The sequence below is a fragment of the Lagenorhynchus albirostris genome, chromosome 8 (assembly GCF_949774975.1).
Source record: "Lagenorhynchus albirostris chromosome 8, mLagAlb1.1, whole genome shotgun sequence".
NCBI lineage: Eukaryota > Metazoa > Chordata > Mammalia > Artiodactyla > Delphinidae > Lagenorhynchus > Lagenorhynchus albirostris.
In genome coordinates this window covers 92,789,715-93,943,147 of record NC_083102.1, presented here as the reverse complement: position 1 = coordinate 93,943,147, position 1,153,433 = coordinate 92,789,715, and the positions used below count along the sequence as shown (strand labels likewise).

At 39.1% G+C, this 1,153,433-nt stretch overlaps 3 protein-coding genes, 4 long non-coding RNA genes, 1 other non-coding gene and 1 pseudogene across 12 annotated transcripts; 4 read left to right on the top strand and 5 right to left on the bottom strand.

Moving 5' to 3' along the window:
- Positions 1–211,024: 211,024 nt before the first annotated feature.
- On the bottom strand, positions 211,025–234,774 carry LOC132524851 (uncharacterized). The gene is made up of 4 exons (XR_009542064.1): positions 234,677–234,774; positions 220,305–220,444; positions 218,893–218,958; positions 211,025–212,292 (listed from the first exon to the last, which is right to left on the bottom strand). It is a non-coding gene; the product is annotated as an uncharacterized LOC132524851 (long non-coding RNA).
- Positions 234,775–234,863: 89 nt separating this feature from the next.
- LOC132524852 (uncharacterized) lies at positions 234,864–238,277 on the bottom strand. Its single transcript, XR_009542065.1, has 4 exons — positions 238,176–238,277; positions 236,123–236,295; positions 235,162–235,454; positions 234,864–234,977 (listed from the first exon to the last, which is right to left on the bottom strand). It is a non-coding gene; the product is annotated as an uncharacterized LOC132524852 (long non-coding RNA).
- Positions 238,278–248,055: 9,778 nt separating this feature from the next.
- TRNAE-UUC (transfer RNA glutamic acid (anticodon UUC)) lies at positions 248,056–248,128 on the bottom strand. The gene has a single exon. It is a non-coding gene; the product is annotated as a tRNA-Glu (tRNA).
- A 67,478-nt stretch (positions 248,129–315,606) lies between these two features.
- On the bottom strand, positions 315,607–1,000,380 carry SUGCT (succinyl-CoA:glutarate-CoA transferase). Of its 2 annotated transcripts, XM_060156214.1 has the most exons (14): positions 1,000,125–1,000,380; positions 988,786–988,837; positions 988,019–988,092; positions 984,144–984,229; positions 983,012–983,062; positions 975,360–975,480; positions 932,551–932,642; positions 908,619–908,762; positions 865,777–865,872; positions 769,060–769,131; positions 757,472–757,569; positions 704,665–704,767; positions 418,280–418,343; positions 315,607–316,561 (listed from the first exon to the last, which is right to left on the bottom strand). In XM_060156214.1, exons 1-14 carry the CDS (start codon positions 1,000,378–1,000,380, stop codon positions 316,398–316,400), a joined length of 1,473 nt encoding a protein of 490 aa, XP_060012197.1. In that variant the 3' UTR covers positions 315,607–316,397. The 2 variants fall into 2 exon arrangements, with proteins under 2 accessions (XP_060012197.1, XP_060012198.1); XM_060156215.1 differs by lacking the exon at positions 983,012–983,062 and having other exon boundaries at positions 1,000,125–1,000,256.
- On the top strand, positions 835,613–835,851 carry LOC132524389 (transmembrane protein 258-like; annotated as a pseudogene).
- A 229-nt stretch (positions 1,000,381–1,000,609) lies between the features above and the next one.
- MPLKIP (M-phase specific PLK1 interacting protein) lies at positions 1,000,610–1,004,129 on the top strand. The gene is made up of 2 exons (XM_060156213.1): positions 1,000,610–1,001,047; positions 1,002,041–1,004,129. Exons 1-2 carry the CDS (start codon positions 1,000,709–1,000,711, stop codon positions 1,002,239–1,002,241), a joined length of 540 nt encoding a protein of 179 aa, XP_060012196.1. The 5' UTR covers positions 1,000,610–1,000,708; the 3' UTR covers positions 1,002,242–1,004,129.
- A 20,907-nt stretch (positions 1,004,130–1,025,036) lies between these two features.
- CDK13 (cyclin dependent kinase 13) lies at positions 1,025,037–1,136,120 on the bottom strand. 2 transcript variants are annotated; one of them, XM_060157352.1, is made up of 14 exons: positions 1,134,233–1,136,120; positions 1,105,724–1,106,383; positions 1,099,923–1,100,093; positions 1,098,394–1,098,533; positions 1,095,885–1,096,055; positions 1,065,909–1,066,098; positions 1,064,492–1,064,548; positions 1,053,597–1,053,698; positions 1,053,426–1,053,503; positions 1,037,818–1,037,934; positions 1,037,108–1,037,239; positions 1,030,796–1,031,001; positions 1,027,100–1,027,552; positions 1,025,037–1,026,460 (listed from the first exon to the last, which is right to left on the bottom strand). In XM_060157352.1, exons 1-14 carry the CDS (start codon positions 1,135,453–1,135,455, stop codon positions 1,025,610–1,025,612), a joined length of 4,551 nt encoding a protein of 1,516 aa, XP_060013335.1. In that variant the 5' UTR covers positions 1,135,456–1,136,120; the 3' UTR covers positions 1,025,037–1,025,609. The 2 variants fall into 2 exon arrangements, with proteins under 2 accessions (XP_060013335.1, XP_060013336.1); XM_060157353.1 differs by having other exon boundaries at positions 1,027,100–1,027,372.
- On the top strand, positions 1,038,331–1,057,869 carry LOC132524850 (uncharacterized). The gene is made up of 3 exons (XR_009542063.1): positions 1,038,331–1,038,499; positions 1,057,004–1,057,101; positions 1,057,669–1,057,869. It is a non-coding gene; the product is annotated as an uncharacterized LOC132524850 (long non-coding RNA).
- Positions 1,136,121–1,136,221: 101 nt separating the features above from the next.
- On the top strand, positions 1,136,222–1,140,993 carry LOC132524387 (uncharacterized). 3 transcript variants are annotated; one of them, XR_009541847.1, is made up of 3 exons: positions 1,136,222–1,137,255; positions 1,137,347–1,138,059; positions 1,140,943–1,140,993. It is a non-coding gene; the product is annotated as an uncharacterized LOC132524387 (long non-coding RNA). The 3 variants fall into 3 exon arrangements; XR_009541848.1 differs by having other exon boundaries at positions 1,140,940–1,140,993; XR_009541849.1 differs by having other exon boundaries at positions 1,140,920–1,140,993.
- The last annotated feature ends 12,440 nt before the right edge of the window (positions 1,140,994–1,153,433 follow it).

Genomic DNA, 1,153,433 nt, shown 5'->3' with positions numbered 1-1,153,433 from the left:
AATTGGTGTGTGGTATACGCTTCCATGGAAATTATGTCATTTTCCAGTGCACAAAATACAGTCTTTTCTTAGGGTCCTCTATGTGAAAAAAGAAAATGATGTTAGAATGCAGAAACAACAAGCTTGCATGCTTATTTTTATATCCAGAATCATGGTTTACATGCAAAAGGAAAAGAAGACCGTGAACCCTGGGCATCAGCACAGATTCCCAAAGCACACCTTGGTAATTCTGAGACCCCTCCCCTAAAAATATTCTGCATTAATTACTGCACACAGAATTTTGAATGTATTTCTGTGTTCCCTGGAAAATAAAGTAAATCTCCTATAGCCAAAACCACAAATGGAATGGCCGGTAATATGCAAACAAGGAAGGGGAAGATTGTTCTGAAGGCACATTCCTTTATCAGAGCTGTGATTCCAAGACTAAACCTTCTGTTGGCCTCAAGATGGAAGAGCTACCTTTGAACATTTCCTATTAGGCAGAGACCTTTTAGAAGGTCCAGGATTAGGATTTAGATTGTTCCAGGATGATAGCATTGTCTGCTTTCTGGCAGAAGCAAATACAAATCGTATCTGTAATTAGGCCTCAAGAGTCCCAGAGATTAAATTATATTCAGTGCACACAATGAAAAAGACACTGTGACTGGGGTCAGGAGAAATCACAATGGATTTAAATCTCCAAAAATTTTCTAAAGCAAAATATGAGATTATGATAATTGCTAAAATTATAAAATAAAATTTTACAAAATTATTCTGAAGAAATGATTAATGATGATTTGAATTTAATGAATGAACAAAGAGCAAGTAACTATTTAAAAAAAAAAGTCCAAATAGGTTTGGAAAAAGAACCATAAAGAAGTGTTATATCTGAAACAAACTGAATTAAAAAGTCAACTGGTGAATTATACAGCAAATTAGACATAGCTGAAAAGAGAATTAGAGAACTGTAAGATCAGTTTTAATAGATTATCCAGAATGCAGCAAAAACAGGTAAGGAGATGAATTACATGAAGGATATTAACAGGCATTAGAGAGAGAATGATAAAGTCTAAGCAAAGTATTGAAATAGTGGCCTGGTTCCTCCTGATGCTTATAATAAAATGAGAGAAGGGAGAAATGATTTACAGATGAAATTGTTCAGAATAAAAAGCAGCAAAGCTTAAAGGTTTGAAAAATTATCAGCCTAACCATACTGTAAAAAATGCAAAACTGGAGCTGAACGAGAACCCTAAAGGTGTGGCCAATGACTATTTCATAAGGTGATTAGTACGGATCAGCCATGTCCACAGACGCCAGGAGTTATTCTCCAAGATGACAGAAGAATGACCTGGGAAGGCAGTTCAGCGATCTGAGGTACTGCCATTTCCATCACTGGCTCAGAGTGTATGAGCCCAGGGAGCAGAATGGCTTCAAAAAGGGGGCCCATGCTCTCTCTTTCAACACGCCAGAAGTCCTCCACCCGAAGTTGGTGGGGCAGGGCTGCCCAGAGCCATGAGGTCCCACCCAGAAGAGGAAGGTGGCTGTAAGAAGCTTCAGTGACTTGAGGAGAAACAGGAGAGGAGAAGAGGAGTTGATGATTTATATAGGAAGGGATGAGCATAGGGATATTATTAAACTTAGAAATTAGGTTTGGGGTTGACACAGAAGATGGTTGGAAGATTTTAATGAAAGAATTATCATAAAACAGCTGGATAAAAATGGTTCACAACCGGTATTTTCAAATGACTAAAAAGAGGCACAGATAACTGAGCTACAGTGAAAGACAGGAATACAGAATGGAAATAAAAGTTCTGCAGTTAGATATTCCACATTATGAGGGACAGTAACTCAAAGTACTGTGGAACCCCTAGGTGGCGGAGATTGGTGTCATGCCAAGGAAAGGGGCCACCGGTCTGTCTGTTACCAAATCTATCTGTAGTTCTAACATTTCCATCCACTCCTCCAAAACCGTGCCTTGGGACTCAGGCCCCTTCTCAGGAACCAAAGTTAGAATCAAACTCTTTTTCGATCCACTCCCAACTCTTTGACCAAAATAATTTTCATGTAGTCTGGAGTAGGAAAAAGTAGGTCTTGGTTGATTTTTGTGTTCCTTCAAATTTACTGATCAGTGCCTGAATCTCAGATTCAAGACTGAATTCCACACAATTGAATACTTACAGCAATGAGAATTAACTATCTACAATTACACAGAGCAAGGTAGATAAATCTCCCAAACAATGTTGAGTAAAATAAACTACTACTATATGCAGTAATTTATGCAGAATATTTTGAGGGGAGGGGGTCTCAGAATTACCAAGGTGTGCTCTGGGAATCTGTGCTGGTTCCCAGTGTTCACTGTCTTCTTTTCCTTTTGCCTGTAAACCATGATTCTGGATATAAAAATAAGCATGCAAGCTTGTTGTTTCTGCATTCTAACATACATGCACATACATGTATGATTTCATTTATATGAAGTACAAAAACAGGCAAAATTAGTCTTGGCTATTTGAAGTAATTTAGCCTCGGGAGAGTATAAGAACTTCTGGCATAGTGGTATGTTTTCTAAGGCTTAGCCAGTGTTAACTGAATTCCTGAATGCAGCCATTCAGCACGCTCCATCTGTAAGGAGTGGGTGGATAGGTGAGCTAAGGCAGTTCTCTAGGCTTTCAAGGCGTGGAAAGGTTGCAAAGAATCCAGCGGTTTTGTGTGTTTGGTTGAGAGGACATTTCTGTTGCTGGAAGTGCCAGTGGGTATACAGAGACTGGAATCTGGGTGAAGATGAAGCCATGGGTATGGTCCTCCACAGTAGAGGCAAATGGCCAGGACCAGGGCCCTAACAGTGCATGCCAGGATATTTTTGCTCAAAGTCAGGGGCCATCAGTTCTTCCTAAGAGGTCACTAACCTAATTATTAATCAAACAATTCCCTCTGACAGCAGGAATGTGCAAATACCCAGAGGACCCCATGGGCATCCAATGTAGATCCGGAGATTATTTGATTCCTATCATTATGGGTCACTGAAAGCCACACTGTGAGCCCAGATGCTAGATACAAGCCCAGGTGTAAGGAGAGGAAATCTGAAAGACTGTGCATTTTACCTAAAGAGCTGTGCATTTATCTATGTTTAAGGGATTGCAATGGATTAATTTTATTGCTTTGGATAGCTTTGGGCTGAAATCTAGATGTTTTTTGCTTTTTTTTTTCTTAACTGATGACTGGGGCAGGGGAGGGGAAGGCACCTAAGAGAGATCACAAGAGTTAAAGGCTGAAAAAAAAGACCCATTTTCTTTGCATATCGGAGTAAAGTGAGAGAAAATGTGTCTTCATTTCACCCGAAAAGTCCTTTCCTAAAGGCTCGGCCAGCTCAGCAAGACAGTCAACATGAGAGGAGCAGAGATTAGCATTCTAACTAACTTAGATGTGACCCAGGGAAAGCAGGTCCCTCTCTGTGGGTCACAGTCCTGAGAGCCTTCTGTCACATGGCTGTTGACTACTGTCTCCCTGTCTCGGGAGGGGAGGGGGTCTAATCGCCAAAGTACAGGGAAGTGCTGATTCTCTAGTCCTACCTAGTTCAGCCTCCATTCAGTGAGATCCGTGGGTTCTAGATTCTTGACTAGGTAACCAATGAAGCTGGTATTTTTTCAAACAAGTGTGAAATTTTCTTCAAGATAGGACATCCTAAATAGATATAGTGTCTCCTACTAGCATGGCCCTTGTTTGAGCATTTTGAAGCAATTACTCTGCCTCTTCTGGCTTCATCTGAACCTTGGAAAAACAAATGCACACACCACTGTAGCATATATTTCCACCTTGAATTATCCACTTGTTAACTTTAGTCACTAAAAGATTATGGGTTTGGTCATGAATCCTCTTCTATAATCTCACCCTCACCACTTTGCCCTGTATCTTCCCTAATCCATCTTCTTATTGCTCTCTATCCCTTCCCACTGTTTTCAAAACCACAGTTTCCTTGTAGAGGGTTCTCTTTAACCTTTACTAACCTCTGTTCCATCTACTTCCCTGATTTAAATGAGTTGACTCTCCCTTGGTGACACCATGTCCCTCAAAGCAGCTTAATCTCCCACAACCACATATCTCCCAATTAAGGGATGAGATTGACCAGCTCCATCTTCCTCTTTGATGCTGTACCCCATCACCCTGCATCGTGCTCAGTCCCTGTTCTCTTGGGATCCTGTTTTCCAGGAGAAGCCTCTCTCACCCTTCCATGGACACACTTCCTAGAGCTTGCCCTCATCTACTGCAGACTTGGAGGTTCACAGCCTCCCTCTTCCTCATTCCCACCATCACTCAGGTAAGGTCTACAAGACCAACACACTCAGTTCCTTCATATCCTTAACTTCAAACATTTTCTCCTTTCATTTTTGGCAGGACTAGAGCTCCCGTCCTCACACAAAACCCCTTTCTCTGACTATAATCATCCGTTTTTACAGTTATCTTCCTCCTTTATTTTCACTACATCTAACCAAGTCACTCGGGTGACCCCAAGAGTGAGCACTACCTCACGTTTTGTGCCATAGGCACCTCACTTACCTCACCCTAGTCCCAGCTACGATCCTATTTCATCCGGATTGTCAGGGTACTATCCTTCCGTTTCACTTCTAGGCAAAACTCTCACTCAAAATCAACCCAGATGCCTGCCTTCTCTGCTTCTTTATCTCCTGCTGGAGATAGGCTACTCAACTGCACATATTGAGTTCACTAAAAATTCAAGATTTCCAACCTGAACTGAGTACTCAGTGTTGTCACACTTCTGAGGATGGGTGTGAGTTCACACGGCCATTCCCCACAGTGGCTATCCCGCCGTTTAGCTGTCCTTTCCCAGCAACTCCAGTGGCAGTGCTTTCCTGGGTTCCACGACTGAACAGGGTCTTTTCCCACTCAACACACTTTGGCAAGGTAATTTAACTCCCTATAATTCCAAACACCATTTTCATGCCGATGGTTTCCAAATGTACATTGCTGTCCTGAACCTCTCGATTTCACGTTCCTGTGCCGCAATGTGCTCCATCAGTACTAACTTACTGTAACAGGCCGCCTAAGGTCTGCACATGCTGCTTCCTCCCCCTAAAATCTCCTCTTCCTACTACACTCCCTTTATCTACATAACTCCTGTTTCTAAGACACTTTATTCAACTGCACACCTCTGGATCACCTGCCTCTTCTAGTGCTGTTCTTGGAAACTGTGCATCGCCCTGTGAGAGCACCCATCACTGTGTGTTCATGACCTGATCCCTCACCAGGAGTTAAGCTTGTTGAGGACAGGCATATGTTCAGTACCTAGAATAAGGTCTCATTCATACTAGAAATCCCATATACATTTTGAAGTGAATTAATAAATTAATGAACAAGGGAACTTACTAACCATGAGCCTTTCACCCAGGCCTTTGAACTCAGACCAGTGTTCACTTAAGTGTAAAACAGAAAAAATAGTACTTTCTGATACTTAGTAAAAAGATTATTGTGTCGGGCTTCCCTGGTGGTGCAGTGGTTGACAGTCCGCCGGCCGATGCAGGGGACACGGGTTCGTGCTCCGGTCCGGGAAGATCCCACATGCTGCGGAGCGGCTGGGCCCACGAGCCATGGCCGCTGAGCCTGTGCGTCCGGAGCCTGTGCTCCGCAACGGGAAAGGCCACAACAGTGAGAGGCCCGCGTACCACATAAAAAAAAAAAAGAAAAAAAAAAAAAGAAAAAAAAAGATTATTGTGTCATTAAATGGGGTAAACCACGTGAAAGTACTTTGTGAGTAGCACAATTGCTTCACAGATGTGGAGCAAAATATGGCACTGCTATGTTTACCTTCATAGGCGATTTTTTTTTCACATCATCATGGTTTGTAATGATGACATCATTTTCAAGTGTCTCAATTTTGAGGCCATGTAGCCAAGGAGTTGCAAAATTAGATCACAGAATTATTCAATAATGAACTTGCCAACTTATGTTTTCGTAGGATATTAATTGAGCATTAACCTGGAAAGCTGAGCCCTACAAGTCATAGTAGAAATAACCCCACATGTGAATCATTAATGTTTACTGTTTTTAATAAAGGATTATAAAAGAGATTTTAGGTTTTGTTAGGAAAAGATCAATTTTCTTCAGGTTTAACAAAATCTAAATCTATTAGAATTAAAACTCTGGAAAGAAAACATTTTATGTTTAGCAAATCATAACTATTTTATGACATGATTATCTGGAGAGTCACTGAGATACTTTTATAATTCTTTGCAGTTTAAATTTAATGGGCCGTGGATCTTACTTCAGAAATTTTACAGCTTATTCTTTTGACCTTTCTATGAATCAGTTGCTTATATATATTGTTACAATCTTTGCTTGTGATGCTTTCAATTTTTTCACTAAAATAACCTAAGAAAAGGAGAATTTTTAAAACTAAAATTATGTATAAAAGAAATTGATTAAGTGCCTTATTCCTTATTTTAAGAATAATAAAATGTAAATGTATCAGTAATCCTTTTCAGTTTGATTCTTTTTATTGAGCACTTATAATTATTGAGTAAGATATAGCTCCTTCCCTGCTAGCATTTACTAAGGAAAATTAACTTTGGCGCTTTCATGGAGTTCGTAATATATCAAGAGAAACAAATCTATTTTTAACTAACTATAAGTCAAATGTACTATAGAAAAGGTATAACAAATAAAGTTCTTTGGAAGGAAGAAAAAGTAATAGTTCTGCCTAGAGAAACTGAAAAGTCTCAGGAAGTGATTACTTTTAAAATGATTTCTGAAGGAAGAATAGGCATTTTGGAACCAGAAGAAGAGCTTTCAAGATATAAGAAATTTCTAGAGCTAAAGTATGAGGGTATAAAAGGATGTGGTATGTTTGTAAAAATGACAAACTGCTATGCTTAGAGCAGTAGTTTTCAAACTTCAGCACACAGGCTTGTTGAACCCCACACAGCTGATTCAGTAGCTGTGGGGTAGGGCTTGAGAATCTGCATTTCTAACAAGTTCCCAGGTGATGCAGATGTGGCTGTTTTGGTAGGACAGTGACTATACTTGATAAAAGTTGATACTGTCCAAGAATTTTAGAAGACCAGGTTTAAAAAAAAAAAACGGTTGTAGCCAAATTATAAAGATACTCGATATACGAGCTCAGGCATTTTTAGTTTGTTTTAGCTAATTGGAAACGCAGGATTGAAACTGTATTTTACAATAGATTGGAGTTGGAAAAGCCCGTAGGCCATTGAAATAAATGGCCTAGTTGTTAATAGGGGATTAGATGGGAAAGCCATCAAGGATACATGGCTGACAGGGCCTTGCAATTTCTTGACTTTGGAAAAATGGGAGGAAGAGTCTTAGCGTTTTTGTGAGTCTTGGCATTGGTTACCTGGGGATTTGGCCATTCACCAGGTTAGGACCCCAGGAGCAGGCACACCTCCGGACTAGGGGTGGGTGCAAGGCAAGGGGAGGGGACTGAGAATGTGATAGGACTGATTTTAAGGTGCTAAAGCACACCCAAGGGCAGGGGCCAAAGAATTACTTGGAAATTTGTGTCTCGAATTCAGAAGAGTTGGAAGGAGGTTTGATGGATATGCACGTCAGAAATAAGGAAAGTCAGGAGAGTGGGTGAGATTTCCCAGGGAAATATTGTGATCAGTAAGAGGGGAGGATTAAAAAAATAAATCCAAGGACTACCCAAAAAGCACAGGGAAGAAGCCAATGTGGGTTGCAGAGCCTGGAACTTTCCAAATGTTGATAAAATATGAACTTAATATTTTGAAACAAAAGAAATTTTTTTTTGTGCTTGCTATCCATAAAATTTGGGGAATTTTCCTGAAATCTGGCATCAGTATACTTACTGCCCATTACCCTGTTGAATGTAAGCATGCTTTTCTGAGTGTTTGTGGACTTGCTATAATGAATTCTGTTCAAAAACACAGAAGAATTTTTAATTGAGGTTAGAGGGATTAGGAGGCTTGTTAAGCTATGCCAAGATATAAAGCCCTAAAAGTTTTTAAGCGGAGGATGACATCTTGAAACATTTGTTTAACAAGATCTTTTTGGCCCTTGGAGAGGAGAATGGATCTTGGAATGTGGACTGGATACAGGGAGACATCTGGTTTAGAATATGCTGGTGGAAGTAGAGAAGTGGTGAATGAAATGAAGGGGTACTAGAGATGTATAATTGACCACCTCGCATTTGGATGCACTTGAGGTGTGGAGAAAGTGAGACGTTAAGAATAGCTTCTTAGTTTCACCAAATGTAAAACAGATAGCTAGTGGGAAGCAGCCGCATGGCACAGGGAGATCAGCTCTGTGCTTTGTGACCACCTAGAGGGGTGCGATAGGGAGGGTGGGAGGGAGATGCAAGAGGGAGGAGATATGGGAACATATGTATATGTATAGCTGATTCACTTTGTTATAAAGCAGAAACTAACACACCATTGTAAAGCAATTATACTCCAATAAAGATGTTTAAAAAAAAAAGATTGTTAAAAAAAGAATAGCTTCTTAGTTTCTTATTTGAGGACTCAGATGGAGAGTACCACCACTGGGTGAAATGTAGGGAAGAAAAAGGTCTAGTTCATTGAGGTGAGTATAGAGACAGAACTGAGGATTAATGTAAAATGTTCAATCTGTTTTCTGAATCTCAATTGAAAGAACTATTCCAACACTACAAGGTTATCCATGAACTCACTGTTATAAAATAACATGGAAAAAAAAAAAACCAGGCAAATTCAGGTATGAACTTAAGTATATATTTTGACTTTAAATATTTCAATGGAAAATAAAACTTTAAAAAATTACTTGACCTCTTTTAACTATTTCACTTTTCAAGAATTGTGGGGAGCATGGGAATTTTGATTAATTTGAGAACTTTTAGGCCTAGTCTACATATGTACAGTATAAGAAACTTTTAAAAATATAAGACTAAAGCTAAAATCAAACTCCGGGATTTGTTAAGTTTTTCTTGATGATTTGAAAATGTCTAAATGAATGAGCATCTGATCCCTTCAGGAAGCCTGATGATAACACAGGAGAATTATTCACTCAGAACGAAAGCTCCAGAATGCGTTAGGAGCAGTTGGAAGCAGATACAATTACATCAGGTGAAGTTCTTTCATGACTGCTGGAGTTGCTCCGAGGTGAAAGAGAAATGCAGAAACTTGGGACTCCAGATGGCAGGAGATCTATTTTTAGGCCAACAGAAACTTATATTTGGTTGGGGCACTTAATAGAATGAGTAGCAGAAATGTGTTGAAAACGTAATTTATACCTGCATTTGAGAGTTCAGCATGGAGCAGATGGGAGCAGGTGCCATGGAAACAGTGTAGGTCAGCCAGCAAGTAGAAAAAAAAGGGAAAAGAGCAAATATTTTAGTGACAAGTTACTCTGAAATTTTGGTTTTTCCTAATCCTTGCTGAGATATTTACAAGTAAAAAAAAGTGGAAGTAACCAGTATATAGGAAATTTCATTCTATGCTGGAAAAAAAAATTCGAAGGTAAGCCAATTATTTAGAACTTAAGACTCACCTTCCCAAGGGAAAAAAATTATTTTAAGTTATAATGGTGGTTAGATTTTCAGGCTAGTCAACAAAAAGCTCCTTTAATAACTGCTGATCTATTTTACTGTGAGTCTGAAGTTAGGTTCCTGGAAGCAAGAGATCCTGGGGAAGATGAGGAAGAGGAAGAAAAAGAGAAAAAAGGGAAGTCCTTTTGCTTTTCCAAGTGCATTTTTTTTAATGGAAAAACTGAGAAACATCTTTCTCCAGGGCCACTCTCTATAGCCCATAGTAATAGCTCAAACATCCGCAAGACTGTGTGGCTCCCACTCAAGTCTGCTTTTCTCACCTGCTCCACCGGGTTTAGGCATCTCCTCTCTCTGTGCCTGTCAAGTCCCTTTCTCCCCAACAAGAGACAGAGCTGAGGCCCATCCAGGCATCATGACAGCTGAGAGCACATGGGATGTGAAATGAGAAGATCTGGGTTTAGCTATTGGCTATAAGTCATATGAAATTTAGAACTGGGGTGCCATCTCAAACTCTCTGCTTCTGCTTACACATTAAAAACAAAGCTGTGACTAATCTAACATCACAGATTAGGGTGAGAACTTACTGGAAAAAAAAAACAATGTAAAAGTGAATTGCAAGGTGGAAACTGTAGGGCGCAAAAATTGTTAGTGTTGTTATCAAATTTTATATTAAGAAAAACAGTTGATTGAACTAAATTATCTAAATGTGTGAATTTCTAAAGAGCCGACTCTAAAGGCTACAAGGTATGGATTCGTTTGATTTGTTAAAAAAATTTTAACCAGAATAAATATCTAGTTAATGAAATTTTAGGAAAAAAATTAACTGAAGTGAAAAAAGAAGTTAGAGGAGAAGGTATTTTTAGCTACCGAGATCCTGCCAGGAAGTATACCACTGTGGTTACTAAATTTCCCTCTGCATAAAATTGGACTGATTGTACCTGCTTCTTGCCTACCTGCCAACATTTTGAGGCAAAGTTTGTACGTGTGTGTGAAAATACTTGGCACCCTTAATAGTAACTGTGCTGTGTATGTTATTGTTACTATTCAAGTTCATTTACCATCAAAGTTAAAATCAGATGTCCGAAAAAATCAGATTAGATACAATATATTTTACTACTCTGTAATATTAAAATTTACATTTTCAAGGTGCATCATCATTGCAAAGTGTTTCTGATGGTTTACCGCTTACTTGTATGACTTAGCACTTTAACCAGGGGATAGGGTTGTCATCAAGCTGGGTAAGTAAGAGTTATGCTTCTGCTAAGTAGGGCACTTCAATTCCTGTCCCACAGAACCATGGGCACTTTATTTCCATTCTTCCTGTACGCCTTTCCTCATCTTAAGAAAGAAAGAGATAGAAAAATGATGCTATACTTAGGAAAACCTGGTCTCTTGTAGGAAAACAGAAAATCCAAACTAGCTTGCAAGGTAACAGAACCAAAAACTGAAGGGAAAAGAGAGAGTGATTTTCCAAGATCACTAGAAGTCTGTTTTAAAGCTAAGTTGCAACAGGAAGGAAGCTGCGATTTCAAATAGGGCTTTAAAGTTAAGGATCCAATCCAAACTGTATTACTGCGAAGATCCTATTGTGATGGTAATGACATGGTACGTGGGAAGTGGTGGTTTTACTTGGAATGGAGAGAGAAAGAAACTTGCCATGATTGATGTAACATATGAGGGTCAAACCACAAAATCACTAACTTGCTGACTGTCCAACTAAGTGAAATTGGGTTGCTTATTTTCCTAAGAATTCCAAGTTTTGTACATATGTCTGTGCTTGTGGGACTACTTCATAAATTGAATGCAGTTTCTTTGCAGGGGAGGGGTGTTATAATTAACATTAGAGTCACTTTCTATGGGTTTATGAGGGGTCCCTAATCCAAATCAGAATTGTCCACTCACCAGTGCAACGGAAGACCACCCAAGTGGTCTTCCGTGGTCTGTGCTAAGTTTCCTACGTTTTATAGCAACAGGCTATTGAAGGTAGCTAATGGGAGATTATGTGTCACCAATCCAAGTGTTTCACAATTTGGCTTGGGATCCAAAAGAAATAAATTCGAGGTTCCATTATTTTCAGAGCATTTATAAGACATTACTAGAACCATTAAGGGGATTAAGTATCTTTTTGATATTCCATATTCATTTTAACCTTTCCAAGCAGATTAAAGTGTATGGACACATTTGAAGGTGAGCCATAGCAGTAGCAAGTGCTTCTGAAGGATGCTCCTGGACATCCTTTCTGAGTGAAACAGGGGAGACTGGTGGCTGAATAAAGAAGGGGTCAGCATTTTTCTAAAGAACCATCACCACCAGGCTTGTAGCGCTCACTAAAGAGAGAAATGTAAACTCGGGCTTCTCAATCCAAGATGACTGAATTTTACCAGATAGGTTAACGTTCTGGTAAAATGAAAGAGCCTTCAAAGAAAAAAATAAATAAATGAAGATTGCATTTTACTTTCTGGGGAAAACGGCTAGGCTTCGACTGAAAAAAAAATTACTAAATATAAAATAACTCATCTTTCCAAAAGAGGGACTTAAAATCAGATCTGAGACTCTTTTAACTTTTTCCAGAATTCTTAGGAATCCACTTTTCATCAGCTCCAAAAGAACAGTTCTTTGAGAATACACTGCTGTAGACTTTTCTGAAACACAATAACCATTTCTTTCAAAATAATTTAAAACAGTTAGGCACCAATATAATGAATTATAATGGAATAAAAAGTAAGAAGTCTTTGAAAATCTAATATGTCTTTAATTGATTTTAATTTCTTTAGAGGCATGAAATAACAGTTAATAGAGAACTTGCTATTTAGTATTTAATGAAACAAAGCGATCATCTTGAACTTTTCAATTTCCTGTTAATACGTTTTGAATTTTGAAAAGCTTGAAAAATGCTTAATAGCTTAGATCATCTTTTCTCTACGAGGGTTCCTCTTCTGAATCACAGAATACAGACACTGAATGTAGTGACAATTTCCTCGATTCTGTCAAGGATGGTACATACTAATATTGTTTTTCATCTTCGGAGAAAAGTTAATTCATTACATACAATGCATAATTTATAGTTCTTAATGCTTAATCTTCTCCTGGGGTTATATTTTAACTGGCTTCTTATTGGGGTCTTCCGTGGCACTATTTCATTTTTTAAATTAATGAATTAATTTATTATTTTTTTATTGAGGCATAAGTCACATACAACATTAGGTTAGTTTCAGGTGTACACCATAATAATTCAATATTTGTATATATTGTGAAAAGATCACCACAATAAATCTAGCTAACGTCCATCACCATACATAGTTAAAGAATTTTTTTTTTCTTGTGATGAGAATTTTTAAGCTCTACTCTCTTGGCAACTTTCAAATATACAGTACAGTACTATTAACTCTAGTTGCCAAGCTGTACACCCATGGCACTATTTTAAGTGCAACATGCCATCATGATACATTGAGGGTCCATTTTTATTTAATATGTTCTTCTCCTCTCTGCCTTTTTGTAGTAAAACACTTAAGGTCCACTTGTAAAACCCATGTCAGGGGAAAGAAGTAATGTGTTGGGAGAACTTTAGTCATTGTACCCTCCCACCTCTCCCACCTCCAGTGATCTCTTTAGCTCTCTTCCGCCTTCCTGAAAATTTTAAAAATATTAAAAGAGTCGTCATATGAACAATTTGGGGGGTCAACCTCATGTAAGGTTTCTGTGGTCCACAGGTCAACGCCATGATCAGATACTTTAAACCAAAGCAATGGGCTTTGCCAAGTTGCCAGAAACTTAGGTCCTGTCCTTCCTGTAATCGGTAAACTATAAGAACAAATGGCTCATTAGTCACTGGTTTCCTGACACTGTAGAACTGTCAGCTCGGTAACAAATACTTCATTGTTGTCTATAATTCTAAAATATTAATGGTCAGTTAATGACAAGAGAAAAATTCTATACTACTGACAGGTTACATTCCAATGAAACCTGGCTTGGCCCATGAATATTTGAGTGTTAGAGTTCTTTTTTTGAGAAGAAAGCTAAGGAGAATGTAACCTGCAATATGTATAACAAGAAGTCTATTGACACTTGAACCTGCGATTCGATAAAATATATTTGCTCAAGAACCAAACTGTGAAGAGGGAAAAACTGAAGAGGGATAAATGAAGGATAAAGGAGATAGTGTTTAAATTACGGGAATATTTTCAATTAAAATCCTATTATGAATAGGTTTGTCCACAGATGAACAAAACTGTTTTCTATATAGTTGGCTTGAGGGCTATACATTACAAAAGAAAGTATTTTAAAAAATTCTAACTTGGCATCAATTTCTTACAACCCTGGGCTGCAGCCAAGATGGAGCAAAGCTAGAGAGAGAGAAGACAGACAGAGAGACAGACAGAGGTAGAAAACAATTCCCTGTGTTAAATCTGAAATAAGAGAAAGGCTATGAATCACACTTTTAAAATATCTAAGGAAATTGTTTCGAGAAAGTGTGGGTCCTCCTTGGAAAATTAACCTCCAGGGTCAAGTTGAAAAGAATCAGCCAAGAAATCAACAGGTTAGAGCAAAATCCCATCCCCACTTCCATGCTGACTGTAATGGAATAGGCTTGTGGATTTTCCAATACAATGGATTTCATACCCTTTCTTGTAATCATTAAAGAAGAAATCTCAGAAGGCTTGGAGGGTTGGTTCACCTGAGTTTATTGAAAGATTGAGTCCTTCACAAAATTACAAAGCCTTCTCTTCCAGTCAGATTAAATAATAAGGAACCGAAAATACGCATTCTCGCAAGTAAAATTCTCTCTATCACAAACGCAGAAATGTTACACCACCATGAAAAGAGTTAAAGGAAAGACTCCCTAACTCCAGATGACCTATGAATATTTGTATACCAAGAGCTTCAGTTATGAAGATGTGGTACTGTCCTATGAATGTAGTTCTATATCTGTGAGGGAATAAGATACCTGCTAAGTTCCACTCAGGGATCCAAGAAATGTTTGTGTAATTGGACTTTCTACTCTGCCAAAATGATAGAAACATGAGGAGAAAAGTGTGGGGGTCTCTAGACAAACAACTTGACTTGCTATGACCCAATGTAAATAACTCACTCTTTCTGATGGAGAACCAGCCAGGCTCAGAAAAAGCTGTGAATGACTTCATGTCATCGGGAAGTCAAAAAAGAAAAGGTGTAAAGAGGCAGTGAAAGGAGAGAGATTTTTCAAGATGCAAGCAAATGATAGGATGATCATCATGTACACACTACTTCAAATGCACTCTCATTTTACACAGAAATATATAGTTGAAAACTTAAGTAGAGGTGAATTTAAAAATCAGCCCCATAAGCTTATTTTACATCTCATTTCATTTAAAAGAAAGGCAAAACCAAAACAAAGTAAAACGAACAAACAAAAACATCTAATTGGCTAAGACTCTACATCAGATGTTACCTCAAGGTCATTGTTATCTGCAATTCACAGGAATTTGGCAAATGCATTTATAACTTCAGAAAACATATAGAAATAATATTTTTAATTATGAATTGGTGCTATGAAAAACAGATGACTGACTCTACCTATGACTCTCAGACAAGACAAAACTAACAGAGTTTATCAATACTAAACTGACACTAAGTAAAATGTTAAAGGGTCTTCTCTAAGTGGAAAAGAAAAGGCTATAACAAGTAAGTATCTACAGGAAAGGAAAAATCCCACTAGTAAACGCAAATATATAATAAAGGCTGATGATCAACCACTTAAATAAGCTAGTATGAAGATTTAAAAACTTGTAACTCAAGTATAAATACAATAATCGGTAAAAGGATACAAATGAAGATGTAAAATATGACATCAAAAACACGAAGTGTGGGGTAAGGGAGTAAAAAATGTAGATCTTTTGGAATGTGTTTGAATTAAAGAACTACCTGTTTAAAACAAATAGATATGTTATAGGCCGACATATATGAACCCCATGGTAACCACAATCAGAAACCTGCAATAAATATACAAAAACAAGAAAGAAAGGAACACAGGCATACTACTAAAGAAAATCATCAAACTGCAAGGGAAGAAACTATAAGAAGAAGAAAGTAACATGGAAAACCTACAAAAACAACAGGAAAAGAAGTAATAAAATGGCAATAAGTACATACCTATCAATAATTACTTTAAATGCTCCAATCAAAAGAAATAAGGTGGCTGATTGAATATTAAAACAAGAACCATCTATATGCTGCCTACAAGAGAATCACTTCAGAACTAAAGACACACACAGATTGAAAGCGAGGGCATGGACAAAGATATTTCATGCAAATGGAAATGACAAGAAAGCTAGGGTAGCAATACTCGTATCAGACAAAATAGACTTTTAAAAAAGTCTATAACAAAAGACAAAGAAGATCATTATATAATGATAAAGGAATCAATATAAGAAGAGGATATTATACTCATTAACATGTATGCACCCAATACAGGAGCACCTAAATATATAAAGCAAATATTAACACACATAAAGGGAGAAATTGACAAAAATAGCATAATCGTAGGGGACTTTAACACCCCCCTTACATCAATGGACAGAAAATCCAGACAGAAAATCAATAAGGCAACAATGGTCTTAAAAAACACAATAGACCAGCTGGACTTAACAAATATCTATAGGACATTCCATCCAAAAATAGCAGAATACAAATTTTTTTCAAGTGAACTTGGAACAATCTCCAGGATAGATCACATGCTAGGCCATAAAACAAGTCTCAACAAATTTAAGAAGATAGAAATTATATCTAGAATTTTTTCTGACCACAGTGGTATGAAACTAGAAATCAATCATAGGAAGAAGAATGGGAAATGCATGAATACTTGGAGACTAAACAACATGCTATGAAAAAATAAGAAATCAAAGAGGAAATCAGAAAATACCTTCAGACAAATGAAAATGGAAACACAACCTTCCAAAATCTATGGGACATAGCAAATGCAGTTCTAAAATGGAAATTTATAGCAATACAGGACTACATCAAGAAACAAGAACAATCTCAAATAAACAACCTAACCTACCAACCAAAGGAATTAGAAAAAGAAGAATAAACAAAGCCTAAAGTCAGCAGAATTAAGGAAATAATAAAGACTGGCAAGGAAATAAATAAAATAGAAACAAAAAAATAGAAAAGATCAAGGAAACTAAGGGCTAGTTCTTTGAAAATATAAACAAAACTGATAAAACTTTAGCCAGGCTCATCAAGAAGAAAAGAGAGAGAACCCCAATAAACAAAATGAGAAATGAAAGAGGAGAAATAACAGCTGATACCACAGAGATACAAAAAAATCATGAAAGAATACACAAAAAGTTATATACCAACAAGTTGGACAATCTAGAAGATACGGATAAATTTCTGGAAACAACCTTTCAAGACTGATTCAGGAGGAAACAGATAATCTGAACAGACCTATCACTAGTAGTAACATTTAATTTGTAATTAAAAATAACTCCTAGCAAACAAAGTCCAGGACCAGACGGCTTAACAGGGAAATTCTACCAAACATATAAAGAAGAGCTAATACCTGTCCTTCTCAAACTATTCAAATAAACTGAAGAGGATGGAACACTCTCAAATTCATTCTATGAGTCTACCATTACCCTGATACCAAAACCAAAAACTCTACAAAAAAAGAAAATTACAGGTCAATATCTTTGATGAATATAGATGCAAAAGTCCTCAACAAAATATTAGCAAATCAAATTCAAGAATATATAAAAAGGATCATACACCATGATTAAGTGAGATTCATTTCAGAGATACAAGGATGGTTCAATACTCACAATCAATCAATGTGATACACCGCATTAATGAAAGGAAAGATAAAAATCACATGATCATCTCAAGAGACAAAGAAAAAGCATTTGACAAAATTCAACATCCATTGTAATAAAAACTCTCATCAAAGTTGGTATAGAGGGGACTTAACATAATAAAGGTCATTTATGACAAATCCACAGCTAACATCGTCAGTGGTGAAAAGCTGAAAGCTCTTCCTCTAAAATCAGAAACAAGAGGATTCCCACTATCTTTGACAACTTTAAATGGAGTATAAATAACCGATAAAAATATTGAATGTTATACACCTGAAACTAATATTGTAAATCAACTATACCTCATTTTAAAATAAATGAATAAATAAATAAGAAAATATTGCTTGAAAAAATAAAAATAAAGAGGATGACTAATTTCTACAGTTTATCATGTATATTCATACTCCAGCTTTAATTAAAGTGGATTTATATAAGAAACAGTTTTAGAATTAGAGGCACAGAACTGAAAGGGACTTTGAAGATTATGAAATAACTAAACTTATCTCTTATGATTTCTTTTCTCACAAAGGCCACTTTGAAGGGATTAATATTTTACGTAGCACATGTGCTCAATTTATGAAAATTATCTGTGCAAAGTGTTAATTTATACATTTCCTTATCCATCACTGCAAAAACCAAGTTATTCAAAAATAGGTTAACTGTGCCCAACAGAAGGCAGACATTTGTTCTTTAACCTTCAATTTACTGAGAATCTTGAGATTGATCAAATGGGTACAACCAAGAACTGATGATTTTTATTTCCTTTTCATTGGGAGAACCTAGAATAAGGCTGGAAGCCTGAAATTGTAACAGAAACAATGGGGAATGTTCAAAAAAAATATTCCTAAAAATTAGCAATTTTGATGATGGAGTCCAGATTGTGGGTATATTAATAGACAAAATGTACATATATAATAATAATGTAAACATTTTCTTTGCACATTCTTATAGTCATTCAAAGAATCCTTAATACTTCTGTTTTTTAAGGAAAAATTAAAATATAATTAGTTGTTATGTGGTGCAAGAGTCTAATACTTTATAACAATTTGTTTAAAATGATGAAATGTTTCACCGCAAATTATTAACAGTAACCCCCAAAATGTGAATGAATAAGCAAGATTTTTTCTTGCCTAACTTTATTCAAAAGCTTTACAACTTAAAGCTCAAGAATTAAACATCTGGAGTCTGATATATTTTTTAAATGAAGAGTTTAGTATTCCATTCCTGTCTATGGCAGAGTAGTTTGCATCAGACACCAGTCCTCCTGCTGAGGACAACTAGAATAACTGGATGAAATATTTAAAAATACATGAAGCATCACAGAGCTTTCAAGGCAAGACAACTTGAGGGAGCAAGGGACACATGGGGAAGTGAGCCCAATAGTCAAGTTTGCTTTCCCCTGGAGGCATTTGCTGATTCTCCAGTGACAGGCTAAGAGATAGAAAAGTACAGTGGGAGCATTCAGAGCCTCATTAGTATGGGAAGTCAGAATTGGAGTTCAGGGCCCAACAAAGAGTAGGCATTCTGGTGATTTTCCCAGGCCTTTTGTTTCAGACACAATAGTAGTAAGGAGTTACTTAAAGAAAAGGGCGCATGGTGAATTCACCAAAATAGACCACATGCCGGACCATAAAACAAGGCTCAATGAATTTCAAAGAATCAATATCACATGGAGTGTGTTCTCTGTCCACAATCAGAAATCAGTAACAATAAAATAACTAAAGAAAACTAAAATACTGGAAATTAAACAGTTCTAAATAATCCATGAGAAAAATAATATGATAAATTATAAAATATTTTGAACTGAAGGATAATGAAAATATAGCATATCAACATTTGCTTTTTTATTGCTTTACATGTTTATATTAGAAAAGAAGTCTAAAATCGATGACCTAAGGTTTCACTTTAAAAAACTAGAAAAGAAGATCAAAGGAAAGCCAAAAGAAACAGAAGGGGATAGCAATAAAGATAAGAAATAGAAAACAGAACTAGAATATCCAGAGCAATCTTAAAAAGAACAAAGTTGGAGGAATTTATACTATTTGGTTTCAAGATTTATTATAAAACTATATTAATCAAAATGCAGTCACACTGATATAATGGTTGACAAATTCAACAAGCAGCAGACTAGACAGCTGGGAAAAATAACCACTTAAATGGTCACTTGATTTTTGACAATGACAGCAAGGCAATTTGATGGGGGAAAGGAAAGTCTTCAACAAATGGTATGAGAATAAGTGGATATGCATTCCTATCTCATATCACACACATAAATAATTTAAGATGGATCACAGACCTAAACACAAAATCTAAAACCATATGCTTTTTAAGGGAAAATATAAGCAAATATTTGGTCACTTAGAGATAGGCAGATATTTCTTTTCTTTCTTTTTTATTGAAGTATAGTTGATTTACAATGTTGTGTTGGTTTCAGATGTACAGCACAGTGATTCAGTTATATATATATATACATATATATACATATATATGTGTATATATATATATATGTGCATATATATATACTTCAGATTCTATCCCTTATAGGTTATTACCAAATATTGAGTATAGTTCCCTGTGCTATACAGTAGGTCTTTGTCGGTTACCTATTTCACATATAGTAGTATGTATATGTTAATCCCAAACTCCTAATTTATCCCTCCCTCCCTTTCCCCTTTGGTAACCGTAAGTTTGTTTTCTATGTCTATAGGTCTATTTTTGTTTTGTAAGTAAATTCATTTGTATCTTTTTTTAGATTCCACATATAAGCAATGTCATATGATATTTGTGTTTCTCTTCTGGCTTACTTCACTTAGTATGATAATCTCTAGGTCCAACCATGTTGCTGCAAATGGCATTACTTCATACTTTTTTATGGCTGAGTAATAGTCCATTATGTATATAGATATATATACCACATCTTCTTTATCCATTCATCTGTCAGTGGAGATTTAGGTTGCTTCCATGTCTTGGCTTTTGTAAATAGAGCTGCAATGAACACTGGGGTGCCTGTATCTTTTCGAATTATACTTTTCTCTGGATTTAAGACAGACATTTCTTAGATGGGTCACAGAAAACAAAATCCACAAAAAAATATGATAAAATAGCTTTCATCAAAATTAAAATAGTCTGTTATCAAAAGATACCATAAAAAATGAATAAGCAAGCCATGGAGTGGAGAAAATACCTGCAGGTTATATACAAGACAATGGACTGGCATCCAGGATTATATAAAGAATTCTGATAGGGCTTCCCTGGTGGCGCAGTGGTTCAGAGTCCGCCTGCCGATGCAGGGGACACGGGGTTCATGCCCCGGTCCAGGAAGATCCCACATGCTGCGGAGCGGCTCGGCCCATGAGCCATGGCCACTGAGCCTGCGCATCTGGAGCCTGTGCTCTGCAACGGGAGAGGCCACAACAGTGACAGGCCCATGTACCACAAAAAAAAAAAAAAAAAAAAAAAAAAAAAAAAAAGAATTCTGATTACCCAATAATAAAAAGACAAATACCCCTATCAAAAATATGGGCAATGATTTAAACATACATTTAACAAAAGAACATAAATAGCCAATAAGCAAAAGTGTTCAACGATATTTGTTATCAAGGAAAAGCAAATTAAAACAATAAGATACTACAACATATCTACAAGAATGGCTAAAAAGAAGTAATAATAAAAAATGATGACAACACTAAACATTGGTGAGTCTGTAGAGTGGCTGGAACTCTCAAACATTGTTGGTGGGGATGTACAATGGTCAACAATTTTTGAAAAATAGTGACATATTTTTATTAAAGTAAACATACATAATTCCACTCCTAGGTATTTTGCTCAACAACAATGAAAATATATGTTTATAAAAAAGACTCGTATGAGAATTTTCACAGCAGCTATATTTATCATAACCAAAAACTAGAAACAACTCAGGTGTCCATCGATAGGAGAATGGATAAACAGACTGTGATACAGTCATACAATGAAATGTTACTGAGAAATAAAAAAGAAAGAAGTACACAAAAAACATGGATGAGTCTCAAAAACAGTATGCTGAGTGAAAGGAGCCTTAGACGAAAAGGTATAAAATACTAGAACAGACAAAACAAATCTATGGTGGAAAAATCAGAACAGTGGTTGACTCTGAGAGGGTAGGGATAGGGGTTGACTGAGAAGCATGAGGGAACATTCTTTGGAAAACACCGGTGTATGTATTTGTCAAAACTCAGTGAATTTACACTTAATATTTAGCATTTTATTGTATAAATATTATATCAAAAGAAAAAATAAATAAAAACCAAAGAACTTTATTTAATAAAAAAAATCTAAATATTTATTTATTTTTGTTTGTTTGTGGTACACGGGCCTCTCACCGCTGCGGCCCCTCCCACCGCGGAGCACAGGCTCCAGAGGCGCAGGCCCAGCGGCCACGGCCCACGGACCCAGCCGCTCCGCGGCATGTGGGATCTTCCCGGACTGGAGCACAAACCCGTGTCCCCTGCATCGGCAGGCGGACTCTCAACCACTGCGCCACCAGGGAAGCCCAAAAATCTAAATATTTAGAGAAAAGTATATTAATGTGTGTAATTTACTTTTAAACGCACCAAAGAAATCCCATGGATTAGTGAAATGATGAGGATGCAGATCGATGGATATGTGATATTAATAAAGCAAGTGTAGTAAAATACTCATATTAGAATCTACATGGTATGTATACAAGTTTGCACTACAAAATTCTTTCAGCTTTGCTGGATATGTGAAAAAATGTAACAAAACATTGGAAAAAATGAAGGCAAAATAAAGTCATTTTCACACACACACACACACACACACACACACACACACACACACACACACACACAAGACAATTTACCACCAATGGATTTCACTAAATAAATTAGTAGGGGAAATTCTGAGACAGAAAGAAAATGATCCAGGTTGGAAGCATGGAAATTTAGGAAGGAAAGAGTGTAACAGAACAGGTCAATATTTGGATAAACCTAGACTATCACTGACTGAGAAAACGATATACGTGAAATGAATACATGAAACAACAGTGTTCAAGGCAGAACTGGAGTGAGTGGATTTAAAATGTTCTAAGATTCTTTCATATATTTGGTAACAGCACCAATTTATATTGGACTAAGTCAAAGTTACATTTCATAACATCTAGGGTAAACACTGTATTAGTTTCCTAGGACTGCCATAACAAATTACCACAAACTGGGTGTCTTAAAGCAGCAGAAATTTATTCTCTCACGATTCTGGAAGTTAGGAGACCAAAATAAGGTAGTGGCTGAGCCATGGTCCCTTTGAAATCTCCAGGGAAGAATGCCTCCCCATCTCTTCCAGCTTCTGGTGGCTCCTGACAATCCTTGATGTCTCTCAGCTTGTGGCGGCACTACTCTAATCTCTGCCTGCATTGTCACATGGAGTTCTTCCCTTGTGTCTCTTTGTGTGTCTTCTCTTCTTATAAGGACAGCAACCACTGGATTTAGGGCCCACCATGATCCAGTATGACCTCATGTTAACTAATTACCTCTGCAAAGACACTATTTTCAAATAAGGCCAAATTCTGAGGTTCTGCATGGACATGAATTTTGGGGAAACAGTTACCAACCCACTTCAAGCACTAAACGAAAAGGAAAATATGTAACGAGCTAATAAAGAGGGAAATGTAAAATATAAAATACTTGTTAACCCAATAGAAGTAAAGAGAAGAGATTAAAAGAACTATCAGCAAATGGATAAATAGGAAATAGGAAGATAGGGGATTTAAATGTCAAATATCAGTAATTATAGCAAATGGAAATTGACTAAACATTCCCATTTGAAACAAAGATTTTCAGACTAGGGGAAAATCTCAATTACATGTAGAGTTAAATTATCTGAAACAACTGCATTAAGGGCAGAACTGTTGTCAGTGGAGTTACATAAAATATAAGAATACAGAATGTAAAATAAATAAATAAATAATAAAATTTTTAAAATTAAAAAAAAGAATACAGAATGTTTGAGAGTAAAAGGATAAACAAAATACTATGTAAACACTAATCAGAAGAAAGCTAATATTGCTACACTAATATCAGACAAAGTAGCCTTTAAGACAAGAAGCATTATTAGAGATAGAGATATATTTCATAATAATGAAAGGATCAAGTCACCAAGAGGATAAAAAACATTCTAAACGTACAGGCATATAATAACATAACCTCAAACATGTAAAGTAAAATTTAAAGGACTGATTTAGGACTGATACAGAAATTAACAATCTATACATCTCAGTAACTGATGAAAAAAAGACAAAAAAATCAGTAAAGATATAGAAGATTTGAAGAACACAATTAACTAACTTGAACAAATTGACACTTATAGAACAGTGCAACCAATGGTTGCAGTATACTTATTCTTTTCAGGACCACTTGGAACATTCACCAAAATTGCAGGGTCATAGCAGTGATCGAAAGATTTCAAAGTACTGAACTCATCTATGAAATGTACTCTGAATACAGTGAAATTAAATGAGAAGCCAATATAAAACGATAACTAGAAAATCTCTAATATTTAGAAATTGAACAACAGAGTTATAAATAATTTGTGACTCAAAAAGGCAGTCTAAGTAGAAGGTAAGTAATATTTCAAAATGAAGTGAATGATAATGCAGCCATGACATAAAATTTGTGGAATACAGGTAAAGTGTACTTAGAAGGAAATGTAAACTTTATTTATTGGCATGTATTAGTCATTTAGAAAAAGTGAAATCAATAAAGAAGTAAGAAGAAAGAGAGGAAGAAAGAACAGAAGAAAGAAGCAGAAAGTAATAAACTGGAAAACAAAACATTCAATAGAGAAGAGTACCAAAAGGCTAGTAAATTAGTAACATTTATAAAGCTTCGGCAAGATCGAGAATAAAAGAGAAAATACAAATTACCCATGTCAGAGATAATATAAAGAGAAACATTACTAGATCCTACTGACATTACAAAAATAAAAAGAGGATATTACTTTTTTGCCAATAAATTTGAAAAGTTAAAAAATGGACAAATTCCTAGAAAAACACAACTGTGAAATTGTCACAAAAAGAAATAGAAAATCTGTGTAATTCTATATCTATTAAAGAAATTGAATCTGTAATTTAAAACTTTCCTACAAAGAAACTGAAGGTCCAGATGGCATCACAAGTGAATTTATCCAAATTTTACAAAAACAGGAAATAGAAAAAGAGAGAACACTTCCAATTCATTTTATAAGGCCAGCATAACCTTGATACAAAAACCTGAAAGGATATTTATGAGAGAGGAAATTGCAGGCCAATGTCTATCAGGAATACAGTTGCAAAATCTCACTAAAAATATTAGTAAAGTGAAGCTTGCTGTACATAAAAAGGGAACTAGGTCATGACTCAGAAGTTTTATTCCAGCAATATGATGTTCATTGAACACATAGTCAATTGATGTACTTATCACATTCAGAATATAAAGAAAAAAAATCATATCATCTCAGTAAGTGGATCAGATTTAATAACGATTCATGATTTAGCTGAAAAAAATTTCTTAGCAAACTAGAAACAGAAGAGAACTACTGTAATTGATTTTTAAAAAATCTACAAAAGGGCTTCCCTGGTGGCACAGTGGTTGAGAGTACGCCTGCCAATACAGGGGACACGGGTTCGTGCCCCGGTCTGGGAAGATCCCACATGCCGCGGAGCAGCTAGGCCCATGAGCCATGGCCACTGAGCCTGCGCATCCGGAGCCTGTGCTCCGCAACAGGAGAGGCCACAACAGTGAGAAGCCCACGTACCGCAAAAAAAAAAAAACAAACAAAAAAAACTACAAAAACCCTACAGCAAATATTAAACTTAATGGTAAACTATTCAAATCCCCGCCCCTCACCATCCCAGAGATCAAGAGTGGAACAAGGATAGTCCCATCACTCCTGTTCAACATTTTTCTAAATATCCTAGTTAATGCAAGAAAGAAAGACAAAGAAATAAAAGGTATAAAAATTGGAAAGAAATAAAACTATTATTTGTAGACAACTTGAATATAGAAAATCTAGATAAACTATTTTATTTAGTAAGCAAATACTACAACCTTGCTGGACACAAGATTCAAAAATTAATAATATTTTAAAATAAACCGTTCCTAAATAAACAATTAGAAAATGCAATTTGAAGACAAAATTAACACTCACCTGGCATCTCTACACATCAAATATTAGGAATAAATTTAACAAAAGATATGAAGAACGTCCATATAGTAAAGTGTAAAACATTATTGAGAGATAGAAAAATAATACCTAAATATGTGGAATAAATGTACTCTGCATGAATCAGAAGAGCTATTATTTCACAGATGCAGACTGCTCCCAAATTAATCTATAGATTCAATGCAATCCTAATCAAAATCTCAGAAGACTTTTCTTTCAATGAAAATTGATAAATTAATTATAATATTTATGTGGAAATGTGGTAAAGTGGCAAATATTGGACCAAGATTAGACCAGATATTCTAGAAGAAGAATAAAGTCAAAGGATTTACACTAACACATATTCAAAATTAATATAAAGGAATAATAATTAAAAGTGTGGTACTGGTGCAAAATTAGACAAATAGACTGATGGAACAGAATAGAGAATCTAGGACCCCCACCCATATGTGGATACCTGATTTATGGTAAAGATGGCATTTCAGAGTGAAAGAACAGTCTTTTCAATAAATGATACTTGGTCAATTGGACTTCCAAATAGAAAAACAAATGATTCTTGATCAGTACCTCCTACCATAAACAAAGAAATCAATTACAATTAGAGTGCTCATTCAAATGTGAAAGGTGAAACAATGCAGCTTCTAGAAAATAACATAGATTATTTTATAATCTCAGGAAAGCAAAGATTTTAAAAATAGAACGTAAAAAGAAGTACATAAAAGATTAATAAGTTGGACTGTAAAAACTATTATTAATAAGAACTACTATTTATCAAAATACACTTAGAATGAAGAGGCAAATGGCTAGAGAATATCTGTAATGTGTATATAAAATAACAGACATATCTAGTATATACTGAAGAACTATAAATCAATAAGAATGTATGGATAACCCAATTTTACAACTGCATTGAGTAATGACCAACACTGATTTATTTTTTTTTAAAGCACTAAGGAGGAATAGGAATAGTCTCTTCACAGAAAAGGATATCTAGTTTGCCAATAAATATAGGAAAAAGTGTTCAACCTCAAACATAAGAGAAATGAAAACAAAACTATGATAAGATGCTAGTACGTCCCCAACAGAATGACTAAAATTTAAAAACTTAACAATCCAAAATGTTGAGGAGGATGAAGCAACTAGAATTCCCATAAACTGCTATGTGGAGTATAAACTGTTGCAACCACTTGGAAAATTGAAAGTACCTACTAATGTTAAATATGTACATAACCCAGCAATTCCATCTATAGATACGTACCCAACAGAAATGCCTTAAACATGCACCAAAAAATCATGCAGAAGAATGCTCTTGACAGAACTATTCATAACCGCTGAAAGCTAGAAAAAAAATGAACTGTCCATGAAAAAAATAGAATGGGTAAATAAACTGTGGGATTATATAATCAAATACTTGATGATAATGAAAACCAGTAACTTACCACTACACCTAACAACATGCATGAATTTCCCAAACATAATGTTGAATAGAAATGTCAGATACAAAAGGCTACATGATGAATGATTCCATTTATATAAATGTCTAAAAGAGGAAGCACTAATCTATGGTGTTAGAAGTAAAGATAATGGTTATTTGAGGGAGAAGAGGTTACAGTGACTGAAGGGGTTTTTAAGGATGATGATGTTCTAGTTTTTGCTCTGGGTGGTGCTTACTCAGCTATGATCACTGTGAAAATACACAAGCTGCACACAAATGAGTTGCACACGACTCAAGCTGCACACAGATGAATTGTATATATTTCTGAATCTATTTCGTACTGCAATAAGAAGTTTACTTAAAAAATAAAAATTAAATCCATAAATAATGCATTTTTGAAATACTTTTCTGTCACTTTCCCAAGTCATTAAACTGCTTGGATATAAGTAGACTTGTTTCTTTTTTTTTTTCTTTTATTTATTTTAAAATTACCTTCAGTCTTAAAGCAAATATATTCCTTGAAATTTGAAAATGAAAGTTCTAAATTGATACAGCCACTATGGAGAACAGTACAGAGGTTCCTTAAAAAACTAAAAATAGAATTACCATATGACCCAGCAATCCCACTCCTGGGCATAGTTCAAAAGGACACATGCACCCCAATGTTCATCGCAGCACTATTTACAATAGCCAGGACATGGAAGCAACCTAAACGCCCATCGACAGACGATTAGATAAAGAAGATGTGGTACATATATACAATGGAATATTACTCAGCCATAGAAAGGAATGAAGTTGGGTCATTTGTAGAGATGTAGATGGACCTAGAGACAGTCATAGAGTGAAGTAAGTCAGAAAGAGAAAAACAAATATCGTATATTAATGCATATATGTGGAATCTAGAAAAATGGTACAGACGAAGTGGTATGCAAGGCAGAAACAGAGACACAGATGTAGAGAACAAACGTATGGACACCAAGGGGGGAAAGCCGGGATGGTGGTGGTGGTGGGATGAATTGGGAGATTGGGATTGACATATATACACTAATATGTATAAAATAGATTAACTAATAAGAATGTGCTGTATAAAATAAAATAAAATTTTAAAAAAGAGTTAACTAAATTCTTAGTATAGAATGAATTCCACTACTAGTTGCTTATATATGGATCCCAAATATTCTAAGTAATATTTTATCATGGATTTTTTTCTCATTGATGTTGTTATTTTCTATGTTCTGTCACATTACAGAATAAAAGGTATTTAAAATGGAAAAAAAAAAGAAAGTTAACATCATCTGCACAGTTCTTGAGGAATCCAATTAATCCAATTAAAAATGAAATGAAAGCTTCTCATTTGGTTTCACTTTCCCATCTTGCATGAATACAACTGTCATGGTTTATTCCTTGTTAGCTATTCACTATTCTCCCTATTCTGTTTCTGCAGCCCAGTTAGACTTTTTTTTCTTCCTTCAGTTGAAGTTTAGACTTTGCCCCATCCAAACCCTATCGAATTTGCCTGAAATCCTTGAAAAAGGATGCTGGAAGGTGATGACTTTTGCTCTGGGTTTATCTGTATTTCTTTCTTAGGTGCATGGCAGACAGTCTGGTGGCGAGAAGGTTGGTTGATTTTTTAAGAAGTTTCAGATCTAGACTAGTCCACTACCAAAGACTAAATATTCCTAATTAATGTCTACAATGCATTGCATAGTAGTAAAAGAATATGTCCTGTACAATTATTCTCTAGAACTGAAATTCTCACACTTTTTGGTCTCAGAACCTCTTCACACTCTTAAAAATTATAAAGGACCCCTAGGAAGCTTTGGTTGATGTGGTTTATATCTATCAATATTTACCATGTTAGAAACTGAGAAATTTTAAATATATACACATAAATTATTTTAAAAATAGCAATACTATACTCATTATATCTCAACACATGCAACACATGTTGATGAAAAATGATTCTGTTTTTCAAAACAAAAGTGAAAAAAGTTAACATTGTTTTACATTTTCACAAATCTCTTTAATGTCTGGCTCAGTAGAAGACAGCTGGACTCTCATGTCTGCTTCTGCATTCAATCTGTTGAGATGTAATATATCATGAAGTTTTTAGAAAACTCCACTGTATCCACATGAGTGATTGAGAGTGAAAAAGGCAAATAACATCATATACTGTAATGAAAATAGGTTTGTCCTCGAGGATACCCTGAAAAGGTCTTCGGGACCCCCAGGGATCCTCAGACACTAGGACTTGATCTAGAAAATTTGTCATATTTCTTTTTTGACTACCGTATTTCGTCAATTTTTATAAATGTTCCATGTGGTGTTGAAAAAAAAAGGTATCGTAGGAAATTACACCTGTAATGTAATTAATATAAATGTAGTATCAATTATTTAAATATAATATGAAATAAGTTTGTTGACCTTTGATTTATAAATATTTATTTATATTTATATTTATTTATTTATAAATCAAAGGTCAGCAAACTATGACCTGCTTTTGTATGGCCTTTGAGTTGATCATGGCTTTACATTTTTTCAAGGATTGTTAACACACACACACACACACACACACACACACACACACACACAAACACAGATGCATATGTAGCAGAGACCATACATGGCCTGCAAAGCCTGAAATATTTGCTATCTGACTCTTTACAGAAAGTTTGCAGACCCCTAAATAAACTACCAATTGTATTACTCAGATCAGATATAAGCATATATATTTTTTCTTCTGCTTGGCAAAATTAAAAAAAAAATCAGTTTGTTAAAAGCCTCCCAGTATGAATATGAGTTTTATGGCATCTAAAAAGTTTTACGTTTCGTATGTTTTGACAAGCAGAGTTTTTTCCACTTCTATCCTTGAATTTTATTTGTTCCGATTTTAATATTGTCACTTAAGTTTTTAATATTCCTCATTTGAATGTGTCTCTTGTAAAATATGTTGTTGGATTGTATATTTTAATATAATCTGAGAGTGTCTGACTTTAAGTGCATTCATTTGGTTCATTCATATTTGCTGTACAAGTAATATTTGCTTTTTTCAGTCATCTCAGTATCTCACACTCTTGTTTTTAAATTTACTTTCTAACTTTAACCATCTGCAATGCATGTTCTTTGATTTTCTTAATTCTCTACTAATTTGTAAGGCATATGACCCATTGTAATACAATTAGTAGTTACTAATATCCATGCAAATACTTAAAGCACCAATGTGAAGAGTAAAACTATCTATTCAAGAAATCCAAGTAAATGAGAAATAAAAATTGCAATAGCTCCCATTAATTGTGTCAGGGTCTGTGCAAAGCATTTGCATAAATCAGCTCATTTAATCCTTAGAGAAGTCCTTTGAGTAGGTTCTCCTTACAGATGAGGGTTCATGGGGCTTAAGTAAACTGTCCCCAGTCACCCTTCCAGTAAGTGGCTGATGTGGAAGTCAAAGACTGTCTGGCTGCCTCTCTAGACCCCCATTAGCTATATACTTTGGGCTCTTGCCAAGCTGGCCAGTCTGTCCCAGAGAGCCCAACAGGCAGGCTCTTCCCTTGCTGCAATATTTTCTCCCATTCTACCTAGTCTAGAAGGAGTTATGGTGGATTGTGTCTGTGAGATCCACTGCTCCCACAGAAACACTTGTGGACTCCTTAGAAGTGTTGAACAGGTTCACAAAACACCCCAGAGAACTTGGGAGGGAGCTCTAGGGTTTTAGGTCTGATGTGGGCCAGAAAGGATGGTTATTCTCAGCTCTCAACACACCACTGTCCTTTAAACTCCAAATTCAAGCTACACATCCGTGTGGCCCCTGCCACCTTATTGGCCCATTTTAAGAGGCCTGATTGGCCCTCTTAGAACAAAGGTGCAGTATCTACCTAAGTCCAAGGTCTCTGTTTCTTAGTATTTTATTTTATAACGTGTGGTTTTCCCTTCTTTCTCTTTTAGACCATAACCTACTTAGCATTCAAACGTGCCTTAAAAAAAAAAATCCCACAGCATTCTAAATTCACATGGAGCCAAACAGTTTATAAATGTTCTTGTCTGACTACTCCTTATAATTTTTAAGATAATAAATAAATGATGTTAACATATAGTTTGAATTTTGTCATAAAGTCAACCCAAAGATCAAAGGACAGATTATGTCATTTACATTCTCTGTCATCCACTTGAATCATCCATAACTTTCTCAAACAGCCTACACTTGGCATTGATCCATGCAGATCCTTCAGTGGGATGGAGGAAAAGGCACCTGAGAGGTGCTGACTCACATGCTGCTCTGAGCAGCAGGCTGGCATAAGCCAGCAGGGTGGAAATGGAAGGCCTTGGCCACTCAGCAGGAGGAGCACCTAAGTGCCTGCTTAGTCTTCTGCATCCAGCCCGACGCCCAGGCAGCCTCACCTCTTGTGTAAACAGAGCAATGGAAGCCTACTGGCTAATCCTTCAAGGCTCTGGCTCTTTTCGCCCTGATCGATGAGAGTAAAATTCTGTACAACACAGTATGGAACTTTAGATAATGTATTATGGCTACAAATCACCCCTATTTTAAAAGAAACAGCAAAGGCTAGTAGGAAAGAGCTTCAGGGTTGTGGTTGGCTTGAATCTCGGTTGTGACATTTATTAACTATGAGATTCCCTTGTGCCTCGGTTTTTCCATCTCTAAACTGCGGTAATAATAGCACCTCCCTCACAGGGTGGTTGTGAGGATTGAATAAGTTGATATATGCAAATTACTTCATGTCAGCAACATGGTGAACATTTAGCAGAAGACACAGCCATATCATTATCTTCATTCCTATTACACTTTTATTGCTTCTTCACCTCTACCCTCTTCTCCTCCTCCTGCCTGTCCCTCTCACCTGATTTTCTCAGTGGCTTAATTTTTTATGTGATCTTTGTAAGCGGCCTCATACCCTCGAGAGCAAGATGGCTTTACAAATACATTCTTACAATAAAGAGAAGGAAAGAAGGGGAAGGAGAGAGAAGGGAAGAGAGGAAGAGACAGAGGGAAGAAGAAAAGGGGAGGATTGTATATGGAATTAGGGCAGAACTTTCACTTACCATTTATTTAAGGTCACCCACTCCCTAACTTTCTTATCTAAACCCTCTGGTCTCCTGGAAAGAAGGGAGTGTGATCCCTTTAAACATAGGACCCTGCCTCCTGGGACATCTCTTCTATCTCTGGCCACAGCGCCCTGTCTTTGCCTTTCCTCAGAGGCCACACTTGATGTGTATCTAGTCACTCCTCCCTCTCTAATTGACCAAGAATTATGTCCCACTCTCAGGATCATTCTCCAGCAAGCACTAGGCAGTCATCACCCATCAGAGCTGGCCTGTGACATAGAGCAAAGTCACCGACGCCACCTTTCCATCTTGGTCAAGGCATTGCCATCCCAGGAAGCCCACTGGCCTCCCTTACGGTTTTAACCTTATTAAACACTTTGGAGAGGGAGCTCGTGATTCCCTCTGCACATATGACTTAAAGCAGAGTGTGGCTGGAGTGGGGTCGAAGTGCAAAGCATCACTGGAAGGAGCTCCGCAGATACAATTAATATTTACACCCTGCTTCTTTCCATAAAGGATTTGTGGACTCTGATTAATTATTACTAATAAAGTTTTGGAAACTAGCACCACACTTCCGCAAAATGAGCGTACATATAATTATTTTGCCTTTGAAAAAGGGAGTCATGGAATAAAGAGATTGAAATTCACTAGTAAAGATAACATGATTGATGACCGTGACATATTTCATATTGAATACTCTGTGTAGTTTTGGGGCCACGAATCGCAAGAGCCTGGGAGTGACAGCTACTCAATTTTAGGAATCAGTCAGCAAGCATCATACTAGGCAGAATCTGATGTGGGTACCCGACATTTAATGCTATGTAAACGAGCCAGAGGGCTCACGGAATCGCTTCTGTAGCTGTGTGACTTTTAACGAGTCATTTGATCTTTCTACTTCAAAATTTTCTTTTCTGTAAAAGGAGGGAGATATTCGAAGAAATCACTAAGAAACCTTCTTTTCTGGGATTTGACCCTTATAAGTCCCACATTACAATTTAATCATATATCTGTTAAGTTGATTGACATTCTTTAAAGAGATACTTGAAACTTTTTCTGAGCACCTCTTCCCTCCTTCCCTTAATTTCCAACTCTGTAACAGCTTTAACTCTAAGAATAGAACACGGCATTGAAATGAGCTGTATACTTCTGCATTTACATGGAAAAATTCTTATAGTGGCTTTATTTGCCTTGTGTGGCTAGATATTTAGCCTCTTAATTTCAAGGCAATAATTCATCCATTTTATTCAACGATGAGACAAGTGTGTATCTGATTCTTTAATTACAGTCACAAGGGACACCATTCCAACTGAGCTCTGCTTCCTACTGAGAGGCCATGTTTTTTCCCTGCAAGATTATACGTGAACAATGGTTACTGAATTAAGTGAAATCACAGAGTCCCTAAAAATAGATACAGGTATATTTCTTTCTACTTGCACCTCATCTACATGGTAGCGGTTCTTCTTACAGGCATTAACTTGCTGTGGTTGATCCTTTAAAGAGGATCTTGATTTGGTTCTTCCTTAAAATTATCCTCAGGAGAAAAATACCAGAGAAACCTGAAGGTTGCGAATTAACTCAAGCATAGTAGCTTTCTCCTGCTGTAACTGCCACTTGCTAACTTCCCAATTAATTCTTCGCACCCGCCCTCCACCCACCTACACCCTTGCATATGATCTTAGTTATTTGACACAATCTACTAGAATCAGTATAGTAGCACCTTGATTAGTATTCACAGTAATTGCTATTCCACAGATCTTTAGTAGAATGTACTTATTTTCTTCCAGCAAATTTTCAGGTTGCTTAAGGTCAAGCCCATTTCAATGCAGGAGGAGGTATTTAACAAACACCTTATCCTTAGACACAAATAATTCTTTGCTTTGTCGAGGTTTAATTCCTCAAATTGCATCCTATGTGGAAGGACCACATAGAAGGGATCATTGTTTAAAGGGTACAAGGTGAGTTGGTGAAAAAAAAAAGAAAAAGACTGGGAGACTGGGATGATCTCTAACCCAGCAGCAAAGAAGTTCTGAACTGTGGAACTGCTTCTCCACTGGAAAAGCCTAATTCTCCATTAGTGGATGACAAAAGAGATTTGGAAGGAATTATTTTTTCTAGGGGGTGTCCAGTTCCTCTTCTTCAACATAATCACAAAAATGCCCAAATAAATGTGTGAATACATACACATGGGCACAGAGGGCAGTAACTCAGAACTCCAGCCAATATGTCCACAGAATAATTCTACTTTTGATGCATTAGGAAGCAAGCATTTTAAAGACTTTTGTCTTATTTGACTTTCTATCCCCATTCTCTATCATGGTTTCTGTAAATGGCGGTCAAAATACATGTCACTGACCAAGTAAAGATTAATAACAATAATAAGCATTTTAATCACTCGCCTTTATTTTATTTAATATAATACTAATAAAATGCTAAAAGGTATATTTTTTAGTATCCTTATTTTATAGAGAAGGAAACTGAGATTTAAAATAATAGTTTACTTGTCTGAGGTCTGTCCCCACCAGAGACCATGATCACTTAAATCACTAAGACTACCTTTTTTCAAGGTGCTTCCAGGAAAACTCTGAAAAACAAATTACTTACATTTTCCAAAAGATTTTCTTATAGTCATTGGAAATTGAAGGCTTCTGCTATTCTCATTTTAAAGGCTTGTAAAAGAGTAACTAAATAAATTCCATATACACCGAGCAAAAATTAGATGGAAAAGAACATCATTTTATGTTTTGTCTCAATGCTCATTCCACAGGATTTGAACTGAAACAGTCCTTCCCCCCATTGTACTGAATATTTTATTAATAACTGCTGTAGGCTCAGTTGAATCATTGGCCTTTGTCAGATTTTCCCGGATCTCATCTTGTCTTTGCTGGCTCTCATTTTGAGCCTGGATTTCTGCTTAATATGATTTCAATTGATTAGGCGGTACTGTGTTGTCTTTTAGGAAGATCATACGAAAGGCAATAACAAGTACAGTATTTCACAGAGTGGAGTCTACTGCTGCCTTCTCATCTGCTATATTAGCCATTTGTTGTATTTCCTGCGTTGACAGTTGAAACCCTAAAGGGTCAGCCTTTACAAACTTATATTTACTGTTCATTCATCTCAGCAGTTTATAAAAAGGGTTATTCCTGAATAATTCAATGTAAAAACCTGAGCTAAACTTGGGAGAAAAGACTACTACTGGGGTGGTAAGCTGCCCGATTTAGTTACACACAGCACAGGAAAAAATAAACCAAATATACTTTGTAATTTCACTCTAAAAGTCGTTTCTTTCCTTTACAGAAATAAAAATTTGCCTATAATATATTCCTGCTGGGCACTCTGTTGTCTTGTGTCATTCAAAAACAATACTCAGTTTATCTCACCTGCAGAGATTTATAGATTAATCTTTAAATCTCTGATTAGAAATTCATATATGTGAATGAAATGCATGTTGGTCTTTGGCTTTTCATTAAATATTTTTTCTGATTATAAACAATAATATTCTCATTCTGGAAAATATGGAAAGTGCCAAAAAGAATAAAGTAGGAAAAGAAACAAGTTACAATTCTTGCAATTTGTTGGACTATTTAGAATTAAATCTCAGATTGCTTCAGTGGGAAAAGAGGAATTCTAGAAGTAAAGACATAGATATTTTTTTGTCTGAGGTAGAGGAACCAAATTAGTAAGTGGAACTCAAAGAAGTATTTATTTCACATGGAATCAAGAGTCAGAAGGGTGAGCGGAATAAACGTCATTACATACAATAGAGTTATTTGGGGTTTTGCGGAATCCAGTCCCTGCTCTTGGCCACCAGCATCACCAGCAATGAGAGAGTTGGTCAAAACCAACAGTGGGTTGGAAATACCTATATCCTGGTATAGCACTTTGAAATCCACAAATCACAAATAACTGACATTATTTCATCCTCTAACAATGCCATGAAATAGAATTTATTATCCTTTTAGAGAAAAGAACACTGAGTCTCAGAGAGGTTAAATGGCTTTACCAAAGCCACAGACTGATAAATGATCAAATCAGGACTACAAACAAGGTCTTCTGACCCTTAGACTAGTGATTGTTCTGTTAGATTTGGCTGCGTCTATAGGATGATGATGATGATAATCACAGTTGTGATAAAGCCAACATTTCTTGAGCTCTTATTATGTGCTTGGCTCTGTTCTAAATGCTTTACGTGCACTAATTCATTCAATAACATGATGGAATAATCCCCCCCAAAGTTCACAGTACAAAATTCTTTCTGCGTTTACAAATATGTAATTCCCCTTGGCATTGTGCAAAGTTATCACCTTCACGGTTCTGGAATCCAGAGAATTTATGCTAGATTGTGTGAAATGCTAGACAGAAGCATGGAAGAAGCAGATGGCCACCCTCAGGCCTAGAAAGGAGAAAATGGACCCTGACTAGGGAGGGAAATCAGTATTATTTCATACAATAAAAAGGCTGACTCACATTCCAAACAAAGTAAACCTAGCATTTTTATCATCTTTCTCTGATTTGGAGCTATCGGAGAGTACAGTTGTCTTTAAATTTGATTATAGATAATGTCAGTTTGCAGAGGATTAGTGATATTTCATTACTTTGAAATTCTTGTTCAGTTGTTTCTATGCAAAGCATTTACTGAGGAATAATATGTGAGTTTTATTTTAGCAAAAACAGCAAAATTTAGTTTTAGTCATGGGTAATAGATATATATATATAAAACCAAAACTACTCTATAAAACATATGTTAAATTTTCTTCAATTCTTTTTCCTTCTTTTGTTCCCGGCCCAGAGAATTCTTACAGAGCTTTTAAAAGTGGGTTTACCCTGTATGAGACACCTGTTGTGTCCAGTTTCACATCCATTCAGCCCACCTTTTCTCCAAACCTTGCTATGGAAACCAGCTGCTAACAGGTGTACCTGGTCCGACAGCGCCACAAACCTCTCACTTTTTGATCACAGCACAGATGTTGTGGAAACCTGCCTGGCATCTGCCTCGCAGCAACCTGGTTATGCAAAGGAGTCAGCACTCTTGACCAATGGGGAGCAGGTGTGGGTAAATGCTGTCTTCTATTGTGCAGGTGGGCAATTCTGAAGCAAATTCTGCAAGGCTTCTCCGAGGGTCCTGATGGAAGGGAGTCCCAGTTGCCCTCAGGGTGACCGACAGGAGAAGCACTTATTTTTCTTTGCACTGGCCTGAACCCTTCCCATGGTTCACTCTCCCCGGCCTCCACTCTTGTTCCTTGGAATCACTTCCTAAAATAAACTACCTGTACACAATCCTTGGCTCCAGCTCTGCTTTCTGGGGGACCCCAGACTAAGACAGTCAGTTTTGCAAGTGGCCCTAGAAAACAGACCCTCAGGATGAGGTTTGGATTAGGATCTCTTCCTGGTCAGATGGTGGTGAGAGCTGCATTGCTGATACAGTCTCCTGGGAATACTCTGGGCCTGCAGTAGCCGCACAATTCCTAAGACTCTCAGGGTGGCCAAAGGGAAGAAGGTACAGTTAATGGTTGAAGCCATAGCCTATGGCGCTTGAATAGTACTGTAGCAGAGATCATCAAAGGACTGTGGAGTTGGCTGGCCTCCATCAGTTGCTTTTAAAACCTTAAACAATATAAATAAAATGACTCAAGATAGCCAACAATCAACTCTAAACATGCTGTCAAATCAGAAGGTCTCCATGGTAGCATTTTAAGAGATCTTCATTTTTGCAGCTACAAGGCAGACTCTGATGAAAATCAGACTGAGGATTTAATTATAATGGTAGTCAAACAATAAAGGAGATTGAATATACCTCCTCAATAGGCCACATAGGCAAAATCAGCCCGAGGAGGAAAAGAGTGGAATCCTAAGACCTAGGATGGGGAAAATTGGGTGGATGAGCCTGAACAAACTGAACTTCCAGATTCCCCTGTACCCTCTGGGAGCTCAAGGGCACAGGGCATATGTCATCCACTACAATTACAATGTATAATCTCCTGCCCAGTTTCCAGACCTAAGGCAGTTCACAGACACAAACCCCTTGGCTTAAGGGAGAGTTAGTCCCCTTGAGAAAGGACCTGCCATGACATCAAAAGTATGTACAATAAATATAGCCCCAATCCTTCCCAAAGGACATGTGTCCCTAGAATAAATAATTTGGGACTCAAGGGGTAGGAGTAGGATTGGTCCGTCTCACTATGACTCCTGTGACCTCTCTACCTGTGTCCCACCTGCGGAATGTACACTCCCATCTCCTACTTTAGGGTCTCTGGGGTCAGAGAGAAATACTTCCACCTGGGGACACTCACCTAAGGCTGTGACTGCTGCCTGGTCATTTGTGGCCCGACGTGCCAACAGAGCAGCAAACCAAGAAAGGAGTTGCCATACTGGAGCGGATAACTGATTCCTATTACCACGAAGAGCAAGAGCTGCTGTGACACAGTGAAGGCATGAAGCCTCTAGCTGCTTCCAGGCCTACCAACAACTGTAAACGGCCAACTGTAGCAACCTCGGTCAGACATGTGCCTGGCAAGAGATTCAACATATAGGGATGAAGGCCTATGTCTCTCTACCTGGGAAGCAGCAGAGATCAGCTAAACTGCTGGGCAAGAATGAAGGAAACCTAGAATAAGCAGTGCTGTCGGGAGAGAGAGAGCGATAAGCGCTTTCAGGGTTGGGGGGAGCGATTAGATGGAGCTTGCTGCATCAACCTCCCTGTGACAAGGCTTTTCATGCAAAGGCGCTGGCTGCCGTCTGTAAGACTTGATAATGGTTTGCACTTCATGGAGAGCACAGGTGGCTTTGGGCGGTGCAAAGTATGGCCAGTACTAGCCTCTCTTGTGTGCCAGGGCCTCCTGTCTTCAAGGCCCATCTCTCACCATCACCATCACAATGGCACTAAATTTGCACAGACACAACCTGACTTAGGCCCACCTCAGATGCACCTCTTAGCTCTAGTTTTCTGCCTGGAGCTACTCTGATGCTGTGAGATGGACTTCTTGGGGAGCTCTTTGGAATTCACCCACACGCAGCCCAGAATTGTGAGAGAGTTAATGTCATGCGGGGCAACCCTTAATAAGTGGGGAAGGGCAAGCTGTGGATAAATGCTCCACCTTCCCTCCCCTTGAACTATGGCTCAGGTCTGGGCCATAGTTCAGCAGTCACCTCAGAAAGTCCTGGCAGGGCCAGACCCTTGTTGACCTCAGTGGTAACCAAGCTAAGAACAGACCCTTGTTGGTTTTACTTTCTTCCTTATTTTACTCTTCCCTGTGCCTCACTCCTGATCTCTGGGATCACCTCCCCCAGAACCAACTACCTTCATGCAAACCTTTGTCTACTCTCAGCCAAGGGGGACCCAGGTTAAGACACCACTTAATTTACTGCTATGTCCTGTATTAAGTGATACCAACCCAGAAGTAATAGAAATACATTTATGCCAAATTCAATCTTCCTGATAGTGGGCACCCAACCACACACACTGCCCTTAAATCACACTCTTAAGGTATCTTTGCATCTTTTTCATTTTAAACTGTAAGTGGGAATTTTTTTAGATGGGTTTTTATGGGTGCAAGAACCAAAGGTTAAGGAAGTGCCGAGTGATCACAGGTGGAGCCTTATCCTTTGGATCACTGAATCATGGGTCTCAGATAATCAGGTGTCTGAGGCTGCCTTTCATCTGCTATAGACCGGCCCTAGTTCCCCTTTGTAAAATAGACAACTAGGGTTTGCTGACTCAAACTGACATGGCTTGGAATCTGCTGGGCAAGGATCACATAATTTCATAGTTGAGTTTGAAATCACTGTGCAAGACAATAACAGAGAAAGGAATAGCTTTTCTTAAATATTCTGCCCTGCACAAGATTATTTAAAATTTTTTCAATGCAACAAAATATGGTAGATAAGAACAGGTTTGCTGAGATGGGGAAGAAGCAAAAAATGCTGGAGCAAATTTTTTTTTCTTTTTATTATTATTATTATTATTATTTTTTTTTTGCCGTACGCAGGCCTCTCACCGTTGTGGCCTCTCCCGCCGCGGAGCACAGGCTCCAGACGCACAGGCCCAGTGGCCACGGCCCACGGGCCCAGCCGCTCCGCGGCACATGGGACCCTCCCGGACCGGGGCACGAACCCGCGTCCCCCGCATCAGCAGGCGGGCTCCCAACCACTGCGCCACCAGGGAAGCCCCGTTTTTCTTTTTATTATTATTGCATTCAGGGCTCAGAGTAAACTTGTGCTTTTAACAGCATAATGAGATAGCTCATGAAGGCCCACATTTTGTTTCTTGAAAATTTTCTCCTAAGTGTTGCTAAAAAATAGAAAAAAATATTTTCCTTCTCAGATTTTGCCTTCTTAGAACCCACTTTCTGCCATAACTTATCAGACAAGCAAAACAGATATTTTTCTTAAAAGCTTCCCTCCCCATCCAGAACTGTCATGCCGGTCACATTATGCCACCTCCTAGAATGTCTTGGAGGTGCTGATGTGGGTCACAGTGGTATCATATAATAGAATCAATGGGCAGTTATTTGTACCTAGGTTACTTGAGACAGGATGGTAACTAACGATTCAGTAGAGATCAGGTAAGAGAATTACCCATGAAATTGAACTTGTCCGCTATAAGAAAGCATATATTACAATCAAGATTTATGAACTGGAAAATTAGTCGGCTATTTTATTACTTTCCTAGGGCTACCGTACCAAACCGAGTGGCTTAAAACAACAGAAATTTGTTCTCTCACGGTTCTGGGGTCCAGAAGCCCAAAATCAAGGTGCCAGCAGGGCCAGGCTCGCTGATGCTTCTAGGGGAGGATGCCTCCTTGCCTCCTCCAGTTTCTGGTAGCCCCAGGCATTCCTCGGCTGTGATAGCATCACTCCAATCTCTGCCTCTGTCATCACTCAGCGGTCTTCTCTCTTCATGTCTCTGCATCACCTTCCCTCGGTGCATGTCTGTGTCCAAATTTCCCCTTCTTTTAAGAACACCAGTCATATTGGATGAGCACCCACCCTAATGACCTCATCTTAACTAATTACATCTGCAATGACCCTGTTTCTAAAAAAGGTCACATTTAGAGGTACTGAGGGTTAGGATTTCAGCATATCTTTTGGGGGGACACAGTTCAACCCATAACAGGTGTAATCTTTGCAAGCATCTTAGAAACAATCCTGCAGTTTCAAGTTCTCACAGTGAGCTGCTCTCAACTTGGGAGGACTCCATTGTTCACGTGAGAGGCTCTATGTGAGGACATAGTGAAGGGCCATGGGAACGCCAGGAATTAGGTACTAGGACTGCCCTTGCTCATGAGCTCATGTACTACCTGGCAGCTCTACCCAATGTAATAGAGACCATTCTATTGATACAATAACTTGTATTTTCTTACGAGAGAACAAATATTACTACAAGTTCACTTCTAATTCCTCATTTCTTGTCTTTTGTGTGGCTTTTGCATCAGCTACACTTTACTGCCTGTGGATCTAATGATAAACAGAAATCACGAATAATGTGATGGCATTCTGAAGAGAAAGAAAAATTTCAGTAAATTTGTTTTATGATTGAATAAATATATGTAAGTATTTACAAACATGTATTGAGTGCCCACTATATTCAGAGACTTACTGATCACTTTTCCAGATACTATGCTGGGGGCTGGGGATGCAATAGAGAACAAGATTTATGATTCTTATCCACATGGAGCTTTGTGCCTATTAATTATCTTGCTCCTTTTAACGCTGCATCAAGACAGCAGAGTTTCAAGGTGGACTGGCTAGACATTAGTACCCATGGACAAAGACAGTGTTACCAGAAGGTATGTGAACTCAGATTTTTAAAGATGAATTTCAGTGAAAAAGAAACTTAAAGCATCTTGTTGATACAAACTGTAATAATGTTTGTATTTATGATACTGTCACTTCAATTTCTTTTTTTCCACTGGATCTCATTCACAATGAGTTCCTTATGGCATAAATATTAGTGAATACTCACTTGGTGACAATGGGATTTCTGACAGAGATCATAGAGGTCTTTAGTAGAATGTATTAGGTACACAGTCATAACAGAGAGAAGGAAATATGCACTAAATCCAAACTCAACATTAACACTAAAGAAGTGACAGGAATCACCATTTGACAACTTGCTGAAAGATTTCTGAATGACCCAAACCAGTCTGAGATGCAGTGGAACTCAGAAATAACAACATGATAAACTGTAAAAAGGATACTTCAAAAATATGTATATGTATGAATTTATGTGTATATATTTATAAATAAATATATACACATATTATGTACATATGCACATTATACACACACACACACACACACACACACACACACACACATCTATGGGGTTGTAAGGGGCCAATTCTCAGAAAACATGCAAATAAGGTCATGGCCTATTCTTTTCTTTCCCAGTGTTGTCAAAAATTGTTTTCTTGCTCTAGAGTTGAATAGAGCTTGTTTTTTTTTTTCCCAGAAAATTCCTGGGCTCAGGCAAGCAGTGTTAGGTGTCCAGATCCCCTTTAGAAGAATTATTTACTAAAGAATAATTGAGATCACTGCAATGCACCCAGAAACAGTAAATATGAACTGTTCTGATATACTGTCATATACACACCCTTACCCTCTGACTCAGCTTACTGGGGAAGCAGTGTGAATAGGGTGACTAGGCTTTCCAGGGAACTTTGCTTGGGGCAGTCCTGGTTTATGCTTGTTGCCCTGGCATAATTGTCAGTAGCACCCTGTTTTACTTCTAAAACTGTCCTAGTCTGAACAATAAATTATTGGTTACCCAATAGACACAGAATCTGAAGACAAACTGTTAGATTTATCTAACAGATTTGTCTAAAATTTCACCTCATCCACACATCAAATAGGTCAATTAAACTCTAAACCTCAGTTTCCTCATTGGTAAACTATGAATACTCTTAATAACAATCTTTACATCCTAGTGTTGTTATAAGGATTACATACATTGATTAATAAATACCTGGCACTGTGCGTAGTTCACAGTTACTGCCCAATAAATACTAGCTGTTATTTTTATCATCACTGCATGATGCTGTCCTGATTTAAAACAGGGAGCACAGGAGCCCATCTCCCATTCCAAAGCCACGTCTTGGAGTTGTACGTCTACCCTCCAAGTGCAGCCACCATTCTGGGTCTCTCTTTTAGGGTGTCCCCAAAGGATTTACAACCTGGATCTCTTTCCTTTGTCAGAAGTGAAGCCACTTCGCTTCTCTTCCAGATCTAGTTCTAAGCATGTCACTTTCAAATTAAACCCCATCATTGCCCACTAGTTTTAAACTGAATTTTTGAAAATAGCTTATCGTTAGATTTCACAGGAAGTCGCATCCGTCACTCTGGGATTGCCAAGAAGGAGGGTGCTGGAACTATTCCTAATCTGTCTTCTGTTCTTTTCTGAGTGGGCATTCATGCTTGTACAGCCTGCGTCTTGGCCAGGAAGGCTTACCTCTGCTGGGAAGGTTAGGTGGGAAAGCAGTGAAATTGTAGCTGGGAGCGGATGCCAGTGCGGCAGTGGCACGACGATCCAGCAATATCAGAGTTCCCGCCGAGACAGAGATGGCGGTGGAAATGACGCTTTAATTGTCCTCGACACTGCAGCTCAGTTCATGGAGAACAGAAAACTGTTCTTTAAACAGATGGCAAACCTGTCCATCCATAACCAGGCATTTAATGAGATAAAACAGAGCAGCCAGGGCTGTAGGTGTGTGAGTCCAGACCATTTTGGAAGACATCAATTTAATTGCTCTTCTATTTTTGTGAAAGCTGTTCCCTTCCTTACCCTCTATTCTACCTTCCTTCTTTATTTTTATCTTTCCTGCCTTTCTGGTGTTTGGATCACAATCAGATGGACGGTTTCCTTTCCGGACTCCCAGTGCCATAGGTTTTAAATCACGAGCATAATTGGGGCAGCCTGGTGAAGCTGAAGCCATGTGGACTCTGATGCCAGAGAGACCTGGGTGTGAATCTCTGCTCATTTAGTGGAAGTTTCCTTTTCTATAACATAATGATAGCACTTTCGTGAAGTTTGAAAAATGCAACACATGAAAAAAATACCAAGTATAGTTCCTAACCCTTAGTGGGTGTTCCATAAAAAAAACAAAAACAAAACAAACAACAAACACAACAGTGGCTGCTATTATTACTATGCCCAACTTTTCTTACATGATGTTGAAGTTAGGCTCTCCTAAGCTGCTCTTCTCCATTTATTTTAGGCCTTCAGCATAATACCCAGGGTCATGCCCAAGGAAATACAATTATATGGTACCCACGACCATTTTATTATGTTTACTCACTGTCCCATCCAAATTTCTCCTGCCCCTGTGTAAAAGCATTGCCCTTTGTACTGCCTCATGGAATAGAAGACCAACTAGTTGATCCCAAGCAGTTATATAAGTCCTATATATTCAATTGAAAACAACTAGGTCCATTTCTATGAATGTCCACATGTGTAAAAACTGAATGCTACAGACGCAGGGAGCTGGGCATATGTCATGGCCCCTGCCTTTCAGGTGCTACCTGTGAAATAGTTACACCTGAATAAATGTATGAAATGATCCTCTCGAGAAAAAACCAAGATTCTCTCTTGGATAAATAGTTCTGTTTCTATTCTGTCCTTGGACGTTTTATAATCCCCGTGGTACCCTGTGATGTTTGTGAAGTACTAGCATCATTTCCGAAACAGTCTAGTATCAGTTTCTGGAGAAGAAGCTCTTCCATCGTGGAGCTTTAGTACAGCTAGGAACAGAATAACTTAGCTATACCCTATTTTCCAAAGCTTAAAAATGAATATAAAGTAAACCAGAAGTTGAAAAGGAAAGAAAAAGTGATAACATGTGACAGCTGGGTGCCCATCTGGGAAGAACTAGGCTGAAAATGGAGCACAGGTCAAGGTCGGGAGTCAGCTGGGTAAAAGCCTGAACCACAAGAGCAGAAGTGGGAGAGGGAGGGAACCTAGGGTTCAAGGATGTTTGACCATGAGTGGCTCAGTGCCTGCAGGTCCTGTAGTGTTGTTATCCCACAAGAAGGCCAACTGGCAGCAGGGATGCCCCCTGGGCAAGTGAGACAGCAAGGGGAGGGGAGCGTGCAACACAGGTGGCACGTCAGCTCTGCATGGTTTGGACAGTGGGCTGCTGCCAGACTCCTTTTTGAACATCTGCCCACTGACCTGGCAGATGTGCCACTGCTGGTCTTCATTAGGTGCTACGCACAGGCGGCGTCCAACCCAGAACAAGCCCCACCGTCCACTGCTGGTGAAGGTGGCCTCTCCCTCCCCCTGGTTTGCACCATCTCTTTAACTAGCAAAGCAGCACCCTATCATAAGGTTCTGATTTAAGAGATGACTTCATTTTAGCAATAGTGAGTGCTGTAGATAAAATATTTAAAAGCCTCATGGTTTTATTAACATTTTAAGAGTTCAAAGAATTATAGCTTTTAACATCCAGATTTTTCTTCTTTTTTATGTTTTAGTATAGGGAAGGGATTTGGGTATATGTCCTCTCTTTCAAATCCTGATCTAAACCAAACAAGAGAACCTTCCTCACGCTAATTAGCTATAGCTTTATCTTAAAAGTTTTAGGTTAATGATGAATTCTCTGTGAAATGGGATGGCTTTTTGCCCTAAGGCTAAGAGGAACCAGACCCAAACGCAAATGCTTTTAGGGACCAGACACCAATACAAACGGCAGAGTTTAAGGGCAATAGGCAATGGTAGAGGTGGTGGCGAAACAAAGGAATGCAGGCCCCACCTAAGGAGATTCAAATGCAACTTTTTTTTTTTATGTGAAAAATAAAACTCTTCTGCAGGCTACATTTGATCAAAGGCTTTCATTTGCAAACCTTGCTTAAATGATTCGATATATTGCTTACAATCTAAATGTTTATTGCTAGGCATTTTGAAGCTTTGTTTATAAAACACAACATGTTGGTTCCCTTTCAAAATTCCCTTATTTCAGTAGATCCAACTTAACTTTCATAAACTTAGAACTATTTTTGCAAATCTCTATATGACCTCCTTTGTTTCCACTGACTACTTTTTCAGACTGAAATGTGGGGTATGGCCGGTTGAGTAGAAGTGCAGTAGGCTTAGAGACATCTTGCTTGATTATATATATTCCAGTATTTGAAATTTACTTGAGAGCATAAGGTACACACATCTCAACACTGAGCAAATTCATTCATTAAACTGTTAGTTTTCTGTTAACTCTCAATTCACCAAACACTTAAAGAACACCTTCTATGTGAGGTACATAGTTTTCAGGTGACTTTTATTCTACAATGAATATACAATGTGGTAAGAAATACAATGTGGTAAGTTCTATAAAGGAGGACTGGATAATTTGATATGATTAAATAAGAGGTATTTTTTTTTGCCAGTTTGCCAGCCTGGCAAGTGGGAGACAAATCGCCCATTCTACAGAAAATTCTGTAAAGCAACATCTTAGCATAAAAAATTTGGTTCAACTCTTTGTCTTCATGCATAACCCTTGTTTGTAATGGAAATTGGTGCTGTGGTTTCCAAGACTGAGTGCATAGGATAGTTTCAGAGGTTAGGCACTGCTTTGGAAAGATCATGAGATATTCTACCCCAGTACCTAGAACAGTACCTAGCACACTGATTATAGATACTCAATCAGTATTTGTTGAATAACTAGGTGAACGGATCATTCAAGGTTCAGTTAAGAGGACTAGAGAGCTTTGTCTTGCTTTTGACACATGAAGCCCCTGAGGAATATGTGGGCAGTACTCACAGTGTCTGATATACATCACTGAGCTCACCAGGCTGTTTCCATGTGTGAAGAGAGATCTCTGCAATCACCTGACTCCAATTATAGGCAGATGGTCAGTGACAAACATGAGTTTACGGGGGAGTTCATTCTTCCCCTTTGGATAACTTAAGTGTTTCATCCTATGAAATAAAACTCACTGATTAGGCATTAGATTCTTCAGTGCCTCCCAGAATAGCCATTTTAAGCACCGTGTGCATCGGAGTTTTAGAGTGGCAGGGCTAATTCAGTTACTTTGTGTTTGAAATTGGATTGACAAGGTCTCTGCTTTCTGAATTTCCTTGTTTAAGAGAATATTTGGCTTATCACAATACTAACATGTAGTACCCCGTAGTCAGTAATATATGATATTGACCATGCTGTATGTTATAGCTACAAAGCACATAGCTATGGATCCCAGCCTGTCAGGAGAGAGTCTAGATCCCAAACATTCTGTCCTGGCCTCCTCATAATATTAACATTAACTGTCATTGGCTGAGCACTATTCTTTGTGAGGCCCGTGTCAGGGGCTTCATTTGCATTGTCTCTCATGTTAAAGGTGGCTCTTGCTATATACAGGTTAAGATGAAATAGCTGATGTACAAAGAGAAAAGTGCCTTGTCCCAAATCACGTACAAAGTGTCAAAGTCCTTGGGCACATTTGCATTTCATTGATTTTGTCTTTGGTTTCAAGTCCAGAAAGTATGGTTACTCTGTATTTCATTTACTAAGACTTACTTTATCACACATAGTTACAGCAATATGAAAGGTATAAAAGAAAACAGAACTTAAGGGAAAAAAAGCACAATAGGAGCCCACCACAGTCCTACCCTGGTGTTTACACTTACAGGCACAGAGACCTTCTGTCAGTTTCCTCCACACGAAACGCTTTTCACTTTCACACGTGTTGTTCCTTCTGTCTGGAGCGCTGTTCCCTAAATAATCACCATCTTCCTATGACACCCCTATCTAAATCAGGTCACCCATTCATTTTTCCTCGGTACCCTGTAATTTTTCTTTAGAGCACTTTCTACAGTTTTAGTTGGTGTTTAATTTTGTGTTTATTTCGTTAATGCTCATTTCTCCCACAAAGGTAGGAACCACATTTGTTCATGTCTTAGTCAGCTGTTATAACAAAGTATCATAGACGGGGTGGTTTAAACAAGAGACATTTACTTTTCACAGCTCTGGAGGCTGGAAAATCTGAGATCAGGGTATTAGCATGGTTGGGTTCTGGTGAGAGCCCTCTTGCTGCGTCCTCACATGACAAAGAGAGAGGGAGAGAGAGAAAGCTCTTTGATCTCTTCTTATAAGGGCACTAATCCTATCACAAGGATCCCACCCTCATGATCTCATCCAAACCTAATTACCTCCCAAAGGCCTCACCTCCAAATATCATTGGGTAGGGGATTAGGGTTTCAACATAGGAACCTGAGAGGGCATACTTCAGTCCATAGCAGTTCACATAGGACAGTGTTTACCATAACACAGGTTCTCAATATTTACTTAATGAATAAATGAATGAATTAATTAAAAATGTCCAGAGATCTCTATGTCCCTTTGAAAGTTGCTAAATTACAACTGGAATCCAGAACAGGGGGAGTGCTCCAGCAATAATGTAAGTAAGTAAGTCTTTAAGCCAAGAGGTAAGTTCAGGAGCTGCTGAGAAACCAAGGCTACAAGTGAAAGAGCTACGACAGCAATGCTTAGAGAACTCTGAAGTGAACACCAGTGTAACAGTGGGTTACAGCCCACCGCTGGGGCTACCACGGTGAAGATCTGACTTTTTCTTTGTCTTCTCTCTCAAGCAGGGCTAGCTACATGATTTGTGCAGCTCAGTGCAAAATAAGAATGCAGGACTCCTTGTTCAAAAAACAGGGGAAGGTGCCATTAAAAGTACTAAAATATAAAGCCCTTTCCTTTTGTCGATGGTCTCTCTCAACTTGTTTTATTTTCATTTGCTATTTAACGTTTTTTTGTTTGTTTGGGGTTTTTTTTTTTTTTTTTTTGGCTGCACTGTGAGGCATGTGGGATCCTAGTTCCCCAACCGGGGATCAAACCCATGTCTACTGCAGTGGAAGCGTGGATTCTTAACCACTGGACCACCAGGAAAGTCCCTTAATGTGGTTTTAAGGTAAAACAAAATTAAACATTTTAATTATTGGCATGAATTTTACCACTGTGCAGTCAAGAGTTTTAGATGTAAATATCAGAGCATTTAACTCCTACTTGAAATCACCAAAATTAGACAATTCATATTCTGCACCTTGTAGGTGCATATGTATTTCATTCTTACCAGCACTTCAGAAACACTGCACAAAACCAACTCAACTACTTTTATTTTATTTTGTGGTAAGTGCACACTTTACCAACACTCTCTACCTTTGGCTTATTGATGAGTAAGGAAGGACAGAAAGGAAAGAGATCAATAGGTTGCCCTATTTTTCCCTCTCCTTCAATGTCATCATTTTCAGTGTATGTGGTTGGCTACTACAGGGAAGTACCAGGGCTAAGAAAGGATACGCTAGGATTCCTTGGTTGGTTGTGCCTTAGAACGCAATTGCCTTCTTTCTGGTTTGAACAGAAAACATGGGCTCTCAGGGATGTCAGCATCTCCCCTTAGTTGTAAACATAACATACCTTGTCCATACAATGAGCCTCACCAAACTCCTACACATTGGGATTCTGTGCTCATGAATGAGCACAGAATGAATGAGGTGGTAAGGAACTCACCATCATGCTCCACTGTTCCCCTGGACTGACTTACAAAATAGAAGTTCACAGTCAACAGTGACAGGAAGGGAAGAGCATGAGAAGATGGTGGAGGGAGGTGGGTGGGGAAGGGAGGACCAAGACTTAGCCTGTTGTCTGAAATCCCACGTGTTCTTTCTTCTGTGTCTCCATTTTTTTCCCGATCATTTTTCATTTTTCAGTGGAGATAGCACTCTGTTTCTACTTCCTCCCTGAATCACACTGTTCAAAGGCAGCCTGCGATGGCCAGAAGAAGCCACTACCTTTGGCCCACTTTTCTAGCTAAGATCAATAAGGCAGTGGCGGTCACGGGGACAGGGCTCCCTGTGGTCTTATACACAAGACTTTTGCCCTTTGTGGAGCCACCCATCTTCACTCAATGGCTTAAACTGTTTCTTTTTTTTTAAAAGGTCACGTGAATTTAGGCATTAAACAAACTACCAGATTAGCCAACATCGAAACCTTTTTTTCCTAACAACAACAACAAAGGCTCTTGTAGCTAACACCCCTAAATAAAGAAGTACTTTAAATTAAACATATATGGTTTAAAAATTTTGCCTATAAATAATAATCATTGATAATTATCCCTCACCAGAAACTAAAGAATCGGTGTGTTTCCCATGTATAAACACTGACAACTACTCTATTTGCACAAAGAGCGTTACACAAGCAGAAATAGTTTCATTATTTAAATATTATCAAGAAAATCCTTTAAAAATAAAGGATTGTACTATACTTTATATCACATGAAAATGTAAGGTAGCATGTGCAAACTGTTTTAAAGTGCTTGTTAAAGATTCTTATAATAAGAAAGGCTGGGAAAAGTAGAGTCACATCTTATCAAAACAATCTAAGAAATCTTAAGAATGCTGCTTTTCTAGTAATACATAAATATACACGAACATGAGCAAGAATCCAAGTAAAGAAACAGTTCTTATTCATAGGATTGACAGTTTTATTATTACACCAGCCTGAAATAACATATAATGGTGTGTGAGTGTGCACTGGAGTTTCTAAAAGCAGCTTTTAAGATAGGCTTAATGTGAGAAGGGTTCAACTTTCTTCTTTAAATTCTGGAGGATGGGGTCTCCTGGGGATAAAGGGGAAAAGTGGAGATAAACTTTTAATGCAATCTCTATTCTTGCCACAATTTGTTGTATTTATTTGTTCAGCTCTATTTATTGTGTAGCCGCCATATGCCAGGTCCTGCGGATACAGTGAGGACCTTGACAAATACACACTCAGCCTTCAGGAAGCTCAGAGCACAGGCCAGAAATAGTCTAGCACAGAGAACGTCACAGGGAAGTAAAAGGTATTTAGGAACACTTGGTGGGGGAACCTAGCAAGACCAAGGGTGGGGGGTCAGAGAAATCTTCCAGGAGGAAGAAACATCAAAATTAAAGGCCCTGGGATAAGTGAGACGTGACCAAGTCTGCAATGGGGCAGTGGAGAATGCTGAATCAGCAGAAATCCTGAGAAATTCTTTTAGGACCTGGTTTCCCCAATTTTTATTAATCAGGAGCTGAGGCTCCTTTTAGATGATTTGAAGAAATTTCTAGGACTGAAAAAACTAAATGCCTGTTATGATTGGTCTTGTGTCAGTTTGAATTTTGAATGTGTGTAAATAATTGATGAGGTTGAATCAGAGAGGTAAACCAGCTGGGCACCTTTAGTGGGGGCCAGTAAGAACCACAGCCACACCCAAAGAGTTGCACAAAAAGGAAGTGTGGTGTCTCTTCTTTGGGCCATGCTTTTGGGCACTAGGGAATGCCATCCTTTCTGGGTGAGGGAGCTGGCAATAAAAGTAGGTTATGAGTTGGACCTGGATGTGCGTATGGGAGGGTTTTTTTTTTTTTGATGTTATATACATCTAAAGGAACCTAAGACACACCTGTATTGAGGTGTGTGGCTGTATTAGTCAGGGATCTCTGGAGAAATAGAACCAATAGGATGTACACGAGGAGATTCATTATAGGTAATGGCTCACACAATTATGGAGACTGAGAAGATCTGCAAGATGGAGAACCAGGAAAACTGGGGGTATAATTCAGCCTGAGACTGAAGGCCTGAGAAGCAGGAGTGCTTATGTCTGAAGGAAGGAGAAGATGGCTGAACAAGCACAAAGAGCAACTTCACCCTTCCTCAGGCTTTTGCTCTATTCAGGCCTTCAACTGACTGACTGATGCCCACCACACTGGGGAAGGTGGTTTTCTTTACTCAGTCTACCTATTTGACGCTAATCTCCTTCAGAAACATCCTCACAGATACATCCAGAAACGTTTTACCAGTTATTTGGGCATCCCTTAGTCCAATCAAGATGACATAAAATTAATCATCACAATGATCCAACTGCCAACCACCGGCCATCAGGTACTGTATTCCAGGCAGAGGGAATAACATATTAAAAGACCCAGAGACTAAGAGGCACCAACATCTCCAGGTGACAGGAAGTACTTAAATAAGGGTGGGCCAAGTATAAGGCAGCAAATGGTGAAGGGTGAGTCATAGAGTAACCAGTAAGATTTCAAGTGTGTTGAGATTTTAGAATGCTGGAAATGGAAAGCCATTTAATACTTTAAGTAATGAAATGATATCATCAGATTTGCCTTTTCAGAAGAATACTCTGGCTGCCAAGTGGAGGCTGGATGTAAGTGAAGGCAAGACTGGAAGGAAGAAAAGTAATTTATCAAGGAGATGTGAGTGGCCCAGAGTTGGGAGTGGCAGTGGGCATGGGGAGATCTCGGACTGATGCACCTTGGTGATTTACCAGATGTGTGTCTGTGTGTCTGTGTGTGTGTGTGTGTGTGTGTGTGTGTGTGTGTGTGTGTGTGTGTGTGTGTGTGTGTGTGTGTGTGTAGTGAAAAAAGAGAGAGGTAAGGTTGACTCCCATGTTTACTGTTATGAGAACTGGGTGAATGGCTGGTGCAATCACCAAAAAAAAAAAATGGAATATAGAAAGAGAAGTTAATGTGTATAGGGTTATTCCAGAGGTTATTACTACATCTTACATGTCTCCTTGTATGAGAAATGGAACTGAGTGTTGCCGGAATAATGACCATAGCCATTTGAGGGGAGTGTTTTGGAAAATAAAAACATTTGTAAGGGAGAATGCACTTAGATATTTGTTGCTGAAAGTAACTCTGACCTTGACTTCAACCCTTCCCACGTCAACATCCATTCCCAATCCCACCCACCTAAATCTTGTCCTTCCTTTTGGAGCTCTAGGTATGAATCTAACTACTATGAAACATGGCAGCGCTTTTGAAAGGAGCCAGCTGGCTACTTCTTTCTCCAATGTAAAGCATAATGGACCTCCAAGGACAACAAAGTTCAAACAGATCTAAGCGAAAGATTAAGACTCAACCAAAGCCTTTGTTACTCATTTTATTAATATTCCTTTTTTTTAATACCAAAACTTAGGCCTAATGTCCTGAGAAGGGAAGATTCATGCATATACCCTTAATATTAAAAAGCATTTTCTGGATCAACTGGCAAGAAAGTACTGTCATAACAACATCACTAATAATGATAATAATTTTATCTGCCTTTATTTATTGTCTACTATGTGCTAGCTGCTTCTTGAACATTATTTCTATACTCATATAAACCCTACATGTTTATTATCTCCATTTGCCAGATGAGCAATTGAGAGCAACGCTAAGTAGACCACAAAGGGAGTGCAGACCTTCAATGTGGTCTCCTTTCTATGGTCTAACCAATTACCTATACCTATAAGATAGTAAGAGCATATTCTGGAAATAAATCATTTGAAGTAAATAGATGTGGGCAGTGCTTTTGGCACTGTCTTAATCTTTCCCTCAAGCCTAGGAGTTTTGACATAAAAGGTTCATGATTGCTTAGCTATGAATAGACCACAATTTATTTTTTTTTCACCTGTTGATGGACATTTGGAATGATCTATTGATATTTAACATATTTTAACATGATATTGATTTTTATCATAATATTTACCAACATACTAAATATTCATATGTTGTTAAATATTCATTCCATTTTATTGCTGAATTGTATGCCACTGTATGAATATTCCACAATTTCCTGGTCAATGGGCAGCTTTCTTGCATGCAGGGATTTTAGGCCCAGGTCTTTTCATTCTGTGGTGTCACAAAATAAATAGGTTTGATGCCTATGCATTGAGTTGGCAAACAGATGTAGAGAATGTAGAGGTCTATAGGCACCTCGGCCCAGAAATAACCCCTTCTCACACACATACTCCACTGGTGAGAAACAGTCATGTGCCCTCTCCTCAATGCAGTGTGTTGGAAAATGTAGCTGACTGGACAGCTGCTTCCCACCATACTCTATACTATGTGAAGAGGAGGCTGAGATTGGTGGACAGTTTTATGTCACTGTCATGGATGTTTAACCCATCAATTTTTTTTTCCTTTAAAGTTTTTAACTTGGGAGTCATGTTTAAAAAAATAGTTCTTCACTCAGGAATTAGAGAAACATTTGCCAGTATTCTTCTAACAGTTACATCTTTTTAAACCAGGTAGCCTAACCTTAACACCATCCACTCTCCCCATTAATATGAAAGCACACTTTAATCAAATACTGAAAGAATTCTAGGGCTTCCCGGGTGGCCCAGTGGTTAAGAATCCACTTAACCCTGCCAACGCAGGGCACATGGGTTCGAGCCCTGGTCCGGGAAGATCACACATGCCACGCAGCAACTAAGCTCGTGGACCACAACTACTGAGCCTGAGCTCTAGAGCCCACGAGCCACAACTACTGAAGCCTGCATGCCTAGAGCCCGTGCTCCGCAACGAGAAGCCACCACAATGAGAAGCCCACGCACCGCAACGAAGAGTAGCCCCCGCTCGCCACAACTAGAGAAAGCCCGCCCGCAGCTACGAAGAGCCAACGCAGCCAAAAAAATATATATAAATGAATAAAATAAATAAATTATAAAAACTGAAAAATAAATAAAATAAAATAATTCTAACACACACACTTGGCACCCTTTATGAACTTGACTGTGTTCTATTTCACTTTTATCTTGGGCTCATACCAGCCCTTGAATATTTTAATTATAAAAGTTCTGTAATTAAAAAAAAATTCTCTGTGCCTCTCCCTCCAAAATTAGTCTTATTCTTTCAAAAAAAAACCTTTCCCATGATACGCTCATTTATACATCAACACAAGTATCTCTCCAAATCTCTCCCTCAATCCTAAAATAATCACAGAAGAGTTTAATTAGTAGATAGATACATACATACATACCAACATATATGACAGATAAACAGATCACAGACACATTTGGAGGATAACTGATATATTTTCAATGTTGACTTTTCTCATTTAGGAGCTTGGTATTCATATTCAAGTTTTCTTATGTGTCCCTCATTATGCTTTCAACATTACAAACCTGGTAAATATTAAATAAATACTTGCTGAATGGATCGTATTACCATACTGTGCACACCTCTCATTAGATTATTCCTAGGTATTTTATACTATACTTTTGTTGCTTAATAAAAAGATCTTTTTCTATTATAGATTTAAACTGGTTATTGCTAGTATATGAGAAAGCTAATCACCTAGAAGAAATATATTATGTTGTAAAACTTTCAGGACTGAGAACGTGTTTCTGTTCCTTTCATAAATGAATGATAGTTTCAATGGATATAGAATTCTAGGTCAAGAATATTTTCTTTTCACTGAAAACTACAGACATGACTCATACTATCTAATAATATTTGTTACTGAGATGTCTGAGGTCAACTGGATTTTTCTCTCCTTTTGTTTAGCAACTTATTTTTCTTTCCCTGTTGTATGCTTATAGAATTTTTACATTATCAGAGATTAAAATATGTTTATGTCCAATTCCTTCATTAATTTTTTTCCTCTGTCATAACCTAAAAATCAAATTTTTAACTCAGGGAATTTTTTTCAATGATTTAATAATTTTTGCTCCTTTTTCACATGCCTCGTGAATAATATGAATTTCTATTATAAATATATTGATCTCCTAGGCATTTGCTCCTTGTCTCTATCTTTTCTCCATCATAATTATCTCATACTTTTCCTCTAAGCTACAGAAAAATTTTCAGTATTTGACTTTTATTCCACTATTTTGTTGAAGTAGTGAATCTATGCTTCACTGCCTCTATTATATTTTAATTTGGGGAATTTAAAAAATCTGAAGTCAAGCTTTACTTTATGTAATTGATGTAGTTTAGCATCAGTTAAGAAAACAATTCAATATATTTTAAAAAACATTTTACTATTAATCTTCTAGTAAGTTTATTTCCTGGGGTGGGAGTGGTGATGGAATATTTCCTCTAAATTCCTTATACTAGTGCCTGTGTTTGGAACTAATAAATGTTTCCATAAATGTTATTTTTATAACTTAAAGTTTGTTCCCTTTTACCAACATCTCTCTATCTTCCCCACCCTCAGCCCCTGGCAAAGTTCAACTTTTTTTTTTTTTAGATTCTACATTTAAGCGGTACCATGAGGTATCTGTCTTCCTCTGAGGATCTAATATATAACACGGTAACTATAGTTGATAACACTGTATTGCATAATTAAAATGTGCTAAGATTAAAATTTAAATGTTCTCACCAAAAAAAAAAAATAGATCTGAGGTGATGGAGGCATTAACTCAGTGGGGGGAATCCTTTCACAATGAATAATGTATCAAATTGTTATGTTGTACACTTTAAATATCTTACAAACTTATTTGTCTATTATACCTCAAAAAAGCTGGGGAGGGGAGAGAATGATTTTTTTTCCTTGCAGTTTACTCATCCTTTAAATGGTAATCCCTGCTTGTTTAGTGCTGTTACTTAACACGAGTTGAACCAGAAATTGTCCCAGGACACAATTTACAGTTCCAAACAAAACCAGAGGGGCTTTACTTTTAACAGCTTAATTGTATTCAAAGTCCATTTTCTATCTGTGATCAGTAGAGACAGAACCATAACCAGAAGACCCACGCTGTGACTTATATATGGTGGGAACCCGGAGTTAGCTGGGTACCACCCACTTCTCTTACTGGTGTGACTGCCTTAGTGATGTGTACAAGCTCCCACTCCACTCAACAGGCCTTCCTCACCAAATTAAGTCAGAGCTGCCACTTCCTAAAGTTCTGGCTAAAGGAAGGTTACACTAATCTTGTGTTATAATCATATTTCTTTCAGTAGCCCAAAGATAGCTGGGACATTTCTCCCTTTCTCTAATTGTAGACAACTGCTCTTAAATGGAGCTCACTGTCTCAATGTTAAATTTTAGTTAGGGCACCATCCAGGCAAAGTGTAGGCAGGCTGAGGGCCAGGGCCTGCAGTTCTGAGGATGGTAACTGTAAAGCCTCAAGTTCCCTTCTGGCCTTCCCGGGCTTACTGTCATCTCCATCTCCCTTCTCTCTTAATCTTAAGGGTACCTGTGGATTTCTGTCCTTTTAAGTCCCACATAGGTTCTTCCTTTGCATGAGATAAAAGTCAAGCTGGTTAATTTTCACCTAGGTTAGGGCTCACCTGGATTCTATATTCCTGAATTCCCTCCAACTTTCTCTTTGGTGAATAGTGGGTATCCTTTCTTTTCTTCTTTTCTTTATTTTCTTTCTTTTCTCTTCTTCTTTTGAGTGCCCAATCTGACGTTTCTCTATTTTTTCTAATGGAGAGATCAGAAAAGAAGGTGCTAAATATGTGTCATCAAATTATTATGTTGAACCGAAAGTCTACATTTCTGTTTTAGTTTTCATATTCTAGTCCCATTAGCTTTAAATAGAAGAAGAATTTTATACCATGAATCTGAAGAAAAGAAGGAAAAAGAAAGAAGGGAGGGAGGGAGGGAGGAAGGGAGGAAGGAAAGAAGGAAGGAAAGGAAGGAAGGAAGGAAGGAAGGAAGGAAGGAAGGAAGGAAGGAAGGAAGGAAAGGAAGGAAGGATGGACCCAGACAGCAAAGCTATCGGAACACCACACTGACCGGTGAATCTACAAGGATTAACTTTTTCTAACTGACAATAGTTAGACAGCCAATTGAAGCAGTGGAGGACACCTGGTAATATTAAAACATTTTGAAGGAAAAGTAACAGTAAAAAGAAATGTACTAACGTATGTCTAATTTCATTATCCAAGATAAACCCTTCAATCCACCAGATTCATCCTCTGGGTTTACAGCAGACCAAAGTCAATGCTGACCTTTGAGAAACCTCATGTTGATGCCTTTGGTCTTTGTGGAAAACACTGGAGTAGCTTTAATTTAAAAGTTTCTCTGTCAAACAGCACAACAACTTGTTAAGGTGTTGCAGACCAAGTCAATCCCTCCAGCTTTACAATACCATCTTTTAGATTGTAAAACTGCCCTTGAAAATGGCTGGAGCAATTCTGGGCACTCTTATCAGCTCTCGTGGCCTGTTGGCATGAGAACTCTTGGAAGACAGATTGGTGTCCTGCAGCAGTTCACTGTGCTGGATGGACTCAATCCCTCCCCGGCACTCTCTCCAGCTGTCCTCCCTTCACACATGGCTACCTGGCCCTGCCCCCGGAGCTCTTCCTGCATTCCCAGTTACCTGGTATACCCTTCATTCGCTTGCCGTTTAAAGAATTCCCGTATTAAAGAGTCAAATGAAATAAATCCTCTCAAAGTTTACTTGCAAACAAACAACACTCCTAAAAAGTTAAGTTCCAAATAGTTTACTATAGTATACTATGATGCAGATAGCAAAAATGCTAATGAAGAGATTTTTAATGTAAAATTATAATGATATGGGGAAATTCTGCAGCATAAAGCAAAAATAAAAGGTTTACAGGGAAGTATATATCAACTGTGGAAAAGGAAAATGTATTCAAAAAAGAACGACAGAGAGTATACTAAAATGCTAATAGTTGTTGCCTCAGTATGGTAGCATTATGCATGATAGTTTTATTCCTTTATAAATAGCTCCATATTTCTATAAAATGCATCTTCTTGGACAATTTTTATTTTTTAATGATTTAATCACTTCAGTTTTTAATAACTTGGAATGTCAAGTAGATCACAGCACTTTATAAAATTGTCTACATAGTATGATTTCAACTAAAAATAACGTATAGATGACTTGATGAAAATATGGGAAAATGTTAATAGGCAATCTCTTCTCTAGGTGAGATAATGAGTGGTAGCTATTTCATTTCATTTCAAAGTTCACCTATATTTTCAGACTGGGCACACTGGTGCTGTATTAATTTTATATTAGAAAATAATGCCTAAGGCAAAGGAGAAACAAGAAAACTGCTATGCTCCTAATACTCCTAGTAAACCAGTGTGCTACAAATACTTTGGATAAAAGTTGTTTTCAGAAATTAAAGATATTAGCTTCACATATTTCAAGATAACATATTTCACATTCCCCAGTTCACAAGCAGCAAACAGTTTCTCAAAAATATTTTTACCTCAAAGTGAAGTCAACTGAAATGAGGGGAAATCCTGTGAGAAAATTAAAAACAAATAAAAATAGAAAAGGTCTAGCCAAGGGTTCATCATAAAACAAGGATTCTGGCAGGACTCTGAAATGGAATGAGAAGGTTCGCGAACATACACCTAAAGTCCAGGGCCCCCACTGCCGCCTTCTTCCACTGTTTTTTGTTTGTTTGTTTGTTTACAGCCTTTGGGAAGACATTTTGATCCACAGAGGCAAGTGAAGAATCAGATCTTCTAATTCTTTCTGCAGTGGAGATGGGTATGCTCGCTGCTTTCTCAGTCCAGGGAATTCATTGTTAAGGAACTGTGTATGTACATATCACCTGGAGAGGTATGGTGGTATGTTTCTTGGTGGGTGAATTAGGAAATTTTGTTGCTATTACGAAGAGAAGAAGTGTGAATATCGTCCAGTAGAGTCATCAAGCCATCCAAATTAGACTTTAATCCAGACATTTGCAAAAATCTGTGGTGACTTGATGGTTCGTGTGGAACTATACACAGCCTCTATCTAAAACAAAAGGAATAGCTGATTTATCCATTCAGGAAGAATAAGACATGATACTCAGAGGATGAAAATAAAATTCAAACAAATACCTATATTAGAGGACACCAGGCTTGGACCATAACTTCACTATGTCTATGCAAAGCAGGAAAGGAGAAAATAAATATTGAATCTACTTCTGTATTTTGTCATACCCTCAACCCTCCATGTAAAGAAATTAAAATCTTTATTCCACTCTCAGTGATTTCTTTTGGAAAAGAGATGCTTTAAGAAAATACTGGCAGTAAAGCTAAAACTTCTTTTTCATCTCCAATGAGAATTTGTTTCATGATTCATTTTGAACCATTGGACTCTAAATTGTTCTTTTATTTTTGTGTGTTCTTTTTAAAAAAGGAATTAATACATTTAGACATAGGAAAATACAACAAATCCCATTTTACTATTCTCTGCATTCATACACAGAACGCTAGTTTTTTCAATTTCAAGGACAATTCACCATCAAAACATATAAATATTTAAACACATATAGACCCAAATAATGAAACTAACAATGCAAACATCAATTAATGTGCATATCCTACACACTTAAGGTTCCACACCACTTGAAGTGTATTCTCATTTATCTTGTATATAATTATAAGTTAGAAAACTTAGTATGCCTTAATTTTTTTTCAAATTGGAGAAGTTTATGGAGGGAATATTATGAAACATTAAGTGTACAACAGAGTGTTTGATTTTTATTGCCAGAATAATCTGTTCACTTGCTTCAAAATTGCCAATTTTCAGCTAAAGATCTTAAGGGAGCTCAAGGTGGCTTTTTCTGTTATACTTTTAACGAACCTCAGAAAAAAAAAACCCGAAACAGAACCATGAAACCTTCAATACTTTCAAGCTCAAATTTCAGCCCACTGTTTATTTTTCTTTGTGCTCCCACTGCCGCTAATTAAACAAAGAGCTTGACATTCAAAGCTGGTTTGGGAAAAAAAAGAGGGGACACAGCCAGTTGGGATTTGGCCCAACTACCAATAAATATGGAAGATAACAGTCATCTTAAGGGCTTTCATTATGACTTTATATTCATTCACTAAACTTTTCAAGATAGTAAAATGAATTAATGGGGAAAGGGAAAAAAGAAAATCTCACAATTATCCTATTTAGTGTTTAGGTTAGAGAAATTATACCTATTTGAAAGCAAAAACTTTAAATTATTATATTTCAACATCCATTAGTTTCCGAAGAAGAATCTTCATTATACTATTTTCAAATTGAATCCAACTGCTCTACATTTTTCCTTAATACACTTTTCTATTTTATACCCCACCCCAAAAATGTCAGAAATATACTCAAATAAATAATTTAGGAAGCTTTTTAATCTCTCTTAAGAGTTTGCGTTAAATTTAGATAAACATGATAATATTTGTGACACATTTCATCTAGAGAAGCTACACATTTTTATGACTCCCTTTTAGTTCTATAATTTTTGTTTTAATATTTTAAAATAAAATACTGAATGTAAAATTAATATATTATTATTTAAACATTCAAATTATATAGATTTTTTTTTTTTTTTTTGCGGTACGCGGGCCACTCACTGTTATGGCCTCTCCTGTTGCGGAGTACAGGCTCCGGACGCGCAGGCTCAGCAGCCGTGGCTCACGGGCCCAGCCGCTCCGCGGCATGTGGGATCTTCCTGGACCGGGGCACGAACCCGTGTCCCCTGCATCGGCAGGCGGACTCTCAACCACTGCGCCACCAGGAAAGCCCTAGAAGTTTTTTTAAAAAGTTCCTATCCCTCATTTCTTCTCCCCTCAAATCTACGAGTTGGGTGTCTGTCTTGTCACATCTCCTTTTATAATACAGAAACATACAGAAGCGCACACACACACACACACACACACACACACACACACACACACAGATGGGGTATGGATCTCTATAGACAGTGCTTTACATATGATCTGTAATGTAATTTCTTCTTCTTTTATCCTTTCATCATGGACATTCTTCTGTAACAGAATAAATAGAGCAACCTTATTCTTCTCAATAGAGGTCATGTATTCCATTTTAGGACTGTACCAGGATTTATTTAACCAAACCCTTATTGATGAGTAAGTCAGTTTTACTCTTAAACAAGTACACATGCATATCTATAAGTCACACCACATGAAATAGTCTAAAAAAAAAAGTAAGCCCTCCTGCTTCTCCTCCAAAAGATCATCAATTTTAAAGTTTCTGGGGTTTTTTTTAGACTTTTGATGGTTAACATTATAACTTTTAAACAATAAATTTAAATGTGTTACTTTATGGTACTTGACACAGTGTTAATTTTCTTTAATTAAAATGAATAATTTAGCACACTTACAACTATCCCTTGCTTTGCTTCCCCTTCCCCTTTGTCTTCATTTTATTATTTTTATATTGTTAAACTTTGTAACTTTTATATTGTTTTGATAAACACAGTGAAGTCTTCCCTGCCAGTGTTTAAAGTGAGTCTAAGATCCAAAGGCAGTGAGACAGCATCTGTGGTACTTTGACCGAGTGTGGCTTATTTGCTGCAGAGCCATATGGTGTGATGTGCCCATGAGATGAGAACTTGGTCCTTGGTGCATACACACAATTTTTCCAAACGTTAAGGTCCAAACGGCTCTTCTCTAAGTTTGTTTTAGCTCTCTGGGCTGAATTCAGGTTTAATGGTAAGATGAAAAAGCTCAGAAGCTGTGTGACCCATAGGTAAGCCCTTCTGTTTTCTGGACCTTGTTCTAATTTATAGACTGAGAGGGAAACTAGTCTGCCTCTGCTGGCTTCAGCATTTTAATATTCTAAATTATTGAATATCACCTAGAAATGTGTTGCAGGTACAATGACACTGCAGCCCTAAAAGCAGAGTTCTAACAGCAGAATTTAATTCCACTTTTCTAAGTGACCCTAAGTGATTGCCAAAGACATGTTCTCCTTAATGCCTCCATCATTTTAGTCCTTGGAGATATTTTGAAAATATGAGGCCATCACCTTTAATGGCCTCATTGGGTGTTTTGGTCTGTTTGTCTGTTTTGCTGCAAAGAAGAACACTCCTATTAAATCCTAGTGTGTGCACTTTAAAATGTGAAATTATCGTTCACCCTTTCCACGATAATCAGAGCTAACAATATAGATAAAGCTGGGATAATAGTAATACATTGTACTAAACAGAGCAAACAATGTTTCTTCCACACTTTTACACCCACAGCCTAGAATCATTTTCATTTCTCTCTCTCTCTAATCGTTGTGGGATTAGCACTGGAGATGAAAGATGGTGATTCAAAAGTCTGGATTGGGGCATACCAAGCAGTTACACATGTAACCCAACCAGGGCCTGTATGCAGAGTCTTCCAGCCATTCTATCAGGTCAGGAATCTTTCCTGGTAGATCTATCACTGCTGGTGTGATTTTGACACTTCCCTCTCTCTTTCCTCACCGGAGGGGTGGGGGGTGGGGGGTGGTGGCGACCCAACACTTTGGCCTTATCAGCCCCCGCAAATGCTGCTCAGTGACTCTTCCGGCCAGTTCTGGCTCAGCGCGGTGTCTCCTGGACCCACTGACTGTTGGTTGCCATAACGATATTCAGCAGCCGAGGGAGGCCTGGCCGAGCAGCGACTGGGCCAGGTAGAGAGCGGGAGGTAGAACAGAGCTGAGCCACACCGGAGTCCCAGCAAGGATGATCAGGAGGCAGGTGGCCATAGGAAAGGAGGAAGCCTCTGCGGGGGCAGGGGTGGCGAGGAAGAGACTGAACCCATTATTGCAAATTAGCAGGGTCTGGCCTCAGATGCTGCTGAAGTTAGAGAGAGAGGAAGAAGCTGGTGGGGAAAAGCGGAAGGAGAAAATAAAAAGGCCAAAAAATATCACAGGGAAGCGTAAGAAAAATGGAAACCAGAAAAAGAGACATTGCTGCAACTGAAGAAATGTCAACCTCAGATATTGTGAATATAGTAAAAGCATGCTTCTCCGTGGCCCACTTATGCTTACACTAACATTGTTTTAACATGAAATTAGAGGTAAAGGGAGAGACCAGCTCCAGGAGGGAAATATGTACCAGTCTTGGTTATGACAGACTACTGGTTCAGGCCTTATTTAAATTTGTAAACTGTGGTTGAAAATACCTAATTTGCCTTCTTCCCTGAATTGTTAATGATTTCAATGAGTTGCTGAATATTCAGATACTTGGTAAACTCTAAAACATTCTACTGCTTGATGTAATGGCTCATCACCGCTTGATTTCATCATTATCAATATTTAATGGGCTTCTCTTTCACTCTTCCAATCTCATTTGAACCACTTCTGGAAGATTCTTTTCTTTCATTAATTATAGGATATTTGGACTCATATTTTTCTCACAGGAAGAACTGAGATTTATAATCCAATAAGGCCAGATAACTTTCATCTGCTCTAGTTACTATCAGTAGAAATGATATAAAGTTGTAACCTAATTCAATTCAAACATCCCTATCTATATTCAATCAAAATTTCTTGATGCTATGTATCTTTGATGGATTCCTTTTTCTCTGACCAAACTGCCCAGAACAAAGGAAAGCAAAATAAGATAAAATATATATTGTATAAATGTATATTAGAGCGCAGGGCCAGAGCTGAACGTGACTTTGGGGAACAACTAGTACAATGCTCCTTAAACTTTAATTTGAGATGGGTCATCTAATGATCTTGTTAAAATCAGATTCTGATTTGGAAAGCCCAGGGTGGGGCAAGACCGCAGTTTTAACAAATACCCAGGTGTGCTGATACTGTAGGTCTTTGAGAGGCAAGAATCTATTACAGTGGTAATCAAAGATTTTGAGTTGCAGAACACTTACTTTTAATAAAATCTGATAAAACAAATAAAATTACACCTGTGCACACTAAAGCAATGGTGGGAGGCCCAGAGACCTGGCTGTCCTCCCACAGTCCCCAGGGGCTTTTGAGTCATTTTCTAAGCACTTTCATGGAAGATCTTAAAATCTGTGGAACATAATATGAAATGCACAGGCTGATCTAAAAAATTCATCTAATCATAAGAAAACAGTGTCTCAGGAGAGTTTAAATATCAATAAATGAAATCATAAGATTCTCTACCCATACACATATATCCAATACACATACACAAAACAATCACATGAAGGCATGTGTACAGGCACTCCAGAGAACGGTTGCTGCTTTTCAGCATCCAAACTCTATTTGGAGGAAGCAAACCAGAAGATTAAAGCTGACAGTGTCTCTCTCTGTCCCTTGGCAGGTAAGCTGAGAGCAAGTGACCGAGATTCAGCCAATCACAAAAGCTCATTCCAGGGACTTCAGACCTAGATGGAATGAAGCTGAAATTCAGAAACAGCTATTTATCATTCATGGTGGTGACACTGGAAGCCAAAGTTCAAGAATGGTGGTTTGAGGAGTTACTATTCCAGGTTAATCATGGGAAATGATTGTAAGAAAAACAGAGTGACCAACATGATGAAAGTAAAGAAATGTAACAAGTGGAACAAATAGAATATAAAAAAGTGAGAAAGCAGAAGAGCTTAAGATGATTGGAAGAAGGGTTTCATATTGGTAAGTACACAGGAATGAGGCTCACATTTGGGTTGTACAGGCTAGCCCAGCTGCTACAGGGGCTTCAGTGGCACAACACTTTGGATAGTCTCTAAACTCCATGAGGGCTGGATTTTACCCACAAACCTTTGCAAAATGTAAGTCTTTAATATTTGCCAAATGAATGACTGATACACATCCAAACAAACATATATTCAGTATTTCTTATATGGTGCCATTTACAAACATGCAGGATAATAAGTAGAAGTTCACAAGGTGAGATTAGGACACTGACTACAATATCACCATGAACTTCAAAAGTAAAAAGAAATGAAGTCAGAAAAATCCTTCCTAAAATTTCTATGACTTTTTGACTACTGCTGGTAAAATGATGGAGAACTGTGGAACGGGATTGTATTTCTGCTTCCTTTAAGAAGCTTTCCAAATGAAAGGAAATAGAAAACTATCAAATTTGAAATAAAGAAAAATGGTTGCTAAGGAATTAAAGGGACAAGATCACTGGGTTTAGTTTTTGGAAAGGGGAGTGAGCTTGGGCCAGAAGTAAAAATTCATCAAACTTTAGTCATGTTTATTTACTTATGATTTTCATTTTTATTTTAATGATTTCATTAAAAATTTTTTGTTTCCTTGTTATTTTATTTGTATGTTTTCAGATTTGTTTCTTAGGTACCCAAGTTTTCTTTGTTTCTTTTACTGTTTATAATTTGGAAATCATTTTTCCCAACTAATGGTTAATTTACATGTAAAATACCTTTATAGGTATTTATTTAATTCTATATCTTTACCACTTCAAAAATAAAATACATGGATTTGAGAATTCCCCCACCCACACACATAAAATGAAACATTTTGCAAGCAATTATTCACACTCCTACTCTAAGATTTTGTTGGTGTTATTTGGAATTTCATACCCAGAATATTATCATTTTTTTAAACATTTTTAGTTTCTTTTGGAAGAATTACTTAAATGTTTTTCTATTGTTTTTAACTTCTCACCGTATTAACAACAGAGATTAAAATATTGATTCTTTGATTGGTTTCAATTACTCACTACCCTTCTTTTTACAACACAGTCTGATCTCCATTGGTTTTAATTATTCACCATATTTTCTTTTATAACACATAATCCTCATTATTTACTTTTTTAGTTTGATTCATTCCTCAGTCAGCTGGAACACTTTTTCAAGTTTTTTTTTTTTTTTTCAGAAAAGGAATGTGGATAAAAACATTTGGAGTCCTTTTATGTCTATTATTATGACTCTATTGCTTTCAAATATGAATGATAGCCTGTCTGGCTATAACATTCTTGGGTTTCAATATATTTCTCAAGAGTCTTGTGTTCGTTTCTCTTCCGTATTTTTCAAATTGTGGAGAGTCTGATGTCAACTTGAATTTTTTCCTTTTATAAACAAACTTCCTCCCCTGTCATCCTGATGCTTTAATTTTTCTTTAATTCAGGATTTTCTTCATCATAATTTTAGATAAATGGTTTTCCCTGAGTTTTAAGTCCCCACCACCAAGAAAACATTCTACCATTATTTCTTTGGGAATTGCTTTTCCCGTAACTGCTGTTTTCTCCTGTATGTATCTTTGACTTCTTAGGGATGCCCTTTATATTTCTGATTAGTACATTTATCTCCTTAATTCCTTTACTCTAAATTCTGGGACATTTTCTCAATCTGGCATAGTAATTCACTGATTCAGTTTCCTGGAATATTCAACATATATTTTTTGTTTTCATGCCATAACCAACCCTTGTTAATCATTCTTTTCATCTGAAAGCTATCTTTTCTGATAGGTGCCTTGTTTGGAGACATAATAGCTCCCTGAAACTACAAAAAAATTTTTTTTAATATTTTCACTCATTTCTTGCAGTTAATCTGTTCCATAGATTTGGAGAAGCACTTATTCTTCCACGGGTTTTCTGCTCTTGGATTACTGGCTATATATTAGATATCTGGTCACCTTTCTCTTTGTTCATCTTTACAGTTTGTTTATGTTTTTCTATTTTGTTTTATTTTTCAGTACTAAGAGAGTAAGGTGGTAACTAAAGTACACTGTGCTACTCTCATACACCAAATCAGTGGGAAAATAGAAGTATAGGTTTGCAGTAGATTTATTTTGTCACTTCAGACTTTCTCTTGACTGTGGGATAAAGGACAGTTCAAGGTCAACCATGCCAGTCATCACTATTTCAGAGGATGTATTCACTGTGACTCTTGCTGGAGACCCTTTCTCTAAGTTGCATGACTACGTCCATTAGGCACTGGATGAAGCAGCGCGTGTTACAAAGCATGATGTCAATGGCACACACTTCTGAGAGAACACTGCACGTGTGCGTCAGGGAGCTAGTATCACTGCACTTTCTCAGGGATGTCAGTACTGCCCACTCACTTCGCAGTGGCTCACCTTTGCTCAGGTACCTGTTGCAAACTTCCTGAAGCCTGTGGGGTTTTCCCATCATCTCAGATTCTTGTTCCTCAGGCAGAATTCTCTATTGCATCTGTTGATTCATAGATTGATCAGTCCTATCTCAATCCTGTCTCTCCTCACTGTGTTTTATGAAAACTCTCCCAAGCATCTGACGTGAAAATGTTATCTTCCCCTCACTTTTAGTACTTTATAGGTTTTATCCAATTTGTATATCTTTTTAGTCATCTTAATTCTAAGTGGATGAGTTAGACAGTAGATGAAGATTTCCATCTTTATCCTGAGTTTCTTGCTTCTCACTTTTTTTTTCACATTTCTGACAGTATGAAAACAAAATAATGTTATTTTTTTTTAAAAGCTGATCAGTGAACTTCTGAGATTAAACTGGGATCCTGAAATCAGCTCTGTCCAATAGAACTTTCTGCAATGAAGGCAATGTTCTTCTGATCTGTTCGATTCAGAAGCCACCACTAGGCTCATATAGTTATTGAGCACTTGCAATGTGGCTCATACAACTGAGAGACTGAATTTTAAATTTTATTTAATTTGAATTTAAATAGCCACATGCACCAAGCAGTTAGGGTATTAGATAGCTCAGTCCTAGGTAAACATCATTTAAGTTTCAACATCTGAAACTGGAAGTCCTAGGCCTCACACTAAACTTATAAAATCATAATCTTGGGTGTGTTGGCATGGGGGGGATACATTTTTTAAAAGTTCTCTCCATGATTCTTAATGTGCACTACGATAGTCTTAGATGGTAGGTTTGATACCAGGAATAATGGAAATGAGACTTGGAAGGGTAATGACCTTGTGTTCTACCGAGCTTTAATACAAACTAAGTAACAATGAGCTGTGCACATTAGAAGCTTGACTAGAAAATACTAAACCTTTACCACTGTCCCCCTACCTTATCTGAGACAGACGTTGCCTGTCAATCACTGTGGACTTTTCTATGCAACCCACAAACAGAATCCTTCTCAAACAGGATCCTGCAACCCATGAGGATCAGTCCCAGAGGAGAATCATGTTTGCTATCTAGATCAGTAAATCTTTTCTGTAAAAGGCCAGATAGTAAATGTTTTAGGTGTTGTGGTCCATATGCTCTTTGTCACAACTCATTTTGTCAATGGAGCATGAAAGCTGTCATAGACAATACATAAAAATGCGTGACTGTGTTCTAATAAAACTTTATGCATAGTGAAGTTCAAATTTTACATAATTTTCCCATATAATGAAGTATTCTTTTTTACTTTTTCAACCATTTAAAAATATAAAAACTATTCTTAGCTCTTAGGCATAAATAAACAAGCATTGGGCTGGATTTGGTCCCCAGTGGGAGTTTGCCAACTCTCGTCTAAATGACACCTAAGGTCTCTTCCATTTCTAATATTTTAGGGGTCAAAGCCTTTTTGCTAAATATTTCCTAGAGTAGGACATTAGTATAATACTTGGTGGCTCTTTACGTCTTCTTATAACATAATATCAGGATCTGCACAATTCAGTATACAAAACACAGACATAATAGTGATAAACCTCCTAAGGTAAAATCTCTACAACATGAGTGATTAATGTGAATATATGTATGAAGGCAAATATAGTGATGTCTTAGCTTTTTGCCCTTCAATTTGCTTAAAAAATCTAAACATTTTCAAGTAAATGTCTACTGAATTTTATTCCAACAAAACTTTTAATTGGAAAATACTCTGGTCATGCTATTTTTTTTTAAAGAACCAACATTCTACTTATATCTAAATTGCAGTTATGTTCTAAGTTAGAACAATATTTATTTCTACAAATCTACTACTAATTTTAGTTAACATTTAACTTCTTTCTATGCATTTAAAGTGGATGAATAAGTAACAAAAGCAAAAGCTTCTTAGGGACCTGCTAGGAGACCACTGTGAGGAGTGTTCCCCAAACATCAGCTGCTATCACCCAACGACCCCCATTCACCATCCTACCCCCCAACCTATGTGACTCATGTTTCTAGGTCAGAACGTGTTAGTGTGATTGAGCATCAATCTCAGCAGGGCTCTGAGTTCGGGAACAACATACACTTCACGGTTCCCAAACACCTACACGTTACGCTTTGGTTATTTGCTTACCATTACTATTATTGCTGCCCATATATTTTATACTTCTTTTCATATTTCATTTATTACACACTCAAGATAACAGAAGACAGTTAAACATCAATATAGGATTCTAAAGCATCCAAATTTTAAAAATAAGGACATTCTACTCTTTTTCAACTAGTATTGTGGATTTTTAAATTTTGATTGTTTTTCTAAAGACTTGAAACACATTCTCACACATATTGGGAGGTCAATAATAATTTTTTTATAAAGATTGCCTTCTTTTGAAAACTTCTATTTTCTTAACTTCTAGACTTGAATTTTAATTTTATTTTGCTTGTTTCTTTTTTATATATACTACTATGTTGAATGCAGTTTCAAAAGTCTTCTCTACCTAATACTCTTGATTCCAACTTATTTAATAAAATCTTCTTCCCAAATAAATGGGAAATTACTAGCAACCTCTGACTGGGTTGTTAATTACTATCCTGGGGCCAAGTTGATGTAGCATTGTCAACAATACTAAAATACAAAACCAAACACACACACACACACACACAAAAACTGACCTACAGATCTTAAAATAAATATACTGAAGTTAAATAAAGAAAACATTTCATTATACTTGTGAGTCAGCACTTTTCTTCAGTAAAATTTCCTAAAAGACTGAAAATGAAAAAAAAAACTTCATTAGAAGAAAAATACAGAAGCAACACTTCTGTACATGAATTTCAAACATAAAAAATAAGTAAGCATTATATAAAAATAAGAGGAAGAAATGGCAATATATTATAAATAAAATGCTTAATGTTTTGCCCTATCCTGTTTAATCTACAAGAGGATATTTAAAGGGGAAATATAAGAACTTTATAGCTAAAAGAGACTTTAAAAATCCCTTTATTTTATAGATAAGAAGCAAAGTCTGGAAAATGATGTGTTCATTAGCAGTAGAATCAGTACAGGAACACTTACAAGGTACTTTCTTAACCTGCCTGTGGTGGTGAGTTCCATTAAAATGATTTGATTTCAAGGGGCTTCTCTGGGGTCACTTATAAGTTTGATATAAAAAATAGCTCACATTTATAGTACATCTGCTGTATATATTACTTGTAGGCTGAGATCACCAGTATGTTAGTATTTCACCCTAAGGCCCACTATATAAGTAGCAACACTCATACAGAATTATTTCACTATTTTAGCCATCAGTGGGTAGAGAACTATGAACAAATGACAACCATTCATCATCATCCATTTCGATTTTGTTCTTACAACAGAAAATACACATTGCTACAAACCGGTGTGCCTGACACGAATGACAAAGACTACGAGAGTATTTTCACTTAGGTAACAGGTATGGTTAAGTCAACACTTATTAACTGGGGAAAAGGCACAGACTTCGGAGTCTGAAATATCCAGGTCCAAAGCAAATGGTTCCCAGTACAGCCTATGGGCTCATGAATCTCTTTTCCCACATGTCAAACAAATTTATAATAACAGATAATATAGTACTATTTGTGAAGATGAATGACATTGAAGATAAAATACCTGGTAGAGTACCTGAAGTACCAGTCACTTAACGACAGTATTCTTTCTCCCGTCTGTTACTCCCTGTAGGAGGTCCTGTAGTAATTTGCTAAATATTACCATTTTCGTCTGACAGAATTATTACAACTTTACATGCTTAACTGCTACAGTTACTGAAACAAGGATGATATATAATTGCTGAATTATAAAACCATTAGCCCAAGAGATTAAAAACCATCACAAGAAACTCAAACTTCTCATCTCTCAAGACCACAGAGCTGAAGTAGAGTGGGTGATTTCCCTTCTGCATCTTATGAGAAGCACAGAAATAGAAGTTTGGAAGAGTCAGACTTCAGACTTCTGGTGAAATGAAACTAGTAGGCTACTTTTCTTTTTTTGTCTTTGCAGAAAGAAGAGGTTGGGGATTTGTGCTCTAACAGCTCCTTCAGTGACTCTCTAGAAAGCGGTGGGTAAAGAATTTGAAAATCTAAACTTGAAAGGGAAATAATATGAACATACCTCCATGCAATAAATAAGCAGCCCTGACTTACACGCCAACCCTGACAGCTATTATTAGACCCCACTGGTTAATTAGACAAACATATTTGGCTAATTTCCCTTCAAATTTACCATCAGTGTCAACACATTTGGATAATCCTAAAAGGCTGGGAATTTACAAGTCATAAACATTTAACAAAATAGCTAAGCTTCTTAAAATACTTTTCCCATCTGTGTTAAACCACAGAAAATCTAACCGGAACAGCATTATAGCCCCCAGCCTACACAAGTTTTTATTAGAGATAGTAAGTCACTTAGAGCTCTATGCTTTAAAGTGTAGGGGAGCAACACAACACAATAAAAAAAAAAACAAAAAAAAAACAAAAAAAACAACTTTGACCCAACTTCTATTACTTTTTTTTTTAAGTTTCTTAGAAGTTTTATTCATTTAGGAGCGAGTTTATTTTTATCTGTAAATGTTTTTTCACTGTCTCCCTTTAAACCATCTTCTGCATTGTGAAGCCTGGCCTTTCCCCTATGACCTGGTCACCCCGTCAGTCCTCTTATGGATACTCTTATTCCCCTACTCTGCTTAATGCACTAGAAGTCTGGGCCTCACTCCCCAGTGCAGCTTTCTGATTACTGATCAGTTCTCATCGTTTCACTTTTCTACACTGGAAGTCCACAGGATTTATTTTTATCAGCCTCTTCACCATCGTTTATCATCCTTCCCCACTCACCATCTCTCTGCCTGATTCGTTACCTTCTGCCCCTTTCCTTTTGTCATCACTAGTGACTTAAACATTACAGTGGATATTCTGACTCACTGCTGTTTACCTTCCTCCACCTTTCTGACCTTCCATTCCAGCAACCTCGGCCTCTAGTGAGTCCAGTCATATCCTGTGGATCCTGACCCAATGCCTCCAAGATCCCAAACATTCTTATCTTCTCTGAGCGTGAGCTGATTATAGATCACACAACCCTTTATCTCCATTTCCTGAAACACTTTTGCTTTTGCTGAGCTCTCTAATTACTCATTTTCTAATGATCCCCACCAGTAATGCCTCTGGCCAGTTGGGGCTCTCTGGTTAGTCACTTCAATACTGCCCTCCCTGACAAATTAGGCACCAGATCTCTAGGCCTCCACTCACACACACATTGCTTTTCTCAACGTTTTATTGCTTATGTTCCCAAAGGATGAGTGTCTAGGGGGTTATGTCCTGGTCTTCCCAAAGTGCGCAATTCCCATGGAGCTCAGCTTGATGGCAGAGTGGGAAGGAAGATGCCCTTCTGCTCACTCTTCTGAATACCCCTTTTGTCCCTTAGTACTCAGAGTGACAGGATTTTAGGCTCAAAGTTCCACATTTTTCCCTCCCATGAACAAACTCATCTGCTAAGACACTTCTCCAGGAGACATCTCCCACCACATACACACAAACAACATATACTTATACAAACTAAGCTAACAATCCCATATTATCAACAACAACATAAGCAACAGTCTTCCATCCCATAAGCTCTCCTCAAAATAGCCTCCCTGCAGCAACTCCCCAAGAAGCTTTCGTTTGCTCCGTTCATACTGACATTGCATTTCTGTTTTTCTGGAGAACCACTGCCCCCTACACACACACACACACACACACACACACACACACACACACACACACACACACACACACACACACACACACACACACACACACACACACACACACACACACACACACGGAAAAAAATACTATGTCCCCAAATAGATTTTAAAATATCTATTTGGCCTTCCTATTATACTAAATGCCAGCCATTGAGTACAAACTAATTGCTTTCTCTAGCATTAGTTAATCCAGCATAAGGGTATAAGAATTCCATGAGTCAAACAGATTCATGGCTCCCAATCATAGCAATTCTGACTTAGTTGGTCTGGAGTGGGGACTTGACTGTGTGTTTTAATAAGCACCCTACCTGCCTCTGATTCATGCTTTTAGAATACTGCTTACCACACCCCAACTGTTGCTTGAGGACTAGCTTGAATGAGACATCAGTCAATAGGATCCATAATACTATGGGTCTGCTCTTTGGGACATTTGTGCCATATGCCAACCACCCACCAGATTTATGACAGGAAGGCCTTCTAGAAGACCAACTTCCTTACATTCCTTTGAATGTTGCAGCAGACTAAGCAACTCTACTAACATAAGACTAGCCAACTCTATAAACGCATTGCTGACCCCAACCATGTCCCTCCCAAGCTCCCCTTCCTCTGCTTTCTATGGCACAAAGAGCACGAATAGAGGTTGAGACTGAGCTCACTGTAAAATTTCCTCTGTATGTCACAGTGATATAGTGATACATTATGTGTTTCTCTCTGATGTTTATGATTCTATTCACAGTCCAAATATTATTGCATTTATTAGAACATTCAAAATAATATTAAAAATAATGGCAATGATGAGCTACCTCTTTTCTTACTGACATTATTCTTCCTTAAAAAGCTTACTTGTAGTGCACAAAGCACTATTTTGATAACACTTGTATCAAAACATCATGGGGTTCTTGTTAAATAATCAGAATCCTGGGTCCCATTAAATGGTATTAAACTACTCTCTGGAAATCTGGAAATCTGCACTTTAATACATACTCTCAGGTGGCTCCAATACCCACACAAAGCTCTGTGCTAGCACCAGCCTCTTGCTGCTAATCAGAATCACCTGCAGAACTTTTACAACCTATTCAAGCTCATCCCTGGACTTAAACATCAAAAACTGATGGGATGGAGAGAAAAAGAAGATGCTGTTGGAAGGAGCTCCTCAGATGACTTTTTTTCTTTTTAAGTATGAAATTCAGGCCGAAGATTGAGTTAGTAAAACTTTCAGTTTGTGGCACATTATCATTATTGACTTGTGCAAGGCCCCCTTTTGTTTGGTTTGATTTACTTTTTCCCCCTTCAAACCACTAGCCCTTCTCCCATTTCATGTCCTTTGATATGTATGGTTATTGTAAAATATATAGGGTTGTTTTGCGGCCTATGAACTCTTAATTTGCATAAATATAACACATGATAGGTTTTTTCCTACTGTTTTCATTCAATAATGTTTTTAACAGTTACACATGTTGTTGCATGTTCAGAGTAATTCATTTGCTAATCAGTTTCTCACTGTCGTGAAGGATTACACAGCATGCATTCGCATCAAAGACATTTCATTTATCCATTTATCCACGTCCCTGAGGAGCGACATCTAGGTCGCCTCCAGTGACCCACCACCATAAACAAAGAGAAATAAGCATTTCACTGGACAACATGCTGCGTTATGAAAATTTTTCATGCTTAGTTTAACCGAGAACTGCCGGATTGCCCCCCAGACTGGCTTCATGTGTTTACATACCTACTAGCAAGTAAGGCTGAGCACTTCATGTACCTGTTAGTTACTCAAGACTCCCTCTTAGGAATCACCTATCCATATATATGGATCACTATTCTATTTGATCATGTATTTTTCTCTTTTTCATTTTCTTTTTTTTTAAACCGTTTTATTGAGGCTATGACTGACATACAAAAAAGCTGTACATATTTAATGTGTAGATCTTAACATAAGATCTACCTTCTTGGCAAAAATTTAAGTGTACAATACAGTAGTATTATTAACTGTAGGCTCTACGCTGTACAGGAGATCTCTAGGACTTATTCATCTTGTGCAACTGAAACTATGTACCCTTTCATTAATACCTCCCTGTTTCCCCCTCCCCCAGCCCCTGGCAACCACCATTCTATTCTCTGCTTCTATGTGTTTGACTATTTTAGATGCCTTATGTAAGTGGTATAATGCAGTATTTTTCCTTCTGTATCTGGCTTATTTCATTTAGAGTACTGACTTCCAGGTTCATCCATGGGGTTGGAAATGGCAGGATTTCCTTTTTTAAGGCTGAATAATATTCTACTGTATGTATGCATTACATTTTAAAGAATAAATCTCTTTGAACGTGTGAACTTGTTAGTTTTGTATGTTGCAAATACCACTGCAATGTGTCATGTCTGTTTGCTTTGCCTATAATGACCTGATTAAACAGAAATTCTGAATATTATGACAAATACATCCTTTTCTCCCTTTAGTGTTTGTGCATTTGGGTTCACTGAGATGTTTAAAGAGTCCTTCTCCACACCAAGATACAAAACCATTAGCTTATAAATTTTTTAGACATATTTTTATCCATCATCTTTAAATATTTAATTCTCCTGTGCTTTTTCTCTCACTTAATGGAATAGTCTAAACTTATGTTTCTTTATAAAGTGAGGCAGTTTCAACACTCCTAAGTAAGCCACACTTTCTCTCGAGTTTTGTGCTATCTACTTTATACTAAGTTTCCACATTTACACAGATCTATTTCACCATGAGTTGTGTGTTCCTGTGCCAACATTTTATCAATAAGACTTTACAACTTGTCTTAAATCCTTGTGGTGCACGTCATCTCTCTGTCCTACCTTTTAAAAACGGATCTAGTTATTTGTGATTCTGTGTCAAGTATATGAATTTTACAGTGAGTATGTAGAGTTCTTAAAAACATCCTATCATAGTTTTTATTAGAACTGACATGAATTTACAGATGCATCAGTATTAATTCATTCCACACATGAACATGCTACTCCTTTCCATTTATTCATTCTTTTCTGTTGTTCAATGTACTTTTAAGTTTATTTCTTACTTGCTTTACACATGAGTTATGATATATTTTCTATTCTATTTATTATGATACTACTGCTGGAATAGCCGAACAGTTAATATTTCTGTTAATCTTGTGTATATGGTTATTTTGCTGACCTGTTATTTCTAAAGGTTGTCTGATGCTTTTGAGGGATTTTCTTTGGCAAATGATCATACAGTCTATTCATAAGTAGAGTTTGCATCATCCCTTCAGATATTTACCTCTTATTCCTTTTTCTCATCTTATTGTCTTGTCCAGGACTTTTGAAACCATCTTGAATGAAAGTGATCATAATGGGCATCTTCATCTGGTCTCACATTATAAAGTAAGTTCTTTCATACTTCCTTGAGTTAAATGTTTGAGCCAAGTTTTTGATAAAAGGCTTTATTAACATAAAGGATGATTTTCTTTTGTCTCTGATTTTTTATTATAAATATGTGTTATTTAATCAAATTTTATTAAATGTTTTTTTTCCTCAATTTTTAAGATAATCATGCATTCTTTCATGGACCATTAGTGTGGGAAATCATGTTGATTGCTTTTTGATGACCAAACCTACTTGTCTTCTTGGGATAAACCTGAAGGTGATATATTGCAATATTATATATAATCATAAATATATACACTTAGAATAATATATTATAAATGTATGTGTAAAACATATGTATTATACAGAAGATATAGACTACAATACAGATTAAATAAGCTAACATTTATGTAGCATTTTGCCTGTATTTTAATAAGTGAAATGGACTCTACATTTTGTTTCCCTATATTAACTTATCTTCTGTTGGTATCAAAGTAATACAAGTCACGTAAAATAAGTTGAGAAATTCTCCCTATGTATTTTTTTTAAACAACTTGTATAAAATAAACATTATCTGATCCTTGGAAATTTGAAAGAACACATATAAAGTAACACCTGAGCTTCTGCATTAGCAACAAAGGAGGCTGAATAGTATTTCCATTTATTTAATGGCTTTTCTCTTTTTTTCTTGTGCCACGTTGGCAATATTAGGATAAAGATATATATTTTAACAAGATTTAAAAATATATTTTCATATAATTGTTCATAGAATTTTTCCTTTAAAACTATTATAGTTATTTTCTTTTTAATTCTTGTTTTTATATTTTTACCTTTTACCTTTTTTCCTCAATGCCAGATTTGTCCATCTTATTTATCTTAAAAAACTCCAGATTTTTCTTTAGTTAATCTTCCCTATTGTTTTTATTCTCTATGTCATTAATTTCTGCTATTATATTTAATATTGTTTCTAATATCTTTGGGTTTATGGTGAAACACTTTCTCCCACTGAGTTGAAAGCTTTGCTCATTTACTTTCCATATTTCTTCCTTTTGGATAAGTCTATTTAATACTTTCAGTTTTTCCCTATGTGCTTCTTTAACTGTATCTAGGCAATTTTGATAGATTTTCATTCATAAAAATAATTTTGTCATTTTTAATGGTTTCTTTCACAAAAATGTTATTAAATAGTACAATTTTTAGTTTTTAAGCCATTATTTCATTATTGATATCTAATTTTATTGCCTTAAGTTTAGAAAATAGTCTGTATGATGTTGATATCACACAACACAGTTTATGTATGCAGGGGGAGGCATTACATGAGTGTTCAAAAATAATATGAAACCTCTGTTTGTTGAATATAAATTTCCCTATATATTTATCAGTTAAAAATCTATTACCTTGTTGTTCTATTCAATAACTTTGGGTACTTTTTGATCTTTGTTTTTGATGTTCCTAAATTTCATTTTAATAGATTTGAATACAGTTTCCCCCTGCCCCCTTTAGCAATACTCTTTCACTCTCTAAGTCATTTTGACCTGAGGGCATTTCATTTTTCCTAAATTACAGTAAAATCTCTATGATTAGTTTGACAATTAATTCCTTTCTTCTACTTATTTTAATCTCATTTTAAGAATTCTATTATATGAATGCTGACAACTCTGCCTTTATCCTTCCTACCTCTTAAATTTTATTTAAAAATTTCCATCTCTTTCTCCTTTCTTGTTGGCTCCTATAATAATTTATTCATCTGATTTTACAGAAACTTATCTGTTCGGTGGCTGTATCCATTCTACCATTCAATGACTTTTTATTGTTTCTAATCTACTATGCCATTTCATACTTAATTTTTCCAATTGGCTCTTGATAACTATTCACTTGTTTCTTTTTATCAATATCCTTTCTTACCTCTTTAAGAAACTTTCTGACTTTAAAAAGTTATTCTCTCTAGACGATTCTTCATGGGGATAGGTTATTTAGTTTTTTTGCCTCTCAAAGGAGTTGTATTACTCAGAGGTTTTGTTATTATTCCCTAGGATCTCATATTTCCTTACCTGGCAGTATACACCCGTAGGGAGGGACGGAAGTCCAGACCCTAACTTGTGCCCCTTCCGATAAGTTTAGGGGTGTGTGTATCAGGGCTCATTGAAAAAAGCCTCTGTGATGAAAGTCTGGGTTCATTGTTCTTTATCGAACAGACCCCCAGCTGATGGCCCTGCCGCACAGAAAATTCCTATATCCCCATCTGGAAACTTCTTCCTCCCCAAAGCTACACCCCTCGCTTCTAATCATTTAGACTTTGGGGTGGATGGGGAGGAATAAAGGAAGGAATACTCATGAGTTGACTGGGCTACTTGTAATCCACTAACAGTGTAGGGAACAATCCCTGGACCGCCCTTGGGAAGTGTGGCCTGTGTTCTATCTCACAGCAGCACAGGAAAGGACGTTTGCCTTGTGATGTGTGTGGAAAGGCGGTTTGTAAACAAACACACACACATAAATGCAATGAAAAGGTCTAACCCCTTGGGCTCCTAGACTTTCTTCCTCCTGGGCTGCTGCATCACCCATCACCCATCCCAAATCCATGGGATTTGCCCAATCCCATCTTCTCTTTCCTAGGGGTTTCTCAGGATGTAGCAATACAGCTCTTGGTTTTATGGCATCGATATTATTTGCAGCATCTACAAGAAGGGAATCAGAGGGCTATATTTGTTCACTATCTTGCCGGAGACTAACATCTATCCCCAGGTATTTCTGATAGGTGTATTTCCCTCCATGTTGAAAATCTTTAATCTAATCTTTGTCCACTACAAACGATTTTGGCTATTAGTTTATAATAGATGGTGTTTCTTTTATTAAAATATGTGTCAACGTGCTTTTGTAATTACCTGAAATCAATGTTTTTTTAGGAATGTATATGTATTTTTTCAAGACATCTATAGGAACTTTATGCAGACTGCATTATATTGACAGGGTCTCATATCTAAACATCAATATTACTGGATATATTTTATTTGATTATGGTGGATCATTCTTTTATTGTGTATTATTTACTTTTGCTTGTTTCATTTAAGGCTTTCTTATCTACTTTTATAAGTGAAATTTATCTCTATTGTCTCAAATTATTTTTATGGAATATTATTATTTAATAAATTGTCACATTTTCATCCAGGAATAAAAGAGATGACCACCTATAACTTTCCCTCGAATGCTGAAGGAATTAACCAATTAATCCATCTATGGATTGGACTACATGAGATTTCCAATATCCAACTAGTTTTGACCAGGAAAACAGACATTTCATATGTTTTTATCCACATGAATATTAGAGGGAACACTCCCTATAGTTCTCATCAAGTTTTTACTTCATTGGGAGTAAACACTGATATACCGGTATATCATTTTGATTAAATGGAAAAGCATTCTTAATTTCTTTCCCAAACCTACCACACGTATTTGGAATGATATACAGATGTACACTTTAAGAACAGTTCTAGAAAAATAAAAAAACCTATCCTTTTACTTACTAATCTTCTGGCCTATGATGTTCTAGACAAACAACACAGAAAAATTAAGTTTCATCTATCTATTGTCTTGTTTATTCTGGTCTTTCTTTCAAGGCAAAGTACATGGGAAAAACAAAATAAAACAGTGAACCAAGAATTCATGGGAGAGTCTTTTGAGTTCATTTTCTGGATGAGTGTTTCTCTACCTGAGCACCAGAACAGAGGAGCTTCCAGGAAGTTAGAGAATTGAAAAATAGGGTGAAAGAATGAGTCACAAGAGGGTCTTACCCTTTTACTAAGAGGGAGATTTGATAAAAGATTTGGAAAATCACTGCAACTTACATATACGTGTGCACTTATCATGGACTATTCTATTTCTCAAATGAAGCATCTACTATAATTATTTTGTGAAGCTATGAAATTCTAGAAATAAATAACATTAAAATGCCACAGGTTGTGTTAAAGTAAAATAATATATTATTTATCATAAATTAAGCTGCACGATAGAAATTTGGGGATTTTAATGATGAAGAGTCCAGAGTCTAGAGTCTATTCCCTTGGATAGAGTCCAGTATAGGCCTTCTACATAAAACATGTTTCAAAACTGAAAGATAGAACAGTTATGTTGCCAGGGCAAAGTATCGAAAAACTGTATGTGACTCCTGTGTTAACCTCAATTTGCTCTGTGTATAGAGGACAATTTTGAAAGGTAAGATAGTGGAGAGAACTAAGTATTCACCCACTGTACCTTCAGAAAATACACTTCAGAATGTACTCACTGATTCCAGGATGGTTCCGGCTCATTAGAGCTAAGTTTGTGTTTGAGAAACCTCCTCTCTGTGAACTTTGTTCTTGCTTTCCCTGTGGTTATGATGGCTCCCAGCCCTCCTGTGCTGAGAATCCACATCTATTGCTTCTTTCATGACCTGTTTCAAAGCTCATGTTTTAAAGAAGGATCTCCTAAATATCCCCCCCCACCAAAAGAAAAAAAATGTTTCCTACCCTGTTGACAACTCTCAGGTAAGAAAGTTGATTATAATTCCTAGGAGAGTGAGCCATGCCCTTTATACTCCACAAAATTCTCTCTCACTTCGTAACTTTTCATTACTAGACACCCTTTTGTGCATTAGACATTGCCCTCTCCTTGAAATCCTCTTTTGAAAATACAAGTATCTGGAGAAGGTCAAACACAAGACCCTTAATACTGGATTCAATCTGGCTGGATTGAAAATATATTATTGTGATAAGAACAGTAACACTTGGGGTTTACCTTGATAATACCATCTCTCTGATAAACGAAGCATTCTATAAACCTTGCCAACTACAGTATATAATACTTGTTTCACATGGTTTTGAAATGGGAAATTATTCCCATTTAGGACCAAAAAAAGACATTTATTAAATGACACTAGGTGATAGACAGTGTGCCCAGTGTTTGGGAATTATGAAAAAATGAAAGACACAGTTCCCCCCTCTCTTAAGTACAGCTGGAGCTCCAGTCCTTAAGTACAACACTTTTCCCTACCTGGTCTTAGGGCACCACTCTCCTTTCTCCATGTTATCTCATAGTGAGAATGATTTCATAATCACGTATACAAGTTTTGTTCACGCCTGATGGCAAAACTTATCAAGGCTTTTCTTAGTGCTGTTTGATCCTACTCTTTCCTACCATGAATAGCAATAGCCTCCTAATAACACTCGCTATATAAGTTGCAACAGTAACACTTGCTATGGAAAGGTCGTTAACCTCAATCAAAAAGATAAAAACAAGTAGGAGTTAAATCATTATCTTTTCTTTAAATTGTGTGGTGTTATGCAACTTCTGAACAACAGGGCTATCCATACTTTGCCCCCTTTCTTATACCAATCATATGTGTAAAAATCTTATTTATCTATTTATTTATTTGGTTGTGCTTAATTAACATTTGTATGAGTTTATTCTGAGCTTTTCTTGGTACCATCCTTAGAGCTACATAGCACTCTCTGGCCTTCTTTTGTGGTTAAATACACATTTTCTTTTTTTTTTTTTTTTTTTTGCGGTATGCGGGCCTCTCACTGCTGCGTCCTCTCCCGCCGCAGAGCACAGGCTCCGGACGCGCAGGCTCAGAAGCCATGGCTCAGGGGCCCAGCCGCTCCGCGGCATGTGGGATCTTCCCAAACTGGGGAACGAACCCGTGTCCCCTGCATCGGCAGGCGGACTCCCAACCACTGCGCCACCAGGGAAGCCCTATACTTCAATTAAAAAAAAATTTTTTTAAAAAAAGACAAGAGGAAACCGTGGGAGCAGGCCAAGCAAGCCAAGCAGGGCAGGTGGAGAGGCATAGACACCAACCTTTACCTTGCAGCTTCCAAGACGCCAGTGGGGTCCCCCGGACTTGGTTTGCAGGAGTTGAGGGCCCTGCCGCAACGCACCTGACAATGCTTCGTGAAGCCCCGAGGAAGCGCCAGGGTCAACGGGAAACAAAGGCCCTACCCAGCCGCCCCCGCGGGAGAGGCTGGGCGGAAGCGCAAGGCCTGCCGGGACGGAGGTGGGCGGGCGCCGGCTTGCCGCGAGGTGCTGCGCTTGCTCGGCGTTCTTTTTGACTTGGTGCTAGGGAGACTGTGGTTTGTTCCAGGTCGGCTGAAGCTGCCCGAGGAGCTGGACTGTGAGTGCAAGCCTGGCAACCAGACTGCAGCTCTGAGTTCGTTGGCCTTGCGAGCAGGCCTCCCCCGGGTGGGAACCGTGACGGCAGCGGCACCCGTGGTTGACCGCAGTAGATGAAGCCTCGAAGCACGGGGACTTGATGGCCTTAGTCTCCAGCGCTCATCCCCTACTGCGCGGGTCTCGAAGCTGTCATCAACCAGGCCGAAAGCAAACTGCTCGGAGCCCCGTAACAGGTGCTGCGCCACATCCTGCTCTGGTCCATGGGCCTGGGGAGGAAACATTTTCTGTGTTTACTGTCTCTTCTGGAAGCTCTTGCATGACTCCAGAATGACATATCTTGGGACAGAAATAATCATCAGTCGTAGGATATTGACAGCTGAGCAGCAGTGACAAAAGGACCATCCCGACTGTGGGGTTACCTAGGCCCTGGCTGCAACGCCTCTGTATTCAAAAGCCCTTTCAGAAAGGGCTTTTTCAGTGATGTATCTTGAAAAGCACTTGGTACTTCTCGGTCGTAACCCACCAATCTACGTAAGGAGATGTGGATATAAAAAGTTGGAGAAGAAATGAAAACGATTGGAAAGAAAAGAGTACACTTCAAGTTTAAGGAAGCAGATACGCAGAAGTAAGCAGTATGGTGAGTACAAGAAACAAACTGCACAAAGAAAAGTACCTCTCCCAGTCTCCTCCGCAACGCTTCACTTACACCCCAAAGGAAATACTAGGCTTTCTGCAGTATGCGCTCACCGGGGCATTTGCACAGCAATCTGTATGAATTTAGCCTATAGTATTTACAAAGGTTGAAGCGTTAGGGACCAATTATAGTGGGAATTTCCTGTCAGACTCATTCTGCTTTCTCTGTGTTTTGTTTAGCGTTTGTTTTGTTTGTTTGTTTTGCATATGGGTAGCCAGAAGGGGCACACATGTGTGTGCATATAGCTGAATGATTCATCTGCTGGAGCTGCTACAACTAATATTTTTAATGAAACAGTTATTTATTGTGGTTAGCATTTGGCTTTAGTCAGGTGATGAGAAATGAGATAAATCTTCCAGTAAAGCCTGTATTTTGAAATCCTGCCCCTGGGATTAGAGAGAGAGGATACAAACTTGCAAAATGCATAGAAGTTGGTAATGTACCTGCCTCCACCTTTTGATTCACTGTTCATGATTCTTTTCACATGGGCTCTAAATAAGTGTTTCCTCTTGCTGGCTGACTTAGCCTTGTTTGAACAACTTGTGAGCACAGAGGAAAACATTACAGTGAATTGAAAACGCATGAGCTGTTCAGTAATATTTAATACCATATGTGGTTCTGTTAAGACACATTTGGGACAAAATTTCTGGTTCTGTCCTGTTTCCATTGTTAAGTTTCCTTAACAATGTGTCATTATTTATGTCGTTTACACCCCTTATCCTAAAAGGTCTTAGCTGACTTAGAAAATGAGTAATAGGTAGGGCAAGTAGAACTTCTCAGAAAAAGTCCTCCATTTTTCATAGATTAAAAACACAACTATCTTTGGACATCTTCAGTAATTTAAAAAGTACACCCCACTGGTTGAGGAAAATAATTTAAATGATGGCCGCAAGCATGTTTAGACATTGGAGCATGAGGCAAGTTTAAAGGAATTGCAAAATAAGCTCTTAAGTTTTTATTTTTACAAAGTTGTTTTTTTTTTTTCAATTAAATACTCCCTGTCCTGCACCCCACTCCACCTCATTTTCAGAATGTTCTCTTGCAGTGACAGTTAGCAGTGCAGTTAGTTATGGCCAAGGGGCTAACAAAATATTCCACTGGGGTTTTAGGAGCTTAATTTGTGGCATAAATCTCTGTTCTCAGGCCTCTGGTCTCAGACCCCACAAGGCTGTCAAGTGGTGTCAGAGGGCAGTAGGACTTAGTTGTAAGTTTCAACTTTTATAGCATCTAACATGACTCTAAGACAATTGTTTTCCACTGGATTTCAGATGAAGCTGGTAGTTCCTCAGGAGTCCCCCATCTGGGTTTCCATTAATCTTAGTAACAGGCTCAAATCCTTTTACATTCATGCTTTGTCTGCATCTGCAGCAGGGTGACGGTGGATGGAATAAATTACTCTTATTGTTTCCTGATATCCTTGCTCATTACAAAATCTTCCATAAAAGATGGCATCTTGTGGGTGGGATTTGTAAAGAAGACAAAATAGGAATGGCTTAAAGAGATTTTGTATTAAAATACCTTTTTGTAGAAAGATCTTTGTGTGTGTGTCAGGGTAAGGTGTTAACATAAGGATTACTGAGGTTAACTTAGATATAGAGAACTTCACCCTTTATGGGTTTATAGTTCTATGCATTTTATAAGGCATATATTACATAAAGCAAAATCTGCCCTTTTTAGTGACTAGTTGCAAGCACAAGTTTTTACAAACGTGAACAGTCATGTAGCACTCCTGAAATCAAGCTATAGAATATTTCTATTGATCCAAAAAAGTTTTCTTGTTCCCTTCTGTAGTCAATTCCCTTCTCTTACCCTATGTGGTAACAACCACTGTTGTTACACCCACAACCACAAACACAACCACAACCACAAAACCCGATGGTTTTGCCTTTTCCAGAAAGTCCTATCAATGAATTAAACATGTATGTAGCCTTTTGTGTCTGGCTTCTTTCAGTAAGCATAAAGTTTTTGAGATTCCTCCATGTTTTTACATGTGTCACTAGTTCCTTATTTCTTTTGAGTATCATTCCATTTTATGGGTATATATTTACACACATACACTTTTGTGTAGATGTGCCACAATTTGTTTACTTACTAATAGATGGACTTTTGAGTTATTACTAGTTTTTGGTTATTACGAAGAAAAAGACTATAAACATTCACATACAGGTTTTTGTGTGGACAAATGTTTTCATTTACCTTATATCAAATACCTAGAAGTGGGATTGGTAGATTGTGTAATTGTATATTTAACATTATAATAGGCTGCCAGACTTTTCCACCATGGCTGAACCTTGCTGGTGATTGTATTCCACCCAGCAAGGTATGAGCATTCCAGTTGCTCCAGATCTTCACCAGGGCTCAATATTGTCATGTTTGGGAAGTGTGTGTGTGTGGGGGGGGTTTGTTTTTAATTTGCTGTTCGATGTGTGTAGTTATATTTCTTTGCGGTTTCAGTTAAATTCGCCTAATGACTAATAATGCTTTATATGTGTCTAAGTGTGTCTATGTATAATGATGATATATATGCATGCATATATTTATTTAGGGCAAGTGTTACAATGCACATACTGTTTTACACAATGAGGACATGTTTCATAATCCCACCTTGGGGGATTGAGTTTGACACAGTGGGAAAAGTGAGGACTTTGGAATTGGGCAGATAAGGGTTTGAAGTCTGAGCTGTGTCACAGGGACAGGGACCACATGTTATTCACCCCTATATCCCTCTTGTTGAACACCATCAGGCTTGAGGTCAGTACCACTGCCTGGTACCTTGGTAGTGTTGTACCTACAGCCTGAAGGTTGGTAGAAGGAAACCATGGTTTGTCACGGGACTGACAGCAGCCAGTGTTTGGACATTTAAACTTATGTTTTATCAGAGGATTAATGTTTCGTGTCAGGTTTACGTTCTCTCTAGCTGTTGTTTATGTACTCAGTTTGGCAAACTTAGGTGCAGAGCTCCACGAGGCTGTGGGAGAGTATATATTTGTCCTTGCTCAAGCCAAGAGCACATGTAGTTCTGCTGCCCCCAAACTCAAGTAGCCCAGGTATTCCAGGGAAACCTGCCCTTTGAGATAAAGGATGAAAGTGACTCAAATCCTAATCTATAAGCAGAGGGAGCTTGGATTTTGCTGATTCATTTTGATTTATGAATTATCATTGCTATACCATGTATGCTCTTCCTTTGTCAAACAACAAAACAAACCACATAAAAGCAGATATTAGACATCCCCATGCTCATAAAAATTCCTGTTTCTTCAAATTCAGTCCAGCAGCCTGGTTTTCTGCCCGGATTTCTTTCTTCTGCCTATCTATCTAAACTAAATAAAACAGCAAAACCTTCTCTTATGAAAACCAAAATGTTTCCATTTTCTTATAAAGATTATCTCTTCTCTTTGTTCTTACCTCTCTTGTACAGCAATTTCCATTTCCGTGATTCTGGTTCTAAACGTCATCATTTCTTTTAAGACTTTCCTATAGCCCCTTATTTACATCCTTTTAATATGACCAGGTGTCTTTCTAAAGTATAGTCACAGACTCCTTGGGGGGAGAGGGGATGCCTCATGTCCCTTGCTTATAAAATAATTACAAGTTTCTTGCTATTAATATCTAAAATCCTTCACAATCTGGCCACAAATTAACTTTTTCCAATGAACTTTTAACTTAAATATGTGAAAATAATTCAAAACTCTTAAAGTATGTCCCTAAGCTACTTCATTTTGTGAGTTCAAGACCAACATTTCCAAATGCCTTAGAGCTGTTCCTCATGAATGTCTCTTACAAACACTTCAAGATCAAAATGGCCCAAATCATATTAATAATTTTTGTTATTTTATCCTCCTAAAACAATCCTCTAAGGATTAGTAAATGATAGACACGTTATAAATAGAGATAAGTATAACTTGACGGTGAGCACATAAACAGAGTTTGCTTCTTAATGTCCCCGGAATGAACAGCTATGGGAATTGAAGGTATTCTGATATGATTAACTAGAATATTTCTTGTTGGATCTTGCATATTTTGGGGTGGGAAGAGTTATCTGGTTAAGCAGATTTAAAATTTTTATCATTGATTGATTGATTGAAACTGAACTTATGTAATTTGCCACTTAATGCTAGGTCTGGAAGCATCACTTGAGTGGCCTTTCTAAAGTAAGAGAGCGACAGGCAAGTTGTTTTGCATTGCTTTAATACACAGGTGTTATAGCTTGACAAATGGTATCCTTCTCAATACTCCTTTTATGCAGAGCTAGTTGCTGGGTGTGAATTTGCATAGGAACCAAGGAACCTCCCAGGAGCACATGGATAGAGACTGCAACTCCTTCAATTTTGAGTTTCTATATTATTAGATATTTTCTGAAGGATTTCAATACATGCAAATGAAATTCCTTGCCAGGAAATGAGTACTTTCCCATGTGCCTCACCCCTCCCCAACCTAAAAGGATGACAAAAGGAGATGGTGGGGTCTTATAATGGAAGGAAAGGAGTGTGGACTGAAGATGGGCCTCAAAGCCAGAGCCTACCTTGTCTGTTGAGTGAGGAGGTTGGTCTGCATGTGACATATGAGGAGGTTGGTGTGCATGTGACATATGACTGAGTCCTAACTCCTCTTGTGACCCAGCTATGCTGGCATAGTGGGTTTGTTTGGCAACAGTGGCAAAGCCCCAGGTACCGTGGAATGTAAATTAATGAGGTAACATACAGTAGTGATCAAGCACATGGAGTCTGCAGTCGATTGCTGACCTCAAAATCCATTTGGGGCAAGCTACTTGTCCATACCTCAGTTGACTCACCAGTAATATGAGAATATTAATATTACATATTTCCGAAGATTGTGAAGAGGATTAAGTGACTTACTACTTATAAAGTGCTTAGAATAATCTCTTGTTCATAGTAAGTGCCATATAGGTGCTTGTTAAATAAAATGAAGTCTCAGGAAGCCAGTGGCATATCAACCTTGACCAAGTATGTCAGCGGTCGAACTGTCCTCTCTCTAGAAACTAGATTTGTTTCATGGAGATTAAAATATCTAACGCTCCAGTTACCTAATATATAAGACATTGTTCTCCTAAAATACAGTTTCATTTTAATTTTGTTTCCTTGTATATACCTGTATATTTTTAAAATTAGAATACAAAATAGCTCTGTTGTTTTATTTAAAAATCCATAACTGAGTATCCTCTGACAATTCAAACAATTTTTCCCAGTAATGGTTTTTAAACCAATTGTACAGATGTAAATAAAATGCAAATGTTTTGATAGTGTTACATAAGGCTGTAGTCTTTGTGTGTACAAGTAGTCATATGTATGTAAGTCTGGCAAGTTGCAATCCCTGTTTATAATCAACACCAGAATAACACCAGAATAAAAAGGTAGACTGTTTCAGAGTCCAACCCTATTAGAAATGGCATATCACATTAATTCTTCTCTCGTTTTGTGGCCTGAAACTGGACATTGTCCCATTTCGTTAATCTCAATAGATTCTGTCAGACATTTGGTCATCTCCTTTCACTAAAACTAAAAACTACGTTTCATTTTTTAAAAATGCATTGTTGGCCTCTCCCAGTAACCATGATGAAATGGCAACACCAAGGAAATAAAGCAGCATTAGCAAATTCAAACACAGTGTTTCCTTTAATTGCTTCAGGGACCTGAAAGACTAAAAGAACTATTGTATCCCTAGACAAGGTTGGCCTCTTTAGGAAAAAGCCAGGGACTTAAATAATGAGATTTCTGCACCTGGTAATCCTTCTCAGCAGATCATTGTTATAAAATCAAGCAGAGTATCTTTTACACCTGAAACGTAAATGAAATGACATGTTTTTCTTGCAAAATATAAATGAAATGACATGTTATTTTTGCAAAATACAAGTGCTCTATCTAAATTATAGCTAGCACATCTTTTATTAACTCACTTATCCACGGGTCATTAAACAGTTTAGATCTTTGGAATATGACCACAGATATGAAATTAAACAAAAAGGTGGCCAATAATGACCACAAAGTTCATAATCTTTTTTTTTCAGGTTCCCATCTAGTCCTACTTTAAATCTAATTCCAACAAGTTTGAGAGACTGACTTCTCAACCCATGCAGATTAGAATTTGTGTGTTTTAGGAGGGTAAGGCCAGAAGACATAAGTGTAGTCAGGTCATCACCTACTTGGCTTTGACGATGCTGGAAAACCATAAAAAACATACAGCATCTCACAAAAAACATGAAGTCATTAAGTTTAAGGGTAAGTAGCTATTTATACTTCAGTAATACTAAAGAATATTCTACTGAACAGATATTTTTGAGTCATTAAAAATAGGTTATTTTAACACATTTTAGGAAGTTTCCATTTAAAAATATTTAATGGAATAAATTAAATATTTATGTGAGGGTGCTTACAGTGGCAAACTCATATAACTGAAAAATCCACTTATGTCCAGCAGCTCATTCTCTGTGGCTATTTCGTATCTGTAGTTCTAACCTAGAAACACCATAAAACATACTCATCTAATGTTTCCTAATATTTTATCCCCATTTTTAAGTCAGAAAATATAGGAAGAAGATCTATATCGTATAGAATAAGCTGAATTCAAGTCTAAGAGTTCATGAAATTATTTTAGAAAGACTCTGTTTATCTAGAGTTTCAGCTATTTTCAGTGTCACAAAAGAGAACAAGAAGATGGAAGGTGATTTTTCCTTCTTCTACCGCCTTATTCATTTTGCAACTAATTCATACAGTCATCACTCAGTATCTTGGGGAACTGGTTCCAGGACCTCTGCGGATACCAAAATCCGTGGATGCTCAAGTCCCTTATATAAAAATGGCATAGCATTTGCATATAACCTATGCATATTCTCCCATATACTTTAAATCATCTCTAGATCACTTATAATACCTAATACAATATAAATGCTATGTAAATAGTTGTAAATACAATGTAAATAATTGCTGGTGTGCAGCGAATTCAAGTTTCCTTTTTGGAACTTTCTGGAATTTTTTTTTTCTGAACCTTTTCTATCCTTGGTCAGTTGAATTTGAGGATGCAGAAGCTGCGCATACAGAGAGCCAGCTGTAATTGAGAGGTTCTGTGTAGTGCTTTATTCTTCCTCTAAATTTACCCTTGCTTGATAGAACAGAAAAACTTGTAAAGGTGCACCTTAAGTGCAGAGACGGCTAGAAGCATGGGAGCTGAAAAGGAAACCAATTCCTAGAAAATACCAGAAAGAATGATGTGAATGAAGTGATGACAATGGGGGACATTTATCAACTGAAACCATATTTCAAAGATTATGCCTCAATAATGTAAATTAGTACTGGCATGCCCAATTTTTGAATGGCTGAGGAAAACTTCACAAATTCAGTTGCCAACCTATCACAAACTAGTACAAGTAATATATATGTCCTCCACCAGTGTACATTTGCAAATAGCACTCCAAAAAGTTCAAGGGCAAGACAGTGCAAACTGGTGATGCATTCAGATATCCATTGGCCTTATCATTGCTCTAACGTCTCACAAGTATTCTTATTACATCTAGGTGGTATTTCTTTCCTAGAGTCAGTTATGGCCTTTAGAACACAAATGAACATCAGTAGACAGTAAACTCATTTTGTTTTGTAAAATTTAAAATTGTTCCTCCTTCAGCATATGAAAATATCCTATACAGAGTACTTGAGACTCATCAAATTAACCCTTGACACTCGTACAAGCGTGATAATCACACGTCCTTTCTCTGTTGACATTTTGAGTGTACTTGAAGAGAACACAAAAGGTGATTTGAACTGTGAGACCAGTGGTATATAGTCTCATCATACCACTTGCATTCTGAAAGATGATTTTGATTTGAGTTTTTATTACTTTGTTAATGTTTCCGTTTATGGGATTTTCACTGTTTGGGATTAAACTTAAGGATGTTTTTTAGGCATTTACAACTGATTTGTTGGAGATGGTTTAAATTTGACTGCAGGGAGTCGAAATGAAAATTTCTCCTTAGAATTTGTATGAAGTTTATATTTGATTATAATTTTAATGTCTTTAACCTTTAACAGCACAAGCTGCCAGCATAAGAAGAATGTTTTACATCATGGGGTCATTGAGTAGATTGTAGAGTTTCATTAGTACAAGCCTTGGGTAAAACTGGAATAGGTGACATTTGGCTTTGCTATTCATAATCTTATCTTTTTTTTTTTTGCTTTCTCTGAAACTTGGTACAGCTGGTATTCCTTCTGGCCTCGAGCACCCCTGTGTGATCTCCTTCTTTCTATCGACCCATACTTGTTGCCTTAGGAAACGTCTGATTTCAGTTTTCATCTCTTTGTATGAATTTAGGTCTAGGTGTTACTCACATTGTGGAGGCAAAATTGATTGATTGGTCTCCTACTTAAAGTATTTCAGGCATCACTGAAGGTGGGAGAGGGGGCAGAGGGCCTCCCCAGTGACCTAGGGGTAAGGTCAGCCTTGATGTCATGAGCTCAGGTAGTCCAAGGGGGGAAACATTAAAAAGAAAGAAATCTGAACCAAACTTATCAAATATTAATGAGTTGGGTAGAACTGAATTTTTTTCATAGAATTTATTGCGCTAACGTTGGCAGGCTGAAAGTCAGTTTCTGATTTCTTTCCTGTTACAGACCTTAATTTGATTCAGGCAAACTATTTTGCAAACCACCCAGCATTTCTATGTTTTCAAAGTGAAATTAATCATCCTTTCCACCTGCCCATCCTTAGGCTATCACTGTACTAAGGACACTGGTCAAGGAGTGCTTTTACAAATCCCCGAGTCAGGTGTGTCTACATGTGTGCAGTAGAGATCAGTGAGGAAAAAATTAATGGCCGGAGGAGAATATGACATCGTCATCATTAGGAAAATGTTGGTCAAATAACCTATTTTGTCTTTACATAACCAGCTGCTTTGCATAATTAGATAGCATCTTAAAATACATATTACATGAAAAGATTATTTTGATAAATTTATAAAAGTCTGGATCTGATCCTTTTACCTCACTGATCTGAATGCTTCGTAAACTAAGCCCAGCTTCCATTCTCAGCCTCACCTCTGGACACAATTTAGTCATACTTATTTATTTGAGTCCATGCTTCTCAAATGAGGTGCAATGGCATAAACTCTGAGGTAGTAGTTTATGAGGTAGCCAGGACAACACAAAATTTATGAAGTAACCAGGACACACACAAAACCCAAGGGACGCACTTGATACATCTTCCCAGAGCTTCAAATATTCCTCAAGAAAACATTGATTCACGTGGCAAGCAATTTTAAAACATTATTTATAAACAAATACAGGTGAAGTTTGGACTAGAATTCCAGATACTAATCTTTACTAATTTTTAAAATAAAGCAAAAAACGTCAAAGAAATTCTACTTTGGTAAGATTATTTCCATCCTGACCCTAATCTTGCATAAAAACTTTCACTCTATTCTTTAGGGGTATTTAGGAACAGATATCTGAGAAGTACTTCTTTAGCTCCACCAGATTATTCACAGGTTCCAGAGCATTCCAGACGCTTGCTTGCCTCTGTACCTTTGCTCTAAGTAAGTTCCTTATTCTAAATAAGTTCCTTCTATTTAGAAGGAACTTGCCTCTGTACCTTTGCTCTAAATAAGTTCCTTATTCTAAATAAGTTCCTTCTATTTAGAACCCTTGCCCCATCTCATTTCTCTTAAGAATCCTTACTAAAGCGTTAAGTCTGGATCAAAAAAGTTTTCTTTTTTTTTTTTTTAACGTTCCTTGAATACATCCCATCCTAATTTACAAAATAAACCTTTCTAACCCCTTAGCATTTTAATGGACAACTATTATTATATATATATATTATACTGTATTATAGTTACATATTTAACTTTCTTTCCTTAGACTTGAGAGAATTTTAAGAGAAAGGACCATGACTTTCTGGTTCCTTAGATCTTTTATAGTTATCTGTGTCAAGCATGTATCAGGTGTTTCTTTTTTTTTTTTTTTTTCCTTTGCGGCATGCGGGCCTCCCACCGCTGTGGCCTCTCCCGCTGTGGAGCACAGGCTCCGGACGCACAGGCTCAGCGGCCATGGCTCACGGGCCCAGCCGCTCCGCGGCATGTGGGATCCTCCCGGACCGGGGCACGAACCCGCGTCCCCTGAATCGGCAGGCGGGCCCTCAACCACTGTGCCACCAGGGAAGCCCTCAGGTGTTTCTTGAATGAATAATGAATTTTATTAATCTAATAACAGTGGCATATATATTGGTTCTCACACATGGTGGCTTCTGTGAGACTTCAGTTAATGTATTTAAAGATAGCAAATATTTTGAAATCAGGCCTGGGTTTGAATCTCAGCTCTGCTAGTTCTTATTTGTGTGAATTTGGGAAACCATTTAATTTATCTAAACCTCAGTTTCTTCATGTTCAAAATGGGGATAATAATAACTCCCTCAAGGTGTGGTTGTATGGATTCTGAAATGATCCATGCAAAATGTCTGGCACCTAGTAGGTGCTAAACATTGTTTCCTCCTCTAGACCTATCAATCCCTGCCTACGTGATATAATTTGAAGAGTGATGAATAAACTCCTAGCTCTATAATCACCCAATCCCATTGAGTCGGAGTCTCAGAAACCATGGTCAGGAGAGGGAGTGGGCTGGTTGAGTCAAAGACTGGGCAACTGGGACAAAGGGATGAAGTAAATGAAATATCGTGTCTACAGTGGAATGTAAAACGTAGGTACAGCTCCAAAGCTGAAGTCCTACGAGTGAGCATCCTGACTGACTATAGATCCTAAACAGGACGGAATGCGTTGAATGGAGGAGCAGGTCTGCAGGCGCCCTGTGAAGCATCAGTAGGGGTAGGGGGTCAACTTTGCTTGGAGCAGCTTTGACTGACCCCACAAGAAGAGAGAGGGTCTGTTAAAGCTTTTGAGATATTTAAAGACTTACCCAAAATACATCCCCAAAGCTTTGAATCTCCACCCATCGTATGTCCTCCTGGGGTGATTTGTGGAAATGGCCATTTTTTAGCCTGAATTAGTCAAATCTGGCGGAAGAGCAACTTGGCATTTGATCAGAGATTGTTGCATCAGATTTAAAGACATGACAACAATGCCTGCTGTCAGTCAAGCAGAAAGCAGAAGCTTGATGGGGTAAGAAAGAGAATGGGTAAATTTTGAGAGAAAAGGAAGTTGGGGAATAATTAAAAATGGGACATTGTCTGGATTCCGTTGGAATATTATCCAGCTATGAGATACACAGTGACTACCCTGAGGAGCTAAAAGGAGAGGGGTGTAGGATTGGGCAACTGCAGACAGGTGCTGGGAACATTGCGTCACGTCATATCACATCAGAGGGCCTCGTCAAGGCCCTCTCACTTCCTGCAAGCCCTTGTGAGGCTGGGAGCCTCTGCTTGGACCCCAGTCCACCATTCATCTGGTTGAAAATAAGAGGACTCGTTTATCCACTCAGTGGAAGTGGATTAAAAGAGTCCATAGTGGGTTTCTGAAGGATCATTCCCACATGTTATTGTCCTTTCTCTCTACTGTCCGTCAGATAAAGCCACGCTGTAGCCAGTTTGGTGTAATCCTGTGTCTGCCCTTCTCCTCTCTCTGCTCTTTCATTCACATCCTCTTTTCCCTCCATCTCCCTCCTGCCTCACAACAGTGCCACACAGACAGCACAGCAAGATGAACCTGTGTTTTCCAAATATCAGGGCCCGAAATGGTATGTAGAGCAGCAGTTCTCTTTTCAGACTTTCCCTTGCCCTAACTTCACACCCTGAGTTCCTCTTTATCCTCTACCCATTTACACTAATCCCATGGTTTTAATAGAAGGTTCACTGACATCTGATATTTAAATGTTCCTTCTTGAAAATATGTAAACTTCAACTGATTAATGTAATTAAAGTAAAGCTCATGGGCACCACTTTGGAACTGGATAAAAATATTATTATCCAACAGAATAAGGATAAACTTGCTTGTTAACCACCAGTTCTCTTAGGAACATGTTCCCGCATGGGATCTCTGTAACTGGTATGGTTCTTCTGGTTTGAGGCAGAGATGCTTTAAGGTATCATGTTGAGCCACGAAGGATCAGTTACCCAGAAGAACTAAGGGGAATATACGGTGTCTTTGTTATTGACACCCAGGCTAAAGTCAGGGAACAATTCAATAAAACTAATTAATGCTGATTTGATTCCACCTACAAATGTCACTGGCATAGCATTTGCGGTCATCTTAAGAAAATGTAGTCATTCCAAGCATGGAAAAGCAAAATAGAGTACTTGTGAATTAAATAGCAAAGTAATTTAATAAGATACGATTCTTGAAAACACATTTGCTGAAAAATTCCATAATGTTACATAGAATTTAGTCATAACTCGGCACAATTCTAAACAATCACTGACTTATTAGCTTCGAAAGACGTTTATGGGGTCATCTAATTGAACTTCTCTTCAGCCACAGACGTACCCAAGATAGCTCATTTTCTAGCATTCTGCTAAGCATATTTGAGACCAGAGATTTTGCAGTTTTCCTCCAGTAAAACAGTGTGAGGTGGCTGAGTCATCCCCTGACTTTACTGAATAGCAGTGGCTCTGCACCACAGAGGTTGGAAGTGATCTGCTCCCTCCCAGCCGCAGAAAATAGCAGGAAGGAGAATGAGCTGCAGAAAGGAGAAGGCCAGGTGGGGCCAGCCCTGTGGAAAAGGCTGAGTGTGACTTGAGTTGCTGAAGTTTATTACTTGGGAGAGTTAGGAACATGCTTGGCATTTATCAGGGATCGCTTGATCTGATTTAAATATATGAGCACTGCCACCCACTGTTACTACTACCCACTGTCATTGGGGGATGTGGTTCCACACCCCGGCAGCTCATGCCTGTTGTTTATAATTTCGTGAAATTACTGAAACTTGCGATTTGGATCACTGGGTCTTTACTGGTAGCTTGAAATTCTTCCTGCAAGGGGATCTTGGTTCAGTTTGTGTGACCGTGACCTCCAGGTGTCCCACGACAGCCTCAATACTGTACAACAAGGCTTCATAGTCCTTTTTTGGAGCAGAGCCTCCTCGTGAAGATGAGGAACACTGTATATATATATGTACAGGATACACGGAAAACTATGCAGACAGTTCCAGGAGGTTTGCAGACCCCTTGGTATCAGCCCGTTGGTCAATATCTGAGTCACCTGGGGCCACTGACATTACAGAAAGTAGCAAGTGCAACTGGCCAGACTGAAGACCTCACATTTTCTTTCTCTTTCTCTCTTTCTTTTTTTCTTTCTTTCTCTGATTTTAGAAACAGCACCACCAGGAGCAGGGACTTTCACATATACAGTAAAAATGTACAGTATCTTCAATGCAAAGTTGGACAGGTGCCAACCCCCTCCCCCTCCCCACCCAGAAGCATCTTCATTTGAATTTAAAGGGGTGGATGAGTGACAGCAAGACTCTGTTCTCCTTCTGACAGGGCTTTGGCAGATCATTGGTTGTCATCAAACCTATTCCATTTCTTGCTCCCTGCCAGGAATTCCACCTACATGCCTGATGGCAATTAGTCCCTCGTAGGTGCTAATGAATAAAACGCAGCACGTAGACTTCACGAGGATGAAAAAGCCTACGATCCAGATCCAGAGAGTCACTCCAAGTATCAGTCCCCCACGCTGGTCCCCCGTCAGCTGTCGCTCTCACCCTGTCCAGCACGTGCTGTGCCAGGGGCGGCAAGCCCGCCCCTCCTCTGCGCACTTGGGCACAGGGAGTAGAAGGGAGCTGTCCGATGAGGACACAACTCAGCAGAAAGCACGATTTTAGAACCTCAAGTGTTAACCTGTTTTTCTGTTGCTGTCACAGGCCATGATGCTACCAGTTTAGGACAGTCTGTGTTGGGGCATGCGAGCTGAATCTCCAAACCAAAAATGCTTTAGAAGAAACATTTAGAGACCTCGTCAGAGAGCATTCTGCACTGGGTGGGTTTCGGGGCTTGTATTATCAGTGGTTCCCAAGACTGGCTGATAATCAGACATCTCTAAGCAGCCTTTAAAAGTACAGATTCCTTGGTCCTGTCTCTGGAGAGTCTCTGCCGGGAGGTCTAGGATAGAGCCTGAGAATCTAACTTTTTAAAAAATCTTCCCAGGTGAATCTGATACTCATGCCGGGATCAATACTCTGGGATTAGTTGAGCTCCTGTATCCCGTCTAACTGGAAAACTCCAGGACTAGGTGTTGACTGAAAGATTCTCAAAGATTGTGCTCACTGTTCATCTTCACCTTTACTATGTTTTGGTGTTTAAAACGAGCAAAACAGTTCTCTTTTGTAATGTGACCACCTATCAGATATAAATCAATGTTCAAAAATTATTTTTAAATGAAGCTGTAGGTGATTTTTAATTTTTTAATACTTTTCTTATAATTTCTAAATTTTATAACTTTACTGAAAAATGAACATGTATTTTTTTAATAATAAAAGCTCAAAAAATGTTATTTTTAAAGAGCTTTCTGCATCCCAACAGAAGCTAATTTGTTCACAGAGAAAACTATATTTTAGTACTGTTGACGTCTTTTAAATCCTATGTGTTTTGACTTATGCATTTAAAAATATTGCTTAGAAAAGGGGATTATAGACCTCACCAGACTGTCACTTAGATAGTCCAACTTAAAAACAAATGTTAAGGACCCCGATACACCAAAGACCAGTTTGTTATTCATATTTCGCATGTACACAAACATTGTCTTTCTAGGATCTCAAAATATGTTATCAAACAATTGCAGCTAAAAAGCCTTGGAGTGACACACATGCTTGCAGTTTGGTCTCCTCTGATGGTAGCAAACCAAAGAAAGTGATGAGAAAGAAATTTTTCTTCTAGTTTTCATGGGCTCCAAAAGTTAAGATAGTTTGAATAGGATTCCCTGGAGCATTTAAACTCCATCATGTTTATCAGAAAGAGAACTTAATCCAAACCCTTTGAGGTTTGTTCTTCTCTAGTCAATATCTATTACAGCAAAACAATCATGGTTCTAAAGTATAACAGTGAAGCCAGGAAGAAAAGAGAGATTTTTCTTTCTGATAGTGAAATGGGCAGGTGCAGTTGAAACTGAAAGGCCATAATTAAAACATTGTTCAGCGGAGGCATGGTAGAGGTTCATGCAAGACTGCACAAATCCTCCCCTGTCCCACACGGACGAGTTCAAGGTTTTGGCAGGAAAGGAAGCTGAAGGTGCACTGCCATTCAAGAAACAGAGTCCTGGAGCCTGAACTTTAGTACCCTTGAGGGACACATGGAAGAAATTCTACACTGCTGGACCTACAAAATTGGCTTGTTTAAATCCATACATTTTGAACCACCTAAGAAAGGAAAGGAAAACAAACATTTTTAATTGAACATATAGTTATGTGGCAGGACTTATGCATATAGTAGGTTTTCAAAGCTCTAATGGAATAAGTATTATTATTTCTATCATATAGATGGGAAATTAAGCCTAGTTGTATAACTTGTCCAATGTCAGAATCAGATATATTTTATTTTTTACTGGCTGAATTATAGGATGGCCATTGACTACATCTGTATATGATCAGATTAGAACATGCAGACTGAGAAAAGTGATGAGAACAGCGTTGGAAAATTCCTGGCACATCCTCTCAACTCATACCTGAGGCAAATCTTGTAAATCGATCACTGCGTTTTTTTTCCTTTCTGGCCCAGAAACGTGCCCAATGAAACATTCAAGGAAATCACTACAGATCAACTAGAGTTAGCACATGGGTAACACCTAACACCAGGGCAGCCAGGAGCGGCAGGCAGGGTGAGACCCTAGAGAAGGTAGTCAGGGGCTGGTTGATGGAGCCCCGATTTCTAACCTTTTCCCCGGGCTCCATGGAGGGGCAATTCCATAGCAACTCTGTACACTCCTTAAAAGATCACCTAAGTAACTGAGAAGATATTATCCTCTGATAATAGTTTATTGTGTTAGCTGTTCCACTGAATCATTTACAGGCTCTACATTCAAAGGAAATAGATTGCTTTAACACAAAGGATTTAGTCTCTGTGGAAGAAGTGACTTACTCCTTGACTAGAGGTTAAGGCAGCTTTCTTTCTTTCCTTTTATTTTTTATTATTATTTTTTAAAATTTGGTGGAGCATTCCCACATCCCTCATGGGTAGCTGCCTCCTCTGCATATGGGTAAACCAGCTGTCCTTTGTTATGACACAGGCCCTCACAGTGTCATGGGTTAAGACTGGTGGGAGTTGACTGAGAACTTTGAACAGCGATGACGGGTGGAGGCTACTAGTAGTTCTGGGCCAGGTAATATTTTGCCAGGGTTCAAAGCCAGAAGGCCAAGACTTTTGACCTGGACCACCATCTTTCAGGCTGCAGGCCAAGGATTGCTGAGGCCTAATATAGGCAGGGAGTCAATCAGGAGAACTTAAGAGGGAAAAAAAAAAAAAAGATTCTGCCTTTGCTTAGTTCTCCAGATTGGCTCTCCAGATGGCCCTCTTTTCTCTGGTAAATTATGCAACAAGCTGCTTCAGCCGAGTTTTGCAGACCTGGATGATCTTGAACTGATTTCAACAAACGGGCGGACTTGTGGGGTTGCAGGGCTTTCTCCTAGTCCTTTCATCTGAGGAAGAACACTGGGGAAAGAAAGCCAGACAATTTCTGGCACCAGTCATAGAAATAGAGCAATAAACATACATAAGCACCATTGCTTTATGTCCGCCTTCATAAAAGAAATGATTTTGAAGAAGCTAAGAGGCTGTCTCATTAGGCAAGGTTAGAGTTCATCATGATTACTCCACAAAGAGGAATTTGGCCTTGCAAATTCTCACTAATTAAATGCCAGAATCGTTCTCCAGTAATATTGCTGGAATTGGAAATGAAGAAGGGTTGCTTTTCAACATAAAGAGGTATGAGGGTCTCACTCTCTGCTGTTATTAACATGTCCTGGAACCAAAATCAATAGTGCATGCAAATGAGCCTCTGATTATTTCTTTGATTCGGAGAATGTCTCCTCCCACCGAACCCTCCTGATTGAGGCAAAATGGATTAAGCTCCTCAAGCCCTGGGACTGCTCTGAGTGCTGAGGAAGACAAGGTGGGGAGAGGCCACTCTGTGCCTTCCTACCCCCAGAAGCAGAATCGCAGCCCTGACACAGCTTCTTCCGGTCCCTGCACTGGAAAGTAGAGGCACTGGGACCAGATTTGCCACTGAGCAGGGAGGAAGGCAGAGTGAGAACAGGAGGGAGAGTCAACAGACCAGGTGGCAGGGGGAGCAGATGGGTAGGTGGTGGCTGAGCTCAAACTACAAAGTGAAGAGTCTTAGGAAAGAGGAACAACCCACTAAGAGCAACTTGGGAACTAAAATGAAAGAGGAAACAAATAGAAGATTCCATGGCAAAATTTTGAGATGATGAAAGTGTATAAAAGCCAAATTACAATCCACCCAGTCATCATTCAAAGCTTGTTGGCAGCTTTCAGACCCTGCATTGTGTGTTGGAACACAAATAGGAACAAGATATGGCCCCTGCTCATAGTCTTGGTACATAGGTAAGACCTTTAAAGGAGAATTAAAATATGATGTGATAAACTGCCTAAAGAGAAGCATCAGGTGATAGAGGGACACAGAGGGAAGAGTGACTCAATGGGTGAAGGTTACAGGAAACGCGACAGAAGAGGAGTTGCTTGAGTTGGATCATGAAGTTGATCAGGGTTTCCCAGATGACAAGGGGGAGAGAGCATTCTCAGCAAAGGGAGCGGCAAGGCAACGGCATGGATGAAGGGGTGGAAGACCCCACTCGAGGGTGAGACAGTGGTACTTCTGAGACAGTGATACTGCCTGAGAACAGGCTGTGGAGACAGGAAGTGGTCATCCAAGAATATGGAAGCAGGCTAGTACCAGCCTTACATGTCATGCTAGGAACTTTGGATTTTTCTTTGATAGTACAGCACATTTGGAAGAGTTGGAAAGATAAAGTGATAAGTTTACTTAGTAGAGGGTAAGATAAGGTAGGAAGGGAAAGGATTAATGAGTGTTTAAATTCTGGTTCCCCAAACCAGAGCGTCCTTAGTTTCCCTTCAAGCTGAAAGCCAATAAATACCTAGTAGAGTGGGGCCTGATCAATTTACTGACTCCAAATATAACTCACAGCTGATTTCATTATTAGTTATGCTTTTGAGAAGGACCACTGTAACCAAAGGGTGAAGAGAATGCTAGTGTGAATAATTACTATTTATTTATTCAAACACTGTTCCTAGGAACACATTCTACAGGCCAAGCACTGTGCCTGGCACTGGTTAAATGATGAAGAACATTTTTACAATTGTGTTCTGTGACCTCTTGAAGCTTTTGTTGACAAGGGAAAAACAGTAAACATATAAGTAAATACATAATTATAAATCATGATACATCAAATGAAGGAAAAGACCAGAAAACCAAAAGAGAAAATAACAGGGTAGAGGGAGAGGACCAGTTTTACATGATATGTGAGTAGGAGTTTCATGAAAAGGGTAAGGTTGTAGGAGGTGGAAGGAGAAGGGTGTGTGATAGAATGAGTGAGATGACGTTGGAGAAATAGTGAGAACCAAAGTAGGCATGGACTTGTAGGCAGCTTAAGGGGATAGTCTATTATTCTCCATGGAATTGAAAACCATTAAATGGGATGCTTTAAGTTTTTTAAAGATCACTCTGGCAGTGGTGTAAATGGATCAGAGGAAGGAAAGATTAGAGGTGGACAACACCAGCTAGAGGGCAGTGGTCTAGGGAAGAGAAAACAATAGCTTAGAAAAGAGTTGCTCACGGAGATCAGAAAAGCAGATGAGTATGAGTGTTTCCAAGGATCCAGTTAGAAGAAGCAACTAGAAAGCACTCTAAAGTAGAGGAAATGTAATCTATGGAGTTGCTTGTCAGGCAATGGAAGATAGGAAGCCAACAGGGGAGAGTGAGACAACCTTGAGCTTAAACAAGACACTTTCATCCCTCTCAGCGAGAGGGACCAGGAGAGAAGGTGGCACCACTGGAGCTCCTGGGCTAGAATCACCTGCTTGAAAGTTGGAGCCATTGCAAAGATGCCACCTATCATGGGGTGGAGGAAGAAATACCCTTTTCTCTCCCTTCTTCCTGTTCTCCATTATCCTATCAATGCCCTCCATTTATGCAACACAGCCAGAAGCCATCTGGCATGGGAGCCTGGAAACATAATTTTCAGGGTTAAATCCCCTATAGTACAGAACAGAGAAGATAAAAGGTAAAGAGGGACTCTGAGTACAAATAGACCCAGGACTGGTATGATATGATACTTGTATTTTAAGGTAGAATTGACATGACTTGGTGATGAGTAAGGAGTAGGGAGATGAGCAGGGAAGAAATGTCAAGAATGGTCGCTAGGTTTTTGGCTTGAGCTGCTGGTACCATATGCAGAACGAGGAAGATGTGGGACAGAAGTAGATTTGGTGAGGAAGAGTATAAAAAAAAATTCAGGTTGGGAGGGGTCAAGTGTAAGATGCCCATTAGATGTATATTCAAGAAGCCATTTAAATCAGGAAGTTGAATTTATAGATCTTGAGCTCAAAAGAGAAGTCAGAAGTTTTGGTTTCAAAGTCGTCAACATTTAGGTTGTATTTACGGCCATGAAAATCAATGAGGTCACCAAGGAAGAGAATTTAAAGTAAAAAGATGGGGGCTTCCCTGGTGGCTCAGTGGTTGAGAGTCCTCCTGCCGATGCAGGGGACACGGGTTCGTGCCCCGGTCCGGGAGGATCCCACATGCCGCGGAGCAGCTGGGCCTGTGAGCCATGGCCGCTGAGCCTGCGTGTCCGGAGCCTGTGCTCCGCAACGGGAGAGGCCAAAACAGTGAGAGGCCCTCGTACCACAAAAAAATAATAATAATAAAATAAAATAAAAAGATGGCTAGGACTTACCTCCATGAAGCCCACCATTTAGAGGGCAGACAAAGGAGGAGGAATAGAAAAGGAGATGGGGAAGCCCATGTTACCAAAACAAACAAAAAAACCCTACCACTCTTTTTTTTTTTTCCCAAGAGCAAATATATTTATTTTATGATAACATAAGAATGTAAGACAGGTCACTTTACAGTTATATTTTATAATAAGAACAATAAACTAGAACTTAAGTTAAATGAAATTCTTAATATGAAATAATTCTGAGAATTACCATAAACCTTTCTTCATAAAGTCTTCTGTAAAGAGTATGATACTAAAATTTCATGTGTAGCTTCATCTTTCCAAGGAATAGTTTGTAGAAGGAAATACTGAGAATAGCATACATGTATTCAGTACATTACTATTTTCAAAGCACTTAAGATTTTTTTAATTGATGTAAACAATAGTCCAGTGAGATATTTTTACCTCTCATTTTATAGATGATAAAGTTCAAGAGTGATAATATGTGGAGAATCACCATAATTTACTACTCTTTTCCGTTTTAATTGATCCGAATATTTTATTTATTTGCATTTTAATATTATGCTGCAGTCTTATAAGCAGATAAATATCCGTTCACTCTGATAAACAATAAAGAATAAAGGTTGCATAGGTAGTATTCCTTGGGAGAATGACAGAATTATAAAGAACCTTAATGAGCTAATTCAGTTTTTGATCTCTGTTTATGGGACTGTTCTAAATAGCAGTTTTTCCATGTATGCAAGGTAATTTAGCTTATAATCAAAGATAAAAAAGTAAGCTGCATTTTTCCCTTATTTCAGATAGCAAATAATATTGAGAACATTCAGTGTAAGGTAAAATAGAGCTGAGGCACATTAAATGAGAAGGTAGGTATTTTCATTTAGTCAATCAACTGAATCAACCTTCAAAGCAGGTGAAATTGTACTATATGAAATCAACCCCTACCACCCTTGACAGCAAAATGCCTTCTGGCTACAAGCTACTTTTCTGCTCCCTTTTTAAGCAGAACTTCTGATTCAGTTGTCTTTACTCACTATCTCCAATCCTTCTACTCACGTTCTATCCTGAGCTCTCTCTGCCCAGGCTCTTACCCCCATGGCCTCCACCGCAACTGATTATGTCGAAGTCGTTAACAACTTGCACATTTCTAAGTATGAATCAATCCTCAGTTGATCTTACTTGACCTACCATTTGGCTGACCACTTCACTTATAAGAATGAAAGGTGGTACTATTAATAACTATGCGAAGACAACAGGCATGATAGAAGACTGTGCTGGGCAAATCACGACCTGTAGTCTTCCTGTCTATCAGCAGCAGTAAACACAGGTTTTCACTCCCTGCCTGATGCATGTGTCTTACTTGGCTTTCAGTGTGCCACATCTAGTTTTCTTCCTGCGCCACTGTCAGTTGTTCTCAGTCTCCTGTGATGTTTCTCTCGTCCACCAAACCACTTTGGAGGGCACTCCAAAGTGGCCCCAGACTTCTTTTCTTCTCTATCAAAGCCCATTTTCTTGGTGATCTCATCCAATAGCCTTGCTTTCAGATCTACCCGTGTACTAGTGTCTCTCGAATGTATGTCTCTAGTTTGAAAATCTCTCCAAACACAGATATTCAATTACACTGGTATCCCATCTCTACAACCAAAAACTCTGAACGTCCTCCCCAAACTTGTTTTGTGATCCTTCCCATTTCAGCTAATGCAACTCTGTGCTGTTTTTTGTACATGTCAAAAAGCTTGGAGTCATCCTTCTCTCTCTCTCTTGCTCACAGCCACATCTAACCCATCAAGAAATTCCAGCATCTGCACCTCCAGGTATTTTCAGAATCCAGATGCTTCTTACCACATCTACCATAACCACCCTGGTCCAATGACTGAACAATGGTATCCACCTCCTTGCTCCTGTCCCTGTCCCCAGGTACTCTTCTCAGCTGGCTTTTGCCAGAGTGATTCTGCAAAACAGGTTGAATCGTGTCACTTATATGCTCAAAATAACCCAGATTTCGATGTCACTTAGAATACAAAGCCAAAGTCCTAACAAAAAGCCTACCAAGCCCCCAAATAACGTTTCTTCTCACCACCTTGTCCTCATGCCTGCCATTGCCTTCTTCTCCTTGCTGGTCCTCGACAAGCCGGGAGTGCTTCTGACACTGGGCATCTGCTCTGGCTGTTCCCTCGGCCTGAACAGGTCTCCCACCATTTACTCACGTGGCCCCTCCTGCTACTTTTTTGCTCAAATATCACTTCAGTGAGGTCTTCCCTAATCTCCCTTCTCGAAATTGAACCCCTTCATACCTCTTCCTAGTTTTTTCTCTTTTACCCTTATCATTATCTAATATACTGTACATTTTTGTATCTATTTTATCGTTTGTCTCCCCACACTGGAATACAAGCTCTGTGAGGTTGGAGTTTTTATCAATGTTGTTTACTGCTATATCCTAGCTCTTGGAATATAATGTAGAGTATAAACTCGATAAATATTTGTTAAATAATGATGAATAAGAGGAGCGGGTCATAGAAAGAAAGAAAACCAGGAGGGGATTGTGTTACAAAAGCCAAGAGAAGGGAGTGTTTCACAAAGAATAGAGTGATCAATGGCATCTAGTGCTGTTGAGACATCTCCTGACATGAGATTTGACATCATGTAGGTCCCCAGTTGTCAGTGTATCGGAGAGAGAAGTTTCAGTGAAAAGGTGGAGGAAGAATACAGGCTGGAGGGAGATACAGACTGGAGGTCGTGCCGATTGAGTGGGAGATGATGAAGGGGATATACTTCAGTACACACAGCCAAGAAGCCTGGCAGTGACAGAGCAAGGGAGGGGGATGAAGATGAGGCAAATCAATGCCGTCACCAAAACCCAATTAGCCAAGTTCCAAAACAAAGAACCAATCATAAAGTCCTAACAACTGCATCTCAATTCAATTTAATTCCATTTCAGTTGTTAGAAAGACCTCTCAATCCTACTCTTTCTTTCTGTTGTCATAGTTCCAGCTCTTATTTTAACAGTATTTCAATGGACTCCTTACCATCAGTAAGTGAGCTAGCCTCAGGCTCATCACATTTTTGGAGTTCCCCTTAGGGGAATTAAATAGGCTATGATCACAAGATTAACAGAAGTAAGAACTGAAGATAATGGACCAGAATAGCAGGGCTAATCTTCGAGCTCTTACTCCATCAACCCAACAGTCCAAAACCATGTACAAAGAGGTGCATCAAATTTAGGCTCAACCCTTACCTAGATCAATAATCAGTGGGTAAGGAGCGTAGGGAAAATTGGGTGTGGTATCCAGAGCTCCAGGTGGCAGCTCTTCTCTGTATGTGGTGATTCTGCAAGCCACGGTAGGGCATTCACATAAAGAAGTGAGAATACTGGTTGCATGGTGTATCCCTAGATAAAAAGAAACTGACAGGAGTAAATGGAGAGCTGATGGCATGGAACGATGAAATGGGTACAGAGAATAGAAAGAAAAGAGTGAATGGACACCTAGAGCTTGAACAGAGATTTCAGGCACAGACGGGTCACGTGGGGTGAAGGTAGACGGGGAGACTGTAAATCCCGGCTCTCGCCGGCACAGGACTCCAGGAGCAGGGCAGCAGGATATTTTCAGACCCTATTTTCTGAGGCAAGGAGACTCTCAGTGTATCACCTGGTCTAGTTTTCATTGAACCAGGCTCTGACCTGGTGAAAAACTTAATCATGGATGCTGAGCTTGGGCTGCAGCAGGCTGGGGCTGACACATGTCTTCACACCCTTCATGCTCTCCTTTAGTTCCATTTCCCCCTCTTCGGGGATACCAGAGTTCTCTTCCTCAGGCACATTCTGATCACACCACTTTTGTGACATCAGTCACTTAATCATTTTCCATTTCACAGCCTGAGTCTAACTTAGCTTTCAAACCTTCATGCCCTTCCTGCTCTCATTTCCTAATCATGCAGAAAGGCCACTCTTTACCTCATTAAGCTCATCTAATGCCTTTGCTACTGCAGTTCCCACTGTTGCAAGACTTTTGCTTTTCCATTCTCTACCAGACAGACTCCTATTCATATGTCAAAGTCCATTTTACCATGTTTCTTCCCCAACCGTATATATTAATGTGTACTAATGAAGGACTACATCAAGTGCCATAAACTACAAGCAAGTGTCTTAACACTTGAAATAATTGCTCAGTGTTTTTTTATAGCATTTTAAAGCTTTGAAAATGAAATGACCCAGATAAAAGTTGCAGTAAAAACACTAGCGTTTAGCATCATCTTGTACTCAGGTGTTTATGCGACACAGCATGTTATGAGACCATGGTCCCATATCTTTAAACTCATTTTTTAAAAAGACATCTTTAGAACTCATTAACAGTATCCCTGGCCTTTGTATTAGGTGAGGGACGGGTATGTTTAAAACAATAGTTCTCAACTGGGGGTGATTTTTGTTATGCAGGGGACATTTGGCAACGTCTGGAGACATTTTTGATTGTTGCATCTGGGGAAGGGAATGCTACTGGCATCTCGTGAGTACAGTCTAAAGATGCTGCCAATATTAAGTTGTTATGGAGTAATTTATCTTAAAGAGAGCTTTGAGAAGCCTGGAATGAGCACAGTATAGAGACAGCTTCTGTCTGATGCAGAGGAGGGAGCAAGGTGGAGTCAGATGCATGAGAGCAGCTGACTGAGGCAGGAGGTGGCCCCAAGTGGACACTGCCAAACACAGCACTCCACAGAGCTCAGCTAGGAAACCACTAACGTAGTGAAAAGAAGATGGGGGTTTCATTCATTTAGATCTGCGTTATAATCCGGAATCCACCACTTAGTAATTTCATAAATTTGGCTAAGCTCTTTAATCTTACCAAGTCTTAGTTTTCTCCTCTGAAAAAGAAGAATGGCAGTGATCACTTCACGAGGTCATTGTGGAGGTTAAATAGAATGTTTGTAAAACTAAGCCATTGCCTAGGAAATGGTGCTTAATACTTTTAAATTTGTTTTAAAATAAATTCTTTCCATACTAAAGAATGCCACAGTTAGCCCCAGAAATACTGACTGAAAGCTCATTAAAGTTTGAAGTTTATGATTATAAATTTCACTTTTACCATTTAAACTATTAAGAAATACTTTATAACAATATTATTTTTAAAAGGAAGACATTTCAAAATCTACAATTTATAGGACTACCCATTTACCAAAACAATCGACAAATTTTATAAATAATGATTGATTGCATATTTCTACAAAGCAGAGGCACGTGAGCTATTATGTACTGTAGACACACAAAGTATGAATGTAGATGTTATTGTAAGAGTGGGGCAGTAGACATCTATTGTTTCGCTTTCCTAGACTAGCGTACACCTTTCTGCTGGGAAATCTTTCTTCCGCTTTAACTTTGGGGTGTAAACAGGAGCTTCTCTTGGTTTATAAATCCCTCCCCCTCACCCACTGTTTATTGTTCCAGGGGAACACATATAATCCAAGCTGGAATGATATTCTTGTCACCCTCCAGCTTTTCTGTACAGGTATGGACTCCAGATCCATATTATACCAATAAATCCCTTTCCTGGGATTTTTGAGCTTGAGATCAGAGGAGAAAAAGCAAGTCTTAACTCTCTCTGGTGGTGAAATTGGAACATATAAATCAGCAGGTGGATTTCCTTCAATCTGAGAAAATGAAATAGGAAGCAGAGTTGTGGGCATGTGTGTATACTGTGCCGGGTGGTAGGGACAGTGAAAGACTTCCTCATTCCAGGCGTACATCTGAGGCCTGGCTATGCACCCAGCGGAACGCCCTGCCTTTCCCCACGTGTGGGTGTGAGTCAAGGAGTTCTCCCTTTGGCCTAATCTCGTCCTATTTGGATTTCTGTCACCTAAAACCATAAAAGTCTTTACTAATTCAAGTGAGTTATGCTTAGTCAAAAAATAAAAAAACAGTCTCTCTCTGCAAGTATCTAACTGGAGGCTATTATGGTGAGGGCTGAAAGAGTAAGATTTCTTCAGATAAACTACAGTTTATAAGTTACAAGTTAGTTGTGGAAACTTTAAAAAGTTAAATAGATTAGTTAATCTATGTAAGTTTTAAGTTCAGTCGGGAGACAGAAACCACCCCAGTTATTTTAACAGAGAGAATCCAGTGTAAAGGGTTGTTAGTGAAAGGAGAATTCTAAGGTATCATGAGGTGGCAACTGCAGGAAAGAGCCACTGCCCACAGGCCCGGGGGAACCAAGGGAGGGTGGGAATTATTAACACTTCCAAGTGTAGAGGAGCAGCCTGCTGGGGCCAGAAGCCAGGCCTTTGAGAAGGTGTCCCTCAGCTAGTGCTGGTACCTCTGAGGGGGCTTCAGGAGACCCACTCTGCCAGTGTAGGAAACACTGCCAGGTAGATTCAGCTTCTGCTCCAGTGCACTGTCACTGCTGGGGTGAAGAAGCATTGCTCCGGTGACACTCACCGACAGGGAAAGCAAGCCCTGCAGCCTTGCAGTCCCCTTCTAGCTTTCTCTATCAGCAGAGCCTAATACGGAGCCCACTGACAGGCAGAAATGCACTTTCAGAGTCCCAGGCCCTGAACACAAAGCTGATCATAGAAGATGGATTTGAAGCTGAGGGACAACAGCTTAATAATTGGCAGTCTATGAGGATGATGAAATATACGTCAGCAGAATTGGGGGCATATTATTGACATTAGTCTAAGAAGAACATTCCCTGAAAAGGAGTAGTTGTTTCATAAAAATTGTGTCTCTTCTTCCAGTGAAAATTCAGTCTCATGAGGCCACTGTTAGAGGTGCCAAGGTCTTGCCCCTCCCCAGGGAGACACTAGTCATTTGTCTCTGTTAGGGTCCATGTGATGCCATCAGATCACCTTCCCAAGTTCTAGCTGTAATTATTCACTTCCAGTCTGTTTCCTGCAATTCAGATTCACCTTTCTCTTTCATCCTTTGCCTTCATAGAATGTCTTTTTCAGCTGCTGTCTACCTTTAAAACCCAACACATATTCTTTTCCCTTTGGGAGCATTTTCCAAACTAAAGTGATTTTTCTGCCTTCTTATTTCCTAGTACGTTTTCTATGTTTTTCCTTTTTTTTTTTTTTTTTTAACAAATAATGGTGATATGCTTTGTAATGTGGCTGGGGTCCATAGCCAGACTCAGATCTCTCTGAACGAGAGAAAAAATTGGAAGGAACTGGAAGGAAATGTGAAGGAATTGGTGGGGAAAACTTGTGGCCTGGGCAGAAAGGCTCACCAGGCAGTCTGCATCCCGTGGTGGGGCTAGGAAGTGAAGCTGAAGCAATCCGCTCTCACTGGTACCGAGTGCCCTGTTCACCTCCAAGCTCTTGCACCTTAGGCATGGGACACTAATAAACAATCTCCAGTTCCTAACTGTTCTTGAGGAAGAATGTAAGGCTAACCTGCTGATCCAAGTTTGCCTTAATTCCAGGACCGGGCATGTTTAAGGCTGTGCTTGAGTATCATTATGGGCTTCTGGAGTTTGGCTAAATTTGACATTGCTTAGATTAGACAATGCTTTGTATCCTCATAGGTCTTTACGTAGTTCTTTAATAAGCTACTATGTGTAAAGGAATTATATCCAATCTTTCCTGTGAAGATCTGCCTCCCCTATGGATTGAGAAGGAGACTTCTAATCTTTTACCAGTTCTGTTCCAGGACTGAAACTAAATTAGGTCTGGATAAAATCTGAGATATTATCTTACTTATATGGAATCCCCACAGTTGACTAGGGACCAGACCATAATTACCAAAGACATTCTACTCATGGTAGAATCTAGAAACTATATAGAGGGGCAAAAAGTTCTACACATAAACACTGCATTCTTCCTGGACTAAATCCTTCCCATGGAAAGATTTCTTGTGACAGGTGATAACAGTCTTCCCCAATTACTTGTAAAAGTAAGTTGACAGTACAAAATTTCTTTTGAAGATACTCTATTAAGTACATCTCAACCAATGTTTACTGTCAAGCCAGGAATTTATGCCAGACAGGTAGAATCATTTTCCTTTATAAACCTATTATTAGCATCAGATAGACAAGCAGGCTGCTAAAAGAGTTTTCATTAGCATTTGCACATTACCAAGAGACAAATATTTTATCTCCTAGTCCCTCCATATATAATCCCCAGTGAAAAATATAACTACTATTTATCATGCCATGTACCAAAGCCTGTGCTAAATGGTTTATGCTTGTATTTGACACTAAGATCAAATACTTAAGTGGGTTGAAATCCATGGCCTTTGATAATTTTCAGGCCATGTACTTTATGTCCTGTGTTCACAGTTCATTGGTTTTGCTAGAAATACTTACTGAATGCAGTGATTTCCTCTTATTTCCTTGGTTTCTCCTTTCTAGGCAAGCAGTGAGTAGTGAAATGAGGAAAGATGGTTTCAAAACATACAAAACCTGTTCCTTGTGTAGATACAGCTTAAAGAATATAAACAGATGGGTTTCTCCCACAAGGACAGGTCATCATACCATCAGGGGAAAATGAGTTGGCTGCTGCTGAGTTAAGAAGCAATGAAGTCATTGCTATGCACATAATTAAAATGTGATATTTCAAGAGGAGTGAATCCAAGGAGGAAAAAAAGAAAAATTGCAGATAATACATACTGTGGTTGTGACTTTGAATTAATATGTGCCTGGGTGCAGAAGAAGTAACGCAAACAAATGTCAGCCATTAAAAATAGGCAAAATAGGGCTTCCCTGGTGGCGCAGTGGTTGAGAGTCCGCCTGCCGATGCAGGGGACACGGGTTCGTGCCCCGGTCCGGGAAGATCCCACATGTCGCGGAGCGGCTGGGCCCGTGAGCCATGGCCGCTGAGCCTGTGCGTCCGGAGCCTGTGCTCCGCAACGGGAGAGGCCACAACAGTGAGAGGCCCGCGTACCGAAAAAAAAAAAAAAAAAAGGCAAAATAACAAGACATTTAACTTGTAACCTTTTCCACCGCACCTTCCTCAACATACACCCTTAAAGCTAGTATTATTTACTTTTGCTAAGCTCCTTTGAACTCTATAAGTGTTGTTAGCAGACTGGATTTAGGACAGGTAGAGTTGCTTGATACACACGATTCTGCTGTCTAATAGAAGCCCTAGTCAGGCTATAATAAGACAAACCAATCCAGAAAACACGCATCCAGTTCACGCCCCTCTTGATGTTGCAAGGACAGCTCTTGCGTCTATATCTGAATTACTAAATGGACCCATTTAGGAAAGAAGCTCTTCTTGTCATAGCCATTATCTGGCTTACACAGGTATTCACCTTTCTAAGCAGACTTAGGCCTAAATAAAGAAAAGAACACTATAGGATTTTGAACAATGGATCCTGTGCCCTTCCTGTCCAGGAAGCTGCCTAGTGAGGAGAAAACAGCAGATGCACAAGCAACTGTTATCTTGGGTAAAAGAGATGCTTTTCTTGGGACCATATCAGTTTCATGTTTATAGCTCCTTAGAAGGCTATATCTATATGATGACAGGCTTTCTGGTGAAAGCTGAGAAATTCAGTTGCAAATCTGAATGCTACAAAATGTGTGGCTATTTGGCAATGGGAGGATCAAACATCTGGATCTTTGACTCAGTTTTTCCATTTTCACCCAATATTTTCATATCGTGAAAAACACCAATTAAAAAAAGCAGCCTGTCTGGTGCTTTGGCTTTCTTAACAGCCAATTTGTATCTCAGAATGGTTGGACCAATTGATTGTTCTGCTCTACATGGCCAAAATGAACAGATCAAGATAAAAATAGTTGGTCAGGTAGCTGTTCCGATTTATTTCAATTGCTATACTGGTATTGTGAACTCTAGCTCAGTGCTTTACAAATGCAAATAATTTCTGCCATCTCAGAATTCAGTCATCTATCAGGAGGTAGATAATTGTCATTTCTCTCCAGTTCTCCAGATAAAGAAATGGCACCAGGAGTAACATGATTTTCTTTGGGAAAAACACAAGTCAGTGTGTTCATCCTCTGTTAGAACTTGTGGGTTCCTCTCTCAGTGGGGCCTCAAACTGTCCAAATGAGACCAAACTACACATGAGTGTTCACAGACAGCACACTACAGTTTACTTCTGAGGCTCTGAGGAATAGAATTACTGCAAGACCAAAAAAAGAAAAGACAGAAAAGTAAGAGAAATTGTATTGAAATTCTGTTTTACAGTGTACTATGTTGGAGTTTCCAAATATTCTAATTCTGGAGACTAGCCTACATTTTTTCAGGCTATCAAAGTTAATATACTAAATGCATTTCATTTAGGAAATTAAGGGGTATGTGGGTCAGGATAGAAATTATTGAGGTTATGATACAGTTTAGGTACAATTTCACTTGAGTAATACTAGGTCTAATATTAAAGTGGTAAGAGCCCTAGTCAGGGAATAGATTGTTTTTGGTAGCATTTACATAATCAGGAAATGTTCTAAAAAGAAATGTAATTTATATACCTAAGTAAATCACCTTTGCATTATATATGCCATTCTTTTCCAGTAAAGATCACCTAGATCTACAAATACGAGTATAACCATTTTTGTAGGCCGGCATCTAGGTTTCCATATGATGATGATTCTATAGCTGCCTTCAAGATGACATTTTTTTTCCTTCTGGCAAGGAATATGATGCTATGGAAAGATTAAAAAAGAAAAAAATACTAAGTCAAAGAATAAAATTGAAATAATATTTAAGGAAAATTATTTTCTTTCCATGTATTTTTAAATTTTACAGCTTTCAAAATAACCCAGCATACAGTACCCCTCAGATTGACTGACTCATCTCCATGTCCACACACTTTCTTTAAAAACAGAAAAATCATTTTTGAAAATGATCAAAACATAACATTTTGCTGGAACAGATGCCGTGCCTGTGCTCTGTGCCACATTTTTGTAGTATTTAAAATGAATGTTTCAGTTTTAAACACCACGACATGACTAATCGCCAGTGAGGAGGAAAGGAAGGTCCTAGAGGAGTCAAAGCTGGGGTCCTCCTGTACCCCACTTGTGAGAAACACTGTAGCTCTGGTCTGTGTGCACCTGGCACGTGTCCTAGGGCCGCCCCTCTCATGCTTTCTTCCCAGCAAGAAGTGTTCGTGAAAATTTAACTATCTTGAGATTCAAAGAAAAGGGGGCATTTTTTTAAATGTCTAAGACTGATAATGCACTTTGGGGGGGATCTGTTTGTAATTTAATTTTGCATCTCTTATTATAGTCCATGCATCCTTTTAAGTACCATCTGAATTTTAACTTTTCAGGGTATATGCTGAATCCCAATTTAGCATAATATCCCAATTTATATGTGCTTTGCCAGCAAAGTATTTACAATTGTCGTTTTCCCTTTTAAAATTGGCCTGATTTGGAAGATAAATTATGTTGTGACCCAAAGTACAAAGAGTCTCTGTCCAGGGGAAAAAAATACACGGTACATTATTTTTCTTGTTACATTTTTTATGTTAGTGGATTTAGTGATGGATGGATAAAAATAGATGACACTTTAAATCAGGCTTCTCCACATTTCTACAAGTTTGGAAGAACAGCTATGTGATCTTTCACTTTTCACCAGGGTAAGAGATCAATAGGGCTTTGCCCTCTAATATTCTGCTGATGGTCATATTACAGTTGACTCCTGTGACTAGCACAGTGGCTTTCCTCCTCTTCTTGCACTTCCAGCTCCACATGCGTGCCTCTGAAACCCAAGGAATCATTGAAGAAAACGTTTTCCAAGTAAAGGTTTTATAGGTCACTGTAGCATGTTAGGATCCTGTGGATATCCCAACCATGATGACAGTAATAATAAGTATTCTTCAGTATCAGTCTGTATGCAGTAGGACTGAAGACCTCCTTCTATTTATTAATAAATATTTTGCTCATTTCTAATCTTAACACGCATGTAGGTTTTGGCCTGCTATGAGCTCCAGAGTTTTTTGTTTGTTGGTTGGTTTTGTTTTTGTGGGATTTTTGTTTGTTTGTTTTGTCCTCATGGAGTTACTCAAATTCGGTATCTTCTGGTCTTTGATGGGAAATGTGGGATTCATGGAGAGACACAATCAGACAATTCTGTCCCAATTTTTATATGTTTCTAAATGTGTAAGGCAAAATCTAGGATCTACCGTTATGCTATGCCAGTCCACTGGAATCTTGTAATAATTATTAAGAGTTAATTTACTAACAAGGTTTCAATGGAAATATGGACAGAATGTGGGTGCATTTCATGATCCACAGTGTTGCAATTAGTGATAAACCACTGATACTTCATCTTCCTTACATAAAGTATTCGTCTAATCCTGTGTCTAGAGTATTTGTCAGGGACTCAATCACACATTACATAATACCGTATTTTCCAGAGAGGAGTCATGGCTCACACCCTCAGAGCAATATGGTGAATGTATAGAAGGGATATAGCCAGGTGTAGAGCCAGACAGGGATGGGGGCTATGCATTCATATTTCTTTACGTCATCCTGATTTATCATTTTGGGGAAAGTTCTATTTAAGTGGATTCTTGAATAGCACAAGAAACCCAATGTCTCTCCCTAATGGATGGTATTTATAAATGAGGAAAGGGTTGATCATAAGATAGAATATGGAAATGGAGAAATCGTCAAAACATTAACCTAAGTAGAAACTACCTAACTCTATTGTTCCCACTGAATCTCTGCAATGTAAAATGATCAATACATTTCTAGAAAGTATTTACATTTCATTTATTTTGTTTTGTTTTTTGTTTTTTGCGGTACACAGACCTCTCACTGATGTGGCCTCTCCCGTTGCAGAGCACAGGCTCCAGACGCGCAGGCTCAGTGGCCATGGCTCATGGGCCCAGCCGCTCCGCGGCATGTGGGATCTTCCCGGACTGGGGCTCGAACCCATGTCCCCTGCATTGGCAGGCGGACTCTCAACCACTGCGCCACCAGGGAAGCCCTGTTTTCTTTTTTATACTAGAAAAGCTTTGGGAAGCTTATACATGTACTATATGCAAGAGGAAGTCAGGAAGACTAAAAAATATGACTCTTGGGCATCTAATGACCTAAAATGCTGTTGAGAATCAGCAATTTGAACTTATTATGGGGGTAAATAATTATTTGATAAATAATGTCACATGAGAACATGTCACATATATTTGAGACTATCTCAGGTATTCCAGGATATCTCATATATTCCAGAATTATAATGATTTCTATTATTTTATTTCATTCTTTCATAGGTGCCTTTTCATCAGATGAACATTTTTTTTGGATTAGATAATATAATCACCGTTAATATAGCTTGGAAACCTTAAAGGCATCTAGAGAACAATTACATTAATGAATATGTGCATGTTTAGTAAACGCTTCAAGAAAGATAAAAAATAAGTTGGGACTTAAAGAATTACTGATTGGTTCAAGGGGAAAAGCTGAATATTTCTGGCAGTCAGAACAGAACAAGGAGGACCTAGGAAACTGGGAGATGGTAAGAACAGTAGTTAGCAAAGTCAGGGATTAGGGAGTGGAGGAAAATAAGGTTGGATGGACGGGAATTCTGGAAGATCTTTAAAATGAAGTAATGCAGGAAAGATTTGCCCTGGGGACCACCCCATGCTTTGATCAAGAAAAGTGACCACTTATTGTTGGACTTAGAAAGGTTGGTCTGATTGTGATGTGGAATAAAGCAGGGAAAGGGCAGAGTTGGGGCATCCAGGCCAGAAGTTAGTGTAATAATCTAGTTATGAAGTGACAAAGACCTCAATAGCTAATTTTTCTTTTCAGTCATACAAAGATACTTTGCTGTTGACTTATAACAGCCCAGCGTAATCAGTCACCTCGTTCAACAGACACAGGGTTGAGTGAAGGCAGTTTCTAAAAACCGAACCACCTCCTACCAGTGAGGGGGCTCTAGCCTGTAGCATTTCCAATCAGATTGGACCACAACACTTTTGTTCCATGTAGCATATCCTGGGACCAGGGGGCCACTGAACATAGTAAGAAAGGCTCGTATATGCAAATAAAAGAATGCAATATAGTCTCATGTGTGATATGGAATATAGATAAAATATAAAGATATATGGACATATAATTTCATTAGGATGGAATCATTTCATAACTGCAAGGAATTCAAGTAATTCAGCCTTTGCTAATTGCCTTTGGCTTTAAGGCTTGTCAGAATTCTTCTGCTCATTAAATTCATAATCTCTCCTTATGAGGGAGCATTGAGGACTCCAGTGAAGTGGTTCACCCACTCACAGCCCCCAAATCAGGCTGTTCATCATCTGAGTGTTTTTCTCCAAGCACACAAAGACACTATTTTCTTCTGGGTAGGGGCTTCCCCTGACCTCCCACCCACCCCTGTTAGGTAGGGAGTCATCCCCAGAGAGATGTGTCATTCTTGGAACGGAACATCCCTTGGCGAAGATTCACTGAGTAATCATTCAGCTAGAAGCATAAATCTACCCCGAGGGTCGGAAAAACCCATAGTGCATGAGAATAATGGGCAAAGGGAATTGCATTCCAGGCTATTAAAATAGACACAGACACTGAAGTGGATGTGCTGAGATGAAACAAAGGGAATTCTCCAAAATTCAGACATGGAACTCTGGGTGATAAACTCTTGCCTGGGTCGTGATTAACTCTTCAGTCACTCAGGAGGAGATCATTCTTGCCTTTTACTCAGGACAGTGAGGTGGTTGATCTACACTGAGCCATTTTCTGTTGACTTCATGGAGCCTATAGGGAACACAAGCTTTCTTCCTTTTCCTCTTTCCTTTCTTCCCTGCTCCCCTTCCATCTGTGGCTATCATGTTGACCCTGAAAAAGACATTAGACAAAGGATTAGTCAGACCTCAGGATTCTCTGGTGAGTCAGAGCAGCCTACCTGCAGCCAGACAGGCCTGGGGCAGGGAGCAGAGTTGGCACCAGCCCTGCTCTGTAGGTTGGAACAGGAGCTGAGAGAGCTGTCCTTGCTGCAGAGGCTGGCGGGGAAGTTACTGCTGGGTGGGCTAGGCACAGGCCCAACAGGGATCAACATGTTCCCGTCACGATTCAGACAGACGCCTGGCACCAGGGGGTTCCAATCTGGAGCCACCCAACAGGTGGGCAGAGCACTGCTCAGAACTTCAGACTGGCCAAGGGCTTGATTATTAAAAAGCCAGGATATGGAAGGAGTGGGAACATGGACCCCCGGTCTCATTTGCCTCCCTTCTAACTATGTGATTAGGCAAATTACTGAACCTTTCTGAACCTCAGTTTCAAATAATGTTACTAAGGCTTTTATTATTTAAGGGTGAAATGAAATAATAAAAATATCTAACATTTATTCAGCACTAACTGTATGTTAGGTACTATGCCAAGAGCCTGCTATGTATAATCATATTTAATCCCCATGGCAAACCTATGGGATAAATGTCACGATGATCTCCATTTCATATGTGAGGAAACTAATACTCAGGTCATCAGCCGATAAGGGATGAATCCAGATCTGGCTTCAAGGACCAAGAGTTTAGCCAAATGTATATCCCCTCTGAAAAATCTAACTCTCCTACCACTGCTGTAGGGGTTGGGGATGATGTTCCTGGCCCAAGTCCCTAGTGTACAACTCCAGTGCTTGGGGTGAGAGAGAGAGAGCAAAAGATCATAGCAAGGCTCTGGTCTTCTTCTTAGTCCAGAGAGAGAGCTAGAGTCCTGCTCAGTTTGTTGGAAAGGGCACCAAAAACAAAGTTCACCCTTATAAACTGTAGCACATCGAAGGGACTTGAGTACTAGGATCCATCAATAGAACTCAGTCTTCTAAATGGGGTGCCATGTGGGTGGGCAGGTAGCAAAGGAGGAGCTCAGGGATCAGCCCCAGGGGCAGTGGCCCTGGGTGATCATCCAACACAATCAAGGAAATTAGGAAAGAGTAGCATAGACTGCTACATGGAAGGTAGTTGAATCCTAACGCCCAGGTCAGGAGGCATGGGAAATGTGGGACAGGATAGGGTCAGTATCAGTTCAAGGGCTGGAGCTGGACTGAGCTTGCAGGTTTGGGATATCAGCGGACTCCTGTGGATTAAATCTAGAAGGTAGAACATTAAAATTTATTCAGGTTATTTCTTTAATATTATCATGTGTGATTTAGCATAGTGTACTGTAGTGTAGTATGTTATAGTGCAAAATAGTGATAACAGAGTAGGACAGTAGTGTGTGGTGTGATGTAGTGTTGTGCTGTGTGGTATAGTTTGTTGCAGGATAGTATAGTACAGCGTAATGAGGTGTAATATGGTAGTGTAGTGTATTGTAGAGAAGCGCAGTGTAGTACAGAGCAGCGTTGTGCTGTATCGTGTGCTGTAGCGTAGTTTGTTGTAGTAGACTGTAATGTAATATAGTGAAAGAACCATTGAGCTAGAAGTCAGGGAACTTGAGTTCTCATCTTGTCTGTGCCATTAGTAGCTCTATGGCCCTCGGATAAATCACTTAGCCCTTTTTGGCTGTAGTTTCTTGTAACATGTAAAATGGGGAGGTTGGAAAAGATGATCTTGAAGGTCAGTTCTGAAACATCCCACAGCTTGGTCTTACTCATGAGACCTCTAACAACTTTATTTTCTGCCAAGATTTAGAGGTTGCTTAAACAGACTTTCCCCAAGTTTAGAATGCCAGATAATGTTCCTGGAAGAAAGTAGAAAAGGAAAAAGCCCATAAATAGATTTTAGTACCAATCTAACATTAGGAACTAAATTAAATGAAAGGTTAACTTATTGCAATCCAATTCTGGTCATAATTCTTTGTGAAGTGAAAGGCATTCTTAGCCAAAATACTGGGAGGTCTGGGTAGCTGGAAACCAGCTCCAGAGAGTTTCCTTTGTTATACCCTTGGTACAAGCACAACTGCAGTACCTGGACATAAGCACTCAATTTGGTCAAAATTGCTGGACCAGATGATCCTACCAATCCAGATTACTGTTATCAGTAGTCAGTTTTGACTGATTTATCCGCCAGAAGAAGTATGAATTCTGTACAATATTTTCAACTGAATTATTAATTGATCTAAAAATAAATGTACAAGTTTTAAAGTTAAATCATATGAAGAGGCTTATTGAAAAGCATATAGGTTCTTTGCCTTACTCCTTTTCTCTTGCTCTAATCCTCCTGCCCCAAAGCAACCACTTTTGACTGTTTCACCTATTACTTCTGGTATTTACACATTTTCATATTTATTAAATAATGTTATAGTACTCTCTTTTGATTCATCAATTTTAGACATTATCTGTTGACTTCCTGTGTTGATAGATTAGGCTTTAACTCTCTAACACCAACATTCCTTCTGAGTCCACTCTCCCACACTCATAACTTAGTACCATATTTTGAGATTGAATCAATATTCAGTGTTAACATTATTATGCCCCAGAAAATAGGGTGTACTGTGATTCCATTTCCTTCCTTCCTTTTGCTTTCCTTAATACAGGCCTTATTTTTGTTAATTTTCTTTGTATGTATTGTTAATTGTTTAAACATCTTCCAAAAACTTGTCTGTGAAGACTAATTTTTCACAAGGTAGATCACATCAGTTATCTTTCAATGCCTTGTTCTGTTTCTTTTTGTTTTGAGACATCTCTAGGTCTGTTTCATAACTGTCACCCTGGGATATCCCTTTGCCCATCATCCTTAGAATTCCCTTTCTCCTTATTTGGGCTTCCTGTTCCCTGTGTCTCATGATGCCGTCTGTAATGATATGCTCCTTTGTTTTGAAGAAGCAGTTCCTTTAGCCATTCTGTCAGATTACAAATATAGTATTAGAGCAGGCATCATGATGATAACATGCCCTCGACACGCCTGTCTTTTGAGTCACAGCGTTCTAATTTAGACTGATTTCTTCAGTTCTGGGGACCGTTTTGTCATCCTGGAATTTCCCTTCTTCATCATTTTGAATATTTCCTTGCTTCTCTTCTGTGTTGACTTGTCTGTTGTCTGAATCCTTTTTCTACCTATTTCTAGGTTACTACCTCCTCTGGTGGAGAACTTCTTCCATTAGCTTCCTGAAAAAAGGTACAAGGGAGGCAAAATATTTGAGACCTTGAATGTTTGAAAATGACTTTATTTTTACCCATACAATTGATTGATAGTTTGGCTAGGTATAGAATCCTAACAGGGAATTTCTTTTCCTTCAAAAGTTTAAAGAAATTACTCTATCACTTTCTTGCTTTCAGTCTGATCTAGAAAAGTCAGATTCCATTTTGATTATTGATCCTTTATGTGTATTTGGTTTTTTCTCTCTGGAGGCTTCTAAAACTGCTGGTTTTGTTCTTTTTCCTGGAAGAGTTCCTTAACTTTATTTTCTAACCCACTATTGAGTTTTTCCATTTCTGCTATCTATAATGTTTTTAATTTCCAAGAGATTTTTTTTTCTATGAATACACACACACACACACACACACACACACACAGGGTTGATCCTCCTTATTCACAGAATTTGTAGTGGCACTTCTGTGATCATTCATAGATGTGTAGAACTTCAAGAAAATTTGAGTAAGTGATGCACACATTCCCAGATGAGGTCAAAAAAGGTGATACTTTGCCTTCTTTTTTCAGCTCTCATACCGTAAACAAGTGTGCTTTTCATGGTATAACTAGTGCCTCATATTCCACATTTTTGTGCTTTTTGTTGCTTATGTACTGATCAGTTGATGAAAATGTTGTCAGAGGCTCAAAGGAGTCTAAACCTGTATTTTCCTCTAGGGAACAATGATTCAGTATTCTCTACTTCAGAGTTGTAGTGACATTATAGAATATAACCACCACTAATAATGAGAATCAACTGTATATATAATATAATGTATGTCTGTGTGTGTATGTATATGTGTATTGATATAGTTTTCTTCTCCCTGCATAGTCTCTATTTCTTCCAAGTTGCTTTTCTTCTTCAATGTTAAGTGCCTCCTCGGTTATTTGATAGTATTTAGTTTCTTGATCATGATAAAAGTGAAAAACTAATAAGATGATTACATTCTCAGAGTGTGTGTGGAATCATGTTGACTTTGGGCTTCACTATTTTTGAAAAACCCAAGTATGTCAATATCCTTACAGTTATTTTTGGTTGGTCGGATTATCTAGAGATTACTTCTTTCAAAGAGTATACTCTTTTAGTTTTATGCATAATCGTAAAACTTTTCACCTCCATTTCCCTTTTCAAAATAAACCCTTAGAAAAAATAAAAAGGACAGATAAAAATTTAAACAATGGGTCTTCCCTGGTGGCGCAGTGGTTGAGAGTCCGCCTGCCGATGCAGGGGACATGGATTCGTGCCCCGGTCTGGGAAGATCCCACATGCCGCGAAGCGGCTGGGCCCGTGAGCCATGGCTGCTGAGCCTGCGCGTCCGGAGCCTGTGCTCTGCAACCGGAGAGGCCACAACAGTGAGAGGCCCGCGTACCGCCAAAAAAAAAAAAAAAATTTAAACAATGAATAGGTTCTTTGCAGTATAGTCATTTTGAGAAACTGTCAACAGCCTATATTCTCAATGATCAATTAAATAAGAAGAACATAAAAAAATTTCCAGTGGAATGTTACACAGTCATCAGCTATTATATTTACAAAGAAATGTTAACATCAAAACAAATGCTTATCTTATAATAAAAACAAAGAGAACAATGTAAAATATGGTGGGATCTAAACAATGCCAGAATACATGTATAGATGGAGTTATGTCTAAATAGTAGGATTATGAGTGACTTTTATGTTTTTCTGTGTGTTTCATCATTTATTTAGCAAGTTTCCTACCATAAGCATGCTTTAAAAAGAAGAAAAGTTTATATCTGAGAACTAAGTGCTAATAGTAGTCTGCTTTCCTTTACTCCCAGTTTTCTATAGGACATATTAGTAACCAGAACTAGGGTTAGCAACCATCTTGGTTTGCTTGGAACTAAGAGATTTCTAAGGATGTGGGTATTTCATTGCTAAAACTGGGACAGCTCTGGGCACACTGATTGCTGGTCACCTTATAACCAAAACCCTTAATGGCAGAAATATATGGCAACATGTAAAATTGTTTTGAAAACCGGATTATGTTCTTCTAAATATGCAAAAACCATAAAAATCTGTTAACTCTGCACAGAAAACAAGTTTCATTGAATTATACTTACAAACACATTCAAGATTGCCTAAAAATTATAGCATCAAATATTTGAATTTGTGAAAGTTTAATTGTATTTTATGTTTTACTTTCTTTTATATTTGGTTGTATTTTATAGTTAACATGACACAGAGGGACTATGTTGTATTGTGTAATGCTAGAAAATGTTGGGAGCTTGCCTCCCTCTTGACTTCTTCTCAATTTCCTTCTCCTTCTTTGCTCCATCCACCCAATTCCAAAGTCCGTTCCTGTGGTCTCTTCATCTATACTCTATCAGTGACCCAAAGCTATAGCTTCAGGTCTCACCTTTACACAGAGACTCTCAAATTTATCCTTTCTTCTGATTTCCAGTATTTAATTTTCATCTCTATATTTCCTGTCATTTATCATATCCCAAACTACTTTTCCCTCCCTAAGTCACCAAGACCCTGCAGTTCTCCATTCAAATTAATCACTCTACCAACATTCAGGTTACCATCCATTTTCATTCATTCTGTCCCCTCACCACTCCCAAAGCAATCTATTGCTAAGTCTTGCCGATTTTAACTTCATAATACCTCTCTTCTTTGTCTATTTTGATAATTCCAGACGTTTTTGGCCACTGAGTGGTACTTCTAATATAGCCTCTAGAACTACTAGGAAGGCAAGCGTTTTGTTCTTTTAAATAGTCAGATGCCCGTACATTACTGTCTCTCCAGGTTCAGCAAAGTCTTCCTGCGTCCCTGACCTCTTGCGTTTCTGAACTTGACTTCTCTACTCCATTCTAATTTTTATATCCACACCAGTCTGTGCTGGGCATATCTCTGACCTTTGCTTTGCCCTTCTATTTGCCAATGTTTCCTGTACTATACTTTAGACAAACAAAATGTAGTTCTGTGGACACAATCTATGCCTCTACTTGCCACCTGGATGCATGCCAGACCTTGCTTGCCTGAGTATATCAGAAACTTGCAAAGGATCAGGATTTCCCATGTACTTTACCCATATATGAAAGTCAGGAAGATACATTCTCATCTTCTTTCCGTTGGATCCTGGAGCAGGAGGAATATTAAGGGTACAAAGAAGCTCCTGACAGAGCAGTAGAGTCCCTTCTTGAAAGAGTTCCAGAGGTATTTGGAGATCCTTCTAAGTGGCAAATTTCCAACTAAGCTCCATCAAAGGTAAATCTCAAGCCAAAAGGATACTACTATTTTTTGCCTCTTTTTTTTTTTAACATCTTTATTGGAGTATAATTGTTTTACAGTGGTGTGTTAGTTTCTGCTTTATAACAAAGTGAATCAGCTATACATATACATATATCCCCATATCTCCTCCCTCTTGCATCTCCCACCCTCCCTATCCTACCCCTCTAGGTGGTCACAAGGCACCGGGCTGATCTCCCTGTGCTACGCAGCTGCTTCCCACTAGCTATCGATTTTACATTTGGTAGTGTATATATGTCCATGCCACTCTCTCATTTAGTCCCAGGTTACCCTTCCCCCTCCCCGTGTCCTCAAGTTCATTCTCTATGTCTCCGTCTTTATTCCTGTCCTGCCCCTAGGTTCTTCATGACCATTTTTTTTTTTTTAGATTTATAGCACCTAAAGCAGAAATCATACCAGCAGAGTTAGGTGGATCACTACCTCCAATGATATAACTTGGCCTATGAAACTCTGAAGCACATCAGGTTGGAAGGGAGTCACAGCACTTCATAAAGTCTCTTACCTGTGAACCTAGTACCCATTTAGCCCATTTGGTCGCCTCAGATAGAGAAAACATGTAACACTTGTATTGAGATGTCAGGATCAAGCTATGAGTTTGATTCCCAAGGGTACATACAGAAAAATCTTGCATGCATGGCAAATACAGAAGTGGTTTTCGACAGGACATTTTTTAAAAAGTAGTGGAACTCTTTCTTTAACAATTTTATTTGAAATCAAAATGTAAAGCAAAATTGGAATTATGTGCTTAATGCTGGTTAGGCATCTCTTGGTAGATTCCATTATAGCCTTTGGAGAACTCTAGTGTTCTAGGAAATTATAATTTGAAATAAATCATAATAAAGATAAACTTTGTCCACATTTCCATAAGGAAAAAATTACATATGCAACTGTCCCCAAAATTAACTCTGTCCCCTTTCTCCAAATATCTTAATGACGAGTTCATGATGACTTGGATTTAATGTGCTTAAGCTGATTGGGTTGGTGGCCTAAGGCACTATTCAAACCCCCAAAATCTAAGTTGATGGGTCTTCACTGACCTATACAATGGCATAGACATAGATGCACAACCTCAGGGTCTATGTGAGGAGTAAGAAAACCGGGTCCTAGTGCTTTCAGATCATCCCCATGTGCATACAACAATCAAACATTTTTTTCCATAACAATAGACAGGCTTATTATTTGCAGAAACTGAGGATTGCTTTATTCCACAACATTAAAAAAGAAAACACCTTGTTTTACCACAGAATACTTTTCACCAAAGAAATATTCAAACTTTCAATTTCTGTAGAATTGATGTCAGGTAACAGGAGTGGAGTGTACTTGTTGCCCAGTTTTAGACTCCTAGAAATGCCCTTGCACTTTGCTTTTTAAGTAAGGAAGAAAATTTTGTGCCTTGTTCTGGAAATTGAATTTCTTTCTTTCCTTCAGTTCTTCCTTGCCATACCAACAAATGGCATATCTTTAGAAAATAGGAAGACGTAGGAGTCTTCTCTTGAGAGATTGCCTACAACTTATAAAAGTCCAGTGATGCCTACAATTTATAAAAGTTCAGTGATATCATTTATCAAGTCAGCCAAATCACCCCTGTTTGTATCTATAAATTCTGGACATGAGTCAACAAGTTATTGTGTAGACTTGGATAACTGACCAAATAAAATGTGAATTCAAAGCCCCTTTTAATTCAGTTGCCCACTGATTTCTTCCTCAATTCTTAGAGCTGATGATCCCATAAACATAATTAGTAACTTCTTTTCATTTAAATTCTACTTTAATGTCAAAAGTCAGCAGCCCTTTCTTATTAATGTAGTTCATTCCAGAGTAAAATATAAATATGCTTTGCAGAACAGGATGTTAAAACTAAAATTTCTGCTGAAGTGACAAGATTCAGTCTTGAATCTCAAAATGAAGGGCCACACCAAAATGCAGAATTCATAAAGGAACTTATGGAGAACCAATCCCACAATACCTTCATCAAACTAAGGCCAGGAAGGGGGAATCAGAATAAGTAAAGGAGTTTTGAGGCATTGTCTTTCAAGAGAATTGTTATGTGAATGAGCCACTTCCAACCTTAAGGGGATTTGTTGGGGAGGTGGGGCTCTGGGAGTGGGATGTTACTGCGTACTCTGCCTCACTTATAGAGCCATATGCAGAGCTTGAAGCATGTTATTGGAATATGGGTTCCTCTTGGATTGCAGCCTTTATTCATGCCTGTGAAGGCTGTATGAAGGAAGTGGTTTAAAATGGTTTATGGCACAAAAGAGAGAATAGAAGATTGCATTTGGGAAGTACTCTCATTCATTCCAGGGCAAATGGTGTGAGAGTTTTTCTCAAGTACCACACAGAAAAGAGAAGGCCTAGAGCTATCTAAGTCCCACTTGAGAGGATGCTTGGAAGGAAGGAGATTCATCAGGAGAGAATGGGCATGGAAAGGACCACCTGAGAACCATCATCTGAGTGGGAAGGGGCCTGCTTACCAGTCACCGGCTGAATAAAATCTGGGGGGAAAGGAGAGAAAAGGCTAACCATCCCCCTTCCCAGATGGTAGGTGGTTGTCCAATATAGGCCTTAACAGGAGGACGGGATGGAGGCGTCTAATCTTAGAATGAAAACTGAAATTATAATTGTTATCTTAACCTGGACATTCTAATTTCTCAATTGACCAGTTTGCAATTTAAAGTGATTTTAGGTCTGCCTGTGACCCAGGATTGACTGGAAAAGTCTTAGTAGTAGAAGAAACAACCCCTTACCCCCAAATAAACTTTAAAAGAACAAAGGGAGACAAAGCAAAGTTACATTTGATTACATTTTGGGTGCATTTTGGTCATGACTTTTCACATATTGATTTATATTTGGATTGTTGAATTCAATTCAGTGAATATTTATTAGGTCCTTACTACAAGGAAAATTAATATTGTTTAGTTTAAAAAAAAAGTATGTTCTTTGGGGTCAGAAAACCTGCCTTTGAATGCCAGACTTTCACCTAACTCACAGTATTGTCTCAAGGAACTTGACTTCTCAGAGCCTCAGTTTCCTTGTCTGTTGACTGAGGAAAAGAAATTGAGATTGTTTTGAGGATTGAATGGGATAGTGGAAAGACCAACAACTTCTTGGCATTTTGGAAAGTGCATTAAAATGGTCACTCTATAACACATAGTCCTAGGTATGTACTCTTTAAGTGAGCTCAAAGAAAGAATACTGGTATTTGTATCAAGAGATCATTTCTTTGTAATTTTGAACAAGTTCTTTCTTGTCTTTGGAGGAATTACTTTTCAAATGCATTAATTAAGCAGTCTGCAGACTCCTCTCCACAGTCATATAAGGACAGATATACACAGAATAACAGTAATCGTCAGTCGTATTAATACTGGTTAGCCACAATGACACACACCTCTGAAATGGTTATTCAAAAAGAAATGTTAGAAAATATCTTTTTAAACACATGTCTCATAATAATGACTACATCTTGAGTAGTGCCTAAAATAGACTGACCGTGTACTTTTTTAGTGTCTAAAAAACGTAGATTCAGCACATCCAAAACCTCAAATGACTTATTCCAGGCTGTTGAAACCCCCGTCAGTGAAAAGCCACTCATATTTTGGTGAAGGATGAGCCTACAGATTCTGCTTATTTTCTTCTACATTTAAGATCCTGAGCTATAACTGTGTGGACATTAAGATGACTAATACAGACTCTCTGGTCCTCAAGGAACTTAACAACAGAGTTGGGTAAACACAGCCTGGATGAACACAGTTACAAAGAAAGACATTTTATGCCAAATTCCAGGGTGGGGTGAGGTGACAGGGAGGCAGGTAAGAAAGTACCACAAAAGTTCTAAAAGAGTCAGGCAATTATCATTCAAACTAACCGTCTCTGGTCTCCACCTCATGCTTTATAATTATATGGTCCTCTGACCCCTCCCCAGCTAGCAGTTTCCAAAAGACGGTAGAAATGCTCCACTGTGGATGACGTCATCCTTTGGCATTACTCACTACACTTGCAAGCTAGCCGGGACAAGGAATGTGATCTAGCCCTGTCAGGAGGATGCTGTACTTTCTCTGACCTGACTGAATACTTCACGGTCCTCAGACCCCTTTTTCATCCCTGGCCATCTCCACACACTTTTAATCATAGTATGACAAGACACACTAACCATAATTCATATGTAGCCTCATCAATCCCTTATAGGGGGCTGCAGTAATTTCCTTCCATTTACACTCGTTCAGACTCTCTCTTTCTGGTTCCCAGTCTTCTCTTTATACTGTTTATTCTCAATCTGTGCTGGAGACTTGGGAATTTATTTTTCCAGTGCCTCAGAACTCTTTCTGTCCTAATGCCGCTAAGCTTTATATAGTTCCTTTTTCTAGAACTTTGACCCTGTCTTCATTATTTGACATTTCTTCACATGGAATTTCATCAGTCAGTTATCAGAATATGTTTCCATTTGTCTTTTCACATCGTCCTGAATTTTACCACTGGTCTCCTCTGTAGGGATCTAATTCTTTACTTTCATCACCTTATTACAAATAACTTTCGTTGGGTAAAGTTACTCAGTAAGAACACATTTAAACATGCCCTTATTCCTCCTAGCAATCACTTTCCATCTTTCCTTCTATATTTAGAAAAGTCAACAAAAAATTAACCTCCTCCAAAGGCAATAGCATGTTCTATATATTTATGTGCAAATGCAAAGATTGCTGCTTAAATGTACCTGCTATCCTTAGGCATCATTCTCCCAGAGAACAAAATTCAAAGGAATGTCTTTGGGGATACCATTTTTAAAAGGGTCATCAAAAACTGTATGTCTCCTTCCGTTGAATATTTTATTATAACCACTTTGCAGTAATTTATTCATTCACGGGTGCCCCTAATTTGCATCAAAGTATTAACTCCTTTCTAGATTCATTAAAGCTCTGATACCATCTCTAAGCCCTTAGCAGCATTTGACACAGTTGAGCACTGGCCTTGGCTTCTTTAACACCACACACATCTATTAGTCCTCATACCTCCCAACCACTCTTTCTTAATCTCTTGCTGGTTCCTTCTTCCCTGTCTAACTTGAATGATGAAGTCCTTGGGGTTTAGGTCCGGACCCTATTTTCTATCCACATTTTCCCCCTCGATGTTTTCATCTTATCTCATAGCTTTAGATACCATCCATATGATGATATCTATCAAAGTAATGTCTGAATCTCTCCTCTGAGCTTTTTAAATTGAAGTATAGTTAATTTATAATTCTATATTAGTTTCAGTTGTACAACATAGTGATTCAATATTTTTACAGATTATAGTCCATTTAAAGTTAGTATAAAATATTGGCTCTATTCCCAGTTCTGTACATTACATACTTGTATCTTATTTATTTTATACCTAGTAGTTTGTACCTCTTAATCCCCTTCCCCTGTAATTCCCTCTTCCTAGAAAACTCTTCCCATAGTTCTTCTTATGAATGGGTTATTTTCGTATTTCAGGTCTTAACTCAGATATTACTTCCTCAGAGAATGTTCAGTGATTATCCTATTCTTCTTACTAGCACTTATCACTATCTTGTACAAGAAGAAAAACCACATGTTAATGTCAATAGATACAGAAATAGAATTTCGCAAAATCCAACATCCATTCTTAATAAAAACTTCAACAGACTAGGAATTGAAGGGAATTTCCTCAACTTGATAAAGAATATCTACAAAAAACTTACAGCTAACACCATATTAATGGTGAGAAACTAGAAACCTTCCCATTAAGGTCAGGAACTAAGCAAGGATTTCCCCTCTTTCTACTCTTTCAACATTGTAATTGAAGTCCTAGCTAATGTAACAAGACAAGAAAAGGAAATAAAAGTTATACAGATTGGGAGGGAAAAAATAAAACTTCCTTCACAGATGACATGATCATCTATGTAGAAAATCTGAAAGAATTTTTTAAAAAACCTCCTGAAATTAGTAAGACATTATAGTAAGGTTGTAGGATACAAGGTTAATATATAAAAGATAAAAGTCAGTTGCTTTCTAATATTTATATCACTAATGAAAAAGTGGAATTTGGAATTAAAACACAGTGTCATTTACATTAGCACCCACAAGGTGAAATACTTATGTATAAATCTAACAAAATATGTAAAAGATCTATATGAGGAAAACTACAAAACTCTGATGAAAGAAATTGAGAAAGAACTAAATAAATGGAGAGATATTCCATGTTCATGAGTAGGAATACTTAACATTTTCAAAATATCAGATCTTCCCAGCTTAATCTATAGATTCACTGCCATCCCCAAATCCCAGCAAGTTATTTTGTAGACATAGACAAACTGAGTTTAACATTTGTATGGAGAAGTAAAAGACCCAGAATAGCCAACATAATATAGAAGGAGAAGAACAAAATTGGAGAACTGGCAGTACCTGACTTTAAGACTTACTATGTAGTCAACTGAACTTTGACAAAGCAACAAAGGCAATACAGTTGAAAAAAAGTTAGTCTTTTCAGAAAACTGTGCTGAAATGACTGAACAACGGCAAGCAAAAAAAAAGAAAAAGTATCTAGACACAGACATTACAGCCCTCACAAAAATTTACTCAAAATGGATCATAGACCTAAATGTAAACTGCAAAAACTATAAAAATCCTAGAAGATAACATAGGAGAAAATCTAGATGACAATGAGTATGGTGATGACTTTTTAAATACAACACCCAAAGGCACAATCCATAAAAGAAATAATTGATAAGCTGGACTTTATTAAAATTAAAAATTTGCTCTGTGAAATACATAGTGAAGAGAATGTGAAGATAAGCCACAGACTCAGAGAAAATATTTGCAAGAGACACATTTTGCAAAGGACTTTATCCAAAATACACAAAAATACTCTTATAACTCAACAATAAGAATATGAACAACCCAATTAAAATGGGCAAAATATCTGAACAGACACCTCATCATAGAAGATATACAGATGGAAAATAAGCATATGGTAAGATCCTCAACATCATATCTCAGGGAACTTCAAAGTAAAATAAGATCTTGCTCTACACCTATTAGAATGGCCAAAATCCAAAACACTGAAAATGCCAAATGCTGTCAAGGATGTGGAGCAACAAGAACTCTCATTCATTGCTAGTGGGAATTCAAAATGCACTGCCAGGGCTTCCCTGGTAGCGCAGTGGTTGAGAGTCCACCTGCCAATGCAGGGGACACGGGTTCATGCCCCGGTCCGGGAAGATCCCACATGCCACAGGGCGGCTGGGCCTGTGAGCCATGGCCGCTGAGCCTGCGCGTCCGGAGCCTGTGCTCCGCAACGGGAGAGGCCACAACAGTGAGAGGCCCGTGTATCGCAAAAAAAAAAAAAAAAAAAATGCACCGCCACTTTTGAGGACATTTTGGCAGTTTATTACAAAACTAAACATACTCTTACCATATCATTTACCAGACATGTTCCTTGGTATTTATACAAATGATTTGAAACGTTATATCCACACAAAAGCCTGCACGTGAATATTTATAGCAGCTTTATTCTTAATTGCCAAAAACTTGGAAGCAACCAAGATGTCCGTCAGCAGGTGAATGGGTAAATAAAGTGTAGTACATCTAGACAATGGAATATTATTCAGCACTACAAGGAAATGAGCTATCAAGCCATGAGAAGACATGGAGGAACCTTAAATGTATATTGCTAAGTGAAAGAAGCCAGTCTGAAAAGTCTGCATATTGTACAATTCCAACTATATGATATTCTGTAAAAGGCAAAACTATACGGACAGTAAAAGAATCAGTGGTTTCCAGGAGTTAGGGAGGAGGAAGGAATGAACAGACATAGCATAGAGGACATTTAGTGCAGTGAAACTATTCTGTAGGACATTACATGGTGTGTACATGTCCTTATATATTTGTTGAAACCCATAGAATGTAGGCCACCAAGAGTGAATCCTAATGTGAACTATGTACTTTGGATGATGATGATGTAGCAATATTCATTGATCATACAAATGTACCATTCTGGTTTGGGATGTTGTTAGTGGGGAAAGCTGTGCAAATGTGGAAGTGGGAAGTATATGGGAAATTTGTATCTTATGTTCAATTTTGCCGTGAACCTAAAACTGCTCTAAAAAACAAAGTCTATTTAAGGAAAGTTATATGTGATTTACATTGTCAGGAGAAACAGGATCCATCCCCCCACCCCACCCCGCCCTGAAGTCTGGGAAGTGTCCACTTGGCCTACTGTCAAGTTTGGAATCCAGCTTATAGGAAAAAGATGCCATAGAGAAAACAATAATCAACAGCAGTTAACAAGCTGTGATTGAACCATGTACAATTTTAAATGACAATAGAAGTCAAGTTGTATGATTTATTGGATTCAATAATCTGACTCACAAACCCTTAAAAAATAAAAGTTATATTTGAACATGTTAGAATACAATTTAGAAATAGTGTTTTCCAGTTTGGAAGTAGTATGATCCAAACTGTAGTTGACAAAAGTAGTAATAATAACAGCCCTAACATGTCTGTAAGAAATGACTGTTTGAGTCTCGATAGCTTGGTCATTCATTTTTAAAATCCTTCTTATATGTTGCAACATTGTGTACTTTTAACGTACAGTTTACTTTGGGATTTTCAAAGTCTGTAAACCATTTAATGAAAAACATGAAACATAACAAATACAAAAGTCAAACAACATTTTTAAACAAACGTTCTTTGAGGGAAAAAAAAAAGTTGAATTAATTTATATAGCAATTTACTTTTAAAGCAACTCTGTAGTAACTAATACCAGTCATTTAACTGAAACTATTAATTGAATCAAAGAGAGGAAAAGGACCGTGAAGAGACATTTATGTCAGGTCAATTCTTCCAGATTGTAGGTTTAAAATATTAATTCACCAATCAATTTTTTTCACAAGGAAATTGAAATGCTTGACAATTCAGTTACTTTAGGCCCTGTTTGAAGTCTTGTGTGGTCTGAATTTGTGTGGCCATTCATCAATAAGATGATTCATCAGTGGTTTTAGCTTCCAACACACCAGAAGATTTTAACTTGGGCATTGCTAGGAGTTACTCATAAAGCTGGCTTCTCTACTCTGTAAAGAAAAGGAAACTGAGAATAGAACCTTTATTTTATTATGTAGCTATAATTTTTTACATCCTGGTGGCTTTAAAATTTTCATTTAGAAGAATAAGTTGTATCTAGTGGGTCTCAGTCAGGGTTCAGTTTATATAGGGAGTTAACAAAAGAAAGAGATGAATCTTTCAGAAATCCAGAAAGTAGGTTGAAGGTAGTAGTGAGGACCTTTGACAAGCACTGATGAAACGAACTTCTCATCCTGAACTTCCCTGATGCTGTTTCCCCCACGTACTTTAATAATGCAAATCCATCGAGGGCTAGCTCTTAAAATTTTTCTTCCTTCTGAGTAAGTTGTTGCATTACAAGTTTGATACCCGCTGGTCCAATTAATAGATCTGTAAATAATTGCTTTTATTTATTTTTGGTTATCTGTGCACTCAGGATGTATTTGTTTGATTTTTAATATAATTGAAGAAAATAATCCGCTCATAGGTAGCTTTAAATTTACAGGGCATGGACACAATATAGAAAATTTAAATCTTCTACTAGGGCTTCAAGTGTAATTACATAATTGAATGCCTTTGTTAAATGATCAATAAGTAATCCATTTACAGTTCACTCTAGTCTATTTGACAAAGGAAAATTACATAATAGAGTTCCTTCTGGCTTGTGAATCCTCCTCTTAAAACATAAGCAGCCTTACTGACAGACAGACAACATAGGAATGCACAAACCCTCTTTGTGGAAACTACCATGGCAATTTCTAGCAAACAGAGACATATTTGCTCTGTTGTATCTGGAAGGTACTAGCAATACATGTCAGTCTGACCTCTTTCTCTAGTCTCCTACATAGTTGGGCTTGGAACAAATCCCCATCTGTGTTATGGCTGTAGTACTTCTAATAGTTTGGCTTATGAGGTACATTTTTTTTTTTTTTTTTCGGTACGTGGGCCTCTCACTGTTGTGGCCTCTCCTGTTGCAGAGTAGAGGCTCTGGACGCGCAGGCTCAACGGCCATGGCTCACGGGCCCAGCCGCTCCGCAGCATGTGGGATCTTCCCGGACCGGGGCATGAACCCGTGTCCCCTGCATTGGCAGGTGGACTCTCAACCACTGCGCCACCAGGGAAGCCCTTATGAGGTACATTTTTAAAGTGGACTGCAGGCTTCCCTCCAGACAGACTTTTAGAGCATTAGAAGAATCCCAGAGCATCCCACACTTCTTCACAGTCCCTCACCAAGGGCCAGGTCCTTCAAAAGAGGTATGGCTCAGGGCTCTCGTGAATGTCCGACAGAGGTTCCTCAGAGCCTGAGAAGACAGGGGCCTCAGGGATTGGTCAGACAACGGCACCATGGATCAAGTGTGCCTTAGTCAGAGGGTAATTACATCACACAAAGCAGCGAATGAGGAAAAGCTCAGAAAACAGCAATTTGCACAAATAACATGGAGATTTTTAAAATAGATTACCCAATCTGCTTTTGAGGATTGAATGGGAAAATGTGTTCATTAACATCCTGCAGGGTGTGTGTGTGTGTGTGCGTGTGGGTGCATGCACATGCGTGGATGTATGAATTTAGGTGTTATTAATATAGTATTGGAAATTTATTGTCCTCCAGGATAAACTGGTCACTCATGAGGAGATATTCAATGAATAGTTGATAGACATATCAGAATCAAAGTTAGATCTAGTATTGTAGTAGATAAAGTTAGTAATAGTAGATAGTAAATAAAGTTATAGGATTGGATTAGATCACCAAATGAGAAAATATGGAGACCATCTAAAAAGAGTACCAAAAAAAATAAGGAAGAGTACCTATGAGGATTGCAAGAGGCTTCATGTAGGAAGTGACATCTGAATTTAGACGTGAAATACTGATAATATATCAGTAGGCAGAGAGGTCAGAAAGGAAATTTCTGGCAAAATATTCAAATGTAGGAATATGTACTCAGTGTTCAAGGAAGAGAAAACTGCAATTTGGAAAGTACACAGGTTGTACAGAGGCTGTATTCAAACATACTGGTGTAAAGTTAGGTTGAGGGAAAATGCCATACTTGTCCTATTAAGGTAGAGATACTTTAAAGATTTGTTCATGCTACGACCAGTTAATATAAAAAATAGAGATGATAAGGGGAAGAGAGGAGAACAGAGGAAATACAGAAAAAGATAATAATATGAAATAAAAACTGGATAGTAGTAGGGAGAGAAAGACTCTAGAGGAATAGAGAAAACTAAACAATGAGACAGACGAGGCTGAGATAAAGGAGAGCCTCTGGGAATTTAAGATTAGCATTCGAGGCCCTGCCCTGGTGCTGTGCTGGACGTGAGGTCCTTGGCCATGTAAAGCATCTATTAATGACTGGTTAGGCATGGCTGTCGGACGGCTCTCCTCCTCAACTCGAGTCTCTCCTCTGCCTGATATAACCATGTAAACACCACAGCCTCTAGGAGGGTCATTCTTGTCTGCACTGAAGCAGAGGTGACCATGGCAGAAAAAACAAGTCTGAAGGTCAAGTCTGGCTCCTCAATCACAGGTTCCTCATCAAATACTAAACAGACTCAAAAGTTAGCAGTTTTGGGGCTTCCCTGGTGGCGCAGTGGTTGAGAGTCCGCCTGCCGATGCAGGGGACACGGGTTTGTGCCCAGGTCTGGGAGGATCCCACATGCCGCGGGGCGGCTGGGCCCGTGAGCCATGGCCGCTGAGCCTGCGCGTCCGGAGCCTGTGCTCCTCAACGGGAGAGGCCACAACAGTGAGAGGCCCGCATACCCCAAAAAAAGTTAGCAGTTTTACCCAAATGACAGTCTGTCCTTCCTTGTAGGAAAGAAATCTCAGCCTCCAAAAGATGAAAAGAAAATTCCTTTTGCAGTATGTAGACCCTGGCTAGTCAAGGATAATAACTATTGCCTGTACTTTACTCTATGGCACACAAAGAGAAAATTTAGCAGATTACACATGGATATTTTTGTCTTGTCACCAGTAGAGTCTCCATTTCTGGACCTCAAGTTAAAGTGCTGCCACATCCCTTGTTGTTGTTGTTGTTATTCCCATACACTGTGCTGAACCATGGGAAGCAGTGTGTTCTGACCAACCCCAGACCGCGTGGTCTGCAGTCTGGGCAGTGTAGGGTCCGCTAGACCCAGTAATGTCATCCCCCTGTAGTTGGTGCAATGGGAGATGGGGCTGTTATCTGTGAACTTGTGTAATCCCAAGATTTAATTCACCTGATTCATTTCTGTGCTGTGTTTTCCAAACTTCTCTTTGCAGGTTATTGAGACTCAGAAAAGCAGACTTTTGCTTAACTGATTACGCTGAATAATAACTCTAGTCTAGTTTGCTTTCACATAGTTAACCTTATCACATTTCACACCAATTACAAATGGTTACTCACAGTTGCAGCATTCTGCCCATCCCTAAACTACAGGACAGTTTCACACTTCTCCTGATAAGTTATTTCTCTAGCAGGCCAAAATACAACGTTCCGAGGGCCTTGAGCCTGTGGATTGCCCTGTCTTTTTGAACTAGGAGGGAGTGGGTGGGGCTAGAGAGAATTTTCTGAGTGTTTTCTAAGTACCAGGCAATGAACTAGGCTCAGTACATATTTTATCTCATTAAATCCTCACAACTCTGCAAAAAACATATCATTATACTTATTTTATGATATAATGGATCCTTTATAGGTTGATTAACTTGCCAAAGATTTTACAGCTAGAAAGAATATGCTTATCAGTAAAGATCAGAAATCTTTATGATGTTATCTCAGGATTCTGAATCTAGAAGCAAGGCTAGAGTTGAACAACCCTGCAAAACAGGGACACCCAAACCCAGGATACCTTCTTGTGTGTGTGTGTGTGTGTGTGTGTGTGTGTGTGTGTGTGTGTGTGTGTGTGTGTGTTCGTGTGTGTTCTTATTCTTTGGGTGTGTTCTTATTCTTTGGGATTCTTGTGCTGCAAACCCACAAGTTTTCTTAATATATACAAGTCTCTTTAGTCATTTGGGGAAGAAATTTCTTTAGCAAGTAATCCAGTATTTCAGAAGGCTTATTTGGGTCTATTTGCCATAAGCCAATTTGTGTTTTTCAGGAGTCCTGACCTTTGTGAGTAATTATTATTGAATTTGAATGTGTTAAACTTCTTACTGTGTATTCCCATTTTTAACTATCTGTGTGGTGCATATATTCCGTGAAGGTCAGATTTCTGTGTGGTCCATATATTCCCTGATGGTCAGATTTTGGACTTTCATATGGCAGCTATCCCTCACAGACCCTTCCAAAAAACAAACATAGAAACAAACAAATAAATCTTACATTTTACTGCACTAACTTCTCAGCGGGCTTTCCCACCTATTTTCTCATCAGCTCCCCACAAATTCTTGAGAGATAAATATGAGCTTCCAACCAAAAGACAGACCTGCCCTGTCCATTTTAACCTGCGGTTGAAGTATAATTAGCGTGCCACTTATGCAAAATGAACTTGGCACAGAGTTCCAAATACAACACATTTTAAGGGGAAAAAAAGCCACTGATTTCTAGTTTCTGAACGTTCCCAAGCTCTCAATTACTGATTTCATCAGAAGCCCCAAACTGCCCAGCCCTGAAACCATGGCCTTGGGCGTGAGGGAAGCTGGGTTGTTGTTGATAACTGGACATGTGTTTTTTCCACATGCTTTTCTCAAATCACAGCCTGACATGGCTTGCTTTTCAAAATCATTATTGTCCTTCCTCAAACCCAGAGCACTCATCCTCCAGTGCGTAGCTTTTTAGCAGTGGAAATAATAGTGCTAGTAATACTTTATTCACTCCAATAATCCCAGTGATTTTTCCATACATCACCTCAATTACTCAATTGTCTGCTTGTTAATCAGACTAGCTTCTCTCCAAGTGTGGCCTGGGGGTAGCTGTGGGTCCCTGAAATTCTGTAGAAGATCCTTGCAGTCAAAACTATTTTCTTAATAATAATAAGGCATTATTTGTCTTTTTAAATTCTCGTTTTCTGAAGAGTGTACAGTGGAGTTTTCTAGAGGCTGCTATAACACCAATAGCAAAACAGATTGAATAAGGAAGCAGATATAAGAACCTAGTGGTCTTCTATTAAGGAAGACATTGAAGAGATTTTGAAAAATGTAAAATCTATTTTTGTTTTGGAACATATAGTTTCTTAAAAATATTTATGTTAACATGGAATAGGTTTATTATTGTTATTTTAATAAATTATTAAACATTTTAGAATTTCTTCAGCTTTAATTTCTAATATGGTAACTATATAATTCATATAAACAAAAGCTCTTTTTAAGAGTGCAAAGTGGTCCTGAGACCAGAGAGTTTGAGAACCACTGATCTTAGACCAAGGTAAATAATTTCTTGTCAAGGAAGAAGCCAAAAACCTGATATGAGTCTGATTAAGTTTTTTTAGAAATCTTACTGATGAAGCAGCCAGAACAATGATATCTGGAAAAACTACTCCTGTCTCCACTGCCACCTTCCAAATACTTCCTCCTGAGTGTAAGCAAACTGCTTTTGCACACTCTTTCCTAAACCCCATCCTTGTAAATATATACATTCGCTCTGATTCCTCACTGTTGGAAGAAAGTAATTTCTTTTTACACACACACACACACACACACACACACACACACACACACACACACACCCTTATAAACATAATTCTCTACTTTCCTCTTGTAACTTTTCTCACCACTCAGCTTTGTAGGTCAAGGGTTCACTGTTAGGACTTGATTTGCACCCATTCCTTATACCACTGGAGAAAATAAGGCAAGATTCAGGGGGAAAAAAAACCACTATTGAACAGTGCATAGAAGAAGGGATTTGGAACACCACAAAGTCCTTTTATTTTTGTCATTTGCACCAGACACTATGAGTTCACACCAACTGTGGACTTGCAGAAGGGCTGATTTTCTTTCTCTGTGACCCAGCAGTAATGGCCTGCTCGCCTCTCTTACCCTCTCTCTCAGAACCTGGGAGAGAACAATGCAGCATTCTGGAGGTGTCAGGTAGCAGCTAGAGCTTGCCAACATGCTTGACACCTGAGTCCTCTAGTGATGGATACAGTAACTCCTCCTTTGGAGGTGGCCAACTCACTGGTGCCTGGAGACATATGGTGACTTCTTCCCTGCCAAAGAAACCAAGCCCCTGTGCCAGGGACTTAGCCAACCTTCCCAGGGGACGATAAGTGAGCACCCCCCGGCATTGTTGTTTGTTCGGAGTCCAGCAGCCCTCTCTGGGCTCCCGGGTATCACCGTGTCAGGCACACAGAAAAGGAGAGAATTCGATCGATTGATAGGAGAGACATGATAGAGAGGGCAGCATCCTTCTCTGATCTCTCTGCCGATAGGAGAAGCAACACAGTGGCGCCCACGTTCTGCTCCAGCAAGTCAGTCCCGTAGGCCAGCTCAGGAAAGGGGGCGCAAAGCAAAGGGCCTGCTGCTCTCGGGGGTTAAGTGACTTCAAGTTTCATCACTCTGTGCCATAGCGAGAGATTTATGCCAGCCTGGGTCGTTTTTCCCTGGAGTTCCTGAGGACGCTTGGGATCCTTTCCTTTTTTTTTTCTTCTTTCGTTTAAATTTTCTTATTTGTTTCATCAAGAAAAATAAAAAATCTGCATATGGTTTTTAAAAAATCAAACAAGTACAGAAAGTTATAAAATGATTGTAAGTATCCCATATTCCAGTACCCAACTTTTTTTTTCTATCCCTGGTGGCTACAACTAATAATTTTTTATAGCTAGGAAATAACTGTCTGTGTGTGTGTGTGTGTGTGTGTGTGTGTGTGTGTGTGTGTGTGTGTGTGTGTCTCCCCACAGCACAGTGATTAACAGTCCACAGTGCAGGATTTAGACTTGCACTGCCTGGTTTTGAATACTGGCTCCATCATTTGCTAAGACCCTGGGTAATTTACCTTGGCATTCTGACTCACAGATGGCCTACCTTTTAGAGTTGTTTAAGCGTGTAAAGGGCTTAAAATAGTACCTGGCACACAGTCATAATTAAATAAGTGCTGGGCATTAATACTTTTTATTATTAATATAATTAATATAATTATGATTTACATATAACTCCTTTTAAAAACTTGACACATACTAAACATGATACTTTTAACTTTGCCTTATTTTTTCATCAAAATGAAATAGCTGAAGATATTTCCATGTCAGCACAGATCTGCTTTATTCTCTTGAAATAGCTACATGGCCTTTTATTGTATGCATATACACTTCAGAAACTTAATTAGACTTCTATTAACTGGCATTTGGGCGTTTCCAGTTTTTTTCTATTATAGACAATGTTTGGAAAATTATTAACATATCTCAGTGGTAAATTTCTAGCAGTGGAATGATATGGTCAAAGAATAAATGTATTTTTTAAATTACTTTTTCATTTTTAGCATTTGAAATTTTAATCTATTTGGAATTCACTTTTGGTAAGCTGTGAGGTAGGGATTCAGTCTTGTTTTCTTCCAGATTGATGACCAATCATGCAAATTTTATTAAATAAAACATCCTTTCCTCACTGAATTGAAAGCTTATTTGTTATATATTAAATGCTGGATCTTTTTTGAAAATTATATGTTTCAGATGTATAGCGTTATAATTTGACATCCGTATACACTACAAAGGATCATCGTCACAAACCTAGTTACCATCCGTCACCACACAGTTCACCTCCTTCACCCATTTCACCTACACCCCATCCCCTTCCCCTCACTAATATGATTTCTGTATCTATGAGTTTGTTTTGTTTGTTTGTTTTTTAGATTCCACATAAGAGTGAAATCATATAGTATTTGTCTTTTCCCTTCTGACTTACTTCACTTAACATGATACCTTCAAGGTCCATCCATGTTGTTGCAAAAGGCATGATTTCGTTCTTTTTTATGGCTGAGCTGTATTCCATTATTGTATACATACCACATCTCCTTTATCCATTCATCCGTCAGTGGACACTTAGGTTGTTTCCATATCTTAGCTATTGTAAGTAATGCTGCAGTGAACATGTGGGTGCACGTATCTTTTTGAATCAGTGTGTTGTGTTCTTCAGATAAATATGAAGAAGTGAAATAGCTGGGTCATATGGTAGTTTTATTCTTAATTTTTTGAGGACTCTCCATACTGTTTTCCATAGTGGCTTCACCAATTTACAATCCCACCAGCAGGGTATGAGTGTTCCCTTTTATCCACATGCTTTTCAACGTTTGTTATTTCTTGTCTTTTCAATAATAGCCATTCTAACAGGTGTGAGATGATATCGCACTGTGGTTCTGATTTGCATTTCCCTAATAATTAGTGATGTTGAATATCTGGGTCTGTTTTTAATCTTTATTCTATTTCAATGATCTATCTTGTTATTCTTATATACCATTTTCATTAGATGGTAAATACATTTAAAAAGGTTATAAGTTATGCCAATGTGGCTCATGGAAATGCTGAATCAATGCACAGCTCCCATTTTCCCACACATGCCCAACTCTGGATATCATCAATCAATTTTTAATTATTTTTGTGAATCTGCTAGTTGGAAAATAGTATTTTTTTATTTGAATAATTCAAAAGTAGCATGAACTACTTTTTTTTTTACAAATTTTTCTACACATTTTTACATTTTTATTTGTATCTTGGTTTCTATCAGGTTGTCAGTATTCTTCATATTTATTTTTAAATGTTCTTTCTATTTCAGTAAATTAGCCTTTAGTCAACAATGTGTTTTAGTATTGTTTTAAAAATTTATCTTTTAATTTCACTTTTTATATTTTTACTATACATTAGTATTTTATATAATGTTTAGTATTTTCTTTGATGGGGTCATGATAGGGATTTCTGCTTATAAAGATTGTTTGCACTCCTATACACACACACATTATAGATGTATATATCTCCCACAAATTGTCTTCTAGATCTTTTGAGATTTTATTTTTGTGTGTACCAGTTTTTAAGGAACTGAAATTTCTTTTGGTATAAGACCTCACAGGTCTTCTTCACAAGCATTTTGTTTGTGTTTGAAATGTCCGGCCTGTTCTTAACATTGTTTGTTGACTATTTTGTCTTTTTTATACTGATTTGGAATTCCAGAATTATCAAATACTGAAATCCACATGTTTACATGATCTCCAGTATCAAAATGAATTCATTATGAGAGCTTCACAATATGACTAATATCTGGTTTGATGGATTACCTTCTTTCTGTTTTTCTGCATAATTTTGGTAACTATTCTTGCACATTGGATTTTTCCAGATGCAGTTTAATATCATTTTCTTAATTTCCCTAGCAGGAAAAAAAAAAAATAAACAGGTATCAAATTGTCATTTAAACAAATCAAATTGTATAGGCTGGGTATTAAGATTATTAAAGTGTGTGATCCCTATAAAATATAGTCTGAGCATGTCTCTTCTCTGCTCACAGCCCTTCTAGGGCCCCCGTCTCACTCAGGCTGCAAGCCAGAGTTGTACTTGGCCAAGGGACCTGATGTGGTTCACTCCTGGCTGTCTCTCTCAACCCATCTCTGGTTACTTTCTTACTCCACACCAATCATTTGGGCCTGCTTGCTGTATTTAAACACCTGAATCCTCTCTCACTTCAAGGACTTTGCACATGACTTGCATCCTTGCTTCCTTTGGTCACAGCTTTAGATGCCACTGGTCAGTGAGGCCTTCCCTGACCATCCGGCCATGCTGTTTGAAAGAACACACTTTTAAGCAAATCTTCAGCACTCTATCTCCTTCCGCTGCTTTACATCTCTTCACAGCACTCATCCACATCACTTATGGTATACTGTCTGTCTCTGCTTGCTAGATCCCCCTCCATGAGGTCAGGGACTTTTGTCTATTTTGTTCACTGCTGTCTCTCCTAGGCCTAGAACAGTGCTCGATGTATACCAAATCCTCAATAAATACTTTTTGAGTGAGTGAATGAATAAATGAATGAATCTTTTCAAAATTCAGTGTCCCTATTCAAGACATGAGATGGTTGAACACTTGAGTTTTCTTTCAAGTCCTGTACTTACATAAAAATATATAATTCCTATTTTTCTATTGTATAGGAAACATTTTTTCCAATCTATTTTTAAGTGGGTATCATTTGCACCTAGAAAGGCTATTGATTTTTTTGAGTTTTAATTTTGTAAATAGCTTCTTATTAAATGATATCATTCTAATCATTTTTCAATTCATTCTCTTGAGTTTTCTAGGTATCAATAGTATATTACGCAAATAATGATAATTTTTGCATCTGCACTCCAATTATTATGCCTGATTTATATGTGTTCCTTAATTGCCTTAGCTACTATTTACAGAAAATGTTAAATATAGTAGTTACAGAGGGCATCCCTGTCTTGATTCTTAATAAGAATGCTTCTAGGTATTTCATCTTTAACGTGGTGGTGGCTTTTTGTTGCAGGTATTTATACATATACATATAAAATACCCACATACATGTACACACAGAGAATGTCACAGGAGTATCCATTGAGTTCTGTCAGTGCTCCTTTTTTTAATTAGCAATTAATGTTGAATTTTATTAAATTATATTTTGATATATTTGAAATAATTGTTTTTACCTTTTAATCTATTTATATGATGAATTATATGATTCATTCTTGAGGAAAAGCTATTCGATTATGCTGTATTTTTCTTTCAAGGTGGTGTTGAATTTTATTTGCTAATGTTTTAAGGTCCTTGAATTCATATTTATAAATGAAGTTGATCCCTAGAGTATATCTTCTGTACCATTTATTGGGTTTTCGATTTCAAATATATCACTTATCTTTATATTAGTTATTGCTTTCTAAAATTGTTTTAATCCCATTTTTTTCTGCATTCTTTCATTGATGTAAAGCCTTTTTCCTTGTTTACTAATTTTCGATGGCGTCCATTTGGTTCTTGATATTTCTGATTTATTTAGTGATTCTGTAATTGTTTTTTTTTTTTGATCCTGTATTTGCTTCCTTAGCTTTGAAATTGTATTCTGTTGTTTTAATGTTTTGTTCTTGATGTCTTTCTTTTTTAAAACCTTTTGCTCTGTTTAAGTTCCAAAAAGAAAAACACTCATTGCAGGGAATTTCCAGCCAGTTCCTGGCTGGTATCATCTTACAGAATGCAAGCATTACCTGTCTTAGGCCTACTTTTCCTTTCCTCCATACTTATCGCAGCAGAATTTTTGTGTAGTTACCATCAGTGGTGTGTGAAGCTGATTCACAAGTGTCAAATCTTCACATCTCTTCCCAACTTCACATTCAGTGATGTCACTTTGGCAGGTTGAATTGGCTCTGGTGGGAGTATTTACCCCATGGCAATTGGCAAATGTTACATATTGCTTTTTTTTTCCCCCCAGAAAGCCTATTGTTAAAACATTTACCAGCATGATCCTAGTTACCATAATATAGACATTAATACCATGTAACCAGTTACCATAATATTTCTTTTCACCTCATTTATTACGTACGAGCAAGGTCTAACATCTATTAGATCTTTGTTCTGATAACATGCAGATGAATTCTCCTGGACATTCTGTCACCTTTTCTTGACTTTGTCCTTAGAGCTTCAGTTTGGAGTCAGGATAGTGTGTGTTTTCTTGAACTTTACTTCTCTTCCCCAAGAGTTTGGAGGGAGTAAGAGAAGGCGGCGCTTTTCTCCCTCAATAAGCCACAGTGCCTGGAAGCCTGATCTTTGCTACGCCTCCACCAGCTTGGTTAAGGGGTGTGCGATAGGGTTCACTTCCCCTGGCCTGGGGCCTCTCCTCATCTCCCTACCAGTACAGAAATCCCTTCTTCCACACCCCTTCAAGGTGGCTCCTTAGAGAGGTATGTAATCTGCTCTCAATGTTCCCCTCCTCCGCTTTACCCACAGATCTCCAGCAGCTTTTCCCTCCCCCTCCCAGCAAACTGAAGGGTCTTGCCCAGCTTTTTGCTTTTTGACCTCAGGTGAGATTTTGGAGCGTTAAAGAGGGTCTTCTAATTTTTCAGAGCTTTCCTCTTTCTCCCCATCTCCTGCCTATATACCTACACAATCCCTCTTGTCTAAGTCTCTCTTGGTTGGGCGATATTCATAAAGTTTTATTCTGGGTTTTTTCAAATCTTTTCCCAAGACTAACTCTGAGGGTCATGACTAAGAAGCACATCAATTTCCAAAACTGCTTATCTGTTTTTCTCTTTCCTCATTCATAACTTTGCAAAGATTATGATCTAAAGTTGTGCCTTTTTTTTTTTCTGTAAGGTTTTGTGTATGTTTGATGCTGTATACTCATTTTGAGTTCATTTTGTTACATTTTAGTAAATAGATATTATATGATCTTTTTTCTCTTTACCATATTTCCTGCCTGAAATATCCTCCTTCTGGCCCCATCTTTTGATTATACTTGTCAAAGAAAAATAAGATATGATATTAATGATGTTATTGACTGTGTCATATAGAAATGGATGAGCATTTTTCTTACCATTCTCCATTTACTCAAATACGGCTGATTCAAGTTCAAGGAAAAATGTGGCTTCCGGTTAAATGCATACTGACTGGTTTTAATTCACAAAAGCCTTTCAAGTGACTATGAAATTCACATTGGATTGGAATTGTTCTGTGGGGAAAACAATAGTTCATTAACTGTGTATGATAAGATATTAGGAATTACATTTAGTTATTTTAGACAACACGAAAAGCTACCAATCTAGTATCTACTATCCTACCTTGAAATGCACATATTTAGATCAAGTGATTTTTATGTCAAAAGTACAATTATGTAATTACAAGATATAGGTAAACACTTGCGACAATTCTGCCCATTCTATTTCTCTTGACCAAGTTTGAAAGTTCTGTAAGGATCAGAAAACCTAAAGATGCTAGTTTCTATTGCTATCAAGGCAGGCAAGACCTGTAAGCCTTGCCCTAAATAATCTTTGGTACCTAGTGATATTGGGCAGTTCAAACAAATTCTGCAACAACAGAAATTTTGTACTGAACTCTCTGTCTTATACTGGAAGAGAATAAAATGATAAGCAGAGGGATTTGAAATTAGTCCGCCGACACTGAGAAGTTTGATCAACATGTGCTGGGACCTACTTTCGATCACACTCTACATATCTTGTATCATTTAATTATCATGACAACTCTGAGGTGCAGGTGTTAGGATCCCCATTTGACAAGTATGGAAATGGAGGCCCGGAGAAGTGGTGGAACTTACTGTAGATCCAGGGCTAATAAGGGGTGTTGGCAGACTTTTGGTGGAACTTACTGTAGATCACAGGGCTAATAAGGGGTGTTGGCAGACTTTTGGTTTAAGTCTGAACCCTTTTGGTTGTTCTATAATGCTTCCCCAAGCAGTCAAGAACATTCCATCCTTGGAAACTGCAATTACTCTCAGGAATGAATTACTGGGGCTTCCCTGGTGGTGCAGTGGTTGAGGGTCCGCCTGCCGATGCAGGGGACGCGGGTTCGTGCCCCGGTCCGGGAGGATCCCACATGCCGCGGAGCAGCTAGACCCGTGAGGCATGGCCGCTGAGCCCATGCGTCTGGAGCCTGTGCTCCGCAACGGGAGACGCCACAACAGTGAGAGGCCCGTGTACCGCAAAAAAAAAAAAAAAAAAAAAAAGAATTACTTAGTTCTTGTCTCTGTGCCCCCAGAGTCAGACGTACAGCCACTGTAGTTGGTAGGACTTGTTCCTTAGACGCTATCTGGAGGCTATGAGGGAGATGAAGAGTAGTCAGCAAGAGTTAATGTTAATGACAAGGGACAAGGACAATTGCCCTTATAACCTTGTTTTCATAGACTCACTGAATCTTTACAAAGGCAGCCAAACTAACGAAAACAGAAACTTTGTACATTTTGTCAATGTCTGAAGCATGCATACTTCTACGCCATGCAGGTAATGTCATGAAAGTTCACACAAGAATCATATATGACTATTTAGGTCAAGTGCCAGACTTAAGAAGTGGGTGTAAAAAGGAAAGAAACAAAATAAAACAAACCCTTCAGTGTATTATTTTACCTCTATACTACTCTCCATTCGATATAGCTGATTTTGTTCATAAAATTTACTGCTTTCAATAAATGAATTATTCGGATGTTAGTCAAATTAAGTTAATTTTGGTCTATTGGTGCAAAAAAGAAAGTTGTGTCCATAACAAACATGTGCACCTACCATGTACTTGGAACAAAGGACACGAGGTGAGAATGACATTTCACTGTTCTCCAGGATCACCTCTACATATAAAAATACAGGAAAATTGTCCTTCTGTTGTTTGAAGAGAATTGATTTTTATCTTGCCTCCACTCTCTAAAAGGATGATGCTCAGTGTGTGACAAGGAGAAACAGAAATATCAGTACTCTGAGAGTGGGTTGCCATGAAAATTTGGCTTCCAATAACTTGATTAGAGAAACATGGAGGAAAAGCCAGATGTGGAGTCTTGAATACTTAATGGAGAATCCCACTGCTCCCTCCAGTCAGAGAGCAAGACTGAGCCAGATTTCAAGCCTGAGGGAGAGAGCCAGGGGGTCAAGGCACAGGGAGGTCTGGCCCAGAGAGCCTGGAGGATGATGACAGGATGGAGGAAATATCTGCACAGAACAGATACACCCTAATACAGTCATCATACATTTAGCGTCTCTATTTAGGATGATCTCTTAAAACATTCAGGCTCTCCAGGGAAGCTCATAGACTCAGGAGAGCTATTGCTTTGTTCTAGACCGAAGTCTGAACTGTTACTTGAGGGTCATTGAGAATACATCACAAGGGTGTCATCTGTTCCAATGTTTTCATAATTTTCCCCCTATGTAAGGTTGACTGGGATAAAATCTAGACATAAAGGTAATGACCACATAGAGAAGGGAACAAGTTAGCTATTACCTTGCTCATTGGTTGGATATAAACAACAGTATCAGTGATTTCTGGCCACAAAACAGGCCTTCTGATCTAAATTTTCTAAATTTGTTTTCCCTAAAATGTCGGTTTATGAAAAATTCACCTCCAAGTTCGTCTATGTAGATTTACAAGGACTTTGAGTGTTAAGATTGATGTAAAATTTTGAAAACCATTAAAACGATGACAACTTTCTAGTTCCTGACAACTGGAACTTACTCAGCACAGGTGTATTTTGATGAGGATATTTACTTGTGACGAGTGCTAATTATAAAAGAATAAAATTCAATCTCATTTGTAATGGGTTTAAAAATGTCATTAAGTGCAGACATTTTCTCTCATTTCCTTCAGGTGAGAGGGAGAAAACTATTTTCCTTTAGGTATGTTAAAATGATGGCCACTTGCCTTGATCCAGTTGCAATCTCATGGACCAACTGCTGATCAGAAAGAGCATTTTTGGTGCCCCAAATGCCTGATTCTGATGGATTCCAAAGACACTATTACAACCTAAGATTCTGATAAAATGTGCACATGGTCAGGTTTTAAGAATATTGATTTCTGACAATCGACTAGCCTCAATGAAGTGGGCATTAGCCTGAGGAATATCAGACTCTTTCCAGTGAAAACATAATCAATCTCTTTGGTCACTGATAGAGCAAATAACCAGATGTTGATTTCCAAATTTCAACTTATTTGTAGACAGGCCTGAACTTCATTGGAATATTCTGTTGAGGCCAAAGACCAGGGGGAAATCTCCTGAAAACAAACAACAAACAAATACAGTCCTTGTAATGATAAGAAAATATACAAGAAGCATTTTTTTTTTCAAGCCTAGGCAAACAGATATATAGAAAAGGTATGGTGATTTTAGAAGTAACCTTATTCAGATTCATGATGGTTTGAGATCCTTGGGTGATCCTTAGTATGTACAAAAATAAATAAATAAACAGGGAGGAAATACAACTTCAGGAGCTATTTGAAGCACCTTTATTTGAAGTTATTGCTATTACAATTCAAGATGTCAAATGCCAAAAGACATAAATTCAACATAAAGTTCAGCTATCATGTGGTTGTCGCACATGTTAAGAGAGATTGGCTTATCTGTAAATGAAGAAACCGTGAGGACTGTATAGCTTTTCTTGTTTTGTTTTGTTTTGTTTTTCTTTTAAAACATTACTGAGCTACATGCAGTATAGCTTTGGCTTGTGGGAGGGAAAGCCGATGTGATCCTTGTTCTGCCTCAAAATGCCTTTTGGATGACTTCCTAACTCCTTCTTTACTCCTATACATTTGGCATTAATTGTGCTTAAGGTTTTGGATGAAGCAGGTACCCAGAAGGGACATTAAGTTGTATCACTCAATAAAGCATTCTCTGTTCAGCCTGATGCATGGCCTTCTGGATCTTGGTGGGGTCACTGTTGGAATATCAGGGTCTTTCTGTCCTGGGATAGCAGGAGCCATAGGAGAGCCAAGATGGAGACCTTCAAGTACTGGGCCACATGGGCAAACTTGCAACTCTCTTGATTGGGAAAAAATAGCTGAAACTTGGCTATTGGAACAGCAGATCCAATTGGCCTGAGGAACAGCAGATCCCTGGTGCCTTCTTCGAAGTGCTTTCCACCTTTAATTTAGATATTTCAAGGGAAATTTAATCCATATGTTTTGGATTCATTTGGACTTAACTCATAAATATGCTTCATCAAGTACTGCCAAGCTCTGTGTTCACCAGAATCAAGTAGTTTCATGGGACAATAGTGCAGAAGGAGGAAACTTGATATACAAGGGTCCATCACCCAAACAAGGAAAAGAAACCCTCTGGTTCAAACCACTATCTATAAATAATCTTAGAGCAGTAATTTACCCTCCAACACTGTCATGGTAAAATAAACCACTTATGACTGCATGGGGCACGTACATGTACACCTACAATAAATATATGCCCTTTCCCAGAGAAATATCACAACACGTGGTCTTTCTCATCATCAGTTCCAGAAAAGTTAACAACTCTAAGAAGGAAATAGAGGGATCTACCTATTTTAGCAGCTTTTAAAGTCCTCGCAGACTCTTTTCTCTGTGTATCTCACTTTATGTCTCTTGCTTTCTGTCTCTGTCTCTGTCATTACATAAGACTGGGGCTCTGCCAGGCCACAGGCTGAGAACCCTTTTACCTTCTGTGTATTTCTATTTGGTCAGATAATTTTGACCAACTTTACTTTCCCCAATATAAAATGATATTATATCATTGAATATGCTTTCTTCCAAACTAAATCTCCCTTGCTGCTTCCTAGGGGGCTGTGCCCTGCAGGCTAAGAATCCTTGTGTGGTCACTGCTCAGAGTAATGCAAAGGAGAGTGGCTCAGTGAGAATAGTATCACAGTCCCTCCCCATTCGTTTTTTTCCCTAAATATTAAAATGTGATAGAGTCAAGATGACCAGCTTCTATGTACTTTTAAACAAAAACTGTATTTCGGAGCAATATGTGATTTTAATATTGTCTATGCTATAACGTCTCTGTTCAGAGTTTTCAAAAATAAAGAAAGGGAATTTATGGCCCATTTCCAAATCAGTTCAAATTCCTTGTGCCAATGGCACCTAATACCTCAAAGGATCCGAGGGCATCTAATAACCAAATACACTTCAGGTAGTAGAGAAGCCTTTGGCAGGGTTGTTATCTTCACATTCTCATATTATAGAAAGTGAAAGGGGAGAGAATAGTGCAGGGTGATATGTCAGATGGGATTCCCAGATTCACGCACGCTGAATTCTCACTTTTCAGTGAGGATGGACAGTCGTGCCATGATGGACAAAGCCCCGCAGTGCAGTTAAGTTGGCCTGGGTTAATGTTCTCATAGGCCACATTCCCTGAGCATTTCTTACCTAAGACAGTGCAACAACAATTATGACGTCTGTTGGTTAGAAAGTCTGATGACATAGATGAATAATAATCAGATTGGGCAACTAGATATTAATGTAAAATATTATATAACTATCTTTTAAAATGCGTAGCATCTTAGGCCAAATGTCCAAAGATTTTTGCCTTGTACAGAAGAACAACACTGCACATTTCCCCTTTCACAAGAAAGGACTATACATCTTTTTATTTTTAAGATTTTTTTTTTATGTGAACCATTTTTTTTTTTTTTGTGGTACTTGGGCCTCTCACTGTTGTGGCCTCTCCCGTTGCGGAGCACAGGCTCCAGACGCGCAGGCCCAGTGGCCATGGCTCACGGGCGCAGCCACTCAGCGGCATGTGGGATCCTCCCGGACCTGGGCACAAACCCGTGTTCCCTGCATCGGCAGGTGGACTCTTAACCGCTGCGCCACCAGGGAGGCCTATGTGAACCGTTTTTAAAGTCTTTATTGAATTTGTGTTTTTTTGTTTGTTTTGAATTTTATTTTATTTGTTTTTTATACAGCACGTTCTTATTACTTATTCATTTTATACATATTAGTGTATATATGTCAATCCCAGTCTCCCAATTCATTACACCACCACCACTTCCCCCCCGCTTGGTGTCCATACGTTTGTTCTCTACATCTGTGTCCCTATTTCTGTCCTGCAGACCGGTTCATCTGTACCATTTTTCTAGGTTCCACATATATGTGTTAATATATGATACTTGTTTTTCTCTTTCTGACTTTCTTCACTCTGTATGACAGTCTCTAGGTCCATCCACGTCTCTACAAATGACCTAATTTCATTCCTTTTTATGGCTGAGTAATATTCCATTGTATATATGTACCACATATATTTGAATCTGTTACAATATTGCTTCTGTTTTATGTTTTGGTTTTTTATCTGTGAGGCATGTGGGACCTTAGCTCCCCGACCAGGGATCAAACCTGCACCCACTGCGTTGGAAGGCAAAGTATTTACCACTGGACCGCCAGGGAAGTCCCAGGACTATGCATCTTTTATTTTCAAGCTGGAGCAAGAAAACAGGTTCAAAACAACACAGAATTGGGCTTCCCTGGTGGCGCAGTGGTTGAGAGTCCGCCTGCCGATGCAGGGAACACGGGTTCGTGCCCCGGTTCGGGAAGATCCCTCATGCCGCGGAGCGGCTGGGCCCCTGAGCCATGGCCACTGGGCCTGCGCGTCCAGAGCCTGTGCTCCGCAACAGGAGAGGCCACAACAGTGAGAGGCCCCGCGTACCGCTAAAATCAAAAAACAAAAAACAAAAAAACCCCACAGAATCACATTGTTCTTGTCCTCAGGCAGAGCGTGTATCAGATGAGGCTCATTTTCCTCCCCTGTGCACTTTTACAGTCAGAAGCCCTGGTAGAGAATCTTCGAGGGGCCAACACGGAAATGGTGCTTTGCCTACAACCCTAAATCCTTCCTGGTGGGTGTGGTGATTTGCTGAGGTATAACAAGCTCTCAAGAAAAGGAAAGCAGAGACAAAAGATGAAAGGGAGAAGAGAAACCAAGTAAGTAAAGAATGTTGACTGGTTTCCTAGCTGGTGAGAGCCACCAAATCCCTTTCCTGGTTCCAATGCAAGACAAACAGATTCACAAGGAAGGAATTGTACTTAGCAGCGGACTGAGGCAGCCTTAGCCTGCACAGCCAAACCCCCGCTCAGAACCTTGGCCCACTTACCTGGGTTACTTCACCAGCCCTATCTACCTCCTTCTCCACCCACAGCCTCCAGGCATTAAACTGCTTCTGAGCAGCTGAGCTCAGCCCTACCCTGAGCCACACAAAGCAGCCATCTGCACATCGCCATGTCACCAGTAAACCCTTCACAGTGCGGCGGTGTCATCACGGTTGGCGGTCACACTCCTGTGTCTTTCAAAGGGCAGTTTCAGCTTCTAAAATTTAATTTTCTAATTTTTGCAACACATCTGTGAGGTAGGGAGGTCCAAGGTATTTCCCTCTAATTGAATTTTTCATGTGTTAAAGGTGATTAGAAGTGGTTTCCATTTAACCTTGTGTGGGTTTCCCTTTTTAATACTCAGAAATGCCCCAAATATATTATGATTGAATGAGGTGGGATGTCTCCCCTCAACTGAGGTGGATTTCCCTGGAGAGAGGCTCCTGTTAAGGCCAAGTGCCATTCTAAACTGTGAGGCACTACATTTAGTGTCGCCTCTGGTTCCTTTTCGAGGATTACCAGAGAAGAGGGGCCTTTGTGGAGAATGCTGGGGGTGGAGAAGTAGTGGCAGAAGGAATAAGGTCTGGGGAGCTCTTAGGAGAAAACGGGGGAGCTGCAACCTACTAGCTCAACAAGGAAATAGCGCCATCAATCAAGAACCACGATGGGAAAGGTTTTAGAAAACCTGGGAACCCGCGCAACTTTGGTTTTATGCCCCTTGTGCTTGTATTGGGATCAGCAATTGAATCCTTGTCCTGCAGGAGACCCAGCACCAAGTGGGGAAGCTGGGGATACCACGCCACAGCTCGCCGAGGTTCTCCTCAAAGCGGACAATATCCCAATTCATCACTGGGATTGACATATATACACTAATATGTATAAAATGGATAACTAATAAGAACCTGCTGTATAAAAAAAATTAAATTAAATTAAATTTTTTTTTTTAAAAAAGCGGACAATTTCTAAGAGGAATGCCAAGTGAGCCCTGAGCCAGAGAAGCAACTCAGGCTAAAAGCAGACTGAGCTGTGGGGTTCTAGGACCCTCAGTTTTACAGTGTGACTGGTGCAGAGTCGCCATCACACTGAAAGGAGGTAAAAGCCCAGTGGGTTGTGGAGCGTGGAGAAACAACACCCTTCTTGGTCAGAAGAAAATCAGTCATTTCAGCTCTTCGGTCCTGGGAGGTTTCAAGCTACTAAAGCAGACACTTGATGTGTATGTCCATCTGGACTCCATCCTTTCTCTTTTGGTAATAGCACTTTTATTTTCCCTGTGGAAACTCCCCCATTCTCAGCCCACCCCACTCTCCGTCTCGGTGTAGACAAGTACCCCAGCCTCAGTCAATTCATGCTGCTGGGCAACAGTGATTGGTAAAGGCTGGAGCACGTGAACGATTTGGGATCAAAGAGAGAATTGCTTAAGATTGTGTCAGCTGTTGGTAAAGAAAAGCTCTGTTCCCCTTGGACTTGTACTTGTGAGGCTGAAAGTCTGAAGTTTCAGGGACTAGGCAAGGTAAAACTGAATCCTCCTGACATCCTTTGGGTTCCTGAATCAACTCTGCTCCTGGACTTTCCAGTTAAGCAATCAGAAATAGTTCCTTTTCTGTTTCAGCTGGGTGCAGTCTGGTTTTCCATCACTTGCACCTAGAGATACTAATACAGAACAGCATCAAGTTAAAAAAAAAAAAAGAGCGGGGGGACTACTACAAAAGCATAAAATTAAAAAATGAGCAAGCAGATTAATTTAACTAGAGTGAAGGTCCATATAGGAGAGTAATGAGAAAACCATATGATCGTCTCAATAGATGCTGAAAATGCATTGGACAGGCTCCAACACCATATGTGATTTTTTTAAACAAAAGACTTAAGGAGAAATGGATGGCTACTTCCTTATCATAATCAGGAACATCTACTTTAAACATCATACTTAGTGATGAAACAGTAAAGGCATTCTAATTAAAATTAGCCACAAAACGAGGTAGATAGAACAACAATTTATAGATTTGATATTTGCACAAATTCCTGAAATGATTATTTTTCTTCTTTTGTTCTTGGAACTCTACCAAATGGTTTTAAAGTTCATGGGGAAATAAAGCAGATGAGAACTGCTAAGACTTACTCTAAAAGATATTAAAATATATTTTAGTACAACAACAATACAAATGGTATATTACGGTATAAAAATTGACTGTAAAATGAATCAATGGGATTGTTCAATAAATTTGATTTATGAAATTGGTGATTTGGCCGGAAATGAAGTTAACTTTTATTTATTAAATATTTAATATTTATCTGAACTTGCAATAAGTACAAACTTTCTAAAATTAAAAGATAGAAAAATAGGAAAGACAAGAATGTACAGGAAGATATTGCACAGGAAATGATTAGTAAGTTACCTGGGCTATATACAACACATCCTAGGAAAGCATAGATAAACATCAAACTGGAGAAAAGAATTACAACAAATATCTGAAGCTTAATATTCTTCATATATAAACTTTTTTTTTCCAATTCAATAAAGAAAATATGTATTTACTAACAGAATCCTAACTAAAGGAGATGAGATGATCATTCTCAGGGCAAGAGATAAATTGCAAATGATCAATACAGGAAACGGGAACTCCTGCAATCTGCTAAAGGGAAAGAAAACTGTTTCAACCTTCCTGGAAAGCAATTAGGTCATGAGTGTCAAGACGTTAAAGAGTTCAGACTTTCTGACCCAGTGACTCTGCTGTAGGATGCATCCTGAAGATACAATCAGAGGTCTAAACACACCAGTAAGAACAGGATAGTTCAGGGTGGCTTTACGTAGAACAACAAAAATGGACCCAACCAAATAAATACATTTTAATGCATCCATTTCAATTTTTTAAAAATCACAAAGATATTTTCTAACAATTTTTGAAAGTTATATAATTTGTAACATTATAAAGAATATTATTTATTAAATGTAGGTGATATAATTATAGGTTATTTTCATTACTATGAAAGTTTTTTTCAGATCCTACATATAAGTGAAATCATATGGTATTTGTTTTTCTCTGTCTTATTTACTTAGCATAATGCCCTTGAGGTCCATCCATGTTGCTGCAAATGGCATTATTTCATTCTTCTTTATGGCTGAGTAATATTCCATTGTATATATATACCACATCTTCTTTATCCATTCATCTGTTGATGGGCACTTGGTTTTTTCCATATCTTGGCTATTGAAAATAATGCTGCAGTGAACATAGGGGTGCATATTTCTTTTCTAATTAGTGTTTTTGTTTTCTTTGGATAAAAACCCAGGAGTGGAATTGCTATATCTTATGGTAGTTCTATTTTTAATTTTTTGAAGAATCTCCATACTGTTTTCCATAGTGGCTGCACCAATTTACATTCCTACCAGCAGTACACGAGGCTTTCCTTTTCTCTGTATCTTCACCAACACTTGATCCTCTGACTTCATTCATTTTATAGCTGAAAGTTTTTACCCTTTTACCAACCTCTCCTTATTTCCACCACCTCCCACCCCTAGCAACCACTTTTCTACTCTCTATTTCTATGTTTGACTTTTTTTTGTCTTTGTTTTTAGAATTCACATATAAGCGATAGTGCACAGCATTTGTCTTTCTCTGTCTGGCTTATTTCACTTAGCATAATGCCCTCAAGTTCTATCCTATTGCAAATGGCAGGATTTCCTTCTTTCTCATGGCTGAATAATATTCCATTTTATGTACACACACACACACGCTTCTTTATCCATTCACTAGGTTGTTTTCTATTGCAAATAATACCGCAATGAACATGGGGGTGCAGATATCTCTTCAGTATCCTGTTTTCACTTCCTTTGGGTATATACTCAGAAGTGAGATTGCTGGACCATATGATAGTTCTATTTTTAACTTTTTGGTAACCTCCCTACTGTTTTCCCTAGTGGCTGCACCAATTCACATTCCCACCAACAGAGCACAGGGATCTCTTTTCTCCATATCCTCACCCACGCTTGTTCTCTCCTGTCTTTTTGATGATATCCATCCAACAGGTGTGAGGGGATATCTCACTGTGGCTCTGATTTGCGTTTCCCTGATGACTGGTGATGCTGCACACCTTTTCACATACCTGTTGGCCATTTGTATGTCTTCTTTGAAAAAAAATGCTATTCATTTCCTCTGCCCAGTTTTTAATTGGGTTTTTAGGGTTTTTTTTTTTCTTTTTCTTTTTTTTTTTTTTTGTGGTACGCGGGCCTCTCACTGTTGTGGCCTCTGTTGCGGAGCACAGGCTCCGGACGCGCAGGCTCAGCGGCCATGGCTCACAGGCCCAGCCGCTCCGCGGCATGCGGGATCTTCCCGGACTGGGGCACGAACCCGTGTCCCCTGCATCGGCAGGCAGACTCTCAACTACTGCACCACCAGGGAAGCCCTTTAGGGGTTTTTATTTTCAATTGAGTTGTATGAATTCTTTATATATTTTGGATATCAACCACTTATCAGATATGTGATTTGCAGATACCTTCTATTCAGTAGGTTACCTCTTTATTTTGCTGCTGGTTTTCTTCACTGTGCAAACGAACAGACAAAACAAAAACAGACACCTAGATAGAGAACAAACTGGTGGTTGCCAGAGGGGAGGGGTGGTAGGGGGATGGCCAAAATAGGTGAAGAGGATTAAGAGTTTTGTACAAACTCCCGGCTACAAAAGAAATAAGTCACAGGGATGTACTGTACTCATAGGGAATATAGTTGATACAACTTTGTATGGTGGTAGATAGTAACTGTTTTTATTGCAGTGATCATTTCATAATGTACAAAAATATCGAATCCCTATTCTGTACACCTGAAATCAATGTAATATTGTACGTTAATTATAACAACTAAAAAATATTTTAGTTTTTTTTTTTATTAAAGGAAGATCAGGAAGGAAAATAAAAGGCAAAACTGTAGTTAGTCATTTTAGATTGTCTCCTATTAATATAACAACCTAAAAGTGTCAGGATTTTTTATTTCCTTAATCAAATTGTACATTGATTATACATAAATGTGTGGAATTTCTTATGGCATGCATTTTTACTTTTCATAAATTGGATTTATTAACATAGATAGTCGTACTTTTATATATTCTATTTAAAGTTAACCTCAAATTAAAAGTGTCTTTTTTAGAGACATAATTTGAGATAGGATCACCAAGGTCAGTTGTGCATGAATTGTTTATGTGGATTATTTCTGTCACTTTAACTATAAAGGAGAGAGGGAAGGAATCATTCTTCTTCCAGAGGTCTCCTGATACCTGTGCTTAGACAACATCTATGGGGTAAAAGATGAAAGGTTTAAACTTTGAAATTAAGTGTCTTTCTTAGGTGTTTAACTCTCTCATGATATGCGGTATCCTATTGGGTATTTATTCATTCAGTTAATCTGTAGGTGTATTAGCTAAGCAAATGCTTTAACCTTTCTAAGCCTCAGTTCCATCATCTGTAAAATGGGAATTATGTGACACTATCAATGTCTGAAAGAGTGCCTGGTCACAGCAAGCACTGTGGACTCCAGCTCTGCTGACTCTCGCTGGCATCCCTGGCCGATAGCAGTGCCACACGGCAGGTCACAGAAGTAGAGCAGCATGGTCCCAGCTCTGTGGCTGGGCCCATGTCCCAGATCTTCTTCTGCCCAGGCTGTGTTTCATTTCAGAAGAACATGACCTGGACACGCTCAGGGCAGAGGCATCTGTCCAAGTGGTTCTGATGGTTGGCCCCATGGTTAGAAATGCATTCTTTTGTAGGCCTTGTAAATCATTTACTGATAGCAGTAGTGGGTAAGGAGTTCCCACGCTTGTTGCGCAGGTATTGTCTGTCACTCAAACACAAGGCCAGTGTACGTGAAGACAATTCACACCCTGGTTGCCATTGTCGGTCTTGCTTCATAATGGCCTAAAGTTTAGAATAATCTGAAGTTGAGAATGTGCTGTATTAACTGCTAGCAAACTACCTACCCAAGCGTGCAGGCATACTGCCTTGGGCCCTTTCCTGCATGTGGCCTGGGGCTGGGCTTTGGACTGGGGGGTTCTGATGGACAGAAGGAAGGACTTTATTGTTTTCTAAGTGATTCAATTTTTAAAGAAAGTTTTTGCTAACAATGCTACCTTATATTCCAGGAACAAGTGCCAGTATTAAGGTAATCTTTAGGCAGGTGCCGTTGCCCATGGTGTGTTTACTTTCCTACAAGTCCCTTTTTTTTTTTTTTTTTTTTTGCGGTACGCGGGCCTCTCACTGTTGTGGCCTCTCACTGTTGTGGCCTCTCCGGTTGCAGAGCACAGGCTCCGGACGCGCAGGCTCAGCGGCCATGGCTCACGGGCCCAGCTGCTCCGCCCATGTGGGATCTTCCCGGACCGGGGCACGACCCCGCGTCCCCTGCATCGGCAGGCGGACTCTCAACCACTGCGCCACCAGGGAAGCCCCAAGTCCCTTTTTAAGACCTCCAACTGAAGCACTGTTTTCAATAAGTTAGAGACTAAAACCACTTCCTCTGTTAAAATGCAAATACACATGGGGTGGGCAAAAGACATAGTATACCCTGTCTATTGTTCCTACCTTCCTGAGGACAGTTTCTGAGAGCAGGCTTACTGGGGCAAGTGCTGCTAGTCTCCGGACAAGAGGAAATGGTGAGGATGTAGCCCACCACTGGGGAGGGACATTGGGAGGGGGCTGAAGACCTTGCCCTTTATCTTCCATGGCTGCTCCAGGCCACACCTTGCAGCACAGGGCACAGGGGTGTAGCCCCCTCTGCATGCACCCCCTCTCGGGGGCTCCACCCCTTTCATCCCTGTCCCTCTGTGACCCATGGCAAGCCCTAGGGATGTTTGTATGTTCTTCCTCATGGTTGAAGACATTTTCTTATTTCCTTCATAAAACCGGACGCTTGCACATCTTGGTCCCTGCCTAAGCTAGAGTTAAGGAAGCAAAATAAAAGGTCCTCTTACCCTTTCATCACATCTGGGTCAGAGACAAAGTGGGGAAGAGTGTTGAGAGTGCCCAACATCAGCAAGTCCCAGTATTATAGTAATCTCACTTTCTGTTTTCTCTAAAATTTGTTTAATCTTTTCCAGATTTACCGGCATAGACGATCACCTCATGGCCTGACCTTCTCCTGCCACACTGGAGGCTGGGCAAGGGGAGTGACTTCCCAGAGAAGAGGCTGCCCTTTAGCCAACGTCCATCGCTGCTAAGTTGTCCAGGAAATGGCCATTACAGTAGGTGCTTTTTTGAACTTTCTCATGTCCCATCAGCACCTTGATACCAGCACAGTTGGGGACTTTTAAATATACCCGGTGGATAGGTAACTTATTCCCTTTTTCACACTCAGATACTCTTGGCTACTCACTGTAAACTAAATACTTCTCTCCTTGGAAACCTCAGAATAGTTCTGTGTGATATCAAACACCTATGCTGGGAAGAACAGGAACAAACAAAGCCATAAGGGACTGCCTTTGAAATGGAGCCTGGGAACCCGTCAGCCACACTGAGTATTTGTTTGCTTCCCTTGTTTCCCCAGAACTGTGCTCACCTGGAGGCAACAGCCTGTACTTTGTCGTTTGTTGGGATGAGGCGGGGCAAGGGAAGGGAGGCACTTTGGCTGGCTTGTCAAAGCATCCCCAGCAGGAGACGGTTTAAAAAGTTCCTATCTTGAGTAACCCTCAACCTGCTGTTCCTTTCATTGGGGGACATGCCAAGGGCTGCGGCTGACTCAGCTTGGGCCCAATTCTGCTGTCATTACTTAAACCCAAAGCTCCTGGTTCCCTGGCTTTGGTGGGGAGTTTGCCCACACAGAGAGGGTAGGGACAGCACCCTGGCTAGGACTGGCTTTGCGTTAGGTGCGTCTGAGGCTCTCGTTTTCCTCTGTGAGCTCTAATTTCTGGCATCAAAGGAATGAAGGAAGCAAGGAGTTCTCTTTTCCAGAAGCAGCCCAGTTGAGGACACATAGGTTCCTATGTCACTCGAGCAGGAGGGTGGAGAAGGGGACATTGACTCTCCTCCCTTGATAATGGAACAAGAGGCAGAGTCTTTTGAACCTTTCAGGTGAGAACAGATGTAGTCCAGTCCCTTTAGTTGGGAGCTACTTCTTATAAGGATGAGAAAGGAAGGGACTGTTTGGGGTTTTTTTTAATTTAAAAAAAAATTTTTTTTTATACTGAAGTATAGTTGATTTACAGTGTTGTGTTAGTTTCAGGTGTACAGCAAAGTGAGTCAGTCATACATATACAGATACCTATTCTTTTTCAAATTCTTTTCCTGTATAGGTTTTTACAGCGTATTGAGTGGAGTTCCCTGGGCTATTACAGTAGGTCCTTGTTGGTTATCTATTATAAATATAGTAGTGTGTATCTGTTAATCCAAAACTCCTAATTTATCCCTTCCCCCCATCTTTCCCCTTTGGTAACTGTAAGCTTGTTTTAGAAGTCGGTGAGTCTGCTTCTGTTTCGTAAATAAGTTCATTTGTATCATCTTTTTAGATTCCACATATAAGTGATATCATATGATATTTGTCTTTCCCTTTCTGACTTACTTCACTTAGTATGGTAAGCTCTAGGTCCATCCATGTTGCTGCAAATGACATTTTCCCATTCTTTTGCATGGCTGAGTAATATTCCACTGTATATTTGCCTATCAACAGATGAATGGATAAAGAAGATGTGGGAAGGGACCATTCTTTACCAGGGTTTGAAATGCCATATAGGACAAAGCACAGACCTGGCTGCCTGTGATTTTCTCTACTCCAGGGCTCTGCCATCAGGGTGCTGTGTCATCTCCCTATCTCTGCAGTCAAGTCATCAAGTTACTATGTAGCTTGGGTTCTAACTCCCCAAGGAATGGTCTCGTTAGTCACCATCTAGTATAGAGTGTCCTGTTGACCAGAGCTTCTCCCTCGTCTGCCAGTTGGCTGACCTCTATCTAGATGGCTGCCTTTGGCCCCGATGCCCATCCCTGGCCCACAGGTGAGACCAGCTAGTGGGACCACATGGTATGCTTCATTTATGCATGAGGGATTGCCATGGCTCATGGCCTTGGATGGGGGCCATAAGTGTGGCAAACAGTCGGTATCATATTTTGCCCAGCTCTGCAGAGGCAGTGTTGAGGTGGTGGTGGTGTGGGAAAGGGTGGTTGTTTGCTAAATACTCTAAATAATTTGAGGCACCAAAAGTTTGGCTTTGGTTCTCCTCTCATGGTCATGCGAAAGTAAGGTGAGAAGCATTTTCCTAATTCCTGGGAGGGACCCTTAGCAGCTTTGGCATATGGGGAATTTACCACAGAGCTAAGCTTTAGCACCCCAAGGATGTCAGTGCGTCATAGTGAATGTGGCCCGTATGAGGGATCAGAGGGAGTGAAAGAGGTGACACTGGATGAGCCAAAGCAGGAGAGGGCTAGGATACTGGGTGGTTGAAGCCTGAAGAGAATGGACTGTGAGAACATATGGAAACCCTACAATGACTCTAAGACTTGATTGTGCGGCCTTTTGGGAAAGGCTGGGGCCCTAAGCCGGCAGGTATAAGAGGAGCCACTAAAACATGTGCTATGATAAGGAAAAGGACAAGAAACAGTCCAAAGAAAAGGAGTAGAGAAAGAAAGAAAAATGAACTAAGGGGTAAGAACTTCAGCTTTGTACTGTGTAGGAATCAGCAGGCATTCTGAGATTTCATTCACTCAGGAGTTTAGAAAGAGATCCAAAATAAAGCCCAACCCAAGAGCAATTACTGTCACTCTTAGAGCAGTGAAGAGACCCAAGAGGTCATGTTTACATCATGCCAGGTGGGGAGCAGCGTGAGTGAAGTTATAAGGAAAGTGCTGTAAAGTGAAGGCTTGGGGCTAAAAATGGTGAGAGCTTTAGAGCTGGAATTGGCAGAGAACTCGTGTTGTAATCCTGTGTCTTGTGGAGCACACCGACTTGCCAGCCCAGTTGAAATCATATTCCATTATATGAGCTGCTGGCCTGCACTTCTGCACTCTAGACATTGACGTCTTGACTATAATCGCCACGCCAACCCACCAGGCCATGTGTTTGCCTGTAAAAATACCTGCAAGTGTTCCTTAACTTGAGGTCTTATGACAATAAAAGAAGAGATTTGTTGAATTATATTTTAATATACTAGTCAATGCAATTAATATATACTATAAATCATTCAATGCTTTTTTAAAAGTGGCTCTAGGGCTTCCCTGGTGGCGCAGTGGTTGGGAGTCCGCCTGCCGATGCAGGGGACACGGGTTCGTGCCCCGGTCTGGGAAGATCCCACATGCCGCGGAGCGGCTCGGCCCGTGAGCCATGGCCACTGAGCCTGCGCGTCCGGAGCCTGTGCTCCGCAACGGGAGAGGTTACAACAGTGAGAGGCCCGCGTACCGCAAAAAAAAAAAAAAAAAAAAAAAAAAAAAAAAAAGTGGTAAAAGTGGCTCTATTATAAATTTGCAGTTTTTCTTCACTTAGGAGCTGTTGGGAACTCATACGCTGGGGATGGTCTGCTCTCAAGCTCTGCTGACTTTCCTCCACCTGTGCGGTGCTCTTCTTAACAAGTAGATCTTTAATCAAGACTCCGTTTTATTGTGTCAGGGCTTTTCCTCGTAATTCCTGCTGACGAAGTTGCTCCAAGTTAACTTTCAGGACAGTCTTCATCAGGAATGGCTAATACTTTTTCTTCCTGCCAATCCCATCTGGAAATATTGACAGTCTACTCTGCTTGGGACCCCAGGGATTGGCATTCTCTCCATTTCCCCTCCAGCTCTTCCTCTTTCTGTGTGGTTCCAAATTAGCCCTGAGTTTCCTGCTTTGTATTCTCTGCCGCTGGTGGCCAAGGAAGGAGTTAAATTCTGCCCCTTGGGTTAGGTCAGAGCATCCCTGATACTAAACAGAAATACGAACTTGATGCCCCTTTTTGTGTAATGCTGGCCGGAATCCCCTCAGTAACTGCAACTCGGGAATTGTTTCTGTTGAGCCACTTTATACCTCCTTTAGTGAAGGTGTTAGTTATTTGAGCTTTAAAGAGGTTCAAGCTCTTCTACCACCACCCCCCATCCCCCAATATTATACGTAGTTACTGAAATGTTCCATACATACCTCCCATTATAAGGACTACTGCTGCCTACGCCGCCACTCCAACCATCATCACCACAACTTTGCTAACTTATACTTGTATATTACTTCACAGTTTTCAAGGTACTTTCACAATCTCTACCCTATTCGATCTGCACAACCTCCTATGACCTATTCATAGTACCTGTTATTACTCTTTTTCCAAGTGACGATCCTGAAGGTTACATGTCCCAGGATCACGACTTGGCCCAAGAGCACATGGCTAGTAAGTGGCAGAGCTGCAAAAGAACAGATGCTCAAGGCATTCACGGTGCTCAAAATCCTTCCATAGTTTAATAACGTCTTCCCCATCATTTGCCCAGCTCCGGAGAGAGCTGCTCTCTGAGCGCTGGGAACGTGAAGTTTGAAAAGGATCTGACGAACTCATCTACATCTGCTAACATTCAGTGCTGATAAGTTTCAACATTGTCACCCCTCTCAAGGACATTGCATTTTAATGAGCTTCATTCGGTTATATAACGTGAAGGAATACTTTCCCAAATATAAAATTGCAGGCATAAGTGAGAAGTTAGCCGGGGACGTATTGGTGGAAAACGGGAACGTTCTGACGTCCCTCAAATCACATCGTGTCGAGGATCCCCATCTGACGAACTCCCTGTTCCTCACGAGGCTGCCCCACCCGGGAGGTGTGGATTTACGCGCCTGCCAGGAGCTTGAATACAGGCCTCTGGCTTCCTTTCCAGCCATGCCTGGTAGGGTCTGTGTTTGCCTTGAACTCACTCCTCAAGCACGCATTGGCTCTTCTCCTGCACTCTCCCCAGCGCAGTTTTGCTCCAGGGCTTGTCACACCCGGTGCTATCAGATCTCTGACCCTGAGAAGAAGCAGCCCGGTGACCCAAACCTTGGCGCAGTGGCAAGCAGCAAGGGTTAACCGGTTTTGCACGAAGCAAGCCTGGCTCAACCCTGTGAATCTCTTTTTCACATTTGCTGCTTATTCATAACCCAAGCCCATCTGCTGCGCAAATAACGACCAGCCGCTCCTGTTTCAGATGTCAACCGCCCCAGCTGTTTCTCTCTCTCTGTAAACATGAAGGGGGGGAAGCAATTACCACAATATTAATATTCTGGCTTGATTATCTCTATGCAATGAAATGAAGACTGATGAATTCCCCTTGGGGCCCACCGTCACTTCAGCCCCACACAGAGCACACCTACGCAGCGTCGCGCAGGCTATCACCTCCCGGGAAGGCCCAGGTGAACCTTGGAGTTTCTGCCGTGACCCTGGCCACCTGGAAATGCCAAGGTGAACGTGGTGCATGCAGGGAAAATTGATGAGTCGCTTGGATCGTGCAGGGCTTTGAGAGTGAAGTCTACGTTGAAGTTAAGGAATGAGGCTTAAAGATACCCCATGTAGCTCGGGATGACTCTTAGATCTGTTTTGATAGAGATTCCAAGAGTCGTAATTTCTTCCATCAGCATTCTTTGGTTTAAAGTCAATGTCAGACAAAAGCTATCATCAAGAACATGTTTCCCTCTCTGGTTTTTCACTGCCATCCCGAGGCAGCAGGAACTGGAATGATCTGACTCATCAAGAAAGCTTTCTTCATTATTTCCTAAATTTGTATTAAGCATCGGCACATCCTCCCTCGGTCATAAGCAGGCACCCAAGCACCTCGTATGAGGAGCTCCGAGATACAAAATTTAATGTGGACCGTTTCCTGCCCTCCTCAGACTTCATACTGCCTGATACTGGGGCAAGAACTTTATTTTATTATTTTTTTTAGGCCATACGGCATGTGGGATCTTATTTCCCTGACCGGGGATCAAACCCGTGCCCCCTGCAGGGGAAGTATGGAGTCTTAAACATTGGACCACCAGGGAAGTCCCAGGGGGTAAGCACTTTAAAAAGGAGATTGAATCAGAATCGGTCTGCCTGGCTCTGCCGCTTTCCACGTGTGACCTTGAGGTCCATGACCTGCCGGTGCCTCAGTTTCCTCATTTATAATATGAGGATAGCACTGTTGAGAGGATTAAAGGAGTTGATAGGCACACAGTGTTTAGAACAGGCCCTGGCCACACTCAGTGAAGTATACATGTTGCTATTGTGCTGCGTCTCATATCTGAAAGGGATTTCGTGTGATGGTGTCTGGGTGCAGGTACCGGGAAGGCCCCAGAGAAGAAGCATATGTAAGCCATGCCTCAGACAAATGAACTCAAGAGTAGAAGAGAAACTGGAGGCCGCGGAAAACACATGGACATAGTGATGAAGGAATAAGAGTTCTTAGTGTGTTCGAAGTTAATTGTCACCCAGGGGACAAGAGAGTTGGGTGCATGGAGGCAGGAAAGTGAGCTAGAGTGAGCAGGGGATTTAAGTTTGGAATAGATTAGAAAAGACCCCGAGTGATAAACCGAGGAATTGGGATGTGTTCTTATAAGGAACGGGAAGCCTTGGTAAGTTTCTAAGAAAATAACCTAAATAAATTCATATTTTGAAAAACTGTAGGAGCAGGCAGTTCGGAAGACTAAAATGGCAAAAGCACGGGGAGACTTCTGCCGGGTAAGTCGAGGCGGGGTCTGACCCAGGGCAGCAGAGTGCAGACAAGTGGACAGGGCAGTGACCAGAGGGCCGAGGGGGTGAGCAAGAAGTTCAAACGGAAGCAGACCGTGAGGCTCAGGGTCCTGGCACGTGGGAGGAGGGAGACCCCCCTACTGGCTTAGAGGACACAGGGGGACGACGTGAATAGCAGTGGGACTCCGCTGGGGGCTGACATGGTGTTCTTGGTCACTGCGGGGGATTCCTGAGGTGCTCAAAGGCAGAGAGCAGGGCCTTCCCTGCAGCTGTACTTGAACAAGCCGCTTCTCCCCCCAGCTCAGGTGTGAGGCCTGAGATTCCACCCACCTCCCAACGGAGCCAGCCAAGCACTGCCTCACGAAGGGAGGGAATCCTAACAGACTCTTCTTAGGCATGGAAGTTTGCTCAGCTTATTGTAGCTTGCTGTAAGAGTCCTGCATTTTATAATGGACGGTCTTATTTCACGAAGCAGCTTCTTCTGGTATATGTGCACGTGTGTGTGTGTGTGCGCCAGAACACAGGTGTGCATGGGTGCACATGCATGTGTCTGTGTGTGAGGGGAGGGGTGGGTCCAGTAAGAAGAGTCGAATTTGCCTGATAAAGTGTTGTGGGCTTCTAACCCCATCCTCTCACCCATCCCACTGCTCTGGAATCTCGTTAATGGCGACTCGATTCTTTCTTTCTGTTCAGCGTAGCCATACGCACCACAGTGGGGAACGTCTGTGGGTAGAACAGCCTCCCTCTCAACAAGACAGCTCTGTGACCTTGAGCGGGTTACGTACCGTACCTGGCTTCCTCACGTGCAAATGATGATAACTGCAAGGGTTGTAAGAAGTATTGTAAGGATTGAATAAAATAAGGCAGCAAAGCCTCACATCTGCTAAGTGCAAAGTAAACGTAAGCTGTTATCGTTGTGACAGGATGCTGACAAACTGACACGGCTCACGGTCAGGGGTGGGGTCGGACAGGGCGCCTTCTCACCCCAGGCCATGCTGTGTGCTGGAGAAGCCTGCAGTTCCAGCTCCGCCCCTGCGTGGCCTGTACCCCTCTGTGCCTGAGCTTCCCTTTGTGCAAAATGGATATGCTGACCATGCACCTTCTGCATCGACTTACTGTGCGCATGAAATTGGTGTAAGGTGGTGAGAATGGTGCCTGGCGTCTAATAGGTACTACTGATTTTTAAATTCAGCTGCTGATACTTCTAAAGTAGAGGAAAGGCAGAGACAAGGGGACTGGTGTGAGGGAAGGTGTCATTGGTCCTGTCATTGAAGATCAGCTTTTCTGATGACTAGGCCCGAGGACACAGCAGTACCGTAGCTGTCCCTGGAACTGGCGTGCTGTGACTATAGGCTTGGTAGGCTGTCCTTCTAGTGTCGTTTCCAAACTGGAACTAGAAACAACTCCCAAAGTACCCTGCCAGAACATTTTAGGTTGTCTCAGCATGATGACTTGGAGAGGTTGGCATTCCTTTGGATCTGTGAATTCAAATTTCTCCTTTTAATTGAAGTATAGTTGATCTACAATGTTGTGTTAATGTGATTAATGTTGTATAAAGACATTCAGACATTCTTTTCTCAAATATATTTGTTAAATATTACATTCCTACCCAGTCGCCACTTTTTAAAGAGTTAAGAACAAGATGGGAAGGAGAAGAGACACATGAAGCTAGCCCCAGGCCTGAGAGTTGCTGCTGGCCTGTGAACATGGGTGTCCCATTTTGAGAAATCCCAATACACATCAATCAAAAAGCTGCTAATCTTGTAAAAAAAAAAAAAAGGAGTGTAGTTTTCTGGAAAAAGAGTGAAGAGAATCAACATTTGCATTATCAAAGGATTCTTTGCTTCGGGGGAAAAGAAACCACAAAGAAAGAAAGAAAAAAAAAAAGTAAAAAAAAAAAATTGAAAAGGATTCCCCACATGGTCTGTTTAAATGGTATCCTTTCTTGGTGAATTTCAACCCTGATTCAATTTGCAAATATTGGATTTAGACTGCAGTGCGTAAACCATATGTTCCTGAGGAGGTTTAAAAACGTGTAAAGTGAGGTACCCCTGTAGGAACGATATTTAGGAGAAATTAAAGCAAACCAGAGAAAAGGAGCACGTTCCTTTGTAAAGAAATCGGGTAATTGAACTCAGAGTATGTGAGCTTAAACATCAGCTGAAAAACAGCTGCTCTTCAGAGGCGGATGAGCCAAAAGAGTGAGGTTGGGAGGAAGTTGAGATGAGAACTGTTTAGTTCTTTAATGCTCCTGTGTGTGGATAAAAGGGTGAGAAGGAGGGGATCTTCTTTGGCCCCAGCAGCGGTTCCAAGCAGTTCTAGAAGCTTCTGCCTCCCTGAATATGATCTTCCCGCATGGCGGCTGGAGTGGAGGACCAGGGTCACACACATGGAGCAGTGATGTAGCAGGGCCAGCGGGTCAGGCACCTGTGAAGCCGCAGCCATAATACATTCTTCAGAAGCTGCTTTTTGACTTAATCGAGCACAATTTTCCATCCCATATGTGCAAAGCATTTCATCCATTAGCGTCTTCTTGGCTCCTTTGGGCTTCTTTCTTTCCATTCAAAAAAAAAAAATCAAAAAAATCAAAACTCCCCGTACTTCAACTCATCACACACAAATATTTTGCTTCTGAAATCCACTCCATTTTCTCCTTGACGACTGGCATATTTTAACCTGTAGAGGTTCAACCGCCCTCATCTGCTTTTGATTAATGCAAGTTCCCTCTTTCCTGGGTCTGAACCCAATCACATTAAACAAGGTACTTTGCTAAGTGTTCTGAGGTGTAACAAGGGATCACGAACAGCTGTCTTAAAGGAGCTTACATTTTAATTTAATGTAATTTAACTTTAATTTAATTTCCATGTAACTGCCTGTCTGATTTTCTCAATTTCTACCGTAGAGTACCCCCTCCAAAAAAGAAAAAAAGAAAAAAAAACACCAAATGCTTCTAGAAATTTGCAAACTGACACTTTAACTCTTGTGTAGTTGGGGAAGGTGGGGAATACACGCATCTATGTGCATATGTGCGCACTCACACACACACAAAGATGCACAGATATCCAAAGTAACAACCTCAGATTCTATGTTGTAACCATGCTTTACTTAATTTTTAATTAAAAAAAAATAATTATTTTAGCTAGGAAATGCTAAGCATCACTTTCCTTGAAATGGTACTTTGCAGTTAACCAAATGAATGACATAGATTGTGTCTTTTTTTTTATACCCCCTTCACCTATTTCTCTGACCCTGCCCCCCACCCCTGGCAACCACCAATCTGTTCTCCATACCTGTGAGCTTGGCTTTTGTGTGTTTCTTTGTTTTTTAAGGTTTGTTCGTTTTTTTGTTTTTTTTTTTAAGATTCCAGACATAACAAAGAGCACACAGTATTTGTCTTTCTCTGTCTGACTTACTTCACTTAGCATAATGGGCTCAAGTTCCATCCACATTGTCACAAATGGCAAGATTTCACTCCTTTTTATGGCTGAATAATATTCTACTGTGTGTGTGTGTGTGTGTGTATATATATATATATATATATACACACACACAGACACACATTTTCTTTATCCATTCATTTGACAATGGATACTTAGGTTGTTTCTATATCTTGGCTATTGTAAATAATGCTGCAGTAAACACGGGGGTGATTTTATCTTTTCAAGTTAGTGTTTTCTTTTTTTTTCGGATAAATACCCAAAAGTGAAATTGCTAGGTCATATGGTAGATCTATTTTCAGTTTTTTGAGGAATCTCAATACTGTTTTTGACAGCAACTGTACTGTTTTACATTCCCACCAACAGTGTATAACGGCTTCCTTTTCTCCACATCCTAACCAACATTTGTTAATTCTTGTCTTTTTGATAATAGTCATTCTAACCAGTATAAGGTAATAGCACATTGTGGTTTTGATTTGCATTCCAGGTGACTGACGATGTTGAGCATATTTTCATGTACCTGTTGGCCATCTGTATGTCTTTTTCTGAAAAATGTCTATTCCAATCTTCTATTTTTTAATTGGATGTTTTTTCTTCTTTTTGCTACTGAGTTGTATGAGTTATTTATATATTTTGGATATTAGCCCCTTAAATGATTTGCAAAAATTTTCTCCCACTCAGTAAGTTGCATTTTCATTTTGTTGATGGGTTCCTTTGTTGTGCAGAAGCTTTTTAGTATGATGTAGTCCCACTCATTTATTTTTGCTTTTATTGCTTTCACTTTTGGTGTCACGTTAAAAAAAAAAAATCATTGCCAAGACCATACTGCCTATGTTTTCTTCTAGAAGTTCTGTGGTTTCAAATCTTACATTCAAGTCTTTCATACATTTTGAGTTAATTTTTGTATATGGTGTAAGATAGTGATCCAGTGTCAGTCTTTTGCATGTGACTGTCCAGTTTCCCTAACACTGTTTATTGAGAAGAACGTCTTTTCCCCATTATATACTTGGCTCCTTTGTTGTAAATTAATTAGCCAGATATTCATGGGTTTATTTCTGGGCTCTCTGTTCTGTTCCATTGATCTATGTGTCTGTTTTTTTTTGTTTTTTTTTTTTTTTGCAGTACGTGGGCCTCTCACTGCTGTAGCCTCTCCCGTTGCGGAGCACAGGCTCCGGATGCGCAGGCTCAGTGGCCATGGCTCACGGGCCGAGCCGCTCCGCGGCAGGTGGGATCCTCCCGGACCGGGGCACGAACCCGTGTCCCCTGCATCGGCAGGCAGACTCTCAACCACTGCGCCACCAGGGAAGCCCTATGTGTCTATTTTTTATGCCAATACCAGTCTATGCTGTGATCATGCTTTACTTTAAACAGTAACAACATTTTTTGGAATCTAGAATGAAAGGGCCTTTGACCTCAAGACCACATGTAGCCCAGATGTAACTGACCATGGTGAAGATGATTTCAAAGGGGTAAATGCTGGACGCAGGAAGAGTAGCAAAGGGCACTGTTGCAGTTGTGCAAGAGTGAAATGACAGTGACCTAAACAAGAAAATGATTGTGGGAAGGGAATGGAGTCAAGATATATTCAAAGATAAATTTGTAGGACTTGGTAGTTCCATGGATTGGGGGGATAAGCAAAGTTTTGAGTCTCCATTCACTCCCTTTTATCTGACCAGATTGTTAGGAAGTTGGCATTGATGTTCATGGAGATACAGAGCTCATGGACTGGAACAGGTATGGGGTGGAAACAGGACGAATTAAGTGTGGGACAAATTACATTTGAAATTACCACGGGAATTCCAAGTATATATATGCAGCCAGCCCTCATATATGTCGAGGAGTCTGAAGCTGAAAGGAGAAATCCCTGCTGGAAAGTAGAAGAATGACCCATCGGAGAGGGTCATGTAAGTCAACAACAGAGCAAGGATTAAGGAAGGGTGAGTGGACAACTATGTCGAGCAGCGTGGGTATCCTGTAGACAGGGATTGGGACACATCCACTAGATTTGGCAACATGGTGGTTCTCCCCAGGCAGCTGCTGTGACACGTTGAGAAAGTAGACAGCAGAGGAGAGTTTGGGAGTTGGTAGAAGGCTGTTAGGCAAATGGCCGTGACTGTGGCCACACAGATCATCACAGTAATCTTGGCATTTGCTCTGCAACTTCATGGCCTTTAGTTACAAAAGGGATTAGAAAAGCTTGGGACGCTCCCTGTGTAAAGGCAGATCCACGTGAATGCCCAGGAAACGCACTGAGTATAGAGCATCATTCTAGTCTCTGGTTTCATCCTAAACCTGTCTCTGTCAGAGACACACGTACATGGCCAGATATGTGTGCCCCAAGAACGTGAAAGGACTCAGATTCTTTTCAATGTAGAAAGGTAAGAATTTTAAAGGTCAGTACACATTGATGATCCTAGGAACATCAATGCATTTACAAAGCTCTCTCCCCCCCTTTCCTGGTGTCGGATAACAGGTTGGTAGATGACTAATACCAGCATTTTCAGGTGACAGATGATGTAATCGAATGGTCAGGAATCCTTTATCTACAGTTAAGAGGCGTGAGATGTGATATTCAGAGATGGCTAGAACTCCAGAGCCTCACTCGTGTGCAAGAGATTTTGCAGGGGTATCGATTCAACTCAGTTTCTCTACCAAACTCAGTCTCTACAAATCCTTGGATCCTTTAAAACGTAGATTAAGCAGTTCTAACATATGACAGAATTATAGAGCAACTCCGTATTTCAAAACATCTCTCTGAACAGGCTGGCCTTTATTTTCAGAGAGTATGTGGTCAGTGCTTCCTGTAGCAGTTGTGATGCCTGTGTGTTGATATACCCTTGTGGGCTGGCTGGTTCCCTGGGTACACAACAGGCACTTAGAGAATGTGTCGGGTGGCTCGTGGCAAGTGTGCATTTCTAAATACCTGGCTAGGGTGAGATGTAGTGCACAGCTATAGATCAACACCTCAGCTACAGATCAGACCTCTGTAACCCCAGATTCCCTCCCCATACCCCAGTCAAGATGACAGCTTCTGGTTGGTTCTCCTCCCATCTGAAACCACACTTGTGTAAGTCTCCTTCACCCATGGCTAGATGTACCCACTCACCAATTTCTGCCCCTCATAGGAAATATAAAAAAGCTCATAAAAATACAGGTGACTTAAGTGTGTGTTTCAGTTACTAGTTTTGTCTCTTGACCTCCTTGATCTGTTGAGCTTTGGGACCTTTGCCCACCTTTGCTAGATGACCTCTGACTCCTTCTAGGTAGAAGCAGCTCATCCCAGTGGTGGAGAATGTGGCCTCTGGCACTGCCTGGGCTGACTTCCTAGCTCTGCCATCTCCTATCTTTGTGCTGTGGGCAAATTGCCTAGCCTCTCTGTGCCCTGGTTTCCCCGGATCTAAAATGGGGCTAAAAATAGAACGTCTCATCTGGTTATTATGAAGGTTAAATTAGTTAATACATGTTATGCGGCTGGAAGAGTGCCAAGCACATGGCAGACAGTCAGTAGAGGCACTGTAGTTGCGGAGTTGTGGTTATTACCTAGTGCTCTAAGCTTCTCGGCCTATAGCTCCCCATTTCTGACCCCGTGGAGTGGCCGACGGAGGAGCCCTGTGGAGCCTGGGACTGGGTGTCAGCTGGCCTCGCTGCCGGCCGCCAACGGCACAATGCACACTTTAGCCACAGGTTCTCGGGCAGCTCTCAGTAAAGACAAATGTTCACTTGGGGCTCGGAATTGCTCTCCTGACTGAAAGGAGGTGCAAAGAAGAGGAAATTCAAATCATTGTTCCCCTCAAATTATCTTTTATTGTACAGTGTTTGCTGATCCTTCGAGTTTTTTATTTACTCGCTCCTGACCCACTCAACTTCCAGGGGAAAAGAGAATTTCAGAGATGTTGTAGGATTGAGCAGGGGCGAGACACATAACAGGAAGACATGTCCTTCGTTTACGAGTCTTAATTTGTGAAACTTTCTTCATTTACACCAGTTTCGTAACCCCTCAGACAACTGGCGTCACCCATTCTTGTATGAAACTGCTCTCTCTCCATCACTGGAGAGGACCGAATCCAACTGTCCCAGGTGATCTTCACAAGAAGCATAGGTGAGAGCCACCCTCCAACAGAGCTCCCAAGCTGCAGGTCCCCGGTGAACCCAGGCATATGATCCCCGTGGGGATCCTTCCCACATCAGCAAGCCCTAGGAAGGAAAAGGAAATCTGTCTTTTCTTACTATAACTCACAGGCCCTTCTGGGAAAGGGAAATGATGGTCCAGGTAGCCTTGGAGACATTGCTGATAACAGAGACAAGAGGCTGGGGATGCAAAACTTAGTAGTGGCTGCAGCAGCAACAATGGCAGCTTGATTTATTGAACACTTACTACGTGCCAGCCATTGTGTTTAGTGCTTTATATGCATCATCCCATTTTATCCTCCCAAACCCCTCCTATAGATGTTATCTAGTGAGAGACAACATCTAGTGTAGATGTCTCTTAGTGGTGGCTAAGAGGACAGGCTCTGGGGTGGGGTTTCTCAACCTCAGCACTGTTGACATTTGGAGCTGGGTAATTCCTGGTTGTGGGGACTGTCCTGTACATTGTAGGATGTTAAGCAATGTCCCTTACTCAACCCTGTAAATACCAGTAATATCCCTCCCCTGTCCCAGTCGTCACAGCGAGAAATGTCTCTAGACATTGTCAAATGTCCCCTGGGGAGCAAAGTTACCCCTGGTGAAGGATCACAGCTCTAGACTCTCAGAAAAAGCACAGAGAATCCTAGCTCCAACACTACTGGTATGGCTGTGGGTTAGTTTCCTCATTGGCAGATGTACACACCACATATTTTTAAAAAATTAACTGAAATAATTTCTGTATCATGCTTAGAACAGCACCTGGCCCAAAGGAAGTTTCAGTCGATGTTAGCTCCTTTAATTACTTGAAGTTTTACCTTTCGATATATTTTTGTAAACAGATGAAGAAACTGAGACTCAGAGAAGTTAAATAACTTATTACATTCTCAGCGGAGGTGCGGCTGAGCCAGGTTCAGATGCAGACCATCTGCCATCAGAGTCGCATGCCCTCAGCCTGGCTCTCCTGCGGGGTAAGCTTGGAGTCAGCCAGGCTGTACACTGTCCAGCCAATGGCTTGGGGCTGGCTTCCTGGGGTCCTAGTGGGACACAAGCCCTGGAGCCTGGTGACTCTCCCTGACAGCAGCAAGGGCCACAGTGACCCGAGCAGCTCAGCCAAGGCGGCCACTGCAGTTCCCTGGCCTTTGACATCGTTTGTCGGCATCACAAGTGGCCTCTATCAGGGATTACTATTTGCGTATCCGTGAATCACAGTATGCCAGATTCATAAGAGCCAGATGTCACAGCTGACCCAGACGAGGCCCTCAGACAGATCCCATGCGTTTCATGTGTCAGGCCTATATCCATTCATAAAACAGCTCCCTTCCAATCCCCAAATATAAGTCTTGAGAAAAAAAAATTCAAAGTTGGATGTGCAATTCTGAGACTAGCTGCAATTGATTTCCAGACCTCGCCCCCCTCCACCATCCCCAGCCCTGCAGTCATCTTATACTTTTAATTCTGGGTTAATTCTTCCATGGTTCAAAGCAGAAAGAGGGGCATGGTATCCATCATTCGACCCCAGAAAAGGAAAGAGGAATTCAAAGACATATGTAGGTGAGCATAGCATAATATTAGCTTTGCTGTTGTAAATGTTAAAGCTACAGAAATAATTTGTGGTTGGACTCAGGGGAGGTGTGTCACTAACACCCTCCCCTCTTTTTCTTTACTGTTTTTTTTTTTTTTAAACTGTTTTTGGAGCCACTTTCTCAGAAGCACAGCTGAAAACCCCTTAAAAACGCACACACGCATGCACACCAGAGGGGTCTGGAGTAAGGATCTGAGAGGTTCAAGTCGGCTCCCCCTGTTAAAAATTATAGCTGCACCAAAGATGGCACAGAATATCAACCCAGGGCGCAGGAAACTCGTCTGGTTCTCAGGAATGAGAAGATGTATCTGTGCTGGATCAGACAGAAGGTAGAGGGTCAGGCTTCCCTCTCCCGTCACCACTCTGTCCAGAAAGAAAGGTCAGGGAGATGCCCACCGTGTCTGGCAGCATCCTGGTGGCTGGGTGCGGTCAAAACACAATGTCTGTCATTCATGAGTGGTCAAAAGACAGGGACGCATTTAAAAAAACAAAATATGCGTGAAAAATCAACCTGGCGTTTAGTGTTACTCGGTTTTCGTTTCCACTTTTTGATTTCCTCCAGGGGCTGAAATTTAATCTCTCTTTTAGCAAACTGGAGCTGGCTCCTTCTCTCCCTCTGGCTTTTTCTCCCCAGTGGGCTCTCAGTGCCTACCCCACAGATACGCTCAGCCGATTAGGAAGCCTGTGCATTGTCACCAAGACCTGTTGTCACCAAGGAAATGTGTTGGGGCAGGTGCTTTCCATCCACCCCTCCGCACACCTTCAGCCCTGCTGACCCTGCTAATCTTCAGGTTCAGCACTTGTCAGGTGCTGACAGAGAAGGCATCCCTTTACAAAACACACCCACCCTGGGGTGTCCGTGCGTGCGAGCCTGTGTGCGTGCACCTGTGTGTCCCACTCTCCCACAAGGTTCCACATTTCCCATGGGTCCCACTAGTGCAGGAGTCGAAGTGACACGGCCTCAGTAGCTGTTCTAAGAAACTCTGGCCAAGGGCTAAGCTTGCCCCTCTTCCGAGGGTGTGCCCCCGGACATTCCTCCCCTCCCCAAGAGGCACTTTTGGTGAGACAACACAAACACCCTCACCCACTGTGCCCCCGCCCCTTGGCTTGATGACCTACATTACTGGCGAGCACAGAGTCATTTCTTAGTTTAGCTCACATCCGGTTAGACACAGAGATATTTGTTAAGGCTACTTTGTGGCGGGTAAGAATACATCAGGGGTCACTCCAAATCCATTCCAAATCAGTCTTGCAGGCCAACCCCGCAGAGAACAAGAAGGAGGAAATGACTCACTCTCCGAGCCCATTGCTCTCTGTAATTCCTGAGACTCTCTCCTGGCACAGAGAGCCAGGGGCCGTCGCCGAGGTTCAGCTGCTACTTGAGATCAAGTCCTGCCTCTAACAGCACCCGTGCTCCCCGCTTTGCAGAGGAAGGCCCTGCCCTAATGGCATGTGTCTACACCCTGCCATTCTTGGATTGTACGAAAAGTGGATAGAAACAGCTTTCCCACCCACTCACTTTCCTGATAACCCTTAGAATGTCCGTTGTTGAAATAAGGTAGATTTAGTACATCGATAGCAAATGAGAATCACACATTTTCCCCAACTCACAGTACTTCAGCTCTGTTGTTTTCAAGCAGACTGATAGATTAAGTTGGAATTGTATAATCATGATACACCATCCTTCACTGGCCAAAACTTAGATTTCTTTACTCACTTGTCTCTCCATCAATCTACCCATTCATTGGAAAACACGTTAAGTGCGGGATCTGCCGGAAACAGTGAGACCCAGGGCACGGACATGAAGACACAGTCCCCGTCGCTGATGGGTTGGCCGGGTGGTAGATAGAGATGGGCAAGCAAACATGCACAATTACATTGGCACCACGATCTGGATCTTCTGAAGCACAGGGCAGTGACATAGTGCAGGTGGTCAGTGCCACCTTCAGGCATCAGGAAGGCTCCCAAGACTGAACGAGCAGGGATTTCTGGGCATGAATGTGGGCAAAGGTTAAGCAGACAGTGGGAACCCTTGGAGCTGTTTTGTGCCTCTGCCCTTACTCCTGGGGCTTTTTCTGCCTAGAATCCCCTAACCCAGCATTAAGGAAACTGCCGGCACATAGTAGGCAGCTACTGTATGCCCACTGGGGAACTGATGAATAAATTCCTGACGATGAGCAGTTAAAGAAGCTGGTAAAGATGTAGTAAATCAAAGAAAGTGGAGGCAACTACAGACAAGGCCCAGCGAACACATGGCACGTGAATAGCTGCCCCTGGAGTCCTCGTCCACGGCGGATGTCATCCGTGCTCAGAGAGGTTTTCTGGTTGAGTTTAGATGGCGAAGGACTCAGCTCTGCACAGCAGAGCGCTTGACTGGTGCACAAAGTGGAACCTGTTTGCCGTTTGCCTTTGTAGACTATTCATAGGAGGCACTTGACAAGGAAGAGTAAAATACATACACACATAGCATTAGAGATGAGACTAATTTCTTCATAAAGAGCCTTTGAATATACCTGGAGAAAGAATATGAGCTAGAACGTCTGCATAGCGCTCGCATCTCGTGTATAGTGACAAGAATAAGAGAAACAGTTCTAGAATGTCTATACTTTTCTTCACTGTGATGTGTGTTTCTACACTGAACAAATGATTTGGATTGTCTGTGGGGTCCTGGGCTGTCCGAGGGTAAGATGAGGTTGGTGGAGTTGTAAGGATGAAGCGCTATGGAAGTGCAGAGGGAAGGATGTGAACCTTCCAGCATGAGCACTGAACACTGCTCCAGAGGACGTAAAATCGAGCTGCACTTGGAAACACGGGTCAGGTTTACACAGGAAGGAATTGTTAGAGAAATGACCTTTTAGGGAGGAAAAAGTAGCCTGAAAAAGAAGTCTAAGAATAAAAATTGGAGGCATGGGGGGATTACAGGGAAGAGGATAATGTGTCCAGAATATGCACTATGCTAAGTGCATCCTGGGCGTTAATTAACTAAATCATCTCTTAATCACATGTGGTGTCACTCAGTACAAGGGTCAGGCAGACAGTATGCTCATATATTCATACTTTAGGGCCTTAAAGAAAATAAGTGACATGTTTAGGAAACAGAGGTTATGACAGTCACGGCCGGTAAGAGATCCTTCATCACATCTATTGAGTCCTGGGAGAAAAGTCTGAACCACTGGCTCAGCACAGGGCTGTCCTTCCATCCCTGGACGGGACGGGTATACAACCAGATTTCCCAGCCTCAAAGGACTGCTGTAAATAGTAGATAAAATACATGAGTCTAGGACAAAGCCGGGAGCCCAGTCTGTACTTGGAGCACAGGAATTGTGGATTGTGGACAGTAAAGGAGTGTTTATAGCTTCACCGGTGCATCAGGACCACCTGGAGGCTTCTTGAAACAGATTGCTGCCCCCTCTGCCCCCCCGGGAGTTTCTGATTCTGTAGGTCTGGAGAAGGCCGGGACGTTAGCATCCTTGGGCGATGCTGCTGGCCCAAGGGTTGCTCCGCGGGGACACCCACACTGGGCCACACTGCCTTTCTGTGCTGTGTCACTTGACACACCCACTCTGAGCCTTTACTTCCTTCTGCAACTGTAGACTCAGAGAGAGGGAGTTCATAAACTCATCCAGGGAAGAGTTTCAGACAAGCCATTAATTTACTACCTATTACTTAATATAAATGAGGAAAATCCAATGGTAGAACTTATTTCAGGCACTTTCGGTCATGAAGTGGAAAAGGATTTGGAGGAAGGAAGGATTGATAATGCTTTTGAAATCATACCTCTCCTATAGGTGAGATGACTGGAGGTCTGAGAATTTCTTGGCTAATAAAATGTAGTCAATATTCCTACGTAGCAAAAAGATCACTGCCTTCACCTGGCCCATGAATACCGCAGAATTCAAGTCCCTTTTTCATCTGTTCTTCTTTCCCCCTCCCCCTCCCCTCCCCACCTAGGAGAGTACTGACCTGGGCACTCCAGAACGGCTTTGACTGACCCTTTTGCAATAGACAAAGCATCAGTTATCATGATATCCACCCCAGCATGGACAAGTTGGCACTGGTGATAGGTCAAATACATTCCTCAAAATTTGGTGCTTTGTCTAAATATTAAGGTTTAAGAACAGAAAACCCTAACCCCAGTCTGTCACTCAAGGATCCTGCGATTGCCGAGCGGAGGTTTAGAAAAGAAGCGGAGATTTTTTTTCTGGGAAACCACCAGTATTCCAGCAAAAGCCACAGCATAGTGAGAACTTCTGAGTAAAACTAGGAAATACCAGCTATGGAAAGAAATGGCAGTATGTTGACCATACATGTAAATAATTTCCTGCCCCCCCCTCCCCCGCCAGCCATCATCTCCAGGGGAAAATAAGCACATCTGTGTGGGAGAGTGTCTGCCTTCTTCTGAACACAGGTCAGGAGCCAAGTCAGTTAGGAGAGCCCCATGGAAGCACAAGATACACAGCTTCGAAACATCACTGGCCTCTCTCTCAAGTACAGTAATTGCCAGGGATGGTCCACAAGGTACACTCCTTCCTGACATGAGACCTTCCACATAGACCTCATTTCCAGTTGGCCCTCACTGGCGTGTGTTCATGAATATTAAGTAAAGGAACAAACATTTATGGAGCACCTTCGACGTACTAGACTTTGTGCTAAGTACCTTACACATAGTGATGTCTTATTTAATCCTCACTCCAACCCTGTAAGGAATGTCCTGCATTAACAGATGAAGCATAGGCTTAACCAAGGTTGAGCCACCTACTGAACATTAGTGATGTGATAAGATTCAATCCTGGACCTGCTTGAGGCAGAACAGCACCCAGCCATTACTTTCAACAAAAGACCTGTCTTTTCGGTTGTTTTCTAAAAAATTATGTTAAAATACACATAATATAAAATTTACCCTCTCTGCCGTGTTTAAGTGTTCAGTAGTGTTAAGTATATTCACATTGTTGGGCAGTCAATCTCCAGAACTTTTTAATCTTGCAAAACTGAAATGTTCTACCCACTAAACAACAAGTCCCCATTCTCCCTCCCCACATCCCCTGGCAACCACCATTCTACTCTTTGTCTCTAGGATTTTGACTACTCTAGGGACTTCATATAAGTGAAATCATACAATAATTATCTTTTTGTGATGGGCTTATTTCACTGCACGTAATGTCTGCAGATTTCATCCACGTTGTAGCATGTGTCAGGATTTCCTTCCTTCTTAAGGCTGAATAATATTCTATTATAGGTACATATCACATTTTGTTTATTCATCTATGAATGGACACTTGGATTGCTTCTTTCTTTTGGCTATCATGAATAATGCTTCTGTAAACATCTGTGTGAAAATAGCTTTTCCAGACCCTGCTCTAAATTTTTTCTGGATATATATCCAGAAGTGGAATTTCTGGATCATTTGATGATTCTATGTTTAATTTTTTGAGGAACTGCAGTACTGTTTTTCATAGAGGCTGCACCATTTCACATTCTCACCAATAGTGCACAAAGGTTCCAGTTTGTCCATGTCTTTGCCAATGCTTGTTATTTTCTAATGGATGTGAGGTGTTATCTTGTGGTTTTGATTTGCATTTCCTTAATAATTAGTGATGCTAAGCATCTTTTCATATGATTGTTGTATATCTTCTTTGGAGTAATGTCTATTAAAATTCGTTGCCTATTTTTATTTTATTTATTTATTTATTTATTTTGCGGTACGTGGGCCTCTCGCTGTTGTGGCCTCTCCCATTGCGGAGCACAGGCTCCGGACGCGCAGGCTCAGTGGCCATGGCTCACGGGCCCAGCCGCTCCGCGGCATGTGGGATCTTCCCGGACCGGGGCACGAACCCACGTTCCCTGCATCGGCAGGCGGACTCTCAACCACTGCGCCACCAGGGAAGCCCTTGTTGCCTATTTTTAAATCAGGTTATGTGTTTTATTTGTTGTTGTTTCATTTTAGAAGTTGTTTATATATTCTGGATATCAAACCCTTTTCAGATATATTATTTGCAAATATTTTCTCTCATTCCATAGGTTGTTTTTTACTCTGTTGGTTGTGTCCTTTGATACACCAAAGTTTTTAATTTGAATATAGTCCAGTTTATTTTTTCTTTTATTATTGTGCTTTTGATGTCGTATCCAAGAAATCATTGTCAAATCCAATGTCGTGAATCTTTTCCCCATGTTTCCTCTAAGAGTTTTATAGTTTTAGGTCTTATGTTTAGGTCTTTTATCCATTTTCAGTTACTTTTTGTATATGGTGTAAAGTAAGGGTCCAACTCCATTCTTTTTCATGTGCCTATCCAGTTTTCCCAGCATTGTCCTTTCCCTACTGGATGGTCTTGGCATCCTTATAGAAAATTATTTGACCATATATGCAGAGGTTTTTTTCTGAGGTCCCTCTTCTATTCCATTGGTCTATACGTCTGTCTTTATTCCAGTACCACACTATTTTGATCACTGTAACTTTGTAATGAGTTTTGAAAGTCAAGAAGTGTGAGAGCTCCAATTTTGTTCTTGGTGACGGTTGCTTTGTCTATCAAAAAACCTGTTTTGAAGAGATGATAATAATAATGACTGTTTATTATTAAAAATCCAGAAAGGGAATGGAGTTCTTAAACATACAAACTATTTCGCTTGCTTAGGATCAATGAGTATAGATGTCAGAACCATCTTTCAGTTTGAGAGGATCACGTTTCCTAAGAATTTGAAAATGTTGTCCCCTCCTTCATAAGTTAGGTCAGCTGACTTGAGAATTAGCCCTGCCTTGTTCCCCTGTCTTATCCCTACTCAGGGTCCTGGCTGAGTTTCTTGTTAGTTGAGCTGCTCTGGATGGAAGTTGTACTATATTCCCAGCCTCAAAACTGGGAGTCCAGGAGCAGCAGGGCAGAGGATATCAGTAGTAAACAGGAGATTTGTGGAACCTCCATAGAGGGTTGGGGCAGTTCAAAAAAAATGGAGTTCCCTCTCCAGTTTTCAGTTTAGAGGCAGAGGGTTAAAGCCTGGCAGAATAAAAACACCAAATTCCGTAGGAAATACCTGTTTCAGTCCAAGGCACTGTGGCTGGATATGTGGAGTGGAGATGGAAACCTTTTCTCCTTCCTTAAAAAAAATACAATCGAAATATGAGAAAAGACAATACTATGTTAGCGCATTGGAAGAGAGTGATGGAAGAGAGTCCATGGGAGCCTGGAGACCAGTTGTAATGCCAGAGCTGAGGAAACATGAGCAAAAAGACAGGAAGAGCAGTGATGGGAATAAAAGAAACCCAGGTGGTGGTTACAGAGATGTCTCAGGGTCCCAGCGCTAACCTTAAGTATTGTCCTAAGGCACCAGCAGGCTTCCTAAGGTAGTCCGAGGCAGACGGTGGAGCATTACTCTGCTCCGTAACTCTCCCAACCCCCGGAAGCTCTCTCCTTCCCAAGTATTCCCTGTTCATCACCACTGTGGTCTCTCCTTCCAAGATATCCTTGGCTTCTAAATAAACCCTCTCCTCCCCCCACCTCAACCCTTAACAAACCCTAGACACATGTGCACACACATACATACACACACACATACACACATGAGTCTCCCTTTTTCCTGTCTTGAGCCTGGTCTCACAAGCACCTGCTCCCCGGGTGTCGCTCACCCGGGAGATGCTGAAAAATTGGCTGTCAATGGCAAACACTTGATTGACAGGTGGCCTCAGGATACCTTCACTTGGATAAGCCAGAGAGGCATGGGGGACTTGGAATTAGAACAGGGATCTCTGACTCTGTGTATGTGGCAGCCTGGATGGGAGGGGAGTCCGGGGGAGAATGGATACATGCATATGTTTGGCTGAGGCGCTTTGCTGTGCACCTGAAACTATCACAACACTGTTAATCGGCTATACCCCAATATAAAATAAAAAGTGAAAAAGAAAAGAACAGGGGTCTCCCGTAGAGAAAGAGTTGCCAACAAAGAAGTGAGCAAAATGATAGAGGTAAAGTAAAACAATAAAACATATTTAAGAGGACTTAATGATTATGCTTTAAAGAGCAGTTTGTATTTCCCTGCTCTACCTCACACGGGTCCTGTGTCCTAGGTCGTTTAATTCTGATAACTGCACTGCACGATAAATGCTACCATCTTCAGTTTGCTGATGATGAAACTGAAGAGGAGAGAGAGGAGACCCATATGCTCTCTTTTATGGAAACTATGAGGTCGGGTCTGACTGGCAGAGATCTGGCCTCCTTTGATTAACCTGTTCTCCTTCTGTGGATAGACCCAGCTTTGGGGGAGTTCAGTCTGGGTTTATTAAAGCACAGTCACACTGCACAGGTCTGTTGAGAGACGCGACTCCTCTCCCTCTTCTTTCTGAAACCCTTATTGAGCACAGAAGGGGTGAGTCCACAACTACTGAGTAAAATATGCCTGCTTGGTCTATTCAGAGCAGTGTCATTCGTATCCCACGTATCCCACGTAAGCATAGGTGTGAGGGGCATACCCTGAGGGGTCAGAGACAAGAAGCCTCACCTGGGCTTTTGGCCAAGGTGCTATTTTTGAGGGTTAACTTCTCAGGGCCTCAGTTTACTGTCTGCAGCATGGTGGAGGAGAAGGCATCGGGGGAAGTCTCCAGGAGTCCCTCAACACCCCCAAACAGCCCTGCAGCAACCCTTTGCTCTCACCCAGGAACCACAGAAGGGGACGGAGGGAGGGAAGAGGGACTCCTGGGGACTTCCCCCCGATGCCTTCTGCGTGTTGCTTGTCCCTTATTCTTCCCTCACCTCCACCTCCCTTTCCTCCTGTCCTAGCAACGGGCTGGCATCCTGGTGACCTGGGCTGTATAATTCTCAAGGTCTTCTCCCAACCCTTCCCTCTCTCCCCCCAGTTCAGAATTTCTTGGGAAGAGAAATACAAGGATAAGAAGAACCGTTCGCCCCCCTTGCAGGGTGTGTATGGATTATAAGATAATTCTTTTCCTTTCCTGTGTTCTGAGTGACCCGACAACATTCCTTCATAGCAACTGCACTTTTATATGGATTAAGAACCAAATGTTGAAAACACAACAGAAAAAGGAATCTTATTGCAGTTTCCAATATCTGACCTGCCAAGAACCAGGAGCTTCAGGGAAGCTAAATCAATTACTTAAGAAGTTTCCATCTTTTCAGCTTTTCTCAAGAAAAGTTGGAGGGAGCCTCCAACCTATCTTTCCAAAAAAAAAAAAAGTGCACACACGGCAGTGAACGGATAACAAAGGCATTTCCACCAGTTCCGCATTGGATGGGAGGGCCTGCCTAGAGATTTGCCAAGAACACCGAAGCCAACTCCAGAAAGCTTCCTGGGATTGCAGTTGAAATAGCCCTCTTGATTAGTGAACTTTCCCAGGTTGATTAAGAAATTTGTACTGTTCCCCTGTCAGCAAACTCAATTTTTTGGAATTCAGCACTTTGAAGCAAAAAAAAAAAAAAAAAGATCTAAGAACATGGACTGTATTGTCTTCTTTCTAGAATCTTACTGAAAATGTGTATTTTGTCATTTTTTAATTTTTATTGGAGTCTAGTTGCTTTACAATGTTGTGTTAGTTTCTACTGTGCTGCAAAGGGAATCTGCTATATGTATACATATATCCCCTCACCTTTGGATTTCCTTCCCATTTAGGTCAGCACCGAGGATTACGTAGAGTCCCCTGTGCTATACAGTCTGTTCTCATTACTTATCTATTTTATACATAGTATCAATAGTGTATATATGTCAATCCCAATCTCTCAATTCATCTCACCACCTCCCTTTCCCCTATTTTGTCATTTTTAAAAAGCTGCATTCTACCCAATGCAATTCACCTAACGTTTGTCGAATGCCTAAGTGTGTCTGGTTTGTTGAACGCCTGATGTGAAAATTCAGAGATTCAGTGTGAATTCGGGAGCTCACGATGTAGAGGGGAAGGCAGCCTGCAAAGGGAGATCTGTGGAGGTACGGAATCCATGCTTCAAGGAAGGGAGTGTCTCTGTGGGGAAAAATGAGTCTGCTTCAGGGAGTCAGGACAGACTGGAGAAAAAGGATAAAGATGAATGCCCTTGGCTGGCAAGGGGAAGAAGTCATTCCCAAGTGAAGGGGCTTCCTTTGTGCCTCCAATTTTACATACTTTACCTCTGTTCATCCACACACAACAGGTGGGTTTCAGGTCTTACAGAATTAGTCTTTCCACGTTATGAGTGAGGAAACTGAGGCAACGAGAGACAGTTACGTGTCCAGGGTTACAAAACCGTAAAGCACGGTTTGCACAGGCATCTAAGTCACAGTCTGGGAGTTAGATCTAGATGGAGGCCAACAGGCTTTGGTCAGAGGTGAAAGGAATGAATTCTGCTCTGAATACGTCAAGCTCGAGGTACACGTGGGAATAGATTAGCTAGAAATAAGGACCTGGGATTGGAAGAGAGCTGGGGGCGAGATTTGGGAGCATGGGCAGGTTGGTGACAGCTGGGATATGTGTGAGAGTGAGTGAGATTGTCCTGGGCAGGCATGTGGTGAGAAAAGCAGCTGCAGATAGAACCCCAGGGCCACAGGAAGAGCCCGAAGACGGACAGAGAAAACGGGGGAGTGGCTGAAGCAGTAAAAAGAGAGGCAAAGCCATGGAAACCAAGACAGAGGAGAGTCTTCAGGAATGAACAGGGCCAGCCAGTGCCATCAATGCTGCCAAGAGCTTACACGGGATGACAGCAGCCATTCCGTGGATGAAGGCAGGAATGTGCATGCTAAGAAAAACAATTTAAGGAGATAATTTTTTCAAACACATTCTATGTGCCCAGTACTGTGTTAATAGCTTTATATATATGGGCTATTTAAATTTTCCCAGTATGAATTGTTGTGGATGTTACCTCCAGTTTACAAATAAGGAAACTGAGGGTTTGTTAAGAAACTTGCCTCATATCAGCAAACTGGTTTGTCAGAACCAGATTTAGAACCCAGGTCTGTCTGTCTCATAACAGCACGCTCTTAAATATTACTTTTTTCCTGATGTAGAGAGATCGCTAACATAAATTGTCACAAAAGGTTTGATTTTTACAAAAACTTTCTAGAAAGGGGCTTTAATGTGATTACCCTCCTGATGAGGTGGACATGAGCTGCTCATCACTTGTTCACCCACGCACTCATTCATTCATTCGTTCATTCATTCCACAGACATGTATTTCTTCGAGCCTCTATAATGAGCCTGACATCAGGCAAGTCAGCAAAGATCCCCATGTGAAGGGGACCTGATTCCTCCCTGGAGGAGCTTTCAGCCTCAGAGCAAAGATGTCCACTTCTCTGTGGTAGGCGGCGTGCGGGAAGACGACGTTTGCACCCAGGGGCACCGAGAGCAAAAGGTTGCCCTTCCTGAAGGTCAGAAACGATTCAGAGAGGAAGTGGCCGGATCTGAGTGTCAGTGGTGAGTCGGTGTTGTGTGGACCCCTTGGGGCTGGGACCGCAGGCAGGGCAGTCCTGTGAGGGGAGGCTTAGGGCCAGGAACAGGGTAGCATGTGGAGCCACAGAAAGCCCAAGTGGGCTAGAGTGAGTTCTCAGGCATCAAGAAGCTGCCCTCTTCCTGATTTTTTGATGTACCAGCAGGCACCTGCATAATTATCTGAGGGCTATATTTATTTATGCCAACTCTTTAAAAATAATCTAGCTTCAAATTTAAAAAATCCACAGAATTGCTGTTTTCATCAGTGGTTATTTATTCTTTTGTAAGATGTTAAAGTAAAAAAATATCCATTGGTATTTTACAAATCTTACAAATCACCTGTCGTGTGCATAATAAAGTATGAACCCCCTTTGAGAGCACAGAGATGAGAGTCCAGATTGGGGGGGGGGTCTTAAACTTTCGGGTCTCATACAGCACTTGGAGAGTATAATGAAAACGATGGAGCCTCTCTATGTCACCCTGTGGGTACTAGCACACACCCTCACGTGTGGTATTTTGCATGTTATTTAAGAAACTAGCGGAGGACTTCCCTGGAGGTCCAGTGGTTAAGACTTTGCCTTCCAATCAATGCAGGGGGTGCGAGTTCGATACCTGGTCAGGGAGCTAAGATCCCACATGACTTGCGGTCAAAAGACCAAAACATAAAACAAGCAATATTGCAAGAAATTCAATAAAGACTTTAAAAATGGTCCACACACACACACACAAAAATCTTAAAAAAAAAAAAAGAAGAAGGGAGGGGGGCAGTGGTTCCTGGATGAGAGGTCGGGGTACCCTGCTGTAGGAGTAGGCGGGATGCAATATGAATGGTCGTGTTAAAGCCTGAAAGAGCAAAGCTGAATCCACCTGCTCTTCCTCTTATTTGGATCCCAGGAGGCCACCTGGTTGCACTCAATAGCCAGAGGTATCATTTCAGAAACTTTGTCATCTCAGCAACAGGAAAACGGCAGCCTTAAGAGGTCCAGGCAAAACTGCTGTATCGTGCAGGGTTCCCAGCTCGGTGCTCTGTGGATGGGATGGGGGAGGAGGGAGGTGCAAGAGGGAGGGGAGATATGTATACGTGTAGCTGATTCACTTCGTTGTACAGCAGAAACTAACACAACATTGTAAAGCAACTATACCCCAATTAAAAAAAAAAAATGCAAAATCAGCCTCGGCCTGTGTAGGTGGGGACTTCAGCCCTCTGCTGGCTGAAGGGAAAGACTGAGTTAGCCCAGCAGGCAGCTCGTGGCAAAAAAGAAAAAAGCAAGCCACCGAGGTGCAGAAGCAGGGCCACTGCCCCCAGGCACGAGCAGGGAGGTAGGCGCTTGGCAAGCCGAGCTGAGAGCGGGGGAGAGGGGAACTGCAGCCACCAACCAGGGGCAGGGCCGCGCTATTCAGTCTCTTAGCTCCACTGCTGTGGCCGGGGCCCCATTAAGGGATGCCCCCCAGCACCCACAGAGAGGGCCAGACAACAAGTAACGCTTGTCTTCCGCTGGCAGAACAAGTCCACTGACCGGCCACCCTGCCTCCCCCAAAAAGGCCAGAAGAAGGGCAGACGGGAGGAAGAGGGAAGAAAAGCAGGGGAGAAGGATCGAGGGACACGCAGAAGAATGTGTCTGCTGCTCCAAATGTGGCACCGTTTAAGCTCCCGTTAAATGGCGAGTCAACAAAGAGGTCAGCTCGTCCAGGGACCCAATTACCCTCCGCTTGGTGCCCAGGAAGGCCCAATTAATTCTCATTAGCTCGGCTTTGGTGGGGCTCTGAGCTCTCTGGCCCCTCCAGCTCCAGCCCGGGTTGTGGTCCTGGGTCCAAGCACCCCGCTGTGAACCTTGTTTTCTCAAAGCTCACACTTGGCTTAAAACTCTTGCTGGTTTGACCCAAGAAAAAAGAGCCTGTGGCCCAGAGGTAATGAACTGTTCTAAGTCTGTCTCATCTTTCTCTAAAATAAGAATTCTGTCGACTGCACAAATACGACACGAATCAAGACACGCCACACCCCCTCTCCCTCGCATACACTTAACACTCAGTCTCCTGAATGCACATGATTTGATTCTGAGTGAGAAGCTGGACCCTGTCAATATAGCCTAATGTAAATGCTTTAAGCAAAATGAATAGTATCATTAAATTGCTTCTGTCTCTTGTGTTCTATTGGTTTAACACCTATGATGATAAGTCTGCAGCCCTTAAGCTAAGCAGACAATTTGGTACTAACATCCTGCCCCTGGAAGGTACAAGGACAGGAATGACAGGTCCAAACCTCTGCAGGGATGGACACTTGGTCTTCTGACAGTTTCATCCTTTCATTTTAGTATTCTCATTCCCCCTCCCTCCTGCCCATTTTTTTTTTCCCACATTCCTTATTCGCAACCCCCAGCCGTGCCCCCACCCTGGCTTGATTTCAGTTCCCTGTTCCTCAAACCTTGTTCTCAGGCGAGGACCAGCTTATTCACACAGAGCCATCACAGGCCCACCGTGGGTCAGAGTTCCCTAAAGTCTGATCCAGCGGCCGTAAGATACAGCATTTGGCCTCCCAGGGCTGTATGAGAAGTTTGTAAATCATACAGACTTGGCAATTCCAGGACAAGGAATGCTCTACGAGTTGGTCTCAACTGGGAGATGTACGCACATGTGTGGATGATAGAGTTCCTGCTGTGTATGTGAGCTTCTCACATCCAGTTCTCCACAAAAGGCCAACTGGAGAAGTTCAAGTGGCCATACCTCATGGCCCAAAGGCCAAAAGAGGGAGCTAGTCTGGTAAGAGTGAACGGGGGAAGGAATGCTGGCAAAGGGAGATGCGACAGGAAGGGTGAGGGGGGAAAGGTCTGTACTTGTTGGTCTGATTTCCTGCAACTTCCGAACATGTATTAGTAGGATGTCCCCACCGTGGTGGGATTAAGTGGGCCTGGAGTATTGAATGACTAGACGCTCCCCCATTCAAACGCACTCACTTCAGGAACCTGGAGATGAAGCCCTGGGTCATTTAGAAATTGAGCTCCTCATGGAACACAAATCAGTCTGCTGTGGCTTAACCAGTTTCTCTTCCTCATCCGATGATACAGCTGCAGGTAGGGGCTGCCACCTTTTTAAAATCCAAGGCTCCTTCCGTCTTTCTGACCTGCCCTCCTTAGAATGCAGCCTCGTCCTTACGGGGGTTGTATCCTCACCTTCCCTCTGTATTCCAGGCCAAAAGAGGAAAAGGGAAAGCACAAGGAGGAAAGGTGCCACTTCTGTCAGGAAAACGCAGCTTCCCCTGAATCCCCAGAAATCTTCTGCTTCTCACTGGTGAGAACTGCCTGTAATAGCCGCCTCGGTTGCAAGGGAATGTGATAAAGGTAGCTCTTATTTTAAAAATCTGGAACATTGTCTCCTTGAATAACATTGGGAAGCTTTAGTAAGGAAGAAAAGACACCTGGATACTGAGGAGGTAGGCAGCTTCAGATGCTCGTGGTGGACCTGGCAGAGGCAGGGGCTTCACAAGCTAAGGGACAGTTTCATGGACGTCCATTCACTCAGTCGCAGCCTAACACTGCTTACTCGATAAGGGTCGAGTAAGGGTCGATAAGTCCCCTGCAGAATCTGGAGGCAAGCTCTCCCCTCTGACTTGGGGGTGTTCTAACATGTGACTAGGAATTTTCAAGGAGACATGACCCCATTGTCTGTGCTAACAAATAGCACTGTCCTCATAAGTGTAACATTTTGAGAGAGGTGACTCATGCTCACGTCAGAGTCTTCAGATGACTGGGTTTTCAGGTCATCACACGGCATGGAGGCTGGCTGGCTGGCTGAGGAGTCTTCATGGGGGCTCCCACGTCTCTGGGGACCCCAGGGGAGGAAGGCAAGAGGAAAGGCTGACAGAAACGGGCTGCGAACAATCAGAAAAGCTAACCCTTTGATCCATCGTCTGAGAGACGTGCCAAAAGTGTGGCTGTGGTGCTGCTGTGTCCTCTGAGCATAGAGCTTCTCTGGGGACAAGCTAAGGGGAATACAGGCTACCACTACTGAGGACTGAACATTCAGCACTTCCGTAAGCCCACAAGTGACGCACGAGTGATAACACGATGTTCTACGTGAGGAGACCTGGGCTTACAGGAGGTGAAGGGACAGGCCTGAGGCACCCAGCCAGAGCACACTGTGGGTGCCTGTCTCCAGGGCTGGAGAGCTGAGTGGATTAGACATATTGATTTCCACATTAGTAACCCAGGATGGCCCGTGATGAGTTTAGTCCTCTCGGGGATTATTTAGTGTTCAACAGAAACAGGAAATGCTAATGCTTTTCTTTTCTTGAGGCCTTTCTCAGACCTCCCTTGCTTCCTTTGTTCCATGCTAGTTTTCCCCACATATCTAGGCTCTCAGCCTCAGAGGAACTAAAGCTTACCTCCTTTCTCTTGGCTTCTAGGTCTACTGCTGTAACATAGGTACCCTCCACACTGAATTTAGGGGCAGGAGAAAGGGTCCAGACCGGCGAGGCCCCTGCCTGACAGCCCGTGCCCGTATCATCCCCCAAAGGCTTCGCGAGTGCCAGATTCAGAGCGAATCGTGTTTCACGCAGGGTCTCATCTCATCCCCGAAACCTTACGATGAAGATCCCAATATCACCCCCGTTTCCACAGATGTGGAAAGTGAGACTTGGAGGGGTGAATTGCCTTGCCAAGGGGCAGAAGGCGTGGCAGCACTGAGATGACAACTGTGCTGTTCCAATCGGCCTTTTTTTAAACTTTTTATTTTCTATTGGAGTACCGTTGATTCACAGTGTCATGTTAGTTTCAGGTGTACAGCAACGTGATTCAGTGAAACATATACATGTTCCAGATGCTTGAGTGCCACATGTGATCATGTGTATCTACGCAGCGTAAGCAGACCAAGGAGGAATGTCAGTCTTTCATATCGCAGACTCTCTGTGGTCTTTAGATGACATTAAAAAAATCAAATATGTCCCTGTTATGTCTATTTTCTTCTAATGTTTTCCCAGTGGGAGTTCGAGACGTCTCCACGGGAGACAACCACGTTATATTCCCCAGGAGCCCTGCAGCATGTCAAGAGGGACGTTGCCATTGCCCTGAATGCCCCCGATTCCCTCATAACCACAGAGCACAGTGTGTGCAAAACGCACGGACAAACTTCCTGTATATTTGTCCCCTCCATTCCAGGCATGCTTCTTATACCACAGAATGTTATGTGTACCCAGGAATTAATGAGTCTGCAAAGGGGAACTCCCCCTCCCCCCAATATAATACAAGCTTCAAACCTAGGTAGCCACAAGGCAGGATAAGCATTTTTCTGCTCACGAGCACGACAGAGCCACCAAGACCGGGAGCACCAAAGCCCCGGGCCCATCCTCAGCCCGGCCCCAGGAGAGGTCTTCCTTCTAGAACTGGTTCCTCCACTCATGGCACCCAGAGCCATCCTTTCCTCCTTTCCCTGGGATTCTTGCCTTAAAATTCCCCGAGAAGTCTACGCAAGGCAGTGGCAAAGGATGAAGCCTGGAGATTTTTAGAGGACCAGCCCTTCAAGGCCCTAGGTGGAAGGCCTGAACTTCTTTTTCCAGAATTGCTTCAGCTTCCAAAAGTGAACCTCTGCTGGGTTCTGGAAATAATATTGATCTTTTAAAAAAAAAAACACTTTTCAAGTATAAAACCTAAGAATCAGATACTCAGTATCTATGAAAGCCAGCATTAGGAAGGTGCCTTTGATGTGGATACGGACTGTACAAGACTTTCCGCCTAGGTGCGTATGTTAATGCCGTGTAAATACAATCAGATCGTGTTTACCTAAATACACCCCAAATAATCACTTCTGAAATACCATAACTGTATCTCTTCTTCGGCTTTTACTTTAAGTTCTTGTCGTGAGTTTCACTGAAGGTAGACAGAATTAGCATGTCAGAATCAAACTGAATGCGGTCTTCTGCCCCAGACACCAAAGTTTCCCAGAGCTCCGTGGCTGAAGGGCAGCTTTTCTCCAAACCCTCTTTAGTGCTACAGAGATGGATCTGAAAGATCAAAGCTGTAACATAGAGGCAGCCAGTGCAGAGACCCGCAGAGACCTGGCAAGTAATGTAAACGGGAGATGCCATGTGAGTGTCAGTAGCCGTGGTGACCAGGAGAGGAACGAAGGCCTTTAAGACACAGGCCGTCACCACTCTGTTGGTGCCACGAGCAGCCTCGGCTACGTGATACGAAGGGCTCAGTGCAGAATGAAAATGCAGGGGCCTTTGTTGAGACGGCAACGGCAGAGCATGAAACCAAGCACGGGGCCCTTCTCAGTGCGGGACAGCGTGTGACCATGCAGGTCAGGGGGCCCAGGAAGCCAGCCCTGGCCACACGGGTATGTCAGGCCAAATTGACAAAAGCAGCGCACAGAGACTAGAGCTTGCTCGCTTCTTGAGACCTTTAAACCCAGATGAAGGCCCAGCCTGGATGTGGTAGGAGGTGGCCTGGCCTGCTGAGGGGTCAGCACTAAAGGGCCCCATCCTCTGCTGCCTTTCTTGGGGTCCACCCCTCCACCACTACCACCTGCTTGCAGACTTACAAATGCAAACCTGTTCAGAGAGCCTGAGCTCAGCTGCACCTGAGTCTTTGATAACCTGGCAAGGAACTTTTCTAAAAGTTGCGGGCACATAGGTAGACTCAGGGTAGAGACCTAATACATCTTCCTTTCTCGTCCTTCCATTCTAAAACAGAATGCATGTCTTTCTTACAACCATAGTATTAAATGTTTTCACCTTGTTTTATACCTCATTGTATATTTAACTTTTTGTTTATTTTATAATTTGTTATTAATGTTTCATTTTAAAATTTTTATGCGTTGATTCTCTTAAACATGCAAAAGAATTACATTTCAAATAGAATATACAGACCTCCAAGTATATTTAACCTTAGATTGAATAAATGATGGCATCTGACCTATTTCTTTCAGATCCATATCTTTGTTTTAAGAAGGAAATCTTGCAGATATATTTGAAATGTTCCATATACTCCTTTCTCTTTTACCCAGAATTAACCACAGTCTTGAAGTTTTTATAACTTTCCCATCAAAAGTTTTATGTTTTGGGCTTCCCTGGTGGCGCAGTTGTTGAGAGTCCGCCTGCCAATGCAGGGGACATGGGTTCGTGCCCCGGTACGGGAAGATCCCACATGCCGCGGAGCGGCTGGGCCCGTGAGCCATGGCCGCTGAGCCTGCGCGTCCGGAGCCTGTGCTCCTCAACGGGAGAGGCCACAACAGTGAGAGTCCCGCGTACCGCAAAAAAAAAAAAAAAAAAAAAAAAAAAAAAAAAAAAAGTTTTATGTTTGGACACTTAAGTAGATGTATAGTATTATTTTCTTTTTCTGTTTAATTTACCAAAATCATATATTTGCAAGTTGTTTCGTTATTCCCTCAACGTAGAATAGATCTATGTTGATACACTAGATCAAGGAGTATTCATTCTAACTGCTGTTTAGTAAGCCCCTGTACGTATGAAGGATAATTTATTGATGCCTCATGTATGAGTCTGTCTGTTTCCTTCCGATTTTTTGTTGTTGTGAACAATGTGCAGTGAGGGTCTTGCTCTTTGGGTCTTCGTGCGAGCAGGTACATTTCTCAAGGATCTGTATCTAGTGGTAGAGTCTGAACATCGCCAGGTTGGGAGCAGCTTGGTGATATCCGTCAGAGGCTGTTCCCATTTACTCCCCACATCAGATCTGAGAGTTCCCAAGCCTCACATCCTCGCCCACACTTGTTATGATGAGACATTATTCTTTGGTCTGGCCAGTGGGTGTGAAGAGACACTTCATTGCTGACTGAGTCTCCATTTCCCTGCCACTGATGGGATTGCTATGTATTTCCATATATTTATTGGTCACTAGGGTTTTCTCTTCTGCTAAACACTTATTTATATCCTTTGTCACTTTTTAAAGAAGTGGATTGTTTTCTCTCTTTTACTACTGTGAGGGAGTTCTTTATATTCTGAATATGGATTCTTTGTTGGTTGTAAGTGTAGCAAATATCTTTTCATGGTCTGTGGTTTGCTTTTTCACTTTGGATTGCCTTGTGTTATACAGAGGATTTTAATTTGAATGTCACTAAATGTATCATTCTTTGTTTTTACCATTTGTGGTTTATGTGTCTTGTTTTGGGAATTCTTCTCTAATTCATGTGTATAAAGATACTCTCCAACGTGTTCTTTTGTTTAAACTTAACTTCATAATTTTATATGGATTATTAAGTATTTGTCCATAAGCATGTATTTTTTTAAAAATTGTGGTAAAGTACACATAGAAAATTTAGCATCTCTCCAATATAGTCTTTGAAATATTTCAAAATTTACTCTCCATATTTATGTCTTTAATCCTCCTGGAGTGTAATTTTCTGTATTACAGAAATAGGTAATATTTCTATTAGGTAGGATGTAATATTCCTGAGTTAGTATTTCTAACTTTTTTTTTTTCCAAATGGAGTTTTCTCAGGATTATCTATTTAATCGCACATTCTGTCTCCACTTACTTGTAATGCCATTTCTGTCATATATCAATTTCGCATATGTGTATGTTGTCTTTCATTGGTCAACTCGTGTGTTTCTTCACTAATACGCTGCTGTTTTAATTGTCATAACTTGATCATGGTTACTGATACCAAATAAGGCAAGTTCATCTTTGTATTGTTAGGATGTTTTGGGCTGCACTAATACTGACATAAGAAATGGGGTTTTATAAAATGCCATATAATAATAAGTCTGAAGGAAAACATCTAGTTCTACTTCCAACCATCACTTTCTCATGAAGTCCCATTCAAAGACAGAATGAGGGGTGGAGACTTAAAAGGCATCCCTTGATTTTTATTAGGAAAAAACTATCCTTGCCCAGAAGCCCTGGTAGGGATTGCTCTTTACATGCCATTGCTCAGTTGCAGGTGAAATAGACAGCCATCCACCTGTGCCTGGCAAAGAGAAATAAGATTGCAATAATCAACATATTATTGTGGTTTTGTCCATCTCTCCTTGTAATTCTGTTGTCCATTTTGACTTCATATGTTTTGGGGCTGTGCTGTTAGAACTTTAAAGATTCAGGATGATTATCTTCCTGGCAGATTGTTCCTTTTATTCTGATATAAGAATTTATTTTCTATTTTTCTTCTTTCCCCTTAATAATTGTTTGTTGTCTTAAAGACTATTTTACCTAACATTAATATTAATATGCTGGTTTTCTTTTGATTAGTGCTTTCCTCTATCTCTTGTCTCATCTCTTTCCTTTCAAATTATATTTCTTTACCTTTTACATCTTTCTCTGACATATATCAGTGAGGATGGGTTATGTTATGCCATGGTAATAAACAGTTCTAACATTTCAACAGCTTAAAACAACAAAGATGCATCTCTCTCTTTCAAGCTGCAAGTCTCACAAGGCACCATGGGGAGCTCTGTTCCATTTCATCCTTCCCCTGGGGTTCAGAGCAGTCACTCTCCTAATCGATGCTAATGGTTGTAGCAAAAGGGGGGAAAGTGATAACATCACGCACTGGATGTGAAGGTTTCCACCCCAGTGTGGCACACATACCTCCAGCGTATGCTTTACAGGTCGTAACCAGCACCTTCCTCTCATTCCTAGGGAGCAGGCAAGTGAAATCCAAACCATGAGTTCAGAAGGAGAGTAAGAAATATTTAGTGAACAGCATTAATAACTATCATAAGTTATATTTGAATTGTTAAAATAAAATTCAGTTTGAGAGTCTGTATCAATTGGTAAGTTTATTTTATATTTACTATGAATGCTGATATATGGGATGATTTGTGTTTTCTATTTATTTCCCTTACCGTTACTTTTTTTTTTTTTTTTTTGCGGTACGTGGGCCTCTTACTGCCGCGGCCCCTCCCGTTGCGGAGCACAGGCTCCGGATGCGCAGGCTCAGCGGCCATGGCTCACGGGCCCAGCCGCTCCGCGGCATGTGGGATCTTCCCAGACCGGGGCACGAACCCGCGTCCCCTGCATCGGCAGGCGGACTCTCAACCACTGCGCCACCAGGGAAGCCCTCTTTTTTACTTTCTAGCTATTCTTCAGACCTTCTCCTTGTCTTTGCTGTTCCATAGCTCCACTACAATGTGTCTAAGGGAGGATTTTCTTTTAATCTATCCTGCTTAGGATTCACTGGGATTTCTACATCTGAGAATTGATGTGTTTCACAAATTCTGGGAACTCCTCCGCCATCCTTTTGAATGTTGCCTCTCTTCACTCTATTTTTTCTTTCTGAAATTTTATTTTTATTTTTTAAAACTTTTCCACATTCTAGTATTTTATTTTTATTTTTAATTTTTTGACCATGTCGCACGGCATATGGGACCTTAGTTCCCCAACCGTGGGATCAGACCCACAACCCCTGCACTAGAAGCACGGAGTCTTAACCACTGGACTGCCAGGGAAGTCCCCCATTCTGAAATTTTAATTTGACATATTTTAGACTGCCTACATCTATCCTGCTTATTGCTTAACTTCTCTTTTACCTTTCAGGTATTTCCAGATGCTGCATTACAAGTAATTGCCCAGATTTTATATTTTTGTTTGTTGATTCTCTTTTCTACTATATTTAATGTGGTCTTTAGTCTATCCTTCGAATTTTTTTATTGTATTTTTTTCTCTTTGTAGAAAGAAGCTCAGTTAGTTCTTTTGTTTAATTAGATTGTTCTTTTACACAGCGTCATGTCTTTCATCATGTTTTCTATTTCTTTTAAATAAAATATCTAATAATTTTAGATAATCTTGTTTTCTGGTTTCTTTCAGATTGTTCTGTTTCTTCTGGTTCTTGGAGGGACGGGAGACATTCATCCTCTTTTGACTGTCCCTGTTGACTTTCCTGTGGTGAGTAATTATTTGTATTATGTGCAGTGTTTTTCTTCCAAGTGCATCTTGACATTTTTCAGATTGGCATGTTTTCTCCTGAATGGTGATTTCTTACATAGAAAGTAACTCATTGTCTGATTCTAGCAACATGTAGACCCAACCTATTGCAGACTCACCTTCAACTACAAACATACAAAAATTTTGGATAAACTGTAACAACAGCACAGTTTTAAAAACCTATCTGAGGGGGAAGAATAGAGGGCATCTCTTTTTTTCTCTGTAAGTCCCTTTAGCCCTGAGTCCTTAATGGTTTTGTGTTTTTAAGATACCCAAGCACTTCACCTGGGCGAGAGAAGCTTTCACGTTAATTTCTGAGTTGAGATTCTGCACTAGCTACAAGTGTTCATTTGATTGTCACTGTGCATGTGGCAGGCTGGACACTTCTTTCTTTCTTTTTCTGTTCTTCCCTGAGCCCTGGGCAGAGCAAGCTAGGTGCAGCATGCCAGGTTGGTCCTGGTGGTTTTTCTGTGAAGGTCTTTCACAGAGTCAGTAACCTTCTAGGGTTCAATGCCAGTCTCAATTCAAGCACCATGCCTCATGGGGCCGAAGTCCACGTTTCCTGTCAAGGTGTGAGCACCAGTATTTCCGCCCATGAATGGTAGGACACCTTTCTAAATCTTATTACCCCACTACCACATCAGGCTGCCTCTACGTTAGGTCTGTGCTGGCTGGGAGTTCTCTTTTCATTTCTGGCAACTAGAGATTCATTTTAATATTTATTTGCTCCCCTTGATATGTTTTAGAAACTGCTGTGTTGTTATAACTTATCCAGAATTCTTATGTTGTGGCGAAAGGTGCAATAGCTCAGTGCCCCACGTTGCTAGAACCACTCGGTGCTCTATTTTCTGTGTGAGAAATCACTGCTCAGGGAAAAAAATCGCCAACCTATAATTACTTTTATAGGAGCTTATTAAAACATTGAATTTTCATAATGACGAAAACCTGGAAATACATATGTGAGTGTGTCAGAATGACATCTACACCTCCAGGTAAGAAAAGTGTTCTCCATTGCATCAGTCACTTTTACCTTTTGTGTGTTAGTCCAAGGCCACGTTGTTTTAAACCTGTGTTTCGATAACGAAACTTTTCAAAATTACCATATGGAACCACGCTTTTGCTAAACTATTTACTTCTCATTTCTTGTTTCCAGGTTTAGTTTAATATTATCCTTCACTTCAGCTACCATACTTTGTAGAAAATGCGTTCTCTTGCAGAGCCAAAGAAATGTAAAACAAAAATGACACACACACATGTCCCAAAAGTGTCCATCTGTTCATTCACCCTTCTGGAATTTAGGGATTTTTTCATATACTAGTATGGAGACTTTTCCCCTTTAAGACTCATGTATTTGATATTCTGTGGGACCCGGTAAATCCATAACATAACCTGAGATAAGTTCCAGGGAGCAAGATAACATTTGTTATTTACAATCCATTCAATCCCCTTGACAATTGAGTATTATTTTCTCTCTAAGAGAAATGGTAAAACGAATGAGAATGAAAATTAAGTGCTGGGAGTTGGCAAAATAGGGCTCTTATGTTGGTGAATATTGAACACAGGGAGAATGACAAGTGACAGCCAGCTCGGAATTACATTTCATGGGAAGGTACTTCATAGCCAAATATAGACAGAGGAGATTACTGCTCATTGAAATCCTGTTTTGAAATATTCCTTAAGATTGTTAAGAGATGTGTTTGTTTTCCTATAGCCAAAGCCCCCAGAAAACCCATAGCAGTTCTATTCCTTGCACCGTTCAAGACGAGAACCGTTACCAATAACACCCCCTCAGCCAGAAGCTATATTTACTGAATCAACCCTAATTACAGCTTTAGCTGAGGTTGTGAGGTCAAGAGAAGCAGTCACATCTTTCTCAGAAGGAAAACATGAGGTTGGAAAATTTGATCTGCAGAATTTGTTTTCCCACCCCAAGTATAGGGGATCTATCCAAGATATACAAATAATGGTGCGTTTTCAGTTCTCTCTTGTAATCCTGAAAACTACAAAAACAGCGTTAAGGCAGCTGCTAATACATGAACAGGTTGGGTCTCTGAAATGCATCCATAAGTATAGGAACAAGAATGAAGGGAAGACCAGCGCAAAAACTGGGTGACAGTTTAGTCCTTTGAGAGTCACATTGTAAATCAACCCACAAGGGATCAGGGTCAGGAGAGCAAAGTCACTTTAAGACGGCAGAACCTGAAGGTTCCAATGTATCTATGACAGGTGCACGCATGGATGACATGTAAATTGTTGTGATTCAGCAATTTATTGCTAAAGTTTTCATCGTGAATCTTAACCTCGATCCAGTAACCTGGCAAGTTGTGCTAAAGAGATCCTTAAAGATATACAAAGTAATCACATCAGTGTTGTTTATAGAGAAAAATAAAAAAATAACCAAAGGTCAATGATGTTGGTTAAAGAATTGTTAATACTTGTTCACAATTATTTGTAATTGTTAGTAATTTCAAAATCATGTTACAATATAGTGCACGAAACCCAGGGAAATTCTTCAGTTAGCATCTTTATTTTTGTCTTCCACAGCTTCTTCCGACTTTATTAGGTAGGGGGAATTCTCCAGATGGAAACTTAGGGAGCCCCATGTTTTTCTGTTTGTTTGTTTTGCGGTACGTGGGCCTCTCACTGTTGTGGCCTCTCCCGTTGCGGAGCACAGGCTCCGGACGCGCAGGCTCAGCGGCCATGGCTCACGGGCCCAGCCGCTCCGCGGCATGTGGGATCTTCCCGTACCGGGGCACGAACCCGTGTCCCCTGCATCGGCAGGCGGACTCTCAACCACTGCGCCACCAGAGAAGCCCGGAAGCCCCCATGTTTTGTTTTAACCATTCTTAGCACGTAATTCTCAAATCTTAACACCTGGTTTTTGTTTTTTTTTTAGCACCTGGTTTTAATATAAAACTTCTCTATCTAACTCGGACCCTCTGCAGGCAAAAAGTCTGGAAGGGCTGGTGGTTCTTACTCATTCTCCACTCTGTCTCCTCACTTTCCCCCCATTTTCCTGAACTGTTCAGGGTTTTGGTCAGGGAGGGCAGGAAGAGGGAACAGGAAAGCTTTTGACTGGTTCTGTAATGAGAGGAGCCCTTCTCCTGGAGCCTGTTTGGAGGTCGAAGCTCTCTTTCTCTGGTTGGCCCTTTGCTGGCCTTTCCTGAGACCCACCACTGGACTTGCTTAATTGCATTTCTCTTGATTCTGTCATGTGTTCCTACCACTTGGCCACTCTCTTCACAGCAGCCCACTAGACAGAGACTTTATCAAGTCCCAAGGCCCCCAGGAAGTCCTCTTGGGCTGCATTAAAGATGGTCTGACCAGCTTTCCCTGACTATGAGGCCGCATCTGGTCCATAAGAAACATGCACCTTCCTTTCCTCTGAGGGCGGGTAGGCTCAGCCAAGTGCCCAGCTCCGCTGTTCAGTTTTCCAAGCAAAAGCCAGACATCAGCCTAGTGTATCTCCCCCACAGAGGAGAACACATACCAGATCAATTCTGAGTGGTCCTTGAAGATTTTCTCTTTTTTTTAAATTTTTTTTCGGTACGCGGGCCTCTCACTGTTGTGGCCTCTCCCGTTGCGGAGCACAGCCTCCGGTCGCACAGGCTCAGCGGCCATGGCTCACGGGCCCAGCCGCTCCGCGGCATGTGGGATCTTCCCGGACCGGGGCACGAACCCGTGTCCCCTGCATCGGCAGGCAGACTCCCAACCACTGTGCCACCAGGGAAGCCCCAGAAGCTTTTCTCTTTTAATCAAGAACTTGACGTGGAATGGAAAGCATCCCAGGCCCCATATTGGGATGCAGATTCTTATAGCTCCCTAACTGCTCTATTCATTGAAGTCTTTCTAAAACCTTTCTCGATCTCCATGCTTGTCTCTTTATATACTTGATGTGAGGAAGGGGCCTAAGAACTATGAAACTCATTTTTTAACATCCCCTTTGAAATCCCCACCATGTGGAATGTCTTATTTTCACTCTCTTGTCTTTGCCATGCGTTGCATATCTGTATCTCAGTGGAAACTTCATGCCATATCTGGGGATGTGAACGGCCCTTATCCAATAACTCCAGCCCCTTTGATAATGTCAGTGTTGAAGTTTTGGGGGAGACGTTGTGTATAGAAAGGGAATTCCTGAAGTTAAGTTTGTGGGAAAGGTCTTTAGTCAACTGAACTGTTTTGTTAGAGGGAAAAAAAAAAAAGTGAAGAATATGATTTCTGTTTGTGAGAGGGAAAAAGCAAAAAGAGATTGGGAAGAGGGGAGAAAGTGCACGGCTGAGTAACATGGCTTAAAGACCGATGGTCCCTAAGGAAAAGGATGTCTAATATTCAAGTGTAATGGCCTTCACATCCTGAACTTGAAGTCAGCTACGCATCAAACAAATCCTTGTTGGGATAATTTGTTGTTACTCACCAGTCAAGGAAAGAGCCTTATTTCCACATTTGGGTCTATGGCCAAAGCAAAATAAAGGAAGAGCTGTAAGCTAAAGAGTGGAGAATGGAATTGAGAAGAAGCAGGAAGTTAGAGTCACAGGTGATCATTAGAATGTGAGACCCCGGGAAGTTGCCAAAATCCGGAGGAAAGCAATGAAATGAAGGACCAAGGCCTCTTATCTAGATCACAAGGAGCAGAGAGACCCTGCTGACACCTGGCTTACGCATACAAGTGTACATATTAAAATGTCTGGAAGATGTTAACTGCAGTTATTGCAGAATGGTGGGATTATAAAAGATCACTATTTTCTTCTTCATTTTTTCCCACTAATATATGTTTCTTAGATTCTTCTACCATATTTTTGTAATTAGAAAAAAAGCAAAGTTGAGTTTAAAGGAAAAATAAGAGAAAAAATATGAATCAGAACCAGGTGAGTCAGGGAGACACGAATCCATGGGCTCTACCTTGGCAAGTCCATTCTAGATGTAATGACCTGTTGGCCATGACACATTTAAATGTAAAACGGTATATTTCTGTTTTGTTTTATATATGCATCAGTCTCTGAGATTAGGTAACATGCATCCATCCTGAGGGTACTTACCAAACAATAAAAATAAAGACAAATAATAATTTTCAAAAATGTATTTCCCTGAAGAGCCAAGAAAGCTAAGGAACAAACATCAAACTGTAGTGACTTCAATAAGGAAAATGTTCTCTTACAGGGCCTTTGGATAGCCAACCACAAGCTTTGCCAAGATACATCTTGGTGGGTGTTGGGAAGGTGGGGACATTTTGTCCCCTAAGAAGAAAGCCAGGCATAGTGGTGGGGCTGGTCCTCGGGTTCCAGCCTGGCAATGGCTCTCTGATTTTCACAGAACCTCCCTCCATGTGTCTGCTGTTTCCTAAGGGGTATAGAGGGGGAGGGTGGCTTAGGGGGCAGGTCTTCCAGTGGTCATGGCAGCTGGTAGCCGAGGCTGTAGGTGCCAATGGGCAGAATTGTTTGCAAAGCTAGTGCTACTTGTAAACGAGAGTGGTCCCCAGGTAACCACACTTGGAGAGATTAGGTACATCTTGCCTTGTGTATGGAAAGGTCTTACTCTCCACCTCGATCAGAAATATAGGCTTAGCAGGGGACATGCCAGTGTCCTGGCTCCTCCTGGAAAAGGGCCTTGGGTTAGGTGAGTAGACTTTCCTTTACTAGGGCATCCTAACAGATGGAGAGAAAAGGAGGAGGGCGGGAGGAGAGCAGTAGAGAGCTGTCACTGGTTCAGTCTAATAAAAAAAAGTAGGTTGACAGAAGTGACACCCAGATAATACAGTGGTACAAGGTTGGGCTCCAGAGTTTGACTGCTTGAATCTGAATCGTGGCCTTGCCACTTAATGACCAAGAACACATTTCTTTCTTTTTTTTCTTTTTTCTTTTTTAAATTTTTATTAGAGTTAACTTACAATGTTGTGTTACTTTCTGCTGTACAGCAAAGTGAATCAGTTATACATATACATATATCCACTCTTTTTAGACTCTTTTCCCATACAAGTCATTACAGAGTATTGAGTAGAGTTCCCTGTGCTATATAGTAGGTCCTTGTTAGTTATCTATTTTATATATAGTAGGGTGTATATGTCAATCCCAATCTCCCAATTTATCCCTCCCCCCTTTCCCCCTGGATAACCATAGATTGTTTTCTATATCTGTGACTCTATTTCTGTTTTGTAAATAAGTTTATTTGAACCATTTTTTTAGATTCCACATATAAGCAATATCATATATTTGTCCTTCTCTGCCCGACTGACTTCACTCAGTATGACAATCTCCAGGTCCATCCATGTTGCTGCAAATGGCACTAAATCGTTGCCCTTTATGGCTGAGTAATATTCCACCACACATATGTACCACATCCTCTCGGTCCATTCCTCTGTCGAGGGACCCCTAAGTTGCCCATGACCTGGCCACTGTAAATAGTGCTGCAATGAACATTGGGGTGCATGCATCCCTTTGATTTATGGTTTTCTCTGGCTATGTGCCCAGGAGTGGGATTGCTGGATCGTATGGGAGCTCTATTTTCAGTTTTCTAAGGAAGCTCCACACTGTTCTGCCCAGTGGCTGCACCAGTTCACATTAAAGAACACATTTCTTAACCACTCTCATTTGTGAAATGGGGATCATCAGGGGGCCATCAGGGTTACTATGAACATTAGATAAGCTATTGCAGGAAAGCGCTTACCAGGGTGCTCAGCACAGAGTCCATGATCAATGAATGTCAGCTCTGAGGACAGGTGTAAAGGCCTGTGGGTGGGTGGTCATCAGTCTCTCTCTGCACCCACCCCTCTACCCCACTTCCTAACTTGCTTTCCCTCCTGGGTCCTCCCTTGTTGACCACCAGGCACCCATCTTCTTGCTTCTTATCTGAGATTGGCGTTCTTGATTTAATGAAAATCATCAGGGTTAGCCTGTTCAGTCAGTACTAAGCTGCCAGGTCACCCAGATGTTTTGCACTGGTCTCCACCAGCCAGGAAGAGGGATAATTATACAGGCTGTTTTTAATTGAATCCACTCAAGAAGCTCCTCAAATAAGTATTATTATTAGTCTATTTTTATAAAATGTGTAAACCAAGGCTCAGATAGGATAATTTACCCAAACACACATAGGAAAAATAACCCAAACTGGTTTTTTCTAATTTCAAGATGAGTGTCTAATTTTTGAAAATAAGACTGGAAAAAAGATAGGTTCTTTCTTCTTTTCTCTTCTCTATGAATGTGTGAAAAAAAACACCAAAATTATTTAACTTACCACTTTTTGAGTGTAACATTATCTAAATGCCGTTGAAGAATCACTAGTTCCACAAAAAGTTAACGCATAATAGACAAGAAAGGGAAAAAGAAAAATGAAAACAAAACAGATTTCCAGATCAAAGCAGTTTGGGTGACGTTGGATTAAACCAAATGAGAAAAATTGATTTACTGTGGGAGTTCTCAGACTCTTCCACATGTAGATCTCCAGAACTGTGGTATGAAATACTATATTACCCAAACTATTCTGGGGAGTTTTACATAGGAAATCTTTTTTGTTAATGGGAAATCTTTCTGGATTAATATTCCTTTGAAGTTCTAATCTATTACCATTTGGAGAAATTTTCAAATATATTTGACAGGTTCTGTACAGAACATTTTGAGATGACATGGAAAAGGGGCAAAATATGATGAAAATAAGTTTCTGTGTAAGTTACTGTTGTTAATAATAGAGTTTGTGATATGAAAATCTAAAAGTAGTGATCCCAGTGAAAACCAGGTGAAAGGTTTCCTGAATCCTGTGCGTGTGTATGCGTATGCATGTGTGTCTAAGGATATGTTTGTGTGTTTTAGCACAGAGATATAAGAGCTTTTAATTTTTGCATTATTTATTGTTTTGGTCCATGTTCCTAGAGGAGCATAAAGCATGGTAATACAAGAATTGTTCTTGAGACATGATCACTCTGAGATGAGGAAAGGTAGAGGGAACAGGTGTAAGTAAAATAAATGAGTGTAAGGGGAAGACCAGAGTAATAATTTCTCAGTAGACAAAGTGGTTTTTCATGGCTATGGCAGGAAAACAGCTGTAGTAGGGTTTCCTGGCACTCACTTTTTAAAAATTTTCAACAAACTTAAAAATTTTTTTTAAAGTTTTAGATTTATAGAAAAGTTACGAAGGTGGTACAGAGAATCCCCACGTGTCTCAGACCCAGATTCCACTATTATTAGCATCTTACACTCATATGATACACTTGTCACAATTAGTGAACAAATACTGATACCTTGTTATTAACTAGAGCCCACACTGTATTCAAATTCCCTTAGTTTCTATTTAAAGTCCTTTTCCAGGATCCCACCCAGGACACCACGTTACATTCACCTGTCATATCTCTTTGGGCTCTTCTTGGCTGTGACAGGTCCTCAGACTTTCCTTGTTTTCGATGACTTTGACAGCTTTGAGGAGTCCTAGTCAGGCATTCTGTAGACTATCCCTCAATTGGGATTTGTGTGATGTTTTTCTCATGATTAGTCGGGGGTTATGGGTTTGGGGGAGGAAAACCTCACAGATAAATTCATTCTCATCACATCATATTTTTAAAGAGATGGTGGCAAAGACTATGTGTTCACCAAAACCTGTTTCTATTTTTACCTAAGCACATAGCTAGCCTACATTTCTTAGCCTCCTTTGCTAAGCGAGGTCATGAACCTGGGCTCTAGCTAACAGAATCCCCAAGCTTTAACCACAAAAAGCGTCCCATGGATTTTCCATATTATTCCCTCATTCCTCACCTGCTGGTCTAATGCAAAGACTTCAGTGGAGGACTCTGAGACCCTGGGAAATGGCAGAACAGTGAGAATGAAGGATCCTGGGTCCCTGAATGACCCCGTGGAGCACAGCCCCAAGTGGCTTGCAGTACACTGGGATGGGAATAAGAAGTTAACCTTGGTTAAGCCACTGAGGTTTGGCGACTAAGAAACAGAAGTTAACCCTCCCTGAATCATATAGAGTTGATCAGGGTGATCAGCTCTATGCTGGTCACAAGGTTGAGAAGAATCCATTTTTGAGTAAAACCCCTTCCCCTTTGTCTATCTGGCCAGTCAGGGTGTTTTCATAAAGAACCAGTCTTATGAGTACCCATTCCCTTTAACAACAAGTCCTTCCAGTCTGGAGGACTCCCTGAAACACAAGATCTTGGAAACCGTTCTAACTGAATGCAGACACCGGGCTGAGAAGGGGTCTGCCCTGAGGGCCTGCCTCCTGGCAGACACACTCCTACCGCCACACACAGCCTGGGGACTTTTTGTGTGGTGAACTGTTAGCATTCAAGGGAGGAAGCAGGAAAGAGATTTGGGGGGATATGTGTAAATGGATTCCTGGGTTAAAATAGACAAATCTAGAAATAAAGTCACTCTGAATGTGTTTCCCACACAGCGGAGAGTTCACACTGGGTCTGCCATTGTCTCTGGGAGTTCATTGTCTGAAAGGCTCCACCAGGAATGGCCCATGGACAGTCTTGTTACCTCAGCGCAGTTGAATAGAAATGGCCTAATGCCAGTGTCACTTGAAGGATGGGAAACTGAAACATCCATTCATTCCTACCTAGTTCTCCAAACCTGAGTGATACTAAGAATCATCTGGGGAGCACTTAAAAATCTAGAATTTAGGGCTCTACTTTCAAAGATTCTGACTCACAAGGTCTGGAGTAGGGCCTGGGAATCTACGCTTTAAAAACACTACAGGAGGTCACGATCAGCCAAGTTTGAAAATCCCTGATCACAACCGTTTGCAGTAATCATCTACACTATTTTGCTGCATCAATCGCTTAAAATCAGCATGTGTACACACACACACACACATACACACACACAAAGCGTGCACACGCCATCAAACCATGCAAAGCAAAAAGCCTCCATTCACGCCACTATCAATTAATCAGTCTTCTTTCTGAGACAAGAGGCTCTTATTTGAGTTCCAGCTCTAATTCATTGTCCGTCTTTTCACTCCTGACTCCTTCAATGACCACCAGACTGCTGGGGAGAAAAAGTCTTCTCAGTGTCAAGCATCCACATCAATATCTCCTGCCTGTAACTGTATCTCTCCTTTAATTAAAAAGTTCTGCTTGCAGTAATACTTGTCCTTTTGTTTAAAAAGAAATTCACAATTCTGGGAATTCCCTGGCAGTCCAGTTGTTAGGACTCCGCGCTTCCACTGCTGGGGGCCCGGGTTCGATCCCTGGTTGGGGAACTAAGATCCTGCAAGCTGTGCGGCACGGCCAAAATTAAAAAAAAAAAATTTTTTTAATTAAAAAAACCCCACAGTTCTCAGGTATGTTATTGGGAAATGAATAGATTTCCAGTATATGCCATACGTGGGCTAATCTATGCTCTACGTTTTCATTTGGTCATTCCCAGTTTCTCCAACCTGCTTCTCTGGGTGCTGTGAGTGCTGTGTCAGATCCCTAAGGTATTATGTCTGCCATCTTCCTTCACCTACCAGTAAAAGAAATCTAATGATAAAAACAGAAAGGGAATTCAGAAGGCTGAGTAAAAGTTTTCTTAGGGATCCTGTGTGGCCGTGCAACTCCCCCTAGTTTCATTTTCCGTTGTTTAAAAAAACATCTTTAGTCATCAGTTCAAACTGATTCCTGGGATTAACGTCAAGTTTGGTAGCTTTTCCCTTCAGGGATTATCACCTCCAGCCTGGCAGTCACACCCCCAAGTCCTCTCAGTAGCCTGGAAGAAACTGGAACCCACCAGGAGAGGCTGCTATTCTTTTACAGTTTTCAGATCCCTTTTATCGATACTTATCATGGTTTTCCAGTATGAAAATGCTACACATTGAGGTGCAAGTAAAATGCCCCTTCTCACTTCTTAAATCTGATGTGAGACTGATGGGGTGGCCATCAGTGAATTAATTAATAAAAATATCTAAATTTGATGTTTCTTTTTTAAACAGTAGCTAATATATGTAATGATCAAACTTTTATTAGTCACCAGACGTTCCACCAGAATGTTGGCCATTGCAACTCAATCCATTCACCACATCATCCACCCCAACACACACACACACACACACACACACACACAGACACACGTTCTCATATACAGCCACTTATAACTTTTTTGGAAACAATTAGATTCACGTGCAGTTGCAAAACTTCACAGAGAGATCCATGTACCCTTCATCCAGTTTGCCCCAATGTTTTCGTTTTATGTAACCACAGTTCAGTATTAAAACCAGGAAACTGGCATGGGTACAATGTTGTCACACTTCAAAAAATATATATTATTATCTGCTTCTCCAGGCAAAGGCTCCTTCTCAGAAGCTGCTGACTTTCGCCAAATCAGCATCAAATCACAGCTGCCCTCCCGTGTGAACCCAGGTTGGTGGATTCAGTCACATGTTTTGGTTTGTCTTGGAATTAGATTACGGTTCCTCCAATTTAAAATAATTCCCCAAAGGGAAAAAAAAATCATCAAGCTAATTTCACATGGTGTGTACTCCAGTTATCCGTTGTTGTGTAAGAAACCACCCCCAAATGGAGTAACTTAACCACATTTATTTTGCTCATAAATCTGCGATTGGGACAGGATTTGGTGGGGACAGTTGATCTCCGCCCATCTGGATGAGTCTGTCTCGACTGGGAGGCTGGCTGCACCTGACATGGGCGAGGGCAGCGTGAGGGTAGGGCGCGGGGTCGTCTGAAAGCTCCCTCAGCCCCGTGCAAGTTTACTGCCTCAGCTGAGAAAAGTCAGAGAGCTGGGAGCTGGACCCCTGCGCTTCTCGGGCACGGCTCCCTCTGCAGTGTGGTCTCTCCTCAGGTTGCCTCCAGCACGGCAGCTTCAGGGAGAGTGTACTTCTTTTATTTTTTTTAATTTTTATTGGAGTACAGTTGTTTTACAATGTTGTGTTAGTTTCTGCTGTACAGCAAAGTGAATCAGCTATGCATATACATATATCCCCTCTTTTTTAGATCTACTTCCCATTTAGGTCACCACAGAGCATTGTGTAGAGTTCCCTGTGCTATACAGTAGGGTCTCATTAGTTATCTCTTTTATACATAGTAGTGTGTATAATATAGGTCAATCCCCATCTCCCAGTCCATCCCACCCCCCCATTGTCGCTTGGTATCCATAAGTTTGTTCTCTACATCTGTGTCTCTACCTCTGCTTTGCAAATAGGTTCATCTGTACCACTTTTCTAGATTCCACATATAAGTGGTATTATGCGATATTTGTTTTTCTCTGACTTACTTCACTCTGTATGACAGTCTGTAGGGCTGTCCACGTCTCTGCAAATGGCACTATTTCATTCCTTCCTATGGCTGAGTAATATTCCATTGTATGTATGTACCACATCTTCTTTACCCATTCCTCTGTTGATGGGCATTTAGGTTGCTTCCATGACCTGACTATTGTAAATAGTGCTGCAGTGAACATTGGGGTGCATGTCTCTTTTTGAATTATGGTTTTCTCTGGGTATATGCCCAGGAGTGGCATTTCTGAGTCATCTGGCAACTCTATTTTTAGTTTTTTGAGGAACCTCCATACTGTTCTCCATATCGGCTGTACCAATTTACATTCCCACTCACAGTGTAGGAGGGTTCCCTTTTTCAGGGAGGGTGTACTCCTTACATATCAGCTCAGGGTTCCCAAGACATGTGGGAGAGAGGCTGAAAGAGAGAGAGAGAGAGAGACAGAGCGAGCAGCTGTAAGCTCTTAATGGTGCAGCCTCAGAAGTCATGTAGCCTCACATCCATGATATTTTATTCATTGGGGTAGTCACAAAAAGGCACACTTTCAAAGACAGGGGATTTAGGCCTCACCTTTTGTTGAAGCGTTGCAAAGTTTTGGAAGAGCGTGTGAGACCAGAAATGTTGTTGTGAGAGATCAGGAGGATAAACAAACCAGTGGAAAAAAAATCTAAAGAGATGTTTCTCTTTTTTTTCAAAGCAAATAACCTATGTCGTGATCAAAATTTTATTAGGTAGCCCCTTGAAATTCTTTCAGAATATTTGCCTTCCTCCATTAGCCCATAACTACAGCCACAAACACGCACACATGTACAGACAGAGCTTGATGATTTCAGAGCAGACAGAGACCAAGAAACCATGGCATTGAGTGTGCTGAGTCCAGACAAATGATATTTACACACACATCCAAATTGGAAGAGAAAATGTATTTCTTTAGGTTTCAGACACTGTAATAGATATAAAGCAAAAATGAAAACCCATTGCAAAGTTCTAAAAAACAAAAATACATGCATATGTATACCTATGCACACATGCACACACAGACATCACTTTTTTTCTATTACTGTACTTTTAGCTCTGTCCTCAGCCAAAGCTTCCTTCTCAGAAGTCAGAACTGACTCACTGGCTGTCCATGAATCCAACATCAAGACACTACTGTCGGGACTTCCCTGCTGGTCCAGTGGTTAAGAATCCACCTTCCAATGCAGGGAACGCAGGTTGGATCCCTGGTCAGAGAGCTAAGATCCTACATGCCATGGGGCAACTAAGCCCATGCACTCTAAGGCCGGCGCGCCACAACTGGAGAGCCTGTGCTCTGCGACAGTGACCTGACGCAGCCAAACAAGTGAATAAATATTTTTTAATGTACACTTAAAAAATAAAAAGACACTCTTGTCCCCTGATGTGGGCTCAGGCTGGTGGGTTCAGCCAGATTGTTTTTGGTTTGTCTGTGAACTGGGCTGTGGCTCCCAGGAGAAGGAACTAAAATCATCCAACTAATTTCACGTGATGTACTAAGAACGCAGCACTACATGAAGGAGGTGAGTGATTAGTTTACCAAGCCATCCAGCCCTATGTAAATGACCTGTGATAAATGACTGGTCAGCCGAAAGAGCAGAAATCATGTCGTATTTCCAAGTTTGTAGTGAAGTGCCATGTGTGTTTATCATTGTTATGAAACAGCACAGTCGACTGCATGGGACAAAACTTTCTGCAATCACAGAAGTGACTTTTTAGTTAAAAAAACAAAATCACAGTGTAAGATTTTATCAGACATTCTTTACTTGGATTATCAATGGTGGCTTGCAGATGGCCTTAGTGTGCTGACAGCCGTGTAATCCGCTTATACAGATATTGACAAGAGTTCTGAATGTGGAAATACTTAAACAAGGTCGAGCTCTTTTGCCTTTTATTTAGGATTTTCATCGTAGATCCTAAGAGTCAGAAAGTACACCCACAGCTTCATCATGATACACTTCCTGACTCTGCATTCTTTTACTGGATTTTTCTTTCAGTTTCTCTGGATATAAGAGTAGTGTAGCTGAATAGACAATCTTCTCACCTAAAACCTACATGAATCTTAGGGTAGCCCTGTCCAGAGAGAAGTGAAGTAATCACAGTATAAATGAGGCATTTGGATAGACTAATGCTTCTTGTAAGTCAAGATTATCTAATTTACCATCAAAGGCCCCAGCTAGCTGTCACTTATCATTTTTTGAGCACTTGCCATGGGCAGGTGCCGTGCTGACAGCTTTAGGTAACATTGCCTCTTTGATAATGACGAATTTCTGTGCAGCTGGTATTATTATTACCATTCTACAGGTAAAGAATCTGCAGCTCCTAAAGACTGAGAACTTGACCAGGGCCACAGACACCTGGAGCCAGGAGGAACTCAGATTCGTCAGACGTGAACTGCTGCCCTAAGTCAGGTTAGTGCCCTGCCCTTGACAGAGACTTAAAAACTACACAGAAAGGCAATAAGGAGCTTTTGAGATGATGGGAAGAGGCACAGTGGAGTGTGAGCTAATCGAGTGTGGACCCTCCTGAGGAGTATAAGAAAATACTTACGAGTGATGGAAAGCTCACTGGAACTAATGTGGGAGGGTCCCTAGGCCCTGGAAAGAGGTTGGTTCTGAGAGATTTCCACACTTGAGAAGCTGGGGAATCATTATTTTTCCAGCTGAACGGCAAATAACTGTGGTTCTAACTGTCTTGATTTGGCTTTGCCAGTTATTGGTTGACCTGGGGCTGCACTCAAGAAAGATTCAAGAGTGGAGTAAGAAGTAAAACAGGGAAAGAACATAAAACATAATTGATGAAAGGAACTGGGTGTAATTCAGGGAAAAGACAGTAGCTCTGAAGTCATATTGTAAAGAAAACAAGCTGATCTGAGGTTGGACACAGCAGAAATTCTCCCACCGATGCATTCCCAGGGACTTCTATCTGTGTGCACAAGTGTACATCTGTGAGTCTGAGTCTCCATGGTTGGATAGAAGTGGGTGGGTCTGCAGTAATTCTTGTAAACTGTCCAAGTTCCATTGGCAGGGGGGTGGGACTACTTACGCTGCTTCCTGTCCCAGGGGATTACAGTCATTCTCTCACCTCTAATTTTCTCACCTCTAATTTTATCTTATCTACTTTGCTCCAAATCTTCTGACACAGCGCTTCTCAAACTTTAACATGCTTATGAATCATTAGGGAAAGATTGTGAAAGTGCAGCGTGTTCCTTATAAGTCTAGGGTGAGGTCAGAGTCGCTGTATTTCTCAGAAGCCCCTGGGGGTTATGGATGCCCCTGTTGGGGAACCACACTTTGAGTCATGGGGTTCTAAACAGTGAAATCGTCCTAGCACAGGAGGATGAGGACGGTGACTGTCTCAAGAAAACAGCATTTTTCTCTGTCTTCCCACTCTTGTTGGGCCACTACACACCATTTTATAGGTTCTAATTTGTGGCGAGGGCTGAGGAAAGGATGGGCAGTAGGTGCCACAGTCCTAGGCTTGCTCTCTTGCTTTCTCTCCCATCCTCTCTCTGTCTGATCCCATCTGGATGGCTGGCCTCCCTTCCCCTCCAGAGGGAATTCCACTCAAACAGCTGCTTCCTCCTGTGTCTCAAGCAGTGTTCTTACAGAAGAGTTAGCCTCTAGAGCTTGGACTCGAGCATGCAAAATCAGCTGGCCTAGCCTTCCACCCTCATTAGGGGGATGTCTAAACCATTCAAAGGGAGGGAGAGGCCTATTTTCCTCACCCAAACCACCATCTTCTTCTTCTTCTTAGCTGTTCATATTTTCAGACATTGGCGTGGGCCTTTGTTCAGCTGGAGACTCGGTCATCAAGACCACATTTGGATTAATTTGGTTCCAGGTCAAACAGTCCAACTTCACACATTTATCCCATGATTTCCTAATGCTATTGAATGACACATCGTTTTATTTTTCCCTTTGTTTTTCTCTTTCAACTAATTTATTTAATGGGTCCAAAATGGGGGACTGGACCATAAAAACATGTGGTATTCTAATTGGATTTTGAAAATGTGTAAACATGGCCCTTCAGTGGCTTCGTGTTACCATCTGGACCAAATAGAAACTTCTGACCCTTGATTCCAACTTGCCTCCACTTGCTCCACCTCGGTGTCCCATCTCATGTGTTCCTTCTCTCCAGGGTCTCTCTGCTCCAGCAAAGCTGGGCTTCTGATTTTTCAAAACCCATTTCTCAATTTCTGCCTCAAGGCCTCTGCCTGAATTAGTCTACAGAGGAGCAGCAAGTTTCTACTTTCCATTCTCTACACCTTTCAGAAAGGTTTTCAGATTTCAGCTCAAGATTGATGCCTCTAGGAATGTTTCCAAAATCCACCCCGACCACTCTTCAACCTTCTGTGATCCCTAGTCCATTTCAATGCCTTCTGATTATTTTGGCAAAATTTGTGTTCTACTCATATATGTTTATGTGTGGGCTTCCCTGGTGGCGCAGTGGTTGAGAGTCCGCCTGCCGATGCAGGGGACGCGGGTTCGTGCCCCGGTCTGGGAGGATCCCGCATGCCGCGGAGCGGCTGGGCTCGTGAGCCATGGCCGCTGAGCCTGCGCGTGCGGAGCCTGTGCTCCACAACGGGAGAGGCCACAACAGTGAGAGGCCCGCGTACCGCAAAACAAACAAACAAACAAAAACAAAAACACATATTTATGTGGCTCACTGAGTTTTTTTTTTTTTTTTTTGCGGCACGCGGGCCTCTCACTGTTGTGGCCTCTCCCGCTGCGGAGCACAGGCTCCGGACGCGCAGGCCCAGCGGCCATGGCTCACGGGCCCAGCCGCTCCGCGGCATGTGGGATCCCCCTGGACCGGGACACGAACCCGTGTCCCCTGCATCGGCAGGCGGACTCTCAACCACTGCGCCACCAGGTAAGCCCTCACTGAGTTCTTAACAGAAGCTAACTGCATGCTTCTTACGTGCTGGGTACTAATCCAGGTGCTGGGATCACAGTGAACAAGCAGGCAACGTTCTTAATATCGAAGAGTTTACATTCAGATTTGTAAAGGTGGAGAATGAGCCAAAAACAAATAAATAAACAATAATTTCAGATGGTGAAGAGTTCTTGCTATTGGGTGGTGTAAGTCTATCAGGCAGGGTTAGGGTAAGTCAGTTTACTTTTGATCTGAACTCTCTGAATGCACTTTACAGAAACCTTTCACATACCGAGCAAACACTTGTAGACTCACTTTATTCAGATGTGCACATTCCAGTTTGCATGTGAATAAAACGTTGGACCAGGTCTCAAGGGAAGGTTCTTCACGAGGCCATTCATTGCCTGGGAAAATGTCACGGATGAGACTGACCAGTGATTTCACTAGTGAGAAAGGGCCATACTGTAGTTTGCAGTGTAGCCCAGAATTTCACAAACTTTAATTTCTCACTAGTTTTCCAAACTTTAATCAGATTTATCTGGGGTACTTGTTAATACTCCAGATGATCCTAGTGCAGTTGACCTGTGGACCACATAATTAAACACTGTGTTATAACAATTTACTTGATAGCAATCAGGACTCGGAGATGGATGAACGGATGGTGTAAGGACGGAAGGAAAGATGGATGCGTGGGTGACCCAAAGATCTTTAAGCTGGAAGCTGGAAGCTGAATTCAGGGGGCATGTGATACAACATACGCTCATGACTCTACCTTTATCCGTCCTGTGGCTCTATGCCTGCGATTTGGGAAGGTGAGCTCAATTAAGCCTCTTTTCTCTAATTTTCGTGAAGAAAAAGCTTATTCTTCGAGCCCCAAATATAAAAAAAAAAAAAAAACTGGTTTAAACAGGGTATGTGAAATGTAATCTTTCATTCAATTGCCCATCACTTACCATAGAACTTGCATTTTTTGGAACCACATTTCCCCCCCCAAACAAGTCACTTTTAAGTCATGTCCAATTTTGCTAGTATAACAAGATATTTAATACCATTGGAATCAGAGGTACCTTCATATTCTAACAAGACCCGTAAAGAAACCATCGTGCATTAGGACCGGAAACTACACTTTAGGGTGTCTGAGAGGCAGTAGGATGGTCCCACTGCCACCAAGCACCATCCTGCCAGGCTCTCCCCAGTCTAGAGAAGATGGCTTAGTAAGGGCGATGTGGGAATTACAGCGCACTGGTACCAGTCTGTTCTCACCCTAAGCCAGGGGCTGGGAAGAGTATGTTTCCACTTCTGAAACAAAGTGAGGGGGAGCTCCAGAAGAGTCATTTATAACGACTGGGGTACTTGCAATAAAGGGGAATTGACATTTCATTCTTAATTGGAGGCCTTCCGAACCTCCAAAGGCGTCAGACCTTCCCTTAGGATGTTTCCATTGAAGAGTGGCCGCTAGAGCTCTTGGGGGAGCTTGGTGTGCAGCCCTGAGGGGCGGCAAAGCATGTAGGAATATGCAATCTGTGACCCTCTTCTTAAAATAGTTTTAAAGATTTTTTTGATGTGGACCATTTTTTTTTAAGTGTTTATTGAATTTGTTGTTACAATATTGTTTCTGCTTTATGTTCTGGCTTCTTGGCTGCCAGTCATGTGGGATCCCAGTTCCCTGACCAGGGGTTCAACCAGCAACGCCCCACAACATTGGAAGGTGAAGTCCTAACCACTGGACCGCCAGGCAAGTCCCTGACCTTCTTTCAGCCTAGAAATTTCTGAAGGCATGAGTATCAGAGCTTGGAGGAACTGTGGTGGAAATGCCTAGGAAGGGCAGGATGGTCCCCAGCCCACCTAGTTTCTTTCCATTCTTGGATGCTGTGAAAGAGGACCCCTGCCTTTCACTGGCTCCACCTGAGGGAGCCCAGATATTAGTGGAGGTGCTGGGTGCAGGAGCCATGGGATTCCTTCAATAGTCACCAAGTCAAGACCTGGGATGGAGAGCTAATGGCAGACATGGCTGAATTGGGGAGGGTGGGGGGAAGCTTAAAAACCCACATACTCCACCTGTGGTGAAACCACTAGTAGTAGATGGAACCAGGAAGAATCAGAACAATGTCCAGATGTACCTCTCTCCCAAGAGTGAGTGGACATTTAAGGAAGGATTCTTGAGTCCCCTAGCCCTGCTTCAGGCTCCCAAGTATCTAGGTCTAGAGGAAGAAGAGGACAGCATTGATCCAGAGCCAGATCTTGCCCCCATCCTCTTTCTAAACAGTCAGAGTCGCAGCTCTAGCTGTAAATTGGATATGCAATTAAGGGTTTAAATTAAGCCACACTAAGTTTTAATTACCAAATGTGACCAGGAAGTTATGGAATACACCCAAGATTTTGTTAAGGGAGGAGAAAATAGTGGCTTCTACATAGCACAATTGAACACAGAGATTTAAAAAAAAAATACATACGGCTATCTCATTTTTCTTTGGATCTCAGTTGCAATTCCTTCAAGACCCCATTGTCATAGAAGGCTTTTCTGAAAGCAATTTTCATGCTCTCATGGTCAAATAATCCAAGAATGTTTATTTCCCTTTTCTTTTCCTGACTTTTTGCACACTTCTGGGATTGCATAATGCACTTGCACTCATCGATCACCCCATATTAAATCTTTCCTTAAAAGTTCAAAGTCAAGGGCTTCCCTGGTGGCGCAGTGGTTGAGAGTCCGCCTGCCGATGCAGGGGACGCGGGTTCGTGCCCTGGTCCGGGAAGATCCCACATGCCGCGGAGCGGCTGGGCCCGTGAGCCATGGCCACTGAGCCTGCGCGTCCGGAGCCTGTGCTGCGCAACGGGAGAGGCCACAGCAGCGAGAGGCCCGCGTACCGCAAAAAAAAAAAAAAAAAAAAAGTTCAAAGTCAAGTATTTGGTCATTTGCAAGAGAACCTATCTATCTGGCATTGAAGGCTAGGGCTCCAGAGTGATGGGATTAGAAGACAAGCCACAGCACTGTATCCTAAGGCAGGCACACAGCAGAAATGATGCTCCAGCCAGACTCGGAGAGAAGCGTGTGAGCCCCCATTCTGAGCTCATGCTTGAGTTGACCTTTTGTTTACATTTAGTCACTCTTGTATATACTTAGCTTTATTCTGGATTAAGGAGGCCTTGACTTGATGTAAAATGCTTTTAGAAAAGTCTTTTCAATGAGGGCAATCTCCACTGATCAAACCAGACTGTGCAGACTGATCGGTAGGTTAACAGTAAGTCGCGTTAGTGGACAACTTGAGGCACGAGACCCACCCTTTATTTTTATCTGATGACTCTGCGAAAATCTTTGTTTTATTGTTACCAAGGTTAAAAACAAATACGTTTGAAAATGAAATCGTATTTGTGCTTCTATTCTTTAATTTTAAAAATAAATTGTGAATCTCTAATGCTAATATTTTTCCAGATCAATAAAATAATATTGTTTTTTTCCAGGAGCCTCCCCGAGGCCCCTCTTCTTTGAATTTATGTCATCTAACAGACTAATGAAGATGCATGTTATAATGGATCCCTTCACTTCAGGGGGTGATTATGTAACTTTCAGAAATCATTCCACAATCTTAGAATAGTCATTCTTCAATCAGCCAAGATATTCAGTCAATAAATGCCATTCCATGTGATCATTACTATGGCTGCCAAACTGTGCAATCTTAAAATGGGGGGGGGGGAGAAAAAAAGCAAGAAGGGTGAATATCCAGGATAAGACCAGGTATTTTGGGGCAGGAGGCTTTTCAGGTAGACTGGTCAGGGTCTACCTAAGTCCATTCCTACCTGGAAGTCTTCATCGTTGTCTTAAGCCTGCAGTCAACGACCATCATCCCCCTGAGAGTCTGAAACCTGAAACAAGCATATTTCTTTAAGCACCTTTGCAAAACTGCTTAATTTTCCATGAGAGCTCATTGCCTTGACCTGGCTCCTGGAATTCAAGAAAAGGGTGGAAAGTCGAGTCCAATAAATGACTAACTTTCAGGAACTTCAAACTTCATTATTTCTGATGGCAACCCAACGCGTTTTCCATTGTAAAAAAGGGGGGGGGGAAAGGCCAGGTATCTTGTGCTCAAGTAGCTCTTTCTGAGCGAATGAACGCACGCAGTCCTCTTTACCCTGGTTGAGAGCCTCACATTCTATATCTTGTTGGCTCAGACCGTCTTTGTTTCAAGTCCAGCCCCTGGTTGAGGGTCAGCTAACAAAAGACAGAATGAGGTTCAAATTCTTTAATTAGTTTTGTCAGTGATTCTCTGTGGTTGGCAAATAAAAGAAATACTTTCTGGGAGATCAGGTTCTCGCACTGGAACTTTGGACAGGATAAAGCACTTGAAAGGCCAAGATCATTTTCAGCCCATTGTCCTAGCCTGTCTCTGAACTGGGCTTTTGCTAAAGAGCTCTGGAGCCAAAATTTTTATGTCATCCCCAAAATCATGGCCCACAGGTACCAATAAGAATCTCTCTTTCAGATATTAAAGCACAGAGACCTGCCGTCTTAGAAGGGCTTCATGAAACAGTGAACTCCGTGAGCCAATTGGGAGAAAAACAGTTTTTGTTGGTGAAGGTTTGTGAATGAGCACCGTCTGGGATACAGATTTCCTGAAATGCTCAGAGGTTGAGTCCTCCAAAGTGAGAGTACTTACAGTAGGATGAGGGCAGCTCACCAAGAATGCTGAAACTCGCTTAGAGGTCAATGTTGAAGGTGGAGGGAAAAAAAAAAAAGGAAAGAAAAACTTTCAAAGAAGCATCTTTGGCATGACCATGCCCTTTCATACCAGAAAGTTCTATTCTTTAAACTCGATGTAGGTCCTTCTACGACTGACCACATACCCTGATACAAAGGCAATAACTAACCTTAAAACTATGCAACTTCGTTGATATGGCCATGTCCCGAGACAGAAATTCTTCGTATAGCACAGGATAAAAACAGGATTCCAGTTTTATCTCAAAAATGGGACACTGCAAATTCAGGCAAAACCCACAAAGGAGAAGTGACCATGTCTTTCCGGCTTATGCAGCAGCTGGAGCATGTCTGGAAGGAACCACACCCGCTGCCTCTTCTCTGACTCACCCCCTCCTCCCTCCTTAGGGAATACCCGCCTCACTTCCTGAGCAGGAATAGGTTTCATAGGGAGGCACCTATTCTCTGCCCTCTGCGTCGTCGGGGCACGGGGCAGGGAGAAGGTGTCCAATCTTACCCTTTCACAAATGTCTCTCTTGGGCAGTCTGACTTTCCTCTAAAGGCCTCTAACAAACCCAGATCATACATTCAGTTGAGGGGGAAGTACTTGATTTCAGTTGAGGGGGAAGCATTTGATTTTCCTTTGAACTTGACTGTCTAGGAAAAAAAAAAGTAATTCCTTGGCTAAAATAAGGGTACAAATGAACTTATCTACAATACAGAAATAGAGTCACAGATGTAGAAAACAAACATGGTTAGCAGGGGTAAGGAGGGGAGGGATAAATTGGGAGACTGGGATTGACATAAACACACTACTATATATAAACTAGATAACTAATAAGGATCTACTGTATAGCACAGGGAACTCTACTTAATACTCTTTACCAATATGGGGGAAGAATCTAAAAAAAAGAGTGGATATTGTAAGGCCAACTGGCCCGAGGCAGGGGGACACAATCAGATTCACAGGTTGCATCAGACCGAAATTCTCCAGACCACCCAGTTCCAGAAACTGCCCTGGAGACATTCCGGACCACCCAGTTCCAGGAACTGACCTGGAGACTTTGAACCCAGCCCAGCCTTCCCGCCTTTCGAGGGGCGGGACTAATGGTCCCCCAGGATACCCGAAAAGACCACCAAATAAGGAATACCCTGCGCCCTCCCAGATTCACCACACCCCTTTCCCTTCTTCCCCTATAAAATCTTGCCCAACCCTCGCCCAGGTGCGACTTCTCTGGCCCCTTTCTCTCGGACCAGTGAACCTCGCCCGGGAGCTCTCCCTAATAAAGCTCACTTGAAGCTTTCCTCTGTTTCACGGTGCCGTTTGTTAAGATCCGACCTTACAGATATATGTATAACTGATTGACTTTGCTGTACACCTGAAACTAATACAACATTATAAATGAACTATACTCCAATAAATTAAAAAAAAAAGTAATTCCTTGGGAGTATCACTTCAGACTTGAGGCACCAGATGACTCTCAAAACCATCTTGGGACCACATCGTGTTCACTGAATGAGAAATTCAAACATCAAGACAGAAAACAAGAGCAAAGAGAGAATAGAGAAAGTAGGCATTTGTTTACCACTTTTGGAGCAAAGGCTCATCAATACCTGTTTTTCCCACTTGAGATAACGTATTTGACGTGACCATCAAGGGCTGCATCCACCGAGGTCACCCACATCATGTCATCCGTAAGTTCCATTCCCAGCCTGCCGTATCTTGGGAGTTTTCTTCCCAGCGGAAGGGATCAGGCACTTGTTTTATATTCAGAGGAACACTGAGATTCAGGTGATTTCTTTTCACAAGGGCAAAGCACTACACACGGAACTTGTAGAATATTCAACTGCACGGTGACTTTTCTGTGTTATTATCTGCCTCTTAATCCAACACACTGGACAAATGTTCCCAGAGGGCAGAGAAGACAGAACTTGTAGCTCACTGATGGGCCCTGACAGCTCTCCTCTTTCGTACCCTGCCCACTGGGCCTCTGGTTATATCCGCAACGGTTACTTTCTGAACCCAGTGGTATTTGTGACTCTGCCCACGATGTCACCCGTTACTGATGTCTGCACATCAGGCTGGCCTCTTGGCTGCAACAATTACCTCCCCGTGCCCCAGTTCTGCAGCAGGGTTGGAAGTTTTCGTGCTGGGTCTTTTAAATTATTTCTTCTGCCTCCCCTGCTTTGGATTGCTCGAAAAAATAGCAACTAACAACAGTAAGGCTGTCTTAAATTTGCCCAAAAGAAATTGCCTGGGACTTTTCAGAGGCCACATTCAATTTATGAATAAATGAAATGGATCTTCTCGACCAGCCATGACAATAGGCACTGGCCTACATATTCAGGGCCTGAAAGAAGTTGAGGCAATGGGCCTAATGAGAAGCAGTCAGCGAATCTAATGAGAATCAGACAGAAGGCCTAATGAGACATTTAACATGCTCCCCCTCTCCCTCCTCTTCTGTTCGGTTTTCATGGGAATCTGTGTTTGGGGAGCTCAGTTGCACTGGCTACAACAGATACATATGGCCCTAGTGGGGTGATCCAGGAAACAGTAGAAAGGCATGGAGATGGCCAGGGATGGGGGGAGGGTGAACTTGGAAAATATACCCCCAGGCCATGATAATGTGGCAGGGCGGGGTGGGGTGGGTTAGCTGTTTCTTTTACTTATATTTTAGTTGTATCTATGCCTTTTCCAGAATACCATAGAGTCATTGAGCTATTGGTGATGATACAGTAAACAGGCAGAGATTTCAATCTCATTACATCACTGCTTAGAGAGAAATCAAGAGGAAAAGTATGCAGGGCTGTTTCTGCAGCTGACGGTGGCCATTCAGAGAACAACGACTGGAATGTAGGTGCTGCACAAAGGGGGATGCCCGGAATAGAGTCCTGATGAGGCAGCGTTCCTTGGAACACTAGGTATTTTCATTTGTTGACCTTGGATGGAGGTGGCAGCTAGAGAAATAGCAGGAGCACAGACTTTCCTGAGTTACAGCTCTGCGTGTCAGTTACCTGTGCTGGCGGTATGCAAAGGAAATACGTATGTGTCCGAGCCACGGTTTGAAATGTTGTCTGACCCATGGATCTATCGGTTTTGTAGTATAGCTTGGCTTTGACAGAGTAGGCAAGATTTCTGTCTCATTATTTAGCTTGCAAGCCCAAGAAATTTGCACTGGTCCTTGTTGCCTGCCTATTCCATAACGGTCTCTGTGGATACACATACTCTTTTGTTTAATTTGCTTGCCCCAGTACATGATTGAAATGCAACTCTATCCCTCTCTCTAGCCACCTATTTATTTATTTATGACAACTCTTCTTTTGGTTGTCAAGGTCTAACTTCCACTGGCCCACCTATATCTTGAGTTAAGGATCTGAAAGTAAATGAAAGTCTTGTTCTTTAGTGGCGCCACCTAGTGGCCTCACATGGCAACACAGTCTCAGCAGTTAAATGACTAAGGATTTAGAGATCAGATTATCACCTGGGTTAGTGGGGCGTGGACAGAGCAGATGTGCACCAGCATTAATATTTCCAGGTACCAGGCTCAGAATTCACATATTTCAGCTTTTTAAAACTTTACTCTTGAAATGCGGCTGTTCATATTACCTAAAATTTCCTGTGGGCAGAGGACTATGCTAGATGCTTTACATAACATTGCCTTGTTTTTCCTAATAGTGATATTATGAGGTGTGAATTATGTGGTCTTTTGAGTCTAATTGCTTGGATCTGTAATGGGCTCCAGCCCCTACTTGCTGTGTGACCTTGAACAGATTACTTAACTTCTCTGTACCTAGAGTAACAGCGATATAGTAATTGTACATATCTCATAAAGTAAGCACTTGTAAAGTGTTTTAAAAAGTGTCTGACACATAGTAAGCATTCAATATATACCAGCTAGTACTATTATTAATAATAGCAGCCACAGCTACTGCCTCAGTGCAACTAAACATTGCTGGACAAAAACCCCACTATAATGACTGGTCTCATACATTTCATGTCCATAAATCTCAAATGGACACTCAACAGTGCTAGACCATCCTACATGTATTTCCTTTCCATGTTCACTTTTAAATTCCCCCAAACAACTATTTCCCACTCCTCTATCCTCATATCATTTACATCATGACCACTTCCACACTCAGCTGATGAACTTGCCTCATTATTGAGAAAACGATTAGCTAGGAGCTTTTTCATTTTTCCCCAGCCATATCTGCTGACCTACCTGTTCTCCGCCCTCTGTCTTTCATAAGGGATGAAGTTCCCATTCCCATCAAATGGTAACGGCTCCAGTCACACACACACCTGGATCTCATGTCCTCTAGTCTTTTCAAAGACTTGGCTCCTGTATTTGCTAAATCATCACAATTTCCCTTTCTCCTGGATCACTGCCATCAGCATACAAACATGCATCCTTAAAATAATCCTGCCTCGAGGCTATAACCCCTCCAGTTAACTCCCATTTTCTGCTCCCCGTTGTTCTAGATACAATGAGGATAAAAAACAATTCATTCTAATAAGACCTCTATTTCCACCAAACCCATCAGTCTGCCTTGGTCAAGGTCACCCATGACCTCTATGCCACCAAATCCATTCGCGGCCTCTCTCTCCTGGCTTTACCTCTCAGCAGAATTTAATGCATCTTCCCTGAGTTGCTGGGACACCAAGCTCGCTCTCCTGCTTTCACTCCCCACTCACCCACCTTCTCAGAGGAACCTTCATGTGTGGATGGGCTCACCTGGGAGCTCCTCTCTATCTGTATCTTTAACTTAGGAAATTCACCCAGATCCATCACCTTAAATATCACTTTCATAAAAGTTGAAACAAGATCTCCCCAGTCCTGCCTTTCCTTGAAACTCCAGATGCAGATACCTCCTCCTGACTTGTCATTTCCATTGGAAACATACTGGTACCTCAAACTGCCACAACAATAATTTTGATACCATCTTCAAACATGGTCCTTGTCCAGTTGTTTTTTTTTAATCGTTTGATTTTTGGTCTTTTTTGTCAGTAAGCAGCATGACTGTTGACCAGTTCGTCATGTCAAAAGCCTGGGAACGTCTAGGAGGAGACTTCGATGCTGCTTTTCCTTTCTCGGCCTTAAAAACATGCTCTGCTTCTGTCCATGGCTCCCTACATGGACATTTCCCACTAGCAAAACCCAATCATTCCTTACATGGCGGCCAAAGTGTGTCTCCTAACTTACCCTGATCTCATCCCACACATTTACAATCTACTAGCCATGCAGCAGTTACAGACGTTATCTGAAAATATAGATCAGATCACTTCCATCACTTCTCTCCTTTAAATCTATCCGATGGCTTCCTGTCACATTGTAACTTAGCCCAAATTTCTCACTCTGGCTTTCAAAACACAATAGAGCAGAGTATCTTTAAGAAAAATGACATGAGGCTTTTTCTTAATTCTGAGAGTTCTCCAGTAACTTTCCAACAAATTCCTTTCTTAACCTAAGTTAGCCAGAGTCTTAGTTGCTTACAGTTGAAGAACTATAATTATATAGCCTGGGACTAGAATTCCATTGAATGTCTGGCTCTTCATAGGAAAACGTTTGGGACGTGGGTAAATTATGGACCTATCAAGCAGATTGTGTACGTGCGTGTGTGTGTGTGAATGTGATGAGAATGTACACAGGCACTCACAAACATAGTGATACTTAATAAGAACTTGTTGAATTGCTTTGAATTTGACTTATAATTTCTCTATGAAATCTGCCTTCTCCCAAACCTCAAAAACAAAACAAAACCCTCCCATCTTGTCCTGGAGAGGAAAAGAACTGGCAAATAAAGGCCTTTAGTATGAGACTAGGGGACAAGAGGCACATTGCCGAGGGCCCATGATACTTTTAGGAGCCCTCAAAAATGTTTTACGTTCTTTTTAATCAGAAGAAAAACATAATATAATAATAATGAATATATAATACTGAATACAACTTGTATTATGTTCATCTTTATACTAAAGCAGTCATAAAATGTAATTTTTAATATTTTTTGTGGAGGAAGGGGTCACTGAAGGCAAATATGCTGGAAAGGCCCCCATGAAGGTCGTACTATTGTCCTGTTCCTGGAAGCCTTGCTCTCTGCAGAAAAGACTGGGGAAGGGGCTTCGGGCTTTCTGGTCCCACTTGAATTTCACTGATTGGGGAAGGCCAAATGAAACCCAAATGGACACAGAGAAGCAAAAATAGAGGCTTTCCGCTACATTTATTTTTTTGTTTGTTTAACAGACACTTATCTAAACTCACTGGATGCAAGACACTATTCTAATTGCTTTGCAATCACTAAGTCATGTAATCTACTGTCTCCTAGGTGAATATGAAGTGAGTATCAAACACCTTCGCTTAAGCTCTGCTAGGCTACTTCCTTCTTAAGGTGGATGTTCTTCCAGGACCAAAAGGAATGTAAACACAGAATTTCTGAACTTGTAACTGCAATGTAGCAGGCATGAAATAGCTGAAAAACAACCACCAAAAAACTGTTTTTAAGCTTAAGCTATAGTGTCCAGTGTTGACATACTTATAATGTCCTTAGTGATATCCATCTTGTTTCAGGAAAACAGAACGAAAAGAAAGAAAGAAAGAGAGAAAGAAGAAAGGAAGAAAGAAAGAAGGGAAGGAAGGAAGGAAGGAAGGAAGGAAGGGTGAGCTGTGAGCAATCTGCGAGTGTCTTGTGTCTTTCAAGGAGCTCCCTCACCCTAGAAGATGTCCTCCAGCCTACCTTAATGAGGACCAGTCTCCAAGTTTTCCCCAAATATGAGATCAAGTTAAACATGTGTCACTTCAGCAGGTCACAGCACAGCAACGCCTGTCAGCCCGCATTCTCTGGAGGTGCGCACGTAACGTGTCCTACTCACGTTGGGTGTATATTTACGTGTGCCAGTGCCCATCAGTGATTAAATTAACTGTTAGAAAAACGTCAGTGTGATCCTTCTGTAGTCTTTTTCTTTTCTTTTCAATGAATTCCTCTCAGTGAAATTTCAAGCTGAAGCATCATTTGAAGCTGAGCTTCTGTGAAGCCCACAGTGAACCAGACTTGCTCTGGCTGGAGAATCAGATGGGAAGCAGCTCTGCAGACCACCCCATCTCAATCATGGATGCTCAACAAACCAGGCGGCTTTCTAGAAGATCCCAACACTTGGGCTCTACCCAGACTGATGAAATCAGAGTCTTCGGGATTGGACCTGGGCATCAACTTCTCTAAAACCTCCCTAGACTATGCTGGTATGCAGCCAGAATTCAGAAAAAACACTGATTGCTGTTTTGTAAATAAGTTCATTTGTACCATTTGTTTAGATTCCACACATAGGCGATATCACGATACCTGTCTTTCTCCATCTGACTTATTTCACTCAGTATGACAATCTCTAGGTCTGTCTGTGTTGCTGCAAATGGCACTATTTTTCTCTTTTTTATGGCTGAGTAATATTCCATGGTATATATGCACCACATCTTCTTTATCCATTCATCTGTCAATGGATGTTTAGGTTGCTTCCATGTTCTGTTTGCAGCATGTAAATAGTGCTGCAAAGAACATTTTTTAAATTATGGTTTTCTCCAGATAGATGCCCCCAAAGAGAAACAGAGTCACAGATGTGGAAAACAAACTTGTGGTTACCAAGAGGGAAACGGGGGGTCGGCAAATTGGGAGATTGGGATTGACACGTATACACTACTGTATGTAAAACAGATAACTAATAAGGACCTACTGTATGGCACAGGGGGAGAAAAAAAAAAAAAACAAAAAACACTGATTTCATACCAACTGAGTACTAGGACTGCTAACGTCCCAGCTCTTTGTATCAACGGGGTGCTCTACGGCTGTGGCCTCTTCCATGTAACCCTACGTTTCTCTGTCTTTATTCTGGGAGGACTTTTTAATTTAAAGTGATTATCTACTCAACTCACTAGTCCTAGTTTCAAAGTCATTTGGGAATTAGATCCTCATTGAAAAAGTGTCTTAGAACTGCAGAAAGGCTACTGAGAGCCCAGGGCTGGATCCCAGGACAACTGAGAGGTCCCCTAGGAGTCAGGATTGAAGTGCTCATTCACCAAGACACCAAGAGCAGCATCACCAAAGGGCAGTCTGCACCACTGTCAAGGCAGGGAATAAAGCAAGTCAAGAGATCAATGCAAAGAATACTGGTTTAGGGGGAAAGTGAAGATAATCATTTCTGTCCAACAAAGATTTCTTGAGGACCTACTGTGTTCCAGATATTGCACCAGGCACTGTAGGTACAATCCTACTGCCTAGGAGCTGAGAGTTTAAGGAGGAGATATCATCAAATAATTTCAAAATTACATGGGAAGCTATGAGCAGAGTGAGAAAGGATATTTGGTCCCAAGGGATGCATGTGAGTAGAACTTCTAGAACATACACCCTTACACAATCCTTGAGAAGCGAATGTCAGTGAAGCAAGTTACGGATGCCCAGGAAGTGGACAAAGCAAGGACCAGGTGAGAGGTGGTGGGACCAGGACAGGACCAGTGCCACGGTGGTAAAGGTTGGTGTGAATGAGCAGTCAAATCATCAGACCTGCAGGACTGATGGGATGTGTGGCTTGAGTGGGAGAGAGTAGACTCTAAATTAAAGAAGTCAGGCGCCGGGAGAATGCTGCTCTCGGGACATGGATTCTGAAATGGGTGGAGACGGGCAGTCTAAGAACCACATGAGGGTCAGGGTGGCCAGCTTTTCATGGGGTAGCAGCTGTGTGGCTCAGGTGGTGCAGCCTTGAGTGGTCAAGCTGGATGCGGCGTCTGCAGAGAGTGAGGTGGAAAGCTAGGTGCCTGCGTCCTTCCCTTTGATTCTGTACTTTACTCATCGCGTTGACAGTTGGGATTAGTATTTTCCTAATTCAATTGTTTTTGTAAATCCCCATTGGTCTGATGATTGATTACAGGTGGCTATAAACTAAGAAATGGTGGAGCGTGGCTTAGCCTCCCCTTTCTCCTTCCCTCGGCAAACCAGAGGCCTGGAAAATCTTGGGGTTGCCTTGGGAAACGAAATGCACTCTAAACGAGGAGCTCAAGGAAGGTGGAACCTTTAAATTAACCTCCAGTGGAAACCCCAGCCTACTTGTTATGGTCATTCTTGGCACCAAAGGCCTCCCATATTGGCTCAAATCCAGTAACACAAAAATGGTAAAGTTGCAGGACAGAAAGTTGGCGTGGACCCTGTGGTGATTTCCCTGTCCCACTGACTCCCCTGCCTTGGAATTCTGTCTAGACTTGGCTTCAAGGTACATTCCTTCAGCGTTCAGTAGGCAGGGGTGTCCGGCTCTTGCAATGTGTACATGATTTTAAAAGAACTTAAGAACAGGCTCTCAACCACTGCTTTCTTTCTTTTTTTTTTTTTCCAACCACTGCTTTCTAAAGGTCAAATCTCACTGCTCCAAGTGTGAGCGGGAAACACAAATATATTCCAGATCACACAGCCCACAGGTGCAGAAGGGGAGTTCTGCAAATTTCATGTGCAGACTGGCGGGGTCCTTTCTTTGAGTCTCCAGATGCACAGGGAATGTTTTATGTACAGGAAGACAGAGGCTACACAGGGACAGCTGGGCTTTGGAGAAAAAAAGTATGGACATGTAGTTAACTCTACCACAACTCCCCATATTCAAGCCACCAAGATAGGAGGGAGAAAGGAAGCACGCAGGGGGATTTCATCCACACGTTCATTCCAAAAATGTGGAGTGTTTACTACATGTCAGACGTTTTCCAAAGATATTTTCCTGCCTGTGACAAAGTTGCTCACACTAGAGAAATGTGTTTCTTGCCACTTAGAAATCACTATGCAATTCAGGGAGTTAGAAGATCGGCATACCGTTTGCCTTTGATTAATGACATCACCAGGAAAGTGATTTTATGACTTTCCTTTTATCTAACTAAGCTAGTCACTTTTCATAAATGCCCTGGAGAGAAACATACCCTGAGAAGTGGGTTTCACGAAGGAAGCAACCTGCCTGAAGGAGGTTGGGAAATGTCTAATTGAAGGGCAATTATTGGTCTCTCTTGTTCTCGATGAACAATTGCCAGGAGGCTCTTGCCATGGACAGCCATGGTCTTCAAATTCTCCACAAACAGAAATGCAAACCATTTTATGTGATGGTTACAGTAATGATGATGATAATGATGATGATATGATGATGATGGTAGAATAGGCTAAGGAAAATATTGAAGGAGGTAAGACGAGTGAGAAAAAAGCACAATAATCTAAAACAATAATAAGGTGAGGGCAATGTTCGTGGACATTGATACCAGGGTATCATTCATTCAGAGAGATTTATGGGGCACCTGTTATTTTCAGGTCATTCTAGGTGGTGGGGATATAATAATAAACAAAGAAATCAGACTTTCATGGAACTTGCATTATAGTGATGGAAGAGAGAAAACAGAAACAAAACAAAACATAGGATGCCAATTGCTGAGATAGAGGAAGAGGTACGGGGGAGGCCATGTGTGTACATGTCTAGGGGTGGGTGTTAATTTGTTTAATGGTGTTGGAGAAAGAGACTCCTAGAAGATAACATTTCAGCTGATTCCAGTGGCTAAAGGGAAGAGTCATTCTTTGGGCAAACAGAGCTGATTCTTTGACTTCCTCGGCATTTCTTTTCCTAGACTTGGAGCTGAGCTGGTGTACCCTTCATGTTCAGTATCATCAGTTTCATAGGGAACACCTTTTGATTGTGGTGGACTGAGACACGGAGAATTTACAACCAGTGCCTACCTTCTGTGCTCTCCTCCGGCCACGTCCCAGATCTCCTGCTCTGTATGCTACATAGTTTCTGAGCTATTCCCTGCTTCTTCCCAAAATGTCAAGAAACCTATCCAGAGCTTGTGCACCAATCTCTTCAAAATAAGGCCATGGGGTTTGTTAATTCAGGTCAAGGAGCTGGAAAAGAATAATGGTAGGAAGCTGGCAGGCTTCCAGAGTGGGTGTAACTCTTTGGGAGAAGTGGGCCGTGAATACTTTCTTTGTTCTTTTCCCTCCTTACATTGGATTGGGTGTGTGTGTGTGGGGGGGGTATTTTCATTTTTAGTATCAATGATACGGAAGAAACTGGACTCCATCCTCTTACTTGGATGTGCCTTGTTAAAGTGGGTAGATGTCTTTACCTTTAAGCTAAGTGCACCCTGCACACAATTTGCAGTCTGGCCTTGGCTGTTCCTGTCCTGATTAGCGTCCCAACCTTGGGGGCAGGAGTGACCACACCATGTGAAAAAGGAGGGTACATGACAGATTTCCTGAGCAGCTTACACACCTTTCTCTCTGCTTTGCCCCTTCCTCGGGTATATTTAGGTCCCACCTAATAAGATTTGACAGTCTAGGACATAATCCTATAGTCAGGCAATTGGGTAGCTAAGCTGCTTTAGAACCCTTGTCTCAATAATCCTTTATAATTGTATAATGTTTTATTTGTTTGTCAAAGTTCTCTATTTTCTCACCTGTTCTTCACAACAGTTGTTAGAAAGCTTGTACTATTTGAAAATCTCTGTTTTACAGATGAAAACTCTGGTCTCAGGGAAGCTGGGTTGCTAGTCCAAGGACATGAGAAGGTCATTTGGGAGCCCTGAGTGACATCTAGTTCTTCCGACTCTGAATCTGTTGCTCTTCAGCTGCATCTTAAATGTGCGGAACCCTGGGATTGGATCTCGGCCACAGGTGAAAAGTCTTGCCAGTGGGAAACAAGTCACCTTCTTTCCTACCTTCTACCCGGGGAGTGATTTGATCTCCCTGTACTCATGAAGGAAACTGCAGATGAAGCTGTTTCCTGTGCAGTGAGATGGGAACATCCAACAATGGTGAGAACTGGTGACACCGAGAGCCTCTCGTTTCCCACCTCTCCTTCCCAGAAACCCTCCACCCAGGGCTTGGCCACGATTCCACCAATGCTTTCTGACTCAGGAGCTCAGCTCCAGGCGAAGGAGTTTCCAGTTAAGCTACACAGGATAAGCAGAGGCGATGGGGCATCCCCTTCACCTGCCATGACTAAGCGTTGTCCTCTATGCAGTGAGCAAACATAGCACACAGAATACTGAACACATCCAGGAGTGCCATGTCATGGGTGGCAGGGAGGGCTTCTAGGGAGCGAAAATAAGGGTGATGAGGTCCAGCTTCATTCGTGACCTAGAACCTGACTACCCAAGTGCTCCACAAACCGGCAGGTCAGCATCACCAGGAGGTGGGGACTACAAATGCAGGAACTCAGGCTTCCTCTGCAGCCTCTGGAATTGGAACCTGCATTTTAACAAGATCCCCCAGCCCTGACTCCTCTGTTATCTTGGTGTCTGTCCGTCTAACTCACAACACTTTTGCTCTGGAATATACTTCTGGAATTCCTGCAACTTGCAGATGTTTTCTTTCCCCTCTTTATAGACAGAGAGCACTTCACTAGGGTTAAACTGCCAGTAAGCGTGACTGTGCCTTTGTCTGGTTCACTGCAGAGCCAAACCTCTCCCCTCAATGACCAGAACTCTTCCACACAAGGCCTCTCTGGCCCACTCTTTCCAGGGAAGCCTTTTCAGAACAAGGGAAAAGCAGTTTCTTCACCTGTAAATACCTACTTCACAGGGTTGTGGTAATGGCTAGAGATTCTACACATGGAGCATCTAGCCCAGTGCCTGAAAAAAACAGATGTCCTCAATAACTGACGGATTACTGCGGTGGGGATACGGGAATGTGTATCATACCTGGGGTGGACTTTTGCCATAAAGCTACGCAACATCCATATCTTCTTAGTATTTTGGAGGAACCATGGGGGAGAAGAGGAAGTCTCACCTTCCACTGTGGGGGTTCTACGGGAGGGTCCCTGTATGTGTGTGTGGGGAGGAGAGGGGGCAGGGGACACGTGGCAGAACTCAACCAATCAGAACCTCTGCCTGGGGCTCTGAATCTGGAAGTGACTGGCCGTAGGGGCACCGCCCAGCACCCATCCCATCGGCCCACAGGAGGAAGCCTTCCTCCATCAGGTCAGGGCTCCCCCTCCGTGATCAAAACATGGCTGAGGGGGGCTTCCCTGGTGGTGCAGTGGTTGAGAATCTGCCTGCTAATGCAGGGAACACGGGTTCGAGCCCTGGTCTGGGAAGATCCCACATGCCGCGGAGCAACTAAGCCCGTGAGCCATAGCTACTGAGCCTGCGCGTCTGGAGCCTGTGCTCTGCAACGGGAGAGGCCGCGACAGTGAGAGGCCCACATATTGCGATGAAGAGTGGCCCCCGCTCGTTGCAACTAGAGAAAGCCCTCGCACAGAAACGAAGACCCAACACAGCCATAAATAAATAAATTAATTAATTCAAAAACAAAAACAAAAACAAAAACATGGCTGAGGGAACTTCACAAACTTCACCACTTCAGACACCATCCAAAGAAAGAAAGGCCCTTCTGATATCCGCTTGTCCTGGGATCCGTTATCACTCATTGGCCCAGATTGTTTCGTTCCCATTAATATACTGATCACAGGGCTGAAGGTGGAAGCACTGACAGATATAAACCACTTAGGGCACACTCCTAGGACTGCAAGTGGCATCTTTCCACCCAATATCATGGCTCAACAAGAGGAAATAAGTCCCCCCTCACCCTCACCCCGACCCCAAATCAATAAGGATACAAAAGGTGAAATGAGGATATATGCTGAGGAGGAAACCAAAAAACCTCTACAAAAATTAAAACTGTGCTAAAAATATTTTTATGGACAAGGTCGTATATTAACTGGAAAAAAAAAATCAAGTCGTAAAAACAGGATTTTCAGCATTCTTCTGTTTCTTTAATTATCTATCTATAAAACAGGATATATAAAAGAATGCGAAGAATAATAGGCTTATGGGCGATTTTTATTTTATTCTTGATGCTTATCTCAATCTTTTACTTTTTTCTCTATAACAAACATATTTTTAAACACGTACTTTATTTCTTTAGCATCATTATTATCCTCAACACCAGTATCCACATTTTAGGACCCATCCAGTTCTACAGTATTGTATAAAATTAGTTTGGGGGTTTTTTTGGTATCATTTTACTTTTTTTTTTTGCCTTTTTAAAAAAAATTTATTGGAATGTAATTGATTTACAATGCTGTGCTAGTTTCTGCTGTACAGCAAAGTGAACCAGTTATACATATACCTGTACATATTTCCACTCTTTTAAAGATTTTTTTCCCAGGTAGGCCATTACAGAGCACTGAGTAGAGTTCCCTGTGCTATACACTAGGTTCTTATTAGTTATCCATTTTATGTATAGTAGTGTGTATATGTCAATCCCAATCTCCCAATTTATCCCTTTCCTGCTCTTACTCCCGGTAACCATAGTTTGTTTTCTATATCTGTAACTCTATTTCTGTTTTGGGGCATATACTGGGAGAAAACCATAATTCAAAAAGATACATGCACCCCAATATTCATTGAAGCATTATTTACAATAGCCAGGACATGGAAGCAACCTAAATGTCCATCGACAGATGAATGGATAAAGAAGATGTGGTATATATATGTACAATGCAATACTACTCAGCCATAAAAAAGAATGGAATAATGCCATTTGCAGCAACATGGATGGACCTAGAGATTATCATACTGACGGAAGTAAGTCAGACAGAGAAAGACAAATACCATATGATATCGCTTCTACATGGAATCTATAAAAAGGGTACAAATAAAATCAGTTTTGTTGAAACATCTCTTTGTGATGTTATTTTCTCAGTAGCTTAGTCCCTTCTACAAAAGATGCCTTCAAGGAAAGCACATCTTCTTTTAGAAAAACGAAGCCCAGAACCTGTTAGCCCTAGAAGGAGAATCTTCTACATGGCGGAGGGGTGATGAGGCAATTAAGTCTGCCTTCCTTTCCCTGGGATCTGCCCTTCCGTAAGGCCTCAGCCCCACCTACCACATCACATCCACGGCGCTCTTAGACTTTAACACTTGTGCTCACGTTCAAACCAAACAACTTCTCATAGTTGCATCTTTGCACAGCTGAAAACATGCTGGAAATTTTACAAAGAAAATAAAAGAATTTACCAATGAATGACAAAAAAATGAATAAACCCAAAACACCATGATTCTATTACACATACCCAGCTCTTTAGGGAGCAGAGACGGAGCTCACACAAGTTAAACCATCTAGAACAAGAGGGTGGCATCCTACTCCTTGGATCCACCCCAGCTTTCTCCAAGCTTCCTTTTCTGTTCTTGAGAGAGAGAGAGAGAGAGAGAGAGAGGTTTCAAAGTGTTTCAATTAACCTCTCAGTTATAAGAATGGCTTCCACATAGGCCTCAGAACATCAACAAAAGTACTTATTTTATTTCTATTGGCTCCTCTGAGGGGATAATATATAAAATGTAGAATTATGGTTCCTGCTCTAAGAAGCTTACCATTTCCAGTGGGACTATCCAGCAAATGCCTGTAATTCTCGTTGGAGCCCCAAGAAGGAAGTATGGAAATGTTCCCCATTTATCACTGGGCTCATGGTTGGACGGTCTGTCTCCTGATCACTGCTTCCTCGACTCATACCTGACCCTTACAAACCAGGTGTAGTGGCATCTCTTCCACGAAGCCTTCTCTGATCCCCTGCTCCAAAATCATAGGATTCCTTTTCTTCTGAACTCCCCACATATACTGTGCTTTTCTTGGGAGACATTTCACAGTTTAATGAAACGATTCCTCACTGGGGGAAAGAATGGGGGGGACACACTCTCTGAGAAGCATAAAATCATAGTGACAAGAACAATAAATGCCCTGTATTGAGAACTTATAACCTGGAATAATATAAGTCTTTTCACAGTATCTCACTTAGTGATAACATCATATATGCTTCAAAATGATTATGTAACTCATCAAAATCACACAGAGAGAAGGTCCCATGCTTTAACTCCTGTCTGCTTTATTTATTCCAAAGGCCCTGCTTTGAATCACCAATTCCTCCTGAGAGTTTTCAAACACCCCCCCAGACCTCCTCTCCTTCCACCCCTCCAGCCTAGGCTGTGGCCAGCACGTCAGGTCCATACACACTTTGTCAACCAGTGGGTCCCCGGGCTTGGTGGCAGGGGGCTGCCTTCTGCTCAGATGCTGAGCTGAAACAAGACTGAAGACCACGTTTAGATCCTACTCATCTGCCTTGTCCCCCCTGCTGGGTTTGTACCCCTGCAGGGAAGTACCTTTTTTCATCTATCCGCCACCTTCCACATACACCAGCCCTGTGAAGTCTAGAACAATGTCTCACTCCTATTATTTCTGTATGAGTTTTTTAACTAACATATTTGAGTATGGGAAAGAACACAGAATAAACAGATTATGGAAGTGAAAATAATGTCAAGTGCATGTGATAATGTTTACCAGGGAAAGAGAGGCTTCCTGGAGGAGGTGATATTTTTCATTTCTTTTGGCTGGGAGGATCCTGACTTAGGAGAGATGAAGATGAATGGCAGCCCAGTTGGGGAGGATTGCATAATGGTTTGATGTAAAACATTTCTCGATGTTGATGAGAAATGATGATGCTGATAGAATTCCTATGACCATAGAACAGATGAGCAAAAACATTTAATTCTGGGAATTTCTGTTTTCCATCCCAGGGATTATTCCTTGGGCCATTATCGCTTCAGTGGACGAAGGTACTGGTTAAAAATAGGCTACTAATGTTTTCCTTAGAATTACAGCACACGTCAGAAGAGACTAATGACCCAACGCTGCACTGTTTTCTTTTCATTTCAGTTGGCCTCAAACAAATAAACCCGATAAATATTATCAGAGTCACATATGCTCATTAAGGGTTATAGTCAGTGGCTGTGTTTGTTTTACTGTGTAATAGATGATGAAACCATGGTGATGAGTGGAGTAAGCTGGGATGGTTTTCATATTTTCCCATCTTAACACTGGAGACTGGCTCATTGTTTTTTTCGCTGGCTTGTATTAGAAATAGAACAGCTTACTAAAACACTTATTCATTTTGACATGTCTTAATGCAGTCCACACTCACATCCTCCAATCTACTTCAATGATACATGATAGATGTTTGAAAGTGGTCCTTAAATATAGCGTTGAATGGGAAATAAGTACTTCCAGGGCGTGGACAACCAGTGTAAAAGCTTTCTGTTAGGAATTAGTATTCTTTAATAACTTATTAATTATCCATAACCAAGGATTTTGTTGTTAATCATTTTATGGGTTAGAGAACAAAATCTGGCTCATGCTATATAAAATTTATGTTCTAAAAAGTCAAGATATACTGGACTGGCTTACTGTCCTTTTTCTTTTTTTTTAAGATTTCAGGCCAGTAAAAGAAAATAAGCACTGCAATTATTTCCTAATGAAAACACTACACATTTTCCTATCAGATCCTTACGGGCTTCATATTTTTAAGGAGACTGTGAAAAACGATGTCTTCTCATTCCTCCATAAATTCTTTCCAAAGTGGTAAAATTGTACCTGTAATCTGGCTATCTGTAAAGTCTCCTGTCCCCTTCTCACTCTAATTAATTATTCTGTCAACAGAGTGGTCTTTCTAAAATACAATCTGATCACGTCCCTCTCCAGGTGAAAACCTTCAGTGGTTCACTATTAACGTAATCCAAGCCCCTTGCAGGACATATATGACTATTCATATCATTGCCTCTTTTAGCTCCTTTTCAAATTCTCCTTTCACTCTGTTATTACTCCCTTCCTATGTAATTCACAGTCATCCTGAACTCTGTATGTCTTAAAAGTTGCAAACTTTTGCCCTTCAGCCTACAAATAAACTCCCACTTAATGTTCCAGTTAAATTGTTTCATTACAACTCCACTCAAATGCAACTTCTATGATTTTTTGTTCACCTTTACCCCCAAACATCTAGTCATTCCCTTCTCTGTGCTCCTCCAATACATTCTTCAGGCGTTCATAACATATTTCCATCACCCTGCATTTTCATTACGTTTTAATGTCTACTTTCCCCCAGCCACACCCCTACACCCCCTGCTGAGGATTTTGTCTTTTTTGTAAGTAAAAGCTCAACACTGATATACTTGCTGGCCCCAAGCAGGTCCTCCATAAATGTCCACTTACAGCACAATTAAATGAATCAATCACAAACCACCCCTCATGAGGAAGAAACACACCCAGAGCATATGCGTTTTAATGCCCTGATACTAGCTGCTGTTCCAGACAGGAGTTCCAGACCAAAGCCAGAGACATGGTTCTGAAAAGTGTCCAGGGAGCTTTAGTTTCTAGTTAAAACCACATGTGCCCGAGACAGCATCAGGGGTGATTACTTGAATGACGCCCACCTCCCAACTTTGTCCACATTAAAGTGGCGTGAACACGTACACTGTCGTCTTTGAAAAAGTTCCTTTGGGTCTCCGCTGAGAAGTATTCATTTAGAAAAAGAAAGGGTGATTATTAGCATGTCACCAACCAGACAGCAGGGACTGTATGCTCAGCAGCCACTTCCACGGGGATTCAGGCCTGTGGTTATTTTCCAAACAGATTTCAGGGACCTGATTTGGGAGGTGAGGTACGATCTTCTGGGGAAGGCCGCATAAGGCCAGAGAAAATGGTGTCACACTTGACACTGATAAGGGTTCCACCAGCATCATCCAAACCTTCTCTGCAGTTATGCACTCAATGCCATTTTAAAACGGTAACCAACAGAATATAGTTCTAGAAACACAGAATGACACAGATGAAAACCTTAGAGAGAAACCTGTCAATACCCTCTATTATTCAGATGCGGACATAATAGTTTAGAAACAAGTTCTATCTGCATAAACTACTTGGGATATGGAGAAAAGAATTTAGGTGAAAATAATACACAGAGGCGGCAATTTGATGGAGTGGACAGGCCACAAGTTCTGGGGTCAGATCATCCTGGGTTCATCTCTTACCACCTGTCTGGCCACAGGCAAGTTACTTAACCTCTTCAAGCCTCAGTGTCTTCAACTGTAAAAAAGTACTTCCTGCTATTTACTTCACAGGGTTGTGGTAACGACTAGAGATTCTGCACATGGAGCATCTAGCCCAGTGCCTGAAAAAAAGCAGATGTCCTCAATAACTGACGGATTATTGCAGTGGAGATAGGGGCATGTGAATGATACCTGGGGTGGGCTTTTGCCATAAAGCTACACAACATTCAAATCTTCTTAGTATTTTGGAGGAACCATGGGGGACAAGAGGAAGGCTCACCTTCCACTATGGGGGTTCTACGGGAGGGTCCCTGTGTGGCGGGGGGAGGAGAGGGGGCAGTGGACACGTGGTAGAACTCAACTGATCAGAACCTCTGCCTGGGGCTCTGAATCTGGAAGGGACCGGCCACAGGGGCACCGCCCAGCACCCTCACCAGTCTCCTGCCCTGACCGCATCCTGTATGAGGACCAGCTATCCGGACCCCTTTGGTTCCTACCTATGCTCTGAGTCTGAAAACCCGGGAGCTCTCTGATGTCCTCCAGCAAATTCCTCATTTGTTTAGGTTAAATCAACTTGATTTCTATTTCTGACTAGTAAGACTCTCACTATCGATACAATTCCGATAGGGGCAGACCGATTCTTACCAATCTATTTACCGCCTGCTGTTAACACACTTTGCACTATATCATTTCCTCAGTTATAACCACGGCTTAATTTTCTGTGTTCATGGAGGAAGAGTAGTCTACAAAAATGAGAAATTGGGAGATTAGGATTGACATATACACTCTACTATATAAAAAAATAGATAACTAATAAGGACCTACTGTATAGCACAGGGAACTCTGCTCAATATTCTGTAATGACCTATATGGGAAAATAATCTAAAAAAGAGTGGATATATGTACAGGTATATGTATAATTGGTTCACTTTGGTGTACAGCAGAAACTAACACAACATTGTAAATCACCTACACTCCAACAAAAATTAATTTAAAAAATGAGAAACTGTGAATGAACCACAAAGTTTACCTTGAGTCACAAAATGAAGTCATTATATATACAAACCTAGGCTGAGAGCATCTCTGTATACTCTGAGTTCAAGGGTCTGATTGAAATGGCAGTGGGAGTGGGAAAGGAGAAGCCCAAGATATCCAGTCTCACTGAGTGAGAGCCAGTTACAAAAGAAATGGTCATCTAGGGCAGACATCACTTTGCGCTAAGTAACCGGTGATTCTCCAATGGTTTTAAGTTGGAGGGAAATATATGACAGATGTGTTGGCGCTAGAAACAATAAAAACAGCTCCTTAAATCGCCAAGAAGTGGGGGGGGGTTGAGAAGGTAACACAATACAGGATAAATCAGGAGGGAGCGGGCAGGACTGTCTGTTATGGTTGAGGGTAGCAAGGGGATGATGTGGTCGGTAGCAGTAACCAAAGCAGAAAACTGCCCTGAACCCCACCCTGAAGGAAAAAGATATACAACTAGAGGAACACAAGAGGGATAAAACGCTAACAGAAACTCACATGGGGCAATAACATTAAAGCACATACAAATAAATTTAATAAAACATAGGGAGGGAAATAATGACTCAGTATCCTGTGCTGAGTTCCCTGGTGGCGGTGGTTCTCAGCATCTAGGGTACACCAGAATGAGCTGAGTTAAAAATGCAGATTCCCGGGTCTCTTGCCCAATAGGGGCCGCTATAGTGCTTTTTGTGGGGGGCCTCGGATGTGTATTTTTAACCGGTTCAGAAGTGCTTCTAGTGCAGGTAGCATTACTTGCTCCAATCACAGATAAGCCCAGAAAGTTTTCTTGGTTTCCATAGGTACAATGTCAGGTTCATACTGTCCTGGGGTCGGGGGGGGGGGGGGGCAAGGCTGCCTTTACGTCAGTTTCAAAGATCAGGATTGCCACCCAGCTGCACCCTCGCAGATTGCCACGTGTGTGGGCTTACTCCACTGATCCCTGGAGGCGACGCTGCCTCTCCCGTGGGCTGGAGTGAAGCATCAAACCAAAGAGGATTATGCTCGAGCTTTAAGAGCTAATGAATTTGCCTTGCTAGGTTCTGAACCTGTTGGGGACCTGTCAGCCACTTCTTCCTTCTAGTTTCTCCCTTTTGAAACGGGAATGTCTATCTTCTTCCTGTCCCACCAATGTATTGTGGATGCATGTAACTTGTCTGGTTTCACAGGTTCACGATGGAAAAGAATTTTTTCTTTTTTTTCTTTTTTTGGCCTCACCGCATGGCATGTGGGATCTCAGTTCGCTCCCTGACCAGGGATGGAACCTGCACCCCCTGCATTGGAAGTGCAGAGTCTTAACCACTGGACCGCCAGGGAAGTCCCTGGAGAAGAATTTCACCTCAAGATGAATTATGCCTGGGGTCTCACCCTTATCTGGTTTAGGTGACATTTAGGTGAGACTTTGGGCATTAGACTTTAGAGTGGATGCTGGAAGGACGTAAGACTTTGGGGGCTATTGGGGTGGAAGGAATGTATTTTGCATGTGAAAAGGTTGTGATTTTGAGGAGCTGGGGCAGAATATTACAGACAGAATGTTTATGTCCCCCTGAAATTCATGTGTTAAAGCCCTAACACCCAACGTGATGGTATGTGGTGATGGGGCCTTTGGGAGGTAGTTAGGGTTACGTGAGATCATGAGGATGAGGCCCTTATGGTGGGATTAGTGCCGTTGTAAGAAGAGACACCAGAGCACTAGTTCTCTCCCCCTCTCCCTCTCCCTCTCTGTCTCTCTCTCTCTCTTCCATGTGAGGACACAATGAGAAAACAACCATCTACAAGCCAGGAAGAAGAACTTCACCAGAACCTGTCCATCTTGATCTCAGAACTGTGAGAAATAAATTTGTTGTTTACCATAAGTTGCCATCCAGCCTATGGTATTTTCATATGGCAGCTCAAGCAGACTACGACACATACCTAGGAAATGGCTGAGTTGGGATTTGAACCCAGAAGTCTGATTTGAGGACTTTTCCCTCGACCAACGACACTAGACTTTCAATAACCCTTTTTGCCAAAAGATATCTAGGAAGCAAGCCTTATCTTTTCTTAGAGTATGTTTCAGTCTCCAACATTTCCTTTATACCAAGGGACAGAGAAAAGTGTGACTTGACTGAAGGTTCCAGGTGCTAGGATTTAGTCTTCCTTCTGTAGCTAAGTGGTGGGACAGAAACTCCCCCACCTTTCCCCTCATGAAGCTGTGTAGACAGGCCACCAAGGCAAGGAGCAACTGAATCTCTCACTACAGGACTCGACCATGTCACCAACACCTGTGCCGAAATGAAGTTTCACCAGAGGTAGCCTGGCCCCCAAGGGGACCGCATAGCTGCCGTGAATCCAGGAGGGCCCACGGATGACGCATACTCCAAGCAATGCATCAGACCACTGTGCACTGACCTTCTGTGGTCTGCTAAGTAGGGAGCACTTGGAGAAAACACAAATATACATTTAGGTATAAAGGTAAAGCATTTTGCAACAGCATTCCTGGTCTTTAGATTAACAAGTACAATATATCAGGTTCACAGGTATTTGGGGGCCAGATGTGCATCTTGGTAAAGAGTTGGTGCATGGTTATAGGGTGGTGTGATGAACATCTTGGAAGATGTTCACTGAGTATTTACTGAGTGAATGAATGAGATGAAAGCCTCTGTGACAAGAGCTGAGCTATCCCTGTGCGTGCCAGGATGTGGCAGTCCCCTGACAGGAGTCAAAGGAGCCTGGAGAGTAAGCACTGCCTGACTTGCCCCCTGGCCGACCTCTCGGTGACACTTGGGCTGGAGGGCAAAGAGAAAGGTGTTGCCGCCAATCAGGGCCACGGCGTGCATCCACGTGCAGTGCAGGGGTGCACCTGGGGGCTGAGGACCAGCCTGCGCGCCACGTGCTGGCCGTGTGCCCTGGCTCAGCTGCCTCAGTCCGAAGAGGGATGCTTTCTAGTCGGTCTGCCAAGAGCTGGGAGCCTTCGGTAATTCACACAGAGACACAGTAGGGCCATCCAGGACCCTGTCAATAACCCAGGGGAGTGCAGACCAGCAAGCCAGGTGGGAGCAGAAAGAACTTGAGTCTCAGGATGGCTGAGGTTTAAGCGTCAAGTGGCCGGCCCATCAGGCTCCAGAGTTAGCCTTTAGAGCACAGAAGGCCAGCAGCCGGATCCAACATGAAAACTTCCCACAGAGGCAAGAGCTGGTGGCACTGAGTAGGAGTTCACTGGTCACGTTAATGCACTCTGGCCCTACCTAATTTGGAGAGAAAAGCAAACACCAAGGGAACCAGAGAAACAAGACAAAGGAGAGTAACCTTGTCTTATTTCTTTATCAAAAACAACATGCTGATTGGAAGGGGTGGTTTCCATTTCTGGTCAGAGTAGCAGCTTCATAAGTTTGGGTCCTCCTCCCCCCTCCCCCATCAACCCTAAGCATCTTGTCACCAAAGCATCCCTCCTTCCTTTATATTCCTTTTCCCATGGGCACAGATGGACCCAGGGAAAATGAGCACATGCAAGTTATGAATTTGCAAAGACTCATGACAGACTTTAAATAATCTACCCCAAGGGAAAACTAAGGGGCTGGAAACATTTGCAAGGACGTTGCCATTCTTTCTAGTGGTGGTGCTGGGTCCGGCCCCTTCAACCCCAGAGCTTCGTTCTCTGGGACACAGATCAGCGGCTCCCTTCTGCAGACGGTCTATGGCGTTTGCTGTTATCTGCGACATTGCAACCTGTTCCCTTTCCCCTCCCTCCCAGCAGCAGCCGGAGTATCGACCAGTCAGCCCTTGAGAGAGGAAAGCTGTCCCAGGCATGAGTCTGCGGCGGGTTGTCTGTGCGTCCAGACCTCCGCCTCGTACTCACTCCATCCTGATGGGGGCAGGAGGTGGAAACATTGCTAGACAGTCTGTTTCTGAAAAGGATCAACCTGCTGCTGAAAGATTTATCGTCGGGGAACTGTGAGGCAGGAGAAGGCCTTTCCTTGAGCCAAAATTGGTCATTCAGAGTTCATTCTGTAACCTGATCATTTATTTATATTTTATGCACCTTCTCCCAAGGAGAAGAGGATGCATGTGGGACCATGACCTCATTGAACGTAGCGTGGTCAAGTGACTATCTCACCGGACAGCCTGTTAGATACTTTTGTGTGCAGCTCCTTGGAACGTTGCTTTAACCCTTTGGGTTCTGTGTGAGCTCCAATGAGCAGGGGAAGATCAGGTTTTGCCTCCTCTACTCACATACACTACAAATGATGACACACAGCTCTTGGTTCCAGCAGACGCACGCTCTAGACACAAATGTATCTCTCCCCATCCACTCCTGAAAGAGGACATGGCTGGTGAGAAGTGACAGAAGGCCTGGAAAAACTGAAGACGGGTTGTGGGAAGGAAGATTCCTTCTGTAAATATTAATGGCCTGTGTTCTCGTGAGATCACATTCAGTGACATGAAACATATCAATGGCTGGCAAAGGCAGTCACAACTTGGCACTGTTCTGGAAATCATAACAACACTTTCTCTGTCCACAAAGCTTTCGGCCTGTCAGAGGGTGCTTATTTCATTTCTATCCATGGGTATTTCTAGTCTTACTTCATGCAGGAGATAACGGAGGTCTAAGGAATAAGCTGCCCAAAGTCATTGGCCAGAGCTGGGATGTGAGCTTGTTTTTGGATGCTAAGACCAGAGCTCTGTTCTTCAAGGTCCCTAAAACCACCTCAGGAGGAAACTGGGGGCCATCGGTATCCTCAGGAAGCAATTTTGGAAGAAGCTGCTTGCCATTCCCATTCACCCCCTCAAGGTTAGGTGGGCCCCCTGGCTGGCTCCCTGACTCAAAATGAGCCTCCTTCTCTGAGAATAGCCATCAATTCATCGGGTGACCCCGTGCCCCCACGAATGAACCGTCCAACTCTGACCCTCAGCTAGCAGGCCCCCTAATCATGATTAGTTCACGTCGGGACAGACACCTCATCCTGGGTTGGCTGTTTAGGTTGGAACAAGGTGACACAGACTTGGGCTTCCATGGAACTTATTTAAAATGGCTGAGAAGGGAATGCCCATAATCTCTTGTTGCTGCATCTCAGAAGCCACTCTTATCTCCCTGTCTCCAAGTCTCGTTTGGGATTCTCCAAAAGCTTCCTCTTCTTCCTGGAGATTGTGCGGAAGACAGTGGAGGTTGGTTCAGTTAACACACATTCTCAACCAAGCCCTTCCTTGCATTCTTCTTGTTCTTGCATCTAAGGGGAGCTACACTGTGGAGTTCTTCTTGTTCTTGCATCTAAGGGGAGCTACACTGTGGAGTTCTTCTTGTTCTTGCCTCTAAGGGGAGCTACACTGTGGAGTTCTTCTTGTTCTTGCATCTAAGGGGAGCTACACTGTGGAGTTCTTCTTGTTCTTGCATCTAAGGGGAGCTACACTGTGGAGTTCTGGCCAAGGAGGTATAGGCACCACTCCCTCGGCTGCATTATGGGATCCAAAATAAAAAGGCAAAGATGTGCCCTTCCCATTTCTGGCTGACTGGGAAGCAGATGTTATGCCTAGAGGGGCAGAAACCATCTGGAAAACAGCTTTTTAAAAAAGCTGCACAGCTGAAAGATTATTGAATCAGGATATCAGCCCTGGAAAGCCTACCGTAGACTCATAACATATAGAGAAAGGAAAATACAACGATCAGTTTACTACCTTGTGAGTTGGGTATTCTGATATCTGCAAAAAGAAGAAGTAGCTTCTTGAGCTTAGAACAGAGCCTTGCAATACCTTTTAAACATAGCAAGCTGACTTAAATGATCTGAATATCTCAACTGTGACATGGGGACCAAGGAAGCCATCCATATGTAGAGATCCAGTGGAACACACTGTGTATTTAAGAAGGATAGCCCCTGAGATGCCTGCTTCTACATTTTCATTCCTTTACAGATTGGAACTTGATGAAGGTATCCTGGTCAGGCATCTTTAGGCTATTTGAAAAGAAATGTATAAAAAACCTTGGGTAAAAAAGGTTATTGTGAATATAGAAGAAATGTGGAATGATCTGGAAAACTGACCAGACACTATAGTCAGTTTACATTCCATTTACTGCCCATTCATTCATTCATTCATGGATTTATTCATCTTGCAACTAATGTTTATCGACCACAAATAGTAATGCCAGGTTCACGGCTTCAAGGTAAATATGATTTATCCCCTTTCAGAAACTTTAACGTCTAGATCTGAAGGCAGATGACCCAGCAGTTACTTCCTAAAGAGTCCGATGAGCATCTGGGTAGTTGGAGTCTGCATATGTTTCATAGAAAAATGGAAAAATAGCTCAGCACGGCTAAGAACAAAAACTTCGAGCCCGCATCATCACCTTTTTTTTGTTGTTTTTTTTGGCTCACCTAGCATTTGTGCTTTCCCAAGAAAAGATTCGAGAGGACTGGTTTGAGACCAGTCAGGGTGAAATGCCAGTCTTGGAAGGTGACTGGATTCCCTCCTGCCCAGTCATGGTGGCTGTTTCTGGAGTGTTTACATGACTTTGCCAGGGCTGCTCCGGCTGCCATGACAAAATACCACAACCTGTGTGGCTTCAACAACAGAAACGTCTTTTCTCACAGTTCTGAACATTAGAAGCCCCAGATCAAGGTCCGGCAGGTTAAAGTTCTGGTGAGAACTCTCTTTCTGATTTGCAGACAGATGCCTTTTTGCTGTGGTCTTACAAGGTGGAGAGAGAAAGCACTGCTCTCTCTCCTTCTTATAAAGGCACCAACCTTGTCAGATTAGGGCCCTACCCCGTGACCTCATTTAACCTTTTTCACTTCCTCTCAGGCTCTATCTCCAAATACAGTCACATGGGGAGTTAGGGCTCTAATGTATGAGTATTAGGGGCGGGGGGCGGGGGGGGGGGGACAGAAACATTCAGTCCATAACAATGACTGACTCTTCCTGCCTGGAGAACATTCTTTATGGACGTTACCGCAAGATCAGGAAGGAAGTTAGGGCCGATTTTCTTCAAACGTGGCTCTTTAGGTACTATGGACTTTTCCTTCAAACATTTCAATAGGAAAGGATGTGCTTCCCTGGTGGGCGGACACAAATAAACCACCTGGAGGGCACAGTCCTCAGGGTCTCTTCCCTGCCGAGCACCCAGCTTATCCACGTTAAGGAGATACCACACATGGCCAACAGGTATGTCAAATGATGTGTCCTGATGTGCCAGGACGCGCACGGCAAACCATGGAGAGTCACTGCTGGCGGGGGGCCTGGGTGCAGGGGGTGGGTGCAGGAGGGGGCAGCCCGTGGAATACACAATGTGCCTGAGATCGACACTTGAGTCTCACACACATCAATAAAAGCCAGGGCTTCTAAGGTGGTTCTCTAATTGAGGTCAGGGTCAGAGATTCCCATGCTCATTTGACAGAAGAGGAAACCAGAAAGAAGTGAATATACCAAAGTCATGGGAAGAGTCTGTGATAACAGCAGAATTTCCCATATGGCCCAGACCACTGCAGCCACTACCAGGACGCGTGTACCAGAGTCCTCGCCCAGGGGAGGCTTTGATCCAAGGACAAACCTTCCGTCCTGATGTAACTCTCTGATGGTTCAGTCTTGATTTTAGCAGTGTTAGCTACTGCTCCAGGGTCCTCGCCCGAAGTTTTCCTATGTATTAAAGACAACACACCCGGAAAAGAGCGAGCACTTTCAGCAATAAAATTCAGATTGGCATAGACCAAGAACCCCCAGGGAAGGATAGTAAAAAAGTAAGAATTGCGTATTTCCACATCTGTTCCCAATGAGATTTATGTCAAATATTTTTATTATTTGACAAAAGCAATCCAAAGAATTATTTTGTTTTTCAGGATGCCTTGAAATGTCATTAAAATTCACCTATAAGCGCACAGATACAACATACCACCTGTCTGCACTGTTAGATCAAATGAGAAAACAGAGCCCTGGGTCTCCTGAATAGGAAGAGACTTGACCTGCTACAGGCAGGGTAGGCTGTGGGGAGGAGACGCTGTTGCTTATCTTAGCATTTCTGTTCCCACCAACCTGGGGCAAGCAATCTATTTTCAGCTTGACACCAATCAGGAAATGGCTCTGCTAAAATATCCCCCCTGTTAATACAATGAGACACATCCCTGGAAAAGCGGAGAACACCAACATGGGCCTGAGCGCTCAGCTGAGAGGAAGTCATTCCTGGGCCAACATGGGAAACGCAACAGTCATTTTACAGAACACGACTGAGAAAGCAACCTGCAAGAGGAAGTTTCTAGAAGGTCATCTGGTAACAAGTACAGAATGTCTACAGCAGTGCAAACTCTTTGGTTGAGTGATTTCATTCCTCTGTATTTACCCTAAAGATATTTTTCCATCCTTTTTTTTGGGGGGGGGGGTCGTGCTGAGCAGCTTGCGGGATCTTAATTCCCTGACCAGGAATTGAACCCGGGCCCTCGGCAGTGAAAATGCCAAGTCCTAACCACTGGACTACCAGGGAATTCCCTCCTAAAGATATTTTTAAATGTATAGGAAAGGATGCTTATTGTTCAGAGACAGTCCTTCACCGTTCTCTCGTGCTCCTGCACACCTTGCTGGGTATGACAAGAATGCAAAATCCTTACCACTCTTTACCCAGGCCATTTCTCAGACTTGCGCTTAAAACAAGTGACCTTGAAGGATGAGGTAATGTCTCCTCCCGGCGCAAAGAGCGGACTTGCTTACTGCTTACCCAGCAGAAGTAGATTCCCTAAGCTCGATATTCCTCAGCTGTAATGCCAACCCACCGCAAGCACAGCATCCATCTGGGTCCATGAAATCACTGCTGTGGGGTTTGGGGGCCAATGGAACCAACGCCACGCTGATACTCCTGCTGTATGTTGTGCTGTAGGTAATAAAGTCCCTCGTCTCTGATCCAGGAGTCTTGTGTCATCTGCCAGCATCCACAAGACAGCAACAACTTACTTCTGAGCTGGTAAGTAGGGTAAAATCGAATTCCAAACTTGACACTTAAGACAGTATTGTTTAGTAAAAAACAATGAAACTAAATGGTTCCAAGGAAAAACTGATGAGGTTAATTACGGTACGTATGTACCCAAAGTAGGATGCAGGCATTTAAAATGACTTCAAGTTGCATACTGATTGACATGGAAATAATATAACTATTTCTGAGTGAAAAAAAAAACACTTGAGGCATCATGCTAAGTGAAATAATCCAGACAGAGAAAATCAAATTCTGCATTGTATCACCTATATGTGGATTCTTAAAAAAAAAACCAAAACTCACAGAAACAGAGAGTAGAAAAGTAGTTGCAGGAGCTGGGAGTTGGCAGGAAATAGGGAGAGGTTGGTACGAGTGCCCAAACTTTCGGCTACAAGATGAATAAGGTCTGAGGATCTAACATAAAACATGGTGACTATGGTTGACAGCACTGTATCATGTTCTCACACGCCAAAAAAGATAAATATGTGAGGTGATGGGTGTGTTCATTACCTAGATGGGGGGAGCGCTTGCCCAATGTATATGTGTACCAAATCTCCACAACGTACACTTTAAATATCTTATCATTTTATACGTCAATTATCCCTCAGTAAAGCTGAAATTAAAAAAGACGAGATCTGCCACCACTATGAATTATACCATAATTCATCCACAAAGTCTGAGAGTCGGCCCTCAGTCTTGCTGACTCATGGCTACGTGGATCCTTTAAAGTCTCTTCGGTGCCTCCCCTCCAGCCCTGGCCTGAGCGAGGTCCTCCCCAGCGTCTTCCTGGAGCCCGCAATCGCCTCCGAGCCGCGCTCTGTCTCCGTCCCCCCACTACAGCCCATCTATAACTCTGCTGCCACATTAATTTTTCTTAAAAAAAAAAAAAAAAGCCCAGAAATCAGAGCATGTCACTTAAAAACATTTTTTTTATTGTGGCAAAAGTCACATAATATAAAACATACTATTTTAACCATATGTAACTGTACAGTTCAGTGCATGTCCTTCTTTTGCTTCAAATACTTCAGGGCCTCCCAACTACTGACAAAAAGTCCCCCATCATCTGCTCCTGCTGGCCTCACCGAGTTTCTTTGATGTTGTCCCCCTCGCTCGGCGCCCCAGATTCATTCCTTTTGGTTCCTTGCCCCTTCTTTATGGAACGCCCCATCCCGACCCTGTTGGGCAAATGCTTATTTCAAGATTCAGCTCCCCTGGGGAAGTGTGTCAGAACTGCCTCCCCAAGTTGAAATCCCTCCTCCTTGGAGTCCCAACGAGATCATATGCAAATTCATCAAAACACTTACCAGGGGTTTCCCTGGTGGCGCAGTGGTTCAGAATCCACCTGCCAATGCAGGGGACACGGGTTCGAGCCCTGGTCCGGGAAGATCCCACGTGCTGCGGAGCAACGAAGCGCATGCGCCACAACTACTGAGCCTGCGCTCTAGAGCCCGTGCTCCGCAACAAGAGAAACCACCGCAATGAGAAGCCCGCACACTGCAACGAAGAGTAGCCCCTGCTTGCCGCAACTAGAGAAAGCCCACACGCAGCAACGAAGACCCAACGCAGTCAAAAAAAAAAAAAAAAAAAAAAAAAACAAAACTTACCATCCTGTGTCCTATCTTTCTCTCCTATTGGCTTGTGAGCTCTCTGAGGGCAGAGACCACATCTTATTTATATCATCCACATCTAGTCTACTCTGGGAACAAAAAGACTATTTATACATAAATGAAAAAAATACAGTGAAAACTTCAGAGCCCGAGTTCACTCATACTATCAAATCTTAATTCTGAAAAGTTCTAAGTTGAGGACCCCACCTGATGGACTCACTGTGCTGCCATCAATATTTTGCTGCCCGGAAAGGAATAAAGCAGGTGATTCCTACCTGCAAAGAATGTTGCTCTGGAAGTATTTGTTTCTGTCTGACACAGGGTGGCCCCCTCTGCTGCCATTAGAGGGGGAACGAACACCTTGGCAAAGTCCACAACCCTGGGACAAAAGCCATGGGGAGAAACTGACCCTGGAATGGCGTACTATGCATCATGAGATTATCTCAGGAACTGAGCATACTAAGATGCTTTAAGCCTTTTCACTAATTTATTACTAATGAAAACATTCAAAGACAGAAACAAATGGCAACCTGGGCAGATCAAAGCAGGTGTGGGAAATAAAACAAGCAAAAGCCTTCAGACAGAATGAGTGATCCAATAGGACGTGAGCCTGAAACTGGACAGAAGGTTTCCAGATTCCATTGAAAACGTATCATTTGGGACTGGACTCTAAAACACGGACCAAATGTAAGTTTGAACTATATTTCTTCAGGATGACCCCTTTATCTGAAGCAGAGCATCACGTACGTAACAGTGCTTCCCAAAAGGTTTTAAAACATCAAGACGGATCCTGTGATAGGCCTTGACAAGCCATTTCTAGCACGAGGATTTTTGCCAAGAAAGGCTCTCCAACAGCCAGTGGCGTTTACAGAGCTCTCTCTTAAGTTAGGAGCAGGACAAGCCATCCTGACACCCATGTTGACCTGAGCTGGCCTCTCAGCTGGTCAGAGCAGGAGCTGGAAGGAAGGCATAACAGAGGGGCTGCTGGAAGGGACTGGGTCTCTGGGGGTGGCCCAGGACCCACAGGGCTACAAGCAGGCCCCCAGAGAAGCTCACGAGGCGAGCTTTAAACTCCCTTAGGCCTCCATATTGGCAGCGCTTAAAGTAGGAGTCTTCCGACAACCTGCGGTGGGTCTGTGGCAACCAGCCCTTGAAGATGGGGCAGCAGCAGCCTTCTTGCTACTTGAGGTTTTGCTTCTGAAAACGCTTTTGCTCACCCCGCTTTGGATGCCTCCATCCTGGTTTACCGAACATTGAGTCCTGAATCCTCACTCTACCTTTAGCAAGCACAGCCTTTTGTCTTAGGATCAGCATGACTTCTTTTCCCACAAGCCCTGGAGGACTTCGGTTATCTGAAGTCTCTTTTGGCCTCAGGAGCTGCCCCTCACCTTTGAGGTGGTCTCATCAAGGTTGGAAACTAGTAAGTCTGGACTCCACACTGCATCAGTTCCTCAGCCACCCAGAGCTAGAAGCACCCTCCGAACCACATATACAGAAGTAGCATATTTCACTGATGGTGACTAACGACACTACCGCCGTCTGAGCTCAGCCATGACAACAGGGGGAGACTGACCTTGAAGCACTTGTCACAGCTGACAACGGCAAGCTCAGTGCCATTCTTTGATCCAGAGTTATGGGCACATGAAGAGGATGGTTCAGTTTGTGACCTAGTCTGTGAGTGTTGTAAATGAGTTGTTGTACACGGGTTTATTTCATAAACATGTCAGAGATAGTTAGATTATCTTACCCTATGTCGTTCATTCTAGTTTCACAAAAGTAGGTAAATAAGACTCAGAGATAGGGACAGAAAGAGGAATTTGTTCCAACCCTTATCAGGTCCATTGTTCATAGAATAGCGTGTGTTTCACTTGGAAATTTCCTTAGTTTAAGGAAAGAGGAAAAAAATGGGTGGGTTATAGAGAAATCTATTGAAATTATCAAAATCACGCTCCACAGATTAGAAATAAACATCATATCCATTTTTTCTTCATTTGATTTCAGTCGTAGGCTCTATACTAGGGAAGAAAACGTGGGGGAGTGTCTTTTTATGGTTATTTCATGTATTTCTAGATGAGAAATCACTGTATTTTATTTCCAGAAATTCCCATGATTTGGGAAAAGTTATTCAAAGCTGCATAGCCAGAATTTATACAAGTATATCGTCGACTTCATTTTGATTGAGGGTGGGGAGGTATGAGATCGGGAAATGGGGAGGAGGCTATTTTATTTTAATTGCCTGGGTGGGAGCGGATCTGGTTATCAGTTTCCTATGAGATGCGCTCCGTGCTGAGGGGTTCTTGCTTGTCGCGGTCATTCAATGGAGATTCTGCACTTCTCTCATGACTTACACATGAACTTGGTGACTTACAATAACACTTTGTGATCCAATCTCAACTTGCTCTTTTCCATCTGTGACAAGGATAACATCCCCGGCTCTGGGGGGGCCTGGCAGCACCTTTTCCCTGCCAGTGAGACTGAGCTCTGACCCGTGCAGAAGCAGCAGCTACAGGAGGGAGAGCACAGGACTCGACAGTAACAGGAGAGATGGCCCAGGGCATGTCCATTCTCACCCCATTTGGGCAACATGTAGCTTGTCTGAGTAACTCCTAAGTTGTGCTCCACGGACATTGAGCTTGGAGGAGGATATGCTCGGTCACGTCCAGGGTCATGGGATGGTAAGCACCAAACTTTCCAAAAGATGGCAGAAGGGAAGTACTACCAGATCTGATGCATCCACAAGTTCATTTTTCTAGATAACAGATAAGGAGCTTAGTTAAACACCTCTGGTCTGGTTGAAACAGCTTCTAGAACAGTTTCATATGTTTTCTCTCCATTTGTTCCTTCAGAAACTTTTTCAGCCAAACCACGAATCTCTTTCCAACACAGAGCAGTCCTATTGCTCTATGGTTAAGTTAAACTTCTGATCACTCCTTAATAAAGTCCTTAACTTCTGAAGGGGTGAAAGAGGACAATCCATTACCAGTAAGAAAATATTCCTATCATAGGATCACTAACGGATGCCCAGAGGATGATGCAAAACAGTGTCGCTTGTTTATTAGTTTGTTTTCCATTTTTCCATTAATGCAGAATCCTCCTTGTGAGTCCCTTCTCTCCTGTTCTCTCTTCGGAGCCTTTGTGCTCTGCTTCCTTCTTCCCAGAACCCTGCCTCCCAAGTAGTTGTCCAATTTACTTTTCCACCTGTAAAGTCTCCATCAAAAATTCAGGGTCCTATTCGTCTTTTAGGTTCTTCAAAATTAAAACGCATATGATAAACCTTTGTCTTGTTAATGCTACCCACTTCTCATTGCAGGACCCTGATGTTCTCTGCATCTCTATTCTCTGACTAAAAAGAAAGAAAAGTTTCTGAGTAAGAAAGTGGTGGAAAAGGAAAGGAAAAGCAAAGGGAAAGGAAAGAAAAAGAAAGGAAAGGAAAGGAAAGGAAAGGAAAGGAAAGAAGGAGCGAAGAGAAAAAAGGTAAGAAAAGAAAAAGGGGAGTGACAATAGGGGGAAAACTCTGTTCTGTGACATTTGAAACTAGGCCATTACCGTGACTAAATTCTTACAATTGTTTTGATTTTCAGCCACTGTTTTTTTTCAGTCATAGTATCTGCAAATTAGTGACGTTGAGCTAATATAAATAACTTTTCTTTTTCATTTTTTATTCTTTGTTTTAAAATGAAGGATTCAATCTCTGATAGTAGCTGCATAGATTATCTGATTCTATATCAGTTCTTTCAAAAGGGTGTAATATGTCTTTCAGAAGTAGAATTGACAAATTCCTGAAACTTAAATCTACCAAAACACAAAAGTGTTTTTTTTATTTTATCTACTATGTTTTAATGTAAATATATAATACTTTAAAAGAAACACCATATGCAGCTCAACTAATATGATTCATAGTGTTGTCATTAGAAATTGGCCAATAATCATCTTGAGGTGAAACAATCTTTACTTTGAAAATTACCAAACATTGTTCTACTTTTTAACAATAGTAATGTATAGGGCTTCCCTGGTGGCGCAGTGTTTGAGAGTCCGCCTGCCAATGCAGGGGACGCGGGTTCGTGTCCTGGTCCGGGAAGATCCCACATGCCGCGGAGCGGCTGGGCCCGTGAGCCATGGCCGCTGAGCCTGCGTGTCCAGAGCCTGTGCTCCGCAACGGGAGAGGCCACAACAGTGGGAGGCCCGCGTACCGCAAAAAAAAAAAAAAAAAAAAAAAAAAAAAAAAAAGTAATGTATCTCTGCCTCTTTTCTCACAGTAATTGATGACGGTAAGACTAAAATAAATAAATTCATGAAGAAAGGAAAAAGAGAAAGAAAAGAAGGAACAATGATAAAAGAATGAAAATACAATGGCCACATGGGCTCATATAGCCACAAAAAAATTTGGCTTGAAGTCCCCGGGCAGCCAAAGCAAAGAAAGGGAGATACGGTCTTATTATTAGGTAAGAAGAAATGTACTAGTTCCTCAGGGAAGCAAATGTATTTTTCTTGTATTAATTTCACAAGGAACTCATGCTGGTGGGGTCTCATCTGGGGAACACTGAGAGATGAGTTCTACAGGCGAGGATGCCACACAGAGTCCCCCCTTAAAAATCGAGAGTACAGCATTAAAACACAACCTAATTTAGGCAGTTTTTAAACCCAAGTGTGAAGCTTTCTGTCCGCCAGCTTGAGTGAAGGCACTAACGGAGTGCTTAACCTTTAGACACTCTTGTTGAGACTAGATCACAGGCGGTTTACTATTGCCTTTTCAGTGCGGGCGTGGAAGGCCAGCAATGTGATGAGATAGTTGAAAGCAGATCCGTGGTCTAGACCAGAGAAACTCAACCAACCACATTCGGGGCTCTTACCACCAGCCACATCCGGATCTCTGGCAGCTGTTCCACCCATCCATGGCTGCCCCACTCCCCCCGGAGTTAGGCCCTAGGGGTAAATACGGACACAACTTCTCACAGGGAGTTATTTCCAGCATATAAAGGATTGAGCATGCGCCTTCTGCACACAAGGAAGAGCATATTCTTGGGGCCTATGCAGTGGGATCATCCCTGTGGAGTTGCAGAGACTGAGACTGGAACAGCTCTAGGGGACGAAGCGTCCTCACCCACCCTGCACACCACTGATGACGCTTTACAAAGTGAGCTTTGTCATGCAGGGTGACTGGGTGCCAACCAGAGGGGGCCCAGTGCCTATGACATTTGAGGCACTTTTCCCTCCCCAGAATCTGGGTCTCAGAGCCTACCCTCTCACTGGTCAGCACAGCACTGGTCCCCACAAAGATCTGATTTACTTCTGATTTTAGGATGTAATACAGTGTTTAAAATCAAGTTTAAATTTTAGTAAGTTCCTATCTGTTTCCCTTCATATACTGTCCTTTTGACCTAAATGGGGAGTTTTGCACCCCAAAAGACCTTCCCAACCAAGAACTAGATAAGCAAAATCCACGTTTATTCAAACATAGTGAGACAAATCTTTTTCAATCTATGGATGGTTCACTGATAGGAAATGAATAGGGAAGTTAGTAAGACATTTCAATATCTTCACGACGACAAGAAATACTACATAGAATATGAAAACCTTCCTGAGAATTCCTAAAACCACTTGTTTGATTTGTCATTTAGTGGGCTGAGAGACACTGCTTCAAGGTGAAGGAAAAATAGTTGCTCTGGACAAGTCCAGGAAATCTCTCCTGGTCCTAAGGTCCTAATCAGGATAGATCAGCTTCACGTAAATGTGATCTAAACCTGCATTTGACATCTCTTCAAAGGATCAAAATACTGAACAGCATAAAACGTTGCTGGGTTTGGCTTCGCTCATTTTTAACTTCTATCCTGATGCTTTGGAATGGCTTCTAGATCATCTAGATGCACATGCCCTGCCAGAAAGAACGAAGAGAACGGACACACGCTAAGGATCGCATATAACCAGAATGAGCTGTACTAGACTATTGATATATGCAAGTAATATTTCCCCATATTTATCCCATAGAGTGCCATTTAACATTATTAAATTTTGTATGCAAATGCATTTGGAAAGGAGTGTTCCGTTTAATTTAACACAGCTCTCCTTAAGGAGAACAACACACGAACATTTTCCCCTACAAATTGGCTCCAGGTAAGGCATGAAAGCGTATCCTACTGTTCAGGCTTCCAGAGACAATTCCAGAGACACATTCTTAAAAGTGGAGGAGAAAAACTGATGTCAAAAAGCTATCTAATTGGAGCCTAATACTGAAGTAAACCATGCATTAGTTGCATTGGAAAAAGCAAAAATCAATGAAGAACATCTCCATCTCATTAGGAAGCTGATTTGGGAGGCGACACAGTCTTGCTCAGTGGGCAGAGGACCTTGGTGACAGCCTGCACTTGGCCAGCCAACACTATATTTATATCTGTTAAAAACATCTCTCACTTCTGGGTACACAAACCGAAATACTTGAAAATGAAACAAGTGTAATATGTACGTGCGGGAATAATTCAAATAATTAAGAACTGGGTACAATTTGAAATCGTATAACTTAGAATAAAGAACTTGTGGAAATTTCCAGCAAAGGTGCCACAGATGCTTAAAGTACAATCCCTTTGGTTTGGTCAGTTTCTTCTTGGCCATTATTAGAAGGGGAGGAAGCTGGAAGTACACTCATCTCCAGATGATCCTCCTGGAAACCTGCCTACAAGGGCGACATGTAGATTTGAAAATAAACAGGCTGAGGCCGATTAGGGTAGAAAAGTTTCCAGGAGCTGATCTGTGACATTTCTATCTAACAAGAACATTGAACTCTGCCATGTTCCTTATCGAAAGTCAACCTGGAGCTATTGTGTGATCTGCCCAGGAAGGGCCAAGTCACCCACCTATTTCCCATCGAAAAGCATGCTATTTTCATTACATTGATGGTGGACTTTTCAACTTAGAACTCCTCAAGCGGTCATGCAAGTGTGCTGCCACCCAAGCAAAACTCACTATTTTCTTGCGTGCTGCTGTTATTGTTGTTGTAGTTGTGTGTCTTCGTGGATCTGTGTGTGTGCGTGTGTGTGTGTGTCTTTGAAGGAATCCACATGGTAGGGGCCGCGAATTCTTGGGGAGGAGCCTATTGAACTGGGTGTCACTCAACCTGAAAGATCTGGAGACACCAACTGGCCACTTGAGGAAAGAGGACGGCAAGCACCCAGCTCGGTTCTATCTTAGGTTTGATTGTATTTGAAGCAAGTATAGAAGAGCTGGAGTCTTCTGGGTCTTCCCCTGACTCTTCATCAATGAAAGGTGGGAGGAGAAGGCCATCCTAGCAGAAGCCAAGGCCAGGGAGTGGAATGACTGACAACAAAGGAGAAAAGCAAGAGACAGACGACAGGGTCCTGGAGGCGCCATGGAGTCCTCAGTGAGGGACCTCTTGGTCACACTTCTTCATCTTCTTTGCAGGGCAGGGAGGGGTGTTGTGTATGAACCCAGCTGCCTTCAGAGCCTTCACGGAGAGAGCACCAGTAGGTAGACAAGAAGTTTAGCCTTTGAAAAAGAGTTAACTTGGACTTGGTAAACTATTTCAGTTTGAAGCCATTCAAGATTTTTTTTTTTTGGCCTCGCTTTGTGGCTTGCGGGATCTCAGTTCACCCCAGGGATTGAACACAGGTCACGGCAGTGAAAGCCTGGAATCCTAACCACTAGGCAACCAGGGAACTTCCGCCATTCAAGGTTTTTCAAGTATTTCTAAATACTTTTTCGCTATGTAATTGAAAGTGACCTGATATGGGGGACGTGGGGAGAACTCACATCCATTTACAGTAAACCCGGATAGCGGTATTTCCTAATATCATCTGTGTGTACACAGTATTTTTCCCTTCTAAGAGAGCATCCAAATCTTGCAAGAATAAACATTCACCTTCAAAAATCCTTAGGGTAAGTTAATACTTTTCAGATATGCCAGCTCAGATGTCATATCACCACTGAAGTGTGTATGACTGCTGCGGAACACTCACTGAAGCACATATATATGTGTGCGAACTGATGCGTTAAAGTTAGTATATACATGATGAAATATAATACTGGAAATTTCATTTAAAAAAAGAGAAAGGAATTCCCTGGTGGTCCAGTGGTTAGGACTCTGTGCTTCCACTGCAGGGGGCACGGGTTCCACCCCTGGTTGGGGAACAAAGATAGATCCTATATGCCACACGGCACGGCCCAAAAAAATTAAAATAAAATACAAAAAGAGAAAATACGTAGAGGCATTGGAAAGATTGGAAGAAGAACAAATGGAAAGAGACACTTCAAACTTCTCCAAGTTGATGTACCATACATTTGTAATGTTTCTCTTTAAAATAAGTATTTTTAGTGCCACTAAAGATCAGTCCTCTGAATTTCCAACATCTTTTAGATTCATGGGGCATTTGAAAGTATTTACAGTATCTGGAAAGCTTGTGTATTGTGCAAGACTTTCTCTGGTTTCAAACAGCATTGTCTGGGCCTGGAAGCAAAATAGAGTATCCTTCTGATGGCACTAATGGGACCCTCCTTGCAAATACTGATGTCATTATGTACAATGGCTGCAAGAATAAATTTATATGGGAACAAAAGACTGACATGAACACAAAATCTATATATCTCAAGTCTCAGCTCCCAAAGAAATAGCCAAGACCACTATGAGAAACAGCCTTTGAAGTGGGGAGTGCAGATGAGGTGCTACGCCCTTTTGTGGGTAGTTGTTTTTCCCCACCACACGAAGGGCTCATAACCTAATGGTTATCACTGGCCGTTGAGCAATGGAACATCAAAGGTTTCTGGGGGAGTAGAGTTACTGCCAGATTTGACACTAAATCTGTTTGTGGGTCATATTCCAGTGTGAGTGACATGAATAATAGAATGATGGAGAAAGTTATCCATTAAATGTTGCGTTAGTGATCTATCTTGCAACTACCTTGGAACACAATCACGGGTGGCAATTCTTTTAAAAATTATAGCCATGTTGGTAATTTCATGTGTAGAAGGAATGGCATGACTATAACAAATAGATAAACTATAAAAACTTTTCTGTTTCACATTCAGACTTGTGCAATGTCACAGTACATGAGGACCTCCAAGACATCCATGGGGTTGCTTTGTAGAAGCAAACTAGCCTAAGGGTATGTCTGTACTTTGCCAAACACAGAATGAGAAAGGATTAGCCATTTTTTTGCGGTCTTCAAAATGGCAATGGAGGCTTCACTGGCTAAAGGAGAAGAAGCTGTCTTGCTGCACACTGGATACGATAAAACTCAGACATTCCTGCTGTTATTCTTTATTCTACCAAGAAACTGCGAATGAACTTGATGCTCTACAGAAGCAAGAAGAGATATAACAATTATAAACACATGCACATACAATCAGAGCCCTAGAATACATAAAACAAAAACTGACATAGCTAAAGGGAAGAACATACAATTCATCAATAATGGTTGGAGACTTTGATACAACACTTTCAATAATGGTTACAGCAACTACAAAGAAGAATAACGAGAATATAGAAGATTTCAATAACACTGTAAACTGACTAGATCTAACAGACAACTATAGACGTCACCCAGCAACAGCAGGACACATATTATACTCAATAGCCAGACTTATCAAGAAAAAAAGACAGAAGACTCAAATCAATAGAATTAGAAATGAAAAAGGAGAAGTAACAACTGACACTGCAGAACTACGAAGGATCATGAGAGATTACTACAAGCAACTCTATGCCAATAAAATGGACAACCTGGAAGAAATGGACAAATTCTTAGAAATGCACAAAATTCCGAGACTGAACCAGGAAGAAATAGAAAATATGAACAGACCAATCACAAGCACTGAAATTGAAACTGTGATTAAAAATCTTCCAACAAACAAAAGCCCAGGACCAGATGGCTTCACAGGTGAGTTCTATCAAACATTTACAGAAGAGCTAACACCTATCCTTCTCAAACTCTTCCAAAACATAGCAGAGGGAGGACCACTCCCAAACTCATTCTATGAGGCCACCATCACTCTGATACCAAAACCAGACAAAGATGTCACAAAGAAAGAAAACTACAGGCCAATATCACGGATGAACATAGATGCAAAAATCCTCAACAAAATACTAGCAAACAGAATCCAACAACACATTCAAAGGATCATACACTATGATCAAGTGGTGTTTATCCCAGGAACGCAAGGATTCTTCAATATACACAAATCAATCAATGTGATACACCATATTAAGAAATTGAAGGAGAAAAACCATATGATCATCTCAATAGATGCAGAGAAAGCTTTCGACAAAATTCAACACCCATTTATGACAAAAACCCTCCAGAAAGTAGGCATAGAGGGAACTTTCCTCAAAATAATAAAGGCCATATATGACAAACTTAGAGCCAACATCGTCCTCAATGGTGAAAAACTGAAAGCATTTCCACTAAGATCAGGAATAAGACAAGGTTGCCCACTCTCACCACTATTATTCAACATAGTTTTGGAAGTTTTAGCCACAGCAATCAGAGAAGAAAAAGAAAAAAAAGGAATGCAAATCGGAAAAGAAGAAGTAAAGCTGTCACTGTTTGCAGATGACATGATACTATACATAGAGAATCCTAAAGATGCTACGAGAAAACTACTAGAGCTAATCAATGGATCTGGTAAAGTAGCAGGATACAAAATTAATGCACAGAAATCTCTTGCACTCCTATACACTAATGATGAAAAATCTGAAAGTGAAATTAAGAAAACACTCCCATTTACCATGGCAACAAAAAGAATAAAATATCTAGGAATAATCCTACCTAAGGAGACAAAAGACCTGTATGCAGAAAATTATATGACACTGATGAAAGAAATTAAAGATGATACAAATAGATGGAAGAGATATACCACATTCTTGGATTGGAAGAATCAACATTACGAAAATGACTCTACTACCCAAAGCAATCTACACATTCAATGCAATCCCTATCAAACTACCACTGGCATTTTTCACAGAACTAGAACAAAACATTTCACAATTTGTATGGAAACACAAAAGACCCCGAATAGCCAAAGCAATCTTGAGAAAGAAAAATGGAGCTGGGGGAATCAGGCTCCCTGACTTAAGACTATACTACAAAGCTACAGTAATCAAGACAGCATGGTACTGGCACAAAAACAGAAATACAGATCAATGGAACAGGATAGAAAGCCCAGAGATAAACCCACGCATATATGGTCACCTTATCTTGATAAAGGAGGCAGGAATGTACAGTGGAGAAAGGACAGCCTCTTCAATAAGTGGTGCTGGGAAAACTGGACAGGTACATGTAAAAGAATGTAATTAGAACACTCCCTAACACTACAGACAAAAATAAACTCGAAATGGATTTAAGACCTAAATGTAAGGCTAGACACCATCAAACTCTTAGAGGAAAACATAGGCAGAACACTCTATGACATAAAACACAGCAAGATCCTTTTTGACCCACCTCCTAGAGAAATGGAAATAAAAACAGAAATAAACAAATGGGACCTAATGAAACTTAAAACCTTTTGCACAGCAAAGGAAACCATAAACAAGTTGAAAAGACAACCCTCAGAATGGGAGAAAATATTTGCAAATGAAGCAACTGACAAAGGATTAATCTCCAAAATTTACAAGCAGCTCATGCAGCTCAATATAAAAAAAAAAAAAACCCAATCCAAAAATGGGCAGAAGACCTAAACAGACATTTCTCCAAAGAAGATATACAGATTGCCAACAAACACATGAAAGAATGCTCAACATCATTAATCGTTAGAGAAATGCACATCAAAACTACAATGGGATATCATCTCACACCAGTCAGAATGGCCGTCATCAAAAAATCTAGAAACCATAAATGCTGGAGAGGGTGTGGAGAAAAGGGAACCCTCTTGCAATCTTGGTGGGAATGTAAATTGGTAGAGCCACTATGGAGAACAGTATGGAGGTTCCTTAAAAAACTAAAAATAGAACTACCATACGACCCAGCAATCCCACTACTGGGCATATACCCTGAGAAAACCATAATTCAAAAAGAGTCATGTACCACAATGTTCATTGCAGCTCTATTTACAATAGCCAGGACATGGAAGCAACCTAAGTGTCCATCAAAAGATGAATGGATAAAGAAGATGTGGCACATATATACACTGGAATATTACTCAGCCATAAAAAGGAACGAAACTGAGTTATTTGTACTGAGGTGGATTGACCTAGAGACTGTCATACAGAGTGAAATAAGTCAGAAAGAGAAAAACAAATACCGTATGCAGACACGTATATATGGAATCTAAAAAAAAGAAAAAAAAAAGAAAATGGTCAGAAGAACCTAGGGGCAAGATGGGAATAAAGACGCAGACCTACTAGAGAATGGACTTGAGGATATGGAGATGGGGAAGGGTAAGCTGGGAGAAAGTGAGAGAGTGGCATGGACATATATACACTATCAAACATAAAATAGATAGCTAGTGGGAAGCAGCTGCATAGAACAGAGAGATCAGCTTGGTGCTTTGTGACCACCTAGAGGGGTGGGATAGGGAGGGTGGGAGGGAGGGAGATGCAAGAGGGAAGAGATATGGGGACATATGTATATGTATAACTGATTCACTTTGTTATAAAGCAGAAGCTGACACACCATTATAAAGCAATTACACTCTAATAAAGATGTTTAAAAAGAAAAAGAGAATACCAAAAAAAAAAAGAGTGCATAGAAAATTCTACAGGATACATCATGTTAGGCTATAAAAGGAGTCACAAAAAATTTAAAAGGATTGAAATCATATAAAATATAACATTCCATACAATGAAACAAAGAAGAAATCAGTAACAAAGAAATTTGAAAAATTAAAAAATATGTGAAAATAAAACAACACCCTCTTAAACAATCAATGGGGCAAAGAAGAAATCACAGGGGAAATTAGAAAATATTTTGAGATGAATGAAAACAAAAATACATTTCAAAATATATGAGATGCAGCTAAAACAGTATGTAGAAGAAAATGTATAGTTCTAAATACATATATTTAAAAAGGAGAAAATCTCAAATCAATAACCTAACTTTCTATCTTAAGAAAGTATCAATGAGACTTCCCTGGCGGTCCAGTGGTTAAGACTCTGCACTGCCACTGCAGGGGGCACGGGGGTTTGATTGCTGGTTGGGGAACTAAGATCCTGCATGCTACAGGGCGCGGCCAAAAAAAAAAAAAAAAAGGATTGAAAGGAGCAAACTAAATCAAAGCAAGAAGGAGGAGGAAAATATTAAATAATAGAACCTAAATAAATGAAATGGAAAACAGAAGAATAATAGAAAAAGCTAAAAGTTGGTTTTTTGAAAAGATCAACAAATATGATAAACTTTTAGCTAGACAGGCCAATAATAAAAGAGAAAACTCCAATTACTAAAATCAGGAGTGAGAGAGGGGGCGTTACTACTGATCTTAGAGAAAGAAAAAAGGATTTTAAGGGAGCACTATAAACGACTGTGTGACATTTTATATAACTTAGATGAAATAAGCAAATTCCTAGAAAGATACAAACTATCAAAACTGAATCAAGAAGAAATAGCCTAACAGTTCTAGAGGCTGGGAAGTGTAAGAGCAAGGTGCCAGTCAATTCAGCTCCTGGTGAGAGCTCTCTTCTTGACTTGTAAATGGTTGCCTTCTCACTGTGTCCTCACAGGGCAGAGAGGAAACCAGCAAGATCTCTCACGTCTCTTCTTATAAGGACATCAATCTCAACGTGAGGATCTCATCCTCATGAGATCTTATCACTTATCACCTCATCTAACTCTTATCACTTCTCAAAGGTCCCATCTCTAAATGTTATCACATTGGGGGCTAAGCCTACAACACACGGATTTTGGATGGACACAAACATTTAGGCCGTAATGCAAAACAAACTACTTGAACCTAGAAAATTTCTGATTGCCTTTATCCCCGCTTTTCATTGTTGCTCTTTCACATTCTTCTGGTTTCTATCAGCAATTTCAGGAAATCACCTGATCCACTATCTATAAAGAGCCCATAAAGAGGAATTCTGTGGATGTTTGGCTAACACCAAACAAAGAGTCTAAGAAAAAGACAATGTTACTCAATTCTCAAGAGCTCTTTTCTGTTTTCCATTATAAGCTAAGAAGTATAAGCCTCAAGATTCCCATTATTATTATTGAAATATTGAGTAACAGCATGGCCCTGTTTAGAAAGAGTCAAACTGTATTAGATAGTATTTACTCAGCGTTAACTAGCTACTCTTAGTACTTAATTAGAAGAATGAGCAATGGAGTGGAAATTTTTAAATGATAATTCATCCAATGTTCATTTTGTTAGGCTTGAGTATTAGGCTCCCTGGATTCTGTGCTTCAAGGAGAACACCAAAGGTGCACTGTGAAGAGGCCACTTCGGAGGCAATAAGAAGCCATCCGGTTTCATTCCATTTTGGAGGCAATAAGAAGCCATCCAGTTTCATTATCTTGGTCTCTGGTGCAGCTACTCTGTGCTCTCCACTCTGAACTGGAGGTCTGCCAGTCTCACGCAAAGCACAAACCCCAAAGAGCTATTTTTGCTCATGAGTGCGTTTGTTGAGCTCTATCTGAAGGGCTTTGCAGAACAGAGAATGGTTAACACTTGGAATAAATGGTGCTAATATCACAGGAAAGTTGAAAGCATGCCATGGTTTGTCACAATGGTTGTCTCTGGGAAGATAATATAGATGCGGATAACTGAGGGAGATGAATGCACTGTGATTGCATCTATTAAGTGTATTAAAGGGTAAGTCAAACAAGGCTTATTCCTTTCCCTGAAGCAATTCAAATTGCAGGAGTCATGCAGAAACCAGGCTTTACATGGGGGAATACCAGGTGGGCTCATCCCGTAAGATGAAAAACCATTCTCAGTGGGAAAGTTAAAAAAAAAAAAAAGGAAGAAAAAAAGCTTTAATAAAAGAGTCAGGATGCACTTAAGAAAAAAATAAAATGATTCCAAGGGAAAGTCTTGGAATCATAAGCTCACTCATAACCCAGAGACATCACCAATTAAGCTTGGCAAGCTGTGGTCTGCTACAGTTCTCTTCTTCCTTGAAACAGAGACCACAAAGAGCTCTGGGCATAAACACTAAACTCAGAGAAACTTACATGCGGCCCACAAGGACTATTCATAGCAGCATACTGTCCATGTGACTGGAGAATGGATAAATAAATTATGATGTTACGATAGAATATTATATAGCAGTAAAAATAAGTGTGCATGTAACACCATGATAGCGTCTTAGAAACTGTGAGTGCAGAAGGTTCACCTTGACTTCACCAAAGTATTGATGGCACAGAATTAATAAGCAACAGGCACTCTCCATGTTTCCTTCCTCTGTTCACATCACCTAGAGAGACTATGCATTTCTTGGGCACGTAGACTGAGTTTTACGCAAGGCTGTGTATTCGAGCCCCAGAGGTGGTCTTCCCTGCTAAATGTGCCCTGTAATGGGCACCGAGGTGAAACAGAGAGCTGAGGTCCTTGGACCTAGGCTGACGGCTGATGGGCTAATCCTCCCATCCAGTCCAGGGGGATTTTCCCGCAGGGTTTAAACTTGGCTGAAGGCCAAGTGAGGAAGTTTATCACCAACAGGGAAAAGCCTCCATTCACAGTTCAGGGAGATCAGGGTCCTCGGCCTCAAGAGTGACTTGACTGAGTGAAGATTAGAAGAGAGACCGGGATTCACTTAAGCAGAGAACGTAACTCAAAATGGGATATGCAATACCAAATGCCAGATTTTTGTTAAGGATGCAAGCGACAGTGCTGGACTGGAGAAAACTGCAGATTTACGGAAGAGATTTATGGTCTCAAAGAAGAACCTTGACCAGTCAATGCTCGTGTCTAGGAAAAGGGCAGATTGAAGAGCCTTTGGGTTCCTTCTGAAGCTAGAAATTATAACACGTATTTTCTTCCTCTTTGGATTAAAGTAAAAGCACATGCTTCTTTTCCATCATTTATTGATGGTAAGTCTCTGGCTAAGTTCTTTATATGTGTATGTGCTGTGGATGAATGAATGAGGCAAAAATGTGGTTCATTATCACCGATGAGCAAACTAAAGTCACTTTGACCTAGAATTTGAGTCAAAACTGCTTAATGACCTTGATTTTCTGATTCTTCAAGGGCATTTTCCAGACCAAATATCTCTTGCATGGAATATCTTCAACATACAAAGCATGCGATTCTCTGATGGCTTCTGGCAGTCACTTTTTGCTAAGCAACTCTCATGTTTTTAATAGATACATGTATAACTGAGTCCATTTGCCATACACCTGAAACTAATACAACATTGTTAACCAACTATACTCCAATATAAAATAAAAAGTTTAAAAAGAAAAAAATCCAGGCATGGGACCAGGGGTTCTGAGTTCCCAGATGGAGACCCCACAGGGTACACATCCCGAAGGAAACATTACTTATCTCTTTCTTTTCCTTCTACACACCCTCAGGCTAAGGAGTTTTCTTAAACTCCTTATATAGAGGCTCCAACTGAATCTCGAGTGCACCTGCCATGCCGTCCACCTCCCATCCTGGCTCACTTTCTGACCTTTCCGAGAACACGTATGAAATGACCTTGTACCAGAGTGCCTGCTCCGGGTCTATCAGTAGAGCCAAGGGCTGGGGCTTCCATGACAGCTCAGGAAGCAGATCTCCCACTGGTAATTATTTCATGTTGCCCATGCCTGTGTAGAGCAGGCAAAAAGCAGTAAATAGCAATGGGACACACAGGGGATGTAGAGGCCGATAAGGGCAGCTACATGTTCATTTTCCTGCAAGGTAAATGCTACTCGCTGTTATCAGCAAGTTGCTAACTTGAATCCCGCTCATTTGGGGATGAGATGAAACATACCGGCGGGCTCTTTCCAGGGAAGAGACAGTCATGGGGGACTTGGAGACAGTGAGGAAAGCCAGAGTGCTTTGCTTCTTTACAAGCAGGCGTGTGATTTCAGTTTTGCCTGAGGCTGTTGCCTCCGGCTCCTGAGTGAAAACCGAGAACTCGGCCCCAGGAGTCAGCACCGGACCACCAAGGTGTGAACTCGAAGGCAGGCTCCAAAAGCCACCTGACGGAGAAGGAGGGCGTTTCCTTCTGAAGCGCCAGGTCTGCAAAAAGGGCTGAAGGGCTTCCTGATATCTGGGCTGGGGTGCTGGTACTTCCTCCACCAGGGGAGCAGCTGGATGACATCTCTACCGCTGGTTAATTCTACAGAGACGCTGGGGTACGTGGCAATCATTTCACTAAGCCCCAAAGGGATCCCTGGGAGACATATAGTCCAATTCAGAGACAAGTTAACCTTATTCATTAAAGAGCCCTACACTCCTCTAAACCCGGCATAAAAATCAAGTGTCTCCCCTCACAGGTGTGGATAACCAAGAGGAAACAATTCAGGTGACAGCAAGATTTTTTTTCTTTTTATCGTATCTGAGCTAATACTGGAACACCTCGAGTCTCCTTTGAATTGGCAAATTAACTGACTCTAGTGGGGTTTATATTAATATTGTGGAAATAGACCACTTCTCCAGGTTGGAGTGGAAAAGACGGTAATATCAGATTTTAATAAATGTCTGGGGCCTATTGTGAAGTTGCTCTTTTCTCCAGTCTAAAATCTTCCTTCATTTGATAATCATAAACACACACACACACACACACACACACACACACACACGTCTCCCTTTCCAGCTGGGGCCCCTGTGAGTCAGGAGGGTACAACCACCACTACTCTTGGAAGCTTCTGGAAACAAAGGCCTCTGCAGCAGATGCTGGCTGGGGAAAGCGGAGGCATTTACTCCTGCTCTTGGGCCCTGACTGGGTCCTTCTTTGCCCCTGGAGAAAGTCTAGTCTCCTCACCTGGCTACAGAGGCAGTTCTTCGAGGTGAAAGCATTCCTGCCCACACTAAACCGGCCTCCAGATGCTGCCTCCTCTCCCCTAGGCCTGGAAACTTCCTTCCCCTAGAGGCTGGTCAGAGCCCCGTGACACCTCAGAACCACTATTCATGCAGACGTCGGCTCAGGAGAAGGGGCCCCGAGCCCAGCCTCTCTCTAGCGCCGTGGACATTCCATTCCAGAGGCCTTGTAATTCCTCTTCCCCAGGACCTTTTTAACTCAGACGGATGCCAACAACTTTGAACTTTAAAAACACAGGGTTCAGGGCTTCCCTGGTGGCGCAGTGGTTGAGAATCTGCCTGCCAATGCAGGGGATACGGGTTCGAGCCCTAGTCTGGGAAGATCCCATATGCCGCGGAGCAACTGGGCCCGTGAGCCACAACTACTGAGCCTGCGCATCTGGAGCCTGTGCTCCACAACAAGAGAGGCCGAGATAGTGAGAGGCCCACGCACCGCGATGAAGAGTGGTCCCCGCTCGCCGCAACTAGAGAAAGCCCTCGCACAGAAACGGAGACCCAACACAGCCAAAAAATAAATAAATAAATAAATAAATAAATAAATAAATAAAAAACACAGGGTTCAAGGACCCGTGCCTCCTGGCTCTTAGGAGGGATCTGCTTTCCATGTGCAAATTTACCCACCATTCTTTGTAACAACAACTCCTCTTGGGAGAAAATAAACAAAAGTAACAATTCCACCTTGCTAGCACCTACTAAAGCAAGTCTTGCAGGCATTAATGTTTTCGGTTTATGTTAGTGCATTTCCATCCATATCTCTAGAGAGCTGGCATTGGAAGTGCCAATACTGCCAGACCTATGGTGGGAGATGCATGCACAGAGGCTGCCCCTGAGGTCCCCAACCAGCAACAGTGACCCTGAGGTCCACACCAAGCTGTCCACTTCCGGCCTGGTTCCTTCTTCAGAGGGACTCAGAGCGGGAGTGCTCATCAGAGAAACAGGACTGCAATTCAGTTACCATCCAAATGAACATGTCTGACTTTTCTGTTCTAAATTTCTCTCCAAGACTTTCAGAAAACAAAGCTATTAAGTATTTCAATCTTAAAGCTGCTGATTTTTCATTTACCTCTTGGCCACATCGTCTCACACTCTTTCTCTTTCTCTCTCTAATAACATCTGAAAAGCTGCCATCCTTTCTCTTCCATCTGAGGATTCTGGGACACCCCTGAGATGAAACAGAAGATCTGCCAGTTCTGGGCCTGATGATTTTCTTGCAGAGACAGGGCAAGAATAGCAGAAGAAGGAGAAGAAACAAGAGTGACTAAGACATGGTTCCTTCCCCTAAAAAAAAAAACAACCATCTAGCAGGTGAGCTGGACCCATACATCATTTCAATGCCAGGTCGTAAGTGGCTGAATTCTAGAACGCCTAGGACACTGTGAGGTCCCATGGAAGGAACTTTAACCCAGAAGAGGAGGTGGGGGAAGGTAGTCAAGGACAAAAGTCAAGCACCAGAGAAGGTGCCCCTAGGCTGAGTTGCACAGGACAAGTAGGGGACACTGTAAGAAAAACCATGGCGGAAGAGAGGAGGAAGACCTGCAGAAGATGAATTCAGAGAATCAGGGGAGGCCAGACTGTGGAGAGCTGAATGCACTCTGGGGCGGGCAGGGCTTTGTGGGTGAGGTAATAGGGAGTCACTGAGAGGTTTTGCATGAGGAAGTGAGATGGTCAGATGGATCCTTCTGGCAGGAATCTGGAAAATGAATCTGGAGGAACGGCCGGTGGTTGAGAACGCTGGGATGAGACCTGTCAATCAGTTATTACAATATTTGTGGCTAAGAGGTAATAAAAAGTGACTTAAGAACCCCTAGGGATGGGGTTATTTATGAGGCAAAATTAATAGGACTTTTTGAGTGATTACGTGGAAAATGGGGGTGATGGAGGATGCAAAAGCAACTCCCGGGTGAGTGACTGGATGGATGAGGGCCCCCAGCAATAGCATAGAGAAGGGAGACGGAAGCTGATTGTGAAGGAAATAAGGACATCAGGCAGCTTGTGTTGGAAGTTCCCGGGGACTTCCTGGCGGATGGCTGGTAGGCACGGGGCATAGGAGTGTGGGGCTTGAAGAGAGGTCATAGTGACAGAAATAGATGTGTGAGTCATCTGCACCTAAGAGGGGGATGAGGGCATGCGATTCAATGACTCACTCAGGAATGAGGAGAGGGGAAAGGAAAAACTCTGGAAAACCTCAACAGTGAAGCCCAACGCTTTCCATTCCTCTGAATTACATCAGAGTGTTTAGGGTCACTTTTGTCCCATCGCCAATTTTGGGGGGACTTTTTCATCTATTCAGAACCCCGCCCCCAGGCACCTGATCTTTCTGACAATGCAAAGAAAAAAAAAAGATTTGCACCAAACAATAGTATAAGAGATTAAAAGCATTACCCCTCCTTGTGAAATTTAGACTCTAAGGGACTATGGCTGGTTGAGTATTTTAATGCCGAGGAATGAACCACTAAGAATGAAATTTCAGGGGCAAACAGTTTTGAAGGGGAGGTGGGCAGCAAGGCGTACATTCCCTCTCCTCTCCATTCTTGCCCCATCCTTTTATTCCAACCTTCTCCTTCCAGGATTCTGGTCTCATTCAGGGGATGCTGTGCATTTCACCCTGGAGAACAGCTACAAGGTCTGTCAGAGTGAAGTGTCTCTAATACAAGTAAATCATCCTCGTGCTAATTTGGGCCTCTTCTGGTAGGCATAGCCTTGATGCTAAAATAAACTAACAGAGTTTCTATATTATTTCCCTTCTTACTAAAGATTTCAGGAGGGTGGGGTTATGTGGTGGAGACTATTATTTTCCATCCAATTTCATTCTCTTCTCTCTAGGCTCATGGCTGGGCAACACTTCCCACTTCCCCTGGCAATGACCAACTGACTAGGTTCTCTCCCATGCAAAGAGCCTGACACTCCTGCACATAGACCTTCCAGGATGTGGACAGGCTTCTCCTGTCCCCACTGCAGGTAGAGCCTGGGCATGGCTGCGCCTCAGACTCTACCATGCAGACGATGACAAGACCCTAAGGAACAGTGTAGTCACAAGATGAAAGGAATCTGGGTGCCTGCTTGGATCCCACCAACCTTGAACTCTCACCTTGAACTTTAGAGAAAAACAAACTTTCTGTTCTTTGAGTCTCTAAATTTGGAATATCTTTGCCAAAGCAGCCTACCTCCCCTAACAATGGAAGATAGAAGTAGTGGGTACGATGGGTAATAAAGCCAAGATCTCCTCCTTCCTTTCAGGGGAGACCGACCATTAAAAGAAATTATAGAGAACACTGGAAGGCCGTTTAATAATGATCAGATGTCAGAGATATAAAGAAAGTTTACCAGATATTTGATAGCCATGCATTTTTGTCTGAAGCTGTCCCTATGTGGGGCTCATGCTTCTCAACTCAGAGGAAGAGAAACGGAAATTGTATGATGGAGAAGCTCTTGATGTTCCTAAATGAAGCCTTTGAATAACTGTTTGAGTAACTGCTTTGCTTATTGTTGTGTCGGGTATTTCCAGGCTATTCTCAGTACTTGACAAATTCAGTCTCTGAATTTCTCCTGTCTTTTCTGACTCCTTCTGTACTTGAACCGACAGCTTCTGCCTTTTTCATTCTTAGTGATGGTCAATCAAATATGTGTCTTACATCCTACAACTATTCCAGACTCCTTACGGTTTTGTCAAAGCTTCATATATGGATATTTAAAAAGTATATTATCTGTGTATACAACGAAACAAATGAATAATGTTAAAAACCTATACTGTATCACACTCAAAAAGTACCAGTAGCATGTCTCATCTTTGCTGACACATATATACAGACACCGAGTGGTGGCATGTAATAAAAATGACAGCCCACTGGTTCAGTAACAGAACCATTCCAGGGTGGACGTAGCTTTGGTTTTGAGAGCATGCCATGACTCACATGATGTTAGTAAGATTCAGTTTATTTCTCTTTATCTGCTTGGCTCTATTCTCAAAAGGACTCTTCTCTCATTGTCACAAGATGTCAGAAGCTCATGGGGCTGCATAATCTTAGGTTCGAATCCAGTGTGGTAACGCACAAGGGTCTTCCCTAGCCTTCTCAGAGTCCTGGGATTTACTTTAATTGGACTTGTTCTGGTCATATCCATCCCTCAATCAACCACTGTGAGCAGAATGCAACACAGTGATTGGATTAGGCCTCCATTCCTAGGCATGTAAATGGATCCATGCCCAGACTGTGTGGACTGAGAGAGAGGAAGGAGTGGGCCCCAAACAAAATATTAGGTCTGTTCCTGAAAAAAGCCGAAACAGGTAATAGACAAACAACAACCCTCTACTATGATACACTTCTTAGCTGTCCAACATTCATATACAATCTTAGTACTGCTATTTGTGTATATATATATATTTTTTTCCTTCTTTAATGTCTACATTAACATATTCAGTCCCCAGAAAAAGAAATTAAAGTCTCATTTGAAGGCCTGAACCCCACTTCAGGTTTGGGATTACTGGGTGATGTGCAGTCCTCACAGCCAGGCACCCAACACACGCAATACAATACTGGAGAAAGAACAGAAAATCAGAGTGGGTGGGAAACATGAGTAGTCACTGCTTCATTGCACATATAAACTTCTGTTTTATTTACTCATGTAATTCTATAACATTGGGACCTAGTAGGTAACTAGTGTTTGTTGAATGAATGAATGAATGAATACTCAGCTGGACAGGAAGAGAAAGGACTTCCTGTCCCAGCAGTGGGAATGAGTACTTGCTCAGCTGGTCTAGCCATCTCTGTTCTCCTTTCTGAGGGTGACTCCAGTCCTCTGCCTTAGTGGCCAACCTCTCTGCCCTTTGATAGAACCTTCCCGATCTACTGTCCTCTGGGGCCATATCTTGGAATGGCATTGATGAAAATGCCCCCATATAAGCCCACTTTTTTGTTGCCATTTCTCAGATCTGAGGGCTTTCTTAGAAACTAAACATTCATAAACAATGGTTCTGGTTCCTCCTTTAGAAATGTTTCAGGTTTTACCCAGTTCCAAATAGAACTGCCTAGGCTAGTATCCAAAGTCAGACATCTGGTTGGGTCATGGTCCTTTAAATTGGAACCCCACCGGAGAATTTCTGTTTCTCAGGAATAGGATAGGTGCTCTTTCCACCCCTGAAGTCCTTCCTTTAGTAACCTTCATCTTTGTGCTGCCCCAGAACAATCTGAAACAATTGTTGAGGTAAGAAGACTCCTCTGGCAGTCAGGCAGCAACCACACATGCCTTATCAGCGGGGATCATCCTCCTCTTTGTCATGTAGGAAACATACGACAGGAAGAGCTTGGCAGCGATATGAAAATAGGTTTGCCTCGTATTCTAATAATAACTTCTGATATGGTTCCTACCTTTCTGACTTGCTTTGCACTAACTTTTCGATCAGGGTAGAGAGTAAACTTTACTAACCCCCCCAGAGATCCCGGGTATCCAATTCTCAACTTTCTTTTTTTGTTTATTTTATATGGAGTATAGTTGATTAGTAATGTTGTTAGTTTCAGGTGTACGGCAAAGTGATTCAGTTATACATATACGTGTATCTATTCTTTTTTTAAATTATTATTATTTATTTATTTATTTTTGGCTGCGTTGGGTCTTCGTTGCTGTGCGTGGGCTTCTCATTGCGGTGGCTTCTCTTGTTGCAGAGCACGGGCTCTAGGTGCGTGGGCTTCAGTAGTTGTGGCACATGGGCTCAGTAGTCGTGGCTCACGGGCTCTAGAGCACAGGCTCAGTAGTTGTGGCGCACGGGCTTAGTTGGCTCTGTGGCATGTCGGATCTTCCCGGACCAGGGCTCGAACCCGTTTCCCCTGCATTGGTAAGCGGATTCCCAACCACTGCGCCACCAGGAAGTCCCTCTATTTTTTTTAAAGTTCTTTTCCCATTTAGGTTACTACAGAATATTGAGCAGAGTTCCCTGTGCTATACAGTCGTTCCTTGTTGGTTATCTACTTTAAATACAGCAGTGTGTGCATGTCAATCCCAACGTTCTTATTCTACAGCTTTCATGCAGAAGCTCATCTTTCAGCAAAATTGCACTTTCCTTCATTTTTGATTTCAGATGCGCCAGCTTCAACATATTTTTTTTAAAATTCTGGTGGGACCTTTATTTGTGTTTTTTAAAAGGCCACTAAAAGTGGTTCTCATATTCTAACATCCTGAATTTCTCCTACCAACTCCCCAGTGAAGCATCTGTAGGCATCTGGTCTAAGGTCCAAGATGCAGCAGTTTAAGAGACGGCTCCCCTACTGAATAACTTGGTTCGCCAGTTCCCTGCCGTGAATAAGTTCTCAGTGCTTTACACCGTTGACTCAGCTCAGCATTTTCATACTTTAGGTCTGTTACTTACTATGCCTCACTCCTGGTTTCTGTGTCAGTCAAGATAGTATCTGTGCTTAAGTTCCTAAATATAAAGTATAACAAGTAAACACGTTAATCGACTCACAAAACTTGGGAGTCCAGAAGAAGGTATGGCTTTGCATATGACTTAAAAAAAAGTGAGTCCTTGTCCCAGCTTTAGCAACCTGTCCTAAGACACACCAGTCACTGCGACAAAGGGAAAGCAATGTGCTCTCTGGGTCACGTGCTGGACTCCCACTCTTGGGATGAGGGTGGAACCCTCCCCAGACACTCAGGACTGAAAGGGCGGGAGGGGAGAATCCCTGGATGAAAACTGGATATGTGGAAATAGCAGTGTTGCCTGGGTTAACTCAAGAATGAGCTAAAAAATAATAACCAAAAAACCCCCCACAAAACTCTAACAGTTCTTTCAGTCTCTTTTTCAAACGACTTTCTGTGATAGTTTGAATTATTATTATTATTTAATTATTTTGTTCAGCAAGTATTTCTTTCTTTCCCTTTCCTGTGTGGGTGAAGTTTATTTTCCTGCCCCACTGGTGCTTAGCTTGGCCCTATGTTTTTCTGTAGCTAATGGAACGTCGGTGGACAGGTCTTCAATGAGTTTGTGCATTTTGGTTTGGCTCTTCTGCTTTGAGAATCTTCCATGAAAAAAGCCTGCTGCAGATAGAGAGGCCCTTGCAGCCTGGATTCCAGAATAAACACAGGTACAGAGGACCTGAAGCCAACTCACAGTGCCTAGAGGAGCCCATTTTAGATCAGCAGCCGTCAGCCTGCAGAACTGTGAGCAAAGAGGGCAAAGCCTGGTGTTATCAGCCGCAGAGCCTTGAGAGAATCACGCAGTATTATTTTGGCAACAGCTCATTCAGACATTCTCGTAGTAGATGGACCTGAATTTCTTTCTAAAAGCAGAAATCTGCTAGGAATATGGGACAAAGGAACTTACCTTGAAGTTGCCTTTACAGAGCAAGAACACTGTTCTTATTTAGACTGTATATTTACTTGGGGCAAGCTAGTTGAGATTCGGGGATGGTGTGATGGTCTTAGTTCTAAAGTGTACATTCTTTTCCACTCTAACACTGCTGGACCAGGATGTGTTATAAAATCAATGTGCATGTGGCCTTGTGGTCGATGAGAGAGTTTCTTCATTTCCTCAGCCCCACCCTCGGTGTTGCGTCCTTGAACGGTAGTATCTTGCAGCCCAGCAACTCAGAAGAACAGTAGGGCTGGCAGGGCTGGAGCAGATCAGGGGTGTGCTTCCAGACCAGGGCATCAAGCGTTGAAAAAGCATCATTAAATATTGACAGAGTACAAGTTAACTGAAAGCAATGGAGCATTCTGTTGTGAAAACGAAAGTCTGCATTGGAATATGGTGAAGTCACCTTTTTTGGAGAATACGCTTAATGGCCTGAATGTAGTCTTTCAGAATCCAGGTTACTGTATCATGTAGTAACAGAGCAATTATTTTCAATTTGGAAATGTTTCAGAACAATTCTTACCAATAGGCCATCTTGAGCATAAAAGCAAGCGTGGCCCCACCCAGCATGGGGAATTGCACCGCATCAATTCATGATAGATGGGGTCACGTAGTTCTTGCCTCATGAAAGTTGGAGATTGTCAACTGAAAATTTTCATTTTAGTTTATCTGATATTAAGCTGCTCTTTTTGATTCTAGCTAGTCAACAGTTTCAGCTGCTGAAGTTTTCCCACGGAACAATGTTATAATTAGTTGGATAATTCGAAGTTGTGCTCCTGACCAAGGACTCAGAAGCAAATAAATCATAGATATAACCAACAATATGTCATACGAGCAAGATACAGTTACCAGAAACCTCCAAAATCATTTGAATTAGTAAAATTATGATCCCAGGCCCATAAAATGGGCAGGAATTTACAAATAACATAAAATACAGGCCTAAAGTATCATAAATTTGGCCAATCTGAAACTAATAGAAAGAGAGCTATTGTAAACTTTGAATTAAGACTTTCGTAGGATAATGTGTATGGCCTGGGTCTTCAAGGAAAGAAAAGCAATTTCTCACAGTAAGTTTAACCGATGCATTCTTTATTCCTCAGTAAATTCTGCTGCTGTAAATATGTCAACTAAAAGCCAGTACTGTTTCTTGAAATGCAAGACCTTGGGGAAGACTGCTTAGGACAAAACACCAACAGATCTTAAATTTTAATTATTGATATGCCCATCTATCTCCGTATATAATTAGCTGGCTCGTGGGACATGTGTGAGCACGCGTGCGCACACACACACACACCCTCCCTCCTCCATAATTCCTTTAGTGTCCATCTCTAAACACTGGAATGTGAGAAACACCACCAAGAAAACTCCTTTTCATGGTTCCTTTACACCAGCGGTTCTTAATTAACATGAATTTTCTTGATATTGAGTATGTCTGGAGACATTTTTGGTTGTCAAAACTGGTTGGTTCTACTGGCATCTAGTTGGTAGAGGCCAGGGACGCTGACAAATAACCGACCACGCACAGGGCAGTCCCCTATAACAAGGACTTGTCTGGCTCTAAACGTCAGTGTTGCCAAAGTTGAAAGACCCTGCTTTACACAAAGGTTCGTATTGTAGAAGAAAGGCGGATTCAGCCAGTCAGCTTCCTCGGATAATTCTTGACCATCTATCTTATTGTTCAGCAGGAAGTGCCGCTCATCAGTAGCCCTACGACAGTTAACGTGCAAAGAGAGCAGGAAACTGGATTATTTTGTTCATCACAGTGATCTTAGCCCAGTGTCTGGCATGTTAAGGTGGTTTAATGATTATCTGTTAAGTAAAGGAAGAAAGAGGAAGAAGGAAAGGAAGAAGGGGGAAAAAAGGAAGTGGATGGTGTTAGGACCAAAGTTTGCTCGATTTTGGTGAACTTGCTTCCCTTTCCTTTACCATCTTCCAGAAAATCAGTAGGCACAGGTTCAGCTCACAATTATTGCTTACTAATTACTGCCATTAATGGCATATCATATTTAACTTACTGTGTTAGTAGTAATTAAAGGACTGTTACTGACGATCACTATACAAGGGTTCTTGTAGCAGCTCACAAATCGAAGATTTTTAAATAATGTCACTGACTTTCAATGGTACTCAAAATTTAGAAGATTATTTTCAAAAGAGCAATCACAGCATCTAAAGAACCTAGGACTTCAAGTTTTTGGCAGGTCGTTTGTTTGTTTGGCATTATTTTGCTTTGTTGTTTATCCTCTTTGGTCTTCTGGGTTTTCCCCAGCCATAAGCAATATCCTGGCAAAAGAGTCACCCTGGCTACTTTGAGGGAAGTGTACGGGAAAAACTGGAAAGTTATGCCTGCTGGTCATCTCACAGGGAAGGGGCTGGAAAGGGGAGGGGGACACGATGACATATATTAATAAAGTCCAGCCTTATTTTTAACTCCTATTATCAGAATGCCTTCCTTCTTTCCCTAAATCACAATCCAGTGTCAGCATGGTCTCTGTCACAAGAAAACAACCAAAAACTAATAAACAAAACCCCACAAGTTTCTCTGTAAAGGCATTTTGACTTTGTTCAGGGCCTACCATAGTTTCTATGTATAAAAGTCAATCATTAAATAAATGCTAAAATACTGAATGTATTTGGGCTCTACCATGTGCTATCGGCTATATTGGGTACTGGACACAGAGAGAGAAAGAATGCTTCTTGAGAAGGGAAACATGGATTACCATAAATAATGAAGCGCTGATCCACAGCTGGAAGAGCAGAGGAGCAAAACTGGAAGGCAATACAGCAAAGGCTGATTAGAACTGTCAATTTCACCAAAAGAACTGCATCCGTCAGCGCACTAAAATTCTTGGTCAACATTAGGCACACAGATAGTTATTCTTACTTCCTATCCCTTCTAAATGCCCTTATGTCGCCTCTCAGTTTGCATTCCAACCACACTTTAAAAACATGAATCAACTGTCAAGTTTATATCTCATTATAAAAATGGTCCATATTTTTATAGGCATCTATAGGCAGGCATCTCAATGTCTCTTAAACCCAACACGTGATAAATTAACTCTTTTCTGCAGATAGCAAATAGCAACCTAAGTTTATAATTCTTGCTACCCTCCATTAAAAGTTCATCTTCTCAGACTGGGCATTCTGCCATTCTTCTCATATTTTGACCTAACATCCATCATCCTTGGTCTTAATCTTCCGTCTACAGTTTAAGATATATTTCGGGTTAAGCCTATGATTGCTTCCTGTCTCAGAGGCTTCATCTATTCAATGGGCCCTTTCTAGGCCGTGCAAGAGCTCTTTCCATGTTGAACACACACACACAACCTCGACAACAACAACCAACAAAACCCAAAACACCAGGCATCCAGGTTAATACAAGAGCAGCTGGATTAGATCGGAATTTTCCAACTCTGGTTGCTTCTCTTCTTGTCACGAGCTTCCAACTAGGAAATTGAAAAGTAAGTTAGGCCGTTGAACCCCAAATTAGGGAGGCAGCTGGCAATGTGAGCGCGTCCCTGGAGTGGACTCCTGTCTAACCAGGTTGCTGTTTTTAGACTCAGACACATTGGCTCTAAAAGCCACCACCCTGTAGGAATTTCGTACCGATGAACTGCCTCTTCTGGAAACGTCCCTGACAAAGGCACTAGATGAGTCCAAACTACCTCATAACCTTGGAAGGTGCCAGAATAACCAGACAAGTGGCCTCGTCAAAACCTCTCATGAAATATCTGGAAGCAGGTAACAAGGAGAAAACGGAATTCCAGGTGAAGTTATACAGAAAGAAAAGCCAAGCAACGGCAACCACGAGTGCAGGAGACCGAGGATGCTTCAGCATAAATTTCCCTCCCTCCCTCTCCTTCCTGGGATGTTGCGGTGAGATCAGCAGCTCACACCTCTGCCGTCTTCATGTTTCATTGCATCTAGTGACCGGCTCTGACTGTCATAAAATAAAACAACACTCAGCAAGTGCGCACTGGCCCACGGCCCGAGACCAGGAGCTGAGTGAACCCAGGGTGAACCCAGTCAGAAGCAGGTTGGAGGGACCTCCCGTTTGTCCAAGTCACACTCGGAAAGCAAACCCAGTGTCCAGCAGCCTTGCTCCCAAGTGATCTATGGCTTTCCAGACCTCAGCCTGCCCTGGGCAGAGCCCTGCCCCAGGTGACCCGAGGAGGAACTGTTGATTTTGGAAAAGGCTGGGGCCGTATTTCTGCCACAACAAATGATCGGGTCTCCACTCCTTTTGACTTAATAAAAATGTTATTACTATGCTTGCAGTATATGTTCATTTTAGAAAAAACACATGAGAATAAAGAAAAAAGAATAAGTGACCACCCAGACATAGTTTTGTGGGATTTTAGGGTATTCCGTTCCAAAGATTTTTTTCTGCATAAGACAGACCGGTGTATATTCTTCAAAACTGGAACCCTACTATCCAGAGTACTTTTTTTAAATGTAAATAAAACATCTATACAGAAAAGTGCAGAGAAACGTGAACAGCTCAATACAATCCCTATTATGTTGTAAATCCTTCCTTCTTTAATAATTCATTGTGGTTTCTACAGCTACAAACAGTCCGCTGGGTTTTAACAGCCACTTGGTATTTAATTAGAGGGATCTTCCAACATTTGCTTAACCAATTTTTTGGTCCATATTTTTTAAGTGACTTTCCTGATGATGCCTTTCCCATTTTTCTCTTAGACTGAGGTTGAGTGTGAGTCTTTTTCTTACTGATTTATATACATATCTTACAAAAAAATAGTTACTTCTGAACATTTTGAAAATATAAAATAATGAAACTAGACTTCTATTTATTAAAGTTAAGAATTAAAAGTAAGAACTGACTCTCCCTCAAAAGATAAATTAATTAACAAAGTTTTCTTGCTTTACTCTTTCAGTTGTGGTGAGGATGCCAGACTTATCTCAGGTTATAGCTGTAAAATGCAGTGTGTCTCAAGCATCATCCACACACCCTTCTCATCTTTACACAATTCCGAGTCAAAGATCCCATCCAGAAATAACATCGTGGTTAACTGAATGGGCTGTGATGTTAAACAACTCTGGATTCGAGCTCTTACTGGGACCTACTAGCCGTGTGACATGGGCAATATAATGTACTTAATCTCAGTTTCAGTTTTTTCAGCTGTGAAATGGGAAGAGTAATAACGCCGATTTCATAGGGTTTTTGTGAGCATTAGATGAGGCAACTTGCATAAAAATAATAATAATAATAAACTACATTTAGGCGCAGCTTTACAGTCATAACGCCTGACACGGAATGATAACTTAATACGCAGTGGCTGTATTACACTCGTATTATTACACCTGTTCTTCACGGGCTCTAATGATTAGAATGAGAAATTCCAAGCCCAGGGAGGTAAAAGCTAGATTAAGCGCCACCTGATATAGAACTTTGTCTCAGTGACACTGATTTCTGTCTGGGAGTGCGACACAGAACATGTTAGTAGGTAGGCTAGGTCAGGGTGCAGAGATTGCATTTCTGAGCTGAGAAAGCATCTAATCTTCAGTGTGCTCAGGAAGGAGTGCAGAAGCCAGCAAAGCTCATGATCACACACCAGAAAGCCAAGTCCCCACTCTCACAAGTCTCTCTCTTTCTCCCTCTCTCTCTCTCTCTCTCTCTCTCTCACACACACACACACACACGCACACACTCATACTTAGGACAAATGTTTCTCCTGATGAATAGATCCTTACTTCCAACAAAGAAAATATTTAACAATTGTATTCCCATTAGAAGTTTCTTTACAACTGAACTTCTAACTCCACAAATTTACCATTTTACAGAGATTGAAGTTGAAAGTGATGATATTATTTATCCACAAAAAAATACTGTCATCTAGGACTTGGAGGGCATTATCCTCAGTGAAATAAGTCAGACAGAGAAAAACAAATACTGAACGGTCTCACTTCTATGTGGAATCTTTAAAAAAAAAAAACTCATAGAAAATGAGTAGAATGGTGATTGCCAGGGGCTGGGGCATGGGGGAGAGGGGGAGAGGTTGATCAAAGGATAAAAAGTTCTAGTTATAAGATGAGTAGATTCTGGGGATCTAATATTCAGCATGGTGACTAGAGCGAACAATATTGTATTATATACTTGGAAGTTGCTGAAAGAGTAGATCTTACATGTTCTCACCACACACAAAAAAGTGTAACTACATGGGCTTATGGATGTGTTAACTAAACTTAATGTGGTAACCATTTCATAATTTATATGTGCAGCAAATCAGCATGTTGTACACCTTAAACTTACAGAATGTTCTATGTCCATTATATTTTTTTAAATTGGAGTATAATTCCATTATATCTTAATAAAGCTGGAAAACACCAAAAAATAAATAAATAAAGCTAACTCACACAGATCTCAAACTTCTCTCTACCCTTTTTATTCCTTTCTGTTATTCTGAGCTTTATTTTCAGCACATGGTAGGAATTTTTATTATTTATTTTATTTTGAAATTTTATAGCTGTTCATCGATAGCAATTCATGGGCAGAAAGGACCCCTTTAAAAAATGTAAAGTCTCATTTTTGCTTTTAGGTGAGCAAACTTAGACTGAAACTTACTAAATATCTGGCCCAACTTCTAAGATGAAATACCTGAGCATTTATCTGATTCTGGAATACAGCATAGAAAATTGTTTATGTTCACAGTTAAAATGTTTAGTACTTCTAAATATGTATAATTTTGGTTTTGCCTTTGCTTTTTGGAATAGGCCCACTGAAAAAGATATATCTGTTACATAAAATCATAAATGTTTAAACTCAATAATTCTACTTTTATTCCATTTTATATTAAACAATTATCCCTATCTACAGATCATTTAACATTGCTTTATTCTACTTTAATTACATTTGTTTAATTATAAATTTTAAAACGAAGTTTAAGTTTAGTTACAGTTATTATTATTTATGTTTAATAATAAGCATTATTGAGGATTGAAAAATAAAATAAAAATAAATAAAAATGCCATCTTCCACTGTTACTCAGGCAAACCTGGCTGAAATGATAAACCTAAAATGTTTTAATTGTCTTATACTAACCCTGGATATCAGTGTTATCAAAGACTAGAACAGGAAGCTAAATATGTGTTTTAAGAAAGGGGTTACTATATATATTGTTTTTTCTCCAATCCAAAATCTCTATCCTGTACCTGAAGACAGTAGTATATGTCTTCATCTTCCAAATAAAAAAAATGTGTTGTGGTAATATACATTAACATGAAATTGCTCATTTTTAAGTTCAGTGGCATTCACACTGTCGGGCAGCCATCACCACCGTCCATCTCCAGAATTTATTTTATCTTTCCAGACGGAAATGCTATACCCCTTAAACAATACCTCCCCATTCCTCCCTCCCCCGCAGCCCCTGGCAACCACCATCCTACTTTCTGTCGTATATTATATACTCTATAGAAGTGGAATCGTACAATAGCAAAGAACTTCTTTAACTGCAGTGTAATTATCTTAATTTTAGTACAGTTAATCAAGCAAATTATGTCCTTTAAACTATAGGATCAACCCATCCTTGGTACATATACAAAGACCTCATGGTTTGGCAATGGAATCTAAGCCTCGGCCCGATGGGGACCTGCTTCCATCAGGCAAACACAAAGCCCCTTTCTTTACCCTATTTAGTTGAACCCTAAACAGTCTGACTGGCGTTCTGGGTTCTGCCTATATGCTTTGTGTTTCTGATGGTGCAAACTCAGTCATAAAAAAACATCTACAGTACTCGCTTTAAAAGTACTTGCTGCCACTTAACTGTAAACAGCCTTGTAATTTGGCTGTAAAAATTCACGACTTGCTGAAAGGAGCTAAAATAAAGTCATAATGATTGCTGGTGTGAGCACCGTCGGAGAGGCCGTGAATGGTTGGCTGGCCACGAAGCATGGTATGTCCGCTGGAAGCTGGGCGAAGAGTGGGTGACAGCCACACGGGACTGCCCTTAGAGAGGTTCACCTTTCCCATGATCTTCAACGCCCAACTATATCAAGGGCTAATGAGTTCACGGTCGTTGGCCAAATGGGTCGACATTATCAGCCTTACTGGGGGGACGGACAGAGGCTCCCTTCGAGACCCTCGAGTCCTTTGAACGCTGATCTTTCTTTTTGACAAAAGGATGTGGAGCAAAATTTGGAAATGAAGGCTAGAGACGGAGGCCATTTCATGCTAAAACCTGTTCTGATCGGGAGTCTAGATGCCATCCTTCACCTTTTGTGTGACGAAAGAAAGCTTCTCCTTTCTCCAGGGATGGCCAGAGGAAGGTTTAGCCAAGAAAGAAGGTTATTTCTATTTTTTCTGAGGTGGGGGGGATATAACCAAAATGCGAATTGTGTCAGAAGTGACTTCAGGACCGGAAGTGACCTGGTACCAGTGGGCCTCTGTCTGCTGTGCAGGCTCGGTGTCCAAGGAAGTTCTCAGAGTGAACCTCAGTCTCAACAGACCAGAGTCTGAACAGAGCTACAATCTCACCAAGACCACCCCTCTCTTCCTTCCCCGGAGCTCTTTTCTCCCCTTCTCAACTCTCTCTCCCTCACTTTCTGTGAGTCTCTACCCAGGGGACAGTGTGGATGTGGGGTCCCCTGCACTGGGAGCTGTCCCTCAGGTGACACTCGTTCTGGCTGAGGTCCATATAGATTTACTTCTCTCCCCAGAAACAGCTGCACAGCCCTTCAGAGGAGGAGAGTTTGACTAAAGAAAACGGCTGCCTTGGGACTTCCCTGGTGGCGCAGTGGTTAAGAATCTGCCTGCCAATGCAGGGGACACGGGTTCGAGCCCTAGTCCGGGAAGATCCCACATGCCATAGAGCAACTAAGCCCGTGCGCCACAGCTACTATCCGTTTCTCACTAGCGACCTCCCCAGCCATTGGTCACTGAAGTCTCTGGGTGACTATCCCAGTTCTTTGTAACCAAGCTCTGCTTACAATTCATGTCAGAGCTGGAAGTCATTTGGAATATCTACTCTGTAATGGACTTCAAGCTTCCCAAAGCCAAACGGAATATGAATCACAAGATCAAACACCTGAAACAGCAAGGTCAGAGTCGGGACACCCTCCCCCATCCCACCCCTGCAAAACACACACACACACACACACACACACACACACACACACACACACAATCCTTCCAAATGTATTCATTTCTTTATGCCCAATGGACCAAATATAATCTCCGGACTTATTATTATATGTATATTTGCCCTCGTTTATCATGTTGAATTACATGTGCTTTTGAAAACCACCTAAAATCCTTTGAGGAAAAATAATGTACAGACTGATCACCTCCTAAATGAAAAATCGACAAGGTACCATTTTTCTGGCGAAGGCCCCCTCGCCCCTGCCCTGCGGTTCTCACTCCGTCCTGAGTTCCTTCAGCTCTCTTGGAAGCAAGCTTCTCTGCTCCCCATGGTTTCACGCACACAGGTAGTTTCCTGAGAGGACCCCATGCTCTCCGTGGACGAGGCCCCTCGTATTTCTTCTGCATTTTTCTCAGGGTCCCTTGGCACCGACCCAGCCCAGGCCTGGGCCAGGAATATTCCTTTGATAACCAAACAAGCTCTATTGTTTTAGCCAGCCAGATCTGTAGAATGACCTCTGGAGATCAACAGCATCAAAAACTAGTTTTCTTTCACATCTACTAGGCCCACGGTCATGGTTTAAGTAATAGTTGTTGAGAACCAAGTGAGCATCTTTGAAGAAGGTGGTAGTGAGTGAGACAGCATGAGTCTGGGCAGCCTGCTTCACAAAGGCCACTTCCCCCCGGAGAAAGCACTGTTCTTTCCAGTGTCCTGGGCCACCAGGGGACTAGTTAAGTATGGGAATTCCCAGCTCCCCTCAGGGCCTGATGCAGAAGGCCCATGCTGGGTTCAGGAGTCTGCAGCGTTAAGAAGTCACCCGTCTGATTCTAAGCCGGGTTTTCCCAGCAAAACGGGTTAAGGATAAAGAGTAGCTTGGAAGGAAAGTCCTGTCCTCCTGGGAAGATGACACCTCCGCCCCCAAGCCTGATGCCCTCAGAGCTGGGCAGGAGGTGGGTGCTCTAACCAACTCCACTGCCATTGCCCGGTATGAGCTTGGACCCATCACTTCCGCTTCACGGTTGTAAGATGAACAAAACAACTGTCCACATTAACCTCCAGCAGGGCACACATAAGGCTGGACGTGGAGAAAAACTTAACAGTTTCTTCAGGAAAACCAAAATCTCTCCTTTACCGTGAAAACACACTACTGAAACGCAGGAAAGATGAAAACTCAAATGAGCATTATTCACTCTCATTTCAAGTAGGATGCTAACCAAACGCACACTCAATAGCCCTGCAACACCTGATGTCTGCAGGATCCAAACTTCTCTATCTGCAAATCGCTGAGAGGCGAGAGTGGGCAGTAGAGGCTGAGGCTTTGGAGACGGATGGACGTGGGGTGACCCCAGCCACAGCTTCTCCTCACTGCAGAGACCTTGACGAGCTACTTAACCTCTCAGGGGCCTTGGTTTTCTCACCTGCAAAACGGGAGCGATAAAGCCAACCCTCTTGGGAGGAGAGAGGAGATACGATCCCAGCATAAGAAACAGAGGTGACCATTGCCGAGAAAGAAGTGCAAATAAGCGATGAGCTTCCGCAAGAGGCTGTGAGCTCGTGAAGTCCAGAGCCCTGACGACTGTGTGCATTTTGGTCCTCCCAGTGGCTGACTGACAGGACGCCGGAGGTGAGGAAGCAACTCAGGCAGATTGCACTGGCTACGATCATAGGCAATGAGGATTGAAACTCACCGGGGGCCATGCCCCAGGCTAAGTGTTTCATGGGCACCATCTCACTTAATCCACCCAACTAGTTCACCTTACAGGCAAGGTTCAGTAATCTGTCCAACATGGTGGAACATGGCTGTGAACTCCGAATTCAAAATCTGAACTACAGGTTTGCACGGGGGCAGAGAGGGGCTGGAGGAAGAAAAAGCTGGGGGCTTGAAGATGGCTTCACGGACACCATGGTGCTTGCCCTGGACCTTGCAGGACAGCAAGATTTGAGACGAGCAGAGATGGGGAGAGGATTTAAGGAGAAGCACAAGCCAACTTGGCAGAGCTAGAAAGCACAGCCTGTCCCGTGAGGGCTCTCTCCTCCTGGTGCACGCGGGGCAGCAGCTCCACAGTGACAGAGGCTGTGGTCCCTGTGCTGCTGTGATCCCCGGCCCTGGTGCGCAGCTGATGTGGAAGCTCCTCCTTGACTAGGCTGCCCTTTGTCTTCTGAATCAAGCTTAGTCTCTGCTTTGGAGCACAGCGATATGTAACAGTGCGCACAGCCGGGCTCGGGGAGGGAGGTACCAGGTTAAAGACTCAATTTCCTGGCCTCGCCACTCTGCGTCACCCTTTTTAATGACATTTCAACAGGGAGAGGGCTTCTGGTTTGTTTTTTTCCCTCTTTAAATTAAACATACAGTAGGTGTTTTGTGTTTAATTTCCTTAAGAAAAAAGTGTATTGTGGGGGTGAAACGTTAAAAAAAAATGTAGCAGGGAGTCTTGGAAGTTTATAAAAACCGTATTGTGTGCTCGAAGGCCTGGGGTTACCTTTTGGGAGCCTTTTCGTTCTCTCGGGAACGCCCATAATGTAGTCTTGTGAGTTTTGTTTGTGGTTGTATTTTTGCCTTCATTCTTTCTCTCCTTTTCGGCCAGTGCGTTTGGTCACGCCCTGAGTCGCTGGTCTTTTTATGTATTTCTCAGAGAGGTGTGCTGCTGACACAAGAGCCCGGAGCCAGCAGGCTTTGAGCCACTTCTGTTCCATCACGTCATTACCTTCACACGGTGTATTTATAGCAGCCGGGGTGCCAAGGGGGGCTTGGAGGTGGATGGAGGGCCAGGATGGGTAGGGAGGGCCTCACAGGGCACTTCTGTCCTGCCCATCAGGCTGGGAGGGGGCCAGGGGTGCCAGTCTGTCTGCAGAGAGAAGGGCGGAGCTACACACTGTCAAGCTCTCCCGCCCTGCCCCTCAGAGCCCGGGGTGCTGTCAGAGTGGCTGGGAGGCCACAGCTGGGGAGAAGTACTGGGGGGACCTAGTGGAGGGGGCAGGCCTGGCTCTGGACCCCTTCCCCGGCCCCCAGTGAGAGCCACTCCACTTTGATCTGACCCGTCATGGAAGTTCTAATTTTGTTTGCAGAAAGTCTTCTTCAGTTACCTAAAAGATTTGTCCCTTATCTATGGGAACTCTCCTCTCCTAAGAAATGAACCATCTCAGGGCCCCTTGAGGCATCACCAAGTTTGCTCTCTGGCCCCCCTACTCCATCCCCTTCTCTGCTTCCCGCCCTTGAAATCCTCCAGGCCTTGTCCCTCACTGAAGGCTCTTGGTGACCTGCTGCAACGGTCCCCCACGGGCTCGCTGCTTCCAGGAGATACAATCCACTCTCCCCAGCCACTGGAGTGATCATTCTACAACACAACTTAGATCCTGTCCCCAAACCGGGTGAAGCTCCTCTGTGGCTCAGCCACCTCCTAGAAGGTCAAGACCAACCATATTCACACAGAACCAAGGGCCTGCACACTCTGAGCCTTACTCGCCTCTCCAGCTGCTCCCCTGCTTCCCCTTCATCCCCCAGTATAGCAACCTCACGGACCCTTTATTGACCCAGTGACTGATTCGTATTTCTTGAGCAACTATTATGTGCCTGGCATGCTGTCCATGCTGAATGAGAAATGGAAAGATGCCTGCCCACATGGAGCTTGCCTTCCACAGGAGAAAACGGACAGAAACACGACCACACAAATCATATGGCCGGCAGGTGTTTCACAGAAAGCAAGGTAGGGGAGAAGAGAGGGGCCATTTAGTATAGGGTGTGAGACTAGGACTCTTTGGGAAGGTAACCTGTGAGCAGAGACCTGACAGGTGAGCAGCTAGGACAGGATCTGAGGAGGCAGCATTCTGGGGGCCCAGAAACAGGAGAGGAAGCCAGGGAGGTGGGTGGGGTCAGAGCCAGGGCAGACGGTTAGGACTGGTCTGATTGTGAAAGGAAACTATGGGAGCATTGGAAGCAATTTCCATTTTTTAAAGACGGCCCCCCTCCAAGTTGCTGTGTGGACTAAAGTGATAGAGGGGGATGGGGGAGGGGTGGCCTATTCAGGACCCCAGGCCTGTGCACCAAGGGGAGGGAAGCATGGGGAAGATGCTTCACAGCCCCCCTTCCTTCCCACCCCTGCCCACTGGCAATTTCAGAAGAGAGGAGCTTGGGCCCAGGAACGAATGGGAAGTAAGAACGAGGGGACAGATCTTTCCTGAAGTTTTGCTGGGAAAAGGCCTCGTGAAATAGGACTGTATCCAGCAGGCAATAACAGAGTCAAAGGAGGTCCGTTCACTTATTTTTTGGTTGGAGGAGATGTTGGTGATGGTGGGCTGTACTATGTGTACACGCGGGATTCCACAGCAAGGGATCTGAGTCTGTGAGGGCAAGAGCCCCCTCCCAGGCCCCCAGGAAGTGTGAGGAGTGGGGTGTGAGGTCTGGCCATCGCTCTGTTTCAGCTTCTAAAGACAGCGAGGGCTCGTGTTCAGACAGCGCAAGGGTCCCCAGGAGCCCTTGTGTCAGGACTGTGGCGCTCAGAGACGAGGTATGAGCATCCCAGGGCCCTGTTTCCCAGCCCGCTCCTCTTGGGAAGGCCGGCCCCGCAGAGCACACAGCCCTCAAGTCTGAAACTAGCTGTGCTCCCAGGGAGCCCTGCAGGCCGTGTGCTTCCAGAGCACCTGGCCCAGCCAGAAGCCACAGATCGATGGCCCCTGCTTTCCAGATGTCCCCCTGGGGCCACGGTGGCCGGTCAACCCACCTATAGGTCAGGCAGGGCCCGCATCCCTGCCCACTGGGCTCCGCGCTGCCAGCGCGGCCTGCGGACCTGCCTCAGGTCGCGGCTTAACGCCGGGATCTCCCAGCTCCCTCCGTCACAGTGTCACAGTCAAGCTCTAGCGCGACTGCATTTCCTTCCCTGCATTTTCTTTGTGCCACAATAAAATCAGTCAAACGAAACAATCATGGGGCATCAGGCCACAGGCTGTTTGTCTCAGCCTAACTCACTCTGACAGCTTGGGGAGGAGGGCAGCAGCCAGGGCTCAGGGTCCGGGAGCAGAATGGCCGCCGCCCTGCCCCAGCTGGATGCGTTCAGTACATGCAGGCTGGGTCACAGGGCTCTGCTCAGGCTTCTGCCGGGCACCTCGCCCCTCCTGGGCCTCCCCAACTCCAGCAGAGGCAGTGAGCAGGCCCATCTGGGCTGTACCTTCTTCCCTCTGAGGTCCGGGAACGCACAGGTCACCCCATCCATCCATCCTTCCATCCATCCATCCATCCATCGGGTCCCCGCTGAGATATTCCCAGCCGCCATCCCCAAAGGGCATCTGGCCTTCAATATTCTGTGACAGGGTTTTCAAGAAACCTATGTCCCTGCTTTAAAGCACAAGGCTGAGAATGTCATTCATCGTTGCATCCTATGCAAATCAAGCTTATCTGGATGGTCCAAAACACTGCCGCCACCCTCACGCTGGGTGTCTCTCTACTCTGTGGTTCAAACTTCATGGAGAGCCATTTCTATATCTTCCCAGAGCCTCTCAATCCACACTGTGGGCAGAGGGGGAGAGAAGGGCTGCTGTGGGCCAAGAGACATGGATTTAAGAGCAAGGAAGCCCCCATTTCAACCCCAGCTCTGCCACTTCAGGGATCAAATAGGATGCTTAGTGCCAAACGCTTAGAGCCATGCCTTCCCGGTGAGCACTTAGGGCACCTGGTCCTGTGAGAGGCCGGCCACGTGGGAAGGCACTGGCCCCTCCCACTCCCAGACGCCACACCCCCTTGCTTTTCATCCAAACTCTCTGAACGCTTCTTTTCCGCGTCCCTTGCCTCCCCCTCCCAAACATGAAATTTCGGAGGTACTGGGAGTTAGTCCCAGAGCTCTGTCCCTTTCCTCTCCCCTGGGAAGCTCGGCCCTCCCACTTTTGTGTCTCCAGCCCACACCGCTCCTGAGACACCAGGAGGTCCCAGATAAACAAATGCCTCCTTGAGACACTATTGAAATGTCTCAAAAACAGAACTCTTTATTCTCCTGCCAAAGCAGATCCTCAAGCCATATATTCCATTTCAGTCAATAATACCACTCACGGCCTGATGGCTGCATCTAGAAACTTAACAGATTGCGTCGAATCCACCCTCTCTGTCTTCACTACTCTTCTAATCCATTATTGAACTCTGTGGGTCTCTACCTAAAATAAATCTGAATCTAGACTTGTCCACATGACCCCCGCCGCGACCCTCTCAGCAGTCTAGATGATCATCACCTCTTATTCCGACCACCGCAGTAGCTTCCCAGCTCATTTCCAGCTTCCGGTCCTGCTACCACTCAGCCCATCTTCCAAACAAGTGTGGTCTTTCTTTCTCAAAAGTCAGATCATGTCACTCAGCCACTTCAGTCCCCCCGATGACTTCCTCATTATACGCAGAATTCAGTTCACATTACTCTCCAGGACTTGGGATGCTCTATAGCATCCAGCCTTTGCTTTGCTCTTCAACTTCACCCCAAGCCACTCTCCCCACCACTAGCTATGCCCAGTCTCCCCTGGTCCTCTTTCCCACCTCGAGGTGACAATCCGAGCCCACCTCTGCATGACTCTGTCATGCACTGTCTTAGCTGTTGCATTATTTTGCCTCATTTACAAGCATGGCTTTCTCGCCCACATCCCTTGAGACTCATCTTCACATATCCTAGGCCTCCACGCCATATGATACACTGACACTTTTTGGACAGTGCACTGTTAATAGGCTGGTTTCTTATTGTGCTTCTGTAAAGTCTTTTAAAAGGGGAAAAAAAAAAGGTGAAGGTCCTTCCACAACAGCATTAACATTTTGTTGTAATGAGAAAAAGTCGGGAAATTGATATCTAAACGTTCCCAATGCCGACATTAGTTTAAATTCTCACCCACACCCTGGCTGAGGCAGGCCACACCAAGTCAAGTCATCCTGCCCTTTGGAGCCATTCATTAGAGAAGGGAAGTGTTTACATGGCCTTGGAATGATATAATGATTGCCTTCCCTCCCAGCAGGTCTCACCCTGTCTCAGGAAGCCATCAGGGGTCAGCATCAGGCCGGACTCCAGGCTGATGAGTCACACTGGGAGAAGGCCAATCATCACAGGAGGAAGGTTAGCTCCAGAGGACTGAAGAAAGGAAATGGTACCTTTCCCTTGGAGGACTGAAGTGGAGTCTGACCTCAGTCTGATGCCATGGAAAACCACCTGGTCTGTCTGGCTGGGGATCCAGGAAGGGGAACGGGGGTCCTCAGACAGGAAGACTCAAAGGCCAGGCTCTAGCCAGGGCTCTTAGGAAATCTTCACTGCCAAGTCTCTGAGGAGCTCAGGTGAGGCAAGTGTTGGGAATATTGACCCGTCTTACTTTTTTCCATTTGTAGGTCTGGTTGCATGAAAAGCAGGCAGAAGTGGCGGACAAGTGTACTTTGGAGAAGGCAGTAGAGGGGTGAAGCCAACAAGCTCTGGTTCTTCTCCAAGCCAGTACCTCTGCTACGGCACCCTTGAAGGACCATTGAATCAGGTGGTGAAAAATCTAGAGCTTACTTACATTATTGCCTCTTCTTCCTCTGACGCTATGACCATCACCACCACCTGAACACCGTCATCACTGCTCCACACCCCCTCCACTACCATCACTGCCACTGGCTACCCTTTAGTGCCACTGAATTATTTGGCAGGTACCATTCGAGGTGCTTCGTGTTTACTTTTCATTTAATGTATCTTTAATAATGAGGAAACCAAGGTCTAGAGAATTTAGGCAACCTGACCACGGTCTATATCATGCAAGTGCAGAGCTGGAATTCTCACCCAGGTGTGTCTAACACCAGGGCTGTGCTCTCAACAACTGTACCAGATGGAAGATTCCCTTCAGGGCAGAAAAGAAAGGTTCAGATGAACAAGCAAACAACCATAAAGCAAAGGCCAGTCCTACTGCATGCCTCTCCTTCTACTCACTCATATGTTCGGTGACTCCACCGCACTCTTTAGAATGACCAGTTGTCTTCCTGTCCCTTGGGGCCGTCTCTCCCTTGCCCATTTCTACCAAGCAAAAGGTGCTCACCACGTTTCTACTAGTCTAAATTGCCACGGCCGTTCTTGCATCCTCAGCAGGTCACTGTGACCTCTGTTTGAAAATTTCAGGAAAGAATAATTCCTTTCACAAAAGCTCCCCACCATCTAGCATAGCAGGAAACACGAGCTGAATCTTAAAAGTTGAGGAGTGAACCAAGCTGAAGGGCATCCACCAGCCTCAGCTGTCCACTGAGCTGGGACTGCACGGTCGGAGGGAAGGCCCATCTCTCCAGGAATCCCAAAGCATTGGTTCCCTCACTGGAAGGTTACAGGCGAGGGAAAAACAGACAAGTCAGGAAGCCCAGAGTTTTATTTTCAATCATGAACTGCAAAGAGTTAATGTTGACACAGACCCTTCCAGGGAGATAAACAGTCTGCGGAAGGTTCCTGAGTGTTTTCTCTGCCTATGCCGGCAATTAAAGAGAGGATCGGCCAGGTAGCAGCTCCTGTTGCTGCCTTGGAAAATTTTCCAGTGGGCTTATCAGGCGTAAACATCTTGCAATGAGTCTGATCCCAGTTAAAGAACCAAATGTCAGGAAAGACAAACATAAAACTTGCCTCGGGTAGGGATTCCTTGACAGTCAGATTTTTTTTTTTTCACCAGGTTTACAAGAGAGAGGATGTGAAAGGAAAGCCCAGTCTGATCTTATGAGCCATAATCATAGTATTCCTCTCTCTGGAACACAGAACTTTTCTGTTATTGAAGCTCCTGGAAACTGAACGAACTGGAGACCATGTCTGTGGTTGTGTGTCTTGCTTCCCCAGTCGGGTGCCAGGTCAGTGGGGCCCTCCCTGGGGTAAGCAGACAAGGTTTTTCTGTCCCTTCAGGGCTGAGGAAGAACTACATCAACTGCCTTAGTTATAGGTAAAACTGACACAGAGAGGTTCAGAAACGTTTCTAAGGTCACACAGAATATATGTCAGAACAAAGGTGTGATCTTAAGGCAGTTGGATTCCAGGGTCTACGCGATTAACTTCCATGTAATGTTGCCTCTGGATCAAAGCAACTGACTCTCAGTGGAACTGCTGATCCCACATCCTTAAGGTTCTCAAGTCACACATGGAGTTGAGGATTAATAGCAGCTGAGTGACTAGAGCCAAGGTCCCAAACCACCAGAGGCATGCTGCTTGGATTCCAAATACACATGGGAAAGGTCTTCTTCACCTCTTGCATCTCATGAGCTGGATGGACACCTAATTAACCAGCCTGTGTTGTTAACGAGCAAGCATGGCGAGGCCTAGTGAACTGACCACACAAACTCAAGTCGGGGACGTCAAGTTCTGATCGCCATGGTGTAAGCTCTTGCTTTCAGTGAGGCAAGACAGCTGAGCCACGAGGAGGAGACTCAGAGAGCCAGTTGTGAAGATAATTCTCACTGGGCACTCTGTTGTCTGAGCTAAGGACTAGGTAGTGAAAAAGCTCTGCTGAGAAGGAGCAAACCAAACGACCTACATAATCCAGGAGGGTGGAAAAGAGCCAGGGAGATACGGGTCCAATTTTTTGAGGCCCCAAACCATAGGGAATCTTTCTAAGAAATAGCCAAGGACAAATGAGTGGTTCTAGAATAAACGAAATAAGATGAAACTGGTTTTACCTGCTAAAACACCAATTCTGATCACTCCTTTTTCTCCCCTTTAAAATTAGACCAAGAAATCGGCGACTTTATTGTTCCGTTTATGCAACAAAATGGATACAACTTCAAAAAGGCCAATGTTCCCCTGTAGCATCTTTATTATTTTTAAGTCAACTTTAACCCGAATTCAATAGGAAGCAGATTTTACATGCCCTTGGTGTGACTGACCCTCTAAGAGCCTTATTGTTTGTTCTAATAGTGAGCACGTCTATGTTCGTCTTCTGTTTATGACACTGGGGATCTTGAGAGCTCACTCAGACACACACACACACGCACACACACACCCTTGACGTGTGCTACAAATAATATAAATTCTACAGTGATCATTGGGTATTGCCTTCCATAGGAGGAAAGAGGATCTGTTTTCACTGGAGGAAATGGCTAAGGCAGCTAAGATGGTCCATTTATAACCCGACCATAAAGAAATCCCATCAGTTGATTATGCCCCGCAGAACAACTGGGTCATTTTGACTGCTTTGGACTAGGAGTAAATAGAACTTTATGTAAAATTGTTTCTACTGGCCAGACTTCAAGAACTTAAAGTTTAGTGTTTGATATTTCATAATCTTCATAAATTAATGAATCCCGCCCCCCCCCCCCAGTTTCAGCCTGATGGATCATCCCCTGATGCCTGGAGGGTAACAGGAGAACTTCCTGTTGGTGGCAGGTCTAGCCAGTTGCTTTCGTCTCTACAAGGACATTTCATAGCTTCCAAGACTTTGTCTAAAAGGAAACTTGGAAGCAAGCAAAGGTGTGAGAAAAGGAACCTTTCTCAGGGATTGAGACAATAATTAGAACCAGTGTTGGTTTACTTAGCAAACCAAGTGACTCTCTTTCTCTGCTGGCTTTTGCATCTACCTTTTTACTACATTAGCCCTTAATGTTGCCTTAGATTATGCCACTTCCCAAGGCTTCCCAATTCAGTTTTTCCTGCTGCTCTTTCTGCAGTCGGCTTTCCCTAAAGTGGGAGCGAGGACCTCAGAATAAACACAATCCTTTTAACAACAAGGTTCCATCTTGACTCTCTCCAGGACCACCCTATTTGGGAGAAGCCAGTGTCAACTTCCACATGGAAAAGGATGTCTGGAAAAGACATCCGAGGTTATCTCCCAGCCCGCTGCTTTACTTGGCATGACTAGAGTCATGGCAACTCTCATGTTAAGAAAGGGCGTGACAATATCCTCTTTCATATCGGGACACGGGGCCACCAGCATGTCCAAGCTAAAGCAAGAGAAGGAGCATTTGATAGGCAATAAAGTCGACTGTCATTCAGATGATCCAGTCTCCTAAACCCCATAAACAGGTGCCTGAGTCACAAGAGAGGAAGCAGTGGGTGCAACTGGAGAGGGCTGTTTCACTCAAGTCCCTGTAAATCATTGAGTGCCCAACAGAATAGCTTTTCTATTTGTGTAATAAAATGGAACATAAGTATGGAGGAAAGGAATTCTTCCTACTTAGAAGGAGATCAGAGCAGCACACCAGGGAGTTCAGAGAATACAGCAGAGCTGTGTTCTTCAGGAGTGGCAGGTGATGGTTTCAAAGCAGCCAAGGCTTTGGGTGATGGGTCATGAGTGAATGACGGACACCTCCATGTTTCTGAGAACATGGGAGAGCACGTTATCCCATAAAACATGGGAATAGTTTCAGGGTACTTTAGAGGAAACTAAAGGTCCCACAGTAGACGATGGGAGGAAAAAAAGGGTAGAGGGTATGTTTGCTATGCTTTTTAATCCCAGTGTTATATCTTACATACTTGTACAACTTGGCATAAAAATCATTCTACATGGCTTCTAAGAACTGAAGACTTGAACGTCATTCTCCCTTAGGTCAACAAGAGGCTGATGGCCAGGGGGACCGTCCATGGCTTCATCATAATCCAGTCTCCTCCAGAACAGAGGGAGAATCTAACTGGCCACCTTTGTGCCATCACAACAGAACCTCTATCAGCTGGACTTCTTTGTCCTGTCATGAAACACTGGTTCAGCACAGGTCACAGAATCATAAACCGTTAGCGCTGGAAGGTACCCAAGAGATCCTCTGGCTCAATGATTTCTAAACTGATTTTGGTAAAATTTTTTCAAATGAAATTTTTCTTACACCTAAAAATATAAAATAAATACAGTAGCTATAATTCAATATGGCAGTTTGACCATAACTTTTTATTATTCTTATCTAATAAAGATAGATTTAATTAGGGAAAAAATCATCATTTTACAGTCACCAATGAAACAATGGATCTAGTCAATAATCATAAATAGACGCTGAAAACGTAAGATGGGAGGTTGATGGGGAACTTTTCAATGGAAGGATTAATTCAACTGAGCCCATGGGTCAAATTTAGCCTTAGTAAAAGTGGGTTAATCAACTATATTGTGACTTCAGAAGGTGGTGTGACAGGAAGTACGTATGAAAAGTATCTATGAAGTACTCTTGCCTAAAAAATATTGAACCCTAATCTAATTAATCCTAAATATCAGTTTCCAGGACATAAAAAATAAATCAAGCAATACCATGAGGAAGCAATCAGCTAAATTCAGACTGTAGGACAGTCTGGCTTCGTCTCTCTACTTGATCAAAGGCATGTGCAGTGGACTTTATTATTTCCCAAATATTCATTCCCCCTTCCTGTAAGAGGAAGGATTATACATTTGTAAGAGGATCATACATTCATGCCTACTGCCTTTTGGCTGGCCACTCTCCTGGTGGAACTGTATACCTTCCTGCCCCATCAATCTTGATGGGGCCTCATGACTCGCCTTGGCCAATGGCAAATAAGGAAAAGAGACTATGTCATGTCTAATCAAAGCTTTGTCCGTCACGGCATGATCAGCTATGTTGCCCTTTCACTTCTGCCACAAGAACATCCTTACACAAACAGCCTGGGTCCCAGAATAAGAAGACCCATGGAGAGGGGCTGAGTCACTGCCGACCTCTGAAGACAATGTACAGGGTGAGCCAGAAAGAAAAACCTGTCATCTTTTTTTGTTATAGACATTGAGGTTTGGGGGTCATTTGTAATCATGTGAAGCTGATAAATTTAATACCACACACACACACATACATACACACACACACACACTCACACACACAAAGAAGAACTGTTACAGAATAAAAGAAACTTAATAAATGCAGTCATTGAAGACATGTTGTGGACCATGATTGGACCTCAATTAAAACAACTCAATCTATAAAATTATTTGGGGATAACTGAAGCAATTTGGATAATGTTTGTGTACTATGTAGTGTTAAAGAGTTATTGTTAATTTTGTTAGGTGTGAGAATGCTCATATATGCATGTATTTCTCAGGTAGAGATGTATACTGGGGTATTTATGGGTCAAATGGTATGGTGTCTGGGTTTTCTTTTAAATATTCCAAGAAACAATAGTAAGGGAAGAGATAAAATGTTCACAAAATACTGATAATTGTTGAAGCTGGGTAATGAGCACATAGAGGTTAATTATACCATTATCTCTAATTTTATGTATATTTTAAAATATTCCTTACAAATAAGTTTTAGATCATATCAAATAAGTTAAAAGGCATTAACAAACAATGACAGACAAGACATGATGGGAGTCCCCTGTAGACAAAAAATTCCAAAATTTCTGGATGATGTAGTGTTTGGAAGAGTGGTTATTTAGAAAGTAAAGTTGAGAAAGTGTCATTCATGTGTGTGTGTGTGTGTGTGTGTGTGTGTGTGTGTGTGTGTGTGTGTGTGTGTGTGTGTGTGTGTGTTGGGGGTTGACAGGGAAGAGTATCCTTAAAATGAGTGTGACTTTAAAAAAGTGTGACAACAATGGGTGTGAGAGTCTACAAAAGCAACAGTTTATAATATCCACCCATCCACACACCTACAAACAGAATGAATAATGCCCAATAAAGTGTTTGTCTTCCAGGTGAAAAACAGGCTTCCAAACCAAAACAAAACCTGCTAATGTAGGCACTGATGCCCAAGAGCAAAGCACTCCAAAGTCTGGCATTTTCAGGTCATGGTCAGCTCGCCACATATTCACCCTAAAGTAGAGCCTAACAGTTAGACAGTCATCCCTGCCCAGAGGAGGACCAACCAGGTCACCATTGCTTCATTCATAAATGTGAGCAGACTACTAAGGATCTCACTGTCCAACTAGAGAAAACGTGCAGCGTGACAGAGATAAACACGGAGGAAAAATGACGCAAGAGAAAACAGAAATAATTAGGAAGCAGAGGACAATTTGTTTCTAAAAAAGGAAAAACTTCTGGTGAACAGTCTTCAGAGATTTGAAACAAGATGGCATCCAGAAAACAAGAATAGGTTTCAATGAAAAAGGAAAAGTCAGAGACAAAGAAAGTACTGTTAGAAATTAAAGTGCAACTTTAACCCTCACTCTGTCCCATCCAAACAAAGAAGAAAAGATAAAAGAACATAATGTAGGCCCTACCAGAAAAGAAAGAGAAATAGGATACTCTCCATCACTGGGAAGGTGAAGGAAGTATTGGGACACACAGAAGAGGGATAAAACTAAGTGAATAAGAGGAGGGTGGAATAGCCATTTATCTGTGAGAACAATGGACACCAGAGCTTTGTTTAGATATTTGGTGTTTTCACCATGTCTGGTTTGTCACCATGCATTCTCTGAATATATGGCGCACACATGTGCAGAAACAATTTAATGTGATGAGCATATTGCAGAAACGTTAAGCCAAACAAGAGTCAGTATCATTAGATGTAAATCCTCGAGTATCTAATAACTCAGCCAGGCTTTTATTTCTAGATCCGAAAATCTCAAAGTCTAGCCTCTATATTAATTGTGAGCACTTGGTATAGAAACGTTAAGATTCCAAAAAAAATCTAAAATTCTCTCACATTGAAGTCAATTCCCTAGAGAAATTTCTGTGATCTTAGTTTTGAAAGTTGGCCGTTTTTGGAGGAGAGTTATGTTTGAAATTTTTGTAAAACGAAAAAAGTTACATATTGAGAAAAACTCTACTCACACCCTCCGCCACCACCCCCCCGACTCACGGAGTACACATTCATGCCTGCCGTACATTACTGAAAGTTATGTTTGAAATTTTTGTAAAACGAAAGAGAGTTATGTTTGAAATTTTTGTAAAACGAAAAAAGTTACATATTGAGAAAAACTCTACTCACACCCTCCGCCACCACCCCCCCGACTCACGGAGTACACATTCATGCCTGCCGTACATTACTGAAAATCCACAAAACATGTCAAAATTACTTTCACACAGGCTTTGTCTAAAAATGCTTATCAAAGTGTTAGAACCCACTTGGTAATGTCTGGGGAGAAAACATCCAGTGATGAACCTTGAAATCGCATGTGATTTCCAGTCAACGCACACAGACCCAGACACACATGTGGATATGACATGGAAGATATGTTCTGGAAGCTCTCGCTAAATTGTTTATGACATTTTATCTGAAGATCATTTCAAGTTTTGATGACAAGCCGTAACTCAAGAGAAACTCTGTTCAACTGAGACCATCCTTTGGCCAAAGGAGGCTTCAAGCTGGTTAAAATGATCAATACACAAATGGAAGTTATTCCTTAAAAAAGAAATCACAAGTAGCCCTCAACTTTAAACGTTTTTGAACTTCATCCAGGCTCTAATTTAAAAAGGGGGTGGGAATCCCTGTATATGTTGAAGAAGAGAATGTTTTTTATGAATTCTGGGGGAGGGTACTGTCAAAAAAGGAATGGCTGACCCAGGGGAAGTTAGAAGGCTGACAACGTGGAATCCTGGAATGGCTCCCCCGCAATGGCTCCAGGAAACACAGGCCCCTCCAGAAGCAGCACAGACAGTGTCTGTTCACAGTGGGGACCCTGGTGCTGAGCAGCATTTGTCAAGAGTGGCAGCCCTGGGAGGGACACACGCTCACAAATTCATTCCACGCAATGATTCACTCACCCAACCGAAAGGGCTTTACTATCCCAGCAAACCAAGTCCACCTTCCACGGGCCTGAGAAAACCTATATGGAGTTTGCAGAGGAACGTCTGATTTACGGTGGTGAAGCTTTCTTTCCTTCTCAAATAGAGCTCCAGCCTGCTGGGAGGAAAGAAGCCAAATAAAACACTTTCTGTATGTAGACTTCTAAGTCACAGGTGGCATCGGACGCTTAGTTATGTCTTCAGCTTGGTACAGACACATAATCCCCTTCCCTTTAATGTGTTAAAAAAGACTTCCTAGAAATTCAAACATGCCCAGCCTGTACATTTTTCTTGTTTTTTTCCTGTGGAATAAATTGACAGACAGCTTGACTCTAGCATAATGTTTAAGAGAGTGGGGTTCCTGAGTACAAATGACAGCTCCAATGCATAAGTGCTCCATGACTTTTGGAAATTTGCTTCAGCAATCTAATTCTCAGTTTCCTCCCCTGAGAAATGTGGACGAAGGTCGTATCAACCTTGAACAGTTACTATGAAGATTAACTGAGATAATCTTCATAAAGTTAAAATATTCCCCTGCCCAGAGGTATTGTGGCTGCAAACAACGGAAATAGTAACTCAAACTGGCTAAAACAATAACTAAATGTGTGTTTCATACAGGCTGGAATCCAGAAGAGCAGGCTTCCAGCACAAAATGATTGACAACTTGATGGACTGTCAAAAACCTAGGTTCTTTCCCTCTGCCGTATGCTATTCTTGGCATGGGTTCATCCCAAAGCTGCTTCCTCTCCTGGTCACATTTTGGCTTCCTATGGCAACTAGGACTACATTATTTCTGATTCATATTCAATAAAAAAGGGCAAGGTAAACCTTGCAGAAGCTTCCAGTAGGATTCTCTCATCCCATTGGCTAGAACTGGATCACAAGCCCATCCTAAAATACTCAGTGCAAGTAGAACAGGATCACCATGACCAGAATAAAGTCATCTTTGGAGAAGAAAAGGATGTAGGGAAAGATCATTTAAATACCTGTAAAGATCATTAAATACCTGTAAAGATCATTTAAATACCTGTAAAGAAAAGGATGTAGGGAAAGATCATTTAAATACCTGTAAAGGATGTAGGGAAAGATCATTTGCCTCTTATTAGCATTATTGTCCATGTTATGTTGCCCCTACAGTTTTACAGACAGTTTTTCCAAAGATGCAACTGGCTATCGCTTCAAAGGTCTTGAAATAGAAAATGGATTTGTGTGTGTGTGTGTGACTTCAGTTTTATTTCTAGTAGTGGTCTAAAGTGATGCTTAAGAAAGATTCTGAGATGCCACCTATGCCAGGGAGGGGAAGGTAAAACAATCAGTTATAGGAATTGGCCAAGGGTGCAAGATATGGCTTCATCAATGCCAAGGGTAGAACTGAACAGCTGGGCATGCCCACTTGCATTCTTTCTCTGCCACTTTTTAACCTTTAGAACACACAGGACTACCTCTTCAAGACTTTCAGACTAAAACCAAGAGTGCATCTTCACCGCTGAAGAATGAGTTCGGCAGAATAGCTGGTCGCCCACATTTCTGAGAGTGTGAGCTTTCTCAGCAGACCAATTCAACAATATTCACTGAGCACGAACTCAGCTTCCTATTTTGTGCCAGGTGCTTAGCAGAACCCAAAAGAAGTGCAAGACACAAACTCCGTCCTTAAGAAATGTCCAGTCTATCTCGGAAAAGAAAGCATATGGACAGTCAAGTGTTAAATAGTAGAACAAGGCAACCTAGAATTCAGGGTCCAAGGAAATTGCTAGAGCCATTTTAACTGGCCATGACTAAACTAACCAGGGAGAATCCCATAATTAACTGCAGCGCTGTTGTGCAGATTGGCATATGGGCTCGGCCTCAATCTGTACGAGGGACTGGTACTTTCCACGGAGCAGGCAGACAGATGGCCTCAGAGTTTTTCAGACTTTGCGTCAATGTCTCCCATGCGCTAACTGTAATCACAACCTTGACTTTATATAAATACATTTTCTTCCAGAGAAGGATGAATCCTGAAGCCTGATGAGGTGGTAAGTTTCTAGAGCTCTGAAAGTGTGGCAGTGGTTTCTCAAGGCTCTATCTTCCAACAAACCCTCCGGATTCCCAGCTTGAATATGATTGATCTGATCTAAATGGCTCTGTACCCTTGGCCCTAGAGAATATATTACATAGAGAATATATTGGAAATCACAAACACTTACGTGATTGCCCACCCCGATGCTGTGTGTTTACAACCTATGCGGAGCAGCTAAGTCTGATAAAAATGTATCGAGTAATAATAACATTTACTCACCAACAGACAATTAATTCTGAGCACTGGATAGACAAGAAGGGACATGCTATAAAACTAGGGAAATGTATTTCTGGTTTACAAGGAATTCACAATCTGATTAAGCTGATAGACATAGATGTATGGAACACTATGTATAAAGCAACATATAAGACTGCCACCTCTGGTCCAGGCCCTTACTGACTCACAGTCAGATCATGGCAGTCAGTCGCTTTGAACCAGTCCTTTTATAATCCGTGTGCTCTATCACATCCACAGGGCCATCTTCCCAAAGTACAGCGGTGGGCAAGTCACTTCCTTGTTGGAACAACTACGTGGCATCCCAGTGCCCACCAAAAAATTACCCTCCTGGCTTTCCAGTCCTCCAGCTACCCTCTAATATCTGCTCCTCCCGGTCTTCCAGTCTATTGCCAATAGAGCAGCCCTCTTTCACTACATTCATTTACTCAAGGTCTCTATTTCCAAATATGTCATGGCTGCCCTGCCTCCAAAGCTTGCTCACCTGTGCATATAATACTGTTCCTGCCTTTACTTATTTAAGTCTCACTCTTCTTTGAAGAGGAAAATCTGTTTCCTACCTCGTGACTTTCCTAAACACACTGGATTACAGAGACCATTCCCTCCGCTGAACTCCAAGAGAACTGGCATTTCTTAGGTAGCACTGTGAGTCATTCTGCATCAATCTTATATAAGGGTCCTGCCTTCCCATCTAGGTTTCCAGTTCCTGGATGTTTAGGACCTTGTCCCAAACCTATTTGCCCAAAGCTTAACAAACACAAGATCTTCAACAATGCTGTTGACGGCGACATAGTCAGGCACTGACTATGGAGCAGAGTAATCAGTTACAATCAGAATGGACTAGAATGAATTTTAAAAAGCCTTACTAGGCAGGTGACTTTGCAAACTGCATTTGGAAGAAAGGACAGGAATGGCAGAAGGGCAAGCAAGAAGAGTGTGGGTTAAAATGGAGATGGTGGACATGGGAAGGAATGGGTGGATCTGAGAGCCTGACCATGTTCTGATAGTTGAGTAACATCAACAGATTGGTACGGAAGTCTGGTGGCCACATTGCCCTTCCCTTTGCATATCTTCTAGGTGTAACCTGCTTAGGGCCATAGAGTTGGCAATTAGGGCCAAGGAAAAGTCATCATCTAGGCTTAAATCCTATCTTATGACCTTTAAATGTGCTTCTTCTATTTAATTCTTTCAAATATTATTTCCTTGGGTGAGGTAACTTTTTCCAGTGGGAAACTGGTTCGCGAGTTGTTTGCTCCTCATTTTAACCTTGTCAGAACAATTGGGCAGAACCGCAAATGCTGATTACTGTTTTGCACACATACTTATCCTGCCTTTCATGTCCTTGGGTCCCCCTCGAAAACTCCACGTTGTAGCAAAGACCCCGTGACATTCGTATCTAGGTTTTCAGGGGTGTCAGGGGATATCACGGGGCATGTGCTGCTCAAGGGGTCAGCTGGGTTCCACTGAGGCTGAAACTGAGATCCAATCCACTAGGTCTGACCTGAGATCCTTCCCATGCAGAACACTTCAACCTCAATCTCATCTCAACTCTTCCTCGAGTAGCCATCTACCGGGTCCATACAGCAAAGAGAGGAAGATGTGCTGGGGAATGTGTGGATTATATCCTACTTATTTGTTAACTTTGCAAACTTTCTACTTCTCTACAGTTCTGGATCACCAGATACCCAAAAGGGGTCCTCTTAATTCCACATTTAAAGTGTCTTTCTTCTTTAAACAGTATTATTCAAACCTGTCCATCAGTTTTGTCTATATGTATGGCATTCTCCGTGCATCCACAGTACGACCCTAAATGAAAAAACCACGGAATGCAAGAACTTGCAATCTCAGAAGGATCTCAGAAATCATCTCATCAAAGCCCCTTCCTCTGTAGAGTCACCTACGGCGCCGGAGGGAAACACGGCCTGGCCACTCTCACCTGAGTATGTTACAGTTCTCCGATTCTATTAAGGACTAGTACTTTTTCCCTACAATTTGACCTGTGTCCTTAATGCAACTGCCCTTGTGAAGAACAACTGAGTTCCCTCCGTTAACGAGAATGTCTTGCTCCCTCCACTATAGAAGCACACTTACTGCAAGAAGTCAAAACAAGGATTTCACATTTCCATCAAAAAAAAAAAAAGAAAGAAAACACGTGTAGGCTTTATCTGGAGATCGTATTATAGCTCAGTGAGCCCAATTCCCTCTTCTCTTAAACTTACATAATGTAAAAGAAAAAAAAGGACATAGAGGTGATGAGTCAGACACCTGCTCTTCTCTCAAGTATCAGCTTCCTTCAGAACACTGTTTCGCAACAGCATTCCTATTAGTATTTCAGGTGAACAATTCTCTGTTGGGGGCTGTGCATTGCTTGTGTTTATCACCATCCCTACCCTCTGCTCACTCCCTCACCAGGAGCACACTATCCTTGTGCTGCCCCTGTTATGAGAACCAAAAATGTCTCCAGACATCACCAAATGTACCACGGCGGAAAAGCTGATCCCATCCTTCTTGAGAACCAGTGGGTCTAGAACACACCATGAATGCGGAGGTGACTCTGAGGGGTCCTTTCAGAAGTTTCTTGTCAGTATTTGTGTTCCACAGGCTCCCACCTGCCAACTCTGACATCACTGCTATCATTTCCACCCTGGACTCCCACAAAGAGGCCACCACACAGCAGGCAACTCAGTCCCTTTTTCTTCATAATGCCTCCTCACAGGGCTGTACAGGTGTATCACACTTAACAGTGGAGGTAACTGATGAAAATCATCACTTCAAAAGGTCAAAATTGAAAGTCACACATTAAAAAATGACTTTTTGCCATAATCTAATGGGGAACTGTATTTGTGATCTATCGCTGTGTCACAAGTTGCCCCAAACGAAAGCTAACCTAATCTATTAGAAATAAAGCTGAAACAACAAATATGTATTATTTCACACAGTTTCTGAGGGTTGGGAATCTGGGTTAGCTGCACGGTTCTGAGATGTCGGTACGCTGTTGGCTAGGGTTGCAGTCATTGTCAGGCTGTACTGAGGCTGAAGGATCTGCTTCCAAACTCACTCGTGTGGTTCTTGGATTCACTTCCTCATTGGTTGTTGGACAGAAGCTTTAGCTCTTTGTCATGTGGGACTCTACATAGGGATGCCTCACTCCATGGCAACTGGCTTTCCCCCAAAGTGAGCGACAGAGACAGGGACAGAGAGAGGCAGACCGAGAGAGACAGAAACAGAGAGAGGCAGAATAGATGCTTCAGTTTTTTATACCCTAATCTGGGAAGGGACGCACCATCCCCTCTGCTCTATGCTGTTGTGTCCACAGACCACCCTTGGTACAACATGGGAAAGCACAGCGCACGAGTGTGAAGCAGGGGTGAGGCTCACTGGGCTGCCAGCTTAGGGGCTGCCCACTGTGGAAACCCCTTAGTAACTTAAATCTTTCTGGAGTTTAAGCTCTTCCCAGATTGAGAACATGACAATCTCTGATCATAAGTGTCCTCAGTTTCACCTGAGGGTGGGAAGGAATTTGCATCTGGTCAGAACGATGACCTGGGGCACAACATCATCCAGAGAAACACATTCCGTTCCTTCCAGGACAATTAGTGGGTCAATTCATTTTAGAAGAATTTTCAACCAAAGCCATGTTTTTGGTTGCCCTCTTTCAATAGGAAAAAATAATTAAAAAACCATAGCCCATATTATTCGCTATTTCAATCAGTCACGGTGCTGTAAGAACATCAAGGTATAAGTAGCAAGGCCTTTCCAGATCCATGGTAAAATAAAGGGCATCAAGCTTAGCCTCCTAGAAGAGATGGTCTCTGATCTGTCTCCTGGCCAAACACAGGCTTGTGAGAAGGACTCTGAAAGCACTCAAGTAACAATGGAGGATCCAGTGGGCTCTGGTCCCTCATGCCCTTCCTGTGTGCTGCTCTGTGGATGGTAACTTGACAGTAAGCTAAGGGGAACATCCCCTAGCCCCGTCTTCCCATCACTATAGCTGCATGCCCCTCCCCATGGCTCAGCCTCCACTCCAGAAGGAGCTGATGTTCCCAGAGGCTGGGCACAGTGGAAATCATAATAAAAAGATTGTGATGCTAAAAAAAAAATCTCTTCATCAAACAACATTTAATATTGAGATCCTTCTCTGAGTTAGAACTTTGCTTATCACAAACCACATCACAACAGTGGAATAAAACCACCTTAGTTTATGTGGGTCAGAAATGTGGGTAAGGCTCAGCCGGGCCACTCTTCTGCTCCACGGGGTAGTGGCTGCTTTCGATTACTCAGTTGTATTCATGTGATTGCAGAGGCGGGCTGGAAGTCTGGGAAAGATTCACTCACGTATCGGGTGTCTTTGGGCTCCTCGAAGTGGCTCCTCTCTGAAGAGAGTGGCATGGGTATCACGGGATTCCTCAAAGGACAGTGGTCAGAGGCCTTTCATGGTGGTTGATTTCCAAGAGCAAAAGAGGATGACGCTAAGCCTCTTCAAGGCTCAGCCTACAACTGGCACTGTATCACGTCTACCCCATCCTGTGGGTCAAAATGAGTCACTTCTGAAAAGTTCTCTCATGTCAAACCCCCTTTGTGCTTAAAAATCCCTGGCCTAATGTCTTTGACTTCTAGACTCAGACTTAAAGGACTCATGTGATTAGGTCAGACCACCCCCAGACAATCTACCTATCTTATGGTCAACTGATTTTGGACCTTAATTATAGCTGCAAAATCCTTCCACAGCAGTACTTAGATTAGTGTTTGACTGAATAACTAGGAGAAAGTATGTGTACATCAGGGGCTGGGAATCTTGGGGACTATAGAATTCTGTCTACCAAAGTGAGACAACTGGTAAAATCTGAATAATGTTTGTACATTAATTAAGAGTATTGTATCAACAGCAATTTGCTGGCTTAGCTAATTTTGTACATTGGTTACATAAAATGTTAATATTAGTGGAAACTAGGTGAGCAGTATATGGGAATTCTAAGTATTATTTTAATAGTTTTTGTAAATATAAAATTATTTAAAATAAACAGTTCAAAAAAAAAAAAAAAGCAAATCACCAGACCAGCCCAGGTTCCAGGGGAAGGAAAATAAGGTGCATCTTTTGATGGGAAGAGAGGCATGTGCCTATTGGGAGGGAGGAACTGATGGTGACCATCTTTGAAAAGTGTTTATTACAGGCACTATGAGTTAAAAAAAGAATGAACATAACCAGTTCTTATCTCATAGAACATGTAATCTGGTGAGTGAGAGAATGTCTAGTGGACAGATATTTACTGTGTGTCTCCTGTATAGTAAGCATCATGGTAATCACTGGAGATGCAGTGGTGACTAAGATACCCACAATATTACAGTTAATAGGAAAGAGCAATTGGTGACTAGGAATTATAACTCAGTGTGTGATAACTGTTATGGTCAGATAAATACAGAGGCCTGAGATAGCAAACAAGATGCAGAAATCACTTCCAATTGTGGAGATCAGAAAACGCTTCGTTCGTGGGTTAGGACAAACACCAAGATGTACTCCCCTCTCCCCTCCACTCCAACCCTTTGAAATTGCTCCAAACGAATCGAGAGGAGTTATCTGTATGGTTCACTGCTGTATCTTTTATTTGGGGGGAATTACATTTTTCACTGAATTTGCTTATAGAGTAGATTTTTACACAAATGAGTATTTTCCTACTAATAAAAATTGTAGTTCAAGCTGGAGTCATATATATCATCCTAGATATCTGTCGTACTTCTTTCATCTGTCCAAGGAGAATCTGCAATTTCATTGGAAATGGGTGTCACTCATTTCCTGACGTTCAGTACCTCTAATAAGCTATCCTTTGTTTACACTGACGTCTCTCTCTCTCTCCAGGTCTAGATTTCAGCAGTGTGCTGGTTGTTCTCTAGGGCACTAAATGGTGCCCCCTACGTGGTTAAGTCCAAGTGTTCTAGGCTCTATCATTTTTCCCAGCAACGGCCTTTGGGAGAGCTGCTTTTGATCCTACTGCATCAGCAACCTTATGGCTCCACTGAACCTTTAAAAAGCTTCACAAATGGCAGGCTATCTCTGTAAATTCATACACAGAAAAATCTTCTGGAGTGGGGGGAACATTTTCAGGTCCTCTTTGGTAGACGTGTATGTTCTTAGGATGTTTGACAGTTGAAAAACTGTGATATCTCCCTGAGACGGCAGCCTGAGGAGACTTTCCTGAGGGTTTTGCTGACAGTGTTTCAGTTAAGCTGATCCTTTTGGAAACCCTGTTATTTCTAGAGCATTTGCAAAGGTTGAAATGAATGGATTAGGGTCTTTCTGCTCCTGATATGTCTTGCCCTTTACCCCTTTGAAGATCCCCAAGTCCTGGGGTGCAAGAGGTTTAGGGACACAATCTGAGGGTAGTGTCCGTGGTAATGACGGCAGGGTATCAATTAGTCACACTGAAGGTGATGGAGCAGAGGACCTGTGAGTGTGTCCACTTTAACATGATGACCTCCATCTTTTTCTTTTTTTTCATGGCTATGCCATGCAGTATGTGGGATCCTAGTTCCCCGACCAGGGATCGAACCCGTGCCCCCTGCACTGGAAGCATGGAGTCTTAACTGGACCACCAGGGAAGCCCCGACCTCCATCTCCAGGCAGTAGCCTTCAGGGCTTCCCAGGCACATTGAATAAGTGCATTAGTACATATAAATCTATTAGGACAGTGCTTTACATATAAGACCTTAACAGATATTGGTGGTGGTGTCATTATTATTATTATTAAGCATCAAATTTAACCCCAGTCACAGAACTCATAAGAAGATCTTCCAGTATTGCTGAACTATATCTATCATGTATCCTAAGAGAGAGAGAGAGAGAGGAAAAAAAAGAATATAATAAGAGCTCTTATTTCACGCGGATGCAGAGTAAGTCTACTTCAACTTTGCACAGGAAATGAAAGGTACTAACTCTACCAGCAGAATCCTCTTCCTCCCCCAGCTGGGCCTATTCTAGCTCTGACTGTTCATTCTCCCAAGTTAAAAAACCTTCCTCCAGAAATGTACCCACACAGAGGCCCACCAAGCTACTCATTTCACCACATGTCACCTGGGTCGTATGAGTGTAGCTGCACGAACTGATGAGTTTTGATCACTGTCATCTCTGCAGGGTTTTGTCGGTGACTTCAGCTAACTGAGTCACTTAGCGAGGCCTGAACACCACCTCTGCTCGCGTGCTGGGCCCGCAACCTTTCACTTAGGTTTTCCCAGAAAGTAAATTTGGAGAACCAGACAAATGTTTGGGATGCAGAAGATGGGAAACGGGCCCAGAGACGGAAACCCTAGTGACTGGATATTTCCAACTCTGTCATATTTTTTAAGAATGGAACACTCTCCCATTTGCACAGTTCAGCAAATCAAGCTGAGAAGATGCAGGGTCCTGGGTCACTGGGCACTGTTTCCAGAGGTGACCTGTGGGTCACTGCATTTCTGTTCTGCCCCCTCATCTGTGTCAATGCCATTGCAAGCATTTGGCTATCTATAATGACAATCCTGGAAATATAGTTCATTTTCTACCCCCCCTAAAGAGTGAATCTTTAGCAGTCCCCCCAAAATAGACGCTACAATTTTCTTGACCCTCTGAGAAGAAAGAACACAATAATGTCCATTAGTAGTATATTTCAAAGCTTTGATCAAGAACAGCCAGGAAGTCCTTTGTAAAACCTACAAACATAAATCCAAGTCTACTGGGGTGAATGTGTGTTACACATGTTGCCATGTCCCATACCAAGAGATGCTACAGCAATCTGAATTCTTCTCTAGGGTTCAGAAGGAGGTAAAGGGGAGGACAGAAAGATATTTTCCCGTGGCCGTTTTCCATTAATTTCTCTCCTCTCAGTTGTGTGTTCTGAAGCTATGTCTTGCTTCATGGGCAGCATTTGTGCACAAGTTCTGGGTGACAGCAAGTTGTGCTCATTCTGCAGATGAGCAGCAAGAAAGCTTTGCTCCTCCAATCTCTGTGGTCAGGAGCCAAAGAAACCAATATGAGTTGAACAGACTGTCATGTGGTTCATTTGCAAAGAAAAAGAAAGGGGTGGGGGGAGACAGGAGGGGTGCGTCTGAGTGTTTTTCATCCTGTTGAAAGAAGAAAGCAAAGGGAACTGTGAGGACCCAGGCTGCCTGTTTCACAGATGGCAAAACCAAGGTACTGCCTTTCTGGAGGCCATTTGACAGCAGTGATTAGGGGCAAACTACTAATCCCCCTTGAAGGCGGAGTAGCTGCCTTCTCCAAGAAAAAGCAAGAAACAAAGGGACTTCCCTGGTGGTCCAGTGCTTAAGACTCCACGCATTTCCACTGCAGGGGGCACAGGTTCAATCCCTGGTCGGGGAACATAGATCCCACTGTGTGGCAAGGCCAAAAAAACAAAAGAAAAGAAAAAAGCAAGAAACAAAGGCCAAGGCTGAGTGCTGGAGCAGAAACATCAAGCTTCATGTCCTCCTTCCCCCTTCTCTGATGAGAACTCAGTCACAACAGCAAGACCCCAGCTGTCACAGAGTCTAGTCTCTGCTCTGTATTACATTTTATTTATTTATGTTTTTCTTAGCACTGGGGGCATGTGACAGGTAGCAAGCCCGAGGGCTCTGCCCCAGACTGGGGTGACATCTGGAACACTCCTTCACTTCGTTCCCTGAGTTTTGAGGGAGAAGGAGAGGGAGCCCGTTATTCAGGGCTCACCCCGCCCATGGATTAAGCCAAAATCGCTTGTGGAGCTGAAGTCATGGCCAGAATTACCACTAGTTATCCTCCAGATCACTGAGCAAGTCCTATTTTTCTCGAGGTCAGTGGTGGCTTTTGGTGTCCATGCTTATGTAACATGGACAAAAAGAGAGAAAGAGAGAAAGAAGCGGAGGAGGAGGGAGAGGAAGATAAAGGAGAGGGAGAAAGAAAACATTATTGTAGAGAAAGGATGGGGAAAAAGTGAAAAGTCAAAAAGGAAGTGGAAATAAAAAACGAGAAAGTAGAAAAAAATGGACTTACAGGGAGGTGTCAATTAGTCACTTTGCATGGCAACGATTCTCCTGTCACTTTAGACTTTCAAACCAAGGAAGAGCAGCCTCCATATTAGTTTCCTATTGGTGCTGTGACAAAATATCACAAACGCCGTGGCTTAAAACAGCACAAATTTATTAGCTTACAGTTCTGGAGATCAGAAGTCCCAAATGAGTCCAAACTAGGTCCCACTGGGCTAAAATCAAGCAGGACTGCTTTCCTTCTAGAGGCTCTAAGGGAGAGTCCTTTTTTTTTTTTTTTTTTTTTTTTTGCATTTTTCATCTCCTAGAAGATGCCTATGTTCCTTCATTCGTTTCCATTTTCAAATCCCATAGCAATCGGAAAAGTCCTTCTCCCGTCATGTCACTCTGACACTGACTCTTCCACACTTAAAGGCCCCTGGGATTGTATCAGGCCCACCACAGGGCCCACAGGCCCCTGGGATTGTATCAGGCCCTCTTGCCATGGAAGGTGGCACTATCCACAGGTTCTGGGAATTAGGATGTGGGCCTCTTTGGTGCATCTATCACAGCCTCTTATTAAAAAAAAAAAGGATACAAATGACCTTATTTACAAAACAGAAACAGACTCACAGACTTAAAGAATGAACTTATGGTTACCAGGAGGCCAGGAGGGAAAGGTAGGCGGGGAGGGATAGATTGGGACTGACATGTACACACTGCTCTATATAAAACAGATAACCAACAAGGACCTACTGTGGAGCACAGGGAGCTATACTCAACATTCTGTGATAACCTATATGAGAAAAGAACCTGAAAAAGAATGGATACATGTGTAACTGAATCACTTGGCTGTACACCTGAAACTGACACGGTTAATCAGCTATGCTCCAATATAAAATAAAAATTAAAAAAAAAAAGTTGCAAAGGGTCAAGAGGCTGGGTAGTCCCTTTAATGTTAAGATCTTAAAGAATGGGAAAAAAGAACTATTTCTCCAGAAAAAAAATTTGAGGTGGGTGAGTTCCGTCTCCTGGGTAGCATTTGAGCTCCCCCCAGTGCCTGTCCTCCCTCCCGGCATTCACACGTCAGGTCAGGCTAGGCTCACGCTGCGATGGGCTCGCCAGGGTCCCCAGGGCCAACACACCCTTGGGTCACCCTGACCTGGGCGTGCTCTCTCTTCCCTTCCACCACATCAAATTCACTTATTCCAACTCTCCTCCCTTCAAAACTCACATTCCCTCCCCCTAGTGTGTAGAATAAATATACGGTTTCAAAGTATTTGCATTCATTTGTCAATAATACGTTAACTTCCTGGAGTGATACTAAAAGACACGGTTTTGAATCAGCTTTGGGGGAAATGTGTCTGTTGGAGGTGCTTATACTCCACGAATCCCACCACATAAACCTGTCCTGCATAGAGCCAGCTCAGGTCCATTTGTGCCCAGAAGATAGCCTGGTATGTCTACACAGAGAAACCATTTAAGCATCATATGAGAGTAGGAATTTATAAAACACTGAACCCTGGTATTTCTCTACTAAGACTGTAAGAAGTAACACAATTTTATCCTGATGTCTGAGAAAAGTTCTACATTTCCCCTGTGATGTGTTTTTTATTTTCCCAACAGCTGTTTGAAATGGAATTATGTACCTTTTTTTCCAGAACCTTTTCATCCTCCTTATCAAATAATGATTGTACCACAAAATAGAGAGGGAAAAGAAGTGAGCTTGACATTCTGGCCTCCTAAGTGTCATTGATACTACAATCAAGGTGAACCACCATTTTCTGCTGGCATCCCGTGTCTGAAGAATCTCACGAATTTAAGGACTCACTGTAGCGGATATTCTCCCATGAACAGAAGCAAATGCAAGAAAAATCTATTAATCTTTGGGGATGAGTTTGAAAATGAATAGCCCAGGGCCAGGGAATGGAGGGTGAGGACTGTGCCTTTCTTTCCCTCTCGTCTCCTTTGCCACATGAGCTGTCAGAGCAGAGGCAGACGATCTGGACCTAACGTTCTTTCTCAGCACCTGCTGGCCCAGGATCTGGAGAACGGGTCCTGTGGATAAAGGCAGCATTGAGCCACATGGGACAGTGACAAGCAAGACTCACATCCGTAAAAGCAGACCACATGCCGACGTCATGGGACCGAAGGGTCAGTGGTGAGCTACCAAATTCAGGTGAGATACAAGCGGGTGTGAATTTCCGTGCAAAAGGCTGAAAGCAGGGGTCTTGAAGTCTTATGCAAAAGCCCCCCACTGTGGGGTTATCTAAGAGGTTAACCCCACATAGTCTAATAGTCTAATGAGCTAGTATGAAATAACCTATGCGAGACCTCCCTTGTTTTTCTGTTTTTTTAAATCATGACTGGGCTTCTAACTCCTAGTAGATGGACTGAACACGAAAGAACACCAAGTAACCCGGGGGAGTCACACAAAACTGGTCAATGTTCATTTCTCTTCTTCTGGGGAAACATTCAGCATATCAGAATGCATGACGGAAAATATGCTTGATTAACCAGAAAATCATGGCAGCAGAAAGTTTAAGAAAAAAATCAAGGGAAGGAAACCAGTTGCTCGTGGACACACATAATAATTAACCCGCGAAGTTTCAAAGAACTTTCTAGGCCAACCTCAGACACAAATCTGCCAGAAGGTAGGCCTTGACACAAAGTGAACTGGAGCATATGGTATCTTAATAGTATGTTTGGCTTTGGAAATGCATAAGATAATAGGTCCTGATAATTAAAACAGCACATTGTTTATAGGTATAACTTGATCTGGGACATGTTGCTAGAAATTGTAGCAAGCACAGTGTTTCTTGCAGGACTAATTATCTATCTGAACTTGAAACATATTCTAAATTACTTCTCTCACCTAATCAGTTGGGTAAGTGCTATCTGTTGGGTAATGAACAGGTTCAAAGTTCTCCTGGATCGTTTTGAGGTGTGTAGGTGGAAATCTGGACAGCTACATACACGATTACACTGGAGACGGTCTCCAATGGCAACTCTGCTAGGGACCAAGACTGCGCAATCAACCAACCGTAATTGATTTCAAGGTTTTAGAGGCATTTTGTGACCCTGTGTAAATGATCAACATCCTGCTACATATGGAGACCCAGATATTTAAGGGTTATTGCTCAGTAACCAAGTAATTTGCATTTCAAGACATCTACTTGGCTCACTAGGAGAAATGGTGGAGAAACGTCTTTCAAGGTATGTGTTTTGCCAATTCTCTGTCATCCAGCCTTTTACCATTTTCATTACTAATTGTATATACATGGAAGAATTTCATTTAGATGTCTGGCCTGAAGTGAATGTCTCCAAATATATATCTACGAATTAGCCACTGGGGGAAAAGTACTGAAGAAGGTATCAAATTACCCTTGCATGATGAAATTCTAACTAGTGGGATAACAGCAGGAGTTCTTCAGAATAAGTTGTCCACAAAGAGGAAAGCAGAGAGGACAATAAGTGTTTCAAGAATTAGTAGGCATTCTTCTAGAAAGTCCCAGGAGGCCTCATGAGAAGACAAACTTCCTTTGGAGTCCTTGATTCTACAAACACATTGGGGCTTACAGCATGCATAAATGGCTTGAATCTTCCCAATAAAAAAGAACACCATATAAGAAAACTAGCTCTAGGGGCTTCCCTGGTGGAGCAATGGTTGAGAGTCTGCCTGCCGATGCAGGGGACACGGGTTCGTGCCCCGGTCTGGGAAGATCCCACATGCTGCGGAGCAGCTGGGCCTGTGAGCCACGGCCGCTGAGCCTGTGCTCCGCAACAGGAGAGGCCACAACAGTGAGAGGCCCGCATACCGCAAAAAAAAAAAAAAAAAGAAAACTAGCTCTAAATCACAGTTTGAAAAATGAACATCTGTAATTTAACTTTCAATGACCACTTGGCATGTAATGACATGGCTTTAAGATATATGTGCCTAACAGCGTGAATTGTGTTCATATGAGGATACTCATCATGGGGTCATCTGATTCCTTGGTCTGTACCTGGGCTTGGGTGATTGGCAGTCTGAGTGACAATTCATCCTGGAACATACAGGCAAATCAGCTACCACCTTCTGGACAGGAAGATGTTTCTATATTTCGAATTCACTGACAAATACTTAAATGCAAATACTTAATATTAAGGCATGATATATTCTTCTACAGTGGATACTCAGATCACAAAGAAATATTTTCCTTTCATTCTCCAATTTATCATTATTTAGACGTTATTTAATACCGAGATAGTCATCTGACATTCATTTAAAAACCTGTTGCATTTGTACTTGGCTCAAAATAAGGTACCAATTAAAGAACCACTCTTCACCCCCTACATCCCAAAATTCATTGGTGGAGACTGATTTTCTGCCGTGTCTCATGAAATAATCAAAGAAATACAACATAAAGCCATTATTTACCCCCATGGGGGAGAACGGAGCTCAGTTTTATAATGGACATTAACAAATTCCATGGTTTAAATTACAGATTAACAAAGGGTTCATGAGCTCAAAATTAAGTTATTCTGTTTAAAATCAATCACCGAGACTGTCATTCTGCTTATTGCTTTGACTTCCTAACAAAGGTTTAAATGAGGACTTTATGTGCAAGTAAAGAACGTCAAGAGATCTGCTCTTTTTCAGACCTGCGTGGGCTGGAGGGGCAAACGTTTAGGCTATTAACGTAATTAGAATGAGGAATGTATTTTTCCAGAAAAAAAAAAAACTTCACCCCCAAAAAAAAATCCCACAAATCCACAATTAATCTATTATCTGGGGGTAAATGGTAAGGAATCAAAGGTGGGGTGCGTTTAGAAAGCACTCGATTCACTGATACCAGCGCCATTCTGGAGAGGCCAGGCAGGAACTCTGGAATTCCTCTAACTCTTCAGTGGCAGGCACCAGAACTGGGGAGCAGGGTCCGGAAAGGCTACTTTACCTTTGCTAGCAAAACGCATTCCAACTGTGGTTTTGCAAAAAAGCGTATTTCCTTTGTCACTCAACCTCATGTTGGGTCACCACTCCAGCGCTGAGCAGCTCTGTGATGGCCCTGTCATCGTATCTGAGGACCTCCTTCAGGATATGCGTCGTGTGCTGCCCAAGCAGGGGGGGCGGGCTGGCCTCTGACATCTTTAACTCACTGTATCTCACAGCTGGGCCTGTCAAAGGGGGAGGAAGGCAGGAAACCTGTTAATGACTAACCCTCAGAAATTCATTACCCAAAAAAAAAAACAAATTCATTACCCAAGCAGCCTGGGGTGTTTGCGATGAATGCCAGGAACATCACTGCCGGTTACACCCTTGCAGACGGACCATCATTTTGGAAAGAACTGCATTTGCACACATGGCTTTTCTTGACTTAGCTTTATCCAACTGTGCAGTGGTCATCTGACCTGCCCACCACCATGCAGGGGGCCACATGAATATGCCTGGCCTGTCACAAAGACCCACAGGGGTAGGTCACTCAACTGAGTTGACTTTCTGGGTCTCAGAGAACAGTGGCCATGGGTACATAGTGTCTCTCTGAAGCTGGAACTCTGACCCCAGGTGAAGGTAACACAAAGGTTTACTACTCAGCATCTACTGTAGGGTTCCAAGATTCAGTTCAACAGACCACAGATCAACTACACCTCAGCCAGACCCGGGGTGAAGCCTTTAGGTGGTAGAAGAGGTTATGGGTGCAACCTTCATTGTCAGAGAGACTTCTGTTTGGATATCAGCTCTTCTACTTTCGAGCAGCGCCATCTCGGACTAATTACTTAACGTCTCTGAGCCTCGTGTTCTGCGACTAAACTGGGTATGATAAAGTTTACCACATAGACTTGATGTAAGGATTTAAATGAGATAATGGACAGAAAGCACGAAGTAAGCATCCCCTAACCCACAACAATGCACAAAACCTGCCGGCCACTATGATGACAAAAGCTGCCCCATCACCTCCCTTGATGCTTTGCAGTGCAAGGGGAAAAGGATGTTTACTGTCAGCTCTTTGCTGAGCACTGAGCCACTGCAAACAGGGTAACTCAAGAAATGCTTTCAACACCTGTTGGGAATGGATTTTATCCTCCCCAATCTTCACATAATGACACTAAAGTCCCCAAAGCTAATAAGGTTTTGCTCAAGGTCACATGGCTAATAATTAATAGCACCAGGAAGCAAATCCATGTCCACCTGAGCTGTCTCACATTGAAGACCATGTACTTTCCATAACCTTAGCAGCCTCGTCTTGCTTCTCACTCTTCCATGGACAAGCTGGGGAACATGCTGTTTCAACAGATTTTACTTTTGTTGCCTCATTCAATAAATGGTATTTATGTTGGCTGTCCTTTACGTCTCACTTGATTAGGCTTCGGGAAAACAAATTAGGGAGTCACAAGGAGACTACAAAACAGTACATTTCTATCTCATAAAAATTCTTCCAGCCTCCTCTCGATTTGGGGAGCTCATAGGAAGAACAAATAAAACCAAAGCACATGTGGGTAACAGAATGTCAGTCAGTAAAGCAGCAAATGTGCTCCCGGCTCTTCGGAGAATTCCATTCAGAAAAGGTCATGTTGAGGAAGCCATTGTTGATGGAGAGAGAGGACACAGACCTCCTAAAACCATCAAGCCGCCCCTGTCTGTCACCCATACCATGCACTCCAGATAAACGGCAACTTCCAACTGACTGCACAGTTTTCCTTCTCTGAAGCTCAGGGAAATTCCTTTTTTTTCCCCTTCTCACACTTCCCTTTAAATGCTCCAGTGTATGACTGTTTTTTCACGGGTTGGTCCCTTTTCAGGAAAGGAGCACACATTGGGAAGCAGTGCCCCCTACGCTCCCGGGAAAGCTGATAATTTGGTATTTTAGGGATGTGTTCCATTTTGACATTAACCATGGTTTTCATCTAAAACCTGTCTTTCAAAAGAAGGACTCTGCTGAGCGAATACAAGGCTGAAGTCGAAGTCAGGTATGTGTTCTTTTCCTACTGGAGGACCTGAAGCAAGACGATCAACTGGAAAACAGTCACTTGACTATTCAGGAATCTGGGTTGAAACACAGCTACCATTTACTGCTATTGCTGCTGCTGCCAGGAGTATTAGCAGTGGTAGCTACCGTTTCCTAAGAATCTAGGATGCGCCAGCCACTGCGCCAAAGGTTTTATGTACATGATCTCCTATAATCCTCACGGCAATCCTGTATGGATGTTGCCGGAGGTTTAAGGTAAAACGGTTAAAGTTAGGATCCAGGTTAGAAAATGAGAATAACTTGCCCAACATCATACAGCTAGGAAGTTGTCAGTTTCCAAGTCCAGGTCTGTTGGGTTTAGGAACTTGGAGTTTTGTTAAAAAAAGAATGGGTTGAGGTGAAATTCACATAACATAAAATTCACCATTTTCAAGTGAACTATTCAGTGGCATTTAATACATTTGCAGTGCTGTGTGACTACCACCTCTATCTCGTTCCAAAATATTTCCATCGCTCCTGAAACGGAGCAGGACCCCACCTGTGGTCCTTGGCCCCCATGTACTCCGCCTGCCTTTTGTCTGTGGAAAAACTTTAACCAAAGAATAAGTTTAATCAGAGAAATGAGAAAATGCAGAAACAAAGGAAAACCGTACAACAAGACTAAATAATAATAGTTTAGTCATTAAGCGCAGTTAAGGACCTTTAGTTCCTTCTCAAGGGCTATAGATAATATTCTGAGCCCTATCCTGTGAGCTGTCTTATAGACGCTGAAACCCCATCAGGTGGAAGAAGTTAACTACATGATGGCCAGACTGTAGCCGTGACATTAGCTGCCACAATTCCAAGAATTGGCCTCAAGGAAATGGGAACAAACCGACCCTGGAACTGAAGATTAACTGTACTTAAAACAATCAGAATGACGCTGGTCAGACCAGCGATGACCGATTTCAAGATGACTGTCAGAGCTGACTGTGCTGTTTCTGCATGTAGCCCCTTCCTTCAACCTATAAAAGCTCTTGCCCCCTGATTGTGAGGGGTGGAGTCGGCCTTTGGATAGGCATCCGCCCTCCCCCGCATGGTCCCCAGTCGCCGGCATCCAAAATCAGGCAGACTTTCCTTTCTGCCAACCTTGCCTCTTTACTGGCGAGCAGCCAGACCCCACCTTCAGTTACACTCTCAGCAAAACCCTCATCCCTTAAGCAGTTTCTCTCAATTCTCCCATCCCCTCACACCCCTGGCAACCACTAACCTTCCTTCTGTCTCTAGGGATTTCTCTATTCTGGATATTCCATATCAATGAGATCATACAGTATGTGACCTTTAAGTGTCTGGTGTCCTCCACTTAGCATAATGTTTTTGAGATTCATCCACACTGGAGTACTGTGGTATTGGTACTTAGAACTTGGACGTTTAACCTCCCTGCAGGGATGATGCATAAGGGAATTCTTCAGGTCCAGCCATAGGAAAGGGCAGTTCAACTTGTGTCACCCTCACTATGCACCATCCTTTCCTGGGAGCTTCCAGATCCACACCGAACACTATGCTACCAAGTCTGGGATGAAGGGCATTTAACACTTTGCACAAAAAAATCTTAGAGAATTTAGGTTGGTGGAATGGTATTACTTGGTAATTTTTAGACTTGCTAGGATAAAGACACCTGGAAGATACTATACATTTGGAAAGCTTAGGCTTCTTTAAATAAATATAAGTTACTAAGTAAGCCATATTGCAGTTTATGAAATTATATATACTTTTTCATATGCCCCTTCAGAAACCAGGTATTTTGCATATGATTGATTTTAGAAAGATTCTGAAGCTGGGGTTTGTCCATGTAATTTAATATCAGAGTATGGGATAGGTATCTGTACTGTACTGGCCGTTTTCACATTGTAATTTTCTATACGTTTCTTAAATACAGCAGTGCTCCCTTATCTGTAGGGGATAGTTTCCAAGACCCCATGCGGATGCCTAAAACCACAGATAATGTCAAACCCTATGTATACTCTTTTTCTTATCCACACATACTTATGATAAAGTTTAATTTATAAATGAGGCACAGTAAGTGATGAACTGTAACTACTGATAACATAGAGCAATGATAACAATATACTATAATAATAAGTTATGTAAAAGTGGTCTCTCAAAATATCTTACTGTACATATTTAATGCTTTTTCCATCTTAACTAAGCACCTATGACACACTGTGGACTTAACTTTTGCAGTTTGAGGTGTGACAGCAAAACTAGCACAAATTTCTTTTTCCTTCTTCACAATTTCACAGATAGAAGATGTGCTCTTACTGTAGATCTCAGCGACCTCAGCTTACAGTTTATTCTTCTTTCCTTATTAAGTTGAGAACTTTCACCTTTTCACTTAAAAGAAGCTCTTTACAGCTTCTCTTTGGCATATCCGAATTGCCAGCATCACTACTCTTGTGCTTTGGGAACATTATTCAGTAAAATAAGGGTCACTTGAACACATGTGCTGCCACCGACGGACAGTCAATCTGATAACCTAGAGGGCTACTAAGTGACTAACGGGTGGATACGCTGGACAAACGGATGATTCAAGGGACAGAGGGGGATGGCAGGAGAGTTCATCACTCTCCTCAGAATGGCACACAATTTAAAATTTATGAATTATTTTTTTCTAGAATTTTCTGTTTAATATTTTTAGACCACGGTTGATAACAGGTAACTGAAACTTTGGAAAGTGAACCTGGGGATGGGGCAGAGTGAGGAGCTACTGTGGAGGATCATTTTGCCACATGGTTCATAAAAACCAGAAATTTACAGTCCCTTAAAAATATACATAGACACGCACAGTGAGACAAGGAAGGCAATATCTAGATCCCAGAGAAAGCTAAGTTCTCATGGGTCCATTGAATCCTGTCCTTGTAACCCTGTGCAATAATCCTGGGACGTCCCTCCCAGTCTAGGCTTTGCATGAAGGGTTCTTCAACTATTTGTTTCAAGAAGTAGAAGATGTTTGACATAATTATTTACATCTAAGGTCCAGAAAGAATGATCTGATTTTCTGTTTAAAAAAAAAAAAGATGAGCAGATAAGTCACATGTTCTTAAATTACTTTTTGGCAAAGCAATATCTACACCCGCATATGCTTTCAAACACTTGAAAGCTGTGTGATCTTGAGAATTCTTAAAAGTCCCTGAGGGCTTCCCTGGTGGCGCAGTGATTGGGAGTCCGCCTGCCGATGCAGGGGACGCGGGTTCGTGCCCCGGTCCGGGAAGATCCCACGTGCCGTGGAGCGGCTGGGCCCGTGAGCCATGGCCACTGAGCCTGCGCATCCGGAGCCTGTGCTCCGCAATGGGAGAGGCCACAGCAGTGAGAGGCCCGCGTACCGCAAAAAAAAAAAAAAAAGTCCCCGAGTCTCAGTCTATAGATTTCTAAAGTGAGGCTGGCAATACCTACGGAGGATTGGTTTGAGCAGTTGGGTAATACAATATGGGTAATAACATCAGTAATAATCAAAGAAATGTGTATGAAGATAATGAGCCCCATTTTTGTTTATAAAACTAGCAAATCATCTTGTGGATGTCATCTTAGCGTGTGTTTAAGACGTCTGTGATTGGGACTTCCCCAGTGGTGCAGTAGTTGGGAGTCTGCCTGCCAATGCAGGGGACCTGGGTTCGAGCCCTGCTCTGGGAACGTCCCACATGCTGTGGACCAGCTAAGACTGTGCGCCACAACTACTGAAGCCTGTGTGCCTAGAGCCCACGCTCCGCAACGAGAAGCCACCGCAGTGAGAAGCCCCCACACCGCAACGAAGAGTAGCCCCCACTCGCTGCAACTAGAGAAAGCCCGGGAGCAGCAACGAAGACCCAACGCAGCCAAAAACAATAAATAAAAAAAAAAAGAGGTCTGTGATTGGTAGGAATGCAACTTGGTGCAATCCTTCTGGAGGGAAATTTGTCAACTCAACATCAAGAGTTTTAAAAGTGTTCACACACTTAGATGGAGAAATCCTATTTAAAAAATTTTTTTTTCTATGGATGTAATCAGGAATATCGACAAATTTTATTGGCAAGGATCTAAATAAACAACTTTCTAAATCTCCTTAATACTCTTAATACCTCTCTCCTTCCCACAAGGCTTTCTAACACACAGCCTGTGAGGGTTCTTTGTGGGGCATTCTGAACTTAAAAAAAAAAGAAAGAAAGAAAACTTTTCCATCTTTTCTTAGCTTCCAAAGGTTACCTTGTTAAGAGTAGGTGTTTAGCAATCATTCCCTCATGTACTGTCCTCAAAGGCCTATCTCTAACCGCTTCCTTCTAGATAAAGAGGTCAAATAGTTGTAATACTGAAAAAAAAATTAGGAAAGTATGTCCAAAACTTTGGCACTGGTTCAATAAATTACAGTAACTCTAAATGATGGCAAACTGTACTATAATTTCAAGTTGTGTATTTTGGGGCTTTGAACAGCTATAACTGCCTTCACTCTCTCCTGATAAGCCACTGAAATAAAAGTACATGAGTTAAGCAAACAAACATAAAACTTCATATGAGGAAAAAGGATGGGAGAGAGCATTACTAGTGAATGGGATATTCCAACAAATTTAAGAATGACATGGATGGGATCATGCTGATGGGGAAAAGAGGCAGAGAAAGCTGAAGCACAGAATATTCTACATGGACACTGAGAGGAAGTCGATGCCAGTTGGTCTATTTCACCTCCCCAAAAGCCTCTTTTTTTAAAAATTTAATATAATTATTTTTTTTTAATATTTTTGGCCACTCTGTGCATGGCTTGCGGAATCCTAGTTCCCCGACCAGGGATCGCACCCGCACCCTTGGCAGTGAAATCGCCCAGTCCTAACCCCTGGACCGCCAGGGAATTCCTGAGCCTCTTTTCTTAAAATCAATGGTTAAGAGAGAGACAGATCTTAGACTAGAAGTAGGGCTGAAAGCAGAAGGATTAAACGCCTCAATATAGACTAGTCTCACTGGTTTCTACTAGAAACTAGAAGAAAGTGAAGCTTGCTTTCAAATTTCTAAACGGAAATGACGTTAAACCTAGAATTGTGTATCCAGTCAAATGGTTAATCAAATATGAAGGTATTTTCGAACTTTCAAAGATTAAACTTACTAAGTATGTTTCTTGAAGTTGACTCCAGTAAAACACTGGAGTAAATGAAATAAGAGGAAAATGTTGGTACGCATTGAGGACCAGCCAGGAAGTGTAGGGAACGAAGGTCCCAGAACGACAGCTTGGACAAGGCAGAGATGGATAAGGACAGAGATCTTCAAAAGGGGGAGTCTAAGGAGGCAGAAGAGCCTTAACTGTAGAATCAGTATGATTGAGAGGTTGGAAAAAGTAAAATAACCAGATAAAGCTACATACGTAAGAGAAAAAGTAAGAACTAGGAACTCTGGAAAAACACAAAATTTGCCTAACAAAATCAAGATTCAAATATGAAGCAAATTACAATGTGGCAAGATTTTAAGTAACTGATGGAATATAAGTAAAGAAAATCCATTTGACTTTGATGCCAAGAACATTCAAGAAGCGCTTATTATCTGTGTATCCTCTATAATGGCACAAAGCATAGTGCATTAGGTTGTCTATTAGTTGCTGTTTGCCCTATGCCGGCAGGAAAATGCCAACTGTATTTGCTAATTGGCCCTCAATGCCTTTTGTGGTCCTTCTAATGAAGATAACAGCAAGCATCTTCTCTTGAACACTTGTGATGACTGTGGACTCTGCTTTTTATTTGCATTATCTCACTGGACTTTTCAACTTATAAAACAGAGAGCATTATAACTCGCATTTTACAGATCAAGAAATCGAGACCCTTTAAAGGGTTAGTTTGTCTAAGGTTACCCAGTTAAGTAAGAGATAGAACCAGGACAAAATGTCCTATACGTCAGACTCCACGGTCCATGCTCTGTCATTCAATACAAATGTGGTGAACTAATTATTCCTAACAATTAAAGATATTTGAATAAATACTATTTATATTATTTTATTAATTCATTTATCCACTAATTTATTCTACATATAATTTGTGAGTATCCCTGTGTCAAGATCTGAGCTATATAATCTAGATATATGTTAGCAAACAAAATGTATCTAGACACTCCTTTCATGGAATTTACATTCTGATTCGGAAGACAGACAAATAGGCAAACAAATAAATAGTTTTAATTTGATAGAAATTATTAAATGAGTAGAAACCTAGCTGAAAAGAGGAGAATATTGCAGGCACGGTGGAGAGGGGTCATGGGGTAGTAAAGTAAGTCCCCTACATCCGAACCTTCAATTTGTGAACTTTCAAAGATGTGAACGTGCCCCTGGATGCCAGCTGTTGTACTGGACCACTGTACTTTTCAAGGTACTGTACTGTTAGATTAAAAAGGTTTATTTTCGTGTTTGTTTTTTATGTGTTATTTGTGTGAAAAGTATTATAAACCTATTACAGTACTACAGAGCTGACTGTGTTAGTTGGGTACCTAGGCTAACTTGTGTGAACAGGCTTGATGTTCAAGGCACTGAAAAAAGTTCCAGGGTGGCTCAAACATCATTTGGTAGTTTCTAGATGAAGTCGGAGGGAGAGGCACAGGGATTTATAGGCTATGGTGGTAAACTTGGATCCTATTCTGAGTTCACTGGGAAGCAGCTGGGGCCTTAAGCAGAGCAGTGACAAGACTTAAATACTCCCATTGCTGGGCAGAGAATGCGATCAAATGAGCTTGGAGGCTGTTCTGGGGAGATCAGAGGAGACGATGGTGGCCTAGACTAGGATGGTGCCTACAGACTTTAAGAAAAGTGGATGTATTTGAGGGCTATTCGGTGATAGAATGAGAGGGCTTGCTGATGAAGTACAAGGCCCACCCAAGGCAGTTGAGGAGGGAGGGAGAAGGATCAAAGGAGAACTGCCCTTTCTGAGTTGAGTAACTGGTGAGGCCATTTACCAGATGCAGAAGGCTGAATGGATTCACAGACAAGCCTGGGTGGAAGCAGAAGTCAAATTCTTTTTTGAAGATGCTGTTTGACTTGCCAATGAGATATCTGAGGAGAGAAGCCTTTAGCTATGCAAGTCTGGAATTCAGGGAAGAGTTTGGGCCAGGATATGTAAATGTAGAGGTCATTTACCATCTAAATGTCTTCATTCCAAAGCAGTATATTTCCAAGGCAATTGTATTTATTCCAACATCTCTGATGCTGAGGTTTTAAATTCGTTATTCAGGCAGCCTTTCCTCTATTATCTAAGTTCTATATCAAAATCTATTGCATCAAAATGGTTTGTGTCCCCAGGAAGCAAATTAAATGAATGAAAAATTAATCTGTATAGCTCATAAATTCGGAGATAAATGCATTTCTTGCAAAGAGGAATTCTTGGCCTTGAACAGACACATCTCCACTGACTCGAGGGGTAGAAATTAGGGCAGTTTTACTTGTGAAAGAACTGTGGACGCTGTGCTCACAGAAAGAGGCAGAGAAAGACACGCAGGGTTCTGAGGCTGAGTCATAGACACTCAGGGATTCCCAAAGGTGTGGATGTTTTTGATCTGCATTAATAAAGGCAATCAAACCAAAAAAATGCTGAAAGAAATGCACACCACAGCAAGCTCCAGCACTTCAGCTGGTACCAAACCTGGAACCGCAAGTGCTGTCCTTGTGAGGAGTCTACCTAGTCTAAGGATTGGTGGGCAAAGCCCTCACCAGGAAGGGGGTTGAGTGGCACAGCTTGTGGGTTAGACCCACTTCTCCATGAGGACTGTGTGTGAACTGCCCTTGGTCCCTCAGGAACAGTGTGTAGGAGTCTAGGAAAGTGACAATGCCTTTGACCTCAACTTCTGCGGATGCCCATTCTTGGGAGGCGGAACTAAAAAACCTCCAGGAACCCATAGGTCAAGAGCTGGAGGCTGACAAAATGCAAAGGTAGATGAGGAGGAACCTGCCCCAGTCTCTAGTCATACATGATGACATTGGCAACTACTACTTAGTGAGCCCTTACTGTATACCAGGGCTGGGGCGAAGAGCTTTGTATTTGTTAATCTAATTTGATCCTCACAATAACCTTAGAGAGTTTTTGCATTTATCAGTGCCTTTTATTCCTATATCACAGAAGAAGAACATGCAGCTCAGAGAGGTTATGAAACGTGTACAAGGGCACACAGCACACAGCAGACGCACATATAGATCTGCTGACTTCATAGCCATTGTTTTCGAGAATCGACATGGCAAGGGGGTTAAGAGCATGGGTTTGGGGAGCCAGAGGGTCTGGATTCACATCCTGGCTCTGCCATGTACTGAGTGTATCTCCTTGGGTAATTCACTTAAGCACCTGTGCCTCAGCATCTTTCTCTGTACAATGGGGATGAAAATGGTCCCTTCCATATAAAGTTGTGAGGATTTTTAGAACTTCTTAGAACAGAACCGAGCACACAGCCAAGCACTCAATACATGCTGGCTGCTGTTGTTACCTTTCCTTCTTTGCTGCAGTGCTGACCTTAGCAACCTAGATTCCTTAAGTAGAGCCTTGGTCACCTGTTAATTTCAGACTTCTACTTCCCAGAACATGGACAAGTGAGCTGCATTTCAGATTCATGACAGCAAGTTGGGGATAAAAGCCTTAACTTTTAAAAATCTTTAACAGTCAAGGATAAGATTATTTAAAGGAAAAGGAAAAGGGAGGAAGGAACACTTTAAAAAAAAAATCAATTCTATTCATTCATTTTAGTTAAGGGCAGCTTTTTTTGTCTTCAAATACTAATTTTTAAAAAAGTTTTATTTTATATTGGAGTATAGTTGATTAACAATGTCATGTCAGTTTCAGGTATACAGCAAAGTGATTCAGTTATACATATACATGTATCTATTCTTTTTCAAATTCTTTTCCCATTTAGGTTATTACAGAGTATTGAGCAGAGTGCCCTGTGCTATAAGGAAGGAACCTTTTCTTAAGCAGCACTTTTCAAATGTTTATTTCATGTATTCCTCACTACAACCCCTTGAGATAGGTATGTTTTCCTCTTCCTACAGGTAACAAAAGGGAGGCTAAGGGAGGTTGAATGATTACCTGATCATCTGATAAGTACATACTTACTATCTCCAACGGCATCAGAACATACACCAGAAATTAATTTTATACTCTCTCGAATTTTAACTAGTTATGTTAAAAGGAACTTTGGAAACATGGGACTTACTTAACAAACGCTTACTCTGTGCCAAACACTATTATATGTGCTTTGCACATTTGATTCATTCAGCCCAGAAGGTACTACTATGATCCCCATTTGTAAAATCGGGAAAACTGAGCAACACAGCAGGGAAGTCACAGAGCTAAAAGGGTCGCAGAGCTAAAAGGAGCTGAGCCAGGATTCCAAGCCAGAGAGTCTTGCTCCAAATCCCGAATCTTTGCCAATGGGCCACGCTGCTTCCCAGTAAAGAGGAGAAAGCAAAAGAAGAGAGAATTATCTAAGCTGGAAAATAAACTCGGGGTCTTGGAGTAGAACATGCCAGCTTCAGATTCTGTCTTCTGACAGTCGATTCCCTCTGTGTTTCTAGATCACAGTTCTACCACATTTCTCAATACGCAATAGGTACTCATTACTACTTCATCTTTTCACATTAATTTGTCATACTCCGCCTATTGCGTTGTAGGAGGTCCTGGAAACACAGCAGCATCGATACGTTCTGATTGCTCATGTTTCTGAGTCAGGCAATGCTCTCCAAAGCTTTCCTCTCTACCCACCCCAAAAGGAATGAAGCCTTCACTGTGTTCTCTGTGGAAAGTTATCTGGTTCAAGACACAGGGAGGGCCCAGTTCCTGGTGCGCCAGAGAATTCCGCGGACTAGCCCTGTGTCGTGTTTTCCATCTGTGGGTTGAGGCCCTTTGGTAACAAGACCCTGACTATTCCGTCTCATCTCCTCTTAGAAACCTTCCACGATTCTCTTAGGCTGAAAAGGGAATCTACCCCATAGATGCAAACATCCCAAGCTACTCTAACTATACACAGAGTTTGAGCTACGTTTCTATAATCCAGACCAACTTAATAATGTAAACAGTTTCAGGAAACAGAGGTAGCCAAAAACATGTGGGAAACCATAATGAATATTCAAGTAACGGGAACATAATATCACATCATCACGAGGGAAGGGATCTCAACAGTCCTTTTTTCCAGAACTCCATGCACCTTCCGTCTTCATGATGCATTTCTAAAGCAATGAAACAACTTATTGCTCAACCTCACAGCAAACTGGCAAAGGATCAGTACTAAGGGTTAAATTAATTAACATAGCTGGCCGTCCAATCATAATGGAAGAGAGAATGAATACAATCAAGTGTGTGGGTCTCTTCATTTGTTGTTGTTTTTTTTTATGTCTGATATGGGTGTCAACTTTTTTTAAAAAATTAAGAATACTTAAAAGCAAACATCTGTTTCATAATATATGAAATGCTGTATCGAAAGTTTTTATTTTGACTTCTCTGGACTATTGCTAAAATACGTACTATAGATACCATTTAATCTTCAAGGCTTACTAGTGTAATAAGAAGCCAAACTTCATTTCACTGAAAATAATGATAGCTCCAGTACCAAGTTATTTCACAATTTCCCCTCCACTGCTTGAACTCATCATCATAACAATAATAATATTTTTTATATGGTGCCTCTCAGCCATGGCGTCCAGGGCGCCAAAGGGAGCCACACAGTTAGAACACATTAAGCCCAGTAGATGTGAGATAAAAACAGATAAAGCCATTTCAACTAGCATGGAAGAGTGAGAAAAGGCCATAGAGAATAAAAATGGCTTTGGACACCTTGAACAGAAGGACTCAACTGATGGCACTGCTCATATGGTCCGGCATCCCAGCAACTCGAGGCAACATGTGGTGTGTACCACCAACTTGGATGAGTCACCCACTCTTGCCCAGGGTTCAGAAGCACCATATATCACTACTGCTGTGACAGACTTTAATTCATTATTTTGGAGCTCAATAAAGACGCCTCAAGCCCCACTACCTACGAGGTAAGAGTATATTTTCAACTATGTCTATGGTCCTGTGGTAGGCATCAGTGTTCATCAGATGTCCAGTTTCCACCTTCCAGGGCCACGATAGTGTGACATGTCCTGACCCCTTTGTGTGAGGCCATGGGATTGGCCAACAAATTGTGAATGGGAGGGAAGTGTATGCCCCACCTCCAGGCCAGAACACTCAATGCCGAGGTAAGCCCCTCCAGGTCTCTCTGCTATAACAACTCCACCTTGCAAGCCATAATGAACATGGGATGTGAGCAAGGAATCTACTTGTGTTGTTTTAAGCCAATGTTATTCGGGAACTGTTACTACAGCATGATCTAGCTTATGGAGACTGATTCTATGCCTCAATTTTAAAACAGAGACCTATTTGCCAGAACCAGAGGAGGGACTCATTCATCTAGTCTCTCAGCACTCCTTTCAAAAGCATTCAGTTCAGATGTTCCAAATACTGTGAAACTCTCATTGTGTGTGGAGTCAAATTTGACCAGTGGAATGATGAGAACAGCTATTATTTATTGAGTACTTACATGTGTTAGGCGTTTGGTGGAATGCTTTTCACATATTATCTTGTTTGATAGACTAAATGACTTTTAAAAGTAGGACGATTATTATACCGTTTTATCAACAAAGGAAAGTGGGGTTAAGTAACGTTATCAAAACAACACAGTCAGTCAACTAAAGAATTCTGTTAGAATCGAGGCTGGCTAAATACAAAGTGCATGCTCGTTAACACTAGGATATATTTCCTCTCTGCATAATGTGGAAGAAAATCTGTTCGCATATCAGTGGCTGAATAAATACCATTCTTTGGCAGATGGTGTTATAAAGCAGTACTGTATTATAAATACTTATATATTTCATGATTGCTAATCCATTAAGGCCTTTATCTTTCATTTGATAAAGAAACAGGGTAACTTGCATTTGATTTATCTATCTTGTTCCAACCCACTGAAATGTCATAGTAGATTATCCACTTCCTGCTGGAAAAAATATACGGCCCATAAGGAAATGCTATCTATATTCATTAGCGAACACGCCATCTCCCCTCAAAGGGTGCTCCCCCAACTTTCAGCTGAGGTCTTTGAAAAACGTCGGGCTGGAAGAAACTACCCCCGGAGTGCTTCTTTCCAACATTTGTGTTTGCTTCTAATTATTTTCAAATTATTTTCAACACTTCTGAAAACGCTACGAAGGGTGAAGAAACACCTTGCTGACAACGTGCTCTTTGCCAAAATAATCAATCCTCCAGCTTCTTTTGCTTTCTAAAATTCTAATATTCAATACAAGCTCTTTGGGCACATTCCCAAGATTTTGTTTGGTTCGACTTCACCATGGAAAACAAAATTGGTTCAGCTGAAGTCTGTAGCCAGAACGTTTTAAGCTTCATAGACCTTCAAAGTAGTGACCTTCTCCTCACCCCCTCTGCCTCTGTGCTCCATTAAGGAAAATACCGGAAGAAGTTTCCAGGCAGAGAAGCCAGATTGCATTTCGGTTCAATTTTGAGAGGAGGAACTGAACAGAGCTGGAGCAGGTAGTTATTTGTGGCTCTTACCTCAAATGAGCTTTGAAAAGTTCTTCTGTAAACCTTGGAAGGTCTTTTTAAATTTAATAAAAATTGCCTGTGCTTCTTAGCCTTTTATCTTAAAGGAATAAGTCTTATATCTACCGTATTCTTTCCTTTTCCAGGACTTTCTTAGATCACACAAATCACAGTCACAGCCCAGGCAAATAGAGGATCAAGCAAATTAGGTCCTCAAACCTGCTGCTGGGAAAATGGGGGTGCTCATTATTTGTCACAAGAATTGATCTTAGTTTTTCTCTTTCACTTTGTCTCCGCAGTCCAGATGGAAAGACTATAGGAGAAGGTCCTTTCCCTCTATGCCCGTTTCCGTTTTGGCATCACCAGCCTCTCAGTAACAGCACCCTAACCCTCAGCCTTCCCTTTGAGACCTTGTTACGCCAGTGGTCCTGTCTCTGACACGTCTCTCACACCTCCCCACACTTCTGATCTTTTCTCCCACCTCCTTGGCCCAAAGCACTTTGAAATAGGAGGACCACTTGTCTAATCTTTTTGCCCAGCTGTTCCCTCCAGGCAACCTGTCCTCATTCCGCCTTGGACTGGATGCTGTGCGGGTCCCTGTGCCCACCTAGAAGGCGTCTCAGGTTGGCGATCCTCAAACCCAATTATTCTGAAAGTTCTGTTCAGGCTAACTTGATGCTGAGCCTTTCCTTTGCTTCACAGTGCAAAGGGACAGCTCTTTTCTCTGACTCTCTATAACATCTCATATGCTTCTCCTTTACGGTGTATCTCCACGTCTAACAGTATTGCCTCTTGTGATCTTTTTTGAGACCATAATCAATGTTTTGCTCATCTTCCATCCCCCACTGCACCTACCACACGGTGAGTGTTCAGTAAATAATTAGTGGAAGTATTAGACCAAAAAACCCTAACATATTCCTAGATTAGGAAATGAGACTACTAGAAATATGTGAAATACAGAAGGAAAGAGACATTAAGACTTGCAAATTAATATATTTTGCCCTAGGCGTCTAAATGGAGTCACCTTGACTCTTCTCTTCCTCTCACGTCCCATTACCAACCCATCGGCAAATCCTTCTGGTTCCACCTTCAAAATATATACAGAATCCAACCACTTTTTACAACCAGCCTATTCCTTGCCACCATCACATCTTGCCTGGATTTCTGTGAGAGCCTCCTACCAGGTCTCCCTGCCTGCATGCTTCCCTGCAGTGTATTCTCAACAGGGCAGCTGCAGTCACCCTTTAAAAACATAATTCAGATCAAGCCACTCCTCTGCTCAAAATTCTGCAAAGTTATACCTTTGTAATTTTTGATGGCTCAGAATTTTGTTGAAGGATAGCCATCTCTCCTCCATAACTGTAAAAAACATTTTCATATTTGGTTTATAAACCCCAAACAGAATGATGGATCCAATTAACTTTTTTCATTTCTGTATCATCTGTTTCCTTGTAAGCACTTTTATATACACACCAGACTTCAGGATTTGTCCACTTATGTACCATATCAAGTGAATTTTGGTGCACAAACATCAAAAAAAAAAAATCTGCAAAGCTTTCCCTGTTTGACTCTTGACAATGGGCTCTGAGATTCCAAATAAACTTCTAACCTTCCCACTAAGCAGGTACCCCTGTGACCTCCCCTCCTGCATTCCTGCCCTTACTTACTCTGCTCCACTGTGCTGGTTTTCTTAACCAGGCATGCCCATCCTTAAGGGACTTTGCTCCAGCTTTTCTTTCTGCTTGGAACATTCTTCTTTCTGATATCTACATAGATTGTTTCCTCAAATCCACCAAGCCTTCACTCAGTGAGGTCTACCCTAACTAACTACCACCTTTAACATTTCTACTTGCCATTCTGACCCTGTCACTTCCAATTATCCTCACTCTGCTCTACTCCCTCTTTCTTCCATAGTACTTTTCAAATATGTCTGCCATTCTTTGTCTCCCTCTGCTAGAATGTAAGCTTTACAATGTCAGGGAGCTATGCCTGTTTTCCTCAACAATATATTTGCTGAATACAAATGTATGAATGAATAAGTGAGTGCTTTACTCCTAAATTCAGCTCTCAGGTTTCTTAAACAATGGGGTCATACCCTCAGACCTCAAGATTCTAGAAAACGAAATCTTGTCAAATAGACCCAAAAATAAGGTGAAGCAGTGTTACTGACTATGAACCAAAATAGTCACATGTAAGCAGAAAAGTGTTCAATGCAATGTGTCTGTTCTCACTGAATCTGGTCTATGCAATTGTGCAACTTGCATGTATGCTACCCATGAGGACAGACACCTGTGACATTCTAAAGATGGAACATTTCAGCAGCTGTGCGGCATTTTTGAGTACAGAGATTCATACCACAGATTGGATGAAAACAGGTGTTCAGGAGAATTATCAAGCTCCATGAGGGCAGGAATCATATCTGTTCTATTTGCACTGTCTAGAAGCCAGTAAATTGGGATGCTCAATACATATTTGTTACGTGAGTGTAGGAATAAAGAGAAAGGATCCCTATTATTTTCAGAAATAAACAAGGCAGTGAAAAGTAATTTTGCTATTCACACAAAGGAAGGTTTTACTACCCGGACGCTGGTACAATGATACCAAATTTTACCTCAATTTAATTTGTTTAGAAGTTAATTTTTTATTATGACAATAGTATGGGGGACTCTATGAACAATGTAAAATAGCTCAGAAAACACTGACAGACTTAAAAAATTGTTTATTATTCCTTCTTGGAAAGACAGAAGTTCTTTTGGATTTTTAATGACTGCTTTTCTGTTTCAAAAACGTAAGTCTTGCTTTTATTTATATGAGACTATAATTTTTACAATTGCACGTTAATTTAATTTTGATTCCCATGTTCCTCTTTGTTAGTGGGTGTTGTGAATTTCACATAATAATAATAATACATGTCTGTTGTGGTGTACAAACACTTTCCTATTTATTGTTTCTTTCCTTTCCCACATGCTCCTCATTAGCTATTTAGAGTCTTACTTACAAAATGCCCTGCTGACTCTCTTGCACATGAATTCTGTGGCTATTCTTGCCTGGTATCTTTCGAATTACTTAAAAGCATTTAACAACAGTAAAAAGGGCTAATAACTACTGAATATCTGAAATGTTGTTTTCGTTTTTTACAGTTTCACTGTAAATTTGAAGATAGTCATTGACTTTTTATATATTAATTAAATGCACGAGTAATATTCTTTCCCCTCATGGAGCTCTTTGCACAGTTTCCAAGAACACAAACTTGGTTCTCTTCTTCCGCTAAGGGTAGGGCTGGCTATTGTCTATGAAATATGTTAGGATATCTTCAGTACATGCTGAGTGAGAAGACATTCTTACCACATTGGAACTTCATTAATTTTGCCTGAGTAACAATCCAGCTTAAGTAAATGAAAAATAGGAAACCTATCATTTCTTACAAATAAATGAAACTAGGCCAGAGATGTCTTGTAAATCCATAGTAAAACTTCCTTAATAATATACACAAGTGGATTGTAATTAATAAATCAATTATTTGCCCACAAAAGGTACTTCTTTGTTTCAGCATGCTTATTTTTAGGAGCAGTTGAAACATTTCCTGTGTAATCATAATTAAGCCAATAATTCGTTCAGGAACTTTTTTTAAAACAAGATAGCACAAAGATAAACCTCAAAATTATCATCTAAATATCTAAATGGTCATATATTCCAAATTAATGAGAACCAAATTTAAAATGTTACTCTTCTTAGGTCTCTAAGTTCACAAGGTCCATAAAACCAGACCTGGTCCCAGATAATAATTTGTAGATTATCATGAATAAGACGGTCCTTGATGAGCAGTGATATAGGAATAATTTATCATCTGTATCCTTAAAAAAATAAGAAATACTCCAGTGAAAAGGTTTCTACGTGACATTCTGAATCCCGGAGAAAAAGTCTAAACAATAATAAGTTTAAGAGTCCTCCCTGGATTAAACTTTCTCTGAAAGTTTTTGTACCTTAAAATTACATGAAGGGGGGTTTCCTGGTGGCACAGTGGTTGAGAGTCCGCCTGCCGATGCAGGGGACACGGGTTCGTGCCCCGGTCTGGGAAGATCCCACATGCCGCGGAGCGGCTGGGCCCGTGAGCCATGGCCGCTGAGCCTGCGCGTCCGGAGCCTGTGCTCCGCAACGGGAGAGGCCACGACAGTAAGAGGCCCGCGTACGGCAAAAAAAAAAAAAAAATTACATGAAGAGGTATAAAACAGTTTATGTGAGGAAAGAGACTATTTTTGTTCACTAGGAAAGGATTTGGAGGTGAAACTCTACATAAAGAATATTATGGACTTGAAAACATCCAAATACATGATATATATGTTAAGGAGAACCACAATTTTGTTTCCTATGAAACAGAACATTCAGAAAACCTTTAAGTGGCCACTCTAAAGTGAGTCCGATTGCCCAGCCCAGTGGTATGATGGCGAATGTGTAGTAAACTGCACAAAGCATGTCTGAGAACGTTCTGAGCATCTCCTTGGGGAAAATCCAGAAAAGGGGAGCATCTCCAAATTCCTGTTTTCTTTAGAAAGAAGAGGTGTGCTTGTTTACTTCACCCTTTGTTGGTCAAAGCCATCCTACCAGAGACAAGACAGATGCCTCAGTGCCTTGGGATTTGTCAAAGTGTGAGAAAAGGGCTTCCTCCCTCAATTTTCCAGCTTGACAAGTCAAAAATGCATATTGATGGGCCTGGCCTTATACCTAGTACATCAGAATCTTTGGGAGGAAGGCTTGTTATCTGAAATGGAATGAACATTAAACTTGAATCACTAAACTGGAAAAGCCTTGCTACTTCCTAGCTTTGTGGATTTGGGCAAATTACTCAACCTCTTTCAGCAACAGTGTCCTCATCTATAACATGAGGGTGATAACCGTATCTAGTTCATAGGCTAGTTTGGAGAATTAAATGAGAAAATGCCTGCCAAGCACTTAACCCAAGCACCTATTAAGCCCCTGCAAACTGTTAATTCTTCCAATTCGTCCTGTTGTAATTAACATCACAGGGTCTGAGGGGCAGGGGCAATGAGAATTGAGTTTCTGCTTCATGATGGCTACTAGCAGTGATTCAAACTCATGCTTAGGATCTAGTCTGAATTTTAGTACAAAGAGACTCTTTCTAAAGGGAGGCTGTTTATTTCACCATTAGGAAATGGACAGTGAAATCTTAAAAATGTATTACATAAAAGAAATACCTTAGATTTTCATTTCTGACCTCTTTCCTCCCAAGTCCTTCCTCTTGCAACTAAAAAACTCTGGACATAAGGCAACAAAAAGTATAGGAAACAAGAATATGACTGCCAAGAGATCTTGAGACTTGAGGAACAACACTGAGGAGATTTTTCTGGGTTTCTTTGTGGCCCCCCATACATCCTGGACGGGACACTACAAAATCCACCAGCCCCAAACCACCAACAGACATAGACTAAATAAACGCCAACAAAAGCCTATTCCTCCTAGCCAGGAGACTAGGAAAAGGGTGGCCTCATGAACCCTAAACATTTTTTGTCAATGTCTGCTGTACTCTGGCCAAACACCAATGAGGGAGACCCCTCTATCACCACTGCTTCATGGTTCCAGTGGAGCCAGGCTGAGAGCTGATCTTCTATCCTACCAGCCTCACCCTAATCCCACAGAAGCAGGCAGTGGCTCTCTGATTTCCCAGCTCTGTAATGTCACCAAGACCAAGGGTGAGCAAATCTCTTATCTCCCATCCAATAGGGCAGATGGTAATCTACTTACTCTGCCAGGATAATGTCATGGAAATCGGGAAGTGAGCTGAGTGGGGTTGAGAAACCCAGTGGGAAGCTGACCATACACACCAACTTGGCCTTCACGCTATACCTCAACAGGTGGATAGCCTGCTTAAAAAAGGGAAGGTTGAATAGGATACAAAATCTCAGAATACAATGTCCAAAATGCCCCAGATACAACTGAAAGTAACTCATTATAACCACAACCAGCAAAATCATAACTTGAATGAGAGAAGGCAATCACCAGGTGCCAATGCCAAGATAAACCAGATGTTGGAATTATCTGACAAGGATCATAAAGCAGACATCATAAAAATGCTTCATAATTTATCATGGGTTCTCTTGAAACAAATGAAAAAATATAAAACTCAGCAAAAATAGAAATCATGGAGAAGAACCAAAAGGAAATTGTAGAACTAAAAGACACAATAATCAAAATAAAAAAACTTACTGATGGGCTCAAGAGCAGAGCAGAGATGACAGAGGACAGAGTCAGTGAACTTGAAACCAAATCAATAGAATTTATCAATCTAACAACAGAGAGAAAATGTATTTGAAAAAAATGAAGAGAGAATCAGGACAATAACAAAAGAGTTAACATTTCTATCATTGGAGTCTCAGAAGAAGAGAGGGAAAGAGTGGGATGCTTTGAAAAAGTATTCAAACAAATAATGGACAAAACTTTCCAAATTTGGTGAAAAACACAAGTTTAGAGCGGTAAGAATTTGAACAAACTTCCAATAGAACAAACGCATAGAAACTCATGCCAAGACACATCATAATTAAACTTCTGAAAACAAAAGACAAAAAAAAAAAATCTTGAAAGCAATCAGAAAAAAAAAAAGCACATAACCTATAAGGAAAAAACAATTCAAATGATGGGATTTATCATCAGAAACCACAGAGGACAGGAGAAAGTGGCACTTTTAAAAATTACTGAAAGAAAAGAACTGTCTACTGTAAATTCTATATCTGGCAAAAAAATATCCTTAAGAAATGAAGAGGAAATCAAGACATTCTCAGATGAAGGAAAACTAAAAGAGTTTGTTAGTAACAAACCTACCCTTAAAAAATAGCTAAAGGAAATTCTTTTAACAGAAAGGAAATAATAACAAAAGGAGACGCTGAGCTTCAGAAAGGAAAGAAGAATATCCGAATGGGTAAAAATAGGGGTAAATATACAGATAGTCCCCAATTTACTGTGGTTTGACTTACTTACAATTTTTCAGCTTTACAATGGTGTGAAACTGATACATATTCAGTACAAACCACACTTTGAGTTTTGAATTTTGATCTTTTTCCTGGCTAGCAATACATGATACAATAGTCCTTTGTGATGCCGGGCAGTGGCAGCGAGTCACAGCCCCCAGTCAGCCACACAATCATGAGGGTGAACAATCAAGACATTAACAACCATTCTGTACCCATACAAAATTAAAGGACTTAAATGGAGTGAAGGTCTCTATACCGCACTTGAACTAGTAAAATGTCAACACCAGTAGACTGTGATAAGTTATGTATATATTACATAATACCTAAAGCAACCAGTTTAAAAATTCTATACAAAGATATACTCTAAGTAAATGAAAGTGGAATTCTGAAGATGTTCAAATAACTCACAGAAAGGCAAGAGAAGAGAAACAGCAAAAACAAACAGAGAAAAAAATTCTTAAGCTGTAACATACCCCTAATTACTTAAATGTAAATGGTCTCAACTCACCAATTAAAAGACAGAGATTGGAAGAAAGGATAAAAAAAATACTATTAGAAACTCATTTCAAATTTAATAACAGAGGTAAGTTGAAAGTAAAAGGTCAGATATATATCATGAAAATACTCCTTTAAACAAAAGCAGTTCACTATAGTAATATCAGACAAGGTAGACTTTAGAGCAGAGAAAATTACTAGATACAAAAAGGGAAATTACAGTAAAGATGAAAGAATCAATTCAACAGAAATACATAAGAATTCTAAATGTGTATACACCAAACAACAGAGCAGCAATTACACAAAGCAAAAACTGATGCTACTAAAAAGAGAAATGAACAAATACACAATTAGAGTTGAAGACTTCAACATCCCACTCTCATAAATTGATAGAACTAGACAGAAGATCAGCAAGGATACAGAACTGAAAAACTCCATCAACAAATGTACCTATATTAACATATATAGAACATGCCACCCAATAGGAGCAGAATATACATTTGAAAATTAGTAGGTTCAATCCACCATACCAACGGGTTAAAGAAGAAAAATGTTACAATAACATCAATTCACACAGAAAAAAGCATTAGACAAAATCCAACACCTATTTGTGAAAAAAATTCCTAGCAAAATAGGAATACAGTATACATCCTCAACCTGATAAACAGCATTTGCAAAACCCAACAGCTAACATCATATTTATGGTAAAAGACTGAATACTTTCTTCTAAGATTAGGGACAAGGAAAGATGTCTCATCTTACCACTCTTATTTGACAAAGTACTCTAAGTTCTAACCATCATAATAAGGCAAGAAAAAGAAGTAAAAAGCATGTGAGTCAGAAAGAAAGAAATAAAACTCTCCCTCTTTGCAGATGACATGGTTGCCTATGTAAAAAATCCCAAGTAATCTACAAACAAACCAAACAAAAACCTCTCAGAACTAATAAGTGAGTTCAGCAATGTTGCAGGATACAACATAAATACACAAAAAGTCATCACATTTCTATGTATTAACAAGGAAAATGAAACTAAAACACAATAATGTTTCCAATCACTCCAAAGAAAATAAACTTAACAAGTAAACTCAACTTGTACAGAATAAGTATGCTGAAAATTACAAAATGCTGATGAAGAAATCATAGAAGAACTAAGTAAAAGGAGAGATATACTGTGTTCGTGAATTGGAAGACTCAATACGGTAAAGATGTCAATTCTCCTTAAATTGACATATGTGTTCCATGCAATTCCTATCAAAATCCAAGAAAGTTTGTTTTTTTTGTTTTGTTTTGTAAACACAGGCAAGCATACTCTAAATTTTATGTGGAAAAGTAAAATATCTAGAATAGCTAAAACAATTTTGAAACAGTGAAGTGAAAGGAATCACTCTACCCACTCTTAAGTATTATATACAGCTATAATAAAGACAGTGTGGTATCAGTGGAGAGATAGAAACATAAGTCAATGGAAATAGAGAATCCAGAAAGAGACCCATACAAACATGACCAATTGATGTTTGAAAAAGCTGCAAAATGAATTAAATAGGAGAAAGATGGCCTTTTCAACAAATGGTGCTGGAGCAACTGGCTATTATAGGCAGCCTAACCTCAACCTCAACCTAACCTCAACACTCTATAAAAATTAACTTAATGTAAAAAAATAAATTAATTAATTAATTAACTTAAGTCACAGAAATAAATGTAAAATGTGAAACTATAAAACTCAGAATAAACACTTAAAAAAAGTCTTTGGGACCTAGAACTGGGTGAATAGGTCTTGACACCAAAAGTAAAATTCACAAAAGGAAAAACTGATAAATTGGACCTCATCAAAATTAATTTTTTTTTCCATGAAAGACCATGTTAAGAGGATGAAAAGACAAACTACAGACTTGGAAAAAATAGTTGCAAACCAAATATTGACAAACTGAAAAACAGGAAATATCAAACAATTCAATTAGAAAATGAGCAAAAGACATTTCACGGAAGAAAATATATAGGTGGCTAATAAGCACATGCAAAGATGTTCAATATAATCAGTTATCATGGAGATGTAAATTAAAACTGCATCAGAATGACCAAAATAAAGAATAGTGATAGCATCAAATCCTGGTGATGATGCAGAAAACTTGAATCGCTCATACACTGCTGGCCGAAATGTGAACTGTTAACACTCACTCTGGAAAAAAGTATGACAGGTTTCTTTCAAAAGTATACATACATTTACCATATGATCCAGCTACTATTGTACTCCTGGACATTTATTCCAGAAAAATTACAATTGGTGTTCATCCAGAAATCTGTTTGCAAATGTTCAAAACAGCTTTATTTGTAATAGCAAAAGCTGAAAATAACCCAAATGTCCTTCAACGGGTGAAGAGTTAAAACACTGTTAACATAAAATGAATGAAGTACTGATACAAGCAACAGCTTGGATGGATCTCAAGGAATTTATGCTGAGTAAAAAAAGCCAAAATCAAAAAGTTACATACTGTATGCCTCCATTTATAGAACATTCTTGAAATGACAAAACTATATAGATGGATGGAGCGGGACAAAATTCTTGAAATGACAAAATTATATAGAAGCGGAAGGATGGGAAATGGCAGTACCTATAAAGAGTAGCATGAGGGATCCTTGTGATAGAGCTGTTCTGTTTTGGCCACTGTGGTGGTCACATGAATCTACATGTGTGATAAAACTGCACAGAATTAAACACACACACATACTAACGAGTCATGTAAACTGGTGAAATCTGAATATGATCAGTGAATTTATTAGTGTTAGCTTCCAGTCTATAATTTTGCCTTATAGTTATGTTAGGTGTTATCATTGGGGGAAACTGGATGAAGGAATTATTTCTTACAATTTCATATAAATCTACAATTATCTTAAAAACATTTTTAAAAGCTGTAAAAAGACAATGAAAACAAACAAAAGCAATAACTTACATTTGATTAGTGATTTTCATTTTTTTTTTTTTACTACAAATTATTTCCTATATAACTCCACATCTCAAGAAAATGGAAGATACTAATGATTTCTTCCCAATAGAAGATACTGGATATTTCTCTAACCTAACTGGATGGATCCTGAAATTGGGGCATGGAGAAGTAATTGTTCTGGACCAGAGGGCTTAATAATAGGTCAATGAAGATGTACATCAAACCAAGAATAAACTTTGCTTTGAATCCAAAAAGATGTTTATCTTTTTTAAAAATTTGAAGCCAAATGAGAATATACAATACAACCATCAAATATGTTCTCCTGCTGAATTGCTGGGAAGCCTTGGGGGATGCCTATCATGTCATACAAATCTGTTCATACTGGGTTAGGGGCAGTTAACGCAGTCCTTTCTTGGAAACACTCTGAAGATCTGGCAGCAAAATGTGGGTGCAGTCAGAAGGAAGGTACTAACAGAACTTAACATTAAGTTAACTTAATATGATTGCAGAACTTCTGCAATCAATATTTCAACATGCAAGAAACGAGGGAAGGTGTTTTGAAGCAGATAAAAAAATTTGAAGAACTTAGGAAATATTCAGAAGCAATATAAAAAATAATAGTCCACATTTAGTAATCTGAAAATTAGACATTAATTCTGTTATACATTTGCTTTTAAATTTTTCAGTGAATCTGGATGAGACAAAGGACAAATTCCAAAGCTGTTAGCAAGGATACCACCAAAATAACAAAAACAACAACAACAACAACAACAATTAAATGCATGTTTCAGGTGCTCAGAATATGAAAGATTTGTCTTTTCCCTTATTCTAGATATTATACTTCTATTTTTACAGACTAAAATCATATGGTATCTTTTAGTAACCCCACCAATCAGTTTATCTGCACTGAGTTTTCAGTCAAATAAAACCCTGCAATAGGGTTAATGTGGACATTGCTCTAGCTAATTGAAATTTTTTTGTATCCTAATTCTAATAATGTCTCCATGAAGTGGACCACTTGCATACTTGTGAATACTTCAGGTGCCAAATTCAATTAATGTCATTGGTTTTGTAACAGATGCAAATTTATGGCCTCCTACATCTTTCCTGATGTAACTGATAAAAATGTTGACAACAGGAACGAGGATATATCCTTGGAAAACTCTCACCATCACCCACCCCTAGCCCCCAAATCATCACAGTTTGGATCCAACCATCCTCAACTCAGTTGGACTCTAATAGTATTCAATCCATTCTACTCTGTTTTATCCACAAAGACTTTCCTGGTAATCGAGATTTTTTAATTGAATTTCCTACAACGTATGTTACCTTTTCCAGAAATCTAAAAACAGATGCTGAAATTTTTTTTTTTTTTAGTTTAAGAAAAGTAAGAGGCTTTTACAGCCCAAAAGACAACTCATCAACCCCGGAGAACAGAGGATGCACTTAAGAGTCTTGGCACCCCAGAGCGGGCAACTGTCACATTTTATGTTAAAACAATTCTGAGAACGATGTCTAACGATCCTACTGATTTTCAAACATTAATAAAGGTGAGGTCCTGCTAACCCTCTTGTACAAAACTATCTGAACTGGCGGTAGGAGACTACGCACTGCCTTCACCACTGTCCAGCTGGGATGTTTTAGAACCAAATCCCTTATTGACACATTCAATCTAGAGACAAATAGAGCAGCCGATCTCAAAGCAGGCAGCTATACGGTAATGACGTAGCATGTGCCGCCATCCTGAAAGGCATGCTTGTAGAGAAACATTGCAGGACACCATTATTTTTAACATTTCTCCAGCTTGAAAATGGTTTGTGTCCATGACTTCAGTTTTCAAAAGACACAATGCAGTCTGAGACTTTAAGAGAATGTGGCTAATTAACCAATAAGTTTATGAACACATGTTGAAGTGGCCAAGCACTAACTAGGTTGCATTCTCCTACAGAAAACAGTCATTTAAAAGGAGTCGATCAGGTCGATGTTTACTTTCCACATAGAATTTTGCGTCACAAACTGGAGAGAAATAATTCTGCAGGTAGGAAAAAAAATGCTTTCCAAATAGGAAAGCTTCTTGAGTTCTTAATGTTTCTTGCTCTGTCCAGGGTCTTGGAATACAAACTATCTCAATTCAACATTCCTACATTTGGCATTTGGATAAAGATTTGTTTTTCCTCCAAGAATCTGCAACTAAAATGTGATCTGTTTGATTATTGTTTGGAGGATTAAAAACATAAAGGACTATGTATTAGATTCTCCTCTAGCAGGACAACAAAGAAAAAACAGGCTGTTGGAAAGGGAGATTCTGCTAAAGGAAGAACATGCGGCCAACAGAGCACAACGTTGTGTGTTCTGAGGCAACCGCGGCAAGTAGACGTGGAGGACCGGAGGTAGAGTGGCCAGAAATGGAGATGGTCTGGAACAAATGCGGTGTCTAGGCCGAAATCTTCCTCTTCAGATAATTCTCTGTTGCTAGGCGTGCTTGAAAAAAACCACCGTAGATGGATGGAGGTTTGTGCATGTCCCTCCCTTCTTTGTTTTGTGTCAGGACAAAGAATACTGGAGTTTTGGAGACCGTGTATTCTACTGTGTAATACTAGATATAATACTAATATAGCATTGAACGGGATAGGAAGTGTTTTCACACGCATATCACAACAACAGATGCTCACAATGACCCTGTGGAGTTAAGGGTGATTATTCTTCCCACTTAACGTTAAAGGAAAATAAGGCTCTGAGAGGCTATGTGTTGCCTAGAGTCCCCAGTTAAGGAAGCAGAGCAAGGACTAGGGCCTTAGGAGGGATACCTGTTCTGGGTACTCTTCGTGACTCTGCACTGCCACCCACATCACCAGAACTTTCCAGAGATGTCAGGACATACACATCGGCCATGCTCCCTACCTACTGTTCCCGTTCCGTCATGACTCAGCCTGCTCAGGTCACTGGACCACATTACAGAAGACCCTCCAACACACTCTGGGCCCTGAAACTGGAGCCACTACTACACATGGGCTCTAAGCACAGCCTGCTGCCCTGCCAGACGACCCTACTTTGGGAGCCCTCTTTTGCTCCTGGAGCCCTTTACTCCCCCCTCCTTCAAATGCCCAGTATCCTCTACCACCCGAGGCTGACGGACAAGCAGCCCTGTTGAATCCAGCTGGGCTGGGGGCAGTGGCAAGGAGCATCTTACCCAGAGACAGGAGCACGAGCTGAATCATGTGAAGAGAAGTGGCCCTGGTGTCCCCATTTGGAACTCAAAAGCCTATTTTCCCGCAGAATCGATGTGACGGCTAGTGAACTTCAATAATTCTGGAGGATCTAGTGGTATCTTGGTTGGACATTACACAGGGTTTCATGGATGACCCCAAGACCCCATCCATCATTGATAATATTGTTTCTAAGGGGAAATGTGTTTCGAGTTTCACATGACAACCCCTCCAAAGAAGTTCTAGCAAACAAACCCATTTGCAAGTCGGGCACCGTCTGTCTTCCAGTACTAGCTGTTCTCCCACTTGTTCCCCTTGACATAACCTGTGTTCTCACGTCCAACTTCTGGGTGGCCCACGAAAACTATTGCTCCTCTGAGACTACAGCAGGTGTAAGCAATGAGTAGAGGTGAAAGTTCTAGGGAAAGGTCTCGGCAGTAGAGGGAGGGAGTGAGGAGAGGGGAGAAGGCAGAGTTGGACTCATTCACGGGACAGCAACGATGGATCAGTAAGCCTGTGATGTTGACAGGCTACAGGGACGGCCTTTTACGGGAATTAAAATGGAACTTTTAGGCAAGCAGGATGCATGTCATTAAGAAAGCACAGGCTGTGGATGAGGCAGGCCCAGGGTACATCCTGTCACTGAGGAGAATGGTCATTTTAAGCTAAATATTTAACCTCTCAGAAGATTCAATTTTCTCATCTCTAAAATGGAGATAATGTTTGCTTCTCAGAGTGTTTGTGAAGATCATCATAATTGTGTAAATGTGACCAGCACAAGCCCTGGCAGCAGATAGCAGGGATGTTACTTTTTCTAGCTTTCCTTGAGAGATGCAGTGTGATGCAGGGGACGATTAGAGTAAAAAGGAGTGGGTCCGAATTCCACTCTGGAATGGGCACCAGTGAGAGCCTGTGGACATCCTCTGAGTGTCAGTCACCTGTGCTGTTCCAACAGGACTTCCTCAGAGGGCTTTGGTGGCTAGTAAATGAATTAATGTGTGTGTGAATGCCTGCCACCAGCTGGTGCTTGAGAAGGATTATGAGTTCAACATCTCAAGAACTGTGTGTTGACTGCCCAACTATGATCTAGAAAAATGATTCTGGAGTGTGGGGAAAGAAAGCCACAGCCTGTTATGTTAGATGGGTGGCAGGGAAGTCTCTCTGAATAGATGATATTTGAGCAGAGACCCAAATGGAGAGAAGGAGAAAGAGAGAGAGAGACAGAGGTAAAGAGAAAGAGAGCCGTAAAAATATCTAGGTAAAAGGATTTCCCCGGCCGTCCGGTAGTTAAGACTTCGTGCTTCCAATGCAGGGAGCGCAGGCTTGATCCCACAGTGCAGCGTGGCCAAGAAAGAAAAAACTAAATTAAAAATAAATAAAATTAAAAAAAATATCTAGGTAAAGAGGCATTCAGGCAGAAGGAAGACCAAGGCTACAGGCCAGGCCCCTGGGGCTTGTGTGGGCCTGATTGAGAATCAGCGAGAAGGTCTCAGAAGGTCATGGTGATGGGGAGCAGGGAGCAGGGAAATGATGGGCGTTGGAGGCCCCGGTGGCCCAGAGACCGTGCACTCTGCAGACACAGAAAGGACTCTCTACTCAGTTCTGAGCATAGGGAGGCCCTGGGAAGGTTTCGAAGAAGCCATCTAGAAAGGAGACGGAGTGGCCCAAGCACTGGGAGGTGACGGCCGTCAGTGGTGAAGGTCAGAGGTAGTGGTGCTGGACCAGGGGGGCAGCGGCAGGAGGCCCAGATGTGTTCTGGTCGAGTGTGGACTTTGAAATAGAGCCAGTAAGATTTGCCAGTGGGTTTGTTTGGGGAGGGACAGAAAGAAGGGTGCTAAAGACAGAATTGAACTGTTTTCACTCTAAAGGTGATGCTATTTACTGTGATGGGGAATAGCTTGCGGGGGATCCGTGTTCTATTTTGAGCAGGTTGCATTTGATGTACCCTTTGGCGGTCTGTGTAGAGAGGTAAGGCAGACCCTGGAGCGTGGGGAAGGGTGCAGGTCTGGAACAGACACTGTGGAAGCCTCAGCAGGGTAATGGTCTGAAAGGCAGGGACCAGACCCGGTTGTCTGAGAAGTGGAAATAGAGAAAAAGGAAGAGGACTGAGCCACCCCGGGGCAGCATTAAAGGTCTGCAGTTGGAGGGGACACACTCCATCAGTGGAAATTAGCAGAAGGGACCCTTTCTAACTAAAGGTCTGCATGTTTCTTTTGGTTATTGCTTTTGTTTTCTTTTAACTAAAAAACAAAAAAAAAAATGAAGCATTTCAAACATACTGAATACCAAAAATAAAATGACTGACACTCCACTCCAATTTGTAATTTGTGAACACTCTGCTATGTTCGTTTCAAATACAGCAGAAGTCACGCCCTTCCAGCCCCACCCCCTCCTTTCCTTTCCGGAGGCTTCAGTGAGCTGATGAGCCTGGCATGTGGAAAGTGCTCAGGAAAGGTCAGGCACGGTGATGCTGGTGAGGAGTGACATGGTTGTTACCGTTATGATGACACTGATGTGGATCCTCCTCATGCAATTTCTAGCTTTTATTACATAAATATATCTTCATGACAATGTAGAGTACAGTTCGGTGTGGTTTTTGAAATTAACATAAATGGCTGATTTTTGGACTATATTGTTTTGTAACTGGCTTTTTTAAACTCAATACTGTGTTCTTGAGATGTCATTTTTTTTTTTTTTTGGCCGTGCTGCGTAGCATGTAGGATCTTAGTTTCCCAACCAGGGATCGAACCCGCGTCCCCTGCAGTGGAAGTGTGGAGTCTTAACCACTGGACCGCCAGGGAACTCCCGAGATGTCATTTCTTAATCTATTAAGTCAGACACAGTTTAGGAAATAAGAGGAAGAGGAAGAAACAAACTCTGCAAAGAGAGTAATGTGAGGGAGCTTTGGAAATCCCAACAGACACACCAGCTCCCCAGCACCTTTGTCCATCCCTTCATTCTTTTCCTCCCTCCTTAATTGTGTAGCTATTTCAGGGGAAGGGGGTCTCACTCAATGTTGAAGCCATATTAAATGCTAGCTTCACAAGCACTCAAGCCAGGAAGGAACCCTAAAGACCACGCGGTCCCATAGCCCCCAACTCGCTCCACTGCCCAAGCCCCAACTGTTACCAACTAGAGTTCTTGGCCTTCCCCAATCAACAGAAATTGACTAGAGGCCAGACAAGAAATTCAGGCAAGGCTTTACTGGGGTCCCTGCTGCAGCAGGGGGGAGCGAGAACAAACCACAGCTTCGCCTGCTTGCTCGCTCCCTGAAGTGGGGGCACGCTTGTTTCTTATAGGGGGTGAGGGTAGGCTGTGTCCAGGGGCCGGGCCAGAGGGGTGGCTTGGGTGTTCTGCCCACCCCTTAGGTGGTGTTGCATGCAGGGGGCACGCGCGGTACCCTGCTTTTGCTCCTGACACCATTTTTTGCTCCATGTTCTTCAAAAGTGGCAGTTGGGTTTTTTGGTGTCTTTGTATCTTTTGGGTCCAGAATTTGCCCCAGCTGGGCATGCGCGCAGTTATTTTTAGTCCCATACAGTTTCTTTGTATTTTGTTCTCCGGGAGAGGTGTGTCCAGGTGCAAGCATTTGCAGCAAAGGGTCCCAGATCCCAGCCTGTCTCATGACAAAGAGCCATACAGCGGGTGACAGAGTCCTCACCCCAAGGAGTTTCTTGCGCTAGAGCAGCTTCATTTTACCCATGAATTGACGAGCACACTCACTTCTGCCAGCGAAGTAAAACTGAACATAGAAGCGATACTTGCTGGTTACTGTTATTCTTCTGCTCTCTCATATTCCAATTATGTTTTATTTTTATTTCAGAGTCTTCATAGAACAGGCAATGTTTGGATTTCAGCTCCAAAGAGACGTGGGGAGACAGAGGGCACATTCCACATAAGGATCCAGGCATGAACTTCCAAGTGGCAGTTTGACCCTCGTCGTCGTGGAGCTGAAGCTGGAGGACAGGACTAGTTTTCAAGCCCCTGCTGCCAACGTGCGTTGGAACGGCAACCTCTACGCTGGGGGTATCAAAGCAGCGCGAAGAGACAGGCGAGCCCCTCTGTGGCTGGAGGGTCTCCATGGCGTGGTGGAGTTTTGTTGCTGTTGCTCTTGTGAAGTTCAAGTTCCTGTGGCTTTTTCCCTTTTGCCAGCCTTGCTTGGGCCCCAAGGAGAGTTGGATGGTAAAGACTCCCTTGAGGACAGGCTGGGCATGAGAGCTTTTAACATGTTAATTGATTAGAGAAAAACCCGGGCACCCCAAATCAGAATCAGCTTGCAGCTGGTGAGCAGAGAATCAGCACTTTGGCCCCTAAATGGGAGCAGCTCCGTGGGCCCCTAGCCTGTGCCAGCCTGGACTGGACCTGCCTCTTTGCTCCCTCCCTCCTGCCAAGCCACTCAAGGCTTCTCGCCCTTTTCCTGAGGCTCCAATCTTAAAGCAGCAGGTGCCTGATTCCAGTGGGATCTTCCCACCATGGAATGTCTCAGAGCCAAGCAGCACCTGCCTCCCATCCACCCTATCACCTCTGGTCCTTTGCCACACGCCACTTGTGGGTTTCATCTGACCTTGCACCCTGACTTCGCTCCAGAATCTGTGTCTTTGTGTTTTTCTTTCCTATGCTTTTCCTTCTCTCCTGTTTACTGTGGCCCAAGCTCTGGAGCTTCTTTCTTTGTTTGTATGAAGGGGGAGTTCCTTTAAGTCCCCTGTTTCGTTTTTTAATTATGTATGACACAAAGATGCGTCCAAAAGGAAAATAAGACAGGAGAATCTAGTAGATTTGGCGGGGGGGAGGTGAAGAAAAGCAAACTTGCATCCCATTTTCCCAAACCTCGACCATATTTCTTTTCTTGGCCACATTCTCAGTTACTCACCAAAGTCCACTTATTTTGTGCCTTAAGGGATAGGCAAAGATGCCTTCCTGCTCAGCACGTACTTAATACTTAAATGAAATGCCCTTTCTTTGTCTGGTGAGGTACTTGTTGCCAGCAGTGGAAAGTCAGGGCACCCAAGAGGCAAACTCTCTGGAAACCCGGGGCCAATTCCTCTGAAGATGGACGCCTCATGGGTGATTCAAAAACAACCCGAGTCCGAATGAACTGCATTCCCCACATACTGTTCAAAGAATAATTCTTTCTCTTGAGCTGTGTACTTTCTGAAAACCATTTCTCTGGCCCGCAGCAGGCCCGGGCTTTGATTGTGAGGCCCAGAGGTCTAGCTTCTTCACCCAACGCTTGCAAAATATTTATAGCAAATTCAAATACCTTCCATAGATTACTCTGATTCTCCGACTGATTTCTCCGCCAGCTGTTCTCCGCCTGATTCATTGTGCAGATTTCTTCCTAGTGCAGTGGATATTCCCTAGTCACCTCCCATAATACTAGGTCTTACAGGTGTAGAGCATGTTTGTAATGCTTGTTCATACACTCTCAGGGAAAAAAAATCATAAAATACAATCTTATGTGTAATTTTCCTGAATACTAAGTGCTTTGCCCTAAACTTTAAGATAGTGTATCAGTTGAAGGATGCCAGGAATGACTTCACCTCGTGTACATGTACCTGTTATAAATTATATTCATTTTGAAATTAATTTCAAAGCCAGCTGTTATTGTTGCTAGAAGTAATCTCTGATGGTGTGCTTTAGCAACTACCATTTAAAACTTAGAGACAACTAGCTGAGCAAGCTGAGGATTTAAAAATACACAGCCTCTGCATTGCTTATTACGGTTTTACATTTTGAGTGTAAGTTTCCTTCTTAATTATGTTGTCTGCAGCACTTAATAAAATGAACTTTTATGGAAAAGAAGAAAATACATATACATAACGTTGGAACTTTTGAGTGATTTATTTTTCCTTATTTTTTCTACCACATTCAGTTAATTATCTCTACAGCAATGCTAAAATTGAAAGGCTGGTTCCTATTCCACGGGAGTTTGTTGGAAGTTCTAACTGGCAATGCAAGTACCTATGCAATCTTAATCCAAGGAGACAGCTCCTCTAACTGGAAGGTTGTCTGTTTTGACCATCAGATAGCTGGGCAGGATGGGGTACCTTCCCTAACTTACTCAATGAGCCGAGTCAACTCTGACAGTCAGAGCTGGGAGGAAGTATCTCCTTCAAAGTGAACACACATTGAATTCCACCCACCATTTTCCCTTATTCATGGGGAGTGGCAGTACTTTTGAAAAGTCAGGTTTTTCTTTTTTCCTTTTTGAATGTAATTGACACAATGAATATATGTAATATGAAAGATAAGAAAGAAAGGAAGGAAGAAAGGAAGGAAAGAAGGAAAGGAAGGAAGGAAGGAAGGAAGGAAGGAAGGAAGGAAGGAAGGAAGGAAGGAAGGAAGGAAAGGAAAGGAAGGAAGGAAGGAAAGGAAGGAAGGAAGGAAGGAAGGAAGGAAAGGAAAGGAAGGAAGGAAGGAAAGGAAGGAAGGAAGGAAGGAAGGAAGGAAGGAAGGAAGGAAGGAAGGAAGGAAGGAAGAAAGAAAGAGAAAGGTGCTTCCCTGGTGGCGCAGTGGTTAAGAATCTGCCTGCCAATGCAGGGGACACAGGTTCTATCCCTGGTCCAGGAGGATCCCACATGCCACGGAGCAACTGGGCCCATGCGCCACAACTACTGAGCCTGTGCTCTAGAGCCTGCGAGCCACAACTACTGAGCCTGCGTGCCACAACTATTGAAGCCCGCATGCCTAGAGCCCTGCTCCGCAACAAGAGAAGCCACCGCAGTGAGAAGTTCATGAACTACAACGGAGAGTAGCCCCCTCTCACCGCAACCAGAGGAAGCCTGCGTGCAGCAACGAAGACCCAATGCAGCCAAAAATAAAATAAAGTAAATAAATTTAAAAAAAAAGAAAGGGAAAGAGGGAGGGAGGGAAGAAAGAGGGAAAGAAGAAGGAATCTTCACCTTATGTTATTCATTTCAAATAAGGTTTCCTCAGAAAATCTGCAACTTTAAAAATGTTCTTCACTCAAGTCATAGAGAGATACAAATAATAAGTATATAGATTCAAACTCTTATAAGTAATGCTAAAAACAAGGCAGCCGATGCTCCAACAAGGGCAAGACCTCACCCGTCTCTTATCACTGTCCATTTCAGCTTGACAAAAGCATGACCACATGTCAAAGACAATGCCGTATGTTCACCAAAAACAATTTAGTTTCCTCCTGGGCGTACAGGAAGCTACATTTCCCAGTTTCTTTAGCATTTAGCTTTGGGCCATGAGTCTGAATTCTATCCAGTGGAACACAAGTGAGGGTTCTGTATGCCACTTCCAGAGCTGGCTACCAGCCTCTCTCCCCTCTGCCCCTTTAATAGTAACCAGGGGACCACATATTGAAGGTGGATAAGAAGAGCCTAGATTCCTGAAAGACTGCATGAGATGATGTCATTTTCCCCATCACCACATTGGACTATAACAGGGGCAAACAAGAAATAATTATTTGAGATCAGGGTTTGTTTATTATAGCAGCTAGCATTATTGCCCAAATAATGCACACCATATTCTACCACACATGTTCTCTGTGTTGTTTATTTCCTGCCTCACCATAGTCATCATTTTATGATAAAAAATATAGGAAAACTACTTCATCCACACAAGTGCTTCTCCCTACCTGATGTTTTTCCTCTTTTTCTTTCCTTCGTCCTTGGCTCCCCAACACACACACACATACACACACACACACACACACACACACACACACACACACACACACACCCCTTTACCTTTACACACCCCTTTTCAGCTTTGAATTGGTATGCAGGCTTGTCAGCACAGATTTCTTGGGCTTTCAGAACATCAATCAGCTTCATAGCTATAGGCAAAGTTCTTTCCTTAGGGAACACTTTTTATAAAGCAAGGGATATATTTTGCTTTCTCCAGTCAGAGTAAAGTTAAGGATGTAGCTAGCTCCTTGTCATAAGCCTGAATAAGAGGGAGAAATTTTCTGCTCACCGCTCACTGTCATTTTCTCTTTCTGACTTCTACTTCCCCTGAATTATTGATTAATCTAGCAATTACCCAGTGACCACTTTAACGTGAGTTCTTTGAGGAAAAGGACCAATGCTTACTGCCCGTTTATCCTCAGTATTTGGCACCTACTAGGTGCTCAATAAATGTTGGCTATTCTTTAATGATAACATTATAAATCAGGAAACAAATCAGCTTCAACTCTATCAAGAGGAATTAGGACAATTTCATGGGACTAGGACAGCTGTCTGGCCCTTCTCATGGTTATTTGAATCCCAGATCTGAAACTGAAAGGAAATGAAATTTTAAATATAAATACCACTTTTTAATTCATCTTCAAATAACTTCTCTTTCTTTTTCTCTCCTCTCAAAAGAAAAAGAAGGAAGAGGAAAAGAAAGCAAAGGAAAGGAAACTTCTAAGAGGCTCATTTTCTTCTCCAAGCAGAAAATGGAGGTCTCAAATGCTTACAAAATCTGCCACTTCCATCTCACATTTACAGTCAGCAGTGAGATACAGTAGAGATAGGTGGAGGAAATGAAAAACTACAGGAGTAGAAATTGCGTTTGCCGAGTACAAATGTAAAACTCCAGTTTCCACCCTTCATTCTCCGGTGTTAGTTTTTGAAATCCCCATAGTAGGAAATCCACTTGAAATACGTTTGCCTTTGGATCTATTTTTAAATGAAAAAATCTTAGTGCTTCTGGTATATGTATGTACTAGAGACAGTCTTAACCTAAGACATTAAGAGAGAAGCCTGGGGGCAATTTATCAATGACAGAGCCCAACACCAGAAGAGAAATTCTAATGGCTTTTTAACAAAGGTTCTATTTTTAAGACCTAATTGGCTTATCCACAGGGATTATTTCTGGTATTAAAGTTTTCAAAAAGAGATTGTTCCAAGAAATTCAGACAGGATGTATGGTAAAAATCATCACTAAGGTGATACAACAGCAGTAAATATTTATTGATGCAGAATAGGAAGCTCTGGAATATCTGGGGACTCGCCTGCTATTGTTGTGAGTTATGAGAGACATCACAACCAAGGCCTGCTTTTGTTTTTCTTCTTGCAGCCAGAGAAATAAACGCAACCCTGAGAGTCATCAGAACATCCAAGGGGACTCATGACCTGTCCCTTGGGACTATTTGGTCAAACTCCTGCCTACAGATTCTTCAGCTTCCCAGTCTTCCTCTTTTCCTATTCCCTTTACTCCTCCTAGCTGTCCACTGGCATGGTATTTCTCCATTTCTTTAACACACTCACTTTTACATTTTAGTCCTTCTTCATATTGCTCTCAGAATTTCTCCACACCCAGTAATATCTGGCTGCCTCAGATAGGTGAGTCCACTGGGGAGTGTAAATACGGATCAGGTGAACGATGGTGCTCTGCCAGGTTCCCTTCCAGCTCTTTAGGGACCCTGGACTATTAATCATCTTCTCCCCTGTATATGCACCCTTTGTTTCTCTCTACTCATTTCTTCCTATTACAAGTATCTTCTATCTTAAAAGACAATCTTGTCTTGGAAGCATATATTCTACTAGCTCTGGTACTGTATCTTCCTACCTTCTTTCCCACAAAGACTGGTCTATATTCCCTGTCCCTACTAGCTCACTTCCCATTAACTCCTCAACCTACTAAAATCCAAAACCCGGCTTCTGTCTCCACCATTCCACTGAAGCTATTCCCCTTGGTAGACCAATACTTCCACATTACCCATGTCCACGGTACTGAAGAAGAGGCTTTAAAACAGGTAGCATCTTCTGGATCCACTGACGCTTGCTGAAGAAAGCAGTTCTTGGTGGTTCATATTGTGGGTACCACATTACCTTGCCTCCTGGCTACAGCTGACCCCAGGGGGTGGGTGTACACCAGTGACCCAAAGACTACCAATCTATAGACTAAGAGGTCCCTGTCTAATTAGAAACATGGGGATGAATTAGCCCAACTGGAATCTGTCCTTGAAAGACTGGTCTAGAGATGGAATATGGCAGTGCAGCCAAAGCACGCAGACCTCCACAGACAGCCAAAGAGTGAGGTTGATGGTAGGCAGCCTAAAGAGAGATCACGAAGCATCTCCTACACAAAGGGATTGTGGAACCTCCTCTATGTTCCCATAGTTTTTTTCAGGAGGCAACAAGATATCCTGAGTGCAAGAGTTTATTTGTATCTTGAATGGACTTCTAGTTTCTGGACTGTCTTCCATACTCTACAAGGCCTGACTTTTCTGGAGTTCCTATTCTCCCTAAACCTGGTTGCGTAACTAGGGCTCCTGTCTACTTCATTTTCCAAGCCACTATTGCTGCATAAAACTTGAAGGAACATAGTCTTTGGTAGCAAAAAGCCCACATAAGTAATAGAGACACCCAGCAGACATTATCTTATGTCTGTGATATTTGACTCTGCTGATCACTACCTCCTTCTATAAGTTCTTTTTCCCTTGGCTTATGTACAAGTCTTCTTGGTATTCGAATTCTATGGCTCTATCTTTTCTGTCTTCACTATCTCTATTTCCTCATTTCAACCCTTAAAACTGGTGATTCCTCAGGCATACCATGATCCACTTTTCTTAAATCTATCAATATATACTATCTCTCTTAGTAAGTACATACATTATTCAGTCATAAAAAAAGAATGAAATAATGTCATTTTTAGCAACATGGATGGACCTAGAGATTATCATACTAAGTGAAGTAAATCACACAGAGAAAGACACATACCATATGATACCACTTATATGTGGAATCTAAAATATGACACAGGGACTTCCCTGGTGGGGCAGTGGTTGGGAGGCATGGGTTTGAGCCCTGGTCCAGGAGGATCACACATGCCACAAAGTTTTAAAAAAAAAGAGTACATACATACATAGTCATGGCTCCAACCTCCATTTAAATCCTAATGACAGCTGCTTGCTGGACAACTTATCTTCATGGCACGTCACACAAGATCCTCCAGTTCCACGTGGTGAGAACCAAAGTCACCACGATTTTGCACAAAATACCTCTTTGTCTTGAATTCCTTCCATTAACAGATGATACCCTTGTTATCCTAAGAGCCCCAGCCAGTAACACAATTCTAAATACAACACGGGCTCTTTATTTATTTATTTACTGGTTGGCCATGCCACGTGGCATGCGGGATCTTAGTTCCCCAACCGGGGATGGAACCCATGCCCCCTGCAGTAGAAGCGTGGAGTTTTAACCACTGGACCGCCAGGAAGTCCACTCCATGCTTTAATTACTTCCCAATAGATCTTTACCCTGGCCCTCCTCCACTGCTGCCTTGTTCTGGTTCTTCTCCCCTGAGCCCCCCTTGATCATTGCTCCTACTGGGTACTCCCACTGTGCCTTCTGTACACCTTCCACAGCATCAACCTGCTGTACTGACAGCTGCTGGCTTCCCCATCTGCCTCTGTTAAGACTGCAAGTTCCTCGTGGGTAAAGATCCAGGTTTAGTCTCATTTGTACTTCTACCACTGAGCACAATGCTGGCATACTACAGGTACACATTAATGTTGAGTCGATAATAAATAAATGACTAAACAAATAAAAAGTCAGACTTGCCTGCACTGTTCCAGCCTCCTAGCTGCATCAAAATCCATTCAACTAAAACTGGGAAATGTAATATTGAACAACAGAGAGGTTAGTTCTGTCGACTGAAAAAAAATGCATAACCTAAAAGCTGAGAATTAGGTTTTATTAGGTGGTCTTTCTGAGGACTTCAAGCCCGGGAAGCAGCCTCTCAGATAGCTCTGAGGGACTGCTCCAAAGGGGTAACGGAGGAGCCAGGATATACACGGGGTTCTGCAACAAAGACCAGGCAGTGGGAACATCAACAGATTACTGTTAATTAAAGAAAATCAGACATCTCAAGTTAAGGAATTTAGCGCTTTTCTATGTATGGAAAGATGCAAGAGTCTGGGTTCATTGAAATCATTCCTTCGGTGTACAGCTTAGGGATCTAGGGCTGGTATCATGTTCCTTCCCATCCTGAGTCCCCTCAGGGCCACTGCTGCAGGTGGCTGCAGTGGCTGAGGGCTTGTGCGGCAGACATATTTCCTCTGTAGTTCATAATCTCCAAAGGGCCTCTCTTCTCAAAAGGGCCTCTCTTCTCAAAAGACACTAGAAGACAAACACGTCCTCTTGACTCCCATCCCATCCCCTTCTCAGAGTCTCTCCATACAAGACCTTCACGCAGCTCTTATTTGACTTATTTGGGGACTCCTACCAAACAGGGCGTGGCTCTGAAGTTAATGGCCATAGCTAATACTGACCTCCCTCGTCAAGGCTCTGTTCATTCCTTATGTAGGGAGGACCTTTACTTTTGCACACAATGGGGTTGCTGAAGAATGGCCTTAACAACCTCCTTAGTCTGAAAACTTGAACAGTTGTCTTCATGGGCCATTGGTTCAAAAGGAAGGATTTGTGAAAGAGCTCGAGGAACGAAATACTAGTATGATGCCTCTTTACCTAAGTTAATCCTAGACTCTGTTGATGGTAGGAAATCCAGTTACCTTTTGCTGTGTGTGTGTGTGTTTGTGTGTGTGTGTGTGTGTGTGAGAGAGAGAGAGAGAGAGAGAGAGAGAGAGAGAGAGAGAAGGAAAGAAAGAGAAAAAGGAAGAAAGGAAGGAAGGAAGAAGGAAGGAAGGAAGGAAGGGGGGGGAGGGAGGGAGGGAGGGAGAGAGAATACATGTACGAACACAAATGTACTTGTATGCGTAGAATAAAATATAGAGTCACCATTGCCCATTTTGATTTGCCCCCACTAACGGAAAAAGGTATTAGCATATATGGTGGAGAAAAATAGATTTATATAAAATTTTACATGAAAAACTATAGATGGGAAAAATAATATGAGCTAAAATTTACTTAACTTATAATATTCAGATAATATTAAGAACTTTACAAGCATTATCTTTTAAAAATTCTTATAACAATCTTGTTTATAGGTAAGAAAACCGAGCCTCTGATGTAGCTGAGTCACTTGGCAAAGTAACAGAACCAGGATTTAAAAATCATGTTTCAACAGCTATAACACGCTGCTGATCAAATTTACCTTATCAAGTCCAACTTGCTAAGTTTCCAGATAACAAAACTGAGGCCCAAAGGTGTGAAGCAGCTTGTCCAAGGTCACACAGTTGGTTAGGGACAGAGTCAGGACCAGCCATGAACTACCCTACGGGTAGCTTGCCTTGCCATGGAAACACATGATTCCTGAAGACCGATAACAATGAATAAGAAAGAAAAGTCTGCAAAGTGAGCAAAATAAAGTCAGATGCTTTCCGCTTCTGCCTGACTTTGGGATGGCCTGCATTCTGTTTCCTATAAAATTGCCAAGAGACAACAAATACACTCATGGGAAGGAAAAACAGTCTGTTTGAATGACACATACAAGAGATATTTTTGCATAAAAGCAGGGAATTGGGCCACTTACAGCCTCTTAAAGATCAAAAGGCCCTTGGAAGAATGTTCTTCCTCACCACCAGCTCCTTATCCCAACCCACAGCTGACTGACTTCCTTATTAGGCTTGGACAATGGAAGGGCAAAAAATTTAAACCAACTAGGCCTTGTGAAGCTCAGAAGAGTAAGGCTTGGGGAATGGAGGCAATGTCCCCTGGGAGCATGGCTGGAAGTAGACCGTTTGGGCCATGAGGGTGGAGACAGTGCCCAAGCACATGGATGCCTCTGTATTCAGACCTGGCTGAACACAGCCCTCTCAAATCTAAGGCTTCCTAGTTTTCTAGATAGCTCTTCCCACTTGTCCGAGACCCCAGGCTTCTGCTGCAGGCTATCTGATATCCTCCACTTACAGGTGAGGCTGGGGGCCAGTCTTCAAGAAAGGAGTCCTTCCAATGCTCCCAGCAGCTCTCTGGGACTTGGAATCCACTGCTAAGCCCACTCCAGTGCTTTCCCTTGCTGGCAGACAGGGTAAGGACAGGGTGGCCTAGGGACATGTCCAGTAATAGCTATATGGCCCTTCCACCCTTTCATCAAAACTCAAACTGCCCCCAAGTTAGCCTCTTCATGGTACTGAGCTTCTGTCTGGCTGTCCAGCTCCCTCCCATAGACCCTTCCTCAAGAGCTATTATCCTTTCCTGAATCTCAGCTCATTGACTAAGTTTTAGTTATATGACCTGGTCCTTGGGCAGTCTGCTTACTTCTGCTGAGAAACTGAGTAATTTCCTACAGACCCAACCTGCCTTGGCATTGAGCTCTCCATGGATTCCTCCTCCTCAGTGGCCCTGGTTTACTGGAAATCTATCAGGTGAGGCCTCAAATGCTAATAAAACTGGCCTGTGGGTTGCCAATGATTCTCTCCAATTTGTGAGATTATAAAGAAACAGTTACTGCAACCGCTGCTAAGCTCCCATGACTTCTACTACTACCATTACTAATTACCATCCTTTGGGTGATGGGCATTGTGCTAAGTGCTTTGCATGCATGAACTCATTTAATCTTTACAACTTTAAGAGGTAGGTAGTGGACATCCATCTTATTTCCATTTGGTAGATCAGGAAACTGATATGTAAATGGTGAAGTGGTTCTACATGGAGAATAGCTTAGGAGTCTTCTGAGATATTCATCATCTCATCCCTTAAGGCAGCTGGGCCAGACTCTCTGGCCTCTGCCTCAAGCAGCCCCAATTGTTTACTCCAGGGTTCTTACCCCAGCATCTGTACAAATATTATCATGTTTAAACGTATTCCATGACATTAAAAATGTTGCGAAGCCCTAGCTTAAGCAACTTGGTTAAGTGGTAGAGCCACTCTGAATTCGAATCTGTGGAAATCAGAACCTGAGCTCAAGACAAACATTCATAATGATTTTTTTTCCTAGTGAGACAAATAAAAGGGGAGGGAGTAACAAAACCAAGATATAATTCTCCAAGGATGAGTATAAGAGAGCAAGATTAATCAGAATCACCATAGTTTCAGTAATTTTATAAAATTGAGAGAAAAGAGTGACAAAGTCCAGAAAAGAGAGGAAAATCAGGTTGAAGAGGGAGGTTACAATGATGATGGTTGAGAGGAGAAGGCTAAACCTGTCTTGAATAGAATCTCAGTACTCAAAGAGTTCCTCAGGAATAAATTACACTCAACGTTCATAGAAGCATGGACAGGATAAAACAGATTTAAAACAGGGTGGACTTTGGGGTGAACATCTGTTAAGTCTTGACCACGAGTCTCATGAAACCCTGAAACTGACTCTTCAGGACCACCTGGAATCCTTTGAGAACAAAACCCTGTCAATACTGCAGGGTTTAGACATCCTCCTTCTTAAAAGCTGGAATTTAGTCCAAAATCTCTAGCCCTAGGTACTTACAAACTTGAAATTTCTTTAAGCTTTTAGTTTTATTCTACAGACAAAAGATCTCATTAAACTTAGTGGTTTTCACTTGGATGTTTGATATTTTTGAGGGTTTGGAAGTGTATCTACTCATTGCTTCTCAGGAGGTTCCCCAAATGCTTTCCACGATGCATGCGCTGTCTCAAGGAGCCTTTTCTTCTCACTGCTCTACACTTCTGGTGTTTGTCTCTGAGGCTCCTTAGATAACATTACACACACACACACACACACTGATTTTAGACCAAGTCAGAGCAACACCCTCATTTTATGTCACTACAATAGCTTGATAATACACATGGAACCATTTACTATGTTCAAAAGCAAAGCACTAGCACTTTTATATTACAAGCAACCCCAAAGGAATATGTGCTCTTTTCACAAGGACATGAAACAAATGACAGCTGCCATTAAGTCAACTGCACAGAAGAACTATTGATTCCTGACAGTGGAGGCATTAACAGTTTCCTAGGTTGGATTCACGTTTGGATGATACCAAAGTGATTGCGCCCCAAATGGTTTCCAAGAACTTGAACTTTGTAAGAAAAGCTTCGAGAAGGGTCAAACCAGTCTCAGTGTCTTTGTCATACCCTCATGGCCACAAGAGCTTGCATATACCCCTCTCTGCATAAAAGCAAGTCTCGTTGCTTTTAAGGTGTGGTCAGGTTGGGGGTCAGCTTGAGGTGAAGTGGAGAACCCCAAACATATTTTGGCTTCCAGACAGGAAACCAGCAAATGGTTTTCTTTCTAACTAAACCCAAGTAAGAAAAATGTTCACGTCTGTTTTGATGAATGAGTTATTCAGAAGCAGTGAGTTCATCTGTTTTGGCGTCCAGAAATTGGTGAAGGCCCACAAAAATAGTAAACAATGCCTTTCTAGATGTGTGCCTCAACCCAAACAGTATGTTACATGCAGCCAGCCAGATTCTACCCGTGGACATACCAGGATGAGTCCCACTGTAGCCAATGAAAATTATGTGAGAATTTCTGGGGGGCAGAGTTCAGCTAGGGAGCTATGCACGAGGATCCAAGGACAGGGTTTGAGCCCAGAACTTAGCTCAATGGGTTGGATGCATGGGCCTTTCAAGACAATGCCTTTCTTCTTTGCAGTCTATTAACTAGCATGCTTCATGCAGGCATGGGAAAACTGATCCAGGAGCCAGTGAACCCTAAAACTGTCCAACTGTCTGAAGTCATACTATAACAAGACAGAGTCATTTTACTTCTGATCTATGCTTTCGTGTAGACATATCTAAGCTGACCACAAATAAAAGTGAAAACAGATCCAGAGTAAGTACAGCAAACAATGGAAAACAAATGGATTCTGGAGTTCAGATGACAAGACTGGTTTCGTATGCCCCCATATTTTGCCTTTTTTCCCCTAAAACTGTTTTCTTAGCATTTCTAGCATTATTAATGGAATTAAATTATTCCACACGGGTGCAGAATCAGTCCCACGCTGCCAACATTTGTTCTCTGCACTCCAGCTGGGAGAAACACGGCACTTCCACGACAGCGGCCCTGATCTTTTATTACGGCAATTTAGGACTCGCTGTTTACCCATGGGAAGGTGGGCATCATTCGGAACATATAAATGACAAGGACTTTGTTTGTGAATACCTTATCATGTTTTCTAACAGATGCTTTCACTTAAGATATTCAGTCCTTGAATCCCCACAATGTTGATTACACTGAAAGAATGTGTTTGTTTGTCTGAGAAGGGCAACTGCCTGGACAGTCATGTTCTTAAGAAGAAGAAGGAGGACAATCCCACTCTTGCCCCCCCTAAATATAGAAATAGATGCAGGGCGAGGTGCAGTATCCCCTAGATTCCTTCTCTTAAAGTTCACATTATCTAAGAAATACTTATTAAGCATCTTTTACGTGCCAGATACTTTTCTAGATGCTAGAGAGATAGCAATTAATTAAAAAATTACCAAGTGACCTCTCTCACGGAGCCTACATTCTATTTGGTGTGGAGAAGATAAACAAATCTATCAATACTTCATTGCTCAATTCAGCATGTGCTTACATTTTTGCTCAGCATCTCTTCTCCAGTTTTAAGTCCAATGCTAGATTTCTGCACTAGGTGTATAATGCTGCCAAAATGTGTAAGCTTTTGGAAGGCAGGATGAGGTCTAGGTGCCTTTCTTTTCCAGGCAATCATCAATTCCTAAATGATTATGATCAGCGTCTTTGAAACAATGAACAAAATACTATTGTCTCAAAATCTCATGTTCCATTTAGTCACTCTACTATATGGATTAAATTCTGTGCAGTGAAGTGGATCTTTTTAAATGACTAGATAGAAAAAGTCATAGAAATCACTCTTTTCTTCCTCTTCCAAAAGCAAATGTAATCAATGCACCACTCTGCCCACTATGGATTGTCATAATATGCTGTATACTCTCAAATAAAACGAGCATTTAAAAAATACCAAATGCGAGAGCATGAATGTGCCAAAAATGGTTTTCAATTTACTATATGATTTTCTTTAGAGCTACTGCTCGATTTCTTTCGGTTCACCTAAAACAAACCTCTCCCTAGGTGCGTGACTATATTGTGTATGTGACTATTTATATAGCTGGCAAAAAAATTAATGATAATAGTGTCTACTGTTTTTAATAGTTCAAAAATCTTATTTTGGAAGATACTCTTGTTTCCTTCTTGAGGATGGAATAAGAAGACACGACGTGAGGGAAGGAAGGACCACAGGAAATGTGATTTCATTAAGATTTAAATGAAAATGTGTCTTTCTGAGGCATATGGCAGGTAGTTAACGACACAGGCTTTGGAGTCAGAAAAAATTGGCTTGACTCCTGCTACACCAGTTGTATAATTTTAGGCATAGTTGAACCTCTCTAAGATCAATCTTCCCATCAGTAAAATGAGAACATTTTTCTTATAGAGATAGCAGTTGTGAGGGTAAAATGGAACAACATCAAATGGAGGACTTGGAGCAAGGTCTGGCATGTGTGTAAGTACTCTATACATGGTAGCTGCTTGTTATTATTACTATCATCAGAAATATTGTTATTTTATTTTACTATTACATGATAGAGAATCTTGCTTGATCTTGACCACGTGCAGCAAGGAGAAGAAAAAGTATAATAGAAAAGTTTTGTCTTCCAAAACAAAATTACAATTGAAAATAAAAATTGATATTTTTATTATATCTCGCTATGATCAACAACCCGGACTAAATATCTTTTTAAAAGAAACATGAACCAATTTCTAACTTCCCATAATCAGGGAGTGAAAGTTAACATGTTTAAATGGAAAACCATAAGTAATCTTTTAATTTCATTCGAATTTCTTATTGTAGCAAACACGAAATAGAACCAAAAAAAATAAATGAAATCCAGTCATTTATAGATCTTCTGGTGCAAAGTGGGCTGAACTCTGAATAGGAAGTAGGGCAAATGGTTACACTGAATGTCCCCACTTTGAGCTTCAAATTCACAAGAAGTTGGCTCTTCAATATTGTGCTTTCTACCAGCTAGCCGTGAAAGTATGTGCTGCCCAAGGGACGCAAAGGATGCCCAGTGGTTTTATGGTGGGTATTTTTAATGAGCCTGATGACATGTACAGCTTCTGTATATCCCCACTTGATGGGAGTTGGGTTATCCTCTTGGTTCCCCAGTGGGTCTCAGAGAGGAAGCTCTTCTGCTTACTGCTTGGAATCACTAGGACGCATTGGGGGAAGGTGTATACACGGCTTTAAAAATGACAAAGGGGAAGTCGGAAGGATTTTATAGCCTGAACAGAAAACCTAATCCATAATGACGGAAAAGGGGGATCAGAATAGACAGTAAATGTAGACCCATCAGTAGAAAGAGGCTTTTGAAGTTTTAAAATGCTATTTTGGTGATGATCAAATTGAGAAGTCAGAAAGGAGACAATCTGAAAGTGCGTGACTGTGTGTGTGTGTGTGTGTGTGTGTGTGTGTGTGTGTGTGTGTGTGTGTGTGTGTGTGTGTGTGTGTGTGTGTGTGTGTGTGTGTGTGTGTGTGTGTGTGTGTGTGTGTGTGTGTGTGTGTGTGAGTGCTGACACCACTGAGGAAATTTCCATAGGGGATAGAGAAAAAATTCATTCACCCATTCTCTACAACCCTGCCTCTCACAGCGTATCTTCAAGTCATTTGTCTGGTCTAGTTTGAAATGACTAAGTGATGGGGTTTCCAAAATGTTCCCAGAGAGACTATTCTACAGTCTACAAAATTTCACTGTTTCCTCTTATTTAGCTTAATTTTACTCCACTTCAATTCGCTGTTTCTATTCAAGGGGGAAAAAAAGGAAGCCTGTTCTTTAAATTCATGTCATAGGAAACAGTTTCTGTTTTCTTTTCATTTTAATGATTGGGTTTCTCTGAGGCTATGCCTAACGTTTGCTAGAAGGGATACAAGACTATAAGCCAGTTCTTTTCTGGTTCAAAAGAGCTGTACTGGCTCACGTGTGAGGTCAAATCCTCATCGAGCTCAACTGTGAGGGCATTTTTAGTTGCATCTACCCTGGCTCATAGGGGCCTGAAGAACATCTGATAAACCATACATTACATAACATCTTTAGGGTTGCTTTTTTCCCCATTCCTATGCCCAAGATACATAAATAAGAGTTTAAAGTTCAGCCCAATTTGAAATGTCCACAAGCTTTCATTTCTAAACTTACTTCCTCAGAGGAGCACACTGACATCTGCTGTGCCGCCCAGAAGAAGGGGCATCCTCTCTTGAAAAAAATCAAGTCTTCATTTTCCTGGTTAAGATCTTAGACTATTGCCAACTTCTTCAAACCCCTTCCCTCACTGCCCAAGTGAGACCTGCCCAGGAAGATGAACTTGAATTCTACAAAGTTTCTTACCTAGGACACCTCCAGAAGACAGGGGAGAGGTTTAGGATAAAATTTTAGTTTCTTTCCATCCTCTCTGAAATAAACCAAGCCTGTGAGTACAAGGCACAGGTCTCTAATGAAATATATCTCAGGCGCCCTCAAGATGCTCTGAATTGATGGGAGTGATTACATTAATGTAGACCCCAGGCTCCAAGACATGCTGGATCAGAAACTCCTGCAAATGGGGGCAAAGCTAATAAATGCCCTGGGGGATGTGTATGCACACCCAAGCACGAGGACCTTGATGGAATCAATCTTTTTGACTCCACCCAGGAGAGTGTTTAGAAACTTTTGATATTTATGCACTTCCTTACATGTGTTGTCTTTCCCTTTTCCCCTATGTATACTCACAATGGAACCATCCTCCATGCGGACAGCTGATCTGGTTCACATGAAATGCAGACAACCAGAACCGTGGGACTGCTCTAGGTCAGCATAGCAAGGGAGTTGGGAACATGAAGCCAGCTGCCACTTACCGGCTGTGTAACCTTAGCCATGCCGTCTAACTGCCCGTGTCTCGGTTTCCTCATCTCTCGAATGGTAGTAATAATAGCACCTACCTCATGGGCTAGTGTAAGGACTATATGATTCACTTAATTAATATTTGTAAAGGGCTTAAAATAAAGCCTGAGATACAGTAAACCACTCTCTATAATTGCAGACACGGTAAATTTAGGACTCTGTGGTTTCAACGTCTGTACACAGTATAGCACCGTCTGTAAACCCTGTACACCTTCTTGGGTAGAAAATAAAGAAATAGAGAAACTTGAACCTATGGTGAGCAGTGGCAGAAAAAAAAAAAAAGCAAGCTTGGTCTCTGTGGAATCTAGAAGGAACAGCAAAGACCTTACAAGAACATGAGTGCAACGCCCCAGACCATAGACACCCTCAGACAAGGCCACCCCTACCGTTCAGGGCAGAGAACATTAGCAAGAGGCTGCCAGACAGCTCAGACCCCACCATCATGTAAAGGAGAGGAGTACGTCCTGCTTTTTGGCTGGGTAGGCAAGAATGAATCTTCGGACACTCGTGACAAAGACTCTTGAATGTCAGAAATGAAAACCAATGTCTGCCTGGAGCACAGTGCCATTTTCGAGGCCCACGGTGACTAAAGCCACCCTCGCACTTGTGCTAACAAAGAATGCCCCTTTAGACAAAAAGATTCTGAAGGAAATCTTGCTGATTTTCCGGAAGAGAGTCCTTCCTAAATTTGTTACCTGGCTTTGTCTGTGACAGGTTCGCGATGGTAATGACTTTTTCGCGGCAGGTATTCAGTATTCTGCTTGTTTCACAAACTTCCATCACTGTGTTTCGCAAGCTACTGCCAAGGGTAAGGCTTCTCCATGCCAGGTTTTCTGAAAAATTAATAAATCTACTGCCATAATCCTTACTGCCTCAACTGACAAATGTAATAAACGACAGGATACAAAACCCAGGTTTCCTAATGGGATTGCTTCCCCCCCCCCTTTTTTTTTTTTTCTGTCTTTGACAAGTTTTACAGAGTAGCACTTCTGAGACGTGGTCAAGTGCTATAAACCTAATCCTTAGCAATTTCCTCCTTAGCTCAAATAATCTAAATATTTTATTAATGGTAAAGGGTTTCACATGTCAACTCTCAACCAACCCACCCTGGTCTATCCCTTGCCTCTGTCTCTTCTTCTGGTTGTTTGGATAATTTTCTTTAAAAAAACATACTTCTGTCAATATTTCAAACAAAACACACAGGGTATTTTTTCATACCCTTTCTTTAGAAGTTTTCAAAAGTAGCACGCTATTCCTAAGCACATCTATCAAAATGTTGCAATAACCTTGATGTCGGTTAAAATGAAAACGTGTTGGTTTAAGTGTGTGGATGTGTCAGAGGGCCAATTCCAGGAGATCCAAAGGGCTTTACGGTGCACAAAGGGAAGGGGGCGGGTGGCTCCAGACCCCCTGCGTGGGAGAAGCAGTTCTGGCAATCTTTCGGGACTCTGGAGATGTGACTGGAGGTGGGTTTGGGCCCAGGATCTACTCTGCCTTGTAGGAGTCGCTTTGTCCAAGATGGCTGTGGGCATCCTCTAGTACAGCAAAGCTATTCATCCACGTAGGCAACAGCCATCTTCCTATAGCAAAGATCTGCAGAGATTTACAATGGTGCCAGGGTAGTTTGTAATAAGGAATGACAAGTTATTACCTATTTGTGAACCTAACGTTTTGGGGGTAGAGTCCATTTAACAAAAATAACTTTTTAAACAGAAGAGAAAGCAACATTTATTACTAAGTGCTATGTCAGCCGTGTTTGAGGAACTTAGATACTTTAGCTCCTTGGATCCACATGAGAATTATGATAATTCTGTGAGATAAGTTTCATTTCCCTCACTTTAAGGTAAGGATTATGATGCTCAGAGAGATTAAGTAGCGTTCACAAGGCATGTACGATAAAGAGAAAATAAATGGTGGTATTTGAACCCTACAGCATTAGAGAAAACAATGTATGTTCATTTAAAATCCAAGATACCAAAACACTTTGAAATGCTACCCACTAGCACTAGGAGGTATTGTTTGCTAAAACGGATTAAAATTCACTTCTTATTTTGATTAAAGCTATGTTAGCAAGTGATGAATGCTGACTTTACCTTTTACTACAGTTAACTTTAAACTATTTTTCCTATATCTTCTCACTATATTAATGTTCTGCCTCAGCAATCCTAAACACATAGTTTTTTTATTTATGTTTATTCATTTGTACAGATCTCAAAGTAACTCACGAAAAGGAGTGCACCACATAAAACAACAGAATTTGTATCAAAGGTGCCAGTCATTCGTCATAATTAATTAATCTTAGCACACTCGTTCATTCGACATATGCATTAATTGATCCAAGCTTTATGCAAGGAGCTCAGGATAAAAGATAAATAGAATACGGGTTTACACTCAAGAAAGTCACTGGGTAGGGAGGAAGACATAATAGCAAGTTATTATTATAACACAGTTTGACAACTGCTAAGAAGTGTAAGGAGTGTAAGGCAGCCTGGCGAATCTGTGTGTGGCTGGGGATTCCGTCAAAGTTGCTGATGCTTGAATTTTGAAGGAGGGATTACAGCTTTCCTGATGTGCACTCCAAGCAGAGGAAATAACATGAAGCCATGCATCTGCACAAGGCTGCAAATATGTCTGAGTGGCTAATGCATGCAGCAAGACTTTGGGAGTGGGGCAAGACAGGCAAGGAAGGTGGACAGGGTCCTGCTTACGAAGTCTTTGTACTCTAGGCAATGGCATTTGAATTCTGACCTGTAGGTCAAGGGTATACAGGGGGGCAATCTAATATTGAGAGGCCCAGAATCTTACAAGTACCTACCACTTATTTGCATCACTTCTAAGCAAAGCAACCACTGGTCATTCCTTCCGGGATCCATGCTTTTTATCGTGTGATCCTGGAAGCTTGAAAACAATGAACTGGGTTGGGAATCAGTGCCTGACTCAAACCAGTGGACATGAGAAAGTCCATTCGCCTACCAGGTAGATAGGATGGGAAATTTAGGGATGGAGAGGAAGGGATCGATTTGAGAGGTGTATAGGACTTGGAACTGAGGATTCTGTTGACCGGATGGATGTGGGGATTGAGGGGAAAGAAGCAGCTTAGGGTGGCCGCAAAGTTTCTAGTGACAGTGACTGATGGGACCCATAATTCAGAGACTACGCACAGGAAGAGGAAGGGATTTCAGAGGATAGATGACCCGTGTAATCTGAGAAATCTTGAGTTAGGAAACCGAAATAACTGAGTTGTATATTATGAAGAGAGTGGTTATACTTTCCAAATAAAAAACTGGTTTATAAGGACCTGCCTAGGATGCAGGGGATTTTGTGAGAAAACAGGGAGGTACATATTCCAACTTGGGCTATTGCGAGAGCCCACTGCTGTGTACTTTAAATTAAATACTGATATCAAAGGTTAGTTTTATAGTTTAAAACATCAGTTCATGTTGTGCTATTTCATAAACACTAGCCTAAAATGCATAGAATTAAACTGTGCATCACCTACTCTGCTCTCTATCCTATCAGACATAGGAAAAGTTATCACAGGACTTAAATGAGACCCCTCAGTTTGCCCTGTTGGCTACAGATTGAGGAAACTTAGTCATGACCAGCAGAAAATGCTTTTGCAGAAATGTCCTGATCTGCTTACGACTTTGCTCACACCCCAGTCAGCCCTGGCTCTACCGTGCCTTTTGCTCTTCAGATGTTCAGTGTCCAGGCTGCCCCTGGCTCATCCCCAGGGACCAGCCAGGGGCTCAACCATTGCTGCTCTCCACTCACCACCATCCTCTCTTTTCAGCACCTGCCTCACGCCCAAACTGCTGGGGTTACCAGTTGGCGCCAGGCTTTCACTGGTTCACTGGTTTCGAGTCACTGAATAAAGTCAAACTCTTTCTCCAAAATGGCAAAGACATAAAAAAAGATATGAACTGTAGCCGCACCTGCTGTAGAAGGCAATACAGCTTTGTGATGAAGACCGGGGCCGTGGTGTCAGAAAAAAAAGTTGGGTTCAAATCCCTGATCTGCCATCTATGGTGTAAGATTCTGAACATGTTACTTTAGCTTGGTAGTTCTCTAAGCCTCATTTATAAAATAGGGATAATGATGATAGAAGCAGCCTCCTAGCTTTTGATGTACAAATACAATAATACGATGATATATGACCACTGCCTAACCTGGTACCTAACAGAGAGTAAAAGTTCAATATCTCTTCTTCTCTTCCTCTTCTGTTTTCTCATTATTATGAATTCTCCAGAATATGCTTCCTGTTAATGCAAAAATCTACCAAGTTGCCATCTTACAAAACACCTTCTCAGAAATGCTGAGGTCACTCCCTACCTTTCAATTAGAAGTTCTCTCCTTAAAACATCTGTAATGTTTTTAGCCCCCTGGAATCTCTTTGTGTATATCCACTTGTTTACATGGGTTTATGGCTAAGTGGGACACCAACCAATTGGATTCCAAACCCAATACTCACCCTCACCCTCATTGTCCTATTTCAATGCTATTAGACATCGTTTACTATTTAGGGGACTCAAGGCACCATCTTTTTTTTTTTCCCTGAAAAGTATTTTTGGTACACAGATAAACAGAGAAAGGGAAATTCTGAAAGGAAAGAATTCTGAGGTCTAGGATCCAAAGGGGTTATTATAAACAACTAAGAGTGTTTAAAAAAAAAAAAAAAAGAAACATTTAAAAGAAGTCGAAAAATTACCTCGACAGGACCCTTTTCATTTATATTGCTTCAAGTAAAAGATCACATATTCAAAATGTTCCTATTAATTTTCATACGCTGCACTCACTCAGAATGCTTGACTATTTCGCTTCATAATGTTTTGGCACAAAAATGTAAATAACGTTGCACTTCACCTTCCCAAGTTCCCACAGTCTATTTTCTGGGCAATAGAGGGAAGAATACACTAAGAGTCAGAAACTGTGCGCATTCTGCTGGTTGGAATCCAAAAGTAGTTTTAAAAAAAGTTTTCTGTCACAACTTGTTCTTGGGAGTTTGCTCCCTGCCAACGAAAAACTATGATTTTTCAGGAGAGCACAAACCCTCTTAAAAATCAAACAAGATGACAATATCTCTGCACTGATTTGAATGGGAACCCTATTAAAATATCAATTTTCTACTTCAGGTTTTGTTTTCCTTAAGAACTTCTGGAGCATTCCTATTTAGCTGTTTTCGGGAATGGTGCCAACGTTCCTGTCACTTAGCGAAAGACAGGCTCTAAAAGCATCTCAATTTGAGGATGGGGCACTACTGGAAATAGTAGCTACTTACAGAATGTTCCATTGTCATAATAAAGAGGAAGGGAAAGTTAGAAGAACTGGGTGGTCTTAGGGAGGTCACCTTTACGTCGCGCCAGCTTTCCTCAAGCGGCTCCGGAAGTACACCCATCCTACGAGTTACCCTACTCTCAAAGATGCACACGCGTATGACACACAATTTCTTCACTAAGGAAATCTGTAACTTTGTTTAACTCAGTGTTTCCCAAGCTTATCTGACCATGTAATTACAGATTAGTGTTCCATAGAACTCACTTTGGAAAGTATTATTTTAGGTATATATTTACTCGATAGAAAAAAAAAAATAAGGGTATTAGAAAAGATGTACAGGCATACCTTGTTTTATTGCTCTCTGCCTTATTGCACTTTGAAGATAATGTGTTTTTACAAATTGAAGTCTGTGGCATCCCTGCATTGTCAGATGATGGTTAGCAATTTTTAGTAATAACGTATGCTTTAATTAAGGTATTTTATTGTTTTTTTAGACATAATGCTATCGCATATTTAATAGACTACTGTATAGTGTAAACATAATTTTGACATGCACTGGGAAACCAAAAAAACCCCGTGTGCTTCACTTTATTGCGATATTTGCTTTACTGCAGTGGTCTGGAATTGAACCTCCAATGTATGTCCATATGTTAAGATTTCTATAAACTTTTGCATTGCCTGATTTCTCAAAATGTCTGTGGCATGAAATGAGAATTGGAGAATGAAAAAAAACTTTTAATTAAATTTTAAAAAGGACATGGAACTTCTGGTTATGGAAATAAGGTGGATTAACTATCATGAAAAAAACCTCTTGATAAAAGATATTTTTAAATGTTAGGATATATTTTTAAAATAGTTTACACGTATGGCTGAGTTAACAAGAAAGGACAAGAAATCCTTTGGTGGGGGGTAGGGAGGGCTTGGGGGAGGTAGGGAGGACCCAATAAACAGAGGGCATCATAAAAAGTTAATTCAGTGAATTCTGAAGCCAGCAGCTGCCCCAAGAACATTTACCATTGCTTACTGTCCTACAGTTGTGGTATAAATGGCCACTAAATAATAGAAAACATAGCCTAAGGGTTGTACAAGGTGAGAGGTCATATTTGGGCCCCATATTCCATAAAGCTGAGATCCACCCAAACTGTTATAAGCTCAATAAAATGGTAAATTAGCAATAAAACTCCACCTCACATGGCACAATGGCAAGCAAGATTCTAGGTCTTATTCTGATGAAGATTAATAAAATAATTTCCTTGAGAATGTACAACCACAAGTCAGTCCTCATACAGGTTTGAAGCTTGAATTCATACCATTTTCACAGTCACAAAAACTATAAGGTGAAATGTAGCTTAAAGAGTCATTAGGTTTGAAGTGCCGTATGTCTACCAGAATCCAATACAAAGGAAAGTGCTCTCAATCTAGGCCTTGGAGAATTCTGACAAAGTCCCTATGAACACAACACACACAACATACCTGAAGATAAGAGAGCAAAACAAGCAAACAAAGAGACATTCAGTTATTTCAGATATTAGATTATCAGGTGCAGTATATAAATACGTTTAAAGGAATAAAAGGAAGAATCGAAGTTATAAGAAAAAAGCAGAAGTCTATAAGAATGATCAGAAGTATTTGAAAACATACCTCCTAAAAGTATAAAATCATTAAATTAAAAACTCAGTGGAAAAATTAAACATCATTAGACACAGCTGAAGAGGCATTTAATCAACTGCAAAACAGAACTAAAGATACTACTCAGCATACAATGGAAGGAACAAAGAATTTAAAAATATGAAAGAGAAGTTAAAAGACATGAAAGATAAAGTGTTAAGGGTTAACACACATCTAATTGGAGCTCCAGAAGGAGAGAATATAGAGTCAACACTGGAAGAATTTTCCAGAATTGGTGAAAGACATGACTTCTCAGATTCAGGAAGCCTAACCAATTCCAAGACAATAATGAAAAAAAATCAATAAATCCATATTTAGACACAGCTCAGTAAAACTGAAAGAAAGAAAAAGGCCAAGAAAAAAGTTTAAATTGAGCAATAGAGAGAGAAAGAGAAAAAAATTCCTGCAAAGGAACACAGATAGCCGACTTTTCAAGAGCAAAAAATGAAGCCAATCTTTTCCCATGTAGGCCATTACAGAGTATTGAGCAGAGTTCCCTGTGCTATACAGTAGGTCCTTATTAGTTATCTATTTTATATATAGTAGTGTGTATATGTCAATCCCAATCTCCCAATTTATCGCTCCCCACCACTTATTCCCAGTAACCGTAAGTTTTCTACATCTATGACTCTACTTCTGTTTTGTAAATAAGTTCATTTATACCCTTTTTTAATATATATGTGTATAGCTGATTCACTTTGCTGTACACCTGAAACTAACACAACACTGTAAATCAATTCTACTCCAATAAAATTTTTTTTTAAAAGTGAAGCCAAGGTATGCTACTAGTCGGTGCAAATGACCACATAAAATATTCTGCAATCATGAAAACAAAGTAAAGCAAATGAGAAGCTGATCAGTTAAGTGACTAACTAGAGACAGGATATCATTAATGTTGCAACCATGGTCACACGGACCAGATAGCTACCTTAAGTCCAGTATATTCCATCAGCATATTTTCTTTTGGGGAATTGATAGGTTGCTCGTGAAGGCAGAATCTGGACAAGGGGAGTTAGGTCAATTGAAGAACCCTTGAAATATTTCTCTCACCAAAGGGATGGTTTTCAATACAAGCTCAGAATATTCAAGTCTGTTGACAGTGACCAGTGTTGTGGACAAGGTCAATGGCTTCAGGAGTCTCCTGACAATTGGGCTGACGGTACTTGGACGGGATTGTGATGGGCACAGGTGACACTGCCTCTGTAAAACTCCCTAGCTCTCCACCCTAGCCCTGTTTCAGATGAAAACGTTTTTAATATACATTGCTCTTTTCTATTCTAAGACAGGAGCACATGTTCATATTTCTAAAGTCATGATGTGTCTTAAGATAGATGTATAGATTTAATGTGACTTAAAAAAAATCACATCAATGCAGCTCTGGCCACCAGACAAGAACTCTCTCTTCCATTGTAATTGCAAAATTTTATGTAATGCCTTCTATTTACCCATCTCAGGTCAACCCTTAACCAGTCAAGTGTGGCCAGAGGGGCAGGATCAAACTCGTTGCTCACAATCTCCATGTGTGGGGGAGGAATTTCCCCAGAAAAATGAGAGACTAGACCAACAAGACAGAGAAGTAAGATAGAAGTGTGTAAGGCCAAATAGGTGCTGTGTTCATAGTATTCTTAATTCCAAAGGGAGCATCTGTCAGAAACAAACCAATTCATTAAAGTAACATGTTTATAAGAGCAGGGTGGCAGCCCAGGTGAGATCTTAAATATATTTTTAGATTGTTTTAACAGTAAGAATTTGAACTGAGGTAAGACAAAATGTAAATCCAGGAATAATATTTCCATTTTTTATTCCTTCCTGCCTTTATTAAACATTGGCCTTGGGGCTTCCCTGGTGGCGCAGTGGTTGAGAGTCTGCCTGCCGATGCAGGGGACACGGGTTCGTGCCCCGGTCCGGGAGGATCCCACATGTTGCGGAGCGGCTGGGCCCGTGAGCCATGGCCGCTGAGCCTGCGCGTCCAGAGTCTGTGCTCCACAACGGGAGAGGCCACAACGGTGAGAGGCCCACGTACCACAAAAAAACCAAAACAAAACATCGGCCTTGACTGCAAAAACTTGCCAACATTCTACTGTTTGTTTACATGGGACCTATGGAAACAGTATTAAGAAATTTATTCCTTCAAACTACCATCTTGCTCTCAAACAATTCTAATGTGCAACATTATGGTTACTCTTTCAAGCATACCAACTTGACCTAGTTAGCAAGCCTTACAGACCTCTGATCACTAAAGTAAATCCACAGTCCCTGCATTTATGGAATAAAATATCCAGCATGAAATAGTAGTTCCTGGAAACAGATCAGTTAGAACAATGGTTAAGCAAGCTAGCCAGTAAAAACATTCTTTAATTTTTAATAATTTTGTTTCCATCTTTAAGCAAAATTACTCCTCTATGTTGTATAGACAGTAAAGAGTTACACAAATAGTTTACAGTAACGGTTATTTGATGAAGACAAATTTATGTTACACTAATTTTAATCCAGTGGTCTTACCTTTATCATAACAACTTTTATTTTCTTAATTGAAAAGATACATTTTATGTAAACAGCAAATGCATTTTCTGTCAAATATAATTAATGTCTTATAAATAAAGTTTATGAATTTTGTAAGAGAAAAGATTTTTGTTTGGCTTTTGAACGATCTTTGCAAAATAGCTTTCTCTGCTCTTTTGACATCTGTTAGCATCTCCATATCCTGGAAGCATTAAGTGTATTATGCTTTCAGCTGGAAACAAATAAGAACAAATCTCAGGCACCTCATTTTATAAATCCTTTCAATCATTCGTAATATTCTTTGACTAGCATATAAAAGGACGGCATCAAAAAAGCAATTTAATTCATTGCTTATAGGTGGAAGTAATGACCATCAGTCATTGTCTGAGGACAGAATACAATGCCCTATCTAAAACAGATCACACTCACCAGTTTTTCATCACCCTATAAGTTGGAGTGCTCCTGAAAAAATCACCGATGATATCTCAAATTTATATTTTTCCAAGGTAAAGTGATCAGAGTTGTGCACATAAGATGTAGTGACATAATATTCTTGAATTATTTCACTATTTCAGTGAAATTAATTTTATTTGTCTGAAAATAATTTCTACTGCCCATCCTGTTATTCTATTATCCATTGGAATTGTTCTTTAAATCTGAATTAGAATTTCAGAGCAAAGATATTTTAATAAAATCCTTCTCTTTATATGTTGGCTTTTTACTAAGTATTTGGTTATTCATATTAGTATATATCTAAAAGTTGTGCAACAAGCAGTGCAAATTCAATGATGGAGAACTTACTTGCAGTACATTTTATCTTCCATATATATACACACACACACACACACACACACACACACACACACACACACACACACACACACACACACACACACACACACACACACACACACACACACACAGATAAATCTTGCTTTGAAGGCAGTCTTTGGGATCAGCCATTCTGACCTTGAATTTTACCTCCGGCATTTACTAATCAAGGGAACTTGAACACTTTCCTAACCTTTCTGAGCATTGTTCTTTACTCATTTGTTCAGTGTGGAAATCACACTCACCACACATTGAGTTTTATGGGGATTAGGTAAGTTGATCAGTATAATACCTAGTGCAGTGCTTTGAAACAAAGGGTACAGGATAAAAATCAGTTTCTTTCTGGGACTTCCCTGGAGGTCCAGTAGTTAAGACTTCGCCTTCCAATGCAGGGGGTGCAGGTTCAATCCCTGGTTGGGGAGCTAAGATCCCACATCCCTCATGGCCAGAAAACCAAAACATAAAATAGAAGCAATATTGTAACACATTCAATAAAGACTTTAAAAAATGGTCCACATCAAAAAAAAAAATCTTAAAAAAACATCCATTTCTTTCTATATTTTAATCAATAGAATTATAATATAAAATAGGTATTTTCTCTTTAGAATTCTCTATTTTGGGGGGGCTTTTTAAGAAGCAAGTGACCTAACTCAAAACGTAACTCAAGCCCCTCTCCTCTGGCAACCACCAGTTTGTTCTCTGTTTCTATGAGTCTGTTTCTGTTTTGTTTTGGGAGACAAGCAAAATAGGTGAAGAAGATTAGGAGGTACAAACTTCCAGATGAAAAAGAGGTATCTTTGCCAATAGTTCCAGCAAGAATTCCAGAATTTTCTCTGATTATCTTATCTGGTTATGTGTCTAACCCTGAACTAAATTCTTTGACCAGGAGACTTCAACAGACTCATGATTCCTCATTGACCAAGGGAGAAGGTAGCAGCCCTACCTGAACCATGATGAGAAGGAAGAAACATGAGAGGGACAACTGGGAAGTAAAAGCTGACACAAATGTGAGAAATGTCTGAATTTGAATATATACCCCATCCCACACAGAGATTCATCTGAAAAGAATGGAAACTTTATAGGCTCAATATGTTTTATCATTTCCCTTTGGTCCTTCCTTATATGTTCTGTTTCTTTGCATAGATGTCGATCTCATTGCTAAGATTTTCTACTTTTTCCTTGCTTTCAAGTGTGTTTGCAATTGCTTGTTGAAGCATTTTTACGATGGCTGCTTTAAAACCTCTGTTAGACAATTCCAACATCTGTGCCTCTTCAGTGCTGGCGTCTGTTGATTGTCTTATTCAAGTTGAGATTTTCCTCATTCTTGGGATGCAGAGTAATTTTTTATTGTATCCTAGACCTTCGTGGGTATTATAAGACTCTAGATGTTATTTAAATCTGTTATGGCAGGGGAAAGGAGGTACTGCCTCATTACTTCAAGGTGGTGGTGGAAGCCCATATTCCCCTCTTGGTCTCCATTGACACCTTGTGGTGATGGCGGCAAAAGAGATGGGAGAAATCTCCTCAATACTGCTAAGCAGGGGTGGAAGTTCAAGTTCCCACTAGGCCTCTGCAGATACCACTCTGGCCCATAGAAAAAAGAGTGCCTGGTTACTCCTATCCATGCAGCTTCCAGTGACATGGCAGGTGGAACGGGTGGCTTACCATTACTGGAAGATAATTAAAGTTCAGGCTTTCTACCTGGCCTCCTCTGACACCACTCCAGCATGGATGGGGAAGAATGTCTTGTGACCACTGGGTGGGAATGGAGGTCCATGTTCCTCATGGGTCTCCACTTTCACCATGGGGGCTGTCTTCATTACAGCCAGGCAGGAATGAAGGTCCAGGCACCCTTCCTGGCCTTCTCTGACATCAACCTATTATGGCTGTGTATTGTGGAAAGGCTCTCATTTCAGCTGGGTAAGGGTAGAACTCTAGGCCTCCTACTTTGTCTTTCCTGACAGAGGTGGGAGTGGGATTGTGTGTGTGTGTGTGTATGTGTGTATGTGTGTGTATTTGAGTGAAGTAGGGAGGTTATTGTCGAAAAGCCTGAAAAGCCTTCTGTCATTCTGGTCTGCACCTTTTCTAGTCCTTTGGCAAGAGAGAACAGGCATTTCTTGGGGCTTGTTTTTTTCGTTTTTTTGTGGGATTTTTTTGTCTTAGAATTATTTGGTTGCCAGCTTCTTCAACACCCCACTGGGGATACATGAGGCAAAAAGAAATCCCAGGGAACTCACTGCCATGTCGATCCCTGGGTCCCTAGATCCCTAGCTGGTTTGCCTTCTTTTGGCCACCTTTTAGTCTTCTTATGTTTATCTCTAATATTCACTTTTCTCTGAGATTTTGGCCCCTTAATGCAGACTGCCTTAAGAATCCCTAAACTCAAACCCAGTAAAACTGGTGAAAGCTCTAAGTAACCACTTTCTGGTGGGCTTCTATGCTGTGCATCAAAAATGGTACTTTCTTAGGTGGGCAAAATGAACCAGTGTATAGGTGTCACTTTAGTACATTTCCCTTCCCTTTGAGATGTTGACCCTTGAAGTCCTAGCTTTCTTGGTAGTTCCTCAGTGCTTTTCAAACAGATTCTTTAAATTTACCAAACTTTTTTATTATTTTTATTATTCAATTGAGGGTTGGTAAACTACAAGCTAATCTTCCCATTACCAGAAATGGAACTCTCAGATATGTCCAAAGGGTGTTTATATAGCATTGTACCTGGTATTTTCTTTCTTTGTACCTGCCCTGGGCTAATAAATTAATGCTGACGGTGAAGGCCACAGTTAGACAGATTCCATTTGTAAAGTTCACTGGGAAATGAATAAGACGTTTACTAATGGGTTAGTAGGTATTTCCTTACGGCTGATATTCAGCTCGTGTGCACTGGTACATCCATACTGGTTACTAAAATATCAATATATTCATTACTCAATAATTGCTGCCCTCTATACCTCCTTGGGATCCCACGGAACTTTCTAATGATCCAAAATATAAAGGTCTAACAGCTGATCAGGATGTACCTTCAACAGTACTGCTCTGATGTCAAGGCTAGCATCCTACCATTTTTGATGAGGGTCCAGGCTTAGCTGTTGTTAAGTATTTTGAATACCACTCCTGCGTACACAAGAGCCACGTTTGTTTTTTCTTTTGTTGTAGGGATTAATTCTATTTTCCTCTTGGTTATTTCCATAGAGAATTGTTTGGCATGGCTTTTTCATTTATTTGAATGATATGCAACAATATAATTAGCACAAATATTCAGAATTGTTTCTGCTAATGAACTCTATTTTAAGTTCTAGTCTATGAATATCTTTACCTTTCATTAACATAATTAAAATCAAACCTAAATGCCAGGTTAAGGCAAATAATTCCCGATAAGGCCAGCCTCAGAGCTGAGATAATTTTTTCTTGTTAATCAAAAATGCTATGCTGAACACATGAAAATAAGAACACTCTATAACACGTCTTACAGAAAATAATGGTTGCAAATTCATTAATAGTGGCCATCTTTATTTTTCTATTATTCACAGTAATTACTTCTCAAACTGTGGTCTCAGTGTATTATTGCCATTATGCGTCTGTGATAACATGCTCAAGTTTCACAAGAACATATGAGAATTTTGTGTTGTGTTTCCTACCAGCCTTAATCAATATTTCACTTATTAACTTTCTATAGGGAGATTCAAGGCATTCATTAAGCTAAATTATTTTGCTTTGAACTAAAATACAAGCAGAAGCCTAAGTAATGATTTTGCTAAATTGTAATGCAGTGGCAAAAACTCTGCTCCCTCATATTTTTTCACGCTGAAACTGACCCATTTAGAGGATATTGCATGCAATATTTTAATGCCTTAACTTTTTTTTTTTAATGCCTTAACTTTTTAAATTTTTTTCTTCATATGCAACTTTGGAAATGGTGCCGTGCACTGCAAGTAAAAGGGCAAAGTGCTTATATATGTATTACTAGTGTCCACTTTTTTCCACTATTGTGAAAAAAAAGGCTTGGAGGCTTTTCTTGGATCTACCTCAAGTTCCTGGTTACTAATTGGGTGCAAAGGAATCTCAATATCAAATTTATCCTGTCTAACTAGGACTAAACTTCTTTGTGACTGACATATCTGAAACTACTGTAATGACTGGGTTACTAGATACAGGAAGACTGCCAGCTGGTCGGAATTCATTTCATTGAGCTAATTTAGTCATGCTTCCTACCCCTAAAGAATTAGTGAAAAACAGGTAGTCAGACCAAGTGAACCTGAGAACAGCCCTCTTATCCGTGGACAGTGAAGCAGTTTATGCTTCCTTATAGACGAAACAGTTCATATCAATTTTGTACACATTCTGGTTCACTTTGAGAGGCAGTTTTCAGCTGATAAAATGTACACAGAAAATGCAAAATTTATCAGTATCAGGGGGACCTGGGGAGAATGGCAAGACAGGAATTGACAGACTAAAACCACCTAGCTGTTGGCCATGATTAGAAATGTGAATGTTCCCTTCTAATTGGTCTCTACAAAAATATTTTGCCATCAAGATGTAATATGCACTATTACCTTGTCTTTATGGGATCCTATAGATAGATGTATGTTAATATTATTGATTTCTGACAGCAAGTAAAGCTTTATTTATTTCAGAGCGAGGAAATGGAAGCTCAGCCTAATTGGTGACTTGTTCAAGGTAACAAAACACGTAAGCAGAAAAGCCAGATTCTAACTCTTACTTCAATGTCCTTTCCATTTGACCACAGTCTGAGTAATAATTGCACATACTCTAATCACGTCTAATAATGCTGTTCCAATAATTAACAAGGAATTTCTAAGTCATTTCAGTATTACATTCATAATTGTTTTAAACTTATTTTTTTCCCTCAGTCCTTTTTACAGAAAAGATGAACTAGACAGAGGTCAAAGAAGGGGCACCCTCTGGTCAAAGAGATCAGGAATTCCCAGGGTATTAATAAGGGATTAGTCTATGAGAATTCCTCCCCAAAGCAAGTGAATCTAGTCCTCCGAATTTAATCTTTAGTAATGTAGGATTTTAATGATATAAAAGTGTTAGAAATAGCTGTGAGAAGAGAATGACCTAAGCAGTGCTGAATGGTCCACTTGAAACACTGAAAATGAGAATGACAAGAATGCTGTTAGCCCTGTCCAAGGGAGACATCATCAGAGGAGCTTAAGTCTCAGATAACTACAAAGACACACCGATGAGTGGAGCAGAAATAATCTTTCACAAGGTTCTGAGATCACTCTCGCCCAACAACTGCTCTAAACTATCTGCTTCTATTTGCTCTGAAACCAGGCTCAAACCATTTTGCTAATACCAACTTGCCATACTAGGTTTTTAGACTAAGAAGAAGGTGCTAAAGGCATGGATAGAAATATCCAAGCATTGTAAAAGGCTTTTCCTGCTCAACAATTTAATACATATTCATTCAACAAGCACTGATTGAATCACACACCCATGCTCAACACTGAGGCATCAAAATAAAATAAAATAAAATAAAGATACCATTGCCCTTTACAAGCTTAGAATCTAACTGGCTTTTTGGTGCAAATTACTTTTATGTGATTTTAAAAGGCATGAATCAATTTTCTCAGGCCCTAAAACCTCCTGTGTGAGTAAATCATAGCGATCCAGGTCGAATAACTGAGGAAAACTCTGAGAAGCTCAGAGGCGAGAGCAAATCTAGCATCCCACCCTAAATATACTGACATTCAGTCATATCCACATCAACACTGGTATGTTTTCTCAATAATTCACCAAGGGCCATTTCCTTTAGTAGGACATAGTCGGGGGCCTTCAGAAGTTAGCACCGAACAGAGAGTCTACCACAAGGAAGGGGCATCTTACTACCCCTCCTGGGCACCGCTTACTGCCTCTCTCTTTAGTGCCCTAAAATAGACATGAAACAATTAGTTTTGTTCATTAGTTTCAGCTAACACTGGCTGAAAATGTCTGAAGTTTCCTTCCTCAATATTAAAGAAGAACAAAGGAGAAATAAGAATATTAAACATTCAAAGTTTTTTATTCTTACCATTTTCCTTGGAGAATATTTTATTTTTCATTTTTGTTGTCATTTTGTTATTTTCAGCTTTTTTTCTCTCTCTGTTTCTTTTTTTTATTGAATTATAGTTGATACACACAGACAAGCTGATTAGGAAAAGCTTTCTGACTGTGTCAGAGTCAGTTGGCCTGTGGGGTTTGAAAGTCCTATCCCCTTCTGTATGGGATTCCCTGAAAAGGGGGTGACTACTTAGACCCCAAGAACTAAAGCAACTCCACCAACAAGGAAGCCCAACGTCCCCTTCCTAACACCAGCTGGCCTCCACACGTAAGCTTCAGAATGTTGTCCCCATCCAGAGTTTTTAACAAAAGACACAATTTCCATTCCAGTTTCTGGCTGGAGGTCTGACTAATCATTGATACCAGGAAGAAACGCCTGATCAAGATGAACTTTCCTCAGGGCAGAAGCAACCAAAACCCGTATCTGACAACAGCATTGTAACCACACAGCCCTGGTGTGGGAAGAGCTACACATGGGAACTTATCCCTTCACTCATTCCTCTTGACTGTTGCCCTTTTCCACAAAGGCATGGTAGGGAAGGAAAAGGCAACTGGTTGTTAGAAAGACTAAATAAAGGAGGAGAATGAAAGTGCTTGAGTTTGCTGGACGTCCCAAGCTACTGGGGTAAAAAGAACCTTCATCGTGAAATAACTGTGTTCTTCCAGTCTCCTGTTGCTCTTGCTAAACAAGAATGTGGCAATGTCATGAGATGGATTTAGTCTGGAAAGGGGCAAAGAATGAGGCCCATGGCACTACTTTTAACCTTGACAACAATGAATTTTTTTCTGGATTCTCCTTATTATTTTCAGACCCAATGAACCTGTGTGCCAAACCAAATACATGCAGCCCTGAAATTTTTTTTTCTAGGCTTTTTCTAGTGCTTTAGTGTGAAATTAAAAGCAATGATCGAAGTTTGGTGGCCGCAGGAGCACTTCTGCTAAAGATTTTACTTGAATCCTTTGGTTAGGAAAGGAAGGAAACTTACAAATCTCATGTATTTACTGTTTAGCTTCTTTATGTCATACACCACAGACAATAACCAAAATAAACTGGTGATGATACCTGAAAATTTTTGCATAGGTTTACCTTACTAGACTGTCTGAAAGTGAAAAGAAAGGAAACAAAGCAAAAATATTTATACTGGCAATAAAAGTATGAGAAAACTTAAGAATTACAAGTTATTGATGAATTGGTAAAGCACACTTAAAAAGTATGGATATAAAAAAATAAATATAAGGATATAAAGGATACAGTAGCACTATGTAAAACCCTGATAAATGTGTATTGAGAAAAAATAATACTTTAAACTTTCTAGGAAAAACAATGTTCTATTTATTTATACTGTACTTCTAAAAAAGGTATATACCTTTTTCTCTTGTTTTTCTGGAAATATTTTTTTTCTAAATGTGAAAGTAATATTGTAAATATTTAGAAAAAAATACTGAGTAAACTAAAAAAGTTAAAAATTACCCATAATCTTGCCACCCAGAAAGAGTTGTTATCCTTAACATCATAACACTATTATTCATATTTTGATGTATTTCCTTCTTCTAGACGTTTTTTTGGGGAAGGCATAAACATTATATCAATTATACAAAAGCTTGAATATTACATAACAATCTAAAAATTGAGTTTTAGACAAATAACAAGCTCTAACACCTTGATACGAAAGAAGATTAAAATAAAAGAGAGATAACTACCATTTGATGTTAAAAAGTCAGCTAAGGAAGCTAAGGAAGTAGTCTTGCCTGCGAAGCTGGTAGACTTGCTAATTCAGTGGTAGGGAAACAATTGCTAACTCATTACTGTACGTTCCTCATTACTGTACGTTCCACTTGGGCCACGTTAGCCCTGATATTTTAAAGAATTCCATTCATTCTCAGAAAACATTTATTCTTTCTGTTTTGGTCTGAACTCATAGAACTACTGGTATGCCAAAGCCTCAACCCATGCTGTAACTCAACACTCCATTACAATACATATATGTGTATATATATATACACACAAATATATGTGTGTACCAATGTGTGTATAAGTATATATGCTATGTGTACATATATATGTGTATATATATATGTGTGTACATATACATATACATATATATATGTGTACATATACATATACATATATATATATATATATATATATATATATATATATATATACACACACACACCCTGTACCAGAAACCAGAACATTTTATTAGAATTTGTTTGTTAGTCCTGGCTCATCCCTAGTGCTGGTGGACAACTGAAGCATTTTTCCTGAGCCTGAAGATTCAATTGTTATGTAAGTGTTATTATGATAACATGGCTATCATTGTATTAAAGGAGGAAAGGTTATCAATTCTGATGATGTTCTTTTAATTCCAAGGGAGTGTAAGATGGAAATGTATTGTCAGAAGCCCAAGGCTAAAAATATGCAGTCAGAAAGCCTTGAGAATAACTATCTTGGGTATATATAAACAACACTGCTACATTATGTGCATAACTAAAGAGAAACAGCTAGCTGATACCACTTCAAGGAGAAGGAGACTATAACTGTAAATGGAGAAGAAAAACTGAGATGAGTTCTCTTCAAAAGCCCATGTGACACCAAAACTAAGTAACAAAGTCTTTAACATGAGGAACCCAATGCCCAAAGAATGCAGAAAGATAAAATCAGTGATGTTGTACTTTCTTTTTTCTTTTGGTGAACTTCATCCTTGGAAATATTTCCCTTCTTCCATTTCGAAGATTTATAATGTAATCCTTTATGCTTTAATGAACTTCAAACTGTTTCCCCAAAATGTTTAAAACTTTTCAACGTTGGTGTTTTTAAATTTTTTAAAGACAAGAAAATTTAAAAAAATAGAAAAGAAAAGAAAAAACCCACACTAGGAACTCCAAGTCCTGCCAATTTTTCCTTCCTGCCAAGTCCTATTAGTATAAATGAAGGGTTTATTTTAAGAAATGCCTGATAAATTACTCTACACAATCAGTAATGAGGGTACTGTCAGTAAAGGAGAATCATTTCCAAAATTTTCCTTGGCATTAAGGAGCTAGAGCCTTCTAAGCTCAAACTGGGTTATGTGGCCCCAGCCCCTGTGGACTCTATAAATCTCTCCCTTCTCCTCAGAGGACAGAGGAGTGGGCTGATATGTGTAACTACCGAGGTTTCTCTGTGTCAGCTTACGGTTTCTGAAAACTGCAACGAAACATGGTCATTTTCAAACTTTCCCCGTCAACAGTTTCTACCACTCTTCAGTGTTCCTTTTCTTCTTGGGCTTTGCCCCAGAGGAAAATATTAAAGACCTTAGGTTTTTATAGTAAAATGAAAAATACAGGCCAGGATGAAACAGAAAACCAGCATGATGTAAAAAGGAAAGGGGCAACGAGCTTCATATTTCTTTTAGGCCATAAACATTCACTCGGTGCACCCGACGTGACTTCGGAGAGATACAAAGGGTAGTGATGTAGAGACCACAAGTCACTACTCAAACGTAAGAGCAAAGGAGGGCAACAAAGGACCACTTCTTTTGGAAAAAGGAAGAAAGAAAAATGCATCAGTTAAACAATCTGTGGATAACGAAAACCACGATGGTTATCGTTCAACAATGGGAGTCGAGAATCATCTTCATGGCTTCTCCGCAGCCCCCCCATGGCTCTCTGTTCCTCTTTACTCAGCCAGCGTGTGAAACCCATTGCATTTTTATTAATGAAAACCCTGAACCGAGAGCTCAGAAACAAGAGACATGCAGTGGTATCCTCTATCCCTAAACACTAATGGAAAATTCCCTTGTCTTAAAGTTTTATTTTTCTAAAGGGAGAAATAGGTGGATGTTCTTTTTGATTAATTACGGCAGCAAACCCCTACAAAGCTGTTGGGGGATGAAGAGTTTAAAGTTTGGAGTCTGTTATCTGTAAAGCTTTTTTGTGCTCTTTAGAGGAATAGCATTATAAAAGTTAATGTGCAAATAAAATAAACAAATACCTCCAGGCCTTGCCCACCCATGAGCAGTGCAGACTGGTCCCCCTCAGTTTTGCTTGGCCCACTTATAAATCCCCCAGTGATGGGCTTCCAGTACTTCTGCTGTAAGACTATCTTCCAGCCACCGACTAAAAGACTTCCACTTACTCTTAGCAGCATCTGTATAATGTTTGTGGTGACCCTGCATCAGAATCTTGTTAGGCCTCCAAGTAGGAGACCAAAGTGTTTCACACAATTTATACTACTCATATTTTGTATTTAATATGTTTAAACACTAGGATCGGAGCTCAGCGTTTAATGCAGTGCAGTCTGTACACAAGCTGACTAAATTACAGATGAACAGAGGAGATGCTGCATACTTCCTCCAATCTTCTAGCAAGAGCAAAGATACCAGCTCTTCTTAGGAAATATTTATAAGTTCCAAGCATTCTTAGCATCATTAATAGTCCTTAGAGGTCATCGAGAGGAACTGATTCCCATTTTGCAGATGAGGAAACTGAGACCTGGAAAGAGGTTGGGTGACTTTTTCAAAGGTAAGGTCAGAAACAGAGACAGAACAAGCAGGACCCCGCAGGATCTCAGACCCCTGAGCCATCCTGCCTGATCTGTTTCTTCAAGGATGCTACTCACAGGCTCACTGTGCTACTTACGTCCTCTTCTCAAGGTAGGGGGTGAGAGTATTGGTCAATGTCCATGTTAGCATTTCTTAGGAGGCTGGAAGGAGGCCAGAGGGGCTGGATAAATGGCCTGTAATCACGGCTTGACTTGTACTTGGTAAAAGCCATCCAGAACATAACAGTGGAGTGGAAAATCTCCTCCGTAACCAAGACTCTCAGCCTCATCTTACCTACCACAGAAACATGTTCCTACAAAAAAAGAAAACTGACTTCTCAGGTCTGATCCCTAGTTGCTACTAACATCATGTATCATGAATTAGAAAGGTCAGGGTAAGAAAAGCATAAGCTTTTTACCAAGCAGGTCCACAATATTAATTAATACTCCTCAGCCTCCAAGCCTATGATCCACTGATTATTTTCTGATCTTTGACAGAGTGTACAGCAGAACGTAGAGTCCTTTCTTTGTAGTCTCCCCTTACCTTTGGGTGACAGAGAGCATTCCTAGATCATTAAATTATGAGATAAGCCAATGGCAATACTTACAGGAAAAATGAGTGCTTCTGAAAGGATTCTATCTCAGCCAGAGGAAAAACATAGTGAAGATGGATGTAAATTTCACATGGTCTAAATTTCTAAACATAACTTTAAACCTACTGTCAACCCTCTGGAGCCAGCTTTGGAAGCGGCTGGCTCCTGTACTGTTACACTCTTCCCCAGGCAAATACAATTTGTTCTTACGATTCTAATTCTGGCCTTGGTCATTCTATCCTCATACCTGTAAGGGCGCTGGGAGCACTGGTATCCTGAAGAGGCTGCAGAGGCAGCTATGATGTGTATGGTCTGATTCTGCAACCTCTGGCCATAGCTGATTAAACCAATAGAGCCCTGACTCAAGGGGAGCTAAGGGGTCTCCGTCTGTGTGATATTATGATCAGTGGGTCGGCTTGGAAAAGATAAGTGGTCTAAGTCCTCTCTGTGGAATCAGAGGTGGGAAGCTAAGCCTTGCAACTGACAGGTAGCGGTAGGCGGAGCTGGGGTGGCCATAGGGGTCAAGCATCTGCTGGATTTATGAGTGGAGAGTGACTACGGATGCACAGAGGAAGCCAGGTGGGAAAGGGAGAGGAGAGTAAGGGCATGATGATTCAGAGAGACAGAGATGCCAGGTTGGTGCAGCTCAGCTTCTGCCCTTGCTGAAGCTGGTCATTCAGCTTCTCCCACGCACAAACTTTCAATAAATCCTGCTTCTCGTGAGGCAACTTAAGTGCATGTCTGTTTCTTGTAACCAAAAGAGCCTTGGGAAGAACAAAGGCCCCCAAGGAAATGATTAAAGACCTTCTGGGATAGTCAAACCTTTGCATCCACCAACAGGCACACACAGCTCTCCCCAGGCCCAGGGCAACGTCAGGACTCCTGGAAGACGGCGCCCCCTAGTGCAGCTCCTGGTTGCTTAGACTACTTCAAGCCATTTGGTCATTCTTCCTCTCAAGTTAACAAGAAGTGTCACTGAAATGTAATACTACTCATACTCAGATTAAAAGATGACAAAAACAAAGCCAATGGATATGAAAAGAAATCCCACCAAGGAGACACAGATAGGGATATAGCTATTCGTTTTGGATCTGATGTCTTTTTACTCTAAGACTTAACAAGAACGTTAAGCGGTTCATTTTACCACTTCCTGAGGAGTACTCCTGATGCTCACGGAAAAGGTAACAGCGCCCCATCTGATGCATCCCTCCATATGTGCCTTTGTGTTCAAGCTCAGGAGAAAAAAAAAAAAAATAAGTAGGAACAATCCCTAGAGACTAATATCTGGGTCCAGGCACAAGGATATGAGATCTGTGAGTGTTTGGTGAGTGTGAATCCAAGCAACCTGTCCCGATGAAGTATAACGAAAAGCCATCTACAGTGGAAAAGCAAATACCTCCTCATCCTTGCCTCTGCTAGTGAGATTTTTAACTCAAAACTTCATTTCTTCACAAGGTATTTTTCATAGATGAGCTCCCCATGACACCCTTCTAGAACTTTTAAGAACTTTAGGGCCTTCTCAGTGGATTTCTACTCTACTACAAAGTATCTTTTCAGTAAGGTTTCAGCGTGCTCCCTGAGGAGAAAAATCTGTTTGTCTTGGTGTTTATTACACAGAGCATGGTTCCACGAATGGCAAATTGATTTTATCCTGCGTGCCAACTCCAAATGATTGTTTGAGCCCTGTGCAAAGAAGGGTTCTTTAAAGCCAAATGGTCTCTATGCTTGGTAAGAAAGAACCCAGGATCGATTAGCAATGTCCGGCACAGGCAGGGTATGGAAAAGAGCCAGCGTGCTAGAAACTGATCACCTTTAGTTTACACCTTAAATATATCGGCAAGTGTTTGATTTAGCACACTGCATTTTTAAGCTGAGCCCAAAACTTTTCTGCTTCAACTTTCTCTTCCAGATAGAGGTGCTGACATTCAAAACTAAAATAATATGCAGAAAATAACATTGATACGAAATGTTGCCTCTAAGTTCTGAAAAAGTAACAGTAACTAATTAATAACTGAAACTTCCAGAAGAATATGAAAACTCAAATCCAAGAAGTAAGGTTTTTCTCATGATTTGAAAGAATCATATGCCAGTTAAAGAGAAATAACCATAAAAATGAGAAAAATAAAAAGTAATGATATAATAAACTTGGGCTTAAGTCCTAAAACAACTCAAAAATTCTCTCACTCCAAGGCTAAGTTCTCCCTTCAGAACATATGTGTGTTTTTTTTTTCTTTTTTCCTTATTTTGATAATTGAGAAACTGAGGCATAGTGACAAGGAAAAACTGATTCAAAGGTCCCGATGTGAATCAGTAGCAGATTCTGGGCATAGAATATAAGACTTGATTTGGAGCTGACTTGTTTTAGCTCTCAGACACCTGGATTCCACAGCTGACTTTGACAGAACAGGATCAAGGCAACCGCTGGGCACCTCCTGGAAAACTGCAATATGGCCCGGCAGGAGACTGGCAAAGGCTCATGGTGGGCGGGGCTCAGGTGAGTGGTCAGGAAATTACTGGTCTGAAGGACAGTGTATCTCAACTGAATAGAGTCTTCAGAGCAGAAACTTTAGAAACAGGAAAAGAAGTGCAGTAACAATTCCAGAGGCTGAACCATTTCTGAAAGCCTCATCTGTGTTCAAAATATGTATCGAGCCCCTCCCTCTGACATTATATGATGACTTGATTCTATGTTGCTGCTTCTTCAAAGGAACTGGGAAGACTGCACCTATACTGGCTTATTTATACTTTCATGGGAGGGGATAAAGTACAGAAATAATCCACTTACTTTACACTTAAGCCGGAGACAGTTTAATATCTTCGGCTTGCCCTCTGAAAGGATAAAGTGCATCTGTCTAAAATCAGACCAGATTCTCCCCACTGGAAAAGGAAAGCAAAAGGTTGGTACAGTGCAGTGATTACAGAATCAGACTCACTTCAGCTGGAACACTGGTCCTGTAGCTCACCAGCTGTGTGACCTTAAACATATCCTTAATCTGAACCCTGGTTTCCGAATCCCTAAAGCAAAGAAAATAGTATCTACCTTGCAAGATGAAAGAATATTTTTTTAAATAGTGTATGTTAAGCATCTGATCCAATGTCTGACAGAGAGTACTCAATGCATAGTAACTATTAGCATATAGATATAACTCTTAGTATTGTCAACTGAGAATGCTTGTGGATGTTCGCTTTCCAGGAAGAAAAACTGGGACTCCATGTCCTGCCAAAGCCTTCAGGTATAAGTCAGTGGTTACACCTACTTGTAAGTCAGGTATGTAACTGGACCAAGGACACCCCACTCATTACGAGCACAGCTCATTAGAATGTGCTGGCCCTTAAGACCACCTCCTTTTAGTACAAGTTACATTAATGGCTATTAATGGTAAAGTACGTTATTTTCAAAACCTTCAGAGGTATTCGGGCAACTCTTATGGCTCTCAAATAAATGTTTTTGTTTTTTGATCTGTTTGTTTTTGCTATCTCTTCCTTGCAGAAACAAACCCCAGTAATACCACAGTTGAAATTGCATGGTATGGGACTTCCCTGGTGGCTCAGTGGTTAAGAATCCACACGCCAATGCAGGAGACACAGGTTCGAACCCTGGTCCAGAAAGATCCCAGATGCTGCAGAGCAACTAAGCCTGTGCGCCACAACTACAGAGCCTGCGCTCTAGAGCCCGCGAGCCACAACTACTGAGCCCAAGCGCCACAACTACTAAAGCCTGTGCGCCTAGAGCCCATGCTCCACAACGAGAGAAGCCACCACAATGAGAAGGCCACGCACCGCAACGAAGAGTAGCCCCTGCTCACCACAACTAGAGAAAGCCCGCGCGCAGCAGTGAAGACCCAACACAGCCAAAAATAAAATTAATTAATTAAAAAGAAAAGAAATTGCATGGTATGGCAAGCTGTTACCAAAAATAAATATCAAATTGTGAAATATGCATGTTCCCAAAACAAGCATTTGGTCCATTTGAAGCACCAAATTGTCTTGCAATTTAAAAGATGTGAACCATTTTATTTAACTTTTCCTCCCTTCTTTCCTGAATGCTACTAACAGGAGAACACTAATGACCATGAAAATTCAAGATACTTAACATCTTGAGGATCAGGACAAATTTGTGTTTTTTGCCAAAATGCCTTAGTTGTTATATTTCACAATTGCAGTATTTGGGGTAATTGAAAATATGAAATTTGTAGCAAAAAAACAACATAAAATCAAAACCCAGAAGTCTTTTCAAGGTTTTATAATCTGTATTCAAATACCATCAACACCAGAAATAACTGCTAGGAAATTTAATTGCATTTGGGCAAGACACAGTGTCTTTGACCTACAGGTTCTATGTGAGCATCTTCTAAAAACCAAAATGTAGCAAAAATCCACATGATCAGCTGTCTCCTCATCTCTATAATGAGATGAGAAAATGCCAAATTAATTTCCTGGAACAACTGACATCTGGGAAACTTTTAGGGTTAATGTTTAACATCTATTTCTAAAAGGCAACATATATAGATAGATAGATATAGATATATAGATATAGATATATACACAGATATATATTAAATAATCTATATAGTATTTGTGAATCATCTTAACTTCATATAATACTTATAATATATATAAATATGATATTTATAATATGTAATATATTGTACTTATTGAGTTCTCTTTTATATAAATTAGAGCAAATCTTTCAGTTTTTGTTTTGCCTGCTACTTTTGAAGGCATTCTTTTGGCAACAATAATGTTTGGGCACTCACTAGATAATTTAAATCTACTTTATAGAACTCCTTATCTCCCCTGTGACTTGTAGAAGGATTGTTTTGTGACCTTTGATAAAAGGGAAGCAAGACTGATTTCCAAAACTCTGAAATAATCACAAACTTTACACAATTTTGGTGAGTCTTAAATTAGGGAGAAAAAAAAAACCCAAGTGTAACAAAAGAAAGATTTTGTTTCCCAGATGAATTAGGCAGTACTGTGGAATCCTAAAATCTAGTGTAGTACATTTGCCCTCACTAAAAGTTGTTCAACACATTTCTGTACGAAACAGATTTATAGCATCCATTTTCACTCTGATTTCCTGTTTCTCTGTCCATCCACCAAGCAAGTATTTGGAAGACTACAATGGCTATGCGGGGTGCTTTAAGAGTTGACCTAGGAAGTGAGCACCCCTCTGGGAGCGATTTGATTGGTTAATAGTAGTTCTGAGCCCCATATGTGAATCTTTATGACCGCATAGCTTCAGGAATGAATTACTTGACCTCAACTTTCTCCATAGGGGTGCACACCTTAATTTTCCACACTAATTTTCAAATGGAATTACAAAAACACTTTACTTATCTAGAGGTCAACTATTCTACAAACTTAACTACCTGGAACACAGACAAAAAGCAAGCAAAAATGTCTCCGTGCAGCCAAAAGTGATGTCATAAAAACCCACAGATTTTCCCCATCATAGTTTCATTTACCTGGATTTTATTTACAGTTCTGATCACTATACTGAAGTTGTTTTTGAACCTGCAGCAGATAGGAAGAAACAACTCATAAGGGCAAAAGAGGGACTGTTTGAAGCATTTAAGTAAGAACAATATGCTAATTTTAAAAAGCACTAATTTAAGATTATAGCAAAAGGACAAACAACCGCATATGCCTCCTAAGTCTATGAAGACATCACTTATTTAAAACATAATAATTAGCATTCTTAATGATTATAAAAACAGAAAACTTTTCATTTTATTCAAACCACATTAATTAAGAAAGCCAACCAAGCATTTAAGTCATTTTATAAAATTTCATCGAATAAGAAAAACACTTCAAAGGATTATCAAAAAGGATAAGCTCTGGTGATTTATCTATCGTCCATCGATTGATAAATCAATACAGGATATTCACCTCTGTACAATAACTCATTCCCTCGGGGGGAAAAAAAAAGATTTTTGAAGGCCAAAAGCTAAATTAATTACAGTAGATCGAATTACTGAATTTGGAAAAAGCATATCTATCCAGTGCTGGATGATCTAATAGTAATTTAAAGAAATGTTTTTTTGTGAACTCAAACATGGAAATCTTTTTTTTAAACCAGAAGCACGTTTTCCTCCAAAGAATAAAGGCTTTTATCTACAAACCACAGGAACTTGAAACAATCTGCAAGGCTTGAGTATGGGCTAATACTCAGCAGGTGGCAACAGGAAAATCCGAACCACAGCCAGAAACTGAGCTTTCAGGAAGAGTAAGTTGCCCTCTTTCCTAGTCTTACATGCTTTTGGTGTGGAAAGGGAGGAAGAAGGGAGAAGTGAGGGATGTACATCCTGCTGAGGATGGAGAAGCAGGCTATGTACGGCCGACTCCAGGGAGGGAAAGGGGCACTACTAATGATCATGCTGAGACAACAGGCGTACATTGAGACAGTCCCAGGCAAACTAGAACATATGGTCACCCTAATTTTAAGGAGTAAGTTGAAAAATACTCTAATTAACTGTACTCTAACAATTCTTGAGGTAGAGGATCGTGGAAACATATGAACAGGTAATTCACAAAAGAATTCCATAGAATATCCTAAAATATGGTCTCCCAGATTCTTATGGTCATTCAGTCATTCCCTCAGTTAACCTCAGTTGATAGCTACTGTAACACATTACCATTTTAAATAAGATCTCTCTTCCCTACTAGATTACAGTTTTTTTTTTTAAGATGTTGGGGGTAGGAGTTTATTTATTTATTTTTGCTGTGTTGGGTCTTCATTTCTGTGCAAGGGCTTTCTCTAGTTGTGGCAAGTGGGGGCCACTCTTCATCGCGGTGCGCGGGCCTCTCACCATCGCGGCCTCTCTTGTTGCAGAGCACAGGCTCCAGACCCGCAGGCTCAGCAGTTGTGGCTCATGGGCCCAGTTGCTCCGCGGCATGTGGGATCCTCCCAGACCAGCGCTCGAACCCGTGTCCCCTGCATTGGCAGGCAGATTCTCAACCACTGTGCCACCAGGGAAGCCCAAGATTACAAGTTTTTAAGAGCAGGTATCATGTCTTTTTTTTTTTTTTATTACATTGACTTTCAAGTCTGGTGCATTTTATTTCTTCAGTAGATGATAAATATCTGTTAATGATCAAAAGAGTACCCTTAAGAAAAATGAAGACCTGTATACTGAGAACAATAATGACACTTCCACTGTCCCATCTAATCTTAATCTTACTAGGGTCAAACTAGTTGTTTGAACTGAAAGAGTGCTATAGGATTCTAGATTTCTCCAGACCATAGTACCTTTCTAGTATTTATGATCTCATGACACTGTTAAAGCACATTTCAGAAAAGAGGGATATCAGAAGAAAGATCGCTAGAAACAAAATTATGTATTTTTATCACTCAACAGATTTTTACTCAATAAATTTATTAGTCTACCTCTTAACTGGATAGTGTTACAGTTACCTACATAATTTGGTTACATTAATACAGATTAGGGTCCACATGCAATCTGCTGCATTTTAATGGATTAAACTGACATAAACTTCCCTTGATCACATTTTTTTCTAAACTATCTTTACAGGGAAAAGTGAGGTGGGAATGTAAAGGAAATCTAAGTACAGTATCACCACCCCCTTCTCCATGGGGGATAAGTTCCAAGACCCCCAATGGATGCCTCAAACCTCAGACAGTACCAAACCCTATGTATACTATGTTTTTTCCCTATACATACATACCTATGATAAAGTTTAATTTATAAATTGGGCACAATAAGAGATTAACAATAATAATAGGGCTTCCCTGGTGGCGCAGTGGTTGAGAATCCGCCTGCTAAGGCGGAGGACATGGGTTCGAGCCCTGGTCCGGGAGGATCCCACGTGCCGCAGAGCAACTGAGCTTGTGCGCTGCAACTGCTGAGCCTGTGCTCTGGAGCCCGTGAGCCACAACTGCTGAACCTGAGTGCCACGGCTGCCGAGGTCCGCACGTCTGGAGCCCGTGCTCCACAGCAGGAGAGGCCGCCGCAGTGAAAGATCCCCAGTTGCCGCAACTAGAGAAAGGCCCACGCGTGGCAATGAAGACCGAACGCAGCCAAAAATAAAATAGATAATAAATAAATTAAAAAAAAATTTACACTTAAAAAAAACAATAATGATAAAATAGAACGATTATAACAACATACTCTAATAAAAGTTATGCAACAGTAGTCTCTCTCAAAATATCTTATTGTACAAATTTAATCCCTTTTCTACCTTAATTGTGGCCATAACTTTTGCAGTTTGAGGTGAGACAGAAAAACTAGCAGGAATTTCTTTTTCCTGCACAATTTCATGAATAAAAGATTCGTTCTTACTGTAGATCTTAGCAACCTCAAAGAACCTTTTTTTTTCTTATTAATTCGAGAACTTTGAACTTTTCACTTAAAGGAAGCACTTTAGGCTTTCTCTTCGGCATATCCGAATTGCCACCATCACACGCTTGTGCTTTGGGGCCGTTATTAAGTAAACTAAGGGTCACTTGAACAAAAGCACTGCAATACGAGGACAGTGGATCTGATAACCAAGACGCTACCAAGTATGGAGCAGGATACGCTGACCAAAGGGGTGAGTCATGTCCCGGGCAGGATGAAGCAGGATGGCACGAGATTTCATCACTCTACCCATAGACTAGCACTCCATTTAAAACGTATCAATTGTGCAGGGAACTCCCTGGCAGTTCAGTGGTTAAGACTCCATGCTTCCACTGCAGGGGGCACGGGTTCGACCCCAGGTCAGGGAACTAAGATCCCACATGCTGCACGGTGCAGCCAAAAAACAAAAAACAACCAAAAAAAGTACGAATTGTTTATTTCTAGAATTTTTCATTTAATATTTATTGACTTCGGTTGACTGCGGGTAACTGAAACTGTGGAAAGTGAAACAGATAAGGGGGTACTACTGTATGTCTTGTCATATGCAGAATTCTAACTTTTAGAACCATAAAATACACACATACACACACACGGCTGCACTGGCTACATGTTTGGATGTACACTCTTAAATAATTTCCTAGGAATGGCTGCAAAACTATTTTAAGAGCATAAATTACAGTACAGCTTAAAGTATCTCCTCAAATCTCAAAATTTCTGGGATGCTGCCATCTGAAACTCTGGGGTTAATCTATTCATTCACTCAATATAAATAAATTTTTATAGCTACTTTGCTAGGTAATACAGTGACAAAAACCGAGTTCCTGCCTCAAATTGTTCACATTCCCATGTAACAGACAGCCAAGGTAATAAAGGCATTTGACACAGGTAAAGTATTCACAGGATGTATGGGAGCACAGAGCAGGGACAACTAACACAGTTGGGGTAAGGAACATCTTCTCAGAACAGGAACCACATAATCTGAGTTTTAAGTGATAGTGTGACAGATAATGGTTCGTTGTCAATTAATATCCCTTTCTTTCCTCCACAGAAATAGAGCATCTGGTTTTTAGTATGGTCAATGCCATCCCTCACCCCAAGATAAAAACTACATTACCCAGCCTCTTTCCAAGTGACTAAGTACTTGTTAATGTATGTGAGTAGAGGTATAATTTGATAGCTTTCAGGAACCTTCCCCCAGAAGACAGCTGGAATGTGCTCCTTTTCCTCTTTGTGCTTTCCTCCATCTTTCTGACTGGAATATAGATGTGACGGCTGGAGCTCTAAACACTATCTTGTACTATGAAGACTAAGACATACTCTAGGGGAGGCAGAGCAATGAGCTGGAAGAAGCCTGATTTCTTGTGGACATCCCAGAGCTGAGATGCCACACCAGTGCCAAACTGTCGTCTTCTGAATTGTCACAGGAGAGAATTAAATTTCTATTTAATAACGTTGTTATCTGGGGTCTCTGATATAGCTAAACATAATCCTGATGGAGACGAGTAGAAGTTATCTAGACAAAACAGAATATAAAAGCCATTCACTACAGAGGAAACAACACATGCAAAATAACAGAGGCAAAGTAGCATGGTGCTTTAAGGAAACTTGTGAAGTTCAGCATGACAGGGGTTCAGGAAGGAAATAGATGGGCAAGTAGCAGGCTTGATCGTCATGCTAAGACGTTTGGATTTAATTACACATGCATAGAAGTCATTCCAACACATATGTAAATTAAAAAGGAAAAAATCCATTATAAAGGAGCAACTTTACATAAGGCTCAATCTAAGAACCTATAACTGGTATTGGGGGAGGAGAGTGAGACGGCTATATTTCTTTCACTGATGTATGTATTTTGGCCTTGGCTAGCTTGCTTACGGCTCAAATAAAATTCCAAACACAGTCTAGAGAAAGGTAGGTATATTAGTTTCCTGTTGTCACTGTAACAAACGATCTCAAAATTAGTGGCTTAAAACAACCCAAATTTATTTTCTTACATTTCTGGAGGTCAGAAGTCTGAAATGAGCCTCACCAGGGTAAAGTCAAGGTGTGGGCAGAGCTACATTCTTTCTGGAGGCTCTAGCAGAGCCTTTTTCAGCTTCTAGTGGCTGCCTACATTCCTTGGCTTGTGGCCCATTCCTTCATCTTCAAAGCACATCACTCCCACCTCTGCTTCCACCATCACATCTTCTCCTCTGCCTCCAATCCCTCCTGACTCCCTCTTATAAAATTATCCTGAGGATATTCCAGGATAATCTCCCTAACTCAAGATCCTTAACTGAATCACATCTGCAAAGTCCTTTTTGCCATATAAAGTAACATTCACACGTTCCAGGAATTAGGACATGGGCATGTTTGGGGACAACTGTTCAGCCTACTACACAGCAGGGAATCAGGCAAAAAATTCAGATTACAAAATGGAAAATTCACTCACTTTAAAAGCCATTTAGGTCAATTCTCTACTCTATACTTAAATATAACATTCCCGCTAAGTCCCCACCCACTGTGTACTTTGATTGAACTCTACACTTACTGCCATGTTCACTATCTTTCCAGGAAATCTACACTCCCCTCTCCCCTTTTTCTTTACTGCTCCACAGGTAAAAAGTTTGTCCTTATTTTGAGCCCAATTCCCTATCCTATAACATCTCACAGTCTCAGCTCTGTCCTCCGAAGGCATATGCCTTGCTAAGTTAACCACTGTATCCGAGATGTCTAGTAAACTTGCCCAGGGCAGGACCTGAGTTCCAGGTCCTCACTCTGCTGCCTGCTCTCGCCTTACAGAACAATTTGTCACACATGCCTCCCCCGTCCGGGTACACTGTGCGGTAGTCCGACAGTGCAGGGTGCTGATGCTTGTTTGGATGCATGATCAGGCGTTTACATACAAAAGGAATGTCATAAACAGATTAGGGGTATTATGAATGTGTCGCCAGCAGCATAAACCATAATGAACGTGAAGGTGTTTGGATTGTAATATGGCAAACGCAACGTTATTTGAAAGTAAATAAACTGTAGGGCCCAGTTGTTAAGCATCCAGCATGGTCTTCATAGCAAATATTCTTTTAAAGAGCACCATTTGGTCTTGTCGAACACTTCCTAGAAATGACGACAGAAAGACAGGGTGGTGTATGGGTTCTTTAAGACATATTCGTTGTTGGCATCTAGCTATCCAAATAAACTGAACAGATTTCTGGGTGGCTTTGCCCTCTGGTCAAAAGATGACTCCCATAGAGTGGCCTAGGAAAGCTAAAACTTCACCTTGATATCCTGCAGAGAGATCAAGAGTCCAGGTGGCTATTAAGGACCCCAGGAAACTCCTGGGGACTGGTTCAGGGTGCAGGAAACAGCCCTGAACTCCTGCACACTGACTGCCAGGATCCCTCCAGGAGCAGTTACTGCTTCCACTGAAGCTGAGAAAGTTCTGAGAAATAGCTTGTTAAGCAGCTAGAGGCCAGCGCCTCTGAACTCTACTGAACAGAGAGGAAAACGCTCAACATGAGCTGGAAGCAGGTTCTGGGTGATGCTCTGCTTGGCTTTCTGTCCCTTGATCCTCTTCCCCCACTTCTGCAAACTCTGGGGACTGTGCTCAGAAGATGTGGAGCTGGTCCAGTCCTCACTGCGTGCTGCATCCATCACTTGCTCGACTTTGCCCTGAAGCCAAGTCTTGCCTTTTTTTTTTTTTTTTTTTTTTTTTGTGGTACGCAGGCCTCTCACTGCTGTGGCCTCTCCCGTTGCGGAGCACAGGCTCCGGACATGCAGGCTCAGCGGCCATGGCTCACGGGCCCAGCCGCTCCACGGCATGTGGGATCTTCCCGGACTGGGGCACAAACCCGTGTCCCCTGCATCGGCAGGCGGACTCCCAACCGCTGCGCCACCAGGGAAGCCCAAGTCTTGCCTTTTGCTCAAGTTTTGAAGAGTAGCTTCTGCCTTCTCCCCGGGAGCTTCGTTCTGTCCTTAAAACCATTCTGGCCACCTTGTCCTTCCAGAATCTGGGAAAATCGATGATTCCATCTTGCTCTTGCCTTCTTCCTTCTTACGCCAGGATTTGACTTCTGCTCCTGAGCTCCAGCCCTGTGGCTGAGGCCTTGCCAAGCAGAAGGATCTACCTGAGGTCCACTGCATACTGTTTGCTAGGGTTCTGTGATGTTCCTTGAACCTACAATCTCTGTTTGTGTGCTTTGTCAGGGCCCCTTGCCATCTCTTGGTAAATCGACACCGTATTTACCAGTTATCATGCCCCTTCTGATGGGCTGGCATTCTCTGCGTTGCCCATGGACAGGCTCCCCTGCCATTCTGCTGGCCCACCCCAATGAATGTGTCCAGGTCCAAGTTCTTACATCACGGGGCTGCTCCATCCTGCTAGGGTGACCAACCCTGCCACTCTGCTCTGTGGTTTGATATAAGACCCAGGGATCAATGAACGATCCTTCAGATTAATGGCATTTTTCAAAATGCACCATTAAGATAGTTTTTGGAGTGCTAAGGCTTCGGAATGCCACACAATTTTCTTTTATAACACATGATTATATAATTTTCTTTTATAACACATGTGGTGTGATGAACTGGGAGATTGGGATTGACATGTATACACTGATGTGTATAAAATGGATGACTAATAAGAAAAAATAAAAAATAAATAAACGTAGACAGGTTATTTGTGAGTTAAAAAAAAAACAAAACAAAACACATGATTTACATTCTAGATGCACATCTTGTGTGTATGGAAGTATATAAGGAGGGTTTTTTTTTCCAAGTAGAGGAATCAATATTATATTTTTTATTAGAAAATTCTAAGAGACCATCTATGTTATTAAAAAGAAAAAAGATAGGTTAATTTCTACTAATCTACTTGTTTTTAGCCTTATGGTTTAGGTGAACTTTTCTCTTTGCAAAATACAGACTTAAAGTCTTAACTCACTGAAACATTTTCAAAAGCACCTAATAAGTAAATAAGGCAGACAGTACATATTCAAACATTTCTTACTTTAGTGGTAGAGATGTTGTATTATACAATGATCATTATTAAAATAAGGTCTCCCTTAAGTACAGACTCCAGTTTTCATGCCCACACTACTATGCCCAGTCCGTTGTCTCCAGCTAACATCACTAAATTTTCCCCAGCACAAAGTAGACCTCGTATATATAATAACAACAATAACTGACATTTGTATAATACTTAAAATATTTAACACAACACTTTCAAATACGTCACATAAATACACATACACTTCAAATTGGGTATATTAGCCAGAAGTATAGGATTGGATTACTTCTATTAAAAAAATGTATATGTATATATGTATATCCGATAAAAATATGTATATCCACTAAAGTCTAAAACTGACAGATTTTCCAGACAAAGACAAATATCATAGGGTATCACTTATATGTGAAATCTAAGAAAATGATACAAATGAACTTATTTACAAAACAGAAACAGACTCACAGACATAGAAAACAAACTTATGGTTACCAAAGGGTTGGGGGGAGGGATAAATTAGGAAGTTGGGATTGACATACACACACTACTATATATAAAACAGATAATCAACAAGGAGGTACTGTATAGCACAGGAAACTCTACTTAATACTCTCTAATGACCTATATGGGAAAAGAATCTGAAAAAGAATAGATATATGTATATGTATGACTAAATCACTTTGCTGTACACCTGAAACTAACATAACATTGTAAATCAAACACACTCCAACATAAAATTTTAAAAAATTTTAAAAAGATATTTAAAAAACTGACAGATTTTCAAATAATCCAGTAGTCCTAATAGAGTGTTATAGGGGGAAAAATATGTTTCAAAGGCTTAATTCTCACTAACATATTGAGATTTACATTTTTATTAGAAAAACAAAAGTAAATTGACCTTAGGATTCACAGGAATGTAGATTTAGGGGGAGACAAAAACCCAACAGGCATTAATACCTGTAATATAAAAATATAAAACTGAATTTTGTTGTTAACACCAGGATCGGCACCAGAATTTGTCTGTGGATGGTATAGATTGCCTTTTCTACAGTTTTTGGGGTGTCATGGTTTCAACCGCCTTTTAGATTTCAACCATATATTACACTGCAAAGATACGAAGTTATAACAGGGTTCCATGTGTTTAAGTAGAAGAGTACTGAAATAAACTTCTCCCTTTTTCCCGCCTCACACGAAAGTTTAAATGCTGACCTTCCCATTCATATATGTGAAGTATTTAATAAGGGTAAAGAAGAGCGGTCCAAAGAAAATACATGGCTGAAAACTTAGAGGGTGATCCTTGATATTCAGGAAAAGCACTGGCTGGGTTGTCAGAGCATTTCCCTGCATATAAGAGAAGGTGCACTGCTTGACAGAAGTGAAAGATTTAGACCATTTCAGAAACTGTTCAAATATGTGTATCCACTCTATTTTTTCCCTCATGAATTCCAGTTTTTTTTCCCCTTTATTTGCCTTTCTTTAGTCTTCTTTGTTATGACCTCCTACGCTCCTTTAAATAAAGACAATGGAAACCAATGGTAAACAGGAGTCAAATGTGCTTTTTACATTGGTTTGGAAATCTCTGATTCTAAAGTTAATTTTTCTTTTGGCTCAAATACTCAAATAGATGATATGAAGGCCTAAAAGTAAGTTATTTTCTATTTCAGGGGAGACACACAGTTTTTGTTTTCTTTTTTAAAACATCCTGCCCCTGAAAGCATCTGTATCCAACTCTGGATCCCAGGCAGAGGGTTTGAGGGATGACTGAATGCAAAGAGCCCAAGAATCATCTTCAAGCAAAGTTTGGTTCGGTTTTGTTTTGTTTTTTTAATGAAAAGAATCTAGTGTCATGGAAAGTATCTTGGTATTTCAACTGGAATGGCTACCTTTGGTTTGGAGTTCCTATAGCTTTGGTTTAAGACCAATGTGTTTAAATGACACGTCTTTTGTTTTTTTGGACTTACTGGAAAATTTCACAATTCAAGATGTAGGAAAATAGAACAGAAAGAAAACTGTCTGTAATTCACTGCAAATGAAGGGACATTAACTAATTAAAACTCATGGATCTCAAATGTCAAATATGGAGTAAGCTGTCACTTACACTTTCTGAGGACTCAGGGACCCTACTGCTATACACAGGCAAAAGATACTGAGGAAAACCTTGGTACCATTCGGAGTATAACTTGAGCTACCATAAGCACAAAGAATAATATATCTACAAAACAGAAATAGAGCCATACATGTAGAAAACAAACTTACGGTTACCAGGGAGGAAAGGGGGGAGGGATAAATTGGGAGATTGGGACCGACATCTACACACTACTATATGTAAAATAGATAACTAATAAGGACCTACTGTGTAGCACAGGGAACTCTACTTAATACTCTGTAATGACCTATATGGGAAAAGAATCTAAAAAAGAGGGGATATATGTATATGTATAACTGATTCGCTTTGCTGTACAGCAGAAACTAACACAACATTGTAAATCAACTACACTCCAATAAAAGTTTTTAAAAATAAATAAAACTGGAATAATAAGTTCTCTCCTCCGAAAGAGCACGCTGCCACAACCCGTGGTCTGCTTTAAAGAGCTGGGTGAGAGTCCCAGCTGTAATCTTGCTCATGTCCAAGAAACTGACAGCTCACCTTAAACTCCAGGCCACAGAGGGAGGAAATCGGACTGGGGTTACTTCCACGGGAAGCGTTGACAGAGTAAAGGCCTTACCGGTTCAATTCAGTGAAACGGCTCCAATTAAATTTCATTTTAAAATATAATCTTCAGGATTATATTGTCTTGTTTTTAAAGTCTACTCCACCCTACTCTCTTGAATGATTCCAGAAGAATTGTTTAAGTAACTTATTTTTTTTTAACCTTCCTGTCAGATCTGGTTTTTCCATCAGTCTTAATATACCGTTTATATTTTTTTTTTTAAGAAAAGAAGAAAGCATTATAAAGATAGCCAAACAAGATGATATATATCATCTCTGCTAAGGTCCTGCTATGGAACTGAATTCCTTAAGTTTGAAATGCGTTCCATGAATGTAAAAGACATAAGCAGTCAGTCCTGATGGCTAAAAAAGGCGAATGAGGTAACAGCAACACGGATGGCTGTTTGTCTCAAATGTCCTATAAATAGGAATGTGAAATTAATTTTTTTTCAATCTACATTCTCTCTATTGAAGGAAAATGCTCTTCAGTGGTAAGCTGAGGTTAGGTGTTTAAATTAAAATTTGAGTTGTCATTTCCATGCTTGTCATTTGGGAACTTCTTACTGAAGTAAAAACGATACCAAGGTGCACATTTCCTAAATTTCCTGTAAAACTCTTGAATGCAGGATGCCACTTTGCATCTTCTAATCGGGTCTACGGGATTTATCTCCCCCTGCTGTATGTGCGCTGCAGGACAGTTGGAAAGAGGGCTTACCCGAGGCCTGCTATTGTGACAGCTGGTGGCTTTGGCATTTTCGTATAAACATGCAAGCCGAAGAGAAATTTCTCCTTTATAATTGGCCCCATTTCCCCCTTCCTGGGACATTCCACAATGCCACCAACAATGAAGTGCTCAGAAAGGAGGAATTGTTTTTGTTTATGTGAAAATCGATCTGAACTCCGCGAGGCAAGGGAAGGAATAACAAAAAGCTTCAAAGACCACAAAGAGAAGTTATAATCAAATCTGGATGCTGTTTCTGAGATCTGACAGAGCTGCTCCATACGCCCGCTCTGAATGCGCAGGGAGCTAGGACCAACTGCCTTTTCCTCTAGCCCTGCCTGCTTCGTTCCCTGCATTGCCCTGGCCAAGCTGCTTGGGGAAGCCGAGCCATGGCCCTGCCTGGGTTAAGCGCGGGTAATGCTCTTAGCGACCACCCAACTCTCAATCGCAAGCGAAGCGCCTCACACGCTAAGCCGCTGGTCGCCAGCTTATAAAAGCGATGACCAAAGAAGCCTTCAGATGGCAGCAAGAGGACATGGATGTTTGAGTCACTCGGAATTGAATGCAAACTCACCGCCACTTACTGGTCGTGTGACCTCGGTCAGGTTAGGTGATTTCTGCGAGGCTCAGTTTGCTCATCTGTAAAATGGGGATGCTAGCGTCTCTCTCAGAGTGTCCATAGGAAGATTAACATCTATATAGGTAAAGCACCTAATGCAGAGTCACAAAGAGTTCGCTAGTTTCATCAAGCGCTCTTGATGGTAACTATCCTTACTACGCTTTCCATCATAAGCTATATCTCCACACACAGTGTAACAGAATGCACAGATTTTCTATGATTCTTACCAGCCAGGATATTACTATAATTCAGCTTAAGGGAAAACACATGTAGAGGCTTGAAGCAATCCTAAGTGTTGTTACCATCTCACAACATCCTGGAGCAAATTAAATATTGTGCTCTATTCTTCAATGTCTGCCCCTAAGAAACATGAAATGTATGCATCCTTTTTAAAGGAAAAAAAAAAAGGTTGACACCAGGATATAAGAAAGAAAAGTTTCATCCTGAATCTTTATCCAAATGACTCCACTGACTTCCGCTGTGATGGCAGTCGAATCACCCTTACGGGTAAATACTGTTTCCCTGATAGGCTTCAATTCAAGCTTCCCTTTTGGTGCTTAAAGCCCATTTCTTCTCATCTGCCACATTAGGCAATTAATTGGGTCTTTATAGGCAGCTATCATACACCCCACTGTCATCGCTACTCAGTCATACATCTTAAATTCTCCACATCTTGCTACTTAAACCCTACCCCTTAATCACCTCATCATCTTTGTCACATTTAAAAAATTTCCTTCCACTTAATCAACTCCATTTTCTAAGCTAGAGTACGAACAATTGTGCAGGATTCTACTAAAGCAGCTTTCCTGAGGCTCAATGAAGAGGAAGCATTTTCTTCTTAAGTGATTTCTTTAGATCCCAGGATAGTTTTTGCTTCTAGTGCAAGAGCATCACCATGTGAGCTGTTCCTGATCTGCACTTCGGTGTTGCCCTCAATCCATTTCCATTTTTAATGCCTTTGAACAAGGCTCTCACGGGTGGAGTCTGCACCAGCTTGAAGTAAAGGTGCCCCACTCCCACTACAGCCACCCAGCCACCCAGACAACCCCGTGGCCGTGCTCCTGGCTGACCCTCTCCTGCCCGGTGTTCGTGGGTGTTCAGCCCTCACAGGAGAAAGAAACCTCTCCTGACATTCTTCAGGACCCTTGGTCCCTCGAGCTAAGAAACAAGAAAAACTTCTGATCCTCAGAAGATGGGCAGCTTTCTATTTTGACTTCCCTCCCCTTTTGTTAGTGTCAACTAGCCAATTTCTCCAGTGAATGACCATTAAACCTGTTCCGTGTGGCTCCAAGGGACACACGTGCTCAGTGGAGTGACCCACAAAATGCTTTTCCATGGGATCTGAGTAAAAGCTCTGGAAAGAAAAGGGCACCACTGTCAAATAACTTCAGGAAACATGACATCTCCCTCTTGGAGACTCAAAGCGGTCTTAGAACGTTCATGGATCTGAGAAATGCCAAGGTAGAGAAAATCCATGGACCTTTGTTTAAGGCAGTTTCCCAAAGGTGTTGGACAAGAGAGTCATTTCTTGGTGAGACAGCTATGAGGACGTCAAGAAGCTGTAGGGTGTGCAGAGTGTATTTTGGAAATGCTGCACCGTTCTGCAGTCTTGCTCTCATTCCCCCTAAACAAGCTGTTACATTCTCATCTGCAGTCTCTGAATCATTTTCACCTGCACGATCTGTCTAGCACAGTGCTGTTTCTGGAGGATGCTCTCACACTGCTGTGGTCTCCACTGACGCTGTGTACAACACATTTATCCAAGAGTTTCAAAGCTGGTTTGGCCCTACACACATATCTGGCAGCGACGGTTCAGGGTTCCCCGGTCCCCACTGCATTTCGTTTGATTGGTCACTGTCAAACGCCCCATTAGACGAGCTCCTTGTCAGTCAGCACTTGGCACAGAGTAGATAAATGTTCAATGAAAGAATGATTTGTTTTACTGTATTTCTTAGAGAAATATGCATGATTATTTCAATGTCCCATGTTTGAAAAATAACTAAAAATGTGGCTAGTTTTATTTTCCCCCAAGAGCTGTGGCTACTGTAGACACTGCTGAGAGTTTATTAATTATCTACAACGTGCTTCCACTTACTCCTACGTGCTGGGGCCTTGGCATGAATTGTTATTTAATTATCGTAATTATCTTAGGTGTCTGATCTTTATATTGCAGAGAAGACAGATGTCACTGAGACAGGTCAGGAAGGCTGATCAGGAAGGCCTAGTATCGCCAACCATTTCTGGCAGAGCTGAGTTTGTACTCAGGTCTCCCTGACGGAGCCTAAAGGCACTCCTCTCTACACCACACATATACGCCCCGTGCACATGGGAAAACAGCATAGAAGTGAGCTGATTTTTTCTAGTAATCATATATTTTATTGCGGTAATATATAGAACACAAAATTTATCATTTCAACCTTTTTTCAGGTGTGCAATTCAGTGGTATTAAGCACATTCACACTGTTGTGCGACCATCACCACCATCCATCTCCAGAACTTTTCCATCTTCCCCAACTGAGACTTCTCACCCATTAAACCCTAACTCTCCATTCATCCCCCACCCAGACCTGTGGAACCACCCTTCTACTTTCTGTCTCTATGAATTTAACTACTCTAGGTCCCTCATATAAGTGGAATCATACAGAATTTGTCACTAATATATATATATATATATATATATATATATATATATATATATATATATATATATATATCTTTTGGCAGCACCATGTGGCATGCAGGATCTTAGTTTCCCAGCCAGGGATCAAACCCGTGCCCACTGCAGTGGAAGCACTGAGTCTTATCTACTGGACCGCCAGGGAAGTCCCTAACTTTTAAATTCCTGCTCTGAGGGGTGGGATACGGAGGGTGGGAGGGAGGGAGACGCAAGAGGGAAGACATATGGGAACATATGTTTATGTATGACTGATTCACTTTGTTATAAAGCAGAAACTAACACACCATTGTAAAGCAATTATACCCCAATAACGATGTTAAAAAAATAAAAAAATAAATTCCTGCTCTGGCCATAGTATCAACCACTCACTTGGAAAAAATATCACTGTAACGTTCTTGTACCAGCACAACACTGTTTGCAGGTTAATTAAAGTTGCTTGAAGGGAACTGGCTTTAACTTGAAAATAAAACCAGCCCCCAGTGAGCAGGAAGAAATTTGCCCACATAGTACCAGTGCCACAGAAAGGTCACTGCAACGATGAGAAATCTGGGTAAGTCAGCGTGGCAGCTTAACATCACGGGTCTTTTGATGATTGAAACCTGCATATATGTCCCAAATATTTCCACCCCCCCCCCTTCAAACTGCTTTTCTGTTAATGTGTGAAAACAGCACAACTTGAGGGAAATGTAATCCACATGTTTTGGTGCATTTACACTTATATGCTTTTGAGAATATCGAAATGGCCTAACAATATATTTTCTGATGGCTTTTTTTTTTCATAAAAACACAATAATAGACTAAAAACCAAACTTAATCCCCAAAGGACGGAGGCTCAAAGTTTAAATTCCTGAATTTTAACATTCTTAAATAAATTTCCAAGCTCCTCTTTCAATGAAACATTTAAAATATGTTAATCAGCCTTTGGACTAGAGACTAAAGTTGTAAGATAAAAAACTCAATAACTAGCTCAACCTTCCTTTTGGGCTCAACTTTAGGAGACGGTAGGAAATAGGAAAAAGAGGACACATTTCAGAGATACTCAGATCTGGGTTCCCATTGGTGCTGCAACACTTAGCAAGTCTCAATTTTCTCAACTGTAAAATGGATGTAATAATGTATGGCTTACTGAATTTTCCTAGAGGTTAAACAAATCATATGCATAAAGGGCTCAGAGAGAGCGAGAGCGAGAGCGAGAGCGAGCGAGCGAGAGAGAGAGAGAGAGAGAGAGAGAGAGAGAGAGAGAGAGAACTACTCAACAGATGTTCACTTACATTCCCTTGTTTCAAATTTGAATGTTCCAAGGCAATGAAGCTATTAAAATCTATTCACGAAATACCTTATATGCAGTACTGTAAATTACATTTTTCCTTTAAACTGAAAGAATGCAAAAATCAATGTCATCAAAGCAAGACAAGGCACTAAAAGGTGAAATCAGTTACTTAAGTTCACGTATCAACTTGAAGGCCCAGCAACCAAGAGAATGCAGTTTATGAAGAGTTTATGGGAGGTAAACTGTTGAGGATATTCTGTACGTCTATGTGGGGTGGTAGTTCTCTAGCTTTTTGTGGCTGCAGCATCTTGTTGATGCTTTTATCTCACTATACTCTCTTCTGAAATCCCCCAAATGTCTTGTACTACCTTATTTTTCATTTTTAATCTAATTAAAATCAGGTTTTCTCTTAACTGCTTGAAAAGCATATGGCTTCTTGCAATAAGCTGGAGTATAGGGTTCATTGGGACACTTTCAACAGACACAGGGTTCTGAGTAGTTTTGACTAATGGGTCACCCACCCTGAGAGTCACATGGCCACCATGACTTACATGATGCTCTGATGAAGGACAAGTTGGGAAGCATTTCAAGGCCCCTCATCCCTCCCCCTCTAGGCAGTGTCCTAATCTTACGCAAAGGATGAGCCCAGGGACACGGTGACTGCTAATGCCATACCAGATAAAGATATGACTATAGGGGGATACGGTCCCAAAAAAGTCGGTACACAGCTAACACAGAGAAGACAGCATTCACTCCTGCTGAAAAGGAGGTAAGCAATGAATTTCAAGACCCAGCTCAATGCCAAATAAATCCTTAAGGTTTGGAGGTGATGGCATAAGTGGGATATTGCACATGACCCCTTGGTTAGGTTAAAATATCTGAAGGTTCTTATTTAACCCTTTTACTACCATTTCTTCACCTCCACCAACACTTATTAATATTTACAGTACAGTGTGTGCCTCATCAAAATTAAACTATAATCCTTTGATATAAGAAGATAGCTAACTCTACTGATATTTTCTCTGGCTAAGTCTTCTTAACAGGAGTAAATCTTGACATCTTACGGAACCATGCTTAAAGAAAACAATTTTCCCCTGGGATGCAGCCCACTTGTCATCTCTTCATGGACCACAGAGTCCCTACCTGGCAATGCTGGAGGACAGCAAAGCCATTCCTCTCTCAGAGAGGACTAAAATGACCCCTTCTCCAACCCTAAATAAACCCGGCAATGAGGTCAAGCAACTCCTCCCGGCTGAAGCCCGCTTGGAGGCAAAGTTAATGTCACTTCCTAATTATCCAAGTTAATTCCACAACACGGAAGTCCAAACTGGAAGATAATTTCAAGCCTTTTGTATTTAGCTATTACATAGTATCCGATTCTACTTCTCCAGCCAGTTCACGTGCCTAATTACATTTAATTAATTTATTCTTTAAAGATCTAGCATAAAGTCAGTATTTAAATTAGATCCAGAAAAAGACTTCTCTGGGTACCCAATGAAAGCTGGCAGCAGCGAATACAGCAAGGACTCAAGAATTGATCCCAGAAAATGTCTGATCCACCTTTTAAGACAAAAATGACAAGAAATGCTTTACCATCGTTGAGACTTCCACTCTTCCGGTGCTTCCTGTGGCTTTTTATTTTTGTTTTTATTTTGCTTTGATTTCTATGTTTGGGGTGGTCTACTCAGATGATGTCAAATACACCTCTAACCTCAGGGGTCATTCTGCATAGTGATACTTGAGAAAACACCCCAAACAATGTAGAAGTCCAATTAAGTATGCACCCCGGAAAATTCTTTAGCCATATTTAGAAATATGAATTTCTAATAGTGAAAACAACTCTGCACCCCAGAACTTCACTGATAACTCAGGACTGATTTGGAACATGAGTTTCTGGCCTTTTGGACAGATGCACTTATCTTAGCGCCTCGGTTGATGAAGATGGTTGAAGAGGAACAACTGAGATCTTGGCCACCTTCCCAGTCCCGAGTAACAGGAACGTGAATTCCCTGAGCGTGAAAGCCCAGCTCTCACGGAATATTTCTTCCTCATGGCACAGATAAGCATCGTTGATGGAGATCCCTAAGTCATATCAGCGATGGTAACTTGCCTCTTAGGGCTTCTCCAGTTCCTGATGGAAAGACATTCCTGGGGATGCTATTCCCTCCTCCTGTTTCCTCCCCGCTCTCCTAGGAAGGAAAGTCACTCTGGCTATTCATTTCTCACTGAACGGTAACAATGTCTACGACCCCGCCTCATGGGAACGGGATTTCCAAGGAAGGCTGCAGGCACTCTGTCAAATCACCTGAGAATATGCTGATTTATTTAACTCTCAGGGCATTGCCGTGGGTTAAGGGTTTAATCAAGTTAAAAATAATTGAGGACTTTGGGAAGTACCATGGCTAGTCTATTTGAAAATCCACTTCCCTGCCAGCTCTCTCTCATTCTGTTGACAGACTACAGACCCTTCTTTTCATCTCTTTCCTCTTTCTTACCGCTTAGCCTGGTCCCTGAAGGAGTATGCTCTTTCTAGAACATAGATTATGCACTATACACAATGTGAAAACTTTGCACACTCTTCCTGTTGTCATCTGAAAGATTTTTCTACCTGGAAGGACTAACTTATCTCACCTTTCGCTCTCAGATTGGTTTCACTTAGAATTCCTTATGAGAACCAACATATTTAAACTTTACGGAGGAAGACAAGCTGAAACTTTTGTGCCTCTTTAATTTGTCTTTTTCCCTAGTAAGATTTGTGACAGCTTTCCCCATTGCTGTTATCCATTACTGAAATTTAACTAAACTTTGAGGATTTGTGATTTCAGAAGCATCATCTAATTTTCTATGTAAAGGGGAAAAAAAGCTAAAAGTAACGGGGAAAGCTGAAGGCATGGATAGCACAGAGAGGAAGATCTGCAACCATGCCAGAGACTAGGTGGTGACTCCGTCTAGTATATGTACTTCAAACTGGAAACAAACTAAGAAGTAAAACAGATCTCTTTCAGATAGCTTCCACAGGTAGTCAATCTGTTCATAAAAAAATGCATACTGCTTTAAATTGTCACAAATCATCTTTTCAGTTATTTTTCATCTAGTAGCTTTTTTATCCTAATCATCATCCAGAAAACGTCTGTTAGGTACTTCCTTGGTACAGAGGGTGCTGGTTAGAGTTTAAATGACAGCATCTTTGCCCTTCAGGAGCTTTACAAAAGAAAGGTGTCTTAGATCATCACGTATAAAAAGTCTTGCAAAACATTTGGAAATACAGTATGTTAGATAATCAAATAAAGAAGTACATTCAGCTTCTTAGAAAGTCACTATAAAAATCCAAATGTCAATATTTGAATACTTTGGTTTGAGCTACATTAATTCATAGTGGTGACTGTTCTTCCTCTATCCAACGCTCACTAGCTAAAATTTGTTGCAGGTTCCAAACATTAAAATACTGTGGGGAAAAACTTAAGAAAAGTTTTATTTAAAAGAACTTAGAGCTGCTTTCTGAAAACACAGATCAAGGGACCAGCAGGCAAGGGTAATTCAATTTAAAATCATTTTGCATGATAGAAGACGGCTTCCCTCTCACAGCCCTGACACACTCACCACTCAAATACTTCCCAGAAGTGCTGCTGGAATCAAATGACCACCGTGCACATTTACGGGGAGGTATTGGTAAAAGGTTATGGTGAGAAACTAGAGGTATGCATCAAACTCTATTTCAGTGACATCCTTTGAAGTTTGGAACTCAGCACCAAGGCTGTTCTGGCATCTACACAGTACCCGGAAGGACAACGTGTTCCTTTCTGGCTAAAAGGCCAATAGCCAGCAGTATTATAAGAAGATGCAACTAGTGAATGGCTCAGTGGAAAGTGGCAGTCTTTGGAATGTGATAACTAGTGTAAGATCTTCCCACTAAAATCACAAATAACGTGATGTTTATATGATGGCCCATCTCTTACTGAGGAAATGTGGTACGACCTTTAATGTCCTTCTTCACCTCCGTAATTAACAAATGAGAATTTTATCAATTTCACAGTTTAAAATTCAGGACATTAGAAGTTTTATAAAAATTTTCAATGGAGTTAGAAGCATTTTAGAAATTACACCTAAAAGCAGTCAGTGAGAACACCTGCCAAACCACGTTTGAGATTCCTCCCAATTTCCTCCTCTGGGTCCCACTTCACCCCCAGAGAGTAGAGACCTGAGACCTCAGCATAGATCTCCTTTACATTTTGATCTGTTTGTAATGTGACCATTAGCTCTATCTGAGGTCTTATTCTCCTGGCCTCTGGCTACCTCTCCAGGATCATCTCCATTCCTGCCCTTTCTCAGCTCCTCCAGCGCCAGGCTCAGCACCTCCCCGTCCCTCCCTCAGCCCACACCAGTTTGACCCAGCTGACAACTGGTCGTAGGTCACGTGTCTGCTTACATTTCATTCTCAGGGACACCTTTGCTGATCCCACGCTCTAGGTGAGGCCTCCCTCATCTGCGCTTTCAGGCCATCCTGCTGTTGCCTCTGGTTCTCCACGGAAACGCCCATCTCACTTTTCTGAATTTATTATTCAGAATAACAAAAAAATTTCCTGGCAAACTGTAAGCTCCATGAGTGACTGGGCCCGGTCTGGGTACAGCCCTAACACCAGAGCTTCATATAACGTATGGGACACGGTAGGTTTAGTGAGTTAAGTTGTGTGTGTGAGTGTGGGTGTGTTTAAGGTTTTAGCACTCAACCAGGTTACCTTAGTTAATTATGAGCAAATTAGTAGACTGTGCCCACTGTGCTGACACTTCTGTCACTAAACGAATGGTAAGCTAAAACTACTGACTGACTACTCCACTCACCAGGGACTCACAGAACACCAGATTACTTAAGCTGGGCAAAGAGATACAATGCATCTTCTCATTTATACTCCAACTAATAACTAGTTTTCTTTGTATCTTTCTACCTTTAACTGTAAAATAGGATTTAAAGGTCGAATGAGAGAGTAGTTTAATAAACAAGAATGAAAGAATGATAGTATTAGCAGAACTACATTTCATATTTAGAGATAATTCATGACTATTAACTAGTTTGCATGTTTTAACTATGACACGTATATACACAAATGAAATTTCTGTCTTAACTGTTTACTAGAGATTGGAGGTGGTGGGAAACTATATGAAAAGGGAGCATGTTACAATAGATATAAATTAATAAAGGAGATCGTCTGGACTATACTACTTCATTTATTATTTTAATATTGGTAATGGTTACAAATATTGGAACAATGTATTAAGTGCTGACAATAATTATTTAAGTAGCAGAAAGAAATTCTGAAGAGGTAAATAATTTCCCGTTCCTGTTCAAAGTGTCTTCAACATTGGTGGACGAGCACCTTTAAGGTTTTAATCAATGAGCACTCGCCTATACAGGAATTCTAATGTGAGAATCTGAGGGACTGCTGTGGATTTACACATCTCTAAAAAAGGTGCCATAAACTCTGTTCTCCAAGAGACAAATTTCTCATAATGACTAAGATGGAAAATCCTTCAGGCAAATTAGTGCGACATGTAGAAAATTCAGTACTGTTCACAAGAGATTCATTAATAACAAAGGTAATATAAATAAGTAGTTTTAATTATGATTTTCACTGTAAATATAAAGATGCAGACATATATGTAAATCAGCAGAACTACATTTAATGAATCCCAAAATGTGTGTCCACTGGCTAACTAGAAAACAGTGCAGCATAAACACCACTTTTAACTACACCCACCTGTCCTGTTTTGGTAGATTCGCCTCACTGAGGCATTGTGGGAGAATCTGAGTTATTTCTACAGCATCCATGAGGTTCCCAATGAGGACATTCCTTACAAAAAAAGGCGGAACTATCATCCGTAAATAATATCAATGAAAAGGACAAACCACAGGAAAATTTTAAATTATTTACTGATAAATTCTCTTTGCATTTAATATCTCATCCTGTCTGAGTGGTCTCTTACTGGGATACACTGAATTAGGAGATACAATAGCAACTTCTTATCTTATGTCTATGAGCAGAATTGTCTCTCCCCTTCATGGGGAGTCCGGATGTGCTGCCCTCCACAGACACTCAGATACTAATTCCAAAAATAATCTAAACACATCCATTTCATCTCAAATCTGAGACTCCCTTTGTTGGTAATTCTATAGAGAGAATATAAGGTCAGTCAATAAGATAGATATACCAACAAGATGCCTAAGCCCTATAAAAATTAAAGAAACAAAAATAAAAATTTGCAAAAGGAGATTAAAAAGAGATTGCTGTAAACCTGAGAATTATATTGTAGTAAATTGAACTTTGGGCCCTAGTTATTTACCCCTCCCTCTGCCCATGCCTTCACCATGTAACTTTACAGTTTCTCTTAAAAAGAGAGATATATTTTCCCCAACCCCATATAGCCTAACACTTGCTTTGGCCAATGAGTTGTGGGCAGAAGGGTCTGTTAGTTCTGCAAAAGCTCTTAAGTGGCATTGGGGTTTCTGTTTGCCTTCTTGCTCTTCTGGCATTGCCATGAGAAGAAATGAGAGGCACATGGAGCAGAACTGGGTCTAACTCACACTGGAGCCAAGTCCAGCCAGACCTGCAATCCAGAAGCAAAGCCACCCAGGCAAGTCCAGCCTAGATCAGTCATCTACCATCCAATCCACATGCACGGAATAAATAATGCTTATGCTTGAATGTTACTGAGATTTTTGTGATTATTTGTTACACAGCATTATTGTGAGAATAGCTAACTGATACACATACATTAAAGTGAGCAAAAGAGGTATGCATTCTCCTTTAGGAGTCTGAAAAAATATTTCCTTCTTGATTGATTGTTTATTTATTTACCAAGGAAAGTCAGTAAATGCACATCTGACTGATAGAGAGTTACATCCAATGAGTTCATTCTAGGTTGGCCTCTGACTTACTTTTTTCCTTACTATCATGCTAATAACTGTTATTAACTTTCAAATGTTTATCTTATTCTCTCATGTGTTGGGGATATCAATGTGGTATGACCTCATCTGTAAACCTGTGGAATTAAATTAGATCGGTGTTTCTTGAATTATTCTTTAGGGACCCATGGTTCCAAAGAGGTGTTTGGAGGAGTATAGCATGATGAAAGCAGGGGAAAAAAGGTAAAGAGTTGGAGTGCTAACTTATCAATTGCAAAATTCGACTTTGATCTGTTTTAGATAGTTAGACTTCATTTGAGAAATCAGTTCCACTGTTTAAAAATTAAAGTCAAAAACTACTGGACAAAATGCTTTTTAAAGTCTTCTCATACTGAGAGCACTATGATCACATTTTTTTGCTTTGACTACCCCCTTCTCTTTCTCGCTATTACCACGTCCTTAATTTCAGATGCCGACTGTAACCTGAAGTCTTGTAATAACTTCCTAACTTGACTCCCTGCTTTAAGTTACAAGTTGTGTCATTTCACTCCTCTGCTTAAAACTAGAGTAAAACTAAACCTAGTGGGGCCTTGAGGCTCTGCTTCTCTCTTCAGTCTCCATTCCTGCCCCTCTTTCTTCACTACTTCTTTATTATTTAATTTTTAATTTTTTAATTTTTTTATCTTTATTGGAGTATAATTGCTTTATAATGTTGTGTTAGTTTCTGCTGTACAACAAACAAAGTGAATCAACTATGTGTATACATGTATCCCCATATTCCCTCCCTCCTGAGCCTCCCTCCCACCCTCCTTATCCCACCCCTCTAAGGTGGTCACAAAGCATCAAGCTGATCTCCCTGTGCGATGCAACAGCTTCCCACTGTTGCATTTTACATTTTACATTTGGTTGTGTATATATGTCAATGCTACTCTCTCACTTTGTCCCAGCTTCCCCTTCCCCTCCGTGTCCTCAAGCCCGTTCTCTACATCTGCATCTTTATTCCTGCCCTGCCACTAGGTTCATCAGTACCGTTTTTTTAGATTCCATATATGTGAGTTAGCATATGGTATTTGTTTTTCTCTTTCTGACGTACTTCACTCTGTATGACAGACTCTAGGCCCATCCACCTCATTACACATAATAACTCAATTTCGTTCATTTTTTATGGCTGAGTAATATTCCATTGTATATATGTGCCATGTCTTCTTTATCCATTCATCTGTCTATGGACACTTAGGTTGCTTCCATGTCCTGGCTCTTGTACATAGAGCAGCAATGAACATTGGGGTACATGACTCTTTTTGAATTTTGAGAAAATTTGAATTTTCTCAGGGTATATGCCCAGTAGTGGGATTGCTGGGTCATATGGTAGTTCTATTTTTATGTTTTTAAGGAACCTCCAAACTGTTCTCCACAGTGGCTGCACTAATTTACATTCCCACCAACAGTGTAGGAGGGTTCCCTTTTCTCCACACCCTCTCCAGCATTTATTGTTTGTAGATATTTTGATGATGGCCATTCTGACCAGTGAGAGATGATACCTCATTGTGGTTCTGCATGTCTCTGAGCGATGTTGCGCATCTTTTCATGTGTTTGTTGGCCATCTGTGTGTCTTCTTTGGAGAAATCTTTCCTCACTTTCCGTTCTCGTTTAAAGCATACCCAGCTCTTTCCCACTTCAGAGCCTTCTCATAAGCTGGTCCCTCTGCTCGAATGCTCTTCCCCTATTCTTCAATGTCAACTTCTAACTCTCCTTCAATTCTCAGTGTCCAAGTCATCCTCTCAGAGAGGCTTTTTCTGATCAATCTAAACTATCACAGGTCCCTCTGTCCCTGTTGCTCTCTACGAAGCACACTGTTCATACTCCTTCTTTGCACGTATCATGACTTACAGTTACAGAAACATTTGTTGGTTGCTTTTACTATATGACTTTCCATTGAGTATGAGCTTCATGTGGCCAAGGGCCAAGTTGCCTGGTTTACTTTTGCATTCCCAGGACCCAGAGCCTGGCACATAGTACATACTCAATAATATAAATGAATAAATGACTTTCTCAGCTTTTATCAACATGCTTTTTTTCCACTACTTTTCTATGCCATATAGCATTTCCCTGTTAACATGTGATCCCAGTTTCTGATATGCTTATACCTGCTCTCTCTCTTAGTTACCTCCCTTAATTCATGTATAACGTTCCTTATACTCCTGAATATCAGAACTTTCTCCTTCAATTTGCTTTATTCATCATACTTCCTTCCTCTCATTCTTTTTGTTGGCCAGTGGCCATGATCTGATCTGTTCTAGGACATTATTATCCAGCTGATCCCAAATCTTACAATTAGGTTATACCCACAACCAACTTAACAATAGCAGTTATTCAAGAAATGAGATCTGATACCTATAGAAGTAAATACTTATGTCATTTGACAGATGTGACTGAGGGATTTGGGAAATACCCAAATTTCAAGCAAGGCGACCAGGATATAGTTTCAGGAAAACAATGACCAAAGTTATATTCTAACTAATTTCCTTATTCTCTGTCAAAAGCAGAGAAAAAAAAAATGTGTATGATTTGTGTATAGCCTAGAAAATAGGGATGCGATGGACAAGTGTGGAGTGTCTTTCTAGCAATGACCAGAGTAGAGACAGCAGATCTGAGGAACGGTAATGTCACGATCACTAGAGAAGTGCAGTCTGTTGGGGCCAATAGGTCGATCATAAGCTTTCACTACAGTTTGGATGCTCTGAGAGTCAGGCCTGAGGTTTCTCCCTAGAAGTGAAAAACCTGGCACTTTGGCTTAAGGCCAAAATGTCTTCAGTGAGTTTGTTTGGCATGAGTCAAGTTACAAAAATTCAATATATTCTGAGTTTACTGAAAACATTTAGTTTCTTGATCGACAAAGCTAAGATCCATACCTTAAACCACAGTTCAGAAAAAAAAAAAAGAAAAAAAAAAATGCCCTGGCCTGAGCAGTCAGTAGCCTTGCTTGGACACCACCTCTATGGTGCCTGCCTTTCTTTCTCATTCTCATACAAACCAAGCGTAACTTCAGAACACTTTCCATATCTATCGCCATCTATCTGTTGGCCATAAAGCACTTGTGTGAGTACGTGATTCCACAGAATGGAGTTAGGTAATACAAGCATTTTTTTGTCACCCAGACAGAGTGAAGACACAAGTCCACAGGCTCAGCAAACACGCTTGTGGGTGTGATTCTAGGGTTCCCCTTTTACCCAAAATGAAAAGTTTAGATAATGTCTTGACAAGTTGTTTGGAGGGTCATCAACTACTTGCAGTGATCAGCACAAGGGACAAGTTCATGAAGGAAGGAGTTAAGAAAAATAAAAAATTTCAAACCTGGGACTGATATCTTCCCCACAGTCGGATGTTTCATCTCCATAACGAGGCCATTGTGCAACACCTTAAAATGTAAAAACAGAGAGAAAAATAACTTACAAAGTAAAATTATCTTCAATCTCAAGGAATATGCAAAGCCACCTGTTCAATCCATTGAAGAAAGATATTGCAAAACAGATTTGTTTTAACATCTTTATTGGAGTATAATTGCTTTACAATGTTGTGTTAGTTGCTGCTGTATAACAAAGTGAATCAGCTATATGTATACATATATCCCCATAACCCCTTCCTCTTGCGTCTCCCTCCCACCCTCCCTATCCCACCCCTCTAGGTGCTCACAAAGCACCGAGCTGATCTCCCCGTGCAATACAGCTGCTTCCCACTAGCTACCTATTTTTCATTTGGTAGATGTATGTCCATGCTACTCTCTCACTTGAAATGTTACTTTGAAAGTAAATATTTGAGGTTAAAATGTTTCCATCTTATATTAAACCCAGTGAAGCCAAAAAGAATTAGAAGACTCAAGGGCTAGCAAACTTGACTTTTATAAAGTCTTCCCACCCTTAAAAATGTTATTTGCTCCTAAATATAGGGTATGATTTTCCCCCTTTCATCTATGCTTGATCCTCTGAATATTAAAGCTCAGCCTTTGCCTGCAAGACCTCATAGCAGGATTGGGCCAAGGTCAACTGCAGAAGGACAGGATGGGAGGAACCAGGAACTGGAGCCCTGGAAGTTTATTCAGCGGAAGGGGTGGGGAGTCAGTCCAGTTTGAAAGGTGAATCAGAGTATCCAGAAGGCCCAGTGACTGTGGGAAGTAGACAGATCAGAGCTGCTGTGACAAGCAATGAGCAGAGACAGCTGACAGGGAATACAGCGTAGGACCAGGTCAGAGGCCTGAGCAGGAGACTGAAACCAGAGATGTTCTCAGTGGTAACAAGGTCTTACTCATAAGACTAGGTTTCATAACTAGGACTCCACTACCCTGGAGTCAGGGGGATGGAGACAACTGAGAAAACAAAAAGCCAGGAACCCCATCCTAGAGGGCTGACTCGATCTCATGCATTGGACCAAGATAGGTATTTGGTGTCCCATCAAGAACACAAGGTAGACTTGACCTCGGAGTTAAGACTCAAGGCAGTTACTAGGACAGGGACATTCTAGCAGAGCCCAACCAAGAGAAATGTGACTTGATGCTGAATTGCTCGGCTACGGAAACAGAGCTACTTAAATCCTTGGCACCGTAGTTTAAATCCTTTAAACTACATAAGTCCTTGGCTGTAGTTTTTCCCAGGGGGGTGGGCAGGAAAAGAAAATCTGCCAGAGATCAAGTGCCCTCCAGCTGTAGGTAAAGGATGAGATGAGGGTATGAAACTAGATTCTAGAACATAAAACATGAATTACTGGAGGCAAAGTGTTCTGTCATACGCAAAGGAAAATGCTACAAAGTTGTCTTCTTTTGTTAGTTTAGTTTTTAACAACTGGAGGCTACCTGAGTATACTGTTTCAAAGAACCCCCCAATTCAGTTTTTTATTACTATTACTGGATCTTCAGTGAGACACATATGGGTGACGTACATATGAATAGTGCTTCACCTGCACTATCTACCAAATGCAGAGCTTCTCTCTTCCTGTTCCATACAAAGAAGTATTTCAGTGGCCCTGTGAACTTGTGGACCACAATTTCATGCTAATATCCCAAAGAGTAGCAGTAGTAATGGTTCTCTAGCATTTTGAGCCTCAGGTAAAAGCAAGATCTACACATGCTTATGCTTATCATAATCTTTCCACAGAGCAAAAGAGCACGAAATAAATAAACCAATAAAAGTGTTTTCTCACTTGGAATACTCAGGGAGAGAGGACACATTTCTTGGCTTTCATCTATTTCCGGTGAGCTTATTGGTCACGTTACGGAATAAGCCATCCATACGACAACCTCCTGGATGACTTTTTAAGGTTAGAACTATAACTCTGCTATGGCTAAACATCCTGGCTTCCACTGTTTTCTTTGGGAATGGTCGCCACTTTGGGGGTGATGCTCTTGACACGACCATGTCAAACCTCCCCATTAAGGGTGATGCCACACCATAAGGAGATCTTTCCAGGGATGCCTTGCCTTTCTTTTGGAATTGCCAGTTTTGCACCCAAGAGCTGGCCAGAGAAAATTCTTGCCGGTGTTCGAGCTGTGCTATAATTTAATTCTGGTGTGCCTCATTCTCAGCACCCGCCCAGCACAGCCTCCTCCTTCGTGGGGGTGAGGGCTAAAAGCCAACGCGAGGTGCTAAATCTCAGTTCTACTGAGGACAGGAACAAAAATACCACGCTAAATTTCACTCGAAACAATTATCTGCACACTGAATCATTCTTCTCTTCTCGTATCTCTGTTGCCCTCCTGACTACCTCTTTGTAATAACGCTGCAGTGCTACTCACAAAAGACAAAAGTGAGTGTTCTCAGCTAAATATAACTTAACTGATAGTGTTAAAATTAATTAACGCTGAATTTTAATCATGTAGCAAGCGTTAAGTGTCAAACGTGAAGGGGTAGTTGTTAAAGGTCAAGGGACATACGTCAAAGTTTGTAAAGCAAAAGCTAGCAGTTGATTGAAGTTTTTCATGGAAGCAGCTTAAGGAGTGTAGTTCCTTCAGCTCTAACCCTCACTGCTGTCTATAGGTGATAATTCCAATATGAAACTTTCTTATCTAACTGGATCAATTCCTTTGCATTGACAATCGTTCAGTTTTAAGAAGAAATGCAAATTCTTCTTACGCTTGAAAGGAAGGTAACTGCAGCCTCTCATTTGCTGTAGTATTTTATACAATTACGAGGCAAATGGGCTAGTCTGAGCTCCCATCTTCAGAAAGAATTGACTTATCTCCCTGCTTGGTTGCCACCCACCTTTTTATGTGAAGTCTGAGGTCCACCAAATTCCATTGGCTTTCTTCATGAATCAGGTCAGATTATCTCAGAACAACTGAGGCTGTGGCACTGCTGTGATGACTGGAAACCTGCCTGATGACTCGGAACCTTGGAAAACTCTCCAGCCTTGTTTGTGGGGCAAGTCCTGCTCTGCTTCATAACATATTCAAGAATCTCAGAACCCAGGCAGTCTGTCTGGATTTTCACATAACTCTCTCCCGCTGCACTTCAGGCCTGTGTCGCATCCTAACTTCACCGGAAATGCAGGAACTGCCACTTGTCACCATTTGTATGACATTTCTTTGGGAATAGTTACTAAATGTTTCCTTTTCCTTTCCTCATCCAGGTGCAACGCCCCATTCTCTACTACCTTAACCAAGAAATTCAAGTGCAAAGTGCTTCTTTTTCTGACTACTAACAACGGAATGGGGACCCTCAGCCTTAGGGACCTCAAACTGCCATTTTCCTTGAAGGGAATTTCATGCCTGGATCCGCAGTTTGGCCATTCAGGGTATTCTTTGTTTCATAATTAGTTATTTTAAAATAAGGCAAGGGGCCTTCCCAAGAACTCTGATGTGGATTTTGTCCTTCTCTTACTTATTTTATCCTCCTTCGATCTTTCATGGATTGGTAGCTCTTCTAAATTTCATTTCTTCTTGAAATTTCAAAAGCCTATTCTTGACAAGAATAGAATTGTAGACACTGCACCCATCTCTCCAGCACAGTATCAGGCCTATTTAAAATAAGGTCTCTCTTCTTCAAGAGTTTAACAGATTGACAGCCTAATGACAGAGTCAAATGGTAATGTATTAATGATGGGGGGGAAGAGAAAAATGTATACCTTAAAGCAATGTGGGAAGTAAAATTTGAAGTGGAAGTGAGAAAGTCTTTTTATAAAGTCCTGTGGCAGGAATGGCAGCAAAAAGTCTGTAATACAGCAGTAGCAAGAAGAAAAACGTTGAAAAAACCAAAAATCAATACTCACTATATAAGCAGTGGAAATCTCTACGGAAAGCAAGAGATCTGAGTCCAGAGTAGAATTAGCAAGCCATATTCAAATAAAAAGAGTGCCGGCATTAAAAGATGGACACAAATGATATGGGTGAAGACCTTATCAAAAATCAATGGGGGCCTCCCTGGTGGCGCAATGGTTAGAAATCCGCCTGCCAGTGCAGGGGACACAGGTTCCACCCCTGGTCCGGGGAGATCCCACATGCCGCGGAGTAACTAAGCCCATGCGCCACAACTACTGAGCCTGTGCTCTAGAGCCCGCGCACCACAACTACTGAGCCCGTGCACCACAACAACTGAAGCCCGCGTGCTCTAGGGCCCGTGCTCTGCAACAAGAGAAGCCACCACAAGTGAGAAGCCCGCGCACCACAATGAAGAGTAACAACTAGAGAAAGCCCGTGCGCAGCAACAAAGACCCAACATGCCAAAAAAAAAATCAATGTAATACCCTCAATGACATTAACAATGATACACAAAAGATAATCGATCTATCCATTCACTATGAATAGAGACATGACCTATCCATTCAATTTGACAAACATCATAGAGCACCTACATACTAGACGATATAGAAGGGCTGAGACTAAAAAAGATGAATGAACTGGCATTCACAGTGCCTATAATTGGAAGGTAGGCAATGAGACTTGAGCCAATTTTTATAACAGTGTATGTTCCATAATGAAGGAGTAATATCCAATGAGCAAAAAGTAACTAACTCTGTCTACCTTAGAAGGAAGCTGAGGTTGTAGGTCAAGGAGGTCAGTAAAAGTCACAGAACAAAGAAGATATTGAAATAAAACATTAGGTTGACAATTACAATGATAAATATAATAATGGCGGCTATCGCTCAACAAAACTCCTTAAGGGTCAGGCACTGTGTTAGGAGCTAAAGAGTTACCTCTTAGTGAGACGATTAACTAGACTAGGTAGAATTACTATCACCTGCATTTCCACTGATAAAGTGATGGAAGCCTAAAGAGGTTAAATACTTGCCCAAGGTTTCATAATTAATAAGTGGCTGACCTTGGATTATAATTTAGGCGTATCTGATCCTAAACTCTTAGCCAGCTGGACACTTAGTAAAAGAAAAAAGTAGATAAGCGTAATTTGATTTACCATTAAAATAACTAGCTGATGTGGTCAATTCTGTAAAACAAATCAGTCAGTTCATTGGGGGGAGGGGACAGGTAATCCGCCAAATGGCTGGCTTTGCACCATGCAGCCCAATTAATTAATGAACTGAAGTGTTCCCTTCTAGGTAGCCAAGGATAGTCCGGCTCCCACAGAAATAAAGGCTGTGGAAAGAGGAAGGATTTTGGTCCCAGCCTAGCGCAGATATTGAAGGGGACAGACCTAGAGGGTGACCTTGGGCAAGACACAAGTTCTCTGAGGCTCAGAACCCTCCTCAGTCAAAAGGGGGCAATGATACCTGTATCTCAGGCATTTGTAAGGATTAAGTGAGATGAGGATTGTAGAGCGGTGAGCACGGTGCCTTGGACAGAGTAAGCTCAAAATTAATGGCAACTGTTTATCATTATTGAAAGACTAGGTTAAACTCTGGCTCCACCAAGGATGAGCTGTGTGGCTCTGGGACACATTCACTCATGCAACAAACAAACGTTAAATGTATTAACGGTCATGATTAATAATAAGTATTAAATGCATATGAATGTGCTGGACATTGTTAAGTGCTAAGGAAAAGAAAAACTGGGTCACAGAACAAGCAAGGTCCTTGCCCTCAAAAAGCTTATAGGCCTGTAAGGGAGACTTCTGAATTAAACGATACACACTGGTCTATTATTATTACATAATATCTGTTTAGTTCTCTGTTATATTTCCAGTGCCTTGAACATTATCTGGCACTATCTGGTAGATGCTCAATAGTATTTTGTAGGATCTATTGAATTAAATTTATTTATTTGTTTGTTTGTTTGTTTAATTAAGTAGCAAGTAGCTCCTCCTGGTTTCTTCATTATATGGGTGGGCGAGTTGTAGGGAGTTCTCTGTTTTAAGCTTTTAATAAATACCTAAAGTTCTCAAGACACAGAACTATTTTACTGGGCTTCCAAAATATATTCACTTTTAAGAACTTAGTTTTTAAGTCCCATTGTTGCCCTGCAATTCCCTCAGTTTCCTAAAGCTTTCCAGGTGATGTTGAATCTGTCCTAGATACTGCGCATTCCAGAGGCCACGCTGAAGAAGCTCTGCAAGGATCGTGGCCATTAACCATGAAGAAAACCCAAAAAGGGTGACCTATGAATTCAGCAGAAACAACGGGCACGCACATTACACATGTACAGTCCATCTGCCACACTTGAAGACAGTAATCATAGCATTCTTATTCGTTGGGAAAACTCAGACAACCATTTTCAAAATATGCAATAGCACCTTAGGAAGCAAAAGAAGCACTGGAGTAATCTCATTTATTGTATAGTATATTTTATCAGTGTAGTCATTCCTTTAGCTCAATAGAAAATAACCTTGGAATAATACTTGGAAAGTTACATAATCAAAGGCATAACTTACAATTAACAAATTCAAAGTTAATTCAACTGTCACTGAAAACTATGACTACAAAAAATGCAAAAATAACATATAAATTCATTAAAGAACTGACATGTAATCGCCTAACTTTACTTACATAATGGAAATCAGATTTAAATGCTGACATTTCGGTTTTCTTATTTCTTTTGAAACAACTACTGTAACCTTTTTTTCTGGTGCTAATGATGCACACGACTCAGACTTTTCCTTCTTTTCTCTAATTAAAAATATGAATACTAATCATCCAAAGAGGTATTATAATACATATTATTGTTTGAGCGCTAACAAAATGAACACCCATGCACCCAACACCCAGCTTAAGACACAGAACATCACCAAAATGTTTAAAGCCCCAAGTCTGTCCCAGTCCCTCCCTCCTCTATCCCCAAATAATCACTCTCCTAAATTTTTTATCATTTCCTTACTTTTAAAATATTTGCACTCCATATTCATTTTCTCTAACAATTTAGTGCTTGTTTCCACCTATTTATAACATGTATATCAGTGAAATCATAAGTATGTATTCTTCTCTGATTTGCTTTTTCTCTTAACATTGTTAGTGAGATTCATCTATTTTGAAGCTTGTGGCCACGGGCCACTTATGGCCATTAATGTATACTATTATACAAATGTATCGTAATGTATTAATTCATTCTGCTCTTACGCTGTTTCCAGTTATTTCACCATGACAAGCAATGCTGCTATTAACCCATCTCTTCATGCAACATACACCTAGAGCTAGAATGGCTAAGACTTAGAGCACATGCACCTCAACTTGTTAGGTAATTTCAACTTATTTTTCTAATTGGTTTACCAACCATTCCCACCAGCAATGAATATTATTTTCAGTTGCTTTACATCCTTAGCAAAACTTGATATCATCAGAGTTTTTAGATTTTGCCAGTCTAATCACTGTGAAATATTATCTTATTGAGGCTTTAGATTTTATTTTCTTGATTACCAATAAGGTTGAGTATATTTTCCCTGCTTAATAGCTATTTATATTTCTTCAGTGAATCGCTTGTTCAAGTCATTTGCATGTTTTTCTATTGGCTTAATTATTTTTTTCTCATTGATTCATAGAGTTCTCTACATATCCCAGTTATGAATCCCTCATTGGAACATAAATTGAAAATATTACGGCTTTATTTCTCACTCACGTGCTGATGAAAGAAATCAAAGGGGACTTAAATAAATGGAGAAGCACACCATGTTCTTGGACTGGAAGACTCAAGGCAGTAAAGATGTCAGTTCTCCTCAGATTTATCTATAGGTTTATGCAATTCTTACCAAAATCCCAGCAAAGTTTTCTGTGTATATAAAGAAGCTTATTCTAAAATTTATTTGGAAAGACACAGGACCCAGAATAGCTTAAATAAGAATAAAGTGAAAGGGAATCAGTCTACCTGATATTAAGGTATACTATATAGTTGCTATATACTTTAAGAGAGTATGGTATTGGCACAGGGATAAACACATAAATCGATGGAACAGAATAGATGTCAGACATATAACCACACAAATATGCCCAAATAATACCTGACAAAGGTGTAAAGGAAGAAGGATAGACTCCTCAACAAGTGGTATTGGAACAATTAGGAAGAAAAAAAAACAAAAAAACACCCCAACCTAAATCTCATCTCATAACTCATACAAAAGTTAACTCAAAGTGGATCATGGACTTCACTGAATAATTTAAAACTGTAAAATTTAGAAAAGAATCTTTGGTATTGCTCTACAAAAGATCATGTTAAGGGGATGAAAAAAGCTAAGACCAGGAGAAATATTTGCAAGCAATATATCTGATAAAGGACTAATATCTGGTATATATATAAAGAATTCTTACAACCTAAGAGTAAAAAGCACTCTAATTAGAAAACAGGCAAAAGACATAAACAGACATTTCACTAAAGAGGCTATACTGATGGTAAATAAGCACATGAAGAGATGTTCAATCTCATTAACCATTAGAGAGTTGCAAATTAAAAGCACAAGGAGATATTACTATACATCTATCAGAATGGCCACGATTTTTTAAAGTGACAGCAAATATTGGCAAAGAGAAACTGGATCACTCATACATTTCTGGTGAGAATGTAAAATGGGATAGCCATTGTGGAAAACAGCTTGGCAGTGTTTTAAAAAGTAAACGTGCAGCTGCATACGACCCAGCAGTTGCATTCCTGAGCATTTCTCCTTGATAAAGTCAAAGTTATGTTCATACAAAAAACTGCACTTCAATGTTCATAGAGCTTTATTTGTAATAGCCAAAAATTGGAAACAGCACAGATGTCCTTCAACCAGTGAATCATTAAGCCAACTGCAGTACATCCATAGTATGAAATACTCGCAGACGATGAAAAGGAACAGACTATTGACTCATACAGCAACCTGTATGAATCTTGAGGGAATTATGCTGAGTGAAAATGGCCAGCCCCCAAGGGTTACATAGTATATAATTCCATTTACATAGCATTCTTGAAATCATAAAATTCTAGAAATAGAGAATAGATTAGTGGTCAAGGTTAGAGAAGAGATGGGAGTGGAGGAGAGGAAGGTGGGTGTGGCTTTAAAAAGGCAACAAGAGGGATTCTTGTGATGGAACTGTTCTGTATCTTGACTGTATCAACGTCAATATCCTGGTTGGGATGTTGTAAGATAGTTTTGCAAGATGTTACCCTTCCCGGAACCAGGGTAAAAGGTGCATGAGATCTCTCTGTATTATTTCTTACAACTGCGTGAGAATCTACAATTTTCTCAAAAATAAAAAGTTTTATTTTCAGATGTTTTAAATTTGGATTTCCATAGTTTGTTTTTTGAAAAACTGAATTGAATTTTGTGTATAACATGAAAAGGAATTTGATTTCGTTTTTTCCCTTAGAACAATTTTGAGCAGTCCTTCTTTTCCTTCTGAATCTGCAATACTAGCTCTGCTGCAGATCATTTCTACACGTGTTGGGCTCTTTGTCCTGTCCTAAGGGTCTGTTTGTCTGCCGCACTGCCGACACCACACTGACTAAATCACTGTAGATTTATCATAAGTACCAGTGCTTCATTTGTCAAGGTCCTCACCCAACCCCTGCCTTATCCTTTGTCTTCAGGGGTTCCTGGCCCTTTACTCTTCTCTATAAATTTTAACGTCAACCTGTCAAATTCCAGGAAAACCCCATTGGGCAGAAATAGTAACCTTACAATGTTAATGTTACTGTACTCCCCATTAAACATTTACTTTAATAATTTCCATTTATTTAAGTCGTTTTTAATATTTGTATAAAGTATAAGCATTTTTCCATAAAGGATTTACACATTTTTCGTTAGCTTTATCCCTAACAAAAACAATCTATTTTAGCTGATACGGTAAAATGAATCATTTTTTAATAGAAAACTTCATTTATTGCTAGCATATAGAAATGAAATTAACTTTAAAATTTTTATTTTATATCTGGCAAACACTCTTTTCTCTTTTTTTTTGCCTGCTTTGGGTCTTCATTGCTACATGCAGGCTTTCTCTAGTTGCTGAGAGCCGGGGCTACTCTTCGTTGCAGTGTGCAGGCTTCTCATTGCGGTGGCTTCTCTTGTTGCGGAGCGCAGGCTCTAGGCATGCGGGCTTCAGTAGTTGCAGCACACGGGCTCAGTAGTTGCGGCACGTGGGCCCTAGAGTGCATGGGCTTCAGCAGTTGTGGCTCACGAGCTCTAGAGCACAGGCTCAGTAGTTGTGGCACACAGGCTTAGTTGCTCTGTGGCACGTGGGATCTTCCCAGACCAGGGATGGAACCCATGTCCCCTGCATTGGCGGGTGGATTCTTAACCACTGCACCACCAGGGAAGTCCTAAACACTCTTATTAATTTGTAGATTCTGTTAGGTTTTCTATAAAATTAATTATATTATCTCTGAATAATTATAGTTTTGGTTTTCCGTTCTAATTCTTATACCTTTTATTTGATTTTTTTATATTGCTGGCTAGGATTTCTAGTAAATTGGTGGAGTCTTAGTAGAAAGCATTTTTATCTTTTTCCCAGTTTTAAAGGAAATACACTTAATGTTTCATCACTATGTTTGCACCAAGGTATTGTAGGCACACTTTATTAGGTTAAGAAATCTATTCCTAGTTTGTTGAAAACTTGTATCATAGACGTTGACTTTTATAAAATTATCTTAATCGATTTATTAAGAGGATCATGTAATTTTTCTCCATTAATCTGTTAACATGAGGAATTAACTAATTTTCTAATATTGAACCAAACTTACATTTCAAGAACAAACTAATTTTTGAGTTCTGTTTGCTAAGGTTTTGTTTAAAATTTTCTTGTATCTATTGCCATGAGATTGGCCTGCAATTTTCCTTCCTTGTATTGACCTTGTTTAATTTTAGTATCAAGAGTAACTTTAATTCATAAAGGGAGCTACAGTAATCCTCCTTTTCCTATTTTCTGAAAGTGTTTATGTAAGATTGGAATTAACTGGTCCTTCCTTCAATACCTGGTGGAAACTTACCTACAAACCACCTGCAACTGGTGTTTTATTAGTGAGAATGTTTTTAATTATCAATGTCTTCTTTTAATCATACAGGGCAATTCAAATGTTCTATTTTTTCTCGAATAAGTTTCAATAATACATATTTTGCAAGCATTTTACCACTCCACTAACTTGTCAAATTTACTGTCTTAAAATTGTTTATTACTTGTCATATAATTTTAGAATTCTTATATCTTCCTGGTGAATTGAAATTTGTATTATTATGCAGTTACTTGTTGCAGAATAATGCATTTTTAATACATCTTTATTGGAGTATAACTGCTTCACAATGCTGTTAGTTTCTGTTGTACAAGGTTAATCAGCCATATGCATACAGATATCCCCATATCCCCTCCCTCTTGAGCCTCACTGCCACCCTCCCTATCCTGCCCCTCTAGGTCAACGCAGAGCACTGAGCTTATCTTCCTGTGCTATATGCTGCTTCCCACTAGCTATCTACTTTACATTGGGTAGTGCATATATGGCAATCCTACTCTCACTTTCCCCAGCTTCCCCCCTCACCCCCGCCACGTCCTCAAGTCCATTCTCTACATCTGCATCTTTATTCCTGCCCTGCCACTAGGTTCATCAGTACCATTTTTTTTTTAGATTCCATATAAGTAGTGTTTTAAAGTTAAAGTAGCTTAATTTTGGTTTCTATTTTCTTCATATATCATTTTATGCCTATACAGTCAACCTTTCTAAGTTTTAGGTGTGTCTCTTGAAAATAGAAAAATCACAGTCTTTATCTTATTTTTTCTTTGTCTTTTAACTGGAGGATTTCACACATTTACATGAATTGAGATTACTAAAATGTCTGAATTCATTTCTAGCATCTTAGTGCCTCCATCTGTCCCACCGTTAAAAGTAAAGTCCCATTTTGCCTTGTTTGAGATTGATTGAGATTTCCCACATTTCCTAGTTTGAAGATATATATCTATACTTTCACTATTCTTTTCCTCTAGAAATTTTAACATGCATATTTAACTGAACAAAACAGAAATCTGACCAACACCAATCCAGTTATCCTCATGCCAAATTACATGCCAGTTGTTCTCAGATTTTCGCAGTTCCTGGTATGTCTCAGTAATTTTTTCACAATGCTCCTAGGCAAAAAAGAAGAACCTTTTGTTTTGTTTATTAAGTGATTATGTCAAAACAACTTAACACATATTTGTGTCCTAATAACGTAGCAGCCATTTGAAAAAAGCAACAGACATAAACTGAAAGGAAAGGCATGGCACAACTTCTCAGATCTTGGAATAAAACTGAATACTTTCACTCTCATTTCTTGTTTCATATTGATTTTATCTTGGTACTTTTTTTTCACAGAAACATCCATCCAAAAACCCAGTTTCAAAAAGAAATAATGTAATCAAAAGGAACGTAGTACAATTCAACACTGAAACCATAAACTGCCTTGAGCTGGCATTCCATGCTGTACAATAGATATTGCTGTGTCCCTTAGAAAATGTTAACATCTTCTGGTACCCCTGTGCATTTATGGGGATGCCACAGGTGCCTCAGCATACAGATTGGGAACAACAAGTATATGCTATTGTTCAAAATTTTGGTTCTATCTCTTTTTTTAATTCAAAAATTAGACAGTATTAATATTGTTTTCAATGTTTTTTTTAACTAACATCATGTCTACCAGATTTTTTGCTCATTTTCTTTTTAAATCATAGGACTTCCTTCCATGGTTGCATTCCCTCTTCCTGTAGGATAGTCATCTGTTTAGAGTAAATTCCCTTGGTTTTTATCTTCTTAGAAGTTACATTATTTTGCTCTCATTCTGAAAGATAGCTCTACTGGTTACACATTTCTAAGCTGACAGTTTTTTTCTTTTGGCACCTTGATGATATTATTCCACAGTCATGTGGCTTTCATCATTGTTTCAAGAAGTAGGCTGTTGGTCTAATTGCCACTCCTTTGTACGTACAGATCTACCTCGACTTAACGAGGCAGTTATGTCCTGATAAAGTCACCATAAGTCACAAATGCATTTAATACACCTAACCTACCAAGCATCACAGCTGAGCCTCGCCTACCTTAAACATGCTCAGAACGCTTATGTTAGCCTACGGTTGGGCAAAATCTTCTAACATATTGCCAATTTTATAATATAGGGTTGAATGTTTCATGTAACTTATTGAATACTGAAAGTGAAATACAGAATGGTTGCCTGGGTACAGAATGGTTTTAAGCCTCTTGGTTGTTCACCCTCGAGATCTAGTGGCTGACTGGGAGCTGTTTGCTGCCGTGGCCCTGAATCACAAGAGAGTATCTACTGCACATCACTGGCCCAAGAAAAGTTCAAAAATGCAAAATTCAAAGTACATTTTCTATTGAATGCCTATCACTTTCATACCATCATAAACTGAAAAATCTTAAGTCTAACCCTAGTAAGTTGAAGACAAGTCTGTAATCTGGTTCCCCAGCCCCCGTTCCCCTCCCCCCATGGCTCTGGGTAATTGAAAAATCTTCTCTATGTTTTTGGTTTTCTACCATCTTTCTAGGCCTCAATTGCTTTCTCATTTAATCTAATTTTTATGTAATCAATTGTGCCTTCAATACTTCATGAATCTGAGGAATTAGGTCTTCAAAAGTCCTGGAACACGCACATATGGTCACCTTATCTTTGATAAAGGAGGCAGGAATGTACAGTGGAGAAAGGACAGCCTCTTCAATAAGTGGTGCTGGGAAAACTGGACAGGTACATATAAAAGTATGAGATTAGATCACTCCCTAACACCATACACAAAAATAAGCTCAAAATGGATTAAAGACCTAAATGTAAGGCCAGAAACTATCAAACTCTTAGAGGAAAACATAGGCAGAACACTCTAGGACATAAATCACAGCAAGATCCTTTTTGACCCACCTCCTAGAGAAATGGAAATAAAAACAAAAATAAACAAATGGGACCTAATGAAACTTAAAAGCTTCTGCACAGCAAAGGAAACCATAAACAAGACAAAAAGACAACCCTCAGAATGGGAGAAAATATTTGCAAATGAAGCAACTGACAAAGGATTAATTTCCAAAATTTACAAGCAGCTCATGCAGCTCAATAACAAAAAAACAAACAACCCAATCCAAAAATGGGCAGAAGACCTAAATAGACATTTCTCCAAAGAAGATATACAGACTGCCAACAAACACATGAAAGAATGCTCAACATCATTAATCATTAGAGAAATGCAAATCAAAACTACAATGAGATATCATCTCACACCAGTCAGAATGGCCATCATCAAAAAATCTAGAAACAATAAATGCTGGAGAGGGTGTGGAGAAAAGGGAACACTCTTGCACTGCTGGTGGGAATGTGAATTGGTTCAGCCACTATGGAGAACAGTATGGAGGTTCCTTAAAAAACTACAAATAGAACTACCATATGACCCAGCAATCCCACTACTGGGCATATACCCTGAGAAAACCAAAATTCAAAAAGAGTCACGTACCAAAATGTTCATTGCAGCTCTATTTACAATAGCCCGGAGATGGAAAGAACCTAAGTGCCCATCATCGGATGAATGGATAAAGAAGATGTGGCACATATATACACTGGAATATTACTCAGCCATAAAAAGAAACGAAATTGAGCTATTTGTAATGAGGTGGATAGACCTAGAGTCTGTCATACAGAGTGAAGTAAGTCAGAAAAAGAAAGACAAATACCGTAGGCTAACACATATATATATGGAATTTAAGAAAAAAATGTCATGAAGAACCTAGGGGTAAGACAGGAATAAAGACACAGACCTACTGGAGAATGGACTTGAGGATATGGGGAGGGGGAAGGGTGAGCTGTGACAGGGCGAGAGAGAGGCCTGGACATATATACACTACCAAACCTAAGGTAGAAGCTAGTGGGAAGCAGCGCATAGCACAGGGATATCGGCTCGGTGCTTTGTGACCGCCTGGAGGGGTGGGATAGGGAGGGTGGGAGGCAGGGAGACGCAAGAGGGAAGAGATATGGGAACATATGTATATGTATAACTGATTCACTTTGTTATAAAGCAGAAACTAACACACCATTGTAAAGCAATTATACCCCAATAAAGATGTTTAAAAAAAAATCTTTATCTTCAATAAATGATTAACTTCCCCCCCCCAAAAAAAAAAAGTTCTGGAAAAATCTCAACTATGATCAAATACTGCCTCTACCTATATACTCTCTATCTTCTCCTGGAACTCCAATCAGATATGTATTAGCTAGATATCAGACTTGATCACTCTTATACTTGCTCTCTCTTCTTTGTCTCTCTGGGCTGAGTTCTAATTAACCTATTCATATCTATGTACCAGATCACAAATTCTCTCTTATGCTGTGTCTAATCTACCATTTAATGTGTCTGCTGTTCAGCTATGCTTTATCCAGAGATGATTTGCATTTGTTTCATCCAAGTGAAGCACCAGCAAAATGGGACCGCATTAAATTAAACTTCATGCTTATAGATTTAGAGGTCCTGGATGGAATTAATTCCTGCCTTATATGCAGGATGCTACTAGGTATGTGGCTAAGACATCTCATGAGAGATTTTTTTCTCTCATCTCTCCTGCAGAAGCCAAAGTCAAACAGGCCAGAATCCCTACTGTTTCCCTCTTCAGTCTTCCACACAGGTTTTAAATTTATTTTGTTGTTGTTTTTTTTTCACCTAGTTCACCCACTGAGAATGCTGACTTTTGGATGTCCAAGTTTTATTCCGAAGTCCAACTCCCCACCTAGTGTGTGATTCAGTATTTCTGTCCTAGCCCCATTTCTTATGACCCAGGAATTTCAAGTTCTAAGCCCACAGGTATCAGTCAGTGTACACTTCCATACAAGTGTGTCTTCTAATGACTTCTGTACCAGCAGGTTTTCTCTGCTCACATACTCCTCCACTCTGACAGAAACAGAGTTTCTTATGATGTCATCATGTCTTCTCTAAGCTATACTTTTCAGGCTTAATTTGCTACTCCAAACTTTCCCAATATTAATTAGCCTGGGGAATAAGAAAAATAACTATTAAATGAAAGAGAATATAATAGAATCTAGTGAAATATAAAGGTGATTTATGAACTTTAAAGTCAGGATATTAGAAGTCCAGACTTACGTCATGTATTTTTTATTTTTTGGCTGCCCCTCGAGGCATGCAGGGATCTTAGTTCCCCGACCAGGGATCGAACTCGTGCCCCCTGCAATGGAAGCACGGAGTCTTAACCACTGGATCGCCAGGTAAGTCCCCAGACTTACATCCTCCTTGGCACTGGGATGTTTAACGAAATTATCCCAGAACCAGTTGCTATGAACTTTGGTGAAAGCTGAGAAAGTATTCTTTTCCCTCCAGCACAGGGGCCTGCAAAGCCCTATAAAAGGAACCATTCCAAGAGGTGATCAGCAGGGTGATTGTGTGTGCTGTCTTCACTTAGCATGAACCAAATAATTCCTTCTTTTTCAGGAATTATTCAACTGCCCCCTGGGAAAAGTGAGTTTTGATTAGTTCTAAGAACATGTCAGGAGGCTGTGAATGTATCATCTTTCTTGCTGGATTTAGTCCTCTGCTCCCAGGACACTCTAAAGATGCTAGGCAAAGTTCGGGTGTCCAGCCTAGGATGCATACATAACCTGATCTACTTTATTTAGTGAAACAGTTCTTGATCTTATTCAATATCGTGCAAGTAAACATTTTTCTTCTTAATATCCATTAGTTGATCAAGAAATCATCCCTTAAATGTGAATCACTGCCAACCACTCTCCTCTTTCAGAGAACAAAGTAACAAAAGAGTGTGAGAAGGGAAAAAGCCAGTTGGATGAAAATATAGCATGACCATAAAAAATTATGTGGACCCTCTGAGTGGGCAGAGTTTTCTAAGTGACATGTCAAGGTTAGACAGTGTAAGCAGCATGAATGTAAAGAAAGGACAGGGGTGAGTGTGAGGAAATAGCCCTGCCTACCTCATACGGGGCAATGTGCATGCCCTGTCTCATTTTATCCATACAGAAGCCGAGTGACATGGGTGTTATTATCTCCATTTCTTAGATGAAGAGACAGACTGGGGAAGGTAAAATGACTTGATTAAGATCATAAATAAAGCGAAAAAGTGGCACACCCATGTCTCTCTGACGGCAGAGCCTACACTCTTTCTATCACATTATGCTGTCTCTTAAATGTTCAACACCACTTCCCACTACAGTAAGATTCTAGTGTTCCTGATCTGGGTGCCACACAGATATAAGGGGAAGGAATCATTGGGGACACCAAATATTCCAGATGATTAAGCAATTTGTCATTTCTTCTGTTGGCTTGAGGGCCACCTAGAAGCTTGGATATAGTAAGATGCAAGTAATATTTTATTGGGGGGCTTCCTTTCTGCCTCCTTGATGGTAGTGTGTTGTAAACTCTACTTGGGATCTAGTGACAATAAGACATCTCCTTATTTGGAGTTGTAAAGTGTTCCCTTAGTAAGTCCCCAGGAATAGGAAGGACAGCAGGGTGTAACAAAGCATCGGCATCTGCTTCCTTAACGATCTCTTCTTTAATAAAGTCATGCGTGCCAAATGTGTTTAAGAGTCGTTATCACTCTTTACACAGTATGATATAAGTTTAACCAGGAAAGGTTTTCAGCATCAGGAAACCACAGAGGAAATGATGTGGCACACACGATATCTAAACAGCCACAGAGCAGAACACCAGTTGATAAATGTGATTATCCAGTCCTCTACCATGAGGAAGCAATATCATGTGTTTACTTTATGTCAGACGTTCCAGAGAACCACAGCCACCCAAGAGGCAATCAAGGGACAGTCCTATGGCTCCAGAAGGATCATGGGTGCTGCACACCACATCCTCCTTGTACCTGATCCATCAATCACGGAATCAGCTCAGGTTCAGAAAACAACAGAACTGTTACGATAATTAGCATGTCTCTAAGCACAGACCACTGAGGTGGTGGTTCTAAAATTCACTGAATTCTGTGTTTTCATTTTATATTTCGGTTTGGTTTTCGCAGGAACTTGTGTTGGTGGGGAAATATCTTGCTTGCTGCAGGCGGATGCGCGTTTGCTGTAGGGCAAGAGATGAGGAGAACTATTTCAGGAAGGAGCCTGGATGGCTATGGGTAGGGGAGCTGATACTGATCCCTGGAGAAGGGTCACTGATAACTTTGTGGGCAATTGACCCTTGGAATACACCAAGAGATTTTTATCATCCAGAAAGGGCTGAGTCATACACACACACACACACACGTATATATATATAATTTTGGCTTGAATTAGCTGGAGCGTAGGATGGAGGGCTAGGGATGGTCATACACAGAAACTAAAACAGAAGAGACATGAACCCATTTGAGAGTTAGGCCTGAGCCCCTTTCAGACACATTTGTTTTCCCAGCTGACTTTTTGCATCCAGTGGCTCCTAATTTCAATCACACATTATCAACCTGCCTCACAGGCACATTTTCCAGCCTGGATAGTCACAGCACTGTCACATCTCAATGGAGCAGCCAGAAAAGTGGTTCTTGCCTCTGCTTTGCTTAACTTGAGTATCATGGGAAACACTGTCTAATAATTCTAGCTGTGTGATCCATCTTCCTATTTATAACCTGGCTTTATCTTTTGGAATTGACACTTGACACTACTATCCCGATTTGGTCATTTTGCTTCTGCTCACAACGAAGACTTTCCTTCAAGCTGAGCCCTGTGGTCAAATACACATCTTGTTTTTAGCCCAGTCCTTGAAACAAACCTTACATTGCATGTAGTAGCCACTCAAAGATATCGAGTCCTAATGCCTGGAACTTGTAAATGTTACCTTATTTGGAAAAAAAGAGTCTTTGCAGATGTGATTAAATGAAGGATTTTAAAATGGCAAGATTACCCTGGATTATCCAGGAGGGCCCCAAATGCTATCACAAGTGTCCTTGTAAGAGAGAGGCAAGAGGAGACAACACCAACACACCTACGAGGAGGTGGCAATGGGACCAGAGAGGCTGAAAATGCAGTGAAGTGGCCACAAGCCAAAGAACACCTGGAGCCGCCAGAAGCTGGGAGAGGCAGGGGAAGATTCTCCCCTACAGCTGTCAGAGGGCCTGGGGTTTGTGCCAAACACCTTGGACCTAGAACTGTGAAAGAATAAATATCTTGCTTTAAGCCCCCCAGTTTGTGGTAATCTGATACAACAGCCCTAAAATACACAGTACCTATCTCTTGAGTTAATCCAGATACACCGTCAGGAGCTAGAATTCTCAGTTTCGTTCATGCACCCCAATCTAAACATCAAAATTCTGCCTGATCTTTATAAATCTCATTTATAAAGCCAAATGGGACTCAGAGTTTCTACAGAAAGGAGACGGGAATATTGTGAGCAGCATGCAGCCATGCTTCAATCAACTAGATGGTATTTGACCGAAATTATTTTCATGAAGGAGTATTTTTTAATCCTATGTTTGCACACTTTCGGTGCTAGCTTTGCCACTTTCAATAACCTGGGAGAAACTTAAACCTACACACTAGTTCCACATCAAATATTTCTTTCTTCCACTTCAGTGATTTGTTTATGCAAATTACCTGACCTCAGGTACAGGCTGGTGCTTCGTGGGGGCATGTGCACCGTATAAACGCAGATACTTACTATCCTCACTATTTTGGTTCATTTGTAGGACGCAGTTATTTTCTGATGACTCGCAAATATTGACTTCCTCAAGTTTTTCCTCAGTGTGTGAAGGCATGATGCGAGATGACTGCATAAGATATTCACAAAGTCTTGGGCAGCTTCTGGTACACAGTGAGCATTAAATACACTTAGCTGTAATTATTATTATTGTTGTTGCTAGTATTTTGTTATATAAAGCCTTCTAATGAAGCCGTCTCCCTTGGGTAACAAACCCACGAACTGGACGTACAGAACTGCACTCTAGTGAAACAGCTATATTCTGAGGTGTCCTATTTTACTTACATAAGGTAAAAAAATATATATATTCAAAGAAGTTGTAAAGCCCCCCTTTTTTCCCATAGGTGAGGCCTTCAGGAAACTCCTCTTTTCTTTAAGCTCCATTTAATCCTAAACAAATATACTTAATAGGAGAAAAGCCATGCTAGTTAAACATAAGCAATAAAATACTATATGCCTAAAGCAACAATGAAATACCATATTTTATTGGCAACCTTTGTAAATATGTATAGTCTTAAACAAGGAGGTACCTTTCAAGGGTGAAAGGAGACACATAATTTTTACCTTGAAGGTAAAGATCTAAATGTATGTATCTTTTTGAGAAGGTTTTAGTGTATATATATATATATATATATATATATATGAATAACTTAAAAAAAATACCATTTGACCAAGTAATCCTAAATTCTGTGCCTCTGTTCTAAAGAAACAGTTTTTTAAAAGGAAAAAAACCTTACACGTAAAAATGTTCACCTCAGCACATTGTAGCATTATCAAATTGGTAATAACCTAAATCTTCAAATACAGAATAATAAATAACAATACAAATATATAGGCAGCTATTAAAATTATGTTCACAAAATTGTTTAATGACACAGGAAAGTTAAAAATTCAGGATACAAATTTGTATGAAGAGAGTCCCAAATATTAAGGGAAAACAAAGAATGAAAGGAAATATACCTTACTTATTTTGTACACAAGTGTCTAGAACCTCAGCATTCCTAGGGTATGCAAAATTCTCTCTCTGCCTATTGTAATGAAATATTTCATCTTTATGACTCATGTAGAACTAGATAAAAAGGTTATACTAAATTTATAGTGACACTGTCAAGAATCAAAGTTTGAAAACCTCAGTTCTCATCTGAACAGACTAATTTGGAAGAAACCACACCTATGTGGAAGAATATGGTATTTCTTGCTGAGCCCCAGCACAGCTATCAGATATGAAAGGCATAACTGAATGTTTTCAATGGAATGGTCTACATTTGTCAAAGTACGAGTGTAGGATGAAAAAGAACTCTAAAGGCCCTTGGGACTCACCTAAATGAAAAGTGCTTACGAAAGAGGAGAGCAGTCCAGTGGGCCAGATTCTATTGCTGAAGATGAAGAAGGTTGCCTGGAAAATAGTTTCCAGAATGTTGCAGCTTTATATCCACTGAGACTTTGCATTCTGGGAACTAGATTTTGCATTCAAAAATGAATTCATATCTCTTGGATAAGCCAAAGAATAACTTCCAGGGGACAGCAATAATAAATTTCCTACTAAAGAAATCATGGCATGGAAAAGTATACTTGCGAAAAGCAAAAAGAATCTCAAAGGTCATGAAATCCTCGTATGGAAAGTTACTGCCTTAGCTAACAGTGAGCAAAGGAGTCACTAACAATAACATGATACCATCCTACTAATCTATTATTCAGTATTTGACAGCCCACGGGGGCCTCACCTGTTTCTCCAAACACAATATACACAGTCAGTGCAGCCCTTCAATCACACATACTGCTCTGTCTCAAGAGCTTTGCTTAAGCACCTCATCCATCTTTCACCTGCCATGCAAGTGTTGTGCCTTGTTTATATATCATTCTTTGTTTTCTTAGTGCACAGGCTTTTGGCTGTAAGCATTAAACCCTCCCCTGATGATCAAACTTGTTCCTCGCATGGAAATGCCTATTCCAAGCAGCACCTGTGGAGTCCATTATAGTGTGTACCACCATGGTGGTGGCGAGCCAACCCAACACCAAGGTCCTCCAGAAAAAGACCCTGGCAACTCAGCTGGTAGATTACTGCATGGTTGTGGAGCCTCAGCTTCTCTTTTACCCCGCTCTAAAGGTACTCTCACTCCATGAACTATTATGCTGGAATATAAGATGTTGACCTTTATAGACATCTAAAAAAGAGTTTAGTAACTGGGGCATGCAGATTAGTCTGTATTAGGTAACAACTGCCAGTATTTAATAAGTGCTTACTGTGTGCCATGCATTTTGCATGGATTGTTTCCTTTCACTGTCTGTTAGCCCCATTTTACAGACCAAGAAACTGAGGTACAGAGTCTATGTAATTTGTGAATGTCACCCAGCCAGTTTAAATGGCAGAGCTGGGATATGAATTGAGCGCGCCTGGTGCCAGAGCCAAAGCTGCCAACCCCTGTTCTATACTGTCTTCCACTTACTGCCTTCCTGACTATAAAGTTAGCTATTACTTTTCACCAGGAGTTGCTTGCTGCCCCTCTCTGTAAAGTTCTATACTCTCCTTGCTCCCTCTGGTGGGTTCCTTGCCTAAAAAATTTATTGTCACAAATCAGCACTGTCAAAGGGTTTGAGGTAGTAGAAAATGGAGGAAAATCCAATTTCTCCATGGAAAGAGTCTGGGACTTCCATCAAGAGCACAGCAATTCTGGGAACTAGAGACCTGGATTAAGTCTGCAGAGAAATAGGATTGTAAGGTAGGTATGAACGATTAATTATAGGATTCAAGCGATTATCTCTAGGAGAGAGCATATCAGCCAAGCGCTAGGACAGAAAGTTTGGGTAAATTCTAATAGTTAAAAGAGAGAGAAGAAACAAATGGAAAGGCTTGGAAAGGCTGTGGGAAAGGACACGTCTCTACCCCATCGTCTTCCATGACTCTTAGTGTGTCATACTGGTCACCTACTTAATAGTAGGATTTTAATCTAGAAGAAAATACTTTTACAAAGAAAAGTCTAAAGAGGCTAGATCTTAATTATTCTCACCACACACACAAAAAGAAATGATAATTATGTGACGTGTTAGAGGTGTTAGCTAACACTACAATGGCAATCATAGTGTCATATATAAATGCACTAAATCAACATGTAGTACATCTTAAATAAATGTTATATGTCAAATATATTTCAATTAAAAATGAAAACAAATAAAACAAGATCAGATTTTTCTAAAAAAGAAAAGAAAAAAGTGAGCAAGCAGGAACTCAAAAGATTAAAAGATTAAAATGGGTAAGACTTCTAAGCTGGTCCCGCTCTACCAGGACAGAAAATGAATTGCATCATTTAGATATCAGCATTCTAAGAAGAAAGTTTCAGATAATACATAGCTGTAACAGAATACTCTAAAGAAAGTCTCCCATTTTTCGATCATCCATTCATTCATTTACTCATTCACTCCTTCATCTACTTAGGCTGAAGTGTGCTCTCAATCAGTGCTTCAAACCCTAGCATGCGTAAGATCCCCTGGAGAGCTGGTTTAGAAGATTTACATTTCTGAGACTACCTTCCTAACATGCTCCCAGGTGATGCTGTTGTTGCCAGAACACACCTTGAGTAGTAAAACTCTATATAACTGCATGAGAAGACCACTGGATGTGCACATCCCTGGGGGTGGGAAACAAGGCCAGGCTGCAGTGATTGGGGGAAACCGGAGCTGGAAGGAGTCCACGACAGCTCCCATCCGAGAAGGCACTGCTCTAGTCAAGCACTTCTCTCAACCACTCTAAGTCCTTTTAGAGTTTTAACAGGGCTGTAAAAATGGGCTACTGGCAAATGCAGCGAAAGGCGTTTTTATCATGGCAGAATAGATGTTTAAAAGGATTTTCCTTTTGTTTTCTCAAACCTTAAATAAAATGAGTTTGTTAATGTTTTATCTGTTTCCAATTTGTGTTTTTTATAAATAAAGGATATCGAGTTGATTCCAATAGAAGTCTGGCTTTCATGCATATGAGAGAAACATACATATGTTTTGTATGTATAAATTTATATATATATATACATATACTCTGTATAACATGTCACATGCATAATAAACATATATATTACACATCCAATACATATTCAAACTGCATTGTACTGACTTCAGAGGAGAGATTAGTAAACTACTTGCTGTACTTGGATCTCAGATTCCAAGCCATTGCATTCAGCCAGCCCCAGATCTTCTTAATAGGAGAGAGGAAGGACCAAGTATGCCACATACACACAAATAGGCTCAGATGTGGCAAAAGCCATCTGTGTCATGTCCTCCCACTTGCTGGCGCTCCCATGTGAACAAATCCTCCTTGTATGTTTTGATTTCTCAGGTTAAGAGAACAACATAGTCAATCATGTGCTCATTTTTTTGCCTCAGTTGAGAGTTAAGTCTAGTAGTGCTCAAGTGATCTCATCCCAGGCCCTGGCCCTTGGAATAAATATCTTTTCGTTTTCTTTGCATGGTGTCTGGTCTTTTTCTTATTTTAATTTTGTTTTGTTGCCCATGTGTTTTGTTACCAACTGCCTTGAATCCTTTAAGGAAATAGAAAGGAAATACATAAATATTGATGCATTTATTCATTCACCAACAACTGCCAAGTGTCTATTAAGCAATAGGTACTGGGAATGAAGAGGGGGAAGATCTCCTATCATGAAAATGCAAAGAGAAAACAGATGATTGCAATGTGTAGTGGTTAAGGGATCAATATCCTCAATGTATGTCTCAAGTAATGGGATATAGTGTGTTATTCAATAAAAGGAAAATCAGTTATTACATTATTTGCCTGAAGGAACACGGTCAAATAAATGTAGACTTCCACATGTGAGATTTTTAGAACTAGAAGCCAAGCATCTTTTAGGAACACCTAGTTTTCTCTGTCTTCATTGGCATGATAGATCATTGAGCACCATTTTTATAAAGTGCACAAAACTATTAAAATGAATATGCGTATGATCTTTGTAGTTCCCTCTCTGAGCCAAGAAACTTCAAAATGTTGACCTTCTAGGAAAGAGGATTAAATTAGCCGTTTGGTCTGTTTGGACCAGTTTCCCAAGTGATAGATGTAAAGTAGTACCTTTCAGGGATTCGCGATTTGTTTTAGGTCAGCTTGAGGAGGCTTTAAAAATGCTAAGAGGATTTTTGACTGTTTTGTTTTGCTTTTTGTGTCGAGGGCCAACCTAATCACAGCTGGTTTAAGCATGGCCAACTTAATCATTGCTGGTTTAAGCAAGGCTAACCTAATCACCACTGGTTTAAGTAAGGCTAACACCAAAGCCCCTCAGGAACACACACTCTAGCTGTCTCTGTCTGCACTCAGCCGCCAGGAATCTTACACGTTTGATTCACACTTGTACTCTGCTGCATTGTTCTCATGCCCAAGCCTGTGCATTCTAGTATGCTGAAAACCGCATGAAGACTCGGATTCACTTTTTCCTTAACTTTCATTTGTCTCATTCATCAGGTGAAGGAATCAATAAATAAATCACTGAGTCTTGCCCATCATTCATTGGCTGTCAATCCAGGAAGAAGCAACTCTATGTGGTTGGTCACTAAGAGTGACATTGTGAGCCCAGGTGTCTCTCCTCTAATGCTACTGGCTGAAATGAAGCCATAAGTCAAGGTTTATATACAAAATAAAGGGTGAGCCCTCCCCAAATCTGACTTACTTTCCTCATGAAGTTAATTCCTTGTAAGGAGAAAAACTCTTGCCTTGGCAGGACAGTTGCACATAGCCTGCGTTCCAGACTCACCAGCTGTACAAGGGGTGAAACTTCTGTGCCCAGGGTTGTGGGGAACAGAACACTCTCTGGCCCTTTGCCACACCCTGGCCCAGGACCTTCACAGCACCCCTACTACAACTCATCAGATCCAAGAGAGACCTGCTCTGATCCTGCCTCCAGAAGGGGACTGTGAGCATCTTAAGAAAATGCAGATTCATCAGAGCTCTTTCAGGGCCACTATATCTGGAGTGGAGAAACACGTGGTGTTAGAATGGTCCTTCCATCTTCTGTCTCTGTGGATGCGACTCCAAAACAACCAGTGGAAAAGTGAAAATTTCATTTTCATGCAATTGGTTTGACTGCTTGGTTGGAATTGACTATATTTGGTCTAAAACTGACTGTTTTCTCATTGAATGAGCCAACATTCCCAAGGAGCATTTAAATGAGCTCTGTCGTCACAGCATGGGAATGGCTGAGCCCTGCACCAAGGTCTATTTTCACTTGATTATATGTGTACTTATTATACAAAAATAGAGCAAAAGTATGATTCTGCCAAGAGACTCTCCTACATTATAGTATAAGAGTGAGCTACGATTTCTTTAAATTGAAGAGCTGCATGCTTGTTTTCACAGCTGTCAGCCTTCTTTCTGCTTAATTTTTTTCCCAATTGGTGTTATTCATTATGGTTAATATTTAGGAGAATTTACTGGTAGCAAAATGTGCTTGTTGGCAACCCAAAAAGAGGAAGTCCTCTACTCTGTCAATTTGTGGTGGATGGAATTGTTCATATAAAATAAAAATTGACTGGGAAAATGACCCTAAACACAGGCCAGCTTTCTTTGTATTTAAGTGGATAGGTTTTCTTGGTCATAGGCTTCTACAAGGCCTGCTTTCATCCTGGAACAGAATTATATATGCAGTTCTAAAATCTCTCATGAAAGGGCAGTCTTGAAATGCTTCCAACTCTAGAAGTCTCATTGGGAATCGTATTTTCTACTTCAAGCTACGCAAAACAAAATTTCAAAAGCTTCCACCCCTTCACAGATTGTACACATATACCTAAACAGTGATAAGAAACTTGATCCCCACTGTAGCAACTGCAAACCAGAGGACACTCCTCTGAGGCAAAGAATGTCCAGGTTATAGGAACGGAATGAAGCCGTTGAAGAAAATGGTCAGTTATGGAATGTTCTGTGCATAAGTATGTCCATTAACTAAGAAATGAACTGAAATTACTAATGGATTTCATAATGGCCACCAAGCAGCTGCCAGTTGGCTGTAGCTTGGTGACAGATGGTAGTGACTGATCTGGACTAGATCTGACCTAGAGATAGTCCATCATTTATTAAATTGTAGTCCCAAATACATTCCCTGCATTGCAGCATTTCACCATTATGTCTCACAGTGAGATGCACTGATAGCATTCCTTATCTGCCACCGCTGTTGCAGACAGCAAACTATTCAAATGGCTTCCATGTAACACTCAGTAATGCAAGTCCATAATGCCTCTCAAGAGATGGAGAGAAAAATGCAGCTTGAATGAGTGCCACTTGAGCGAGGTACAGGATAAAATGAAAGCACCGTTTTGTGCTAATCTGGTTTGTTACCTCCCAGCACCAAGATTTACCCCTCAGCTTTTTTTTTCTTAATCAAAGCGTTCTCATTTACGGAGCAACTGACAGGTAGTGACTGTTTAGGTTCTGCTTTCACCCATCAACACATCCTCAGAGTGAAGAGAGCTGCTGCAGACCGGCTCCAGGACCTGCCTATTTAGGGCTCTTGCATAAACAGTCACTCAAGTGGGCACATCAAAAGCCCCAATTACTGTCACCAGACTCATTGTTGGAGTATTTGGGAAAATGAACCTTAGCTGTGCTTTTGGAAGCTCAAGTTCATAAAGACCAGGAGGGAAAAAATTTCTATTGCTATAAATCCAGGTAGAACCTAGAAAGACACAGAGAAAATACAGGTCTGTTTTAAAATCTTTTATGTAACATGTGATAGACCTTCCTTTGTGTTGTCAAAACACCATGTAGCTCCTTGTTCTATTTCAAAGATGACAGGTAAAAGAAGAGCTTTAATATAAGATATATGCATTCAAGAAGCAAAATGTAAAATAGATAAGTGGTATTTGGTCACAGTAAGGTTACGTTTTACTTGTTTCAAAGAAAGAGAATACTACTATTAACAAAGCTTATACTTAACATATTACCCTAATCCTTTTATTAAAAAAAAAAAAAACCTTGTTGTTTAGCTGGAAGAAGCCTGAGTAATAAATGCTATAGTCTCTGTTCTCACACGTGTCCACTGAAAGGCCCCAAATGGTAGAGAGGAATAAACAGGGATCCCTCAAAGATTTGGGGGAAAATCCTACAGCAGCTGACCATGGATAAAATTTCTTTGTAATCTCACACCTTACCCTACAACTGTATTCAAATTTTGCATTTGACTCTACTGCATATCCATTTTTCTATGGATTAAAAAAATACTATTTAACATTGCCTCACTACATAAAATTAATGCTCCAAGCAGCTGTGACATCTTTATCCTATAGCCTTGTGAACCCCTGCCACGTCCTCTTGCACCTCTGGATATTTCTGTGCCAAACTTTGACAAACAGAAATCTAACCCAAGTTGCTCAGTTGATAGATAATACTTGAGCCCCAAGAGTTTGTGACTTAACCAAGTCACATGACTCGAAAATCACATGAGATTAAGTGACTTGCCCAAGGTCACACATAGCAGTAGAGAGACTGGAATCTAGATTTACGACTGTCACACAAGCATTGCATGTGCCTTGTGTGGTAACCAAAGGTTGCCTCGGACATTTCATCTGAGCTTGCGTGTCCTTGCACTAGAAGTCCATGCCTTCCTATTTCAGAAGCTTGATTGCCTCTTGCCTCAACTTGCCCATCAGGTTTTCTTATTTATCCCAATTCTCCCTCTGTATTCACCCAATTCTCAATCTCATTCTGCTTTCAGGTTTTCTGTTGTGGTTTTGGTAACCCTTTGCCTGACCCAGTTTTCAGCTTTGCTGTTCTTGAATTGGTGGCTTGTAGAGGTCCCATACATCTCGAGGCCCCCTGACACATGGCTCTTCAGGGCTAGCTCCAGCTGGGTATGTTAACAAAGGGACCAAAGTGAGAAGAACAAGAGGAACCAAAAGCTCCCAAGGGAGATCAGAAATGGAGAAATCGCCTGGATGCAAACACCAGACAGCTAGAGCAGCAGAAGAGTTCATGATGATGATGATGATGATGATGATGATGATGATGATGATGATGATGACGGTGACAGATGAAGCAAAGAGCCTGGAACAGACTGGGGAACAGACTGGGATACAGAGGACTAGAGAAGAGGGAAGGGAAAGAATAGCCAGACAGTCTCAGAAAGAATAGCATGAGCAAACGCCCACATGCCAGAGAGCAGGGTACAGCCAATGCCCTAATGGAAGCCCTGCCTGGTAGAAGGCACAATGGGACGGAGTCAGTGGGGGAAGACGAGCTTAGGAGGCTGACAAATGCCAGATCATGTATGGCTTTGTAGGCTGTGTTAGGGAGCTTGGACATTATCCTAAGGACGATGAAGGGATATTAAAAAGTTTAAACATGCAGTAACTCAGTAAAATTTGCATTTTAGGAATGCTGCCTAGGAATTCTCAAGATCAACCTTAATTGCTGAAGGAACCATATTCAATCACCTTTTCAAAGTGGTCTCCTTTCATATCAATGGGTTGTTTTTTTCTTTAAAATTTTATATTACATAGTCTTTGAGAAGGAAGGAATATTTTTGTAGTCTCTAATATTATAAGAATTTGTTCCCAGAGTTTGTGGCAATAGTGTGCACAGTGGCTCAAACACAAGTATGTGGAATCCATTTCAGTAAGTATTACTTAAAATACTCAAAGTTCTTTCACCGAAAAAAAATGTCACTGCAGAATCACTTAAAAGTGTTTACGTAGGGCTTCCCTGGTGGCGCAGTGGTTGAGAGTCCGTCTGCCGATGCAGGGGACACGGGTCCGTGCCCGGGTCTGGGAGGATCCCACATGCCACGGAGCGGCTGGGCCCGTAAGCCATGGCCGCTGAGCCTGCGCGTCCGGAGCCTGTGCTCCGCAATGGGGGAGGCCACAGCAGTAAGAGGCCCCCGTACCGCAAAAAAAAAAAAAAAAAAAAAAAAGTTTACGTATATACCTAAATCTCCAAACTGCAGATAGCAATTTTAAATAGAAGACCAAAAGCTGTACTATTATTAACGAGCCAGAAAACCTAGCAGTTCATTTATCAGAGAAAAGAAGTGTATAAATGCTTGACAGATGCAGGCAATAGCCATAATGTTATGACTTTATTTGAATTACATTATATAGACAAAGCATGCTGACCCATCGGCCTCAAGTTACTACCCGGTTACCTATGGTAACAGATATTTTTCTCATTACTTAATAATACCAAATCTCAAATAAGTATCACAACATGAAAAACAGATGTTAAAATGTGACACTCAAAGTCAGGTTACATCAAATACTTGTTAATTTTTAAGTGCCTGGTTACTTCCCAAGAATTGTTTCTGAAAATTTTCACAAGAGTTTGTTGGATTTGGTTGCAGGGGTTAGAGTCTTAATAGGTACAAAAGACACAAATACGAACTTGACTTGTTATTAATTAAAGTAGCAATAAAACAGGGAGAAACTAGTTTTTATCCCAGAAGGCTCACTACTGTGCATGCAATATGATTTTAAACAAATGACTGAAATCAAGGGCATAGTTTATATTTTTAGTTCTATAACTTTCATTTGTATTCTCCCCTTAATATTTCAAATAATTTTAAATTATTAAAGGCATGACTCTCATTTTAAACAGAAAATAACTTTTCATTATTATATAGTTATAGATGAGTTTTCAAAATATATAAATAAAAAAGAGGATATAATCAAAATATATAAATAAAATCAAAATATATAAATAAAATCAAAATATATAAAAAAGAGGAAAATAGAATTCTCCTTATGGCTCCACCCTCAGTAACCACCTCAAATACAAAGTTAGTTTCAGAGTTTTTTTCTCTGTATTCACATATATATACTTTTTTCTTGGAGAAATGGAATCAAACCAGCAAAGATCTTTCCATGCCAATTAATCTTCATCAACAGCATCATTTTTAATGACTGAAACAGTGCCCTGATGTAGATAGGCTATAGTTTGTTTAACTAATCACTGATTCCTGAACACAAATCATTCCAGTGTTTTGGTTTTATAAACATTATGGCAATGAACAAATATGTAGCTTAATCTTTCTACACATTCTTGATTATTTCCTCAGCGTAAATTCCAAGAAGTAAAATCTGTAGGTCAAAAGGATGCATGTTTTAAAAACTTTGGTACATAACTGCTAAATTGCAGCCAGAAAGATTGTACTGTTACTTTCCCACTGGAGGTGAGTAAATGACATTTTTCTGTCATGTTGTTTTTTTTCTAGTTTGCTACCATACTTTCTTGATCCCAAGAGGCACATTTTCTCATCCTTAAAAACAAGTCACATTTTACAATTGATGGCATATCGTATTTGTTAATTCTGTTTTTTATTTTTTCCCTTTCTGGTGATACTTATAGTGTTGTATCATATTATCAATGTCTTAAGTGTCACAAAATTTAGTATTTGCCTTCATATGTGTGGCTAGGTTTAACAGATACACAGAAGATTTTAGTTTTTGTATAGTCCAATAGTGTCTTCATTAGCTGTCACGCTCATGATTTCTCTGATTTTGTGTAATAGTCACCTGTGTTTCCTCCTGTTATTATATTTTGCATTTAAATCTTTAATAAACTTGAAAATTACTTTTTCACAAATGAATTAGCCAATTACCCCAGTGTTTACTGAATAAATCATTTTTGCTCATATATCACCCTTTTTCTATTTGAATATTAATAATTCCTATTATTTCACTGTCTCAAACACAACCATTTAATAGATTTTCATTGGTTGATTAATTAAATTTGTAGAAGCAATTTGTAGAGGTTGCTCTAGGTTCAGGTTTTGAACTCACATTTTAGGGCTTCTGAAGGGACTCTGGTTTTAGGGGTCAAAAGCCAATCGGGGGCTGCCCTGGTGGCGCAGTGGTTGAGAGTCCGCCTGCCGATGCAGGGGACGCGGGTTCGTGCCCCGGTCCGGGAAGATCCCACATGGCGCAGAGCAGCTGGGCACGTGAGCCATGGCCACTGAGCCTGCGCGTCCAGAGCCTGTGCTCCGCAACGGGAGAGGCCACAGCGGTGAGAGGCCCACGTACCGCAAAAAAAAAAAAAAGCCAATCGGCCATTTTGACTCCCTGACCTATCACTGCTTCACTCACATAATATATAATAGGACCCAGCAAACTGAAAACTAGTGTTCCTCCTTGTTGGCATCCATTCTTCTGGCCAACCAGAGTCAGTCAGGAGGGCTTACTCTGCAGTGCTGTAAAGTCTCTGCTTTCAGTACTCAACAAAACTCCACAGGAATGGATCGAGAGCCCACCAGGGCACCACGCTAAAGTCGGAACACACCCCTCACCCTGATCAGCAGCTGCATTCGCAAGTTCATCTTTTACAATGCCTGCAATCAGGCAGTGCACTCAACTAACCTTTGATGAGCAGCTATTCTGTGCCTCGAATTAATGACAGGCAGATAGGTCTGAAAATGTTTCTCAGAGACCAGCCAGTAAAGTGCTATAAAATCCAGTCCTTAGTTTACTAATGTACAGTGGGAGAACAAAGGAGTAAACAATGGTCCAAGAGGAAGGGAGGAGAACAGAAAAACCACATGGAAGAGGAATCTGAAGAATCAGAGAAATCTGAAGATGTAGAGTGGGGATATGAGAGCTTGGAACACCTTAACATGTAGATATGGGGTCTGTATCAGCAGGCTGTTTGGTTGAGGAAACTGCAAGCAGACCTGTGGGCTTGGGCATTGAAATGACAGCGAGGGTTAGGGTTAAGTTGGGGGAAACTGAAAAAGAATCAGACAGAAGATACTGTGAAGAGGTGAAATTAGGACTTGACAACTGATTGAATATGGAAAGGAAGGGACAGAGAGAAGTCTGGGCAGATTATCCATTTAGTAGCTTGTATGCTTGAGAACATGCTTGTACCCATCCACTGAGACAGAAAACACAGGAGGAGGGGCAAAGGTACACTCAGTTTTAGACGTGTTGAGTTTGAGCCGCTGAGGCAGATATATCGTAGTAGCTATGCTCAGCTCACAGTTGGGTTATCTGGAGCTCAGGAGAGTCAATCACATCCAACTGTAAATTACTTTAGCTCATTTGCTTTCCTAGTGGGAGCACCCTTGAGAAATGAGAGTTGAGCTTTTTTGCTTGGTTGTTTGTTTTGTGGGAAGCAGAATCCATGGATGGAGTAGACATTGGGTTCCCAAAAGGCAGGAGAGGGGAGGTCAGAAAACAGGAGAAGGGGCTTTAGGAAGGCAACAAAAGCAAGCCAACTGTTCTTTGCAATTGTGCAAATTAGGCCACAGATGCAAAATTTCCCCATCTCATCCCCCGCAACCATTAACACCTCTGTTGTGTTTGCTGTGCTGTCCATAAACTACTCATTCTTCGCTGTACAAATGAAATGAATAAGTGCTCAAGAATGACCTGTTTGTACTAGGTTAGTCTGTTTTAAGAACAAGAGAGAGATTTTTAAAAAGATACTGTTTCAATAGTATTAAAAGTGTGATTTCCATAATCCAAGTCACACCCCTGTAATTCTTCTTTTTCAAGACAATCTTAGCTCCTGGCAGGTGGAAGGAGGAGGCATCTTCACAACTCAGTAGGTGTACAGACCTGTGATTTGCGACCCAATTTCTGGAATATGATATAACTCCTCTGTGAATTCGATTTTTCTCCCGTTAAAGTAAAGAGTCAGAAGTAACACTATCCAGGGTGGGAGTTTCAATTGATAAGTTGCCTTCACGAAAGGAGGAAAGGATGGATGGAAGCTGTGCAAGTATTAAGTATTTCACATACATATTACTTTTATATATTATCCTGTGCAGTTTGACTTGTAAAAATTCAAAGATTTTCTCGCTTCCTCCAGGGTGTTACAATCGGCTTTAAACAGGTCCAGAGTTAAATTTGCTTCTGAGAACAAGTGTTAATGTCACTTAATTGATAACAGCCAATGTGAACCTTATTATTTAAGACCTATGCATTACTAAATGGTTTCATTAAATAATGGAGAAGAACTTTAAAAAGAAAAACAAAGAAAACCCACACAAGCACATGGTTTTCATTTGGGGAGTTAGGGCTGGAGAAAGGCTCAGCTCTGAGGCTGACTTCATGGCTTCGGGCAAAACTGGGAGATTAAACAGAAACTACAGCAGAGCCATAGCTCTCGGTTTTCAGAGACACTGAGCACAGTATATGACAAATCTCAGGAAATCTTTTGTCTTTTTGGAGTGGGGGGAGAGTGAGTAGCTGTATTTCTTTTTTGTTTTGTTTTGTTTTCAATAATTAATGTTAGCTAAATAGTTTCACCACGGGAAGTGAAATAAAGTTTAAAATATTTCTTAGTTTAATAACTTTGGAGAGTCTTCTACTGGCAAAAGGGAGGTGGATGCCATATTACATCCCCTTATGTGGTCAAAATGCCCCCCTTCCGAAAGAGGAAAGAGAATATGAAGAAACACATAAAGCTTGAGGGTCGGGGGAGAGGTAGGGGTTTGAGAAGGTGTGGAGCTGGAGTTTCAAGGAATAAGTGTTTGAAAGAACGATTCAAACATTTCTATACACAACTGATACTTCCCAGAAAAATACTCAAACTGACCACTGCTAGATCCCTAAGTCCAGAGCAGGACCACATGTGCTACAGGATACTAAAGACCAAACAAAGGTGAACACAAAATAAGAGGTTGCTGTGGTTCTAGACCACCTCTGTAGGACCTGCAAGGAGGTAGCAAAAATTAGCTTTGTAACTCTTAACAGCCACCAATGAAATGTTGGCAAATGATGGCCTTTATTGTAACAATACCCTCTGGCCATGTAAAAGTCCTCTTTCCCTCAAGCTTAATAAGAGAAGTTTAAATAAGACAACTAAGAAAAGAGGAAAGGTTTATTATACCTGCTGGGTTCAGAGGCTGGGGCTGAGGAAGCGCTAACCGATCAGGTGCAGGGAAGGCACTGTCTGGGCTAAGGGACCCGTGGTCAGATTTTCTGGGTGGGAGACTCTGAGAGTAATTCATGTCAGCACATCATGAGAGGGTCAGCTGTGAGCTGTCTCCAGGCCCTGAGGGTCTACACGAGATCATCCAACACCAGTCAAGTGAGGCCTTTTCTGCCCTACTCTCTCCTTGGGTCCCTCTCCTGGCAAGAATGAGGGTCAGGGGATAAATGACAGGTGAGGAAAGGCAACCGAAGCCAGCCGTGCGTCCCTCTTCTGTCCCCCACCCCAGCGGACTTCTGAATCAAAATGGGCCAGGGCTAGGGGGGATATAAGAGTTATCGTTTTAAAATAAGTTCAGAGATATTATTATTCCACTGGAATTGACACAGGAATTACATTTTAGATGAATCTTGTGATTGCAAGCAATGTGGGAGACTTCTTACTAGCAGATCACTGAAAAAGTGATGGGATCTTCCCAAGATGCAATGGCAGGAAAACCCAAGGGTTTAAAAAGCACAGAGGTGTGACACCTGCTCCTAAGTTTAACTCTAGGGAGATGTGAGGCCTGCAAACGCCAAGGGCTCCACTGGGTCAGAACCTCCATCCTGCGAATGAGGCACATTCGGAGGCTCAGTGTTGAAACCGATTCAACATACTTTTTTGCAAGGATACCATATAACTAGAAGTTATAATAAACAGAAGAAAAACAAACATACTTACATTTTAGTATATGGCCAGAATTTCTCTACAAGTAAGAGTTGCATACTCAAACCAAGTTTTATATGATCCTAAATTCTCTATTTTTCTCTGCATAGGCAATTGGTAGTTTTCCTTCCACACTGCTTTATGCTATGGAGGCTTTCACATAACATCCTACCACAAATTAGGAGGAGAAATCAACTGACTTAGGCTACATAATGTCAGATACACACTGCTTTCCAGTTTTGGCTGAGGAAAAGCAATATGCTTTATTTGACTAGAAAATAGAGCTGATCTGTTCTTATAAAATTACTTGTGGCTAAAAGGAAGTAGGTTATATTTTTCACCAGACCTCACTAACCTCCTTCTCTCTTAGTATCCCCCCTTTATCAAAGAGCATATCCTAAAAGTTACAAGATGATTGTCTAGCAATCAGTATAAAATAATTTGAATACTCAATCATTGATTCATCATGTCAAATCCCTATTTACCAGGCAAAGCAGCTATAGTCTATAAAATTGGCGTGGACTTGAATGTTTGTCCCCCCACCCCACCCCCAAGATTCCCATGTTGAAATCCTAACCTCCGATGTGGTGGTATTAGGAGGTGGGGCCTTTGGGAGATGACTGTGTCATGAGAGTGGAGCCCGCGCGAGGGAGATTAGTGCCCTTATAAGAAGAGATACGGGAGAGCGGCTTCCTTACTCTGCTCTCTCTGCCATGTGAGGATACAAAGAGATGACCCTCTGCAAACCAGGCAGTGAGTCCGACCAGACACAGGATCTGCCAGTACCCTGATCTTGGACTTCCAGCCTCCAGAACTGTGAGAAATAAATGCCCGTTGTTTAAGCCACCTAGTCTGTAGCGTTTTCGTTACAGAAGCCTGAGCTAAGACGTTCACATTGAGGGCAACAAAGTCTAAGTCAATTTCAAGTGCCAGTTCCTCCCCGTAAGACTGGGCCACCTTGGAGGTCAGGCAGGCTTGCTGAGGCTGTGTCCTCCCTTCCATGTGGGCCTCTCTTACTGTAGGGCCACGGTAAGGACCCCTGCCATATGGTGAGGACTACCTATATGTAAACCAGGAACCTCCCCTGCACACGTCAAGGTCTGAGTCCCTTCAGGGTAAGTGAGAAAGACAAGATTGGATATTGTGCCCAAAGGGTTCACAAGCTTCCCATCTCGTTGGGGATACAAAGAGACATTTAAACAACATCCAGATAAAAACTGAATTCACAAAACAGTGTCAATTCCAATGGGTGGCTCAAAGAGCTAGTGCCAGGATTCCACAGGAGGAAGTGAAGGATGTGAGCAGAAGTGTTCGGGTTTCAAACGATGCGGGTGCAGAGCTTGGGGAGGGGCTTGAACTGGCAAAGAGGAACAGGCATGGGAAGGTTTAATATGGACGTTGCAAACTGGTGGCTCAGTTGTAAGATTTCACAACAAAATCTGATTTCGAGCTTCTCTTCTAAACACAGAGGCTGAGTCTGAGTTGCCCCCAGGAGAGGAGGTGTGCCACCCTCTAGCTCCCCACAGCAGTCTCCGGCTGAGCCTCTCCCCCCCTTCTGCCTGCCCTTACCAGTGGTCCCTGACTGGCCCTTGTAGGTACCTGCGATTGCTATTCTCTGAGTTAGCAATGTCACTGACCCTGTTAAACAGTGATCCTAACCTGACTGAACATCAACCTACCCAGGCAACCACCAGTTACTTCCTCTTCCTTTCTGGACCCCATTCCACTGGCAGGAACCCATATTCTAACACCTCAAGGGGTGCGTTCCGCACTCTGAACATAGAGAAACTATAGGCAAAGCCTGAATTTATTTTAGATGGCATCTTTGCAAACAAAAATTCTTAAAGGAAATTTTCTTAAATTAAGATCCCACCGAAAAAGAGAACCAAACGATAATAAAACCTCTGAGGAGGAGTAGGGCTGAATTTTCAATAAATTGATGATTATTAGCTAGGCTTCCCCACTCCAGTAAGAGTATCTAGTTTCAGAATCTTTTTTTTTTTTCCTGGACTAGAAAGTTTTTATCCTTTTTTCTTCAAGCATGATCTTAGAAATCTCTCTTAATCTCTCTCTCTCTCTCTCTCTCTCTCTCTCTCTCACACACACACACACACACACACACACACACACAAATCCCTAAAATCATTCCTTTTATCAAGATCTAGAGGAATGTAGCATAAAACATTAAGCCTCACCCCCTTCGGTGCCCCTTACTCATCAGCTATAAAATAGAGGCTGGCACTGTATCTTATTCTTCCCATAAACTGTGAGATGGATCACAAGTAATTTGTTCCTAAGCCCTGCAGAATAAAAATGTACTAATAACTTGTTTCTATATAAATAAACAAAAGCAAATTTAAGATTATGTGTGTAGTAATGTGTTTCTGTCTTGCATTCGACAACACTTTCTGGAATGGGAAAGAGGTGTCCCTCCTTACAGCTAACACTCAGAGAGTGTTTTATAACTCACGGAGAGATGGCAGTTAACAGTGAGAAGTAAAACTTTGAAGAGAGGAACAATACCTACAAATTATTTCGTAGGAAGTTTGCTGAATGTGATGTAGTGGACATACATCCCTACCCCTTCTTCAAGAAAATTTCAGTAAAGATTTATATGACTTCCAATGCCTTTTGGAGTTAAGATTTGGGTTTCTTTGTCTCAGGATGACTTCAAGGAAATCTTCAATGTGATACATTCTCAAAGTTGTTCTCCCATCCCTGACTAGCATCAGCAAAACCTGGGAACTTGGCCCCACCCCAGATACGTATCAGAAATTCTTGGATGGGGCCCAGCAATATGTATGTTAAGTAGCCCTCCAAACGATTTAGATGCATGCTGAAGTCTGAGAACTACTGCTACAACCTAGGGCGAGTAGCCATTATGGAGGATCCGTGTGTAGTGGAGACGTTGGTGTACACCCATACAGACCCCCTTGACCAGCCAGCGCACCCATCCTCTGGCTGCTTTGAGGAGTAAAGCTGAGCACTTACTCCTGTGACTTTTTCCAGGGATTTACCCGTGGCTGACAGAATGAGGAGAGATGGCTGGGAAGCCACCTACCCACCACCCTCACCCCTGGGGCAGCCAGTGACCAACTGACATAAGAAACTGAAGCTGGACCCTTTGAAGGGCAGGACAGCTCATGCCTGTGAGTCCTGTGCTTCAGGCCAAAGCTAGACTTTACCTAAGACCACATCCTTCTCCTCCCCTATCTTGACCTCTTCACTCTCTCACAGGGTTTTCCTAAAGACTACTCCCTCATTAAATCAGTGCACCCAAATCCCTTTCTCACATTCCGCTTCTAGGGAACCAGACTAAGACATTATTAATAGTTTTAATGATTAGAAGTGATTGCAAAGCTTTTCTTAGGGCCATGACAGGTGGGAGTAGTTACCGTTTGGTGAGGAGAGGAATGCCTAAATAGGAGATACCCATAGGAGTCTAAGTATAGTGTTGACTAGACAAGACTGAGATGAAGACTTAACATCTTCCAGGCAAGTTTACTTACCTAATTAATCATTTACTTACTTTTCTAAAAGATTTATTTATTATTTATTTGTTTATTTATTTTTGGCTGCATCGGGTCTTAGTTGCGGCACATGACTTTGTTGTAGCGCACAGGCTTCTCTCTAGTTGTAGCGCACAAGCTTAGTAGTTGTGGCTCGCGGGCTCTAGAGCGCAGGCTCAGTAGTTGTGGCACATGGGCTTAGTTGCCCCGCGGCATGTGGGGTCTTAGTTCCCTGACCAGGGATCGAACCCGTGTCCCCTGCACTGGAAGGCGGATTCTTTACCACTGGACCACTGGATCACTAGAGAAGATCCTAATCATTTACCTCTTTAATTCAGTGAGAGCTCTGAATGGCCCTCCAACATGTGCACACTCTAGGCAAATCTCCTTCCTTCTTTACCACAAGCTGGAATGGAAAGGAAGGATTTACGAAGGCATTGAGTCTCAGCCATCCAGACTGAGTTAGGAACAGGACATCATTAAAGTACTTTCTGTGCTTTAATGACCCAGGAAGCGTTTCAGTCCTGGTCCCCCATGATGACATTAGCTCGCTTATATTTCATAAAACAGCTCCCTGGTTCCTATCGTTGTGTGGATACTGTGAAGTTCTGGGAAGTTTCACTGAGACCAAGTCCTATTCTCTAAAGCCACAATGTAAGGAACAATTTATTTCCATCTCATTTTATTCAAAGTACATAAATATTATTAAACAATACCATGAAAGAAGACATTTGATATCATCTATGCTAAAAGCTAAAAATTTCTACTTCATTTTTTGCTTCCAATAACATCTATTCTTTGCTAAAATTTTACTGTCAGTTTTTAAATGCATGGAAAAAAGATTTCATTTACAATTTATAATCCAGAGAGTTTTAACAGAGGAAGTCAACTCTTCAGAAAGGAACAAAACCCCACCAGAGCTTACTTAGAAACAATATTTAAGGCCTACATCCATGGAGATTTCTAATACTTCTCTTCTAAGTGGAATTCAATTTTCCCACTTGTAAGCATCCTGGTGTTGGTGGTTGTGGAGTATGTGCCTGTGCTCAGGTGGTTTAGGGAAAATGAGAAGAATGAAGGTGCTGGTTTTAAAATTAAACCTGAATCTTTCACATGCCTTGAGGATCATGTCCAAAAAGAAATTGCTTTCCTTGAGACCAAAGGTACTATCTCACCATTCAAATGCAAAGCACCAGAGGTTTATTTATACCTTCTCCATGATTTGTTTCCCAGATTTAGCTTTCTACAAGCACTTCCTTCAGGAAAACACACACTTTTCCTTTCTTGCAGCCCAATTTCCTGTAGGAGCGCCTCTTTAGGAAATGATAATCACAGCATCATTCCTGTGTTTTATAGTGGCAACTTAGAAGCAAAACACTCATATATGCATATACAAAACACCTCCCAAAACAAAATGAGGATGAAGCAGGAAAAAAGAGAAGATATTTTCTTCTTTTCCCAAACTGCCTCTTTTTTTTTTTTTTTAAGAGGAGTTACTGCAGTATTTTCATAGCTTACACTGGGATTTCAAATCTATACCCTTCATTTAAAGACAGATTCTTCCTATAGTGTGAGACAGATTCATGTAATCTGAGTCACTATTAGAGTTTGGTTCAAAGAAGCTCTACCTTAGGCAATTACAGAATACCCAGGGCTGCTCTTGGTGCTGGTGTGTTCCAAGGTGAAGATGAACAATAAGGGTGAGTAGTTTTCTAGGTGTCAGAGCTGTGTCATGACCACAATCTTTGTAACAACTCTCTTAAGGAATAGGACTGCTCATCTGACCTAAGTGAGAGTCTCTGGGGCTGTATCCACAAAAGGAAAAAGAGCGGGCAGCAGGGTTACATAGCCTAGCTTTCTGAACACAAAGCTACCATACAAAGCTATCTTGTAAACCCCTGACAGTGCTGTGGTTTCCTCTAGATTAAGCCTTAGCAAGGTCCCAAGAGACAGCTGCCCACTGGGGGTGGTCTCGGGAACAAGGCAAGCTGTCCTGCTGTTGAATGGATATTACTACCAATAGAAGAAGCTACTGCCATGAAAACACCACCCAGGGAGGAAAGAGGAAGTTTCCGATTATTGATCGCTATAGACTGAATGCATGTGTCCCCCCCAAATTCATTTCAAAACCTAATCCTCAGTGTGATGGTATATAGAGGTAGGGCCTTTGGGAGGTGATTAAGTCATGAGAGTGGAGCCCTCAGGAATGGGATTAGTGCCCTTATAAAAGAGGGCCTAAAGAGCTTCTTCTCCCCTTCTGCCCTGTAAGGACAGTGAAACCATGGCAGTCTATGAACCAAGAAGTGGGCCCTCACCAGACACTGAATCTGCTGGTGCCTTGATCTTGGACTTCTTAGCTTCTAGAACTGTGAGAAATAATTTCTGTTATTTATAAGATACCCAGTTTATATTATTTTTGTTACAGCAGCCTAAATGGATTAAGACATTCATCATCAACTTCAACCTCACTCTTATAACAACCATATTTTCCCTCAATTCTAAGACTCTATCATTCTGACCTTTCAAGAGGGAATAGGAAATACCATCAAGATTGAAGGCACTTACCAATATAAATAAATAAAGACATATTTGCCATAAATAAAGAAAATATTATATTGTTGGAAATCATAATGATCATAAAAATATCAGACTACATTGAGCCCTTCCTAGGCTATATATCCAAAGGCAACAAAAGGAAAAATAAACAAATGGGGCTACAAAAGGAAAAATAAACAAGGGGGGCTACATCAAACTAAAAAGGTTCAGCAAAGGAAACTATCAACAAAACGAAAAGGCAACCTATGGAATAGGAGAAAATATTTGCAAGTCACATATCTGATAAGGAGTTAATATCCAAAATATATAAAGAACCCATACAACTCAACAGCAAAACAAACAAAGAAAACAACAATTTGATTCAAAAATGAGCAAAAGATCTGAACAGATATTTTGCCAAAGAAGACATACAGATGGCCAACAGGTACGTGAAAAGATGCTCAACATCACTAATCACCAGGGAAATGCAAATCAAAACCACAATGAGATATCATTTCACATCTGTTAGAATGGCTATTATCAGAAAGATAAGAAATAACAAGTGTTGGCAAGGATGTGAAAAAAGGGAACCCTTGTGCACTGTTGGGGGGAATGTAAATTGGTGCAGCCACTATGGAAAACATTATGAAAGTTCCTTAAAAAATTAAAAATAGAATGACCATATGATCCAGCAATTTCACTTCTGGGCATTTATCCAGAGAAAATGAAAACACTAAATTGAAAAGATATATGCACCTCCACGTTCATTGCAGCATTATTTACAATAGTCAAAATATGGAAACAAGTTAAGTGTTGATGGATAAATGGCTAAAGAAGTTGTGGTATACCTCTTGCACTGCTGGTGGGAATGTAAATTGATACAGCTACTATGGAGAACAGTATGAGGTTCCTTAAAAAACTAAAACTAGAACTACCATGCGACCCAGCAATCCCACTACTGGGCATATACCCTGAGAAAACCATAATTCAAAAAGAGTCATGTACCACAACGTTCATTGCAGCACTATTTACAATAGCCAGGACATGGAAGCAACCTAAGTGTCCATCGACAGATGAATGGATAAAGAATATGTGGCACGTATATACAATGGAATATTACTCAGCCATAAAAAGGAACAAAATTGAGTTATTTGTAGCGAGGTGGATGGACCTAGAGTCTGTCATACAGAGTGAAGTCAGTCAGAAAGAGAACAACAAATACCATATGCTAACACATATATACGGAATCTAAAAAAAAAAAAAAGGTTCTGAAGAACATAGGGGCAGGACAGGAATAAAGATGCAGATGTAGACAACGGACTTGAGGACATGGGGAGGGGGAAGGGTAAGCTGGGACGAAGTGAGAGAGTGTCATGGACATATACACACTACCAAACGTAAAACAGATAGCTAGTGGGAAGCAGCCGCATAGCACAGGGAGATCAGCTCGGTGCTTTGTGACCGCCTGGAGGGGTGGGATAGGGAGGGTGGGAGGGAGACGCAAGAGGGAGGGGATATGGGGATGTATGTGTATGTACAGCTGATTCACTTTGTTATAAAGCAGAAACTAACACAACGATGTAAAGCAATTATACTCCAATAAAGATGTTAAAAAAAAAGAGAAGTTGTGGTATATATACAATGGAATATTATTCAGCCATAAGAAAGAAGGAAATCCTGCCATTTGCGACAACATAGACGGCCTTCGAGGGCATATGCTAAGTGAAATAAGTCAAACAGAGAAAGACAAATACCATATGATCTCACATGTGGAATCTTAGAAAACAAATGAACAAACAAAAAACAAGCTCATAGATACAGAGAACAGACTGGTGGTTGCCAGAGGTGGGGTGGGCAAAAATGGGTAAAGGGATTCAAAAGGACCAACTTCCGGTTATAAAACAAATGTCATGGGGCTGTAATGTGCAGCATGGTGACTGTAGTTAACAATACTGTGTTGCATATTTGAAAGTTGCTATGAGAATAGATCTTAACAGTTTTCATCACAAGAAAAACAATCTGCAGCTATGTACGGTGACAGATGTTACCTGGACGTATTGTGGTGACCCTCTCACAATATGTACAGATATTGAATCATTATGGGGTACATCTGAAACTAATACAATGTTGTATGTCATTTATACTTCAATAAAAAGAGAGAATAAAAAGAATCACATGTAAATAAATAAATAAATACATTGCCTCCTTAAACCTTCATAAAAATTATAGCCCTGAGGCAGATACAAGTTTTCTCATTTTACAGATGAGGAAGTTGAGGCTGAAGAAAAATGAAGGAAATTAAGAAAAGTGATGGAACCTTGAGTTTTGTGACTCTGAACTCATGCCCAGTCCCTTCTGAGTTTCTGAGATGTGCTACCCTAAAAGGGAGACACCAGTAGGTGCAGCAGGTGGTCCAGCCCTCCCCGCTGTACCAATGAGACTCATGGATAAATTCAAAGAAATAAAGGCAATCATTTCACAACAATAGCACAGTTAAGTAGCCCAAGACCCTGATGTAAGCTCTGTTGTTTCTCATGGCATAAAAATCAAATCCCACTTCTGCCATGACCCAAATTTTAGGAGGTAATGTAGTAAATTGGAAGAACAATTGCCCTGAGCTCTGAAAGATCTGGGGTTTATAATCATTCAGTGCTGGAATATAAGGGTGAAATTTCTAATTAGTGTCAAATGATCATCTATAAAATAAATGGTTCTGAGAAAATTTGAAATTAGAAGATAGATTCCCTACCTCTCAATAACACCAAAATAAATTCCAGATGAATCAAAACATTTTGAATAAAAATGAAAGCATAAAAAGCTTTGTGATGATGGAATAATTTTGCATCTTGATTGGAGTGATCATTACATGAATCTACACATGTGATAAAGTGGCACAGAATTATGCACACACATTGTACCAATTCCTGATGTTAATAGTGTGCTATAATTATGTAAAATGTAACCTTTGGGGGAAATTGGGTGAAGGGTACACAGGACTCCTCTGTACTATTTTTAAAACTTCTGGTGAAGCTCTATCTCAAAAAAGAAAACAAAAATAAAAATAAAAATTGAACATAATCATAAAAGAAATAGAATAAGGTAAAACTGAGTGGCTGAACTTGATGTGGGCAAGGAAGAATTCATTTTTTAATTGATAAATTTAACCATATAAAAATTGGAAATTTCTGAATGTCCAAAAATACGAACTGGAAAGGCAAATATTAAGATGTTTTCCCCATAGCTGACAAATGAGAGTTTAGAAGTATTAATATGATCTGTATAGTGGTTAAAAGTGTGGACTCTGGAGCCAGACCGCTAGGGTTAAAATTATGACTCTTATCACTTGATAGCTGTGTGACTTTAAGAAAGTTACCCTCACTGCCTTTCAACTTTACCATCTGTGAAATAGTATCTGGAACACAGTATCTGAATAGTATCTGGAACATAGTAACACGTGCAGTATTAGCTGAGTTAGTTGTTGTTGTTATAATAGATACAATTCAGTACAAAAAAAAGATAAATCCTTCTGTGATGCCAGGCTCTCTGCTATTCAGGATCCGGCTGGCTAAACTCATTCTGCCTAAGACTGGACAGACTGTCCTGATAGAACGAAATCCTCAGGCTGAGTCAGGCCTGGACATTGATCCCAATAGCTGATGATCTGTATTAAGTGACCTCTCCCCTGTGGTCACCTGTGAGCTGGATCTCTTCTCTCTTCGATGTGTCCACCTCTGTGGTTATGCGCCCACTTCTCTTCTCGTGCTGTGCCTCTAGTCCACTGTAATTTCGTAACAGGATAATTGTAAGAGGCCCCTGGTGTCAATAACCAGTGTCGTAAGCCGCACACTCCCATACATTAGCTCTGTTAACCCTCACAGTGTCCTTAGGTAGATATTACTACTATCTCTATTTAGAGAAAAGATGGTAACTCACAGAAGTCACTGACTTGACCAAGATCACACAGCCAGCAAGTAGTAGCACCTAAGCTCAAAACCACTTTTTTCTAGCATGGGCTTTTGGACAACCTTCTTGACTCCTGACTTTTTTCTTGCTGTTTCTTGTCAGTGTTCCAAAAAGTAGTACACACCATACAAGTCTCATCTGGACAAGTCAGCTGCTCCTATAGTTGGGTCACACTCTATACAGGAATACACATTGCTTTCCGTGCTCTTACGATGTTTTAGAGCTCTGTCTCCCCAGATAGATTGGAAGCTCATAGAATACAGGGACCACGTGTTGACATTATCTGGTACCCACTCAAAACAATTAGTGCCGTGGCCTGTAACTTCAGATCGTCGGCCCCCAAATCTGGAACAGTGTTTTAAAAAGATGATCCATGTTTCTGTTTGAGAAACTCTTGTGTGTATGAATGACCACCTGGGATTATGAGTATGGAAGCCTGAGTGTCAGGTAGCCTGATACCAAGAAAGAGGAAGAGGATTTGCTTTATTGCCAGCTCTTGGGACCAAGAACAAACTTTTGTAAAATCACTATTTAGTGTGACCTTGGGCAAGTGGATAAACTTTACTGGATCTCTCTTTGCGCAATGTAAAAGGAATCTATCACTTTGCAGGAAATCTACTCTATAAGATGGTACCTCCAATCCTTCCAATTGCCAAATAAATTTGAGTATCTATAGAGAGAAAGGGGAAGGTGGGAGGAGAAGAGGGCTCAAAAAACACATTCTGAGGGAACGCTATGGACCAATGTAGAGCTTCACCTGTGCTGAGCTCTCCAGGGCAAAATTCTTTGAAAGAACCACGTCAGTTGGACCCAGGCAATAACCACCACGCATAGAGGAGACAGGCCGACACAGGTATACGTACACATATTCCCCCTCACACACACATACAGAATGTATACTTCTCCTGTTACAATACTCGATGTGGATATCATTTAGATGCTTTTCCTTGGGATAACAAAAGCGGGTACAGGAATGTTAGAATGGCTGTTATGCGCACAGAACAGAACCAACCTCTAGTCAAAATCTTCTTGCACAGCATGTGGGATGATTTAAGAGTAGCATGGTTTTTGACTGTAAAAGAATTCCATGTTTAGCTCTGGTTTATAAGTGAGGGCCCTGCAGGATAAGAAAGCAGCCCGGAAAAACGCATTTCAGTGATCTTTTATTGAGCTGGAAATCCCACACTGGAGCTAGCAGGGTATTAATAAGAACGAACACCTCACCCCACAGTTCTCTCAACCCCGAAAGCGGGAAACAAGACTAAATTTGATAAATTACTATGAAACTGAAAGCAGCTTTACAGTAGGCCGACCCTTAAAATAGAAGGTTAAAGTGAGGTGGACTCAGTGCCTTTAAAATACGCATAAATCTAACGTACCAACACCACACGCTCGACACTGCTGGTCGCACAGGAGGAAAATGAGGATGGACGCCCGTCAACCAGGAAGCTGAGAAGGTAATCTGAAGCTCTTAGAGGTGATGAATAATGAGTTAACTTGGCTGTCTTGACTTTGATGTTTTTATGGAAAAAGTCACATGAAAATGTGTTTTCTACTCCATTATTTCCCTCCTCTGAAACCGTGCCAAGTTTCTTTCACATTAGAAAAAAATACCTCAACAGAATGAAAGGTTAGAAACTTGATTTTAAATTTCTCCTTACTTGTTCTAACAGCCTGCCTGCCCATCCAGCCCAAGTAGTAAGATGCAAAAGAGACCGATCTGGTCATTGATAATCATCTCTTTATCGCCACCTAGGCAATCAGAGGCAAGCCAGCTGCCTTCTAGCTGCCCTGCGTCCTGAAGAATCCTCAGGCTTTTGGTGGCGGTGAGGGTTATTTGGGGAAGCTAGTCCTTGGCTGGATTTAAAGAAAGGCTAATGACAAAGAGAGAGTCGCATCCTGTGATGATGTAACCCAGGTGGATCTCACACTAATCTCTGGGTTTCTTCTGCATTTTGACTGCTTCACCTTGGCAAGCCTGTGTCAGCTAAGGGTTATAACTGTGCCCAGAGGTACAGTAGGGGCTCTGAACCCGAGGCTGAGTTTCTAGAACATCTCCCACTAACTCACTGTTTGGCTCCAGGCCACACATGAATTCTTCTACAGGTCAGTTTCCTCTGCTGCAAGGTAGAGGGAAGCTCCCACTTACCTACTTCACAGAGCTTCTCAGGGGAGATATAACAACTCGAAGTGGCAGACCATGCTACATTTTTAGAATTGCTCTAAAGATTCTCAAGAGTCGAAAACACACAGCTACTAAACGCAGCTCACGAGATGAAATATGGTAGAATGCAGATCTGGAAATGCACCTTCTACCGATGCTGAAATGGCTCGAGGGCTTTGAACAGCTCCTTCAATCTCTATGTATCTATTTCCCTAAATAAACTGTGGCATTTTTCAGATGCTCATCTGGAAAATGCTCTGCATACAACTGGCGTATAATCAGTGTTTTCCAGGATACCTGTCTTTCCGAAAGCAGGTAGCAGCTACCTCTCTGAAAAGTGCAGTTCCTCTCTCCGGAGCAGCCAGTCTGCCCCGCAGTGCTCTTCACAGCTGCCCACACCTCTGAACACTGGAGTGAGCGGGGGGTGAGCTCAGCTTTCACAAGTGGCTGGAGTGGCTGAGATACCAGTACCCTGCCACACTCACGTCCCAGGACAAGTTCAGCCAAAGCCGCATTGAAAGGTGGTTGCTTAATGTCGGCAGAACTTTTCAGGAGGCACCAAATGAGGGTGCGTGGGTAGGGGAGTGGGCAACTGGGTCATAAATTGAAAAATCCGAACACATGTTCCCTGTCCTCATATGTAAAATCTCTGAGGGAAGAGGGAGCTGGCCTCAGGGGCCTGGGGCTTTCCTGAAGCAACTACCCAAGGAAAGAATGATAAAAAAGAACCACAGTTTTAGCAGGACCACTACCAACCAAACCAAAGAGGGGCAAGAGAAGGCTCCCCCTCAACCCCAACCTTTGCTTCTAATTTTCAGACAGGGTCTCCCCTAGGAAGCTCCTCAGAAGAGACATGAGGTTCGGTTTAGTTTCTGGGATACTTCTTTTCCTCAATAACCGATTACAGTGGTACCTGGTCTTCTCATGCTCCCACTATAGATCCATTTAAGAAGCTCAGTAAGAATCAATGGGGACTTCCCTGGCAGTCCAGCAGATAAGGTTTTGCCTTCCAATGCAGGGGGTGCGGGTTCGATCCCTGGTCGGGGAGCTAAGATCCCACATGCCTCGCGGCCAAAAAACCCCCAAAATACAGAAGCAGTATTGTAACAAATTCAATAAAGACTTTAAAACCGGTCCACATTAAAAAAAAAAAAATCTTAAAAAAAAAAGAATCAATGACTTCATTTTGCCTCACACACCTCCTAGTGATTCTAACAAAATGTCCTGCCTGCTCAGCAAGTATCCCTTGCTATCTCAAATCAGGAAAGAAACTGATTCAAACGGAGGCTATAACTTAGACATAAAACCATCAATATAGTCAATGAACACATTTCTTTCACTTGATTTCCAGGACCAGGGAAAGTCATGAAGCATTGCCTCTGAGATCTGTCAATTCTCAGTCACAACAAAAATACGAATAATTGATTTGAAGCAGAACTGGAAAATTGTCCAAAATCCTCAGACAGCATGACTGGCCTATTTCCTTCAGCATTCCAACTTACTCAAGCACTAGTCTGTTGGGAAGGTTTCCCACAATGAATACCCTGCATAGATTCAATGCTTCATTTCTCATTTCAAGATCACTTAAGTCCTGCAATATAAGATTCTACTCAAGTAAGGCCTGAAAAACCCATCAGTTAAGAAAAAGCTAAGTTCTCCTTAATGCTTTAAGAGTCTCCAGTCCTAAGATGGGACCGGAGACGTGGGTGCAGGCCCACTTAGCTAAAGCACGTACGCGGCCTAATTTAAAACGCAGCGTGTCAGGAGGCCCTTCAGGAGGCTCCAAGCATCTTCAGAGTCCCAGGAACTGTATTGGACTCACGAAACTTAGAATCGCCCACCCACACCATCTTCTTCTCGTCCTTGTTCCACCCTCCTCTGTGAATCGAGAGACACGTGCAGCTGCCGACAGCAATCACAAAGATTTCTCCAATGAAGCAAATCCCAGCAAAAAATGAAAAAAAAAAAAAAATTCCAGGAACACTCCCAGAATTTAGTGGTTCAGGGGTTAAATCAAATAGCCTGGGTTCCAATCCTGATTCTGCTGACAATTAAACAACGAAGCGCATGTAACCACCCTTTTATATATTTCCAGTTCAATAACAGGAAGCAACATATGTGACCTTCATAACAAACCTCTGAGCGAGAAGGGGAGTCTCTGGCATCCCGAGCTGACAGATGAGCAAGGTCTGCATGACTTGCCGAAGGTCCTATTTCTATCTCGGAAGAGCTGTTGTCACACACAGCCTTCTTGCTGGGTGTCCGTCCCGTGTGGCCTGAGCTCTCTGTCTCCCCAGGTCACTACTGCTCTCACCTGCACACACATACCTACTCACTCTCCACCCTCCGCACCCCTAGAAGCTGGTCTCACCACACCAGGCGCTGTCACTCAGTCATTTGTGTACTTATCTTGTGTTCCTAAAGGTTGGAAACTTCGTTGAAGACAAGGAAACTGTGAGGTCCATCTTTGATGGTCAGAGGAGGTGGTATCACATCTTATATGCAGCACGTGCCCCATAAATATTTGGCAAATTGAGCCCAATGTAACCAATCTGATAAAATTGCAAAACAAGTCAATTTTGTGCATCCCATATCCTGTAACCTCTCGTTCTCAGCCTCAACTCCTATCTATCAAAACCTACTCAGAGATCTTTCAAACACATTAAAAATACTGTGTGACTGAGAAGAACTTAAAATGTTGTACACCACTGCAGATAATGAACTTGAATATAAATGGATGTGGCTCTACTAATTCCAGGCGTAGCCTGAAAGTCAGGGACGACCTGGAAGTGTTAGGGCTTTCCCAGCAGGCCAGAAACCACACTGAGAGCACAGCGGCACTTCATTCAGCCTGTGCCAAAATCACAGGCATCTACAGTCACCCACCTTGGTTTTCTTCATCTATGAGTTGAAAAGTATGAGTCACAAACTGTTGGAAGTATTTTTAACTCACCAATTATTTGGATAGTAAAATGTAGTGCTTCAACCCTCACTGAATGCTAGAGCCAATCTCAGCAACCAATTAGACAGAGTTGACTTTGAAATCAAAGTAAAAGTCCAAGCAACAAAGAGTAAACTATTTAAAAATATGATGTTGATATCCTGAAATGTGTAACTCAAAGCATCTGTGAACGCTCCACACAAATCATGGGCTGTAACTGCTTCTCTTTTTTTTTTTTAACATCTTTATTGGAATATAATTGCTTTACAATGGTGTGTTAGTTTCAGCTGTATAACAAAGTGAATCAGCTATACGTATAGATATATCCCCATATCTCCTCCCTCTTGCGTCTAGTCTCCCACCCTCCCTATTCCACCCCTCTAGTTGGACACAAAGCACCGAGCTGATCTCCCTGTGCTATGTGGCTGCTTCCCACTAGCTATCTATTTGACATTTGGTAGTGTATATATGTCCATGCCACTCTCTCACTTCGTCCCAGCTTACCCTTCCCCCTCCCCATGTCCGTGTTAGCATACGGTATTGGTTTTTCTCTTTCTGACTGACTTCACTCTGTATGACAGACTCTAGGTCCATCCACGTTTTTATGTCTGAGTAATATTCCATTGTATACATGTGCCACATCTTCTTTATCCATTCATCTGTCGATGGACACTTAGGTTGCTTCCATGTCCTGGCTATTGTAAATAGAGCTGCAATGAACATTGTGGTACATGACTCTTTTTGAATTATGGTTTTCTCAGGGTATATGCCCAGTAGTGGGATTGCTGGGTCGTATGGTAGTTCTATTTTTAGTTTTTTAAGGAATCTCCATACAACATAAACAAAACAAACAACCCAATCCAAAACTGGGCAGAAGACCTAAATAGACATTTCTCCAAAGAAGACATACAGATAGCCAACAAACACATGAAAGGATGCTCAACATCACTAATCGTAAGAGAAATGCAAGTCAAAACTACAGTGAGGTATCACCTCACACCAGTCACAATGGCCATCATAAAATGTCTACAAACAATAAATGCTGGAGAGGGTGTGGAGAAGAGGGAACCTTCTTGCACTGTTGCTGAGAATATAAATTGACGCAGCCCCTATGCTTCTTCCTCTTTGATGTGGACCATGTGAACAGGCCCAGTCCTGAAGGAGGCAACACCCTGAGCTCCTTCTCAGCCCTGAGCTTCAGTTCCAGTTACAAATGGACTCGCTAAGGTGTCTGCATACCATCCTGAAGATTCCCAAGACTCAGATCAAGGCAAGTCCACCCTCTAGCCTCAGCCTTTCTGCTTACACTCTGAGCCATCCATCCTGCCCCGCCACCTCCTCCCTGGCACCTCCAGCAGCCTCGGTTCAGGCCGCCAGAACCTGCGACTCTCATCGCAGCGGCCTCTGAGCCACCAGCACCTGTGCCCCAGCCGTGCCGCACTGGCCGGCATCTCCTCACAGCTCTGTCTCCACCTCTGGGACTCACTCATGCTGCACCTCCCCTGGAACCCCCACCCCAGTAATTCCCACTCCTCCTTCAAGGCTCAGCTCACACAACCTGCAAGTCTCTACTGACGCCACAAGGCTGAGTTGGAATCCCTTCCTCTCTGTTTTCTGAAAATCCTGGACATACACCAAGCACAGCATTTATGACGCTGACTAGTACTTCCTCTTAAGTTCTCTGCCTTGTGTCCTCGGAGATCCTGCAAGGGTCCGGCACATTGTGAGCACCAAGGAAAGAACTTGTTGGCTGACTGATTAATCGAATGAATTGACAGCAATAAGGTGCAGTCTCAGCCATCACCTCGGACCACCAGGAAGAAACGGCCGAAAGTTGTTTGAGATGTTCCTCTTCCTCAGTGCCTAACACAGAGTCTGGTGCACGTTATCCGTTAGTTAAATGAAACTGAACCACATAATTCTTGCCTTGCCTTCTTTATTCATTCGACCATTACTGATCATCTACTAAATACATGTATTTCACTAGGCACTGTGGAAGCAACAGCCAGGTCAGCCAAGGGTCTAGAGGTGTGATGGATTCATAGACAGAGAAGTCATAGAGGTCGAAGTGAAATGCCAAGTATTCTCTGCAGGGGAAATAAGGATGATTTAGCTACAGAGACGAGTTTTGAGGCAGATCTCAGATGATGAGTACAGGAATATACACTTTTTCTGAGCCTTTTAGCTGTGTGTGTGTGTGTGTGTGTCAGTGTGTGCACGCACACGCGTGTATTTTGGATATCTGCTACTACCATCTGCAAAGTACCCTGGTATGAATATTTATGCAAATGTTAATTACACGCTATAACCTAAAACTCCCCTTGTTTATCTTCTGCCAACACAATGTCCTTTTGCATGTCTAACATTTTAGCTGTTCTTCGGATGACAGTTGTTTTACATTCCACAGACCCTGGTTCACCATCCCTGAACTGCTTCCTCTCCAGAGCCCTGTTAATCTCTCATGTTTATTATCATTTTTTCAGCTGCAGTCATTGTGGACAGTAGTGTTTTCCCCACAGTAATAAATATTCATGTATTTATGAAGTAATGAAGAGTTGATGTCAAGTCAGCAGCGAATGAAACACAACATTAGATTGATTAGCATTCTCACACCTTCCTAGAGACTCAATTGCTTCAGACAAGAGGCCGAAAGTTTGGAGGCTTTGATAATGACTACAGGATGGGAAGAAAAATAAAAGTTACAGTTGGCTAGTTAATGCTCTGGGTGTCATTTCTATTTCACAATAGGAAATGGGTAGGAAGTCTTTTCATCTTATTTAATTTATCCTTTGGAGACTGAGATGGTCTACTCACCCCAAACACAAGATACATAGTCTGGGTTGTGAGAACTGGAGTCCTCCTAGGAAATGAGGAGTTGCCTGCAATGCGGACTCCTAGTTTGAACTCAGATCCATACCTCTGACCTCAGACCTCCACTCAAAGGCACCTACTGGCTCAGAGACAGCTATTGTAGGGACACAAGTGTACGTTTCTGTTTCTACGATTCCTGTCTGATGGTGTGTGAAGATTAATGCAGAGTTCGTTTAAGAGAGCTCTGAAATATTAACAGATATTTGCTGGACATGGGTGCATCCAGGTGTGCACACACAGTGTACTAAGCAGATGTTCATTAGACGTATGATATTAGACAGAAAAAAGAAAAGAAGAATGAGGATGGTTTGATGGAGTAGTGGTGGTATAGGGTGGTACATAAATACTCTGTACTTGGAAAAGATTTGTAGTCCTAGCTCTGCCACTTACTAGCTGGCTGACCTTTGGAAATCTACTCAACCTCTCCAGGCCTTAGTTTCATCGTGTCCTTAATGCAATGCTTCTTACCTGGGGGCAGTTTTGCGGGGGCCATTTGAGTGCAGATGGCAATTTCAACCCCCTTCAGTAATACCTCATAAGTACTCATCTTATGGCCAATGTTGACCTTAATCTCTCCTGAAACCAAGACTTCGATCGTAAAACAAAGGAGTGATCAGCACAAATGCGTGCTGATTTTCAAGCCAAAGCCACTAGAACTGACCACGTGACACATTAGCGTTGGACCATCCTACCGCACAAAATACTTCTAGGCATACGGTCCAGATCCTTCCTGCTACTTCTTGAGGCCAGGTGCTAATTTTATCTTAGAAAGTGCAGCACCATTTCCTAGGCAGTGATATCTTCTGAAAGGAGAGATCTGGCCACTGAACAATTCTGGTCAAGAACTGTTTTATGTCTTCTTTGGTTTGTTTGTTTACCAAGACCAAAAGAGGACAAATTCTCATCTTTCTCACTGACTTAACCAAGGGCAAGGCTCTAGATAGAGACCAGCAAGAACAATGTGGAAATTGTTCACTCACACTGTGAATCATTTTCAGACAATTCCCAGAAAATCTGGGATAAGTTAGGTGTAAGAGAGATAGATGACAGTATGTGGAAAACTTTATTTATGAATGTTAATAAAATTTCTCTTGCAAAGGAAATACTAGAGACAAAACTGAAAAGCCCTACATTGAGAAGTGAAGCTTATTCCAGCCTGACTCTGAGACACAAGCAAGCCAAAGACCGATTCATTAAGTGCCAAGTTCAAGAGAGGGATGGCAGGCTACAGCCACAGCTGGAGAAGTTCTCCTCCGCAGGGTTTTGCCAAGAGCCTGATCACATGCTTTGCAAACCACGATAGATATGTAGGGCAGCCCTGACACCCTCGCTGAACTTCCCCCACGTCAGATTTTTGCAGCATGGAAACAAGTTGGTAGGTTTTGGATGAAAGGCAATCTTCCTCATTCATACTTGGGGCCTCTGACAGAAACTTTCAAAAATGCAAAACAACAGTGGCAGCTTGTCAAATTCAAGATTTTAATTCTTACAACATCTGGAGATCCCTTTGGAGGACAATGGCTGATACAACCAGAATGGACTTGAACTTATATAAATATGCGCCCCAAGAAACATCCAGATCCGTGTCGGTTATACGATGGACACTGACACCTCTGATTTGTTTGAGCTGTGGGAACGTTTTCCAAAAGTATGATGAGAACACAGCAGGATGATGTTTTTGTGATGGTTTGATATACTGACTTCTATTTTCCACAGGCTGGGATAAAATCATTTTAAAACAGTTAACTGAAAGAAGTACCACTCCTTAGAACTTTCCAGGTGATGGAAAGAGTAACTTTTAACTGCGTACGTGTAACTGGGATTTGTGAAGAAGTGACTATCAGTTAAAGTGGCATCAAGGTTAAGATGAGGGTTTCAAAATTCTAATACTGAGGACTACGCTGAACATTAAAAAGGTTTTCTTTAACTAGCTAATCTTTAGTCCATGATTATACCTTCCAGCAAATGTGCCCAATGCTCTACACTCCTTGGTAATCAAAGAGTATGACTACTGAAGTCCAAAGGTCTGTGTTCAAATCCCAGCTCTGATACTTGTGTGACTTTGGGAAACTTATTTAACCTCTCTGGCCCTCAGCTTCCTCGTTGGCTAAATGGGGACGATAATGGTATCTGCCTTATGTGGTCATTGTTTTAAAAATCAAAGGAGTGAATTCATGTAAAGCATTTTGAAAGAGCAGGACCTGATATGTTTTAAGAGTTCTATCAAATCTAGCCCTCGTTATCTAATGTCATCTTCACACAGATTTCATGAGGTAAGTACTATCCACCACTCTCATCTCACAGATGATGAAAGTGAGGATTTGATAGGTAAATAGAGTTGCCCAAGGTCAGACAGCTCAGAAGGGGTAGAGCCAGTTCTTGAAATCTCTCTCTCAAAGCCCAAGCTTGCAAGCACTCACTCTATAATATATCTGGGAAAATAACTGTGAAGAGCAAGGGTTGGTCTTTCCTTCTAAAGGAAAGAATAGCTGCTAAGGCAGAGATTAGGAACGTTCTTAGTTCAGAAAGTAGCTCTCCATAACCCTCCAGGGGCATCTATGATGCCTTTCCTCTCCCCAAAGCACTTATAATAGGATTGAAAAGGTTTGATTATAAAGACAAACCCTATCAAAACTCTTCTTCCTTCAATTTAACCAGGTCATTCCTTAACACTTAGCAAAAGCATGAATATCTGAACACCATTCTCCTCTCCTTCCCCAACAAACTTCTCGTCACAATTAAGTCTGTTGTCGGTAGAATTTTGCCAACTGAGTCAACTTCAGCTGACTTCTGGGTGAAGGCAAAGAGGCCTAGCAGGCTCTTGCAGAATTTTCAAATGAAGGTTAGTGTTGGTGCCTGAGCCCTATTTGTACCTGCCCTTCTTCTGGAACCCTCTCTCCTCTATCACTCTCCCTTCCACACCTCCTCCCTCCCCAATACACAACACCCATCCCCAATACACAACACCCATCCCCTATACACAACACCCATCCCCTATACACAACACCCATCCCCAATACAAGCTCTATGAATTGTTCTTGGGTTAACGAAAGTGTCCATCGTGGTAGCATAATCACAACATCGACAAATTTTTCAGCTCTATTTTTCTCATCCAGTTTCCCCTCAGTGAAGGCTCCCATTCTTAGTACACGTTAAAAGAGACCTTTGGCATTTTCCGTGACTGTGCCGTGGAAGTCCATAAATCAGGACCTTCAAGCTTTCAAATTTTTGCTTTTGCTGTTCTTATTTCCTAGACCTGAAATATCTTTTTTTCCCTACCCTATCCTCCACCTCTTTGCCTTCTTAACCTGGCAAACTCCTACCCCTACTGTAAGGGGAAGACAAACGCCATGCTGTCAGCGCAGTTTTCCTAGACCACGTGAACATCTCTGTCCCCTGCAAGGCAAAACTGTGACCTTCTCTGCATTCTTCAATTACTCACAATCCTATAGCATTAACACACCGTTTCATAACCTTTCTCTGTTTAGCACCTAGTATAGTCTTGAGATATAATAAACACTCCGTAGGGTTTATTGAAAAAGACCCTTAAAGTGTGACTAAGATAGATGAGGCAGAGAATGGTATAGTGAGAAAGAGTATAATTTTTTATATCAGAGAGATATAGGTTTAAATTCTGGTTCTACCACCCCCTAGCTATGTGATGGCAAGACCTACCTCTATGAACCTCTGTTTCTTCATCTATGAAACAGACAGTAGAATTAAATAAGAAAGGGATATAAACATTTTTGCTGCATGGTGCCCCCTTAAATTTTTGTGTCTCTCTTGGCTTTTGCGCACATTATCTTCTCTTTGTAATCCTCCTCCCATCCCCGCCCCCACCCCATTTCTTCTTCTTAGAACAGAGGAATGCCACTGTTAAAAGTTTGGATAAAGGGGAATTATAATGACATGTTATAGGAGAGTCCCTCCAAACAGAGTCCAGAAGGGAGAGATCCATCTGACTTGACTACCACAAACCTGATATCAGGGATGGTCCTAGTATGAAGATGAATGTAGTATTCTTAAGCCAGTGGACTTTAATGATTTCTGGCCCCACTGACAAAATCAAAATCATCACCATTATGGAGCAGACATAGCAGGATATCTTGGTTGGGCCCCATGAAATGTAATGCATCTAACATGGTTATTCTGACTCCACACTCACCAGAAATCTGGACCTGCCTTCTGGGGAGAATTATGGATCATAATGACTTTGCCTCTTTCCACACTCCTATGGCTGTGATATTTCACAATCAGAAAGCAGCATGGCTTCTGATTATGATCTGGCTGTGAGGAGAAAATCTCTGGTCCTATTTCAATCCTAGAGACAAGAAAAAAAGTCTTTCACATAAATTAATCAGTTTTCTGGAGTCTACCACAGATGCATATACAGTGCATCTCAGCATGAGACAATACTGATTGACCTTAAACACAAAAATGACTTCTTGCATCTTCAAGGAGAGTCTAGATCACTCTAGGACTTCATTAAACTTTGTTTTATTTCTCCTGTTCCTATGGACTCCATGTGTATTCTTTGAGATCCTTAGCACTCCAACAGAAGAGAGCCCCAAACTCTGTTTTTCCTAGGTCCTCATCTTCTGCCCCCAAGAGGAAAAGTCGGAGAGCCAAATGCAAAAGACCCAAGTATATTTGGTCTTTATGGACTCTTGCCTTTGCCACTGGAGGAGAAACAGACCTTGTCAGTGACTTATGGTCAAAATGTTTAGGTCCTCCTAAAGACTCCAGCTTAAACGTTTATATGAATGAATCTCTCTTACTCGTCCATCAATGTGACTTACAGCAAGACCTATGAAAATGTAGCTTTTCAACAATTAATGTATAACTTAATCAGCCATTAGAAGTCAGCACTTAAGAAAGAGAATATTTGATTTATAGAGCGCATATAAAGGTGACTAGGAAGAAAGTCTAAAACATTTTCTTGTTCTAAACTTTTTTGAACAGAAGTCAACTCATGTCACAAAAATGTTCATGTTCATATATATGATGAAACTGTAAATACAAGTTTTAAAAAGAGCTGTAAGGCAATAGTTGCAGACAACCAAACTGTAACCATTATGTTTACCATGTTGGCCTAAGTCCCAACCTCTACATGTTTTCGGCATCGTTTTTTTGACTCAACAATAAGGGCACAAACGTGAATATTTTGTTGCTATTCCAAATGCGTAAGAGAACAAATCCATTTATCTAAATATGAATTTGAAACTCTTTGGAGTGTGGTGGCCATATGCACCAATCCTTAGAAAGTAAAAGCAAAATATTAATTTCCCTTTCTGTTGGAACACTTGAGGTTTCTGACATGAGGAACTGATCCTATTAAGTGGTAATTTACAGTGGCTACTTATTGCTTAAATGTGGAAAATCCACAGGGGTAAATCATGGGAATTAAGGAAGAGAGCACCCTGAGTAAAATAATATGCACAGCTAATCCTCATCATTCATTCTGTACCATTCTCCCCCATCCAATTCCCCATCCACTTCTTCACCTTCCACTCCATCCATCTGATTCCCTGACTACTCAATTAAATGAGAAATGCCTGGTGAAGTTTGCTACAAGAATTTGAGTTGCACCAACAGACTTGGTCTATTTATAAGAAATGAGCCTTCTGCCATGGTCTCCGAGAAAGATCCCTGCCTTTGCTATATGAGGCCCTTCACAGAGTGAGAAGGAAAGAGCTATGGATCAAGGGAAAATTTTGTCTTTATGAAAGCCAGCAGGCCAGTAGCAGAAAGGCTCCATCTGAAATCTAAGACAGGTATTCCATTAAGTTTGTTAAATTATCTCATTAGGAAATCACTCATAATAATCTTCCTTGTCCTTTGAGAGTGACATTCTGAACAAACTATGCTGCTCTCTCTTTGCTTGGAAATGTATGATTTTTTTAAAAAAAACTCAGATGTCAAAGATAAAATACTGCCTCCCCATTATCTTCATTTTCCCCAGAACTTGAAGGTTCATCACTTGCCATTAATTGGACAGTTAAATCTTCTCTAGAACAATGAGATGTCTGCTCTAGCAAAGCCTTCGTTTTCAATTACTTGATAGGCCTAAAATGAGTAAACAGAGAGAAAAATGCAGGGCAGTGGAAACTGGAATACATATTGATTGATTTGTGGCTTTCTGAGCAAGTCTTAGTTATGTTTTCAAAGAAACACCAAGTTGAGTCTTTGCTTCATGGAATTACGTAAGTTTCTTCCTTTCCTTCATTCACTGACAAATTATATACTCAGGCCCCACAGTCCTATAAGTTAGCCTTTAAATAAATCTATTTAATTTCAAAATTCCATAGTGGGACTTCAGAATGTTTATGCCCCCCAAAGTTTCTTTAAAATATGAGTAGAGAATTTAAATAATCTTATCCACAAATATATCATTTTAATTTATTTATATCATATAAATTATTATATGATAATATAATGTATATTATATACTATGTGTTACATACAAATTATTTTTTAACTAAAAAAGAATAAAATTTCATTATAGGAGATTTGGAAAATGCATGAAATTTTTTTAAAAAAGGGAATAGCTACTCATAATCTCTTTCCCAAACACAAAGAGTGTTAATATTTGAGTATATTTCCTTCCAAACTTTTTTATTTTGCATATTAACTTTACTATAATTGTGGTCAAAGTGTGCTAGAAATTTTGTATCTTACTATCTCCTCTTAAATATTATATACTTAATGCTTTGATGATAATCTATTATTTAATACAACTATTTTGGGGCTTTGGGAGTTACTTTAAATTTTTTATTATTAATGGTATCTTGGAGACAAACATAATTTCAAGATAAATAGAAGTTCCATAGCAACTATTCCAGTGATTGGGATAGTTGTTGCTGTTTTTTTATTTACTGGGGCAAATCAGAACTCAGAAGCAAAATGGCTAGTAGGTCTTAAATCATCTCACTTTAGATGTCTGGCCACAGTGACCCTTTTTGCACCCCGCAGATTCAGCTGAAATTTTGGTAAAAGAGGGAGATTGGGTCTCTAATGCCATCTATTGCAATACAGATATAAGCAAGAAGCTTCAGTCTATGGGACCAAGATTCATTGTACCATGGAACTCCAAAGGTCTTTACTTACATAGCAGTAATATATATCCACCATAGCCTTAAGGATTCTTCTAAGATTTTTGCATTTCTATGACACCTTCTGGGTTAAGTCTTAACATTTCAAATGTTTAATAAACTTTATTGAGGGACAAATAGCTCCATATTACCAAATCAGTTCCTCAGTAAATAAGCTGATGGACAAAAACGAAACAAAACAAAACAAAACAAACAAACAAAAACACTTCTGGGCCTGTAACTCCAAATATACACAAAAGAAATGGATAATTTATCTTCTCCACTTCCAAGTACAGCCACCTCCCCTCTGCTTGAGCCTTGTTGACTTGTAGAATCTGGAAGATCCTCTGCGAAGGCCCTCAGAGGATCCTCATGGGAGAGTGCCAAAGAGCTTGACAAAAGTCTTGTGAAGTATGTGTGGGTAAAAATAATTGAAAGTAGAGGCTGATGCTTGAATCTCATCTAGTGATTACTGAAGGAGGGAGGTCTGTTGCAGTGGCCCATATCAACAGAACATGAAGCAATTGCAGTGTAGTATGGTGTTGGCTGGAAGAAAAAAGTGTAGGCACCCCCATTCCAGTTCCCCATGGGACTTTGAAGCTGCGGAAGAGGAACTCGGTTGTTGCTGAGCTGCTCAAGAAGGAACACAGAGGTTAGAGGAGCTGTGAGAGCTCTGGGGCTCCCAAGGGGACACCAAAAGAGAAACTAGGAGGCAATGCAGGTAGGGAAAGGATTGGGGTGACATCAACTACTGGTACAGCTGGAGGGAAATGAATTTGCCACTGTGAGGGGGAGCTGGAGTAAAGTTGAAAGTCACCACAAGATATCACAACCACACATGAGCAGAGTCCATCGGTCAGTGAAAGTAAGACAGAACCAGATATAAGAATACCTGCTCACAACCAACAAGTGTCCACTGATGTCATATCTCTGCTTTCCCATCTCTCCTCCTTCACCAGTGGAGCCAGGCCTTGCCTGGAGAGGGACAATTAGACATGGTAGGTGGAACACACACATGTTTACTATTACTCCCTTCTAATTCTCCACAAAAATGATCGTAAAGGAATTTTTTAAAGGATAGACTTAGAAGGACAAAGAGAAAAGGAGAAAAGGGACATAAAGTAAGAGATGGTAGCAACACTGAGTAAGCTGAAAATGCAGTGGATGAGTGGTCATTAACTTAGAGATGGGAAAAAGCTAAAACTGTGGATTAGAGGGTGGGGTACAGTGAGAAACAAGCCAGGTTAAGCTGAAAACATCCAAATCCTGGAACTCAAGGCACCAGCAACCTCCAAAGAGTGGGGCTGTGGGGTAAAGCTGAAAGCAAGAGCATTTGTAGATGGTTGACTCTTGGCTGCCCCTCCTCGTGCTTTCTGGAAAGGCTGAGCACCATCCACAGCTGAGGACAAAAGAGATAATCCATGCAGCAAACTAGGCAATTCAGTAGAAAGTCTGCACGGCCATCATGAGACTCCCTAGCCTCCTTCCCCCGCTTTGCCCATAGAACACGGACACCCAGGCTTAAACCCCACAGGCAGAGATTTGTAAGATTTCTCTCTAGAGAACTGAACAGACCAAGGATCTAGATCTGTAGATGTTGATATGTGGAGCCCCTCAATGAAAAAGCCTTCTTATCAGCCTATGCGTCAACAAGGCTTCCTCAGCTTTTTACTGTCGCATTCTTCAAACTTATGGTTACTATGGGATAAGGGGGAGAAGTGATAAACTGGGAGACTGGGATTGACATATACATACTACTTTATATAAAATAGATAACTAATAAGAACCTGCTGTATAGCACAGGGAACTCTGCTCAGTACTCTGTAATGGCCCATATAGGAAAAGAATCTTTAAAAAAAAAAAGGGGATATATGTATAACTGATTCACTTTGCTGTACACCTGAAACTAACACAATATTGTAAATCAACTCCAATAAAATTTTTTTAAAAAACAGATAGCCAATGCTGTCTTTCTATGCACCAAGCATCATTCAAAGCACATTTTAATTTTTTACGCAAATTACTTCATTTAATGCTGTATGCATTTAATGTTTTGCACATATATAGATAAATTTATTTAATCATCATAAAAACTATAAGGTAAGTACCGTTATCACCCTCATTTTTTCAAGTAGGAAACTGAGATATATAAAGACTAAAGTAACTTGCTCAAGGAAGGTTACAAGCTACAAGGTAGTATGGCCAGTTTCACAAACTTTCAATATGGACCCAGGGCCCATGCTTCCAATCTCTATAACATACTGCCCCCAAATGAAAGTAGAGACAAAGTCAAGGAAAAAGGAAAAAAGGGAAACAATGCAAACAGGCAACCAGGGACCAGAAGAAAAGGGTAAATCAGTTATAACACACTTACTCAATTTACTCATTGCATACATCAAAAAACAAAAGAAAACAAAACAAAAACCAGAAAACCAAGATGTTCTCTCATTCAATGAACAAGAGAATATGGGAGCAGAAGATTCAATACATGTAAAAGAATTGTAGCATTAAAAGACAAAAACAGAAAACAGGAGAGAAAACGAAGACAATCTATCTAGAAAAGAACTGTGGTGATATAGTTATCAAAGAAATATATAAGAAAACTTCCTGATTGAATGAGTTCATGAATATCCAACTAGCTTAATCAATGATAAAGGATTCACATTAAGAAATATCACTAACAAGACAACCTACTGAATGGGAGAAAATATTTGCAAATGACATGGGTGATAACAGGTTAATACCCAAAATATATAAACAGCTCATACAACTCATTATCAAAAAGAACCTGATTTAAAAATGAGCAGAAGAAATGAACAGACATTTTTCCAAAGAAGATACACAGATGGCCAACAGGCACATGGAAAGATACTCAACATCGCTAATCAACAGAGAAAGGCAAATCAAAACCACAATGAGATATACCTCATACCTGTCAGAATGGCTATTATCAAAATGTCTACAAATAACAAATGTTGGAGAGGATGCGGAGAAGAGAGGACCCTCCTACACTGTAGCTGGGAATGTAACTTGGTGCAGCCACTATGGAGAACAGTATGGAGGTTCCTCAAAAAACTAAAAATAGAACTACCAGATGATCTAGCAATTCCACTTCTGAGTATATATATGAAGAAAATAAAAACACTAACTCAAAAAGATATATTCATCCTTTATATTCATTATGCTAGTTGTATATCCATGAACTCATTCAATCTGGAATGCATATATCACTGCAGCACTACTTATAATAGCCAAGATATGGAAGCAACCTAAGTGTCCATCAATAGATAAATGGACGAAGAAAATGTGGTGTATATATATATATATATATACACATACATATATATATATACATACACAGTGGAATATTACTCAGCCATAAAAAATATGAAATTCTGCCATTCACAACAACATGGATGGACCTAGAGAGTATTAAGTTAGTGAAATAAGTCAGAGAAAGAAAAATACTCTGTATTATCACTTTTTGTGGAATCTAAAAAATGAAACGAATATATATAATGAAACAGACTTACAGATAGAGAGAACAAACCAGTGAAAGAGGGAAGTGCAGAGGGGCAAATAGGGCTGTGGGATGAAGAGATACAAACTGCTATGTATAAAATAGATAAGGAACAAGGCTATATTGTATAGCACAGGGAAACATGGCCATTGTTTTGTAATAAGGTTGGATGGAGTATAAACTATAAACGTACTGAATCACAGAGCTATACACCTGAAACTAATACAGTATTGTAAATCAACTATACTTCAACTAAAATAAATAAATAAATGAAGCATTAAAAAAGAGCAACATGGGAATGCATATATCTTTCCAATATCTTCTTTCATTTCCTTTAGATATATACCCAGAAGTAAAATTGCTGGATCATATGGTAGTTCTACTTTTAATTTTTTGAGGACCCTCCATACTGCTTTTCATAGTGGCTGCACCGCACCAATTTACATTCCCGCTAAGCATGCACAAGGGCTCCCTTTTCACCACATCCTCACCAACACTTGTTCTCGCTCATATTCTTGATGATAGCCATCCTAAAAGGTGTGAGGTGATATTTCATCATGGTTTTGATTTACATTTCCCTGAGGATGAGTAATATTGAGCATCTTTTCATGACCTCTTTCTTAACTAAAACATCAAAACCATTTGGAATTTACACGGAGTAACTGGGAAATTGCTTTTGTTAAAATTTCCAATCACTGAAAAAGTCCAGGATTTTTTCTCAAGCAGAAAAATCATCTACAGTAAATTCTGAAAGAATAAATCACTGATATAAACTACTGACAAACTACAAAATAAAAAAGAATCCTATTTCCACCCTGACATGTTACAAGGTCTAAACTCTGCTGAAATAATAACAGTAACAGAAATGGAATTGATTCTTTCAATTTTCACACTATATATTGACTCTTCATTTTCAGATCTTCTCCTTTTGGAGACATCAAAAAATCAGAATGAAATAATATGAGGTCTACATTCACAAAATGAACAAAGAATAAAAACTATTTCAAGCTAGATTAAAAAACATACAAACAAAAAAACAAAACAAAACTTCTCTTCCTCCTCCCAGGGAGAGTAAAGGGATTTTTTTTTTCTCTTTTGCCTCAGTTTTCTTTTTTTTTTTTTTAAGAGAATTTATTTTTTATTTTATTTATTTATTTATCTTTTGGTCACTCCATATGGCATGTGGGATCTTAGTTCCCTGACGAGGGATCTAACCCGTGCCCCCTGCAGTGGAAGCGTGGAGTCTTAACCACTGGACCACCAGGGAAGTCCCTGCCTCAGTTTCCTATGTAACTCCCTCAAGGTCCCCAGTACGTGGGGTGTACTATAGAGAGGGATCAGATGTTTTGAGGTTAAAGTCTCAGAGGAAGTCTTCAGTTGTCCTTTGCTAGTGGAAAGGTGCACACACTTAAAGTTTTGCTTAAGTTTAAAGAAAATGCAAGGACTTTTCTAATGTAAGTGTGAATGTTACCTCATGTTGAATGGGTCACGGTAATAAACTGGACATGGTTCTTCATCTCATTAGTCATTACTGTCTCTAGAGCCTCACTTACTGTACTACTACTTTAGTACCAGACTGTCACCCCCAGAAAGAATGACCTTGACTACACTGCCACGCATCCCAGATTTGGATCTGGGCACCACGGCCTCGATAACCAAAGAGAGCACACAAAATGCAGAATGGGAGATATGTGATTCCCGATCATAAATGTCAAAATGCCCTCCAGATCAGTTTACCAATGTGAAATATGGAATTTTTTCCCTATAAAACCTCACGAAACAAGGAGTGGTTATATCCTTTGTTGGAGGTGGGGAATATAATTATCTTTGACAATAGGATGTATCCTGGGGCTTTCAAAGCAAAACTATTATGCCTTTTATTTTTCTTTTACGTTTTTTTTTTTGTGTGTGTGTGTGCAATCCTCTCTTAAACATTTGGTCTACAGATGGATAGACCTGTGATTTTAAATGGCCTAATGAGCCTCAGACAGACTTCTAAGTAACACTCATGAATAAGCCAAAGAGAGAGTCTCAGATGCTAACATTTACCGTACTAAGAACTTCTTTTCTGTTTGCAGATCTTTTTCCCTTTTAAAAAGTTAACACTTACTGAACATAATACATCCTGAATCTTTGGCAGGTGTTAAGCAGCTGACTTTAATTTTTTAAAGAACGAAATCCATCTATTACCAAACCAAAAAAAATTAGCTCTATTTATTTAGGTTATTTTGACAGTAAATCCTTCCTAGGAAAACGATTGAATTTCTCTGTAAAAATAAACTTTCCGTGAAGATTAAGACATGAGCTCATGTGGACTTAACTCCTTAAAACACTGAAGGGTCCAAAATGTGACATTACATTTTCTTTTCTCTAACCCTTTAATTCAGGATGGAGGGACACAAATCAGCAATACTGGCTTAAAAATGAAATAGTATATCTTTCTATAATGGCACGAAATGCTACGGCACGGCAAGTGGCTTTAAGTTAAGGCATTGTCTAGACTGGATGTGAAATCCCCAACATGGGAGAACACTGCAGTAAGAAGGGATCAATCCCAGGAGAGCAAATGAGATTTGGAAAAAGGAGGGGAAAATTAACAAAGACAAACTAAGTTTTAATTCGTGAAAGGTTTGACCTTGGACTCAGGACTCTACCCTAACATCTGGGCTTTTTTTTTTATCATAAATTTGTCAATGTTTTTGCTATTTTACCAACTGGCTGTCTTCCGCTGTCTACGCCAAAGTGTTCTCTGCCTTCAGTCACCAAAATAGGGACTAAGACAACAAAATAGGAACAGGTGCCTGGAGTACTACTCATTGTTAAAAAGGACCTTGGCTTCATTGAAGGGACTGGCATGATAAAGGCTGGTTGGTGAAGTGGGATGCAGACTTGTCCAGTTTTCCAATGAGTTGCTGCTCTGATATTATAACTTTCTTTTAAAGTATTCCAGCATGGACAGGTGATGTATCCATGTGGGTTCATTTTCATCTATACCCTTGGGCTGGTCATCTGTGCTAATCAGGAGTACACACTCCAGGCTGGTTAGCTAGCATGGGAAAACATCTTAATCAAAAGACAACTCCAGATACAATTATCACAAGAGAGTCCTCAGCTATCTCCAGATCTGATAAATACCAGGGGCTTTGTTCATTAGCATGATGGATATTTTTTTAAAAAATAGAAATATTCTTTAATCAATGAAATTAGAGGCAAGATGTGTGATAGAAATACTGTAATGGCATTTCTACCTTCCCATAAATGAGGTTTAGGAATCTGGTAAAAGCTCAACTGTCTAAACTCTTTAGAATGGTGGCCTTGGCTCTCTGAAGAAGTCTTGTGTCCAGCCTCTGATTTGAAAAAGCATTGGTCACCACCTTCTGGAACTACAGGCAGCTACCAGGTCAACCAGAAATCACCTATGATTTATGAATAGCCAAATTGGCTAAGGTCCTTTAACAACAGTGGTCAAGAGACCTTCCTAAAAACCTGGGGCAAGGAAACCAAACTGGTTAGTGTAGGATTAATTGGATCAAAATACCTATATTTTCTTCATGTCAGAAAAAACATTTGTCTGCCCCTGTGTCTCATATAGATATACCATATGAGCAGATCACCCCTGGAAAAAATAAAAATAATTCACACCACTCACTCTGTGCTATTGCAGTGGAAACTTTTCTTATTATTTTGTTAAAAATCACCCAGTGATGTCTGGCTTTTTTCAGTGAATTTACTCAGGAAGAGAAAGAAGGATTTCCCATCGATACCCTGTTTGTAGATTGTTTTCTTTCATTTGGTGACTGGTAGTTCAGAAGGATTTTCCTGGTGAAGTAAGGAGGTATGGAAATGTTTTCTTGACAGCTAAATGTAACTCTAGATCAAGCCTTTTGTTTACTTCATCACACATTCATTCATCCCTGCTCATGGATAGGGAGCAAAGAAAGTGGTTAAAAAAAAAAAAAAAAACAAGGTCTCCATGGTTGCCAATAAAACAGTGTGAAGCAGGAGATGAAATAGGAGCAGGACCTTATATTTTTGCTGCTGTGGCAGCCTGTCTCCAAGATGGCAACCAATGATCCTTGCCTTCTGGTATTCATGCACTTGTGTGGTCTCCTCCCATATTTTGAGGGCTGACCTGCATCATCAATAGAACATTATAGAAATAATGGTGTGTGAACTGAGAGCAGATCATAAAAGATACCGCAGCTTCCGCTTTGACCTCTTGAAGCTTTTTCTCTGGGAAGCCAGTTGCCATGCCCTGGGGAGAGCCCTACTGGAGAGGAACAGAAAGCTACCACGAATAGCCTGCACCAGTTTGCTGGCCGTGTTTCTGGATCATCTTGAAAGCAGACCATGCAACCCCAGTCAAACTTTCAGATTACTAGAGCCCAGGCCAACAAGTAACCACAAACTCATGAGAGACTCCAAGGCAAAATCGCCCATCTAAGCTGCTCCTGAATTCCTGACCTACAGAAACCATTTATTTTGTTTAAAGTCACTATATTTTGGAGTAATTTGTTACGTAGCAACAGATAACTAATACAGCTGCTAACCCAACAGCATTTTTAACTCTATTTTCTTTTGACTGCCATATACTGTAGAGATTTTAAAAAGCAAGATCCTAATTTTCTTATTAGCCTCCCTTGTAGCTACAAGCAGCCCAGGAACCAATTTTGACCAATGAGACATCAGGAGACGTCTACTAAGGTAGTTTTCTTATAAAAGGAACTGTTACAAAGGGAGAGTCACTTACACAGCTTCCGTCCCCATGCTTCTGCTTTGAAAATAACGTCTTGAAGCTGAGGCAGCTTTCTTATAGCTGGGCTGCAGTAGGCATAAGAATGAAAAACTAATAGCAAAGGCCTGTGGGGCAAACGGGAGAGAGCTGAGGTTCCCGATAACACTGCTGTCCAGGTGAACCAGTGCTGGCTACATCCTATCACCTTGGTAGGTGACTAAAAGAAACCCTATTTTTATAGCACTACTAGCTGGGGTTTCCATTACTTGCAGCTGACAGCATTCCTAATTGATGCAGACTCTGAATCGAAGAGGGAGGGCTTTAAAGAACAGACCCTAAAATGCTGAATTGGCTGATGAGAAGGGAGAGGACAACAGGCTATGAGATTCCAAGTATTCCTGTTTGGAAAGAGGATTACCTTGGTTATACAGTGGTGAAGCATTTGTTTTAACTGTTGCCTGCTGGGATGCATACTGAAGAAAAGATGTAGTATTAGGGGAAAATGTAGAAAAGCTGGTTGTAATAGCTTATTTTTCCAAGCACTCTATTTCTTCATATTTCAGAATGTTTAGAAAACTCACATGGGGAGGTGAGTAACTTTTCTGGGCACTTTACGGCACGGCATGTCAAACAGTAAGAACTTTTACACACATACACACACACACACACGGAGTGGTCAGGTCCTTCTGATGGCTTTGGGTTTGTATGCCTGGTTTACATACAATCTTTGTATGAAGCTAAATAGGCAACTTTAAAACATGAGGTATTTTTTTTCCTTTTGGCTTTCCTCTGTTTTGATAAATACCAGTCAAGTAAACTTTTTGTAAATTCTGATTTATACTTTTCCCATTTAGCCCATGAATGGGAAATAAAAATTGGCAGGCATAAGAGCTCATAAAACTTATTTCACTTTTTGATCTACAATAAAATAACAATCATTAGAAGAGTAATAGTGGGCTTCCCTGGTGGCACAGTGGTTAAGAATCCTCCTGCCAATGCAGGGGACGTGGGTTCGAGCCCTGGTCCGGGAAGATCCCACATGCCGCGGAGCAACTAAGCCCGTGAGCCACAACTACTGAGCCTGTGCTCTAGAGCCTGCAAGCCACAACTACAGAAGCCTGCGTGCCTAGAGTCCGTGCTCTGCAACGAGAGAAGCCACTGCAATGAGAAGCCCGTGCACTGCAACGAAGAGTAGCCCCCATTCGCCACAACTAGAGAAAGCCCACGCACAGCAACGAAGAAAAGAAAAGTAATAGTAACCATATATCAATCCTGTACTGTTTTAAAGCACATTATATGCATTATTTTATCCAATCTTCACAACAACTCTGTAAGTTTTAACAGTCCTTTTTGCCAAATGAGAAAACTGAGGATGCTTACAAAGCAAGCCCAGCCATCGTACGGCTCCAGACTTCTGCTCGTATCATTATGCTCTAATTCCTCCTAATGTTTCTGTTACTGTTAATTCTACTGCTTGAATATTTCTCAAGGTTGTCTCCTTCCCTGATGGCCTCCACCTCCTCACTGGTCTCCCTGGCTCGCCTCCAATCTGACTGCAGCCACAGATGTCTTTCTCGAGTCTATACTTGCTCATGTTTACACACTGTCGTTTAAAGCATTAAGTCAAAGCTCCTTGACAGGGCACTTCTGAGTTCTGTGTCACTCACCCTTTACTTGCCCCCCAGCCTCTACTCTGCATTCCTCCCTGTTTTGACACCTCTTTATACCTCCTCTTAATACTCATTTGATGTCCTATCCATGCTGGGTTTCTCCCACTTACCTAAGCTTTTTCTGTCCCAGACTTTTGCAGTCAATGCCGCCTCTGCCTGGAGCACTTCCTCTGACTCTTTTGGTCTGAACTCTCACAGGCTTTTCCTCCTAGACATCACTTCTGAAGCACCGTGTGCTTCTATAAATTTCAGTCCTCACTGGCTTGTCTCTCTCTTAGCTAGAATGTATAAATAATTTTCACCACCGTGCTCCCGGTGTTCAATATAGGTTCAAGTCATTCATTCTTTAAAAAAAAAAAAACGCTTGTACCCTCATTTAAATAAAACTTGACCAAGACACAGCCCATTCTAAAGAGTGAACAATTGCTAAGGAACAAAAGTGAAGCTGTACTCCATCCATTAATTTATATTACAACTAGCACCATCTTATCAAAGTAAAGCTTTGTTGGCACACTACGTGCTACCCACACATATAGACAACATTCTGCTAGTTTCACAGATACAGCAAAGATCCCAGGCACCTGGCCTAACTAAACTTGCACATTTAACTAGTCATTCTCCTTGTAAAATATACCAAATTTTCTACACAGGAGAATGTACGTGTATATAGCCAATGTACATTTTATACATGTATTATGGAACATATGGAATTACACATTAGAATATTCTATATATATAATTATATAGTCTCTCTATATAATTAATTATAATTATCTAACAGAACAGATTCCCTTTCAATGTTAGAGTTATGTCAGCCTAATTCATGTCCTCTATCACCTTCCTAAACTCTCTGAGTAGACCAGATTCAATCAAAACTTGCTTTCCCAATATTTAGCATCCCACTGCCACCTTCTACTCCATGGGTGAGAGAACACCTCCTCTTTGTCTAATAAATCACCAATTTAATTTTCTATACTTCTTACTATCACCAATACAGATTCTAATACTGCTATGTACTTAAATATTTCTTGAAAACTATCCCTGTATCAACACCCTCAAAAAAAAATTAACCTGGATCTCCCCTTATCTATTTTTTAATGATAGTCATTTTTTTTAAATTTCCCTGTTTAAGATTTATTTTAATTTTTTATTTCCCATTGGATGAAGCTATTCTTTCTCAGAAATTCAAGCATGTCCACAGAGGCCAGAATTTTGGGTCTCCATCCAACTTCTTTCCTTCTGTGCTTGATGGACATCCTCTGTGGCTATCAAATGGTTCACTATTATCTTTGGTTTTCGTAAGTGTTCGTCTTTTCTTACGTCTTTATGAGTATTTGAGTTAGGAAAGGGCATATCACGAAATGTAAATATGATGCCATTTTCAAATGAAAGGCCCTGCCTGTCCTTCAAGGATCTTTCCTTCTGCCGTAGGTGGCACTAACCAGCTGTATTTCTTGGAAGAGAAGTGACAAATTAGGCAACAGGGCACTTGGCACGGCAAGGTAAACAAAGTTTCCACAGACTAACTCCTGTGGTCAAAGTCTCCATTTTATGCAGTCACTCTGTATAGAACATTCACTCCTCCTAGGAAGAAACAGCGTTCAGTACTTTAGTAACAAACTTGTTCTTTCAGAAAAAGAAAGAACAGCCTCACATTTTAAGCCTTTTACATTTCTTCCCTTGATAATACAGTTTAATTTTTAACTATTCTTCCTCTCCAAACTAATTTCAGTAGAACTTTTGAAGTTTAAAATCTGTGACTGGTTTTCATTGTCATTACTATTGTGGTTGTTTTGTTATTGTTGGGTTATTTTTTTGAATTTTATTTATTCTTTTGTACGGCAGCAGGTCCTTATTAGTGATCAGTTTTATACACATCAGTGTATACATGTCAATCCCAATCTCCCAATTCATCCCACCACCACCCCTCCCCCACCACTTTCCCCCCTTGGTGTCTATTTCTGCCCTGCAAACTGGTTCATCTGTTGTTGTTTTAAGTGACTTTGGCAGGAAATCAGTTTGGGGAGTAGAAAAGGTATCTAGAAAGATATCTGTAATATCTTCTAAGGTAGCAAAAACTTGTGCAAAATTGGGGGAGGAATTATCTCCAACAGGATTAATAAAATCACAATGCATACAATTTTTGGCACTGAAACATAAAATTGGCTCCAAAGCACAGGTAATTTTGTTTCAAAGACCAGCTACTGTTAATAATATTGCAAGGAATCTGTGTCTGCAAATATTTCATTGAGATAACTGTTTTCAATTATTTTGAATATATACCCAGAAGTGGGATTCCTGGATCATATCCTATTTTTAATATTTTGAGGAACTGCCATATTATTTTCCAAAACAGCTGCACCATTTTACATTCCCAGCAGCAGTGCACGAAGGTTATAATTTCTCCACATCCTTACCAAAACTGGTTATTTTCTGGTGTTTTGATAGTAGCCATCCTCCTGGGTGTGAGGTGGTACCAGCTGTGGGTTTGATTTGCACTTCCCTGATGTTGAGCATCTTTCATGTGTGTTGACATCTGTATATCTTCTTGGGGAAAGGTCTATTCAAGTCCATTGCCCATTATTTGGTTATCGGGTTACTCGGGTTTTTGCTGTTGAGTTGTAGGAGCTAAAAATGAACATTTTTCCATGTCATTTGTATATCATCTTAGCTGAAGTTATCTGTTCATGTCTTTTGTCCATTTTCTAATCAGATTTTTTTTACTGTGGTATTGAGAATTTTTGTTTGTTTGTTTGTTACTAGAGTATTAGTCCTTTGTCAGTTATGTGGATTGCAAATATTTTCTCCCGTTCTGTAGCTTGTCTTTCATCCTCTCAACAGGGTACTTCAGAGAGTAACGTTCCTAATTTTGATGAAATTCATCTTACCATTTTCTCCCTTTATGGATTGTGCTTTTATGTCAAGTCTAAGAACTCTGTGCTGAGTCCTAGATCCCGAAGATTGTCTCCTGTTTTCCTAAAAGTCTTATAGTTTAATGTCTTACATTTAAATCCTGATACATTTCGAGTTAAATTGTTGTATAAGGTAGACAGGTTTATTTTGTTTGTTTATTTGCCTATGGGTGTCCAATTTATCCAGAACCGTTTGTTGAAAAGGTCATCTTTCTTCTATGAATTGATTTTGCATCTTTGTCAAAAATTAGTTCGGCATATTTATGGGGGTCTATTTCTGGGTTCTTTCTTCTGTTCTATTGATGTATGTTGTCCCTCTTCCAATTCCACACAGTCTTTATTACTGTAGCTATATACGTCTTGAAATTGAGTAGATTAACTTCCCCCACTGTATTATTCTTTTTCAAAACTGTTTTAGCTAATCTATATCCTGTGCCTTTAAACTTAAAATTTAAAAGAAGTTTGTCTGTATCTTGCTGGGATTTTGATAGGAATTGCATTTAACCTATACAGTCGTCCCTCGGTATCTGCATGGGATTGGTTTTAGGACCCCTCGCAGATAACAAAATCCAAGGATGCTCGAATCCCTTATATAAAAGGGCATAGTACAATTGGCCCTCCGTATCCATGGATGGAACCCACAGATACAAAGCGTCGACTATATATCAGTATTGAGACAAGTGACATCTTTTCTATGTTCAGTCTTCTAATCCATGGACATGGCATGTCTCTCCATTTAGTTAAATCTTCTTTGATTTCCTTCAGCAATTTGTAGTTTTAGCATACAAGTCCTATACGCGCTTTGTTAGATTCACACTTAAGTATTTTATTTTTATTTATTTATTTTTTTTGCGGTACGCGGGCCTCTCACTGTTGTGGCCCCTCCCGTTGCGGAGCACAGGCTCTGAACGCGCAGGCTCAGCGGCCATGGCTCACAGGCCCAGCCGCTCCGCGGCATGTGGGATCTTCCCGGACCGAGGCACGAACCCGTGTCCCCTACATCGGCAGGCGGACTCTCAACCACTGCGCCACCAGGGAAGCCCTATTGTTATTTTTGAGAGATTGTAAATGGTACTATATTTTTAATTTTACTGTCCAAAGGTTCATTGTCAGTATATAGAAATACAATTGATTTTAGTATGGTTAACATGCATCCTGTGATCTTACTGAGCTCACTTATTAGTTCTAGTTTTCTGTAGATTTCTGATGATTTTCTATGTAGTCAATTATGTCACCTGCGAACAAAGACCATTTTATTTTCTTCTTTCCAACACTTATGCTTTCTATTTCCTTTTGTTGCCTTATTGCAGTGGCTTGTACATGCAGAGCTTTGCAGACACTCTTCATTAAGTTGGTAAATTTCTCCTCTATTCCTATATTTCTGAGAGTTTAATTATGAATGCGTTTTAAATTTTTGCCAAGTGTTCTTTCTTCGTTGACTGATATGATCACATGACTGTTCTTCTTTAGCCAGTTAATATGGTGGATCCATGGTAATCCATAGATTGGAGGACTCAACATAGGAAACATGTCAGCTCTCCCCAAACTGATGTATAGGTTTGACCCAATTCCTTTCAAAACTTCAGCAAGACACATATAAGCTTGTATTTTCAAATACTGTACCTTGCATCTCTGGAATAAACCCCACTTTGTCACAGTGTATAACTCTTTCTACATATTGCTGAATTCTATTTACGAATTTTTTTTAAAGATATATTTACTTCTATATTCATGAGGAATATTGATCTGTAGTTTTCTTTTCTGTACTGTCTTGTCTGGTTTTGGTATCTGAGTAAAACTAGCATCATAAAATGAACTGCAGTGTACACTATCTTCTTTTAATTTCTGAGAGAGATTGTGTAAAATTAGGGTTCTTTTTTAAACACTTCCTTGGGGGAGTTTTAAAATTATGACTTCAGTTTCATTAATAGTTATAGGGCTATTCAAATTATCTATTTGATTATTTAATTATTTTATATTGGGTGAGTTGTGACAGTTTGTGTTTATTGAAGAAGTGGTCCATTCCATCTAACTGTCAAGTTTATATTCATACAGTTGTTCACAGTATTCCTTTATTATCCTTTTGGTGATGTCTGCAGGGTCTGCAGTAATATCCATTCTTGATATTACTCATTTCTGCCTTCTTTCTATCTTTGTCTGTTTTGTTGAGATTTATCAATTTTATTAGTCTTTTAAAGAAACAGCTCTTTGTTGCAATGATTTTCTCTATTGCCTTTTCTATTTTTAATTTCATTGATTTCTGCTCTTACCTTTATTAATTCCTTCTTTCTGCATCTGTTTTATTTTGCTTTTTTCCTAGGTTCTTGAGGTGGGAGCTTACCTTATTGATGTGAGACTTTTTTTTTTCTGATGTTTGCATTTAGTGCTAAAAATTTCCCTCTCAGTGCTGCTTTAGCAGCATCCTGCAAATTTTGATACACTGTATTTTCATTTTCATTGTGTTCAGTTTTTTGTTTGTTCTTTACTTCTCTTGAGATTTCCTCTTTTATCCATGGATGATTTACTTACTTACAAGAGTGTTGCTTAGTCTTCCAGTGTTTGGAGAGTTTTCTATTATCTTCCTGCTATTGATTTCTAGTTTAATTTCATCGTGGTCAGAAAGTACACTCTACGATTTCAATTCTTTTAAATTTGTTGAGGTTTTTCTTGTGGTCCAGGGAATAGTCTATATTGGTATACGTTCTGGGGACACTTGGAAAAAATATGTATTCTGCTACTGTTGGATGTCAGTTACATACTATTGGTTGACGGTGTTGTTGAGTTCTTCTATTTATTTGCTGGTTTTCTGTCCAGTTGTTCTACAGGTTACTGAGAAAGGAGTGTTGAAATCTCCTACTATAATTATAAATTTGAGTATTTCTCTTTTCAGTTCTATCAGTTTTAACTCACGTATTTTGCACTCTGTTGCCTGCTACTTACCCATTTAAATTTGCTATCTCTTCTTGATGTATATACCCTTTTATCATTATATAATACCCCACTGTGCCCTGATAATTTGTTTCGCTCTTAAGTTGACTTTATTTGGATATTAATATAGTCACTCTTGCTTTCTTTCGATTAATGTTTTCAAAATACCTTTTCCCATCCTTTTACTTTCAACTTACAAATTTTATTATATTTGAAGTGAGTTTCTTGTAGTCATGTTTAATAATCTGCTCTGCCAATCTTTATTTTTTAATTGGTATATTTCAACCATTTATTTACAATGTATTTTTTTTATATTTTAGGACTTGAGTCTACCCTTTTGTTTTGTGTTCTGTTTTTCTCTATTTCTTTTTCCTGCCTTCCTGTGTGTTACTTGTATATTTTTTAAAATTCTATTTTGGTTTAGATATGGTGTTTTTATTTTATCTCTTTATATAGCTTAGCTATAGTGTTTTTGAACTGTATCTCTTTATATAGATATTTAAGTGGTTGCTCTAGGTATTACATATGCCTATTTTTAACTGTCCACAGGTATTGTCATTTTGCCGGTTTAAATGTAGAAACTTACTACCCTTTACATCTCTTTACCCTCTTTTGTTTATAATGGTCTTACTTAGTTCCTCTACATATTGATACATTTAGAACCAGCTCAGTGTCTCAATTTTTGCTTTAACACTCAACCATAATTCAGAAAATTCCAGAGAAATCTCATGTATTTACCCATAGTTTTACTTACCATGTTCTTTCTTCCTTCCTTATGTTCCAAGATTTCTCCTCCTCCCTCCTCCAACTTTAATTTTTATTTAGAGAGTTGCCTTTAGTTATTATTTTAGGGTAGGTCTGTTAGTAACAAATTTCTCTTAGGTTTTTTCAGCTGAAAAATGTCTCTATTTTCCCTTCATTCCTGAAGGATTTATAGGAGGTTCTGCGTTGACAATTCTTTTCTTTCAGCACTTGAAAATTATTGTGCCAATTCTTTCCTGGCGTCTATGACTTCTGATGAGAAATCTTCTGACATTTGAATTGTTTTTTCTCTATAGGTGAGGTGTCATTATTTTATGGTTGCTTTAAAGATTTTTTTCTATGTCTTTAGTTTTCGGAATTATGATGTGTTTGGCATGGATTTCTTTGGTTTTTTTCCTTCAAGATTTGCTTAACTTCTTAAATCTCTACATTTATGTCTCTCGCCAAATTTGGGAAGTTTTTAGTTATTATTTCTTCCAGTACTTTTTCAGCCTCACCCTTTTTATTCTGTCCTTCCAGGATGCCAATAACAGGAGTGTTAACTCCCACAGGTCCCTGAGGCTCTGTTCACTTTTCTTTTTTCCAGTCTATTTTCTCTCTGTTTTTCATATGAGGTGATTTCTAACATTCCATCTTAAAGTTTATTGATTTTTTTCTCTGGCCCCTCCACTCTGCTGTTGACTCCATCCACTGAGGGTTTCTTTAAAAAAATATTTTATTATTTTTAGTTCCAAAATGTCCACTGGGTTTTTTTTTTATATCTTCTATATCTTTGCTGAGACTTTCCATTTCTTTGCTTAGACTTTCTATTTTTTTCTTTTGTTTCAAGCATTTCATAATAGCTAGTTCAAGCATATTAATTATGGCTGCTTTAAAATATTTGTCAGGTAATTCCAGCATCCCTGTCATCTCAGTTTTGGCATCTACTGATTGTCTTTTTTCATTAACCTTGAGATATCCCTAGTTCTTGGTATGATGAGTGATTAAAACCTGTGCAATTTGAGTATTATGTTATGAAATTCTGGATCTTATTTAACCCTTCTGTGTTAGCTGGCTTTATTTACTCTCTTTCAGCAAAACCCCTTCCTCTCCTCCCTCCCTTCCTTCTTTCCTTTTTACTATATTTATGTATTTATTGGCACATGGAACATTAAAATGGATTGAATTATTAAGTCCAAGACATTTCACATAACCCTCTCCTACTCTGCAAAATCCCAGCAGTTTGGAGGGGAATAATCCCACCTTTGGCTTCAGCGGTTAGCCTCCTTTAGCCTAAGCCATTTTCAGGTGCCCCTCTGCCCGCATCAGCATTAAAGATTTGGGAACAGGCACATAAGCCAGGCTTAAACCTTTCAGCACCTAGTGACTCTCAGGCCTTAGCTATAGTTTATTAGAAATGTCCTAATTGGCCCAGTCAAACTAAAGCAAAGCACCCTCCTTCTCCTCTGAAGGTGACTTAGGAAACATGCAGCCATAACTGCTGCCGGCAGCAGCTCTGTGACCTTGTAGAAAGTCTTCTGAGGACAAAACAAACATATGGAGAACAGAGACTCAAAGTCCGAGCCCTGATTCACCACACCCAGGGCCCACACTATGCAGGATTTTCAGTTACTTAAGTCAATAAATCAGTAGTTCTCATCCCTGGCTGTCCATTAGATTCCTCTGGGAAGCTTATGGATACCTGAGACCCATCCTGTTTAAGTGTTCTGAGCTAAGTCGCTGGCATTTATATTTTTTAAAAGCTCCCCAGATGATTCTAACACTCCTCCAAGGCTGAGAAGCACTACAATCAATCCTCTTTATTGTTGACGACTACTGAGTTAGGTTTTCCCTTACTTGCTCTTGAAAGCATTCTAACTCCATATTTCCAAAATTTAACATGCATAAAAAAATCACTTGATGATTTTCTTAAAATGCAGATTCTTATTCATGGCTCTACAGTTAGTATTAGTTTGCTAGGGCTACTATAACAAAGTACTACAGCTGAGTGGCTTTAAAAAAGAAATATATTCAAATTCTGGTATCTATAGAAGTCAAAAATCAAGGTATTGGTAGGGTTGGTTCCTTCCAAGGACTCTGAGGAAAGGATCTGTTCCAGGCCTCTCTGCTTGGCTTGCAGACAGCATCTCTCCTCTATGTATGTCTCTCTGTGTCCAAATCTCCCCTATTATTAGGATACCAGTCATATTAGATTAGGACCTACCTTAATTACCTCATTTGGACTTGATTACCTCTGTAAAGACTCTATTCCAAATAAGGTCACAGTCTGATGTTCTGGGGGTTAGGATTTCATATAAGAATTTTGGTGAGACACAGTTTTCATCCAAAATGGGTGGGGATTGATTATTTGCATTTCTAATGAACCTCCAACTGATGGCCATACTGCTGGCCCATGGATCACACTTTGAATAGCAAGGTCCTACCTGATATGTTTCTTATGCTTAAGACTGAGAGGAATTGAAGCCCTGCTATATTCCAAGATGAATGGCCTTGCATCTACCTGAGGCATAACCAGCTAGTGGGCAGAATGCTAGAAGTGGACTACTGGTCATGGATGTGGTATGGATTAATTTAAGAACACATGTACAAGAGACCACCTCACTCACAGAGGGTCTCCTCTAAGAGAGCTAGTTGGGAGGAGGACCTTTAAGTAACCAAACACATACAAATTCACTGTACCAAAAGGTCAGAAATAATTTTCTCTTGATGACTTTAAAAATAATACTTTTACATAACTTTCTTTTTTCACAATTTTTTCAATATTTTTGAAATATGTATGTATTATATTAATAAGTGGAAAGAAATGTTATTTTTAAAAGAATTATCCTTAATTAAAAAGTAAACAAACGGAAGCAATAACATCGACCGGGTCTGTATCTTTATGAAACAGGGCAGTGATTCTTTGCTGCAGTATTTGAGAGACCCTGATATGCTAATGTTTTGCCATTGTTTGGACACGATGCTGAAGTTTTATTAATGTCACTTAAAGTACTAAAGTCCTCCTGTTTTCTATGTATGGAAACCAAGACTACTGCTCATGTGAGATTTTGGGGCATAAATTTGAAGTGAGTCTGGTCAGTGAAGTTGCATGTTTTTTCACTAGCCATGTTCAGCTTCACAGATACAGGTGTGACATAAGTAGACAGTTGGATTTAACCAGACTTGGGGTTTTGCCAGTCAAATACAAAGAAAGGAGAGAGAAGTAAGGAACATGAGATTGCAAGAAATGTCATACTGCTGGGCAATGGAATCCCGCCAGTAGGCGGAGAAGTGAAGGCACAAGGAGCATAAGGAACAGCTGAAAAGAGACACAGCAGAGATTTTAGTGGGAGAGTCCTCAGGTAGAGCTGAGGGAGTGAGAGCTAGAAACACAGGAGGTGATGGCCATTCTGGGCTGTTTTTATGAAATCAAGTTTTCTGAAGTGGTACAACCTCTAGGATATCACTGCCTGAGTGAGCTGCCAACAGGTGGTGGTAGAGATCATGGAAGCCAAGGAGATCAAGAACAGAGAACCCTGCGTGTTGTTCGAATTATCTGCTTGGATGTGGAAACTGCTAAAAATAAAAGGAAAAGTGGTCACGAGTGAGATAATGACCCAAATGCTGACATCTTCAATAGGTAAGAGGGGCCAGGAGGCCAACAGATGACAACAGAAAGGGCTAAGAGTAATAAAGTCTGATGACACGCATGTCAAAGACAGAAGAGGGAAAGACAATTTAAAAGCAGAAGACAGAGAAAGGTGATACCTACCTGGACTTCTAGCCCGGATATATGTGGAGTAGGCAGAAATCAGAGCTATCATTGGACAGGTCTTGGAAGAGAGGCAGTATGCTCAGGAGACAGCCAGGTTGGGTTATAGTCAGAGCACTTTCCAAGCAAAGGCTGAGACTGTGGGGAAGTTGATGATGAGAGATCACGATGGGGAAGTCAGGAGAGTGAGGGAGCAGAGCGTGGCAAGTGGGACGAGACTGAGACGTCACAGAGCAGTGGCAGAGGTGGAAGGTGGGGAGTTCTGAAGGAGACTGAGGACGTGAGGGCTGATGGGACCGGTCTTGGGTGTGTGCACTCAGTGACAGGCAAGCCCGGGAGGCCTTGTGGCTGCTAGATACTACAGCCCAGGGAATGTGGTCCAATACCTACAGGGAGGGGCTCTTTCCCAGAACATCTGGCTGTGCTCTCCTCATGGGTATCCCGCTTCACATGTGTGCCATGTTAGATTTGTGAATGCCGTCCTATGACAGCAATGACTAGCTGTCTACCAAAGGTTCATACTCTCCTTTCTTACTGTAGGATGAGAAGCAGCTTCCTAACCTGGGACTACATGTCCCAGATACCTCCCCTCACCCCAACCCTGTGAAATTAGATGGAGGCATGAAATAGGTGCAGCTAAGTTCTGGACAATATGAACAGGAGTGATGCATGTCACTGCAGGCCTGACCCACAAATACTTCTTTCCCATGCTTTCAGTCTTATCCCATTCACTGGCTGAATGTAAAGGTCATGGTGACACTGCAGGCCTCCTATTAAATACGGCAGAGCCTTTCTCAGCCTGAAGGACTATACACAGCAAGTCTTCTGATCAGGAGACTTTATGTGAGAACAATATAAACTTATGTTGAATAAGCCCCTAAAATTTCAGGGTTTTTATTTACTACAGCAGCTATTGTTACTTTGACCAATATGTATCTATCATGTGTCTCATAATTGGACCCAGAGACCTCTTCAAAAATTTACTAAGATGCAGTGTCCCTACCATGCACCAACCATGACCCCATACCCCCTCCCTAGCTCATGTAAGGAGAGGACTAAGAAAAGGCGGGAGGTGAATGCTGGTTTTATGAGGAGTACAGCATATGTAGGGAGAAGGAGAGACAGGTATGCCACACACCCAAAGCCAAGCGAGAAAAAAGTAAATATGTGAGGTGATGGATGTGTGAATTAATTCAACGGTGGGAATCCTTTCACAATGTGTGTGTGTATATATATCTCAAATTGTCATGTTGTACACTTTAAATATATTACAAAGTTATTTGTTTATTTGTCAATTATACCCCAATAAAGCTTAAAAAAATATAAGGTATCTGCCTCTGCTATTCCTCCTGCCTGACCCCAACAGATAAGGATCGAAGTCTAGAAGAGGGTAGGAAGAAGGTAAATCACACCCTTCCACTCTAAAGGAGAAGTCTAGCCTGTGACAGGAGAAAGACAAGGCTTTAAATTGAGTATGGCGTTAGACTAATATTTAAAAAACTGGAAATATTTGGAGTCATTCCAATATGATGTTAAGAGATGGGAAAGTAGGAGAGGGGTCCAACGTAACAGCTGGTAAAAATCAAGACCATTTTCTGTTTCCATCTCAATGAGTTGAGATTCCTCAATATAGGGGTGATACATCATATAGTCATTCTGACTTGTAACTATTCAGAGGTTAATACAGATATACCATATAGAAGAAATATGTAGAAGTCAACAGATAGAAATGTATGGGTTAACTGAAGACCTGATACATACTAATAGAGGGACAATGTGGTTGACTGCTTGGGGCTTTAGAGTTTTGAATAGTGGTGTTGTTGTGCAGTAAGTCACTGGGTTTGTTGTTAATAGACCGAGGATCACATCCCAGCTCTATCACTTAAGAGCTACAAGAGCTTTACAAGTCACCCATCCTCTTTGACCTTACTTCCTTCCTCTGGAAAATGGGGATTATGAAAATCTACTTCATGAGATTACTAATTAAAATGCACTAGGGCCTAACTGAACACTTGATATAGAATATGCAGTCCTGAGAGACACTTAAATCAGAATTTGATAACTGGACATTTATATAAATGGTAGGATAGTTTTTATTCTGACGTTGTTGTCAATGTCAAATACAGCACAGACACAGTACTGACAGAGTACTACCATGACCAAATTATTCCTGGGCTGACAACAACAAAAGAAATGGTCCCTTCCTGACTCATCAAAGGGGAGAAAAAGCATGATACACACACACACACACACACAAGTCTATAACAGTTATACGTATACATATAACTATTTTCATGGAAAATTGATTTATAGCTTTAAAGAAAAAAACAGCCTTAAAACCATGTAACCCCTAATGCATCCTTTCCCTAAAGCCATAAACACACCTCTGGTTATCCCGTCCAACAAAAATATACCACAGCAGGTGGAGTCACAAAGAAGTAAATGGTTTCAATCTTTTCATTCATTTTAGTCTATTCCCTCAACAAAAACTTCAACCTGCAGGTGCATGCAGCATACTTCTGCAATGACAAGAGCAGTGTATCTTTGTAACCGGGGCTTTGCCTAATGATGTGTGAACTAAATGTTAACTGCAGCAAAATGACTCCAAGCCAAGAAAGCCCCCGTCGAGGGTCTCGCCTGGAAGAGGGGCTAAGCCACAGGAACACACCAGAGTAGGGTTGGATCTTTGGTCCCTGGGAGATCATCATTACTTTCCTTACCTTCACGTTCTAATGTTTTGAGGGCAGTGTGTGAATTAAATTGGAATTTTCAGTTTGCAGACATTCCTCACTTGAGGGTCCAAATTTGATTTCAGGCTGGAAACGAGCATCTAAATGAGTTTGAGAGAGGAGCAGGTTTTAAGAAAAGTCAAACCAGTCAAAGTAAAACACTAACCAATTATCGTAGGGAAGCAGTTTCACATCTGGAACTGGTTATATGTGGAACAGAAGGAAGAGTTTTCTTAGGACAGTTGGTTTGATTATATTTTTAAAACAAGAGAGAGTAACCTAGGAATGCCAGCTCATCTCAAATGCAAACAGGTCTCCTCGAGCTAGTGAATATATTTGTTTATCATTTCAACGAGAATCATTAGTACTCTATCCATAAGAGGTTTCTATCAGTTGTTGATCAACAAAGACAAATTTTCAAATGGCCCTTTGAGGTGCACAATTTGTCTGGGAGTTTTTGTGTATTAGGGTCAAATCTAGGTGTTCAGACATCTTGTCTCTTTGAAAAATGAAAAGATGCTGTGAGCAGAAGCATGGTTTTGGCATCAGACTGACCTAGATTTTAATTTTATTAGCTGTGTGACTTTGGGAATGTTACTTAATCTATCTTTATCTTTTCCTTATCTGGGAAATGGGAATAATTCCTATCTTGAATAGATCTCTGTTCCGGTTATTACATTAAATCATATAGCATATGTAAAATACCTAATGATTATGGGACTACGTGGCTATAAAAAGTATTCCACAAAAGTTAACTCTCTTGACTCTCCCTTTCTCTCTTTCCTCTATCCCTTATTAACTTATTTTTCTAAAAGCAATATATTTTTGCCAAATACAGTGAGACAGGAGGTTATATGTTCCCTATGACTTAAAATTTCAGTAGCATAGCACAAAAGAATAAGAAATGAAACACACACATAGATTTCAAAGTGTTTGCCTTTGGATATCTCAGAAAAGTTTATCACTGTAGTGAAAGGCATTTCATGGAATGTATCTCCTGACATGTATTTTTATGACTGTAGCAAACTGTATCTTTATGCTTTCTCCGCTGCCTACCCCCAACCCACCAAAAATTGTCCACAGTGGTATATTACAATTTCTGATTCACCAAAATCAAGGCAATCACAGGGCCCTGCGGTTACAATACATCTTGGAACTGCCTTTGTAATCCATCTCTTTCGAACATTCGGGGTTACCAGTGGACAAGTTGGCAAACGAACACTTTGCCCAGCGTGGAGGACAAAATTCTGCTTTGCAATGAAGAAGTTTAGTGTAGCTAAGAAAGATGCTGAAAAGCAACGTTTTACTCCCGGGGAGCAGGTTATGACCTTTCAAATGAAACTCAGCCAGAACATTTATATCACATTAACACCAGTGAATGGAAAAGAGAGAAAGGTCAAGGATATAAACATATTTGTGAAGGCCTCGTGACATGGGTCGTTTTTATTGCCTTTCCCTTACGTTTTTCTGAAGTTGATAACACATTTCATGAAATTAATAGTAATCTTGAATCCTTTCTATTTTCCCCACTTGAGTCCAGGTGCAGGAGCAACGAGGATGAGTTCGGGGACGGAGAGTGGCCCGGTGCTGCTGCTGGGACCAAGGAGATCAGGGTGACAAGTAAAGATGATATCAAATACACCAGATGCTACCGACCCAAAGTGGTGGAACAATGCATCCATGCATCCGAATTATCAAAAGAAAAGAGAGATGTTTGTCCACATTTTTAAACCCCTAAGGACAGTTCTCAGGCACTTAGACTCGGTCTTTGTGCGTATGATGCACAGAGTGCGGGACGAGATAGAGTCGATACTTAAATGACATGCGAGAGAAGGGAGCCGCTTGATGTGGTTGAGCATTTGCTCTCCTTACACTCTGTTCTGTTTATAAACATTCCAGCTATGTGAATAATAAAGAGCCAAGCCCAGGCCTTTGTCATCCCTCCATGATCTTTCTGGTACCGAAGGGGCTCCGGAGGAGGTGTTGAGTTTTTGTGTGCTAAAGCTTGTCAAGGGCACATCAAAATGTAATAACGAAATCAACTACCAGACAGATTGGATGGCAGATTTTGGCAGCTAACAGGGAGCTTTCTCGTTATAGGACGTGCAAGCTTGTGGGTTGCACTGCAATTAGAAATGAATTTTTTTCTTCTTTGCCTGAGCTCTTCTTATACTTTTCATTCTCATAAGTGACAACAGCAAAAGACTACTTCTCACTCCCTAATGTACTCTATCCATCTCCGTGTTGCTGAAGTGACTGGTATCTTAGCATCAAATTTTAAAACATCAAATCAGTGTTCTTCAGTGTTTAAGAGACTGTGATACTTCAAGGAAAAGTCAGGGATATACTGCTTAAACTAATTCTCTTGAATTTTTTCTGTGGGTGCAAAATATCCTTTTGGTACTTTTTGTAATTGTGGTGGTGGTGGTTTTAACCATATGTCTCCAGTAGGAAAGCAAGATCTTTGTTTCTTAACAGCTGATGTGTACTTGCTACTGTGTCACACCGGAGTCCATAATACTGTTAGTGACAACTAAATCATTTCCACAGAAGCTAATTATAGCATTCGGGAAGGGAGAAGCAACACTAATTTTCTGCCACTTAATAGATTTCATGTGAAACAACCGAGTAAACCAGGTCAACCTGTTTTTCAGAGGTTAAAAGTGGGACACCCAAAGTGGTAAAGTGTTTCCCCCAAGATTTACAACCTAGCTGGGCCAACATTAGGAATACATGCAACTGATCAGGCGACTCCCAGATTATCCTGGTTGTTGAAACCATAAACAATCCTGGAAAGGAGTGGAATAGGAGCTGAAGGTGAGGGGAAAGGGGAGAAGTGATTGAATTTATTAGCCTTTTAAATAGACTCAAGGACTGTCCATTCATGAGTCAGCTACCATCTTAAGCCACTGAGCCCAACAGGAAGGTTGATGTATCCAACTGTTACAAAGAGGAGATGTAGAGAACAAATGTACGGACACCAAGTGGGGGGAAGGGGGGGTAGGATGAATTGGGAGATTGGGATGGACATGTATACACTACTGATACTATGTATAAAATAGATAAACTAATGAGAACCTACTATATAGCACAGGGAACTCTACTCAGTGCTCTGTGGTGACCTAAATGGGAAGGAAGTCCAAAAAGGAGGGGATATATGTATACGTATAGCTGATTCACTTTCCTGTACAGTAGAAACTGACACAACATTGTTAAGCAACTATACTCCAATAAAAATTTATAAAAAAAAAAAAACAAAAAACGAAAGAGGAGGTAATGGACAATAAAGTCACAATGCAGTTTATGGGTTTTTTTTTAACAAGATCAGAGGTTTCAATTTTAGTCAACAACAACAATAAAACCTCAAGAACTGGATAGTAAATCCTTAAGAGATAAGAAGAACTAAAGAGAGGAACTAGCCCGCATATTTATCACTCTTTTTATTTTACTGGGAGCGAGAGGAAATTTATTTACACATCCAAGATTTCTTTGAATCAGCAACAATTTTTTAATGCATTTAATATGTACCGGGTGCTATACTAGTTTCTGGGATTACAGAGGTAAACTAGAAACCTCCTCTGCCCAGCCATGATCAAGTAAAAGTAATGAGGAGATAGAGGTGCCGAAACCAACTCATGCACAAAGATGGAATTATCATGTCTCCTCTTCACGGAAACGAATCTGGAGCTGAGTCTTGAACAAGCATTTTTAAGACAAACTTGAATGAAAGGACATAATAAGCAGAGGGAAAAACACCAGTCAAAGCAAAGAGGGTTGGAGTACAGCGTGAGGAATGAGGCTGGAGACTCAGGCAGATGTGAGATTTTGAAGAAGATCAAATATTCCATGACAAGGAGTTTGGACAGAAAGAACATTCACGGGCTTTAAGAAGGGGATGACATGATCTATGCCTTTTATTAAGAGCTTTAGGCAGCACTGTAGCAAACGCATTGAAGAGGCTAGTATTATTATATCAATACAGATTTTTCTTTCAAAACGATGTTTGGTAGCAGCCACTAGTGCAATTCCCCTAACTTATTTCCATGAAAACACAGCAAAAGTAAAAATACACCTAAAACCAGTATCAAGAGACAATGTCCAAATCTAAGAAAACAGGCAATAATTAGAAGATAGTCGAGCTAGAGTGAGATATGCCTATCTCCCTAACATCTCCCCAATATTCTACTGCAGCCAGAGACTGAAAACCAGAAAGCCATGGTAGTAAACATAGGGGGAGAAGGTCTAGAGGTTGAATAGTAAATTTTGGAACACAACTCTGGGATCACAAATGTTATAGTGTTTCATGTATTTAATCAATTCATAAAACCAGAAAAAGAAGGCAGGGAAGAAGCCAGTTCCTTCAATGGGACAGAGGTTCATTATAATTTAAGCCTGTTATGAAATGGGAGACAAATACATAAACCTGCCCTCCATGTGCAGAACTAAGAAATCAACTTGGTCTCAGGGTATATAAAGGAAAATGTAGTTGTCCTGTTCACTGAAAAATACTGAGTCATGACCCTTGTTTGAAAATAAGTGAGAGGAAAACCAATATGGAGAAAATAATTTTCAGAAAAAGGGAGGAAAACAACAGTACCCACGAGATAAGAAAGAAAAAAACCACTTCATAACACTGATTTCTAGGCTGAGAAGAAATTTCAAGAAAATGTTTGATTTCCTCAATGAAAGACAAGAAGACAACTATGAATAGGAACAAATAATCTTAAGGAAACAACAGGCTAAAATAAAAAGATAAAAGGACAAAATTAAAAGGGTAACAACAAAATGAAAAAATATTGCAAGGACACTAAAATCACATACTAAAATTAAAATAATATTTAAATTTGCACTGAGGGTAGGGCAGAAGCAATGACACAAAAAACTCAAATAAATTATGTGGTGGTGGACATTGAAGTTTTCTTAGTACAAAGGAAAAAACCAAGCAGAAAGAAGGAAATGAGAGCTACAGATGATCAAAATTATAAAGCCAAGTTGAGGCTGAAAGGTGTTTCTGAAAAAAAAGGATGAAATAAAGAAAAGCAGCAATAATCAAAGATATAAGAAGATACGGTTTCCTTGAGATGAAGAAAGACCTGTGTAACCAGACTGCAATGGGTGACAGTTTATAGTTCACAGGAAAACAGATGAAAAATTGCATGTCTAGGCACATCCTGATAACATTTTTAAAGTAAAAATTAGGTGACAAAAACTCCAAGTTCAGGAATACAAAGCAACAAATTTTGATCACTCTTAGCAATATCCTTTGCAATGTTAAATACCAAATGACACTGGAGGAACATCTAATTTATTGCTAATATTTGGTTAAAACATGTCCATGTAATCCCTGCTAACCATTTTTGCCAGAAACAGGTTATAAGAGGAAGCAGAACATTTCCCCCAGAAGCATATGCCCAACAGCAGTCTAAACCCTCAGCTTCCTGTAAAAGATCTCAGGTGATTCAGACTTCCTCAGAAGTATAATTTTAAAACATTATCTATGAGCAGAGAGCTAAAACCAGGATGTGGTAGGAAACCTCTAAGATGGCCTCTGATGATCCCCATCTCCTGATCCCCATCTCCTGGTTTATGTGCTTTTGTGGAATCGCCTCTCCTTGAACATAGATTGAATTTAGTTATGCCTTTCCAAAGCATTAAATGTGACAGAGGTAGCAGAATGATACCTCCAAGATTAAGTTACAAAAGACTTGGCTTCTGTCTTGGGATCTCTCATTTTCTCCCTCCCTGAGGATTCCTGCTGCGGCGTTGTAACCTGCGCAGTTGAGAGGACCACTGGCAAGGAACTGAGACAGGCCACCATCCAAGAGCCTGTGAGAAATTCAGACCCTCAATCCAACAATTTATGAGGAAATCAACCCTGACAACAAAACTCAGCTCCCCAGTAGCCTTCAGATGAGAATGCAACCCTGACTAGCATATCAACTGCAGTCTTGTGAAAGTCCTTCAGCTAGAGGCACCAATTAAACCATGCCCAGATTCCTGACACAAGAACTGAAATAAGAAATGATTGTTGTTTTAACACATTTTTCACCACAGATGTATTATGGCCACAGACGTTAGTTTCTGCAAAAGTCCCCTGGTCAATAACGCGTTAAACCACAAAGTGTTGGGTAATTTGTTGTGCAGCAGTAGATAACCAATATATAACAAGTTGATACTGAGTAAAGAATAAGGAGATAGAAAGTAAATCTTTGACTGGTCTCTGGGTCACTTCATGTTCTGAAATTTCTACCATATGGCCTGGTTTTAAGTAACAGAAAATGAGTCTTGCTCTTGAGACAGGAGTCACCTCTGATCTCAGCAAGCACTTAATACAAGCCCATCAAGTCTCTGACCATGGGCTACACAGACTAATCCATCAATTACTACATCAATCAACCTATCTTTGATACTAAAATAAAATGTACAATAACATCTTAAAATAGAAGATATAATTAATGTCGAACATCATAATCTAGGTCTAATCTAGGTCTAAATCTAATTAGGTCTAAAACCTCAGAATTTATTTGGAAAGCCTGATAGTACAGTGGTAGAGAACATAGCTCCAGGAGTAGAAGACACTTGTTTGAGTGATGGCTCCAGGAAGGATACCTAATTAACCTTGGGAAAATTCCATAATCTCTCAATGCTTCAGTCTCCTCACCTGTATGTAAAGCAGAGATATGCTATTACATGTATAGCACTAGAGCATGTTACTTACTCAGTAAATGTGAGGTATTATCACTATATGTTAAGGGCTAACAATGGAAAAGGGAAAAAGTAAATTTGCTCAACTCCTAATCTCAAGTATAGGCAACTCAAATACTGTTGTTTCAATCTGAATTCTGACAATTTGAAAAATGTAGGTCAAGAATGGTTTGGAAAAATGTAAAGGTAACAGAATATAGATATTTCAAAACACTGGAGAAGATATAAGCAAATAAAAAGACCCCCCCCAAAAAATGTAGGACAGGAAGCATATAAAAACATCAAATAAATCAAAGACATGAGACTAAATACATTAATGATAGTAACAAATGAAAATTAGATTAAGCTCTCCAACTTTTTTAAGGAAAATGTTTTTCAAATTCAGTCAAAAAACAAAATATATAAAAAAAAAAAACAAAATATTACTACTGTATTCATTTCCTAGGGCTGCTGAAGTAAATTCCCACAAACTGGGTGCCTTACAACAACAGAAGTGCATTCCATCACAGTTCTGGAGGCCAGCACAGGGTGAGCACTGTCTAGAAAGAGTCCATCCCTGCGTCTCTCTAGCTTCTGGTGGTTGCCTGCACTCCTCGGCCTCCCCATCTTGTAGTTGCAGCTCCCTGATCCCTGCTCCCATCTCCAGGTGGGCATCTTTCCTCTGTGCATGTGACTCTGTTCCTAAATCTCTCTCTCCTTATAAGGACACTAATCATTAGATTTAGGGCCAACCCTAATCTAGTATGACTTCATCTTAACTCTAGTATATCTAAAGATCTTATTTCCAAAGGAGGTCACATTCACAGGTACCAAGTGTTAGGAATTCAACATATCTTTTAGGGGACAGTTCAACCCAGAGCAGCTATGTGCTATTTACAAAAGCACACCTAAAAGTAATCAGAAACAATTAGAATATGTGACAATAAGGAGATAGTCAAATTAGCATATATTCATATAATAAAATATTTAAAACCTACTAAATATGCGAATATTTTCTCCCATTCTGGGGGTTGTCTTAGTTACAAAACATAAACAGACTCAGACTTAGAGAAGGAATTTATGGTTACCAGGGGGTAAGGGTGGGGGAGGAGGGATAGTTAGGGAGTCTGGGATTGACAGGTACACACGGCCATATTTAAAATGGATAACCGACAAGGACCTACTGTACAGCACAGGGAACTCTGCTCAATATTATGTAACAACCTAAATGGGAAAAGAATTTGAAAAAGAATAGATACATGTATATGTATAACCGAATCACTTTGCTGTATGTACATCTGAAACTAACACAACATTGTTAATCAACTATACTCCAATATAAAATTAAAAGTTAAAAAAAACCTACTAAAAATCAGATTATGGAAGAATAATTAATATGTGAGAAAATGTTAGTGATATGATATAAAGTATATTAAAATATAAATAGATAGTTAAGTCGGTAAAGAGATATAATAACTTCAAATCATCTACGTACATATATATATATATATATATATATATATATATATATACACACACACAGAAAAATACCTTAGAGGAAATGCACTAAAATATTAATAGTGGTCAACATAGGCTGGTAGGATGAGAGGTAATTTTTTTATCATCTTCATAATTTGCTATACTTTCAATATTTTCTTACAGTTAGAATATTTTTTTTAGACTTTCATAATCTGTTTTTCTTTTTAACAGGAAAAGTAAAGTATATTTCTCATAACCATCTTCAAATGGTTGTGGATATGCCTACGTGTTTTTTGAAGGAATTTAATGAACCTCCAGGACTGGATGGGATGTGGAGTGGTTGTAAATCTACAAGCAATGTTAAGATCACACAGCAAATAACCTGGGTTTACAGTCAGAATATGGTACTTCCTGACAGTATGAACTTGGGCAAATAACCTAACCTCTCTGCGTCTCAGAGTCCTGACCTCTAAGCTGGAAATATAATAGGACGTTATTTAGGACATCAGAACATTATTTTAGCAAAGTTTTTCCTAATATAGTCAACAAAAATGACAGGTCAGTGGCTTTCTATCTACAATCTGGCCAGCAGTTTCATAAGGTATATCTGATAGTGTTAGTAGGAATAGAAGTGGTGGTAGTAATACTGAATCTTCTAAATAGTCCACGTGTATAACCTAATTGAGTGTATTTCCCTAAAATGCAGTATGATGACTTTAATGACACACGACATAGAGGTCCTAAAGTGATTGTACAGTTCCCCCTGCCCCTCCCCTAGCAAACACACAGGTTAAGTCGGATACACTTCCCAGTATTATTTGATATCCTTCAAGTGCCTTGATCTTATAATGATTTAATGTTACAGACTTTCAGTTACTTGTCCAGCCCCCAGCGAAACAGGCCACAGAAGGTGCTTGAAGGCCCTGATATTACCAGTTCCTAGGTGCTTGAAGGCCCTGATATTACCAGTTCCTATCTGTTCCTGCCTTGCCCTGTCAAACTGCAGGTGCTGAAGGCCTGGGACCTCGGCCCCGCCCGGCCTGCTGAGCCGTGTGTTCAGAGCACTCTCCGCAAGAGCAGGGCAGTCTGGCATTTGCCCACTGCACTAGCAGCCGCAGAGATGCTCAGTTTCTGAGTCAGCACCACCACCTTCCTCACCCTGACCCACACCGGGTTAAATAAGTCAATCATGTAACAAACATTCACGGAATACAAGGATCTGTACTAGATACTGAACAAAATAGCACCTGCCCTCCCGGAGCTGAGTGAATTAAAGCGCTAAACGAATACAGAATTATGCATGGTGATTAGCAGCACGAAGGAAATAACAGGGTGCAAAGAAAGGGAAAAAAGGACAGAAAGAGGTGACCCAGTTAGACTGGGGAAGAGGGAAGGCCTCTTGAAGGAGGTGACAATGAAATAAAGACCTCAATGATGAGAGGAACAAGCTAGGCAAAGTGTTGGGGTCGGGAGACGTTAGGGAATGTTGGATCAGGGTCCTGAATGGGAAAGCAACAGACGAGTTCAAATAATAGAAATGAAATCAGCGTAGCGGTGCAGGGGAAGGAGGAAAGATACGGGTATGGGTTAGATAAACAGAGGCCAGATCTAGCAGAGTTTGGTCTCGTGGGGCACAGTAGGAAATACATGTTGATTCTGTTTTGACAGTAAGAAGAAGGCACTGATAGGTTTTAAGCAAAGGAACAACAGTTAAACGGTTATTCAAATTATATTTTTATAGGATTGACTGTTTTCCGGAATATAGAGAGAAAATAGAAAGGAGTGGAAATGAGGGGACCAATAAGGAGACTAAGTTCCGTATGAAGTGTAATTAAGCCTTCAACTAGTGTGGTGGCAAAGAAATGGATGCATTTGAGCTTTAGGCTGGGCAAAAAATGACAGAGCTTGCTACTCCTTTGTATATTGGGAAAAGGAAGGAACCAATGGTCACTGCTGGATTCTTGCTTGAGCAAAGTGGCTGGATGGTAGGGCCACTGACTGAGGGGAGGACAGACTTGGAGAAAATCTTCTTGAGGGGCTGGTGGTGATGGAGTTGAAAACAGGAATGACAGCTGAGTTTTCCAAATGTGATATTTGAAATACCTGGAAACCTAGTATCCACAGGGAAATGAAGGAGGCAGTTACACATACACATCTAGAACTGAGATGTGGGGTCTGAGCTCAAGATGAAAACGTGAGAGCTGGTCCGTGTCAGAACTGCCCAGACCTTGTGCGACAGTTCCCACCTCGACCAGAGCCTTGGCCTGAATGCCAGCTTGGTGGCCTGGGGGACTGACCTCCCACCCACCGCTCACTGAGGTGGCGGCCTTGCAGCCAACTGAGGTCTACCCTTGGATCCCGCTGGGTTTCCCCTCATGCAGACTGAACTGACCTAGAGACGCCCTGCCAGGATTCCAGACCCCAGATCTGCCTCCTCTGATGTGGATCCAGCCTGGACCGGACCACATGCCTGCACTTTACCAGGGGCTTGCATTTCAAATGAGATGGTGGAAAGGCAGTGCCTCTCGGCAGGAGATAAATCACAGCGTCTGAGGGACGTGAGGGTGGGAAAAATCTTGGGACGGATGGTCTCCTTTGTGTTCCACTGAACAGATGTACGCTCATGCAGTGTGAATGGAGGGGTATACGAGAAACGTAGTCCTGAGAGTATTTCTTTCTTGCCCACATAGTCCCTGGCCCTTTGTGCACAGTTGGCCCTGCCACACCACACAGCAACCAGGAGAGAGAAGAGAGCCACGGTCAACAGCACCAGGCCCTGGAGTTCCTTTAGGACCATCCTCTCCCCTGCCCTCTAGATCAATGACTCCCTGTCTTGCTGACCAGATCCCTGAGGGCGGGAAGGGCATTTGGGGCAGAGCCCCTAGGAGGGAAGGCACAGAGTTCAGACACAGCCTGTGTGGGAGCCTCACACTAAAGTATGTGCTGACTTGGTGACTGAGACGGAAAGGAGCAGGACGTAGCTTGTGGCAGCAACTGCGGCCAGAACAAGGTTGACTCACATCGGTTCCAATGCATTAAAAAGCCCAGTGTCATTCTGACTGGTGTGAGGTGATACCTCATTGTAGTTTTGATTTGCATTTCTCTAATGATTAGTGATGTTGAGCATTCTTTCATGTGTTTGTTGGCAATCTGTATATCTTCTTTAGAGAAATGTCTGTTTAGGTCTTCTGCCCATTTTTGGATTGGGTTGTTTGTTTTTTTGATATTGAGCTGCATGAGCTGCTTGTAAATTTTGGAGATTAATCCTTTGTCAGTTGCTTCATTTGCAAATATTTTCTCCCATTCTGACGGTTGTCTTTTTGTCTTGTTTATGGTTTCCTTTGCTGTGCAAAAGCTTTGAAGTTTCATTAGGTCCCATTTGTTTATTTTTGTTTTTATTTCCCTTTCTCTAGGAGGTGGGTCAGAAAGGATCTTGCTGTGATTTATGTCATAGAGTGTTCTGCCTATGTTTTCCTCTAAGAGTTTGATAGTGTCTGGCCTTACATTTAGGTCTTTAATCCATTTTGAGTTTATTTTTGTGTATGGTGTTGGGGAGTGTTCTAATTTCATTCTTTTACATGTAGCTGTCCAGATTTCCCAGCACCACTTATTGAAGAGGCTGTCTTTTCTCCACTGTATATTCTTGCCTCCTTTATCAAAGATAAGGTGCCCGTATGTGCGTGGGTTCATCTCTGGGCTTTCTCTCCTGTTCCATTGATCTGTCTTTCTGTTTTGGTGCCAGTACCATGCTGTCTGGATTACTGTAACTACCAACAACAAATGCTGGAGAGGGTGTGGAGAAAAGGGAACCCTCTTGCGCTGTTGGTGGGAATGTAAATGGACACAGCCACTATGGAGAACAGTATGGAGGTTCCTTAAAAAACTAACAACAGAACTACCATACGACCCAGCAATCCCACTACTGGGCATATACCCTGAGAAAACCTTAATTCAAAAAGCATCACGTACCACAATGTCCACTGCAGCTCTGTTCACAATAGCCAGGACATGGAAGCAACCTAAGTGTCCATCAACCGATGAATGGATAAAGAAGATGTGGCACATATATATGATGGAATATTACTCAGCCATAAAGTGAAATGAAATTGAGTTATTTGTAGTGAGGTGGATGGACCTAGAGACTGTCATACACAGTAAAGTTAAGTCAGAAAGAGAAAAACAAATACCGTACGCTAACACATACATATGGAATCTAAAAAAAAAAAAAAAGGTTCTGAAGAACCCAGGAGCAGGTCAGGAATAGAGATGCAGATGTAGAGAATGGACTTGAGAACACGGGGAGGGGGAAGGGTAAGCTGGGAAGAAGTGAGAGAGTGTCATGGACATATATACACTACCAAGTGTAAAATAGATAGCTAGTGCGAAGCAGCCACATAGCACAGGGAGATCAGCTTGGTGCTCTGTGACCACCTAGAGGGGTGGGATAGGGAGGGTGGGAGGGAGACGCAAGAGGGAGGAGATATAGGGATATATGAATATGTATAGCTGATTCACTTTGTTATACAGCAGAAACTAACACACCATTGTGAAGCAATTATACTCCAGTAAAGATGTTAAAAAAAAAAAAAAGCCCTGCGTCCACTGGCTCTCTCAGCTGGAGTAAGTTTCACATGCCAGCAGGAATGGGACACTGGAAGGAGGCGGGAAGAGGAGATGGGCAGGGAAGCATTCTGAAATGTATCATGCCATAAGCAGGGGAGACAAGCTAAGACAGCAGCGCAGCAGTGCAGCTGAGGAAAGGCGTAGGATCTGCCTTCCCCCTGGACCCAGGTGCAGAGATGAAGATGGACCCACAAAGGGACCCTGGTGGACACCACGAACCAGTCTGAGAAGGGCACATCGCGGTGAGGGCAAGTGCCGCACGGAGTCTGCCCCAGAGGGAAGTAAAGAGACAAAGGAACGAAGGCAGGGGCTTCCTCCTGGAGCTGCAAACTTCATGCCAGGAGGCACAGTTCCCTGACAGCTTGCAACTGGCAGGCACATCTGCTCGTGACGGAACGGAGAGAGGGATCCTGAGATGAAAGGGTTCCGCATGTCTGAGCACAGAACACTGTGCTTGAGCCAGTTGCTCTTGTCAACCAAGACTGAACTCCCTGCTTTCTGGTAAAGACCAGATCTACCTATGACAGTTCACCAGGCTGTGAATTAAACTGAACTGCAGGCAATGTGAAGAAAAGCAAGGCACCAGGACAGAAGAGTGCAATCAGTAATGAGATTTGCTTATTAATCCAATGTGCAATTACTGTGCACCAGGTGTAGGCACAGCCCAGAACAAAAGAGGCAGTAAGTAGGGAGGGAAGAGGCACACAGCAGGACAGATTCTTAATCTAGACACGGAAGCCACTGCTCTACAGGTCAAGAGATTGGTGGGGCAGTGGGGAGATGGGCTCTCTACCGGGGAAATCTAGAATTAATGGCCCAGGAATAGGACTTAGTTTGTTGGAGTTTCTCCAAGGAATTTCCTCCATCTCCCGTCACTCCTACAGTTTCAGAGAAATGGATACAAGGAGTCACACCAGGATCGGTCTGTCAGCTTTATTACCAGTAAAGCTGCGTCAGAAACCGTGGCTAGTACCTGAGGTCACGTCAGGCACCCATCCCAAATTGCAGGTTTTCCCCACACCTATCCCAAACTGCAGGTTTTCCCCAATGCAGGGTCACAGCCTACCCCATCCGGTTGCCACAAGGGGCAAAGAACAAGCCTCGCCTGTAAGCAGACTGGGCTGACGTAAGAAAACCCAGGGGGGCTGAGCCACACAAAGTCAGTGACTCTCCCCCAATCAGGCAATGAAATAAGTCCCCCTCTCCTTTGGGAAGGGTCTGGAAGGAAGGCTGAAAGTTTCCTCCCTTCCCAGTATTTCCAGAAGGACAGATGTTTCTATTTTATGGGCCTCAGTAGGGATGCTTGGAAAAGGAAGAAAATTACTCTCCCTGCAATGTACTGGCATATACTGTCAGATTGTACATTTTGATATTTAGGGGAAAAATTCTAATTCCTCAGTGAGCTAGAAGAGGGCCTAAAGATCATTTGGTCCAGTGGTCTTCAAATTTTTTTTTTTCTTTTAGTTGCTGAACTCTTTCTTTGAATATAAAACACAAAAGACAGAGCTACTCTGGCTGAGAGGTAAGAGGTGTGGAAAACCCAGGCTGGACCAATGAGGATGGCTCACCCTCCCCAGCAGCCATCCAGAGGTAACTCAAGAGGATCCCTAGGACTTCCCGTTATAGTTTCTAAACCTCTGAAATGGTTTACTATGCTAGGAAAATGCTAACCAGAGAAGTTACATGACTGCCCGAACTGTGCAGCTGAGTCAATGGTGGAGATGGAGCTACTAGAATACATCATGGTACCCTGCACCTCGACAAGGGCTTGAAAATAACACAGAGAGTTTCGACTCATGTGGAAGCGATCCTTATTAGTACTGGTCTCATTTCTTTTTCTACTACCATACATCTCATCTACGAATGTCCACTGGTCTTAGCAGAGGCTATACTCAGCAGAGTTCACACTGAACACCGCCATTGCTGCTGACAGAGATCTTTGCCAAAGGGTAAATAATCATCATCAGGATGATTCAACTGAAGGAAAAAAGGATAAAAGGAGCTTCTGGGGTGACCTCCAGCACTATAGCTTGAATGTGTCTTTCTGTCTCTCCTTCCCAGAAGGGACCAGTCAACAAAGATAACAGATGTCTGTCACAATAGACAGCTGCTGGTTAGAACTGACTGTCCCCACTGTAACCCTGGCCCTCCATGAGAAAGGGGTGGTGAAGGGGGTATTTCCAAACCAGAAGGATAAAACCTATTTGGCTAGTGAAGTCAGAATTAGGTTGAATCATGAAATCAAGTGAAATGAAAACATTGAATCATATACGCTTTTATAAATTATAAATGGCTAAATATTGGCTCTTTTATGTGTTTCAACCTGTATTTCACTGGCCGGATCCCCAACCAACTTGGACCTCCCAGTATTCCAGGCAATAGGCTCTGGTCCATGTTCATCCCTGATTCTACTTCTTAACTTAGGACCAGGACCAGAAACAACGGCGTGGCCTTTGATGTTAGGTTACGTGTGTTCTACCAAGGACAACTGTGCATGTCAGAGGCATTCTCTCATGCCCTTCCTCTCCCTAACATTGGCTCCTGTCCATCCCCCTCTTTCCCCTGACCCTCAGTTCATGCCCACACACCTGCATCAGAGACTGCACAGAGACTGCACTGAGACCACCAACTGGTTTCATACTGATTACTGAATGCTTACAATGCAGAGCAACTTTCACTACTGTTAGAGGTCACAGAAGAGCCAGGAACCAGGGTTAGAATCTCTGCATTTGATCACTTACCCTTCCCAAGAACATTCTCAAAAGTATGTAAGAACATACTTATTTCTATTATCCCTCTCTTAATTATATCCAGGGCATAATCCCTGCAAGGCACATGCACGGTTTAACAAGCCACTCTGTGAGCGTCAGGGGAAATCACATCATCACATGTTAGCAAGCCAGAATATCACTATTACTAAACTTACTTTACAAAACAAAGTGGGGGTAAAAACCAGGGGAAGGGAACTTCGAACATCAAACAGGATTGATGGGCTTATCATCATTGCGCTACATTACAGGGTGACCTCGGCAGACTGGAAATTGGGTTACATCAACAAACCTTTCACTTTAAAGTGTGAGATGAAAGAGTGCCTCCCCTCACATTTGCAGTATTACTGGCTCAGGTTTAAAGAAAGTATGCAGCCAGGTACGCGTGTCACATTTCAATCTGTGATATTGACATGGATGTGAAAACCCAAGCCTTTGAAACTGAGCCTTTCATATGTCGAACAAAAACCTGAAACGCACTCTGCTGCAAAGACCTGAAGGAGAGAGAAGGTAAGATGATAAAGGGGAAACCTTTACACATGAAACATTTCTGAATTCTCCTGCCATGGGCCGTAACTCAAGTCTGGTAATGTAGAGCTTAGTTCAGATAATTGACGTTGGTTTGTTTGGTTTTCCTCAATATCAAGGCTTACCTGCCTTGAAAAGATTCCAAAAAGTCAGCGATGTGTGGCCAAAGTAAGGAAAATTATTTAACAGAACCAGCCTTCCTTAAGATCAATTCAATTATAGTCCCTGAGTGCCACCCACCCAATAGTACCATCTTCTCATTTATTTGTTTAAACTGGTTTCTACAGTATTGCCTCAGCAAACCCCCAAGCAAGCAGTGAAGAGCTCATATACTGTATGCAAGCTTCACTAACGCTCTGCCAATGATCTCTGTATTTTTTCTACAGTATTACAAAAGGAAAACACCTCTGCCTTGTACTTTAAGTGTTTTACTAGTATTGTATTTTTGACCTAGAGGTTAACAGATACCAAGCCATATAGCACATCCTCTGGCTTAATCAATAGGTACATATATAGGAAATACAGACAGGGGATGTCTTAACTTCCCATAAATCATTTTAAGCAAGGTCCTAAATTCTGCCCAGTCATGACCTTCAGATTAAGGTAAAGGAAGGGTTAACAGATATATCACAAAGAGCATTTGAACTCCTTGTAAACAGGAATGAAAGGCGATCTGCTAGTAAGTGATGATGCAAAACAACAGTAAAACACAAAGATGCCCTAATATTTTTAAAACCTTGAAAACATCTCCAGCCCCAGGTCTTTCCTTGGCTTCCGGCCAAGGAAACAGAACCCCAGGATGCATTACCCTTCCTAATTCTTCATAGTCTGCTTCATTTGGCAAAGGGCCTAAACCTAACCACAACAGTTAAAAAGAAAGGCTTACATTCTACTATAAAATATACAAATCATGAAATGTATACAACTAACAAAAACAGTCTCAGCACTACTTGATGAGAGGAATTTTGCATGGGTTTTTTTTTTTTTTTTTTTTTTTTTTAATTCGGCATTCCAGTAATGTGAAACCACTGTTTAAGGTAGAAAATCATTTTTCAATCTCAGGAAACATCGTTACTAACTGCCAAAAGTCAATCCACATAATAAGAACTATTTGCTAATGCTGAACACCTGCATTTTTATAGATAGCCTCTCAGGACAGCTGGAGCCAAGTCTTCAAGTCTACTGATACAGCAGCTGAGCAAAAACACAAAATTTGTAGATAAGAATGCTTGCTGAATTAGCCATGCATGCATCTCTACTAAGTCTGGTGTATTTACTGGTGGACTCTGATAGTCATTAGATACAATAAAGAACATACAAAATATGTCCAGGATAAGGATCCCAGCTGCTAAAAGCTTACATCTTGAGGTGGTAGGATACACAAATCGAAACATACTAAAGGTATAAACATATATCATGCTTATGGAAGCCATGTGTAAATATTTATTTCACTTCCCATGGTTAGTTTTAGCTTTTTTGGTTTCACTGTTTGATTTTCTGACTTACTAGGTATAATGGAAAAAGACAGCCACCAGAAGTTGGAAGGAAGGGTTCATTAAGAAGGTGCATGGCTTCCCTGGTGGCACAGTGGTTCAGAATCCGCCTGCCAATGCAGGGGACACAGGTTCGAGCCCTGATCCGGGAAGATCCCACATGCTGTGGAGCAACTAAGCCTGTGCGCCACAACTACTGAGCCTGTGCTCTAGAGCCTACAAGCCACAACTACTGAGCCCGTGTGCCACAACTACTGAAGCCCGTGTGCCTAGAGCCTGTGCTCTGCAACAAGAGAAAGCCACCGTGATGAGAAGCCCGCGCACCACAACGAAGAGTATCCCCCGCTCGCCACAACTAGAGAAAGCCGGCGCACAGCAATGAAGACCCAATGCAGCCAAAAATAAATAAATTAAATAAATACATTTATAAAAAAAAAGAAGGTGCACACGTTGCTTTATATTCTTCTGAAATGAGGACTTTCTAGCAAGCATCTTAAGGAGAGTTTACACATTCTCACATACTTGTTCAAACATAGTGATGTTGAATCGTTATAGCTTTTTCACTGCAGTGGTCTCTTCTAACCAATAAAACAAGAACCAGAGAAAGCAGATTTTCAACTTATTATTACAAATAATAAAAGCATTTATTCAGCACCTACTAAGAACCAGAAACAGAATGAAGTCCTTTATAAACACTGTCTTTAATTCTTACAGAATCTGTATCATGCTGCTTCTTCTGCCAACATTTAGTTAGCACTGACTTTTTGCCAGGCATTGTACTGGAAATGGAGTAGTTAGTAGAGTAGATGTGGTCCTGCCCTCACAGTTTACAATCTTGCCAGGAAGACATACATACAAGGAGTACTAACAAGGGAAACGGGTTATTAAGGAGGAGGAGAGCATGCCAGGGAACGCAAGCTAAACCTGGCCAAATGGTACCAATTCTGTAAACTGCACCAGAACATTCAGAAAAAAACTTGCTGAGTAATCACATTCATCCCCAGAACTTTAAGTCAGCCCACTGTTCACTCAATTCAATCTCTATATCTTGACATTTCTATTTAAATAGGATACCATGCAATCAGTTTTCTCTGGTTGACTGTGATTTCAGCATGTTAACAAGGTGAGAGGTACTGGAAGAGCTCTTAAATGCAAAGAAAAGAATAACTGACTTTTCTTTCCTTGGATTTCAAGTTTTTCTAATGCCCTCCTCTCTAGCACACGTCCTACCTCTATCGCCAAAGCAATCTGTTACTCCCTCTCCCTTCACTCAGCCATGACACTTTTATCTCCATCACCCTTCTCCAAGGTTCTCTTACACTCCAGGAACTGCATCCCTACTCCATCCTCTTCCTAATACACATCCCATTTCCCCTCCTCCCTTACTGAGCTCTAGAGCACCTCTGCACACTAGGATTGCACAACTCCCAAAGGCAGAAAGAACAAACTCATATAATTCTCTGGTATTCAGTCCGTGCCTCACTTGAAGCAGAAAAGAACTTTTCTGGAAGGACTCTAATGCAGCTTTCACCACTTTGGGACATGTGCTCAGTCATTTTGGTCTTAAGAGTCTTCAAAAGCAGGCTCCAGTAAAGTGCCAAACTAACCAGAGTTCTTCGACGTACACGTGATAGATGATCAATCACATGGGAGTGATCCAGTCACAGCTTCTCCTACTGCCTTCTGTCGAGAAAGCACTGCAGAATGCATGGAGGAATGTTATTAAAGGGAAAACCTTGAATCTGCTTTTTTACATAAACCACTCTAAAATTTCACTTAACTAGTAGTAACAATTATCTATGCTTACAACACACCTTACAACTAAGGCGTCGTGGTTACAAACCTGCCACCAAAAATAATTGCAAGAGGTTTGAAGACAAGGACTAGTTACCTTGCCTTCTAAAGGCAACTGACTTACTTTTAAGGAAATTTACTATATGATAGAGGTAAACTTCCAAAATAAAGACACACATCAGCTTTTTTTATGGCACATGATCTGAAGGCACGAGTAGGTCTGATAAAATGTAACACATGTGTGCAAGTATTTACCCCGTAGCATTTTCTGAGAAATTCAAGCAGTATCACCACAAATAACAATAATGCTATCAAATACTTCCGGAAACTCCAAAACAGTCAGAAGGAGGAATACTATGAAACAGCCCAAAGTTCTCCTTTCCACATTGGCTGACTGTGTTCAATTTTACATCTACTAAACCTTTCCTTTTAAAGAATCTTCCGACCACTATACTGCATTCTCAAAGGAGTACATTTCATGCTGTTAGCATAATACTCAGTTAGCAGGAGGATGTTATCACCGTTGTAAAACTAAGAAACCACAGAGGTAGCATATTAGAACATTTGTTGAGGTCCTCAATTAGTGGCAAAACAGGAAGAAACCAAGCTCTGGCATTCCTAATAAAGAACCATCCCACTGAAATGGGGACAGCCACTTTTCTAAGGGTAGTGAGCCATGTGCTGCGGTAGCTTACTAACTAAGGTCTGACATTAAGGAATTAACCACAAATATACCAGAAAGTCATTTCTGTTTCTGGGAATGGCCTAGGGTCTAGAGCCATACAAAAGATCCCAGGGCTGACTGCCCACCTCCATTCACTATTAAATACTTTCTTCTATTACCTTTCAGAGATGCTGGTTCCTATATCTCAGCCACGCTTCTCCTTGATACCAGACACTGAATTGAAATGCCTCAGTGGAGGTGCCAGGTGCCACAAGCCAGAAAGGTTCTGGGCCTGCAGCTCACTGCGTGGTCAGTCTTAATACAGTGTTCGCGGAGTCCCAGTGCAACTTTGTGAGTCATTGAGTCTATTTGGCTTTTCCTGCCCTTGATGAATAGAAAGAGGAAGCTGGGTTTAAAATGTTGAAAATCTCGGGCTTCCCTGGTGGCACAGTGGTTGAGAGTCCGCCTGCCGATGCAAGGGACACGGGTTCGTGCCCCGGTCCGGGAGGATCCCACATGCCGCGGAGCGGCTGGGCCCATGAGCCATGGCCGCTGAGGCTGCGCGTCCGGAGCCTGTGCTCCGCAACGGGAGAGGCCACAGCAGTGAGAGGCCCGTGTACGGCAAAAAAAAAAAAAGAAGTTGAAAATCTCCATTATAACTTCCCTGTTAGTGAGTTCTCCCTGGAGTGAAACAAAATTTCACTCATCAAACATAAATGGAAAAATGTGTGCTTCATCAGGCATCCTTACCTATTATAAGTAGCTCCCCTGTTGGGTTGCTCACCAAATAAAATTGGAAATAGCTTATTCCAAACTTTTCTAGATCTTACAGCCCAGTGCTAGCAAAAGTCAACATGCCTTTCATTAGTAGTATTTGCCTTTGTGAAGTCCCTGCCAGGAAAAGGAGGGGTTAGGAGTTCGTACCTTTCATGAATACTTTGGGGACATACATGCATTCAGAAGGAATATTTAAAATACATTAAGACCAAAAGTCAGGCACTGATTAATTAGAATGGGTGCAGACTATGTTATTGTGGTGGTAAAATATACATAGCGTAATATTTACCCTTTTAACCATTTTAAGTGTACAATTCAGTGGCATTAAGTACATTCACAATGTTGTGCAACTATCACTACTATTATTTCCGGAACTTTTTTAGCATCCCCAAAAGAAACTCTATAGCTCTTATACAAAAACTCCCCATTCTCCCCTCACTCCCAGCCCCTGGTAATCTCTACTTTATTTTGTATCTCTACCAATTTGCCTACTCTGTGTACCTCCTATAAGGACGATAGGGGTTTTAATGTCTATCATTCTTTGATACTGCTGCTCATCAAAAGGTGAGTCTAACTTGAATATGGATCTGCCTTAGTGACTCACTTCTAATTAACAGAATGAGTTAAAAGTGGCCTTGAGGAAACCGTAATTCGAAACGATACGTGCATCCCAATGTTCACTGCAGCATTATTCACAGTAGCCAGGACATGGACGCACCCTAAGTGTCCATCAACAGATGAATGGATAAAGAAGATGTGGCACATATATACAATGGAATACTACTCAGCCATAAAAATAGAAAAAAATAATGCCATTTGCAGCAACATGGATGGACCTAGAGATTGTCATACTGAGGGAAGTAGGTGAGACACAGAAAGACAAATATCATACGATATCACTTATATGTGGAATCTAAAAAAAAGGGTGCAAATGAACTTATTTACAAAACATAAGTGGAGTCACAGATGTAGCAAACAAACTTATGGTTAACAGGGGATAAAGGGGTGGAGGGATAATTTGGGAGATCATGATTGACATATACACAGTACTATATATAAAATAGATAACTAATAAGAAGCTACTGTATAGCACAGGGAACTCTACTGAATACTCTGTAATGGCCTATATGGGAAAAGAAAGTGGATATATGTATAACTGATAAACTTTGCTGTACACCTGAAACTAACACAGCATTGTACATCAACCATACTCCAATAAAAATTTAAATAAATAAATAAAAGTGGCCTTGGGTGACTTCAAGGCTAAGTCACAAAGACCATGCAGTTTCCACCTGGCTTCCTCTCTGTCTCTTACCCTTGGAATCCAGCTGCCATCCTCCAAAGAAGCCAAGCAGCCACATGGAAAGATCAAGTATAGGTATTCTGGCCATGGCCCCCGCTGAAGTCCCAGCCAATAGCCATCATCAACCACCAGACATGTGAGCGAGTCTTTAGATAATTCCAGCCCCCAGCTTTGGAGCCACCCCAGCTGACACCAAGTGAAACAGAGATAAGCTGGCCCCATCAAACCCTCCCCAAACTTCAGATTCATGAGAAAGATAAATGTTTTAATCATTCTACGTCACTAAATTTTGAGGTAGTTTGTCATGCAGCAATAGATAATTGAAACACCAACCAATCAGGGTCAGTGCTGGCCAGTAACATCACATAGGTGTGTATCAGCTGAATATCAGTCCTCTAAGTCTCCCATAAAATAGATCAAGCAAAAAAATCAGAAACTCACTCCAGGAACTCTTGGAGACAAGATGGCTTCGGAATGTTCAATTACATGAGTTCATAGTAACTTAGACCAAAGTTAAGGAAGGAAGGAATCAACAGTCTTGAATGAACTAGCGATACCTGAGTATCTGCACAATAGCTAGTAATATTCAAAGCTTGGGAGAAAATTAGAAAATACTTAACTGAGCATTAGATATATTCATATTATTGATGAATACATATAATTATGAGAGAAAACATCAACGATGAGAGAAAACAGTGGATAGAAAACTAATCCACTGGCAAAATCAAAGTATATTTCTCCTTGATAAGAAAACAAAATTCAGATTTTGGCTATTTTAATCACATGCCCCTTAACTTAATAAATACTGTTTACAAAAACAGGTTAATAGATGATCATGGTAGCAGAAAGAGAGATAATACAAACAAACTCTGTCCTGCCTGGCAACATGGCTAAAAAAAAAAAAATTAACGTTTCAAAATATTACTTCAACTTAAAGGTTCCATAAAATGTGTTTACAAGTAGACTTTTGTTGTTTTGTGTTAATTTAACCTGATTGGCACTCTGTGCTTTTTCTAGCTATGAACTCATGGCTTTCTTCAGTTCTAGAAAATTCTTAGCTGTTAACATCTGTTGTATATTGTCTTTTCTTCATCCTATCCTTCTGGAACTCCTATTAAAAATATATTTCAATGTCTCAATTCATCCCGACTCTTCTCTTTCATATTTTTCATTTATTCCTTCTTTCTTTTCTTTTCTATCTTCCCTTCCTTCCTTCCTCAATATTCTATGTAACCTACTCAGTTCTATTTCCCATTTCATTAACCATTGCTTCTACTGTGTCCAATCTATTTATTCTCTTCATTGGAGTCTTTTTTTTTTCAGGTTTTAATCTATACAAAAAATTCATTTTCAAGATTTCTAATGGGTTCTTAGATGCATTTATCCACACTAGTTTCAATTTTTTGATTTTTTTTTATTCACAATTTCGAATTACTGTTTAATTTGGATACTAGTCCTTTTTTATTCTTTCAAAGATATAAAATAATTTTATTGAAATCATTTGACAAATGCTTGATTATTTCTTATTCCTCAAGTGTAATTTCTCCCACTCGTTGGGTACACTTGCTATCTTTCATAATCTTGAATTTCCACATAGTCTTAAATTTGGGCTTTGTGAGTTCTCCTTGCCAGGGAAATTTTATTTGTTTTGTTTCTTCGCTTTTATCCTTTCCTAAACTCACATTCGTATAGTGGGCAGTTTCACCACTGCCTCAGCCTGACCCGAGAGTCCACAGCTCAGAACTAGGTCTTATGCTAGAAGCTTGGGACATTGCCCAATGGGGAGCTGACAGTCCCAGTCTGCGTAGTAGCAAATGAAGTCATTATTGGAAAATCCACTGGAATGAGCAACTAGCTCTGCTTCCTCTCCTTGCATGTCATTTCTAATTTAGCCCCTGACATCATGGAGGGCATGGGCCCCTGTGACTCACCATGGTGGGTACATTTTTTAGTACCTCATGGGGCTTGGACTACTGGGCCTGCTCCCACTTTCCAGTTTCAGTGTCCTGGGTACTTCAGCTCCTGCTTACCATGTGGATTTTCTTTCTATTTTTGTTCATCAGAGATTTTTATTTTAAATTCTGCTTTTAGTGAAACTCTGCTTTAAAAAAAAAGTTTTGTTTTTTTTTTTGATTTTCTGTGTTCCAAATGAATGGGGAAGTATACCCATTCTGTCATCTTGACCACAGAAGAAACAAATTAGGATAAAAGGAATTCTGTTCTTTTCCTCAATTTTGAATGAAAATCCCTATAATTTTCATAGTTAAAAATTTCATCTTTATCATGAAGAGAAGGTAAAGTGAGCCTACCACTGCATAAAATAATATATTTGCTCTGAAAATACTACTATTAAGCAAGTGTTCTAGGTAACACAGGGATCTGACGAATATTTGATTCAGTACTAGTACTACCAAAAGAATACAACTTTTAAATACATGTGCATATTTATGCAAAAGCAGAGGACATGTAACACATGTTACACCCTCACATGGGAAATAAACCTTTTGCAGATCTCCACAGCTCTGTTTAGGAGCCTTTAAATCTTTTGAATCACTGAGTTTTGCTTTTTTTTTTCAATTTAATTTTATTTTTTATTTATTGATTGTTTATTTATTTATTTATTTTGGCCGCACTGTGAGGCTTGTGGGACCTTAGTTCCCCAGCCAGGGATTGAACCAGGGCCCTCAGCAGTGAAAGCACGGAGTCCTAACCACAGGACCACCAGGGAATTCCCTATTTTTTTAATATAAATTTTAAAGGTTACTTTCCATTTAAAGTTATTACCAAATATTGGCTATATTCCCCGTGTTGCACAATACATCCTTGAGCTTATCTTACACACAAGTTTGCACCTCTCACTCCCCCACTTGTTTATTGGGCCCTCCCATACTGGTAACCACTAGTTTGTTCTCTATATGTGTGAGTCTGCTTCTCTTTTTGTCATATTCACTAGTTTGTTGTATTTTTTAGTGAATTTTGCTTTAGATTCATAGCATAAACAAGCTCATAGGCAAGTGACAACTGGCCCTTCAGCTCTTCTAGTTTTCAAAGACAAGTTCTGATTATCTGATTTTGCACCAAGTATCATTTTCCTGGCTGGAGGTGCAGATGATTCAACACATACACTGACAACAGACTTCATATAAACACTTGTCTACATGTCAGTTCAATGGGAGCAAACTTTAATACATTCAAAAACTCTGAGCTGAGTCAGTCCATTTCGGTGCAGGCTTGTCTTTCTACAAAAAGGTCAGATTCTGCATATAGGACATTGCATTTATAGAAAGTTTGTTTTCTTTAAAAAGGAGAGATTCTCTTTTAATCCTTACTATTAAGTATTAAATAGATTTGAAAGGAAAAAACAGATACTTTTGATTTCAATTTTATTAAAATATGTCTTTATAGGAACTCAGAGGTAAAGTTACTGAGTACCTTCACCGGGTGATACAAAGAATGTGTAAGACACAATTCTTCCTCTAGCTGATTTTATAATATTTACAATATAGTTGTTTTATAATATGTGAAGAAACCCTTATAAATCTGTCTCTCTCTGATTCTCCCCCCTCTCTCCCTCCTCCCCTCCCCTTCATGGTTTTTGAAGATATTCTCCTAGAGATACACTTAAAAAAAGTTCCCTTAGCTGAAGAAAACGCTCTTTACAATGCAGTCTGCATCCAGTTTTATGAAATGTGCAGGTTATTAACAGTAATTTTAGTGGAATTTATAAATACTATTGTCCTTCAATTTCAAGAGAACTCATAAACTAGTCATTGTTGTTTAATATTTATAAATGAGAGATCCTAAATCTCTTATGAGGCAGAAAAAAATCATACTTTCAAAAATTTGTGTGACACAGTTAACATTCATTAAATGTTTGAATAAATTAACATGATTTTACACAACCTGTGTGGAAACAGCTACATAACTTAATATTTTTCTTCTTGCTCAAGCACAGAAGGGCAAGAAAGAAGAAAAGAATTGGTGGGGGTGGCTCTACATTGTTTTTAAATTTTTATTGGCGTGTAGTTGCTTTACAATGTTGTGTTAGTTTCTGCTGTACAGCAAAGTGAATCAGCTATACATATACATATATCCTCTCACTTTTGGACTTCCTTCCCATTTACGGCACCACAGAGCATTGAGTTGAGTTCCCTTGCTATACAGTAGGTTCTCCTTAGTTTTCTATTTTATACACAGTATCAATAGTGTATATATGACAATCCCAATCTCCCAGTTCATCCCACCTCCCCCTTTCCCCCTTGGTATCCATACGTTTGTTCTCTACATCTGTGTCTCTATTTCTGCTTTGTAAATAAGATCGAATATGCCAATTTTTTCAGATTCCACATATATGTGTTAATATATGATATTTGTTTTTCTCTGACTTACTTCACACTATTTACAGTAGCCAGGACATGGAAACAAACTAAATGTCCATCAACAGAGGAATGGATAAAGAAGATGTGGTACATATATACAACGGAATATTACTCAGCCATAAAAAGGAATGAAATTGGGTCATTTGTAGAGATACGGATGGACCTAGAGACTGTCATACAGAGTGGAGTAAGCTCCACATTTCTTTTTCATGTTTGCCTAGTTTCTCTTCATGCTGAGTGAGGATGACTAGGAAGTGAAAAGTGAATTGCAGAAGGACAAATGCTTGAACAATAACACCCATGGCCATCTCAGAGCACCTAAGAGGGGACTCAGAGGTAGAAGATTCAGCTGAGAAAGTTTGGCATTTACTAGCCATAAGCTTTATGCCAGGCCCAAGATAAAAGGGCATTAATTCTCATCTTTCAGCAAAAGGCAAGCAAAAGAGTATATCAGAGCTTCACTAATAGACGTTTTTCTAAAGAAGATAGTCAAATGGCCAAGAAGTACATGAAAAGGTACTTGACATCACTAATTATTAGGGAAATGCAAATCAACCACAATGAGATATCACCTCACACCTGTTAGAATGGCCATCATCAAAGAAACAAACGAGAACAAAACAAGAGAATAACAAATGCTGGCGAGAATGTGGAGAAAAGGGAACCCTTGCGCACTGGTGCTGGGAATGCAAATTGGTGCAGCCACTATAGAAAACGGTATGGAGTTTCCTCAAAAAATTAAAACTAGAACTACCAGATTATCTGGCAATTCCACTTTGGAGATATATCCAAAGGTAACAAAATCACTATCCCAAAGATATCTGCACCTCCACATTCATTGCAGTATTATTTACAATAGCCAAGACATGGAAAGAACCTGAGAGTCCATCAGTGAATAAACGGATAAAGAAAATGTGAATCCAGCCATAAAAAGCAGGAAGAAGTTCTGCCATCTGCGACAACATGTATTGACCTTGAGAACATTATGCTAAGTGAAATAAGTCAGACAGAGAAAGGCAAAAACTGTGTGATCTCACTTATATGTGGAATCTAAAAAACCAAGCTCGTAGAAAAAGAGATGTTTTGGTTGCCAGAAGTGGGAGGTGCTGGATGGGGGAATTGGGTGAAGGTAGCAAAAGTTACAAGCTTCCAGCTATGAGGTTGTATATTTGAAAGCTGCTAAGAGACTAGATCTTAAAAGTTCTCATCACAAAGAAAAAATATTTGTAATTATGTGAGGTGATGGACGTTAACTAAACTTGTGGTAATCATTTCACAATATATATGTGTATCAAAATCATTATGTTGTATACCTTAAACCAATATAATGTTATACATCAAATGTATCTCAATAAAACTGGGAAAAAAATTCAAGAAAAGAAAAAAAAAGGCTTTGCTGTGATGCTGACATATGGCCAAGAATGGAGGGGGACTTCTATCCCAAGAGGAAATCAGTCTCAGGCTCAGATGGATCGTCCTGAGTATCTAGTGGTACCAACTTTATTACACACATACTTATGAAAAGCACCATTCCAGGGATACTGTGATGAATGAGGTCCTCCTTCCTTGGAGCTAGCATTCCAGTAAAACAGAAAGGGCTCTGGGCTGTGGGCATCTGCAGGGGGTAAGGTCAGAGTCTAAAGAAAGAAGCCAGTAACTTCAACAACCATGCTGGGTTAAAAGGCAAAGGTGGGTGCAAATGGGGGATAACTCCAAGTTCTCAAAGGAAAAAGTTCAAATCCCTGTAGAAATAAAGCAGACTTCTATTTTCCTAGAGAAAAGAGAAAGCCCTGTCCACGAGCAAGGGAATCTCAACTCAGTGGTCTTCTCGCTATGTCTGTCATACTCTACCTGGAATTTTGAGATAGAACTGGTCTTAGGTCTCAGAAGTGGTGGACATCTACAAGAAGAATCTCATCCAAGAACTCCATGGTATTACCTTCCTGATTACAAAAAGAAAAAGTCTAAAATCGAATCACTTTATCCCTCCCACAGTTACCCAGATGCAAATTCAGGCACAGTGTTTCCGATCGTGAAAGGGCTCTTTTGCCAACATGTAGGCCAACTACTGATTTGGTTCTTTGATGAGTAAAAACAACCTCTTGAAGGTTCAATCTGTAAAACTAAATCTAAACAGCTGGTGACAGGACAACAAATGTCCCAGGGTAATCTCATCCAGGATGCACACTACATTGAAAGACCCATTAACATGCATATACGGCCAAAGTTAGGAAGAAAAGGTGTTATTCAACATAAATCAGGAGTGCCTGTTTAAGGCTAAATGGTTTCTTGTTACATAGAAACAGTGCTGAGAGAAACCCGGAGTCATGCAGAGTAAGGCTGCACAAGACATCTATGTTACAATAGAGTGCTCATGATAACAAATACTGTTTCCCAGCTCCACTCCGTTGTTCTTTTCTACCATCCTAGATCATGGGGCTATGAAGACAGGAGACAGTAACGTGAAATAAAACAACTCTGGACTTTGGACAGAGTTGGGTGTGAATGTCAAGGTAACCACTTGCTAGATAACCTGGGTCAAATTACACAACCACGCTGAGCCTCAATTTTCTAATCTGTAAAAGAGAGATATTAATGACTATCTCAGAGGAGTTTCATGTGAAACAAATGAGATCCCCTCTCTCCCTCTCTCTCAGACACACACATCCACATATCCACACATGCACACCCCAAACAATTAATTCCCATTCTCTTAGCTCTGAATCTTGTGTGTACGCTATTACACAACTTTCAACATATTTGTTATAAATTGGCCTTCTCTACTAAACCAAGAGCTCTTTGGGGACAGAACATATATCTCATTATCTTTCTGTCATGAGGATTCAGAAAGGTCTTAGCATAGAGCAGGTACTCAAAAAAAAGTGCCTTTTTGGCTCTGTTTTTCTAACATTCACTGTGTTCATGTCACAAGAGCCCTCTCCTCCATTTAAGATAGGAAATGAGAACAAGAGAAAGACAGCACCTGAGTTCCAATATCACAATTGTGCACATGCAAGATCCTTTTACCACAAATGATGTTACAGTGAGAGATCTGCTATTTCTACTTTCTGCTTATCCTTGTTTTGTGGTTACTCCTTTCTAAGAAACAGTATCTTGGTTCTCAGATACTGGGTTGAGCAACTGTGGATGGAGAGCAGGTATTTTATCATGCAAACAGAAGCAGCAGGAGATAATGAAGAAGCAGATCTCCTCCCCCACTTCCTGAGTGGAGCAGGATAAGGGGTTTCCTTCTTCAGTGTGACCTGACAGGTTGCTGGCATCAGAGGACTCTAGGTTTGGTCTGAGAAACAGCTACTGGAGGAGCAAAAGGGAAGAGCAGGTGAAGTCGGGGAGTTGCTGGCAGAGCAGGGGTATCCTGAAAGCACAAAGAAGGGGGAAGAGGAAATTTTGGGAAGCACAAAGTGTAGGACTGAGCTGACCAACTGAGGGGGAGGTAAGGGCCGTTCTGTGCCTAAGTGTAGGTTTAAACGGAGAAGCAGGAAGCCGGAAGTCAGGGGGAATAGAGGCAGGCTGCCCCTGAAATCTTCCTCCCCTGAAGTGCTGGGGTTTTATTTCCCCCATTGAAATTGGCCTCAAAAATTTAGAGATGTTTTTCCTCAAACTCTGTAGCTTCTCATTCTAACTCTGCAGTTCACAAAATGGAGCTCTGCTTGTGGACTGACAGATCTTTCGAAGGGTCATTACGCATTTTACATGTAATGTCCATTTTATATTTGGATAAAATATATAATCCAGATTTCAAGATTGATAACTCTTGACACACACATAATCTGACAGATGAGGCAGTCGAACTCTGATCACTACTTCTGAGCAATAACTTTCCTGGCTCATTCTCAAATAAAATAACTTGATTCTCCACTCAGTTACTACAGACTATGTGACTGTGGACAACACAGTCAAGGTCAAGGTCAAGGACAACCTTCTCAAGGTCCTTCAGAATTAAACCCCTCCTCCTTCCACACTCCCATCCCCTTTTCTAGCCACATAGGATTCCTGGAGGTCCCCCAAATCATGTTCATAGCTGGAGTTTTGAAGTCCCTCTACCTCTTGACAAATCGAGTCTACCATCAAGGCCATCCTCAACGGTCTTCATCTGAGCACTCTGAGGGCCCTCGGGAAGAGAGGAACAGAGAATCTTCTCTCTGCCCTTAGTTTATGACTTACTCTCTATATGAGGGACACTCTGATTTCAAATGATTGGCTGAATTATTTAGATCTCACATGTCCTGAAGGGTGGCACACAAAGTTCTTTCTTTCTGGACAAATATATAGTTCACTGATTTAAACCACATAAATTATGCTCAGTAAACATCAGGCTGTGTGTTGGGCTGGGCTTCTGTTCCTGATCTTATGGAGATCACCGTTTAGTAGAAAATGATTAAACAGTTGGGGAAATGGAAAATCATACTGTGATGAGGCGAGTACTACGATAGAGAAAAGCAAAGGGTGCTGAGAGATGATATGGAAGGAACAAGTCCCAGACAGAGGGGTCAGGAAGGGAGGAGGGAGTGGCTCTGAGCAGCATCTTCAGGGTGAGGACATCTGGGGCAGCAGGAGCAGAGGGGTGGCAATCCCTGGGCCACGGATGGAGAGCATACACTCTGGGACTGGACGTCGATCCATGGGAGCACAGCATGGGCAGCGAGAGGACAAGAGGAGCGAGACGAGGGTTTTCGGTTTTGTTCTGGAATACTGAACTCCATTCCATGTATAGCTGGAAGCTGTTGGGGGATGGCTGTAATTGGAGAGACCTCTTAGGATGCTATTGTTATAAAACGTGAGAAACGATGAAGGCCTAAATGAAGCAGTGACAGTGAGAGTAAAGAAGGGAGGGTGGATTCAAGGAAGCTATTTTAAAAGTTCTCTCTGGGGAATTCCCTGGCATTCCAGTGAGTAGGACTCAGGGCTTTCACTGCCACAGCCCCAGGTTCAATCCCTGGTCGGGGAGCTAAGATCCCACAAGCCGTGTAGCCGTCAAGGTTCTCTCTGTGTAACTTAATGACAGGTTGAATGCGGGGGCTAAGAGAGAGCCAGGTCAAGGGTGACCTCTTTGTTTCTGACCTGAATGCCTGCTATTGGTGAGCTACAGAAAGAAAGGCAGATTCAGGAGGTGAGAGACGGAAAGATTACGAGTTTAGTTTGGCACGTGTTTGAGGTCTTGTGGAACAAGGCAGAGTTTCCAGATGACACGTGACTACATGTGTCTGGCCTACAGTAGAGAGACAACTGGACTGAAAACAAGAATACTGGAAATGCTGGCATATATGTGGTTGCTGAGTTCTGTTTAGAAGCAAAAGAAGAATATATAGAATAAGAAGTAGGTCGTGTATGTTATGACTATGATGGAAATCTATTAAGAGATATTCAGAAGCCAGAATCCTAAACTTTGTCTTGCCACCGAATTCCCAAGCTCTACCCTTTACCCTCAAACTCCCATCACAAGTTCCTCAAGGAAATACAAGCTTAGAGGTCAAGAACTAAGATGAGGCCAAAGTGTATGCTTTCCCACTGTAACACTCCACCACTATACCTTCACCAGTGTAGAGTGTCTCTGGGTGAGCGAGACTGGACCATCCATGCTCTAAAATCAGAGGCAGATGCAAAGGATCTACAACACATGCAAGAAGCCGAGAGGCAGCTTAGCCCATTTGCCCTACACTGAAACACAAGTCTCAGTCCTCTGTAACTGACCACTCTGGTGTCAAGGAAAACTGTGTCAAAGGAAAGGCAAACTGAGGTAAACAAGAGGACAAAGCAAGGGGTTTTGCCATGGTCTAGAATAGAGACTGTTTAATCCAGACACCAAGGTATTCTCCGGATAAGGTATTTCCCTAGCAGTAATGGCTCTAAACCCATATTGTTCCCAGTTTCACGGGAGGAAGAGAGGGGCTGTCTAAGGGTAATAATCAAGAGATAGAGAGTGAGAGACTCCCCTGCACGTGGTTCTAATAAATGTCATTGCCCTTGATCCCACTTAATCATCCCTCTTCCTTGGGGATGAAGTTAGGATTCAGAAGTTACTAAGACCTGCCAAGAGCTCCCATTGAACCCAAAAGACCAAACAAAGGACCCTGATAAATATCTAAATTTTAGGAACTGACAAAACAAAGAGGAACTTTTAAGGAGGTGCCTGAGAAGGAAGACTAAAAGGGCAGAAGGAAAAGTACAAGAGAGTGTACATTTCTAGAAATCGTGAGAGGATAGAATTTAGAAAGGACAAGTAGTCAAGAGTATAAAATGCTATTGGATATGACAACTACAAGGGTCATAAGTGGCCTCAGTATAAATGGTTTTCAGTGGAGTAGTATAGGACCAGAACCTCTGACAGTGGCAAACAGGAAGGCACACAATTCTTATATATGCTAAGATCTGCATGGGTTAGAGCATGGATTGAGAATTCCACTTTTACATGACAGCTAGCCAGCAGTCCTCAGAACTGGCTAATGGCCAAGATATAACAGAATTCTCAGCTAAGTTAGAAGGTACCTCAATAACATGGTCTTTGCTTAGTTAGTGCCCAGATGGCTCATTTGAGTTTCTGACCACCAGATGGTGAAGTATCACAAGAGTGTTCTAGTTTTTGATGAGCTGTGAACCTATACATTCTCCTTTCCTGCTTACCATTTGGACAAATGTGGGTTAGTATTTCTTTTGGAGCTGTAGATGAATAAACTTTTTTATCTTAAATTTCATGCTAAACAAAGATGAGAAGATAAAAGAAGGCCCCATAGGACACCAAACTCAACATGTCCAAAACACACACACACACACCAGCAAAGAGGCAGAAAGAAACAGAGAAAACAAATTTCACAGTCTGGTATTAGATTAAAATAAAATACCTACACTAAAGTTACACTAATATTAATTTTGTTAGATGATTTGAGTCCTAGATTCAAGTCCTGGCTGTGCCACTTACCAGGAATGGATCTTGGGCAAGTTACTTATTCTCTCTTAGTTTCAGTTTCCTTTTTGGTGAAATGGGCTGAGAATAATAATATCAAACTCATAGAATTGTAAGAATTCAGACTAAGAACACCTACATATAGCATGACTCCAGGTGCAAAGTAAGGGCTCAATAAATTCTATCTACTCTAACTGTTATGGCACTCAGAATCTGGCTGGGCCTCCAGTGGATCCTTATGGACCTCAATACTAATTATAGCATATGTACTATTCGAGATAATTTGCACTCATAGAATACACATAGCATAAACACCTATACATATGCATATACATGTGTGTAACAAGATAGTTTCTCCAAAAAGGCAGTCTCCACATTATAAAGAGCTTCAATCTAAAAACATATTGATATGAATGTTGTTTGATTCTAGAAATGTTTTTCCCCTCACAGAAACACTGACTATAATAAAATAATCACAGAATTCTAGGACCCAAATTAACTTTATAAACAATGATACTAAGGAAAATGTAATAAAGTGAAGTGAAAATATTCAAGCTTCAAGGGAATTACTGGATGCTGAGAATATATTGGTCCAAGATCTATTCTAACTCTCTTCTAGTTATCAAGAGACTGAAGAGCTAAAACTTGGGGGTAAAAATCCAAGACACTCTTGTAACTAGGGGTCCAGGCAAGACTTAGTTCTTAGTTTTCACCAGTCATTTGAACTTACATGAAATTTTTTAGAGTCTTTATTGAATTTGTTACAATATTGCTTCTGTTTTATGTTTTGTTTTTTCGGCCACGAGGCATGTGGGATCTTAGCTCCCTGACCAGGGATCGAATGTGCACCCCCTGCATTGGAAGGTGAAGTCTTAACCACTGGATCTCCAGGGAAGTCCCTTACATGAAATTTTGATTTTGAATAGTGAGTCATGTGGAGAGAGAAGCAGAGTGTGAAGCATTCCACTTTCTATGTGGTTCCTGAATTGAGTTTTTCCTGGATTAGTGGTCACTGTTGCTTTCCTAAGGGCAACAGAAGAAGCAGACCTCTGGGAGCAATGGCTTCCTTATCACCGGCTTCCTACAGAGGTGGTGGTGGCCTCCTTGATTGAGCACAGTAGAAGGGTTCTGGGAGCTTGTCTCTAGGACGTCAGCCTTCTAGTCCAGCTCTTCCAACAGTTTTGAAGCACCTAATCCCCTGAATCAAACCTTCATCTACTTAAACTAGCTACAATCGATCCTGCTGTCTGCAGTGGAACTGTCCCTAAACAAGAGAGATGAGCAGAGTAAATACGGCTCTGGATCAGGGTCCAGGCACTGCTCATGCAAATCAGACTTTCTGAGATCCCTGCATTAGCGGGATCTAATTACCTAATCAGCATTACCTGTGCTGATTCCCACTGTTGAATTCCCTCCACTTCAGAGCCCATAGAAACTAAGGATATTTGCAAAACAACTTTCTATCAAAAAACCACATGGGATTTCGGTGGAGGAACTGAGGAGAAGGTGGAAGAACAGAGACATTTCAGAGGTAGAAAAGGAGGTATCTGTATGTATTGGTTGTCTGCAATGTAGTTATGTGAAAGATAGGCACTACCTGTAGTGGAAATACTCAAGAAGCAGCTTTGGAAAAGCCAAGCTTCTTGGATTCCACCCCAAGTTAACTCAATCAGAACCGATGAGGGGTGGCACCTAGGAATCTGACAACTGTGCTGGGGAGTGAGGTTTGAGAACCAATACCGTATAGCAAGCATGCTTAAACAGAGAGTAAATGTCAACATTTTTACAACTATTCACTTTCAGAACTAATTTAGAACCTGAAAAGAGAAAGATCACTTTATGTAGGACACACGTTCCCTTCTGGCTTGCAGTTATTGATGCTAAAAGGAGCAGGATTTGCTGTCAGGTGAGATCTCTCCATTCACGGTGACAGGAACCCTTGTGCAAGCCAGAGAGCCTGCGGGCTGTGGATGTCTCACCTGACGGGAACCACCAACTTAAGGAGAAATTAAACGGCATCCTCTGATGATTCAATCCTATCTGCCTGATCAGTGCTTCTAGAGAAGCACAGTGGGGATGTTTTGCGCTTCTGGTTGAGAAAAAACACGTGCACCCCAATGTTCATTGAAGCATAATTTACAAAAGCCAGGTCATGGAAGCAACCTAAGTGCCCATCGACAGACAAATGGATAAAGAAGATGTGGCACATATATACAAAGGAATATTACTCAGCCATAGAAAGTAATGAAATTGGGTCATTCGTAGAGATGTGGATGGACCTAGAGATTGTCATACAGAGTGAAGGAAGTCAGAAAGAGTATATTAACTCTTATATATTATATTATACTCTCATATATTAACGCATATATGTGGAATCTAGAAAAATGGTACGGATGAACCGGTTTGCAAGGCAGAAACAGAGACACAGATGTAAAAAACAAACATATGGACACCAAGGGGGGAAAAGCGGGGGGGGATGAATTGGGAGATTGGGATTGACATATATATCACTAATATGTATAAAATAGATAACTAATGAGAACCTGCTGTATAGCACAGGGAACTCCACTGTTCAGTAGAAACTAACACAATACTGTAAAACAACTATACCCCAATTAAAAATAAATAAATACATAAATGAAAAGAAGATATCTGCCAAATTATTGGATTGGTACTAACCACCCAGCCTCACTGTGGTGAGCACCTTGCCTTTGAACGAGCCCATTTAAGCAACAAAGCACAGTACATTTGGATACAAAATCATTCAATATAGTCAATGCTGATAACATAAAAATCCAAAATCTAGAAGTCAGTAAACTGCTATATTCCAATGAACACAGGCACATAATTTCCCTTTGAGGATGTGAGAACCGCGCTCACTCCTTCATACATTTAGAGAGACGATGTACCACCAACCCTGCAGAGGACTTCCTCTCATGGGCTTGAAGCCACCTCCATCTCTTGTCTACATGCTTTTCAATCTTCACCAAAAGTAGGAGCTGGAGAACAGGCCTCTTCCTCTTGGCATTTAGAAAGAGCTCTATTTTCATTTCTTTTTTTAATATGTAAATAAATGTTTATTTCATTAAAGTACCCCCAAATTTTTTTCCAGCTCAAAATGGGCCTTCCTAAGTGTGTGGGTTTTTAAAAAATTTTTATTGGAGTATAGTTGATTCACAATGTTGTGTTACTTTCTGCTGTACGGCAAATTGAATCAGCTATACGTATACACATATCCACTCTTTTTTAGATTCTTTTCCCATATAGATCATTACAGAGTATTGAGTTGAGTTCCCTGTGCTATACAGTAGGTCCAAGCAATTATATGCAAATAAAATGGACAACTTAGAAGAAAAGGACAAAACTTAGAAAGGTACAACCTTCCAAGACTGAACCAGAAAGAAAGAGAAAATATGAACAGATCAATCACAAGTACTGAAACTATGATTTAAAAACTTCCTACAAACAAAAGCCCAGGACCAGATGGCTTCACAGGCGACTCCTATCAAACATTTAGAGAAGAGTTAATCCTTCTCAAACTATTCCAAAAAACTGCAGAGGAAGGAACACTCCCAAGCTCATTTTATGAGGCCATTACCACCCTGATACCTAAATCAGACACAGATATCACAAAAAAAGGAAATCACAGGCCAATATCACTGACGAACATAGATACAAAAATCCTCAACAAAACACTAGCAAGCCGAATCCAACAACACATTAAAAGGATCATATACCATGAACAAGTAGGATTTATCCCCGGGATGCAAGGATTCTGCAGTATACGTAAATCAATCAGCGAGATACACCATATTAACAAACTGAAGAATGAAAACCATATGATCATTTCATTTCTTATGATAAGAAAAATGTACATAAAAAGCTAAGGAGAACTGGAAAAGTAGAATATATGCATCACATCACCTTCCCTCCACTTCTAATGTTGAAACCATCTGATATTTTGAACAAATACTAAGAAAATCGGCTGATGGGAGAATTTCAACTAGTAATATAAAGGGAAAGAAACTGATATTTATTGAGCATTTTCTGAATACCAAGCACTATGGTAGGGAAGTAGGTATTAAGGGAAGATCAGCAAATGGCCACGGGACACACAAGAAGATGTCGAACCAGGATTAGGCCCATGACTGTCTGGGCCCTTTCCCTATGAGCTCACTCATTATTGTTAAAAAGGGGAAAAAAAGAATGTTTACTTAAGCACATTTCATTTAGAAATACAGATATCCAAACATACACTAACATGACTTGCAGCTTAAGCTCCGTTCTTTGCTGGATACTGGAAAAAACACATATTCCCAGAAGGGAGCTGAAAATAGTTGCATCCCTCAAATTCTATGAAGAGTCTCTCAGGAGGCAGAAATATGACACGGAGCCTGAGGAACTGCCCCAGGGGAGCAAGGATGCCAGAAGGTGGACTAGAACATTTAGGAAGAGAAGTGTTCTTTTGACCACTAGGTGGTTGAGTAGCGCAGTACTGTAGAGAAGAAGAGCTTGGAAGTGTCAGTGCCTGGCCCAAGCAGAACCCACTGCTTTCTAACTCTGTGCCCTTTGGGCAAGTTGCTTAACCTGTTTTATTACTTAAAAGAAAATACAAATATGTACTTCACAGAATGTGAACATTTTTTTCTTTTTTAATTTTTATTGGGGTATAGTTTCAGGTGTACAGCAAAGTGAATCAGCTTATACATATACATATATCCACTCTTTTTTAGATGCTTTCCCTATATAGGTTATTACAGAATATTGAGTAGAGTTCCCTGTGCTATACAGTAGGTTCTTATTAGTTTTCTACACAGGCCCCTGATTCTTCTCCAACAAGGGTGATAGCTAGCCTCTGGTTTGGGTCTGCTGTTCCGCCTGGGTCTATCCCTCCAATAGAGCTATACTGGATTCATGTAGCTGGGGGGAACCTCAACTCAATAGTGTGCACCAGGGTTCCTCCTGGAGAGAAAACTGTCTTTGTTTAGAAGAATACCCTAATAAGTTGTTTGGGGTAGAAAAGGTGAGGTTCTGGGAGACATGGTTAAGAAAGAGGCAGCAAACAAAGCCTAGCTGAAGAATGGCCAGGGATTCTGAATTGAGGGATGACAAGAAGAAAGGGAGGGGGTTGAATGGGTAGGAGTGGGGGAGGGAGTGGGAGGGGGTAGAGGAGCTGAGAGGGTCTGGACTTGGGGTGGCAAAGGAATGCAGCCAATAGGAACTTTCTGGTGGCAAAGTGGCTTAAGAATGTTTACGAACAAGGATGCCTCATACTCTGCTGAAAGGTTTTGCTGGAATATAAACCCTCTCCTGTTGCCTGCAGGTCTGCGTTATGGAAGAGTGCCATGTGGGCGTGAGCTGGGTATGAAGCGGGGATGCTGGTTCAGGGAAGAGGATGGAGTTCCCCTTGGGGTCAGCCTGGAGCACCGGGAGGGAGCAAGGTGGCTGGGGGAGATAAGATACGGGAGGTCAAGAGTTCACAAGGAATTGGGAGAACTGGGTCGAGAATGTGCAGAAGTCTAGAGGATGGCACTGGAACCTTCCAGGAGATGTGAAATGGGGGATTGAGACAATTTTATTTAAATCTCAAAGGACAGGGCGAACTCAGAGTCAAGGACGACCTCCGCTAACATCTGAGTCACATTAGCAATTCCAGATCAGGGGGCGGGCAGGGTGGGAGATAAAACACTATGATAAGTGGGATTGTAGAAAGCAGTAATTCTCAAGCCTTGTTTGTATTTTACAGAGAAAGTTTTTTCTTCATATGAAACATTATTTGGAAGTCCAGTGTGAAAACAAATAAAAGATCATCTGTTCAGCTTGCTGTGTGTGTGCAGATGCATGCGTGCGTGCCTGCGTGTGTGTGTGTGTGTGTGTGTGTGTGTGTTTGTGTAAGAGACAGAGAAGAAAGAGGGGAGAGGCAGAGCCATATCTACTTGCTTCCTCCACTTTTCATTTTCCTCTCACACATATCGCAGTTCTTCCTGTGATTGGGGAACATCATGGTTTTAAAACCATATATAAAGGTGCACCTGGCTATTTTTCAAAGAAGGAGTGCGTGAGGTAAGCAAGCAGGTCTCAAATCAGACAGCCTGTACTCCCCGTGTGAGTCTAGACAAATTACCTTGACACTTTTTTGTTCTTCATCCACAGAGTGGGTATTTAAAAGACCTCACAGGATGAGTGTGATGATTAAATGCAAAATTATGCATAAAGTATACTAAAAAGTGCTTAACCAACACTTTCTTTGCACAGGAATAATAAGCAGATGGTTTATCAAACAATTTCCAGGTTGGCAATTACCCAAAAGAGATCTCAGTAGAGAGATGGTCCACAGTGAAAGGAAGCTACCTGGGAGACACACCAGGGGTGGGGGGCTCTGGGGCAGCCTCAAACCAAGGGGAGAGTGAGGGAATCTCCAAGGGGAAGGAAAGTCCTCCGCCCCATAAGAGTAACCACCAGACACCACGCCAAGTCAGAGGGCGTCTGACTTATAGCACACAACCTAAGTTACTCCATTAATTGTTCAACTCAAGTCCACTGGATTGACTTACTAAGAACCACATGCTGACTCTTCCTAGTATTTTAAAGGATGCTTAATTATCGTTAGCAGAAATAAACTGACTAAAATATCAAAACCCAATGTCCAGTGACACATGATGTCTTGAGACAGAAGGCAGAACAAAATATCAGTGAGAAAAAAATATTCACGACTCTACTGCTCCAGCCTTATTCTAAAATGCGGAAAGAGCAATCATCAGGAATCTAAAAGTTCCTTACAAAACATAATTTTCTCTCATGCCACCCCACCAAATTCTTGATCACACACTGGGATGTATGTGTGTGTGTTCCTAAAACTTAAAAGACACATACTATCTGAGCAAATAATCTTCTAACAAAGTCCAACAGCTGAAATAGTGCATGTTTCCTACAAAAAAAAAAAAAAATTCTCGGAATTGTATTGCTTTTAAAAAAATTTATTAATCATTTTCTATAAAAGAAGATGTTAAAAAGTAGATGGAGTATAAAAATGATTTGTATAGGCTCATAAAACAATAAACTGTACTTTGTAGAATGCAGAAAAATGAGAGAAATTTAGCTTTCTTCTACTTACAGTAGCCATGTGAAATCCAGGGCAGAGTCCAGTTCTGCAGAGTTCACACTGCCCAGGCAATTTAGTTCTGTGGGGTATGTATTTGGGGACAAAGTTTGGAATCCTGGGGAGGGCTGAAATAGAATATCACTGCTGATGTGTTTTTGGAAAGAGAAGTAAGACAGTAGTACCAAGACTTGGGAAAACAGCCCATAGTAAGACTCTGGAGTCCCTGGTACAGGGAGGTGGGCAAATGGAGAAAGAGAGTTAAAAGCCTGAAGGATAATGAAGTGTAGCCTTCCCTTGTGGAACCAAGGAGTGGTTCCATATGTCTTTATTGGCAGGGAGATTTCTAGAAAATCCTGTTATCAAGCATCAGAGAGTTTGGACAGAGATCAAATGAATTGCCCAAGGTCACACGCTGTGTCAGGGCAGGCCCAGAGTTAGAACTCTTAGCCCTGAAGTTTCCAATCTATTGCTTGGCTCCCTAAACCACAAATGCTTGTCAAGGAAAAAGTCTCCCTAGAGCCGAGGCAACACAGCTGGAGAATATTAACCCATAAGTTTAAAACAGACAGGATTTCACTGCATCACAGATCCATAACCTTTTGGTGGATACACGGGGAAAGCTGGAGGGCAAGGGGCTGGGGGGACAGGAATGGCTGAGAAAACAGAGAAGCTATATGAGGTGATCAGATAGTCCTATATCAAACCATCTCTCTCTCTCTCTCTCTCTCTCTCTCTCTCTCTCTCTCTCTATTAAACGTTCCCGGTTGAAAAAATTGAAAGTACTTGTCTGAGAGAAGAATCATTGCTTTAGAATAAGTCATTGGTGTGTGTGTATGTGTGTGTGTTTTCCTTAAACCCAGAAAAAAGACTCCTATTAGGTCAATAATTAGTTCTGATCGATTAGAAGATGAAAACAAACGAAACGAAACGAAACGTGAAGGCAGTGAAGTCTAAGACCACTGAAAAAAGTACCTTTCACCTTCTGAATGATCTCCTTGTATTTTTTGGCCTATAAGCCTTGGGTTTGCATCCTTTCTTGGCCATTAACTCCACTGAGAACTTGATTAAAGCTATGGTCCTCTCCCAGGGAATAGTTTATGGACTCATACTCAGAAGTTTAATATTAAAATTTTAGGAGTTCAAAGATTCCTTAAGTCAAAGAACCCCCTTATGAGAAGTCCTGTTGTAAGAGGCTTTGCAATGCTCAGAGGAAGATGTGAATAGCATTGACTGGTCCACTGGTTTCCAAAAACTTGTCCATGAGCCAGCTGCCTTGTGTCACATAGGTCACTTGTTAAAAATACAGATATCTGAATATCTTCCAGATCCTAATGGATCTGAATGGGGGGGGGGCGGCTACAGGGGTGGAGCAGGTGCCATAGGAACCAGTGTTTTAACAAACGTTCCAGATGATTCTGATACACAGTCAGACTTGAGAACCACTGCTTTGGACAGTTGCTTAGTGATGCTATTAACTATTTGGAAACTGAATGTGATAAAGGTGACAGAAGTTGGAAGAGAAGTGTGTAAGGACAGTGATCATATTTTCCATTCCTAATTTGGGACTAATGGCCTAACAATGGCAAAAATATTTGAAATCTGGCCCATCCTAGGAAATCTGGGACATATGGTCATCATGATATAAGATGAAAAATGTCTGAGAAATCACTGCTTTAAAGATAAGATGACCAGATGGTCTACATTAAGACGGAAAGTTCCATCATTTGATTTCACATCCTGCATCTCTGATTTTCCCTTGCCTGTTACCTTCTCCTCAAGCTATCGAGGCACCTTCTTCCTTTTATCACCAGATTTCTCTAACTGCTCCATATGTCAGGAAACCGCACTCTAGCCCCTTCTGATCAGCCTCAGGGCTGATCTGCAGGTCAAGACCAGCCTCCCCTGTTCTCCTTTGCTTTATAAGCAAAAGCCCCAGAGATTTAACCTAGTTCCTTCTCCTTAGGTAGCTACTTCCACCCACTCTACCCTTGAGATTCTGTCCTCTCAAGAAACGAGCAAAAGAGCAAAATGCAGCTCAGCATCTCCAGCTGACTCTCTGAGAGTATTCACACCAGCCCAGTTTTATCACTGATCATCACAAGGAGAAAGTCAGGAAAAATGAAAATAACAAACACGGAAAAGCTCTCTCATTCACAGTCATCTTCCTGTTGTACTCACTGGGCTATAATTGCTGATTTCTTTATGTATCTTAAATTTCTTGCTTCCCATTTATTTCTCAACCTGTTACGATAATAAATATTATAATCATAATTATATAGAAAATATATATTATATAAATAAATATAATAAAATTGTCTTAGAAAATAGAATGAATAAAAACACAAAATAAATTGTTGGTGCCTACTTACAGAACTGTTTACTGGGACTTCCCTGGAGGTCCAGTGGTTAAGAGTCCACACTCCCAACGCAGGGGGCCTGGGTTTGATCCCTAGTCAGGGGACTAGATCCTGCATGCATGCCGCAACTAAGAGCCCGCATGCCGTAGCCAAGATCTTACACGCAGCAATGAAGATTCCACGTGCCACAGCTAAGACCAGGCGCAGCCAAATAAATAAATAAATATTAAAAAAAAGAAAACTGTTTGACTCACTGTTTCAGAAGCAGCAAAAGGAAATGGGCTGCAAAACACAAAACATACTCCTCACTGGACTTACCATGGTGGTTTGCCGTATGATACATACTGAAATTAGATGCTGAATTAAACCAAAAAAGTCGAAGACTAACACAAGAAAGAGCTTACCAAGAATGTGTCCACCTAAAACTAGACATTTCTCCCAGCATTTTGCCACCTTGTTCCTCGTGCTACTTACTTAGCTAACAGTGACTAAAGCAGTCCTGTAAATTAATGTAAACAATCTATTTGAGTTTGAAATGATTATTTTTATCATTATCATTATTACAGCCATTCATTTGTGCTATGTTAAAAGCTGTAATTATGTTATCTCACGTAATTTTTTCCAAAAAGTTTGTGAAGTAGGTACTAGCTTCCCACATCTTAGAGAAGTGGTAAATGAGGCCCAGAGAGATTAAGTATGTGAGCAAAGTCACACAAATTAAGTGTGCTTGAACCAGTGTTGTGTTTACCAACCAGCTCTTTGGGGTCAGGGGAGAGTTCTGGTTTGTAATATTTGCTGCTTCCCATGGTGTAAATACTCCCAGCAAGGGATTTCAAACTGCCAAGGTGATGTTACTGAACATGGAGTTGGAAAAAGATGCGCATGGTCCCATCTTGTCAGCTGTGACATCGGCCCCAGCACACCATGGCTTGAATCCAGGACAGCCTTATTCAAAAAGTGCTAATTCATTCGTTGCAGCATTCCTGTGATCATACATGAGTTTGGAAATTGGACACTGGCCATGTCTCTATCCTGGCAGTACCAAACAATCTGTAGAAGATGGCATATTTTTTAATTCACTGAAAAGGTAAAATATAGAAGAAAGCCACCAAATTACCCTGTTGTTACCGTATAAAGACAGAATCAAATGTGAAAACTCTGTGGACGACTTTGAAAACTGAATTGGAAGTAATATAGCCAAGAAACATCATATAAAGTATGATGAGTCTACTAATGGAAAATATCAGCATTCTTTGCAATTTTTCCAAAACCAAACGTTATAATCCAATAAAGAGAAGTCATACTACCCAGTGCTCAGCTGCAACACCCAGGGATTTTTTCCTTTGTTTCTTTCATCTGTATACCACATTGTGCTAAAACCATTCAAATGTCTTTTACTGGTTACTTTCCAAAATACCCTAATATTCATCTTCTAGGGCAAAAGTTATAAACCAAGTCAATGTCTACAATTCCAGTCTAACTCACAACTACTAATGAAAGAGAAAGGAGAAAAGCATATCAATCTTTTGAAAGATGAGCCTAAGTCATCCGTAAGTGACTTTTCCCTAATAAAAAGACAGAGGAGTAGAGGAAAAGGCAAGTCTCCAACATCAACTTTAAAACCAATCATTACCCTGGTGAATTCACAAATTCATCACAAATGAATTTGAGGGAAAGGAATTTTTAAAAGGCTTTGCTTGGCTGAAAAAATCTATGAGATAAAAGGTAAGAATTACTTTATGTATGATTATAAAACTAAAATAAATCTTCCTTCCATAACAGATTCCATAAACCGTATCATGAAAATATGTTCTCTTATATGTTAAAAATTTCAAAAAAAATCATAAACCTGATGGGAAGACCACTTATATCAATGTATAAAGATTGGCAAACACAAAAACAAATCATAAAATTATCAGAAGTGATTTGCTTTGAGGTTTTAATATAAAATGTTGAAGTACTCTAAATGAAGAAAAAACAAGAAAAATTAATAGACGAATATCATTTGGCCATGTGAAATACAGAATTTATTTTCTCAGCCGTTTGTCAGGAAAGTTCTTCCATTTTAAATATACTAGGTGAAATATATAGGATGGAAAAAATAATACAAATATTAAAGAATTAACAGACAAGACAGAAGGAGTTATGACTAATAATTTAGCAGTTTCAATAATTTAACAAAAATTTAGTAGTTTCAGTAATTTAATAACAAGTAGCTCTATTAAAATGAGAATGCAAGAAGAAGGCCCAGCAGTATCTTTGACGTATGGGTTCTTATAGAAGCAAACATGCCCACAGGCCTTTATAAATGACAGAATTTCCTCTCTGAAAGGATATTTGGAAGGCATTCCAAAGACTTACCTAATCAATGCGGAATCTCCACAGGATCCCTGGCCAGGGTGGGCAAGTTGGTGGAGGAGCAGGGGGCTTGGGGGAAGTGGGAAGAGACCCGTGTCTACCCCAACACTGGCCCTGACAGAAAATCTGCCATCTCTGGGACACATTGTGACGTTAAACACTAATTACAAGATGTGTATACGTTCAGACTACTGGTCCTAATTATGCCTCCTAGAAGACAGAAGACAAGCAATGGAAAGAGTATAAGATTTAGAAACAGAACCATCAGACTCAAATTCTGATGTCATCGCCATTAACAAGGATAGGCCGAATCATTTAGATGCTGAGCCTCGGTTTCTTCATCGGCAAAGCAGTGACATAAACAGCCACCTAGAAAGATTATGAAGATCAAATGAGATAGCTATGAAAAGTGCTTTATAAACTGGAAGTTGCCGTATAAATGACAGATAATGTGAACTCCAACAATTACTTCTTACTATTTCCATCTATTTGACAGTCCCTAAATTATTTGAAAATAGCTACCAAATGCTGCCAAGGGTATCTGATGGGAGATAATTTCATGTTCAAATCAGAACGTATCAAAACATGCTACCAGCCTAGCTGTCACCTCTTAAGTGTTTCAGTTTGTTAACGATAACAGAGTCATTTGGTCATGTACAATTCTGAGACAGTAGTATGCCTACCACTTCAGTGGTAGCACATGGTTACAGTAAAGGTCTGGTTAGATTCTGATATCTTCTGGCAATAAAGCATTTCCTGTTGGATTAGATGTACCGTGTGAGAGAGTCAAGTGTGGTTCTAAGAATTCTGGCCTGAGCAACTGGAAAGATGAAGTTGTCATTTAACAGAGGAAGTGAGGAAGGAAGCCTGTGCACACAGCAGGTCTAGTGAGAAGATCAGTTAAATTTGAGATGTTAATTAAACAACTACAAAGAGATGTCAAGTAGTATTCCTACAAAATAGGGATGAAAAGACCTATTAGAAAGACATTAGTGGTATATAATGTCGAAGCCAGCTCAAGAGTTCTTTGAAAATAATTCTTGAGATGTTAGCTTTGCAACAGGCCTTAGAAAACAACTGGTCAAAATTAAAACAGGAAATCAGTGGCAATCTCCAAGAACAATGCCTTCTAGAAAAAGAATGTAAAGGATTACAAGAAATACACGGTGCAATCAAGGAGCAGCGTTACAAAAAGTAGAAATAGGGGCTTCCCTGGTGGCGCAGTGGTTGAGCGTCTGCCTGCAGATGCTAGGGACACGGGTTCGTGCCCCGGTCTGGGAAGATCCCACATGCCGCAGAGTGGCTGGGCCCGTGAGCCATGGCCGCTGAGCCTACGCGTCCGGAGCCTGTGCTCCGCAACGGGAGAGGCCGCAACGGTGAAAGGCCCGCGTACCGCAGAAAAAAAAAAAAAAAAAAGTAGAAATATATTTTTTTTCTCTCAAGTATGTAAAAGAAAGGCAACTAAAAACCGGAAGAAAAATATGATCTGAGACAATCTAATGTAGTAAATACGAAAAACCTGAAGTAAGACATGATTTTGAGCAATTGGTACAATGTAAGAAATAATAATTTATTTGGCATTTTTTGAATAGCACAGAGGGGATGTCAGTGAAACCATCAAGAAGAAAATACAGTCATAGTTCTCCACTAAAAAATATATATGTAGTTATTGATTTTCAATATTTACAATCAATTTATAGGCAGAGACCTAAAGGTTATGAAACTTCTGAGATATTTTGACTGAAGTCTTCCAAGATTTTAAAACTTAACTCTTTAATACCACTAACAGTTATTTTGATATATGGTATCCTTAGAGAGGATCTACAGTTAATTTTTTAAGTAGCCAAGTTTCTTTTTTTTCCTTGAAGAGCTGGTCAGTGAATAATAATTTTTTTTTAAAGAACTCTAACCAGTTGAATTTATATCTGAATTTTCCTGGACATCTGAGCTCTTTTACCATGAGAATCAAAACTTCTTCTTTAAAAAAATATGTCAAAAGCATACATTTCATGGGCAAACTTCAGATAGCACAAAAGTATAAAGTTTCAAGCTTGAGAGAATCCTTGGAAGAGATCTTATTCAAAGCCCAGGACTAGATGACCTTTCAATGCTTTCATCTAACCTTGATCATCTAAGGGTTTTCATTACGACCCATATGACAAAGGTGTTCTAGACATTAAAATGGTGTTCATCCATCTTTTAAAGACAGAATTCCAGGCTTTAGGAATGACTTCTTCAAAATAGTAAGAAGTGCGTAGACGCAAATGCCTTTGGAATTTTTTTTTTCAAATATTAAGCAAGAAGTTAAAAAGAAGTTGAAAAATAAAGTCTGAGTTAAAAAAAAAAGACATAATATTCATTTGCCTTGTAGCATGATATAAAAAAAGTCATAAATATTCCTGACCTTCAATCCGCTACAGATAGGCTTTTCATATTTGAAGTGGAAGTATTTGCTATCTGGGTTCATTTATATGCAAATGGAAAATCTAGATTTTTGCCATGACAACCAACATTAATCAAATAAAAATGTGTTGCTCCCACGCCCACAACATTCAAAATGGAATGTCACCTGAAGCTTTCAACTCCCCTCAAGGTGAAAGTTGGAAGGGGGGCCACACCCACTTCTACTGAAGACTTTTGCTCAAGGACCATAAGAGCCCTTAGTCCACTGCTACCTTCAGGGTCTTTCCTCTTCCTATTAATTGCACAGTGACATAGTCCACAACATGTTTGAAATGGACTATTTATTCCTGAAATAATTTTCTTCTTCTCTGAGGGTAACTAGGTTCGTATTCCTATTCCATCATTGACTAGCTCTTGGATCTTGCGCAAATCACTTGAACTTCAGCCTTGATTTTCTCAAAACTAATTTATCATACCTAATTCTTAGGTTTCTTTAAAGAATAAAGAAGATAGCATATGTAAATATATAAACGTATTGTACAGTATCTGGTACATAATAGGTATTTAATAAATATTAACTGCATTCTGCAGTCATATATTTATATTTTTGACATTTTAGATAGTGATCCTGAAATCAAAAGTATACAGAGACGTTTGCAGGAAAAGAAACTGCCCCCGTTTCTAAGAGTTAATTAAGGGCATTAATTAAGCCCTAATGATATTAAGCATTTTAAATGGTATGGGTAACTTTCAAGAAAGCAAATTCTTCTATATCTCCAGCAATAATGATTTGCTTTACTTTCTGTGCAGAGAAGAGCCTCACTCTTTAAATGTGAAAGCATGTCATGTACAATCAAAAGAACAAAGCTGAAGTGGGGAGGAAGACTCAATTTTTAAAATAAAGTTTATATTTGTAATGAGGTGGATAGACCTAGAGTATGTCATACGGAGTGATGTAAGTCAGAAAGAGAAAAACAAATACTGGATGCTAACGCACATATATGGAATCTAAAAAAACCCGGTACTGATGAACCTAGTGGCAGGGCAGGAATAAAGACACAGATGTAGAGAATGGACTTGAGGACACGGGCGGGAAGGGGAAGGATGAAGTGAGAGAGTAGCACTGACATATATACCCTACCAAACGTAAAATAGGTAGCTAGTGGGAAGAGCTGCATAGCACAGGGAGATCAGCTCGGTGCTCTGTGACCACCTAGAGGGGTGGGACAGGGAGGGTCAAGAGGGAGGGGAAATGGGGATATATGTATACGTATAGCTGATCCACTTTGCTGTACAGCAGAAACTAACACAACATTGTAAAGCAATTATACTCCAATAAAGATATAAAAAATAAAGTTTATACTAGGTCTTATTATTATACATAGCAATCTAAAAATTGTATTTGCCCCCAAATGATCTTTACGTGTTCCCTAAACAATCAAGAATTACAGAATACCACAGAACCCACATTTCCATGCTCTAAGGAACCTAAGAGGTCATGTATTCTGCCCAACCTCTTTGAACAGATGAGAAGTCAAAGCATAGGCAGATGAAGTTCACTCCACAAACAGGTGTTGGGTACCTGCTCTGTTTCAGTCAGGGAGCCCATCTAGGTCTGAACTTAACAAGGTCACCAAGACCTTCTGATTTCCCGTCCCCTATTCTTCTAGAATACCCATATCCTGAGAGCAAAAATTAAATTTATTCTCACCTAAGAATTAAAGGGTGCAAATTCAAACACCACCATAATAAGTCATCCTGTTTACTACAGTACTAGGATTAAGAGGTTCTGGAAAAATGGTTTTCTGGGTACCTAAGGATGTCCAGAAATAGTTTTGTTTTCATCCCTATTATAAAAAATTATCAGTAATTTACTAATCGATATTGTACTGCCTTGTATTTGTAAAAAGAAAGAGGAGGAGGAAGAATAAGAGGAGGGGGCACAGGTCGGGGAGGGGGAAGAAGAAGAGCTTTGAGGATTGAGGAGCTTATAGCACCCTTGACAACCTGACTGTAAATAGGGTATGTAAACTATTAGATTAGATTTCTGATGGATGCAGGATTCAGTATAGAAATTAGAGAGTGTTTTTAAGCTTATTCTGTTTTTCTTTTTTCTCATTTACCTTTTTCTGTCATTTCCTCAAGTTTGATACAAAGGAAAAACACTCTAGTAAATTTTGAATTTAGGATTTTCTTGTTGTTGATAAGCTGTGGTACGATATTTATTTAATCTTTTAAAAATAACAGCACAATTACCATTAAGCTGTGGCCACCTTTCCTTATTTTTGTCTACGAAAATGACTACTGTATAAACTAGCGTTTCCCAAAGCATGGCCCTCAAACATTAACTCTAAGACGTTGCAAGAAATAAAGATGCCAGTCACATAAACAGAGTTTATGATCATCTCTTGGAGACTGACGTGTTCATTGGGTTAGTAAAGGCTCTACGAAGTCCCGCAGAGGAGAAGCCTGGTTATGTTGCATACACCAGTGCTTCCCAAACTAATGTAAAACATTACACGTTTTCAGCGGAGTGTCTATTAACATCCTCTTAAGTGCCATTGTACAAAACAGACCGAGGAAGAAGGCTGTAGCCACGTGGAAACCTGTTGTATTCTTGAATGTAGAATTCAACAAAAGGAAGAGAAAGCAAGAAAAATGAAGCAACATCCCTTAAAGTCAACTGGATAACGGAATGGGTTTTGAAACAAACACTGCCTTGGGTTTGTGTATGGTTTTTGATTTATCTTTTTCCTTGCTTCCCAGGGATATCCCCTGAAGGAAACTGTAGGCTTTCAGACAGCAGAGACTGTAAAAATCCTAGGCATATGAATTAGCATAGATAAGGTATTCAAAATCCAATGGAAATAACTTAAAAATTAATTAAATCAGAACTATAACCTATAGCATTCACTACTGTACTATTTAGAAATACTGGGTGCATGACAGGACTGGGAGGGAACAGCAAACATGCATGTCAGCTGTTGCAAGAAGCCTACACCACTTGGCTTATCTTCCAAGAACAAAGGAATCAAAGACGACAAAGGCATAGTGTCAAGAAGTCATCGCGTGTGCTTTTTTTAAAAAAAATAATATGTGTTCAGTATAGTTGATTTACAATGTTGTGTTAGTTTCTGCTGTACAGCAAAGTGAATCAGCTATACATATATCCACTGTTTTCTAGATTATTTTCCCATATTACAGAGTATTGAGTAGTGTTCCCTGTGCTATTCAGTAGGTTCTTATTAGTTATCTATTTTATATACAGTCGTGTATATGTCAACCCCAATCTCCCAATTTAGTTTGGTAACCTGGTAACTATAGGTTTGATGTTTTCTACATCATCTCTGACTCCTTTTCTGTTTCGTAGATAAGTTCATTTGTGTCATATTTTAGTTTCCACGTATAAGCTATATCACATGTATTTGTCTTTGACCTACTTCACTCACTATGACACTCTCTAGGTGTGCTCTTTGTCACTGTGTGTGTTCTTTGTCATTCTCTCTCTTCTCAGTCTACCCCAGGTCTGGAAAATAGTCATGATGGGGCTAAGTGAACTCTGATGGAAATAAACTGCCTAAACACAATACTAAGGGCCCAAAATAAATGTAGCAATCATTCTGGCATTTTCATCCGGTGCTCCCACTATCAACTCCAGCTGTGTAAGCAGCTTCATCGTGTCCTTCCTAAAGCCCTGTGATAATAGCCCACGCTCTGACTTTCAGTGTAAGACAGTCACACACACAGACTTTCAGTGGGAGTCTGGTATAGCTTATAGAAGTATTCATTGAATTTGGCTCCCAGGATTTAATCTGTGACTCTAAAATTCAAAGTATAATTGTGAATTACAAACGTAATTTTATTTCTAATAGCCATAATAATGTTAGCTAATCTTATCTGAGTGCTACCATATGCCAGGCACTATACAAAGAGCTTTAGATAGGTTTTTCTCCTTTAATCGTCACGGCAACCCTGTAGACATAATCATCCCCATTGTACAGATGAGAAACCCAAAGCACAGAGAGTCCAGGTAGATATCCCAAGATTGCACAGCTATCAATAACTGTTTACAGATTCACGGAGATGATATTCCAATCTAGGCAGACTAACTCCAGATGGTTTCCTCTAAACCCTGATAATATGCTGCTTCCCATAAGTAAAGCAAAAGCTTCAGTTCTGATTGGCAAATGGAGCAAGTAAAAACAAAAGAATAATTCATAAAGGTCCTGATTTTTCTTGGTTGTGTGGTGGTTGAGTGTGTGCTCTGGAGCATGACTGCCTCGGTTCAAAGCCCTGCTCTGCCTCTAAACAGCTATATGCCTGTGAGCGAGAAGTTAACCTTACTAAAGTCTCAGTCTCCTCATCTGTAACATAAGGATAATAATAACTAGCATTTATAGAGCACTTACTATATGCCATGCATTTCATATACTTTGCATATACTAATATATTTAATTCTATGAAGTAGGAACTGTTATTATCCTTAATGATACTTAGGTAATGGCAGAATTAAATGTTTTAACGCATGTAAAGAACTTTGAATGATGCCTGACATACCATAATCGATAAATGTTAGCCATCAAACATATCACCACATACACTGAAACTTCACAACACATTATTACAATCATAATCATCATCATAACAGCATCAAAGGGATGCTGCACAAAACCAGTGGTATATTATTTTTTAAAAGGAGGGGGTAATCTAGGTCTCCAGCAATGCTTTACAATATAAATTCATAAAATAATAACAATAAAAAATGAGAACTGATTATAAGAAGGCGGCTCTATGATAGTGGTTAAAGCAGCAGCTCTGCATACCGGCTGCCCAGATCGGAAGATCACCTTTGCTACTTAACAGCTGTGAAGATCACCTTTGCTACTTAACAGCTGTGTGACTTTGGGCAAGTGGCTTACCCTGTCTGTGCCTCAGTTTATTCACCTGTAAAATGAAGATAATAAAAATGCCTGCCCTTAGAGGGTTGCAAAATGAAGATAATAATAATATTTGCTTTCTAAGATTATGAGGTTTAAATGAGATAATATATGTAGCATATTTATAAAAAAGCTTGGCAGACACTCAAAAAACAGCTAGTAGTAGTAGTAGTAGTAGTACTATCACTACTATCATTACAACTACTGCTGTGCAGTTCTACTACGTAACTCAGTATATCTTGTGACTGTTTTCCTCATAGGATTATTGCCCCAAGAGAAACAATGGGGCACATATGACAGGGATAGCATTTGATTTAAAATAAACCCAACACTCTGCATGAAGATCCAATATCTCCATTTCCTGAACTTTGCAAAATGACATCCAGTATGTTTTGGTTCTCTTTCAATCACATCTCAAAATCAGTGATCTAAAATGGAAAACTTCCTAGGGTATTATTCTTAATAAGTCATTACCAACCACCATGATATAGCACAGGGATATAAATGACACTTTAAAGAAAACTGAATTTACTGATAAATTATGGTAATTGTTTTACTTGAACAAGGGAATAACTGTTCACAGATTCACAGTCTCATAGCCTTTTCATTTTCAATGTTGGAAAAGGAATTATACCTCAAAGCATACGGTCATTCTGGAGTTTAATTACTAAATCTGATGTACCTTGATTATATAAAGGTATGAGAAAACAAGAATGTACAGCAAGTATACATAAAGGTGTCCACGTGTACTGTTAACAATGGGACATCAAGGCCTCGTGGGGAACCAAGCATGCTTAGGGGAAATGTCTAAAAAGCACGGCCTTGCCTAAAGTCTACTTCCTTCCCCAGCCTTCCCAGTTTTGGATCAGGGGAGGAGTGTTGATCCAGACGGTAACTCTGACCTGTACTCAGTTGCTTTGAGAATTACCATAATTAATCTTAAACTGACATGGGGCAACACTGAGGCTCACAATGGAATTTGAAGCCAGGAGCACGAATCAATCCCCTTGGCCCAAAGTGGAGGCACACACACTACGCTGTTAAAAGTCAGGATTATTCTTCAAACCAGCACTCTGATCCCAAGGGGAGCCCAGAAACCATGGGGATTTGCTGGTCTCTTCTAAGAATACCCCATTTCCAAACACTCCGTTTGGGATGTGCCAAAACAAATGCATTTTCCAGGAGAGAGCAGATGAGGTAGGTGTAAACTGACTCAGGTTTTTCTTACCCATTACAAGTCAAATGTCTGGCTCATTTAGGAACTAGATCTCTTCTAACAAAAGAGTTAACTAGATTTTTTTCTTATTTATTTATTTGTTTGTTTGTTTATTATATGAATACTCCCCCCTACTCAAAAAACTTTATGAGATCACTAATAAAAACCACATTTTAAAAATCAGGGCCAAAACAACTAAGACCCCAGCTAAAATATCACAAGGTGTACATAATTTGGGCGACAGATTCAGTTTTAAGCTTCCCGATGTTCAATGCAAGAAGAACAAAAGGTCTCCAAGAATTAAGTTAAAGGCGCTGAAGATAAACAGCCAGATTTAAATGATTATTCCAAAATTACAGGTCAGACTATTCCAGCGAACGGGTGTCTACTGAAGACTCACAGACCTATGCTACATTGTTTCAGAGCAACATCCGGTTGCCCTTTCCCCCAGAAAAACCTCTAGGTTCTATAGAAGGATGGTCTCCACACACAATATTTCAGTTCTTAAGATAGGTCAATGTTTTGATTTTAAACCAAAGACATGGATTATTACCAAGTAATGGCCACTATATTGCCAACAATGCACTCTTACTTTGCTAAAAACGAAACAAAAACAGAACAAATGAAACAAAAAACTCCCTGTTTTGTACTGTGGACTTATCAAGATTTCAGAAAGAGATCAGTTCTCAGTAGTTAGTCCAATGTATTTGCGTGGCAAAAGCTCAGTAAATGTGCTGAGTCAAATTAGGCCCAATTCTTCAGGTATCAGATATATTATTATAAGCCACAGCTGTCCTTTTCATGTTATTTATTAAGGGTTTTAAGTGCAATTTTAGAAGTGTCCATATTTATGTAAAATAAAGTGTATGAAAGAATAAAATCATTGTAATATATATTTTATAAGGAAGAAGGAAAAGAATTTAACACGTCGTGAAAAACTACCCTGTATCTCATTCTAGTCTCTAATACTTACATACATTATCTAATTTACTCCCCACAATACAGGCATAATTTGGAGATATTATGGGTTCAATTCCAGACCAGTACAATAAACTGAATATTGCAATAAAGCGAGTTTCAACTTTTTCGGTTTCTCAATGCACAAAAAATTATGTTTACACTATACTGTAGTCTATTCAGTGTGCAACAGCATTAGTACTTTTAAAATGTACATCCCTTGAGCCCTTGTGGCTGATGAGAGAGTCAGGAAGATGCTCATGGGCATGGACCTGCAGCGGGTCTTTAAAGGACTGGTAAGAAGGGTGATGGCCTGGCGGAAGACCGTCGTCCCCATGATCGTACCTTGTGGCTTATATTAGGCACTTGGTTCCTTCATTGCCAGACACCCTGGGACTTCAGGGAGGCGAGTGGTCCCCTCCTGGAGGGCCACCTCAGCCATGTGGATGCCGACAGCTCAGGACAGCCAGAGAAGGCATATTTTCTTAGGTCACATACTAAAACATAAGCCATGTGGCTGACAGGGTCCTGGTGCTCCAGCTGGGTATCAGGCCCGAGCCTCTGAGGTAAGAGAGCCGAGTTCAGGACACTGGTTCACCAGAGACGTCCTGGCCCCCTGTAATATCAATCGGCGAGAGCTCTCCCGGAGATCTCCATCTCAACGCTAAGACCCAGCTCCACCCAACGGCCAGCAAGCTCCAGTGCTGGACGCCCCAAGCCAAACAATTAGCAAGGCAGGAACACAACCACACCCATTAGCAGAGAGGCTGCCTAAAATCATAATAAGTTCACAGAGACCCCCAAACGCACCACTGGATGCAGCCCTGCCCACCAGAAAGACAAGATCCAGCCACACCCACCAGAACACAGGCACCAGTCCCCTCCACCAGGAAGCTTACACAACCCACGGAACCAACTTCACCCACTGGGGGCAGCCACCAAAAACAACAGGAACTATGAACCTGCAGCCTGTGAGAAGGAGACCCCAAACACAGTAAGTTAAGCAAAATGAGAAGACAGAGAGACACACAGCAGATGAAGGAGCAAAGTAAAAAACACACTAGACCAAACAAATGAAGAGGAAATAGGCAGAATCCCTGAAAAAGAATTCAGAGTAATGAGAGTAAAGATGATTCAAAATCTTGGAAGTAGAATGGAGAAAATACAAGAAACGTTTAACAAGTACCTAGAAGAACTAAAGAGCGAACAAACAATGATGAACACCACAATAAATGAAATTAAAAATTCTCTAGAAGGAATCAATAGCAGAATAACCGAGGCAAAAGAACGGATAAGTGACCAGGAAGATAAAATAGTGGCAATAACTACTGAAGAGCAGAATGAAGAAAAAAGAATGAAAATAACTGAGGACAGTCTCAGAGACCTCTGGGACAATGTTAAACGCACCAACATTCGAATTATAGGGGTCCTAGAAGAAGAACAGAAAAAGAAAGGGTCTGAGAAAATATCTGAAGAAATGAAAGTTGAAAACTTCCATAGTATGGGTAAGGAAATAGTCAATCAAGTCCTGGAAGCACAGGGAGTCCCATACAGGATAAATCCAAGGAGAAAAACGCCAAGACACATATTAATCAAACTATCAGGACAGGAATAAAGACACAGATGTGGAGAATGGAGTTGAGGACACAGGGAGGGGGAAGGATGAGCTGGGATGAAGTGAGAGAGTAACATTGACATATATACACTACCAAATGTAAAATAGATAGCTAGTGGGAAGCAGCTGCATAGCACAGGGAGATCAACTCTGTACTTTGTGACTACCTACAGGGGTGGGATAAGGAGGGTGGGAGGGAGACGAACTAGGGAGGATATAGGTATGCATATAGCTGATTCACTTTGTTATACAGCAGAAGCTAACAAAACTCTGTAAAGCAATTATACTCCAATAAAGATGTTAAAAAAATTAAATACAAAGAAAAAATATTAAAAGCAGCAAGGGAGAAGCAACAAACAACATACAGGGAATCCCCATAAGGTTAACAGCTGATCTTTCAGCAGAAACTCTGCAAGCCACAAGGGAGTGGCAGTACATATTTAAAGTGATGAAAGGGAAAAATCTACAACCAAGATTACTCTACCCAGCAAGGATCTCATTCAGATTCGATGGAGAAATTAATATCTTTACAGAGAAGCAAAAGCTAAGAGAATTCAGCACCACCAAACCAGCTTTACAACAAATGCTAAAGGAACTTCTCTAGGCAGGAAACACAAGAGAAGATAAAGACCTACAATAACAAACCCCCAAAAATTTAAAAAATGGTAATAGGAACATACATATTGTTAATTACCTTAAATGTAATGGATTAAATGCTCCCACCAAAAGACTGGCTGAATGGATACAAAAACAAGACCCATATATATGCTGTCTACAAGAGACCCACTTCAGACCTAGGGACACATACAGACTGAAAGTGAGGGGATGTGATATTGCACGCAAATGGAAATCAAAAGAAAGCTGGAGTAGCAATTCTCATATCAGACAAAATTGACTTTAAAAGAAAGACTATTACAAAAGACAAAGAAGGACACTACATAATGATCAAGGGATCAATCCAAGAAGAAGATATAACAATGGTAAATATTCATGCACCCAACACAGTAGCACATCAATACATAAGGCAAATGCTAACAGCCATAAAAGGGGAAATCAACAGTAACACAATCATAGTAGGGGCCTTTAACACCCCAATTTCACCAATGGACAGATCATCCAAAATGAAAATAAATAAGGAATCACAAGCTTTAAATGACACATTACAGAAGATGGACTTAACTGATATTTACAGGACATTCTATCCACAAACAACAGAATACACTTTCTTCTTAAGTGCTCATGGAACATTCTCCAGGATAGATCATATCTTGGGTCACAAATCAAGCACTGGTAAATTTAAGAAAATGGAAATCGCACCAAGTATCTTTTCTGACCACAACGCTATGAAACTAGGTATCAATTTCAGGAAAAAAAAATGTGAAAAACAGAAACACATGGAGGCTAAACAATATGCCCATTTATGATAAAAACTCTCCAGAAAGTAGGCATAGAGGGAACTTACCTCAACATAATAAAGGCTATATATGACAAACCCACAGCCAACATCGTTCTCAATGGTGAAAAACTGAAACCATTTCCTCTGAAATCAAGAACAAGACAAGGATGCCCAGTCTCACCACTATTATTCAACATAGTTTTGGAAGTTTTAGCCACAGCAATCAGAGAAGAAAACAAATAAAAGGAATCCAAATTGGAAAAGAAGAAGTTGTCACTGCTTGCAGATGACATGGTGCTACACATAGAGGATCCTAAAGACGCTACCAGAAAACTACTAGAGCTAATCAATGAATTTGGTAAAGTAGCAGGATACAAAATTAATGCACAGAAATCTCTGGCATTCCTATACACTAATGATAAAAAATCTGAAAGAGAAATTAAGGAAACACTCCCATTTACCATTACAACAAAAAGAATAAAATACCTAAGAATAAAGCTACCTAAGGAGACAAAAGACCTGTATGCAGAAAACTATAAGAAACAGGTGAAAGAAATTAAAGATGATACAAACAGATGGAGAGATATACCATGTTCTTGGATTGGAAGAATCAACATTGTGAAAATGACTATACTACCCAAAGCAATCTACAGATTCAACACAATCCCTATCAAACTACCACTGGCATTTTTCACAGAACTAGAACAAAAAATTTCACAATTTGTATGGAAACACAAAAGACCTGAAGAGCCAAAGCAATCTTTGGCTGAGAAAGAAAAATGGAGCTGGAGGAATCAGGCTCCCTAACTTCAGACTATACTACAAAGCTACAGTGATCAATACAGTACGGTACTGGCACAAAAACAGAAATATAGATCAATGGAACAGGATAGAAAGCCCAGAGATAAACCCATGCACATATGGTCACCTTATTTTTGATAAAGGAGGCAAGAATATTAAATGGAGAGAAGACAGCCTCTTCAGTAAGTGGTGCAGGGAAAACTAGAAAGCTACATGTAAAAGAATGAAATTAGAATAGTTCCTAACATCATACACAAAAATAAACTCAAAATGGATTAAAGACCTAAACGTAAGGCCAGACACTATAAAACTCTTAGAGGAAAACATAGGAAGAACATTCTTTGACATAAATCACAGCAAGATCCTTTTTGACCCACCTCCTAGAGAAATGGAAGAAAAACAAAAATAAACAAATGGGACCTAATAAAACTTAAAAGTTTTTGCAAAGCAAAGGAAACCATAAACAAGATGAAAAGACAACCCTCAGATTGGGAGAACATATTTGCAAACGAAGGACAAAGGATTAATCTCCAAACTATACAAGCAGTTCATGCAGCTCAATATCAAAAAAACAAACAACCCAATCCAAAAATGGGCAGAAGATCTAAATAGACATTTCTCCAAAAGAAGATCTACAGATTGCCAACAAACACATGAAAGGATGCTCAGCATCACTAATCATTAGAGAAATGCAAATCAAAACTACAATGAGGTATCACCTCACACTAGTCAGAATGGCCATCATCAGAAAATCTACAAACAACAAATGCTCAAGAGGGTGTGGAGAAAAGGGAACCCTCTTGCACCGTTGGTGGGAATGTAAATTGATGCAGCCACTATGGAGAACAGTATGGAGGTTCCTTAGAAAACTAAAAATAGGGCTTCCCCGGTGGCGCAGTGGTTGGGAGTCCGCCTGCCGATGCAGGGGACACGGGTTCGTGCCCCGGTCCGGGAGGGTCCCACATGCCGCGGAGCAGCTGGGCCCGTGAGCCATGGCCGCTAAGCCTGCGCGTCCGGAGCCTGTGCTCCGCAACGGGAGAGGCCACGGCAGTGAGAAGCCCGCGTACTGCAAAAACAAACAAAAAAAAAACTAAAACTAGAACTACCATACGACCCAGTAATCCCACTACTGGGCATATACCCATAATTCAAAAAGAGTCATGTACCACAATGTTCATTGCAGCATTATTTACAATAGCCAGCACATGGAAGCAACTTAAGTGTCGTTCAATAGATAAACGGATAAAGGAGATGTGGCACATATATACAACGGAATATTACTCAGCCATAAAAAGAAATGAAATTGAGTTATTTGTAGTGAGGCGGATGGACCTAGAGTCTGTCATACAGAGTGAAGTCAGTCAGAAAGAGAAAAACAAATACCATATGCTAACACACATACATGGAATCTAAAAAAAAAAAAAAAAAATGGTTCTGAAGAACCTAGGGGCAGGACAGGAGTAGAGAATGGACTTGAGGACACAGGGAGTTGGAAGGGTAAGCTGGGATGAAGTGAGAGAGTGGCATGGACATATATACACTACCAAATGTAAAATAGATAGCTAGTGGGAAGCAGCTGCATCGCATGCGGAGATCAGGTCAGTGCTTTGTCACCACCTAGAGGGGTGTGAGGGAGACGCAAGAGGGAGGGGATATGGGGATATAGGTACACATAGCTGATTCACTTTGTTATACAGCAGAAACTAACACAACATTGTAAAACAATTATACTCCAATAAAGATGTGTAAAAAAAATAAAATAAAACATATATACCTTAATTTTAAAATACTTTACTGCTAAAAAATGCTATCCATCATCTGAGCCTTCAGCAAGTCGTTCTTTTTGCTGGTGGAGGGAGGGTCTTGCTTTGATGTTGATGACTGATCAAATGGTGGTTGCTGAAGGTTGGTGTGGCTGTGGTCACTTTGGTGTTTTTTAATTAACTTTTTTATTTTATTTATTTTTGGCTGTGTTGAGTCTTCGTTGCTGAGTGCGGGTTTTCTCAAGTTGCGGCGAGCGGGGGCTACTCTCTGTTGTGCTGCACGGGCTTCTCCTTGGCGTTGGCTTGTATTGTTGCGGAGCACGGGCTCTAGGCACATGGGCTTCAGTAGTTGTGGCACATGGGCTCAGGAGTTGTGGTACACAGTCTCAGTAGTTCTGGCTCACGGGCTCTAGAGTGCAGGCTCAGTAGCTGTGGTGCATGGGCTTAGTTGCTCTGCGACATGTGGGATCTTCTCGGACCAGGGCTCGGACCCATGTCCCCTGCATTAGCAGGAGGATTCTTAACCACTGCACCACCAGGGAAGCCCCTGCAACTTCTTAAAATAAGACAGCAGTGAAGTCTGCTGCATTAGTGACTCCTCCTTTCACGAATGATTTCTCTGGAGCAGGCAACACTGTTTGACAGCATTTTACTCACAGTAGTACTGCTTTCAAAATTAGAGTCAATCCTCTCAAACCCTGGCTCTGCTTTACAACTTTATATAACATTCTAAATCTTTCATTGTCATTTCAACCACCTTCACAGCATCTGCATCAGGAATAGATTCCATCTCAAGAAACTGCTTTCTTTGCTCATCCATAAGAAGCAACTCCCTGTCCGTTGAAGTTTTATCCTGAGATTGCAGCAATTCATTCACATATTCAGGCTCCACTTCTAGTTCTAGTTCTCTTGCTATTTCCACCACATCTACAGTTAAGTCTTGAACCCCTCAAAGTCATCCATGAGGGTTGGAAGCAACTTCTTCCAAATTCCTGTTAATGTTGATATTTTGACCTCTTCCCATGAATCACAAATGCTCTTAACAGCATCTAAAATGGTGAATCCTTCCCAGCAGGTTTCAATTGACTTTGCCTGGATCCATCAGAGGAATCATTATCTATGGCAGCTATAGCCTTACGAAATGTACTTCTTAAATAATAAGACTTGAAAGTTGAAATTCCTCCTTGGTCCATGGGCTGCAGAATGGTTATTGTGTGCTAAGGCAGGCATGAAAACAACATTAATCTCATTGTTCATCTCCATCCGAGCTCTTGGGTGACCAGATGCACTGTCAACGAGCAGTAATATTTTGAAAGGAATCTTTTTTTTCCAAGCAATAGGTCTCAACAGTGGGCTTAAAATATTCAGCAAAGCATGTCATAAGCAGATGAGCTGTCATCCATGCTTTGCTGCTCCGTTTATAGATCAAGGAGTAGATTTAGCATAATTCTTAAGGACCTTAGAATTTTTGGAATGGTAAATGAGCACTGGCTTCAACTTAAAGTTGCATTAGCCCCAACAGAAGAGTCAGCCTGTCCTTTGAAGCTCTGAAGCCAGGCACAGACTCTTCCTCTCTAGCCATGAAAGTCCTAGATGGCATCTTCTTCCAATAATAAGGCTGTTTTGTCTACACTGAAAATCTGTTGTTTCGTGTGGCCACCTTCGTTGATTATCTTAGCAAGTTCTTCTGGGTAACTTGCTGTAGCTTCTATATCAGGACTTGCTGCTTCACCTTGTACTTTATGTTACAGAGACAGCTTCTCTCCTTAAGCCTCATGAACCAGCCTCTGCTGCTTTTCTCCTGTAGCTTTCTCACCTCTTCCAGCCTTCACAGAGTTGAAGAGAGTTAGGGCCTTGCCTTGGATTAAGCTTTGGCGCAAGGGAATGTTGTGGCTGGTTTGATCTGCTACCTAAACCACTAAAATTTCTCCACATGAGCAATAATGCTGTTTTACTTTCTAATCATTTGTGTGTTCCCTGGAGCAGACATTTTAAATTTCCTTCAAGAACTTTTCCTTTGAGTTCACAACTTGGCTCACTGTATGGGGCAAGAAGCCTAGCTTTCAGTCTATCTCAGCTTTCCATGTACCTTACTCACTAAGCTTTATCATTTCTAGCTGTTGATTTTAAGTGAGGGACGTGAGACTCTTCCTTTCACTTGAAGACTTAGAGGTCACTGTAGGGTCATTAATTGGCCCAATTTCAACATTTTTGTGTCCTGGGGAATAGGGAGGCCAGAGAAGAGGGAGAGAGACGGGGGCTTGGCCAATTGGGGGAGCAGTCAGAACACACACAACATTTATCAGTTAAGTTCACCGGCAGATACGGGCGCTGTTCCTGGCACCCAGGAACAGTTACTACAGTAACATCAAAGATTACTGATCAAGGACCACCACAACAAATATAATAATAATGAAAAGGTTTGAAATATTGTGAGAATTACTGAAATGTGACACAGAGACACTAAGTGAACGTATGCTGTTGGAAAAATGGTGCCAGTAGACTTGTTCGATGTAGGGTTGCTGCAAACCTTCAGTCTGTGAAAAACACAACACCTGGAAGCACAACAGAGCGTAGTGCAATGAAAGGAGTTATGCCTATGAGTCTACTGTGTAGACACTATCATTATCATTGTTTAACAAATGAGGAACCAATGCTCAGAGATTCGATAATTTAATCAAGATCACAGAGCCAGCAAGAGAAACTGACTCCATATTTATGTCACTGTGAAGCTCACGTTATTCCCAGCATTCTCAAAAGAACCCTCACATAGCAGGGCACATGACACTAGGCCCATTTTCTAAGTGAGGAAACCAAAACTCAGAAAGTCAAACTGCCTTTCTAGTGTACGCTGGAGCCGGAACTAGAAGTTACAGTTTTTCTACCACATCACAGTTGGCATGATCTAAAGAGAATAATTTGTAGTAGTGGTTTCACTGATAGAAAGTCTGCAACATTCTGAAGACAGAGCTTAAGTTAATAAATAAAAATAATGTGTTTTCTTTCTTTCCTTTCTTTTTTTTTCCTACCCTTTTTGGCTCATTGGTAAATAGACTTTGTAAATTTATTTTATTAGTGAATTCAGCTATTGTACTAAAAGTACAAAGGGATATAATTGAGATAAACTAAAAACATAATAAATGAACTAAAAATATACCATTTTCACAAGGGAAACCACAATTTTCTAGGCTACATTCCCTAGAGCTAGAGAATATACTTTTAATGAGCTTTGAGTAATCACATAAATTGAAAACCTAACCTTGTAATGCCTGATAGTGATCTAAACTACTTAACTGTGTTTTGTATTATACCACAAAACATTGGTTTGTTCACGAAATGTAACAAAATATCATGTGTTATTCATACTTTGGCCTTAGGCTTACATGTGTTGAAACCATAATCCCCGATGTATTTCTGAGTATGTTTGGACAATCAAAGTTACTCTATGAAAATGACCCAAAAGGAAAACCCTATTCCATTAAAAACACAAATTGCTAAGAGTTAAATGTTTAAGTATTGCCTAGAGTGTATAAAGAAGATTTAAAATATAGTGCTCATTTTTCCCACTTAAAAAAAACAAAAAAGGAACATTCAGGAACCGTACAGGAAAGTTGTAAATTAGCTATATCCTGATCTACTTCATATATGTTGCATTATGTAACGTGGAAGAAACGAGATACTACATCCCAACAAAGAACTGCTTGATAGCAAGAGCTTCAGATTCAGAGAGAAAGGGGTTACCCTGGCTGCTAATCTGGGAGACTTGTCAAGGTAATGTCAAGGGTTAACATTAAACATCACAGTTTGGAGGTTCTCAAGTCAAGATACCTGAAGCCCATCTTGGGGATGTCTGTGGACATTTTTAGGCTGTAAATTCTCCAGGGGCAGTGTTGTCATAGTTAAGAATGTGAACAATGGGATCAGAAACTACATTTGAATCCCAGTTCTGTAATTCACGAGGTCCATGACCTTTGGAAAATCACTTCACCTCTCTGAGCCTTAATTTCCTCATTTCTTATATACTCAATACTCAAATACTACTCACTTCCCTCACTGGGTTGGGAGGATTAAAAGAGATGGCATATGTAAAATACTTACCAAATTTCCTAGCAGCTAGTAAGTACTCAAGTTTTAGCTACTATTATTATTATTATTGATATTTTATGAATAATCATTGTGTTCTTAGTACCTAACACAATGCCCACAAAATATTAAGGAATAAATAATGTCTGCAAACTGAACTGAGCTTTGTGGCCAAGAGTACTCCACTTAATTACAAAGGAAACTTTTAAAGCACCATTATTCAAAGTCTGGGAAATATTGGGTTGGTCATCAAATAAGACTGGGAAATCTAAGTTAAACAAAATCAGTATTTTCTTTCCCGCAGAACTTCTCAGAGCCTTTAATGTGACGATGTGAGTTATGAATCCTCTAAAGAGGTATAAGATACAGCCTTCAGTGCTTCTTAAATTTACTGTACAAGTTTCCTCATCTATAAAACTTAAGATTTTACAGTATGATTTCTAAATTTCTCCCTCCTTGTTGAGAGGTTAGAATTATAGGCATTTTTCAGAACTAGTTATGCGTATGAATATGCATAAAAAATGAATGTTGAGTCCTCCTTGAGATCAGAACAAATTGGATCTTTTTCCATTTTCCCATTCCAAAGCCCACCCCAAATGAACACGATCTTTGACACTTCATCACATATATAACTTAATACTGGCTTTAACCTGAATAGATCAGGTTCATGGAGAGTTTATTTTTAAGTCGTTTCTGATTTAATATGATTTTTTGAAAAATACCTTGACATTAAATCCAAGATGTTAAAGCTAACAAACTCCACAATGAAGACTCAATCATGTAGAAGGACATTAAAACACAAACAAGCTTTACTTCTGAATAGATTTCTCATTAAGATCAACTGTTACCCAAATCCACATCCTTGACAACATTTGACATTTAAAAACCAGGTAATGAAATTGTCACTTTACTGAGTAAAAGAGAAGCATGAGATGCTCCAATTTTGCCTCTCCCCGCTCTCCACACAGAGACTCTTCTTGGCATTCTCACTGATTCCTCGGGCTCCACGTGGTGAGTCCCAAATCTCCCCCATTAGCCATTTTCTCTCTTTAAGCTCAAAGACCCATACCCATATTTAGTGCGTATCCTTACATGCAGTCACCTCAAATTCAAAGTGAAACACATTATTGCTACGAATCATTTTCTGCTCACCCTGGAATCACTGCCGGATCCACTACTCAAGTTTTCCTCCTTCTTCCATCTTCCTCATCCTCCATATCTAATCAGTTTCCACCTCCGTTTTCCAGTTAATCCTTCTCCCTGGATCCCCACTCTCATTCTTTTTTCTTTTCTACTCCAATAGTTTGTTAAATAGCCTCCTATTTGTTGGTATTTGGACATTCCCCCACCCACTATCCCTCTTCTACCTTCCCGAGATATTTCTAAAATGAAGAGCAGTCATTATACTCTCCTGGTTACAATGCTTCCATGACTTCCCATCTCCAGTTGTACAAAATCCAGTCTGCTTAGCATGCTAGATAAGGCCCTTCACAAGCTGGCTCTAAACAACCACTCTAGCCTCGCTCCACTCTCCTCTCCACTTCTTGGGCTCCAGACTCTCAAGAGACTCTGCCTTTCTCCTTTTTTTTTTTTTTTTCCTTTTTTGCAATTGTAATCGCTGAATAAATGTAAACTTATTTTATGATTTAATGTAGCATTTCAAAACAGTTCCCATTATCTTTAGTTGTCATTATAATTATATATTTTCCCCTAGAACTATTTATTTTTTGAATGAATTCAATTTCTTTTCCTTTTTCTAACTTTTGATTTTATATTGAAGTATACCTGATTAACAATGTTGTGATAGTTTCAGGTGTACAGCAAAGTGATTCAATTATACATATACGTGTATCTATTCTTTTTCAAATTCTTTTCCCATTTAGGTTGTTACATAATACTGAGCAGTTTCCTGTGCTATACAGTAGGTCCTTGTTGGTTATCTAATTTAAATATAGCAGTGTGTATACATGTCAATCCCATGCCTTTCCTGAGTCACACACAGTACCATTCTTTCTCTACCACCTACTATCTGCTATGTCCCACTTTGTCCAATGGGCAAACACACAAACATCTCTCAGTATTCACCTCTCCCATCCTATGAAGTATATCTTAACTTCTGCCCCTTCGAGGTGCTGTGATCCCGACCTTTGCGTTTCCCCAACAACATGCACCTTTTTTTTTTTTTTCCTCAGTACGCAGGTCTCTCACTGTTGTGGCCTTCCCCGCTGCGGAGCACAGGCTCCGGACGCGCAGGCTCAGCGGCCATGGCTCACGGGCCCAGCCGCTCCGCGGCATGTGGGATCTTTCCGGACCGGGGCACGAACCCGTGTCCCCTGCATCGGCAGGCGGACTCCAACCACTGCGCCACCAGGGAAGCCCCCACGCCTTTTCTTATTAATGTCTTTTTATGTTGAGAGTCTCAAAGTCCCGCTCTAGACTGAGCTTCTCAAGATTCTAGGCATCTCTTTCATCCCCCATCTCCTAGTGTCCTACACAACCCTGCACGGTGCCTGGTATAGATAATGTTTGCTGAATGACAAAAATAAATAAACACATGAAATTCAAATACAATTTTAAGCCCTGAAATTGGAATATTAAGGTTAAAAAGAACTATGTTAAACGTAAGGAAAAGTGTTCAAATATGTCAAAAATCTTGTACTCCCCCCACAACGTGACACTTGTTAAATAGAAGGTGTGAGTTAATAGGTGATTTTCCTTGTGATTCCAATTACTCTGAACACAAAGACATACACTTTGGTGTAACAGCGCCGTTGAACTGAATGCCATTAGAACAAGACTAAAGCCACATTGGGCACAGAAAGGAAACGGGTGCATATGGAGTCGACCGGCGTAGAACATAAAATGAGTTTGTGTCTGTTTACTTGCTCAGATTAGACTTGAAATTACACTAAACAACCCAAGTCTCTGTTTTCATGACCATCATCCTGCACCAGCAGAGCATCACCCCTGAGAAGAAAATCTGCCCCTGCGCTGGCAAAAGCTTTAACTCCACTAGGCCAGGTGCTGCGCGGCGGCCGCAGGTGTTGCTCTGCCCAGCAGAGGGCGCGCAGCCCCCAACACCGAGCAAGGCGGGTCAAGGAAGCCGGCGAAGCCGGGGTGAAGTTCAAGAAACCAAAGCCTCGGAATCCGGGTCAGCGCGCTGACCTCCTGTCCTCGCCTGCTCCCTGGCACTCTGTTCCGTTCTTCCCACTCACAGTGAGGTGTTAGTGAACTTCCAGATCTCAGGCACACCAGTTTTGGAGCAAATGGGGAGAGGGCAAAGGGGAGGCTGTTCCCGTAGGGGCGTGATGATTTCTTGGAAAAGGAAACTTTAACTCACTTCTACTGAGCATCACAGCTACAGAAAGCATCCCAAACTGGTTCTATCATACATTCGGGTTCCTCCCTCCTAAGAGTGAATAGGGGAGCACAGAAGTGGAGGCTTTCAAAATGCCCCTCCCCCCAACTCGAAGGAAAATGATTTTCTGCCCTTAATGATTTAGTTCAACATTTTAGGCATCAGAAGGATAACATTAAGGTCGTCAGGCTATTAAAAGGCTGAATGGGGGTAAACTCCTTCCCCTAAACATATATTTACATTTTATGAGGTACCCCTAGTATAAGAGGAGAAAAAAATACTACATCCTCTCACATTCTAAAGACAGATGCTTATACCCCTAGTATAAGAGGAGAAAAAAATACTACATCCTCTCACATTCTAAAGACAGATGCTTCTGGTGTCCAACTTAAGAGTAAGGGCCAACTGATCTCGAAAGGCAAACTAAAAAATACAAAATAAAACAGATTCATGTGGCTCTCAAGGAACCCACAAGTGTCCTTTCTGTGCTTTATTTGAGGAGAACAAAGGAACATCACAGTCCTTATGGGGAGCTCGTTTGTCTGCTCTGTTAACCCCAAAACGTGTTGAGAGGAAGCAGAGAGCAAGGGCTACTTGTTAACACTCGGAAAGGGCACACGGATTCACTTTGTCATACAGCAGAAACTAACACACCATTGTAAAGCAATTATACTCCAATAAAGACGTTAAAAATAATAAAATAAAATAAAAAGAAAGGGCACACGGAGTATTGTCTTATCCCTTCAAAATACACCTCAGGCAGAGAGGAGAAGCCTTCGTAGAATCTTACCCCTGCATTGAGGAGCCTCCGTCCCCTCCTGGGCAAGGGTCTAGGAGCAGAATGGGAAGTGGCTGTTGGAAGGCTGTGGGTACTTCTGGCTGCCTGGAGGACAGAGTAGGGAGCTGGGGAGCGGTGAAGGTGAAGCCTGGCATAACTCACTGTAAATCACGCTAAGGGGTGTGATTATATCTTGATGCCGTAAGAAGCCATTGAAGAATTTTAAACAGGGAGTGACGTGATTAGATTTGCATGGTGGGAAGATCACTCTAGAAATAGCAGATAGTGGGGCAAGCTTATACAGATCAAATATGAAATGCTCAATCCGATGTCATGCTTATTAATTAGGATAAGGCATAGCAAGATCATGGATTGGTTTTTGAAGAACAAAACATACCAAATAAGAGTGGGGACTTCCCTCCATTTCTAGTCCACTTGCCTTACCCTAGACTCAAGTCCCCATGCTTTGCACAAGCTTAAGGGCCACCATTTATACAGACCACAAGGCCTAGAACCACTTAAACTCAGAATAAAATCACAAGCGAACCGACTTGCAATCCTACTTTCCAATTATAAAAGTATCATTTGTTATACAGGAATTTAATTTAATCTCACAAATATTTTTGGAGCAGCTACTGTGTTGAAACCATCGTATAAGACTCTGATGGGAACTCTGAGGTTAATAAAATGCAATCTCTTTCTTCTAGAAACTCACAGACTACCTCAAATCAAGTAAAAAGGAAAACACTTTTTTAAAATGTGTTATCTTGGGCAAATAAAAACACTAATGAAAGTACTTTTTGTTATTATGCATTTGTAAAATATATTCATATGTATCTAAGCTTTTTTAGTCTCTAACACCCAATTCTCCAAGCGTAAACATACAGTTTGAATTTAGGAAAATCAAATTTAAATCAATATTTTTTCTATATTCTTAGGTTGTATTTCTCCTAAAAATAGAGGCTGGATATTCTAAAAGCACATCACACCAAGTTTGAGAATAACAAAATGAAAAATGTATCTAATTTCTCCTAGAATTTAAATTTCTCCTAGAATTTAAGAAACTCAGACTATAGTTCTTTTCTTTCAGACCCACTTATGCTTAAAATGATGTCAGCCCACTTGCTCTGAAATCCCATCACTACTGCTGGTCTGAAAAGCAGCCACCTGGAGCATTAGGGAGACTCCTGTCATTTCCACCAAGCAAGTGGGCAAATCCTAAAGCCACTGTTCTGTTGTGAAGGATGCTGGGACTACTATAAATAATGTCTAGAATGGGATTGCTAATACTATAAGGGAGTGAGAGTGTACCTAGAAATAATTGAAGTGTATGACAAAAAGAATGAAATATCTCAGAAGGGAAGGAAATAGTTCTAAGTAGGTTCTCATGAGGCCACTCTGACTTCCTACTGCTTCAATGACTCAGGCTTTGGGTGTGTTTGTTTGTTTGTTTGTTTGTTCATTATTCCCCATGCCTGGAGTAAGTCTATACCCATAGCTTGAGGGTAGACCTACAATTTAATCCTGTATTATAGCGGACAACACTGAGGGAGAGAGGAAATCTACTTCACTCAACAAAGTTGAGCTGAGACTATTTAAGGTGAAACCATGCTTAAAATCCTAAGTATTGTTATACGAAGAGGACTTCAAAATAATGACATAAATTAAGATTTTTAGCTCCAGTACAAAATTCAAATAGTTTATAAAAGGCCAAAGGAACTATTTCTAATTAGATATGCTAGATGCTTTAAAATGAAAACTTTCAGGCAAAGGGCAATTCTGGATTTTTAAATACACTTTGAATTTGGCCATTTGAATGTTTGATCTTATTTTGTGTGATATTTTATAGGCCAGGGCTTTCTTCAATTCAGCAGGGCTGCTGTCATTCAATACTGGAAGGGAAAAGGGTGAGGTTACTGTGATATCATGGAATTTCGTAATAATGAACCACAATGTGAAGCCAGGGTTTTGTGTGGTTAACATCGTTATTTCCGTAACGGACTCAAAACCTTCAGAAAAATGCTTCTAAGTAGTAGTGTTGTGTCACTCAGAAATCCACGGCACTAATAGCACACAGATTTGTGGCAGAGACATATGTGCTTGGCGGTTACACTCCACAAGGGAGCCTGGTGTCCGCAGGTCCATGACTTCTCCTGTGGTTCCTGATCAGATGAGCTAGGAGCTTCAGTCAGCACAACGAGACAGAAGATAAACGTGAGCGACAAGGAATTTTTAACGTGTACCTCCAGATGTCGAACACTACATATTCCTGATTCGTGTAATTATTACCCTGGAAGCTACGTTCTTCCTTTTGTATCATCTGAGTGCAGGACCTTACACATGGCTTGAATGTGCTCGTTTCCCTACCACCATGAGCTGTTTTGAATTTCATGTAAATACGTGACCTAAAAAACATAGCCCCTTTCTCCTCTTCCTTTCTAGAACTGACATCAGATTCATAGAGTTCCATTTATGTCGCTATATTAGAATGACAGTGGTACATGTCATGTTTCAACCAAAAAATAATGGAACAAAGTATTGAACATAGGTACTGAAAAATGCACTTAAATACCACCTATATCAAAGTAAAAATGGATTTCTTTGAACTGTCTGATTAGAGGACTTTGAGCACCATCCTCACCCCATGGACATACCTTGTGAATGCTACTCAATGGAACCTAATCCACAAGACTTACGAGGAAAAAAACATCTCTAATCTTGATTCTTTAGAAATTCTGAACATGTACGTCCCCTTGACCAAGAAAAGAAAAGTGGTTTACTCTGACTTTAATGAATTCTATTTTTTCCCAAAATGTTTGATTTTTCCAATCACATAGGAAGTCAAGTATTAAGTGTCCTGTGTCTCCGGCCAGAGAAAAAGGAACAAGGATTGTTACAACTTTATCTCCTGAACTGATGTGAAAGCCCTAGAGATTCAGCTGATGCACAGAGGTTCTCTTGTAAAACTTCTGACATTTACAAAATTAATACCTTGGATGACATTCTGCAAATACGTGGTAACATCAGCCTTGATAACCCATTCATCTAGCGACAAGGATGCACTGGATTCTGATGGAGGGATTTTCAGCATGTGCACTTCAGCTTGGTTAAAAAAAGACTTGCAATGAAGTAACTTTTTTTATATGTGCAGGGATCCAGCTTGAGTCTAAATTGGGGTTTACACACAACTGATGAATGGATGGATAAGAACTCTGGCATTTATACTTTTGTTGGAATTTTTTTGCTTTTATTTGTTTGTTTGGGGGGCGGGTTCCTGAAAATGAATAATAAAATGATTTTGTGTACGTGTCCAGCAAGGGACTGTAACAGGCAGAACAGTCTCTAGTCTCTTACAAGTACAGCTCCCAATACCAGTCCTGCAGAAAGAAGGACTGCAGGTAAAGTTGATAGGGTGCTTTCCTTGATGGGCACAAGGAATTTGCTCCAGGGCCCAAAAGACAAAGTGTAACTGCAGAGAGGAAGAGAGACATTCTCCTCACTGTGTGCAGCCCGGTATAGCTTCCCCCACAAGGGGACATGCGGGGACCCCAACACCACAGTCACCTTGAAGAAAGAGCTTGAAGAGTGCGCAGTGCCAGCTCTTGTGATACAGACACCAGTATTCCTACAGCAGCCCGGGCACTGCCTCTAACTGACTTCCTGGGGTTTGGACCCCAACAAGGGGGCCTGGGCTAGAGTGGGAAAAATAAGAAAGGACTGTTTAGGCACTATTTACAACAGCCAAGACATGGAAGCAATTTAAATGTCCACCGAGAGATGAATGGATAGATGATGTGGTGTACGCGCGCGCGCGCGCGCGCGCGCACACACACACACACACACACACACACACACACACACAGTGGAATATTACTCAGCTATAAAAAAGAATGACATAATGCCATCTGCAGCAACATGGATGGACCTGGAGATTATCAAGGTAAGTGAAGTAAGTCAGACAAAGATATGATACCACTTATATGTCGAATCAAAAATATGATACAAATGAACTTATTTACAAAACAGAAACAGACTCACTGACATAGAAAACAAACTTATGCTTAACCAAAAGGGAAGGTGTGGGGAGGGATAAATTAGGAGTCTGGGATTAGCAGATACAAACTACTATATATAAAATAAATAAACAACAAGGTCCTACTGTATAGCACAGGGAACTAGATTCAATATCCTGTAATAAACCATAATGGAAAAGAATATGAAAAAGCACATATACCTATATCTGTATTTATATATAACTGAATTACTTTGCTGTACACCAGAAACTAACACAACATTGTAAATCAACTATACTTCAATTTAAAAAAAAAGAAAAAAAAAAAGAGAAAGGACTTTTTCTTAAAGTCCTTAAGGGTGGGCCTCTTAAGAAACCTGGAGTTATACCAGTGAGCAGCGATGATACTACAATTCATTAGTTTCATCCACAAGCTGGTAAGCCTAGGGAAACGGTTCAGAAATCAGAAACAATTGGACTTTAAGTTTGTTTCTAGAAGGAACAAGAGAGTCTTGAAGAAGAAAATCAGATGGGCACTTTGGGGGAAGAGAAAGACTTGCAATCAATAAGATTACTTGTATTACTCAGAATCACGCTCATACAGGAAATCTTGTAAAACAAACCCTTCCGGCGGAGACTTAGCCGCCTTCTGAGGGACCGGCTTTGGTGCTGAAGTTAATATGACCCCCAAAGCAAAAGCAAGTAAACCGCTGCAATTTGGTGTAAACAGCATAGCTATCAACTAACCTCCCACGCTTCATTTCCTCAACATTAAATAAAGACACTCCTACCTCTCCAATTTATAGTCAACAATCTAATTTCCTAATTAATGAGAAGGCACAAGCTACCCACAAACTTCTCAGAACATTTCCCCAACCCCGTGGTATCCGGTGGTGAGGAGAACAACTGGTGGCAAGCCAATCTCGAGCACCAGCCTCTGAGGCTTCCCTTAAAGTGCTGGTTTCAACCTCCCTTTCTTGCGTCTGACTGCAAAGCAGGGCTGCTTCCTGTGGCAACTGAAGTGGGCAGCAGGAACCCGAGATGGCATTTTGTTCAGAAGGGAGTGAGGAGGAAGGTGAGCCACTTGGGCTTCTCTTACGATCCCATCTCAACAGCCACCACCATCTTTAGAATTGTGGGTGGAAAAGGATACAGTCCTGGAGATGGAGATGATTCTCTTTAGAAACCACTATTCCTTTATGAGTATTTGCAAAGTCCAACATGCTTCCTCCCTCCAACTCAGTTTAAAGAGAATACTCTCAGTTCTAGAAGTCATGTATCACATGTGAGAGGTTTGAAAATTGGTACCCTATACACAGCAATGCTGGGTTTGGGATGATGGCTGTCACTCACTGGTCGAAGTTACCATCCTACATCACCTTCTTTACCATCTTGTTTTCCAAATAATATCCTACAGTTATTTCTTACTCCCTGCGTATCCCAATAAGCTCCTTTCCAAATGGATGTCTCATCAGAGCCCCACCTGCCCAGCCACTCTGGGTTCACTATTTCCCTGACACTTTCATGTCTACAAGAACAGTCGCAAAACGCCGATCAGAGAATTCTTAGTGAGATTTATCATTCTTCTTGTATATGACAATTCTATTGAGCATTTTGTTTCTAACTTTTCAAAGTTTCTGAATAGCTTTATACTAATATAGCCATAATTATGATATAATTTCATGAATGTAAGTAAAATTTTCCTTTACTTAATTCGCCATTTTATTTGTTTGGTGATATTTAATAATAATTTATTTTGGTTTTGCACATTTATGAGATGAGGAAGAACTTTGCATATCACCACTGGTGAGTTTTAACCAGAATTAGAATTTTTAAAACTGAGTGCTAAAATACCCTTTACAAATCATATCATTCAGTAAGTAAAGAACCAAAAGCCTAAAGCTGCACTGTGCAATATGATATTACCAGCTGCAGAGCACCTGAAATACAGCTAGTCCAAACTGAGATGTGTCTTAAGTTTAAAATACACACTGAGTTTTGAAAACTTAGTACGAACAAAAGAATATAAAACATCTCATTAATAAATTTTATACTGATTACATGTTGAAGTGATAATATTTTGCTCATATTAAATAAAATATATTATTAATATTAAAAAAAAAGTCCCTCTTCCTGTAATGCCTTTCTCCAGTTTTCTACTAGAAAAAAAAAATCACATACTTTGAGGCTCAAATCAATGATCACTTCTATGAAGTGGAAAAATAAGAAAAGTATTTCCTGTATCAGTCAGGATAGGTTAGATTATGCTACAGTAACAACAACCCCAAATCTCAGTGGCTTAAAACAACAAAGATTCCTTTCTTTTCCAGGCTAAATGACAACTTTGGGTCAGGAGTGGACTCTTTTCCATTTAATCACTCAGGGATCCAGGTTGACGGAGGAGCAGCATCTCCAGCATTTAACAGTCCACTGTGCCAAAGAGAATGAGAACTCTGTAGGGTTTCAGACCAGATATTAAATGCTTTGGCCCGAAAATGACAGCCTCTGTTCACACGTTGGTCAGATCTAGTCACACAGTCCCATCCCACTATAAGAAAGCCAGGAAGTACAATGCCACCAATGTCACCAGGAAGCAGAAAGCTTGGAATATTTGGTAAACAGCACAGATGACTACCACATGACCTTATTTGCACCCCAAGCTTGTAAAGTAGTTAATATTTGTTACAATAAATTGAATTATATTTTACTGAAACAGGTTTTCCTATTGATTTAGTTTGAATTAATAAAATGCACGTTGTTTATCGATGTTATAGGAGTCTCTGTATCCAGTCTGAAAGATTCTAGAAAAACCTATTTGAACCTGAAGGGACACACTGCACAATTACATCTCTAAGAGCTTCTGCTAGGACAGACCAGTTCTTTGTTTGATAAATATGTTGGGAAAAATTAATTCAACTCTTAACAATCATATATTCATAAGTTAATAATTTTTTTCAAAGGAAGCAGAGTCTGATGAAAAATAAAGGTTGATTAGAATAACAAAAAGATATAACATCTAATTCCTCACCTTCTACCTACCTGCTGTTTAACTTAAAAGAGTCTCATAAGCTCACATGCTTCAGTTTTTCTATCCAGAAATGGATAGCATTAATTCATCCAAGTAACAAATATTCATGTAACATCCACTGGATACAGGCCCTTGGCTGCACTGTTAATACAGCGATTAAGAGGCAAAACTGCATGTTCCTTGACCTCATGAATTTTATAATCTGTTTACCACTAGTGGTCAAACTTGGTTCTAAATAATGGAATGTGGTAATACAGGTGTGGATAAACATAACAGGAAAATTACTAAGACTTTCACTAATCTGTTCAATGCACTGGTATATGAGCCCCCATGAGGAGGTAATGGGAAACGTAAAAGATAGGTAGATGAACACTTTAATAGCTAAATAGAATAGCTGAGAGAAGATCTCAACCATCCCTGACTACTGGACCTCAAGCAGGCAATGAAACATATGTCCAAGTATTAAAAAACAGGCAAAGTTGAAGCTGTCAGTGGGGGGCCCCTTCATGGAGGTGAAGCCTTATGTTTCCTTGTCTAGCCCATAGGGCCTTAAAGAGTTCTCCTTTGACCTCCTAGGTATTTGACTTAGAATAATTTGTGCATATTTAAAGAATTCAATTTCCTAAACAACCTAGGAAAACTTAACACTGGCAGCCACAACATGCGACATTACCAAAATGCTCTTGATACGCTCACAAAAGCCGTTGGAGAATTGTGTCTGTGCCTCTGTGGTCCTTTTACTCTCGGTAGTATACCAACGTGGCTTCCAAGGACGTGGTGTACTCACAATGCCTACTGTAGTTTTATTTTTTAGCTATTTTTATTGGAAAGAGTAAACTATTAAAATACAAAGGATCCTTTTAAAGCCACAAAGGAAATGTGCAAAAAGCCATGAAAAGGGTAAGAGATGATTTCTAAATTGAACAGTTGGTTTTATTAACAATAACAAGAAAGTAAGTCACACAGTTCATAAGTCCTCCCAGATGAGACATGTGTGGGATTCTCTGGTCTGAAAAAGAAGCTTAGCTTATAAACATGTCAGCCATGTTCTGAATAAAATGAAGATTTCACACTATGTGGGAATGTGACCATTTGCCCTTAAATGTGTCCAGGATTTAGTGTTATTTTAAGCTGCTTTTCCTTCCAATTATTTGTCCTATTTAGGACATTTTCCCATCAACTTCAGGCAGGGGAAAGGTACCAGTAACTGCTTTTGATGAATATAAATTGTTTAAGCTACTAAGCTTAAGATCATAGGTTATCAACCATTGGTACAAATTCTAAATCCTACCCAGCTCACAAGTATAAATAGTCACAGGTGTAAATAGGTATAAATATAAAAATGTTTTAACATTTGTTGGCAAAGACCATCTCTATATTCTGGTTTCCACATTTCACGTTTAATGAGTTGCGGTAGCTGAGTGTTTGGAAGAAGAGAGTGGTGGGTGATATAGCTGTAGCTAGTTCCTAACATTATGTTGAAAATTTATTGTAGTCTTCTTTTCAAGGCAAAAAAAAAAAAGAAAAAAGTAAAAGAAAAGAAAAAGTAGAGGGGGTATCTAGTAGCCCATTGAGATACAGAGCATGAAGGGAGTTGCTAAAAGTTCCCAAAGTTTCTCTTTTTCCAGGCCCCTGTCCAAGAAGTACTGTGAGGACTTGTCCTCTCTTTTTTTTAATTAATTTTTATTGGAGTATAGTTGATTTATGATGTTGTGTTAGTTTCTGCTGTACAGCAAAGTGAATCAGTTATGCATATACATATATCCACTCTTTTTTAGATTTTTTCCCATATAGGCCATTACAGAGTATTGAGTAGAGTTCCCTGTATTAGTTATCTATTTTATATGTAGTAGTGTGTATATGTCCTCTGCTTCTTAAATGTTGTCAGTCTTATCAATCTCAACTTGCCAATTAACTAACTACTCCCCACTTTCTACAAAGTGCTTTTTTCCATAGGCTCTACTCCACTCACTTCTCTGCTCAAGGCATTAATGGATCATAATAATATATTATAGCAGAAATTAAAGAAGCACAATACATTTCCTGAAGCCTCCACAGATGGAAAGGCGGAATGGAAAGAATGCAGCCTATAGTGTCATCCAGATCCATCACTTCATAGCATTATGACGTAGGCCAAATAACTTCACCTTTTTAGGCACTCATTTTCATCAACTATAATATGCAGGATAACAGTTTCATCAGAGAATTGAGGCAGATAATATATATTTAAAAGCACCTGTCTAGCTCACTGTAAGCTTTAAAATTTTTGGTCTCTTCCTTAGAATATTAAATACATGGAGAATAGGGTTTTTTTCCTAATATCTGACAAAAATTCCTTCTTTATTTCATTATCAATGCCAATGGCTGCTCTAAAGCAAAAATGATTCAATGATGAGACAGAAAAAGGAGACTGTCGATAAATTACTCCTAGGGGAAAAGATGCTTTAAACATGTAATCTTCTTTCTAAACCTAGCAGAGTGGCCTGAGGAGTTGTTGAGGTGGACTTGGGGAAGCCCAAGCCAACGAGACTTTGGGTTGCTGACCTGACTTAAAACAACACAGCTGTACTTTGTTCTATTTTATATTGACCACGTATAAACACTGGATTTAAGAAATGCACCAGGTAATTCCCTGGTGGCACAGTGGTTAAGAATCTGCCTTCCAATGCAGGAGACACAGGTTTGATCCCTGGACCGGGAAGATGCCACAGAGCAACTAAGCCCGTGCGCCACAACTACTGAGCCTGTGCTCTAGAGCCCGCGCATCACAACTACTGAAGCCTGCGTACTCTATGGCCTGCGTGCTGCAACTACTGAGCCTGCATGCTGCAGCTACTGAAGCCCGTGTGCCTAGAGCCCATGCTACGCAACAAGAGAAGCCACCGCAATGAGAAGCCCGCACACCGCAACGAAGAGTAGTCCCCGCTCGCCACAACTAGAGAAAGCCTGCACGCAGCAATGAAGACCCAATGTGGCCAAAAAATAAATAAACTTTAAAAAAAAAAAAAAAAGAAAGAAAGAAATGCACCAGTGATGGCCTACTTATGATTTTCTTGTTGGTGCCACACAGGTCCTGATTGTAATCCTGTGAACAGAGAAGGGGTTTCCCAGAAGGGGACAGTTGTTCTCACTACGAATAACCCTGGGAAAGTTTCATAGTAGGGCAGGTAAATCTGGGGTCAGTGTTTGACCCAGATTCCCAGCCTGGAGGCCTGAGTGGTTTTGGCGGTGGAGGATTAGCTACCCCTGCCTTGTCGGGGAGGCTGAGAGAGGTCAGCAGCTGGCCTGGAAAGAGTCTGGGCTGGATCTGGATTTGTGCTGCTATCGAGAGTTATTTTCCTGTGTTGTATTCTCCCTCTGTTATCCCCAAATCTTTTACATGTCTCATACAAAGTGATAGGGTAGGCTCTGATGGACTGGGGTGATTTAGCTAAGGACCTGTGTCCACATGTGAGAAAAGCAATACAATGTCTTTCTTTGGAAACTAAAGTGTGGAGTGGTAGTCACTGTCACTGGGAAAAGACACCTAGCCTTGCACACTCTCCCAAGGCAACCATTTGGTGACTTGAAGAGTCTGAACTAGATAAACAGAAAACTAAAGGGGGTGAATAAAAAATGTTGCCTAGAATCACAGTCTTGAGGATACACACACACACACACACACACACACGCGCGTGCACACACACACACACACATATTTAAATAATTCTATGAGATTACTGAACAGAGTGACAAGTCACAATGATACCGATTACTGGTTTTGTATCAGTTCAAAAGCAATTTTATTTATATTATTTTAATTAGATCACTATGAAACTTTGTTATATGTAGATGTAGAAATTTAATTATATATTTCTTTGTAGTGCAACAGAATTATTTCCTAGCTAGCAAAAACATCAGACTTCAGTTTTCTCTGCAAATGTATGCATTGTACTACGCAGGATTCTAGGAAAAAATGGCAGACAAATGACTGAAAGATAAAATCAAGGTAAAAAATAATAACATTTGTTCAGTGCTTTAAGGCCAGCAAAGCATCTTCATATTCATTATTTCAGATTTCACATTAGTAAATGCAGTCTATTCTTAGAAAACAAACTTATGATTACCAAAGGGGAAAGATGGGAGGGGGGATAAATTGGGAGTTTGGGATTAACATATACACACTACTATATGTAAAGTAGATAACCAGCAAGGACCTATTGTATAGCACAGGGAACTCCGCTCAATATTCTGAGATAATCTAAATGGGAAAAGAATTTGAAAAAGAATAGATACATATATATGTATAACTGAATCACTTTGCTGTACACCTGAAACTAATGCAACATTGTTAATCAACTATACTCCAATATAAAATAATTTTTTTAAATTATCTATCATATGTTAATAAAATAAAATAATGTGTTCACCAAAAAAAGTAAACGCAGTCTATTCAAAGAATAATACATCCTGTAATTTACACTTTCCCTAATAAGAATATTTTAAGATTAATCAGGATTATTTAACTATTATTATATATGATGCTAATAAAGCTTGAACCTGGAGAAATCCTAACGGCAGAAAACCAAGAAAAATGCTTAAATCGTAATCATTAATTAATCTTGTTTATAGTTCTTTATTAAGATTAATCACTCTTTGAGCATGAAACCCCAAGCATTAGATATGTGACTATGGGAAAGTTACTTAACTACTATGTATATCACCTCTTCAGTTATAAAACAGAGATAACCCCTAATCTGCTCATAGACAACGGAGTGGGCTGTAAAATATTTTGACATCCCCTCTGCCTGAAAATTACACATATCTATGGTTTTATGAACACACAACAAAATGAGTGAAGACAGAGTCACATAAGCCTTTCAGATGATTAATTCTGCATGACAGTTTTCTTGGAAATATTACAGGAGGAAATAAGTATATGCAAAAAGATATCCATTGTACTATTGTCTCATACAGTGGTTTTACTGTAAAAACAAGAATTACATTATGCATTGGGAAATTTTAAAGTAAGCTTTCAAAAGGGCTGATGACTTCATATGGTAGTTATTTTTCACTTAAATAAAAGGAAAATGGGATAAAGCATATAACATCCTACCATTCAGGTCTAATTAAAATATCTCTTCCTCTTTCACCTCCACCCTCTTTCCCATGCCGATGGCAAATAAACACCAAGGTGAATACACATTTACTGTGTCAACTCATGTTAAATACAAATTTAACTGCTTTAGACAAACACACACACACACACACACACACACACACACACACACGTTTCTTTTGAGTCTTCAATTCCTACATCGTTTTTCTGTTATATGTGTGTATATACATATCATAAATATGAAGATATGTTTAGACACAAAAAAATTTAAAATTATTTATTTTTCAAAATAGCCTAAGTCAGAATAACCAACCATATTCCCACCTGCCTTTGTGAAAATAAACTTGGACCTACTTGTAAGCCTTTCTTTCCTTTTCAGTCAAGTTTATTGAAGTGCAATTTACATATAGTAAAATTCACCCTTTATAGGTCACAGTTCTATGAGTTTTGACAAATCCATAATCATGTAAGCACCACTACAATCAAAATATAGAATGTTTTCATCACCCCCACCCAAATTCTCTTGTTTCACTGTAGTTAATCCCCCCTTTACCACCAGCCCATGGCAGCAACTGATCTGTCTTCTGTCCCTATAATTTTACCATTTCTGGAACGTCATATAAATGGAATCCTACAGTATGTAGCCTTTTACATCTGGCTTCTTTCACTTAGCATTATGCATTAGAGATTCATCCATGCTGTTACATTTATTTCTAGTTCTATTACTTTTTATATTGCTTAGCAGTATTCCATTGATTGGATGTATTCTGTTGTTTACCCATTTACCAGACGAAGGACATTTGGGCTATTTCCCACTTTTAAGTCTTTCTTAACATGTCAGAGCATGAGACAATACAGTATGTCGGTATAAGAGCTTAGGTTTTTAAGCTAGACAGACTTTAGCTCAAATCCCAGGTCAGCCATATGTTAAATTGCACCCTTGGGCAAATTACTTATATTTTCTGAGTCATAATATTGTGAAGATTAAATTAGCATGTGACCTGTAGTATCAATAAGTAGCTATTACTATTACTATGATCTCTAGTTTTCAAACTCTGCTTTACTTCAAGTCTTCAAACTGATCCTAAACATAACATCTTTAATTACCTCAGAGCTTCTGCTATATCCTTTCACTTAAAATATATCCCACCTTCTTTCTGCGTCCCATCTTAAAGACCCAAGTGCATCTTCCTCCACGAGAACTTTTCCAACTCATAGTCCACACCTACCTTTCCATTCTCCACATTCCTGTAGCAGGCCTTATTCCATCTGGTAGCCACTACCCATACATGGCTTCTTAAATTTTAAATTAATTACAGTTAAATAATTTTTTTTTTTTTTGCGTTACGAGGGCCTCTCACTGCTGTGGCCTCTCCCGTTGCAGAGCACAGGCTCCGGATGCGCAGGCTCAGCGGCCATGGCTCACGGGCCCAGCGGCTCTGCAGCATGTGGGATCTTCCCAGACCGGGGCATGAACCCGTGTCGCCTGCATTGGCAGGCAGACTCTCAACCACTGCGCCACCAGGGAAGCCCCAGTTAAATAAATTTAATCCAACTCCTCAGTCACGGTAGCCACATTTCAAGTGCTCAGAAGGAAAATGTGGCTAATGGCTACCATATTGCGCAATGAAGATAAAGAGTATTTCAATCCTCACAGAAAGTTCTATTGGACAGCACTACTCAACATTCAAAACTATATAGTTCCATTTAGAACTAGGCTATAGGAAATGGAAGATGGTGGAGGAGTGAGACGTGGAGATTGCCTTCCTTCCCACAAATACAACAGAAATACATCTACATGTGGAACAACTCCTACAGAACACCTACTGAACCCTGGCAGAAGACCAAAGATCTCCAAAAAGGCAAGAAACTCCCCACGTTCCTGGGTAAGGCAAAAGGAAAAAGATAAAACAGAGACAAAAGAATAGGGACGGGACCTGCACCAGTGGGAGGGAGTTGTGAAGGAGAAAAGGTTTCCACACACTAGGAAGCCCCTTCGCGGGCGGAGACTGTGGGTGGCAGAGGGGGAAGCTTGGGAGCCGCGGAGGAGAGCACAGCAACAGGGGTGCGGGGGGCAAAGCGGAGAGATTCCCGCACAGAGGATCGGTGCCGACCGGCACTCACCAGCTGAGAGGCTTGTCTGCTCACCTGCCGGGGTGCGGGGGTGGGGGGCTGGGAGCTGAAGCTCAGGCTTCGGAGGTCAGATCCCAGGGAGAGGACTGGGGTTGGCAGCGTGAACACAGCCTGAAGGGGGGTACTGTGCCACGGCTAGCCGGGAGGGAGCCCTGGAAAAAGTCTGGAGCAGCCGAAGAGGCAACAGATCATTGTTTCGGGGTGCGAGGAGAGGGGATTCAGAGCGCTGCTAAACGAGCTCCAGAGACGGGCACGAGCCGTGGCTATCAGCGCGGACCCCAGAGATGGGCATGGGACGCTAAGGCTGCTGCTGCCGCCACCAAGAAGCCTGTGTGCGAGCACAGGTCACTATCCACACCTCCCCTCCCGGGAGCCTGTGCAGCCCGCCACTACCAGAGTCCCATGATCCAGGGACAACTCCCCCGGGAGAACGCACGGCGCGCCTCAGGCTGTTGCAACATCACGCCGGCCTCTGCCGCCGCAGGAGTGCCCCACATCCATACCCCTCCTTCCCCCTCGGCCTGAGTGAGCCAGAGCCCCCGAATCAGCGGCTCCTTTAACCCCATCTTGTCCAAGCAGGGAACAGACGTCCTCAGGCGACCTACATGCAGAGGCAGGGCCAAATCCAAAGCTGAAACCCAGGAGCTGTGCGAACAAAGAAGAGAAAGGGAAATCTCTCCCAGCAGCCTCAGGAGCAGCAGATTATATCTCCACAATCAACTTGATGTACCCTGCATCTGTGGAATACCTGAATAGACAACGAATCATCCCAAAATTGAGGCGGTGGACTTTGGGAGCAATAATATATATATTTTTTTCCTTTTTCTCTTTTTGTGAGTATGCACGTGTATGCTTCTTTGTGTGATTTTCTCTGTATAGCTTTGCTTTTACCATTTGTCCTAGGGTTCTGTCTGTCCGACTTTTGTTTGTTTGTTTTTTTAAGTATAGTCTTTAGCACTTGTTACCATTGGTGGATTTGTTTTTTGGTATGATTGCTATCTTCCTTTTTTCTTTCTTTTTTCTAATAACTTTTTAATTTTTCTAATTTTAAATAATTATTTTAATAACTTATTTTATTTTTTTCTTTCTTTCTTTCTTTTTTTCTCTTTTTCTTCTGAGCTGTGTGACTGACACGGTTTTGATGCTCTGGCCGGGTATCAGGCCTGTGCCCCTGAGGTGGGGGAGATGAGTTCAGGACACTAGTCCACCTGAGACCTCCCAGTTCCACATAATATCAAACAGCAAAAGCTCTCCCAGAGATCTCCATCTCAATGCTAAGACCCGGCTCCACTCAATAGCCAGAAAGCTCCAGTGCTGGACACCCTATGCCAAACAACTAGCAACACAGGAACAGAACCCCACCCATTAGAAGAGAGGCTTCATAAAATCATAATAAGGTCACAGACACCCCAAAACACACCACCAGACGTGGTCCTGCCCACCAGAAAGACAAGATCTGGCTTCATCCACCAGAACACAAGCACTAGTCCCCTCCAGCAGGAAGCCTACAAAACCCACCGAACCGACCTTAGCCACTGGCGGCAGACACCAAAAACAATGGGAACTACGAACATGCAACCTGCGGAAAGGAGACCCCAAACACAGTGAGTTAAGCAATATGAGAGGAGAGAAAAATATGCAGCAGATGAAAGAGCAAGGTAAAAACCCACCTGACCAAACAAATAAAGAGGAAATAGGCAGCCTACCTGAGAAAGAATTCAGAGTAATGATAGTAAAGATGATCCAAAATCTTGGAAATAGAATGGAGAAAATACAAGAAATGTTTAACAAGGACCTAGAAGACCTAAACAGCAAACAATGACGAACACCACAATAAATGAAATTAAAAATTCTCTAGAAGGAATCAATAGCAGAATAACTGAGGCAGAAAAACGGATAAGTGACCTGGAAGATAAAATAGTGGAAATAACTACTGCAGAGCAGAATAAAGAAAAAAGAATGCAAAGAATTGAGGACAGCCTCAGTGACCTCTGGGAAATCATGAAATGCACCAACATTCGAATTACAGGGGTCCCAGAACAAGAAGAGAAAAAAAAAGGGACTGAGAAAATATTTGAAGAGATTATAGTTAAAAACTTCCCTAATATGGGAAAGAAAATACTGAATCAAGGCCAGGAAGCACAGAGAGTCCCATATAAGATAAATCAAAGGAGAAACATGCCAAGACACATATTAATCAAACTATCAAAAATTAAATACAAAGAAAAAATATTAAAAGCAGCATGGGAAAAACAACAAATAACATACAAGGGAATCCCCATAAGGTTAACAGTTGATCTTTCAGCAGAAATTCTGCAAGCCAGAAGGGATTGGAAGGACATATTTAAAGTGATGAAAGGGAAAAACCTACAACCAAGATTACTCTACCCAGCAAGGATCTCATTCAGATTGAATGGAGAAATTAAAACCTTTACAGACAAGCAAAAGTTAAGAGACTACAGCACCACCAAAGGAGCTTTAAAACAAATGCTAAAGGAACTTCTCTAGGCAGGAAACACAACAGAAAGAAAAGACCTACAATAACAAACGCAAAACAATTAAGAAAATGGTAATAGGAACATACATGTTGATAATTAGTTTAAATGTAAATGGATTAAATGCTCCAACTAAAAGACACAGACTGGCTGAATGGATACAAAAACAAGACCCTATATATGCTATCTACAAGAGACCCATTTCAGACCTAGGGACACACACAGACTCAAAGTAAAGGGGGGCTTCCCTGGTGGTGCAGTGGTTGAGAGTCCACCTGCCGATGCAGGGGACATGGGTTCGTGCCCCAGTCCGGGAAGATCCCATATGCCGCGGAGCGGCTGGGCCCATGAGCCATGGCCGCTGAGCCTGCGCGTCCAGAGCCTGTGCTCTGCAACAGGAGAGGCCACAACAGTGAGAGGCCCGCATACCGCAAAAAAAAAAAAAAAAAGTAAAGGGAAGGAAAAAGATATCCCATGCAAATGGCAATCAAAAGAAAGCTGGAGTAGCAATCCTCATATCAGACAAAATTGACTTTAAAAGAAAGACTATTACAAGAGGCAAAGAAGGACACTACATAATGATCAAGGGATCAATCCAGAAGAAGATATAACAATTGTAAATATTTATGCACCCAACATAGGAGCACCTCAATACATAAGGCAAATGCTAACAGCCATAAAAGGGGAAATCGACAGTAACACAATCATAGTAGGGAACTTTTAACACTCCACTTTCACCAATGGACAGATCATCCAAACAGAAAATAAATAAGGAAACACAAACTTTATATGATACATTAAACAAGATGGACTTAATTGATATTTATAGGACATTCCATCCAAAAACAACAGAATACACTTTCTTCTCAAGTGCTCATGAACATTCTCCAGGACAGATCATATCTTAGGTCACAAATCAAGCCTTGGTAAATTTTTAAAAATTGATATCGTACCAAGTATCTTTTCCGACCACAATGCTATGAGACTAGATATCAATTACAGGAAAAAATCTGTAAAAGATACAAATACATGGAGGCTAAACAATACACTACTAAAGAACCAAGAGATCACTGAAGAAATCAAAGAGGAAATCAAAAAATGCCTAGAAACAAATGACAATGAAAACACGACGACCCAAAACCAATGGGATGCAGAAAAAGCAGTTCTAAGAGTGAAGTTTATAGCAATACAATCCTACATCAAGAAACAAGAAAAATCTCAAATAAACAACCTAACCTTACACCTAAAGCAATTAGAGAAGGAAGAACAAAAAAAACCCCAAAGTTAGCAGGAAGAAAGAAATCATAAAGATCAGGTCAGAAATAAATGAAACAGAAATGGAGGAAACAAAAGCAAAGATCAATAACACTAAAAGCTGGTTATTTGAGAAGATAATAAAAATTAATAAACCATTAGCAAGACTCATCAAGAAAAAAAGGGAGAAGACTCAAATCAATATAATTAGAAATGAAAAAGGAGAAGTAACAACTGACACTGCAGAAACACAAAGGATCATGGGAGATTACTACAAGCAACTCTACGCCAATAAAATGGACAACCTGGAAGAAATGGCCAAATTCTTAGAAAAGCACAACCTTCCAAGACTGAACCAGGAAGAAATAGAAAATATGAACAGACCAATCACAAGCACTGAAATTGAAACTGTGATTTAAAATCTTCCAACAAACAAAAGCCCAGGACCTGACGGCTTCACAGGCAAATTCTATCAAACATTTAGAGAAGAGCTAACACCTATCCTTCTAAAACTCTTCCAAAATATAGCAGAGGGAAGAACACTCACAAACTCATTCTACAAGGCCACCATCACTCTGATACCAAAACCAGACAAAGATGTCCCAAAGAAAGAAAGCTACAGGCCAATATCACTGATGAACATCAGTGTAAAAATCCTCAACAAAACACCAGCAAACAGAATCCAACAGCACATTAAAAGGATCAAGTGTGGTTTATCCCAGGAATGGAAGGATTCCTCAACATATGCAAATCAATCAAGGTGATACACCATATTAACAAACTGAACGATAAAAAACATATGATCATCTCAACAGATGCAGAGAAAGCTTCTGACAAATTCAACACCCATTAATGATAAAAACCCTCCAGAAAGTAGCCATAGAGAGAACTTACCCCAACATAATAAAGGCCATATATGACAAACCCACAGCCAAGATCGTTCTCAATGGTGAAAAACTGAAACCATTTCCACTAAGATCAGGACCAAGACAAGGCTGCCCACTCTCACCACTATTATTCAACATAGTTTTGGAAGTTTTAGCCACAGCAATCAGAGAAGAAAAAGAAATAAAAGGAATCCAAATCAGAAAAGAAAAAGTAAAGCTGTCACTGTTTGCAGATGACATGATACTATATATAGACAATCCTAAAGACGCTACCAGAAAACTGCTAGAGCTAATCAATGAATTTGGTAAAGTAGCAGGATACAAAATTAATGCACAGAAATCTCTTGCATTCCTATACACTAATGACGAAAAATCTGAAAGAAAAATTAAGGAAACACTCCCATTTACCATTACAACAAAAAGAATAAAGTATCTAGGAATAAACCTATCTAAGGAGACAAAAGACCTGTATGCAAAAAATTATAAGGTACTGATGAAAGAAATTAAAGATGATACAAATAGATGGAGAGAGATACAATGTTCTTGGATTGGGGGAATCAACATTTTGAAAATGACTATACTGCCCAAAGCAATCTACAGATTCAATGCAATCCTTATCAAACTACCAATGGCATTTTTCACAGAACTAAAACAAAAAATTTCACAATTTGTATGGAAACACAAAAGACCCAGAAGAGCCAAAGCAATTCTGAGAAAGAAAAACGGAGCTGGAGGAATCAGGCTCCCTAACTTCAGACAATACTACAAAGCTACAGTAATCAAGACAGTATGGTACTGGCACAAAAACAGAAATATACATCAATGGAACAGGATAGAAAGCCCAGAGCTAAACCCACACATATATGGTCACCTTATCTTTGATAAAGGAGGCAGGAATGTACAGTGGAGAAACGACAGCCTCTTCAATAAGTGGTGCTGGGAAAACTGGACAGGTACATGTAAAAGAATGAAATTAGAACACTCCGTAACACCAGACACAAAAATAAACTCAAATGGATTAAAGACCTAAATGTAAGGCCAGACACTATAAAACTCTTAGAGGAAAATATAGGTAGAACACTCTATGACATAAATCATAGCAAGATCCTTTTTGACCCACCTCCTATAGAAATGGAAATAAAAACAAAAATAAACAAATGGGACCTAATGAAACTTAAAAGCTTTTGCACAGCAAAGGAAACTATAAACAAGATGAAAAGACAACCCTCAGAATGGGAGAAAATATTTGCAAACGACAAAGGATTAATCTCCAAAATACACAAGCAGCTCATGCAGCTCAATATCAAAAAAACAAACAATCCACTCAAAAAAATGGGCAGAAGATCTAAATAGACATTTCTCCAAAGAAGATACACAGATTGCCAACAAACACATGAAAGGATGCTCAACATCACTAATCATTAGAGAAATGCAAATCAAAACTACAATGAGTGGCTTCCCTGGTGGCGCAGTGGTTGAGAGTCCACCTGCCGATGTAGGGGACACGGGTTCGTGCCCCGGTCCAGGAAGATCCCACATGCTGCGGAGCAGCTGGGCCCGTGAGCCATGGCCGCTGAGCCTGTGCGTCCGGAGCCTGTGCTCCACAATGGGAGGGGCCGCAACAGTGAGAGGTCCGCATATTGCAGGAAAAAAAAAAAAAAAAAACTACTATGAGGTATCACCTCACACCGGTCAGAATGGCCATCATCAAAATGTCTACAAACAATAAATGCTGGAGAGGGTGTGGAGAAAAGGGAACCCTCTTGCACTGTTGGTTGGAATGTAAATTGACACAGCCACTATGGAGAACAGTATGGAGGTTCCTTAAAAAACTAACATTAGAACTACCATATGACTCAGCAATCCCACTACTGGGCATATACCCTGAGAAAACCAAAATTCAAAAAGAGTCATGTACCACAATGTTCACTGCAGCTCTATTTACAATAGCCAGGACATGGAAGCAACTTAAATGTCCATCGACCGATGAATGGATAAAGAAGATGTGGCACATATATACAATGGAATATTAGTCAACCATAAAAAGAAGTGAAATTGAGTTATTTGTAGTGAGGTGGATGGACCTAGAGTCTGTCATACAGAGTGAAGTAAGTCAGGAAGAGAAAAACGAATACCGTATGCTAATACACATATATGGAATCTAAAAAAAAAAAAAAAAAAAAGGTTCTGAAGAACCTAGGGGCAGGACAGGAATAAAGACGCAGATGTAGAGAATGGACTTGAGGACACGGGGAGGGGGAAGGGTAAGCTGGGATGAAGTGAGAGAGTGGCATGGACTAATATATACTACCAAATGTAAAATAGCTAGCTAGTGGGAAGCAGCCGCATAGCACAGGGAGATTAGCTGGATGCTTCGTGACCACCTACAGGGGTGGGATAGGGAGGGTGGGAGGGAGACACAAGAAGGAGGAGATATGGGGATGTATGCATATGTATAGTGATTCACTTTTTTATAAAGCAGAAACTAACACACCATTGTAAAGCAATTATACTTCAATAAAGATGTAAAAAACAAAACAGGTTATCTAATATAGTCATAGTCTCAGTTTTTCTGTGCACCCAGTCTTATATTCCATCCAAAGCTAATTAAGAGCAGCTCTTCTGTGCCAGACACTCTGCCAAGAACTGAGGATCTTTAGACCTGCCTTCTAAGAGCTTATCATCATATGAACATTAAGCAATGATGCATCATCTTTCAGGTGATCTTTAGCCACCTGGACAACAAATGCTGAAGGAATTTAAAAGAAGAAATGATTACCAAGGTCTGGCTGGTAGAGAAGTGGATCATTGAACGTTTAGGACATATATGAGAAGGAATATTCCACGTAGGTGGAAGAGTGGGCAGCACCCTGATACTTTTAGTATGCTGCTTTAGATGCTTTCCAGAGCATCAAGTTCAGTGCTAGACACAGAGGGGCATAACTAACACACTGAAAGTGGAGGAACCAAATGACAAGGAACAGGAATAAATGCAGGTATTCAAGTTGCAGAGGAGGACACATGACAGACAGTCATGTGACGAGGATCCAAACAACAGACACTCAAAGCAGATCCAACTAAGGGCAGATTGGCAAAGGTAGGTACAGAGCAAATCCAGAGGCAGGGGCTAAGAAGCAAAGTCAAGTCGAGTTGAAAGAAATGAAATAGATGAATAGAGAATAGGCAATCAAAGTGATACTGCGATAAACACAGGCTCAAGAAGGACGGCAGTGTCCAAAGGTTAGCACAATGCAGCCAGAAATAACTCATCACCAGAGAGACTGAAGGATGAGAGAGCGAGTGCCCATACAGGAGGCCAGACTGGGGAATGCAGCCAGTTTGGAAACACTGTTCCAGCTATCTTTTATTCCTGATGGCTCCACGTGGGATGGTTTATCTTCCTGTCTCAAATGCTCAAATGACATATGGAAGTCATATAAATCTTTTGGATAGGCTGTGTTTATCGGCTAAAGGCAAGATAGCTGAACTCTTCATATGAATATTTTTAAATGAAGCACAAAGGTAAAAATCTGCAAAAAGTATACTGAAATGTGAGGTAAAAAGTGACATGCTTAGGTTTACTGGCTTTCTGCAAGGCCCTAACTGCCCTCATGGTGTCCCTCCATTTTTCCATTGCCTTAGTTGGGCTTATATTTGGCTTGAGTGATCTGCTCAAGAAGCTGCTTACAGAGACATGGTTTCAATTGCTCGTTGTTGGATTCCACCACATATGTTTTGCCAAAAGATTGAAAGAGTCACAGAACAGTGTTCTTCCTGGCTTTGTCTAAAGTTAAAGGAATATCAAAGAAAGTATGAACTTTTTAAAGACTAAACCTTTGATGAGAAATCAAATGTGTTTTTAGAGGAAGAGGCAATAAAACAACAACAACAAAACTCAGCAGCTATAGCAAGTCAATTCTGAATGATCTGAACACTGTATGTTTCAAGAATCAATCCACATACTATATCACTTACCCCTCAGGCACAAGGCCATGACTCACTGTCTGAAACCACAATGCTCGTAGAATCTTCAGAGCTTCTAGAATAACCACACTTGGTCCAAGTCAGCAAAGGACAGGAAGCCTATTAAGAATTCCCCATTTTCCCCACTACAGTCTACAACCAGAAGAAGCTACCTACGCCACTGGCAACTGGTGCCTGGATCATTCCAATCACATCTATTCAGGGAGGATTCTGGGAACTGCTGGAGGGTGACTTGAAAGACAAACCATCAAAGTCAGTTTAAATATTACGAAAGGATTAAGCCGTGATATCATCTGCAATGTACTTGCATTAGAAGACGCTGGTTTTCGAATTTCGCAGTTAGACAAGGATGTCAGCAGTCCCTCCCGAGAGGGAGCAGAATGCCATGTTATCCTGGGAAGCCAGAGTCACTGCTGTTACATCAGAGACAGATCTATAATGGTAGGAGAAAAGCAACCAGCATACAGATTCTGCCACAGACGCATGGTACTGTAAATAGGACACCAGATTTATATCAAGATCCATATCGAATCCTAGCTTAGAATAATCCCTTAATTTCTCCTGTCATCAGCTTATTCATCTGTAAAATGGGATAACACATCCCTTAACGACTTTGGTGGGGTTTTGTTACAATCAAATGAGGTAATGGCTGGGAAAACGCTTTGTAATCTGCAGATCACTACACGCACACGGGAGCCATTATGTGGTCTTTTTCCCTAAAATGCTGTTCCTTGGAACTCACTTAGCCTGGGGTTTTCCAACTGCACTTCTAAAAGAGCATTTTTGGAGCTACTCAAATGAAGACTTACACAAAATATGAGTATCTGTTTTCTGCTTCTTTTTCTCTGATCCAAGGAACTTGCTTCCTTTCACAGATTTAGCTCTTTATGTCATTAACTAAATTTAAATCATGCCTAAAGACTTACTTGTTTGGCATCACAGTTTCATATCCTGTTTGGTTTAATTTTTTAAATTCTTTTGTAAAGCACTCCAAGATGTTTGCATGAAGATCATTCAACAAACGGAAGCCTCTCTTGAATACACACACAAGGACACACCCACATCGAGGGGAAGAAACATAATACAGATTTTTGTTAACACGGTAAAACAAGTCTACAGAAAACAGTTCCTAAAATTACATTTGCTGCAACACTGTATGGCCATTTCTTGGCTGAGAGATCCTTAACTCCCTCAAAACCAACTGGGAAGGATAATGTGATCTTCTAGAACCCAAGTCCACCATGGCATACAGACAGAAGATATCAGGGTACAGTTCAACATAGACACAGTATTTTCCATGAAGCAGGCATCCTGGCAAGAGAATATTCCCTAGTGTTTCACCATTTATCAAGAGACTAACCATCAGGTCCTGAACTGTGTTACATAAGCACAATACCCTTATTGTTAGCAGCTGTTCATTGGTCAGCATTACACAACTGACCAGGTGCATGGCAGGATGGAGTTTTGTCTTTATCCACAGATTCAGGGTAGCTGGGCTCAGGACTTGTTCAATGATGGTGAAACATTGGTTCCAAGCCATCAGGATTATTATAGCCTTTAAGGTACTTTGCCAATGTACACATATGGGGTAGAAATTAAAGCATGCTGCAGATACAAAAAGAGCCATTGGTTTAATTTGGAAACATTCTTTTTGATTTTGTATGTTTAAGACTTGATTTTAAGCTTAATTGCCTGGATGTTTAGGAAAAATCATTGACTCAGTGTCACTAAAGGTCATCAGACAATTCTAGGGAAGGTATATTTTGAATTATCAATGGCAAGGATGTTTGATTTTTAAATGATCACTTTAAGATAAATATATAATGCTAAAATGTGTTTATGAGAAGAATCAAGGAAAGATCTATCCATGTAGAACTGTTTTAGAGCACAAGAAAAATCCATCTCCTTCTATAGTCAAGAAAAAAAATTATTTCACTTTAAATTAACCATGAAAGTTCAGGTTTTTATATTAAGACAGGAATTTCCAGGCTATTTTTTTCACCTTTTCTCTTTACTTGGTTTTGAGGTTTTCAAAATATATCTTCCTTTACTGGTATACCTCTTTATTTAATGAACCTGTTTTCGAAAGTTTCAGATAACCAGTTAACTGTTATTTAAGAGTAATATGTTGTAAAGTAAGTTATAGAGCTGCCAATTTTTGTGTTCAATAAATTGTATTTTCCTAGTAAGTTTTTTGTTTTTGTGTTGGTTTAGTTTTCTAGTAAGTTATATCTATCTATAAAATAGAGCTGTAAGTTGATGCAGGCTCTATGGAAAACAGTATGGGGGTTCCTCAGAAAACTAAAAATAGAATTACTATATGATCCAGCAATCCTGCTCCTGGGCATATATCCGGACAAAACCATGATTCAAAAAGATACATGCACCCCTATGTTCATAGTGGCACTATTCACAATAGACAAGTCTTGGAAACAACCTAAATGTCCACCGACAGATGAATGGATAAAGAAGATGTGTTATGTATATATACATACACACATAAACACATACACACACACACACACACACACAATGGAATACTACTCAGCCGTAAAAGAATGACATTAATGCCATTTGCAGCAACATGGATGCAACTAGAGATTATCATACTAAGTGAAATAAGTCAGAAAGAGAAAGTTGAATATCATGATATCACTTATATGTGGAATCTAAAATATGGCACAAATGAACCTATCTACGTAACAGAAACAGACTCACAGACATAGAGAACAGACTTGTGGTTGCCAAGAGGGAGGGGGGTGGGGTAGGGATGAACTGGGAGTTTGGGGCTAGTAGCTGCAGACTATTACCTATAGAATGGATAAACAACAAGGTCGTCCTACTGTATAGCACAGGGAACTAGATTCAGTATCCTGGGATAAACTATAATGGAAAAGAATATAAAAAAGAATGTATGTATGTGTATAACTGAGGCAAATCTGCTGTACAGCAGAAATTAACACAACATTATAAATCAACTGTACTTCAATAAAAAAATAAATTAAATTAAATAGAGCTAACCTAAGGCTCTTTGAGGGGAAAAAAAAATGACAGTATCTAGGAAAGATTAATAATATCAAATTATAGAAAATGCCATATACTGACATCATTAAATCACTGTTCTCCTAACCTTTTTGGATAGAGAGCTAATATATACTAAGCATGTGCTCTGTGACAGGCATGGAACTGAGACATGTGCCCAATGCAAGAGCTGCCATCAGTCTCCCCAACGTAGAGATGAAGGAACTGAGGCAAAGGGTTTAGAGAAAGCTGGAGACACCTGACTGCAGACACTTGCTCTTACCCAGCAACATAATTTTGTCTTGGCAGCAATAACTGGCGGGAGAGGAACAGGCCTTCAATAAAAGTCCTTTGCTGTAGCCGTATAAACAGATTCTATCTCAACATCTGGGCCACAGTGGATCTTCAGGACAGATGAAAAACTAGTATCCACAAAAAGAGGACTACCAAATATTCAAATTATGAATTATGTTTGCAGCACTTTTATTAATGAAAAACACTCTTAAGACCCTGTGGCTTGATTATCCTGTTTAGTGGCAAATAGTGACTAAATTTTGGTTCTGGTTGTGAACTATAATAATGGCATTCAAATACATCATTGTTGAGAGACACTAAAACAATTACACAATTTGTTAATATGCCCTCAATTAGGAAGTGACATTTAGATTCTAACAGTGAAGCGTACACTTCACAATCCTGCCAGTGCTGCCATTTTGAAGGGGATGGCTCCATTTTCAGACCAGGCTATAGGTGTAGGTTTATAGCCTGTGATGATCTATTTTCCATGTAAGGAAAATAAGCATGTTTTTATGTTTGCTTATTGTTTCCTGAAGGAATCTCTTCTAGCGACTTTTCCCTCTTTATGCTTATAAAGAATGGTGTATGTTTGTTCAGGACTGGAATTTACAGTAGGTTCTGTAAGAGATTGCGTGTGCATCCCTGTTCAGTACTTTCAGTACCAAAGTGTAAAGAAGAAAGATTATGCTTCCTGAAGTTTTGTTACCCTAAATTAGACATGCAGGAGGAGGAACATTCACTTCTGTGCCCAATGGTTTCTTGTCTTTAGTTTCATGGACTAGTCTTTACAAACATGGAGGTGATTTGGGAAGCTTCAAGATTCTCTCGGCTTACTTTCCAGGTGGACTTCTCCTTCCCCTACTGTAAATGGCAGGCTGAGCAGAACCTCCCTAAATTAGGTCCTATTTGTACTACATCTTGCAGAAATTATTCAAATATTCTAGCCTGTTGGGTTTTCCTATTTCTTATTTCCTGTGCACATACAGTATTTTACTCAATATGCATCAGGAAAAAGATTATACACACACATCATTTGGGAGGCAGGGTATTAAATGTGTGGGATAAAATCACAATTTTGAAACAAAAATAAAGTAGTCCCCTTTTAGGCTTCCTCCACAATTACCATATTTTAGGAGAAAAATTAATTTCTATATCTTTCTCCAAGAATACAATAAAACTAAAACAAGTTACTGTCCATCTTCTTCCTTTAGTTTTGAGAGTAAAACATAAAGTATGAGAGGTTTACAGACTTTCTGGAAACTCTGAAATGTAAAGTACTCTTTGGCTGGCTAACTCCCTCTAGGCTTAAACGTCGTTTAGCTGCCCTGCCCCATCCCCCATTTAAATTATATCCCCACATCAGTCTCTCCTTGCACCCTTTTCAATCAAGTAAGAGCATTCCTGTAATTATAAAGTGTAAAATGCCCTGCCTCCGCTACTTAATTGTAAACTTAAAAAAAACTGTAACCATTATATACCCAGTGCCCATCACAGTACCTGGCACATAATAAATATGGATTAAATTAATGATTAAATAAACAGGAAAATAAACAACAGGTTTTTTTTAACAAGCTGTTTAAAGAAATAGTCTTAATTGCATTATCCTTTGCTAGTGCAAGTACGATTTCATACAAATCCACAATTACAAATTCATCAAGAAATATCATGTGCCTCCCTCCTGACCTATCACATTTGAATGCCTTTGCTTTGTGGAGTCACAGTGGGCTGAGTTCTTACTTCAGCTCTAAACAAAGCACAGGGCAGGACTAGATACACCTCCTAGGATGTTTTGGGATTCTGGTTGGGCCTTTAGCAGAGTGGCTTGGGTATCTGGCCTACACAGCAATTTAAAAGACAATGTAATGAGGTAGATGTTATACCTGGACAAACTACAAGTCTTCTAGCATTTTCACTGAACTTTTTTCACTAAAACATAAATATTTTAAATGCTTATAGGGCATCTTTTCAAGTAGAATAGTCACTACCTTTTGACAAACCAAGAGTCTGTCATCTCATTTAGACAGAAAACCAACAGACAGATATACGATATACACCATACATGGAAAACTATGTCTTGTTCGCACTCAGGTTTCAATTAACTAATGGATTTCTCTTTATAAGTTTGTATTACAGAAACAAAGCTCTCGACTAAGCTTTTCTAATGGCTTAATAATTAAAGATGTAATAAATCTAGATAAGCTAGTCAAAGCTGAGGTTTGTTCCCTTATGGTGTCGACCATGACTATAAGTTTGCTTCAAATGGCTGAATAAGTTACCACATATAAGTTATGTATAAAAGTATCCCTTTTGTCTTAACTCAGAGAGGTGAATTCTCTCAGAAGGAAAGACAGCATGAAGAAATGCTAACTCCACCTAATCCCTAAGCGACTCTGCTCCAGTCCGGGCAGAACTAAGATCAGCAAAAAGCACCTACTTGCTTTGGCCTTGTGTTAGCTAAAGTCCATTAGACTTTGCACACAGATCATCATCTGGCCTGCAATGCTCTAGTCCTGATCTCCAAACTGAGTTCCCCCTTCACTACAGTTTCTGCTGTTGAGATTTAGTCACTGTCTTCTGACTAAACCCTCTAGAATCTAGACACTCCATGTGCTAAGGCATGCCCACACCATTTATGTCTGTTTCCATAAAAATGGATGAGTGTACACTTGTTTATGTGTTTTCTGTGTGTGTGTTCTTGGGCCCTGTCATGTGTCTGGCTGAACTGAGGGACTGCAGAGTACTTCCTGCGGCCCAACCACAGCAGGAAGGCTCGGCTCTGTTCCTGGGCCTCCAGGAGGCTGCCACCGAGGACCTGCTGCGCGGGGCAGGAAGATGCACAGTCCCACGGCTCCCACTCTGCGGCGAGGGGAGGCTAAAGGAATTGCACAGCCCTGAAACCACAGCTCAGGTTGTTATGAGGCAGGGTTCAAATGTCATTTCAGTTTCTACAAGTCACTGAGTCTCTGAAACCATGTAAATGTGTTGCTGATACTACAATGAAAAGAAGAGATGCTAGTGGCAGTCATTATATGGTGAAATGCTTCCCCTTTATTTGTTTAACCATTTACCTCTCTGAGGTTCTAACAGAATAATACAAAATGTTAACAAAAAAATGTAGTCCACTAGGTTGTGAGCTCTATGAAGGCAGAGAGCACTACATTTTGGGGGCAGGGGTCGTTGTTGTTACTGTATTTGTTGTTCATTACTGTACTATCCCTGGGCCCTCACACAGTGCTTGGTACATTGCAGGCCTAAATTGATATTCATCAAGTGCTTACATGTTCTAGGATCCATTCTGAGATCTGAGGATATAGTGAAAAACAAGACAGAGCTCTTGCTTTCATGAAGCTTATATTCTATTTGGGGGTAGGAAATAGAAAATAAACAAATAGAGAATTCAATAAAGAAGAAAATATCAAAAAGTAGTATGTGCTATTAGAAGTTGTTAGAGAGAGGGGCTGAGGAGTGAATTTAGATGGAGTGGGTAGGATGGGTCCTTTTCCCTGAATGACAGCCAGGAGAAGACCACAGTACTTCTCAATCTGTCTGCCCATGAGAATGACTTGGAGAGTTAAGGAATCAGAGACTCTGATTCCACTGGGCTTAGGTGGTGGGCCTGGGCATCGGTATTGTTTAAATGTCCCCAAGCCAACTCTGAATGGTCAGTCAGGAATGAGAGCCACTGAAGAGGAAGCACCTTCCAGGCAAAGAAAGAGCTAATACAAAAGCCTTCCCATGGGACTCAGCAATGACTAATAAACCTCTGATGAGAATCACCTAGGGAACTTTTAAACATCCAGATGCTGTTACCACACCCTAAACCCATTAAATAAAGACTCTAGGGCAGGGAGGGCCAAGCATCAGTGTCTTGGAAAATGTCTCAGGAGATTCCAATGTACAACTAAGTGTGTCTGACTTAGGGTGACCAGTCATGCTGGTTTGCCCAGGACTGAGGGATCTCCAGGGATGTGAGACTTTTAGCGCTTAAAATGGAGCTGTCCCTGGTAAACCAGAATGGTTGATCACTCTAGTTAGACAAGTGGTTCTCAAAGGATGGTCCTAGTGAGTCAGAAACGCTGGGGGTGAGGATGTGCAGGCAACAATCTGTGTTTTAAGAGACCTTCCACATCACGGAGGCTAAAGTTTAAGAACTATTACATTAGGGCAAAAGAAAACTCTGTGTCTACAATACAGATACAGTTAAAGAAGCAGACACTGGTAAGAAGAGTGAATGAAGGAAGGGAGAGATGAATGAATGAATGAACTCACCAGGATATCTTCTAATAATGCCCCTACTATGGGACGAATATTAAAGTCTCTTTGGATTTTATGAACACGTAAGCCAGTTGAAAGGCATACTGTGCTCAAGCAATAAAACAAATGTTCATAGGCTCAAACTGCTGTGAAACGCCTAAGAATACAGTACCTTGTTAATAGAATGCCGAAAGAAAACTACTCACAGTCCGAAAATGCGTACTCGTTACGATCTCCTGAAAGAAATCAGAAATGAGAAGCGCTCTGTCTTGCCATCAAGGCTGCCTTAGTACTAGAAATGCAGTGGCTTAATCCATCGCTCTCCACTCCCAACTCAAGCGTTTGACTTCTGCCAAGCAGGTGGTGAGGCCAGCAGGGGGTGTCACACTATAGATACGTAAAAGGGATTGCTCCTCTTTGGACCCTCTTGCTTCCCTGGAGATCAAACAAGGAGAGTCTCTGGACTTGATTCTGAAAAGCTGGGCCTACTGGGATCCTTGGAGCCCAAGATACTGAGGAGTACTGAACAGGTAGGTCGAAGTGGTCTCCCACTGAGGCTGACAGACAGTGTGGAAACCAGGGAACAGAGAGGCTTTCTGGTGTCTGGACATGAAACTCACCATCTGCTTGTTGCTGCACTGAGATCAGAGGCAACCTGCCCTCTACCGTTCCCACGCCCACAACTACCTGTGTTACCCTAACCAGAGGATTTAAAAAACAAAACCAAAAAGCACCATAATCTCTAAATTTAAAAATTTGTTATGTAAATTGAAGGAGAGGTTGGTCTCTGTTGAGAGTCAAATTAGTAGCCTAGAAAATCAAAGAGAAAACACATGAAGAGATAGAAATTATGAGAGAAGGATAAGTCAACTAAAGATAAATCCAGGGACGCTTAGCATCTGAATAATGGGACTGGGGGTCAGGGGAGGGACAGTAGGAGCAGGAACTAATAGAGGAAAAATAGTTACTAAACAACAACAAAAAAATCCTCCAAGAGGAAGAAAGCCTTGAAAGAGTCCACTGAGTTTTAAATAAAATTGATGATAAAATACATTTAGACATATATTACTAAAAATTCTTTAAATCCAAGACTTAAAAACAAAATTTTATATTCTTCCAGATTGAAACAACAGTTTCTTTAAAAAAAAAAAAGAATCAGCCATGTATCAGACTTCTTAAAGTTGGAACTTGGAAGACAATAAAATAATATCTATAGATTATCTAAAGTAATGAATTGCAAGCCAAAGAACCTCCACTTATTATTAGGCTGGAAATAAATTCATATCTTTAGATATGCAAATATTCAGGTAACAAATGACCTATACATCCAACTAAGGAAAATACTCAAAAAAACAAATCCACTGAAACAATAAATATGAACAGAAGCCTCAAGAGAAGATTAAGAAAGGAGGAAACATTAATGAGAAATAAATACACACACACAAATATATATATTTATGCACATATGTTATACACATAATTAAATCTGTGGATAATGATACATTGACAGACTGTCTAAAAATGTATAAAACACATGCTAAATAAGGACTACTGACTAGGAATGTAATGTACAGTATGATAAACATAATGAGCACTGCTGTATGTCATACATGAAAGCTGTTAAAAGAGTAAATCCTAAGAATTCTCATCACTAGGGGGAAAAATGCTCTTTTTCTTTTATTTTGTATTTATTTGAGATGATATGTGTTCACTAAACTAACTGTGATGATCATTTCATGGTGTACATAAGTTAAATCATTATGCTGTACACCTTAAACTTAGTGCTGTATGTCAATTATGTCTCAATAAAACCGGAAGGGAAAAAGTAATAAACAAACAAAAAATAAGTAAATAAATAAATACTCCTGAGATAAGAGATCTACCATGAGAGAAATTTTAATAAATTCCAGAACTTAAAATATTACATTAGCTCAGTACAACCTAGAGTTCAGGATAAGGATATATGGAAAAGAGGAATAGATAGTAAAGGTTTTCTATAGGCTTTATTCATCTACCTGGAAGAATAGAGTATATTGGTAAAAGAAACTTTGGTATCTTGATTTCATGTGGTAATCAAGGAATACATATAAGATTATGAGTACTGGAAAGTGAAGACAACCATTAGTGGAATAGGAAACTAAGAAAGGGGAATAAAGTAAATAAATTATGACAGAAAATTAGCATAAATTTTTCAAAATGGGAAAAGGAAATAAATATTAAATGTAAAGTAAAATAGGGGGAAAAACTACTAAATATATCAGTGGTAAAATAAATATGAATGGCCATGATTCTCCCAGTTAAAAAGAGACTGACAGATGCGATTATTTTCAAAAAAAATTTTTTTTAACATCTTTATTGGAGTATGATTGCTTTACAATGGTGTGTCAGTTTCTGCTTTATAACAAAGTGAATCAGCTATACATATACATATATCCCCATATCTCTTCCCTCTTGCATCTCTCTCCCTCCCACCCTCGCTATTCCACCCCACTAGGTGGTCACAAAGCACCGAGCTGATCTCCCTGTGCTATGTGGCTGCTTCCCACTAGCTATCTATTTTACGTTTGGTAGTGTATATATGTCCATGCCACTCTCTCACTTTGTCCCAGCTTACCCTTCCCCCTCCCCGTGTCCTCAAGTCCATTCTCTAGTAGGTCTGTGACTTTATTCCCATCCTGCCCCTAGGTTCTTCATAACCATTTTTTTTCTTTAGATTCCATATATATGTGTTAGCATACGGTATTTGTTTTTCTCTTTCTGACTTACTTCACTCTGTATAACAGACTCTAGGTCCACCCACCTCACTACAAATAACTCAATTTTGTTTCTGTTTATGGCTGAGTTCGATTTTTTAAAATTAAAACAAAGTAATAAAGATTTAATATAAATAAATGAACAAAAAGATAGGCAAATGCAAATAAAAAGAAGGAAAAAGTACCAATATTAATACAAAAATATGGTGAACATAATGACAGGAAAATTTAGTTTTAAAAAATATATGAATACCAGTCATGAATCTGGATATATGAAACCACAACATAACTAAATATTTAAAGCAAAAGAACAGAAACAAACAAAAAATGGTCAGATCCATGAGAGGAGGATAAAACTCTCATAGAAAACTTACAGTCTCTGTCTTACTGGCCTGAAGAGCCAGAGGACAGAACACAGGGAAACTACAGCTACTGGAAAGTGAAGGGAGATCCGAGAAAGGAGAGAGCCAGAAAGCGGGAGCCCATAAACCTGATCTCATGGGTGACGACCCTGAACTATGCATATCGCACTGACAGCTGAGGCTAAGAAGAACTGAACCAAGATTTGAGATGCAAAGGAGACAGGGTTTGCAGTTTGAATCCAGCAAAATTCAGCACCTGTTTTTAAAAATCAGCACTCTTAAAAAAAAAAAAAAATCAGCACTCTTCAGGGAAGTATACCAAAATAGAGTCTCTACTACAGATCATTCACAAATGATTGTTTTCTGGTCCAAATTTGGACCAGAAAACAATCCAAATTTACTCAATATACACCTTCTCCCACCCCAAAAAAAAATTTTTTAAGGAAATACAACATTTTTAAGAGAAAGAAACAAACAATGGAAATGACTCAGATATTAGAACTAACATTCTGAGAGGTTCCCGCTCGATCTTCCTTCCTCTCTCCTTTGCTCAGGGTAGACATGCACGAGTCTGAACAGCTCTCCCAGCCTTGCCCGCCTCCTGCTCCATTCTCTCTCACAGGTGCTTTGTCTGCTAGAAGCCTTGTAAATTCAATCTCACCTTGGTGTCTGCTTCTCTGAGGACCCAGTTACACAACTGATCTGAGAAATGTAAACCTCTGAACCGATGCCCTGGTGATGATTCTCAGACTTTGGTGCTCTTGACACTTGCAGGTCTTATGAGAACACAGATTGCTAGGCCCTACCTGAGACATTTTGACACTGAATTTGCATGTCTAATAACTTTCCAGGTGATCCTGATGTCACTGGGGCCACACTTTGAGAACCACTAGACTACGTTTCACTCCCCTTCGCCCCAGGGCAACAGGATGACCAGGGAGCTCACCGATGATATTTCCAAATGTGACTGTATGGTTTCCAAACCATGTCCTGAAGAAATCTGATGCTTGGGGATCTGCTATAGGAGGAAAGGTGACGCTTAGGAGGCCGGTGTCCACCCCTCTCCCCTACCTCAACCAAAACAACTCTTAAAACCTGTTTTATATACTGATCCTTCATTTGATAAAAGAGTTCAAATGATGAGAAATATATTTGAAAACAATGGCTCTAACAAAAAAACTCAGCCAAGCCTTTGCCTTTAAAATGAGGACACCACTGACAACTCCTTCCTTCTGGTCTGCCTGGCTACCTGTACTACACTGCCCAGCAGCTATTCTGAACAGCCTTCCCCTATGACCTCATTCTAACTTTCACATTCTAGGCCCGCAATAACACTCAGGTCTCCAAGAGCCTTCTGGTTTCCCTGATTCACATGTTCTCTGCTCCCAACGGACTGGAAGTAGCTTTCTTAGAAGCTTTTAAATCCTATCTGAGAAGCATTTTCCTCTGGTGAGGACAGACCTCTTTATCTTCTTTCTCCCTTGCCTTTTCAAAACCTGCCACTCTCATTTGACAGCTGCAAGGCAGAAGACAAAATAAAGTTAATAACCAAAAGCTGCAAAGCTGCTAACATTCAACCTTCAAGCTGCTGCTCTACCAAAGATCAACACTTTTCATTAGTTTTAATCTTTTTAAACACATTCCTGCTCTGCCACTAGAGCCGAGTTGTTCAAAAAGCTAAATGAAATTTATGATCCTTATTTTTTATCTTTATGTAAATAAAAGGGCCCATCTTTTACCGTTAGTACTAATTGACAAACGCTCAACACGCGCAAACAATGAATTATAAAAGGCTGATTGTTCAGCAATATGGTCTAGTTTCCACAACCCAGGACAAGCATTACACATGACATAACTATTCGGGTACAGGTGATTCAACTTGAGGAAACCTAAGAGATTTTTAAGTTCTCTTCCTCTTTACTATTCTATATATGGCCACTTAAAGAACCGACAGGACTTCTGAGATAAAAAGAAGGAAAGAAAACGAGTTGACGTTTATGTTTGATACTGATTAGAAGTTCTGACAAAGAATTTAGTGGGAAGAAGCGACAGGACAACTTCTATGTTTTGGACCAACTATCAACTCAAATGTCATCTCCTCTTCTCTGTGATCCTTAGATAATTAAGAGCTATCTTCCAGGGGTTAGAATACTGAACTCATTCCTATTAAAAAAAAATACCGATGGTAAGAAGTTAACTCAGACAAGTTGTACATGGAAATAAAGGCAGCAATAACAAAGAAGACTGAGGGAGACTTAGTCCCCTTCTTTCAAAAGTACAATAGTTTAGACATTTTTCATATGGATGGCAGTGACTTTTGAACAAATGTATGTGAGGCAGACAATCCAACGAATTACCTGCAAACTTCCAAAATTTCTCCCAACTCCCCCTCAACTACCGACCATTCTTCTACCTTGTTGAAGTATCAGACATACTGAGAAAAAGTGCTTAATGAGATAAGGATGGATGTAATGAGGGGAGAAAAAAATCTTGAACATTAATTCCAACGACTGGGTTTGAATTTCAGATTCAACCACTCAGTAAACTCCAGATGTGCACTCATTGCGTTTCAGTTTCTATATCTATACATAGAGTAGGACAACTTAACTTCCCAGGACTGCTGTGAGGATTTAATGGGATGATATCTATAGGAGTAACTCCTACGGTTATTTGTAATACTAGGTGCTCAATCAGTGTCAGTTAATTGAAAGTAAAAACCAATTCACCCATAATCTGTGGGGAGAGTGAATAGGACCTCCTTCAAGATGACATACATGTTCAGAAACGTAATTAGGAATAAAAGTTAAAGGGGTTTAAAGTTATTTAGAAGTTTGTCCTATAAAGAATTCCATTTTTCTATATTATGGAAATGGGGATAAAGAGATATAAATGAATGAATGAATAAATAAATATAACACAATGTAAAGAGCGCTCATAGCCACACACACATGAACAGTTGCTAGGGTACACAGAAAGAACAAGCTGCCGGGGGTGAGGGGAGGTGACTGTCCGGGGAAGGCTTTACTCGGCACACAGACGTGCAGAGGACTTGAGCCTTGGTTATAAGTGTGAGTTCATCAGACAGATGTGGTGAGAGGAGGCGGCTGGGGGGGAGAGCAGTGAGCATACCACACAGAAATCGTGTGTTCATATAACATATGATTTCAGAATTATATAATTTCATAAATTCACCATGAAAAACAAGAAGAAGGAAACATCATAGGTGGATAAGACAAGCCCATTTATTACGTATAATTTTAAGCGGAAGAAAACAGGTGAAGTAAGACATCGGAATAAAGCTCTCAGATCACATGGTCCAGGGGAAAGAGCACCAGGAGTTCAATGGTCTGGTTCAAGTCGAGCCCTACCAGCGATCACCTGTGTGATGTGATCTGGGGTAAATCGCTTCAAACGCTGAGCCTCAGTGTTCTCATCTCTGAAAACTGAGAGTTGGCTTATCAGGTCATTAAAGTATCTGTCATCTCTATAAACCCTAGGACACAATGAAAATTGAAGCCCCATTTTTACATACCTATTAATAAAAAAAGATCAGTAAAGCATTTAGCTCTTATTTTAAAAAAAATGCTGTTTGAAAACTCCACAGTACAAAAAAAATTCATACACATAAAGTTTATGTGTGTATGTGTGTGTCACGGCTTACTACTTAAGGGAAAAATAGACTGGATTAAGTCACACCTGGTTAAGGTGAAAGGGGTGGGAGAGAAGGGAAGGAAAAGGAATTTGAAATGTCTGCAGACCTCATTAGTGCCCTGATACCAAATGATTCAAGGACATCTTTGGCTTTGATTCAAACAGTTATTCTGTTCCAAGTAACATGACGACAATCTAAAGATCCACAGCTGGACTCTGGAAAATCTTGTCTGATTTTTTCTGTAATAAAAGTAACAAATTTGCTGTATAGGTTGTAGGACACAAGACCATTTCAGAAAGAATCCTGTCAAAGCCCAGGGCTCAGAGGACCTGCTTTACGCAATTTTGGTAAAAGATGTGATTGTTTTTAAGTTGCTCTGGTATTAAGAAAGGCTGAGCAAGCAGTTTGGAGAGGTCACAGCTCAAGTTAAAACAAAAAGTGAACATTTGTGCTCACACATTGTGATGGGACGCATTTTTGTTACTCTAATCTTCCTCAGTCCCGGGGTTTCTCAGACCACTCTCCAAACAACACCGAGGACAGATCTCTTCATCAAGATGAATCACTTACCCACATGGCTTATATCCCATCTCCTCTTGTTTCACAGAGGTTTGATGCCACAACGGATGCTACCAATGACACCACTTGATTTCGAAATAAGGGGACATGCCAGATCTTTCTCAGACACAGCCTTTACTCTTCATTAATCATAGCATCACTGAAATCTAAAGCCAGCGGGGACCTCACACATCATCAATTTAGCCACTTATTCTTAAGGAAGAGTTAATAATTTAAACACCACAGTAATATGATGAGGTTAAAATCATACATTTCTTCCAGAAGTGTTAAGCGTTTTTCCCAGATGCCTTTTTCCCCCACTGCTCTTTAAACTAAAGATAATCCCCATTAAGTTTGGGCACAGATTAATTCAGTAAATAATGCCACTACCTCCTCATGATCTGCAGGGATTGTTGTAACACAAATGTACCTGCAATCCAAACAAGGCCTTCTACTCCAGCTCCCCAACTTTCCTTCCTTGATCCCCACGAAGCTCTCCAGAATCGTCTGACCACTGATGAATGAACCCCAAGCCATTTGAGAACCAGTGATCCCCCAATATTTCTAGGAATAAATTTACTTTTCAAGGCTTCCGGGAAGATGGCGGAAGAATAAGACGCGGAGATCACCTTCCTCCCCACAGATACACCAGAAATAAATCTACACATGGAACAACTCCTACAGAACACCTACTGAACCCTGGCAGAAGACCTCAGACCTCCGAAAAGGCAAGAAACCCCCCACGTACCTGGGTAGAGCAAAAGAAAAAAGAAAAAACAGAGACAAAAGAACAGGGACGGGACCTGCACCAGTGGGAGGGAGCCATGAAGGAGGTACGGTTTCCACACACTAGGAAGCCCCTTCACGGGCGGAGACTGCGGGTGGCAGAGAGGGGAAGCTTCGGAGCCGCGGAGGAGAGCACAGCAACAGGGGTGCGGAGGACAAAGGGGAGAGACTCCCGCACAGAGGACTGGGGCCGACCGGCACTCACCAGCCCGAGAGGCTTGTCTGCTCACCGCCGGGGCGGACGGGGCTGGGAGCTGAGGCTCGGGTTTCGGTCGGAGCGCAGGGAGAGGACTGGGGTTGGCGGCGCGAACACAGCCTGCAGCGGGTTAGTGCGCCACGGCTAGCCGGGAGGGAGTCCGGGGAAAAGTCTGAAGCTGCCGAAGAAGCAAGAGACTTTTTCTTACCTCTTTGTTTCCTGGTGCACGAGGAGAGCGGATTAAGAGCGCTGCTTAAAGGAGCTCCAGAGACGGGCGCGAGCCACGGCTATCAGTGCGGACCCCGGAGACGGGCATGAGACGCTAAGGCTGCTGCTGCCGCCACCAAGAAGCCTGTGTGCGAGCACAGGTCACTCTCCACACCTCCCTTCCGGGGAGCCTGTGCAGCCCGCCACTGCCAGGGTCCCGGGATCCAGGGTCAACTCCTCCGGGAGAACGCACGGCGCGCCTCAGGCTCGTGCAACGTCACGTAGCCCTCTGCCGCCGCAGGCCCGCCCCGCACGCCGTGCCCCTCCCTCCCCACGGCCTGAGTGAGCCAGAGCCCCTAATCAGCGGCTCCTTTAACCCCGTCCTGTTAAAGGAGAACAGACGCCCTCCGGCGACCTACACGCAGAGGCGGGGCCAAATCCAAAGCTGAGCCCCGGCAGCTGTGAGAACAAAGAAGAGAAAGGGAAATCTCTCCCAGCTGCCTCAGACGCGGCGGATTAAAGCTCCACAATCAACTTGATGTACCCGCCTCTGTGTAATACATGAATAGACAACCAATCATCCCAAATTAAGGAGGTGGACTTTGAGAGCAAGATTTATTATTTTTTCCCCTTTTCCTCTTTTTGTGAGTGTGTATGTGTATGTTTCTGTGTGAGATTTTGTTTGTATAGCTTTGCTTCCACCATTTGTCCTAGGGTTCTATCCGTCCGTTTTATTTTTGTTTTTTTAATTTTTTTCTCTTAATATTTTTTATTTTAATAACTTTATTATATTTTATCTTACTTTATTTTATTTTACTTTATCTCCTTTATTTTCTTCCTTCTTTCCTTCCTTCCTCCCTCCCTCCTTTCTTTCTTTCTTTCTTTCTTTCTTCCTTCCTTCCCTCCTTCCTTCCTTCCTTCCTTTCTTTCTCTCTTTCTACTTCTACTAATTCTTTCTTTCTACTTTTTCTCCCTTTTATTCTGAGCCGTGTGGATGAAAGGCTCTTGGTGCTGCAGCCAGGAGTCAGTGCTGTGTCTGAGGAGGGAGAGCCAACTTCAGAACACTGGTCCCCAAGAGACCTCCCAGCTCCACATAATATCAAATGGCAAAAATCTCCCAGAGATCTCCATCTCAACAGCAGCACCCAGCTTCACTCAACGACCAGCAAGCTACAGTGCTGGACACCCTATGCCAAACAACTAGCAAGACAGGAACACAACCCCACCCATTAGCAGAGAGGCTGCCTAAAATCATAATAAGTCCACAGACACCCCAAAACACACCACCAAACGTGGACCTGCCCACCAGAAAGATAAGATCCAGCCTCATCCACCAGAACACAGGCACTAGTCCCCTCCACCAGGAAGCCTACACAACCCACTGAACCAACCTTAGCCAATGGGGACAGACACCAAAAACAACGGGAACTACGAACCTGCAGCCTGTGAGAAGGAGACCCCAAACACAGTAAGATAAGCAAAATGAGAAGACAGAAAAACACACAGCAGATGAAGGAGCAAGATAAAAACCCACCAGAACTAACAAATGAAGAGGAAATAGGCAGTCTACCTGAAAAAGAATTCATTATAATGATAGTAAAGATGATCCAAAATCTTGGAAATAGAACAGACAAAATGCAAGAAACATTTAACAAGGACCTAGAAGAACGAAAGATGAAACAAACAACGATGAACAACCAATAAATGAAATTAAAAATACTCTAGATGGGATCAATAGCAGAATAACTGAGGCAGAAGAACGGATAAGTGACCTGTAACATAAAATAGTGGAAATAACTACTGCAGAGCAGAATAAAGAAAAAAGAATGAAAAGAACTGAGGACAGTCTCAGAGACCTCTGGGGCAACATCAAACGCACCAACATTCGAATTATAGGGGTTCCAGAAGAAGAAAAAAAGAAAGGGACTGAGAAAATATTTGAAGAGATTATAGTTGAAAACTTCCCTAATATGGGAAAGGAAATAGTTAATCAAGTCCAGGAAGCACAGAGAGTCCCATACAGGATAAATCCAAGGAGAAATATGCCAAGACACATATTAAACTGTCAAAAATTAAATACAAAGAAAACATATTATAAGCAGCATGGGAAAAACAACAAATAACACACAAGGGAATCCCCATAAGGTTAACAGCTGATCTTTCAGCAAAGCAATCTAGAGAACAAAAAATGGAGCTGGAGGAATCAGGCCCCCAGACTTCAGACTATACTACAAAGCTACAGTAATCAAGACAGTATGGTACTGGCAAAAAAAAAAAAGATCAATGGAACAGGATAGAAAGCTCAGAGATAAACCCACGCACATATGGTCACCTTATCTTTGATAAAGGAGGCAGGAATGTACAATGGAGAAAGGACAGCCTCTTCAATAAGTGGTGCTGGGAAAACTGGACAGGTACATGTAAAAGTATGAGATTAGATCCCTCCCTAATATCATACACAAAAATAAGCTCAAAATGGATTAAAGACCTAAATATAAGGCCAGAAACTATCATCTCTTAGAGGAAAACATAGGTAGAACACTCTATGACATAAATCACAGCAAGATCCTTTTTGACCCACCTCCTAGAGAAATGCAAATGAAAACAAAAATAAACAAATGGGACCTAATGAAACTTCAAAGCTTTTGCACAGCAGAGGAAACCATAAACAAGACAAAAAGACAACCCTCAGAATGGGAGAAAATATTTGCAAATGAAGCAACTGACAAAGGATTAATCTCCAAAATTTACAAGCAGCTCATGCAGCTCAATAACAAAAAACCAAACAACACAATCCACAAATGGGCAGAAGACTTAAATAGACATTTCTCCAAAGAAGATATACAGACTGCCAATAAACACATGAAAGAATGCTCAACATCATTAATCATTAGAGAAATGCAAATCAAAACTACAATGAGATATCTCACACCAGTCAGAATGGCCATCATCAAAAAATCTAGAAACAATAAATTCTGGAGAGGGTGTGGAGAAAAGGGAACCCTCTTGCACTGCTGGTGGGAATGTAAATTGATACAACCACTGTAGAGAACAGTATGGAGGTTCCTTAAAAAACTACAAATAGAACTACCATATGACCCAGCAATCCCACTACTGGGCATATACCCTGAGAAAACCATAATTCAAAAAGAGTCATGTACCCAAATGTTCATTGCAGCTCCATTTACAATAGCCCAGAGATGGAAACAACCTACGTGTCCATCATCGGATGAATGGATAAAGAAGATGTGGCACATATATACAATGGAATATTACTCAGCCATAAAAAGAAACGAAATTGAGCTATTTGTAATGAGGTGGATAGACCTAGAGTCTGTCATACAGAGTGAAGTAAGTCCGAAAGAGAAGGACAAATACCGTATGCTAACACATATATATGGAATTTAAGAAAAAAAAAATGTCATGAAGAACCTAGGGGTAAGACAGGAATAAAGACACAGACCTACTAGAGAATGGACTTGAGGATATGGGGAGGGGGAAGTGTAAGCTGTGACAAAGCGAGAGAGAGGAATGGACATATATACACTACCAAACGTAAGGTAGATAGCTAGTGGGAAGCAGCCACATAGCACAGGGAGATCAGCTTGGTGCTTTGTCACCACCTGGAGGGGTGGGATAGGGAGGGTGGGAGGGAGGGAGACGCAAGAGGGAAGAGATATGGGAACATATATATATATGTATAACTGATTCACTTTGTTATAAAGCAGAAACTAACACACCATTGTAAAGCAATTATACTCCAATAAAGATGTAAAAATATATATATATTAAAAAAAGAAAAAGAAAACAGAGAAATTAAACTCTCTGTTTGCAAATGAAAAATAAATAAATAAAATAAATTAATATCATTAATAAAGAAAAAAATACTTTTCAAATATAGACTATAAACCTTATGGATTTTTTGTTGGGGAGACAAAAGAAATATTTTCGCTGCTGCCCAACCAATAAATGTTCTATAGCCCCCCACACACACACCCTGAATTTTTAGAGGCAATTTTCTACATGAAAATTTGCATGCACAGTGCAAACTTTCGGGCTTTCCTCCTGGAAAGCCGATTTCTCATACACCTTCCAACAAACACTGACCACATCCCGACCAAAGCTTAAGTACTGTGTAATGCTAAGCAGACCTGGGCCTGCAGGAAATAAGATGCCACATTCAGGACAGCTGTCAGCACTTGTGCTGCACCCGGCCTTCCACACATTCCTCCCCTGCAATTAGCCAGAAGTGAGGTTTGGAGGTAAGCAGACAGCTTCTGATCCCCAAAACAAGGGAGAAAGTCACTGGATTGCTGTTTTGCAAATACTTTGCTGAGGTTGACCACTGGCTGAAACTATTTCATTTCTATGTAAGTGTTGCTTACTAACCCATTTCTCCTGAGACATCTGAAGATCATCTTACACATTCCTACATAATCCCAGAGAATTCTAGAATACCACAAATTCACGCCTTATTTTTAAGAAACTGGTGCCTGACAAAAGCTTTTCTGAAGACCAAAAAGCATCTAGATGATGAATCCTGATGCGTTTAGCAAAGGCTCAAGTCCAGATTCAAGCCAATGGATTTTATTCATTTATGCATTCACTCAATGAGCATCTTCTTGATCATCTAATTTGCTCAAAATACTGTGGCAAATGCTGAAGTTGATATGAAAATAGAAGAAACAGCTTCTCCCCTCAAAGAGTTAATAGTTGTGTGTCCATGTACAACTGTGCACTCCTGTGTGCAGGAAGTTTAGTCTAGAATTTTGGGATAGGAAAATAATTACATGCATTTCCAAACTTCAGAAATTATTAGACATGGAGCGCAAAACTCCAGTTTTCACTTGAGCTCCCATTTTCTCACAATGCATTTTGTAGTCAGATGAAGAAAAATGTTATAGAATAGATGATTTATAGTTAAATATTGATCCTCATTTAGACAGTGATCCCCAACACTTTAACTGTTTAGTTTCTCTTAGTCAATATTAATGCATTGGGGGGGCTATTATTTGAAGAAGTAGTTAACACTTCCAGATAATTAAAATGTGGTAAGCTTAACTATGGAAAACACAACAAATGCAATTAATTTTTAAAGATCTTTTATAAAACTATTATAGACTGAATTACCAACTGAAAGGGCACGGACGTGGTGTTCTGGTCATTAACCAGCTTTTATACAGGAGGACACTGAGGTCTAGAAGGAAAGCGGTCCATTTATAAAAGCAGATAGATTTGGCCCAGAGGAGACTGTTTATGCTCCAAATTCATGGCTCTTTTACTCTCACTTTTAGACACAATTCCAATTAGTCTGGTTATGTGATTCTTCAACCCAACAGAAGGCAAATTAGAAAGGAAAGAAGATCAAGTCACCAGAATCAGATGCAGTAGTTGCTGCAAAGTCAAAGAATGAACAGCAGTGAAGGAAGAAGTAAGAGGAAATGACGTCAGAACACCGCAAAATAAAGACATCACACACATCACAAAATGTACAGCAACCTGGTGACATTAAATTAAGGACAATAGCCCTATGCACATTAAGAACCCCTCAAGTTTAACTGCATTTCAGTCTATCACTTGCGCTCTCTCGTTCCATTCTCCTCCTCCCTCACCAAGGTCTAACCACCCTCTTCTTCAGTTCTGCAAACTTGCCAAGGTCTTTCCCACCTGAGGGCTTTGCTCACGCTGTTCTCTCTGCTTGGAACTCTTTTCTTCCCATCATTCACATCCTCTTTCTTGAAGACTCAGTTTATACAATAACTGTCACTGGATGGGCACTTAGCAAATATGTGTTGAATAAATTAATGAAAGAATAAATATCAATTATGTTAACCCTGTGTCTTTCAGAAAAAGCTATCTTTAGTATATTCTAGCTAAAAAGCAAAGAGTGAAATATATACAGTATGTCCACCAAAAATGTTTACAATGAATCAGTCTCAAGAATAAAAGCAGTAGCAACTCCAGGTAACTAGAAAAGTTCTATTTTCTGAAACGTAATATAATCGCCACTGAGCCACTATTCCAATGCAGTCATTTCTCTTGAAACCTACACTTTCCTTACTATGCAAGCAAGGTTTGATGACAATGTAGTGATGCAGCCTTCATTTTTATGGAAGCAAGCTACACATCATTAACTCTGGATACCATACTTCATATATTGGGGGGAGAATAACTGCATAAGTTTCTGCCTATTAATTTTTCCAAATAATTAAATGAAAAACAATATTAACTTTATGATTTAGGGATTAAAGATTTAATAAGATTAAAAGATTTCTGATGCCATTCTCTGTTCCGAATAGACCACAAGTCAAAGGGATCAGATGGTTTGATTGTTTTTTATAACGTAACTCTCAACTATCAGTGAATTAATCCAAAGTTCATTTTTTTAATGATCTTTCCACATTCAGATAATTGAGATCTTACAGAAGAAATTCAAACCCACATTTGTATCCTCTCAATGATCTGTCAGTCCCAGTTGCTCAGTTCACAAGTCTAAGGAAGATTCCTCTCTGCCCTAGCTGTGCCAATTCAACCCAGAATGGGAAACATTGAGTTCTGACACCCTTAAGAGCTACCAAGATTTTGTGATGGAAGTGAAGCTGACAGTTCTGTCAGGGATGTGAGAATCAGAATCAGATCCAGCTCATTCCTGCAGAGATGTGCTGGCTCTAAGGACCTGAAGATAATAAAAGCAAGTTTGGTGGGTAAAGTGAGCAGATACAAGTCAAAGACACACGGGAAGAGATATTGAACAAAAGGGTGATGTTTCACACCTTACTAATTGGGTGAACGGTGACTTTGCCAAAGGTTCTGCAGCCACTGGAAGAAAAGGAAGGGGTGGGTGTCTGCTTAGGGTTCTGCTGCTCCTTTCAAGCTAAACTTCCTGCCCCCTAAATCTCATCTCCCTTATTTGGTATGTCAGGTAATGGAGTTACATGTCCCTGGTGGTATAAATGTCCTACAATGAGGCTTTTCATGATCCAAAGTCCCATTACTCTCATAAATTAAATATATGATTTTTTAAAAGTCATCTTGGGCCAATACATATATTCCCTGCAATCTCTTAAACAACCTTCAAGGTAGATGCTATTATTTATGTTTTGCAGATGAGAAAAACTGAGAATCAAAGAGAAAAGTTAACTTACCCAAGATCACACAGCTAGTAAGTAGGAGAGTCAGGATATAAACCCACATTCTTCAGAACTACACTACTCTCTTGCTTTCTACTGTTGCTGATAGAATTCCCTCACTGAGAAATTTAAGTGTTTTCTGCTAAAGGAAGACATATTCCTTTTATAAAATGTCAATTAAAGAAAATCTCCACATATGTATGTAAAACACTTCTGTAAGCTTGAAATACATAAATAATAACTTTACTTGAGATAATGTCCTGGGTTTCCCAAGAGCCTTATCATGTCTACAATGCCATTGCCCAGCCCATGTCTGAACATGCCATGTCTCATGCTGATGCCCTGCAAAGGCAACATTGCTGGCCTGCAAAGGTGACATTGCTGGCAATGGCGGCATTGAAGCAGCCAACCTCTGGGAGCTGAGAAGCAAATTCTCTTTAAAAGGGTTTTTGAGGCAACTGCTGGAACAGATTTTTATTTTCTTTAAGTTTTGTTCAAGAAAGACCTTTAAGATAAGGAGAGACTCCTTTACAAAAAAAGTTACAGATTTCTAGTTTTGGGTTTTGCATTTGCTTTTGTCCCTGGCTTGGAGGTGTGTGTGTGTGTGTGTGTGTGTGTGTGTGTGTGCGCGTGCGTGTGTGTGTGTGTAAGACTGATAAGATAAATAAATATATTTACTGATAGATAAATACTCTTACACATATACTTATTGTGTACCCAGTTGATTAATTTAAAATGAAGAAATGTGGTCCAACATCACAAAACAGCCATTTGACTAACTTTCCACTGAGTTAAAAATGCTAGTTTGTCCATTATACCCAGAGAGACGTGATCTTTCTTCCTGGAGAAATAAAAGAAATACAGATTTTAGGTTCTTCCCTCACCACGTAGCCTCTCTCAGAGGCTGTGTCATCATTTGCAATGCAGAAATCTCTAAAACCCCAACTTCAGAAAGTTACATCGAGGCTCAAATGAAATCATTTGTGTGAAGACCTTTTGTAAATGACAAAGTCCAATAAGCCCTCATATTAGCCAGTGTCTTATCTAACTCAAAACCTACCTTTTTATACTATCATAAGGGATTCCTCTCAGCAAAAGTCTCTGTACCTTCAAAAGGTTGTCGTGTTGCTGAATTTGACATTTCTTTTGATATTTTACATTTGGGAATATCTTTTTTTCCCCAGGAGTTACCATGATTCTGATCTGAAGACACAAATAATTTGGAGAAGCCTACTTGCAGGTGTGGTGGCTTCTATGCTCCTGCACAAGGGTGAGAAGCTACCTTACAGTGTATTAGAATGTTGGCCAAAGGAAGAAGAGAGAATGAGAATGACTTTGAAAGCAAGACAGACTTAAACTGGATTGATGTTCCCTGAATCACTTCCTTCAAGGCTCTCACGTTAAGATCAGTTGGACAAAAGGCCTAATGACCAGGAGGAGGAAGTATGATGTCCATATTTAAATGCCCAGAGTGCTGGAGGAAAACCCTATTCATGTTGCATTAATATTTTCAGTAACTTTTCAGATAATATCTAGGCCTATAATGATTACAGTGTGGTTAGGAAATGAACAGTAATGAACAGTGTTGAATCATTTCATCTTCTAAGAAAAACATCAAGAACAAAGTCTAATGATTATCCCTAGCAAGTAAAATATTGCAGACCACAAAATAGTTTGCCATTCTAATCCATTTCAGGCATAAACAAACACATATTTGCATGTACACACACATACCCCTACACGGAAACCATCGTCAAAAGCTGAAAGAGTTAATTTAGGCCTTGGAGACAACCGGCTTTAAGTACTGGTTCAAAAGCTCTTAAATAGCAGAAAAATCAATACACTTTTATCAGACTTCAGTGTTTATAGAAGCAATACAAAACAGGATTTTGTTAAATGTATATATTACGCCAGATCAAACTGTAAGTTAAAACATCTGTGTCCAAGTTAATCTCAGATACAGCATGGAGATTATTTGAATTGTGTGTTTCCTTTTGTGACCTTTTTAGATGTGGCTTTTGGGGGGTACAGATGGGGTATAATTTTCTTAAGCTTTTAGTTGCCTGCAACAGTGCCAACAGTTGAACATAACAGTAATACTTTTTTAAGTTACCCAGATGAATAACAAAAAAAGAAAGAAAACCCCTTTAGTAATTTCAAAATAGTGTTGTATGGGGAATCTTAAAAAATAAATTATAGACACATAAATATAGGTATGTGCATCTAAGATTGCTATAGGCTATCCATGACATAAAATTTTCAATTAAAACCACTTTTATGAGCAATAATCACATTCTGAAAATGTGATTATACACAACTTGCTAGTGGATTATACTACTTCCCCGATGAAACAAACCTTGAAACATAGGCAAATAGAATGTACTTAGTTTAACATGCACCAATGTTTTTAACACAATAAAGTCTATGGAAAATGTCTTATACTAAAGTCCTTAGTTCTTGTTTAGAGGAGACAAGGAAACAAAAACTGAAGTTGATGGAAGCTTTCTTTTCTTAGATCTGTTTTTAAGGGATGAGACATCTGTAAATCAAATCCATTTTGACTGAAACAATAAATTTGATTCAATTCTGAAATTTCATTTCAAAAGTGTAAGCGAGATATGCATGGGACCCCTAAGGTTAATGACAAGCCTGGTCTCTGAAATATGTCAGGAACACATTAGCACCATGTAAAAATAACAGCAGAGCCAAACCAAAGTCACAATGGCCAAATATCCCGAAAACAGGGCTCTAGGACAGGAACTTGCAGATCTAATATTAGTTGTATCTTCGGTAAGTAACTAAGACTTCTTAGGATTAAATTCCCTTAATGAGTATTTTTGGTATAGTAATGCTATTCCGTCTTTGTTTAGTTGGACAAAAGACATGAACCCAAGATTAAGAAGCAGAGTCATTCGACAATCTACAGATATTGATTAAATATATATTATGCCCAGGCTCTGTTTTAGGTGCTAATAATATAATGAACAAAATAAAATACCTGACTTTATGGAGTTTATACTTATATTCTAGCGGAGAGAAAGGCCACACTCAGTATTTATATAATACCAGGTGATGATGAGTGCTATGAAAAAAGATGAAGAAAAGGGAACAGAGAATAAAGAAGTACTAGTACCATGTCAGGTAAAGCCTTTCTGTTGAGGTGACGTTTGAGCAGAGCCCCGAATAAAATGAGGGAATAAGCCCCACGGATGTCTACAGAAACAAGTATTCCATACAGGCAGAACAGCAAATACAGGATTCCTAAACATGCGCTTGCTTAGTTTGCTTGAGGAACATCAAGCAGGTCAGTGGGGCTGGAGCAGAGTGACAAAGCTGGACAGAGGGAGGAAATAAGGTGAGAGAAGTAACCTGGGTGAGATGCTGTTCAACCCCGGAAACCCCGCTGATTGTGATGGAAAGCCACCGGAGGATCTGAGCAGAGAAGGGGTGTGAGGATCATGGTACGCAAAGACTAGCACAGGCCACATCAGCTTCTACCTAAAGCAGAACTATGAAATCCTCAGCACAATGCCTAGCATATAACAGATGATCAATCAACATTTGTTGAATGAAAGAAAAAAATGAACCAATATAAGATATGGTGGTGACAGCCTATGCCCCAATAAAAACTTATTCACCATTTGACCTTTATTCCTTTAATCAAAACCACGTTCCCAAGCCTGCACTCCAGAGCCCACGAGCCACAACTACTGAGTCCGCGCGCCTAGAGCCCGGGCTCCACAACAAGAGAAGCCACTGCAGTGAGAAGCCCACGCACCGCAACGAAGAGTAGCCCCCGCTCGCCGCAACTAGAGAAAGCCCGCACGCAGCAACGAAGACCCAACGCAGCCAAAAAAATAAAATAAAATAAAAACTTTAAAAAATGTGGTAACCCTATTATCTGTATCAATTCTCTAACTCAGGGCTAGCAAACTGCAGTCCTGATATCAAATCCAGCTGCTGCCTGTTTTTGTAAATAAAGTTTTATTGGAACCCAGCCACACCCATTTGTTTTGTATTGTCTATAGATGCTTTTGTTCTACTACAACAGAGTTAAGTTGCAACAGAATAACTGAAACAGAGACTATACGGCCTGCAAAGCCTAAAATATTTACAATCTGGCTGAGCCTTTACAGAAGAAGTTTTGCTGACCACTCCCTCCCTCCAATCTAATTTGCAGAAGAAAAGTACTATGTATGTGTCCAACTATCTCTTCTTCCACCTTTATCTTGGCTTGGTTAGGTTTTTAATTGTCATGGTATGAGTTTCCAAACCAATGAGTCCATATTAAATTATTAAAGGTTTAGGAATACACCACAGTTTTGTTTTGTTTTGCATTTTGCTTTATTTAGCCTCAGTTGCAAGGTGGTATCTTCAAGGTGCTGACAGACACGAGAGACAGTAGGTAACTGCAGCCTAGTGGAAATAGTTCTGATTTGGGGAATAATCTAGAAAAGTCTATCCAGTGTACCCAGATTCCTACTATGAATTTCTGAGGATGGATACCACCAAGCTTATCTCTTCAGCATCCTGGAGAGAGCACTTTCTAATTTGCTCTAAATACCTGCCAGCAGCTGTCCACAACCCTGCTTCTCGGATCATGTTCTAAAGTAACTGTCAGCTCTTTAATTATCGAAATTGATTCCATGCTTCCACTTGGAATGTAGAAAGCCACAAGAGGTCCTTACCCTCATAACGAGAAAACCCAAAAAACTTACAATGATTTTTCTTGAGCACATCTTAGAGCTGAACTAGCAAGGGAACCAGATGAACCAATTTCCAAAGAATTGACAAGCCCTTCCAAGGAGAAATGGGTCATAGAAACTATTTCTCCTTTGGCAGAGCATAGGAGGAAGGGGTGACGGCCATAAAAGCAGCTAGGAAGAAAACAGCTAAAATTTTAACAAATCCTTCAAGTCCAAGGACAGGACGGAAGCCACAGATAAGGACCAGAGGCTGGAGAGAGCCCTTCCAGTGGCACGTGCATGCAATTGGCATCAGCTGCCAGTAGCGGGCAAGCATTAAACCCCGCTCACTTCCCTGGACCCTTCTCTCATGAGAGGTAAAAGCCTTAAGCTCCCAAGAGAAGGGCAGGAAATGCTTGGGCTACCAGAGCAAAGGCCAAGATGCATACTTCCAATATATTCCACGCTAACCTCAAATTCAACATGTCCAAGCCAGAACTCATTTTCTTTCTCTCAAACCTCTACTATATTCCCTAACAACAAACAGTGCTGCCACCCACCCAGTTAGCACACCACAAACCGTGGAATTCATCAGGACTCCTCTGTGGCCTTCATTCCTTACAGTGAAATTGGTTCTTCTTTCTAAATATCTCTCAGACCTAAAAAGGACAGCCTTTTAATTCCCACTGTTAGGACTTAGTTCCAACTCTCACAATCCTCTCCAAGCCTGTTAAAATAGCTTCTTATCCAATATTGGTATCTTCAGTTTCCTCAGCTTCTGCTCATACAAGATTGATCAATTTCTGCCCCTTCTTGAAATTTTTTAGTTTCTCCATATCCTACAAGATGAAGTCCAAACTCCTCAGCATGGCAGAAAACACAGGGCCCATCCTGAATGCCCTGTCCAGCCACACTGAATGAATTACCATCACACCAACATCCTGCACCCTTTACACCACAGTGCTTTATATGGGTCACTTGCTCATCCTAGAATGTTCTTTCCTGCCTTTCCTACCTGGTAACCTTGCATTCACCTTTTAAGTTGAAGCGTCTACTCCTCTGTGCAATCTTCCCTGTGCTTCCTTGTGGCTGAGCACACCTTCCTCAGCTCTGGTGTGCTACCTGTTACCTCCTCGGCTAAGTTATGATGCTCTCAGAGCAGAACAGTTGATGCCACTGTGTCTCATTCCTGTCAGTAACTTCAGCTCCTTGCACAATTCCTGGCACACAGTAGATGTTCAGTATGTGGGCTGACTAAATTTTAAGCCAAAAGTGAAGACAGAGACAGGACAACTCTTTCCACGTCTCACTTTCTTGCTTTTTTCTTTCTTTTTTTTTTTAAAGGATTAGATTGATTGACTGGTTTTTGGCTTCGTTGGGTCTTTGTTGCTGCACACAGGCTTTCTCTAGTTGTGGCGAGCGGGGCTACTCTTCATTGCGGTGTGCGGGCTTCTCATTGCGGTGGCTTCTCTTGTTGTGGAGCACGGGCTCTAGGCCTGCGGGCTTCAGTAGTTGTGGCACACGGGCTCAGCAGTTGTGGCTCACAGGCTCTAGAGTGCAGGCTCAGTAGTTGTGGCACATGGGCTTAGGTTGCTCCGCGGCATGTGGGATCTTCCCGGTCCAGGGCTCGAACCCGTGTCCTCTGCATTGGCAGGTGGACTCTTAACCACTGTGCCACCAGGGAAGTCCCTCACTTTCAATAAATGATTAACTGTTAATGATCAGTACTACTAATGAGAGGTAACTCAGTTCTCCATATCAAATGAAATATATTCTTCTGTTTCTACTTAGACCTTCTGAAGGAGATTTAACGAAAAGGGAGCTAAACTTTCTCATTCCATTTAGAGAAGAGAAAACCCCAATAAAGGCTTTTATCGATGGTTTTTGCACTCCAGCCTTTGGTAAAATAGATGTGCTTCCTCATGGTGGCATGGCATTGCTAGAGTTCTGTAGCAAGCTGCTTTTTACCTACTTGGGCAAAAAGGCTTGTATCTAGGTCTTACCCATTTGTGAGTAATTTCTGCAGGATACGTGTTCAGTGACAGCATTCCTGAGTCCGAATACCGGCAATGCTTTAAGGAAAGGACAATGTGGTGATAATCACCATTTAATTTCAAGGGTTGCATATTTGTTTCAACAAATTTCAAAACATTTCCCAAGGGATTTTAAAGAAAGTCACCAAGTATGTTTAACAAACAACATATGGAATGCTAATTTTGTTGTGATGCTATACTCTAATACAGTAAGAAACAGATTTCTCATAAAATTAGCAGATTTGCAAACACTAATTAAGAAACATTGAAAACTATCAAGGTCAATTTAAAAATCCATTTGAAAACAAATATTACTTGTCTTGTTAGTTCTAGTAATTTCTCACTAGGGATTCACTGCACATCAACAAACTTCCACGGTGCAAGTTTTTCAATGAAGGTAAATAAATAAAGGTTTACTTTCAACTGTCAATACAAAGCCAGCCAGTGAGGTTTGGAGGGTTGGGTGGAAATAACCAATTTGCCTCTATCAGTATAATCTCTAATCAGGAATCTAAGATTCTTGGGGTATAGGATTTCCACTTAACTTAAGATACATCACTCCTAAGAGACATTCCACGAGTTCTGTGCCTGCCATAGGGGAGTATGCTCTGATACTGTTAACCCTGTGTGTGAGAATGATTCTCTGCCTTGTGTGAAAAGAGCAAGGAAAAGAGCTAAGAAACCACTTTTACAAGTTACACTTCAATGCTGCCTTTTGCCCTATGGCCATTCCTTTTTCTGTCTCTCTGTCCATTGACCATGTCATTGTTTGTAAGGTTCTCCACCCAAAAAGTGGGAGGAATGTATATATAAGTATACACATATGTATGCATGCATGTATCATGTGTGTGTGTGTGTGTGTGTGTGTGTGTGTCACTTTCCAAATGCTCAGATTTTAACCAGTGGGTATTGACTAAGCATTCACATGGTCAACCTAGGTATATGTACCACTCATCTCTTGTCAGACTTAACTCCACACACAAGGGACGGACAGATGTATTATATTTACACTCTTCAAGAACAGATCCACCAGTAACATCAACCTGTTTTAAACAGTATAATTTATAACACACCACTCTTTCACCTAAGAACCCTAGACCAACAACAGAAGAAAAGCTGATGTGAATCCAAGTAGCAAATATAATACGACATATCCAAAGGCCAAAACTTTTTGTATTACTTTGACATACTATTGTTCCGTCTCTTTTATACTTGTCTTGTTTCAGAGAAGATTTAAAGTAGTTTTGTGTGAAATAAATGTGAGACTGGCTGAAGTTTGGAAAGTTGTTAAATGGACTTTGGCCTTTTGTTCCCATTATATTCCTTTTGATGAAATTTGACGTAAAATAACGTATATTTGAATGAGTCAGTCCTCTGTCCCACAGACTCCCAACACTGCCTAAATGAAGATCAAAATGTCTTAAGATAAAGATGTAAAAGTATGAGAGGCAAAGGCAAAAATATGTCAGAGTAAATGTTATGGAGATTTGTCAGATGTCATCTGGTTTCCTTGAGGTACAGCACCTCACAAACAAATGCACCTTCTCTTTTTCTTCCTTCTTTCATTTCACTTCACTATTTATGATAAAATGAGGAGAATCTGAGGCTATGGGCTGGGAAGGACCATCTTAACCAATGAGTGATTGAATTTATTCTTGTGTGATTTAATTTATTCTTACATCTAGGGCTTTTGCCTATAGATACAGAGTACAGCAACTAAGACACAGACACTGGAAGTTTTAAAACACTATTTATTGCTAAGTCTAAAACACTCAAATACCATAGTACAGTGATTGCCAAATCTGAATTAGAGTTTGTGGGGTTTTTAAAAGTTACTCTTCAGGGGAACATTCCAGCTCTATGGAGAGGTGTGATACATAAGAAGATGGAGTATCTGGCTGGAGACCAATTTGCCTATGAGCCCAAACCAAGTGGACTCATATGGATAGCTTTTATAAAATCATAAACGGTAAAGCTGAAGAAAACTCTAGGCTCGGACTGCTTTATGGCATCAGTAATTAAACCGGACTCACTGCACTCGTGGGGTTACTGCAAATTCTGACTAAACCTAAAGAATTTTCAAATAATCTAACTATTCCTTTATTTATTCATGTTTATCCACAGTGTTCTTTTGTTTCTCTGCTTTTAATTGGATGTTTAAAATTTTACAGCTCTTCAGAAACTTTGTTTAAATTCTCACAGACAACTTACATGTACTTCTTTTGTGTGAGAGAAAAGAAATGTTAGTGAGACAGATATTAAAGTCCCAGAGGCAGAACAGCAATAACAAAACGAAAGACTAGAATTAATGCATTCTTTTTTACTCTGGTATAATATATATAAAATTTACCATTTTAACCATTTTTAAGTATACAACTGCATTAAGTGCATTCGTCATGTTGTACAAACATCACCACTATTTATTTCCAAAACTTTTTTAATCATTCTAAATAGAAACTCTGTACCCATTAAACAATAACTCTTTGACCATGAAATAAGAACTCCCCACTCCTTCCCCTCCTAACCTCTACTCTACTTTCTGTCTCTATGAATTTGCCTATTCTAGGTACCTCATAAATGGAATCATACAATATTTATACTTTGGTGTCTGACATTTCACCTGGCATAATGTTTTCAAAGTTCATTCACATTGTAGCATGTTTCAGAGTCTCATTCCTTTTTATGGCTGAATAATATTCTATCATATACAACATTTTGTTCATACATTCATCTGTTGATGGACATGGGTTGTTTCCACCGTTTGGCTATCGTGCATAATGCTGCTATGCTCATTGGTGTGCAAATATCTGAGTGTTTGCTTTCAAGCCTTTGGGATATATAACTAGGAGTGGAATTACTGGATCATATGGTAATTTTATGTTTGGTTTTTTGAAAAAACTGCTATACTGTTTCCATAGCAGCTGTACCATTTTACATTCCCACTTAGCATGAGGGTCCCAATTTCTCCACATGTTCACCAACATTTGTTACTTTCTATTTTGTTTGTTTACAATAGTCATCCTAATGGGTGTGAAGTGGTATCTCATTGTGGTTCTGATTTACATTTCTCTAATGACTAATAATGTTGAGCATGTTTTCATCTGTTTATAGACAATTTGTATATCTTCTTCAGAGAAATGTCTATTCAAGTCCTTTTTTGAATTGGGTTGTTTCTTTGTTGTTGAATTGTAGGTGTTCTTTATATACTCTGGATGTTAATCCTTGTCCAATATATGATTTTCAAATCAGCATTTACTCTGTGCCAGGGAACATTTTAAGTGCTTTACAAATATTGATATATTGAATCCTCATAACAACCCAGTGAAGTACCATTTTAACTCCATTTTACGGGTAAAGAAACTGAAGCACAAAAAGGTTAAAGCCCAAGGTCTCACAGCCAGTAACTGGTAGAACTGGGACTTACACTCAGACAGTCTGGCTCCAGGGTCCATGCTCCTAACTATGACGCTATACATCTTTTCAAGTACTCATTCATTCAACAAGCACTTACACAACACCTTCCAAGTGATTTATTAAGGAAGTGCTCCCAGGAGAAACCCTTTAAGGGAATAAGAAAAGCAGGATACAGAAGGGGAAGAAGCCAAACAAGGGTTTGATTTCAGGTGAGGCCCCTGCCTCAGCCTGATCCTGTGAGCGCTGTGGAGCTTCCAAGGCAAGGGAGCTGAGCTTTCATACTGCTGCATCAGTCACTTAGCTACAGGTCACTGTGCTAGGGATGTAAACTCCCAGACAATTCCAGCTCTCCACATGTCTAAGTGAAGCGGCTCTAGTAGTTCAAGTTTAGTCCTCTGAAGAAAGTTACAAGTACAAGTTGGTAGGGACAAAGTGTGCAGAAGCTGGAGGATGGATACACAGAAGTGGTCAAGTGGATCCAAAGGAATCTGGGTAGAGAACCAACAGAACCTTCTGTTTGTAAGGCACTGTACTGTACTGAGCATGTGAAGAAGCAAGATAAATGAGACTAATATGTTTGCCTTCAAAGAGTTTATATGTTGGTAGCAAAGCCAAGACATGCACCCTTTATACAGAATTGATGGCAGTAAATACTATAAGAGGGCAAACAAATTGCTAAGAAACTGGAGAGAAGAGACCATACAACAACTGTTTTATGCCCTGGCTGAGGGAATCATAAAACATCACTGAAGAGGTAGCATTTGACCTGTGTGTTACAAATAGCAAGATCTGGGGAAGCCTTCAAGATTAATCACACTACATGTGCAGCCACACAGAGGTATGAAGGGACACACAGTGCTCAGCAACACTGTACTTCCAAACATAATGCACTCCCAAAACAGTGTTAGAAATGCAAAACCTCAGGCCCCACCCCAGACCTACTTCATCAGACATTCAGGGATGGGGTCCAGCAGTCTGTTTTTTTTTTTTTTTTTTTTTTTTTTTTGCGGTACACGGGCCTCTCACTGTTGTGGCCTCTCCCGTTGCGGAGCACAGGCTCCGGAGGCGCAGGCTCAGCGGCCATGGCTCACGGGCCCAGCCGCTCCGCGACATGTGGGATCCTCCCGGACCGGGGCACGAACCCGTGTCCCCTGCATCGGCAGGCGGACTCTCAACCACTGCGCCACCAGGGAAGCCCCAGCAGTCTGTTTTAATAAGACCAGCAGGCGACTCTGATGCACGCTCCCACTGGAGAGACACTGTTGTCCCACCCCCTGGACTATAGCCTAGGGAAAGCGCAACTGAGCTGCATGTGCACTAGGCCACCTGTGACCCTGCTGCCTGCCCAAACCATACCCTCTCACTCCCTCTCTGGAGTGAGTAACAGCAAGGCATGAAAGTGGACTCGATGAAGGGACAGCCATGCTGAAGAGCAGCCTTTTGTGATCAACAGGCTTAAGGCCCAGATGATTCAGAGTTCCATGAGGCCCATTCAGTGAGAAAAAACATTACAGAGAGGAGCAATTTCACTGATCAGAGGGCAGAGTGTGGACCACCATGAGAGCCATCTTCCCCATCCATCTCCTGGAAGTTCTAGAAGTTCTTGCTCTTCCTCCTTCCTTGAGGACTGGGCCAGCTCCAGGGGCTCACAAATACCCACCTTACTCCAGAAGATGATAGGCTAACGGTTTATGCCAACAGAGGATGAGGCCAGGCAGCACAACCAAAGTTTGAAATCACATATCAAACAGCATTTAGGAGACCAGGTCATTCCTACAGACATGAGGAAGTGATTCATTCGAAGAGACCGTGAATATGTAATATGTAAAAGTATACTTTATGAAAGAATAGCATAGTTTAGTGGGACAGGACATACAGAAAGGAGTCATGGAAATATGATTTGGGAGGACAGGCATCCTAGGTCAAGGTGAGGAACCATTGGTCCTGGGAGTGAAACGAACAGAGACTGAGCTTTAGGTAAGTTTCCTGGAAGAAGAGAAATCTCTTAGGAGGCTCAGAAGCAGAACTATGGAAAGGTAGAAAAATTTACGAGAAATTGTCAAATATTTGGCTAAAGAAAGATAGGGGACAGTTTTCTGCAGACTGCAGTTATCAATAAATATGATAAACCTCTTCTACTGAAATCTGAATTTTTTTTTTTTTTGGCTGAAACAGAAAATTTATCCTTACCCTCAAAACAATGGTCATTAAAATCATCCACCCACCAAAACACAGTACAGAGAAGCTGTAGCCATACATATGCTGATTAACTCTCATATTTATCATAGAAGAGTTCTAAAACATGGACAAGCTAAATGATTCCAGGTGTCTTTAAGACAAATACATGCAATCACACTTTTAGCTTAAACCTACAAATACACTCATTCCCTCACAAAGTTGGCAGGTTATAAGTCAACAAAATGCTACTTGACATGCCACTAAACTCTCCAGATCTGTTGTTAGGATAGGTTTAGAGAAACCATTCCCCCTCGGAGTTAGACATGGTCTTATTGTTGGCTCATCATAAAAAAGTTAACAACTGCATAGTGTTTATAATTTAACAATAATAGCGAATATTTATTGAGTGCTTACTATGTGCCAGGCCCTATGCTCTTTACATGCTTTACATCATTTATTGCTGAGGCACAGAGAATTAATTGAAATGCCCAAGGTTACACAGCTTTTACACAGGAGAGTCAGAATTCAAATCCACATCTGCTGACTCCAGAGCCAGAGTTCAAAGTACTAAGCAATGTCTCTTTACACGTGATCTCTTTTCATTTAATCTTCCTAAAAATGCTTTACGGTAGTCATTATCACCATTCTACAGGTGAGGAAGATGAGACCCAAAGAAGTTAAGTGTCAAGTTCAACAAGAGTCCACCAGGAAGATCTAACCAGAGTTATCTATTCCCAGGGCATTCTGCTCTACTACCTGTGACAGGAGTTACTCTGATTGGGGGTGTCCTCAGTATTCCTAAAACATACCAATTTTCTGAGAAAGAAGTAGAACATTTGAAATACAGCGTAGCTGAGAGCACTGAAGATGGACGTGCAGACACATACACATACACACATACACACACACACACACACACACACACACACACACATAATGTGGCAGCTTAGTAAAGGTAATAGTGGTGTGGGAAGAGTCTACACTTAGCTCTCCACCATCATTAATGTAAATATATATTTGTATAAATATATACAGCTATATATGCGTATAGATATAGGTAAATATATAGATACCTGTTTTCAGAAAGAACTGAGTAATCACATGGACTAGCTGTGATTTCTAAAAATCCATGGAGGAATTATTATCTGTTATTATAAAACATAATCATCTTGATAAAGGAAACATTAAGCATTTACAATGGCTTTAAACAAGCGCTGCCATCGTTCAGCCTCAGCTTTCCTGGTCTTATTCTATATGATGCAACATCTCAGAGACAACATCAGTCTAGAGAACAACCATATAAATTTTGCTAACTAAATAAAGGCCTTTTGTGTTATCTGAATGTAGTTTTTCTAAAAGAATCATTCCTCATAGTTAATTCCTAGTTATTCCCTAACTTGAGGCCATTCCCCCAATCCGTATCTCCCTTTCTTTAAGGCACCAATATTCATTTTGAAGAGAAGTATAACATGCCAATAAACACTGCAAGGTATTCTTTAAAATCTGGAATACAAGCCCAAAGGTATTACCCATCCAATTACTTCCATAAACTATTGTTGCCATTATGAACACTGTTTGTCAATATTGTTTTAAACAAAATGCATTCCGAAAGTAAATTATCTCTGCTCCCAACACAAACAGAGATACTTCATCCCCACTCTTCAGGAGAAAATCCAGAGCCATCTCAAACCCTGAATACAGAATGACAGATGTGAGCGCAGGCAGGTACAAAGTCTGCAATCACAGCCATAGCTTCATATAAACAGAAATCAGTATTTCCCAAGTCCTGTGATTAGGTCAGGAAATCTCAAATCCCTGAACCAATTGATTAATACGACTATGATGGGTTCAGGAAACAAAGCAAGGGGGGTGGTTGGATGAGGCTGTGCAACAGCGGTCGTACTTAAACATAATTTGCCCTTTTCCTTCCGTGCCTTCGGGGAAAGTGTAATGGAAGACGTTACCCAGATAGCAGCCTCTGTGTCCGGGCAAAGTTCTAGGTTATCATTTATGTATCCTTCTTGGACTTTGATCTGACAAAGAAAATGAGTGGAGCAAGCCGGGCAAACCCCCAATGCCTGGTAATCGTGACGGATGAACACAGGGTTGAACAGTTCCATCTGGCCTGGCAGGCCAGCACCAGGCCCCGCGTGATCTATTCGCAGCGTGAGCCCAGGTGTAGGGACCAGGCTCCAGGCTCGCCGCGTGCAAGCCTGGCCGTTAACCGATGTGAGCATCGGGGAACTTATGAGAAAGCATGCAACATGAACGTCAGTCAGGAAATGGTTACAAATTAGAAAAAGAAAGAGGAATCCTGGGCAAAGGGGCCTCTTATGCCACAGTAATAAAAATAACTTCCTCTTTTCCCTAGTTTCAGAACCACAGAGTAGAATTCTCTCCATATGAAATTCCTTACAAGTCACATGCTGCACTAAACCACTGCCTGTCCCCTTCAATGTACTCACAGGATAGTCACATAGAAACAGATGTTCTGGCTTTGCTATCATGCTGTGAAGGGAAACTGTCCCTGTGACATGGGGAACGGTGACCTATGTCCTCTCCAGAACAATTCTCAAGCACCTCAAAGATGCTTTTGGCCTCTAGACAGTCTGCATCCTGAATGTTTGATAAAGCTCTCCGAGATCCTGTAGCTCAAGTTTAATGACTCTGATAAAGTGTGTACGTGAGCTGAAAGTGGCCCCTCAGAGCTGGCAAACCAGGGGTGACGCTGACCTGCGAAATAACAGTCTTTCTGTCATTCTCAGGCTGGCTAACTGAGCACCACTGCAGTGCATTAGCTTCCTGGGCTGGGTCATAAGTATTCACTCTCTTATCTGTGTTCTCAAGATTATTTGTATGTGCCTATATTATGGCACTCATCCTGTCCCACTGTAATCACCCATATTTATGTTTGTGTCTCCAACTAGACTGTTACTTATTGTGGACAGAAAGTATGTCTTCTACTGCCTCGAATCCACAGAACCTAGCACATACAGTATCCCATTCATGTATGTTCAGTGAATGAATGAATATACTTCAGTCTGAATTGTCAATATTTATTATAATCTAGCAAAATATACATTTATTTCTCTTTCTATCTATTTTAGATTGTATACTTCCTTGTGATTTAACGAAACCATTTTTCTGTTTACAAACCTTGTGAGAGAATACTTAAATATGTTTTAACGTTATATGTGAGTATAGGTTGAATATGTTTATACAGGTGATAGTATTCCTGGTAGCATTCAGCCCAGAAGTCAATTCTTTCCCTCCAAAGAGAGGGAATATTTGGAGGGAAAATAAAAAGGACTTCAAATTCAGCAGAAGCTGTGGGGAATAGGAGAGCAAGAAAGTTGTAATCCATAAAAACAAAAGTGGCCCAAGCGAACAATCAGGAGGGGGTCCTAGGAGTGCCTATTAGCCAAAGAGCATGCCCGCTTGAATGTAGAGGGCCTGAGGCAGCGGAGCGAGGGCCTCCAGGCAGCAAGCCACTGCAGAGACACAGGACACTGCAGCCCGATGAAGTGGAGCAGGCTGCCACGGGAGGAAAAAAGCGCAGGGGAGGCAAGAAAAGGAAACAGGCCAAATGAGTAAAAGAGAAAGCAAGAGGAAGGGAAATGCTCCAGTGAGACTTTCAAGCCAGATCAGGAGAGCTCTAGTAACACAGTAAATAGGTCCTGAGGAAAAAAAGGTGAAATGTATGGCAACCTTGCAAAACATCTAGAGCACCTTGCAGGACAGTAAGAGAGAGCATGAGGGTAACAGGGAACGGGAAAGGAGCAACGACTCTTCTGGCTACAGTTGGGTGCCAAAGAGAAGTTATGTTAGTATATGTGTATTCGTCTGTAATGCTCAAATAATCACTTAGTAAATTTAATGTTTTCTCCATAGCGTAAGATTACATGGTTCTCAACTGAATCTTTATTGGTTACAAGTCTCAGGGTAAGACCGCTGTTAGGATATTGTTATTATAACAAATGCCTCAGTGTGAGGGCCACAATAGCCATCCTCTCTCCAAGCAGGAATAAACAGTTCTTGCCTGGATCTGCCTCTGCTCCTGCCTTCCTGTCCAAGAGTAGAAGAGGTGGAATGGAGCAGAATTTGTCCCCCAAAGCAAACGCAACCTCATAAAAGATAGGTATTAAGAGAAGATGAAATCCAGACTGTTAGATATCAGGAATGCGTAGTACCACTAGCCACACCTACCATACAAATACTCCCTTCTTATAAAAAGAGATGCAACCAATAGCAGAAGAGAAGATGTAAGACATTGATATCCCATAAAACTACTGGAAGACCCAAAGTCACAGATGAAATCCAGGACAATGTAAACTCAATTAAAGTGTCCCTTCATCAGGCAATAGAGCCACTATTATAGATAACCATTTTTTCCAGTTTTATTGAGAAATAATTGACATACATCACTGTATAGTTTAAAGTGTACGGCACGAAGGTTTGACTTACATATATTGTGAAATGATTATCACAATAGGTTTGGTAAACATCCATCATCTCATACAGATACAATAAAAAGAAATTTTTTTCCTTGTGATGAGAACTCTTAGGATCGACTCTCTTGGCAACTTTCTTATATATCATTAAGCAATGTTAAACTACAGTCATCAAACTGTACATTACATCCTTAGTACTTATGTATCTATAAATAGAAGTTTGTACGTTTAACTACCTTCCTTCAATGCGCCCCCCTCCATGCCCTGCCTCTGGTAAACGCAAATCTGACCTCTTTTCTATGAGTTTGGTGGCATTGTTTTTGTTTCCTAGGTTCCACATATAAGTGAGATCATATAGTACTTGTCTATCTCTGTCTGACATTTCACTTAGCATAATGTCTTCAAGGTCCATCCATGTTGTCACAAATGGTAGGAGTTCCTTATTTTTTATGACTGAATAATATTCAATCGTATATATATTATATATACATCTCAGAACTTTTTTTTTTTTTTTTTTTTTTGCGGTACGCGGGCCTCTCACTGTTGTGGCCTGTCCCGTTGCGGAGCACAGGCTCCGGAACCGCAGGCTCAGCAGCCGTGGCTCACAGGCCCAGCCACTCCGCGGCATGTGGGATTTTCCCGGACCGGGGCACGAACCCGTGTCCCCTGCATCGGCAGGCAGACTCTCAACCACTGCACCACCAGGGAAGCCCTCAGAACTTCTTTATCCATTTATCCATTAATGGACACTTAGGTTGCTTCCATGTCTTAGCTATTGTAAATAACGCTGCTATGAACATGGGGGTGCATATATCTTTTCAAGTTAGTATTTTCATTTCCTTTGGATATATTCCCATAAGTGGAACCGCTGGATCGTATGGTAGCTCTATTTTTAATTTTCTGAGGATCCTCCATACTGTTTTTCACAGTGGCTGCACCAATTTACGGTCTCACCAGCAGTGCACAAGGGTTCCCTTTTATCCATATTCATACGATCATTTGTTATCTCTTGTCTTTTTGGTGATGGCCATTCTAACAGGTGTGAAGGGATATCTCATTGTGGTTTTAAGCTGTATTTCCCTCATGAGTAGTGATGTTGAGCATCTTTTCATGTACCTGTTGGCCATTTGTATATATTCTTTGGAAAAATGTCTATTCAGGTCCTGTGAGCATTTTTAATTGGATTATCTGGGGGGTTTTGCCATCGAGTTGTATGAGCTCTTTATTTATTTTGGAAGTTAACCCCTTATCAAATATATGGTTTGGAATTTTTTTTCCCATTCTGTAGGTTGTTTTTTCAATTTATGACTGCGGGTAGTCACCCTAAACTATTGTTTATAAAGACTCTCAGCCGTTCTCTCACCTCAACTGTCTAGTCCTTGCAGTCTATCTTCTGTGACAAACTCAGAGTACACATCCTAAGAGAAACCCAATTATGCCATCCCCTGCTTAAAATCCTCTCCTCATTGCCTGCAATACCTATAGAATGAATTCTGAGCTACTTAGGGTGGCATTGAACATTCCTCAGAATCAGACTGCAATCTACTTTTCCAGTTTTATCTTCTGCCACTTTCCTCCTCCGTCATCCTCTTTTTTTTTTTTAATACTAAACTAGACTCTTCAACATTGCAGGATCAAATATGTATTTTCAGATGTTCATACTGCCCCTTCATCCCATCTCCACACTTATAATTCACACACCAAAATCCTACCTTTCAAGGTCCTGCTTAAATGTCTTTTCCTCAATGAATCTTTCCTCAGTCTTTTTAGTCACAATAATTGTTCTTGCCTATATCTTTGAATAACATTACATTAATGGCTAATACCATCCTCACAGGAAATTGACATACTAGAGGGTGGTGTGTGTCCAAACTTCCAGCTGGATGATAAACTCCTTAGGCAGAAGTACACTAATGATGATCTTTACATTTTTCTCCTAAACAAAATTTCAGCCAGTTGCTTGCAGTTCTTTAATGCTTACTGTACTTTCATACTCAATTTAAATTTAGAGATCATTCCAAGGCTTATTAGGGTATATTTAGTTAATACAAAAAAGTGCCCTATTTTTATTATTTTTATTTATTTATTTATTTTTTTTTTTTTGCAGTACGCAGGCCTCTCTGTCGTGGCCTCTCCTGTTGCGGAGCACAGGCTCTGGACACGCAGGCTCAGCGGCCATGGTTCACAGGCCCAGCCGCTCTGCGGCATGTGGGACCTTCCCGGACGGGGGCACGAACCTGTGTCCCCTGCATCGGCAGGCGGACTCTCAACCACTGCGCCACCAGGGAAGCCCTAGTGCTCTATTTTTAGAACTCAATATTTTCTATCCATAATTCATTAATCAAGTCTATAGAAAGTCTAGATCAGACCAAATATCGAGTAAAAGCCCAAACAATAAAATGACAGTGAATGTCTTATTTACAAAGGGCCACATCCATGTCATTAATTAAATGGAACAATTTTCTCACAGAACATCATACCAGGGCAAGCACAAGAGTTTCCCAAATAATTTTGTATCTATTGTATATGACCTGGATTGTTAGCTATATGTTTACATGTGGAAATAGTGTCTCTTGGGTTTCATTGCACTTTCAAACATAACCATTGCAATAATCTACACAAACTGCTCAATAACATGTGTCAGTTGACAGAAAGATTGAGAACTTTACTATTTACATTTAAATTGTCTTGTGAGCTATCAAATTTTCAAAGCTGATAAAACCTATACAAGATAATTTCTTTAGGTTTTAGACCATGGAACTGAAAATAGTCTAACAATCCACAATAAATTTACTAACAACTCAAATCAATTACTATATATTTGCTTATACATACACAAAAATATAAAATGGTTCTTCCCTTTAAGAAGCTGAGAGCTAATTTGAGAACTAAAATTCACACATGAAAAAAGAAAAGAATACAAGGCAATATAAAACTGAGGTCCCTTAAATAGATTTGTTTTAGAAACATGTAGAAATCATAGTTCGGATTAGAAGATGAAAATGAGGCAAAAGAGTTCATAGTTAGTAGGATAAAGAAAATTAGAATTCACCTATAAGGATACAAAATTAATGCACAGAAATCTCTTGCATCCCTATACACTAACGATGAAAAATCTGAAAGTGAAATTAAAAAAACACTCCCATTTACCATTGCAACAAAAAGAACAAAATATCTAGCAATAAACCTACCTAAGGAGACAAAAGAACTCTAGGCAGAAAATTTTAACACAGTGATGAAAGAAATTAAAGATGATACAAATAGATGGAGAGATATACCATGTTCTTGGATTGGAAGAATCAACATTGTGAAAATGACTATACTACCCAAAGCAATCTACAGATTCAATGCAATCCCTATCAAACTACCACTGGCATTTTTCACAGAACTAGAACAAAACATTTCACAATTTGTATGGAAACACAAAAGACCCCGAATAGCCAGAGCAATGTTGAGAAAGAAAAACGGAGCTGGAGGAATCAGGCTCCCTGACTTCAGACTATACTACAAACCTACAGTAATGAAAAAAGTATGGTACTGGCACAAAAACAATAATATAGATCAATGGAACAGGATAGAAAGCCCAGAGATAAACCCACGCACATATGGTCACCTTATCTTTGATAAAGGAGGCAAAAATACACAATGGAGAAAAGACAGCCTCTTCAATAAGTGGTGCTCGGAACACTGGACAGCTACATGTAAAAGAATGAAATTAGAACAGTCCCTAACACCATACACAAAAATAAACTCTAAATGGATTAAAGACCTAAATGTAAGGTCAGACACTATCAAACTCTTAGAGGAAAACATAGGTAGAACACTCTATGACATAAATCACAGCAAGATCTCTCCTAGAGAAATGGAAATAAAAATAAACAAATGGGACCTAATGAAACTTCAAAGCTTTTGTACAGCAAAGGAAACCATAAACAAGACCAATAGACAACCTTCAGAATGGGAGAAAATATTTGCAAATGAAGCAACTGACAAAGGATTAATCTCCAAAATTTACAAGCAGCTCATGCAGCTCAATATCAAAGAAACAAACAATCCAATCCAAAAATGGGCAGAAGACCTAAATAGACATTTCTCCAAAGAAGATATAGATTGCCAACAGACACATGAAAGAATGCTCAACATCATTAATCATTAGAGAAATGCAAATCAAAACTACAATGAGATATCATCTCACAGCGGTCAGAATGGCCATTATCAAAAAATCTACAAACAATAAATTCTGGAGAGGGTGTGGAGAAAAGGGAACCCTCTTGCACTCTTGGTGGGAATGTAAATTAATACAGCCACTATGGAGAACAGTATGGAGGTTCCTTAAAAAACTAAAAATAGAACTATATGACCCAGCAATCCCACTACTGGGCATATACCCTGAGAAAACCATAATTCAAAAAGAGTCATGTACCACAACGTTCATTGTAGCTCTATTTACAATAGCCAGGACATGGAAGCAACCTAAGTATATATCAACAGATGAGTGGATAAAGAAGATGTGGCACATATATACAATGGAACATTACTCAGCCATAAAAAGAAACGAAATTGAGTTATTTGTAATGAGGTGGATGGACCTAGAGTCTGTCATACAGAGTGAAGTCAGTCAGAAAGAGAAAAACAAATACCATATGCTAACACATATATATGGAATCTTAAAAAAAAAAAATGTCACCAAGAACCTAGGGGTAAGATGGGAATAAAGACGCAGACCTACTAGAGAATGGACTTGAGGATATGGGGAGGGGGAAGGGTAAGCTTGGACAAAGTGAGGGTGGCATGGACATATATACACTACCAAATGTAAAATCGATAGCTAGTGGGAAGCAGCCACATAGCGCAGGGAGATCAGCTCAGTGCTTTGTGACCACCTAGAGGGGTTGGATAGGGAGTGTGGGAGACACAAGAGGGAAGAGATATGAGGATATACGTATATGTATAACTGATTCATTATGTTATAAAGCAGAAACTAACACACCATTGTAAAGCAATTATACTCCAATAAAGATGTTTTAAAAAAATTCACCTGTAAGAGTTTTTTCTAAAAGAATTATTACCCATGTGCACAAAGCTGCATGTGCAAAGTTGTATCTCAGCATAAAATGGAAATAATCTTGGTATCCAGGGGCTGAATTACTTAACAAATTATCGGACATCCATAAAACAAATAGAGTTGACACTTCAACAACTCGAGGGTTAGGGGCACCAGCCCACCCGCAATGTAAAATCCACATATAACATTACAGTTGGCCCTCCATGCCTGAGGTTCCACATCCACGGATTCAACTAACCACGGACTGTTTAGTACTGTAGTACATATTTATTGAAAAAAACTTACATGTAAGTGGACTCATGCAGTTCAAACTGGTGTTTCTCAATGGTCAACTGTACTATGAAATAATTTAAAATAACCCTTTCACAGGCATATGTGAATGGAAAATGATAATATATCAGAATAAGCATTATATATAACATTTTATAAAGCTAATGACACACATGAAAGCCTAAAAAGCTATAAAAGAGGTTACCTCTGATCCTTGAATTAAGGAAAATATTTATTTCCTTCTTTTGTTGATCTCTATTATCTGCATTTTCATGGTAAACATGTATTTCTTTTATAATAAGAAAAATAAACACCAAAAGGGTTTCTTAGTACCTCAGAGCAATCTGGCACTCAAAGTCAGCATTCCCTCCTCTTTCTGTGTCCGAGAAGATCTAAAAAGGTTAAAGTCCATGAGAAAGTTTTGAAATGAATTAAAATCCTCTACTAAGGGCTTCCCTGGTGGCGCAGTGGCTGAGAGTCCGCCTGCCGATGCAGGGGACACGGGTTCGTGCCCCGGTCCGGGAAGATCCCACATGCCGCGGAGCGGCTGGGCCCGTGAGCCATGGCCGCTGAGTCTGCGCGTCCGGAGCCTGTGCTCCGCGGCGAGAGAGGCCGCAACAGTGAGAGGCCCGCGTACCGCAAAAAAAAAAAAAAAAAAAAAAAATCCTCTACTAAAAAGAAGAAAAGAAGACAGCCATTTTAACTTCTTAAGGAAGGTACAATAGTTAACTTTATGTGTCAACTTGACTGGACCACGAGGTGCCCAAATATTTGTTCAAACATTAATCTGAGCATGTCTGTGAGGAAGTTTTTGGATGATGTTAACATTTGGATCCATAGACTGAATAAAGCAGATTGCTCTCCTTAATGTGGGTGGCCCTCATCCAATCGAGACCTGAATTAAACAAAAAGGCTAAGCAGGTGGGAACTTCGCCAGCCTGACAGTCTGAGCTGAGACCTTGGTCTTCTCTTGCCCTCAGACTAGAACTTACACTATTGTCTCTCCTGATTCTCAGGCCTTCAGACTCAGGCTGGAACTACACGACTGGACTTCTTGGGTCTCCAGCTGGCCAACTGCAGCCCCTGGGACTTCTCAGCCTCCATAATTATGTGAGCCAATTCCTTATTTATATGTTTATTTATTTATTTATATCCATCTGTCTATCTCCTACTGGTTCTGTTTCTCTGGAGAACCCTGAATAATGAAGATAAGGGATATTTAATTTTTAAATATGCTTAAAGAAGGTTAATCTTACAGTTGTGTGCAGGATGGACTAGAGTTGGGGAAGGCCAGAGGCAAGAATCCAGCTGGAAAGATGACTGCAGAAAGTGGGTAAAAACGATGAGAGGATGGAAGACGGCCAGGGATGAAGCCAGTGAGAAAGGGAAGCTTTTGGCGCTCAGAGAATCAATAGGACTGAGTTCTAATTCTAGCTGGGCTATTATGCCCTGGAGTAAGTAAGTCACTTCCCCTCTCTAAGACTCTGATTCTCGCCATCTATAAAAGTGATTTGTTTACACCAGAAATCCTCCAGGGTCCTTTTCTGTTCTATAAATCTAAGAGTCTACTATGATAGGAAACAATATTTAGATGCTTTTATTCAAACCGTGAATACACTGGCTTAACTTTGTTCTTATACTATACTGAATATTCCATCAGTGCTCAATAAATAATACATTAAGCAAGCTCTTTTGGACATCACGGTTTAATTGTAAGGCCTGGAAATGCCCTGCCTTTTGGCAAAGTCTTTGCAATATCAATTACTTTATTAACTTTGCAAACATATAATGGAAAAATGGGCACATTACTTTGAAACAGGCCCGTTTTAATCCAATCCTCTTTCTTAATCATGGAAAAAGCCAATTTAGAGGAATAACACATTTCATATCAGATAATTTATTTATAATGAAACATTAAGTCACTTTAGGACTTGATGCAATTTGAAGTTATTGCACAAGCATTAGGTGAGGTTCCAGTAGACCAGACAGTCATGCCAGTTTGATATGTGTGCATTTCCTTCCCATAGGTCTGCTCTGCTTAATGGCCTCCTATATCTGAGTCTAAGCTAGCCTAGGAGGAAAAAGCCTTAACTTTATTCCAAATAGAAATCTCATGTCAAAGTTGAGAAGCACCTGAGTACTGTATCTGAAGATTAACTTCCTCGGATGTTGAAATTCATGTGATCCACATTACATATGAATCTTATATATAAAATAAGATTATATAAAATTCGTATATATAAAATTCTATCTATGAATTTTATAGATACTCATGGTTAAGCCCATCTGATCAAATTAGGACAATCTTACAAACAAATCACTGGGCCACAGAAGAAGTAAGAAACCCACAGAGAGTGTACTGCCTCACCCACATTCACCAACACCACCTTCATCCAAATCATACAGTTTTCTGGGTATTTCCTGAGTCAGAAGTTTGAAAGAACACACCCATGATTCTTCTGTGGCTAGCATACTACTTAGTTATTCTCCGTATGCCTGGAAAAATCAATAGAAAAAAGAAAGATGGAAAAAGGGACAGCACACTAAATCTCTTTTCAGCCTGTTGCCTGATCTCTTAGAACGTGGACAAATGGACCAGTCCTTCCTTTCATAAAGTCCTTTTCCTTCCTTTGTCTTGGGTGCTTTTTTTTTTTTTTTTACAACTAAACCTGGATCTAACAGCATTTAATGTCCTGAAGCTTTCAGGTAAGGCCATATTTTACATCATATTTTATTTCTGGTCTTGGCAGAAAACTTGGAATTAAGCTATTAAGTCCGGATTTCTCATCTAGTCAACTCCAGGAAAAAGTACAATAGAGAAAGGAAGAAAGAGCCAGAGACCCTGACCAACAGGAACTATACTAAACCAGAAGAAAAGTATTCTACTTGTGATCCAATAGAAAAGAAAAAAGAGAGGCTCAACATTTCCATCATCAAATGAGGACTCCTTCCAGGGGAGGGGCTCCGTGGTGAACCTTTCCCTGACTTTTATCCAGTAATACTGAATATGTCATGACTCCTTTCAACTCTACCTCCTCATTCCATGCTATTAATTGAGGTTTATGTGCTCTAACCTATTATTTCTAAAGAGGGAGAAAAAGGAGAATTTCTTCCCAAAATCTCTGGTTCTCCATCCCCACCTGCCTTCATTTATAAAACAAGCCATCTAAATCTCTCAGGCTATTTTTCCACCAGCTTGTTTATAATGTGGTAATGATTATGCTAATACCAGCTGGGAATACATCTATGTGGACCTGCTGTGTGAGTGTGTGGAGTGGGGCAGGGCTCTATAAGCGCCTGAGGAGAACAATTCAATAAAATTATAGTACATGTGTAGCTCTTTTCCCATATTTACTAGTTTGTTGTAAGCTCCTTCTCAAATGGGAAATAGACCATGTTTCCTTTGCAGAGGGATAGTTATTGAATAACTAAGACCATGTGTTCTGCTACATCTTATTCGTCTGAGCACTCTGTAGCTATTTTCTAAACCAAATTAATAACAGTAAACTAAAGTTATTTCCCCAGTGAAAACTTCTGGCTACCAACGGTGTCTGTATATGCACCTCACCGTCCCCAGGAGCACAGGTAATCACAATGCGACCAAGTCCATGGTGCATCCGAGCGAGGAGAATGCAGCTTTCATGGTATGCAAGGGAAAACGACACCCTCTAATTAAATAATATCGTTTATACAAGCCATAGAGTATTACATCACTTTCGCTACAAAGAGAAGAGAATGTGAAATTTCAGAAAAGACAGATAGTTATTTAATGTGTAACTTGTCACCACGGTCAGCTTCAGCATAATAAAATGCACATGGAAAAATCGCTTGCAGCAAGCCCCTTGCCTAGCAGATTCTTGCTTCGTCTGTGTTCGAAGGTGAGTGTGTGTCTCTGAAGGAAATGATACCTCTCCTTTGCTCACACACACACACTTGCTGCACAGTGAGCTTCAAATAGCATTTCAGAGATGTGTCTGCTGGATGCTGGGGGCACAGAGGCAAGAGGCTGGCAGTGTGCCTCCTGTGTGGTAGGAGAAGCAGCAAATACCTCCTTCCTGCAGATCAAGGAAATGCACATCCACATGACAGCTAAACACTGGAGAAGCCAGTATGTGTACAAACTGCTCTTTTTTATTTTTACCCCCAAGAGCCAAGTAAATTGTAAGCAAAGACAATACAATTCTGGTAGCAAACTGATCACAAAAGGGATTTCCAATTTTTCTACTACTTTATTCCAAATGACAGTACCTCCTTACCCAGGATGATTTTTGCCACATCAATGCATTTTTCGGCACCCAAGCTTGGAAGAAAACAGAATCCTGTTCTTTCAACAAAACTGTCAATGAATGTTGCCACAGATGGAGGTTTTGTAACATGTTCCTATTTCAAATAGGGTGCTTTTGTTCCCAATCCAATATATAAGCATATATGCTTATTATTCCAATGCACTCTATAAAATCCCGATTGGGGGGATTTTAGTTCCATTTGGACATCACAACTCAAACATTCAATTCATTCCACAGCACGTTCTCTCTCTCCAACTAAAAAATCTTTCTGTTGTTTTGGATGTGAACTTAAAATGTTAATTATAATTCACACATGAGAAATCTTTGTAACAGTTGGAATCAGAAATAGTAAGGGTTAATGGTTTAGTCCAGCAGATAAACTTTTGCAGGTTTCCATCTGAAAGTCATAACATAACCTTTTATTCTGTGTGTCATTGGTACAGAAGGTTTTTCAAGGCAGAGTTCTTCAAACTGCAAGATGTTAAACAGATGTACTGTAGAGTCTTCCAGGTCTAAACTATGAAGAGTCTGTTTTCAGTCTGTGTGTGGAGTCCTCCATTTGTTTTATTCTCTTATAAAGATCTTCAGGTTTGGGTATCTCTTCTGTTATAATGATTTTGTTGTTATTGTTTCTTAAGCTGCATGTTTGTTTAGAACCAGATTTTAAAACATACTCTTTTTGAACTAAATAAGAAATATTAATTTAAATTCTGCCATTTAAGAGCATGTTTTAGCAGGAAAATTCTGCTTCCTATAGCAGGTGCTGGAAGCCCAATCCCAGATGTTGTGATGTGTAAATAGCAAAGGAAGAATTTGAGAAATGGGTAGAGATGCAAGAAATAGGAAGGCATAAATGAAAAACAGACCTTTTGAAACTTCAGGCCTCATAGGCTATCACTAAAAGCCCCTTCTAAACATTTTGGCTTTTGTTTTCCGTGGGTGGACTTCTATACATAACAGTTTCTCATGCTGCAAATGTCACTTTCCAAAATGTGGGAAGAGTCACAGCCACTGGCCTGGCTATTTATTTCCAACAAACCAAATATATCCCTATATCGACCAGAATGAGATGTCCTATATTCCAGTTCAATAAGCTAAGGCAAGGAACCCCGTCTTATAGATGTGGCCATTTTTCCCATCTTTAACTGCATTGAAGTCTGGAGTTTAACAGTATCAAGGCAGCATGATAAATAGGGTTCTCTGTAGCCTAACCCTCTGTCTTTGTAGTTGAAAGGCCGTTTTGCCCCTTCTGTTCTTACCCATTTGTTACTTGGAGGGATTTCAGAAGGCATAGCTCTAACAGGGTTAGCAGGGCGCTTCTAAATGTTCTCTCCTGACGTAGCTTGATGTTGGCACTGGCCCCGCCATCGTTTCAATGAGAGACACATGAGCAGAAAGGCCTTTTTAAAAATACGGGCAGCTTCCTTCTCGAACATCCTTTTGCTATCAAATTAATCAGCAGTAAGGGATAATTAAAGCCATACATAGCATAGGGCTGAGTTTGGACTACTTTAACCACTTCACTACCCAGGCCCCTCTGCATCTACCCTGACGGAGGAATAGACAGCATGGCCGTGAAAGGAAGTCTAGCATATGGGTTAAGAGCACAGGCTCTGGGGTCAAATATAACTGGCTTTTCGTCATGACCAGCACTTATAGGATGTGTGGCTGGAAGGTTACTTACCTCTTTAAGACATGGTTTCCCCATCTGTAAAGATGGTGATGATGATGATGGTGGTGGTGGTGGTGGTGGTGGTGGTGATGAGTAGATTACAGATGTGATATGACCATTGTGAGGATTAATTAGGAAAGATGCGTAAAGGACTCAGCAAACAGCCTCACACTTAGTCCTACACGTTAGCTATTATTGCATTGCCGCACCTGTACCCTATGTTCCAACCAAAGTGAACCCCTCTCTCCTCACTGAACCCTTGGCCCCCGCCACTGTATTGCCAAGCATTTGCTGGTCCTGATGCTATTCCCTGGAAGGCTCTCATCATACGTCCCAATATGTACTACCTGTAGCAGCATCCCATCTTTTCCAATCTCTGTCCAAATTTACCCATCCTTCAAGACACAGATCAAATGCCACTTCCTCGTGAAATATTTCCTGAACTCTTCAAGTTCTGACCTTTTACTGCCTTGAATCCCCATGATTTTTGTTATTTCTGCTGTAGAGGGTTGAATTGAACATAATACTCATTTACTATCACAAATTATGATCATTGCTTCATGAATAGTCCCTGAATTATATTTATTTTCCCTTTTATTCCCAATCCCCATTCCTAGTCTCCTCTTCCCATAGGAAAACATTCTAATATACTAAGTTTGTATCTTTTTATTAATAATTATTCTTGGAAAATATGTATTGTTTTTATGCACACACAAACTTATTTAAATGAATACTGTGATCGATTTCATTCTGGTTCTTCTATTTCTCCATGCTCTTTTGTGATCCTTCTGTGTTGCTATGGGTATTTCTAACTGCTGCATAATACTCTATGATGTGCATTGCCTACATTTTACCCACACTCTTGACAATGAACTCCTGGCCACCATAAAAGAATATCTTCATACATGACCCCTCATGGACTTGTTTGGGAATTGTTATTGGGATATAACCAAACAGTAGATCATACATGACCCCGCATGGACTTGTTTGGGAATTGTTATTGGGATATAACCAAACAGTAGAATTGCAGGGTCACAGTAGTAAGTCCTCTACATACGAACGAGTTCTGTTCTGAGACCACGTTCATAAGTCCAATTTGTTCGTAAGTCCAGTTAAGTTAGCCTAGGTACCCAACTAACACAATCGGCTATATAGTACTGTACTGTAATAGGTTTATAATACTTTTCACACAAATAATATGTAAAAAAACAAACACAAAAAATAAAACATTTTTAATCTTCCAGTACAGTACGTTGAAAAGTACAGCAGTGCAGTACAAAGCTGGCTACAGGGGCTGGCACCAAGTGAACAGGAAAGAAGCGTTACTGACTGGAGTGGGGAGAGGAGGTGGGAGATGGTAGAGCTGAAGGATCCTCAGCAATAGGAGATGGAGGGCAAGCTGCAATGTCACTCACGCCTGATGTTGATGGAACGCATGTTCGCATCTTTGAAAGTTTGCAACTTGAAGGTTCATATGTAGGGGACTTACGTAATAGGTAAGTCTTATCGACCAAGTACCGTCAAACCATTCTCCAGAATGTCTGCACTAATACGCACTCTCAACAGAGGTGCACATTGGCCCCTACATACCCACATCTCTGCCAACATGTGGCTCTATCCAGCCTTCTAAGTCTTGCTACGTTATTCAGTGTAAACTGACATCTTATCATTGTTTTCCCTTGCATCTCTCTGCTTACTAATGCATTTACTCTTCATGGTTCTATTTTTCTTAGGCATTTGGCTTACATAGCCTGAAGATTTTTCATCTGAAACTCTTGTCTTTCCTCCTCGCTCTCTGCAGGATCATAAATTCCTTTAAGGTAGGAGCATAATTATTGTTCTAATTTTTGCACACAATAGAGAGGCTACCATAGCACCTGAAGAAAGACATAAAACATGTACACAACAATAAACTGAAAGCATGGGAGTATGTGTGGATAGGAACAGTTACAGAGAAAAATGAGTGCTTTGAAATCTAAAATAAGAGGGATATGGTTCATCCTCTTCTTGCTAAAACCGTGATTTCCCTTGGTCAGCTGAACTGAAAATGACAGCACCCATTTACTACCTCAAACACCACAGTGAAGGGTGGGAAGAAGCTGCTAATATGCTGATTCTCAAGTGGAGATTCTACTGTGACATCTACAATCAGTCCCCCATGATCAGATGTGCAAGTGCATTCCCTTCATTACTCACTTTAAGGACCTAATGGAAATTACACTGGCAGCTTCATCTTAGGAACCCCCAAAGCCCTGCTCTTAAATACAAGATACAAAATCTGGTTAAGAAGATTCTCCTGTTTGCCAACATTAATTTGCCCTAGAGAGTAGGTAGGTATTCACCTAGTAGCCCATGCAGATAGCTATGCTTTCTATAACTTTCCTGATAAGGGTAGAGCAACAGTGGTCTCACACTTAATTAACTCTACCGTCAAGCACACTGGCTCGATTAATATCATGACAGCTGACAAGCCACACAGCATGATGATCAAGAACAAGGTCTTTGGAGTCGGCCTGACCTGGTTAGAATTCTGACTCTGTCACATGCCAGCCCTGTTACTTTTTTATTTCTTCTGCCATCAGTTTCCTCGTTTGCAAAATGTGAACAATGAGACTGGCTTCATAGGTCTATTGTAATAACCAAATGAAACAATGGTACAGTACTTGATAAATGGAAGCGATTTTATTATGCTTATCATTCCCCCAACCTATTCTACACTATCAAGATGAAAGCAATCGATGAAAATATGCTACTAACATATGAAATAAGTCTTGGAAAGAAAGGTCTATGCGTGTGATAAATGATTAAGTGAGAGCTTTTCCTTGCAAAATTGAGTTGTATTTGCTGCAGTGGGGAAAATACACTATCTTAAGAAAGATTTGGTTCTAGTTTGAGTCCCAACTATACCACTTCCATGCTGTGTGAGATTAAGCAAGTAAGTCCCTTGACCTCAAACCAGTATGCAGACTGCTCTCAGTAGGGAAAATAGTATCTACTCTGCAGACACACTGTAAAAATTTGATGTGATAATAAATGGGAAAGTACTTTGCAAACTGCAAAACAGCATCCATAAAACATGTTCAGTATCATTGGTTTCCAAAGTCTGACAGAACCTTGGTTATTATTGGCACTTAGTTGGTGCTCAAAACAATAATCTATTCCATGATTCAAAATGTCAGAAGCATTTTTCTAGGGATTAAATAATGTCGGTAAAATTTTTTATCTTTCACCTTATCATTGAGAACTTTCATTTAGTACTTTGGAAATCAGAAGGTTCTACATAACATTTGAGACAAAAGGAAAGAAACCACCATTTCCCTAACTCTATAAGGACCAACAAGAGAAATGTGTCTCTTTAGTGCCAGTGAAGATTTTTGCTTCTCTAGAACAATTGTTTACTTTGGTCTTATGAAAATCCTGATGCTTGTAAGTGATCTGGTTTCCTTCTTTTTGCTGGCTGCTAGAAATCTCAGAATGAAATTTGAGATCACTTCTGAATGTGTCAGGCTACATAGCATTTTATATTTTGTGTTCTCACCTCTTTGCAGACATATTTTAGTATGCCTACACATACTCTTCTTTGCCCAGATTTTCCTACTTGCTCTTTCATCTTCTTGAGCAAGGAAATTAAAAATAAATAAACAGAATAATCTCAGTGACTAGGGAGAAGTGAGTTTGGGGCTTCACTTTAGAGCTTTTTAAAGGAGAGCCATCTTTTCTCTGTGTGTCTTGCTCCTACCCCTGGGCAGAACCAAAGCATCTCACTCAATCTTTCTTCATTTGCACACCCACTTTACAGAGACAGGGGTCTTATATATTCAGTCTTTGCTCAAGAAAATGTCCCTGGTGAAATTTTAATGCTTACTGATCACCGTTCCTTTGTGTCTTCAGCACCTAGTCTTAATCTTTGCTTTGGTTTTTGTGGAGAAGCGTTTCTTGAAAACATTACCCAGACTATTAGCTTTCATATTCTAATCTTTAATATTCTGAACTACCTTTAAAACTAAGCCTACCTTGCCTACATGCAGTGCTTATATAACAGTGGTTCTTACTTTGTTTTACAGAGCTTCAACCTCTAACTAGGAACCTAGAGGGGAAAATGCCCTGCTCTAATTAAAAAAACAAAAACAAAAACAACTTTGGTGACCGGAACTGTAACCTTATCTAGTTAAGTGTATTTTAGGAAGGAGGGGAGAGAATATTTTGACTGTGAAGATCAGGTCATAAGCCTGCATTTTCTACTGTAGGCTGTACACAAATGCTAAACTTTTTATATTGTTTTATATCTTCCATACCAGGACATTTATTTGGTAATCAGTAATAATCCTAATGGTTCCATCCTTCAAACTGTTCTCAAACATAGTCTCAAAACCCAAGCATTAAAAATTAATACTAAATGGATAAATATGTTCATTACCTTGATTGTGGTGATGGTTTCTTATGTCAAAAATGTCAATGCTAAATGATGCAAAAATAATAGTTATCATTGTCATTAATCATAGTGATAAATTTGAACTACCAAAACACAGCATGGTGTGCTTTGCCATGGATGTATTTTCTTACTTGACTTATTATAAGAGCAACATCAATAATACAATTAAATTGATCACCTACAGGTGAATGCCATTGAGGCTGTAAAGGGATTAAAGTAAATCAGGTAAAGGAAACGATATATTTTGTAGGTATCCTTGGTCATTAGTCTAACAACAGGAAGAAAAGAAATTCAAATATATGCAATAGGGCACATTAAATGACTCATGATGATTAATCATATAGGACATATATATTATTTTCCAAACTTCCCCAAATAGAAATTCCCTTGTTCATAACATAGTCTGAAGTTAGGCTTATGCTATTGTGTTTTGACTTTTTAAAAATCTCTTTAAGAATATTAAATTTTTACTAGCTGGTAGTTTCCCATTTATATTAAACATTATTAGAAAAAGTGTTTAATAGTCATTTGGATTATACTAAATTCAAAATCTTCAAGATCTCTGTTAAGAGGCCAGTACATTTGAATGTTAAAGGGACCCCACAATGAAGAATTTATAATGCTTTATCTATTCAGAGCTGTATAACCACAAAAATTATTTCTCAAACAAGCACATATCATTTAGTCTCCATCCACATCTAACATTCTAATGCATATTTATTTTCTACTGTTTATAAATTACTCACTCTAAACACCAGAGTTGCACATGGTGTGTATTTAGAATTATATTGAAGTAGTTAGTGACTACTTGGATAATCATAGTGAAGCTTTCAGAACTAATGAAAAAAGCCTTAAAAGTACTCAACTAATTCACAAGAAAAACTCCTGATAAGCTTTAATTGTAGATTTTATAGTTTTATTCCAAATTTTAACAAAAATATGAAGAATACCAGTTTTTGGTTTTGTTTTGTAATGGTAAGGTAAGTATTTCCCATCAGATTCAGTGGCCAGATTCGATAGGAAATGTAGCTTTCCTGCACCTGGGGCTCAATAGTCTGCCACACTGCTTTGGCAAAAGAAAAGTACTATTCCCAAAGGGACACAGGCTTATAGGTAGGATGGTATGGAATTGCAGGAGAAAGAGGCTCCTTTCTCAAAAATGTAGAAAGACAAGGACCCTGGTGGCATTACTTGAACCCCTAAATGCAACCATTCCTGAAACCAGAGTGACTCCCAGACATTAGCAATGGTGTGAATCTATAGCTTCATTCTTTCTTGTGTTTAATCTATTTTCAATTGGATTTTGGTCACTAACAACTGAAAGAGTCTAAGATGTCAGTGGGGTTTTTTAGGCGTCTTTTTTTTTGTTTTTTTTAGATTTTGTGGTTTATGTCCTATTGTTCTGTCAGATGTCATCTAGTGCATAACTTAGACCTTTAGAATCTTCTGATGTTAATTTGCTTGAAAACTAGATAATCGTGTCTCAAATGCATAAAGTAAAGCTAAAAAGTAAAGTAAAAGGTCTAGGAAAGTCTCCTTTAAGAGAAGTTTATCAGCTTCTCTCTTCTCCCCAGGCTGAGAAAGACGTCCCTCCTCTCATCTCCCACAGCAGCACCACATGGAAACTAGTGACTTTCATATCTGTAAATTCCTTGGGGACCAGGACCAGGTCTTTCACCTCTGTATCCCCAGAGCCCAACCAGATACTTAACAGGTAGCATGCCTTCAGGAAATGCTAGTTAAATTAATGGGTCTCAGCATCACCCAGCTAACTACCTCCCTGGCCCTAGTTGGCTAGCTCACCTCCAATTCTGAGAACAGCCATCCCAAAACTTCCCATTCTCACAACCCTCACGATTGCCTTGCTTCTCCTCTGACCATTCACAAATAATTTTTCCTCCTACTTAATTGAGAAAACGAACAAAGCAGGAATTCCCTCTGCTTCCTGTCCCTTCACCTTTAATCCACCCCTCTCTCTCCCTTCTTCCTGGCAGTCTCAGAGCATAAGGTACCTTTTCTCCTAGGTTCAGAATATAGCTCTTCCCATTTCCTTCACGTTCAAGATCTTACTCAATTTCTTATACTCTTTCTTTCTCTAGAATATGCAACCTCTTCCTCCTCATTGTTAATGCCTTCTCTGAAATGTGCAAGTCTCCCTATCTTTGGTCCAACATCCTCCTTTAATTATCCCTATGACCTTCCATTTACAGCCAAGCTTCTGGAAAGATCAATGCAACTGGTTTGCTCACTCCTATGAACACTTAGACCCATTCCACTAAGGCTCTGCCTCTCCCATTCCACGGACACCCACACAAACAATATTTGTTGGCACTTGTATAATTTTGCAAACTTATCTCGATCTTTAGTCAATGATTTGGGGTTCTTATTAACTTTAGTTACTTGGCAATAATGTTAAAATAAAAGTCTGAGTTATAATGTTTCACAGAAATGGGGAAGTCAAGCCATAGTGCTAATGGCAATTGGGTGAAACAACTGCGTGTCTTCTTCATAGAGATGTGGCGTCAAGGTATTCATAGAGAACACTGCTGTTTTAAGCCTGGATTCTGCATACAGCATGAAATTCAAAAAATTAAGTGATACTATACGTAAGAATTTATCTCAAATAATTAAAATTTAAAGACAAACATATTTTAAAGCATTTTACTATTTAAATAGATAAATGATAATTGGGATACTACACTTTAAATCAATACAAATGTGTCCTGCCATCAAAAATTTAATCTACAGAGGAACATCACTCACAAATCATTGAAAATATTCATTAAGTACACAAAAAAGTATATTTAAAATAACTGCAGTTTTGGAGTGAATTCCTTTGTGATCAACTGTCACCAATAAATTATAAAAATATGTTAAGAAAAACAGAGAGTAGGTGAAACTCATGGTTTGCAAACATCTTATTTCTTGAAAACATGTTTACCATTAACATGGCATAAATAATTTTTCAACTCTGACTAAAAGCTTTCAGAAATTGTTGGAAAGAAAGATAAAGAAAATCATTTTAACTTAAGACTTCGTGATTGGATTCTTACAAATATGTCCAAATTCAATATGAAATCATTGGTATAATAAATTCTTATTGAATACTGTTAATGAGATTAATGTCCTTCAGTTTATTCAATATCAGACATGACAAGAGGTAGTCCACCACAAAAACAGAATCTAGTTGTAAGATACATTCAGTCAGCATCAGCAGCCATATTAAACAGAAATTGTGGAGAACAGTGAAATTGTCTTACATAGTTTTTTTTTTTAATTGCACCAATTCAAAATTACTTTTCTAAAAATTTAAATCAGGCTTAACATACCATTAACACATGTAGACATTTTGCTGCAAATTTAAGTGTATGTATTCTGTCATACATATCTTTTGGATTTAAAAGTGATAAAGTTTTCAGAGGAAATGGTAATTAAAGAACTGCAAACTGTCCCCAATATGATCAATTCTTTGTATGCATCTGCAAAATGATTAGCCATTATCAAAATATCGAAAAATGGAGATTAATAATATGCAAGAAACACAGATGCAAAATTCCTCAACAAAATACTAGCAAACAGAATCCAACAGCACATTAAAAGGATCATACACCATGATCAAGTGGGGTTTATCCCAGGAATGGAAGGATTCATCAATATACGCAAATCAATCAACGTGATACACCATATTAACAAATTGAAGGAGAAAACCCGTAAGATCACCTCAATAGATGCAGAAAACGCTTTCGACAAAATTCAACACCCATTTATGGTAAAAACCCTCCAGAAAGCAGACATAGACGGAACTTTCCTCAACATAATAAAGGCCACATATGACAAACCCACAGCCAACATTGTTCTCAATGGTGAAAAACTGAAACCATTTCCACTAAGATCAGGAACAAGACAAGGCTGCCCACTCTCACCACTATTATTCAACATAGTTTTGGGAGTCTTAGCCACAGCAATCAGAGAAGAAAAAGAAACAAAAGGAATCCAAATCAGAAAAGAAGAAGTAAAACTGTCACTATTTGATACTATACATAGAGAATCCTAAAGATGCTACGAGAAAACTACTAGAGCTAATCAATGCATTTGGTAAAGTAGCAGGATACAAAATTAATGCACAGAAATCTCTGGCATTCCTATACACTAGTGATGAAAAATCTGAAAGTGAAATTAAGAAATCAGTCACATTTAGCACTGCAACAAAAATAATAAAATACCTAGGAATAAACCTATCTAAGGAGACACAGGACGTGTATGCAGAAAACTATAAGACATGGATGAAAGAAATTAAAGATGATACAAATAGATGGACAGATATACCATGTTCTTGGATTGGAAGAATGAACATTGTGAAAATGACTATACTACCCAAAGCAATCTACAGATTCAATGCAATCCCTATCAAACTACCACTGGCATTTTTCACAGAACTAAAACAAAAATTTCACCATTTGTATGGAAACACAAAAGACCCCGAGTAGCCAAAGCAATCCTGAGAAAGAAAAACGGAGCTGGAGGAATCAGGCTCCCTGACTTCAGACCATACTACAAAGCTACAGTAACCAAGACAGTATAGAACTGGCACAAAAACAGAAATATAGATCAATGGAACAGGATAGAAAGCCCAGAGATAAACCCACGCACATACGGTCACCTTATCTTTGATAAAGGAGGCAAAAATACACAATGGAGAAAAGACAGCCTCCTCAATAAGTGGTGCTGGGAAATCTGGACAGCTACATGTAAAAGAATGAAATTAGAACACTCCCTAACACCATACACAAAAATAAACTCTAAATGGATTAAAGACCTAAATGTAAGGCCAGACACTATCAAACTCTTAGAGGAAAACATAGGCAGAACACTCTATGACATAAATCACAGCAAGATCCTTTTTGACTCACCTCCTAGAGAAATGGAAATAAAAACAAAAATAAACAAATGGGACCTAATGAAACTTCAAAGCTTTTGCACAGCAAAGGAAACCATAAACAAGACAAAAAGACAACCCTCAGAATGGGAGAAAATATTTGCAAATGAAGCAACTGACAAAGGATTAATCTCCAAAATTTACAAGCAGCTCAGGCAGCTCAATATCAAAAAAACAAACAACCCAATCCAAAAATGGGCAGAAGACCTAAATAGACATTTCTCCAAAGAAGATATACAGATTGCCAACAAACACATGAAAGAATGCTCAACAACAGTAATCATTAGAGAAATGCAAATCAAAACTACAACGAGGTATCACTTCACACCGGTCAGAATGGCCATCATCAAAATGTCTACAAACAATAAATTCTGGAGAGGGTGTGGAGAAAAGGGAACCCTTTTGCACTCTTGGTGGGAATGTAAATTGATACAACCACTATGGAGAACAGTATGGAGGTTCCTTCAAAAACTAAAAATAGAACTGCCATACGACCCAGCAATCCAACTACTGGGCATATACCCTGAGAAAACCATAATTCAAAAAGAGTCATGTGCCACAATGTTCATTGCAGCTCTATTTACAATAGCCAGGACATGGAAGCAACCTAAGTGTCCATCGACTGATGAATGGATAAAAAAGATGGATATATACAATGGAATATTGCTCAGCCATAAAAAGAAACGAAACTGAGTTATTTGTAGTGAGGTGGATGGACCTAGAGTCTGTCATACAGACTGAAGTAAGTCAGAACAAGAAAAACAAATACCATGCTAACATATATACAGAATCTAAAAAAAAAAAAAGAAACAAAATGGTTCTGAAGAACCTAGGTGCAGGACGGGAATAAAGACACAGATGTAGAAAACAGACTTGAGGACACGAGGAGGGGGAAGGGACGAAGTGAGAGAGTGGCATGGACTAATATATAATACCAAATGTAAAACAGATAGCTAGTAGGAAGCAGCCGCATAGCACAGGGAGATCAGCTTGGTGCTTTATGACCACCTAGAGGGATGGGATAGGAAGGGTGGGAGGGAGATGAAAGAGGGAGGAGATATGGTGATATATGTATACGTATAGGTGATTCACTCTGTTATAAAGCAGAAACTAACATACCATTGTAAAGCAATTATACTCCAATAAAGATGATTTAAAAATAAATAAATAAATAATGCGCAAGAAGCTACATAATTTTAAAAAACATGTTAGACTTGCACTATGGTGCATTACTGGGTGTGACTGAAATGTTTCCAAAGGTTATCGAAACAATGGATGTTGCAGAAAATGACTTTTCAATCAAATAAATAGGTGGCTGGTAAATCACAGGATTTGATGATACTACTTTGTAAATCTGAATTTACATTTGGTTTAAAAATTTTTTATCATATGCTAAGTTATAAGAATTCTTTCTAAAGAGATTAAACATAGGATTTTAGAATTTTCTTTACTCTTAAAAGTAGAAGTGGTTTCAAAATAGATTTGCCAAAGGGTGGAAAATATATCAAAAAATATTCTCCAAATGCATAAAAATCAATAAAACCTTCAGCTCAGAGAAGTTAAGATTATAAATTTTTTACTTATACCTTTCTCCATATCTTTCATAGAAAGATAAATACTGATATTTAATTACTATTCTAAAACTGTATTGCTTAGATTAGATTCAATATTATTAAATTGAAATTTACATTTTGAGGTCAATAATTTGAGCAAAATAAAAGGAACTTCAGAGCTACTTTTTTGTTTGTTTTGTTTGTTATTTTTTTTGCCACGACACGTGGCTTGCGGGAATATTTGTTTCCCCACCAGGGATCAAACCCGGCCCCAGCTGTGAAAGTGCGGCGTCCTAACCACTGGACCACAAGGGAATTCCCCAGAGCTACTCTTTAAAAGAAATAAATACTTAAACAATTGAGGATGTGCAAAAATTTTATGGATCATGCAAACATGATTCCCAGATTTTAATTTTATTGTTCAACATAAAATTAATTAATTTTTTTATGGTTGAATCATCTCTCTATACTCTGGCTCTTTATTTAATACAAACTTTATAACAATGCTCCTTGCATTTCATGGCTATTACGTGGTATATTACTTTAGCTTCTAGTGTTATTTAGTAACTCATGTTCTATTCTCAATTACCCAAAAACATTTTTGGAGTGGAAGGAAGGGTTTATCAAGAGATTTAGTAACCCTCACAAATTTTAAAAAGCAGGAACTGCTAACCTTAACCAACTAAACTGAACTAAAATACCACAGTTCTATTCATCTGCACAAGCAGAGAGACTAATGATGTGGTACTGATTTAATTTCATCATAATTAAAATATTGTGTTTAAAATTCACATGTTAAACATTATAGGTCTGAAAGCTTTATTGTTCTGGAACAAAATGCTGATACTACCATTTGGATGACATGATGGAATCAGTATGTTACTTTATGAAAATCCTTCCTTAATATTTAAAAAAAAAAGTTGTCAAATGTTAACATGAAATGTCTTCTAAAACCTCTTGCATGCTTACTTAGGATCAACTTTGGAGAATTCAACACTACAGATTAAAACTAATCTGAGGCCACCCACAAACACGCATAAATACACACACACATATACACACACACACACACACACACACACTCAGTTTGTGGTGCCACACTGGAAATGTCTGTTAATTTTTCATGCTTTATTGGGTCCCTTTAAATAATCTTGTTACATATTAAAAAAAAAAAAGAATATAAGGAATCCTATAGGTTCCCTCCCTCCATTTCAGATAAATTACATACACATATACACATGGCTAAAGCCTAACATGGACCTCTCCTAGGGAGAATGGGCCCTAGGTTAATCAATTTGCCCTTAAAAAAGATTATTCCATATGTGTGGTCCCCAAAGGAGCATAAGACATGGGTGAATTTTGTCTTGTCTTGTTTTGTCTTGAGTTCTAAAATAAATTCTTTTAATGTTTCACTGTTGTAAAGGCACTGTAAGACATTAAACCATTCAGTAGTATTGGATCCTTATTCCTGAAGAAATTAAGCAGTGATTTTGACCAACCTCATATAATAAAAATCCACATGAGGCCACCCTTCCAGTCTGCCCTATCCTTTAGGCCTGTTCCCTCCGCTATCTGATCTCACCTTCCAGGCTTCTGGACAAGTGGGCATTCAGAAAGACTAAACTAAGTACTGTTCCATACATGTGGTAGAAACAGTTTTAAAATATCTCATGCTCAATACAAACTATAAGCATATGGCTATGGAGGTAGATAGGAACTTCTTACCTGTTACAATAAGAGCAAGAACTATTACTACTATTAATACATTTTTTATACATCTTTATTGGAGTATAATTGCTTCACAATGCTGTGTTAGTTTCTGTTTTATAACCAAGTGAATCACTATACGTATACATATATCCCCATATCTCCTCTCTCGTGTGTCTCCCTCCCACCCACCTATCCCACCCCTCTAGGTCTTCGCAAAGCACCGAGCTGATCTCCCTGTGCTATGCGGCTGCTTCCCACTAGCTATCTACTTTACATTTGGTAGTGTATATAGGTCGATGCTACTCTCACTTCACCCCAGCTTTTGAGTAGTTTATCTAAATAGCATTGTTCATAACCACAATGCAATTCTAATTCAATACTCGCTCACATTTTATGACTGATCATATTTTATGACTGATCATACTGTTAAAAACAAAAGTGGCCACTGAGAAGTCCAATAACTCCTTTGCTGTGTTAGTGAGAAAAGCACTGGCTCTCTGGTCAGAAGATCCAACTCTGCTGCTTACTGTGTGGCCATAGGCAAGATGCTTAAGCTCCCCAAGTCTGTTACCTCATCTATAAAACAGGCATGACACCACCTACCTGACAGAGTTCTTGTGAGGTTAATCTTGAGATAGTTTATGATCTGGCTTCCACCCTACTTTTCAACTCTCATATCTAGCCACTTCCTCAACATGCGTCTTATGTTCCGATCACTTCAAAGTCTTTGAGATTCTCTAAAGGTGTCACCTTCATTCTTCCCCTTTGTTTTGAATGCCTTCTTCCTCTGTTTACTTAGATAATATGGATTAATTCATTAACACTCAAGAAACCCTTCCCTGACCACCTCCAAGTTGAATCAGCTCATCCTCTAGGCCCCAAGATCAACCTGTATAAATCTTCAACCTAATATTTACCTGTTTATTGGTCCAACTCCCTGACTACTCTCTACACTGCTTGAATTCCTAAATTACGCCTTCCATCTCAACATGTGTACCCAGCACACGTAACCCATAGTGGGAAAGAAAACTGGATGATGATTAAATGAATGCATAACACAACACAGCAGAACTGAGCTTAGTTATTTGTGATAGAGTAGGAATTCAGTTTAGGTTAGCTGAGTCTGAAATGTAAGCCCTCAGAGATGATGGGTCCTATGGTTCACCACGATGTAACTTCATTTTCGTGACTTAAACTTTTGAAAAATAACCACCCGTGGTCCTGAGATAGGTTTTATAAAGAAAATGAAAAGCATCATCAAATGAATCCCACATATGGTCAGCACACTCTGTGAAGAATATTTTTTCTTGTTTGTATTAAGTTAGCATCAAGAACTTTCAGCTTACAAATCCCATGAAACAGGCAAACTGACACACAAGACTTCAATATACCACAAAGCTAAATTGTAAGCATGCTTTTCTCAAGTTTCAATGTGGTCACTGAATTCGACTGCTTAGCAGTAGTAGTTGAAGGGTTATATACACTTCCTGCTTCGGTCAGCTTGATTCTTTATTAAAACAATTATATCTTCATGTCAAAAAATACTTATTATGTTTTGAATAACAGTAAAGGCATAGGAAGAAAACTGATTCCAAATAGTCATCTTCTGTGGCTAAAAATTACAGAACAAACTACTCCCAACTTGCTATGTTATAATTAGAACTGTTCAAAAGGAACAAAAATTAGCAAGAAAGCAAGAAACAAATAAACCTTAAGAGTGAATCACAGTCCTTCTAGGTATAAACAAATGCATCTTTGAGCTTCTCGAATTAGGGAACTAGTTGACAAAAGAGGCAGACTGCAGGCAGATGATTATGTGGGCAGAAATATGCAGGATAGGATTTAAAGGAGAGAAATTGGAGTCAGGTGAACAATTAGGTTAAAAATCTCCAGACACTAGGGTTCTGGGGGCATGTGGTCCACACTGGGCTGAATGAACTGTGTTTATAAACTGCCCCATTTCCAGACCTTGGAAAACGCAACCTTTTATGTACTTTTGAACACAGAATGATTATGTTAACTAATACTTTCTGTAGTGGGGCTGAAATTCATATTCTACAATCACTTTACTTTCTATCCCTGATTACATTTTCTTTATAAGCCTCATTCTTACTGATGGCAAAACAAAAAATTTTTAACTTGACAATTAAAAGGAAATCATTCTTTTTCCTCTTCTTTCTTCCCCGGATGGTGTTGTCTGTGTGAAGAGGAGCAACTGGTTCCTCTGGGTTCTCTCTGGTGGCTTCTGCTGAGATGTCCTGTAATTTGCCCAGTCTACTGGGAATCCTCTGCTAGTGACACTGATTTCCCTGGCTTGGATTTTTATGGTGTCATGTTGGCACCCACTGTTGTTGACCATGGAACTTGCCACTGTGCCTTGGTGGTGAGGTCTCCACGTTCTGCATCCTCCCTTTGGTCCACTGGTCCTCCCAGGATAGGGATAGTGGAGAGGGAATGGGGAAGAAGAAGCCTTCAGCTGATGTCTCTGCTGCACTGTGCAGGATGCAGGACTCCACCCACGAACCCTCAGCCTCTCCCATCAGTCATTGGTCCTCGACCATTCCAGCGTCATGTTGGACATTTTGTCACGACAAACGTTCTGCAACCTCCCAGGTTTTTCCCAAGTAAATGGGAGTACCGACTTTCAATGTTCTTGAACTCAGACACATCTATAAATATTTTACTTCTCCCCTCCCAGTTTCAAGATGCCACCTTAAGGTGGTAGGATACAGAGCTGAAGGTATTCTGTCAGCTTTCTTGAACTTCTTCTCTTGCAATGATTCTCTCCAGTACTGGGAGATTTTGTCCTTCCCATGTTATGGGAACTTCCCATATGTTCTGACCTGTTCTCTGCTCTGCTCTGTTCTGCTCCATGATCCCCACTCCAAATTCTGATTTATAAGAAAATCATAACACACATCTGTTTTTTTTTTTCTTTCTCAAAAAAGAATGGCTTTTGCAAGCAAACGGTGCTTACTTCAAGACTATCATCTTGCTATGGATGTGACCAATTCTATTTGAAAGTTCAAAGCCGAATGATGACTGTATTGCTCTCAGCTGGGTCATTCCTTCCCCAAAAGTAATGGATATTATTGATTTAATGAGTTGGAAGACCCAAGGAACAAGTAGAAACTTGGGTTTATAAGTAATCTAGACCCACTATTTTAGTCTTTCCAAAATATCTTCCATGTGCAACTCAAGTCCAAATATACAGTTCAGAAAAATTCCTTTATGTGAAGCTATATTTAACTTGAGCCATTCTTAACAGTTTCAATATAATTTAAAAATTACCCTTTCTCATACCAACTTTTCATTCATCAGAGAAAAGAGAACAAAAATAAAGATCACAGATCCTTTCTCATTAAGCAAAAGAATCTAAAATCTACCGGCTTGAAAGAATTTTCTGTTGTTAATGTATGAGGAAATTACTGTGATGGAACGTGGTTTCTAATATGTAGAAATATAACCCATGACCAAAATATCACATACTCAGTTTTCATAAACATGGGTCTGATTTTATAATATTTAAGCCATTTTAAGTCTGAACCATTCCCAAATGATATTCTAAATAGCAATTTACACTGAAGTTATCATAATCTTCTCTCTTTTGGGGAAATAGTCAATCAAGCAAGGAAGTCCACTCAAGGTAAATAGTAAAGGCTAACACTGATTATGCCTATTATGTGCCAGGAACTGTTCTAAGGGCATTAATGTACTATTTCTTCTCTTTCAAGGGAAGTATACTCATTATCTTGATTTTACAAACTAGGAAATGAAGGCACAGAAAGGCTTAGTAGGTTTCTCAACATCACTCAATGAATAAGAACTAGAGTCAGAATTTGAAGCCAGGCAAACTCACCCCTAGTCTTTACATCCAACCACTATTCTGTGCTGCCTCATAGGTAAAGGACATGTGGGGGGCATTGAGTTTAAACTGCAAAAAGGAAAGAACTAGGCACAAAAGACTCTGCTGTCTTTAAAAGGACAAAAGAAGGGACTAAGATTCCATATTTAGAGCTGGCATGCAAAATAACTCCCAGAACCATATGTTTCATATGACCCAATCATTGGGTCTTTCATTTCTGATCATTTGACATTTTTAAGCATGAATCATCTAATGAAAAAATTACAGGGCTTTCTTTTGAACACATTGTTTATTTGTCACCAAGAGATCTCAGATATACTTTAAACAAATTCCTGCTATAAAGGAAAGACTACATACCCTCATGAATGGCACAATCCAAAAAAAGAAATTATTTAAAACAGCTCTAACACCTTTTCTAAATTTCCTACATTGTGAAATGACAGCAGTGTCTCCCTTTCAACACTGCCTTCTAGTCAACGTAAAAAGAAATAAACCATCCCCACATGCTCATATTTGGTGTTTACTTTTCCGTCAGTCATCTAAAATGGGACGCGGGAAAAGGGATGTGTCTGCCTCCGTTAGAAAGAGAAGAAAAGTGAAGGAAAGAAAATCTAACGCAACAAGAGAGTTGCCAGATTTGAAACTGATTGAAAGAGTTTTGTGTCACCAAACATTTTTCAAAGACCTATCAATCTGCAACTCTTTTTATAAACCAACCTGTAATGACTGGTGTTTCCACACATTTTCTTCACACAGTTGCTTCTGCGTTTGGCAGTGCCTTTGATTTGAAAAGAATTTCAAACTTTAGATGATCACACAGAACCTTTTTGGCATCATGGAAAAGAATATTTAGATCATAATGACTTAAAGGAATGTAAGCTAGAGTTCCAAGTAGTTTAAACTTTCATTACAGAGATGCCGAAAGCCACATTGCTGTGCTTACAAGTATAAGTGATGCCACTTGTAACTCTGACTAATTAAATGAGAATTAAAAAGGGGTGAGAAAAAAAGCACAGATTAAAATTACTATTAAATGACAAATATACATTCTACAGTATATCAAATACCAAGATAGACCCAAACACCATCATCATGTTCCTATTCACATCTTCCGGCATCAAGGGAAGTCCACCTTGGAAAAACCAACAAACCCTTAAAATAACAGAAAAGTGCCAGCACTAACAGTGGTACGCTTAGTAATCCCCGGGAAAAGTCAAAGAAAGCGGAGCAATGAAATTTGCCACCTGCTGACTGCTTTCTGCTGCTTCCGAAAACAAAGTGTACAGCAGACTGGGGCTCAGGATGTACAGCCAGAAGAGAATGGAATTCCTAACTGCAAAGTAACTGAATCCATTATGAATACAAATCTCATTCCCCTCTTCCCACCCCCAAAACCACTGGTTCTCAAGAATTCAGCCCACAACCAGAAGCATCAACATCATCTGAGAACTTGTCAGAGTTCTCAGGCCCCAACTAAGACCAACTGAATAAAAAATGCTGGAGATGAGGCCCAGCAACCTGTGTTTTCATAAACTTAAAGATTATTTTAATGCACACTAAAGTTTGAGATCCACTGCCTTAAACGTCACAACCTGATCAGCAAAAAAGTAGAGATGCCCTTCTTCGGTCTGAATCCTAATAGTAATAAAAATTACAATTATTGAGAGCTTACTATGAGCAAAGTACGCTTCATGACACATTACTTGTATCTGCTCATTTAATCCTTATGCAACCTTATTAACTACTATGCCCGTGCAACTCATTAGCTAGACAGGACACAGTGAAACTAAGTTACTGAGAAAAGACAGTGCTATTATAAGAAGGATGAGTTTCTTGAATGTACATTTATCAATAGCAAAGGAAGCATAAACACTAGGAAGCCTGAAAAGAAAATTCTTATGTAGCTTTAAAGCAACTTTCACTGGTAAAAAATCTTCATAAAAATTTGAAATTTCTCTTGATAGACGAACAGGTTGAGGTCTAGTTTTTTTCATGAATTAACTTCTTGAAACGGTTCCAGTCGGATATCCTTCATTATGGTCCAGAATGGGAACTGGACTGAGTCCAGCTAGCCAGCTGCACTGAATACTTTGGTCACAAGTAAGATGGAAGATATTTCAACCAGATTGTTCTCAGGTCTGACCAGCACAAAGTTCAAACACCATCTTTTGTGACCCTGCTCTCATCCTCTCAGCCTTGTATAATCAATGGATATTCTTAGCAACAGCGGACAGGAAATATAAAGGAACTCAAGATATAAAACATGATTGTGTCTAAGTGTTTAAATGACAGCTAAAATCAGGAAATAAACAGCTGCCTCTTTTTTATTTCCTTATTTAGTTCTATTACCTCTTCCAGTAACCCAGGCTTGAATCTTTGTGTGTCTCCTTGAGCACTCCTCTTTCTTCACTCTCTCATCCAAATCACTAAAGCCGAAAATTATTTGTTCAGACTCTTCTATATGTCACTTTCCTTCCATTCCAACTTCCCCTACTTTATCTCAGGCTCTTATCACCCCATGCTAGATTACCAAAATGTTCTCTTAATCTCTTTGTCCCTTATATTTATTATGGAGACCACTGTCAAATAAAGGCGCTTTGAACATGATGCTTCCTTCCTCAAAACCCATCAGAAATACTCCATTACTGACAGGGTAAAGTCTAAACTCCTTAAACAGAAATATAAACATCTTCACAGCCTGTCTCCAGCTTTATCTCCAACTGTTTCCTTACGTGAATCCTAAACACGAATCACAGTTCTATGGTCACTGTCTCTAAAACACGTCATGAATGTTCCAGCAACTCTTCTCCAGCCCCAGCCACAGCTTCAGACAAAAGATAATAGATGTAAAATGCCAAAGGGAGAACAGGCATTAAAGCAGAGAATAAAGTCTGTTTACTAGCCAGGATTTAATTATAGATCAGAGCTTCCAATTTGATTATTCTGCTATATGGAATTTACAACTGTTAGGAAAAAATAATAAGTGTCTAAAAGTCTAACAGAGGTCTTCGGTTAACCTACATAAAGCATTTGGATTAAATATTAAGCAAGTGCTATTCCAGATGCCAAGGATAAACACATTTATAAGGGAAGAGGCTCCAGAGGCTCACTGAAGCACTCTCCTTTCTCTCTCCATAAAACTGCTGTTGGAGCCATAGTTCCTGGGATTTGACCAAATTCACTGCTGAAGGAATAGGAATTCCTATTTGCCCTTAGGAAATAACCCTCCAACTATCAAAACCATTCAACTGAGTCCTTCAAATGTAACTATTAAAAAACTAGGAAGAGAGGATCTTCAAGATGGTGGAGGAGTAAGACGTGGAGATCACCTTCCTCCCCACAAATACACCAGAAATACATCTACACGTGGAACAACTCCTACAGAACACCTACTGAACGTTGGCAGGAGACCTCAGACCTCCCAAAAGGCAAGAAAGTCCCCACGCACCTGGGTAAGGCAAAAGAAAAAAGGAAAAACAGAGACAAAACAATAGGGACGGGACCTACACCAATGGGAGGGAGCCATGAAGGAGGAAAGGTTTCCACACACTAGGAAACCCCTTCACGGGCGGAGACTGCGGGTGGCGGAGCGGGTAAGGTTCGGAGTCGCAGAGAAGAGCACAGCCACAGGGGTGCGGAGGGCAAAGTGGAGAGATTCCCGCACAGAGGATCGGTGCCGACCGGCACTCACCAGCCCGAGAGGCTTGTCTGCTCACCCGCTGGGGCGGGCGGGGCTGAGAGCTGAGGCTTGGGCTTCGGTCGGAGCGCGGGGAGAGGACTGGGGTTGGCGGCTTGAACACAGCCTAAAGGGGCTAGTGCACCTCGGCTAGCCGGGAGGGAATCCAGGAAAAGGTCTGGACCTGCCTAAGAGGCAAGAGACCATTGTTTCGGAGAGCATGAGGAGAGGGGATGCAGAGTACCGCCTAAACGAGCTCCAGAGACGGGCGTGAGTGGTGGCTATCAGCACGGACCCCAGAGACGGGTATGAAACACTAAGGCTGCTGCTGCCACCACCAATAAGCCTCTATGCAAGCACAGGTCACTCTCCACACCTCCCCTCCCGGGAGCCTGTGCAGCCCGCCACTGCCAGGGCCCTGTGATCCAGGGACAACTTCCCCAGGAGAACACACAGCGCACCTCAGGCTGGTGCAACGTCATGCTGGCCTCTACTGCCGCAGGCTCGCCCCACCTCCATACCCCTCCCTGTCTCGGGCCTGAGTGAGCCAGAGCCCCCGGATCAGCTTCTCCTTTAACGCCCTCCTGTCTGGGTGAAAAACAGATGCCAGAGGGCAACCTACATGCAGAAGCAGGGCCAAATCAAAAGCTGAACCCCAGGAGAGCTGTGGGAACAAAGAAGAGAAAGGGAAATTTACCCGTGCAGCCTCAGAACAGCGGATTAAAACTCTACAATCAACTCGATGTACCCTGTGCATCTGTGGAATACCTGAATAGACAACAAATCATCCCAAAATTGAGGCAATGGACTTTGGGAGCAACTGTAGACTTGGAGTTTGCTGTATGAGACTGACCAGTTTCTGATTTTTATGTTTATCTTAGTTTAGTTTTTAGTGCTTGTTATCATTAGTGGACTTGATTATTGCTTTGGCTGCTTTCTTCCTTTTTTTTTAAATTACTTTTTTTATTTTAGTATTTTCTTAATATTTATTTTAATAAATTTATTTTATTTTATTATTTTCTTACTTGCTTTCTTTTTTTATCCTCCCTTTTCTTCTGAGCCATGTGACTGACAGGGTCTTGGTGCTCCAGCTGGCTGTCAGGCCTGAGCCTCTGAGGTGGGAGAGCTGAGTTCAGGACATTGGTCCACCAGAGACCTCCCAGCTCCACGTAATATCAAATGGCAAAAGCTCTCCCAGAGATCTCCATCTCAACGCTAAGACCCAGCTCCACTCAACGACCAGCAAGTTACAGTGATGGACACCTTATGCCAAACAACTAGCAAGACAGGAACACAAACACACCCATTAGCAGAGAGGCTGCCTAAAATCATAATAAGTTCACAGACACCCAAAAAAACACCACCAGATGTGGTCCTGCCCACCAGAAAGACAAGATCCAGCCTCATCTACCAGAACACAGGCACCAGTCCCCTCCACCAGGAAGCTTACACAACCCACTGAATCAACCTTACCCACTGGGGGCAGACACCATAAACAACAGGAACTACGAACCTTCAGCCTGCTAAAAGGAGAACCCAAACACAGTAAGTTAAGCAAAATGAGAAGACAGAGAAATATGCAGGAGATGAAGAAGCAACATAAAAGCCCACCAGAGCAAACAAATGAAGAGGAAATAGGCAGAATCCCTGAAAAAGAATTCAGAGTAATGATAGTAAAGATGATCCAAAATCTTGGAAATAGAATGGAGAAAATAGAAGAAACGTTTAATAAGGACCTAGAAGAACTAAAGGGCAAACAAACAATGATGAACAACACAATAAATGAAATTAAAAATTCTCTAGAAGGAATCAATAGCATAATAACTGATGCAGAAGAACGGACAAGTGATCTGGAAGATAAAATAGTGGCAATAACCACCGTAAAGCAGAATAAAGAAAAAAGAATTAAAAGAATTGAGGATAGTCTCAGAGACCTCTGGGACAACATAAAACGTACCAACATTCAAAATATGGGGGTCCCAGAAGAAAAAGAAAGGAACTGAGAAAATATTTGAAGGGACTATACTTGAAAACTTCCCTAATATAGGAAAGGAAATAGTCTATCAATCCAGGAAGCACAGAGAGTCCCATACTGGATAAATCCAAGGAGAAACAAGCCAAGACACATCTTAATCAAACTATCAAAAATTAAATACAAAGAAAAAATATTGAAAGCAGCAAGGGAAAAGCAACAAATAACATACAAGGGAATCCCCATAAGGTTAACAGCTGATCTTTCAGCAGAAAATCTACAAGCCAGAAGCGAGTGGCAAGAAATATATAAAGTGATGAAAGGGAAAAACCTACAACCAAGAATACTCTACCCAGCAAGGATCTCATTCAGATTCGATGGAGAAATTAAAAACTTTACAGACAAGCAAAAGTTAAGAGAATTCAGCACCACCAAACCAGCTTTACAACAAATTCTAAAGGAACTTCTCTAAGCAGGAAACACAAGAGAAGGAAAGACCTACAATGACAAACCCAGTACAATTAAGAAAATGGTAACAGGAACATACATATCGATAATTACCTTAAATGTAGATGGATTAAATGCTCCAACGAAAAGAACAGACTGGCTGAATGGATACAAAAACAAGACCCATATATATGCTGTCTACAAGAGACCCACTTCAGACCTAGGGACAAATACAGACTGAAAGTGAGGGGATGGAAAAAGATATTCCATGCAAACGGAAATCAAAAGAAAGCTGGAGTAGCAATTCTCATATCAAATAAAATAGATTCTAAAATAAAGACTATTACAAGAGACAAAGAAGGATACTACATAATGATCAAGGGATCAATCCAAGAAGAAGATAAAAAATTTGTAAATATTTATGCACCCAACATAGGAGCACCTCAATACATAAGGCAAATGCTAACAGCCATAAAAGGGGAAATCGACAGTAACACCATAACAGTAGGGGACTTCAATACCCCACTTTCACCAGAAGACAGATCACCCAAAATGAAAATAAATAAGGAAATACAAGCTTTAAATGACACATTAAACAAGATGGATTTAATTGATATTTATGGGACATTCCACCGCAAAGTAGCAGAATACACTTTCTTCTAAAGTGCTCATGGAACATTCTCCAGGATAGATCATATCTTGGATCACAAATCAAGCCTTGGTAAATTTAAGAAAATTGAAATCATATCAAGTATCTTTTCCCACCACGACGCTATGAGACTAGGTATGAATTTCAGGAAAAAAACTGTAAAAAATACAAACACGTGGAGGCTAAAAAATATGCTACTAAATAACCAAGAGATCACTGAAGCAATCAAAGAGGAAATCGAAAAAATCTAGAAACAAATGATAAAGAAAACACAACGACCCAAAACCTATGGGATGCAGCAAAAGTAGTTCTAAGAAGAAAGTTTATAGCAATACAATCCTACCTAAAGAAACAGGAAAAATCTCAAATAAACAACTAACATTACACCTAAAGCAATTAAAGAAAAGAACAAAATACCACAAGATTAACAGATGGAAATAAATCATAAAGAACAGATCAAAAATAAATCAAAAAGAAATGAAGGAAACAATAGCAAAGATCAATAAAACTAAAGCTGGTTCTTTGAGTAGATAAACAAAATTGATAAACCATTAGCCAGACTCATCAAGAAAAAAAGGGAGAAGACAGATCAACAGAATTAGAAATGAAAAAGAAGCAACTGACACTGCAGAAATACAAAGGATCTTGAGAGATTACTACAAGCAAATATATGCCAATAAAATGGACAACCTGGAAGAAATGGACAAATTCTTAGAAAAGCACAACCTTCTGAGATTGAATGAGGAAGAAATAGATAATATAAACAGACCATTCACAAGCACTGAAATTGAAACTGTGATTAAAAATCTTCCAGCAAACAAAAACACAGGACCAGATGGCTTCACAGGCGAATTCTATCAAACATTTAAAAAAGAGCTAACACCTATCCTTTTCAAATCTTCCAAAATATAGCAGAGGGAGGAATGCTCGCAAACTCATTCTGTGAGAACACCACCACCCTGATACCCAAACCAGACTAGATGTCACAAAAAAAGAAAACTACAGGCTATTATCACTAATGAACATAGATGCAAAAATCCTCAACAAAATACTAGCAAACAGAATCCAACAGCACATTAAAAGGATCATATAACATGATCAAGTGGGGTTTATCCCAGGAATGCAAGGATTCTTCAATATACGCAAATCAATCAATGTGACACACCATATTAACAAATTGTAGGAGAAAAACCATATGATCATCTCAATAGATGCAGAAAAAGCTTCTGACAAAATTCAACACCCATTTATGATAAAAACCCTCCAGAAAGTAGGCATAGAAGGAACTTACCTCAACATAATAAGGCCATATATGAAAAACACACGGCCAACATTGTTCTCAATAGTGAAAAACTGAAACCATTTCCACTATGATCAGGACCAAGACAAGGTTGCCCACACTCACCACTATTATTCAACTTAGTTTTGGAAGTGTTAGCCACAGCAATCAGAGAAGAAAAAGAAATAAAAGGAATCCAAATCGAAAAAGAAGAAGTAAAACTGTCACTGTTTGCAGATGACATGGTGCTATACATAGAGAATCCTAAAGACGCTACCAGGAAACTATTAGAGCTAATCAATGAATTTGGTAAAGTAGCAGGATACAAAATTAATGCACGGAAATCTCTTGCATTCCTATACACTAATGATGAAAAATCTGAAAGAGAAATTAAGGAAACAGTCAAGAAAAAGAATAAAATACCTAAGAATAAACCTACCTAAGGAGACAAGAGGGCTGTATGCAGGAAACTATAAGACATGGATGAAAGAAATTAAGGATGATACAAACAGATGGAGAGATATACCATGTTCTTGGATTGGAACAATCAACATTGTGAAAATGACTATACTACCCAAAGCAATCTACAGATTCAATGCAATCCCTATCAAACTACCACTGGCATTTTTCACAGAACTAGAACAAAAAATTTCACAATTTATATGGAAACATAAAAGACCCCAAATAGCCAAAGCAATCCTGAGAAAGAAAAACGGAGCTGGAGGAATCAGGCTCCCTGACTTCAGACTATACTACAGAGCTACAGTAATCAAGACAGTATGGTACTGGCACAAAAACAGAAATATGGATTAATGGAACAGGATAGAATGCCCAGAGATAAACCTACACATATATGGTTACCTTATCTTTGATAAAGGAGGTAAGAATGTACAATGGAGAAAAGACAGCCTCTTCAATAAGTGGTGCTGGGAAAACTGGACAGCTACATGTAAAAGAATGAATTTAGAATACTCCCTAACACCATACGCAAAAATACACTCAAAATGGATTAAAGACCTTACATAGGCCAGACACTATCAAACTCTTAGAGGAAAACATAGGCAGAACACTTTATGACATAAATCACAGCAAGATCCTTTTTGACCCACCTCCTAGAGAAATGGAAATAAAAACAAAAATAAACAAACGGGACCTAATGAAACTTCAAAGCTTTTGCACAGCAAAGGAAACCATAAACAAGACAAAAAGACAACCCTCAGAATGGGAGAAAATATTTGCAAATGAAGCAACTGACAAAGGATTAATCTCCAAAATTTACAAGCAGCTCATGCAGTTCAATATGAAAAAGCAAACAACCCAATCCTAAAATGGGCAGAAGACCTAAACAGACATTTCTCCAAAGAAGATATACAGATTGCCAACAAACACATGAAAGGATGCTCAACATCACTAATCATTAGAGAAATGCAAATCAAAACTACAATGAGGTATCACCTCACACCAGTCAGAATGGCCATCATCAAAAAACCTACAAACAATAAAATGCTGGAGAGGGTGCGGAGCAAAAGGAACCCTCTTACAATGCTGGTGGGAATGTAATCTGATACAGCCACTATGGATAACAGTATGGAGGTCCCTTAAAAAACTAAAAATAGAACTATCATATGACCCAGCAATTCCATTACTGGGCATATACCCTGAGAAAACCATAATTCAAAAAGAGTCATGCATCACAATATTTATTGCAGCACAATTTGCAATAGCCAGGACATGGAAGCAACCTAAGTGTCCATCATCGGATGAATGGATAAAGAAAATGTGGCACATATATACAATGGAATATTACTCAGCCATAAAAAAGAAACGAAATTGAGTTATTTGTAGTGAGGTTGGTGGACCTGGAGTCTGTCATACAGAGTGAATGAAGTCAGAAAGCAAAAAACAAATAACTTATTTTAACACAAATATATGGAATAAAAAAAAATGGTTCTGAAGAACGTACGGGTAGGACACGAATAAAGATGCAGACGTAAAGAATGGACTTAAGGACATAGGAAGAGGGAAGGGTTAGCTGGGACGAAGTGAGAGAGTGGCATTGACATATATACACTGCCAAATGTAAAACAGATAGCTAGTGGGAAGCAGGTACATAGCACAGGGAGATCAGCTCGGTGCTTTGTGACCACCTAGAGGGGTGGGATAGGGAGGTTGGGAGGCAGACGCAAGAGGGAGGGGATATGGGGATATATGTATATGTATAGCTGATTCACTTTGTTATACAGCAGCAACTAACACAACAATGTAAACAATTATACTCCAATAAAAATGCTAGAAAGAAAACAAAACTAACAAGAATCACCAATATTTTAGGGAAACCAACAGAGTGTTAAAAATGTTCCAAACAGAAGTAATCCCTCAGAAATAAGAATTTCTGAAACAGAAAGAACTTTTAAAAGGATTATAATTATTATAATCAGTCAACAAGACTAAAGAAAATATTTGCATGTTTCAAAAAAAACACTGTTAAAAGAAAGAAGAATAGAAAGAAAAGAGGAAGAGAAGGAAGACTAGGAAGAGAAGAAAGGAAAGAAATAATGAGTATTTCTGAAAATTAAAACGACTGTGACTGAAATGAAACAAATCAACAGATGAGTAAACATTAATATAGATATGGATATGGATAAATATTCCATTAGTGATTTGGAAGATCGTTAAGAACTCTCCCAGAGTGTAGTAAAAAGGACAAAAAGTAGGCATTAGCAAATACACTAAAGATAAGAAAAAGACATAAGGAATCAGCATTTGGCATAGAAAACAAAATGAGCATTCTTTACCAACAATTTGATGTCCAGAGAAACACATAGAAAATTATTAAAATAAATGAGTTTAATCATCCATACAGAAACAATATCAACCTATAAAATCACTAGCCATCTTTCATGTGAGCAATCACAAATTAGAAGATGAAACCCTTAAAAATTTCATTCAAAATTCAAATAATACTCCCATGATAACTAAAAGTAATGATAAAGTACATGTACAAAATGTATTTTTAGAAAAACTGTCAGTCTTAAATCCTTGAGAAACACCATACTCCTGGATGGGAAGATTCAATATTGTGAAAGTGTAAATTTGCCCCCAAATTAATCTATAAATTAAAGAAAGTCACTAATGTCATTCTAAAATCTATGTAAAATAGATTCATGAGATGGGCAAGAACATTTTTTAAAAAGAAAAGTTGGCCTAAATACCATGCAAATATAGTAATTAAAAACCAGCAACAAACTAATCCAGGGATTAGTTTATCTTGGCACAAGCAAGCCAAGATAAATATGAAGATGTTCATCTTCTCACTATGTGTATTGTCAAATGTTTCAAGTCACACATGTACCATCTAAAGGAATTTCTCATTTCCATATACCAATGCACATTCTTTGAAAATGATTAGATATTTAAATAATTAGTAAAAATATAATTATAATATATAAATAATAATTTATGATTTTACAACAATTAAACGAAATTCTTTATAAAATGAGAATTGCCTACCATAGCATTGTTTACCACTGCACTATACCCTTAACCATTGCATAATAAATATTTACATGGAAATTTTTTGTCCCTCCTTTTAGGTACAAAGTGCAACTTTATTGTGTCCATTGAGTCAACAGAGGAATGGATAAAGAAGATGTGGTACATATATACAATGGACTATTACTCAGCCATAAAAAGGAATGAAATTGGGTCATTTGTAGAGACATGGATGGACCTAGAGGCTGTCATACAGAGTGAAGTAAGTCAGAAAGAGAAAAACTAATATCATATATTAACGCATATATATGGAATCTAAAAAAATGGTATAGATGATCTTATTTGCCAAGCAGAAATAGAGACACAGACGTAGTGAACAAACATACGGATACCAAGGGGGCGGTGGGAGGAATTGGGAGATTGGGGTTGACATACATATACTATTGATATAAAATAGATAACTGATGAGAACCTACTGTATAGCACAGGGAACTCTACTCAATGCTCTGCGGTGACCTAAATGGGAAGGAAATCCAAAAAAGAGGGGATATATGTATATGTATAGCTGATTCACTTTGTTGTACAGCAGAAACTAACACAACACTGTAAAGCCACTATACTCCAATAAAAAATTTAAAAAATTAAAAAATAATAATAATAATATTGGTTCTCTGTTATAGACCAGTACAGCAGGCAGAATAATAACCCCTCAAAGATGTCCACATCCTAATCCCCAGAACCTATGAATGTGTTATTTTACACAGCAAAAGGAGTTTCCATGTGTGATGGGGTCAAGGAGATTAACCTGGATAATCCTGGTGTGATCACAAGGGTCCTTACAAGAGAAAAAGGGAGGCAGCAGAACCAAAGTGATGTAGTATGAGAAAGACCCAACTGGCCATTGCTGGCTTTAAAGATGGAAGGAGGTCGTGAGCCAAGGAATGTGGGCACTTTACAGAAACTGGATAAGGCAAGGAAATGGATTCTCCTTTAGAGCCTCCAGCTGATCGGGACGTATTTCAGACTTCAGACCTCCAGGATTATAAGATAATATATTTGTGTTGTTTTAAGCCATTATGTGAAAATTTGTTTTAGCAATAATAGAAAACTAACACAATCAGATACTGTATTAGGTTATAAAAATACTAAGATAGCTTTTTGCCTTTGAGATCACAGTTCTTTCAGTGGAGGAAATAGACAGAAATTATAATTCTTATGATAGATGTTAAATGTCAAGGTATAAGACTTTCTGATTCTTTTAAATTATGCATAATTTCATTATATCTGCTGATAGTCTCACGTTAGAAATCTGTAGATGTTCTAGATGTCTGCGTGTCAAATAAAATTGACTTGGGGGGTTTGATATTATGGATTGAAGGAAATAAAACTTACAACTTTGTTCTAAATATCTCAGTCATTCTATTAGAACATTCTTCATGTCCTTCTGAATTCTACTGATAATGTTATAAATTATTTATTATTGAAATAGGGATAAAAAGGGACATATTTTCTATATTTCATTGTCAGCTTCACTTAACAGTTTGGCAGACATTAATTATGACACATCACTGAGCATTTATGCATAAAATAGTTTATGTAATAGATTTTGAATCCTGAAATTTTTAGAAGGTAAGCAAAATGTTTGTGTCAGTTGGAATTTCTTAAATGGGATTTAATCAATAAACAACATGGGAATTTACTACTGAGGAAGAGAATTGCTGGCATTGCCCACAGGTGTTTAGCGCCTCACAACAGTAGTGTGAGCCAGTAGGCAGTAGAGACAGAAAATTACTTGTAAATATGCAAATAGGAAGAACTGTTTTAGCTTGTAATTTGGGGGTTATTCCTACAGCACCAGCAAGTAGGTCTACTCATCAACCAAAACTAAGAGGGAATAGGGCAGCTCAGTCTAGACACTCTCTTGATGGAAAATTTCAAATATTTATGAGATGTTTTCCTTCGTGGTACATTTAAAATTTCCTACACCAAGTTTTCTCCAAATTAAATTGTTTCCATAAGACTTTCAATATCAGTTAGGGTCAAGTCAGAAGACAGAAATCATACTGTTTCTCTTTTCAGAGACAATCTAATTAGAAGAATTCTCCACCGAAGTTGTTAGCTAGGTAACTGAACAGATATAAGGGAACTCTAAGGCGTTCCAAAGGTAGCAACTACAGGAAGCAGTTACCCACTCCTAGGACTAGAGGAAACAATAGTTAGAAATTGTTAGGGATTGACATATATACACAATTGATACTATGTATAAAACAGATAATTAATGAGACCCTATTCTATAGCACAGGGAACTCTACTCAGTGCTCTGTGGTGACCTAAATGGGAAGGCAATCCAAAAAAGAGGGGATGTATGTACATGTACAGCTGATTCACTTTGCTGTACAGCAGAAACTAACATAACATTGTAAAGCAACTATGCTCCAATAAAATTTCTTTTAAAAAATTAGAAAAAAGAAAAGAAATTGTTAGAATCATCAAACTTAGAACCTGAGAGGATGGGGCCATGGAGCTAAAACTCAGATCTCTGAACAGTGCTGGCGAATTACAGCTGGTTTCTCTGAGACAGGACATTTTGAAGTTAATTCTGCAAGTGTTGGGAAAACCTCAAGCTTAATTCAGCTGCTGCCACCTGGAAGAACTGCTGCTGCCAGGGTGAAGAAGTGCTGATGGGGTGATCATGGGAACCACAAATGAACCGCAGTCCCCGGAAAGAAAGCAGAAAAAAAATAGGAAAGAGAAGGTCTTTCCTTCCTCTCTCTACCTTGCTGACTCCCTCTAGTGCCTCCTCTAAGAGTCCAACAGGGAGTCAGGTTGCAAAGTAGAAATGTGGTTTAGAATCCCAACTCCAGCCTCACCAAGCAGTATATATAGAAGGGTAGATATGCAGCTGAGAAACGACTTAGTAACTGGTCCACTGCTTTTGACAACTCCTATCCGTGAATATCTTTTCAAAAACAACAACAACAACTCTACTCAATGTTTCCAGTTAAAAATCTGGATGCAGATGAAGACATGCTTTCTCCAAACTCAGTGAAGACAAAAATCTCAAAAATCATGGTATCCATCCCTGTGCAACGTTTATTCTCCAAAATGAGTCAATTCCCTTTGAATTTTCTTTTACCTAGCATTAAATGGAAAATAATCTCTGAAAAGCTATAAATTAAGAAAAAGAGACAGAAGAAACTTAATATATACAAATATATATATGTATATTCATACAAACATGAAAAATAAGCAAAGAGGAAAATACACATAGCTGCTACAGTCACATTTATGTAACTGGTCAGGAGCCTGTCACTGATGTTTATAACTTCCTTTTTTCACTATCTATTGAACATGGAAGTACTAAGAGGCTCCTAAGAGAATGCCCTGGGTTTCAGACATAGTTTTCCCTGCCCCCATTCTGTGGTACCAACTCTATTTTCCCTTGGTATTCAGGATCAACTACCCCTGCCAGCACTAACCACATTGGTTCAGTGAAGCCTGTTGCTTCAGTGGGATTCAGAGATTCCCCAAATAGTCAGGTGGAAGTCTCATCTTCCATTCAGTGAATTATTACTGCATCACCTGGTAGAGGCATTCTTTCCTTAGGAAACAAGATCATCAAAACAGCAGAGCTTAAAGTGGTGGAGAGAGCAGCAAAAATTCTGAGAATGTATATTATTAGATATTATAGTAATTTATAATGGTATCTACTTACAGAACTCCATGGATTATTCAAAGATATGTGAACTCACCCAGCGACAGTGAGTGGTACATAGGAGACACTAAACAAATAGTAATTAGTAGTAGTGACAATAGTAATAAGTATAATAATAGCTTACATTTATTAGGCCTTATTGTGTACCAGATACTGGACTAAGAAATATTTATGTTATCTCATTTAATCATCCCAACAACCCTACGATTGCCAAGATTATAGTCACCATTTTACAAAAGAGGAAACCAAGGCTTAGAGAAGAGTGACTTGTTCAAGATTACACAACTAGTGACAGAGACAGCTACTGATTCCAAAAGCCATGTGCTTGATTAGTAAGGAAAGAGACGGGAGAAAGGGAGGGAGGGAAGGAGGGTGAAAACAAGAGACAGAAGTCCTTGAAATTAAATTGTTCAATTAGTAATGGCAATACTTTTGATCTTAAAGACTGTGCGACAATAAATGCACATGTACCCCCCACTTAAATGCAGAACAAGTGAAACAAGAGAATTGCTTCTATCCTGACCACTCCCAGTTTTATTTTTATCATAATTTTCCCTAATCTAGGTTTTTCACCTGTATTCCTCAGAGCATGAGAATTCCAGGTATTTTAAATCCTTTATCCACTCTTGCAACAAAATTATTTACTACTTCTGGGTTGAAATCTTGTTTTAGAACCAAAATATTAGCAATTATAACTGAAGTTATCCAATCTGAAGGATAACTATAAGAGAATGTGTTGCCTTTATACTTTTCCATCCTTTCTCCTGCAATGTAAATTGTGGTAATAAACACCTCCTTCAGCGACTCTGCCGCGGCACAGGAGTGAGGTGTCAACTTCTGAAGGCAAAATGATACCCTTGATTCAAGTTATTTTACCTCGGATACTTTGGTCCACAAACCGGAAGTACTACAGAAGTGAGAGCACAGACGTGGTGGCGAGTTCCTCATCTCAAATTTGGTTTGTCCAGGCCAGGAATTTGTTCTGTTCTCCTTCCTACTGAGCAAATGACTTGAAAGAGTCCTAGTTGTTTAAATTTTGTAACATTTTCTTAAAAATATAATGACAGATATTTTCCAGACTGATACTTTCATATCCATTATTTCACTTGATCTCATGATAACCTTGGGAGATCAATGTTATCACCATTTCACAAATCACAAAGCTGAGATTTATAGGGGTAAACTTACTCAAGATTGTAGGACTGAAACTCAGATTTTCTCACCCACATTTCTTCCAAACCATGAAAGCCCCTGGAAAGTTTAACTTTAATTGGCACCAGAATTTCTTCAACCTGTCTCATCTCTAGCCTTTCTAATTATATCAACACTATATGCTGACAGTTACACGCATTTTAGTGTTGTAAGAATATTATGTCTCTTTTTAGTATTTTGTTTTTATTCCACATGTCTAGGAAACTTGCTATTGCTATCCCTCCCTAAATACAAATTGGCTGACAATACTAATTTGGACTTTTCTTTTTCTTCTAGCTCAAGAAAAAAATTCCTTTTGATTATTCTTTCTGTCTATATTAAGTAAGCCAATTTCCCACTTTTTATTCCCAAACTTTAAAATTAGAAGCTATTCAGCTTCCTTTTCAAAAAATTAGTTTAAATTCTAAAGCATCATATAGTATAACAGAGTCACATGCTATTGGTAACTGTCATTTTCTCAGTACCTGGAATGAATTAACAGTTGAATGAGTTTTTCAACAAAGTTGAAGTTTGTTGGACACCTTTACAAATCATCCTAATTCTGCACTAGAGTTTCATCAAATTCACACTGCCTCTGTCTTGGAAATGTAAGCCTCCCCTACTGGAAGGAAAATCCATTTGTATTATTAAGCAAAATAATTTGTTATTATAAGCGAATAAAATTTATCAAAAGCCTGTCATCATTTATGGATTGACCCCATTATAACACTTTTTATTATAAATTCTACTCTTCTAACAATTTATTTAAGAGATTTAACTCAGACATATGCTGTCAGGATTTTCTCAACCTTTTCCTATCCTCAGCTCAAAGAATTTTTTGTATCTACTCTCCATATAGCATTTTATGACACGTCTTACACAGTGTCGTTTCATTGTATTTTTGTTTAATTATTTAAATTATCTACTTTGAAATAATTTCAGACATACAGAAGAGTTGTTACAAAGTTACAAGATAGTTACAAAGTTTCTGTGTACTCTTTACCTAGCTCCTTCTAATGCTAACCTCTTACATAACCATGGTACAATTGTCAAAACTAAGAAACTAATATTGGTACGATACTATTAAGTGAACTATAGACTTTATTCAGATTTCACCAACTTTCCCACTAATGTCTTTTCCTATACCAGAATCTAATTCCACATTACTAAATTACTATTACTGTTATTATTACTACTGGTGATGCTACTGGGACTACAGAGTTAACGTGTGTCTTCCAGTTCTTTCTGCTGTGAAGTTATTACTCTTCATATTGTAATTAATGAATATTTGGAGGGGAGAATGGTGATGTATTGCAAATATCATGTTTCTCATTAAACACTTACCCACTAACTTAAGCACTCACTGGTGGATTTTGCCTACAGTAATCATTACTGTGATGTTCTAATGGTGATTTTCTATTTCCTTCATTCCTTCTACACTTATTAACTGGACTACTTTTTTAAAGAAGACTTGTCCCTTATCACCCATTTATTTATTTATTTACTCATTTATTACGCCAATATAAAAAATGGATATTTATTTTATTATTTGAGTTGTAATTCAAATAATTTTGTGTTTTTTGCTGTTGTTTGAATCATTTCTTGTTCAATTTGTTCTAACTTTGGCTGCTGGGAGTTCTTTCAGGTTAGCTCCTATATCCTTTCGATGTCCCCATACTTTTTTTTTTTTTTTTTTTAGCATTTCCTTATTTTCTGGCATCACCAGACGTCCAAGCTTATCTTAGATTTTTTCCTGTGCAAGCCCTGGAATCAACTACTACTCCAAGAAGCTCTGATACTTTTTAATAGGAGAATGATATTTAGAAAGCAAGACTTGGAAGTTAAGTATGTTCATGACTACTGGGGAATCACTGCTTCTAGGACATCATGTGTATGCATATTAACCAATGCATGCGCACATATCTATAATTACTTCTGTATCTATGTATCTGTGTATATTAAAAACACATGGATTGATACTGATATCTCTGATTTCAATCCAGCACCACATGTCATTCTATTATTCTTACCATGGTTAGTGATAACCTCTTTTACAACATAAAAAATCTGGCTTTCATTATCTACAATATATTTACTTATTTGTTCAACCCTAATATACATGTAAAGGAGTTTGAGAATCGCTAACCCATGCTCATTTGAAAAACAAATTTACGACCTACATAGAGTACATTGTTTGTATGTGATAATTTTTGTCTTTACCCTTACAGTATCCAGTCAAAACACCGTTTCCCAAAGTTTTAGGTCAGCTCCTTTCCTCCCTACCCCTTTCAGTGTTAGTTATGTCATTCACTTGTCACAGTCTAGATTGCATCTTGGGTTTTTTTGACATCCTGGTTGATTTTTTATTAACGCACATACTCTTTACAGTGTAGAGTTGAATGGATTTTGACAAATGCATAAAGTCCTGTATTGACCATCGTAGTACCATACAAAACAGTTCAATAACCTCCAAAATTCCCTTGTGCTGCCCCTTTGTAATCAATCTCTACCCCCACTCTTAACCATTAATCTGTTTCCCAAAACTATACTTTTGCTTTTCCTGGGATGCTATATAAGTAGAATTATATAATATGCAGCCTTTTGTGCCTGGCTTCCTTTACAGAGCAACACGCACTTAAACTTTGGCAGGTATGTTGGGGAGGGTGGAGGGTGGTATTTGGTGACTTCCAGAATGATGACATGAGGAGCTCCACAGATCCACTCCTCAGTGAAACAACCACAGCTGGTGAAAATCATTACCAAAAACAAGCACTGAAAGTTTCTATAAATTATACTAAAAACATAGAGCAAAGGAAGAAATACTCAATTAAATCTACTAAATCTCAGTAAGAACAGAAAAATTCTGTGGCACTTGAACCACAACTTCACCAACTCCCCTCTCTTAGTGGCTCCTGAAATCAGCAAGATAGAAGCTCTACTCCGAGTGGGTGCATTCAACAATATGGGGTTCCTGATCCACTCACCCAGCTCCCAGTGAAGGGCTAAGGTGTCTCTTCAGAAAAATGCATGCCAACATCACTTCTCACCTCCTACTCCATCCCCCAGCTCAGTATTACAGAGTCTCTGCTTCAGGCAAGAACTTTAGAGGTCCAGGGCTGGCTTCTTCCACCCAGCAAAGACCCATAGACCAGAGGCTCTACCTCAGGTATGACAGGCCAAGGATACTGAGATCCCAGTTACTCTTTTCATAGCTTGATCATAGAATAGAGGTTCCACATTGGAAAAGGCAAACAAAGAAGACCAGAAGCTACCACTCCCACCCAGTGCCCCACTCACAAAGCAGGGGTGTCACTCCGAGAGAAGTGACCACTGTCCCTGTCTCCAACTCCAGAGCAGTGCCTCAGAGACTTTACCTGACGAGAGAAGAAGGCAATAAGAACAGAAAGCTAAAGAGTTCTCCCAAAGGAACTGACTGTATTTGGCAAGAGAATGGGGAAGTTCATGAGTAAGGATGCTCTCCAAAACAATAGAGATGTGCTGGTAGGCAATTAATAGGAGGCTAGTAGCTACATGAAAGAAAGAAAAAAAAAAAGTAAACTGAAAACCAGATTATTTACCAGCAAGTACCAGGGAAAAAGAAAGCTAAGTAGATCCCTCCTGTGATCAGGACAAACCACAAAGACTGGCCTCAAAAACCATCCCTGCAAAGGGGGACCAATTTAATTGGATCATACTGTGGAGTTATTTATGCTCAAGGGCATTGCTAAAAACAATACAGAAACAACCTGGAAATTAATGGAGCCTAACAGCAGGCTGGGGATGTGATAGCAACAGAGGCTTTTGAAGAGATTAAGGAGAGGCAAAGAGAGCTCTGCTAAAACCACTGTAATCCCAGGGTGACTCTACACATGTCTGAGGCTATACCTTCTGAATGGAAACATTAGAGGCCAACTCTGTGTGTGTGTGTGGGGGGGGGCAGGGCAGGGGGAAGACCTCAGTGAAATCAGTCCAGGAAAGTCATTAAACAACTAAACAAGAAGCATTGCAGAGGGCTGGTGGGGGACTCCATATCCAAAGTTGCTACAATACATTATCTAAAATGTCTAGTTTTCAACAAAAATAATGAGACATGCAAAGAAACATGAAAATATGACTCATACACAAGAAAAAGGGCAGGTAACAGAAACTGCTTGTGAGAGTATTCAATTGTAAAAACTTAATGGATAAAGACTTCAAAATAGCCTTATAAGTATATTCAGATGGATAAAGACTTCAAAATAGCCTTATAAGTATATTCAGAAAACTAAAGGAAACCATGCTTAACGAATTATAGGAAAGAATGATGAAAACATCTTGCCAAATAGAGAATATCAATAAAGAAAAAGAAATTATTTTAAAAGGACCAAATAAAAATTGTGGAATTGAAAAGTAAAATAACTAAAATAAAATATTCACTAGAGGGGCTAAAAAGTAAATTTGAACTGGGAGAAGAAAGAATCAGCAAACTTGAAGATAGGTTGATAGAGATTATGCAATCTGAGAAACAGGGAAAAATAATGGAAAAAAAAAGACAGTAAGAAGTGCAATACTATTAAGTTCACTAATTTAAAAAAAAATTATACCTATACATATATGAGGCCAACTCATTATATAAGTTTTCAACTCATTATATGAGTATTACCCAGAAACCAACACCAGACAAGACATAACAGGAAAACTACAGACTCTTCTGAATATATAAACTACATCTCTTATGAATATAGACAAAACAAATTCTCAACAAAATACTAGCAAACCAAACACAGCAACACATAAAAAGGATTATATACCATGACTAAGTTCAATTTATCCCAGGAATGCAAGTTTGGTTTGACAGCTGAAAAATCAGTTAATGTGATACCACATGTCAATTAAAAGAAAAAAAAGATCATTTCGACAGATACAGAAAACCAACACATCTTTATGATAAAAGCATTCAACAACAAATTCAAAGTAACTGCCTCATCCTAATAATAGGCATCTATGAAAAGACCACAGCAAATGTTATACCTAATGGTGAAAGACTGAATGCTTTGCCCCTTAGATCAGGAACAGACAAGGATGCCTGCTCTTGCTACTTCTATTCAACATTGTACCAGAGGTTCCATCGAGGGAATTCTAGCAAAAATTGAGAAGGAAACCATCCAGATTGGACTGGAAGATGACATGATCTCATATACAGAAAAATCCCAAAGAATCCCCATCCTTCCAAAAAGAAATGTTATTAAAACTGATAAATGCGTTCAGCAAGATTGAAGGATACAGATCAATATACAAAAGTCTTTTTTATCTCCATGTGATAGTAATTAAAAATACGAAAGTAAAATTAAGAAACCAATTACATTTACAATATCATCAAAAAGAACAGGATACTCAGGTAAAATTTAACAAAGAAATACAAGTCTCATACAACAAAAACGACAAAATATTTTTGAAATAAAGAAGACTAAATAAATGGAAAGACACCCATCTTCATGAATCAGAAGATTTAATATTACTAAAATGGCAATACTACCAAATTGATCTGCAGATTTAACACAATTCCTTTCAAAATCCCAACAGACTAGGAGAAATTGGCAAGATACTCCTAAAATTCATATGAAAATGCAAAGGGCCTGGAAAAACAGAACAACCTTCTAAAAGAAAACCATAGTTGGAGTACTCACACTTCTTTGCAAAACTATGACAAAACTACAGTTCAAGACAGTGTGGTAACAGCCAAAGGATAGATATACAGACCAATGGAACATAAATAAAGCCTCACATTTACGGTGAAATAATTCTCAACAAGGGTGCCAGAAAATCCAATGAGACAAAGAACAGTCTTTCAACAATTGGTTTTGTACCATTGGTTATCCATATGCAAACGAAAAGAGTGAGACTCCTACCTCACCCCATATGCAAAAATCAACTCAAAATAGATCAGAGAATTAAATATAAAAGGTGAAACTATAAAATTTTTAGAAGAAAATATAATCATAAATCTTTATGTACTTGGATTAGGCAATGTTTCTTTGATATGACACCCAAAATAAAAACAAAAGAAAAAACAGATAAATGACACTTCACCAGAATTAAAAGCATTTGTGCTTTAAAGAACACCATCAAGAAAATAAAAAGACAACTCACAGAATGAAAGAAAATATTTGCAAGTCATATATTTGATTAAGAACTTGTATCCCGAAGATGTAAAGAACTCTTTGAACTCAATAATAATAGACAAATAACCCAATTTTTAAACAGGCAAAACATGTGAATGGACATTTATCCAAAGTAGACATACAAATGGCCAATAATCACTTTAGAATATTTTTAACATCGTTTTCCTTAGTGAGATGCAAATCAAAACTACAATGAGATACCACTTCATACCCAGTAATGTGGCTGTAAAAAGAAGGAAGGAAGGAACAAAAGAATGAAGGAAGGAAGGAGGGAGGGAGGGGGGAGGGAGGAAAAGAAGGAAGGAAATAAATAAGGAAAGATAGATAATAAGTGTTGGCAAGAATGTGGAGAAATTGGAACCTTCACACATTGCTTGTGGGATTGTAAAAGAGGGCAGCCACTTTGGAAAAAAGTTTAGCAGTTCCTCAAAAAGCTAAACATAGAGTTACCATATGATCCAGCAATTCCACTACTTGGTATATACCCAATGATATAAATAAAGCCTTATGTCTTCACAAAGCTTATATATGAATTTACAATAAAAGCAATATTCAAATATGGATATAACCCAAATGCCCATCAACTGATGAATGGATAAGTAAAATGTGGTATACCTATACAATGGAATACTATTCAGCCATATAAAGCAATGAAGTACTGACACATACTACAACATGGAAGAACCTTGAAAACATTATGCTAAGTAAAATAAACCACTCAAATAAGGACACATGTCGAATGATTCCATTTATATGAAATGTACAGAAAGGCAAATCCATAGACACAGAAAGTATATTAGTGGTTACCAGGGGCTGGGGGAAGGAAAAATGGGGAGTGAATGCTAATGTGGTTTCTACTAGGGGTTACGAAAATGTCCTGAAATTAGACCCTGGTGATGGTTGCACAATTCTGTGAATGGGCTAAAAGACATGAGTTTATACTTTAAAAGGGTAATTTTACAGTATGTGAACAATATTTCAATAAAACTGTCATTTTTTTTAAAGTCACATACTGTATGATTCCATTTATATAACATTCTTGAAAGGACAAAATTATAGTGATGGAAGACAAATTAGGAATGAGGCAGTTGTGGTAGCATAACGGAGATCTTTATGGTTATGGAACAGTTCGGTGTCTTGACTGTGTTCATGGTTACATAAATCTACGTACTTGTGTATTAAAATGGCATAGAACTGTATACATACACTGTACTAAAGTCAGACTCCTGGTTTTGTTATTATACTATAATTATGTAAGATGCAATCATTGGGAGAAACTAAGTGAGGAGTCCACAGGACCTCTCTGTACCATCTTTGCAACTCCCTGTGAATCTAACTACTTCAAAATAAAAAGTGGAAAAAAAATTCTGAACTCCAGCGATCTTCAAATCTCATCTTTATCAACAATAGCCTAATTATTAACTTAGCTCCCCATGAGTTCCTTAATACCCAAAAATTATACCCTGGGAAGTAGATATAACATATTAAAGGCTTTGAAGCAAATAATTTCTCATAGCAAAGAAATAACCTGGTCTTCCTGTTTATTAATTAGTCTTATATTTGCTTAGAGTCAACCAAGTATTGCTATTCTTTCTCTCCATTGTTTAGCACACTAATTTGCACACAGTTGGCACTCATGAAATATTTGATCATGAATGAATTCTGAATCTTCAGGTCTCAGACAACAAACTGAGCTCCATTTCAATACTATAAAGCCTAGTTTAAAGGTAACATCAACATTGTTTAGGGAATCTTCTTTTTTCCATATTTAAAGGCTTCATTTTTTAGAGTAGTTTTAGGTTTACAGTAAAATTGAGAGGAAAACAGAGTTCCCAGGTACCCCAACTCCCACACACGCATAGTCTCCCCCATTATCAACATCTGCCACCAGAGTCCCACTGCTGCAACTGAAGAACTGACAATGACACATCATCATCATAACCATCTAAGGCAGCCTCTTTTCCAAGTCCAAGTTTCTCAGACTCTGAAAAAATATAGTCCTTATTTAATTGTACTTCTAATATAGTTTGTATATACTTCTCTGAGCCTCTATACCTTGCAGCCACCACTATCTGTGTAAGAATTTTCTAATTTAAATAAACCCTAGATGCATTCATAAACTTTTACGGGATAAAAGCTAACTTTTTCAATGACATGATGGCACTGTGTGCCTTGGGTCAGAGGATCCCAGAGTACAGAATGGCATCATGCTTAGCCTGTGTCTGCCCCTGCATACGGGTGTCCCCACGCAGTCGGGTCCTGGCTTCCCCCTGCTTTAGTGACAATCTGAGGATAAGTAAAATGGAGCTCCATGGGACTAGGAACTGAATCTTATCCTGGGGAAAGCTCCTTAAAACAGATTTCACAATCCAAGATGGCTAGGAGTAGAGCTTAGAATGGGATATGTCAGTCCAGTTGCAGTTCAATAAATACCATTCCCCAACATGCCCGCACACATCTATATATTAACGTAGCTGACTTCCTGTAACCTGGGGCGTACTTCTTCCCAGTGCTCGTTCACTGGTCATATATAGTTTGATTAATACCCGACTTAGAGTTGATGAGAGGTTCAGTCCCAGATTTATGGCTGACAAGGTATAAAACAAAGAATGAATAGCTATGATGATTAAGTTCCCATTAACCTGAAAATGTATTTTTTTTGGTAGGCTGTGTCAAATATGGCTTGGACCTTAGAACTTCTACTTTCTATACTGAAACTCTACTCTGGGACTAATAGACACGACATATGTCGTATATAGGTGAACACAGGCATACCTACATCCTACATTCTCCTGGGCTTCATAGCTACCCAGGATCACCAGAATATACTGCTGCTGGTATGAGTACATCTGCTGCACTTCCAGGAGCTGGCATCATACTACATGTTCTGACAGACAGTTTGGATACAGATCAAACTCTTCAGCATGGCATAAAGTATTCCATAAAACGACTCTTGGGTTCTCCATTTTCACCTCCTACCATATCTCATCCACACTCTATGCTCCAGCCATAACACACCACCTGCCCTTCTCACATTTCCCCAGGCATTTTTCACATATCCCATTCCCTTGCTTGGTTGCTGCTTCTGCCTGAAATACCTTCCCTTCCACTATGGCATTTTCCAGAAAACATCTAATCATCTTAAAAAACTAATCAATAAACATTGCCTTCATTTTAAACACTTTATATGCACTATCTTCTCTCATTGAAATATTAAAAAAAAAGATGAGGTCAAAATCATTAAAACATCTATTTTATAGAGGAGTAAACTGAGGCATATGAGGGTTGAGTAATGCCCAAAGTCATCCAGTGAGTAAGTGGCAGAGCCCAAATAAAAGTCAGGTCTGCTTATCTAACAATATAAACTGCATACACCTTTTTTTCAGTTTGGTAGGAGTTTTCTATCTTATCCTTTGCCCATTTTTGTCATGTTTCTAAATTAAATTCATAATTTATTTGTGGAAAAAAAAAAGTCAGGTCTGTCGCAACTAGAAAGACCATGTTCATAACCATGACATTCTCCCCTCTCCAAAGCATTCTACATTTCTACAGTACAAGCCTTGGGGAATCTTCTAAAAATCCAGATATCCTTAACTCCATACTGACTTGTGTTATCAGAATTCCTGATGCTAGAGCTCCAGGAACTAGATTTTGGAAAAGCTCCCCAGGTGACTCTAATGCACATCCTGTTTGAGAATCACTGCCTGATGATATAAAAGGGCTTACAACAACTATTGACACTTAGTGTACCACTAAGAAACTGGATAGCTTCTGAAACCAATTGTGAAAATTTAACCATTTTTCATAAAAGTTAAAAGAGACATATCTATTTTGCAAAAATGAGAATCTGTAGAGAAGTATTTCCAAGAGTAACTGCATTCTGGTAACATTTTAATTACATTTTATAAATTAGCAAAAATCTGTTTTCTAAAGAAAAATGAATTTAAATTATCTTTCATTTAAATTCTTGACAAGGGATCAACTACAGTTGTGTGAAAAAGATCTGAACATTTGATTGCGTGTGTTGCTGTCTTAGTGGTCCTCAGGCATCAGAAATAAAATCTCAACTATGATGCAGAAATATCAATAATAGTTCAGGCTTCATACTACTCAGAGTCTCACGTCCCTGTACAGCAAAGAGAGAATTATTATAATCAGTCAATTTGAAATGTGAGAAAAACAAACGCAATGGCATATAAGAGCCCTCTGATATTTTGATAAGCATTGCTTTTAAATGATGGACACCTGAGAAGCAATAAAACTTGAAATTTTATTTTGCATGTTCTATAGAGGACTCCCCTTTGACACTTCACACTTTCATTTTTTTAATGCAAGGCTCTTTACCTTTGTATTTATACAATGTGAGGTGTTTGAAATAAAATTTCTGTGTTTTCTTTTTACTTTTTATTTTGAAATAATTTTAGGTGGACAGAAAAGTTGCAAAGCACGGTTCTCAAATACTCATCACCCATCTTCTGCTATTAACATGTAAGATGTTAATAGCAGATGTTTGGTTATCAAAAGCAAAAAAATTAAAATCGAAACAATATCACTAACTAATCTCGAGACTTGGAATTTTGACAAGTGTCACACTAATGCCCTTTTCTCTGGACCAGGATACAATCTAGTATCCCACATTGCAAATAACTGTCATATTTTTTTAGCATTCTCCAATCTAGGACAGTTCCTCAGTCTTTGTCTTGCATAACCTTGACACTTTTGAAGAGCACTGGTCAGGCATTTTATAGAATTTCTCAATTTGAGTTGGTCAGATATTTTCCCACAATTAAATTTGGGGCAAGAAAGCGATGCTATGCATCATAACGAAAGATTCATGATGTTGTCAGATCTTATTACTGGTGCTACTAACTTGAATCACTTGGTTAAGCTGATGTCAGTAAGAGTTCCCCACGGTGAAGTTCCTAGTTTTTCTTTATAACTGAGAAGATAAAGAGATACATTGAGATTATACAAAGATCCTCTTGTCCACCATAGTTTTAATACCCTTCAACAGTTCTTTGTTGCAATAATTATTACTGTGATGTTTACCTAAAGATTATTTCCTATTTCCCTCATTCTTTTATGTTTATTAGTTGAAATTCTACAATCTAAAGAGTTCTTTGCATTCTTCCACATTTACTGACTGATTCAATTATTTATTTATATCACTATGGAGTCATGGATATTTATTTTATTCTGTGGATTATAGTCCATTATTATAATTATCTTATATTTGTTTTGTTATTCAAATTGTCCTGTGTTGGCTACTGGGGCCTCTCTGAACTTGGCTCGTTTGTATTAATGCCTTTGCCACACGTTCCCATCATTTTGTGGGCACTTCCTTACTTCCTAGCACCGCAGGAGGTCCCAGCTTTGTATTATATTTGCCGTGAAAATTGGTGAATGATTTAGTACTGCTCAGAAACAAGAAAACAGACTCTTTCTTAAAAAAACTTTTGCCCCGTCTCCCTGACCATTGCAGGCTCTGATACCTTACTCCTCTTTCTGAGAATTCTGTTTTCCTTCAGACTCTAAAACACGGCATTTGCCAGAGAATGCTGAATAAGTGCTAGGTAACTGTCAGATGACCAACATAGAAAATTGACATTTAAGGAAAATAGTTTAAGGACAACCTAACCACTCATTCCCATAGGTCAGAAGATGTTCTTTCTTTCCTGTAGCAGGAAACACTTTACTTTAACAAAAAACTAAACAAAATCCCAATATATGAAGAATTCAAAAGCAATAATGTATTAATCTAAATATATTCATATAAATGTTCAAAACTATAACATCTGCTTACCCGACAATCAGTATAAAAGTTGGAGTCCACTGTAGTTCCAGTTATTTATTAACCTCTTCATTCAATTTATTTCTATATTTTGTTTTGATTAGACATTTCCTAAAAATTCTAATTTGCATGAAAAAGTAGTTGCAAAGTACATGAACTTTCTGAGTTACTTTAACTTAACAACTGTGTTAGGATTCTCTTCAAGAAAAATGATCTAGAAACTTTTTTTTAAATACTAAGAAATGTTTGCTTTAAAGTTGAAATGTTCAGGTTCCAGATACTATGAAGCAATAAGTATACTCTACATTGTCTCCCACTGAATGCAGCTATAAAACCTGGACAGAATAAATGAAGCAGCTTTTTAAGGACTCAAAAGTCAACAGCAGCAGACAGAGAGGGGAAGAACAGAATTCAAACACTACCATATAAGTGGAAAGTTTATCAGTTTTTTTTTTACTGTTGTATCCCCAGGTCTGAACCCATCACATAGGAAACAAACTGAGCACTGGGACACTGCTATAGATAAATGTTTTGTGCACCCCTGGCCAAATTCATATATTGAAACCTAGTCCTCCAGTGGGATAGTATTTGGAGATGTAGCCCTGGGGAGGTGATTAGTTCAAGAGAATGGAGCCCTCAAGAATGGGATTAACATCCTTATAAAAGAGACCTCAGAGAGCTCCCTCACCCCTTCCACCATGAGAGGATCAAGTGAAAAAAATGGCCGCCTATGAACCAAGAAGTGGGTTCAGATAGTGAATATGCCAGTGCCTTGATCTTGGGTTTCCCAGCTTCCAGAAATGTGACAAATAAATTTCTGTTGTTTATTAGTAACCCTGTCAATGGTATTTTTGTTATAGCAGCCAGAATGAAAATAGGTGCAGACAAAGAAAGCTCCAGGAGAAGCCTCCTAGTTCTGGCTCAAGGAATAGGAAAGGGAATGCATAACACTCAAAGAGAGCGTGGAAATCTCCTGGCTTTTGCTTTCTTTTATCCATTTCCCTACCCCAGCTCTCAGGCAGTACTGAGGTGACAGTGGTAGGAGCAGCTGTGACTAGAAGAGGCAATGGGAACCAGCAAAAGCCAAAATCCAAAGAGAGGGGAACGTCCTTTAAGTTTGATGGAACAGCAGTTTCAAACAAGTGGAGTTAAATCCATTGTTCTTTTCCTATCTCTGTCCGGCTGCCACCTGGCCCCAAAGACAGGAGCAGTTATGGAAGTGCACAGGAGAACAGGATAACTAAAGCCATAGCATTCTGGCCAGAAGACCAAAAAGAGGCACCCCAGGAAACTGGAAATTACCAAGGAGGTCATGAGAAAGGAGCTTGGGAATATAACTGCATAAGGCTGTTTATGAATTTCTGGGCATACGCACATACTTAATTCAACAAACCACACTTTGAGAACTGAACTGACAGATACAACACCACCAGATCTCAGGCTGGCTATTAGGTGGTGAATACACATCACAGATTTGGATAGCTCTACAGAAGTTTGGAAAACTGAAGTGACATTAGAACCATGGCCCACAGAAAGCTAATCAGAACATGCAGCCTGAGCCCAATCACCTTGAAACCGCCAAGTGTGATATTCTGACTCAATGGCTTATGCCTGCCCAGGAGTGATCACTAGGTAAAAGATAAAAACAAGTGGAACCAATCTGAGTTGGGACATCAGAAGCTGTGAACTGCAGATAAAAAAGACTTCACAGAATTAGCACAGCCAAATCACTGTTGTTTGACCTAGTAAGCAACAAACAAAACAACCTCTGGGGTAGGGGGATCTAAAACGTCCAGATATCAACCAAAAATTATGACACATGCAAAGAAACAGTAAACTGTGTCCAATACACAGAAAGAAAGAGCTGGCAATAGAAACTGCCTTTGAAGAGGCCCAGATGGTGGACGTAGCAGAAAAAAACTTCAAAGCAGCTATTATATACATGATTGAAGAACAAAAGGAAACTATGCTTAAAGAATTAAAGGAAGATATGAAGACAATGTCTCATCAAAGAGATAATATCAATAAAGAGATAGAAATATTCAAATTATTAAAAGGAATCAAATGGATATTCTGGAGTTGAAAAGTACAATAACTGAAATGAAAAATTCACTTGAGGGGCTCAACCATATATTTGAATTATCAGAAGAAAGAATCAGCAAACTCAAACTCAGAGGCAGACTAATAGAAATTATTCAATCTGAATTTCAGAAAGAAAAAATAATTAAGAAAACTAAACAAAGTTTCAGAGAGATGTGAGACACCATTAAGTGCACCAACATACACATAATTGGGGTACCAGAAGAAGAAACAGATGAATCAAAGAAATAAAACTTTACAAATTTTATGAAAAACATTAATTTACCATCCAAGAAGCTCAATGAACTCTAAGTAGGATAAATGTAAAGAGATCAACACACACCCAGACACATCATACTCAAAATGCTCAAAGACAAAGAGAAAATCCTGAAAAGAGCAAAAGAAAAATTACATCACATAAAGGAAACCCAATAAGATTAACATATAACATCTCATTAGACACCATGGGAATTAGAAGGCAGTGAAGCAACATACTCAAAATGCTGAAAGTAAAAACTATCAAACAAGAATATTGTATCCAGCAAAACTATCTTTCACAAATGAAGGCAAACTAAAGATAATCCCAGATAAACAAAAGCTGAGAGAATTTGTTGGTAGCAGACTTACATTACACTGAACACCAAAGAAAATTCTTTAGGATGAAAGTAAATGACCCATACAGCACTACAAATCCACACACTGACACACATAAAGCATACCAGTTAGATAATCATGTAGGCATTTACAAACAACAGTGCAATTGCATATTTCTTCTCCTTTCTTCTCTTGACTTATTCAAAATGCTACTGCAATAAACAACATGTATAAAAGTGTACTGTTGAACGCATAACATATAGAAACGTAATCTATTTGACAATAAAGAGCACAAGAGAGGTGAATAAGAGCAAAACACATGTGTTGGAGTAAGGGAAGGACATCAAATCCAACTTAAATGTAGAACTCAGGTCAATGAGAAGAAATTAAGAGGGCAAAATAGCATACATAAAATTAATATTAAAAATTCTATAAATATAAATTAGCTCTCATTTCTTTCATAAGCTTCCTTGAAAAACTTAATATTACATAACATTTATAGAGTAACAGTTATAACTGTATTGCTGAGTTTATAATATACATACATATCTATAGGAGTTATATAGGAGTAAAGTTTCCATATTTCACTGTAACTAAGTTGGTATAAAACTGAAGTCAAACCTGATAAGTTAAGATATACATTATAGGCCTAGAGAAACTAATAAGAAAAATTTCAAAAATATCACCAAAAATCACTAAAAGAATTTAAATGTTACATTAGAAAATACCCACTTAATGCAAATGAAAGCAATGAAAAGGAAATAGAAAAATAAACACATGAAACAGAGAGCAAATGTTGGCTGGAAATCCTATCAATAATAAAAGTGAGTGTGAACGGCTTAAACAATTCAATCAGGTTCTTTGATAAACAAAACTGATAAACCATTAGCCAGACTCATTAAGAAAAAAAGGGAAAAGACTCAAATCAATAGAATTAGAAGTGAAAAAGGAGAAGTAACAACTAACACTACAGAAATACAAAGGATCATGAGAGATTACTACAAGCAACTATATGCCAATAAAATGGACAACCTGGAAGAAATGGACAAATTCTTAGAAAAGCACAACCTTCTGAGACTGAACCAGGAAGAAATAGAAAATATAAAAGACCAATCATAAGCACTGAAATTGAAACTGTGATTAAAAATCTTCCAACAAACAAAAACCCAGGACCAGATGGCTTCACAGGTGAATTCTATCAAACATTTAGAGAAGAGCTAACATCTATCCTTCTAAAACTCTTCCAAAATATAGCAGAGGGAGGAACACTCCCAAACTCATTCTACGAGGCCATCATCACCCTGATACCAAAACCAGACAAAGATGTCACCAAAAAAGAAACCAACAGGTCAATATCACTGATGAAAATAGATGCAAAAATACTCAACAAAACACTAGCAAACAGAATCCAACAGCACATTAAATGGATCATACACCATCATCAAGTGGGGTTTATCCCAGGAATGCAAGCGGATTCTTCAATATATGCAAATCAATCAATGTGATACACCACATTAACAAATTGAGGGAGAAAAACCATATGAGTATCTCAATAGATGCAAAAAAGCTTTTGACAAAATTCACACCCATTTATGATAAAAAACCTCCAGAAAGAAGGCATAGAGGGAACTTATTTCAACATAATAAAGGCCATATATGACAAACACACAGCAAACATCATTCTCAATGGTGAAAAACTGAAATCATTTCGACTAAGATCATGAACAAGACAAGGTTGCCCACTCTCACCACTATTATTCAACAAAGTTTGGGAAGTTTCAGCCACAGCAATCAGAGAAGAAAAAGAAATAAAAGGAATCTAAATCAGAAAAGAAGAAGTAAAACTGTCACTGTTTGCAGATGACATGACATTATACATAGAGAATCCTAAAGATGCTACCAGAAAACTACTAGAGCTAATCAATGAATTTGGTAAAGTAGCAGGATACAAAATTAATGCACAGAAATCTCTGGCATTCCTATACACTAATGATGAAAAATCTGAAAGAGAAATTAAGGAAACACTTCCATTTACCACTGCAACAAAAAGAATAAAATACCTAGGAATAAACCTACCTAAGGAGACACAAGACATGTATGCAGAAAACTATAAGACATGGATGAAAGAAATTAAAGATGATACCAACAGATGGAGAGATATACCATGTTCTTGGACTGGAAGAATCAACATTGTGAAAATGACTATACTGCCCAAAGCAATCTACAGATTCAATGCAATCCCTATCAAACTACCACTGGCATTTTTCACAGAACTAGAACAAAAAATTTCACAATGTGTGTGTAAACACAAAAGACCCCGAATAGCCAAAGCAATCTTGAGAAAGAAAAACAGAGCTGGAGAATCAGGCTCCCTGACTTCAGACTATATTACAAAGCTACCATAATCAAGACACTATGGTACTGGCACAAAAACAGAAATATGGATCAATGGAACAGGATAGAAAGCCCAGAGATAAACCCACGCATATATAGTCACCTTGTCTTTGATAAAGGAGGCAAAAATACACAATGGAGAAAAGACAGCCTCTTCAATAAGTGGTGCTGGGAAATCTGGACAGCTATATGTAAAAGAATGAAATTAGAACTCTCCCTAACACCATACACAAAAATACACTCAAAATGGATTAAAGACCTAAATGTAAGGCCAGACACTATCAAACTCTTAGAGGAAAACATAGGCAGAACACTCTATGACATAAATCACAGCAAGATCCTTTTTGACCCACCTCCTAGAGAAATGGAAACAAAAACAAAAATAAACAAACGGGACCTAATGAAACTTCAAAGCTTTTGCACAGCAAAGGAAACCATAAACAAGACCAAAAGACAACCCTCAGAATGGGAGAAAATATTTGCAAATGGAGCAACTGACAAAGGATTAATCTCCAAAATATTCAAGCAGCTCAAGATCAAAAAAGCAAACAACCCAATTCAAAAATGGGCAGAATACCTAAATAGACATTTCCACAAAGAAGATACACAGCTTGCCAACAAACACATGAAAGAATCATCAATGTCACTAATTATTAGAGAAATGCAAATCAAAACTACAATGAGGTATCACCTCACACCAGTCAGAATGGCCATTATCAAAATGTCTACAAACAGTAAGTGCTGGAGAGGGTGTGGAAAAAAGGGAACCCTCTTGCACTCTTGGTGGGAATGTGAATTGATACAGCCACTATGGAGAGCAGCATAGAGGTTCCTTAAAAAACTAAAAACAGAGCTACCATATGACTTAGCAATTCCACTACTGGGCATATACCCTGAGAAAACCATAATTCAAGAAGAGTCACGTACCACAATGTTCACTGCAGCTCTACTTACAATAGCCAAGACATGGAAGCAACCTAAGTGTCCATCAACAGATGAATGTATAAAGAAGATGTGGCGCATATATACAATGGAATATTACTCAGCCATAAACAGAAATGAAATTGAGTTATTTGTAGTGAGGTGGATGGACCTAGAGTCTGTCATACAGAGTGAAGTAAGGCAGAAAGAGAAGAACAAATACCATATGCTGACACATACATATGTAATCTAAAAAAAAAAAAAAATTGGTTCTGAAAAACCTAGGGGTATGACAGGAATAAATACATAGACGTAGAGAATGGACTTGAGGACATGGGGAGGGTGAAGGGTAAGCCGGGACGAAGTGAGAGAGTGGCATGGACACATATACACTACCAAATGTAAAACAGGTAGCTAGTGGGAAGCAGCCGCATAGCACAGGGAGATCAGCTCTGTGCTTTGTGTCCACCTAGAGGGGTGGGATAGGGAGGGTCGGAGGGAGACGTAAGATGGAGGGGATATCGAGATATATACGTATACGTATAGCTGATTCATTCTTTTTTTTTTTTTGCGGTACACGGGCCTCTCACTGTTGTGGCCTCTTTCGCTGCGGAGCACAGGCTCCGGACGCGCAGGCTCAGCGGCTGTGGCTGATGGGCCTAGCCGCTCCACGGCATGTGGGATCTTCCCAGACCGGGGTACGAACACATGTCCCCTGCATCAGCAGGCGGACTCTCAACCACTGTACCACCAGGGAAGCCCTGATTCACTCTTTTATACTAACACACCATTGGAAAGCAATTATACTCCAATAAAGATGTTAAAAAAAATAAAATTCAATCAAAAAGCAGATATTTGCAAATTGGATTTTAAAGAAACAGGACCCAACTATATACTATCTATGTGAGAGATACTTTAGATTCAAATATGCAAACAGGCTGAAAATAAAAGGATGGAAAAAGATGTACAATGCAAACCACAACCATAAAGAGAATGGGTGGTTATATTTTTATATATATATATATATATATATATATATATATAAAAATATCAGAAATATCAGAAAATAGATATTAAAAGAAAACATGTTATAGAAGTAAAGAGAGAGACATGATGATAAAAGGGACAATCCATCAGGAAGATATAACCATGATAAGCATACATGCACATAACAGAGCCCAAAAATACATGAAGCAAAAACTGACTGAAAGGTTAGACAGACAATGCAAGAGTATGAGGTGGAGAAGTCAACACTCAACTTTCCATAATGGATATAATGACTAGGCAGAAGATCAGCAAGGAAATACAAGAGTTAAACAATGGTATAAACAAGACCTAATAGACATCTACAGAATACTTCAACAAAATATACATTCTTCTTAAGAACACATGGAACATTCTGCAGATCGATTCTATGCTAGGGCATAACATAAGCCTCCATAAATTTGAAGAAGTTGAAATCACACAAAGTATGTTTTTCAAACACAGTGAATACAATTAGAAATCAAACTTAGAAAGTTTGAGAAATTCACACAAATATGAAAATTAATCAAGACACTCTTAAATAATCAAACTTCTGAAATTAACCTTTCTTTAATAGCCAATGGATTTTGAACAAGAGTGCCAAGAAAATTCAATGGGAAAAGAATAATCTTTTCAACAAACGATGCTGGAACAATGAGATAAATTCATACATACATACACACACATACACACACACACACACACTCAAAATGGATCATAGACCTGAATATAAGACTTAAATATTGTAAAACTCTTATAAGAAAATATAGATGTAAATATTCATGTCCTTAGGTTAGTCAGTGGTTTCTTAGTACAACACCTAAAGCACACTGACAAAAATAAAAGAGATAAATTGCAAATTCAGGGTGCATTTTTAACTGCTGAGTTCTCAAAGAACGTAGAACTCCATTCCAAGCTCTCTTTAGGTGACAAATACACCATTTTGTATCTATTCCTCCTTCATTATTAACCATTTTAGAAAAGTTCTTAAAATATCAATAGTGCTCAGTCCTTGTCAATCATCGTTCATGTTCAGTACTACCAATAGTACAACTAGAATGTTTCTAATGTATGTAAATAACTACAATAAATGATACTTAAAAGTATCTTTATGGGCAAAGGGAGTCAAAAAGTACAAACTTCCAGCTATAAAATAATTAAGTCATGGAGATGTAATGTACAGCATGGGGACTATAGTTAATAAGCTATATATTTGAAAGTTGCTGAGAAAGTAGATCTTAAAAGCTCTCATCATAAGAAAAAAAAATTTTTAACTATGGATGGTGATGGATTTTAAATTGATTTATTGTGGTGATCATTTCACGCTATATACAAATATCTAATCATTACGTTGTACACTTGAAACTAATAAATGTTATATGCCAGTTACACCTCAATAAAAAAGTATTTTCATTTGAATACATATGTGAAATCATAGCATTCCGTATTGGTATCTCTTTTAACTATTTAAAAATAACAAAAATTCATTTTAAATTTCCACTTAAGAAACTATTTAAGCTATGGGAATATTTAAACCCTTTATTTTCCTGATTACAAAGTAACATACGATTGTTTTCAAGAGAACAGTTTTACAAAATTGAGATCATACAATATACACAATTTTGTATGCTGCATTTTTATTTTTATAAATGAACACTTTCCATGTCATTCCTCAATACCATGAGATAAAGGCAATATATTGTTCTACTGTATTGATAAACTTCAAATTATTTAATGTATACTTCTATTAAAAATGGGCAAAGGACTTGAATAGACATTTTTCCAAAGTAGACACACAAATGGCCAACAGGTACATGAAAAAGTACACATCACTAATCATCAGACAAATGCAAATCAAAACCACAGTGAGATATCACTTCACACCTGTTAGGATGTCTATCATGAAAAAAACAAGAGAGAACAAATGCTGACATGGATGTGGAGAAAAGGGAACCCTGTGCTCTGTTGATGGGAAGGTACATTTGTACAGCCACTATGGAAAACAGTATGGAAGCTCCTCACTGTGATTTTTATTGGCACTTTCCTGAGATTACTCTTTCTTGATTCCTATTTTTTACTAATCAAAATAATAAATTATGTATTTGGCTTGAAAGTTCAAGGCTCAGTAAAAGTCAATGCTTATACTATGAATCTCTACTCTGAAATAGGAGATAAGTGGAGCCTGATGAATAAACTGTGAGAAAGAGGAGAGACAGAGAAAATAACTTTTGCCAAAAATAAAAAAGTCTTCAGACTTTCTCAGATCACAAATATCTTCAAAATTACTGAATAGAGTTGAAACCCTCCATTAAATTCCGCTTAATCATTGAGAAGGAATTTAGTAGTAATATGATAAGCTAATTACAAAGAGTATTTAAAAGGATAAAGAGTTTTTTGGTAAATTTCATGATTAAGACATTTTGCAAGTCTTTGTCAGATTTTAAGCTTTTGTTAATTAATTAAATAGGAGAATCTCATGATGCTTTATACCTATCATTTCTTGCTACTAAAAATACTCAGAGCATTTTTGTGTAACTGTTCTGTGACACTGGACACTTTTTACCTTAAACTGGACTGTACAACCTTCCTGAATGCTTAATAGTTTCACCTTTGTCCTAGTGCTTCACTGTTTTCCTTCATCCCTCCCCTGGCCAAATACCTAATACAAGACCATAAAGGACTTCCCTGGTGGCACAGTAGTTAAGAATCCACCTACCAATGCAGGGGACAGGGTTCGATCCCTGGTCCGGGAAGATCCCACATGCCGTGGAGCAACTAAGCCCGTGCACCACAACTACTGAGCCTGTGCTCTAGAGCCCACGTGCCACAACTACTGAGCCCACGTGCTGCAACTACTGAAGCCCGCGGGCCTAGAGCCCGTGCTCCGCAACAAGAGAAGCCACCGCAGTGAGAAGCCCGCGCACCGCAAAGAAGAGTAGCCCCCACTCGCTGCAACTAGAGAAAGCCCGTGTGCAGCCACAAGACCCATCGCAGCCAAAAATAAAAAAAATTAAAAGACCACACATATATAGCAGGCCAGAAATTACTATTTGCTGAACAAATAACTGAGTGACTGACAGAATGAAAAAGTGACTAGTCTCCTCTGCCCTGAACCATGCCTTTCATGAAAATAACAAAAAGAGAGACTTTTTTCTTTAACATAAATTCTATTACCTTTTCTCCATCAATGTCAATCAGGTAATGTCCAAGGCATTCCAGTTAGATATCTAAATATGTAAGTGTGATAGCTTAAAAAACCCCGATGCATCCAAATTTCCTAGGTATACATAAAGAATGAACATAAAATGCCAGTAATGTAATACTAAGACCTTAACTTTTATTTGACATTTCAATAGGTTTCCTCTTACATGATAACGCATGAGGTTTTTCTGTATTACGATTCTTTTCAACACAACAAAATAAAATTGGATATCATTGTCTTATATTTTAATATAAAACTGAATCCTTAAACTTTCAATTTTTATTTCATTTGATCACTTACGTATGAAACAGATTATTTTTTCCAAAACTGAAAATATTATACCCAGGTATCACAGAACAAAATGTCTGAATTTGTTCACTATCTGAAATGTGTCATATATACTCAGAGATATACATAAATTTTATTTTTGTATCTCTTTTGTCTACTAGGAATTATTTCCAGACATACTGTTTTACCTCAGATCTTCATCAACTGTTTTCCAGTTACAGGGAGCACTGTATGTATGTATTTCCCAGCAGTATTAGAAACAAGGATATAATTTTGCTTGATTTGTATGACCCTCCCAGGGCTATGCAACTGCATTTCAATAAATATTAACTAATGTCATTCAAAAGGCAATCTTTAAAATGCATCAGTAGTGCATGTGTGTATGTATGTGTGTGCATGTGTGCACATGTGTGTCTGCATGTATAGGTAGAAAGGACTTGAAAAATAGCTCTGTATTTTGGGGAGCTTCTGACACTTACTATATGAATCCTGAAGGCTTTTTTCCCCCAGATGCTCAGATATTTTGCCAAAATGTGCTAAAACAAAGTCACTTGGAGAATATGAGCTAGCCTAGAGATTAATAAAACCTCCAACTTCACAGGCTTCCACAAATAATGATATGAAAACAACAGATAATTTTAAGCTATCAAATATTTCAAGACTTCACTCTGTTTCTATGACATATTTATCCCATACGAAAGATTGGCTACAGGAGTTATAATGGCCTTCTGGGACAGGAAGAATAAGGTTTCTGTAGAAAATGTTAAATTAATCTTGATGGTGATGCAAAGTTAAGGAAGGGTTGTTAAGGGCTGGCTTGCTGCCACAGGGTGGGGTTTTATTTTGGTATCCTTTTAGAGTCTGCAGGTGTTTGGCACCAGTTAAAATCAGGGCCAGCTGTGATATTTCAGTTCTGATATTTCCCTCCCAATAGTTCTCAGAAGTGATGCTTCAGGGTGATGTCTTACACCTGATGGATTCAACTTGTGTGGTATAAATGTGAAGACTCTGTTAAATAACACCAGTTTTGCGACATCCTTTGCCCTCTCTTCCCCACCCACAGGTCATGGCATCAAGGAGAAAGAAAAACATTAATCAGAGGTTCAGTCATTCACATACACATATATTTTTTAACTGAGCATTTCATTCAAAAATGGTGATACACTAGAACCGCCAAATTTACGGTCTTGAGCAAAATAGAAAAAGCAGGATAACACATTCTCTTTTGATTCTCATGGTAGATAATGATGCTTTTAAACCCTCTCAGTGGTGAGATCCATACCTATTTTTGCAGGAATTTGAATAGTTTCTATTAAAAGCTGCATTTTCTTTTAAGTCTGTTTGGGTTGGAAAACCTCAAACCACAATGTATTTCATGCACATGTTCCCAAGGGTATGTTAAATAGGACCATACTGAGGTCATCTAGTAAGTTTTTTAAACTTTTTAAGAATTCCTTTAATGTACTACACAATCTTGGCCTGATTAAAAGAAGATATTTTAAGAAAGCACTTGGAAACATGACTATTAAAATCTATATGCAGATAATCTATATTATACTTCTACAATGCACAGAGTTTTCCACAGATAATTTATCATTGAGGGAGAAAAAACAATAAAACTACCACTAAAAGGGTTTTGGATCAAAATTTCTCAGAGATAGCAGTAAATACAGACCAAAATCTCCTGTAGTATTGCTGATTGACTTAACAGTGGATGCCTGCAGGATCATTTTAACTGTGCAAAGGTCTGTAGCATATAATCAGAGGATAAAAGGTAGACACCCTTGCATCTATCCAAGGAAAAAAAGAATCATTTGTTGTTTCGGTTGAGTCAAAAAGGCAAGTTTTCTCAGAACATGAGACTACGAGGAAATTATTTTGGTTAGGAACAGTTTCGACCATCAAGCAAATTTTTGTTGTCTACCACGTTCAAACCACAGATGAAGCATAAATGGTCCACTCGATAAGTAGGCCCACAGAAAATTATCTCCTGCTCTTTGATGCTTCTAATCTTCTTTCTTTTTTTGGTTAGACATACCCCTTCCCACTTCATCGAAGTCTCACTTCCTGCGCCATGTCCCAGGCCTTGGGCGTCACCCAAATCAATTTTCAGTTGAACTAGCAGCTGTGCTGGCACGGTGCACAGGGCGCGCTGGGCCACGGGCGCCAGTGGCGCAGTCCCACATCTGAACAGAAGGGGCCGGCTCCATGTACCCAGGGCCAGGAAACTCCACAGCTCGTTAGGGGAAAAACAAGGGAGGACACCTTGAATGGAAATCAGACTTTTACGGAAAACAAAAAGATTTTCAGTAATCAGAAAAATTACTGAAGGGCTGAGAACTTCTTGGCACAAAGTCTGCAGACAGATTTTCTTAAAAGGATATTAGTTAGACCTTGATTTTAAGCTAATGATCCCCATCCCTGCAGCTACACTGGATTTGCCTCTATCCACTAAATAATAAGTAAAAGAAAGTGTTTTTTTAATAAAAATATAACCATAAAGGGCACCATAACCAGAGCTATTACCATTTACTAAACTTTTACCATCTAGCAATCCCTACTATGTGCCTTTGATAAACATTGTCACATTTAACACTTACAATATAGAGAAAAGATTCTATTTCATCACTTTACCATTGAGGAAACCAAAGCCTAGAAAATATAAAACTGCCCAACACTTCTGACTCCATGGTCTTACTCCTGTATTTATTTTATACAAATTTTTTTTAACTCCCTGATTTTTTCAGCTTCTACATTCCTTTCAAAATACATAATGACAGGGAATTCCTTCTAAAAGAGCCAAACACTTCCAGGCATATAAAGATGGTGCCCTTACGTCTTGTGCCAAACAGTCCTACGAACAATTGCCAGAGTCATCTTTGCTTATTTTTACTTTTTTCAACTTTTTATTTCATATTGGAGTACAGTTGATTAACAGTGTTGTGTTACTTTCAGGTGTACAACAAAGTGATTCAGTTATACATACACATGTATCTATTCCTTTTCAAATTCTTTTCCTGATTAGGTTGTTACAGAATATTGAGCAGAGTTCCCCGTGCCATACAGTAGGTCCTTGTACTAATATTACACTGCTCTCTAGTCTTTCTAAAAATCCAGATAATTTTATACACACATTTTGGTGTTTAAATTCCAAAGAAGAATGAAATGGTATATAAGAGACCAACTCTACGCTATTGTCAATAACTGTCACTGTATGATTAAGAATTTTTGATATTAGAATTGTAACAATTAGAATCTACTTTTTGGTGGATAAGAAGGCAGTTTTCAAAGACTTTTGGGGTAGTAGGAAAAGTTGGTATCCTGACTTAGAATATCACTATTCTCCATTTGAAAAATTGTTTAAGAACTAAAATAAGCCATAGACCAATAATAGAAACTTCCTGCAGGTCCAAAAGAGTTGAGATACAAAAATTAAAGTAATTAAAGTGAGCTCAAGGGAAAATTGGGAATGAAAATCCTAATTACCCAATATTCAATCCGAACCAGCCCATAAAGTGAACAATTTTAAGGATGGGACCTTGGATCCTTGTCTATCAAAGCCTAAAAAATAAGTAACACTTGAATATATCTAATAATTTTTAAAATAACATTTTTTGCTTTGGTGCCTTTATTCCTGATGAAACACAGATGGAGCCAACAGAAGTGCTGATGGAAAAACCCTCAGGAATTCTCTCTAGAGAAATGTGCCCTCAAACTGAGTTAAATAGGAAGTCCTACACATCTTGGTTCTACTTTTAAGCAGGAAAATAATGGTGAAACCCACCCATTCTCCTACAACAGCTTAAAGCCAAAGCTTGAAGTGAGAAAACTGGCCCTCTGGTCTACATTCAGGGTGCACAAACTGCTACCTCATCACAAGGAATCACCAGCATTAATCACTGATGTAGTGGGGACCCTTTCACAAAGACTCAGCCCATATCAAGTGGGCACCCTTTTCTCCAATTCTTATTGACCATTCTTTCATTAGGAACAAAGTGTTGCCATACTCACAATCTTGGCAGAAAAAAATAGCACAGAGCAGAATTCCTGCATTCATTCACCTTTTTTTCTCCAGTAAACATTATAATCATTGAATTGAACACAGTTCAATTATCCTTTAAACAGATATTCATGTAACAGGAAGGTACCAAAGTTAGAATTAAGTCAGTTTGCTCCCTTAAAAAAGTATATTCCATTTTCAACAAATCATTTCAAAGAAAAATCTACCGCTATAAAAAATGAAAAGAATAAAGAGAAAAACTATAATTTTGAAATGACGGAAGCTGACAGATACATGAATAATCACGGCGAAAGTTTCATAGAAAAAAGCAGTTCCTCTACATTGTGGGATTAATATGTGAATCTGAGAAATGGTAAATTGCTTGCAGTGATACTGATTAAAGTAATAAAATCAAAACTTATTATTTTGACATTATCTAAAAAAAATCATTTGAACAATGTTATAGAAGAAATATTTTTTCAGATGATCCTTATTTCTGTACCCCAAGAAGGAGTCTGTAAGCAATGCACAGCACGAATCTCTATTCAAGTACATTTATTCTCCACGAGTAATGCACATTAATCAAAGCATACAGAAAGCCTCTCATCAGCAGAACTAATGATGACTTGCTTTGTACATTTTAAGACAGCCATACGATGAGAGGGGGACTACAGCTGTGAAGGTCCTCCCACTTCTTTCTGCAGAGAATGATCTCTGCGTGCCTGACTCCAACCTTTCAATTGTCTATATTTCTATTTTTCAGGGAAAACACATGCCCTGACCTTTGATACTTTATGGCTGCTGAAGAAATATGTTCGATGAGATACATATAAAAGTATGATTGTAGGCTGCCAGTGCTAAATTCTGATAATTTTTATTTCAGACCCACACTTTAACGTAAGAGTAAAAAATCACGTGATGTGACTTAAGCTCAAGATCAATGGCTAATGTACACTTATATGAATCAGTCTGGATAGAAAAGAGAGGCAAATTCTTGTGGTTTTAACCGAAACATACTAAAAATTTCAAAAAACAAACCTGGGGTTCTGCAAACACATTCTTCATGTTGTTAATTGGGCCATACGGGACTCCACTGCCTTCGAAGAGGTGTAACCACTTGCTGGTCATTTCTTCTTCAAACCTAGGAAGAGACCAAAAAAGGATGCACTTTTATACTCTAAAGAATGTACACAACCTGTTTTCTCCTGTGGCCCTCTTTGAAAGCAACTGATAATGACAAAAACATGTTTCTTTAACTTTCCTTGTGCCTAGTTTTGAGAGAATGTTGCCAATATGAAACAACTTGAGTTGCCCTGTAAGTTATAAGAATAGCCACTCCCATCCCCTTGTTTGCAAATCCACCATTAGAGTTGAAATTCCTCCTATTTCTGACCCTATGAACTTTTTGACAGAGAGACCCTTGAAGAAGAGAGATTATGTAGAAAATGGTATTAACTGAGCTTCAAATGTGGTATTGAGCACTTGATGAATTTAATGATGATAATATAATGTTACTGAAGTTTTGAGTATAACGTCATTGTGCAGTGTTTTTTAGGTCTCAGGCAATAGTACATGAGGTTAAGATAGACACAGATATGCTAAATTATTCCTCAAAACAAAAAATAAACTAATGAATTGGTTTTAAAAGAAAGCTGTATGTTTTACCTCCATTACTCTTAAAGCACACCAGAATTAACAGCCACAACCACTGGCCTAAAAAAAAAACTTAATTACTTATTTACTTGCACTGTGGTTTACCAATTAGAACAAATGGAGACATGTAAAGACTAATACCTCAATTTAGCCAACAACCCTCAAATTCATCCAAGTCCTTTACCTCTGTTTTATTTTTACTATAATTTAAAATTGGACTTCACAGACACAAAAGCTTATTTGATTTCCTTTCTTTTCTCTATTAGGTCTTAAGGAAAGGAGACCTAATTCATTAATGAGATTTACTGTTTTTTAGTTCTCTGTTAAGACAGTGAGCCCAGAAACAAAATCTTGGATCCTCAAAGACAAATAAACACTCATAGCTTGTAATATATGAAGAATTTGACAACTGTTAATTGTTAAAATAGCAAACTATTTTTAGTTAAGTAATAATCTAGGTTAAAAGAAATTTTTAAAAAGCGTTAGCTATAGTAAATTATTGGCAGCAAGTAAAATGCTTCACGAATATGGGAGGGCTAGTGGAAGTGTAGTAGAAATAGTTAATATTCATGGGCTTCTATTCAGCTCTCTCAGACATAGCTAAAATTAATTTCAGATCAGCAGATTCTATGGGAATTATGTCAGAGGAATGCACTTTTTCCACTATTTAAAAAAAAGATTAAAAAGTGTCAATACTTTGAGAACACTTCTCTAATTGCCGTCTAATAGATAAAAAGAAAAGAGAAGTTTGAATTAACATACTCTAAAAGACAGACTACTATATGAACAACTATGTTCAATCATATAAATTTTTTACATAAGAATCTGATAAAAATTTTTAATGAAGGTAGTATACATTTCACTAGGAGTATAATTAATCCTATTCACACATCCACGTATTCTACAACCACCTGAGGAGCGTCTACTCTACACCAGGCATTGATTTTTGTCTTTAAAAATAATGCCTTCCCCCTTTTCTTTCCATTATGATAAAGATTTTTCATTATACACATTAATTATGGCCCAGTAATGTTAACTATCCCTATTTAGTACACAATAAAAGACTTCACTTCTAAATATTGAAAAATATTCTTTCATGGGAACGCCACAATGCAAGATTATATGTTTTGAATTAGTCAATTCTTCGCATCCACATTTTCTTTTCAATGACTATTAAAGTCGTCTCCTGGCGGAGACTTGCTAAGATATATATAGATATATATCACCAGAATGATATATGTTGAAAGAATAAAAGAGGTGCTTTGAACCTGGAGCCTTTTAAATCAGGGTGTTAATTATTTAAGTTTTCATAAACAGAGTGTTATAATGGTTACTCTGATGAATTTTCAAGACATAAATTTATCACCACTGGACTCACCCAAGCGGCCTGAAAGATCCGCACAGAAAATGTATGTCAATATCTCAACAAACCCATAGCTGCAGGCTTGCCAACAGGAAACTCAGGGGAATAGTTGAAGTTTTAGTATTTATATAAGCTTTTCACCACTGGGCAAAAGGGAGGGATTTATTTCATGTTATGGAAAACAACGGATGCACTTTGGATATGAGACTGGGGAGAGAGGCAGCGTCTGGAGCTGCAGTTGTGACCACTGTTTGTGTATTTGAGTGGGCGTGGGCGTGGAAGTGTTCACAAATGCCTTAAACTCAATCAGTCAGAGACGAACATCACTGCATTCCGTTACTCCCAGAGGACACATCCATCATTTTCTTCTGAAAATCTATCTCTTGATCTAAATCTGATGTAGAATCCTTTCCTTTATCTACGCAAGAAAATCTGTAAGTGCTTGTTTTTATGAACCACAAAAATTCTGCTAAAAAAAAAATGGAAAGAGCTGATTTAACTCACTCAGGGCAACACAATCCTGAAGATAAGACAAGAAGGGTGTCCCTGGATCCACCGTAGTAGGCCTCAAAGCTAGGGCCTCCTTTGGGAAGTTCCTTGGAGACTCATAAAACAATTCAGACTTAATTGTAAACTTACTAAATCAACCCATATATTTAATTCTAGATTTTTGTTGAATTCACTTGATGCCGAATGGTTATTATTAATCAGATTACCTCATTTAGGCAGATGAAACACTGCTGCTTAAAGATAGACTTGAGTTTCAATTTCTTAACATGAAAATTTAACTTAGAAAACGAACCAAAGATTCTTCTCCTTTGAGAATGGATTAAAGTTGCAGCCAAATCCAAGGCCAGAGAGCAACTAATAAGAGATCCATGCCATGAAGGTGGGAGTTGAAAATAATTATAACATTAATGATTAATAAATGCTGGTCATTAATTGTTTGATCTATATTTTGTAGATTTTATCCTCAGAAGCACATTATAAAGTAAGTATTATCCTCCTTTGACCAATAGGAAACTCAGGTTCGGAGAAATTAACTTGCTCAAATACATATAGCTTCGCCCACCCCAACTTTTTTGAGGTACGATTGACAAATAAAAGTCATATGTATTTAATTTGTACAACATGATTTTTTAAGGTGAGCAATGTGATGATTTAACATACATATACATTGTGAAATGATTACCACTATCACAGTTACCATTTGTGTGTGTGTGGTGAGAACACTTAGCAACTCCTCTCAGCAAACTTTAAGTATTTGATACAGTATTATTACCTATAATCACAATACTGTACATTCGATCCTCAGAACTTTTCATCTGACAGCTGAAAGTTTGTACCCTTTGACCAACATCTCCCAATCTCCCGCACACCCTAGCCCCTGGCAACCGCCGTTCTACACTCTCGTTCTATGAGTTTGACTTTTTTTAGATTCCACACATAAGTGAGATCATGCAGTATCTGTATTCCTGTGTCTGGCTTATTTTGCTTAGCACTAAGATGCTTCTTCACTTTCATCCTATATACCTCATGATATATCTCTTTACATTAATACTCACTCATTCATTCCTGATGCTTTTAGCAAGAGTTTTTTTTTTTTGTGCCAGTCATGGGGATTACAATGATAAAAAAGAGACAGTCATCGTATCCAGAGATCATATAGTCTAATGGAGAACAGAGCTATCGAAATTTATGAATTACAGTGCAGGATGCTGAGACAAAAATATGAATGAACAACTTGCAGTCGAAGCACCAAAGAGGGAGACCTGCACTGGGCCTGGGGAGTCAGGAAAGCATTCAAAAATGAGGTGACATTTGAGCCAGGTGTTGAAGGGTGAGTTAGAATTTTCCACGTGAAGGGTGGGAAGAAGGATCTTCCAGGCAGAAAAAGCAATGTGTACAAAGACTCAATCTGGAAAGAATGTGAAATCTCCTGTGCCTTGAGCGGCAAAAGAGGAAATGGAAAAGGGAGGTTAGAACCAAGAGTGTGAGGCATCTGGTGAGCTATGCTAAGGATATTGGATTTCCACTGGCAATGAGGAACCCAGAGAGGTCTTTCAGTAGGGGACTGACATAATCAGCATTGATACAGAGAAGGGAAGGATATCGATGAGACTAGAGAAAAAGAAACTTGACAGGAGGCACCATGCTGTCTCCCTCTGATGCTTCTTAAACCTGCCTCTCCATCAATATCTTCCATATTACTGTCAACCAGAAATAATAAGTTTTTGTTTGAAAAAATAAGTTTTCCAGGCATTCTTACCCTTTTTTGTTACTATCCTATTTATGTTTCCAATCTATCATTACTGCTTGAGCCTCTGATATATGACTTGGCCACCAACACCTTTTCTTACCCAGTCTCCAAGGGTCTCCAGTGACCACTTGGGTCTGCCAATATTCTGTTCACAGTCCGAATCCCACTTGCTTTCTGTGCAGTATTTGACACGTTGACTATCTTATCTTTAGGTCCTATGATACCTTCTTGGATTTTTAATACTTCTTTGGCCATTTCTGGGGTTTTTTAAATTAATTCTTTTACCTTTTCCTTCCAGTCCCAATATTCTTCATTTTCTTTTAAGCACTTAAGTAATCCTGTCATCTCTACGCAGATGATACCCAAATCTATTATTTCTAGCCCTGACCTTTCCTCAGTTCCCCTTTTCTAGTTACCATAGAATATTTCCACTCAGATGTAGTATCATCCCCATAAACACGACTTGCCCATGGATGATTAAAATTTCCATTTGCCCCATAAACCTAATATTCTCCCTTGCCTGAACTCAAACCCTTGGCTAAATCTGGAACTCCTTCTTCTCATCATTTATCATTTATACATAATTGCCCTGTAGAATCAACTTTTCAAAAGTTAAGTTTTATTCCTCTATTCCCACTATTACTACCACAGTTCAAGCCCTTGATTCATCACACATGGACTATGGCAATAGTTGATTAAAAACTTACTGCCTCCAATTTTCCCCCTTTCCATAAATCACTCATTTTAGATATGTCTCAAATCTGTCCAACTATTTCCTTCCCCAAGATCATTACCTTCTCTCACACTAGAGAAACAGACGATTTCTTGACTGTTATAGCCCCATAACTTAAAATACAGTTGGCACTCAATATTTGCTAAATGAATGAATATATGACTATTTGGGAAGAATAAGAGGGTCTTGTTTGTTTGCCTGGTGCGTCGCAAGCCAAACGCTGAGACGATGAGGTTCGCAGCACAGAAAGGGTTTATTCCTGAGGCATCCAAGTCAGGAGACGGGAAAAGTCTCAAATCTGTCTCCCTGAAGGTGAGGGGCTGGGGATATTTATGGTATAAAAACTGAGGCAGGGGGAGCATGGAGAAAGGTAATTTGAGATAAGAAAAAGGACAGGCAATCGTTGCTCTGTGCAGATGCAACCAAGCCACAGGTTTCTGCATGGGAGACATGCTCAGAAAACGGCAGCATTAGCATGCTGTGAGGGTGGAGATTCTGGCCCTCAGACATCAAAAGGTCACCGAATGGACATTTGCACGTGCCCAGATGGAGGGTGGGAGGTCTTAACCAGTCTTAAACATCTCAAGCTCAAACTGGACACAGCTGACTCCAAGTTCCTAAAAAACAACTTGGGCAAACATCCTATTGCCCAGGCTATGTGACCCTTGGAGGACATACAAGCTTTTATAGAAACAATCAAAGTAAGCCTAACCAGTGAAGGCAGGTCACAAGTCACCACTTATCAATGGCTAACTGATAACTACCCTCGGTTTCATCTCAGTCACATTAGCTTGAATTAGTGGGGTGGAGTATCTTCTCCTGAAACCTTGCTGAGACTAGTTTTATTCAGATACTGAGGTTGGGAGAAGGAAGACAATTTGAGGCCCTTAGCTTTTTTTGTGTGTGTGTGATATGCGGGCCTCTCACTGTTGTGGCCTCTCCCATTGCGGAGCACAGGCTCCGGACGCGCAGGCTCAGTGGCCATGGCTCACGGGCCCAGCCGCTCTGCGGCATGTGGGATCTTCCCGGACCGGGGCACGAACCCGTGTCCCCTGCATCGGCAGGCGGACTCTCAACCACTGCGCCATCAGGGAAGCCCGAGGCCCTTAGCTTTAAATGTAATATCACAGCACCTCCTTTTCCTTCTTTTTCTACACTGGTCTCTAAATTCTGTATAGAAGTATGTCTTATGGAAAATAGATCGCTAGTTCCCAAAGACCAATTTACAAGTAAATGCTTCAGACATAATGTTTCAATTTAGGGACTTCCTATGATCCAGAGAATCATAAGATCCCAGGAATTCAAAAGATCTTAAAAATCATCTATTGTTTTCTATGATCCTACAAAGTCATCATATTATGTATACTGAAAATATTTCTAGTAATAGGGACCATACTGGCAGTTGTTACTGGAAGTATCCAAACACAAGAAGTGTGCTACAATAGAACAGGCATGAGATGTGGATAGATTTGGGATTGAGTCACAGCCCCAGCACCTCCTATCTATATGACCTTAATAAAAACATCAATTAAAAACGTTCACAATTTTTTCAAATCAAAGCAAACATTTATTAAACATTTACCAATTGCAAGGCTCTGTGCTAAGCAGATTACACACATTACTTCATTTAATTCTCATAACAATCCTGTTAGGTAGGCACCATTATCATGCTCATTTTAAAGATGGAGCAAACCGAGATTTAGAGAGTTTAAGTAGCCTTTTCAACTTGTATCAACATGAAGTAGTCAAGCTAGAAGACTATCCTGAGTCCAAAGCTCATGTGTTAACCACCACTTTCTACTGCCTGACCCTGGGCAGCAGAGTGCAGGAGAGCAGATCAGACAAAGTTTTGTGAGTGATGTGCTGCTGAAGACCTGTCCGACAAAGGGCTTGAAAAGGCAGTACAGCATCTTAGTGCTACTGTTAACTGAGAGCCTTTTATAATATGATAATATGTACTGGACACCACAAGAAATACTTGGCCTATATTATTTCTTGTCCTCATAATCCCATGAGGTGAGGTTTATGATCCTCATGATTGAGGAAACTAGGGCGCAGAGAAGTTGAGCAGAAGTGCATGGATCAGAAGGCTCGAAGCTATAAGCTGGTGAGGTCTTGAACTGATCTTTGTCAATGCTCCTTCAGTAGGGTAGACCCATTAGATGTCAGTGTCAATCCAGTCAAATCTAGCACACAGTGCCATCCTTAGGCCACTGGCAATTCAGCTACTGTTTGCCCCAGAGCTGGGGGAGGAAGGGAGGTTAACGCTAACTGGGTAAGTTGTCTGGGTTCCAACTATTCGTGACTTCCTTCCCACCAACAACTGATCAACCCTGTGGTCTGATAAGGTCTCGTAATATTGGCCACCATTTTTTAACCTCAGCCTTTCAAGAACTCTATGAGAAAGGACTCATTACTCTTATTTTGAAGATGAAAAAATTGAGACTCACACTCAAGTCCACATTTCAGGCCCAGAGCTCATCTCACTATAATACACTGTTGCCATTTACAAAAGATAATCAATAAATAAAATTTATTGAAAAGACAAGCCTGATTTTTAATCCTAAGCTCACCTAACTTTGTGACCATGAGTAACTTGTTTAACTTCTCTGAGCTCCAATTTTCTCTTCTGTTCTAAGGAAATTATAATCAGTTGTAAATTGCTTAGCACATCACCTAGCATGTAGTAAGTACTCAAAATGGTATTTACTTAGTTGTAAGGTCACATAACAGAAATGAATACAATAATAAAATATGTCTATAACTTCAAATCCAAGGAAGGAATTTTAACAATTTATATAGCAACTCCTACTTTTTGCTGATCATAGCTCAAATATTTTCTGATTATAAAGGTCTAAGCATACTAATATCAAATCATTCCTATGTTGTACACCTAAAACTAATAATATATAATATATATCAATAATCTCTCAGTTCTAAAAATTTAAGTCTAAGCTTTTGGGAGTTCTAAAATATATTAACATGTTACTTTGTTGTTGTTTATTCATTTCTTATTCTAGAAAATATCAGTGTTTGCACTGAAGCCTCTGGGGGATTGGTGATGACACCAGTGTCAGGAATCCCCATCAGTCTTCATTACACTTAAAGATCCCATAGGAGGGAGTGACAATACAGAGATTTCAAACTAGGCAGGGAGTAATAAAATAAACACATTTTACCAGGCTAACAATCAGCATGGTTGAAACAGTTTAAAGAGGTACCAACATCAATATAGTTTGTGGAAAAGCCACAGAAGTTACAGATCTTGTATTTTTGCCTCATTCTAATGGTTAAGTCCAAGGCTTCAATTCCTATCAGTGATAAAAGAAAATGCCTGCTATGGCTCATGCTGTGTCCTTACCTGGACAAGGCCTCATTTCCCTAAAAGGCCCAGGGTGCTCCCTGGACAAAATTTGGTGCCTTCCTAGAGGGATGGAATGGGGAGGGTGGGAGGGAGACGCAAGAGGGAGGGGATATGGGGATATAGGTACACATATAGCTGATTCACTTTGTTATACAGCAGCAACTAACACAACATTGTAAAGCAATTATACTCCAATGAAGATGTTAAAAAAAAAAAAAAACAGTCAATGACAGCAACTTGGAGCAAATGAAAGGTTTTCTTTACCCTTATCTCTTGCTAGACTTTATGAGATGCTCAATGACACTTTCCTCCATGACTTTTCAAGTTTCCGGAGCAGAAAATAGGGTAAGTGTGGGGCAAAAATGAAATCATATCCCTCTTGGTTTCATGAACTCTTCCCCACTTTTGGGTCAGAACAGAAAAGGATTTCAAGGAGATTCTTTGGTAATATTCTAAATCTTTGAATCCTGGCATTTTCCCACATAAAAATTCAGGGCTCCAATTTGGAGTCTAGTTAGTTGTCTTTTCATAGAGGTTTTATAGGAAAATTCAAATGTAACATACTAACATATTAGAATATGACTTTATGTTACGAAAGTATTCTTTAATTCACACAATGATTTCTTCATATAATTGGAAATATGAATCAACTTTCAAAAAAGTTTTGTATATTTATGCATAAGTAGAAAGGTATACCTGTCTTGTTGCTATACTATCTCTACAGTAGAGTTGTGGACTTGCCAACTACAGAGTTCTGAAAATAAGTTTGGATGTTTATACACCCAAAACCCAAAACCCATCAATCTTTTTAAATTTGCACATATTAGTTCCATCCCCTTAAACAAATAAAATACAACTACAATGGTGGACTCCCCTATTAGACCATGAGGGTGGCTCTCCAGGATAGTGGAGACAAAGCTCTCCTAACACACCACCTTCTTGATATACAGAAAACTAGACCCAGAAAATTGTGTCTTTAAATTCAAAATAATTTTGTGAAAAACCCAGAAAGCTAAATAAATATCTTGCAGAGACTGAACAAAAACATTGGAGAATTACAAAATCCATTACTCTGTAAGCCAGTGAGAAGTGAATACAAAACTGTGGAAAGACATACTGTCCATATAACATAAAAGTTTTGGGATGAGTTTATGTCAATATCATAGCAATGCTTCCCAAAGACTTTTTTTTAAAATTATGGTTGTTTCTGAAGTATTCTTCTTCTCCAAGTACTGTCTATTTTACTCAATGTCTCTTTTTTTCTTTTTTGGCCACCCCATGTGGCATGCAGGATCTTAGTTCCCAACCCCAGGGATCAAATCTGGGCGCCCTGCAGTGGAAGTGCAGAGTCCTAACCAGGGAATTCTCCCCAAAGATTTTTAAAAGAAAATTTAGGAGTATTAGCCACTAGAGTTAGTTTATAGCACAGGGAGATCAGCTCGGTGCTTTGTGACCACCTAGAGGGGTAGGATAGGGAGGGTGGGAGGGAGACGCAAGAGGGAGGAGATATGGGGCTATATGTATATATATAGCTGATTCACTTTGTTATACAGCAGAAACTAACACACCATTGTAAAGCAATTATACTCCAATAAAGATGTTAAAAAGAAAAAAAGAAAGAAGATAGTAAGCAAAAATATAGGTAAATACAAAAAAAATTATTAAACTTATTTATTTTACTGTTGTGAAATAGTTCAAATATGCCAAAAAGTGTAGGAATAAAAAGTATAGAGAAGGAAATAACATAAATACTTATGTGCCCTCACCCACTCACATTGTTAATGAGTCTTAGCATATTTGCTTCATATCTTTAAGAAACAAAATGTTACAGATACAGGCAAAGCCCCTTTGGTGCCTCTCCTTGACCTTTTTTCCCCTTTTTCTTCATGCCAGAAGTAACCACCATCCTAGAGATCTTGTGCATCTCTCTGTTCATGCTACTGCACTTATATTACATATGTGTGTATCTGTTTAGATGAATCCATAGGCATTATAAAGTACCATGTTGTGTGTTTTTAACCTTTACCCTGCAACTTGCTATTCTTATTGAACATTTTAATTTCAAGATCTATACATCTACATGCATATAGATTTGACTCATTTATTTTACCCACCGGGCACATCCCTGTGTGAATATTCCACAATTTATCTTTCCTCCTATTAATGATCAATTGTTTTCAATTTCTTACTATTGCATACAATGCTTCAGTGGAACCTTATACATTTCTCTGTTTGGTCATATGGGATTGATTCCCCAAGGTATATCTACAGAGGTAGAACTGCTGAGTCATAAAGCAGGCACATTGTCAGCTGTCTTCGATTTTGCCAAACTGCTCTGTGATGTGGTTGATGTCAATATCTGCTTCTACCATGCTCCATATTCTCACCAACTTTTACGGTCAGAAGAAAGTTTTGCCAATCAGATAGAGGTGGAATGGTATCTCACGGTTACTTTAAGTTGTATTTCTCCCAACTGGAGAAATTAAGCATTTTTTCATAAGCTTAAAGGCTATTAGACTTTTGTTTTTCTTTTGTTTCTTTCCTCTTCATATCCTTTGCCCCTTTTTCAGATGAAGTGCTTTTCTTTCCTTATTGACTTATAAGAACATTTGCATAATCTAGATACAAATCCTTGTTACATGCATTGCAAATTTCTTCTCCTAGACTATAGCTTGTCTTTTGGCTTATCAGTATTTATTTTTTCATATAGAAAAAATTAACTTTAATGTAGACAAATTATGATTCTTGTCCTTTAAGGTTTTTGGTTTTTGTGTTGGTTTAAGAAACAGTATCTAGCTCTTAACTTTGTCATGAGGAGTTAGATGAATTAATACTTTGAAGGTATTTAGAACAGTGTAATTGTACAATTAAGTGGTACATAAGTGTTAAATAAATAATACTACACTAACATTTCTGGGGAGGCAAACTTGGCAGGACGAGGAAGAAACCAGAATAGAAGTTATAGAAACAAAAATTTGGTACAGGGCTACATTCCATAAATATATTGCCTATAGGAAATGTGTCTTTGGACAAATCTGAGTAAACCCAAACCAAACCAATGGGATTCCATAACAACCAGGCTGGAGTCTACAATGCAGCAACTATAAATAGGCCTGTGACACTTCTATAACCCACAGAGAAACAGCTGGAATTTGTTGGTCGGCGTTTCTACCGTAAACAGAATCACAGATTTAATATTTCCTGTAATTTCCTTAGACCTTATTTCCTCTTAGGAATTTATCTCTACATATTACTAATAAATTATGGTTAAAGTTATCTTTTTTTTTCCCCACTAGTATTCACTAGCTCTCTCCTTTGTCTGCATGTCGATTCACAGGCCACACAAAAGATGGTAAAAGAGTCCATCCAGGGACTCCAACCACTGCTTTCTAGTGCAGGGTCATTACGGACTTTTCATACAACTTGCTCTTAAATACAACAGGACACTTACTAAGCTGATCAGCCACTATGTCTTACGAGTCAGACTAATTATTATTACCACATTAATAATTCAGGTCCATACTAATGATCACTCACAGTTCCAAAACATGTTCTGCTTTGCACAGATTTTAAATGAAGAGTGGATCATGTATGATAATGGTTTGGACTGACCAGCATTGCTGTGACTGTCCCTACAGCCTCAGTAGGGGCTCAGCACCACTGCAAATATGATGCGGGAAAGTTGCCCACACTGCCAAGGTCCAGCAATACCTCACACCAGGGCTCCTTATATCAAAAAATAAGCCTCTTGAATCAAGATCTCTTTGTAAAAGACTACTAATAGGGACTTCCCTGGTGGCACAGTGGTTGGGACTCTGCCTGCCAATTCAGGGGACACGGGTTCGAACCCTGGTCCAGGAAGATCCCACATGCCACGAGGCAGCTAAGCCCATGCGCCACAACTACTGAGCCTGCGCTCTAGAGCCCGCGAGCCACAACGACTGAGCCCACATGCCACAACTACTGAAGCCCGCGCGCTCTAGGGCCTGTGCTTCACAACAAGAGAAGCAACCGCAATGAGAAGCCTGCGCACCACAACGAAGAGTAGCCCCCTCTCGCTGCAGCTAGAGAAAGCCCGTGTGCAGCAACGAAGACCCAACACAGCCAAAAAAAAATAAGTAAAAGTAAATAAATTTATTTTAAAAAAAGACTACTAATAAAGCAATACATAATTATTGTAGAAAAATATTTAAATGTCAACAGGATCAAAAGAAGAAACAAAATCAACTATAACCTTACCACACAGAAATAATTTTGATTTATGCATATCGTTTAGCATGTTGTATGAATTTATATTTCTTAAAAATTTAAGAGATCACAATGGTTTTTTCCCCTTTTGACTGTGTTAAAATACGCATAACATAAAATTTACCATCTTAACCGTTTCAAGTGTACAGTTCAGTGGTATACATTCACATTGTTGTGCAGCCATCACCACCATCTGTCCCCATAACTCTTTTCATCTTGTAAAACTGAAATTCTATACCTATTAAACAATAAATCCCCATTCTTCCCTTCCCCCGATCCCTGGCAACCACCATTATACTTTCTGTCTCTATGATTTTGACCACTCTAAGTACCTCTTATAAGTGGAATCATATAATATGTGTCTTAACATAATGTCTTCAAGGTTCATTCACATTGTAGCATATTTTCTTCCTTTTTTTTTTTTCTTTTTGCAGTACACAGGCCTCTCACTTTTGTGGCCTCTCCTGTTGCGGAGCACAGGCTCTGGACGCACAGGCTCAGCGGCCATTGCTCACGGGCCCAGCCGCTCCGCGGCATGAGGGATCCTCCCGGACCAGGGTACGAACCCGTGTCCCCTGCATTGGCAGGAGGACTCTCAACCACTGCGCCACCAGGGAAGCCCTATTTTCTTCCTTTTTAAGGCTTAATAAAAATTACAAAACATTGCTGAAAGAAATTAGACATAAGTAAGTGGAAACATGCCATGTTCATGAATTGGAAGACTTAATATTGTTAAGATATCAATTTACGCAAAGCAACCTACAGATTCAATGGAATCCCTAAAACCCCAATGACGATTTTTTGCAGAAATAGAAAAACCAATCCTAAAATTCAATACACAACCTCAAGAGACCCCAAATAGCAAAAACAATCCTGAAAAAAAAGAACAAAACAAAAAATCACACTTTGTGATTTCAAAACTTACCACAAAGCTACAGTAATCAAAAGGGGATGGTATTGGCATAAAGACAGACATATAGACTAATGGAATAGAAGAGGGAGTCCAGAAATGAACCCACACATTTATGGTCAAGTGATTTCTGGCAAGAGTGCCAAAGCCATTCAATGGTGAAAAGGACAGTTTTTTCAACAAATGATGCTGGGAAAACTGATATAGTATATCTACATGCAAAAGAATGAAGAAGTTGGACCCTTACCTAACACCATATACAAAAATTAAGGCAAAATGCTAAAACTAATGCTTTTGACTATCTGTTTATCTTGCTTTATAAAATGCCTGATTATATTCTTCCAACAATTATATATTGAGTTTTCCTTTTTCTTATTAATGTGTAAAAGGCCTTTTATATTAAGAATGTTACACCAGTTTTGTATTGATATTTACCTTAAACTTTTATTTATAGTCTACAGAATTCTTAGAATAATTCTGGTTCTCAAGGACATAGGTGATAATAGAATTAGAATATCCCATGATTACTCATTTGCTTTATTCTACAGCACATAAACAATAATCTCGAATAACTATCTTAATCCTACCAAAACCAGTTATGATTCTGTAAAAAATTTTGATTATGCTACCCCACTTCCACCCTCATGCTTAACATACCATATTTATGTTTCTACATGGTCAGAATATATAGCCACTGCATATTATCCTCTTTCCCTATGATTCTCATTTAGTTATATATATATATATATATATATATATCTCACCACCAGTCATTAGGTCATTATCTCTCAGTCATTTTCCTTATCTGAAGCTTATCCTTTAGCAGATTAGTCAATGCTTGCATATTAACAACAATTTGTATCCTTTATACTTGAAGGTCAGATTTGGTGGTTATAAAAATCCTTGGTTTTCTTTCTTTGAGTGTCTTAAAAATATTACTCCCTTTTTTTCTGGCATAAAGTGTTGCTCCTGAAAAAAAACCTCATAATTTAATGTTCTTTCCCTTGTAAGTTATGTGTTCTGTTTGCCTAAATGCCTGAAGGATTTTTTTTTCTTTGAAGTCCAATAATTTTACTCTGTCTCACTATGTTTTAGCATTGATTTAGGGGGGAGTCAGTTTTCTCAGATACATGGTGGACTATTTCATTTTTATTTTCAGTAGCTTCAAATCCTTTACTTTTTTGTTGTTGTTGTTTTTGCGGTACATGGGCCTCTCACTGTTGTGGCCTCTCCCGTTGCCGAGCACAGGCTCCGGATGCACAGGCTCAGCGGCCATGGTTCACGGGCCTAGCCGCTCCGCGGCATGTGGGATCTTCCCGGACCGGGGCACAAACCCCTGTCCCCTGCATCGGCAGGCGGACTCTCAACCACTGTGCCACCAGGGAAGCCCAATCCTTTACTTTTTTTTTTTTTTTTTGCGGTACGCGGGCCTCTCACTGTTGTGGCCTCTCCCGTTGCGGAGCACAGGCTCCGGACGCACAGGCTCAGCGGCCATGGCTCACGGGCCCAGCCACTCCACAGCATGTGGGATCTTCCCGGACTGGGGCACGAACCCATGTCCCCTGCATCGGCAGGCGGACTCTCAAACACTGCGCCACCAGGGAAGCCCAATCCTTTACTTTTTTAATTCCATGAAGTTTCCTCAAATTTTAGTGACTATCTTAAAAGTGTGGAAACATAGATAATATTATTATGGTTTTATATACTGAAAATGTCTCTTATAACATTATATATATTAGCTGATGCTTCCAGTAATTATAGACATCCTAGTGTTTCTAGCATTTGTTCTGTTCCCTGCTTTGGTTTTGTTCCTCTGAAACTCCTATTATTCATGTGGTAGATTTTTGTCACTCTCTTCAACATTTGACACTTTTCCTCCAATTCTTGTTTGAAATATATTTTTCCACTACCTTTTAATTTTTTAAATTGTCTTTATTTTCACTCTCTGTTTTCCTGAAGAATTATCTTTTGTTGATTCACTCTTGCGTGCCTTCTAATTAATCTTGATTTTTTTATCCTTTTGTGTCTTAATATTTTCCTGAGTTCTTTTGCTTAATTTCTGTGTTTTTCTAATTCTGAGTCAAGTTCGTTTTTTTAATGTCCTATATCATTTTTAATTTTTTTGTTCATTTTTATCTATTGTATAGGCATGTCTTTATGGCATGTTTTCATTACCTATAGAAATATTATTCTGTTTATTCCCTTTTTAAATTCTTATAATAACTTTGTGTACGATTTGATCTCAGCACTTTTCTCTTGCTTTTTCTTTTTTATGTAAAATTAGTTTTCCTGAACTTTTAGAAGAAGGCTTGGCTCAAATAGCCTTGCTAACTTCATAGAAATCTTTCTTAGTTTTGTGTGTGTGTGTGTGTGTGTGTGTGTGTGTGTGTGTGGTGTGTGGTGTGTGTGTGTGTAGTGTTAAAGAAATATATGGTAGGCTTACTTTTACAAATTTCCTGGCTCTATTCGCCTCTGTCACTTTTATCTGTATCTTCTCTGGCCTTATCTCTCTTATCCATACCCTGCTGCAATTTTTACTTCACTCCCTGAAGTTTCTCAATGTGAAGCCCTCTCCTGGAGGGTGGTTTTCAAGAATTCATAGAGGCTATACTGCCCCAGTCTCTTCAGATGTTCCCAGAGACCCCCTGCACTCACCGCCTAGTTTTAGTTGCTATTCTCAGAATTGCCCTGTGCTTTCCAAAGAATATCTGTAGATGATTTTGACACCTCTATTTTTCCTCTTACAAATGCTGATATTGTTCAGATCGCATGGCTTTTGATGGTTTGTTCCCACTCACTTCTACTTTGGAATTCAAGAGGATTCCGTGTCATTTTTTTGTTTTCCATGTTTTTCTCATTTTGTTCACTAAAATGTAGCTCTATTTTTAAGGAGAGATTTGGGAAGATCCAAAAACTATCTACCACAGCCACCACCATCTTCCCAGAAGTTCAAGGCTATTATTTTAAGAAAATTGGACAGGCTTCCTTACAGACACTAATAAGGTGCCATTTTTAGCTCAAAAAACAATCATTTATAATTCAATTTGTATTCCTTTTCCTGGGCCAAGTTTAACCTCTTATCTCCTGACCAACACACATCTTTTCATTACTTCCTTGCAGTCTTGCACTGGATTAAAACGTATCACCCGAGTGATTTATGAGGTCCACCTCTCTAGTTCCCAAAAGCCACTTAAAATGCACATTTAGACCATCAGCATCATATCATACATAATCTAACTCCAAGTATATGGTAATAGAAAGCAACACACCATTAAATGCAAGCCTGCAACTTCTCCTTCATTTTCCTGTTTTTAATATGTCTCCACTGAATGTAATTTAAATATATTAAACAAAGGAAATTTTCAAATGAAGTATGAAAATCTACTGCTTCACAAATCTACCCATTTTCTCATCTGGTGTCTTCATGAATAGCCTTACAAAAAAGAACATTATTTTGTTACTGTACATAATACACTAACATGAAAATGGCATAAAGAAAAAGTTATAGGCTATACAATGCTATTTCTGATTTCAAAGGATCCCAGAGGCGGAATGAATTTTTCTGGCAATTGCCTCCAATCTTTGAAACCCAGAAGAGTGGTCATCCAACCTGTTTTGGCAGGCATACAGTAGAGGAGGTTCTCAGCCAGGGAAGACAGCACTTTCAGAAGCAACTCACCTCATATTTGGGAATCTCTTAATAAGAATTCCAGCTTCCCAATCTTTCTGCGCTTTCTCATTTTCCCTAATTCCACTCACACTAGTCTCCTTGCCCTGTCAGAGATTCTAAGATCCCTTCCAGGTAAGAACCAGTGCTGTAAATGTTAGAGCAAATGTTCACATTCATCCTAGAATCTGCCCCTGGAAACTTCCTACTATTGATCCTTGCTGAGTCCTGAGGAGCCTCATGTTCTTCCCCATAACAGTGCTTCAGTATTTTAAAACAACAGCCATGCCCTTCTAAAAAGTCCTCTCTTATATAATTTAACCAACCCATAGCTCACACATCAACAGAAGAAATATTTCATTCCAAGGGAAAAGATGAAAATAAGTCAAAACAAGAAAACAAGCTCAATCTCACTTATAATTTAAGAAATACAAGCTAAAATATTTGAGGTGTCATTAGATACTGTAAGAAATGGCAAAAATTAATGGTTACATATTACTGAGGTGTTACAAATTAACTCAAATTTTCTTGAAAACAATTGGTTAAGAAGTAATAAGAACTATAAATCTGTTCATTCAGTTTGAATGACTCCATTTGTACACTAATAACCAAATCAAAGACTTCAATAGCAGCAAAAACATTTTATAAACCCTAAATGCCTAGAAAATAGCAAAATACCTTTGTATGCTGCAGAATATTTATACAACAGATTAGTATACAAGCAACTTCAAGTAAATATATAGCCAATATACACTAAACGCTTTATATAATATACACAAAAATACTTTAGCAAATGCAAAAACAGAACTCACAATTATATGTGCATATAATTATATCTAATTGTGTATATACATTAACAAAACTCCAGAAACAATTTGGCAAGATATAAATAGAACTAAATGTTCATCACATTCTCTTTCTTTTCAAGATTTTTCAAACCCTTAACAACAACAACAAAAAAGCAAGCAGATTTGATTAAAGCAGTCTCATGGCTTCATAGAGCATATGGGGATTTCTGTAAGTACTACAGGACAGGAAATGAGTCTGGCTTGTTCCCTGTTGTAGCCTTTTACCAGGACAGAGCCTGACATTTGACAGTTGACATTTATATGGCATATACTATGTGCCAGACACTATTTTAAGCACTTAACATAGATTACACATTTAATACAACAACCCTATATCCATAAATACTATCGTTGTTCCCATCTGCTAGATGAGGAGCCTAAAGCACAGACAGGTTTAAGTGACTTGCCAAGATCACACCTTTAGTAAGAGTTAGAGCCAGGATGAGAACGTAAATAGTATGAGCTCCAAAACCCAAGCTCTTCCCATCCTCCTCCCATGCTACACCACCTCAATAAATGAGGTGAGTAATAAAAGGTGGCTTGAATATATGCATATCTGGATGAATGGGTGGATGGCTTGATCGAGCAATGGATAAATGAGTTATTTGGGTTTAGTCTCTTGGAACCTGGGAAAGGACACGGATATATTGAGCACCTTCTCCACTCTGGCACGTGCTAGGTGCTTTCATAAGTTACCTCGCTAAATCACAGTAATAACTTTGCAAGGATGCATGATTATTGCCTGTTTTTGAATACGAGGAAACTGGGTTTTGCTCAGTAGATGTTGAATATTGGAAAAGTAAAACCCTGGGACTCAAAATGATGCTTGACAGAGTGGGAGTTCAATATACATTTGTTGAATGAAGGACTTTAAAGTACCTTTTTTAATACTGAGAAAGGGAAGTAGTATTAGTTAGCCAATACGGTTTTCTTAGAGGAAAATCACACCAAGCCAATCTCCTTTTCTTTTTTGATTAGGTTCTACACAGGCATGTGAGAGAAATACAACGGGCAAAGTGTTCCTTGATTTCAACAAGGCTACTAACAAGGTCATTCAAAATATCTTCATGGATAAGATGGAGAAAATGTAGTTTGTATAATGACGTAATTGTGTGAATTGGAAACCAGTAAAGATATACCCAGAAAGTTCAGCTTCAATCGTGGGGAGTAAGGGTGCTTCCTGTTCTTGAAGCTAAATGAGGGTTCGGATGATGTCACGTTGGTCAGATTTGTGAATAACAAGAAGCTGGTTAAGACAGCTATCAAGTTGGTTTCAACGGAGCCAATTTTGTTTTAAACAAAATTAATTAAAAATATACGTAAGTCCAAAAATAATAAATGCACAAAGAGAAACAAGGCTTAGGAGCCGCCAAGATTTTTTTTTAAAGGACGTTTTTGTGGTTACTTAATACAAGTCAACATGCCACATGGCGGCCAAATAAGAGTGAACACAAACTTCAACAGAACTCTGTTACTCAAATTAACTGCCACCCCACTATACTGGCCCCCAGCAAAATCCCTACAATAAGTAATACTTATCAAGTGTTTGCCATTTGCCAGGTGCTCTGCTGAGGGCTTTACCTATATTTACTCATTTAATTCTCTCAGTAATTCTAGAGGTAAGGATTATTATTACCCCCAATTTACAGATAAAAAAGATATGAAACACAAAAGTCATACAACTTGCCTAATATCTCATAACTAATAAGCCAGGGCAAGTATTGAAAGATGAACAGTCTAATTGGAGCTTCAACTTATCTTAACCACGATTCTATTCAGTCTTTCGGGCCCTCTGACACCAATAGTTGTAGAGGCTGTAGACGGCACACTCCATGTGCCCTTAACCAACATGAATGAGCTCTACAGCAGCTATAGACAGTTTCAGCCTGCTGACAGCTTCCCATATCAAATGCTTGCACCTCTTCTTCATCTGTGAGCTTCTCACTGCCTCACTTTCCTCCTTGCTGATTGTATTTCTTGAGATCATTTCCCTAATAAATTACTTGTACCCAAGTCCCTGGATCAGGGTCTGCTTTTGGGAAAACCCAACCTAAGATACCACTTAGGTTGAATAAGTGGTTAGTGAACCTACTAACTTAAGTAAGTATTTACTTAATTTAATTACTTTAAGAATTTAAATAATTTATAAAGTATACCATAGACAGCTCTGGCATTGAACATACATTATTTGATTGTTCTATGTTCTGACCTACACTAGAGCATGACTTGGAGGAAAATAAAAGGTGCTAACATGATTTTCCTGTAAGCCACCAACCAAACCCAAAGGCAGCTGAGAAAGAAAGAAAAGGGAAAATGGCAAAATAATGGGAGAGGAATATGAGACAGGAACTTTGAATTTAACCATTATAACTCAAGTAAAATTTAGGTCTTTGCCCACCCATGGACTCCCAGTGCCAAATTATAAAACTGGCTCATTCTCAAGAATATTTCTGAGAGGGGAAGTCCTTAATTCCTTAATTCATTTTCTTTTTGGATATGCTCAAAGGAAGTTACTGGTACTTAGAAATGTAAATCAAACTGGGCTGGTAATACTGGAAAACCATTTCTTGGTCCTTGGTTAAATTATGCTACCATTTGTTACTACATTTGTAGATCACAGTCCTAGTCTTCTAATTCCAGGAGTACTTTCAGGAGGTGGTAAAAACTGCCATTGATAAGCCAGTAATGCTAGGGTGCTGCTATCTTACAGAATGAACAATTCAGACTTAGAAACACTTTGGAAATGGGAAAAACAAAGGCTACTTAAGGAGGTATCCTAAATGCGATCTTACTTTTTAGCTATTTCATTATATTGGAAAATAGTATTTTAATAATTGAATGTCACATTCAACTGTTATTGTTGCCTGAGAAAATTAAGGTAACCAATTATAAAATTATTGACACTTCTCAAATATACAGCTTTTGCATGTACATGTTGCTTTAAGATGCTTCATATGGTTACAGTTAAAATAAGTATGTAAGTTTTATTGAACAATACAGTAAACAACCACAAAAGGCATGCGTAAATTGTTAGTAGATTCTGCTACGTATGGCAGAATTCATTGGTGGACTGTGTTTCATCAAAACATTCTCTTTCCCACTGAAAAATGAAAAGTTTTGTAGCACGCAAACAAAAGACGTGGGCCTTTTTCTTCTTACCAAGTTTACACTTTCCCTCACCATAAGTCAAAGCAAGAAAATATACAACTTTCTCAATGAATTTATAAAGGAGAAAACTACAACTGAAAACAAGTGAAAAGTATAGGACATTATAATAAAAGTTTAGGTATTTATCCACAATAATATAAAAGTTAGAAAAATATCAGAAATACCTTTGATTTTGATATTCATGCTAAAAGAAATTAAGAACATAAATTAATTGACAAGAAATATTTCCCTAAATAGCATAAACTTCTTACATTTATTTTGACCTCTGTGGTCTGTGTTCTTCTTGGCCCTTAATGACCTAAAGTTTATAATAAAATCTCTTGTATGTCTACCAACTAGGTCAGACCGCAGATTTTTTTTTTATTTTGTGGCTATTTTTGGTATCATGTTGTTTGCGCTCTCAAAAATGGGTGTGTACTGCAAAGTTATTTGTTAGTTTTATCCATTTATTGATCATTAGTATGTTCATATTAGAAAATTTGAAAAACAGAGAGAAATGTAAGGATGTGAAAACAAATCTTACTTATAATTCTACCCAGAGACAACCACAGTTAATATTTAGCTATGCAGCTGATCTTCAAACAATGCAGAGGTTAGGGGCACTGACCTTGTGCGCAGTCAAAAATCCAAGTATAACCTAGAGTGGGCCCTCCCTATAAGCAGTTCCTTCATGTCCTCAGTTCTGCATCTGTGGACTCGACCAACCGTGGATCATGTAGAACTACAGTATTTACTATTGAAAAAATCCACATACAAGTGGACGTGCACAGTTCAAATCTGTGTTGTTCAACAGTGCTTTCTCTTTTGCTGTTATTCCTTCTAGTTGTCATTGTTAATATAGTTTATAACTTTGCCTTTTCAAATTAATATTATATAATAAACATTTTCCTTCCTATGAAAAATTATCAGTAAATTTAATTTTTGGTGAACGTACAATATTCCAAAGTATTTGTTTCCCTAATGCTAGATGTTTATGTGCTTTGCAGTATTTCATTATTGTGTACAACTCTGCAAGTGTATTTATCTTGATTCCTCTAAAGTGTTTTACTAGGACATCACAGATGAATATTTTGAAATAGAATTACTGAGTCAGTAAGAATGAACACTTTAAAGCTCTATATGCCTATTGTCCAATTGCTTTCTCCCCAACAGAGTATGAACCTATATGTCTTACCACACATTAGGCAACATTGTTTATATTTACTAAATATTTGAATGATTAAAAAGAGGAAAAACCTATTTGTGCCATTTTTATTTGCATATATTTAATTACTAGTAACACCAAATACTTTTTCATATTTGACACCAGGATTTCAGCTTTTACGAATTATTTCTTCAAGTTAATCTACTGTAGGTTTTTTTCTGATTTATTATTTTTTGTAAAATAGCTACCATTACCTTTAGTTATTGTTGGAAATATTTTCCCTACTTTGTTGGTTTTTTTTTTCAATTTATTTATGGTGTTTTAACACTAGAGTTGTTCTAATATATAGTGGGGATTGTCCTCTCCAGTAGTTTTTAATAATTTATTTAGTCAATTTATTCTCAAGATAAACTTTAGAATTTATTAAGTTGCAAAAATAACCCTGTTAAAATGGTGTTTGGAATTTTGGTAAACTATCAATAATAAGAAAAATTGACATCTTAACAATATTTAGTCTTCCTAGTCAAGAAATTTTTACAGTTTTTTTTCAGGTAAATCCCATACATATCTTGTTACTATTTTCTCTAGTTTCATATTTGATGTTGCTACTTTTAACCATGTATGGAATCTCTCCTTCATTAAATTTTTGGATTAAATAGGAAAGTACTATTTTCTATACACTGACTTTGTATTTGGTCACAAGCTTAATTCTCTTAGTTGTAAATTTTTCTTAAAAATATCACTCTTTTAATTTTATACGCAGTATTATTTTTTAATACTTTCTTTTTTTAGTGAATCATTTTCATAAACAAGCTATACACATTCAGAGACCAACTTTATTCTCTCTCCCAATTTCCAACCCACTCTCTGGATTTAGTATTTCCCAAACCCTGGATAAAATTTGGGAAAGATCCCACAGTCTTTCCAATCTGTCTTAGGTAATGAATGCATAGTCCTTTTGCTCTGGTATTAAAATAATGTAGTCCAGTCCAAGAACTACATAATTCTACTCTAGTGTAATAAAACAGTAAAAGTCAGAACTCCTATGCAAGTTCAAGTCCTAAGTTTTCTATAACTTTAATACCCAAGATAAGCTCTACTTAAATGCAGTGATTTATTCTTTCAATATAATATTATATTCTACCTGATACCACTTTAGTACATATTTCTCTAAATCAGATTAGATTAGATACTCTGATTTCCCAAACTGTGTTCCAAGGCACACTAGGATTCCTTGACATGTTAACAGGAGTTAGGATTCGTGGAGTAGGGAGGAGCAAGAAACTTCCTCTGGCCACATAAGCTTGGAAATCACTGCTTGCTACATTTCTCCAAAGAGATTCATAATACACATTAGCAAATTAGTTGTCTTCAGTGTGAATCTGCGCTGGCCTCATGACTCATTTTGAGTAACGAAATGTGATGGAAGAGACATTGTGCAAGTTCTAGAGCCAACACCTCAAGAGGCCCTGTCGCTTCTGCCTTTGCCTTTTGAACCAGTGTCCAAAGATCACCGTGTAGGAAAGCCTCTCTAGCCTGACAGGTGAAAAAGTTGAGGAAGGCATCCAAGTCACTCCTTGTGGCCAGGAGCCAACTCCAACCCGTCAAATGAGAGAGGCCATCCTGGGCTTTCCAGCCCGGCTGACCATCTAACTGAAAACAATCACATAAATGGGTTCCTCCAAATCCAGCAGAACCACCCAGTCAACCCTCAGAATCATAAAAAAATAATAAATCACTGTTGTTTCAAAACAGGGGTTGGAAAACTGTGACCCTTGGGCCACATTTTAGTCCACCTCCTTCTGTGAAACCCTTGAGCCAAAAATGAACTTTAGAAGTGATGTCACTAAGAGGGTGATATAGATTGTTCCGGACTTCACTCCCCCTCACTGGAAGAACTAACAACTATTCAAGAACAAGCCACCAATGAGAGAATTCTAGAGTCTGAAGCACTCACCGGTACCACAGAAACCAAGACAGACTGCATGAGAAGAATAAGAGAAGCAGCTGTACACTGACCACACTGCCCCTCTCCCAGGCCAGTGCAGCACCACACAGAGAGGTCTCTCCTGAGCCTCTGGTTCCTTCAGTGGGAAAGAGAGCTGGGGAGACAACCAACCCCAACCCCAGCATTGCTGGTTGCTTTGAAGGAGTCCCTACTTCGATCTCACACCACGGGGATTGCAGGGGAATCTTCAGGGCTCAGCCACTGGGAATCTGACTGTGATGAAGAAGGGGGAGGGGCCTGCAACAACCAGTGCACTGATCTGGGCAGACTGAGCTCATACCTGTGGTGCCCACATAGTACTCCCAACCAGCTGCCTTGCTCATCTGCAGAACCAAGTCAGGGGTGTGCTCTGACCAGGAAATTCAGAGGGGTGCAGATCTGTCTGATTCATATCCTCAAATGAGGAGTTTGGATAGCCCCAGAGCAGTTTGCCCATGCCCAGGCAAGGATCTGAAACACAACCCCATGCACTGTGGAGAGTGTCTTTGGCCCCATCTGACCAGAAGGGCTGGCAACAACTCCTGGAAGCTGTGCAGCAGGCAGAGCTGATCACCCCCAGAGCAAAACCGGTGTGGAGCATCCCCATGTTATGCACAGGCAGGGACATTCATTCATAACTAAAGCTGAGAGTAGCTCCTCCCAGAGGGAGGAGAGCCTGTTTAGGAAATTGAGGGTATCCCAGAGCTATTCCTCCCCTTCCTGCCCAGGCAAGGGAGCTGAGATATAGCCCCACTTGCTGTGGAGTGTCCTCTGTCCCCATCTGACCAGAAGGGATGGCGACAACTCCTGGAAGCTTTGTGGCCCAGCAGCACTCAAGCCAAGAGTGAGGAGATAGAGCTGACAGTTTATAGAAAAAGCCAGTGATCCTGTTCTGTCAAGGAACTTGGGGTGTGGGTAGGTTTGAGTTAGATAGCAAAAAGCTTTACCAGCTTAGAGCTTCCCTGGTGGTGCAGTGGTTAAGAATCCACCTGCCAATGCAGGGGACGTAGGTTCGAGCCCTGGGCCAGGAAGATCCCACATGCCGTGGAGCAACTAAGCCCGTGAGCCACAACTACTGAGCCTGCTCTCTAGAGCCCACAAGCCACAACTACTGAAACCCGCGTGCCACAACTACTGAAGCCCATGCACCTAGAGCCTGTGCTCCGCAACAGGAGAAGCCACCACGGGCTTCCCTGGTGGAGCAGTGTTGAGAATCTGCCTGCTAATGCAGGGGACATGGGTTCGAGCCCTGGTCTGGGAGGATCCTACAGGCCGCGGAGCAACTAGGCCCATGAGCCACAACTACTGAGCCTGCGCGTCTGGAGCCTGTGCTCCAGAAAAAGAGAGGCCGCAGTAGTGAGAGGCCTGCACACTGTGATGAAGAGTGGCCCCTGCTTGCCACAACTAGAGAAAGCCCTTGCACAGAAACGAAGACCCAACACAGGAAAAATAAATAAAATAAATTAAACTCCTACCCCCAACATCTTCTTTAAAAAAAAAAAAAAAAAGGAGAAGCCACCGCAATGAGAAGCCTGCGCACTGAAACAAAGAGCAGCCCCCGCTCACCACAACTAGAGAGAGACCGCACGTAGCAACAAAGACCCAACACGGCCAAAATAAATTAAATAAATAAATTTATTAAAAAAAAAAAAAAAACTTTACCAGCTTCAGAGTTGCCTCTCTCACTGCACCCGGGAAGGGAATCTAATTCATAGACCTGCTCATTACTGACTACAGCCTTCAGCCTGTCCAACCAGGGAACCTAACCAGAACACATGAGAAGCTGCACAGCCTATTCAACAGCCCTATGTACATTAGTTCTTGAACAGAAAGCACAGTCCGTGGCTTCCCCCATGTGCAGAGCAAAACTGGTGGTCTCACCTGACCAGGGAATTCAGTGCACACTCTGGCCTGATTTGAGTCCTCAAACAACAAGCTTCACAGTCCCTGGGTCCTATCCTGCTGCCCTGCCAGGGCACAGAAGCTAATTTATACCCCCATTTACTACTGAATATTGTACCCATTCCCAACCAACTAGTAAGCTTTACCAGAGAATCCAGACAACTGCAGAGTCCATCCTACGGCTTCATTTGGGTAGGAAACCAAGCCAGTAGTCCTATCGAACTCTTATGAGCCAGTGGAACACACCACCATCCCCATCCTCAGAACTGGAACAGATGCCTTGCCCCAAAACAGACCATCATATCAGGTCCCACCTGCCCAAGAACATTACCAGCAACACACCCAGAAAACCAAATTGAGCTAACTGGTGAAGAACTGTCTCTGCCAAAGCAGAACTTTGAAGTCTGGAAGAGAACCCTGATTACTCAAATGCACAGATACCAGCATAAGAAATCAGAGGTCATGAAAAATCAGGTAAACATGACACCACCAAAGGAAATTTAAAAAGCTCTAATAACTGACCCTTAAAAATTGGAGAAATATGAACTGTCAAATAATTCAGAACAGTCCTCTTAAGGAAGTTTAGTAATCTACAAGAAAATACAGACAGACAACTAACCAAAATTAAGAAAACAATGCAGGAACAAAAGAAGAAGTTCGACAAGGAAACAGCAAGCATCAAACAACAAAACAAAACACGGAAATACTAGAGTTGAAAAATATAATAACTAAACTGAAGAATTCAACAGAGTTTCAAAAATAGACTTGACCATGCAGAAGAAATAATCAACAACCTGGAGGAAAAGACATTGGAAATTACCCAGTCAAAAAAGCAAAAAGAAAACAAAAATGAAAAAGAGTGACAGGGCAGAGGAGCTTCAAGATGGCGGAAGAGTAAGACGTGGAGATCACCTTCCTCCCCACAAATACATCAAAAATACATCTACGTATGGAACAACTCCTACAGAACACCTACTGAACGCTGGCAGAAGACCTCAGACCTCCCAAAAGGCAAGAAACTCCCCCACGTACCTGGGTAGGGCAAAAGAAAAAAGAAAAAACAGAGACAAAAGAATAGGGATGGGACCTGCACCAGTGGGAGGGAGCTGTGAAGGAGGAAAAGTTTCCACACACTAAGAAGCCCCTTCGCAGGCGCAGATGGGTGGTGGGCAGGGTTCGGGGGAAGCTTTGGAGCCACAGAGGAGGGTGCAGCAACAGGAGTGCAGAGGGCAAAGCGGAGAGACTCCCGCACACAGGATCGGCGCCGACCTGCACTCACCAGTGCGAGAGGCTCGTCTGATCACCCACCAGGGCGGGCAGGGGCTGGGAGCTGAGGCTCAGGCTTCAGAGGTCAGGTCCCGGGGAGAGGACTGGGGTTGGCGGTGTGAACACAGCCTGAAGGGGGTTAGTGCACCACGGCTAGCCAGGAGGGAGTCCGGGAAAAAGTCTGGAGCTGCCGAAGAGGCAAGAGACCATTGTTTCGGGGCCCGCGAGGAGAGGGGATTCAGAGCGCCACCTAAACGAGCTCCAGAGATGGGCACGAGCCGCAGGTAACAACGTGGACCCCAGAGATGGGCATGTGATGCTCAGGCTGCTGCTGCCGCCACCAAGAAGCCTGTGTGTGAGCACAGGTCACTATCCACACCTCCCTTCCGGGGAGCCTGTGCAGCCCGCCACTGCCAGGGTCCTGGGATCCAGGGACAGCTTCCCCGGAAGAACACACGGCACCTCAGGCTGGTGCAACGTAACACCGGCCTCTGACGCCTCAGGCTCGCCCTGCAACCGTACTCCTCCCTCTCCCCGAATCAGCTGCTCCTTTAACTCCATCTTGTCTGAACGAAGAACAGATGCCCTCAGGCAACCAACATGCAGAGGCGGGTCCAAATACAAAGCTGAACCCCAGGAGCTGTGCGAACAAAGAAGAGAAAGGGAAATCTCTCCCAGCAGCCTCAGGAGCAGCAAATTAAATCTCCACAATCAACTTGATGTACCCTGCATCTGTGCAATACCTGAATAAACAACAAATCATCCGAAATTGAGGAGGTGGATTTTGGGAGCAACAATATATATATTTTTCACTTTTTCTCTTTTGGTTAGTGTGAATGTGTATGCTTCTGTGTGTGATTTTGTCTGTATAGCTTTGCTTTTACCATCTGTCCTAGGGCTCTGTCTGTCCGTTTTTTTAATTTTTGTTTTTTATTACTTAAAAAAGTTCTTTTAATAATTATTTTTAAAATTTTTTATTTTAATAACTTTATTTTATTTTATCTTCTTCTTTCTTTCCTTTTTTTTTCTCCCTTTTATTCTAAGTCGTGGGGATGACAGGCTCTTGGTGCTCCAGCCAGGCGTCAGGGCTGTGCCTGTGAGGTGGGAGAGCCAAGTTCAGGACACTGGTCCACAAGAGACCTACCAGCTCCAAATAATATCAAATGGCGAAAATCTCCCAGAGATCTCCATCTCAACACCAGCACCCAGCTTCACTCAACGACCAGCAAGCTACAGTGCTGGACATCCTATGCCAAACAACTAGCAAGACAGGAACACAACCCCACCCATTAGCAGAGAGGCTGCCTAAAATCATAATAAGGCCACAGACACCCCAAAACACACCATCAGATGTGGACCTGCCCACCAGAAAGACAAGATCCAGCCTCATCCACCAGAACACAAACACCAGTCCCCTCCACAAGGAATCATACACAACCCACTGAACCAACCTTAGCCACAGGGGACAGACAGAAAAGACAATGGAAACTACGAACCTGCAGCCTGCAAAAAGGAGACCCCAAACACAGTAATTAAGTAAAATGAGAAGACACAGAAACACACAGCAGATGAAGGAGTAAGGCAAAAACCCACCAGACCTAACAAATGAAGAGGAAATAGGCAGTCTACCTGACAAATTTCAGAATAATGAAATTTCCAAAATCTTGGAACAGAATTGAAAATAGAATTTCAGAATAATGAAATTTCCAAAATCTTGGAAATAGAATGGAGAAAATACAAGAAACATTTAAGAAGGACCTAGAAGAACTAAACAGCAAACAAACAGAGATGAACAACACAATGAATGAAATTAAAAATTCTCTACAAGGGATCAATAGCAGAATAACTGAGGCAGAAGAACAGATAAGTGACCTGGAAGATAAAATAGTGGAAATAACTACTACAGAGCAGAATAAAGAAAAAAGAATGAAAAGAATTGAGGACAGTCTCAGAGACCTCTGGGACAATATTAAACGTACCAACATTTGAATTATAGGGATCCCAGAAGAAGAAGAGAAAAAGAAAGAGACTGAGAAAATATTTGAAGAGATTATAGTTGAAAACTTCCCTAATATGGGAAAGGAAATAGTTAATCAAGTCTAGGAAGCACAGAGAGTCCCATACAGGATAAACCCAAGAAGAAACATGCCAAGATACATATTAATCAAATTGTCAAAAATTAAATACAAAGAAAAAATACTGAAAGCAGCAAAGGAAAAACAGCAAATAACTCACAAGTGAATCCCCATAAGGTTAACAGCTGATCTTTCAGCAGAAACTCTGCAAGCTAGAAAGGAGTGGCAGGACATATGTAAAGTGAGGAAGGACAAAAACCTACAACCAAGATTACTCTACCCAGCAAGGGTCTCATTCAGATTTGATGGAGAAATTAAAACCTTTACACAGAAGCAAAAGCTAAGAGAATTCAGCACCACCAAACCAGCTTTACAACAAATGCTAAAGGAATTTCTCTAGGCAGGAAACACAAGAGAAGGAAAAAACCTACAATAACAAACCTAAAACAATGAAGAAAATGGTAATAGGAACATACATATTGATAATTACCTTAAATGTAAATGGTTAAATGCTCCAACCAAAAGACACAGACTGGGTGAATGGATACAAAAACAAGACCCATATATATGCTGTCTACAAGAGACCCACTTCAGACCTAGAGACACATACAGACTGAAAGTGAGGGGATGGAAAAAGATATTGCATGCAAATAGAAATCAAAAGAAAGCTGGAGTAGCAATTCTCATCTCAGACAAAATAGACTTTAAAACAAAGACTATTACAAGAGACAAAGAAGGACACTACATAATGATCAAGGGATCAATCCAAGAAGAAGATATAACAATTGTAAATATTTATGCACCCAACACAGGAGGACCTCAATACATAAGGCAAATACTAACAGCCATAACAGGGGAAATCAACAGTAACACAATCATGGTAGGGCACGTTAACACCCCACTTTCATCAATGGACATATCATTCAAAATTAAAATAATTAAGGAAACACAAGCTTTAAATGATACATTAAACAAGATGGACTTAATTGATATCTATAGGACATTCCATCCAAAAACAACACAATACACATTTTTCTCAAGTGCTCATGGAACATTCTCCAGGAGAGATCATATCTTGGGTCACAGATCAAGCCTTGGTAAATTTAAGAAAATTGAAATCTTAGCAAGTATCTTTTCCGACCATAATGCTATCAGACTAGGTATCAATTACAGGAAAAAATCTATAAAAAATACAAGCACATGGAGGATAAACAATACACTACTTAATAACCAAGAGATCACTGAAGAAATCAAAGAGGAAATCAAAAAGTACCTAGAAACAAATAACAATGAAAACACTACGACCCAAAACCTACGGGATACAGCAAAAGCAGTTCTAAGAGGGAAGTTTATAGCAATACAATCCTATCTTAAGAAACAAGAAACATCTCAAATAAACAACCTAACCTTACAACTAAAGCAATTAGAGAAAGAAGAACAAAAAACCCCTGAAGTTAGCAGAAGGAAAGAAATCATAAAGATCAGATCAGAAATAAATGAAAAAGAAATGAAGGAAATGAGAGTAAAGATCAATAAAACTAAAAGCTGGTTCTTTGAGGAGGTAAACAAAATTGATAAACCATTAGCCAGACTCATCAGAAAAAAACGGAGAAGACTCAGATCAACAGAATTAGAAATGAAAAAGGAGAAGTAACAACTGACACTGCAGAAATACAAAGGATCATGAGAGATTACTACGAGCAACTATATGCCAATAAAATGGACAACCTGGTAGAAATGGATAAATTCTTAGAAAAGCACAACCTTTCGAGAATGAACCAGGAAGAAATAGAAAATAAGAACAGACCAATCACAAGCAATGAAATTGAAACTGTGATTAAAAATCTTCCAACAGGGGCTTCCCTGGTGGCGCAGTGGTTGAGAGTCCACCTGCCGATGCAGGGGACATGGGTTCGTGCCCCAGACCAGGAAGATCCCACATGCCATGGAGTGGCTAGACCCATGAGCCATGCCACTGAGCCTGTGTGTCTGGAACCGGTGCTCTGCAACGGGAGACGCCAGAAGAGTGAGAGGCCCGCGTACTGGAAAAAAAAATAAATCTTCCAACAAACAAAAGCCCAAGACTAGATGGCTTCACAGGTGAATTCTAACAAACCTTTGAGAAGAGCTAACACCTGTCCTTCTCCAACTCTTCCAAAATATAGCAGAGGGAAGAACACTCCCAAACTCATTCTACAAGGCCATCATCACCCTGATACCAAAACCAGACAAAGATGTCCCAAAGAAAGAAAACTACAGGCCAATATCACTGATGAACATAGATGCAAAAATCCTCAACAAAATACTAGCAAACAGAATCCAACAGCACGTTAAAATGATCATATACTATGATCAAGTGGGGCTTATCCCAGGAATCCAAGGATTCTTCAATATATGCAAATCAATCAATGTGATACACCATATTAACAAATTGAAGGAGAAAAACCATATGATCATCTCAATAGATGCAGAGAAAGCTTTCGACAAACTTCAACACCCATTTATGATAAAAACCCTCCAGAAAGTAGGCATACAGGGAACTTACCTCAACATAGGAAAGGCCATAAATGACAAAACCACAGTCAACATCGTCCTCAATGGTGAAAAACTGAAATCATTTCCACTAAGATCAGGACCAAGACAAGGCTGCCCACTCTCACCACTATTATTCAACATAGTTTTGGAAGTTTTAGCCACAGAAATCAGAGAAGAAAAAGAAATAAAAGGAATCCAAATCGGAAAAGAAGAAGTAAAACTGTCACTGTTTGCAGATGACATGATACTATACATAGAGAATCCTAAAGCTGCTACCCGAAAAGTACTAGAGCTAATCAATGAACTTGGTGAAGTAGCAGGATACAAAATTAATGCACAGAAATCTCTTGCATTCCTATACACTAATGATGAAAAAGCTGAAAGAAAAATTAAGAAAACACTTCCATTTACCATTGTAATAAAAGGAATAAAATATCTAGGAATAAACCTACCTAAGGAGACAAAAGACCTGTATGCAGAAAATTATAAGACACCGATGAAAGAAATTAAAGATGATACAAACAGATGGAGAGATATACCATGTTCTTGGATTGGAAGAATCAACATTGTGAAAATGACTCTACTACCTAAAGCAATCTACAGATTCAATGTAATCCCTATCTAACTACCACTGGCATTTTTCACAGAACTAGAACAAAAAATTTCACAATTTGTATGGAAACACAAAAGACCCCAAATAGCCAAAGCAATCTTGAGAATGAAAAATGGAGCTGGAGGAATCAGGCTCCCTGAGTTCAGACTATACTACAAAGCTACAGTAATCAAGACAATATGGTACTGGCACAAAAACAGAAATATATATCAATGGAACAGGATAGAAAGCCCAGAGATAAAACTACGCACATATGGTCACATTATCTTTAATAAAGGAGACAAGAATATACAATGGAGAAAAACAGCCTCTTCGATAAGTGGTGCTGGGAAAACTGGACAGCTACATGTAAAAGAGTGAAATTAGAACACTCCCTAACACCATACACAAAAATAAACTCTAAATGGATTAAGGACCTACATGTAGGCCAGACACTATCAAACTCTTAGAGGAAAACATAGGCAGAACACTCTATGACATAAATCACAGCAAGATCCTTTTTGACCCACCTCCTAGAGAAAGGGGAAAAAAAACAAATGGGACCTAATGAAACTTAATAGCTTTTGCACAGCAAAGGAAACCATAAACAAGACCAAAAGACAACCCTCAGAATGGGAGAAAATATTTGTAAATGAAGTAACTGACAAAGGATCAACCTCAAAAATTTACAAGCAGCTTATGCAGCTCAATAGGAAAAGAACAAACAACCCAATCCAAAAATGGGCAGAATACCTAAATAGACATTTCTCCAAAGAAGATATACAGATTGCCAACAAACACATGAAAGAATGCTCAACATCATTAATCATTAGAGAAATGCAAATCAAAACTATAGTGAGATATCATCTCACACCAGTCAGATTCGCCATCATTAAAAAATCTACAAACAATAAATGCTGGAGTGGGTGTGGAGAAAAGGGAACCCTCTTGCACTGTTGATGGGAATGTAAATTGATACAGCCACTATGGAGAACAGTATGGAGGTTCCTTAAAAAACTACAAAGAGAAATACCATACGACCCAGCAATCCCACTACTGGGCATATACCCTGAGAAAACCATAATTCAAAAAGAGTCATGTACCACAATGTTCATTGCAGCTCTATTTACAATAGCCAGGACATGGAAGCAACCTAAGTGTCCATCAACAGATTAATGGATAAAGAAGATATGGCACATAAATACAATGGAATATTACTCAGCCATAAAAAGAAACAAAATTGAGTTATTTGTAGTGAGGTGGATGGACCTAGAGTCTGTCATACAGAGTGAAGTAAGTCAGAAAGAGAAAAACAAATACCGTATGCTAATGCATATATATGGAATCTAACAAAAAGGTCATGAAGAACCTAGGGGCAAGACTGGAATAAAGACACAGAACTACTAGAGAATAGAGTTGAGGATATGGGGAGGGGGAAGGGTAAGCTGGGATAAAGTGAGAGAGTGGCATGGACATATATACAGTACCAAACGTAAAACAGATAGCTAGTAGAAATCAGCCGCATAGCACAGGGAGATCAGCTCGGTGCTTTGTGTCCACCTAGAGGGGTGGCATAGGGAGGGTGGGAGGGAGAGAGATGCAAGAGGGAAGAGATATAGGAACATATGTATATGTATAACTGATTCACTTTGTTATAAAGCAGAAACTAACACACCATTGTAAAGCAATTATACTCCAATAAAGATGTTAAAAAAAAAAGAGTGACAAAGTCCTGTGGGAATTATGGGACACAATGAAAAGAAACAATATTTGTGTTATGAGAATTCCAGAAAGAGGAAAGAGAGAGAAAGAAACAAAGTATATTTAATGCAAAAGGGTTGAAAACTTCCTGAATCTGGGGAGAGAAATGGACATCCAGATCCACGAGGCCCAAAGGACCCCAAATAGGGGTATAGTGAGACGCATTATAATTACATTGTCAAAAGTCAAAGACAAAGACTTTAAAGAGTAGCAAGTGTAAAGAGTGAAGCTACATAAAAGGGAACCCCCAAAAGAATATAGGTGGATTGCTCAACTTTCCAGACCAGGAGCGAACGGGATGACATATTCAAAATATTGAAGGAAAAATAACTGCCAACCAAGAATTCTATACCCAGCAAAGCTGTCCTTCTGAAATGAAAGAGGGTAAGGTCTAACCCAAACAACAGCTGAAGAAGTCCATTATCACCAGACCTTCCTTACAAGAAATACTAATGGGAATTCTTTGGGTGGAAGTAAAAGAACACTAACATCATAAAAGCATAAAAAGGTAGTGTAAATCTCACTGGTAACGGTAAATATATAGTCACAGTTAGAGTCTGCAATATGGTAATAGTGGTGCATAATTCATATATGACTCTAGTTTGAAAAATTTTTTAAAAGAACATAGTAAAGATAACCAAGGCTACAATAATCTGTTATTAGCTACACAATATAAAAGCATGTAAATCATAATAACAATAACCTAAAATGGGAGGAGAAGGAGACGTAAAGTGTAAGGTTTATGAATTCTACTGAAGTTAAGCTGTTATCAGTTTTAAATAAGTTTAAGATATTTTACATAAGCTTCATTGTAACCACAAGAGAAAATTCAGTAGTAGTTGCACAAAATAACACAATGAAGAAGTCAAATAATACTGATATTAAAAGACATCAAAACACAAAGAAAAAGACAGCAGGATAATAAACAAGGAACAACAGATCTACAAACCAACCAGAAAAAAAGAAAATGGCAATAGTAAGTCCTTACATATCAATAATTACTTAAAACATAAAGGGATTACTTTCTCCAATTAAAAGACATAGAATGGTTGAATGGAATTTAAAAAACCATATCCAACAATATGCTGCTTACAAAAAACTCATTTTAGCCTTAAAGGCACACATAGACTTGGGAGTGAAGGGATGGAAAACCCGCATTTTAAGCAAATGTAACCAAAAAAAGCAGAGGTAGCTATACTTATATCAGAAAAAATAGACTTTAAACTAAAAATGATAAAAAGAGACAAAGAAGGTCATTATATAATAATGATAATCTATCAAGAAGCTATAACAATTGAAAATATTTATGTGGCTAAGACTGGAGCACCTAAATATATAAAGCACAAACTAACAGAGCTAAAAAGAGAAATAAAGAGTAATACAACAATCTCTGGGGACTTTAATATCCCATTCTCAACAATGGATAGATCACCCAGGGAATTAATAAGAAAACAGCAGATTTAAACAGCACTATAGACCAATGGAACTTAGCAGACATATACAGAACATATCCAACAACAGCAGAATACACATTCTTCTCAAGCACATGTGGAACATTTTCTAGGATAGACCATAGGTTAGCACAAAACAAGTCTTAGCGAATCTAAGAAAACTGAAATCATACCAAATATCTTCTCTGACCACAATGGCATGAAACAAGAAATCAATAACAAGGGGAAAACTGCAAAATTTACCAAGTCATGGAAATTAAATATTAGTCTCCTGAACAACCAATGAATCAAAGAAGTTGTTAAAGGGGAAATAAAAAAGTTTCTTGAAACAAATGAAAATGGGAATACAACAAACCAGAACTTATGGATGCGTCAAATGCGGTTATAAGAGGGAAATTCATAGTAATAGACGTCTACATTAAGCAGCAAGAAAGATCCCAAATAAACAATCTAACTCTATGCCTTTAGAAACTAGAAGAAGAAGGACAACCTGAGGCCAAAATTAGCAGAAGAAAGAAAATACTAAAGATTAGAGCAGAAGTAAATGAAAGACAACAAAAAAAAAATAGAAAAAGATGAACCAAAGCACAAGTTGGTTCTTTGAAAAGATAAACAAAATTGAAAAACCCTTAGCTAGACTAACCAAGGCAAAAAGAGAAAGGACCCAAATCAACAAAATTATCAATGAAAAACTGAGACATTACAACTGATGTCACAGAAATTCAAAGGATCATAAGAGGCTACTATAGTCAAACATACGCCAACAAACTGGACAACCTGGAAGAAATGGAAAAACATTTCTGAGAAACATATAACTTACCAAGACTAAATCAAGAATAAATAGAAAGTCTGAATAAACCAATTACTACTATGGAGATTGAATTAGTAATAAAAAATCTCTCAACAAACAAAAGCTCAGGACCAGGTGGTTTCACTGGTAAATTTTACCAAACTACAAAGAAGAATTAACACCAATCTTTCCCAAACTCTTCCAAAAAATAAAAGGGGAGGGAACACTCTCAAACTCATTTTATGAGGCCAGCATTACCTTGGTACTAGAACCAGAAACTGATACCACTAGGAAAGAAAACTACAGGGCAATATCCCTCATGAAAACAAATGAAAAACGTCTCAAAAAATACTAGCGAACTGAATTCAGCAGCACATTAAAAGGACCATACACCATGATCAAGTGGGACTTATCCATGGCATGTAAAGATGGTTCAATATATGTAGATCAATCAGTGTGATAGAAAAAGAATCATATGATCATCTCAAGAGACGCAGAAAAGCATTTGACAAAATTAACATCCATTTGTGATAAAAACTCCTAACAAATTAGACATAGAAGGAACATATTTCAACATAATAAAGGCCATAAATGACAGGCCCACAGTTAACATCATCTCTTATGGTGAAAAGTTGAACACTTTTCTTCTAAGATCAGGAACAAGACAAGGGCACCCACTCTCACCACTCTTATTCAACAAAGTACTTGAAGTCTTAACTAAAGCAATCAGGCAAGAGAAAGAAATAAAAGGTATTGGAATTGGAAAGGATGTAGTAAAAGTGTCTACCTTTGTAGGTAACATAATTTTACATATAGAAAATCCTAAAGACTCAACCAAAAAACTGTTAGATCTAATCAACCAATTCAGTAATGTTAAAGGATACAAAATTTACAGTCAAAAATCAGTAGTGTTCTCTACACTAACAATGAATTTTTCAAAAAAGAAATAAAGAAATTAATCCCATTTACAACAGGATCAAAAACAATAAAATACTTAGGAATAAATTTAACTGAAGAGGAGAAAGATCTCTACTCTGAAAACTACAAGGCAGTGATGAAAACAATGAAGACACAAATAAATGGAAAGGTATTCCATGTTCGTGAATTGAAAGAATTAATATTGTTAATATTAATTAATGTTAATATTAATTAATATTAATGTCAATACTATCAAAAGCCATCTATAGATTCAATTCAATTCCTATTGATATTTCAGTTGCATTTTTTACAGAAGTAGAAAAACACTTCTAAAATTTACATGGAGCCATAAAAAATGCTGAGTAGCCAAAGAAATCCTGAGAAAGAAGATCAAAGCAGGAGGCATCATACTTCCTGATTTCAGACAATGCTATAAAGCTATAGTTATCAAAGCAATATGGTACTGGCATAAAAACAGAGAAATAGACCAATGGAACAGAATGCAGAGCCCAGAAATAAATCCAAGCACAAACAGTTGACTAATATTTCACAAGAGAGCCAAGAATACTCAGTGAAGAAGAGACAGGTTCTTAAATAAATGAAACTGGGATAACTGGATATTCACATGTAAAAGAATGAACCTGGATCTGTATCTTACACCCACTCACAAAAATTAGCTCAATATGGATTAAAGACTTAAATGTAAGACCTGAAACCATGAAACTTCTAGATAAAAACAGAAATAAAGCTCCTTGACATGAGTCTTGGTAATGATTTTTTTGGATATGACACCTAAAGTACAAGCAACAATATCAAAAATAATAGAAAAGGTACAGGTGAACCTATTTGCAGGGCAGATACAGAGATGTAGAGAACAAGTATGTGGACACAGCGGGGAAGGGGATGGTCAGACAAATTGGGAGATTAGGACTGACATATATACACTACCATGTGTAAAACAGACAACTACTGGGAACTTGCTGTATAGCACAGGGAGCTCAGCTCGCTCCTCTGTGATGACCCAGATGGGTGGGATTGGGGGAGGGGGGATAGGAGGGAGGTCCAAGAAGGAGAGGATATATGTGTACATATATCTGATTCACTTTGTTGTACAGCAGAAACGAACACAACATTGTAAAGCAATTATACTCCAATAAAATAAAATAAACAAGTGGGACTACATCAAATTAAAATGCTTCTGCACTGTAAAAGAAACGATCAACAAAGTGAAAAGACAACCTATGGAATGGGAAAAAAAATTTGTATACCATATACATGAAAATGGGTCAATACCTAAACTATATAAATAATTAATTAAATTCAACAGCAAAAAACCCCAAATAACCTAATTTATAAACAGGCAAATAGACATTTCTCCAAAGAAGACTCATAGATGGCCTGCAGACACATGAAAGGATACTCAGCATCACTAACCATCAGGGAAATGCAAATCAAAACCACAATGAGATATCACCTCATGCTTGATAGAATGGCCATCATCAAAAAGAAAGAGATAACAAATGCTGGCACAGATGTGGAGAAAAGGGAACTCTTGTGGACTGTTGGTGGGAATGTAAATTGGTACAGCACTATGGAAAACAGTATGGAGGATCCTCAAAAAATTAAAAATAGAACTATCACATTCCAGATCTGGGATTATATCCAAAGGAAATGAAAACATTAACTTGAAAAGGTATCTACATCCCCATGTTCATAGCAGCATCATTTGCTATAGCCAAGGCTTGGAAAACATGTGTCCATCAATGGATAAATGGATAAATAAATTGTGGTATACATAGAAAATGGAATATTATTCAGCCATAAAAAGTGAGAAAGTCTTACCATTTGTGCAAACATGGGTGGACTCTGAAGGCATTATGCTAAGTGAAATAAGTCAGACAGAGAAAGACAAATACCATATGATCTCACGTATATGCAGTACTAAAAAAAAAAAAAAAAAACCTCATAAAAGAAGAGATCAGACTTGTGGTTACCAGAAGCAAAGAGGAAGAGGAAGGGAGATTGGAAGAAGGTGGTCAAAAGGTACAAACTTCCAGTTATAAAATAAACAAACACTAGGGATGTAATATACAAGGCAACATGGTGACTATAGCTAACACTGCTATATGATATGTAGGAAAATTGTTAAGAGAGTGAATTCTGTGAGTTTTCAAGAAAAAAAATGCATTTTACATTTTTAAATGGTTGAAAGAAATCAAAAGAATAATATCTCGTAATGCATCAAAAATGTATGAAATTCAGCTTTCAATGTCCATAGATAGAGTCCTTTTGGAATACAGTCACACTCACTCATTTAAGTATTGTCTATGGTTGCCATCTCGCTGCAACAGTAGAGTTAAGTAGCTATGATGAAGACCACAAGGTCCGCAAAGCCTAAAGTATTTACTATCTAACTCTTCATAGAAAAAGTTTTCAGACACATTTTAAAACAGTCAGTTTTAGGATGATTTGCTACACCACAACTGTTAACTATCATTTTAAATTTTTCATCCCATATTAAATTTTTTGGCTTACATGCTGTGCTTTATAGTTATATCTATGCTTGTATATTTAAATTTGTTATTAATTTTTAGAATATTTCATTGTGGTTAGTTTTTCTTTCTTGAAGCTTACTAATATTTTCTCTGTAACCTAGTCTGTAATCAGTGTTTTTAAATGTTCCATAGACACTAAAAACGAATATGTGCTCTCTGTTAGCAGGGTATGCAGTGTGACATATGTCTACTACCTCCACCTCATTAAATATGCTAAATAAATCCTCTTTTTATTTACCTATATTAGAAAATAGTTAAATTATTACAAAATGATTATGTCTCTCACCGTTTCTGTTTCTAATAGTTCTAAATTTCTATATTTTAGAATTTATTTCTATATTCTAATGTGTTTAAAAATAGCTTGGAACCACCAATTACTCTTATTTTCCAAATATAGTATATATCAATGGCCACCAAAAAGGGCCAATCCCAGAGCCACAAAGATCCAGGCCAGCATTCTGATTTTCCTTTTTTGTTTCCCTTCATTAAATTGAACAGAGTGCTGAGACTTAAATAAACTCAGACATTCCAATGTCTGGATTTTTCTTTTTCCAAAGTTAGCAAATGAGAAAAGAAAAACAATTCACAATAGAGGGAAGAAAAATCATTAAGAAAGAAAAAATGCAAATTTAAAAATTGAAAGATTAAAAGTTGTGTGTGTGTGTGTTCGGGTTGGGGGGCGTGCAGAATGTTCACTTAACTTCTTTTCCTACCTAGGATTATTCGAAATACAAAATTTCTAGTTAGAGAAAAGGAAAATAAGTGATTGGCCCAGGAGTGCGGTGGAAAAAGGAATCAGGAGATTCCAATTTGAGCCTCACACACCAGTGAGCTGTGTGATACTGGGGAAAACATATTAAACCAGAACTAAGGTAGGTCCAGTCTGCCTTTGGAAGCAGTGAGCAGCTTGCCAAAACTACTGTGGATTGTCCAGGTGAAGACGGCCAGGAGCAGCTGGTCGCTAGGGAATGTTCCAGGATGCTGGACAGCTGGTGGAAATCAAGGCTCAGCAGGGATGTCAGCTGTCAGCACTGGGAGAGAGGTGGAGTCAGCTCTCACTAGAAACATCAGTTGATGTCAGATCAAAGGCCCAAGGAAGGCCTACGCTGGAAAGCTGAAGCTAAGAAGAGATAAGAATAGAACCCAAGTGGGGGCAAAGTAGTTGCAGAACAGAACTCAGTCTGAGCCAAAGGCAGGCAGGAAATTGGGCAGGGCAGGAATGAGTCTGGGAGTCTACGGAGCAAACCGAGTGTCAGGAGACCGAGTCAAACTCCAGCTTCTCTATCCAATTCAAAAGTCAAGGGCAAAAGAAGGTCAGCCAGCAAAGTCTGGAGAGCTGTGCCTACACCCTCCCAAAAGGAAGGCCTTTCGAGTTGGCTTTGTGGAATCTCCCACCAGATTTCAAGGGGTCTCTAGACATGATGCTGTTAAATTCTAAGTTCTTACACATAGGAAGGGGTTAAGTTCAATGATATCCCAGGTTCTATCCAGCTCCCCAAGTGTTTAGGGCTCTATCATTCTATAAATCTAAAAATATACATTAAGTTCCAAAGGAGATATGAGGGTATTAAATGTTTTATCCAGGGAAATAGAGTTTACTGGACTCCCTCCCGCCACCATCCCCACCCCCCCTGCACATACATATAAATATCCCACCACTACCACCTAATTCTTTCTACTAAAAGGCAGTGTGGAATGTTTTATAGCCCTTCTGGAAAAAAGGAGGGGGAGAGAAGGAGTGGGATGACATTCCATTCCATCCTGACTCACTTAAAGATATCATTTGATTCTCAGTCACAAAGAATTCTCTTAACAGGGTAGAAAGAGCCCTGGTCAAGAGGAGCTTGTTTGGAGTTGCAGTGGTTCCCTTTGCATTCTGTAAGCCAAAAGGGATGCATTCCAGGGCTGTGTTTCTTTCATTCTTTTTCCCTCCAGGCTGATTTTATAGTAACAACAAATAGCCACTTAAATCTATCTCCAAATGACCAACATTCAGAAAATGTACCACATAAAATATAGACATTTTACAAGGGACCATCTATTAGCTGATAATGGCAGAGCTGCCATGGAATGCATAAGAAAACAAATGTGACCCTCACCAAACGTCAGATCCATTTATCCAAATCAGCCCTCTGCAGTGGATCCCAGATAAACCTACAATGATATGATTCAAAGCATTATGAAAGGTTGGGGGGAAGGTTACAATAAACTAAATATGTAGGTTGAGGATATATAAAAATCACGTGAAATGCAGCCTCGTTAGATACGAGCAGTAGGCAGGAAAAAAAAAAAAAGGCTGGCAGAAGAGATTTTAAAATGTGATCATATGGGAAAGAGAATATTAGACCAACAAAAAAGTTTCCGTGGGAGAAAACAATAAGTTTCTCTATGTATATTAAAAACATGTAGACATGGGAGAGTCGATGGTTGCCAGGTTTAGAGGGGAGGAATTAATCCGGGTTAAAAGAGACTCCCATAGCCTCCCAGCCCTGGCAAAAGTGTCAGTGAGGGGAACTTAATCTCTGGGGCTCCTGACTGCTCTCAGCCTCCATTCTGCTTTTCACTCACCTTAGGCAGGGCTTTGATGATTTCTCCACTTTCCCCGTATTAAAATCTAGTCTGAGGAAAGGGCCTGGGGAATTTTATTTACTCTAAGGAATATGACTACATGCTTTAACACCCCCCAGCCCTGTGCTGTTTGAAGCTTAAGAGCGGACAAACTTTTAAGCCCCTAAAATCTATAATTGCAGAATTTCTGAAATCAGCAAACTATGTGTAAGGAAGGGTTATATTCCATGGAATAGAGGTTCCGCCCAGTCCTTCTAAATTATATCATATTCGTGGCCACTGATAAAACTCTCCCTCTTCTCTAAGCAAGCCACTTTTTCAATGAAGCCTTCCTGCAAGTAGCTAAAACCCACCTAGGAAAGTGGTAAGTGATATCCATGTATTATTTAATTGTAAAAGAGTTCAAATTGTGAATGACAGGATAAGGACAGGAAGATGGGGGGCGTGGAAGGCAGGCAGGAGGGAGGATTGAAATGGGGATTTAAGATGGGGGGTAGGCGAAGGGGCAAGAGATAGAGGGCTGTCTGAGGTGAAATATGTGGTAGTTTTACTTTCTAGTAAAAATGAAAATTAAGGATATTATAGATATTATTTAAGAGAAAAGTAAAGTCAACAGTTTTCAGGAAGGCCAAAGATACCCATTAAAACTTTGAAAAACTTAACCATAAAAATGACAGAGGAGAACTCATGGATGTATTTTATTTCAGAGTTCAAAGACCCTGACTGAAGCTTTTCATAGAGTCTATTAACACAGCATAGCAACTCAGGAACACACGAAAGTGCTTCATTCTTTATGAGGGTACAACCACAAATGCATGGAATAATTTAAGTGGAATGTTCACAAGTTCCAAATTCATTGCCCACACTGAGAAACAGTGTTTCTTGAAAGGGAATAGTATATGAACTATTAAGGTCCACTTTGGGTTTGAAAGAAAAGAAAAAACAAGCACTATTAATAGCCTTTATTAGGAGCACTGTACAAAGTTAAATGTATTCCTGAGTCTTGTAAGCTATTTTTAATTTTTTTAAGAAGTTGAACAGAAATCATTTGTTTAGCTGCAAAAAGGTCATACAGGCCAACTAGAATGTCATGCTTTACGTCTGCTAGAATTAAATCAAATCAGTACAATAACACTAGTTATATCGTCCTAATCAGGATCTGATTGGCAGTTAAATGAAACTTTATTAAATAAAAATTGTGGAAGGTAATTCATATAATAATTACAGTTTGGGAGAGGAAAATGTCTCAAAACTTGGCATCCATGAATAAAAAAATGCCATAGGAGAACTCTGATGGCAAAAAACGTGGGAACTATAATTTCTGATTCTTGAGGATTGAGGTTCTCCTCAAATATACTGAGCACTGTTGTTTGCTGAAGGCTATGCTGGCTGCTTTCATGCCTCTTCTGTTTTTTAATTCTCACAGTGATGCAGGTATTCTTACACGTACCGTATATATGAGAACCGGAGGCTCAGAGAAATCAGAGGATCTGCTCAAGACCACAGAGTTAGTGGAAGGCTCTGGTTTCAAATTCAGGCCTTCTGACATTCTGTGATCATAATACAGGCCTCCTAGGTTAGTTTAGAAAAAGTTCTCATTTCTAGCTACCACTGCTCTCCTCTTTTTATTCTGACCTGACATTGGGTCTCTTCCCTTTGGCCAGTTTCCCAAATTGGGATAGCTTTGCCCCTCACTGGTTCATACATTCACTAACTGAAAGAACATCTAGCACCAGGGAACCAAAGAGGCACCAGAAATAAAAATCAAAAAAGACAGTCTCTTACGATGTGCATAGTCTCTTAAGATGTGTCAACGTAGGCTCATCAGTTATAATCAGTGTACCACTCTGGTGAGGGATGTTGCTGGTGGGGAGGCTGGGGGAGAGGGCAGGGGTTGGGGGGTAGCAGAGGGTACGTGGGAACTCTCTGTACCTTCCTCTCAGTTTTGCTATGAGCGTAAAACTGCTCTAAAAGAAACTGTCTCTAAAAACAAAAAGATAGTCTCTGCCTTAAGAAGTTTACTGCTGCGTCAAGGTGGAGGATTAATGACAGCTGAACGCAATAGATGCTTTGATTCAGCAACATAGGAGGGGCCGCTTTAAACAGACAAACGAGACGGGAAGAGCTCCCAAAACTTGTGCTCATTTTAAAAGACTAGTAGCAGCCAGTGAGATGAAGAAGCTTCATCATTTTAGTGAAAAGCAATGAGCCTGTGGGAAGACACAGCAGATTAAAAGACCAGGCCAAATTATAAGATGGTTCTAAGGTAAAAGTGGGAGATGCAATTACATGTGTTAAGATAAATAGTTTAAACTTTATCTTCAAAGCTGTGGAGACTCCCTGAAAGACCTAGGCAGGGAAGTGGAATGACCAAATTTGTCTGATGGAACCAAGATGTCTGTTTTTAAAACTTAACATTATATTTAGGCATCTTTGAAGTTACAAGCCCTCCATGAACAGCCCAAAAATGCTCCAGGTCCAGCTCTCCAATATTCTGAACAAGTATATTAAAAATAACTTGACACCAAATTTAAAAAGGTGAAGCTCTTTAATAAGTTCTGGATTCAATTCAACAAATGTCTGTTTAGCACCTCTGTTTAGAAGGCCGTGAACTACAGCATTTAATTTCACAGTATTTTAATACAGTAAACTGTGAAAATAAGTAGATATTCAATTGCATACCAGAAACTTGACTTCAGAAAAACCAGATCATTCAAAACCAAAAATAATTATTTATTTTACTAAAGGTATTGCCACAGTACTTTATTTTTTTTTAAACAGTCCATATGTGGGTTTTTTTTCCCACATCTTTATTGGAGTATAAATGCTTTACAATGTTGTGTTAGTTTCTGCTGTACAACAAACTGAATCAGCCATATGTATACATATATCCCCATATCCCCTCCCTCTTGAGCCTCCCTCCCACCCTCCCTATCTCATCCCTCTAGGTCATCACAAAGCACCAAGTTGATCTCCCTGTGCTATGCAGCAGCTTCCCACTAGCCATCCATTTTACATTTGGTTGTGTATATATGTCGATGCTACTCTCTCACTTCATCCCAGCTTCGCCTCACCACCCACCCCCGTGCCCTCAAGTCTGTTCTCAACGTCTGCATCCTTATTCCTGCCCTACCACTAGGATCATCAGTACCGCTTTTTAAAATTCCATATATATGCGTTAGCATACGGTATTTGTCTTTCTCTTTCTGACTTACTTCACTCTGTATGACAGACTCTAGGTCCATCCACCTCACTACAAATAACTCAATTTCATTCCTTTTTATAACTGAGTAATATTCCATTGTATATATGTGCCACATCTTCTTTATCCAGTCATCTGTTGATGGATATTTAGGTTACTTCCATGTCCTGGCTATTGTAAATAGAGCTGCAATGAACATTTTGGTACATGACTCTTTTTGACTTATGGTTTTCTCAGGGTATATGCCCAGTAGTGGGATTGCTGGGTCATATGGTAGTTCTATTTGTAGTTTTTTAAGGAACCTCCATACTGCTCTCCATAGGGGTTGCATCAATTTACATTCCCACCAACAGTGCAGGAGGGTTCCCTTTTCTCCACACCCTCTCCAGCATTTATTGTTTGTAGATTTTTTGATGATGGCCATTCTGACTAGAGTGAGATGATACCTCATTGTGGTTTTGATTTGCATTTCTCTAATGATTAGTGATGCTGCACATCTTTTCATGTATTTGTTTGTCATCTGCATGTCTTCTTTGGAGAAATGTCTATTTAGGTCTTCTAACCATTTGGTGTTGAATTTTGTCAAAAGCTTTTTCTGCATCTATTGAGATGATCATATTGTTTTTATTCTTTAATTTGTTAATATGGTGTATCACATTGATTGATTTGCATATATTGAAGAATCCTTGCATCCCTGGGATAAATCCCACTTGATCATGGTGTATGATCCTTTTAATGTAATGTTGGATTCTGTTTGCTAGTATTTTGTTGAGGATCTTTGCGACTATATTCATCAGTGATACTGGTCTATGGAGGCTAAACAGTGCGCTGCTAAATAACCAAGAGATCACTGAATAAATCAAAGAGGAAATCAAAAAATACCTAGAGACAAATGACAATGAAAACATGATGATCCAAAACCTATGGGATGTAGCAAAAGCAGTTATAAGAGGGAAGTTCATAGCAATTCAAGCTCACCTCAAGAAACATGAAAAATCTCAAACAATCTAACCTTACACCTAAAGCAAGAAGAACAGAGAAAATCCAAAGTTAGTAGAAGGAAAGAAATCATAAAGATCAGAGCAGAAATAAATGAAATAAAAACAAAGAAAACAACAGCAAAGATCCATAAAACTAAAAGCTGGTTCTTTGAGAAGAAAAACAAAATTGATAAACCTTTAGCCAGACTCATAAAGAAAAAAAGGGAGAGGACTCAAATCAATAAAATTAGAAATGAAAAAGGAGAAGTTACAACTGACACCGCAGAAACACAAAGGATCATTAGAGAATACTACAAGCAACTATATGCCAATAAAATGGACAACCTGGATGAAATGGACTAATTCTTGGAAAAGTACAACCTTCCAAGATTGACCCAGGAAGAATTAGAAAATATAAACAGACCAATCAAAAGTAATGAAATTGAAACTGTAATTAAAATCTTCCAACAAATAGAAGTCCGGGACCAGATGGCTTCACAGGTGAATTCTATCACACGTTTAGAGAAGAGTTAACACCTATCCTTCTCAAACTCCTCCAAAAAATTGCGGAGGGAGGAACACCCCCAAACTCATTCTACGAGGCCACCATCACCCTGATACCAAAACCAGACAAAGATATCACAAGAAAATTATAGACCAATATCCTGATGAACATAGATGCCACAGTACTTTAAAAGGTAAATTTGTCTCACACTGTGAGTTTTATTTATGACAACTTAGGGTAACCAACGTTTTAGGAATGCCTTCACTAGGACTATACTGATATATGCTTCCCTAACATGTGTAGCATTTTTCAAAAAGCAATTTAAAAGTTGTCATCAGTTTCTCTCCAAGCTACTTTTTTTCTTCTATGATTTATTTTTTCCTCCGTATAAAATTACACTCAGTTTGATATTTCCTCCTTTGATGTGAACTATCTTTTTTCCTCACCTGCCTAATTTTATTTGTCCTTTAAGACGCATCTCAACTGGAAAAAAAAAAAAGACTCACCTCAGCTGGCACTGTCTGCAGGAAAGTCTTCCCTGACTTGCCCAGATTGAGGTAGTCGCCCCTTCTCTGGGCTCCCACCACCCTGTGTGTATGTGTATAGTGGCACTTCACACACACTACTTAATTCATTGCTTTACTTGTTTGTTGTCCTACTTAGACCAAGAGCCACCTCATCTTTCATCTCTGTATCTGCAGGACAAGGGCACACAGTCAGTGGCCATTAACGCTGATGAAGAGAGGAAGCAGGAGGAATAAAATGAATTGTATTTCTATTTTCCCTATTATTTCTCTTTTCCTTCATCCTCATTTCATGCCTTCCTATTATTTCTCCCCAACTACTAAGACATCATCATAATCCTTCTATTCTCAATATCAATACACATCATGATTTTTAGTCTCTCCCGCGAGGTCTGAACTATTGCAAAAATGCTGGTCCCGTGTGTGGGTAGCACAGGTTGAGGAGTTTGTTGCTCCTTAGCTTTGCAAAGGAGGGGTTTGTTGTAACAGACCCTGCATTAGTCTCGATTTTATCTTTTCTTCTGTGTTTTAGCTGGGGTCTTTGAACATGCTTTAGTTTTGCCTCGCTTTTGGTCTTAGCAGCTGGGTAAACAGACTTTCTGAAACACCCTGGATAAAATGGCAAGTTCAAGGGGAAAGTCTTCCACCTTTAAATTAAAAAAAAAAAAAAACTTGCTCACGGCCACAGTTGGGGAATAGTAACACCTGAGAGCACTTGAGAGGGATTGTGTTTGTGCTGGCTATGGAAAACTCCGCTGATGACAAAAACATGCAGCTGCCTTTCCAAGTGAGGCCGACAACTCTCAGGGAGCAGCATCAAACTGCATTTAGCAAGAGTGACAGAAGAGCGAGGTAAATGACTGACATTTCTGGTAGGCACTTTCTAAAGAGTCTATGAATTGCAGAGGAGAATGCAAAGAGAATCACCTGATTCTAAAACACTTAAATGAACGCTTGCCATGGGCAGGAAAGTTACTTTGGGAAATTACTCAGGAAATTAATCAAAACTTAGGAAAAATACTTTGGAAGGAAGATTTTGAAACACAAGAGGGAACCTTTATGTGTATTTAGGAGAGCAAACTTTGTAAAAATCCATAAATGCTTCTGTTTTCACTTTTGGATATCGAATTGGATGAAAGGGGTGCGACGTTTTGTTTTGTTTTGTTTTTAAGGAACACCATGAGTCCATCATCACTAGAGATTTTTAAAAAGTTTTCTGAAGTGCAAATTCACTCTCACAAACCCCTCTACATTTTTATGTATTTTAAAGATTTTCCAAAATAGAAATATAGGCTGAGGAAAGTGTCTATGAGCATTAAAGGGAAGTTTTATGATGTAATGTTTAATAGCAGACAACAGGGAAAAACATGGTATATTCACATGGTAATGTAGCTACTGTTACCAAAAATATGCTTTTCTATAGAAATGACAGGAAAACCACACACACAAAAAACTGTAGCATGTGCACTGTAATATGCTCATGAAAAGACAAAAAGACAATAAGTTATTAACAGGCACAGACTGTAGCTGCAATACTTTTGTAAAGCAAAATTTACAAAAAGTTTATATGAAAAATACGGACAGCTAACTTCTTAGGCATATCAAAACACATGTTTTTATGGAAGAGGTCTTAAAGAAAAGTCTTCTAGAACGTCTACAAGGTTTACTGTAATGAAAGTCCAGGCAGGCAGGGAGTTTAGTTTTGTTTTGTGTTTGAAGCCATCTTCCTTGTGCCCAAAACAGTCACTGGTACATAGTAGGTAGTCAATAAATACGTGTTAAATAGATGAGTAAGAGAAGGAACAAATGAGAAGCATGTTCCATTGAAACTCTTGAGTCCCTAGGTCTCTTCAGGTGTGGAAGGAAGTTTTTGCTGGTTCTAAGTTGCTGGAAAACTTCGAACTCTACCAGGTAGAGTATTCCCTTCAAGATGTCTCTTCAGGGTGGGGGGAATGGGTGAAGGTGCTCAAAAGGCACAAACGTGCAGTTATACGATAAATAGGTCCTGAGGATGTTATGTGCGGCATGGTGACTATAGTTAATACTACTGTATTGTATATTTGACAGTTGCTAAGAGAGTAGATCTGAAAAGTTCTCATCACAAGGGAAGAAAAAGATTTGTAACTGTGAGGTGACAGATGTTAACTTACTAGGGTAATCATTTCAGAATATATACATATATCAAATCATTATTTGTGTGCCTTAAACTAATGCAACATTATATGTCAATTATATCTCAATAAAACTGGAAGAAAAAAAAAAGACCTATCATCAGGTTACACAGAAAACAGAAGTTGTTGACAAGCTAACTCATTTTATGGCCAAAAACTTTCCTTTGTTTCACAAGTTTCAGAAACTCCTTTATCATAAACTCTATTATAACTTTTACAGCATGATTTTCCTGCCAACTCCCCCTACTCTCTCCCTCTGGACCCACCTCCCTATATTATTCCTTTATATTGAGAAAAGGTGGAAAGGAAAGGTCATGTCAGATTGTGGAAGGCCATGATGTCAGAATAAAATGACCAGATCTAATCATGTAATTAATATAGAGCCATTAATATTTTGAATATTGGAAAAACATAAAATCATATCATGAAAATGAGACATTTTACAACATTCACAGAGACTTCTGAAAGCCCAACACGTAACAGTACTAATGAATCCAGGGATATTTATTCAGAAAAACAAATGATAAGGTTATCGATGGGACTGAATCAATATCCTAATCTTCCCTGGTCATCATTGTTTGATCCACCACGGAGGAGAAGAGACCTGAGCTGGAAGAGACTGTAGAACTGCATCCCACAAGACACCACCAAAACACGTCCACACACCAGCCCAAGAGAGCAGGGACCCTGGCCTCTGGGCACCCAAGGGCCTCTCTGTGGTCTGTGTTTTAACAGCAGGATGATGATGAAGGCAACTCCCTTATCAAGTTTCCTCTCTTAAGACTACCCTCTAGTCTCTTCTTTACAAGTTTGATTCCTTAAGTCTGAATAAAGACATAAGAACCTATGGGTTCCAAAATGCTGAAACTCCCACTTCTGGGTATATATAAGAGGAGAAAGAAGAAGGTGTTAGGTTATTTAATTCACCCCAAAAAGAGAAATTTGAAATTAAACTGTTACAGATGCTGCTAGAAGTCTGTCCACAATAGAATTCTATAACAGAATTTAGCAAGGAATACAGGTTTTAGGACACAGGAAACCAATAATTTAACTCTGTGGTTCTTAAAGTTAGAAGAGTGCTGGCAACTCAATAACAAGATGACACGTATCTGCCTAGGTTTTGTATTTTCCTTCGGTCCACTCTTCTCACAGCATGGATGTGATTTATTTAGACTCTCCAAGAGCTTTTGATAAGGTTCTCACAAGTGCCTGTTATTGAAACTTGGTAACCGTGGTGTGAAAGGAAAAAGTCATATCAATGAATTAAATGAATCAAAAACTGCTTGAGAGGCAAAGAGGCAAAAAGCAGAGATAAAGGGCCAGTTCTCATGGGGTGAAATGTTAATGACTGAGGGCTCTCCGGCTTTGCAGTAGAATCTGAGTTTTATTTAACTAATGACCAAGAAAGGGGAGCCCAATTCTCATTCCCCTCTTCTCTGCATATCAGTCCCACACACAGAGGCCCCATTGGTTGAAGGAGGAGATACAGGCAGCATAGAGAAGAAGGGCTTAAAATCCAGGAAAAAGCAAATAGGTAATGAATGCAGACTCATGTAGAGGTCCCCAAAGGAGAAGGGAAGAGGAATAAACATAATATTAGCAGAAGTTTTTTTCTAAGAATTTTTGCTTGTTTGTTAGTTTTTTAATACAAATTTCAAAGGTTACACTCCATTTCGTTATTACAAAATATTGGCCATATTCCCCGTGTTGTACACTACATCCTTGTAGCCTATCTTACACCCTATAGTTTGTACCTCCCACTCTCCTACCCCTGTATTGTCCCTCCCCCACCTCCCCACTGGTACTCAGTTTGTGCTCAATATCTATGAGTCTAAGAACTTTGATATATCTATGCTACATGGAAACACAAGGGCATTTTCAAAAGACAAGGTATTGTATTTGAACAAAAGTTCTTAATTTATTGGTTTGATGAGAGCAAATGTTCCATACTGAAGAATGGTTCACATGGGCATTGAGATACACAAAAACCACAATCTATTCCTATAGATCGAGAACTTAGATGTAAACAAAAGTGAAACTGATAGGAAAGAGTAAGAATTATTAACTTTTTCTGAGGCAAACTTGAAAAATTGATACAGGTTTTAACAAAAGTATAACCTGACATGAATGGAATAATTTGAAAATCAAATACTCTAATTGGTCAGCATTAATCCTTTATGACTCAATCTGCCATTTTCAAAACATCAACATGACAAACTACACAGAGAGGCTCAGAAAAGCCAACAAGCTCTTGACTGAACCTCCCTTATCTCAGTTTCCTTATCTGTAAAATGGAAATAATAGAACTTCCCTCACGGGATGATTATAAGGGTTAAATGAGATCATGTATGTAGAGCGATTCATACAGTAAATGTAAAAAATGATGTTGAATTATTACTGTTAGTATTTATGACAGACTAAACCCAAACACTTACATGCCACAGAGAAGCAACTAATGCAAGCTATTGTGATGTTCTTATTTGTATCATTGTTATGATGCAATACTTAGAAAGACGTGAAATATTTTCAAACGCTTTCAAACGAAGAAAAACATAGCTTTAAAATATATTTCCACCAACGAATTTTGTAAAATGAAAGATAATTATAAGTTAATCTAAATAAGCCAAAAAGAGCACCACAAAATGCCAGATAAATGCTAATAACATATTAATTCTTAAAGGTACAAACAGTAGAGCCAAGCTTACCGTGTCGATAGTATTTTAATAAGCTCTTTTCTATTCTGTACCCGAAGGTGGTTAGTTCTATACTTGGAATCATCAATCAGTTCAGGCAAATTCAAGATCTAAAAGGGAAAAAGAATTTTAAAGTGTAATTCACAAAATTTTTGTGTACCTGCCTGTGGGTACTAGTGTTCAGGACCTACCACTCCATCCTCAAGACCATTCCTTGCTGGTCTTTATACTTCTTAACACAAGGATATATGGAGGGAAGGATCATGCAGTTAGGATGGGTCATGCTGGTGACTGGTTTTCTCATTTGTAAGAAGTTTTTACTACATTTAAGCATGCGCCTACATACAGGAAAACCGAAAAGCAGTTATCAGACCCCCCGTAATATCCTGTACCCATTTATGAGAATATAGGAGAAGAGTTATCAGATTCCCACAGTAAGTCTTATCTAGAGGAAACAGAGATAGAGGTACAAATTGGGTAAAACTGACCTAACTCTAAGAACCAATAACATAAGTGCAAGTGTGCACTTACATCAAGCTCATAATCAACATATATCTTGTAGGTACATTCACTTATTTGTTCCACATGTAAATAAAATAGTATTATCTGTCCCAGTAGTCCTATCCAGGATGTTGTACAAGGTGCTAAAATAAAGGGGAAGCATACACACTTGCCCCAAATGCTTACCGTTAAAACAATGTCAAATTAAAAGATACTCCTCCTATAGAAGTGTCCCTATTTTTCTTTACTATGACTCCCTGAAGGAATAACAAATAGAAGTGCTTTTATATACTTCCTCTTTCGCTCCTCCTCAGTAAAGAGAAAATCTATCCTGGAAGTCCCAGTGGACATCTTGCAATTTTAACAAGACCATAATGAAAGTACCAAGTGGATTTGGAATGGAAAAGAAGTTTTAAAAAGAATGTGTGGAGGCAGTGTTTGGCACTTGTGTTGGAAAGTCAGAAGGAGCATTTATGGGCTAGGGGCAGGCCATGTGGCCTACAGAAAGCTTCACTACCTCTATTAATGTATTTGCCTTAAAAATAAACACGTAATGGTTTCATTTGTTTCCCACAGTTTAAATAAAGTCAATCCATTAATCATCTTACAAAGGAGAGAGAAGTGAAGAAGATTCCCTGAAGTAAAGAGAGCATCTCAATGGTGTAATTTCTCTTTCACATGTTTCACTTATTCATTTCCTTTAGGAATAATAAAGACAGCATTACTCTCTCAGATTTTAAAAAGTGACACCACATACAGTGCCCTTTCTAGAAACCTCCCTGTCACCACACCTGATCCAAGAATTGGCCTCAAGGCTTAACCAGGAATCAAAACACACCCTCCCCCACCAAGAGTGAACAAGTCATTTCAAGAAAAAGCAAGTGCCTTCACTAGATCACATGTTAAATTTATAAATGTGGCCTCACCCAGAATACAGTGTAAGCTACACAAAAAACTACTCAGTGTTTGCGCTCAATGGTAACTGGGGTGCACTCATGTCTCCTTCTCTGAATATGACTTATTGGACCTCTTTTCTCTTTGAAAGTTGGTGTTAAATAGTGGGTAAAGTAATTATCCTTCTGTCTTCAACTATGCCAGCATTCAAAATGTTTCTAGAGAGACTGCTTCAAGAGCTGTGGTCATAACCATGCTTTAGGTGCTTGAAAGAGAATGCTGCCTGGGACAAAATGAAACAATGTAAGTGAAAGTGCTTGACATATTAAGCATTAAATAAATGTGAAATATTCCAAGTAAGTACTGTTTCTCCCCAAAGAGATATGAAAGCATGTGTTTGTTCAAAAAAGAAGAATGGGAAAGAAGTGAGAATGTAGGGGAGGTTATCTACTTAACTTTCATTTCTTAAGGATATTCCTATTGGATATAGAATTCTGCAGTTACGGTTCTTTCCTTTCGGCCCTTTAAACATGTTGTGCCACTTCCCTCTGGGTTCTGCCGTTTCTGACAGGAAAGCTGCAGTCAACTGAGTCAGTGTTCCCCCAAAGGTATCAACAATACGTCATTCTCTCTGGGTGCTTTCAAATGCTGTTTCTTGGTCTTTAGTTTTCAGCAGTAATATTTTGATGTACTTGGGCATGGATTTATTTGGATTTATCTTATTTGGGGTTTGCTGAAATTATTAAATCTGTATGTTTTTAATCTTTCACCAGATTTGGGAAGTTTTCAGCCATCGTTTCTTCAATGGCTTCAATTTTTTTCAGTCTGTTCTCTTCTCTCCTTCTGGGACTACAGTGACATAAATATTAGATTTTTTTGTTATTGTCCCACAGGTCCCTGAGTATCTGTTCTTTCTTTCATTTTTGGGAGGGGACTATCTTTTTTTCCTTTCTGATGTTCAGACTGAATAATTTCTATTTATCCATCTTCAAGTTCCTTGACTGTTTCCTTTGTCACCTCCATTGTGCTACTGAGCTCATTCAGTGAGGTGTTTGTTCCTGTATTTGGTGGTTGTATTTTTCAGTTCTAAAATGTTCATTTGGTTCTTCTTCAAATCTTCTATTTCTTTTCTGGACATTTCTACTTTTCTATTTATTTTAAGTGTCTGCGATGCTTGTTGGAGTATCTTTATAATGGCTGTTTTAAAGTTTTCATGAGTTAATTCCCACATCTGTATCATCTTGGCATTGGCATTGGCATTTATTGATTGTCTTTTCTCATGCAGGTTCTGGTTCTTCATACGCTGAGTAATTTGGGATTGTATCCTGGACGTTTTGAATATTGTGTTATGAGCCTCTGAGTCTTGTTCAAATGCTACAGAAAATTTCTGTTGTTATTGTTTTTAGCAAGCAGTTCACCTGGTTAAGTTCAGTCTGCAAGTCCCAACTCACCTTCTATGTGCTTTGGTTCTACAGTCAGTTCAGTTTCCAAAGCCTTTGCAATTGCTTTTTGAACCTGTGCCCTACTTAATGATCATGCTGCAACCTGGGAAGCTGTCTATTTGTTAATAGTTCTCAACATCGTCGGTGTCCTGATTAGGACCAGATCAATGCATGTGCAGCTAAGGCATGAGCGCAGTTCACAAACAACTTCACGGATCCCTTTCTGAAGCTTTTCCCTCTCTGCAACCTCTTTCTGGTTCCCTAGAGCTCCCCTCTAGTTACCCTACTCCCCAGCACACTTCCAGGGCAGAGGCCAGTCAGTGGGAGGGCAGAGGAAAAAGCATCAAGGACTCAGCCCTGTCTTTTGGGATCACAGCTCAGATACAAGAAAGGTCCCTTTCCTCGGAGTCTGGCTGCTGCTCACCCACCGCTGCCGCTACAGGACTGCTTGGAGGCTGGGGGGTGAGAAAACGAGAGGACAAAAAGGGAGGATGTCCACACTCTCTCTGACATTAGACTCCACTTTTATGCTCCCCGCACCAGGAATGAAGGGCATCTCCTGGAACTCAGCTCTGCTCCCTGGGGCCCACTCCCAGGTTTCAGGCTGTGTTCATGTAAAGGAATAATCAGAGGGAAAAACCGGCAAACTTACTGCCAGTTTAGAGGTATTTCAAATTTTGGTATTCCTTCCCAATTTTCCTGCTATTACTTACTTTTCACAGTCCTCATACAGATGTTCCGCGCATTCTGTACAGGTTTTATCACTGTGTTCCGTGGGTGGGACAGGGAGAAATGTGCTTACTCCATTTTACCCAGAAACAGAATCTCCACACCTAATTGCTAGAAAGACCATTTATTAAGTTCATGCTGTGAGCCAGGGACTGAACTAAGTGTTTTACTTATCTAATCTAACTTTTAAAAAACCCCAAAAGTTATATATTAGTATAGTTATGTATTATAACCTTCCTTTCATCATGAGGGCACTGATGCTTAGCAAAGACTAAGTGCCTTTTGCCAGAGATCACCTGAATGGTTCCAAGATTCACAGAATGCCCTAGAATTCAAATGTCCTCAGACCACTTGCTCTAAAATCAACTATAGGGCCTGTTAAAATTGAAGTTTCCCGTGCCCCACCTCACATACTAAGTCAAAATCTTTGGGACAGGGGCTCAAGGAGGTTTCCTATGCATGCTAAAGTTGAGAACCAATGTATATTGCCTCCAATAAAAGAAACTTTCAGTCTATATGACTTTTAAAAGGATGTCAGTGTATTTCAAATAGGAATGCCCATTAGTGTTGGCATCAATCAGCTTAGAATAGCTTACATGTGCTCATGTTCCCTACCCTTCCATATCATGTTAAGGGACATAAAATAGGGTTTGTTATAAGCCAAGGTTCACTTTATGTGCAAGAAGATTTTCTGAAGCCCAAGCCTTGAACCCAAAGCTCTTGCTGCCACTCTGATCCCTGACAGTAAGAGTATTCTAATAGGGCCCCTCCCAACGAAGGTATTAGTCAACCAGTATATCAAACTCTCTTTTGGAAACAGATTGGGCGTAAGTAAATTCTACTCATTCGTCACAAACAATACTGCCACATTTCTCCCCAGGAGGTAGAGCAGCCCTGTCTTTCATGATGGACTTTACGTGGCAAAAGAATAATTTTGATACGCTCATTGTCTAACTTGGGGTCCTCCACTTCTACAAGGCCAGCCTGAACTATAATACCCTCCGTAATAGATAGAGCTGAATAAAAAGTACCTAGAAAAAGCTCACTTACTATATATGGGAAGGGGGAGAACCTTGCATCAAATAAGGAAACAGATGATTTTTTTTCCTTAGAAAAGGTTTTTAGGACAAGTTTACATGTAAGGGTATAATTATGAAGGTGAAAAACTCAAATCAGATTGCAACGTTTGCTGAAGATGCCTAGTAAATGATGTAGATAACAGTAAAATCCTATACACATAAAACTTTTCTTCTGAGGATCTCAAAGAGTTTTATAGACATTGCCTTAATGGCTCATAACAGGGATTATCATTCCTAACTCACATATGGGAAAAACAAGGTCAAGTATGCCATTCTCCAAGGCCCTCTGCTAGTCTCCTTTTTAAAAAATGTGTCATAACACACCATAACAATAAGTCATATTTTAGTACTAAAACTGATGGCAAATATTCTGCTTTGATATAAAAATCTTTTTCAAAAAAAGTTCTTATGGATATTTATGAGGAAGTTCAAAAGTTTTAAATTGATCAGCAGTAATGAATCAAAAATAAAAAGAATTCAGTGCAGCTATTTTCAACAGTGAAGAATATATCAACCAGTAATTTCTACCCCCTCCCCACCCTGATTCTGGAGAGAGAAAACTCCAAAACATATGGCCCAGGAAGAAAATCTGTCCTTGTTTATAGCAATGAACTGGCTTTTACATCTCTGCAGCTAGAGTACGCAAATGACTTCACAGGCAACAGCTTCCGTATGTTTTATATTTTTAACCGTTATATTGACCGTTCATAATAAAGGTTCTTTGATCCCAGATCAAATGTTTGAATCAATTTTCTCTACACTTACTCAGAGTCACCATTATAAAAGCTCCCCTCTTTCCCACCTCAGATGTTCCAGCCCTTCCTGCAATTGGAACTATCTCCATTTGTCACCTTCTCTGTGGTACTTCCCACCCCTTTGCTGTGGTTTTTAGCTGTGCTCGTTAACCTCTCATACGAAAGAGGCACAGAAATAAATAATTTTTGTACATAATAAGTTAACTGCAGTAAACAAGGTTCCTCTAAGGAATTCACAGGCATCTTTATTAAAACTGAAAGCTCATGGTACAAGGAAAAAGAAACCTTTCCCAACCAGTAAAAAATCCTCAACAGGTAAGGCCTTTCTCTACATGTAAGAAAAATAAACTTTTATATATTTATATATATATATATATATATATATATATACACACACACACACATATATATATATATATATATATATATATATATATATATATATACACATTTAAACTAGATTATTTGCCTGGGATTAGAACTCTAAAAAGTGAACTGAAAACTAAAGCCTTAAATAAAAACAAAAGACCAGAGTCTGGATACATAATAAAAACATCAAATTGAAAACAAATGTCCAAGCAAGGCTAAAAATTGAGAATATCTTCAACATAAAATTACTTTAAATAATCCCAAGGCCTTTATTTAAGGCCTTGTTTAGGAACAACATTTTTGTTTTCTTGGTTCTTTTGTTTTTGACTGTGTTGGGTCTTCATTGTTGCACGCGGGCTTTCCCTAGTTGCAGCGAGCGGGGCTACTCTTTGTTGTGGTGCCCGGGCTTCTCATTGTGGTGGCTTCTGTTGTTGCAGAGCACGGGCTCTAGGCCCATGGGCTTCAGTAGTTGTGGCACGTGGGCTCAGTAGTTGTGGCTCGCGGGCTCTAGAGTGCAGGCTCAGTAGTTGTAGCGCATGGGCTTAGTTGCTCCGCGGCATGTGGGATCTTCCCGGACCAGGGATCCAACCTGTGTCTCCTGCACTGGCAGGTGGATTCTTAACCACTGCATCAGGGAAGTCCCCAGGAACAATATTTTTAACATGACAATTGCTAAAAATTTAAAACATGAATTTTGCAGAAAGGTACTCATTAAACAAAGACTAATTTGAAGAAAAAAATTAATTTTCTAGTGGTAAGAAAATAAATTTGGTAGTAGAATAACTATATTTGGGCCTAATTATATCTTGTGGGGTTTGAAAAAGGAGAAGAAAAAGAAGAGAAAAAAATCTTTTTCCTTCCATATCTTGGCTATTATACGTAATGCTGCAGTGAGCATAGGAGTGCATATATCTTTTCAAGTTAAGTGTTTTCATTTTCTTCAGATATATACCTTTAAGTGGAATTGCTGAATTGCATGGTAGTTCTATTTCTAACATTTGAGAAATCTCTATATTGTTTTCCACAGGGGCTACACCAATTTACAATCCCACCCACAGTGCACAAGTGTTCCCTTTTCTCCACATCCTCACCAACATTTGTTGTTTCTTGTCTTTTTCATAATAGCCATTCTGGACAGGTGTGAGGTGAGATCTCACTGTGGTTTTTATTTGCATTTCCCTGATGATTTGAGATGTTGAGCACCTTTTTTTTTTTTTTAACTTACTACTATTGGTTTATTATAAAGGATACAACTCAGGAATAGCCAAATGGAAGAGAGGCACAGGGCAAGGTATGAGGTGGGAGGGTGCAGAGCTTCCATGCTCCACTACCCTCCCATCACCTTGCTGTCTTCACCAGAAGCTCTCTGAATCTTATAGTTCAAAGGTTTTCATAGAGCTCAATCTCCAGTCCCCTTTCCCCTTACTGGAGGTTGGTAGGTGGGGCTAAAATTTCTAACCCTCTAATCACTTGGTCTTCCTGGTGACCAACCCATCCTGGGGCTATCTAGAGACCCCACCCTAAGTCACCTCAGTAGCATAAACTCAGGTGTGATTGAAAGGAGCTTGTTGTGAATAACAAAAAACACTTCCATCATTCAGGACATTTCGAGGGTTTTAGGAACTCTGTGTAAGAAATCGGGGACAAAGCCTAAATATATTTTTGTATTTTACCACTTCATAGAAGTAGAAAGAAAAACCCACTTCTATCCTACCACCCAAATATGGTCTGTATTAGCATTATGGAATACTTCCAGGCTTTTTTGTGAATTTTGAGTACTATATTTATATTAGCATGGCAAACATTTTATGCTAATATTTATATTGAAAAAACGTATTGCTATTGCTTTATGAATGTCACTCAGATCTCATCTTAATGTTATTTCTTCAGAGAGACTTTCCCCTGACAACCCAGCCACTATTTTAACACAGTAGCCTATTTTAATTCTTTGCATGGCACTTACCATGGATCACTTTGGAGTTTTGTTTATTTATTTATTATCACTCTCCCACTGAGCATCTTTCATGTACCTGTTAGCCATCTATACGTCTTCTTTGGAAAACTGTCTATTCAGAACTTCTGCCCATTTTTTAATTGGATTGTGTGGGTTTTTGCTATTGAGTTGTATGAATTCTTTACCTATTTTGGGTATTAACCTATAATCAGATATATGATTTACAAATATTTTCTGCCATTCAGTAGGTTGCCTTTTCATTTTGTCAATGATTTCCCTTGCTGTGCAGAATCTTTTTACATTGATGTAGTCCCACTTGTTTATTTTTGCTTTTGTTGCCTTTGCTTTTGCCAATAAATCTTCACCAAGACTGATGTCAAGAAGCTTACCACCTATGTTTTCGTCTAAGGGTTTTATGGTTTCAGGTCTTATATTGAAGCCTTTATTCTATTTTGAGTTAATTTTTGTATATGATGTAAGATAGTGGTCCAGTTTAATTCATTTGCGTATGACTGTCCATTTCCCACCACTATTTATGGAAGAGATTGCCCTTTCTCCATTGTATATTCTTGGCTCCTTTGTCATAAATTAACTGACCACACATGAGTGAATTTAGTTTTGGCTCTCTATTCTGTCCCATTGATCTGTGTGTCTGGTTTTATGCTAATGCCATACTGTTTTGATTACTAAAGCTTTGTAATATAGTTTGAAATCCAGGAGCATGATGCCTTCTCCCTATTCTTCCTTGTTCTTCTTTCTCAAGATTACTTTGACTATTTAGGGTCTTTTGTGGTTCCATATAAATTTTATAATTGTTCTATTTCTGTAAAAAATGCCACTGGAATTTTGATAGGGATTGCACGGAATCTATAGATGGCTTTTGATAGTACTGACATTTTAACAGTATTAATTCTTCCAATCCATGAGGACAGAATATCTTTTCATAATATCTTTTCATTTATTTGTGTCTTCTTTAATTTCTTTCATCAATGTCTTACAATTTTCAGTGTATGGGTCTCTCACTTCCATGGCTAAATTTATCCCTAGGTATTTTATTCTTTTTGGTGCAATTGTGAGGTTGTTTTCTTAATTTCCATTTTTTATAGTTTGTTATTAGTGTACAGAAACACAATAGATTTTTGTATATTGACTTTTATATCATGCAACTTTGCTGAATTCATTTACTGTTCCAATAGATTTTTGGTGGAATCTTTAGGATTTTCTAACTATAAAGTTATGTAATCTGCAAGTAGAAGTAATTTTACTTCTTCCTTTCCAATTCTGATAAATTTTCTTTCTTTCCTTGCCTGATTGCTCTAGCTAGGACTTCCAATTCTATGTTGAATAACTCTGGTGAGAGTGGGCATCCTTGTCTTGTTCCTGATCTTAGAGGAAAAGCTTTCAACCTTTCACCACAGAACATGATGTTAGCTGTAGGCCTGTTATATATGGTCTTTATTATGTTGAAATATGTTCCTTCTATACTTAATCTAAGAGTTTTTTATTATGAATGCTGAATTTTGTCAAATACTTTTTCTATGCCTATTGAGATGATCATGATTCCTTTCTTTCATTCTAATAGTATGATATATCACATTGATTGATTTGTGTGTGTTGAAACATCCTTGCCTCCCAGAAATAAATCCCACTTGATGATGGTGTAAGATCCTTTTAATGTATTGTTGAATTAAGTTTGCTAATATTTTGTTGAGAATTTTTACCTCTGTACTCATTAGGGACATTGGCCTGTGGTTTTCTTTTCTTGTGGTGTCCTTGCTGGGTTTGGTATCACAGTAATGCTGACCTTGTAATATAAATCTGGAAGTGTTCCCTCCTCTTCTATTTTTGGAAGAGTTTGAGAACAACTGGCACTAATTCTTCTTTGAATGTTTGGCAGCATTTACCAATCTGGTCCTATACTTTTGTTTGTTAGGAGGTTTCTGATTACTAATTCAATCTCCTTACTAGTAATCAGTCTCTTCAGATTTTCTATTTCTTCATAATTCAGTCTTGGAAGGTTGTACATTTCTAGGAATTTATTCATTTCTTCTAGGTTGTCCAATTTGTTGGCATATAATTGTCCACAACAGTCCCTTGCAATCCTTTGTATTTCTGTGGTATCAATTATGACACCTCCTTTTTCATTTCTGATTTTTTTTTTTGAACCTAGCTAAAGGCTTGTCAATTTTGTTTACCTTTCAAAGAACCAGCTCTCAGTTTCACTGATCTTTTCTATTGTCTTCTTAGTCTCTATTTCATTTATTTCTGCTCTGATCTTTGTTATTTCCTTCCTTCTACTAACTTTGTTTGTTCTTCTTTCTCTAGTTCCTTGAGGTGTAAATATAGGTTTTTTATTTGAGATTTTTCTTGTTTCTTGAGGTAGCCATCTATCGCTATGAACTTCCCTCTTACAACTGCTTTTACTGCAATCCATAAGGTTTGGTATGTCGTATTTCCATTTTCATTTGTCTCAAAGTATTTTTTAAATTTCTTTTAAATTCTGCATTGATCCAGTCATTTTTATAGTTGTATGTTGTTTAATCTCCACACATTTGTGATTTTCCAGTTTTTTTCTTGTAATTCGTTTCTAGTTTCATACCATTGTGGTCAGAAAGGATGCTTGGTATGACTTCAATATTCTTAAATTTATTAAGACTTGTTTTGTGGCCTGACACATGATTTATCCTGGAGTATGCTCCATGGGTACTTGAGAAAGAATGTGTATTCTGTTGCTTTTGGATGGACTGTTTTTATGTATCTGTTTAGTCCATCTGGTCTAACTTAAGACCAATGTTTCCTTATTAATTACCTGTCTGGATGATCTATCCATTCATGTAAGTGGGGTAGTAAAGTCCCATACTATTATTGTATTGATGTTTAGTTCTTCCTTTAGCTCTGTTAATATTTGCTTTCTATATTTATGTGTTCCTATGCTGAGTGCGTAAATATTTACAAATGTTATATACTCTTGTTGGACTGACCCCTTTATCAGTATGCAATGCCCTTCTTTGTCTCTTATCACAAAAGTCTATTTTGTTGGATATAAGTATTGCTACCAGAGCTTTGTTTTGGTTTCCATTTGTATGAAATACTTTTTACATACATTCACTTTCAGTCTGTGTGTGTCCTTACATCTGAAGTGAGTCTCCTGTAGGCAGCATACATATGGGTCTTGGGTTTTTATCTATTCATCTACTCCATGTCTTTTGAATGGTGAATTTAGTCCATTTACATTGATAGTAATTATTGATAGATATGTACTTATTGCCATTTTGTTAATTGTATTCTGATTGTTTTCTAGTTCCTCTGTTCCTTTCTTTTTCTCAGAAAAACAATCCTGGTATTAAAAATCCCTTTAAAATGACTTTTCCCTTTTTGTTTGGACTAGTAGACAGGTCAATTTTTAGCATAATTTAAGCTACTATGATTCTTCATTTAAAAATACAGCCAGAGGGCTTCCCTGGTGGCGCAGTGGTTGAGAGTCTGCCTGCCGACGCAGGGGACACGGGTTCGTGCCCCGGTCTGGGAAGATCCCACATGCCACGGAGCGGCTGGGCCCCTGAGCCATGGCCACTGAGCCTGCGCATCCAGAGCCTGTGCTCCGCAACAGGAGAGGCCGCAACAGTGAGAGGCCTGTGTACGCAAAAAAAAAAAAAAAAAATACAGCCAGATACATCAATTTTACAAAACAGAGTGCTAATTTAGACCCTATCCTTAGGATTTGTAAGCATAGAAAAAGCATACTTTTAGGTGCTAACACAGGGAGCCTTGAGTATAGACTTAGCAACATTGCTCTAGGCAAAACTGAATTTTCCTGGCTTTGTGCAAAATAAGTTGTTGCATATATTATCCACCCATCCCAAATATTATAGATTACCTTGCACACAGTAGCAAACTGTTGGTTATTTCCTGCTCCAACTACGAGATATCCATCCTTGGTTTTAAAAGCCTAAAATAAATACATACATATATAATTATATAATTTTACATATTGAGAATACCACAAAAATTGTCTTTAATTTTTCAAACTTTTATATAGAATCCTTGTTCTAAAGTAGTGTTATTAGTTAAATCAATATCAACTAATTAGTATATTTTCTCTTATATTTGCATAGTTGTCATTTGAGGTTTTCAAAGCACTTCCCATCTCTTCCACTAACTGTTATATCATTGGAAGCAGGGGGGGAAATGTGTGACTTAGAAAAATAAAGAAAATACTGGATTTTCATAACATCAAATTCTATATTCATTATAGTATGGATTAATGTTGGATTTTCCCCAAACTCTGTGTTTTGTTTGTTTCCAGTTTTTCTCATAGGGCAAAAAGAATGACGGTACATTGTTTTCTACAAAGCATACGAAGAATACATGGAAAAAAGGAAGGAAATAAGGGAGGGAGGAGAGAAGGAGGAAAGAAAGGAGAGTGGGGTGGAAGGAAGATGAGTAATGGAGCTATATTTTTGTCTTTGAAAATCTTAGATATAAACTTTTGGGTAATTTTCACTTTCTAGTAAGTGAAAAATGACACACCTGGACCTCGTGTGGCCTTATGTATCTGAGAATGCCTGTTCCTTTTAGGAGACATGGTCATTTGGTAAAAGCCAGAGACATATTAGTGACTGATGCCTCCACCTCCCATAGCCTTAGCCCCATGGAGTACTTTGCAGCCTCCCTGATCCACATTTGATCACAGTGATGGTCGGAGGAAACAAATTTTACCCTCAGAAGGCCTCATTCCTGCTTTCTTTAAGTAAATGAGTTGCTTTAGTTTCCTCTCTATGTAAAACTTGCTCTGTATCTTCAACTACTTTTTCTTCACTTACTCCTGCCTCTGAGAAAGATAACTTCTATCTTCCTTGGCACATCTTACTCCTAGGCTAATGACCTTAGTTTTACCTTCACTCACATCCTTCAGAACCCTGCTCAATTAACTTTTATGTCTTCATTTCCACTGGATCCTTTTCTTCTGCTTACATGTAAGCGCGTGCTTACACTAAAAATATTAGAAATATAATAAAATTTGGGGCTTCCCTGGTGGTGCGGTGGTTAAGAATCCACCTGCCAATGCAGGGGACACGTGTTCGAGCCCTGGTCCAGGAAGATCCCACATGCCGCGGAGCAACCAAGCCTGTGCGCCACAACAACTGAGCCTGTGCTCTAGAGCCTGCATGCCACAACTACTGAGCCCGCAAGCCTAGAGCCCATGCTATGCAACAAGAGAAGCCACTGCAACGAGAAGCCCATGCACCGCAATGAAGAGTAGCCCCCACTCACCGCAACTAGAGAAAGCCCGCGCATAGCAACAAAGACCCAATGCAGCCAAAAATAAATAAATAAAATAAATAAATTTTTAAATAAATAAATAAAATAAAATAAAATTTGCATCAATCCCGACACCCCTCTCAAGCTATCTTGAAATTTTCTCCCTTCCCTCTATCTCTAAATAATATTAAAGTGCCAGTTCTTCACCAACCACCACATTCCAATGCCCTTTGTCATCAGGATTCTTATCCTAACACTACACTGAAATAATTCTTTCTTGACCCCTCTGTATTATTTGGTACTGTTAACCATACCCTCCTTCAGGAAAGTGTCTTGTCTCTAGGCTTTGTCTGGGTTCATCTCCAATCTCTCTGACATGTTCTCCACATGCCCCTTTTACAGGATTATCTTCTCCTAACCTTCAGCATTACTTAAGCATCTGTATTTGGTCTTTTACTTCACTTGCTTCTTATGGTAGCCACTAGCCACATGTGAGTATTAAATTTAAATAAACTAAAATTAAATCAGCCAGTCACAAAAGACTACAAATTGTGATTCCATTTATACGAAATGTCCCAAATGGGCAAATCAATGGAGACAGAAAGATTAGTGCCTGCCTAGGGCTGAGGAAGTTGGGGAAACTTGGAAAGTGACTGCACTAGTACCGGCTTTCTTACTGAGGCAATGAAAATGTTCTAAAATTCACTGTGGTAATGGCTGCACAACTCTGTGAATGCACTAAAAACCACTGAATTGTACAGCTTCAATGGATGAATTGTATGGTATGTGAATTATATCTCAATAAAGCTGTTATTAGGAAAAATTAAGTTAACAGTTCAGTTACACTGACATACTAGCTACATGTCAACCATTCAATAGCTGTATGTGGCTAGTGGCTGCCATGTGAGACAGTCCAGATAGAGAACATCACAGAAAGTTCTGTAGTACAGTGCAGGTAGACTCAGTTGGTTGACCGTATTTTTTTTCTTTTATTCTTCCTATACACTATGTGGTATCTGAAGAATTGGAGGCAATTAATAAATGGTTATAAAATGTTAATAAATCACTCAAATGATTGCTTCCGTATAATAAATAGAGTTGTAGCTAAAATGGATCTCAAGCAAAACACTATAATCGGGTTTTATTCTATTTACATTTTTGCTTGATTTGGAAATTAATGCTACTGAGATATTACATGAACCATTTTAAATGTTTGTATTCCCTTATCCACCAGGCAAGGGAATATAAAAGCAAAATTAGTGTTATACCTAATGCATTAGTGTTTCTTAAACTGCAGAAAGGAGGTCTACAACAGAGCTATGATGGAGGACAAGGATTTTGAGCAGAGATGTCTCAAAAAACCACTGATAATTACGAAGTTACACGGGTTGTTTGTTGGCTTTCTTTTTTATGGGGAAAGGTGAGTTGGGGAGTGGATAAGTAATGTGAAGTAACAACGTGTGTTGCCAAGTATAACATGAAGAAAGGTTTTCAAAATTTTGGATCAGTGACATGTTCAATGAGTTTACATTTTGGGGTGTGTTCATTTCCTTTTAATTAATAAAGAAGTGCCTGTTTCTTCCTTAAGCCTGAACCATAACATGAAACATATTTTTACCAATATAATTTTTTTTTAAATTTTAAGCAGAGGTAATTAGTTAATGACCATTGGAAAGTAAATACTGAATAGCAGCTCAGCCACCAGGATATAATTAGACTAAGGCTCACCAAGTAGATTTATTAGGATGAAGGTAAGATTATGAGTTCTTTACATGATTATTTGTTCCCTGTTATTATTGCTACAGTGTTTATTTAATAAATATATTTTAAATAAGAATTTTAAAGTACTATCTTTTGCTATATACTGAATGTTTATATCCTCCGCAAATTCATATGTTGAAATCCTAACCCCCAGTGAGATGGTATTAGGAGCAAGAACACAGCCATCTCCAAACCAGGGAGTAGAGGCCTCACAAGACATCAAATCTGCCAGCACCTTGATCTTGGACTTCCTAGCCTTGAGAACTGTCAAGAAATAATGAAATAAGAAATAAATGTCTGCTGTTTTAGCCACCCAGTCTATGGCATTCTGTTATAGCATCCCAAATGGACTAAGAAATTGGTACTGAGAAATGGAGTCCTGTAGCAAATACCTAAAAATGGAGGAGCAGCTTTAAAACTGGGTAATGGGTAGAAGCTGGAAGAGTTTTGAGGTGCGTGCTAGAAAAAGTCTGCATTGCCGTGACTGGACTCTTAGGGGCAATTCTGTTGAAAGCTCAGAAATAAAAGAGAGTTAGTTGTAGAGAAAGCCTCAATCTTCTCAGAGAATACCTAGGTAATCCTGAACAGAATGCTGGGCGTAAAATTCATATTGATGAGGTCACAGAAATGAAGAACATGATACTGGAAACTGGAAGAAAGGTGATCTTTGTTATGAAGTGGCAAAGAACTTAGCTGAATTGTGTTCATGTTCTAGCGTTTTGTAGAAGGTAGAACTTGCAAGTGACGAAACTGGATATTTAACTTAAGCTATTTCTAAGCAAAATATTGAAGGTGTGACTTGGCTCCTCCTGACTGTACAATATAAATAAATATAAATATAGTGCAAGTTAAAGACAAGCAAAGAGGAAGCAGAAATGAAAGATTTGGAAAATTCTCAGCCCATCAATACTGTAAAAAATGAGAAAGTATGGTCAGAAGGAAACACTAAGGGGATGGCCAAGTGACCGTTTAAGGAGATGTCCTTCAGTAGGTGAATGGGTAACGCACTGTTATACGTCCAGAAAACGGAATATTTTTCAGCACTAAAAAGAAATGAGCTATCAAGCCATGAGAAGACACGGAGGAACCTTAAATGCATATTACTAGGAAGCTAATCTGAAAAGGCTACATACTGTATGATTCTCAACTATATGACAATCTGGAGAAGGCAAAACTATGGACAGAGTAAAAAGATATCAGGAGTTGTCAGAGACCGTGGGGAGGGAAAGATGAATACGCAGATTATAGAAAATTTACAGGGCAGTGAAAATCCTCTGTATGATACTATAATGGTGGATAAGTGTCATTTGTCTAAATCCATAGGATGGACAACACCAAGTGTGAGCCCTAATGTAAACTATGAATTTTGGATGATTATAGTATGTCAATGCAGTTATACCAATTTTACATGTGGAGGCTGTGCATGTGTAGGGGGAGGAGATATATGGGAAATTTTCTATACTTTCTGTTCAATCTGGAACCTAAAACTGCTCTAAAAAATTAATTTAAAAAAAAAGAAAAGCAAGAAGCATCCTCGTGGTGATGATAACGTTCTGTATCTCAATGTCAATATCCTGGTTGTGATACTGCACTAGAGTTTTGCAAGATGTTACCAATGGGATAAACTGGGTAAAGGGTACACAGGCTCTATCTCTACTATTTCTTAAAATACATGTGAATCTACGATTATTTCAAAGTTTTTCTTAATTAATTTTTTTAAAAGATGATGGCATATTAGATTAGGGCCCCGACAACAGAGGAGGAAGATAATGGGTTCAAGAAATATTTAGGTGGTAAAATGTACGCATTTGGTAATCTACTAGTTGGTAATGACTTGACTATGATGGTTAAGAGTTGAAGGCTGAGGAAGAAGAAGGTGTCATGGGTAACATTTAGGATTCTGAGGAACTTTTGAGATACTCCAGTGGAAATTTCAAGTAAGCAGGACTTGGGGACCAGATGAAAGGCTGAACTGTAGATAAAACTTGGGAGTCACTGGCTTATAAGTGAAGCTATCACGTAGATGAAGTCATTTAGGAAGAGAGTTCAGACTGTAGAGTGGGAAATAAAGGGAGCCAAGGGATAATCTGAAGGTCACCCTCATTTGAAGCCCAGGCAGAAGAGGAGTTAGCCAGGGAATAAGATGAGGACTGAAGAATGCCCACAAGGTGGTCTTTCATCAACTCAGCAAGTGCTGTGCTCGTGTCACAAAGTGGACAGAATGCAGTTTGAAACAGATCAAGGATTAAGGAACAGTTACGGAGATGGAGAGAGAACATGTGAACATCTGTTTGAGAAGTCTGGCTGTGAAGGGGAAGAATAAGCAAAAGACTGAGAACACAGGATGGGCATGGGTGCAGATACAGGTCCCCGTGATGGTCTGGTGATGGGAGGTTGAGGAAGTTCCCAGTGCTTCTATTTGCTTGTGAACTAAGGGGTGAAGTCATCAGCTGAGAGCAGCGTTGGGATAAATGAGACTGGAAGACCAAAAAGAGTGGAGACGTTCTGATGTATCATTGAAGAGAAAGGGACAGAAAACTGGCAAGATAAGCATAACTGGAATGCTGAAGTGCTGAGAGCCCAAATGAGTGACTTTCTCCATCGTCTCTCAGTTTCAGACATAGAATAAATGGATATTTGCATTCTCTAGCGTTTTGTCAGATGGATATGACAAAAGATACAGGTGTAGGAAAATTAGAAAACTAGCCAGAAGGTTATTGAACCATGAGCTATGGACTATCTAGATATGGAAGAAGGTGGTAGAGATAGGAGGAGGTTATGGATAGGGCAAAGGGAGAGGTGTCAGTGGATAAGAAATCCTGATGAAGTCAAAGACCAACCATAGTGGGAGTAGTTGAACATGCACAGTGGAAGACAGGAGACTATGGATGGTCAAAATGTAAAACGCTTCATTTAGTGTTTACTGAAGCGAAGCAGTTTCAATGTGAAGTGAGAGCAACAGTGTGAGGTGACTAGAATAGTTGCTGATAAAAGGTAAGGACTCAATAAATATCATTATTATTAATAAGTTACTAATATGCTGGTTCCTACATAAAAGGAACTCCCTAGTGCATTCTAACCCTTTGGATCTTGATTCCTGGGCCCTTATCCACTCTGCAAACTCTCTTACCTCATTGCCTTGGTCACCTCACTCCCCATACCAGGCAAGATTAGTGACCACATGCTATGCACACACACACCTCTAGCAGGTTTTCCATCACAGGGAGAACTCAAATCAAAAGCATCAGACTGGCCCACAAACACTCAGGGCTGGGATGTTTCTCTTGTAAAGAATTTAAGCCTCTGGGGCTTCCCTGGTGGCGCAGTGGTTGAGAGTCCGCCTGCCGATGCAGGAGACACGGGTTCGTGCCCCGGTCCAGGAGGATCCCACATGCCGCAGAGCGGCTGGGCCCGTGAGCCATGGCCGCTGAGCCTGCGCTCCGCACCGGGAGAGGCCATGGCGGTGAGAGGCCCGCGTACCGCAAAAAAAAAAAAAAAAAAATTTAAGCCTCAAGAGGAAAGAAACAATTGCTTCTGCATGAAATGATGAGAGAAAGGGCAGCAAGTGTCTGTAGTTTTGAAAGGACAGGCCAACACCAAGCCTTTCCTCAGAGACCAGATTTCATTATTCCTCAGAAAATAAACACCTCTCATTGTGAGCTGTGCTTATTCAAGGGTGACAAGTTGCACTGGCAGGGAGACCACACAAATTGCATGGTTCTCTTCACATTCTAGTCATAATCAACCCCTTCTCCTTGGGAGAAAGGTGGTTTTCAGGCTGAGAAAATACTGATGGAACAAGGGATTAGATATCCCAAGGAAACTGCACAACTTATGAGCACATTGGGAGACATGTAAAGAGGACACAGGGATTCAAAGTTTAGTTCGTGTAGTTAGAGCAGTTTCAGATGTAAACTGTGACCACACCTGAGAAACTGAAGGGGAGAGATGTAACATACAGGGGTAGAGAATATTGAGCAGACAGGAAAGCAGCGAAGTAAGAGGTCAGTCAGGAATTCCCACTGCTCTTGAAGTTGCTATTGATCCCCAGATACCCTGCTTTCTGAGCTTCCAGCCATGCTAACCTGCTCTGACGATGTCTTCATTACTGAGCTGACAGAACTACAGAAGGACTTCTAGAAGTTCTGCATCAACTCAATATATTATCAGACGATCAAATGGGAAAAGGAAAACAGGAACTTCCTCCGTCACCCTCTCAAACTACTGTATCAGTGCATCAGTATTTTCTCTGATCTAAAAAAGGTACGTACAGTTGGTAGTGTGTCTACTTCAAAAACAAGGGCACCAACTTCAAACCCTCCTGGAGCTACTTAATTTTTAACAAGATTTTCTTCCACAAAAGGTAACCATTGCTAAATGACTTCATCACCCACTGGAAAGAGACATTCCATGAAGTTTAACTCATGGCCATGAGAATGTTTTCTGGAATGTCAAGAAGTTATGACTTTGGGTCTGTGCTAGTACATCGTGACAAATTTAGAGCACTATTTCCTACCACTAACAGTTCAGTTCACCTTATGGCTGAGCCAGATGGCAATGAGACACAAACTGCTTACAGCTCAAGAACAGTGTCATCTATGGGACGGAACTGTGCAAAGTGGTAAAGGAGCCCGGGAGGCCCTAATTTCACCTACTACCTACTTCTCTACACATTTTTTCATGGGGAATAAGCAGTTTTGAACACCCATTTCTGAATACTAAATACAAGCCCTTGTCCTGAATTCTAGAATAGCTTTGAAAGCAATATTATGTACTGATTTCCTGCCACCCCAGATCCAGGTCAGGATTTTCCAATACCATAGGAAGTCTGAATGTTCCTTGAGCTCCTTCAAATCAATTAAATCCCATTTCAAATAAAAAATATTTAGAATTTTCAATCACTCAGTATTTGATACTAGGTGTGCAGGCAAGGGCAAGAAAGGAAATGGAAACTGTCCTATTTTGCATCTTCTTCACAAATTATCAGTGGATATTATTTTTCTTAAAAAAGAAGTCCTTTGTGAGGAAAGCCGGCTGTTATTCAAGAAGGCAGCCATCGTGTATCTTGGACACAATGTACAATGGCACACGGCGTTGCTTTTCCTGGAAAGTATGGGTTAGAAACCAGTTTTGATGATTCTGAGTTGACTGTTTTATAAATTGATTGTTTTAAGCCAGATTGTTTGGAAGAGCCTGCCAAAAGCACCTACTATTTAACGGAAAGTAACAAAAATTTCTGGACAAGAGTCCACACTGATTTTTCAGGAGCACTTCAAGGTAAAAATTCCTTGACTGTGTTAAGCATTTTTTAAGTGCTCTTTGTTTTATCTCCAACGTGTTACAACAGTCATAGTTCCGTACTAGTTATGTACCATACATGAGAATATCATTTCTGACAATGAGCCTACATTTATCTAAGACTAGTTAAAAGCATTCATAGGCTAGAACTTTATTCAGGCTGTCACCATAACAGTTCACCTTCAAGCAAAAAATATAGCTAGAACAGAATATTAACCACAGTTACAATAACAATATTATTGTAAAGTGGATTATAGAGTGGATTGCCAATAAGATTTTTGAAACACATTTTAACTCCATCATGTCTCAAGATTTATCAATGACAAAATGTAAGGCACACACGGTGAGACTGGGATTAGGGGAGAGGCCTGACATTAGACCTACCCACTAGACCTGAGGAGGCACTGGGGTACCGGTCCAGTTGAAAGTGGAACTTCAGCCCAGAGTATAGAAAGTGTGAATAAGCATGGCTTAGGAAGGCATTCAGCCAGATAAAGTATGGGGGTATAGGAAGGGAATGGAGTAAGGAATTTTGACAGACTAATTCTTGAAAGTCTGACAGTAGGCAGTCGGCTCCTGAGATTTATAGGCAGAGGCTGCAGGATCCCAGTTATGGGAATGAGGTTCAGAGACTTGCCTCCAAATTCCCACATGAAGAATTGTGAAAGAAAGCCAAAGGGTGGAGGGATAGTAACCAGGTAGTTAACTAGATGAGAACCTCAGAGAATATAAGCAAAAGCAGAAGCCCAAGCCTTTGAACAAAGACATATGAAGCAATGGCAGTGACATCAGGTGAGCATGGGAGCCTGGCTGGCAGATAAGAACTTAGAGCCTGCTGCAGCTACACCAAGCATCTAGGACAATATCTGGCATAACAGAAGCTTAATACATTTTATTAAATCAAAGCCGATGTATTAATGCTCGATCACAGCAAACCAAGCAATTCAAGAAATACTAGACAGTATACAAAAGGCTTGCTGGCAAAACTAGGAAACGTGAAGTAGGAAAGAGGAGGAAGTGTCAGGGACCCAAAGGTGAGGACTCACTGAGAATGACAAACATGCTCAGAATTGATTCCCACAACACACTTCCTTCTTCGCAGGTTATTGCCTAGGTTTAAGGGTGAAGATAAGTTTAAAGGGAGATGGAGACTATAATTCCATTAGGAGTTCCGGATGTATCCTGTAGTTGGAACAATGCAAGACTCAGTCCCCCTAATTAAGCACTTATTCATTCTACCACGGTCAAAATTTTGCCCATTCACAAGACAGCCCTCCCATTTTCAGAAGCCATTTAGTTGGCCTGAAAGATCTCTTCCTTTACCTCCCTAACACTCAAAGCCAAGGGTTTGTTAACCCATTGCGGTGTTTGGAGGCCAGGAAGTTGTTATCCTATAGGATGGTGAGGAGAAATCTCCTAGCATCTCACCACAGGGCAGGACCATCAAAGATGCATTCATACCGCCACCACCTCCAACCAGCAATTCCATCATCATCTCCCCAAACCGGTGCCCATAGCAGATGTTGCTGTGCAACTCTGGCACTCTGTCTTGAAGCATACAGGATCAGCCTTAGTATTCTTTCCAACAAATAACCCAGACAGCTACTACCAAATAATTGAACATTAACTGGAAGTAAAATTTCTTTTGCATCCAAATGTAAAATGGGTTCCTGTACAGAGGCTTGGAATCTAAAGTATACAGGTTCGCAATACATCTTTGGGCTTGGCCCAAAGATCATGGGAAGAACTAATGGCTACTCAACTTATGCAGTGAAGAATAAGTGCTTATGGTAAGGCCCGGCTGACTCACAGGAACAAGTGAAATGTAGTCCTCATGGGATAACCAAGTATCTTAAACAAGTCAACTCCAGGGTCCGAAGAAGCTTAGAGGAAGGCTCCATTTTAAATAGTTATAGACATCTCTAACTAAGGAAAGTGATGGAAAAGGTGGTAGGCTGCAAGCAGCTGGTAGGACCTTGATGAGATGGCCACATTCCAGGATCTGAACCAGTTCTTTAAAGGACTCATTCCTTCTTCTGTGTGATCAGGACCTGGGAGCCTAACCCAGGCCATCTGTCATGCATGTGAGATTAAGGAAGAGACCAGAATGATGAATTGCTACTGTAGTGAGAAATAACTATATTAAAAGCCAGAATCTTTGAAGACTAAATGATCAATGAATTCTCTCCCTGGGAAGCTAAAAATCAAAAGGCAAAATTAACAGAATTGAGCATGGATTAATTGTTTCTTGTCTCAAGTCCTTATGAATCTGGAAACTGAGTGAAGCCTGAATCTGTCGATGGAAAGGTCAATAGACCCTTCCGTGTGTGCCTCTAAGAAGAAGGGAAAAACGAGCCCAGGCTTTTCAGCAGAGGGAGTCATGCTGAATTGCTAGAGGACTGAAGTCTCAAAATGTACCTCAACTATTTCCATTTCATGACATACAAGAAAAAACAATATGTACTCTGAATATTATTCTGTACATTCCTGTTTCAATCACTGGTGACCCAAAAGCGCTGGACTCACTCACATGGGCACATACACCACAACTGAGGTCATGGGAGTGTTATGCAAGGTTCTTTTGCATCAAAATTTAGACCAACTAGGAAGTTGTCCCTTCCAAAGTAATTTAAAATCAGAGCCATTAGAAGCATTCTTCCAAAACAACCTGAAAAAAATTTTTCAGTAAGTCCTTCCAGTAGGTCAAAAGGTGAAGAAAGCAATAATTCTTTTCTCATCTCCATAACCACTTAAGAAAAGGTATTTGGTATTTCTATGACCCCTGCCAACATTAACAGGTCATATTAGCTAAAAGGTCAGGGGTTACAGGAGATTGTTTTATTTCAGAGTTTATTCTCTGTTTGAATAATTGTTTCATTTCAGTTCCTCTGGGATTCATGCTCTGTAAATAAAGATGGGAGCTAGTTAAGCATTTTTATGCATAATAGAATGTGCTGGAAATAATTTACCATTGCTTGTCTTCTCAAACACTAAAATTCTTCATCCCAATTACGGTAAATGTTTAATTTGCACTCCTCCCTCAACACCCCCGAAGCAGCAGCTCTGTACATGGCGTGACCGACCACTCCTCATCCCTGGTTGACGAGACTCACGTGGGTATTACTCCCAAGCCAGCCAATCGATTCACCGATCAGGAATCAATTACATCAGCTTGACAATTCAAAAGGCCACTTGGGGGTGGGGCTGGAATGATCATATGAGGCTTAAGTAATTAAGTAAGAAAGCCTCAGAAAGACTAAAACTGAGACAAAAGACCAGACTACACCAAAGAAACAGACAAGGACTAAGCAACTGCCGCACGCCCGATGGCATCCTGATTCTCATGAAATGGAACTGTACTTTCCTTTCTGCAAAATCTCTGTAGCTTTACAATAGCCTCCCCTTATCCACCCCCCCATCCCTGTTTATGAGTTAGTTTGACTGCATTTCTGCTTGTTAGAACCAAAAAAGATTTAATCCTAGATTTCCTAAACTGTGCTATATGATGCAAATTCAGGGTCAGTATCTGACTGAAGTTCTCCTGCACACTGGAGTTTGGGGGAGTAGTGAACAAGAATCTTATGGACTTATGTTTGCTCCACACAGGGCCTGACATATAGGAGGATCTCATATTTATTTGAAAATGGATTTTTACAGAAGACTTTAAGCCAGCATTTCCCAAATTAGTTTCACAAAACACTGTTCCGTAGGGTGTTAATAACAATGTTCCCTCTGTTTTTCTCTCTCAGCACCACACACACAAAACTTTTCTTCACTTGAATAAGTTTGAGAAATGCAAGCTCAACAGCTTTTTTACTCTACTTTTCAAAACCCTTAATGTGCTAGCAAATTTATGAATCTCCAAAAGGGGCCTAGAATTTTAAAAAAGGAGTTGCCAAATTAGTTTGATCATGAAACTCTTTTGGTAAGAATGCCAATTAATTTTTCCCAGAAGAGTGTTCCACAGAAAAGTTTAAAAAGGGCCAGGCAAACTGTCAGGCCTACACAGGAGCAAGGACCCTGCTGACATCCAGAAGAATCTATAAAGTGTGACCTTTCATTTTCTTCAGTGTTGTTTCACAAATTAACTGATATATTTAAAGTGTGATTTAATATTATCCCCTAAAGAATAAACTATGTTTGCAATTTTATATAAGTCCCTAAATGAAGGCTTTGGCTAAACGCCAAGAGAATACTGATTTATTTTGCCTTAATCCATATTTTCCATCCAATAAATTTCCGTTTTTTAAATATGATAGCTAATTATTTAGACAGGGTGTCTTTTAAAAAATGATCATGAAATCTCATTCATCAGGTGTTCTGAGAAGAAAATGACATTTGCGAAGACCAAATAGTTTAAGTTCTTCAGGAACCTCCCTCCACATGTTGTTCAATTAATACTCAGTTTTTAATTACGTAACTATATATAATAAATTATTCTGCTCTCAGATAGTAGTCCGTCTCTGCTTCCATTCCCTACCATTCATTCATTCCTCCCTTCCTTGCCTGGGATGGCTCCTATTCAGCACTTCACCAAATCTACTCTCAACTGACATCTTAATCACAACATTTTTTTCTCAAAGTCCTCACTTTTTTTGATCTCCTTGCCCTTCCTAACCACCTTCTCCTGTTTTACCCTGGAGAGAAACTATGCAATCTTACTTCCTTCCAATCCAATTCCTCCTACTCTGTGGGATTTCTGTGCTTTTCTCCTCAGTCTCTTCTCCCTCAGCTCTGTGATTGAACCATGACTTCTACAGGAATTCTCTTTGTAACACTGACCCACTTCCAAATTCTTGTCCTAAATTTTTCAAAGTTGGTAATCAAAACTGAACCACTTAACTACCATCTAAACCAGGACTGTGACAGGTTAGAAAAGCCCCTTGGGAAACCATCATAAAGCTGGAACACGTAAAGGGTAAAAGTGTAATGAGAAAGACCTATTCATGAGAAAAGGTGGGAGGAAAAAAGACTTCCCTGAATAATCCGAATCATGGCTTTTCCTTAAAGAGGTTCAAATCTATCACTAGGGTTTGAATAGCGAAAGCCAAAAAAATGGTCCCTGCTTTCCATTAGGTCCCTTAGGGTGCCATGCAAGAAGTAAATACAAACTCTATTCAGAAGAACACCCTCAACCTAAATTGAAAAGGATTTACACTGAGATAGCCCAATTACCTTGGAGCCCACAATCCAACATTACACAATATACAAGGAAATAAGCTACTATGAGCAGGAGTTGGCAGAAACAATAAAGAGCAGAATCAGAATCACAAGATCTTCAACTAATGGTGTTTCCAGATAGAAAACATAAAATAACCATGGCTAAAATGTTTTTTAAAATGAGGGGTAGATTCAAACATATGAGAAAAGTTAAGTTACTCTCAAAAAAGGTACATTTTTTAAAGAACAAGATAGAATTTTAAAAAATAAAAATATAATTGATATTTAAAACTCAATGGACAGGTTACAGAGCATATCAGAAAGCTGAAAGGAGAACTGCTGCCTGGAATAGAGGTTTTTAAAAATTAGCTAGAATTCATAAAAAAGAAGAGATCAAAAACGTAAAAGTGATATTAAGAGACAAGGAGGTTAAAATTAAAGCATCCAAATGGAGTTATAAATGGGAGAGAACAGAGAAAATGAGGGAAATGCTATATATGAAAAGATAATGCCTGAGAATTAATTCTGTAAACTCAATGGATCCCAAGTGGAACAAAGAAGAAGAAACGTACATCTAGATAAACCATAATAAAACTGAAGAATATCAAAGACAAAATAAGAATGTTAAAATCATCCAAATAAAAAGATAATCTGTCCTTTTTAAGAATGTCATTTAGATCGGTAGCAGAAACCTCTATAGCAATAATAGAAGTCAGGTGATAATTCTGAGATATAATAACAGGAAATATAGGATTTCTTTTCCACATAAAAGTTTATACCTAACTAAAATATTCTTAAAGAATAATCTTGAAATAAAGTCATTTTCAGACTAATAATGTCCGACAGAGTTTATCACCACCAGATCCTCACCAAAGCAATTTCTAAAAAAATATGCTTTAGAAAGAAGGAAATTAAACCTAGAAAGAATGAGATACAAAAGGGAATGTTGAGAAAATAAAGTAAAATATAGTATTTGAGTGAATCTAAAACACTAATATTAAAATAATAATAATAATTAGTAAGGCAGTAATGGGGATGAACCACTAAGATCTCCCTTCAAGAGAGAACCTGATGTGGGGTGACATCAGCAAGATGGCAGAATAGGAAGCCCCAGATCCTCTTTCCCTCAACAACAGTACATAGACCAATTCCCTTTATGAGAAATCCAGAAAATGGTTAAGAGGCTTCTGCATGCCAGGTGCCCAGGCAAGTGTGAAACCAGTCACATCAAAGCCAGCAGGAAAATTTGTGGCACTCATCTGCCATACCCCCCCCAACCCCTACTCAGTGCATCATTATTGGGAGAAAACTCCCAGTTGCTGGCTTCTTCCTGGGGAGGGAAAGAGAAGACTGAGACGTACAGCCACTGTGCAGACTTTTTGAGACGCTGCCTGAGGGACAAGGTTTCTGTCTCACTTGTCTCAGAGAACTTACAGGACACAGTATACCCTAGATGCCTGGCGGCTGCTGAGGAAAAAAAAAGAGAGAGAGAGAACTGGGTGGCATCTACTATTCCAGAGGATCCACAGGATGACAGACAGAGGTGTACAACGAAGTGGCCTCTCACTCAAACAGGGAAAGAGACGAGTAAAGTATGCATCCACTATTCCAGCTCTTCAGGGGGCTGCTTAAGCAACTGGTTTCTGCCTCTCCAGTCTCAGAGCACTTATGTGACACAACATACACTAGATACCTGGGGGATGCTGAGAATAAAAGAGAGCTGGGAGTTTGCTGCACATCTAGAGAACCTGCAGTACTGCAAACAGACACCAGAGGGAGGAAGAGATTATGAGATCCTGAAAAGAGAAAGTGCAGTCCAGGGAAGATGCGTCCACCAAAAAGGTTTAAAAGGCCTCCAGAATCTCTAGCTAGGCTGATTGGTAAAGGTCTTTCCCTTTACAGAGCCAGCACATAAAGACTGGAAAGGTGGCTGTGGTTTTCCAAATGCATGGATCCCAGCACAAAGTTGTAAGGCACATGAAGAAACAGAAGCATGGCCCAATCAAAGGAACAAAATTATTCTTCAGAAAGCGACCCTAAAAAGACAGGTTGCTATGAATTACTTGACAAAGAATTCTAAATAGCCATCATAAAGATGTTTGATGAGCTCAGGGAAACTATGCATGAATAAAATGAGACTATCATTAAAGAGACAGAAAATACAAAGAACTAAAATGAAATTTTGGAGCTGAAGAATACAGTAGCTGATTGAAAAAATTCACTAGAGTTTGTTGTTCACTAAGTTAACCAACAGCAGACTTAACCAGACAGAAGAAAGAATCAGTGAACTCAAAGATGAGCCATTTTAAATTATCCAGTCACAGGAGCAGAAAGAATAAAGAATGAAGAAAGCATAAGGGACTTACGAGACATAATAAAGCAGACCAATATACACATTTGGGAGTCCCAGAAAGAAAACAGAGAAAGGTGCAGAAGGACTATTGGGAGAAATAATGGTTAAAAACTTCCCAAATCCAGGGCTTCCCTGGTGGCGCAGTCGTTAAGAATCCGCCTACCAATGCAGGGGACACAGGTTCGAGTCCTGGTCCAGGAAGATCCCACATGCCACAGAGCAACTAAGCCCATGCATCACAACTACTGAGCCTGCACTCTAGAGCCCACGACTCACAACTACTGAAGCCCGTGCACCTAGAGCTCATGCTCCACAACAGTAGAAGCCACCGCAATGAGAAGCCCACGCACCGCAACGAAGAGTAGCCCCTGCTCACTGCAACTAGAGAAATCCTGTGTGCAGCAACAAAGACCCAATGCAGCCAAAACTAAATTAATTAAAAAAAAAAAACTTCCCAAATCTGGGGGGAGAAATGGATATCTAGATTCAAGAAGCAAAAAAAACCTCAACTAGAATGAACCTAAAGAAGCAAGTCCTTCCCTATCAGTAATTACTCAAAATATAAATGGATTAATCCCTCCCATCAAAGGCATAGAGTGGCTGAATGAATAAATTCCAAACTGAAGTTCAAGATAGAAAAAAAGAATATTATTTATTGACTTCTCTATGAATTCACTAATTCTCTCTTGCTGTGTACCAACTGTGGTTAAATTTATCTAGTGGGTTTGAATGTCAGATATATTTTGGTACTCTTTAATGCCTATTAATTCATTTCATATTTCTGTTGAAATATCCTATCTTTTTATCATCATTTTGTCCATCTTTTCCTCTGTTTTTTTAACATATTAATCACGATTAATTTTGAAGTCCTTTGTCTATTAATTCCAGTATCTGGACCATCTCTGTGTCTGCTTCAATTGATTATTTTATACCTTCCTTACCAGTCACTTTTTCCAGCTTTTTCACATGTCTACAAATGTGTCTGTTAAAAATTATAAAGGATATATTGCAAAGGTTCTGGATTATGTTAACTTCCTATAAAATTCTGGGATGTTTCTGTTAAGTTTTGTTCTGATGGGCAGGTTGAATTACTTAAAAGATCACCTTGATCTCATCAAGAATTGGCTTTAGCCTTTGTTAAGGTTGGTCTATTTCAGTATTGTCCTTACTCCTAGACTTTGGTCCTTACTCAGAGGGTGTAGTCTTTCCAGGTTCCCAAGATAATAGTACAAAGGTATTGACAAAGCCTACTTTTAGCAGAGCACATCACAATTTATAAAGAATTTTCATAGATGTTATTTTATTTGATCAGACAGGTTCTCTTACTAAGAGAACTAAAAGAAAGGATTCAGCACATACCACAAAACATCCAAAAGTTCTCCAGACATAATAAACTATTCCTTGTCCCAGAATACTTATTCAAGTCACCAGTATTCATTCATTCAATACATATCTATTGTTGACCTACTATATCTTCTTCTGGGTAATATATTAGGCACAGGGGGAGACAAATATGAATAATATACTCTCAAAAAGTCCAATATAAAAGCTTATGATCTTGTGGATAAAGGAAGAAATGAGAGGGCTGACAGAACCGAAATGTCTTCTGTCTCATTTGGTTTCAACATTTTCTTTTCATGGTTGTATTTTGGCTTACAAAGAACATACAAATAACTGTTTCTTATTATTGGTGAATTTATTTGTGTTTTCTCTATTAATCTTTAATGCACAGGCTTGGCATATATCATGTCCATGTGATTTACCCCCTCCAGCTGCTTCAGGCTGCACAGATTTCCCACAAAACTCCATGATCAAAAGACAGAAATTAAGATGTATAAAGAGCTTAGAAAAAAACAATTATTTCCAAGTCTATTGGACATCAGAAATTTATGGTGGGGACAAATTTCTTGCTCAGGTTTCTGGAATTCAAATGGATTTTCAAATGGCCTTATCGAAACCTGGAGCCACATTTTAGAACTAAACTGTAAATACAGCTGCAGCCAGTCATCGCATCAGTTAAAAACTCATTCTGAAGCAGCAGCAAAAAAAAAAAAATCTTTAGAAAATGTCATATCTAGGGGCTTCCCTGGTGGCGCAGTGGTTAAGAATCCGCCTGCCAATGCAGGGGACATGGGTTCGAGCCCTGGTCCGGGAAGATCCCACATGCCACGGAGCAACTAAGCGCATGTGCCACAACTACTGAGCCTGCACACTAGAGCCTGCAAGCCACAACTACTGAGCCCACGTGCCACAACTACTGAAGCTCGTGTGCCTAGAGCCCATGCTCCAAAACAAGAGAAGCCACCGCAATGAGAAGCCCGTGCACTGCAACGAAGTGTAGCCCCCCACTCACTGCAACTAGAGAAAGCCCGCATGCAGCAACAAAGACCCAACAGTCAAAAATAAATAAATAAATAAATTTATTTTTTAAAAAAAGAAAGAAATGTCATACCTAAAAGAAGATGTCTACTGGCCATCAATGATAAGTTTTAAAGTAGCTAATAACAATAAATATTAACTTGGTGTTATTTAACAGTTATCTTTGTATAAGAGTCCAGGAGGGAAGGCCACCAGTGATCTTTGAATCTAGTCAGGATAAGCTCATTGAAATTTGTCTTACACTCTGAATCTCTTTTGAGTCTGGGATGTACCCAGCTCACTTGTATACACTGGAAAGCGTAATATTCCCTGTGTTGCACTCCTTGAAAATACTAAATACCCACCTTGTTGCCCTGCTCAGCGAACAGGTTTCTGTCTCAATTTCTCTACTACGTACCTCTTTTATCTGTTCAGACTAGAATGTTATCCTAAATTGTGAGTGACTTTTCCAGGGCTCTGAGAACCTAATAAGTTCTCTAAGTACTTCTGTCTCAAGGGATAGAATTTTCTCCCTGTAACAGATCTCCCACCACGAAGAGCCTGATCACTTGGGATTATAGCGATAGCTATTCTTTACTAAGTGGTTATATTCGTGCCGGACTCTATGCTAAATTCATTTCATGAATTACCTTGCTTATCAGCACATCCGTAAGATATAGATAGTATTATTATAAAGTTACTGTAGAGGAAACTGAAGCCCTGAAAGATAAGCAACTTCCTCAAGCTATTAGTTAGCAGAGCCTCCCTGGAGCTAAGGTGCTACTGCTTTTCTGACTTTGAATATACCACCCCACTACTTCGATATCTACCTGATGCTTGCCTTTCTGGTTCAACCTGACATCCTTAGATAATTATTACCTGATCATAACCAAGATCATAATATCCTTTATAAACGGTGTATGGGTCCATTCAGGAAATTTCACGAGGGCCAGCCTCTGCCACCCAGGTAAAGGTCCCTCACTTTAAGCCTTACCCAATCTTTTCTTTCAGCTATATGCTGAATGTCACACAGATATATGCTGAGGGTCACTTTGTAGAGCCCCAGTGCCACCTCTCCTAAGTAATAAAAGCCTCAATTTTGTCTGGATCCAGTTGTCATTTCTCACCCCTGAATGTTCGGTCTTGGAGACAAAAGACCTAGATTCTGCTACTAACTTACTATACAGCCTTAGGCAATCACTTAAACTTGTCAGGTCACAGCTCCCTCACTTACAAATTTAGGGTGTTGGACTGGTCCCTTCCAGCTATTAAATTCTGTGATTTTAAGATCAAACATGAAATCCTGATAGGAGGACTATAATAAAACAATGAAGAAGAAAGAAAATGGTCTGGTCTAGAAGATCTTGCTTATTTTATTATGAGTGTTTGGGGCTATTTTATACATGTTTACATGCACTTAGAGACATTTAAAATGAGGACATTTTATAAGGTAAGAAACAAGAAAGCCCTCACACACATGAGATTTAAAATGTAGCTCCAGAGTTCACAACACCCTCATCATGTATAAATAGAACACAGAATTTACAACCACTTGCTCTGCAATACATTTCTTTTGGCTGAGAGGTAATGTCAACTACGTGAGCTTCTGAGAACACTAACCTTCATTCTTTATGTTGCTGAGTAAAGTAATACTACTTTGTAAAGACATAGTGTCCTTAGGCACTCAATCTAATTATTACTGTGGGTTGGTTTTTGTTGGTGGTGGTTTGTTTTTGTAAATAATTATAATTGTCCCATTCATCAAGCACCCACTATTGGGTCTGACTCTATGCTTGGTAATTTACAGGCATAATCTCATTCTTCCAACAAGCCTGCAAAACATGTATGACTATCCCACTTTACTCATAAGAAAATCAGGTCTCAGAGAGTACAACAGCTTGGCTAAACACTGTTAAATAAGAAACCAAGACAAGAACCCAAGTGTGTTGGGCTACGCTCTGCCATTCTTCTCAAAGTAACTTAAATCTGCTTGCTATTTAAATAATAATAGTAGTAAAGTTTATTGAATCCTTATTGTGCAATAATGCTTGTAAGGGTCCCAGCAATCTTCTCAGTTAGACACTATTATTTTCTCCATTTTACAGGTATGGAAACTGAAGCATAGAGAAGTTAAGTAATTTGTCCAGAGTTACACAGTTTTAAAAGATCAATGCTTTCAAACCCCTTCCTGCAAACCACTTACAATGTGGCAGAGGCTCTAGGTCCAGAGGGAAAGTACTCATTTCTTCTCAAGTTTCACAAATTGATATGTACGATGATTAGACGATAAGGCAATTATTATAGAGTCTCAAATCACGGAATTCTTCCACATCTACTATTTTTCCACACATCTACACATATATCAAGTATGTATAAAAAGAAATTACCTTCCAGCCTTGCACATGTTCGCACATTCCTGTCACCATCTCAACTGATTCAGTTCCCTACCTTGCTTCCCTTCTTTATGAAAAGTGCATAGGCAAGTTTCTCTGCCCATACCAGTAAGGCCAATGATGATGATGATGATGTTATCTTTTTTTTTCATTTACATTTGATTTTTATTGAAACATAGCTGACTTATAATGTTTCAAGTGTCAGCAAAGTGATTCAGTTTTATATATATATATATACACACACACATACACACACACATATATGTTCTTTTTCAGATTCTTTTCTATTATAGGTTATTACAAGATATTGAATGTAGTTCCCTGTGCTATACAGTAGAACCTTGTTGCTTATCTATTTTATATAAAGTAGTGTGTATCTGTTAATCCCAAATGCAAATTTATCCCTCCCCACCTTTCCCCTTTGGTAACCATAAGTTTGTTTTCTATGCCTGTGAGTCTATTTCTGTTTTGTAAATAAGTTTGTTTGTATCTTTTTTAAAGATTCCACATATAAGTGATATCATATGATAATTGTCTTTCTCTGTCTGACTTACTTCACTTAGTATAATAATCTCTAGTTCCATCCATGTTGCTGCAAATGGCACTATTTCATTCTTTTTTATAGCTGAATAATATTCTATTGTGTATATATACCTCATCTTTGTCCATTCATCTGTTGATGGACACTTACGTTGCTTCCATGTCTTAGCTATTGTGAATAGTGCTGCCATGAACACTGGGGTGCGTGTATTTTTTCAAATTAGAGTTTTCTCCAGCTATATGCCCCGGAGTGGGATTGCTGGATCACGTGGTAGCTCTATTTTTAGTTTTTTAAGGAGTCTCCATACTGTTCTTCAAAGTGGCTGCACCAATTTACATTCCCACCAACAGTGTAGGAGGGTTCCCTTTCGATGATGATATCTTTTAAATTCTTTCATGATCAGCTATTTCTAACATTTGACACACTACCCCAGCATGGCAGAGTATACTTTAAAATTTAAATGTCAAAAAAATAATTTATGAGGGATAGTGTAGGTTGATCACCTAAGACTTGTTTTTACTTACTGAAAGTTGAGTGTAAGTAGTCTGGTACCAGCCCAAAAAACAAATATTTTGTCTAAGAAATGAGAAAAACTTCAAAATAGGGAGCATAAATAATATATGGCCAGTTGTAAAATATGTTTTAAATATCATTAATTCCAAATAAAATCCTTGATGTTGTAAACATACACTGTGCTAGAGTGTTTAAATACATATACACAGAATCAAATTCTCCACTGCAACATTAATTTTCCATTACCTTTTCAATAGTATCCTATGAAAACATACACATATTCAAGACGGATACTTTATAATAGTAACACATTGGAGCCAGTGTAATGAGGTTTATGTCAGTATTTCCATTTAAGCTACTTTTTTCAGTAGGCTAATGACTGGACCATAAAAATGCAGTTAAATGAAATCTGGCATGTGTGTTCTTAGTAAGTAACATTTTTAAAAGTGAAAAGAAAAAAGAAAGCAACCGTTGACCATTTAGAAGACTTTTTTTTCAATTATTTTGAGGAGCAGGTACTATAAAAGAAAGTTAAACCAAAGCTTTCAGCAATTAGATTTATAAATATATTTTGAAAGTCTGTTGCTAAATATAGTCTTACCTTTTTTTACAAAATAATCTGTGATTTCAAGTACTTTGATATACATGTTCTTACCAGATACGGCATGCTTCAGCAGCAACATTAATATTTTTCTACTGTTACTAGTCACAGTATTTGGGAGTCTAGGTATTCCTGGAAGGGTAGTATGCCAAAGAGTAATAATGGAATTAAATGTGAAATGATACTCCACTTAAATGTTTACCTGGCTATCTGTTGACAGAGTTGGAAATATGGGCCAGGCATCAAAGACATATAGGTTAAGGTGTCAGCTCTGTTGTTTGCTACTTTGTGCGACCCAGGCAAGGTATCTAACCTCTCTGTGCCTCAGGCATCCCATTTTTAATCTGATAATAATAGTACCTATCTCATAGGATTCATTCATTCACAAAATTGAGCACCTACTGGGGCAAATATCTATAAACTAGACTTCTTGGAACTTGCTTTATTCAAACACAGTTTATGGCCTTCTTAAATCATGGAAAGTCCTCAAAATAAGTACTAGTACTAAGAATTAGTGATTACATGTTCTAGAGAGGCTGTTTGTTTTCACTCTGGTTAGTTCTTTAAGACGGCAGGGATGAAGTGCAATGAACAGTCTTCAATCTCACATCTGCTTAGTGTAAATGAGATAAGGTAGCAAATCTACCCAAAGCACCTGATGCTTAATATAACTAATATTCACTGAGCATCTACTTTATTTAAGGACAGTGCCAAAGATCATATTCAGTATAAATAGACGGGAGTGTCTTGAAGAGATACAACTCCAAGTGTAGGACTCTTTTTTTTTTTTTTGGAGTGTAATCGCTTTACAATGTTGTGTTAGTTTCTGCCGCACAGTGAAGTGAATCAGCCATACGCATACACACATCCCCTCCCTCTTGGGCCTCCCTCCCCCTCCAGCCCACGCAACTAGGCCATCACAGAGCACCGAGCTAAGCTCCCTGTGCTATACAGCAGGTTCCCACTAGCTATCTATTTTACACGTGGTAGTGTATTTATGTCAAACCTAATCTCCCACTTCATCCTACCCTCCCCTTCCCCTGCTGTGTCCACAGATCCATTCTCTCAAGTGTAGGATTTTGATGTGAAGAGAAAAGAGTGAATTCTAAGGACTTCCCTGGTGGTCCACTGGTTAAGAATCCGCCTTCCAATGCAGGGGACACGGGTTTGATCCCTGGTCAGGGAACTAAGATCCCATATGTCGCGGGGCAACTAAGCCTGTGCGCCTCAGCTACTGAGCCCGCCTGCTCTGGAGCCTGTGCACCACAACTAGAGAAGCCTGCATGCCACAACAAAGATCCCACATGCTGTAACTAAGACCTGATGCAGCCAAAGAAATATTAAAAAAAAAAAAAAGAAAACAAACAGAATGAGTTCTACATAAAGGAAAAAAAGACATATGCCAATACAGCACGGAAAATAGCCAGGAACTAACTGTCACAAAGGGTTCAAAGATAGTGGAAAATGAGTCTGAACAAGAAAGTATAGGCCAAATTGTGAAAATCCCAAGAAAGTGCTTATACATGATTCAGTGAAAGATGTTGACAGTTTTTCCAAAGGTTTAAATGATTAAATGAGATAATACATATGATAACTTTTAGCACAGTGCCTGCCACGTACTAACCACTAAAAAAAATACTGGCAAATAAATAATTTATTAAAAATTTAATTACACCCCATTCTTAACACTAACAAAACACTACCAACATAAACATGGGATCATGCAACATATTTCTAACCCCTCCCCACCTGCTCCCACCATCTTGTATGTATATTATAAATTTAAGACTAATTTAGAAGCATTAAAATCCATTTTAATTATATTCCACCAACTTCCAGGAATCAAAAGAAAAGGTACAAAGAGTTCTTCAGGTCACCTAGACCTGGTCTTGATAAAGGAACAAATAACACAAGTGGTAGATATTAGAATTCAACTGTTAGGCACCAGATCACCAAAACATGGTCAATATTTTAATATCTAAGGGAGAGAGCTGGGGCAAGATTAAGGGCTCAAGGCTAGAAGAACAGAGCCCTTCTCTGATAACTGCTCAGAAGGACCTGCCACTTTCTGTGAATGAGTCACAATTCAGTGCGAGTGCACAGTCTTAGGGATGGTGACAAGTATCAGCTTTGGAGAATTCTCAAGGAAGCACTTCCTGACCTCCTTAGAAAGCAGGATCATACTTAACTGTTTGGCTCAACACTAGGTCTCCAGTGCCTGGCACACAGTAGGTAATCAGTAAATATTTGTTGAAGGGACAGATGACAAAACAAATCAACAGGCACATGGAATTAGGGCCAATCATCCTTCCAGACTGGAGGGCAGGAGGAATGGTGAGCCTGGATTCTGGTAAAGTACCCTGGAGCCTGGTCTGGTCAGGACAAGAGGTAAATTGTCACTTGCCCTTGGGCACTCAATGAGAATGTTGATGATGCTAGAGGTGAGGTATTGGGGAGAAGACAAAGGAAAAGGCAGGCAACAGATCTCCAGGAACTTGACAATAAGATGGAGACTCAGATAATTAGGTGAAGATGGAAAGTAGAAGGTTAAGGCTAGAAAAAATCCCCAGACCTGCAAAGGATAGCTCCTAAAGATCTTTGAAGGGTCCAGGGGTCTCAGCGTGTTGATATGCACCTACTATTACAGCTCTCTAGCTGGCTGGATAAGATAGACTTTGCAGATGCAAAGACGGGGGAAGATAGAGAAGGGGACTCCATGAGAGAGCATAGGGTGGAAACTGAACTGATCAGATAAGAACAATGGATTGATAAGAACATAGGTTAAATAAAGGAAATACCGAAAATTCGGTCAGAAAAACGTCTTGGATTCTTTAACAGCTTCCGGGTTATGGAAGCTGGATTTTAATCAATAAACCTTACAGAGCCTCTGTAAATTCGTGAGCAGGAGAGAGACCTGATCAAAGCTCTGCTTCCAGGTTCAAGAGAGTATATATTAGAAAAAAAGAGGAAAGGGTGTGGCTTGTATAATGGTTCCAGGCAAATGAAAATTAGATAATAAGGTAGGGTTGTGTCCATGGAAATGGTGATGCAAATCACAGCAGCACAAAGAGCCAGTAGAAGACTCTCCCCCATAGTACACTTAGAGACTCAAACGAAATGTGCAGACATCACCTTTGTAAAAAGCAGTTGACATCATTTGATCTGACTCCTGCCCACCTCTCTGCCTCCGTTTCCCATCATCGCTCTCGAGAAACTTTTACCACAGAAAGGAGCAGCAATACACCCCATCTAGTTACCTACCCACTTAACTTCACAGAATGCTATTACTTGTCATCAGAATGTCCTATCCCTACCCTCCTCGTTTATCCACTCTTTCTCATGTTTCAGAGTTCACCTCAGCATCTGATTTCCCTAAAGTTCTCTGATCTCCCTGCAGTCCATATACTCCCATAGCAGCCCTCCATATCTCTATCGTGGTGCCTACCGCGTGCTAAGTGTTGATTCAGATTTTCTATTCTCCCTGGTTAGGAGCACAGGCTCCTGTTTCTGAAATTTATCAGCTACATCCTTGGGCCTACTCTCTTCTGTGAAATGCAGAGAATATCTATTGTACCTCACAGGAATACTGTAAGAAGTATATGGAACAATAAATGGGAACTGATTAATACAGTGACTGGCATGGCAGAAGTATTGAATAATACAGCTCTTTCATTAACTCTTCTTGTGCACTGCAGATTAAACAATGAAGCAGACCAGGCTATTTGCCTGAGGTGACCCCCCAAATCAATGACCAGACAGACTTTCTACCAAGACCTCAGTCTCTCCACCCCCTTGCTTCCAGATATGCCTCTTGGCACTGGACCTCCTCAACAGTGGATCCAGACTGTAAATTCACAAGGAGACATGCAAGCTCTTGAATCAATTCCTCCTTTCCTCCCACAGATATCACACAAGAAAAAAATGCAATGAGAGAGCTACCTAAAGAACAAACTGAACTTAGCATATCTTTGTGGCCAGAAAAAAATCAGGGGAAAGTAGCTTTTTACAGACTAATAATTATAACTCTCCTCCCTTCCCTTCTAATTCAAGCCAAAATTATATATTTTCTTTCTGTAATAAATCAGGTGATTCATGAGTATATTGGGGATTCTGTTGAGGCTTAGAGTTGCCTAAGCAATATACAAAAGGGGACGTGGTTAATTAAGTAAAGGAAAAAAAAATTAAATTCCTGCTATCAGATCTCTCTTTACATTAGTTTTTAGTACCTTTGTCATCAACCAAAGAAATTCAATCAGCAAAACCCATGAAGAACTATCCATTTACAATATCCATTTGCAATATGTAAACATGAACCTTGCCTTTTGTTCCATGCAATAGGAACTCACTGCTCCGTGAATGACCACATTCCGTTATGATTCTGCTGCATCTCATTACACCAAAAAACTTAGTTAACATACTTTACACTGATGTTCTTTTTTAAAATTATATCTCTTGCCATAATAACTTCCAAATATATTTACAGGACTCTACTGTAGGCAGAGAGTAAAGGCAAAGAATTAAGCATCATTTCAGGACCCTGGAGAATGTTAAAAATTCTGGTTAGAAAAGTATTACAGTTTATGGGTTCCAACACTTAATAAGGCATTGTAATTTCTTTTCACTATTTCAGAATTAAGTTGTCCAACACTCAGAGAGCAAATGGAAAAATGTCACTTCCTCTGTTTTACAAATGAGAAAACTAATAAAAAAAGACAATGCTTTTCATTTAAAGAAGCTCTTGGTAACTGACAGATTATACAAGTAATGCTGTCACTACCTATCCAGATCACACCTCACTTACTATAATCCGCCTGCCTATAACACCTGCCCCCAAAGTGGCTTAGTTCTCTACCACGGGATCCTAATTTTACCATAGTTGGTGGGAGTTAGACAATGGCACTCATCCAGAGGCTAGCCAGTGGCCTATGTCTGACCAAAACTTTGAGCTGGTCCAACCTCATTAGTCTCCCAAACACCCGATACTGGGAAAAGAAGAGAGTGAGCCATTTAAGAAGCTGGTAGTAAAAATATGCTATGAAAGTGAGTCAGGGACATGTCAAGGCAACAATACATGCACCCCAAAATAAGAAAGGGGCAAAAACAATACTGAGTAGTTGGTAAGGAAGCCAATCAGTGGAGATCACGATACCATCCAAAGAGAAGCAGAGAGGCAGAGGGACCAGTTCCCAGAGAAGACCACGCTCCTGAGACTTCCAATCTGTGAATCCTTACAATAAACTTCCTTTTACAGAGTAGCTCTCTGCTTGCAATCAGAAACATAGTGACTTCTGACATAGTGTCTACTGGATAATTAGTACAGCTCTTCCAGAATTAAAAAAAAGAAAAGAAAAGAAAAGAAAAAAGACTATTTCACAGGAATGTAAAATTCAAAACCATAACCAAAGGGAAGAATTTGTTCTGTTTAAACATCAAGAATATATACAAATTTAGGGTTAGACTGACAAAAAAATATATATATATTTGTCTTAAACCAGTTGATATCACATGAAGCTTGAGGCTCATATGAAATACACAATGCTTATGAGATATATTAATTTTCTCCGCTGCATAATAAATTACTATTAACTTAGTGGCTTAAAACAACACTCACTTATTATTTGACAGTTTCTGTATGGCAAAGGTCTGGGCACGGCTTAGCTGGGTTCTTTGTTCAGGGTCTCAAAAGCTAAAATCAAGAGGTTAGCCAGGCTGTGTTCTCATCTGGAAGCTTGACTAGAGAAAAATCCCCTTCCAAGCTCCCTTAGCTTATTGATTCATTTTCTTGTGGTGGTAGGACTGAGGCCCCCAGCTAGCACTCTCTTCTTTTTAAAATGCATTCTCCACTAAAGTATTTTATAATTCAATAGCTCAACTTGTTAATAAAATTTACTTCTGATTTCGACTAATGCATCAAACCTCCAAAGATTTTTTAAAACTTAAATTTTGTGCCAAATAAGACATTTATTTGCTTCTTTATATCTGAAATTATTCATACTAGTACAACTCTATTATAGCAGTTATCACACTTCATTTTAACTATTGTTCTACTTCTCTTTCTTATCTCCTATAGTGTTAATTCTTTCCAGGCCCTATCTGTCATGCATAACCTTTAGCAAAGCTTTTGGCCCATAATATTCTCTCAGTAAATGTTTATTGAATTGATTTAAACAATACAGAGACCTTGAATTTAAGGGATTTGAAACCATATTCTAAAACTTTTTACCAGGAAGTCATGGCCTAAACAAATATTACTGATGCCGCTTTCCCCCCAACACCTATTCCATGACTTTTCCAGGGCAAAGAGACAGCCAGAATGGTCGAGCCTGTCAGCTCAGGGCAGTAATTCAAATGCAAAACTACAATGAAATCTCTAAGGGAGAAATTAGGCCCAGGACTTTATTCTACTCTGGGACAGGGGCCAGCAGAAAAGATGCCTGTGGCATCACTGAGGATTCCACAGCTCAAAGGCCGGCCCAGGAGACTTGGGTACTTCATGGAACAGAGATCATCCCTTAAGTATGCTGTCCCAGGAGGACCCACCCAATCTCCTTGATCCCAGAGAAACTGTAGGAAAGTCATGATGAGAGGTTAACGTAGCCCCAACCACTGTATGTAAGAAAGGTGAAACATATGCAACCAGGGAGACCTGGGAGCAAAGAAACGTGTCATCACAGAGCTTCATCAGAGGACCAGCAGCTGACTAGTACAAGGCTGGTCTCCTCCCTACAACCACATTCAGGTCCACTGTGATCTAAACACTTGACCTGCCCATTGAAAGTGAACAGAGTCATGAGTAGACAAAGAAAAACAATAAAGCTTCCAAGAAGGTATAAGGAACTAGGATTAACACCAAGAACACTAGAACAGACAACTCCTGGAGAAACAAAACGGCTAGAAGAGGCAGATGACAAGTTTTGAAAGAAATAAATATAATAAGAAGACTGAAAGAAATTCAATTGTAAGGATTTTCTACACATAAAAAACATAATGGTTGAATCACAAAAGTAAGTAGATGCAGAGTGGTATTGGCAGAGGAACTGATACATAAATCGATGGAACAGAATGGAGAATCCAGAAACAGACCCCCACAAACATATTCAACTGACTTTTGAAAAAAGTACAAAAGCAGTTCAGTGGAGGAATGACAGCTCTTTCAACAAAAGGTCTGGTGCAATTAGACATCCCTAGGTCAAAAAAAGAAAGAAAAAAGAAAAAGAATCTCAGACTTTGTATAAAAATTAACTCAAAATGGATCATGGACTTAAATGCAAAACATAAAATGTAGAAAATAGCATATAATAAAACTTACAGGATCTAGGGCTTGGCAAAAAGTTCTTAGGCTTGACACCAAAATCACAATCTATAAAAGGAAATACTGACAAACTGGACCTCAAAATTAAAAGCTTTTGCTCTAAGAAAGACCCTGTTAAGAGAATAAAAAGGCAAACTGCAAAGTGTGCGAAAACATTTGCAAACTACATATCTGGGAGCTCTTCAAAATTCAACAGTAAAAATAAATAAGTAAATCACACAATCAAAAGAGAAAATGGGCAAAAGACAAGAGACATTAAAGAAGATCTACATATGCAAATAAGCATATGAAAAGATATTCAACATCATTAGTGACTACAGAAATGCAGATTGAAACCACAATGAGATATCTCTACTTATCTATCAGAATGGCTAAAATTGAAAAATGGTGCTCACAGCAAATGTCGGTAAGGAGGCAGGGATTCTAGACAACTCATGCATTGTTTGTGGGAATGTAAAATGATACAGTCTCTCTGGAAAATAGTTCAGCCACTTCTTACAAAACTAGGCATGCCACTACCATCCATCCTAAAACTGCACTCCTGGACATTTATCCCTGAGGAATGGACACTTAGGTTCACAAAGAAATCTGAATGAATGTTCTCTTAGCAGCTTTATTCATAATACCCAGAAACCAGAAACAACCCAGATGACCTTCAAAGGGTGAATGGTTAAAAAAATTGTAGTATACTCACACCATGGACTACTACTCAGAAATAAAAAGGAGTAAAGTATAGACAGATGTAATAACTTGAATGAATCACCAAGGAATTATTCATAATGAAAAAAGCCAATTCTGAAAGTCACATACCATATGATTCTATTTATATAATATTCTTGAAATGACAAAATGAAGATAAAAAAGTAAATGTCAGAAATAATAGATGATACAAAATTATATTTTGGGACTTTCGTGGTGCTCCAGCAGTTAAGACTCCACGCTCCCAATGCAGGGGGACCGGGTTCGATCCCTGGTCAGGGAAATAGATCCTGCATGCTGCAACTAAAAGATCTGGCGTGACGCAACTAAAAGATATGGCATGCCGCAACTAAAAGATCCCACATGCCACAACTAAGACTGCTGCAGTCAAATAAATAAATAAATTTTTTAAATTATATTTTTAGATAAATATTTTATACCCAGAAAACTCAAAAGACCCTAAAATTAAAGCTACTATAATTCATAAGTTAATTTGATAAGGTGACTAGATATGTTATACACAGAACCAACATTTTATACCTAACAAACACCACTCAGATATTAAAATAGAAAAAAATTGCTATTCACAGAAGGAAAAAAAAACTATGTAGTTATAAAATTTTATTCTTAAATACAAAATCAGATTTGAACGAGTAGATAGGCAAACTATGTCCTTGGAAAGGAAGATTTTATGTCAAAATACTATAAATGTAGATCCCTCAAAAAGCATATACTTTGAAAACAATCCATTTGAATTACAATCATTTTGAATTATGTTAAAATGATTTTAATATTCAAATGGAAGAATAAATGTCTAAGAAGAGGAAAAATGTGAAAACAATTTTAAGTTGAGGACTTCCCTAACCATCTACTAAAACTTACTAAAATATCATCTTAAACAAGAAATACACAAATAATTTAGTGGCATGGAAGAGAATCAGTAGTAGTTCCCAATATATACAAGAAGTTAATATGACAGAGAATTTTAATTTAGTAAGAAAAATCTATTTATTCATAAGGCTGTCAAAACGATCCATTTGTAAGTAAATTAAGTTGGACTTTAGTTCCCATCATAGAAAGAAACGTATTTCAAATGGGGTAAAGATACAATTGTAAAACATAAAACAAAAATAGAGTAAAATTTAGGGAAATAAATGTTGCGTAGAACTTTTAATCAAGACCTTTTTAATCAAAGGTAGAAAACCCAGAAGTTCTAGGAGAAAAACCAGACACATTTGACTATATAAAAAATAAACAGTCAAAGATGAAAAATGGATTGGAAAAATATTAAATAAAATATTATTAATATAAGAAGATTTCTATATATTGGTAAAGAAAATATGAAAGATGGATTGGAAAATACTACATATTAAAAATTTAATAAAATATTAGTAGTAGTAGTATAAGATTTCTACATACTGACAAAGAAAATATAAAAGCAAACAAAAAGATATATGAGTAGGAAAAGCAAATATCCACTAAACATATACAAAGAGAGTCAAACTCAATAAGGGTCAGAGGACTAACTATTAAAACAGCAGTGCTCTTCAATTTCTTACCCATTCAGTTGGCAAAAAATTTTAAGGGTGGTAACATCCAGTATTAGAGAAAATTAAAAGTAGGATAAGAGCACTTTCATATACTGTTGGCAAAAATGTGAATTGTGGGACTTCCCTGGTGGTCCAGCAGTTAAGACTCTGTGCTCCCAGTGCAGGGGGCCCAGGTTCTACCCCTGGTCAGGGAGCTAGATCCTGCATGCTGCAACTAAGACCCAATGTAGCCAAATAAATAAATAAATTTTTTTAATGTGAATTGCTTCTTCATTCCCTTAGTTATGACAATACCACTCCTGACAATCTCTCCTGTAGATATAATAGCCATAGTTTATTCATATATAAAAGAATGTTTATTGCAGCATTTATTATAGTAGGGAAAAATGGAAACAATATACTGTCCATCAATAGAGGAATAAATCATGTTACATCCAAGCCATGAATTATTATGCAACTATTAAAAAGAATGTCGTGGAAAGAGAAACTTTCATGATGTACCAAATAAGTATTAATACCCTTTCTTTCCATTTATCCATAAAATAAAGAAAATTGTAATTCATTGCTGTGATTTATATTTATTTGATTACTAATGCTACTAAATGGCTTTTTCATGTTCTTATTAGCCATCTGTATTTTCTTCTTTTATGAATCATCTCTTAATGTTGTTCATTTTTCTGTTTGAACTTTCATACTTTCCTTATTGGTTTACAAAAATTCTTTATACATAAGGACTCACTCTTTGACCATCAAATCATGTTATAAACATTTTTATTTGCCATATAATGGTATATGGAGTGAGCTTCCTCGCATACAGATGTTATACACATTTTTAAATAGTTAAATCTATCAGTAATTTAATTTGCCCTCACATTGGACTTAAAATGTACATTGCCACCCAAAGTGTACAGAGATATTTTACCATATATTTTTCAAGTAATCATAAAGTTTTATATTTTTTTACATGTAAATCTTTAATCCATCTGGAGTTTATTTTGGTGGATGAAGTGAGTTAGGAATCTGACTCTCCCATTGAAGTAGGGCTTTTGCCTGAAACAGCAGGCAGGAGCTCCAGGAAGGAGGTCAGACATAGCCAAACAGAACTTTTGAGGGGAAGCCAGGAGGTAAAGAACTAGCTATGGAAAGCTGACCCACAGCACAGCAATTTCCCCATGTACAGAGAATAAACCAAGCAGAGGAAATTTCCCTGCTTGGATGTCCCTTGCCTCCAACTTCTTCCAGATTGCTAGGCCACTAATATAAATTTACCCTACCCACCATTCAACTGTAGCTTTTAGGAAAGGATCCTAACATCTTACAAGAAAATACTAACAAAACCCAAAAAGAATCCACCCATGCTATTTATTGGCAAAAACAAGATCAGAATAAATCTTTTTCATTTAAGAATGTATAAATAGGGCTTCCCTGGTGGCGCAGTGGTTGAGAGTCCGCCTGCCGATGCAGGGGACACAGGTTCATGTCCCGGCCCGGGAAGATCCCACATGCCGCGGAGTGGCTGGGCCCGTGAGCCATGGCAGCTGAGCCTGCGCGTCCCGAGCCTGTGCTCCGCAACGGGAGAAGTCACAACAGTGAGAGGCCCGCGTACCGCAAAAAAAAAAAAAAAGAATGCATAAATATAAAGATGAAATGATACCCATAAAGATATTATATCCTACCAAGGGAAATAAATACAGCATGTAAGAGGTAGAGAGAATATTTTAACGTAACTATGGCAGGAAACATAAGGAAATTTTAGAAACCATTTATCTATGCTCTCAAGGAAATCAAAGAAAACTGTGCACTCTCTGAACAAAAGGAGTAAAGATGAACTAAGAAAAACACTTATACAAAAAAAGGAAATTGATAGATTCACTAAAAGAATGTAGGGAGGAAATAAAGAATGCCTTTAATAGAATTTAAAATGACACTAAAATTTGTAAAGCTCAGACTCTAAACTGCAGAAAATCTAATAAGTCATGCAGAAGACAAACTTATAAATCTAGCTAACACTGTTCAAAGAAAGGGACAAAAATAGTAAAATGGTCAAAAATGATAAAAAAAATGGAAGATATAAAATGGAGATTCAATATATAAATAATGTATTTGATTAAAGAAGAAATCTAAACAAATGATACAAAAGTATCTAATATTGCATGAAAAGGGGCTTCCCTTAAAAGAATAGTTGTTACTGTTTTTATTTTTTATTCTTATCTTGGAAGAATGAAGAGAGGAGAATAAGCATCAGCTAGTTTTACAAACTACAATTTCTCTGATCAATAACAAGAATTTTGCCTTGGTCAGCACATTCGGCCACTAAAAGATTTTAGTTCCTGCTTAAACTTTGTCTTCCTAACAAGATAAAGTAGATGCACCAGCAAGAATTAAGCACTCTATTTTGAGTCAAACTTAGGAGAAAAAAAAGGCAATGAGGGCTTCCCTGGTGGCGCAGTGGTTGAGAGTCCGCCTGCCGATGCAGGAGACACAGGTTCGTGCCCCGGTCCGGGAGGATCCCACATGCCGCGGAGCGGCTGCGCCCGTGAGCCATGGCCGCTGAACCTGCGCGTCCGGAGCCTGTTGCTCCGCAACCTGTTGCTCCTTAACGGGAGCGCCCACAGCAGTGAGAGGCCCGCGTACCGCAAAAAAAAAAAAAAAACAATGCGAGGACAGTGGTTTCTGATGTGATAGTCATGAGGACTTTGGATAACCATCAGAGTCTCTGGTCTAATAGACAAGATTTTGTGGGTTGAGAACACTATAAAAGGAATAATCAGACATGAAACCCTACCGGTGCCCTCTGACTTCCACTTTAGAACAAGAAATCATTTACATCGTATTTGCCATCAACAATGCCCAACCAGAGGAACAGCATTTGAGCATTTGAACAGGGTTAGGAAAAGTGGATGAGGTTGGGGGAAAGGGGGTGGGAAGAATACCCTGCCATATTTTTGTCCATGATACCCAGTAAATTTCCTTCTATAAATGTCTGATTCATTGGCTTATGTCAGTGGGTTAGGGAAGAGAGAGAAGAGCCATTTTGCCCAGTCTATACTTTTGTAGCTTAATCAGCGTTTTTCTGTAACAAATAAAATTACTGAGCTGAATAAAAATCTGTATCTGCTAACCAAAAAACTTCACCCTATATAGGACACAGCTAAATAAACCTAGATAAAACCTGATAAATATTTTTAATAGTCTTAAAAAAAGTATTTTTTAAAACAGAAGATTGGCCTAGATCACGTCTTCACAATACTACATAAGGAGTAAAATATATAGCCTTTTAATGGGGAAAGGCTGCTTCTCAAGAATTCTATATCCAGACAAACTTTCACTCACTTATAAAGACAACAGAAATATATTATCAGATATGTAAGGGTTTATAAAATATACCACCCATGTATGCCTGAGGAAAAATAAAATGCTTGGAGGCATATTTCAGTCATGGACAGGTTAAGTAAGACAAAATAACTCATGATATGCAAACAGTGCTATAAAAGAAATGGGAATGAGTATTGCCACCACTTAATCTCAGAATTACATCCAAATAGCTGCTAAAATATAAACAGAAAAATAGAATATTATTGAAATAAAAGATACATGAGTTAATAATAGCAATTTGAGTAGTAACTGAGATCAAATAAGATATGCAAACAAAAATCTGCAAGTTGTGGGGTAATGAAAGTAAAAGAGTGCAAATTCTTTCAATTCACATCAAGGGAGACAATATGGTGTTTCGTAATGTGGGTAATTAGAAAAGTATATTTTCAAGTAAGGTTTTTTAAAACAGAAAAACAGTCTTTAGAGCAAATACAGACCCACTAAATTACTAGAAAGAACAAAAAGGCAAAACAGCAATGTTTCAAAAGACACCAAAGAAAGGAAACAGCAGAAAAGATTTTCATAAATTCAAATCACATATGTGAGTAGAATGAAATATATCAGTAATATACAAATAAGTATTCAAAGAAAAAAACGACATCTCTTTGCCTGTATGCAGCTTCAAGTTGATAAAGAAAAATGGTTGTATCGAACTCCTCTACAGATGTGAAGGAATGGAGTACTAGAGTCAAGCAAATTTTCTGCAGATTATCACAAATCCATGAGCTGTGTAACTGCAGCTTGCCAAATCATTGTGTTTCTGGGTCTGATGTAGTTCCTTTCCTGCCTAATTTCGAATTAGTGAAGAGAAATAATAAGTCATCAAATTACGAGTTACTATGTAAAAGAAAAAGGGGGTTTGTGGCTGCTGAGGTGATTCAGTTCCTTCTTACAGAAGTATTAATTCACCGCTACACTAGAAACACAGCATCTTAGTGGGTAGGTCTTTTTCTTAAGCCTCCATGGCTCCTTAGATTAGGTTGTTATTAGAAGTACATTAAAACACTGTAGTTTTAAAAATGAAAATAGTTCTATAATCAAGGTGTGTTGATGTATTCTAAAGCTAGTAAACTTACCTAACCTTTTGATTGCCCTTCTTTGGATCCTTCCCTTGTAGTGGGCTTTCTTCCATTAATGGTGAATTTTTCTGTTTAATTAAGATACAATATATTTCACACAAATAATTAACCTTGCCAATACAGTGTTTTTTTCATACCAAAACACGTATTAACAATCTTGGCAATTTGGGGCATTAACTACAAAACATTTTAGCTTACATGCCAGATTTAACATTATTTTTCTTCCTTTGAAAGAAACTCAGCTATTTCAAGTTTTATCTTTATTTCCTTCTCTAAATGTTATTATTAAAGTATCTAGACAGCTCTTTCAGAAGGGCTCCATATTGTTTGAAGACTATATTCAGGGTAGTCCTAGCCTCTTTCAAAATATTCTGAATAACTACGCGCAGAAGAGCCCCAGTGCCAACTAATCAAAAAGCAAAAGGCAAGGCATGTTGGAAATGTAGTACTTGAACTATTCACTATCCTAAGTGTTATCAGTGTATCCTATGTAAAAGGAAGCTGAACTTGAAACCTGGTGCTTTTAACTAGGCACAAATTAAATGTCCTCTCACTGCAAGCACAGCATACCTATACCTCTAAAAGTATAATGCAGTGAATAGGCCGTTTTGAACACTTGTTCCTTGGGGTGTTTATTGAAGCTTTATGGAAACTATTGATGTTTCCTTAGTATCCTTAAAGTTATGTCCAGGCTTTAAAAATTTTCTCTGTAGGAGAGAAATGGTATTTATACCATGTTTTTAAATTCTCTAAGATGAGACATCTTAGCTGCTTTCCAGGCTTTTAAACTATTAAGGCACTCAACTTGCCTACATGTTACTGGCAATACTTTTAAAGCTTGTGATGTGGTCATCTAGAAAGGCCTTTTGGGGAAACTTCACAGTCCCAGTGTCAGTGCCATACAGCTTCATTAGAATTCTTGAACCACAGCTGAAATGAGGCTATTATTTTTTAGTTCCCCCAGATACCACTTAGAACTTTAAAACTAAAGGTGGTAGGTAAAAACTTAAGGAGTCTTAAAAAAAAAAAAAAAAAAACTTAAGGAGTCTTTCCATTAACTTAGGTTGCAGGAAACTTTGTAGTTTTTGAGGTTTAACACATTGTATCTCCCTAAATTAACATTAATCACTATGCTAATGAGTATGTAAAACATTCATTTGCATTGATGCATTTTGTACCTCCCTCCATTAAAAGTATAACAGCCAAAAAAATAAATTAAATAAAAAGCATATCTAAATCAAAATTATTCGCAAAAATTTAAAATAAATATAAGAATAATAACAATAATAGCAAATACTTATATAGTGCTTAGTATGCTCTAGGCACTATCACAGGCATTTTATATTTAGTTACTCATTTAAATCCTCAAAACATCCCCATTATAAAATCTATAAAGATTACAAAACTGAGGCATAAACTGGTTAATCAACTTGCCTATGGTTATATAGGAATTAAGTGCCACAGCCATGATATACATTGATAACCAGGAGCATCTGTCACTTAAAAGAAAGGAGTATTAACAAGTATTTAAAAGTAACTGTATTTAAAAGAAAGCATTTAAAAGAAACTGTAATGGGAAAGTTACTTTCAAGTCAAAGGACTCCTCTAGAAACATTGTCCTATAAAAAAGAAAGACATCACCTTCAATTTACTTCCTAATTTTTTTTTTCATAATGACTACCAAAAGATTACAGGAAAGTACATTTGATTTGAATGACTTAGAAAAGTTTCCTAGCATCAAAATCAACAAATCATTAGTATCCTTCCAAGGAAAATAAGTAAAACAGGACTAAAGAAAACCTCTGAACTCAGGGGTAGGTTAGTGAGTTATGATAATAGAAAACTATTCCGGCCTCACTAGGGAACGAATCGGATGGCTCTTATTTCAGAGAATGCTTCCTGTTTTAAGCTAATATAGTCTAGTTTAGAAGAAATACAAATGGAAATGCTCTTCTGGTCTATGCTGCCGATTCTTCTGTGTGCATTGAGAAATAAACTGGGGGGTAGGGGGTGGAGTAAAAAAAGAGCACTCCTGTTACCTATATTCCTGTAGAAGCCTTCTAAAAGCTCAGACCTGCCAAATTCTTTTGCTGAAGATTGCCAAAATTGAACGAGGAAAGATCAAAATCAAAGTATTGTCAATGTTTTCCATTCTTCAGTACTTATAGACTGAGATCAATGTAACTTTTTAATTCTTTTCTTGGCATGGTCTTCTTAAGTTCTGAAGCTATTTCTATCCTTTTATGACTTAAACTGAACCACTTTTAAAATATATATCAGATAATAAATAATGACATTCATTTTGTTTTTTAATTTTTGCCACGTTTTAGTACACACAAAATTTTATGTCTTCATCAACTTAAAAGTTATATGATTAAATGAATGTTTACCTTTATTTCAGCTAATATACTGACAAATGCTTTCTGACTTTTACTGTTTTAATAAAACAAAATAACTGGAATAGTTTTTAAACTTTAAAAGCCATTTCATCCAGCCCTTGAAATTATCACATAGCTACATTTATTATATTTTTATTCAGAGCCAAGTAACTCAGGAAAAAATGTGGCTTGAATCAACAAAGAGATGTTGACAGAAAAATTTTATCTTATGACATGAAGGTAAATTGTAAGTATTTTTCTATACACTTTTGAATTTGAATTTTCATTCATATTTCCTGTTTTCTTTGTTGTCTTTCAAAAGAAGGTCTTAAAGCTCCTTTTGTTCTTTTCTTTCTTCAAAAAAATGTATTTAAGGGCTTCCCTGGTGGCGCAGTGGTTGAGAGTCCGCCTGCTGATTCAGGGGACGCGGGTTCGTGCCCCGGTCCGGGAGGATCCCACATGCCGCGGAGCGGCTGGGCCCGTGAGCCATGGCCGCTGAGCCTGCGCGTCCGGAGCCTGTGCTCCGCAGCAGGAGAGGCCACAACAGTGAGAGGCCCGCACACAGCAAAAAAAAAAAAAAATGTATTTAAGTTTTTATTTTTGTGAGGTAGACTTTTTCAACATGTTTTAAACTAAGAACCTAGACTATCATTATATTTCCCAGTTTTCTGTCCATATGTATAATTTAAAGCTCAGTAAAAATAGCAAATGAAAAAGAGAGGGATCCTTTGTTTCTATTCCCAAGCCAAATGATCATTGTAAAAATTCAAAATTCTCTAAGCTGTCATTGAATATGAATGAGCACCTAAAAAATCAGTACATTTTGCTATATTATTTACTCTTTAAAAAACTTCTCAAAAGACTAGGACAGATTTTTGGCATATTTATCCCTGAGCTATATTTTTATGACCAAGTTACAATATTCTGAATAAAAGAGATTTGTATAAATTAACTCAGAACTGAACAAATCCTAAACAGATTAGCTCTCTAGTGAACCTAAATAAACCACTTTACTTTCCTAATGGCATCACAGTTAAAATATGCTGTGAGAGCATTACAGGATTTCATAAATTGTAAAGGATATTCCCTGATTGTTAAAAATGCTAATTTTATAAAATATTTTCTATAATAAGACACATCGATATTATAAGAAGCAAAGTAAATGTGCTCTGTAATACTTAAAACATTACATATTCAAATGCTAATTTTAAAGCAGGAAACATATTATCTTAATGGTAATGAAAAAGGAAAAGACATTATCCTCATTATGAAAATGGAGAAATTGAGGTTCATAGTCATATAACACATCTCCTATCACCCTTATATCACCTATCACTTTAAAACCAGCATAAAACACTGAATGCATTGTGTTCACCTGGGGATAAGGTCACTGCATCCTCACAATTGGGACTCTCTTACTCCCTACAGCCCTGTGACTAGGTATCAACAGACTGATGCCACAGCCTTGTCTGAACAGTCCAGGAGGAGGCCCTTCTATTAAACTCTTCTGCTGCTCTTGGGGACATGCTGGGGGCACTGAGGGGGGAAGCAGCTCTCTCATATCTTTGATCTCCTACGTGGCTTGCAGAAAGGGGATGAGGTTTAGTGTTGGGTTTTAGGTGATGAAGAGGCCTAGAAATTAAACTACATACCCCAGCTCAGCATACCAGAGAGCTTTGCTATGGTGTTTTAGACTAAAGCCCAGCTAATTCTATAAAGATACCAGAATTGCGAACAGGTACCACTTAGTCCCAGCACTGCTAAGGCACATTCATCTGTCAGCAGTACAGACCTGGCAGAGCATGGGATGATCCTAAAGAGTCTCTGTTGGCCTGGAAAGTATTTTTCTCTATGAGAAGCTATGTTATCAAGACACCAGGACATCAGAATCCCCTTTATGTGCAAAGATAGACCAACAAATGCAACTAGAGACCTCTCCCAAAGGAATGTCTTCCTCAGACCAAGGAGGACAAAGAAGAACAACAAAGATCACTGCTGAGGTACCCAAGAGCCTTGCCTGGCTTCCTAATGAGAAAGACCAAAGTCACTTTCCCTCTTTTACATGATTTTTATCATGTCACTTCCCCTCTTTTATCATGGAACAGTAGCTCTGTAAGGAACCTCAATGGCTCTAATTCTTCATCTCTCTGATGAGAAAACTTAGCCCTAGCGAAATTCAGCAACTTGAACAAGGTCACCCAGTCAGAGGTAGAGCTTCCTGAGACACAGGCAGGGGCTCTCCCAACTGCACAGAGCAGTGCTCCTGTGTCTGCCTCAGCTCCTAAGTGACCTGTACCCATGCACTTTGCATTGGGACCCTGAATGAAGCCAGCGCAGTTCCTCACCTGATCCCTGCCTTATCTCCTTTTCCTGTGTTGCTAAAACCTGAAAAAGACAGCTCACAAAAGAAAAGAAATAAGTAGCCAAGACCAGAATGCATGATTCCATCTAGATTGATTACCTTTCATCAGCCAGCAAGCTAGTCAAAAAGAATCTCCAGGAGCAGATGCTGCTTCGAAAATTAATCTTCAAAGAGATTAAAAGGGCACGTTCACACTGTAAACTCAACCTGCTTGCCACATAGATAGAGAAAACAGGAAAACATGCTTCCCATCAAACTGTGTCAAGTGAGTTCCATTCCCCTATGAAGAAACTGAGTACAAATAACGTATGAATCATCTAAGCACATCAAAACCAGAGGCAAGGGCACACTCAGATAGAGATTAAAAGTTTTAGCTACTCTGACCTGTGTTCAGGTCACAGTGACCTGTTTGGATTGTGTAAACATTCCTCCTGAATCTTAGAATGGCTCCTGCATTTTTATGACTGTGTAAGTTTTCCCTTTTTTGCCCAACACACTCACAGTTTAAAATATAGTTAATGTTCCTTCTTTGCAAACACTATTCCTCTGTCCCTTTAGGCTTGCAAAAGGGACAAAAGTCAATGTTCCTGAAAGTGTTATCACTGTTTTTAATACAATGAGATAAATAAGTTGTACCACATCCAAATATGTGATGGATAAAACACTATCCAGCTTCATTCAGCATGACAAGTCTTGTCTTATTTATTAGCGAAAAAGACTTGCATGGGACTCTTTACTTACTGACAGAAGGATTTTTATATTAGTTGGCTTATCTATTTCCTTGTTTTTTATGCCAGGTCGGCAGCAAAAGCACTTGCATTTTTGTACAAAACCTAATAAAATTACGGAAAATGACAGCACAAAGAAAATTATTATGCTTAACATATAGTTTATAGTCCTCTACTTCCCAAAGGGAAAAATAGAAGGAAAGTGGAAAAATACATGTAAGAATGAACATAGGATGTGAGGAATATGGTTACAGTTTAAAATGTAACACAGATATAGAGACCAGATAATGCCTCTATGCATACAACCATGCCTCTAGCCCTTTGGAAATTGCAAAGTACAATGTGAACTTTCCGGTAAACTCTCTGGTGTTCCCACCTAAATCCATGGAAGACAGTAGTCCTCATCACTAAAACCACACATAAATCAGCAAGTTGGCAGTACTTGTTCTGGAGAGTACAAGGCTTACTAGGCTGTTTGGAGACTGAACTTCCTCTCACCCTAAGGAGGGTGGATCCTACCTGATCACGATGAAGCAAGGAGACAGAACTTTTTAGAAGCTTAGAAGACAGAGACAGACAGACAGATATTTTACTTCCAGAACCATTTAAAGTATTGTAGCTCTTCATAAAATGCATACATGGATTCCCATCCCAACACAATTAGGCTAGATACATTCTCAAAAGTGGATTTTTAGGAAAGAACAGAAAGAAAGTAGGTGATAAACAATATCTGCAAAACAAAGAAAAATTTCACTGTCTTTGTATGAGTACATTGTTATTGGGCTTTATTTTTCTACCTTATCATCAGTTTGACTTCAGGGAAGTTTATAAAAAGAAAAAAGAAAATATGTTCTTCTCACAACAGAAGTTGCCTGTCTTAATTGAAGCAGGTGATTTCCAGGCCACAGGGTGTCAGAAAGCACAGTAAGAGCTGGCTGCTTGGTCTTCTATGTCAGCCATGAACTGAGCTCCATAACCTTCTCTATTTACTCATCTAAAAAATGAAAACAGATTATACTAAATCATGTCTAATGTCTCAACCAGCTCAACAGAAAGACTGAGGCAGAATCACAGAATGCTTCATAGCACAGGCTCTAGACCCACCCTTCCTAATCATGTGACCTTGGGTAAGATACTTAACTTCCACATGCTTCAGTTTCTTTATTTGAAAAAGGGGGGCGGGGGGACACGGATAATAATATTTCGTAGAGTGAGTGTAGTGTAAAGAAGATAATCCATATAAAACATTTAAAATAGTACCTGGCACACAGTAAATGCTCAATTAATATTAGCTATGTTTATAATGAGTGCTTACTAAAAGTGGTTTTATGAAGCAATTTGGAATGCTCATTTAAAAAAAGAGCTGTTGCAACCAAAAATATTAAAGGGAGCAACCTAGAGCATTTTTGAAAGAGCAGCAGGAAGAAACAGGATCGTAGTTAAGAAGAGAGGAGTCCTCACTAAACTAGAGTACCCTTAGCAGATGGGATGGGCTTGTCCTTAGGGATACTACTTTATTCAAATACTACATATTCACCAAGTTGCTTTCTGCTCTTGATTTATAGCTCTTTTTATTTCTAGTCTTATGTAAACTTCCCTTCTAAGAAGAAGGATTTGCTATTTTAGGTTATTAAACTAGTTTCTAGCTAAAATCAGAATTGAGTCACTATGAGTCCATTTTCCCTAAGACTTAATCACTCCTTAGATTAACTGAATGGCCAATTCCCAGACTGCAAAATTGGAAGAACAAACCCCAAAGAATAAAGAATCCTCAACCTACCTTTCCAGAACTCTTCACAAGCTTAATTGACCATTCTTTGCTTCGGCCCTAACAGTGTCCTGCTTAAGTTAATAAATTAGCAGCTTCTCACATTCCATTACACTTCCATGTTTCCTTGTCCGGTCCTCATTGCCCACCACTTCCACTTTACAGGGTTGTAGAACACCCAGAAGGCAGAGCCCTTGTCTAGATAATCTCAAGGTCTAGCCCTCTTGCTACCTTGTGCATAAAAGACCCTTTAAAAAATTGAAGTGTGGGGCTTCCCTGGTGGCGCAGTGGTTGAGAGTCCGCCTGCCGAGGCAGGGGCCGCGAGTTCGTGCCCTGGTCCGGGAAGATCCCACATGCCGCGGAGCGGCTGGGCCCGTGAGCCATGGCCGCTGAGCCTGCGCATCCAGAGCCTGTGCTCCGCAACGGGAGAGGCCACAACAGTGAGAGGCCCGCGTACCGCCAAAAAAAAAAAAAAAAAATTGAAGTCAACTGAGCAAGGCACTACTGTATCCTATATTGTCACACAATGATTCTTAGAGTAAGTGTAATAAAAGCCCAAGTAGGTTTTTTGACCAGCTGGTAATGAGGAAAAATTCCCCTGTTTATGACCATTCTAATTTTTTAAAAACATATCTGAGGCTTGTGAGATATGCGCTAGGCCAAAAGGAAAAAAAAAAAAAAAGCCAGTTATCTTTTCTTAATCTCAGAATTTAAGAAAAATAATTCAGGATTGACAAGAAGGAGTAAATCATCGTTAGATTAACATTAAAATGAAAGAAGGGTGTAAAACAAAAGTACTTTAGCAACTTCAAAGGGATGAATTAGGCTGCCTTTTTATTTTCATTTTATTTTATTTTTTTGGCCACTCCGTGAGGCTTGGGGGATCTCAGTTCCCCGATCAGGGATTAAACCCGGGTCCTGGCAATGACAGCGCCAGGTCCTAACCACTGGACTGCCAGAGAATTCCCTAGGCTGCTTTTTTGATGAATACCTGTACTGGAGAGTTTCTTCTGGCTCTGTTCAAACCCATCCAAGTACCTCTCCACCCCCACCACTGCCCTGGAGTACAGCTTCATACCCTTCATCTCTGGGGATTGGGTTGATGTGATGTGTGGTATGTGTAGCAAAGGACACTGAGAAGTGGGTTGCCACCTAGGTAAGTAGAGCAGGAAGTAAGCAAAATATGGAGGCACAGAAATGCATCACATGACACCAGCTGAAAGTCAAAGGAAGACATGCTGGCAGGAGGTGAGGTTCTCACTAAATGCCAATTAGAAGAGCAATTCATGCAAAGTCCTTGCCACTTCCAACACGTTAATAAATTCTGCTCCGATGGAGACTATAGTTGGCTCCCAAGAGAATCCCATGAGAATGGGTGCTGGGCAACCTCTAGATATAAACTCTGCTCCTGTTCTTGAGCCCTGTCTAAGAGCCCTATCTCCTCATTCTACCCTTTTCCATTTCTCCCACCAACTCAGGGAATCTTATCTAGTTTTGGTGATGAGAAGCCTTGTTCCAGGTTCCATTCTTCTTTCTTGTGTCAAAGGTACCTCAGTTTTTTCTGGGAAACCATCCTTCTCCCACTGTCAATTCAAGCACTTGGGTAAAACTGACTTTACCCCTTGAGAATCAAAGCAAGATCATGAATTACAATAAGTTAATCTTCCTACACAAACTCTTTTCAGAAAATAGAGACAGAGGGAACACTTCCCAACTAATTTTATGAGGCCAGCTTTACCCTGATACCAAAACCAGATACAGATATTACAAAAAATATATAACAAACGAATATCACTCAAGAACATAGACATAAAAATTAAACATACACACACTAAATTCAGCAACTTATAAAACAAATCCAAAACATCATGACCTTTTAGGGTTTATGCCAAGAATCAAGGTGAAATTCACTAACATAATTCACCATGCTAACAGAATAAAGAAGAAAATTCACATAATATCTTAATTGATGCAGTAAGGAAATTCAGCACCAATTCATGATTTTTTAAAAACTTCTCAGCAAACTAGGAATAGAAGGGGACTTCCTGGATTTGATAGATGAAATCAATGAGAAACCTACAACTAACACCATGCTTTATGGTGAAACACTAAACCATTGTTCTCAGTCATCAGGAAAAAGCCAGGATGCCTGCTCTTACTCTTTCTATTCAGCATTATACTGCTGCGGACCTAGCCACTGCCGTAAATCAAGAAAAAGAAACCAGTGACATACAGATTGGAAAGAAGAAAGTAAAATAAGTTAATGTGCTCACTTATGTTTGGAAATGGACATATGACCCAAATCTGACTAATGAGGTTCAACTCCTGATTTTGAGTATAACTCTCTTTCTGCTGTGCTGTCTTTTATTGTGGTGAAGAGACCCTCAAGCTTCTGGAGCCCATAATACAGTCTGAAAATAGAACCACTCCATTAGGTACAGGGCCTAAGAAGGATCCTAGTGACATCAAGCCATGAATCAAGCTGGTTTGAGAGTACTTCTATCACTGGGTGATTCAGTTATATGAAATAATAAATTCTCTTTTTGGCATAAGACAATATGAGTTATCACCTAAGAGTCATAATTTTTCTCATATCTTCTTTCATACCTTAAATCCCCTCAGGGGTTAGACTTTTGAATTCTTTTGCTGCTATATTTTTCTTGCCTGAAGGTTGACTATAAATCTAACTTGAATAGGTAAAATAACAACACAAAAATCAGTATATATAAATATCCTGCCACATGTGTGATAAATAAATGTAATTGATGAAAACAAATTTTTAAATCAAAGTCAGTCCTCTGTAAACCTCTTCACCAATGTAAAAGAGTGACAATGTAGATTCATCTGTTATACTCCTTCTACATTCACTTTCCATACTACAATAGCAGTGGAGTGGCAATCAGACATGGCAAATCTGTGCAATGTAGACATATAAGACATTTATTTTATTTTTACTGATTATGACCAAATTAATCAGGAAATATGAGAAGTATGCAGTATAGTACACATTACATTTTAAGCATGAAGGCTCAATGTAATTCTTTTATCTACAACCCAAGATTATCTCTTTATAAGTCCATTCCTCATTCACTGCACAAATTCTTCCCAGACCCCTCCAAAAATCCTTCTCCAAAACCATGCTAACTAAACTACATTTTTCCCACTCTGATTACACTATGCTTGTTTTATCTGTGGCTACTGTCACTATAAAATTATTAATATGAAGGTTGAACCTCATAATTGAAGTAATTTATTCTTTGCTAAGACCTTAGCTCTACTTGATCAGACTGTCTTAGGATGGGCTAACCCAGAGAAAGACCCTATTTGTTACATGATCCCAGAAAACACAAATTAGGGAGAAATAAAAGTGAGATCGGGATGGGAGAAAAGCAAATAAAGAACATGTTAATGATCAGGTTACTGCTGTGGCCAACTGAGACTCAATCCTACTGGGTGGGACTTACTGACAAATCACATACAATATACCTCAGAGTTACCTTACTGAGGAACCGAGAAGGTGGAATATTTGGAACTGAGAAGGTGGAATATTCACCCACCGACTGTCATCCTTCACTGGTTGAGGGTTACCCACGGGCGCCTTAACTCCATGGCATTTCTGAGCTGCCTTGTGTAAGTTAAGCAAGCATGTATGACATGGAAGTAGGGGCCTGAGGCAAAAAATCAGAGAGACACAGATGCTTGGGCTGGGAAGCTGTCAGTGACTATAGGAACTATCTACCACACACAGAACTCAAAAGTAGATGGAAGGGGCTTCCCTGGTGGCGCAGTGGTTGAGAGTCTGCCTGCCGATGCGGGGGACATGGGTTCGTGCCCCGGTCCGGGAAGATCCCACATGCCGCGGAGCGGCTGAGCCCGTGAGCCATGGCCGCTGAGCCTGTGCGTCCGGAGCCTGTGCTCCGCAGCGGGAGAGGCCACAACAGTGAGAGGCCCGCATACCGAAAAAAAAAAAAAGTAGATGGAAGAATGGAATGTCAACAGCATCGGTTACACAGTCCAACTGAGCTTGCAAGTTACCTCATCCTGTGATCACAGAAAGACCAACATTCTTCTGTCTCCTCCTCCTTAGTATCTCATGGATTTCTCTACAGTCTCCACATGCCTCTTCATTCACCTTCTTATTATATTTCAACTTCTAACATAGATACAACTCCCACATTAAATATAACATATTCCCCTTTGATCAATATTCTCCAAAAGATAAAAGAAACTTTACTTGATATAAACTGTCCCTTTTTTAACCAGTCTACTTTTAGTCTTCTCAAGAATGATCTTCTTGAGGAAACGGGAGCATTAACTTCCAAGAGTTTCAAGAATAAAGAAGACATGGTTCCAGCTCTCCAGCTGCCTAGCAAAGGAAAGATGTCAAGGTCACAAATAACTAAAACATAAGGCAGAATGAGCTAAGTGCCATAAGAGAGGTACATACAAAGTGCTTTGGGGGCTCAACGGAGATAAATATCGTGTCTAGTTGGCAGAATCAGGAAGGATACGTGAATAAGGGGCCCGTGAGCTGAGCTCTGAAGGACGGATGGGATTTTGTCAGTAAAAGGTGGCTACAGGGCTTTCTAAATATAGAGAATATTATAAGCAAAGCTCCAACCACAGAAAAATGCATGCTCCTTTGAGAAACAGTCCGGTTTGGCCGAAGCATAATGTACACATCACAGAGGTGTACTGGGAGATATGGCTAGAAAAGTCTACTCTGCATGTATTTTTAACCCTTTCAGTAATCTATCGTAAGAGCTTTCAACGCTTAAAAGTGGAATGATGTTAGTATCTCTTGTGGTAAGGTCTACCAGCTGCGTATTATTTTTTAATACCAGGTTACTATTCATATTTTAAAATTTCTACAAGGTCAAACTTGTTGAAAGCAAATGTAGGAAGTCAGAGGGGGATCATTCCCTTAAGGTCATTTAAGGATAGCATTAAATTTTAAAAGCCTACGATCTTTTTTGTCTTTGTTTGTCCAAATACTGCTCAAAGGACAAAGTGATAGCTTGTATTTTACAAAAGAGGTGGAATGAGGTAATAAAAAAAGATGAATGAATAAAATAAGACAATATTTAATGCTCTCCTCAACAGGTGCCTGAATCTACACATATATGTGAGTTTAAAAGGAAATTAGCCAAAGTAAATAACGTGGAAAATCAATATTAAACACATTTGTATGCATGTGGTTTTTCTCCCACATCCTGGGGGAATTAACATTTTAGACTTGCTACAGTTCCATTATTAATCTTATTCTTACCAGAGTCAAATGGGAAGTAAACCTGCTGAAGTGTAATAACTGAAGCTAAAAGGAAATTCTTTCTTTCTTACAGAATAATATTTTAGTTCAGCTTGAGGACTGTTGTAAACAGTCCTAACAGTTGTTTTGTCAACCCACAAATACACAGTCTTAGTCTAGCTCTTATGAACACACAATAGCATGAGTTCATCTACATCAGAATATCAATTAGTACTTTTCAGAGCACACTCCCATATATTTAATCTTTAGAATAATTCTGGAAAGAAAATTGGTCTAAAAAACATTATCCTCATTTTGATTAAAAAAGCATTTTGATTAAAAAACTCATTTTGATTAAAAAAAAGTTAATAGGCTTCCTCACGTCCAAGTTGTAACGTAGTGTGTTGAGTCCCACTTGAACTTTCTTTCCAACTTAACCTGAGTCTGAGAAGCAAGGCTTTGCTAAATAATTCACTTTTTTAATCTGTGCAATGCAAGAAAAGGTGGGGGTCGCTTCTTTTAGGAACGGGCTCACTAGGAGGGTATCAGCTAGTCTGTAGACATGTAATATTCTTCCACAATTTCCATGACTGTTCTCCCGCAAAGCTAGGCTAAGATGACCTCTTACACATTCTTGGTTGTAGTTCTCTGGAGTCTCAAAAAAGTCCTCATTACAGGCCATTGATTAAATTCAAGGTGTTTCTTAAGAAAAGTTTGGCCCTGCCGCCAAGAACCACAGTTTGCCTGGTCTGTATGAAGACAGATCTCTGTATATGTGCTGGAATATAAATTAAACCTTCCTTTTAATAACAGAATGTCAACGTTCCACTTGTGTCTCTAAGCCCTAAAACCAGTCTATCTGAATTGTTAAGCGATTCAGAACACCTGGACGACAGCTTCTTACCACAGACTTCTCCTCAAATGCTCTAACTTTCATTAAAAGGTGACCAAGACAACAGGGAGGGATGAAGAGGATTCCCTATTTTCTGAGCTGAGTGGGAATGAGATAGTGTGGTCTACAGCAGATTAATGATTCTAAAAATTGCATACAATTTACTTCAGAATCTTATTAAAATGCAGATTCTGATTCAGCAGAACTCACTCAAGGCTCAAAATTCTGCATGTCTAACTCCCTTTGAGGTGATACCAACACTGTTGGTTCAGGACCACACTCTGAGCAGCAAAGGTGCTCAGAGGGATCTGAGAACTGCAGGCTATACCTGTATGACCCACGAGCTAATGGAAATCAAAAGTAAAATAATATTTCATGACATGTGAAAATTATACAGAATTCACATTTCAGTGTCCATAAATAAAGTTTTATTGAAACATACCCACGCTCTATTTATGTATCATCTATGGCTCCTTTTTTTGAGCTATGACAGAGTTGAGTAGTTGTAATAGAGACTGTGTAGCCCAAAAAGGCTAAAATATTTCCTATGTGGCCCTTTACAGAAAACATTTCTGACCAATGGTCTAGATCAGTGGTTCTTAACGCTGGCTGCATAGTCAAATCACCTGGGAGCTTTAAAAGATATTTATGACCTTCTACCACACAAAATCAGTCAATCCAGAAGCTCATGGGGTGACCCTGGCATCATTTTTTTAAAACTCTCCAAATGATTCCTATGAGCAGTCATATTCAAAAACCACGGATCTAAAGGAAATATCCCCTTCCTACCCCTGTCTCAGCATCTATAAACAAAGTCACCAAAGTCAAAGCTTAAGGTCCAAGTCCTCAACTATTCACAGCTTGTTCCTGCAAAACCACTATGAACTAAGATACAGTCCCTAGCACAAGTCTTTGGGGATTTTTTATTGCTCTTCTTAACTCCAGCACTTCAAAACTAGTAAGAACCTTCACTACTCTCTTCATCTCTCACCACATTTATTTTCAAGAATTGTCATTGCTTCCTTCTTCCTCCGGATGACTGAAACCAGCAGGTGTGTTGTCATTGGACTGTCTAATGCATGTGACCTATAAGTGATCTACAAGTGTATCCATCATGATTCCTTTCTTGCTGTAAAGGAATGGCCCTATAAACCCATGCAGGTCCATGTCTCTTTACTCCGGCCCTAGGGCCTCATCTGGGACCTGCACATTGGTCATACCTTCCTCTGTATCTTCAACCTCTCCCTTTCCGTGGCCTCCTTTCCCACATCCTAGAAACCTGCTAAATTCTACTCACTCCCCTCCACAAAAAAATAAATAAATATTCACCTTTAGCTACTACTCAATCTTTTCCATTTATCAACCAGAATACTTGAAACAGAATTCCTTACTTGCCATCTCAAGTCCCAGCCTAACATTTACTTTTAAACCCAATGTGTCATAGTTTCCCTCAACACTATTCTATTAGATCTCTTCTTGCAAAAATCAAGTTATCCATGTTGCCTAATTTAGTGGACATTTTTCAACCTTTATCTCATAACACTGCTCTACAGCACTGCCACCCATTTATCATTTTCCTGAAATTCTGTGTCTCTGATACCTCACACTGTTGGTTCACCATATCTCTGATTACTCTTGTTCTGTCTCCTTGGTAGGCTCCCCTTTCTTCACCCAGGTAACCCAGTGGTCCACCTGCAGCCCACTATTCTCACTTGTACCATGACCTCAGTCACTCTAAAAGTTGCACCTACCATAAAGGTTTATGATTCCTAAGCCTGACTCCACCGCAAGTCCCTGCCCAGAATGTCGGATTCATATAGTCAGCTTCTACTGACTGTCACCACTTGGCTGTACCAAACCCAATATGCCCCAAACAAAACTCATTTTATCCTCTGCCTGCCCCTCTTCCTGTATTTCTCTGTCTTAATTGGTAACTCTACAATCCACCCAGGTATATAGGCTGGAAATCTGGTACTTATTGTTTACTCCTTCAACTCCTCATCACCCAGAGCTAATAAGTACCATCAGATTCTGCAAATTTATCTCTTAATTACAACTCAGATGGGTCCCCTACTACGATGAACCTAATCTAAGTCTTCAGCATCTTTCACATGGAAGACTGAAACTAGCCCCCCCACCACCAGTTTTGTCTCCTAAAAGCATCTCCTTACCCATTCAAGAGGGATTTATCTGCCACACAAATAAACTATGTCAGTTAAATTCCTGAGACCTGTCAGTGTCTATCTTATAATATCATGCTTAAGCTCCTCAACATAGATTCCCCCAAATTTGGACCTTACCTCTCTGGCATCATCCCCTGTCTCACTTAATACTCTTAGTACACTGCAAGTAACAGCAATGGGATCCCCTATTTGCAGAACCCTCTACCTGAAATTCCTTTCTTCTCCCCCGCTACTCCCCCTACCCCTTCACAAACACCTTTTGCTGATCCATATACTTTAAGACTGAAGTCTCCCAGGTTTGGTTGTGTCCACCTCCGTATGTCCACAATAGCCTGTGCATTTCTATATTATTCATATCATAATGCAGTAGCTAAGAGAACCTGCTAATGATAGAGATCTGGATTCAAACCAGTGCTCCAACATTTGTCAACATTCTTACCTTAAAAAATCATATAACGTCCTTAACACCTCATTTCCATCGTGTGTAAAATATTCACTCTGCTTTGTCAGTGGATTAGCGAGGTACAATGCTTAAGATATAAACTGGCACCAAGTAAGAGCCCAATAAATTAGAATTTTAGTTGTTATTATCAGTGTTTTTTATTGATTTTAAAATCAGAACACCAAACTATGATGTGTGTTCAGTAATTCTTCAAAAGTCTTACTTTTGCAAAGGAATCTTTATCAACTTAAGTTAGTCTTTTTAGTGTTCACAAATATCTCTCCCTTATAAAAAGAAATCATCTGGATAATTTAATAAAACAATAAAAAGAAAAAAAGTCTGACAATGACTTGCCGATGAAAAGATAGGGGAGCAGTAGTATTTCTCACAATAAATGAATATCTCAAACATATTTTTAAAGTTCTTACTTGGTGAAAACACATACTAAGAACTATAGATGACTTTCTGGGGAAGAAATTATCCCTTTTATTAAATTATTATGAATTATCCACACATGAACTAGGAGATCCTGCTTTTAGTCTACTTCAGAGCATGATAATGTGAAAAAATAAAATGTGATGTTCTAAAAGGACATCTGTTAATTTTTAAAATGTTAAAACATTCTGAATTTTGTTTTTCCAGTGATTTGTATTAAAATGGATTTCAATTCCAAAACCCAAATTTTCTCATTATATCTTAAGCCTGTCCATTATCCTAAGGAAAATAAAATGCAATCTATTACCATAGTGCCCACCTGCCTGCTTCATTAAGTAATGCCTGTAATTACAGTATATTTTTCAGGAGTGTGTTAAGGAGGACCCAACAAATATATTCCAGGTGTGGACTCTACTCAGCAAACAACCAGATTCATTTTTATTTCGGTCTTAATATTGTGGTAATTTTTATTAGATTTCTACTTCGTTTTTCTACTTTCAGTTGAAAGCAGTGTGCAGGCATGTAGGGGACGAAACTCGGCACAATACCAACGGAGGCTTTTACAATTAGATGCGCCCAAACCCCTTTCTCCACCACATCTAGGAAGAGGGTACTTCTTTCTGTACCTGCCGCCAATTTCAATTCACCCACTGACAGGCTGTTTCCTTAGGCAATGAAAAAAACTCCTTAAGTCTCCTATTTCTCCTCTGTGAAATGGGGATAATAATATCCACCACAGAACGGTAACTCGCATAGTGCCTGGACACATTAATATTATCCCCTTCCACAACACTTACTGAGTGCAAGCAGGGTTCTAGGCACTTTATGTATATTAATTCCTCTAATCCTTTAACAGCCCCATGTGATAGGCACTATTATCATCCTCCTGTAGCAGATGAGAAGCCATCTGTCAATCACAGTTCTGATTATTTCACAAGACAACAGGACCAGATAAACAGGGATTAGCACTAACCACTCCAGGGGGTTCAGTAAGGGAAATAAAACCTAATGCCCTAGGACAGCCACTGCATGGAATTAATTAACTTCCCTTCTATCAAACTGGAAAGTACTATCCACAGGAGAATTGACAAAAAATAGTAGCTCAAATAGTTTTTTGGGTTCCATTGCTTAGTAGAGGAGCCCCAATAGAGAAAAGGCAGTACAACCCTCAACCCTGTCAAACTGTTCTCTGCCTTTGCCTCCATGTTACCAACAGCCATATGTCCTATTTGCCCAAATTACAGAGCTCCGATTCCCTGTGGTAAAGAAATCAAACCTTAGAAGTCAGACAGGAACATTTGTTTTTGAAGGAAATGTGATACAAAATCTATGCTTAGGGACACGGTGCGATAATTTGTTGAGATATTAGTTAGCTTTTTGATTTTGCTGCTACTGAATAACCCAAGAGAGAAGCAACATTGAGTAGTTCTTATTTTCTATTTCTCCTTCTACTCCACCCTTACCTTCTGAGAAGATGGCCAGACTTTCCGCACTCCCTTGCCACAGGTAGGCTGCAAGCCTCAAGCAGAAGTGGCCTGAAGAGAACCTCCCTTCCTTGCTAGAATTTTCCAAAAGCCTTGTGCTATGGAGACAAAAAGAAGCCACTGCATTTGGGGTGAGACTGGAGGATAAAGGTGGGGACAGGTGTGGCACAGCAGCAAGAGGAAGAACAAGATTGCGCCCAGCTTAAGGGAGAGCTGGAGGTCTGTGGGACCTCCAGAGAAGGGACCCACAGCTTCCCCCTTGCAGACTTCCAGGAAGGAAGTTCAGTCTCCATAGGAAACAACAGCAAAGTGGCCCTAAAAGCATGGCTCCATTCGGAGCACCTGAGTCCACCTGGGTCCCCACATACTAGGTCACACAATAATCCCAATACCATCAGATTCCAAGGGACTGGCTGGGGAGATAAAAGTAGGTCCATTACGGGCTCAACCAAGGGGCTTTGGAAAGGGGGGGAAGGCTTTACTCACTCCGTGTGACTCTCACTGTCACAGTGAGTGAGAGCCGTGGATGCTAAAAACACTCTGCAGTGTACAGCACCACAAAAGCTGTTCCACCAGATGCTAGTACACTCTGTCGAGAGAAACTGGTAAACAATGGGCATCAAGGGGGAAACGGATTTGGACTAAAAGGCCAAGGATTGCCCTCGAGCACTGTTCTGTGCAACCCCCCGTGATCTCATCCACACAACTTTGGAAGAGAGGGGGTCCCCGCATGCCTGAGAATGAAATCCCTTCAAGCTGGTGGGATCGGAGCTCAGAGTTGGAATTAGGTTGACTGAAAAGAAATAAGTAATATGGCATTTCTTATACACCGGAGCTTAATGAGAAGACAAATATGAACCATAGATACTTCATTTTTAAGAATACAGTGTCAGGGACTTTCTGAAAGCATGATAAGCTCTCGCTCATCCTGTCTCCTGCACACTCCTGAAGATGCACTGCATTTTGCACTGTAATGGTTCTGAGGGTGACTTTCCAGACTGCATCTGTGTCCTAGTTCAATGAAGAAAAATCCAAGCCATGCTTCTCGTCCCTAAGAGAACATCCATATTTCTTTGTGCTGACTTTTTTATGAAAATGGAAGCAGTGATTATATTTTTAAAGTTTTATTTTTAAGCTATTTTATTTATAATCAATAAAATATGGTTAAGCATCTGTATATGCATCCATCCCACCTAACAATTGTTACATGTCAGGAGAAGATCGGCAAGAAAGGACTTTGGCAACACTATATAAAGTGACAAAAATTATTACTTCATGAGAAATGTCCACACATCACATTAAAAGTGAAGTAAACAGCCACATGCATTTTTTAAAAAATAGAATTAGAAAGAGATGTGAAGCATTTTCAACTTTTGTAGAAAAATTAGTTGGAAGAAATGAATAAAACATCATTTATGTAGCACCTTCTCTGAAAGTGAAGAAAACCATTACAGGATATAATTAATCTTGAGACCTCTTTGCTAAAAAGAAAGAAGGGGCAACATGATCCCTTTTGGGAGAAGCAGCACAAATTCAGATTACTTGCCTAAGGCAGTGATTGGGGGAGATGGGGTCAAAATCCTACTTGAAGATTAAGACGCTTGTGAAATCCCATTCTCTTACAAGCACTACACCTTTTTAAAAGATAACACTCATTGAACATTATGTACAAGTCACGATGCTTTATTCTTTTTTATTTTTATTTTTATTGGAGTATGGTTGCTTTACAATGTGTTAGCCTCCACTGCACAACAAAATGAATCAGCCATACACGTACAGATATCCCCTCCCTTTTGGACTTCCCTCCCATTTAGGTTACCACAGTGCATTAGGCAGAGTTCCCGGTGCTATACAGTATGTTTCCATCAGTTGTCTATTTTATACATAGCATCGATAATGTATATGTGTCAATCCGTCTCCCAATTCCTCCCTCCCCACCCCTTTCCCCCTTGGTATCCATACATTTGTTCTCTACGTCTAGGTCTCTATTTCTGCTTTGCCAATAAGATCATCTATACCATTTTTCTAGATTCCACATATATGCATTAGCATACAGTATTTGCTTTTCTCTTTCTGACTTACTTCACTCTGTATGACAGTCTCCAGGTCCATCCATGTCTCTACAAATGACCCAATTTCGTTCCTTTTTATGGCTGAGTAATATTCCATTGTATATATGTGCCACATCTTCTTTATCCATTCATCTGTCGATGGACATTTAGGTTGGTTCCATGTCCTGGCTATTGTAAATAGTGTTGCTATGAACATTGGGGTACATGTGCTTTCTTGAATCATGGTTTTCTCTGGATATGTGCCCAGTAGTGGGATTGCTGGGTCATATGGTAGTTCTATTTGTAGTTTTTTAAGGAACCTCCATACTGTTCTCCATAGTGGCTGTATCAATTTACATTCCCACCAACACTGTATGAGGATTCCCTTTTCTCCACACCCTCTCCAGCATTTATTGTTTGTAGATTTTTTGATGACAGCCATTTTGACCAGTGTGAGGTGATAACTCATTGTAGTTTTGATTTGCAGCATTTCTCTAATAATTAGTGATGTTGAGCATCTTTTCATACAAATCACTATGCTTTAAATACTCTTCTCACTTAAATCTTGCTGGAATCCAAAGAGACAGAGGTAATTTTCCTCATTTCACAATTGAAGAAACTGAGGGCAGTGACACTAAGTAGTTTACATGGGATCACCCAGCAAACAAGTACTGAGAGAATTCCAACCAGAGCTGCTGGACTCAAAGCCTATGCTCCCAGGCATGAGTCCTCCTTCTCTCTTTACCCCCACACAGTGAAGAGACTGTATGCATTTCAGAACTAATACTGATTATTCCTAGTAGCCATCAAGGACTCCGGCAGTGACCAAGCATGAACTGATAGGACATATTTTCAACTTCCTTGAAATGCTATGATCATGAAAAGAATCCTGGCTTTATCTTCCATGCTACTCAATACCCTTCCCCTATCATTAATACTAATCATGCCTTATTTTAAGGTATTACTTTTTTAACATGTCTTCCCTGTCAGACTATAAGACTCTTGAGGACAGAAAAAGTGTTCATCATCATTTACCGCTAGTCTCAACACCTAAGCACAGTGCCTGGCACAGAGTAGGCTCTCAATAAACTTGGTTGAATGAATGAATGAAGGTGCCAGGGCAGCCTTGTGAACTAAGGGAAGCACGGCACAGTGGTGGCACCTGGCTCAGTAAGACTTCATTGTCAACTGCTGGATCATGATTGACTTGTAGAGAATCTATGGTCAAAGGAGACAAAGCAAGAGCAGAGGTCAACAGTAACTAAAGCCCCACCTACCTACAAAGCCTTTGAAAACTCTTTACTAATGGCTACCCCTCCAACCTAGGCATGAAACTCTCACACTTGATTTCTCCATGTTTTGAACATCACACTTCCGTCTTTAAGTTGCATATATCCATCTTTGTATCACCAGCACACCATACAGCACCTACATACTCAACTTTTCTCTATCTTCTACCCAATGTACTTAGCATTGACCGACAGCTACTAATAGTTTATGCCCCTTTTTATAATGGCTCTCTTGTATCCATAGTTTTTATCCACAATCAAGCTGTAACTCATATCCCAAATTTATTTCCCACTATCCCTCCCTTCACCCGTTTTAGTGTCATCTGAAGAGCACTATACCTGCTGATGCCCTGATAACTTTCTTGCCTTTGCTCATGCAGTATATTTTGCACCAAATGCCCTTCATTTTCACACCTGAGCCCAGTTCAACTATCATTTCCTCCAGGAAGGCTTCACAAACTCATTCCAAATGGACATAACCCTTTCCTCATCTCAATTCCCACATTTTATCTGTATTTTTTTGTTGACAGACATAACTTTACTCTGTAAATTCAGATATTGCTTTATATTCTCAACTAGATGGTAAGCTCCCTAAAGGCAAAGGCCAAACATCATTCACTTCTTTATCTTCCACATCAAGTGGAACAGGGCCTTCTACATAGTGGCTACTTTGTAACTATAAGTTGAGTGAATAAAGGAATGAATAAAAGGTTAAGTGCATTTTTTGTTCAGTTATTCTTAAGCCTTGAATCTGGCTTAACGAAAATAGCATTACTCATCCATACATCATAAATCCTAATTCAGTTTTTCTCATAAGCTAGCTACGAAATTCAGGCTGGTTACTCCACGGGTTCGAGTTTCCTCATCTGAAGAAAAGATGAACTACAGCTGATCTCTCAGGCCATTACCAATATGTAAAAATATGACAGTGTAAAATACGTGGATAATTCCAAGCACAGGAAACACAAGTCCCCTTACCTTTGTCTAGTAAATTTCAGTCTTTCTTCAGAGTTCAACTCATCATCACTTCTACAGAGAAGTTTCCCTGATGACCAGGACTACATCAAATCCCGCCACATAACGCTCATACAGCACCATAAACCTCCACTTTGCAGGATTTACCATACTTATCATTTTTGTTTCTATGATTATTTAATTAAAGTCTATACCTACTCATCCCCTGTATGTTCAATAAGATGAATGAATGAGTGTAATCTGTTTTAGAATATAAGGTTTTACAGAGCAAAAACATTTTTTTCAGTAGTTCTCTTTGTAGTTATATAATCACATATGTTTCAGCACTTAAATATTTTCCAAAGATGATGGACAAAGCTAGGTGGTCACAACTTCAAAGAGTTAACATAGTTTTCAAAGAACCTAGCTTGTCATTTCATCAAAGTTTGTATGTTCAAAGAATACGGTCTCTGATAGACTTTTTTTTGGCCATGCTGAGTGGCATGTGGGAACTTACTTCCCCAACCAGGAATTGAGCCCGTGTCCCCTGCACTGGAAGCGTGGGGTCTTAACCACTGAACCACCAGGGAAGTCCCTCTGATAGGCTTATTTCTAAGTGGGAAATCTCTTTTGTTTTATTTCAGCTTTTTCTTATTTTTATCTGTACTTTTTTCTCTATTCAAAAGAAATTTATCTATAAAACAACTCATCCCATGTGCTTTCCTGGATCATTAGTTAGGTAAAAATACCAATTTAGAGATTCTTTTTATGATGTAGAAAGCAAGCCCCCTAATATGAGCAGGAAAAACAAGAATGTTTCTTTGTAAACAGCTACAATTTAATATTTGATTTTTTAAACCACAAACAGAAATTGAAAAGATTTAAGAATTAATAAAATATCAATGACATCATCTTTTTTTTAACATCTTTATTGGAGTGTAATTGGTTCACAATGGTGTGTTAGTTTCTGCTTTAAAACAAAGTGAATCAGCTATACATATACATATGTCCCCACATCTCTTCCCTCTTGCGTCTCCCTCCCTCCCACCCTCCCTATTCCACCCATCTAGGTGGAATGACAACATCTTTTAACACTGCAAATCTTCAATGTGAATAAGGAAAGTCTAAAACTTATCTTAATGATAAAACTAATCCAAGCAGTAGGAAATAAAATCTGAAATGCTTTCCTTGATATAAACATTTGAAACTTATTGGTTTATTTTTCTTTATCCCATGAATACTTTTGAATTAACACAAATACACCTGATTTAACAAGCTGTAACATTTTATACCTCTCTAACTCCACACAAACCATTATAGTTAGTACGATAATTATGAGTTAAAGGTATGACCTTAGACACAAAGCCAAAGCTTTCTATCTTCTTTCATGTGCTCCTTTGTGTACACTTGGGGGGTATTCCTTTCCATAAAAAGGAGAAACTGACTGACACATGACCTCTTCCTATCCAACAAAGTGGAGTGCCAATCCTTGAGAGTGATGTTCCCTCAAGGGATGACACAGTATGAGCCAAGCTCACTTCCACCTTAAAATAGGTTTTCACTTTTTTAATCACATGTATAAACATGTGAAGGATAAACGTACAAGCAATAAAATTCTATTCCTGACAACATAATTCTGAAAGTCACTAGATCATGCAAGATTCTGAAAAACATATTCATTCTATCAGAAAAGCCACATGCTCTTAAAACAGGTTATATAGAGACATAGGAAAATAAATATACTAAAGAGCAGTGCTTATTTTTTCAAATAATTTAGGTGTTTTTTGAAAAATAAAAACAACACTATTAAATAAAAATTATTACTGTATGTCTTAATTATCACATTCAAGAAATTTTTAGAGTTATACAGACACCCGCCCTTCCCCGATGGTAGGAACTACAATTACACCGGTTCTGCACAGTCAGCAGCACTTGGCATGATGGGTTGGATGGGTAAGTTAAGTTCATTGACTCCTTCTAAAATAACTGGCCAGGGCTTCCCTGGTAGCGCAGTGATTAAGAATCCGCCTGCCAATGCAGGGGACACGGGTTCGAGCCCTGGTCCAGGAAGACCCCACATTCTGTGGAGCAACTAAGCCCATGCACCACAACTACTGAGCCTGCGCTCTAGAGCCCGCTAGCCACAACTACTGAGCCTGTGCTCTAGAGTCCACGAGCCACAACTACCGAGCGCACAGGCCACAACTACTGAAGCCCACATACCTGAAGCCCATGCTCCACAGCAGGAGAGGCCACTGCAATGAGAGGCCCATGCACCACAACTAAGAGTAGCCCCCGCTCGCCGCAACTAGAGAGAGCCTGCGTGCAGCAACGAAGACCCAACACACAGCCAAAAATTTTAAAAAATAAAATGAAATACTATAACTTTCCAATGAAAAAAATATAAAATACATATAAGCACAAATGACTGACATGAAAAAAGACCACTCATTGTTTGGTTACTTAAACAAAACTGACATTTTTCCAGATGTTATGAAGGTATATGGTTTGATGGGGTTTTTGTGTGTCCATTTGTTTGTGATTTTTAATGATTAGGATTTTTAGTACAGTGGGAGAGATGGGGGGATGATATGATATGGACTTGCCAATATATTCCTTATTAAAGTTTGTTTTGTTTTTTTTGGCTGCGTCGGGTCTTAGTTGCAGCACGCGGGATCTTCGTTGAGGTGTGTGGGATCTTTCGTTGTGGCATGCAGCTTGCCTCTAGTTGTGGCATGTGGGTTTTCTCTCTCTAGCTGTGGCGCGCGGGCTCCAGGGTGCATGAGAATGTATTAAGTTTTATTACATCCATACTAGCTAGGATGGATCTAGGGTTTCTCCTAAGACATAGAAACAATCTCATCACACTGATTTGGAAATTACTGAATTCTGTATTTTTTTCTGAACAACCAGTCAACAAATATAGGGTTTTTTTCTTTTTTTACAAAAGCAAAAATGGCAATGCTTTATAGCCGGTTTTCAAAAGAACTGGACTTTTAAAAAACAAAATTGTAAAGGTTTCATAATCACATTTTAATATTTTACCCGTGTGAACAAAAGATCAAAGTATTATAAGACTTGGGCAAAAAAGCCTAAGTAATACAACTCTCTTATAATATCCCTGCAAGAGTGAGCTAAAAATACAATTTACATATTATCAAAAGTTTCTTATTAATATTATTATTACTACTACTATTACTACCACAACTACTACTACTAATATTACAGCCCGCCACATTCAGGAGCACACAGACCTGCAGCACAATACTATCATAAAAATCAAATTGACTCTTGGAGAAGCAAAGGATTCAATGAACCTAAAGAGGTAAAAGAAAATGGATTCTATTTCTCACTCTTCTCAACGCATTCTACTGTACTCCACCTACTGAGAATAGATATTAATACATCTTTCATGCAGATAGCATTGTTTCAGTAGCACAAACGAGGTGTGATCACAGTAAGTAACGGGGCTTACTAACTAATTATAAGCCAGAAAAGAAAGGCTACACACTCATTTTTCTAAAACCAACATTTTCATTTAATAGACATTTACTAAAGTAAATAATTCTATATCATTTCAGGGGAAGACAGTAAAAAGAAAGAAGCGAGTCATGAAACCTCTACCCCAAAAACCTAATAAAATAAATACAAAAAAGGAAAAGAATCAAAAAAGGGGGAGAATGGAGTTGTAGAAACAAAGTTTTTGTATAATATTGAAACTAAGTTACTATTAACATGAACTAGATTTTTATAAGCTAAAATATTCATTGTAGCAGGATAACCACTAAGAAAATAACTCGAAAGAATATAACTTTTTAAGGAAGGAATTTAAATGGTACACTAGAAAATATCTATTTAACAAAAGCCATATGTTTAGAAAACGCTTGTTCAACTAAGTCATTCTAATTCAGACTTTTTAAAAAAACACCGGACTTGTCACGCCAGACTCATCTGCAGGCTGAATTCAGTCCATGAACCACTCTTTCAGTTTGTGACATCCCTGGTTCTGCGGATCTAGATTTTGCCCTTCCTTTAAGGCTTTCAAGTACTACTTCTCCCATTAAAATTGTGATGATCTCCTCAATCTGTATTAATACTTTGCCTCTGTCTCCACTTGATGGAAAGACGAAGTAAAGAATATGGAGCCAGAAGATTTGGGATAAATCTATCTGCTCATCTATGATTTAAGGTAATTAATATCTGTGAACCTCAATGTTCTCATCTGTAAAATGAAGATAACAACACCTACCTCACAAGGTCATTTTGAAGGTTGGATCAGAAAATACATGTAAAAAGCACCATACAAATATTACTTCAGACTATAATTGCTGATTCCTCATCTTCATCCCAGAAAGTGGCTTTCACTCATGGGCGAGATTAATATTCCTCTTTTCTCAGTCTTATATGAGCACTTGCCCAACAAAGTGCCTGACGCACTATTAGTATTTTGCCTTATGGGTTTATACGCATCTCTAAGTATGGTGCCATGTAACTGTTGCTTCACGAAGAATTTCAAGTCTAACTTCACAGCAAAAAAAATAAGAAATGAAAAAATATTAACCAGAACATCTTTGTATTTGACCAGGTAACAGATGGGGTCCTAGTTATATATGCCAATAACGGCAGACATAGAAAGAAAAAATTCATATAGCTATTCTGTACCTACCTTTATGAACTCTTTATGATAATTCAACTTGCAAATACTTTTTATCTATGGAGTATGTGAAACACCCTCACAGATTTCTATTATTCCTGTCATTGACTCATTTCTATTAAAACTGAGTTATCTTGTCAAAACTCCTGGAAATACTTTCCAAAATTAATTTGCCACAAACAGAATGAGTCAATCAGAGATAAATCACCTGTTTATCTCCGCTGTTACTTACAAAAATAAACTTGCACTCAACTTCCAATATCAAGGACAATCAGAAATACACATATATAGACAGAATAAAGCCCTCAGTATCTTCCTAATTTGAATTGAAGGACTTCCCTGTATTATATTCCTTCTTTAGGAGTACATACTCTCCCACTGAAAATTCTCACATGTCAAAATGAGTGTCCTAGGGCTTCCCTGGTGGTGCAGTGGTTGAGAGTCCACCTGTCGATGCAGGGGACGCAGGTTCGTGCCCCGGCCCGGGCAGATCCCACATGCCGCGGAGCGGCTGGGCCCGTGAGCCATGGCTGCTGAGCCTGCACGTCCGGAGCCTGTGCTCCGCAACAGGAGAGGCCACGACAGTGAGAGGCCCGCGTACTGCAAAAAAAGAAACAAAAAACAAAAAACAAGAGTGTCCTCAAATTATGAGGGTATTATTAACTTAAAAGTAATTTTTAAATATCATAATGCTCTTCAGGGATAAAAAAAATCTATAAAGCTTTAGGGCTACTTTTCACTGCTCTAAAATTGATATAAATCATTCTATTACAGCAAAGTGGAAAACCTATATTTCTAGAATCTTCAACTTCTCCATACAAAGTATAAGAAGGAAAAAAAATGTAGCTTCCTAATTTAACTTTAAATTCCATCATCTAGGAATTTATACTATCATAGTTTTACTCCTTTGGACTTCACTGGTAGTAATTTTCACCTATGAATTCTCTGAAACTGTTTAGTAATAATTATTGCTATGACATACAATTAAACCACATGATATGTCTTTTATACACAGTATAAATCTTTTTTTTTTTTTTTTTTGCGGTACGCGGGCCTTTTACTGTTGTGGCCTCTCCCGTTGCGGAGCACAAGCTCCAGACGCGCAGGCTCAGCGGCCATGGCTCACGGGCTCACGGGACCAGCCGCTCCGCAGCATGTGGGATCCTCCCGGACCGGGGCACGAACCCGTGTCCCCTGCATCAGCAGGCGGACTCTCAACCACTGCGCCACCAGGGAAGCCCCCTCCATATTCTTTATTGGGATCTCTTCTCACTCTAGGCCAGTGCTGCTCAAACACTGCCCCAGGTCATCCTAGAGCAATTCAGTCAAGATTTCTGGGGACAGTTCTTAGGCATCAGGATTTTTTTTTTTTTAAAGTTCTCCAAGTGATTCCAATGTGCAGTCAGGAAAGAAAACCCCTGCTGTTCATCCCCCCCAATAATCTCATCCACTCAGTCATTTTAATTGTCATGTTTATTCCAATAACTTACAAATCTGTATCTCTAGTTCCCACCACCTTGGTCATTCAAAATAAAACAACCACTAAACCACAAAATAAAATTTCATTTTTTAAATCGACACAAAATTTTAAGATATGTTGAAGTTTAAATTATTTCTTTCTAGATTTTTCTGATTTTCTCTCTCTTTTTTGAGGGGTGAAGAACCTGTACTTTGTTCGTATCCCAAAAAACTGATTAGACTCCCTCCTGGGAAATGGAACACGTGCTAGCACGCCTTTCCAAAACTGCAGACATCTGGCGGCAGGGGGTGGGGGGGTCTCAATTCAGAGGTCGTAAGCACTAAAAAAAACAATATGGCTGCAAAAGAATTCATCATTTTCCCATGTCCCCAGACAAAACCTGCTCTTCCTCTCACCGAATGACTGGCAGCTAAAGTAAAAAACTTGGGAATCAGGATTTAATCCTCCATCTTTCACATCCTCACCCTCAGTTATTGGCCAAGTAATATAATTCTAACCCTTTAATAGATAATGAATCTGTTTGCTTTCTCTCCATCCCCATGGCCACTGTGTTCTGTTGCCTGGGGTACCGCAACACCCTCTGAACTGGTCTCCTTGCCTACAGTCTTTACTTGTTCCGCACTACTACCAAAATCATATTTCTAAACACAAATGTTTTTTGTGTACTTAAAACCTTTCAGAGGCTCCTTCCCACCCTTAGGATAGTGTCTGCATTTCACGACATGGTTTCCAAGGCCCTTAGAAACCTCTCCAGATGCTTTCACTGCTCCTGCTGCTGCTAGAACCATCCCCCTCATCACTCATTCACCTCGCTTCAGCAGAGATTTCTTTCTTCGGGGAAATCTTCTCTCGTCTCCCAAAGCCAGGTTAGGTGCCCCTTCCACTCATGGCCATGTCACCACGCAATTACTCTGTTACCGCATCAGTCGCTAACTTGATTGTCTCCCCCGCTACAAGTGAGCGCCTCAGAAGCAGAGGCAATGTCTTATTCTTCATGATTGTCCATGCTTGGCACCTTGTAAGTGCTCAGTATTTGTTGAAATAAACAATGAATAATAGCCCTTGTACTCCTCGCAAATCTTATTAGTGAAATCTGCATTTACCCTCTCCAAGCAACGTTAGGATTCAAGAAAAATAGTTGTTAAAAAGAAGTCTTGCTCACACATGCACAGCAGACCCACGCGCTATCCTGTGGATATTAAAAGACTGGAGTTCTGCCCCTAGGTGCAGCAGAGACTAACGCAACACTGTAAAGCAATTATACTCCAATAAAGATGTAAAAAAAAAGGCTGGAGTTCATTCATCCAACATTTGTAAGTAGTTACTTTCGCTCTGTCCATAATAAGCTTGTATTATGCAGTGTCAACAGTCACCTAGTCATCTTAAATTAAGAAATATTACAGTATGAAATCTGTCATTTAATATAAATAACAGCTACCATTACCATTCTGTAAGCACTGTGCTCAGCAGCTGACACATATTGTCTCATTTAATCTCCACAATCAAGCTCTGAAGCAGATCATTTTACAACTTCTCAGAGGAAGAAACCAAGGCTTGCGAAGGGTAAGCACCTAGACTACAACAATACGGTTAGGATGTGTTAGCCAGTATCCCACCCTTATAGCAGAAGAATAAACCGAACATGAAACTTGTACTTAATATTGCCATTTCATGTCCAATCTTGCTCTAATAAGTGACAGAACACAAAGTTAAGGCTGCTGGGGTGAGAAACGCCTCCGAGTTGATAAATCAGTGTGTATCCATGGAACATAGCCCCATGCCAAAGAGGATGCTGAAAAGCTTACTGAGGATCCTGTGCCCAGCAAAATGGAGTTTGAGGCCCTGAGCAGGTACACCAGCCCAGTGAACCCGGCTGTCTTCCCCCATCTGACCGTGGTTGTTGGCCACTGGCATGTTCTTCACTGCCTGGTTCTTAGTTTATGAGGTCACCTCCACCAAATACACTTGCGATATCTACAGAGAGCTCCTCATAATCTTTGGTGGCCTCACTCTTCATGGGCTTTGGAGTCCTCTTCCCGCTGCTCTGGGTCGGCATCTATGTATGAGCTCCCAAGGGTCCCAACCAGGCGGCTTCACTGAATCCCTGCTTTTGTAAATTATTTATTTTACTATGCTGGAAGTGTCCCACCTGCTGCTCACAATAAAGGCAGATTTGTGACAAAAAAAAAAAAAAAAGCTTACTGAGTTCTTTGAGTGCAATGTAAATGAGTTTGAAAATGTAGTATAAAATGTACCTCTGGGGCTTCCCTGGTGGCGCAGTGGTTGAGAGTCCGCCTGCCGATGCAGGAGACATGGGTTCGTGCCCTGGTCCGGGAAGATCCCACATGCCGCGGAGCGGCTGGGCCCGTCAGCCATGACCGCTGAGCCTGCGCGTCCGGAGCTCTGTGCTCCGCAACGGGAGAGGCCACAACAGTGAGAGGCCCGCATACCACAAAAAAAAAAAAAAAAAAGTACCTCTGGTTAACAATCATATGTCCTACATTTACCATATCTTAGAGGCAAACCAGATTCCTAAAAGTCCATATTAATTGGGGAGGGGGGTCTCTGGTTAAATAGTCTAGCATATTAAAATAGCTAAAATACACTGAGTTCACCCTCCTGAAAAATGCAATTAGCTACTAGCTTCTTTGGCTTGAAAACCTTGTCTTGTTGAAAATTCTTTCATTTTCTCCACATAACCTTTTAAAGGAATTTAATTATGAAATCCAACTGTAAAGAAACTTATTGAAATAGCCTGCAGATTGTTTTATTTGCTACACCTCCCTCACACCTTAATTAACCAAAATAATATTAGCTCTCCAGTTATTATTACATAAATTAGTAACCTGGCCAAAATGATTCCCAGCTACTAAACACTTCATGCTCCTCGAGGCTAGCCTCTCTCTATTTTAATGGCTCTAAGATTAAACAATTCATTTTCATCTCACTATCTTTAGGATCCCATATATTGTGTAAGATATACAGTAAATCTTTCATTCATCCAATAGACCTTTATAGGCTTATTATATGCCAGAAATTGTCTTCTACTTACTCAAAAAAATACTTATTAAGCATCTATGTGCTGAGGATTTAATGGTAAACAAGATAGCCAGGGTTTCCTAACTTTGTATGCCAAGTCCTAAGGCAGGACCTAGACATCTGTATTTTTTGGTGTCTCTGAGATTTTACTAATTATCATAGATCAGCGATTGTCAGTAGCAAGGGTCAGCAAACAATGGCCTGAAGGCCAAATACAGCCTGCTGCCCATTTTCATAGGACCACAGAGAAGAATTATCTTTACATATTTACATGGTTTTTAAAAATCAAAAGAAAAATATTTCATAATAGATGAAAATTATATGAAACTCAAATTTCAGTGTACATAAATTTTATTAGAACATGATCATCTGATTACATCTATGTCTGCTTTTGCACTACAAAAGTTTAGTTGTTGTCTAAATGTCCATTGACAGATGAATGGATAGAGAAGATGTGGTATATATATAATGGAATACTGCTCAGCCATGAAAAAGAATGAAATAATGCCATTTGCAGCAACATGGACGGACCTAGAGATTGTCATACTAAGTGAAGTCAGTCAGACAGAGAAAGACAAATATCATATGATATCACTTATATGTGAAATCTAAAATATGATACAAATGAACTTATTTACAAAACAGAAACAGACTCACAGACATACAAAACAAATTTATGGTTACCAACGGGGAAAGGGGGTGGGAGAAGGATAAATTAGGAGTTTGGGATTAACAGCTACAAACTACTATATACAAACTACTATACATAAACAACAAGGTCCTACTGTATAGCAGAGGGAACTATATTCAATAACTTGTAATAAGCCATAATGAAAAAGAATATATATATATACATATATATATATATCTGAATCACTTTGTTGTACACCAGAAATTCACACAACATTGTAAATCAACTATGCTTCAATAAAAAAATAAAATTAAAAAATTTATTGGTTGTGATAGAGGCCACATGTGGCTCTTTCACTCTCACTGCTTTGCACACCTGCTTGTTGTACTATGAATCACAGTGATGCAGTTATAACTTAACAGCATTTCAAATATCATATGTATTACCTTACCATAATTTTTTTTATTACCAGTGCATACCCATCATACCAAAACAAGAGAAGTGTGCCATACTTTCAGCACACACTGGAAGATGGACCATGCTGTTACTGAATTAGATGACAAAGCACTTTATTATTCAATGACACTCTATCTATACTAAAAGAATACAATATATGCCAGATTCATCACAGTATTCCCAACTCACAGAAAATCCAGTGGGCAGAAAATATTACAAAGTCAAAACAGGCTATCTCATCACAGCAGAATTTCTTCACCGAAGTAAAAAATAAATAAATAAATAACAATGAGACTGTAACCAAAGTGAGTTTGTAAGTGGTTCACTTGTTAGCCAAGCAAGGAGGGACATTTACCAATGGTAACTTAAGTCATGTTTGATTGCAGCAGCTGAAGCAATGGGTCCAGAGAAAATAAACTTGTTTAGTCTTGGTAAGAACAGTTGTTCAAAGAGTTGAAGACACTGGGAGCAATATCAATATAGTCAATTTAAAAATGAGACAAATTATTTTGAGAGGTTTCCTTTGGCTTCGGTGAGATGACAGATGTCATGGGTACTGCTCAGTTGTTCTTTATACCAGGAGTCAATGCCAATTTTGAAGTGACTGAAAAATTAGCCTATATGAAAGGCTGCACAAAACAACTACAAACAAGAATATTCACACGAATTAAAAAAAACAATAATTCAATACAACTTAAGTGGAATCTGCTAAGATGTATTACAACTTAGGGTGGTAAAAATTATGTGTGGAGCAAAAAAAGACTTGGCTGGACAAAGTTACAGAGCTTGTAAAAATGTATGGTTAAAGCCTATGGTTATTCACTGTATTATTCATCAGGAATTCACTGAAGTTATTCACGGAGGAAAATATTTGAATCTCTCATGTGACATTAAACCAATAGTGTTAATAGTAATCTTCATCTGCTCTGTGAGCTTAACCATTGTTAGTCCTATGAAGTTTTCTCAGAAATAGAAGCTGAATAGCCTGACTCATTCTACCACACAGCAATTCTATGGCTTAACAGTATAAAGTTCTACTGTGATTTTTTTAAGCTCAGGGTCAGGAATGAGTCTTTTCTGAATTTAAAAAAAAAAAAAAAAAAAAACCCCAACCCCCAACCACTACCATTGACCACTGAATAGCTTTGGAAATTAGCTTTTCCTGTGGATTTGATAATCTTTTTCAATGAATTCTACCTAAAATTACAAGGCAAAATAGCACATACATGCCAAATTTTTATAACAGTAAAGTCATTTCAATGACAATTAATGTTAAGTCATTTCAATGAAAACTAATGTTGTTTGAATCAAAAGTAAGGTTGGGCTACTTTACATATTTCCCATGATGGCAAAGGTTAAAACAAATAGTGAGATTTCATCCCCACACAAATTTACAGCAGATATATTTTGTGAGCTCAAACTACAGCAATGTTTTTCAGACTTCGATGCAAGTGCAAAGGAAATTTCCATATTTCAAAATCCTTTTAACTGTGCAATTAAGGAGCTTCCACCTAACTTTCCATTCTAAGTGATTAATCTGCAATATAATGACATGTAAAAGGAAAACATCAGGAGAAAAAAATCTAATAAATTCTATAAATGCCTTCCAGGCAATGAATATGCTCAATTAAAATCAGAAGCTTGTGGATTGATAGCACTATTCGGCAACACCTTACTGTGTGAAAAGACATTTTCAAAGATGAAATATGTAAATTCTTATCACAGGTCAGCATTAAGCGATAAACATTTACAATCAATTCTGATGACAGGGAACAATAACTTTGCACCCCAATTAAGTGAAATGTTATCCCCCCAAAATAATTATACTTTTCTCATTCGCAAATCTGTATTACCAAAAATACTGTTCTCAATTAGTATTATTTTAATTTAATCAAAATCTTGCGGAAATTCGTTTTTTTTCGTATCGTATAAGTACTTACATAGCATCTTCAACTTCACCTCTTGACCTCCAAAGCCTAAATTTGCTTTTTACCAAAAAAGTTGGCCAACCCTTGCTCAAGAGAGTTAGTGGTAAAGCACCCCACAATCTCCAAGGAGCAGTAACTGTTTATATTTTCCAAAAGTAGAATAGGTTACAAAAGTATAAAAATACAAAATGATCACAGATTATAACTGCTATAAATTAAAAACTCTAAGTATAACCTTGCCTAAAAGAGGAACAAGAGACAATATACCTCCTAAGACTCTTACCAAAAGATTCTGACACGGATTATGACTTTAGGAATGATGAAGAAAGAACCTACTGAGGTTCAATGGGGCTCACAGCCTCCACAAAGACTTCAGGGTCCCACTCATGGTTGAAAATCCAGGGATTCCAAGTAACAAAGAGAAGGTAAGCAGAATCTAGTGGCCTGGAAATTAGGGTCCTCCCCATTTATGTGGGCACCATGCTCATCTCCTGGATTTATATGGAACTCAAAGGAGAAGGCAGGCACCAAAATAATGACTGAAATACAATTTACCAAGATGGGGTAAAGGTTCAGAGCCAAATCTGAGTTAATGTAAAAAAAAATTACATTTGTGGACAAGAGTCGTAACTGCTATGTGGCATGGCCGACTTCCTAACCACGTGAGGATTGAATGGAATAAATTATGTATTTAACAAAGTGCCGGTCCCCAAAAGTCTTAGCTATTTATTAATATTTATCCAGCCTGTTTCTGGATAAATCTCCTGCTTCTACTCTCCTTTCTCATTTCTGCCTCCTGTGCTCCTTGTCATTCCCCAGAGTTGCCAACCATCTTTTACATTTCTGTGCATCAGTACATAATGTTCCTTCTCCCTGAAATTAACATTTCTCCCTTATCTCCTAGTTATTTTACTTTACCCTTCAACCTCCATCCTTTCTCAGCCTGCTCTGCCCTGCTTGGTGCTCTGGACACTGACCCAATGGGCTGCAGTCCCAGTTCCCTTGCCAGCTGACTTTTCATTAGGTTTAGCCAATGGGAGGCACCAATGGGAAGAGAAAGAGTTCACAGAATTTCTTCGCAGCTCCCTCATAGCTTAAGCACTGTACCTCTGGAAGTAGCCAGGTGTCTCCACGACTACAGCGTCAACCAGGCAGTGCCTCTTCTGCAGTTTCAGCTCTCACTGGGCTCCAAGAACTCTACTTCCTTCTTGTCCCTTTGGCCCTATGGAGAGATAATAGTCTCCCACTTTTCCTACCTCTTTATCTGTTCTTTGCAACTGCCTCACCGTTGTATGTAGTATCTCCATTTGAAGTATCACGGCTGAATTTGTCTTTTGCTGACCCTCTGATTGATAAATCTGCCTAGAGCATTCTTATTCAGCCTTCTGCATTCAGTTTGAATAGATGCACCTCCATGAAACGCTATTTGACAACATTTTCCCCAGGATGAGCTGGCTACTCCCTTGTTGGTTTTCTTCTCACACTTCCTTCATCACATTGTGATTGATTTTACATATCCCCAATAGACAGTCAGCTCCTTAAGAAACAGAATCATATCTTGTTTACTGATAAATCTCTGGCACCTTACATGTAGTATGGAGAAAGGATGAGAGGAAAAAACTGTAAATATCCTTATTTATTCTTTGACAGGGATCAAGGCAGAAGAGAGCTGGAAAATGTCCTAAAATAAGAAATATATCTATCAATAGAGCTACCCAGCCTGGTCTTATTTATTTTCCTCAATGTAGCTCTTTTTCTTTTTTTTCTTTTTTCTTTTTTAAAGATCTAATCGGCTCTATTAGGCAATTCATGAACTGGGCAGCATCTTATTTAGCAACTAGAAGGGTGTTCCCAGTGGTTGTACAAAGTGAAAGGTTTTTTTTAAAATTGAGGTATAGCTGATTTACAATAAGTTTCAGGTGTACAACAGAGTGATTCACAATTTTTAAAGATTATACTCCATTTACAGTTATTATAAAACATTGACTATATTTCCTGTGCTATACAATATATCCTTGTAGCTTATTCATTTTATACATAGTACTTTGTACCTTAATTTCCTACCCCTATCCTCCCCTTCCCCCTTTCCTCTCCCCACTGGTAACCACTACTTTGTTTTATATATCTTTGAGTCGGTTTATGTTATGTTATATTCACTAGTTTATTTCATTTCTTAGATTCCACATATAAGTGATAACATATGGTATTTTTCTTTCTCTGCCTGACTTATTTCACCAAGCATAATGCCCTCCAAGTCCATCCATGTTATTGCAAATGGTAAAATTCCACTCTTTTTATGACAGAGTAGTATTCCATTGTGTATATACACATCTTCTTTATCCATTCATCTACTGATGGATACTTAGGTTGCTTCCGTATCTTAGCAATTGTAAATACCGCTGTTCTGAACACTGGGATGTTCATATTAGTGCTTTTGTTTTCTTCAGATATATACCCAGGAGTGGAATTGCTGGATCATACAGTAGTTCTATTTTTATTTTTTTGAGGACCCTCCATACTGTTTTCCACAGTGGCTGTACCAATTTACCTACCTACCAACAGTGTACAAGGGTTCCTTTTCCTCCACATTCTTGCCAACATTTGCAATTTGTGGTCTTTTTGGTGCCTGCCATTCTGACATGTGTGAGGTGATATCTCCTGGTAGTTTTGATTTGTATTTCTCTGATTATTAGTGATGTTGAGCATCTTTTCATGTGCCTATTGGCCATCTGTATGTTTTCTTTGAGAAAATGTCTATTCAGGTCTTCTGTCCATTTTTTAATTGGGCTGTTCATTTTTTGGATATTGAGTTGTATGAGCTGTTTATATATTTTGGAGATTGATCCCTTGTCGGTTGCATCATTTGCAAATCTTTTCTCCCATTCAGCAGGCCGTCTTTTTGTTTTGTCAAAGGTTTCCTTTGCTGTGCAAAAACTTTTAAGTTTAATTAGGTCCTATTTGCTTATTTTTGCTTTTCTTTCCTTTGCCTTAGGAAACAGATCCAAAAAAATATTGCTACGATTTACCTCAGAGTATTCTGCCTACGTTTTCTTCTAGAAGTTTTATGGTTTCCAGTCTTACATTTAGGTCTTTAATCTATTTTGAGTTTATTTTTGTATATGATGTGAGAAAAGGTCCTAATTTCATTCCTCCATGTGTAGCTTCCAGTTTTTCCAGCATGTCTTATTGAAGAGACTGTCTTTTCTCCATTGTATACTCTGGCTTCCTTTGTTTGATTAATTGACCATAACTGTGTGGGTTTATTTCTGGGCTCTCTCTTCTGTTCCGTTGATATATGTGTTTGGTTTTGTGCCAGTATCATACTGTTTTGGTTACTGTAGCTTTGTAATATAATCTGAAGTCAGGAAGAATGATATCTCCAGCTCTGTTTTCTTTCTCAAGATTATTTTGGCTATTTGGGGTCTTTTTTGTTTCCATACAAATCTTTAAATTATTTGTTCTAGTTCTTTGAATAATGCTATTGATATTTTGATAGGGATTTCACTAAATCTGTAGACTGCCTTGGGTAGTATTGTTATTTTCACAATAATAATTCTTCCGATCCATGAATATGGTATATCTTTCCATCTGTGTGGCACTTTTTTCTAAAAATTCTTTCTCAGGATCTCAAAACAAATATAAAAAGGAAAGCAGAAAATAGTGATAGACACCAAAAGAGCTTCAACAGGAGCCTGAGACAAACCTAGTATCTCCAATTTTGTCAGAAGTTAGTGACTGAAGTGGAAAAAAAGAGACGGGGAAAAAAGGATTCAGATGCATTCATGTTTGATATTGATGAAGCTGACGATAGTTATATTTCTTGTACTTAAGATGTTGTAATATTATGACGAATTGATAGAAAATATCAAATTTTATATCATATGTGGCAAAAACAAAAAATCCAAAAACCTAACAAAATATATCTTGAAATGAGTAAGATATAAAAGCAGAAAAACTGATACCAGTTTTGCTTAAAAACTGAGTTTATCTTTACTACAAGAGAAATTATCTTTACTATAAGAGTTATTTACTACAAGAATAAATATCTGAACCCAGTTTCAGAAAACTGATTTGGGTTTTTTGTTGTTGTTTGAGTTTGTGTTTGTGTTTGTTTTGTTTTGTTTTTACCCATTCATTAGGTATCCTTCAAGCTCAGTGTGTACACAAATTACCTAGGGATCTTATTACAATGAAGACTGATTCACTAAGTGTGAGATGGGATCTGAGACCCTCCACGTCCATCAAGCTCCCAGGTGAGACCTATGTTGCTGGTCTGTTAGTACACTCAGACTACTCAGACGAATCCTTATGAAAAAATGATCTGTTCCTGTTCTTATGGTTTCATTTTAAAAATGTTTCCCAAGGCTTGGCTGCATCAGAATCACCTGGCAGCTTGGGAAACCATAGATTCTTGTATCTTGACTGTGGTGGTAGTACATATGTGGTAACATTGCACAGAACTAAAGACATACACGTAAGTGCATGTAAAAATAGTGAAATTGGATCTCTGCGTTATTTCTTCCAAGTGCATGTGAATCTACAATTATCTCATAACAACAACAACAAAAAAAACCCAGTAAATCCCCCACAAAACACAGATTGCTAGGCTCTATCCCCAGAGTTTCTGATTCAATAGATCTGGGATGGTGCCTGATAATTCACATTTCTAACAAGTTGCCAGGTGATGCAGCAAGTCTAGAGACTACACTTTGAAAACCACTGATGTCAAATAATGGTTTTCTTCTCTGGCTGCACATTACAATCACCTGGGGAACTTTTTGAAAACTCTCAATGCCCAGTCCCATCATAGAACAATGAAATAATAATTTCTGGGCATGAAACTTGAGTATTAATATTTTAAAAAGGCTTCTTGGATGATTTCAATGTGAAGCTAAGACTGAGAACCACTAATATAAAAATTTAAATCTCCATTTCCTCAATCATAATCCCTGTCATTTCTGAAAGAAGTACAAGTGTAGCAAATTTTTCATAGGTTTAAAAAATAAAGACAGAGGGCTTCCCTGGTGGCGTAGTGGTTGAGAGTCTGCCTGCCGAAGCAGGGGACACGGGTTCGTGTCCCGGTCCGGGAAGATCCCACATGCCGCGGAGCGGCTGGGCCTGTGAGCCATGGCCGCTGAGCCTGCGCATCCGGAGCCTGTGCTCCGCAACGGGAGAGGCCACAACAGTGAGAGGCCCGCGTACCGCAAATAAATAAATAAATAAATAAAGACAGAAAATAAAAGATGAGTTGACAAAGCTGCCATTAAATAGAACTACGTTTTCATCCCAAACTCTAAATGTGATGTCAGCTAGTCATTAAAAACTGCTTACAAATGTTTTGTTAACAAAATTAAGAGGTTTTCTAAAAACAGCATGTGGAACTCTGATCACAGTTATTACCTAACTCAAAAGGGTGTTATGTGAATTAACAAGATAATGCTTATAAAGGCTTGGAGAATCTCAGAAGGATAGTGAAAAAAATACAATCACACTATTATTAGTACATTATGCTGAATCCCAAAATAAAGCTAATAATCCATTCAAGGAAACAGTAACACAATTTGTTTACTTTTTAAAAGGGGGTAAATAAACATATATATTTTCATGTGGAATCATAAAAATTTGACCAAAAGAGATAAATTATTGTCATATTTCAGGATGGAAAATACTTTTTAAGCATAAAAACAATAAAAGAGGTCAAAAAAGAAAAATTATCAAATTTAATATCTATACATAACATTTTGTACATCACAAACCTAAATAGAATTTTAAAACAGACTGAGAAAGAGTAGTTACAACAACTGTAAGATGGACATGATATTGTCAACCTGCAAAAAGCTCATAAGAAGACTCACACCACAACAAAGAACACAGGTAATTCATTACTTATTTAATAAATGAGAAAAACATTCATAATCACTAATAAGGTAACAAATGAAAATAAAACAATAATGAGTATGATTCACCTACCAGATAGGCAAAGATTTTTTTAAACGATGTATAACTTATAAGAAAGAAGTTGACATGAAAAGTATTATCTGTTACTCTTCCTAGATCCCCATTTAAATGGATTTATTTAGTCATTAATTTTTATATATTAGAAATCATTTTAAAAAGAAGAATAAGGACAGTACTGGAATAAAGGACACTGGAAGAGAAATGTTAAGGATTTTCTGCCAAGTATATTCTAAATGAACCAAAATAAATGAAATCACTGGAGATCCACTGAAAACTCACAACTTGAAAACAACACTGATAAAAATATAAGAAGACCTTGTTAAGGAATGAGATGATGATACAACAGGTGGGGAGCAAGGGGCACAGCCTTCATTTGCAACTAAGAATAAGCAATATTTGAAAGCAGGGCTTGGGGAGGGAGCCCCAGAATTTGTGCACTGACACCATCAAACAAAAAGAAGAAAAGGAAAAAGAATGAAATTGAAGAGACGTAATAAATAAGGAAGACAGAGACCCAAAATAAAGATAATTTGGTATTTCTAAAAATAGATAAAAAGATAATGGAAGTTCACCTTCCTAATTTAAAAAAATTGTAAATTTAAAAGACTCAAACACTGATAAATGAAGACCATCCTAAAAATATTCTGCTACAAATTTTAAGAAAAAGAAATCACCATTTTGATAAAGATGAGATTCTTTAAAAAAAAGAACCTGAGTTAAATTGAAGTAAGAAAAAGAGGATCAATCATCAAACACACAAAATTAGAGAGACCTGGTGACAGAGGTGATTCATAAAACAAGAGAAAACATATTTAGAGCAATGATCATTAATTAAGCCAAATACCTGAATAGACAAATAACTATTAGAAACTAAAACTTACCCCCAAGAAAAGGCACTGCAACCAGATAGTTTTTTGAAAAGATTTCTTTTATCAACATTCAAAGAAAATATACTTCTTCTGTTACATAAAGAAGTACAACTTCAACACTGCTAAGAGACTAGCTCTTAATGTACTCACTACAAAAAAGAATGATAATTATGTGACATCATAGAGGTGTTAGCTAACACCAACTATGGTGATGATCTCATTGCAATACATAAATTCATCAAATCAACACATCATACCCCTTAAACGTACACATTATATGTAAATTATATCTAAATATATAAATAATTTAAAAAGAAGATAAAAAAGAAATTCAAAACAATAGAAATGGAAAAGTGCCTAATTTGATCCCAAAATCTAGCACTGCCCTCATACTACAACCTAAAACACAATAAAGAAAACCAATGACTCTTAGAAAAACATGTAAAAAATTTAAGCACAATGCTACCAAATTAGATAAGCAGCTTTTAAAAAGAAAAATCAACTGTGATTGAAGACAACTGGTCCCAGAAATATTTGAATAACTCAATATTAAGAAATCTATTATACTAATACATTAATCAGTAAGTGAGAGAGAAAATTCTTGCAAAACAATGTATATGTTTAATGCAATTCCTAATAAAACATTAAAGGGATTTTTTCACTCGAAAAAAATAATTTTACCTATTTTGAAAGAAGTCACCAACAAAAATATCAAAGTAAAAGATAAAAAGGAAAAACAAGGGGTAGATGTTCACCACAGAATGTTAGAGCACATTATGAGTCACAGAGTAACACAGATTTGAGAGGAGATAAGAGTACAGAGAATAGAGAGGTCAGAAAAAAGTCCAACATATGTAAATTTAATATATGATAAAATTAACACTTTGAACAGTGGACAAAGAATAAATTGTTTAATTAAATATTCTGAAATAATTAGTATATTATTAAGAGAGAAAAAATTGTTAAAATTTACTTCATATTACATACCAAAATAAATTATAGATGAATTTTAAACTCAAAAAATGGGAAAACAAAAGTATGTCTGTAATGGGAAAAAATTAATTACTCTAAAAATATAAATTTTAAAGAAAAGTGATAGATTTGATTACATTTTAAAAAATCAAAATATTATACATAAATTAAACCACCACAAACAAAATTCACATGCAAATAACATCAGAAAAATATTACAACTGTATATCAAAAGATTAATACCCTCAACGTATGAAAAGTTTTACAAATCAATAAGAAATTAACTCCACAAATGGTTAACTGAACAAAAAATTCAAATGAATTCACTAGCCAATCGCCAACAGAAAAATCACAGCATAGAGAAAGCAGAGCAGGTAAACCTCTAGGGTTGGGCTAGAGTATGGCACAGTCACAAACAGCAAGTGCTGACAACAGCTAGAAAGAGTGTGACAGGACACTAAGAACTGAAACAGGAAAGATAAGCAGAGGACAAATCCCTTCTATGACATGTTAAGGAGCTTACATTTAAACTCAAGTGATAAAGATGTGCCATTGATGCTTTTCAATGAGATCAGGGACAATAATCAAATACAAAAATCAAATCCATACAAACTTTTAGAAAAACCCATTGGGTAATTTCCATCTTTTATTTTCTAAAAAATCTTTGACAGAGTTATACACATGCCTATTCAACACAGCCTCATTTTTAACACATGGGACATTAAAAATCATGTTTTTGAAGGATCCTTAATATGACAGATGTACCAGATAAAGAAAAACTGAAGATATATTTACATTTATATGCATATACATATACATACATATACACATCTCTACAAATCTAGGAATACAAATAAACACACAGATAGATATACACATTATACAGAAACAGATGCACACACACATAAAAAAGAGAAAGACCTGACTGGAAAAAAATGCACACAAATTTTAGTAGTAGTTATATTATCTCTTGAATGGCGGATTTCAACTAATTTTTCTTCTTTAATTTTATTATCTATAAAAAATTAACGTTAAGTTATCAAAAGGGTCTACAACATATAATCAAATATTTATAAAAGTCTAAGTACAGCCTATGAGGTAGATGCTATTTTACATCGCTTTTACAGCTGAGAAGCTGAGGCACAGAGAAGTTACATAACTTTCTCACTGTCATACAACCAGAAAATTGTGGAACCTAAATTCAAACCTAGACAATCTGGCTACATAGTCTGCTTTTAACCACTACCCTATCATTCTTTTCTCTACGTTAGGAATGAAAACAAAACAATGGGTACAACAAAGTTGTTATTTTTTAATTATGAGACAATATGCTTAACTTTATGACAATAAATTAGAGTACTTAGAATACAAGGGCAAAGTTCTAGGAAAAATATAACTCAATAAAACTGACTTAAAAAGAAATAGAAAGTTTGTATAGATCTTTAACCAAAAAATAAGTCTGTAACTTAAAATCCATCCATCCAAAAACCATTAAGCCCATATGGTCTAACAGATTGTTTCCACCAAACTTTTAATACTCAGATAATTCTAACCTTCTAGAGAAAAGAAAAGTAATGGATAGTCCCTATCTCATTTTATGAGACTTACATAATAACATAAAAACCAAAACCAGACAAGAACAATATGAGAGAAGAAAATTCTGAGCCAGCTTACTTATGAAAATTGATGTAAAAATCCTATATGAAACTCTAGAAAAATAAATTGATAAGTGTGGAAAAACAATACATTATTACCAATGGGTTCTCCTGGGAATGCAAAGATGATGTGATATTAGAAAATCTATTTATATAATTCAGTTTCTAGCAATATCAGGCAAAGTTGAAGATACACACACCTATAACCCAGAAATTCTACTCTCAGTTATAGATTTCAGAGAATTTCAGACATATGAACAACAAAAATAATATATAGGAATGCTCATAGCAATGTTATAAAAGTAAAAAAATAGGAAACAATAGGGCTTCCCTGGTGGCGCAGTGGTTGAGAGTCCGCCTGCCGATGCAGGGGACACAGGTTCGCGCCCCGGTCCGGGAAGATCCCGCATGCCGCGGAGCGGCTGGGCCCGTGAGCCATGGCCGCTGAGCCTGCGCGTCCGGAGCCTGTGCTCCACAACGGAGAGGCCACACAGTGAGAGGACCGCGTACCGCAAAAAAAAAAAAAAAATGGGAAACAATACATGCATCTTTCAACAGGTGAATGGTTAACAAATCATGTCATACTGAAGGAATGGAATAATGCAAGGCATGAAAAATGCATGTATTATAACTACATGTATTAATACAGATAAAACTCATAAAAATTAGGTTGAAAGAAAAGAAGGCAATTTTCAGAATGCTGTATCAGTACATTATTTATGTAAGTTTTAAAAATATGTGAAACAGTACTAGATAGTCTATAAAGATGTATACCTATGTAATACAAGGATAAAAGTATTCATGATATTGATAACACCAGACTTAGGATGGTGTTCATCCCTCTATGGCAGAGGAAAGGGAATGAGAGGTCACCTGGATGCATTCTTCCACCCATGCTTTGTACACACCCAGTCGTAGAATGCTCAAGCCCTCTCCTCCCCATTCTCCCTTCTTCACCTAGCAAACTCTACTCAGTCTTCAAGGTTAAGATCAAATTTTATTTCCTATTGGAAGCCTTTTCTGACTCCCTGGGTTACTTGCTCTTCTGGGCTCCCACAGTTCTCTGTACAAATCACAATTAAAGCAGTAATCACATAAATTATTTGTATATCAAAATCCTGTCTTCCCTGCTATGGCTCCTTAAATGAATTCTGGAGGATACCACTAAAAGAAATTCAATTAAATTCAGCAAATACCTCGTTAGAGCCAAGTACTATGAGCCTAATCCTTGGCTGGTGCTATGTTGCTAAACACATTATATGGTTCCTGCCTTCAAAAAGATTACATTTACAAAAGAGGGGGGGAAAAGGACAAAACAATATATATAGAACTTTTAGAGAACTATGCAATCAAACACTACTGTGTATTATGTAAAGAGGAAAGAGAAATTTTTGAGGGTCATGAAGGAAGTGGAATTCAAGCTGGAACTCCGAGAAAGGAAAAGGCCAATTGAGAAATATAGAGTGATGTTGATTGGGTCTTTGGAGACACTTTACAACCAGGGTCAGCTAACTTTTTCGGTAAAGGGCTCATTGTAAATATTTTCAGCTTTGCAGGGCATACAGTCTCTGCCAAGACTCTTCTGTTATAGGACAATAGCAGACGTAGATAATACATAATCAAAGGAGTGTGACTACGATTTCATAAAACTTTATTTATTAACACTAAAATTTAAGCTTCACATAATTTTCATGAATTACAAAATTTTTTTCTTCATTTGATTTTTCTTAACTATTTCAAAATGTAAAAACTATTCTTGGGTTTCCCTGTGGCCCAGTGGTTAAGAATCTGCCTGCCAATGCAGGGGACATGGGTTACAGCCCTGGTCCGGGAAGATCCCACATGCCGCGGAGCAACTAAACCCATGTGCCACAACTACTTAGCCTGTGCTCTAGAGCCCACAAGCCACAACTACTGAAGCCCATGCGCCTAGAGCCCGTGCTCCGCAACAAGAGAAGCAACCGCAGTGAGAAGCCCGTGCACCACATGGAAGAGTAGCCCCCGCTCGCCACAACTAGAGAAAGCCCGCGTGCAGCAATGAAGACCCAACGCAGCCAAAAATAAATAAATAAAATCAATAAATTTATTTTTTTTAAAAAAACCATGCTTAGCTCACATGCCACATAAAATCAGGCACAGGATGGATTTGGCCCATGGGCCATGGTTTGCCAACCCCTGCTCTAAAGGACTAGCAGCTGCAATACAGAAAATAAAATAAATCAGCCTGAGGGTGGGATCAGTATTAAAAACTGGTAATGGATGCTAAACTAGGGAAGGTGAAGATAGGCCTGCATAGTAAGGGCCTTACAAATATCAAGGTAAAATAAACATACTAATAAATAATGCCAACAGAAATATCAATGAGGCTAAGTTCTATGAAGTCATGTGGGTAGAAATACATCCCACCTTATATTCCTCATCTTCATCCATAAAATAAGAGGTTCTGAATGAGTGATCTCTCAAGTCCCCTTTCTTCTCTGTTACTCTGTTGCCTACAAATCACAAGAAAGGTAGCTTTCAACTAAGTATAACGTCCTTAGTGACAATTAGAGCTGTTCAGAAATTAAATTGTCTCCCCTGTAAGAAGCTAGTTCCTTGTAGCTGAGTTGGAGAGAAGACAGATCAACACCTTCCTATACCAAGTTAGAGCCTGAATGATTTGGTCCAACCAGGAGATTCTACTTCCATCATGTCCCCCCTGATACTACCTTCAGGGCTTGCCACGGACCACCGTACTACGTAATTTCACATATATTCAATTTGGTCCTCATAAAAATCCTTTAAAGATTGAGTCAGGATTTGAAACTAGGTCTTTCTCATACAATCAAAATCAAAAGAATGCAGAGACACAATGGTTTTGCTTCAAGTGCACCTTTGGTTTCACAACCTTCCAACATTCGCTGGCCTATTCAGAAGGATGCAACTATTGATACAAGGACTCCAAATTCCTTTCCTGGTCCCTAAAGGAAAGCAGGTTTCTAAATACTTCAGAGCCCATAGTTTTATAAGTTTAGTTTGGTTTCTTTTTGCCTAAATTGGTAGCACTGCTTACATTACTGAGCCTCCCTGCCACTTTCTTGTCCACTTATATGATCTTTCAAAAGCTTATTCCTATTGAGGTATAATTTCACTAGCCAAAGGAGCTTAGTCCTGCACCCTCGGGTATTTCATTGTGTACATACTCTTCTAGATGATCTATAAATATGTGTAATAACGAAGTCCAGCCGAAATCCCTGGAGGCACCTCACTGTTTACATGTCTCCATCAACAGCAGGCTCATACACCCCACGTTTTGTTTCCTCTGTTGATACCTATGTGTGACAAAATCTTCCTCCTAATACCATGGTAACACAAGTTGGAACAGCTTTGTTGTGAAACTTTGTAACGGACTCCTTGAAAGTCTAAACAAATTACATTTGTTGTTTTTTCCCTGGTGCTTATTCCTCTTCAAACCATCCAGCATGTCATGGAAAACAGACTACTTTCCTCCATTCATTACACCAAGTAGTCAATGATCCTACCACTTTTGAAGTCCATCAGTATGAATGAGATTCACCAATAGATTGTAGGGTGTCCTCATTAGAAAGGAAGCAAGAGTGGATTCACTCATACTGAAGAGTGAGTACAAGACTTATTTTACATTTTGGTCAATTTATTCCCTTGAGTTTCCTTAGCCCTTTATAATGGATGCCATAAAGTTTCAGCAATTTACTTATATCCAGCATGTCGATCAGGTAGAACATCCTGTTCCCTGACCACTATTTGATCTAATACTATATCTCTCACCTCTTTGCTTCAAAAGACATGATGACAGAGGAAATTTTTATGTTTCAACAAAGACCAAAGCAAAGAGTTCATTGAGCCCCTAGATCTCCTTTCTTCCCCATGAGCACGTCTTTTGCACCCTGATCATCAAGCAGTCCCATGGAGTTTCCAAGTGACCTTCTGCCTTTCATGTATAAAAAAGCTTTTATTTCTGGATTGCAGTCTTTTCTGTGCTGTTTCTTGAATTCCTTTACAGTCTGACTGGCTTCTTATTTACACCTGACCTGTCACACTTTGAGGCATTCCCTGTTCTCACTTGAATAATCTTTTGCCTACTTTTTCCCCTTATATTTGCTTCTTTTACTTTATGAGATGGATGCAAAAGTTTTTATAGGAGCTCCTAATCTTTGGTATGTGACATATTTTCCTGCCCTACCACTAATGTGTTTAAAGCATTTCCAGGTTTCCTATAAGTTACAGACTTCTTAAAATATTACTTTCAATTTTAACTTAAAGCACACATTGATTTGATCATAGTTCCATTTTCTAAAACGGAGTAATAATGTAACGGAATTTTTTTTTTCTTTCACTCCCCTTCAGAAGGTTGAATGTAATTGAGTTGTGAGCATTATTACAATAGTCACAGATAATTTGTTACACCAATCCCTGTCTAATCTTAGGCCCAAGTCCAGTATAATTCCTTTCCCTCCTTAATTCTAAAACTTCTTCCCCTATGAAGCAGACATTTGTGTGAGATCTTTCAGTCTCAGGGTACGATTTCCTTCGTAATTACTATTTGGTCTAAATTTCTGGTGTTATCAATAGAATTTCGATATCCTGACCCTAATTCAGTTGGTCTTTGGCAGGAAGCCGGGGATGGGTCCCAAGAGGTCTGAGAAGCTCCTGAAATCATGTGCAAAATCATGCATGTATACGGGTATGTGTACTTTTCTGAGCAAGGATTCCATAGTGCCCATCAGCTTCTCAAAGTAACTCTGAGCAAAAAGAAAGAAAGAAAAAATGTTTAAAAGCCACTGGTCCTTAATATCTCTAAATATATTCTTATTACTGAGCATGAATTTCTCATCCTCAGTGAATTTCTTTGTCCAGCATTATTTTGTACATTTTCTGTTTTTATTATACTTATTCTGTTTTCATCATTTCTATATATAAAATGTCATAATCCCATCAGCTCATCCATCCCTAAGAGTCCTACAGATTTCCTAACTCTGCAGTACCAGTTTTCACTAGTTTCTAAATTTTCTCCTTCTACCAAGCCTGTGAAAACCAAATGGAATTGTGATCCTTACCTGCCACCAATCATTCTATCCACTCTGTTTTATACTGGAGTTTACATGCATTTAAACACTTGGGGCTTTGCTTTTCTACAAAACTGTCAATTTCCTGTTTACATGGATGGAGAGTTTCACCATCCCAACCTTCCCCCAGTACACCACAGAACCCCCTTCTCCTCTCCCTCCTCCTTCCAGCCACCACCACCACCCTAGCGAGTCTCTGTCAGATTGGGTCTCATGCTTCCTCTGCACTTATCAACTTTCTCCCAATTTTTAGGTTAAACTGTAAACTGCCACTTAACAGATTCACTATACACAGAGCTCATTTTCTGGCCCCCCATATTAACACAACACCTCAATGCACCATTATATTTGCTGAACAAACCTCAGATTCTTTTGCAATCTACACAGTAACACCATTATAAGTTTTGTTCCCTATCCCCCAGCTTCTTCGAACTGGGACTGACCTTACTGATTTGACTCCTTGAAATGGAAACAAGAATGATATGGTAGGAAGAAAATAATAATCCATACCCCTCTTAAGGTTTTTTTTGAGAAAGCATTTTAAACAATTATCAAAAATATATATTAAAGTTAACTTTGTTAAAACAAACAAAAAAAACCTAATGCAGACTCCAAAGGTCTAGCAAGAAAAATAAGAGTATATTTTTAAGATACAGAGTGCTTCTAATTCTTTAGTATTTTATATCCTCTTCTGTTTGAGGCAGCACACTAATACTATTGCGGTTACATTGAAATCTCCATTGTTCTTCATCAACAGGATATTATCAAATCAAACCATAGGGCAGGTTATGTTGGAACTGCCAAAACTCCTACAAGGGTGTTTTCAGGATGAAAGATCTCTTCGGACTGCCTCACAGTAGCTTTCTGACACTGTTGCTAAACCAGGTAATGTTCCAGTGACCCCCTCAAGATATGAGTTACAGCTATTTGAAGTCTAGAGGTCCTCTCTGAACCAGAAAGGTCATTCCAAAGCAGTAAAGGTAATAAAGAGCGGGCAATCCGGAATTTGCATTGCAAAAATCCAATTGAGATTTCACAGTTTGCGTCTTCGAGTTTGTTTCTCTTGAGAAATAATGGTTAAATTGGTGAACAGGACCATGGTTCAGCCTGTGATATGGCTGTACTGACCATACTCACAGTGCTAACTATGCTCAGTTCTGATGAACTTGACCACCATTTTATGACAGAGGGGAATTTTCACTGAGGATTCCAGTGTGGGTTGTAAGAACTTCTCTCCTTGTTGCAGTGCTGGGATCAACGTCCTCCCTACCACTCTGCATGGTACTGATCTGCTCCCCATCCACTCATCTCACACACACACACACACACACACACACACACACACACACACACACAAGTATTTGCCAGGCAGAGGGAAAGGACAGCTCCTTGACTTGGATCTGTCCTCTGGTGGAGAAAAAGTGTAGGAACAAGGGCTCCTGCCACAGGAGAAGGACTGTGTTTTAACAACCGAGAGATGGGGACAAAAACTATAGGATTGGGGTCTGTGGGATGGGTACAATATGGGGATAAAAAAAAAAATGGGGATAACAGCTACCGTCTGCTGAACATACACCATGTGCCTGACTCTAGGCCACGTACTTTATATGCACTGTCTCACTAAATCATCACCACTGCCCATGAGGCAGGTAGGATTGTCCCTATTTTACAAATGAAGACACTGAGGCTCGGTGAAATGAAGCAATTTGCCCAAGGTCTGTCTGACTCCAAAGCCCATGCTTTTAAACAATACATCTAAAGTACGCTGCTAGATCTGGTAGCATCTGCAGTCTTAGCAGCAACAGTTAAAAAGGAAATCCAACAGTGATGGGGATGGTGGTGTAAAATCCTATCAACTTGCAGAAGTAGAAATTTAGACTGTGGCTAGGAATGGGAAATGAGCATTTCAAGCTTGTTTTCCATAATTTAGATACTACTTTAAAAAAATGAAATTGATTCTCCATAAAATGCTTGAAAATTAATTCTGCTCCTGGTCATTAGAAATCACCTCATAATAAATGATCTTGCAAAAAGGATTCTAAACAGTCAAAGTAAATACTATGGCCACCTTAATTATTTGGAACAGAGGAAAGTTATATTTAAGCTAAAACTGTGTTGTTTTCACATCAATAAGAATATTTACTAGACTGAAATCAAATTAAACATTTTTTACTCATTTAGTGATATTATAAATTATAAATGCCCCTGCCACACACCAAGAAGAGGAAATACACACAAAAAACAGTCACAAAACACACTCAAGTGCACACACACACACACACACACACACACACACACACACCTGCTACTTTACTACTTGTTTGCTACCCTTGTTAACTGAAACAGATGAAAAACCACATCAGACTCAGAGGGAGGAGAATTTTGCAAGAGATTGATTTATTCAAGAACTAACTTTTCTCAAGCTGGGCATCCGGCAAAAAATTGGATAGTCTAAAGCATAGTCCTTAACCTTTTCACCTCTCATTCCTAATATTCAGACCTAATCAGTGGTTAACAGGACTTGTCCTAGGGGCCTCATATATCTCTGAAAGTCCATCATCTCCCTCTGGACCTTACTTTATCTGTAAATGTCCCTTATATCCATCTTCATGGCTGAAACCAACGCCCTTCAAGGTTACACTTGGGACATTTCTTTCTAAGCAGAAGTGGCCTTTTTTGTAAAACCGCCCCTGAGACACCCCAAGAATTCAGAAAGGGCTGCCCTTCCTCCAACAATCACACAGAGGTTGATGCTAATTTCAGGATACAGCCTTGCTTCCTTTCTGCTCTCAGTCATTTCTACAGAGATCAAACCTGTACGTTTATTCTGCGCCACTGTGCTGAGCAGGCCAGGATGCTGTTCTCTTTGAGTCAGTCAGTCAGAGCGACTGCAGCATAGTCTGTGCTAAGGTTATATAATGACAGAACTAACCCAAGCAACAGGAGGCTTGAAGGACGGAAAAATGGAAGGTACAAGCGCTAATTCCACAAAATGAAAATCATTCCCAGGCATCTCTCTCCAGGACTGTGAACCAGAAACGGTAGTTTCACCTTAAATAATCAACGTGTATATCAGTAGCTCTAAGGATGGGGAGGAAATCACCTAATAACGTGTTCATATTCACGGATTCTTCCAAGTCCTCACTGAAAAAAAAAAAAAAAAGCCTTTCCATTACCAGGTTACAAGAGTGACATCTAGTGGACCCATAATGCAATGACCAAAGGGATTTCACACGCATACTTGAGAGCAAGGCTTCTCAAAATCTAATGTGAAAACACATCACTTGGGGATCTTGTTAAAATGCAGATTCTGGTTCAGTAGAATAAACAAGACTCTCATTTCCAGCCAGCTTCCAGGTAATGCCGATGCCACTGCTCCATGGCGCGGCAAAGACCTAGGGCATTTCACACCAGCTTTTACCCTCAGGAAAGAAGAGAGGAAAGGGACACTTGAGAATCATTTCCAGGTTAAAATTAGGTCAAATGAATTATTAACATGATTTTTCAAAGAAACAAAAAACACGTTCCTATTTCACTAGCCCCACTCAGTATACACACTTAGCATCTCCTGTCTAAGCAGAGTCCTTGCACCAGTACCCCTTTCCCTAAATGCCAGAAACAAAACTAGGATGGAAAAGAGCATACTTCACAGCCATATTTATACATGTGGACATGATGTGCTCAAGTCTCCAACATAGGTTCACTTCAGAACTTAACATCGTATAGTTTTTCTTCCACTGTATGATTTTATTTGCCCAATATTGAATTATATTATAACAGTAATTTGTACCATATCAGAACTCAGTTCTTTTTCCCCCAGGTAGCCTGCACCTGAACAGGGAGCCATCAGGGTATTGTATCAGCGCTAAGCACTCCTCCTCAGAATTTCAACAACACTTGCCCTGGACACCCCTAAGAACGGAACAGGATGTGTGACTACATCCAAGTCCAACTGTTTCCAGAATCCAGTCCCACGTGATTTACCTGCGCCAAAGAGCCTTGAGCTCCAGGCAGAGTCACCAGGCCAGACTCTCAGCTGGGAGGTAATGTGTGTGCTCCCCCACAGAGGAGCTCTGCCAGGCATCACACCAACTCCTGCCAAGGCCTCCAGCTCAGCTGGATTAGACCCTTTAATAAAGGTTCTAGGTCACAGTTCTAGGAACCACCAACATCAAGGAAAACGAGTCTCTCTTTTCCCAAACACACCACAAACATGTACAAAACCTACTGGCTAGTCCTGTAGAATCCTTCAGTACAAGTTGGTTGACCTAGGACAAATAATCATTTTTAACCAGTGGACCCTGTATTTCAAACAAACAAACAAAAAGTGGAGCTGTTCTGGTTGAAATGGGGTTGGAACACTTGGAGATCTACCTTTTTGGCCTCTCCCCCCACCCCATACCCCTGAATGTCCACTTCTTCCCACCTCGACCTCCAAACTCAGAGATACCATTTGAAAACCAGAAACTAGGAGTCTCACAATAGCTAAGACCATCCCGAGCTCCTAGACTGCTCAAAGACAGTATTGTTCTCATTCATTACATAGATGGAGCTAGAGATAGCTGTTTCACTATGACTTGACTTAATTATGATTCTAATACAATTTTAGCATAGGCAATCAAAGGATTTCTTCAGAAGATGTACAACCTGATTTCCTGAATGAAATTAAGTTATAATTAAGGATCTCAGTAATGAGTAAACAACAGAATTGTTTATACCTCTTCAATTGCTCTTGGCAGTCCTAAAGGGGAAATTATGTAGAGGAAAATGTCACATAATTCTTCCTCAAAAGTGGGATGAAGATAGAAAACGAAACTAAACATATCAGTTTAAGTAAGTAGCATCACATCATCTGCCTATATAGTATAGCTCCCCTGCCTGGGTTAGAATCCCAGCTACACACTTATATGTGACCTTGGGCAAGTTATTTAACCTCTCTGTGCCTCATCTGAAAGTGAGGATAATAGCTTTGCCTATTTCACAGGGTTGCTGTGAGGATGGAATTAATATATATAAAGTACTTAATAACTGACACATAGCAATCATTCAATAAATGTTATCTCTGTGATTATAATGGTTATTATTAATACAATGTTATTAAGTCAATAATATTAATATTCTTACCTAGCTGATTATTCAAAATGGCATTTTATTCTTTGGGGTAATTTTAGCCAAATTTGATAGGCATAAACAACATACAATCCTATCAATTATCCATATATAACGAGAAGAATATTGAGAATCCCAGAGAAGCTGATAAGATCCTAAAGGAGTTTCAGATTTATTCCTTGAGATACATTGTCTTTCCTTGTGCGTCTTTCTATTTTACCTCTTAGTGAAATGCATTAAAAAGACCATATTTGTCAACTGAAGGCAATACTGATTTAAAAATCACAATGGTTTTTGCAGTCATACATGTTTATTCTTTGTGCAATATGCTCTCCTTAAACATCATGTTGCCTAATTTATTTTAAATTTAGGGATTTTATTTGAAATCAAAGAAAGCTGAAGCTTTTCTAGGGAGAAGCAGAGAGGGTGGCAGCTATCATGCCAGTAGCTAGCATGTCTGCTCTAATTTTATGTGCCTGTTGGACTGCCCCATTACCTATATTCTTAGGACTGAGACAAAATCCTAGCCAATTGGTTTCAAAGTAACCAGGATCTTCAAGTAAATGATTTTGTTTTGTTTTAACAAGAATTCCAAATTCATAAGGATTAAGACAAATATAAGCTCTAAAGCAAATAATCAAAAGCTACCTGGACAAAACCTTTAGAACAAAAGGGGCGGGGGAAATTCAGACAATTCATGCCTTAAATTTAAAAACAAAACAAATTAAAAAAAAACCTTTGAATATTCTAGCTTGTCAGTGCTAAGTAATCCAAAAGTTTGCAGAAACCTCTGAGACAGAATCTAATGTATTTGCTGTCACCTGCACTTTTGTTCCCAATAAAAAATCTTCAGGTATTTTTTTTACTGGTTAGAGATTATCAAAGTTCATTGCAATCTTAAGATTATAAGAACAGATGTTCAGAATATTCTGTAGTTCTCTCACTTTTAAAAACTGAAAGAGAAATCTCCACAATTTTTGGCTCTCAAAAGGGTAGGTATGTATCTTTAATAGAAATAGGTTCCCATCTTGTGGACTCCTCAGAGAATACTTCTGAAAATCATTTTTGCCATGTTTCATTTAGTTAAGTATGAATTTATGCTAAATCTCAATTTACTAATAAACACATCAGTAAACTAGAAGCCTTATTCCCTTTGACAATTGAGTGGTGGTGCTATATATGATTCTCCTCAAACTGTATTTCTTTCAATAATGCTACATTTGAGCAATGGCTCAATACTACAATTTCTAAAAAATATCTGAGAACAGTTGGTTTTTTTTTTAAATAGAAAAGTAGCACAGTACATTGCCTTTCGTTTTTTGTTTTTTTTTTTAAAGAAAGAAATTAAAGTGGAAATTCCATTAAGAAAGAAAATCAGCTATGTCTCTTTATTTATTCTGCCCCTAAGCTGCCATGGATAGTTTTCATAGGGACTATTTCATAGTTTCCTAGAAACTGTTTCACAAAGTTATAATTATTACTTCAACTACAGAAATAATAACAGGAGCCACCTTCCACCACGTGCTTACTAGAGTCAGGTACTACACAAAACACTTAGCACGCACTATCTCATTTAACTCCATCAATGAATGTGGAAACAACTATCATCATCACCTTTTTGCATAGGAAGCAGCTAACACTAGGGATATTAAAAGACTTGTCCAAGATTTCGCAGCCATGAAGTGGCAAAGCCAAGTTATGAGCCCAGGCCTGTCTGACGCCAAAGCTCAAACCCTCTCAGCTGTGCTTGCTATATGGGCTCTGAGTTCAGTGAAATCAAGGGCCTAGTTTTTCCTCATTTGGAAGCCTTCCGGAACTAAAACAGTGCCTACTCCATAGGGGGCTCAAGAACTGTTGCTTATTTATCAGGAGTCATTTGAAAGCATGAATGAAAACATGGTAGAGGGAAACCTACAGTTGCCGCATAGCTCAGAATCCAAATATAGTTCCATAGCCAGGTCACTTATTAGGTTTGGGACCCTCTAAAATCATAATAAATAGATCGTTTGTCAAAGAGATGATGGAAACAGATCAGAAGAATTCTATCTGCCAAAGAAACTAAAAGGCAGGTAGCTACAATGTGTCAAGCACCAAAAGAACCACTAGTTCGGATATAGTGAGAAAGGAAACAAATTTTGAAAACTTAAAGCCATGGTTACAATCCAGGCCCTTTGGTTTTCTAGCTATAGCCATAGGAGAGTTGGTTCACCTCTCTAGACGTCCCTTTCATCCATATAAAATGAGAAAGAAAAATATACATATATGTAGATATATATCCCAGTTACATGATATGTGTTCAATGGAAGCCAGCATGTTTATCATTACTCTTATTATCAATGCATCAATTAAATATATGCAATGTAATCATATGCTTGTTTAAACTGTACTTGCAAACTTCAGCAAATGAATGCTTTACTGCTACTATGGTACAAAGAAAAAGTCACACAAGAAACAGATGTATATCATTCACATTTTGGCTTTTTAAAACATCCTTAACATGGGTTAAAAGAAAAAGATTCCCAAGGTTACCTAATCTGCTATGATTTAACAGCATTTTGATGTTTTTCTAAGGAATGATAGCAAAGTGCTGTATCTCTTCAAACTTGGAATTTACTGCCTGTCTCATTCTCTGCTTATGCCAAATTAAATATACAGTATAAGGTCCCTACCAGAAATAACATAGCAGTTTCCTGCTCTATTCCTTGGTTGAATGAGCCCAAACTGAAGAAAGGGAGACATGGTTTTATTCAATCATCTGAATAATTGTTTTCTTCACTCTCTTGAATTGGAAGCTCTTGGTGGGGGAGGGGAAAGTTTGAAAGAAATCACCATGTGAATTATCAGGCCATTTAAAGGAACAATTCTCTTCGAAGGCCCTACATTTGAAAGGCTCAAGAAAAAGCTTAAGAAGAGTATTCTTATTAATGAACTGACCAGAAAGTCAGCATCCCCTGAAAGTCCCCGGCACTCAAACTCCTGAGGCTTCAGAGTGCTGTAAAGTCTCTTTACCTGTGAGGTACAAATGGCACTGCAGAATAGAGGTTGCAGTGTTTCCTTCCAGCAGACACCACCCAAAACTTTCAAGAGTTTTGTCCTATGAAGAAATGGGATGGTAAATGGAATAAGACATGCTCCAGAGTTGGGGGGTTAGGGTATGGGGGGGGGCGATGTCCAAGGCTGGGTTTTTTTAAAGTGAAGGACGTGATCATATATTTAACCAATGACAGATAATACAGGTGATGGAAGAGATCGAGTGCAGGAGCAATGCCTTTAAATCGGCAAACTGTGGAAAGGGACAGCCCATTCACTGTGATAGGAGGAAATGAAGTTTGAGAGTTATGGTAGAAAAAGAAAATGCAGCAGTTCTCTTCTGGTTGCATCAATTTTTAGTGTCATATGAGACAAAGTCTTTGCCTAAGGATGAGGAGAGAGGAGGAAGACTTGAAGAGACAGAAGATGTGAAATAACCATATGAGAGAGAGAGGATAAATATGTAGATAAATGTGGCAAGATTGCTGAGTAAGGCTGGGGAGAGACAGCCATGAACATAACATGGTGGTTATGTTTTTCCCCAGCCATATTCACTGCTTCAGTCAGGCACGGAATAGATGGACTATTAAATCCAATCAGCACTGGGATTTGCCAGTGGAATATAAACGACATGGTGCAGTCATCAATAGTAAGAAAGTCTAGGTCTACAGTCTTATCATTGTGATGGGCAGCATCAACATCACCTGGAATCAGAATCGGCATCTTAACGGGGTTTCCAAATGATTCATGTGCATGTTTAAGAGAAATAAGTGTGGGGAAGCCAACTGAAATAGGAAAAGATTAAGAGCGATAGGAGGCTATGAGCAGCCAGGCTGTTGCTTTGGTCCTCGATGTGTATCATGTTAGTCATATATCTAAAGAGGGGTGGCCACACTGATAACTGCACATATACATAATAAACAAAATATATTCTTTTTGAAGACCAGCTGCTTTCTCTGCACTCTCCTCTCCTGTCCCTAAAACACTCCTGTCTTTACAAATATAATTGTTTGAAGGGTTGAGAAACATTGAACTAATACCAATGCATGAAAAATATTAACATGAGCATTATGTAATGATCAATCCCTTGGGCTAGGTACTTCTCAGGGGCAAAACCCACTGATAATGGGAACAAAAGGAGCAATGAAGTCAAAAATTCCTTTTAAAAATCTGAATTCTCGGAAAAGCCTCCACTAAGATGTTCAAGCAGCAAAATGCTTATCTCAATTCTGTATACTTTGTTTAATTTACTCATTTTCAAAAAGGTGGCAGCCAAAGAGCAGGGAGGAAAGGGCGCAAGTGGATAATCAACCCGAGAAGTTAAGAACTGCATGTATACAGGGACTTCCCTGGCAGTCCAGTGGTTAAGACTCCGTGCTTCCACTGCAGGGGGCACAGGTTCGATCCCGGTTGGGGAACTAAGATCCCACATGCTGCACAGAGCGGCCAAAAAAAAAAAATTGCATGTATACAAAATAACACACAAATCAAGGAGCACTACTTTTCAAAAATTTTCATTTCATGCATTTGAGGTCCTTGATCCCCAGAATCCTTCAGAGTTCAATAAAATTGAGAAGGGAGAGGGATGGACTGGGAATTTGCGGTTCGTAGATGCAAACTATTACATTTAGAATGGATAAACAAGGTCCTACTGTATAGCACGGGGAACTATATCCAACCTCCTGGGATAAACCATAATGGAAAAGAATATGACAAAGAATGTCTATATGTGTAAAACTGAGTCACTTTGCTGTACAGCAGAGACTGGCACAACACTGTAAATCAACTCTACTTCAATTAAAATATAAAAATAAAAGGAAATTTTAAAAAATTGAAGAGAGTGAGGTGGCCACCGTAACTAATTCCTGAGACCATCAGAGTCTTCCATCATAGGCTTTCAGCCCAAAACTCAGACAACTCAAATGAGATGCAACGCTTTAATTATTGTAGAAAACTGAATTATAACTGCCCTGTAATTCACCCATAAAAATATTTCCCAAATCTATTTTAAAAAATTGAAAACAGACCAGGGTCTACAAACATATCTAGGCTCCATCTTGGTATACTAGCTTCATTCAAGCTAAATTTGCATTTGTTCCTTAATCACAGTGCTGAACCCGTTCTCCATCAAGAGGAAACAAATTAATTCTGGGCTTTTGAGGAAAGTCCCTAGTAGATCTTCTTTTATTTCTTACAGATTATAAAGCTGCAATCAACTAGATCAAATAAGCACAGTGTCCATTTTACGTAACTGGGGCAATTCAAGAAGGAAAAGTACATTTCTGTCTTCAATGAAAAGAAACACACACACATACACACACAGAAGTCTCCCATATCTTCTACCTATAATAAAAATAGCCGATGATTCTAAATTTCCTTTCACCTCACAGTGAAATAATTGAGAGCACACCCAAGATGCCAGAGCTCTCGGTGTAAACACCCAGGAGGGATACTGAGGTCTACACAAAACATTTTTAAAGACATTCTGTTTTTTAAAATAAGCAAAAAATAGACTATAAACGTTATACTTGAACATAGCGAATACCTCCCTATGTGACATGATTTGGAACTTTACTGTAAAGCCTTCCGACTCACAGATACTTTCTCCATACACATCAAAAACTGAAGCCTGAACTTTCAACATTTGAGATGGACTCCCATGGTTTCCAACATTGTCCTCTGTTGAAAAGGTTGAAGAGGAGTTTTTGTTTTTATTTTTGAAAAGTCATAGTTTCTTCACATATTCATTCACACTAGCCAAAGTCAAGAATTTCTGAGGACAAGTTTAGACACTTAATAAAGAACAGCAGTTCCTGAACCATCTGCTTTGCTCAAGAACTGAAGATCTGTCACACGCAAATTTTCATTTTTCTCCAACCCTGTGAGAATATTATTGTCAGCTGGGGTAGGTAACATTTGGTTTTTAATTGACATGGCGAACAAACTAGGCTTTATAAAATGGGTACAATCAGTGTGTCTTTTGGGTGAAAAAAATAAAAGCAAACCATTATCTGAGTCTAAAAGTCACTCACTTTCAGCAAGTTCTTTTGATCCATTCAAGTGTCCTGTTACTAATCTTCTGATGAAGAAATGTGCAAAACACAGAATTTGAAGTGAATAACAGAACCTTGTTATAGTCAAACAAAGATATATGACAGAAAACCCTGAAAGTCTTTTTTTAAAAAGGAATCATCTCTCAAACTCATATCGTACAGAACTGCAGATTCTAATAGACTGATCCTATATTGCTGTATTCTTACCTGGTAAGGAACAATACTTCCGTGAGCTGTGCCCCAGCGCCGCGCTTCCTCTTGGCCAATAAGATAATTCACAGCGACGTGAGTCAAACATGCCACCTACCAGAAGAAAAAAAAAAAAAGCTACTTTATCTATACTCATAAACAGAAGGTTATAATAGGAATATTCTCGTTTGATTTCACTTCATGTCATTGTAGAAGAAAAAAGGAGAGAGAAAAATTGTCTTGCTTGGTTAGAAAATATGCAGGCAACCACACTTTCATCATACAAAGAAGAGAAGAGCAGTATTACATTATTGCGCGAGACTAAGTACTGAGTAACATTCAATTGAGAAATAAAAACACGGAAACACTCAGCTCCTGAAAAGATCACCTGAAGGCAGAGGTTAACCCAAGGGATGGAACCCTGGTCCAGCCTTTAGCATCGAAGCCATGGCAGAGTACATCAGCAACTAGTACTTCCCCTTCCCCTTTTACTTTCCATCAAGATGACACAAAAAGAGACTGCATCATCACTGAGCAGGTGAACTAGTCAGGAGCCACATTCCTCTAAACTTTTCATAACACGAAAAAATAGTAATAATAAACCTCTATTTTGTTTAAGTCAGTTTAATCAAGTTTTCTGTTCCTTGTTGCCCAAAGCATTCTTACTGGCACAGAGGATCGAGATTACTTAACTTTTTTTAATTCATTAGTGAATCATTCTCATTTAAACAAAAATGACTGTACTTCTTTCAACTTGGTCCTAGGATCATATCCTCATTATTATACTTGTCTCAGCTTTCAAGAACTACAAATCTATTAAAGGGGTCATCTAAAACTGTAGGGTCAACCTCTGACTCTTGGCGTATTTCATATATAGATCTTAAAAACCTGTAATAATTCAATTCCATACGAGGATAATGACTTGATTCCTGGTCATCTGCCACAAAGGGCTTATGTTCCAATGACTATCCATGCCTCCAAGGGCCCAGAACTACGGAAAGGAGGTGACCAAATAACAACTTTCCATAGTTTCCAGATAAAAGCTTCGGGCCTCACAGCATCATCATGATCTAACAGGCGCTGGCTTTTCTCATTCTATTATCATCAGATGCGATTAGGAATCTACCAAGCCAGCAAGTCAAACATCCCAAATGGAGACTGGCTCCTGGAGCGACTCAAGGGGTGACTTTTCAGGGCTTGGTGCTGCAACCTGTCCTTGCCTTCTACCTGGCATGGCAGATGTGCCTCCTACAAGGGCCGTCAATGGGGCTCAGCCTGGATGAATCTCCTTGCAGCAGCAGCCATTCTCCTTTACTTTTTTCTTGGGATTTACACTCACTTTTATGTTCATTTACTGCTTTGTTGAAATTGGAACTGCCTTATGGCAGCTGGTTTGGCTATACTGCCCAGGTGGCAAAACTAATAAACTTTGAGTCATCCACTTCTGGACCTCCATCTGGTCTTGGGCATTTGAACCATGGAGCATTCCAGGGCTGCCTGGGGCTGCCTGGGGCTAATCATCGTTTCACAGATCACTTCTGTGTCTTTCAAAATGGAAAATCAAATCAACATTTTGTAGTAAAAATGTACTGGATGGGAAGTCCAGATTCATGGTTCCTAATTTCTGTCAACCTCTAGTTGTACAACTGTAGGTATTTAATTTAACCACATTGACCTTCAGACACTTTCTCTATAAAATCTTGGGCATTTGACCTAAAGCAATTGTTTTCAGACTTTTTTAAAAAAAAAAGCATAACTCCTGCATCAAACCAAATAATGCACGAACAATACATAAGAAGATAATACCCCACATGGTCTGGCTGAAGTAGAGGCAAGCCTACAATGCCACCCTAGGAAATGTGAACACAGCACACAATTTGCAGATTAGTAAATGGTCTTAAATTTGCTTCCAAGGTCTATACTTCTGACTCTGTTCTTCTTCTTAACAATATAGCAGATAAAAAGCTACCAGGGATGCAATAGTAGTTGTTTTCCCATGAAGGCTCTTCCTGAAACTGGGGAAATTTTCTCAAGTCTGAGGTTTTACTCTAAGAAAGGTGTTTCTTTGATCTAGCCATGTTGGCGAGGGAGGAATTGTCCCTTTCAAAAAGCCTAGTGAAAGTCACTCTCTAAGGAGCTCTGGTGCTACTGGAGGCCAATAATTCACACTAATAAAGGTAATTCTTTGCAAGCAAAAAGTCACAAGGGGCTTGGTATTTCCACTTTTCTAATTTCAAAGTCAAGTGATAGTCAATAGGCCAACAACAGCAAGGGCTGCAGGAAGTAGTGGGCTGACTGGATGGTTACAGGTTAATGGGTAGCTCCTAGATTGACCTGAAATGGTTTCCAGGGGTGGGCATGGGCTGGATGCTAGGCTAAAAGTCAGCCTAGCTGCCTCATTTCTTGCCCATTACCTCATTCTTTCTTCTCAATTTTGACTTTGGTGTTTCTGACCCTGCCTTGAAAAGCTGTCTTTGACAACCGTTGAATAAAAACAGCCCCATTTAGAGTGAGTCTGAATGAAGGGTCAGAATTCATCTCACAGACTGTTTTCCAAATGGAAGATCATACCCATTTTCTCCACACAACGGTAGCTCATGGAAACAAAAAGCATTTCAGAACTAGCAGGCTCCCACTAGGCAGGAAGGTTAAATAAGATTTTACGCCAGTTGCCATCCATGAAAAAACAAAGTGTGATTTGTCAGTGATGACTCAGAGGCAAAGTTGGGGGGGAATTCTATTTTAAAAAAGACAGCAACAGGGCTAAACTTAGCAACCCAATGTTTAAAAGGAGCATTACAGATCTGAAAGTAATCTATTTACAAAGACGTACTTTTAAGGCAGGAGAAGGGGAAGAAAGTCAACAGCTATGACATGACTATGTATTAAAAATCAGAGGCTTCCTGGCAATTAATGACAAATCTTCCACAAATCAAAAGAATGCAGGATGTGACTTTTAGGTTAATAACTACATACTGTATACCTATTCTAAATATTGCATTAGATCGTTACTTTCATCCCCTAAACTTAAGCTCATTATTTCATCATGTGGATGCCATATAATTTACTCAGAATGTTGCCTTTATACGGTTTCATCTAAATAAAAAAGCCAACTTTGGTTTAATAGTAATCATTCTGACAGCAAAATTATTATTTTAGATAGCATAGTGGGTCCTGATATCCTTTGTGTCTAACCAGGAAACCAATGGGGTTGTCAAAGTGGATCTCAAAGGGCACAGCCCTAAAAGGTTTGAGAAAGAATATGCCCAATTATTTCCCAAAGCGTCCTCATGGTGTCCATCACCTCGTTTTACCTCTACCTAATGAAGATCAAGCTACAATAATATAATCTTTCATCTCCAAAAGGACAACCAAGTATCACAGTTAAAATGGGGAAAACAAGATCAGAAGTATGGTCCGTTGCATCAAAATGGGTAATTTTTTCCCTCCTGCTTCTTTGCATATATTCTGGCCTCCAACTAAGCTAGACAAAACACCAATCGTGATCGCTTCTGCACCTGCCCAAATCCGCATCCTCTCTTCAAAGTCCATTTCCACATTGCTGTCTCATTAAGTCCCCACATCACCCAAGCAAAAAAATATTTTCCCTGCCTCTGAACAAATACAACACCTTAATTTGCCTGACTCCTGACTTTTGCACTTTCACAGTCGGCTACATACTACAATAGAATTATAAGATTATTTCCCTTCCCCTGCCCCCGCCTTTCCCCTAAACTAGAAAGACCTAAATCAGTAGTTCCTAAACCTAGTGGTACATCACAATCACCTGGGGAATTCCTGGACCCCACCCAGACCTACTGACTCAGACTGGAGCCTGGGAAGAAATAAATGAACCAATGTACCATTAATTGTACACAGATTTGAGAACCAAAGCCGTAGGAAACTCCAGTCAAACTCCTTAACGTTACAGATAGATAAATAAAGGAACAGAGAAGGTAAATAATTTATCTGATGTCACGTTGTTGGCTAGTGGCAGAACTTCACTCCAACTATAGCGCCTTCCTCCATGCTACAATATTATTCAATCACTCCTTTTAAATTGGGAACTATTTCAGGGTAAGAATTATGTATTATAAACCCTTTGTACTCATAGCAGCTAAAATAGAACTTCACACTAATATTGTTTAAAGCGTGAATGAAAACAGTAATTACTATTTATTTATTCAACAAATACTGAACGTTGCTTTGAGTGAGGCATTATGCTAGGTACTGGCTATACATAAGTAAATGAAAAAGAGGTAGTCCTGCCCACTTTGGACTTAAGAATAGTGGAGAAGACAACTAAACAAACAGTCATAGGAACTGCCATGGGGAGAGGAGATGGAGGAGAACTTTGAAAACAAAGAGAATAACATGTGTGAAAGCCCTAAGGCAGGAAAGAGACTGGCATACAGGAAGAAAAAAAAAAAAAAACTGAAAGTAGACCAGCGTAACTGAAGCATGGCAAGAAAGAGACAGGAAATGAAATTGGAGAGGTTTACAGAGGCCAGACCATGCCAGTCCTTGCAGATCATGGTAAGGAATTGTACTTGCACATCTTTCAGATGATCATTTTAAAATCACAAATCATATCATGTCATCCTTCTACTTAAAAATCATCGGGCTTCCCACTTAAAATGACGCAACAGAAGAATACAGTGGGAAAATGTTCACAAATTTTTTAAAAACTTTTTTAGAACAGTTTTAGATTTATAGAAAAAATACCAAGATACTACAGAGAGTTTCCATATACAACACACCCAGTTTCCCTATCATTAACATCTTACATCAACGTCATACATATTTTACAATTAAAAAACTAATATTGATGAATTATTATTAAAGTGCATATGTTCAGATATCTTTCATTTTAACTTAATGTCCTTTTTCTGTTCCAAGATCCTCATCCACATTACGTTTATGCCTCCTTAGGCTCCTCCTGGCAGTAACAATTTATCATACATTCCTTGTTTTTGATGATCTTGACAGTTTTGAAGACTACTGATCAGGTATTTTGTAGAATATTCCTCACTGGGATTTTTTTTTCTAATGTTTTTCAAATAATGAGACTGGGGTTATGGGTTTCGAGAAGGAGGACGATAAAAGTAAAGTGCCATTTTCCACACAGCATACAAAGGTACATACTATCAACATGATTTTATCACTGTTGGTATTGACCTTGATCACCTGGCGAGGTAATGTTAATGAGATTTCTCCACTGTCAAATCACTCTATTTTCCTCCCCCTGTCCACGCTGTACTCTTTGGAAGGAAGTCACCAGGCACAGTCCACACTTAAGGCGTGGGGAGTTGTGCTTCTCCTTCCTGAAGGCAGTGTCTACATAAACCATCTGGAATTCTTCCGCACAGGAGATTTGTCCCTTCTTTCCTATTTATTTATTCATTCAATCATTTATTTATATCAGCACAGACTCATGGATATTAATTTTATACTCTGGCTTATAATACAATACTACTGTATTTTATTGTTCAAATCATTCCAGTTTTGGCCATTGGGAGCTCTTCAGTTGGCTCCTGTGCCCCTCTGACATACTCCCCATCATTATGTGTTTTTTTGTTTTCAGCACTTCCTTCCTTCGTGGCACTACAAGATGCTCAGGCTCATCTTTATATTTTCTGTTGCAGTCTTACAGGAAAGTATAAAGAGGAGTCATGCAGTTAAAAAAAGGAACTAATATTTATTTCAGTGTAGATGAGAATCACATTCATTCACTCAATTATTCAAAAATCTTCATATTGCACCTCCTACATGCCAGGAACTCTTCTAAGGCACAGGGATACGGCAGTGAACAGGACAGATATTGTCACACTTGCATGAAGCTCACATTCTAGTGTAAGATACATTCAGACATAAACAAGAAAATATCAGGAAATGATAATTAATGTGAAGAAAATGAAATGATCACAGAGAGGGCTCTTCTCGACTAGCAGGTTAGTAAAGGCCTCTTCGACAATATTACATCTTATCTGAGACCTGGAGAAGGCATGTGAAAATCTAGGGAAAACCTTTCTAGGCAACAAGATCAACCAATTAAAAGACTGCATTGTGGTAAAAAGCTTACCATATTTAGAAACAGAAGCTCCCTGTAGCTGGAACATAGTAAGTAAAAGAGGCAGTAGTATAAAGTGAGGTCAGGGAGGTATGCAAGGGCCAGATCATATGGGTCCTTACAGGCCTGGTAAGGACCTGGGATATTATTCTAAGTGTCATGGGAAGCCATTGATTTATATAATTAGATAAACTGGTCCTTATATGGAGTATAAAGAGGCAATGAATGAAACCAAATTATCTCACATGACATAGGTATTATTTGTAATCTATAAAATTATTCCATTTTACAGACGGGAAAACTAAGCCTAGGGAGATTAAGTATCTTGTCTAGATCTCACAGTTGGTGAAGAGCAAAACTATGACTCACACTCAGATACTCTACCCTCTAAGCCATCCTTACACCACTGCCTCCTGTCTGTTTAACCTCTCTGCTCCCAGCCCCTCTCACCCTAGGAGTGCTCAGCTTTACGTCTGTGTCCTATATATATTCTTGACTTCACATTTTATACTCCCTGCAGGGCCCCCCAGATCACTGGAGTAGTCTAGAAGCCCTCCACAATCCCTCAGCTGTCCTCTGTATTTGCTTAGAAAGCATGTCATTAACTGAATCGATTAATTCTCCTCATGTTCTTCTGCTCAGCCTCACTCATTTACTAACTGTAAAACATTTTCTGGGAGAAATATGTTAAAAGAGAAATTAAGAGGCTAGCATTCATGGAGAATACACCTTTCAAGATGGAAAATTCTTCAAAAAGAGCCTTCATCAGAGTGTTTAAGATCCTGACATCTCTCTTTTTCATCTTGATTCCATTACTCTGTAGGTCAAACTTCCTATGCAATTTAATCTGCTTTGCTTTGTCCCTCACACCTTAAGGTAGACTAATTTCTTCAGAACCACTAAGGACCAATGAGGAAAAACATTCAGGAGTAGAGAAGGTATTTTGGCTATCTCATGTTGAAAGAAGAATAAGAATTCTAACTATTTATACTACATCTATCATTTTACTTACTAATGATCAAAACTAATACTTACCAAGCACTTATTGTGCACTGTTCTAAGCATTTTATGTGAAATATCTCATTTAATCCTCACAGCAACTATATGAGAGACATGTTCTGATGAACCCATTTTACAAATGAGAAAACTGAGGCATGGAGCAGGTTAGTAATCTGCCCAAGGTTATGTACCTAGTAAATGGACAAGCCAGGACCTGAACTCAGCTACTCTGGATTCTGTCATTCTATGCTAAATTACGTACAGAATCAGACTCCTTAGGATTTCTGAGTGGCCCTGATCCTGGAAAAGTTTTATAGGGCCAGTTTTACTTGGTTTAAAAAAAAAAAGTGATTAAGCATCCTTTTCAATTAAGTAAACATCTACAGATAAGTTTGATCTTTAATTATTACACAATACTTAAAGTAGTACTCATTCAAAGTTTTCTGCTTTGCTACAACTATGCCTTGGCTTCTATTCCAATGTAATTAGAAATAAACTTCAACCTACAAACATTTTACCTGTAAACACCAATAAGCCAGTAGAGCTGTTATGTAAATTTTAAATCTCTACTTTTATTTACTTAGCAAAAAAAAACATATTACCATATCCTTCTCTTCATGGCAATTTTTTAACTTAATGGAAGAAACACACACATTTCACATTCCTCTGAATTATCACTAACGATAGTCAAAGCATATTGATGTTTACTTTATATACTGAACTCAAAAGAAAAACATATTTGCATTACACTCAGAATAATTTTGCCAATCCATCTGAATGAAAATCAGACATATGAGGAAACTGGATATCAAATGCCAGAAGGTAAGACCAGACAGCAAAGAGAGACAGAATTTCAAAAGCATGTTTAGGATAATACATCAAACATATTTTTTACCATGAACCACTGACCCAGTCAATCATTTGACTGAAAAAGTGTGATGAGTAAGTGAAAATGTAGAAAAGTAACATTTAGTGACATGATTTACTTATTTATCCCTATGATGGCATGTCTTCAGTTTCAAACATCTTCTTCAAATATGATTCCACATTTTAAATAACTTAGTTCTTTAAATATCTTTTTAGAATAAAATAATACACTGTTCTGCAACACTAGTTTTTAAAAGAAGTTCAAAGAATGAAGTTACTTTTGTTTACTGCTTCCTTCAGGCATTTAACAGATATTTAATAAGTACTTATTACACGCAAAGCACCCTGTCAGGTACAGTGGGAGATCCCCAAATCAATAAAACAGAGTTCCATCTCTCAGTAAGGTTAAAATCTATCATTCAAAATAGAAATATTTAGTTCCACAAGAGACTTTTCTTTAAAAAATCAAGTAGAGATAAAAAAAAGTGACATTTGAACAGTCCCTTCAATAAAGGGAATTTAACCTTACAAACACAAGGAAAAGGACCTTCCATGTGAAAGAAATACTGTGTCCAATATCACAGAGAGGACAAGTACTGGGGTTTTGTTCAGTGAATACATGAATGAATCAATGAATGGAAATAAAAACTGAAAAAAGGCATTAGATTTGATGACCAGGAAATCATAAATGCTCATTAAGATGCAATATCAATAAAGCAGTGGAAACAAAAGCCAGATTCAAGGGGGCTAAGAAAATGAAAAGAATGTGGGAGGCGAAAGAATATTTTAGAGGCTTGTGTAAAGGTCTGGGAAGGAGAGAGACTAGACAGTAGCTCAAACAGGTGTGCAGGAAGACAGAGGTTTTATTTTTGAAGATGGGGGGAAAATCCTGAAATTCATTTAATTATGCAAGAAAAAAGAATAACTGAAAGTGTGGAGCCTTAAGCAAGGTGTAAGAGGACAAGAAAGAAAATACATGTGAATGGGTTATGGTTTAAAATACCATCTCCTAGTGAGGTCTTCCCTAGCTCACTCAGATGGGGTCATTTCCTCTTCTCTCTGTCCATTAGTATTAATAGAATGGAAGCTTCTGGAGGGAAAGAACTTGTCCAACGTGTTTGATGCTCTCTCCCCCGCAGCAGAAACATAATCTGAGACACACTATATGCATGCAGTCATTATTAGTTAAACTGGTAAATGAAGGAATGATACAGTTTTCCTCTAATTTTGGAGTAGAATCTTCATGAAGAAGGAGAAACCTTTCAAGTGAAAAGGAGGAAAGTTGGATGCAATCCCCACAGAAAAGCAGAACAGTAGGAGGCATCTTCGTAGAATGAGAAGGACACACTGATGTTTGCCTCTTCCTCTAAATCCTGCCTCTGCGCACTGGAGTCACACACAGCAAGTCCATTCATCCTTTTACCATACATCAAATGGATAAACACAGAGGCTGAGTTGCCTGAGGCCTCACATTCAGAGTGAGGAAAGCGACAAAGATGGCTTACTAACAACAACGGAATCCTCAGGGGTTAAGACTTCATTGAGCTAAAAGTGAGTATATGATTATGCAAAAGATTCATGGATGGGTAGAGAAACAAAATAACTCTTCCCTTAAATCACAATTGGCCTAGGAATGGGGGTGGGGTGAGTCTTTAACAGGGGGACCAATAGGTTCTTCGAGGAAGCACTAGGCAATTCAGTTCAGAGGTCAAAACGTTGAATAAAGGTTGACTCCCAAATTTCACAATTTGTATGGAAGCACAAAAGACCCCGGCCACCCAAAGCAAGCTTGAGAAAGAAAAACAGAGTTGGAGGAATCAGGCTCCCTGACTTCAGACTATACTACAAAGCTACAGTAATCAAGACAGTATGGTACTGGCACAAAAACAGAAAGATAGATCAATAGAACAGGATAGAAAGCCCAGAGATAAACCCAGGCACATATGGTCACCTTATCTTTGATAAAGGAGGCAAGGATATACAATGGAGAAAAGACAGCCTCTTCAATAAGTGGTGCTGGGAAAACTGGACAGCTACATGTAAAAGGATGAAATTAGAACACTCCCTAACACCATACACAAAGATAAACCTGAAATGGATTAGAGACCTAAATGTAAGGCCAGACACTATAAAACTCTTAGAGGAAAACACAGGCAGAACACTCTTTGACATAAATCACAGCAAGATCCTTTTTGACCTACCTCCTAGAGAAAGTGAAATAAAAACAAAAACAAATAAATGGGACCTAATGAAATTTAAAAGCTTTTGCACAGCAAAGGAGACCATAAACAAGATGAAAGGACAACTCTCAGAATGGGAGAAAACATTTGCAAACGAAGCAACTGACAAAGGATTAAACTCCAAAATAGACAGGCAGCTCATGCAGCTCAATATCAAAAAAACAAACAACCCAATCCAAAAAAGGGCAGAAGACCTAAATAGACATTTCTCCAAGGAAGATATACAGATTGCCAACAAACACATGAAAGGATACTCAACATCACTAATCATTAGAGAAATGCAAATCAAAACTACAGTGAGGTATCACCTCACACCAGTCAGAATGGCCATCATCAAAAAATCTACAAACAATAAATGCTGGAGAGGGTATGGAGAAAAGGGAACCCTCTTGCACTGTTGGTGGGAATGTAAATTGGTACAGCCACTATGGAGAACAGTATGGAGGTTCCTTAAAAAACTAAAAATAGAACTACCATACAACCCAGCAATGCCACTACTGGGCATATACCCTGAGAAAACCATAATTCAAAAAGAGTCATGTACCACAATGTTCACTGCAGCTCTATTTACAACAGCCAGGACGTGGAAGCAACCTAAGTGTCCATCGACAGAGGAATGGATAAAGAAGATGTGGCACATATCTACAATGGAATATTACTCAGCCATAAAAAGAAAGGAAATTGAGTTATTTGTAATGAGGTGGATGGTCCTAGAGTCTGTCATACAGAGTGAAGTAAGTCAGAAAGAGAAAAACAAATACCATATGCTAACACATATATATGGAATCTAAAAAAAAAAAAAAAATGGTTCTGAAGAACCTAGGGGCAGGACAGGAATAAAGACTCAGATGTAGAGAATGGACCCAAGGACATGGGGAGGGGGTAGGGTAAGCTGGGAGAAAGTGAGAGAGTGTCATGGACATATATACACTACCAAATGTAAAATAGATAGCTAGTGGGAAACAGCCACATAGCACAGGGAGATCAGCCCAGTGCCTTGTGACCACCTAGAGGGGTGGGATAGGGAGGCTGGGAGGGAGATGCAAGAGGGAGGGGATATGGGGATATATGTATACGTATAGCTGATTCACTTTGTTATACAGCAGCAACTAACACAACATTGCAAAGCAATTATACACCAATGAAGATGTTAAAAAAAAAAAAAGGTTGACTCCCGTGACCCTGTAGATTTCCTTCATTGTTCCCTGGAGCCCAGGATGCTTCCTCTACAGAAAGTTGTGCTCATTTTGGGAAGAGCTCCCTACATTTTGTGTAGTTATGTTAGTTCAGGTTACCTTCTCCAATTCTCTATTTTGTCACATTTTTCCTCTAGTTCTGATAACCTCTGCCTTTATGTCCTGGTGACCTTCTGTCACTGGAACCTGGAGGGTATTATGCTCAGTGAAATAAGTCAGACAAAGAAAGACAAATACTGTATGTTATTACTTATATGTGCAATCTAAGAAATAAAACAAACTAGTGACGATAACGAAAAAGAAACATACTCACAGATTATAATAGAGAACAAACTAGTGGTTAACAGTGGGGAAAGAGAAAGGGGGAGGGACAAGATAAGAGTAAGGGATTAAGAGGTACAAACTTCTATGCATAAAATAAATAAGCTACAGGATATATTGTACAGCACAGGGAATACAGCCAATATTTTATGATAACTATAAATGGAGTATAATCTACAAAAATTTTGAATCACTGTGCTATACACCTGAAACTAATATAACATTGTAAATAAACTATACCTCAATTTAAAAAAAAGCCTTCCCCATCTCAATATTAATAGAAAAACCTTTTGCATTTTCTTCTAAATATAGATTTTCTCATATCCAGGAGATGGAAAGGACTACATACCCTTGGGATTATACTTACTTTTATATCCTGATTTTTACATTTAATGAGAATTTCCTCATATTTGTATATATTCCTTAGAGCTTAATTTTAAATGCCAAAAGAAAAAAATGGAAATTAGCCATTAAAGGCAATATCAGCAGAGGAACTGGAGTGGACATCGTAATGCAAAGGGTTAGGAGAAGCAGGAAGCAGAAACCTCAAATACAAATAATATGTTAAGTTTGGCAGTGAAAGGGGGAAAGAGATAGAACAATAGCTGGAATGCATAGCCAAATCACCAAAAAGGGTGTAAATGAAGATCGTTCATGATGTTACCTTTTCCAGGGTATACAGACTTTAATAGAAAATTAATGAAGGCCCAAAAGCCTTGGAGCTAAAGGAATGAATCTCTCTTAGTGGAATTTCAAGCATCTTCCCAAGTTCATGGGAGAAAGATTTTATAATCAAGGGAGGCATTTTCCTAGAAACTTTAAGTCATAGAACTATATAAAACAACCCTGAATATAACAACAGTTTATAAACCAAGCCTCAGCATGAGAATAAAATTAACTAACTTACATACTCTGCCTACATCTGATCATTCCGAGTGACTGAAATCTAAGAATGTCAAAGTGAACCTGATGATGATTTTTGTCTGGCCATGTCACACTGCACTGCTCTCCTGAGCTTCTGTGGAATGGTTCCCAGAATAACAGGGAAGACTCACTAGACTGCAATACATAATTAAGTTCTTTACTGGTGACTCTTCTTAAAGTGACCTCATGGGAGTTCTGGGGAAAGGTGCAAAGCCAGGTGTGGATTAGGACAAGAAATCATGTCGGTGATCAAATGATTAAGCAGGTAAAATATGTATTATGTCACTGCACTTCAAGCAAAAATTCATGCAATGAATACAGATACACAGTGCCAAGGACTGCCCTGTTAATTTACAGAAACCAACTCAGTGATGAAAAACAACAACTCCAAGAACAGCAAAAGAAAGAAAACACATTCTATACTTTATATACGATTTCTGTTTTATTTGGAAGTTTAAAAAATCTTGTATTTACATTTCATTTTTTCATCCAGGAAATATTTATTGTGTGATTACTTTGTTCAGTCAGTGTGTGAGGTGCTGGGTATACAGTGGTGAAAAGGGATGGATTCTCTGCCCTCATGGAACAGAGTCTAGTGAGAAGACACACAGCAAACACACTAAAGCCCAGCGACATGAGGAGTTTAGGGGCAGAAATGTGATTGGAACCAGGCCTAGGGGACTTAGCTCAAAGTGGAGTTTGCAGGACAAGCACATTCTTTTCACACTTTCTCGCCCCTTCCTCCTACCAACACACACAAAATGGTTTGGCAAATATAACAGTCATCTTTACTAATTTGGGAGTCACTTCACAGGAACAGAAACAATGAGAATATTTCACTATATTTACACAAACACTTGGCCAATCTCTCCTCTGTTCTAATACATCTCAGCAAAGATGAAAATCAACCCAACTGATTTCAGAACCTCACTAATTTATATCACAGTCAGAACTCATCAACAACAGCCCACATGGCACAGGCTGGATGGCTTTTAAGATCTAAGCTGCAAATTGTAGATGAGTTTGGGCTTTTCAACATCACCTCTAAGAGACCTCAAAGGTACACCGACATAATCAGCCTTTGATGATATACTGTATCATATATCCGTAGTCTCACATGTCTCTAATTCAGCACATTTGCATATGATCTGCATTCTAACATATCCACAAATATGTTTTTATATGCTAGAAGACTGTAATATGATAGAGCCCTTTAGGAGTCATTCTGCTTTGTTGTGTCAATTCTCATGTCCATCAGACAATGATCATTCTCCCAGCCACATCCTCCACCTACGCCTTAACCACAACTGGAGGGCTAGACACTTCTGAAGAGGGCATAGTCTCTGAGTCTTTTTGACATCCTCGGCAGTCTGGTGGAAAGAAATTTGGATCCTGAGTCAACAGGCCTGAGTCTCAGTCTCAGCTTATTAGCCCCTTACTGCAAAGTCCTGAGTCAAGTTTGCAAAACATCACTAACCTCCTCATAGCTGTTTGTGACTTCAGAACAATATTGTAAAAGTGCTTTGAAAACACTCAAAAGTGTGAATAATGAAAAATTATCATTTAAAAAACATATTATCCAAGCAAATACAAGCCAAACAGCAAACACAGGGTTTTATGACACAACAATTTAGTAATTTCAATTAATTAGATTGGTGTTTTCCATCTTTCACTGATACAAATAATCCATCTAGGAAAAACAACTCCCACAGACTGCAAACCAGGTTAGTCAGCTTTAGAAATTCCAAGTATATTTATTGTTTTTATTAATCAAAGAAGAATTTCTGAACTGCAAATTTTTTACCTTTTACAAATATTAAACACACATTAAAACACAATTGGTGGGCTTCCCTGGTGGCACAGTGGTTGAGAGTCCGCCTGCCAATGCAGGGGACACAGGTTCGTGCCCCAGTCAGGGAAGATCCCACATGCTGCGGAGCGACTGGGCCCGTGGGCCATGGCCGCTGAGCCTACACGTCCGGAGCCTGTGCTCCCCAACGGGAGAGGCCACAGCAGTGAGAGACCCACATACCGCAAAAAAAAAAAAAAAAAAATTGGTTTAGAAAAATACCAGTGGAACCATCGATTATACATCTGCAGTTTGACTATAAAGTAGCAAAATTTTATTTCTTTTTTTTTTAATTAATTTGTTTGTTTTTATTTTGGCTGTGTTGCGGCTCTCATTGCTGCGCACGGGCTTTCTCTAGTTGCGCGCGGGCTTTCTCTAGTTGCGGTGAGCGAGGGCTACTCTTCATTGTGGTGCGCAGACTTCTCCTTGTTGTGGCTTCTCTTGTTGCGGAACACGGGCTCTAGGCACGCGGGCTCAGTAGTTGTGGCTTGTGGGCTCAGTAGTTGTGGCTTGCGGGCTCTTGAGCACAGGCTCAGTAGCTGTGGCACACGGGCTTAGTTGCTCCGCAGCATGTGGGATCTTCCCAGACCAGGGCTCGAACCCGTGTCCCCTGCATTGGCAGGTGGATCCTCAACCACTGCGCCACCAGGGAAGCCCCAAAATTTGATTTCTAATAAGATTTCTAAGACAAGTGCTATCAGTTTACCTCCAAAGGTTGTAGATTGGCAGCTCAATAAGCATGATTCAGTTCATTAATGTGTTTTGTTTGGCCTACACAGTATTTCAAAAATTGAAAGTTTTTATATAAAAATTCAGATTTCTTGCATCAAAAAATGCAAATCTGGCTACTCTAGTGGTGGAGAAGGCTTATACTGGCCCATAAGAGCAACTGTTAATACCTCTTCCAAGCATGTTCAGTAACAATCACATTAGAGGCTTGAAATGAGCAATGTAGGAATATTTACACCACGAGAATTGGCAAATGCTACGGATTGCAGCTTTTTTTTTCTTTAAGAAAGCTAGTTAAACACTTACAAGCACACCCTACACTTGGGACCATAATCTCACAGGGCAACAACTGGCTGGACTGAGTAGTAATAACTATGCCCTCAGATAGGATGTGGACTTTTTAGTCCATATCCACCACTATTCCCTATTGTTTTTTGTCTGGCTTAGTTCACTCATTTTAATTACCTGCCCCACATATTTAAGCATTTGATTTTGCAACTCCTGGTTTACAGTCACACTCTTTTCAATAAAACTCTTAGATGATAATAAAGAAAAAAAGCCAAGTCACTGTGCTTGCTTGATAATTAAAAACAAAGAGCAGGCTTAAATTCAACACTGCTGAACAAACTGAAATACCATCTTTAGATTCCTTTTTCTCCCTTTTCTAACCATTGTGTTATTTAAGTAAAAAAGAACATTGTAACAGATTTCAAGTCATAAATTGAGCAGTTAGCAAAATGAATATTTTTAAAAGATAAAAATATTATTTAATGGTACATTCTTAAACAAAATATGAAAAACTGAGAATTTTTATTTCTAGAGGTAAAATCATCTTTGCTTCTCAAAACTATGAAGTCTTTTTTGGTTTGTCTGAAGACCGTGTATGGATATTTGATGGAAATCTTGAAAACCCGGCCAGAAAAATTCCTACACAAGGCAAACCTTTGATTAAATGACTCTATCAATAAGAATGTCTGAATATGAAACCAGATATGATAGCAGGCAGGAAAATTCCCTTTCATGTCACATTACATGGATTCATACACAGAGGACTGCTGCTTAGCCTGCCCTAATACTAGGTCTGTGCTTCCAAAGACAATAACACTTTCATTTATCACTCCCTTGCCTTGGGGCATGAGTATCATAGTCCTACCCACTACAAGAAAAGCATTTTCCCAAAACCACTTCCAAGGTCCCAAGAACAAAAATAAAAGACAAAAAATTAAGGAAAGAACACAGACCAATGGAAGGTCCTGAAACAGTTCCAATCAACGGGTCTTATATTTCTGGACACTGTCTTCGCAGTAATCACTACCACCAAAAGGAAGGGGCCATGTGAGCATTTGTCAGGAGTCTCTGTCTCAACACACCACTTTTAAAATTCTATCTTTCCTCCTGGACCTCCCGCTAAATTTGTTTTCAGTCTCAGACCTACCTTAGCTTGGTTACTGGTCTTTTCTTTTTTTCAAGATGCTCAAAAATAACAAATATTTGGACTTCTAGGCTAGCCCCCAAATTATAATAAGGCCATTTTTACAGTGGAGAGAAAACAAGGAGATTAAAGAAATAGAAAGAATGGAAAGAAGGAAGGGAGGGAGGGAGAAAGGGAAGGAAAGAAAAAAAAAGGACATAAAGCATGCATGTTTTGAGCTAACATGAGAGAAAGGGACAAAGTTTTAAAAAGAGGAAGAGGAAAGCAACTGTCCTGTGTCCTTTTAGATTGCTCTTAATGTAAATTTTGGGGGTAGAATCCAAATACTGGTATTACTGATCCTCTTGAAAAAATGTTGCCTCTAATCTTTTGCACACTCCTATGTACATTAGACAGTCTCGAGTGAACACTGGAAAGCTCAAGAAACGATCCAGATACAGTCAAGGGGAGTTTGTGATAGTACCAAAAACAAAACAAAGGAAAACGATAGCAGAAAGAAAGAGTTTTACCTGTATTCAGTAAAGTACCAGCTACACTGATTTATGTTGAGCCTTTCTTCAGCGTATTGATTTTTATCGATTTAAAGCTAAAGGCCTAGACCTCAGTTACCTCAAGAATAACAGTTCTTTTAGAAGAACTTGAGGTGAACCAGAGTACTTTTACTCAAAATTCTCAGGTTCGTACTGCAGCTGACTAGCAAAGAAGTATTTCCTGGACGTATAACGAATTATTTCAGTTCTCCGCCTAGTCTAAAGCACCAGCCAGCATCCACGGGCCTCACATGCATATTTACAATAAGCAATATGCCATCGGTGTTTTTAACTTAATTTTGGTTGAGGCATTTTAACGTATACATTCCCTCAACTTAAAAAAAAACAAAACGCAGTAGCAAAGTCAGACTTTTATTTTTTAATGTTTACATTCTAAATAATTGCAATAGGTCATCAAAAGTAAAGGCTTTGGGGTAAAAAAAATCAGTCTCTGCTGCAACCAACATGCTTGTCTGTCAGTGTATGAAGGGTTAAGGAATGTAGTAATAAGGTGAGAGTGTGCTGAAAGGGGGTTGAAGGAAAAGGAACAAAAAAGGTGGAGACAATGGTAATAATAATATAACAATAAGAGCTAACACTTAGTTAGTGCTGACTATGTAGTGGGCACTGCTGTAAGCACTTTACATATATAAACCCATTCTAATCTTCATAGCAATCCAGGAGGCAAACACTGCCATCATCCCCATTTAATGAATGAGGAAACTGAGGCACAGAGCCCATTTCAAGATTTGCCCAAGGGCCTCAACTACTTAGTAGCATATTGAGGATTTAAACTAGTCTGAGAGTCCATGTTCCTAACCACTATCCCAGAGGCCTGAAGAGGAAGGTTACCAATGGAAAGAAGTTAATTCAACAATAAGGTTAAAATTAAGTTTAAAAAAAACAACAACTGAGGTTTTACCTTATAGAGAAAAATATATTATGTTGCATGCAGATTAAAATGTTCTACCTAATAAACACAATATATATTTAACAGGTACTTGGCAACAGATAACAAGTGCAATGACAAACATTAGAATGAATATTAGAAGCCTTCTCCAGAAAGATGTGAGCACAGTATTTTAACCACCCAAGAGGTCCTACTTCTAGTGCATCTCATGAGCCCGCAGTGCCACCCAGTGATAGTCGAGGTGAACCACGTGTATATCCTCTTCTGCAAGTTTCCATAATCTTTTCTATAACTAATACAGAACTTTCACATAAAAAAGGAAACTTGGATTAGTAATAACCTATCTTTTATTTTACTATAACTTTTTCCAAGTTGCCCTTACATTTAAATTTCCTCTCCATTATTTCTTAACATATGACTGTGACAAGACCAACCAAAACTATTAACTTGAGGGCTGAGAGAGCTTGCTTGCTGAAAATTTAGAAGAGTATTTCATTTTCCCCAAGAAATCATTCAAAATATTTGTTTACAGCATTTCATTCACCCAGTGAGTACGTAATGCTGTCACCACATAGGGTATTTCAGTGTTTCCTAATATAACCTTTCAGTTACTGGAGTATGGAGTTCATTGCAGCCAGTGAGGAGGGCTGAAAACATCTGCTCCAAACAGCAAAGCAAAATGTGAGCAGGTCCCCCATCAGCAAGCAGTACCTGCACTATGGAACCTCCAAAAAGAAACAGATGCAGCAATTAGGCACGTGATGGAGGAGGGAAGGGGTGGGGGTCAGGAGGGAAGCTAGGCAAGCATCAAACAAGACAAAATGTATCTATAGACCTAAATAGACAGGTGATCACTTTAAAAAAATTCTCCTACAGGGAATGGTTACATTATGAAAACTGAATTCTAAAGTTTAGTTTTCATCCAAAACCATAACATTACAACTGATTATACCACTAAGACAAAATAAGACAGGGCTATATACCCCTGGAAGGAATTCAAGAAAGATTCATCAGTGAGTTCTTAAGATTTTTTTCTGAAATATTCACCAAATATTTAATAGTAGTTATTGCTAAGGAGCAGAATGACAAAAAAACTTTGAGTTACAAAGTTACACATTTGTTTATTTTTGGCATTGTTTTCCAGACATGTATTTCTTTTGTTAAAAGTGTGGAAAAGTCCTGTGCTCCACTGTATTACAATCATTAGGAAGAAACCCTGAACAGTAAGACATTTGTCTCTACTTTCTATATATCCCTTATACATTTCAATCATTGTGCAACCGATATTTTTACATACACTAATAAAACACAGCTTTTGCTTAAATTAAAATAATACCCTTCACCACAGAACTACTTACAAATCTAATTATTTTATAAAGTATATTTGTCAATTAGCAGCTAAGCCAGCTTTTAAATTCTTTCATTTTTAAAATGCCGCGATTGATAACATGTCTATGGGAGTAAACATGATTAAAAAGACAAATATGTGAACTTTGATCACCAGTATATGAGAAGTGGAATCTTGAGGTTCATTTCTGTGGCCCCTGAAATGTCTCTCTGCAACTGTTTCCCTTCAAGTCAAGGGTTGAGGATGACGAGTTCACACACTCCTAGAGACTGCAAGTCCCATTGACAAATCAGCTGCTGACTTGCAGTTAGTCCATATCATCATTGCTAAAGTTGTGTTCAATGTACCATATAGTCATAAAGCTGTAAGGTTCTTTCTAAGCCATTCTTCGTTCTTTTAGTTCCCTGACAAGCTAAAGGTCCCATGGGACCCTGCAGAGCAAAACCTCAAATACAGTGATGCCCATAAGTAAATCCACAGGAACCAGCCAAGAAAGTTGTTACAAATATGATTTGAGTCTTGAGTAAAAATTATTTGGGGAACTTAAATGCTATTTAATTTTAAGAGTTATCGGGATGACATATGATAGGTATACACCTTACAAGTTTACTCTAAGACACACCTTCTTTTCAAATTGCGACCCACAGGTCCACTGCATCAAAGTCACCTGGGATGCTGCTTCCAAGTGGCAGACTCCTGAGTCCTGCCCCAGACCCACTGGATCTGAATGCTTGAGTGTGAGGCCCAGGAATCTGGTTTTTTCCAAAGCTCCCTGGACTCTTACTCACCTATTAGAATGGTCAAAATCCAGAACACTGACAATACCAAATGCTGGTGACCATGTGGAGCTACAGGAACTCTCACTCATTGCTGGCTGGAATGCAAGACGGTGCAGCCACTTGGGAAGACAGTTCAGTGGTTTCTTACAAAACTAAACATAATCTCACCATATCATCCAGCAATCGCACTATTGATATTGAAATCGCACTATTGAAAACTATGCCACTCAAAAACCTACGCATGGATGTTTATAGTAGTTTTTTTCATAGTTGCCAAAACTTTGGTACATACAGACAATGGAATATTATACAGCACTGAAAACCAATAAGCTATCAAGCCATGAAAAGACATGGAGGGAACTTAAATGCATATTACTAAGGGAAAGAAGCCAGGCTGAAAAGACTACATACTGTATGATTCCAACTATACGACTTCCTGGAAAAGACAAAATTTTGGAGACAGTAGAAAGATTTGTGGTTGCCTGGGTGTTGCGTGAAGGGGAAAGCAGAAAGGAATAGATAAGAACAGAGAATTTTTAGGGCAATGAAAATATTCTGTATGATTCTATAATGATAGATATATGTCATTACACTTTTAAGCAAACCCATAGAATGCACAACACCAAGAGTGAACCCTAAGGGAAACTACAGGCTTTGGGTGATTATGATGTGTCAATGTAGGTTCATCCTTGGTAAAAAATGTACCATTCTGGTGAATGATGCCGATACACTCTGGTGAGTGTAGACTATTCATGTGTGGTGCAGCAGATATATGAGAAATCTCTGTATGTTCCTCTCCATGTTGTTGTAAAGCTAAAACTGCTCTAAAAAATTAAGTTTAAAAAAAAAGCTCACTGGTGACAGTCATACAACATAAGTTTGGGAATCATATTATCGAACAGCAATTCTTAAACATTGCTGAACATTAGAATCATCTGGAGAGCTTTTAAAAATCCCAGTGCCCAGGCCATGCCCCATACTAATTAAACCAGAATCGCTTGGGGTGGGACAAGAGCAGCAGTTTTTGAAACTTCCCAGATGATTCCAACACACAGCCAAGTTTAATCATCAGTGCTATAAGGCCTCAAAGTGCAATTTAGAGAACAAATTCAGACTTCCTGGGTGTCAAGCAACACTGAACTTGAGATTTTTAACAATAACAACAACAACAACAAAAATGTTTACTACCCAGGTCGTCATGGTGGCAACAAAAAAGACCTAATTAAGATGGCATAAAAAAATAACATTAAGTAAGAATTAAACATGGAAAAATCCTCATTACCAATATGACAACAGACAAAAAACAGGGGGGTGGGCTTCTCTGGTGGCGCAGTGGTTAAGAATCTGCCTGCCAATGCAGGGGACACCGGTTCGAGCCCTGGTCTGGGAAGATCCCACATGCCACGGAGCAACTGAGCCTGTGCACCACAGCTACTGAGCCTGCGCTCTAGAGCCCGTGAGCCACAACTACTGAAGCCTGCACGCCTAGAGCCTATGCTCCTCAACAAGAGAAGCCACCACAATGAGAAGCCGCTCACCGCAACGAAGAGTGGCCCCCGCTCACCGCAATTCAATTAGAGAAAGCCTGCGTGCAGCAACGAAGACCCAATGCAGCCAAAAATAAATAAAATAAATAATTTTTTTTTAAAAAAAAGAAAGAAAAAAGAGGGGGGAGGTTTTCAACAGTTAATTTGAGTCTAAGAAGGACACTTATTAAGTCCAGGCTTCACTGACCAACAACTTATGCTTGAAATATTGCGAATCAGCTTTATTATATAACGTGATGGAAGAAATGAACAATACTATGTGATTTTTTTCATGCTATTACAAATCAACGCGCAACAGTTTGGGGATATTTAGAAGATGCTGAAGGAGAAAGTGTATCAAAACAAACTAAATTTTCAATAAGGTACCAATGTCAGAGAAATAAAATGATTCAGCAAGCTGCTTTCTCAAGTCAAAGCCTTTTGTAGTTCAGACTGAAAGATGCATTTTGCTTTCCCTCAGTGGCTTACAAGACAGTACATCATTAAACTTGAGACAACATATCCAAATACAGTGGACTTGAAACTAGAGTCACAGAATTTTAAAAGCATGTCTTTACTGAAAGAAGTACAAATTTCAGACTTAAACTGCACCTAAAAATTGAACAGAAAGCCAAAGGAGAATGTACTCATTTTACTATTGCGGCCTGACTTGAGTTCAATAGAATCAAAAATATAAAAGAATTACAGAGCTATTTAGTGGAAGGAAAGTCATCATTTCAGAAAAGATTCAGTGGTTTGCATGATTTCAAACCAAGTTTTAAGTTTCTGCAGCTTCCTTTAGAAAAAATCTCAGAATGTATATGTATTGTCATCTACCTTATAAGAGTGGTTCAGGGCTTCCCTGGTGGTGCAGTGGTTAAGAATCCACCTGCCAATGCAGGGGACAGGGGTTTGAACCTTGGTGCGGGAATATCCTGCATGCCACAGAGCAACTAAGCCCGTGGGCCACAACTACTAAGCCTGCGCTCTAGAGTCCACGAGCCACAACTACTGAAGCCCGCGTGCCTAGAGCTCATGCTCCACAACAAGAGAAGCCACTGCAATGAGAAGCCCGCGCACTGCAACGAAGAGTAGCCCCCGCTCACCGCAACTAGAGAAAGCCCACACACAGCAACAAAGACCCAACACAGCCAAAAATAAATAAATAAATTTATAAAGAAAAAAAGAAAAGTGTGGTTCAGTTTTAGGAAGAATTGACTGAACTGAAAACAAACTATCCCACCAAGAAGACACAGTGTTCTTGGAAATTTAGAGATAACTATATGGACTCTAGAGCTGCCCCGAAATTTCTGGCAATTGCCTCTCAACAATGTTTTAATCCTCTGCCCCTATGAAAATCCACCTAAAATGTAAAATTGCTGAAAAATCATTGATGTAAAGCTTGAATCAGAAGTGATATGGACCTTCACTTGTACAGAACATGAGTTTTTTTTAATATTAATGAAAATTTATATATAAAACCCAAATTATCAAGATAGCTTCATCCACCAGAGGGCAGACAGCAGAACCAAGAACTACAGTCCTGCAGTCTGTGCAATGAAAAGCACATTCACAGAAAGATAGACAAGATGAAAAGGCAGAGGACTATGTACCAGATGAAGGAACAAGGTAAAACCCCAGAAAACAACTAAATGAAGTGGAGATAGGCAACCTTCCAGAAAAATAATTCAGAATAATGATAGTGAAGATGATCCAGGACCTCGGAAAAAGAATGGAGGCAAAGATCGAGAAGATGCAAGAAATGTTTAAGAAAGACCTAGAAGAATTAAAGAACAAACACCTAGAAGAATTAAAGAACAAACAAACAGAGATGAGCAATACAATAACTGAAATGAAAAAAACACTAGAAAGAATCAATAGCAGAATAACTGACACAGAAGAACGCATAAGTGACCTGGAAGACAGAACAGTGGAATTCACTGCCGCAGAACAGAATAAAGAAGAAAGAATGAAAAGAAATGAAGACAGCCTAAGAGACATCTGGGACAACATTAAATGCACCAATATTCGCATTATAGACCTCCCAGCAGGAGGAGAGAGAGAAAGGACCCAAGAAAATATTTGCAGAGATTATAATACTCAAAAACTTCCCTCACATGGTAAAGGAAATAGCCACTTCCAATTCCAGGAAGTGCAGAGAGTCCCAGGCAAGATAAACCCAAGGAGAAACACGTCCAGACACATAGTAATCAAATTGACAAAAATTAAAGACAAAGAAAAATTATTAAAAGCAGCAAGGAAAAAATGACAAACAACATACAAGAGAACTCCTATAAGGTTAACAGCTGATTTCTCAGCAGAAACTCTACAAGCCAGAAGGGAGTGGCACAATATATTTAAAGTAATGAAAAGGAAGAACCTACACCAAGATTACTCTACCCAGCAAGAATCTTATTCAATTCGACAGAGAAATCAAAAGCTTTACAGACGAGCAAAAGCTAAGAGAATTCAGCACCAACAAACCATCTCTACAACAAATGCTAAAGGAACTTCTCTAAGTGGGAAACACAAGAGAAAAAAAGGACCTACAAAAACAAACTCAAAACAAGAAAATAGAAATAGGAACATACATATCAATAAATACCTTAAATGTGAATGGATTAAATGCTCCAACCAAAAGACACAGGCTTGCTGAATGGATACAAAAACAAGACCCATATATATGCTGTCTACAAGAGACCCACTTCAGACCTAGGGACACATACAGACTGAAAGTAAAGGGAAGGAAAAAGATATTCCATGCAAATGGAAATGGAAATCAAAAGAAAGCTGGAGTAGAAATACTCACATCAGATAAAATAGACTTTAAAATCAAGAATGTTACAAGTGAGAAGGAAGGACACTACATAATGATGAAGGGATCAATGCAAGAAGAAGATATAACAATTATAAATATATATGCACCCAAGATAGGAGCACCTCAATACATAAGACAACTGCTAACAGCTATAAAAGAGGAAATCGACAGTAACACAATAATAGTGGGGCACTTTAACACCTCACTTACACCAATGGACAAAACATCCAAACAGAAAATTAATAAGGAAACACAGCTTTAAATGACACAACAGGCCAGGTAGATTTAATTGATATTTATAGGACATTCCATCCAAAAACAGCAGATTACACTTTCTTCTCAAGTGCACACGGAACATTCTCCAAGACAGATCACATCTTGGGTTACAAATCAAGCCTCAGTAAATTTAAGAAAATTGAAATCATATCAAGCATCTTGTCTAACCACAATGCTATAAGATTAGAAATCAATCACAGGGAAAAAAACACAAACACATGGAGGCTAAACAATACGTTACTAAATAACCAAGAGATCACTGAAGAACTCAAAGAGGAAATCAAAAAATATGTAGAGGGCTTCCCTGGTGGCGCAGTGGTTGAGAGTCCACCCGCCGATGCAGGGGACACGGGTTCATGCCCCAGTCCAGGAGGATCCCACATGCCGCGGAGTGGCTAAGCCCATGAGCCATGGCCACTAGGCCTGCACGTCCGGAGCCTGTGCTCCACAACGGGAGAGGCCACAGCAGTGAGAGGCCCGCGTACCGCGAAAAAAAACAACAAAATACGTGGAGACAAATGACAATGAAAACATGACGATGCAAAACCTATGGGATGCAGCAAAAGCAGTTCTAAGGGGGAAGTTTATAGCTATACAAGCCTACCTCAAGAAACAAGAAAAACCTCAAATAAACAATCTAACCTTACACCTAAAGGAACTAGAGAAAGACGAACAAACAAAAGCCAAAGTTAGCAGAAGGAAAGAAATCATCAAGATCAGAGCAGAAATAAATGAAATAGAAACAAAGAAAACAATAGCAAAGATCAATAAAACTAAAAGCTGGTCCTTTGAGAAGATAAACAAAATTGATAAACCTTTACCCAGATTCATCAAGAAAAAGACAGAGAGGACTCCAATCAGTAAAATTAGAAATGAAAAAGGAGAAGTTACAACGGACACCACAGAACTACAAAGCATCATAATAGACTACTGCAAGCAACTCTATGCCAATAAAATGGACAACCCAGAAGAAATGGACAAATTCTTAGAAAGGTATAACTTTCCAGGACTGAACCAGGAAGAAATAGAAAATATGAACAGGCCAATCACAAGTAATGAAATTGACGCTGTGGTTAAAAATCTTCCAACAAACAGAAGTCCAGGACGAGCTGGCTTCGAGGGTGAATTCTATCAAACATTTAGGGAAGAGCTAACACCCATCCTTCCCAAACTCTTCCAAAAAAAATGCAGAGGAAGGAATACTCCCAAACTCACAAGGTCACCATCACCCTGATACCAAAACCAGACAAAGATACTACAAAAAAAGAATATTACAGACCAGTATCACTGATGAATATAGATGTTAAAATCCTCAACAAAATACTAGCAAACAGGGCTTCCCTGGTGGTGCAGTGGCTGAGAGTCCGCCTGCCGATGCAGGGGACATGGGTTCATGCCCCAGTCCAGAAGATGCCACATGCTGTGGAGCGGCTGGGCCTGTGAGCCATGGTCACTGAGCCCGCGCCTCCGGAGCCTGTGCTCCGCAACGGAAGAGGCCACAACAGTGAGAGGCCCACGTACCGCAAAAAAAAATAATTATAAAATACTAGCAAACAAAATCCAACAACACATTAAAAGAATCATACACCATGATCAAGTGGGATTTATCCCAGAGATATAAGGATCCTTCAATATATGCAAATCAATCAATGTGATACACCATATTAACAAACTGAAGAATAAAAACCATATGATCATCTCAGTAGATGCAGAAAAAGCTTTGACAAAATTCAACACCCATTTATGATAAAAAACTCTCCAGAAAGTCGGCATAGAGAGAACCTACCTCAACAAAATAAAGGCCATATACGACAAGCCCACAGCAAACATTGTGAATGGTGAAAAACTGAAAGCATTTCCTCTAAGATCAGGAACAAGACAAGGATGTCCACTCTCGCCACTCTTATTCAACAAAGGTTTGGAAGTCCTGGCCATGGCAATCAGAAAAGAAAAGGAAATAAAAGGAATACAAATTGGAAAAGAAGTAAAACTGTCACTGTTTGCAGATGACATGATACTATACATAGATAATCCTACAGAGGCCACCAGAAAACTACCAGAGCTAATCAATGAATGTGAAAGTTGCAGGATACAAAATTAATGCACAGAAATCTCTTGCATGCCTATACACTAACAACGAAAGATCAGAAAGAGAAATTAAGGAAAGAACCCCATTCATCATTGCAACAGAAAGAATGAAATACCTAGGAATAAACCTACCTAAGGAGGTAAAAGACCTGTACTCAGAAAACTATGAGACACTGATGAAAGAAATAAAAAATGACACAAACAGATGGAGCAATATACCATGTTCTTGGATTGGAAAAGTCAATATTGTGAAAATGACTATACTACCCAAAGCAATCTACAGATTCAATACAAACCCTATCAAATTACCAATGGCATTTTTTACAGAACTGGAACAAAAATTCTTAAAATTTGTATGGAGACACAAAAGACCCTGTATAGCCAAAGTAATCTTGAGGGAAAAAAGCAAGAGCTGGAGGAATCAGACTCCCTGACTTCAGACTATACTACAAAGCTACAGTAATCAAGACAATACTGGCACAAAAACAGAAATATAGATCAATGGAACAGGAGAGAAAGCCCAGAGATAAACCCATGCACATATGGTCACCTTATTTTTGATAAAGGAGGCAAGAATATACAATGGAGAAAAGACAGCCTCTTCAATAAGTGGTGCTGGGAAAACTGGACAGCTACATGTAATAGAATGAAATCAGAACACTCACTAACACCCTATACAAAAATAAACTCAACATGGATTAAAGACCTAAATGTAAGGCTGGACACGATAAAATTCTTAGAGGAAAACATAGGCAGAACACTCTTTGGCATAAATCACAGCAAGATATTTTTTGATCCACCTCCTAGAGTAATGGAAATAAAAACAAAAATAAACAAATGGGACCTAATGAAACTTAAAAGCTTTTGCACAGCAAAGGAAACCATAAACAAGACGAAAAGACAACTCTCAGAATGGGAGAAAATATTTGCAAACAAAGCAACTGACAAAGGATTAATCTCCAAAATATATAAATAGCTCATACAGCACCATATTAAAAAAAATAACCCAATCCAAAAATGGGCAGAAGACCTAAATAGACATTTCTCCAAAGAAGACATACAGATGGCCAAGAGGCACATGACAAGCTGCTCAATATCACTAATTCTCCGAGAAATGCAAATCAAAACCACAACGAGGTATCACCTCACACTGGTCAGAATGGCCATCATCAAAAACTCTACAAAAAAAAAAAAAAAAAAAAAAAAAAACTCTACAAACAATAAATGCTGGAGAGGGTGTGGAGAAACGGGAACCCTCTTGCACTGTTGGTGGGAATGTATATTGATACAGCCACTACGGAGAACAGTATGGAGGTTCCTTAAAAAACTAAAAATAGAACTACCATACGACCCAGCAATCCCACTACTGGGCATATACCCAGAGAAAACCATAATTCAAAAAGACACATGCACCCAATGTTCATTGCAGCACTATTTACAATAGCCAGGTCATGGAAGCAACCTAAATGTGCATCAACAGATGAATGGATAAAGAAGATGTGGTACATATATACAATAGAATATTACTCAGCCATCAAAAGGAACAAAATTGGGTCATTTATAGAGATGTGGATGGACCTAGAGACTGTCATACAGAGTGAAATAAGTCAGAAAGAGAATATCAAATATCATATATTAATGCATATATGTGGAATCTAGAAAAATGGTACAGATGAACTGGTTTGCAAGGCAGAAATAGACACACAGATGTAGAGAACAAATGTATGGACACCAAGGGGGAAGGGGGGGATGGTGGGATGAATTGGGGGATTGGGATTGACATATATACACTAATATATATAAAATAGATAACTAATAAGAACTTGCTGTATAAAAAATAAAATAAAATTCAAAATAAATAAATAAAACCCAAACTTTCTATAGCCACTTCCACCTGCTAAGGTGGTGAATTAGCTGGCTGAGGTAGAAATACCAACTGGAGCAAACAAGAGGCTAGCCAAAAACTGAAGAGGAAACACTGGGTAAAGAGATGTCCACAGGGAATATTGGAAAGCTCCAACATATTCCTGGGAATCTAGAAGGCCATATGCATGTGCAGAGCTGTGTGCATGCACAAGAACGACCCAAGAAGGCCTAATATTTTACTTATAGCTGACCTTGAGGTTCTGCACAAGCATGAGTGAAAGAAGAGTTGTAAACTCTGTCCCAACACACAGAGTGTCTCAGCAAAGGCGAAGAGATACATTGGTTCAAGGCAGTTAAGAAATTCTATGCCTAATCATCAGCTGACCACTAAGCTAACTGAACACAGTGGCTTCAAAAGACAAAGAATAAAGACTTTATAAAATTCATTCAGAAAAGGCACTAAACAAAAAAACAACAACAATGAATAGCAACAACAACGAACCCTTGAGCACAGAAGAAATCTGAACTCCAAAGTTTCAACACTCTATTATTTAAAATATCCAGTTTTCAACCACAACAAAAAAATTACGAAACATGCAAAGAAACAGGAAAGTATGACCATTCATAGGGGGGAAAAAAGGCAGACAATAGAAACTGTCTGTGAGAAAGCCCGGTGTTGTACCTAATAAAGACTTTATTTTTTTTAATATTTATTTATTTATTTGGCTGCGCTGGGTCTTAGTTGCAGCACGAGAGTTCTTTGTTGCCATGTGCAGGATTTTCGTTGCAGCACACAGGATCTTTAGTTGCAGCATGTGGGATCTAGTTCCCTGACCAGGGATCAAACCCAGGCCCCCTGCATTGGGAGCACGGAGTATTTTTTTTTTAATATATAATTGTTAGTTAACTTTTTTTTTTAACATCTTTATTGGAGTAGAATTGCTTTACAATGGTGTGTTAGTTTCTGCTTTATAACAAAGTGAATCAGCTATACATATACATATATCCCCATGTCTCCTCCCTCTTGCCTCTCCCTCCTACCCTCCCTAACCCACCCCTCTAGGTGGTCACAAAGCACCGAGCTGATCTCCCTGTGTGATGCAGCTGCTTCCCACTAGCTATCTGTTTTACATTTGGTAGTGTATATATGTCCATGCCACTCTCTCACTTCGTCCCAGCTTACCGTTTCCCCTCCCCATGACAGAGACAATCTTGAAAGTAGCAAAATAAATGCAACTCATCACACGCAACAGATCCTCAATAGATTAGCACCTTAATTCTCACAAAAAAATCATAGATGCCAGTCAGCAGTGGAATAACATATACAAAATGCTAGGGGATGGGTGGAAGAACATCAACCAAGAATTCTATACCTGGCAAAACTATTCTTCAAAAATAAAGATGAAATTAAGACATTCCTAGGTAAACAAAAAAGGAAGGATTTGTTGCAAGCAAACCTGCCCAATAAGAAATACCAAAGGGCTGAAATGAAAAACAAAAAACACCAGACAGTAACACAAATCCACACAAAGAAATAAAGAGCAGCAGTAAAACTAACTAAAAGAAGTACGTATAAAAGACAGTATAAATGTACTTTGTTTATAAATATTTTCTTCTCCTACCTGATTTTTAAAAGAACTGAATAGAGCTATAGTGGTAAACCTGTGTTGACGGGCATACAGTGTATAAAGATGTAATTTGTATGACAATAATAGCACAAAGAGGAAGGGAGGGAACAAAGCTATACTATAACAAAGCAAGTTTTTACATGCTGTTCAAATGATGTCGGTATTAATCTAAACTAGACTGCTTTAGATTAAAATGTTAATTGTAACTCCCAGGGCAACACTAAGAAAATATGGAAAATACGTGTGGGCGCACATGCACATGTGCACACATAAACACGCAATGGGAATTAAAATAGTACACTAGAAAATAACTATTTAACAATAAAAAGGCATTAATGGAGGGACAGAGAAATACCAAAGATACAGAATTTAGAAAACAATAGCAAAATGGCAAAGAAAAAAGCAGAGATTGGCAGAATATGTTACAAAAATTGATCCAACTATATTCTGTCTATAAAAGACATATTTTAGATTCAAAGACACAAAGAGATCAAAAGTAAAAATATGAAAAAAATATACCATGTGTAATGGGCTGAATTGCGTCTCTCCCAAAATCCGTATGTTGAAGTCCTAACCCCAGCATCTCAGAATGTGCCAAAATTTGGATAGGGTCTTTCAAGATGTAATTAAGTTAAAAATGACATCACTAGGATGTGCCCTAATCCAGTATGACTGATGTCTTTACAAGAAGAGAAAATCTGTATTCAGATATATACAGAAGGAAGATGATGTGAAAACACAGGGAATGATAGCCATTGACAAGCCAAGGAGAGAGGTCTGGAATAGTTCCTTCCCTCATGGGCCTCAGAAGAAGTTAACCCTGACAGCACCTTGATCTTAAAGTTCTTAGAGTTCAACCCTCCAAAACTGTGAGAAAATAAATCCCTGTTGCTTAAGACACCCAGTCTATGGAACTTTGTTATGGCAGCCCTAGCAAATAATATATCATAAAAATAGTAACCAAAAACAGATTATCAGAAAAAAGAGACTTTGAGGCAAAAACTGTTACTAGAAGCAAATTACATTTTATACATTTATAATACATTTATATAATTATAATAATAGTTATAATAATGATTATACAATAATATATAATAATTATAATAATAGTACATTTTATAATAATAAAGTGGTCCATTTATCAATAAGACATAACAATTATAAACATATATGTACCTAACAGCAGAGCACCCAAAACATAAAGCAAAACTGACAGAACTGAAGGAAGCAAAAAACAATCCAACAATAAGAGATGGAAACTTAAATATACCATTTTCAATAATAGATATAGCAACTAGGCAGAAAATCAACCAAGAAATAGAAGACTTGAAATGCAAAAATGCAAATCAAAACCACTTCAGACCCCCTATAATAGCTAAAGTAAAAATTATGGGGAATAGCAAGTGTTGACAGGAATGTGAAAAAACTGTAAACCTAATGAATTGCTGGTGGGATTGTAAAATAGTGAAGCTGTTTTAGAAAAAAATTGACAGCTCCTCAAATGTTACACAAAACTTTACCATATATACCAACTAGACCAAAGAAACATCTATATAACACTCCACAACATCAGCAGAATACACATTCTTCTCTAGCACACCTGGACCATCCTCCAAGATATACCAAAAACAAGGCTCAGTAAATGTAAAAGGACTGAAACTACATAGTGAATGTTCTCCAGCTACAATGGAATGAAGTAAGAAATTAAAAATACAAGGGTATTTGGGAAATTCACAAACAGGTGGAAATTAAACAACACATTCCTAACAACCAATGGATCAAAGAAGAAATCTCAAAGGAAATCAGAAAGTGATTTAAGATGACTGAAACAAAACACAACATACCATAACTTATGAGATGAAGCTAAAACAGTTCTTAAAGGGAAATTTATAACTGAAAACAACTATATTAAAAAAGAAAAAGACCTCAAATCAATAACCTAACACTCCTCCTTAAGATACTACAAAAAGAAAAGCAAACTAATCCTAAAACTAGCAAAAGGAATGAACTATTAAAGATAAAAGTGGAATAAATGAAATATAGAGTATAGGAAACCAATAGAGAAAAATCAATGAAATCCAAAGTTGGTTTGTTGGAAAGATCAACAAAATTAACAAACCTTAAGCTAGACTCACCAAGAAAAAAATAAAGAAGACTCATTTACTAAAATCATGAATAAAAGAGGGAATATTTGTACTGACCTTACAGAAACAGAAAGGATTCCATGAGAATACTATGAACAATCATATGCCAATAAATTAAATAACCTAAATGAAATGGATAAATTCCTACAAAGACACAAATTACTGAAACTGACTAAATAATAAATAGAAAAACTGAATAGACATATAACAAGTAGAAAGATTGAATTAATAATCATAAAACTTAACAAAAAAGGAGCAGCCCAGACTTTTTTAGCTTCACTGGTGAATTCTACCAAATAATTAAAGAATTTGTACCAATTCTTCACCAATTCTTCCAAAAACTAGAAAAGGAGAAAACAACTCGTTCTATGAGGTATCCTTCTGATACCAAAAACCAAGAAAACCATCACAAAAAAAGAAAATTATGGAGCAATTCTCCTTTTTGAATACAGACCTCAAAATTCTTAGCAACATACAAGCAAACTAAATATAGCAACTTTACCAAGAATTATAAAACATAACCAAGTGAGATTTTTCCAAGGATTACAAAATTGGTTCAATATACAAAAATCAATATCAATTGTTAATCAATGTTAATCAATAATCAAATAACATATTAATAGGATAAGTGACACAAACCAATTAATGATCTCAATAGTTACAGAAATAGCATTTGCCAAAATCCAACACCCTTTCATCATACTAGTGGTGAAAAACTGAATTTTTTGCCCTGAAATCAGGAAAAAGAAAAGGATGTCTGTTCTTGACACTTCTATTCAACATTGTACTTGGGTTCTTTCTATCCAAGGCAATGAGGCAAGAAAAAGAAATGAAAGGTGTTCATGCCGGAAAGAAAGAAGAAAAACTATCTCTATTCACAGATGACATGACCTTGTATATAGAAAATCCTATGGTATCCACTAAAATATTCTTAGAACTAAAAACACAAGCCCAGCGAGGTTGCAAGATACAGAGCAATATACAGTCATTATGTTAAGCTCCATTGCTCAGTGCTGACCACATTACTTATCAAAATCATCCTCCCAAAAGACAAGTCAAGATTTGTTATATTTGTACACTCTTCTTAAAAGCTAAAACATATTCCCCAGTCATCCTTATTCACCATAACATTGCCAAGAATAACAGCGTGCTTGGCATTGGGCACTCAATAAACATTTAAGTGAATAAATAAATGAATGAATGAATACTGGGAGCACCTTATACCCTTAAGGATAAGTATAATACAGTCTCTGGATCCAGACTGAGTTCAGGTCCCAACTCTGCTATTTACTGGCTGTGTGACATAGGGCAAGTTACAGTGTTATTCTACGCCTCTGCTTCTTCCTCAGTAAAATGGGAATAATAAAACTGTTGGGGAAATAAATCAGTTAATATATGCAATGTGCATAGAACTGTGTTGAGTATAAAGTAAATGTTACCTAAGTTTTATTATGTTTTTAAAGTCACTCTCAATGATTCAACTTTGGAGAATATAAACAGCCTACACAATACAGCATCTACTCCAAGGTCAGCAAGTTCATAGCACTCTCCCAATGTTGCACCTTTATATTATTATTGTTAATAATCACAGCACTCCTTTTCCAGAAACTGTCTCAACCTTCTCAATACCAGTCTCCAGTCAGCCCAAGAGGCAGAAAAGACTAACACTGTTTGCCTTTCTGTGTTGCTTCTACTATCATTCTACAAAAACAGCACCAGAACTCAACTTTTGCTCTACAGGCTTGATCTAGTACCCTGACAATAAATTCACTCCCCACAAAAAAGAACAGTCCTCTAACTGACTTCTAACTTCTAACAGGCCTACTAGTCATAGAATATTGGATTATTATTTAAATTAAATGTCACATCTCATGTTTGTTCTTCAGATAAGTATTAATAAATGGCCAGATTTACTGCTAATGCCAACTTCTAAAGAATGTCTTTCACTGGGCTTTTTGTCAGTGCCTAGAACATGCCAAGCTTTGTCCTGCTTCAGGCTTTTGCATTAACTGTTCTCTCCATCTGGAACATCTTGCCCTGGCTAACAGAAGTATCCCTGCTATCTTTATGAAACTGTTGCATATCCTTATGCAAATTTATCACTATTACTTGTTTATTGTCTGTATATACAACTACAATGTAAATTCCATGGGGCAGGAAACTTGCTGGCTTGTTTATCATTTATTGTATAATCTGGCATAAGAAACAAGTGTGGATGGATGGAAAGATGGATAATGGATGGATGGTTGGATTCTGTGAGTGCAGATTCAACTTAATTTCTTAGTCCCTAAAGTGAGTATCAATGGGTTTAAAAAATAGAGACCAACATCATAACTTTAAAGTGAAAATATATTTAGTATATGGCATTTACCATAATGGAAAAGTAAACTAAGCATATAAAAATGGCGGAAACCAAAGCAGTTTCCTTTTAGCCCTCAGTTAACTAGAAAATGAAATCAACCAGAATATCAAAATTTCTAAGCACTTCAGCTAATCAAGATCTTATTTTACACTGGTGGTATATAATGACTCTAGGCTACGAAAAAATTAAAAATTATTCGGCATTATTCCTCATACACATTCTGTGAAGAACCAAAGTGATTTCCCTGGAAATTAAATCTCAGTCACCATGCTTGCTGCAATGGTTTACTTATCCTTTAGCTGCAATGATGACATAATAGTTGGGGCCAAATAGATTCCACTGGGAATCAGTTGGTCCATAACTTAGGACAGGTAAAGAGTCACCATTAATTAGCAAATATAGAAGGATGTAATTACTACATTTTATTCTACATAAAATTTTCCGACCCTAGAAAGTAGCAAGATGGAGGTGGAAGTGATTAACTTAGCAACAAAAACAAACTGTTCTACTCTAGTAATAGAGAACAGAGGTGATTCTAAGACTGTTAAACCCACCTTTAGGAACAGTCAGTTAAGTTCACTATTCTACAAGATCCTTCAAAGACAAAATCTAAATTCGGGGAATATCCATCAACACCAATGGCTCTTTCTCCTCCTATTTCTTTTATACCTTTATCTTAATTATGTTTCTATTTTTCAGAACATTTTGAAAGCACCAAATTGTTTTAAAGTATCTAATGAGAATTAAATTAGATCACAATGAAATTTGTCTTCTGGTTTTATTCTATTCTCCTTTGAGATATTCTCCCACTAGTAATTATCAATTATTACAAGTTAAAACCCCTGGTTTCCCTCATTATGGCTCATGTCATATAAAAATATGACACGTCCACGAATATAACTAAAGATTTCAGTTATATAAAACCAGAGCATCCTCTCAATACTTATATTTTGCTGAATCTTCTTTAAAAAAAAAATAGTGAACCGTGTTTTGTAATGCAGTCAACTTGTATTCAATCCAACCAATAGTATAAAATAATAACAGAAAATAATAGATTATCTAAAATCTTTGCAGTTTTCTTTGGAAGTCATCTGATTTTTCATTTTTTGTGTGTGTCTTTATCTACCTACTTACTCATCTTAATATTATTTAAATTTTAATATTCATATATCCCCTGAAATTAAATTGATAGAGCAGTGGGAAGCCTTAGAGAATTAAAGAACTGAAGTTAGACGAGGATTAAAAATTGGCCACAAGTAACTAAAGACTGTCAGGCTGGCATGAGCCTTCAAGACAGGAATGCATTAGGCTCCTCAGGGAAATTCAAATGCAAATTTGTAGTTCCCAGATTTCTTCAACTTTCTGATATTATCCTTTTTTTTTTTTTTTTTTTTCCCTCTCCCTACTCCAGTCTCTCAACTTTGGTCACAGACTGCTGCTTCTCCATCTTTCCACCCTCTATTTACCCTTCAGGATAATCTTAACTTTCAGCCGCCACTTCCTTCCTGTATACAGGATTGTCTTTCCTCACAGATTGGGACATTTGAGACTGTTCTCAAGGTAATTCTTCCGGAGCTGACTTATTAATTAGGTAGAGTGCCTAAGGCCCACAATACTTTAGGAGTACACAGAAACGTTTTAATTTTAATTTATTTTAAAATCTGAAGAAAAAAATGAATATGTAATACCAGTAAACACACAATAATTAGTTATATTCATCTTTATATGAATGCAGTTATAAATATAATTCTTAACATTTTTATGGAGGAAAGGACCCATAAAGGCAAAATTTTCTAGGGCTCACAGAAATCTTAATAGTCCTTGAATTCTTCTGAGTCAGCCCAGCCTTACATCCCTCCCCAGTCAAAACTGGTGCATTCTAGCCTCATGGGTAAGATCCAGACCAGAGGTGACTATAAAGTATTTCAAAATCTGATTTATGGTGATGTTTGCAAAATTCACTAAATTCACTAAAAACTGTTAAAACGGTCACCCCTGAAATAGGATGAATTTTATGATATGTAAAATATAACTCAATAAATTTTTAAAGTTATAGATTAAATAGGAAAAGCAAAAACACAGGTGTATCTAAAAGACACAAAAGTATCAGATTATTATACTTGTTTGAATTCAAAAGTTTATCCATAAAAATGTGCTATAATAATGAGTTAAAATCTCATCTACCCTAAATATGAACAATCTACAAACAAGGAAAAAAAGGTGAAATAAAAAATTCCAAAACATTCTATATGCGAAAATAATTATAGAAGTTTGGTGCTAAAAAAATCCTAACTCATTGTAGTAGTAATTAGGGGAGCCTGGTTGCAATTAAGTACAGGAAGGATATTAAAACTTTCAAAAGATATTTCTGTAAGCCACAACAGAAGAATAAGAGCAACAGAATAATTGGAACCACATCCAAACCCACTTCCTTGTTATTTACCAATATCATGTAAAGAATACTGTTTAGATGCTGACATTAGACAATCTTCAGTTGACAACTTTAAATCATATTAAGACTAAGAAAAAAAAAATCAAAGAATTTTATGACAAGGGTTAAAAGTTTATAGCCTTGAAACTACAAAAAATTTGGTGCCCACTACAAACCACATCCCGACAATTGTCATGTCTCTACGATGAAATGGTTTTGTTGTGGTTGAGGCAATCATTTCTGAGTTAATTATTAGCTACTATTCAAATCAAGTGCAATTTGTCTATTGTACATTAGATCACTTCTAAGAGAGGGGGTACAAAATTTCATTTTTAGCAACTGATACTGAATGTTATAATCATTCATTTGTCATCCTATGCAATGCAATCAAAATGAGTAGAAAACTATGTTTTTTACCACTGCATGAAATGGCAGTCATTTTCCAGGCAGCTGAAATTAAGTTCAAATGTTATCTGCTTAATGCAAGTGAACATTTATATAAAAAAAAGAAAATGAATACATTTTTTAAAAGGTGAAGTTTCCTATTACGTTACTTCGAAAAGTATCTAGAAATAGCACTTCCTATTTACATAAAGCAGATTTTAATCATTTTGTGGTTTGGTTTTTAGATCTAAAATCTACAAATGTTATCTTAAATTGACAAACTAAGTGAAGTTAGTCAAGATTTCTCTAATATGAAAAGATATAATAATTATGATAAAATCATGTCAATAACCATCTTTTTAATCTCAGCATATTTCTAACATTGTGAAATATTTTTTCAATAACCTAATAAAATTAATGCTACTCATCAGTAGTATACTTTCTAATAGACAAAGAATTTGCCATATCCTTTGTTGCACTAGAACTTCAAAACAACCCAGTATGTTAGTATAGTGAACATCTGTTGATTGGCTCCCTATCATCCTTTTCCCCTTCCTCTGGCCAAAAAATAACTCCATCATTCTGCAAGGAAATCATCTCTCCCCAGTCAAAGCCATGTGGTTTGGGTGGAGTTAACCCTGTCCCTTGTATCCGGAATGGCTTAAGCCAATCAATATAGTTTATCTTTCAGGACTCATTAATTGGTTCAGGAATATTTCACTTAACCAGTCATTTAACAGTCACAGTCTTGTGTTCTGGGACTTCTAGGAAAGGGCACTTCCTTTCTCTTCCATGGGAACTACTGAAAAATTCAGAAACTTTCCTGGGTGGTACAGTGGAAGGATGTAAGATCTGGAACAAGAATTGCTAAAACTTTAGCTCTTCACAATGAAGAATGGAGAAAAGGGGAGAGACAAGGAGAAAGCACAGAATAGGAATGAAAACAGGAAAGGAAAGAAAGACAAGCAAAAAAAAAAAAAAAGACAGAGAAAAGAGATGCCCAAGGCTAGAGAAGCACACATGAGAAGAAAAGAGAGAGTCCAGAGCCAAAGAATAGGGCAGAGGCAAAGAATCAACGAAAAACAGAGCTTAGGCTGCAGTGGGTTCAGAGAACGAAAAGGCTTTTATCACCCATTGTGTTGCACTTCAGGAAGGTTTCAGCATAAATTATTACCTGTACCACTGCCCTTTGAAACTCTGTAACACTGTTCACAGCTCAGAGGTTATTTTGAATGTGGCAATGGTAGCAGTATCCAAGGAGACATAGTCTTTGGTTGAAAGACCATCACCTAACAGAATTTATAAACAGAAGCCTTAAAAAGTTAAAATCCAGATTCCTAAGCATGATATATGAGGCCCAACCACATTCTGCAACCCCGTTAGGGAACCACAGGGAACTATATATCACCTCCAACTCTCCCATACAACTTGGCTGCCTCTACTAGTAAACTCTGAACAGCTATGTCACCTCCCACTCCAAGCTACCTAGCACAGAGCCTGGGATACAGTTAGTGCTCAGTGGACTAGAGCTGAAACAAAAAATCCAGTCATCCTATGACTCCAAATGCTCTTTTTTCTCAAAATTCTCATATTTCAATAAAAACACTTGTCCATCAGGTTAAAGTCCATGATGGCTTTCACTCAGTGGATCTAAACATGATTAGATAATGACCCAGAAGAGCCCACTTTGTTGCACTATCTTACTGTAGCTCTCGGCATGCTTTGGGGAGGTGGGGGCAGTCTTTCTATGTGTTTCCTTATTACTGAGTGCTCTTTTGCTTCCCCTGCCTCTTACTCAATTTGCCTTCTCCCCTTTAGCTTCACCACAGGAAAGCTTGGAGCTTGCCTGTCCCTCAATGTCAAAGCTTTTCCTTCATTAAGCAGGGAAAAGAGAATGATTCAGGACGTCAGAAACCAGAGGTCTTGCTGTGACTCTGCTGCTCAAGTAGGTCAACCTCTCTTAGCCTCAGTTTTCTTATAAGTAAAATGAGAATAGAAATACCTGATCTACCTACGTACCTCCAATGATAATTATGAGAGCAAAATAAAATAGTAGATGTGTAAGTACAAAGCTCTAAAATAAGGCATAACAGATTTTTATTGTTAAAAGGTAGTTAATGACAATGGCCAAGATATAGAAACAATGTAATTGTCCATCAATGGGTGGAGAGATAGAGAAAATGTGGTATGTACATACACTGGAATATTATTCATTCATAAAAAAGAAGGAAATCTCATCATCTGCAACAACATAGATGGATCTTGAGGGCAGTATGCTAAGTGAAATAAGTCAGACAGAGAAAGACAAGTACCATGTGATCTCACTTATATATAAAATCTAAAATTTTTTGAAATTTTTGTTTAAAAAATATACCAAATTCATAGCTACAGAGAACAGATTGGTGGTTGCCAGAGGTGAGGGATAGGACATGGGCAAAATGGGTGAAGGGCGTCAAAAGGTATAAACTTGCAATAATACAATAAATGTCATGGCGATGTAATGTACAGCATGGTGACTATAGTTAATAACACTATATTGCATATTTGATAGCTGCTAAAAGAGTAGATCTTAAAAGTTATCACAAGAAAAAAAATTTTTATAACTATATACGGTGATGGATGCTAACTAGACTTATTGAGGTGACCATTTCACAATACATACAAATACCGGATCATTATGTTTACACCTGAAACTAATATAATGTTATATGCCAATTATAAAAAGGTAGCTAATGAGCCTTAAATACACTAATAATTTTAGCTACCTTTGACTGGGTTAGCTACAGCACAATAGGCTAAATCACTGCTACCATGTTTGCCAAAAGCAAATCATTTCATCATTTGTTGTTTATCAAGGACTTATCCTAAGTCAATGATTTTCTACTTTTTTCGAATTTTCCCTAAGCAAGTTTAAGGGTTATGAGGCATACCCATTGGTAACAGTGGTTCTCTGATTGATCTCCAAAGATTGTTAGACCTGCTATTTGACAAATACTGGGCTGGGCTTTGAGGATACCGCTATAAGCAAGAACAAACATTATTCCTGCACACATGGAACTTACAGCCTCAAGGAGCAACATGAACAACAAATATAGACACACACCCAAAGTGTGCATGAGTTTGCATTTACTGTACCCTCACTTTGAAACAGCCCTACCAGTGATTCCACCCACCTCCATGCCCACCCCCATGGAACCACACACCTCCAGACTGTGAATCACTGTGTTAGGTGCTAGAGGAGAATTCAACTCTATAATACTCTACAAGAGAATTTTTTCCAAAGCTAATTAATTCATCATTGACATATTATAAGCAAAGCAGTCTGGGTAGAGATCTGAAGACCTAAGCAGAGCCCCAAATACAGGACCAGCTACATAATTTGTGAGTACTGGTGCAAAATGAAAAATGCAGGGCCTCTCATTCAAAAAATATTAAGAATTTCAAGGCAGTGACAGCAGAGCATTTAAATTAAGCCTAGTGCCTTCTGTGACTGCATAGGTCACACACCTATGAAATCTTCATGGCTTCCATATTTACTGGATGTGCAATCTTACCCAATCACTTAACCTACCTCGAGTTCCTTACAGCTATAAAATTAGGGGAGGAAGGAAAAAACTCAGCTTCTTCCCAGACCTGACATCTGCTTCTCTGTTAAGAAGAGAGATCATTCATTTGGAGAGAGTTCTTTTACCCTTTTATTATAACCATTAAAACCCTGACTGTGACTCAAAGCTAGTGTTGAAAACTCATAAAAAGTATTTCACTTTCAATCGTATTAATGTTTTTTTACTTCTATGCACTACCTTAATTTTGTCTAAAAGAAAAAAATCTCCAAAGCAGAGTTCCAAGATTTCTATTTTCCCATGTATGCCATTTAAATCTGAAATTCCCAACTGAGGTCTTTGTCTATGAAGTAATTTTTCCCACAGTAAAATGTCTCCTTGTACAAGTTAGATATTTTCTTTTTTTCCCCTCCTTGAAAAATTACCTATTCAAAATCAACTTCCACATATGGTACAGCATCTAGGTTTGATCCAGTGAAAAGGAGGCAAACATACCTGACAGCTATCTAAACCAAGCGTTCTTAATCTGGAGCTTATGGTAAGAATTTGGGGAAGTAATTAACTTGAATGAAAAAAAAATTATATCTTTATTCTCATCAACCTCTAACTAAAATTTAGCATTTTTTTCAATTATGAATGTAGACAACAAACCACAGGAGTATTAGCAGTACCTAAGTATGACCTGATCACCAGTAAATATCCTACATATTTCCTTATAGTTGCAGATATCTCAAAATATCATTCATGCTCAACACTACCTCAAAATTCCAACAGTTACTGAATCCACTAACAGATATCCTGTTTTAATGTATTAATAAAACATCATATGTACTATTATAACACAAAATTGGTTTTTACATTGAAATAACTACATCTCAATATAATTACCTCCCTCTGTAATCCTAAGTATCTTATTCTATGTATTTAAAAACATAATTCTGAGGAAAGGTTCACAGACTTCACCAGATTACCCAAAGGGTCCATAGCACAAAAAAGATGAATAAACTCTGGTAAAAAGAAGTTACAGAGCTCGCATGACATGAAATAGAAACAACTGTACTCCTGTCTCAAAAACAGTAATAGACCTATTCTAATAAAAACAGTCTTTAGGGCTTCCCTGGTGACGCAGTGGTTGGAAGTCCGCCTGCCAATGCAGGGGACACGGGTTCGTGCCCCGGTCCGGGAAGATCCCACATGCCACGGAGCGGCTGGGCCCGTGAGCCATGGCCGCTGAGCCCGCGCGTCCGGAGACTGTGCTCCACAACGGGAGAGGCCACAGCAGTGAGAGGCCCGCATACCACAAAAAAAAAAAAAACAAAAAACAGTCTTTAAAATTCTGGTTCAACAGCAATGTCTACATTATAACAAAATCTTCGTGGTCCATTTATTTTAATAAGACAATATCAAGGACACCAAAACAGAACAGCTTTTGCTGTTGTTCTGGTTTTTTGGGGGGGTGGGGGAAATTCTGTTGTTTTGTTTTTTGTTTTTGCACATGTGACCACAGGATTTGATATGAAAAAGTGTAACACAGATACATGTTTTTATGCCACTATCTAAAATGTTATTTGGATTGGTACCTGGGATGACAGTAGGTTACAATCAATGAACAGTCCTTTTCCGGTTTTATATCTTTGTATCAATCCAGCCATAATGGCTCCATAAGCATAAAGGCCAGTGGCAAGATCAGTCATGGCCACTCCTGGACGAACTGGATCTCCATCCTGATTTGAGGGTTAGGTTGAGAAAAACAGAGAAACTGAAAATTAAAAACATCATATGAGTTCACAAATATCCTAAGGTCAAATAAAAGAAAGAATTGTATATCATGTGCACACATACATACACACACAAGAAGTACAACAAATTGCTGTTGGTGGTAAGGATATGTTTACATTTGCTGTATATTTATTATTTTTCTGAATCCACCCCCTACCAACAAAACTAAACCAAACCAAATGAAATAAAAGACTTTTAAAAACATGTCTAAAGTTCCTTCTTAATATATTTTACATTATTTATACCAAAAAAAGTGAATAAGTGAATTTGAATTTAAATGAGTTAATCTGTTGGAGAGGAAAGAGTTAAAGAAGTATTTTTTTTCTTGTTGGGTTAGGAGGTTCTCCCAGGAAAGAAGAGGGCAGAAGACCTGGTCTAATCTCCTTATAAGCATGCTAATAACTGGCAAATACACTAATGGTATTTGCTTTAAAAAAAAAAAAAAGAATTTATATATAAAAGGCTTTTAGCAGGATACTCCTGCTTTAGAATTACTACGGTAAAGAAACCTAGTATCTATAGATTTATGGGGCATAAGGCATGAGCTATGCAACTATCTGGATATAAAATGGAAATGTTCCAATAGTCCATCAGTTTCGTGTAATATGAGGTGAACCATGTACTCCATTTGAGATCTTATCTACTGCTCTGGGGTTGAGAATTTTGTTATTGTGAGAAAAAAGGCACTGGGGGCCTATCTCAATGTCCAGGAGCTCCTTCTGCTTCTCCTGTGCCTTTTTATTGCTTGAATCCTTAAAATTACAAGTAAAGCTTGATACCGATTCATGTTGGTCTTATTGACAATCCAATCCTTCCTTGACCCATATGTAAAGATATTAGAACAGTACCAGGCAAACAGTAAGTGCCCTATAAAAATTAGCTATCAAATTATTTGTCAACATTATTATTAATCATTGTTGTATCAGAGAGTTCCTATTTTTCACTACCTTGAATTCTGCCAAGTCTTTCATTGCACATAATGCCTAAAAAAACCTGTATTTCACCTAGTTGATTTATTCATTCATTCACTTCCTTATTCATTAATTCCAGCTGTTGTTCAGTCATTTTCAGAAGCTAATTTTGCCTTTTCTGAAGCCCATACATAAACTATGTTAATCATCTTACAAGACAGCTAAATTTGTTTAAAGCAAGTGAGACTATATAGCGACTAAACTATTTTTCCCTGCTTTTCAACACAATTTCAAGGAAGATATTGCCATAAAAATTGGAAACTTCTGGGGGCCTTCTAACTATTATTATTGGAAAAACTTGTAGTGGCATGAATCCATAAATTTAAAATTAATACCGTCATTTGGATTTAAGATTATTTAATGTATTAAAAGTGAGAGGTAAGTTCAAATTTAAGTTTATAGACATCACCTGCTTTCTTACTATAATATTAATATAATCACATTTCTTGAGAAGTTTTCTATACTTCTCAGAGCAGTAGGAACAAATCATATAATAAATCCTTTATATTACATTTTAAGTCTCCTGAAAAATGGAGACTATACCCAATATTCTAAAAATATCAATACATTATCCAGAATAATAGCATGATATGTATGAACATTAACTAAATATTGTCATCCATACATTAGAGACAACATTGTCACTGTTAAAAATGACCATTTGTGCCAAATAAGTTTAGTGAAATACTAATTTAAAGAGGCTTGCTAACACACTTTAGATTCAAAGATATAAATAGGCTGAAAATAAAAGCATGAGAAAGGATATATCATGCAAACAGCAGCCATAAGAATGCTGGAGTGGCTATACTAATAGCAGACAAATAAACTTAAAACAAAAAAAGCTCTAGAGAAAAAGAGAGAGATTTTATAATGGAAAAGGGTCAATGCATCAGGAAGATATAACAATTAAAATCATACATGCACCCAAAAATTGAACCACCAAAATACAAAAAGCAAAAGTGACAGATTTGAAGGGAGAAATAAACCCTTCATGAATAACAGTAAGGATGTCAATACTGAAATATGAATAGTGAGCAGCACAACTAGATAGAGGATCAAAAAAGAAATAAAAAATTTAAACAACACCATAAACGAAGTATACCTAATAGATATAAAATGCACATTCTCAAGTGCACATGGAACATTCTCTAGGACAGACCATATCCTAGGCCAGAAAACAAGCTAAAATAAATTTTAAATGAGTGAGTTCATACAAAATATATTCTCAGATCACAATGAAATGAAATTAGAATCAATAACGGGCATATCTGAGAAACTCAAAAATAAGTGGACAGTAAACAACGTTACTCCCAAAACACCAATGAGTAACAGAGGAAATTAATAAGAAATTAGAAAATACTTCAAGATGAATGAAAATAAGGGCACAACATACCAATATTTATGGATGCAGCTAAAGCAGTGTTTGAGAGAAATTTACAACTGTAAATACCTATATTAAAAAAGAACTTAGATCTCAAATCAATTACCTAGCCTTCCACCTTAAGACATTGAAAACAAGAAGAGTAAACTAAACCCAAAGCAAGCAAAAGGAAGGAAATACATATTGGAGCAAAAAATAATGAAATACAGAATAGAATTCCAATAGAGAAAATCAACAAAACAAAAAGTTGGCTCTTTGAAAAGATCAGTAAAACTGACCAACTTTTAACTGAACTGTCCAGGAAAATGAAAAGAGAAGCATTCAAATTACTAACATCAGGAGTGAAAGAAGGAACATCACTAACAACCTTGCAGAAATAAAAAGTATTACATGGGAATACAATGAAAAATTGTATACCAACAACTTTGATAATCTAGATGAAATGGACAAATTCCTAAAAAGACATAAACTACTGAAACTGACTAAAGAATAAATAGAAAAACTGAACAGACATATAACAACGAGAGAAATTGAATTAGTAATTGAACTTACAACAACAACAACAAAAAGCTTTCTTTAGCTTTGCTAGTGAATTCCACCTCTTTACAAATACTTCTGAAACCCGGAAGAGAGGAAACACTTCTCTACTCATTCTATAAGACCAGTAAAAACTGAGGTCAAGCCACACAGAAACATCAAAGGAAAATAAAGCTGTAGACCAACATCTCTGATGAATGTGAACACACACCAAAAAATCCCAACAAAATGCTAACAAACTGAATCCAGCAACATATAAAAATGATTATACACCATGACACATCAGGATTTTTCTCAGGAATGGAAGGTTGGTTTAACACTTGAATATCAATCAACATAAGCATATGATAAAACTCAACACCCTTCATGATAAAATACTCAACACCAACACACTAGGAATAGAAGTGAAATTCTTCAATCTCATAAAAGGCAAATGTGGGAAAAAAAAAAAAAAAACAGCTAACCTCATAGTTAAAGGTGAAAGACTGAATGCTTGGCCCCATTAGGAACAAGACAAGGATGTCTGCTCTCATCACTCCAATTAAACATTATACTGGAGGTTTTAACCAGTATAATTAGGAAAGAAAAAGAAATAAAAGGCTGGAAAGAAATAAATAAAACTACCTTTATTTGCAGGTGACATAATTTTGTATACAGGAAATCCACCAAAAAATCTGTTAGAACTAATAAGTGAGTTCAGCAAGTTTGCAAGATACAAGGCATTATACAAAAATCAATCTTATTTCTACACTATAACAACAAATAAACCAAAAATGAAATTAAGAAGCAATTTCGTTTACAACAGCATCAAGAAGAATAAAGTACTTAGGAATAAATTTAACAAAAGAAGTATAAACTTAAACTCTGAAAACTACAAAATATTGTTGAAAGAAATCACAGAAGATCTAAATAAATGGAAAGACATCCCATTGTCATGACTTAAAATTGTTAATACTGCAATACTCCCAAACTGATCTACAGATTCAGTACAGTTTCACCTACTGAAATCCTAGGTGCCTTTTTTGCAGAAATAAAATCTGATCCTAAAATTCATATGGTAACTCCAGGGACAAAGAATAGCCAAAACAATCTAGAAAAAGAAGAACAAAGGTGGACACATACTGCCCAATTTTAAAACTTACTACAAAGCTACTGCAAACAAGGCAGCATGGATGGCACAAGGCAGATATACAGACCACAGAAATTCTCACCTTCAATTCATTTTTGACAAGCATACCAAGATAATTCAATGGGGAAGGAATAGTCCTCAAAAATTGGTGAAAAGAATGCAAAAGAATGAAGCTGGACTCCCTCCTCACACTATATACAAAATTAACTCTAAATGGACCATAGACCTAAACATAAGAGCTAAAACTATAAAACAAAAGAAAATATAGGAGTAAATCCTCATGATCTTCAATTTGGCATTGATTTCTTAGATATGGCACCTAATAGCAGCAAAAGAAAAAAGATAAATTGTACATCATGAAAATAAAAATCACATGTGTTTCAAAGTAAATGATCAAGGAAATGAATAGATAAAAAATGGGAGCAAGTTTTTGCAAATCACATATCTGATAAGGAACTTATAAACAGAATTTATAAAAAATACTACAACTCAATAAGAAGACAAATAACCATTTTTTAAATGGGCAAAGAATTGAATAGACATTTCTCCAAAGAAGATCTACAAATGGTCATTAAGCATATGAAAAGATGTTCAGCATCATTAGCCATCAGGGAAATGCAAATGAAAACCACAATGTGCTTATAACTCAAAACAATAAAGACAACCCAATTAAAAAATAAGCAGAGGGTTTAAATACACATTTCTCCAAAGAAGAAATACCAATGGCTAATAAGCACATTGAAAGATGCTCAACATCATTAGTCACCGGGGAAATGCAAATCAAAACCACAACGATACCACATCACACCCACTAGAATGGCTATCATGAAAAAGAGAAATAATAACAAGTGTTAGCAGGGATGTGAAAAAAATCGAAACTCATATGCCACTAGTAGGATTGTAAATGGTGTAGTCACTGTGGAAAAAGACTGGCAGTTCCTCAAAAACTTAGATATAGAGTTACCATATGACCCAGCAACTTCACTTCTAGGTATATACCCAAGAGTATGAAAACATATGTTCTCCCAAGAAACATATGCACAAATTTCCATAGCAGCATTATTCACAATATCCTAAGAGTGGAAGAAACCCAAATGTCCATCAACTGGTAAATGGATAAATAAAGTGTGGTACAGCCAGATGACAGGATATTTCAGGCAATAAAAACGAAGTACTAATACATACTACAACATGGAAGAATTCTGAAAACAGTATGCTAAGAGAAAGAAATCAGTCACAAAATGCCACATATTATATGATATCATTTTTATGAAACATCCATAATAGGCAAAACCACAGAGAGAAAAAGTAGAACTGTGGGCTGGGGGCAAGTAGGAATAGGGAGTACTGTTAATGGGCCTGGGGTTTCTTCTGGGGATGATGAAAAAGTTCTGAAGTTGATTGCACACCTCTGTGAATATACTAAAAAACACTGAATTGTACACTTTAAATGGGTGAATTATACGGTATATGAATTATATCTCCATAAAGCTGTTTTATTTTTTAAATACCATTATAATGCTGGTAATTAAAGCAGAAAAATAGAAATAAATAAATTTTAAAAATCTTTTTAAAGGCCTGCTAAAGAACATGTATTTAGTGGGAACTCTAGAAGTTACATTTCATTCAAGGCTGCTTGGTAGCAATAATTAAAGAAGATGTACCATTTGTATTCTATTGTAATTCAGAGATGACTATGCTCATACTTTGGAAATCCCTCATTATCATATTCCTGTCATCTAAGAATTGTCAGCATGCCAGAGGAATAAGAAAGTGAAAATAAATTACCATTTAGTAAGCAGAAAATCCCACAGAGAACCACATTGTGGCTGTGAAGTGACTAGGTATTCCCAGGTGCAATCAGGCAGAATCAGAGAAGGGGCTGTGTGTCCTCATGGAATCAAACTCCCCTTCCACATCTGGAGCTCCATAGGAGCCCTAATGCCGTGACAGTACTAACCAATGTGCCTCTTCTCCTCAAATCTGGGATAAATGGGGTGGTACTTTTTATGTCAATGGGTATAGGAATTCATCACTCACAATCTTTAGTAAAAATATATTTCAGGAAAAATGGGTAACTAACTGACCTTGTTAAGCAATATGCCCTAGAATCTCATCATAATTTGGATTTAAACTTATAAGTAGACTTTTGGAAAGGAAGTAAAATTTTTATTTTATTAAATTTTAATTCTAGAAATCAATAGTAGAATTTTTTTTTCATGGTCACTTAGAAACTGCTTTAAGTGTATTCGGTTCTTTTGATAAGTTAATGTAACCTTTTTGTAAGAGCAATTTATGATGATTTTCCTATAAAACTAAAATGAGTGTGCCTCTCATCAACAAAACTACAAGAAAAAGAAGATTCTACTTAAGAGTTAAGACACAGAGTTATAGTTAGAGGACAAACTATAATATAAAAATATTAAGAGTCTTCCCGATCATTCACTTTACATATTCATTTGTGTATCTCTCCATTCTCACTGTTTCAATGTTATTTTCATATATTTTCTCATCCCCCATTCATTCATGTATTCAAAAACTCATTACAGGTAAAACCTGAACATTAGTGGAAAAACTAGGGAAGTCTGAAAAAAATGTGGAGTTTAGTTAATAGTATCATACCCGTGTTAATTTCTTAGTTTTGACCATTGTACTATGATTTTGTAAAGTGTTAACATTAGGATGAAGGGTATAGGAACTTTCTGTACTATGTCTACAACTTTTCTGTAAGCACAAAATTGTTTTAAAATTTTAAAGTTGATAAGTAGAACCTGAATTAGTTCTTTAAAAAATAAAGTTTGACAATTTCAAAGTGGTTTTTATTTTTAGAAAAGTACGCAATCTAGAGAAGAAGTGGAAAAAAATAGGCAACCACCTATAAAGGTGTTCATTTGTTTCCTTTACATCACAATCTCCTAAATTATAAAATTAAAAATTTAAAAAGATTATTTCCCAAACACAATTTAAGACTGTTTTAACATTTCATTCATTTCTCCATATCTATTCTCACTACTTTCAGAGTTTGCCAAATGAAAAAGAAAAATGATGTGTTTTTCTAAGTTATTCATTAAAACCTTGTCTGGTTAAAAAGTACATAAGAGGGGAGGGTGGGAGGGAGGGAGACGCAACAGGGAAGACATATGGGAACATATGTTTATGTATGACTGATTCACTTTGTTATAAAGCAGAAACTAACACACCATTGTAAAGCAATTATACCCCAATAAAGATGTAAAAAAAAAAAAAAAAAGTACATAAGAAACTTTAAATCAGCTCTGGCACACGTTCAATAAAGAGGCATGAATTCTTCCACCAAGAATTTTTCTCCTTAGTCATATTACTCAACCTAATTACTTCATAAAACAATAAAAAATGTTAAAACTTTTTTAAAGTAGTTGGCTTCATTTTCAAAATAAGAAGTTATTGTTAAATATGTCCATGTCTCTATGTCATATTTTTATTTCAAAATGAGGCATTCATTATATAAATGTAATCTACAGAAAATTTTGTTTTTACTCTAGGGCACATGAATTTTATAATGATCTATTTTCCGAAATATGAATTCTTCTACTATTTACTAACTGCATAACCTGTGGCAAGTTCTCAGCCTTTGTTAGTTTTTTGGTCAATTGTAAAATCTTGCTAATAACAAAATCTGCCTCATCAGTTGGTATGAAGATTAGATAAGAAAAGGTGTATGAAAAAACTTTTTATGAATGTAAAAGGCTGCACAAATGTGACTTTTTTAAGATACTTGGTGTAGTGCTCTAGAAGACCCATCAGAAAGATTTGACAGGGGCTCAGGGGAAAAGGCCAAGATGGGAACCTCAATCAAGGACAGAGGAAAGAGGGAACAGATGTATTCATGAGATACTTAGAAATTTGAATTCATAGACTTGGATTATTGATTGGGTGAGGGAGGGGTTAAATTAAATGAATTATGGGGAAAATCAATAGGAAATTAAGCTTCTTAATATGATGGTAATATTTTGATTATGAAAGCCACCATAAGTATGACTTGCAGCCTTAGTTAGGAAAAGTATCTTTAGTAGAAATAGAAAGAGCAGCACAGAGAACAAAAAGTGGTATGTTCAGATCAAACGAGGGTTTTAGCGACTAGGAAGAACACAGTCACCACAGTCACTGCCTTCACACTTTATGAGCACAGACTCTGGAACTACACAGTATCTGAACCTTCTGTTCCAAGCACAAAATTTACTCGAGCCGTTCACTGATGCTAAAGAATATGCTCTTAGCACAGTCACATACAAATTTTCACAGAGTAACATTTCCCCTACATGAAGGAAGTTCTGTTGAATGGCTGAAACACGGAACTCAAAGCTGTAAATTCTACTACTAGGTGCCTTCACTTTTTCACCTATAAATAGGCATAACAAAATCTATCACCTAGGTGCCTTCACTTTTTCACCTATAAATAGGCATAACAAAATCTATCACCTATGTGCCTCAGTGACACTATGGAGTCCTCCAACCTAAATCACATATTTTTAGAACTTGAAAGGATCCTATAGTTAAGTCCCCGTATCAATGGAGGCAGAGAAGCAGGAAAGTATACAGTTGTTAAGAGATCAGTCTCTGCTGCTTACCGGCAAACAGATCCCTGGTAAGACAGAGAAAAGAGAGCATTGTAATGCACTTCATTTAGGCTAACAGTGTGGCGCAATACCAACAAGAGAAAGTCTTTAGAATGTTCACCTAGAGCCTGGAAGAGGAAGATCATTTTTCTTAATCACATCCTGAAAGGCTCAAAGTTCCACCCCATCTCCCACCCACACACCTCCTTCTCAGCCTCGACAGAGCACAAGTCAGAAGCCACAAACACAAGAAATTGGGATGCCAGAAGGACGGAAGTAAAGAAAGATTTAAGAAGATGAGGGAGAGAAGAGTCCATCCTCCTGATGCACCTGCCACACCAGATAGGCGACTCAAGAGAAAACGTAACAAACTGACTTGTGCCATTCTCTGGATCCCACATGGATGCTTGCTGACCTAATACTAAGAATTTCTTTCTAATAATAAGTTAAAACTTTCTACCCTTCCAAACATTAAAGGTACAACTTAGAGGAATCGGACTTATAGAAGGCAAAATTCTATACTGCACTTTAAAATCAGTACCTAACTTTTTGCACAACCCTTAGGAGCAAAGCAATCCTTGTTATAGATGAGGAACAGCAAGGTTACCTAAATATCGTAAGATGTTACAAGCATTTAGCAGCTAAGTCGGAAGGAGACCCCAAGTGAACCTGAGTCCACTGCCTCTACCACATTACTGGATTCAATTACCTTCCTTAAGGTTTCATGACCAGGTCTGGATACTTAACTATTTTGTATTTAGTAAACCAGTAAGAAGCTAGCTTCGGGTCTCCTGCATGTTCATAACGTCATGTACAACTTCATGCTCTTCAAAGTGCTTTAACATATGCTGTTACATTTAACTCTCAATAAGAATTCTGTAAGTACCAATAGTATCTCCATCTTACAGATTATGAAAGAAACATTTAGATGATAAATTAACTTGTCAAAGTCACAGAGAGCAAATGGTACAACTAGAACTGGAACTCAGAAATTCTGACCCCAAAGCTTCTGATCTTTTCACTACCACCTTGCCTCCGTGTATTATTCTAATTTCAACATTCATCATCTCTCCTTCATAGACCATCACTAGAAAGCAAAAATTTTAAATGAATGAGTTGATTTGTCATTTCTACAACTACAATTAAGAAATAATCAGTTCTGATGTGGGCTGGTTTGTTCTACAAAATTTAAGTGAATGGCAAGCAATTGAATGCATCTACAGAAAAACATGCTTTTACCACTCTGAAAAATGTAAACCAAAACCTTTTTCAGAAAATAACTGGAAGAATCCATTCACTGGGAGCCTGCTAAATTAAAAAGATAGACAAAACTGGGAATTCCCTGGCGGTCCAGTGGTTAAGACTTCCAATTCATGGAACACAGGTTCGATCCCTGATCAGGGAAATAAGATCGTTCATACTGCGCAGCACGGCCAAAAACAACAACAGCAACAGCAACATCATAAATAAATAAAAAACTTTATTTAAAAATTTTTAAAGTAGACAAAACTACAAATTTTCAAAGATCCTTTAACACGCCAAACATACTATTTTCTTGTCCAGAGATTAAATACCATCTAAATTATTCTGAGTTAGCTCCCACAGTGAGATGCCCAAAATATCATCTAGCCTGGCTGTCCTCTTGAGTTTAAATAGGGTTAGACTGAGAGAAAATGGAATGGATGGTTGGGGAATTGTGATATTTTAAGGGATAGCCTAAGAAGCTATTTGAAAAGTTATTTTGCTTCTTTCCATGTTGTTCTTCAAGAAAAAGTTTCCTAGTTATACTTTCTGTGCTACAGCTTTCAGTGCTAATGGATCAGAGAAAAGCAAAAACAAATCTAAACATCAATGTCTCTAATTTCTGAGACAAAACAACTTTCACACCCACTAAGATCGGCATATAGTCAATCCTATATTTAACAGGCCTCCTCTGAACTCAGTCTTACATATTCCAGAAGTAGCTCCAGACCTTTATAAGAGTTGTCTATTTCTGGTATGATTTAGGTAAGCCATACCTAGAAGCAACAAAACAGATGAACTCTTGAGGATGTCTCCTGTCCTATAATTTTACCTATTTCATTTAATTTTCATTTCTCACCAATAAATGATGTCTCAAAGAACTACACTATGGATTTTGAATGCAATTACTTTTGAATGAAAAATCTTTCTACACCAGTGTTAAGTTATCCAATACAGTGCTTCCTGAACCCTCCAAGATAAACTGGATAGAATCACTCTGTGTAGTTGTGGTGGCCACATGCATGGAGTTGCCAGAATAAGCCACATAAATGCAGCAGACGATCTGGTTTAAAAAATTATTTCAGTCTTATTTAGTTATGACAAAAATTAGATGGAACCAGTGACCTATTAAGGCCAGTCTTGGAACACAATAATAAACCATCAGCACATAGGAGAACATTTAACTTTCTGCTGTCTATGGCAGTACATTTGTTTCATCCAAATGGATTATCAAGTCATTAAGATACAAGTTTTAAAAGGTGAAAAACATCCTTTTTACTCGCTCAAAATTGCTATCTAATGTATCAAGAGATAGCTTCTCTGTTCCTTTCATTCTGGTTGTCTCTTTGATAATTAGGTTCAGGCACTAAGAGTAGAAAATGTTTATATTGAGATCATAAGGCTTAGTCCATAACCAATTTTTGCCACAGGCAAAGCCAAGAAAAGATCATTTAAAGCTACAAAAAGTCTATTGTTACTAGCAGATTTCTCCAAGTGGAAAGACTGTGCCTAAATCCCACCTGCTCTTTACGTAGCATTGCAGCATGTTGAGAGACTGTGACAGATTGTATTTTCCAAAGATGGTTGCAATATCCCCTTCCGCATGCCCTTTTAGTACCTTAACATTCCCTGCCCCCATCAACAGGTGGAGTCTAATTCCTTTCTCCTTCATTCTGGGTGGGTTTGTGACATGCTTGTGACCAATAAAATTTTGCAGAAGGATTACAGCATGACCTCCACAACTATGTCCTAGAACATATGTATTGGTGACTTTGCCTTGTTTACTGGAACACTTGTGTTAGTGGAGCCCAGAGCCCCCCTACAGACAGTCTGACTGCTCTAAGGCCACATACTGTAAGGAAGCTCAAACTAGCCCATGCAGAGAGATGACGTGAAAAAGTCTTGAGATTAGATGGGAGATGCCTGGCAGCCCCAAGCTGCTCCAGCCCCCACTGTTCCTGCTTTGACTGCAATTGCTTGAGAAACCCCAAGCCAGAACCACCCAACTGAGCCCTTCCCAAATTCCTGACCCATGGAAACTATGAGAGTTCATAAAATGATTGCTCTTGTTTTAAGTCACTAAGTTTCAAGGTGATTTTTTACACAATAATTATTAGCAGAAGAGACCAAGCTTACAAATGACCAAGAAGAAAACTAGCCTACAATGCAGAAGGAATACCTGGGAAACAAAAGAATATAAACTACAGCTCTTGTCCCAGTTTTAGGTGTTCCAAGATCCCTCTGAAACTACATGCAAAAATTCTGTATGTTAATTTCCTAGAAGACGTTTGATAGCTTTCATCAAATTCTCAAAGAAGTCTATGACTCTTTTAAGATATATTAAAAATTGATTCATAATTTTGGAGAAGACTTTGCCACTAGTTTGGATGACTGAAGCAAACAATGAATGTGAAGGTATGATAAGAAATGAGGCTGAAAAGACAGTCTCGTCAATAAGTGGTGCTGGGAAAACTGAACAGCTACATGTAAAAGAATGAAATTAGAACACTCCCTAACACCATACACAAAAATAAACTGAAAATGGATTAGAGACCTAAATGTAAGGCTGGACACTATAAAACTCTTAGAGGAAAACACAGGAAGAACACTCTTTGACATAAATCACAGCAAGATCTTTTTTGATCCACCTCCTAGAGTAACGGAAATAAAAACAAAAATAAACAAATGGGACCTAATGAAACTTAAAAGCTTTTGCAAAGCAAAGGAAACTACAAACAAGACGAAAAGACAACCCTCAGAATGGGAGAAAATATTTGCAAACAAATCAACGGACAAAGGATTAATCTCCAAGATATATAAACAGCTCATACAGCGCAATATTAAAAAAACAAACAACCCAATCCAAAAATGGGCAGAAGACCTAAATAGACATTTCTCCAAAGAAGACATACAGATAGCCAAGAAGCACATGAAAAGCTGCTCAACATCACTAATTATTAGAGAAATGCAAATCAAAACTACAATGAGGTATATCACCTCACACCAGTTAGAATGGGCATCATCAGAAAATCTACAAACAACAAATACTGGAGAGGGTGTGGAGAAAAGGGAACCCTCTTGCACTGTTGGTGGGAATGTAAATTGATACAGCCACTATGGAGAACAGTATGGAGGTTCCTTAAAAAACTAAAAATAGAATTACCATACAACCCAGCAATCCCACTACTGGGCATATACCCTGAGTAAACCATAACTCAAAAAGACACATGTAGGGCTTCCCTGGTGGCGCAGTGGTTGAGAGTCCACCTGCCGATGCAGGGGACGCGGGTTCGTGCCCCGGTCTGGGAAGATCCCACATGCCGCGGAGCGGCTGGGCCCGTGAGCCATGGCCGCTGAGCCTGCGTGCCTGGAGCCTGTGCTCCGCAACGGGAGAGGCCACAACAGCGAGAGGCCCGCGTACCAGGAAAAAAAAAAAAAAAAGACACATGTACCCCAATGTTCATTGCAGCACTATTTACAATAGCCAGGTCATGGAGGCAACCTAAATGCCCATCAACAGACAAATGGATAAAGAAGATGTGGTACATATATACAATGGAATATTACTCAGCCATAAAAAGGAATGAAATGGGGTCATTTGTAGAGACATGGATGGATCTAGAAACTGTAATACAGAGTGAAGTAAAGTCAGAAGCAGAAAAACAAATATCATATATTAACGCATATATGTGGAACCTAGAAAAATGGTACAGATGAACTGGTTTGCAGGGCAGAAATAGAGACACAGATGTAGAGAACAAATGTATGGACATTAAGGGGGGAAAGTAGCAGGCAGGGATGGTGGTGGTGTGATGAATTGGGAGATTGGGATTGACATGTATACACTAATATGTAGAAAATGGATAACTAATAAGAACCTCATGTATAAAAAAATAAATAAAATAAAATTTAAAAATTAAAAAAAAAAGAAAGAAATGAGGCTGGATAGAAACCAAAGACAAATCATGAAGGCCTGATATTATATATCTAATGAGGTTAGGTTTATTTGTTTATTTGCTTCTCTAACTATGATAGGAGATAACTGAAAGGTTTCCAGAAAAATAAAGTTCCAAGGTCAGTTTTACTGAATATAAATTAAATATCACTGGCATCACTTTGCAGATTAGAGAGGAGTCATAAGAATCATAAGGTTTGAGAGTTGAGGCAGGGAACCAAGTAGAAAATTACTGCAATTATTCATGAAAAAGATCAGAGGCCAAACTAAGTCAACAGCAGTAGGAATGAGAAGACGGAACAAATGGTCACAAGAGTTAGAACACAGAACCCAGACTTAGTGAATGTTTGGACAGAAGTTTAAGTTTCTGGGTTTGGGTTAATAGTTCAATTGAGATAGGACAAAGGAAAAGAAAAATAAGTCTGCTGAACTGGTTTTTTGTTTGTTCAGTTTAAGGAGTATATCCAATCAAGAGCTGAATATGCCAACCTAAAACCCAAGGGAAAAAGAACTGGGTGAAAGATATAAATTTGAGAGCCAAAACATTATGTATGGTAGTTAGAACCACGCTAGGTTTGAGATATTATCTAAGAAGAACATATTGAACAGTGCTACCCAACAGAAATATAAGGTGAGCAAAATAAAAACTACATATGTAATTTTTAAAATTTTACTAGCCATGCTAAAAAAAAGTAAAAGGAAACCAGTGTAATTTTAGTAATATATTTCATTTAATACAATGTATCTAAAATATTATCATTCCAAAATGTAATCAATTTTTTAAATTATTGAGAAATTTTACATGTTTTTTCATATGTCTTTGAAATCCATTGTACTTTTTACACTTACAGCACATCTCAATTCAAACTTGACGCATTTCAAATGCTTAACAGTCCCATGTGGCTAATGGCTGCCTTATTAGAGAGTATAAAAGAGTAAAAACAATAGATGAGGTCAAAGCACAGAATTCTGGGCACAATCATTACTTTAAAAGCAGGCTGAGGAAAAGGAGGCCATGAAGAAGACTGAGAAGGAGAGAACAGCTATGTGGGAGGAAAACCAGGAAAGACATATTACGGGAGACAAGGAGGAAAAGAGCATCGAGGAGGGGTAGGTGGCCAACACTGTCTACTGTCACAAAGTGAGATAAGAAAGGAAAAGTGAAGTAAGTCAGACAGAGGAAGACAAATACATGATATCGCTTATATGTGTAATCTAAAAGAAAAATGATACAAATGACCTTATTTACAAAACAGACTCACAGACTTCGAGAATGGTTACTGGGGGGGGAGACGTGGTGGGAGGAATAGATTGGGAGTTTGAGATTGACATGTACACACTGCTATATTTAAAATAGATAACCAATAAGGACCTACTGTAAAAAATAAATAAATAAACAAACAAACAGAAAGGAAAAGTATCCGCTGTAGTTTCCAATTAAGAGGTCACTGGTAACCCTCCCAAGAGCAATTTCATTGGTGAGGGGGCTATGGAAGCCAGAATGCAATGGATGGAGGACAGAAACAGAAACCACATGCCCTTTTTTCACAAAGTATTAACAGTACCTCTTATTACTTAAACCAGTGATTCCAAAACCAGGTGGATTATCAGAATCTCTCAGAAAGCTTTTCAAGAATACAGATATACAAGTAACACCAACCCAGGTTTGTTTCATTAGGTCTAAGACATGGGAATTTATGTATCATTTAGAGTTGTCTAAGCAATTCTAAGGACTTCTGGTATATAGTAAAATCGGAATCAGTGTGCCTAAACCTGAAAATCCTTAATTCAATCAGGCTCTGAAAGTTTTGTAGGAGTACATCCCATAGTTCTGTAGTGAAAAGTTTCTCAACATTTCTTATCCCTCAGGACAGGGATTATGATTTACTAGCACAAATGTAAGCTTTATTAAAAGTTCAAAGTTCTTTTCCAGTGACTATGACTTCAGGCCAAGTATTTATTATTTCTGCACTTGCTTATCCTCAATCTATAAAAAGAATGACTTAGAGATGACTAGTACGTCTGACTCTACTTAAAGGCATCGTTTTTACACAGATTTAAGTATTAATCCTCCTAATATTTTAGAACTTTTCCGGCCAAAAGTGCAGAAGTCTCCTCCTCCTTGAACATGCAATGAAAGACAGAAATTAAACTATTTTCTCAAAAGTTAACGTGGAAACTATTCCTCAGTTACAACTAAACAGGGTTATGGTTCTCGACAGCCAGTCCAGGGGGCAACAAGGGTGAGAAGAACATGGTTCAGAACCAAGACTAACTGAGCTAAACCTTATTTCCCTTTATTTCTTCAAAGCTGCACATTGCCCTTTCAGGGACCTCTTTAAGCTCCTCCTTTACAGTCCCTTTACCCTGATTTTACTTAGATAAAAATGCTTGAGTGCAGAATACACATTGTGATTTGTCACGCAGTCCAATCTCCTAGAGAAGTTACTAACTCAGAATTTAAGCTCTCATTAACTTTCCATCAAAAGTCTCTGAGGTTCAAACAGCCACTCAAGACACTCTGCATTTTCCTTTTTACTGTGTAAAATGACAGTATGAATTAAACACTACATCCTTGACTAGCCAATCTTTCCTACAAAAGAGCTTTTAAAAAAGAGAAAGAAATTCTATTGTGTTAGTTTCCAAAATAAAACAGTACATAAAGACTCCTAAAGCTGAAAAACTCTCTAAGGATCATTTGGTCCAACTTCCTGCCTTTAGGCAGGTAAATTTCTAAATCATCCAGGAAGATGCTTATCCCTCTCTCCTTAAAGATCTCCAGAGGAAACAGAGCAGTTATTGAGTATCTAATACATGCCAGGCATGCACCAGAAAGGGAAAAGGAACTAGCACTATTTCCCAGGTGTTTGCCTACACATTATCTCATTTAATCTGAGTACATTTTCCAAGATGTGTGTTAGTACTCTCATTTTTACAAATGAGAAAAACAAGGTTCAGAGATGTCATGTGGGACTGGGATTTCAAGCCAGGACAGGATCTTTCTCTCCGCCATGCTAACAGAAACCGCATGACCTGTTTCTTCATGCACGGCAAGGTTCAATATCCTGATGGTCAAAAAGCTCTTCATTTAGCTAACTAAAATATCTTCTCTGATATGGGCTCATTTTCTCTTATTCATTGTTCTATGAACAATAAAAACAACTATTCCACATCCTCCCCAAAAGAGATGAAAACGGCACTCAAATCATTTCTTTGCCTTATCTATGGCAAACAAATCCAGTCCCTATAGACTTTCTCATTGAAGAAACTATTTTATATCCCTGGGATAATTTTGGCCATTCTTTTTAGGATTTTCTCTGATTATAACACTTTTTCAAAGCATGATGACTCAAAACAAACACAATGCTCTCAAAAGTAACCACTTACTGAGATAGAAAAAAAAAAAGAGGGGGAGGTTTTTTCTTTCATAAGATTCAGAAAGCAAAAACATTAGGAAAAAACTTGTTTAAATGACTTTTAATCGTTACCTCAAGCTGAATGTTTTCTCCAAATATTTGTTACCATATTTTTCCAGTCACAACCCAAAAATTCCCTATTCACATTTTCTGAGTATGAGGCTTATATGAAATGTTCCACCCAATAGAAGACTCTCCTTTTATTTTTAAGTATGTCTGTTAAAGAACTCCAAAAGGAATCTCAAATGCTATAGCTATTGTTACATGTATCAACCTGTTATTATCAAACTGAAGTTGAATCCTTAAAGATTCCAAATTCATATATAACAAATAATCAATGAGCACCAACTCTGTAGTGGATCTGTGTTATACTCTAGGGATATACAAAAATATCCCAAAGACACTCCCTGAATTCAGGCACTTACATTCCAAAGTCAGAGACAGATCAACATACAATAAGCAACATAATGAAAATTACATTGGAGCATAGAGAAAGAAGTGGCAAATTTTCCCTAAGGAAGCTAAGAAAAAAACCAAGTCATAAAAGATGACCAAAAGTCCTGTGTATCTAGTTAAGGCTTTCAATAGGGGCACTACTGGCATTTTGGAGGTGACATTCTAGATTCATGAGCCTGTCCCATACCTTAAGGATGTTTACTCATCCCTACCCCAAGCACTAAATACCAGTACAACCCAACCATCCCACACATCATTTTAAAACTCCCCTGGAGTGGAGTGAAGATTACTATCCACAGATGAAAACCATTGCTAGAGCACAGGATACCTCAAGCTCAGAAATGACATAAGAAATAAGTAGGTTAGAGACTTCCCTGGTGGTCCAGTGGTTGAGAACCCGCCTTCCAATGCAGGGGACGCAGGTTCGATCCCTGGTCGGGGAACTAAGATCTCACATGCCGCAGAGCAACTAAGCCTGTGCGCCTCAACTACTGAGCATGTGAGCCACAACTAGAGAGCCTACGTGCCACAGCTACAGAGCCCATGTGCTCTGGATCCCGCACGCCACAACTAGACAGCCCGCACGCCACAACTAGAGAGGAGCCCACGCAGCACAACGAAAGATCCCACATGCCTCAACAAAGATCCCATATCCTGCAACTGAGACCCCATGCAGCCAAAAATAAAATAAATAAATATTTTTTTAAAAAGAACCACTTATTTAAAAAAAAAAGATGGGGGAAGACTATTGTGCTTGTTTTTCAGTAGAACATCTCTGAAATGATGCAAAAGAAAAGTGATACCATTGACTGTCTCTGAGAAGCGGGTGAATTGAGGACAGAGGGAAGGAGATTTACATTGTAAACTCAGATACAGAGTGACAAAGACAAACCTGGTTATTATATAGAGAGCTCTCTTTCACTCTTAAAAGAGTCCTGATTTGTATGATAAATTATATAGTCAACATACTTGTTTCTTGTAGATTTAGCATTATGTGAATGTATTACCTCTTCAAAAATACAAACTAAATACAATACAGTGCCTTTGGATAGCAATGTAAGACTATTTTCCTTTTGTGTAATTGTTTGTGTGTCCTTAGTTTTTAAAGGGGGAGATAAATATCTAAGAAGCATCGCTTGTAAACTTGATGTAATCCATCCTGCACATATGGACCAAACTAATTTTAGGAAGCAGAGCTTTCATCATGTCACTCCCCTTCTGAAAAACCTCCCTAACTTCACTGTGAGCAAATAACATTTCAATTTCTTTGCTTGACCTTGAAGACTTTCCAAAGCATGGCCTTAATCAAGTTTCCCCCACTACTCTGAAACTTTAACTCTCAGCTCTTCCATGGCTGGCCTATTGCTCTTCTCTAGGTATGCCTGATTCCTTTCTACTTCCCTATCTGTGTTCACTCTGAGATCTCTACTAGGAATGCCTCAATCCATCTGAATCCTATTCACCTTTCCAGGTACCATTCAACTCAAATCCTACCACTTTTCTGAAATTCCACTCTGAGTCACATTTATATTTTACTTGTAGTAAGTTATAGTAATTTCTCTCCAACAGATTCCATGTAGGCCATAAATTAGATTTTGAAGATTTTATTAATTAAATTTAAAAAAATTTTGAAGAGCATCTGTTATACGGGGCACAAGGACATAAAGTTGAATAAGAGGCTTTCCCTACCCTGGAAGTTCTCACAGAAATAGCTGACAACTGGCACCATACCCCCTTGCCCTCACACATCTACCCCTCTTGGCTGCTTGCAAAAAACTTACCTCATTGTCAGCATCACATATGCAGACACACACACACCCACTCACTCACCCACACACATACACACACATTCCCCAGCCCCAGGCCTCTAGGATCATGAAACTCAAGGGCTTTCAAAGGCTGTTTATTCCCAAGAAAGGATTAGAAACTCTCTTTCAGTTCTCTATATTGCCTGCTACATAATGTTCCACTTAATTTTATGCAGTTTTCTATCATTTTCTAACTTTCCATGAGTATGTATTTAATCTAGTCAATCAAATTATTACTTATAGAGTAACTTATTAAATTCTTTATGGTATGTAAAACAATACTATTCACATATGGTCAATACATCTTTTTCATTGATTGATATAATTCTTGATGTTTAAATGTAAGGTGAATTATTACTTAGAACATGTATTACATATGTCTGAGTCATTTACTTTCCAGAATCTCTCATACTCATTGGTTTCATTCTCAATACCCTCTCCATATTCCCTATGCATTAAAAAAATTAGATAGATGATAGATAGATAGATAGATAGATAGATGATATCCCTTTTGAGTAATAACTGGTTAGCATAGAGCCATGAACATAAAAAATAATGGAACATAATTTTATTTGGAGCACAAGATTCTAATTTAAACATAATATATAGACCTTAACAAGTCATTAACTTCTGTCAGAGTCTATGTAAAGGGATTTTTAATAATAACACCTCTCAGAATGTTTCCAAGTGCGATCCGCAACCATCTCCATCAGAAGTGCTTGGGGCCATCATTAAATATGCGTATTTGTGGGCTCTACCCACAAATCAGTATCTCTGAGAGTGGAGCTGAGGAATCTACAGATATACCAAGCAATTGCTGACTCTTATGGGTACTACATTACATTATACATGTTTATATTTTTACATTCTATAAAAGACATTTATTTTCTCTTTACAATATCTGGAAGAGGAGTGTGTGAACATCACTTCCAGATGCACTTCATCGAAAGAGAGAAGCTATACGATATGTTCCAGATCACATAGCACAGTGCCAAGTATTCATTTATTCATTCATTCAGCATTTATTTATTGAGTGCTTAGAAAGTGCCAGGCTCTGTTCTAGGCAATGAGATACCGCAGTGAGCAAGCAAAGACCATGGTCTTATGAGGCTTATGCCCTCCTGGTGCCCCTTTTAGGCAGCCAGGTAAACATTACACAGAAATGAATGAGATACAGCCAGGCCTCCAGACTCCAGACTCTTAGTTGACTGCTTTCTCACTCCACCAAATGGTCTATTCACTACAGTGCAACATATCATATCAATAGCAAGCATAAGCAAGATGCAAATACAATAAAAATCAGGCTTCATTCTTCAGGCAGCATGGAGAGTGGCTATAGTACAGAAGGTACTATATATAGCTAGAAGATGTAAAGCAGACTGGGTTCAAAGTATGGCTTTAGCATTTTACATACCTGGGCACCCTGTACAAGTTACCTAAGCCCTTAAGCTTCAGTTATAGAATTTATCAATACCTACACCTGGAAGGGTCAATGTAAGAATGAAAACATAAAAGCATACTGAAAACATCAAGCATGGGTATAGCACAGTGTAGCTACTCAACGTCAGTTCTCTTTTCTCCGTTATCAAATCTGAATTTTATCCAACAATACCACAGCATTACCTAAAAGGCTAGATTTTAGATTTAGTTGGAGGTAACTGTAACTAGTTTGCTTAAATCTCATCATAAAGACTACTTTCATAGATTTTATCCTATATTACACATTTAGCTGATGCCCCTTTGGGATAAAAATAATATTATGAGTCCACTATAGAAAAACCATGCATTTTGAGTTTTCTCATCATAATAATAGTCTATACTTTGGGAACATCACTCATTTTCCAGGCAGAAGTATATTAGATCATCACTAAAAATATGTATATATGATAATGTATCTTTCCGTCTCTTCAAACTCTTAACTAATATAGTAGGTCCATAAACAATAAGTTCCCTGCATCTCCAACCTCACTCTTCCCCTTCTTTGCTAGCTCACAATAATCCAATGAGACTAGCTCCTCAAACCCACCAGACTCCCCAGCATTTAGATGTCATGCATGGTGTTGCCCTAGAGTCACCAGGTTAGTGCTTAACTGCATCCCACCTTAAATATCTGGCCCTCAGAGAAGCCTTTCCTGACCAACCATCCTGACAACATTAGGCTGCACTGAATAGGGTGAGGAAGCCTGGGTTCCAATCAGTCATCTGACAACATGGAGTTATGCTACAGCACAAATACACAGCTGGGCAGGTAGATAAAACATCATACGCAACATGATATAACTGGCAACAGTGCATTTGCATTAGCTGGTTAAAAATATCAGCCAGGGCTCTCAGAAGTGATCCCTCCTGTGGAACTTCTGCTGAGAGGCTTGGTGAACTGTCATATACTGCTGGTATCAGGGGGAAACAACTCCTTAAAGGGGGATTCCCAGCATGGGCTGATTCTCTTCAGGCTGCTTTTATCCTTTGCTGTCAAACCACATTTTGCAGAATCTCTGGAAGTATTAAAATGGCCTGAGGCACACTGTTACATACATCAGTAGCATCAGTACTAGCATCCTAGTACTCTTCTTTAGAGCTCTTTTTACTTGTTTAATATTTCTTTTCTGTTAATGTTTGTCTTCTCCATTTAAGGACCGTGCCTACCTGTTGCCTGTTTAATTCCCAGTAACTGCCATAGTAGCCAGCATACAGAGGATTCCCTCTGTATATGTACAATAACCATTCACTGGGTGGATGAATTGAGAAGTGAGAGATGTGTCCGTGTGAAAGAAGCCGAGTTTATTTAATGTAATACACGTGAAGTACCTAAAATAATGCTTGGCACACAGTAAGCATGCAATTAGTGTTGTTGTTATTTGTTAACCAGAACAAAAATCTCCTGAGGATAATACAAGAGGTGAGTTACTGACTGATAAATAATATGGTTGAGCACACGCTGTGTGGTTATCCCTGTCAGAATATAGCGCAGTGTACTAAAGGAGTAAGCTTTCACCTCATCTACCTCAGGTGTTTTTGAGTTAATTCATTTTAATATTTGAATATACAAATTTATATACCTTATCTTATGAGAAAGATATCTCATATCTTTTCACATACTCACAATTGAGTACAATGCTATTAAATAAAACCACCCACTCACAAAAATAACGTCTTGACCATGTAAGTATCTCTATGGGAAAGAGCAAAGAGATATATCCATGCTTCATTCTCTCAATGGATAGAAAGAAAATTGGTGCCCTTGAATATCGTAAGGAAAAGCCACACACATTCTTTCTAAGACTTGTGAAAATGAAACAAAGAAAGTACAAAAGACCATATATTTTAAGTCACTGAAATCCCAACACCTACTCTAAAATAATAAAAAGAAGTAAAACCTGTAAAAAAAAAAAAAAAAAAAAAAGACTTGAGGTCATTCTGCCTCATTTTATCCCAACACTGCAGCAATATTTCCTGAAGAATTAACTGAAGAAAGTGGTTCAGGGAAGGAATACCTACTGGAAAAAGTTTTTTAAGGCTATCAATCTAATTTGTTTTGGAAGTGGATTTTTTTAGTATTTTTATTTACTAAGCTTTCACACTTTTTTTTTACTTTATTTAACGGCATGTTTAGTTTTCCCCAAGAGTCCATTTTCTAAGAGTCTTTGATCTAACCATCCACATTTTGGTAGTCTATATACTTTTTGGGAACTTCCTATCACCAATGGAGAAGGAATGTGGTTATAAAATCAAATAATTCTTTCACTGTCAGAATCTAATGCATTAACAATCAGATACAACTATGTCCGAGCATTAAGTAACAAATTTTAAAATAAACAACCACTTATAATACTCCAGAGGGAAAAAGAAACCCTCCACTATGTATTTACATCAAATGAAAGTACTCTAGTAGAAATGGACATCCGCGGACTAGTCTAGTCAGCCATTCTACTTCACACGAGGAATATTCCTAAGTCACACAAAGGTGCCTTTACTAAGCTTGAATGATATCATACATATGGAAAATGTGTTCTCCACTTGATCTATTGCTTCTTGCTAAAAAGGTTGTTCTTTTCCATGGGGCCATAATGACATTAAGCCTCAAGTACATTCATAATAAACATTTCCATTTTTAACATCATTCACTTTCCGTGGTTTTTTCCTAAAATTAACTCATGTTTAAGCCTATGGGGTTAGTAAAGATGAAAATCTCTTTGGAATAAATAGGGGGAAAAATATGAATATTCTAAAGAAGGATACCTACCTCAGGCCCTGTGATGTGCATCAGACCAGAAATAGCAGAGGCAACAGCATCGTACCCAGCTCGCTGAGACAGTGGACCTGTCTGACCATACCCTAAGACAACAAGAATAGACATATTCAGCACCACCCAGGGAGAGCAACAGTACAATAGTGTGTTAAAACCATCTGTATCCAGAAATCCTACAGCATTTTGTTACTATTAGGTCTACACTATCCCTTGAAGGAGGCTGTAAAATTTAATTATGGTGTCATACCCCACAAGGTTGCAAACTGGTGACTCGTGGGCCAGATCCCCATTGTACAAATGTTTTGTCTGGGCTGAAGAGTGTTTTGAAATGTGTTTACTTAGTTTCCAACATTTAAAGATCAGGAGATAGCACATAATATACAAATTTCTGGCTTTTCTTGAAAAACCAGAAAATACATTCAAAACTCGTCTCACATCCTCACATGGCAATAATCAATTAGAGTTGAGTAATAGTTCTTCCCTTTACACAGGGCATAAATTCTCCAATTTGCCGCACTCTACACCCCTCCTTAATCCTTTATGCTTCAGTCTGATTCAATCATTAACTGACCTTCCAGACTCCAATAGGTACTTGCTACTCCTGCTGTATACAAAACAATATACAAAGTAAAACAAAACAATGTCTCCCTAGGTTCTATTTACATATTTTTTCAAGTATGCAAAGAAAATATAAATGATAATTTAAAATTTGAACATAAATAGAATTAATACATCTCCTGCCAGTGCTTTTTAGGATTACAAAGAGAAGGTGAAGGTGTCACTTTTTGTTGCCATCAGCAAAAATTAAAAGAACATAAAGGGACTTCCCTGGTGGTCCAGTGGTTAAGACTCCATATTCCCAATGTAGGGGGCCCAGGTTCAATCCCTGGTCAGGGAACTAGATCCCGCATGCCGCAACAAAGACCCAGCACAGCCAAATAAATAAATATTTTTAAAAGAAAAGAAAAGAAAAGAACATAAAAATATTTTATCCTGCTCTCCTCAGTCCTGGTGCTTACTGTTGGATATTAAAGGTTATATGAGGAGCTACATAACTCTGTCTCCAAATCCCATATATTTTGCTTGCTTCTCCAGCAACCTGGAACACTCTATTTCACTCCATATATGTATATACCTCACTCCCTCACATCCTCCAACTCTGCACTGAAATGTCTCCTTATTAGAGAGGTCTTCCCTGAAGAACTTTTATGAAAGGTCACTCTCACTTTTCACTCTTAAGCCCCCTTACCTCATTATATTTGACTTCACACCTCTTATCACCAGAAGATATATAATATAGTTTATTTACTTTCTGTATCCTCCCTACTCAAAGGTATGCTCTAGAGAGTTTTTTCTATTGAATTTACTGCTGTATTGCCAGCATCCAGAATAGAATTCAGTAACGGTTACCAAATGAATAAATGAATGAATACTGGTTACATAAAAACAATTACCTTTAAAAAACAAATTAATTAATAAAGAATCTAAAGAGGCTTTTACTCTGTTTTGTTTTCTTTTTGAGCAAAATGATGATATAGGAGGCCAATTTCCTCCTCCCATGGACACAGTGCTTGCACAGCTACACACAAAGCACTTCTCTCTGAGAGAAATCTGGAAACTGAGAAACTAGAGAAATCCAGATGAATGACTCCTATACATTGGGCAACAGAGACAATACCCATATCGAAACTGGTAGGAAAGGCTGAGACACTCTCATCATAAACCTCACTCCAGGCACAAAACCATACAATTAGGAGGAAAACCCAAACTCCCAGCTTCTCCCTGAGCAACAGGCAGTACGGACATCTAGTGTCCCAACCTTTAAGTCTCCCACCTGAGAAACAGTCCCCTAAAACTCCTATCTCTGATAGCCAGCATTCATGAGTCCTACAGGACTACAGCAAACAAAGAAGTTACTGATAGCATCATAAGCACTGAACACAACTATCCCCCCAGTCTCAGGACTGAAGGAGCAGCGAAAACATCCATCTCCCAGTCTTTCCCTGGCAAGGGCTTGACTTCATACTTTACAAGCTGTTGCCTAAGGGTCTAGACACTAATTGACAACATCTAACTGATCCTACCTGGAACCTGAAAGAATCAGTGGGTGCTTACCCCACCTTCTCCATCCAGCTCACTCCAACAATAAAACCAGGTCACCATCATCTCTCCAGAAGGACCTTCTACACATGTCTTGTGCCCCACCTTTTGCAGCTACTGCCTGGGAGATGGGCCCCCAGATCACCCGGCTCTGACTGTCAACAGTGCTTGCAGTTAACAAGTCCCACTGGACTATAGCAAACAAATAAGCAGTTTGTAATGGGCTCAGGGCTCAGTGCAAGGGAGAATACAAAAAGCCTACCTTCCAGTTTCTCCCCAGAAAGTGCCTGATGGCATACTTTCCCAGCTGTTGCCTGAGGGTCTGGCTTCTAATCAGCCTGTATCTAAGGGCTGACTACAATCATCCCCTTTGGAACTTAGATGGGTCTTCTCATACCCTCAACTACTAAAAGGCATGAAGAAGGACAGTGGCTTGGACAGTCACAAAGGTTTGAGAGGCATCCAGGAGTTCAGGCTGTGCTGATTAACAGGATTCATCTCCTACACAAGAACATTCTCTCAAGACTGAAAGAGGTGCTGTTTAGCTAATGCACAAAAACCGACACAAGCATTCAAGGAAAATGAAGAAACAAGGGAATATGTTCCAAACAAGAGAACAATATAAATCTCCAGAAACCAACCTTAATGAAACAGAGAAAAGTGATTTACCTGACAGAGTTCAAAATAATGCTCAGAAAGATGCTCACAGAGGTCGGGAAAGCAATGCATGAACAAAGTGAGAATTTCAACAGCGACTGACGGTATTACAAAGTACCAAACAGAAAGTACAGAGATAAAGAATAAAATAACTGAACTGAAAAATTCAATAGAAAGGTTCAACAGCAGACTACATCAAGTGGAAGAAAGCGTCAGTGAATTAGAAGACAGAGCAGTGGAATACATCCACTCAGTGAAGAAAAAAGAAAAAAGACTAAAAAAGGAGTGAAGATAGCTTAAGAGACTTATAGCGCACTAAAAAATGGGCCAATATACACATTATAAGGATCCTAGAAGACAGGGGGGACCTTATTCAAAGAAATAATGGCTGAAAACTTCCCTAACCTGGGGGAAAAAAACAGACATCCAAATCTAGGCAGCCCAAGAAGTACCAAATATGATGAATCTAAAGAAATTCACACCCAGACATTATAATTAAATTGTCAAAGACAAAAACCTTAAAAGCAGCAACAGAAAAGCAACTTGTTACATACAAGGGAACCCTCATAAGACTATCAGTGGATTCTACAATAACCTTGCAGGTCAGAAGGCAGTGGGATGAGACATTCAAAGTGCTGAAAGGAAATAAAAAAGACTGCCAAACAAGAATACTCTACCCAACAAAACAGTCCTTCAGAATTGAAAGAGAAATAAAGAGTTTCCAGACAAACAAAAGCTGAAGGAATTTATCACCACTAGTCTTACAAGACATGTTAAAGGGATTTCTTCAAGCTGAAACAAAAGGATGCTAATTAGTAACATTAAAACATATGAAAGTATAAAACTCACTGGTACAGATAAATATATGGTTAAATTCAGAATACTCGAATATTGTAATGGTGGTGGGTAAATCGCTTATAACTCTGGTATAAAGATTAAAATTAAAAATATTAACCACCTATAACTACAATAATTTGTTAATGAATACACAATATTAAAAAGATTTAAATTGTGACATCAAAAACATCAAATGTTGGAGAACAGTGTAAAAATGTAGAATCTTCTTATACATTTGAAGTTAGGTTGTTAGGTCAGCTTAAAACAGACTATTTTAGCTATAAGATATTTTATGTAAGCCTCATGGTAACACAGTGCAAAACCTATAGTAGATACACAAAAGAGAAAGAGAAAGAAATCTCAGCATACCACTACAGAAAATCATCAAATCACAAAGGAAGAAGAACAACAGGGAAAGAAAGGAACAAAGAAATGACAAAACGACCAGAAAACAATTAACAAAACGGCAATAGTAAATCCATAGCTATCAATAACTACTTTAAATGTACATGGACTAAATTTTCCAATCAAAAGACACAAAGTGGCTAAATGGAGAAAATGAACAAGACCCAATTATATGCTGCCTACAAGAGATTCACTTCAGCTTTAAGGACACAGACTGAAAGTGAAGGCATGGAAAAAGATACTCCATGCAAATGGAAACCAAAAGAAAGCAGAGGTATCTATACTTATATCAGATAAGGTAGACTTTAGGACAGAGACTAAAATAAGAGACAAAGGTCTTTATATTGATATAATGATAAAAGGGTCAGTCTAACAAGAGGATATAATATTTGTAAATATTTATGCACCCAACAGACAAGCACCTAGATATATAAAGCAAATATTAACAGGCCTGAAGGGAGAAACAGACAGCAATACAATAATAGTAGGGTACTTCAATAACCCACTTTCAACAATGGCTAGATCATCTAAACAGAAAATAATAAGGAAATATTGGACTTAAACTACATGTTAAACCAGATGGATTTAACAAACATTTACAGAACATTCATCCATCAGCAGCAAAATACACATTTCTTCTCAAGCACACATGGAACTTCCTCAGCATAAATCATGTGCCACAAAACAAGTCTTAATAAACTTAATAACACCAAAGTCATGTCAAGCATATTTTCTGACCACAATGGTATGCAACTAGAAATCAATTACAAGAAGAAAAGTAGAAAATTCACAAATATATAGAGATTAAACAACATGTTACTGAACAACCAATGTGTCAAAGAAGGAATCAAAACATAAATCAAAAAATTCTTTCAGTCAAATGAAAATGGAAATACAACGTACCTAAATTATGGGATGCAGCAAAAGCAGTTCTAAGGGCAAAGTTCATATGATGAACTCCTACATCAAGAAACAAGTAAGATCTCCAATAAACAACCTAACTTTGTACCTAAAGTAACCAGAAAAACAAGAACAAATGAAGCCCAAAGTTAGTAGAAGGAAGAGAATATCAAAAAACAGAAAAGAAATAAATAAAAGAGACTAAAAATACAATAGAAAAGATCAATGAAACTAAGAGCTAGTTCTTTGAAAAGGTAAACAAAATTGGCAAACCTTTAGTTAGACTCACCAAAAAATGAGAGCAAGAACTCAAGTAAATAAAATCAGAAATGAAAGAGATGTTACAACTGACACCATAGAAATACAAAGAATCAAAACAGACTACTATGAACAATTATACACCAACAAATTGGACAACCTAGGAGAAATGGATAGATTTCTAGAAACTCCAAGACTGAATCATGAAGAAACAGAAAATCTGAACAGACCAATTACTGGTAAGGAGATTAAGTCAGTAATCCAAAACCACCAAACAAACAAATGTCTAAGACCAGAGGCTTCACTAGTGAATTCTACGAAATATTTAAAGAATTTCTATTCCAGAGCAGCTAGTTTATAGCTGTAAAGGGCATCCTAGACCACACTTCCAGTCTTGAACACAATGGCTTTTAAACCACCAGTATCCCCAGCATAAAACAGGCCTCCAGGAGCAGAGAGAAGCTCCGCTGTAAGGCAGGAACACTAAGTGCTAGTGAACCACCTGCTATCTCAACAGGAAGTCAAGAGAATGAATTAGCTTCAGTCCACTCTAGGTAGAGAATATCTGGAGCTCAGGCTTCTGGCCAGGAGCCCAAATGCCTCAAATGAGACAAAGAGAGGCCCCTCACCCATCAGCACAACTCTAAATGAAGTCTTCTAAACAAAGGCCTTCAGGAAAACATGCTCAAAAAAACAAACAGTTTGCTAAATAAAAAGGCACCATAATACTTGCCTTGTAATACAAATTCTCCTGTTCAGCTTACAACAAGGGGGAGGCACAAATATCCTAATTACTTTAAATTACAGCTTCCAAGTATTTCTATTAAAGAGAAATATAAATAGTTACCCTCACGGAGGCAGTATGGCATAATGAATAAGAGGATGAGTTTTAGGATTGAAAAAAATCTGAATTGAAATTATAGCTCTGCTAACTACTAAATCTTCAACAATTCATTTAATCTCCCTGAGCCTCAATGTGCAGAGTATTCACATTTATCTCATAGATATATTATGAGGATTCAATTTGATAACACAGCATAAGCAAAGTACATTACATTGAGAGCTAAATATACTTAGTTAATAAATATGCACTGATTAATATACTAATAACATAGTAGCTTGCCCTTTCCACAAAATATTGAGAATAACAAAAATTGCCTTGAAGTATGTTTAAATGATAAGGAGAATAAATATTCTAAGCATTGCATTTATGTTGTTTAACAACCCATTAAAATTGAAAGTTTTTGTACTTGGAAACTAGCACATGTTCATTTTAGAAAAGAAACTTGACAATAATAACATATTTTTGGTAATATGAGTCAAAAATTATTCCACCTTTCACCTTACACTTGACTTAACTACTTAAATACTGACAACCAATACCATAATCAACAAATATTTATAACAATAAATTTAAAAATTTAAAACAGGAAACTGACATTACCAAAATGGTATTCTGCAAAGATTACCCTGGTGGCAATGTGAAGACTGAATCATTTATTAATAATTTAACAAAGAGCTGAAAAAATGGTAAGTACAGGATCCAGATAGTTCTTTTTAATTTTATTTTTAGTTTTACAATTCCAAAAAAGACCATGATCAAAATCCAAATTACAGAGGAAGAATTTAAGCATGTTAGTTCTATTTTATATTCAAGTAAGGGAGGTAAGGAAAACCAAGGAGGTTATGGAAAATCAGAGAGGAACATCTTTCTCTCTCTCTCCTCTCTCCTCTATCTCTCTCCACTACCCCACCCCCTTACTCACCCACATTCATTTTAAGGAGCAATCTCGCCATCTTGTGGCTCTTACGAACACTGACTATAAAGCAAAACTTGAACTTCCAGACATAAGTAAAAAATGCAAGGGAAGGGAAACTAAATGGAAAAGATTTCTTGTCTTTTAATATTTGCCCTGAATACCAGATGCTCTGGCCTGCCCACTCCTGGTTTCACTCATTTTTCTTCTTAATAATGTCTAACTTTTTGTTTCCCTTTTCTCCTTAACCAAAACAGGAGTATGTTTAAAGTTAGTATCATTCCAGCAGCTATAGAAACTCCAAAAATAGATTGTTTATCTGAAAGGAGAACAGAAGCAATAAAATATTTTACAGTAAATAATGTAATCCTTCAAAATGTATACAAATATCTGGACTTCTTTCCCTGATCATTTTCTAGTGTATAGATTGTTTCTGAATTAAAAGATTATGAACTCAATGCATTTTATTTTTAAAAAATATTTATTTTCTTATCTGTCCACTGAAAAGGCCTAGAAGCAAAGACTAACCCAGCAGCAATGAGCATCACCAGTATCCAGACGGTGGTCTCTAAATGCCATTTTCCACTAAAAGAAATTAAGATTCCTTGGGGAAATGGTTGATTACAGGATAGGGCAGGAAATGTACAAAATGCACCTGGAATATATTGTTATACCAGAAACCAAAGAAGCTATCAGACTATTAGTCATGTCAAGAGTATGCAGAAGCCAACTTAAAAAGGCCTCCACTGGCCAAAGATGGAACCATTTTGAGTATCAGTAAGGATAACAGCTGCAGTGGACTGAAACACAACAAATATGTTAAATTCTGTGAGTTCCTAATGATATTTTTTTAATCATTAGGAAGATACTAGGGAATAAATTCATTACTATGACAATTGGTAAACAGAAAGAATTTGCATCTATCCTGCCTTTCCTTAATGACCTATACTCAGGGTAATCAGACAGTTGATGAAGGGAACATTATGTTTCTGGAAGTGTTCCAATCAATATATGAAGAAGGAACGGCAGAATCAGGGTGTCATCATTTTGTAACTCCTAATGGATTAACAGATCTAGGCAATCACCATCAATGGCTGCTAACATCACAAACAAGAGCAATAGCCAGCCCATGTGCTCCAGGGGAACTACACACCACCTTCTATGACATATTCTTGACCAAAAAAAAAAAAAACCTCAAACCAAAATCTGAGCAAACCTATAGATATGTCAATTTGTAAATAATAACAATGACAAAAATTAAACAACATGGGAATGTAATCAGCAAAATTCAACCTACCCAACAGGACAAAGTGGGTTTTTTTAAACAAATAAATTTTAAGAAAAAAGAGATTGAGAAGCAACTATAAATTAAAGGAGATTTAAGAGACATATCAATCAACCGCAATAATTAGACTTCATTTGGATCCCAATTCAAATTAACAAACTATAAAACGAAAGACAGAGAATTGGGAAAATCTGAACATCAACTGCATATCTGATGATATTAAGGAATTACAGGGTTTTTTTAATTTACATGTGATGACACTGGGTGTTTATGCTTTAAAAAGAGTCCTTTTCTTTTAAACATATTCTGAAATATTTAGAAATGAAATGATATTAAGTCTGAGATTTGCTTTTAAGTAATCAGGGGAGGGAGAATAGGTGGGGTTGTAGGCAAAATAAGATTGGCCATGAGTTGATAATTATTAAGCTGGATAATGTGCACCTCAAGAGCCATTATACTATTCATTCTACTTTTATGTAACCTTAAAATTTTCCACCATAAAATGCCAAAAAATAAATAAATTTAAGAATGGCATGCAAATTTCATTTTGTATGTCTAAAAGTACCCCAAGGAATATTAGAGCTGAACGGACGGGGGAAAAATTCTTGCTTTACAGATGAGAAAACTGAGGCCCACAGAGGTTAAGTGACTTGTCTAAAGTCATAAAGCCAGTCAATAGCAAAACTAGAACTAACACTGAAGTTTTCAGTTTCCCAACCTGGTTCTCCTTCATCTGAACAGGATGTCTGAAGACTCTTAGCCACTTTCTACTTTATACTTTATAGGATTAATTCAGAAACAAATTCAAGACCCAGTCTCAATAAATGTTTTTGGTTTTTCTAATTTGCGTGCTTTGTTTTGTAGACATCTCCCTTATCATACCTTTTTCCTCCACTGTGACAATTAAATGAGACATTTAGTAAATGGGCCAAAGTTTCACATTCTTATGGCTTTTCACTCAACTTTTTCAATTGGCATTGTGAAAAACCTTCCTGTTGATCTGAAAGATTTCCCACAATCATACCTTGCGTTTAATAGGGTTTGTCCTTCTGTCACATGCATAATGATTTAGATTCTCACAGTCACACCCTGTTTTGGTGGATTATTTTTTCTTTTTCCCTCAGGTCACAGATACAGCATTTTTAACTGTAAGATATGTACATTTCTACATGCAAGATTACAAAACTAACCTCAGCAGGATTCATTGAGATTCCTGTAAACCTCAATAGGGCAAGAGACCTCGCTGCAAACATGCTAACCAATCAAAACTAACACTTAACCAAGGACTCCATAAAGCAAGAGTGGTAATTTAGGGTGATGGCGGTAATAATAATGATAATAGTTAACATGTACAGAGCACTTGTTATGTTCCAGGAACTGTGCTGGTGCTTTGTATGTGTTATCTGATTTAAGTCTCACAAGAATTACATGAGGTAAATTTTATTATCCTATTTGAATTACTATTGAGACAAATGAGGTCCTGAGAGATTAAAGTGCCTTACCCAAGGTCACAAAGCTACTTGCTGTGATTCTGTAACTGATTATTGACGTTTTGACACTCATTACAATGTAACCATTTCTGGAAAATATTTCCCTGAGTATTAATAGTTCATACATTGTTCAAAGACCAAAAATGTGACTAATATGGTTTGCTACCTCAATAACCTATGAAATTAGATCCCCCAATCTCTATCACAGAGAGGCAGCAAAATTGGCTGATTAATCGTACAGCACCTAAAACATCTGAAATACTAATAAGTATATGTTCCTAGTCAGAAAAGGCAAATAAATCTGTAAATTAAGCAGTATGACTACAATGCAGCAAAAAGAAGCATACTAAGAAAAAATGCTTATACTGATGATAGCTGGTAATACAGAATTACCACTTTTTTATGATATCCAATTTGATGATACTAATATTTAAAAATATATTTTGTTTGACAATTGCTTCTTATGCATACGTTTCATTTCCCCCAGCTAGTTAGTATAACACTAAGCAGACAGTGGAAACTTAATAAATACTCATCAACTGACTGGTGCATATTTTTGTATTTTGTACTGTTTCACGCATGCCTATGATATTCTTCACATAAACTATCAAAATAAATGTTTTTTTACAGAGCAGACAAGAGTAAGGGATAACTGGGTGTCAAGATACTATCTTGCTTATAATATACAGTGTGTTTTTTATGGAAAAGAAATAAAATGTCTTCAAAACTCTCATCATCCAAACAGTCTACAATTGCAAAAGCTTTGGTGATCATGCCAAAGCATCCCACTAAAAGTGACTTTAACTACATGCCCAATCATGTAAGTACACATACACATACACACACACACACACACACACACACACACACACATTATCCTAAATCTCAGAAGACTTATTCAAATAGGAAGGGAAAAAACTATTATAAATCACAATGATATAATGAAAATAAATTGCAGAATATGCCCTTAAATTAAGAATTCAAATATATTTTCATGGAATCTATTCGAAAGAAACTACTAGGAGTTACATCTACATTCCAAGAGTCAATATTTGGTACAAGATGAATGCAGCTCACATTCCGACAGATGCCCCATAAAATTATTAAAGAATAAAGAGAATTACCATTTTATATATTTTTCATTTTCAGGAGAAAAATCAAATTTTAAATTACATAAATATAAAACATGAGTAGATAAAATATGAGCAGAAAAGAAAATAAAAACCCAGCCAGACTCTCACATAAAACCAATTCCCTATAGCTGATTCCCACACTCCAAATAGCAGCACTACGTCAGCCTATGAAGGGACATTTTAGGCAAAGAACACAGAAATGTTCAGTACTGACCTCTTTACAGAGACTAAACATCATCTCAAATCAAATCCAGATAAATGGATAACTCAACTGAGTAACAAATTAACAAGAATCACCTTTAGCCTTGTTTCACTGCCAAGAGAAAAGTACTCAATTAAGCACAGTCTACATCTTTATTTAATAGAGATCAATGAAAAAAAAGAATAAAAGTGACCCAAGTAAGAATGATATCAAACAAAATCCAGTAATCTTTGAACTGCCCAAAGTTGGGAACAAAGTCTTTCCAAAAATGCAGACTTCTGAGTAAGCAGTGCTTCCTGAGTAAGCAAATACACATAGTTACACCAAAGCCAAAAACAGAGAAATAAATAACATGAAGCCAGGAAAAACAGTGTAACATGTAATGGTGCTGGGTAAAATAATCACTTGCAGAATAAACTAATGGGTTTTAAAAGTTTGCAGTTATGAGCATATCTAGTGCTCAGATCTTGGTTCTTAAATACGATTCGCCCCTCAATGGAACCAGGGCTCCTTGGAGAAATGGTTAATTCCAGGCTTAGGGGAAGGGGTGTGGGGGAGGACCTAAATAAATGTGGAGTATCTTGTGCCAAAAATTAAGAAAGTGCTCAAAGGATGATGAGGACATATCAAAAATATACAGGGGATAGTTTGAAGGTGTTCCCACTGGCCAAATCTGGACAATTTGAGCATCAAAAATAAATCATGATAGTAAAGGATTGTAACTGATTGAATAACATATGAATAAAAGAGCCCAAACTGACATAAATAAATAAAGGAAAGAGAGAGCTCTCCCTTGTAGTAAAAAAGTCAGTTCATAAATGTAAAAGAAATGGTGGAATTAGAAAATCACTATTTAACATCATCATAATAATAGTAAGCTCAGGCAAGAATCATCAATGTATGATAAAAACAGTGGAGATAGTTTGAGCAAGTAAGAGAATATTTACATAGTCTTAAAGTATAAACCCCCTGCCAACACTATATTCTTTTAACTATAACAGGTAAAACAATAACTTTACATTGGAGAAACCTAGCAGATACCATCTTTAACCCAATCATCAAAGTTACATTGCTAGCAATACACAGCTTGCATTACCCGATACAATGCACTGAGAAGAACTCAGCATTACTTCTCTGGCATGACTATCAAAAGTACTTAACCTGAATCTACTCATAACGAAACATCAGAAAAATCCAAATTGAGGAGCATTCTACTAAAATAATTGACCTGCACACTTCAAAAAATGTCAAACCGGGCTTCCCTGGTGGCGCAGTGGTTGAGGGTCCGCCTGCAGATGCAGGGGACGCGGGTTCATGCCCCGGTCTGGGAGGATCCCACATGCTGCGGAGCGGCTGGGCCCGTGAGCCATGGCCGCTGAGCCTGCGCGTCCCGAGCCTGTGCTCCGCAGCGGGAGAGGCCGCAGCGGTGAGAGGCCAGCGTACCGCAAAACAAAAACAAAAACAAAAAATGTCAAACCATGAACTACACAGAAAGACCCAAGAACCACAAAGAAAAACCCAGATTAAAGGAGGCTAACGTGACATGACAATCGAATACAATGCAGAGTTTGGGTTTTCCTTTGCTATAAAGGACTTAATTGAAACAACTGACAAATTATCAATAAGGTCTGTAAATTATATACTAATATTGTTTCAGTATTCATTTACTGATTTTGGTAATTGTACTCTGGCTACATAATAGAATTCCATTTTTTTATAAAATACAAACTGAAAAATGAAGGGGTAAAAAGGCATCACATGTCTGTGTCTTATACAATACATAAAAAATGTAAGTAGATTAGATAGATGATACAGATGATAGGTAGGTAGGTAGATAGATACATGGCTAGATACACAGATACAAGCAGAAAGGATGAAGCAAAACTATTTGTATATCTACATCCATGGAATAACAGACTATACAAGTAATTAGTTAGAACAGGAACCTGAAAACCATTCAACTTGCCCCCATGTTTGAGGAAGAAGAGAAAGAGGATGAGTGGGAGGCAGCAGCAGCAAAGGCAGAATAGCTAACATTTCTTGAATACTTCCTAAACGCCAATCATGTCACATACATTATCTCATTTAATCCTTACAATAAACCCTAGAATTTGCAGATGAGACCATTGTACTTGGGAAGGTTAAATAACTTATCCAAAGTCACCTAAGTTATAAGTGATAGAGCCAATATTTCAACCAATCTACAGGGGACAATGCCCCCACCTCTCTTTGCCCTGTCTGAATCTGAACAGTTCCACCTTTATCTGTGTTGGGTCTCTATGTAAGATATTTGAAGAAAAAGCGGGATAACCTCAGAACACTAGATTACACTATTCTCCCTCACGCTGTTCCTGGCTGCAGTTAGAAAATCACTTAAGAAGACACAAGACTAAGGTTATAAAGAGATCAGGGCAAGCTAATTAAAGCTGCTCACCAACTCTAGTGCCTTAAAGCAAAACGTGAGGAAGGAAAAGAGCACTTACCACAGTGCTCAAATCCCAAATAGGAACCTGGAGAGTCATTTCATTTTTAATAAATTAGTTACAACATTATGTTCCACTAACATTGATTTGATAAATATCTACTGAATATCAACTATGTGGAAACAGTATTTTCAAGAAAATCAGTAGCACTTGGGAAAAAACATTAGTGCCCAATAGTGACAGAATACAGCTCTCTGTAGCTCCCCATTTGCTCAGTTTCTAATGCCTGCATGGTTGGCCAGAACTGGAGGGATGTGAGGAAAAGAAGAGGCACGGTCAGCAAGAAAGGTCTTACTTAATTGGTACTATCATGGTGAGTTAGTTTGGTTGCTCTCTGGGCTTGACAGGAGTTTAAAGCCTACTTGTCACATGGGGCACTCTACTGGGTTCTTCAAAGACCTCGCCCACCCGATCAGTAGGCATCTCTTACCTCCAGGGTGAATCTATCTTTTTTCCAGCTGACCACTTTTGAGTCCTTCCTCACTCCCAGTTGTCATCAGCACCACCAGCTTCCTCCTGCCCTCTTAGACAGGGTCTTAACCACACAATGTTTTTCTCTTTCTCGCCCTGATCCACAGAACAGCAGTGGCTTCCCAAACCACAGCCCTCCAGACATCCTCTGGCTCTCTAAATATCTCAGGCATGAATCACATATCAATCTACTATCTACCAAGCTCTGGGGAACAAAAACCAAATCCTCCCAGAGGTTCCACTGAAGGCTCCTTCTCTTGGCTTGAGGTTACACATTTTATACAACTATTTCTTTTGAAAATATAAATGTTTAATAAACAATTTTCATTTAAAAATGACTATGGAGAACCCAGATGGCAGAGTAGAAGGACGTGCTCTCACTCCCTCTCGTGAGAACACCAAAATCACAACTAGATGCTGGACAATCATCAACAGGAAGACACTGGAACTCACCAAAAAAGATACCCCACATCCAAAGACAAAGGAGAAGCCACAATGAGACGGTAGGAGGGGTGCAATCACTGTAAAATCAAATCCCATGACTGCTGAGTGGGTGACTCACAGACTAGAGAACACTTATACCACAGAAGTCCACCTACTGGAGTGAAGGTTCTGAGACCCACGTCAGGCTTTCCAACCTGGGGGTCTGGCAACGGAAGGAGGAATTCCTAGAGAATCAGACTTTCAAGTCTGGTGGGATTTGACTGCAGGACTTCACCAGGACTGGGGGAAACAAAGACTCCACTCTTGGAGGGCACACACAAAGTAGTGTGCGCGTCAGGACCCAGGGGAAGGAGCAGTGATGCCAGGGGAGACTGAACCAGACCTACCTGCTAGTGTTGGAGGGTCTCCTGCAGAGGTAGGGGGTGGCTGTGGCTCACCGTGGGGACAAGGACACTGGCAGCAGAAGTTCTGGGAAGTACTCCTTGGTGTGAGCCTTCCAAGAGTTTGCCATTATTAGCCCCAGCAAAGAGCCCAGGTAGGCTCCAGTGTTGGTGTGAGCCTTCCAAGAGTTTGCCATTATTAGCCCCAGCAAAGAGCCCAGGTAGGCTCCAGTGTTGGGTTGCCTCAGGCCAAACTACCAACAAGGAGGGAACCCAGCCCCAGCCATCAGAAGTCAAGTGAATTAAAGTTTTACTGAGCTCTGCCCACCAGAGAAACAGTCAGCTCTACCCACCACCAGTCCCTCCCATCAAGCCTCTTAGATAGCCTCATCCACCAGAGGGCAGACAGCAGAAGCAAGAAGAACTACAATCCTGCAGCCTGTGGAACAAAAACCACATTCACAGAAAGACAGACAAGATGAAAAGGCAGAGGGCTATGTACCAGATAAAGAAAAAAGATAAAACCCCAGAAAAACAACTAAATGAAGTAGAGATAGGCAACCTTCCAGAAGAAGAATTCAGAATAATGATAGTGAAGATGATCCAGGACCTGGAGGCAAAGATTGAGAAGATGCAAGAAATGTTTAACAAAGACCTGGAAGAATTAAAGAACAAATAAACAGAGATGAACAATAAAATAACTGAAATGAAAACTACACTAGAAGGAATCAATAGCAGAATAACTGACGCAGAAGAACGGATAAGTGACCTGAAAGACAGAATGGAGGAATTCATTGCTGCAGACAGAATAAATAAAAAAGAATGAAAAGAAATGCAGACAGCCTAAGAGACCTTTGGGACAACATTAAATGCAACAACATTTGCATTATACAGGTCCCAGAAGGAGAAGAGAGAAAGGACCAGAGAAAATATCTAGAGAGATTATAGTCGAAAACTTCCCTAACATGGGAAGGGAAATAGCCACCCAAGTCCAGGAAGCACAGAGAGTCCCATACAGGATGAACCCAAGAAGAAACATACCGAGACACATAGTAATCAAATTGGCAAAAATTAAAGACAAAGTAAACTTATTGAAAGCAGCAACGGAAAAATGACAAATAACATACAAGGGAACTCCCATAAAGTTAAGAGCTGATTTCTCAGCAGCCACTCTACAAGCCAGAAGGGAGTGGCACGATATACTTAAAGTGATGAAAGGGAAGAACCTACAACCAAGATTATTCTATCCAGCAAGAATCTCATTCAGATTCGATGGAGAAATCAAAAGCTTTACAGACAAGCAAAAGCTAAGAGAATTCAGCACCACCAAACCAGCTCTACAACAAATGCTAAAGGAAATTCTCTAAGTGGAAAACACAAGAGAAGAAAAGGACCTACCAAAACAAACCCAGAACAATTAAGAAAATGGTCATAGGAACATACATATAGATAATTACCTTAAACGTGAATTAAATGCTCCAACCAAGACACAGGCTTACTGAATGGATACAAAAACAAGACCCATATATATGCTGTCTACAAGAGATCCACTTCAGACTTAGGGACATATACAGACTGAAAGCGAGGGGATGGAAAAAGAAATTCCACACAAACAGAAATCAAAAGAAAGCTGGAGTAGCAATACTCACATCAGATAAAATAGACTTTAAAATCAAGAATGTTACAAGTGACAAGCAAGGACACTACATAATGATGAAGGGATCAATCCAAGAAGAAGATATAACAATTATAAATATATATGCACCCAAGATAGGAGCACCTCAATACACAAGGCAACTGCTAACAGCTATAAAAGAGGAAATTGACAGTAACACAATAGTAGTGGGGGACTTTAACATCTCACTTACACCAATGGACAGATCATCCAAAATGAAAATAAATAAGGAAGCAGAAGCTTTAAATGACACAATAGGCCAGAGAGACTTAATTGATATTTATAGGACATTCCATCCAAAAACAGCAGATTACATTTTCTTCTCAAGTGTGCACAGAACATCCCCAGGATAGATCACATCTTGGGTCACAAATCAAGCCTCAGTAAATTTAACAAAATTGAAATCATATCAAGCATCTTTTCTGACCACAATGCTATGAGATTAGAAATGAATTACAGGGAAAAAAAACGTAAAAAACACAAACACATGGAGGTTAAACAAGACGTTACTAAATAACCAAGAGATCACTGAAGAAATCAAGGAGGAAATCAAAAAATACCTAGAGACAAATAACAATGAAAACACGACAATTCAAAACCTATGGGATGCAGCAAAAGCAGTTCTAAGAAGGAAGTTTATAGCAATACAACCCTACCTCAAGAAGCAAGAAAAATCTCAAGTAAACAATCTAACGTTACACCTAAAGGGACTAGAGAAAGAAAAAGCAAACAAATCCCGAAGTTAGCAGAAGGAAAGAAATCATAATGATCAGAGCAGAAATAAATGAAATAGAAACAAAGGGAACAATAGCAAAGATCAATAAAACTAAAAGCTGGTTCTTTGAGAAGATAAACAAAATTGATTAGCCAGACTCATCAAGAAAAAGAGGGAGAGGAATCAAATCAATAAAATTAGAAATGAAAAAGGAGAAGTTACAACAGACACTGCAGAAACACAGAGCATCTTAAGAGACTACTACAAGCAACTCTATGCCAATAAAATGGACAACCTGGAAAAAACAAACAAATTCTTAGAAAGGTATAACCTTCCAAGACTGAACCAGGAAGAAATAGAAAATATGAACAGACCAATCACAAGTAATGAAACTGACACTGTGATTAAAAATATTCCAACAAACAAAAGTCCAGGATCAGATGGCTTCACAGGTGAATTCTATCAAACATTTAGTGAAGAGCTAACACCCATCCTTCTCAAACTCTTCCAAAAAATTTCAGAGGAAGGAACACTCCCAAACTCATTCTATGAGGTCAACACCACCCTGATACCAAAACCAGACAAAGATACTACGAAAAAAGAAAATTACAGACCAATATCACTGATGAATATAGATGTAAAAATCCTCAACAAAATACTAGCAAACAGAATCCAACAACACATTAAAAGGATCATGCACTATGATCAAGTGGAATTTATCCCAGGGATGCAAGGATTCTTCAATATATGCAAATCAATCAATGTGATACATCATATTAACAAACTGAAGAATAAAAACTATATGATCATCTCAATAAATACAGAAAAACCTTTGACAAAATTCAACACCCATTTATGATAAAACCTCTCCAGAAAGTGGGCATAGAGGGAACCTACCTCAACATAATAAAGGTCATATACGACAAACCCACAGCAAACATCATTCTCAATGGTGAAAAACTGAAAGCATTTCCTCTAAGTTCAGGAACAAGACAAGGTTGCCCACTCTCACCACTCTTATTCAACATAGTTTTGAAGTCCTAGCCACGGCAATCAGAGAATAAAAAGAAATAAAAGGAATACAAATTGGAAAAGAAGAAGTAAAACTGTCCCTGTTTGCAGATTACATGATACTATACATAGAGAATCCTAAAGATGCCACCAGAAAACTACTAGACCTAATCAATGAATTTGGTACAGTTGCAGGAAACAAAATTAATGCACAGAAATCTCTTGCATTCCTATACACTAATGATAAAAAATCTTAAAGAGAAATTAAGGAAACACTCCCATTTACCACTGCAACAAAAAGAATAAAATACCTAGGAATAAACCTACTTAGGGACACAAAAGACCTGTATGCAAAAAACTACAAGACACTGTTGAAAGAAATTAAAGATGATACAAACAGATGGAAAGATATACCATATTCTTGGATTGGAAGAATCAATATTGTGAAAATGACTATACTACCCAAAACAATCTACAGATTCAATGTAATTCCTATCAAATTACCGATGGCATTTTTTACAGAACTAGAACAAAAAATTTTTAAATTTGTATGGAGACACAAAAGACCCCAAATAGCCAAAGCAGTCTTGAGAGAAAAAAATGGAGCTGGAGGAATCAGCCTCCCTTACTTCAGACTATACTACAAAGCTACAGTAATCAAGACAATATGGTACTGGCACAAAAACAGAAATATAGATGAATGGAACAGGATAGAAAGCCCAGAGATAAACCCACACACCTATGGTCAACTGATCTATGACAAAGGAGGCAAGGATATACAATGGAGAAAAGACAGTCTCTTCAATAAGTAGTGCTGGGAAAACTGGACAGCTACATGTAAAAGAGTGAAATTAGAACACTCCCTAACATCATACACAAAAATAAACTCAAAATGGATTAGAAACCAAAATGTAAGACCAGACACTATAAAACTCTTAGAGGAAAATATAGGAAGAACACTCTTTGACATAAATCACAGAAAGATCTTTTTTGATCCACCTCCTAGAGTAACGGAAATAAAAACAAAAATAAACAAATGGGACCTAATGAAACTTAGAAGCTTTTTCAAAGCAAAGTAAACCACAAACAAGACAAAAAGACAACCCTCAGAATGGGAGAAAATATTTGCAAACAAATCAACGGAAAAGGATTAATCTCCGAAGTATATAAACAGCTCATGCAGCTCAATATTAAAAAAACAAACAACCCAATCCAAAAACGGGCAGAAGACCTAAATAGACATTTCTCCAAAGAAGACATACAGATGGCCAAGAAGCACATAAAAAGCTGCTCAACACCACTAATTATTAGAGAAACGCAAATCAAAACTACAATGAGGTATCACCTCACACCAGTTAGAATGGGCATCATCAGAAAATCTACAAACAACAAATGCTGGAGAGGGTGTGGAGAAATGAGAAACCTCTTGCACTGTTGGTGGGAATGTAAATGGATACAGCCACTATGGAGAACAGTATGGAGGTTCCTTAAAAAACTAAAAATAGAATTACCATATGATCCAGCAATCCCACTACTGGGCATATACCCAGAGAAAACCATAATTCAAAAAGACACATGTACCTCAATGTTCACTGCAGCACTATTTACAATAGCCAGGTCATGGAAGCAACCTAAATGCCCATTGACAGATGAATGGATAAAGAAGTTGTGGTACATATATACCATGGAATATTACTCAGCCATAAAAAGGAACGAAATTGGGTCATTTGTTGAGACATGGATGGATCTAGAGACTGTAATACAGAGTGAAGTAAGTCAGAAAGAGGAAAACAAATATCGTATATTAACGCATATATGTGGAACCTAGAAAAATGGTACAGATGAACCGGTTTGCAGGGCAGAAATTGAGACACAGATGTAGAGAACAAACGTATGGACACCAAGGGGGGAAAGCCGCAGCGGGGTGGGGTGGTGGTGTGATTAATTGGGTGACTGGGATTGACATGTTTTCACTGATGTGTATAAAAATGATGACTAATAAGAACCTGCTGTATAAAAAAAGAAAAAAATTTTCCAATATATTTATGAACGTGGAATGGAAAAATTTGTTTTTTCAATCCCTATTGTAGTATATGGTAAAGCATTAATTTTGTTTTAGTTTGTTTTAGTTGGGCTCTGTCTTCAAGGTCCCTTGTAAAATATTTTCTGTTAATTTCTTTACTGTGTCCTTATGCCTCAGTTTTTGTTGAATAATAAATTATGTCACTGTAAAAAAAAAAAAAAATGACAATGGAAAAATGCACCAAATCTTATGTAGTTATCTCAGGGTGGTGCCACTGTATCTCATAATTATTTTTTTTATAGTCCTCTATTTTCAAGGACTTTTCCAAAATGAATGTTTATTACTCTTATAATTAACAAAAGAGCAATTTATGTTTTTAATTTTAAAAATATATATAATGTAAATATCTGGTTTATTCTATAATTAAATCTCCAATAAACGATAATTACAAATATATTTCCCAATATTAAATGAAGACTGCGTTTTTTGTTTACTAAGTGCATTGGAAATGTCAAGAGGAGATCTGGGCTTCCCTGGTGGCGCAGTGGTTGAGAGTCCGCCTGCCGATGCAGGGGACACGGGTTCGTGCCCCGGTCTGGGAAGATCCCACATGCCACGGAGCGGCTGGGCCCGTAAGCCATGGCCGCTGAGCCTGCGCGTCCGGAGCCTGTGCTCTGCAATGGGAGAGGCCACAACAGTGAGAGGCCCGCGTACCAAAAACAAAACAAAAACAAACAAAAAAAAAAAAAAAAGAGGAGATCTAACTATACTCATCTTTGGTATCTCCACTGATGGTGAAGACACTGACTCCAAAAAATCAAAACAAAAATTGTCCAGTTAGTGTATCTTCAATACGAAAATGTGGTTTTATTTCAATAAACTTATCCTCATCGTCGTCTGAGCTAAGCTAACATTAAGATGACTTTACATTTTCTTTCAACAATCCAAACAATAGCAAAGGAAGATAATTCAAAACATTTTGTGTCAGGGAGAGTCAGCCCAGGTTCGAAACTTTTCTATGGTTAATCCAAAAATAAGTAATTTAGAAGCTACCATGTTGGAATAAGAAACTAAAGTGAGGATAGCATTATTCCATAGGAAATGGATAGTTCTACTTATTTGTGGAATTGTGCCAGAATAGCAAACTTCCCGCATTATATGAGAAGCTACTGTATAAATAGTACTGTTGCGGCCCTAAATGAAATGGGCTTGATGAAGTGATTAAAGACTCAGATATTGTCATCTCCACATGCAACTTAGATTAAGCAGTTTGTTCCCCCATTATCACTCAGGGACTAGCAATTGGCCTGATGGTCTGATAGCCTGAAAGTACTTGGTTCATGACTTATCACAAAGACTTTGTGATAAGTCATGAACCAATACTAAGTTTCCCCCGATACAGTCAAGTTCCAAAGCCAGCTTTACACTTTTAGTTAATACTAACTTTGCACCAGATGTAAATAAATATCTGGAACACTCTGGAAATATCATTAGAGCCAGATGAAATATCAGGCAATATATCAAAAGTGGTTCTTCTAACTTCTGGGTTAACATGGCAGCAGACAGCCATGCCAGTATGCTTTCTCTCAACGTCCCATCAAAATACCTATGGAAAATACCTATGGAGAGATACAATAAAGATCCAAACTGGGGGAAAAAATAGGGGAAAAAAACCTTTAAAGGGAAGATAACATCACATACCATGTTTAGTGGAGAATTTCCACTAAAAGCATCCTTGGTGCAAAGGATTTAGGAGCACATTCCTGAATGATAAATCATATGTGTCCTATTCTAAACCAGAATCATACAGGCCACCTTCAAATGAGTAGAAAAAGATTTTTTTTTTTCATATGCTCCTATTCAAAGAAAAACCTGCCAGAGATTTAAGGTAGACTTCCTTATCTTTATGAGATCCTAATTAACTGATACTTTTTATAAAACACTGAACAAAAGATTTAGAATTTTAAGGAAAAAAACAGGGTCAAAGCGATTTTTTTTAACCAGTCCCTTTTAATTTCTACATTAAGATATTACTTTGCACTGGCTTTTTCAGCCCTTTGCTGATAAGAAGTTTTAAATTTTTTTATTTTTGTTTTATTGTGTCTGTTTGACCTTTGTTCTAGATATCGAAACATCAGAGTCACCCCCTACCATCAGCATACCTGATGGAGAGAAGTTCATCCATGGAAAATCTCCACAGATACAGCCTGTTCACTACCTCTCAAAGGTGACCTGACTTTCATAATTGAGATGACTTATTATGGTAACATCCAACTACAACCTTTTTTTTCTCATTTGGAGCACTGGGAACCAGGCTACCTCTACTCTTTAATAGAAACATTACTACTACAAAGTAGTATACACACACAGTTCCCCAAAGAGTGAAATAAATAATTTTGCTGAGCATCTCTTGCTTTCATCCCCTTTTTCTTTTGAAGTTTGAAAGGTTGTTATTTATATATCTTTTCTCCCCCACCCTGCAGCATTCATCTACACTCTACTTGATCTTTTTTTTTAACTGAAGTATAGTTGACTTAGTATTATATTAGTTACAGGTGTACGACATAGTGATTCAATATTTTAACAGATTAACACCATACAAAGTTATTATATTATATTCTATATTATAGATATACATTATTGTTATATTTTATAATCTATATTTCCTGTGCTGTATATAATATCCCTGTGACTTCTTTATTTTATAACTGGTAGTTTGTAGCTCTTGATCTTTCTTTTTTTCTTTTTCATTTTTTTTTGGCTGCATCAGGTCTTAGTTGCGGCACGCAGGATCTTTCGTTGTGGCATACAGGCTCTTCATTGCAGCGCATGGACTTCTCTCTAGTTGTAGTGTTCCAGTTTTCTCTCTCTACTCATGGCGCACGGGCTCTAGAGCACGTGGGCTCTGTAATTTGTGGCACATGGGCTCTCTAGTTGAGGCACTCAAGCTCAGTAGTTGTGGCACGCGGGCTTAGTTGCCCCCTGGCATGTGGGATCTTAGTTCCCTGACCAGGGATCGAACCCAAGTCCCCTGCACTGGAAGATGGATTCTTTACCACTGGACCACCAGGGAAGTCCCTCTTAATCTTTCTTTTAAATTGGGTAAATTGTCCTCTTGGAATGGTACTCCCTAACCATGCGTGACCAACTCAAAGGGACACTAATGACAGTTTTTCAAGCCCATCTTTTTCCAGGATTATAACATGGCAAGCGGCCAAATATCTCTGCCCACAAATGTAAGATTTTCCAAGAATACACTGCCACCGTCGTTAATTCTAGAATCAATAAACTGCATGGAAAAATCAATAGACAGCTTTCCAGAACCAGAATTTGGGTCCTCCATCAGCCACATTCACTTTTCTGATTCTACAGCCATTCAGAGACTACAAATTCCAAGTACACAATACAGGAGAAACTGGATGAGGATTGGTAGATGTGCACAGCAGGCTGGGATGCTTTGATACCTATGGAAAAGCACTGTATGTAGGGGTGGAGACAAGAATAATTCCATAAGCAATTCATGCTGAAGTGGTTGGCAGGGGAGGGGGACACACTTCCTATGGTATCTGGGGCCCCAGTTTAATCATTGTATCAGGAATTTAAAGCAAGAGACTAAAAACCTTGGTGCAGTAAACCTCTCCTAAATTCAGGTATGGATACTATAAACAATTTGCCATTCAATCTAGTATTGAGAGAGAGGAAACACCAGCACCCAAGGGGACAGCCAGAGTAAAAAAGAACACTCCCCCAGGAACATCCTTACATATGGCCTGAACCTCCTGATTTCCCTGTAGTCCTTTTGTCCTTCTTACATAGACTACAAATAAATTACAACATTCTTCTTAAGCAAATTTAGCCAGCCATGTCCCTTTATGCTTTCTTTTAAGCTATCTGTACATCTGTACCAAGACAAAATTTTTAATTTTTTTTTTTGAACATGAAAATCCTTTTTAAAACACTTCTATTTCCCAAAACAAGTGAAGAAAGTAGAATGGGCTTTCCTGTGGATGGAAGCTGTAGGTAAATTTCATTTTTGATCCATAATCTCTGTCCTTCAACAGGTAATTAAAGCCAGATATTTCCTAAAAGGTCTGGGCTGTGAGTTGCAGTCATCTACCTCCACTTACTAATGGAGAAATATCAGTTCTAAAATCCAGAACCCTTGATAGCATAGAACTTCTAAACCCTTAGCTATCTCTAAATATTATTTTCATTTGATAAGAAATGACACACTAAACTCTTTGGTCACTGTGGGCTGGTATCCTAAAAGTTCTGCATCATTGTGATTAAAAATATCAAATTATAACATGGCCCTGAAAAAGGAGACTTCATTAATTTTAATAGACCCTAAAATATCTGCTCGTGCTAGAAACTTTGGGGATCTTTCTCAGTCCTTTACCTCATTCCCCACCTCAACAAGACCGATCAATTTTACCTCTGGATTATTAGATATAAATATTCCCTCCTCCCTATACAGTCTTTCTACTTTAACTAAGTCTCAGTTTAGACCCACAATGAAATGAAAAATCTTACCATAACCCTAACTCCCTGTTCCTGGTACTTACTTCTGAAACACAAAGAGGTACAGATCATAACCCTATTCTAAATTTCCCAATGAGTTTCCAGTCAGAGATAGTGAGCTCAGGCATTGCAATTCTCTCTCCCAATTCTGACAGAAATAACCAAATAAAAAAAGGGGAAAACCTGCATCTGTGCCCTCCAAATGCCTAAAGTTTAAGAATTTCTACTAAATACAAATTCAAATAGAATTTGAGTTTGGACAAAGGTCTGGAAGTGTAGATGAGTAACTCACCTCGTTAAGCTTCACTTCCTCCCAGGAAAACAAACAATAGAGAGCATATAGTGGTAAAGGCAGGGCTGGGCGAGACTGCCAGGTTCGAATTCAACTGCCTAGTAGCAGAGCAATCCTGGACGAGCGACAAATTCTTTGTGCCTCAGCTCTCTCACTCAAAAATTATGAATGGTAACAGAAGTTACGTCATATAGTTATTGAAAAGATTATATCAATTAACACATGTAAAGTGATGAACAGTGCCTAACATTTAACGTATTCAATAAACGCTATTATTATCCCACTACGACGTAGACTGTGATTCCAGTAACAAGCGCTTGAGAGAGCCACACTTAATGTAGACATCAATAATGCCACATTGCTAACCTAGTGTTTGCTCTAATATAATTTTTATTTCATACAATATATAAACTTGGTTTATTAAGTTAATGGTACTATAAGATTTATAACAGGAAAACCCACAGTCACACTTCTCTATGTTCATCAAATCCTATCACCCAAATGACAACCACTTCCAACACTTTCAGCTATTTCTTCTAGTACATTTACCTTAATACTTTTAAATATTACTATTTCTTGAATGTCAACTTCAGGCATTAGATATTAGCTTTCTATCATGGAAGATATGGATTTTGCTATCTTACATCATTTCCCAGATATAAGTATTTATATTATTATGACTATGAAAATATTGTCCACTTCCAAGCCACATTATCTTTCTTTTCCTCACCATTTGGTGTGCTTAGTTTTCTACGTGCCTGTCCCTAAACCCTCCCCCTACCTTTCCAATAGAATTGAATTTCCGATATGATGGCCAAACAGATCAGGTAATTTACTAGTTCCATTTTTTTTTAATTGGAGACAGCTTCCTGCAGTCCTGTGTCCTCTTGTCCAACCTGGATCAGCTGCTCTCTAGGCCTGCTGCACAACTGGTCAACCAGGGCTCTCCTTCCCCTCTCTCCTCTGTTGAATTCTTTGTTTCCTAGATCCCACGTCATCGTTAATATTATTATTATTATTATTCCTCTATTTAGGTGGAAAACATCCTTCAGTAGCTTCCTGAGAAAGTATGCAAAAGAAGTAAAATTTCTGAATAAAACTTACATGGCTGAATTCTGGCTCAGATTACAAAGCAAAAATAACAGCACTTTAATACAACATACAATGAAGTAAGCAGAGAAAGCAGCATGGAGCCAGAGAATGTGAGAAACAACATCAGAACATGAGGAATTAACATATTTTGTTCACAGTCTCTGCCCTGAGAAATGGTTGCTTGAGAGCAGTTTCCTCTCATTTTAGAGTATCACGATACACATGCTGGAGCTGAGGGTATGTGGAAGGTAAGTGTCTGGAGCATTGTGGAGGGAGGAGACTAGAAGACTCAAGGTATGAAAATAATACTTCATGTTAAGGTTGCATCACTTCTGTAGATTCCATTTGCGCTCTTATTTAATCCTTACAATAACATTTTAGGGGGAGGCACCAGCATCACTGTCCCCATTTTACAGCCAGCTAACACAGGTTAAAAGAGATTAAATTACTTGACCAAAGCTACATAACCAACAATGACAGGACTGGGACTTCAACCCAGGTCCTCTGACCACCAAGCTTTTGCTTTCCATTATGTAATCTCATGAAAAATAGTTTATGACTAGGATATACCCAATATAAAACTTACATAACACAATCTGAAATATATTTAGTGACTTCATGTCCTTAATATCTACAGAATAATTTGCAGTTCTGAAAGAATTTTTATGAATTACATCTCAGACTCACTAGCAGCCTATGAAGTAAGCAGGACAAACTTATTCCCATTTTAGAGATAAGGACATTTAGGCTCAGATCAGTGTAATGATGCCTCCAAGGTCACATGGCACTATAATACAAGTCTCATAAAACCTTGTTGAAAGCTTTCAATTATGTTGCATGATATTTTTTATAATTGATAAGCAATTAATATTGATACCATGATTACAAGATTTGCCTATATATAAATTACGCCAATTGTGTATTATTTTATATGATAATATATAATAAGTGCTTAGCACCATGTCTCATACATAGTAAACACTCAATAAATATTAGATATTATTTTATATAGCCAAGCCAAATGTAAAGTTTTTCATGATTCCATTTCTGCCTACTTCTGTAAGCCTTTTCATTGTAGAGAATTATTTTCATTCTTGGGAATGTGGGCACAGGACTCAGATTCCTGGCTTTTACATCATAATGTATTTTCTAACCTAAGTATCATACCTCAGGGCCTACACTCAAAAGGGAACAAATAAAGTACTTTTTTTTCTGTCCATTCTGTTGTGTCATCCTGCCTTCCAGCCATGAATACCAAATACCCTAAATCTGGGACCTGCAAATTTCTTCCATTAAGGGCCAGATAGAAAATATTTTTTAGACTTTTCAGGGTTTGGGGGTCTCTGTTGGCAACTACTGATCTCTGCTATTGCAATGCAAAAGCAACCATAGACAATATGCAAACAAATGGACGTGGCTGTGTTCCAATAAAACTTTATTTTTTTAAAAGAGACAGCTGGTCATATTTGGCCCACAGGCACTTCCAGCCCCCTGCTCTAAATAAGCGAGTCTGAGAACTGCAAGGAATCCAATGAAATGTTGGGAGTGCGGAGGTGGAAGAGGTAGGGCCATGAGAGGGAAATGTATTTTAACATACTGCCTCTTCACACCTTGTCTCACAATCTGAGATTCCTCCTGTGCCTTGTTTCACTTTTGCCCACTACCTATACCTGAGGAGTGTCTAGGCCACATTGTCCTTTGTTCAATGCTTTCCTAATTCGAATTTTATTGTTTTAGATAACTTTGTGACTCAAGATAGTCAAAATAATGGACCAAATAGCTTATGTCCAGTAATCCCCATGACTTTCAGGAGTAATAAGTAGTTCAAGTCCAAATGACAGATCAGATATGAAATGGTGGAGGGATTAGAGGGCATGTATCCCACTCAAAGAAGTAAAAGACCCACAGAAACACTGAAGACAACAACTGAGGACTTTGTTGTTCACAATTGATACTGTGTACCTTCAACTAAACACTGATAGGTAAAAGCTCTAAATTAGGGTATTTTTGTGGACATGTACATATTAGTGTAGTCACTGCCTCCATATGCTGAGTTAGAAACAGAACTGAAGGTATGTGGAAGGCAAGGGCCCAAGTTGCTGTGGGAGAAATAGAATAAAGATTCAAAATACAAAGATGGTAACTGAACAAATAAGATTCTGGGTGTATCTAACTGAGGTGAGGGCATGTACCACACTACCATCGTGGCTTTCCTCAGAGCTGGAAGAAACATGACTGAAGTTTCTGACTGGAGTAGGAGAAATGTGCCCTCCTAGAAATATTTGGGACTGTAAAATTTCATTTCTCAGATTGAAAGTTTTAAAGTAACTATAATATTTTTATTTTGAAGTAAAATCAGCAATTCTCATAGAACTCTCATTATTATAACTATTCATCCTAATAGGCAATTCTTCTCTTCAGAAAGAATTCATTTAAATTCCCTTTCCTCAGTCCTTTGAGTATTTCCTAGACAATGTTAGGAATGCGAAATTATTTACAACAGAATGATAAATATAGGGTGAATAGCAATAAGAATCTAAAGATGTAAAATTAGCATGTGGAGTAAGATTTTGACCAAAACAACAACAAAAAACCCTGGTATTTTCGTCAATATTTAGTATTAAGCAAATGACAGCTATAAGCTAATCCCATCAGATTGAAAAGAAATAAAAGACAAAAAGAGCTTTTAATTTATACATACATGAATCAATTGATTATTAAACAAAGGAGTGTTTTATATATTAATACCTAGTCATCAAATATTTGTATTTGTAGACCACTATTTAAAACATAGTACAAACAACATTTTCTTGTGGTTGTGACATAGTAATTAGAATTTCACAGTACACTTTGTAGTTTAGACTAGTCTTCTTTTTTTACTTTATAAATTTTTTCTTTATTTTTTAACTTTAATTTTTTTAATCATGATAAAGTATACATAACACAAAATTTACCATTTTAACCATTTTTAAGTGTACAGTGCAGTGGTACTCACACTGTCACTACTATTCATCTCTAAAACTTTTTCATCTTCCCAACTGACACTCTGCATCCGTTAAACAGTAACGCCCCATTTTTCTTTCCCCCAAGCCTCTAACAATCATCATTCTATCTTCTATCTCTACGAATCTGACTACTCTAGGTACCTCATAGAAGTGGAGTAATACAGTATTGGTCCTCTTGTGACTGGCTTATTTCACTTGGCATAATGTCTTCAAGGTTCATCCATGTTGCAGCCTGTGTCAGAATTCCCTTCCTTTTCAAGGCTAAATAATATCCCATTGTATGTATACCACATTTTATTTATCCATTTATCCACTGATGGACACTTGGGTTGCTTCCAACTTTTGACTATTTTTGAATAATGCTGTTAGGAACATAATGCAAACATCTGTTCAAGTACTTGCTTTCAATTCTTTTGGATATATAATCAAAAGTGGAATTGCTGAATTATATGGTAATTCTATGTTTAATTTTTTGAAGAACCCCCTATGTGGCTTACACCATTTCCCATTCCTACCAACAGCGCACAAGGGCTCCAATTTTTCCACATCCTCACCAACACTGTTAACTTTTGTTTTTTTGATAGTAGCTATCCCAGTGGATATGAAGTGGTATGTTACTGTGGTTTTGATTTGCATTTCCCTAATAATTAGTAATGTTGAGTATCTTTTCATGTGCTCATTGGCAATGTGTATATTCTCTCTGGAGAAATGTGTTCACATCCTTGACCCATTTTTTAATCAGACTGTTTGTTAGAGTAGTCTTTCTTATAACCAAATGTTTACCAAATCTTTTAAACTTTGGTATTTTTCACTTGATAACTTTTTGTGAATTTTATGTTCTTTACAAAACGGATTCACTTATTCCACAGTCTGATATTCTGTCAACATCCCTTATCTTTCAGGGTGTACAACTGTTACTTACTCAACATACTTTGACCTTTGTGAAGCTACTATTGTTCAAATAAGGGCTGAAAGTTGTAGTACTGCACTAATGCTGGCTTGGAAGGCCATCCAAAGAATGAAAAAATTCATTAGCATTCATGAAATAAATGCTATCTAAATTTTATCTAACATTCTTTTTTTTATCCTTTTAAGCATAACATTTCTTCCTATCTAGCATTGCTTCTTTAATTTGTGGATTTATATCCCAGACCTATTACCGTAAGGGGAAACAATTTAGTTCTGATGACAGGATTTTTGGACTGTGGCTAAGTCTTGGCATGTTTATCTGGCACGATCTATGAAACATTTGATTTGTGAAGGTTTTGAAATAACTACTGCTTTGACATTAACTAACATTGTCATCTTTTTCCCTTTTGTTGGCCCCAAGTGGTTCTTTGAACTGGGAACCAATATATCCATATTTTAGAAATCAGACACCAAAGGTGAAACCAACAGATTCTAGATTTATACCATATTTCTAGGCTCAGGTTATCTCTTTGCTTTTAGAATTTTAAAGCATTGAGAAAACAACTCAAGTTCATTTTCAAGTCATGGGTTTCTCTTTTATCGATCAATAGTACGAGAGAAATGAAAGTGTCTGAGAACTGAAGAAGCTCAAACACATATTTATGTATAAAATTGTGTCATGAGATGGTGCTCACTGCATATCCCTAATTATACCCAGCAGAGTTCTTTTAAGAGCGGCAATTTTGTCTCTTTTAGCATAATGGGGAATCATTTTATCCATGTTCCAGTCCAGTAGATTTTCTTAATCCCACAGTTTCATAAAAACTTCCCAAGGAAAATTAACTTAATGTTCCTTATACCCAGTAACAATTCAGTATCAGCTTTAAAGTGGGATTTGCTATTGGGAAAAAATATTTATTTAGAAATTATGTATATGGAAATGACTGACCTTTTCATTTGTGTCTAAATAATTTAAAATGTATACAAAATTAATCAAAACACTTTTAGTTTACTAAATATTATCTTTTCGTACTTAAAAATTTCGAACACAGGGCTTCCCTGGTGGCGCAGTGGTTGAGAGTCCGCCTGCCGATGCAGGGGACACGGGTTTGTGCCCCGGTCCGGGAAGATCCCACATGCCGCGGAGCGGCTGGGCCCGTGAGCCATGGCCGCTGAGCCTGCGCGTCCGGAGCCTGTGCTCTGCAACAGGAGAGGCCACAGCAGTGAGAGGCCCGCCTACCGCAGGAAAAAAAAAAAAAAAAAAAAAATTTCGAACACAGATATCTCAGGTTTACTCTACTTAATGTTATTCTTTACTACCTGAAAAACGTATTTCTTCAACAAACTTTGAGTTAAAGAATGTTCAAACAGGACTCTCTTGCCTCAGTTTCAGCTGAGGCTTCAAACCCAAAAAGAATGCCGTAAGTGCCAGAACACCAATGCAGGTCACGCTAACAGACTATGAAACCAGTTTTACTGCTCTTAGCTTACCATGCATTTCAGGGTACGTGAGAAAAGGTGGAAAGATAAATGAGACCTTTAGCATGAATTTCCTTACAAAGAGTTGTTAGCCATACAGATGGCTAGCAGGCACATGAAAAGATGCTCAACATCACTAATTATTAGAGAAATGCAAATAAAAACTACAATGAGGTACCACGTCACACCAGTCAGAATGTCCATTATTAAAAGTCTACAAGTAACAAATTCTGGAGAGGGTGTGAAAAAAAGGGAACCCTCCTACACTGTTGGTGGGAATGTAAATTGGTGCAGCCACTATGGAAAACAGTATAGAGGTTCCTCAAAAAACTAACAATAGAGATGCCATATGATCCAGCAATCCCACTCCTGGGCATATATGTGGATAAAACTATAATTCAAAAAGTTACATACACCCCAATGTTCACAGCAGCACTATTCACAATGGCCAAGATATGGAAACAAGCTTTATCCAGATGAATGGATAAAGAAGATGTGGTACATATATACACCAGAATACTACTCGGCCATAAAAAAAGAATAAAATAATGCCACTGGCAGGTACATGGATGGACCTAAAGATTATCATACTAAATGAAGTAAATCAGAAAGAGAAAGACAAATACTGTATGATATCACTTGCACGCGGAATCTAAAATATGACACAAAAAGGATCATGCTGTGACTTATGTCATAGAGTGTTTTGCCTATGTTTTCCTCTAAGAGTTTGATAGTGTCTGGCTTTACATTTAGGTCTTTAATCCATTTTGAGTTTATTTTTCTGTACGGTGTTAGGGAGTGTTCTAATTTCATTCTTTTACATGTGGCTGTCCAGTTTTCCCAGCACCACTTATTGAAGAGACTGTCTTTTCTCCACTGTATATTCTTGCCTCCTTTATCAAAGTTAAGGTGACCATATGTGCATGGGTTTATGCCAACAAACACATGAAAGAATGCTCAACATCATTAATCATTAGAGAAATGCAAATCAAAACTACAGTGAGATATCATCTCACACTGGTCAGAATGGCCATCATCAAAATATCTACAAACAGGGCTTCCCTGGTGGCGCAGTGGTTGAGAGTCCGCCTGCCGATGCAGGGGACACCGGTTCATGCCCCGGTCTGGGAGGATCCCACAGTCCGCGGAGCGGCTGGGCCCGTGAGCCATGGCCGCTGAGCCTGCGCGTCTGGAGCCTGTGCTCCGCAGCGGGAGAGGCCACAACAGTGAGAGGCCCGCGTACCGCCAAAAAAATATATATATATATCTACAAACAATAAATGCTGGAGAGGGTGGGGAGAAAAGGGAACCCTCTTGCACTGTTGGTGGGAACGTAAATTGATAAAGCCACTATGGAGAACAGTATGGAGGTTCCTTAAAAAACTGCAAATAGAACTACCATACGACCCAGAAATCCCACTACTGGGCATATACCCTGAGAAAACCTTAATTCAAAAAGAGTCATGTACCACAATGTTCATTGCAGCTCTATTTACAATAGCCAGGACATGGAAGCAACCTAAGTGTCCATCAACAGATGAATGGATAAAGAAGATGTGGCACATATATACAATGGAATATTACTCAGCCATAAAAAGAAACGAAATTGAGTTATTTGTAGTGAGGTGGATGGTCCTAGAGTCTGTCATACAGAGTGAAGTAAGTCAGAAAGAGAAAAACAAATACCATATGCTAACACATATATATGGAATCTAAAAAAAAAAAGAAAAAAAGGTCATGAATAACCTAGGGGTAAGACAGGAATAAAGACACAGACCTACTAGAGAACGGACTTGAGGATATGGGGAGGGGAAGGGTAAGCTGGGACAAAGTGAGGGAGTGGCATGGACATATATACACTACCAAATGTAAAATAGATAGCTAGTGGGAAGCAGCCGCATAGCACAGGGAGATCAGCTCTGTGCTTCGTGAGGACCTAGAGGGATGGGATAGGGAGGGTGGGAGGGAGGGAGACGCAAAAGGGAAGAGATATGGGACATATGTATAGGTATAACTGATACACTTTGTTATAAAGCAGAAACTAACACACCATTGTAAAGCAATTGTACTCCAATAAATATGTTAAAAAAAGAGTTATACAGCAGAAACTAACACAACATTGTAAAGCAATTATACTCCAATAAGAATATTAAAAAAGAAAAAATAAAATAAATAAATAAATAAAAAATATGACACAAATGAACTTTCCTACGAAACAGAAACAGACTCACAGACATAGAGAACAGACTTCTGGTTGTCAAGAGGGAGGGGGTGGGGGAGGAAAGGATTGGGAGTTTGGGGTTAGCAGATGTAAAATATTATATAGAGAATGGATAAACAACAAGGTCCTACTGTAATAGCACAGGGAACTATATTCAATATCTTGTGATAAACCGTAACGAAAAAGAAAATGAAAAAGAACGTATATATATGTATAACTGAATCACTTTGCTGCTCAGCAGAAATTAACCCAACATTGTAAAACAACTATACTTCAATAAAATAAATTTTAAAAAATAAAAGAAAGAGTTGTCAGCATGCTGTGCATTTCACCCTGCCATAGGGCAGAGGCAGGCTGCTTCCTCTTTACTTCAAGCCACATGAGGGACACTTCAAAAACAGCATCTGAGGTCTGGGCCTATAGTTTAGGAATATGAAAGTACATAATGACTGGACACGTGCCTAAAAAAGTACCAAAAGCAAGAGACTATGGTTACATCAGTGAAAGGCAGCAGAACTAAAAGATTTGGGAGTAAACTTCACTCCCAATGCTGAGGAAGAGCAAGGACGAGTTTTCCCCATGGGCTAAGTGGGCCAACAGGAGAGCAGAACTAGTTCATCATAAAAGGAATTCTATTAACATACACACACTACTGTATATAAAATAGATCATCAGCAAGGACCTACTGTAGAGCACAGGGAACTCTACTCAATATCTTGTACTAATAATGGAATGTTCCTATAACAGAAAAGACTGTGAAAAAGAATACATATATATATATACACACACACACACACACACATAACTGAATCACTTTGCTGTACACCTTACACTAACACAACATGGTAAATCAACTATACTGCAATTAAAAAATTACAAAAATTAAAAAAGGAATTCTATCCATGAGGGCTGCCTATAGGACAAAGTGACCTTGACCTGAACAGGTGGCCTCTGTATACATAAGACTGCACAAAGCCAAGGATTAAAGAGGGAGAACTACAGTCTGAAGTCTCTGAAGAGCCTACAAAGCTCCCCGTAGGACAATTCGCCACCAGCTGAGCTTCAGGCACACAGGAGGTCGCAATGCAGTGCCCAACTACCCCCATCAAGCAGGAGCTCTTTTGTACCCATTAACTCACTCTCTTCCCTATGAGGGCCTGACTCTGAAAGAATCACAAAGAGAAGCTAGCAACAGGGAAGAGACGGATCATGGAGGAATGAAGAAGCTGACTATCCTCTTCCAACACACACACACACACACACACACACACACACACACACGCACACACACACGCACACACACACACTCTTCAAGTTTCCAGGAAGTCAGGACAAGTTGGAGAAAGGGAAAAGTCATAAATTGTACAAGAGTCTGAAGTTTTCTTTTTAGATTGGACTGGAATTTGTAATACTTGAAATAAAATAATCGGAAAAGAAGTCTGTAGGACTTTCCTGGGATTTCACCAATGAGCAAGGAAAATGAGTCAGGAGTGCAGGTTTGCAGAGGTAGGGTGGGAAAGAGTAAAGTTTCTGCTTACACTCCACTGAGTCCAACTTGTATAACACATCTGTTATATGTGTAAGGGTAAAAAGAAGTATTTAAAGATACAAAGATTATGCCCTTGGGGGATAAAATGAAGGCATAAAGTCACTTTCTGGAGTCCATCCATGTCTACAGACAAAATACAATCTCAGTCCTTAGTTTTATGGGCTGCGCTTTGAAATCTTGTATTTATGTGCTAAGTTTCTCTTCCCCTGCAGAGACGGTGTCATTGATTAAACTATGAGTTTGGTACAAAATGGTAAATATGTTAAACCACACTTTTGCTAGGGATCACGGACTATAAAGTTGGACAGATGACCACAACACTCTAAAATTCTGGGCAAAAAAATGTTCTGTTAGAAGGGGAGACAAGAGACATCTATAATTTAGACCAGTAGTTTCCAGTTATTTTGACTGTGAGGATCTCTTTTAATGTCGTGTCTGTAACTGATTGTTTATTCAATCTAGAAATGATGCTTAATGAACTAAACTGGACTATTATTTTTAGAGGTTAAAAAAAACTTGCACATCGTTATTCCATTTGACTTAGTTCTGATTCTTTTCTCTTTCTTCCTGCATCCCTCCCTTCCTTCCTTCCTCACTCCCTCTCTCCCTCCCTTCTTTCCTTCCTTCCTTCTTTCCTTCCTTTCCTTCTTCCCTCCTTTCCTTCCTTTCCTTCTTCCCTCCTTCCCTCCCTTTCTTTCTTGTTTTTCTCCCCTTCAAAATTTTTATGGGTTTAGAGTGCAGGCAGACTTCTAATTATTCTTTTTTAAAAGACATGGTTATGTGGTGAATATGTATAAAATGATGAAAATATACATATACACAGACTAACTCACTCCATAAGAATCCAAGTGCAGCAGTGTTTTGTTTTGTATTATCGTTGCCATGATATAGTGTTGGATGCAGTTGCTAGATGATCTGCCATATCCATCTGGGCTCATCACTCTCTGTTATTGACTCTGAAACACCATGGGAGCCTTTAGTAATCTAAAGAAATTTTATCTTAATAGCTACTCTCTCAAACATGAACCTTATGTCAAGACCAATGTTTATAATGAAATTCTTCAATGAGACAATCAGTATTCGACTCCCACCTCTTTCAAAGATCATTTTTGATATAATTTGAATCATATCCCTCTACTGCTCAAACCCCTTTCAGCACACCATGGCACTCGCACACCTCTATGCAGTGTCTTCTCAAGCATGCTGTTCCCAGTTATTGGTATCCTAGGCACACTGGCTTTCTCTTAGGCCTTTAAAGATAGCTAGATCTTTCCTACCTCTGCACGTGGTGTTCTCTCCGCCTGAATCGCTCCTCCCCTTGCTCTTTGCATGGCTGGCTCCTTCTCATACTTTAAGTCTATGAAATGTTACCTCCCCAGAAAGGACTTCCTTGACCATCCCATTTACTTATGCATCCCCTGCTCTACTAATCTCTACCGCAGTACCCTGTTTGATTCTTTCATGACAGCACAATTTGTTAGTACATGCCATACTCTCTTCTTAACCTGTTTATGAAGTGTCTCTCACACTAGGCTGTAAGCTCCTTAAAGGCAGGAACCATGTCTGCATTGTTCACTCTGTACACTCCACAAAGCCAGGAATCTACAGAAGCTCAAGAAACATGTACTGGAGTGGTGGGGGTGAGGGGCAGAAAAAGGAAAGGAATGAGAAAGGAAGGGATAATTTGGGCATTTTTGAATCATTTGCTGTTGTTATTTCAAGCATAAAAGGGTATTCAGAATGGGGCTTCCCTGGTGGATGCAGGGGACACGGGTTTGAGCCCTGGTCCAGGAAGATCCCACATGCCGCGTAGCAACTAAGCCCGTGCGCCACAACTACTGAGCCTGCACTCTAGAGCCTGCGAGCCACAACTACTGAGCCCACGAGCCACAACTACTGAAGCCTGCGCTCTAGAGCCTGCGAGCCACAACTACTGAGCCCGTGTGCCACAACTACTGAGCCCACACTCCGCAACGAGAAGCCACTACAGTGAGAAGCCCACGCACCGCAACAAAGAGTAGACCCCGCTCGCCGCAACTAGAGAAAGCCCATGTGCAGCAACGAAGACCCAACACAGCCAAAAATAAATAAATAAATAGGGTATACAGAATAACATAACAAATACTCATGCATCTGCCAGCTGGCTATTTGGCAAATATAGCTGAAGTCCTGTGTGTATCCCTGTCCCCCTTCCCTCCCTCCCCATGCTCCAGGGGTAATCATTCTCTTGAGTTTAGTATTTTTCATTACTACGAATATTTTTATATTTTAATCACATACAAGTAAACTACCAAAAAATATATTTTATATAATTTTAACTCTGTATGAATAATATCATTCTGTATATCATCTTTTGTAACTTGTTCTCAAAAATTAAAAAACTGCTTTGCAAACTACTTTCCTTAAAAAAAAGACGAGAAATTTTATTTAAAGGGTAAACACAATGTTCCTACCACAAAATTAGTTTAGTCAATAACATAATGTAATGTTTATCCTTTTAGAAAGAAAGAGTAATGAAGTTAACATGAAGAAAAAAAGTAAATTCTTTAAAATGTGGTAGCATTCTTATTGCTAAGTGTATATAATTAATAACATGCACAGAAGACATGAAGGAAAGAAGATAAAAGTTTAAATTAAATTGCTAAGGAAAATATCATTGTACTTCTAAAAGTAGAGAAAGGTAGAGAATGGTCACTTTGAAAAAAATATACTTTGAAAAAATATAGATATGTCCCTTCAGAGATTCTCTCCACCCAGTGGTACACAGGAAACACTACAGTTTTCTCAAAAAGGAATTTGTAGTGAATTCTATTGATAGCTTTTTAAACACTGCCCCCTAATGTTCACACTCAGCTTCTTCTGAAATGACAAGAGGACGGTGCTAATAAAAATAATCGGGTCCTTCCTCCCTTGTGATCAGTGTAGCAGTTTTGTCCTGTAGACCAGATTTCACAGACTGAGGCAGTCTCAGCCACACAACGGTCAGAATGCATTAAACTCCCAACCACTCCAAGGTTACTCTCATCAGCAGTAAGGGCAACATGTGAGTGAGAACAGACTATTTGGGCTTGGAAAGCACTGACAAGACATCAATACCACAGGGAAACATCAGGAAAGTCTAGGACCCCAATAATAACATGTGCAACTTTAGACTGATCTAATCAGTCTTATTTTTAAAAAACAAACATTGATTACCAAGAATATCAAACTTCTAAAAAAGGAGAGATGGCCCTTGCTTTAGATACACACAAACTCATGACTCACAAATGACGGCTGCTTCCAAAAGAATCTGTTGAAATTTAGACTCCCTGATGAGCAACTCTGTTCATGACTCCCACCACTGCCAATATGATCCACAACAAATGAAAGAGAATAACAAAAATATATATTCTCAAGGAGACCTGTTCAGTGTCTTGTAATCACAAAGTCCATGTCATCACTTAACAATGATACATGTCTAAACAGAGAAAGTGTAGAAGCACTTAATACCAAGTCAAGAAGCCTGAGTTTTAAACCCATTTGCCGTTAAATAGCCGTGTGACCTTAGGTCCCTCAGCTGTTCTGGGTCTGTTTCCTTATCAGTCATAAAGAAGAGAGAGCTGTGTGAACGTTTTTCTAACGATTGTCAGGAGGTGGAGATACACAGGATTACAGAATAAAGAGGGCTGCTTTTTCAGACTACACACGCCTCTCCCCATCACCCCTTCATGCCCCATCGCTATTACCAAAAAGCATATGATACTCCCATTTTCCCCTTAGCTGAGAACTACTGAGAACTATAATCTATCTCTAAGGGCCTTTGCCACACTAAAATGTTAATACAGGATCTGAGAACTGGAAGAAAACTTAAAAGAGATTCTCCAGTCACAAGACAAGGCCCAGAAGAACTTTTGATTCTAACCGTAGTTAGATACAGATGTGAAACTTTGAGGAAGTGTGAGGCTTCCCAAGTGGATTAGCATTTCATTTAGCTGGGTGATGTGATGAAATACATTATTATTCCCAATCTTCACCCTTCCCGGATCCCATGCCCTTTTCAATGAGACTTTGTAGTTCCTGCCACTTGAGTATTATATTTAACCACCTCTTGGTATTAGGCTTGGCCATATGACTTGCCTTGACCAAATGAATACTAGCAGATGTGATGTGAGCAGAGAGAGGCTTTAAACGTGCTTGTGAGATTAAGTTTGTTCTCTTGTGCTCTTGCCTTTCACTATGAGGAGAACACGTACTTGGTAGCCACTGGTCCAAGGAGTGTAAGACACGTGCAGAACAGACCTGCAACTTGGAGCCAAACCTAACGAGTCTAGATCAGCTGAATCCCAGCCAATCCACATTTATGACAATGAGAAATAAATACTCACTGTCATGTAAGATTTTGCATTTGTTAGTTATGCAGAATTCTTATGGTTATAGGGTAATTCAGAAGATAATAGTTCACCTATTTTAATATTTTAAACCTCAGCATTTCCATTAGATTGTGAGATTCTAAGGAAAAATCTCTCCCTCTCTCACACACATATAAGTATTTGATACACAGACACAAAAACAAAAGTGTGATTACAGATCTATATAATAGTACATCTGAAAAAGAGTCAGAACTAATGGCAAAGATCTACTATGTCCAGAACCTATCTCTTGTGCTGTTCAGTAGAGAAGTTAATGATCACTGGGCTCTTTGATCTAAATCTAAAATAATAACAATTGTCCAAATATTGCAATTATAGCTTATTTTATATGAAAATACCACCACAAAGACAATTACACCACGAAAAGCACTACTTATACTAAAGAAATGTGTCACAGTCAAAGTATTATAATATCTCAGTTAACCTGAATGCACAGAAATAGGAGTATTTTGGTTCTTATAATTTTACGAATAACAAAGATGTTTAAGATAACATTTTTGTGGCTTTTATAGTAAAACAAGATTTTCAGATACCTATTTTAAGATAAATTTACTGAAATATAAGGAGTAAAGTTTTTGTTTGGTTCACTTTTAAAATATTTTTTAAATGTACTAGTTCCCTTACTGCCTTAGGAAAAAACCTAATGCATAGGGACCTAGTAACAATAAGTGAATATTTACTTCATGGTACGGACTCCTTTGGTACCTTAAAGCAATGATCATTACATTAGTGCTATGGACGAACTACATAAGAAATAACAGATTAGGCCAACTATGCCCTAACCCCAGGCTATCCTCTGAAAGTTTCTTTGGAAAATGTAAACATAACGTTTACCACTTACACTTATCTCTGAAAAGTAGAATGCAAAAAAAAAAAAAAAAAGGCAGCTATTAAAAACTCTTTAGCCAAGTTCTGATTATTCATTCATTGAGGTAAGAAACTCCCTACCATGTGTTCTATACTGTGTGCTGAACAAGAGCCTGAAGGATAGTGGGGGAGACAGACAAGTAAAGAGTAAAATATGGTAGACAACAGCCAACCCAGTCTTCAGGGATCGAGAGAAAAAGTCTGCACAGAAGCAATGACATCCAAGGTGAGATCTAAAGGACAAAGACAGAGTTACCGGGTGTGGCAGGGGATTAGTGTTCCAAGCAATGGGAACATCGTGTGTAAAGGCTCTGCCGTGAGAGCGAGTGTGGTGCATTTAGGAGATGCGAGTAATTCAGGTCCATACGTGCTTTATGCTTTATGCTTTTCTGCTTCAACTGTCTATGAAAATAAACCCTTTCCTCACTTCGCCTCCGGGTTCTCCTCCCACCTCACTGACGATTCCTTCACGACTTCCTTCACTGTGTCATCATTGTCTCCTAAACATCTACTCATGGGAGTGCATCAGGCTCAGCCACTCAGACTCTCCTTTTTCTACACTCACTCTGTAAAAGATCAAATACAGCCTTCAAATACCATGTATTTGCTCATAACTATAAAATTTTACATCTCCTGACTCTTAGATCCAAGCCCTTACTCTACATTTCAAGCTAGACTTGGACTTGACATTCCAAGTCCAAACGTGATGTTCTCCCTCCCAAAGCTTCTTTCCACAGTGCTACTCAACTCTGTAAACAACAATTCTTCTAATCGCTCAGGCCAAAACCCTACAGTCATCCTTAACTCTAGTCTTTCTCTGATACTCACATCTCATCCATCTGCAAACCTTACCCCCTTTTCTCGAAAACATTCAGAATTCTATCACTCTTTAACGACCTCGACCACTGCTACTCTAATTCAAGCCCCCATCATCTGTGGCCTGGACTATGTCAATAGCTTCGTAATTGTTCTCCCACTACCCTTGTCCTCGACAGTCTATTCTTAACACAGTAGCTAGAGTGATCCTTTTAAAAATGTCAGGTCGCATCATTCCTCTGCTTAAAACTCTCCATTAGCTTATAATCTTACTCGAAGTAAAAGCCTAATTCCTTAAGAGCAGCCCACAAGCCTTTACTAACCATCATCTTACTAACCATTATCTCCCTGATTTTCTTCCTACTACATTCCCCCTAACTCACTCTGTTTCAGCCATCCTTGCTGGTCCTCAAACAGGGCCAACACAGTCTTGCCCCAGGTCCTTTGCACTTGCTGTTCCCCTTGCCCGAAACCCTCATTGCCAATAATGATATGATTCACTCCTTTACTTCATTCAGGTCTCGGCTTAAATGTCCCCTTTATCAATGAAGACTTGTCTCACCTCCCAGTATAAAATAGACCCTCCTAAACTCAACCCCCTTGCCCTGTTTAGTTTTTCTCTTTTGACCTTATCACTACTGCACTCAAATACAAAACACAAAAGAATGTGTTTACTTATTTACTATCTATCTCCCTAACCTAGAATGTAAATCTGCTGAAGAGCATAGATATGTGTTATTCATTGCTGTATCTCAGAAGCTTAGAATACTGCCTGGCAGATCACAGGTCTGCAGTAAATATTTGGTGGATGAATTAATAAAATCTGAAAATCTTATAAATTATTCTGACAAAAGCTATTAATGTAACTTTCTATTTTAAGAATAACTTTTTAATACTGTATTCCTAGTTAATAGCTAAGTGCTTATAAACTATGTAAAGATAACTAATACAATCACTTTTTTCCCTTTAGCCTAAAGACATACTTATACACACACAAACACACACACAGAGTTCACCATCAAGGGCTGAACAATCTAAAAGACTTCATAGCACTCTTTTCCTTCAGTTGGCTTTAGCACTTTTGAATATATTGAATCGGTATGTTGAGATCCTATGTTATCTTAAAGCCAATTAATATCTCACCTGTAATTCTACATATAAGTTAATAACAGTACCTTATCAGCATTTGTGAAATATCAGTAGAAAAATTGGCAAAACTATAGGCAGACAATTCACAGAAGAAATATGAAAAATGTTCATTTAGGTTAATGTTCTTTAGTGATTAATTTTCAGCAACCTAAAATGGCTCGGCAGGGAGGGAGAGCAGAAGCACCTCAAGCGCGAGGTTTCTTATATACAGAAAGAGACACAGAAACTGGAAAACCTCGCCACTGACGAGGGTGTGGTGCTGAGATACCTGTGATGGAACAGTAGACCATGTGAGGCGCTACCACGTCTATATCTTCATAGCCCAGCCCCATTGCAGACAATTTGCCAGGGACATAGTTTTCCACAAATACATCACAAACAGCTGCAAGCTGAAAGAAGAGGTGAAGATGAGTCAGACTTCTTAAGGGACTTCCCAGCTTTCAACAAATCCCCACATGATAGAATTCTAATTTCAGTAAACACAATTGATCCTTGCTTTGTAAAAGCCCAGAAAAATCACAGGAAAAGTAGAATTACAAAGTATTCTTAGATAAACACGAAGGCTCTGGTCAACTACCTGAGGTATTACTGCCAGTAAAACAATGGGTATTAAAATTTTCAGTTATTACCATGGTATTAAGTGGATTCTGCTTACATTAAATGTAAGAAATATCTAGGCTACATGGTCTATCTAAATATATTCTCAGAAGTTTAGGTAAAAAAATTAGAATATAAGAACATAAAATATACGAAAAATATCTTTTAACCCCTTTAAAATAAAACTAAATACAATGTCTTTACTACTCCATCCTTATTATGTAATATTCCTCATTACAACATGTACATATAGGCACTTAATACATGTAAACATGATTCTGAATTGCTTTCACACTTTCCAGATGCTTTCTTTCCAAAGAGTTTTAAATGTATTTAATGAACCATTTAGAAAAAAAAAAAAAACTGCTAAACTATAACCCAGTAAATCAGTAACTGTCAGAAACAAAACCCCAACTCTGATTCCCAGATCACTGCAACAAGCCATTGTAAACCTTAATCTTAAAATTCTTTTCAAAATTTCAATTGTGACTACATATCTTTTTTTTTTTTTTTTTTTTTTTTTTTGCGGTACGTGGGCCTCTCACTGTTGTGGACTCTCCCGTTGTGGACCACAGGCTCCAGACACACAGGCTCAGCAGCCATGGCTCACGGGCCTAGCCGCTCCACGGCATGTGGAATCTTCCCGGACCAGGGCACAAACCCGTGTCCCCTGCATCAGCAGGCGGACTCTCAACCACTTGCGCCACCAGGGAAGCCCAATTCAATAATTTTTTAATTGCCACGTTGACATAGATATACTCTCACACATCAAACTAATGTAATAGAATAAGACTCTGGACCAGGGGTGGGCAAACTTTTTTCATAAAATGTCAAAAAGTAAATATTTTAGCCTTTTAGGCCACATACATTCCCTGTCACATATTCTTTATTTTTTTTTAACAATCTTTAAAACTGTAAAATTCACCATGGGCTGTGCAAAAACAAACTTGATTTGGCCCACACAGTCTGCCAACCTCTGCTCTAGATGGAAAATAACTGAATTTACATAAACTTTAGAAGGAAACGTCAATAAATTGAATGCCTGTTTGTTATTGTGTCACCAAATTTGGAGTGTGTTTGACTTAACAAAATTTAGGGGGAGGAGATCTTAGGAGGCATCTCAGGGAAATAAGCTGTTATCCTCCAGAGCTCCTAAAACAGGTACCAGGGGCCCAGGTGACCACCTGTCAGAAGAGGAATGATACATACATTAAGATACAGGACAGAGAGAGAGAAAGGTTTTCAAGTATGCACCCCAAATCTTAAGCCATACAGGCATCCTTTCCAAATTTCAGGTGCCAATTAACATTCGAGCTGCTTCTCACATGGGCAACTCTATGCAGTATGCCCCAGGGACAGCCCAAGTAGAGATGTGTTTATTTTTTGTTAATGGTTCTACCAAGCCTTGCTTGGAAAATGTGGAGGGAGAATGGGTGTTAGTATAAATAAAACACAAAGCTACAGTTACATTGTAATTTATTCCACATATTTTTCTGAGCTTCTGTCTGTTACTTACACAGCGCTCCTGCAGGCACTAAAGAAAACAAGCTGCATCAAACACATCTAGATTCTTATACCAGTCATCTCTCTGATGCGTATTCTGCATGGTGCACAGTATAGTACCTTATGCAAATGACATTTGATAAATTATTTTTAATGTTAAAACTCTGTGTGGGTTCCTCAAAAAGTTAAACACAGTTAAGATACGACTCAGAGATGCCAATCCTAGGTATATACCCAAAATAATTGAAAGCAGGGACTTGAACAGGTACTTGTATCCAAATGTTCATAGCAGCATTATTCACAACAGCCAAAAGATGGAAACAACCCAAGTATCCATCAACAGACAAATAAATCCATCCAGTAAAGTAGAATATTATTCAGCCATAAAAAGGAGCGAAGTTCTGATACATGCTACAACATGGATGAACCTTGAAAACATTATGCTAAGTAAAATTAACCAGGCACAAAAGTACAAATATTATATGATTTCACTTATATGAAATATCTAGAATAGGCAAATTCATAAAGACAGAAAGTAAATTAGAGGTTATCAGAGGCTGAGGGGAGAAGGAAGTGGAGAATTATTGGTTAATGGATACAGAGTTTGTTTGGAATGATTAAACATAAAGGAAATACACAGCAGTGATGGTTGCACACAATTATGAATGTCATTAATGCTACTGAACTGTACAGTAAAAATGGTTAAAATGACATTTTATGTTATATATATTATACCACAATTTTAAAACTTTTAACTATATAGGGTATTTGTATTTTTAGATTTCTATACCATCATAAATCACATTTCAATTCACATGAAGTATTCAGCTGGATCACAAACAAATTCACTGTTTCAATAAGACAAGAAAATAAATATAATGAATAAGTTATATTAATAGAAAAGTATTCAGAATGTATAAACAGAAAACATTAAAAAACAATATACATGGTGTTATCTCATGTTTATTGGAAAAAATGAGTATACAAGGACATAAAGAGATTTGATATGATACACTAAAATATTAATCTTTTTGTCCATGAGCAGATACTACTTGTATAACAACAGAAAAAAAATTTAAGCTAAAAAGAGGTGTGCTAAGAGTACCATGTAGTATAACTCTCCGAAGTTATAAGAAAAATATGGAAAAGTTAAATTTAGAAGCTAAAGGCTTCCACTGATAAAGATGCCCAGTAGCTTTTTATTATTACCCAAGAACTCAATATGTATGCATTATGATACTTATTGATAAAATATCCCTAGAAAAGTGTATAGCACAGAAGTTATTCTTTGCTCCATTTTATAAATATTTATTTTAAATAAACACATACTATCTATTTACTAGATACTGATTCTTAGTGAGTCTGCCATCCAACATATTCTCCCTCCCTCTCTCTTTAGGGATATTTACCCATTTCAAGATCACGTATGTTCCCTAAAGCGTTAACTAATGCATTCGTTAAAATTCTAAGCAGTGCAGTGCTGAAATCAGAGACATCACAAACCTCCCTGAGTTACATGGATCTCCACACTATCCACAAGTAATATACAAGTCAACTGCTTCAGTGGAGACCAAACATTTATCGCATTTCCCTGATACAAGGATCTACTAGGAAATAAAGTGAGGGGGGAAGATAGACTTGTTCCCAGTTTTGCTGGTGATCACCTCTTCCTCATCTTGGCGCTCACAGATCCCCTAATAATCTATTCTAGAATCTCACCCACAATAAGAAACAAGCACAATTTTGCATGTTAGAGAACTCATCATCTTTTTCTTTTCTTCTGGGAAAAAAAATTTAGGAACAGACTGGATGAGCAAGATCAGAAATAGAGGGGAAGTGACGATAAGAATTTAACCACATTTATCAGTAAAAAAAAAAATCATAAAATAATTTTTAAATGTATGTCAAAGAATGTCCTTACTCTTAGATGTATTCTGCAAATGCTCCTCCCCCTGAGCTATACCCCCCAGGAGATGTCTCCTGAAGGATTTAAGGACAAAATTTCATATCTTTCACTTACTTTCAAATAGTTCAAAATCAGACACACACATACCACATGTATTCATAGGTAAATAAACAAATATAGCAAAATCTTAAAACTATTGCATCTAGGCATAGGGTAAATAAGAGTTCATTATACTACTCTTTCCATTTTTCTGTATGTTTGAATTTTTCATAATAAGATGTTGGAGGAAAATAAAACCCATGACACTGCTCTATTGGCCATGATTCACACCCACAATACGGATACTGTCACTGTCAACTAATTAACATAGAGAATTATTTGAAATATAGATGACGTGTTAGGAAGTTATCAAATCATATTGCCATGAAAATACATAGACTTTTCTAAGCAGAGCTTTCTTTTCTACACAACCTATTTTTGGTTAGCCTGGTTGACAAAGGAGTCATACTTTTTGGAGCTCTCATGTATCCAGCTGACTGCTTTGTATGATACTCTGGAACTGTATCTATAAACTAGACTCATTATATTAGCAATCATACCCACCAAGGTCTGAATACAAAGGTTGTTTTGCTACTTTTAAGACCAAAAGAGAAATCCATGCCAGAAAGAATAAAAAGACTAGGCAAAAAATAACTTTTCCTCTAGGCGGTAAGATATGTAACTTATGAACTGTATAACTAGCTGAAAGCAAAATATGCAAAATGACTGCAGACAATCTATTAAAGTTTAATATGAGTTGAAATGTACTTTATCATTATCAGACATGAAGAGAAACCATGCCCATAATGAAACAATTTAAAATTGTTACAATCTGGTGGAGGACACAGGCAGGATCCAAAGAGAATGAGAAAGATGTCCCAGCAAATTCATTTCTTTTGGTTAGAATTATACATGTAGGCCTAAAATACTCCAATGTACACTGATATCTTAGGAGCAAGAGTTATGAATTCCACCTAACACTGCCCCATTGAAAAACCCTAATGAACTTGTAAAGTATTTGTTAAATCAAATCTAAAACCTTCACTATTCAGGATAAAATATCAAAATGTTCTGAAATGGAAGCAAATAAGCAGGAACTGTGAACATTGAAGGTGGAACTGAGAAACATAAACCAGAAAGAGAAGAATTAAGCACAATCTCCTAGATGATTCATCATCATCACCATCAGCAGCAGCAGCAGCATAACAACTACTGAAAAGATAAAAAGAAGGGCCTGACACTACTGGGCATACACCCTGAGAAAACCATAATTCAAAAAGAGTCACGTACCAAAATGTTCACTGCAGCTCTATTTACAATAGCCAGGACACGGAAGCAACCTAAGTGTCCATCAACAGATGAATGGATAAAGAAGATGTGGCACATATATACAATGGAATATTACTCAGCCATAAAAAGAAACGAAATTGAGCTATTTGTAATGAGGTGGATGGACCTAGAGTCTGTCATACAGAGTGAAGTAAGTCAGAAAGAGAAAGACAAATACCGTATACTAACATACATATATGGAATTTAAGAAAAAAAAATGTCATGAAGAACCTAGGGGTAAGACAGGAATAAAGACACAGACCTACTAGAGAATGGACTTGAGGATATGGGGAGGGGGAAGGGTAAGCTGTGACAAAGTGAGAGAGTGGCATGGACATATATACACTACCAAATGTAAAATAGATAGCTAGTGGGAAGCAGCCGCGTAGCACAGGGGGATCAGCTCGGTGCTTTGTGACCACCTAGAGGGGTGGGATAGGGAGGGTGGGAGGGAGGGAGACGCAAGAGGGAAGAGATATGGGAACATATGTATATGTATAACTGATTCACTTTGTTATAAAGCAGAAACTAACACACCATTGTAAAGCAATTATACTCCCATAAAGATGTTAAAAAAAAAAAAAAAAGAAGGGCCTGAGAATGAAGACAATGGGAGCTGAGTCCAAGATGAGGGTCGCTGCCATAGACAAACAAGGCAGGGTGGGCTTCCTTGGTGGCACAGTGGTTGAGAATCTGCCTGCCAATGCAGGGGACACGTGTTCGAGCCCTGGTCTGGGAAGATCCCACATGCCGCGGAACAGCTAAGCCCGTGTGCCACAACTACTGAGCCTGCGCTCTAGAGCCTGCGAGCCATAACTGAGCCCACGCGCCACAACTACTGAAGCCTGCGTGCCCAGAGCTGGTGCTCCGCAACAAGAGAAGCCACTGCAATGAGAAGCCCACACACCACAACGAAGAGTAGCCCCCGCCTGCCGCAACTAGAGAAAGCCCGGACGCAGAAATGAAGACCCAATGCAGCCAAAAATGAAAAAATAAAATAAATAAATTTATTTAAAAAAAAAACAAGGCAAGGCAATAATAACAAAGAACAATTTAGAAAAATCATATTAAGTTGCAACTGAAAAATAAAATAAAAACAAGCAAACAAACTTAAGTTATGCTATAGAAAAGATGTAGGAAAACAGGACAGTGAGATCAGGACAATTATCAAGCTTTGGGTTCAACATATATCTAGTAAAATTCTAAATTTGTTGGATTGCTCCAACAGAACCAGAGCGGATGATCACTGATTCTGATCTTAATAATTAGAAGACGTTATTTTTCAATCAGCCAGATGATAAGGAAAGAAGCATCAGAGCAATGAAGCTAAAATTGATACTTTGATATAAAACAAATTTGGGGATTTGATTCTCTAATCAAGGAGATTTACATCCATTACATTTGACTTCAAACTTTTTTTTTTTATTTAATTAATTAATTTATTTATGGCTGTGTTGGGTCTTCGCCACTGCGCACGGGCTCCTTCCAGTTGCGGTGAGCAGGGGCACGGGCCTCTCATGGCAGTGGCCTCCCTTGCTGCGGAGCGCGGGCTCTAAGCGCAGGCTCAGTAGTTGTGGCGCACGGGCCCAGCAGCTCCGCGGCATGTGGGATCCTCCTGGGCCAGGGCTCAAACCTGTGTCCCCTGCCCTGGCAGATGGATTCTTAACCACAGCGCCACCAGGGAAGCCCTAGACTTCAAACTTTAACAAGAATGGCAAACAAGTTTTATCTCACGTGATGAATCCACCTTCATGTGCACCGGGAACAATAATAATAGTCAATGCTGAATGAGTGCTGACTATGACTATGGCAGGCACCCTTCTTCACATTTTACACAACATTAACTCAATTCTAACAATCCTAAGAAGTAGGTATTATTACTGTCCCCATTTTGCTAATAAGGGAACTGAGGCATAAAGAAGTTAAGTAACCTGCCTGAAGTCACATGGCTAGTAAGTAAAGAAGGCAGAATTTGAATCCCAGCCGTAGAACACTGGGGTATTCCCCTAACCATTGTGCTGGCCCCTCAAGGAAAGATGCCAAGATCAGGTCTGCACACATCAGCCATCTGAATAAGTGTTAGAAAAACCTTGGGCTCTACAGTGATGTAGACCTAGGGTTCAAACTTCAGCTCCTCCCTTTACTAGCTATGTGATCTTTAGACAATCACTCAAGCCCCTTGAGACTCATTTCACCTCTTGTGAAAATAAGGATATAATACTTCATTTACAAGGAAAATTCTGAAGATTTGAGAAGATAATACGAATAAAGTATCCAGGCCTAAGATCTGATGCAGGGCAGGCACTCGGTCAATGGACACTAGTGCCATAACTGAACACTCTGACACGATGGAGAAATGTTAAACACAATATACCAGAAATTATAAAGCAAATTATACTTAGTATAAAAACGAAGTTAAACTCAAATGGCACTTACAGCAAAATTTCAGATTGCCAATGAAATAATGTTTTAAAATATTTTTACTCATATTCAAATCCCTAATTACAACCCAGGTGACAAGATGCCTTCTATAGAGCATACTGTACCTCTTTGATGATTTTCACCCCTTTTGGATCCTTGATATTAACAGCTATACTCTAAAAATTAAAAATATATATATTAAAATAGTATCTTAAAAATTTTTCTTATTGCTCACAGTTCAATAAGAGAGCCATTCATATTACAGATTTCTCCTCTTAAAGTAAATGCATTTTCCTCACGAAGAAACATTTAAATAATTTTTACTGATTTTATTTTCAATTCAGATATGTTAGGATGATAGTAGGATTATAGTAAAAATTCTTCAAATAATAATACCAAATGTAGGCAATTAGCAATCTCCAAAAGAATAACAAATGTAACAAATCAAGTGATTCCTCACTTTAATAAAATTAGTTCCATTAAAAACCATTATAGGGCTTCCCTGGTGGCACAGTGCTTGGGAGTCTGCCTGCCGATGCAGGGGACACGGGCTCGTGCCCCGGTCCGGGAAGATCCCACATGCTGCGGAGCGGCTGGGTCCGTGAGCCATGGCCGCTGAGCCTGCGCGTCCAGAGCCTGTGCTCCGCAACGGGAGACGCCACAGCAGTGAGAGGCCCGCGTACCGGAAAAAAAAAAACAAAAAAAAAACATTATAAATTCTCAAAAAATGTTTTAAGTTAGTAGAGAAGGAAAATTAATAAAAAGCTCTACTGTTTCTACTTGGTAACTGGTGAATGAATAAAATAAAATAAAATTTCACCTTATTGGGAATATTACAAAATATCTACCAAAAGGGGCAGAAATAAACAAGCCACAATGATATCAAAAGTTTTGTTATTACAAGAGAATTACACAGGGCTTCCCTGGTGGTGCAGTGGTTAACAATCTGCCTGCCAATGCAGGGGACACGGGTTCAAGCCCTGGTCCGGGAAGATCCCACATGCTGTGGAGCAACTAAGCCCCTGAGTCACAACTACTGAGCCCGTGCGCCTAGAGCCCATGCTCCACAACAAGAGAAGCCGCCGCAATGAGAAGCCCGCGCACTGCAACGAAGAGTAGCCCCCGCTCACCGCAACTAGAGAAAGCCCGCATGCAGCAACGAAGACCCAAGGCAGCCAAAAATAAATTAATTAATTATTTTTTTTTAAAAAAAGAGAGAATTACACAAAGAAAGCAAAAAGGGGATAATATTCTTACTTTTTTATTTCGGTTAACACTGAGAAAATAAGTACTTTCTGTCCCCACAAAAGGTGGACCCCAAGTTCGTGTATCATCACCAGCTCCTGAAAATAATAGTATGAACTATTTAACCTTGAAACATCATGAGACATTTCAAATCAACAGGCTTACTCATATGTAAGTTCACAGATGCCTAAACAAGATCAGCGGAATTAGCAACCTAAAGTGGTCTTGGGACCTTGTTAGAACTGCCCAAACTCTTTACCTGTTCATGTAAATCACTAAATCCTCCCATAGCTTCTTTCACTAAAATCCATCCCTGAAAGTCAGAATCCAGAAGGGAATATCCTACTGGCAGTCTTTAGATTTAATAAATGGCAAGTCTGAGGGGGAAAAAAATTACTCTCCTACTTCAACAAACAAGTCAGCTCTTTCAGTGTTTTTAGCATTAAATGTGCAAACAAAATGTGGGGTCTACAAAATATTTTTGTTAAATATAATTTAAATCAGGATAATGATAAGTAAGTCTTTATGATAAAGTGGTATCTGAGGCTAGGTATAAAACAATGATAAATAAATCTATTTTTTAAATTCTGTAGCAATAAATCAGAAAAAGCAAAATAAGCTACTGAATAGCAAATGTCAATAATTTAAGATGCTATTTAGAATAAAATTTTAGTAGTCTAGGTCTTGCTTCAAAGTAAAAGTTTAAAAACATCAAAAATAGGGTATTTTATTCTAAACATCTACTTCAAATGATTCTGAAATGTACTTGAGTTTGATTCAAAGATAACACTATCGAGTTACAGAAGAAAAGTTTTCTTTGCACAACAAGCAAACAATGTAGATGGAGCTCAGAAAGTGAATCAACAATTAATAGGCACAAATTAGTATCACTTAAATTAAGATTTTTATAAGTTCTGATTAAATATTGATATTAGAAACTAATCACTACCTAAGTATTACTAGCCCCCAATAAGAGAGAATTTGTGAATATGGGTTAAAGTTTAAATTCTAATCTCATTTAAATGATATAATTAATTTATTAGCCCATTAGACTTTACCCACTGAAACTGATTAAAAAAAACAGTCACAGCCTTTTAGAAAACAAAACAGAAGCTAAAGAATAGACTCCTTTACTAAAAACAAAAAACTAAAAACCTCACAAGAGAAAGCGAGAACACAGGACAGAGGAGAAAAGAAGCATTAGTTCTAACTGGGGATGAACTGATAAACAACACAAAGCAATAAATAGTAAGTATCAAACTGAACAGCATGCTCAAAACGTCACGGGAAAAAATAAACTACAAGAGTCCACAAAGACAATCTCCTAGTAATAAACCGGTTATAGGCTTCACGGAAAAATGTATGTGTGAATCTGGATCTTCAAGATCAGATAGGACCTCCCAGAGGCTGGAGAGAGTCCAGCCACTTCCATTTTTTTGAAGGTCTCAATACATTAAATTAAAAAAAAAAATTTGTTTTTAAGAGAGCAAAGTCAAGATAAGGCTAAAAGTAGAGAGCTTATTTTAAATGTTTACATTCACCTCTTGGGTGGAAATAATGTCAGAAATCTAAACTGGAGGCCTACATGGCTTTCCTGCCCCACCTGGTCCTGGTGTATAACCTGGGTTTAAGAGACGCAGAAGGATAGGATATGTGCTGACGGCCCATGAAATGAAATAAGGGTTAAAGGTCGCAAACTGGTAAAACTGGCAATTTGAGAGACATGTTTTATTTGACCCACACACAACTTAAAGTTTTTAAATATCTGCCATGATTTCAAAATCTAGAGATAGTACATAAAAATTCAGACTGCCTTTCTTATATGATATTTCAACACATTCATCCATTCAGCAAATAGTTATTGGGTGCCTACTATGTCACAAACACTGCTCTCTGCAGAGCAGACACAGCAGTGAACAAAGACCAACATCCCTGCCCAGGTATGCCTGCCTCCTGGTGACAACCCTGGAATAACAGCAGCATCATTGGCTGCCCAGCCCACTTCATTCATTTAGGTTACCTGCCTGGCCCTGCAGGCATAGCGTTTACACCCACCGAAAGACTCTAAAATGAGAAGAAAAAAATATACTTAAGCTTGATACGCTCTTTGATTACTCAAATAAGAATAATCTAAGTCCCAAGTCAGAAAACTACAACGGAATTTAATTTAAGAACTGAGGAAGTGGACACTAAAAGAGACTGAAATGTGAAAATACTGCCAAGGGACTTTTCTTCATATCTGTTGAATAACTATCTCGAAAAAACAAAATATATAATATGAACATTAAAACGTACTGAGCAAAAGGGTTAAAGGAGAGAGACCAATTAGTAAGAAAAAGAGCAATGAACATCTGCTAGGAACAAAGCTCGATGCCTAGTGTATGGCTATGGGACATAATAAACGCCTAGACTGAGGAAACGGTCCCCCAGTGTGGAAATGAAAAAGTACAAAGGAGAAACAGGACTAAGCAAACAGGGATTAGTGATTTCTAAAATTAATAAAAATAAAGTCATTCCCTCAGTATTCATGAGTGACTGCTTCCAGCACCCGCTGAGGACACCAAAGTTGGCAGATGTTCAAGTCCCATAATTGGCCCTCCATATCCACCAGTACAGCATCCGCAGATTCAACCAATCACAGATCATAAAAGTACCCAATCTGTGGCTGGCTAAATCCATAAATGCAGAACCCGTGGATACGAAGGGCAAACTGTACAAATATTTAACCTAGTGATCAAATGAAATAGCAACAGAAATCATATTGGCTATTCTATCTAGAAATGGAAGACCCAATGCTTGAAATTAGAAAGTATGTGGTATTAAAACTGGATAGCAATGTGAAAATTAGAAGTTTTGTGGTACCTGTAAAAGAAAAAAAAAAGATGTTCAGCTAGAAAGTAAACATTATTCAGCATGTATCCAGTAATGACCAAAAGTGATAAATATCACTGACTGGATAAATGAAGCATTATCTCTGGAAAGCAGGATTCACCAGGCTCTTCTATCACCTGGAGCCTGACAAGCACAGGGCCAGATAAATATAAAATATATAACATTCCCCATGCTGATCAGAGAATCTTCTGCTAACTGCTTTGGCCTCTTAAGAAGATCTATGTAGCAGAAAGTTGAATCTTCTAGATCATGCGTTCTACTTTATAGCGTTTAATCACTTATGGTAAATTAATATGTTGATGTAATTATAAACTAGTTTCTTATGGGTCTTATAGATACATGCACACTATTCAAGGCTAGACCATTTTCACTAATTTGGGAATTCTGTTCCAGATCCATAAGCAACAGATCTTGAAGAATAAATAATAATGCTAATTTCTTGCCTTCCCTTTGTCCCCCAGTGAGGGAAGGTGGCCAGGCCCACTCTAACCTCGGTCTCAGCAGCAAGGCTTGTGTGGGGCTCAGAAGGGCCACGATCAGAGCTGAGTGTCTGGATATTCCTTACTAGCTGTGTGACCGTGGACAAATCCCTTGACCTCTCTGTGTCTCTGTCTTCTTATTTATAATCTAGGAATAATAACAGCTCACAGGCTGTTGTAAAGACTGAATAAATTAATACAGGCAAAGTGCTTAGAATTGTGCCTGGCACTAACCGTTGTTAGCATCATCATTATTTACGTGTTGCACGTCAGTTTCTACCAGAGGCTTCCAGGTGCATGTGAAGGACCTGGCTTAGGCCTTAGCCCTTGGCACGTATAAAGAGTAGAAAGAGATCTAATATTAGTATAGGTTCAGAGGAAAATAAAGGAGAAGGGAAAATAATTGCTTCATTTCAATTCTCTCCTCATCCCACATACAGGTACATGGACATTTAAAGAACTATTAAAAATATTTATTAGCTTGTTTCTATGTTTTAAAGAGAGAAGTAGTTTTACCTGGTCTTTCCACTTTTATAACTTCTGCTCCAAGATCTCCTAAATTCATAGTAGCAAAAGGTCCCGCCAGTACTCTACAATGTTAACAATGATAGATAAATTCATTACCATCTTTAAGATTTTTATATTAATTCTTTTCTTAATACTCCATCAACACAGACAAGCTCATATAATGTGAGTAAGAATTAAAATTGTTAAAACTAAAAAAAAAAAAAAATTGTTAAAACTGTTCAAAAAAGTGATTTGGCCATATGTATCAAGAGCTTTAAAAAGTATATTCCCTTTGATGCAGTAATTCTACTTTCAGAATTCTATCCTAAGGAAGAAACTGAAAGATTTCCTGAGGCAAAGATTTATGTACAAGGAAGTCTCATTTATAATATAAAAACACTGGAGGATGACTAGGTAATTATGTGACAACTATATACTATAATAAAATATCTTATATTTTTTGTTGAATTTCGAATGACATGAGAAAATACTCAAAATATAACATTATGTTTAAAATGTGGATAAACCTGTAATTTCAATATGGTTCCAATTTTTATTTTCAAAAGTTATATGTAAATATGCAGATTGGAAAGAAATGTATAAGTATTATACTAATTGTCTCATAGAATGATGAAATTACAGGAAAGTTTCTTGGTTTTTCTTTCCAAAATTTCAATGATAAGCTTATAAACACCTTCTTATAATCCAAGAAATAAATGCCTTTTTAAAGAAGGGGGAAAACTCAATCACCAAAACACAGATAAACCAATGCAAACCTTGTTAGATCCAGAATTCTTACACCCTCCAATGGCTTCATATTGTCAGTATCTGGCAAAGACAGAAAATACTTAAGTTGATTACTAATTGTCAGAAGGAATAATGCAGAATTCTTCATATTCTTAGTAATATCTATTACTACCAAATAAATAAATAAATTTTCCTTCACATTTCTGCTTTATATATAACACAGAAACCTTGACCCAGTCCAACTAAATCAATCTGTAAAAATTAAAGCCTCTAATACCAGATTATTCCCGATTTAATAAAGTCCAAAGCTACACTTAAGATAGTTTGTCTAATGAAAAATTTAAAAGTGGGACAAACTAATGAAAAATTTAAAAATGGGGGGAGGGGTGTATAGGCTGAGCACAGAGGGTTTTTAGGACACTGAAAATACTCTGTATGATACTGTAATGATGGATACATGTCATTACACATTTGTCCAAACCCAGAATTGAGAAACAGAACTTTCCATTACCTGAAAGTTTTCTCCTGCCCTTTGCAAACTACCTCTCCCTCCATCCCCAACCTCAGGCAACCATTGATCTGCTTTCTGTCATTTTAGTTTGCATTTCCTAGAATTTTATATAAATGAAATCATACACTATGTACCCTGTCTGGCTTCTTTCATTCAGCATTATGATACTGAGACTCATCCATGTTGTTGCATTTCTATGAGTAGTATCCTACTCTATGGATATACCACATTTGTTTATCCATTCAGCTGCTGATGGATACTGGGTTGGTTCCAGTTTTAGGTTACAGTGGATCAAGCTACTATGAACATTTGTGTACAAGTCCGTGTGTGGACATGTTTTCATTTCTCTTGAGTAAATACCTAGTGGAATGGCTGGGTAATATGGTAAGTTTATGCTTAACTTTCTAAGAAACTGCCAAACAGACTTCCAAAGTGTTTGTACAACAGCGCGCGTTCTAGAAACTCCACATCCTCACAACACTAGGTATTGTTCATCTTTTAAAGGTTAGCCATTCTAATGGGTATATGATGTTTCTCTGTGGTTTTAACTGGCATTTCCCTGTTGACTAATGCTGTTGAAAATCTTTTCATGTAATAATAGGCCATTCATACATCTTCTATTGTGAATTGCCTCACTGCTTTTATTTTTTTTAACTTTTAATCTTATATTGGAGTATAGTTGATTAACAATGTTGTGATAGTTTCAGGTGTACAGCAAAGTGACTGAGTTACACATATACATGTATCTATTCTTTTTCATATTCTTTTCCCATTTAGGTTGTTACATAATATTGAGCAGAGTTCCCTGTGCTATACAGTAGGTCCTTGTTGGTTACCCATTTTAAATATTACAGTGTGTACATGTCAATCCCAAACTCCCTAACTACCCCTTCCCCTGCCTCACTGTTTTTAATACTGAAGCAAAATATTTGAAACAGTACAAAAATCCACCAACAGGTGAAATGTTAAATAAGCACCTGCACATCCATATAAAAAAATACCATACCAATGTTAAGAAAAATGAGACATTTACAATACCCTGACATGTAAAGTTCACCAAGATATATTCCTCAGTTAAAAAATAAATCAAGTTGTAGAATAGAATGTATAATATGATCCTGTATTTGTAAAGATACCTAATAACATTAATAATACATGTTGGTATTTCTAGGAGCATTCATAAAATTCTACTGGTGGTTAAATCCTGGGGTAAGAATTTATGGAGAACTTTCACTAGCTAAGTTATTTATTTCTGTAATTTTGCTTAATTGTGATTAAGTGTATAATCAGCAAAAAAAGAAAAAATGAAAAAGTGAAAACATAAAGAACAAAATGAGAGAGAAAACAAGATATTTTAGAGAAAATAAAACATAGAAAAAGACCTCAAATGTGAGAAGATATTTTGACAACATTAGGAATGAATGGACAAGTAATTCTTTATGTTACATAAGACTCCAAAACTACTGGTCTTATGTACTCATCTCTTTTGGGGCCCTTGTTTTATTTCAAATGATGCAGGAAATATATTTAGAGGTCTCTTCAACCCATAAATCTCACTTCATTATAAATCTATAAAGAGAAGTCTATATTTCTCTACCAATATCAACTCACAACCATAATAAATTTTGTTTAATGACACAAAACTTTTCAAATGAATTAATTTAACATCACGCAATAGAATTTTACTTTTATTTCTGAGAAGATAACCAGAAAGGACTTCTAGAGCACATTTAAGTCAAAATCAATTAATGAGTTTTAAACAGTTAAAAGCATAAACCCTGGAGACTGACTGAATTTAATTCTCTGCTTCACTACTTACTACCCTAGTGACCTTGACCAAGGTAACTTCACTTCTCTGAGCTTCAGTTTCCTCATTTGAAACACCTATATCATAGAGTTTGCAAGGATTAAATGAAATGTTATATGTAAAGTGCATAGTACACTTCCTGGAACATGGTAAATGCTCACTAAAAATCAACAATTGTTGTTATCATCATCCTCATCATTGTATTATACAGTCACAATACCTATTAAAGTAGATAATCCAGATTTGAAAACGAGAAAAACACATGACTCATGATTATTTCAAAGAACAGAAAATAACATATATGATTCTCAATACTCTATACTTTAAAAAGATATCTATAGCCATATTTTGCCTGTTTGTGAAAGACCAGAATAGGCTGATTACGGGGGGAAAAAACAGTTGAAAAGAGCATCTATTATAACGTAATTTGTTAAGATATATTGAGCAGCTTGTATATTGCTCTAACTTATTTGGCCTCTAGGATGGAAAGCTATTATGATGATCACAGCTGAGTAACCATGCAAAGCAGTATAACTATAATGAAGTTGCCATCAAATCTATGCTTGCCAGAGCTGCTTCTAGGAACTCCCCTGGTATTTGGCCCTAAGGTTTCCATGACACAAAGAAACTTCAGCAGCACCAGAGTAGATATAATTGACAGATGCCCACACAAGTGGCTCATCTGTATAACAGCAATCATGGCATCCCTCCCTCACTGTACTAGTCAACTACTGAGACATTAAAAAAAAAAAAAGTCGTCATAAAACAAACTGATCGAATACCACTATGAAATACAACATGTGATATACACCGAAATGATTTCTTAATTTGATATTTTACAGAGAACTTAACTACCAGAACTTAGGAGTGAGACAGTAGATGGATATCTCTTCAAAGCTTTATTTAGAATAGTTAGCAGGATATTTTCTTTCTAGCACAGGTTAAAAGTCTTGAAAGAAGCTCTGTTCCTAATAGTATAATTTGGCAGGTAATTTTAGGAGTTTAGAGTACTTGGAAAATTAGAATCCACTGGAAAACATTCCAGGGAACCTAAAAATTTTGAGTTGTTAAAAGGTACTGTGGAAGTGATGCCAAAGTTACGAGGCAATTACACCATTTAGAGACAACCAGAGAACAAGAGCTAGATGGATAGTAACTTATAATAATTTATAATTCACCTTCCATTGACACTCAGTTTCTTGAGAATTGCCCTTCTCTTGCAAGGACTTGGCTATTACTATGGGATTTGCAATCAAACAGGTTTTTAAACTGTTGGATGCTACTATTTTAATGAAAACTTGAGAAATCTACAGGAAGAACAGTGGAAAAAGACCAGATAAAGGGTTTTTCAATGATAGGTAAAGCATGCTACAACCAAAGTACAAATCAGTGCTAATCCCAAATCCCTCTGCTCTTCTACATTTCCCAGCTTCTCTTGCAATTAGGTTGGGCCCAAATGCCGGGGGCCTGGCCAATGAAACGTAAGCTAATTCCAGCCCTGATCCTTAAAAACATCCCACAAAATCCTCCAGGCTTCTATACTCCTGCCACAGTGACCTTGGAAGCTACAATTTTCAAATAGTGTAGCTATATGTGCAAGAAAGATGTTTTATTGTATTAAGCCACTGAGATTGTAGGCTAATTTGTACCACCACCCCATCTAGCCTATCCTGACCGATGAAGAAACCAAGCATTGGAGGAGGAAAAATGGTAGCCTCTAAGCGATCGTAGAGCATCAAAGCCAACAACTGGAAAGTCCATTTCAGGGGTAGGTTGTTTCACTGTTAGCTGCAGTCTTCAAACTGAGAATATGTGAAGACTTTTGTAAGAAATGAATCATTTTAAAGAAATCAATTTCCAGGTCTTCAACTTTCATATACATTTTTTCCTAAAAATAAGCCTTCTCTCATGATAAGCCTTCTCCCACTGGGCAGAAGGAAAACATATTCCTTACACATTACAGCTCTTACCCTCATCTTAGTTCTTGTAAAATCTACTTGTGATAAAAACTTTTAAATATGAACTTAATATATGCAATGAATTGCCTTTCAAAAGTCATTTAGGAGAAAAACCACTGCTATAGACTGGCACGTGGAAAGGTAGAAAACAGCACCAACTTATAGACTTTATAAATCAATTTATAGTTATAGGATTCACAACCAAAAGTCAGGAAGCCAGAGAAAAAAACTTCAGTGTTCAGGCCTCCTTAAAGGGCCAGCCTGAAGTGAACTACTCAGAGGATAAGAAGTGGCTGAAGCAGGTACTCACGGAGCAAATGATAGCAATGAATTACCAAATATGAATGCCCACAAACCCAAGAGGCCCCTGGAACTTCTCCGTGTTGGTGTGGTGGCTCTCCTCCCGGAGAAGACTGAGCAAAGGCAAGACCTTTGTGCCAACTAGGGAAAGGCATCCCTTCCAGGGGACAACCAGCAAAACGCCATCACAGGTACTTGAGGGAAATGATAATTATCACAGCAAAGAAGAAAATGTGTGCACGCGACGCCTGGGAGGGTGGAGGTGGGGCACAGCGTGACTGTGAATGTGATGAGCCTCTTTTGACACAAAAAAGGTAGAGAACCCGATTTTACAGACCCACCGCAGATAAACGGAGGAGGAACAGAAGGGAAAGGAAGGGACAGCCTGGAAGAAGTGTGTGGACGGATACATATGTGAGAAAAAATGTCTTATGATTTGATTTGTTTTCAGGACTTCCCTGATGGTCCAGTGATTTAAGAGTCCGCGCTTCCACCGCATGGGGCACAGGTTCGATCCCCAGTGGGGGAACTAAGATCCCGCATGCCGCATGGCAGGGCCAAAACCAATAAAGAAACAAGCCCATGATTTGTTTTCAACAGCTTCCAATGGGTAATTCTGACGAGCAGGAGATGTCTAGAGGGAATTTAGGATGCTTTCTGTGAAGGGCTACAGAACCCTCCCAGGAACTTCTCTTTAAGGAGTAAAGATAAAAATTATTCTCTAAGGCTTTTAGAGTTTTGGGGGATGGAGAAAGGAGAATGAAAAGCATGCTTCCAAGGACAGAGGAAGGTCTTAAGGTGACCTAGCCATGTTCATGTTATAAATTCTTTCAAACTTTTCACACATTTCATCAAACTGTCCACCAGAAAGGCAGTATTAACATATACTGGCACCAGCAGTATATGAAAATAGTGTTCTCCACCATCTTCCGTAACCCCGCATATGATCACTTGGTTTGGGGAGCATATTGTTTACTTGTTTGTTGTAAATTTAACAGTTAAAAATTTGCATGCTACCACCATTTTAATTTGCATTTGTTTAATGACCTCTAAATTACATTGTTTTTAACACTTGCTCTTTTTCTTCTCAAACATAATCTATTCTTCTCGTTGGCCCGTATTTCTACAGGCGTGTTTATCTTTTTTCTTATTGATTTGTATGGATTCTTCGTGTAGTAAGAATATTAACCTTTTATGAGTCACAATTAGTAAAAGTAATTTTTCTTTATCTGCTGTTTGGTTTTTTGGATGGTTTTGGAATTTCACTTTCGAAAAATCATTTCTTTCACTTTCTGCCTTTGCTATTGTTTCAGAGTTCCTTCAGACTACCCACACCTTCAGTGAGTTGCTAAAAGGACTCAGCACATAGCTGTATTCACGGCTAAAGGTTTATTACAGCAAAATGATACATGACCCAATCAGTCAGTGAAAAAGATGGGCAGAGTCTGGAAAAATCCATGCACAGGCTTCTTATGTTCTCTCCCTCCCATGAGGGGCCACACCAAGCTTCTTTTGTTGCTTCTTTCTCCGGCAACAAAAAAATTCAGTAACACGTGCAATGTTTCTGCTCAGGGAAGTCTATTACGGACCCAGAATCCAAAGGCTTTATTGAGGGCTTTTCACATAGGCACTCTCTGCTCAGCATGCACCAAAATTCTGGACTCCCAGAAGAACAGCAGGTGCTCACCATAAATCCATAAATCACACTGATTGTACAAATCATCTAGGCACCCTTACTAATTAGGAAGCAGTTCGAGTGCCAAGTTCCCAGATGCCAAACAAGGGCCACACTTGTAAGAAGGTCTTTCTAAAGATAGCAGCCTGAGGCCTGCTATGTTAACTCTTTTCTGTATAGGTATCATGTTTTTCCAACCCCACATTATATACTCATGTATAGTTGGTTTTCCCTTTTAAAAAGCTTTTATTTTCCAATTTAAAGTATGTGAGGTTTATTTTTTTCTATTTATATATTAAGTATTTGCTTCTTAGATAAGAGACTAATATTTTTTCTTGCCTTCTATTTTCCTAAACATTTCAGGTTTTCTACAAAAGGTACGTATTGTTTTCACAATTGGAAAAATACAAAGATACCAGTTCTGGCGACATTAAAATTTTACTTACTCCTTTTAAAACAAACATTTGTGTCTGGAAAAGAATAATCATACTCTTACATTTTTCTTCATGTCAAAGTATTCTGTCAATAATTTTATTATTTTCAATGAAAACTTTTATAAGTGTGAGTTAATGCATTAACACTTGCATTACACACGGGTGAAGAATATTAGTCTAAAAGAAATAAACATGTATAATACGTTTCACCTGTGCTTGACTACTGTGGATGGTGGATACATGCTTAGAATTGAAAAGAAGATCATTAACAGTAGTTTGGCTCTCAGAGGCAAAAACAAGTTACTTCTAATACCTGCTTTATCAATGAGAACATTACATAAGTGATAGTTAAGTGATCTACTGCATTCAAGGCAGGTCTCACCTTATCAGTAATTGAGCTAATCAATCCCAGAGATGCCTTTACTTTTCTACGACTGACAGTCTTCAACATGGAACAGCTGACAACAGAACCTATATAAGGAAAACTGAGGTAACCTGAAAGGCTTCAGGAAATATTAAGATAAAGCTTATGCTCTAAGTATACATACAGTAGGCCCTCTGTATCTGTGGGTTCCCCAACTGCAGACTCAACCAGCAGTGTACCGAAAATATTTGGGAGAAAAAAATGCCAAGAAATTCCAAAAAGCACGATTTGAATATGCTGCACCTCCCACAACTATTTACATAGCAGTTGCACCATATTGTCAACTATTTACATATCATTTATATTGTATCAGATATTGTAAGTAATATGGATTTGATTTTAGGTATACACAGGTTGTGTAGTTATATGCAAATACTAAACCATTTTATATAGTAAGGGACTTGAGCACCCTCAGTTTTTGGTATCCAAAGGGGGTTCCTGGAACCAATCCCCTGCAGATACCGAGGGATGACTGTACAAACATTTCTAGGGCTCCCTTCAGCAGCACATATACTAAAATCAGAACAAAAATTTCTATACATAGAAACTATTAAATACATTCTTCTGTCCTAAGAAGTGCTTTCATCATCAAAAATACATTTTTGGGGGGACTTCCCTGGTGGTTCAGGGTTAAGACTCTGTGTTTCCAACGCAGGGGGGTGCAGGTTCAATCCCTGGTCAGAGAACTAAGATTCTATAGGCCGTGCGGCATGGAAAAAAAAAAAAATATATATATATATATAAACTTTTTAATATCTATATGTATTCAAAAACATGCGGTTTTTGAAGCAGAGATCAGAGTTATTATTACTTACATCAAGAAATGCACCATTTTTCCCACACCTAATATGCCACAGGCGTCATAATGAGAGCTGGTGGACTAGGTGTGCACATATAAGGATTGAACCACAGGATAGGTCCCCAAAATTATAAATCTATTAGTTTGTATGGGATAGCTGCCCAGCAGCTACCTTCTCCCAAGAAAAGCAGAGAAAGCTTATCTCCCTAATGTAAGCAAATTCTCCTTCGGAAGAAAAGGGGATGATCCCTGGGTTCTAACCCTTTGGAATATAAATAAATGTCTCCAGGGGGAAAGATAAACTTCCCTGGGTTTACAATCTCAATCTTGGGAATGTCTCCAAGGCTCTGAGTTTTATACCCCTTTGAAATATAAACATAAACTTCCTGAGAGTTCTCTAACAATCATTTCAGTCATCCTTTAACTTCCAAGGCTTGCCCTTTAACCCAGGCTCTAGTTTCCTTGGCTTAGAAAGCCCTGACCATGCAGAAACATGAAAATATTTACTCCTTGGTAATAAGCAGTAAAACTAACCAAAGTATTTACTTTTGCAGCACTCATTAATACCTGACAGCTACCTAAAATATTGGCTTTCAAACCCTTTCTGGAGAGCCCTAGGAATTCCTTAGCAGTGCCCCAGAAGTGTCTTTTCAGGGAGGTAGTTAAAGTAGGGGACAGAGGGAGCAGCTACAAGACCCCAATTCCTGCTTCAAACACAAAGCCATCTGCTCTCATAAAGGCTCTACAAAAAAAAAAAAAAAATTTGTTTAATCTACTGAAAAAAGACACACCAAAAAATCTTAGGTAACCCAAATAAAGATCCTCAGTCTTATAGAAATAGACAAGGCCCCATTTTCACTTACACTTAAATTTCCTTAGTGGTACTCTTATACAAGTAAAACTTATATAAAACATGCACCACCACAAAGTTAACCAATTAATCTGGGGGCTCCCCATATAACTCATGGGTCCTGAGAAAGTTCCTTGACGTTTTGCCTGTTGATGTCCTCTGTGTACAATGCCACTTGAAGACAGCATCTAGCCACTAACAGTGTCTTCAATAAAAGCACTATCCTACGGAGGATCCTGTTTTCTAATGCTGGTCCTCCCTAAAGAGTGCTGCAATTCTCTTTTTGTGGGAACAATACCTGTGTTACTCACAAAAGTGCTCTTATCTCTCCACAGGACTCAGACTTAGTTCATGGGGCAGCCACCAAACTCTCATATACATCATCCCAATTCACTTTTCTATTTCCAAGTAATGTAACATAAAACTTCCTTCATCTCTCTTCCCCTGAACTCACCACCATATAAATAACCAACACAAGTATGTATCTGGGAACCTCAGACCCACCAGTTCAGGCAGCCAGATTGCAATTCCCAGGTTAATACTCCGGAAGATTCTGGCTACATTCACAAAAGTTCAATACTAAGGTTGTATCTACTAATCTCTAAATATCTAAAATAATACGCTACGCAGTACCACTATCAGAATTTTACATGCTTATTTATCTATTGCATTTTTCAAAGGACGGACTGAGTGTCAATTCATATTTCTTTACCTAGGAAAAAAGACAACTGCCTGGGATTCAAGAAGCCTGAGTTCTGGTCCCACATCCATTTGCTATGTGAATTCAAGCAAGTCACTTCACTTTCCTTGGACAATTTCTCATCTGTGAAAAGGCAAGTTGCCTATTCTCAGAAGTGATCCAAGTGGAGTCTGGAGTTTTCATATAATTAAGAATGTACTCTCCCTCAATCCTCATATATACCTGAAAACATGATGACAGGCACACTGTCATGTGCAATCTACCTGTCAGAATCTACCTCCCCCGTTTCTAATGCAAGTTCATATGTGTAGAAGATAGCAGTGTATCACTATAGGAAAGAGCATTCCAGAAGTGTAAGGCAAGTAAAATGACAACTTACAGTACTTCACTCAATTCTGCAAAACATTTGCCAGTTATTTAAAAATTAACAAAGGTAATTTTGATCCCTGCCACCCTCATTTTTCTGCTCCCTCCCCCCAAAATGTAGATTAGTTGATGATATTAAAGGGGGTATTATAGGTGAGAATCACTGACCAATATGATGTGACCCACTCATTCATTCAATAAATATCTGACAGCTCAATTACCAGGCATTAAGCTAAGCACCAAAGACAATGTCCAGAAAGGTGCTTAGCTTTGGCCAGGACAAAAGTATATAATAAAGTGAATAATCTGGGATCCCCGGGCCTTAACTGCATCATAAAGCCTTGATGGCATTATCCTGCCTTGATTGATTCTACAACTTGTATCTAAAGGAAAAGCTTGATGAACTGAATTCCCTCAGAACAAACCACCACAGGAAAGTGTGTGTGTATCTCCATTCATCAAGGACAGAAGCTGAGAAAACATCCCATTCTTCGGCTTTGCCACGTCACAGAACGTGTCAAATGGACAGTGAGGAGTGGCACCTGCAAGAAGGTTCACAGGCTGAAAAGCACAGGTCCAGGCTACCCATTAGGCTATGATTAAATGAGTCCGAAAATTCTTTAAGATTCTGTTTCCTACAAGATGATTTCAAGACTCACAGTGGACTATCATTCCCAGATTCGGAGGGTGTAAAGAAAGTTCTAGAAAACTGCAGTAAATCTAAATTTCATCTTCCAAATAAAATTCTGAGACAGGTATTCGGTACAAAGATGGGTTTATACATTAGGGGTCATTCTTGAATGACCACACTTTTCTTTTTAACCAAAAGTCTGTGAAACGATCATTATTTTAACAGCTTTAGCCAAATGTTGCTAATTTTGAAAATCAGGCTCTCTGCTTCCTAACCAACTCGCTTACCCGCTTGCATTTAACAAGAACAAGGAAGGGAGTAAAGTCCGGCCTCTGCGAGCACAGCCTCGCCCCCGAGTTATTTAAAGTGCAGCCGCATAGCACAGGGAGATCAGCTCGGTGCTTTGTGATCGCCTGGAGGGGTGGGATAGGGAGGGGGGAGGGGGGGAGACGCAAGAGGGAAGAGATATGGGAACATATGTATATGTATAGCTGATTCACTTTGTTATAAAACAGAGACTAACACACCATTGTAAAGCAATTATACTCCAATAAAGATGTAAAACATAATAATAATAATAAATAAAGTGCAGTCTGAAACCCTTCCTGAAATGTGGCTGGGGGTGCATTTTTCAAGGTATTTAAACTTGGGGGACGAGGGGGGAGGAGTAAGGGAGAGAGGCGAGTCCGCCCAGGAGGACCACGCAGGGGCCGGACCCAGGCCTGGACGCCGGGCAGGGTGACCACGGGGCGACCGCGGAGCCAGGGCAAGGGGAGACGCGAAAGGCCAAAGGGCGGGCGCCGGGGGCAGCGGATACTTCTGGAAAGCGCGGCGCTCTCCTCAGGATGCCGCTGGAGTGGGGAGGCTGGGGCTGGGGTCCCTTTCGCCGCCCGGACCGAGTCTCGGAGGATACCTGACTGCGGGCGGCCGGTCCACAGCCCCCTCCCGCCGCTCCGGCGGGAGAGAAGACCGCTTCTCCGCAGAGCCGCGACCCTCGCCAGCGTCGCCAACATCGCGAACCCCTCTGAAATCCTTCTTCCCTGCGTGAGTGGAGAACGAAGTGCGCGCGCGACCCGCAGCCACTGGGGGCGCCCACGGACACCTCGGTCCCCGCCCCCCGCCAGGTGGGAGGGGCCCGGCCCTGCTGAGCTCTCCGGGCCCCCCTCCATCCGTTCGGCAGGCGTCTAGTACGTCAGTCAGTGGCAACCAAAGCCCGCCAGACTGCAAAGGCCATTGCTGGGGCCCGGGATCAGCCCTTTCCTTTATCCTTTTTCTTCCTCTTTCCTTCACTTAAATCAGCTGAATCTGTACCCATTCGATAACCTACTTATCCCGCCGCCCCAGAGGAACCTTTGTGAGGCCGGAACCAATGTGGTCTATGGTGCTGGCGGGCGGAGGACTGTTTTGGTGAAGGACCACGAGGTGTCTGTGAACGGTTGGTCTCGACAGTTCCGGCGGGAGAACGCGCCATTGAAGTCCTCGTTTTCGTCTTCTGAGATGCACCGACAGAATTTCCGACCCCCGACTCCTCCTTGCCCCAGCCCGGGTGTAGGAGGTTGGGGAAGCGGGAGCAGCTTCCGGGGTACCCCGGGCGGAGGCGGAGCGCGGCCGCCATCCCCGCGGGACGGGTACGGGAGTCCACACCACACGCCGCCGTACGGGCCCAGGTCTAGGCCCTATGGGAGCAGCCACTCTCCGCGACACGGCGGCAGCTTCCCTGGGGGCCGGTTCGGGTCTCCGTCCCCTGGCGGCTACCCTGGCAACTACTCCAAGTCCCCCGCGGGGTCCCAGCAGCAATTCGGCTACTCCCCAGGGCAGCAGCAGACCCACCCCCAGGTAATAATAGCCAGCGTTTGCCGAGCTCTTACTGTATGGCAGGCATGGTACTGATAATCCCTTTGCGTGGATTATTTTGAATCCTCTATGAAGTGAGATACTATCGTTAGCCCCATGTCGCAGATGAATAAACTGAGGCTCAGAGAAGTTAAGTATAACTTTCTTTAGAATGCTGTAAAAAGTTGCAGAGCTGTACTTTGTTTCTATAGTCCTCCTACTTTTAGCCAGTACACTGCCGCTCAAACACAGATATCCCTAATTCCCTCTCCTTCGTCAGGGGCCTAGCCAGTTCGTTGCAGTAAATTATTCTGAGTCCCCGGTCTTCAAGGAGGAAAAAAAGCGAATGAATCCCCAGCATAGGGCTCAGCTCTAGGGTTACAGGCTAGTGCCATCTTCCTACTGATGGCACCTTTTCCCTTTTTTTCTCTTCTTTTTTTTTTTTCCTCCTTTTGGCCTTCGTTTTTCAACTACATTGGCTTCTGCTCTAAGGCTTCTTTCTGGTATGTCTAGGATTCTGTGGTTTACATCTTAAATATGCTTGGTAGTTTTCCAACTTTTGCTAAACCAAACCCATCCCTTTGAGTGTGGAGCTAATGAGATGGGAGGGTTCTAGAAATTTTGAATCTGTAGGGTTAAAAAAAAAAAAAAGTTTAATTTGCTTCCAGAAGCAATAGGGAAATACTGAGGGGAGACTACAGTACAAGTAATTTCTTACTTCATCACCAGTTTATAGTTTGGGAAAGTTATTACATTAGAAACCCAAAAGGATTTGAAGTGACAGTGGGCATAAAACTATCAATAAATTAGTATATCAAATAGGTTTAAATACTTTTTTAAAACACTAGATTAAAGGAAGCATGGACTTTGCAAGTGAACATGTTTGGGTTCAAGACACAACTTTTAACTAGCAGTGTGATCCCCTCTAACCTCTAAAGAAAAAGTACCAGTTACCTCTACTAAATGTCTTTTTAACTGATGATTTTTTTTCTAAAGGGTTCTCCAAGGACATCTACACCATTTGGATCAGGGCGTGGTAGAGAAAAGAGAATGTCTAATGAGTTGGAAAGTTATTTCAAGCCTTCAATGCTTGAAGACCCTTGGGCTGGCCTAGAACCAGTATCTGTAGTGGATATAAGCCAACAATACAGCAATACTCAAACATTCACAGGCAAAAAAGGAAGATACTTTTGTTAACATTTCTGAAATTCAACTGGAAGCTTCATTTGTCAGGAACATCTTGGACAAAACTTTTGTTTGTAATTAAGTTGAACCCTAACGTGGTGACTTTGAATAATTAGTTGTGTCTTCCTTCATCATATCAAGTATTTTTGGTGTTAGAGAAGACATATGGTAGGATAATTTGCAATATTTAGCTCTCTGGAAGTGCCTACCAATTTTAGAAGATTGACAGTTTCCAAATACTTAACATTCTTGGTTATATAATGGACATTTGTCTTTTAATGTTTTTCCAATGTTTCAAAATAAAACGTTTTGTCTTTCTAGCTATATTGTGCTTTGTCATATGCCAAAGAATTATTAAAATAATGCTTTGTAATCACATAGTTAGAATTCGTAAGTATATATTTTGCATACTACTTTTGAAAATGAAATAGACTGTCCTTTGTCCTGTAGACAGTTCTTTATTTGTTCATAGGGAAAGGGGGTAAAGGAAAAGAATAAAGGAGATTTCTATTCATATTATAACCATTGTTCTGCATGCATATTTTATGTAATGCTTTTGTAAAAATGCATTGAAACTTGATTGAAAGTTACAGAAACCCGCTTAAGCTTAAATTAAAAAAAATATTCATACCCTTTATACTTATTTAACTGCAGAGGACAAGGATAGACCTACTTCTTGCATAGCTATATTAAAGAATTCTGCATCTGAATTTCTCTACTCCACATCTCTCAGTATTGTGGAGTCATTTTCTCTTGAGGCCCAGGAAGATGGCTACCAGCAGTCTTAAGTCACTTCCATTGTGAAGAGAACATTTCCCAGCTCTGTCAATCTCAGTGAAGACAGATTGGCCATGCTTAGGTCAAATTTTAGAGTCTTAATCCAATAACTATGATCAAGGCAGTGTGGCATGATTAGCTTGGACATGGATTCACCCCTACAATGAGGCAGGGTCCCATGGTCTTCAGCCCCACCAGGCCTCCCTGGACTAAAGAAAGGCTTTCCAAAGGAAGGAATACTACGTACCTATACCTACAGTAATGGGGAGAAAAATGAAAATGTTGGGGATTTTCATTTTCCCCAACTATTTAAACAAAATCAAGTCTTATAACATTCAGGCTTTTTAGATATTTTAGGGTCACAGTGTATGATGAAAGTATAGCTAAAATTTTATTTAAACATTCCCAGAAAGAAAGCTTTAAAAGTGAAAAGGTTACACCACCTATTTGAGCCATAACCACTTCTATTTGTATGTTAGGTCTTTTCACAGAGGCAAAACAAAATGAGAAGGGAAGGATTTTAGATTAATAAAAGCTCCATGACACCCAGGACTACTACTACCAGTTACTAGCTTGGTGAATTATTTAACTTCTCTGTGCCTCAATTTTCTTATATGTAAAATGAAAAACTTAACAGTACCCATGTCATAGAGGTGTTGTGTTTGAGGATTAAATGGGTTTACATGTGTGAAAACTCTTAGGCCAGAGCCTGGCACATAGTAAGCCCTCTAAATGGTAGCTGTTACTTTCTCACTTACCCCTATATCCTCAGCTCTTAGAATGATGCCTGGAAAATAGTAGGTGCTTAATAAATATTTGGTGAGTGGATGCAGACATTCTGATTATAACTACTATATTGCTCTGCCTTTATCTCCTATATATAAAGAGAATAGTAATTTTTCCCCCAGTGTTCTAAAGGGAATGTCCTTATTTTCTAACGTCTTTCTAGATGATTTGAGGTCATGATGTATGATGAAAATTAGAGCAATACTTTTGCATACCTTTTATTGAACTTAATAGGTAAGAAATATTATCTCTAGGAAGTGACATTTAGAAATAATCATTAAGCCATTGCTTGGAGATCACTGGATTATTGGCAAAAATAAAGGAAGTCAGGAAAGGTTTTATGCTAATGTATTCGTATCATATTTGGAAAACATTCAAATTATAATTGTTCTAATGGCTTATGTGCATTTTATTTTACTACTTTATAAGTGTAATGTTAACTAAATGTAAAATTTCTCTTCTGCCAAGTTACCAACATCTTCCAGAGGTCTGACCTTTCTGATTTTAAGAGAAACATTTTTGTCCTCAGGAAAGATACATTGCTTTACTGCTCTGGTTGGTAGTGTATATAGTTATCAAAGGTCTTTCGACATTGATATTGGTTTGTTTATATTACTAGCCTATTTTTGTTTAGCTGAGTGAAAGGAATTGATCATTCTTTTAAATGAAAAATGATTTTTTAAATTGTTCCAGAATACACGTTTTTACCTCCGCAGAGATGCTAAATAACTGTGTTAGGGAAATTTATAGTTAAGTATGCATCTTAAATATTCATATAATTAAAGAACGGAAGTATAATCTATAGCTGGGTTTTCAAACATGGGTGTTTGTACTTCTGGGAGTATTTAACTGTAAAGGCAAAGATAGCTTTAAGGGGATTTTGATCCAGATCCTCAAATCCCAGATGCACTCTTTAGTTAAAATGATGTGCTTAAAGAACATTTCCATGATCAGTGGATTATGCCAGTTCTCTTTTTTTCCCTTCTGCCTTTTCATAATTACCCTTCTCCCCCTTGACAGAAGAAACCTATGGCAGGTTGTGTTTTTCAAAAATGATGCCAACAATATTTCAGGTCCCTCAGACTCGTCCAAAACCTTGCCTCTACCTCATCAAGATAGAGAGTTATGTCCCTGCCCTTTGAACTCAAGCAGACCTTTCTGACTGCCCAAGGAAGTACGGTGGAAGTTAATGTGTTTTCATCACAGGTGAAGTGTGGTCTTAGAAATGAGTTATGTTGGCCCATGTGGAGATATTCAGAACTCACATGTGTTGTCAATTAGGGAGATAGAGTGATGACAGTTTTTGTTTATAGGCCTTGCCTTTTTTGTCTCCTGACTATTCAAAAAATCATTTTTCCTGTGGGTGAATCATGTGAAAGCAAAGAGAGCATGAACATAATGTGAAGGGAAAGGCACTTTATTTTTAGGAAACAATGAAAAAGTTGCTTGCCTCATTTATCTTAGAATATTTAAGATTGGTATACAGGCATGATGGGTTTTGGTGAATCTGCTGTCAAGCCAACTGTCTTTTCCCCATTTTCAATAATGATAAAGAACCTGATGAATATGTCTCAAACCTGTCTTAATAGCATAATTTGCATGATTTCAAGGAGGAAGAAGTTAAAATTTCCATGTTTCTTTCTGACATATTAACTTTACATCTTAAAAGATCATATTTCAGAGGTAAGTTCATGATTTTTATATTTTCTAGAGTATTTTTCAGATTCTTAGGAGAAACATTTTTATTATCCTTTGCCAGTTCATTATTAGATTCTATAAATCCATATTAATTTTTTACCTGGCCCAAGTCTCCTGCTTATTGTCTCTGAGCCATTTCTCTGTTCTATTTTTCATTCCTACTATGTGTTTAGTTTAAATTAACAGATATATATTGTGGATTTTACTGTAAATAAAACACATGATAGTCGTAAGTATACATTGTATAAACCCAGAACTTAGTAATGACCCAACATCTTTTCTTTTTTGCTCTTAATTTCCACAGTCTAATTTTTCATCTAACCTAAGAAACTATTATTTATAATTATATATAATCCATTATATACCACTTAGTAAAAACACTGCCAACTAAACTATAATATGCTGTCAATTATAAGATGCATCCCAATTTCAGAGATGTTAAAATGTACATCTTAGTTTGATAAAATACTATAAACAATACTTTTAAAAGCAGAACATGTATTTACGTATAGGTTTGGGTGTAAATGTCCACAAAACATAGTCGAGGACAGTGCATTTAACTTTGGAAAACCAGCTTTACTTAGGATTAATTCTTCCTTCTCAGGTATTTATATTCTGTAATTTTCCAAGGATATAAGAAAGAAAATGGCCTGAACAACAAGGTCTTCAGTGAGGGTGATTTTTCAATTCTTTGTTTTCAACAAAATTGAAGAAAACTTAATCAGATTGTTAGTTAAAGATCATTAAAAATAATTTGATGATCAGTTTATTATTTTTGGCATATAACTTAAAAGGTGTACAAGAATTAAGTGACATCACTATAACAAAAGTCTATCCCTTCTTATTTGTATGCGTAAATGAGTTTTCTCAGCATTTATATCTATAGTTTAAAAATAGTAATAAAATTAATGTCTCATTCTAGCAATTAGCAGTTTTATGGTGTTTTTATTGTTTGAATAGTAATGATAATCCAGATAACAGATAACTTGAACACTTTGAAGTTTATAGCCATTGGAAATGTTTTTTTTATTTCCAAAAATATTTTTTAATTTCAATAAATATATTTTTCATACATTTTTGAGAAACAGATGTATGACAAGCTATCAGTAAAGGACTTTCAAGCATTACACTATTACAATGAGATAAAAATTACTTGGGAAAGTAAAATGGAAATATGAGTTGGGGATAAAATAGTGTACAATTTCCTACTGTGTTAAGGAGTGTTTTTAGATAGCAAATTACTGTGATAATTAGATTCAGTTGGATACTTTAATAATGTAATGGATTTAGCTTAAAACATCAATGTTACCGAAATGACTTCCTTTGCAATTTTTGAAACTTACGATAAAAGTGTATTTATGTTGACTTGAAAAGTATAAAAGGGTACATCACTTTTCAAAATTACTTTAGGGAATATATGACTAAAATTTTTAAAGCTCTCAAATCATCAGGAGGGAGAAAGAGGAATATAGTAAACCATAAATCCAAGAGAAGTCAGGAAAAGAAGTAAATGACAGCAGTAAGTCCAAATATTCCAGTAATAACAATGAATCTTAAAAAAGTAAAATCTTTTAAAAGGCAGATTTTCAGATTGGATTAGATAGATGGAATTAATCTATTTGTTGGTTTAGAAAAGATAACATCTAAAATAAAAAGCTATAAAAAGATTGAAATTCACAATCACAGTGGGGATTTTAGCACATCTCTACTGGACATGGATATAACAAGCAGATGTAGAATTTGTAGGGATATAAAGAACTGGTATATAAAATAGAAATTATATATTTATATACAATATGTACACATTTTTTCAAGTACACAAGTATATAATAATTTTTTTTTTTTTTGCGGTATGTGGGCCTCTCACTGTTGTGGCCTCTTCCGTTGCGGGGCACAAGCTCCGGATGCGCAGGCTCAGCGGCCATGGCTCATGGGCCTAGCCACTCCGCGGCATGTGGGATCTTCCCGGACCGGGGCACGAACCCGTGTCCCCTGCATTAGCAGGCGGACTCTCAACCACTGCACCACCAGGGAAGCCCATATAATAAATTTTTTATAAGTTTTCTAAATCACAAAGACTCTGCAGATTTCAAAGATTTGATTGATAGGCAGATCATGTTTTCTGACCAAAATGTTCAATAAATTTAAAAACAAAAAGTACCCTCAAAAAAATCAATGAAACAAGGCAAAGCTATAGAGATTGTCAACAAAAAAGCCTATTCTGTGGATTAACTAAAGTCGATAAAGATTGATGAAAAGGGAGTTCCCTGGTGGCCTAGTGGTTAGAATTCCAGGCTTTCCCTGCTGTGGCCTGGGCTCAATCCCTGGTCGGGGAACTGAGATCCCTCAAGTTGCACTGTGGAGCCAAAAAAAAAAGAAAGAAAAAAAAACAGATTGATGAAAAAAAGCACAAAAGGAAAAATATAAACAATGTTAACCTTTGGTGTAACATCAGGAACTATGCTTAAAAAAAGAACTACAGTAAGAAAACAAAGTGATGGAATCACCTAGAAGGATAATGCAAGGGTAATCATCACTTGCATCATCCTTCTGTTTTCTTTGCATTGCCCTAAATCCTGCTTCATCTTTAAAGAAGGGATAAAAGAAGTCTAGAGACACAATCTCTGTAAATGTTTTTTAAGCTTTTATTTGAGCACAATTAAGAATTTGGCATTTTTAATTTTTAACCCATAATGGCAAAGAAAAGAAAATTATTAGGTATTTCATGATTATTAAACTAATCAGCACTCTGGTCTCTTATAAGCAAACTCTCAGAGTATAAATTTTCAGATGACAATATCCTAGAAAGATTTTTCTCAAATTCAAGAATCAATGAGTGAACAATATATTTCTAAGGACGAAAGAATTATGATATTCTTATTTACTCAGTTATCCAAAAGGAAAGACTTCATCACAGAACTTTGTGACAAGAACATCTTTTATGTTTGTTAATCAGAATTGTAAGTAGACAAATACTAAAGGCAGGTGTGTATTCAGAATTGATTAAAAGGAAATAGATGATGTAAAAGTGAAAAATCAGTTGGATTTACTGTTCTGATTGGTGTTTATAAATCTGAAAGTGAAAGTGTTTTGCAATTATGAAGCAAAAAGAAATGACCATCCTTTCCTTAACAAAAATATGACATCAAAGTTCTTAAATGTATTGCATTTTGAAGATGCAAGTGTAAAAAGAACAAGAAGTAATAATAAACTAAAGCCCATTAGAGATATATTTAAACTCTGGAGTCAAGGTTCATAAGATGAATGTATTCTAAGTTTGTGACAGTAGATGAATACCTATTTATGTTCGAGATGCTACCCATCTTATGTATTAAATACTTTCAAAACCACGAAAATACTGAATAAAAATTTGGGTTTCCTATGTTTACATTCTTATTAAGATGTCTAACAAACTTCTTTCTATCTCTTTATTCTCTACATTTTGCTAAATAACTTTAAATGTTTTTAAAAATTAAAAGGGCCCATTGGACCCAGATGACAAATGATGACTAATTTTTTCTGGTATACTGATGATTAAATGAAGAAGTCATATTAGTACCAATAAAGGCTTTGAAAGTCACGCAAACACAGGATGACCAACTTTACACCATAGTATTTGAAAGCATAGATGGAATGTGTTATATTTTAGAAAAATATTGATACATTATCAGTATTGACTCAAAAAGAAATAGAAAGTCAGAATAAACCAATAACCATGAGAGAGACTGAGTTGATAATCATGAGTTCTCCCCACAGATGATCCAGACTTACTAAGCCTTCATGGAATACTTAATTCCTGTATTATAAAAACTTTTAGTTAAAAAGTATCCAAGACATCTTACACCTGTGGTATTAACTGATCTCAAACCAGGCCAAGTACAGTATAAATGGAAATTATAGATCATTTCACTTATGTACATAGTTGCTGAAAATCCTAAACAAGATATGACAATTCAGCAGTTGCTCACAAACAAACCAAGAAAGAACTGATAGGGTTTATCTCAGGATTGCAGTGATGGCTCAGCATCTAGAAATTTATTTCTGTAATACATCTTATTGGCTAAAGGAAAAGATATATACTAATAACTCGGTAGATGAAGAAAAAGCATTGCTTAAAATTAAATACACAGAAGTCTTCCAGAAGTGGGAAAGGAAGATATCTGAAGTGTGAAAGTTACAAAGGAAGAGATGAAACTGATCTTATGTACAGATAATATTACTGTCTGTACAACTCCAAGGGAGGCAAAATTTTTTGAAAATTCTGGATCCAAGAAAAATATACAATTACAGCATTCCTACACATCAGTCAAAAAAAATGCAATAAAATGCCTCAGCCTCCAAATAGCAATCTGCAATAAATCTTGGTGGGAAGGGGGTTGGGGGAGACAACAGAGAAAATTACAAAGCATTTTTGAAGAACTTCTTAAAAAGCACAACTAAATAGGGAGATATTATTCATGGATGGAAAGATTCAATATTGTACATATGTCCATTCTCCCTAAATTAATCTATAAATTCAATCGAATCTCAAAATAAGTTTTGTGGACCTTGCAAAATGATTCCAATATTTATATGGAAAAGTGTCAAGATTAGTCATAAAAATGTTGAAGAAGAAAAATGTAAGCAGGCTTGCTCTACCAGATAAAGAAACTTGTAAATCTAATGACTGATTGGTGTAAGAGTAAACAGACTAAAGAAACAAAAATAGAGAACTCAGAAACAAATTCACATATATATAAAAACTTGATATTTGGTTAATATAGCACTACAAATGAGTGGGGAAAGGACAGATAATAAGTGGTAATAGGTCAGTTTTTTGTGATTATGAAAAAACTTATAAACCCCAATTAATGCAGTTGAGACTTGTCTAAAATTGTACAGAATAGGATGTAATAAGAAAGCTTTCTAAGACTGTCAGAAGTACTTTAGGGAATGCAAATATGTTTAGAGGTTTTTTTTAAAGGTCAGAGAATATTTACATAGCAGTTACCATAAAATCTAGGTTAAATGCACTTAAGTGTGTGTTTACTCAGAAGGACAAAGACTATTCCTATAACATTCTTAGATTTATATTTAATGTTGTCCTCCAAGTATTGTAACCTGTCAACATGAGATTATAGAAAAGGAAACTTTAAAAAATATTTGTGCATAAAACTTACGTTTACTTAGAGTTGTTATAGTAGGTTGAATTTGTTCATGAACTTTGTATAATAACCTGCTGACCATGACCTCGTTTTTACACTTAACTGTATTAAAAGAATTATACACCATACACAAGTGGGATTTCAGGTGTGCAAGGCTGGGTCAACATTCAAAATTCAACTGCTGTAATCCATCACATCAACAGACTAAAGAAGAAAAATCATATGATCTTATCAATACATGCAGAAAAAGCACTTGACCAAATCCAGCACCCATTCATGATTAAAACTCTCAGCAAACTTGGAATAGAAGGGACCTTTCTTAACTTGATAAAAAACATATACAAAAAACCTACAGCTAATATCATACTAAATAGTGAGAAACTAAATGCTTTTCCACCAAGATCAGGAACAGGGCATGGATGTCCCCTCTTACCACTGCTTTTCAACATAATACTGCAATATGATGCAATATCATGCTAATGCAGTAAGACCAAAAAAAGGAAGTAAAAGATATAGAATGAGAAGGAAGAAATAAAACATTATTTACAGATGACGTGATTGTCTGTGTAGAAAATCACAAAAAAAGAAAGAAAGAAAAAAAAAAACCCTGGAAGCAGGATTAAGCAGTTATAGTTACAGCAAGGTTTCAGTATACAAAGTTAATATACAAAAGGCAATCATTTTCTTATAAACCAGCAATGAACAATTTGAATTTGAAACTTAAAACCCAGTACCACTTACATTAGCAAAAGAAAAACAAACCAACCTTAGGTATAAATCTTAACAAAATATGTGTAAGATCTATATAAGGACAACTACAAGACTGGTGAAAGAAATGGTTTTTTAAGAAAATGGAGATATCCCATGTACATGGATAGGAAGACTCAATACTGTCAAGATATTCTTCCCTACTTTATAGATTCAACACAATTTCAGTCAAAACTGCAGGAAGTTATTTTATGGATATTGACAAATTTATTCTAAAGTTTAATTGTAAAGGCAGAAGACCCAAAATAGGCAACACAACATTGAGAAGAACATAGTTGCATGACTGACACTACCAGATGTCAACTTACTATAAAGCTACAGTAACCAGGACCACGTGGTATTAGTGAAAGAACAGACAACTAGGTCAATGGAACAGAATACAGAGACCATAAATAGACCCACAAAAATGTAGTCAACTGATCTTTGACAAAGGATCAAGGCAATTCAATGAAGAAAGGATAGTCTTTTCAACAAATGGTGCTGGAACAACTGGAAATCCACATGCAAAAAATGTGAATCTGGACATAGACCTTACACCTTTCACAAAATAAACTTGAATCAGAGACCTAAATGTAAAACACAAACCTATAAAGAAGATACATAGAAAATTTAGGTAACCTTCAGTTTAGTGATGACTTTTTTAGATACATCACTAAAAGCATGATCCATAAAAGAAAAAATAAGTTGGACTTCATTAAAACTGAAAATTTCTGTCATGCAGAAGATGCTGTTAGGAAAATGAAAAGATAAGCCACAGGTGGTGAGAAAATATTTGCAAAACAATGAGATACCATTGTTACAATAGTTAAGTCCAAAGGCAAAAATCCAAAACACTGACAACACCCAATGATGGCAGGATATGGAGCAACATGAACTTTCATTGCTGGTGGGAATGCAAGATGGTGTAGCCAATTTGGAAGACAGTTTGGCAATTTCTTAGAAAACTAAACATACTCTTTCTTACCAAACAACCTAGCAATCTCATTCCTTGTTATTTACCCAGATGAGTCGAAAATGTTTGTCCACACAAAAACCAGCACACAAATGTTGATAACAGCTTTATTCATAATTGCAAAACTTGGAAGCAGCCAACAAGTCAAGTCCTTCAGTAGGTAAATGGATAAACAAACTGGTAGATCCATACAATGGAATGTTATTCAGCAATAAAAAAAAAGTTATCAAGTCATAAACAGTCACGGAAGGCCCTTAAAAGCTTAACACTAAGTGCAAGAAGCCAAACTGAAAAGGCTACATACTATATAATTCCAACATTTGACAGTCGGAAAACACAAAACTACGAAGACAGTAAAAAGATCAGATTGCCAGGAGTTGCGAGGGGTAGATAAGTGGAGGGAGGGATGAACAGGTAGAACACAGGATTTTTAGGGCAGTGAAACTATTCTCTGATGGTACTGTAATGGTGGATACATGTCATTATACATTTGCCCAAACCCATAGAATGTACAACACACACAGAGTCTACTCTGTGATTTTAGTTAATCTTGTGTCAATAATGGTTCATCAATTGTACCAAATGTACAACTAATGCAAGGTGTCTATAACAGAGGAAACTGGAAGTGGGAGGAGAATGAGAGGGTATGGGGGAGCTCTCTGTATTTCCTGCTCATTTTTCTGTAAACACGAACTGCTCAGAAAAATAAAGTCTACTGATTTTTAAAAATTTGTTTTGCTCCAGCTTCTCTGTGGAAAACAGAATAGAAGATTGACAGAGTAGATTCCCAAAGACCATTCAGTAAACTACTGAAATAGTCAGGGTCAGAGATGGTTGTGCATTACATTAACGTAATGACAGTAGAGCTGGAAATGGACGGTTCCAGGCATAAGAAGGTTGAAGGTATTAATCCTGTCGTTTGTCTCTGTGTGAGAGGAAGTATAATTCCTTCTTTGTTTTTCTCTCAGTCCTTATGTATCATCTGTGTTAAATATTTGTATATGCCAATGCCACAGATTGAACTGTCACTATAATCGAAAAAAAAATAGAAAAAAAAATTGTTTTTTGAATGCCCTGACTCCCTTGCACTCACAGAGTTCTGAATATAAATTCAGGCTTTCCAATTAGAGGCACTTGCTTAAGATTTGGAGAACAAAAGTGAGTCGGAGGCTGTCTTCACTTGGCTTCTGGCTGTTACCAGTGGTTAGGAAGGTTGCAGTTTTCCTGAGATTCCAGAGATTCCAGTGTTCGTTTGCCAGCTTCCTAGGTGTCTCCAGCTTCTTGATCTAATTCTCTAGTTCCTCCGATGCAGCTTCATTTGTCTTCCTGTTGTCTGGATCCTGTTGCTGGTGGTGGGGTCTTCCAGTTTCAGCCCGGCCTTAGATGCAGTAGCCTCTCTAGTGGACTACTTTCTGTATTTTCAGAGAGCATTCCTCTCTCTATATATGAATACCCAAATCTTGATGGGTCACTAACTTTCTGATAGTTAAGAAATAAAAATAAAGAATAATTAAATAAATAATAAAGTAATGAAAGAAATGACATCAAACCCAATGCTTATGAGGCTAGATGATAATAGGAGTTCAAAGGAGACTGCCAGAGTTTTTTCTTTAGGTGAGCACATTATCTGGGATAAATGTATTTGGTTGGGTTTTATGACTCTAGCACTCAAATTTCATTTCCTTTTTTTTTTTTTACTTTATAATTAGGGTAAGCTTTCATCATAAGAAAATATCAGCATGCCTTTCTTTGGTTTTGTTTTGATTTTATCAAATGACTCTTAAACATATCTGTAATTTGATGATGCAAAAGCAACACTGGAATAAATACTGCATATTACCTTTCCCTTTGGTCTTTAAAATTGTTATTAATCCTTTGAAAGTCAGAATCCCTAATGTTATTGAAGCATCTTCAACATTCAGCTACCAGAGAGGACTGAAGGGGCAAGAGGAAACACTTGTCTTGCCATCTTTTTCCTAGCTCTCATTACATGTGAAAGAAGCTGAGAAATTAGTCACTTTTTACATTTGTACTAACTTAATGCCCAATACAGAAGTGCAGTGTTGCCAGATTTTCCCATTTTTTAAACAACTGGCAGAAATCTGGACTTTTTTACACAGAGGTAAAGTTAGTAGTTCCCTCTGAACCACAGAGACTGAAAGTAGAAGGACGCATAGTTTCCTAATAGAAAGCAGAATATTATTGACAAAGGGGGAATGAATGCTAAGTAAGAAAAGACATTCCACCTCCCAGCAGCCCAAGTTCCATATATAGGCTTCCTTCTATACACATTTTTTTGTATTTTTTTGGTTTTGTTTTGTTTTTACTTTATATATATATATATATATATATATATATTTTTTTTTTTTTTTTTTTTTTTGCGGTACGCGGGCCTCTCACTGTTGTGGCCTCTCCCGTTGCGGAGCACAGGCTCCGGACACGCAGGCTCAGCGGCCATGGCTCACGGGCCCAGCCGCTCCGCGGCATGTGGGATCTTCGCGGACCGGGGCACGAACCCGTGTCCCCTGCATCGGCAGGCGGACTCTCAGCCACTGCGCCACCAGGGAAGCCCCTACTTTATATTTTGAATGTTAGATTTACAGATAAGTTTTGAAGATAGTACAGAGAGTTCCCATATAGCCTTCACACAACTTTGCCTGGTATTAACATCTTGGATAACCATAGTACATTTGTTAAAACTGAGAATACTAAACTAAAACTAAAATGCAGACTTTATTTAGATTTCATCAGTCTTTCCAACAATGATCTCTTTTCTGTTCCAGAATCCAACCCAGGATTCCACATTGCATTTAGCATAGATACACTTCTTAAAAACAGTCACACCTCATAAAATGTAACTATCTAATGTATATGTATAACAAAACATCTCCTTATAAAGAAAACTCAGTCTCATTATTCATTCATATTGGAGTTCAGAACTCTGGATGATTTGTATTTCTCTTTTCCATTCTAGATATAGCACAACTCATGGCAAACTATGGCTAAATTATACACTCAATCAGTTCCACCATATTAATATGCAGTGGTAGAAAGAAAACAGGGTAATTGCAGTTGAAAGGAGGAGGAGAAGGACGGGAGGGAGAGGGAGGGAAGAGAGAAAAATGAAGGAAGGAAGAGAAGAAAAAAGGAAGGAGGGAAGGAAGAGAGAAAAGAAAGAAGGCAAAGAAAAGAAAAAAGAAACTTCCATTAGTATGGGAGACAAATGAAAACATACAGTGGTCACCATATACATGTAACATATCCTAATTGAGAAGAATAGCAAAGGCTCCCTGTCTTGGCAGTGAAGTGAGGTTTTTGATCAGCTGTGGTTCTCCTCTTTGAATCCCCTCTGTCCTTGTTACATGCCCATATCTTAGATGCTCACTGAGGAGTCTTTTTCCTTCAAGTGACTGCCTCTCTTTAGCAGCCTACTTCTTGTTCTTATGAAGTGTTCTGCCTTTCTAGAACTGATTGACTTAACTTTGTTCCATTTTATTCTCTTACTTGATATACTCTTATAATTCTGCTTCCAGTGAAGGGTTTCCCTTCTAAGTGCATTCCTTTATCTTGCATATAAAGGGATATATTTATTACATATCTGTACTTGTTCATTAAATATTGAGCTTTTTCTAGGTGCTAGGAGTAGAGAAGAACAGAACAACAAAACTCTGGCCCCCTTAGAACTTATATGGAAGAAAATTGTTAATGCCATAGAGAAAGTTGAGCTGGAAGGAACTTCTTTGTTTGGCAAGAAGAGATTTTTCTAGGAATATGGATAGTTTGTCCATAGTGACAGGAAAGAAGTTAATGATATGAAGACAGTGAAAGGTGGGGGTGATACAGTAGGGACTTTGGCATTTCTCTCATTTATTTCTATATCTGTGAAAATAGGGAACAAAGTCACCAACTGAACGTGAGAATGGGGGAGTATTATGGGCTGAATTGTGTCCCCTCAAAATTTACATATTTAAATCCTAACCCTCGGTACCTCAGAATGTAACTATATTTGGAGATAAGGTCGTTTAAAAGGTTATTAAGTTAAAATGAGGCCCTTGATGTGGGCCCTAATCCAATGACTGATTTCCTTATAAGAAGAGGAAATTTGGATACACAGACATGAGACATGCACTCACACGGAGGAAAGACTATGTGAGGACACAGCAAGAATGCTGCCTTGGCAGCTCTAGCAAACTAATACAGGAAGGAAATACTGGAGATTTGAGTAGAGAAGAAAAAAGTATTAAATGATCATGTGGGAAAACGAGAGAATGAAAAGTATGAGGTAATTATGCTTTATCAAAGATGCCATTGATTGTAAGACACACTATTTTTTAGGTAACACTAAAAAGGGGAAAACTCTACCAATTAAAGTATGACATACCATAGTGGCATATATAAGACACATCCTCATTTCAGAGATATTAAGTGTGAACATCTATGCTTTAGAACTGATGAACCATGGTAGTATAACTGTTGGGTAGCCTTAAGGGCCCACGTGAGATTAGTGATCATGAAGTAAAGTGAAACTAGTGGGCATGGTTGAGTGTTTTTCCAGCAATGTTCAGCTGCACGGATGCAGACAGAGTGGATTTAAACATTGGGGATGTTGGGTCTGAACAGTTTTGGAATTTTCACACGAATACAGGAAAGCAAGAGCGTGACAAGGCAGTTGCAGATGTGTATAAGGGAGTGAGAAAGGTGGTTGGAGTCCGAGTATTAGAGTGGGCTGCAAACTTGGGTGGGGGGAGGGCGTTCCAGCGTAGGGTAAGTAGTGTGCTTGAATTGAGATTTGCAGGGGTCATGGAACTTGTGGCCATAAAGTCGAGGGTATGACAGGGACATGAGTAGCTGAGATGAGGTGGAGGATAAGACCATTGGAGGAGCGGCAGAGAAACAGAGAAGCCAAGATTTTAAGGATCATCCACACAGATGCTGAAATCAAGATAGAAACAGGACACAGTGATAGTGACCCAGGAATTAAAATCTTCAAAGAATGGCGGGGAGGGTGAAAGGGGAAGGACAAGTCAGAGGTCAGTAAATAACTGCAGCAGGGAGGCATGAGTGAAGCAGTCTGATGACACAAGGGGCAAATCTCTATAGTTTTAAGGCATCAACAAGAAGAGTCTGAAAGTGAAAATGAGCATCAAAAAGGACACTTAACTAGATTCCAGGCCCAGTGGTCCAAGGAAGAAAAACAGCCATCACTTGAGAAGGCCGCAGGGCAGTCAGTCCCCTCAGGGAAGAGCTAGATTTCAGTCAAAGCAAGAAGGCCGAGGGAACACCACTATTCCCTAACACACTGAGGATGGAATTCTAAGGTCAAAGTTGTTTCCCTTAGACTTTGCAGAAACTTATAGCATCCAGTGTTAATGGTGAGGGGGTGTGGTGCCAGTATGGTTCTCTGTCTTTTGCAGACAATCTGTTTTTATTTTCTCAGTATACAATAAATAAATGTAAAGTTCCAATAAAATTTTAAATTCTGAGATATTATTTTGACGTATATCAAGTGTGACTCTCATCATATACCTTGCTTTGCATTCCATGGACCTCTTCAATACAAGATTCATGTCTTTTTCAACTCTGGAAAGTTTTCTTCTAGTATTTCTTTGTTTATCTATCTCCATTCTACCTGTTCTCTCTTTTTGCAACTCCTATCAGATGAATATTGGGATATCTAGATCTAGCCTCCATTTCTCAATTTTCCCTTTAAACTTTTAATTTTTTAGTAGTGAATTTTAGGGGGGATCATTCCCAGCATCACTCAGCTTGATATTCAGGCTCACTAATTTGATCTTCAGCTGTGGATATTCTATTTTACAGCCCATCCACTTTTTTGTTTGTTTACAATCATGTTTTTAACATCCAAGAACACTGATCCTTACTTTGTCAGCCTTTTTTTTTTAGATGAATGCCTAATAATAATTACAAGTGACTCTCCAACATTCCTTCGACCCTGGTCTAAGTCAGTCATGGTAATCCCATTCCTCTTTTTGGTGACTGATTTGGCAACCTTTTTAGAGGAGACAGTCTATAGCAACTCTTATATAACTTCTGAAGTTATTCATTCAAGAAATAGGTGTATGTCTTTGAAATATTTAAAGCTGAGTAGAAAAGTCTGTATACACATTACAAATCAACAGAAAGCCTCAAAATACAAATTTCTAAAAAAGAGAAAAAGAAAACCAGTTTTAGCAAAAGATTAAAAACAAAGCCAGCAAGGTAGCATTAAAAAAAAAGGGGGGGTGAGGTGGGCAAGCAGAGAGAGTGTGAAATAAACTCACAGAAAGACCAATTGTAGTAATATTAAAACTGGACCTAGTAGAATTTAAAGTTTTAAAAGCTTGAATAAATGGAACAGAGATTAAGTAGTTATGAACCTGTATGTGGTGAATATAGCACTGAATATATAAAGCAAAAAGAATTAGACATATAAGGAAAAATACGTAATAGCAGTATAAGAGTTTATTTTACATTTCTCACTCCTTGAGAAATAAGTAAAGATATAGAGAATCTTACCAGTGTTTAATAATATTGATTTAATGCTTATGTGACAAATTGTATCAAATGACATACTTATCCTAAAGAAATATTTACAAATTTTATTTGCTTGGCAGGCTAAAAAGAAATCCTTAATAAATTCCCCAAAGCAGACTACATACACTGACTATATGTAACAGAAAATCTGTTATTAACAAAAAAATAAAAAATAAAATATATCCAACGACCTGGAAATTGAAACACACTATTCTAAATAATCCTTGGATCAAACAAGCAATCAAATTTGCAGCCACTAAATATTCTGAAAACACAACATTCTTAACCTACTAGATGGAAGCAAAGAAATAATCAGAGAATTCATAGCATTAAAATAGTTTCTTTTAGAATTGGAAGGAAGAAAAACAAATGGACCAATTATTCAACTCAAGAGGTAGGGATAAATAAGGGAAGTAGAAGAAAAGAATCAAAATCCAATTCTTAAAATAAATGAGAAGTAAATGATAGATTTTTATTCCCTGGTGGTGAGAGGACAGAGGTAGAATGGGGCAAATCCTAACTAGTCTAATCAGGGAAAAGAGAAAAAACACACAAAGGATATGTAACAATAGATGAAAATGTTTTTAAAACACTGAGATTATTAAGTACAACTGTATGCTAAAAACATTTTAAATATAAGATGGACTATATGATGAATTTCAGAAAAAATAAAATTACCAACATTTACTCAAGAAAGAGAACCCTGAAAAGATCAAGGACACATGAGGAAATGGAGAAACAGTGAAAGAATCACCTTCAAGAAAAAAGTCAGGTGTATTTGGATATAAATAAAACAGCATCAACTTCAAAAAAAAAATCATTCTCAGGACACATAAGCCATTCTAAATCAAATAAAACGCAAGTTTTCCAGTTTCTTCTGTAACACTATCAAAACCTGTTAATTAAAACCAGACTTACCTCTCATAAATAAACTACAAAATACTAAATACAGGGTTAGTCAATAGAATACATCAGTATTTCTAATGAATGGCTCAGTATTAGATTCTACTAATATAACTGGTGCCTATCATCAATAGATCAAAGGAGAAAATGCTTTACAATGAAAAAGCATTTAAAAAAATTTAACATCTAATCCTGATAAATAGGCTTCATGAATATTCTTAACATAATAAACTATTCTATTTCTAATCTATAGCTTAAATTATACGAGTGAAATACTAAAAAATTAAGATGTTCGTAAAATCAGAAACAAGAATGCCCATTATCATATTCAATCAACTGAAAACTATTAGAAATAATAGAAGTAATGTGGCCAGTTTTTTAAAAATGACAGCTTTCCTATATAAGCAGACTAGTTTAAAATATTATATTATTTATAACAATATGAAGAGCCCATTTCTAGAAGCAACAACAACAAATTTTTGGAAACTCTTAAAAAAACCAACATACCAGAACTACAGTAAGGAAACTTTCAGAGCTTTTAATGAGGAACATGCAAAAAACCACCAACCCAAACAAAAACAACAAAAAAAACCCACACTAATTTAAACAATATGTTTCTAGTTAAAATCCTAAAAGGATACTTGGTGAAAGTGATCAAAGTGATTCAGGAAGTCCCAAGGAAAAACAGGCAGAAATAGACAAGCTTTGAAACAATGGACAATTAAATTACGTGCCATCTTAAAACAAATACTGCAGCCTGATACGTGCTACACGTAGTTTATAAAAATATAATACAAATGTACTTCTAACCAGAAGAGAAAGATCAGGGTGGAACATAACTGAAAAGCCCAGAAACAGACCCAAATAAGACAGATGACATTTTAAAACTATGGATAGGATGAACTATTTAACAAATACTGTTGGCATAGTTAGTATAGCCATTCAGAAAAAGTATAAAGTTGGATCCTTACCTCACAACATTTAGCAAAATAAATTCTAGAACAGTTTAGAATTAAGTGTAAAAGCAGAAAGCCAGAGAAGTAAAATAAAATTGTGTAAAAAGTAAAATAACCTTGGGCTACGGAAAACTTTTCTAAGGAGAAACCAGAAGGAAAAGATGAATAGATTCGACTACATGTAACTATTAAATTTTCCTTTATCAAAACACACCACACAGTATTTTTAAGATTATAGTTCACAAAGGGCTACCTACCTTCTATAAAAAGCTCTTCAAAGCAACAGAGAGGAAATACCTAATAACTAAACATATGAATAGTTAATACACAAAAGACACCCAGCTAGCATGTATATAAATTTCACTAGTAATCAGAGAAATATAAATTAAAACAAGATGACTTCTCACCTGTCAAAATGGCAAAGATTTAAAATGCTTAAATACCCAGCATAACTAAATGAAAAGGGAAAGTAATAGGAATGTAAAACTTGCAAACCTTTCCTGAGGGCAATATGGATATAGCAAAAGTTTAGATGGGCATTCTTTAGGTCAGCAACTCCAAGGAAATTACGTACATTTGTGTGTTTGTACTTACGCAGATTTTCCTCACATTATAACAGAAAAGTTAGAAATATTTTGTGTCCAGCAACGAGGAATTGTTAAGTTTTGGTTCTTCTATAAAGGAGTAATTTACAATCACTAAAAGAGGATGGAATTTAATTACTGACATAGAAGGATGTTCACAAAATATTATTAAATGAAAAACTCTAATTACAAAGCTATGGGCAGTATAATCCCACTGTTGTAAGAAAAGACATCCAACACATGCAAAATATTAACGGTGGTTATCTCTGGATGTGTTCCTACATTTTTGAATATGTACAAAAAGTAAAAAAGAAGGGTTCCAGGTTTAAAGCATTGTCTATAAAGCATGACACAGCGGTTGTAACAAGTGTTCATCCTCATCAGATAAGATTATTTCTAAGAGTCTGTTCTGTATATGAGCAAGAAGAAAACAAGGATAAAAATAGCCTGGATTTTTAGGGCAGTTTATTTACAGACTATCAAATACAGTCTTTTTTCTTTTGTTAAACAAATGGCTTATATTAAACACATTAGATTTAGGAGTTATGAGACTTTACTAAAAATTCTTGCAAAAAAGCACACCTTTACAACAAATTAACTTAATTGTGAAAAAAATTAAAGTGTGATTCACTACAGAGCCTCATTTTCAATGTGGCATTTTCAGTAAGAAAATTTTTTTTTAATGGGACATTTGATATGGTGAAAGGAATAAGACCCACAAAGTGTTAGTCTACACAATTCAAAGAGCAAGTTCTTTTCCCATATGATCAAAATTTTGTTTTCCCCACCTTCAACTGGATCCCTTGATAGCTTTTATCTTAATAGCTTTTATTTTTAATTAAACTAGAAACAGTTTAAGAAATTATCTGGAGAGGCCTTTGGTAAATGACAAACCATTGCTCCCCTTATAAAACCGCTTAAAACTATAAGAACTTGAAAGAATTTAAAAGTAGTGTTTGTTTGCAGGCCTGCTGATACGGACCTTCCTCCTACAAACAGAAAAAATGTTTAAGTGAAAGATTCAGTCTTATTATCTAATTGTTAGATATTTAGGTAACCATTGTTTTAAAAAAGAAAATGAGTCACCTCCTTTTTAAAGACTATCCATATATGAAACAAACAGCCTCTACAGGCTCCTAATTAAGTTTTCTAAAATTTTATTTCCCTGTTTTTTTCTGAAGCCTTTTTTTTTTTTTTTTTTGCGGTACGCGGGCCTCTCACTGTTGTGGCCTTTCCCGTTGCGGAGCACAGGCTCCAGACGCGCAGGCTCAGCGGCCATGGCTCACGGGCCCAGCCGCTCCGCGGCATGTGGGATCTTCCCGGACTGGGGCACGAACCCGTGTCCCCTGCATCGGCAGGCGGACTCTCAACCACTGCGCCACCAGGGAAGCCCTAAAGCACTATCTTAACTCACATTCCACAAACTATTTTAATCAATAAACCCTTAAAATGAGTCTTAAAATTTCATGGGTGACAGCAACTCTCCAACAAATAATGGATTGAAGACTTGGGAAACATGAGTTGCATGCAGAAAAAGCTGCTGTATCAAGAAATACATAAGGGAATTTCACATGGGAGATAATAAATATATTCTTCTTTTGGTAGGTCCAATCTTTTTCTATTTTCATCTTCTCATTTGCAACCTGACTTACCTGTTTCTTTCAAAAAAAACTTAAGTAACATTTTATGTTCCTTAAATTTCACCCAAGAATACTCAGTGATTACTGCAGTTATTATAACATACAGAATTAGTGATTTCCCAACCCTGTTCTTTTCATTAATCCAAATTTACTTAAGTATTAAATGATATGAAAGGATGCATTAAGAGTTTTACTACCATATTTCATCAATTTTAAGAAACATTCTTTCATATAATAACATCTCTGAACTTGGGAAGTATATTACAATTGATGTATCTTAGCCTTGAGTTGTGGTTTAGCTGGCAACACTTTTCCTAACTAGTGCATAAAATACTGTTGTCTCACAATCAATGCTGTCTTAGGGTAATATTAGGAGCTATAGTTCAAATCTTCAATTTCAAGCAACAATTTCCTTGTCCTCCCAGCCACTCTCCCAACATAAATACATAACTTAAATGTTAGGAAAAACTATCCAAACACAGTTCAATTTTATATAAAATATTTAATTTTTAAAACACAGGCTATTCATGTCACATAAATATCTTCAATTTTAGGTTAGCTGCTACGGTCAGCAGAATTATCAAGTGTGACTATTAAGAATAACTTAGATACTGTCACTTATAGGAAAGTCTAAAGCTCTAAGACTCACCATATTAAAATTCCAGATACTTGAATACTGTAGCTATTTTGCTAAATTTCAAAATATTTCTTCACTTCCTGCAATGTAGTTTTATTATAAGTTGTTAGTATTCAATATTCAAATAAAAGAAAAATAATTTTTCTTCCATTCATTTCTTTCTCCCCAACAACAAAAAAAATTCCATCAAAAGACATCAACTCATTTTATAGCAGTAAAATGGTGAATTATTAACTTGAAACTATTCTGTTACCAAACTATAATGCTTCCCATGTACTGTTTTGAAATGAAGGTTCACAAGTCAGATAGTGGGCACAGGATTAAAAGACTGACTTTAGAACTGGAGCCATTTCCATTTGATAACAGTTGTTCCAATTTAAGATTCCAATCAAAAAATAAGTTACCGGGAGAACAGTTAAAACAAACGGTGAGTTGGCACAGCTCTCCTTTCCAGAGTCTGTTTTGCCATTTCATGCTAATGGCAACACTGGTTATTTACCTTTGGTTCCTTTCTAGGATTATTATAATGGTATGTGTGTTTGAGTGCACACACCAAGTTAGTTAAACTTGACACCATTACAGTTGAAATAAGGGTTATCCATCACTCTAAAATGAACTAAAATAAAGTTACTCTAGGTGTGGCAGAAGAAGTTGTAGTAAACCTCGTAGGAAGTGAGAGGAGAGAGAATAAGAGGGTTTTTTTGCACTACTTTTTCTTTTTACTTCAGTAAATTCAACCTAAGCAATGTTTCTAGTTAACGAGTAAAATGAACAGTTAACTTTGTCTTAAAATGGCAACTGTATAACTTAAAATAAGGTGTTCGCCATCCCTCCCCCCATGAACTTTAACAGAATTATGCCAATTCTGTTATTAAGCCTTGTTTCTATGCTACTGCCCTCCAATTATGCATGGCAAAAGGAAACAGGGACAATGTGGCAGCCTGAAAGAAAGTGGTACTCTGAAATTCTCATTTAGCTATTATTTTCAACCATTTAAATGACACAACTTTTCAGAACTTGTTCTCAGAAGTAACAAAAGGTGCTGTTGGGAGTTGGACTCCCTTTCTTTGCTCTCACTCCCCTATCAAGAGAAGGTGGTAGTGGAAGGTAACACAACCCAAAGAAAAGGAGAAAGTGTGATAGGCAGAGGGAATGAACCTAAGAGGAACCCAGCAGGCAGCCCCTAGACACTTGAGAGCTCCCTGCCTCTTCAATACAATGCATTGATTCCCTTTAGAAGACAAATGGGTGTAAAGGTTAACTACTTTCTCAGACCTTAGGCTTACCTGTTAAGGCACTTACTTACCCTCCCCACCCCACCCATATTTTTCATATAAAACCTGCTATTTCATTTGAATGCATTTTGCTAGGCTATGATAATCTGCAAAATAAAACAAAAATAACGTTGACCATTTTTTTTTATAAAACTGTTGCATCAAGAGAAAGGTTGTGTTTTATTTTCTGAAATGAGCACAAATTACACCTTTCACAATAACACTGAAAGCAGGTGCAAAGACTGACAGTGACCTTTGACTAAAGGTAGCTTTGTAAAAAGAAAAATACCAAATAAATCAGTGCCCTTTCTGATTGTTGTAAAACTGGAGGCGGGGAGGGGTTGGTTGTTTGTTACATAAAAGTTGGTCCAAACTTACAAAAAAGCACAAATGTGCATAGTTCAGAAGATCTGCAAGAGGGCCATAAAAGACTTTTATGTCCCTAAGATTAGCATCCACTTAAAACTGCAAGAATACAAAATAAAATTGTTAACTAGAATTTGTGAAGATGTACAATCAACAGATCTAGTTTTTTAGAACAGCATGAATTTAAGCAAAGGTTTTTTTTGTCTTTTTTTTTTAAACTATTGTATGCAAGACCCTTTTCCACATAAAAATAAAGCTGTTGTTGAATTAATATTATTCAAGTCTCTTGGATCGCTGCCTTAAACTGCAGCTAGAAAAGTCTTTCCAGATAAAAATGATGTGCCTGAGGAAAAACAGATACTCAGTATGGTAACCCTCTGCCTCGACCTCTGCCAGCTGATGTGCTAATGTGTCCCCTGTATCCTTGTGAATACCCAGGTCCTTGGGCAGGAGAAGTCCAGGTCTGTCCATGCATGAGGCCAGGGCCACCTGGGTTTTCCTGTAAGTTACCACCATAGTTATAGTTGTGCATCTTTGCTGGCAAAGGATGAGTACTCTCTGGCCCTGTGGAAGGGTCACTGCTGTTTGCCAGGACTGCAATGGGGCCATGGCTATATTCAAATCTATGGTCCTTGTCTCCACTAAACAACATGGGACCTGTATTGAGGTAAATGTCTCCATATCCAGCTACTGAACTGGGAAATGACTCGGAAAAGGCAGAAGGCTGAGGTGGACCACCAGAATGAGATGAAGTAGTACTGTAGTTATCCAAGGACTGAATATCTGAGTTTCCAATGAAGCTACGTCGTTCCAATGGTGGAGCAGAGGCGCCTCCTAGACCATCACTGCTCACATAAGGAGCAGAAGAGAAAGAAGAGGATCCAAAATTGTCCTTGTAGTCTGAAGGGGGCATATAAGTGTCTCCTGCTTGGTAGTCAATACCACTTTCTCTTTTGGGATCATCCTGGGGCTGATGCTGAGCAAGCAGCTGTAACAGGGCTGCTTTCACTCCAGCATGAGGGTCAGTTAACGAAGAACTAGTGGTGGGTACATGCTGGTTTTCTGTCCGATAATCTAGATCTTCTTCAGTGACTGGCGGTGGTTCAGGTGGCTCAGGAGGTCGCTGATCAGGAGGCAGAATACGAGGCCGATCTGGTTCTGGCGTGAGCTCCAATATCCTCATGTCTTGGTGCTGGATGAGGTCATCTTGCCCTAAGTGAAACAAGGCAAAAAAAGAGAGTCGAAAGTTACCATAGAAAACAAAAATTTCAAAATAGTTAATGTTTTCTAAAGAGCATTAGAAGTTATATCTCTGGCAAAACACACACACACACACACACACACACACACACACACACACACAAAACAAACAAAAAAACCCAACCAACCAAACAAAAACAACCCAAAAGTCAAATGAAAAAGAAAAAGGTATATGTAAGTATTAAAATATCGCCTGCTACCATTTGAGTCTATGGTGACAGAAAAATTTTGTTGTATTTGGCATCTCACATGTACCTATTTACTGCCTGAAGAACAAAAGCTACTGTATACATAAAGTTTCTGCCTTGGTCAATCATCCTGCTGCAACTGGAGTGAAAGATTATTTCTTAACCATAGGTTCACATGAGAAACGTTGATAGCATTCATGAGTTCTATCACCCACAGATAATTCGTTAAAGAATCAACTCCTAGGAGTACACGGACTAAGAAACCAACCTATAACCAGTGACCTGAGAATTTTCAGGACCTCTCCTAGCAAAGCTACAAAACACTACGCATTATAGCTAATCATCAACAGCAAGAAAACAGTGTGAATGCAGCCGTGTTAGTGGTCTGCTACCGTACACTCACCCGACACCGGAGTGCTAGGTTCTGGAGGTGGCCTGAGTTGTAATGACGCTTCATGTCCCGATCCATTTTCCCTCTCTTCCAGTAGCACATCTTTCTGCTTTGACTGCTGAGCCTTTATTAACTGAGTCAACAGAACTGCAAATGCGCTCTGCACAGCCGCCTGGGCAGCATCAGTCTCCACTTTAGGCTGGACGTTCTGAGAAGAAGGCTGAATTCCTCCCAGCGGTTTCGAAGACTCCTGTTGTGGTGTTGATGGATCTGTCTGTTTTTCACCTGTTGCCAAAATTCCAGCAGGAAGGTTTATTTTATTTAGCTGCTGCTGAGTCTCAGAGTTTACCTTAATGTTCAACACTTGGACAAAATCAGTCACACTAACACTTGTTTTAGTTTGTAGTAGGTTTAGTAGGATTGCCAATTCACTGTGGTTTAACTGCTGTCCAGGGCCTGTTTTTACTAAAGACAAAACGTGTATTAATTAGAATTGACATGATTCACAGCTCTCCCCACCCCACAGAATGGCTCTGTATTACCCTATTAAAATGTACATTCGTGGGACAGTGTTTGAGAAATACTGTGAAAAGGAAATCTCTTTCTAGTTCAATTTCATGTACATTTAAGATGTAACGGCACATAAAACAAAAAAGAAAAAGAACTGCAGTCCCTTTTGAATAAATTATCTTTAAGGGTAAATACTTCGAAAGGAAAACCAAGACCACCATTAGAACCCCATACTATAGACATGACCAGGAAATAGCACCTGAGAATGGGCACTGGATGATGATCATGATGATGATGACGACTATAATTTTAGGTTCCTTTCTGAGCATTTTATATCCTTTATTCCTCACAACAACCTTATAAGGCATGCTTTATTATTGGCCCCATTTTTTTTTTTTTACTGAAGAAGAAACTGACATCCAGAGTGACTAAATAACTTGCTCAAGGTCACAAACTCTGTAAGTGGCAGAGTTGAGATTTGAACCCAGGTATTCTGATTCCAGAGTCTGAACTCTTTTTTATTTTAAATAAATTTATTTATTTATTTATTTTTGGCTGTTTGGGGTCTTCACTGCTGCGTGTGGGCTTTCTCTAGTTGCGGTGCGCGGGCTTCTCATTGCGGTGGCTTCTCCTGTTGTGGAGCACGGGCTCTAGGTGCGCAGACTACAGTAGCTGTGGCTCGCGGGCTCTAGAGCGCAGGCTCAGTAGTTGTGGCACACGGGCTTAGTTGCTCTGTGGCACGCGGGATCTTCCCAGACCAGGGCTCGAACCCGTGTCCCCTGCATTGGCAGGCGGATTCTTAACCAATGCGCCACCAGGGAAGTCCCCAGAGTCTGAACTCTTAACCACTCCCTGTACTGCTTATATAAAATAACACGTATTTTCTAAAAACCTAACCTTATCTTTGCAGTAAATTCAAACTGGGATTTTGTAGACTGTCTGATATAATGTCTTTTATTCAAACTTCTTTTTTTTAAAGTTAAGCACTCTTGGTAAATTAGGAACTCCTACAGAAGCATGCTTATCATGTACATATAAGGTGGCATTAATTCATGACCACGAAAACAGTTGTTTTTCTTTTTCTAATTTTCAGTTTAGACTTGTGATGGTTTACGTAGGTTCTTGTGCAAGTTTATCTGAGTCATACGTAACAACAAGGCTCAAATGTACATAATACTATATATGCTAAGTGATAATACAGATACTGATAAGCAATTTCCATAACCACAGATGACAGCCTAATAGTACTCCAAGATGAAAAAGTGATTAATGCTTTTTTAAATATATTCTCTTTATATATTTTGATATACTTTTTATTACTTCTTAGTATTTTTAGAATAATTCAAAACAAACTCTTGCAAGTTCTCCTTGTGATCCGCAGGTATTAATAAGGAACCATGCTTGTTTGCTACAGCCCAAGTGCCAGTTTTCCTCACTTTCCCTTTCATGTCTCTATTAACAGAGGTAGTCTCCATGTGAGCTCAGAGAAGTACACTTTAACTGTGGTGTCTCATCTACACAGAAGGGGCATTTTTATTTCATGGCACTTATCGATGTAGAAAATGGAGCAAAGAGGATTCATTCCTATTTCAAAAAACTAGAAGCCTCACTTCTTAATATTGACAGTTTGAAAAGAGAAGGGAAGGAGGGAGGGAGGGATAAAATGAAATTCTAAAATTAACTGAGTTGTAAATATGCAAAGCTAAGAAACAATAACAAAATGAGCCCAGAATTTTTTTATCAGCTAAAATAGAGTGAAATAACTACCCTCTATTCCACTAGGCTTCCTAGTGGAATAAGGACATCAGTTCCGTGAAGAGAAGCAGAAATAAACACCTGGTAGTCTTATTAAGGAATATGACAACTGTTGCCTGGGACAAGTGACCACCATCCAAATTTCCTGTTAACAACCATCTCAAATCCTTTTTCAGTAGTGGATGGTATATAAAAGAGGTGACATAAACACAAACCAAGAAAACTTCTTGTTGCTTCTGTCTTTCTCCAAATTTTACATAGTTTTACCATGAAGAGAAATAATACTGAACTTGATATAGACAGCCCTCACTTTGTACAACAAATAAACATTTTTTCTCCTAAGCTACATATACATCAAATATTTTCATGTACAAGGGGAATTCACTATTCCAAGAAACTCTGAAGAATACTTTTGAACAACAAATAACAATTAATTTTGGTTTTTAAAGTAACATGTATTAGCACTTTAATGTAGTCTGACCAAGGTCAACTCTAAGCTTGTAGACTACATGGGAAAGCATTAAGGTAATCTTTCTCAAGCTTTCTCAGCTAATCTACTCTATATTTATATTTAACCACCACAAGTTCAATCTGATCCACAGATCTGTTTTAACCAACTAACTGAGCAGACAATACTTACTCATCTCTTAATAAGTGCTGGGCTATTTTTCATGTTTAATAAAACACCACCTCCACACATACATGTATTTATTTCTTAACATCTCTGTCTTCATAAAAACGTTAAAGCTGAATGCTTTCTGGATTCATGAGGCAAAATGAAGGAGTGGATCCCATTTTTTTTAAAGTCGTTAACTAAATGAGAGAATGAATTTAACTATACTTCTGACAACATTGAAGAGGTTGGTTCCTCGTGAAGACGCTTACTCTTACAACAGATTGAGTCAGACGAAGACATTTAACCTTCCCCAAAATACCCTTCTTTCTCATACTTCAAGTCACTGCTGGCACAATATCAGATTCCAGCCTGAGATTCTATAATATATTGGGAAATATATTAAAAGTAACCTGAGAACATTACAAACAGTATGAAAGAGCTTCTACTCTGATTCCGGGCTGTTTTCCTTTATCTTTCTCCTTACTCCTGAAAAGCATCCACAGACATTGAATGCTGTGCCTCACAGAATAGTGTCAGTAAAAGACCTACTGACTCTTGCACTAGGGGAAAAAAGAAGGCAGAGAAAGCTGACCCATCACTAATCATATGTAATTTGATGCCTCTTTATGAATTAACCTCACCTTGAGATTGCTTAATATTGTGGTGCTGGCAGCAGTGAGACATCTGTACTGGCACAATCGAGTAACAAGGAAATGCTGAATTCAGTGTTCAACCTTTAGCCACAAGTGCTTTAACACTACAGCAATATAATTAACGCCAGCCACAAAACAATGTGAAGAAGATCAACCCATGGAAGCATTACTGACCAGGTGCTACATTCGAGTTGCCCTGAGATTTCAGTTGTGAAGACGGCAGCACACCCTGAGGCGTGTTAGTTCTGCTGTCATCCATGCCCAGAGACAAGTCCTTTCTGGGGGCTTTAATTGTGGAAACATCATCAGTCATGCCCATCTGCTTCTGTCTTCTTCGCTTTTTACTCCATAACTCATGACAATCTTGCCATAAAGGAAGGCTGGAAAAAAAAGTATTAAACTGTTTGTTCATGGCATTTCTTAACAACAACAACAACAAAATGATAATATATTTACTACATAGCCCCAAAGCTGCCACCGCCGCTCCCCCACAAGTTATTCTTGAAGATTTCACACACAGGCTTTGTAAACTCCTCCAACACAAATCACCCTTAATGCCCCCCTCCTTCAGGGCTTCACCTATACAGACAAACTATTTTTCTGTGGCTTCTGGATAATCAATGAATAATAACTTATTAAAACTATGAATGAAGAATGTATGTTCACAAAAATAGGTTACTATTAGCCTTGGTACAATCTTTTAAAGCCAATTTTTATCATAGTACAACATACATTGAATAGGACATGGAAAAAAAAGTGGAAAATATGCCACTTGCAGAAACTAGACACGGAATTAAAAAGTAGCAAAGGCTAGGACATAAATTTGCGAAAAACCTTCTAGTACAAGCTTTTTACTTTTTGAGACCCTCTTATTTGCTTCTATAGTCAAATGCTCTAGAATTAAACTGATTGCTACAGAGGAGTTTCAAAAATAGATTGTAATCCAGGTTCATCAATCATCATTGAGAGTTCTGAATAACTAGCAACTATCAAAGTTATCCATAATTCTGAAACAATTCTACCTCGTATAATTTCACAAAATTGAAACACTGCAGAATAACGTTTGTTTAAAGAAAGACAAATATTTGATTTATAAATATTTTCTTCTTACCCTAATAAAAAAATCCAGTGGGAAGTTACTATGATATCTATTTTAAAGATAAGAAAATTGAAGCTTGGAAAGGTTAATAAACTTGCCCAGAATATCTATAAATTCCCTTAAGCAGCCCCAACCTGGTCTTCAACCTGGATATGTTTACCTCTAGGGATACATGAAAACTTTCTGAGGGAGTATACCTGGAATTATTCTAAAAGAAATTCCATATCCATATGTCCTCTTTCCTAAAATTGATATTTGAGAAGGGCCTGCATGTTCAGAAAGTTCTTTCACACGTCTTCTTTCACAATTAGTTTTACCTCATGTTATAAAATAAAGGCATATGCAACAATATGGTCAAATCTTAGCAATATAATATAATATTAAGTGAAAAAAAAGTCATTCCCAACAGATTACAAACAGCATGACACTCTCATAAAATTAAAAGCAACTAAAATTCTAAGATATAACTTTTTATGAGTACATATAGATGGCAACAAAAAGTATATACAAAAGAAAACAGGGATGATGGTTACCTCAGGTGGAGGAAGGCAAGGGGGACAGGTTGTGGGCGGAGAGGGTATGATATGAGTAAAGTAGGTTATTGTCAAGATTCTAGCTTTTATTTGGTAAGTTCATGGCTGCTTATTAACATCATTTAAAATAACTAATTAAATTAAGTAACTAAAAGAAAAAAAGGGAGCCATGCATGGACTAATGATGAGTGACACAAGGATTATGATTAAACCCAGTCTATGCACCTGAGGTCCAAAAACAAAACAAAGGCATACCTCTCAGCCATCTTACTATGGTGCATTGCCTCAGCGTGTAAAAACCTCCTGGAGTAACAAACAAAGGGACAATTTGAAATATTGATACTGGGAAGCTTTAAGCCATCAAAAACCTTTCGTGTGTGTGTGTGTGTGTGTGTGTGTGTGTGTGTGTGTGTGTGTGTGTGTGTGTGTGTGTGTGTGTGTGTGTGTGTGTGTGTGTGTGTGTGTGTGTGTGTGTGTGTATTACAAGATGTGTAACCTTAGCTTCTGTTGGGGTTATTCTGAATTCAGACATACTGCAGTACTGCAGAGTGGGGGGACTGAAGTGATTTCATTTTTTTCCCATCTTGATGTTCAAGGAATGCATTGCTCTTGTTGGAGAGTCCCATGAGAATAAAGCAAAGAAATCCACTAAAAAGGGCTTCTGTTCCCTCCCACAATTAAAACGTTAAGAGATTCTTTATGGATGATCTCAACAGTAGGAAAGATAAACATTACCCAACAAATAGCTAAACAGGATAGAGAGGTTAGTGATGCTGACTATTAGATGTACCAGGAATGTTTCCAGGACAACCAAATTTTTAATGTGTGCTTTTCTAAAGGTTCAAATACCGGCTCAGCCACTTACTTATTGTGTCTCATAGGCAAGTAACTTGACCTCGGTGCCTCAGTTTGCTTATCTTTAAAAATGGGGTTAACAAGACAATCTACCTTGTGGAGTTCAGGTAATATATGTTAACATATGTAAGCGCTTGGACAGTGCCTCTCACATAGTAAGAATTATATTCATGTTTCGTCATTCAGCAAGGTAGTTTAAAAGTATTTTTTTATCATATCATATCATGAAATATTTATTCCAATTATAGTTGATCGTATTTATCTTATGAATTGTTTAATGCTTTTAAGAAAAAATAAAATTATAGACAAGCTGCTGGCCTAATTCACTTCTTAGCAATACATACTCTTTTCATTAAGTACATTAAAAAAGTGTGACAGGACATCTAATAAAATTAATGGAGTTTTTTTTTTATTACCCCACTCATTTGCTTATTCCTAAAAAAACTGATAAATTTAATACACATGGCTATTTCCCAAAGGAATTCCAATGCCTTTCTTCAGAGTCCTTAGTTAAATTTTATAATTTTAACTACCCATTACATATGACAAAGTAACTAGATGTTATATTGTTTGTATAATTTTTTATTTAAATATCACATCAATATCACTATAATTTCAACCTGACTGCTTTAGTGATGTACTTAACAAAGATGTACCATAATTTATTGCTGGTTTACAGAATGTTTACCAAAATGTGTACTAACATTTATTTTTAATGCAAAAGTGCAGTCGGGTGTGTTCTCATAAAAGTTAAGTGAATTTAGGTGATGTGCTTGACAATATGAGCAGAATTTCCTATTATGTGGCAAACATTTTCCACAAATTGAATGGGATACATCTACAGTTCCAAGATTTCGACAAAAGCATGTATTTTAAAAATGTAATAAGAAACACAATTTAGCAAATGGATTGGTTAAGTAGTACTGAAATTACATGTTGACTTCCTAACCTTTTCTAAGTATACTGGATTAAGAAAGTGCGAATACAAGGAAAAGCAACAAGTATAAGAAGAAGTCATGTAATAAATATTGGTAAAGCTTCTTTGGTTTATTTTCTTAAAATTTGAAAAAAAAATGATTAATGACTGGATAAGAAATCTTTGGCAAGTCATGTGGTTTCCAATTCTTTACTGTCATGAAAATTAGAGAAAGAATCTTAAGTTGACATCTGAAAGGTCATTAAAATAATTTTTGATGACAGAGCACTGTGATTTTGGGGACATAATGTGGAAGAAGTTCAAAGAACTCAGTGATTTAACTATGACAAAACTCCATCCAGTCTCAAATGCTTATTTAAAAGAGTACTTACAAAAAGTTTTAAATCACAATTAATGTGGAACTATATCCTCACTCTAGAATAAGTAATATTAATTAATGGATACGCAAATTGCTTGGGGAAAAAATCTCAGCACTATTTCATTAAGGTTGCATCTCCAACAAAATTTACTAATTTTTTTCTTTTTTTTAAACTGAAATATGTACTACTAATACATGCAATAATTTAATCAAGAAAAAAAGAGCTTCGTAGTCAGAGGAAATTTTTAAATTAAATTTCCATTTTTATACATATATTTGTTTTAAAGAAGTACTATAGGGTAATCAATAAAATACTTTCAAGCATAAATATATGCTACATTAAAAACGTGCAGGGGGCTTCCCTGGTGGCGCAGTCGTTGAGAGTCCGCCTGCTGATGCAGGGGACGCGGGTTCGTGCCTCGGTCCGGGAGTATCCCACGTGCCGCAGAGTGGCTGGGCCCGTGAGCCATGGCCGCTGAGCCTGCGCGTCCGGAGCCTGTGCTCCGCAGCGGAGAGGCCACAACAGTGAGAGGCCCGCGCCAAAAAAAAAAAAAAAAAAAAAAAACAAAAACGTGCAGAAGCAATGTAAGTTCACACACACACACACACACACACACACACACACACACCCAACAGTGTCCAATTGATGAAGAGTTTGTTCATACATTTTCTGAGTGAATGTTGATGAATATCAAATGCTAAGGTATTTTGATTCCACTAAATACATTTACAAGATGATGTAACTGCTCTATTTTAAAGTGTCTACACTTAGACACTGAAAATTATACCTTTTGCAACTATTTGAACCCTTGATTTTAAAAATTTAGATGTCTATTTAAAATGTGTTCAATACAGTTTTACCAGAATTCTTTCATGTGGACCACTTAAACCAAGATATCAATTTAGTACTACCAATAATGGGAGAAAAATGACATTATATTCCTCTTGATGTGATACAGCAGGAAGCACCTATCACTACCCTAGGTAGCATTCTTGCCAAAAAAAAAAAGAAACACTAATTACTAATCATGAGGTAGTAGTTAAAGTCAGACTGTAGAATGCTTTACAAAACAGCTAGCTCTTCAAAAATGTCAATGTTGTAAGAAGTCTTCCTCAGAGACTGAAGAGACATAACAACTAAATGAAATGTGTGAGCCTGGAATCAATTCTTTATCCAAAAAAACCAAAACCAAAACAAACAGAAAAACAGACTACAAAGGAAACTATTGTGCCAACTAGAGAAATCTGAATATAAACTATTAGCTAATACAATGTTAAATTTCTTATGCTTTATAATGATATTGTAGTTATACAGAATAAAGTCCCAGTTCTTATAGAGAACATGGTGAATTATTTATAAGTGAAATGTCATTCCCACAATATAATATGCAAATAGTTCAGGAAAAAAAGATATGGAGTGATAAATCAAATGTGTCCAAATTTTAGTTAAGTGTTTGAACCTAGATGAAGAGCATATGACTGTTCATTGTAATATTCTTCCTATTTTTCTGTATAGAGTTGAAATTTTTCCAAACCGAAAGTTTAAAAAAATTCTTTAAAGAGGTACTAAAGCCAAAGTTTCAAGACTGCTGATATATACTGATAAGCAAAAAAATCCATGAAACAATTCAACAGTGAATGATTCAGGTCCCTCAACGTGTCAGATGATAGATCCTTTTTGCCTTCCAAATCATCCCACAAAGGCTATTCACATACAATTCAGTAAAAACTAAAGCCAAATATGATGGTCTCACAGAACTATAATAAGACCAATCTAATTAATTAAGTGGAAGAGCCAGGATTTGAACTCCAAATCCCATGTCTGTTCCTTCACAATATGCTAATTGTTATTACATGGACACATTTTATTGTTATAGGGACAGGTTTGTTTTTGTGACACTCATCATCATTTTTAAAATTACTAAGTAAATCTCTACAAACTTTCTAGATCCTATCAAGGAGAACCAAATGCCCTGCTCTGTCCCCTTCCCGAAATCAATCCTAGAGAAATTACAGGAGCCACAGGGAGTGAAGGTTCAAGAACCCAGCCATTCTGACGCCCAGACTCTGTGCATTCCCTGCCTCCCGACACCCACCTCCCACCATCAGACAGTAGACGCATTCCATACAGGCTTTTGACACTAATATTTTTATTCAATGATAAGAATTTTCTACTGTAGAGTCTGCTGAGGAATATTTCAGAACCTCTTTTTGTTATAGAACTAACTTGAATTTCAGAGCTGGCTTCACCCTTTACTAGATTTGTATTCTTGGGCAAGTTTCTTAACCTCTCTGAGCCTGCTTCCTTCTCTGTAAAATGGTGATAGTAATACTCACCTGTTAAGATTATAAAGATTAATGTAATACATGAGAAATGCTTAGCATAGCACTCAAAATTTTAGCTAAGCAACTAGTGCTGGCAGAAACAGTACTACAATAGCAGCAGCAATAAACATTTTATTTTAGGGTAGAAATATATTAATAAAATTAACTAGAGGAAGGCTGCTTCTGCTAGTCCTATGGTTAGCTGACCATAAAGCAAGGCTCTGCATTCTAGATGTGCAAATTATGTACACTATTGCTATTCTATTCCTTTTGATTTATTCTTTCTTTTAACTTAACTAATCATGGAATAGCTTTTGATAGCTACATAATGATGTTATTAATATTGTCCAGATTCTGCATATAGTAAAAAGTCACTTACTCTGGTGGAGGCATTTTTGAGGGTTCCACATCCCGTAGGAACTCACACTGAAGAGCCTGCTCTGCAGTGCAGCGCTTACTAGGATCCAAGGCGAGCATGTAATCAAATAAGTCTAGTGCAGCTGCAGGAATACTGGCATGAGAGGATTATAAAAGTCATGCATGTTCTTAGACTCAAGCTTAATGTTGCTTTAGGAGCTTATTTTAAATATTAGCATTTTATAACATGTTTGTGATACTTTATTCCAGTAAGTTCCAAATATTCCTTTAAAGAAATATTTATTTTTACATAATTTTATAAGTATTATTCTAAATAATTTGAAATTTGGCAAACAATAGTATATTTTACTGCTCTATGGGCAATTTGCTGTTTTAACATAAATTAAAAACTTAACAGAATAGTTTCCTACAACAAAGTAAAAAACTCAGTTCAAGTATCTTGTAAGCGGTTTCTTTAAAATTTTAAATGGTATTATTAAACTTCTTTCAGGTAAAGACTAAATCAAACACATAACTCCAAAGCACTGATTTCATAATGATGGTAAAATAGTAATTTGCATGTAGCAAAGGGAACTCAAAATTAAATGACATAGAAGAATTGTGATAGGTCGACCTTAGGTCAACAGAGGCTACAGTGACATTTAGAATTCTCAAGAAATAACTTAAAAAAAAAATCAACGCAATATGGATGTTTAAGCATCCCCTTCTTACAAAACAAATTCTTCTCTTAACTTTCGACGATATTGCTTCTTTGGTTTCATGGTGTTGAAATATGGTAGTTTGATTACATCAGGCCACACTGCAGGACATGGACTTCCACATATACGGCTGAACAACACACAAAAAGAAGTACATCAATATAAACTACACAGAAAAAAATCATACATACAACTGCTATACAAAACATCAACTCATTTTTAAATATACAAATGTTGAAGTCCTGATACAATGTATACTAGTTTCATTAAATATTTTAGTCATCCCAAATCAATTACTTGTTTTAAGAATTCAATTTATTTTCAGTGAATGCTTCTAACACTCCAAACAGTCCAATTCCTAGAAAGAAAACCTTCATATCTGCAAAATCAAATCTTAAAAACACAGGCAACATTCAAAATATGTTGAGCATATTTTGAACCAAAATTTAAAATTTTTATGCTAATAAACTGAGGAACTAGAGTTTAGTATATGTCTTTCTCTGGTTTTATAGGTACCTAATCATCACCTCTTATGAATATAATGAAGTTTGCAATGATAGCAGAAAAGATTTCCTACACTGAAGAAGCTAACTGAACTGTAGACTGCTGCTGAATTCGATCAACAGGAGGACCCTAAAAGTCACATTCCTGAAACATAGAAGTTCTTCGATTTCAGTAGTGCCTCTGATTTCAAGGTATTTAGAAATTTTAACTGCTTTACTCTCTATCTATATCTTGAAATCCCTCATTATTTTTATATTAATTAGTAAGTCTTTGTTATGGTAAACTGAAGAAATGCTATAACAAATAGCTCTAGCTGGTAAACATTTAAAACTAATGTTTTGATAATATGTAGATGAAAAATTGTTTAAATATGCTTGAGTATACTGAATCCCAAGAATAAATGTACATTTTTTTTAAGAAGATGTTGGGGGTAGGAGTTTATTAATTAATTAATTTATTTTTGCTGTGTTGGGTTTTCGTTTCTGTGCGAGGGCTTTCTCTAGTTGTAGCAAGCGGGAGCCACTCTTCATTGCGGTGTGCGGGCCTCTCACTATCGCGGCCTCTCTTGTTGCAGAGCACAGGCTCCAGACGCGCAGGCTCAGTAGTTGTGGCTCACGGGCCTAGTTGCTCCTTGGCATGTGGGATCCTCGCAGACTGGGGCTCGAACCCGTGTCCCCTGCATTAGCAGGCAGATTCTCAACCACTGCGCCACCAGGGAAGCCCCATTTTATATAAAATTATCAGCTAGTCTTCATATAGGAAAAGAAAATGTCCATGCATCACTGACTAAAAGTAAAAATATTCCATATATACATAAATATAAATACATGCACCAATGTACATAAGCAAGTGACAACTAAAGTTGCCAGACATCCTTTAGCGGAGCTTAAGAAAACTATGTCAAAACCACTCTCTCACTTTTGTATACTACATAATATACCCAAGTAACTAGATGAATATAATCAATCCCTGGCAGATTTATGTGCACCATGACAGAAGTATAAAATATAATGGAATAAAGAAAATGAAGGATACTTTCAACTACAGAAATACAAGAAAACGTACTCAAGTTAGAGAAGAAGTGCAGAATTTTGCCTACAACTCAAAGGATAAGTAAACAATAGACAGGTGGAAAAGGGAATAAGAGAACTATGTTACTGGCAAAGATTAGTGCATAGGCAAAGTCATGGAAGTAGCAAAGTCTAAACATTTGTGGGAGGAAGACTAAGGAGATCAGTATAGGTGGAATTTAGGGCTAAGGGAGGTTTAGTTGGAAGCATTAGACAGGGGCCATACAATACAGTTTCAAGAGGCAGTCTGCCTAACTATAATGAAGACAGAGTTTGAAAACGAACTTTAGAACTGAATTCTGTCTGTGATATTGGTAAAATTGCATTGCTTAGAATCTGTTGCTCTTTTGTAAAATGGGGATTAATTTTACTTTGGACCTGTGAAATTAAATGAGCTAGCATCTGGCTCATTAATAGGCTTATAATAAAAATCAGTTTCATTACCTCTTAGCTAAACAGTTTTAATTATTTTATGTGTTCTGGGAAGATAGTTGAGTGGGAAAGTTATCTAACTGGTAGCAGCATACAGGACGAAATAGACATTCTAAGACAGGGAAAAGTTTTAGAAATTAGGGAAGCAGACATGACAGCAGTTGATAACTGCATATTGGCAAAATCAGTGCCTGATGGTCAATTAGCTATCCCCAAATCATTTACTGAAGACATTTTGAAATGCATCATATGCTAAATCCCTAAATATCTGAGGTCTGTTTTGAGAATCTATTTTGACTTACTGATTTATCTACTCTGGTGTCAATATCATATGATACCTTTACATTTTTCATAAGACTTACAGGACAAACCCCTCTATCTACTCATTCCTCTAATTATTCTTTTCAGTATTTCCTTACAGATGAATTGTAGAATCAATACTGTCACACTCCAAAAGTAAGAGAATCCTGTTGGGATTCCACTGCTGCTCTGAATTTATCAATTTAGAACGGATTGCTATCTTTACAAAGCTTAATATTTCTATTTTTATACTTCCTTTGGTTTTATACAGGCATACCTCATTTTATTGTGCTTTGTAGATTTTTTTTTTTTCAAACTTCAGGTTTGTGGTAACCGTGTGTCAGAAAGTCTATTGGCGCCATTCTGCCAATAGCATTTACTCACTTTGTGTCTCTGTGTCACTTTCTGGTAATTCTCACAGTATTTCAAACCCTCCATCAGTCAAAAGACTACAACTTGCCAAAGACTCAAATGATGGTTAGTATTTTTAGCAATACAGTATTTTAAAATTAGGGTATACACACATAATGCTACTGCACACCTAACAGACTACAGTATAGTGTAAACATAACTTTATATGCACTGGGAAACCAAAAAATGTGTGTCACTCACTTTATTTTGATATTTGCTTTATTGTGGTAGTCTACAACGAAACCTGCAATATTTCCAAGGTATACTTATAAATTTCTTCAATTAGATCTTGTATATTTCCTTTTATGGGTTTTAGTTTTTGCTTTTTGAATGTGTTCCTATCCCTATTATATTTCCTAAGCAATAACTAGAATCTAGAGTTTTGTTATAGGAAATGGTTGAAATTTGACATAAAAAATTTAGATCGCCATCTGAGAGCCTATGGTTCCTAACATAGTTTTCTTTTAACAGTTGTTTCTTTGAGGCTTTCCAGGTTTATTATCATCACCTATAATCACAATTCATCTATATTTTTTCAAACATGTATTCCTTTTTATCATCATGGTATGCTACATTATGTGGCAATTTCCAAACAATGTTAAAATGCTAATCATGCCACACAATATTAGGTAATTTTGTTTGGTTTCTGATTTTAATGGGAGTACTTTCATTGTTTACCACTGGGAAAGATGATAACTTTTAGCTTGAGAAACACAACACATAGTAAAGATATTCACAGACACATACAAATTCACATATACCTCCTGCTTAGAAAGCATTGATTTATTCCTTTTGACTATGGGTTTTATTTTTGTGGCTTTTAAATTTTAAAAGGATACTTCTTTAGTTCTATCAGTTTGATTTTTAGAAACTCTATTACAATCATCACCTGCATTTTCTTCCCTGAGTTACTAATGTCATGAATTATATTTATGACGTTAGTAAGAGATTTTCGAATTAAGAGATTTTAAAATATTTAGTCATCCATACGTTCAAAAGAGGAATACCACTTGAGCCTAATCAAAGTACTGTTATTTTAGTGTAATGCTGTATTCTACTTTTTAGTTGGTATACATCAGCAGTTTGCAAAAATGGGGTCCAAAGACCACTCGGTGTCCCCTAGACCCTTCAGGGGTCTGGAAGGTCAAAGGTATTATTAAGACATTATTTATACTTTTCAATGTGTTGACTTTGCACTGATGGTATTAAGCCAGTAGTGGGTAAAACTACTGGCACCTTAGCATGACTTGAGGCAGTGGCACCAGACTATTAGCAGTAGATACTCTTCACTACCACATAACCTCGGTGGGGAGAGAGGGGGAGAGTTTCACTTAAGAAGGCACTTGTTGAAGCAGTAAAAATTATTATTATTAAACCCTTATACTTGAGTACGTATCTTTTCAATATTCTTAGTAATGAAATAGAAAATACTCATAAAGCACTTCAGTTGCACAACAAAGTGATAGTTATCTTGAGAAGCACTTGTGCAATTATTTGAGTTGCAAGCTGAAGTAGGTGCTTTTTTTCATGAACCACCATTTTTACCTGCAAAAACAACTAAAAAACTATGGTCATTCATACTTGGGTATTTGCCAGGCATTTTCTTAACCAGGAACAAAGTCAGCTTATTACTTCAAGGAAGACAACTGCAGCATTTACTGTCAATTATAAAATTCAAGCTTTCAGGAGAAAATCAGAATACTAGAAGACTTATATCTACACCATGAACTTGACAGCTTCAAAATAAATACCTAAAGGCTTTTCTGATGAGATTAGTGGTCATAACAAATACTATATAATGAAATGCTACACTTTAGAAGATTTGCTCAATTCAGTGATCCAATATTATCAAATGACCAATACATAATGTTATAAAATCATCACAGGTAAAAGATCTATTCAGAATGTAAGATAAACCAATGGATTTCAATATATTAGAGTACAAAATCTGTGGTTACAGACTGCACATTACAACTAACCTGTAAAAAGAACTGCCACTTACTGAAGTTTCAAGGAAGAATATGCACAATTATCTGAAAAGACTATTGAAAACAGCATATCACAGATGTTTATCCAGATGTTTAAGCCAGACATTAAATGATTTATAAAAATGTGAAACAATGCTATTCATTTCACCAACACTTATTTTAGTTTGGGAAATATAAACTTTTTACAATTAAAATGTTATGTTAATATATTGTTTTAAAATGAATTAATAAATATTTTTACTTCTCAGTTTTAAATTTCAATACATACAATCAACATAAACAAGCTCCTGGGATCTTTCACAATGTTTAAGAGTATAAAGAAGAGACTGAAAAGATTAAGAAGTACAAGTCTAAAGAAATTTTTATGCTAATGATTTATGAAGGTATACATGCTTCACTTTTGAAAATATGGGAACTGGGCTTCCCTGGTGGTGCAGTGGTTGAGAGTCCGTCTGCCGGAACAGAGGACACAGGTTTGTGCCCCGGTCCGGGAAGATCCCACATGCCGCGGAGCGGCTGGGCCCGTGAGCCATGGCCGCTGAGCCTGCGCGTTCAGAGCCTGTGCTCCGCAACGGGAGAGGCCACAACAGTGAGAGGCCCAGGTATTGCAAAACAAAATAAATAAATTTTAAAAAATTAAAAATAAATAAATAAAATAAAATATGGGAACTTTCCTTCTTTTCCTATATTCTGGAACAACCAAAGCCTATGCCTTTAAAGTTGTAAAAATTTTACCTGTGTAACCTGAGGCTTTGTGTATGTGTGCAGGGAATTCTTCTCATTCCAAATCTACTTTTAATTTCTTCCATGATTGTTTTTTATTCCATAAGCAATATACATTGTGTGATATAAAGGTTCTTTCACTGGCTGCCAGAACACTTAAGAGTTAAAAGTGTTACTCTCATATAAAAACATTTTTGCTCCCATTCATCCCTTTTTTTGTCCCCACCTATGTTTTTCTCTCTCTTTGCCATTACTTTTAATTCATGCTACTTCTTATCACAAAATTTTTGTAATCTGCCTAACGTATTTTCTGGAACCAGGTAAAGTACAAATAACTTGACCACTGTAGTGTAAAGCTCTTTAAGACAGATTCTCATTAGGATTACCATCCTTGATCCATTTATATGTACTTGTACAATGTAGACCCTAGAACTCATCATTCCTGAGGCTTTAGACTGGGGAAACATTCCAGCATTACCGTAAATAAGATGAGGGGAAGAAGTAAATATGTACTAGGAAACACATTAATTTTTACAATCCTAAGCACATTATTTGTCCTGTTTTACTTGTGAAGAAAGAAACTTATAGCATTATGGAACTTACCCTAAGTCACAAGAGCAGGAAGTAGCTGAGCTGGCATTAGAACCCAGGCCTGTAAGATCCCAAAGCCTGCCCCTTTCAATATACTCTGCCACCTCCTTCAAACCAAGGAGACGTGTCTCTTTTACCAGAAACGTCCTTTTTTTCTTCATGTTTTAAAAATAATTAATGCTATAAAATCAAAATTGAAGCATCTTTTTTGTATTATTATAAATATTTGATATCTTACCAAAACCCGAGACGTTTTGAAACATATAAAGCAGAAAGTAAAACAGTCCCTTCCCTAACCCTCTCACAAGTCCATGTTCAGATTAACAATTCCAGACTCTTTTGATGTGTTTAATTTGTCTCACCCATGTGGGATCAAACCAAACACAGCCTTCTGTAAAACTGCTCTTTTCACGTGACAGTGTTGCTTTTGCATATCAACATGTCCAGATCTACCATTTCGTTTTTAGTAACTGTACAGAATGCCACTAACTGGATGGCTTGAGCTTTCTTTTTGTTTCCCATACGGTTCCCTAACTGACTTAACATGTCCATAAAATAATCCAACACACTCATGCCTCAGGATCATGACTCTGCTGTCCACTCAGCTCTCTGCTCAGATGGTACTTATGGGAGAGACTTTCCCTGGCTCCATACACAGCGCTTCCTGCTATCATCTTCTATCCCCTGTGCTCATCACCACCTGATGTATTTCATTAATTTGTTTTCTCTGTCTCCCCCAACAAGAAAGCAGAAAAAGTTGTGTGCCAGTTACTAGGCACTGGGGATACAATTCCCAACCTCCACTGTATCCTCAGGACTGGTAACAGGTACACAACCAGCAATCAATAAATACTATTCAATTAACTCCCTAATTTGAAATGTCTACTGTATTATATTCTAAGGTCCATACGAACTTTCTTTACTTCTGAATTTCCCATATAATTGCGCTAATTCATCTGTGTATCTCGTGCCAGTACAAATTGGTTTTAGTTACTAAAATTTTGATTTAACATATGATATGCCAAATTGTCCTTCTTTTTAAAGAATTTTCCTAGCTATTTTCAGGTTCAGGCCTCCAGATAAACATTAAAATCAACTGTTGTTTTTAAAAAGTCTTTTGAAATTCTCAATAGGACTATAATGACTAACATACGATGAACTACAATCTTAAAAAAAAAGGGGGCGCAGGCAGAACCCAGGGCACGCAGATCCAATAGTGTCTGGTTCAGGTTCTTCTCCCTAAGAATGGCGGCTTCCACAGCGTCCTGGGTTTTACCCCACTCATCTTGAGAAGGCTTCCGCGCATCCTGGAGGAGGGCATGGCCACAGCACTGGTTTTGCATTTTCAAGAGACACTGGACGCCATCACACTTCTCCTTGGCCAACTGGCGAAAAAAGTGGCTCACACAGTCCAGAGTCACATTGCTGCTGCCGAAATAGAAGCCCAGAGAGAGCCGTGTGGCTGATAGGGTCTTGGTGCTCCAGCTGGGTGTCAGGCCTGTGCCTCTAAGGTGGGAGAGCCGAGTTCAGGACACTGGTCCACCAGAGACCTCCTGGCTCCACGTAATATCAAATGGCAAAAGCTCTCCCAGAGATCTCCATCTCAACGTTAAGACCCAGCTCCACTCAACAACCAGCAAGCTACAGGTGCTGAACACCCTATGCCAAACAACTAGCAGGATAGGAACACATCCCCACCCATTAGCAGAGAGGCTGCCTAAAATCATAATAAGGTCACAGACACCCCAAAACACACCACCGGATGTGGTCCTGCCCATCAGAAAGACAAGATCCAGCCTCATCCACCAGAACACATATACTAGTCCCCTCCACCAGGAAGACTACACAACCCACTGAACCAACCTTAACCACTGGGGACAGACACCAGAAACAACAGGAACTGCGAACGTGCAGCCGGCGAAAGGGAGACTCCAAACACAGTAAGATAAGCAAAATGAGAGGACAGAGAAACACACAGAAGATGAAGGAGCAAGGTAAAAATCCACCAGACCTAACAAATGAAGAGGACATAGGCAGTCTACCTGAAAAAGAATTCAGAATAATGATAGTAAAGATGATCCAAAATCTTGGAAGTAGAATGGAGAAAATACAAGAAACGTTTAACAAGGACCTAGAAGAACTAAAGAGCAAACAAACAATGATGAACAACAAATAAATAAATTAAAAATTCTCTAGAAGGCATCAGTAGCAGAATAACTGAGGAAGAAGAACGGATAAGTGACCTGGAAGATAAAATAGTGGCAATAACCACCGCAAAGCAGAATAAAGAAAAAAAAATGATAAGAATTGAAGACAGTCTCAGAGACCTCTGAGACATTAAACATACCAACATTCAAATTAGAGGGGTCCCAGAAGAAGAAGAGAAAAAGGGACTGAGAAAATATTTAAAGAGATTATAGTTGAAAACTTCCCTAATATGGGAAAGGAAATAGTTAATCAAGTCTAGGAAGCACAGAGAGTCCCATACAGGATAAATCTAAGGAGAAACACACCAAGACACATATTAATCAAACTGTCAATAATTAAATACAAAGAAAGGATATTAAAAGCAGCATGGGAAAAACAACAAATAACATACAAGGGAATCCCCAGAAGGTTAACAGCTGATCTTTCAGCAGAAACTGCAAGCCACAAGGGAGTGGCAGGACATATTTAAAGTAATGGAAGGGAAAAACCTACAACCAAGATTATTCTACCCAGCAAGGATCTCATTCAGATTCAACAGAGAAATTAATACCTTTACAGACAAGCAAAAGCTAAGAGAATTCAGCACCACCAAACCAGCTGTACAACAAATGCTAAAGGAACTTCTCTAGGGAGGAAACACAAGAGAAGGAAAAGACCTACAATAAAAAACCCAAAACAATTAAAAAAATGGTAACAGGATGATACATATCGATAATTACCTTAAATGTAAATGGATTAAATGCTCCCACCAAAAGACACAGACTGGCTGAATGGATGCAAAAACAAGACCCATATATATATACTATCTACAAGAGACCCACTTCAGACCTAGGGACACAAAGAGACTGAAAGTGAGGGGATGGAAAAAGATATTGCATGCAAATGGAAATCAAAAGAAAGCTGGAGTAGCAATTCTCATATCAGACAAAACAGACTTTAAAATAAAGACTATTACAAGAGACAAAAAAGAACACTACATAATGATCAAGGGATCAATCCAAGAAGAAGATATAACAATTGTAAATATTTATGCACCCAACATAGGAGCACCTCAATACATAAGGCAAATGCTAACAGCCATAAAAGGGGAAATTGACAGTAACGCAATCACAGTAGGGGAGTTTAACACCCCACTTTCACCAATGGACAGATCATCCGAAATGAAAATAAATAAGGAAACACAAGCTTTAAATGATACATTAAACAAGATGGACTTAATGGATATTTATAGGACATTCCATCCAAAAACAACAGAATACACTTTCTTCTCAAGTGCTCATGGAACATTCTCCAGGATAGATCATATCTTGGGTCACAAATCAAGCCTTGGTAAATTTAAGAAAACTGAAATCGTATCAAGTATCTTTCCCAACCACAATGCTATGAGACTAGATATCAATTACAGGAAAAAAAATCTGTAAAAAATACAAACACATGGAGGCTAAACAATATACTACTTAATAACCAAGAGGTCACTGAAGGAATCAAAGAGGAAATCAAAAAATACCTAGAAACAAATGACAATGAAAACATGATGACCCAAAACCTATGGGATTCAGCAAAAGCAGTTCTAAGAGGGAAATTTATAGCAATACAATCCTACCTCAAGAAACAAGAAACATCTCAAAAAAACAACCTAACCTTACACCTAAAGCAATTAGAGAAAGAAGAACAAAAAACCCCAAAGTTAGCAAAAGGAAAGAAATCATAAAGATCAGATCAGAAATAAAGGAAAAAGAAATGAAGGAAACAATAGCAAAGTCAATAAAATTAAAAGCTGGTTCTTTGAGAACATAAACAAAATTGATAAACCATTAGCCAGACTCATCAAGAAAAAAAGGGAGAAGACTCAAATCAATAGAATTAGAAATGAAAAAGGAGAAGTAACAACTGACACTGCAGAAATAAAAAGGATCATGAGAGATTACTAAGAGCAACTATATGCCAATAAAATGGACAACCTGGTAGGAATGGATACATTTTTAGAAAAGCACAACCTTTTGAAATGAACCAGGAGAAATAGAAAATAAGAACAGATCAATCACAAGCACTGAAATTGAAACCGTGATTTCAAACCTTCCAACAAACAAAAGCCCAGGACCAGATGGCTTCACAGGTGAATTCTATCAAACATTTAAAGAAGAGCTAACACCTATCCTTCTCAAACGCTTCCAAAATACAGCAGAGGGAGGAACACTTCCCAACTCATTCTACGAGGCCACCATCACCCTGATACCACAACCAGACAAAGATGTCACAAAGAAAGAAAACTATAGGTCAATATCACTGATGAACATAGATGCAAAAATCCTCAACAAAATACTAGCAAGCAGAATCCAACAGCATATTAAAAGGATCATACACCATGATCAAGTGGGGTTTATCCCAGGAATGCAAGGATTCTTCAATATACGCAAATCAATCAGTGTAATACACCGCATTAACAAACTGAAGGATTAAAAACCATATGATCATCTCAGTAGATGGAGTAAAAGCTTTCGATAAAATTCAACACCCATTTATGATAAAAACCCTCCAGAAAGTAGGCATAGAGGGAACTTTCCTCAACATAATAAAGGCCATATATGACAAACCCACAGCCAACATCGTTCTCAATGGTGAAAAACTGAAACCATTTCCACTAAGATCAGGAGTAAGACAAGGTTGCCCACTCTCACCACTATTATTCAACATAGTTTTGGAAGTTTTAGCCACAGCAATCAGAGAAGAAAAAGAAATAAAAGGTATCCAAATCAGAAAAGAAGTAAAACTGTCACTGTTTGCAGATGACATGATACTATACATAGAGAATCCTAAAGATGCTACCAGAAAACTACTAGAGCCAATCAATGAAGTTGGTAAAGTTGCAGGATACAAAACTAATGCACAGAAATCTCTTGCATTCCTATACACTGATGATGAAAAACCTGAAAGAGAAATTAAGGAAACACTCTCATTTACCACTGCAACAAAAAGAATAAAATACCTAGGAATAAACCGACCTAAGGAGACAAAAGACCTGTATGCAGAAAACTATAAGACACTGATGAAATAAATTAAAGATGACATAAACAGATGGAGAGATATACCGTGTTCTTGGATTGGAAGAATCAACATTGTGAAAATGACTATACTACCCAAAGCAATCTACAGATTCAATGCAATCCCTATCAAACTACCAACGGCATTTTTCACAGAACTAGAACAAAAAATTTCACAATTTGTATGGAAACACAAAAGACCCCGACTACCCAAAGCAATCTTGAGAAAGAAAAACGGAGCTGGAGGAATCAGGCTCCCTGACTTCAGACTACACCACAAAGCTACAGTAATCAAGACAGTATGGTACTGGCACAAAAACAGAAATATAGATCAACGGAACAGGATAGAAAGCCCAGAGATAAACCCACACACATAAGGTCACCTTATTTTTGACAAAGGAGGCAAGAATATACAATGGAGAAAAGACAGTCTCTTCAATAAGTGGTGCTGGGAACACTGGACAGCTACATGTAAAAGAATGAAATTAGGGCTTCCCTGGTGGCGCAGTGGTTGAGAGTCCGCCTGCTGATGCAGGGGACATGGGTTCGTGCCCCGGTCTGGGAAGATCCCATATGCCGTGGAGCGGCTAGGCCCGTGAGCCGTGGCCGCTGAACCTGCTCGTCTGGAGCCTGTGCTCCGCAACGGGAGAGGCCACAACAGTGAGAGGCCCGCATACCGCAAAAAAAAAAAAAAAAAAAGAATGAAATTAGAACATTCCCTAACACCATACACAAAAATAAACTCTAAATGGATTAAAGACCTAAAATGTAAGGCCAGACACTATCAAACTCTTAGAGGAAAACATAGGCAGAACACTCTATGACATACATCACAGCAAGATCCTTTTTGACCCACCTCCTAGAGAAAGGGAAATAAAAACAAAAATAAACAAACGGGACCTAATGAAACTTAAAAAGCTTTTGCACAGCAAAGGAAACCGTAAACAAGACGAAAAGACAACCCTCAGAATGGGAGAAAATATTTGCAAATGAAGCATCTGACGAAGGACTAATCTCCAAAATTTACAAGCAGCTCATGCAGCTCAATATAAAAAAAACAAACAACCCAATCCAAAAATGGGCAGAAGACCTAAACAGACATTTCTCCAAGGAAGATATACAGATTGCCAACAAACACATGAAAGAATGCTCAACATCACTAATCATTAGAGAAATGCAAATCAAAACTACAATGAGGTATCACCTCACACAGTCAGAATGGCCATAATCAAAAAATCTACAAACAATGAATGCTGGAGAGGGTGTGGAGAAAAAGGAACCCTCTTGCACTGTTGGTGGGAATGTAAATTGATACAGCCACTATGGAGAACAGTATGGAGGTTCCTTAAAAAACTACAAAGAGAAATACCATATGACCCAGCAATCCCACTACTGGGCATATACCCTGAGAAAACCATAATTCAAAAAGAGTCATGTACCAAAATGTTCATTGCAGCTCTATTTACAATAGCCAGGACATGGAAGCAACCTAAGTGTCCATCGACAGATGAATGGATAAAGAAGATGTGGCACATATATACAATGGAATATTACTCAGCCATAAAAAGAAACGAAATGGAGCTATTTGTAATGAGGTGGATGGACCTAGAGTCTGTCATACAGAGTGAAATAAGTCAGAAAGAGAAAAACAAATACCATATGGTAACACATATATATGGAATCTACAGGAAAAAAACAGTTATGAAGAACGAAGGGTCAGGACAGGAACAAAGACGCAGATGTAGAGAATGGACTTGAGGGCACAGGGAGGGGAAAGGTATGCTGGGACGAAGTGAGAGAGTGGCATGGACTTATATATACTACCAAAATAGATAGCTAGTGGGAAGCAGCCACATAGCACAGGGAGATCAGCTCGGTGCTTTGTGACCACCTAGAGGGGTAGGATAGGGAGGGTGGGAGTGAGACGCAAGAGGGAGGAGATATGGGGATATATGTATATGCACAGCTGATTCACTTTGTTATAAAGCAGAAACTAACACACAATTGTAAAGCAATTATACTCCAATAAAGATGTTTAAAAAAAAGGCTTCCTAGCCAAAAACAAGATATGCCTCTCCAACACTTATTCAAATCTTCTTTACAATTTTAGGTGAAACATTATAGTTTTCAGTATTCCTAGACTATATATGGTGGTGGTTTTGTTAAACATGCTCTCCATTCCCTATGTTTCTAACTGGTTATTATTGGTACATAGTCTTTAAAAGCTCTTGCTTTAGAATATATGTATTAGTATATAATATATATTAGTATGCTGTGTGTATATACATACATACTCTCTCTCTCTCTCTCTCTCTCAAACACACACACACACACACACACACGTGTGTATATACACACAGATTCTTAACACTTGCCATTTTACCAAATTTTTTATTCAAGGAATTTCAGGTCATTTCCTTGCACGCTGCATGTATGCAATGCTATCAGATACAAATTATGATAGTATACCTCTTATTGGGTTCACTTTTCTAACACTACTAGTTAACTAGTTAGTGCTTCTAAAACACTTTTAAAATAATGATACTGCTAGTCAATTTTTTCTCATTCTTGCCTTTACTTCCAGTATTTCACCACTAAATATTATCTAGTCCGTTTGTGATACATATTTTATTGTGTTAAAGAAATATGCCTCTACACTTAATTAGCAGTTTATAATTTCAGCAAATGCCTATTTAACACTATCAAGATAGACATATTATTTTACATCTATTAAAATGATGAATTATAATAATGGAATTCCTAAAACTAAAACATTCTTGTATTCTTAGGATGACCCTACTTGACTCTGCAAGTTAATTTTTAATAAAACATTACATACTACTGGCTAATCACTCCTTTTAGAAATTTTGTATTAATATTCTGCAGAAATTTTTCATGCTGTCTTTGTTAATTCTTGGTGTTTGTGTCATACCAACTAAAAGTTCCAGGAAGTTTTGTTTACTACATAGTATAGAGAATTGGTTATAAGTTTAGATAGTAAGGTAAAACTATCTAGATTCAAATCTCAATTGTGCCACTTGCTAGTTGTATGACTCTGAACAAATTCTTCACCTCTGTAAGGTTCAGTTTTCTTAACTATAAAAACAACACACAACTTAACTGAAGTAATTCAGGTGAAATTCCTAGAACAATGCTTGTATCATGTATAAACTAAATAAATACTAACATCATTAATAGAAACCCTAGTATTAAATACAATTAGGAACATAGTTGGCTAACTGAAAAAATGGGTTAGAGAAAATCATTACCAAAAAAAAAAAAAAAGAAAAAGAAAGATACACAGATACATGATTTAAACATTTTATTTTAACTAAAAATGTATAAATGTGCATTTATTTCCCAACTTTCTGACATAGGGCCATGGCCTTCTCTTTCATCAGAGGACTCACTGAATGGAATTCTACATTAGCCAGCTCTGTTAAGTCTTTGCAAAGCACTGCATCTGTCTATAGTTAATTAAACAACATATGTACAATAATAAAATGTTTGTATACAAAATGGGAAACAACTACCTCTTGGTCGTCATACTCTTCAACTGGTGGAATAAATACGTAGTCTTACTATAGAGTGGTAATCTACTAGCTGCAAATATTCAGCTTGCTATGTTATCAAGCTAGTATTATTTACAGATGGAATGTAGAGCAACAATTAGTCCAATAAGTCTGCTGAAGGGAAGGTTCACAGTACATGGGTATGTATGTGCCTTATACCAATATCTTCCCTAAAAATTCTCATCCATATTTTGAAACACTCATGCAAATCTTACAAGTTGCAATTTAATATTATTATATATGAAAACCAAAGCTCTTTTATAAAAAAGAAACTTATTTAAAATATTAGATAAAGAGAAAGATGATTAACACGTAAGTCCTATGACCTAGGCCCTATAATAGGCTCCAAATAATGAAGACCTATGCTAGTGAGTACATGGATGTATTTTGGTGTGTCTGCATACACATATACATATAAACACATGTGCATATACATATGTAAAAGAGTATTTCTTTAAAATATCCCCAAACATTAATTCTTCCATACTGCCACACTCCGGAAAAAACAGAATCTACCATTCATTCTCTCCCCCCTCATATTTACTCCTCCTTCCCAGTCTTATCTTTAGGAACTCAAACACATTAATCTAATCACAAAATATCTAGGGACTTTAAGATCCTTAGTTTTACTAGAACAATTATCAAAGTGCCTGCATTCTAGTTTCTCCTCCATTCAGCAATCATCAGCCTTCAACAGAAACATGATGTTCTCCTAGAAACACAAGCGTGAAAAAATTTTAATTTCCTACAGATATTACAAATATTAAAATCACAAGCTTACCTTATTAATTCTAGTTGTGCAAGCTCCTGATTTGCTTGAAATATAGGTTTTTTAGTGAAGAGTTCACCAAGGATACATCTAATGGGAAAAATATCCACCATTACCAAATGGTATGATTTTACTTCACTACCAAGTTTCAAGTAAATTAACCAGTCAATAAGCCTATCTTACCCACAGCTCCATACATCAATAGCTGGTGTGTATCTTTCTTCTCCCAACAGCAGTTCAGGTGGACGGTACCATAAAGTGATGACCTTGTTAGTATATGGACGACTAAAAAACACAGAAAGCACTCTTTAGAGTTAGCATGTGTTAGAATAAGAGAAATTCTTTTAAGAAATATTATTTTGGCTAATCAAAGCAATCCTACAATCCTAACTAAAACTACTTTCATCTGCCTGCAGACATGCTATGACATCTAATACATGATCATAAAATACATCTGAAAGCAATGTGATTACCTGAAAAATTCCCTTAATATATAAAAATTAAAAGTTGTTGGCTTGTTTTAACTGTAATACGGTCAAAGAAAGATCTTTATATCAACTGTTGGCATTGATGATTTTGACCAAATCTGGCAAATCACTAATGTATGGCAAGATACAGTTCAAACTGTAACCACCACCTAACAAAAGTTTTCAACTGGGCATATCTTTCCTTGGCAATATTTCATTGATTTTAACCCACTTTGGTATGTGAATAGAAAGTATAGAAATGTAGACTGTAGTAGTTTGGGTCTACTCTGCCAGGAACCATTAGTGATAGGTAAGATACTTTATCAGATGATTCCTTTGTCACCTTCTAACAATGAGGACATATATATACATATACTACTACCACTTTGTCATAGAAGATATTATCTAGTAAGCTGTATAAGTGTTCTTATACCCACACACTAAGCCCAGAACAATGTTGGGCATAGGGCAGACCATTTACTGTATATGGCCCTGCAACTTTAGGTGACATACATGAATTAGCTGGGTGGGGGAACAAAGTCGGAGAAAATTATGATAAGTAGTTTTCTAAAACATTTCAAAGGTCTATGAGCATGTGAAACGTATGGTCTTGCTACTAAGGTACAACTAGGTATCTACAGTCTCAAGAAAAATGTTTAAATTAATGTAAATCTGTCAGTAAATAGTTAATTTTTTTATCTTTTTATGTTTAGAAATATTTTTAAATATATTTTTAAAAAATAAAAGTCTGCTGTATTATGTGGAGAAATTACACAAATTAAGGTTAGTAAATTTTATATTTAAATAAAAGATTATTTTATATGTGTGTTAAAAAGAAACAACAGCTCCAAAATGGAGTTACTTGTGTTAACTCCCACACCAGCAAACCAAGACTTACTACCTAACCTAACTGTAGATTCAGCCCCTCCCAGGAAAGGCATCTTAACCAATTGGTCTGGAATTTCCTGGTCAGCACTAGCGAGGTCACCTGCCACACAGACCCCTCCCATCCCTTAAAGGAAAGTGACCTTGCCAATCTGCTTTCTGCTAGGATAACTTTCTTGTCCCTGCCCCCTTCTGCCTTTAAAAACCTTCCATTTTGTATAGCTCCTCAGAGATCCCTTCTACTTACTAGATGGGATGTGGCCTGATTCAGGAAGTGTTTAATAAAACCAATTAGATCTTCGAATTTACTCAGTTGAATTTTGGTTTTTAACCGTATTATATATCAATTTCTAGGCAACATTTAGAACACAGTCATCTTTAGCAGTTAAAATTAGACTAGTTCACGTTTTCATTAACTCTCATCAAATTCAGAAGTGAAAATATTTAGTACATTTTCAAAAATGATTAAACACAGAACTAGATGAACTATACTTCTAGGTGTACAGCAAAAGTACTTAATGTATACCAATTAATAGCTTTTCCAAATATATCCAAATGCTCAGTTTCTGTCAGAAGAAAAGTAAGAACTACGTAAAGACTTGAAACATTCAACAGTAAAATTTGACATAGACAGCTCAGTTTTAAAACACTAACATAATCTCTAAATTGTGGAAACTCTTTCATTTATGAAGTAAATAAATATTCAAACTGATATATACTTTTTGTAAAACAAAGTACCATCCCAACATTTCTCTTTACAATCAATGAAATATCAACAGAATAAAGATCAAAGATTATCTGCTCAGTAATAGATTCCAACACTTTGCCCTTCAGGGGAGGTGTGACATGGTTACGGTCTTCCCTACCCTACACACCACAAGCAGTGCTGTATTCCTAACAAAGCGAGCACTGCCTTAAGGGTATATCCCTAGGCTGGCAGGCAGCTCAGCCTCCTGTCTGGTCTGAATAGGTAAAAGGCAAACAGATGATCGGAGCAAGATTTTAGGCCCTTGAAGTATTTGGAGATTCTGGATAAATCCAAATTAAAATTCACAAACCACAGTTGATAACTCTGTTAAAGACCATTCTAAGAAATGAAAAAAAAAATCATATAATAGGAAGTACCTAAATTAGCTTTAAAATGCTTCACTTTTCCAACAATACATAAAGTCTACACTTATTTCTTTTAGAGCATAACATATTCTTGAGAAAAACATGGAAAGAGTTCAGCTAGCTAAATTCATCGTATGCCCAAATGCCATGTCTCCTTCAGAATCCACTAGGTAAACACCTACCAAAACTACAAAAGAAATTTGGGACCTATTTTTAACACCAACCCAACTTCTAAGGTCAAAAACCCAGGAGTCATCCTTGCTTCCTTTTTCCTTCAAATCTCACATCTAATCTATCAACAACTTCTGTCAACTCTACATCCAAATAGGTCCTAAATGCAACCATTTCCCACGATTTCAAGGAAATCTGAGCCATTACCAACTTTTAGTCGGAGCCACTATTATCTTTTTTTCTGGTACTACTGCAACAGTCTCTTAACTAGTTTCCTGGCCTTGATCTGTAGATTTCCTCCCCCACTTTTAAGTTTTTTAAGCATAAAACCAAGTCATATCAGTTAGTTGCTTAAACTGTCCAGTGATCTCCCACTGCAACTAAATAAAATTTATACTTTACCTCAGGTGATAAGACTATACACTGGAGTATCTCACTTCCTATTTTTACACTGGGCAACATCTTGGCCCCCTTAAACTTTCCAAGTCTGTTTCCAGGCCTTGCAGTTGCTGAGTTCCTTCTACTTGGAATGTTATCTGCCTAGGTCTTCATTAAGTTATCCTCTTCTCATCACTCAGGTCTTAGCTCAATTTTACTTCTCAAAGAATTCTATCCTGGGCTTCCCTGGTGGCGCAGTGGTTGAGAGTCCGCCTGCCGATGCAGGGGACGTGGGTTCGTGCCCCGGTCTGGGAAGATCCCACATGCCGCAGAGCGGCTGGGCCCGTGAGCCATGGCCGCTGAGCCTGCGCGTCCGGAGCCTGTGCTCCGCAACGGGAGAGACCAACAACAGTGAGAGGCCCGCGTACTGCAAAAAAAAAAAAAAAAGAGTTCTATCCTAACTGCCTTAGCCAAAATTAGCCAAGCAGCCACCCCCAAGCTCATAGTGTCCCTACAGACACTATTTTATTTGCTTTGTAGCACTTGGTACTTTAAATTCTTTCCTCTATCCAACAGGTTCTCGTTGTCTACCTTCTTTCATGACTATGTAATGAGACCAGGGATTGATCTGTTTTTCTTATCTCTACTACGCAGCCAACAGGTATTATACCTAGGTCAGTGTCTGGCATACAGTAAGTACTTGGCAATATTTTTAATCAACTGATTTATGCCATAACTACATAACAATAAACACAGTCTTTTTCCTCATGCCCTTTCCCCATTCCCTTCTAATTTTACCCTACTTTCCTCCTTTTGATTTTTTTTCAGAAAAATAACTTAAATTTCTGTACCATAACATTGCTACAGAAAAACATAAGTAATTTTTTTCCAATTGACGTTACCTTAGGATCACTTGCACATTCTTATTACACATGCAAATTTAGAAGCCTTAGAAGTACCTGTATTTTAACATATCCAAAAGGAAATTTATTATCTTCTGCCGTAAACCTGCTTCCCGTTTCCTGTCTCAGCAAACGGCATCACAGTTTATGGCAGAGACTGCTAAGCTGTCTTCTAAAATCTGTTCTTCCTTTCTTCAATGGGAGCTGCCCACCTACACTACATTTCCCACCCTCACTGCAGTTAGGTGTGGCCACATGACCAAGTTCTCGCCAATGGAACATGAACACAGATGCCATTTCTTGGCCTGGCTCATAACACCCCTCCCTCCTCTTTTCTAGCTTCTAGCTGACAGACATGGTGATAGACTTGGAAAGCATGTGAAGAAAGGCAGCAAATCTTCCAATCTGGATCCTTAAATGACTGTATGAAGCAGAGTCACCATTTGATCAAACAATATGGTGAAATATTCTCATTTGTGCAGCAAGGTAAAGTAACAACTGCTCCAGATTACTGAGTGAGAAATATAAACTTCTTATTCTTTAAGCCACTGAATTTTGAGGTTCTCTTTGTTGTAAGTTTAGCTTCTCCTAATTAATAAACCATTTATGCAATTCCTTAAGCAGCAACCTTACTGTAGGGGTAAAGGCAGGATGTGTCTACCAACACAATAGTCAACCATCAAGTTCTAACTATTCTATATCTTATGATATAATTCATCTCCAACTTTCCAACACCTATGCCCATTGCCTAGTTAAAGCCATAATTATCCTACCTAGGTTTTGTTTTGTTTTTTTTAATAATCACTACTTTTTTTTTTGATGTGGACCATTTTTAAAGTCTTTATTGAATTTGCTTCTCTTTTATGTTTTGGTTTTTTGGCCACAAGGCATGTGGGATCTTAGCTCCCCGACCAAGGATCAAACCCGCACCCCCTGCAATAGAAGGCGAAGTCTTAACCGCTGGACTGCCAGGGAAGTAAGTCCCCCATATCCTACCTAGGTTTATTGCAACCCCTGTCTAATTGACTGCCCTTGCTTGCAGACTTACAAGGTCAATCTACTTTCCAAAGTGCAGTCAAAGTGATAGTATAAAATAAAATGCCAATGTTTACACCTTCAATACACACTGCTGCCTCTGGGAGAATATCCACACAAGACTTACAAACTTATTACTTGGTTCTTGCTCTGCCTACACTGAACTATCAGTTCCCTGAGAAGGCTTAGCAAATGCTCATTTTCCAGAGCTAGGACATAGAGCCAGGGAGAGAACAGAGCTGGCAAAAAAACTTTCAAGAAGATAGTTGTGCTGTAATTATGTTTTAAATGTTTTAAATGAACATTTTAAATAAGCTTTTTTTTTTTTTTTTTGCGGTACGCGGGCCTCTCACTGTTGTGGCCTCTCCCGTTGCGGAGCACAGGCTCCGGACGCGCAGGCTCAGCGGCCATGGCTCACGGGCCCAGCCGCTGTGCGGCACGTGGGATCCTCCCGGATCGGGGCATGAACCCGTGTCCCCCGCATCGGCAGGCGGACTCTCAACCAGTGCGCCACCAGGGAAGCCCTAAATAAGCTTTTTAATGTACTTTTCAAAGTTAACACTGACAAAAGACAATGAAAATGATTGTTTTATTAAAGTCAAGGAAAAGCTCATGATAATTTACTCAAAAATTTTACAAAATAGGTGCCATACCTCACTTTTTACCTTAGTGCTTAATGAGGAGAAAGCCAACACTGAGAAAGTATGCAGACAGAAGGACTTTAATCATAAAAGAAAATTCCACGGTGGGTGGAGTTAGCAGAGAATAAAGCCAATCTCAAACCACCCAATTCAATATTCGTTTATAGTATTATGAAGAAAATATTCCATGGTATGATTCGGTTGTTGTGTTTACCAATGTAAAGACAGAAGTGTAAGACACTGAAACTGTTTTTTTTTTTTTAGAAGATGTTGGGGGTAGGAGTTTATTAATTTATTTATTTATTTTTGCTGTGTTGGGTCTTCGTTTCTGTGCAAGGGCTTCCTCTAGTTGTGGCAAGTGGGGGCCACTCTTCATCGCGGTGCGTGGGCCTCTCACTATCGCGGCCTCTCTTGTTGCGGAGCACAGGCTCCAGACACGCAGGCTCAGTAGTTGTGGCTCACGGGCCTAGTTGCTCCGCAGCATGTGGGATCCTCCCAGACCAGGGCTCAAACCCATGTCCCCTGCATTAGCAGGCAGATTCTCAACCGCTGCGCCACCAGAGAAGCCCTGAAACTGTTTTGAAACTAGGACATTTAAATCCCAAGAAAACTAAAGTACTGATGTAATAATGAAAATCGATCATCCAAAGTTACACAAATAAATAAAATCCAGAATCCTCAAAATTGAACATTTAGGACTTGGGCTACTAGGTTTGGCTACCCACTGTCAACATCCTAAAGACGGTCTTGTTTACATCACAAAGAGAAAACACAAACTGATGTGATATCACACATGCGAAGTTTTTTCTTCTTTCACGGACTAAAAAAAAAAACTACATTATTGAGATATCTACCCAGTCTTTTCACAAAAAAACATTCATCCCTACTAAAAAAGAAACAGGATGGAAAAACATATAGTGAGGTTCTTAGGTGTTACAGAATAAATTAATACTTTAAAAAGAAAACCCTAAAAATAGAAAAAGAACCACTCCAATTTATTCCCACAATTAAAATTAAATCCCAAGCAATAATTCCATAACCTAGCAAAACACACACACATAAAATCCCTCTGACATTAAATTAGAAAAAGAAAACAGTAACTCCAACAAGCTGTTCCTCTTGGACGGCTAGAAACTACCTTTGTAAAAATCCAGAAATAATGGTCTCGACATTAAATATTCTGAATTTCAACTTCTACTGAATATCTTCATCTGTAAATAAGTCTCATTAACAATTTTTGAAAATAAAGCAGACACTATTTCTTTGTCTACTAGGGAAGTGGCACCACCACCAGCAATACTTCTTTTATTTTTCAAACCTCCTACTTTAATATGGTTAACAAGATATTAAAGTGTAAAGTCATCATAAAACTTTAATGAAATCTCAGGTAATTTTAAATATTTGATGCTATCAAAATATTTCGCATTTATAGACTTTATTAGATACATAAGGAGCTTTAAGGGAGATTCAGAAATGGAAATATCACACAACTTGCTGGAAGACTAAATGAGCATACTTCATTTGGAAAAAATAAAATATAATATTTGAAGGGCCAACAATTAATATTAATATAATTAATATAACATTTGAAGGATCAGAATTAATCAAGCGGTCACTATGAATGTGTTTTATGCTTTAAGGCATATAAAACACAAAAGTTCAAGATAATGATCCCTGTCTTTAAAATAACTACAATTCTAGCTGTAGTGAAAAGACAAGAACAAAAGTAAAAAAACCAGCACCAAGGAGGCAATTTTAATTCTGAATATAATTTCATCTACTCCCTGGACAAGCAGCAAGAGGTAATTCTTCCATTCACACCCTACATAGGTTTGGGAAAATTTAGTTTTGGTTTTAATGGCAATTTTATGAAAAGGCACTAGATGGCGATATTGCCTTCAAAAATGTTTAAAAAGCTATTTTGTTCACTAACTTTCAGAACCACAAAAGAAATGTTTTCCAATACACTATAAATATCTTAGAGATTTGAAATCCTTCATCTTAAAGTTGAGAATAATGACATACAGAAATATTAAGTGACTTGTCCAATATTTCACAACTGGTAAAATGGAAATGCCAAGACTAGAGCCAAAGTTTCCTGATTTAGGCCTTAGGATTTTGAGTTCCTTCCATTAAAAAAGTAAACGTGTTAAGTTATAGTTTCTTCTGTAGAAAGTGAAATTAATTTCAACTTACATGTAAAGTGCATATTTTTTCATATGAGATGGTCACATAAAGTGAAAAAGATACTCCATTACTTGGAAAAGCATTGTAGCTAAGACTTGGTAAAATAAAAACTCAGAAGAGGATTTATCATTGTGGCTAAAAGTCTTGGGGAAAGGTGGACTTAAAACAGCTACTAAAAAACTGAACAGATATGAAGAAATGAGGCAAATACCTCTGTTCTCAAGTTCTATATTTTCCAAGGCCAAATAGAGCAAAGCATGAATACTGATGTTCAAAACAAGAAAATGATTCTTCAAGTTTAAAGGAATCATTTTCCCCCCTGATTTTAGCCCAGTGTTTCTGTCCTCTACTGTAGCACACATGACAGAGGAGATCCATACTGGTCACCCACAACCCCATACTCAATTCCTACATACTAGCTGTAGTTCCATCAAGTTTTCCTCATATTCAAAAAAGATATACCGGGACTTCCCTGGTGGTGCAGTGGTGAAGAATCCACCTGCCAATGCGGGGGACACGGGTTCGATCCCTGGCCTGGGAAGATCCCACATGCCGTGGAGCAACTAAGCCTGTGCGCCACAGCTACTGAGCCTGCGTTCTAGAGCCCGCGCTTCACAACTACTGAGCCCACGTGCCACAACTACTGAAGCTCGTGCACCTAGAGCCCGTGCTCCGCAACGAGAGAAGCCACCACAATGAGAAGCCCACGCACCGCAGTCAAGAGCAGCCCCTGCTCACCACAACTAGAGAAAGCCCGGGCGCAGCAACAAAGACCCAACGTAGCCCAAAATAAAAATTAATTGATTAAAAAAAAAAGATATACCAAATCAAATAAGTGAGAGAGATGTAATTGATGCTACTACAGTGATAAGCTGAAATCTGCTCTATTTTGAAAAAAACAAGAAACCCTACAACAATTTCTTGAACACTTCATTCTACCTGTAATAGCTAATTACTTAGAAAATACTTCAAAAAATATTTGGATGGGGGTATTACGATTTCTTTCTGCTTATGATAACAAAGAAATATGGATGGAAATCTTTTGCTGTATGTTTATTTCAAGAAATATCTAGAAAACTTGGGATAATACAGTGAATATGCTAAAGGCAGTGAATTTCAGTATGTTATTAAAATTTACTAGAATAGTATGTGTATTTTAAAGTCATTCCATTAAATTAAGCCTACTTCTCTAACTGATTTTAAAGAAACTGGAATTATTTGAATCTGAAAAAGAGTAGTTTTAAAGACTACATAACCCTGAAGGAAAGGATATTTGCTTATAAAACAAAATGATATACCAAGTTTTTAACTTACAAATTTGATTAAGCAGAAAATTTCAGTATACATTACCTGAAGATGCAAAGTTATGGGATTTTAAATTTCCTACTTCCTTAAGTTCAAAATTCTTATATCAATTCAGCAAGGCAATGGGGACCAAGGTTCAGTGAACACGCCACACCCCTGACACTTCATTGAAACCCAACATTCCATTTTAAAAGAGAAAAAAAAAATCAATGGGAAAATTACGTATAAAATTTGGCTCTATAGTCAGTTCTTCTGGAACATATCTATTCCAATGTGAACAAATATCTGCATAAAAAGAATCTATGAGATGGAAAATGGTAATTTAGCTGTTCTCCATCTCCACTGAAACCTAACACGAAAACAAGAAGAAAGGGATTTATAGTCAAAGTATGACAGACATATACTTCTATTAAGAAAGGATAACCAAACTACAGTGAAATCTCAGTTAACCAGCTAAGCAGGTAGAATCCTTAATTAAGAAGAATTTCCCCCTAAAGAATAGTCATTGAAATTTAGTCATTCAAGAAGTATACTTAAGGACCAATTTATCTTTTTCCTTCAAATTCTATCGAAAGGCACTATTATACACAATGGAAAGAATAAATAATTGGGAGTTGGAAAATTTGAGCTATACACTCTTGATGATACTAACAAATATTTTTGGATCTTTCAAGTCACTCAACCCTTTCTAGGTCTCCGTTTTCTCAAACGCAAAATGAGGGTTAGAGCTGTTAAGCTCTAGAACAACTTCAAACAAACAAACAAGCAAAAACATACACCTTTTCTTAAAATAAAATATTAATTAAAAGTGTAGTAAGTTAAATAAAGGCCGAAAAGCTCTGGCTAAAGTAGGTATAGGGGACTGGAGCCCTGTCCATAACAAGCTGTCCATACCACAGTCTGAGTTTAACAGAACTCTAATGTATCCAAAACATACCATTTAAAAACCTCTAAACACTAAAAATAATTTTCAGAATTATATCACAGGCGCTGCAAGATTAAAAAACAAATTTGTCACTCTTAAAAAAAATTCAAAACGGGGATTTTTTTTTCAACTAACCAGAAACTGGCAAAGATTCAGTGAACATAAATAACTATTGCTAAGAATTCCAATTAACTGATATTTTATTATATCCAATTATGATTACACTAAATAAATTATAGAACTGTCATAAGGAATTTATACATATATGTATATATATTAAAGAAATAATGCTGTCTGACAAGAAAGGAATGGGCTAATAAACTGGAGATATTAAACCCAGTTAATTTCATGGTTTATATAAAATTCCCTACTTCACAAAAATATTTTGAAATCCCATATTATTCTTCTAAGAATAATCCTAATAAGACAAATCAATTTCACTACCATCAGGCACAAAATGAGCCAAGTGGGATACTTGGAATCCCTAACTTTAGCCACAGAAGCTCCACACAAAGAAGTTATACACTGAACTTCCTCACAATAGTTTGTTTAAATAAAAGGTTCTAGGGAGTTTAAAACAAACACACATCTATATATAGATATAACTATAGTTAAAAAAAGTTTTAAGTAAGTCCAAAATAATAATTAAAACAAAATATACAAGTTTAAACATGTAACATAAAAAGCATTTACTAAGGTTTTTCATTATATCCCAAAATTACAAACATCTTAACGTCTGGACATGCATTAGAAATTTAAGCATGAATTTTATTTAAAAATTCCTAAGTTCAATTAAGAAACACTTAAAATGGCACATTTGAAAAGAAATTATATTAACCTCTAAGTATGAAAAAATCTATTATTTTTACATTGATTTAATGTATAAAATTTTGTAATTCAAATAGTCAACCCAACATGGTCATGGTATAAAACTTCATTATTTCATGTATTTAAGCATGAAAAGAAAATTTCCTTTTTGTTAAAAAATAAACTATCAATATGGTATTCTTAATATAACTTCTAAAACTGGTCACTAATGTCTATAATATTCAATTGAAAATATTCTTACCTTTCTTCTGAGCTATACAACCGAGCAAGTCCAAAATCTGCAAGTTTTATCTGCCCTCTGGTGGAAGTAAGATAAAATGAAAAAATATTAGTCTACTCTGAATTGATCTTACACATTCATGTTCTATTCCTAGAACTAAGCAAAAATTCACTGATATAACTGAAACTTCGATTATACTGCAGTACCCAAGGTTCTACAGGAAAAGGCAAATAGATAAACTCACAACAATATAAGGCAAAAATCAGTACTTTTCTTCGGATAATTTCAGCTAATATTACACTAGTACTGTTGTTATATTATTATGATATATATATAGTATATTATTATATATAGTAATAATAGTACTAATAGTTTCTCGGTACTATTCAGTTCCTATTTAGAAAAGTACACTTCAATGAAAATAAAACAAAATGAGGTAATTCATACTACCTTAGTAATAAGACAAATTATTTGTTCAATTCCAGCCAATAATGCGCAAGAAATGAATCACATCATTTTAAATTTATGTTTAATTTTCCACTTCTTAGAGTGACATGGTGCTCTATAGAACACTTTCTACTAACTAAAATCAGGACCAGGCATGCCTCACTTAAACCAACAAATAGTACCAATTACAAGAGAATTATCAGAGTTCAGGTTATGCTGTCAGTGAAATATTTAACATAAGCTTTGAATATGTATGTATGTATGTACGTGCATATACTCGTCAAAAAATGTTCACTTTACAACTGTGATGACTGACTGTTTTTTAAAAAAATTCCAAATTAAAAAAGATGCTAAAACCTATTCTTAACCTAAAACTGAAATCACATCATTAATTATTAGAAGAACCATTCACATTATTTGGAAGAATATCAAATGAGAGGGTCAACTAAGTATTTTGGTTGGGGGGAGTGCCTATAATCTTTATTACTTCCCTCCCCCCCACCCCCCCATGGAGGTATGACAGCTGTTATTGACCAACAACAACAAAAGAAAAGGAGTGGTTAAGTAGTTTGCCCAAGGTCACGTAAACTACTATATGGTTTATGTATACTAGTATATTGATTCAAACTATTACGTGGATTCAAACTCAGGTCTTTATGACTCGAAAACCCCTATTTATATAAGGTCAAAGGGACTGTAAAGTTCTTTAGAGGTTTGATCCAATTAATCCTATTAAATTCCTTGGATTGAGGGGATGGATGAAACTTCAACAAGTCAACCAAGTATTATTTTACATACATTACAAACTATTATTGGAAGTTAATTAACTAAAGTATATTTAACACAACTTCAGACGTAGCCCAAGCTGTAATATTGATTTTGTTGAAATAGTCTGAGCAATAAAAACCTAAATTTTAAATCTTTTTAACAGAATCAAGGTACACATTATATAAGACTCATTTTAAACATATATATCAAACTCATATCATACCTATTATTTAGAAGAATATTTGAACACTTAATATCTCGATGCAAAAAGTTCTTCTTATGACAATAATCCAGACCTTCCATAAGCTGTCTCATGAATGACTTTATGTGATTTTCATTAAAATGAACCAAGCCTGATTCCAGTAGTCCCATCAGATCATGGTCCATATATTCAAACACCAGATAAAATGCACCTAAGAACAACAATTAACACATTAAAGATTTTGTTCTTACAACTTTTCTATAGGCTCAGAAATTTTAAAAAATAAAATGCTGGGGAGAAAATTAATCCTTGAAAAGAACTGCTACTTCTGTCATTTAATAATGTTCATGTCCTTCTCTCTGAATTTAATATCAATACCATCCCAAGGAACTATCTAGCCAGTCTTCTTCTCCCAAAGAAAACTGCTATGATATAAAATCAACACTGCTAATTTCCACACTGCATAGTTTCTGGGTATGATTGATGTAAAATAAATTCTTAGCTGTTTTACATATTGAACAAATTGTCTCTCAGCAGAAGCTGAATAAAATCAGTATAGTTCATCAAAGAAAATTTAAAGATGTTGTAAGAATTACTTTTGATTAAAAAAAAAGAGTCTGGGCCCAGTCGGGCTTTAGATGACTTCTATTAAGTTTTCAATAAACATATAATTTAATTCTTTTATACAGCTCCAGAGCATTTGAAAGCATACAAATTACAACTTTATTTTATAATACCAGCTTATTAATCCTGCTACTAAATCCTAAAACAGCATATAGCACATACACAACATACATATGATAGATTCAAAATTCCTAAATGAAACTTGCACAAATTGAATCTAAAGCTGTATCTACAAATATCTCAATCAGGCAGTTTAATTTATCAATTCGAGAATGGAAAAGCTAATAAAATTCAATACATCTATCTTTCAAAGTAAAAAAGTTATCAATATGCCAAAAAAAGGCATCTGAAGAAAGTTCATGATCAGTTCGTGATTAAAAACAGAGCAAAGGGAATTCCCGGACGGTCCAGTGGTTAGGACACGGTGCTTTCACGGCAGGGCCCAGGTTTGATCCCTGGTCCAGGGATCCTGCAAGCTGTGGGCACGGCCAAAAAAAAAAAAGAACAGAGCAAAGATTTCACAGTAAACTTGCAATAGAAAGATTCTTTCTTAAAAGTTTATAATGGTACCTCTCTGAAACCAACAACTATTGTCATATTTAATAGTAAAATGTCAGATGCTGTACACAAGACAAGAATGTTCATTATTACTAACTATTCTAGAAGTTAGTAAGTAAAATTAAAAACAAAGTATAAAAACTTAAAGTGACAAAAACATGATTATTGGTAGATGAGATGACGATTCTAAAAGATCCAAAAGAATAAAAAAGTAGCTGTGTTAGAAAAAAATCATACACAAAAAATAAAAGACTTTATATATGCCAGCAACAATTAGAAATTAAAATTAGAAACAATTAGAAAGTAAAATTTAAATGACTTTGCAATAGAAAAAAAATACTACAAACAACTAGGAATAAACTTTAACAATTATACAAATTTATTAAGGATTCACCAAATTGTAAAATTCTGTATTTTAATGCAATTTCAGTAAAAGGACCAATGATTTGTTGTTTCTTTTGCTGAAAGAACACTTGAGAAACTAACTCTAAAGTTCACCTTGAAGAAAACAAAACCAGAGTATCAACCAAAACGTTTCTTAAAATAAACATTTGCCCTACCAGAAATTAATATGACCTACTGTACTACTGGGACACATAGAAAAATGCATATAATATATACCAGAAAAAAAAATCCCAAATACATATCTACTAACTATGAAAACAGCCATTTTAAATCAGTGAAGGAAAAAAAGAGGCAGAATAGTACTGGGACAAAGGCAGTAACCCCAAAGGCAGATTGGGAATTATACCAAAAATAAACCTATTAAAAAACTGACAAATTTCACTAAATAAAAATTTAGAAACACATATGTAAGAAATAAATATGAAATAGAGGTAAAAGGCAAATAAATGACAAGCTGAAGAACCTATTTGCAACATAACAGATTAATTTTCTTAATATAAAACAAAGTCTTGGGGCTTCCCTGGTGGCGCAGTGGTTGAAAGTCCACCTGCCGATGCAGGGGACACAGGCTCGTGCCCCGGTCGGGAAGATCCCACTTGCCGCGAAGCGGCTGGGCCCGTGAGCCATGGCCACTGAGCCTGCGCGTCCGGAGCCTGTGCTCCGCAACGGTAGAGGCCACAACAGTGAGAGGCCTGCGTATCGCAAAAAAACAAAACAAACAAACAAAAAAACTTACTACAACAACTAAAAAAAATAAAATATCTTGATAATTTGTTATATTGATTACATACTGGAATAATCTATTGATATACTGGGTTAAATAAAAATATTATTAAAATGAACAGAGCTTTCAAAAATGAGACTAACCGATTATTTTAAATTAAAATATAATGTCTTGCATTCTGTTTCTATTAGACAGTACTGAATTAGAGTAAGAATTGAAACAGAAGAGCTAAAACTATCTCTGCATGCAGATGACCTGAATGTTTGTTCTCTGAAAGGACATATACATTCAATTTAAAAAACTGTTAAAAACAGTGACACAATTTAGAAAAACAGCAGAAATAAAACATACAGTAGTCACTGGGCTTCCCTGGTGGCGCAGTGGTTAAGAAACCACCTGCCAATGCAGGGGACATGGGTTCGAGCCCTGGTCTGGGAAGATCCCACATGCCATGGAGCAACTAAGTCCGTGAGCCACAACTACTGAGCCTGCGCTCTAGAGCCCGCGAGCCACAACTACTGAAACCCCCATGCCTAGAGCCTGTGCTCCGCAACAAGAGAAGCTGCCGCAATGAGAATCCTGCGCACCTCAACGAAGAGTAGCACCTGCTCTCCGCAACTAGAGAAGAGCCCGCGCACAGCAATGAAGACCCAACGCAGCCAAAAATAAAATAAATTTTTAAAAAAAGATCTAAAAAATAAAATAATAAAACATACAGTAGTCATTAACATAGCTACCAGTTAAAAGAAAAACATGGAGGTCCCATTTATAATAAATAATTTTTTTTAATTTAAGAAATGTGCAAAATACATCAGAGATAAATTACAGAACACTTTTAAAAGGCAAAAAACTATAATTAAAAAAATGGATACATTCTTAGGAAGGCTCAACATGATAAAGATTTTCCCTAAGTAATTTATAAATTAAACAAAGCTCTATTTTTAAAAATACCTTGTTTTCTTCCTACAATTAGATAAGCTGACGTTATATCCACACAGGAAAATAACTAAGTAAGAACAGCAATGAAAATATCTGAAAGAGAAAGGCGGGGTGGGCACTAGGCTCTACCAGCCCAGACAGTTTAAGACAGAATAGTGAATTCCTATAATTAAAAAGTGTGATACTGCGAAAGGAACATGAAATAAAACAAATCCAGAATTACACCCAGGTATATATGGAACTTTAGTAAATGATAAAGATGGCATCATATCAATTCAGTGGGAGAAAAGATCAACTTATTATAAATCAGCAATATTGGGACAACGTGAATAGCCAGATAGAAATAGTTAAAACTGGTCTGTTCCTCACAACATATATACCAGCATAAAAAGCAAATGAACCAGTATTAAATATAAAAAATAAAACCATGAAAGTATTTTTTTTTAAACATGAATTCCTTAATAACCTCAGAGTGGGGAAAACTTTCCTAACTAGGAATCAAACCAAGATGCAACAGGGGAAAAGGGGGAAAAGACTGATAATGTGACTATGTAAAAACAAAAATCTACTGAGCAGCTGAAAACACTGTAAGCAAATTTTGAAAAATATAGCAAACTGGCAAAAAAACATTAGCAACTTATTCCAGATAAATTACTTATACCCACTAAAAAAACCTCTCTAAATTGAAAAGAAAAAGATTAATAGCCGCACAGAAAAGTGGGCAAAAGACAGATAACCCAGACCACACACACGAGCAGTAGCCAACTGCCCTTAAACCAATGGAAAGTCGCTTAGCCTTGCTCATAATAAAAATGTATTTCTCAAGCTAAAACTTCACCACAATAACAAATTAACAACAGCTCAAATGTATGACACCAGATTCTAATGGCAAAGCTGTAAGGAACACTCTCATACACTGCTAGGAATTTGGCAATATCTAGCTAGCTTAATCATATTTAGCATTTCCATTTCTGTTTGACCTAACCAGCCCAATTCTACGGGCCTGTCCAACAATTCACTGACAAAAATACAAGATGGTGTAGGCAGACAGCTATTCAAAGCAGCATTATTTCTAATAGCAAAAGACTGGAAACAATGCAAGCATCTATCAGTGGGAGACTAACGGAATAAACTATGATACATCCACACAGCAGAGTACTGTGTAGCCATATCTATCTACTGATATGGAGTAATTTTCAGTATATATAATTAAATGAAAAGAACCAGGAACAGCAGAGCAGTTATTAATATGACATCTTTTATATAAAAGGGGGAGGGTGAATATGTAGCAAAGAAAAACTGTAAGGATGAACTAAACACTTAAAAAAAAAGGTCGTCCCTGGGTAAGGGAGAGAACTGGAAAAAGGAATGAAAATGAGACTACTCTGAATGTGCCCTGCTTTACAGCTTTGAGTTTGGAACCATGTAAATGTTTCACATGATTAACTATACATCATCACACTGAAAAGGTTAGAAAAACAGTACCTGAAAAATTAGAAACAGATGAACCTACACGTGTATCAAACCGTCTATACTAACATTAACTGATTATGGATTCTGACTATATTATCCCTAGTGGGGCATATGCTAAGGACAAAAAGAACCAATAAGAAATCTTAAACTGCATTCAGTAGTCTTCTTAGTAATTAACATTGTTATCTTGAAATTATTATATGTATATTGTAGGACAATGCTAATTTCTTAGGAACCAAGGTTTTTAGTATTAAAAAAAAGACAAGTATAGGATCAAAAATTTATAAATCCCGCACTTTTAATTTTAAATTAAAATCATTTACAGTAGCCAGCCTCTAAGGTGACCCCAGTAATTTTCATCTGCTGGTATCCATGCCGTCCATTCAAGGATGGCCTGTGTGACCAACAGAATATTGAAGACGTGGTAATGTCACTGACCACCAAGGCTAGGTCATAAAGATATTGCAGCTTCCATCTTATTTTCCTGGATCATTTGCCCCGAGAGAAGCCAGCCACCAAGCTGTCAGAATAGTCAAGCAACACTTTTGAAAGGCCCGTGCTAAGAAGAACTGAGACCTCCCCTCAACAGTGGAACGACAGTTTGCTAGCGATGTGAGGGAGCCACCCTGGAGTAGATTGTCCCAACCCTAGTTACACCTTCTAGTGACTACAGCTCCAGTCAACATCTCACTGCAATCTCATGAGAGAATCCAAGCCAAAACCGCCCAGCCAAGATGCTCCCAAATTCCTGCCCAGAGAAACTGTAAGAGATAATAGCTTCCAGCATCACCTCTGAAGTACAATTGTCAAAGAAGTGAACTTATATCTAAATAATCATCTAGATCTAACTTCCATTTATAGGAAATATCAGGGTTAGAAAAACAAGCTACCCGCCACCAAAAGGAAGGATACTGTAGATGACAACAGACTTAAGATAATAATTAACCACATACAATGTGCAGATTTCTTGTTTGCATCCTGATTCAAAGAAAGCCAACTATTAAAAATATTTTTGAGACAACTACATGAATATGGACAGTTAGATAATAATATAAAATTGCCAATTTTGTTAGGTAGGCCTCCTTCTTGTCTTTTTTAACATAATAGCAACTTCATTATAGATTACAGGCAGATAATCAAGAATTTATGTTTACAATATAATGCATGGGATTCACTCAAAAATAACCCAGCAAAATAAAAACAAGTCGAGGGAGAGAAATAAACAAGATTAGCAAAATGTGATAACTGCTAAATGTGAGGGATGGGGACAATGGGATTCATCATACCATCTTCTCTACTTTTAAGTATGTTTGAACATTTCAGTAATACTGAATTTTTTAAGTGTCTGAAACAAAACTAAATAAATGAAAATTTTAGAAGGCATTCAAATTATGCTGAATTAAGGGATATATTTATTATTCCCATATTTTTCATTTGGTTTTTATTTCTATCGAGGTTGTATATTTACGTAGTTTTAAGCAATGTTTTCAAACTGTGGGTCATGAAATCAGTTTAGTAGGTCACGACCTGCATTTCAAAAAGTTTTTTCTATTGCTTGATATTTTTTCCTATATTGTATTTAAACATTAATAAAATCATATGTAATAATATTTTTTATATAGCATGCCAAATAAAATTTCACTTTGGTAGGAATTTATATGCATACATATGCTTAGAAAAATGTCCAATATCAAAATTCTAAGAGCAGTTTATCTCTGTGTGAGCAGATGGGTGATTTTTACTTTCTTCTTATGCTGCCATCTTCTGACTTTTCTACAAGGAGCACAAATAATAATTTTTAAATATATTAACAACTGTGCCTAATATACAAATTTATAAGGAAAAAACAAATAACCCAAATGAAAGAAATGGCAATATCACAAATAAATATGCACATAGGAAATCAAAACTGTAAACATATGTAAGATGCTTCAGACCTCACTAGTAATCAGGAAAGTACTAATCAAAGAAACAATGAGAAACCATTTTCACCTGTCAGATTGGCAATATCCAGTGATGTCCAAATGAAAGGAAACTCATACACTGCTACAATTTTTTGGCAAAGTATGCTGACAAAAGAAAATATCCCTTGACTTGAATATCCCACTTTTGGAAGTAGCCTAAGGAAATATCAGCACCAGTATGCAAGTATACATGTATAAGCACATTTCTAGCAGTATTGTTTGTAATGGAAAAAAGATGGGGAAAATTGAGTGCCCATCAAGGCAGAATGGCTAAATAAGCCCAGTATATCCATACCACGGCATATTATGCAGCTAGATAAAAGAAAGTTTTATCACCTAGAGATGTGTTGTATTCCTTAATAAGAAAAGTAAAATACAGAATTAAAAAAAAAAACCCACAATTAGCACAGAGGACTTATGGTTTCTCGTCCAACAGTAAGGAGTCTGGAAGTCGCCACACCCATCCTCACAATGAGAAAACAGCAAAACAAACTAAAAATCAACAGTTCTTCTTAGATCCATCAGAGACTGAAGTCACAGAGCAAAGCACTGCCCCCAAAATTGGTGAGAGAGACAGGCAGATACAGAGAATCACCAGTTCACCAGAGGAGAGGCCCAGAAGCAGAAGCCTCCACAAGAACCATTACCTTGGTAGGAAAGCCTAAACTATAATTGAAAAATTGCTAGAGGCTCAGTGTGAACAAGTTTAAGAGTTAAAAACTCCAGGGGTTCCAGTCTTAGGGAAGCCCCCACCACCACCTTCTGTGAGTTTTATCACCAGGAACCCTACCAGCTTATCACACTGAAGATCAGAGATAAATCAAGTTGTTCTTCCAGCAAGGGGAGAGGAAAAACTGTCATGATGAAATACACCCTAATCATTCTGTTCTTTACCAAGGTTTGCCCTCAAGAGAAACTATTTTACCAGAGCCTAACCAACTGGGGTTCAATAAGAGCCTTATCAGCCGGGCAAAGAGGAAATATCCAACTCCAGAACACTCTAGCCTTTGACTTAGGGGAAAGAAACACTGACCTCCAGCACCTTTTAGCATTCCTGTCTCACTTCAGAGGGAAAAGAAACAAGAAAACTGATAAACATGTCTGAAGGATATAGGCTCACTAAAAAACTGAGACCAAATCACAGGACTACAGAACACTTCCCCTCCCCCCATAACTTACCATCATATATAATAACAGGGTACAACATCTGAAAGAACTGCATATCTCAGACCTTATTTAAGAAGTCTCCAGAGAAACCAAAAGACAACAGGGGAGGAAATCTTAGCCTCTGACACAGCTTCAGCAAACAATAAACACAACCTAACTGCTAGCCAGATAAACATAAAACCTTACACTAAAGGCCGATTTATCTGTTTATTTTATCCAATACCTCTTTATAGTCTGAAGAGAAAAAGCAAGCATCAGGGAGATTCAGATACAGAAGAGAAATTGGAATTATCAAACCAGGAATTTTTAAGTAACTATGATTAATGTTCTAAGGGTTCTAACGGAAAAATTAGACAATATGCAAGAACAAATGGGTATTGTAAGCACAAAAATGGAAATTCTAAGAAACAACCAAAAGGAAATGACAGAAATCAAAAACACTGTAACAGAAATAAAGAATGCCTTTGATGGGCTCATCAATACACCAGACATACAAGAGCAAAGAATCAGTGAGCTTGAAGATATGTCAAAAGGAACTTCGAAAAGCTGAAATGCAAAGGAAAATAAAGAGAAAAAAAGAATATCCAAAATGTGGGACAATTACAATATACATGTAAATGGGAATACTAGAATCAAAGGGGGAAGGGAGGAAGGAAGGAAGGGAAGGAGGAAGGGAGGGAGGGAGAACAGAAAAAATACTAAAAGTAATAATGATTGAAATTTCCCCAAATGATAAATATCAAACCACAGATCCAGGAAACTTAAAGAATATAAAGGAGGATAAATATTAAAACATCTACACCTAAGTATATCACATTCAAACTACTGAGAATCAAAGACAAAAAGAAAATCTTGATAGAAGCCAGAAGGAAAAAAAACAGCTTACCTTTACAATAGCAAAGATAAAATGTATACTGGATTTCTCCTCGGAAACCATACAAGCCAGAAGAGAGTGAAATGAAATATTTAAAGTGTTGAAAGAAAAAACCTAACAACTTAAATGAAGGTAAAATTAAAATCTTTATTTTTCTTATTGATTGACCAAACAGTTAACAGTCTGTTCAAAATAATAATAGCAAAAATGCATTCACTGAGTATAGCTTGTGGATAAGTAAAATGAAAACCAATGTTGTAAGGGATGGGATGGAGGAAATGGGAATACTCTGTTATGAGGTACCTATACAACCTAAAGTAGTATAATGTTATTTTATTTTATTATTTTATTTTTTATTTTTTTGTGGTACGCGGGCCTCTCACTGTTGTGGCCTCTCCCGTTGCGGAGCACAGGCTCTAGACGCTCAGGCTCAGCGGCCATGGCTCACGGGCCCAACCACTCCGTGGCATGTGGGATCTTCCCGGACTGGGGCACAAACCCATGTCCCCTGCATCGGCAGGCAGACTCTCAACCACTGTGCCACCAGGGAAGCCCTATTTATTTATTTTAAATTTATTTTATTTATTTTATTTCTGGCCGCACTGGGTCTTCACTGTTGTGCGTGGGCTTTCTCTAGTTGTGGCGAGCGGGGGTTACTCTTCATTGCGATGCGCAGGCTTCTCATTGCCGTGGCTTCTCTTGTTGCGGAGCAGGGGCTCTGGGCGCACAGGCTTCACTAGTTGTGTAGTTGTGGCTTGTGGGCTCTAGAGAGCAGGCTCAGTAGTTGTGGCGCATGGGCTTAGTTGCTCTGTGACATGTGGGATCTTCCCAGACCAGGGCTCGAACCCACATCCCCTATACTGGCAGGTGGATTCTTAACCACTGTGCCACCAGGGAAGCCCAAAAGTAGTAAAATGTTATTTTAAAGAGGACTTGGACAAATTGTAAATGTACATTGCAAACACAAGGGCAACAACTAAATAAAAATTTTAAAAGAAGAATAGTTGATATGCTCAGAAAAGAGAAGAAATAGAGTCATATAAAAAGACTAAGACAAAAGAAGGCAGAAAAAGAGTAGAAGAAAAACAAGCAAGGGCAACTAATAGAAAATATAACAAATACAGTAGATAATAATCCAACTATATCGACAAGTACTTTAAATGCCAACAGTCTAAAATACACCAATTAAAACACACAGAATGTTAGAGTGAATTAAAAAGGAAAAGAAAAAAAGACCCAATTGTACGATGCCTACAAGAAATCCACTTTAAATATAAAGACAGAGTAATACTAAGCAAAAGAAAGCAGGAGTAACTATATTAAATTTCAGACAGAGCAGACTTAAGAGCAAAAGAAGTTATCAGGAATAAAGAGGAGCGTTACATAATGATAAAGGAGTCGATTTTCCAAGAAGACATAACAAGCTTTAATGTGTATACTCCTCAAAACGAAGTCTCCACTATTACACTTGGAGACTTCAAGACCCCTCTGACATTAATTGACACATGCAATGAGACGAAATCAGTGAGAACATACAGCACCATCAATCAACTGGATCTAACATATCTATATTAATATTTCAACAACAGCAGAATACATCTTCTCAACTTCCCATGAAACATTCACCAAGACAGAACACAGTCACAGACATAAAACACACCTAACAAATTTAAAAGAACAGAAATCATACAAAGTATGCTAATGGAATTAAACTAGAAATCAGTAACAGAAAGATAGCTGGAAAACTGCAAAATACTTTTTAAATTTTTTTCTAAATAACACGTGGGTTACACAAGAAGTCTAAAATACATTTTTAAATATTTTGAAGTACATAAAAATAAAAACGCAATTTACCAAAGTACGTGGGATACAGCAAAACTATTGCTTAGGGGAAAATTACAGCACTGAATACACGTATTAGAAAAGAAGACCTAAAATCAATAACCTATGCGTCCACTTTAGGAAACCATAAAAACAGCAAAGTAAGCAGAAGAGAATAATAAAAATTGTAACAGAAATCAGAGATATTGAAAATGGGAAATGAAGAGAAAAAAAAAAAAGTCAGTGAAACCGAAAACTGATTCTCTGAGAAGAATAATATAATTGGTAAGCCTCTAGCCAGGTTAACTAAGGAAAAAATTACTAATATCAGAAATGAAAGATGGGACATCACTATTGCTCCCCAAAGCATTAAAAGCATAGTAAAGGAATATATGAACAGCTCTATTCCGACAAATTTTATATTCTAGATGAAATGAACCAATAATTTGAAAGACACAATCTACCAAAACTCACACAATGAGAAACAGATAATCTGAATGGGCCCAAATCTATTAAAGAAAAGGATCAATAATAGCCTTCCAAAACAGAAAGCACCAGGCCCAGATGGCTTTACTGGTGAATTCCACCAGACATTTAAGGAAGAAATTGTACCAGTTCTCTACAATCTCTTCCAGAAAATACAAAGAGACAAGACTACTTCCTAACTCATTCTATAAGGCCAGCATTACTCTTAATACCAAAACCAGACAACTGATCTTCAACAACAGAGCAAAGGCACTTTTGTACGAAAGGGAAAGTCTTCAACAAATGCTGCTTAACAAGCGGACACAGACATGCCGGGAAAAAAAAAATTCAAATCTAGATACAGACCTTACACACGTCACAAAAATTAACTCAAAATGGATCATAGACCTAAGGGCAAAATGCAAAACTAAAAAACTCCTGGAAGATAACAAGGAAGAAAACCCAGGTGATCTTGGGCTTGACAATGACACCAAAATCACAATCTGGAAAAAAGAAATGGTGTGCTTGTGAAAGAAGCTGGAGTTGATTAAAATTAAAAACTTCAGCTCTGCAAAAGACACCATTAAGAGAACGAAAAGACAAGCCAGACTGGAGAAAATCTTATAAAACACATCTGATAAAGGATGTGTTTCTTTCATATACAAAGAAACCCTAAAACTCAACAATAAGAAAACAAAAAGCCCAATTAAAAAAATGAGCAAAAGATCTGAACAGATACATCACCAAAGAGAAGACACAGATGGCAAATAAGTATATGAAAAGATTATCAACATCATATTTCAATAGAGAATGGCAAATTAAAACAACCATGGGATACCATACATACTTATCAGAATGAAAAAATCCATAACAATGACAATGCCAAATGCTGGTGAGGATATGGAACAACAAACTCTCATTCATTGCTTGTGGGAATGCAAGATCATAAAGCCACTTTTCAAGACACTTTGGAAGTTTCTTACAAAAGCAAACATACTCTTACCATACAATCCAGCAATCACACTCCTTGACATCTACCCAAAGAGGCTGAAAACTTATATTTACACTGAAACTTGCACATGAATGTTTATAGCTGCTTTATTCATAATTGTCAAAACTTGGAAGCAACCAAGATATCCCTCAGCAGGTGAATGGATAAATACACTGTGGTACATCCAGACAATGGAGTATTGATCAGCACTAAAAAGAAATTAGGTATGAAGCCATGAAAATCCATAGAGCAAACTTAAATGCATATTACTAAGTGAAAGAAGCAAATATGAAAAGCCTACATACTGTATGTTTCCAACTTTGATGATATTCTGGAAAAGGTAAAACTATGGAGACAGTTAAAAAATCAAGTGTTTGCTGTGGTTGGGGGTGGGAGTGGGCAATGAATAGGCAGAACACAGGATTTTTAAGACAGTGAAAGTATTGTGTGTGTGTGTGTGTGTGTGTGTGTGTGTGTGTGTGTGTGTGTGTGTGTTCCTGTCAGATTCTCTGTGGCGCTTTATATGCCTCTCGTCCTTATCCCTCTTTCTCTGTGTCCCCGTCTGTGGGTCTACCAAACTGTGGGGTTTTTTTTTCTTTTTTTTTTTTGCCGTACGCGGGCCTCTCACTGTTGTGGCCTCTCCTGTTGTAAAGCACAGGCCCCGGACGCGCAGGCTCAGCAGCCATGGCTCATGGGCCCAGCCGCTCCGCGGCATGTGGGATCTTCCCGGACCGGGGCACGAACCCGTGTCCCCTGCATCAGCAGGCGGACTCTCAACCACTGCGCCACCAGGGAAGCCCCAAACTGTGTTTTTGTTGGACTCTGTATCTCTGCTTGACTGACTGCCTGACTGACTCTCTCTCTCTCTCTCTCAGTTTATATACTTAAATATATATTTTTATTATTTCTATTTCCATTTTTGTGCATAGACAACGGTCTTGAAGGATATATAACAGGCTGTTAACCCTGGCTGGGTTGGGCAAAGTAGCAGGAGAAATGGGAAATTAATTGGTTTTCTTTTTGGCTGTGTTGGGTCTTCGTTTGGGCTTTCTCTAGTTGCAGGGAGCGGGGACTACTCTTTGTTGCGGTGCTCAAGGTGGTTGCTGCAGCAATAGCCCCTTCTTGCTCTCAGGCTCACACCTCACAAGTAAGAGGACCCCACTCAATACATGAGATCTCAGGAAAAGTCTCAGCCTTGCGACAGAAAGACTGTAAGGCTCTAACTGGCCAGACCTGAACGACATGCATCTCGGGAGCTAGAAGTGAAGTCAGTTCCACAGTTACATGGAAAAAAGTTACAAGAGAAAAAAGTTACAAGAGAAAAAAGCTGGAACCTCAAAAACAAAAACAAAAAGCTCAAGGCTATTATATGGAGTAAATAGGAAGTAGGGTAAATTGGTGGTAGCAGACACCAAAACATGTCCAATACAATATCTACCCCAAAGTATGGCCAGTATCAAGCTATATTCATGAAGCTGAGTTTTTCAACTTATATTAAATCTAGAACATAATGTAAAATTCCAATTCCTTTTTAGAAAACTCATGTAAAGCCAGAGACAAATAACAAAAAAGCTTTCTGAAGTACAAAAATCATTCAATTCCTGTTACTACCCCAAGTACCTGTAAAAATGGACAAATCTTATGAGTGTATAACAGTTGTTATTAGAAAATCCCTTTATACACTAAAATGACCCCAAATCCCCAAATCGGAAGTCCGGTACCTGAAAACCTAGAAGTGAAATGAACTTAAACCCTATTAACAAGTCCAATAATGGAAGACAAGTCAGTAAATAACTATTATGTTCACTAAAATAAAACACTAAAGTCAGAACATTAAAAAAAAGAGTATATCAATGCAACTTTCCACATCCTAAATTAAAAATGGTCAATAATTCCATTACCTTTATGACTCAGCATGTTTGGCTGCCAATTCCCACCTGTCCTACAGATACAGACTAACTTAAATGAAAAAAAAAAAATGTGTGTAACCTTTACTTTGCTCAGCAGAGCAGGTATTTCTCAATCTTCTTACATAACACTCTAGTGTCTTCAGATTTCACGTAAAGCCAATGAATCGACCTCTGTATAACTCAGCTATCTCTTTCTTGCCAAATAAGCTCCTGAGTTCTGAAAGTGGTACTTTTCTTAGTTTCTTTCCTTTTTATGATATTCTAATTTGGGTACATTTTATGTTAAGTAGGTTCTTGGCAACCCTCCTGCTGGTGACTGGTTTACAGATATGCAGGCATAAGTACATCTTCAAAGAGCCATGGGAAGCCAGGATGTCTCTCACCAGATACGAACAACTGCCTCTCCAAGCCATACTACGGTGAGAATGAAACAGACAGTATGGATAGCATAACTTGGGTCTTTGGTGACATCCTTAAGCCATTGAACCAACTTACCCTAAAGCCTGCCCAATCTCTGGACCTCTTCCTATGAAAGCTAAGAGACTTCCACACAGTTTAAACCATTCCAATTGGATTTTCTGTTACTCTGCTGAAATCACTCTAATACAAGTGAGATGGCTAATTTTATGTGTCAATTCAGCTGCACTATAGTACCCAGATGATTGGTCAAAACCAGTCTAGATGTTGTGTAAAGGTATTTTTAGATTTAATTAACATTTAAATCAGTAGACTTTGAGGAGAGCTCAAATGTGGGTGGGCTTCATCCAATCATTTGGAGTCTTAACAGAAAGGACTGAGGTCACTTACAGAAGAAGGAATTCTGCTCCAGACTGTCTTTGAACTCAAGACTACAACATCAACTCCTGCCACAATTTCCAGCTTGCCAGTAGGCCTTACAAATGACAGACTTGCCTGCCTCTACAATCATGTGACTCAATTCCTTAAAATCAATCTCTCTGTATATATGTATATACCCTAATGGTTTTACGTCTTGAAGCAATAAGCTCAACAGTTTTCCTTAAGTTTATTACATTTTAAAGAACAAAACTTTTTTTACAGATTTGATATATTAGTTGACAATAATAAATTGCACATATTCAGAAGGTATACTTTAAATAGTTTTCACACAGGTATACACTTGTGAGACTGTGGCTACAATTAAGATACTGAACACATCTATCACCCCAACAGGTTTCCTAGTACTCCCAGAATATATCTATCTGTAAAACAAAAATTGGAATAAACTTTATATATTCCTTTCTAAACTTTTTTCAGTTCATAATATAGAGGGTAAACAATTTTCCTTATTATCATTTAACTTTTACATAATTTTAATAGCTATATGGTATTCCACAGTAATAACATGCCATAATTCTGTTTAATAATCCTTTATTGTTAGATGGTTAAGTTGTTTCTAACATTTTGCAATAAGCAATAAGCAATGCTATGAAGAAGTCTCATAGCTACATCAATGTAAAGTCATGATTACTTCCTTATATGCTTCTAAAAATAGAATTGCTAATTTACAAGACATTACCTTCTAAGAAATAATAATTATAATATCAATGTCAAATATGTACAGAGCATTTAGTATGTGCCACATACCCTACCATGCCCTTAAACACTCTCTGAAAGTTATACCAATTTTCACTCTCAAGCATTACATAAATATACCCATCTATGGTCTATACACTGACCAAGTTTTTTAAAAAATCCTTGCCCTTCTCCAAATAAACCTCAATGTAATTCCAGTCAAATCTCCACTGATAAGTTTTCACAGCTCATATCCATCTAAATGCATGAAAATATGCAAGATCTTCTCTTAAGGGGGGAGAGGAGAGGAGACCCTTACCTACAGAAATTAAAAGGTAATATAAGGTTGCAATAATTGAAACAAAGTGATATGGCAGCAGGACATGCAAAAGGGTCAGTAAAACAGGAGACCCCAGAACGTATGGGAACTTGATTAAAGACAGCATAAGAGAATAAAATAAAAACAATTTAAATATCTAAAATTTCTGAACTAGAAGAGAAGTTGAAAAAAATACAGAAAAACATTCTTGTAATTTTCCAAACCACTTTCCCTCAAAAAGCCCCAAAACTGACAGAATGACCATATACAAGATTTAAATTAACAAAGAACATAGAAAAAGGGCAAGCAACAGAAAGGAGAAAAATTATCTATGATATGTGAAACACATGAAGCATTAATATCCATATTTTAATAAATCTCTCCAGTTGGTAAGAAAATGCCAAAGGAAGAGGCACTTCACAGAAGAAATGGAAAAAACATGAAAAAAAAATTTAACCTCACAAGTAATAATAAAAAAAAGTATTAATTTCTCTTATGAGTTGGACAAAAACTGTAAAATCAATAATGTACTTTGATTCAGTAAACTAGTCATTCACACAAAATTGTAATAGTATGTAAACTGGTATAAGCTTTCTTATAAGTTAATTGGGCTATAATTAGTAACATAAAAAAGAATTGTATCATTTAACCTAACAACTCCACTTTTAAGAATGTTATCTACAGGGCTTTCCTGGTGGCCCAGTGGTTAAGAATCTGCCTGCCAATGCAGGGGACACAGGTTTAATCCCTGGCCTGGGAAGATCCCACATACCGTGGAGCAACTAAGACCATGCGCCACAACTACTGAGCCTGCACTCTAGACCCCACAAGCCACAACTACTGAAACCCATGTGCCTAGAGCCCGTGCTCCACAATGAGAAGTCATCACAATGAGAAGCCCGCACACCGCAATGAAGAGTAGCCCCCGCTCACCACAACGAGAGAAAGCCTGTGTGCAGCAACGAAGACCCAACAAAGCCAAAAATAAAAACAAATAAATTAATTTTTTAAAAAAAGAATGTATCTACAGAAAGACTCAAAGAAATACACACAGATTTACATTTAATGATGTTTGATAAAGCACTGTTAATAAAAGCTAAAAACCAATAACCTAAAGACCCATTTATGGGGAAAGTCTAGTAAAATAAAATATATCCAAATTACAAAACTACAGGGACTTCCTTGATGGTCCAGTGATTAAGAATCCGCCTTCCAATGCAGGGGACATGGGTTCAATCCCTGGTCAGGGAACTAAGACCCCACATGCCACTGGGCAACTAAGCCCACGCGCTCTAGAGCCCACGCACCACAACTAGAGAGAAGGCCCACAAGGCGCAACGGAGAGCCCACATGCCACAATGAAAGATCCCGCATGCCACAACTAAGACCTGATGCAGCCACATAAATAAATAAATATTTAAAATAAGTAAATAAATTCACATTAGAATTTTGAAAAAACAAACTGAAAAACACTATCTTGCTTTTTTTAAATGGTTGCATGATACACAAAATGTCTGTTTTACAGAACATTGCATATTATGTCCTCAACTCTGTAAAAATTAATGATTAAACAAGGTGTATACTTGTTTTTCACAAAAAAATGTCTGAAAAGAAACTAAAGAAGAGGGAGTCGCTGGTGTTGGTGGCCAAATGTCAGAGCATCTATGCATATGTCTCTCATCTACTCATTTATGTTTTTTATTTCTACATGTCCAGGGCTTTATCTCAACCAGATACGTTATTTTTATAATTCTAAAAAGTATCAGGTAAGAGAAGTTCTTTTAAAAACACTCCCAGTTTTTGACAGGTAAAAAATGTTGTACTTAAATTATGTTTCCTTTAACTACAGTGAGGCTGAATATTTTTGCTAATATTTACTGGAAATTATCAGTTTTTTGTTCCTTGTTCATGTCCTTTTCTGAGCTATAAAGGAGGACTGTGCCTATGTATTAAAAAGGACATTTGTGCCACAGATATTTCTTTTTAACATGAGATATACCTCTAAAGGAATGACACATGGCATAATACCCTCCAAATTCTAACATCTGATTTTTAACAAAATTCTACACACAAACTAAAAGAAATAAGAAATCTGAAAGTCTTACGTAGTAACTGCATGATAGATCAACTATTATATTAAGTCTCTTCTATAACATATCATATTAAGAGTGCTAGTACATAGCACTCTAGAGTACTCTAGTACTCTAGTGCTAGGCTGACTTTATGGTAAGCATAAAGAATGGTAAACTACTACAGAGGTGAAAATACTTCACATATTATCTCATTTAAGCTTCACAATTACTCGAAAAGTATTATTATCTCCTTGTAACACACAAGGCATAGAGACGCTAAATAATTTGCCCATTATCACACACCTACGAAATGGCAAAAGTGAAACAATCCCCCAGCCTGAGTGTCCCATCCTCTTTATACCATGAAGAAAAAGGTGTTATTCGCTTCCTCAGAGAGGGCTCAAAAACCATAGGGCGATATAACAGCTGTCTTTTATTTCAGTGCCCGAAATGGTAATGATGCCCTAAGTGGTGCTCTGCCACTTCCACCCCTCACCACCTGCCTTTCCCCACCACAGAATTTAGCAGAATTCTTTCTCCTTATTGATGGTCATAGCACTCTATGGCTTCTGCAACTGGCATCTGTCCTACTGTCTGATATTGAGTTTCACTCTTCTGACTTCCTTTTCGCTGCCTGGGTTTGATCAACCAATGAACTCACTTTTTAACTTCTGGTGGGTTAACCAATCAATCACAGCTAGTCAGACGTGACAAGTTTTTCACCCTTCTTGACAACTTTTAGAAACAGAGACTACTTCTAGGCTTTCAGGAAAATGTTTCTTTATTTTTAACTTCTGGGTCAGCACCATTCCTGATATATGATATCCACAAAATAAAATTTCACTAAAGAACTAAAACTGAAATATTCATTTCTCCCAAACATCCACCCTTTCTGCTTAATTATAAAAAATTATTATATAATTGATCTATTTCTGCCCTCACAATCAATCTACCACCAAGCTATAATAACAGTAAACTTTACTGTGTGCTTACTATGTGCAATATTCTAACCTAAGTGCTTCACACAGTTTATCTCATTTGATACAACAAACGTATGAGTTAGGTACTGTTATTCCATTTTCCAGATGAGGAAAACAGAGAGTACGTAATAGTGGAAGAAGCAAGAATTCCAACTATACTCTTAACCATTATACATAGTTCCCATTACTATTACCTTATAACATCTGCCCAAAAATAACATATTTCTTGTTCAGCTATTCAGGAAATATTGGCAGGGAAAAGGAACCCCCCTCCCCCTTCCATCTCCACTTACCCCTTACCTACTTCCCTACAGATTCCTTTTAAACTCCTGACAATCCTTTCACCATAGATCGTATCTCCCGACAGGCACCTACACATTCTGACCTATGTTCTTTACCTCTAAATTTCAACACATGATGCTAACTCTGTATTTCCTTGTAACCCAAAGGAGGAAGTCATTACTAGTTAAGATTTTAATTTTTTTCCTTTAAAAGCATTATTTGCTATATTTTATTGATGTAACTAAAGCACCTTCCTATAACTTTTACTGATCATGCAAAATTCACCATCATGAAAGGTTCATTTAGTTATTCTGGAACACACTACAATCTGTTTCATAAATATTTTTCTCCTCAATTCAACTCAACAAACACTTTTTGATCAGTAACCTAAGAAACACATGGAGAGCAAGAAAACCAGATGGCAGGATAGTTTTTATGTAAATCACTCAAAAGATGAACATTTGTACTAAGTAAAAAAAAAAACATTTAAAATCAATTAAGAAAAACACTGATACTCTAATTTAAAAATGGGCAGAGGACACAAAAAGGTAATATATGGATAAAGAAATATAAATGGCACAGAAAACAGTTTTCTACACAGAAAACTGTTCAGTCAACCTGCATAGTAATACAAATAATTACTAAAAAGACTGAATACTATTTTTACTTATTACACAAAAAGGTAATATATGGATAAAGAAATATAAATGGCACAGAAAACAGTTTTCTACACAGAAAACTGTTCAGTCAACCTGCATAGTAATAAAAATAATTACTAAAAAGACTGAATACTATTTTTACTTATCAGATTGCCAAAGATCAAATAAAATCACTATAAACATTGGTCAAAACACAATATTTTTTTTTTGGAAAAAAGTGGAAGTTAATATTTTGGTTCCTCTGCATAGTATTTAAGGTCAAACATCATTTTTAGTCGTAACCTACTTTTCCAGCCTCATCTTCTATAAAAGACCCTGTCCCTCCCCACAATACTTATCCCTCTCAATTTATATAGCATTTTTATCAAAATTCTTGGGAGCTAGTTGGGGTTTTCTTGTCCTAAGTAACATCTTTAATGTATTCATAGTCATCCAACCATCACCACAATGAACTTTGAAAATTTTCATCACCTCATAACAACTTCATACCCAATTAGCAGTCACTCTCCATTTCCAAGCTCCTCCCCAAGTCTCCTACAACCACCAATCTACTTTCTATCTCTCTCGATTTGCCAATTCTGGACATCTTATATAAACAGAATCATACATCATCTTTTGTAACTGGCTTCTTTCACTTGGCATAGTATTTTTAAGGTTCATCCATGTTGCAGCATATATCAATCAGTATTTCATTTTTAAAAATCGTGGTAAAATAAAAATAAAATCTACCATCTTAACTATGTTTAAATGTACAGTTTAGTGGCATTAAGCTTATTTACACTGTTGTGCAACCATCACCACCATCTATTTCCAGAATTCTTTTCATCTTGCAAAAATGAAATTCTGCAACCATTAAACAATAAATACCTCCCCATTCTCACCTCCCTCCCTGGTAACCACCATTCAACTTTCTGTCTCTATGAATCTGACTACCTCAGGTACCTCACAGAAGTGAAATCACACAATACTGGTCCTTTTGTGACTGGCTTATTTCACTTAGCATAATGTCCTCAAGCTTCATCCGTGTTGTAGCATATGTCAGAATCCTCTCCCTAAGACTGAATAATACTTTATTACATATAAATATTTTGCTTATCAATACATGAATCCAAGGACACTTGGGTTGCTTTCCCCTTTTCGGGTACTGTGAATAATGCTGCTATAAACATGGGGTACAAAATCTCTTGAAGATGCTGCTTTCAATTCTTTTGAGTATAAACCCAAAGGTGGAAATGTTGGATCATATGGTATTGTAATTCTATTTTTTGAGGAATCACCGTTATCATTTTCCATAGCAGCTTTACTGTTGCAGATTCCCACTGGCAAAGAACAAGGGTTCCAACTTCTCCACATCTTGTCACTTGTTATTTTCTGGTTTTATTTTCTGTTGTTTTTATTTTTACTTTTGTGATAATAGCCTAAATTTTTTTTTTGCGTGGGGCTGCACTGGGTCTTTGTTGTTGCACATGGGTTTTGTCTAGTTGCAGCGAGCAGGGGCTACTCTTCGTTGCAGTGCGCAGGCTTCTCACTGTGGTAGCTTCTCTTGTTGCGGAGCATGGGCTCCAGGCACGCGGGTTTCAGTACTTGTGGCATGCGGGCTTCAGTAGTTGTGGCTCACGGGCTCTAGAGCGCAGGCTCAGTAGTTGTGGCACACGGGCTTAGTTGCTCTGCAGCATGTGGGATCTTCCCGGACCAGGTCTCGAACCCGTGTCTGCTGCATTGGCAGGCGGATTCTTAACCACTGCACCACCAGGGAAGCCCAAGATTGTAGTTTAGATCACTGTGATATGGGATTATATATAAACAAGATTGGCCATGAGTTGATAATTGTTAAAGGTGGGCAGTGGGTACATGGAATGTTATTTCATTATACCATGTTTAAATTTATGTATATGTTCGATATTTTACATACTTTTAAAATTACATAAAGCAAATAAACCTTTTTCTGCAAAAACCAATGTTGGAATTTTCATAAGAGTTGCACTGAATCTGTAGATCACTTTGAGTAGTAGTGATATCTTAACACTATTAAGTCTTCTAATCCATAAACACAAATATCTGTAATTTATTGGTGTCATCCTTAACTTCTTGTTTTGTAATTTTCAGTGTACAATACTTTCATTTCCTTGATTAACTTATTCCAAAGTATTTTATTATTTTTGATGCTATTGTAAATGGAAGTTTTCTTCATTTCTTATTCAGATTTTTCACTGTTAAGAGTATAGAAACGCAACTGATTTTTGCATGTTAATTTTGTTTCCTGCTACTTTGCTGAATTCATTTATTAATTCTAACTTTGTGTGTGTGTATGTGAAATCTTTAGGGTTTTTTACGCATAAGACCATTCCGTCTATGAACAGACGTAATTTTATTTCTTCCTTTCTAATCTGGGCATCTATTCTTTGTCTTGCTTATTTGCTCTGAGTAGGACTTCCAGCACTATTGTGAACAGAAGCAACAAAAGCAGGTACAGGTATCCCCCATTTCTGGAAAGTCTGCTTTATGCCACTTTGCTTTTATGACAGACCTACATCAGTATCTGTTTTCGCTAATCAAAAGAAATCAGAGGAATTTTGCTTTTACAAAAGAAAGGTAAAAAGCAAAAATAGCATTCAGTGTTGATTTTGCAGTGAGCTGTTATAGAGGCAGCATGTACCCTAAGCAGTGAGAGTGGCACTACCAAGCCCCCTCCCTGGCAACTACACTCAGCATCAAGCCATCATAACTTTGAACTGTGTCTGTGAGCACCTGTGCTTTATTTCAATTTATTTTGTGATTCCATTAGCAAGATATGTCCTAAGGTAATTGCTTCTTCCCTTTATGCCATTTGAGCTTACAAAGGGTTTCACAAGAACACTCTACTTTCGGATAGCTTGGGAAAACTATATCCTTGTCTTCTACCTGACTTTATTAGTCTTTCACCACTGAGTATGATGTTATTAGCTGTGGACTTTTCATATATGGCCTTTAATATGTTGATGCAGTTTCCTTCTATTCCCAGTTTGTTGAGTGTTTTTATCATGAAAGTGTGTTAAACTTTGTCAAATGCTCTACTGAGATCATCATGTAGATTTTCCCCCTTCACTGTAATAAAGTAGTGTATTACACTGATTGATTTTCATATATTGAATCATCTTTGCATTCCAGGAATAAATCTCACTTGGTCATAATGTATAATCCTTTTAATACACTGCTGAATTTAGTCTGCTGAATAGTCATCAGAAAAATTATTGGTCTATAGATTTCTTGTCTTGTAGTCTTTGCCTAGGTTTGGTACCAGAGTAATGCTGGCCTTACAGAATGAGTTTGAAGTGTTTTGGAATAGTCTGGAGAGGACTGGTGTTAATTCTTCATTAAAAGTTTGGTAGAATTCACCAGTAAGACCATCTGGTACTGGGCTTTTTTTTGTTGGAGATTTTTTATTACAGAGTCATCCCTTTACTGGTCTGTTCAGATTTTCTATTTCTACATGATTCTTGGTAGGTTGTGTGTCTTTACAAATGTGTCCAGTTCATCTAAGTTATCCAATTTGTTGGTGTAAGTACTTCAATCCTTTTAGTGGCAGAATAATATTCAACTGTATGAATATACCAGATTTTGTTTATCTATTCATCAACTGATTGACATTTGGGTTGTTTACACTTTGGGACTACTGTGAATTATCCTGCTATGAACATTGGTATCAAGTTTTTGTGTGGACATGTTTCTATTTCTCTTGGATATATCCTTAAGAGTAGAAGTTTTAGGTCGCATGGTATCTACACATAACATTTTGAGGAAATGTCAGGCTGTTTTCCAAAGTAGCTGTACCATTTTTTACAATCTCACCAGTAATGTATGAGTCTTCCAATCTCTCCACATCTTCCCCAACACTTGTTAATACTTCTCCTTTTTATTATGGCCATCTGACAGTGTGTATAAGATGGTATCTCATTGCGGTTTTGATCTGCATTTCCCTAATGACTATGATACTGAACATCTTTTCATATGCTTATTGGCCATTTGTATATCTTCCTTGGAAAAATGTCTTTTGAGATCCTTTGCTTACTTCTTAAACAGGCTATCTTTTTTATTATATAGTTGTAAGAGTTCTTCATATATTATAGAGACAAGCCCCTTAGATACATGATTTATAAATATTTTCTCCCATTCTGAGTTGTCTTTTCACTTTCCCAACGGTGTCCACCAAAACACAAAAGTTTTAAATTTTGATGAAGTCCAATGTATCTATTTTTTTCCTATAGTTTCTGCTTTTTTTGTCATAACTAAGAAGGCTTTGGAGGGACTTCCCTGGTGGTCCTGTGGTTAAGACACCACACTCCCAATATAGGGGGCCTGAGTTCAATCCTTGGTCAGGGAACTAGATCCCGCATGCCACAACTAAGAGCCCACATGTCGCAACTAGAAGATCCCACATGCCACAACTAAGACCCGGCGCAGCCAAATAAATAATAAAATTAATAAATAAATATTTTCAAAAAGAAGAAAAAAAAAGAAGGCTTTGGCTAATCCAACATCATGAAAATTTACTCCTACATTTTCTTCTAGGAGTTTTGTGATTTTAGCTCTTATATTTAGATCGTTGATCCATTTTAGTTAATTACTGTGTATGTGAGAAAGGGATCCAATTTCATTCTTTTGCATGTGTATATCCACTTGACCCAGCATTGACTGTTGAAAAGCCTGTTCTTTTCCACTGACTTGTGCTGGTATCTTCATCAAAAATAAACTGACCATAAATATAAGGGTTGGTTTCTAAGCCCTCAATTCTATTCCACTGATCTAAATGTTTTCCTAAAGCCAGTACCACACAGTCTTGATCATTCTAGTTTTGTAGTAAGATTTGAGATCACTATGTGTGAGTCCTCCAATTTTGTTTTTCTAAATTTTTTTGACAATTTTACCTCTTGAATTTTCATATGAATCTTAAGATCAGCTTGTCAGTTTCTGAAAAGAAGCTAGCTGGGATTCTGTGAGAGACTGCATTGAATATGTAGATCAATTTGGGGAATAGTATGCATCTGATCCATGAACCTGTAATGTCTTTCCATTTATTGAGGTTTTCTTTAATTTTTTTTCAATGATATTTTGTAGCTTTCAAGGTACAAAGCCTTACACTTCTTTTGTCAATTTACTCCTAGATATTTTATTCTTTTTAATGCTATTATAAATTAAAGTCTTCTTAATTTCACTTTAGATTGTTCACTGCTAGTGTACAGAACTACAACAGATTTATGTATATTGATTTTGTATCCTGCCACCTTGCTGAACTCATTTATTAGTTCTAAGAGTTTTTTAGTGGATTACATAGAATTTTCTATATTGTGTGTATGTGTACACACACACAGACACACACACAAACTGATTAGAGATAGTTTTACTTCTTCCTTTCCAATTGGTTACCTTTTATTTCATTTTCTTACCTTATTTCCCTGGCAATGTTGAACAGAAGTGGCAAAAGCGGACATCCTTATTTTTCATAGTGACCCTTTAACAAGTTGAGGCAGTTCCCTTCTATTCCTAGACTGTTCTATTCCTGCTCTACATTTGAGAGTGTAAACCGGCGCATCCCTTCTAGAAAACAACTTGGTAATATGTGTTAAGAAATTGCAAAGTTCAAATCCTTTGACCTAATAATCCCATTTCTATAATCAATTTAAGGGAATAATCAGATGTGAATAAAAGTTTTATGCAGAAGGACATATTCTAGGAAGGAAATCTGGTTCCAATGTCTATGGACTCACTGACTGCTAGGATTATATATGCTCATTATACAAGACCTTTATCGCTCACTACTTCACTCACTACTTCATTTCTCACCAAACCTATAATTCAGAATTGGTTAGGACTTTTTCTAGCAGATAAAGTCCCTTGTCTGGTTAAAGGTATACGAATAGCTACAAATCACTGCTAGAATTTCCCAGTATAACACTTCAATATAGAAAACAGTAGTTGAAATGCCTGAAAGAACCTAAATATGCAACAATGGAGGAATGAAATATGGTCCATCCAAGTGACATATTATTCCAATAAAAAAGCATGTTATTAATGAAAGAAGCAGAACCTCAGCTTGGGAATAAATAATCATAAATATGAGAGAAGACACATTAGGAAAAATATAGAAAATTTTAATAGTGATAATATCTGGGTCATTTTATTTTCCAAATTTATAACAATAAACATCACTTTTATAATCAAGAAAAGAAAGTCTAACATTCTTTCTCCTTCCCTGCCCCACTCAAAAAAAGTTACTAATTCTAAATAATAGTACTACTGCACAAAAAGAGGGTATAGGATCTTAAAACTATGCATCCCTGGCCTAGAGCCTTAACTGGAAACTTCACATAAAATATCAGATACAAATAAATTGTACAACTGAGACTAAGTTTTATCTTTTACATGACAAAATGAATAACATAATATAGGCAGCCCCCAGTATACAAAAAATTTAAACTTACAAGTGACTTTCCATCCTGCCTCAACATGCTGCTGGAGGCCCCACCATCACAGGAAAATTTTATCTTTAATAAAATAACCTGCAAGTTCATTTCTTTTTTAAGGTAGGAAAAAAAAAAAAGAAGACACAGTACACAGTTGGTAGGTACAGACTCCTTAACAAAGTTCTCTTGCTTATTTGGTAGATCCCACAGCCTGCATTAAATTTTTTCTCTTTTTTTTGAAACTCAACACCTACAACTGAAATCCTGGCAATTACAGATTAACAGAGTTAACAATAAGGGAAAACTTCTGGGCAGAAAAAAGCCTGTCATTCATATATTAGTCTGGTTTAGTTCTAGCAACTACTGATCCACCTGGTTCCCAGAAACTCGGTTGAGTCGGGGACCAGATTTTTTTTTTTACCTTGTGTATCTCAAGCACTATTTATTAGAACTTGCTGATTTGATGAAAACGTTCCAGCTGCACTATCCAAAATGCAGTCAGTAGTAATGTATAACTACAGAGCTCCTGAAATGTGGCTAATGCAACTAAGGAACTGAACTTTTAATTTTATTTAATTTTAATTAATTTAAATCTAAATAAACATATTGCCTAGTGGCTCCTGTATTGGCCAGCCCAAGTCTAGAACCGGCACAATAAACATGTACGGAAAGAACGAACAAATCGATCAACGATGCTCTCATCACAAAACCCACAAAATATTAGCAGTTCTATATTATGGGAATGAATTCAGATTTTTAAGAAAATGAGGCAGGGAAGATAATTTTGAAGCAAGACTTTTTTTTTAGGGGATATGCCAATTTTTCATTGCCTCATAAAACACGTTATGACAATTATGAATTAGAATGGCCTCCTCCCTACTTATCCAAATAGCACCCATCTTTAACTTTCTATCTACTCCACAGAACATTCTCAGCTTTGTATTTCATTCATTCATTTATTCAAAATTTAATGATAACCTACTGTGTGCTGCACACTATGAACACAAAGTAGAATAAAACTCAGTCTCTGTCCTCAGGCAGGCACTTCAATAGAAATAAGAGATGAAAACATAATGACTAAGTTGAAATAGAAAATATCGTTATAGAACTGTGTATAACATGGAATGCAAGCATAGGGGAGCACCATGTGAGAATCAAGAGACTACAGAGAAAGTGACATTTAAGACTGCTTCCCTCAACCATATAATGACACTCTACCATAAGCATTACTATAGAAAACTTTTATTGATATTTAGAAAAATTCCAAATTAAAAGATTACTCAAATTCCCTCATTAAACAAACACTAGTATTGAGAGCATTACAGCGAACTTAATTTGTACAAGTAATTTTAATACTGGTTTTCGTTACCCAGGATATTATGTTAATTTTAAGTACCAAAATACTATTTTGTTGTAGTGATACCATTATTTCAGTGTTTGTTTTTCATCTGAGTACTAAATATTTACATTTTGATATGGAGATCAATGACTAACATTTTACTTTATACTGCATATAACTGCCAAACAAAAAGTGTCCTCTACCCAGAGAATTATAAACTGCATTAAAATTTTTCATTGAATATTATTACATTCATTCAGAAATCATTTTTCTGTAAATTCATAATCCTCAGTGGAAAGAAGAAAATAACAAAGCAAAGCTTCTGTTGCAAAATAATTAACAGTCTAGTTCAAAGACCTTATGAACAGGGAAGTATGAACACAAGACTACTGAAATTAATACAAGTAACTGCATCCCACGCAGAAACTAAAGACCTAGAGGTATAGGAAATGTTTTCTTATACCTCACACTAACAATAAAAAGACTGAGAAACAGACAAAATAGTTCAAAGATTCCCTCAAAGAGAGTAAAAAGAAATGCAACTGCTTGAAGATGAAAACATTAGGAAAAAAATTTAGAATTAGTTTGTCTGTCTCGCCTGCATTCCCTCGATTATTTCAGAGGAAGCTCCTTCAGCATCTATAGGTTTCTGCACAAAAATATACCCATGGTGAAACCACTTAACCATGTTTTCTTAAGGCCACTGTGGTGGAAAGTGGGAAGATTGGTCAGGTAAGACCTCACTCATGAATAAAGCAACATTCAGGCAGAGAGCTAGAGAACGAGAAATTTGCCTTTTAAATCGTGCGCACGCGTGCGTGCGTGCGTGCGTGCGTGTGTGTGTGTGTGTGTTGGGGCTGGAGAGGTGTATGCCCAGTGTAAAGAAAGGCTTCAGGGCAGAGAAGTGCACTGGCATATCTGATGACTCAAACGAGCGATATGAATGGAGTTTGGTGAGCAATGAGAAAAACTGGATTGGGGTTGAGGTTGGAGAAATAAACAGGGATATGATCACACAGATCACGAAAACAGAGGTCCAGGGTATGTGGAGGAAAAGCAACTATATTAATTTGGCTATAGAACAAGATTAATGAAAAACAGTATTTGCACACCACCCTCATGCATAAAATCTTAATTTAATTCTCACTACACAGTAAGAGAAATAATGTTTCCCTTTAATGGGTAAAGAAATAACAGGCTCAGAAGGGCTAAAGGCCTTGCTGAAAAGCTAAGTCTAACCCCAGACATTCTAACCCAAGTCAAACAGGTAACCTTTCTACTACACAATAAGAAGTAGTGAAAAATAACATGAAAAAGACAAACCCAGTTCAAAGTCAGACTAAGAAATATGGGCTTTATTGTGGGAAAAAAACTAATGGAAGTTATATCAATTAAAAAGATGATTCTGATGATCTCCATAGGGCATACAGAATACTTTCAAACAGAGGTTCCTTCATAAAAAATGGTTACCATACATAACAACAATCATTTTTCTACTGTATTCCCCAGAAGAATAAGATGGTGGATGTGTATAGCTGGGGATGGGAGGAGGCTAAGTACCATGTTCAATCAGAACATACCTACTTTTTAATCTGTTTTATGTTAGATTTAGTTTCAAAAAGAATTCTGCTCTTTGAAAACCACTGACTATAAGGGAGTCAACCTTAGTTCCAAAATCTTACTCTAAAGATCTAAAACCTGCTGGAGGTAGAGCATTTCTTTCACCCATCAAATACCCTATGTTAGCTACTTTAAAAAGCACACTAATTTCTTTTCAGCTTTTTTTTGCTAAAAGCCAACAATATACCACTATAGATTATCAAAAGCAATTTCAGGTTAACATTTTTGCCGCCCTACTTTTAGAAATAATACATATGCCTACCACAAAGTTTCCTTGTATGTTGAGACATTATAACATTAAAAATGTAAGGTAAATATATTCTAATACTACTATAAACTGCTTCTCAATCACTAAAAAATAAAGACTAAAAATTATATATTGAGGCCCCCCCAAAAAAATATTGCTAGTGAATATTTCATCTGTAATACCAATAAGTATGATGTTACCTAGGAGGATGGAAGGCGGAGCGAGGGATGGATTGGGAATTTGGGATTAGCAGATGCAAACTATTACAAATATAATGGATAAACAACAAGGTCCTACTTTATAGCACAGGGAACTATATTCAATATCCTGTGATAAACCATAATGGAAAAGAATATGAAAAAGAATATATATACGTAAAACTGAATCACTTCGCTGTACAGCAGAAATTAATACAATATTGTAAATCAACTATAGTTTAATAAAATAAATTTAAAAAAATTTTTAATAGAGTTTGATATTAAGGCAATATTTTTAATGTACCTAATAAATCCTCAAATGGTCAATATCAAAATCTATAAGTTAGCAAAATCATGAATACACAGAATTGGTTATGTAAATATGCACACATACCTTTATCCTTCTTAAAATCCAAAGCATCTTCTTTATCGGTCACTATTTCCTTCATATTGATAATACTCTGGTGGGTAAGCTGCCGGAGAATTTTAATTTCTCGAATTGCTGTAATGGGAAAGCCTTCCTTTTCATTATCCAGGCGTACTTTTTTTAAGGCTACCATTTCTCCTATTAGAAAAGTAAATAAAATCAGGTTACCAGCTGACAAAACTAAGTAACATTTAAAATTTTTATTTTATTTTTTAATATTATTTTTATTTTTTCTTTTCAGCTGCACCAGGTAGTTTGTGGGAATCTTAGTTCCCTGACCACGGATCATAAATAAATAAATAATAATAAATAAATAAATAAATAACACTTGGTATTGATATTATATCAAAGTTATTGATAAAATAACTTGATATTGATATTATCAATTATTATTATTATCAATATTATTATTAAAACATTTGATATTGATATTATATCAAAGTTATTGATAAAATAACTTTTATTTAAATAAAAAATTATTTAAATAATAAATAAATAAATAACATAAATAAATAAATAATAAAATACACGCCCTGCAATACAAGCGTGGAGTACTAACCACTGGACCAGCAGGGAATTCCCTAAATTTTTATTTTAATTCATAATTTCAGTTCCTACCTCTTGAAATTACAAACCACAAAATATATTTTAGTTTCCAATATACCAAATTATAATATTTATGGTTCAAAAAGTCTCTGGTTAAATAAATTAAGGGATATTTATCAAACTACGGAATATTATACAACTGTTAAAAAGGATAAAGTAGGTCTATATGCACTGTTATTTTACACTAAGATATATTAAATGAAAAAAGCTAGATAACAAAGAGTAGATATATTACACTGCCATTTTTTAAAAAGTGAAGAGGGGAGGCTAAATATACCTAATATGCTTATACATGCATAAAATCTCTCTGAACAGATGAGAAAACTCTGGACATTGTGCAGATAAGAAAATATGCCCAGATCTATTCCTGTCCAAAGATGCCCAGTTACCCAGTAGTAAAACTGGGATTCAAAATCTGGTTTAGCTCTCTCAAAACTATGTGCTCTTCCCACAACACTAAATGGCCTCATAATTTACATATGAGTGAGTTTTGTATCAGATAATCTAAATATTGAAACACACACAAATCCTATTATAAGAAAAAATTCACTGTAACAGAAGTTTGTTCATTCCACTTCTTTGTAGGGGAAAAAGAAGGAATTCTGTACTTACAAATTTTCCAAAGGAAGGACGTTTTTCCTTTTAATCATTAAAAATTACTTGATTTTTTAATAGAAATCTAAAATGTATGATTCCTTGTTTTATAATTTAATCTCTTTTGATAATGCAAAATCATCATGATAAATATTACTTTACTGCTGCATGCTATAACTGCCTTCAGAGTTTCTATGCATAAGGTAGCCTCGCTTATACTAAGTGCCCTCAAACACCTATGCTATTTTATCTATTGGTTTACTTCAACAAGAAATTATAAATAAAGATTAAACACTGACTCTAAGCACCATTTATTAGTAAAATACATGGCGTCTAACACAGTTACTTTTTCCTCTGCCCCAAGGCCTTTTAAAACTTTCTCTCAGGGGACTTCCCTGGTGGCCCAGTGGTTAAGAATCAGCCTTCCGGGGCTTCCCTGGTGGCACAGTGGTTAAGAATCCCCCTGCCAATGCAGGGGACATGGGTTCGAGCCCTGCTCTGGGAAGATGCCACATGCCACGGAGCAACTAAGTCCATGCACCACAACTACTGAGCCTGCGCTCTAGGACCCGCGAGCCACGACTCCTGAAGCCTGCGCGCCTACAGCCCATGCTCCGCAACAAGAGAAGCCACCGCAATGAGAAGCCCGCGCACCACAACGAAGAGTAGCCCTTCTCGTTGCAACTAGAGAAAGCCCGCGCGCAGCAACCAAGACCCAATGCAGCCAAAAATAAATAAATTAAATAAATAAATAAATAAATAAATTTATTAAATACAAAAAAAAAGGAGGAGAATCGGTCTTCCAATTGGGGAACTAAGATCCCACATGCCATGGGGCAACTGAGCCGGCATGCCCCAACTACTGAGCCTGTGTGCTCTGGAGCCCGCACACTACAACTAGAGAGCCCGTGTGCCGCAACTACTGAGCTCACACGCTCTGGAGCCTGCGCGCCACAACCAGAGACAAGCCTGCATGCCGCAACAAAGAGCCCACGCGCCACAATGAAAGATCCCATATGCCGCAACGAAGATCCCAATGCAGCCAAAAAAAAAAACAAAACAAAAAACCATGTATGTATATACACCCCATTACATGTACTCATATCTTACATAAGTGCATACATAAAATGAAACAAAAAACAAGATGAAACAATACCATGATAAATTCAAATTTAACTTTTTTTTTCTGAAAATTCCTCAAGTTATACATTAGAAGAGAAACATGAATTAAGCACATTCCATAGGCCCAAAGATCCAAAGCATTTGGCATTCTTACCAGTGTCTTTATCCCTGGCCTTGTAAACTTGTCCATAGGTACCTTCTCCAATAATTCCGATGATATCAAATTTATCCACGCAGCGTTTTCCCCAGTCAATGTCTTTTTCTTTGATTTCACCATAGCGAGGCCCACATATTCTATCAAATATAGTTCTGAAGTTTTTATATACAATCAAGCAAAGTGAATAAACTGTTTAATACTCAATATCCACCCTCCATACCCAATCTTAAACCATTTATTTCCCCTCACCCTTGCATACTTGTGATCATCTAAGACAGGCAACACCGTGAGGTGGTATTACAAATTATCTTGAAAGTCAAGGTATTTCTCCATACTGACTCTCCTTCTGTAGACTAACACTTAAAGTGGGAAAGAGAAGTAATGAAGTTTGTATGAAGGACTTTCAGAAATACAATATAATTTTTCAGTGAGGGGACAAAACCAACACCGGTTCAAAGATTCAAAGTTCTCTAAACAACCTCCAGAGTATTTTTTCATTCACTGACAATGTGTATAATTTATCTGCTTTCAAAAACCAGAAGATTAATAATGAACATTACCAAAAATCTAACCATAAAGCGTACTGACAAATTTAGACTCATGGCTAGATAAAATTATCTTAAAAATGGAAGCACCAGAAAGATTTTCAGTCTAAGAGAGTATAAAAATATTAATATTATCAACCCTTAGGAATCTACACTTTAAGTATGTATTATATATAACAAATATTTGATATTCTTCAAAAAGAATGTAATTTTGTAGTATCTTAATATTCGGGCAGGTAAGAGAATTTAAGTAAAGGAATAAAGCTACAATACTCAAGGAGAGACTCTTTTTAAAGTTTTCTAGCTTTCTACTCCACACTAGAAAATCACCTCATATTCTTATACTAGACACTACCTGAAACAGCAATTCTAAAATCAGATCTAACTCAAAGTCTTACTTACACTTTCCCTTGGTTAAGCAGAAATAAAAAAAGGAATCATCATTCTCCCTCTGCCCTTAACTGATGAACAGGTTTCAAGGGAAAGAGTTATCTCTAGGCACTTACTTGAAGCTAATTTAGGATACAGATTTCAAACCTTCCTCCACTCCACCTCTTGCAAAATCAAGAATGCATTTAGTTATGGGAGCAAATAAAAGCAAAGGAAAACATAGCAGCTTGCCCATTACTAATTTTGTCTGGGCTCACTGAATGCTGATTTCCACCTTGCCCAATTTCAATATTTGTTTTTTAAATATCTTAATTATAGAAATTTTCTTCAACATATATAATATCCCAAGAAATTAATACATTACAAACTGAGAGGGAAAATTTAATTTGGTATTATGAGTCATTTTGAATAAGTACTCAGGCAATTAGGAAAAAAAACTTTTTTCAAAGCTCCAATAAAAGTTATTCATATACTTAAGTTGAAAGAATACACTTTTTATTATTTTAAATCTTAATTTTGGACTTTATAATTTTATGATGATCCAGAATCATCTCTGGCCAATTTAAGAGCAGGTAGAAAGCAAGCACATACTTAGGCCTCCTTTTACTATGTAACTGTGTTGCTGTTTTCTTTTCCTCTGGACTCTTTGAGAGATCATCTCCTCCTGGTAGCTCAGGGGGCAGTGGTAAATCAGCAAGTAAACATCGTAGTTTCTTTTCTACTTCTTTTTTAACTGCTTTTACTGAAATATTTCCTCGTAAGCTAAAAAGAAAGGAGTCAGACAAATAAAACACAAAAATTTATTTCATTGAGAAATAAAAATGCATTTATATAGCACACAATGGCAAAGGCTAAACCGAGTTTCTTTACTTTCCAGCTAAAATAATATACTATATTCAACTGCAAAAATATAAAATTTGGGGGCAAAAATGATACAGAATTAGATAAAAACTAAGGAAATCTGAACAAAGTATGGACTTTAGTTACTAATAATGTATCAATATTGGTTCATTAATTGTAACAAATGTACCATACTAATAATGCTAGATGTTAATAATGAAGAAACTGAGTGGAGGGTATATGGGAACCCTCTGTAATATCATTATAACTTTTTTGTAAATCTAAAACTGTTCTAAAAAATAGGCTATTTTTTAAAAAGATATAGAATTACTATAAAACTGTAAATTAAAACTGAAAGTCAACTAGTCATGCTTTATGGGAAAATTCATTAGTTTTATAATAGCATTTGGTTTGATTCTGGTAGACAGACAAAAAGCTATTTTGTTTTAAGAAATAAATAAACCACATGCTATTATTTATCTGGCCCATTTAAATAACTACAAAGAACAAATTTAGCTTCATCCCTTTTCAGAATTAATTTTTCCTGAATTGGACAATGATTCTTTAAAAAATTTTTTAAGGCTCTAGCTTATCAGAATTACAGGTGAAAATTAAGCTCAGTTAGTTTTATACTTTTTTGAATGTATTAAGACCTCTGATTTTTTTAACTGTATCTTAACCTGGTAATTGATTATTTTAAACCTCTCAGACACTACAAAATCTGTTTAACAATATAACATGTTGAAAGAGAATATTACAATGATAATAAAATTTGGACTTCACATACTTTCATAGCAGTTATGAGTCCCAGAATTAAAAACTTTAGTGAAACTACACTACTGTGGTCAGAAACTACTAATGATGTTAACAATATAAATCATTTCATTTTAATTATAACTTCTCCTACTCATGTTGGACTTTAATATTATTGTACAATATACGGTCTTTTAATACCATCTGATAAAAACTATTTATCAATAAAATTGTGACTTTCCTTCACAACCCCATGTTACTAGAAAGTAATCTTTAATAGGGAAAACAAGCTCAAAAGGAAATTGGATTGCAGTTGTATTTTTATAGTAATGGTGTCATATAGCCCACTTTTCAATTTTCATGTCCCTCCATTCAACAAATATTCATTATACACGTCTATGTGCTAGGTATTACATAGGCACTATAGTTTAACAACAAAACAATTCACAAATACATTAAGATACATACAGTTCCTCTCAGAAAGGAGGTTACAGTCTTTTGGAGGCATCAGAAAGCAGCAGGATAAAGTACTGTACAGACTAATTTCCAGAGTAATATGGTACTAAAGGGTAGCTAACTCAGGACTGAAAGACAGTAAAAGCTTCTTTCTAGAAAAGGTACCACTTGAACTCTGTCTGAAAATAATTCTATTTAAAATAATTTATTTAGAGAACTGTAGTCTCTAACTTGTAATTAGACCTCAGTCCAAAATTTGCATTTGTCCAAAAATTCAAATCAATGGGGGGGAGGGGAGACTAGAAGTCTTAATTTTACTTATAATTTAACATTTAAAAGACTGCCTATATTCAAATATATCATTATATGAACTACCAAATTCAGCAAGGCTCCCAGACTTAAGAGAAATGAGATATTAGTTTCAAAAAATAACACTATATAATTAAACACATTATATTTTCACTGAATACCTGCAATAACCAAATAGGGTATGTGATGAGTTTTTAAAAGTCTCCATATACTACAGAAACAAAAAACAACAAAATGCCTTAACCAGAAATGTATAAGACCAAGAGAAGAAAATTAAAACATATGGCTGATGAACATAAAACTAGACCAGAATGAATGAAAAGAAATGATGTTTTCATATGGGAAACTGTAATCCTGTAAATCTGTCAGTCTCCAAATTAATCATTGCATTTAACCAAGCCCCAAACAAAAATCAAGCAAGACAAGCCAAATGATCATAAAATCTGTCTAAGAATAAGGGCAAAAAATGCCAACACTGGGCCCAAGTTCATTTATAACAGTGTTGAAGTTGAGGCTGAATGGCCGGGTTATTCACTAACCAGTAATTTACTCCATCCCTTTACTTTTACATTACCTACCTACTCCTATAATAGAAATCTGACTTTGAGGGCCAACATACTATGCACCTAAGAAGTTAAAACAAAAAAGTATTGGCAAAGAAATAATACAATATGTTAATAGAAAATAGAGTCCAGAAACACACAGATATCTATAAGAATTTTTATATATGGCACCACAAATCAGTGAGATAGATTATTCAGTAAATGCCATTAGCAACAACTGATCTATTAGTCCAGGGGTGATGCGAGAGAGCACATAATCAGACCATGTCTTTCTTCTACATATAATAACCAAAAACAAATTTCTGTGAGATGTGAGTTAACCTTTAAAAATGTTTTAAACCTGTAAGTTTTAAAGGAAAAATTATAGATCCAACTACATTCAAAATGGAAAACACGCATGTAGCCAAAACCAAAAATAAGTCTCAAAGACAAGCAACAGACTGTGAGAGGCACAGGTCAAGATCCCTAACATAAGCAGTACCTATAAATCAATTAGAAAAAAGATAATAATCTTAAGGAAAAGTCAGTATAAAACATGAACAAGCAATTCACTGAAAAATAAAGCCAACAAGTGTTTAGAAAGATGCTATAGCTCAATAACCAGAAAAATGCAAAATTAATCACATATTTTAAAGATTTTCAACATTTCAAAATTGGCAATATTTAGTGTTAGTTGAAGCAATTTCATAAACTTGGGTGCATAAATTGGTACACAATCTTACTAAGATTCAATTTGGCAGTTTCCATCAAATTTTTAAATGTGGATACTTTGACCTCACAACTATCCTATAAAAATTGCTCACATGTACATAAAATATTAATGTATAAGGAGAACTTAATAGCAAACAATTATAAATCTAAGTATCCATTAATCAACAGAATAGTTAATAAGAGAGTGATGCATCCACTTCCATGTATAGGAATATTGAACCTATCTCTACCAACCTGGAAAGATCTCCAACACATTAAAATAAAAAAAAAAAAAGAAGTGAAGGAATATTGTGCATGGTATGATCCTAATTTTTAAAAAAATGATTTATTACATGTAAACATATAGTTAACAGTCTATCTTATGATTTTCGGAGAGTAATGGATTCCAGGGCTGGGAGAGAAGCAAAGTTCAAAGCGAGCCTAAAAGATATTGTTTGGCTAGGAAGCAAGGAAGCACTCAAAAATAAAATGAGTCATATCAAAAGGACAAAGGAGTTAGCATAAAGGAGTTCCCACTGGCCAAATTTCAGACCATCAAATTTGGAGCATCAAAAAGAAGAGTAGCTCAATGTTCATTGCAGCTCTATTTATAAGACAGGACATGGAAGCAACCTAAGTGTCCACTGACAGAGGAATGGATAAAGAAGATGTGGCACATATATACAATGGAATATTACTCAGCCATAGAAAGAAACGAAATTGAGTTATTTGTAGTGAGGTGGATAGACCGAGAGTCTGTCATACAGAGTGAAGTAAGTCAGAAAGAGAAAAACAAATTATCGTATGCCAACACATATATATGGAATCTAAAAAAGAAAAAAAAAATGGTTCTGATGAACCTAGGGGCAGGACAGGAACAGAGATGCAGACATAGAGAATGGACTTGAGGACACGGGGAGGGGGAAGGATAAGTTGGGACAAAGTGAGAGAGTGGCATGGACATATATACACTACTAAATGTAAAACAGATGGCTAGTGGGAAGCAGCCACATAGCACAGGGAGATCAGCTCGGTGGTTTGTGACCACCTAGAGGGGTGGGACAGGGAGGGAGGGAGGAAGACGCAAGAGGGAGGAGATATGGGGATATATGTATATGTATAGCTGATTCACTTTGTTATAAAGCAGAAACTGACACACCATTGTAAAGCAATTATACTCCAATAAAGATGTTAAAAATATATACACATAATAAAATTAAAAAAAAAAAGAAGAGTGGCTATAAGTGATGTTGAATCAATCTTTGGCCGCACATGTCAGTAGTAGTACTCAGGAGTCTTAAAAAACTTCAATATGCTTGAAACATACAAACACTTTCAAAGCAAAAAGAGCAAAGACACAATAAAAGAGAAAAGACAGAAAAGAAGATGGGTCAAAAAAATTTTGTTAATGGCCAAGTATGAAATGTGCCACCATCTTGTTAAAAACAGAGGCACAAAGAATATCCTCCTTAATAAGCAGTCACCTGGGCACATCCTGAATTCTTAAAAACATCACCACTAAAAATTTACCCCTGTAGCACATATGAAAAATAAAGTAGAGAACAACCAGTCTCACTGGTCCAGAATCACTAGATTCTCAGCAACTGGCTTATTCTCACTAATGAAGTGACTCAATTCTGCATTCATGCCTCTCTGTCCTGGACAGCCCATTCCAGGAGTCATCAAAATTACAAATCACTACTCTTATGACCCTTTGGTGTTCCTAGAGAACAGTCAAACCTGCAAATACCACAATTAGAATAGTATAACTGGATAACACCTGATCATATTGGATGGGGTCCCTCAGCAACATTTTTTTTTTTTTTCCTCAGCAACATTTTTGATTGTAGAAAAAAGATGCCTCAGAGGGCATGAAACACAGAAATTATATTCAATACTTTATTTTCTGTTTGTTTGAAACTATAAAATTGTCATAATGCTGGCCAAAGTGAGCACTTGCAAGACCTGCCCACATGGAATTTCTATCCACTTGTTTTCAAATTCTCAGATGTCAGCTAGGAAAACTGACCATATAGTTGCTTTTTAACAAAAAGGGGAAGGGGAGGGGAACAGCTATAATTTCTTCATAAAAATAAGAATGAAAAAGGTTAATTTAAGTCAATTGGCAAATATCACACAACAGCATAAAGCTTCTATCCTAGCATACATTTGAGAAACATTCTTAGAACTGCATTTACATTTACTCTTACCTTCATCCTCTTAAAAATGTTTCAAAATAAAGTACAAGCCACACCCCCAACATTCACAGCAGAAATGTGTAAACAATTTAAAGGAAAGCATAAACACATTTCCGTAATATGTAATTAATCTCTAATTGCAAAAAATTAAGTCAATAAAACACTAAAAAGTGATGTATTCGTAAAGCCACCTAAAGTAATAAATTTATAAGGCCAATGGAAACACTTAGAATAACCAAGACACACGCTATTATCAACCAGGACAGACTCTCTCATAAAATGTCCTATCTCCGGTAGGATCACCAAGGAATACTCAGCCAAAGAAAATACCAACATTTCTAATTCTCAAGCTCAAGCTGAAACATACATTGTATCCCAGGACAATGGCAATTTTTACCTGGAATTCTTAGCATAAGCTATAATTTTGTCATCCTACAAGCCATGTGCTTCATTTTAAGTTGTACACAATAAAGAAAATTAATTCACTTACTAACAGTCATTATAAAATTTTTTTGGTGGGGTCAAATAATTTCAAACTTAGATTTTTCTTTAAACAGTCACTGACAAAATTTTTTGCACTTACCTATCAGCATCTTTATCTTCAGGCAGCATGGGAGGCAAAGGTAAGGGTGGTAAGGTAGAGGTCACTAAAGCCACATGTTGCTCCTTCTCCTTGGCTCCTATGCTTGGTGTAAGTGGTTTGTTTTTCTCTTTAAGAGATACTGGTTCCTCCTTTGTAACAGCAGATTTACCCTCCTTTCCAACTACCACTGCTTTCTTGGTGGCTTTATCTACAATCAAATTATTATCCACCTTTGCTACCTGAAGAGGTGGCTTTGTTTTTGCCTTGTCATTTTTTAAAGTTCCACTGCTTGAGGGAGAAGGTGCATGCTCAATTTTAAGTTTCTTCACATCCTTCACGTGGTTGGTTTGTGATGCACTGGCACCAGTTTCTGTGTTCCCCTTGGTAGGTGTAGAAGTGTTTGAAGCTTTGGCAGCTTTGGCAGCGGCCTCAGCAGCCTTAGCTGCTTCTGCAGCTTTCGCTGCCTCTGCAGCTCGTGCTGCCTCTGCAGCTCGTGCTTTTTTATTCTTGTTCAATTCAGCTGCCAGGCTACTCTTCAGAGTTAGTGTGCTAGGAGAAATGCTAGAATGACGACTTCTGGATCTAGACAATCTGTGCCTGCTACGAGATCTTGAATGCCTAGATGAGTATGGGCTTCTGCTTCGGGATTTGGCAGACCGTCTGGTGGAAAATAATTAAGATTTAGTCAGTAACTCAGAAAAGTTCAGTTTGAAGTGTACAAAAACTCCTAACTTGAGGCTGTGAAATGAAATAGAAATTACTTAATTTCCAAATCATAATATAGTTTTTGTGAGAGAATTTTTTAAAAGCAGAAAGTGCTTTTAAGTAGAATATTATCTGCTGGTTATACTTTTCCTGAAAATAGACTCTTGATCTCAGTCTGGCCTACAAATGCTCAAAGATGGGGCTGGATGAAAGCAGATCTCTATGAAAAGAAATACTGTAAGAATTAGGAGGAAAAACTATGACAAGGCATTACTGCTGTCTCAAGAAAATAGAAGCAGTCAACAAGGACAACACCAATGGTAGAAGTAGCAGGGTGAAGTCTGACCAAACTTTTACCAAGGAGACAATTTCTACAACTCAAAAGCCCCCCATGCATAAGTTCAGGAGTAAGTAGTGCTCTGTCTACACCAAGAGTGAAAAAAATGAAACCTGTCATTAGGCAGTAAGAAAAAGTCTAAATCTTGGGAACTATCTAACAATGACTGTTCATTTCACTTCTCAAAAATCACTGGAAAACACAAAAATTAACGTATATTCAAAAGTATGGTGGCAACCAAAGTTTCTATGAAACAAATGCAGCACAGCACCAACAGAAATGAAGCTGAGCTTTTCAAATCCACACCTTATCAAAACTTTAAAAAAATATAAGACCAAGGCACTATTAGAGTACTTTGACATATTTGATATGGCTCACTTAATGCTCACATCAACCCCAGTAAAGTATCTGCAGTTTGTAGATAAAACTTGAATCTAAAATATTACCTGAAGTCAAATCCCAATCTCATTAGTAGTTGTACTGGTTATTATCTTACTGCCACTACCCCATCCCTCCAATACTCTTCTGCCCTACCCTGGGCCCAAAGGAGGCTGACCTCAACAGATGCATCTTCTGGGTTCCAGTGTTATCCATCACTGGCAGATCAGAAGGCAGCGAAAAGCTGGATTCTTTCTTTCCAGCTCCCTCCTTCCTATTGGTCACATTTTGTGGCAGAAGATCTGTCCCTCTACCACCATGGCTCCTGTCAAACACTGCCTTCTCCACAGCTCTCACCAGGCTCTAATAACACTATATTTTCCTTGCCCCTTCGAGCTTCCCTCTGTAACTAACGAAAACATCCCTTGTCAGTTTTCTCAATCCACCCCTATCTCTGTAGTCCTCCATTAAAGTTTCTTAAACCACCTGAGTTGGATTCTGTTACCTTCTAGAACCTAACTGTATGCCAGGTCTTAAACCCAGATCTTTTGATTCTAAAGTACGCAGAGTCACATTCAACACATTAACACACTACCATGGAGATAGTTCTTATTGAAATTTTGTAGGGGATTTGGTAAACGAAGCAAAGAAATTCCTAAGAACCCATAATTAAAGTGGGAAGAGAAAAGGAAGAACTAGAAATTTTTGTTTATATTTGGCATTAATATATTATGTAATATATTACATATATATTATCCAATACATTTTACAATTCTAGTATGAAGACAAATGATGGTTAGATTTAGGATAAACTCAAATACAAATTCAACTTCTCCCTTATTCTTTCAGAAACATTTCAAAATGTACGTAGGGCCAATTAGTGTTCAGCACTGAGCTAGTGTTTCCAACCCCATACTTTACATAAAGTATTTATGTAACATTATTTTAGGTTAACAGGAACACTGGTTTAGTAACCATTTTAATCTAACACTTGCTTAACAAATATTCATATACATCAATCATAAAAATCATCAATGAGCTTACAACTATTCATGGAAATGAGAGGAAATGTTTAGCTAAATATAAAGTAATAAGTTGGTTATAAAATATCTTGGATAACTTTAATATAGGAACAAAAAGTGTCATAATATGAAACACTTGGCCACACTTTTAATTTCCTTTGCCTTCAGAATCCTGGACCTCAAAATAAGACTGCTATGTCAAGTTACTATCCCCTGATCACAGCAGGAGAAAGCAAAGAGACTGCCGTCTCATCAGAGGTAACAGCACAGAACTTTTCCTAAATTAACTTTCCCACACTAGCAAGATTCTGGTCATCAGCTTCATACAGACACAGAAATAATATTTAACTAAGAAATTTATAATCAGTAAACTTTACTTAAGAAAACAGATACAAAGATAAAATCCCAACACAAGTAACTCCTCTGGCCTATTAAATTCTTATTCTCTTCTACACAGAATCTAGATAAGAAAGTTATCAGTAAAGACAAAAATTTTTGACCTATTAAATATATTTCAGAAATGACATTTTTATGGTATTTGATCCCTAAACCAACTGAAATTCTTCTAGACACACACTCCATTCTTCTCCAATTTTTCTATTTCTCTTAAAAAGCTCCTTAACTTTTCAAATTTCCTGCCCTAGTAAACTTGTATTCTCTCAGGTATTGCATATTTGCTAATCAATTTCAATTACATATTTACTATTTATAACAAACATATTTTGGGAATCTAAAATTAAATAAAAACACAAAACTCAAGTTTAGGTTATTCTTACTAATGATCTAACACTTCAGCCATACAAAGTTATGAGAGTAAGAGAGAAGTGGATCTCTAAGACTACATAATGAATTATGTCATGTCTTATAAAAAGAACTTAAATGGATGGTAGATAGCACATCCTTGTTTTATAGGTAAGATTTTTCTCCTTTTTAAAAATGTTTTTTCTAATATTTCTGTGCTGTAAAATTTACAGTGACCATATATTAGCTGTTTCTTGTTTGTTTTGAATGTTTTTAAGATGTTACAGAATCACGGGGCTTCCCTGGTGGCGCAGTGGTTAAGAATCTGCCTGCCAATGCAGGGGACACAGGTTCAAGCCCTGGCCTGGGAAGATCCCACATGCTGCAGAGCAACTAAGCCCATGTGCCACAACTACTGAGCCTGCACTCTAGAGCCCGCGAGCCACAACTACTGCAGCCGCATGCCACAACTACTGAAGCCCGCACGCCCAGAGCCCGTGTTCCACAACAAAAGAAGCCACCACAATGAGAAGCCCACACACCGCAATGAAGAGTAGCTCCCACTCGCCACAACGAGAGAAAGCCCGTGCACAGCAACAAAGACCCAACATGGTCATAAATAAATAAATAGAAATTTTAATTAAAAAAAAAAGAAATTACAGAATCTTTTTAGAAGCTTTCGCAAATTCATACAACTCAAAGCAGAACCAGGGGGCTTCCCTGGTGGCACAGTGGTTAAGAATCCACCTGCCAATGCAGGGGACACGGGTTTGAGCCCTGGTCCAGGAAGATCCCACATGCCACAGAGCAACTAAGCCCGTGTGCCAAAACTACCGAGCCTGCGTGCCACAACTACCGAGCCCACGTGCCACAACTACCGAAGCCGGCACACCTAGAGCCCATGCTCCACAACAAGAGAAGCCACCACAATGAGAAGCCTGTGCAGTGCAACGAAGAGTAGCCCCCGCTCACCGCAACTAGAGAAAGCCTGCGGGCAGCAATGAAAACCCAATGCAGCCAAATATAAATAATAAAATAAAATAGATAAATTAAAAAAAAAAAAAAGCAGAACCAGGATAAAAAATCCAGTATCTAAAACCCAACTGGTTAGTGCTCACTGTTAATTCGGTTAGTGTTCCTTAGAGAGAGAGCATGGTGTACTATTCACTCGACTATATCACACAATCTCTCCAAGAGTCCAGGTCTTCTGCAATTGTGCCTAATTAGCAAACACTGATTCTTAAAATTTTTACTATAATAATATTCAATCCCTCATTATATAAAATAATATGTAAGAGCAGTATCCAATAGAAATTTCTGGGATGGTGGAAACGTTCAATGCATGTGATGTCTCCTATGGTAGTCACTATGCACAATATTTTTTAGCCTAGTTTTTCTACCCTGCTTATTTCACATGCTAATAGTAGCTATGTCCATTCAAATCTTGTTGCTAAGCCCCCATAAAGGTATGAAAGTGATTCCCATGCAAGGATGGTTCAACATACGCAAATCAATAAATGTGATATACCACATTAATAAAATGAAGGATAAAAATCATATGAGTATCTCAACAAATGCAGAAAAAGCGTTTGATAAAATTCAACATCCTTTCACTATAAAAACAAAACATATGGATACTAGAGGGGAAAGGGGGGGAGGGATAAATTGGGAGATTGGGACTGACATATACACACTAATATATATAAAACAGGTAACTAATAAGGACCTACTGTATAGCACAGGGAACTCTATTCAATACTCTGTAATGACCTATATGGGAAAAGAATCTAAAAAACAGTAGATATATGTGTATGTATAACTGATTCATTTTGCTGTACAGTAAAAACTAACACAACATTGTAAATCAACTATACTCCAATAAAAAAAAATTTAATTAAATAAAAATAAAAACTAAACAGATTGGGCACAGAAGGAACACACCTCAACACAATAAACGCTAGATATGACAAGCCCACAGCTAATATTATACTCAACAGTGAAAAACTGAAAACTTTTCTCTAAGATCAAGAATAAGATAATGATGCCCACTCTTATCACTTTTATCCAACACAGTATTGGAAGTCCTAGACATAGCAATTAGGCAAGAAAAAGAAATAAAAGGCATCAAAATCAAAAAGTGAAAAGGAAAATGTTCTTTGTTTGCAGATGACATGAACTTACAGACAGAAAACCCTTTAAAGACTCCATCAAACACCTGTTAGAATAAACAATTTCAGTAAAGTTACAGGATACAAAATCAGTAGTGTTTCTATACATTAATGACAAACTGTTGGAAAGACAAAATAAGAAAACAATCCCATTTATAAAAGTACCAAAAAGAATAAAGTACTTCGGAATAAATTTAACCAAGGAGATGAAAGAAATTGAAAAAGAAATATACGGAAAGATATTCCATGCTCATGAATTGGAAGAATTATTAAAATGTCCATACTACCCAAAGTAATCTACAAGTTCAATGGAATCTCTATCAAAATTCCAATGGCATTTTTCACAAAAATAGGAAAAAAACCCTAAAAATCATATGGAACCACAAAAGACCCTGAACAGCAAGAGCAATCTTGAAAAAGAAGAACAGAGTTAGAAGCATCAACTTTCTGATTTCAAAGTATATTACAAAGTTACAGTAATCAAAACAGTATGAGACATGGACCAATGGAACAAACTGGAGTCCAGAAATAAACCCATGCACATATGGCCAATTAATTTTCTACAAAGGAGTCAAGAATATACAACGAGAAAAGGATGATCTCTTCAATAAATGGCATCGGAAAAGCTGGATAGCCATACGCAAAAGAATAAGACTGGGCCCCTATTTTAAACCACATACAAAAATCAACTCAAAATGGATTAAAGACTTGAACATAAGATTTGAAATCATAAAACTCCTAGAAGAAAAAGAAGGGGGTAAACTCTTTGATACTGATCTTGGCAAAGGTTTATCAAAAGCAAAAATAAACAAGTGGGACTACATCAAACTAAAAAACTTATGCACAGCAAAGGAAACCACCAACAAAACAAAAAATCAACCTATAGAATGGGAGAAAATATTTTTGATAAGGAGTTTATATCCAAAATATACAAAGGGGATTTCCCTGGTGGTCCAGTGGTAAAGAATCCGCCTTACAATGCAGGGGACATGGGTTCGATCCCTGGCCAGGAAGCTGGGATCCCACATGAAGCGGGGCAACTAAGCTCACGCACCTCAACTAGACAGCCTGTGTGTCGCAAACTACAGAGCCCATGCGCTCTGGAACCCGCGTGCCACAACTACAGAGCCCACGCGCCCTGTAGCCTGTGTGCCACAACTAGAGAAGAGAAAACCCACACGCCACAACTAGTGAGAAGCCCACACGATGCAACAAAGATCCCGCATGCTGCAACTAAGACCGGACGTAGCCAAAAATAAATAAATAAATAAATCTCAAAATATACAAGGAACTCATACAACTCAGAGAGCAAAAAAGGCAAATGAACCAATTAAAAAGTGGGCAAAGGGGACTTCCCTGGTGGTCCAGTGGTTGAGACTCTGTACTTCCAATGCAGGGGGTGTGGGTTCAATTCCTGATCAGGGAACTAAGATCCCACATGCCATGCGGCACAGCCAAAAATTAATTAATTAGTTAATTTTTAAAAAACATTTGTTTAAAATTAAAAGTGGGCAAAGGACCTGAAGAGACTTTGCAACACATCCAAATGGCTAACAGGTACCTGAAAAGGTGCTCAATATCACTAATCATCAGGGAAATGCAATTCCACAATGAGATACCTCCACATACCTGCTTGAATGTTTATTATCAAAAGGCAAGAGATAACAAATGCTGGTGAGAATGCAGAGAAAAGGGAACCCTGGTACACTGTTGTTAGGAATGTAAATTGACACAGCCACCATAGAAAACCATGTGGAAGCGAATCTAGAAGTCAAAAAATAGAACTATTGGCAATCCACTTCTGGGTATACATCCGGAGGATATGAAATCACTACCTCAAAGAAATATCTGTACAGGCATACCACCGCAATAAAGCAAATTTGCAATAAAGCAAGTCACACAAAGTTTTTGGTTTCCCAGCACATAAAAAGCTATGTTTACACCATACTATAGTCTATTAAGTGTGCAATAGCATTATGCCTAAAAAAACAGTGTACATACCTTAATTTTAGAAATTAATGCTGTTGGGAAAATGGCACCAATAGACTTGTTCAATGCAGGGTTGCCACAAACCTTCAGTTTGTAAAAAACACAGTGTCTGAGAAGCACAATAAAACGAGATATGCCTGTACCCCCATGTTCACTGCAGTACTATTCATAAGAGCCAAGATATGGAAACAATCTTAAGTGTTTATGAACAGATGAATGGATAAAGAAAATGTGGGCATGTGTTTAATATTATGCAGCCTTAAAAAAAGAAGGAAATCCTGCCATTTGTGACAACACAGATGAACCTGGAGAGTGTTATGCTACGTGAAATAAGCCAGGAAAGACAAACACTGCATGGTATCACTTATATGTAGAATCTTAAAAAAAAAAAAAAGTCAAACTCAAAGGAAGATAGAAGAGAAGGGTGATTGCCAGGGGCTAGAGGGTGGGGGAAATGGGGACAGGTTGGTAAAAAGGTACAAATTTCAGTTTTAAGATGAATAAGGTCAGGACTTCCTGGTGGTACAGTGGGTAAGACTCCATGCTCCCAATGCAGGGGGCCTGGCTTCAAGCCCAGGGCAGCGAACTAGATCCCCACATGCATGCTGCAACTAAGAGTTTGAATGCCACAACTAAGTAGCCCACGTGCCACAACTAAGGAGCTGGCAAGCTGCAACTAAGGAGTCCTGGAGCTGCAACTGAGGAGCCCACCTACCACAACTTAGACCCAGTGCAACCAAATAAATAAATATTAAAAAAAAAAGATGAATAAGGTCTAAGAACCTAATGTATATAACATGGTGACTATAGCTGATAACACAGTGTTGTATAATTAGAAGTAATTTGCTAAGAGAGTTGAACTTAAGTATTCTTACCCCCCCCAAAAACAGAGGTAAATATGTGAGGTGATGAATGTGTTAACTTGATTGTGAGACGCCTCTCACAATGTATACATATATATCAAGTCATCACTGTTGACACCTGAAATATATTACAATTTTATTTGTCAATTATATCTCAACAAACTGGGGGGTGGGGGGGAATGATTCCCAAAGTGAAAACAAGCACTATATAAATATAACGTGGTATTATTTTTCAAAAACCGGTCTCTCTCAATCATCCCTTTAGTCACTGTCTCAGTCAAAACTCTAAATATTCCTGTAAAATTTGCCATGCATTAGTATTATAACAGCTCTATTAAGTTTAACAGTACTATGGCAGCCTCTTAAATTTACCCCTTGTTTCAAAACTAATCTGTATCTAATCCAGACTTACATGCAAAGTGAACACTTTCCTCTAAAATCTGCTCCCTGCCATTCTGTATTTTTAATTTCACCACTCTCCTCTACCCATTTACCCAGCTTAGAAATCTTCCCAGTTTTCTGCTGCCCATACCACATGCCATCAACTGTCTCATTTTATTGATTCTAACTCTACATTCCCTTACATCCATAATTCCTTGTATGTTTCCTATTCCTGCTGTAAAAAATTATCCACAGATTTAGTGGCTTAAACAACACAAATGTATTATCTTACAGTTCTGGAAGTCAAAAGTCCAAAATCAGTCTCACTGGGCTAAGATCAACATGTCACCAGGGCTTTGTTCCTTCTACAGTCTTGGGAAAATGTTTCCTTACCCTTTCCAGCTTCTAAAGACTGTTCGTTCCTTGGTTCATGGTCCCACATCATCTGACTTTGGTTCATGGTCCTTCCATCATCACATTTCCTCTCTCCCTCTGCTTCTATCATCACACGGCCTTTTCTGACCCTGACTTTCCTGCTTCCTTTTACAAAGACCCTTGTGTTTACATAGGACCTACAATCCAGGATAATCTCTCCATCTCCAGGATCCCTATTTTAATCTACAAAGGTCCCTTTTGCCAAGTAAAGTAACATATCACAGGTTCACATGGACATCTTTGAGGGGGCCATTATTCACATCTTCCTCTTCTATTCTCAAGGCCACTGTTCTATTTCAGACCTTATTACCTCTCCTCTAGGTTACCTTATCATCTTAAAAATAACTGATCTCTTTAAATCAAATCTCTCCTTGCCCCAATTATTTCTACAGATACCATAACCACACTAATCCTCACTTTTCAGTGATTATTACATGTCTCAAATTCACTCACTTTCCTTCTCTTTTTAGTAACTATTCTAAACCTTCACACCTTCTTCAAGCTCACAATATTCCCAAAGTCTTTCTTAAAATCACTTTACTTCTTTTTCACAGAAAAAAACAAAGGTTATCGGGTATGTTTCCTGCCTGCAAACTTTTTTTTTTTAATTTTTTTTATTTTGGCTGCATTGAGTCTTCGTTGCTGCACGCGCGAGGGCTTTCTCTAGCTGCGGCGAGCGGGGGCTACTCTTTGTTGCGGTGCGCGGGCCTCTCACTGCAGTAGCTTGTCTTGTTGCGGAGCACGGGCTCTAGGCACACGGGCTTCAATAGTTGTGGCACGTGGGCTCAGTAGTTGTGGCTGGCGGGCTCTAGAGCGCAGGCTCAGTAGCTGTGGCACATGGGCTTAGTTGCTCCGCCCTGCCTGCAAACTTAATCTGTATCTCCATCCACTTTATATTCCACCTGATCTCAGAGCAGAGGTGTTCCTCTTTCTATCTAAGGCTAACTCCTGTAATAATACTTTCAATCCCATATTCTCTAGATCCTTACTTCAGAGTTTGGCCCACAAACCAAAGCAGCATCAGCTTCATCTGGGATTTATGAGAAATGCTGTATCTCAGGCCCCAACCCAGACCTTCTGATTCAGAATCTGCATTTCAACAAAATCCCCATTATAGTTTGAGATGCTCTATGCTAGGCTCCTCTAGGGAGGAGGAGATGAGATGCTCTATGCTAGGCTCCTCTAGGGCTACTCCATTACTTGTGACTTCAACCTTTTGCTGTCTATTCACTATTTCCCCTCAGGAAATAAATAACTCAAGACTCTAAGATCTTTAAAAACAGACAAGAAAAAACAAGCAATAAATGGCACCTTGATATTGTATCTTTATGTCTCCTTCCAATTACAGCCAAATTCTCATCCACCCCACATACTCCTCAAACCACTCTAATCTGGCTTATATGTCCTCACTGTAATTATTGAGGTGATCAATGACCTACCTCTGGAGGAAAAATAAAGGGAAAAGGAAAGAAAAATATCAGTATCTATGATGACAATGTTGACTATACCCTTAAAAAACACTTTCTAACCACTTCCACTACCGTTTTTTTCCTGATTGTTTTTTTACTTCTATGGCCATTTCTCAGTGCTCCTTAAGGTTCCTCTTCTTCATTATATCCATTCTCCCACGTCCCCATGATAACTTAATTCATACATATGTATGGCTTAAATTATCACCTAAACATTGATTACCCCCCGAAGTCATCCTCCACCCCTCCCAAATATCCTAAATGCACCTTCAACACAATACAGCTGAAGCTATTAGGCTTCCTCTCCAAATCCACCCGCTTTCTCCTTAAATATACCCTATCCTCAGGCAATGGTATCCACTGAAGTAGCAGAAATCCAGAAGTCATTCTATATTCCACCTGATCCCTTTCCTCCCTTCTCCTGTATCCAACTGATCTCCAAGTCCTGTCAATTCTGCATCTCAAGCATGTCTCCAATTTTCGAGGCTCTTTATCCCCTTAGCTACTATTTCACATGAGGTCCTACCTCATCTTTTACTTTGCCCAGTGTAACAGTCTCCTTACCAGTTTCCCCACCTCGAGTCTCTACCTTTTCCAATTTACTGCCACCTGAATCTTTCAGTTACCCTCTATCAAAATTCTTCATAGCCTTGCACTGCACACAAAACCTTGTCCAGCCATCCCAAAGCACATAAAGTGTCAGGTCTAGAATGTTTCTCTCATGTTTCTCTCTTTCCCTATTTTATCTGCTAAGCAAAGGGATACTTGATAGCAAAGCACAAATGTCTACCACACCTCTATAAAGCCTCCCCTTATTATGCCAGGCAGCTGCAGATGTTCCTTGAACTATGATCCTACAACACTTCATTCACATTTCATTAAAATAATAATCTGTCTTCCCCAACTAAACTGAGATCACTAAATTCTCATAGCCCTGACTAGCACAGACCTGGCACTGGCAGATGCTCAATACATTTTTGCTGGTAGTATTCCTACTGAATAGAATTCACCTTCCTTAGTCTAGTATTAACGTGCTGCATAATCTGTCTGGTCCTAACCTACCTTTCCTTATCAAGTTCTGAATTTGCCTAATGCTCCACACCGTTACTCCCACAGATTGACCCACTGAGATTATCCTCTTCTCCATCTTCTATTGAAGTCCTATCCACCTTTCAAGGCCTAGTTCAAGAGTCCTTCCTTCTTCATAAAGCCGTACCACCAACTCCAAGAAAAAAGCAAGCTCTCCTTTCTTTGAATCCCTATAGCACCTTATCTACATCCTTCTTAAGATCTTTATCATTCGTAACACTGCACTTTAGACGTTACCACATTATCTACTAGACTATATCCTCTTTAAGGTGCAAACACCAGAGCTAATTCATTTTTGTATCACTCCACAACCCTTAACATAAGAACACACGGATGGTAGTCTTTTATTAAATAAACAAGCATACCACACTGACACCCACAGTTTACAAAATACTTTTATAGGCATTTTTCATTTGACTTGCTCTTTGTATCAACCAAGGCATAGAGAAAGCAGATGGAAGAACTAAAATAAAGAGGGTCAAGAAATTTACTTAGAGGCCAGGAGCTATGAAAAGGTAGAGTCAATACTCAAGAGCAAGTCTTCCAGTTTAAAGCCAGGCATTATTTATTGTTACCACACCATACTACACCCTTCCCCTCCATTTATTTAAATCTTATCTGTCTTTATGGGTCAAGGTAAAGTCCCATCTCCTCTGTAACCTTCTCATTTGCTGAAATCATATAACACTTGTTACATACCGCCTTGTATTTTTATGTCTATGTTTTTTAAAAACATAAATTGGATTATACCACACCTTCGCCTAACACTCTCCAATGGCTTCTCAATGCATTTAGAATAAAATAAAAACCTTTTTTGTGATTCACAAAACCCAAATTGCCTCTCATCTTTATTATACCCTCCTTCACTCACTAGGCTCCAGCCACACAAGCCTCTTTTCTGTGTCTTCAAAGGGTCATGCTTTGCAACCTAAATGTCCGTCAACAGATGAACTGATAAAGATGAGGTATATACAACAGAATATTACTCAGCCATAAAAAAGAATGAAATAAGGCCATTTGCAGCAGCATGGATGGACCTAGAGCTGATCATACTAAGTGAGGTTAAGTCAGAAAAAGAAAGACAAACATATGATATCACTTATATGCGATCTAAAAAAAAATGATACAAATGAACTTATTTACAAAACAGAAACAGACTCATAGACATTGAAAACAAACTACCAAAGGGGAAAGGGAGGGGAGGGATAAATTGGGAGCTTGGGATTAACAGATACACGCTACTGTATATAAAATAGATAAACAATAAGGACCTACTGTATAGCACAGGGAACTATATTCAATATCTTATAATAAGCTATAATGGAAAAGAAGCTGAATGAGAACAGATATATAGAGATTGAGACAAAGACAGAGATGTATAACAGAATCACTTTGCTGTACACCTGAAACTAACACAGCATTGTAAATAAATTATACTTCAATTTTTTAAAAAATGAGAAAAAAGAAAATGAAAGTCACACTTCTTCTTGATTTGATACCTTAAAACGTTGTTTTTTATCTTCCTGGGATGCTTAGATCATCACATAGCTGACGCTTGTCATTTAGGTCTCCATTTAATTATCAACTTCATAGTGAGGTTGATAAATTAGAAAGACAAATTAGCACATACACACCTCTCTTCTCCACCAATGTCTTATTTACCACTATAACCCCAGTGCCTAAAACTATGTCTGGCATATAATAAAAGGTTAAAAGATATTTACTGAAGTGATTAATAAAAGTAAAGAACAAGTTATCTACTTCTCTGAATGTCTACAAATACTAGCAGAATGCTTTGGGTAACTGATACCCAGCTAGTTAACTAATAGGCATAGGTCCACTGATAAAATTCTACTTAAACTAAGAAGATTTAGGAGACAGAATTACATTTAGTTAACTAGTTTCTTCATATAAACATTGAGATAAATTTATTACTTTTATTAACAACCAAACATTTTACATCCATTATCCCACAGGGACTTAATAAGCAAAACTAATTTTTCTAATGTAAAACTATATTTATTCCTTCTTTTTAATAACTAGAGGGTCTTCTTGATTAAAAAAAAAATTCAGTCACAGAAGAAATACAAATGGCCATTTAAGACATTTAAATGTTGTCTCCTCTCTGGTAACCAGAAAAGGCAAAATAAAATGTTGGTAATAAATTTACAACCATCACAATGGCAAAAAGAAAAATTCTGAAAATATCAAGTATTCACCAGAATTTAGAGAAACGGTCACTCATATAAATTATCAGAGGGAATATAAAATTGCTAACTAAGCCTTTTAAAAAAAGGCAATTCGGTAGTACCTATCAAATGCTTTTGATCTGCAATTTCACTTATAAGAACATATCCTACAAAAACATTTCCAAATGTGTCAAAAGTTATCACTCAGATATCCTTTAAAGGACTGTTTGTAATATTAAAAAAAAAACGAAAAAACAGCTTAGTGCCCAACAGTTGATGGTTAAATAAAGCTTGATAGATTTCACTGTGGAATTCTATGTAGCCATTTGGAAAGATCTTCAAATCATACTGTTAAAAAAAAAAAGTAAAAAACAACACTTACGGCACAATAACATTCTTAATGTTTATGTGTATATATGTTTGTATGTAAGTATATATGCAGAAAAAGGATGTACACCAATCTATTTACACGGTTATATATTTGGAAGGAAATGGGAATGAAAAGGGCATAAAGGGTAGCTTTCACATCTTGCTACATCTCTGTACAGTTTTCAAGCATTTCATGTTTTAAATATAAAAAGAGTATAGGTTAAAAAAAGTCACAAAATTTCGTTGTATAAAACTGAAAAATGCAGAAAAATTTAAGGATAAACACCAACAGAAAACTTTAAAGAGGAACACTACCAGAAATTACTACAAACCAGAATGTATAGTATTTTACAATGTTTTTTACACTGTCACTTTCTTTAATAAAAATGAAAAAAGTTGTATCAATTTATTTACTCCAGTACACCAACTGCTTAACTTCAAAGAATTAAATTTAGAAAATCATGCATGCTTAAGTAACACTAACTAAAGGAAACAATCAACCTTAATGCATATATTTTCCATAATGAAACATTTTTCATACATTTCTTCCAGCAGAGTCTATGAGGAAACTGATGTGGCCAATCACTACGCACATACTACAAAACAGGAGACCTCCTCTTTTCCTAGCCCATAGGACAATAGTGGATAATTACACAGGCTTGTGTGTAAAGGACACCATAGGACAATAGTGGATAATTACACAGGCTTGTGTATAAAGGACAACCAAAGCATCTGGAATTTTTCTGACACCAAAAATTAGACTCTGAGGGAAACAACTTTAATCAAAAAATAAAACAAATGCATTTATGAAAATTTCACAGCTAAAATCATTTTGTGGAGAAAGACTAAATGTTTTCCATACCTAATCAGGAACAAGGCAAGGTAGTCCAATTTCACCTCTTCTAATCAACACTGAACTTGAAATTCTAGCTGCTATAATTAGGCAAGAAAAAGAACTAGACCAGGGGAAAATAAAGAAATAAAACATTCTCTATTTGCAGATAACATATCTTGTATATAGAATATCCTAAGGAATCCGCTAAAAAACTATTAGAATTAATAAGTCGGCAAGATGGCAGGATACATGATCAATATAGAAAAATCTTCTGTAGGGAATTCCCTAGCAGTCCAGTGGTTAGGACTCAGCACTTTCACTGCCAAGGCACGAGGTTCAATCCCTGGTCGGGGAACTAAGATCCTGAAAGACGCGCGGAGCAGCCAAAAAAAACAAAACACTACTGTAGTTCTACACAGTAGCAATGGACAATCAAAATTTACTTACAAAACAAGGTCCTACTGTACAGCACAGGGAACTACTAATTCAATATCCTATGATAAACCATAATGGGAAAGAATATGAAAAAGAATATATATAACTAAGTACTCTGCTGTACAGCAGAAATTAACACAACATTGTAAATCAACTATACTTCAATACAATTTTTTAAATTTACCCCCCCAAATTTAACTTACAATAATAATTCCCATTGCAATAGCCTTAAATAGAACACCTAAGAATAAATTTAACAAAATAAGTGCAAGGATTGTACCTACAACAAAAAACACCATTGAAAATACCAAGGAAAATATAAATAAACGGAAAGACATTCCATGTTCAGGTATTAGATGACTTAACATTATTAAGATGGTAATACTCCCAAACTGATCTCCAGATTCAATGCAATCCCTATGAAAATCCTTAACTGCCTTTTTTGCACAAATTGGCAAGCTGAACCTAAAATTTGTGGGGAAATGCAAAGGATATCCCCACCACCCTCCCCTGCTCCCACAAAAAAAAGACAATAAACACAAAGTCAAAGCGATCTAAAAGAGAAAATTTGAAAGTTCATACTTCCTGATTTCAAAAATTACTGCGAAGTTAGAATAATCAAGACTGTGTCGTACTGGCATAAGGATGGACATGTAAATCAATGGAATAGAACTGAGAGTCCACAAAATTAACTGAAAATAGAAGATCAAGATGTAAGAACTAAAACTATAAAACTCTTAGGAGAAAATATAGGAACAAATCTTTGTGACTTTTAATTAGGTAAAGCCTTCTTAGGTAGGATACCAAAGCACAAACAACAAAAAGAAAAATTAACTAGACTTCATCAAAATTTAAAACTTTTGTGCTTAATAGATATAAACAAAGTGATACAACAGGAGAAAATATTTGCAAATCAACTATCTGTACCATAATTTATTTATCTGCCCCCCATTCAGAGTACTTAGGTTGTTTCCAGTTTTCGTTATTAGGTAGGAATTATTCATTCCATTTTACAAGTAGAAAGACTACACTCAAAAAGGATAAGTAAATAAATTGCTTGATATTGCTCTGCTACAAAAGCACCAGAGTTACCACCTAAATTCACATCTGTATTATTTCTAAGTCTTTGCTTTTCCTTTATACTGTATCTCTACCCAGCCAACCCAAGGCACAAGATCTGCCAACCACATAGTAGTCTTTTGGTTGTTCTGTTGACCGCTGCCCTAGGCAAATTCTTTTTTCTTCTTCTTCTTTTGGGTCCATAACCAATGTCTCAAAAGCTAAGTGACTTGTCCAAAGTTACACTGCTACAATAGCCCAAGTGGTTGCCAACAAGTTACTTGCGGAAGACTCCATTTCTTTGTACTAAATTAAAGTTGACTCTCCCAAACACAAGAGTTTGTCTCTCTAGGAGAAGGAGAAATGTTGAAAGTCATATTAAGGGACTTGGATCCAGAATATATAAAGAACTCTTAAGATTCAACAATAAGAAGGCAACCAGCTTTTAAAATGGGTAAAGGATTTGAATAAACATTTCCCCCCAAAAGATATACAAATGGCCAATAAACACATGAAAAAATGCTCAACATTATTAGTCATTAGGGAAATGAAATCAAAAGCACAATAAGATAGCACTTTAAACATAAGGATGTCTATGATTAAAAAAAACAACTATTGTCAAGGATGTGGAAAAACTGGAACCCTAACATACTGCTGGTTGGAATATAAAAACTGATGCTGCCACTCTGAAAAATAGTTTGGCAGTTTCTTAAAATGTTAAACATAAGCTTACCATATGACTCAGAAATTCCACTCTTAGGTATATACTCAAGAGAAATAAAAACGTATCTCCATGCAAAAACTGTACACAAGTGTTCAAAGGAGCATTATTCATAACAGACCAAAGTGTAAACAACCCAAGTATCCATCAACTGATGGCAAAATATGGTATATCCATATAATGGAACACTACTTTGCTAAAAATGGAATGAAGTACTGATACATGCTACAACATATATGAGCCTTAGAAACATTAAGTTTAATGAAAAAAGCCAGTCACTGAAGACCATAAACTGTATGATTCCATTTATATGGAATGTCCAGAAAAGGCAAGACCATAGAAACAAGAAAGTAGATTGGCGGTTGTCAGAGACTTGGGGAGGTGGGAATGCAGAGTGACTACCACCGAGTTTCTTTCAGGTTTGATTAAAATGTTCTAAAATGAGTGGCAATGGTTGCACAACTCTGTGAATACACTAAAGACCACTGATTGTACTATTTAAAATAAAAGTAAATTGTATAGTTATTTTAAAAACTAGAAAAAGTAAATAACATAACACTGAAATGTTTCGTGTTTATTCTAAAAATGTATTTCCTTTCCTTTATGTTCCTAATGGAACACTGAAAGTTAAAAAAAAAAAAGACAGATGGCTGACTTTCTGCAGATTTGCTCAGGCAAACAAGTTCTAATCCACTGAGCATAACCCTGTCTTCATGTTTCACTGAATCATGTCTTGAGACGTGTTTTTGAAGAGAGAAAAAGGAAAGATGGTGAGAATAGCACAGGAAGGGCTTAATACTTGATTTGCATGAAGGCACATATTTTTGATTAGTCTAACTCTAGTCATTATGAATTTATTCATAGGCCAATATTAGACTCTGCTAATAGCAAAATTAATTGTAGTTCTAGACACTAGCAATGGACAATCAAAATTAAATTACAAAAACAATACCCATTATAATAGCCTTAAAAAAAATACCTACGAATTTAACAAAGTAGTTCAAGGACTGTACCCTGAAACATTTTTCAAATATTTAAAAGATTAAGGAAAATCTAAATAAATGGAAAGACATTGCATTTTCACGTATTAGATGACAACATTATTAAGATAGGAATACTCTCAAGTTAATCTCCACATTCAATGCAATCCCTGTGAAATTATTTATAAATTCTGAGGTGCTGGATATTTTATTATCCAAATCAATTTAATATTATTTGTCAGGTATCTATCACCTATAGATACAACAGGTGGCAGGTGCTTAAGAGACACTAAGATTAAAAAAGAAACTCATGGAACTTAAAAATCCAGTGGCTGGGGCTTCCCCGGTGGCGCAGTGGTTAAGAATCTGCCTGCCAATTCAGGGCACACGGGTTCGAGCCCTGGTCCGGGAAGATCCCACATGCCGCGGAGCAACGAAGCCCGTGCACCACATCTACTGAAGCCCGCGTGCGCTAGAGCCTGCGCACCACAACGAAGAGTAGCCCCCGCTCGCCACAACTAGAGAAAGCCCACGCACAACGACGAAGACCCAAAACAGCCAGAAACAATAAATAAAAACAAATAAATTTTTTAAAAAATCCAGTGGCTGATGCAGAAACAAATTATTATGGAAACTCTCGTCAAACTACACAAGCCAGGAGTGAAATAAGTCAAAGTACCCTGGAGGAAAAATACATATATACAGAATTCCATACCTAGCAAAAATATCTTTCACAATGGAGACTTTTTCGGACAGACAAAACAGCAGACCTGCATTAAAAGAAGTGTTCAAAGCCATCCCTCTGGCCAGAGAAAAATATTACATTAAAACTTGGATCTACACAAAGGAAAGAGAAATGTTTGAAAAGGTATGTATAAAAGTAGGTAAATGACTTTTCTCATTTTAAATTTCATGTCTACACATAACATACATAAGTTATACATATATAGAAATAAAACATATGACAAGAACAGTACAAAAGACAAGAAGAAGAAAATGGAGGCATGCTCTTGTAATGTTATATTACACATGAAGGTAGACTATGATAAATTAAAGATGTATATTACAAAACCAAGGATGTATAAGCACAGGGAACTACTTTCAATATCTCATAATAACCTATAATGAAAAAGTATATATAAATTACTGAATCACTTCAATGTACACCAGAAACACAACACTGTAAATCAACTACACTTCAATTAAAAAAAAAAAAAGTTAAAAAGAAACCCAAGGAGAAAAAAACCTGTGAACATGAGTTAGGCAAAGTTTGAGGACACAGGCGATGACAAAGAACACAAATCATAAAAGAAAAAATTGCCAAATGAGATTTCATGAAAATTTAAAACTTCTGCTTTTGAAATTACTGTTAAGGAAAGGTGAGCCAGGAAAGGTGAGCCAGTGGCTCACCTTTGCAAAACATGTATCTGATAAAGAGTTTGTATCCAGAATATGTACAGAACTCAATGAGACAAACAACCCAATTCATAAAGAATATGGAGAAAACATTTTAAGACACTTCTCAAAAGACATGAAGAGCAAATAAGCATACAGAAAGATGCTCAACATTATTAGTCATTAGGGAATTGCAAATAAAACCACAATGATATACCACTCTACCTCTACTAGAACAGCTAAAATCAAAGACTGACAAAAACTGAAGTCTCAGTGAGAATGTGAAGCAACTGGAATGCTCATACACAGCTGACTAGAACGCAAAATGGTACAGCCATTTTGGAAAACAGGCTGGCATTTTCTTATGAAGTCAAACATTCACTTAACCATACAACACAGTAGTCCCACCCCTAATTTGCTCACAAATAATAAAAGCAAAAGATCTATATTCAAATGTTCACAGCAGCTTTGTTCATAACAGCTCAAAACTGGAAACAACTCAATTGTTTATCAACTGGGTAATGGGATAATCAAATTGCAGTATATTCATAAATGGAATATGACTCAGCAATAAAAAGGAACAAACCACTGGAACATGCAACAACATCAGTGAATCTCAAAAGCTGGCTAAGTGAAAGGCAGACAACAAAGATTATATACCATATAATTCCATTTATATGACATCAAGAAAGGTAAAACTAATGTGACAGAAAGTAAATTAGTGGTTGCCAAGGACCACAGGTAAGAGTAGGGGACGGACTGCAGAGAGGCACAGGGAACTTTTGGGGGCAATAGGAATGTTCCAGTTATCATGATTGTGGTGATTCATCAAACCCATTTAATTGCACACTTAAAACTGGTGAACTGTACTATATGTAAAGTTATACCTCAATAAAACTAGTTTTTAAAATGAATGAATGAAACATGTCCAATATACGGGGGTGGGGGTGGAGAACTCTAATTAATCCAAGCCTGGATATAATAAGTATTCATAAAAGTGATCTCGGGGCAATAAGCATTAAGAGAAATCACTTTGGGATGAGATTAATGAAGGCTTCATAGGTAAGATGACACATGAACTACGGTTGAAAAAATGGACAAGTAGGATTGGCCAATTGAGGGTAGGGCATAAACTAACGTACAGGGGGCTTATAACTCCATGTTTTTAAAATGGTAAGGAGTCCAGTTTGTATTGTCATCAACACATACAGTGAGAAATAAGGTTATTTTGGGTCAGTCTATGGTGGAGAATCTTAAATGCTCAGTTCAAGAATTTGACTCTGTAAAAATGTTTTACAAAAAAATGACAGAATCAAAGTGGCATTTTGAGATTAATTTGAATGCAGAAAACAGGAAGGGCTCAAAGAGAAAAAGCCGAAATGCAATCAGAATCAACAATAAGGATGTAAGCTACAGAGTTTCGAACTAAATAAGAGTAGACCAGGGCTTCCCTGATGGCACAGCAGTTAAGAATCAACCTGTCAATGTAGGGGACACAGGTTCGAGCCCTGGTCCAGGTAGATTCACATGCCATGGAGCACCTAAGCCTGTGCGCCACAACTACTGAACCTGCGCTCTAGAGCCTGTGGGCCACAAATACTGAGCCCACATGCCACAACTACTGAAGCCCACGTGCCTAGAGCCCGTGCTCTGCAATAAGAGAAGCCACCGCAACGAGAAGCCCACGCACCGCAACGAAGAGTAGCCCCTGCTCGCCGCAACTAGAGAAAGCCTGAGCACAGCAATGAAGACCCAACACACAGCAATGAAGACCCAATGCAGCCAAAAATAATTAATTAATTGATTTTAAAAAAACAGAGTAGACCAAAGACCATTACAGAAGGACAAATTAGAACAAGCAATTCAGTAGAACTCAGGAGGGAGAGGAGGTAAGTATTACTAAGGTTTTGGCACTGGATGCTTGGGAGAAACTACTGCCACTTAAAACATGTGCACAAGCACACACAAATCAAAAAGTTCTTAAAACTAGACGTTACATAAACAAGGTTAAAAGACTCACAAAAATACTAATACCACAAAAAACACTTAATATCTCTACTACAAAGAGCTCTTATAAATTAGAAAAACATCAAATAATGAATCAAGAAATCAGAACATCCAACATACAGATGAAAAGAAAGGCAGCCTTATTAGATATTAAAGAAACACAAATGAAAAAAAATAACGGGACATCTGACAACTCCAAGCAATGGTGGGACTGAAGAAACAGGTATTCTCACACTGTTGGGAAATATAAATTGGTAAAAGCCTTCTGAAAGGGAAATATGACAGTGTATCAGAACTATAAACCTGTAAACCATTTTTGACCCTAGCAATTTTATCCCTAGGAAATCCAATCTAGAGGAGATAATGGGCAAATGCACACAAAAATTCTGCGACAGATGCATAAACATAGAAAAAAACAAAAAATAAAAAAAATAAGAATCTAGCAAAATGGACTTGGCCAAAGAAGTTATGGTATATCCATACAACAGAATACTAGGAGCCAATATAAAGAATATACTATGGAGTACAGGGTACAAAATAGCATTGTAGTATGTTATGTAAAATCTTATGTCCTTATGCATATACGCATAGAAGTCTAGAAGAATGTTCATCAAAATGTCATGGGGATGATCATCTCAGTTAGCTGGATTCAAAGGGACTTTTAATCTCATACTTTTCTATACTAACAAAATTTCTACCATGAGCCTCTATTATTCTTTGTAGATATGTGAAAAATAATGAAGAGCAATATCAGAAAAAGAAATGACTCCAAGAGAAGTGAAATAATTTAATGGTGGATAAATTAAGTTTGAAGTGTCAATAAAATACTTTAGTGAAAGTATCCCTATACAACTGAAAATGCAAAAAACGGAAAAGAAACAGAAAATGGGCATGCAGCCCATGAACTACTTTCGTTTTCAGTTCCTCTCACCACCTTTTTCATTTCCATTTTATGCAAATTCCAATTTTTAACCTAGACTTTAATCCTCTAACCTACATTTATTTTCCAAATATATTAAGAACACTAGATTCTACCATAATTTGCACGTGCAGAAATTCAAGGAACAAAATCACTGCGAATAAGTAATACTTTTCATAATACTTTTGCTTCCAACACCCACTTTAAAGTTTACAGATATCTACATATGAAACAAAGCCAACCAAAAACAAAAATAACAACAAAAACTTAAATGATATTCATAGAAAGCATACAGAATAAGAGAAAAGATTTAAATGACCATAAATATGAATATTAAGCAACATTAATTTTCAGCTGGTTTCTCAAAAACAGCTATTAATTTTTCAGTCAGGAAATAAAAGCTTGACATACAGTCTACTCAGAAAATTTTCACCAAGAAAAACAGATCATTTATCTTGATCATACAACAGAGTACAAATATAAATACTAAGTATGAATTTATTCTTTTTTTTTTTTTTTTGGCAGCGCTGGGCAGGCAGCATGTGGGATCTTACTTTCCGGACCAGGGATGGAACCCATGCCCCCTGCATTGGAAATGCAGAGTCTTAACCACTGGACTGCCAGGGAAGTCCCTGAATTTATTCTGTTCACACTAAAAGTGACTCCCAGCATCCTTGACTCATTCCAGTAAAGCATGAGCTAGAAGGGGGAGGTTCTTAAATTTTCTCCTTATAAATCAAAACAATTACTCCCCCAATCCTAGAGTATACATAAACCAAAACAGCAAGTAAATTTAGAGATATAACTGGCATTTATGCAAAAGCTGGTTTGCATTAATCTGTGGACAAAAATATTCAAATTAATTCAACCACTAATAAATATACTTTGGAATCTGTCCTCTAGGAGCTTACAATCTAGTAGGAAAAACACAAATTTTTAAAAGCTCTACAGCAAAGATAAAATAAAGTGCCGTAGGAATATAAGGAAAGGAATTAACTTTTTCTGGATGAATGGAGTAAAGGTCTCAAGATGGTGGAATTTGAGCTGGGTTTTGAATGCAAAGCTGGAGGCAGAGAAGAGGAAAAAAGGCATTTCAAGCTAAAAGAACAGCAAAAGGAAAAATGTAGAGAAATAAAAGTGCCTCTAAAAATGGAACTCTGATAGAATGGGACCAGATATAAAAGGCATTACCTGACAATGCATTAGAAAATTTGGACTTAATTAATGGAAGTGATACAATCTAACCAAAATTTTCAGCAAACTCTCCTGAATAAAGAATGAATTGGGAAGAAAAGAATAACAGGAAGTCTGATTACAAATGAGGGCCCGAACTAAGGTACTGGAAATGGAATAAATATTAGTGTTAGAACAAAAATGTGAGAGAATGAGTAGATGTAAATGTCAGGCAAGGTTGGGTCAGAGAAGCAGCAAAACACAAGCCCATCTTGGAAATGAAAGGATTACAGTTTGGAGACTTAAGACAGTTCACTTAAATTCCCATTCCTTCTGAGTGTTTCTGCATTTATCCAACTATCCTGTATTTTTAACACTTTTGAAAAGCATTTTAAGAATTCAATTCATCTAAGGATATTCATGACTTATTTCCAGTAAGTACATATCAAATCAGTATTTTATGAGTAATAGCTTTTTTAAAATTCTGGAATGTCTTCATTTCATATATTTTTGAGCACTAGTTTTTAGGACAAAACACTAAATAATCCACAACAAGAAATACTGCGTATCATATGCAAATGAATACTAATAAATTCATTTAAATTTCCATCTAGGGTATGCCCATCTTTAGATTCTCAGGGTCTCAATATTATTCCATAACAGAGGTTTCTGCTGCTTCTTGGTGGAAGAGAAGTTCCACAGGTTCAGAGAGAGAATCAATTATATATAACAATTTATTGTACTGATTGTAACTGGTCTGACTTGAGTGACTTCAGACCAAGACATCCCATGGCAAAACAACCCTCAATAACTATTATTAGTGTCTTCAAAAAATGTTTTTAGCCTCCTATTCATAAAACCTACAAATTAAAAGACAAAATGAGCTGAAAGAACCTTTAGAAGAATTTGGTTTTTTTAATCTTCAAAATGCTGCAAAGATGGCCAGGAAACAGAAATTAACACATAAATAACCAAACAGGGGGTGAATTTTAGCAAAACAGATCATTAAGTGAGGTGGTAAGCTCCCTTGAACCCCATGTGAGGTTCAATACAGCACAATATCAAGAGCTGGTACTTCAGAATCAGCCCAGGGTTTGAATCCAAGCTGACCTTGGAACAAATCACTTAACTTTTTAGAGCTTCCGTTTCCCAATCTATCAACAGGAATGTTCCAACCCCAACATGGGTTTTGGAGGTGAATATATGTTAAGTATTTATCAATACCTGGCGTTCAGTAAAACCTAAATGTCAGTACCACTGCCTCTCATTCTGAACAGCCCCTCTCTTCAGTCCACCTGCACATTTATTATAAGGCCTATCAGCAGAATTATATGACTTCTCACACCCCAACAGTCAAGTAGCAAAGGAAATATGGTAACCCGGTTATACAGAGGAAAAAGGAAAGCTAAGAAGGGACTTGATGAAAAGCATGAGCAGCAGAGGGCTGAAGATTCAGATGGTGGCAAAGAGCAGGTTGTGAAGTAGAAGTCAATAGAATAGAGAGAATTTATTCTAGGAACTAACACAGAGAAAATCTTCATTCCATGGTCTCAATACCATTTTGAATGTGCATGCATTTCCTTAAAAATATCTACAGTGACAATTCATTCATATATAAGCTCCATGTGGGCTGGAAAAAGACCACTCTGCTATTTCCTATAGCAAAACACACAGTCTCTATTAAATCCTTATATATCCAGGCCCACAATATTTCACATGCTCAATAAACGCCATCATTCCTTCCTTTACCTATCCAACAATTATTAAGAGTCTACTTGTGCCAGATACTACACTGAGCACTAGGAATACAACGGTCATCAAGACAGGATAATTGCCTTCATGGAGCTCGCAATCCAAGAGTCTATTCGTTAAACAACATGGGCCACCTATCACATTGACTTAAACAAAACTTTTTGCATTAAGCTGGACAAGATAGTTCAATTAGTTATTCCAAAACAGTAATAACACATTTGTTATATTTAAAAATCAAGTTCTTCAATCAACTATTTTAACTATAAATTCTGGGCCCCATATTTTAAGCAGGACATTTGACAAACTAGGTATAATATAATGTGAAATCAAAAACTGTATGAAAAATGAGTTTTTTGACCCAGAGAAGAAAAGACAAAACAACTGTCTTGGGCTTCCCTGGTGGCGCAGTGGTTGAGAATCTGCCTGCTAAGGCAGGGGACACGGGTTCGAGCCCTGGTCTGGGAAGATCCCACATGCCGCGGAGCAACTGGGCCCGTGAGCCACAACTACTGAGCCTGCGTGTCTGGAGCCTGTGCTTCACAACAAGAGAGGCTGCGATAGTGAGAGGCCCGCGTGCCGCGATGAGGAGTGGCCCCCACTTGCCACAACTAGAGAAAGCCCTCGCACAGAAACGAAGACCCAACACGGCCAAATTAAAAAAAAAAAAAAAACAACAACTGTCTTTACATTTTGAAGAAGCAGCATACAGGTTTGCTCTGAACTATTCCAAAAAGTTAAACTTGAAGCAATTAGTAGAAGTTACGTGGAGGCAGATTGCTGTTTCAATATGAAGAATTCTAGCATTTCAAGCTATTCAATAAAAATTCCACCACGTTACATTTCTGTAATAGTCTGTAATATTTCTACACTTTGCAAAACACAAATCTTTTTTTCCCTTTAAAAAAAATCAGCTTTATTGAGATGTAATTTAAGTACAGCAAAATTCACCAATTTTAAGTGTACATAAAACACAAATTTTCATTTAATCCTTGGAATAATAAAACAAAACCAAGTATTTCGCTGTTACAGTTTAGGAAACTGAGTCTCCCAGGGTGTTGCTAAGACACTGGGCAAACCAGAAAGTCCCAAATCTAATGGAATAAGCTGTCTCAAAGTAACATCTTCCCACCTCTTGATGTATACAGGCACACAACCAAAAGGCTGGATGTCAGGAATGTTGGCCAAAATATTCTAAAGCTTCTTCCAAACCCAACCACTTAGAAACACTGGTGGTCAACACAGACACCAGGAAAAGATTCAGTAATGAATGGTCCTCTAGAATGCAAGCCTCATGAGGGCAAGGACCTTGTCTCTCTTCATTGCTATATTCCAGTCCTTAAAACAGTACCTGGCATATAATATGTGCTCAATAAATATTTGCTAAATACAAATAATCCCAAATGCACATACCACTGCTCTGAAATAAATATAAAATACACAGCACTATCAGATAATAAAGGACCTCACTGAAGTATCCAGCAACTAAAAGGCCTGATAAACAAAAAAATCCATTCCTAAAATTGCATCATACACTTAAAATTGCTATCTAAAGCACTGAAACTTTGACCTACTCCGTCAAAAACAAATTCATCTGCAAAAAATGCAAGCCTTTTGGCAAACCTATTTTAATTAAAGTAAAATATAAACTCGTACAAGACACAGAAGCTAGATATGGTGAAATGAGTTTTCAATGTTGATAGTCTTTGCTTAAGGCATCAACTAGCATTGAAAGTGTGCTTGAACCCTGCAAGAATGAAGAGATTTATACAGCTGGTTTGGTTTAAAGACAAACGCACACAAATCTCCACTCGCATCACATCTTTACACTTACTAGGCTGACGCTTCAAAGAGATCTAATTTTACCGGTACACATGTTGTATTGAGATTCAACATAACCGTGCTTAGAGGTACTCAGCAGCTGCTTGGCATTACTGAAAAGTAAAACCAATAGGAAAAAACAACAGATGCAAACAATTCATAATACCCTAAACTATAAGGCCTAGAGTTTCTAGACATCCAAAAGAATTTAAGAACCTGTAATATCCTCAGAAGTTACTTTTAATTCATTTTGCTTAACAGATAAATATATATCAATGCACACACCATTTTTGGAGAACAGCATTATATAACAGGCAAGGTATTAACAGCTATATTAAAGAATTACTCCAATTTAACTAAAGTATACCTTTCAAAGATATCTGAACAAAGATCCTGACACTTAAAGGTCTAGTTAACTTTAAAGTATGTGTAAACAGTAATTTAAAGTGCTAGCAGATAGTGTGATAGTTTAAGGAACGTCCAGTACTAAGCCATTCACTCGGTGGCTACACTGGATTACACCAACTAGCTTATGTTTATATTACATTATTAGCAACTGGGTGTCACCACAAACCAACACAGAAACCACAATCTCATCATTTCTTTCTACTTTTTAAAATCATGACTTTGGAAGATCAAGTAAAAAAAAAAAACTATTCCACACAAGAATACCATAAAATGAGTATCTTCCTTATCTTACGAATTAAGAACCGTAAGTTTTTTCACATATTGAAAGAATGAACTTGACAGAAAGGCTGCTTTTCCCACCGCTGTACTAATCATATGAAACATTTGCAACCCACATCTAACTCTGACATCAGCACCTGGCGCCGATTCTCCTTTACAAATGCTTACTCCCTAAGCTGCAATCCACTCCTAAGTCTCCAGCAACGAAACCTCTTCGGAGGGCTTTCAAAACTGTGACAAATCACCCTCCAGGCTGACCCAAAGCAACTGCGCTGGAAAAGCAAAGAGCAGTTTAGAGAAACCCGTTTAAATGGATTAACGCAACACCTTTAAAACGGTGAACCCTTCCTCAGAACCCTTCCCCGCCAGAGCGAGGAGAAACTCTGCCGGACCTGTTGCTTTGTCCCCTCCGAAGCCCCCACAAGGTGCTTGGGGCGCGCGAAAACGCCCCTCCCCACCGGAAGCCCCGTGCCAGGTGAGGTTTTCTCGCCTCGCCGGCCGACTGGAATGCTGCAGCGCCCCATAGCCTCTTGCCCTGCCTCCGGGGCTCTGGCCGGCCCAGCCCGAGACAGACCCCGGGACGCCGGACTCACCTGATCACAGGGCTGTAGGGGCTCCGGGAGCGGCGCCAGCTGCTGCTGCTGTACGGGCTGGGGGACACGTCGCCGCCCCGCTCGTAGGAGCTGTGGCGGCTGTAGCTGGGGGAGCGGCGGCGGCTGTAGGGGCTCGGGGAGCGGGCCAGACGCCGCGAGTAGGGGCTGCTGCCGCCTCCCGCCGGGCTGGGGGACTTGCGGCTCCGCAGGCTCTGCGAGGCCCTGTGGGACACCGGGCTGTCGTCCCGGCCTCCCAGCGGGCTCAGGGACCGCTGCCGCCGCCTGTAGGCCTTGGGCTCGGTCTTGTCCTCCCGGTAGGCCTTGGGCGGCTCCTTGTAGGCCGACGGCGGCTCCTTGGACGACTTAGTCCGGCTCCGGTGGGCCTTCGGGTCTCGGTCCTTGCGGCTGCTACTGCTGCTGGACGTGGCCGAGGCGCTTTTCCGGCGGCCGCCGCTGCTGCTGCTGCTGCCGCTTTTGGCGGCCTCCACCCGCTCCTCGCCGCCGTGCCCGTGGCGGCTGCGGGACTTGGAGGCCTCGCCGCCGCCGCCGCCGCCGCGCTGCCCGTCCCGCCGCCGGTGCTCGCGGTGGCGGTCCTTGCTGCGGCCGCTGCTGCTGCGGCGGTCCCGGCGGGGCCTGCGCTCCGACCCCTCCCCGCGCCGCTGGGTGCCGGAGGAGGAGGCCGGACTCCCGCCGCTGCCCCCCGTTCCCCCGGCAGCCGTCGCCGCCGTTGCCGCGCTGACCCCCCCCAGCAGCAGCCCCTGCTCGGACTGGGAGCTTACATCCTCGTACTCCACCAGCGGGGTCACACCCCCGCCGCTACTAGCACCGCCACCGCCGTCCTGCTGCGGCTGGGGCAGCGAGAAGACCCGACGCTTCTCCGCCTCCTGCCCGGCGCGGGGCCCGCGGCGCCGCTTCTGCCGCCCTCCTGCGCGCCTCTTGCCTCTCGCCAGCCGCTTGACCTCCAGAGGGGGGCCCGGGCTGAAGCAAGAGGAGGAGGCCGCGGCGGCGGCGGCTGCGGCGGCGGCCGTGCCGGGAGCAGCCAGGAAGAGCAGAGGCGGCGGGGGCGGCGGCGGTTGCAGGAGCTGCGGCTGCAGGAGCGGCAACAGCAGCGGCGGCTGCTGAGGGGACAGGAATCGCCTCCGCTTGCGGCGTTCCTCCAACTTCTTCTCCGCCCAGCTCAAGCCCCCGCCTCCCCCCAGCGCCGTGTCCGAGCTGCTCGGCATCGCCTAGAGCCCGCCGCAGAGCGCGGCGCGGGTGCGGCCTCCTCCCGGGTCAGATCCTGGCCATCTCCCCCGCCGGAAACGGGAACGGCGGTGGCGGAGGGACACCGAGCACCAGGGCCGGCCGGGAGACGCGCCACGATAATCCGGGTCGGGACTCGGGTCCCTGGGTTCCAGATCACAGTGGGGTACGCAGCGGCCTCCGGGCCCGAGGGAAGCAGGGAATCCGGGCGGAGGAGCTCCCGATCGTGCTCGTCTTCCTAGCCTCGGCAGCAAAAACACCAGATGCGCCGGGCGCTGACCTGCGGGGGAGTCCGGAGTCCTCCAAGTGCCCCCGGGGGTGGGGGAGAACGACCTCGGCCGCGCTCTCGGCTCGGGCAGCGCAACGCGGAAGTACCACCTTCGTCTCCGCTTCACTCCATCGGGCCCTGACGTTGGGTGCGAGTTCAGGGGAGGGGAGTGGGCGAGACAACAACACGCCTCCGCCGCCTCCTTCTCCTCGTCGACGTTGTCCTCCTGTGGTGGCGGCGACACACGGCGGGCGCCTCAGAAGTGGCCTGGGCCTGACAACAACTCCCGGCCTAAGGCCTCGCGCACTCTGCGGCCCGCAGGGACGGGCGGCGGGGCGGGGCGAGGCGGGGGCGACCGGGCTGCGGCTCACGGTTGGGGCAGCGAGTGTGCGGGGCTGGGCGGGGGGCTGTTTCCGGGGAGATGGGGGCGGGGGGGGCGTTTCTGAGTCTGTGGGGGTGGGTATGGGCCCTGACTTTCTTCTTCCTTCGGCGCGGCGAGCAGAGGTGGCGGTGCTGCCCCTTTCCTCCGCTCCCCCCCCCGCCTCCACGAGGAGGCTCCTGGTGTGCGCGGCTGGCCCGGCTCGCTCCTCCCCTTCCCTCTCCGCTCCTCGTCAGGAGGAGGGAGGGAGATGGGACTTGCTGGTTGGGCCCTAACCTCCACAACCCCTCCTTCTAGCCTCCCTCTTTCGGCCTTTCCCCTCTTCGGCCCTGACGCAAGGCCGGGGGCGCGCACGCACGTCGCGCTCCGAGAAAGCCCAAGGTGAGTGGTGTCAGGGGCAAAGGAGGCGGGAACAAAGTTGCCGCGCACGGGCGTGCTCGCTCCCGCCAAGCGACGGGCGTCTGGCCCGGAAGTGAGGGAACGTAGAGACGGCTCCACTTCCGATGGGGGTGGGACTCTGTGAAGAAGAGTTAAAGAAAGGAGAGGGTTCGTGCGCCGCCTACTGCTGTCGCTGGAGAGTCTCGGGGTGACGGAGCGCCGGTCGTGCCTGTTGCTTGCGTCCAGCGCGCAGCACCGGCTCTGGATCTTCGCAGGCGCCGCACGGCGAGAGCAAGAATCTGGAGACTCAGGAATAATGCCATTAATGGCCTTCTGGGCTGGATAATCACCCCGTCGTCTCCTCTCAGCCAAGCCCGGACGGAGGTTGGAACAGCTGCGAAAGAGGGAGAGGGCACCCTGCAAAAGAGGGCGGAGATGGCGTTAGCTTAAACTATCTCTTGTACACCCAAGTTCCAGGCCCCATCTTGACCTAAAAACACAGTTGGAAATCCCAGTCTGGCGCTTCCATTAACACTGAAGTTTAAAAAAAAAAGTTAATACGAGGAATAATGAAACGTCGAAAGGAACTCCGGGAAACCCCAAAATTTTTACCGGCGGCCTTGAAGTCAAAACATCTCGCTCAAATGAGAGCTGCCCTCTTGGCACTTCACCCTCTTTCACCTTAACTATCCAAAACTGTGGGGCTGCAAAGCGTAACCATTCGGTGACCTCACGTCTCATTTCTTGCATTACCAGGTTAGCCTTAACTTAAATGGCTTATTGGTTTGGGTTTGTTTTTTTTTTAATTTTAATTGTATTATAGTTGACTTACAATGTTGTGTTTCAGGTGTACGCGAAGTGAATCAGTTATACATACGCATATACCCACTCTTTTTTAGATTCCTTTCCCATATAGGCCATTACAGAGTATTGAGTAGAGTTCCCTGTGCTACACAGCAGGTCCTTATTAGTGGCTGTGGGAGTTTAATATTGGTTGCAAAGAGAAGCTGAGCAGTGCATTCAATGGCTACATGTAGTCACCCGTTTTCAAGTTTATTTGTTCAGTGCATCGGTTGGTTCTTAGTTCTTAAACACTTAGTACCCATCCATCATTCATGCCTTAATAATTTTAATACACTAACACTGTATCTCAGTCTGGACTCGCCTAAGCAGAAATCAGGCTTCACTGAAAGAGTACAAAGGGTGTTTGCTGAAGAATAAAGGAGGAGGCAAAGGAGTAGGTAATCTTGAAGGCAGTTCATTTCCCAGGAGGATAGGCCCCGGGTGGGCCACACAGTGGGACCTACCACGCAGCCAGAAGGATGTGGTAAATGCACTGGAAAACTGAATAGAAAAGTAAGGGACAAGGTGCCTAAAAACGTTTCTCCTTGGCAGTATTGCTGCCTGAAGTTCCTACAACCTAAACCAGTTAGCGAGAGGCTTTTTCCAAAAAATTACGATCAACCTGCCCCATCATCCTACTTTGAAAAGCCTGGAGTAACAGAACAAGGAGAGCAAAATGGATTTATCTAGCAGTTCGTCACATACGACCAACTCCAGGTAAGAATATCATTTTCTGTCCTATACTTGCAAAGAAAACATGTTCCAAAGTAAATGCGTAGCTTCCAGTCCAGGTTGCAAACAGAAAACATATACTAAAATATTTTTAGTGGGGTTCTGCCACCCCATATGTTTCTGCAAAGAGTCTGGGGGGGTGAGATGGGGAAAAGGGGCAGAAGCAAAGCATTCTGAACTCCCCAAAGATACCTGCCCCCCATGCATTGAAATGCTAATGATTAACAGGGTTCAAACTCCAAAAAATGAGAAAGACCTTTAAATTAGAAGCCATCTGTTTCTATAAGCTTGTCTACTTATCTTCATGTAAAGAGACTTGAAGTTGCCACTTGGGACTGTGTTTTAGTATTTTACTGTTTGTGTGTTATGACATACTGTCTACTGGTTTAAGAGAGAGAGAAGGAGGTGGTAAGTTTTTTGCTTTCTTTGTTTATCTAATGGGTCATAACATACCTAATCAGCTGTTCTTAAAGTGTGGCCTGAGACTAACGCTCTTTCAATGAATCATGCAATCAAAGCTATTTTCATAGTAAGACATGATTTGTCTTTATCATTCTTATTTTTTCACAAATGCACTATGGAGTTTTCCAGAGGCAACATGACATGTGATGACATCATTGTTCTGATGGCTAATAGAATGTGTGCTTGTGTGTTCATATGTTTTCTAGAATGTTCTAAGGTATTAAGTTTCTGAAATGTGTAAACATTTGGAATATCTGCCTAACTCAGTGACCCGATACTTTCCAACTGACTAATGGATGATGTTACAAAATCATGAGTAAAAGATTCATTCAAAGTGCAGGACAGACTGATGTGTTTTAATGTAACCATACAAAAAGTTCATAGATCTGTTCTCAGATTCCACTTTATAACTAACCTTTTAAGAAGCTACTGTGGGGACTTTCCTGGTGGTGCAGTGGTTAAGAATCCGCCTGCCAATGCAGGGGACACGGGTTCGAGCCCTGCTCCGGGAAGATCCCGCATGCCGCGGAGCAACTAAGCCTGTGTGCCACAACTACTGAAGCCCGTGCTCCTTAACGAGAAGCCACTGCAATGAGAAGCTGGCGCATCACAGTGAAGAGGAGCCCCACGCCGCAGCTAGACAAAGCCCGCACGCAGCAACGAAGACCCAATGCAGCCAAAAATAAATTAATTAATTAATTAAGAAGCTACTGTGGAGTTTTGGTGTAGTATCAAAGAATGACCACAGTTGTCTGGAAAAGCTATTAAAATACTCCCTCGCTTTTCCAACAACATGTCTTTTTCATACATTTCCACCAAAATAACATATTGCAACAAATTGCATTAAAAGGCTGATACGAGAATCAGTTTCAGTCCTACTAAACCAGTCGAAAGGAGATCTATAGAAAGGTAGAAACATTAATCCTCTAATATTTTTGTTTTGTAAAGATAGTTTCTTGCATTTAAATGTGTTAGTTGTGTTACTATATGATGAAGTTATTGTTATTTTGAATGACTTTTTTTTTCTTTTTGGTGCCATGCTGCACAGCTTGCAGGATCCTAGCTCGCAGACCAGGGATCGAACCCAGGCCCTCAGCAGTGAAAGTGCAGAGTCCTAACCACTGGACCGCCAGGGAATTCCCTAAATGAATATTTTTAAATTGTCTCCATTTTTATTTCTAATATCAACAGATATAACTCATATAAACAAAAACTCTTTTATGGTCCTCAGAAATTTTTTTAAGTGTAAAAGGATCTTCAGACCAAAACCTTTGAGAAATGCCATACAAAATCATTAAAATTCCACTGCTTCTGTTCATGCTTCTAGTGGTACAGACAGTTCACAGATAGGTCATGCACTACCATTCCAGAATCTTCCTTATAACTAGGAGTTTCTGTAGTGTCTTTCAACATTGCTTCTCCTTTAGAGAAATTGGTTGTTTGAGTTTTTATTAGGTTTTCTCAGTCTTGAAAAAGTTTAAGCTCTCCTTACTTCAGCCCACTATTCTTTATCATAAGGAAGAATATCAAGCATGTTATTGTTAAAAGAGAGAAAAGCAAAGCCAAAACATGGAACTTTTCAATTTAATTATAAAAACAAGTAGTGGTCAGTATTTATGTGCACTTACTATGTGTCAGGCTCTGTGCTAAGTGCTTTATATTTATCTTTTCATTTAATCCTCTCAACAGTGCCTAAAAATAGGGTGACCATAGTCCTCAGTTTGCCTGCGGTGGTCCTGGTTTATGCCATTTGTTCAAGTATAATTATTAATAATATCCCCCTGCCAGCACGTAAGTTTCCCAGTTTGGACATAAATTATCTGATCACCCTCCCTGTAAAAATTACTATCCACAGTTTACAAATTAGGAAACTGAGGCACAGAGAGATTGAGTGTCTTGCCCAAAGTACACTGCTAGTAAATGTGGGTGTGGGATCCTAACCCAGGTCTGTCTAGCTTTGTAGTTCAGGCTTTTAAAGAATTACAAACTGTTTCACAGTGATATCAATGCTCCTGAGATTTATTTTGACCCCAACTATAGTAATATATTCCAGAATAAAAGAAAGTAGAACACAGAAATTTAAGGTAAAATTTTAAATTCAGTTTCAGTTGTAAAACACTGATGTGATAGATGTGCTGTTCCGACACTCATCTTTTACACAGTTCAGAGGCGCATACTTGCTATCAACAGTTTGCAGAAAACCAATGCTGCTTCTGTGTTGGGGCTTGCGGGGGAGTGCAGTTCTTGCTGGTTCAGTAAAGCTGAAGGATGCCTATTTATAAAACAGGAAACGTGGACCAAACTGTTAGAGGCCTTCCTAATAGGGATTCTCCCTGATTATAAGTAACAATGCAAGTTTCATTGGGTGTATAAATGTGCCTAGCTTAAAACTACATCTCCCAGCAGTCTCTGCAGATGAAGGACCTGACCATGCTATGCAGTCCTGGCCAACGAAATGTAAGTAGAAGTTGTTGGATGAGGCTTCTGGGAATGCTTTCTTAAAATGGAAGGCCAATTTAGCTGATCTTGCCTTTTACTTTTCTTTACATCTGGAACTCAAATGCAATACTGGAGTTTGAGCAGCCATCTTGTGACTACAAAGGAACAAGCACATGTTAAGGATGGCTAGGTGAAGGGAAGAGAGAAGGACCTGGCTCTCTGAGGACATTGTGGATCTACCAAATCAACCCTGGACTGAAAAAGACATATAAAACTGGTAATATGTTTAAGCCACTGTTTTTTTCCATTTTTATTATAGATAAACTAAATTCCTAACTATTGCAGTGTGACCCCATGCTCCCATCCCACTTCAGTGGTGGATATCATTAATGAGAGCATTCTTTCCTGCTCATCCTAAACATAGCCTCAGAATCTGTCTCAACATAAGTGTTTAAAACCCACACTGCAGCAGATCAGCCACATTGTCCAGCAGCTCAGGCTTGAGAAGGACATGGTTCAGGTATGGTTCTGCAACTGTCACCAGAAGGGCAAACGATCACGCAAGTGAATATTCGCACTGAGAGGATTTTGAGGCTATTGGGCAGTCTCCTTTCTCAGGGGAATCAGTACCCTCTCCTCTGGCCCCAGGGCCCTATTTTGTCACCCCAGGCTGTAGTGACGCTTACTTCACTACGCTGTACTCCTCAGTCTCTTTCCATGAGAGTGAAGCCTTTCCCTCTGTGTCTGTCACCACTCTGGGCTTTCCCATGCCTTCAAACCGAGGAATGGGGGCCAAAGGAAAGGGAAGAGCTAGGGGAAAACCTTGGGGTTTCTACCAGGGCTTTGGGGACTAAGTTCTTTATTCACTAAGAAAAGAATTGGCAGCTGAGAAGGTGTGGGGACAGGGAGTTTGGAGGAGGTGGTTGGAGGGAAGGTGAAGTTCAGGGATGCTCCTTATTATAATCCCCATGTCATTCATCACTTTGTTCTTAAATAAAGAAGCCTGGGACATAGACACACACACAGAGCAATATATTCCAGAATAAAAGAAAATATGACACAAAATTTGCAATGAAAACTTAAGATCAATTTCACTAGTAAAACTGAAGCGATGTATCACTCCCATGCTCATTTTTCACACAGTTTCAGAAGCCTACTACCTCTGAGTCAGAAATGATACCAGTAATGAAATTATTTTTCAGGCTTGTCCTGGAGCAATTTTTGTCATTATTTGGGGAATTGCTTGGTCCAAAAACTCAGGGTTCACACCCAGGCACAAAACTACGTGTCTTAGTATGTTATATTGTTATGCCTTGTTATAGAGACAAATCAATACATTGAATTATGTCAGGAATTACAGGGTATGTAATTTATTGGAGTCAATATTGTGTTAATGTCTAATCTCATAAGAATATTTATGTACTCTTAGGAGATAGTTATTCAGGAATATTTGGAAGTTCGACTACAGATTACACACCATTGTAAAGCAATTATACTCCAATAAAGGTGTTAAAAACAAACAAAAAAGAAATAGGCCTAAAAATGCTGAAATGATAGAATTAGTGCACCAAGACTTTAAAAACAATTATTTTAAAAAGTTTAAGGACTTAAAGGCAAGTGTGAAAATACTTAGGAAAGAAATGGATATAAGATAGAAATAAATAAAAAACTTTTCAAGCTGAAAAAAAAAGAATACTTTAAATTTCTAATTACATCAACTAACAGATTTGATGGAGAAGGGATAAACAAGCAAACAATTCATTTATGTTGTGTTAAAAGTTCTCATTAATAAGGTCATTATAGCCTTAAAATACACTATTGGAGATATAGGTCAAAGGAAATAATTTCTACCAGAACTTTTTAACTGACAATGTGAATCTTATTTTGTGTTCAGAGCATTGCAATAAAATTATTAGAATCAGCATTTAATAATTGATTCACCCTTATATTTATGGTCAGATGATTTTTAACAAGGGTGCCAAGACAATTTGATGGGGAAGAATTGTCTATTCAGCAGATGGTTATGGTGAAGGAGATTGTTGTTGATAGGTGTAAACAACAACTGCTCAGGCCCCTCCTCATTTCCATTTTCCCCATTATCACAATATAAATAACAGCAAAGAAAAAAAAATGGTGCTAGGCCAACTCGACAGCCACATGCAAAAGAGTGAAGTTGGACCCCAACCTCATGCAGTATACAAAAATTAGCTCAAAATGGATCAGAGGCCTAATATAAGAGCTAAAACTATAAAACTCTGAGAAGTTAAACATAGGAATAAATATTTGCAACCTTGGGTTACACAAAACTTTCTCAGATGAGACACCAAAAGCACAAATGACAAAAGGAAAAATTATAAATTAGACTTATCAAAACTAAAAAGCTTGTGCTGCTTCAAATGACACCATCAAGAAAATGAAAAAGACAGTGCATAAATCTTTACAAATTATGTGGTAAGGGATTTGCACATAGAATATATAAAGAACTCCAGCAACTCCACAATGGAAGGATAAATAACCCAATTTTAAAATGGTTAAAAGATCTGAATAGACATTTCTCCAAAGAAGGCATACAAATGGCCAGAAAGGAAAGATGAAAAGATGCTCAGTATTATTAGCCATTAGGGAAATTCAGATAAAAACCACAATGAGATACCACTTTACACACCAGGATGGCTATAGTCAATAGACAGGTTTTGTCAGAGATGCAGAGAAAATGGAACCCTCATACCTCGCTGGTGGGAATATAAACGTGATACAACCACTTTGGAAAACAGTTTGGCAGTTCCTCAAAGTGTTAGACGCAGAATTACACTATGACCCAGCAAATTCAATCCTAGCTATGTACCCACAAGATATGTAACCATATCTCCATGAAAAAACTTGTACACAAATGTTAACAGCATAATTCATAATAGCCCAAAAGTGGAAACAACCCAAATGTCCATTAGCAGATGAATGGATAAACAAAATGTGACACATCCTTACAATATAGTATTTTTTTTCAGCAATAAAAAGGAATGAATTTCTGATACATGCTATTGCATGGAGGACCTTTGAAAATATTATGCTAAGGGAAATAAGCCTTAGTTTCTGTCTTTTAATCATCCCCTAAGGTACAAAGTATACAGTATTATTCCCATTTAATAGTTGAGGAAAGTAAAGCTCAAGGAGATTGAGTTGTCTACATCCACATAAACAATAATGTGAAACTTGAATTTTCAACCCCAAAACATACCCTAAACACAAATAAAAACACTTTTTAAAAAGTGTTTCTTGATCTATATCCACACAATCCCTTCCTTTTCCTTTATCATGTCCTTAGTGATCACATAAATGCTATCCATCTTTCCTTTTCCCTTTCTGTATTGGTGCCTGGCCTTCTTCCCAGTGTCCTGGGCATAGCTAAAAATTTCCAATGGAAATCAAGGGGTTTTAGAGCTGGAAAGAATCTTTAAATTTTAAGTTCACCCCCCCCCAGGTCACTTTATTGATGGAAACTGAGATTTACACAAATCAAATGTCCTGTCTAAGGTCTCAAAGCTATTTTGTAAAAGAAGCCTTGTTTATTTTGTCTCCCATCCAGTACTCTTTACATTTGACTCATGGTTTTCAAACTCGCTGGTGGTACTCAAAGACATTCCAAGGGGTACATAGGCTGGGAAAGTTTTGAGGAAATCCATTTTCGAATGATCAACTTCCATACTTCTAAAATTGATCTGCCTGAGAATGTTCTTGTGGTCAAGGTATCTTGCTGGTTCTCTCTCCCACTTTATAAAACAAAGACAGAACTCTCATTCTCTAATCTTAATGACACATTGCCCAAAAGTGTAAGAACAAAGACAAACCAAGGCACAACTGAAACATTGTGTCTGGGAAAGACTTGTTTAATCAAGACAACCTGTCTCATTGTAGCAATAAGTAATATTCCTCTCTGAACACATAGAATAGCTTTAATTTTTTTTTTTTTTTTTGCCGGGCACCATGTGGCTGGTGGGATCTCAGTTCCTCCACCAGGTATCGAATCCCAGGCCACAGCAGTGGAACCCCAAAATCCTAACTACTAGGCCACCAGGGAACTCCTTTAACTTTACTAATATTTAAAAATGATTAATCAAAACATGAAATATATTTGCTGTTTTAATCAATTGTATATTACTGATAATTGAAATTATGACTCAATCTAGAAGAAAAATTTTAACACTCATCAGTTTTCACTTACATACTTTTTTTTCTTACGGCAGGATGTATGATAAGGTGATCAGTAAAAGACTTTAAAGCAAAAAAAGTATGTTAGTATATTACATTAGGATAAAATTATGTGAGAGAAGTGGAATGGAAAAGAGAACAATGTAAAATTCTGGCTGTTGAAGGTTAGGTATAGTTTTTCCAAAAGAATGATAGTCGGTATCAAACAGCCATCGTTTGAGTCTTTTGGATACACACAGGAGTGATATAAGAATCTTAAATGTCAACATAAAAAGGTGCAAAGGTATATATAGGCTTTTCAAATCATTTTAGGAATTATAAGCAAAAAAACCTGAAGGCCACTGTCATAGGTAATCCTTTGTAGAATATTGATGATGCATCATAAGTCCATTGCCATTATAGAAAAAAATTCTCAACAAACCTGTCTGCTAATTTTTAACTCAATATTATCATTTCCACACATAGAGGAAAGCACATTATCATTGTTCTTAAAAAAATATATTTTTAAAGGCATGAAATAGAGATTTTTGTTCCCACTCATAAACTTTGCAACCTTTTATTTTCTTGCACAATTTCTCCAGGCACCCAGGCACCCAGGCACCAGGCTCATGTATACTGAGGCTTCTGCTTAAAACTCTACAGTTGCTCCCAACTGCTTCTAGGAGAAAGTGCTAACGCCAGCAGGGGGCTCACATCACTCTGCATGATCCGAGTCCCACTCATGGCTCCAGACTGCCCTTTCTCTCTCTGCTCCAACTCTGCACTTCAGTCATCTGGAACTTCTTTTTAGTTCTTTGAAGGTCCTGTTCGTCTCTCAACGCTGGGCCTTCACACGGGCTGCTCCCTCTGTGTGGAATACTCAACCCACCTCCTACCTCCCAACTAGGTGTAATTTTTACATATTCGAATGTCAGGTTTAGGTACCACTTGAAGCTTTCTCCGACCACCCCCACCACTACCATGACTAAGGTTGGATTAAATGTTCCTCTTTTGTGTTCCTGATGAATAATGTCCTTCCCCATCAAGGATGTACTGCAGTCTTCTCTTTCCTTCTCCGTTTCCTCCAATAGACTGTAGGTTGCAACACGACAGAAACAGTGTCTACTCACCATCATATTAAGCCTCCCCCAATGTACGGTACCTGGTAGTTTCTGAATGACTAATGGAAGAATTAATGAATGGATTGATTTTGCTGATTCATCAATTAAAAGACTTCTGTTGAAAGTAACAGCTACTTTAACAATCTTAAAGGAATTTATTGGAAGGATATAAAGGGCTCATGAATTGACAGGAAGTTGTAATACCAGGCTGGAAAAATAGGTAAAGACCCAGGTAACTCGAGCAGCCAAGAAGCTGGAAAATGTTAGCAGGAATAGCCCAATAGCCTGGGAAGGACACAGTTACCTTTGTTGCAGGGCACTGCTGCTGTCTCTTTGGGATTCCACCTCAACTGCCCTTGGAGATAATCTCCCCACTGCTGGGAATTAAATTTCATTGCCCCAAGGAAACCATAAACAAGACAAAAAGGCAGCCCTCAGAATGGGAGAAAATATTTGCAAATGAAGCAACTGACAAAGGATTAATTTCCAGAATTTACAAGCAGCTCAGTATCAAAAAAACAACCCAATCCAAAAATGGGCAGAAGACCTACACATTTCTCCAAAGAAGGTATACAGGTTGCCAACAAACACATGAAAGAATGCTCAACATCACTAATTATTAGAGAAATGCAAGTCAAAACTACAATGAGGTATCACCTGACACCAGTCAGAATGGCCATCATCAAAAAATCTACAAACAGTAAATGCTGGAGAGGATGTAGAGAAAAGGAACCCTCTTGCACTGTTGGTGGGAATGTAAATTGATACAGCCACTATGGAGAACAGTATGGAGGTTCCTTAAAAAACTAAAAATAGAACTGCCATATGACCCAGCAATCCCACTACTGGGCATATACCCTGAGAAAACCATAATTCAAAAAGAGTCATATACCACAATGTTCATTGCAGCTCTATTTACAATAGCCAAGGTATGGAAGCAACCTCTGTCCATTGACAGATGAATGGATAAAGATGTGGCACATATATACAGTGGAGTATTACTCAGCCATAAAAAGAAACGAAATTGAGTTATTTGTAGTGAGGTAGATGGACCTAAAGTCTGTCATACAGAGTGAAGTAAGTCAGAAGAAAAACAAATACCGTATGCCAACGCATATATATGGAATCTTAAAAAAAAAAAAAGGTTCTGAAGAACCTAGGGGCAGGACAGGAATAAAGACAGATGTAGAGAGTGGACTTGAGGACGTGGGGGGGAGGGTAAGCTGGGAAGAAGTGAGAGAGTGGCATGGACATATATACACTACCAAATGTAAAGTAGATAGCTAGTGGGAAGCACCCGCGTAGCACAGGGAGATCAGCTCGGTGCTTTGTGACCACCTAGAGGGGTGGGATAGGGAGAGTGGGAGGGAGACGCAAGGAGGAGGAGATATGGGGACATATGTATATCTGATTCACTTTGTTATAAAGCAGAAACTAACATACCACTGTAAAGCAATTATACTCCAATAAAGATGTTAAAAAAAATTTCATTGCCCCTTTGTGTCTCTTGGTCAAGATTTAAATTTCTGGAAAAGTGATCATTGGCTAAAGATCATGTGCTGTGCCCAGGCTGCTAGAGGTGAGGGACATCAGGATAGGGCCTCTCACGCTTTCAGACTGGGAAGGAGGGCATGCCTTTCACCAAGACTGTGGAGGAATTCCTCGAACAGGAAGAAGGGTTGGATACAGTGCAGCTAAGAAAGTACAGCTGTCTGCTACAGCTGTCTAGAACTAGAGCAAAATATGTGTTCCCACACAGAACAGTTTGTTTTGGTGCCATGTGTGTATTTAGGGCCTCTAGAATGGCTTAAAAAATAATAAAAACACATGAATTGAGTGTGATGTTTTTAGAGAAACATAATCTTCATTCTGTAGTCAAATGGAATATTCAGTAATTCAGATATGGTTATGCTAGAAGTTTTACTTAATGAAGTGCTCAGTTAAGGACAGAAAGAGAAATTACAAAGTAGACATTTAAAACATCAAATGAAAAGAACTTAAAATACTTCTAGTTACATTACACAGAAGTTATGTGGGACTCCAATCTCAATTATAGCACACAATTCTACCTTCCTGTGGAAATAGCCATCAAACTAGAAATCCAAAAGACTGAAAATCACTCAACAAATTTGTAAATGTCTGTATGAGTTTTGAGAAAACCTTGTGGTAATTAATGTTTATTGAAAACCCAATAGGAATTTGGAGTCATATAAACAAGATGAAGGGTTTTTCTTACTTGTGGAAGAAATGAGCCATCTAAGAAAAAAAGTCCAGTGTAAACCTGAAGAACCAGGGGTGAAAAAGTATGCATCCGCACAAAACCCTGCACATCAATGTTTATAGCAGCTTTATTCATAATTCTCAAAATTTGGAAGCAACCAAAATAGTCTTCAATAAGTGATTGGATAAACAGACTGGTACATTCAGACAATGGAATATTACTCGGCAATAAAAAGAAGTGAGTTACCAAATCACAGAAAAACATGAGGAAAATTAGGTACATTTTGCGAAGTGAAAGAAGCCAGTTCGAAAAGGCTACATACTTATGATTTCAACTATGTGACATTCTGGAAAAGGCAAAACTAGAAATACTAAAAAGATTAGGGGTTCAGGGGCAAGGGCGGGATTAATAGATGGAGCAAAAGATACTTTTAAAGAAGTGAAATTTGTTTTGCATGATATTGTGAAGGTGGATACATGTCATTATACATTTGTCAAAATCCATAGGATGAACAACACAAAGAATAAACCCTAATATAAACTTTAGTTGGATTTTAGTTAATAAAAATGTATCAGTATTGGCTCATTAATTGTAACAAATGTACTGTGCTAATGCAAGACGTTAATAGAAGAAATGGAGTGGGGTGTATATGGGAACTTCCAGCTCAATTTTTAATACAACGGCTTTTTATAAAAAAAGTATATTAATTTTTTTAAAGAGAGAATCATGTATCAATACAATTGTAATTTTTAAATAGTATATACTTCTTAGTTACCTTTATCGTAGTATCCATCACACTAATAAAGAATGACTGGCATTTTCTTCACAAGTAGCAGGTAAAACGCTCGCTGAGGAATAAAATGAAGTAGATGGACATAAATACACAAGTAAGCATTTACTGACTGTGTATTAGTCAGTCTCCAAGATGATCCCCAGTGATCCTCATTTCCTTTTTATTGTTGCTTTAAGCCACTAAATTTTGTGGTATTTGTTATGCAGTAATAGACAACGAATACACTTTCAACTGGGATTAAATCAATGGATGCACATCAAGAAGTAAAAATCTTGAGAACAAATTAACAATTTTGGATTTGCAGAACTTTGGAGCGGTTCTGGACTTGGGTATAGGAAGTATTACAGAAGGAAAGAAAGAGAATTGGGGCAGAATCCGAATGATTTCAAGGTCTATAGGGAGCAAACCAACCCCACCCGTTCCGTGAAACATAGAATTGTTGGCAGTCAGGCGGTTACACCTGGGTGGGCAGTGGTGGAGGTTAGGGAGGACAGGAGAATTCCTTTGTAAAGAACTGCCTAGAGAGAACTGGGGGTGCTAGGAAGGACTTGGTATAGCGGAGATCTCTCCACTCTGGCATAAGAGAAGCTTCCTGCGTAAAGGGCAGCCCTTGACCTATATAGTCTCAATAAAGGCCTATGAATTGCGAATCTCTTCTCTGCATGAAACATCCAGTCAGTCTTGCCATCGCTTCCTTTTTTTAAAAAAATGCAACTTAATTGATGTATAATTCATGTATAATATAGTGACATATAAGTCATATAAACACCACACAAAGTAAAACAAAAAAGTTTTTCACAAAAACAAAAAGTTTCCTCCTACCTCTTTGAAATCAATCCCTACCACCACTGGTCCCAGGCAACTAACTATAGATTAATTTTCATGTTCTAGAATTTCTGATGAAATGAGTCATAGAGTATGTGGTTCTGGCTTCTCTTGCTTAGCATAAAGTTTTTGAGATTCATCAAGTTGTAGTCTGTATCAGTAATTCAGTTCGTTTTCTTGCTGAGTAGTACTCCATTTTATGGATATACCACATGGTTTATCCATTCACCTCTGGTTGGACATTCAGGTTGGTTCCAGTTTGGGACTATTATGAATAAGACTGCTATGAAGTTCATGTATCCACCACTGGAGTATCATATAAAATAGTTTTGCTGCCCTAAAAAATATCCCGTGTGCTTCTCCTACTTAACCATTTCTCACTCCCCTCAGACCTCTGGCAATTGCTGATCTTTTGAACATTGCTACAGTTTTACTTTTCCAGAATGTAATTGTAATTGTAATTGTACAGTATTTAGTCTTTTCAGACAGGCATCTTTCACTTAACAATGTGTATTTAAGATTCATCCTCATCTTTTTATGGTTTGATAGCTCTTTTCTTTTTATCACTGAAAAATATTCCACTGTACAGATATACTACCATTTGGTTATCTGTTCACCTATTGAAGGATGTCTTGGTTATTCTGAGTTTTGTGTGATTATGAACAAAGCTGACGATATAACCATTTGTATGCAGGTTTCTGGGTAGACATAAAATTTCAGATCAGTTGGGTAAATACTTAGGAGTGCAACTGCTGAATCATATGGTAAGATTATGTTTAGACTATTTTTAACTTTGTAAAAAGCTGCCAAATTGTACCATTTTCCATTCCCATCAGTAGTGAATGAGAGTTCCTGTTCTCTACATCCTCACCAGCAACAGGTGTTGGCAACTTTTTCTGGATTTTCGTAATTCTAATAGGTATGTAGTAGTATCTCGTTTTAATTTGAAGTTCCCTAATGACAAATGCTATATATTTTTTAATTTTTTATTTATTTTATTTATTTATTTTTGGCTGTGTTCGGTCTTTGTTGCCGCACGTGGGCTTTCTCTAATTGTGGCAAGCGGGGGCTCCTCTTCATTTTGGTGCACAGGCTTCTCACTGCTCTAGGCACGTGGGCTTCAGTAGTTGCAGCACGTGGGCTCAGTAGTTGTGGCTCACGGGCTCTAGAGCGCAGGCTCAGTAGTTGTGGCGCACGGGCTTAGTTGCTCTGCGGCATGTGGGATCTTCCCAGACCAGGGCTCGAACCTGTGTCCCTTGCACTGGCAGGTGGATTCTTAATCACTACACCACCAGGGAAGCCCCAAATGCTATATTTTTTAAATATACAGATTATCCAGATAATTAGACTCTGCTCATATATCTTTTGACTACTAGTTTCTAATTTAATTCCATTATGGTCAAAGAACATGCTCGCTATGATTTCAATATGTATAAATTTATCAAAACTTGTTTTATGGTTCAATATATGGCCTATTTTAGTGATTATTCTATAGTCACTTAAAAAATGTGTATTCTTCTGTTGTTGAGGGTAGTGTTCTATAAGGGTCAACCGGATAATTTGGCTTATAGGTGTTCTATGTTCTCACAGATTGCTACTTAATCTGTCATTTACTGAGCTGAGTGAAATCTACTGCAACTGTGGATTTTTCACTTCTTTAATTCTATCAATTTTTGCTTCATGTATTTTGAAATGCTGTTATTAGGTGCATACACATTGAGAAATTATATCTGCCTGATGAATTTAACCCCCTCCCCCTTTTTTCATACTGAATTTTCCTCCTGGCTAGGGATTATATTTTCACCTTCTTCGCTTGTCTAGCAATTTTTGACTAGAAGTTGAGCATTATGAATGTTGTATTTTTGAAAATTTGAACTTTGTTGTCTTATTTAATTAATGTTAAATTTGCTTGGCAGAAAATTTAGTCACTTGGGGATCAGCTTGATCACATCAAGGCCTACTTTTCCGCGTTGTTAGAGTAGATCTAAAGTAGCTTTATTCTAATGCTTATTTAGCGTAACTACTAAGACATAACACTTTTGGGTTCTCTGTTGAATGCCCCAGGTTTTTCATATGTTTTCTTCACTCTAGTTAGTAGGAGATCAAATGTCTCTTAGCCCTGTGTGAGCACTAAGATTCGTTTAACTCATAGCTCCCAGCTTTTGTTCTTTGCCCAGCCTCATGTAGTTTCATCTTACATAGGTTCAGATTATTATCCCAGCAAATAATCAAGGGACTCCCTATGCATGTCACCCTCCTCTTTGGTGTTCTGCCCCACAAACTGCAGCCACCTCAGCCTTCCCCAAGTCCTTATTTCTGGATTTCAACACAGTGATATCTTCCAGGTGATGTCTGGATTTCTCCTCCTGGCCCTATGGTCCAGAAATTGCCCCCAGGGAGAAAGCTGCAACCGTCAAAAGGTGTACCTTATCGGTTTCCTTTCTTTCTTCCTTCCTTTCTTCAGCCGCGCTGCATGGCTTGCAGGATCTTAGTTCACTGACCAGGGATTGAACCCAGGCCCTCAGCAGTGAAAGCACAGAGTCCTAAACACTGGACTGGCAGGGAATTCCCTCCTTTCTTTCCATGGCTAAAAATAAATGGCTTCGAACATTTATTTCATACACTGTGTCCAGTTTTCTAGTTGTTTACAGCAGGTGGCCAGCCCCATACTGGTAACCTCTTCATGAGCAGAAGCAGAAAGTCTATCACCTCATTTTAAATATGAATGGATAAACCAGAATCAGCAGACATTTGAGGGCCATAGAACATAAAGTGTACTTAAAATTTTAGAATGTAATATGAGTGCTCTAACATTGAATATGTATGTATAATGAAGTTATATTAATTAATTAGGGCTGCTATAACAAAGTGCCACAGACTGGGGACTGAAAACAATGGAAATTTTATTGTCTCAGTTCTGGAGGCTAGAAATCCAAGAACTAGGTGCCAGCAGTGTTGGTTCCTTCTAAAGGCCGTGAAGGAGAATCTCTTGCATGCCTCACCCCTAGCTTCTGGAGGTTTGCTGGCAATCTTTGGCATTTCTTGGCTTCTGCTGCATCACCCCAGCCTCTGCCTTTCCCTTGACATGGCATTCTCCCTGTGTGTGTATCTGTCTCCAAATTTCCCCCTCCATTTTTAAGGACATCAGTCATATTGGATTAGGGACCCACCCTACTTCGGTATGACCTCACCTTAACTACTTATATCTGCAGTCACCCTATTTCCAAATAAGGTCACAATCTGAGGTCCTAGGGATTAGAACTTCAACATACGAATTTTGGTGGGGGTGGGGGGGACACAATTCAACCCATAA

Coding starts and splice junctions, on each gene's coding strand:
- CDK13 (XM_060157352.1), bottom strand. CDS start 1,135,455: ATGCCGAGCAGCTCGGACACGGCGCTGGGGGGAGGCGGGGGCTTGAGC. Junction 1,066,099..1,095,884: donor GGATTTTAAGAAGGATAAAG/GTATGTGTGCAT, acceptor TGTTGTTCTTAG/GTGCATTTTATCTGGTGTTT. Junction 1,026,461..1,027,099: donor ACCTAGCACTCCGGTGTCGG/GTGAGTGTACGG, acceptor TGTTTCACTTAG/GGCAAGATGACCTCATCCAG.
- SUGCT (XM_060156214.1), bottom strand. CDS start 1,000,380: ATGGAGGGGGGCCCGGAGAGCTCAGCAGGGCCGGGCCCCTCCCACCTG. Junction 975,481..983,011: donor GGGTGAAAATCATCAAAGAG/GTACAGTATGCT, acceptor CTCTTCTTTCAG/CTTGCAGCTGTTTGTGATGT. Junction 865,873..908,618: donor GTAACCTACTGTCATCCCAG/GTACCAATCCAA, acceptor TTCTTCTGGTAG/GTGGCATGTTTGACTCACGT.
- MPLKIP (XM_060156213.1), top strand. CDS start 1,000,709: ATGCACCGACAGAATTTCCGACCCCCGACTCCTCCTTGCCCCAGCCCG. Junction 1,001,048..1,002,040: donor AGCAGCAGACCCACCCCCAG/GTAATAATAGCC, acceptor TTTTTTCTAAAG/GGTTCTCCAAGGACATCTAC.